Source organism: Leptopilina heterotoma, unplaced genomic scaffold, assembly GCF_015476425.1.
Source record: "Leptopilina heterotoma isolate Lh14 unplaced genomic scaffold, ASM1547642v1 Lhet_0, whole genome shotgun sequence".
Lineage (NCBI taxonomy): Eukaryota > Metazoa > Arthropoda > Insecta > Hymenoptera > Figitidae > Leptopilina > Leptopilina heterotoma.
In genome coordinates this window covers 28,759-1,154,276 of record NW_025110811.1, presented here as the reverse complement: position 1 = coordinate 1,154,276, position 1,125,518 = coordinate 28,759, and the positions used below count along the sequence as shown (strand labels likewise).

Here is a 1,125,518-nt window from a genome sequence, read left to right as displayed (position 1 = left end):
TCCTTTTGCTAATTTTTTCTTTCCATTTTTGTCACGTATTTGAAAATACGTTATTTGTAGAAACAAGTTTTTACAAATGTGACGATTAAAGGAAGGAAAATTCTCGACAAGGAATTTTATCAGTTTCTCCACATTTCAGTATACTTTGTAATGACATTTACTCAATTTTCTTTTTGTATATATTTTTTCCAAACAACTTATTATTTCAAAATATGAAAATAATATAGAAATATAATTATAATATTATATAGAAATATTTTTAAAGTTAATTAACTTTCCAAGCGTTAAATTGAATCAAATTGAAATTAATTTTCAAATTATTCCTAAAAATATTAATATAGCTAGGAATTGATTAGTTTCCGGTAATTACGACTTAAATTACAGTAATTTATTGTTACTGTAATAACTTACATCCCGAGACTTTAAACTTTCGGTGGAATTTCCTTTAACTGTTTTTAATATTTATTTAAAAATTAAATTTTTTTCGGAAAATGTTTTTATTTTACACAAGGAAAAGATTTATTTTGAAAAAAAATTTATTTACGAGCAAATAAATAAATTGAAATCAATTGTAAAATATTTTTGTTTATAAATTTTTAATTTATTTTAAAATGAAAAAATTTATTTATTATCAAATAAATAATTTCTTTATTTGATAATAAATAAATCTCAATAAATTGTCAAAGAAATTATCAATTAATTATGAACAAATAAAATATTTTTGTTTATAAATTTCTTCCCTTTTTAGAAAAATTATCGAAATTATCACCGAAAGTATAATTCTTGGGTACACCTTTGAGTCATGATAAATTGTGATGTCAGTAATCGAAATATTTTACGTAAAAGAAAAGAATTTTAGTCTAGTTTGTAAACTAACAGAAATGAGTAGGATTTCTTTAACAAAAACAGAAATTACGATACAAATTCTTTATAATAGCAAACAAGAACTTTGATTTCCAATTTTTGAAAAAAAAATTATATTTTTGAAAAGTAAAACAAAAATTTTTACAAAAATCTAAACACTAAATATGCTGATGATTATATGCACTTAGAATGCGCTATGTATAAAATTATTCGTATACTATTTAAGATATACATAATCGAGAAAAAAAATTATCATAAAAAAGACGTTTGTTACGTATTTGGACATGTAAATAAAAAAATAGTAAATTATTCGGACGATTAAATGAGGAAGAAGCATTTGATTTTTGAAATAATTGTTTATAAACAAATATATAATATCAGCTTTATAGAGAATCAATTTTCATTCTTGGAAAATTAAGAAAATTATTTTTTTAAGTGTATTATTCTTACGGAAAGAGGAAAAAAATATTTTGAGTTCAGCGTCTAATTATCTACATGAATTAAACATGTAAAACTATAAAAAAAATATCAAATTGTATTCTATGAACAGGCCTCGGATAATTGACTTTTTATTACTTTTGGTCGACTATTTTTGAAAAGTGTGACTTTTTTCGATTTATTTTCAAAAAATGTCACTTTTTTCGATTTATTTTCGAAAAATGTCACTTTTTCGATTTATTTTTGAAAAATGTGACTGTTCTCGACTTATTTTTGAAAATAGCCACAATTTCGACTTTTTCTCGCAATATTTCAACAAAATACAACTTTTTTTTTTAATTTTTCATTTTTACAAAATTAAAATACACTAATTTTGATTTTCAAAGAGTGAAAAATATCTACAGTAAAATTTCAAAGTGACAAATTTCATTTCAAAGTGTCTTTCATTTTTCTTCAAAAAAGAATTTGAAGAAATTGTTTGAAAATAATTTCATTTTACAAAAATTTAGAATTGAAGTTATCAGAATAAGGGAAAAAGTTCGAAAATTTTCTAAAACTCAGGAAAAAGTCAGGGAAATACAAAATGAAATTTTTGTACGATTCGTCGACTTTTTCCTAATTTGAATCAAAATGAAAAATAAAATTAATTAAATTAAAATATTGAAATCAATTAATTTCTTATAAAATAATTTTTGTTTGTTTTAATGTCTATCCGAAGCCTGTACGAATTATTTTGCATTTTTTTTTATACTACACTCGTATTTCAAATGATGAAAATCGATTTTTTTCCATAAAAATTAAAACCTATGTAAAATGAAAATAAATTTAAAATTGCCGGTGTAAATGGCATATTATAGGAAATTAAAAAAAAACTTACAATATCAACTTTTAAAAAAATGATAAATCGCTGTTATCAAGCATTGTTAAATATTTAATATTATTGTGATTATCTTCTAAAGTATATGAGCAGTAAAGAGCGTCTTATTTAAAAGTTTCTATATATTATAAGATCCTTCTCGATAACCTTAGTGAAAAATATTTTTAAATAAAATAAAAAGGTCATTGATTTTTTGTGATATCTATCACTAAGTATTTGCGAAAAAAAATGTGTTGGCTCTTTTTAAAAATTAAAAAATACGATACATATAGTTGTAAATAAATATAATTGTCAGTTAACACTGAAATTTATTAATTAAAGAAAAAAAAACTTTTCTTTTAGTGAAGAAAATCTTTAAATAATAGGAATATTATTATCGTAATATAAAATAAGAATAAATTATTATTACTATTATAATATTTATTATAAATTATTCTAATTATTATAAATTTATAATTATAATGATAAACAATGATCTAGTATTATAAGATAAATGAAAATAAAAAATTACAAATCACAAATAATAGAAAATTGAATACAGAACAAAGAAAAATATAATACGTTACAAAACGAAAAATTCTCTTGAAATTAATATTGTTAATTATAAATAATTAATAATCAATTAGGTACAAATCAATTATAAATAATAATGCTTAATTATACAATAGAAAATTTGAAAAATTTGTGATTTAGAACACTAGAACACTATTATCGCACTTTAGCAAAAAGTAACAACAACAAAAAAATTGATTTTGAAAACAGTTGAATATTTTCCAAAACTGGAAAATTGTTTATAAAAAATATATATAATAATGAGTATTTAAAGAGAAAATTTTAGATCCATTTGGAAATTCTCACACAGAATTTAGTCGCTTAAGGTTATTAAGAAGGACTAAAACTAAAATGTATCTTACAACAATCGAAACGACTTATTAAATAAAAAATTTCAAAATGTCCAATTTGTGTTTCATTTAGAAATATCTATATTTGAAACTAAAAGAGACGAAAGTTAAGTTAAACAAAAAATGTAAAATCGAATTTAAAATTAATTAGTCTGACTAGATTAATCGACTGGATAAAGAGAATCAAGTATTAAAAACAAAAAAATATATAAAAACAATGGAATCTAAAATTTCAATTTTGAAATAGAAATGTATTTCAGTATATATGTATTATTATATACTTATATGTTACTTAATATATTTTTAAATTAACATAAGATTTCGCTTTAGATGTGATTTTAAGTACTTAAATATTAATTGTCAAATGTAAATGAAAACAAAATGAAATTTGTTTTAATCATTATACAATTATTACAACCTTTTTTTCCATATCATACACATGATGAAACATATTTGTACACTAGTATATTTTATAAATAATTAATTTATTGTAGTTTATAAAAATTAATTCAAATTATTTTTATTGTTATTGATTCATTGACTAAAAATCTTACACGGCAATGAGAATCTTAGAATTATTCTTATGGATATATTATGCATTCGTTTTAAATTCGATAACTATTTTTAAGTCATACTTAAAAATCCATTCGTACATTTTTTTTTAAATTCCTTGAAGAGAAAAAAAAATTTATCTTTCTTTATATCAATTTATCTCTAAGATTTTTCTATTTTAGAACATTCAAAAATTAAGTGACAATATATTTGTTTTTTTAATAATTTTTTCTATATTGAAACTCAATTAATAAAGTAACTAATATACAAATCACGCATTAAACATACAAAACTCAAAAAATCATTCAGTCCGTTATTTTTAATATAAAATTAGAGATAAATATTAAGAAGACTTTTTTTTTATTATTATGAGAAGAATTTTTAAAATGTATCGTGTTCTTTCTTCCCTTTATTTTTTCTACAAAGAAATATTCCCTGGTAAGCTATACTGTCCAAGTCTGGAATGTGAATCAACGGCTCGAACAGCAAAGTAATAATTGTTGCCCGCAGAAAACTAGAATGATAATAATTCATTAAATAGTGGAAATAGAAGTTAAAAAAACCTTTTTAATTTCCTCCATTTTTTTAAATACGAAAAATAAAAACGAAGACAATCGGACGAACTTTAAAAATTTAATTTTTATTTAACTAAATTTTTATTTTATCTATACGTTTCATTTTTGTTATTTTAGAATTTTTTATGTCAATTATTATTACAAGGTTGCCAACAAAAATTTGATTACGATTTTCCCTGATTTCCCAAGAGAATTTTTACTGTTTTCCTGTCTTAAAGAATATTCTAATTCACTTTAAAAATAACTATATTTTCGAAAATTTCAAATTTCAAACCTTTTGAAACTCAATAATTTATAAAAATTGTTAATTCTGCAAAATTATTTTCAAGATTTCAATTCAATTATTTTCTACAATTTTTAACTAAAATTCTTCTCTCAATCAATTATTTTTAATATTTTTTGAAAAACTTTTTTGAGAAATGAATTATTAAAAAAGGAAAATTCACTTAAAATACAATTGTTTTTAATTAAATTTTGAAAAATTGACTCTGACAATTTTTTGATTTTATATTCAAAGTTCAACTAATTTCAAAAAGATTTCGTTTCAAACTTTTTAAAACACTAAATTGATTAGAATTTTAATTCCAACAATTTTTACTGTAACTTCTCCGAAATTCAATTATTTTCTAGAATTTTTTACCAAAATTGTTTACTAAATCAATTATTTTTAATAATTTTGAGAAAATTCTTTGAGACTTCAATTATAAAAAAAAAAGATCACTAAAGTAACACAAGTCGAAATTCAATTATTTTCAATTCAATTTAACAAAAATTTCGATTATTTAAATATTTTTTTAATTACAAAATGCATTCTATTCAAAAATTTAACTAATTTCAAAAAGATTTTTTTTAACTTCTTTAAAAACTAAATTTAGAATTTTTAACATAAATTCGTGCAGAATGTCAAAATTTAATTGTTTTCAAAATTTCTACAATACCTTCTGTAAAATTCAATTATTTTATATTATTTTTAACACAAATTCTTTACTAAATCAATTATTTTTAATAATTTTTAAAATGTTTAATCTTTGTGGGACTACAAACCAGAATTTTTGTAATAATTCTGGAAAATTGATATTTTTACTGTACTTTTGTTAAAAATTCCTGACATTTCCCAAATTTACATGAACAATTTTATTTTCCCTGACTTTTCTCTTACCTGTGTCAACCCTGTATTTTTTTTTCGAAAAATAGTGTTTATTTTATTTTGTTTCATTTTATTTATGTTTAATTTTTAATATATTCATCGATATTAGAAAAGAAGTAGATTTCGAAACGTTGCAGTATTATTAAAAAATCCTTGTCCGAATGTCTTCATTTTCAATTTCCATATTATTAAATTTCACGGACGTTAAAGCTTTTGTTATTATTTTTAAGTACCTACGATTTTCTTTTGTAATTCTTTTATCGACTTTTATCGATTTATAATATTTATAAATTAGATTTTCATCTAATTTTCATTCTAATTTTTAGATTTTATAAAGTATAAAGTATAAGTATAAAGTATAAGTATTATAAAGTATAAAGGCCACTTTCAATTTTTCAGTAATCCGGATTTGATAAAATTATTCTAATAGTTTTTAATATAGAATAATAAAAATATAGAACTTACTTGAGTTAATGTACATGCCATTGGCAATGGGAGCGCCATAACATCGCCAACTTTCTTCCAAAGTAATGTACTAGGCGGCGTGCCATTTACTTCCTGATAGGCAAATAATTGATAACTAACTATCTCCGCATGCTTTTCAGACAGTGTCATATTCCAAGACAAGACTATTCCTATAAAGAGAAACAAATACCGAAAACATTAATAATTTTCCAAAAGAAAAGTAGAACAAATATTCTTTTTAAAATATATATAATTGTGAATATTATAAATATTGCTTACCGGAAGCTACTTTCGAGATCTTGAGCGAAGGGGCAGGAGGAGGTAATTTCCAATTTGGATTATTATCACATGGTGCAGAATCTGGTAATGGTGCAGGATGCTGTGACACAGAATAATTCAAAATAAATTTCATCTATTATTATTATTATCATGAAAATTAAACAAATATTTTAATTTCAAATATTAATTTCAATTTTAATAAAATTCTTTATACTAAGAATTTAAAGATTTTTAATATTAAAACTTTAATTAAAATTATTTTACAAACCTTGGTTATTTGAGCATTTACAGTTGCTTGTGTCGTTACAAGTCTTAAAGTACCATTTGCAGTAGCTGGAATTCCATTCGCTAGTGAGAAAAAAAATTAATTAGAATTTAATTGAAAATTTGAAATGAATTTAAGTTGAAAAAAATTCATATTTTAATAAGAATTTGATTTGATAGATATTTTTTTTTAAATATTTAATAAGAATTAATATAATCAAACAGTATAAAATACTTAATAATATTAATATTTATAATTGGCTAAAGTTATGTTAGCAAAAAAAAAATTAAAACCTACCTGTTTTATACGTAATTGTCGAAAATTGGTTCCTATTACCACTAGAAGTATTTTGTCTTATCTGAAATAAAGAAAGAACAATTTTTCACTCTATTGTACTCAATAATTTTCATTTAAAACTAGTCGTATTATAATTAATAATTATTTTTATTTGAAAAAATAAAACTTTTATTTAATTTATATTAAGATTTTTAAAATTGCAATTACTAAGTCTCAAAAATAACGAATATCTATATTAATAAAATCAGACTTCTGTCTGTACATTGCTCCAAACTTAACAATTTTTATATATTTTTTAGTTTTAAGACATTAGAATTCGAAAAATGTAAAAAAAAAATTTCTGTCCGTCTGTCTGTATGCAAAACTTTGTTCGAGCATCAATTGAAAACGGTTTAACCAATTACAGTGAAACTTAACAGTCTATTAGGTATTAACGTAACTTAAAATCATAGCCTTATCCGATTAAAAAGATATTAACTTGAACGAAAGTTATGACATTTTTCCAAAAAATTCGAAAAATAAAAAAAAATGCAAATTTTTTATTTTTTGTAAAATGAATGCAAAACTATCCTTAGCTAACTTTTTCAGATAAATACAACCCATTTCTAAAATAAAATTTTTAAAAAAGACGTATTTTGAAATTTTTTTCGTTTTTAGATCAACTTTTTTCTAAGAAAATAGTGATTTTTAATCTTTAAGAAAGCTTTACAGGAAAAGTTATTAAAGTTTTTTATTCAAAGATTAGTATTTAAAGTAAGAAATTTCCTACATTAGACAAAAATAATGAAGCTAAATGCCATAAAAGAGGAGAGAAAATAGTGAATTTTAAGAAATTCGGATTTTTGAATTTTTGATCATTTTTGATAATTTTAGATTTTTTACCAAAGCGTCAAGACTATTTAATAAGTAAAGTATTTTCCAAAAGCACAAAAATAATAAAGCTAAATGCCATAAAAGAGGAGAGAAAATAGTGAATTTTAAGAAATTCGGATTTTTGAATTATTGATCATTTTTGATAATTTTAGATTTTTTACCAAAGAGTCAAGACTACTAAATAAGTAAAGTATTTTCCAAGAGCACAAAAATAATGTAGCTAAATCCCATAAAAGAGAGGAAAAAATATTAAATTTTAAGAAATTCGGATTTTTGAATTTTTGATAATTCTGGATAATTATAGATTTTTTACCAAAACGTCGAGACTATTAAATAAGTAAAGTAATTTCCAAGAGCACAAAAATAATGAAGCTAAATGCCATAAAAGAGGAGAGAAAATAGTGAATTTTAAGAAATTCGGATTTTTGAATTTTTGATCATTTTTGATAATTTTAGATTTTTTACCAAAGAGTCAAGACTACTAAATAAGTAAAGTATTTTCCAAGAGCACAAAAATAATGTAGCTAAATCCCATAAAAGAGAGGAAAAAATATTAAATTTTAAGAAATTCGGATTTTTGAATTTTTGATAATTTTGGATAATTATAGATTTTTTACCAAAGCGTCGAGACTATTAAATAAGTAAAGTAATTTCCAAGAGCACAAAAATAATGAAGCTAAATGCCATAAAAGAGGAGAGAAAATAGTGAATTTTAAGAAATTCGGATTTTTGAATTTTTGATCATTTTCGATAATTTTAGATTTTTTACCAAAGCGTCGAGACTATTAAATAAGTAAAGTATTTTCCAAGAGCACAAAAATAATGAAGCTAAATGCCATAAAAGAGGAGAGAAATAGTGAATTTTATGAAATTCGGATTTTTGAATTTTTGATCATTTTCGATAATTTTAGATTTTTTACCAAAGCGTCGAGACTATTAAATAAGTAAAGTATTTTCCAAGAGCACAAAAATAATGAAGCTAAATGCCATAAAAGAGGAGAGAAAATAGTGAATTTTAAGAAATTCGAATTTTTGAATTTTTGATAATTTTGGATAATTTTAGATTTTTTACCAAAGCGTCGAGACTATTAAATAAGTAAAGTATTTTCCAAAAGCACAAAAATAATGAAGCTAAATGCCATAAAAGAGGAGAGAAATAGTGAATTTTATGAAATTCGGATTTTTGAATTTTTGATCATTTTCGATAATTTTAGATTTTTTACCAAAGCGTCGAGACTATTAAATAAGTAAAGTATTTTCCAAGAGCACAAAAATAATGAAGCTAAATGCCATAAAAGAGGAGAGAAAATAGTGAATTTTAAGAAATTCGGATTTTTGAATTTTTGATAATTTTGGATAATTTTAGATTTTTTACCAAAGCGTCAAGACTATTAAATAAGTAAAGTATTTTCCAAGAGCACAAAAATAATGTAGCTAAATCCCATAAAAGAGAGGAAAAAATATTAAATTTTAAGAAATTCGGATTTTTGAATTTTTCATAATTTAGGATAATTATAGATTTTTTACCAAAGCGTCGAGACTATTAAATAAGTAAAGTATTTTCCAAGAGCGCAAAAATAATGAAGCTAAATGCCATAAAAGAGGAGAGAAAATAGTGAATTTTAAGAAATTCGGATTTTTGAATTTTTGATAATTTTGGATAATTTTAGATTTTTTACCAAAGCGTCAAGACTATAAAATAAGTAAAGTATTTTCCAAGAGCACAAAAATAATGAAGCTAAATGCCATAAAAGAGGAGAGAAAATAGTGAATTTTAAGAAATTCGGATTTTTGAATTTTTGATAATTTTGGATAATTTTATATTTTTTACCAAAGCGTCGAGACTATTAAATAAGTAAAGTATTTTCCAAGAGCACAAAAATAATGAAGCTAAATGCCATAAAAGAGGAGAGAAAATAGTGAATTTTAAGAAATTCGGATTTTTGAATTATTGATCATTTTTGATAATTTTAGATTTTTTACCAAAGATTCAAGACTACTAAATAAGTAAAGTATTTTCCAAGAGCACAAAAATAATGAAGCTAAATGCCATAAAAGAGGAGAGAAAATAGTGAATTTTAAGAAATTCGGATTTTTGAATTATTGATCATTTTTGATAATTTTAGATTTTTTACCAAAGAGTCAAGACTACTAAATAAGTAAAGTATTTTCCAAGAGCACAAAAATAATGTAGCTAAATCCCATAAAAGAGAGGAAAAAATATTAAATTTTAAGAAATTCGGATTTTTGAATTTTTGATAATTTTGGATAATTATAGATTTTTTACCAAAGCGTCGAGACTATTAAATAAGTAAAGTAATTTCCAAGAGCACAAAAATAATGAAGCTAAATGCCATAAAAGAGGAGAGAAAATAGTGAATTTTAAGAAATTCGAATTTTTGAATTTTTGATAATTTTGGATAATTTTAGATTTTTTACCAAAGCGTCAAGACTATTAAATAAGTAAAGTATTTTCCAAGAGCACAAAAATAATGAAGCTAAATGCCATAAAAGAGGAGAGAAAATAATGAATTTAAAGAAATTCGGATTTTTGAATTTTTGATAATTTTGGATAATTTTAGATTTTTTACCAAAGCGTCGAGACTATTAAATAAGTAAAGTATTTTCCAAGAGCACAAAAGTAATGAAGCTAAATGCCATAAAAGAGGAGAGAAAATAGTGAATTTTAAGAAATTCGGATTTTTGAATTTTTGATCATTTTCGATAATTTTAGATTTTTTACCAAAGCGTCGAGACTATTAAATAAGTAAAGTATTTTCCAAGAGCACAAAAATAATGATGCTAAATGCCATAAAAGAGGAGAGAAAATAGTGAATTTTAAGAAATTCGGATTTTTGAATTTTTGATAATTTTGGATAATTTTAGATTTTTTACCAAAGCGTCAAGACTATTAAATAAGTAAAGTATTTTCCAAGAGCACAAAAATAATGTAGCTAAATCCCATAAAAGAGAGGAAAAAATATTAAATTTTAAGAAATTCGGATTTTTGAATTTTTCATAATTTAGGATAATTATAGATTTTTTACCAAAGCGTCGAGACTATTAAATAAGTAAAGTATTTTCCAAGAGCACAAAAATAATGAAGCTAAATGCCATAAAAGAGGAGAGAAAATAGTGAATTTTAAGAAATTCGGATTTTTGAATTTTTGATAATTTTGGATAATTTTAGATTTTTTACCAAAGCGTCGAGACTATTAAATAAGTAAAGTATTTTCCAAAAGCACAAAAATAATGAAGCTAAATGCCATAAAAGAGGAGAGAAATAGTGAATTTTAAGAAATTCGGATTTTTGAATTTTTGATCATTTTCGATAATTTCAGATTTTTTACCAAAGCGTCGAAACTATTAAATAAGTAAAGTATTTTCCAAGAGCACAAAAATAATGAAGCTAAATGCCATAAAAGAGGAGAGAAAATAGTGAATTTTAAGAAATTCGAATTTTTGAATTTTTGATAATTTTGGATAATTTTAGATTTTTTACCAAAGCGTCAAGACTATTAAATAAGTAAAGTATTTTCCAAGAGCACAAAAATAATGAAGCTAAATGCCATAAAAGAGGAGAGAAAATAGTGAATTTTAAGAAATTCGGATTTTTGAATTTTTGATAATTTTGGATAATTTTATATTTTTTACCAAAGCGTCGAGACTATTAAATAAGTAAAGTATTTTCCAAGAGCACAAAAATAATGAAGCTAAATGCCATAAAAGAGGAGAGAAAATAGTGAATTTTAAGAAATTCGGATTTTTGAATTTTTGATCATTTTCGATAATTTTTGATTTTTTACCAAAGAGTCAAGACTACTAAATAAGTAAAGTATTTTCCAAGAGCACAAAAATAATGTAGCTAAATCCCATAAAAGAGAGGAAAAAATATTAAATTTTAAGAAATTCGGATTTTTGAATTTTCGATAATTTACGATAACTTTGGATTTTTTACCAAAGAGTCAAGACTATTAAATAAGTTAAGTATTTTCCAGAAGCACAAAAATAATAAAGCTAAATACCATAAAAGAGGAGAGAAAATTTTGAATTTTAAGAAATTCGGATTTTTTAATTTTTGATCATTTTCGATAATTTTAGATTTTTTACCAAAGATTCGAGACTATTAAATAAGTAAAGTAATTTCCAAGAGCACAAAAATAATGAAGCTAAATGCCATAAAAGAGGAGAGAAAATAGTGAATTTTAAGAAATTCGAATTTTTGAATTTTTGATAATTTTGGATAATTTTAGATTTTTTACCAAAGCGTCAAGACTATTAAATAAGTAAAGTATTTTCCAAGAGCACAAAAATAATGAAGCTAAATGCCATAAAAGAGGAGAGAAAATAATGAATTTAAAGAAATTCGGATTTTTGAATTTTTGATAATTTTGGATAATTTTAGATTTTTTACCAAAGCGTCGAGACTATTAAATAAGTAAAGTATTTTCCAAGAGCACAAAAGTAATGAAGCTAAATGCCATAAAAGAGGATAGAAAATAGTGAATTTTAAGAAATTCGGATTTTTGAATTTTTGATCATTTTCGATAATTTTAGATTTTTTACCAAAGCGTCGAGACTATTAAATAAGTAAAGTATTTTCCAAGAGCACAAAAATAATGATGCTAAATGCCATAAAAGAGGAGAGAAAATAATGAATTTAAAGAAATTCGGATTTTTGAATTTTTGATAATTTTGGATAATTTTAGATTTTTTACCAAAGCGTCGAGACTATTAAATAAGTAAAGTATTTTCCAAGAGCACAAAAGTAATGAAGCTAAATGCCATAAAAGAGGAGAGAAAATAGTGAATTTTAAGAAATTCGGATTTTTGAATTTTTGATCATTTTCGATAATTTTAGATTTTTTACCAAAGCGTCGAGACTATTAAATAAGTAAAGTATTTTCCAAGAGCACAAAAATAATGATGCTAAATGCCATAAAAGAGGAGAGAAAATAGTGAATTTTAAGAAATTCGGATTTTTGAATTTTTGATAATTTTGGATAATTTTAGATTTTTTACCAAAGCGTCAAGACTATTAAATAAGTAAAGTATTTTCCAAGAGCACAAAAATAATGTAGCTAAATCCCATAAAAGAGAGGAAAAAATATTAAATTTTAAGAAATTCGGATTTTTGAATTTTTCATAATTTAGGATAATTATAGATTTTTTACCAAAGCGTCGAGACTATTAAATAAGTAAAGTATTTTCCAAGAGCACAAAAATAATGAAGCTAAATGCCATAAAAGAGGAGAGAAAATAGTGAATTTTAAGAAATTCGGATTTTTGAATTTTTGATAATTTTGGATAATTTTAGATTTTTTACCAAAGCGTCGAGACTATTAAATAAGTAAAGTATTTTCCAAAAGCACAAAAATAATGAAGCTAAATGCCATAAAAGAGGAGAGAAATAGTGAATTTTAAGAAATTCGGATTTTTGAATTTTTGATCATTTTCGATAATTTCAGATTTTTTACCAAAGCGTCGAAACTATTAAATAAGTAAAGTATTTTCCAAGAGCACAAAAATAATGAAGCTAAATGCCATAAAAGAGGAGAGAAAATAGTGAATTTTAAGAAATTCGAATTTTTGAATTTTTGATAATTTTGGATAATTTTAGATTTTTTACCAAAGCGTCAAGACTATTAAATAAGTAAAGTATTTTCCAAGAGCACAAAAATAATGAAGCTAAATGCCATAAAAGAGGAGAGAAAATAGTGAATTTTAAGAAATTCGGATTTTTGAATTTTTGATAATTTTGGATAATTTTATATTTTTTACCAAAGCGTCGAGACTATTAAATAAGTAAAGTATTTTCCAAGAGCACAAAAATAATGAAGCTAAATGCCATAAAAGAGGAGAGAAAATAGTGAATTTTAAGAAATTCGGATTTTTGAATTTTTGATCATTTTCGATAATTTTTGATTTTTTACCAAAGAGTCAAGACTACTAAATAAGTAAAGTATTTTCCAAGAGCACAAAAATAATGTAGCTAAATCCCATAAAAGAGAGGAAAAAATATTAAATTTTAAGAAATTCGGATTTTTGAATTTTCGATAATTTACGATAACTTTGGATTTTTTACCAAAGAGTCAAGACTATTAAATAAGTTAAGTATTTTCCAGAAGCACAAAAATAATAAAGCTAAATACCATAAAAGAGGAGAGAAAATTTTGAATTTTAAGAAATTCGGATTTTTTAATTTTTGATCATTTTCGATAATTTTAGATTTTTTACCAAAGATTCGAGACTACTAAATAAGTAAAGTATTTTTAAAGAGCACAAAAATAATGAAGCTGAATGCCATAAAAGAGGAGAGAAAATGGTGAATTTTAAAAAATTCGGATTTTTGAATTTTTTATAATTTTTGATAATTTTGGATTTTTTTCCAAAGGGTGGAGACTATTTAATAAGTAAAGTATTTTTGAAGAGCACAAAAATAATGAAGCTAAATGCAATAAAAAAGAGGGAAAAATGTTGAATTTTATGAAATTCGGTTTTTTTAATTTTGCTAAATTTCCATAATTTTAGATTTTTTACCAAAGGTTGGAGATAACAAATTAGGTAAAGTATTTTTGAAGAGCCCAAAAATCATGAAGCTTAATGATATAAAAGAGAAGAGAAAAATCTTAAATTTTAAGAAATTTGGTTTTGTTATACTACCGAAATAGCTAATGGTAACTAATTATTAATTTTCCGGTCAAATTAAATTCCCGGCTATTTTCTGATTTTCCAGATTGGTAGAAGCATTGTTAAATGTATTTGTAGAAACTAAAACCCGTCGAAGACGGGTACGACAGCTAGTTTTTTTATATTTTTATTAAATAACTCACCGAATTAGGGTTGGTAATTAATATTTGTCTTGGTTGTCCGCCACTTTGCATCACAAACATTCTGGACGCATTTATATTATTCTGAAAACAAGAAAAGTACTTTTTTAGAAAATGCTTTATTATTTTATCTATTTATCTTCCTTTTTCAATAAATTGGAAATACATAAATTTTGATAAAAGAATTTAATAATTTTCAAAAATTTTAATAAAATTCTTCGAAAAAATTCAATTATTTTCAAAAGTTTTAATAAAATTCTTTAAAAAAATTAATATATTTCCAAAAATAATAAATTACTTCACAGGAACTTAATTATTTTCAAAGAATTTGTAAATTTGTAAAAATTTGGACTAAAGAGAACAACAGATGTATGAAATTTCTCAAAATTCATTTTTTAATTCTACCTAGAACAACTTATTAAATAAAATGAATAAAATTTCGTTAATTTTTGTATTTAAAACATTTAAAAATGTTGTCAACAAAAAATTAGGAGACAAAAAAGCAAGGAAAAAACAAATAATTTTTAAGTGCGAAACGACGATTATTAGTACAGACAGTTAACAAAAAATAATAATTTAAATTTATTAATTATTTAATAATAATAATTATTTAAAATTAATTTAAATAAAAAAAAATAATAATACTAACCACTAAGGCAGTAGGCGTTGTTTGACTATTAGGTTGAACCACCCTGATGTTGGTAGTTTGTCCTGAGAGAGCAACACTGGTAGGAATGGCTTGGATAACTCTTTGATAGTGTGACGTTGCATTACTTTGAATAATGTTTCCCCGCGCTTGTGGATGATTCGATATAATCGTCGCAGTTGTCACAATCGGAGTACTCACAGTGGCTGCAATTCAACATTTTCATCAATAAATAATAATGAACAAAATTTATCTTTTATAATTTAATAATTTAAAGAGATAACCGAAATATCCGCTTCAAGATCCGTACGTTCAATTTTTGTCGAACTTCAAAGCCAAAAAACTTCATGAACACTTCAAAGTTATAAATATTACTGGTGATCGCAAAGTGTGGCTTTTCTTTAAATTACAATATTTCATATAGAATAAAAATTTAAATCTGAATACTTTGTATTAAGAGTTAATCATATTTGTATATTTTCAATGAAAATAATAAAAAAGCACAATTTAATATTATTTGGAGCTAAGGTATCTGATGAGAGTAATAAATATTAGAGAAATATAAAAAAAATTAATAAAACTTACTCTTCGTTTTCTCCTCCTCATCAGTAAGATCAATGAGATCATTATTGGCCTTTGCTTTTTGAACGGTAATTGGAGTTGTGTTTGGAACTCGGTTTGCGTTAAGATTTCCATTAAGAATAACAGCTTGTTGAACTTGCTGAAGTCCTTGTATCATATTTAATTTCTAAAATAATTTTTGTTAATTTTATTATTGTCATCGTTAATAGAAATCATATATAATCATTTCAGAGATCACAGTCATTTTTCCCCTGTGATTTTAGGTAAAAAATGGGATTTTAATTTTCAAAAAAGGGATTCAGCTTATTAAAAGAAGTTTCAAATTAAGTAAAAATCCATACTTCAAAATAATTAAAGTTCTTGGGAAAGATTTAATCAAAATCCTCAATAATAAGTTACTTTTTACGAGAAATTGAATTAAAACAATATTTTAAATATTTAAATTTTTATAAAGAGTTTTATTCAAAATTTTTGAAAATAATTTAATTTCTGTGAAGAATTTTATTATATAGGAAAAGAATTAATTTTTTTCAAAGTATCTATTTAATTAAATTAATTATTCTTTATAAAGAAGTTTATTGAAATTATTCAAAATAATAAAATTTTTGTGAGAAATTTATTAAAATTCTTTTAAAATAATTAAATTCCTGCGAAAAATTTTATAAATAATGAAAATAATTGAATTTTTTCAGGAATTTCATTAAAATATTGTACTAAAAATATTTTAATTCTCATAAAGAATTATTAAATCAAAATTTTTCACAATTAATTGCATTTTTTGTGAATTGAAAATAAAATATTTCAATTCTCATAAAGAGTATGACTTTTACTATTTTCAAAGTGAATTTTTTTTATGATCTTTTGGAGCAAAAAGAAGCAATAAAAATGTTCTTGTTAAACAAATTCTGAAAATTCGCTTGTGAAAAAATTGAAAAATTAAAATTGTGACTTTTTCATGTGCTAACATATTTTTAAAATATCATGAATTAATATTTTTTTCATCGATTTAAAAATAGAGTTAAAAATTACAGGTTGACTCACTTTACGGCTTGCAGGTTGCGCCACCTGCAATTAATAATAATGTAATTGATAATTTGGAGTAAATTTACATGATTTTCGAAATTTCATTTTTTTCTCATATCTCGTTTATGCTTAATATTAAATTATTATCTAAAATTTTAACTCAATTTTTATTAGAAAATGCTACGAGAATTCAATTATTTAAATACAAAAATAAATAATTTATTCAATAATTGAATATTCATTAAAATTTAATTATTGACGAGAATTTATTTATAAAAATAATTAAATTTTGGTAAAGAATTTTATGAAAATTCCTTAAAATAATTGATTTTATTGGGAGAATTTTGTTGTTTAACAAGATAATTGAATTCTTTTGGAGGATTTATTTAAAAATTTTTGAGTATAATTGGTTTTCTGAGACGAATTAAAAGTTATTCATGAAAATGATTAAATCATTGCAACGAATTTTATTATTTTTTGAATAATTGAATGTTTCTTAAATTTGAATTCTTTCGTCAAGTTTTAATAAAATTTTTAAGAGTAATTGCATTTTTCGTGGAATTTATTTAAAATTGATCAAAAATTCAATTCTTGTTATAAATAATAAAATTCTTTGAAGAAATTTAATTATTTTAAATATGATTTTAATTACATTTTCAAAAGAACTCAATTATTTTCATAAAAAATATAATTTTTTGCAGAAATTGATTCATTTTAAAATTTATTAAAAATTTATGAAAATAATTGAATTCTTTCAAGAAATTTTATTCAATTCTTTAAAAATAATTGAAGTCTTAAGAATAATTTTATTATTTAAGAAAATAATTGCATTCTTATAAAGAATTGTATTCACATTTTTGAAAAAAATCTAATACTTTTGACTAATTTTATAAAAAATTTTTTAAAATTATAGAATTTATTTGGAGAATATAATATAAATTGTAATTTGAAAATAATTAAATTTTTCCAAACAATTGTATTTTTTTGGGAAAAAATTGAATTCTTTCGAAAATTTTATCAAAATTGTTTTGAAAATAATTAAATTCCTGCTAAGAATTTTATTATTTATGACAAGAATTGAATTTTTGAGAAAAATGTTATTAACATTTTTGAAAATAATTTAATTCCTTAGAAGAGTTTTATTATTTATAAAAATATTTGAATCATTGGAACGAATGTTATTATTGAATAATTGAATGTTTCTTAAATTTGAATTCTTCAGTCATGTTTTAATAAAATTTTTAAGAATAATTGCATTTTTCGAGGAATTTATTAAAAATTGTATTAAAAATATTTGAAATTCTGCGATGAAAATAATTGAATTCCTAAATGAAATTTTATTCTTGTGATGAATATTGTTATTTATAAAAATAATTAAATATTGCAAAGAATTTTTTTTGAAATTACTAAAAATAACTGAATCTTTGTGAAGAATTTTGTTATTTATTAAGATAATTGTATTAAAACTTTTGAAATTAGTAAATAATATTAAAAAATTCATTTTATTAAGAAATAGAAAAAAAAAATTGTAAAGGTTTTGTATTAGAATTTGTGGTAGTTTCTTAGTTCATGAGGCAAACAAAAAGACAAAAGTTCATAATTTTCTCATGAATTTCAAAAATTTAATTTTTTCCAGTACTTTTAATAAAAATTCCTGACTTTTTCCTAATTTCTCTGACCAATTTTATTTTTCATCACTTTTTCCTGAATTCCCTGACCTGTGACAACTCTGATAATAAAACAGAAAAAAATAATAATAAAGAAATTAATTAATTAATTAAATAATTGTATGAATTTTTCAAACTTATAAAAATTGCCATTTTTTGTAAGATAGAAAAATTCTATTTAAGTTCTTCTTTAAAATAAGGGGGGGGGGTGAAAGGGAGAAAATGTTTTAGGGGATAAAGAAAGGGAACTAACTGTGATCCCTGTCATTTTACATAAAACTATAGATTGTAAAAATGATTTTTCAACTCACATTCGGTGAACGGATATTCACATTCGATATCACTGGCTGTTGTGCGTTAATCGATTGCAGAGGCATTGTGCGAGATACAGATTCAACAGAAACAGTTTTCGTTGAGACTAAAGCAGCCGGTGTTACTGGATTTGCGATAATTGGAGGTTGAATCTGTGCTTGTGATGGGATGGTGCTTAGTGGTGGTGGACCAACAGATGGGATATTCTCGCTTCGTCTAGGCGATCGCACTTTTATTCCCTTCCTCGGATGTGGCGTACCAACTTCACTGGACGATGAGGTTGATGATGAGGAACTTGACATTGATGCAGTTTTCGCATTCTGTTGAATCTGCCTCATATTCTGCATTCCCTGATCCTGAAAATAGTTTCAAATTGTAATATCGATTCTTTTCTCCATTACTTTCCAATAAAAGGTCTTTTATTCCATTTATTTATTTTTATTTATTTTATTTTTATTTTTATTTTTATTTTTTTTTATTTTTTTATTTTATTTTGTACTAAAAGGCCTTTTATTGAATTTATTTATCATTTTGTAATAAAAGGCCTTTTATTATATTTATTTTTTATTTTGCAATAAAAGATCTTTAGTTACAAAATAATTAGAAAAAATATTCTTTTCTCTATTGTTTCCCTTTTTCAAAAAACGTAATTACTAATTACTAACCGATATAAAATTAACTTGCAATCCAACAGATCGATTAATTTTTATTGGAGCAACAAATTTATCGTTAGACGAACTTCTATCGGCTGCATTGCGCTTGAGAACCATTTCAAAGTCCTGAATTTGTTTAGCGAGCTGTTGACATCTGGCACGCGTTGCCTCCTGATTTTTCTCCGATAAACGCGCTTGTTCTCGTAATTTTCCAATTTCACTAGCCATTGTAATTGTTTCAACAATCTTCTGAATAAGTAATTCTTCCAATTCCTATAAAAAAAACATTTTTTTCAATTAATATCTATCACTCGTGAAAACGAAAGTCTGAGACACTTGACGTGGTCGCTTCTTTAGAAATTTATTTTAAATCCATATATTTATTTAATTTATATTTATATAAATATATTTATATTTAAACACCGATAAATATTTTTAAAACTGACCACAATCTTAAAAAAGAATAAAATAGAATTAAAGAAAATAAAAACTAGTCTTACAATAAAATTTTTGAACTCACCTCTTGTTTTAATTTCTTCAATTTTCCTTTAATGTCGCGTTGGAAAAATTTACGAACATGAACAAGATTACGAATGGACTCTTGATCCTTTGCCTTTTTTATGTCCTTTGTGTCCTTTGCATCCTTTACATCGCCAATATTTTTGATATCCTTGGTTATGTCCCTTTTAACATCTTTTTTGAACGAGAAGAGAGATTCGTTTGATGATTTTTTCGGTGAGTCAACGGACATTTTTAATTTTTTGACAGTCACTTGTCTGTCTAGGGAATCAATTTCATTGTCAACGTCGTCCTCATCGTCGCCGAGATTTCGCTTCAATGTCGAAGGCGACAAGGATGAAGATGCATTAACCGAGAGTTTTGGTTTCTTGTAATTAACACTAACGTATTTTCCTGAATCATCACTGTCCACTTCGCTGTCACTTTTCAAGAATTTCGTTTTAATAAGTTCCTCGGCATTTTTTGCCGTTCTTCTCTTTTGTCGAACACTCGTTTCACCTGGAAATGAAAAAAATTGTTTACAAAACAACAAAAACTAAATAAATAAATAAATTGATTTTAAAAATGTGATTTGTTGAACTATTTTTACAACCCGGGTGACCAAAAAAATTTTTATTTGCTTTTCCGTTACTTTTTTCTGACTTCCAGACAGAATTATGACTTTTTCTTTGATAATTATAAAAAAAAATTCAAATTGAGTTCAAGTGTAAAAAAAGATAATTCTATTAAGAAGGAAACATTTAATTTAAAACTTTACGAGTTCCTAATTATTTTAAAAATAAAATTCTTAAAATATTCAATTATTTTTAAGACAATTTTAAACAATTTCAATTATTTTAAAATGTTCAATAAAATTCTTTTAAAATAAAAATATTTTTCATTAAAACTTTTAGAAGATTTCAATTATTTTAAAAAGTTTAATAAAATTCTTTGAAAATTCAATTATTTATAATAGAATTTTAAAAAATTTCAAGAATTCTAAAAAGTTCAGAAAAATTATTAAAAAATTTAATTATTTTTAATTGAAAATTTTAGAAAATTTAAATTATTTTAAATTTCAATAAAATTTAATTACTTTTCATACAATTTTAGTAAATTCTTAAAACATTCAATTATTTTTAATACAGTTTTAGGAAATTTCGATTATTTCAAAAAGTTCAATTTCTTAAAAAATTCAAATATTTTTAATAACATTTTAGAAAACTTGAATTATTTCAAAATTGCAATAAAATTGACTAAAAATTCAATTACTTTTTGTAGAATTTTAAGAAATTTCCATAAAATTCTTAAAAAATCCAATTATTTGTAATATAATTTTAGAAAATTACGATCATTTAAAAAATTTCAATAAAAGTCTTAAAAAAATTCAAATCATTAAATAAAATTTTCGAAAATTTCTATCATTTTAAAAATTTTAATAAAAGTCTTTAAAAAATTCAATTATTTCAAAATTACAATAAAATTCATTAAAAATTTAATTTTAGGAAATTTAGATTGTTATAAAAAGTTCAATAAAATTCTGAAAAAATTCAATTTTTTTAAATAAAATTTTAAAAAATTTCGATTATTTCAAACTTGCAATAAAATTCTTAAAAAATTCAATTATTGTTAATACAATTTTAGGAACTTTCGATTATTTCAAAATTGCAATAAAAATCTTTAAAAATTCAATTACTTTTAATAAAATTTTAGAAGATTTCAATAAAATTCTAAAAAAAATTTAAATTTTTTTTAAACAATTATTAAAAATTTCTATTATTTCAAAAATTTTAATAAAATTTTTTAAAAAATTCAATTATGTCAAAAATTTTAATTGCTTGTTCTTTAAAATTCAATTATGAAACAATTAGTTTGATAATTTATTAATAATATTTTTCAATTACAAGTATCTTCAAAAAATTGAACTAAAATTTGTCAAAACTCAATTTTTTCAGAATTTTAAATTAAAGTAAATATTTAAAACTGAAATAATTTTTTAAATAAATTTTTAATTATTATTACTTTTTTTACTTATTTGTTATTAAATTATTTCTTGACAATAATCAAAACTTTCAAGAATTTCAATTTTACATTTTGATAATTTATTGTTACAATTTTTTTTTAAATCCAAGTATCTAAAAAATTCAATTTCATAAAATTCTATTCTTTGATTTTAATAAACGGAAAATAAATTCTATTTTTTGATTTTCATAAAATTCTATTCTTTAATTTTAATAAACGGAAAATAAATTTTACTTTTCGATTTTAATAAAAATAAAAAAATACTCTAGATTTTAATTCTAAATAAATTTTAACGAAAAAATAGATTCTAAAAATGTATGTTTTGTATAAAAATAGTTTTATAACCACAATTATTCTATTCGTTCGCATTTTATTGAAAGAAAAAATTCTATTTTTCCATTTTAATAAAAGAATAAAAAAAAACACTTTATATTTTATTTCTAAAATAAGCGAAAAATTAAATTGATTCTAAAAATCTACGTTTAGTATAAAAATATTTTTATAACAAAAATTATTCTATTTGATTTTAATAAAACTAAAAAAGCTAACCTAATAATGGAATAAATTCCTTATTCGTCAATTTAGTAATTAAATATTTAAAAATAGAGATTTGAATTTATTTTCAAGAATTATTTATAATTAATTTCTCTTTACCACCTTCAGAATAATCCTCTTCAGATTCGTATTCAAACTTGATTAAATTCATTCTTTTTTCGTCAAATTTGACATTTAAAAACAAACTGAAGTTAGTCATTAAAGAAATAATAGCTGATAACTTCAACTCACCTTCTTTATTTTCAACCGGAGATGTTTTTGGCGCAAATAATGTATCATCAGTTTGCGATTTCAGTCGTAGATAATTTTCCTGCTTCTTTTCCTTCTGTTCTTTTTCTGCATCTTTCATTGTGACATCCGTGGATTTTTCAACTTTTTCACTCGAACTTTCAACATCACAATTTTTCTCCGTCTCTTCTTCTTTCTTTTCCGACTTGGAAGCCTCACTCTCCTCATCGATACTATCGTCAACAATCATTTTCTCCTCTTGAACACCGATAATTTCCTTAATCTTCTCAATATTTGTTGTGCTTGCTTCTAATTTATCACTCGTAGGTTCAATTTCGTCGATTGTAGATTCTTCATCTTGTGGGGATTTCACATCGATTTGTTGATTTTTCTCTTTTTCAACTGCGACAGAATTTTGTGAATTACTTTCTTCATCATCATCTTCTTCTTCTTCTTCTTCTTCTTCGCTCAATTTTATCTGGACGTCGACATTTGTGTCGTTACTTACATCGTTACTAATATCGTTACTAATATCGTAATTAATATCGTTGCTAATGTCATTACTAACGTCATTGCTGGCATCTAATTTATCACTACTAATATCTTCCATAATTATATCACTTTTCTTGACAAGTAAAGAATCGTAAAGACTGTTTGTATATTTTTCTTTCGTCACTTCGGTTGGGTTGACATTTGTCTCTTTGGAATCTTCATTCGGATGACAGGCGTTGTCGTCGAAATTCATTTTTTCAATCGATTCTTTATCGTCGGCATTATTTTTCGAGGAGGAATTCACTGATTCAGTGGATTCAATTGTTAGATTCGACATTTCTTCCTCGTCGATATTATCATCTTTATCAATTTGTTCTTTTACTCCTTCAGTGTCTATCGAATTTTCATCAATTTCTGCCGATTTTTTCTCAATCAGTTTATCGTTCGATTTATCATTTTCCTCGGGGGGAATTTTCGATTCGGACTGATTTTCACCATCGGTGTCATCACAACCTTGAGATAATTTTAATTTTATACTCTCAGTGTCGATTTCACTGTCTTGAGATTTTTTCTCAACTTTCTTCATTTCTTCGGCAATTCTCGAAGCTTCCATACTTGCGATTTCCTCTAGACACTGATAGACTTTTGGCAAGTTGTCCATTGTCGATCCGGAGTCTTCGTTCAAGACATTAATTTCTTCCCTCTTCGACGTTGGACTATTTTCTTCCTCCTCCACATCCATTTCATCGTTACTTTTTTTCGGTAAGTCTTCATCTATTTTCTCACTAATTTCCTTCTCATCATTCAATTTTAATTCAGTCTGTACGTTTTCAGAAATTTCTTTATCTAATTCTTTAATATTATCGAGTTTATCGTTATTATCACTAGCAACGGCACTGCAATCGGATTTTTCAGTGGCATTATCAACTATTTTAGTTGATTCTTCCTGAGAATCATCGTCGTTCGTTGGTGCAGATATCGTCGGATTTGCTTCATTAATTTGTGATTTCTCCGGACTTTGAACGGGCGTTTCGTCATCTAATTTCAATGAATCGGGAAGATCGTCCTCGGTGGATTCGGTTGTAACACTTTTGACATTTTCGCATTCCTGCGAATCGGCAATATTCTCCTTTTCGTTATCATTTTTCTCGAGTTCGGTAGAATTGATTTCGTCAACCTTAGGATCAGTATTCTCCCCTTTATCATTTTCGATAGATTCTTTCTCACCAGATTCCTTTTCTTCCGTTTTCTCTTCTACACTTTTCAGAAGATCATCATCGGCAGTATAATCGAGTTTATCATCGTTTCCCTTGTCATTCGTCGAAACATCATTCTTCTTATCTCCCGATTTTTGTTTATAGTGATAATGTTTACCACCCGTTCCTCTAACCCTATTGTAATGTTTGTATTTATTGTAATATCTCAAGTCCGTCATGTCGGAATTATTGTAATTACTATTTGGATAATATCTTTGATGAGGAGGCAGTGGTGGACGACTATTAAAACCCATTCGCATACGATGATTTGATGGACTCCATCGATTCTCGAATATTGGCCTAATTGAATTTGGATAAAATCGTGGATCGTTTCCGTTCATTATTATTTCTTGATTCTCTGGATCATGTGCAATTTCTGTAGAATTTAAATTAACGGATTCGCTCAATTCATCGATTAATTCGCCTTGATTGATATTAAAATTATCTTCTGATTTTCCCTCACTTGACTGCTTTTTCTTGAGATCAGTATTTTCTAGCAATAAAAATTCTTCCTGCTGTGAATCTTTTTCTTCTTCACTTGTGGCAAATTTTTCTTTGTACTTCTTATCTGTAAACATACATATATATATATATAATTTTTTTTATGGTTTTTTAGAAATGAAAAATTATCTTTTGTTCTCTACTTTAATACTGCAATTTCGTATATGGAAATTTAATTGCTCTTCTCGTAATCGATAATGTTTTTTTTATGTTAGATGTAATATTTGACATTATTTAATATTTAATATTATGGTATTTAAATATTTAAATACTGTATTTTATATTATACTATTTAAATATTCAAATACTGTATTTCATACTATAGTACTTAAATATTTAAAGACAGTTTTTAATTTTATATTCAAACTTATAAAGACAGAATTTAATTTTATATTTAAACACTTAAAGACAGAATTTAATTTTATATTTAAACATTTAAAGACAGTATTTAATTTTATATTTAAATATTTAAAGATAGTATTTAATTAACTATAGAAAAATAATCAAATACGAGAATTTAAAAATTTATAATTTCTCTAATAGGAAAAATCTGTTTCAAAAATATGTTAATTTTAGAGTAAATTTCCTTTGCTGTGTATTAAAAAAACCTAAGGAAAAAACATACCTTTTTATTTATTACAAATTTTACGAAAAAAAATCGTGCGTTGTGTAATTTGTCAACATATTCTAGATTAGTAGAAAAATTTGCAAAACTAGGAAAAAGAATAATAGTAAAAAAAAAATATTTTTGAAAGTATTTCGATGATTGAATTTGACATATTGAAAGATGACGACTGTATGATAAATATAACTAGTTAACAAAGTTGTGTTTACCATACTGAAACGTAATCTTTAATATTTGTCTTTTAAATTAATTTTTTTTGGTCTCATAACGTAATCTTTAATATTTGTCTCTTAAATTAAATTTTGTTTGGTAACGTAATATTTAAAATCATTTTTTAATTTAATTTTTTTATATAAAATAAAATGAAAAAAATGAAATAAAAATGAAAAAAAAGATAAAAATTCAAGTTGTGTAGAAAAAGTATAATAGAATATTCAAAAATGTGGGCTTTTTATGATATTGCAACTATTTTGATAGACAACAATAATTTATCTAGTTTTCAACAACTAGATAAAATTTTTGATCCAACTATCAAAATAGTTACTTTTTAGTGGCTAAAATAATATTTCTTTAAAGTAGCATTTTTTTATACTAATTCAATATTTTCCATGGGGATAATTTTCAGGTACGATCTAATAAATTTGTAAATGTCAAGCAAAATAAGAAAAACTACATAAATACTATTTACATGTAAAATTAGATAAATCCAGTTTTTATAAATGTTTTTTCACAAAAACAATTATGAAAAACAGGTTTTTAAATAGTTTTAAATATTTGGAAATATTTGGAAATATTTTTAACAATTTAGAAATATTTTGAAATATTTTCAACAATTTAGAAATATTTTGAAATATTTCTATTGTTCTTTTAAATTCCATGATTTAAATTTCAGTAGAAAATTGGTAAATTTTTTCTTTGAACTTCGTGAAATTTCCTTCAAAAAATGAAGAATAAATAGTAAAATTTACTATAGAAAATTATTATCAGAATAATTTTTACCGTTTTCGTAGATAATTTTCTTTTATAAAAATTAATCCTAAAATTTACAATTAAAAATTGTTTTATCCAAAATAACTTTTACAATTTCCATAAAAAATTTTTGTTTTCAAAAATAAATACTAAAATTTGTAATTTTACAGAATAAATTTTACTATTTCTGAAATTTATTTTCTTTTATAAAAATAAGAAAAATTTACTTCAGAAATAGTAAAATTTACTCTGGAAATAACAAATTTTAATAGCTAATTATAATATTTCTGAGGAAAAATAGTAAAATTCACTATTAAAATTTGTATTTTTTCAGAATAAGTTTTACTATTTTTGAAACTTATTTTCTTTTATAAAAATAAGAAAAATTTACTTAAGAAATAGTAAAATTTACTCTGGAAATAAAAAATTTTAATAGCTAATTATAATAATTTCGAGGAAAAATAGTAAAATTTTGCTATTAAAATTTGTAATTTTTCAGAATAATTTTTACTATTTACGAATGTTTTTTTTTATAAAAATAGGAAAAATATATTTCAGTAATAGTATAAAATTTACTCTGGAAATAACAAATTTTAATAGCTAATTGTAATATTTCCGAGGAAAAATAGTAAAATTTACTATGAAAATTTGTAATTTTTCAGAATAATTTTTAATATTTGTCAAAAAATTTTTATTTTTATAAAAAAAGAAAAATTTACTTCATAAATAATAAAATTTACTGTGGAAATAACAAATTTTAATAGTTAATTGTAATATTTTCGAGGAAAAATGTTATTACTGTATAAAAATGTTAATTTATATATACAAAAATTAACATTGAAAATAGTAAAATTGTCTAAATAAAAAATTGTAATTTTCAGAGTAATTTATAATATTCAAGGTAAATTTTAATAATAATAATAAGTAAAATATACTTTGAATTCAGTAAAATTTTCTTCTGAATAGTAAAAGTTGACAGAAATTCCAAACGATTTGGGATTTTTATTTATTTTAGTAAAAGTTACTAAATAATTGTTACCTAGTAAAAAAAATTTCCAATTTTAAAAACTTCGAGAAAATAATTTAATGAAAAAGTTTCAAAAAACTAAAATTTTTCCAAAGTTTGCAAAAAGTAAAATTTTTTTTAAGAATAACTTTTTAGTTATTTTTTCCTAACAGAAAAATTACAATTAATGTAATTTCTTGTCAACAAAAAAAGGGTCGAAATAATGATGATTTTAGGTATTTTTAGCAATTTTATAAATTTAAGGGGAAAATAGGGAAAAAAGGCAATTATTTTAGTCAATTTTCTGAATTTTAGAAGATAAAAAAGGGACAAAAAGAAAAAAGGGGTCTCATTGTGATCCCTCAAAATATATTCCAAGAAAAAATATACTGTTCCTAAAAGAACTATTCTTTTCATCTTTCAGTGACTGAAAAAAATGCCAAGATTTAAGTAATTTTTCAGCAAAAAAACAAGAATTTTGAAAAAAGAGAATAATTTTTCCCGTCTGCAATATTATACTCCATACGCAGTATTAAAGCACAGATCAAAATCATTTTTGAAGAACTGAAATATTTTCAAGACCTTCAGGTCTCTATGGAACTTAATTAAATATAATGCCACGACACACCAATTAGTCCCGTTATAAAAAAATACTATTAAAAAATAACTCAATTTTCGAAAATAATGATTTTTGAATATAAATTAATATTTTCACACACAAAATAACGTAGAAAATATAAATATATGCATTAAAATATATTGTCAAGTTTGTATTAAAAAAAAATTCACGAAACATGTAGACAAATGATAATAATTAAAAATATTAACGATGATTATAATGACAATAATATTCTTTGTTCCTTTTAATCATGAAACATGATAAACAATCTTACCCTCATTAGATTCTTCTTCCTTTAGTTGTTTATAAGAACATTCAGTTGAATCAACATCGTCCTGTTCAACTTCATCGTCATCGGACAATTTCAAACGTAAACTGTCATCGGATAGTGCTCCGTCTTCATCAATATCCTCATCATCATTTAATAATTCTTCCTCTCTTTCCTTTGTTATAATATCTAAATCCGTGGTCAACACTGTGGAAATTTTTTTTGATTCGTTTGAAGGAAGTATGTCAATTTTTGTCTCCATTTCACCAAAGACGATTAAAATTTAATGTCACAGGATTCCTCTAATTCCGTCCATAATATTCTGTGAAATTATATCAAATTTTTCTTTTTCTTCTTTCCTTTTTCCTTCATTGTTTTTTCTTTTTTTTTTAAATATATATACTTAAAATTAAAATATTTAAATAAATTGTAATCAGGGATGAAAACTTGAAATACTTCTAGTCGAAATAAAAGGAAAATTCCATTTTTGTAGAAAGAAAAACAAAATTGTCAAAAGTAATAAAATTCTTCGCAGAAATTTAATTATTTAAAGAAATTTTAATAAAGTTCTTTTCAAGATTTCAATTATCTTTATAAATATCATAAATTCTTCCGAGAAATACAATTATTTTCAAAAAGTCTTTGCAAAAATTCAATTATTTTCAAAAGTTTGAACAAAATTCTTTTGAATATTTCAATTATTGTCATAAGTAACAAAGTTCGTAGCCGAAATTCAATTATTTTCCAAAATTTAAATAAAATTCTTTACAATATTTCAAAATATTTAAATATTTTCAAAAATAGTAAAATTCTTTGCAGGAATTCAATTATCTTGATAAATGTAAAAATTCTTCACAGAAATTTAATTACTTTCAGAAATTTTAATAAAATTCTTTGCAAAATTCAATTATTGTCATAAGTAACAAAATTCTTCGCAGAAATTTAATTATTTTAAGAAATTTTAATAAAGTTCTTTTCAAGATTTCAATTATCTTTATAAATATTAAAATTCTTCCCAGATATTCAATTATTTTCAAAATTAATAAAATTTTTCGCAGAAATTCAATTATATTGAGAAATTTAAATAAAATTTTTTTTAATATTTCAATTATCCTTATAAATACCAAAATTCTTAGCCGAAATTCAATTACTTTAAGAAATTTTAATAAAAATTCTTGCTGAAATTTCAATTATTTTCAAAAGTAGTAAAATTCTTTCTCAGAAATTCAATTATTTTTAAAAGTAATAAAATTCTTTGCAAAATTCAATTATTTCGAAAAATTACGCTATAATGCTTTTAATATTCAATTATAATTTAAAATTTTAAGTGAAATAATTTTTTAATCAATTTTTAGTAGAAAATTTTTCGAGAATTCAATTATTTCAATACAATAATAAATAATTGATTAAATAATTGAATATTATTCTTAAAATCGAATTTTTATGAAGAATTCTATCACAATTTTAAAAAATAATTGAATTCTTTCGGCGAATTTAAAACAAAAATTAGGAATAAATGCAATCTTCTATTATTTTATTTAAAATTGTTTAAAGAAATAATTGAAATTCTGCGATAAGTTTTGTTATTTATGAAAATAATTGAATTCTTGCAACGAATTTTATTACGAATTTTTTTAAAGAATTGAATTCGTGAAAAGAATTTTATTATTTATAAACATAATTGAATTCTTGCGAAGAATTTTCTAAAAATCTATTTAAATAATTGATTTTTTTCGAAACTAGAAAAATTTAATCTCATTTTTATACTCGAAATTTCTTTCTTAAATTTCATCTCATTTCTACGTTTAAAAAAAATTCCAGTTTTCTTTCCTGATTACAAAATGTGAATATTTTTTAGAAAAAAGAAATTTCATAAAAGTAATGAACTGTCAAAAACCAAGAGATAATTTTTTTTATCTCCTTTAAAGGTCTTTTCACACCCAGGAAAAAAATGTATTCAAAATAATCGAATTTTGATTAAATTAACCAAATAAAGGCATTGCCTTAATTGGACCTTTATTTGGTTCAACTAAATAATTTCTTTAGTCGAGTATTAAATGTAACACGCTCTGAAGAAAGAGCGACAAAATATTTTAGGTTATGTTCGATTCTTAGCCCTCTTTCTTCACCACGTGTCACAAATGTTTATTTAAATCAAATAAATATTTTACTGAGAATAAATTAAAATAGAAACTTATTTAGAATAACCTAAAAATAAGCTTTCTACAACAAAATAAGAGTAATTCGAATATAATTTTTTTTTGAGTGGGTTTTTCATATAACAGAGAAATTTCTTCTTAACTAAGTATTACTTTACGTATACGTTAAATATTTTTTATAAAGTAATTTATAGTATTAAAATCGTGCAAAATAATGTCAAAAATAAAAATTCAAAAAATGATTCCATAATTCTTACTCAAATTCTACTGATCACTGTTTCAGCGGTTTCAGCAAATAAACCACTGTCTTATTTTGAGGTAAGAATTTACAGAAATTATGATTTACTAAATTTGAATGCATCTATTCATCAGTTTACTAATGAAGATAATTTGTAAAAACGATAAATGTACTTTTTTACTAAATTATGAATGGAACTCTAAATTGAATTACGATTTAAATAAATGAATCAAATATTTAAAAAAACGTAACGTGTTAGTAATAACGGTTAAAACATTTAAAATCAATTGATGAAGAAAACCTGAAGAACTAACCTTTCACATTATTGTAAGTTATCAATTTAATATTGCACTGAAAAATTCCTTGACAGACAGGGTTTCATAAACCACACGTTCTTCAAAGATTTAAAGCTTCTTTTTCCTCTTTCTTCTTCTTCTTCTTCTTCTCTTCCTCTTCTTCTATTTAATGACTTTTTGGAATAACCAACTGTCAGAATTGCTTTTTTTTCAAAGTAGGATTTGAAAATTATCAAATATTTCTACTGTTATTGATTATTGAACGTGTCTCTCACGCGAAATCAAGTGGACCTATAATACCTTCATTTCATAATCCCTTCCTTTCAAAATTTGGAGCGTTAGTTTTGGGTTGAGCAGATGTATTCAAAGAAGTCCCTTCGAAGTATTTCGAGTTATGGCCCTGGAATTGCAAATAAGCTAGTAAGTACTTGCAATCATTGATATTTTTTACTATTCGCGAAACTTTTTTTTTTTTTAATTTTTCTTATAAAGTAACTTTACTCTATTTTTAATCACGTAAGTATTATATTATATAATTATAACCGATTTTTTGCACTTTAATGTAAATTAAATTTTTCTCAATGGTAAATGCACTTTAAAAGAAAATCTATTTTTTCAAGTGCATCATTTTCTGTGTGCACCTAACTAAGGGACTTAATTTCAAACATTATTTGTGACGCCTTCGAAGAAAGGTACTAAAGAAGCGGATAATTTTAGGTTATGTTTTTAATTTTTGAAATAAAAATACACGAAGAGGATTTACATCAACTGATCTTGTCTTTTTGATCTAAAATAGTTCATAAAAACTGATTTTAGTTTTAAATTAAACTTTAAATGAAGGTAAAAACGAAGAAGAAACATGATTTCCTTCTTAGGTATACCTTTCTTCGAAGCGTTACATTTGTTTGCTCAACGCTTTAAATTTGAATCAGTGAATGATCAACTAGTTGATTTAGTATAAAAAAAATGCTTCTTGGCATTAAAAAGCATTGCGAACTTTAGCCTCATTACAAATTTTTAATGATTAGTACTAACTTTTAAAACTTATTGCCAATCAGTGAAATTTTACTGAAAAATTCCACTGAAACAAACAGTGGATTTTTACTGACAATTAGTCACAATTCACTAATAAAAACAAATAAAAACCCTTCCCTCGAGAATGACTAAGAATTAAGCGCATTTCACTATTTCTTTATCGTATTTACACTGATTCAAATTTAGAGTGAATGTTTAAAAAAAAATAGCTTCACGATGAGAGGTACCTTACGCGACAAAAAATTTTAGGTTATGTTTAATCGTTCTTATTAAGAAACATTATTTTGTCAAACCAAAAGTAACTCTTCTGGAATATTTTCGATGTAGTAAATATTTAAATATCATTAGTTTTTAAACACCGAAAGTTTGTCCTTTTTTTGGTGTATTAATACTTTAAAATGAAGAATCATAACATAAAATTTTTTCCGAGTAAGGTACCTTTCACCGCGGAGCATCACATTTATTTTATTAGTGAAACTTTCCCTAGGTTCACACAGAGGTTAGTTAAACAAGAACTTTAATAGTTTCGTTAAATAATTATCATTTTTAAATTTAACCCTAAAAACATCAAATGGATCATAAACCATTAAAAATCTTGCCTGATACCAGAGCCATATCTCCAATAGGTGTCTTTTCAAAAAAATGTTATAAACATCATGTTCAGATCAATTTGAAAACAACAACAATAAAATAGGTTGTGGAAGTAAACACTAGAACGTTTTGAAAATTTCCCAATTTTCACGCCATATTTGTGACACTCCGAAACAAAAGGTACAACAGTTTTAAAGTTTTTGAATCATTAATATCAGAGTTTTCTTGAAAGTATCAAATTGAGTCACATTTAGGCGAAGCTATAATAAAATTCAACATTGAAACTAAAAACACTATAATTGCTCCTTTCAAATTAGGTGAAATATTCCGCTAAATTTAGAAAAGTTCAAATCGCTATTTCCTTCTTCTGGATTCATGTTTATCTTTTTTATACACAGGAATGTCACTTTTAATTTTTACCCAGTAAACCGAAAATAGACATTCTTAAGATACTTTTATGAACCAGGGCCTAACACTCGTTACACTTTTGTTTTTGAATATTTTACACAAAAATATCAAGCTCTTATTCTTATATTAACGACTTACTGTCGCTCTAAATTTACGCAGTGTTGTGATAGATAAAAAAAATTGCATTATTTTTTACAGTGAAAACAATGAAAGAAATGTCGTGGTGCTAATAAAGTTAGTACTACACACATGCATCTTTTTAATACCAATTTATCGTTTATACTATACTATTTTCGTACTATTTTCGGTCAAATTTTCCATCTGATTCATGTTCCACTCTCCTAAGATTATTTTTCAAAAGAAAAGAAGAAAAGTATAGCGGTTATAATCCGTATTTTCAAAGTTTCACGATGTCGCTTTTATAGCCCAAAATTTCAAAACTGATGATATTTGTTTTTATGTAGTGTCCACATTGTATACATTAATTAAAAGCAATAAAAATAAAAATTCGGTCGATAAATTCCTTGCAATGATAAAAATCATAATTAATTCACTCAAGTGCTAAAATCTTTCCCACTCTTATGTCACATACGAATAATTTTACATGGAGACAAAAATCTAGCTTTTTCTGGCATCATTTTCTGCCTTCTACAGCTGTCTTTGGTGTTAAGAACAAAAATTTGACTTTTTAGCGTGCTATTTACTCACTGTTAATGCATAAATTCTGACATTCTTTTAGTACATCATTCATGCTAGAAAAAAACCGAGACCGAACTTCGCAATGTTTTTGAAAATAAAAATTAAAAATTAAAGCTATTTTATTTTGCTTTCAAGCATGTTATCCTTGAGCAATTCCACGCCAAGTGATCATAAGAATTTTCGATGATTTTAGCAATATTAAAAATACTTTCAGAATTTGTTCCTTTTTATACATAGAATAAAAGTGTATAAAAGTTTTTTTTAAATTTTCAAAATTTTTTAAGTTACCTCTTACTCAAAATTTTGGTCGGTTTTTCAAAAAATGCACATAACTTTTTTTCTTGTTAACCGATTAAGATAATTTTTTTTGGAAAATACTCATAATAAGAAGTACTTTAAAGAAAAAAAATAAAATTTAATAAAAAATTTTTTTTTGCCCGAAAAAAATTTCAAAAAATTTTTTGAATTCAAATTTTGAAAAAAATATATCTTCGATTTGAAAAATTTTTTTTGGTAAATATTGTCAATTAAGTAAAGAATACTTCCTGTAAATTTAATTATGGGACAAAAATAACTTTACGAGAAAAAAAATAAAGTGTGCAGCGCGGCGTGCCGGGACTTGTGCATGTATTCACTTATGGCCGCGCAAGTTTCGTTTCAAATCACACTATAGGTCACAATTCTTTACCAAAACGCTTTTTCTTTTTTATAAATCTTCGTAATTAAATTCTCTATCAATCTCTCGAGCCTTATTTTTGAATTTTTGTTTTAAACATTTTTTAAATAACAATGAGTATTAAAAAAATCATAAAATCGTAAAATATATTTTTTTTAGTTTTATTGATTAAGAAAATTATTTAAAAAACCTATTAAAATAATGTTTGATTGATAAAAAATAAATTAATTAAACACTTTTTAATTAATTAATTGTTGTTATTTTTTATAAACTGTATACTTAGGCCTAGAAATTACTAGTTTCTTCTCAATTGTACAATTTTTCATGAGTAATATATCTACTGATGATAAAAAAACAATTATTTATTAAAACATTGTTTAAACAATTAATTGTTGTTATTTTTTCATAAACTATTTATACTTAGGGTAAGAAATTTATATTTGTTTCTTATGTACTTTTTTCATTTTTTCATAAGCTTCATTTGGGTTAGAAATTTCTAATTTTTTCTAAACAATTAATTGAAAAATTGAAAATTATAAACTGTTTAAACAAGGGTTAAATAATAAATTTTTAGTTTTTCTTTTATACTTGAATACTTTACTTATGAAAAATTGCACAATTCAGAAAAAATATAAATTTTTAACCCTAAGTACAGTTTATGACAAAATAATAACTTTTTATTGTATAACAATTTTTAACTAAATAATTTTTTATTTTTTATCAATTAAAAATTATTTTAATAGGTTTTTTGATTAATTTTCTTAATTAATAAAACTAAAAAAATATATTTTACGATTTTATGATTTTTTTAATACTTATTGTTATTTAAAAAATGTTTAAAAACAAAAATTCAAAAATAAGGCTCAAGAGATTGATAGAGAATTTAATTACGAAGATTTATAAAAAAGAAAAAGCGTTTTGGTAAAGAATTGTGACCTATTAGAGTGATTTGAAACGAAACTTGCGCAGCCATAAGTGAATACATGCACAAGTCCCGGCACGCCGCGCTGCACACTTTATTTTTTTTCTCGTAAAGTTATTTTTGTCCCATAATTAAATTTACAGGAAGTATTCTTTACTTAATTGACAATATTTACCAAAAAAAACTTTTCAAATCGAAGATATATTTTTTTCAAAATTTGAATTCAAAAAATTTTTTGAAATTTTTTTCGGGCAAAAAAAAATTTTTTATTAAATTTTATTTTTTTTCTTTAAAGTACTTCTTATTATGAGTATTTTCCAAAAAAATTATCTTAATCGGTTAACAAGAAAAAAAGTTATGTGCATTTTTTGAAAAACCGACCAAAATTTTGAGTAAGAGGTAACTCAAAAAATTTTGAAAATTTAAAAAAAACTTTTATACACTTTTATTCCATGTATAAAAAGGAACAAATTCTGAAAGTATTTTTAATATTGCTAAAATCATCGAAAATTCTTATGATCACTTGGCGTGGAATTGCTCCCTTGTGCAACACTTCATTTCTTAAAAATTGACTCATATTTAACTTGAAAAATATTCTTTTCTGAATTTTCGTTTTCAAAAACGCTGCGGACCTCAGTCCCATTAAGCTTCTTTCATAAAAACACAATATGCAGATTAACATATACTATCTGTTAAAATTAAAATTGCCTCAAATTGATATCAATATATCATGCTCGTATGCCTGTAAAAGCTAGATTTTTTTCTTCATGTAGCATTTAGAAAAAAATGTCAATATCGCTGACAGCATTAGTGCGTTAAAATCTCTAAACCATCTGTAAAAATTGGTCCAATCTTAAAATTTTATTACAAGCAAGATTTTATTTTATTACAAATTTGATAATTTATGATAAACGATCAAATAAGATCAACTATCAAAAATGATCAAAGATTAAAGGCTTTCAAAAAGCCTTAAAAAAAAATCTTTATTTGTTCCAAAATATTATTCATCTCAAGAACAACATCTACAGATTAATCTGAAATTTTATCCTACGCGTTGATCCTTAATTTTACACATACAAAAAAACGAAGAAAAATAAACCTATAAAAAATATAATTTTAGTAAATTCAATTTAGAATTTTACAATAAAAAAAATAATAATTAAAGAACGTATTAAATTTCAGTTCCAATATTTCAGTTCTCAAAAATACTGTTTATTCCCTAGTTAAAGAGAATGTTATCTCCTCTTTATTTGTCTATATAGTAAAGAAAAAAATACAGATAGAGAAATTTAAATTTCAATCGCTTGAAAGTAAAAATTCCTTTTATATTCAACTTGTATAAACTTGAATTTTTAATACTTAATGGGTGATTCTTTCAAAAAGGCCACAAATCACTCATTTTACGTGTTTTTTATTCAAAAATAATTTTAATTCAAATTAAACGCTTTGATGCAAGATCCAGTAGCAGTTCTGACCCTAATTTTACACCAAAACGCAGTCTTCTTGAAAATATCAAAATTATATTAAAAGTGGATTAAATTGATAATTGATGCCTGATCAATTTTTGAGATTTGATCCACATTTTTAGTTTCAGTTCGTTGTAATTTGATACTTTTTAAATAACTATGAAAGATTGAATCTCGCAAAGTATGAATACTTCAATTTCATTGGTTTAAATTTTTCAATGAATCCAATCAAATCAAAGTTTTTCACACTTTTCGAGATTAAAACTAATTTTCAATCTTTATAAAGTTGGAGTCTGATTTTTAAAAGTGTAAAAATTTAATTTAATTTTAATATTTTGGAAGAATCCAAGGTTGATTTGTCCTTTTTGAGAGAATCACCCTAATATATACGTATAGAGTGGATTGTATGACAAGAAAATGTTAAAATTTGCTGACAAAAATAAATTCACGCCTAAATTTTACAAATAAAAAAAAAAGGTAACTGATATTGGCAAATTATGCATGATTTGTAATTAGACTAAGAGAATTTCTACGGTGGTATGACAATAAGAAAAATAGGATTGGAAAGTTATTGTCTGAGTTTGTAATATATTTTAAGGTTATGTTAGCTTTTCACGTACTTTTCCCAAGCAAGCATTATTGAGGTGCGCCATTTTGTGTGACAGAAGGCTCTTGATGATAAAAATGACTGATTATAACTACAAGGAAAGAAATTTTACTTCAAAGTTTAATAAACAGATTATTAAACTTGTGCTATACTGTGTCTGTTACAAAATGTTAATAGTGTCACTAGTAAAATGTCACAGCAAAAATGTTAACTTACTATCAACTTTTTTTCTTTTCGCTGTGACATTTTACTAGTGACACTATTAATATTTTGCAGCTGACATCGAATAGCTCGAAATTTTAATAATCTGTTTCTTAAATTTTGAAAATAAAATTTCTTTCCTATATGATGATCATCATAATGCAGAATATTTTTAGTACTATTAATATTTGCCGAGAGATTTTTCTTTTGCCTTTTCAGGAATGCTTATATGCATAAAAACTGATTGATAAATATAACGCACAGAGCAAAATTACAAACGTAAATATTTCAACTATTAATTTATAATAAATTAGATATATTAAATCTAAAATGTTAAGTACGGTAACGGCACCTCTCGATTGGAAATTGGAACCAATAGTTAAACAGTAGATAAAAAATAATTCAAAGTTCAATAGAATTTTTATAAAGAGTTTTATTATTATGAGAAAGAGTTTTATCATTATCATCATAAAGAGATCATAATCATAAATACTTATATTACTTTTGAATATTATAACTTCTTTTTATACTCATTCATTTGAACTATTAATTATTAATTGTGCCTATCAATCGATCGACTATTGGTTCCGATCGAGTATGAATGACGTTACCTGAATATAAAGTATCCGTTCAACGAGAGTATTATAAAGTAATATTAAGATAATATTGATTTTCCTACATTTTCTCCGTCACCACTAGGGCGGATGCGACTTATTGCGCAATCACGAATGTCAAAGAAAACTACTGCGCACATTTTTTTCGATTCTTCATTCTGATGTCACATTATCTTGATATTACTTAGCAACGTTTTCATTGGCCGGGGCCTTATAACAGTAAGTTGCGAATATTTCAGTAACTACTGTCAGGGTGGTCACAAAATTCGGTTTACCAATTTCCCTAACATTTCCCTCACAGTTTTCTTGAAAGTATAAAATTTATAAATTTGATACTTTCAAGAAAACTGCTAGAAAGTGGATTAAACTGATGCCAAAAATTTAGATTAATTTTTTATTCAATCAACATTTTTGGTGTCAATTCGTTGCAATTTGTTACTATTCAGTTAACAGTGCTGACATTCAGTTTTCTTGAAAGTATCAAATTGATACCGAAAATAGATTGAATTAATAGCAAAAATTTTAATTTGTTTATGATTTGATCCATATTTTAGGTATCGTTGCAATTTGATACTTTCAAGTTAACTGACTTTGCTGACATGTGACCACCCTGAATATAGACCGTTTTTGGCACTTACTGACCGTAATTCCCATTAGGAATTTATCAGTGGCACGAAATTCTTAATTTGAAACCTCTAATCGATTTAATTTTAATACGATTAAAAGTAAGTTTAATTCCATCATAATGAGCACCACTGGTGGCTCTTGAAAGTTACTTTCAGTTTAATGCCAAAAACAGCAATAGCAATCGCTGTACAAAGAAAGTGCCAAATTAGAGATAATTTCAGGGATTAAAATGGAACCAAATGACGATTTAATGTTCAAAATCGGTTCTAAATTGATAATCATCTTTTTGCTGTGAAGTAATGGATATTGCAGTAAATAATGAATGTTATAGTAAATAACCGACATTGTATACAGTAAAAAGATAAGTTTCAATTTGGAACCGATTTTTGGTATTTTGTCATTTAGTTCCATTTTAATAGCTGAAATCGGCACTTTCTCCTTACAGTGCAGTAAGTAATGGTTGTTATAGTAAGTTACGAATACTACAGTAACCGAAACTTGCAGCAATATTGCCATAGTACTGTATAGTGAATATTGCACTGACCTTACCGAAATATTACCACATAATATTCCAAAAATCTATTACAACATTTAGCTGAAAATTTTACGTCTGAAACTTTGTACTCCGTGAATATTAGAATTTATAAAAAAAAGTAAAGATGAATTATACAACAATTCAGAATTTAAAGGCTTTGGTACAAAAAAACCAAATCTGACTTCAATGCTAAACTGTAACCTAACCTCTTAACCTATAGTTACTAACGTCAAAAACTCACCATTCAGAAAATAATCGAAAATAATTTCTCCAAAAGCACGTGTGACTAACTTCTATTTTCACAGCTTATTCAGTCTTGAACACTATTAAAACTATAATATTTAGAAAAAAAAGAATAAACTAAGTAATAATTTTGAGATCGTCATTAAACTAATTTCACCAACATGTCGGCATAAAATATGACAGTAAGAGAGAAGCAAGGTATAGAATAATAGAGAGGAGCTTGAGTACAAAATGCTGGTACGAGATGGCGTCTCTGAAAACGCTGAGGGGGTGCGCGCAGCTATTTATAGCACGAACATCTTTCAAGGTATATTCAGACACGAGTCAACATTTCTTTATGCCTGAAGCACTCACTAAATTTGGTAACTACACATTCAAAATAAAAACAAATTTCTTTATATTAATCAGAGAATTTGCACAAGAAAGATATTTCTCAACTATTAGAAAAAAAATTCTTATTAAAAATTTTCCTTTCCTTTTGTTTGCAAAACATTTTTACCGATATTCGTCCACATTCCAGATATCCTTAAAAATTTCTTCAGTCTTATTTAAAAATCTCATGGTTGCCACAAAATGATAAATATAAAATTCCAGTCTTTTTCCATGGTTTCCAGATCAATACTTATGAAATTCCAGTCAAAATATAAAAAAAATTTCTACCCTAATAACACAGCTTTAACTCTAAAATTTTTTTAAATTTCCAAATACCAAAAACTAATATAAGAATTAAAAACCAAAAATTTTTCTTCCGTAGAGATTTTTATATGGCAATGAGATTCAAAAAAAAAAAAAAAAAAATTAATTACTAGTCCCAAACTATTGCTAGAACAATTTCAATAATTATCTAAGTCATAAAAATTAATTTAATTCACAATTCATAAAAAGTAACCACCCAGTAAAAAAAAACTAATTCAAATGAATTGAAACGAATTAACATTTTTGGTAGGCTCCAATTCGTATTTGTCACAAAGCGGGATTCACTCAAGCTCTTTGTATATTCAATTGAATTTAATTCAATATGTACCAATTTGTCCAAACGAATTCGCATTCGAAAGAAATGGCCAAGGAATGCATTGAATTCGTGCTAACGAATTGAAAAAAATTAAAGGCTCAAAACTTGTCCAGTGAATTGGTACGGATAGAAGGTTCGGAAGTTCAATACAGTTTCACGAATTCAGGAAAATTGCATCATGGCTCCAATTCGTATTTGTCACAAAGCGGGATTCACGAAAGCTCTTTGTGAATTCTTTTTAATTCATTTCAATTAGTTTTCGTTTACTGGGCACAGCCGATAATCAGCAGAAGATGAAAAATTATTTTTCGGCGAACTTTATCTTCTGTTTAGTAACAATAGTCAGTCAATAAATATTTTCCTGGTCCTAAACTATTACTAGAACAATTCAGATTAATAACTGGGACTTTAAAATTAATTTAATTCACAATATAATTAAAAGTAACGCACAGCCGATAATCAGCAGAAGATGAAAAATTATTTTCTGATAAACTTTATCTTCTATTTACAAACAATTGTTGGTCATAAAATTTTTTACTGGTCCTAAACTATTACTAGAATAAAATTTTCTCAAAAATCTTTAAAAAAAAGGCAAAATTTCAGTATTTTTTTTAAATTCCATACTATTTTCAGGTTTTCTAGGATTTCCATATAGGCTCTGTGGCATAACCATGAATCTTAAAATCGGGTAGAAATTGACTTTGCTTTTCTAGACTTTTACTTTTCTATAGTTATAGTAAAAGGACTTTGCTAGAAAGTAGGGGAATTTTAGGCCCTTGGTAAAATACTGTTTCTAATAGGTGAATAGAGGAAAATATCAGATACGGAAAGAAGTTAAAATTTTCAATTTGCTATACGTTAAAAACGAACTTATATTTTGAGTCAATATAGAGTCAGGGATGTAACAACCAAGCGAAAATACCTAGGCCAAAGTTTACAAGACTAATTTTAAATAATTATTGACAAAATAATGAGAAAACAATTTTTTTTCACATTTGCTTTTTGTTCAAACAGTTTTTATTTTGTAATAAAGGCCTAAATACCTACTTTGCTTTCTTATATTAAACTAATCTTGAATAAAATAAAATACGTTGAAACATAACCTTCAAGGATAAAAAAATTAAGACACCTAAATTTTTCATTAAATATTATTCACATCTTTAAAGATTATTCCTTTCGGGAAAAAATGAATTTTTATTCTTTCATTTACTAGTTTTAATTAGCTACTGACTTTTTGCTTTTGAATTAATTTTTACTAATAAATAGTAGTTTCTACTAATTTATTAGTAAAATTTACTAATTCGAAAGCAAAAAGTCAGTCACTAGTTTAAATTAGGAAACATTTTTACTAATTCAAATTTAGAGAGAATTTGAAAAATATGGTTGTAAACTGATTAAAAAACGATTATGATGCATTAAATTAAATGTTTTTAGTTAAATAAATACAATTATTGATTTATTTTTAAGTTTTTAAGTCTTAAACTTGACTTAATCTACATTTAAGCTTAAGGCTACTTTTCGATAATTTTCGTTTTAAGATGAGAAAGCTTTCAGACTTCGTTTTTTCTTTGGAAAAATATAAAAACAAATCCAAAACTTCAGAATAACAAGAAATGCGCTTAATCTGTAAGATCAATCTTAAATTCAACACTATTTGCTTACATGTAAAATCCTCAAAAATCCATTGCGTAAATTCAGCATTGGCTGTCTTAAAAATGTTGCCATTTCTTAATTTATAACGAAGACTAAGAACTTCAAAATTTAAATTCTATTCCAAGAAAGAAAGATTGTTTGCTCCCTAAATTGAAAATTATTTTCACCTTTCAAAATTAACTTTGGAAAAAAAGCTACAGTACGTCGACAGCTGCTTGTTTTCGTATTGCCAACACTAATAACCCAAACAGCTACCTATATCCAAAACCTGTTATGCAATTTAAGAAAGGCCCCATGTTATTTAGTAGCAGACATAAACATTTTTTGAATCTATATTGCACGTTTTTGAGAAATACGTTATAGTCTCTAAATCCGAATTAGTGAAATACTACTTAATATTGCTATCAAATTATAACAAATATTTGTTAGTTTTAATAAATGTTAGTCAATTTCGTGCGAACTGAAGTCCGCAACGTTTTCAAAATCGAAAAATCAAAACCAAAATACAATAAATCGTGAAATTAGTTTTGCATTTTCGTTTTCAAAAATACTTGTGGACTTCAGCTTCATAAAATCATAATTATAATTGTAATTGTAAGACAATTGGTAAGATTTCATCGAATGCTGGTAAAATTATTACTAAATCATTTCTTAGATGATTTGTTATCATTATGCTGGTAACATATTCACTGATTCAAATTTAGAGATTAGTTTTACTATTCGCAAGCTAATTCTACCGTTTTGCAAGAAATAACAAAAGCGCATTTGAAAGTAAATTATAAGAGGGCATAAGATGTAGAAATGGCGAAAATTTCTTGCACAAACCTTGCCTTAGTATTACAGTTCAATAATTGTATATTCACATTCTACGCAATTCTTCCTATATGCTACTTGCGGCTGCGCAATAATCTCGCTGGAATATGGCCGAATTTTAATCATTAGCTTTTTTGTAAGATCGGAAATGAATTTTCAAAAAGCAAAATTAAGACTTTTACTCCTTTAACTCTATATAACTTCTTCTTTACTTTGTATTTGTTTCTATTTTTAAGTATTTGTAATAATTTTTTGAATAAAGTAGGTAATTTTACTATTTTTATAATTTTGCAAATAGTTCTGCAAGACTTCATTTATTTATTCTATTTCTAGAAACAAGTTTCAAGTTAATATTCAAATAGCAATTTTAAGTAATTTCAAATATCAATTTCAGTAATTTGATTTATTATTTTAATAAATTTCTACTCTTAAAATATGATTTTAGCATTGTACTATTAGAAATTTTAATCATAAAAATACTTTCTACATCTGTGACCTCTGAAGTGTTTATAATAACAAATAATACCTTCTCATGTGATAAGAAAGTAAAAATTGTCATTTTATAGAGGCATTTTAATATTTTGGAGTAAAAATATGATTTTTTGTAATCACATAAGATTTAAAGTAAAATTTATCAAAATAAAAGAAAATGCAAAATTTTTGCTCATCGTCAGAGAGATACATATGTCCGCATAAATATATCAAGTTTAGAGAGCAGCTGTACGCATGCGCTGTAGTATACCTGGCCAAAGCGAGTTCTCCTCTCTAGGGAACTTCAATTATACAAACGAAACGAATAATATTTTCAAAATTTACCTTTCTGTTTTAAAATGAAAAAGTACTTATTACAAATGCATACTTCCAAAAGTAACAAAAATGCAATATTTTTCAATAAGTTAATACTTGTTTTCTTAAGAGAAAAGTTAGACATTGGGACATGATACATGAAAAAATGGTGAATGCTACGTCACAAACTCATTACAAAGCGAATGTCCTAAAATTCAACGAAGCGTTTGAATACAAACACACAGTTTTTTTTCAAGGATATCAAATTGAGACAAACAACGAATCAAAACGTTGGTTCGCAACACTTTTGATTCGTTTTTTTGTCTCAATTTGATATCCTTAGAAAAACTGTGCAAAGAATGTTGAATCCTCCAAAAAATGTATGGTAGATTTTTTGGAAAAACGTGGAGATTTTTTCTATTTAAAGGTAAAAAAATCACAGATGAAAAGAGAGTCTTATGTTAACTTGGTAAAAATTAAGAATTACGTAAGAATCTTAAATTCACACGTAAAAAAAAGAGATCTGAAACCATTTGCATCTTAAAACAACAAAAATGATAGAAAAGTAGCCTATTTTAAAGCTATTTCATTTCGAAAGTATATACAATTTTAGGACTTAAAATCATAATCTCAAGGCTAAAATTCATTCAAAACTATATCTACTCTAAAAGGTTTTAGAGAAAAGCGATGTCAAAAGTGATCTGAAAGTAAGATTTTTATATTTTAGAGTAAAAATGCAACAGTTTTAAGATTTAAGATAGTCAATGCTGAATTTACGCAATGGATTCTGGAGGATCTTACATGTGAGCAGACAGTGTTGAATTTAAGATTAACTTTAAATTAAGCATTTCTTTTTACTCCGACGGTTAAAAAAAGAGGAAAAAGCGGATCTATTTGAAATTTTTAAGAATACAAAAAATAAACTAATAAGCAGTTAAATGACTGATAAAAATGATAAAATTCTTATCTGTGATCTACCTGCTTATGAGTTGATTTAAATTTTATTTCTTGGCCCGTAAGAAAAAAAATATTTGGGTCTAAATTATTGAATACGTTTCATGGTTCTCACATCCATTTTTTCATGAACCTATTTAATTGGCTAACATTATACGAAAAACCGTTTAAGAATCTTAAGACCAAATCTTAAGAACCTATAATTGCAAACCTAACCTTCAAACCTAATTGCACTAGAACCTAAGCACATGATACATATTTTTATAATTATTTTTAAGATGATCTATAAAAACAGGAACTATACGCTTGAATATTATAGAAAAAATTACATTTAGGTTTTTAAAAAATTGGATGTCACGGAAGTTAGCATCGACGCTCAATACTGGAAACTATTTTATTCAAAGCTTTTAGAGATAAAAATATAACTAATTTCCAACCAATTTTATAACTGAATGATTTGATTTTGGAAAACAAATTCTTTTTAATTTTTCGTCTTTTTAAACGTAACAGATTTCAGCCTCATAAAAATTTTAACAGAACTATTAAAAATGGATTTAAACCTAAACGAACTTTTCAGAAATTGACGCATAGAGGAACATTGACGGTATACGAAATTCTTGTATTACATAACCTACAATACAAAAGAGCTAGTACCTTAAAACAAGCATCATCTTAAAAAAAGCTATCCTTACTTTTACTGGTTCAAATATGAATTTATGAGTAAAATAACCAATCTGGACTATACCAACCTTCATATGATTCTAACCTCAATTGCAGAATTCAACAAAATTTCGATTAAAACATTCCCAAATAAAAATTTATTAAAACCAAATATATGTTTTACAGTGAAATAGAACCAAATAGAAAGCTATAAAATACAGCCTTTCTATTGGTTTACTTTAAAAAGACAAATTCAGCTGTGCGCCGATAAAAAGCAGAACAAAATGGAGAGGGGGAGAAACATGGCGTAAAAGTCGATGATGTGTTATAAACTCTACAATTACACAACAAAGTAGCAAAAAATGAAAAAAAAAAATATAAAAAATACTTAAAAATTAATTTAAAAAATTATAAATACTACCGAAAGGACAATTCAAAAAACATTTCCAATTTTGCCAATATACTACCTACAGAAAAAAAAATAAAACATACATTTCCAAATATCTACATTGTTAAATTTTTGACTTGAAGAAGTAAAAAATTTCCAAAACACTCCATACGTATATAAAATTTAAAAAAATAAAACATTTTCCAAATTCTTAACAAAAATGTTGCAATACAACAAAAAAAAAGTATTTCAAATTTGAAAAAAAAGAAAACAAAACAAAAAGATCCGATTCGTTCGTTATAGGATCGATGTGACCGCGTGAGGCCAGCACTGACGCCTCGTGTGTTGTGAGAATTTTATTTTTAGAGAGAAAACATTTTTTTGAAAACCTACAAAATTATATAATAATAATCTTATAAAAATGCCTACCCGTTGTTGATTCATTCTCCTTGTATCATTTCGTAATATCCAAATGTGTGTTGATTAAATAAAAACCGAACCGAAACCCTTAAAAACACTAATATTTTACGTCCCTATATAATGTGGTATAAGGCAAACAGATGAAAGCAAGGGAGCATCGACTATAGCAAAGCTGATCAACGTGTGTTGGTAACTTCATGTATATGGATCGCTGCGTTTCGTGTCTCTACATTGTGAATATATAACTGTAACTATGGAAACGGCGCGGGGTCAGAAATTTATTCTTCTTCACTTTTAAATTCAAAATTTAAGAGTTTGTCACATTTTTTTATAATTAATTTTATCTAATTTATTTAACGTCCACTAAAATAGAATTTAAAAAAATAAAAATGGCGCGTATACATCAACACGGGAACGGTTTATCGACAGGTTTGCTTGCTGAATGTACTGCACTGAACCCACCCCACAATGAATCCAGGCCCCGGGACGCAATATTGACGAAATAAACCGAATATGCACGAACATAGTTCAAGATGTCGGTTTTTCTTCGCAGATTTACTTTGCAATCAATATTTCACTTTTGGCAATTGATGATCTATTTCGATCGTTGTTGCAAATAATTCTTTTCTATTTTCAATTATTCAACTCGATCAATATAAATACTACATCTTTAGTTTGTTACTCGCACTAAATAACATCCATTGCGAAAAAGTTAAATATTTCCAAAATTTTTACTTTCATATTTATTCTATTTTCGATAAAATATCATTTCTAGCAATTAGATAAAAATTCATAAAAGATGTATTAAAAATTAATTACAAAACAGTTCGGTAAAAGCAGATGTTATCAAATAAATAGACTATACCATGCTACCGACCTACCGACATACCAATGTTGTCATTTTGCTTTCAAACTAACTCCAAGGTGAAACTTTGACTCTTGAATGGCAACATTGCTCCTTTAAAATTTCCAGGTTCTAATAATTTTCGTAAATAAATTTTTATATTCGAATTTATAATTTTCATCAACGACAAAATAGTCACTTGGTGATGGGATTTTATAGGTTAAATCAAGCCGCTAAGAAGAGTTTGAAAGAAGGTAAAATATCGCTCAATTCTGAATCATTTCAATGCAAAACTAATGTCATTTTTGAAGTTTGATGTTTTAATTCCTTTATAGATAATCCATCTGCACTCATTTATTTATTCTGTTTAATTTTCTACATATTTTAATTCTGATAGGGTAATTAGAATCCAAAACGATTTAATTCTGTTCATAGCATAAAATTTCTAATCATTTGAATCCTATATTTACGACATAAATATATTGCTGACACTTTAATTCATTTTAATAAAGAGGAAATGAAAAGCATTAAAATGACTGCACATGTAGCAAAAATTCACAATGCTTTTAATTCCAAACCAATGTCATTTTAGAAATTTTAACATTTTAATCTATTTTAATCAACCACTTCTTACTGGGAAAAGTTTATCAATAAAAAAATAGCTGAAAATTTAAACTTAAGGGGAATTGTTTAATTCCATGACTTCACTAGTAATAAAATATCTCCAAATAGGTCAATCAATGCATTAGAAAATCACTACTTAAATATAAATATTCTTATCAAAAACATTCTTTAGATAAGTTTAAATTTTGGCATAAACGCATTTTCAAGTGAAACCAAAAAATTTAAAAGTGGAACTTGTCCTTACTAATACAACTTTACTAGTGACATATGTACGATATTTATCTCAAGGAAAAATCCGACAAACAATCGGAGCAAAATTTAAGCCCAATGTCACAATTTCGTATTTAAAAAAAGATATCTTTTATATTTGTTTTGATAGAAGCATAAAGAATTTAATTTACAACAGTTTGAACATTTGAATTTTAATATAAAAACTAGTTTTCTGTCAATAAGAAACGATTTTGGTAACATAACCTAAAAATTAACGAATATTTCTCATTTGACATAAAATTGTCATCATTCTTATTCAAATGCAACTGTTTAAAATTGAAACTGTCTTTTTAAATATAAGAAATTATTAGTGTCAGAAAAAAATCAAAAATGTCCGCAAGGGCTCATGATTATTTCCCAAATTTCAGTTTTATAATTTCCATTCCATCGAAATTCTTATTGCCAAATTATTATTTTGTATAAGTTCTGGCCTGATTGAAAAGCTTTGGCATGATCTAAAATTCTGTTTTCCGAATTGACATTAAACATCACTTTTAAACCATCGAAATGTTATGTTCCACGAATATCATTTTACAAATTTCTTGTTGTAATAACTAAATTGAACTCCACAACGTTGATCAACGAAAGAAAATTGTTCATTAAGTTTATTTAATTAAAGATAATACATCAATATTGACACAAAAATATTTAAACAAAAAGATTGACGATGTTTTGATAATAATTGTCATACAATTAAATATTAAATAAAAAATATAATAATTGATTGCATTAAACAAATTTTTTTCGTTGATCAACGTTGTGGACCATATGCCGCATTTTCCATAATTTCTAACCTTATTTAAACGTTTCGAAGATTAATAATTATGGCAAATTGAGTAAAACAATAAAAATAAAAATATTCTTCTAGGTAATATGGTTTTTACTTAATATTTAGGGTAATAAATAATGTTCAGAGTCAGAGATTTCATAAAACAAAGTCATAAGTTTCAGGTTTCAGTTTCACATAACATCACAAACAACATAGGTCAAACAACCTTTGACTCTAAACACTATTTATTACTCTAAATATAAAGCACTTAAAATCTACCCATAAAAAATGTTTTCAGTTTTACTCGCTGCCATTTGCCATAATTTCTAACCTTCAAGATAAATTTTACTTTTCTAAAATTTATTTGTCCTGAAATGTTACATGCGTGACATTAAACAAATATTTGAAAACTAATGTATTTTTTTTAGGAGAATTGAAATTTTTACGGCTTGGGTCATAGGTCAAATGATAATTTGAAGAAATAGTGCTTATACATTATCCAAAGAAAAGCGTAACTCATGACATACTCCTAATATAAAGTTCTGAACGTGCAAATGAACGAAATTTATTTATTTGTTATTTAAATTAATATTTTTATTGCAACAATATTGCGTCATCTGTTAAAAAAACAAATTACAACAATTTGAAATGTTTACTTTCATTTCTACTTTCTATAAAGGCAGTAATTTTTGAAAATATTTACATTGGAAAAAAGTCGTTTATTTTGAACGTTCAGAAATTGTGAATCATCTCATGACAAATAGTAATAAATATTAAATAATAATAATAATGAAATAAAAATTAGAACATTTGAATTAACTAAATCTTAACCTTAAATTCTTTTATCAAAAGAAGTGTCCGCCTTTTTAAAAACGAAAGATTAGAAAATAATTTCTTTTCACGTTAATTCATTTCCAATTTTAATGTGCCCAAAATAATGTTCTATTAATTTTCTCATAAACAATTCTTCTTCTTAAGTAACTTTAGGCGATGCCAACTGTCAGAACAAACAACAATTATGTCAAATAAAATTTAAAACATCACTTCGAGAAGAATGAAATTTATATTTAATTATTTTTCCTAATCTGCAACTTACGTCAAAACAACAATTTGCCAACAAGAATTTCGATGAAATGGAAATTATAAAACTAACATTTTGGGAATAGATTCCGCAACAATTTCTCTTATGAAAAAGTAGTTTATGAACTTGAATTGAGCGATATTAATTTCATTCAATCAACCTCTTCTTACCGGAACTTTAGTTTACAATTTTCAAAATGAGATATTTTGAAAAGTTTCTCTATAAACTGCACATCATAAAATAGATATTTTTATCAAAAAGGTTTGATAATTGTACGAAAATGCTGTTACTACGCACGCAACAAGAGCCGATCTAGAAATAAATGACTTCGAGTAGTGCGGTCATACATATTAACTTTCCCCTCCCACAAGATCTCTTTTACACCTATATACATGCTGTATTAGAAGAAGAAACATGTTAGACAGATAGTACAATTACTACTCTATTCGTTACGTAAGCAATGCTATTCTCTCTTTTTCTAAAATACATGTCAAGAAACTAGTGACGTCACTCCTAACTTTGATGCCATGTATGATGTATCTGTCAGCATAACCTTAAAATATATTTCCTACTCAGTCTCTGAAACTCCAAACTTTATACCTCAAAACTAATTTTCTATTAGTATTCAATTCAATTTATTTAATTTATAATTAATATTAGCATTAGTTAGTCTGCTAATTAATATTAGCAACTTATGTTAACTAGCAACTTATGCAAATATTAGTACTACTAAAAATATAAAAATGATAACTATTCAAAATATTCCAAGTTTGTTTTTTTACAAAAATAATATATGACATGATTTTATGCAAAAAGCATTAAATCTACTTCGATGACTAAATGACTATTAATCATTTTGTGCGAAATACAATAATACTAATTACGCTTAATCAGTATTATTGTATTTCGCATTCAAATGCGGATTAATATCAATTCTTGCTCGCGCGGGAAAGTTTCGTGTTACCCAAGTTGTACGACAGTAAAAAATTTCTATGAAACTTTTATCCCTGTCGAACATAACCTTAAAGTTACGAGCTAAACTTTGTTTTCTGCCGCATGCTCTAATTTGACTCTAATTATTTATTATTCCAACTATTAAAAAATACTATTAAAAAATACTAGTAAAAATACCCATAAAATATTCTTTAAACATTCCCATATTAAATATTTACATTTTAAATGTAACCTATTTTAGTAAAATTCGAAAAACAAACGTTTTTTTGTGTTACCTAACACGGTAGGAATAGTGCGGAGGACGCTAAATTCCCCCCTCCCCCGTTTTGTAAATTTAAAACCATACTTATTGTTTAATTATAAAAAAAAACCTTCTCAGATGATGAGAATATAAAAATGAATGTTAATATAAAAAAAAATAAAAAAATAAAAATGAATATGTTAAAATAATTTTGTTTTTAATTATAAAAATAAATAGTTAATAATTTTAACTCACCAAGTACATTCGCGTAGTACGTTGTGCTACTCAGTTCACTAAAATGGCCGCCAGTTTTTTATTGCTCACTAAATTTCCTTTAGGCTCCGTAGATATCACCTAACCTAAAAAGTAAAAGAAAAATTAATTTTAAATTCACAACATTAATGTAAATTTTAAATTCGGCTTGAATGTAGGTATTTGATTAACAAAATTAATTAATTAATTAAATGAATGAATTAATAAAATGAATCATAAATAAAATTAAATAATTTAAACAATTGTAAGTTTTCTAGTCGGGGTACGTGGACTACAAATATATATTATATATACTCACACTTAATTTTATTTTCGCAGTATAAAAGTAAATCAATTAACTATTAACTAATATAAATAAAAACTAAAAAAAAATTATTATTTATTTAAATAATTCGTTAATTGTTAAATATTAACACTACTGTCTTCTGCCTGAGATGACGATGTAACCTAACCCAAGCTTGCCTAACCTAACTGCGCGCCCGAAGTGACCCGAGTTAACACGTAGATTATCTGCTGTTTCTTTGAGCGTTTGGTAACAACGCAACGTTGCCACATTTAGTTCTCAGCAAATAGTGTCTCCCTACATTTCACTTATTTCCGCAGGTGTTATATTAAATTTATGCCAAAAAAAAGTATTCAAATTCATTTTTCATTTTTTGGATTTTATTTTCTTTATTTAAAAAAAATTGTTTCCAGTTTAAATCGAGTCAGTCCCTGGTTTATCGATTTCATTTGTATTAATACGCAGTAAGGCAAGTAAGGTCGATAACAATATTCTCGCACGGCGAGAAAATGTTGTATTTTTCGTGGTATAAAATATTCCTGGAAAGACATTTGTATTTGAGATTTAGATTATTATTGAAAATTGAAATAAATTTTAATTTTTGTTTTCCTAAGGGATTAAAAAAGAGGGAGGGAAAAGGCAGTAGTAACAGAAGGGCGCACTAAATAACCTTGCACTCTAAAAGCATCAATTTAGAGAACCGATTTTTGGTATTCGTTAGCATTTGGTTTCATTTTATTACCTGAAGTCACCTCTCTAATTTAGCACTTTCTTTTTTTTTGCAGTGATGGTTCTCTTGCATAGGAATAGAATAGAAGTTTTATTCCTAAATGAAGAAATATTTTTTCTCTAATACGAATATTCTTTATTTGCTTTATTCTTCTCTTTATTGTTATTTATTTTCTTTATTCCGTTATTTATTCTTTTTATGCTGTTTATTCTTTTCTTTATTCTTTTTTATTCTTTTTATTCTTTTTATTCTTTTCATTCTGTTGCTTTTTCTTTTCTTTATTCTTCTTCTCTGTTACTCTTTCATTTTCCCTTAAAGAAACTGAAACTGGCAACCACTCAATTTTGAAAATTAAATTTTTGTTCAAAACCAACAAAGAATTTTGCAAAATTAAGGAAGCTATAGTTGCAGCTTCATAAAAAATACTTAGATTCAAATTTTAATTTCCAAAATTGAGATAAGTTGGTGCTAGTTTTAGCTTCATTATCCCTTTTTAGAATACTACAGGTAAAAATAAAAAAATAATTGTATTCTTAAAAGAGGAGTAATGATTGTACTCTAAGGTATAGTATACTTTAAAGTACTGCAAATGCTACTTTAAAAAATACATGTGGTTTTAAGTAACCTTTCGGTTTCATTGGACAATTTAATGTTGCAATTGGTGACGGAGCGGATAAACAAACATTTAATAAACAATAATTGTTTCTGTTCAGTACAAGTGGGGACTGACTCTACCAGTTGGCCAACTTTGCTTTTTATATGTAGCAGTGGTACACGCAGGGCCGCATTAAAAGAAGGTGGTCTAGAAGGAAGTAGAATCTACGCTATACGCCATTTGGTGATGACGTCTCACTAATTACGAAACATTTACGCTGAATTATTTCCACATCAACTGAAAATTGAGGAAATTTACTACAATAATTAATAGGAACATACGAAGTTGAAAGAAATACTTTTACTATCTTTTCATATATTTATCCTATTCTCTTAAAGGGACTTTTAATTTTGAAAATCGAATAAATACAAAATAATTTCGATTATAATTAAAGACTTGTAAATAGTCAATTGTTAAAGGATAAAGAACTTGACTAAACATTTCTGATATCGTTCCGTAATTCCGAACGTCTCAATAAATCTTTATGGGCTAAATGAAAACAAACTGCGCAGATACTTTTGCGACGATGACTATTTCTCGAACTGTGTAACAATTTCTGAAATAATCAACGCAATTGTTAATTAAAAACGATTTGTTATGATTTTATAATATTTCTCCTAAACGGAGTAAATATCAGCAAAAATAGTTCATCGATTAGTTGTACCTACATAGAAAGTTATATAACCAAAGTTAATCAACTATATTTTTGTTTTCTGAACTTTAAAATCGAAAGTGCTTTGTTTTTATGGCTTGAAGTTTTAAATCCTTCGTTTTAATGATGTTCGAGTAATAAAATTTAACCTCACTGATGTGATTCTTGATGAAACTGAAATCCGCACCGTTTTTAAAAACTAGAAAACAAAGCAATGATTGATTTTTTTTGGCTTCAAATTCGTGTTATCTTTAAGAGTTTACTAAGTACACGAAAAAAATTAAGCTGTACATGATGTACTTATTGAAAAATTAGTTAAATTAATTAATTTCACTCGTATAAAAGCATTATAAACATTTCAGTCAGCAATGTAGAATATTAAATAATTCAAAACTTTGTTAGTTAGGGAAAATAAAAAATTAGTCAGGAAAAAGTCAGGGAATTTTGAAAATAAAATTTCGCAGCCACCCTGAGTTTGAAGTTTAACTGAATAGTCAAATTTTTTGATAAGGATAGCCAAGTGCATCATAAGATGCTCGCCCAGAAATTTCTTAAAAATTTACGCACACATGAAAAATTAGAAATAAATTTTTTAAAAAATTCTGTTTTGATTTTTCGTTTTTAAAAACGTTATGCGGACTTCAGCCTCATGACTCTTGTGCATGAAAGAAAGAGGAGAAAAATTATTTACAAAATGGATTTTACAATCTACGAAACTGAGTATACAGAGAATTGTGTATAATTTACCATTCATTGGGGGTGTATTATTCAAAATTAAGAATAATCCATTCTCTAACTTTGACTTTTTGCCAAATCCTGCGGATGCTTCGTAAATCCGATGAGAAAAGAATAATAAATCAGAGAAAGAATCTTATAATGAAAAAAGTAGAAATGGTATGTCTTCATGAATATGGTTATAGCAGAGCAGGTAAGGCAATAAAAATTATTTTTAAACCACATAAATAAGGGATTATTTCTCTCGAAAGTAAAATGAAAAGTTGAAACATGTTTAGGACCACGTGGACATAGTTAGATTTGTAAAAGTTTTAAACGTAACCATTAAGATACCTGGGTTCTTTTTTAACTTTATTGATCTAGCGTAGGTTTTCCTGAACACTCGAAAAAAAAACCTTGCCAACCCATTTGCAAGGATCCTACACTATTTTATCTTTCTTGGGTACCTACCCATTTATTACCTACTATACTGTTAAAAATTCCAATATTTTGCCCAAAACACTGAAAAAACTCGATCTCAAATTGAGTAACAATCTGACTCAATTTGAAAAGCATCAAAAATGAGTAAGGCAGATGACACAACGTTCTATGTTATTTAACGTATAGACTCATTTTGAGATGCAACAAAAATAAGTCCAAGTTTTTTCTGTAAAAGATTAAGAATTATAGTTTCAATCTCGAAAAGTGTGAATACTTTCATTTAATTGGATTTATTAAAGACTTTCAACCAATGAAACTTCAATCTTTTTGGAGTAAAGTTGGAGTCAAATTTTGAACAGTGTACCAAAATAGGCACAGTTAGTTAAAATGACAACACTGCAAAAATGTGGTGAATAATACAGGATAAACTTCAGAAATTTAAAAATAAATACTTAAAATTTATGAAGTTTATCCTGTATTATTCACCATATTTTACAGAACTCATCCGTTTCCTAAATGTCTGTATCTGTTAATCCTGAACGTTCTGTAAAATTCGCCGAATTATTTTCTTCCGTAAAAAGTTGTCCTTTTTCATACGAACGTACACAAATAGCGGGTCCTCCCGATTAGTGATCGAAGAACCGGTTATAACTTTTTTTAAGCTAAAAATAATCGTCAAATAAATCAAAAATTAAACAATTTTATATCATAATTTTCGTAGGAACTTTTTTGTAATCTTTATAAAAATACGAAATGCTTACAAGAAATTAAAATTTAGAATCCTTTTTTAATTTCGAAATGGAAAAATTTAGAGTCTCAAAATATTATAACCGGTTCTATGAACTCCGACCCTCAATAGTTTTATTTAAATTTTCTAGGAAAACAAAATAACCTCACTATATAACGCTCGTTCATTTTTGTCCAACATAAATGTTTAGTTATTAACCTTTAAACTGATAGGTGTCAAAAAATAACGCTAACCGATTACTCGGTCAGTCAGACCCCTATTCCTTGTTTATATTTTTCTAGTGGTTTTAAATTATGTTAATAATACCGCCATAGTAACAATTTAATAAATATTTACTATTTTTTCATTATATTTGTAAATTGTACTTTATGAAAAAGTTATAAGGTAAAAAAAGTTTATAGACAGTCTCAGTTTTTAAGGAAATAGAAAAAAATTCTCAGATTCAATTGCTTTTTTTTACCGAAACAAAAATTTTTAAAGGATGATGGAGGGGGGGGGGGGTTAAGCTATTTTTGTTAGTTCAGCAACGGCCACTAGCTCAAATTAATCTTGATTAAATAATGTAGAAATAACGAATAATGTAAAGAATAATAAATAGTTCGGTAAAATTTGACCTATACAATAAAATTAATATTGCGTCTAATCACAAATAACTTCAAAGTGTATATCTTCAAATATTCGGTCATTACTTTTATACAAATTTTACTCAGTTTATTTATAATATTATTTATTTATTTTCGAAATTTGAATTACAGTGTCACTAATTCTCTCTAAATCTAAACTAAGTAAAAATAACTAATTGTTAGTAAAATCGTGACCGACTTCTACTTCAGTAATTAGTTAAAAAATTACATAATTATCATAGTAAATAAATAAGAAAATAGTCAAAGTTTACAAATTTATTTTGTAACCAAAAATTCTACTAGAAACAATTTAAAACTGAATTAAACTAATAGTACATCCAAAAATTCTAGTTATTTTTACATAACCTAAAAGTGAATTTAACTAATGGGAAAAAATAGTTAAATTGTGGGAAAAAATTGTTAGTTATTTTAAAATAATCTAAAAGTATGAATTTTGGTAATAATTAGTCACTAATTAATTAGTTGAAAATAATAATTAATTCAGAGACTGACTTTTTATTATCATTCCGAATCAGTGACAGACATTTTATTATCAAATTAGTTATTTTTAACTAATTCAAATTTAGAAAACTCGCCGTGTTTAGGCCGATTTAAATCAATTGGTATTCTTACAATTAATTAAATAAATTTAATATTTTTTGTTAAATTAATTAATTAACTGATTAATTAATTAGTTAATAATGAATTAATAACGAAATGATATTTAAAAGGAAATAATAAATTGTCCATTTGGTTACAAATGTAAAAAAAAATTTTACGTTCTGTTTCGGTGAATTTATCGTACGCACAAGGCAACTTCAATTGTACATTCCTAGCGTGCGCAGAACTCACTCTTGAGTTCAACGCGCAAGTGATGATGCAATTGAAGTCCCATATTAGCAGACGATTTTCAATATATATAACCAAAAAAAGAAAAAATTAATTTTTATTGAAAATTAATTTCCCCCTCCCCCTAAAAATTTGTTTTATTATTTACTCTCAAAATGCAGTATTGATAAATTCTCTTTTTGTAACGAATTCATAATACCAATTTTTTTTTAACAAGGGCACCGAATTTTAATGAGTTTGTTTAAAGTTTTTTTCTTAAAGGATTAAAAGTTTAAGTTATTTGGAGATATAACTTTTGAAGTTATTTCCTTTCTGAACGTTTGCTGAAAATATTAAAATTAATAAATTAGTAGGAAAAAATAATTTGAAAATATTCGTTTTTGGTAATTAGTACAAAAAGTACTATTTAAACGATTTCAACCTCTCATAACCTTAAAATTAATTCGTGATTTAATCTAAAGATATTGTCTTATAATAATTAAATACAATTAAAACAATTTTTTTGTTCCATGCCGATAGATACGTATAAAACGTATAAAACACAATAGGTTTCAATGTTATTTTCAATCAATTTGTAATATAATATGCGAAGAACTCACCGCACGGATATGTTGAATATCACAGTTGCACAAAAAATGAAATATACTAAAGAATTATATATTATGACTATAATTAAATAAAACTTATATTTCTCTAGAATATTCGGAGGTCACAGATCTTTGTGGCTTATAATTTAAAAGAAGCGTAACGCTGCATAGCACCACAGAGTGCACCATATATATTAACTAGTATGACTCTGACAATACAGCGTTGCCGGATCTAGAAAATGTTTAGCGTCCCTCCAACACTTTTTTCTTAAAATGCTTAAAATCATTATAAAGGGGATAAAAATAGAAAATTACTACCAAAAAAAAATAGTAGTAAATTGATGGTAAAAATTATTCACTAAATTATTCATATATTTTCCAACGAAATTGCGAAAATAGTTAATAGTTCGAAAAATTGTTCTGGAAAATTTGTAACTTTCCTTGAAAATCTAGTGGCAACAGTGTAAAAGTTTATCGTAAAGAGGGGCGCTACATACGCGTTCAACATGGAGTTCAGCAGCAGGGAGACAAAGAAAATGATCGTATCGATTTATTGAATTATTGTTATATGCGAATAAATTGTTTTTTGCGCAATAAAAATGCGAGTCATTTTTGGCTATTTGTGCGGGTACATATTTTTCATACGAAACGAGAATTTAGGGTAACTTTTATATTATTTAAAATAAGTTAAACGTAAAAAGTGTACTGCGCATTTCGGCTTTTACTTTATCTTTGAACCAAATATTCAAATACTAAAACAACCAAAACCAAATAATATTGTATAAAAACCTAATCTTTAGGTTATTTTAAACTTTGTTTAAGTCAAATAAATATTTCTCTGTGATATAAATAAACATTTGGTTAAGTTTAATAAATTTTGTATTTCGTATTATTGGCATATTCGAACAAAGAGTTTGGTTATCTGAAGAATATTTTCAGTTGAACCAAATGTTTGGTTATGTTTATTTGGTTGATTCAACCATAAAATTTGGTTGTTTCAAACAAATTTTTTTCTGAGTCTTCTATACAGGAACTTTTACTATTTCCGAAGTAAATTTTAATTAAGTTTTACGAACAAAGAAAGAAATTACTAAAATATTTAGCAGACATAAATCTACTGATTTTTTAGTCTGATACTAATTTTTTAATTAACATAACCTAACAATTAATTAGTATTGTTGCTAATTCATTTAATAAACGAGAATCGGAACTATTGAATTAAAGACCAATACAAATTTAGAGCAGTGTTGCCAGATGGGAAGATTTTCCTTCAAATCTGAAGAAAATTAAAGCGACATTTAAAGAATTTGAAGAAATATTATAAATACTTGAAGATTTTTTGATATCTGAATTTTAGAGACTATTATGGTAAAATTTAACAGTGGAATTGTTAAAAATTTGGGTTTTGAAAATTTTGAACGAAATATTTTTTATTAATATTTGAAATCGTTTTCATAAATTACTGCTTGCAATAAAAATTGAAGTTTTAAATATCACATTATTGATAGTAATTTTTTATTAATTTTCTTGATAATGAGGCAAAATAGTTGTAAATAAAAATTTAATTTCAAGATAAGAAATAAATAAATTTCGTTCATTTGAATGTTCAGAACTTTAGGATCATTTGAATATTAGGGAATGTAAAATATGTAAATTAAAAAGCAAAATATAAATAATATTCATAATTAATCTTTATTAAATGTTTGTACCAATTTGTTTAACAATCCTTTCTGCTCTATATCCATAAAACTCCACAATTCACCTTCTAATTCCACTAAAGCCTGATAATCACGAGATTGACAGGCTAACACTAAAGATTGCAGCAATAGCATTTCATTTTCGCCCATTCTGAAGCCTGTAACAAAAGTTATTCTAAATTGAAAATTTTTGAAACTACCTGTGTAATTTATAGATATTTGTTATATTTACAATTGTGGAATTTATATTAATTAAAATTACTAATTAATTACTTTTCTGAACATTACATGATTGGGTGATTTTTCTAAAAGTGCGCTTTTGAATCTGTCGAAATCAACCGAACCGATTTTAAAAACCAATAACCATTTAATTCTTCATCTAAAAAACTAGACAACAAACCTCGTAAATTTTTACAATAACTATAATACATTTTTTACAATAAGAGTTTAAAAAAGTGTGTTTTTTTTAAATCAATTCTTCAACTTGAAAACTGACTATTTCGTACCAAATTAAGAAGATTAAAAAACTAATTTGCTTCAAAATTCAAAGAAGAAATATAGTGAAAAATCAAAGTTCAAATGGTGCACTTTCAGAAGATTCACAGTAATTTAGTAATTAAAATTAGTTTACCGATATTAGAATTTTCTTCTATCCAGGCATATTTTTCCAAAACTTGAGCTTGCGAAGGTGACAATCTTTGTGGAGTTGGTTGCAAAATCAGCAAAAGCAATACTCTCGTAATTTCACACCTGTAGAGAAAAGTAAATTTTTCATTAAAGCATTTATTCTTTTTGGTCAAAAAAAAAATAAATAAACTTACAAAATGAATTATAAAAAAAATGGTAAAATTGTAAAAAATTGTAAACAAAATTGTAAACAAAATTGAAAAACCTTTGCAAAATTGACATGTAACTTCCGGATGTTCTTGCACTGACATTATTTGCCGTTAAAAACTCGACCAATTCCGTTAAAACTTGAAGAGCACTGGCATAATCACCTAATGGTAAATTAATTCTGATTTAAATACAGTAAACAAATATTGTACAATGCCTCAAAATTAATCCTAACAGAAAATACATTTCACACAATTATTCAGTTTTGATGACATTCTGGTCTTAAATTTTTCTTATAAAGTCCCTACAACAAAAGTACCAAGATTTTCGTCAAGAAAATTCTTTTTTTGCCATACTCCCTTTTTTTGGCCACTTTGATATTAAAATATTAAAATAGAAAATAAACTCTTACCTTGCTTAATATAATAGGACGAAAGTGTATTAATTGCCCTTAATGTTGGATGAATTTCGATGGATTTACGCAAATTTGGAATGCCATTAATATCCAAAGCAGATGCCAATTCCATTGCTAGACTTGCGGACATCATACTGAAACCTTCTTGACTTTGACAGCGTGTCAATGCATGTCCAAAACAATTTATTGCGGCCTGATGAGAATTTAAAAAAATTTTTTATTGAGAAAACGTTTTGAACGTTTTGACAAAAAGCAAATCAAAAATATTGCGAAGCAAAGTTTTTATAAGAAATCGAGACAAAAAGCGAATTAAAAATATTACGAAACAACGTTTTGATATCAAATTGAAACAAAAAGCGAATCAAAAATATTGTGAAGCAAAGTTTTGATAACAAATGGAGACAAAACACGAATTATAAATGTTGCGAAGCAAAGTTTTGATATCCTTAGATTATAAATTGTGTTTAGATTTACTTCCAAATAATCGTCTCTAAATTTAAAATAACAAAAGAAATAAAGAGGGAAATTTTTAATGAGAAAAAAAATGAGATTCATTTTTAATCGAATTGGAAATAATAATAATAATAATATTTGGAAAAGAAATAATTCTCACCTGCAAGTTCTCTTGTCCTGAATAGGAACATCCGCTTTGATTATTTTTATTTTTAGCAGTGATAAATGATCGTCCTGATTTTATTAAGAAATTTATTTCCGTCAAAACATTTCCTAATGTGCCTTGACAACGTGCTGCCGCTAACCAACATAAGCCAGCATATTGATACAATTCCTTTTGCTCACATTCAACTGCCAAATTGTCTGGAAAATTTTTTTCAAATTTTAGATATTATTTTAAAATTATTTAATTTAATGGCAAAAATATTTCTGTCTCTAAAATAAAAATGTTAATCTCTCTCTGAATATACATTTCATATTTAATTTGTAATTAGTTATTAAACGTATAATTATTAAAATTACTAAAATATAATTGTTGAAATTATAAAAATATAATTGTTAAAATTATAAAATTATAATCATTAAGATTATAAAAAATAACAATAAAATGAATAAAATATAGTTATTGACATTATAAAATTGTAATTATTAAAATTGTAAAAATATAATTATTAAAATTACAAAAATCTTACTATCAAAAATAATCAATTACAATTTGTTCCATTTTTATTTTCCTAAAATTCTGTAAGTTCAAATGAACGAAATTTATTTATTTCTTGTTCAAATTTAATATTTATTCCGATAATTTTGCGTCCCTATAAAAAAAAATTATAAAGTTTCTAAATGTAAAATTTAAGTTTTTAATTTTCTTTGCAATTAGTAATTTAGAAGAATATTTTTGACAAGAAATATTTCGTTTACTTGAACGTTAAAAACTTGTGGATCATTAATTTTTTAAATTCTCGATCTTTCAATCCTAATAAGAATTTATAGCATTAAATAAAAAATTATAATTTTAATTAATTTAATAATTTACTTTTAATTTTCAGTATAAATATGTAAAATTAAAAAGAAATGTCGAAATGTAATTCAAAATAGGATTTTACATTTTTGGGAAAACAATCATTTCGAAAGAAAAGAAAACTTACCATATTGTTCACTAGCTTCTGTGACATTCGGTTTTCTCAAAAATCGTCTGCAATTAATAGAAACCAAATTTTTAAATTTTTTAAATAACGATAAAAAAGGATATACTGTATCTTATCACATTTATCATGGGATCAATAGATCTTATCATAAAAATGATTAACTAATTTATAATTAAAAAATGTAGAAATATTCTTACTTTTTTAATTTTGCTGATATTGAGTGATATTTCGTTAAAAGATCACTGTGGTAATCATTGTTGCCAGTATTGAGAATTTGATGAGACATTTTCTCAATTAAAAACTCTTCTTTTCATTCGAATGTAATAATCACTGTGTAATAATTGTTCTCTCAAAAATAGCCGACACTTTTCATACAGTAAACGAATAAGATTAAATCGATTAAATCAAGTTACTGACGGATACAATATTTATAAAAAAAAAAATGTTGATAATTTACGATAATTATTAGTGGCAGGTGTTTATAAAAAATACTTGGGAAATCATGTTTGTTGCAGGTAGTCTCTAAACTTTTACGTTTAGAAGGTATTGCCCAGCAAACAGCAAATAAATTTCCGTGCAATCTTGTTCCCGTGTTATTCTCCAAAAAGAACAATAACATTTATGGTTACATATACGTTTCTAGACTTGGTAATTTATTTTAGTTCAATCGTTCAATTTTAGTGACATTCTAATGATTCTAATACGAATGCGCCGAATAAAAAAGTTAGGTTATGATCGACTATATAATAAATTGTAAAATTTCAATTCGATTTCTATTAAAACAGTAAATTATTTAGAAAAATTATCCACACTTGGATAATATTCACGATATTCACAAAACTTTTCTTACTTTTTGACCATCTTTTGCGGAAAATGTGAACATAACCTAGTTTAATTTTAAGATTTCTTTTACACTCACCATTTCACAATTTTCTTCTGTTCCAATTGCACGTTTGTCACTGAATTTAAAACAAATGCACATAAATAAATTAAACATGTCCACTGCACTTGGAAAAACTAATAAATTTGAGGAATTAAACATAAAAAACTGAGACGACAGTTCTTAATTGCGCCAAAAATTAAACTAACGGTTGCGTAATGCGCAGCGTGGTGCGCGCCGACACTGCACAGGGCTGGGAAGGTGAATTTCAAGAATATAAAGTAAGGGTGAATTCACACTGGTGACTAGTCACGTACAAAGTTAAGGTGTCTTAAGCTTTGTTCATAAATTTACATACTTTTTTGTCAGTAATTTACATAAAAAAAAAGTTAATTAAATAAAAATGATCTAAATATGCAATTACGATAATTAGCAATTGCGTAGACACAAGAAGACTGGACAATTGCAATTACAGATTTTTCATCTGGGAATATTATTAATTAAAAGTTGGTACTCTTACCTTGTGGACAATTGCATCTCCTTTGGCGGGAATTATGATTTTCATTTAAATATATGAAGAAGCTGAAACAAAATAAATTTATCATAAATACAAATTAACGTATAAAATAAACATAAAATTAATATTAGATTTTATAAAGTTAAATAAAAGGAACAACAAATTCGAAAAAATTATCTCTATTTGTATACATATTTTCTTTCTGTTCTTTTACTCACCTTCTTATTATAATACAAAATAATTTTCATTCATTTTTCGTATTTTTCTTGAATTTTATCATAAACTGTTCACTTTTTTTTGGCTAATTTTTCTTTTCTTTTTTTGACGTGCTTTTTGACTTTGCTTTTTCTTTTTTCTGATTGTTCTTCTTTGATTGCCTTCTTTCTTGCCTGAAAGAATACATTCGAAATTAATGAGTTATAAAATAAATATAATAGTAACAACAAAATTTATTAAATTAAAAAATAATAAAACTAATAATAATTAATTAATTATTACTATTTTTATTTTCAATAAAATTTTAATAACATTTCTGGAAATAATTCAATTGTTTTTAAAAGTTTTAATAAAATTCTTCGATAGAATTAAAATTTCTTCAGAATTTTAAATAAAATTATTTGTCACTTAAATAATTTAATAATTTAAAAAATAATTTACAATAATAATTTTTGAAAATTTCTGACAATTTCAACTGTTTTTAACAATTCAATTCAATATTTTTCTTGTACTTTCAATAAAATTGTCTGACATTTTCCTCATTTTCCTGAACAATTTTATTTTTTTTAAACTTTTCCTTGATTTCCCTGGCTTAGTTCAAATTCAGAGGAATCATACCTTTTTACTCTCTAAACTTTCGTTTCGTGGCCTGGCTGCATTTACAAATTTGGATGTCTTTTCATCTTCATTATTTGCAGAATCATCGGAATTTTCCGAATCAGAATCTTCCTCACTATTACTCGAAGCATCATCATCTTCATCATCTAAATTTTTAGCGGCAATAATTTCGGGAATTTCTACTGGTTTCGATAGATCCGATTTCATACCAATCAGAGTTTTATAAATTAATTCTTCTTTTCCGGACTTGGCTAACTTTATGTCCCTTTCAACATCGATAACCTACGAATATATATTTTTTTAAAGATTCATTTTTAATTGCAATTTTCTTCATTATTTTCATAAAAAGAAAAAAAAATTGATTAAGTGTTAAAATTGAAGTAATAATAAAATTTTAAATGTTTTTTTGGTTTACCTCATCAAGTCGTTGAGGAATGTAAGCTTGTTTGAACACTTGCTCCTCCACTTCTTCCTCAGGATCCAATGATTGTGAATTTTGTGTCACTTTCTCCGATGCTAAATCCAAATATTCCTCCATATTGTCTTCGGATACAGTTGGATCAGTAATGAAGTTAAAAAGTGACTTCAATGACATTACGGCCACATCTTTTTTCTTGAAGAATTCTGTAAAAATAATAAATAAAAATATGTAGAAAATTTTTTGGCAATTTCCAGAAAAGCTTTTAAATTTTTTTTCTTATTCCAGAAATAATATAAATTCAAAGTTTTCCTAAACTATAATTTATTTCATTTGCTAATAGATTATTAAATTATAATAATTGAATTTTTTAAACAATTCTTGGAAAATTATTAAAAAAAACAAGTTTTGGGAACTTTTAATTACAAACATGAAAATATATGATTTCGTTAAAATTTTAGTGATATAATTTAAGTCTTTCAATTTTTTTCAAAGTTTAGAAAAAATTATAATAAATTATAATTTTTTATAGTATTTCTAGAAATTTAATATTTCTTCTCTCACGTTGTTAAAAAAAATTTATCTGATTTCTCTGACAACTTACCGGTAATATTTGTGCAATCCTTTCTCAAAAATTCAAGAGCCATGGGATGATCGTGTTCGACAGATTGTGAAACATCAATGACAACAATACTCGAATCACAATAGAGTAAATTATATTCACTTAAATCGGCATGAACTAATTTACATTTATTGTAGAGTTTCCACATAATTTCAATGCATTCACGATATAAGGATCGTAATTTTGATGTGCAAAGATCGACGTCCTTTAATTTTGGTGCAGGCCATCCTTCTTGACCGATGAAATCCATCAATAAAACATGTTTACGTAACATTATCGGTTTGGGAGCATTAACACCGGCTTGCTGCAATCTTAAGAGATTCCTCATTTCCTTTTCCGCCCAAGTTTGAACCATTTTACGTGGATTACTCTTACAGTAACCGTGACGAAAGCGAAATTCACCAGTGACATATTTATCACGATCTTTGAAGTGTAAAATTGATGTTTTGTAAATTTTGATAGCAAAATCAACGCCTGTTTTCGATGTCGCATGATAGACGTTCGCCTCCTTTCCAGTTGAAATACAACCGTTCATTACGCTAATAATTCCCTGGGTGAGCATTTTAAATAATATTTTACGAGTTCTGGGATCCATCACCTGTTCAACTGTGGCACGATCATGTTTATCCTTTATTCGAATACGATCCTTATCGACACGTTTATTCTTTTGTATTAAACTATTCGTCGCATGATTCGGTAATGATGGACCCTCATATTTTTCCAAATTAATTTTATTCGCATAGCGTTGAAATAATTTTTCCGTTGGCTGATAATTGGAAATTTTTGTCGATACATTTTGTGTGTTGGCACTTTGTTGACGACTGTTTCTCAATCGAATTGAATGACCGGAAAAATCTTGAATATAATCCCAATCACAGTCACTGTCATCGTAGCTCTCTTCATTTTCATCTGATTCAGTTAGATTCAGATTCTCCAATTCCTTCTGTGGTGGTTGCTTAAACAACGGATTTCCTTTCGGTAAATTTTGATTGCTAAAAACGAAAAATATTTATTTAAGATATAAACAAAAATAAAATTATTCAAGCAAAATAAAGTAAATATATAAATTATAAAATTTGATTTTGGTTATCCGATTTACAGAAAGAATTGTGACCTTTTCCCTGAACCTAATGAATATTCTATAAGTTCGAATAAAAAAATGACTAAATGAAAAACATACTTAACATCATCCTCATCGGCATCACTAAATTGACCCTCCATTATTATTATTATAAATTAACTTTTAACTTTATCAAATATAATAAATCTTCCAAGTTGAAACAATCGTTTTTTGTAATAAATTAGTAAAACGTGGTTAGTACGTTCTTGAAATACAATAACATTGACAACTGATAAGAGCAGAAATAAGTTAGGTTAGGTTAACATCAGGGTTAGGAAGTCGAAATGTAAACTTTATCCCTAGTACTTAAGCTTGTCTCACATGACAATCGCAATGTAAGGGTGCTTTCACACCCGAGTCTAAGGAAAAAATTAACATTTTCCCCTGGTGGACAATTTGGAAAGTATAATTAACTTCCGCGACTCTAATCGAACATCCCCACCTCTAGTACACAAGTTTCAACATGGCCGCTTTAGTTGCTTTTAGTATCGTAGATTCCTTTTGCCTATTATGTATTTTTTAAACAGGCCAAACTTATTTTCTAAAATAGTGATTGAAGCATAGTGTACTACGTGGAAATTGCAATAAAAAATAATCACTCTTAACAGTATATTCTTGTCGGTGTAAAAAAAAAGTTAGTGAACTCGGGGTGGTAGGCATTTTCTCACATAAAACAGCTCAATACATACTTGTATACAGTTCTCGTTCCTTTTATTGGAACATGGTTTTCTATTGCACACGACGAGCAAGCGTAAACTGTTCTCAAAGAAAAAAAACCCAGTTCGATTAATTAAAGCTTTTCAAGTAAACACAAATAATTGAACACTCTCTCAATCTCACTCTTGTTGATGATTGATTTCATTATTAAAAAAAGGCCAATATTTAAATCATTCAAATATTGTCAAGTATTACTAGAAGCATCCTTGAAAATTCTCAACACTCAAGAATATTGACAATCAAGAATTGATTCGCAAAAATTATTCTTCTGGCAAGAATTTCGTTTTCTATTTAATATTTTTATTTAACTCCAACTGTCACATATTTATAATTGCATTTTCATGAGTAATGTTTTGATTGTTTCTTTTTTATTTTTAAACTGAAGGGAAATGTGAAAAAAAATGTTTTTACATATTATTGAAAGCATGAATTTAAGAAGCTGACAAATTATTTTCTGAGAAAATGTGTGATTTTTTAAATTTCAAAATGCTTTTTCTCGTTGAGTTTATTTTAAACACGTGACACTTATTGTGAGGTCAATAAACTCTGATTCTTATTGTTGTTATTACGCTCTTGTTTTTTGTGCAGTGGAAGCATTTTTTTGAGGGTGATTAAAATAATTGGATTAATAATGGCGGAAACACAGAGACAAACAATTTATGGTCGACATCCACCTTGTGCGAAGAGTGCAAGATTGGAGGATCGTCGAGCTCGAAGGTAAATTTTAATTTCTTTTTTTGTACCTTTTTTAAATAGGGTTGCCACAGGTCAGGGAATTCAGGGAAATTATGTTCAAAAATTAAAAAAAAATTCTTGTAAAAATTCAATTATCTTTAAAAATAATAAAATTCTTCTCCGAATTTCAATTATTCTCAAAAATTTTAATAAAATTCAAGGCAAAATTTCAATTATTTCCAAAGAAATTTCCTCAATTCAATGATTTTTAATATCTACTACTTTAATAAAATTTTTCAAAAGAATTCAATTATTTAAAAAAAAAAATGTTGATAAAATTGTTGTTGTTTGCTTTTTTGTTTCTTAATTTTTTTATAATTTTTTTTTTCAAATATTTTTAATTTTAAAATTAATGTATTGAAAATCATCGAATTGTTGCAAAGAATTTTATCAAAAAATTGGATAGTAATAGAATTCTTTCAAAGAATTTTATTATTTAGAAAAATAACTGAATTCTCACAAAGAATTTTATTAAAATTTGGAGTTTATATAATAATTTTAATTGAAAATTTTAAAAGCAATTGAATTTTATGGAGAAGAATTTTATTAAAATTGTATTAAAAATAATTGAATTCTTGCGGAAAATTTTACTATTTATAAAAATAAATTAATTGTTCCCAAGAATTTATTAAAATTTTAGAAAATAAATGCATTTAATGTTAATAATTGAAAATTTAAATTCTTTCGAGGAATTCTATGAAAATTATTTTGAGATGAATTGAATTTCTGCAAAGGATTTTACTATTTATAAAAATAATTGAAATGTTTCGAAGAATTTATTAAAATTTCAAAAAATAATTAAATTGTTATGAAGAATTTTATAGAAATATTTGAAAATAATGAAATTTTTTCGAGAAATTCAATTAAAATTTTTTTGAAAATAATTGAATGTAAATGTATTTAAAATAATTGAATTCATCACAAGAATTTTATTATTTTTTGAAAATAATTGAATTCTTTCAATTTTTTTGACGAATTATTTAAAAATTGCATTGAAAGTAATTTAATTTTTATATAGAATTTTGTACAAAAATTTTGAGAATAATTGGAAATTTTAGAAAACAATTAAATTCTTTCGTGTAATTTTATTTAAATTGGATAAAAAATAATTTTATTTTCTGCAAAGAATTTTAGTATTTATAAAAATAGTTGAACTGTTTCGAAGAATTTATTGAAATTTTAGGAAATAATTGAAATTTATGGAAATATTTAAAAATATTTGAATTCATCCGAGGAATTCAATTCAAATTGTTTTGAAAATAATTGAATATTACATTTTTTAAAATTAATTAAATTCTTTTGAGAACTTTTATTAAAATATTAGATTTTAAAAATATTTGAAGTTCTACGAAGAAATTTATTATATTCGTGAAATGTAATTAAATTTTTGCAAAAAAGAATTCTCGGAGTGATTCATATTTTCATGTACTATTTAAATTGAAAGATAAATTTAAATGGATTGAAAATTTAAATGTTGATTTTTTATTTTCTAGACAAGCTTTAAGAATGGAGAGGAATCGAAAGCCTGATAAGCCGGAGGATTTTGTCTGTTATGAGACAAGTGATGACGAAGAGGAAACAGTGACGGAGGGAAAACAATTTTTACGAACTTCCTTTAACTTCGTCGATTATGTACGTTCACGTGAAACAAATACACGAGAAGTTCGAAGGGTTAATCATGAATACGGTTCGCGTCATATGCTTACTCATGATTTGTTTAAAGAATCTTCGGTTAATTTAAATAATATGAATAAAGTATTTTCCTCGCAATGGCTGAGCGATAGGCAAGTTGTCTTTGGAACTAAGTGCAACAAATTAATGGTGTACGATGTGGCGACACAAAAATTGGACCAAATACCATCTCTACACGGAAGACAAAGTATGACTGGAACAAATGCAATTTCAGAGCAACAATGTGGTATTCATTCGGTGCAAATTAATCCCTCTAGGTATTTAAAAATATTTTATAAATAAATAATTATAAATTGCAAGTCTTGGATATTTTATGACTTTAAAAAAAATTTTATTAAAATTCTTCGAAAGATTTTTCAATTATTTAAAAATTTGTTGATAAAATTCTTTATGAGAATTTAAGTTTAAAGAAACATTCAATTATTAAATAAATTATATTTTTTTTACTTGTATAAAATTAAAAATAATTTCTAAAGTAATTGTTGCATTTTTAGAACTTTGCTGGCAACTGGTGCAAGAAATAGCAATGAAATTGCAATTTATCGATTGCCTACACTAGATCCCGTGTGCGTTGGAGAAGGTGGTCATAGGGATTGGTTGTTTGATTTGTGTTGGATGGATGATGAATTTTTGATTTCCGGTTCGAAAGACTCAAAAATGGCTCTATGGCGGGTCCTTAGCGAATGGGTCGATGCTCCGGAGAAGGCTGATATTCCATCTCACAGGTAACAACATTTAAATGTTTTTTCATCATTTTTCTTTAGGTTTTAATCTAGAGGTGACGACAAGAACTTTTGGGGATATGATTTGCTATATTATTTAATATTTTAAAGAATCTAAATGTTAATTAGTCAAAATTTTATTTTTACACATTCCTATTTATTCCTATCAATAAATTTAAAAGTTTTAAATATTTATGAAGAAAAGGAAATTAAGATATAAATCTCGAAAACAATTTTCTTTAATAATTTTTTCTTTTTTGTAATTTTTTTGTCACCTTCTTGTCACCTAGTTTTCGAAAATACATAATTCACCTGTTCACCTATTTTGAAGGAAAAAAGATACTGTGATACATTTTAAGAACAATTTTTGTTATTTCGAAATTTGACCGAATATTTAAAAAATTGCAGATTAATTCAACCAGTTTGCGTGAAGGAGTGTCGAGGAGCACAAAAAGTGCGTGCGCTAGCGTTCAATAAAGCTTACGGTGAAATTGCAGCGCTTTCTCTAAATAGTTTCATTCACATTTGGGAGGCCGAGACATTTAAACAAAAAATTTCTCGTAAATTGCCGGCGTGTCAAGAAAATGTTTGTATGGCCGTTCAAGAGAAGGGTGTCTATGCCATTGGCTGCCGATCTCATACACTACTTTTGGACGCTAGAACTTTACAATCGATTAAAAAAATACCATCCCGGTTAGTATGAAGAGCAGATTTTTTTAAACAAAAATCCGTTTTCCCAAACTACATCATCGAGTATAATTTTCTAAAAAGTTGGTTATTTTTTTGTTAATTGAAACTATTTTTCATTTGCAGGTATAATGGTTGTAGTATAAGGTCCGTAAGTTTTCAAGGAACAGTGCTTACAATAGGCACTGGATTAGGAATGTTAATGTTTTTTGATATTAGAGCTCAAAAGTACCTAGAATCTTCAATTAATTCAAATCGTACGGCCGTTTTGAAAGCATCGAAAGGATATGTGGTGAGTAATTTTTTGCTTTTTTTCATTTTTGATAAAATCGACGCTTTCCGTTGATAAAATCTTATTTTAATTGACAATTTAATAGAAAGTTTTGCAATTTTCCGTGTTATATAATTTTAGCTCGAAATAAATTTAAATTCACGTAAAAAAGGATAAAGAATTGAATTCCTGAGGAGAAATTTATTGTTTATGAAAATAATTGAATTCTTGTGAAGAATTTGATTATTTATGAAAAATAATTGAATTCTTGCGAAGAGTTTGATTATTTATGAAATTAATTGAATACTTTTGAAGAATTTTATTAAAATTTTTGAAAATAAATGATTTTCTGACAAGAAAATAACTGAATTTTCGCGTAGAATTTAGTTAAAAAAATTTTAAATAATTGAATTCCTGCGAAGAATTTTCTTAACTATGAAATTTTTGCAACATTCATTATTTATGAAAACTATTCAATTCTTGAGAGGAATTTTATCAAAATATTTGAAAATAATTGAAATCTTACGAAAAATGTTATTATTTATGAAAATAATTGAAAACTTCAGAAAAATATATTAAAACATTAGAAAATAATTGAATTCATTCCAGAAAGTTTATTAAAATTGAAATGAAAATAATTGAAATCCTACGAAGAATTTTATTATTTAACCGAATAATTGAATTTTGCCAAGAATTTTATAAAAATTAATTGAGATTTTTAAAAATAATTGAATTTCTTATATTATATTTTTTTAACGAGGTCTTCTTTTTTTCTTCTTTTTTTTCTTTTTTTCTTTCTTTTTTTCTTTTTTTTCTTCTTTTAAAAAAATATAATATATTAATATGAATGAATGTAAAAATACTACCTCATAATTGAATTTCTGCAAAGTATTTTATTAAAATATTAGAAATTAATTGAATTCGTAGCTAAGAAATTTATTATTTATGAAAATAATTGAATACTTTAGAGAAATTTTATGACAATTGTATTGAAGGTTATTAAATTTCTGCTATGAATTTTATAATAATTATTGTAAGAAAATAATTGTTTTAAGGAATTTCTTTGAATTTTTTAAAAATGTTTTTTAGATAATTTTAATTAAATATATGGAAAAAAGATGAATTTCTGCAAAGAATTTTATTGAAATATTAGAAAATAATTGAATTCTTTCGAGAAATTTTATTAAAATTGTAATGAAAATAAATGAAATCCTACGACGAAATTTATTATTTATGTAAATGAAAATAATTGCATTTAGCCAAGAATTTAATAAAAATTGAGATTTTTGAAAATAATTGAATTTCTGCAAAGAATTTTATTAAAATTCTTGTAAATAATTGAATTCATAGCGAAGTAATTTATTATTTAAGAAAATAATTGAATTGTTTCGAAGAATTATATTAAAATTTTTAAAAATAATGGAATTGTTTCGAAGAATTTTATCAACATTTTTGAAAATCCTAATTAAACTCTTTTAAAACATTTCTTTGAATTTTTTTAAAATAATGGAGTTTTTTTTGTAATTTTAATTAAAAATTTTGAAAGAAATTCAATTTTTGAATTGAATTGACAATTGAAATTAAAAATCATATTGAACTGAACTCTAAATATTATTCTTTTGAATTTAAATATTTGGACAAATGAAATAAGATTTTATTAACCTGAGACATCGAAATGAATTTTGAGAAAAAATTCTTTCGAAACTTCAATAATATTTATATTTCCAGTTTCCGGATGAAGAGTACATTGATGGTTTTCAAAATGTGAAATATACGCCAGCGATTTATACTCACTGTTACGATCAATCGGGCACGCGCCTCTTTACAGCAGGCGGTCCTTTACCACCGAATCTTTACGGTAATTATGCAGGACTTTGGCAATAAGAATGCAGGTCTTTATGGGAATTTTAGACTGAATGTGTCGTTTTACTTATATTATAAAAATTCTAATAATACGTAAAAGGACACGAAGGATATGCAAAAAAAAAAACATTAAACATATAGGCTAAATCATTAATTGAGAAAATACTGAAATTTTCCCAAAAGAAAATCGTTTTGGGAATTTTTATAACACAGTTTTTCTTTCAATATTAGTTTGAAATACTTTTTACAAAAGTGATTATTAATATTATGATTGTAAATAGCCAGGAATTACGATTGAAAAATACGATATATTTTTCTGTAGGCTGACAACTCGCTTAAAATTTTTATGGCTTTTTAATTCACACACACACAACATTTTACAATCTTTACTTAAAGTAAAAAAAAGAAAAAAAAAACACAAAAAACAAACAAATATTCACATTTCTTTTGTGAAATAAGTTTTTACAGTGTGTCACATGAGAATTAAGAACTAGACATTTTTAGAGTTCGTTTCGTGTGTAAGTTTTTTGAATGCTTTAAATTTACGAATAGTTAGTTAAAATAATTGAAAAAAATACAATATCATCACAACTGGCAATTTTCGAGAGACGAAAATTTTAGATAAAATGTAGGAATTATTTTTTTTTTGTTAGTAACATGCGTTCATGTTTAACAGAAAAGTCCTTGTCAAATGTGAACAGAAATTTTAGGATTCAAAAAAAAGCTCTAAAAACAAATTTTGCAATAAGAGCTGAGTTGTGTCTTAACAAGTGACTGGCCTCGAAATATTTTACAGTTATTTGTAAACAACATTATATTACATTTATATCAAGATCGCATGTTGGGGAAAATGGGGGGGAATTGATTTAAATAGCACAAGGAAGGCGATAAAAATTCCAGAGATTTTATTTTAACATCAAAAATGCAAATAGCCAAAAAGAAATTTCTCTTTTTAGTAAAAATTTTTAATTTTTAGACAAAAAAACTAACTTATTTTAGTCAATTAAAACTATAATAATATTTATGAGAATTGCATGAATATTATACAATAAAGTAAAAGAGAAATAAGTTAAGCTGGTTATTTGCTTATTTTTTAAATTTTACATAAAATGAAAATTTCTAAAGTTTTCTATCGTCCTGCAGAATATGACTAAGAGGGGTTTTTTTTATCATAATCGTCTTTAATTTATGGCTTCATTAAAGACAAACAATGTCATTTTAATTCAGGAAATTAAAGGACTAAAGAATTTAAGAAACTAAAAAACTAATGAATTAAAAAAATTAAAGAATTAAAGAAAATTAATTTCTAGAAATGAATTTTTAAATCAAAATTTTAAAAATTAATAACTGAACTTAAAGTTTATTTTGGAAATTTTAAGTATTAAAATTGTCACAATGACCTTTAATTAAGGACGAATATGAAACAAAATACCTAAATTCTTAATATAAATTAGGAAAAAAAAATACTAATTTCCAAAAAAAAAAACAAAAAAGTGCGAATGAATGAAACATGAACAACGTTATTCATGAAATTTAAAAAAAAATCTAGTTTTAAGTAAAAAACTATCATATTTTAGATAGTTACTGTGGAACAGTGTGTAAACTGTGATGGTGTAAACGTATTTGATTGTGTGCAATTCAAAGAACTGTTTATGTAAGTAGGTTTCTAAATAACGAATAATTTCGTTGGTGATAATATTTTATGCAAAATCAATTAACAAGCGAATTCAATGGAAAAAAGGGAAATTTGCATGCGCAGTTCATAAATTTTATTTCTGCCAAAAATTGATTATAACGAAAATTTTTATGATATTAAGAAACATTTTTTATTGCTACATTTTTGCTCAATTTATAACTATTTTAATTTTTATTACTATTATTATTTTTTTTTATTATCTTTTTTATTACTAGCAAATTTGGCGCGCTTAACGCCAAATGCGGTATTCGATTTATTATTATTAAATGCAAAATTAAACAATTTTTTATTTTCAAATATAAACTTCAATTTTTAAACAAAATTCTCCTCGGGAATTCAATTATTTTCTATACAATATTTAAAAAATTTCTCAAGAATTCAACAATTTTTTAAAATTTAATCAAATGTTTCGAAACAATTCAATTATTACTTTCAAAAGTTTTAATAAAATGTTATACAATTTATATTTATAAATATGTTTATAAGTTATATTTTAAAAAATTGTAATAAAATTCTGGGTAGAATTTAAAAATTTATTTACAATAATTTTTATTAAAAAAAATTTCATAATCAAAATTTTAGTTACAATTTTTTAACAAGCGCGATTTATTTAAAAATCGTGAAAGAAATTCTTTGTAAAATTGAATTATATTCAATCTTTTAAGAAAATTCTTCGCAGGAATTCAATTATTTTAAAAATTTTTAATAAAATTCTTCGCACAAATTTAGTTATTGTCAGAATTTTAAATAAAAATCGTCGAAAGAATTCAGATTTCTAGAATTGATTAAAAAATTCTATTTCAAAATTCAATTATTTTCAGTTTTAATTTCTATAAAATTTCTCGAAAGAATTTGATTATTTTTAAAAATTGTATGAAAATTCTGGAAAGAATTCAATTATTGCAAAAAAAAAATCAATAATATTCACTTATCAAATTTTCAATTATGATTATTAAAAAAGTATTATTTTGAAAAAATTCATAGAAACTCTTCTAAAGAATTCAATTATTTTTAAAAATTTTAATGAAACTCTTTCAAGGAATTTAATTATTTTCAATAATTTGAATAAAATTTGGTCTCAAGATTTCAATGATTTTCAATACATAAATTTTTAAATTGAAAATATTTGAAAAGAAAAATTATTTAAAAAGTTTAAACGAAAAAGCAAACAACTAACTTCAAACTTCGAACAGACTACCGAAATAGAGCGATTGTTAATAAAATATAGATTATCATTATTAGTAACATTATTTTTTTATTATTATTATCATTATTTTTATTATTATTATTATTATTATTGTTATTATTATTATTATTATAAAAATGTTATAATTTTTATAAACAATAATCAAAAATGTATATTTTATTAGAAGCAAATTTAAAAAGATAATTTAAATGTATGTATCTTAAAATGTTTTTCAATTTTTGGCAGAATCCAAAATGTATATATTTATTTATAAAAAGCGACAATTTTGGAAATAGTCTCCTTTTTCGATGAAAAAAAAATCTATTTCTTAACTCCGTTTATATTACTTTTTTTTACTGTCAAAATTGTTTTTTAAAAGAAAAAGATTTACATCGAATTTCCGTAAAGCGATTATTTAATGGAAAATTACTCTTAAATGAAAAATATTTATATAGTTAAATGCCAGTTTTCTTTTCTTGATTAATAATAATAAGAAAAGTTATAAATAACACGTGGTGATCGGTCTTTTATATGAATAATGTAATCTACTGCTAAGTATTTATACAATCATTGGCAGCAATATTGTGCCTAATCAGGGAAAAGTAATTTTATTTTTTTTTTCAATTTTGGATTCGTAAATTGAAGGTATTTTAAAAAGAGTTCTTTTTTTAAATGAATCTATAGAAAATGCAATAATTGTAATTAGACACGATAATTTAATATGATTTTGTTATTTTGTTATTGTAAATCTTATTTTAAAATCAGTTTTGTCATTCAATTTTAACTTTTAATAATCTTCAAAATTCAAATCCATTCGATATACTTCGAGAATCCAAATTTCACTCTTTCATTATTTAATCTTCGATTTCTTTCTATTTGGAAAATTATTATTATTATTTTTTTTATTATAGTATTATTATTAATATTATTATTGGTATCATTATTAATATTATCATTATTAATATTATTATTATTAGTATCATTATTATTAATATTATTATATTATTATTATTATTAATATTATTATTATTATTATTATTATTTTGCGACTTTTGAAAAAGATTAAGACTGATTTGGAAAATTAAAAATTTATTGTCGACTGTGATTTATGTTTCGATGGAGAATTTCAAAAGTTTGACCAAAGAATGATTTTTAATGATGGAACTGAGTTAAATGTGGAGTATCGAAGTATAGCGAACAATTAATTTTTTTTCATTTTTCTATTATGGAAAAATATTTTTTTTTTTCATTAAGCGATATGGATATTTTATACATTTTTTTCTCATGTTCTGTGATCGTGAATTAGTTTATTTAAGTTGATGTTTATTTGCATACAATTTTAATTGTTTTCTTTCCTTTTTCTTTAATAATTGAAATAATTTGCGTAAAATCTGCGAAATAATTTGGAATTGTATTCAAGAGATAATTAGGAAATTATTATAGTTTTATTATAATTACTAATTATAATATTCTTTAAATAATTGACTTTTCTTTTTATCTAATTGAAAAGTAATCAAATTTACATCGTGTCTGATTTTCAAAATTGAAATTTGTTCATTTTTCAAAGAAAAAGTTATTATTTTTTTTTAAACCGATAACTAAAGTGTTGTACATAATTGGATAATATTGAAGAAATTTACGGAAGTGAGTTTTTTTTCTTGAATTTGATTAATTAGGTATGTGAAATTTCACATAAATTTGCATAATAGAAACTTCGTTTAATAAGACAGAGATAAATATTATAAAAAAAAAATAATGAAACATAAGATTCCGTTGATTCTCAAGATATTTTAGTTGAATTTTATTTTATTATTCTTCGACATAACTCAAGATTGTTTTTATTGTTTGTCAATATCCGCCGTAATTAATAATAATGAGTTATTTTGTATTTAATGTAAGAGATGCAATGTGGGAAGAAGTTAAGTATGTTATGCATAGATTTGTAATTCTGTTGTATATGTCTTTACATATACAAAAAGTACTAATTGTAAATAAACTGGCCGACTTATACAGAAAGAAGGCTAAATTTATTATAATTCAATTAAACGAATTTTTTCATTATTTCTCTTTTCACTCTTTCCTTGTTAACATTTATTTTTTATAATTAATTTTTCAATGTTTTTATTTAAATGTTGATTTTTATTTTTAATTTAACTTGTTCGGATCGACTTTAAACCGAGAAAATAATAATTATATTTTTTTAGAAGCCAATCATTATTTTGTTTTTTTATTAAAGTTTTTTAAAAATCAATTATTTTAAAAATTTACAATTACAATTTTTTCAAAATTTTAATTAAATAATTAAAAAAAATATATTTTCACTAAAATTTAGAACAACAATTCTTCCAATTCTTGAAATATTTTCTAAAATTTTACCAGAAATTATTGTCAAAATTTTAAGGAAATTAATTTCACTAAAACTCTAATTACTCTATTTACAAATTAATTGTCAAACTTTTAACATATATTATAATATATAACTAATTTAGGAAAATTTTCATACCTTTTAAATCCGTATTTTATAAATTTTTCGATAAATTTAAAGAATTCTCAATATCCGTCAGATGTTTATCATTACTATTTGTTTTGCAAAACATCTTGAATTAATTATTCATCATTTGAAATTTCGAAATGTTTATCCTGTAAAAAAGAAAATAATATTTTCATATTAATATAAAATAATAAAAGAATTGCGTAAGGGAAAGAAAAATCATTTTTAAAAAATGATTCAATAAAAAAAACCTGTCGATTATTTATAAATAATTTATTGATGATATATGACGACTTTTTACAAATTGAAGATTACTCTTCATTTAAGTTAATTATAAAATAAAAATTGTATAATGTATACAAAACGGGGTTTCCCAAAAAAATGGTTTTCGAAACCAGTTATGATAGGAAATAAATTACATATATATTAGTAAAAATAAACTGAACTTTGGATAAATTAGGATATGTATTCTCACTTAGTTTCAGGTTTCCTATACTTAAAATATCATTTCTAGGATAAATGTTTCAACGATATGTTTTTGATAGAGTGCATAATATTATGACCTTTAAAAAAAATAGTATTTTTTTCGATTAAATTTTTGGTCATACAAAAATGTTACACATTATTTGTCATATCTGAGATTAATAAGGCATTTGAAAACGAGATTTTTATTTTGTTTTCTTTTAATGCAAAGGGAGGGGCGGGGGTTTCTTCTTTTTTTATAGGACTTTTTTCGCCTTTTTAGGAATTACTCATAATTCTAATTCTAAATATATTTTTACACATAGAATCTGCATCAAAATGCAGAATGAATAATTGGCATTGTCCATTTTTATAGATATTTCTCAGCCTATCAAGAATAAATTGATTGGGATTTTTATTTTATTCAAAATTTGTTTCGTATTTTCCGAAAAAAAATTAATGAGCATGGTTTTGTTTTCTTTTTTCTTTTCTTTTTTGAAAATCTGATCTTATTTTTTAAAACACGATCTTAAAGATTCGAGATAGTTTTCTTAAAAAAAACTTTTTCTTTTCATTCTAGACAAATTTTTAAATTACAATTCTAGAATTTTCTTTTTGAGAAAAACAATGACTATTCCCTCACTTATTCTCCAAATGTTAAAAATACGATTTTTATTTCTATTCTAGAAAAAAATAAATAAAAATTTCACTTTTGAAAAATCGCGAAATTTGTGAAATTTAAACTTTAATCGTGATACAATTTTTTTTCTTTTTGTCAGTCGAAATTGTTCCTAATTCCTGAGGATTTTTTTGTTGTTGAATTTTTGAAATTATTTGGATTTTGTTTTTTGTTTTAAAATCAGAGATGACCGGCATCGAGAGCCTTATTAATATCACTGACTAATAAACCAAGAGTTGCCCTTTGCTCGGAATCTTGTCGAAAAATTGAATCCAAAAAATCTGGATGTGTGAGAAAATCAAAGACAAGGTCACAACGATCCTGTGACTTGTCGGTGAGATGAGGTTTTATTAAATTCTGAATTGCAGATCTACATCTTTCCAAGGCTTTCGTTAAGTACGGCTTATCGAAACTGTAATCCAATTCGTAAAATGAAACTACTGACATTGCTGTTGATCTCAATGACGATCTGATTTCAGCAATTTTCTCCTCATCCCCAGGGACTAATTGTTGATTCCGATGCAAAAGTCCAATCTGCAAAAAAATACAAAATAATTTATATATTCATTCAATGTTAATTAAATTAATTATTAATTTATTAATTTATTGATTTAATTTATTTAAAGTATTTTATTTACAATACAATTCTTTGTAACTATTCAATTATTTATAAATTTTATTATTTATAAATCATTTGCAAGAATTCAATTATTTTCAAATTTTTAACAATAAGAAAATTCTTTGCAGGAATTCAATTTCTTTTAATTTAATAAATTGAAAATTTTACGAAATTAGATAATTGTCTTCTACGGCGGGGAGAGAGAAATTATCACACTGACCTTAATTGATAATTTGACGATATTCTTGAGCACCTTCTCCGGTTGCTTTTTATCCAAATTTGGACTCTGCTTAGCAGTTTTTTCCATCAATTTATAGAGATTATCTAGAAGTGATGTTGTTGCGTCATCAATTAATAATGATCGGCCCGTGCCGGTTGATGCAAATCGTCCGAGAAGTTTCTTTTGAGCTCGAAGACCCAGGTCACGAGCTCGACTTCCGGTTCCAGCAGCAGGGTAAACTCCACCCCCTGTAGCTGCGGACTGCATCACTAAAAAATTTTATCAAATTATTATCATATTTTAATCAAAATATTTTGTTATAAAAAAATTTTTTTTTTTATTCTATTTTGAATTTATATTTCTCTTTTAGGAACAATTTATTTTCTCATCTTTTAATAAAAATTCAATTTCAGTTCTAATTTATAATTTTTTTTTAGTAGCGAAAAACAAGTAAATTTTCGAAAATTCAATAAAAAATACCTTCTCATTTGATTAAAATGAAAAAATATTCAACTGTCTGACAAAAGATATCAATGAACTAAAAACTAAAAAAAGAAGAATATTGACGGTGACAATTCCGATAATGATACATACTTATCTACTCTTAGAGATATGCTCAAGTATATAATTTGATCGTAAATGAAAGCAATAAATGACAAATAAACTTACCATCAAACATGAGTGGAAGTGCCTTTTCCTGTCGATGATAACGGAATCGGAAATCAAATAATGCTTCCAAACTCAAGCAAAGCCAATAAAAGGAACTAAAAATATGTGCGAATTTGCTGTTTTAAATAAATAATAATAATAATACGAATTGTGGATAAAAATTAAAAACAAAAAAAAAACAGAATATAAATTGTGGGTAAAAATTAAAAACAAATGTACAATAATGCAAATTTGCTTTTTTAAATTGTGGATAAAAATTAAAAACAAAAAAAAACACAAAAATGCGAATTTGCTTTTACTAAATATAAATATTAATATACGAATTGTGGTAAAAAATAAAAAACAAAAAAAATACAGAATATAAATTGTAGGTGAAAATTAAAAACAAAAAATGCATAACAATGCGAATTTGCTTTTTTAAATAAAAATATTAATACGAATTGTGGATGAAAATTAAAAAGAAAAAAAAAATACACAATAATACGAATTGTGGCTAAAAATTAAGAAAGAAAAAATAAATAATTTTTGAACAATAAATGAAACTAATTTTTGATGAAGTGCATGAAAATGCACATAATGACAATGAATTCATGGCTAATTGAATTTATTGGAGAATTATAGTGATGAAGTGATGTTCGATTATGTAGTGAAATTTTAATGAGAATTTATACCTTGATTGCAGTCCGGTACAGCCACAAGGTGATAGAGTAACCAACTTTGTAGCTCCATTACCGCAGTTCCCCACGCCACCTGTAAAATGCAAATTTTCTGTTAATTTACCTCTATTCATAATTAGACATATTGTGCAAAATTATAATTAGGTTTGACATAAATTCACTTAATTCCGTGTACTCAACATGAAATTAAGAAATTCAAAATAAATTTGCACCTATAGAAACGATATAAAAATTAGAGATCTCCAATTTCTTTTTTTACTAAATAAAAATAGTGGAGTAAATTTTTTTCTTTAAGTTTTCAGTATCAAGAAAGTAAATATTCCATAAGATTGGAAAACTTTTTCAAGTAAGAACATTATTTTTCACTCTAAAAATAGTGCTACTGAAATATGCACATAGTTTAAAAGTATTTTTTTCAGAATATCTAGTAAATGATAAAGAAAAATTTTAAATTAATTTTAAGAATATTTATGTAAAATTACAAAATTTATTTTTAATGATCTACTATTTTTGGATTATTTTAGATTATTTTTATAAATAATAAAATTCTTTGCGGAAATTCAATTATTTTCACTACAATTTCAATGCATCAATTTCTCGAAAGAATTCAATTATTTTAACAAATTTTAATTAAAATCTTTATACAGAAATTCAATTATTTAACAAAATATTAGTAAAATTCTAAGTATAAATATTTTCATAAAATTGCTTGAATTAATTAAGATATTTTCAAAAATTGTAATAAAATTTTTTCGAATAATTTAATTATTTTGGAAAAATTTTTGATATAATTGGACAATCAAAAAGTTCAATATCATTTTTTGTAAAAATTCAATTATTTTTAAAAGTAATAAAATTCTTCGCAGAAATTCAATTATTTTTGAAATCTGTACAAAAATTCTTTGCAGAAATTCAATTATTTTCCAAAATTTTAATAATACTTTTCGAAAGAAATGATTCAAAAATTTTTCCTTAAAATTCAATTATTTTTAAAAATAATAAAATTCTTCGCAGAAATTCAATTATTTTAACAAATATCTGATAAAATTCTCCGCAAGAATTCAATTATTTAAAAAAAATTTTTATTTAACTCACGAAAAAAATTTCTTGAAATAATCCAATTATTTTCAAAATTTTTAAATAAAATTCTTCAATAAAATCCAGTTTTCGTAAAAAATAAATTGAATTAAATTCTTTGCAAGAATTCAAATATTTTAAACACAATTTTTAGTTAATTCGTCAAAAGAATTTAATTATTTTCAAAAATTTTGATAAAATGCTACGTAATAATTGAATTCTTTTCAATAAAATTTTTATTAAATTCCTTGAAAGAATTAAATTTTTTTAAATTTTATTAAAATTCTATTCTTCGGACAAAATTCAATTATTTTCAATACAATATTCAATAAAATTTTTCGAAAGAATTCCATTATTTTTAATACAATTTTCATTAATTTTACTATTTTTATTAATTCCTCGAAAAAATTGATTTATTTTTAAAGTTCTAGTTCTTAGTTTTAATTAACAATAAAAAACTGTATAAACACTTAATTTATCCTGAACTTTCTTATTAGTCTTATAAACTTTAAAAATGCCAAGCTGAATTTTTTTTCTATTTCTTTACAGTAAACGAACTTTACAGAATAAAAAATTGAACTTTTTTTGAATATAATTAAAATTTTTACAAAACTTTTGATAAAATAATAATTTTTGAATTATTTAGACTAATTTTATGTGAGAATTGAAAAAAATAATTGAATTTTGGATTCACAATTTTTATGAATAATCGAATTTCTTTTAAGAAAATAATTGGTTTCGAATAATTTAACAATTGAAGATATTCACAAATAAGTGTATTATAAATATTTCCAATCTAATAATTTTCAGAGTGAATCACAATATTCTTTAGGTTCAGAATGAAAATTGAAATTTGTTTGGATATCGGAAAAAATCGAATTTTTGTGGCAAACTTTTGACATTGACATTCAGAATACTGTTCGATTATTAATAGGTCTACAGATTTTGATATTTTATAATTAGAAAATCATCGTCAATTTTTCGTTCTCGATTCGCATGTTTAATTTAACTTTGACTAAATATTTTGACAGAAGAAAATATTTATGTGCCTGTGTCAGTGATGTAAAAATAGAAGAGATATTTAATTTATATTTACCGAAGAGTTATTTTGAAATAATAAATAGAAAATTTGCATTTAAATAAACAATATTGAAGTGCCTTGAGAGAGTCGATTGTTTCATTGGTTAAAAGATGAATTGAAATTCAACAAGAAGCTTCTTTTAATTATTCTGACATTTTGCTCTTGAGCTGCATTGGACGCTTGCATTTCATTAAATGAATATATATTGATAAATAGAATACGATAAATGTTCGAGGAGTGCAAAATGCTTTTCACATATTCTCATATATACATATATCAAACATGTATATTATACAGAGAGGGTTGGCCTAGCCTTTAGTACAGTTGAATCGATTTGTAAGGAGCGTCAAGGCAAGCCAGAGATTCTCATTCTCATCAAACTTTTAGGATACGTGACATAAACACCCAGCAACTTGCAATTTCACATTCCAGAAGCCTTCTTTAATGGAATTCCATTTTAAATTAGTGTCAAAGTGGAAAGAAACTAAAAGAGACAAGCGAACGATAAAAACTTTTCAACCTGAAAAATAAACACAGAAAATTTTTTATTCTTTTTGCTATATTAATTTCATAGAATTGTAAGATATTATTTAATTAATTTATTAATTAATTTATCAAAAAGAAGAATAATTCGATAATTGGAATTGTTTTTGATTTGTTAAAAAAATGTTTCCTTGAGCAATTTGGGGGTATGTACTAATTAACAGAGACGATATTCTTTTCCAATTAGATTAATTTGAATCGAGTTAATTAAGTTCTATATAACTTGTTAAGGAGAGTAAATAACTAGAATTCTTTTAGGCACCTGTAAATTGCTTTGACTGACAACCGGTTATGTTTTCTTTGAGAATAGAATTAATTAAACTCAATTTCGCATAACGGTTGGTGCACGTAAAGAGAAACAAACTAAAAGAGAGAAAATAAAAGAATTCAATAAAGGGTAGTTCTTGTCATCTCAGAGAGTAGCGATCACTTTAAACTAATATAGAGTATAGAATTCAATTTTTAAACGACAGAAAATTAAATTTCTTTTTTTGAATATCAATAAATTATTTGAGATTCGAATTTTACAGAAAATTAATTATTTTTAAACATAATCAATTACTATTATTATTTATTTTTTATTATAATTTGAATAAAATTCTTGCAAACAATTCAATTATTTTCAAAAATTTCAATCAAATTCTTCGACAGAATTCAATTATTTTTAAAGTTCAATTTTAATAAAATATCACGAAAGGATTCAATTTCTATTTTGACAAATTTTTAACAGTTTTTTTTTAATTATTTTCTAAAATTATAATAAAATTTTACGAAGCAATTTAATAAAATTTTAGTAAAATTTCACAAAAGGTTTCAATTATTTTTAAAAATTTGTAATACAATTTTTCAAAAAAAGTTAATTATTCTCAAAAGTTTAATAAAGTGTTTTATAAGAATTCAATTATTTTCATAAATAAAAATAAAAATAAATTTCTTCTCATAAATTATGAATTTAATTATTTTTAGTACAATTTTAAAAGAAAAATTCTGGAAAGAATTCATATTATTTTCAAAAATTTTAATTGAATCCCAGAAAGAAAGAAATTTTCGAAAAAATTTAATAAAATTCAATAATCAAGATTTGTAATTAAAATTATTATTAAACAAGATTGTATTTTAAAAACTTGAAGGAATTCTTTATAAAATTCAATTATTTTCGAAATATTCAATTAAAGTTTAGCTAAAAAACATTTCAAAAATCTCAACTTTTATAAAATTCTCGACTAAATTCAATTATTTTCATAAATAATAAAATTCATAGCAGAAACTTAATTACATTCAATACAATTTTATTGTCATAACATTTCTCTAAAGTATTCAATTATTTTCATAAATAAATTAAATTTTGTGACAAATTTCGATTATTTTCAGAAAATTTGATAAAATTCTTCCCCAGAATTCAATAATTTTCCAAATTTTTAATAAAAGTTCTTCACCAGAATTCAATTTACTTTATAAATAAAATAATTCAGAAATTGAATTTTTTCTTTAAATTTAAATAGAATTCTTCGAAAGAATTTAATTATTTTTAAAAAAGTCAAAGAAATTCTTTAAAACAGTTCAATTATTTTTAATATAATTGTTATAAAATTTCTTTAAACTATTCAATTATTTACATAAATTTGAATAAAATTATTCGAAAGAATTTAATTATTTTCAAAATTATAAATAAAATTCTTCGAATGAATTCAATTATTTTCAAAAAATTATAATAAAATTCTTTGAAAGAATTCTGGTTTCTAGAATTAATTTAACAATTCTTCACCAAAATTCAATTATTTTTATTAATATTAAAATTCTTCATAGAAATTCAATTATTTTTGAAATCTTTTTTAAAATCCTTCGTAGAAATTCAATTATTTTCAAAAAATTTAATATAATTTTTGAAAGAATTGATTCAAAAATTCTTAGCCAAAATTCAATTATTTTCATGAATAATAAAATTATTCGACAAAATTCAATTTTTTTCATTAATATTTAAACTCTTTGTAGAAATTCAATTATTTTTAAAAATAATAAAATTCTTCGTAGAAATTAAATTATTTTCATAAACAATAAAAGTCTTCAAAGAAATTCAATTATTTTCAAATTTTTTATTTGATAAAATTCCTTGCAAGACTTCAATTCGAAAAATATTTAAAGAAAAAAAATATTGAAAAAAGTCAGGAAAAAAAAGAAAACTGCAACTAATTTCCAACTGCGAGTAGACTACTAAAATACAACGATTATCAATTGTATAGAAGAAGATAAATATTATGAATTTAAACAAAACGAAAATTTCTGCAAGCAGAAATAAAAGTTTAGATTTTAGAGATTCATTTTCAAAAAATAAATCCAATTTGAATGAAGATAAAAAATTCCCAGAGAATAAAATATAGGAAATAAATTGTGAAGTTGACTCATCCTTTGAAATTCCAACAGTGCAGCTGTCCTTTTCAACTGTTGCACGAAATATTCACGAGAAGCAACAGCTGTTCGGTCAGCACCCCTAATCGTTAATTCGTGCACTTTTTCATCATATTGAGGATATGAAACGGCAATAGCAGTAGCAGCAGCTGCTGACATTTCGAAAGAGTGCAAAGTACGCTCACAGGTAGACGTTTCACCTTTTTCTATATTTAGGATCAATTTTTTCGTTAAATAATTTTCCTCTCATTCTTTTCTTCAACTAAAATTTCAGACTATAGAGAACAGAATTGTTTTTCGTTAAATAGTTTTCCTCTTATTCTTTCCTTCAACTAAAATTTCTAACTAGAGAACAAAATTGTTTTTCGTTAAATAATTTTCCTCCTATTCTATCCTTCAACAAAAATTTCAGACTATACAGAACGAAATTGTTCTTTTTTTCTGAAAAGAATTTTTTGTTTTTACCAACGAATTTTTCATTTTGTGTCTATGTGAATTATTTTAATGGAAAACTTGTTCGGAAGACAGTTCTATACTCCAAAGTTACGCAAGTTAATGCTATTTTGTTAGTTGGGAAACTCTCCATAATTGAAGAGCATACACGCGGTTCTTTTGTGTGAACCTCAATATAAACACAATTATCCAACTAAAAGCCTCTCTCACGAAACTTCTCCCGATTTTATTTAACCTCTCTCTTCTAGTTTTTTTTTATTTTCATGTGAAAATAAACTTTCTTTCAGTCTGACAATAAATTTCCCATTCCTCAGCGGGTAGAAAAAAAAACTTTTTTTTCCCTTTGAAATACTCCAACTAGGACAGAAATAATGATAAAAATACATGTTATGTTTTTTGTAATTTTCTTGCCTTCTGTCGAGAATAATTATTGATACTAAAAATAATTATTATCGTATTCGATTATTTTTTTTCGTATTTTCTCCTCGTTCAGGTCATGATTGTTGTAAAATAATATTTAAAATTTTTGTTTCTGTTTATCACTGCCGCCCACTTTTAATAAGTTCCATTCGTGTCCCACGCACGTTTTTCCTATTGCAATAGTCATCAATTTATGTCAATGCCAAATTATTAAAGAAACATTTAAAGAAAATAAGAAAAATTCTTAAAAATAAATTAGTTAAATTTAATTTAAAAAAAAATCGTGAACAATAAAGATTTTGTTTTTGAAAATTTTAAAACAAAATCTTCATTGTTGACCAGTTTTTTTGTATTTGCGGTCAATACTCAATTAAAATTTTTATTGTACGTAAAATAAAATTAATTATTTTCCTTCTCTCTAATTTTTAAGAAAAGGAAAATTAAATTAATGTAATTAAAAAATTATTTTGTTTTCGAAAATTGGAAAATTAAAAGCAGAAAGAATATTTTTCTCTACTAATTTACATCATTAATTACAATTGCGATCAGTACATAAAAATGAAGACTCTGTTTATGATAAGTCGAGTGGAAATTTTAAAGAGATGTTTAAAAGTTAATTGAGCAATAATAGGTCAATAAATATTGTTCCCATTCGTGATGATCATTCGTCATAGAAGTTGTGTATGCTAATTAAGCGATCGTTTAAATTTCACGTTTTCAGTTCGTTTATTTTTCACCCTCTCGTGTCATGGAGAAAAAAATAAAAGAGTACAAAATACACGTGACGAGAGGAGGAAAAAAAAAGTGACAAAAGTCCACGTGCTCATTATCATGTACAAATAACAATGGAAATGTAACGAACAAAATTATTCTGTTTTCAATTTATTTTTACTAATGAGAGAAAAATAATTGAGAGAAAAAAAATTTTAAACAAAAATAAATGTAAAAAATATTATTTTCTTTTTAAAATTATTCTTCTTTCTTTTCTGTTTATTCAGGAAGAGAAAAAAAATTGTATTTAAAATTTTGCAAAAATTAAAATCTGAAATTATTATTATTTATTATTTTTTGAAAAATTTAATAAAATTCTTTGTAAAAATTCATTTACTTATTTTCAAAAATATCGAAAAATATCAACAAAACTCCAACTATTTTAATAAATAATAGAATTCGTTGCAAGAATTCAATTATTTTCATAAATAAAAAAAATTATTTGATAAAATATAAGCGGACAATTAACTAAAAATAAATTATTCCACTTTAGTCACAATTTTTTCACAAAGTTATTCCTTTCTCTCACGTTTTAACATTAATATTTAATAAATTATTTTAGTACTAATTTTATCGTAAATTTATTCCTTTTTTCGCATTTTAATAAATAAAAAAAAATATTCCTTTAATTTTTACTTCCAGACAATTAAATTGAACTCCTATTGAGGAAATACTCTTCTAAATAGTGAATCACTTGTTGAATCATCCGACAATACATTGTCATTATTCTACAATTTATTTCAGTTTCAAAAATTCTGAAACATTCAGACGTTCTTTTTAATTCTCGATTAATAAATATTACATAAATTTTTTTTACTCTTGCTTGCGCTATTTTTTAAGTTATGAAAAAATTGCAAAATCGATTTTCCGATGTGTGCTAATTTCAAGAAAGGACATTGATTTTCAAAGTAATTGTATTCGGGAAGGTTAACGAGACACGTAATGTTTCAACAAAACTTTGTTATCGCAATTCCATTATTTTCTACGCTATATACAATACATATGTGTATATTGAAAATTACAAGCGCAGTAAAATATAATACGAGAAATACCGTTTCCGGTAGTGATGACTAAATGGATATAATTAAGTCAGTGTATATACATATGGTCAAGTCTACATTCTTTACTTTTTTTCTTTCTTTTTTTTTTGTTTTGGTGAATTAACAGTTCTTGAGTCGAGACGGATGCTCTCGAGAAAATTTATATTCGCATCAATGAAAGAAATTTACGATTTAATTAAAGTGCACGAGATTCAAATAAAAGGGTGAAAAATTATTAAATTAAAATCTATTAAATTTAAATAAAAGTGAAAATTATATAAATAAATTAAAATTAAAAAAATTAATAAAATGCAAAATATAATAGAAAATAAATTACAAAATAAAAAGATGCGTGAAAAACGAGGAATAACTTTATGACAAAAATTTCCAAATTTCAGGTTTTTTAAAACTCTAATTTGAAAAATATCTAATTTTAAAAAAATGTACATTTTTAGAGATTCAAAATTTGTATTTGGAATAATCAATAATTATTGACCTATATATTCAAGTAATTGTTGAATAAACATGAATATTATAATCTAAATTCGATTTTCTACTAAAAAATTTTCACTTTAAAAGAAAATGAATTCAATAATTAAATTTTTTTCCGAAGTTGTGAACGTTCAATCCAACGAAATTACTACACAATAAATTGAAGAAACAAGTAAATTAAATTTTTACTTCTATAGAAATGAACTTTTTTAAATTCAAAAAAATATTTTTGTAAATTATTTTTTAAAATTTCTAATAAAATTCCAAATTCAAAGTATCAAAATGGGTTTTTTTTCAACGTTCTAAACTTTTGTCACTAAAGTTTTGAACGTTCAAATGAACCACAATATTTTTGTTATCGCTTTCAATTTATATTTTATTAATTAAAAATCTAATTTTCTACATAAAAAATTATTTTTTAACTAAGGAAACGTTGAATTTGGATTATTTTGCAATTAATAGTAATTTTTTGAGAATATTTAAATAGAATTGAAATTTTCGTTCATTAGAACGTTCGAAATTTTAGGAAAATCTAAATTTTAGAATTTAAAAAATAAATAAATAAATAAGAAGAAATATTAATTTAGTTTATTAAAAATGAAATTTCAACAAAGAAAGAAGAATTCATAGAGAATTCAAAAGAATTAGAAAACAAGAGAATAAAGAATTGAAAAAATTTCCAAATTCTATTGTCAATTGTTAAGAAAAAATTCTTTAAATCTCCTTAAAGTTTTGAGCGTTAAAATGAGCGCCAATACTTTTGTCACTACTTTGAATTTATATTTTACAAAAAATATTTTTTATAATTATAAAAATTAATTCTCAACAAAGTTGATAGTAAATTTAAATTACTTTTGAATTCAATATAGTAATTTGGACAAAAATATTTAAACAGAAAATAAAATTTAGTTCAAATGAACGTTCAAAATTTCCAAATTTATCAAATTCTTTCAAAGTTGGTGGTTTTAAATTACTTTTTAATTCAATAAAGTAATTTGGACATAAATATTTAAACAGAAAATAAAATTTAGTTCAAATGAACTTTCGAAATTTCATAAAATTTGTTAAATTGTTAACAAAGTTGGTGGTAAATTTAAATTGCTTTTAAATTTAATTTAATTTGAACAAATAATATTTCGACAGAAAATAAATTCAGTTCAATAGAACGATCAAAATTCAAAATAAAATTTCTTTTTAAAAAGTGTAACTAACCTTTTTTAAAGGGAAGGTCGCTTTTGCGACCTACACCTGCTGGTAAATAATTTTCTCCTGACTTGAAATAATATTTTCCTTGAAAAACTGTAACACTTGTTTTTTTTTCCTTCCTTCCTTCCTTTTCAAAACATAATCCAAGGTAATGACGATGACACTCTCATGACAATAATGTTTTGAAGAGTAAAAAGAAGAAAATTCCGTTTGACACACTTTCCAAGTCACTTCGATAGAAATTTAAGTTTCCACTTTCAATAGACAATTGGTATATAGAGTTGTTTATATTGCCAACAGGTAAAAGACAAATGTCAGTTCATTCGTGGAGCGTGTGATTCATTCTTCAATTCGTAGAGTGAATGACGAACGTTCGTCGTCTACTGTATAGTTTTCTGTTATGATCTGCGAACCCACCCCGGTTTCCATGGATTCATTCTCCCCGAGAACAGTGGTGGAAGGAGGGGGGGGGGACATGTGCCAATTGGAGCGACATGGTCTCGTGCGCTCTCATTGTCAAATAGAAAATCATATTTTTTTTTTTGCTGAAACAAACTTTTTTTAAAATTATTATTAAGATTGCAATTTTTAATAATTAAACAACAAATTTTCCCAGCGAGAATCTCTGTCACTCTCTCTATGAAATTGAACGATGATTTAGTTTTTTTTTTTGGGGGAATTTTCTCTGAAAATAGAAATAAAATTTATATATTTTTTATTAAAAATATTTCACGTGAGGCAATAATAATAAATTGTTCATTAATATTTGATCTTTAGAAATTTTCGAAATAAAAGGTGTAAATTTAGAAACAATTTCTATAAATTATGATAATGATTTTTATAATAAATAATAATAGTTTTTGTAAAAATAATAGTAACACTTTTTATAAGAAAAATAATTTCTATAAAAATAATAATAGTTTTTGTAAAAATAACAATTTTTACAAAAATAATAACACTTTTCGCAAGAAAAATAATTTCCATTATAATAATAATAGTTTCTGTAAAAATAATTATCATTTTTATAAAATATAAATTTAAAACTTGAAAGCTCCGAAAAGAAAAATTTGAATTCTTCATAAAATATGAGAAATTGAAGTGATAAATTGCTTTTCATAACTCTGTCAATCTGAAAGATTTATCGACTTTTTTTGAAAAGAAAAATTTATCATTTGATTTAATAATACGATTTAAAGTTCTTTTTTGTTAAATTCCCATTTGGAGAATATTTATTATTGAATATAAAGTGGAAATTAATTTAAAATCATAATTAAAATTTTCGAATCAGGATTTAAATTTCGCACAATTATCTTTAAGAAAAGTTGAGTTTTGTAAATTTTATTTTTAAGAAAAGTTGAGTTTCGTAAATTTATTTTTAAGAAAAGTTAAATTTTCGTAAATTTATTTATAAAAGAGAAATAAAAAGCAATGATGAAGGGTAAATGTTAAGCTAAAAAATATTCTTCACGAGTCAATGGATTTTAAGAGACTTTCACCATATTTTTACAAGGGTCTCACAGTAATTAAATTTAACTTTTTAAGGAAATTTCCCTTTAAATTTTCCCTGTCAATAAATCCCTTTCACACCCTCTATTATTATCAATATTGAAAAAAATAAAAAGGTTTTTTCTGAAGAAAATAAAATATTTTTATAAACGATATAGCAAATCATACTTGGGGAAAAAATTCCAAAATATAAATTAATAAATTAATTAATAATATATAATAGGTCATAATAATTAATAGGAAAAACTAAAAAACGGTTTCAACGAAAAGCAAATTTGAAAATTATAAAATAACTAAATAAATTATTGAGAAAACACGTAAAATAAATACTTGTTCGTGTTTATTTGCAACATTTTTATCTATCACAAAACATTCTTACATTATTATCTGAAGACATTTTTTATAAGTATTTTTTATAACATTTAACATTATTTTCCTATCGTAAATTTTGCAAAAACACGAATAAAATTCTTCTGTAATTGAAACAAAATTGTTTTTCACAAGAAATTCGTGTACTCATTATTTAATTGACGAATGTAGAATATATACACTGAATAAAATTGAAATATTTTTGTGCTTCTTGCATAGAATTAATTAAAATAGCGTGTAAAAAATAAAAATATTAAAAAGAAATTAATCTATATAAGTCTTGGGAAAAAAAGATAATTATTAAAATTATCATAAAGTAATGTTCTAAATTCTAAAAAAATGTTCTCTAATTAATATTATTTCGGAATAGAGAAGAATGTTCTTTTCTCACTTGTTTGTTCAGACGGAAAAATATTCTATAAAAAGATCATTCTTTCTATTGTTTTTTGGTAACATTTTGAAAAATAATTTTTCAAGTTACCTTTCATTTTTATTATGTGCGTGTTTTATTTGTTATTAGATATTTGATCAAGTATTTCGCCATTTTTCATGAATCTCTTGTAAATGTGCGTAAGCCCGACGAGAAACATTGAGAGCGGCATACATTGGACATAAATTCGATTCACCTAACAGGCTCAAACCGCTAAGACCTAAGCAATAAAAATTTTATTTTTAACTTTTTTTTTATCTACTCTATTGGGGTTAAAAAAATATTCTTTGGGGAAATTAGAATTCTTGCATGGGGTGAATTTTTAATTAAATAAAAGTGTGATTCTCCGTGTTACTTTTTTTAATATTAACTTTAATTTCTAAATAATTTCAAATTGTCAAAATTTAAAAAATCCACTTATTTAGTACTTAAAATTGTGACAATTTTATTTAGTGGACAATTTTTTGGGCACTACGTGGAGAATCACTTATATTTACTATTTTAATAGAAGTAATTAAATATATTTTGTAATTTTAGAAATGGATGAAAATTACCTAAATATGTGTGAAGTGGATCGGTAAGAAGATTCGGAGACTTAGCGAATCCTCCCATTAAAATGTCCTGAGTATCTAAAACGAAGACTCGATTCTCATGAGAATCGGATAAATGACTGACGCCCAACAGTTCTAAAGTGGCGCCTATCCAAAAACTGTAACACGTATCCGTTGGTTTTCCGGGCCTGCCTTGAAAACCACCATCCTGTCTCATAATGCACCATCTTCTTAGTCTACTCAATTGTTTATCCGACAACATATCTAATTTGTTCATTAAAAACAGGCTCGCAATGGCACAAAATGTCGAACCGCCGTGAGATTCCAAACCCGGCGCCTGACCAATCGCTCCATCATAGGACTAGAAAAAAAAGGAATTAAATAAGAAATTTTCAACAAAATTTTGCATTTTCCTTTTTTAAATTACTTTCATGATAAAAATAAAAGACGGAGAATAAAATTCCAAACCTTTAAATAACTTCCGAATTTTCTTTTTTTAAGTTACTTTCGAGAGATTAAAATTGGGCTGAAGAACGTAACGTTAAGAAATTATTATAAATAAAAATTAACAGAGAATAAAATTTGAAACCTTGGGAAAAATTGTATATTTTTAAATTTTTCGTAAGAAAAAAATACTTACTATGCTTCTTAGAATAAAATCAACAGCTTTTTGAACGTCAATTCCCGTCCAATCATTCAAAATATATGAAACACAACAGGCACAATAGAGAAATCTCATATCGCTTTCACAGCCAGCAATCATTCCAGAGAATGAACCATCGGGATTTTGGCAAGCTTCAATACCCTCAATAAGAGATTTACGATCAATTCGCGATAAATCATCGCCAAGAATTAATAATGATGCCAATCCCGTGTATGTCATTGCCAAATGACCAATAATATAATCATTCGAATCAATAATTGGTAATGTTGTTGATGCTAAAAATCCCGATTTTCTACCGGCATTGGTTATTTGTAATTTATATATCCAATCAATTGCAGCATTCTTCTCATTAACACTAAATTCATTTAATGAATCGAGAATATCAAGACCCGATATTGCAAAATATGCAATTGTCAATCTTATTGAGTCCATCATTGAAGAGTCGCACGATAACATTTGTAAAATTCGGCGAAAATATTTCGCGTGCACCTCCTTAAAGACTTGTTGATTCATTTTTCTGCTATTCAAAAACCCCTCGAGTGTTTAATACACAATAATAAAGTTGAAATTTCAAGTATTTTTGTAAAATGTTCTGTAATAAAAATATATTCTGAATGGTTGGGAAATAAATTGTTTAATAGTAAAAAAAGGGGAATTTTTAGGGAGAAACAAATTGAATTTTTTAAATTAATAATCGTTTCTAAATTAAAATTATTTTCATAATTATTTAATAGTAAATAAAGGGAATTTTAAGGAAGAAACAAATTGAATTTTTTAAATATTAAAATATTAATTCTATAAATTAAAATCTCTATAAATGAAAATTATTTTATAAATAGAAATTAGATTTCAAATTATAACAGAAATTGTGAAGAACATTTGTCTTCCATTTTCTTGAATTCTAAAGTCTAAAACAATTATTTATAGGTAATTTAAAAACAAAAAACATTTACGAATTTTCGATTTAAATGTTTAAAAACTTATGAAAAAATGTTTGTGCAAACACATAAAATTAAAAACACAAGAAAATATAGTTTTGTCGCAAAAAATATATAAAAACTTAACATAAACTCAATTTTTTTATAATTTCTTAATTACTTTCATAAATAGAATAATTTTTAAAAATAAATATTTAAAAATCTATTTATTTTGTCCAAAGGAATAATTTTATTTTAAATGATTTCAATGTAACGCATTTTTGGAATTCAACTATTTCTAAAAATTACAAAAGTAATTCTTTCAAAATTCAATCATTTTTTGTTGAGATTTAAGTATAAATAAGATTATTTAAAACTTTAATAATTTTATTTTATTCAATTCTAAATCAATTCTTATTAGAAAGTTCTACGAGGATTCAATTATTTAAATAATAAATAATTTATCTGAATAATTGAATATTTCTTAAATTTGAATTCTTATAAAGAACTTTATCAACATTTTTTAAAATAATTGAATTTTTCGCAGCATTTTATTCAAATTTTTAAGAATAATTGCGCGTTTTGAATTTCTTGAAAAATTGTATATTATTTATGAAAATAATTAAATTCTTTCAAAAATTTTTATTAAAATTATATTGAAAACAATTTAATTATTATAAAGAATTTAATTAAAATTTTGTTAAATAATATTGAATTCTTTCAAAGAGTTTTATTAAAATTTTTAAGAATAGTTGCATTTTCCGAGCAATTCATATAAAATTCTATTAAAAATATAATGAAATAGCAGAATTAATTTAAAAATATGTTAAAAATAATTTAAAATCCTGCGATGAGTTTTAATATTTATAAAAATAATTGAATTCTTTGAACTGATTCAATTATTTAAAAAAAATTTAAGAAAACTTTGCATAAGAATTCAATTATTTTTCAAATAATGACAATCTTTATATTTTTTTCAATATCTACCTACTATTTTAATCAAATTTCACGAAAGAATTCAATTATTTAAAAAAAATTTAATAAAATTCACGCAAAAATTTAGTTTTGTTTATAAATAATAAAACTTTTCTTAGGAATTCAATTATTTTTAAAAATTTTAATAAAATTTATTATAAGAATTCAATTATTTTCACAAATAATAAAAAAAATCAAAGCAGGATTTCAATTATTTTTAATAAAATTTTAAATCAATTTCTCGAAAAATGTAATTGTTTTTAAAGAATTTTATGAAAATTCTTCGAAAGAATTCGAAGATATTATAAAAAAATTTTATCAAAATTCTTAGTAAACAGAATTTTAATAACTTAAATAATTAAATATCTTTAAAAAATGTTTATTATTTATGAAAATAATTGAATTCTTTCAAAAATTTTATTAAAATAATATTTAAAATAATTCAATTATTATAAAGTATTTCTTTAAAATTTTTTTAAATAATTGAATTCTTTTAAAAAATTTTATTAAAATTTTCAAGAATAGTTGAATTTTTCGCGCGATTCATTTAAAAATTGTATTAAAAATAATTGAAATCTTGCAATGAGTTTTAATACTTACAAAAATAACACAGGCACACAAAAAAAAAAAGTTGTCTGTTCATTGAACCAGACCTACATGTCTTATAGTATTTTGGCCTCCTGAATACGAATATGAAGTCAGAATTGCTCCATCACCCTCTGTTTTTTTTTAATCGAAAAAACTACCCTTAAATAAAAAATTCAAGAACTAAATTAAAAAAAATGAAATAACCGCGGTTTTCTTCTGAGTAGAAGAATATATTTATGCGTATTCTTCTTTCAACAACATAGAAATAATGTCAAAATTGCTCCATCACCCTCTGTTTTTTTTAAATCGAAAAAACTACCCTTAAGTCTAAAATTCAAGAACTAAATTTAAAAAAATGAAATAACCGCGGTTTTCTTCTGAGTAGAAGAATATATTTATGCGTATTCTTCTTTCAACAACTTAGAAATAACGTCAAAATTGCTCCATCACCCCCTGTTTTTTTAAATCGGAGAAACTACCCTTAAATCAAAAATTCAAGAACTAAATTAAAAAAAATGAAATAACCGCGGTTTTCTTCTGAGTAGAAGAATATATTTATGCGTATTCTTCTTTCAACAACTTAGAAATAATGTCAAAATTGCTCCATCACCCCCTGTTTTTTTAAATCGGAGAAACTACCCTTAAATCTAAAATTCAAGAACTAAATTTTAAAAAAATGAAATAACATTATTTCTGAGTTGTTGAAAGAAGAAAACGCATAAATATATTCTTCTACTCAGAAGTTAACCGCGGTTATTTCATTTTTTTAATTTAGTTCTTGAATTTTTGATTTAAGGGTAGTTTCTTCGATTTAAAAAAAACAGGGGGTGATGGAGCAATTTTGACATTATTTCTGAGTTGTTGAAAGAAGAAAACGCATAAATATATTTTTCTACTCCGAAGGAAACCGCGGTTATTTCATTTTTTTTAATTTAGTTTTTGAATTTTTGATTTAAGGGTAGTTTCTTCGATTTAAAAAAAACAGGGGGTGATGGAGCAATTTTGACATTATTTCTGAGTTGTTAAAAGAAGAAAACGCATAAATATATTTTTCTACTCCAAAGGAAACCGCGGTTATTTCATTTTTTGTAATTTAGTTCTTGAATTTTAGACTTAAGGGTAGTTATCTCGATTTAAAAAAAAACAGAGGGTGATGGAGCAATTCTGACTTCATATTCGTATTCAGGGGGCCAAAATACTATAAGACATGTAGGTCTGGTTCAATGAACAGACACCTTTTTTTTTTTTTGTGTGCCTGTGTAATTGAATTCTTGCAACGATTATTATAAAAATTTTAAAACGTAATTGAACTCCTGAAAAAAATGTTATCATTTCTAAAAATAATTGAATTCTTGCGAGAATTTTATAAAAATCTGTAGTGTAAATTCTCAAACATGGAAAAAGTAGCTTTTTAGTGTAACAATTAAAAAAAGTATCCTAATAGTAGCAAAAGTTGTATTTTGTTTCAATACTTGGAAGAAAAGTCGAAAAAGTCGCATTTTCTTTAAAACAAGTCGAAGAAGTTGCCTTTTTGGAAAATAGTTGGAAAAAGTCCAAAAAGTCAAATTATCTAAGATTTGTCTTCATGAAAAAATGTTTGTGCAAACACATAAAATTAAAAACACAAGAAAATATAGTTTCACCGCAAAAAATATATAAAAACTAAACATAAACTAAAAATATAAAAATACTCTGAAAAAAACCACATTAATATATACAAGAGAAGAAAAATTTTTGTCTAATTTTTAAAAATCATAGGAAAAGAATACAAAATAGTACAAATTGACTTTTGGATTTCGATGATTTCGATCAAAAATAAGTATTTTTAAATTGTACCTGTTTTCCGATTATCGACGAAAACATCAAGTTAATTGCTGGAAAAATATAAGTAATAACATTGGCAATGTACTCTCAAACTGCTTCCTTGCAGAAAAATTAATATTTACTTATTTATAGACATAATCTATAAAAGTAGCTAAAAGTGTTTATAGGTTATGTTCTCTCATCCAACATTTAAAAATTCCAAATAAAATGTAATAATACTATTATTCGTTGTAACGTTTGCAGTATTGTGTAAATATATAACGGTAAACTATTTTTTCATTTATTCACTGTACTTTTCAAACTAAATCACTTGTTTTAAAATATATTTAAACGTCAAAATAATTTTTAAATTCATTGTCTATTTTTGTGCGTTCACTGATTTATCAGGGTTGGTAAACTCTTTTGCTTACTTTATTGTGGCGACTGCCGACCAATCAAATTTTGCAATGGCAAACATGTGAATGCACCTTTAGTCACTTAGTTCACACGTTGTCCGCTAGTTGCGCTGACTTAACGCCCTTCTACAATCGAGTTTCTCTACTTTGTCTGTACATTTCTCATTGATATAAAAATGTGATCATTTATCAATTTTTTAATCGTTTTCGTTTAATAAATATAAAATATTAGACAGTAGTGTAATTAGTATCGCGAACAAACAGTATTTCTTGTCATTAGTGAAGTTTTAAAACGGATGAGAGTAAATTTGTGTTGTGAAGTCCAAAGAAGACTTTTGTAGGTTATGTTATTTTTACAAATGTTTCAAATTTATATTATTGTACAGTGATTGTACAAATTTTACTTTTTTACTATTAATACCTTAATACATCAATAAAAAATGTATAATTTAATTACCGGCTCATTTTTACGTTATTCGGTTCGTGAAATTCAGAGACAAAAATGTTCTTTGTCTGTAAATGTTTATAAAAAGAATGTACCGGCTTTTATCACGGACAATTGTTATTCACCACAACAAATAACAAATAATCATTTATCAATAGATTCAGTTTCAAGTGACAACACTCAAAGTAAAATAATTAATTTCAATAAATCTCATTCGTATCATTGTCAATCAGAATTAAGAAGTGGAATTCTAAAAAGTGGATTATTCAAAAATTCTTTGAGGTTACCTCTAAAATTGAATGTCAGATATGAATCGAGTGGACCTATAGCGTTACCTCTAAAATTGAATGTCAGTTCGAGTGAATTACCTGATACGGATACTTTATCAGAAATTGCAGAAGAAGTCAGTGAAAGTGGATTTTTTGATTATGATGTAGCTGTAAATGCTATATTGAAAGATTTATCGGAAAGTCCATTGGCAAATGTTAGTCAAGAATTTTTACAAAGTATTCACAATGTTTCCGGTTTACCATGGTGGGGAACTATAATATTAGCAACAATCACATTGAAAACTGTGGTTTATTTGCCATTTGCTGTACAGCAGGTATGGATTTTTGTTTTATTATTATTATTTATTTTTTATAATTTTTTTATGATTTGAAAAAAACTTGATTCACTATTATTTTCTTTGAGAATTTTCTATAAAAGTAATTTAACCTAATATTTCAGCGACGAGCAATAATTTCATTAGAGAATGCACAAAAATCTTTCAATGAAAATTTGGAACTTTTAAGACAAGAAATAACAATGTCAATGAAAAAGTTAGGCTGGCCCGTGGAATACTCTAAAACCAAATATAAGGAAATGGTAAATATTTACTGTGTGAAATGAAAAATATATTGTCATAATAAAAAATTCTTTTTGGTAATTTCAGGCTTTGCACTCATCTACTAAAACCTAGTATTTACTACTTTTTTTTCATTTTTATGCTACTATTTGGGTACTTCTTTTAAAATTTCTGCAACTAAAAGCTACTATTTCTGTTTTTTTTTTTTTTGAGAATTTACTTTAAATTCGCTAATACTAGAAATCAAAAAACTATTCTCAAAAATTATAATCAAATTCATTAAAAATAATCAATTATTTTCAATATTTAGTATTTTCATTAAATTTCGCAAAAGAATTCAATCATTTAAAAAAATTAATTAAATTTCGCAAAAGAATTCAATCATTTAAAAAAAAATTAATAAAATTCATCCAAAATTCAATTATTTCCATAAATAATAAAACTCATCGAAGAATTTCAATTATATAAAATAAAATTTTCATAATATTTATTATATTTCGAAAAAATTAATTATTTAAAACAATTTTTATAAAATTCTTACTTATGAAGAATTCAATTATTTTTCAAAAATAACAAAATTTTTCACAGAAATTCAATTTTTTTAAAACATTTTAATAAAATTTTTCGCGAAAATTCAATTATTTTCATAAATCATAAAATTCTTCTCAGTAATTCAAATATTTTTGAAAATTTCAATAAAATTCTTAATAACTATTCAATTATTTTCATATATTTAATAAAATTCATCGCAGGATTTCAATTATTTTTTATACAGTTTTACGGGAATTGCTCAAAAAATGTAAATATTCTTAAAAAATTTGATTTCAATTTCTCGTAAAAATCAAGTATTAAAAAAAATGTTTTTTTTAAATTCTTTGGAAGAATTCAATTATTTACAAAAATATTAGAATTTTTCACAGGAATTCAATTATTTTCAACTATATTAATAAAATTGTTCGAAAGAAATCAATTATTTTAAATATAATTTTAATTAAATTTTTATATGTAATTCAATTATTATTCTTTTAGATTTTAATAAAATTCTTCCCAAGAATTCAATTATTTACATTAATAATTCTTCGAAAGAATTCAATTCTGTCGGTAATTAACAAAATTATTCCCGAAAATTCAATTCTTTTGAGTCATTTTAATAAAATTCTTAGCAACTATACAATTATTTTCATAAATTATAAAATTCGTCGCAGAATTTCAATTATTGTCCAAAATTTTAATAGATTTCTTTGTAAAATGTAATTATTCTTAAAAATTTAATTACAATGCAATTTTAATTAAAAATTGTTTAAAATAATTCAATTATTCTTTTAGATTTTAATAAAATTTGTTCCCAAGAATTCAATTATTTACGTAAATAGTTCTTCAAAAGAATTAAATTATTTTGATAATTAACAAAATTATTATCGAAAATTCAATTATTTTGAGGCATTTTAATAAAATTCTTTGCAAAATTCAATTATTTTTATAAATAACAATATTCATCACATAAATTCAATTATTTTTAAAAGTAATAAATTTCTTCTTGGAAATTCAATTTAAAAAAATTCTAATAAAATCGTTCGCAAGAATTCAATTATTTTCATAAATAATAAAAATTTCTCAGGAATTCAATTATTTAAAAATTTGCATAGGGTAAACGTACCAATTGTCGAGGATGGTTCCTGTTGTCGAGTAAACAAACTTTGAATTTTATTTAAACAGTGTAGCACATTGTAAATGAAAAAAAGTAATAAATATTAATTTTTTTATGCGTTATAAATGTGAAAAAAATATATTAATATTATATAAACAAACAAATGAGACATTTTAGACAATATTTTTTGGTTATTACCATGGTAACATCGACAAATGGAACACCCTCGGCAATTAGTACACTTACCCTATAAAATTCTTCGCAAGAATTAAATTATTTTCTATAAATATTTAAATTTTTCCATGAATTATGAAATTCGTTGCAGGAATTCAATTTATTAGCAGGATAAGAAAGGAGTAAATATTTTTGATGAAAATCAGGAAACAGTCAGAAAAATAAAATATAGAATGGAATTTTTGTCAGTTTTGTGAAGTGTCTGAAACGAGTTATTTTGATCATCAAGTTTAATATTTCGATAGCTACTGTTTTACTACTTTTTTTTAGTTCGATAGTTACTTTTTGCTACTTTTTTAAAATTAATTAACGAGTGTGAAGTCTGTAATTTATAGAATTAAAATTTCACTTTGAAGCTTTTTTTTACTGTAAATTTTTTTACTTGTCTTATTTTTACTTTAAAATGTACGTCTATTAGACTCAAAAGTAATATTTTATAGTTAATAAAGTTTCATTAAATTTTAATTCTAAAAGAATTTAATAAAAATTACTTTTCAAAATTGAAAATTTTATTTAATTTAAATTTCTTTTTTAATTCAGATGAAAGAGGTATGGAAGAGAGCATTGAAGGATGAAAAAACACATCCAATAAAAGCTATCGCATGTGTTTCAGTACAATTTACAACTTGGTTAGCAATGACCGTGGCACTTGGAAATATGTGCTGTGCTTATTCATTTATAGATCTCGGTAATTAGTTTTTTTTTATCATTAGACAGTCCATTTGAGACTATTTTTAAGAAAGACGACTTTTTCGAATTATTTTGCAAAAAAGAGTCTTTTTTCGATTTATTTTCAAAGAAATGAGACTTTTTCGACTCTTTTTCCGAATATCGAAATAAAATACAATTTTCTTGGTATAAAACGCAACTTAGTTCGCTTTTTATAGTGAGAAAAATAACCAGAGTAGAAGGTTTCAATAATTTTTATTTTTTACCAAATTTTTCATAGAAAATTAAATTTTAAAAATTGCTCATCAGTTTTATATACTTTTAATGGTTTTAAAAATTCAATTATTTTCAAAAAATTACATTTTAACATTTTTAGAAAACTAATTCTTAGAATTTTTTACCATATTTTTTTGATATTCAATTATTTTCAAAAAAAGTTTCACTAAATTTCCATTATTTGGAAATTTTTCAATTATTTATAATTTACTTTTCTATAACATAATTTAAAATTGAAAAATGAATTATATTTTGCAATATAATTATAATTTTAAATATTTTTAAAAAACTAATTTTGAGAATTTTTTAAAAAATTAATTATTTTTATTATCTTTGGTTACACATTTTTAATAGGTTGTTTTAAAAAAATGATGATTTTAAGTTTGTAAAAAATTAAATTTTTGCATTAAATAATTAAAAATAAAATAATAAAATAATTAAATTGTCGAAGAACTGATGGAAAAATATATTTAAAAAAAATTGATTTTGAGTAGAAATTTAGTTAAAATTTCTGGAAAATAATTCGAATTTTAAATTAATTATAGTTGCAATTTTTAGAATTAATGAAATTTCAAAATGCTTGGAATTGAAATTAAAATTGAAATAATTGTATTTCCCTTGTAAAAAGAAATGATTATTAAAATCTTTATTTAACAAAATTATTCAACTTTTGAATTATTGAATTTAGAAATCAAACAAAGATGAAAGAAATAAAAATAGAATTTTCCATTCAACACTGAATAAAATAAACAAGTTTTTCAACTCGACTTTAGCGACTTTTTTTGCTCTTTAAAGTTGATCCGAGGGGTTAATGTGAAAGAATTTAATAAATATTAAATTAAAGAAATAATTAAATTAATTAAATATTGATTCTATTAAATCTTTATTGTCTTTTAAATTTTTTCAGCCAATGTGCCTGTCTACTCTGAATTGACAACCGGTGGAATTGAATGGTTAACGAATCTTACAGTACCAGATAGTTCTTTATTATTGCCCATAGCTGTTGGTGCAATAAATCTAAGTATTGTCGCAGTAAGTAATTCCATAAGTACCTAAATAATTTATTTAAAATTATCATTATACAATTATTAAGGCAGAATTAAACGAATATTTTATTTTTCAGTTGTATTACACGAATTATAAAAATCCAACAATTATTCAAAAATCTACAAGTGCTATATTTGGGCTGCTCTCTTTAGGAAGTCTACCACTGGCCATGCAGTTACCATCGGTATATACATTTATTAGTTATTGTTTTTTTTTGCAAATTAAAAAAAGAAAATTATTTTGTTTTGCACATTTAAAAAAATTTAATACATATATAAATTTTGGTTTGCAAATGAAAAAAAATTAATATATAAATTTTGTTTTGCAAATTCAATAAAATGTAGTATGTAAATTTATATTGCAAATTTCAAAAAATTTAATATATGACTTGAATAGTTAATACTTATAGTATACTGTAATAAAAATTAAATTTATTTAATTTCAGGGAGTAGTCTTATACTGGTTGGGAAGTTCTCTTTATGGCTTGATTTTCAATCTAATCTTGTTGACATCTACTGGTCAAAAAGTATTTAGAATTCCAAAATTAAAAACTCAAAGTGAATTGAAGCATGAGGCTAAGGACAAATTTTCAGAACATCAAGAAAAATTACATTCTAATTTGAATCAGAAAAAATTGAAACAAAAATATAAGGAGATTTAGATAAACGAAAACGAAATTATCTACGGAAGTAAAGGTAAATGTAAATACAATTAAACAACAAAAATAAACGAAAAATATAATTAGTTTCATAAGTATGAAAAAAATGTTTTTTCGAAAATATTTTTTCCCATAGAAAATAAAATCAAAGCTCTCTAGTCTCAAAATATATTTCATTTAGTAAATTTATTATTTAAATCTATTTAAATTTGTCTAAATTTATCTAAATTTATTATTTTAAATTTATCTAAATTCATTATCAAATTTATCATTTAAATTTATTTTTTATTATCAACATTTATCATTTACATTTATTTTTTATTATCTATATTTAATTTTTTTTTGCTTTTAATTTATTACATTAAAAATATTTGATTTTTAATTCTTTAGTCGAACTTTAAAATAACTATTATATTTTTTATTATATTTCATACTAAATAATCAATTTTTTCTAAATAAGTAATTAATTAATTTTATTTTAATTCTTTAAATTAAATATTTTAATTACCAACAGAAATTAATATTGAAAATTTATTTTTAATGAAAAAGAAAATTCAATATAATTCTAATAATTGCCATTTTTTTGCAAAATAATAATAAATTTATAATAATAAACCTAAAACAAAAAGGAAAAAATTCTTTGCTTTATGTTCATTATTAATAATTTCATTTCAATTGTATTAAAATTTTATTAATTTTCTTATGAACTTTATATGGAAAATTGACAAAAGTTTTTGATTTTCGCTTGGTATTTTTTACTAGGCTTATTATTGAAATTTTATTATTATTATTATTAATTTAACTGAATTGAAAAAGGAATATTTAATACGAGTTAATTAAAAATGATTGCAAATAATTTTCTACTTGGGAAATAGTGATTGAAAATCAATACTTTTCTGGTTAAAAGAAAACGTAAATTATTTTCTTTATCAGAGCGTCGTTGACATGAAAAAAGGAGAGTTATTTTATCCCTTCTTTTCCTTTATTTCCATAAAGCAGAAAATTTTACTCCTAGGTAATTTTAACTTTTTTCAAAAAGAATTGATATTCTACAACAATTTTACCCTTTTTTTTATGTAAAATGGATTTTGATTAAAATTTAATTATTTGATAAAAAAAACAGTATTTAATTATTAAATAATAGAAATGTTGAGCATAATTTTATTTTGCGAAATAATTTTATTTTATCTAAAATTTAATTATTTGATAAAAAAAGTATTTTTAATAATTAACAAATATGTTGAGCATAATTTTTTTTGAGCGATTTAAACATTTATTTTCGCAATGAATTTTATTTTGTCCAAATCAATTTTTGAATTATTTGAAACTTTGAAATAGCGCCAACGGAAACGGAAACGGAAACTGAATTTTGTAAAGTAAAGAACAAGGACGTTATAAATAGAATAGAAAAATAATGCAAAGGACAAGTTTCCAAACTTCGCCACCAGGTGCGCAACGATCGAATGTTGTATAGTTACATACAAATTATGCAACTTCAGATCGTAGCGCTCGCGGTGACGAGAACAGAAAGCGTTCCCTCCACCCCTAAATTTTCCAAGAGTTGAATCTATGCAGGTAGTTGCCCAGCCCTGCTATGAATATTGGACAAGAGCTTCCCGCCTTTTAGTAGTCCCACCATATTACAGATTGTGGTCTTGCAGTGACAATAATAACAGTGATTTTGATAGTTTGCTAAGCAATATTTGAGTGAAAAAAGAAAAGTGTATAGTATAAAAATGGGAAAATCTTCATTATTAATAGTGGGAGAATAAAACTAAAGAAAATTTGGGAGTGATTGAGTGATTATTAAGACAAAAGAAGTTCCGCCGAAAAAGTTCATCGAACGTTCAGGTTAGATTACGTTTCCATTGTTGCTACTTTTTATTCCAATAATTTTCAATGTTAACATACATTACTCAGCGAAATGTTACTTTTTTCTGAAAGATAAATATTCATTTGATACAAGACAGTGATTTTTTGTGTTTTGGAGGTTATAATGCAACTTTTTTTTCATGATTCAAAATCTGTTGCACACTTCCAATGCACGCTATCGACTTTATTACAAAATTATATTTTTGCATAAAATATGTAATATTATTAACTTTTTTTCAAAAGAAATGTACTATTTTGCAGTGATTTTCTAATATACAATCAAATTTTCAAAAGATAGTGTTTGATTTTGCTTTCACGATATTTAATTTTTGGGCTTTTTTCATTCCTACGAAATTGTAATGCTTGGAATTTTTTTCTACAAAATTTCCGTTTCCTAAAAAATGTCAAGTCAGTACAGTTATTTTTATTAAATTACTACAAGGTTGCCACAGGTCAAGGAAAAGTCAGGGATTTTTTATTAAAGTACTGAAAAAAATTGAATTTTGGAGAAGTTACAGATGATTGCAGAAATTCAATTATTTTCATAAATAATAAAAAATTCATAGGAAGTCAACTATTTACAAATTTTTTATAAATTTCTTCGCAATAATTCAGTTATTTTCATAAATAATAACATTTTTTACAAAAATTTAATTATTTTTATGAATAATAAATAATAATGAATAATAATAAAATTTCAATTATTTTTAATATACAATTTTAATCAAATTCCTCAAAAAATTTAATCATTCTTAAAAATTTTATTAAAATTCCTCCAAAAAATTCAATTATGTTGATAAAATTCTTTATGATAATTCAATTTAGAGAAACATTTATTTATTCAGTAAATTATTTGTTTTCGTATTTAAATAATTAAATTCTCGTGGAATTTGCTATAAACATTGATTTAAAAATTAATTAATAATAATGAATATATTAAAAGCATTTTAGCATAAATTTTTAAAAATAATTGATAATTGAATTTTTTCAAAGAATATTAATTAACATTATAAAAATAATTACATTTTTTAAAGAATTTACTTAAAATTGTATTAAAAATAATTGAAATCCTGTAAAGAATTTTATTAATTTATAAAAGTAATTGAATTTTTGCAACAAATTTTATCAAATTTTTTTTTAATAATTGAAATAATGTAAAGAATCTTATTATTTTTTAAAATAACTAAATTCCTTCAACGAATTCTATTACAAGTTTTTAAATAATTCAATTCTTTTGAGAACTTCTATTAAAATAGTAGATTTTGAAAATATTTTAATTTCTAAGAAGAATTTCATTATATTAATGAAATGTAATTATACTCTTGCAAAAAATTAAAAAAAAATTTAAAAAATTAAAAAAAAACAGTTAAAATCCTCAAAAAAATCATTACAAAAAAAGATTTTTCATCTTTTGCTGATTATCGGCTGTGGTTACTTTTTATGAATTGAAAATTAAATTATTTTTCAAGACTCAGACAATTTTTGGAAGTGTTCTAGTAATAGTTTAGGACTAGTAAAATATTTTTTGACTGCCAATTGTTAGTAAACAGAAGATCAAGTTCGGTCAAAAAATAATTTTCCATCTTCTGCTGATTGGCGGCTGTGGTTACTTTTTATGAATTGTAAATTAAATTATTTTTCATGACTCAGATAATTTTTGGAATTGTTCTAGTAATAGTTTAGGACCAGCAAAATATTTTTTGACTACCAATTGTTAGAAAGAAATAGAGAAAGTTCGGTCAAAAAATAATTATCCAGGCTCGGTGAAACTAGCGACCCGCCGGCCGTCAGCCATCAGATAAATCCATAGGCGCCGACACACATAGTAGCGCGGTGTCCCAATTCGGTTCAATCAACGCAAAAAAAACGTACGCTAGCTAATACAGTTTATAGCAAAAATTGCAATAGTCACATTTTATTAAAGAACAATAATCCCCCTTTAATTTGTGACCAAGAAATAAAAATTTGGTCTAAAATTGTTCGAGTTATGAATTTTTTTTCAATTTTTCTCCAATTTTCGTTTCTCTGATACGGGCGAGTGGGAACGTTGTCTATCATAAATTTATTTAAAAAATTTTCAATTGTCACATTTAGAGGAGCAATAATCACCCTTTACTCAAAAAAACGAAAATTAGAAAAAAAATCGAAAAAAAATTCATAACTCGAACAATTTTAGACCAAATGTTTATTTCTTGGTCGCAAATTAAAGAGGGATTAATGCTTCTTTTCATTGGACCAATAGGAATTTTTTAAAACAATTTTTGATAGCCAGCGTCCCCACCCGCCCGTATCAGAAAAACGAAAATTTGGGAAAAAATCGGAAAAAAATTCATAACTCGAATAATTTTTGACCAATTCTTTGTTTCTTGGTCGCAAATTAAAGATCGATTAATGCTTCTTTTCATTGGACCAATAGGAATTTTCTAAAACAATTTTTGATCGCCAGCGTCCCCACCCGCCCGTATCAGAAAAACCATAATTTGGAAAAAAAGTTCAAAAAAAATTCATAACTCGAACTATTTTAGACCAAATGTTTATTTCTTGGTCGCAAATTAAAAAGGGATTCATGCTTCTTTTCATTGGACCAATAGGAATTTTTTAAAACAATTTTTGATAGCCAGCGTCCCCACCCGCCCGTATCAGAAAAACGAAAATTGGGGAAAAAATCGGAAAAAAATTCATAACTCGAATAATTTTTGACCAATTCTTTGTTTCTTGGTCGCAAATTAAAGATCGATTAATGCTTCTTTTCATTGGACCAATAGGAATTTTCTAAAACAATTTTTGATCGCCAGCGTCCCCACCCGCCCGTATCAGAAAAACGATAATTTGGAAAAAAAGTTCAAAAAAAATTCATAACTCGAACAATTTTAGACCAAATGTTTATTTCTTGGTCGCAAATTAAAGAGGGATTCATGCTTCTTTTCATTGGACCAATAGGAATTTTTTAAAACAATTTTTAATAGCCAGCGTCCCCACCCGCCCGTATCAGAAAAACGATAATTTGGAAAAAAAGTTCAAAAAAAATTCATAACTCGAACAATTTTAGACCAAATGTTTATTTCTTGGTCGGAAATTAAAGGGGGATTATTGCTCTACGAAACGTGACAATTGAAAATATTTTTAATAAATTTTTGATAGCCAGCGTCCCCACCCGCCCGTATCAGAAAAACGATAATTTGGAAAAAAAGTTCAAAAAAAATTCATAACTCGAACAATTTTAGACCAAATGTTTATTTCTTGGTCGCAAATTAAAGAGGGATTAATGCTTCTTTTCATTGGACCAATAGGAATTTTCTAAAACAATTTTTGATAGCCAGCGTCACCACCCGCCCGAATCAGAAAAACGAAAATTGGGGAAAAAATCGGAAAAAAATTCATAACTCGAATAATTTTTGACCAATTCTTTGTTTCTTGGTCGCAAATTAAAGAGGGATTAATGCTTCTTTTCATTGGACCAATAGGAATTTTTTAAAACAATTTTTGATAGCCAGCGTCCCCACCCGCCCGTATCAGAGAAACGATAATTTGGAAAAAAAGTTCAAAAAAAAGTTCATAACTCGAATAATTTTTGACCAATTCTTTGTTTCTTGGTCGCAAATTAAAAAGGGATTAATGCTTTTTCTCATTGGACCAATAGGAATTTTTTAAAACAATTTTTGATAGCCAGTGTCCCCACCCGCCCGTAGCAGAAAAACGATAATTTGGAAAAAAAGTTCAAAAAAAAATTCATAACTCGAACAATTTTAGACCAATTCTTTATTTCTTGGTCGCAAATTAAAGAGGGATTCATGCTTCTTTTCATTGGACCAAAAGGAATTTTTTAAAACAATTTTTGATCGCCAGCGTCCCCACCCGCCCGTATCAGAAAAACGATAATTTGGAAAAAAAGTTCAAAAAAAATTCATAACTCGAACAATTTTAGACCAATTCTTTATTTCTTGGTCGCAAATTAAAGAGGGATTCATGCTTCTTTTCATTGGACCAATAGGAATTTTCTAAAACAATTTTTGATCGCCAGCGTCCCCACCCGCCCGTATCAGAAAATCGAAAATTTGGAAAAAAAGCTCAAAAAAAATTCATAACTCGAACAATTTTAGACCAAATGTTTATTTCTTGGTCGCAAATTAAAGAGGGATTAATGCTTCTTTTCATTGGACCAATAGGAATTTTTTAAAACAATTTTTGATTGCCAGCGTCCCCACCCGCCTGAATCAGAAAAACGAAAATTGGGGAAAAAATCGGAAAAAAATTCATAACTCGAACAATTTTTGACCAATTCTTTGTTTCTTGGTCGGAAATTAAAGGGGGATTATTGCTCTACGAAACGTGAGAATTGAAAATATTTTTAATAAATTTTTGATAGCCAGCGTCCCCACCCGCCCGAATCAGAAAAACGATAATTTGGAAAAAAAGTTCAAAAAAAATTCATAACTCGAACAATTTTAGACTAAATGTTTATTTCTTGGTCGGAAATTAAAGGGGGATTATTGCTCTACGAAACGTGACAATTGAAAATATTTTTAATAAATTTTTGATAGCCAGCGTCCCCACCCGCCCGTATCAGAAAAACGATAATTTGGAAAAAAAGTTCAAAAAAAATTCATAACTCGAACAATTTTAGACCAAATGTTTATTTCTTGGTCGCAAATTAAAGAGGGAATCATGCTTCTTTTCATTGGACCAATAGGAATTTTTTAAAACAATTTTTGATAGCCAGCGTCCCCACCCGCCCGAATCAGAAAAACGAAAATTGGGGAAAAAATCGGAAAAAAATTCATAACTCGAACAATTTTAGACCAAATGTTTATTTCTTGGTCGCAAATTAAAGAGGGATTCATGCTTCTTTTCATTGGACCAATAGGAATTTTTTAAAACAATTTTTGATAGCCAGCGTCCCCACCCGCCCGAATCAGAAAAACGAAAATTGGGGAAAAAATCGGAAAAAAATTCATAACTCGAATAATTTTTGACCAATTCTTTGTTTCTTGGTCGCAAATTAAAGAGGGATTAATGCTTCTTTTCATTGGACCAATAGGAATTTTTTAAAACAATTTTTGATAGCCAGCGTCCCCACCCGCCCGTATCAGAGAAACGATAATTTGGAAAAAAAGTTCAAAAAAAAAATCATAACTCGAACAATTTTAGACCAATTCTTTATTTCTTGGTCGCAAATTAAAGAGGGATTCATGCTTCTTTTCATTGGACCAATAGGAATTTTCTAAAACAATTTTTGATCGCCAGCGTCCCCACCCGCCCGTATCAGAAAATCGAAAATTTGGAAAAAAAGCTCAAAAAAAATTCATAACTCGAACAATTTTAGACCAAATGTTTATTTCTTGGTCGCAAATTAAAGAGGGATTAATGCTTCTTTTCATTGGACCAATAGGAATTTTTTAAAACAATTTTTGATAGCCAGCGTCCCCACCCGCCCGTATCAGAAAAACGAAAATTGGGGAAAAAATCGGAAAAAAATTCATAACTCGAATAATTTTTGACCAATTCTTTGTTTCTTGGTCGCAAATTAAAGATCGATTAATGCTTCTTTTCATTGGACCAATAGGAATTTTCTAAAACAATTTTTGATCGCCAGCGTCCCCACCCGCCCGTATCAGAAAAACGATAATTTGGAAAAAAAGTTCAAAAAAAATTCATAACTCGAACAATTTTAGACCAAATGTTTATTTCTTGGTCGCAAATTAAAGAGGGATTCATGCTTCTTTTCATTGGACCAATAGGAATTTTTTAAAACAATTTTTAATAGCCAGCGTCCCCACCCGCCCGTATCAGAAAAACGATAATTTGGAAAAAAAGTTCAAAAAAAATTCATAACTCGAACAATTTTAGACCAAATGTTTATTTCTTGGTCGGAAATTAAAGGGGGATTATTGCTCTACGAAACGTGACAATTGAAAATATTTTTAATAAATTTTTGATAGCCAGCGTCCCCACCCGCCCGTATCAGAAAAACGATAATTTGGAAAAAAAGTTCAAAAAAAATTCATAACTCGAACAATTTTAGACCAAATGTTTATTTCTTGGTCGCAAATTAAAGAGGGATTCATGCTTCTTTTCATTGGACCAATAGGAATTTTTTAAAACAATTTTTGATAGCCAGCGTCCCCACCCGCCCGTATCAGAGAAACGATAATTTGGAAAAAAAGTTCAAAAAAAAGTTCATAACTCGAATAATTTTTAACCAATTCTTTGTTTCTTGGTCGCAAATTAAAAAGGGATTAATGCTTTTTCTCATTGGACCAATAGGAATTTTTTAAAACAATTTTTGATAGCCAGTGTCCCCACCCGCCCGTAGCAGAAAAACGATAATTTGGAAAAAAAGTTCAAAAAAAAATTCATAACTCGAACAATTTTAGACCAATTCTTTATTTCTTGGTCGCAAATTAAAGAGGGATTCATGCTTCTTTTCATTGGACCAAAAGGAATTTTTTAAAACAATTTTTGATCGCCAGCGTCCCCACCCGCCCGAATCAGAAAAACGAAAATTGGGGAAAAAATCGGAAAAAAATTCATAACTCGAATAATTTTTGACCAATTCTTTGTTTCTTGGTCGCAAATTAAAGAGGGATTAATGCTTCTTTTCATTGGACCAATAGGAATTTTTTAAAACAATTTTTGATAGCCAGCGTCCCCACCCGCCCGTATCAGAAAAACGATAATTTGGAAAAAAAGTTCAAAAAAAATTCATAACTCGAACAATTTTAGACCAAATGTTTATTTCTTGGTCGCAAATTAAAGAGGGATTAATGCTTCTTTTCATTGGACCAATAGGAATTTTTTAAAACAATTTTTGATAGCCAGCGTCCCCACCCGCCCGTATCAGAAAAACGAAAATTGGAAAAATAAATCAAAAAAAAATTCATAAGTCGTGCAATTTTGGGCCAAATGTTTATTTCTTGGTCACAAATTAAAGGGGGATTATTGCTCTTTAAAATTGTGACTATTGCATTTTTTTCTATAAACTGTAATAGCTACACGGAGAGAAAAAACAAGGCTTTTCCCCATGAAAAAATACGCATTTAACGCGTGAAAATTATCACAGTAAAAATGCAGGACGCTCACAGGTTTTCCCGGTGAGATTCTAGGGCTAAGGCGTGGCCTAACCGCTAAACGCATGAAATTCATCGGGAAATCCGGTGAAACTGCTACCTGAAAAGGCATGAATTGAAGTCACGGGGAAAAGCCTTGTTTTTTCTCTCCGTGTAGCGTATGTTTTTTTTGCGTTGATTGAACCATATAGGGCTACCGCGCTACTATGTGTGTCGGCGCCTATGGATTCTTCTGATGGGTGGCGGCGGGCGGGTCGCTAGTTTCACCGAGCCAAATATTTTTTGACTGCCAATTATTAGTAAATAGAAGATCAAGTTCGGTCAAAAAATAATTATCTATCTTCTGCTGATTGGCGGCTGTGGTTACTTTTTATGAATTGGGAATTAAATTATTTTTCATGACTCAGATAATTTTTGGAATTGTTCTAGTAATAGTTTAGGTCCAGTAAAATATTTTTTGACTGTATATTGTTAGTAAACAGAAGATCAAGTTCGGTCAAAAAATAATTTTCCATCTGCTGCTGATTGGCGGCTGTGGTTACTTTTTATGAATTGGGAATTAAATTATTTTTCATGACTCAGATAATTTTTGGAATTGTTCTAGTAATAGTTTAGGACCAGTAAACAATTTTTGTTCCAAGAATTGTTAGTAAACGCTGTAGATATCCGATTTTGCTGATCCTGTGACTTCCCTCTCTTAGGGTTTTTATAAAGTCAGATTCTCATGGACGAGTAAAAAAATATTTTCTTTTTTATTTTTCAAATATATTTTTAGTTTCTTTATTTTCCTTTTAAAAACCCATCTGGTGTGCTTCACAGATGCTGGATTTCGACGGTAATTTTCATTCTTTATGGCGAATTGATATATTACAAGGTAAAGGAAATGTGTGCATTAAAATAAAGGACTTTGGGTTTTTATGATTAAGAATTATTTAAGCAGATTTCGTACGTACACGTTTCAGTTTATTATTAAATTAAATGTTGACACAGGTTATTGTATGTCGTACAGCGAGTTTGTGTATGGATAGAGGTCCCTATCTAATAGTGTAATACAATTAACATTATTTAAATACAAGTTTGTGTAGGTGTAATAGAACAAATGGGTGGTTTTCTTCTCTTTAAATTTTCTTAAACAATAATAATAATAATTAAAAGAAATAATTAGCGATCAATTTAATTAAAATATGATGATCTTGAATGCGATGATGTTTATATTATTGTAATGCATTTGATGTGTTCCGCTTTTTGGATTAAGTACCTCGAATCAACAGTTGGTGTGGCTTATTATATCGATGAAAAAATAATTCGTCTTTTTTTTTTAGTTAAATGTTGTTTTGATTTGCTCCACATTGATTCGTAGACCTCTCCTCCTAACGATTATTCATTCCTGGTGACAGAAATATATAATTATTGATAATAGTTATGGTAAAGTATTACGATTATAACTTATATTCTGTTCTTTTTCTTTCTTTGGACGCGATCTGAAGAAAGTGACTTTAAGAGAAAGTAGTTTTAGTTGGACTGGATTCGCCTTTCTTCAGATTAGCGAATAGTGAATCACATTTTTTGGTATTGTTGGGTTCTTTAGGAACTTTAGGATTGTCATATAGGTAAGGAAAATCAGGAAATTCAGGAGAAAGAAAATTAAATTTTTGTTGCAACCCTGATCAACTTTTTGATAGACTTACGTTTGCGGAGATGAAGTTGTGTTGTAGTAGCAGGGGTACGATTTCATAAGGATGTGCGAATTAAATGTCCTGCCTCGTCTCTTGTACGAGGTAAACCTGTGAGCCAGGAACAGACGAGGTGGTGACAAAGCTACGGTGTTTGGCGCGGATTAATGTCAGGTTGCTCTCCGCTGTGTCTGCACGATCTTCGGCTGCTTCCAATTCACGTTGGAATCGACGGACTCTCGTCACACTCTGTTGGGACATACCTTCTTGTTCCTGGAGTTGTCTCTTGTAAATACTTACTTTTTGTGATGCTTTATCTAAACATTCTTGCAATAATGCAACATTCTTGGAGTCTTCCTCCACTTGGATCATGACCTCCTTAATGTTGCGCTCCTTTTTACGAAGAATTTTCACTGTTTCCGAATGTCTGCGTTTCTCTTCGTCGAGTTCCAATTCTAAGTCACGAATCTGGGGAAAAGTTGAAATTGAAGATGAAAGTTGAAATTGAAGAAAAAGTTTAATTTGAAATAAAGAAAATAAAAGAGAAGGAATAATTTAAGGAAATGTTTCTTACTCTGGCTTCGAGTTTGCTGATGATTCGTTTACCACCGACGATGGCATTGGCTTCGACTTCTTCTAAACGGATCGAAAGGTTCTTTACTTCTATTTCAAGGGACTTCTTAATGGCCTCAATTTTGACTATACGTTCCTGTTCTTCGTGAAGTATTTCGACAGTGTGCTTCAATTCGTTCTGTACTCGTTGATATCTTTCGTCACTCACTCTCAATTCTTTGGTCACTTCTTCATAATCACCGGCCAAAACTGTAATCTCTTGTTCTAATTTCGCTTTGGAAGATGCAATGTTAACGTTTATTGTTGTCAATTCATTGATACGACTGACTGATTCCTCGAATTGTTGTTCCACGTTCCTCTTTGCACGAAGGGCCTGTGAAAAACGAAAAATACTCAAATTCCATTCAATTTTTTGAAAAAAAACCCCAAAAATTTAAACATTTAAAGATATTTTTACAAAGTGAAATTACTCACAGATTCATAATTGCCGCGAACTTCTTCGAGTTCAGCAGTCAGAGATTGTAGACGTCTTTGGCTGATGCCCAATTGGTCTAATGTTACTTGCAATTGACGTTGAACTTCATCGTAGTGTGCTTGCAATTCCTAATTTAAAAAATATAAAACAGTGTATTAAATAACTGATATTAAAATATAATTGGCAATTAAATAAGATCTTAATATAATTGGCAATTGTTATTATTGGCAGATTTATTTAAATTCCTGAGCATCAACTTACCGTTAAAGTGAGAGATTGTTTCTTGATTGTCTTCTGTAAATCAAGGTTGGTCTTGTTTGCCACATCCAATGATAATTCTAATTCAGTGATTTGCATCTGCATCTTCTTCTTGACACGTTGTACTTCAGTCTTCAATTTTGTCTCAGCTTCTACTACACGTGCACTCAATTGCTCAATTTCGATACTTGTTGCCTTACTGAAAAATAAATCAGTTGCATATTTCAAATAAAAGTAAATATTTTTTCTTCTTACTCTATAAATCTGAATGAACGAACACTGACGATTTTTCAGAGATGATTAGGTTTCTAATTAGTAAAATTTACTGATTCTAATTATTTACTAATAAAATTAGTAAATTTTACTAATCAATAGCAATTTCTACTAATTTATTAGTAAAATTTACTAATTCAAAAGCAAAAATCAGTCACTACTTCAAATTAATAAAAATATTTAAGTACTAATTCAAATTTATAGAGAAACTGGATGATATATTGATATTAAATTTCTTAATAATAATTAATAATACTAATAATATTGCTATATTATAAACTTGTTCCTTTGTCTTGTAATATAAAAGACATCACCTTACGTCGTTTGTAATGTTATTCATTTAATAATGAGATGTAATGATGTTATTAGATTTTAAACTCTGTTACTCTGATGATATTCACCGTTAACTCGAAAGTATCAAATTGTACCGAAAATATGGTTCAAATAAAAAATTGATTATTTCAATATCAATTTGATCCAATTTGTTATTAATTTGATACTTTTGAGAAAACTGTGATTAACTGTGTTAATCGAACACAGAAATTTTTCTTTTTTTTACTCCTATACCTTGTGTCTGAGAAGTAATTGCTAGTTTTTTCTTCATAACATTTAAGTTGTCGTTTTAAAGCGGACAGTGGTTCGGTTATTTTTTCCATTTCCGATAAATTTGATTGCATTTCTTCTATTATTTGACGATGTTCAGATTCTTCACGATGTGCATGATGATGATGATGTTGTTGTATCGTTACTTCTTTTTGCAATTTTCTTATGTCAGCCATTTCATGTGCTCGTGATAAATTTTTGAAACATTCCGTTTTCAGTTGCATCTCTATTGATTTTGCCGATTTACCACGTAAACTTTTGTTATAATCAATTGTGTCATTAAGTGCCGACATTTCCTGCAGCTCTCTTAAAGCTTGAATCTCCAAACCCGACATCTCTTGTATTTCGTCCTCTGAAAAAGCTTTCCTTTGCGCTCTAGCTGCTTCCAGTGACAATGTGTCTAATTTGCCCTCAATTATTTCCTTCGTCACGTGAGCTGCTTCTACAGTTTTCGATAGACTAAAATCTGATCGTTTTGCTAGCTTCGGACAATATTAAAGGGATTTTTTCTTGTTATTTTCATAGAAATTGAAAGGGTGATGTTTTTTAAAAATTATAATAAATTATAAATGATAAATAATTCACAGTCTTGTTGTATTTAGGACAAAAATAAATTATGCAGGGCTCGAACAAGGTCCTTAAATCCCGTTAAGGTCCGTAAAAGTCAGTTTTTTTGAAAAAGGTCCACAAAGTCCGTAATTCGATTGAAAAAGGACGAAAAGTTCGTAAATTGTACGATATAATTTTGAGAATTTTAGAGAATTTTAGAGAATTTACAAATGATTCCAAAAATTCAATTATGTTCAAAATTTTTTAAAAATTCTCGTCAAGATTTCAATTATTTTTAGAAATAATTAAATTCTTCTCCATAATTCAATTATTTTCAAAAATTTTAATAAAATTCTTGGCAAAATTTCAATTATCTTTAGAAATAATTAAATTCTTTTCCAAAATTCAATTATTTTCAAAAATTTTAATAAAATTCTTGGCAAAATTTCAATTATCTTTAGAAATAATTAAATTCTTTCCCAAAATTCAATTATTTTCAAAAATTTTAATAAAATTCTTGGTAAAATTTCAATTATTTTCAAAATTGATTCAATTATTTTCCTTAATTAAATGATTTTCCATATCTACGATTTTAATAAAATTTTCCAGAACAATTCAATTATTTAAAAAAAATTTAATAAAAATCTATGCAAACCTTTAATTATTTTCATATAATAATAAAAATTTTACAGGAATTAAATTATTTACAAATTTTTTTATAAATTTCTTCGCAATCATTCAATTATTTTCATTAATAATAAAATTTTTACAGGGATTCAATTATTTTTGTAAATAATAATATTTTTCTTAGGAATTCAATTATTTTCATAAATAATAAAACTCATTGCAGAGTTTCAATAATTTTTAATACAAATTTTTAATCAAATTCCTCGAAAAATGTTCTTAAAAATTTTATTAAAATTCGTCAAAAGAATTCAATTATTTATTAATTCATTAACAAAATTCTTTATGAGACTTCAATTTTAAGAAACATTCAATTATTCAATTAATTTTTTTTTATATTTGAATCATTGAATTCTAGTAGAATTTTCTAATAAAAATTGATTTAAAATTTAATTTTAGTTAAAATTTTTGATAATTTAATTGAATATTAAAAGCATTGCGGATTTTTTTTAATTATTTGAAGTTTATATTTTCTAATATATATTTAATTGAAAAATTTTTGAATAATTGAAAATTTGTAAAATTCAATTGTAAACAAATGAATTTAAAAATTCTCAAAAAATTTGAAAATAGAATTCCTTCGAAGAATTTTGTTAAAATTTTTGAAAATTCTAATTAAATTCTTTTTGAAGAAGTTCTTCGAATTTTTTTTAAATAATGGAGCATTTATAAAATTTTAATTAAAAATTTTTAAAATACTTGAATTTTATGAACAACTTTTTTCAAATTTTAAAAATAATCATGTTTGTTAATAATTGATTTATTAAAATGTTTAAACATTTAATTATTAAATTCTATTAAAATTGTAGAAAAAAATTGAATTATTTTGAAAAATTTTATAACAAATTAAGAGAAAAATTGATTTCTTTTGTGATATTATTTTGAAAATAATTGAATTTTTGTTAAGAATTTTACCATTTATAAATATAATTGAATTATTCGAAAGATTTATTAAAATTTTAGAAAATAATTGAATTTTTTCTAAAAATATTAAAAATTTTCAAAAAAAATTGAATTCTTTCCTGAAATGTTATTAAAATTGTATTAAAAATAATTGAATTTTTGCAAAGTTGTTACTATATAAAAAAAATAATTGAACTATTTCGAAGGATTTATTAAAATTTCAGAAAATAATTGAATATTTTTGAAAAATTTTATAACGAATTAGGAAAAAAATTGAATTCTTTCGTGACATTTTTTTTTTGAAATAATTGAATTTTTGCGAAGAATTTTATTATCCGTGAAAATAATTGAATTGTTTCAAAGGATTTATTAAAATTTTTAAAAAGAATTGAATTTGTTGATAATATATAGAAATGGATTTCAGTTAAAATTTTAGATAATAATTGAATATTAAAAGCAATGTAGCGTGAATTTTTAGAAATAGTTGAATTTTGAAATTAATTTTGTTGAAAAAGTTTAATTACGAATTTTTTAATAAAATTATCTGAAGTTTTTATTTCCTAATATATTTTTAATTGAAGAATTTACGAATAATTGAAATTTCGTAAAATTGAATATTGTAAACAAATGTATTTAAAAATTGTCAATATATATATTTTTGTCAATAATTGGTCTGTAAATGGTCCGTAATTTTTCATTTTTGTCCGTAAAGTCCGTATTTTTAAATACTTTCACTGGTTCGAGCCCTGATTATATGAAATGCGTTTTGATCTTTCATCGACAGTGGCTTTTAATTTTTTTTTTTTACCTTTAAATTGAAAGCAAAGTTTCTGAATTATAAATTATAATCGAAGATTGGAAATCAAGTTCAAGTTCAAGAATATTATTCACTCAAGTGACAAAAAAAAAGTTTCTTTATCCATCTCGAGTTTTCATATAAATGTGACGCGCTTTAAAGAAAGGTACTTAAGAAGAAAATAATTTTAAGGTTATGTTTATTATTTTTAATTTAATTAAAAGTTTCTGTTTAATCGTGTATTACTAAAATCAGTTCTTATTAATTATTTCAGATGTGATGAAGACAAAAACATCAGTTATCAATATTAAGAGTTGATATCCTTTGTGTATTTTCATTTCAGAAATTACAAACATAACCTAAAATTTTTTTCTTTAGATACATTTTCAGGGAGCGAATCACAAATTCATTTATTAAATATGATCACTTGCATTTATAAAAATATATTTTTATTTTCATTGCCGTTTATCAGGTATTTTTTGTAAATGCAGAACCAATTTTTTTTAATGGCATAACTAATTAAAAGCTTTGGAAAAAAATATTATACACTAACCCCATATTATATCCTGGTAAATTGTTAGCCATGAAAGAGAAGTAGGTTTTTTGTTTCAAATTAATTGAACGTTATTAATTTTATGTGGTAACCTGAAAAAAAGTCACACCACTTTTGGACACACCCGTAATTAGAGCGGCGCTTGCAGTGTCGGTTTTGTAGCCTCTTCGATGAAAGATCAAGCAAGCTCTACCGTATGAAACACTTAAACCAGCTTCTTCCGTAGTACTGAATTAGAATTTCAAAAGGTCAGGCAGTCGCAAAGTTGCAGACGCCAAGATTTTCGAATCAGTCAATTTCATATTAAACGAGCATTAAAATAATTCTTCCCTAAATCTATTGTTTATTTAAGAATTATTTATTTCATGATTCATATGTAAAAACAATTAATTAAATTATTGGCTAATAATTTTAATGCTTCATGCGCATAATAATTCGATAGATTCTTTACTATTTTGAAGAGTTTATTATTACGATGGATTTTACATCACCGAAAGTGAGAGTTCAGAAAAAAAATCGGTGAATTTGATCAAAAATACTGGAAGAAGCATTAAAATAAATTTCTACTCTCTAAATTTAAATTAGTTATAAAAGTAACTGCTTTAGAAGCAAAATTAGTAAAAATGTTTACTAATTTGAATTAGTGACTGACTTTTTGCTATTGAATTGGTAAATTTTACTAATTAATTAGTAGAAATTACTATTTATTAATTTAAAAGCAAATTGAATTAGTAATTAATAAATAAATTAATTAATTAACGTAATTTGAATTAGTAAAAATATTTACTATTTTGAAATAGTGACTGACTTTTAGCTTTTGAATTAGTAAATTTTACTAATAAATTAGTAAATTAATCAAATTTATTGATTAGTAAATTTTACTAATAAATAGTAATTTCTAATAATTCTACTAATTTTACTAATTTATTATTACTAATTTATTATTCTACTAATAAATTAGTAAAAATTACTATTTATTAGTCAAATTTACTAATAAGTTAGTAGAAATGACTACTTATTAGAAAATTTACTAATTCAAATGTAGAGAGAAAGTTTTGACCGTTAAAATGAACGAAAATTTTTTCTGTTTCGATATTTTTAAAATATTTTTAGTCAAGTTTAATTAATTTTTCAGTTAATACTTTTTTTTTTTACTGAAAATCAGTTATTTTTTCACTGACAGTTACCAGTTATTTTTAATTGATTCATTAGCAGAGATTCAGACACTGATTGTCAGTTAAAACTATGATTTTTAACTGAATTCAAATTTAGAGAGTAGAATTTGATAAAAAATTATTTTTGTCCAACAATCTTTGCAAAAATTAAGAACCATTTAATTTAATTAAGTCACGAATTTTAATAGAAAACTTTTTTTCTATTTCTGCCATTAATTGAATTTTACACTGAAAACAAAATTATTTAAATCAAATAACCAATTACTTGTCTATTATAAATAAATCAAATAAATATTTACTTGAATCAAATAAATATTTACTTGAATTAAATAAATATTTACTTAAATCAAATAAATATTTACTTGAATCAAATAAATATTTACTTGAATCAAATAAATATTTACTTGAATCAAATAAATATTTACTTGAATTAAATAAATATTTACTTGAATCAAATAAATATTTACCTGAATCAAATAAATGTTTACTTGAATCAAATAATTTTTATTTAAATCAAATAAACTGTATTTGAACCAATAATTTTAATATTTGAAGGAAATACCATATCAAAAAAATTCATATCCCTAAACGAAGCCAATTTTGATTGGCTTAAATTTTACTGGTATTTATTATAAAAAATCAACTTCTTCCACATTTTTTATTATTTTCAAATGCAGAATTTTTTTCATAGGCTTTTGTAATTCTGAACAATTAATCGTATTAATTTTGAAAAATTTTAGTTTTTCCAAATAATAAAATTTCGAAAATAGTTAAAAATAATTTTAAAAAAATTCTTATAATGAAAAATAAATTTAAATTCTATGCAAAAAAAAAAATTGCTGCACCTTTATTACTTAAATATCAAAGGGTGAAGATTAACCGCTCCCCCCCCCTCCCTCCTTAATTAAAATTTTGCATAATTTTATTAAAAAACTCTTTACACTTGAATTAGTAAAAAGTTACTAATAAAATGTCTATGAAAACTTTTAACAATTAGTAAAATTTGACTTTTTTTTGGCAAAAAAATTAGTTAAAATAAAATTCTACTATTTTTAGCAAAAAAATTAGTTTAAGTAAAATTTTACTATTTTTTAGCAAAAAAAATTAGTTAAAGTAAAATTTTACTATTTTTTAGCAAAAAAATTAGTTTAAGTAAAATTGTACTATTTTTTAGCAAAAAAATTAGTTAAAATAAAATTCTACTATTTTTTAGCAAAAAAAAATTAGTTAAAAAAAAATTTTACTATTTTTTAGCAAAAAAATTAGTTTAAGTAAAATTGTACTATTTTTTAGCAAAAAAATTAGTTAAATTTTACTGACAATTAATAATATTCTACTAATTGAAAAGGGGAAAAGTCGTCCATGAAAACTACTAAAAATTAGTAATTCAAATTTAGAGAAACGGATTATTACAGCCAGAGATAAATTTTATTTAAACCAAGTATATTTTATTTGAATTAAATAAACATTAATTTGTCTCATAATCATAACTAGGTTATTTATTTGTTTTAAATAAAAATTTTATTCTTCAAACCCAATATAAAATTTATTTGAAACAAATAAAAAGTCCAATTGGCTCTGAGTCAAAAATATCTTTTCTCTGAGTGTATTTATTAATATACTTTTTGTGTTTAACATTTTGTTTTATTATCTCCCCAACTAAGTAAAATTTTTTAAACTAATTTAGAAAATGATAATTTGTCGAATTGATTCTAAATTTTTTTTTCATTTTAGTAATAACAAGAAAGAAAGATATTTTTAAAAATGAAAATAACAGTTTTTTGTGCGCTAAGAGTAAAACATAAATCTGAAAATATTTATATCATTTTAATAATTTTATTTAAAAAAACTTATATTTTTCTTAAGAGAATGAAGTAATCTTCAAGAATTAAATTAAAAAAAGTAAATCTTTTGATTCCAAATTTTTTGTTTTGTTTACGAAAATCACAATTCTATGAATTCAAATGAATTTTTTTAGTCCACTGCTCTTTTTGAGTATTTCGTTTTTCTATAGGGCATAATTTTACCATTTTTGTCTAAAAAAATCGACGGTGAATCTTTAATCCTTCGATATTTAAGTTGTTAAGGTTCGGTAATTTTTTTTCTGGCATAGAATTCCTTATAATTTTTTTTTAACCATTTTCGAAATTTTATTATTTACAAAAAATTGAATTAAAATTAAACAGTTTTAAAAAAAAACATATTTCCAATTGTAAAACTTCTTTTTATTTTTGACATTTTTGACCTTCGACACAAAAAATAATTCGCCCCGCACGATTAATCTGAAACTCTTCGATAGTTAAAAGTTTTTTTTTGATGATTTTTGATGATTTCTTTTTTGTCTAACATACCTTAAAATTTTCCAAATGCTCTCTGGCCTTTGCTTCGGCGTTAATTGCGTGTTTCACAAGGTCTTGCCTACTGTATGGCCTCACAGTCTTGTGTTCCCAAAATGCACGACCATCTGACCACGGCAAGTGGGGATATGCTGACTTGGCTCTGATATTGTTCTCCTTTTCATCAATATAGTCGATCATCGGTTGGTAATAGTTGATTCCGTATCCATAATTTTTTTCATAAATATAATTTGGTCCACGTCGCCACTTTGATTCCAGTGGCACTTGACACATTGGCACTTTTGTCACCATTTTTCTTTCGTTCTAATGGACTTGTTAAAAAACTTAATTTATCCTTCATACGACGAAGGAGAAACAAAATAATTTACAACTTTAGAGGAAGATGGTAAATTTCGGATTTTTCTCTTCTTTTAATATTTTGGAATTTATTCTCGTAAAATCAGTCTTAACAATGGTTTTAATTCTGTCGAATTTTGTACCTATTGGTCGAATTTCATTCTTTCGAGAAACTAGTTCACTATCAATAGTTGATGAATAATGACTTATACACTTAATGACTGTTCGAAAAAAATGAGGTCTCTGGCCAATCTTGTCAAGACTTTTGTAGAGATTCAAAAGTTGCCACATCATTTCTTTTATGATCCGCCAATCAATTGTCGTTTGCCAATAATTATGACTTTGATGAGCTATCGTTTATTAATAGAGATGGAACGTTCCGATTTTGAAAGAATTTTCAAGTGTTCAAAATTCTACTATTAACAGTGGAACTATTTTAAAAAAGCAAATTAAAATTTCTATCTTAAAAGTTTCTGTTTTGCTTTTTTTCGCTAAAGATACGATTTATGTTTTTGTAAAATAGGGAAAAGCTTGACTGAGAGTTAAATGCGAATGGAAATGTAAAGGAGAGGAAAACGTTTTGGGTAAATTTCCATAAAATTTTATATTGAATTTGAATTATCTATTTAGATTGTGCAGGATTTTCCCTTGAACAGATGACCCCGGGAATTACCATCACAAGGATGATTCTAGCGAACTTCATTGATGACGAATTTAACTTTAGTCTATTATTAGCGAATGAGGCAGTGGACAATTAAAAGTAGTCTCTTGCATCATGACTGAAAATCGGGACCGTAACGTGAGAGCATTAGTTTATTACGCTCAAGTGGCGCTTAGTGTTTCCTAATCTTAGGTATGTTTTCATTTCATTGTGATTGATCACTCAATTTAAATTTAGTGTTCATTCAGGCAGACGCGATTATACTTATAGCTAAGATTTCAGCAGGTAGCTTTTCTTCTTTTGATAGAGAGAAAATTAAGTATTTTCCTACTACCACTACTACCCACTAATTAACCTAAAGTCAATTGTAAAGGACCCTGTAGAGGATTCACATCAGTTTTGGCTCCCAGACAATTTTTTTTTGTTCTAACTTTGGTTTTTTGTAGTCGACATTCAAACCAAGAACATCAAAAACCCAACAGTCTTTTTCGAAATTCGACTGGGAGCCAAAAATATTGTGTAAGTCCTTCGGGGTCTTTTACTTTCAGATTCATTTTTTAGTTAACTTGAAACTAAGAGAATTTTGAAAAATTATAACTGAATGCCAATCCAGTAAACTGGATTGGCATCCAGTTATAATTTTTCAAAATTCTTTTAGTTTTAGCATAATATTTTTTGGAATGGTGGCTTAGAAAAGTGGAACTTACCGAATGGCGTCGATCTCTTCATCCTTTTCGGCAAGACGACGTTCAGTTTCGTGGCGAAGTTGACCTAATTCAGCGGCCAATCTTTGAGAACGTTGCTCCTCGATTTTGCGGCCCTGGAAATATTTTACATTGTTAATTTTTTGATTGGATATTTATTAGATTATTCTCGTATGTGACGTGCTTCGAAGAAAGATGCCTAGGAAGCAACAGATTTTTGGTTATCTTTGTAGTTTTTGGAGCGAAAATACAGAATGAGGATCAAATCTCTGAATTTATAAAGTTTACAAGTCTTCATAAATAATTTATAAAAACTGATGTTAGTTTCAACGGAAGTTTAATAGAAGTCGAAGCAGTTTGAACAGAAAACTTGTTAGTTTTCTGTTCAAACTAAGCCTTAAATTTTTGGTTAACTTTAACAGACAGCCGATAATCTGATTAGTTTATCGGTTGTCTGTTAAAGTTGACCTAAAATAAAATAAAGAATTTAAAATTTTTAATTTTGCCTAAGCTCCTAAGTGGAGCTTAATCCTGATTAAGTGGAGCTTAGGCTCTTTTTGGCATTCGCCCCGGGTTAACTTTAGGTTAATCGAGAATGGCTAAATTCAGCAGAATTAATGGTTGGACCATGGTTAGTTCGAGGTAATTTCTGGGTGAATGCTGAAAAGAGTCTACGGACATCCTAAGGATATACGGAAATTATACGTCTGTAGGATGTCCCAGAGTCTAGAAATGCTGGAAAAATATTCTTATTTCTGAATATGAGTCGGAAATTAAAATTCCAGGACATTCTGGAATATTCGTTGCTGATGTAAGGGAACTTTTAATTGGGGTAAAAATGACACAAATAGGCTTAAAATATTTTGGTTCTTGGGTACCTTTCTTCGGAGTGCTTTAAATATTTTTGCAACTGTTAATCAGTTTTGATATTTTAATTTACTTACGGCCTCGGCTTCCTTATAAGCTGCAGCCAATTCTTCTCGCTCGTTCTCAAGACGACGGAGCTCAAGTTCCAATTCGTGTAGTCTGCGGTTCATGTCAGCCAATTGATTCTTAGCATCATTAAGATCATCTGTAAAATTATAGCTGAATTAGAATACTTTATTGGATCATTATTTTTGAATTATAATTGAATCATGATTGAACCATAATTGAATCAAGCATCATTAAGATCATCTGTAAAATTATAGCTGAATTAAAATACTTTATTGGATCATCATTTTTGAATCATAATTGAATCAAAATTGAACCATAATTGAACTATAATTGAACCATAGTTGAATCACAGTTGAATCATAATTGAAACAATAAATTGAAAAGATTCAATCACATTGTTCAATTTCTCCTTGGGTTGTTTTAGGGAATCATTTGGGTTTAGTTTTTATGAACTTCGAAAGTGTCCAGAATATAAGAGTCCAAGAATTAGTTAATAGGAGTCTTAGCTTGAAATTTATGGTTTGTTATGTACTGTTATGGTATTCAATTGTTGGAATTTACTGTTAAATGCTGAGAATATGAATTTCGAATTTAAGAATCATCTCGAAAGATGTAATTTTATACCTCCGAGTTTCTTATTTTCACGCAAAAGTTGGTCCTTGAGTTCTCGAGTCTTGTCGAGTTCGGCGTTGCAACGTTGAAGTTCTTGTTGCTTATTGCGAAGATCTCGTTGACTTTGTTCGTACATAGCCAAAGTTTCTTCAAGGCGAGACTTCATTTCAATGTTAATCTTCTCCATTTGTTCGACACGTTTCTGAAGTTCCCGAGCAGTTCCATTGGCCTTTAAGGAAATATATTTTATTACTGTTACTGTAGTGTTAATTACTATTACTATTGCTACCACTATAGCATTTAAACTTGCAGGAATATTGACAACATTGTCTCAATAGAGTAAAACTAAACCTGTAACAACATTGACAAAATTGCCTCAATTTTAGTTTAGATGCTGTAAAACTTGCAGCATCTAAATTTGCATAAATGTTGTCAATGTTGCTGGAAGTTAAGATGCTGTAAGGGTATATTATTAATTACTATTGAATTACTATTTCAGTAGTATTGGATTATTATAGAATTAACATTGAGAAGTAATAAGAAATAGTCGAGGAATGTAAGAATAGTATGAATAGTAAGAAAGTAAGAATTGTCAACACACACCTTCTCTAGATCAATGATCAGAACCTCAACTTCAGATTGCAGGCGTGATTTCTGCTTCTCGAGATTATTGATCTTAACCAATAGAGTTTCGATTTGTTCTTCTTGTTCTTGGATACGAGCACAGTATTTACGGCGCAATTCTTCAACCTAAAAATAAACAGAAGATTGATTTTTATTTTTGATTCATTTAATATATAAATTTTAATGTAAAAATTTGCAATGGGCATAATGAAAAAAAAAAATTGAAAGAAACTTACTTCTTCTGCGCGAGCTTGAGCTTCAGTCTCATATTTGGATCTCCAAATGGAAACTTCACCGTTAGCCTTCACTAATTGACGCTCGAGATCCAAACGTGCTTCCGATTCTTCTTCCAACTGGACTCGGACTGATTCAAGTTCAATCTCAACCTGTTTGAAGCGTCAATTTTTTGATTAGTTATATTCAGAACACATTAAACAGAAATAATTTTGAAATAATAAGTAGTTCGATTTTTTAAAAATAGAAATATTAAATTAAATATTTCTATTTTTTGAAAATAGAAATATTAAATGAAATTTTATAACGGCTGAGAATGAGTTAATTATTTATTTGGGATAAAAATAAATGGTACCTGATGTAAAGAAGCTTCGACCAATGAGCGGCGTCGTTCCTCATCTTCCAAACGACGACGTGCATCTTCCAGTTGTCCGGCGATTTGAGTTTTCAAGTAGATGACATTTTCTATGTTCACCTGCAAAGAGCGGTAAAGAAATATTTTTAGATTTTTACATCTTTACTTATTTCAGGCTTCGTACTCGATAATTAATTTTAAAAAAGTAGCAAAAAAAGTAGCTCAAAGACAGAAAAAAAGTAGTAAAAAAGTAGCTATCGAAAAATTGAACTTGACGACTCAAATTTAACTATTTCTAAAAATTACAAAAGCAATTCTTTCAAAATTCAATCATTTTTTCCTTCAAATTTATAAATAAAATTATTCAAAACTTTAATCATTTTATTTTATTCAATTCTAAATCAATTCTTATTAGAAACTTCTACGAGAATTAAATTATTTAAATAATAAATAATTTATCTGAATAATTGATTATTTCTTAAATTTGAATTTTTATAAAGAACTTTATTAAAATTTTTTAAAATAATTGAATTTTTACGAAGAATTGCATTAAAATGTATGATAATAATTAAATTCATTCAAGAAATGTAAATGAAAATGAATTGAAAATAATTATTATAACTCTGAGAAACATATTATATCAAATTTTTTATTGCGTTTTTAGCGGAATTAATTTTAAATTATAAATATTAAAAATAATTTAAATTCTGCGATGAGTTGTATTATTTATGAAAATAATTGAATTTTAGCAACGATTATTATTCAAATTTTTTTAAATAATTTGTTTTTTTAAGAAGAATTTTATTATTTTTAAAAATAATTGAATTCTTGAGAAGTTTATTAATTTTTTTTTTAAATACTTGAATTCTAGCGAAAAATTTTATTATCCGTCAAGACAATTGAATTTTTCCGAAGAATTTCATAAAAATTTTTAAAAATAATTCAATTCCTGAGAAGAATTTTATTAATTATTTATAAAAATAATTGAATTTTTGCGATGAATTTTATTAATTTTTTTGTAAAATAATTGAATTCTTTTCAGAAATTTAATTAAAATAGTAGATATTGAAATTTGAAAATATTTGAATTTAAGAAAAGAATTTCATTATTTATGAAAATAATTGAATTCTTGAGAAAGATTTTACAAAATTTTTTTGAAAATAATTGATTTCCTTCGAAGAATTTCAATAAAACTTTTGAAAATAAAAACAATTTTTCGAGAAATTCATGTAAAATGATATTAAAAATAATTGAAATCCTGCGATGACTTTTATTATTTAGGAAAATAATTGAATTTTTGTCACCGAACTTTAATAAAGTTTTTGAAATAATTGCATTCTTGAGAAGAATTTAAAAAAAAAATGTTAAAGAAATGATTTTTGTCAAAAATTTTATGAAAATTGTGTTTTAAATAATTGAATTTCTTTGAAAATTGTATATTATTTATGAAAATAATTATTGAATTCTTTCAAAAAATTTTATTAAAATTATATTGAAAACAAATTCAATTATTATAAAGAATTTCATTACAATTTTTTAAAAATAATTGAATTGTTTCAAAGAATTTTACTAAAATTTTTAAGAATAGTTGCATTTTTCGCAGAATTCATTTAAAATTGTATTAAAAATAATAGAAATCCTGCGATGAGTTTGAATATTATTTATAGAAATAATTGAATTCTTGCAAGGATTATTATTAAAATTTAAAAAAATAATTGAATTCCTGAGAAGAATTCTTGCTAAGATTTTTTATAAAAATCTATTTCAATAATTGATTTTTGACGAAAAATATTATGAAAATTCTGTTTTAAATAATTGAATTCTTGTCAAAATTTTGTTATTTACGAAAATAATTGAATGTTTGCCAAGAATTTGATAAATTGTAATATTCTAAATAATTTCTTGTCGCCTGAGGTGGTTCAATGCTTCACATTTATACACAAAAACTATAATATAGAGCTGTATTTGTCCCATACCTTTAAATCTTGTACTTCTTTTATTAATTCAATATTTTCTTGCGACAATCGAGTTTTATGACTGGTAATATCAACGATGGTGCGATTAATTTCTTCAATTTTGACATTTAATTCCGAAACATGTATTTCTAATTTCTCCACTGTCTTCATCGACATAATCTTCTCTTTCGTGACATTGTCGATTTGAGCAAGAAGTTCATATACCTCCTGCTGGAATTTGGCCTTTTCTTTCTCGGCTCTGCAATAAGAAAAATATTTTTGATTTGCAATATTTATTTTTTGTGCATTATAACTTATAAAATTTCAAGCAAAATTAGTAGGAAAAGTTTTAATTGGGTATAATTTTTATCATTTTATTTTTAGGAACTGTTTCTCTTTCCTTTTTTGTTTTTAGAATTTTGACTTTCCTTTATATTTTCATTTTTAATTTTAGAGATTCTTATTTTCATATGGGGACGACTTTTTTTTTAATTGGAAGTTGAAATAAAAATGAAAATGAATCTAAATGAAAGTACATAATTAACCTCCAGGGGGTTGATTCTGTAATTTTATTTTTACTTTGACTTTCATGTTCACTTTCGCTTTCAATTAATTTTCAATTAATCTCCAAAGGGTTGATTATCTAATTTTATTTTTACTTTGACTTTCATTTTCACTTTCGCTTTCAATTTGATTAGATTTTTATTTCTATACTCTCATTTTTACTTTCACTTTCACTTTGATAGAATTTTATTTTCATTTTCATATAATTTTGATAGATTTTTATTTTCTTTTTCATTTCCACTTTTAAAGCGGAAAACAATAAAAATAGATGAAAGTGAAAATGAAGGGGAAAATAAAAATCTTTCAAAGTGTAAATGAAAGTGAAAGTAAAAATAACAGTAACAATAAAAATTGATGAAAGTGAAAATAAAGGAGAAAATAAAAATCTTTGCAACTGAAAATGAAAATGAAAGTAAAAAAAATAGTAACAATAAAAATAGATGAAAGGGAAAATAAAAATCCTTCAAAGTGGAAATGAAAGTAAAAATAAAAAAGAAAGCGAAAATAGATGATAAATTTAGTTCTTCTGCAAATTGTTCTCTAAGACAAGGTCATGGCATATATCATCAATTGTTGATGATTCTGATGATCACCTGTTGATCGAAAGCAGCTGATTCCTCTCGTGAATCTATTTGGTGTCAGTGCCACTTGAAGCATGCTGATTAACCGCCCTCAAGATCTAATTTTCTCACTAGAGGCCTATTTTAAGTATTTAAATGTTGGGATGTTGCGCGAGGGGGAGCTGTATGTGTGTTTGTGTGATGAAAGAAAACTTGAGTCGAAAAATAATTCTTCGACAAATGTTTCTTTTCTTTTTCTTTCTTTCTTTTTTTTTTAATAGAATTACGGCAGTAGTCAGAGTAAATAATTGACCGAGAGAATTTTTCCACCCACGCAAAATCGAGGGTGTAAGGTGTCAGTCAGTTGATTCCGTGGATATGAGAGGTGGGGATTCTCGGGACTGGTAGCGTGTACTAATATGGCGTGCCAACGCGGGGTTGTGGATTGCCTCGCAACTTGAACAGTTAAAAATAGTCATAAGCCGAAGTAAACGTTTGTATAACAAGAAAACACTTCACGAGAGAAAGACAGAAAGATGAAGTCAGAAACTGAGAGAGAGAGAGAGCTCAAAGAGTGACATAAGGATTATGAGTTGAGAATGCTATTTTAACAAGGTGCCATATACTCTATCATTATAGCGAAACTCAGTTGCAGACAGGTGTCTTTGTGTATGTGTGAATGTTGACAACTATTATCATTGAAATTTAATTAATTTTTGTTTATTTTATTCGAGGAATTTTTGTTTTTAAAATTTATTTTATTTACAGAAAGGTTTTAAACCTTTCTTTGACACACTGGGTCATTTTGATTCTGATTATGAAGTATTTAAATTTATTCAATTAATAGTGAGGTATTTTTTAAGTTATTTAACCTGGCGAGCGTAAAGCTGGGTGTGGCCATTATTGCCCTAGGGTAATAATGAGTATTTTATTGACCTGTGAGCAGCGGTAAATAATATTTACATTATTGCCCTAGGACAATAATGTTTACAATTAGGGCAATTTAATGTTTACTTAATGATTTGTGAGCAATACAGTGTTCATTATTGCCCTAGGGTAATAATAACTTGCGAGCGGTCAATAAAGTGTCAATTATTGCCCTAGGGTAATAATAATTTTCGAGCAGTCAATAAAGTGACCATTTATGCCCTAGGGTAATATTAAGTACTTTATTGACCTGTGAGCGGTCAATAAAGTGTTCATTATTGCCCAGGGTAATAATGGGTACTTTATTAACTCGCGAGCGGTCAATAAAGTGTTCATTATTGCCCTAGGGTAATAATAGCCACTTTATTGACCTCTGAATTATAAAAGGGAACTTAGCCTGAAATTAGATGACCGTAATACGCCTAAGTTGCAAAAAAGCAATTTATCAACGTTTTGATAAATTTTTAGTAAGGAAAAATAATTTTTTACTGATATATTTTAACGTCATATTCAATTAATGAATAATCGAAAAAGTATAACTTCACTGATGTAAATTCCGCCTAACTTTACGCTTGCCTTAATTTTATATTAAATTTTAAAAAAATATTTAATTAAATGTTAATTAAATTCCACTTAACCTTACGCTCGCCTTAATTTTATATTAAGTTTAAAAAAACACGAAAAAAAATTTATTTGATTCAAAGAATCGATTACTTTTTATCAAATAAATATTTACCTGAATCGAATAATTTTTATTTAAATCAATTAAATTGTATTTGAACCAATAATTTCTGTATTTGAAGCAAAAACCGCATTTAATTGACTCAAAAATAATTTGATTCAAATAACTGATTGCTTGTCTATTATCAAATAAATATTTACTTGAATGAAATAAATATTTACTTGATTGAAAAAAATATGTACTTAAATGAAATAAATATTTACTTGATTGAAGAAAATATTTACTTGAATGAAATAAATATTTACTTAAATCAAATAAATATTTACTTGAATAAGATAAACATTTACTTAAATCAAATAAATATTTACTTGAATAAGATAAACATTTACTTAAATCAAATAATTTTTATTAAACTCAATTAAATGGTATTTAAACCAATAATTAAACAGAAAATTCTAATTAAAATATAAAAATAACATAAACATAAACTTAAAACGATGTATTTTTAAACTTAATATCAAACGATCAAGTTAAAAATAGTTTTAAGTACTCTTCTAAATTTTTTATTAACTATAAATCAGAGTGTCCAGCAAGATTCGAGAAAAAAAAATTCTCTGACTCTTTCTGACTTTTTGCTAACCTTATTTTTGTTTTCTACAAGGAAAAAATGAATAAAGTAACTTTTACTATACTTTCATAATAAAACCTAAACTATCAGGAACTTCTGCGAATTTCTAGTAATTTTTACTATTTTCGGAGTAAATTTTTCTACGTTCGAAGTAAATTTTATTTATTTTTTTTTTAGAAAATTGTACTTCGAACAAAGTAAAATTTATAAATTTAATTTAAATAAAACGAAAATCCAAAACTAGTAAAAAATTCAAAATGGTGGATCCAATATGGCGGCCAAAATGGCATTTCTTTAAAAAATTCGAGCATTAAAGGGTTAAATTAATATCTAATGATAGGAACAGATGGTAATAATAAAAAATTATTACTTTTATTAGATTAAAAAAACTTTTGACTTGTAAAAAGTTTTATTTTTTCTATAATTTTAAAGAAATTTTTCCTGACTTTGAATGAAATTCCCTGACTGCTGGACATAGAGGTAATTCAAAATTTAAACTAGAAAAAATACATTTGACTTGGAGCCAACTAAACTTTTTTTTTGTTACAAATTAATTTTATTTGGTTCAAATTAATTTTTGTTTGGCTCAAATTAATTTTATTGGGTTCAAATTAATTTTAATTGATTCAAATGCAATTTCATTTGGTTTAAATTAATTTTGGTTCAAATTAATTTTATTTGAATCAAATTATCTTTATTTGGATCATATGACATTCTATTTCTACTAATTTTAACTGAAATTTTGTTTGGTTCAAATTAATTTTATTTGTTTCAAATGAAATTTGATTTGGTTCAAATTAATTTTATTTTGTTCAAATGAAATTCTATTTGAATTTAAAAAAATTATATTTCAACTAATTTGAAATAAAATTTTGTTTGGTTCAAATTAATTTTATTTGGTTCAAATGAAATTTTGGTTGGTTCAAATTAATTTTATTTGATTCAAATGAAATTTTATTCGGTTCAAATTAATTTTAATTGATTCAAATGGAATTTCATTCGGTTTAAATTAATTTTATTTGTTTCAAATGGGATTTTACTTGGTTCAAATTAATTTTATTTGGTTCAAATGAAATTCTATTTGAATTAAAAAAATTACATTTCAACTAATTTCAATAGAAATTTTATTTGGTTCAATTTAATTGTATTTGGTTAAAATTAATTTTATTTGGTTCAATAGAAATTTTATTTGGTTCAAATTAACTTTATTTGGTTTAAAAAAAATGTATTTCAACTAATTTCAAATAAAATTTTACTTGTTTCAAATCAAAATTTTATTCGTGACTAAAAAAATTATTATTTAAAACAAATAAATTACTAGACTCTGAGAGAAAAAATACTTTATTATTTAACTAAAATAAATTATATTTGGTGTAAATAAAATTTTTCTCTGAGTTTCGTATTGATACAATAAAACTTTTGAACGAATAGAAAATTAACTTTTCGAATAATTATTCTCTATTATGCTGAAAACTGAATGTTCAGAGAGTACATATTATATAATTATATAATATGAATAATATACGAGAGTGATGATAATTTTTGATGACAATTTGTGGTATAACGAACTTTCGGAATCCTGGAGAAACCTATGTTTAGAAGTCTAAGGGACGTTGGCGTCTAGTTCATATATTTCAGGTGCAAGTAACTCGGTTTGTTGGAAGGAGGCCAGTACCTCGGACACATAATTTGCGATAATTTTTGGATATGCCTTCTTACTGCGCGATGCACCAGCTATAATTATTTTAGATCGCGCGTATGAATCATCATTCTGGGCATGGCATGAAATGGAATTATGCGAATTTTACCGCGGTTCCTTTATTTCTTTTTTGCTTGAGGGAGAGAAAATTACAGACGTTTATTAATAATTTTTAATTAAAATCATACATATGTTGAATCATTCCTAGATTTTCGAACAATGGCTCCCTAAAAAAATTAGCAAAGTTTTGTAACTTTGAGAATTTTTTTTAGAATACAGAATTGAACTGATTTTCGAACAATGATTCCCGAAAAAAATTTTTTTAGGGAGCCATTGTTCGAAAATCAGTTCAATTCTGTATTCGACTTTATTTTAATAGGAAATTATTGAAACTAAATTTTCAATCATTTCTATAATGTAAAATTTTTACAATTTTTGATAATTTTTGAAAATTTGTTCTATTGTTAGAAAATTAGTTTAATTGCTGGAGTTCGAATTTATTCTGATGGGAAATTAGTGAAGCTGTAAAATTTTAAACAAGTTAGAAAGCAGGATAAATGGAACGACTTTATTTGGTAGAGTTAGCTTCAGAGTTATCTCTGAAGTTAGCGTCGACGTTCATATGGGGATTTTAGAGATAAAAATGTCACTAATTTCAGTTTTTTCTCCTTCGCCTATTTATAGGGAGTTGAAAAGTCATTCAGGGTATTTTTTTAAATCTAAAAAACTTTGAAACAATTGTTTGAAAACAATTTTGAAAAAATTGATTCGAAAAAAGACGCTTAGCGTCGACGCTAACTGCAGGAACCTAGAAATTTCGGTTTGAGGAAATTCTTTTTGTGCCTTTTTTGTAAAAAAAAAAAAAACAATATTTTTTCTTCTTTGAATACTAACCTTGCTCGGGCCTTTGACATTTGGTCGATTTGATCTTGGAAATCAACAACCACTTCCTGGTGCTTTTTGCGTAAGAGATGAGCGGTCTCTTCACTTTCGAGGTGGACATCTTCTAAGAGCTTTCGGAGCTTCAATAATTCTGTGTCCCTCTTTTTGTTAATTTCAAACTGTCAACAGGAAGGAATTTTAAGTTACTTGATATTATCCTTTTAATAATATTAATTAATTAATAATAATAATAATTAATAAATAATAATAATTAATAAATAATAATATTAATTAATAATTAATATTATTAATTAATTAGTAATAATTAATAATATTAATTAATTTTTTCTTAATATTGATAAATAAAGAAAAAATATTCTAACTTACTTGAGACTCGGCGCCACCTTCGGCTTCCTCAAGTCGCTCTGAGAGCTGTATGACTTGCACGCTCAAGTCTGCACGCTCTCGTTCAACCTGTTTCGGAAAAAAATTATCAATTACTAAAAATTTGAATGTTATATTATATTAGGAGAATAAAATATGCGCGGTGGTCGTGGTCGTTAAGCGCTTGAATGTTAGATTCGTGTTTAGAGGGTTCGATTCCCCAAGGGTAGGAATTTTTTTTTTTAACTATTATTTAAGATTCAAAAGCGCTGCACAGTTTTGAGGCTTTATATTATAAATATTATTGTTTATAAATTATTATATTTATTGTAAATATATTATGAATAATATAAAGTATTAAACACATTTTTCGTTTTTATGAAGTTAGCGACGATGCTCAACATAAATAATTAAACAATTCATTAATACATTATTGATTATTTTGAAACTTAGCGTGGTCCTTTATGAAGATTTTTTCCTTTGAATTTCAACAAAAATATCTATTTTAAATTTTTGTGTATTGAACGTTCTAATTTTCAAGCAATTTAAAAAACTTGAAAAAAAAATTAATTTAAACAATAATTCATAATTCTTTTTGAATTTTATTAGGAAACGAATGAAACTATAAGAGCAATGTTTTCTTAGGAAGCGGTCGATAAACTTTAAGTGTATTTTTTTTGGCACGCGGTAAATAGTTTTTGATCGTCCGATTAAATGTAATTTTGTACATTATCATCAATTAATGAATTTATTTTTTTTTCACCAAAAATTTGTTTATAAATTTTTCAATTACTATAATTTTATTGTTAAGGGAGAATCTGACATATAGTCAAAACAAAAGTTAGTCCAATGTTTATAATTTCGAATTTAAAAGAAGACTAAATTTTAAATTTATTTTTGATAGATAGAAAATTGTACTTTTTAGTTTTTACTCAAATGCAACTTTAAATTGTTTAAAATATTCCAAATTAAATACTCTACGCTTCTACCAAAACGAATTTAAAATTTAATCTTTCTTTTATAATGGAAAATTATGACATTGGACTAATTTTTTTTTTTGACTGTTTATCAGATAGTTATAATTGAAGGAAATTTTACTCTCTAAATCTGAATTAGCAAACAATTTTAAGCATTATTACTGAAAAATTATTTAAAAATTACAGGCCTCGCATTCATCTACTAAAACCTACTATTTACTACTTTTTTACGATTTGCTACTATTTGGATACTTTTTCTTATTTGTTATACTAAAAACTACTTTTTTCCATGTTTGAGAATTTACACTACTTTAAAATTTTTAATTTGTTAACATTTGAAAAAAAAAAAAATTATTTTTAAAAATTTTAATAAAGTCAATGAAAAAAATTCAAAAAATTTTAATATACATAATTCTTTAAAACGATTCAATTATTTTTACAAATTTTTCGTAATTCAATGATTTTTAATATCTACAATTTTAATAAAAAATTGCACAAAAAAATTGAATAATTTTAAAAAAGTGTTTATAAAATTCTTCGTAAGAATTTAATTATTTTTATAAATAAGATAATTCTTTTCAGGAATTCAATTATTTTTTAAAATTTTAATAATAATCGTTGCAAGAATTCAATTATTTTTGTAAATATTAAAAAAAAACCGCAGGATTTCAATTATTTTTAATACAATTTTAAATTAATTGAGCGAAAACGCAATTAAGTTTTTAAAAGTAATCGTGTTTGTTAATAATTTAAACTAAATATTATATTATTGATTTTTATTATAATTTTAGAAATTAATTGAATTCTATTGAATTTTTTTATAGCGTATTAAGAAAAGAATTGAATTCTTTCGGGAAATTTTTTGAAAATAATTGAATTTTTGCAAAGATTTTACGAATTAAGAAAAAAATTGAATTCTTTCGTTAAATTGTTTTGAATGTAATTAAATTTTTGCAAAGAACTTTACTATTTATAAATATAATTGAATTGTTTCCAAGGAATTACTAAATTTTTAGAAAATAATTGAATTTCTTCGAAAAATATTAAAAATAATTGAATTTTTGCAAAGAATTTTACTATTTACAAATAAAATTTAATTGTTTCAAAGGAATTATTAAAATTTTTTGGAAACAATTAAATTCTTTTGAAATATTTTATAACGAATTAAGAAAAAAATTGAATTCTTTCAAGAAATTTTTTGTAAAATAATTAAATTTTTACAAAGATTTTACTATTTAAAAAAATAATTGAATTGTTTTGAAAGATTATTTTCATAAAAAATAAATCTCATGGCAGGATTTTGATTATTTTTACTATAATTTTAAATTAATTCCTCTAAGAACGTAATTATTTTTAGAAATTTGAATAAAATTCTTCGAAAAAATTTAATTATTTAAAAAAAATTTGATATAATTTGTTTCTTAGAGTGTAATAATTATTTTCAATTCATTTTTAATTACATTTCTTTAATGAATTTAATTATTATCAAAAAAGTTATGCAATTCTTCGTAAAAATTCAATTATTTAAAAAAATGTTGATAATGTTCTTTATAAGAAGTCAAATTTAAGAAATATTCAATTATTCAGATAAATTATTTATTATTTAAATAATTGAGTTCTCGTAGAAATTTCTAATAAGAATTGATTTAGAATTGAATAAAATAAAAAGATTTAAGTTTTGAATAATTTTATTTATAAATTTCAAGAAAAATGAATTGAAAAATGATTGAATTTTGAAAGAATTACTTTTTTAATTTTTATAAATAGTTAAATTTAAAAAATGCGATAGCTATTTGTTTATACTATATTTTTTTGTCTTTAAGCTACTTTTTTCTATTTTTTAAAAATTAATTATCGAGTACGAAGCCTACAATTACGATTATGCCACTATATATCTCAACTTTATTGAAAAATTCGGTAAAATATAAGGGGTAAATTTTCTCTTTGTTGAACAAAAATTTACTCTTTAAATCTGAAGTAATTAAAAGTCGCTTATCTATTTAAATTAGTAATAACTTCAATACTAATTATTAGTAATTTTTCACTGAAATTTCATGGCAAAAAATTTAAAACTAAGAAAGGAAATAGTAACACTTTAAGAATTTTAGTAAGAATTTTTATAAATTTTTACTAATTTTTAAGAAGTTTGTAAGGTTTTTACTAATAATTATAAATTCTTACTAATTTGAATCAGTGGAAGAGTTTTTATTAATTTAAATTCAAAGCAAGGCAGTTCTCTAGGGCGATTTTGGATTTTTTTATTTTTTGTCTTCGTAAATTGATATAAAAATTGTTTTTTTTTTAGAGAGAAAAAATAAAAACATAATCTTCAGTTAGAAGTATAAGCGAAAGGAATGTCGGAACGCGAAAACATCTCGGCAAAGGCCTGAGCAATCACAGAAATAGAAACGGCATGAGCTGGACATTTGAAGTTAGTATATCCCCACTTTACAGCGCCATGTTCGGATTTTGAAGGCACACTCTCAAATTCACGTTATTTTAACAAAATGAGTGCCGAAAATAATTTTTCCTCCTATGTCGCTTTGGTTCATTCCTCTCCAGGTAGTTTTTCAACTCTCGACTTGACAATTCGAGGTCAGCGTTACGTTTGCTAGGCGCGAAGCTTCCGTTAAGCGCTGCTTGCCGCTTGCGTCATTTTCTTTTTTTCTTTTTCTTTTTTTAATTTAAAATAAAAATACAAGCTTTCAAGATGAATGCACTTACCCTCTGACGTAGCTCTCTCTCACCCTCGAGATCGTCTTGTAGGAGTCGAATCTTGTCCTGAAATTAAGGCAAAATTGTTTTTAAAAATTTTTATCTATTCAGTTTTGTTGAATTTTATTCAAATTTTATTCTAGGTTGTGTTTTTAATAGGAATTTTTTAAAAGAATTTTTTAAATGAATTTTTTAAATGAATTTTTTAAATGAATTTTTTAAATGAATTTTTTAAAAGAATTTTTTAAACCGATTTTTCTTAACAGTGAAGAAACGGTTTTTTGTTGAAACTTTAAATTTAACTTATTACGTAAGATGAAGTTGTACTGTCGCTAGAAATATCTTTTCTGGTCTAACCTGTGATGATCACGAAATAACAAAAGCAAGTTTCAATTCACTTATTCCTGTTTTAAATGAAGAATTGAAAATTGTTTAAAATTTAAAAAAAAAATTTAATTCTTTTATAGAGTTCAATAATGTTTAAATTTAAAAATTGAGATTGAAAATTATTGAATAGCTAATTCTTAAAATATTCGATCGGAACTAAATTTTATATTTTCGTTAGACTTGACCTAAAAAGAGCACGCGACAACAAAGCCCATTCAGTTGTGTTAAATTTATCCCGATATATTTATCGTTTTCTATAATACTTGAGGAAAACTTTTTTCGAATTAACGGTTAGTGGGAAATAAATTTTCCTAAAAATAAAACATATTTAAAATTTTAAACTATCATTTATAATTTATCCAATTCAGAATGGGGGAATCAATAAAATTTTTATGATTGTTTAATGCTGAAACTTTAACATTACTTATTAAAAGAAAAATCACTTAGAAAATTCGGGAAAAATTTTGAGAAACGTAATTAAAATACATTACGAAAAAAAAATTTTTTCCTGTATAAGACTTAAAAATTTCATAATATATTTTATTAAATTAGCGAAAGTTTTAGTAGCTAAAACTTTATTCTGTTAAGACTTTCGCTATTCCAGAAAAACTTATCGCTGCTCTAGATAAACCTTTTTCTGTAATTAATAAATTTTAATACTTTTTTTATTCATTTGAATAGATTTTAATAGATTGTAATACATTTTAAAACATTTTAATACATTTTAATAATAAATTTTTATACAACTACATTTTTTTTGCGAATAATAAAAATTTTAAATTAAAAATGCTCAACATATTAAAAATTAATAAATAAAAAAAAGTAAATTCAACAATTTTTTACGATTTATAGGAAAAAGTGATAATTTTGAATAGAAATTTTTGTTTTGGTTTTCAATTACAAAAAGAAATGTGTAAATTCTCTAGAATAGAAAAAATTTATTTGATTCAAGTAACCGATTAGTTGGCTGTTATCAATATTAAATATTTACTCAAACCAAATCATTTTCATTTGAATCAGTAAAATATATACTTAAATCAAATAATTTTCATTTGAATCAATAAAATATTTACTTAAATCAAATAATTTTCATTTGAATTAATGAAATTTTTTCTTAAATGAAATAATTTTCATTTGAATCAATAAAGTATTTACTTAAATCATACAATTTTTTTTTTGAGTCAATTAAATAATATTTCATTCAAATGCTGAAATTATCGGTTCAAATACAATTTATTTAAAACACAATTTGATTTGAATTAAAATTATTTGATTCAAGGAAATATTTTTTTGATGATAGTCAAGTAATCGGTTATTTGAATCAAATAAATTTTTTTTCAGAGTTTGAACATTTTTTTAATTTCTAAAGCATATTAAGCAATTTTTTTAGCAATGGGGAATTAAAATGTATTTTTCTTTCTTAACAATTTAGATTTTTTGCGATAATAATTCTCAATAAAAATGTCTATAACTGCCACTCGCTTTAAGGTTGTTTTTCCCGTAGATTTCGCAAGCTAAAATCAACCTAAAGCAAATGTAGGAAGTTATAGACTTTTTTACTTTTTACGGCAAAATAAGTAAAAATAAAAGTTTTTCGGCAAATAAATAAACAAGTTTTGTGCAGATATCAAAATTAAGACAAAATACGAATCAAAAATGTTACTTCGCAACACTTTTGATTCATTTTTTGTCTCAATTTGATATCTGCAGAAAAATTTGGTATAGTATCGCAACAAAAGAAATTATATAAAAAAATTTATTTATTTTAACAATTTTTTACGTTTTTGTTAATTAAAAATTACCACTAGCTTAAAAATTTAAAATTGCTTCTAAAATTGAAAAATTTCTTTCTCTTTAATTTTATTATGCATTTCAAATATTTTTTGTAGATTAAGTTTTCTTTAAAAAGAACTCTACTTAAAGAAAAATTAATTTTTTAAGTTAAAATTTTTCTTTTTAATTAAACATTTTTTTGGAAAAATTAATCTTTTAAATTAAATAATTTTCTTTTTAATAAAACATTTTTTTAAAGATTAATTTTTCTTTATGAAGAGTTCTTCATAAATAAAAATGAATCTTTAAAAAATGTCAGTATACACAATAAAATTAAAGAGAAAGATATTTTTAAAATTTTAGGAGCAATTTTAAATTTTTAAGCTAGAGATAATTATAATTTAAGAAAACAGAAAAAAATGGTAATTTGTCACTTTTTTTTTTTGGTTTGAAAAGTAATAATAAACCCAAAGTTAGAATGTAATTGTTAGTTTTATTAGTATTCGACAATTTTTGGAATAAGAAAAAATGGATTTTGTAACATGAATAGAATTATGGTGATATTTTTTTGGAATTTGCACTGAGCACAGGAGAAAAATTTTCTTTTATCGATACTGCAATAGAAAAGACACGATGATCAGAACGATGATCTTTAATGCCCTTTATCCAGGACTATTTTCGTATCGAGCTATTTAGTGTCTACAGAACTCTCGTTATACACTTTGGTTCGTACATTTGGCACTAACGTTTCTTAATGGTCACTGAACTTGTGTGCTTCACATATTTCCGGGCACTTTTCTTCATGACAATTTTCACATCTCGCTAAACAGTTTATCCGTTTTTTTCATTTTCTCCTTTCGCACAATTTTTATTTGAAAATGGTTCTGCAAATTTTTATAGGTCTTCTTAATTGTAAAAGTGTTTTCTTCTTATGCTTCTTTGTCTTCTTCTTCTTGTTTTTCTTCTTCTTCTTTTACTTCTTCTTTTTCTATTTCTTCTTTTTCTATCTAAGAGCTGTATTCTATTTGGAATAAGTTTTTTTTTCTTGTATTCAAAATTTTTTCTTTACTGAAATTAGTATTCTTTTTGTTGAAAGTATTCTTTACTGAAATTAGTATTCTTTTTGTTGAAAGTATTCTTTACTGAAATTAGTATTCTTTTTGTTGAAAGTATTCTTTACTAAAATTAGTATTCTTTTTGTTGAAAGTATTCTTTATTGATAAAAGAATTCTTTTCGCTAAAAATATCCTTTTTGATGAACGTATTCTTTTTTGTGAAAGTATTCCTTTTGATAAAATTTTTCTTCCTCTAAAAGTATTCTTGTTGATAGAATTATCCTTCTTCTAAAAGTATTCTTTCGTTGTAAATATTCTTTTTATTTTTTGATGAAAGTATTCTTTTTGATGGAAGTATTGACGAAAGTATTCTCTTTGCTAAAAGTATTCTTCTTGTTGAAAGTATTGAGAAAAGTATTCTTTTTGCTAAAAGTATTGACGAAAGTCTTTTTTTGATGAAAGTATTGATGAAAGTTTTCTTTTTGAAGAATGTATTCTTTCTGCTAAAAGTATTCTTTTTGACGGAAATATTCTTCCTGCAGAAGTTCTTTTCTCCTCCAAAAATGTTCATTTTTAAAAATTCTTTTTGTGGAAACTTTTTTTGATCTCTTCCTTTTTTTGAAGACTTTCCTCAAGATTTTTGAGAATCTCTTTCCTCCCGATTCGCCGTTGGCACAAATTTTTACTCGCACAGTTTGAATTTTGATTTTGAAAATTAGTAGGTTTTTTGGAAATGTTAGAGTCTAGTGAATTTATAATTTGTTAATATTTTTTTATGGATTAAAAGAGAAGTTTGGAAGGTTGAGAAAAAACCTACCTCGAGCCTGGAGAGAGCACTCAGGTCGGCGCTATACTCAATGCTGACATCGGCCGCTCCACCACCACTGCTCGAGCGGTATGAATATTTGGAGGTTTTTGCTACAGCAGAAGCCGACATTTTTTTAATCAACGAATTTTCCTCTTTTCTTCAATAATCGAAGTTGTTTATTTTATCTTCAATTCTCGAAGAATTCCCTCTTCGTTGCTTAATTTTAAACTCGCACTACTTGTCGAGAAATGTTTTTTTTTTTTTATTATTGAGTTCAGAGAAAACAAAAACACTCGCGTTTATCAATGAACAACGGCGAAATGATTCGTTTTTATTTAAAGGGATTTTTAACGTGTTTCTTTTTTTTTTAAATGTCGTTCTTTTTCGTGTGGTGACTTCTTGTGGGGTTCGGAGCCGACCAGCGCCCTACTCGTAGTGCGCGACTCGTCGTCGTTCGTATGGCGCATCAACCATCCGGTGAATCCGTCAAAATGACGATAGAACGCATGCGCACACGATCTATGATAATTATTTTGTCGGGGGAAAATTGATCTCCCCACTATTCGCGCCATCGTTGATGGAAAATGAACATGAGGGAGGGCGTGAGTTTATTTCCAAACGAACTGCTATTGCGAAATGGTTTATATCGGTTTTGACACGTCGTTTTTTTTCTGAATGCGTAGGTGTTTCAATGACTTTCTCCCCTCGTTTAGGTACCAATTTTACTTTTCATCCGTTGCAACGACTTTTCATCCTCACATCATTTACGATTTGTCATTTTATGGTTTTAATGTTTATTTTTCTTGTACTTCTTGTCTTTTCTTGTAATCAGACAAGTCATAGTTTCGGGGAATCAGGGAAACTTCAATTGATTAGGAAAAAGTCGGGATATATAAAAAATACTGGAAAAGTATGAAAATTTCTAGAATTGTCTGCTAATTCTAATAATTTGTTTACTAATTTTAAAAATCGGAGTACTTTCTAGTGTACTTTTGTAAGTTAAACAAGATCTAAGGTCCCTAAATTGGATAAACTTGAGGATTTTGAGAAAAATGAGATTAAAGACTCAAGAAACAGATTTTAGGCGTCTTTACCCCTAATTTTCTCAAAATCCTGACGTGCCAGACAAATTTAGGACCCAAAATCTTGTTTATTGGACAAAAATACATTGAAAACTACTCCAATATTAAAATAAATACAAAAATTTTTCTTTTGGGTTTTTACCCCCCCACTTTTCTCGAAATATTGACGTGTTAGCAAATTTTTAAACCTTTGATCGCGTTTAGTGGATAAAAATACATTGAAAATCACTCCAATATCAAAATTAACAAACAAAAAATTTTTTGGGTCTTTTTACCCCCTCTTTTCTCAAAATCCTGACATGCTGGTTAATTTTGAGACCCAGAATCGTGTTTACCAGACAAAAATACATTGAAAACCACTCCTATATCAAAAATAATAAACAAAACAATTTTTTTGAGTCTCTACCCCCACTTTTTTGAAAATCCTGACGTGCTGGGCAATTTTGAGATCCAGGATCGTGTTTATCAGACAAAAATACATTGAAAACCACTCCCATATCAAATATAACAAACCAAAAAAAAGTTTTTGAGTCTCTACCCCCACTTTTCTCAAAATTCAACAAATTTTTTTTTGGTCTTGCGCACATTGGTCTTTAAAGTACAGTTTTCAAATTCTAATTTAAAATCTCATGAAAGTCTCTAGCACGTCAGATTAAAGAGAAAACATATATTGGAAACCATTAAAAAAATACTTTTTTTTCGGTTTCTACCCACACTTTTCTCAAAATCCAAACGTGTTACGAAATTTTCGGACCCTGGATGGTGTCCAGTGGACAAAAATACATTGAAAATCACTCCCATGTCGAAAATAACAAACGTAAAATTTTTTTGATTTCTCTACCCCCACTTTTCTCAAAATCCTCTATATTTTTTTGGGTCACAAAATGCACATTTTAATTTTTTTCCTTGCAGTTTTTGAGTAAAAAAAAATACTGTTTTTCGATATCCAGCGACCTTTAAAAAATACAAAATCATTTATTTCTTTTTTGAATTTTTTTATTTACTTTAAAAACTTTTAAATCACCGCGACAATTTTTTAAAAAAAGTTTAAACATTTCTTTTCGACTTCTGACAATAACAATTGAATTTTAAAGAATACAATTGAATTTATTTTTAATAATATTTGAATCAGTATTTAAATCAAGAATAGAATCAATCAGCGACCAATATCAAATTAATTATTTTTAACTTAATTCTGAATTACGAAGTGTGTTTGGTTATTTGAATTAAAAAATTTGAATTAAAAAAAAAAATTGAAAATAATTTTCAATTTTTTTTTTTCTATAATTATTATAGAATTTACAGATATTTACTGAAAATTGATAGTGAAGCTAACTAGACAAAACTAATTTGTCTTGTTAGATGCATTGTTAAATTTGCAAATATCAAACGTCAACGAATTGTTACCAAAAATGTCGATCATATAATTTTCAAAATAAATTATGTTTTCAAAAAACTTAGATATTTTTATAAGATCTGCAGGAATATAATTTTTTTCTTTTTCTCATTTCAGGAAAATATCGTCATACCAGTAAACACAAGGCATAAATAAATTTTCCAATGTCTGGGTAAATTGCTAGAGAATGAACAGATATTTACCATTAAAAATAGTAGTTTTCCGTTAAAAATAGAGGAAGAATTATTTCGAACAGATGGTATATCTTGGAAAAATTTACAATGAAGAATCAGCCTTTTTAAGGTAAGATTTTCTTTATATGATATCTGCACAAAATTTATTAAAATTTTTTTTTTACTTTTTCTCTTAACTACAATGTTTTAAAATCAAATTTGTTTTTATTTTCGTTTTCCGTTAATTATTAATATTTTTTGTCTCCTTAGTTTGTAACTTGCTTTAAATTTTCAATCAAAATCTTTATTACAACGCTACTTTTATTTTAAAATTTCATTTATTTCAATGTAAACGAAGTAAAATTTAAAAAATTAGTAAAATTAACTTGTGTCTTAGCAAAATTTCCTTCAAGAATAGTAAAATTTAATATTAAAAATTGTTATTTCCAGAATTACTTTGACTATTTTCAAAGATAATTTTGTTTTTATAAAAATTATAAATTTACTTTAAAAATAGTACGTATAAAATTTACTCAAAAATAATATTTAATAGCTAATTGTAATGTTGGAAGAAAAATTGAATAATTTTTATATAAAAAAATTAACATTAAAAATAGTAAATTTTGCTAAATTAAAATTCGTTATTTTCAGATTAAATAAAAACCAGAGATCCAGATTAAAATACCCAGAGAAAAATATTATTTATACCAAATATATAATCTTATTTGACTTGAATTAACGTATATTTGTCTCAGAACTAACTAGACTTTTTATTTGTTTTAAATAAAATTTTTATTTATTTGAGCCAAATAAAATATTATTTAAATAAAATAAAATTTATTTGAAACAAATAAAAATTTGGTTCTGAGCCAAATATGCCATTTCTCTGGGTGTAGTATAAATTTTATTGAAAATTAGTAAAATATACTTTGAATTTAGTAAAATTTATTCTGGAAGAAAATACAATTTGTCAAAAATTCCAAACTCTGTGGATTTTTCTTAGAAGAAAAAGTTATTTTATATTTGTTAGGTTTTTTGAATTAATTTCTAAGTTTAAAGACTCTGAGAAATAATAGATTTTTAAGTTTCAAAAATTTAAAGTTATTCCAAAGTTTGCGAAAAGTAAAAATTATTTTCTTTGAGCATAAATAAAAATTTTTCTAACTTACAAAAAATGACAAGTTTTTTTTTTAAATTAGGGGAAAGGGGGAAAAGTGTACGATTTTAGGTATTTTAGGGGATTTTAAAAAATTTAAGGGGAAAAAAATGGTCGACTAATATTTTTGACCCAAGAATAGTTGAAATTTGTTTATATACAAATAAGTATGTTAGTGTTTCGTGGAGGCTATTTTATACTACTGATTCATGCCTTAACCGAACCATATGCTTTTGTGTAGCTACGGCATACCGTGGCTGCCTGCAGGTTTACATGTTCTCCTGAATGATGATCTCATTCCCAACTCTTATTTACATTAGGAAAACTTTTGCAAATTTATCCATAAAACATAATTTAAAAAAAAACAAAATTATAATCGAATATAATATCGAATGCAATAATTTCTAAATGACTTTTAATATTTTGTAAATTAACTATTTCTTGATGAACATTCAATATTATCTTTTACCTCTTTATATATTTAATGCGCTTGACCTCCGTTGTAACGCCAGGCATTCTTGTAGTTGCCGTCGATGGTACCGTGAACGATAGAATGTTGAATGAAGTGAACGTCGTGCATCTTGTTTTATGTTGGAAAACAATTTGGTATTTTCAAAAAGAATTTAGCATCATTCTCTAAACTTGTTACGCATTATAGATTTTCCTATCGAAATGTTTTTTTTAAATTTTACTCTATAGATATTTAATTAATTAAATTTTTTTCGAAAAGGGAACATTTTTTCTTCTTATTAATAAAAATATTTTTCTACTTTTTGATTTTCCAACTATGTTCTATTTAGCGTAGTTTGCGAGTAAAAGTCATTTTTATTTATTTGAAAATTTTCAACACATTATAACTTTCGAGAGTTTCAACACTTATTTTATGAAAGCTGAAAATATCTCCAAACATTTATGGAATACTCATAAGTTTAATGTTTACAACTTAAACAACTGTTCGTTATATGTTACAAGGATAAATTTCTTTGTTCTCTGAAATCGTGCTGTTTAAATTTAAAAACTGATTTTAATTTTGGAAACATGGAGAATTTCATAAAGTCTTTCCGTTTGTAATATATTTTCAGCCTCTTCTTTTGTTTAGAATTCGTTATTAAATTAACAATTTATAATTTTTCACATAGATTTCAGTTGTAATTAAATAATTTTTCGGAAATTTAAAATACCGGTAAGGGGAATTAAAAAATATTTCTAACACAAAAATGGTTGTATAAAATTATTTTCATTGGTCTTTTTTTTAGAGAATTGCTAGAAGAAATGTTTAAAGTGTCAAAATCGTGGTTTTCATGAGATTTTCAGCGCCTCCTACCTTGCCCCACTACCTAAGTCTGTCTATAAAAGGTCGCCGGACCGTAGACATGTACGCCGTCCTGGCTAAAGCCCACCAAGTAATTTGAGATTGCTCCCTCTGTTCGAGCTTTCCTCCTTAACTTCGTTTCTTCTCTTTCTCTTTTTTCCCTACTATCTTCCTTTGCACTGTGGCTCACTCTGGTGAAAAATTCCAAACACCACTATTACTAACTTCGACGAGAATAACTTATCGCATTTGCGGTTCCTTACTACCCACATATATCATATCATAAGGATGTCCGAGATTTTTCAGGAACTCGGATCATTTTTATATATGCGTATATATTTGCAAAAACTGAGTCAATGTTTTCTTGAATAAAATAATTTTTCATAGTTTTTCTAAGGATATATCAAATTGAGACAAAAAAAATGTATCAAAATGTTGGTAACATTTTGATACGTTTTTTTGTCTCAATTTGATATATCCTTAGAAAAACAGTGTTTAAGAATTGAAACTGTCGTTTTGTTTCGGATAAATAAATATTATTGCTATAGCGTTCAGACAGGATGATAAGTAATTAATATTTAGATAAACTTAAGAAAGGTAAATTATTTAGAAAAAAAACTGTACATACTATAGAAGGTTTTTTTCTCGCAATGTTGCAGAAAAAGGCCCTTTTTTAACCCCTTCTCAGTCCAATTTACAATTGCTTCTGGGCCCAAAATGGTAAAAAAAAGTTTCCCTAAAAAATATGATTTCATCGTATACAGACTAAATTCGAATTTGAGGTCAGTTTTTCAAAATTCAAAATGGCGGATCCAATATGGCGACCTAATATAACATGATTTTAAAGTTTTGATGCATTTCGACTGAAATTCACTTTTTCAAATTTCAAACTGTCGGATCCAATGTGGTGAACAAATTTTTTAAAAGTTGACGTATTTTAGTTCTTCACAGGAAAAAAGAAGTGATATTTTAACACTGAAAGTAGTGCTAAAACAACACGCAACTTTCTCAACCGATTCAATCAGAAATTTCAAGATATATTATATATTATACGACGTGGAAATTAAATTTAAAATTACACTGGAATTTTTGATAATTTTAAATTTTTTACCAAAGGGTGGAGACTATTGAATAAGTAAAGTGTTTTCGAAGAGCACAAAAATATTGAAGATAAATGCCATAAAAGACAAGAAAAAATGATGAATTCTAAGAAATTCGGATTTTCGAATTTTTGATAATTTTAGATAATTTTAGATTTTTTACTAAAAAGTGGAGACTATTAATTCAGTAAAGTGTTTTTGAAGAGCACAAAAATATTGAAGCTAAATGCCATAAAAGAGAAGAAAAAATGATGAATTCTAAGAAATTCGGATTTTCGAATTTTTGATAATTTTTGATAATTTTAGCTTTTTTACCAAAAAGTGGAGACTATTAATTCAGTAAAGTGTTTTTGAAGAGCACAAAAATATTGAAGCTAAATGCCATAAAAGAGAAGAAAAAATGATGAATTCTAAGAAATTCGGATTTTCGAATTTTTGATAATTTTTGATAATTTTAGCTTTTTTACCAAAAAGTGGAGACTATTAATTCAGTAAAGTGTTTTTGAAGAGCACAAAAATATTGAAGCTAAATGCCATAAAAGAGAAGAAAAAATGATGAATTCTAAGAAATTCGGATTTTCGAATTTTTGATAATTTTAGATAATTTTAGATTTTTTGCCAAAAAGTGGAGACTATTAATTCAGTAAAGTGTTTTTGAAGAGCACAAAAATATTGAAGCTAAATGCCATAAAAGAGAAGAAAAAATGATGAATTCTAAGAAATTCGGATTTTCGAATTTTTGATAATTTTAGATTTTTTACCAAAAAGTGGAGACTATTAATTCAGTAAAGTGTTTTTGAAGAGCACAAAAATATTGAAGCTAAATGCCATAAAAGAGAAGAAAAAATGCTGAATTCTAAGAAATTCGGATTTTCGAATTTTTGATAATTTTAGATAATTTTAGATTTTTTACTAAAAAGTGGAGACTATTAATTCAGTAAAGTGTTTTTGAAGAGCACAAAAATATTGAAGCTAAATGCCATAAAAGAGAAGAAAAAATGATGAATTCTAAGAAATTCGGATTTTCGAATTTTTGATAATTTTAGATAATTTTAGATTTTTTACTAAAAAGTGGAGACTATTAATTCAGTAAAGTGTTTTTGAAGAGCACAAAAATATTGAAGCTAAATGCCATAAAAGAGAAGAAAAAATGATGAATTCTAAGAAATTCGGATTTTCGAATTTTTGATAATTTTTGATAATTTTAGCTTTTTTACCAAAAAGTGGAGACTATTAATTCAGTAAAGTGTTTTTGAAGAGCACAAAAATATTGAAGCTAAATGCCATAAAAGAGAAGAAAAAATGATGAATTCTAAGAAATTCGGATTTTCGAATTTTTGATAATTTTAGATAATTTTAGATTTTTTGCCAAAAAGTGGAGACTATTAATTCAGTAAAGTGTTTTTGAAGAGCACAAAAATATTGAAGCTAAATGCCATAAAAGAGAAGAAAAAATGCTGAATTCTAAGAAATTCGGATTTTCGAATTTTTGATAATTTTAGATAATTTTAGATTTTTTACTAAAAAGTGGAGACTATTAATTCAGTAAAGTGTTTTTGAAGAGCACAAAAATATTGAAGCTAAATGCCATAAAAGAGAAGAAAAAATGATGAATTCTAAGAAATTCGGATTTTCGAATTTTTGATAATTTTAGATTTTTTACCAAAAAGTGGAGACTATTAATTCAGTAAAGTGTTTTTGAAGAGCACAAAAATATTGAAGCTAAATGCCATAAAAGAGAAGAAAAAATGATGAATTCTAAGAAATTCGGATTTTCGAATTTTTGATAATTTTAGATAATTTTAGATTTTTTGCCAAAAAGTGGAGACTATTAATTCAGTAAAGTGTTTTTGAAGAGCACAAAAATATTGAAGCTAAATGCCATAAAAGAGAAGAAAAAATGATGAATTCTAAGAAATTCGGATTTTCGAATTTTTGATAATTTTAGATAATTTTAGATTTTTTGCCAAAAAGTGGAGACTATTAAATAAGTAAAGTGTTTTTGAAGAGCACAAAAATATTGAAGATAAATGCCATAAAAGACAAGAAAAAATGATGAATTTTAAGAAATTCGGATTTTCGAATTTTTGATAATTTTTGATAATTTTAGCTTTTTTACCAAAAAGTGGAGACTATTAATTCAGTAAAGTGTTTTTGAAGAGCACAAAAATATTGAAGCTAAATGCCATAAAAGAGAAGAAGAAATGATGAATTCTAAGAAATTCGGATTTTCGAATTTTTGATAATTTTAGATTTTTTACCAAAAAGTGGAGACTATTAATTCAGTAAAGTGTTTTTGAAGAGCACAAAAATATTGAAGCTAAATGCCATAAAAGAGAAGAAAAAATGATGAATTCTAAGAAATTCGGATTTTCGAATTTTTGATAATTTTAGATAATTTTAGATTTTTTACCAAAAAGTGGAGACTATTAATTTAGTAAAGTGTTTTTGAAGAGCACAAAAATATTGAAGCTAAATGCCATAAAAGAGAAGAAAAAATGATGAATTCTAAGAAATTCGGATTTTCGAATTTTTGATAATTTTAGATAATTTTAGATTTTTTGCCAAAAAGTGGAGACTATTAATTCAGTAAAGTGTTTTTGAAGAGCACAAAAATATTGAAGCTAAATGCCATAAAAGAGAAGAAAAAATGATGAATTCTAAGAAATTCGGATTTTCGAATTTTTGATAATTTTAGATAATTTTAGATTTTTTGCCAAAAAGTGGAGACTATTAAATAAGTAAAGTGTTTTTGAAGAGCACAAAAATATTGAAGATAAATGCCATAAAAGACAAGAAAAAATGATGAATTTTAAGAAATTCGGATTTTCGAATTTTTGATAATTTTTGATAATTTTAGCTTTTTTACCAAAAAGTGGAGACTATTAATTCAGTAAAGTGTTTTTGAAGAGCACAAAAATATTGAAGCTAAATGCCATAAAAGAGAAGAAGAAATGATGAATTCTAAGAAATTCGGATTTTCGAATTTTTGATAATTTTAGATAATTTTAGATTTTTTACCAAAAAGTGGAGACTATTAAATAAGTAAAGTGTTTTTAAAGAGCACAAAAATATTGAAGCTAAATGCCACAAAAGAGAAGAAAAAATGTTGAATTTTAGGAAATTCGGATTTTCGAATTTTTGATAATTTTAGATAATTTTAGATTTTTTGCCAAAAAGTGGAGACTATTAAATAAGTAAAGTGTTTTTGAAGAGCCCAAAATTTATTAAGCTAAATGCTATAAAACAGAAGAAAATATTATGAAGTTTAAAAAAATCAGTTTTTTGAATTTTTGATAATTTTTAGGTAATAATTTTAATTTTTTTTTTTTTTTATTAATTAAGTAATTAGTAAAGTGTTTTTAATGAGCCCTTAAAATTTGACCTGGAAATCATGGAAATGGTATGGAATTTTAAGTTCGGATTTCTATAGGAACCCTGAATGAATAAAAAAGCTCTAATTTTGTTAGTCGGCACCAAACGTCGTATAAAAAATTCCAATCCAGCTTCGTTTTTAAAGATACCAATTTTTTTTAAATCAGAAATGAATTCTAAGCAGCTTTCAAGTATCGTCAAGTTCTGGAAAAAGCTCCTTTTTAATAAAAAAGCCCTACTTTCATAATCGGTTCCAAAAATCATTTTTAAAAAATTTCATGTAAAGCTTTGTAATATTTCAAGATTCAAATTGTTTTTGAATTTGAGATGATAAATTAACAGTTTCTAAGTCCCGCCACGTTTCGGAAAAAAGCTCTTCTTTAATAAGAAAAAGCTTTAATTTTATAACCGGTCACGAAAATTCTATAAAAAAAGTTTAAAACGAGCTTTATTTTTAAAGAAACAAATATTTTCTGAATTTGAGATGAATTCTTAACGGTTTCTGAATACTACCATGTTTCGGAAAAAGACCTTTTTCAAAAAAATGACCTTCTTCAATAAAAAAAAGCTCTAATTTGATAATCGGCCTCAAAAATCATATAAAAGAACTTTAAGTCCAGATTCGTTTTTAAATATTCAAATTGTTTATGTCTAAGTGATTAATTCTTAGCAGTTTTTAAGTAACCGACTCGTTTCAGAAAAAGCCCTTGTTTAATAAAAAAGCTCTTCATCAATAAAAGAAAGCTCTAATTTCATAATCGGACCCAAAAAGCGTACACAAAAATTTTAAGACTATCTTCGTATTTCAAGGGTTAAATTGTTACAGAATCAGAAATGAATTCTTAACAATTTTTTAGTGCTGTTTCATTTCAGAAAAAAAATAAAAAAAGCTCTAATTTGATAAGCAGCCTCAGAAATTGTATAAAAAAAATTTCAAGACCAGTTTTGTTTTAGAGGAAAAATTCGAGTTTTAATTTTGCAGCGATTTTTGTACTTTAAAACTATTTTGATAATTAATATTTATTTATTTATCTAAATTTCTTGAAAAATAATAAATTTGTCTTTTTCTGATTTCAGGTACGCAGTTTCAAAATAGTGATTGCCTTCGGTAGTGTCGTGTCGGTAGTGCAGTGATTAAATATATCCTTCTAGTTCCGGGAGTGTTATTCGACTCTTTTTCTTAAATTTCGCGATCGATTATTTATTAGAATTCTTTTCACACGTTTTTCCGTTTCGAATAAATTTGTTGGCAATCCTATTCGTGTCGCGTCGGTTTCGGAAATTAGCTCCGGGAGTGTTTCGAATTTTTTAAAATCGTGATCGAAGTTTTTAGGGTGTTTCTAAACGTTCTTCTTTTATAATTCTACAAAAAAAAGATTATTTAAAAGAGGGGGGGGGGGATAGTGACAACTTGAAAGTACTATATGGATACAATACGTTGCAAAATGAAGAGGACCAAGTACCAATTATACTTTTCCAATAATTAATCAATTAAAATTCAACAATTATTAATTAATTGATTAATTATTTATAATGTAAATTTTCTTATTTCCTAGGGTTCCGTTCAACAATAAGTGATCGCAAATGGAGACCTCATATGGTTTCACTTGTTAATTGCGGTCTCCTCTCCTCCCAAAGTTCACTTCTCTTTAATTTAATTATAAATTTTTTGATCTAACGTTTTGAAATTTTGTAGAAATTTTTATTTTCGTGAGTAGATTTCGAGGGAAATTTAGCGAACGAAAAATGTAAAAATTCAAATATAGTTCCCTCCATTTCTCCCACCCTTAATTTTTTACAAATTTTGACCTAATGTGTTGAAATTTTGTAGAAATTTTCATTTTCACGTGTAGTTTTCGTGGAAAATGTAACGAACGTGCGATTATAATTGAGTTTATTAAATTTTAAAGAAAAAACGGAAGAATTCAGATAAAAATGTTCCCTCCCCTCCTTAGTTTTGACAAATTTTGACCTAACGTGTTGAAACTTTGTAGAAATTTTTATTTTGGCGTGTAGATTTAGTGGAAAATTTGGCGAACATGATTAGAATTGATTTAATTAAATTTTAAAGAAAAAACGGAATAATTCAGATAAAATCGTTGCCTTCCTCCTTCGCCCCCCTAATTTTTACAAATTTTGACCTAACGTGTTGAATATTTATAGAAATAAACCTTTTAACGTGTAGATTTCGCGAAAAATTTGTCATTCTCGATTAGAATTGATTTAATTAAAGTTTTTAGAGAACAAACCGAAAAAATTTCTTGAAAGTGTTATACTCCCTCCCTTTCCCTTATAATTTTTGACCTAAAGAGTTAAAAATTTATGCAATTGTATTTGAACCTCCGGAAAGTATAACCACACATAAAATTCTGACCGCCATGCTAATTCAATGGGCGTCAGAATTTTATGTGTGGTTATACTTTCCGGAGGCTCATTTATTTACAGACTACTTTCCATTTCAATTAAAATGGACCTGAACGGAACCTTAGGTGAATCCGAGGGATAAATAATTTAAAATTCTCAATATTTTTCGAAATTTTATAATATATTTACCGGAAAAAAAATATTTTGTGTTTTTTATCCCTCGATGAACGTGTATTTACTTTTATTTATTATATATTTACAAAAATATTTTTAAGTTATGACAAAAAATTTTATAATTTCAGCTTCCGTACTTTTTGTACCCTCTTTTCCATTTAGAATTTAATAATTTTTTTTCGCGCAACATAGAAAACTTTTCACCCAAGTAACTGAAATTTGTTTCACATGTGTTTTTTCGCTTGTGGATTATAAAAAGTTTCTTTACTGCTTTTTTTCTTTGGAACGAACATATTTTACATTGACTTTATTTTTTTTATATACCACACAAAATTTACCTTCCTCCCCCCACTATTCACACCAAGAGTCTGAAATTTTTTATTTTATATTGTAATTATATACATTGTGTTTGTTATATTATAAATATAATTTTTATAATAACTATTATAAATTGTAAATATAATTATAATTATACAACTATTATAAATTATAATTATAAATATAATTATACAACTATTATAAATTATAATTATAAATATAATAGTACAACTTTTTTAAATTATAATTATAAATATAAATATTATAAGAAATAATTGAATATAATTTAGACCATGGCAAAAAATTTTTATTCTTTACGATTTTCATTTTAATTATAAATATATTCATCTTCCGGTTTATTGAAATAAATTCCGCACGTAACGCGCTTTCCTCTGCAGACTTAATGCAGAATTGATGGACTGACAGGTGCGCTTATCAATAATATAGACTTCATGTAATCATGAAATATATACACCCAGAGAAAAATTTTATTTAAATCAAATAAAATTTATTTGAGTTAAATAGAAGTATATTTTTCTCAAAGTCACTACTAAATTATTAATTTGTTTTGAATCAAAATTTTATTTGACATAAATAAAGTGTTATTATTTAAATAAATAAAATTTATTTAAAACAAATAGAATTTATTTACAACAAATAGAATTTATTTAAAACAAATAGAATTTATTTGAAACAAATAGAATTTATTTTAACCAAATAGAATTTATTTGAAACAAATAGAATTTATTTGAACCAAATAGAATTTATTTGAAACAAATAGAATTTATTTGAAACAATAAATAGAATTTATTTGATCCAAATGAAATTTATTTGAACCAAATTGAATTTATTTGAAACAAGTAGAAAGTTTAGTAGGTTCTGAGAGTCAAATGTATCTTTTTTCTGGGTGCATGTATTAACTTATTAATATTTTCCATTAATTAAAACGGTTTTAACAAAAAAGCAAATATTTAATACTACATTTAAATTCATTAATTTAATATTATGCAGAAATTTATTAAAATTTTATTAATTTTATTCCAATAAAAATTCGATTTTCATTGAATAAAATTAGTATTTAATTCTAAAACGAATAAATAGTAAGGCTCTCAGAAAAATATAATTTTATTTAACTCAAATAAATTATATTTGATTATTCAAATAATATTTTTCTCTCAGTGTTTATATTTTTCTTTCTGTTAATTTCCAAAATTGAAACTCAACTGTTAGATAGACTTCAAAGGATTAAAAGCTTACAATTAGTAAAGTTTAAAATTTCACGGATTTATAAATTTCGAGTTAAAACATAATGCCATAGAATCTTTTATTAAATCGTGTATAAATATTTTTTTTTTTTTTTTTTTTAAAGAAGCGTAGACAAAATTAGAGATTTTCACAATAAAAAGGGAAAATGTTGAAATATTTTCGTTTGGAGATATTTACAGATTTTTCTAATTCAGGCGAGGAGGAGTGCCTTTGCTTCGACAGGGAGATATTGAAAACAAAAATATGAAAAAATGTATAGTTATTTTATTTTATATTCAAAATTTTTAATTTTCTATCAACCTTTACTTTTTGGGGTCAAATATACCCAAAAAGGCAGAAACGATTTTTTAGGTCTTTTTTAAATGTTTTATAAAGTAACACAGAAAGTTTAAACTGTTCTTATAATTATATTAATCGGAATTTTACTTCACCGCTTTTGAGAAAGATTCAAATTAATAAACTATTGTTTAAAATAGAAAATGATAATTTGTTAATGAATGATTTCTAAATTGATTTCAGATCAATTTATAAACTATAAACTTGTTCAGAGCATCAGGAATAAGTCTATTAATAAAAAATAAATATTTGTTATTAATAGACTATTTATTCGGTTATTTGAATCAAATAGAAATTTTTTTTTGTTCTCATAGAGAGGTTTTGAATTTGTTACTATTTTTACAACTCTTAATAATGCAAACAGTGACTAACAATTGTTTTGTTTACTGTTGGTGTTTTGCAAATTTTTTTGCCGTTAGATTTCGATCTATAATTATACAGAATTATAGATATAACCGAGTCGTGAAGATAAGCATGCACACGCACTTTAAGTTTCCGCACGAACATGCTGTCCTAATTCTCTAAATATATCCCCATCTTACTCTCAGTCTGGATCTTCATGCACCATATTGAAAGATCTTGACTTTTGGCAGTGTGTTTATAAACACACCGGTTCGATCAATCGGAATGTGAAAGAAAATTTTATTTCATTTATCACCTGTAATTAGGAAGTTGGAAATATTTTTTTCTTATCAATTCTGGTACAAAACTTTAGCGAAGTTTCATCTTCTGAAAATTCTGAAAATTATAAATCAAGACAGAAGAATTTTTTCTTCCTTATCTTGATTTATAATTTTAACTAAAACGAATATTTTTTATTTTTATTTTTTATTTTTTAATTGCAGAATATACAATTAAAAAAATTGAAAGTTTGACAAGTTGAAAGAAATTTTTTGAATTAAAAAGAATTTTTTTGAATTATAATTCTCTGAGATAATGAATATAATGAATGTAATGCGAATCGGAAGATTGAATAATTGATTTTTACACTTTTGGTAATTAGTACTTTGGTAGATGTTAATAATTTACAAATTTACAATTCAGAAGTATTTTCATGTCATAAAAAGAGAAGTTCAAGAAAATTTGTATTTGGCACCAAACTCACGTTCTTTAAACATTACACCGCCAAGCCAGAAGCATTCTAAAAATAATGAGCGCGCCACATTTTTCGATATTGTTTAAATCTCACGCTTGTTATTTTTTTCTTTCTTTTTTCTTTTAAGAGCCGCCCGCACGTAAAATGTGAATCATTGGCAAAAATTGAATTTTCAGTCCAAAGGTTTTCTTGAGTTCTAAAAGAAAATATTCATACATGACTAAGAAAATTTATTTTCGGATCATTAAATTTCCGTCTAGAATAAGATAGAGGAGAGCGCGAAAATTTAAAGTGACTCAGAATTTTTACAGGGTAAAAATAAATGGATTTAAAAATTTTTATTAAATTAACAGATTTTTCTCGAATATTCTCAGTATTTGGAAATTATTAACAGATTTGAGCAGATTGGAAAAGTATTTTTGATTAATAGTAAAAGTTAACTTAGCAGGAAAGTTGCAGTGTAATCTTCCTGCAACACTCGGGGAAAAATTTTATTTGAACCAAATAAAATTTATTCTCTAAATTTGAATTAGTAAAAATGTTTATTGTTAATTTGAATTAGTGACTAATTTTTTGCTTTTGAATCAGTAAATTTTACTAATAAATAGTAATTTCTACTAATTCAGTAGTAAAATTTTTTTCTTTTTACTTTCGAATTAGTAAATTTTACCAATTAATTAGTAGAAATTTCTATTTATTAGTAGTAATTATTATTTATTATTTGGTAATTTAGTAATTATTATTTAGTAATTTAATAATTATTATTTAGTAATTTAGTAATTATTATTTTACTAATAAATAGTAATTTCCACTAATTTATTGGTAAAATTTTCTAATTTGAAAGCAAAAAGTCAGTCACCAATTCAAATTAGTAAACATTTTTAAATTTCCACTAATTCAAATTTGGAAATTATTTGAGATTTTTAATATTTAAATATTTAAATAAATAAAGAAATAAATAAATTTATCAAGAACCTACAAACAAGTTATTCTAAAAAAAGCAAAAAGAGGGGACGCATGAATATTCCCCACATTGAACTTGCAACAATTTTTGTGGTATCGAAATAAAAAACTTGAAATATCTACTTATTAGAACTGCAATAATTCGAGTTTTCTTTTAAACAAATTTTTATCACAAGAAATTAGTATTTGAAGAAATATTTATTAACTACTTTTTTCATTTGACTGTATTTTAATTTATAAAAATATCCATGTAGGGAAATATGAAAGAATAGAACATTTAGTTGTTTAGATTTTTTTATTAGTATGTATTTTAAAAAATAAAAATTTTGCTTAAATGAAATTTTAAGTACATAAAAGTTTATATAAAAGGATTATAACCTAAAAGATTTGTCAATTATCAGAATTTTTATATCGTAGTATATCTATATAATCGAATTTTTATGTAACGTAAAATATATGTAATCGAGTTATAATCTCACAGAATTTATATTTAACATAATTTTGATGTACAACTATTTATATTTAGTTGAAATTATATTTAAAATAATTTTTATTTAATCAAATTTTTATTTAACCATATCTGTAGTTAACCGAATTTTCGTATGAGTGAATTTCCAAAGTACCAAATTTATAAAACATAGAATTTTCAAAACGTCGAATTTCTAAAGCATTAAACTTTTAGAATGTCGAATTTTCATTTGTCCTAACTTTTTTTGCCACAAGAGTTTCCTCTCTGTAATTCTTATTGATATGGTTGATTTAAATTGTGCGGGAAATTTGAAATCATATGTTAAATCAAATTTCGCGCGCAATTTTAATCTACCTTACCGACTAACAACATAGATAGTAAACTCTATAGTGACAAAAAGTTAGGACAGATGAAAATTCGACATTCTAAAAGTTTAATGCTTTAGAAATTCGACGTTTTGAAAATTCTATGTTTTATAAATTTGGTACTTTGGAAATTCACTCATACGAAAATTTGGTTAACTACAGATATGGTTAAATAAAAATTTGATTAAATAAAAATTATTTTAAATATAATTTCAACTAAATATAAATAGTTGTACATCAAAATTATGTTAAATATAAATTCTGTGAGATTATAGCTCAATTACATATATTTTACGTTACATAAAAATTCGATAATATAGAAATACTACGATATGAAAATTCTGATAATTGACAAATTTTTTAGGTTATAATCCTTTTAAATAAACTTTTATGCACTTAAAATTTCATTTAAGCAAAATTTTTATTTTTTAAAATACATACTAAAAAAAACGCTGAACAACTAAATGTTCTATTCTTTCATATTTCCCTACATGGATATTTTTATAAATTAATATACAGTCAAATGAAAAAAGTAGTTAATAAATATTTTTTCAAATACTAATTTCTTGTTATAAAAATTTGTTTAAAAGAAAACTCGAATTATTGCAGTTCTAATAAGTAGATATTTTAAGTTTTTTATTTCGATACCACAAAAATTGTTGCAAGTTCAATGTGGGGAATATTCATGCGTCCCAAAAAGAGAATTTCAAATTTATTTTTAAAAGAAACTTTTCTGAACAAAAAATGTATCTTTTTTTTACTATACTGCACTGGCATCTACTGGGAAATTTTGAAAAAATATTTTCTATTTTCACATTTTTCTTTCTGTCGGTAATAATGCCGGTAAATACCTTCTAACAGTAATGTACCATAGAGAATCCTTCTGATACTCAAAAGCTGGCAGCACTGTTTCCTTCTTGAGCCTGAGGTTAAAAGTACTTACAAATATATTATTTCTCGACTTCGAATTTTAAGAAATTTGTTTGTCTTTAAAATTTTAAATAATTCTTTTAATATTAAAAATATTAAAATATTAAAAATGTAGGAAAGGGAATATTAAAAAAGGAATTAGTAATGAAAATAGTAAGGACAATAATTTTATTTGAAAGAAAATAACTTATGAATAAACTTTTTTTTTCGTCTTGGAATTACAGTTAGAATGCAAGTCTGACTGTACTCGAGTTGTATCACTTAATGTGTACTTTTGTCTTTTGAAGTACATAAGTTACTTGAAGAAACGTAATTTTTAGTTTATTTCCTTAATATTTATTTATTATTAATTAAAAGACTGCAATGATTCGGTAATTTTAATGATTCGGTAAAATAGTTCAATGTTGTTCATATTAGTCCAGATTGAGTCCGCACAAGGAAAAAGCTAAATGAACCTGAAAAAATCAAAAATTTGCGTCATCAATTCGTTAACAGTATAGTTTAATAACAATTTGTCAAACAGTTCGCAGTAATCAATTTTCAGACTTAAGAAAATGTCAAATTAAAAAATTACTTTTTTTTATATTAAAGAATTACTTTTTTAAAATAATTTCTTCATATGCATTTTTTACCTAAATGTAATTTTCAATTTGATTTTTCATTACAATTTTTGAGAATTAAATTATATTTATAAAATTTACAAGGATAATTTTTTAAAAAATTTATTTTTGAAACTCTTAATCCACTACTTTAAAAAAAAACCAATTATTTTCAATATAATTTTACAAAATTTCAATTAAAACTTTTTCAATTTGAAATTGTATAGAAAATTTGAATTTGAATTTTAAATGAACTTAATTAGAAATTTTATTAAAAGAATTCAATAATTCTCAAAATTTTTGATGAATTTCTTAGCAGAAATTCAATTATTTATTTATTTTCAATAACATTTTTCAAAAGTATTCAATTATTCTTAAAATTTTTCCTAAATTTCATGTTAAAATTTAAATTATTTGTATAAATTTCTTTGCTAGAAATCAATTATTTTCAAATAAAATTTTAATAAAATATCTGGATTCCATTTTTTTTAAATGTTGATCAATTTCTTTGTCGAATTTCAATTATTTTCAATTTTTCGTATGAATTCAATTATTTTCAATAAAATTCACAAAAAAATTCAATTATCCATAAAATATTTGATAAATTTACTTGCAGATTTGTAATTATTTTAAAATCCCTTACTAGAATTTAATTATTTTCAATCAATTTTAATAAAATATCAGGATTCAATTACTCTTAACATATTTAAATAATTTTTTTATAATTTCTTAATTGCATTCATAAATAAAATAATTTTTTAAAATAAATATTTAAATATTTATTTTGTCTACAAGAATGAAAATATTTTTAATAATTTCAATGTAACGCATTATTTAAATTTAACTATTTCTAAAAATTACAAAAGTAATTCTTTCAAAAAATGATAAATTTTTTTTGTTGAAATTTATAAATGAAATTATTTGAAACTTTAATCATTTAATTTGGTCAATTCTAAATCAATTCTTATTAGAAAGTTCTACGAGAATTCAATTATTTAAATACAAAAATAAATAATTTATTGAATAATTGAATATTTCTTAAAATTAAATTCTTTTAAAGAATTTTATCAACATTTTTTAAAATAATTGAATTTTTACCAAGAATTGCATTAAAATTTTTGATAATAATTAAATTCATCCAAGAATTGTAATTGAAAACGAATTGAAAATAATTATTACACTCTAAGAAACAAATTCATTCAAATTTTTTTTAAATAATTTAATTTTTCGAAGAATTTTATACAAATTTTTAAGAATAATTGTGTTTTTAGAGGAATTAATTTTAAATTATATTAAAAATACACGGAGAGACCGAGATTACTAATTTTTGTATAAAATCACACTAGAATTTACTATATTCACATTGCAACCACCGGAAATAAGGGGATTTTTTGTATTTTTTACTATTTTCTACACTAAGTCACTAATCCGACAAATATTCACCAAATTAGCAAAGTTTCTTACTATTTCGTCCAATAGTTCCAAACAACTGTAGTAAACTCAGAAGTATTGTGTACGTAAAATTACTATAGTCGTTGTAAATGCAGAAAGAAAGAGTGAAAAGAAAAAATACGGATTTTTGTCGCCGGTTTCCCGTCAATTCTTGACTAATGGAGACAAACTGGAAGGATTTTTACATACACAGACACACACACACTTATATATTTGTTGGATAAATATTTGAAGACACACACATGTTTATTTCACTTATATGTATAGACGCGGTTAACTAATACACTAATACACAACTGCACGCACGACGACGAATTTCACTGAAAGTATACATCTTTGTTTCCTTATATATTGAATGATGAAAATTTACAGCACTTACGAGAAAGCAGTTTACTTTTAACAACTTATTATAAGACATAGTTCTTGGGACAGGAATAGATGCAAAATTTATTAATTTATAATGGTCACTTTCTGAGATAACGAACGACCTACGTTTCCCTTTATATTTAATTATTGTAGATAATATCCAAATTTATTTTACATACGCGAAACATAGTCACTGTCAATGATCGGATGGCATCGGCTCATTTACGGAGATTGACGAAGTTAGCAACCAATAGAAATGCAGGCGCCATATGACTGCGCTCGCTAGCCACACTTGCTCACCAAAAATTACTACAGTGGATAGAAAGTTTTAGTGGAAAATGTCTTCATTTGTCAGATTTTGTCTAATTAAATTAGAGAAAACTATAATCAATTTTCGCTACATTTACAACTCTTACACAAAATATTAAAACTTGCTATTTCAATGTAGCAAATTTATCTATTTCTTTTGTAAATTTATCTAATTCTGTAGTATATTATGCTAAAAATCCCCTTATTTCCGGTCATTGCAACCATTTTTAGTAATTTTTGCAAATGTGGGTCTCTCCGTGTAATTGAAATTCTGCGATGAGTTTTATTATTTATGAAAATAATTGAATTTTTTTCACTGAACTTTAATAAATTTTTCTAAAATAATTGCATTCTTGAGAAGAACTTTAACAAAATCTTTTTAAAGAAATGAGTTTTTCAATAAATTTTATAAAAATTGTGTTTTTATAATTGAGTATTTTTATAATAATTTTATAATTGAGTTTCTTTGAAAATTGTATATTATTTATGAAAATAATTGAATTTTTTCAAAAAATTTTGTTAAAATTATATTGAAAACAATTCAATTATTAATTTATCATTGAATTCTTAATTGAATTCTTTAATTGAATTCTTTCGAAAATTGTATTAAAATTATATTGAAAACAATTCAATTATTATAAAGAATTTCATTAAAATTTTTTAAAATAATTCAATTCTTTCAAAGAATTTTATTAAAACTTTTATGAATAGTCTTTGCATTTTTCGCGAAATTCATTTAAAATTGTATTAAAAATAATTGAAATCTTACTATGAGTTTTAAAATTTATGAAAGTAATTGAATTTTGTCACCGAACTTTAATAAAGTTTTTCAAATAATTGTATTCCTGAGAAAAATTAAAAAAAAAATATATTTAAATAATTTAGTTTTTTCGAAAAATATTACTAAAATTCTGTTTTAAATAATTGAATTCTTGTGAAAATTTTTTTATTTATGAAAATAATTGAATGTTTGCGAAGAATTTTATAAAATTTTTTTTTAAATTATTCAATTCTTTTGTAAATTTTTTATTACAATAGTACCTAGACAATAAAAATCATTGAATTACGAAAAATTTGTGAAAATAATTGAATCGTTTTAAAGAATTTTATTAAAATTTTTTGAATTTTTTCCAATAACTTTATTAAAATTTTAAAAATAATTTTTTTGATTTCAACTGTTAACAAATTGAAAGTAGTGAAAATTCTCAAACATGGAAAAAAGTAGCTTTTAGCTTTTAGCTTTTTTACAAATAAAAAAAGTATCCAAAGAGTAGGAAATCGTAAAAAAATTAGTAATTAGTAAGTTTTGTGTAGATGATTGCGAGGCCTGGTATATTTTAAAATATTTTATTGATTTGAATCTTTCTCACAAGCGATAAAAAAAAATTCAGATTAATAGATAAGAACATAGTTTTACCAAACTATTCAGTAAATATAAATATAGCGAACACTTATTTTACGTTTTACCGAACTGTCAGTGAAATTTTAAAGACTCAGTTGAAGTTTTAATTTAGTACTTGAAGCGCTAATACATATATCGTAATTTTAATGCCTTTTCTATTATTATTTAATAAAATTATTTTTTATCGTACAGGGAAAAAGTTGTTAGGAAAAATTTCTGTTTGGACCTTTCATCCCATATCTTTGCCGTACTGAATGCAATAAAATCTCCAATTTTCTCCGTGTGTATTGTTAAAATATTTGCTTTTTGTTAAAACCGTTTTTTCAATTATTTTTCTCTAAAATATAAAGCCCATATTCATTCTGTTTACCATTATCATGATTTGAAAAAGAAAAAGCTACAAATAATAATTTTTGATATTTACCAAAATTTGACCGAACAATTATAATTGACGCCATTTAATTAATATCTCTATTGTTACTTTCCATTATTTTGCGATCGACAAAATTCTATGGCGCTTTGAAAGCTCGCAACGACGGGCGCGTATTTTTGTGCCTGGACTAGGGTTGAGAGAGATGTTGCGCGATCGTGTTTGTGAGAGTAAGATAGCGATTATAGCTATTCTTAAAATAGGGCTTGAGAGTGCGTACAAGCGAATGAACGTATCGCATCAAGAGAAAAGAAGAAGAAAAAAAAAAGAAGACCGGAATGAGATAAACAGAGAAAGAGATGTCAAGTGTACATGTAAATGAAAAGGAAGAGGAACCACGACGTGTTTCTGGGGTCGCCGGCACTTGACGATTTCAGCTTCGTCTTTAAAACAACGTTCATTTGCGCTCACGCGCTTTTCTTCCTCTTCCTATGTAGATCAATTGGAAAAAAGAATTTTTTTTTATTTAACTAGTTTTTCGCGCCACGTCTCAATTGATTATTTTTTTTTTTTTTAAAGCAATTATTTTTAAAATCAGTTTCAAGTGATGTTTATTTGTGTGAGTTAATTGTGCGACAGTGTTTAGTCGACGTAAACATCCCGAAAATATAAAAGAACGGAAATTTTTATTCTGCATTTAGTGAAAAGAAAATTGCAAGATTGTCATGTCTTCGTTTAGAAATTACGTAAGTACTAATTTTGGTAATTATTCTAAGCTTTGTGTATTCAATGTTTTTAAAAAATTGTCTTTCGATTTGCTGCGGAATGAAACGAATGATATTTTTTCTGTTATAAAAAAATTTGAGGATCTAAAAACCAAAGATAAAAACAAGTTTGAAGTACACAACGTTCAAATTTTTTTCAATAAAATAAACAATACTATTATTTAAAAATAACGCAACAATATTGATTTAAAAATACATATATTAAAAAAATAATTTTTTACTTGTTTCAACAAATATTTCTTAAAAGAAGTATTCGGAAACATTAAACAAATTTTTCGTTGATTAAAGTTGTGGACATCAAGTTTGTGATATAAAAAATAATTCCGTTTTTCGTTTCTATTTGCTACAAAGTTTCCTTTCTATTAAAAAAAAATAATTTATGATAAAATTATTTCTGTAAATATTTACACTCCTGAAAGTTAAGTTAAAAAAAGTAGTTTTTCAGATAAAAGTTAATTTTACTACTTTGAAGTTGAATTTAAAATAAAGTCAACATATAAAGTAGAAGAGAAAAGTAAAAACATAGAATGGGCGTTTCGTTTTAAACAGAATTATGCAATTAGAATTGAATGTTTAGTCTGAGAAATTATTTTAAGTATTTTGTGCTTATAAATTGGAAAAAAAATTACATTCATCTAAATAATTAAATAATTAAACAATTAATTAAACAAATAGAATTGTTTACTGATAAATTTAGTTCTATTTTTAAAAATTGTAATCAACACTTTCTTTCATAATTTTCATTCTGAAAAATGCATTTCATTCTGAAAAATGCATTTTATTCATTATAAAGATTTTATTTGTTTTTTTTTCACCAAAAGAATGAAAAATTTGCAAACTTATATTTTTGGAAAAAAACTATTTTCAATTTTAATTATTTCGTTACTAAAATTATCATGTCTGTAGTGAATACTGTAATGTTAAAATATTTGGTTTTTAAAAATTAAAAAAAATCCTTTGTCGTTTTTTTAATGCTATTATTTCGCTGAGCAGATTTAGAATTTAGCGCGCATTTTCTGAGAAAATTTGCCATAAACAACAGAACCACATTTACTTGTTTGTCGGCATCTTTCGGGACAAGTCGTCTAATTTCGGAACTATTAACATCCTTGTCAAAACATGTCAATTTTATAAAAAGAAATTTTTTTTTGCTTTTACTAATTATTTTCTAAATTTTGAAGAACTTTTTTTTAATTACATACTTTTTCTCTAAATCTGAATTTGTTAAAACTAACTAATTATTAATTGAAAATTACTAATTTGGGGAATTTTAGAGAAATTACAAATGATTGCAGAAATTCAATTATTTTCTAATTATCTTTATATAAATAATAAAATTCTTCTCCGTAATTCAATTATTTTCAAAAATTTTAATGAAATTCTTGGCAAAATTTCAATTATTTTCAAAAATTTCCCTCAATTCAATGATTTTTAATATCTACTATTTTAGTAAAATTTTCTAAAAGAATTCAATTATTCAAAAAAAAAATTTAATAAAATCGTAGAGAACAAATTTTTTCGCAGGAATTTAATTATTTTTTATAAAATGCTTCGCGGAAATTCAATTATTTTAAAAAATAACAACATTTTTAGTAGGAATTTCAATTATTTACAAAAATTATTATAAAATTCTTCGCTAAAATTCTAATATTTTCAAAAGTTTTAATAAAGTTCTGAACAAAAATTCAATTATCTTTTCAAAAATAACAAAATTCTTGGTAAGAATTCAATTATTTCCATAAAGAAAAAATCATTAGAAAAAATTAAATTATTTAAACATTGTTTTACAAAATTCTTCGAAGAAATTCAATTATCATTATAAATATCAAAATTCTTGGTAAAAATTCAATAATTTTTAAAAATAACAAAATTTTTAACATGATTCAATTATTTTCAATCACTTTATATAAACTTCTTCGAAGAAATTCATAATTATTTTTTAAACTTTTCATAATTTTCTTCGTAAATATTAAATTATTATTGAAAATGTAATTATTTACAATTCTTGGCAAGAATTCAATTATCATTTTAAATAACAAAATTCATCGCAAAAATTCAATTATTTTCAAAAATTTCATAAAATTCTTCCTTCGCAAAAATTCAATTATTTTCAAAAATAATTAAATTTTTAGCAGGAATTTAAATTATTTTCAAAAATTTCATAAAATTCTTCCTTCGCAGAAATTCAATTATTTTCAAAAATAACAACATTTTTAGCAGGAATTTCAATTATTTTCAAAAATTCCATAAAATTCTTCGCAGAAATTCAATTATTTTTAAAACTTTCAAATAAAGTTCTTGTAAAGAATTCAATTATCTTTTTAAAAATAACAAAATTTTGGGTAAGAATTCAATTATTTCTATAAAGAACAAAATTCATAGTAGGAATTAAATTATTTAAAACATTTTCATAAAATTCTTCACAATATTAAAAGCATTATAGCATGAATTTTTAGCAATAATTGAATTTTAAAAAGGTTGCAAATCAAAATTTTTCATACTTTTAACTTATAATTAGATTTAATTTTTTTTTTTTTGAAAAAGTTTAATTGAATTTTTTTTAAAATTATTTGAATTTTTTATTTTCTACATTATATTTAATTGAAGAATTTCCGAATAATCGACACGTAAAATTGTATTGTAAAGAAATGGATTTGAAAATTCTCGAAAAGTAATTGACTTTTTGTTATAGTTTATTTTAACTAATTCAAATTTAGAGAGTAATTTGGATTATAAATAAATTAATTAATAACTAAATATTTATTAACTAAACAGGCTTCTTTTTTTTAGTATGAGTTACTGACACATAAAATGAATAATATAAAACTTTCAATTTAACTTCTTAACAATTTATTTAAATTTTGATTTTTGAGTGTATTTTTTAATTAATCGGTGGTTTTTGAATTATTACTTAGATATTTTTTTTTGTTTATTTTATGTTTTCAAATTAGAAGCCCAGTTTAGCCTAATTGGCACACGGTACAGGATGATCCAAATTTGGCAGATTTCCACAAGAAATGTGTAATTCACAGTTTTCAGTGCGATCAATGTAATATATCTTCTTTATTATTTATTTGCACAAAATATTTTAATTTCTTATCTAGTTTGATCAGTGTGATTGTAAATTAATTTTCTATTAATTTTCACATCTTTTTTTTCAATTTTTTTAGAGAATAAATTTTAACGTATATAGTTTGTTAATCCTCGAATTCTTTTATAAAAATTGTACATGATTGAAATATAAGTTTATTTGTTTATGAAATAAATAAATGTGACGCGCTCTGGGGAAAGGTACCAAAGAAGCGACAAAATTGAGGTTATGTTTGTAATTTTTGAAATGAAAATACACAAAGGAGATCAAGTCTCAATATAAATTATTATAAATATTTAAGTCTTCGTTACATCCAAATTATGAAAATCTGATTTTAGTTTTAATTTAAACGCCGAAACCGAAATTAAGGTAAAAATACGACAAACATAACCTTCGAATATGTATTTTACTTCTTAGGTACGTTTTTTCGGAACTCGTCATGAATATAAAACATATCTATAGTTTCTACATTTTAATTTTCAGAACGACTCCAGAACGTATAAACCTAGGACGAATGTGGGTTCTAGCAACTATGGAAGAAATTTATCATCAATTAACAGTCTAGGTACTTGAGAAAATATTTGATTTAATAATTTTTACTCTTTTAGTAATTGAAAATTATCTAAACAAATCTGAAGGTTTGATGCAGTTTATAAAATACTGATTTCTCCCCTCATATTTGAATTATAAAATTATCTTCTTGATTAAAATGTCTCTTGGACAACAGATCTTTCATGGGGGGTGCTCTATAAATTCACACGTCGCTAAGAGAGTGAATATATTTTGCAGATGACCGAGATTTGATGTCAAATGGATTAATAAGTGTAGTCTAAGTTTATGCTTCCTTTACTCTATTTGCATGATTCAACTGCAGTAAAATTAACATCTCACATTTATGATAATTTTTCTCTGTAATATGATCCTTAAATGATTTTATAATAAGAAGTAGTTTAGAGAATTTTTTAATTACTGAATTAAATATTTAGTAGATTATTGATTGCATAAATTAAGGCACTAAATTGACTAAATAAAATATTTAGTAGTTAATTGTGATAAAACAAAATATTCACTAAATATAATACTTTTGACAATTGAACAAATTTTTTATTATTTCTTCAGGTTCGAAAAGTTACGATAAAGACAGACTACGACCGTCGAGATCATCGATTGACGATCTCACGTCAAAAAGTCCAGGAGTCAGTGGACGAACGTCGATTATAGAAAAATATTCATCACCAGGTGGAAATTCTGATCTTCAGTTTACAAGATTTGACAAATATAATCGTTCAACACCAAGAGCAACAAGTAGAGAACCTGAAATTACAGCTTCTTGTTATCGTTCAAGTACATATCCCGGGTCAAGTCTCAGCAGGAATTTAGGAAGTGAAAGAAAAATTGAAAAAAAAGAGAGAACCGAACTTCCGCCTGTTTCATATCGGAACATTCGAGCAAGTTCCGGAAGAAGTTCACGTGAACCAAGCCCTGACGTCACTAACCCGAAAATAAACTCCTTAAAAATGTACAGCACCAGAACCCCATCTTATGGCAGACACAGCGTTGCTTCCAGTACGTAGACTTTTTTTTACTGCTTTATACATTTGTTTTACCATTTCTTCTTTCCTCTTTCTTTCTTCATTCTTTTTTTTCTTTCTTCCTATAATATTTTTCTTCCTTTTTTCTTTCTTCTATCTACCTTTCTTTCTTTTTTTCTTTTACTTGACTAATATCGTTATTTTTCCTTTGATTCTTTCTTTCTTTTTTCTTTTATTTGACTAATTTCGTTATTTTTCCTTTGATTCTTTTCAGATGTATCAGAACCCTCTTCGGAATCCTTATCAAGATGCGCCTCGTCAACTGGAAGATATTCATTATCGTCGCGAAACAGTTTGGATCGATTTCCAAGCACAGTGAGTTACTCAGGCTCGGACAGAATTCGAGCAAGCAACAAAAATTCGAGTAGCCCGCTAAGAGACGAAGACGAAGTTAAAAATAAAACGAAGAATAGTGGACAATTACATCAAGACGAGGTGGATAAAAATTTCAGGCACGTGAATCAATCAAGTGTAAATGAAGTCGATGGTAAAAAGAAGTCGGACAAAAGTGGAACAGTTTCTTTGAGAGTTGTTTCAAGAGGTACATCACCAACCCAGCCAACCTCCACATCACTCGGTGGAACACGAAAATTTGATTCATGCAAAATTATCGAAAAAGAAGTGATCCGAACACCAAAGACATTAACCACAAAGGACGAGGAAGTACAAGCCGATGGAAATGATAATAATTCGAGAATATCGCGATTTACCGGACATACCAGAATTACTAGTGCACCTTGGGTTTCCTATCTTGATAGATTTAATTCTACTGGAAGTACGTCGAGAAACTATTCACCACGTTTGGGTAATTACGGATATAGTCCAAGTTCTTCTAGAAGTGATATTTCTGGTCGGGAGCAAAAACAGGGGAATAGTGATAAAGCGAAAAGAAGAAACAGCGATAGTTCGAATTCTTCAAAGTCTAATTCGAAAAGTTTCGCCACGCCTAAGAGTTCGGAATCAAAGAACGGAAAATCGGATGTTTCAGAAGAAAGAAGAAACTCTAGTGAAAATTCGTCTCAACATGAGGGAAATGTTTCGGAAAAACAAGAGACTTCAAACAGTCAGAAGAGTTCAAGTTCCAATTCATCCACCCACGAAGACAATCAAGTTCCAAGAGGCCAAGGCAAAGATTTACGGAAGGACGTACAACAGAGGTCGGACAACAGTGCATCATCCAAGTCAAAGTCGATATCGCGAAATAGTTCGTTGAAAAACTTACCTCGTCAAATGACGCGAACCGACTCGTCAGAGGGTTCTTCCGTTGTCACTGTGCCAACTGGCAGATTAAAGTCCTCATCGTCAACTAATTCCATGACGAATCATAGCGCAAAAATAAAGACAATGTCTCCATCACCTCCTTCGCCTGGGAAATTTTCCTCTTCTAGTGGAAGTTCAGTTAGTTCGCGGCAAGTCAATTCGTCGGACACGCGTGGAAAACCACCTGTTCCCAAAAACGAGGTCACAATGAAGAACACAACACAATTTGGCATTAAGTACGTAAATAAAGATTTTCGTAAATCTGTGCTTAATATGGAAAATGGCGATCCTACACGTTCTCAAAAATCACAGAAAAAATTTCAAAGAAACAATTCTCAAGATTCGGAACCAACTTGCACGAAAAAATCAGATACTTCAAGTAGAGAGAATGGTAAAGTAGATTCAGAAAATAATTCCCATTCGAAAGTGAGTTGCGAAACAAGTTCAACGGATTCGTCTGGCAGTGAAGAAGAGGAAGATGAGATGCATCAGCATAGGTCAAGTTCGAGGAGAGGAAAAAGAGCGAGTGAGTCGCCATTCGCGGAAGGAAAAAGTCACATGAGCACTGGATCGTCAAGAACTAGTGTTTTGGCTTCGTCTGCTGATGAATTGTCCCTAACGATGGATAAACCACCAAGACCACCACCTAGTCCAAGATCGAAGCAAGACAGAAGCGGGAAGACCGAAGAGGCCAAGAGCTTTTTAATGAGGGCCTTAGCACCTGTCACTGGACTCTTTAAAGGCAAACAACCCGATTCTGGGGAAATGAAAACCGATTGGGTTCACTCCAGTTCTTCGGAAAAGACCCCCAATGGAGCTTCTTCACAAACTTCGAAAAGTTACAATTCCTCTAATTCTGATAAAAACTCCCAAAAAGGTTCATCAAGACTAAGACATCAAGGTTCGGGGGAAAAACCTTGGTGGATGGACTCGAATTCCGAGAATGTACCCGAAGGAATAGAGAAGAATATTGGAAATGATGATGTTAGCCAAGAAACGACTGTCAGCACAAATTTACCAGATGATGGTAAGAAAATTATTTGTTTTCCCTAATTATTTAATTATCGAAAATAGAATTCAATTTCTACAGTCAAAATTGAGACAAAAAAAAGAATCAAAAGTGTTGCTCCTCGGACTGGTTATATTTTTGTTAGTAATTGGTTCGTAAATGGTCCGCCATTTTTTTATTTTTGGTCCGTAAAGTCCGTATTTTTAAATACTTTCACTGGTTCGAGCTCTGGTTATCCTTAGAAAACTGTTCTTAAGGTATCATTTCTAAAGTAAACAATTTCTCTCTTCTTCAGGTAAATTTAAGTTCAAAGTCTGGCGGCAAGATTCCGAGGAGAAAGCCTGGTGGATGGATGATGACGAGAGGAGGGAAGAGAAAAAACGATCTTCTTCCTCAAAATCGACAAGAGTTTCAAGTCGAGGGAGTTCAAAGTCGAAGTCAGGGGATAAATTAAATCTGCTCAGGCATCAAAAATCAGGAGAACGAGCCTGGTGGATGAGTGATGATCCACATAATATTCCAGAAGGTGTCGTCGTCATACCTGCCTCCCCACCGAAAACAAATTCGGAAAGCTATAACGATCGGGAATCAACGCCGAAAACAATTAACAGAATCAGACATATCGAATCTGGAGAGAGGGCCTGGTGGATGGATAGTAATTCAAACATTCCCGAAGGAGTTCGTAAAATTTCCACAGAGACTTCGAATAGTAATTCAGATTCGTCGGGCTCGTACGATAGAATAGATATTGGTGTTGAATTAGAGGAGGAGAAAAAGAAGCGAGGACTTCCGAAATTTCCTATAGAATTTCCTCCACCACCGCCGCCGGATGAACCGTTGGGAGATAGAGCCAGTCCAGAAGGGGTAAGTTCTGTAACTTAAAATTAAATAATCAGGGTACAAATTTTAGGATGTCTTTTGCGCTGATGTCAGTATTAACAGTTCGCCGCACACTGTAAAAAGAAAGGTTCTAACTTAGAGCTGATTTCGGTATTAAAATTAAGGGACAGTTTCACCAGCTCCGATTAAAAGTTAATCAATTAAATCCTTAACCGACCAATCATGGGCTGTTAAAATGACTTTAATCGTTGATTAACTTTTAATCGGAGTTGGTGAAACGGGCCCTAAAACAAATTACGATTTAGTATCAAAATTGGTACTATAAATTCGTACCTTTCTTTTTATAGTGCAGTGTTAACAACTTTGTTAGTTTAAGAGAACATTTAAAATTATAAATAAAACTTTGATGTTAACGATTTAAAATGTTTATGTTGTTACATCATGTTCTAGGTTGAAAATCCTCCAGAGCCTCCTGACAATTATGGTGGACGTGACTCTCCCTATGATAATAATCCAGTATCAGCAAACAAGCGATATAGTCCTCGCAAAAGATCATCTAATGCTCCTTCTTTTATTGGTACTCATACGAATATTGATGACTTACTTGGCTGCGAAATAAGTCCGTGTCACAGTCCGACGTTATCACGATTGCGTCGTCAGAAAGATTTCCAAGGTGAGTTTTTATATTCAGTCTTAAATTAAGACGCAATATTTTTAAGACAGTCAATGCTGAATTTAAGCAATGGATTTTGTATGATTTAACATTATAGTAGACAGTGCTGAATTTAAGACTGACCTTAAATTAAGATTTACTTTTTACTGTGTATAGTTGAACTACTTAAGGTAGTTAAACTACTTAAGGCACTTTAAAGAACTTAGGGTATTCAAGGTACTTAGGGTACTTAAGGCACTTAAAGAACTTAGGGTATTTAAGGTACTTAGGGTACTTAAGGTAGTTAAACTACTTAAGGTACTTAAATAACTTAGAGTATTTAAGGTACTTAGAGTATTTAAGGTACTTAGAGTATTTAAGGTACTTAGGGTACTTAAGGTAGTTAAACTACTTAAGATACTTAAAGAACTTAAAGAATTTAAGGTACTTAAAAGAACTTAGTGAAGTTAAAGTACTTAGAGTAGTTAAGCAACTTAGTAGGTTTTAGTAGATGAGTGCGAGGCCTGTTGAAACAAAAAGAGTATAAAATATCAATTAGTCTTCTTAGTTTGTTAGCTAATTAATTTAATTAGAATAATTGGCGGACATAGTTGCTTATATTACTTAAAGTACATAGGGTAAAAGTACTTAATTCAAAAGTTAAATGAAAAGCAAAGAGTAAAGAAAATATAAATAAAAGTTATTCTACTTAGGGTGCTTGGGGTCCTTAGGCTACCTAGGGTTGCATTTTTTGAATCATTCCATCTCTTAGGGTTTGTTTTTAATATCAAAAATCAAATTATTTTTCTTAATTACATATAATTATAATTGTATAATAAAAATCAATATTTAATTTGTTTTGACATTATTGAAGAAAAAATACTTAATATTTATTTAGACAAATTGCTTTTTATTTAATTTACAATCTTTAAATTGGTGGAAGTATTGATGTTTTTAAATATAATTTTTCCATTTCTTGTTTACACTAGAAATGTCAGATGACAGTAGTGAGTGCGAGGAAATAGATGCGAATCAAGTTATCATTCATGACAGCACACCACAGACACCTGTAATTCAACGAAGAAATAGGTATGGAGAATTTATCTGTCAAAAAATGAATTATAGATTTCCTATCGAAATTTACAATATTTTACAATAATTTTTTTTGTTTTTTTTCAGAGACTCGGACAGACCCCAACCAGATGGATACATTCCGGTGAGTTGTAATTATATCTTTTCTTCTTCTAAGATTAAATTAATAATTCGCGAGTCCATTGGAATTCGCTAAAGTTTCAGTTTTTATGGAAATATTCCTTGAAAATTACCAGGATCTTCTCATAAGTTAATTATTTATATTATTCTTTTATGACACGACAACCCCAAGTTTTTTTACGTTAAACGAATTAGGTAAAAAAAAAGCCTTTTAGTTGAAAGACTGACTAGACCTCCGGCTTTAGAATTGATTATCCCGACCCTAACGCGTGTTGTAAAAGTCAAATAAAGAGGGTTGCGAATAAATACCGACACGTGGATGCTGAATTTGAGTTAGTAAGTCAACAGCAGGTTGCCACCCAAAAACGTGTATGCAAAACGGAATCCTTTCTAAGGGTGGTAACAGTAAAAAGAAACAATGTGAGCAGTGCAGGTGTTTTCAACTGACCCAGATAGGCAGGAATTTAAATTCAAATGGGGTAAAATGGGACTTGCAACCCATAAGAGTTTGGTGCATATGATCTGTTAGATTAGCTGTTTCTAAATACAATAACATAATGTTAATGTATTTAGAAACAGCTAATCTAACAGATTTTCTTATTCTTTTTCAATAAAATTTTTAACAAAAAAGTCTTGCACTTTATTAAGTGAATTATTTTTTTATGTATATTGTCTCGTGAAATTCGATTTTAGTTTATAAAAGAGGTAAAAATGAAGTGTTCGACTGGGGGATTGTTGGCTTTCGTTCGCGTGCAAAGTACTCGTATTTTATTCTAAGTGGAGAAACCCTCCCAAGTACCCTTCTACTACTACTACTTCTTTTTTTTTTTCTTAAATTCGTTGAGTCGACAATGCGTGCGAGCGTACACTTGTGACAGAAGTACCCGTGTACGTGCTGTACTAGCTGATTATTTTTTCACCACACAATTACCGTCTACACTCTTCGCATCAAGAACTATCCTCACTCTTCACCCTCGAACACACGTTGAATATACTCCGACAAAGAACAAAGATACATTTTCTCATGTCGTCTGGGAAGAGAAATTTTCATTCTGATGAAATTTTGGCTCGAGCAAGCAAAAAGGCAAACAATTTACTTGCATTGCTAGGATAAAGTTCATTGTAGAGGTTGAAATTCTTGTTCTCGACTGCAACACAATTTCATATGTTTGTTCACCTCTTCTTTTCTTTGCCCCCTCACCCCCCATTCTTTTTTATTTCCTTTAAGTAGAATTAATATACATCTACTGAATTTATTTAGAATTGAATTAATTTTGAATTAATTTTACTTGGTTCAGTAGGATTTCAAAAATCGTCAGAGGTAAACAAAAGTGTTAAATTAACTTGATAGAAATTAAGTACTTGTAATTATTTTTTCGGGGTCGCTGATTACGAATCTCGTGTTAGTTTCTTAAAATTCAACATTTTTTCTTCTCTTTTATGGCATTTAGCTTCATTATTTTTGAGCTCTTAAAAAACACTTTACTTATTTAATAGTCTCCACCCTTTGGTAAAAAATCTAAAATTATCAAAAATTCGAAAAACCGAATTTCTTAGAATTCATCATTTTTTCTTCTCTTTAATGGCATTTAGCTCCAATATTTTTGTGCTCTTTAAAAACACTTTACTGAATTAATAGTTTCCACTTTTTGGTAAAAAATCTAAAATTATCAAAAATGATCAAAAATTCGAAAAACCGAATTTCTTAGAATTCATCATTTTTTCTTCTCTTTTATGGCATTTAGCTTCATTATTTTTGGGCTCTTGAAAAACACTTTACTTATTGAATAGTCTTTACCCTTTGGTAAAAAATCTAAAAATTAATATATGAATAATAATTACTTTTAAATAATTTGTAAATATTGGCGTAATAGGTATACTTAAAACTCAAGGTTATGTACATTCATTTCTGCGATGATATTTAACTACACAATTCTTACGTCATTGTTTAATAAACAGATGGATAAATTGATTGAAAATCAAACTATTTTAGTCTGATGAATGGTCAGAAAAACGATTGAAATAATGGTAGTCAGTGTTTTTTGTGAGAAGGAAAAAAGATTTATTTTTTAAAAGTTAAATTTATAAATTTTTTCCTCAGACTCTGACGTCTGTTCATTATTTATCATTCGTAAAATATTGTATCTATTATCTAGATTGTTTGAATTTTTTTTTATATTTATATTGTCTTGTCCAGATAATTTAAATTCCCATTTGTCTATTTTTATACTTTTCCAACACAGTTATTAAAAATAATTTTCAATAATCACCCAGTAAAAAAAAACTAATTCAAATGAATTGAAACGAATTAACATTTTTGGTAGGCTCCAATTCGTATTTGTCACAAAGCGGGATTCACTCAAGCTCTTTGTATATTCAATTGAATTTAATTCAATATGTACCAATTTGTCCAAACGAATTCGCATTCGAAAGAAATGGCCAAGGAATGCATTGAATTCGTGCTAACGAATTGAAAAAAATTAAAGGCTCAAAACTTGTCCAGTGAATTGGTACGGATAGAAGGTTCGGAAGTTCAATACAGTTTCACGAATTCAGGAAAATTGCATCATGGCTCCAATTCGTATTTGTCACAAAGCGGGATTCACGAAAGCTCTTTGTGAATTCTTTTTAATTCATTTCAATTAGTTTTCGTTTACTGTGCAGCTTTTTTGATTTTGAAAAAGCATTATAAACATTTCAATCAACAATGTAGAATATTAAATAATTCAAAAATTTGTTAGTCAGGGAAAAGTCAGGGAATTTTGAAAAGAAAATTTTGCGGCCACCCCTGACTTTATATTTTTCTCCGTACTGAGATATTAATATTTGAAATTTCTAAAATTGGTGAATTTGTCAATATTCGTTTTTTAAATTTTCTTTGTCAACGAATATATGTTTAAAGACAGAATGTCAAAATTCAAAATGGTGGATTCAATATGGCGGCCTGAATTAAAAAAGCTCCAAGTCTTCGCCTGAAACTTATCACTCGGGGGTTTTAGGGACCGCTGATTACAAATCCGAAGTCATATTTTCAAAATGGCGGATCCAATATGGCGGCATTTTTTTAAATTGCTCAAATTCGCTTGAAACTTGTTACTCAGGGGTTTTTGGGGTCGCTGTTTACGAATCTGAAGTCTGATTTTCAAAATTCTAAAAGACGACTTCAAAAATTCGGGAGTAACAAGTGTCGAGAGAATTTGAGCAATTTTGAAAAAAGTGTCCGCCATATTGGATCCTTCATTTTGAAAATCTCTCTTTAGATTTGTAATCAGACCTCGAAAACACTTCTTTTAAAAGAATTAAACTTTTAAAAGAATTTCAATAATTAAAAAGAAGAATTTGAAAAATTTAATTAAGCTATTAAAATTTTTATTTAAGTATTAGGTTTGGTTACATTTTTAACTATAAAGAAAATAATGTAGGGTAGAAGGCCCTAAGGTAAACAAAATTTTGCAACTATTATTTTAATTTTTCGGTGAATTTTTGAATGGTGGCCACCTTGGGGACACTTTTTTTTTAAGCAAAATTTCAGCTGTTTTTCCAAAGTCGCCTAAGTTTTATTTTCCTTAGTAAAATAAAAAAAAAATTTTTGCTAAAAAGTTAGCTAAGGAGGTACAGTTTCAGGGCATGTATTATTAATTATGTTATATAATACCGTTTAGGAATTACAGTCTTTCAAAAGATGGGTGGGCATCTTGGGGCACCTTACCCTATTTTTTTTTGGTATATGCATTTTTTTCTTGTTATGGTAATTTAACAATTTTATATTGACGAGTCAACGTTTGTTACCGGCATTTATTCGGTGATATTTGATATTGTATAGCAGCGAGGGTCTCTCAAGAATATATACTCAAAGGTTTTCACATGCGAGCGAGCCAAAAGGTAAATTGTAGAGGATAGAAGGAAGGGAGATCACCGCATGGTGGCGTCGTTGTCGATACACTCGACAGGTGTCCGCGAGATTCAGTCTTCAGTGCCGCGGCGGCCGTTCGCGATGTTAGGCTTGTTGTGAATTGTTTGCGTTTATTTTCATGCTTTGTTTCTTTATCAATTATTTATAATATTGTGTTTGTTTTTTTTTCTGACAAACTTTGAGAAAGTTTCGCCGCACAGTGTTTTGTTTACCCCCTTTTGTGTTCACTCTTCTTTTTTTTTACTCCCACTCATCGTCTTTACCTTCAAGGTTACCTTCTGCGCAGACTCCAAGAGAGGGTAAATTTGATGAATTTATTTTTTGTTTACACACAGCAACATCTACAATGGTTTTTAGACTGTATCATTGATTTGTTGTAGAGATTTAATGTTAGATATTGAAATATTGTTGGGGGAATTTTTGAATCTTAATATTGAATCTGGCAGATTCCGGTGTTTCGTTCCGGTCACGTAACGTGTTTCAACGCTTTTGTCGAAGGTTATGTTTACGGATATTATAACGTGCGTTTTGTTGCTATTCTCTTGTCTAACTCTGTTTTTGTTGTATGTGCGCAACTCTTGCTGATGATTTGAGAATTTTTTTTTGGAAAAGTTTCGTAACAAAGGAATAAGTAGTGTTTGTTCAGATGTTTTGTATACTGTACAAGAAGATTGTTTTCGAGAAATAATTTTAAATGTCAATAATTTGAAATGCTATATAAATTCCAATTCTGAGATTAGGGATTCAGTATAATTAGTAATTAGTAATTACTAATTACTAATTAGTAAATAAAGTAATGTAAAAACTAAAAGTAAAGATCATATGATAAGATAACAAGAGTTTGATGAATAAATTAACTGACATATGAAGATGTACCAAAATATTCGGTTGTGTCAACAATTCCGTTGATATTCATACTTTTGTTAAAACTGTTGTCGCTAATCTTCAAAATACTTTCTTAAAAACTCGATTTGAGAATTTAAATTTAATTCAAATTCTAATTTAGAAAAAAAGTTATCTAATTTATTCAGTATAACACCATTGCTTTTAATCAGAATGGTGATAATTTTGATTTTGGAGCAGATTAGCCTAATGATGATGATGATGGTCTATGCGGTTCATTATACTTCTAATGCTAATGAAAACAAAGTTGATATTTTATAACTACAGCATTAATTTGCATATTTTTCAACCCCTTATTAACAACAAGGTGTTTTTTTAAAAATAGATTTTAAAAAAATATTTTTAAAGCTTACAAAACTTTTTAAAAAAAAACATAAAATGAAATTTCAAATTTAAGTAAAAAGCGTGAAAGACTCATGCAGTTGTTTTTAAAATTGAAACATGATTTACATATAAATGTAGATGTAGAAGAAAAACGTTACTTTCTTGTCTAAAGTAGAAATCTTCTGATTTATTGCCCTCCACGCTGTTCCTCTTCTTTAAGAGTTTTAATCACTCCATTTGCATTTAGTAAAAAAAAGTGCGCTATTCTCATTTAAAAATGCAATATTACAGTTGAGAATTTCACTAATAAATAATAATTTATTCATTTAGTTTGCATGAAAGTGAAATGAATGATTATCTTCAGAATGAAAATTATTAATTGGATTATTTTTTTTATAATATTAAATATGAATTATAAGAAAAAGTGAAATGAAATCTAAAGAAGAAGCTGATATAATATATAGGTACTTTTAGTTTGAATTAGTTTGAAGCAGGTGAAAGCATTTTTAGGTCTCGTTATCATAATTTTGTTTGCGTATTTCGAATCTTCAAAGGCACAAAATTGCTTTGGCTTTCAGCCATTTGGCACTTATAGCAATTTATGAGTGTTCTGAAATATTTATGACATAGTGTAGGTATAAGAAGTTGCATATATTTATATCAAAAACTAATGCATAATACCTGGAGAATAGCGCGATGTAATTCAAAATGGGCGTTAGAATCATAATTTTGATTCAGGAACAGAATTTTATATTAAAAATTATTACAGGCCTCGCACTCATCTACTAAAACTTACTATTTACTACTTTTGTTTACGATTTGCTACTATTTGGATATTTTTTTTTATTTGTTATTATTTTAAAAAATTTTAATAAAGTTATTGGAAAAAATTAAAGAAATTTTAATAAAATTCTTTAAAACGATTCAATTATTTTTACAAATGTTTCGTAAGTCAATGATTTTTAATATCTACTATTTTAATAAAAAATTTTCCAAAGGAATTGAATAATTTACAAAAATTTTTAATAAAATTCTTCGCAAACATTCAATTATTTTCATAAATAAAAAAGTTTTCACAGGAATTCAATTATTTAGAACAGAATTTTCCTAATATTTTTCGAAAAAAATCAATTATTTAAATAGATTTTTATAAAATTCTTCGCAAGAATTCAATTTTTTAAAAAATTAAATAATAATCCTTGCAAGGATTCAATTATTATTATAAATAATAAAATTCTTGTCAGGAATTCAATTATTTAAAAAAAATTTTTTAAATAATCTTTGCAACAATTCAATTATTTTTATAAATATTAAAACTTATCGCTGAATTCAATTATTTTAAAAAATTTAATGAAATTCTTTATAATAATTGAATTATTTAAAAGAAATTTGATATAATTTGTTTATTAGAATTTAATAATTAATTTCAATACATTTTTAATATGATTTTAATAAAAGTTTTTGAAAGAATTCAATTATTTTAAGAAATTTTAATTAAGTTGTAACAAATTTGCTTCCTTTCTTGTTACTCAATAAAAAAAAATAATAAAAAAGAATGTATTATATTTAATTTACAAAATTTTATTTCTCTGATAATTTGAATAAGAAAGTTTTCAACAATATTTTTCAAAAGTATAATTTATATTCAAGTCAATTAGCAATCATATTCATTCACTCATACAAAACACTCTATTCAAATAACATAAACAATATTGATGAGCTCATCACGTGAACAAATTGTAAATAATAGAAAAACATTAAAATTAGCGATTCTCAAAAATTATAACTCTTCCAATATTCCATTAAGATATTGTGATTTTATTTTGTTTTTATCTAAAATTAATAAAACAAAATGCAATCGATCAAAAAATAAAAAAATTAAATTGTCTCATATCCTCTCACAATTATATATTTTTCTTTTTGTTAGTTGACGTAATAACCTTCAATTATCCATATCTGTATATATGTATATTGATGTGGATTCTAAGCACCAAATTCATATATATATATCATAAAAAAAAATTATTTCCGCATATCGCCAAAAAATCACTTCAACTTATTATGATACTCACAATAAAATTATGCAAAAATATGCTTTACATACACATATAACCTTGGAGGGGATTAGGCACGAAGAATTTCCATTTATCGGTTTTGTTCTCGCTGCCCTGGGGACTGGTTATAATGATGTTTTTCCTTACACAGAAGTTGTGACATCAATAATTGAAGCGATATTTCCTGGAGACGAATATGTTCCAAAACAGCAGATACAATGATTTAGAGTAAAATTAACGACCCGCTGTATGAACAGATATTTCGAAAAAAATTTACAATACAATTCAATTAATACATATATAAACACAAATTAATATAATGCATTTTGTTACCTTATAATTCACGGGTCGACACTTATCATACGATACACAAAACTTTGTTTTATAAAAACTTTCTTTCAAAAATTAATTTAGTCACCGAATTACATTCATTACGGGACACGTCTTGATATTTATACAGTCATTAAGAGAATGCTAGTCGTACAACGTCGAATTTATTAATCATCGAAATATTCCCCACTCACCATCCATACTTCTAATACAGAATATTTTGTATTGGTCATGACTCATAGCCTTACATACCCCCCTTGACGAATTATTGGAAATGCAATTCCATGAATTAAGTCACATAAATTTATATATATCACAATACATACATCAAATTTTAATTTGATACAATTGTTTCGTCATAATGCACATCATTATGTTGTCGCCTGAGTTTCAATATTTTGTTTTTCGTGCAAGCATGGTCTCAAATTTGAGTGGTGATGCACTCCCTTGCTTTTATTATTATTATCAATTTCTCGCAACTCATATGCTCCATTTCCCAAAACCTTTTTTATCACAAATGGACCCTCATATACATCAAAAAATTTATGTGTTACTGAATCACTTGCCTTCGAAATACGCGGAACCTTTAAATAAACCCAGTTGTCTTCTGCAAAAGATATTTTGGTCGTACCACCTTGAATCTTTTTTCTCGCGAGAAAAGCCCTTTCCATTCGTTCAGAGGCAAGCAAGCAAATTTCATCCCTTGAGAGAGTTTGCCCTTCTGGGAATTTTATAATCTTTTGGATGTCATCCTTTACCGGTATACCAAAATGCAATTCCTGCGGCGCAAACCCCGTGGTCGAATGCGTACACAAATTCAAAATATTTTCGATTGTCGAGACATGCGTGGCCCACGATGTGTGTTTCTCGGAACACAATGCTCGAAACATCCGACCAAGCTCACGCATTACGCGCTCGACCGGATTTCCTTGGGGGTGGCGTATCGAAGAAAAAATAGCACGTATTCCCAAATCCTCTAATGATTTTTTCCAGCGCTTCGATGTGAATTGGGTACCGTGGTCACTTAATATTCGTCGCGGTTTTCCCACCTTAGAAACGTATTGTTCGCATATTTTTTTAGTTACTATATAAGATGTAGCCTTTTTTATAGGATATAGACGAACCAATTTAGAAAATACATCTAACACAACAAACAAATACTGAACTCCCCCCCGAGACATTGGCAAAGGACCATATAAATCCACCGAGACTAAATCTCCTGGTTCTTCCGATTTCACCATGCGATATTCCGTATTCATTGAGTGAGCATAAGTTTTTGTCCTTTGACAAACATCACATGCTAACACCCAACTCTTTATATCTTGTCGAATGTGATCCCAATGATAAAATTGACTAACATATGCAAATGTTCTAAAAACGCCTGGATGACATAAATGATTATGCGCTTTATCAAAAATAGACCGACCCCATTCTCTAGGAATTACTACCTGAAAGTTATTCTGATTCTCATTTTTTCGAAATAAAATATTTCTATAAATTGTATATTGCGGCAATTTTTTCCCTGAATTTAGCTTTTGTATAATTTTATTTATAACTTCGTCATTTTTTTGCACTGTATCTAATTCATGAATGGATGCTTTTATATCGAATTCTACTTCTAATTTATTTACCGAAATTTTTGTTTCTTTAGTATTGTTTTGTGGTTGTTTCGACACAATTTTATTTAAGGAAGGAATCAAAATATCTGCGTCACGAGTTTCCAATTCTTCAAACTCACCATTGGGATTGCGGCTAAAAAAATCGGCAGGTATATTCATTTTCCCCGGCACGTATGTTATATCAAATTGATACTGTTGTATTATTAAACCCCATCGAATTAACCGAGCATTCTTAAATTCAGCCGAGTTAATAAAGGTCAATGCTTTATGGTCAGTAATGACTTCAAAACGCGATCCTATCAAAAATGAACGAAGCTTTATCATGCATTCAACAACAGCCAGCATCTCTAGTTCAGAAACAGAGTAATTATATTCGGCCTTCTGTAATCCGCGACTAACTATTGCCACTACATGATGGAACCCTTTTTCGTCCGTTTGAAAAAGTATCCCCGAGATACCTCTATGAGACGCGTCCGTTTGAAGTCGAAACTTTCTATTGGGATGAAAATGTTCTAACCGAATACAACTAGTAAAATTTATTTTCAATTCACTAAAAGCCTCCTTATGCTCTTTTGTCCATATCCAAGGAGCCTTTTCTTTTAATAAATTTCGAAACGGTTCTACAAAAGTCGCGTATTTAATTATAAACTGCCTGTAGTATGTACATACCCCTAAAAAACTCTGTAATTGTTTTCGATTTTTTGGTTCTTTAAAATTCAAAATCACATTCAATTTATCTTCTGCCGGCACAATTCCTTCACCCGAAACATTAAATCCAAGAAATTTTACACTCCTTTCAAAAAATTGCGATTTATCTAACCTTAAAGTAAAATTATCATCTTGTAATTTTGTAAAATTTTCGTCTAATAATTTTAAATGAGAATCAAAATCCCTTGATCCGTATAAACAATCATCAATATATCGCGCTATACCATCTGCACTACAGGTTCCTAATGTCATTGATAGCGATCGTAAAAAACCACTTCCCGCCGTTTTCAAACCAAAGGGAATCCTAGTAAATTGGTACATTTGACCATTATAGAGAAAAGCAGTATATTGCCTGCTCTCTTTTGACAGTGGTATTTGCCAATACCCATTGGCCAGATCGGTGATAGTAAAAAATTTAGAACCATAGAACTGTTGTATGATCTCAGAAATTAAGGGAGGGGATTCATGATCATCCTCGATGACTTGATTGATAAAACGTGCGTCCAGACACACACGCACCTCACCATCCTTTTTTACGACAATTCTAAGTGGACTACAAAATTTCGCTGTTGATCTCTCTATAATTTTCTTTTCTAACATTTCGAACATTTTTTTATCCACCCCAGGACGCAACGCAAAAGGAACCGGATAAGATTTCTTAACTATTGCGTTTTCATCTTTCAATTTAATTACGTGTTCATATTTCCCCCCCGGCTCTTCTTTCTCCGAAAATAGTTTCCGAAATTTACATAGCGTTGCAAACAATTTTTCTTTTTGTAATTGATCTATAGTCGAAATATTATTTACAATATCCTTGACATCATTTATAAATCGTTCTTCTTCATTTTCGGCATATACGTGCGCTATTTCAAAAATTTGATCATTTTCCTCGAATGTACACAATTCCCTATCAGAGTCCTCATCATTGTCTTCAAACTCTAAAGAAATATTATGATTACTATTATTATCCCCAATAAAATCATTCTCCGTTAGGATGCTAATTTTATCTAAATTTATTTTGTCAACAAGCATTGGCGAACAATTTTTTGAATTATTATTTTCTTTATCATTAGTTGTTTTATTAACATTATAATTTTGTTCGATATTTTCATTTTTATTGCAATCTATAAAATCATTCTTTTCATTTTGTTTACATTTATTTTGATCACGATTTATGATATCCTTGTCTCGAATTGATTCATTACTAAAATTGACTACTTGGATAAATAAAATATCATCTTTATAAGATGAATTAATCCGATCTGACATATTTCCTCCGTATCGTATTAAATTATTAGGCACTAAATAACCGTTAATTTTCATTAAATTGTTCTCAAAATCTAGTATGACGTGATTTTTTATTAACCAATCATTTCCTAAAATAATATTCGAACTGAGCCTTGGTATAATCAAAAATGGAAAAACAAAACGATTTTCTCCAATCTCAAGATCGAGAAATGCCTGATGCTTTACAGGAGTTTGCTTTCGCCCTATGGCCGGAACAATCATAATATTATTCACCGGCAATAACGGTATTTTCCCATTTTCACATAAATGATTATAAAAAACTTCAGAAATGCACGTCACTTGGCTCCCACTGTCAACTAACATCGGAATCGGAATATTAAATATTTTTGCAATAACATGAGGACTTTTATGAAAAAACATCTGCTTTTCCCTATCATTATTTCCTTCATTATTCTCAAATTCCTTTTGTAGGTCCTCGATCAAATCACAATTTGATGAGTGCTTCGTCGGACCGCACGAAACACTATTTACTTGTTTAAATGATATTGTACATTTTGTGGTAACGGAGGAGGAGGACGTGATAAATCAGGTAAAAAATTATATTTAAAATTTGATACCGGAGAGGCACTATTCGCTCGGGCATTCGCAGATCCTTTACTTATTTTATTCACCGATTGATTTTCCACCGATACCTGCCTAACGTGTGCATTTTGTTGACCGTGAGGAGGAGGATTTCTATATTGATGGTTTGGTCTATCCGCATAAATCAGATCCAATTGGGACAAAGCGTGATGCATAGATTGAAAAGAATGATAGTCAACAGAAATTAACGCCGTGCGCACACGATCTGGGAATTGTTGGGCAATTGTGTAATGAATTTCATATTCTGATAACCGCGGTATTATAAATCGAGCATCTTTTGTTTGTTTTTCAAGATATTCGACTAATAACCCTTCTTGAGATGTATATTTTCGCGATGACCACTGAGTTTTCAAACGCACTTGAATTGGTATGGAAAAAAATTCCTGCAAAAACATTTCTTTAAAATCGTCAAACGATTCCACTGAGATAGCTTCAAACCATCCACGCGCACGTCCCTCAAGGGATTCCCCAAGAACAATTAAACGCGTGAATCCAAAAACACCTTTTACCCGAAAATAATTTTCAATCTTTTGCAAAAATTCAACTGGATTTTGTTTCTTTTCATTCTCAAAGCGCGGCATTCTAATATCTATTCGAGTAAAATGCGATTCGTATGAATGAACACGACTCATTTGAAAATTACTATTTATCGAATTATCTATTACTTTTTTATTTCCATTATTATGATTTATTGGTTGATCAATTATTAAATTTTTGTCAATAATTCCAGAAGTTGAAGAAGATTCTTCTTTGTCAGACATAATGGATTTATCATTTTGAGAATTTACGTTATTAGACCGCAAAGTTTCATTTTCAATACGCATTTGTTTATTTTCAACCAATAAACCTTCACGTTCTTTTTTCATTTCATACATTAATTTTCTCATTTCTGATAATTCTAATTCTAATCTTCTAAACTTTTCATTACCTACTTCCGTGTCTGTCATCTTATCTGTATTATTTAATTTTTCTACTAAATTTTTTTGAACTGATTTAGATCGCGTGGTAATACCCTCACCACTCAAATTTATTAACTCTTTTTCTTTATTTTTTGGTGAACGTTCTAAACCCATATCACTCAATATTTCATTATTCCATCATCAGAGATTTTTTTTTTTTTTTTTTTTTTTTAAACTATTGATGATTATATGTAAAAATTTATGACAACAAAGAAAAAGAAATGATAATACTAAAATTAATTTGAGATTGGCAAATCCCGGTTGAGCCCCCAAAATGTAACAAATTTGCTTCCTTTCTTGTTACTCAATAAAAAAAAATAATAAAAAAGAATGTATTATATTTAATTTACAAAATTTTATTTCTCTGATAATTTGAATAAGAAAGTTTTCAACAATATTTTTCAAAAGTATAATTTATATTCAAGTCAATTAGCAATCATATTCATTCACTCATACAAAACACTCTATTCAAATAACATAAACAATATTGATGAGCTCATCACGTGAACAAATTGTAAATAATAGAAAAACATTAAAATTAGCGATTCTCAAAAATTATAACTCTTCCAATATTCCATTAAGATATTGTGATTTTATTTTGTTTTTATCTAAAATTAATAAAACAAAATGCAATCGATCAAAAAATAAAAAAATTAAATTGTCTCATATCCTCTCACAATTATATATTTTTCTTTTTGTTAGTTGACGTAATAACCTTCAATTATCCATATCTGTATATATGTATATTGATGTGGATTCTAAGCACCAAATTCATATATATATATCATAAAAAAAAATTATTTCCGCATATCGCCAAAAAATCACTTCAACTTATTATGATACTCACAATAAAATTATGCAAAAATATGCTTTACATACACATATAACCTTGGAGGGGATTAGGCACGAAGAATTTCCATTTATCGGTTTTGTTCTCGCTGCCCTGGGGACTGGTTATAATGATGTTTTTCCTTACACAGAAGTTGTGACATCAATAATTGAAGCGATATTTCCTGGAGACGAATATGTTCCAAAACAGCAGATACAATGATTTAGAGTAAAATTAACGACCCGCTGTATGAACAGATATTTCGAAAAAAATTTACAATACAATTCAATTAATACATATATAAACACAAATTAATATAATGCATTTTGTTACCTTATAATTCACGGGTCGACACTTATCATACGATACACAAAACTTTGTTTTATAAAAACTTTCTTTCAAAAATTAATTTAGTCACCGAATTACATTCATTACGGGACACGTCTTGATATTTATACAGTCATTAAGAGAATGCTAGTCGTACAACGTCGAATTTATTAATCATCGAAATATTCCCCACTCACCATCCATACTTCTAATACAGAATATTTTGTATTGGTCATGACTCATAGCCTTACAAAGTTCTTTATAATTGAATTATTATCAAGAATTTTATCAAAATTTCTTAAAATAATTGAATTCTTTTGAAGAATTTTAAGAATAATTGCATTTTTCGGTGAAATAATATAATAATAATAATTAAATTATTGCAAGAATTTTATTAAACTCTTTAAAAATAATTGAATTCTTGCGAAAGATTTTATTAAATTTTTTTTTAAATAATTGAATTCCTGTGAAATTTTATTATTTTTGAAAATAACTGAATATTTGTAAAGAATTTTTTAAAAAATATGAATTGAATTCTTTAGGGAAATTTTTTATTAAAGTAGTAAGGTTTGAAAATAATTGAATTAACATTTAATTATTTTTTTAAATAAACAACTTTTCAGAGGAATTTAATTATTTAGAAATTAGAACACAGTTTTCCTAATATTTTTCGAGAAAAATCAATTATTTAAATAGATTTTAATAAAATTTTTTGAAATAATTCAATTATTTTCATGAACAATGTACAATTTTCAAAGAAATTCAATTATTTAAAATAATCTAATTATTCTTAGAAATTCAATTACTTTTATAAATAATAAATTCTTTTTAGCTCTCTAAATTTTAATTATTAAAAATGTTTACTAATTTGAATTAGTGACTGACTTTTTGCTTTTGAATTAGTAAATTTTACTAATAAATAGTAATTTCTACTAATTTTTTAGTAAAATTTACTAATTCAAAAGCAAAAAGTCAGCCACTAATTCAAATTAGTAAACATTTTTACTAATTCAAATTTAGAGAGAGGAATTCAATTATTTAAAAAAATTTTAATAATATTTTTTGAAAGACTTTAATTATTTTTAAAAATTTTAATGACATTCTGTATAATAATTGAATTGTTTTAAATATAATTTTAATAAAATTTTTGGAAAGAATTCAATTATTAATTTTCATAAATAATATACAATTTTCAAAAAAATTCAAGTATTTAAAAGACAATTTTCATAACATTTTTTTAAAAAGATTTTTTTTAAATTCTTCTCAAGAATGCAGTTATTTTAAAAACTTTATTAAAGTTCGGTGACAAAAATTCAATTATTTTCATAAATAATAAAACTCATCGCAGGATTTCAATTATTCTTTGAAAAAATTCAATTATTTAAAAAAAATTGATATAATTTGTTTCTTAAAGTGTAATAATTACTTTCAATATTACATTTCTAGAATAAATTTATTTATTATCAAAAATTTAAATGCACATCTTCGTAAAATTATTTCTGTCTTTAAGATACTTTTGCTACTTTTTTAAAATTAATCATCAAGTACGAAGCCTGTGATTATTTTATTTATGATAAAAATGATCCCAAATTAAAATTGTTGTAAGTTTAACGTTAGTTAATTAGATCTTCAAATAGAGTTGGGGTAAAGTGGAACACCACGGGGCAAATGTGAGTTTTTTATTTTTTCAACCTTTTTAAGAAATTTTTTTTTAATTTTTCGATTTTTTGAGTTGTAAATTTATTGAATGTCAATGTTTTTCTCGTGGTGGCAACCAACGAAATGCAAGTAGACAATGTTGCGAGTTGCTGAAAACCGGTATTGTTACGCCGCGCCGGTAGGTTATATGTATATCCCTCGTGAGGAATTCCTTCGCATATTCTTTCTCTCTTATAGTGCTACCAAAGCAGCACCATTAAGTATTCTATATGACGGAAAATAGGATCTTTAAATCGCTTTTTTTTTCTCTCCAGGAGAATTAAACATTCTTTCCTCGAGCACACAATTAGCAGGATGATCCAATTTCACACGCTCTTTAATTCTCGACCAAAAGAAAAAAAAAACTATCATCTCAAGTCTCAACCTTTTTCATTTTTCTGAGAATATATTTTCCTTCAGTTAACTTTTAACATGCATTGACAAAAAAAAAAAATTAATTAATATTAAACATGTAGAAAGTTGTTCCTACGTTGTACGACAAATCTATATGTTCACCTTAAGATATTTACATTGATTATTATTCGAGTTATTCTAATTTAGTGCTCAGGTATTTAGGCTGAATTTATTTAGAGTTTAGACTGATTAAATAGTTACGTTTTGATAATTATTAGTATAGTGATTTGATGTATATAAATCAATTAAATTATTTTTCATGTTCTTGATTTTTATACTTGAACGAATATAATCACTGTAAAAACAAAGTCTTAAAGTATTTACAGCCTTTTTTTCTTAAATTCAACTAACTTTTAGGCTTAAAATAAAAATCAGGCAATTTTAAATCTTAAAATAAGTTTCTTAATAGGAAAAATTAATTCATTATTTGTTGTAAATTTACAACAATAATAGTGAATGAATTTTTACTATTAAACACAGTTTTCTTGAAGCATTATATTGATACTGAAGTGGATCAAATTGATGCAGAAAATTTGGATCCATTTTTTATTTGATCCACATTTTTTATATCAATTCGTTGCAATTTGATACTTTTCAGTTACCAATTAGTTGTTTTAGTCGAAATCAGGCTTAAAACAAGACTTATTTTACACAGTGAAAGAATAAAATATATCTTATTATCTTCAGTCCACTTTTGACTAAAATCATTTACAAAAAAACACAGTGAACTGAAAAGTATCAAATTGCAACGAATTGATACCAAAAATATAGATCAAATAAAAAATTGATCCAAATTTCTGGCATCAATTTGATACTTTCAAGAAAACTGTGAACGTTTAGAACTATTAAGATGTAGACGCTTTTAGATTTTTTTCTCTAAATAATAAACACGTAAATGCAAATAAAATTATAGATGATGATTCTTAAATTGAACAATAAGTTTATAGAAATGCTTTTTACAAAAGAGAGAAGAGAAATTGAATTAGAAAATTTGCAATTGGAACAGTAATTTGTATACAATCTGATATTTATCTAAAATGTTTGCATTGCTTTTTTCCTTAATGTGCGATAAGGCTAAACTTCCATTTCCTTATGGTTTATTTTCTATACATTTATCTATTGCAAAACAATAGGAGCACAATATATTTCTCATATATGTTAGACACTAGTGGGATTTATCAGCATTAATACATCGATTATAATACAGGAGAAAAGAGAGGGAGGGAGAGAGAGAGATTTCATCTTTATGCGAGAGACAGCAAGAATGCGGAATCAAAACGTTTAGACTTGTGTCACTGATACTGAAAAGAATTACGCTTTAATCAACTTCTATACGCGCGCTCATAATGATATATTATCATACATACAATAGCTGGAAAAAAAAATTATATTCTCACACAAATAATCAAATTACAAATTCAGTTATAAATTATAATGCAGATCTGCCAAATTCGATATTTAGATTTTAATCAAGTTGATGCCATCAATGTTTATCGACGAAAACAATTTTTTAATGAGTATATTAATTTAGTTTATTTATTTTTTAAATAAACTAATAATAATAATAAAACCAATTCTAAAAAAATTATATACTTATTTATTAATTATGTACGAATGTTTGAATTTATTAATTTATAGTTATATATTTTAATAAATAATTATATATTATTCAAAGATAACGCAATAATATTGCTATAAAAATATATCTGACGTGCTCCGAAGAAACGTACCTAATAAGCTAATAAGTTGCAACAAATTTTAGGTTATGATTTTTTATTGCTTTGAAGGAAAAAAATCAATTATTTGAAAAGATTTTTATCAAATTCTTCGCAAGAATTCAATTATTTTTATAAATAATAAAATTCTTCTCAGAAATTCAATTATTTTTATAAATAATAAAATTCTTCTTAGAAATTCAATTATTTTTAAAAATTTTAATACAATTTTAAATAAGTTTTTTGAAAAATACAATTATTTTTAAAAATTTTATTAAAAATTTGGACCAAAGGCCACAATTAACAAACAGTATTTGACAAAAATTAAGGTTCTTGAAAAAAATACCAAAATTAAAACTCTTCGCAAGAATTCAATTATTGTTATGAGTTATAAAATACTTTGTAAAAATACAATTATTTCAATACCTGTATACAACTTGAATAAAATTTAATTATTTTTATCAAGTTTAACAACATTTTTTAATAGAATTCAATTATTTTTTAAAATTTTGATAAATTCATTAGAAAAATTCAATTATTTTCAGTACATTTTTTATTAAATTCATTGCACGGACATAAAATTTTCTTTGAAACAATTGAATTTTTATTTCTACAAATTTTTTTTATTTACTATTTTTATTTATATTTTCATAAATAATAGAATTTTGAATGAAATTAAATTATTTTATCAATTTAATTCAATTTCAATTATATGTAATACTATTGTAAATAAACTATTCGTAGAAAACAAATATTTATGAAAATTTTATAAAAAATCTTCAAAAGAAGAAAAATTTGGAATAAAGTTCTTTATAAGAATATTCAAATAAATAAATTTTAAGAAATATTCAATTGTTAAATACATTATTTATTTTTGTATTTAAACAATTAAATTCTCATACACTGAACAAAAATTTATTTGATTCAAATAACCAAATTCTTGACTATTATCAATTAAATATTTACTTGAATCAAATAATTTTTATTTGAGTCAATTAAATATTATATTCTTCAAATACTGGAATTATTGGTTCAAATAGCATTTCATTGATTGAAATAAAAATTTTTTGATTCAAGTAAATATTTATTTGATAATAGACAAGTAATTGGTTATTTGAATCAAATAAATTTTTTTTCCGTGTAGAATTTTCTAATAAGAATTGATTTAAAATTGACATTCAGTTGAAATTTTAGATAATGATTAAATTCATTCAAGAAATGTAATTGAAAATATATTGACAATAATTATTGCACTCTAAGAAACAAATTATATCGAATTTTTTTAAATAATTGCATTCTTGAGAAGAATTTTCTAAAAAATTTTATGAAAATTATGTTTTAAATAATTAAATTTCTTTAAAAATTTATTAAAATTGAATTCTTTAAAAAAATTTAATTAAAATTAAATTGAAACTAATTCAATTATTATAAAGAATTTCATTAACATTTTTTAGAATAATTGAATTCTTTCAAAGAATTTTATTAAAATTTTTAAGAATAGTTGCATTTTTCGCGCTATTCACTCAAAATTGTATTAAAAATAAATGAAATCCTGCGATAAGTTTTAATATTTATAAAAATAATTGAATTCTTGCAACGATTATTATTAAAATTTTGAAAAATAATTGAATTCCTGAGATGTATTTGATTATTAATAAAAATAATATAATTCTTGCGAAGAATTTTATTATTTATAAAAATAATTAATTTCTTGCGAAGAATTTTATAAAAAAGTATTTAAATAATTTATTTTTTTCGATATCCATTAGGAAAATTCTGTTTTAAATAATTGAATTCCGATAAAAATTTTTTTATTTATGAAAATAATTGAATGTTTGCGAAGAATTTTATAAAACATTTTTTTATAATTATTCAATTCTTTTAAAGAATTTTTCTTTCCCAATTGGGAAATTTTTTATTTAAATAGTAGATATTAAAAATCACTGAATTTGGAAAAATTTGTGAAAATTATTGAATCGTTTTAAAGAATTTTTATTAAAAGTTTTTGAATTTTTTCCAATAACATTATTAAAATTAAATAATAGAGTTGAAGTTATCGATCACCACGAATATTGTTATATTTTTTTAACCTGACTTGGGATGATCGATAACTTCAACTCTATTATTAAAATTTGCCGAGTGATAGCTTCAATCATTAAATATTATTAAAATTTTTTTAAATAATTTTTTTATTTCAACTGTTAAAAAATTGAAAGTAGTGTAAATTCTCAAACATGAAAAAAGAAGATTTTAGTAGATGAGTGCCAGGCCTGATAACTTCAATATAATTTGCTTCTTAGGAATCTCTTTCTTCGAAGTTCGTCACATATAAAAATTGGAAGATTTTTTTTCATATTTTTACAATAATTGTTGTGTATTCCCTTAAACGTAATATTCTAACACATTAAACAAATTGTTTTCGTTGTAGACTTGAACTTCGTTAGTTAGTATTAATAAATCTTAAAAACGATCATTAAAATGTTCAATTCATTGATAGGGGACCATTGATAAACTACGTTACCAATTTAGGGGAATAAGGGGGTCAAAAAAGTAGGAAAAGTTGGTAACGTAGTTTATGGAGATCCCTAATAACAATGAGATCTCTTAAATTGAATCAGTGAAATTTTCACTGCAGACGAATCAGTGACTTACTTCTGGTTACCTAATCAGTCAAATTTCACTGATTTGCTGTGAAAATTACTTCAAATCAGTGAAATTTGATTGATTAGGTGCCCAGAAGTATAAGTCACTGATTCGTATGCAGTGATAATTTCACTGACTCAATTTAAGAGAGTGGATAAGAAAATTCTCTGATTTAGACATTAATATTTTTGATTTCTAAAATTGTGGGATCCTAGGTGGAAAAGTTAAAGTTACTTAACGTTAGCTAATGATATTAAGTGTTAGACTAACGTTAATCTAACGACATTTTTTGGTCACTAATGTTAGCCTAACGTTAGTTAACAAATGATATTAACGTTAGACTAACGTTAGGCCAACGTTAATTTAACGACATTTTCTGGTCACTAACGTTAGTCTAACGTTACTATCATTAGCTAACCACAGTTTTTCTAAGGCTATCAAATTGAGACAAAAAATGTATCAAAATAGTTGCGAAGCAACGTTTTGATACATTTTTTGTCTCAATTTGGTATCCTTAGAAAAAACTGTGACGTTAACTAACGTTAACTTTTCCACCTGAGATAGTTTCTAAGGTTGTGTCAATGAATTGAACATATTCTTAAATACAGCTTCGAGAAAGAAACTTTAGTACCTATTCGGATTCAGTATATAAGAGTGAAAGAGACAGGGAGCAAAGAAGACAGGAAGGAAGAAAGAATAAGAAAGAAGAAGGGTGAGGACGACTGTTCGCATCAACCTCTTGAGTAGCAAGGAAGAAGGGAAGAAAGAGAGAGAGGAATATAACCCCCCAGTGTATATAGTGGGACATAAAGAGAGCGCTTGAAGTTTGTGCCACGCGAATGAAAATAAACCAGTGACTATATACAAGTTACAGTGAACCGGTTCATACTGTCGTGGTGTGCGGAGTCCTTGGCGAAGCTGGTAATCGGGCCGGGACGTCTACGACGACGACGTCTACGATCGAGTCGTCGTCGTCGTCGTGGTCGTCGGTTTTCTTCTTGTTACGATCGGATACCACCATCACCACCTCTGGCCATTCTGATACCCTCCTGATATTAAAAAAAAACAAAAAAATAGAAGGACACACGTGAGAATTGAACGCGTCATTCTCCACAAGATCAGGATGTCGCTCACGTGCAGAGTCCAGTATTTGAACGATGTGGATCCCTTTGCTTACGCGAGTTCCTATCCTGAACCAGCCAGACCGCCAGTGCACACCTTCAGCGCGACCTTGCCTCTCATCAACCAGCTCGCTGCAGTTCATCGACTCTTGCGAGCACCTCACAGGGTAAGATGTCCTTCATTTCGTTTAAATTAAGCGCCACGTTGTTAGTTGTAACGAATAAAAAAAAAAAAAAAAGAATCGCCACTCTTCACCCATGAAAGTGAATCTTTTTACATTCGCCGAGACTTTATAGCTTCACAATAGTGAAGTGTCTTTCCTCCTAATCTTTCTAAATCTGATTCCTCACCTTTTATTTTTAAACTTATTCTATGTTAATGTATATTTGTTTTCTTCTTTTTCCCTCTTTTGATAATTAGAAAAATTTACCATTTCCTTTGGTAAACATGTTCCATTCGACCGCATTCAGACTAAGATTTATTATTTATCCCAAAAGTCTGTTTTTTGGGTCTGAATTTAAAATACCAGTTTTACGACATTTTTTTTAAACTTTGCTCTTCATCTTTCGTACTGATTTTTGTGCTCCCTCTTTCAGAATCTGCAAGAAAATTCTAGTTTAGGTCCCAAACAAAGAACTGGTTATAAGTTTTTGAGACTCAAAATTATCGACCTCTAAATAAAAAAAGGATTTAAAACAAATGAACACAATTATCAAGTGTGTGTTTGTGTTGTGTTCAGAACACAACACAATTTGAATATTGAAATTATGTTGTGTTCAAAAAATTGAAATGTGTTGTGTTCTGAATACAAACAGATTTCAATAGTAAATTGAATGTGAAAACAAATGTGTTTTTTCGAACACAAACACATTTCGATTTTTTTAATTGTGCTGTGTTCTGAACACAACACAATTTCAATATTCGAATTTTGTTCTGAACACAACACAAACGTTTGGTAACTGTTCCTGGTTTAAAATTTTAATTTCTTGAAAACATTTCGTATTTATATAACTATAAAGTTAACCAAAATTTTTCTAAAAAAAAATTGTGTTTAAAAACAGTTTAATTTTTTACTTAAAAAAAAGATGGACTCGTAAAACTGGAAGCTTAAATTAAAGCCAAAAAATTTGGCCTTTGGGACTAAGCGGCTTAATATCTAATTTCCATAGACAGTCGATTTTGATACACATATAAAATATATATTGAGTTTATAACCAGAATATGTTGATTTAAAAAAACCCTACCGCCTCATCAGCATTAATCTTGAAGCATTATTTTGAAATACGAAAAACCATATTATTTAATGTAATTTATCAAAGTTAAATTGTAACGGTATATTTATTCACAACGATTCGGTTGAGTTAGTCTGATAATGAGGATCGTGTTACATGAACAATACCTATAGGCATTCCCATAAAGATGCAAACACTCAGAAACTATCGGACTCTATTATGGCAGCTATTTTCTCAAGGTTCGAAAGGATTCCTTTTATCGAAGGTTACCAAGGAGACCGATCTAACCTAACTTGACCCTGCGTAGCGTGAAGTTCCCGCTTCTTCCCGGATGCAAAGAGATCAAAATGAGACTTTCGTCGCCGTGTAGCACCTTCGTTTCTTATTTAGCATCGCATTTATATACAATGTTAGGCGAGATAACTTGCTGGTGAGGAGGACCAGTACACGAACTTGAAATTACTGTGTGTATGTAGAGGAAAAAAATTAGTTACATATATATATATATATATATATATATATATATATATATATATACTCATTCTCGTGCGACCGGTAGTTGTTGGTTCCTTTGTTCGCCCCTTTGTAAAACAGCTTCATAGTCTCTTCTAATGTCACACACATTATCGTGTACACATCATTTACCAACACTTGAGGCAAATTTTTTTATTTCTTCATTAGCAAAATGAATAGTAACCTCTACGCTGAGGGTCGAAAACAATTTTTGTCCCTAAACCGAAAAGATTCAAACAATTTTCTCCAAAGATTTTAGTTTAAAACAACGGTCTGAAAAAATTTTTAACTCCTTACTCTCCAAATTTTAATTGGTAATATAAAAATGTTTACTAATTTGAATTAGTGACTGACTTTTTGCTTTTGAGTTAGTAAATTTGACTAAAAAATTGGTAACACTTACTATTTATTAGTAAAATTCACTAATTCAATTAAGCAAAAAGTCAGTCACTAATTCAAATTAGTAAACACTGTAAAAAATTTTTACTCGATAAATAAAATTTTTTAAATTGACAAATATTTTTTTATTTGTCTTTTTTGTATTTTGAATTTTCTATATATGTGTTGAATTGCATTTCACATTTCAAGTCATGTTTTTATCAAAAACAATTTATCTGAGAATGCATCCTCGTCTCAGATAACTCCTTATCAGTGCATTGGTGCGAAATTCATATCAAGCTTAGCTTGAATTTCAGTACTGCAACTTCATTAATCAGTACTGATGTTTTCAAATAGTCAGCTTTTATAATCATGCGAATTTTACACTGTGTGAAAAAAGAAAATATGGTGTTAAATATATTTTTTTATTCTCTATTCCTTTTATTTTTAAATTGCTTTTAGAGTCTAGTTCTTAAAAACTTACTGGTTTTGGCCTTTCCTCACACTTTTACCGAACTAGGTTCAGTAAAATCTCATAGCAATAAATGTTCACCGAGTAAATTTATTTATTTTAGCATAAAATGTTATATTTTCTATCTTCAAAATGTATCCTACTATCTGGAATTTCGAAATTTACAGAAATTGGTAAACTTATCCTATTTTGTATAAAAACAAAATTCATTTTTGTAAAGAAGGATAATTAAAGATCCTAAATTCAGGCATAAAATTCTTCGCAAAAATTCAATTGTTTTCTTAAATAAAAAAATTTTTACATGCAGGAATTCAATTATTATTTAAAACAGAATTTTCCTACTATTTTTCGAAAAAAATTGATTATTTAAATAGATTTTTATAAAATTCTTTGCATGAATTCAATTATTTTTATAAATAATAAAGTTTTTCTCAGGAATTCAATTGTTTTTAAAAATTTTAATAATAATCAAGAATTCAATTATTTTTATACAATTTTAAATGAATTCCGTAAAAAATGCAAAGACTATTCTTACAAATTTTTAATAAAATTCTTTGAAAGACTTCAATAATTTCAAATCATTTTAATGAAATTATTTATAATAATTGAATTGTTTTCAATATAATTTTAATAACATTTTTTGAAAGAATTCAATTATTCTCATAAATATTAAACAATTTTCAAAGAAATTCAATTATTTAAAACACAATTTTCATAACATTTTTGCAAAAAGTCATTTCTTTAAAAAGATTTTTTTAAAATTTTTCTCAAGAATGCAATTATTTTAAGAACTTTATTAAAATTCGGAAAACATAAATTCAATTCAATTATTTTTTAAAATTTTAATAATAATCGTAGCAAGAATTCAATTGTTTTTATAAATTTTAAAACTCATCGCAGGATTTCAATTACTCTTAATGCAATTTTAAATTAATTGCTCGAAAAAAGCAAAGATTATTCTTAAAAATTTAAATGAAATTCTTTGAAAGAATTTAATTATTTAAACAAATTTTATTAAAATTCTTTGAAAGAATTCAATTATTTAAAAAAATTTAAATAAAATTCTTTGAAAGAATTCAATTATTTAAACAAATTTTAATAAAATTCTTTATAATAATTTATTGAATTGTTTTAATCTAATTTTAATAAAAGTTTCTGAAAGAATTCAATTATTTTGATAAATAATATTAAATTTTCAAAGAAATTCAATTACATATTTAAAACACAATTTTCATAAGATTTTCTGAAAAAACTGAAAAAAGTAATTTCTATAAAGAGATTTTTTTTAAATTCTTCTCAAGAATGCAATTAGTTAAAAAATTTTATTAAAGTTCGGTGAATAAAATTCAATTCTTTTCATAAATAATAAAACTCATTGTAGGATTTCTATTATTTTTAATATAATTTTAAATTAATTCCGCTAAAAAATATACAATTATTTTTAAAAATTTAAATAAAATTCAATTATTATATTATTATTACATTCAATTATTTTCATAAATAAAAAAATTTTCACAGGAATTCAATTATTTAAAACAGAATTTTCTTAATATTTTTCGGAAAAAATTTAAATAGATTTTTATAAACTTCTTTACAATAATTCAATTATTTTTTATAAATAATAAAATTATTCTCAGCAATTCAATTATTTTTTGAAATTTTAATAATAATCGTTGCAAAAATTCAATTATTTTTATAAATATTAAAACTCATCGCAGGATTTCAATTTAAGGATTTCAATTTAAGAAATATTTAATTTTTCAGATAAATTATTTATTATTTAAATAATTGAATTCTCATAGAACTTTCTAATAAGAATTGATTTAGAATTGAATAAAATAAAATGATTAAAGTTTTGAATAATTTTATTTATAAATTTCAAGAAAAAACTTATTTATTATTTATTATTATAAAAAATTGAGTTTCTGTATTTAAATATAGTTGAATTCTAGAAGAACTTTCGGAAAATTAGTTAAAATAATTGATTTAAAGATGAAGATTATTTGAAAATTGTGGAAAATAATTGAATTCAGGAAGAGTTATTTATAATTGTAATGTTTAGAAATTATTTTAAATTCATTAATTTTACTCAATTTTCCGTAAAATTTCATTTTTTTCTGTAGAAAGAATTTTGTCAGGGGGAATAATTTTAATGTCAGTAAAATTGTTATAGGGAAATGTCAGGGAGATTTATTTATAAACTGAAACTTGTGACCACCCTGTAAATATTCTCCTTGTCAATTTCTCTCAGCATAAATGTTAAATTTTCTATATTAAAAAAGTATTCTATTGTCTGGAATTTCGAAATTTACAGAAATTGCTTCACTTATCTTACTGGTATATAAAAGCAAAAATTATGTTTGTGGAGAAGGAAAATTAAAGAACCTAATTATAAAAAACTTGATATAAATTCAAAGTTAATATACAAACAAATATTATAAAAATTTCACCAAGTATTTTATTATAAAAGTATATAAAAGTCATGAAACAGATAATATTGGCGTTCCTGAGTTAAATAAAATTTGATACCGAATCCAATTGCAACCGAGTCGACACAAACGAAATGAGAGCGAACCACCGGTTGGCAGCGAAAGGAAAAAAAAAGGTTTCAAGAACAGGGGTCCAAAATTTAAGGGGAAACTGACTCGTTCCCAAGATAACCGGTACGTGCATTGGTTTGCCGTATGTATGTGTATATGTACATACATACATTTATATTTATATATATATATATATATATATATATATCGATGGGCATATAATCTGAGATCCATAAATGTATACTTTTTATCCCTATGGTAGAACGCTTGCACTCGTCGCTTATAATACCGTTAGTTGAATCAGAAAAGCATTGCCGGTGCCGAATTGAAACGATTCCTTGTGCGAAATTTCAGACAAATCCCTTTTAAACAGTGCTCAATTTATCATTCAATAGTATGTTGTGTGTCCAATGGGGTCGTCCTGAAAAAGTGAAAGTTACCATATATATATATTGTTTACGACATACATTTGTATAACGTTTCCCCGAAATAAATTTTATGGATAATCGTCTTTGGTATCGAATTTACTTTTTAAAGTTATCTCCAAGCGGTGTTTGAATTCGTTATTATCAAATATCGCATATTATCAGGCGCCTATTTTCGGCCCTTAATTTTAATCACCAAAATGAACAATCGTGGTAACTATAGGACTTGATTTTTTTTATTTTAAGTTAGGGGATGTTTTCGTCAAAGACTTCTGATTTGTGAGGTGAAAAAGAGAAAGAATTTCCTTACTTTAAAGAAGAATTTCTATTTTAACGCATTTAACGCATTAAACTTGAAACTTGTTTCTAGAATCACTGAATTTGGAATTTAGATTAGATATAAAAAGTTCAGTAGGGTGGATGAATTTAATAAAAATTCATTGTTATTTACTTTGAAAGTTGTTACTCTAACATTATACATTTGTCTGAGCAGCACTGGCAGAGTAACTAACAGGCATGAACTTCTTTGTGTTGCTTATGCTTTTGAATGTGACGGCTAGCTGCGCCTACTCTCAAGACACCTCGAAAGTGTCCAGTTTCATTCACAAAAGGCCACGGTTTGCCTAGCATTGCTCTTACCGCACAGCGCCGCGTCTCGTTATAAGAAAGTCACGGTTAACCAGATATGTGAATGTCCAATATATACGATACATATAAATACTCCGACTGAACCCTAATAATTTACTGCCAACTAGCAATTTATTTTTTATCGCGCTTATTGCCATTAATAGTTTCTTTAATGAAGTAATTAACTCCTTGAATATCCACAAGCAACTCGTTAATTGTTAACAACTACTTGTTGTTCGAAAACTATAATTTTACCAGTTCAAATCGAAGTCTATAGTCTGCAACTGCAAAAAAAATTATGTTCTTACAACTTCTTATGAAACAATAGTGTTACACTTCTGTTAACAACTAATAATAAATTTAGCTATCTTTACTGCAAACAGAATAGTATCTTCAAAGTGACAACAAAGTTAGTTAAAACATCTTATATTAGGATGTTCCTGCTCTCTAAATTTGAATTGGTAAAAATGTCTACTAATTTGAATTAGTGACAGACTTTTTGCTTTTGAATTAGTCAATTTTACTAAAAAATTAGTAGAACTTACTATTTATTAGTAAAATAAATTGAATTATTTACTAATTCATAAGCAAAAAGTCAGTTATTAATTCGAATTAGTAAACATTTTTACTAATTCAAATTTAGAGAGTGGTCTAAACAACTTAATATAAGATGTTTTAAGTTGAAGACATTTTTAAGATCTTTGGCGCGAAAAACTGATGGAAAATAAATTTTTACTTACAATATTGGGAATTAAGTTTGATCATCAGTCGAAGCTAAGCTTCTTCAAGGTTGTCACAGGTCAGGGAATTCAGGGAAAAGTCAGGAAAAGTAGAATTGGTCAGGGAAATCAGAGAAAAGTTAGGAATTTTTATTAAAAGTACTGGAAAAAATTAAGTATTTAGAATTTATACGAAAATAGTAAAATTCAATTCATTACAAGAATTCAATTATTTTCCAAATTCAATAAAATTCAAGGCAAAAATTCAATTATTTTCAAAAACTTTAATAAAATTCAAGGAAAAATTTCAATTATTTTCAAATTTTTTTTAAAAATTCTCGTCAACATTTGAATTATCTTTATAAATAGCAAAATTCTTTATTGTCGAAATTCAATTATATTCGGGAATTTTTATTAAATTCATTGCAAAATTAAATTACTTTTATAAATAACGATATTCGTCACAAGAATTCAATTATTTTCAAAAATAATATAATTCAAATATTTTTAAAAATTTTAATAAAATTCAAAGCAAAATTTGAATTATTTTCATAAATAATAGTATTCATCACAAGAATTCAATTATTTTCAAAATTAATAAAATTCAATTTTTTTTAAAAATTTTAATAAAATTCAATGATTTTCAATATTCTACTATTTTAATTAAATTTTTCTAAAGGAATTCGATTATTAAATAAAAATTCTGATAAAATTCTACACGAATATTCAATTATTTTTCAAAAAAATAAATATTTCACAGGGTATTTAAAATAGAATTTTTATAAGTTTTATTGAAAAAATTAAATATTTTAAAATTTGGCATTAAATTCTTCGCAGTAATTTAATTATTTTAATAAATTTTAAAATTATTTTAAGGCATTTAATTATTTTCATAAATAACAATAGTCATCACACGAATTAAATTATTTTTAAAAGTAATAAAATTAAATTATTTTCAAAAATTTTAACAAAATTCAAGGCAAAATTTCAATTATTTTCATAAATTATAGTATTCATCATAAGAATTAAATTATTAAATAAAAATTTTGATAAAATTCTACACGATCATTCAATTATTTTTGAAAAAGAAATAAAAATTTCACAGGAATTAAATTATTTAAAACAGAATTTTCATAAATTTTTTTTGAAAAAATCGAATATTTTAAAATTTGGCATTAAATTTTTCGCAGTAATTCAATTATTTCTATAAATTTTAAAATTCTTGTCAGGGATTTAATTATTTTCATAAATAATAAAATGATTCGAAGGAAGTCAATTATTTTCATAAATAACAAAATATTCTTCACAAGAATATTCAATTATTTTTAAAATAAATAAAATTGAATTATTATCAAAAATTTTAATAAAATTCATTTGCAAAATTTCAATAATTTTCAAAAAATTTTTCTTAATTCAATAATTTGTCTATCTATTATTTTAATAAAATTTTCCAAAGAATTCAATTATTTAAAAACAATTTTGACAAAATTCTACATGAAAATTCAATTATTTTCAAAATAATGAAAATTTCACAGGAATTCAATTATTAATTGAATTTTCATAAATTTTTTCAAAAAATCAATTGTTTGCAACTTTTTTTATAAAATTTTCCGCAATAATTCAATTAATTTCATAAATAATAAAACTTATTGCAAAATTTCAATTATTTTTAATACAATTTTAATCGAATTTCTCGAAAAATGTAATTATTCTTAAAAATTTTATTGAAATTTGTCGAAAGAATTCAATTATTTAAAAATTGATTGTTAAAATTCTTTATGAGAATTCAATTTTGAGAAACATTCAATTATTTAATAAATTATTCATTTTTGTACGTTAATAATTGAATTCTCGTAGAATTTTCTTCTACAAAAATTGATTTTAAAAATTAATTTCATTAAACTTTTAGATAATACTTGAATTTTTGAGAATTTACTAATAATTGCATTTTTAGAAATATTAATTGAATTTGTAATTGTATTGTAAATGTTTCAAATTTAAATTTTTGAAAATCAGAATTTTTTATACTTTTAATTAAAAATTCTATGGAACTAATTTTCTTCAAAAAGCTTAAGCTAAATTTTTTAAAATTATTTCAAGTTTTTATTTTTTAATGTATATTTAATTCAAGAATTTCCGAATAATTGAAATTTTACGTAAAATTGAATTGTAAGCAAATGGATTTAAAAATTCTCAAAGAAAAACTTTTTCGAAAATTATTAAAAATAATTGATTTAAAGAAGAATTTTATTTTAAAATTGTAGAAAATAATAATTTAATTAAAATGATGAGAAATATTTTAAAGAAGTTACAGCAACAATATTCTTATAATATAAAATAATGATTTTATCACTCGGTCATCTTTAATTAATTATAAAACATGAAGAAATCGAGCACTTCGGGTCGAAGACTCGAAGTGATCAATTTCTTCATGTTTTACAATAATATTTTTATCGGTTATTGAATTTCGAAATGTTTGAATTTGAAATTTTTGAAAATCATAATTTCTATGGGAAAATAATAATTAAATATTTATTTCACTGATAACTTAAAAGTATATCAAATTGCAACGAATTGATACCAAAAATGTGGATTAAATGAAAAATTGATCCAAATTTTTGGCACCAATTTGATCTACTTTAGTATCAATTTGATATTTTCCAGAAAACTGGGTTAAAAATGAAGTTATTTGTGTTTTTGAATAATTTTACAATTAAGGAAATTAATAAATAAAATGTAATTACACATTTTTTTTGATTATCTAATAATTTTTAAAATGAATCAGAATATTCTTTAGAGTCTGGGAAAAAGTGAAAATTTTGTCTGGAGATCAGGGAAATGTTAGGGAAAAACAAAATTAAATTTTGATTGATCCCCCACTCTGCCTATTATTGCCTTTTATTCAAGTTGCTTTATTTACCTGGAGAGTATATACACAGAAAGTGGAACTCATCGTTTCCGTTCATGCAAAGGAGTTCACAAAGAATCTGCGAAAAACGATGTAAAGAGTCAACTGAAGCATAAAGACAGAAGTTCATAGAGCCATAACCCACGGGCTCTCTTGAGATCAGTAGAGCATATCGCGGTAGTGAATTGTTTGAAATCATTGTCCTTGATTCGTGTGTTCGAATAAACGATCATTTAATTGAAAATTAATTCATCAAAATTTCCACGTGTATTATTTTTATTTCTCATGATGCGCTCCGTTAATGATGAACTTTTCTATAGATGACATTTAAAAGAGAATGTCTTTCAATATGATTTACTATGTAAATACTTAACTTAAATGGCAATCTTAATTATTTAAACTATATAGCCTGGGACTATTGTTGCAACAAATTTAACACTCATTTTTTCGAGAATTACTATTCACGTACCCTAACAAGAGTAATCTCATACTTAGAGAAAGAATCCTCTTCTAACATCCTCTCACAATTTTTCTTATAAAACAAAAGTATATGCAATTATTTCTAAAAATTCACGCTATAATGTTTTTGATATTCAATTATTGTCTAAAATTTTGACTGAAATTAAATTTTATATAAATTTTTATTAGAAAATTCTAAGAGAATTCAATTATTTAAATACAAAAATAAATAATTTATTGAATAATTTAATGTTTCTTAAAATTCAATTTTTATACATAATTCTATCAATAAATTTTTAAATAATTCAATTCTTTCGAAGAATTTTAATAAAATTTTATAAGAATAATTACATTTTTCGAGAAATTCAATTAATTTTTTTTTTAATAATTGAATTCTGTTGGACAATTTTATTAAAATAGCAGGGCTCGGATTGTGAGACTTTTTCGACTTTTTTCGACTTTTCTAAGAAAATGCGACTTTTTTCGACTTTTTTGTGAAAAAATGCGACTAATCGACTTTTTTTGACTTTTTTTTAGTAAAATGCGAATTAAATTAAATTTTTTTTTTAAATTTAAAGGAAAAAGTTTGAGTCAAAAAATGTTCTGTTACATTTATTTACAAATTTTTTGAAAACATCAATAACTTTTTTTTTAAAAAAATATTTAATTATTATTTTTCCATAGGAATTAAAATTCTTCAAAAGATTCAAACTCAAACATTTTTCAAATTAATCAACTTTAAAAAAATTGTTATTAAACAAGAAGAAATCGATCACTCCGAGTCTTCGACTCGGAGCAATCGATGTCTTCATGTTTTATAATAATTAAAGATGACCGAGTAATAAAATCATTAATTTATATTAAACTTCATAAAAAAAAAATTTTTTTAATTATTTTTTATGCAAATAATTGAATTATTGGGAAGAAATTTATAAAACATTAGTAAGTAATTGAATATTGCAGAAGAGTGTTGATAGTTACAAAGATAATTGAAATTTTGAAGAGAATTAAAAAAATTTTTTGACAATTATTGAATTTCTGTAAAGAATTTTTTTACTATTGAAGATAATTGAATTTTGCAAAAAATTTTATCAGAACTTTTGAAAATAATTAAATTTCCAGGATGAATTGTATTATTTATGAAGATAATAAAAATTTTAAGGAGAAATTTAAAAAAAAAATTTGAAAATAATTTAATTTCTGCGAAGAATTTCATTACTTTTGAAAATAATTGAATTTATAGGATAAATTATATTATTTAAAAAGATAATTAAAAATTTGACAAGAATTTTATTAAAATTCTTTGCAAATAATTGAATTTTAGAAAAGAATTTTATTACTTTTGAAAATAATTGGATTCATTTGATTAATTCTATTAATTTTGACAAATAATTGAATTTCTGTGGAGAATTTTATTAAAAGTTATGAAAATAAATGAATTCTTGCAAAGATTTTTATTAATATTTAAAAAAAATTAATTTCCCGTAAAAAATTCAATTGAATATTGAAAATAATTGAATTTTTGCAAAGAATTTTATTTAAATTCCTTAAAATAATTAAACTTTCGCGAAAAAAATTTTCTATTAAAAACAATTCAATTCTTATCATTAATTTAATTAAAATTTTTCAAAATAATTGAATTTCTTGAGAAGAATTTTAGTAATAATTAAAAATAATTGAATTCTTACGATAAATTTGATGAATTTTCGAAAATAATTGATGTCATGCGAAGAGTTCAATTATTTTTGGAAAATAATTCAATTCCTGTGAAGAATTTTATTAATTTATTAAAAAAAATACTGTCAAGAATTTAAAAGTTTTTAAAAATAATTGAATTCTGGTCAAGAATTTTATTAATTTAAAAAAATAATTGAATTCCTGTGAATAATTTTATTAATTTTGGCAGATAATTGAATTTCTGCGTAAAATTTTTTTAAACGTTTTGAAAATAATTGAATTATTACAAATATTTTTATTAATATTTGAAAATAGTTGAATTCATAAGAAGAATTTTATTTGAAATTTGTGAAAATAATTGAATTTTTGCGAAGAATTTTATTACTTTTGAAGATAATTGAATTTCTGCAAAGAATTTTATTACTTTTGAAAATAATTGAATTTTAGAGAAGAATTTTATTATTTATAAAGATAATTGAAACTTTGACAAGAAATTCATTAAAATTTTTGTTAAATAATTGAATTTCGGAGATGAATTTTATTATTTATAAAAATAATTTACATTTTAAAGAGAATTTTTAAAAAAATGTTAAAAATACCTAATTAAAATTTTGCTATGAATTTTATTTAATTTTTAATGTATCTGTCGTCGAGAAATGTGGTTTTTTTTACAATTTTGACAATTTCGTGTTTTCTTTTTGTCGTTTTTTCTAAAATTTCATGCGACTTTTTTCAGACTTTTTTGGAAATTTTATGCGACTTTTTGTGACTTTTGTTGTAAATTTATGCGACTAAAGCGACTTTTTTGAGTCTTAAAGACGATCCGAGCCCTGAAATAGTAAATATTGAAAATCATTAAATTATGAAGCATTTTCGAAAAACTCAATTGACTTACTTTCGTTAATTTCTTTTCAAACGAAAGTCCACAATATTGCTACGTCGAATTTTTAACAGTTCTGGGAATTCAATTATTAATCGAAATCTACTTAGTGCAATCGTAGGCTCATCACTTTGACACGACCTAATTTTTAAATCAATCTTCCTATTGTACTTAACACCATTTGTCTTATTTATTGCTTCTTCGATGTATTTTTATGTTTCGAAGAATAGAGTAATAAATAATTTTCAACCTCTCAACTATTGATAAAAAGTGTCAAGAAAAAAAATTTTCCCCAAATTCTAAGATTCTTTTTTCTTGAAGAAGCATTTGGATGGAATCGCATTCAATAAAATGAACTTCGTACCGTGTTGAATCTTTGCCTTGAAAATATATTTTGTATATGTATACGTATACGGACAAAGAAATTGTAACAATGTTTGAAACGGAGATGAAATGAAAGCGAGCATAAAGAAAACGATTATGGATCGGCTTTTATATATATGATGAGGATAACCCAACTGACACTGGCATTTAAACTCGGGACGACAATTTTATTATCCCTGACGTCAATGCTAACTGTATCATTCGACGTTTCATTGGTTGCAGTTATTGTTTTTATTTATCGGCACTCTGTGATCAACTCTGCATCGTAAATAAATAATCATTCAACTAGAATGGAATTATCGTCTATTTTTTGTTTCCATACGATCTAATTTGTTATTTCTTACTGTGTCGATCGGAAAAAAAAACAATGTCACTATTCTTCTCTTTGATAAAATTCTTCTTTTTCTTTTTCTTCTTTATAAAATATGTGATTGATGTACTAAACCCAGAGAATATTTCCTTAATCACTAGACAACCTGATCACAGCACAAAAGTTTATACCTAAATCAAAAAAATACTAATTTATTAATTTATTTTGAACAAACTCTATTTAGAATAACCCAAAAATGATTTATAAATTTATATAAATAATTATATAAATAAAAAAAATAATTTATACAATAAAGAAAAATTGGATTCAAACATAATTTTTTTTTCTGAGTGTGTACATATTTTCTCTGTGGATGCTGACCATAATCCAAGTGAAATTGATGATATAAGATAAATGCAATTAATTAAGATCGATTGTTCTCTTTCTCTCGATTATTGTCACTTTTGTAGCAAAATTGTACATCACAGAGGATTATTCTGTCTGTTACAATGAAAATGATTAGTTCTAGCGTGTTTCCTCGTTAATGTGTTTGTGTATCTGATTGAATCTTCTTCCGGGATATTCTCTGAATATTATCAACAACTGCCTTCTGACAGTACAGAGAGAAAGGAAGAAAAGAAAGGATGAATTAACTTGACACGTAAATTTGCATACTCCTACTACAAATCCAGTGCACGATGCTCGTTGATTTAAAATTTAGATCAGATCAAAAATTCCGTCACTTCTTTTCGAAGAGTTGTGATAAAAGTATCTAATCTTTACTAAAGTGCCTTTAAAATATACTGTCTTAATTTTCAAATGATTTTTTTTTACGAAAAACAAATTTAACTTTCAAAAGAAAGTGGTTATTATTAAGATATTAACCACCAAAGAATAAAAATATTTTGTATTCAAATGGCATATACTTTTCAATTATGTCCAACATTTAAAAAATATTCTTGTCGACATTTCAATGAACTTTATAAATTCAGGGTGGCCGCTGGACCGGAAAACCGGGAAATGACAGTGAATTTTGATCTTGACCGGGATTTTGGAATTTTTTTTTTAAACGCACACATTACTTTGTGAGAAAAAAAAAGAAATATTTATTTTAAGACTTAGGTATTAACTATATTTCATTAAAAAAAGATTGAATGATCTTCTATAAAATCTATTTATATTTTGTCAGAGAATTTTATAAAAAGTACTATAAAAATATTCAATTTCTAGAATTTAGAAGAAAATTATGAATTTTGTTGTCCAACGTAACAGACTTAGAAAAAGAAAATATTAAATTTAATTTTAAATTCTTTCTATTTCTAACAATAATTAAACATAATATAATTTTAATTAAATTTTTGTCCAAAAAATTTCAAAGAGAAAAAATTTCACATCCTATAAAATAGTGAAAAGTAAATCAATTTAAAAATTTTTTTGCAATAATATTATAACAAAACAAATAAGAATTATTAAAAATTTGAACTAATTGGATCAAAAGTGATACGAAATTTATAAAAATTAATTTTTGAATAATAAATAAAGTAAATAAAAATAAATAAAATTTCTTTTCTTAAAAAATAAATTTTAAAAAACCGTATTTTTCATTAATATCAATTAGTTTTTTTACAATTATTAATAAGCAAATTTTTCTATATTTTAGAATGTTAAATTAATATTACTAATATTATTATAGATTGAATTTTAAAAAATTTCAAATTGAAGTTTTAGAAAAATGGAATTTTAAAAGATTTTCTTTGATAAATTTTACATCCGTTTTCATTTATTTTGTTGTAATAAATTTTACGAGGCCTTATACGGCCTTATACTTTAAAAGATTTTAATTAAAAATTCTGAATAAGTTAGTTTTTAAAAATATTTTTATTCACATTTTTTCAAATTAGTTATGTTTTTAAATATGTAATATTTAATTGAAAAATTTTCAAATTATTCAAAATTTCATGAAATTGTCTTGTAAACAAGTGGATTTTAGAAATATTTTAGTTATTTCTAGAATATAATTGAATTGAAATTTTGAAAATAATTTTTAATAAGTTACAGTAGCAATTCTTAAAAATTATTCAAATTTAAAGGATTTGAAATTTGAATTTTTTTTAAAATTTGAATACCCACTATATGGAAAAATAATGGATAATAATTAAATATTTATTTCAAAAAATCTATTTAAGTTCAAAATTATTTTTAGAGTAAACTAAAATATTTTTAGGGTTTGGGAAAAAGTCAAAGTTTTGTCTAAAAATCAGGAAATTCTTTCAATCTTTCATGGAATAATTTATTTTCAGAGTTATTATTTATGACCGGGAATGTACCGGGAAATGACCGTGAATTTTTTTTTACAAAAAAAGTGTCCACCCTGTAAATAAAAAAATTCTTATCCAAAATTCAAATATTTTCAAAAATTCCAATAAAATTCTTGTCAAAATTTCAATTATTTTCAAAAATTTTCCACAATTCAATGATTTTCAATTTCTACTATTTTAATAAAATTTCCCATAAGAATTTTTCTGAAATTCAATTATCTTTATAAAGAATAAAATTTTTCTGAAAAATTCAATTATTTTCCATTATTTTAATAAAAATTTTAATTATTTTCAAAAATAGGATTTATAAAATTCTTGGCAAGATTTCAATTATTTACAAAATTTTTCCATAAAAATTTTCAAAAACTTTAATTATCTTATAAATAATAAAATTATTCTCTGAAATTCAAATATTTTCAAAAATTTTAATAAAATTCCTGGCAAAAATTCAATTACATTTTTCTTAGGGATTCAATTAATTTAATTAATAAAATTTATAGCAGAATTTCTCGAAAAAAGTAATTATTCCTAAAAATTTAATAAAATTCTTCGTAAAAGTTCAATTATCTAAAAAAATGATAATGTTCCTGAATGAGAATTGAATTTTAAGAAACATTAAATTATTCAATAAATTATTCATTTTTGTATTTAAATAATTGAATTCTAGTAGAATTTTTTAATAAAAATTTATTTAGAAATGAATTTTAGTTAAAATCTTAGATAATAATTGAATATTAAAAATAATATAGCGTGAATTTTTAGAAATAATTGAATTTTGAAATTACATTTCTACTAGTTTAATAAAATTTTCCAAAAGAATTCAATTATTTAAAAAAACTTTTAATAAAATTCTACTGAAACATTTAATTATTTTCATAAAATAATAATTTCACAGGAATTCAATTATTTGAAATTTTTTTCTATAAATTTCCTCGCAATAATTCAATTATTTTCATAAATAATAAAATTTTTACAAGATTCAATTATTCTGGTAAAATTATTTTTGTATTTAAAATTTAAATAATTGAATTCTAGCAGAATTTTCTAATAAAAATTGATTTAGAAATGAATTTCAGTTAAAATTTTAGATAATAATTGAATATTAAAAGCAATATAGCGTGAATTTTAAACAATAATTGAATTTTGAAATTAATTTTTTTTAAAAAGTTTAATTGCTGTTTTTTTTTAAATTATTTGAAGCTTTAATTTTCTAACATTTATTTTAATTGAAGAATTTACGAATAATTGAAATTTCGTTAACTTGTATATTATTAAACAAATGCGGATTTGGAAATTGTCAAAGTACTTTTTCGAAAATTATTCAAAATAATTTAATTTGAAAAAGAATCTTAGTTGAAAATTTGTGAAAATAATAATTGAATTGAAATTATGAAAATAATTTTGAAGACGTACAATATTCTTATAATGTAAAATAATGATTTTATCGCTGTGCCATCGTTAATTATTATAAAATATGAAGAAATCGATCGCTCCGAGTCGAAGACTCGGATTTATCTATATCTTCATGTTTTATAGTTATGAAAAATTTTAATTTTTAGTTTTATGTAAAATTTTCTTTTAATTGACTCGGACTGTTTTTTTGTCACTAATTGGTCCGTAAATGGTTCGTAATTTTTCATTTTTAGTCCGCAAAAGTTCGCTTTTTTAAATACTTTCTCACTCGAACTGTTTTTTTGTCACTAATTGATCCGTAAATGGTTCGTAATTTTTCATTTTTGGTCCGTAAAGTCCGCATTTTTAAATACTTTCTCACTGGTTCGAGTCCTGTAATCTATAAAAGACTGATCAACGTTTCTAAAATTTTAGTTTATTTTTTATCTTCTTTTTGTGAATTTTATATGAAATATGATAAATAGTCTATGATAAATATATCATGGACTATTTATCATATATATTTCATAAAATTTCCACATTTAATAAATCAATTGATGAATAAAACTCGGTGTGATAATTTGAAATTCTTTATAATTGACGATCGTGGGGGGAAATATGAGTTTTAATTAAGAAATAAGATAAATAGTATACAGGTCGTTGAAGTGAATTTCTTGGCAGAGTTTCGCTTACATCAGAAAGTGATTTATTTCTACAGTCCTTTTGAGATCCTTCCTTGCACTTATGTGCTTGTTTATGGTGATCGATGCATTACGTTGGCGTTTGGTTCACACATACACACTAACTCACAAACACTGAACCTTCTAGAAGTTTTGTATTCAGGTCACCTGGTTAGCCGCCTTCCGGCGTTGCAAATGCACAATATAAGGATCAATCCTAAAATCAGTGACTATATTCATACACAAAGGATTTAGTTACTTTACCGTTGGAATTATTTATTCAAACGAATATTTAGGTAAATAGGTAAAACCTAATTTATTTAGGTAATTATTATAACCTCAACCCGAGCTAAAATTTTCCTGGAACACGAAATTAATTTAAGTGACCGACCTAAAAGATATTTGAAATTTTCCTAGAATTTTCTGAAAATTGACCTGGAGAAATTAAAAATTTTAAATCAGATATTTTGTACCATAGGAAATCCTGCAACATTTTTTTTTTATGAATCATTATAGATATTAGAAAATTTATTTATTTATTCAAAAATAAATGAATTTTTGCTTGAAAAGGTTCTTTCTTCTCATTAAGTCTGATGTATGCGTAATATAAAGACAGGATTGGTCAAACTCGAGGAGTTTAATATTATTCAAAAGAATTTCGTCACTCGTCGAATTTATATATATATACGTACGTGCCGTTGATTTTCTAGTATCGGATTATATATTCTCCACTTTCGCATTCATCCTTTCGACTTCCGACAGTGGATCAACACTCTTGTGTGTCATCTTTGATCAAATCTCTTTGAATCAGAATTGTCCATTTGCCTTTCGATGGAGAAGAATCCCTTATGAATAGATTTTAGATTTGAAAAGACAAAATTTGTAAGATCGGTTTGTCTTTTTTTTTTTTTTTTAAATAATGTTTCGAAAAAGGGTTCTTCTCTTTTTATCGTATATAAAGAGTCCTTGAGTTTTACGAACTTTGTTGGTTTGGAAATATTTGGTAATGACCTTAACTTTAAAAATAGTTTTTGGCAATTAATTAAATTCTTATGTAAGAACCAGATGTGGAATACTGAATTTCAATGGTGTTCGTCTTTTTCTTTCACTTTTATAGATTTTCGTTTTTAAATTTTATTTACTCTTCGATAGATTTTCATTTTCACTGTCATTTTCATTTTATATTCACTCTCATTTTCATTTTTATTTTCTCTTTTATTTTGATAAATTTTTATTCTCATTTTTATTTTAATAAAAAAATTTCCCAAAAGAAATCGATAATTTAAAAAAAATGTTTCTAAAATTCTTCGTATCATTCAATTATTTTCATAAATAAAAAAATTTCCACAGGAATTCAATTATTTAAAACAGAATTTTCTTAATATTTTTCGAAAAAAATCAATTATTTAAATAGATTTTATAAAATTCTTCGCAAGAATTCAATTATTTTTATAAATAATAAAATTCTTCTCAGGAATTCAATTTTTTTTTGTAAATAATAAAATTCTTCTCAGGAATTCAATTTTTTTTTTGTAAATAATAAAATTCTTCTCAGGAATTCAATTATTTTTATAAATAATAAAATTCTTCTCAGGAATTCAATTATTTTGAAAAAAAATTTAATAATAATCGTTGCAAGAATTCAATTATTTTTATAAATATTAAAACTTATCGCAATATTTCAATTATTTTTTATACAAATTTAAACGAATTGCGCGAAAAATGCAACTATTCTTAATAATTTGAATAAAATTCTTTGGAAGAATTCAATTATTTAATGAAAATTTTAATGAAATTCTTTATAATAATTGAATTGTTTTCAATATAATTTCCATACAATTTAAAAAGAAATCATTTCTTTAAAAAGATTTTTTTAAATGCTTCTCTAGAATGCAATTATTTAAAAAACTTTATTAAAGTTCGGTGACAAAAATTCAATTATTTATAATTGAATTTCGACAAATTTAATAAATTAATTAAATGTTTACCAAGTATTTTATTTATTTATTTTAATAAAATTTTTGGAAAATAATTGAATTCCTAAGAAGAATTTTATTCAAAATTTTAAGAATAATTGTATTTTTTGAGAAATTTATTTAAAATTATATTACAAATATTTGAAATCCTGTGTTGAGTTTTATTATTTATGAAAAGAATTGAATTCTTTTAACAAATTTAAAAAAAAATTTTTAAATAATTGAATTCCTGAGAAGAGTTTTATTATTCATAAACATAATTGAATTCTAGCGAAGAATTTTCTTTTTCATGGAAATAATTGAATTCTTACCAAGAATTTTGTTATGTTTGAAAAGATAATTGAATTATTTCCAAGAACTTTATTTGAAAGTTTTGAAAATAATTTAATTCCTGCTAAAAATTTTGTTAGTTTTGAAAATAATTGAATTTTGGCAAAGAATTTTGAAAAACAATTTTTAAATAATTGAATTCTTACTGAGGATTTTCTTCTTCATAAAAATAATTGAATTCTTAAGAAGAATTTTGTTATTTTTGAAAAGATAATTGAATTATTTCCAAGAACTTTATTTTAAAGTTTTGATAATAATTTAATTTCTGAAAAAGAATTTTATGAAATTTTTAAAAATAATTAAATACCTGCTAAAAATTTTCTTATTTTTGAAAATAATTGAATTTCTGCGAAAAATTATGTTATTTATAATGGTAATTGAATTTCTTTGAAGAATTTAGTAAACAAATTTTTAAATAATTTAATTCCTACTATGAATTTTGTTCTTTATGAAAATAATTGAATTTCTTCGAAGAATTTTGTTATTTTTTAAAAGATAATTGAATTCTTTCCAAGAACTTTATTTGAAAGTTTTGAAAATAATTTCATTTCTGAGAAAGAATTTTAAGAATTTTTTTAAAATAATTGAATTTCTGATAAAAATTATGTTATTATTAAAAATAATTGAATTCCTGCTAAAAATTTTATTATTCTTGAAAATAATTGAATTCCTGCTAAAAATTTTGTTATTTTTGAAAATAATTGAAATCATGCCTTGAGTTTTTTTATTTATGAAAATAATTGAATTTCTTTTACCAAATTTTGTTAAAATTTTTAAAAATAATTAAATTCCTGACAAGAGTTTTATTATTCAATAAACATAATTGAATTCTTGCAAATAATTTTATAAAATTTTTTTTTAAATAATTGAATTCTTTCGTGAAATTTCACTAAAATAGTAGATATTGAAAATAATTGAATTTAACCGAATATTTTCATTATACTTTAGAAAATAAATGAATTCTTAAGAAAACTATTCTTAAAATTTTTGAAAATAAATGAATCGTTTCAAAGAATTCAATTATTTTTATAATTATTAAAATTCATCACAGGAATTCAATTATTTTTAACACAATTTTAAATGAATTCCGCTAAAAACGAAATTATTTTTAAAAATTTGATTAAAATTCTCCGAAAAATTCAATTATTTACAAAAATTTGTTATAATTTGTTTCTTAGAGTGTAATAATTATTATTACATAATAATATGTGTAATAATTAATTACATTTCTTGAATCAATTTAATTATTATCAAAAATTTTAATGCAAAATGTTGATAAAGTTCTTTATAAGAATTCAAATTTAAGAAATATTCAATTATTTATTTTTGTATTTAAATAATAGAATTCTCGTAGACATTTCTAATAAGAATTGTTTTAGAATTGAATAAAATAAAATAAGTTTTCAATAATATTATTTATAAATTTTAGGAAAAAAATGATTGAATTCTGTCCAAATTCTGAAATGAGAGAAAAGTTGAGGGAAAAAGAATTTTTGAAAGAACCCCCTCCCCCACTGAATTATTAATTATTATCGGTAAAATTTGTAGCTGTATAGAATGATGTATAAATAAGTTAAGTGTTGATGAAATTGTAACATTTTGAGTTCGTATGCAAAGGGTTAAAATTAATGAACTAACTAGAGAGATACAATGCTTGAGGAATGCAGAATATTTGTTCGCTTATGATGGTAATATACCCCTCTTTACTTTGCATGATAATTACTTCCGCTAAGGATAATGCTGGTTTCTACTCTTTTGAAGTTACCTCCTTTATTTTCTAGTTTTGCCCTTCTCTTGTCTCTGTTTCTACTTTTGTCCCTCTCATCCCTTATTCTCTACAAAATTTCCCTCTTACTAAGCACATCAAATTTTACCTAACGAGATTTGTTCTCGCCTTTTGATACTCTACCTGCATTTTAATTTCGTTTGCAAAAAATTAGGTATACATCTTTTTTACGCAATAGTTTTTTAAAATTTATTATTTGCATATATGTATAAATTATACGAAAATGTAACTTTTTGTTTAAAAATGTCCTTTAGTTTTGGTATAAGAATTTAATTTGATTTTAAATAGAAAAACAAAAAGAGGTAGTATGAGGAGTTGGGGGAAAAAAGTAGGGAGTAATGTCGTTCTTCAAATTCTTTTATTCTTTCATGGCCAGTTGAGCACAACGAAATCGATAATCCAGACTGATATTATCCAAAGTGAAGCAGACCAGTAATTGAGGTTGTTGCACTCTCTTGATTAAAACCGCATTTTTAGCCATTGTGGAAGATGCTTCTTTTTTCTCCTATTGAAATTTTTGAAATTGTGAAGACGTGATATGTTTTTAAAAATTTGAAACCTTTGCTTCAAGTATATGAAAGCTTTGAAGTATGAAGCTTTGATTTTAAAAATCACTTGAGAGAAATATTTCTTTTCTGACGATTAAATTTTGTGATGTAATTTCTGTATTGTTTTTATTGACAGACGTTTAGCGTGACATCTGGTGTTATTGATCATTGAAACCTTTTAAATATTGGCTACCAATAGTAGTAGTCATGATGTTAAATTTTTGTGCGACACGTATATTCACAAACACACATTTAAAGGTTGGTTGAATCAAGGATCCAATGTCTTGTAACTTTAAACCTTTTAAAGCTAATCTGCACTACGTTAAGTTCTTCTTCTAGTGCAATTTGAAACGTCCTCTGGGCTTAGTTCAACTCCTAACAAAGGGTTCGCTTGTGAGTAAAAAATCTTTACAGAACACCTTTTGTCTTTCTCTTCTGACTCGAACTGTAGCTAAGATTACTTTAATTGATATGCAAGTCATGATATAGTTTCAATTTTGATTAATGATTTCTGTATTACCGTTGCAGGCTTTGTACTCGTAGTAAAAATCTGCTATTTACTTTTTTTATATTTGTGACACTAAAAGACAGTTTTTTCTATGTTTGACGATTTGCACTGTACTCAGGACTCGAATTTAAAACAATAAATAAATTTTTTCGATAACTATAAAATATGAAGAAATCGCTCACTCCGAGTCTTCGACTCGGAGTAATCAATTTCTTCATATTTTATAATAATTAAAGATAAACGAGTGATAAAATCATTATTTATATTCATTACAAGAATATTCTTATTGCAACCTCTTCAAAATTATTTTCAACATTTCAATTCAATTATTATTTTCAAAAATTTTTAATTAAGATTCTTTTTTAAATAAATTATTTTTAATAATTTTCGAAAAAGTTCTTTTTGAGAATTTTCAAATCCATTTCTTTACAATACAATGTTACGTGTCGATTATTCGGAAATGCTTCAATTAAATATATTGTAGAAAATAAAAAATTCAAATAATTTTTAAAAAATTCAATTAAACTTTTTCAAAAAAAAAAAAATTAAATCTAATTGTTAGTTACAAGTATGAAAAATTTTAATTTTTCAAAAATTTTGATTTGCAACTTTTTCAAAATTCAATTATATTGTTAAATTCATGTTATGCTTTTAATATTGTGAAGAATTTTATGAAATTTTTTAAAAATAATTTAATAACTACTATGCATTTTGTTCTTTATGAAAATAACTGAATTCTTACTAAAAATTTTGTTATTTTTGAAAAGATAATTGAATTATTTCCAAGAAATTTATTTAGAAGTTTCGAAAATAATTTAATTTTGTAAAGAATTTTATGAAATATTTGAAAATAATTGAATTTCGGTGAAGAATTTTGTTATTTTTGAAAAAAATTGAATTTCTGCGAAGAATTTTGTTATTTTTGAAATAATAATTGAATTCATTCCAAGAACATTATTTGCAAGTTTTGAAAATAATTTAATTACTATGATGAATTTTATAACATTTTTGAAAATAATTTAATTCGTACTAAAAATTTTTTTATTCTTGGAAATAATTGAATTCCTGCTAAAAATTTTGTTATTTTTAAAAATAATTAAATTCCTGCTAAAAATTTTGTTATTTTTAAAAATAATTGAATTTTTTCGAAGAATTTTATTATTTTTAAAGAGATAATTGAATTATTTCCAAGAAATTTATTTAGAAGTTTCAAAAATAATTTAATTTTGTGAAGAATTTTATGAAATATTTGAAAATAATTGAATTCCTGCTAAAAATTTTGTTATGTTTGAAAATAATTGAATTTCGGTGAAGAATTTTGTTATTTTTAAAAAGATAATTGAATTATTTCCAAGAACTTTATTTGAAAGTTTTTAAAATAATTTAATTTTGCGCAGAATTTTATAAAGTATTTGAAAATAATTGAATTCCTGCTAAAAATTTGGTTCTTCTTGTAAATAATTGAATTTCAGCGAAGAATTTTGAAAAACAAATTTTAATCAATTGAATTCTTACAAAGAATTTTCTTTTCAATGAAAATAATTGAATTATTACCAAGAATTTTGTTATTTTTGAAAAGATAATTGAATTATTTTCCAGAACTTTATTTGAAAGTTTTGAAAATAATTTAATTTCTATGATGAATTTTATGAGATTTTTGAAAATAATTGAATTCCTGTTAAAAATTATGTTATTCTTAAAAATAATTTAATTCTTGCTAAAAATTTTGTTATTCTTGAAAATAATTGAATTCCTGCTAAAAATTTTGTTATTTTTAAAAATTATTGAATTTCTGCGAAGAATTTTGTTATTTTTGAAATTATAATTGAATTCTTTCAAAGGATTTTATTTGAAAGTTTTTAAAATAATTTAATTTTGCGCAGAATTTTATGAAGTATTTGAAAATAATTGAATTCATGCTAAAAATTTGGTTCTTCTTGAAAATAATTGAATTTCAGCGAAGAATTTTGTTATTTATAATTATAATTGAATTCTTGACAAGAATTTTACTACATTTTTCAATAATAATGGAATATTTGCGAAAAAAATTATGAAAAGTTTAGAAAATAATTATGAATTTCTCCGAAGAAGTTTATGAAGTGTTTGAAAATAATTGAATCATGTTAAAAGTTGTGTTATTTTTGAAAATTATTTAATTTCTGCAAAGAATGTTGATATTTATAATAATAATTAAATTTCTTTGAAGAATTTGGTAAACAAATTTTTAAATAATTTAATTCCTACTAAGAATTTGCTTCTTTATGAAAATAATTGAATTTTTACGAAGAATTTTGTTATTTATAAAGATAATTCAATTTTTGTCAAGAACCTTATTAAAAGTTTTGAGAATAATAGAATTTTTGCGAAAAATTTTATGATAATTTTTTTAAATAATTGAAGACCTACTGAAAATTTTGTAATTTTTAGAAATAGTTAAATTTCAAAAATGCGTTACATTGAAATGATTTGAAATATTTGAATTCCTGGAGACAAAATAAATAGGTATTTAAATATTTATTTTAATAAATTATTCTATTTTTGAATGTAATTAAGAAATTATAAAAGAATTGAGTCAAGTTTAATTTTTCGATAGCTTTATTTTTACTCCTTTTTTCTGCCTTTAAGCTACTTTTTGATACTTTTTGAAAATTAATTATCGAGTACGAAGTAAATTTCGTTATATTTTATTGAAATAAATTTGATATTTTGGAGAATTTTGATGAAAATGATAGTTCGGCCAAATGCAATTTGGTAAAATGTCCATTCGGTCATTATTTGGTTAATATTCATTCACCTCAATTTTGTCCAGTTTTAGTTTAGCATTATGTGAATATATCTTATTGTCATTATTATACGACTACATTCTCTTATGTAAATATATAAATAGAATTGCCATTTCAAGCGCGGATTCATTCATAATAAAATCATTATTAACTGCTGCGAATCTATTTCCCGGGTTCGTTTGTGCTTACCAAATATACAATGAATTCGAAGTGAATTCGTAATACTTGATTATCAATTTTCACTCTGTCATCACGAACAATTTCATTATTATTGAATTATATTTTTTAGAAAAAGAATTTTGATTTACATTTTAGTATAGAAATTATCCAATTTTTTTTTTTTTTGTTGGTTCCACTGAAAAAATGCTTTACGAGATACTGTTTTCATTTGTTTTCGTATAATTCAGTCATCAAGCAGTAGAAAAAAAGTCTTTTTTTTCTGAATTTAATTGAAAAAATGGAAATTTTACAAGTACCGTAGTGGGAATTAATGAATTATTGTGCCCTCCAATTTTATCTTGTGAAAAGTAATTTTTTTTTGTGAAGCTTTTGTTTTATTGGATTATAGTTTTATTTTTTTTTTGTATGAGAAAAAAAGTTTTTTAAATAGGAATTGTCTAAAATAGAGACTATAATAAAATAACTAATAACGTTTTGTGGAAATTAAATTTCTTCCGCTCTGATGTAAATTGTTGACAATTTTCCTATTATGTTTATAGCATATAATAAATAGAAAATGGTATAATTTTGCAAATAGCGTAATAAAAATCAATTTTCTTTATTGCAGACAACTTGACGAGTTTATGCATTTAATTTACCCATTAGCTTTCTCTTTGGAATTCCATTATCCTTGGGACAATATCTATAATCACTGATTATAATGATATCGCTGTTTTCATTTATTTTCAAGGATCTTCCTAAAATTCCTTCATTCACTTTTTAATTTTTTATAAGAGGAGATATGTGTGTTTTATAGTTTTGTGTTGGTGAATAATAACTTTCCAAGTATTTCCCCTGCAATTATTGATACTTTCTCTGTGATCGATTTTAACTATTAGTTTCATGGGATAAATCTTTAAAGATAGTAATTCCAGGTATTGGTAATCTGCCTTCAGGTGAGATTTTTTTTTTCTTCCTGCTCCTCTCTTTCTGTTTGCTTGACATTCCACAGAAATGAAAATAAATCAATTTCCTTTGTGGAGGAAAGAGAGGCGCGCGGACAAGTAATGTGTCTCCGGCGGAAGAAAGATTCTTTTGTTCGCGGCTAAAGTCGGTACATCGATTTTCAGACAAAAACATTTGAGTGTTCTGCTCTGTAATCATGGCAAATCATAGAGTAAAGGCGACCGGTTCGTCGATTGTCAGCTTCCTAGAAGGTAATGCGTTTGAATACTCCTTAAAGTCCATGGTTTTCTGTTACACGCACTCTATTAGGTGCTTGAATTCTACGCGTGTAACTGATGTATGTATGTATACAAGGATTTAACTGTGCAGTCTAGTCGGCGTCTTTGAGCCCGTGCAGAAATTTTGACCGGGGCCAGGTCGGGGCCAGATCGGGACAAACCGGGCCCCGATCTGACAACCCGACCTGGCCCCGGCCTGGTTGAAACACTAAAACCGACCGGGGCCATGGCACTTTGCCCGATCTGGCCGCCCTGTCGGGGCCATGGAATTTCCCCCGATCTTTTCGCTACCTAGGTAGAAATCTAATACTGACTGCATTTTATTATATTAAAGCTCGTTATTTGATTATTAAAGCATGGGGAGTATTTACTTCAATATTAATAATTATTATTAATATTTTTGTAGTAAATAAAATTTTATGAGTGTCATTAAAAATGTAAATAATTATTACAATTGCTTTTATTGAACTAAGTTTTAAAAAAAATATTTTTCTTATTTTCTTTCATTAATTTAGACAGACTATCCTTATTTAAATTAATGCCTAATTTATTATTATTATTATTGTTAATAATTATTTAAACCTATACTTTATGTAACATTATTAAGAATTATACACAAAACACTTAAAACTAAGACGGAAAAATATCGCACGCACGGGGGATCGAACCCTAGACCTCGAGGACGCAAGTCGAATAGACATACCGCATAGCCACGCAAGCTTGGAAGCGACCTCGCTTAAACTTCCTTTTGAATCATGGGACCGTTATATACAGTGTTATCATAATAAATTGACTGTATCATATTTATTTATAGAAAAATTATTAAAAATGTATGTTATATATATATATATATATATATAAATTAATATGTTTATCATAATAATATGGTAAAAATTATTAATTTAATTATTTATTCTATATTATTTATAATTTAACTATTTTTTAAAATAATAAAAATTTTTTCATTATTAATAATTCACAATAATACTAAAAATTATTAATTAATAATAATTTATTTTTTTGCCTTAAACATGGAATTTCAATTTAAGTGTGAAAAACAATTAAGAGTTTTTAAGAGTTATAAATGTCAAAAATAATATGTTAATATTATAACCACAAATAAATTAAACATTTTAGGCAATATTTTTGGTTATCTTCATGATAACATCGACAAATGGTTCACCCTCGACAATTGGTGCGTTTGTCCTATTGTTTTAAATTAAAGGAGAATAAATTCTTAAGACATCCCTCGATGCCAATTTTTGAGTTTTTAATTGTTTAAAATTTTTATTTTCAAATTTCAATCAAAGTTAACAAATTAACACAATTTTTTAAAAACGGACGTTTATTTTCTTATTCCGTTACTGCACATGCTCTAAATCAGTTCAAATTAATCCAATATTACCAGCAGACAATTAAAAATCCATAAAGTAATATATTTCAATTATTATAAACAACATTAATTAACAAATAGTTAACTTTGATTCCTCTCCAATAAAAAAATTTTTTTTCACATTTTCTTTTTAATTTTAGTTTATTTGTATAATATTTTTCCTTTATGATTAAAAAATAACTTATTTAAATTGTTATAAACAATATTAATTAACAAATAGTTAACTTATGATCCTGTCCAACAAAAAATTTTTGTTACAAATTTTCTTTTTTACTTAGGTTCATTTAAATTTTTGCTTATAATATAACTTATATTTAAATATTTAATATTATATATCCGTGGTCTTTTAACATTATCTAAATAAAAAAGTAAACGTGAAAAAAAAATTTTTTGTGGAAAGGAACAAAAATGAACTATTTGTTAATTAATATTATTTGTAACAATTTAAATAAGTTATTTTTTAAACAAAAAGGACACATATTTTTAAAATTAACTTAAATTAAAAAGTAGACGTGAAAAAAAATTTTTTTTGTGGACAGGAACATAAGTTACATAATTATTTGTTATTTAATATTGTTTATAACAATTTAAATAACTTATTTAATAATCAAAAAGGACAAATATTCTTTAAATGAACTTAAATTAAAAAGAAAAGGTGAAAAAAAAAACATTTTTTAGTGGAGAGAAATCAAAGTTAACTATTTGTTAATTAATATTGTTTATAACAATTGATATAAATTGATTTCTATTTTATTGATTGTGATGTGGTGGTCAGAGATCTCGGTGGTCATATTGTATTAATTTGAACTGATTCAGATCATATGCAGCAACGGAATAAGAAAATAAGCCTCCTTTTTTGAAAAATTGTATTAATTTGTTAACTTTGATTGAAAATAAAAATTATAAACAATTAAGAACTAAAAAATTGGCCTTGAGGGATGTCTTAAGAATTTATTCGCCTTTAATTTAAAATAAAGAATACTGAAACTGGTTAAAAATTGTAGGCTGTAGACAGTTTTGAAAAGTAAATTTTAAAAAAAATCCCATTGTGCGCTGTTTGTAGATCCTTGGGCAAGCCCGGCCTGGTCCTGGTCGGGGCCACGAAGTCGGGGCCAGATCATGAAAACCCGACCGGGGCCAGGGCGGTAATCGGGAACAAAAGTGGCGATTTCTGCACGGGAGGATATGTACTTGCATTCAAACGGTTGATAGATATACTCACAAAGCGGTGACGCATGTCGAATACTTTCTTTATCTAAAAAAAACTAAAAAGTCAACGTATCTACCCACCTATAATGTTAGATCATTTCATTCAACTAGGTTCTATTTATTTTAATTATCGAACATTATTACAATTACCTGTCCAACTATTAGCGAATTTAAATTTAAAGTACAGTCAGGGCTCGAATTAGGTCCGTAAATTTGATTCAAGTCCTTAAAAGTCAGTTTTTTTTTTTGAGAAATGGTCCGTTAGGTCCGTAATTTCATTGAAAAAGGACGAAAAGTTCGTAAATTGGACGATATAATTTAGTGAATTTTAGAGAAATTACAAATGATTGCGGAAATTCAATTATTTTCAAAAGTAATAAAATTCTTCGCAGAAATTCAATTATATTCAAAAAGTTTTTTAAATTCTCCTTAAAATTTCAATTATCTTTGGAAATAATTAAATTATTCTCCGAAATTCAATTATTTTCAAAAGTAATAAAATTCTTCGCAGAAATTTCATTACATTCAAAATTTTCTAAAAATTCTCCTTAAAATTTCAATTATCTTTAGAAATAATTAAATTATTCTCCGAAATTCAATTATTTTCAAAAGTAAGAAAATTCTTCGCAGAAATTCAATTATATTCAAAATTTTTTTTAAATTCTTCTTAAAATTTCAATTATCTTTAGAAATAATTAAATTCTCCTTAAAATTGCAATTATCTTTAGAAATAATTAAATTCTCTTTAAAATTTCAATTATCTTTAGAAATAATTAAATTCTCCTTAAAATTGCAATTATCTTTAGAAATAATTAAATTCTCTTTAAAATTTCAATTATCTTTAGAAATAATTAAATTCTTCTCCGAAATTCAATTATTAACTAAAATTTTAATAAAATTCTTGTCAAAATTTCAATTATTTTCAAAAATTCCCCTTAATTCAATATCTATACTATTTTAGTAAAATTTTTCAAAAGAATTCAATTATTCAAAAAACAATTTTAATAAAATTCTACGTACAAACATTTAATTATTTTCATAAACAATAGAAATCTCACAGGAATTTAATTATTTATAAATTTTTTTTAATTTCTTCGTAATTACTCCATTACTTTAATAAATAATAAATACCAAACAAAAATATTGGTAAATAACAAAATTTAATTATTATTATCATCATCATAAAGAACAAAGTTCTTCGCAGGAATAAATTTATTATATTTCTTAAATTTGAATTCTTATACAGAACTTTATCAACATTTTTTAAAATAATTGAATTTTTACGAAGAATTGCATTCAAATTTCTGATAATAATTAAATTCATTCAAGAAATGTATGTAATTAAAAAATAAAAATGAATTTGTCACCGAAAAATTAATAAAGTTTTAAAAATAATTGCATTCTTGTGAAGAATTAAAAAAAATATCTTTTTAAAGAAATAATTGTTTTCAAAAAATTTTATGACAATTGTGTTTTAAATAATTGATTTTCTTTGAAAATTGTATATTATTTATGAAAATAATTGAATTCTTTCAACAAATTTTATTAAAATTATATTTAAAACAATTCAATCATTATAAAGAATTTCATTAAAATTTTTTTAAATAATTAAATTCCTACATTAGCAATTTTATCGATTAAGAATAACGATTATTGTTAAAATTTTAAAAATTAATTGAATTCTGGAAAAGAATTTTATTGTTTATAAAAATAATTGAATTCTTGATAAGGAGTTTTTAAAAATTTATTCAAATAATTGATTTTTTTCGAAAAATATTAGGAAAATTTTGTTTTAAATAATTGAATTCCTATGAATTTTTTATTAAAATAATAAATAGGATTAAAAAATTATTGAATTACGAAGAATCTTAAAACAGTTATGAAAATAATTTAATTTCTGCAAAGAATATTATGAAATTTTTGAAAATAATTGAAGTCCTGATTAAAATTATGTTATTTTTGAAATTAATTGAACTTCTGCGAAAAATTTTGTTATTTATAATGATAATTGAATTCTTGCCAAGAATTGTATTATGTTTTTCAATAATAATTGAATATCTGCGAATTAAATTGTGAAAAGTTTAGAAAATAATTGAATTTCTCTGAAGAAGTTTATGAAGTGTTTGAAAATAATTGAATCATGTTAAAAATTTTGTTATTTTTGAAAATGATTAAATTTTTGCAAAGAATTTTGATATTTATAAATTATAATAATAATAATTAAATTTCTTCGAAGATTTTTGTAACAAAATTTTTAAATAATTGAATTCCTAAGAAGAATTTTATTATTTATAAAAATAATTGAATTCTTGCGAAGGATTTTTTAAAAATCTATTTAAATAATTGATTTTTTTTTTGAAAAATATTAGGAAACTTTTGTTTCAAATAATTGAATTTCTGTGAAAATTTTTTTATTTATGAAAATAATAATTGAATGTTTGCGAAGAATTTTATAAACATTTTTTTAAAATTATTCTATTCTTTTGGGAAATTTTTTATTAAAATAATAAATATTAAAAAATTATTGAATTACGAAAAATCTTAGAACAGTACCTTGATTTATTCTTATTTCTCTAAATAATTAAATTAAAAGTATTTAAAATCATTTAAACTCTAGAATAACTTTTTTAAAGTTGTTAGATTTAGAAGAGATTTTAGTTAAAAACTATTGTATTTTCAATAAATAATTAAATTTTAGATAGTTTTAAACTAAAAATATTTGTGGAAAATTATAATTGCTTTGAAATAATTAATACTATTTAAATATTTATTTTTAAAATGATTCTGAAAAATTAGGTTTTTAAAATATTTCTTCTTTTTAAAGTTAATTAAATTGTTGTAAAAGTAAGTAATTGAAATTTTCTGAAATTATTGAAATTTCCAATAATTATACTAAAAATAATTGAATTTTTTATGTCCCACTGAAGTAAGTGTCGTCGCTCAGGGTCAGAATTTTTAAAATATTCGAGGGAAGTTTGTCACATTAACTAATTTTATTTTTAAAATAGGTATTGATACTGTTAGTTTCAAATTAAAATATTAAATTTTTGCTTTTAAAAGTTATCTTCTTTAGTTTCTTTAATTTTCAAGTTTTAAGAATTTTGTTTTTATTAAATCTTAAAAAAAAAAAATTTTCACTTGAATTTTATTTTATAGGGATCAGGGAATAACTTAGGAAGTCTGTTCATAAATTAGGGAAAAGTCAGGGAGGAACAATATCAAATTTTTATAGTAACCGAGCAAGAGTTTTTTAAAATTCAAAATGTCCGATGATCTTTCTAAAAATTGTTGGATTTTTATATTGGATCCGACATTTTGAATCAGACATCAGTTTTTCAAAATTCAAAATGCCGGATCCAATATGGCGGATGATTTTTCTAAAAATTGTTGGATTTTTATAAAGTTTGATAGCCTAAGAGTTTTTTTTAGGTTGCTTATTGCGAATCGGGGACAAATTTAAAAAAATTCAAAGTTGCGTTTGTTGGATGAGTTTCTAGGGTTAAAGTTAAAGTTACAAGAACAATATCCTCTTTTCTTATACTAATTTCTTCTTTTCCTTTCTTTTTTATAATTTTGTATAAAAAAACTATAAAATTTGTTCATATGCTCACTTTTTGTAAAAAAAAAAAAATTCTCTTCTTTTGGGACCATTATTACATTCATTATCGGCTAATGCAGCAGGCCGTTTATCATCTTCAGTTTATATGCTATTCTCAGCGTGTTGATTCGCGTTTGTGTCTAGCCACTTTATAGATGCGGTAAGCAAAAGCGTGCGTGTAGTTTGTCACCTATATATTCATCGAAGCGTGCCGCTCGGCAGAGTAACTTTGCGCTTCTCTCGTTTCAAATAGAGTTATGTAAATTACATAATAAATGATATACTTGACTGGCTTTTACTTTTATACCGAGAGTAAACAGCTTTTACTCTCGTAGATTGGGTTTAACGAACGTTTTATCATAAACTCCACATTACTCCACTGATTATAATATTTATAATATTTATAATTACATAAATTATCAACGTTACCAACATTAACAAATAATTTTTAATAAATTCACCTGAAATAATTTCATTTCTATTTTTTACATTCTCATCACGTGTGGGAATTTAAATATACTTTTCAACAAGTTTAGAAAGCTAGTCATCTTTTTTTTTCGCTAATAATAAACTTTAGGAAAATATTTTCCTACCGTTTTTTATTAATTAAGTTCGCGAAAAATAAATTTCTGTTAAAAGTTAATTAATTGAAATAGAAGGAAACTTGAATTTGTGGGATTTGTTCTGAATGAAGATTACATTTATAACATTAAATTAAATGCATGAAATAAAACAGTGAAAGCAAAATATTAAACTACTTATTGCGTGAAAATATATACATCAGAAGTTGTATTATTGGACGACCTCCTTTCTTCCACAGCAGTAAAACTTAAATTTAAACCAACGCCTAGCTCAAACTGTTCATAACTATTATTGTTTTCAAGAAAGCGTTGATTAATATTTGTACCGCTCTGTAATATCAACTTCAATATCACAGGTACTCAATGGAAAAAGCGTTCGAAATTTTACTGCACATCATTTCAAAGAATATTCATTTTATTATTTTATATTTTTACAAAAAAGAAACATTTTCTTTATAACTTATTATTATTGACATTTTGCCTTCCCATGTGTTGAAAATTAAATTAGATTTACGTGTAAGAATTATCTCTTTAAAAGTTCTTATAAAGTAGTTAAAAAGTTTCTACCCCTGTTTTATAATTTAGTTCAGTAGGTTAATTACTGTAAAATAGTTTGGAGATTACCGCCGTATTACATAACTGTATTTAAATAGTTAAGGAGAGCTTGGGTCGACATAGAAACCACGGAAATGCAAGCTTTATAAGTGTGACTTGTATTGGTGTGTTGCAAAGGAATAAAGTGGCTTCTGTGGAAGCTTCGAAGGCACGTGTGTGTTCAAACTATTTTCAAACTGAAATTTTTAGAAATATGGGTCACTAGCGTTTGACTTCATGAGTTTCGTCGCGAGATGTGCATTTTTCGTTACTTTTTTCTTTTTAGAAACGGAAAAAGAACTTTGTTCTATTAAAGGAACTAAATGGTCAATTAACCCTCTGAGGCTTCGTACTCGATAATTAATTTTAATAAAGTAGCAAAAAGTAGCTTAAACACAGAAAAAAAGTAGTAAAAATGTAGCTATCGAAAACTTAAACTTGACGACTCGATTTTTTTATAATTTCTTAATTAGATTCAAAAATAGAATAATTTTTTTAAATAAATATTTAAATACCTGTTTATTTTGTCTACAGAAATTAAAATATTTCAAATGATTTTAATGTAACGCATCTTCGAAATTTAACTATTTCTAAAAATTACAAAAGTTCTTTCAAAATTCAATCCTATTTTTCTTGAAATAATAAAATTATTCAAAACTTTAATCATTTTATTTTATTCAATTCTAAATCAATTCTTATTAGAAAGTTCTACGAGAATTCAATTATTTAAATACAAAAAGAAATAATTTATTGAATAATTGAATATTTTTTAACTTTCAATTCTTATAAAAAGAACTTTATCAACATTTTTTTAAATAATTGAATTTTTTACGAAGAATTGCATTAAAATTTTTTAGAATTAAATTCATAAGAAACAAATTGTATCAAATTTTTTTAAATAATTGCATTTTTTCGAAGAATTTTATTCAAGTTTTTAAGAATAATTGCGTTTTTGGCGAAATGAATTTAAAATTACATATATTTAAAATAATTGAAATCGTGCGATAAATTTTAATAATTATAAAAATAATTGAATTGTTCGAAACGACTTAATTATTTTAAAAATTTTAAGAAAAGTTTTCGTAAGAATTTAATTATTTTCTCAAATAATGAAAACCATTGGTTAAATTCAATTATTTTCAATATCTACTATTTTAATCAAATTTCACGAACGAATTCAATTATTTAAAAAAAAATTTAAGAAAATTCTTCGTAAGAATTGAATTATGTTTATAAATAATAAAATTCTTCGTAAGAATTGAATTATGTTTATAAATAATAAAATTCTTCTCAGAAATTCAATTATTTTTTAAAATTTTAATAATATTCGTTGCAAGAATTCAATTATTTTTATTAATATTAAAGCTCATCGCAGAAATTCAATTATTTTTAATTATTTTAAATAAATTTCTCGAAAACTGCAATTATTGTTAAAAATTTAAGAAAATTCTTCGAAAGAATTCAATTATTATAAAAAAGTTTTGATAAAATTTATTATTAGAATTGAATAATTATTCTCAATATATTTTTAATTAAATTTCTTGAATGAATTTAATTATTTGTAAAATAAAAATAATTGAATTCTTTGATGAGTTTTAATATTTATAAAAATAATTGAATTCTTGCAACGATTATTATTAAAATTTTAATAAAAAATTGAATTTCTGAGAAGAAATTTATTATTTTTAAAAATAATTGAATTCTTGCTAACAATGTAATAAAAATCTATTCAAATAATTGATTTTATTCGAAAAAATATTAGGAAAATTCTGTTTTAATTTTAAATAATTGAATTCCTGTGAAAATTTTTTTATTTATGAAAATAATTGAATGTTTGTAAAGATTTTTATTCAAATTTTTTATTAAAATAGTAAAAAGTAGGTTTTAATATAGATGAGTGCGAGGCCTGCCCTGTTGTTATATGTAAATTAATTTTTATTCTTTTTGAATAATTGTTTTTTAAATGAGTTGTGTTTCGATCAATAGTGGGGTTAAAAATTATTCTAGCATACAGAGAAATATTAATAATAATGCGAATACATATTATAATAATAGAAGTATCTAATGATGACCTACTTGCATTTTCAGAAACAGTTGTTATTCATCTGTTTTTCGCAAGATAACGAGAAACAGTTGAAAAACAAAGTGATTTCTAAAAATACAGATAGGATATAGAAACTTGTTCTTTAATTTCAATCACAGTTTACAATAAATTTTTTTTGTTTTTGTATCACTTATAATTATTAAATAATTATAATTATTAACTACTAATAATTACTAACTACTAATAATTATTAACTACTAATAATTACTAACTACTAATAATTATTAACTACTAATAATTATTATTAGCCAATAATAATTGGAAAGTTGGAACCCATTGTTCCAACTTTCCTTTCATATGAAAAACTTCTGCTTCCTCCTCAAAAAGCTCTGTAGTTTTTCAACGATCCCATTTTATATCTATAAACAAAGTAAGGCAAACTTGAAGTAAATATTTACAATTACACAATTTCGCGAATTGCTATAAGTTTCTTTTAATCCTGCTTTATTGTTCTTGTAAAAATACATTTGTCGTTTGAGATGAACAGTTGTCATCGGAGATGGAATAAAAATAAAGTGTACAACTGTAAGTTCTTTAAGAGCAGCAATGATCCTGTTACATCTCCTCACAACGGGCGGAAATGGTCCGCTTAAAGAGATGCACATTTCAACGTTTAAATAAGCGAGTTTGTAGTTAGACTTTTTTTTTTTTTTTTTTATTTCGTTGCAGTACTTTTTTTTATGTTTTGTAGTTTTGTTGGCGAGACCTACCGCTACTTTAACGGCACGAAACATTGAACTTGTAAAAAGTTTTTTGCAATTAAAGATGCAAATAGAAACAATTATTAGTTTTGTTCTTCTTTTTTGAAATTAATTATTGATTTTGTTTCTGTAACAGCTCGATGATACTGCCCTTCAATTGTACAAGGATGGTGATTATGGAGCGTATTTGGACCTCGAGGCTTCGATCAGCGAGCAGCAGGAGGAATTCGAGGGATTCCAAACAAAGTGAGTTTTATTCAATTTTTATTGGTTTTTCTTTTCGTTATATTTTGATATTTACTATTTAATTAATTAATTTCTACACTGGTAAGATTTTTATAATGCCCACTCCCCTCTTTAAATATTTAAACCAACTTGTTCTATTTTTTACTTAATGTGAGTAGAAATTTGGTGCGCATGTCTAAAGTGCCATTGTGCGCATGTTCAATGTGCGCAGAAAGTAATTGCGCATCTTAAGTGTGCGCAGACAGTTACTGCGCGTCTCAATTAATTTAGTAACATTGCAAGCCTTGAATTATATTTTCAAAATATTTATTTCCTAATAGCAATTCATTTTTAAGTATTTTAAATATTCTGAAATAATTTTCTAGACTATAAGATTCCATAAAGTTATTAGCAATTATGAAAAAGTTCCAAATGGAAAGTGAAAGTAAAAAAAAAAATTGCATTATTAATATATTTTACGTGAAATTGTCTAGTGAATATATATAGTGTGTTAATGTAAAGAAATTACAATGCAAATTGTTTCACCGCTCATATTATGTAAGGATTAGGAAAGTGTAGTTGCGTTTAGGGAAGGGAATTTTTCTAAAACCGTGTCGCAGTTCGTACCCTATGATTTGCATTTTTTTCCCCTCTCAATTTTACTCATTCAAATGAAATCAGAGAGAAATCCGATTGTACAATTGAGATAATAAGTCCTTATGGATAAGTCTTAAATTGCCACTCGAAGTTAATGGAGATCGTGTCACTCCAACCACTTTGATCTTGTATAAGATCGATTCTAGATGCGCGATCCTATCGAGCGATTCGATTCGCCCGTTGAATCTCCTTACCAATCACTTCAATCTACTTTTTTGCAAAAGTCAGGTAAGATTTCCTTGTCTCGTGCACTTAAATATTTACTATATTTTTTTTATAATCAAACTTAAGCAAAAATTAATTTACAAATGACAAAAATAAAATGTTTGATCAAAAATGATCAACTAGTAAAAAAAAAACGAAATTTTTCTCCACTGTAAATATTTATAAAAGAAAACAAGCGTTGTGCGTATTGCGCAATTAATTTCTACGCACCTTGAATATGCGCAATGGTGTTGTGCGCATTTTAGACATGCGCAATTAATTTCTACGCACCTTGAACATGCGCACTGGTATTGTGCGCATTTTAGACATGCGCACAAGCTTTGTGCGTATTTTAAACATGCGCAATGAATTTTTAAGCGCCTTAACGACTACAAACTACGTGGAAAGCAATTTAAATACTTGTTTAGAACAAAAACTGTTATAAATTAGATTTTTATTAAAAAAATTTAAATTTTATAAAATTAACAATATTATTTCATAAAATAATTTTTATTAATTATAAATTGTTCGCAGAATTAATTAAAATAATTGCAGATTAGTTACAATTACGTGTAACAATTACTGCTTCTTGACAATGAAAATAATGCTAAGAAAATGTTATTTTCACACACTCAGCAATGGTTTTTTTTTTAAGTATTTAAATATGTCTGAAAATAATTGTCGACTATGTGAAAATAACGACTTTTTTTTTGAACAATCAGGGTCGGCTTGAAATACGATGAATCAGATATTTATGGAGAAACAAACGCATGCTCGTTGGATGCGACTAAAAGAACATGTACTACAATTGATGTTAATTTATTGTTGATGCTTCAAAAAATTTTTAAATTTCCTCTTTAACAATGTAGTATGTTTACATGCCTCGGTATCTAATTGGTGAATTCATTGTTTACAGCTCGTAAATTCTTTTTTTTTTTTTTAATATAATATTCAGTGCGCTACTATGTAGGAATTTCAATGTTTTTTGAACTTATTTTTCGTTTGATAATAAACAATGGATAAATAATTAACAATATTAGTATATTGTTAATTATTTTTTCATTTTTTACGGTGGAACGAAAAATAAAAAAAAAAAAAACTTTTTTCATTGTTTAAAGGTTCGTTTATATATTTATTTTGAATCGAGTATTCACAAAACACGAGCATTGAATTCATTGTTACTAAAATATAAAATATGAGACGAGAATATATTTTTTTTTAATTCTTGCTGCAAATTTTGTAATTTAACATTGACTTTCGATTCGATTTTGACACTGATTTTAAAGACTTTGAACTTGTCTTTCAAAGTCAAATTCAAAGTCAAAGAAAAAAATCGAAAGTGAAAAGCGAAGTTTGTAAAGTCAATGCCAAAATCGAAACGAAAGTCAAATTTTAAATTCGACAGAAATTTAGTACTTATAAATCATTTAATAAAGTATTTTTTTTTAAATTTAAATTCTGTTGATATTAGTTTTAATTTTTAAAATTTTAACGCAATTCTTTAAAAGAATTCTACTATCTTAATAAATATCAAAATTCTTTCCTGAAATTCAATTATTTTCAAAAATTATTAAAAAATTCTCGTGAACATTTGAATTATCTTTATAAATGGCAAAATTCCTCGCCAAAAAGAATTTTTTCCATAACTTTATTAAAAATTTTTTAAAATAATTTTATTATTTCAACTGTTAACAAATTGAAAGTTATGTAAATTCTGAAACATGGAAAAAAAGTAGCTTTTAGTGTAACAAATAAAAAAAAAGTATTTAAATAGTAGCAAATCGTAAAAAAAAAGTTGTAAATAGTAGGTTTTAGCAGATGAGTTCGAGACCTGGTTTACACAAATCATTCGAAGCAGAACAAAATTTGCATTTTTAAGTGAATTGGATAATTTTATCCTTGGTAATGATAAGAATTGAAGAAACTAAATCATTCGAGTATACTTGAAGTTAAAGAAGCTATTAAGGGTTTTTTTTCTGTTACGAGTGTAACATTAAGGTTTATTCATAAGTGCAAATATATGCTTCGTCAAACAAAAGCAAGGGACAAGTAGTATACGACCCATTTTAATTGAGAAAAAAAATTCTTTCTCTCCTCGATACTATATTGTCGTGACTAGTTAACTTTCTCCTGAATTCTGTGACGATTCCATTACAAGGACCCCAAACATGTCAAAGTGGAAAGTACTATAAGATAAATGCGTGAGAATAAGAAACTCTATTGTATAGATTGTTTTTCCTAAGAGACAATATTATATAGTTAACACAATCACGATCCGAATTATATCAATAATTATATATTTATAATTGATACCATAACTTTATTATCTAATTCCTTATATCCAACAGAGTAGAAAATATTCATATTCATTGAGAAAATAAATTTTTCCCGCGAGTTGATAATTTTGCTTTCAAATGTATATATATATGAAAAAAAGTGGAATTTACGAATAACAGAAATTTTTTCGCTTCATTATTGCGGGAGTTTTTAGAAAGTATATTTAAAGGTCTCTTGAATTAAAGTTGAAAGTTAAGTGAGACGTAAACAATTAACGATTTGTTTGTCATCAGATAAATGTACTTGAAGTATCTTCTTGCACGCTGTGGCTATTCTAATCTTCAAACTTTCAAGTAACTTGCACGACATCGTGAACTTCCGAAAGACTTCTCGACTCTTACAATTAGTTCAACGTGCCTCTTAGTTGGAAAGTTGGGACCACGAATTGTCTAGTGCTTTGATTTCAAATGCAACGCCATCATTCAGAAATAAAACTAAATTATTACCCGGATTTCGAGAAGGAAAATAAATTTTGATTTTTCCTGACATTTCTCTGATTTCCAGAAAAAAGAATTTCACTTATTCCCCATGACTCTAAAGAATATTCTGATTCATTCTAAAGATGATTAAAATTTTAAAAAAATGTTCTATTACATTTACTTATTACGAATTTCCTTAGTTGTAAAATGTCGAATAGGACGCAATTTTTAAAAATAAATCGAAAAAAATTGCATTTTTGGAAAATAGTCGAAAAATCATAATATCTGAGCTCTGCAGTTTAGTTGATATTCCCAGCAATCAGAAGTTTTTGTAATTGTTTTTATTTATTAAATAACCTTGAGAGCTTTAACTTTAGTAGAGGCATTAATGCATGTGCAATTTATGAATCTGCTAATAAAATTTCACTTTGGCTTAACGATGTTAGTTACTGCACTTTTCATGCGAGTATTAGAAAATGTCCTATACGATGGCCTGAAGATAGATAATAGATCGTAATTATGAGTCGTTTTCTACAAGAAAAATGTCATAAATTGACTATGTCGACTCGTAACAATTAAAATTTACGAGCATGGCAATTGACTAGAACTGCAATTGCAGCGGATAAGAAGACGTAAAACGTCGCCATTATTATTGTTATTCAACTATATTTTTTTTCTCTAAAAGATTATTATATTGTTTTTATAATGAAAATTAATAATTAACACATTGACATTACCGGAAACATTTAATTATTATTTTTTTTTTCTATTAACTTTGTTCCTTTTAGCCGCGCACACAGCTTTTATTAATTCAGTCACAAAGTAATTGAATTAAAAATACTTTTCCGTTAATTCTATTTGGTATAATTAAACGATGTGTTTTTTATTCAGTGGACTAATTTAATTATATTCGTAATATGAGGGTTGATCTCTGGAGATTTTAAGTTTCCCTCCTACCCAAATTGAATCAAAGTATCCGAGTTATAAACTCGATGATTGTATTTATAGCACCGAAAGGAGTATTAAGAGGCTTAGAGGAAATATCTGTTTATATTCTGAATGAATTCTATGAATTATTGGAAATAATAATGATTTTTATTTTTGTCTGTCTGAATTTAAATTAGTTGGATTTGTACTAGTTGAGTACATTATTAATTATAGATTAATAATAATTAAATTAATTACGCAGAAATTAGTTAAATTAATTATTTAAAGTAATGCCACAGGTCAGGGAAATCAGGGAATTCAGGGAAATGTCAGGGAATTTTTTAAATAATTGAATTCATGTGAAAAATTTTATTACTTGTAAAAATAATTGAATTCCTGCAACGAAATTTATTAAATTTTGTATTTAAGTTATTTAAAAAGAAATTATTGTTAGAAATGGAAAAAATTGAAGGTTTTGTATTAGAATTTTTGTTTTTTTTTTTAAAAAACTGTGATGCCTGCAGACTTAGTTTTGCGCATATATGTGTCATCGACAGTCAATGAGTTAAAACAAATTAGTAAAGCTAACAATTCGGTAAAATGTCAAATTCGTTCAAATGACAGTTTGAGAGGAATATTATCATGCGCCTCAAAATTATGCCGAGCTTCGAGAAATTCATGCAGAAGGATAATCCAACTATTTTCCCAGTATGATATTTCTTTTTTGGAGCACGTGATTCGATCTTTACAAACTTTTGTGCAAATTTGGTCGAGGGGCATGACGACGACAACGACAACGACAACGACTACTTCTTCTCGTATGTCCATGACAATATTCTTGGCGGCGCGCATTATCATTACAAAGCCACTGTACTCTGACCTCCTGCAGTGTGTTCCCACGCTGAACGGAATATCTTCGGAGTCTGTGTCGCCCGTTGATTACGATACGCCCTCGCGCTCCCTCGTCGGGATTGCACGAATGTACAATCACCCACCTAGGTTAGGTCAGTACCGTAAACGACTTACTTCCACGCATAAGCCAACACATGTGCATAATTCCAAACGCATTTAAAGGACAATTACGAATCAAGAACGCACGTGTTGCACATATATAAACGTTTCAAAAATCCTAATCTGTATCTTGCTACATTCGCAAACCAACACTGTTAAAAGAAAGGTTTTTTTTCCATTGACTTTACAGGGTTGCCACAGGTCAGGGAAATCAGGGAAGTCAGGGAAAAGACAGGGATTTTTATTAAAATTACTGGAAAAAATTAAATTTTTAGAATTAATAAGAAAATTCTAAAAATTTGTGTCTTTTTTTAAAAAACTTTAATTTCAATTTTGTTGAAATTAGTTTCAATTTTACAAATTTTAACGCAATTATTTGAAAGAATTCAATTATCTTAATAAATATTTAACTTCTTTCCAGAAATTCAATTATTTTCAAAAATGTTTAAAAAATTCTCGTCAACATTTTAATTATCTTTATAAATAGCAAAATTCATTGTTAAATTCAATTATTTTCATAGATAACAATATATTCATCACAAGAATTCAATTATTTTCAAAATTAATAAAATTCTTCTCAGAAATTTAATTATTTTAAAAGCGTCAAAAAAAAATTGTCAACATTTAAATTACTTATCTTTATAAATAAATAGCAAAATTCTTCGACAAAATTCAATTATTTTCAGGAATTTTGATAAAATTCATTGCAAAATTCAATTATTTTCATACATAATAGTATTCGTCACAAGAATTCAATTATTTTTAAAAGTAATAAAATTCAATTATTCTCAAAAATTTTAATAAAATTCATGGCAAAATATCAATTATTTAGAAAAAATTTTATTATTTTAATGATTTTTCAATATTCTACTATTTTAATAAAGTTTCCCAAAAGAATTCAATTATTAAACAAAAATTTTGACAATATTTAACATGAACATTCATTTATTTTTCAAGCAAATAAAAATTTCACAGGAATTGAATTATTAAAAATAGAATTTGCATACATTCTTTTTTTTGAAAACTAATTGCTTGAAACTTTTATTATAAAATTCTTTGCAATAATTTAATTATTTTCGTAAATAATAAAATTCATTGCAAAATTTTAATTATTTTTAATAAAATTTCAATCGAATTCCTTAAAAACTGTAATTATTTTTAAAATGTTATTAAAATTCGTCGAAAGAATTCAATTATTTAAAAATTTGTTGATAGAATTATGTATAAGAATTCAATTTTAAGAAACATTTAATTTTTCAATAAATTAATTATTTTTGTATTTAAATAATTGAATTCTGGTAGAATTTTTTAATAAAAAATAAAAATTGATTAAAAAATGACTGTTAGTTAAGATTTTACATAATAATTGAAAATTAAGAGACATTTAAACCTGAATTTTTAGAAATAATTGAATTTTGAAAAGGTTTTATTTTCGAAATTGGCAAAATTTTAATTTTTTTCAAAAATGCTCTCCAATTCAATGATTTGCAATATCTACTATTTTAATAAAATTTTCTCAAAAAATTCAATTATTTACAATAAATTTTAATAAAATAAATTCAATTATTTTCATAAACAATAAAAATTTCATAGGAGTTCAATTATTATTTAAATTTTTTTTTAAATTTCTTGGCAATAATTTAATTATTTTCATAAATAATACAATTTTTACAAGGATTCAATTATTGTCTTAAATAAGAAAATTCTTTTTAGGAATTCAATTATTTTCATAAATAATAAAGCTCATTGCAGAATTTTAATTATTTTTAATAAAATTCCAATCAAATTCCTTGAAATCAGTAATTACTCTTAAAAATGTATAAAATTCAATTTTCATTATTCAATTATTAATATTCAATTTTAAAAAACATTTAATTATTCACTAAATTATCTATGTTTGTTTTTAAATAATTGAATTCTCATAGAATTTTCTAATAATAATTGATTTATAAATGAATTTCAGTTAAAGTTTTAGATAATAATTGAATTTTGGAGAAGTTACTAATAATTGCAATTTTTGAGAAATAATTGAATTTTGTGAAGGTTTTAAATTAAAATCTTTGAAAATTTGAATTTTTTATACTTTTAATTAAAAATATGGAACTAATTTTATTTTTAAAAAGTTTAATTGCTATTTTTTAAAATTATTTTATGTTTTTATTTTCTAATGTATATTCAATTGAAGAATTTCCGAATAATTAAAATTTTACGTATAATAGAAATTTAAACAAATGGATTTAAAAATTGTCAAAGAAGAAGTTTTTCAAAAATAATTAAAACTTGATTTAAAGTAGAATATTATTTAAATTTTTTAGAAAATAATAATTGAATTGAAACGATGAAAATAATTTTAAAAAAGTTGCAGTAACAACATTCTTATATTATAATATAAAATAATGATTTTATTACTGGGCCATCCTTTAATTATTATAAAACATGAAGAAATGGATCACTCCGAGTCTTCGACTCGGAGTGATCCATTTCTTCATGTTTTATAATAATTTTTAATTTAAATATTAAATTTAAATTAAATTTAAAATCTAATACTACAAATATTCTCAATATTTCAGACAGTTTACGATGATCATAAATTGAAAAGTAGAATTTAAGAAATCGAACAATAGAGATATGTTTGATTAATTATATACGGGGATAATTGTCGAAACTTTCTTTCCCATTGATAGTTAAATGAAATAAAAAGACTTATTATTGTTACATTAAAACTTATAAGGACAAGATTATTATGAATGCATTTATGAGATCTGAAGATTTATCACTTCCGTTGTGGCAGTAATTTTATTATTTCAAGTTGCCATCTCTCTCTCTCTTTCACTGGGATTGTTTCTTAAATAACAGCAATCAACGCAATTCAATTGAATTTCATCGTAATCAGAAAATTTTTACACTTTTATTATACTTTAATATTAGCATTATAATCTTATCGTTTTTCCTTCATTTGTTGTTATACAAAAACAATTCTCACGTACGGCTATATTAAACTGATGGTATTCATGAAATTAATTGCAACACATGGCGAATCTTGATTAAAATTAAATATCTGGTGTATATTACAGGTTTTGTACTCGATAAATAATTTTAAGTATCAAAATGTAGCTTTAAGACCTGCTATTCAAGATTTTTAAAAATATGTCTGGAAAAATTTACAAAAAAGAGATTTTTAAACTATCCAAATTTTGTATCATAAAACGAAAAAACTTTTAGCACACACTAAAGAAAGAAAATTTACATTCTGAAATATTTATGAGTGATAAAATTTTCAAAGAATTTAACAGTTAGAAACACTCTTGTCCATAGTGATAGTCCCAATGTTATTTTATTGATAGTTTAAAAAAAGCGGACAATAACAAAAATTGGAATGAAATCTGAACCATAACAATTTTTAACAAAACTATCGAATCTGTGATTAACTGCATAGTGAACTAGATTCTAAATTGAATAGCCTAGAAAAATAGAAAATTATTTTTTCACCATCTAGAGAATTGAATGAAGATATGTGAGAACGGTAGGAAGAATAATGCACTGCTGCTCACAAACATCTTAATGCAGTTTGTTGATGCTTTACTGCAAATCACAGGAGTCATATTATATACACATGTGTAGGCGTTTCGTAGACGTACAAAATCCGCGATTCCCGTCGAAAGCCCTCGACCCAGGCTAATAATAATTGTCGGTATAATTACATAACCTAACCTTCACACATTCGCATATATGCAGCAATAACAAACTGAATTGCTTGGTATATATCTATATGTGTGAAAACAGTAGGTAGAGTCGAGAGTGTACTTTTCGCTTTGAGCGTCAATCTAATGTTCACCTCAGACAGTTTAACAATCAGAAGAGTTTTCACGCTACATAGCAAGAAATTGATATACTGTTAATTGAATGCGTTTTATACACTTTTTATTTAGTATGTGTAACCGTATAAAACGATCCTAACGTCAGCTATATCAGGGTTGCCACAAAAAATTAATTTTCCCTGATTTCCAAACTTTTTCCTGAATGATTTTGACTTTTTCAATGACCCTAAAGAATATTCTGATTCACTCCCAAAATTATTAGATACTCAAAAAAAAAAAATGTTCTATTAAAATTATTTACAAATTTCTTCAAAAGTAAAATTATTCCAAAACACCAATAACTTCTTTTTTAAATAAGTATTTAATTATTATTTTTCCATAGGAATTAAAATTCTTCAAAACATTCAAATTCAAACATTTTTAAAATTCAACAACTTATAAGAATATTATTATAAAACACGAAGATATGAATCACTCCGAGTCTTCGACTCGGAGTCATTTATATCTTCATGTTTTATAAAAATTTAGATTTCCATCAAATTTTCAAAAAATTAAATTATTTACAAACATTATAATTAAATTCTTCGCTGAAATTCATAAATTTCAAAGATTTACAATTTTAATGAAAGTCTTAAAAAAAATTTAGTTATTATTTCAAGAATTCAAATATTTAAAAAAAATTGTATTAATATTCTACGCAAAAATTCAATTATTTTCAAAAATAATAAAATTCCTCTTAAAAATTCAATTATATTCAAAAATTTAAAGAAATGCTCGTCAAAATTTCAATTCTCCTTATAAATAATAAAATTCTTCTTCGAAATTCAATTATTTTGAATACATTTTATTTTGCATTCAATTTCTTAAAAGAATTTGATTTTCAGAATTTTTAATGAAATTCTTCGTAACAATTCAATTATTTAAAAAAAACTTTTGATAAAGTTCTTTATAATAATTCAAATTTAAAAAATGTTCAGTTATTTGTTTTTGTATTTAAATAATTGAATTCTCGTAGAATTTTCTAATAGAAATTGTGAATTTCAGTTAAAATTTTACAGAATAATTGAATATTAAAAACATTATAGCGTGAATTTTTAAAAATAATTGAATTCTGAAAAACTTATTCTGGGATTTCAATTATTTTTAATACAATTTTAAATAAATTCCTCGCAAAATGCAATTATTCTTAAAAATTTTATTAAAATTCTTCGAAAGAATTGATTTATTTGAAAAAAATTTAATAGTTTTTTTGCAAAATTTCAATTATTTTTATTAACAATAAAATTCTTCTTTGGAATTCAATTATTTTTAAAAATTGTAATAAAATTCGTCGGAAAAAATCAATTATTTTCATAAATAATAAAACTCCTCGTAGGATTTCAATTATTTTTAATATAATTTTAAATGAATTCCCCGCAAAATGCAATTATTCTTAAAAACGTTATGAAATTCTTCGTAACAATTCAATTATTTTACAAAATTTTAATAAAGCTATATTTATAAGAATTGAATTTTAAGGAATATTCAATTATTCAATAAATTATTTGTTTTTGTATTTAAATAATTGAATTCTCGTTGAATTTTCTAATAGAAATTAATTTAAGTAAATTTCAGTTAAAATTTTACAGAATAATTGAATATTAAAGGCATTATAGGGTGATATTTTAGAAATAATTGAATTTTGAAAAAGTTTCAAATTGGAATCTTTGAAAATTTGAATTTTTCATATTTTTAACTAACAATTCTGTAGAATTAATTTCCTTCAAAAAGTTTAATTGAAATTATTCGAAGTTTTTATTTTCAAATATATATTTAATTGAAGAATTTTCGAATAATCAATAAAATTTTGTAAAATTGAAGTGTAGACAAATACAGTTGAAAATTCTCAGAATTTTTTTTTTAAACTATTGTAAATAATTAATTTAAGGAAGAATTTTAGTTAAAAATTCTAGAAAATAATAATTGAATTGAAATTATGAAAATAATTTTGTAGAAGTTACAGTAAAAATGTTTTTTATAGTAGAAAATAATGATCTTTATCACTCGGTCATCTTTAATTATTATAAATTGTTGAATTTCAAAAAGATTTAAATTCGAATGTTTTGAAAATCTTAATTCCTATGGAAAAATAATAATGATTAAATATTTATTTAAAAAAGAAATTACTGGTGTTGTGGAATAATTTTACTTTTGAAGAAATTTGTGAATAAATCTAATAGAAAATTTTTTTGAGTATCTAATCATTTTTACAGTGAATCGCAGAATATTCTTTAGGAAAAAGGGAAAATTTTGTCTGGAAATCAGGGAAAAGTCAGGGAAAAACAAAATTAATTTTTTGTGTCAACTCTTAAAATCGAATAATTTTTAAAAAATTTAATGGAAGCTGTATGATAAAAAATTTGAATTATATATATGCAAGTTGTATAAACAAATAAATTATTAGTTTTCTTGAATGTATCAAATTCACGGAGAGAGAATATATATTAAATTTTGTAAAAATATTTTCAAATTGGGGAAAAAGTGCGATAAAGCGAAATTTTGATATCAAAAAATACTAAACTTTAAAAAAACTTATATGAAATTTAGTAAAGTTATATTAGAATTTAATTAATATTCTTGATATTTGATATAATTATACTAAATTTCACATAAGTTTTTTTAAAGTTTAGTATTTTTTGATATCAAAATTTCGCTTTGTCGCACTTTTTCCCCAATTTGAAAATATTTTTACAAAATTTAATATATATTCTCTCTCCGTGTTGATACCAAAATTTATCAAATTGATGCAAAAAATTTGGATCAATTCATGATTTGATGCATATTTTTGGTATCAAATTCGTTGTAATTTAATACTTTCAAGTTAACAGTGTTTTTATCCCCTTTTTGTTCCCTTCTTGAGAAAAAAAATTCTTCTTTTCACCTTCTTTGAGGAAGAAAGGTACTGTGATGCCTGAATCTGACGTTAAATGAACATTGAGAATGTTATTCTTATTGTGCCTTATCAGAAGAGGTAATAATTTCTGTGAATTAGCTAAATCAATTTGTCTCCGTAGTGAAAGTATTCTGGTACACACTCTGAATTTATGTTTAAAAGCGATTTTCGGAAGAATAGATATATATGGTTCAGTCAACTCAGGGTCAAATGTTTGTGAAGCGGAAAGAGAAATGGATGGAGAAAGGACAAAGTCGAACGAGAAATTTACTTCAAGAGATGAGAACAAATGCCCCAAGATGCTTCAGGTCGTAGGAGGTCTCGGTCACTAGGATCGACCGTTATAGTTCCCCTTGTTCATTGATAACCGGATGTCCTCTCCCGTTCCAATTCTGAATCTTCTTCCATTGCCTAATTCTCTTTGTTGTCCTGAAGAGCAGGTATTAGATATGATGATTTATCAAAATTCCGTTTATTAGCATTTTAGCAAACAGTACTGGTCCCTAATATTAGAAGTCTAATTGAAACCATATCTAATTGCAAATACAATTATCTAGCATATGCTAGATGATTGCATTTGCAATTAGATATAGTTTCGATAAATAATAAAATGACTGATTATGAGGTAAGAGCTGAAATTCGAAAAGCAGCTTTTGTTCTTTGTTTACTGTGCATGTGGTATATTCTGTCTGCCTTCTTCTTGCAGTGCACTTCCTTATCCTCTTCTGCTTTAAGACACAGTGCCGCTTTCGGTTATTCTGAGATTACCTTTTTAAACAACAGGTACCGCTGGTCGTTGATCGTGTAAGCAGCATGCGAAAGGACCGTTATATGCAGAAATCTTCTCGCTGTGGATATCTCTGCTTTATAATGTAGTTATATTCGTGGAGGAGAGCACAAATGCAGCAGCATCTTTAACATCTGATGTGTGGCTGGCTTGTGCACGAGAGAACAACCCAGAAGTAATTTTCATATTGTTCTCTGTTAGACAAGACTCTTGACTGATTTATATACAATATGCTTCCAAAGAGATATAATATCATCATTTACCACATTTGCATATCTAATATAGCTTTTATTTCCCTCCACTATATGAATAGATTGAATTAAACATTGAACGTTGAAAATATTGAACATAGATTTTGAATTTTATTTCAATGAATCTTGTGTATCCAATTTCGCGCATTGGTCGTTATCGCCGTTGACCTAGATTTCTGTTCATTGTTACAAAAATTAAACATATCCAAGAAGTTCATTGTTTCGATCAAAATCTTGTAAATTTGTTTCGATTTTATGTTGGAAACTACCTTTGGTTCTCGAAATGTTGTTTACTAACGGTATATGTATACTTTGGAAGAAATATGCGACATTGAGATAAAAGGGGTATTTCTCTAAAACTTATTTATTTTCTATGTGTAGAAGAAAAACCAAAAAATATTCTAAAAATGATGATGTTTCTATTCTGAAATTTCTATTTTTGAGTATAAACTATTTTCAGAGTTGCCACACAAGCTGGAAAAGTGGAAAACCTGGAAATGTCAGGGAATTTTATAAACCTTGAAAAAACCTGGAAAAGTCAGGAAAATTTTGATCGAAATCTTGGAAAATTGTTGTTTTTATAAACTTATTGTATTTATTCTTTAAAATCTCATACCAAACCTTCAAATTTTTCTATTTCTGTCAATAATTTCTTTACAAATAAATAACTAAAAAAGTTGAATTTTGGAGAAGTTATAAGTGATTTCAAAAATTCAATTATTATCAAATGTAATAAAATTCTTCTCCGAAATTAAATTATTTTCAAAAGTAATAAAATTCTTTTCCGGAATTCAATTATTTTCGAAAATTTAAATAAAATTCTTGGCAACATTTCAATTATTTAAATAATATTTTGCGGAAACATTTAATAATTTTCTTAAATAATAAAAATTTGACGAAAATTCAATAGTTTACAAATTTTTTATAATTCTTTGCAATGATTACATTATTTTTGAAAATAACAAAATTTTATCTGGAATTCAATTATTTTCATAAATAATAAGACTCATTGTAAAAGATCAATTATTTTTAATTCAATTGAAATCGAATTCTACGAAAAATGTAATTATTCTTAACAATTTTATCAAAAATTCGTCGAAAGAATTTAATTATTTAAGAATTTGTTGATAAAATTCTTCATGAGAATTCAATTTTAGAAAATATTCAATTATTTTTAATACAATTTCAATCGAATTCCATAAAAAAATGTAATTATTTTTAAAAATTTTATTCAAATTTGTCGAAAGAATTCAATTATTTAAAACTTTGTTAATAAAATTTTTTATGAGAATTCAATTATTTACAGAAATATTCAATTATTCAATAATTATTTATTTTTTTATCTATTTAAATAATTGAAATCTCGTAGAATTTTCTAATAAAAATTTATTTAAAAATTAATTCGAGTTAAAATTTTAGATTATGTTCAAAATTTAAAAAAAAATTCTCTTCAAAATTCAATTATTTTCAAAAATTTTAATGAAATTCTTGACAAAATTTCATATAAATTCTATTATTTACCTACAAATTTTTTATAAATTTCTTCGCAATAATTTAATTATTTTTAATAAATAATAAAATTTTTACAGGGATTGAATTATTTTCATAAAAAATAAAATTCTTTTTAGGAATTCAATTATTTTCATAAATAAAACTCATCGCAGAATTTTAAATATTTTTAATACAATTTTAATCGAATTCCTTGAAAAATGTAATTGTTCTTAACAATTTTAATAAAAATCGTCAAAAGAAATCAATTATTTAAAAATGTTTCGATAAAATTCTTTATGAGAATTCAATTTTAAGAAATATTAAATTATTCAATAATTATTTATTTTTGTATCGATTTAAATAATTGAATTCTCGTAGAATTTTTGAAAAAAAATTAATTTAAAAATGAATTTCAGTGAAAATTTTAGATAATAATTGAATATTAAAAGTATTATAGCCTAAATTTTTAAAAATAATTGAATTTTGAAAAGGTTTCCAATCAAAATCTTTGAAAATTTGAATCTTTTAAACTTTTTACCAACAATTCTTTAGAAAAAATGTTTTTTAAAAATTTTTTGAATTTTTTGAATTGAATGATGAAAATAATTTTGCAGAAGTTACGGCAATTAGAAAATAATGATTTTATTACACGGTCAGCTTTAAACTTTAATTGTTTATAAAACATGAAGAAATGGATCACTCCCAGTCGGAGTGATTACTCGGAGTAATCTATTTCTTCATGTTTTAGAATATTCTTCTAAGTTGTTGAATTTCACACTGAAAAAAAAATTTATTTGATTTAAATATCCGAATAATTAATTATTATTAATTAAATATTTAATTGAATCAAATAATATTTATTGGAGTCAATTAAATGGTTCAATTCATATTTGCTTCAAATACTGAAATTATTGGTTCAAATACCATTTAGTTGACTCCAAAATGTATTGTTATTGATTCAAGTAAATATTTAACTAATAATAGTCAATTAATCGGTTATTTGAATCAAATAATTTTTTTTTCAGTTCAAAAGGTTTTAATTTTAAATTTTTGAAAATCTTAATTTCTACGTAAAAATAATAATTTTTAATTATTTATTTAAAAATAAAGTTATTGATGTTTTCGAATAATTTTACAACTAAAAATATTTGTTAATAAACTTAAGATAACATTGCAGTGTATCATATGAAAGTTCTATGTATTTATAAAAATGTATTAGATTCATTAAATTTTTACCAAAATTAAATGAATCTAATACATTTTTATAAATAATTTTTAAATATAGTTTTAAAAACCTGGAAAAATTTCATTTTTTAACCTGGAAAACCTGGAAGAGTCAGGGAATTTCAAATGTGAAAAAGAGTGTCAACCTTATCAAACATAATTTTTTTTTGAAAATAATAATGAATCGTGTGCTGATAAAGATGCTAAAGATGTTAAAGTTTGCAAAAAAGAAAATATCTCAAAGGATATTAGAATCCTTTATCAAGAATTTCTTATCCATTAATATCAATTACTAACTAGTTATGTAACAAGATATGCTTCTCACCTTCAAGCATTGCTGCGCACTATATTCAGAGCTTCGCGACTCCTCGCAAATTCCCGCAACGCTTCGCTTCTTCTCTCACATCAGTGCTTCGCTCTTACCGCAACCAATTTACTACCGCGTGCACAAAGCTTCATCCCTTCCTTTACACCGGCAAATTCTGTCTAATCTATAGTCCTGTCCAGTTTTAGCGTCTAAATCTTAATTTTAATTGCCACTAATCTAGATATATCCTCTTATAATGGGGCGACATTCTAATCTTTAGTATTTAAGAATCATAATTACGAATGATTTCGATTTAAGAATAATTTTGTTAAAAATATAAATATATAATGAATATCGGTGAAAATAGTGAAAATTCGCATACAGTTGACTTTTATCCTTTTTGTCACTAATTTATTAACAGAGAAAAGGATGAAATTCAGAATATATTCTTGACTTTTATTCTTTTTGACAGTAATTTATTATTAACCAAAGAGGATAAAAGTCAGAATATGAGAAATTTTAAAAAATTCAATAACTTCTCTGACCTAATATTACCTAATATTACGGATTGGTAAGATTCCGAGTTCTGCTTGGCGAATTAGCTTATCGTAATAGTGTTTATCGCGAATCGTATAAATTGCACCGGTGTACGCGTAACGCAGACGCTTCACTGAACTGCCATAATCCAATGGAAGTATATTATCTGGAATCCGATTTAATCTTCATGAAATTCCACACAGTCTGCATGTATATATTCTTCAAAATGTTCTTTAATAGCAGAGTGCTGAAAGTGATTTTAGGTCAAGAGTTCCAAATAAAAAGTTCCAAACACCAAATGTTCCAATCGAAAAGTTCCAAAATATCAAATTCAAATAATATTTTGAAAATTAATTATTTCTAAAAATACATACCTACACTATATCGCTTCTAATATTCAATTATTATTATACCTAAAATGTTAACTGAAATTCAATTTTAAATCAATTATTTTAAATTAAATTATTAATTATTTAAATTAAATTTTCAATTATTTAAATGCAAAAATTAATAATTTTTTGAATAATTGAATATTTCTTAAAATTGGATTCTTATACAAAGCTTTATCGTAATTTTTAAAAATAATTGACTTCTTTTGAAGAATTCTAAGAAAATTTTAATAACAATTGCATTTTTCAAAGAATTTATTTCAAATTGCGTATTGAAGATAATACTCGAAATTAAATCAAATTAATGAAGTAATTGAATTCATGTGGAAAATTTCTATATTATCTATGAAAATAATAATTAAAAATAATAAAAAAAATACAATTTGTAAAAATATAAATTCAATTGTCTTTGATGAAAATTTAAGTTTGTATGAGGAATTTAATTAAAATTGAACTGAAAATAATTGAATTTTTCTAAAAAGTTTACAAATTTTTAAAAATAAATAAATTCGGTTAAAAAATGTTGTTAAAATTTTTCAAAATAATTAAATTCCATCAAGAAATTTTACTCATATTGTAGGTATTAAGAGTAATTGAATTTTTACAAACAATTTTATAACTCATGAAAATAATTTAATTCTTGCTACGGATTTTGTCAGAAATTTTTTTAAATAATTGAAATCTTTTGGGAAATTTTATTTTATTTTTATAAAAATAATTAAATTTTTATAAAAAATTTTTAGATAATTGATTTTGTTCGAAAAATTTTATTTAAATTCTATTTTAAATAATTGAATTCCCGTGTAACTTTTATTATTTATCAAAATAATTTAATGTTTGAGTTCAATTTTTTCTAAATTTTTTTAAATTTCGAAAATAATTGAAATCTTGACAAGAATTTTATAAAAATTATTGAAAATAATTGAATTTTTGCGAAACATTTTATTAAAATATTTTTTGAATAATTAAATTCCTATGGGAAATTTTATTATAAAATAGTAGATATTGAAAATCATTGAAATGAGATCAATTTTTGAAAATAATTACAATATTGACAAGAATTTAAAATAAAAATTTTAAATAATTGAATTTCTGTGAAGAATTTTAATATTTTTGAAAATAATTGAATTCTTGTGATGAATATTGTTGTTTTTGAAAATAATTGAATTCTTGTGATGAATATTGTTATTTTTGATAATAATTGAATTTTTGCAAAGAATTTGATTACTTTTGAAAATAATTTCATTTAAAATTGTATTAAAAATAATTGAAATCCTGAAAAAAGTTTTCTTATTTATGAAAATAATTGAATTTTTTCGAATAATTTTATTCAAATTTTAAAGAATAATTGCGTTTTTCGCGGAATTCATTTCAAATTATATTTAAAATAATTGAAATCCTGCGATGAGTTTTATTATTTATAAACATAATTGAATTCCTAAAAATAATTTTAAATAAAAATTTATTATTTGTAAAAATAATTGAATTTTTACGAGAACTTTTTTAAAAACTTGTTTGATAATTGAATTTTTCGAAAAATTTTATGCAAATTCTATTTTAAATAACTGAATTCCTGTAAAAATTTTATTATTTATAAAAATAATTTAGTTTTTATTAAAAAATTTTAGATAATTGATTTTGTTCGAAAAATTTTATTCAAATTTTATTTTGAATAATTGAATTCCTGTGTAACTTTTATTATTTATAAAAATAATTTAATGTTTAGGTGCAACTTTTTCAAAATTTTTTTCAATTTTGAAAATAATTTAAATTTTGACAAGAATTTTATAAAAATTATTGAAAATACCTAATTGAATTTCTGCGAAAAATTTTATTGGGTATTATTTATTTATTTATTTCCTTATTGGGAAATTTTATTAAAATAGTAGATATTGAAAATCATTGAAATGAGAACAATTTTTGAAAATAATTGCAATATTGACAAGAACTTTATAAAAAAAATTTTAAATAATTGAATTTCTGCGAAGAATTTGAATATTTTTTAAAAATAATTGAATTCTTGTGATGGATATTGTTCATTTTGAAAATAATTGAATTTTTGCAAAGAATTTGATTACTTTTGAAAATAATTCTATTTAAAATTGTATTAAAAATAATTGAAATCCTGCGATGAGTTTTACTATTTATAAAAATAATTGAATTCTTGCAACGATTGTTATTAAAATTTTAAAAAATAATTGAATTCTTGCAAGGATTATTATTTAAATTTTTAAAAAATTGAATTCTTGCGAAGAATTTTATAAAAATCTATTTAAATAATTGATTTTTTTCGAAAAATATTAAGAAAATTCTGTTTTAAATAATTGAATTCACGTGCAAATTTTTTTATTCATGAAAATAATCAAATATTTGCGAAGAATTTTATAAAAATTTTTTTTAAATTATTCAATTCTTTTGTGAAATTATTTTTTAAAATAGTAGATATTAAAAATCATTAGTAGTTTTTGTTTGTTTGACCGTATTATATATTTTGTAGGATAATGAAAAGGCCTAGATACTATCTAGGCCTTTTCATTATCCTACAAAAAAATTAAAAATCATTGTATTACGAAAAATATGTGAAAATAATTGAATTGGTTTAAAGAATTTTATTAAAATTTTTTGAATGTCTTCCAATAACTTTATTACAATTTTTTTGAATAATTTTTTTTATTTCAACTTTTAACAAATTTAAAGTAAATTATCAAACATGGAAGAAAGTAGCTTTTAGTGTAACAACTAAAAAAAAGTATCCAAATAGTAGCAAATCGTAAAAAAGTATAGTAAATAGTAGGTTTTAGAGATGAGTACGAAGCCTGCTTATATTTTGTCGACCTATATGATTGTATATAATAAATAATCGATAAAGAATATTTCGCAAGTCTAGAAAAGTCCTTCACGCTTATAAATGAAAGATGTTAACTTAAAGCATAAATCCTGAAAATCAGAAACAATCTATTAAAAACACATGCCTGTGGAGCGTTATTCCATGTACGAAAATTAACTGTGTGCGAGATAGAAGAAGGAAAGATGATGAATAGATATACTGCAATGTTCTCCTACACAAAGCTTATGAAAATAAAATGAGTAGATTAGATGAAAAATAGCGAAATTTTTAACCGGAGAATTATATTCTCGAGCATAAAAACTTCATCATGATAGGTTGCTTACAATTTATAGGAAGCATTTTTTTTCCCATTTTCATTATCATATTTTTTCCATTTTCCCGCGCAAAGAAAGAAAAACAATAAAATTGTATAACCGGATTATTAATTTGGATCATTTATTATTTCTAAATCAGAGGACCTTTATTAAATCCAATATAATTCTTTCGCACTTTTCATTTTTTCTCGCAATTATTTTATATATAAATTTTAAAAATCTCCATACATTTTACATGCGGCAAATTTTTGGTCTCTTCATGTAAATTTTAACGTTGAGACACAATCTGTTTTGAAAATTCAAAATTATTGTAATGCGCTTGGGAGATAGTTCTTCTTTGTTCTGTGAATTTACATTTCCCTAAAATGTGCTGTACTTGACATTGATCCTGTAAGAAACTTAAGACTTGCTGCCTCTACAGAAAGGGCTGTCTGGAGGGCGGCCAAATGTCTCTGGAGAGATTTGTGGCGGTTTCTTGAGATCTTCCTTTCTAACTCTCACAAGAGGGATCAGCGCTTTTATTATTTTAGAGACAAAAAGTATCGTATATAAATACACCTGTCTGAATGATGAAAAAATAGACTATTTTGATTATTAATAATTTGAAAATACTGCAAGATTTTATAAATTGTTTTTCCTTTTTATTTTATAAATAATAAATCTTTTCCAAACTCAATATAATATACTGTAGGAGAAAAGACAGTTCTCTGGATAATAAAGAGGATAAACATTTTTCTATAAACGACCAACATTTCGTTGGAAAATGTCCCCTTGGATCTCAAAAGTAAAATGCTATCTAAACTTTCATCCGTCAGAGGAGATCTTCTGGCCGAAATGTTGACAAGATATTTTTCTGCTCTTTTTCATATAAGACAACAGTAGACTATAAAGATATTCTCTTTTTGACAGAATGATGCATTTTTTCCTGCATATACAGAGAAACAACTCTTTTTCAAGACAGTCATAAATACTCTACAAGAGAATGTATTTTAATCTACAGTATAGGGTCGTTGTCCTACCACTAACGTTTGCTCCAATTTAATTGTTCTTGTTGAATTAAATATTAATTCCAGGCATCACAGTTGGTTCCCTTTTCCCCTTTTTTCCCCCTTATTTCAATTTTATCACCTTTTGCACCTTTTTTTTTTTGACGATTTGTCACCTTTTACCCCTTTTTTGCTGATACCTCTCTTTCACCTTTTTCTAATCAAAAATAAAGTTTTTCTTTTTTTTAAATCTTTTTCAAACTGTAATCACAAAATTTAGACTCAATGTTATAGAATTCAGTGCGCTTTATTTTTGATTTAGATTATTAACACCACAACAAAATATAAATGTGTTCTTTTACGTTAATGATTTAAATAATATAACGTAAAGAATTTCATAAATAATAAGGTGGTTCATTCAACAGAATGCAGACCTCTAGAAAAATAATTCATTAACATTCAAATAATTTAAATATTATTATTAATAGTTTCTTCTAGGAAAACAAAAATTTTAATACAAAAGCTTCAATTTTTTCCATTTCTGACAACAATTTCTTTTTAAATAACTTAATTCTTGAAGAACTATCATAAAATTATAACTTAGAAATTATTTAATGAATAATTTTACTTAAATATTTCAAAATTAATTGAATTTTAAAACAGTTTCGTTTACAATTTTCATAAATAGATGAACTTGAAAAGATTTTAATTTCAAGTTTTGTAAAATTTCAATTTTGAATTAATTTTATTAGAAATTCTAAAGAACTTAAATTTTTGTAAAAATTTTCAAAATTTAAAGTATTCTGAAGTTGGTTAAATTTTTAAAAATATATATTTAATTAATTATTAAAAATAAAGAAATTAACAAGGAATTTAAGTTAAAAATACTAAAAAAAAATTGAATTTTGTAGAAGTTTCAAATAATTGCAAAAATTCAATTACTTTCAAAAGTAATAAAATTCTTTGCAAAATTTCAATTATTTGCAAAAATTATCCTAAAATCAATGATATTCAATATCTACTGCAAATTTTGATAAAATTTTTCAAAAGAATTCAATTATTTAAAAAAAATTTTTTTAAATTCTACGCAAAAATTCAATTGTTTTCAAAAATAATAAAATTCAATTATATTCAAAAATTTAAAGAAATTCTCGTCAGAATTTCAATTCTCTTCATAAATAATAAAATTCTTCTTCGAAATTAAATTATTTTCAAAAATTCTTGGAGAAATTTCAATTTTACGAAGAATTGCAACAAAATTTTTGATAATTAAATTATTAATTCAGTACATTTTTTTATTTTCAATTTTTTTCCATAAATAATAAAACTCATTGCAGAATTTTAATTATTTTTAATGTTATCTAATACAATGTTAATCAAATTCCTCGGAAAATATAATCATTCTTAAAAATTTTATTAACATTCGTCAAAAGAATTCAATTATTTAAAAAAAAGAAAAGTTCTTCGCAATAATTCAATTATTTTTATAAATAAAAAAATTTTCAGAGAGATTCAATTATTTTCTTAAAAAAGTAAAAATTCTTTTGAGAAATTCAATTATTTTTAATTTTAATACAATTTTAAATGAATTCCTCGCAAAATGCAATTATTCTTAAAATTTTGATTAAAATTCTTCGCTAGAATTGAATTATTTAAAAAAATCTAATAAAATTCTTCGCAAGAATTTAATTATTTAAAAAAAAAAAATTATTAAAACTCTACGCAAACGTTTAATTATTTTTATAAATAATAAAATAATTTCACAGGAATTCTATTATTTACAAATTTTTTCGCAATAATTCCATTATTTTCATAAATAATCAAATTCATCGCAAAACTTCAATTATTTTTAATACATTTTGAATTTAATTTCTTGAAAGAATTTGATTTTCAAAATTTTGAATTCAATTCTTCGTAACAATTCAATTTATTTTACAAAATTTTGATAATGCTATATTTATAAGAATTCAATTTTTAGAAGTATTCAATTATTCAATAAATTATTTGTTTTTGTATTTAAATAATTGAATTCTCGTAGAATTTTCTAATAGAAATAGATTTAAGTGAATTTCAGTTAAAATTTTACCGAATAATTGAATTTTAAAAGCATATAAAGCGTGTATTTTTAGAAATAATTGAATTTTGAAAAAGTTTCAAATTGAAATCTTTGAAAATCCGAATTTTTCATATTTTTAACTAACAATTCTGTAGAATTAATTTCTTTCAAAAAGTTTAATTGAAATTAATAATGATGGCTTTATCGATCACTCCGAGTCATTCAGAATAATGAAAAAATAAAATAAAATTTTTTTCATTACGTTTCAACGTTTTCAAATTTTCTTATTTTTTTCATAATTCTGAATGACTCTGAGTGATCGATAAAGCCATCATTATTATTAAATAACACCGAGTGATAAATTCAAATCAATATTTAATTGAAATTATTCCAAGTTTTTATTTTCAAATATATATTAATGGAAGAATTTCCGAATAATTGATGAAATTTCGTAAAATTGAATTGTAAACTTTACATTTCAAAATTCTCAGAATTTTTAAAAAAAAATTATTGTAAATAATTGATTTAAAGAAGAATTTTAGTTAAAAATTCTAGAAAATAATAATTGAATTGAAATGATGAAAATAATTTTGAAGAAGTTACAGTACAAATATTTTTTATTGTAGAAAATAATGATCTTTATCACTCGGTCATCTTTAATTATTATGAATTGTTGAATTTCAAAAAGATTTAAATTTGAATGTTTTGAAAATCTTACTTCCTATGGAAAAATAATGATTAAATATTTTTTTAAAAAAGAAGTTATTGCTGTTTTCGTGTAATTTTACAGTAAAAGAAATTCGTAAATAAATGTAATAGAACATTTTCTTGAGTATCTAATCATTTTTGGAGTGAATCGCAGAATATTCTTTAGGGAAAAAGTGAAAATTTTGTCTGGAAATCAGGGAAAAGTGAGGGGAAAACAAAATTAAATTTTTGTGGAAACTGATTGAAATCGAATTCTTTTTGTCCCCTTCTTGAGGAAAAAAATTTCCCTGTTCAACTTTTTTGTGGAAAAAAAGGACTGTGATGCCTGTAATTCACTTTGATTATTTGTGATCAAGTGCACCGAGTGTTAAATTGTCAAGAGAAATATTGAATAAAAAATTGTCCATCAATAATAATAATCATTGTTGAGTTGGTGTATATGGCAAAAGCGACACTTGACGTGAAAAAGCCTTAGAAAATTACAAAATAGAAAAAGGAAAGGGAAACCTTCCTCGACAGCATGTCGATCACCATAACTCGTTCTGTATTCAAATCTCGCATTTGTGTGGTGTCTACTCTCTGCATTTTCAAACCCATCTACTTTCTTTCAACTTTTTAAAGGTCTTTTAAAGGTTTCACGAACCTTTGTACATCAATTGTCATCGCAAGAAAAAAAAAAAAAAAAAAAGAATAAAGAACCACTGACATGATCTCTGCAAACGGCTATTTACATTTGTCTGGGCGAATTATCGTTATAATGCTGACATCGAGCAAGAACTAGAAAGTTATCTTGAAACAATGGCTGCTTGGTTATGTGATCATAGTGGACTATTATCTAAACATCGAAAGGTGTTCTGCTTTCAATTCAAACATTGAATAGTCATTTAGCTTTATGTTATTGTGTTATACCTCAATTCGCACACGCGGAAAAAATTTTCATGTCCCTAAAGTTTCGATTCAAGTTTCGTACAAATGAACGATGATGATATTATCGTCAATATTGCGTATATATGCGTATAAATCGCGGAAGAAGGATTTACATGCATGGTTTATTCATAAAGAGGAGGCGTTACTTGGAAAATAAATGTCACTGCAGTGAACCAATGTTGGTCAGAACAATTGCGAATATGTTACGGATACATCTCGGCAGCAACCCGCGTGGCAAATTCTAGAGCCATGCAGAACATAGACTATGTTCTTTTAACATAGTCCTAAGATGAATTTTCCAAAAAACTGCACTGAAAAAAAATTTATTTGATTCAAATAACCGATCTTTCACTTTTTTGATAAAATAGACAACGTATTATTTATAACTTTTTCTAATTGTCCATGACACCGAATTGTTTTTTTCAAAGAAAGAATTTTCGTGTAAACAACCATGAATCATGATTTTTCCGAAGAAAAAGATGGGTAACACTAATTGTGTAAGTTGGAGGTATTTTTTTCTTCTTTTTGCAATCTTATCATGTTGAGAGTACAATTAATAGCTGGCGATTCGACATCGACGATGCCGCTTTTAGTATACAGATAGATTGCCTGTAGAAACCTGTCTATGGCGAATGTTCGGTGAATACTGATACACAAGCGAGTGTACATAAAGCCGTGGTGCACGTTAAACGGCTAAACCACTGTCTATAAGCGCCCTGGCTCCGGCCAATATACAGTCCAACTGGCAAGCTTGGCAGCAGGACTCGCTGGAAATGCTACTGTTCGGCCATAAATCATGGATCACCCGTGACGCATAAATAGCAGATGGTTCAACATAAACCGCATCAAGTTATACCCCAAGCAAACGGAGTTTACACAAACGTGTGATTTAACTGGTATTGCTTTGACAGTCGATCGACTAACAATCAGTGCTTACCTAGTGGGCTATTAACGTTTTTATCTTGCCTTTAAGGGATATTCAATTCAAGAGATTGTGCGATAACGCAACGCTTCACTTAATCAGGATGGTCGTTAAAGTTGTAACTCGAAATTTTCAGGGTTGCCATACAGATCAGGAAAGTCAGGAAAAGTAGAAGTGGTCAGGAAAATCAGGGAAAGTTGAATTGGTCGGGATGAAATTTTAAAATTCATTGAATTTTAAAAAAGTTGGGTTTATAATTTCCATAAATAGATGAACTCCGAAAGGTTTCAATTCGAAATTTTAGAAAACTTCAATTTTAATGAAATGAATTCGTTGGAAAAATTTTATAGAAAATAATAATATATAATAATATATAATTTCATAGAAAATAATTAAATTCATGCTATAAAGCATATGAATTTAATTATTATCTATAAAATTTCTCCAAATAAAAATCCCTGACTTTTCCCTGATCTATGGAAAAAAGAAGGATAAAACTTTTTTCAAGCTGCTTATCATTGATTATTGAAATATTTTTTAAATTTGACCAAAATTTTCAACTCCTCGCCCCTTGAATATTTTTAAATAAAATTCCATAATACTTGGGATATTATGAACATATATAAAGTCTCATAACGAAAAATCCATTCTTCACGGATTCATCACGTTTGTGTATAAAGAAACACGTGAACTGAATTTTTAGATACCGTGGGAATAGGAAGGAAAAATAAACTGCCAAGTAAATTATATCTTTTTGAGCAAAGAGAACATCAAAATTACACTTTACCTGAAAAGTAAAAAATGGGATTTTAATTTTTAAAAAGTGGATTCAGTCTGAAAAAGCAGAATTTTCAAAGTCATTTTTCTCCTTCGCTGTATAGAGAAATTATTGTTTGTAGCGTATACAGATTTTTAAAAAAAATTTATTAATAGACTGATTTATAAACCCATTTATTAATTGCAGCTTTTTTAAATGAGACTTATCGTAAAATAGGCATAAATTTTTACTATATGTAAATAAATTCCATGTGTAAAATAATTCAAATTTCCAAATAATTTTTGGTACTTTAAGTCAGGATGAACTGTTAGATTTGAGAAATTTAAAAATAGAAATCTTTTTCCTGTGCCAAAAATGTCAGGAAGTGATATAAAATTTGCGTGGAACGATGAAAATTATACTATGGCCTGATATCAAAATGTTCCTCATTTATGTATAATTTGTAGAAGAGAATGCTACTTTGCATGAAAGAAAAGAAGGAAAAAGAGGAGGGACGTGTTTCAAACAGTTACGTCAATCCAACTTACAGGAATTAGCGATTTACGAGCACGCAAATGCAACTATGTCAATTCTATTATTAGATTATCTTGGCAATGTCTATAACGGACAAATAAATTTAATTCCCGATGATCATACGACCTCCTTTACTAGAGAGTTCAATTGAGTTCTGTGACTTGCTCTCCATATAGAAAGGGATGCGCGTCAAGGGTTCTTAATGCGATTTGTTATTGCAATTAATTTACTGCATTTCAATTATAGTTTGGCGTGTAAATCAAGGGGAAAAGTGTTACAAACCGACATCCTGTTCCACACAAACACAATGGGAAAAATAAGATAGAAATATTTAATTGAATTACTTATATTGTCTGGGAAGGAAATTTTTTCAAAAATTTATTTTGTCGTAACAAGTTTAATAATAGATATTTGTTGTTTGGAACGAAAGTGTCAGGAAACAAGAATGCAGAGTTATCATGCCAACTGCATCGATCCTTTGAAAAATCAATTTTATGCCCTATGGGTCAAGTTACACTGACCTATTTAACATTTTCGAGAACTGGTCAACTCCAGTCTCATTCCAAACAAAAGTATTTTCGTTTTAATAAATTATTTTACTTTTCCTAAAAAAAATGAAATTTTTAGAATTTATAAGAAAATTCAGAATTTTTCGTGTCTTTTTTGTTTGACTCATAAACTATGAAACTACCACGAATTCTAATAAAAAAATTTGAACAATTTTTTTTCTACTTCTGACAAGAATGAATTTTTTTAATATTATTTAATTATTTCAAAAGTTTTAACGCAATTATCTTGATAAATATAAGTAATAAATTTCTTCGCAAGAATTCAATTATTTTTAGAATTTTTAATAAAATTCTTTGCAAAATTCAATGATTTTCATAAATAACAATATTCATCAGAAGAATTCAATTGTTTTCAAAAGTAATCAAATTCTTCTCCAAAATTCAATTATTTTCAAAAATTTACATAATACTCTTTGCAAAATTTCAATTATTTTCATCGCAGAATTTCAAAAATATTTTTAATAGATACAATTTTAAACAAATGTCTCGAAAAAAGCAATTATTCTTAAAAATTTTATTAAAACTTGACTAAAGTATTCAATTTTAAGAAACATTCAATTATTTGATAGAATAATAAAATTTGTTGCAATAATTCAATTATTTTCATAAATAATACTTTTAATTCGTCGCTGAAAATCAATTATTTTCCAAAATTTTTAAGTAATTCTGCAAAGGAATTCAATTATCTTGATAAACAACAAAATTCTTCCTATATATTTTAAAGAATTTCAATAAAATTCTTTTCTAAAATTCAATTATTTTGATAAATAAGTATCGAAATTCTTCTCAAGAATTCAATTATTATCAAAAATTTTAATAAAATTCTTGACAAAAATTCAATTATTTAAACAAAATTTAATAAAATTCTTCTCTGGAATTAAATTTTAATTGAATTTCTTGAAAGAAATGAAATGTTTTCAAATATTTTAATAAAATTCTTTGTAAAAATTAAATTTTAAGAAACATTCAATTATTCAATAAATTAATTCATTTTTCTACTTAAATAATTGAATTGTCGTAGAATTTTTTAATAACATTTTTTTGAAAATGAATTATAGTTAAAATTTTAGATAATAAATTGAAATTTAATTGTTATTCAATAAATTTTTTTTTTTGTATTTAAATTATTGAATTCTCGTAGAATTTTCGAATAAAAACTGATTTAAAAATGAATTTTGGTTAAAATTTTAGATAATAATTTAATATTAAAAGCATTATAGCCTAAATTTTTAGAAATAATTGAATTTTGATAAAGTTTCAAATTAAAATCTTTGAAAATCTGAATTTGCAAACAAATGATTGCAGAAATTCAATTATTTTCAAAAGTAATAAAATTCTTTGTAGAAATTCAATTATGTCCAAAATTAAAAAAATATTCTCGTCAACATTTCAATTATCTTTATAAATAATAAAATTCTTCTCCGAAATTCAATTTATTATTTTCAAAAATTACAATAAAATTCTTGTCAAAATTTTAATTATTTTGAAAAATTTTCCACAATTCAATGATTTTAAATTTTTACTGTTTTAATAAAATTCCCCATAAGAATTTTCCACAATTTCAATTATCTTTATAAATAATAAAATTCTTCTCCAAAATTCAATTATTTTCCATTATTTTAATAAAATTCTTGGCAAAATTACAATTATTTGAAAAAATTTTCCTTATTTCAATGATTTTCAATATCTACTATTTTAATAAAATTACCAAAAAGAATTCAATTATTTACAAAAATTTTTAATAAAATTGTATGCATACATTTAATTATTTTCAATAATTAATAAAAATTTCACTGGAATTCAATTTTTTATAAATATATTATAAATTTCTTCTAAATAATTCAATTATTTTCATAAATAATAAAATTCTTTTGAGTAATTCAATTATTTTGATAAATAATAAAATTCATAGCAGAATTTCAATTTTTTTAAATACAATTTTAATCAAATTCCTTGAATAATGTAAGTATTCTTAAAAATTTTATTAAAATTCCTCAAAAGAATTCAATTATTTAAAAATTTGGTAATAATATTCTTTATAAGAATTAAATTTTAAGAAACATTCAATTATTCAAAAAATAATTTACTTTTGTATTTAAATAATTGAATTCTCATATAATATTCTCATGAAAATTGATTTCAAAATGAATTTTAGTTTAAATTTTAGATAATAATTGAATATGAAAATAATTTTGAAGAAGTTAGAGTAAAAATATTTTTTATAGTAGAAAATAATGATCTTTATCACTCGGGCATCTTTAATTATTATAAAACATGAAGAAAGATATCACTCCGAGTCTTTGACTCGGAGTGATATTTTTCTTCATGTTTTATAATAATATTCTTATAAATTGTTGAATTTCAAAAAAATTTAAATTTGAATCTTTTGAAAATCTTAATTTTTATGGAAAAAAAAATATTGTTTTTCTTATTACTATAATGATTAAATATTTTTTTAAAAAAGAAGTTATTGCTGTTTTCTTATAATTTTACAGTTCAAGAAATTCGTAAATAAATGTAATAAATAATTTTTTTGAGCATCTAATTATTTTTAGAGTGAATCGCAGAATATTTTTTGGGGAAGGAGTGGAAATCTTGTCTGGAAATCAGGAAAAAGTGAGGGAAAAACAAAATTAATTTTTTGTAGCAACTCTTAAAATCGAATCATTTTAAAAAAATTTAATAGAAGCTATATGATAAAAAATTTGAATTATATATGCAAGTTGTATAAACAAATAAATTTTTATCCTCTTTTTGAGGAACAAAAAATTCCCCTTGATATAGTATAGTTGATTTTTTTTTTATTTCTGAATTTCAATGAATCGTTGAGTTAAAAAATAGGTATTTGGATGGTAGCTACTTTTTTACTGCTTTTTTTTAATCTTAAAGCCAATTTTTGTTATTTTTTTGAAAATTATTCTGTTAAAAGCTGTTTTAGATGGCTAGAAATCAAATTTTGGTTTGGATACAGTACACTTTGTGTAACTTTACCCCATATACATATGTATGGGGTAAATACTGTTTTGGGTATGCAGTGAGTTAACACTGGTGCGCGACAACGAGCAAGTATACAACCCTTGGGTTTATTGCTCATTATATATAATATCATGTAATCCATTCCTCACCGCACACAGTCGAGAACCTGTTTCTCACATTCCCGACTGGGATTTATTAACAACGTTTTGCTAAGGGTGCGCGGCACTACGCTTATAAGGGGTTAAAGAGCCTACCATTCGCTTGTCTCACGGAGAAAAAAGCGGAAAGGTAACGACTGAATGGCTACGAGGAGATATCTTGTACAATATATATATAGTAGCTATAGGGTCATCGTAAAATTGCGGAATTTGTCAAGAAGTGCGTCAAGCAAGTCTCTCTTGCTCTTACATTAAATATTGTCCCTACGGGAAGTATATCGTGCAAAAATGATTGATATTACTTTGACGTAAGTTTCTCGATGGTATGTTGAATTATTCATCTCTATTTTCTCTAGTTTTTCCTATAGTCTTTCTTCTTCTAAAATTTAATTTCTAAATATTCTTGCTATGATTTACAAAATTTTGTGGTTATAGATTTTTGTAGGAGTAACAACTTCCGCAATGTTTTCCTTTGTTTAAATGACTTTTTTCTGTTAAACTGTCACAAGTAGGGTAAATTTTATGTATTTTTACTTTTAGAGAAAAAAACTTCTCATTTTTAAAATAGTATGCTTATTTAAATGTAACTGTTATTCTAAAGAAGCGCGAAATTAAAAGTTTTTGGTAGGGACTATGGACTATAGGAAAAGGAATCTGTCATTGAGTATAAAAATACTATTTTTATGAATGACGGAAATTGACCGGGAAAAGTAAACTTTAGTATGGTCATTTCAATATCCGTTAATGGTATAATTTACTACACCAGATTATGCAAAAAATAGAAATGTTTCTTCTAATTCGTTAACTTCAAACGCTCTAATGATGCTGCAAATTATTTCCAGTAGTGTACTAATTGACTTTTTTCCTTGAAATCTCAAAAAAAAGGATGACAATAAATTTTAATATTCCGAATGGTCGTTAACTTCTGTTTCTTCAGGGACCTCAAATATTCACCTTATATTCTTTTAAGAATGGACCATTTTGAGGATTAGATTCGAATTCTACGTTAAAAAACGTACGAGAATCACCTCTTTCTATTTTTCTGTAACAGAAAACATTGAAATTTTGCAGATCTGTGATTATTTGCTGCAACATACATGTTACAATTTGTAGGATATGTGTTATAAATTATAATTGACAGAATTTAAAAAGATTTTCTATCACAGTTATTATTTTTCGCGCAATTTTCTTATTGGCGTGTTTAATTTTAGACGACATTTAAAAAGAATAAAGTTGAAAATATTTATCGAGTTATAAGACTATAACCAATGATGATGTTATTTGCTTTCTCACGCTTAAACACTTAGTTCCACTAAGACTGCAGTGCTTGGAAAAGTACTTCGTTCAAGACAACAATTGCACTTAAAGAATAATTTTTAACATTCACTGAACAGCATTATTGAAGTTTAAATATTTGTTTAAAATAGAAATATGATTTTTTTTATTTCAAGTGGTTTCTTCATGATTAGTATAGGTATCTCAAAAATAGTCTTTCAACAAGTATCGGTTAATTTTTTATAAAAGAAAGAAAAGAAGTTAATTAAAAGTTTTTTTAAAAGAAGTTAATTTTGAAAGGTTTTTAATTAAAAGAATGAGAGTAATTTTTCTAAATGAATTCCGCAAAAGTTAACAATGCGTATGAAAGATTTTGCAACGGAAGGAAGGATGTATGTCACGCACGCGCCATGCATCTCTGCAAAAGACAGAAATAACTCACTGTACCCCATCCTTGACGGAAGGAATGTTCGGAATCTCTCGTGATAGGAGTCAATGAATGGTGAAAGAAACTTGTGAGACCTTAATGTATTTATCACTTAGGTTCGAGAGAGAATTTTTATTTTAATCACATAAGGGTTCAAATTTAAGACAATTGACTGTGAAAATTTAAATGACTTTTTTACCCTTTTTTGCTGATTTGTCCGGTTTTTTACCTTTTTCTAATAAAAAATAAACAAGTTTTTCTTTTTTTCAAATCTTTTTCAAAGTGAAATCATAAAATTTAGACTCAATGTTATAGAATTCAGTGCGCTTTATTTTTGATTTAGATTATTAACACCACAACATAATATAATGTGTTTTTTTACGTTAATTATTTAAATAATATAACGTAAAGAATTTCATAAATATAATAAGGTGGTTCATTCAACAGAATGCAGACCTCTAGAAAAATAATTAATTAACATTCAAATAATTTAAATATTATTATTAATAGTTTTTTCTAGAAAAACAAAAATTCTAATACAAAACCTTTAATTTTTTCCATTTCTGACAATAATTTCTTTTTAAATAACTTAATTCTTGAAGAACTATCATAAAATTATAACTTAGAAATTATTTAATGAATCATTTTATTTAAATACATTTTAAAATTAAATGAATTTTAAAATAATTTCGTTTACAATTTTTATAAATAGATGAACTTGAAAAGATTTTAATTTTAAATTTTATAAAATTTCAGTTTTGAATGAATTTCATTAGAAATTCTAAAGAACTTGAATTTTTGCAAAAATGTTCAAAATTTAAATTATTCTGAAATTAGTTAAATTTTTTAATATACCTATATATTTAATTAATTATTAAAAATAAAGAAAGTAACGAGGAATTTTAGTTAAAAACACTAAAAAAAAATTTGAATTTTGGAGAAGTTTTTTCTTTTGTAACACTCTTAGTACTTTGTACGACTGGGCTCTGCTAAAAACTTTGCCCGTTTATGAATAAATAAATAAATAAATAAATAAATAAAAGTTTCAAATGATTGCAAAAATTCAATTATTTTCAAAAGAAATAAAATTCTTTGCAGAAATTCAATTATATTTAAAAATTTTAAGAAATTCTCGACAACATTTAAATTCTCCTTATAAATAATAAAATTCTTCTTCGAAATTAAATTATTTTCAAAAATTTTAATAAAATACTTGGCAAAATTTCAATTATTTGCAAAAATTATTCTTAATTCAATGACATTCAATATCTACTATTTTAATAAAATTATCCAGAAGAATTCAATTATTTAAAAAAAATTTTTATTAAAATTCTACGCAAAAGTTTAATTATTTTCATAAATAATAAAATAATTTTACATTATTTACAAACTTTTTATAAATTTCTTCGCAATAATTACCTTGTTTTCATAAATAATCAAATTCATCGCAGAATTTCAATTATTTTCAATAAATTTTGAATTAAATTTCTTGAAAGAATTTGATTTTTTAAATTTTGAATGAAATTCTTTGTAACAATTCAATTATATTTAAGAATTTTTAGAAATAACTCAATTTTGATAAAGAGTCAAATTAAATCTTTGAAAATCTGAATCTGCAAATAAATGATTGCAGAAATTCAATTTTATTCAGAAATAATAAAATTATTCGCAAAAATTCAATTATGTTAAAAAAATTTTTTAAAATTCTCGTCAAAATTTCAATTATCTTTAAAAATAATAAAATTCTTCACCGAAATTCAATTATTTTCAGAAAATATCCAAAAGAATTTAATTATTTATAAAATTTTAAATAAAATTCTTTATGAGAATTCTATTTTAAGAAACAATCAATTATTTTACAATTTTTTTTGTTTTTAAATAATTGAATTCTCGTAGAACTTTCTAATAAAAATTGATTTGAAAATTGATTTTAGTTTAAATTTTAGATAATAATTGAACACTAAGAGCATTATAGCGTGAATTTTTAGAAATAATTGAATTTTAAGAAGGTTTCAAATTAAAATCTTTGAAAATCTGAATCTGCAAACAAATGATTACAGAAATTCAATTATTTTCAGAGATAATAAATTTCTTCGCAATAATTCAATTATTTTCATAAATAATAGAAATCATTGCAGAATTTTAATTATTTTTAATACAATAAATTTTAATCAAATTTCTCGAAAAATGTAATTATTCTTATAAAATTTTATTAAAATTCGTCAAAAAATGTCAATTATTTAAAAATTTATTGATAAAATTCTTTATAAAAATTCAATTTTCAGAAACATTCAATTATTCAATAAATTAAAGAATTTTGTATTTAAATAATTGAATTTTCGCAGAATTTTCTATTAAAAATTGATTTAAAAATGAATTTCAGTAAAATTTTAGATTGTAATTGTTTATTAAACGTAATTGTTTAGAAATAATTGAATTTTGAAAAAGTTTCAAATTGAAATCTTTGAAAATCTGAATTTTTCATATTTTTAACTAACAATTCTGTAGAATTAATTTCTATCGAAAATTTTAATTGAAATTATTCGAAGTTTTTATTTTCAAATATATATTTAATTGAAGAATTTCCGAATAATTGATGAAATTTCGTAAAATTGAATTGTAAATACAATTTTTAGAATTTTTTGAAAAATTATTGTAAATAATTGATTTAAAGAAGAATGTTAGTTAAAAATTCTAAAAAATAATCATTGAATTGAAATGATGAAAATAATTTTGAAGAAGTTACAGTAAAAATATTTTTTATAGTAGAAAATAATGATCTTTATCACTCGGTCATCTTAAATTATTATAAAACAGGAAGAAAGTGATTACTCCGAGTCGATGACTCGGAGTGATCACTTTCTTCATGTTTTATAATAATATTCTTATAAATTGTTGAATTTCAAAAAGATTTAAATTTGAATGTTTTGAAAATCTTAATTCCTTTGGAAAAATAATAATGATTAAATATTTTTTTAAAAAAGTGGAAATTTTGTCTGGAAATGAAGGAAAATTCAGGGAAAAACAAAATTAATTAATGAAAATTTAGATTGAAGATTTATTTTAAGTTCATCTAGAAATTGCAGAATTGTTTTTAATTACTACGATCACGATAAAGTAATTGCGTTAACTTAAAATCTACAACTTTTGGCTAATGTTCAAAGATTCGGATTTTTGATAAGACTTGTGTTATTTTTCATTTCTGTCAACGCACCTTATTTTATATGTGAAGCAAACTCAAGGAGAGTCAGTAGGTCCTTTAAGCAACAGTCGTCGAATCATTCGTCAGCAATAGAAACTAAGAGAGATAGGCATCTACGGGCACGGTTAACAACCCGAGATTAACGAGACGCATTTACCCGCATCCACCCTTGTACAGGAAATACGTCCAGTTGTTTTGCGGTGCATCGTCTTTCTCTTAGGCTTATGTAGCCAGTTGAACAGCTTCTGGTGAGAAATTCGTGATCCTAAAACAAACCTTACGATTTCCCTTCGTGTTGTTTCTTGCCGCATCAGACGATGCAAGCTAACACGCTTCCTTATAGGGAACATAACACAAAACTGCGTTAAAAAGATTGAAGCAAACATTCAACAGAAATCCCATTGAATCAAACACACATGTGATATTGATTTTCACACCATTCAACAAATATATCTTTATATATTTTTATATATCTTTATAATACTGTTTATTATTTTTTAATTTAATCCCTTTTCTGTTGCAGGTAAGAGAAAAATTCGTTTATATGGTTTATGTGGAAAAATTCGTATACATTCGTCAGTTTTCGTGAGTATTCGATATTTTATTGTAAATTGACTGATTATTTCAAGTTTTCGTAAGTTTCTTTTTCTTGATCATCAAATGAAACACTGTTAGCTTAAAAGTATCAAATTGCAATGAATTGATACCAAAAATGTGTATCAAATCAAAAATTGATCTAAATTTTTACTGTCAATTTGATTCACTTTAGTATCAACTTGATACTTTGAAGAAAACTGTGAATTTTATAATTGTTACTTTGTCTGTCTCTAATTCTAATTAAGATTTTTGTACGATCTTGAAAACGTTGTACGCTATCTTCTTCATACCACGAACTTTTTGATCCAACTTTATAATAAACGATAAATCTCATATTCTTCTTGTTGGAAAAGTTTTGCATTAATTTCCAAGAATTAAAAATTCAAGAATCATTAAAGAATCATCAACTTGATAGTATAATTTAGATTTACAGCTCTGTACATGAAAATGATTTGAAAAACATTTTTTTATATATTAATCAAGTAAGGAAAGGTAAACATTGTTTATCTCTCGATAAGTATTTACCTCGTTGCATGCGTGCAGACGTTCACAATCACTGTATTCCAGTGTATACTATAGTCTCTTCTTGTGTTTTGATCTCCCACCCGTGTTTCTATTGTGACGACCACGACCGGCGATCGCGGGACCCTCCGACAAGAAACCATCCTATATAGCCAGTCACTGTTTAGACCTCGAGTCTAACCGCCGAGTCGAGTTTTTAAACACTAACGAGATCTTCCTTCTGTTTCTTTCTTTCAACAAATAATTCCATCAATTATTCCATCATTATTCCATGAATTAATAATAATAATAATCGGTTATGTTGACAGTTAATATTTTTTACTTGTGGGTAACATTTTTTGTGCAGTGATTATAGTTGAGTGCGTGATTATTATTTGTTTGCATAAAGTTTCCTTAAGTTGCAAAGAATAATTCTCTCTGCAGTGGAAATGAGAGTGAGGAAACGAAATGCCACCCTACTGGTAAATTCTTTTTATAACAAAATTATTATTTCAAAAAGTTGTTGATTATTAGGTTTAAATATCCGTAAAGAATCGGTTTTTTAAAAGTTGAAATTAACTTGAGTAAAACCTACGGAATCTTTAGTTGCGAAATAAGGTGATTTTTATTCTTCTGTTTTGTATTTCCGTTGAAGTTGCGAAGAAAAATCGAAATCTGAAACCGTCTACATCTTGAAATTGCAAAATAATTAAAAATTTGAAACTAACTCTCTTGAATCTGTTAAAAATGATTGATTCTAAAATTCTTAAAACTCATTTTATTTTTAGGGAGTAAAATCAATCCAATGATTAAAATCCAATTAAAAATGGTTCTAGTTCTTCTTGTATGATGATCTTAGTCAAAAAGTAAAGTAAGATTTATTTTCTAGTGAAAAATATAAAGTAACTTTTACTACATTTATAGTAAAACATTTCTCATAACTTTTACTACGTTTGGAGTAAACTTTGCTACGTTCGAAGTAAATTTTACCAATTTTTATAAATATGTTTTATGAACGTAGTAAACTTTACTTCGAACGTAGCAAAATTTACTCCAAAAGTAGTAAAAGTAACCAGAAATGTTTTACTATAAAAGTAGTAAAAGTTACTTTATATTTTTCACTATAAAAAATAAATCTTACTTTACTTTTTGACTAAGATCATCAAAAATTTTATTAAAAGTTATCAGAAATGTTTTACTATAGAAGTAACTTTTACTGCATAAAAATTTGTTTTTTGATGGAAAAATTAATTGTACAGTTAATTTACAATCACATATTGTGTGTGATGGTGAATTTTCATAGAAATGTGAGATTAAATTGACACTGTTAGCGAGGGATTCTGTGGTGTGCGTTGCGCGTCATGAGGAATGCAACAGGTGAACACACTGGAGTACGTGGACCACGAATGTGCGTTTGAATAATTGGAATGAACGTTCAGCAGAAACTATTTCAGCTGCTTGTCGCGTTTCCCGAGTTAAAATCGATTTCCCTCTCAAGTGAGCGTCTTTTGTGGAAAATTGATATTAGATGACAGGTTTTCAATTATCCTTTAAAGTTTAAACCTATTGTGTGCGCCTGCCGATAATTTTTAACTATGACTAGCGTTTTATGAAAAATTTTCCCAGAACTTTTTTCTTTTTGATATTTAACGCTAAAATAATAGTAACTATAATAATAACGCTTTTATCATGTCAAAATTTTGGTAAAAATTATGATCTTTTTGAATTTACTCAAGACAAGCAGCTCTACGGTAATTGTTAGCAATATTTATGAGGCTTCTTATCTTCGGCACAATTTCTTTTACGTTCTAGATTGGGTTATTAAAAAATATCTTAAAATATAAAGATTTGTATTTATTTATAACAATTCCGCAGTTTTCTTCTGGTTTTAATTAGTTTCGATTTAATTTGTTTAAATTAGTTTCAATTCTAGTTTCAATTATTTACAATTAGTCTCAATTTTTAGTTTCAATTACTTTAATTTGGCTTCAATTTTAATTCCAATTAGTTTCAGTTTAATAGTTGCAATTAGTTTGAATTAAAATTCCAATTAGTTTTAGTTTTATAGTTTCAATTCGTTTTCATTTCAGTTTCAATTGGTTTCAATTTTAGTTTCAATTAGTTTTAATTTTAGTTTCGATTAGTTTTAATTTTAGTTAAAAATAATTTCAATTTAAGAGTTATAGTTTCAATTTTAGTTTCAATTTGTTTTAATTTTAGTCAACATTAATTTCAATTTTATAGTTTCAATTACTTTCAATTTCTGTTACTTTTCAATTTAAGTTTCAATTAGTTTTAATTTTAGTTTAAATTGGTTCAAATCTTAGATTGAATTAATTTAAATTCTAGTTTCAATTAGTTTTCATTAGTCTCAATTTTATACTTTTAATTAGTTTCAATTTTATTAATTAATTCAATTTTATTAATAGTTTTATTCAATAAATTTTAATTTAGTTTCAATTATTTTCAATGTTAGTTTTAATAAGCTTCAGTTTTACAGTTGCAATTAGTTTCAATTATAGCTTTAAATTTAATTCTAATTAGTTTCAGTATTATAGTTTTAATTATTTTTAATTTTGGTTAATTGGTTTCAATTTTAGTTTCGATTAGTTTTAATTTCAGTTAAAAATAAATTCAATTTTTTGTTTCAATTAATTTTAATTTCAGTTTGAATTTTAGTTTCAATTAGTTTTGATGTTAGTTTCAATTAGTTTTAATATTAGTTAAAAATAATTTTAATTTTAGTCAAAAATAATTTCAATTTCACAGTTTTAGTTTCAATTTTAGTTTCAATTTGAGTTAAAAATAATTTCAATTTTATAGTTTCAATTTCAGTTTCAATTTTTGTTTCAATTTGTTTTAATTTTAGTTAAAACTCATTTCAATTTTTTGTTTCAATTAATTTTAATTTCAGTTTCAATTTTAGTTTCAATTAATTTTAATATTAGTTAAAAATAATTTCAATTTTAGTTAAAAATAATTAAAATTTTACAGTTTCAGTTTCAACTTTAGTTTCAATTAGTTTTAATTTTAGTTTCAATTAGCTTCAATTTTAATTCTATTTAGTTTCAGTTATATAGTTTCAATTATTTTCAATTTCAGTTTTAATTAGTTTGAATTATAGTTTCAATTAGTTTTAATTTTAGTTTTGATTAGTTTTAATTTTAGTTAAAAATAATTTCAATTTAACAGTTTCAGTTTCAATTTTAGTCTTAAATTTTAATTAGCTTCAGTTTTACAGTTGCAATTAGTTTCAATTAGCTTCAATTTTAATTCCAATTACTTTCAGTTTTATAGTTTCAATTAGTTTTAATTTTAGTTTCAGTTAGTTTCAATTTTAGTTTTAATTTTAGTTTGAATTAGTTTGAATTTAAGTTTCAGTTAGTTTCAATTTTAATTTCAATTAATTTTAATTTTATTTTCAATTAGTTTCAATTAGTTTAATTTTGAATTTCAATTAGTTTCAGTTTAAAATTTTAATTAGATAAAAATTAGAAAAAAGTTGATCCAAAATAACGGCGTCAAAATTAGTAACAAAGTGATGTCGCTTATTATCCGAGACATGACCTTAATACTTCTTACGTTTTTTAATCAAATCCTTTTGAAACAACGTGTTTTTTTAAATCTAATTATATATTATAATCCTAAAAAGAAAACTTTAAGCGCATATAATGGAAATTTCAGTTGTATGATGTATATTTCATGTTTTTAAACTTTAAAGAAGCGATTAAACTGCATGATAAACTTCAGATATGGCTCATTAAAAGAAAAAAAGAAAAAAAAGAACACTTTAGAATCAAGTTAATTACTCTACATATCAGATAAGTTTTCTTCTTTTAATACTGAATTATTACGCATCACTATAAAAACAGTTAATAAAGTGTGATTCGAATTGAAATATCCATAAAATGAAGAGATGTGAAATAAAAATAGGCAACTATTTTTTTATTACTATTATTATTATTTTCATAATAGAATAATAAATCATTGATAAGAATAATGACATGCATAAAGATTTAAAATCATTTTTGATAAAAGAATTTTTGGAAATTATACATAGTTATTTATAGTCGACATTTATGTCGGTGCAAAAAATTTATGAACAGTTCAACGTGTCTGATTGATTCGTAATATTTCCTAAAATGTGAATTTATTTCTTGTGTAGCTAGTAGCTACTAGTTACTAAATTATTTTGTATTTTCTGATAAATTTCGAATATGAAACAACGTTTTTAAAATCCAAAAAGAATTTTTTTAATTATTCTTAACTCTAATTTTGATGTATTCTTAAATTTAATAATTATAACATTTTCTCTAAGACACTAGATGTGTTAAAATTTTTTTAAAATTAAGCCTTGAACAAAAAAAGTTAATAATAATTTTCAAGAAACACGAGGAAAAAATTTTGAGCACGCCTTGATGTTTCATTATAAAATTAACATTATTTAAAAAATATTTTTCATCCTTTAATGATATTTGATTTATTTTAATGGTAATTTTACGTGTAATTTAAGTATCTAATAGTTAGTGGGGGTAAAAACTAATTTTTTGGAGGTTTTTAATTTTTTTTCCTCTTTAATCTGAAGTGCTAGAGACTTCCCTAAGGTCTTACATTAAAGTTTAAAACGCGCAGTTTAAAACCCTTATGCGTAAGACAAAAAAAATTGAGAATTTTGAAAAAAGTGGGGGTAGAGATCCAAAAAATTTTTTTTTCAAATTTTCGACATGGGAGTGGTTTTCAGAGTATTTTGGGCCTCTAAACACGATCCCGAGGTCAAAAATTGCCTGACACGTCAGAATTATGAGAAAAGTGGGAGGTAAAGACCCTAAAAAATTCGTAAGACGAAAAAAAATTTACACTTTTATTTATTTTGAATAGATGAATTGAAAAATAATACTAAAATAATTATGAAAGAATTCTTAACAAACTTTTTGAGATTCTCGTTATTATAGAGCCTTATAAATAGTCTTGGAAATGATTTGCTATTGTTCTGAAATTAATAGTGCAAAGAAAAACATAAAGAAGATGTTTGGGAAGTAAAGTACATTCGTCGGATGTTGCGGAGAATCGAATGAAATTAAATCTATTCACAAGCACATCAGCTTAAAAACATTCCTTGTGGATGCATAGAGATCGTTTCCTTGACTTTCACTCGCGGAGGATATGTAGATACTTATGGCAGCGTGCAGCATGATCATGGACCGTGACTTGTCTATTTCTCGATGCGACGTGGGGGGTTTATAAAGTGTCGTTGTCGGGTTCATTGAATCGCCCAAGGGTTTCTTTTTTTTCATATTTCCGACTCCTGCGATAAAAAAAAAATCAAAAACTAATCAATCTTTTCTTTTCTATGTGTCGGCGCAGTAAATGAGAAATTTTCGGTTTAATTTTCATTGAACTGGTTCCGCATTTATAGGATCATTAGTGGGATCTATTTTGATAAATTTGAAACGATGTTGATCAAGTTTTGTTATTTTTCGATTTAGTTTAAGGAACTTCTGGTTTTATCTAAATAATTGAGCTCAATATTATGCTTCAAGGCTAAATAATTGGCTAATGAATGCTAATTATGAATTCGAAGTCAGATTTTTAAAATTCAAAATGGCGGATTCAATATGGCGGACGATAAAATTATTTATTAATCGCAGGATTCGCACTACTAGAAATACTAGAAATCAAAAAACTATTCTCAAAAATTGTAATCAAATTCTTTAGAACTATTCAATTATTTTAAAAAAATGTTTGAAATTAAATTATTTTCAATAGTCACTATTTTAATAAAATTTCGCAAAAGAATTCAATTATTTAAAAAAAAAATTATAAAATTCATCCAAAATTCAATTATTTTCGTAAGAAATAAAATTTTGACAGGAATTCAATTATTTTCACAAATAATAAAATTTCTACAATAATTCAATTACTTTCACTAATATATTAATAACATTTTTCATGGAAATTCAATTTTTTAAAAAATTTTTTTATAAAATTCTAAGCAAAAATCCAATTATTATCATAAATAATAAAATTCATCGAAGAATTTCAACTATTTTTAATACTATTTTAAAATAATAATTGAAAAATTCAATTACTTTCACAAATAAAGTATTCCACAAGAATTCAATTATTTAAATACAAATTTTCATAATATTTATTATATTTCGAAAAAATTAATTATTTAAAACAATTTTTATTAAATTCTTATAAAGAATTCAATTATTTTGAAAATTTTAATAAAATTCTTTGCAACTATTCAATTACTTCCTCGTAAATTATTATTAAATTATTTTAAATATTTTTATTAAATTATTTTAATTATTCTAAAAAATTTTATGAAAATTCTTCGAAAGAATTAATTTATTTACAAAAAAAAATTGTAATAAAGTTTTTGCAAGAATTCAATTATTTTTATTAATAATAAAATTCTTCTTTGGATTTAATTATTTTTAATTTTTATAAATAATAAAATTCTTCTCAAGAATTCAATTATTTTTAAAAATTTTAATATACTTTTCGTTGCAAGAATTCAATTATTTTTTTTTATAAATAATAAAATTTATCGCAGGATTTCAATTATTAAAAAAAAATGTTAATAATAATTGTTGCAAGAATTCAATTATTTTTATAAATGTTAAAACTCATCGCAGGATTTCAAGTATTTTTAATATAATTTTAAATAAAATACACAAAAAATGCCACTATTCTGAAAAATTTTAATAAAATTGTTTAGAAGAATTTAATTATTTTCATTAAGAATAAAATTCTTCTTAGGATTCAATTATTTTTTGAAATAATAAAATTCTTCTCAGAAATTCAATAATTTTTAGAAATAAAATTCTTCTCAGGAATTAAATTATTTTTAAAAATTTAAATAAACTTCGTTGCAAGAATTTAATTATTTTTATAAATATTAAAATTCATCGCAGGATTTCAATTATTTTTATTACAATTTTATAGGAATTGCTCAAGAAATGTAATTATTCTTAATAATTTAATTTCAATTCCTCGATAAAATCAATTATTTGAAAAAATGTGTTGTTTAAATTCTTTGGAAGAATTCAATTATTTACAAAAATATTAGAATTTTTAACAGGAATTCAATTATTTTGAAATGTTTTAATAAAATTGTTCGAAAGAAATCAATTATTTTAAATACAATAATTTTAATTAAATTTTCTTTAAAATAATTCAATTATTTTTTCAGATTTTAATAAAATTCTTCCCGAGAATTCAATTATTTACATAAATAATTCTTCGAAAGAATTTAATTATGTCGATAAATAAAAAAATTATTTCCGAAAATTTCAATTATTTTAAAGCATTTTAATAAAATTCTTTGCAAAATTCAATTATTTTCATAAATAACAATATTCATCACAAGAATTCAATTATTTTGAAAAGTAATAACTTTCTTCTTGGAAATTCTATTATTTTTAAAAATTCCAATAAAATCGTTAGCAAGAATTCAATTATATTCATAAATAATTAAATGATTTTTAGGAGTTCAATTATTTTCAAAAAAAATGTAATAATAAAATGCCACATAGACATTCAATTATTCTCGAAAATTTTAATAGAACTCTTTGTAAAATTTAATTATTTTTAAAAACTTTTCGCAATTCAATGATTTTCAATATTTACTATTTTCATAAAATTTCCAAACAGAATTCAATTATTTAAAAAATTTCTTGTAAAAATCTTGGCAAAAATTCAATTATTTTTATGAATAATAAAAATTTCTCAGGAATTCAATAATTTAAGTTAGAATTTGCATAAAATTAGTCGAAAGAAATCAGTTCGAAATTTTTTATAAAATTCGTCGCAAGAATTAAATTATTCTCCTTATAAGTGACAACTTTCATGCAAATCCCACGAATTTTTATTGTCATTTCCGCCATATTAGATCCGCCATTTTGAATTTTAAAGATCTGACAACATATTCGTAATCAGCGACCCCTACAGTTTTTTTAAGGATATCAAAATTGAGTCAAAAAACGAATTAAAATGTTGCGAAGCAATGTTTTGTTTCTTTTTTTGTTTCAATTTTGATATCGGCAGAAAAACTGTACCCCAAAAAAAAAATTCAAGCAAATTTTATTGATTTTTAATTTCATCGTCCTCCATATTGGATCCGCCATTTTGAATTTTAAAAATCCAATGCCAGATTCGTAATCATTGACCCCGAAAACCTCCGCGAAATAAAATTCAAGCGAATCCGATTTATTTTTTAATTTCTATTTTATTTGCTGAATAAGGTTGATAGTCATTGTGGTTATTTAAAGAATATTACGAAATAATAAATATTTTATACAGTTAATAGATTATTTCCACTGTTCAATTCTTTTCAGGAAATAATAACATCTAAATTATATGTTTGTTTTGTTGAAAAATAATTTTTTTCTCTCTTTTTATTTCGCTAGCGGTAATTTATCGTAAAATTGCAAACTACAGAGTTGAATATTGTATATAAAAGACAGTGCAATAAAATTTGTAAAGTGTCGACAAGTCGTAAACATATTATTATAACACGTTTTATGTAAAGAAAAAAATCTATTTGTTACATAAAAATGTATTCTAAAAACTAATATAAACTACAAAAAAAAAAAAAAAAAAAAAAAAAAAAAAAAATGTTACTCTCTAAAGATTATAAATGAGGAAAAATTTAACTGCTTCCACTTAAAATGTTGGTTTTCTTTTACATAGAAATAATAGTTTCGAGAGTTGTTATTATTTGTGTGACAAATTTCTCATTTGCACTCTGGTGACTTTGGATTGTAGGGAATTTCAATTTGCTTTATATGTTGAGGACACGTTAATAAAGCCGCATTCTCTTTGTCAAGTTTGATTTAGGTAGTCAAAGACCAATTAGAGGGGTTAATTTCAGAGTGATTTATGACTTTCTCGCTCTTCGAAGTTGGATGAGTAGGTGGAGGAGGAGGAGGGTCCTCTACACAATTTAACTTGAGTGTTAAATTTCAGTCACTGCCGAATTTGCAATTATTATTTTTAATTTATTTTTGTCTTTCTTTTTTCGACTCTGACAAAAAAAATTATTTTTAACGCTAATAATTTAGATAATTTTATTTATTATATGGATGATTCTTCACTTAGTGGTCACTTTTTGAAAAATAATAAAATATTAATAATAATCTACGTAGAAAATTTTCAAAAAAAAAATGAATTCTTTTAAAAAAAGTTACCGCAGTCAAAAGTTAACACTTCGTGGGGAATCACCAATGTTTTTCTATAAGGAACGAAATAATGCAATAGTTTCTTTAAATATATGTTTCGAGTCAAAAATAAGCATGTTAGTGAAATATGAAAGTTTCAACCTTGACACAAGTCGTTTACGTTCTCAAAAATAAATATGTAAATCGAGTCAATAAAATCTGAGGGAAAATGACATTCGTTGTTAGTTGAAAAACAATTTTATTTTGCTTTGTTTTCTTCAGCTGGTTTTTTTCAGAATTTTTTTTTTTATTTTCTATTTAGATTTTTATTTTACTATTTCCAGCATATAATTATTATTTATATATTATTTATATTATTGATAATGATAATATATTATCTTGATAGAATTTGATTGCAAAATAAACCAGTTTCATTCTTCTTTTTTTTTTGAAAGCTTGTTCGATAATAATATATGTCTCAGCAATATGAATGTTTGATAACAAAATGTATTTGCAGTAAATAATTTTTGTTGGGAAGGGAATATTGTTTCTACCTGATGGCTTTAACGCAATATGTGGGATAAACTGAAGATAAAGTCATATAGTTTGAGGCGGAAGAGTGAACGCGAACACTTGTGCCGAGGCACCTAACACGGTAACTAGATGAGACAACAACCTTGTTTTTACATAGTACATAAAATTATAAGATGCACTTGAAACAGTTTTTAATTTAAACACAAGAGATAATTAAAAAAAAAACAAAAAAAATATTAAAGAAAAAAGATTGAATATTTTAATATTATTTAGTTAATTAATATTTTGTTTTTATTGAGTAATTAAAGTTTTAATTTATTAATTATATTAATAATACAAGACTATTATTTTAATAAAAAAATTTCATTCAATTATTTTCATAAATAAAAAAGATTTTAACAGGAATTCAATTATTTAAAACAGAATTTTCCTAATATTTTTCGAAGAAAATCAATTATTTAAATAGATTTTTAGAAAATTCTTCCCAAGAATTCAATTATTTTCAAAAATATTAACAAATTTTTGTGACCAGAATTCTATTATTTTCATAAATAATAAAATTCCTCGAAAGAATTTAATTATTTTCACAAATTTTAATAAACTGTTTTAAACAAATTAAATTAGTTTCTAGTCAAACATTTAATTTACAAGGGATTCAATTATTTTCATAAAATTCTTTTGAAGAATTCAATTATTTTCATAAACAATATCTTTATTTTTAGGAATTCAATTAATTTAATAAATAATAATATGCTTCGCAGAAATTTATTTATATTCAAAAATTTTTTTAAATTCTCGTAAAAATTTCAATTTTAATTAATTATTTTTAATACAATTTTAAATGAATTCCGTGAAAAAAGCAAAGACTATTTCTTATAAATTTTAATAAAATTCTTCGCAAGAATTCAATTATTTTCAATAAAATTTTATTAAAATATCAGAATTCACAATTATTCTTAAAAATTTTGATAAATTTCTTTGCAGAATTTCTATTTTTTTTAATCTCAGAAAATTTAAATTTTTAATGAATTTAATTTAAAGTTTTAAAGAACTCATAGTTTGTTAATAAATTTTAATATTATTTGAAATTGAAAATGATTATAACATTGAAAATGATTATAACAAACTTAAAAAGTATACTTTTTAAGAAAAAAAAAATAAGAACATTATAGAAAATTGTTTAAATAACAATTAAAATTTCAGTATTAGTAGTAAAAGTCGATTTTAGTCAGACAAAATTGTGAATACTGTGAAAAACATAATAATAAGCTTAGAAAGTATTTTTTTAAAATCAATAATAGAAAAATGATACAAAACTGTTTAAAAACCACTTATAACAATAATATTAGTAGTAAAAGGTTGTACTAGTCAGACAAAATTGTAAATATAATGAAACAAATAGTAAGAAGCTTAGAAAGTTCGTTTTTTAAAAACAAAATATGAAAATTACTCAAAATTGTTTAAATACCGGTTAAAATATAAATATACGTAGCAAAAGTCGATTTTAGTCAGACAAGATTGCAAATATATTAAATATGATAATAACAAGCTTAAAAGTACATTTTTTAAAGACAAAATATAGGAAATTACTCAAAATTGTTCAAAAAACACTTAAAACATTAATATTAGTAGTAAAAGTCGATTTTAGTCAGACAACATTGTAAATATAATGAAACAAATAATAACAAGCTTAGAAATTATTTTTTATAAAAGCAAATTAAAAAAATCATACAAAACAGAGTTTAAATAAAATATTAAAATCAGTAGTAAAAGTCGACTTAAGCCAGACAAAATTTAAAAATTGTAAGGACAATCTTAGAAAGTATTTTTTTGTTTTTTTAAAATTAAAATTTTTTAAAAACACTAAAAGAAATAGAATTTTGGATAAGTTGCAAATGATTGGAGAAATTCAATTATTTTCCAAAGTAATGAAATTCTTTGCAAAATTTAATTATGTTTAAAAATTTTTTTTAATTCTCTCTAAAATTTAGAAATTTTAAAAAATTTTAATAAAATTTTTCAAAAGAATTCAGTTATACCTATCTAAAAAAAATAATTAAATTCTACGCAAACTTTTAATTATTGTCATAAATACTTCTTCTAAAGAATTGAATTATTTTCATAAATAATAAAATTTTGCCCAAAGAATTCAATTCTTTTTCTTAATTTTAATAAAATTCTTTAAAACGATTCAATTATTTAAAACAAAATTTTTTCCTAATATTTTTAGAAAAAATCAATTGTTTTAATACATTTTTCTTTAATTTTTCCCAAGAATTCAATTATTTTTATAAATAATAAAATTCTTCTCAGGAATTGAATTATTTTTATAAATAATAAAATTCTTCTCAGGAATTCAATTATTTTTATAAATAATAAAATTCTTTTCAGGAATTCAATTATTTTTTAAAATTTTAATAATAATCGTTGCAGGAATACAATTATTTTCAAAAGTATTAAAATTAGTCAGAGAAATTTAATTATGTTCAAAAATTTTAAAAGATTCTCTTCATAATTTCAATTATCTTTGTAAATAATAAATTTTTTTTCTAAAATTTAATTATTTTCAAAAATATTAACATATTTTTACTGCCGGAATTCAATAATTTTTAATACAATTTTTATTAAATTCTTGGAAAGAATTTAATTTTTCTCACAAATTTTAATAAGAAACAAATTTTTTGAATCAGAAATTCAGAAATGAATTATTTTAATAAATAATAAAATTCTTCGAAAGAATTTAATTGTGTTCACAAATTTTAATACACTTCTTCTAAAAAATTCAATAATTTTCATAAATAATAAAATTTTTCGCAAGGAATTCAATTTTATTTTAATTTTATTAAAATTCTTCAAAAAAATTTTAAAAATTTTAACAAAATTCTTTAAAACGATTCAATTATTTTCACAAATTTTTCCTAATTCAATGATTTTTAATATCATAGCAGGATATCAATTATTTTTAATATCATTTGAAATATTTAATTCCTGCAGATCAAATAAATAGGTATTTAAATATTTGTTTTAAAAAATTATTCTATTTTTGAATGCAATTAAAAAAATTACGAAAAATTGAGTCGTGAAGTTTAATTTGTTTACTTTTTTAATCCCTTTTTCTGTCTTTAAGCTACTTTTTGCTACTTTTTTAAAATTAATTATCGAGTACAAAATTTGTAATTAATTAAAGTGTTAGATTAATTATATTAATAATTGAAGAAATTAGATTATTAATTTTTGATGTTGAATATTAAAAATGTTCAATTAATTGCCTTTTTTCTATTTAATTCTATTTTTGTTATAATAAAATGTATAAAAATATAAAGTTTGCAATAAACTTTAGCAGACAATTAAAAATAATGACTCATTTTGCAATTTCCTAATATATTGGTTAAGAAAGAAAGGACAATTATAAACCTTTCATTATTTTATAGTTGGATTCACTTATTGTTGGAAAAGGAATTAATTTTCTGCTTCAGTGCCATTACATGCCTTGTTAAAGTCATTTTTTCTTTTCTTCCTCTCTTTGTTTAATGTGGCAATTTCATTTTAATTTCATTATGTTAAAATTCTATCGAGTTTGCGAAAATAAAGAAAAATTATATTATTGTTTCGCACTGAAGAGTCGAAAATTTCTTGCATTTCCAGAGAAAATAGTTCGTGTTAATGTGGAAGAAAAGAAAAGGTCATAATTTGAAGATGATTCAAGTGGAAAATAGATTCTTTTCCGAGATGTGTCGTTTTTAAAGCCATTTGAAGCGTATTTTCATTCGTTTCAAATGTTCTCCTTTGTAAATGCTTTTTTTGCTTTTTTGCTCTTTTTCAAGTTCCTTTTGGGAGAAAAGGGATAACTAGGTTTTTGCGTATTCTTTTTCTATTGTAGTTCGCATGACAAGTTTTCTTATTTTTTGAGACGAAGAACGATTTCATTAAATAATAATAATTTTTTTAGGTCGAACGGAAGAATCAAAATATCTTTTATTTAAATAATTTTTTCTGTTTGTTTTAAAAGTGAAATCAATTATCGGAGGAGTAAATATAGGGGAAAAAATTTAAAATATCTCTTCGTGTGTAATATTTAAATCAGATTGTTTGAGGAAACTGATTGCCATTTGGCGATTCTTTGAGGTTCAATCGTTCTTTTTTTTTTTTTTTGTTTCTGAACCAAGTGTGCGAATTCCCGTTCGAATTGCACATTGAACTCTTCGTGTTCGCATAGGACGATTCATCGTGTTTCCGTCCGTATCCAATTTACTGCTTCCACTCATTGCTTTTCCGGAGATTTATCGGGATATCGCCAATAGCTATACGACATCGGATAGTAGCTATTGCTATGGTGGTGGTGGTGGTGGTAGTAACAGGGTCGATTGGCAATTTTGTGCAACGCTAGGGAAAGTGTTAAGATCAGGAAGCAATGTTCTCTATGTAGAATGAAACTTGCTCAACTTGAAATATATATACGAAATAGAGTATATGGAGGGTGGGAGAATTTACCAGATGGTACCACACCACAAAAACTGGAATATAGCTCTGTATCTTAATTTAAAGTATTTGTTACCTTGAACTAAGATAAGAGAGTTAAACCAACATTTACGACATAACTTTCCAAATACAAGTTCAACTAATTTTCAAACACAACTACAAAATTTAGCCATTCATATTTATTTAGTCAACAATTCTCTCCAATTGGTTTCTTTAAAAGATTGTTATTTTCTTTTTTTTTACTCTTTATTCTCTTTAATATTCATCATCCCTTCTCTATTTATATAACTTTTAATTCATACACTGAAAAAAAATTATTTGATCCAAGTAACCGAGTACTTGACTATTATCAATTAAATATTTACTTTAATCAAATAATATTTATTGAAGTCAATTAAATGGTTTAATTCATATTTGATTCAAATACTGAAATTATTGATTCAAATTATTAAAATACCATTTAATTGACTCCAATAAATATTATTTGATTCAAGTAAATATTTAATTAATAAGAGTCAATTAATCGGTTATTTGAATCAAATACATTTTTTTTCATTGTAACTTTATGAAAGAGAAATAAATTCTTATCAGTGATTATTTTGATTATTTATTTTCATAACTAATAAAAATTTCACAGAAATTCAACTATTTACAAATTGTTTATAAATTTTTTCGCAATACTGTTGTTCAGTAAATTTTATTAAAATTCGTCAAAAGAATTCAATTATGTTCAATAATTTCAAAAAATTCTCGCCAAAATTTTAATTATCCTTATAAATAATAAAATTCTTCACTGACATTCAATTATTTTCTAAAATTTTAATACAATTCTTGTCAAAATTTCAATTATTTTCCAAAATTTTCCTCAATTCGATGATTTTTAATATCTATTTTAATAAAATTTTTCAAAAGAATTCAAAAATTTTTATAAAATTTTACGCAAACATTTAATTATTTTCATAAAATAATAAAAATTTCACAGGAATTCAATTATTGCGAAGAAATTTATAATAAATTTGTAAATAATTGAATTCCTGTGAAAATTTTATTATTTTATGAAAATAATTAAATGTTTGCGTAAAATTTTATAAAAATTTTTGAATTCTTTTGAAAAATTTTATTAAAATAGATATTAAAAATCATCGAATTGAGGAAAATTTTGGAAAATAATTGAAATTTTGACAAGAATTGTATTAAAATTTTAGAAAATAATTGAATGTCGGTGAAGAATTTTATTATTTATAAGGATTTCTTCGCAATCATTCAATAATTTTCATAAATAATGTAATTTTTACAGGGATTCTATTATTTTCGTAACACAGTAAATCATGAGGTATTAAAAAGTGTTGCAGATTAAATTAACACCAAAAAAAGATTAAAATAATCAATTTTAGTGTTATTTTTTACAATGAATGAAATGAATGAAATTTTAGTTTATTAAATTTTTTTATAACTATAAAACATGAAGATATCGATAACTCCGAGTCTTCGACTCGGAGTGATCGATTTCTTCATATTTTATAATAATTAAAGATGTCCAAGTAATTAAATCATTATTTTATATTATAAGATTATTGTACATCTTCAACATTATTTTCATAATTTCAATTCAATTATTATTTTCAAAAATTTTTAACTACAATTTTACTTTATATAAATTATTTTTAATAATTTTCGAAAAAGTTCTTTGGCAATTTTCCAATCCATTTGTTTACAATATTCAATTTCACGAAATTTCAATTATTCCGAAATTCTTTATTATTATTAGAAAATAAAAACTTCAAGTAATACACGGAGAGAGAATATATATTAAATTTTGTAAAAATATTTTCAAATTGGGGAAAAAGTGCGACAAAGCGAAATTTTGATATCAAAAAATACTAAACTTTAAAAAAACTTATGTGAAATTTAGTATAATTATATCAAATATCAAGAATATTAATTAAATTCTAATATAACTTTACTAAATTTCATATAAGTTTTTTTAAAGTTTAGTATTTTTTGATATCAAAATTTCGCTTTGTCGCACTTTTTCCCCAATTTGAAAATATTTTTACAAAATTTAATATATATTCTCTCTCCGTGTATAAAAAAATTCAATGAAACTTTTTCAAAAAAATTAATTTCAAAATTCAATTATTTCCAAAAATTCACGCTATATTGCTTTTAATATTCAATTATAATCTAAAATTTTAACTGAAATTCATTTTTATGAAATGAAAATCAATTTTTATTGGAAAATTCTACAAGAATTCAATTATTTAAATGCAAAAGAAAATAATTTATTGAATAATTGAATGCTTCTCATAATTCAATTCTCATAAAGAATTTTATTGACAAATTTTTAAATAATTGAATTCTTTTGTCGAATTTTATTAAAACTTGCATGAACATAATTAATTTTTTCAAGGAATTCAATATTATAATTGTATGAAAAATAATTGAAACTCTACGATGAGCTTTATTATTAGTAAAAATATAATTGAATCCTGAAGAAGAATTTTATTACTCTTGAAAATAATTAAATTTCTGCACAATAATTTGTAACTTCTCTAAAATTAAATTTTTTCTTGTGTTTTTAACTAAAATTCTTCAATAAATCCATTATTTTTAATAATTTTCAAAAAAAAGTTCTTTGAGAATTTTCAAATTCTTTCGTTTACAATTCAATTTTACAAAATTTCAATTATTCGGAAATTCTGCAATTAAATATATATATTGAAAAATAAAAACTTGAAATAATTTTTATAAAAATTCTATTAAACTTTTAAAAAGAATTAAATCTACAGAATTGTTTGTGAAAAATATGAAAAATTACGAATTTCAATGATTTTAGTTTGAAACTTTTTCAAAATTTAATTATTTCTAAAAATCCACGTTATAATGCTAGTAATATTTAATTATAATCTAAAATTTTAACTGAAATTCATTTTTATGAAATGAAAATCAATTTTTATTAGTAAATTCTACGAGAGATTTCAATTATTTAAATACAAAAATAAATAATTTATTAATTTCATGTTTCTTGAAATCAAATTCTCATAAAAAATGTTATCAACAAATTTTATAAATCATTTAATTCTTTAGACGAATTTTAATAAAATTTTTAAGAATAATTACATTTTTCGAGGAATTCGATTAAAATTACATTAAAAATAATAATTAAAATTCTGCAGTGAGTTTTATTATTTATGAAAATAATTGAATTCCTAAAGGAATTTTATTATTTATAAAAATAATTGAATCCTTGTAAAAATGTTATTATTTATGAAAATAATTGAATTATTGCGAAGAAATTTATAAAAAAAATTTGAAAATAATTGAATTTCTTTAAAAATTTTTATTATTTATTAAAATAATTGAATGTTTGCGTAGAATTTTATTCATATTTTTTTAAATATAATGGAATTCTTTTGGAAAATTTTATTGAAATAGTAGATTAATAATAGATTATTAATTATTTTAATCCTTTTTTGTGTAAATTTAATCCTAGAGGGATTAAACTGTTGCAGATTGTTTTAATCCATTTAGGTGTTATTTTAACACCTCACGTTTTACTGTGTAAATAATAAAATTCTTTTTAGAAATTTTATTTTTTTTATAAATAATTAAATAATAAAATTCATTTGAGAATTTTAATTATTTTTAATACAATTTTAATCGAATTTCTCGAAAAATGTAATTATTCCTAAAAAATTTTATTAAAATTCTAGAAATAATCCAATAATATTTCAACTTCTTACTAATTTGTAATAAATTTGAGTCTTAAATAATTTTAATTTAAAATTCTAAAGATTTTAATCTTAATTGGTATCTTGATTGGTATCTTAATTGGTATTTAAACTATTTTGTATAGTTTTCCTATTTTGTTTAAAAAAAATAATAATTTCTAAGATTGTTCTTACAATTTTTACACTTTTATCTGACTTTAATCCCAATTTAAATCCTAATTTGAATGAAATACATTTTTTTCGTATAATAATCATGAAAAATGAATTTTCTTCTCAGCAACATGTCATCAGATTGATTTATCAAGAATCATGAGACATATTAGCTTATAAAGACATCATAGGCTCTTAATCGGTTTACAAAGTAGAGGAAATCTTGGTTATAATCTTTTCTATTCAAGGATTGAAATCCCAATATTATATTTCAAGTGAAATTAGTCAACATCAGAAGTTTCTCAAGTTGCACCCTCTTCGAACCGGATTTTCCATTTACTATATACCGAGGACTTTATTTTTCTTTCTCTCTTTCTCGTGTATTTTTATAACTTTTAGTCTTTTGATGCCGCCCGTTCTCGTATTTTATACTTTATAGTTTGAGCTCTTTAGAACCTAAATGACTTTCTTTTTCACCGTCTTCCTCATTTTACCAACTATTTTCGCTTATTGAGATTTATTTTTGACAAGTGCTTTGATTACAATGCAGCAGCAGCCTATACAACGATGTATAATTATGTCATTAATATCAATAAAATTAATTCCCGTTTCGTAGGTGTGGGCGTATTTGTGAATTTTATTTTCAGTCTGAAAATTACTTTTCAAGTGGAAAATAATTTTTTCTCGAAAAATACGGTTAAAATCACATCTTTTTTTTATTTTTGAAAAAAAATTTATTTTATTTTATTGTGAAAAAAAAATATTTTTCCTCTTTTCGTAATGTATTATCGATATTTGGAATGACAGATTTTAAATCATCAATTTTCCCTTCCATTATACTTGCTTCTTTCAAAATCAAAATCCCTCAAATATTACGTTGAGAATGACGCATCAAAAATCGTTTTCTCCCTAATATAGAATTATTACATAATTGTATATATTTAAATGTAGCATTTTTATTATATTGTTCGGATTATGTAATCCTGATTTGATTTCCATTCACCTCTGCGTACAGAGTGAGAGAGAATGTATTATAATCTAAAAATATATCATTAGCACTTCTTCTATATGAAAGTCATTAAAGTATATATACCTACAATTCATTACGCTTCAAAAATTCTCAATGATCAAATAATCGAAATTTTTCTTTTTTAATTCCCATCCAAATGAAGTGTAATTTAAAAGATGTTTCATCATATATTCGAATAAGAAAAGGGTAATTTATCAAACGACAAACAATTAACTTTCAATTCCATAATGGAGAATAAAATAAAAACTAAACATTAAGAACCTAATAATAACAGTAATTTTGAATATTTAGACATTTATAAATCTTAATAATATCTAATAGCGCCAAAAATAAATACTAAATAGAATATAAAAATCTTTTTTTAATCCAAGACGAGCCAAGGACACGACTTTAGAAGTTTAGAATTAAAATAAATCTTACCTAATTTATAGATGTTTCCCTAAAGTTAAAAAAAAACGAAAGCAAATCTTACTTAATTTATAAGAAATATTTTTTTGAATTGGAAAAGGAATAAATTAAAAATATTATGTCACAGCTTGTTTATAATGAGACTGAAGGAAACACAAATTTTTCTTATTCTAGAGTGAAGCAAACAATAGTGAAAAATTTGGTAAACAAATTTTCTACATGTCGTTTATTATGATCAACTTTCTCTCGACGAGAATACTGATTTTTTAAAACATTTTTTTAAGAATTAATAATTCATGACGTGTATAATCATGGCAAAAATATTCAGAACCACTTTTCCGTGAATTTTATTAATGAAATAATTTCCTCATTTTTATTTTGCCTTAGTTTCAAAAATGGAAAAAAAATACTGTTACTTTTTATTCTATTTCTATTTCTTACTTAATCTAAAAAAAAACATTAAATTAAAAAAGAATTTAAGAATCATTAAAAAAATTAGTAAATGAGATAAAAATATTATTTTTATAATTTAACTCGTTTCAAAAAAATTTGAATGGATTTTTTTTTTATAACTAACTTCATAAGAATCTTTAATTGAAATTATTTAAAATTCAAATTTTTTAAACTTTAAATTTTAAAACTACAAATCATTAAAAATTGCACATCAGTAAATTCCTCGAAAATAATTTTCAAGATTTCAAATTTTCAATACAATTATTTTCTGGAATTTTCAACTAAATTTCTTCTCTGAATCAATTATTTTGAATAATTTTTGAAAAAGTTCCTTGAGAGTTTAATTATTTATCATTCATTTCCATTATTGAATCTTAAATAATTTACCTGAAATATTTCTCCAAAAATCACTTGTTTTCAATTTAATTTTACAAAATGTGAATTATTCGATAATTTTTCATTTCAATACATTTATATATTCAATCTATATATTCAACATTCAAAAAATGTCAAAAGAATTCGATATCAAATTTTTCAATATCGGTTTTAATTAAGAATTTAATTATTTTCACAAATTTTAATAAACTCCTTTAAAAGAATTCAATTATTTTCTACGCAAACATTTAATTTACAGTGGTTTCAAATATTTTCATAAAATTCTTTTGAAGAATTCAATTATTTTCATAAATAATATCATTATTTTTAGGAATTCAATTAATTTAATTAATAATTAATAATATTCTTCGCAGAAATTTATTTATATTCAATATTTTTTTTAAACTCTCGCAAAAATGTCTATTTTAATAATAATCGTTGCAAGAATTCAAATAATTTTTATAAATATTATAATTTATCATAGCAGGATTTTAATGATTTTTAATAGAATTTTAAATGAATTCCGCGAAAAATGCAAAGACTGTTCTTGTAAATTTTAATAAAATTCTTTGCAAGAATTCAATTATTTTTAATAAAATTTTATTAATATATCAGAATTCACAATTATTCTTAAAAATTTCGATAAATTTCTTGGCATAATTTCTATTATTTTTACTCTTAGAAAATTTGAATTTTTAATGAATTTAATTGAAAATTTTAAAGAACTCATAGTTTGTTGTTGAATTTTGATATTATTTAATATTGAAAATGATTATAACAAACTTAAAAAGTATACTTTTTAAAAACAAAATAAGAACATTATAGAAAATTGTTTAAATAGCAATTAAAATATTAGTATCAGTAGTAAAAGTCGATTTTAGTCAGACAAAATTGTGGATACAGTGAAAAACATAAAAATATTCTTAGGAAGTATTTTTTTAAATAAATAATAGAAAAATTGTACAAAACTGTTAAAAAACCACTTAAAACAATAATATTAGTAGTAAAAGGCTGTAATAGTCAGACAAAATTGTAAATATAATGTAACAAATAATAACAAGCTTAGAAAGTACGTTTTTTAAAAACAAAATATGAAAATTACTTAAAATTGTTTAAATACCGCTTAAAATATTATTATAAGTAACAAAAGTCGATTTTAGTCAGACAAGGTTGCAAATTTATTAAATATGATAATAATTAGCTTAAAAGTACATTTTTAAAGAAAAAATATAGGAAAGTTACTCAAAATTGTTAAAAAATACTTAAAACATTAATATTAGTAGTAAAAGTCGATTTTCGTCAGACAACATAATTGTAAATATAATGAAACGAATAATAATAAGCTTAGAAATTACTTTTTATAAAAACAAATTAAGGAAATCATACAAAACAGTTTAAATAAAATATTAAAATAAGTAGTAAAAGTCGACTTAAGTCAGACAAAAGTGTCAAAAATTTTAAGGACAATCTTAGAAAAGAATTTTTTTCTTAAAAACTTGAATAAAATTCTTTGAAAAAATTCAATTATTTAAAAAACTTTGATATAATTTGTTTCTTAAAGTGTAAGAATTATTTTCAATTTATATTTTTAATTACATTTCTTGAATGAATTTAATTATTATCGAAAAATTTTAACGCAATCATCGTAAAAATGCAATTATTTAAAAAAATGTTGATAAACTTCTTTATAAGAATTGAAATTTAAAAAATATTCAATTATTCAATAAATTATTTATTTTTGTACTTAAATAATTAAATTCTCGTAAAAGTTTCTAATAAGAATTAAATAAAATAAAATGATTAAAGTTTTGAAAACTTTTATTTATAAATTTCAAGATAAAAATGATTGAATTTTGAAAGAATTATTTTTTTTATTTTTTTTTATTTTTTTTATTTTTATTTATTTTTTTTTTATTTTTTTTTTTTTAGAAATTGTAAAATTATTTTATTTTTGAATGTAATTAATAAATTAAAAAAAAATTGAGTCGTCAACTTTAATTTTTCGATAGTTACTTTCTTTTCTGTCTTTAAGCTACTTTTTTAAAATTAACAAAATTTAAAAAAAAAACAGTAACAATAATTGTTTATCATTGTCTATTTGAAAAATTTTAATAGAAATGAAAAAGTCTTTTTTCAAATATGTGTGCGAAAGTTATAAAAAAAACGAGTGAAACTGCTTCTGAGAAAATGAAAAGACTCTAAACAATTAAACGTTTCATTTTCAGTTCCTTTAGGAGACGTTTATTTTCGTTTACTTTCTTTGCAGAAAATTCCACTGTTTTATATATATAAAAAGAGAGAAATTATGAACAATTAAATAAAGAATATAATATAATTATAATATAGTGTAAAAAAAAGAATAATATACAAAAATATGATAATATAACAAAGATATAAATTTTTTTTGAAAATTATACAAAAAACCAAAGGAAAAAGTAATAAAAAACTTTTATTTTTATAATTTGGTTTAGAATCCATTTATCCATCCTACTTGTGAGAAATTATAAGTGGATTAAAAATGATCAATTTAGAAAGTTAAGATTACATGTTGAACATTATTTTATTCATGAAAAATTTGTCTTCAATGTTTTGAACTATATAATTTGTAAATATTTTACTATGTCGCTAATAATGATTACATCATAGCAGAGCTCTCTTGTTAGAGAACTTAAACTTTTCAGATAACGTTTTATTGTAACGAGGTATATATCTTTTAACGATAAAGTAACATCAATGAAGAAAGATTAAGATCTTTGGTATCCTTCGACGTCTTAAAGACAGCGGCATTAGACTTGCTTGCATATATGTAAAAGTTGTGTTAATTTATTCAAAGGGAAAAAAGAAAAATTACTTTATCGATTTTCGATACACTGAGAGACATGGAACTTTCGGTTTATTATCCACTTTGGTTAAATTTCCCTTTTGATGAAAATTGGGAGTTGAGAAGTTTTAGTGTTTAGGCTAGTATTTTAGTACTTTTAGTATTTAGATTGTATTGTTATTTAGTATTTTTACTTTTTTAGTATTTAGATTGTATTGTTATGATTCTAGAGATTAGGAATTTTTTGAAAATTTTAAAAATTTATTTCTGTTTAGTCACAGAAAAGGGACTTGTCCCATGTTTCATCTAAAATTTATAAATTTTTTTAATTAAGTCTTCTTTCTTAAAAGTTAAATCTTTTTTTTTTGTTTAAAAAAACCCTTTTTAATGTTCAGGGCTCGGATTGTGCAACTTTTTCGACTTTTTTCGACTTTTCTAAGGAAATGTGACTTTTTTCGACTTTTTTGTGAAAAAATGCGACTAATCGACTTTTTTGACATTTTTTTTTAGTAAAATGCGAATGATATTTAAAATTTTCATTTAAACTTAAAGGAAAAAGTTTGAGTCAAAAAATTGTTCTACTGTTACATTTATTTACAAATTTCTTTCAAATTTTTCGAAAACATCAATAACTTTTTTTAAATAAATATTTAATTATAATTTTTCCAAAGGAATTAAAATTCTTCAAAAGATTCAAATTCACAACTTTTTGAAATTAAACAACTTATAAAAAATTGTTATAAAACATGAAGACATCGATCACTCCGAGTCTTCGACTCGGAGCAATCGATGTCTTCATGTTTTATAATAATTAAAGATAACCGATTGATAAAATCATTAATTATTATTATAAGACTTTATAAAAAAAAAATTTGAATTATTTTTTATGCAAATAATTGAATATTGGGAAGAAATTTATAAAACATTAGTAAGTAATTTTATTTTGTAGAAGAATGTTGATATTTAGAAAGATAATTGAAATTTAAAGGAGAATTTAAAAACAAAATTTGAAAATAATTGAATTTCTAGGATGAATTTTTATTAATTTTGACAAATAATTGAATTTCTGCGAAAAAATTTTATTAAAATTCCTTAAAATAATTAAACTTCCGCGAAGAAAATTTCGTTAATTATAAAAATAATTGAAATCTTGTAGAGAATTGATTTAAAATTTTTGAAACTAATTAAATTTTTTCAATTAAATTTAATTAAAATTTTGTATTGATAATAATTCAATTCTTATCATTAATTTAATCAAAATTTTTCAAAATAATTGAATTTCTTGAGAAGAATTTTAGTAATGATTGAAAATAATTGAATTCTTACGATAAATTTGATGAATTTTTTGAAAATAATTGATGTCATGCGAAGAGTTCAATTATTTTTTGAAAATAATTAAATTCCTTTGAAGAATTTTATTATTATATATAAAAAAAAAAATTACTGCCAAGAATTTTAAAGTTTTTTTAAAAAATAATTGAATTCTATTGTAAAGAATTTTATTAATTTTATAAAATAATTGAATTCTTGTGAATAATTTTATTAATTTTGTCAGATAATTGAATTTCTGCGTAAAATTTTATTAAACGTTTTGAAAATAATTGAATTCATAAGAAGAATTTTATTTCAAATTCGTGAAAATAATTGAATTTTTGCGAAGAATTTTAATACTTTTGAAAATAATTGAATTTCTAGGATGAATTTTATTATTTTTAAAGATAATTGAAATTTTGACAAGAATTTTATTAAAATTCTTTGTAAATAATTGAATTTCAGAGAAGAATTTTATTATTCACAAAGATAATTGAAATTTTGAACAGATTTTTTTTTTAAATGTTTAAAAGTAATTGAATTTTGCAGAAGAATTTTTGATATTTATAAACATAATTGAAATTTTGAGGAGAATTTAAAAAAAAAATTTTGAAAATAATTGAATTTCTGTAAAGAATTTTCTTATTTTTGAAGATAATTGAATTTTGCGAAGAATTTTATCAGAACTTTTGAAAACAAATTAAATTTTTATGATGAACTTTATTATTTATAAAATTTTGAGGGAAAATTTTAAAAAGTTTTTGAATATTATAATTGAATTTTTGCGAAGAATTTTAATAATTTGGAAAATAATTGAAATTCAAAGAAGAATTTTATTATTTATAAAGATAATTGAAATTTTGACAAGAGTTTTATTAAATTTTTTTTTTAAATATAATTGAATTTCGGAGAAGAATTTCATTATCTATAAAAATAATTGATATTTTAAAGAGAATTTTAAAAAAATGTTAAAATTAACTAATTAAAATTTTGCTATGAATTTTATTTAATTTTTTTAAATTTTATATCAGATTGTTTGATATTAATGTATCTGTTGTTGAGAAATGTGATTTTTTTTTACAATTTTGACAATTTTGTATTTCCTTTTTGTCGTTTTTTCTAAAATTTCATGCGACTTTTTTCCGACTTTTTTTGGAAATTTTATGCGACTTTTTGTGATTTTTGTTGTAAATTTATGCGACTAAAGCGACTTTTTTTGAGTCTTAAAGACGATCCGAGCCCTGAATGTTTAAAATTTTCTTTTTGCTATAATATTAAAGGAAAAAAATAACTGTGATCCCTGCCAACAATGAACTTGCCCTGATTCGCATTGACTTTCAAACCTTGCGTTTGACTTTTTCTTTTAAATGTAAAAGTCATAAAATCGTTTACGATACTGTAAAAGAATTTGCTAGGAGGTTCAATGATATTCGAAGAAATGAGAGAAGAAACATTGTGGTACGAGAAAATATAGCGAGTAAATTACTGTTCCCTGTGTACACATACGGCTCAGCTCTCATTTACGAGCGGAAACATTATTAACACGCAGGCTTCATCTCTTTTTTTATATATATATATATATATATATATACACCTCCCTCCATCTCTATCTTTTTAAAACTTCCAAGTTGTTCGCTTGAGGTCTACAAGACTTCTATCCTTATCGGACGTATCTCCCTCTTGCTCCTTCTTCCTTTGCGTACTCCTTTTTTCAGAAATCCATTGTCTTGGTCGCCATAGTTTCTCAGGGACTCGTGAGCTCGTGGGAAGGTTCACAGGAGTTTGAAATGTAAACTCGGTCTTCGCCTTCAGCCTAGCCAACAGCGACAACCAAGTCTGCCGTTTAGCTAACCCACCACCAATGTTTAGTTGCATCTAATACTCTGATTAGTTTACGCATCAAGTCTCTTTTATTAACGCTATCACAATTGCCTCGTAACTTTTGACTTTTATTTCTTCATTACAAATACAAGTTAATCCAAAAACTCTTGTTGCTCTTTTTAATTTCCATTTTCAAGGAAGTACCTTTTTTGAACTTACAACACAATTTTTAAATCTCTTCAAAAATCAGAAGAAAAAAATAAAATTGTTCCGTTTTGTTGAAAGGATTGACAGCTAGAGATCGTGTCTAAAATGGGTTAAAGATACGGGTTGGAGGACATTTATGAACAGTAAATTCTCGATTTATACCGCAGAGCAACGGGAGTTTCTTGGATAACGTCGAGAGGCAGTATCTTGTAAATATTTAAAAGCAGGATCTTAACTTATGTACTTCTTATAAGGCTTGCACGAGTCAATATAGCAAACGAGCTTGTGTGAACTTGGCCGTTCTTCTTTCTGTTTCAGCCGAAAGAACTCAATCGTTCTCAGGACCCAGCTATCCGTACGAGTTCACACCATCATAGGTGAGTATTCTATATTTATGCTTTTTTACCCCAGTGACCCTTTTTCCTTCAAATGTAGTCTGAGAAGATACACACGTTATTTATAATACAAGTATTTATTCGCCTATTGATATGATACACCGCAAAAACTCGCCTCATTAAAAAAAGTGATAATGAAACGAAACATTTTTTCCTAGCTCATATGCTTCAAAGAAATTTACAAGAACCTAAAGATACTTGTAAATTTTTTTGAATCCACTGAAAGACTTTGTGTTTTAAAATATGTTCCTATTTCGCGTCAACCCAGGAGATTGAACATCAGACGCGCTTTTGTATGGTTAAAGAGCAACTGAAAAGCACTGAAAAGCGATGACCTAAAACCAAAGCATACTTTAATTAGAACACATAATATAATAAAAATAATAAAAAAAAATAAATAAAATTTACCTTGGAGAAAAAATTGGAATTTGCGGATGTTGATCTGAAAGTAACTTGGAATTTTCATTAAAAGCAGGCTTCGGATTAACTTTCAAGGAGCAAAAAATGTGTTCGTTAAATTTAATTCATTTTAATTTCTTTTCATAGATAAAAGAAGTTACAATATTTTTCGCAAAAAAAATTTTTATTTAAAAACGTTCCTTCTGCAAATTTAGGTATAAAAAACGCGAAATTTGAAAGTAATATGACATTTAACTAAATTAACGGTTGCATAAAATTTCCCAAAGTTTTAAACGATCGAATAACGATTAGACAGAATCTACAAATATTGAATAATTATACGATGAACTTCTAAAACATCGAATTAATATTTGTTCGAATTTTCAAAACATTTAATTAATTTCCTGGAAATTTAGTCATTTTTCGAACACTTAAGGGCAAAAATAAAATTTTTTAATTATTATTTTGCTATATTTTGCGGGTGATAAAAAAGACAAAAGAGATGACGTAGAAGGGGTGATGACGTAATATTTTTTTGAAATTTACTCCGTAAATTTCTCTCTCACACTTTTGGAGAAAATAAAAATTTTCAAAAATATTACGAAAATTATTTCTAGTTTTTGCAGGAAATAAACGGGAACTCTTTTTTTCTTTTTTTATAGCAAAATATTATTTTATTTACTCTCTAAAATATTAGAAGTCTATTTTTTTATCATAATCATAATTATCCCACGTAAAAAAATTAGACCGAGAAATTCCCGGGAGCGAAAAAAAATAATTTTTTTTCTATTTATTTGTTTTTTTTTTACTTCCGGAAAATTACCGGAAGATTCCCGAAAAATTTCTGGAAATTTCCATATAATTAAATTTATTTTACATAAATATAGATATTTTTTAATGAAAATCATATTTTTTCTTTCTTTTAATTGCAATTTATGTATTATTAATTAATACAATGATAAAAGTTGGAGTAACAATCATTTTAAAATATCTTTTGTTATAGTAAAATATGCTGCAAATTTTTTTTACATCTTTATTACTTAAATTTGTTATTTTATTAGTTGATTTAACTAGTTTTGAATATAAATTAAATTAAATTAATTAATTTTTAAATTAAATTTTCTTGAAAAAATAGAATGCCAAAAAAGAAAGTATATTTTAATTTCAACATTTTTAATTATATACAAAATCATAAAGTAATATATGTTTCATGAACATTTTTAATTCTCTAGACAGTAGTAAAAGTGAGTATTAGCCAGACAAATTTAGTAGTCAAATAATGTGTTAATTAGAACTGTGCAAAATTCGATAATTCGAAAAAATAGAGTTTGGTTCGAATTATTTTGCACAGCACTATTGAAAATCATTGAATTGAGGAAATTTTTTGGAAATAATTGAAATTTGCACAAGAACGTTTGAAAATAATTGAATTTTGAAGAAGAATTTTATTATTTATAAAGATAATTGAAGTTCTGGAAAATTCTTATGGGAAATTTTAATAAAATAGTAGACATTGAAAATCATTGAATTGTTGAAAATTTTTGAGAATAATTAAAATTTTGACAAGAATTTTATTCGAATTATTAAAAATAATTGAATTTTAGAAAAGAATATTTTTATTCATAAAGGTAATTGAAATATTGACAAGAATTTTTTTAAATTTAAAATATAATTGAATTTCTGAACAGAATTTTATTATTTATGAAAATAATTGAATTATTGCGAAGAAATTTATAAAAAATTATAAATTTCTATGAAATTTTTATTATTTTATAGAAATAAGTAAATGTTTTCTTAGAATTTTATTAAATTTTTTGAAAATAGTTGAATTCAGAGAAAAAATATTTATAAAGATGATTGGAATTTTGACGAGAATTTTTTTTTAATTCTATACATAGATTGAATTTTTGCAATCAATTTTATTACATTAGAAAATAATTGAATTTCTCTAATTTTAATTGAAATTCATTTTAAAATCAATTTTTAATAGAAAATTCTATGAGAATTCAATTATTTAAATACAAAATTGAATAATTTTTTTTTTAATTCTATACATAATTGAATTTTTTTGCAATTAATTTTATTACATTAAAAAATAATTTAATATCTCTAATTTTAACTGAAATTCATTTTTAAATCAATTTTTAATAGAAAATTCTACGAGAATTCAATTATTTGAATACAAAATTGAATAATTTATTGAATTATTAAATGTTTCTTAAAATTGAATACTCATAAAGAATTTTATGAATAAATTTTTAAATAATTGAATCCTTAAAAAGAATTAAAAATTTTTTGAACATATTTGAATTTCTGCGAAAAATTCTATTACGTTTGAAAATAATTGAAATTTTGCCAAGATTTTTATTAAAATTATGGAGAATAATTGAATTTCGGTGAAGAATTTTATTATTTATAAAGATAATTGAAGTTCTAAAAAATTCTTATAGAAAATTTTATTAAAATAGAAGATATTGAAAATCATTGAATTGAGGAAAATTTTTGAAAATAATTGAATTTCTGAAATAAATTTGTAATTTCTCCAAAATTCAATTTTTTTAAATGTTTTTTACTAAAATTCTTTTATAAATCTATTATTTTTAATAATTTTGGAAATAGTTTTTTGAGACTTTTCAAATTCATTTGTTTATAAATTATAATTCAATTATTCGGAAATTCTTCAAGTACACTAAGAAAAATGGATATTAAGCTTTATTATCTAGATATTAATGGTCGATATCTGTGACAGTGAAATATGTAACATCTTAGATTTTCAAATTTAATATCTAAGATATTGGAAAAAGACTTGTTCAAACATAACCTCACATTTACAGATTATACTTTTTAACATCTGAGATATTAAACCATAACATCTGGATGATATGCATTAGCATCTTTTCTTTAATATCTAGTATATTAAGATTTTTAATATCCAGTTCTCTCAGTGTAAATATATATTAGAAAATAAAAACTTCAAATAATTTTAAAAGGAAATCCGCAATTTTTTTAAAATAGTAGATATTGAAAATTATGAATTGAGAAAAATTTTTGAAAATAATTGAAAATTGGGCAAGAATTTTATTAAAATTTTTGAAAATAGTTGAATTTTTGCCGGGAATTACTACATACTACAAATATTTTACATATTTTGTATTTGCAGCAATGAAAAAATTAAATTTCTTGTAAGACGACTAAGAACTATCCTTAAACTTCTGCTTAAGGAAAATTGTCCCAAGACTGACGCGTCAACCTTTATGAAGCATCAGTCCCGGGTTGTCCTTAAAGTTCCTCAAAGTGGAATTAAGACCTGTCCCCCATTCCACTAGTTAAGTACACCTAACTGAAACCGGAAGTTGTTACTTCTGAGATGAAGCATTAAAGTAGCGCCAAATGGAGAAGATATATTATACAATGTTTCTGAGTTTATACTTCCGGTTATGTGCAACTAATCAAAATGAATATCCCAGTTGTCTTAATTGTTCCCTAAAATTCTAAAGTTTCTGCGTCACTAAAGCAACAAGTTTAATTTTGTAAATAATAATAATAATAATATTTATTCCGCTAATTGCCGAAGACAATATTATTATTGAAAATGCGTTGTCATTTCTTGTTGTTTGTTTGTCTGTTTTTGTTGCTACTACAGAGTTTACAACTCTATCCTCGTTTGCCTCTTGTTTACATGATTCGTGTTCGCCTCTGATGTAAACTCAATCGCTCGATTAACCTGCGGCAGGAGTTGCTCGAGTGTAACAGTGCGTGTAAAGCACCTCTCACAAGGGGAATGATACACAATGAAAATGAAATGAGAAACCAATTGTGTATTTCATTATATATATAAAACTTAGTGAATTTCAATTGTTTAAAGGAAATTTTGTGTCTTATAAAATTTGTAGATTTGAAGATTTTTTTCTGTTGTTGTTCAGTAGGATAGCAATGAGTAGCTGAGTCGTGTGTAACGGAATTATTAATTCTAAAATTTTATTAAAATTCGTCAAAAGAATTCAATTACAACAAAATTTATTGATGAAATTCTTTATGACAATTCAATTTAAAAAACATTCAATTATGCAATAAATTATTTAATCTTGTATTTAAATAATTGAATTCTCGTAGAATTTTCTATTAGAAATTGATTTAAAAATGAATTTTCTTTAAAATCTTAGATTATAATTGAATATTAAAAGCATTATTTTGATAAGGTATCAAATTAAAATCTTTGAAAATCTGAATCTGCAAACAAATGATTGCAGAAATTCAATTATTTTCCAAAATTCTAATAAAATTCTTGTGCAATTTTCAATTATTTTCAAAATTTTTTAAAAATTGTCGTCAAAACTTCAATTATTTTTTATAAATAATAATATTCTACTCCGAAATTCAATTATTTTTGAAAAATTTAATACAATTCTTGTCAAAACTTCAATTATTTTCCAAAATTCTAATAAAATTCTTGTGCAATTTTCAATTATTTTCAAAAAATTTCCTCAATTCAATGATTTTCAATAGTGCTGTGCAAAATAATTCGAACCGAACTGTATTTTTTCGAATTATCGAATTTTGCACAGTTCTAATTAACACATTATTTAGCTACTAAATTTTTCTGACTAATACTCACTTTTACTACTGTCTAGAGAATTAAAATTGTTCATGAAACATATATTACTTTATGATTTTGTATATAATTAAAAATGTTGAAATTAAAATATACTTTCTTTTTTGGCATTCTATTTTTTCAAGAAAATTTAATTTAAAAATTAATTAATTTAATTTAATTCATATTCAAAATTAGTTAAATCTACTAATAAAATAACAAATTTTAGTAATAAAAATTTAAATAAAATTTTTAAGAAATTCTTGTCAAAATTTCAATTATCTTTATAAATAATAATTTTCTTCTCCGAAATTCAATTATTTTCAAAAATTTTCCTTAATTCAATGATTTTCAATATCTTCTATTTTAATAAAATTTCTCGTAAGAATTTTTCAGAACTTCAATTATCTTTATAAATAATAAAATTCTTCTCCGAAATTTAATTATTTTAAAAAATTTTAGTAAAATTTTTATAAATAATTAAATTATTCTCTGAAATTCAAGTATTTTCAAAAATAATTTTAATAAAATCTTGGCAAAAATTCAATTATATTCAAAAATTTTAATAAAATTCTTGTCAAAATTTCAATTATCTTCAAAAAGTTTCCTCAATTCAATGATTTTCAATATCTATTATTTTGAAAAAATTGCTGATTTCTTTTTAAAATTATTTGAAATTTTTATTTTTTAATATAATATTTAATTGAAGAATTTCCGAATAATTGAAATTTTGTAAAATTGAATTTTAAAAAAATAAATTTGAAAATTCTCAAAGATCTATTTCAAAAATTATTAAAAATAATGGATTTTATAAAAGAATATTTGTCAAAAATACTTTAAAAAAATTGAATTTTGGAGAAGTTACAAATTATTGCAGAAATTCAATTATTTTCAAAGGTAATAAAATTCTTCCCAGAAATTCAATTATGTTGAAAAATATTTAAATTTTTCTTAGGGATTCAATTATTTTCAAAAGTAATAAAATTCTTCGCAGAAATTCAATTATGTTCAAAACTTTTTAAATTCTTTTTAGGGATTCAATTATTTTCACATAATAATTAAACTCATTGCAGAATTTCAATTATTTTTAACACAATGTTAGTTGAAATCCACGAAAAATGTAATTATTCTTAAGAATTTACGAATAATTGTAATTTCGTAAAATTGTATATTGTAAACAAATGGGGATTTGAAAATTGTCAAAGAAATTTTTCGAAAAATTATTAAAAATAATTGATTTAAAGAAGAATCTTAGTAAAAATTCTTGAAAATAATAATTGAATTGAAATGATAAAAATAATTTTGAAGACGTATAACATTCTTATAATGTAAAATAATAATTTTATCACTGGCTCATCTTTAATTATTATAAAACATGAAGTTTTAAGTATAGTTTAAAGTTTTAAGTTTTAAGTAAAATTTTCTCTTATTCGAATCGGACTGGTTATATTTTTTGTTGATAATTGGTCCGTAAATGGTCCATAATTTTTCAGTTTTGGTCCGTAAAGTCTGTATTTTTAAATAATACTTTCACTGGTTCGAGCCCTGCTTAAGTATAGCCTAAGTAACTTAAGTAGACTGTATGGGCACTTAGTCTACTTAGGTTACTCTGGGTACTTAGGCTACTAAGGGTTCCTAGTCTACTTAGTGTACTTAAGCTACTTAAAGAATATTGAAAATACTTTTTAAGTTAACTTTTATTAACTTTTTTTTAAGTAAATATGGGTACTTAGTCTACTTAGTCTACTTTGGGTACTTAGGCTACTAAAGGTTCCTAGTCTACTTAGTGTACTTAGGCTACTTAAAGAATATTTAAAATACTTTTTAAGTAAACTTTTATTAACTCTTTTTTAAGTAAATATGGGTACTTAGTCTACTTAGTCTACTTTGGGTACTTAGGCTACTAAAGGTTCCTAGTCTACTTAGTGTACTTAGGCTACTTAAAGAATATTGAAAATACTTTTTAAGTTAACTTTTATTAACTTTTTTTTAAGTAAATATGGGTACTTAGTCGACTTAGGTTACTTTTACTTTTAATTTACTTTTTCTTAAGTAAATATGGGTCTTAGTCTACTTTGGGTACTTAGGCTACTAAAGGTAAATATGGGTACTTAGTCTACTTAAAGAATATTTAAAATACTTTTTAATTTTAAGTATACTTTTTAGGAATATTTAGGGTATTTTGGCTACTTAGTAAGTAGACTAAGTACCCTAAGTTCCTTCAGCACCCAAATTAACTAAAGTAGCTTAGGTAGGCTAAGTACCCTAAGTAGACAGAGTTGCCCAAGTTCCTTTAGTACTTTAAGAAGCCTATGAAGCCTAATAATTACAATAAAAAACCTAGTATGAGTGTCAACTAAAGTATAAATAATTATCAGTTAACAAACTTTACGAATAGTGATAAAGCGAACAGTATAAATTTAAGCAAAACCCAAATAAGTATTTGTTTGAGTAAAGAGTAAATAATTGACATGTTGTTAAAGAATGAATGCGTTATCGGAGCAGAATAATCCAGTCCGTAAATCCATTGAACTTTTTTTTCCCAACCAATTCATCTGCGGATTGCTGTTGTAGCGTTCATTGAACCGCGAAGAGGTAGAGAGAAATATAATCGAACGAAGGTTCGGGCGTATTAAAAAAGGAAAGTCAGGAAGAGGTGATAAAGGGAAGAGAGATTGAGGGAGGCTGCGTGCGCACACGTATATATGCGAAAAAGAGAAAGGGAGGTATAGAGAGAGAGAGAGAGAAAAGACTGTAGGAGTCTTATGTCATTTTACATATTTTAACGGTTCCCGCCACCTCGTTCTCTCCATAACCTAGCTGCTATATCATCCTATATTCCATTCTTCACTTCCTACACGGTGCAGTTAACCAGAAAAAGAATGTATGAATTGTCTGCACGTCCCGTGACTCGTAGCTGCCAAGAAGAAACTCATACATCCTTCTATATATCATGTAATTGATCAATCTTACGTGTTCTTAACTATTTGGATTTGGAGTACTTTAGATTTAGATTATAGTTATTTAGATTATTTGGAGTATTTTCAGAAAAAGGTTATTGTTAATCTAGTAAATTTTCTTATGTAACGAAAGAGAAATTTTTATTGTTAACAAATTGACGATTGTTGTTATTTTCTAAATAGAGAATTTATTAACATCAGAAAATATAATTTTATATTTTAATTCGATATTTAGTTGTTTCACAATCGAATAATCGAGTTTATTAGTTGTGGATTCAGCCAATGCAAGTCAGCAATCATGTTCTAACAATAGGAAGCTTGATCTAGGTATGTCGAATACTATTATTGGCCGTGAACTACTTACCTTGCTGCCTTCTCCTTAGTTATCGTCAATTCATCTCTCTATTGAGATGCGAAAGTAAGAACTCTCTCAGGTGACTGAAATTCAGTTACATTGTTTAGAACTGGCATTGTATGGCAGTCATCTATTATTTCAACTGTCTGTTACGTTGAACGTGTTCCGCTGTATCTCTTTGAGAAACATACCTACTGTTACTGTACCTACTAAAATTTAGTATTTAAAGTCTAGTCCTAGAATTTTGCCTGGATAGGAATTTCTTTTTTTTCTGACAGTAACCCTAATGGACTATAAGCATCCCTGGGTCCTAGGAATATTCTAATATCAACGAATTGATGGGACCCTGGACGTCACTAGGTTCTCCTGAGACAACCTAGGATTTCTAATTTCTATGAACAATGAAATTCAATTATTTTCGTAAAATATGAAATTCCATTCATAAATTCAATTATTTTCATAAATAATAAAACTCATTGCACAGTTTCAATTATTTTTAATACAATTTTAATCGAATTTCTCGAAAAATGTAATTATTCTTAAAAAATTTTTATTATTAAAATTCGTTAAAAGAATTCAATTATTTAAAAATTTATTGATAAAATTCTTTATGAGCATTCAATTTTAAGAAACATTTAATTACTCAATAAATTATTTAATTTTGTATTTAAATAATTGAATTTTCTATAAAAAATTGATTTAAATAATAATTTCAGTTAATATTTTAAATTATAATTGAATATTAAAAGCATAATAGCGTGATTTTTTTGAAATAATTGAATTTTGATAATGCTTCAAATTCAAATCTTTGAAAACCTAAATCTGATTATCTGAATCTAAATTCTGATTGCAGAAATTAAATTATTTTCAAAAGTAATAAAATTCTTTGCAAAAATTCAATTATGTTCAAAATTTAAAAAAAAATTCTCGTTAAAATTTCAATTATCTTTATAAATAATAAAATTTTTCTTCAAAATTCAATTATTTTCCATAATTTGAATAAAAATTTTGGAAAAAATTCAATTCTTTTAAAAAATTTTAATAAAATTTTTGTCAAAATGTCAATTATCTTCAAAAATTTTCCCCAATTCAATGATTTTAAAGTATCTACTATTTTTAAAAAATTGCGATTTCTTTTTAAAATTTTATAAACAAATGAATTGTGAAATTCTCAAAAAACAATTTCAAAAATTATTAAAAATAATGGATTTTGTAAAAGAATTTTAGTCCAAAACACTAAAAAAAATTGAATTTCCGAGATATGTTACAAATTATTGCAGAAATTCAATTATTTTCAAAAATTTTAATAAAATTCTCGTTAAAATTTCAACTATCTTTATAAATAATAAAATTCTTCTTCGAAATTAAATTATTTTCAAAAATGTTAATAAATGTCTTGTAAAAGTTTCAATTATTTTCAAAAATTTTCCACAATTCAATGATTTTTAATATTTACTATTTTAATAAAATTTTCCAAAAGAATTCAATTATTAAAAAGAAATTTAATAAAATTCTACTCAAATATTTAATTATTTTCATAAAATAATAAAAATTTCACAGAAATTCAATTATTTTCGTAAATAATAAAATTCTTCTTAGGAATTCAATTATTTTTAAAATAATAAAGCTCATTGCAGAATTTCAATTATTTTGAAAAAAAATTTTAATAAAATTTCTCGAAAAATGTAATTATTTTTAAAAATTTATTAAAATTTGTCCTAAGGATTTAATTATTTAAAAATTTATTGATAAAATTTATTATCAGAATTCAATTTTAATAAACATTGAATTATTTAACAAATTATTTATTTTCGTATTTAAATAATTGAATTCTCTTAGAATTTACTAATAAAAATTTATTTAAAAATTAATTTTAGTTAAAATTTTAGATTATAATTGAATATTTAAAAACAATAGAGCGTGAATTTTTAGAAATAGTTAAATTTTGTAAAGATTTCATATAAAAATATTTGAAAATCTGAATTTTTCATACTTTTAATTCAAAAATTCTAAGTAAATAATTTTTATCAAACAGTTTAATCGAAATTTTTTAAAATTATTTCAAGTTTTTATTTTCTAATAGATACTTAATTGAATAATTGCTGAATAATTGAAATTTTACGTAAAATTGAATTGTAAATAAATGATTTGAATAATTTGTCAAAGAACTTTTTTAAAAATTATAAAAAATAATGGATTTATAAAAGAATTTTAGTTAATAACACTTAAAGAAAAATGTTATTTTGTAGAAGTTAGTTAGAAATTATTGTAGAAATTTAATTATTTTCAGAAGTAATAAAATTCTTCGCAGAAATTTAATTATGTTTTAAAATAATACAATTCTTTTTAGGAATTCAATTATTTTCACAAATAATAAAACTGATCGCAGAATTTTAATTTTTTTTTAATACAATTTTAATCAAATTTCTCGAAAAATATTAGTATTCTTAAAAATTTTTTGATAAAATTCTTCATGAAAATTTGAATTTTAAGAAACATTCAATTATTCAATAAATTATTTATTTTTGTATTTAGATTGAATTCTAGTAGAATTTTCAGAAAAAAATTTATTTTAAAAATGTATTTCTGTTAAAATTTTAGATAATATTTATATATTGAATTTTCATGGGTGCTGATGGCAAAGAAGGCAGATTTTCAAAATTCAAAATGGCGGATCCAATATGGCGGACATTCTTTTTAAATTGATAGTTTTTTTTTATGAAACTTGTTACTCAGGGATTTATGAAGTCGCTGATTGCGAGTATAAAGTTAGATTTAAAATAACAATGCTGCAAATCGAATATAGCGGATAATTTTTTAAAAATTAAGAGATAATTTAGAAAATATTTTATAAATGGCAAGGAGCAGTCATTTATATATTGTTTCGACATTGCACACTTTGCGAACTTTGAGTATATATTACAATCAATAGCATATATATGTGGAAGAATAAATAATGCCAAAATTTTTAACTACTGTGACTGATTACAAAATAGCGTTTCGCTAATACCAATATCGAATGTTATATATGGGCAATTCCACGTGAGATTTCAGTCGACCTCTTAAAATCGGCCAAAAATATTTTTTTTCTATTCTGTATTGAAAAAAAACAGATACGTATTTTTTTATTATTTTTTTGAAGGCCAAATTTTTGAGTTATGAATTTTCAAAATTTTCGCTTTTTAAATGTAGGTATATTTTTAATGTCAGATAACTCAAAAAATATTGCTTCTTTTCATTTTTTGACAAGAGAAAAAAAGTTTTGTTTTTCTCTCTACTTTTGAATAATCATAACAACAAATTTTTTTTTTCATTTTTTATTAAAAAAATAAAAAAATTTTATAAACTAATTAATTTTTTTTAACTTTGGGTATGATAAATTTTTAATTTTCTTTTTTTAAAACATACCTGGAAATGATAAGAAGGTTTTGCAAAAAGTTTCAGAGTGGGCCTGACAAGTTTGATGGGTCCAAAAAAATAATTAAGCTGTCCATGCAGGTCGCACGCACGTGGCACAATGGGATTTTTTTACAATTTATTATTAAAAATTGTCTAGAGCCTACAAATTTTATCGGATTTTGATTATTTTTGAATTTTTAGGCTCTAAACAATTTTTAATAATAAATTGTAAAAAAATCAAATTGTGCCACGTGCGTGCGACCTGCACGGAGAGCTTAATTATTTTTTTGGACCCATCAAACTTGTCAGGCCCACTCTGAAACTTTTTGCAAAACCTTCTTATCATTTCCAGGTATGTTTTAAAAAAAGAAAATTAAAAATTTATCATACCCAAAGTTAAAAAAAATTAATTAGTTTATAAAATTTTTTTATTTTTTTAATAAAAAATGAAAAAAAAAATTTGTTGTTATGATTATTCAAAAGAAGAGAGAAAAACAAAACTTTTTTTCTCTTGTCAAAAAATGAAAAGAAGCAATATTTTTTGAGTTATCTGACATTAAAAATATACCTACATTTAAAAAGCGAAAATTTTGAAAATTCATAACTCAAAAATTTGGCCTACAAAAAAATAATAAAAAAATACGTATCTGTTTTTTTCCAATACAGAATAGAAAAAAAATATTTTTGGCCGATTTTAAGAGGTCGACTGAAATCTCACGTGGAATTGCCCATATATTGTGACTTTTAAAAAGCAAGTCTTTATACAATTTATGGAAAACTTGAAACAATGAATGAACTTGCAACTTCTTAATCCAGTGTTGGAAGGATACTGACATTCTTTTCCAACAACGTCATAAGTCACCCAACGTGAACTTATGTAACCCGCGTATAATGGTAAATCGACTGTCAGAGTTCTGTCTGGCTATAATAAATACTGGCACTGTAAAGGCGGATAGAAATCGAGTTGTATATATGTAGGTTTTAAGAGCCAATACTTTGAAAATTTTTCCTCAACAATGGAACTGTATGCAGTTGATTTGATGTTCAAGGTGATGTGTATATTCGACTCTGTTCCAAGTGCAAATACTTTTTCTTTTAATTTTTACAGACGCTAAAGTCATTTCGAATATTTTTTGTTCTTTCTTTACAGGAAAAGTAATTTTTGAAAACTTTTATAATAAATAATTAAAATAATTAAATTATTTATTAAATAAATAAAATTTTAATAATACACTGTAAAAATAAAGGTAATAATTTAGTACCAATTTTGGTACTAAATCATTATTTGGTTCTATTTTAATACTGAAATCAGCTCTAATTTAGAACCTTTTTTTATAGTGTAAATAAAAATAATAAATAATGCAGGTAAAAAAACAAAGTACCTATACTTCAAAATTACTGAATGAAAAAAATGCTTTTCAAAAAATAGGAAAATCCATTTAAAATAAATGACGTTGTGAAACATTGTATTTTAAGAAAGTTAAATAACAGTACTTTGTGATCAGTTCTATTACTGTAATAAATGGTTTCCTTCGCTTGTTTGTTGCAGAAAAATTACTGAACAGCGAGGGCCGCGAACTCAGACGAGCTCTTTTCTCCCTTAAGCAAATCTTTCAGGTAAGTTTATTGTTAATAAAAAAAATTCTATATTAGACATAAGAACTAAAACAGCTTTGAGATTCAATGCCTATTTTTACGATAAACTGAAAGTTATAATTATAATTAATTAGATTAAAATAAATCTTTCTTGCGCAACTTCTTTAGTTAACTTCATATTGCACTTCTTTTCCACGGTGAATTACGAGAAAATTACGAGAAAATTACAAGAATTAAAATTAAATTAAATTAAATTAAATTAAATTAAAATTACGAGAAAAAATAATATTAATGGGAATCTTAATTTGCATACAACTTTATTTTATCGATTTTTTGTTGCTGTTGTCTTCTTTGTCACCTGTTTTTTTTTTTTGGAAAATAATTCACCTTTTCACCAATTTCTAATGAAAAAAATAATCCCTGGAATAATTACAGTTGACCAAATAAAATTAGTTGTATTATGTGATTGCATTTAAAAGGTGCAAGATAATAGGAATTCTGTAATGTTTGATTAAAACTCCGTTTTCCAAATCTCGCGATTCAACGATTTCACACTGTAAATTCATCCCGATATGAAATGCTTGCTGTGTGCACTCGAATATGTGCACAAACTCCATTAGCTTCTGGATTAAGAAGCGAAATTGAATATTAATAATCAAATATTCCAGCATATTGGTTCATCTCAATTTCACTGTATGTGAGTCTCCAATGAATAAGAGTGTGCTGTGGAGAAATAAATTCTTATCAATGAAATTCAATTACTTAACGTTGATTATTTTTTTTTTTGTTTTTTTTCATTAAACAGGGAATAATTTTCTAATATTATAATTGTTTGAATATCAGAATTTACTACTTTTTAACGATTTGCTACTATTTGGATACTTTTTTTTATTTGCTACACTAAAAGATACTTTTTTTCTATTTCTTTTTAGAATTTACACTACTTTAAATTTGTTAACAGTTAAAATAAAAATATTATTTTAAAAAATATTATTTCAAAAAATATTATTTCAAAAAATATTATTTCAAAAACTATTATTTCAAAAAATATTAATACAGTCAATGGTAAAAATTCAAATAATTTTAAAAAAATTCTTTAAAACGATTCAATTATTTTCAATAATTTTTCCTACTTCAATAATTTTTAATATCAACTATTTTAATGAAAAATTCAACAAAAGAATTGAATAAATTAAAAAAATTTTAATAAGATTGAATTATTAAAAAAAAATTAATTAACTTCTTTGCAAGAATTTAATTATTTAAAAATTTGTTCATAAAATTCTTTACGAGAGTTTAATTTTAAGAAACATTGAATTATTTAACAAATAATTTATTTTCGTATTTAAATAATTGAATTCTCGTAGAATTTACTAATAAAAATAGATTTAAAAATCAATTTCAGTTAAAATTTAAGATAATTGAATATAAAAATCTTTGTAGTGTGAATTTTTAGAAATAATTGAATTCGGAAAGGTTCCAAATTAAAATCTTTGAAAATATTTGAAAATCTAAATCTGCAAAAAAATGATGGCAAAAATTCAATTATTTTCAGAAATAATAAAATTCTTCGCAAAAATTCAATTCATTTTTATAAATAATAAAATTCTCTTCAGGAAGACAATTATTTTTTAATATTATAATAATAATCGTTGTAAGAATTCTATTATTTTTATAAATATTAAAACTCATCGCAGGATTTCAATTATTTTTAATACAGTTTTAAATAAATTCCGCGAAAAATGCAAATATTCTTAAAAATTTGAAGAAAATTCTTTAAAAGAATTTAATTACTTTAAAAAATTTTATTATTCTTTATAATTGAATTGTTTTCAATACAATTTTAATAAAATTTTTTGAAAAAATTCAATTATTTTCATAAATAATATACAATTTTCAAAGACATACAATTATTTAATACAAAATTTTCATAAAATATTTTGAAAAAAATCATTTCTTTAAAAAGTTTTTTATTAAATTCTTCTCAAGAATTATTTATTTATTAAAGTTCGGTGACAAAAATTCAATTATTTATAATTGAATTTCGACAAATTTAATAAATTAATTAAATGTTTACTAAGAATTTTAATAAAATTTTTGGAAATTATATCAAAATTATATCAATTATATCAAAATTTTTTTATAATAATTAAATTCTTTCGTATAATTTTCATAAAATTTTTTAAAATAATTGTATTTTTCGAGAAATTTATTTAAAATTGTATTAAAAATAATTGAAATTCTGCGTTGAGTTTTAATATTTATGAAAATAATTAAATTCTTATAACAAATTTTATTTAATTTTTTAAAAATAATTGAATTCCTGAGAAGAGTTTTAATATTTTATAAACAGAATTGAATTCTGGCAGAGAATTTTATTACATTTTTTAAAAAATAATTGAATTCTTTTGTGAAATTGATTAAAATAGTAGATATTAAAAATAATTGAATTTCACAGAAGATTTTCATTATTTGAGAAAATAATTGAATTCTCACGAAAACTTTTCTTAAAATTTTTCAAAATAATTGAATCGTTTCAAAGAAATTCAATTATTTAAAACTAAATTTTGATAAAATTTTTTGAAAAGAATTATTTCTTTAAAAAGATTTTTTTTAATTCTTCTCAAGATTTCAATTATTTTAAAAACTTTATTAAAGTTCGGTGACAAAAATTCAATTATTTTCATAAATAATAAAACTCATCGCAGGATTTCAATTAGGTACTTTTAATATAATTTAAAATTAATTATCCGCTAAAACGCAATTATTCTTAAAAATTTGAATGAAATTCTTTGAAATATTCATATTTTTTTTTTATTTTTATTTCATATTTTTTTTTTATTTTTTTTTTTCTTCATATTTTTAACAAACTTAAAAAATATTAATATTTTAAGATATACTACATTCAAAAAATGCAAATAAACAATTTTTTCAAAGACCTCTTTGTCTATAACTCCTTAAAAATGATAATAGATTAAAAAAATATTTATTGAATTACGAAAAAAATTATTTTTAAGTGTGAATCCTCTGTTAACTTTTAATCAAAATTGAAATAAATTTCCATTTCTTTTGCAGGAAGATAAAGATCTAGTGCATGAATTTGTACAAAATGATGGACTGGCGTGTCTTATCAAAGTTGGCAACGAGGCTGATCAGAATTACCAAAATTATATACTACGTGGTGAGTAAACATAAAGATATAATTATTTATTTTAAGATTGTCAAAAGTATAATTATTTTTACACATTAATTTATTTGATTTGTTTGCTCGCTTTGTTTCCCTGACAATGTTATCTTTAAATATGAGTTTCTTCTCTTGAATTAAAAAGTCATAAATTATTTTTAAATTTAAAAACTTTTTTTTAAGTTTCTCTTCCTACTTTGCTATTTTATTTAACATGCGGAAATGAAATTAATCTAAATTACTGAGTGATTCAATTACAATTTAAGATTTAAATGTACTTAATTACAATTAAGATTTAAATTTAAAATTCTAAATATTTAAAAGTAACTAATAAGGTTAAAGGGTCAATGGATTCGTTCCTTTAATCACTATTAATATATCTTCTATTTTTATAAATTTATTTTTATCGTCATTAGAGTCAAAAAATTATTATTTAATAAAACCATAAATGTCGATGTTATTTTATTGCATAAAAAAAGTTTCAGCAAGTGATGATATTAATGCTAATTAAGTTTATGAATCTTCGTGGTAGATTAATTATCATGTAGATTCATTGACGAGTTTACCATTAAAACGTTTTACGATCGACTTAATAATATGTTACAATAAATGCACTTTATTATGTTTTATTACTAATTATACACACATAGAATGAGAAGTTAATTAATAAGGGTAATTTCTTAATTAGTTAATATCTTTTAAATTATTTCCAGATGTGTACAATAATAATTACTTTATTGCTTTGACCTATTAAATTCGAATTTTTACTAAATTTTTTTTTGTTTTTTCTTCAAGAAAACAAGTTTATCATAACAATTTGTAGGCTGCTAATCTGTTCTGGGTCATCAAAAGATTGACCTTAACTAAAAGTCTGTGCGAGGCTTTGATACATAAAATATGAGTCAATGTTGTAGAGAGCTTTCACTTTTGATAATAATTTATAGTTAATAAATAATGTTGAGAATAAAATTCTTCTTGAGGTGATTTTTTTTTTGGGAAAAAATAATTTTCAAACAAAAATCACCTCCAAGTTGAAGAATTTTTTTTAACATTATTTATTAACTATGAATTGACAGATGAAAGAGGAAAGAATTTTTGTTAAAGGACGCATGGTTGCCACAGGTCAGGGAAAAGTCAGGGATTTTTATTAAAATTACTGGAAAAAATTAAATTTTTAGAATTAATAAGAAAATTCTAAAAATTTGTGTCTTTTTAAAAAAAAACTGTAATTTCAATTTTGTTGAAATTAGTTTCAATTTTAAAAATTTTAACGCAATTATATGAAAGAATTCAATTATCTTAATAAATATTAAACTTCTTTCGAGAAATTCAATTATTTTCAAAAATGTTTAAAAAATTCTCGTCAACATTTTAATTATCTTTATAAATAGCAAAATTCATTGTAAAATTCAATTATTTTCATAGATAACAATACTTATCACAAGAATTCAATTATTTTCAAAATTAATAAAATTCTTCTCAGAAATTCAATTATTTTAAAAGCATCCAAAAAAATTGTCAACATTTAAATTACTTATCTTTATAAATAAATAGCAAAATTCTTCGACAAAATTCAATTATTTTCAGGAATTTTGATAAAATTCATTGGAAAATTCAATTACTTTCATAAATAATAGTATTCGTCACAAGAATTCAATTATTTTTAAAAGTAACAAAATTTAATTATTCTCAAAGATTTCAATAAAATTCATGGCAAAATATCAATTATTTCAAAAAAATTTTTATTATTTCAATGATTTTTCAATATTTTACTATTTTAATAATGTTTCCCAAAAGAATTCAATTATTAAACAAAAATTTTGACAATATTTAACATGAACATTCAATTATTTTTTAAGCAAATAAAAATTTCACAGGAATTGAATTATTAAAAATAGAATTTACAGACATTTAAAAAAAAACTAATTGTTTGAAAGTTTTATTATAAAATTCTTCGTAATAGTTTAATTATTTTTGTAAATAATAAAATTCATTGAAAAATTTTAATTATTTTAAATAAAATTTCAATCGAATTCCTTAAAAACTGTAATTATTTTTAAAATGTTATTAAAATTCGTCGAAAGAATTCAATTATTTAAAAATTTGTTGATAGAATTATGTATAAGAATTCAATTTCAAGAAAAATTTAATTATTCAATAAATTATTTATTTTTGTATTTAAATAATTGAATTCTAGTAGAATTTTTTAATAAAAAATAAAAATTGATTCAAAAATGACTGTTAGTTCAGATTTTACATAATAATTCAATATTAAGAGACATTTAAACCTGAATTTTTAGAAATAATTGAATTTTGAAAAGGTTTTATTTTCAAAATTGGCAAAATTTTAATTTTTTTCAAAAATCTTCTCCAATTCAATTATTTTTAATATCTAGTATTTTAATAAAATTTTCTAAAAAAAATGCAATTATTTACAATAAATTTTAATAAAATAAATTCAATTATTTTCTTAAATAATAAAAATTTCATAGGAATTCAATTATTATTTACAATTTTTTTGAAAAATTTCTTCGCAATAATTTAATTATTTTCATAAATAATACAATTTTTACAAGGATTCAATTATTGTCTTAAATAAGAAAATTCTTTTTAGGAATTGAATTATTTTCACAAATAATAAAGCTCATTGCAGAATTTTAATTATTTTTAATAAAATTTCAATCATATTCCTTGAAAAAAAGAATTATTCTTAAAAATGTATAAGATTCAATTTTAATTATTCAATTATTAATATTCAATTTTAAGAAACATTTAATTATTCACTAAATTATCTATGTTTGTTTTTAAATAATTGAATTCTCATAGAATTTTCTAATAATAATTGATTTATAAATGAATTTCAGTTAAAGTTTTAGATAATAATTGAATTTTGGAGAAGTTACTAATAATTGCAATTGTTTAGAAATAATTGAATTTTGTGAAAGTTTTAAATTAAAATCTTTGAAAATTTGAATTTTTTATACTTTTAATTAAAAATATGGAAGTAATTTTATTTTCAAAAAGCTTAATTGCAATTTTTTAAAATTATTTAATGTTTTTATTTTCTAATGTATATTTAATTGAAGAATTTCCGAATAATTAAAATTTTACGTATAATAGAATTGTAAACAAATGGATTTAAAAATTGTCAAAGAAGAAGTTTTTCAAAAATAATTAAAACTTGATTTAAAGTAGAATATTATTTTAAATTTTTAGAAAATAATAATTGAATTGAAACGATGGAAATAATTTTAAAGAAGTTACAGTAACAACATTCTTATATTATAATATAAAATAATGATTTTATTACTCGGTTATCTTTAATTACTAAAAAACAGGAAGAAATGGATCACTCCGAGTCGAAGATTCGGAGTGATCCATTTCTTCATGTTTTATAATAATATTCTTTCAAGTTATTGAATTTCAAAAGGTTTGAATTTGAAGTTATTGATATTTTCGAATAATTTTACAATTAAAGAAATTCTTAAATTAATTAATTAAAAAAATACATCTAGTTGGGAATTTTAAAGACTACTTTTACTTTTAATCTTATGGGGCCGGTAAATTTGCATAAATTTTAGTAGTTTAAAAAAAAATTATAAATAAGAAGTCAATTCGATAAAAAGATTCGTCCTGGCCCTCTAAAGGTTAAAGACCTTTTAGTTTAATTCTTAAGTTCCTCCTTATAAAATTAATTGAAACTTTCATGTGTGTAAATATATTACAGTAATGCTATTACATTCAGATCATTCAGATATTTATGATGAGTTTATTTTATACAAGTTAGGAAAATAAAAGTTGTTTTAATCGACGTTATACTCTTAAAGAGAATCCCCAAGAGAATCGTGATCGAGTTGAAGGTATATGGCCGATTAACTGGAAGTTTCCGTCCGATTGAACTGGAAAGTTAGTTCCTTTCCCTTCCATCCTTTTATATTTTTCCACTCGTTCCCAGAAAACCATTGCAGTCAACGTAGTCGTAATCGCAGAGTGCGATTAGATGAAATGACTTAATCGATCCCTGTGTAGTAATGAACTGTTTCAAATCAAATGGTTAGCGAACATTCTGAATTACTTTACAGATCATTTCTTCGTTTTTTTTACTTTTTTTTTCTTCTTTCTTCTTTACATCGTTAATTGATAACTTAATTAAAATTTACTTTTCCTTTCAAAATACCTACGTTCTCTAATTAAATATATATATATTATTCTATTCTTTAAGTTGGTTTCATTGGAATGATATTGAAATAGTAGTGGTGGGATTCGAATACAGGAATCGTGTACTTTTTTTTTTTACTCTTTTTCCCTTTTTTTACTCTCTTAAATTAATAAAAATCCCTAAAACACAGTAGCATGGATATTTTTCCCTTTTTCCTTTTCTTTTAAAGAAAAACTTCAATTTTTTTGTATTTTGTCATTTTTTTTTGTAGGGTACAAATTTTTTTAATTGCAGAAAAGAAACTTCTACTTTTTACAAACTTGGGAAAAATTTTAGTTTCTTAAAAGTTGAAAATCTTTTTATATTATTTTCTCCAGAGTTTTTAAATTTAGAAATTATTTTTAAACAAGGTAACAAATAGGATAAAATAACTTTTACAACTTACTAAGTAGAACGCAAACTGTTTCGAATTTCTGTTAAATTGTACCATTTCCAGAATAAATTTTATAATTATTAACTTTATGATTATTAATTTCTGGCTTTGTACATGATAATTTAAAAAAGTAGCAAAAAGTAGCTTAAAGACAGAAAAAAGTGTAGTAAAAAAATAGCTATCGAAGAATTAAACTTGACGACTCAATTTTTTATAATTTCTTAATTGCATTCAAAAATAGAATAATTTTTTTAAATAAATATTTTAATACCTATTTATTTTGAATACAGGAATTAAAATATTTCAAATGATTTCAATGCAACGCATTTTTGAAATTTCACTATTTCTAAAAATTACAAAAGTCATTTTTTCAAAGTTCAATAATTTTTTTCTTGAAATTTATAAATAAAATTATTCAAAACTTTAATCATTTTATTTTATTCAATTCTAAATCAATTCTTCTTAGAAAGTTCTACGAGAATTCAATTATTTAAATACAAAAATAAATCATTTATTGAATAGTTGAATATTTCTTAAATTTGAATTCTTATAAAGAATTTTATCAACATTTTTTAAAATAATTGAACTTTTACGAAGAATTGCATTAAAATTTTTGATAATAATTAAATTCATTCAAGAAATGTCATTAAAAATGAATTGAAAATAATTATTACACTTTAAGAAGAAAATTATATCAAATTTTTTTAAATAATTGAATTTTTTCAAAGAATTTTATTCAAATTTTTAACAGTAATTGCGTTTTTAACGGAATTAATTAAAACAATTTTGGATAATTTAATAATTTTCCTATTTTGTTTAAAAAAAATACTTTCTAAGATTGTCCTTACAATTTTTATACTTTTGTCTGACTTAACTCGACTTTTACTACTGATTTTAATATTTTATTTTTTATTTAAACAATTTTGAGTAATTTTCATAATTTAATTTTTAAAAACGTACTTTCTAAGCTTGTTATTATTTGTTTCATTATATTTACAATTTTGTCCGACTATTACAGCCTTTTACTACTAATATTAATGTTTTAAGTGGTTTTCAAACAGTTTTGTATCATTTTTCTATTATTTAATTTAAAAAATACTTTCTAAGCTTATTATTATGTTTTTCATTGTATTCACAATTTTGTCTGACTAAAATCGACTTTTACTACTGATACTAATATTTCAATTGTTATTTAAACAATTTTTTATAATGTTCTTATTTTGTTTTTAAAAATTATACTTTTTAAGTTTGTTATAATCATTTTCAATATTAAATAAAATATCAAAATTTAACGACAAACTATGAGTTCTTCAAAATTTCCAATTAAATTCATTAAAAATTCAAATTTTCTAAGAGTAAAAATAGTAGAAATTCTGCAAAGAAATTTATCAAAATTTTCAAAAATAATTGAATTCTGATATTTTAATAAAATTGTATTGAAAATAATTGAATTCTTGCAAAGACTTTTATTAAAATCTATAAGAATAGTCTTTGCATTTTTCGCGAAATTCATTTAAAATTGTATTAAAAATAATTAAAATCCTGCGATGAGTTTTAATATTTATAAAAATAATTGAACGATTATTATTAAAATTGAAATTTTTGCGATAATTTAAAAAAAATTTTGAATATAAATAAATTACTGCAAAGAATATTATTATTTATTAAATTAATTGAATTCCTCAAAAGTAATGATATTATTCATCAAAATAATTGAATTCTTCAAAAGAATTTTATGAAAATTAATTGAATTCCCTGTAAATTAAATGTTTGCGTAAAAAATAATTGAATTCTTTTTAAAGAAGTTTATTAAAATTTGTGAAAATAATTAAATTCTTTTGAGAAATTTAAAAAAATTGTATTGAAAATAATTGTATTGTGTCAAATAATTTTATTAGTTTTTGAAAAAAAAATTAAATTGTTTCAAAGAATTTCATTAAAATTTGTTGAAAATAATTAAATTTTGTTCAAGGAATTTAATTACATTTGCACAGAAATTAATTGAATTATTTTGAAAAATCTAATCAATTATTTCTGAAAATAATTGATTTGTTTCGAAAAATTTTATTAAAATTAAGAAAAAGAATTGAATTCCTAGAGAAAAATTTTATTATTTTTGAAAATAATTGAATATTCTTTAGAAGAAGGTTATTAAAATTTGTGAGCACAATTAAATTCTTTCGAGGAATTTGATTATTTAATAAAATAATTGATTTCTGGACAAAAAAATTTTGTTAATATTTTTTAAATTAATTAAATTGTATTCAATAATTTTACTAAAATTTGTGAGAATAATTAAAATCTTTTCAGGAATTAAATAAAAATTCTATTGAAAATTATTGAATTCTAGCGTAAACATTTGTTAATAATTTTTGTAAATAATTGAATTTCGAAAAAGAATTTTATTATGTCACCAAGATAAATAATTGACTTTTTTACGAGAATTTATTTAAATTTTTGAATATCATTGAATTTCTGCGAAGAATTTTATTACTTTTGAAAATTATTGAATTCTTGCAACGATTATTATTGAAATTTAAAAAAAAAGATTTACTAATTTTTTCTTATATATAGTTTGCTATTTCACAAAATTTTCAAGTAGAAGTTTTAATTCAACGAAAAGCCATCTCTTTTAAGAAGAATTCTCTTCGTAAGTCGCGTATTATAAAAAAATTTTTTTTTTTTGTCTTCTTGTCATCAAAACTTGTCTTTCTGCTATTATTCTTGTTTCTTTTCACTATATACATGCTTTTTGATTCTTATTCAGCTTTATAACGTACATTCATGTAGGTATGTAAGAGTCTCAAAACAACGACAAAACGAGAGTTTTAACATCTTTTCAAGTTTTTTAAAGCTCATTTTCAAATGGAGTGTCTAGCGCTAGAATTAACACGGCTTCAGAGAATACAGTCGGCTGAAAACAAAACTTTTAATACCGCTTTAAGCGTGAAATTGTAAAATAAGCGATTCTAAAGAAATATTTCTTTACTTTATTCTATGCTCAACTTTAATTTTGTTTTTTAATTTTTAATATCTTATTAGAAATGTTGCCATTTGGCAAACATTTCTAATAAGATATTAAAAATTAAAAAACAAAATTTAGAAATGTTGCCATTTTTAATAAGATATTAAAAATTAAAACACAAAATTAATTAAATAATTATAATTTAAATGTAAATTTAAATATAAATTTTATCAAATAATTAATCAAGATATCAAAAAATGTCACTTTGAGAAGAAGCTCCCCAATAAAAAAATAAAATTGCAAACACTTTTAAAACCTGACTGTGAATTCGAATTCAGCGTTAAATTAATTTAGAAACAGGTTTCTGTTGCTCGGATCCAAAACCTTGTACTCCTATGTAATTTACTTATAAAAAAGTTTTCTGCTTGAATATTTCATATTTCTAGGATTGCGTATAAAATTTGATAATTCAATAGTAAAATTCTATCATATCAATTGAGATTTAGAAGGGCGTTGAATAATTTTTGAATTTAAGTCAAGTTTGTAAAGAGGAAGAATATTTCCGCTGTCTATATAGTACATTTATGAACTCCATCAAAACTTTTCTTACACTCCTTGAACTGAGAAACTTCTTTGCATTTCCTTTCGAGCTGCTTTACTCATAAGGAATATGGGTGGATTATACGCAGACCGAATCAACGATCATATGAAAGGAGAAAATAAGATCCATTTCATATACATACATACAATATGAGTTGAAAAAAGTTACATTCAAATTGTCATGAATCTAAAAATAATAAAAATAATACTACCACGCTCTTTCAATTCAATATTTACACTTTATAAAAATAGAATCATTCCCCGTGGATGTAAAATTTTTTACGATTCTGAGAGATTATTAAACATTTTAAGTATTGTTACTTTTTTCATTTCGAATTGAAAATATTCCGTTATGAAAATGTCAGACTTCGCACTCGATAATTAATTTTTAAAAAAGTAGCTTTCAAACTAAAAAAAGTAGTAAAAAGTAGCTATTAAATTAAGAAAAGTAGTGAAAATGTAGCTATTCAAAAAATTTACCTTGACGACCAAGAAACCTCGTTTTAGATACTTCACAAAACTAACAAAAATTATGATCCTAAAGTTCTGAACGTTCAAATGAACGAAATTTATTTATTTTCTTCTTTAATTTAAATATTTATTACAATAATTTTTTGTCGATATAAAATAAATGAATTATAAAGTTTCTAAGTGTAAAATTTAAGTTTTTAATTTTTATTGCAAACAATAAATTATAAAACCATTTCTAATAAAAAGTGTTTCGTTCATTTGAATGTTCAAAACTTGTGGATCATCAAAAATTTCAAATCCATATTTTTTATTTTACAGACTTTTTCCTACTTTTCATCAAAAATATTATTTTACTTCTTTCTTATCCAGCTAATAAATTGAATTCCTGCAACGAATTTTATAGTTCATGAAAAAATTTAAATATTTAGCAAAATAATTTAATTCTTGCCAAGAATTTTATAAAATTTTTTAAATAATTCTTTTCATTCGACTAATTTTATGCAAACTCTACTTTAAATAATATAATTTCTGAGAATTATAAAAATATAATTATGAAACAATTATGAAATAATTATGAAAATCATAAAAAGAATTGAATTCTTACGAAGATTTTTACAACAAATTTTTTAAACAATTGAATTCTGTTTATAAATTTTATAAAAATAGTTGATATTGAAATTCATTAAAATGCGAAAAGTTCTGAAAAATAATCAAATTTTACAAAGAATTCTATTAAAATTTTTGACGATAATTCAATGTCTGTGTAGTATTTTATTAAATTTATTTGAAACTAATTTAATTCTTAAAAAGCATTTTATTATTTATATGAAAATAATTGAATTCTTGCGAACGATTTTATTAGAATTTTTTAAAATAATTAAATTTCCAAGAAGAAATTTATTACTTTTAAAAATAATTAAATTCTTTTAATGAATATTGTTATTTATGCAAATAATTGCATTTTGTCAAAAATTTTATTATAATTTCTCGAAATCATTGAATTTTTGGTAATAATTTTGTTATTTATCTTTAATAATTGAATTCTTTCGAAGAATTATTTATGTAATAATTGAATTCTTCGGAGGAATTTTATTAAAATCTAAAAGAATAATTGAATTATTAAAAAAAAAGTAATTAAAATTGTATTTAAAATAATTTTTTCTTTCGAACAATTTTATTAAAATATTTAAAAATAGTTTAATTCCTGAGAAAAATTCTAATATTTTTGTAAATAATTGAATTATTCCAAAGAATTTTAAAAAAATGTTTTAATAATTGATTTTTTCGAGGAAATTGACATGAAATTTTTAGGAATAATTACATTTTTTGATCAATTCCTATAAAATTGTATTAAAAATATTTGAAATCTTAGGATGAATTTAATTATTTATGCCAATAATTAAATTTTGTTAAAGAGGTTTATTAAAATTTGTGAAAATAATTAAATTCTTCCAAAGAATTTTATTATCTGTTAAAATAATTTAATTCTGGAGTAAAAATTTGTTAATATTTTTGAAAATAATAGAATTTTGAAAAAGAATTTTATTATTTACAAAGATAATTGAATTTTGGACAAGAATTTCATAAAATTTTTCCACATAATTGAATTTTTCTGAAGAATTTTATTATTTATGAAAATAATTGCATTCCTCAGAAGAATTTTATTATTTATAAAAATAATTGAATAGTTGCTATGAATTTTATTAAAATTTTCAAAAATAATTGAATTCCTGTGAAGAATTTTATTATTTATAAAAATAATTTAATTATTGTGAAAAATTTTATTAAAATGTTTAAAAAGAATTGAATTTCTGTGAAAAAAAATGTTGTTATTTTTGAAAAAAATTGAATTTTTGTCGAGGACTTTATTTGTGAAAATAATTTAGTTTTTCGATTAATTAATTTAAAATATTTAAAAATAATTGAAATTCTTCGATGAGTTTTGAGTATTAATTATGAAAATAATTAAATTCTTGCTTAGAATTTTATCATAACTTTTTTTAAATAATTGAATTTTCATGAAAACACTTATTATTAGTGAAAATAATTGAATTATAGTTAAGAATTGTATAAAAATTTTGTTAAATAAAAAAAAAACATTTTTTTTAATAATTGATTTTTTCGAGGATAATTGAATAGTTGCTATAAGAATGTTATAAAAATTTTCAAAAATAATTGAATTCCTGTCAAGAATTTTATTATTTATGAAAATAATTGAATTATTGCGAAAAATTATATTAAAATGTTGAAAAAGAATTGAATTTTTTATGAAAATTTTGTTATTTTTTAAAATAATTTAATTCTTTATAAGAATTTTATAAACATTGTTTTAAATGTCTTATTAAATTTTTCGAAATATAATAATTATTGTGAAAATTTTATTATAACTAAATTCTTGTGGAAAATTTTATTTGTGAAAATAATTGAATTTTTCGATTAATTAATTTAAAATAGTATTAAAAAAAAATTGAAATTATTCGATGAGTTTTATTATTTATGAAAATAATTAAATTCTTGCTTAGAGTTTTATCAAAATTTTTTCTAAATAATTAAATTTCGATGAAAAATATTATTATTTGTAAAAGTAATTGAATTATTGTGAAGAATTGTATAAAAATTTTGTTAAATAATTGATTTTTTCGAAATTTTCTTGAAAATACTATTCTTAATTAATTGAATTCCTGTGGAAATTTTATTATTTATGGAAAATAATCGATTTTTGGATGAATATTATCAATTTGTTTTTATGAATTCCTTTGCGAAATTTTCTGAAAATCATATATATATTATTGAAAATAATTGAATTTCGAATATTTATTGAAAATAGTTTAATCGTTTTAAAGAATTTTATTATAATTTTCAAGAATAGTTTTTTGATTTCTAGTATTAGTGAATTTAAAGTAAATTCTCGAAAAAACAAAAATAGTATCTTTTAGTGTCTTAAATCTAAAAAAAAGTACCCAAATAGTAGTATAGCGTAAAAAAAGTAGTAAATAGTAGGTTTTAGTAGATGAGTGCGAAGTCTGAAATATTGATTTTAATTTCATTTACTGTGTTTTGTTAGTATTTATAATTTAGTAAGGAAAATGAAATTGAGTAGGTAATGGAAAAAACAGACAAAAACAAAAACGTTTTTATCCCTTTTAACGCACAAAAGTTTTTTTAACCATTTTTTCAAAGCCTCCATATATCCGTTAATCGAATTGAATTTCCTGCGTGTCTGACAAAAATAAAAAAATTTCCTAAATGGGAAAATTTACGAGAGTATTTTTATGATTCTTCACCTCGTTGACGTATACGATTTGAAAATTTTATTTTTGTTATTTACAGCCGAATTTTTGCAATTCTTTTTTTTCGAAAAGTAACTATGGAAAAAATTGACTAATTGTATTTATGGCGGGAGTAATATTTTTCTAGCAGATTTATAACAACAGTTTTGTGTGAATTTTTGTTTTTTCAGCGCTGGGTCAGGTGATGCTGTATGTGGATGGAATGAATGGAGTGATGGAACACGGTCAAACCGTGCAATGGCTGTATACACTGATCGCTAGTCGTTTTCGGTTGGTGGTAAAAACTGCTCTTAAATTATTGCTTGTTTTCGTTGAATACGTGGAGACAAATAGCTTGCTATTAGTGAGAGCAATAAGGTCCATTGATACGTCCCGGGGGATGATACCATGGACCAATGTGATGAAGTTGCTGAAAGATTACGATGCCGCCGACACTGAATTATTGATATATGCAACAACTCTCGTGAATAAGTGTCTTAATGGAATACCAGATCAGGACACGTATTATGATCAAGTCGATTGTCTTGAGGAGCAAGGCATTGAGGGTATCATCCAAAGATATATGTCTAAGCAAGGAACCGATTTGGATCTCCTGAGACAATTTCAAATCTATGAAGCTGTCCTGCATCATGAGGATGGCAATGACAGGGACTTTCCAATTAGACAACTTGATGACAATATTAGGTAATTGTTATTTTATTATTCTCCTGGTTTTATTATTTTATTACTCTCCTAGTTTTATTATTTTACTATTTTCAGGCCTCACACTCATCTACTAAAACCTACTATTTACTATTTTTTTACGATCGTAAAAAAATAGTAAATAGTAGGTTTTAGTCCAAATAGTATACTATTTGGATACAATTCAATTAATTTCAAAAATATTAACAAACTTTTTTGGCCAGAAATCAATTATTTTAATAAACAATAAAATTCCTCGAAAGAATTTAACTCATCGAAGAATTTCAATTATTTTTATATATTTTAAATTAATTTATCGAAAAACTAAATTATTTTCACAAATAAACTCCTCGACAAAAATTCAATTATTTTCAAAAGTAATAAAATTCTTCAGAGAAATTCCATTGTGTTGAAAAATTTAAATAAATTCTTGTCAAAAATTCAATTATCTTTGTAAATAATGAAATTCTTTTTCGAAATTCAATTATTTACAAAAATATTAACAAATTTTTACGCTAGAATTCAATAATTTTGAATACAATTTTTATTTAATTCCTGGAAAGAATTCAATTATTCTCACAAATTGTAGTAAAATTATTTAATACAATGCAATTAATTTCAAGAATATTTTAACAAATTTTTTTGACTAGAAATTAATTATTTTAATAAATAATCAAATTCGTCGATTAATTGTGCTCACAAATTTTAATAACCTTCTTCTAAAAAATTCAATTATTTTCAAAAATAATAAAATTTTTCGCTAGAAATTCAATTTTTTTCTGAATTTTAATAAAAAATTTCAAAACAAAACAATTATTTTCAGAAATAATTGATTAGATTTTTCATAATAATTCAATTAATTTCTTTACAAATGTAATTAAATTCCTTGAACAAAATTTAATTATTTTCAACAAATTTTAATAAAATTCTTTGAAACAATTTAATTTTTTTTTCAAAAACTAATAAAATTATTTGACAAGAATTCAATTATTTTCAATACACTTATTTTAAATTTCTCAAGAGAATGGAATTATTTTCACAAACTTTAAAGAACTTCTTTAAAAGAATTCAATTATTTTTTACGCAAACATTTAATTTACAGGGGATTCAATTATTTTCATAAAATTCTTTTCAAGAATTCAATTATTTTCATAAATAATATCATTTTTATTTAGTAATTCAATTAATTTAATAAATAATAATATTCTTCGTAGAAATTTATTTATATATTCAAAAATTTTTTTTAAATTCTCGCAAAAAATTCAATTTTAATAATAATTGTTGCAAGAATTCAATTATTTTCAATAAATAATAAAACTCGTCGCAGGATTTCAATTATTTTTAATACAATTTTAAATGAACTCCGCGAAAAATGCAAAGACTATTCTTATAAATTTTAATAAAATTCTTTTCAAGAATTCAATTATTTTCAATACAATTTTATTAAAATATCAGAATTTAATTATTATTCTTAAAATTTTGATAAATTTCTTTGCAGAATTTCTATTATTTTTACTCGTTGAATTTTTAAATTTGAATTTTTAATGAATTTAATTGAAAATTTTAAAGAACTCATAATTTGTTGTTAAATTTTGTTATTATTTGATGTTGAAAATGATTATAACAAACTTAAAAAGTATAATTTTTAAAAACAAAATAAGAATATTATAGAAAATTATTTAAATATTAGTATCAGTAGTAAAAGTCGAATTTAGTCAGACAAAATTGTGAATATAATGAAAAACATAATAATAAGCTTAGAAAGTATTTTTTGAAAATAAATAATAGAAAAATGATACAAAACTGTTTGAAAACCACTTAAAACATTAATATTAGTAGTAAAAGACTGTAATAGTCAGACAAAATTGTAAATATATTAAAACAAATAATAACAAGCTTAGAAAGTACGTTTTTTAAAAACAAAATATGAAAATTAATCAAAATTGTTTAAATACTGCTTAAAATATTAATATAAGTAACAAAAGTCGATTTTAGTCAGACAAGATTGCAAATATATTCAATATGATAATAATTAGCTTAAAAGTACATTTTTTAAAGACAAAATATAGGAAAATTATTCAAAATTGTTTAAAAACAGTTAAAACATTATATTAGTAGTAAAAGGCTGTACTAGTCACACAACATTGTAAATATAATGAAGCAAATAATAACAAGCTCAGAAATTACTTTCTATAAAAACAAATTATGAAAATCATACAAAACTCTTTAAATAAAAAATAAAATATTAAAATCAGTAGTAAAAGTCGAGTTAAGTCAGACAAAGTATAAAAATTGTAAGGACAATCTTAGAAAGTATTTTTTTTTTAAAATAGGAAAATTATTAAATTATACAAAATTGTTTAAATTAATTCAGTTAAAAACGTAATTACTCTTAAAAATTTGAATAAAATTCTTCGAAAGAATTCAATTTCTAGTTTAAAAAATTTGATGTAATTTGTTTCTTATAATTATTTTCAATTCATTTTTAATTAAATTTCTTGAATGAATTTAATTATTTTAAAAAATTGTAATGCAATTCTTCGTAAAAATTCAATTATTTAAAAAAATGTTGATAAAGTTGTTTATAAGAATTGAAATTTAAGAAATATTCAATTATTCAGATAAATTATTTATTATTTAAATAATTTAATTCTCGTAGAAGTTTCTATTAAGAATTGATTTAGAATTGAATAAAATAAAATGATTAAAGTTTTGAATAATTTTATTTATAAATTTGAAGAAAAAAATGATTGAATTTTGAAAGAACTTTTGTAATTTTTAGAAATAGTTAAATTTCAAAAATTCGTTACATTGAAATCATTTGAAATATTTTGATTCCTGTAGACAAAATAAATCTTAGGTATTTAAATATTTATTTTTAAAAATTATTCTATTTTTGAATGTAATTATGAAATTATAAAAAAATTAAGTCGTCAAGATTAATTTTTCAATAGCTACGTTTTTACTACTTTTTTCTGTCTTTAAGCTACTTTTTGCTACTTTATTAATATTAATTATCGAGTAGGAAGTCTGAAAAGGACATTTGATCTAAAAACCAAAGAACTTACTAGATAAAATTTTGAAATATTAACTGGGTGCCTGTTTCAGAATCATATTTCTCTTTTTCTCATTTTTATTATTTCTTCTTTTTTTGTGAGCATTGTACATTTGTTTTTTTTTTTTTTTGCCATTGTGTTTCAGAAAAACGCTTCGAAATCGAAAATCTCTGATGGATTCACATGAGCGGCGGAAATCTCGCAGGCACTCCACTGGAACATCACCATTATCGATGACTCTAAATGCACGTTTGAGTCCTCGATTGAACAATTCACTTGGACTGAGTTCATTGAATAATACTCTGAACAGTAGCTTAAACAATACTCTCCATTCGAGTATACCCGATGATGATGATGAATCGAGTAGTTCACAAAGTTCTCAAGGTCTTGGGGATGTACAAATGAATGGCAGTTACAAGGAAAACAAACTTGCTTACTCAGGTAAATAACATAAATTTACATTATTAATTAATTCGCAAATATCTCATCGATTTTTTTAAAAAAAAACCTATTGACAGTAAAATGAACTGTTATTTTTCATTAATTATTTAAATAAAAAATTAATAACAAATAAAATCGAGTAAAGAGGAAAAAAATCAAAATTATGTCTGGAAAATAAAATAATTTGTGGCAACTCTGCTTAGACACATTTTTTCATAGAAAAAATTAATCCAAAAATTGATTAATTTAATTTTTTTTTTTTTGGTGCTAATTTTAATTTTAATTTAAATAAGCAACGCTTTTTAATATCTTTTAGTTTCCTGTGTATAGGTATAAGTTTTTTGTTACTTGTTTTTCCATAAAGAAGCAAAGAATTTGTTAGACCTTTGCGAGTATCCGAGTCTAGTCGCGTAATTTCATCTCACGGAATGTTGCACTGTCTCCTCTTATGTACTCTTGATTCTGGATTTGTTTGCTTTCGTTTTTATACACTCATGTATGCGATGCTTGTTGATGAATTCAATACTTGAAATATATTGGAATCTCAAATGAATATGCTTGTTCGAATAGCAATGTCATTGATATCAAAAAGCTCTTTGACGATATTCATACGTACATCCTATAATTATCAAAAGGTTGAATGCAATTACTGTGAATACTCTGATAATTCCACAAAAATTATCATATATTGTGTACCATCATTTTTTAGAGTATGGATCAGAATTTAAAAAGAAAATTTAGATACATTTAAAAGCAATCTTAAAATGTGGGGTGTAAATAAAATGCAAAAAAAAGAAATGTTTCAAGCTCTTTGGGTGGTTTTTACATTTAGACATTTCCTTCCGCATGCAAAAGTAACTCCTCAGCCATAACGACAGGAATTTTAGGTAAGTGTTTACGCCTTGAACGTAAAGTAGGATTTTTAAGATTTGTCTTCCGGAACTTGGAATTCTCTAAATTCTCGAGTTTCCTTCTCTACATTTCAATTTTTCAACAATATCCATTTTTAATGAGAATTTAGTTTTTTCAACTTGGAAAGAGTAAGTCAAAATTTTGTATTTACAGTCTTCGCATTCATCTACTAAAATCTACTATTTACTACTTTTTCTACATTATGCTAATATTTGGGTACCTCTTTTATTAGATTTCAGTCACTAAAAGCTACTATTTTTATTTTTTCGAGAATTTACTTTAAATTCGCTAATACTAGAAATCAAAAAAGTATTCTCAAAAATTATAATCAAATTCTTTAAAACGATTAAACTATTTTCAATAAATATTTGAAATTCAATTATTTTCAATATATATGATTTTCAGAAAATTTCGCAAACGAATTCATAAAAACAAATTGATAATATTCATCCAAAAATCAATTATTTTAATAATAATAAAATTTCCACCGGAATTCAATTAATTAAGATTAGCTTTTTCAAAAAAACTTCGAAAAAATCAATTATTTAACAAAATTTTTATACAATTCTTCACAATAATTCAATTACTTTCACAAATAATAACATTTTTAATCGAAATTCAATTATTTAAAAAAAATATTGATAAAATTCTAAGCAAGAATTCAATTATTTTTATTAATAATAAAACTCATCGAAGAATTTCAATTATTTTTAATACTATTTTCAATTAATTAATCGAAAAATTCAATTATTTTCACAAATAAAATTTTCCACAAGAATTCGATTATAATAAAATTTTCATAGGAATTATTATATTTCGAAAAAATCAATTATTTAAAACAATATTTATAAAAATCTTCTAAAGAATTCAATTATTTTTAAAAATAACAAAATTTTTCACAAAAATTTTAATTCTTTTTAAACACTTTAATAAAATTTTTTGCAATAATTCAATTATTTTCATAAATAATAAAATTCTTGACAGGAATTCAATTCTTTTTAAACACTTTAATAAAATTTTTTGCAATAATTCAATTATTTTCATAAATAATAAAATTCTTGACAGGAATTCAATTATTTTTGAAAATTTTAATAAAATTCTTATAGCAACTATTCAATTATTTTCATAAATAATAAAATTCATGGCAGGGTTTCAATTATTTTTAAATTTTCAATACAATTTTATAGGAATTACTCAAAAAATATAATTATTCCTTAAAATTTAATTTCAATTTCCTCGAAAAAATCAATTATTTAAAAAAATGGTTTCTTTATTAAACAAAATTTTCATACAATTCTTCACTATAATTCAATTACTTTCACTAAGAATAAGTATTTTCATGAAAATTCATTTATTTAAAAAAGTTTTGATAAAATTCTAAGCAAGAATTCAATTATTTTCATAATTAATACTTAAAACTCATGGAAGAATTTCAATTATTTTTAAATATTTAAAATTAATTAATCTAAAAATTAAATCATTTTCACAAATAAAGTCCTCGATAAGAATTCAATTATTTTCAAAAATAACAAAACTTTTTACAGATTTTCAAGTTTTTTTTAATACAATTTTACAGGAATTGCTGAAAAAATGTAATTATTCTTAAAAATTTAATTTCAATTCCTCGAAAAAATCAATTATTTAAAAAAAATGTTTTTTTTAAATTCTTTGAAAGAATTCAATTATTTACAAAAGTATTAAAATTTTTCACAGGAATTCAATTATTTTTAAATATTTTAATAAAATTGTTCGAAAGGAAAAATTATTTTAAATAAAAAATTACAATTCTAATTAAATTTTTTTGAAATAATTCAATTATTCTTTTAGATTTTAATAAAATTCTTCCGAAAAATTCAATTATTACATAAATAATTCTTCGAAAGAATTCAATTATTAAAGATAAATAACAAAATTATTACCAAAAATTCAATGATTTTGAGAAATTTTAATAAAATTTTTGGCAAAATGCAATTATTTGCATAAATAACAATATTCATTACAAGAATTCAATTATTTCTAAAAGTAATAAATTTCTACTTAAAAATTCAATTATTTAAAAAAATTCTAATAAAATCGTTCGCAAGAATTCAATTATTTTCATATAAATAATAAAATGCTTTTTAAGAATTAAATTAGTTTCAAATAAATTTAATAAAATACTACACAGACATTGAATTATTGTCAAAAATTTTAATAGAATTCTTTGTAAAATATGATTATTTTTCAGAACTTTTCGCATTTTAATGAATTTCAATATCTACTATTTTTATAAAATTTATAAACAGAACTCAATTGTTTAAAAAATTTGTTGTAAAAATCTTCGTAAGAATTCAATTTTTTTCATGAATAATATAAATTTCTCAGGAATTAAATTATTTAAATTAGAGTTTGCTTAAAATTAGTCGAAAGAAAGGAATTATTTAAAAAATTTTATAAAATTCTTGTCAAGAATTAAATTATTATTCTAAACATTTAAATTCTTTCATGAATTATAAAATTCGTTGCAGGAATTCAATTTATTAGCAGGATAAGAAAGAAGTAAAATAATATTTTTAATGAAAAGTACACTCAGAAAAAGAGTTGGCTGCCATAGCCAATTAAATAGTTGCTATAGCGCGATCCAATTAATTGGATGGGGCAACTATTTCTTGGTTGATACATCCAACTTTTTAGCTGCATTACCTTAGCTGCATTACATACATAGCTGGGGTACCTTTTCGCATGGAAACAGTATCCAATAGTTGGATGTGCTAACCAATTAATTGGATCGCGCTATAGCAACTATTTAATTGGTTATGGCAGCCAACTCTTTTTCTGAGTGTAGGAAAAAGTCTGTAAAATAAAAAATATGGATTTGAAATTTTTGTTAGTTTTGTGAAGTGTCTAAAACGAGGTTTTTTGGTCGTCAAGGTCAATTTTTCGATAGCTACTTTTTTACTACTTTTCTTAATTTAAAAGCTACTTCTTGCTACTTTTTTAGTTTGAAAGCTACTTTTTCAAAATTAATTATCGAGTGCAAAGTCTGTATTTTGCTACAAATCGAAATGTACTTTAACTAGAAAAAGTAACTTTAGGTTTAGATTTTGCACCCAGGCATCAGCACCCAGTTGATTTTTCCAAATTTTATATTGGTTTTCAAGTTGCAACAAAGGAAACATTTAACTTCAAATTTTATTTTTACAAATTAAGTGGGTGCAGTTTTGGATGACACCCAGCTATTACCTTCCACCTAGGTATCATCACCCAGATAATTTTTCAAAATTTCTCTTTTGTTTTCAAAAAAGAAATGTTTAACTTTAAAATTCATTTTGAAAAACTAAATGGATGATATTAACTGGATGCCACTTTCAGTTGGCACCCAAAGAATTTTATGAGGATATAAAATTATTTCTAAAAAACGAAATGACAAGAATTTTCCTGGACTCTTTTCTGTAAACATAACCCAGATAATTCTAGAAAGTGATTTATGCTGTCATTATTGATTTGTTTTTTAACATGACTCATTATTAGCAAACTTGTCTCTAAAAATCAGTGGAATGTAAATATCATGTTCACTTGGAAAATAATGTGACTTAAATCACTTAATTTACCATTCGAGCAATATAAAATGTATTACAAATATAAAATACAATCTAACCTTTTGGAGTTTACCTACTATGAATTCCACTATCATGTTTCGAGGCAAAGGTTCTGAGCGAATGTGCTTTGAATAAGAAAGTAAGATGGAAGGAGAGTACATAGAGAAGTGGCGTCGAAATTCTTAGAAAAGTAAATTTGAATCTCGCATCATATATATATATATACGAACATTCCGTGAGAAATTGAAAAAGAGGAATTATTTGTCCTGAATATTTTTCAGTATTAGAAATCAAAATTTTAGGTGTTTTATTATAGCGAAAAAATTACATTTTTAATTACAATTATTTGACACTGAATTTAACCCTTAAAGCTCATATTTTAGGAAATGTGCGCTTAAAGCGAACATTTTCTAAAATATGTGCTTTAAGGGTTAAGAAATATTCACTTTGGGTGTAATAAAAGATTAAATGAGAAAAATCTTATTGTTTGGCTGTAAATAGATGTCGGTGTAACTCCTGCCCTAAGGAGACGAAGAGAGAGAGCTGAGAGACAAAAAAGCTTTATCAGAGAGCAGCAGGAGGCGACAGCAAACATGAGAGCCTCTATAGGACACCCGGGTGATCAAGAAAGTAAGTCTTATTTCAGCATCGCACCATCGACTCATATCGCTCACGATGTATCCTGAATATAAAAAGCATTCGATTTATCCGAAAGCTTTTTCCCCCTCCTCTTCGTAAATCAATTCCATTTTGGTAGGAAAAAAAAATTCTTACACAATATCACTGTTTCTCATTTAAAACAATTTTTCTCTTTTCAAAGATCACAGACTATCATCTTATCATCTTTTTTCAACTACTTTAAAGTTTAAATTTTTGCACTCTTCATTTTCACCTATTTCAAAATATTTTTAATTTTAATACAATTAATTAAAACGATTCAATTATATTTTCACAAATTTTTCTTAATTCAATGACTTTTAATATTTAATACTTTAATAAAAAATTTCCCAAAAGAATTAAATAATTTTAAAAAAATGTTTATAAAATTCTTCGGAAACATTCAATTATTTTCTTAAATAAAATATTTTTACAGGAATTCAATTATTTATTCATTTAAAATAGAAGTTTCCTAATATTTATCGAAAAAAAATCAATTATTTGAATATATTTTTAGAAAATTTTTCGCAAGAAATCAATTATTTTTATAAACAATAAAATTCTTCTCAGGATTTCAATTATTTTTTAAAATTTTAATAATAATCGTCGCAGGAATTAAATTATTTTCAAAGGTAATGAAATTCTTCAGAGAAATTCAATTGTGTTGAAAAATTTAAATAAATTCTTGTCAAAAATTCAATTATCTTTGTAAATAATAAAATTCTTTTTCGAAATTCAATTATTTTCAAAAATATTAACAAATTTTTACACCAGAATTTCAATAATATTCAATTTTAATTTTTATTAAATTCCGGAAAAGAATTCGATTATTCTCACAAATTTTAGTAAAATTATTTCATACAATTCAATTAATTTCAACAATACTAACAAAATTTTTTTTTGACGGAAATCAATTATTTTAATAAATAATAAAATTCCTCGAAAGAATTTAATTGTGTTTACAAATTTTAATAAACTTCTTTTAAAGAATTCAATTATTTTCAATAATAATAAAATTCTTCGCAAGGAATTTAATTCTTTTTCTTAATTTTAATAAAATTCTTCGAAACAATATTCAATTATTTTCAGAAATGTTGATAACATTTTTCAAAATAATTCAATTAATTTCTATACAAATGTAATTAAATTCCTTGAAAAAACTCAAATACTTTTAACGAATTTTAATAAAATTCTTCAAACAATTCAATTTTTTAATTTTTTAAAAAATTTTAATAAAATTATTTGATAATTGATACAATTCAATTATTTTCATTACAATTTTTTTTTTAAATTCCTTGAAAGAATTTAATTATTCTCAATTCCTGCGAAGAATTTCTTTAAAAGTTTTTACATTAAAAAATAATTGTTTAACATTAAATAAAATTATTTGACACAATTCAATTATTTTCAATACAATTTTTTTTTAAATTCCTTGAAAGAATTTAATTGTTCTCAATTCCTACGAAGAATATCTTTAAAATTTTGCCAAATAATTAAATTCATTCAAGAAATTTAATTAAAAATGTATTGAGAATAATTATTAAATTCTAATAATGAATTTGATCGAAACTTTTTTATAATAATTGAATTCTTTTGAAGAATTTTCATAAGATTTTTAAGAATAATAATGGCATTTTTCGAGAAATTCATTTAAAATTGTATAAAAAATAATTGAAATCCTTTGTTGAGTTTTATTATTTACAAAGACAATTGAATTCCTGAGAAGAGTTTTATTATTTACAAACATAGGTAATTGAATTCTTGCGACGAATTTTATTAAATTTTCTTCAAATAATTAAATTTTTTAGTGGAATTTAATTAAAATAGTAGATATTGAAAATAATTTAATTTCACCGAAGATTTTCATTATTTGAAAAAATAATTGATTTCTTAGAAAAACTTTTCTTAACATTTTTAAAAATAATGGAATCGTTTCAAATAATTTAATTATTTTTATAAATATTTAAACTCATAGCAGGATTTTAATTATTTTTAATACAATTTTTAAATTAATTGCGTGAAAAATGCAACTATTCTTAAAACTTTTAATAAAATTCTTCAAAAGAATTAAATTATTTAAAAAATTTTTAATAAAATTCTTTAATAATAATTGAGTTGTTTTAAATATAATTTTAATAAAAAATATTTTGAAAGAATTCAATTATTTTCATAAATAATATGCAATTTTCAAAGAAATTCAATTATTTAAAATACAATTTTCATAAAATTTTTGGAAAAATATAATTTCATTAAAAAGTTTTTTTTTAAATTCTTCTTAAGAATACAATTTTTTAAAAACTTTATTAAAGTTCGGCGACAAAAATTTAATTATTTTCGTAAATAATAAAACTCATCGCAGGATTTCAATTATTATATATAATAATCGTCGTGATTCCAGATTTCCGGATCTCTGTCCACACTTGAAGTTAGTTATAGTTATTCTTTTGTTTTTTATACGTTTTGATAGAAAATAGAAATATACATATACATATACATACATTATAATAATCGTAAGTTTCCTTTCCGTTAGCACATTATCTGCATTCATTTGTTTGTTTTGAAAATTTAATTTTGCGGGTTAAGTATTGGCATTTTTTATATATTTTTTAATGTCAAACTTTTTAATGTGGCAAATACTTTACTTATTAAATTGTCTCGACTCTTTGGTAAAAAATCTGAAATTATCAAAATTCGAAAAATTTCAAAAATCAGTTTTTCTTAAAATTCAACATTTTTTCTTCTTTTTTATGGGATTTAGCTTCATTATTTTTGTGCTTTTGGAAAATACTTTACTTATTAAATTGTCTCGAGTCTTTGGTAAAAAATCTGAAATTATCAAAAATTCGAAAAAATTCAAAAATCCGATTTTTTTAAAATTCAACATTTTTTCTTCTTTTTTATGGGATTTAGCTTCATTATTTTTGTGCTTTTGGAAAATACTTTACTTATTTAATAGTCTCGACTCTTTGGTAAAAAATCTAAAATTATCAAAAATTCGAAAAAATTCAAAAATCCGAATTTCTTAAAATTCAACATTTTTTCCTCTCTTTTATGGGAATTAGCGTCATTATTTTTGTGCTTTTGGAAAATACTTTACTTATTAAATTGTCTCGAGTCTTTGGTAAAAAATCTAAAATTATCAAAAATTCGAAAAAATTCAAAAATCCGATTTTCTTAAAATTCAACATTTTTTCCTCTCTTTTATGGGATTTAGCTTCATTATTTTTGTGCTTTTGGAAAATACTTTACTTGTTAAATTGTCTCGACTCTTTGGAAAAAAAATAAAAAATTATTAAAAATTATCAAAAATCTGAAAAATTGAATTTCTTAAAATTCAACATTTTTTTTCTCTTTTATACCATTTAGCTTTATTATTATTTGAATTTTTATTCAAGAGAAAAAATGGAAAACTGAAAAAATTTAGAATTTTTTAAAAATTACAGGCCTTTTCCATGATTTCCCTGATTTCCAGAAGCCTTTTAAAAATTCCATACCATTTCCATGATTTCCATGATTTCCAGATTCTGTAGTAACCCTGCTTTTGTCTGACTTTCTTCTAAATTATCGAATTCAGTGATTTCTGGGGTAAATTTGGTTAAGTTGTAAAATGATTAATTTCTATTTGAATTCGTTTTTTTTGAATGTAGAAAATCTGATGTTAATTTAATTCTTTTTTCGTTATGCACGGCAAAAAATATTTAGCTGGATGAACTACAGATTTCACTTTAGTAGCGAAATTTTTCAGTGCTTCAATTAATACTTTCGTTATTCTAGAGAAACTTTTCGCTATTTCAAGTAAAACTTTTTTCAGTGTGTAATAATTATTATTTCTTTAAAAAGTATTTAATTTAAAATGGCTTTATAAAATAAGCAATGCAAAAGATGACCTAGATACTAATTGTAATTGTTCTAGCCATAGTTTAAGTCTAGTAATGTAAATTCTATTTAAATTGAGACCATTGAGTGAAATTATTTGAATTTTAGTTAGTTAAATCTCTTTGTTAGGTTATAATAATTATTTCTTTAAAATTTTTTAAATTGTTTAAAATAAGCAGCCCCATACAACATTCCCGCGCGCTTGCGCGCGGATAGTTTGGCTAGTTTTTATTATAATTTTAAATTAATTCCGCTAAAAACGCAATTATTCTTCAAAATTTGAATAAAATTCTTCGAAAAAATTCAATTATTTGAAAAAATTTAATATAATTTGTTTCTTAGAGTGTAATAATTATTTTCAATTCATTTTTAATTACAATTTTTGGAAGCATTTTAATTATTATCAAAAAATTTTAATGCATTTCCTCGTGAAAATTTAATTATTTTCGAAAATGTTGATAAAGTTCTTTATAAGAATTTAAATTTAAGAGAAATTCAATTATTCAATAAATTATCTCTTTTTGTATTTAAACAAATTGAATTTTCGTAGAAGTTTTTAATAAGAAATTTAGAATTTAATAAAATAAAATGATTAAAGTTTTGAATAATTTTATTTACAAATTTCAAGAAAAAAAATGAATGAATTTTGAAAGAATTAGTTTTTTAATTTTTAGAAATTTTTGTTAAACTTCAAAAATGCGTTAGATTTAAATCATTTGAAATATTTTGATTCCTGTAGACAAAAAAAATAGGTATTTAAATATTTATTTTAAAAAATTATTCTATTTTTCCTAGTAATTTAGAAATTATAAAAAAAAAATTGGGTCGTCAAGTTTATTTTTTCGATAGCTACTTTTTTACTACTTTTTTGTTTTTAAGCTACTTTTTGATACTCTTTTAAAATTAATTATCGGGTACGAAACCTGCCTTTTTTTAACTACTTAAAATTTTTGCATCTTTCATTTTCACCTAAATCACCAATTTTTAGAAAATATTCTACTATTGGAAATAGAAATAGAAGTAAATTGAAGAATCAGTATTTTTTTCTCTTCAAATACTTACGTATTTGAAGTAAAAAAAATACTGATTCTTCAATTTACTTCTATTTCTCAATTCGATTGAAATAGAAGATAAATTGTAAGCAATTATAACAATTTTTTTTTTGTCTAAACGAATAAATTTTCCAATTAATCAGGTCCTTTCACAACAAATGGTCTGCGATATACAAACGGTTCATCTTACGATAGAAATGTCGATTCACCCTCAAATAAATTATCGAGGGTAAATAGCAGAAAGGATATGACGCCTCTAATGAATGCGGCTAATAAATTAAATTCCGAAGAAAAGAAACCCTGGTATGGAAGGAGTCCGGATGAAGGTGTTGAATGTGACGATGACAATCAATCTGAAGACGATCAAGATCGTCGTGTAGTTTTGCAATTGAAAAGAGAAGGCACTGTGAAAGACTTAACGCAGAAACTTGCCGCTCAGAATTTAATTCCCAGTAGTCCTGTGGAGGAAAAAGTTGCCAGGTAATTATCATTAGCATCAGAAAATTAATAATTCTCGAGTAAAAAAAACTTTTTTCATTCATTCTTTAAAAAAAAAAAAAAAACATTATTTTTTTATTTCAGGATAGGAGATATGAGTGGTTTAATTTCAAAAGCGAAGGAAGGTCTAGCAAAATCGAAATCAAAGGCCGATATTGTAAAATCCCCGACGAATGATAATTTACCAAAATTAGCGGAAGTGAAAAAGTCTGAGAACGAACTTCATTGGGAGGAATTGATAAATAAATTGAAGAGGCCTCTCTGTCTTTGTGATTTAGACTTTACGGATCTCAATACGGACGATGAAATCGATGTTCTTGGTCCTGTTAATGTGACAAACGGAGTGCCACCGCCACCACCTCCAATGGTTCCACCTCCTGCGGGTTATCGTGCACCACCACCCCCGCCTCCTGGTGCACGAATTCCCCCACCTTTACCCAGTGGTGGTCCACCACCGATATTTGACGTTAATCTCCGTTCAACTCGAAATCACTCCACAGAATCTAACAATTTACCAAAAAGTCCGCCTCCAAATTTAACCAAAAAGAATAAGAAAACCGTGAAACTCTTTTGGAAGGAGGTCAGAGATGATCCCATTATTTTATCGAGACTCGATCAAAATAAAATGATATGGGACGAACTTTCGCCAATTCCAGTTGACACACAAAAATTGGAGCATCTCTTTGAAAGTAGAGCAAAGGATCTAATAACAAAGGTAAGAGATTTTTCTTTCTAAAATATTTGGTATTGGATTTGGGATCGGGACACGCGTCCACAACAAAATTAATAAACGTTATTAACTTGCTTTATTGGAACATGACACTAAACACTACTTTCACGCATTATATACTTTAGACACCTCTCTATTGGTATGGCAATAATGAAACAATTTAACACACTAATTATAATGGTAGTTCAAATAAATTCGTAGGAAAGAAAAATAAAAATTTATGACAATCTTGATAGTACTAAAATTTTCGGTAAGATTGCGGCAAGCTTACCATGCAATCTTTGCTAATTTCTAGATAGAAAAATAATAATTAAATATTTCTTCAAAAAAGAAGTTATCTTCTTCGCATTCATCTACTAAAACCTACTATTTACGACTTTTTTTACGTTATGCTATTATTTGGGTACTTTTTTTAGATTTCAGCCACTAAAAGCTACTATTTTTTTTTTTTTTTTTGAGAATTTACACTATTTTAAATTCGTTAATACTAGAAATCAAAAAACTATTCTTAAAAATTATAATCAAATTCTTTAAAAAGATTAAATTATTTTCGAAAAAGTATTCGAAATTCAATTATTTTCAAAAAATAGTCGAAATTCAATTATTTTCGAAAAATATTCGAAATTCAATTATTTTCAATAAATATTCGAAATTCAATTATTTTCAATATCTAGTATCTTCAAAAAATTTTGCAAAAGAATTCATAAAAATAAACTGATAAAATTCATCCAAAAATTAATTATTTTCCATAAACAATAAAATTTCCACAGGAATTCAATTAATTAAGAATGGCATTTTCAAAAAAATTTCGAAAAAAACAATTATTTAACAAAATTTGTATACAATTCTTCACAATAATTCAATTACTTTCACTAATAATAATATTTTTCATCGAAATTCAATTATTTAGAAAATTTTTTGATAAAACACTAAGCAAGAATTTAATTATTTTCATAAATAATAAAACTCATCGAAGAATTTCAATTTTATTTTTAATACTATTTTAAATTAATTAATCGAAAAATTCAATTATTTTCACAAATAAAATTTTCCACAAGAATTCAATTATTTAAAAGAACATTTTCATAATATTTATTATATTTCGAAAAAATTAATTATTCAAAACAATGTTTATAAAATTATTATAAAGAATTCAATTATTTTTAAAAATAACAAAATTTTTCACAGAAATTCAATTATTTTAAAACTCTTTAATAAAATTTTTCACAATAATTCAATTATTTTCATGAAGAATTGAAGAATAAAATTCTTTTTAGAAATTCAATTATATTTGAAAATTTTAATAAAATTCTTATTGCAACTATTCAATTATTTTCAAAAATAATAAAATTAATCGCAGTATTTCAATTATTTTTAATACTATTTCAAATTAATTTATGGAAAAATTGAATTATTTTCACAAATAAAGTTTTCCACAAGAATTCAATTATTTAAAATAATAAAATTTTCATAATATTTATTATTAATTCGAAAAAAATTAATTATTCAAAACAATATTTATAAAATTCTTATGAAGAATTAAATTATTTTTAAAAATAACAAAATTTTTCACAGAAATTCAATTCTTTTTAAACATTTTAATGTAATTAATAAATTTATTATTATAATAAATTTCTCTCAGGAATTCAATTATTTTTGAAGATTACAATATTATCAACTATTCAATTATTTTCATAAAAAATAAAATTCATCACAGGATTTCAATTGTTTTTAATACAATTTTATAAAAATTCCTCAAAAAATGCAATTATTCTTTAAAATTTAATTTCAATTCCTCGAAGAAATTAAATTATTTTAAAAAAAATGTTTTTTTAAATTCTTCGAAAGAATTCTATTATTTACAAAAATATTAGAATTTTTTATGAGAATTCAATTATTTTTAAATATTTTAATGAATTTGTTCGAAAGAAAAAATTATTTTAAATACAATTTTAATTAAATTTTTTGAAAATAATTCAATTCATCTTTTAGATTTTAATGAAATTCTTCCCAAGAAATCAATTATTTACATATAAATAATTCTTCGAAAGAATTCAATTATTAAAGATAAATAACAAAATTATTACCGAAAACTCAATTATTTTTAGGGATTTTAATAAAATTCTTTGCAAAATTCAATTATTTTTATATAAATAATAAAATGCTTTTTTAGGAATTCAATTAGTTTCAATAAAATTTAATAAAATACTACACAGATATTAAATTATTTTAAAAAATGTTGATAAAGTTCTTTATAAGAATTGAAATTTAAGAAATATTTAATTTTTCAGATAAATTATTTATTATTTAAATAATTGAATTCTCGTAGACGTTTCTAATAAGAATTGATTTAAAATTGAATAAAATAAAATGATTAAAGTTTTGAATAATTTTATTTATAAATTTCACGAAAAAAATGATTGAATATTGAAAGAATGACTTTTGTAATTTTGAGAAATAGTTAAATTTCAAAAATTCGTTACATTGAAATAATTTGAAATATTTAAATTCCCGTGAAAAAAATAAATTGGTATTTAAATATTTATTTTAAAAAATTATTCTGTTTTTGAATGTAATTAAGAAATTATAAAAAATTGAGTCAAGTTTAATTTTTCGATAGCTTTATTTTTACAACTTTTTTTCTGTCTTTATGCCACTTTTTGCTACTTTATTAAAATTAATTATCGAGTACGAAGCCTGGAAAGGACATTTGATCTAAAAACTATAGAACACTCGACTCGATTATCAAAATTTACGTTTTAGTGCGAGTGCAATACTAATAGTGTCAGTGATGCCAAATAACTGTCACATAAATCTTCCACGTGGTAAAACAAATGAACGCGTCTATGGAAGCACATGAAAACGAAACGCAAAATATTACGTAAATGAATATATATATACAAAATAGAAAAATATTTCGTCCACGTATTTTTTGTTTTTAAAAGATTATAACTTCCTAGTTCCAAATTCCATAATATCGAATCTTTAGTCTCTAAAAAGATAAATATTAATAATACAATAATTTATGAGGCGATAAATTTTGTCACGCGCAAGAATCAATTTGCTCTGAGATTATAAATAATCAATACATCAGAACTGTCAGTTGCTACAAAACCTATTTGTTTTCTTTTGAATTAATATCATAATCTTGCCAAACAGATTAACTTTGTGAATTTAGTGTTACTTTGTTACTTATCGTTGGCTAGAAGCGTAATTATCGCTACCAGGCGAAAAAAGGCTTTTTTTTTTAAAACACGTATTCAATTCTTCAAGTAATTTATAAGTTTGCAGGGAACTTGCAGTACAAGCTCAGGACAATTATTATTATTATTCTATTCCTTTAATGTTTCCTTTAATTATAATTGTTATTAATAATAATGATAATAATAATAAAAATAATAATTTTAATATTATTATTATTGTAAACAACCATTTCTGTCAGTAGAAATAATTGAAGTAAACAACAACTTGTTAACTTGTTGCATCGTTAAAAGAAATAAAAATGCTTTAAAAAATAAAGGTGCATCCAATTTATGACAGAATATACGGAAATACCAAAGACGAGTAAAAGAGATCATCCCCTTTTATATCTAGTCATCGCTGATGCGTGGCTCGTCTAACAAGCAATGTACCTTTGTGTGTTCGGGCTTCTGAGAGGCGATGCAGCTCATACTATGATGGAATTTCCGCACAATAAAACATTTCACCGCTTCACACGTTTCCATTGTGAAACGAAATTTGAATAGTTTTATTTTTCCCCGCTGTTGCGTATAGTTTCACGACAAAAGAGAACACTTTTCTTTTAGTGATAGTCAATTTTTTTTCTCAAATTTATGAAAAAAAGAAAAAAATCGTTTCTCCATGTTATCAAAAAACTCGACTTTTTGATCTTTGATTATTTTTTTTAAATGGTTTTTTTCCCAAACTGCAAATAAGAGACGCAAGGTCTTATCAAAACATCAACAGACTTCGCACTCGATAATTAATTTTAAAAAAGTAGCTAAAATTAGCTTTCAAACTAAAAAAAAAAAAAAATAGTAAAAAGAAGCTTTTAAATTAAGAAAAGTAGTAAAAAAGTAGCTATCGAAAAATTGCTCTTGACGACAAAAAACTTTGTTTTAGACACTTCTCAAAACTGACAAAAATTACAAATCCATATTTTTTATTTTCGTGGCTTTTTCCTAATTTTCATCAAAAATATTATTTTACTTCTTTCTTATCCAGCTAATAAATTGAATTCCTGCAACGAATTTTATAATTCATGAAAGAATTTAAATATTTAGAAAAATAATTTAATTCTTACCAAGAATTTTATAAAATTTTTTTAAATAATTCCTTACTTTCGACTAATTTTAAGCAAACTCTAATTTAAATAATTTAATTTCTGAGAAATTTATATTATTCATGAAAAGAATTGAATTCTTACGAAGATTTTTACAACAAATTTTTTGAACAATTGAATTCTGTTAATAAATTTATATTTATTATTTAATATATGTAAATATATAAATAATTGAATTCTTAAGAAGAATTTTATTAAAATCTAAAAGAATCTAAAAGAATAATTGAATTATTTTTAAAAAATTTAATTTAACTTTTGTATTTAAAATATATTAATTTCTTTTGAACAATTATATTAAAATATTTGAAAATAATTGAATTCCCGTGAAAATTTTAATCTTTTTTTATTAAAATTAATTATTTTTTTAAATAATTGATTTTTTCAAGGAATTGAAATTAATTTTTTAAGAATAATTTCATTTTTTGAGCAATTCCTGTAAAATTGTATTAAAAATAAATAATTAAAATCCTGCGATGAATTTTATTATTTTTGAATATAATTGAATAGTTGCAATGAATTTTATTAAAATTTTCGATAATAATTGAAATCCTTCAAAGAATTTTATTTGAATTTTTATGAATAGTTGCATTTTTCGAGAAATTTATTTAAAATTGTATTAAAATTAATTAACATCCTCCGATTAGTTTTAATATTTATAAAAATAATTGAACTCTTGCAACAATTTTAATTAAAGCTAGCAAATGTTACGCAATATTAATTTCACTTTTGTAATAATTTCAAATAGAAAATTAAAAAAATTCAATTATTAACTAATTTCCTAATTAATTGTTATTATTTTATTGTTTTTAAAAAGATTGATAAAATTTTTTAAAAAAATTCAATTATTTTTAAAAATTTGCAAAAATTACTCGAAAAAATTTAATTATTTTGAAAAATTTGGATTAAATTCCTAGCAGGATTTTAATTATTTTCATAATTAATATAATTATTTGCAGAAATCTAATTATTTTAAAGAATTTTAATAAAATTCTTCGCAAAAATTTTATTACTTTGAAAAGTATCAATAAAATTCTTTATGAGGAAAAAAATTTAATTAAATACTTTGACAAAATTTAATTCTTCTCCTAAGAAGCGGAAAATAAAATTCTTGGTAGAAATTCAATTATTTTGATTTATTACTAAAAATTCTTAACAAGTTTTCATTTATTTTCATAATTAATAACATTTCTCGAAAGAATTAAATTATTTAATCAAATGTCAATTACAACATACTACGCAGAAATTGAATTACTTTTAAAAATTTTGATTAAACTCTTTAAAAATTTAAAGATTTTTTACTTTATTTTAATTACATTTCTCGTCAGAATTAACTTATTTTGAAAGATTTTCATTACCTACATTTTTCGTAACAAATTTAATTATTTTGAAAAATATGGATAAATTTCTTTATAAGAATGCATTTATTTACAGATTCAAATCTATAAGAAAAATAATGTTAAGAAATATTTTTAATCGAAAACAATTTGATTTAATTAATTTTTGGAATTTTTGAAACTTCAAAGTCATTAAATTAGAATTTCATTAATTTTAAAATTCGAATTTTGGAAAAGAATTTTATTATTTACAAAGATAATTGAATTTTTGACAATAATTTATTTAAATTTTTCAACATAATTGAATTTCTGCGAAGAATTTTATTACTTTTAAAAATAATTGAATTTTTGCAACGATTATTATTAAAATTTTAAAAAATAATTTATTCTTGCGAAGAATTTTATAAACATCTATTTAAATACTTGATTTTTATCGAAAAATATTAGTAAAATTCTGTTCTAAATAATTGAATTCCTGTGAAATTTTTTTTATTTATGAAAATAATTGAATATTTGCGAAGAATTTTATAAACAAAATTTTTTCAAATTATTCAATTCGTTTGGGAAATTTTCTATTAAAATAGTAGATATTAAAAATCATTGAATTAGAAAAAAGTTGTGAAAATAATTGAATCGTTCAAAAAAATTTTATTTAAATTTAAAAAAAATTTTTTTTTTTTTATTTTCCATTGACTTTATTAAAATTTTTTTAAATAATTTTTTTTTTCAACTGTTAACAAATTGAAAATTGTGTAAATTCTCAAACATGGAAAAAAGTAGCTTTTAGGGAAACAAATAAAAAAAAGTATCCAAATAGTAGCAAATCGTGAAAAAAAAAAGTAGTAAATAGTAGATTTTAGTAAATGAGTGCGTGGCCTGCCTTTCTAATTAATTAATTTCGATATTCGTAAAAATAATTGACTCTCTTTAAATTCTTGATGATAATTAAAAATTCGTAACGTTATTAGAAATGACAATTAAATTAATTTAATGAATAAATTAAATTACTTATTAATAAAATTAAAATAAATAATTATAAATAACAATTATAATTACAGTACAATTGTAGTATAATTATAGTTACCATATTACAAACTGTTTTTCGTATTTGCGGTATTTTTCTAAGCCTAAAAGTATAGGGTATTAAAATACGAGTTTTAATCACTCGATTAAATGCAATTTAAAGAAAACAAGTATTTGGTAAAAAAAAATAATTAATTTTGTTTACCAATTATAAATTTTAGCTTTACATCAACCACTGTCATTAAAGCTAAACCACAATTTCTTTCACTGCGTACATGTCACATTTGAAAGCACTATATATATTTTGGGAATGGGAATAATGGTCATGCGGTTCATAAATAACCACATCGGTAAATTGATTGCTAAATGCAATTTGCGGTTGAGGGAATCATATTAATCGCAATAATAGTTACATTAATGATACTATTACCACCGTTTTGAATTACTGGTCTTTATAGTAATTACGGCAATTAGATGTATAAATAATTATTAATGTATTTAATTACTATAATCGACTAATGAGGTGATTAGATGGTGATGGTTAACTGCAAAAAAAAAAAACTAATTTTAATTTTTTGTATTCTTTGCAATATTTTTGGTGCTCGCACGCAATCAACAAAATGGCATGCTGGAATTTTACAGGAGGTGAGTTTTCATATCTTAACTTCTTGCTGCGACTAACATGTTATTAGCTTTCAAAAAAAAGCCATTTTTTTTTAATTTTTCTTTTAAAATCGTAGAAAAATTTTTGAAACTAAGGAAAGCATGTTGTACGTTCATCGTCGATCCATTTTCGATTCATTGTAATTCGTAAATCTTTAGTTATATTTTTCGACTTCTTAAGTTCTTATTATTAATGGTGGAAGTTAATTTTAATGCTTTCTAACTGCTTTTGGTATTTTTTCGGTATGCTGCTATTGTCTTAATGATAAAATTAACAAATTCAAAAATGACCACTTTTGATGAAATTTTGATGTTTTTTATTTTTATGGTTTTTCAATTTTTTTTTATTTTCGAATGTAGAAACAACAGGAAATGAACAAGAATAAAGAGATTATCGTATTGGATCACAAGAGATCGAATGCGATTAATATTGGAATGACAAAACTGCCACCACCGAGATCAATCAAGACTGCTATTTTGAAAATGGATGCTACAATTATGAATCGAGAGGGCATTGAAAAGCTTCTTACTATGTTACCAACGGAAGAGGAAAGATCGAGGATACAAGAGGCGCAGGCCGCCAATCCAGACCTTCCTCTAGGATCTGCCGAGCAGTTCCTTCTTACTTTAGCTTCTATTTCTGAATTGACCGCAAGACTGAAACTATGGGCCTTTAAGCTCGATTTCGAAAATTCGGAAAAGGTTTGTTTTGGATTTTCTTTTTTTTTCCAAATACTAGACAAGATTTTGTGTGGTGAAAAATTTTACAAGTATCTTTCTTTAAATGGAATTTTTGACTCTTTATTATGAATCTGAGATTTAAATTCTAAATCAAAAAAATTGTAACCATTTTTTTTTTTTTTTGACAAAAAACAAGAAATTTTATTTATTCTTTTCTTAATCAGGGATGAATAATATCAGGGTTTCCACAGGCCAGGAAAAAGTCAGGGATTTTTATTAAAAGTAGTGGAAAGAATTAAATGTTTAGAATTTATAAGAAAAATCTGAATTTTTTGCGAATTTTTTGTTTTTTCTCATAAACTATGAAACTATCATGAATTCTAATAAAAAACATTCAAAAATTTTTTTCTATTTCCAACAAGAATAAATTTTTTAATATTATTTAATTATTTCAAAACTTTTAACGCAGTTATTTTGATAAATAACAAAATTTCTTCACAGAAATTCAATTATTTTTAGGAATTTTAATAAAATTCATTGTAAAATTTAATTATTTTCAAATTTCATTTATATAATAACAATATTCATCATAGGAATTCAATTATTTTCAAAATTAATAAAATTCTTCGACAGATATTCAATTATTTTCAAAAATGTTTTAAAAATTCTCGTCAAAATTTTAATTGTCTTTATAAAAAGCAAAATCTTCGACAAAATTCAATTATATTCAGGAATTTTTATAAAATTCATTGTAAAATTCAATTATTTTCAATTTTCAGAAATATTAATAATATTCAACATAAGAATTCAATTATTTTCAAAATTAATAAAATTCTTCGACAAAATTCAATTATTTTCAAAAATTTTAATAAAATTCATGGCAAAATTTCAATTATTAAACAAAAATTTTGACAATATTTTACACGAACATTTAATTATTTTCCAAACAAATAAAAATTTTTCATTAAATTCTTCGCAGCAATTTTAAAATTATTTTCAGGGATTAAAATAATTTTATCAATAATAAAATCATTCGAAGGAAGTCAATTATTTTCATAAGTAACAATATTTATCACAAGAATTCAATTATTTTCAAAAATATTAAATTTCTTCACAGAAATTCAATTATTTTCAAAGAATGCAAAAAGAAATTGTCGTCAACGTTTCAATTATCTTTATAATTGATAATTGAATAGCAAAATTCTTCGACAAAATTCAATTATTTTCAGGAATTGTAAAATTCATTGCAAAATTCGATTGTTTTGAATAAATAATAAGTATTCAACATAAGAATTCAATTATTTTTAAAAGTAATAAAATTCACTTGATTTTAAAAATTTTAATAAAATTCATGGCATAATTTCAATTATTTTCAAAAAAATCAAATGTTTTAAAATTTGGCATTAAATTCTTCGCAGTAATTCAATTATTTTCATAAGTTTTAAAATTCTTTACCGGGATTTAATTATTTTTATAAATAATAAAATCATTCAAAGGAAGTCAATTATTTTCATAAATAACAACATTGATCACAAGAATTCAATTATTTTCATCGAATTCCTCGAAAAATGTAATTATTCTTAAAATTGGTATTAAAATTCGTCGAAAGAATTCAATTATTTTTAAAAATTTTGATAAATTTCTTTATAAGAATTCAATTTTAAGAAACATTTAATTATTCATTGAATTATTTATTTTTGAATTTAAATAATTGAGTTGTAGAATTTTCTAATACAAATTTTTTTACAAATGAATTTTAGTTAAAGTTTTAGACAATAATTTAATTATTTCTAGTTTTTATTTTCTAATGTATATTTAATTGAAGAATGTTCGAATAAATCAATAAATTGAAATTTTACGTAAAATCGAATTGTAAACAAATGGATTTAAAAATTAGCAAAGAAGAACTTTTTCAAAAATTATTAAAAATAATTGATTTAAAGAAGAATTTTATTTAAAAAATGTAAAAAATAATAATTGAATAACAATTGAAAAAATTGGAATTTTTTTTTGAAATTATTTGATGTTTTTATTTTCTAATGTATAATTAATTGAAGAATTTTCAAATAATCGAAATTGTAAACAAATGAATTTGAAAATTCTCAAAAGAACTTTATCATAAATTATTAAAAATAATTGATTTAATGAAGAATTTTATTTAAAAATTTGAGAAAATACTAATTGAATTGAAACGATGAAAATAATTTTAAAGAAGTTACAGTAGAACATTTTTTTAGCATCTAATTATTTTTAAAGTGAATCAGAATATTCTTCAGGACGAGGGAAAAAGTCAAAATTTTATCTGGAAATCAGGAAAAAGTCAGGAAAAAGTCAAACGAAATTTGTAATTAATTATTTCTACTGCGACGTTTTGAAAATGATTTTTTTTTCTCAGAACCACATCATCCAAAAGTTACGTTTTACATAATACCCAGAAAGAATTTTAATTTTATTTCATCTCTAACAAAAATTGAATCGAAAATTGATATTTTCATTATTCAGAAGGTTATACATTAGATGTTTGAATTTTATTTTTCGATCACTAAAGTGGCAAACCGATGGAATTAGAAACTAGTAAGAGGTAAACGAAATTCGAACGTGACATAATTTTCGCATAATTTCATGATGCTAGAAAACGCGTTATGAATTTTGAATACACAGGGTTATTCTTGGGAATTATAAAAATTTTGTTTTCACGTTGAAACTAGTATATATCTGCGTGTGGGGTTGCATTTTTTCGAGTGAAAAGTAAATACAAAAATATGTGATGAGAATGTAAAATTTTGGTGACTAGAGAAGATATATATATATGGTTTATGGAATGCAAGAAAAACGAAATGAAGTAAATTGCAAAAGGCTGACATTTGTGACTTACAGGAAATTGCCGACCCTTTGATGGATTTGAAGCAGGGAATGGAGACACTGAGAGTGAATAAAACTTTTCGCGGAATTCTGAGCACGCTTCTCTCAATCGGGATATTCCTCAACGGAAATGAGGTGGGTATTGAAAGTCTACAAATTATATCCGTATAATCTGTCTTGTGAGGATATATTCTCAATGGGTTTAATTTTACAAAGATATCAATCGCGAATTGACTATTATTCATTGCTATCATTTATGAAATTTGTAGAAATACTTTTCTTCAAAATCAAAAATATTCTTGATTTTTCAGCAAACTAAATTCATAACTATCGATTCATATTAGATTTACTAAATGATTTATTAATTTATTAATTAACAGTTCTTAATTTACGAAAACGAAATAATGCACTTTAGGTAAAAGGATTTCAATTAGAGTATCTTACGAAAGTACCTGAAGTCAAGGATACGGTTCACAAACACTCTTTGCTTCATCATCTTTGCCATATGGTAATGGAAAAGTTTCCAGATTCCACAGATCTCTATTCAGAGGTACGCATTTAAATGTTAAAAAGTTTGCAATGCGAAAAGTTTGTAAACGAGTCGGAATTTTCTATAAAGTGAAAATTCAGACTATAAAGTCTTGTTATATGGACGGAAAAAAAGGTAAAATTTTTATTGTTACTCTCTAGATTGGGGCTGTCACCAGAGCATCGAAAATCGACTTTGATGAGCTTGCTTCAAATATTTTCAAACTAGAAAGCGAGTGCAAAGCGTCTTGGGATCATTTGAAATTAATTGCCAAACATGACGGATCCACGATGATGAAAGTCAAGTAAGTACATGAATAGAAATAAAAGTAACTAAAATAATTAGTAAAAATAAAAAATTAATAATCGAATAATAAAATTAACGAAAAATTAAAATATAGAACAAAAATTTTTGGTATTAAATTCTAAATATTTCCCTTCTGCTTTCAGAATGTCGGATTTTCTTGCTGATTGCGCGGAGAGAATTATCGTTCTCAGTATTGTCCACAGACGTATTATAAATCGTTTCCACAAGTTTGTCCTCTGGTTGGGGATACCATTGCATCGGGTTCAAGATTCAAAACCGAATGAATTTTGTAGAATTGTTTCAGAATTTGCTCTCGAGTATAGAACGACGCGAGAGCGTGTGATACAACAGCTAGAGAAAAAGGCCAATCATAGGGAGAGAAATAAGACGAGAGGAAAAATGATCACTGAGGTATTTTCAAAAAAATTATAATCAAATTCTTTAATGCGATTCAATTATTTTCCAAAAAAAAGTATTTGAAATTCAATTATTTTCAAAAAAATATTCGAAATTCAATTATTTTCGAAAAATTATTCGAAATTCAATTATTTTCAAAAAAATATTCGAAATTCAATTATTTTCAATATCTATAGTATTTTCATAAAATTTCGCTAAAAAAAATTCAATTATTTAACAAGAAATTGATAAAATTCATCAAAAATTCAATTATTCTCATAAATAATAAAATTTCAACAGGAATTCAATTAATTTAGAATAGCATTTTCAAAAAAATTTCGAAAAAATCAATTATTTAACAAAAATTTGTACACAATTCTTCACAATAATTCAATTACTTTCACTAATAATAATATTTTCAATCGAAATTCAATTTTTTAAAAAAAATTTTTGTCAAAATTCTAAGCAAGGAATCAATTATTTTCATAAATGTAATAAAACTCATTTAAGAATTTTAATTATTTTTAATGCTATTTTAAATTAATTAATCGAAAAATTCAATTATTTTCATAAATAAAGTTTTCCACACAAATTCAATTATTTAAAATAAAATTTTCATATTCATTATATTTTGAAAAATAATAATTATTTAGAATAATGTTTATAAAATTCTTATGAAGAATTCAATTATTATTTCTTTGGAACTATTCAATTATTTTCATAAATAATAAAATTTATTGCAGGATTTCATATATTTTTAATCCAATTGTACAGGAATTGCTCAAAAAAAATAATTATTCTTTAAAATTCAATTTTAATTTCTCGAAAAAATCAATTATTTAAAAAAAATGTTTTTTTTAAATTCTGTGGAAGAATTCAATTATTTACAAAAATATTAGAATTTTTCACCGGAATTCTATTATTTTCAAATATTTTAATAAAATTGTTCGAATGAAATCAATTATTTTAAATACAATGTTTATAAAATTCTTCTAAAGAATTCAATGATTTTAAAAAAAAACAAATTTTTCACAGAAATTAAATTCTTTTTTAACATTTTAATAACATTTTTCTCAATAATTCAGTTATTTTTGAAAATTACAATATTATAAACTATTCAATTATTTTTATAAATAATAAAATTCATTTCAGGATTTCAATTATTTTTAATACAATTTTACAGGAATTGCTCAAAAAATGTAATTATTCTTAAAAATTTAATTTCAATTCCTAGGAAAAATCAATTATTTAAAAAAAGGTTTTTTTAAATTCTTTGGGAGAATTCAATTATTTACAAAAATATAAGAATTTTTCACAGGAATTCAATTATTTTCATAAATAAAATTTTCAACAATAATTCAGTTATTTAAAATAAAATTTTCATAATATTTATTATGTTTTGAACAAAATTAATTATTTAAAACAATGTTTACAAAATTCTTATGAAGAATTCAATTATTATTTTCAAATATTTTAATAAAATTGTTCGAAAGAAATCAATTATTTTAAAATTTCAATACAATTTTAATGAAATATTTTTGAAATAATTCAATTATTCTTTTAGATTTTAATAAAATTCTTTACAAGAATTCAATTATTTTCATAAATAATTCTTTTCAAACATTCAATTATTTACATAAATAATTGTTCGAAAAAATTCAATTATGTTAATAAATAAAAAAATTATTCCCGAAAATCCAATTATATTCAGGAATTTTTATAAAATTTAATTATTTCCATAAATAACAATATTCATCACAAGAATTTAATATTTTTAAAAATTAATCAAATTCTTTGCAAGAATTTAATTATTTTCATAAATAAATAAAATGCTTTTTAGGAATTCAATTATTTTAAAAAAAATTTTATAAAATGCCACACAGACATTCAATTATTCTCAAAAATTTGAATAGGATTCTTTGTAAAATTGAATTATTTTTAAAAACATTTTGCAATTCAATGATTTTCAAAATTTACTATTTTCATAAAATTTCCAAACAGAATTCAATTATTTAAAAAATTGTTTGTAAAAATCTTCGAAAGAATTCAATTCTTTTTATGAATAATAAAACTTTCTCAGGAATTAAATTATTTAAATTAGAGTTTGAATAAAATTAGAATTGTTAGAAACTATTGTCGATAAATCCTTATTAGCTCTCATAATACTATCAAAGTATTTTTTTACACAAATTTTTCTTTAAGCATGTAAGGGAAAAATTATTGTATTTTTTCTAAACATACATTTCTTTAAGCATGTGAGGGGAAAATTGATTCTTGAATTAATTGATTATTGTCCGATTTTTAATGCATAAAAATAATATTTTTGTCGCAGGTCGGAAAGTTTAGAACGAAAGAGGACAGAGCTGATGCGGAACTCAGGCAATTACTTGGTAGCGATATTTCCGATGTTGAGAGTCTACATGGAACACTTCCCTGGAGAAGACAGAGAAAAGAAGGTAAGTCCTTGAAAACCTCACTCTCTTAATTTTTCATTAGAATTAAATACCAAAAAGGTGGTTGGTACTGTTGACATTCAATTGTAATCGAAAATAAATTTTTCAAAGTACTCTACATTTTGGAGAAACAGTAAAATTTTATATCCTCTTAAAATTATGTACAATCCGTGGGAACAAGTGTGTTTCTTTTTTACTCATAAAGTCTTTATCCATATAGTAACACCGTCGCTATATGTTCCGCTCGTAAATTAAACGAGCATATACAGAAGCATAAAAATGACATAAAATATCCCATGTTCTTCCCAACCCTGCATTTCATATCACATTTTTTTTTTTTTTTTTTTTTTTGAGATGCAGGTTATGAATTAGATGAGGAGGATTTCGACGAGACACATAAGAAACAAGTAGCTCAAGTATAATATATTCCCTTTATAATGTTTCTGGAATAAAATTAGAAAATTAAATTACTTTATTAGAATATTTTGCAATTTTCAATAAATTAATTTATTCTAGTTATTATAATATTTATAATAGTTAATAATATGCAAATTGCAAAATGAGTCATCTTTCAAAATGAACTTTGACTTGAAAGCGTATAGATAGAGATTTAGATTGGATATTCATACAGATTGTTGAATATAGTGCACGTAGGTCGACGAATATTTCTCAAAATTAATATTTCAAAGCCTGCGGGCGAATCTTCCTGAGATCATCTTTGAATTAAATCCTTGCTTGTTGCGTTGTATTATATAAGGCTACAAAAAGTCTCCTTTATTCCCGTCATATTGGCATTTGCACGAACTATACAATAGAGAATGAAATGCAAAAGCGGAAAATCAAAAACAGAAGTCGTACCAGTCTTGTTTGCTACGTTTGAGAAAATACATGAAAGACCACAATCGAGAAAGAGAATGAGTTCAAGAACTAGAATTTCGAGTATTTCATTAAGCAAGAGAATTTTAGTTTTCTATCGAGTATTTCCGTCACTTGCTTCGCGAGTAAAGGCAAAAAACAAAAAATCAAAAGTTCATTATTAAGATCATTGATTTCTATTTTGTGGGAAAAATTTTATTTATTTGAATTTATGTGACTGATAAGACAGACGAAAAAAAATATTGATTTATAAGTCAGTATTGTAAGTCAGATTTTTTTTTATAAAGATCCGTAAAGTTCGTAATTTGATTGAAAAAGGACGAAAAGTTCGTAAATTGTACGACATAATTTGGAGAATTTTAGAGAAATTACAAATGATTGTAGAAATTCAATTATTTTCAAAAGTAATAAAATTCTTCGCTAAAATTCAATTATGTTCAAAAATTTTTTTAAATTCTCGTCAAAATTTCAATTATCTTTATAAATAATAAAATTCTTTTCCGAAATTCAATTATTTTCAAACATTTCAATTTTCAATACAATTGTTAAGAAAATTTCAATTATTTAAAAAAATTTTCCTCAATTCAATAGTTTTCAATATCTAAACTATTTTAATAAAGTTTTCCAAAAGAAATCATTTATTTAAAACAATTTAATAACATTCTACGTAAACATTTAAATATTTTCACATAAATAATCAAAATTTCAGAGAAATTCAATTATTTTCATAAATATTAAAATTCTTCTCAGGAATTCAATTATTTTTGAAAGTTTTAATAAAATTCTTTGCAACTATTCAATTATTTTCATAAATAATAAAACTCATTGCAGAATTTCAATTATTTTTAATACAATTTTAATTTCAATTCTGTTAAAATTGGTTGAATTTTTCAATATGTATTTAATATTATTTCTAAAATTTTAACGTAATTCTTAGAAAGAAATCAATTATTCTCTTGATAAATATCAAAATTCTTCACAGAAATTCAATTGTTTTCAAGAATCTTAACAAAATTTTTTGTAAAATTAAATTATTTTCATAAAATAAAAAAAATTTCACATTAATTCAATTATTTACAAAAATTTTCCTTAATTCAATGATTTTCAATATCTACTATTTTAATAAAATTTTCCAAAAGAATTCAATTATTTAAACAAATTTTTAATAAAATTCTACGCAAACATTTAATTATTTTCATAAATAATAAAAATTTACCAGGATTTCGATTATTAACAAATTTTTTATAAATTTCTTCGCAATAATTCAATTATTTTGCCATAAATAATAAAATTTTCACAGGCATTCAATTACTTTTGAAAATAATAAATTTCTTTTTAGAAATTCAATTATTTTTATAAATAATTAAATTCATTGCAGAATTGCAATTATTTTTATGTAATACAATTTTTATCGAATTCCTCGAAAAAATGAAATTATTCTTAAAAATGTTATTACAATTTGTCAAAAAGAATTCAATTATTTAAAAATTTATTGACAAAATTCTTTATGCGAATTCAATTTTAAGAAACAATCAATTATTCAATAAATTATTTAATTTTGTATTTAAATAATTATCGTAAAATAAAAAAAAATTAAATAAATACTTGTAGAATTTTCTGTTAAAAATTGATTTAAAAATGAATATATAAATGAATAAAAAAAAATTTAATTTTGGAGAAGTTACAAATTATTGGAGAAATTTAATTATTTTCGAGAGTAAAAAATTTCAATTATTTTTTATACAATTTAAATTGAATCCTCTAAGAATATAATTATTTTTTTTAAATTTTATTAAAATTCTTCCAAAGAATTAAATTACTTAAAAATTTATTAATAAAATTTAATTATATTTATAAATAATTAAATTCTTCTCTGAAATTCAATTATTTTCAAAAATTTAAATAAAATTCTTCGCAAAATTTCAATTATTTTCAAAAATAATGAAATTTTTGTCAAAATTTTAATTATTTTCAAAACTAATAAAATTCTTTGCAGAAATTCAATTATGTCCAAAAATTTTCATAAAATTCTTGTCAAAATTTCAATTATCTTTAGAAATAATGAAATTCTCCTGTGAAATTCAATTATTTTCAAAAATTTAAATGAAATTCTTGTCAAAATTTCAATTATGTCCAAAAATTTTTATAAAGTTCATGTCAAAATTTCAATTTGATATTCATGTCAAAAATTCAATTATTTTCAAAAATAATAAAATTCTTCGCAGAAATTAAATTATTTTCAAAAATTTAATTGAAATTCTTGTCAAAATTTCAATTATTTTAAAAAATAATTAGATTTTTCTCCGACATTTAATTATTTTCCGGAAATTTAAATAAAATTCTTGGCAAAATTTCAATTATTTTCAAGAATTTTCCTTAATTCAATGATTTTTATATCTACTATTTTAATAAAAATTTCCAAAAGCATTCAATTAATTAAAAAAAAATTAAAATTCTACGCAAGGATTTAATTATTTGCATTAATATTAAAATTTTCACAGGAATTAAATTTTTTACAAATTTTTTGTAAATTTCTTAGCAAAAAGTCAATTACTTTCATAAATAATATTTTTTACAGTGATACAATTATTTTTCTAAATAATAAAATTCTTTTTAGGAATTCAATTATTTAAAAAAGTTTTAATAAAATTTCTCGAAAAATGTAATTATTCTTAATTATCACTGAGCCATTTTTTATTATTATAAAACATGATGAAATCAAGCACTCCGAGTCGAAGACTCGGAGTGATCGATATCTTCATGTTTTATATTTATGAAAAATTTAATTTATAGTTTTAAGTATTTTATAAATATTCTCTTATTTGATTCGGACTGGTTATATTTTTGTCAATAATTGGTTCGTAAATGGACCGTAATTTTTAATTTTTGGTCCGTAAAGTCCGTATTTTTAAATAATAATTAAATAAAATAATTTTAGTATCAAGAGAAAATAAAAATTCTTTTTCCTATTTTCATTGCAGGTCGTACGTCATTGGGTCCATTGTTGAGGGATGAAACAACAAATGGGAACTTGACAGATGGAGACGACGAATTGCTCGAATGTCTGGTAAAAACAGCTACTAAGTCACCTGCAACTCGGACAGCGCCGAGGGAACGCAAAAGAACTCGTCACGCCGATCGTAAGTCTTGTAAGTGAAATCTCCGCACCCTGCACCAAGTTCTCTATCTCCATTTTTTTTTCTCATCGTCACCATTCAATTAGTTTTCAATTTTTTCTTCTTCTCTGAAAAGAAGGACTTTTAGTTTTTCTTTTCCTTTCTTTTTGTATATTCACAACACAAAGGTTCGCGAGATTTTCGCTATATTCCTCTGCCTCTGATCGGAAGTCTGAAATTTCAAGTGAAAAATAAATAATCGATTTTAGATTTTTAGATGAAAATTTACTGCGCGCCTTGCGGTAAAAGGAAATCTCGTATTCAGGGTAGTTAAGAACCTTTGAGTTGTGAAGGGTGAGGATGAGAACGATGGGGATAAGAACGCATCTGTCGCCTAAAATCGAAGTTTACTACTTAGACGTGGAGATCGAGATTCGAAATCCTCTCCCGCATTTTGTCATCTCTTTTTTTTTGCACCTTATTTGCACAAATTTCTTATAATTTTTGTAGTTGTACTTTGGGTCTGTATAGAAGGTGAATTTTATTTCTCAGGGTTGCCACAGGTCAGGAAAAAGTCAGGGAAAAATTGAATTATGTTCAAAATTTTTTTTTAAATTCTCTTCAAAATTTCAAGTATCTTTATAGATAATAAAATTCTTCTCTGAAAATCAATTATTTTCAAAAAATTTCCTCAATTCAATGATTTTCAGTATCTACTATTTCAATAAAATTTTCCAAAAAAAATTCAATTATTTAAAAAAAAATTTATGAAATTCATCCAAAATTCAATTATTTTAATAAATAATAAAATTTTCACAGGAATTCAATTAATTTAGAATAGCAGTTTCAAAAAAAATTTCGAAAAAATCAATTATTTAACAAAATTTTTATAGAATTCTTCACAATAATTCAATTACTTTCACTAATAATAACATTTTCCATGGAAATTCAATTTTTAAAAAAAATTTTTGATAAAATTCTAAGCAAAAATTCAATTATTTTCAAAGATAATAAAACTCATCGAAGAATTCAAATACTATTTTAAATTAATTAATCGAAAAATTCAATTATTTTCACAAATAAATATTTCCACAAGAATTCAATTATTAAAAAATAAAATTTTCATGATATTTATTATATTTCGAAAAAAATTAATTATTTAAAACAAAGTTTGTAAAATTCTTTGGAAGAATTCAATTATGCACAAAAATATTAGAATTTTTCACAGGAAGTCAATTATTTTCGAATATTTTAATAAAATTGTTCGAAAGAAATCACTTATTTCAAATACAATTTTAATTAAATTTTTTTGAAATAATTCAATTAATCTTTTAGATTTTAATAAAATTCTTTACAAGAATTCAATTATTTATATAAATAATTCTTCGAAAGAATTCAATTATTAAAGATAAATAACAAATTGATTTCCGAAAATTCAATTATTTTCAGGCATTTTAATAAAATTATTTGCGAAATTCAATTATTTTTATAAATAATAAAACTCATCGCAGAATTTCAATTATTTTTTAATATCATTTTAATTTCACTTCTGTTGAAATTCTTCCCTGAAATTCAATTCTTTTTAAGAATTTTAATAAAATTCTTTGCAAAATTTAATTATTTTTATAAATAACAATATTAATCACGAGAATAAAATTATTTTCAAAAGTAATAAAATTCTTTTAATAAATTCAATTATTTTCAAAAATTAAAAAAAAAATTCTCGTCTTGATTTCAATTATCTTTGAACAAACAGCCAAATTCTTCGCTGAAATTCAATTATTTTAAAAAATTTTAATGAAATTCAACGCAAACATTTAATTATTTTTATAAATAATAAAAATTTACCAAGATTTCAATTATTTTTATAAATAATAAAACTGTTCTCAGAAATTTAATTATTTTCATAAAAAATAAATTTCATCGTTGGTTTTTAATTATTTTTTATTCAATTTAAATCGAATTTCTCGAAAAATGTTATTATTCTTAAAAATTTTATTAAAATTCGTCAAAAAAATTCAATTATTCAAAAATTTGTTGATAAAATTTTTATAAGAATTCAATTTTAAGAAACATTTAATTATTCAATAAATAATTATTTATTTTTGTATTTAAGTAATTGAATTCTAGTAAAATTTTCTAATAAAAATTGAGTTAAAAATGAATTTCAGTTTGAAATTTTAGATTATAAATGAATATTATAAGTAAAATGGAAATTTTTAGAAATAGTTGAATTTTGAAAATGTTTCAAATTAAAATCTTTGAAAATCTAAATTTATGATACCTACTTTTAACTAACAATTTTGTAGAATTAATTTTCTTTTTAAATTGTTGGAATTTTTCATTTTCTTATAATATATTTAATGAAGAATTTCCGAATAATCGATTTATTATTTATGAAAATAATTGAATTCTTGCAACGAATTTTATTACCTTTTTTTAAAATAATTAAATTCAATTATTTTTAATCAAATTTTAATCAATTTTCTCAAGAAATGTAATTATTCTGAAAAATTATATTAAAATATTTCGAAAAAATTCAATTATTTAAAAATTTGTTGATGAAATTTTTTATGAAAATTCAATTTTGAGAAACATTTAATTAATTATTTATTTTTGTATTTAAATAATTGAATTCGCGTAGAATTTTCTAATTTAACATTGATTTTAAATAATGGATTTCAGTTAAAATTTTTGATAATAATTGAATATTAAAAGCCTTAGGTACAGCGTGAATTTTTAGAAATAATTGAATTTTGAAAATATTTAAAAAAATTTTTTTTAATTTAAAGTCTTCATACTTTTAACTAACAATTCATGGGAATTAATTCTTTTGAAAATGATTATTGGAATTTTTTTTAGAAATTATTTGAGATTATTATTTTCTATTATATATTTAATTAAAAATTTTCAAATAATCAAAGTTTCGTAAAATTGAATTATAAACAAATGGATTTGAAAATTTTCAAAAAACTTTGTCGAAAATAATTTTAAAATAATTGATTTAAAGAAGAATTTTAGTTGAAAATTTTAAAATTATAATTGAATTGAAATTATGAGAATAATTTTGAAGAAGTTACAGTAACAATATTCTTATAAATTGTTAATTTAAAAAAGGTTTGAATTTGAATCTTTTGAAGAATTTTCATTCCTACGGAAAAATAATAATGTAATATTTATTTCAAAAAAAAGCTATGAATGTTTTGAAATAATTTTACTTTTGAAGAAATTTGTAAATAAATGCAATAGAACATTTTTTTTGAGTATCTAATCATTTTTAAAGTGAATCAGAATATTCTTTTGGGTCAGAAAAAAATTAAAATTTTGTCTCGTAATCAGGAGGAAGTCAGGGAAAAAACAAGTAAATATTTGTGGCAACCTTGTATTCTATTATTCTCATTCTTGGTAGAATTATTTTTTGTTTATCTAATTTTCGTATCTATTTTTTTATCCTGGGTGACTATTATTAAATTCTTATTCCACCTTTCGTAGAGTATTTTCAACTCGAGATGCATGAATATTAAATATTAATTTTATCAGACGATATTGTGATTTAGGAATTAGGATAGAAATTTTTGTTCGAGTTTCTAATCTATGTCGCGTCGGTAAAACAGATCTAGGGGTCACTACTGATCAGTTCCTACGAATCATAGCCAAAGTTAAAAAATTATTCATATTTATATTTATTTAAAAAATTATTTTCTATTTTATCGAAGGTCAAGTTTTTCGAAATTGGAAACTTTTTTTTGAAAAGTATAGAGAAGAGGAAAAAAAAATATTTTTTCGTTTTTACTGTGTTAGAAAAAGGGAAGCATCTTGCTAACTTTCTTAAGCATCGACCGTCACGCGAGGTCGAGTTTCTTTTGTTATTACGGGGTTAACTCAAGCAGTCTCAACTTATGCGAAGTGTCTCGTAATGAAACAAAAGACAAAAGAGAGAAGATGCTGTTATTTAAAGATAAAAAATGGCGTCAGAGTGGAAATAAAAAAAAAGATACTTCGCAAGCTGAGATTTTAAGAAATAAGTGCCTTCTTTCATTATGACTCGTTCTTTTTTTTTCTCTCTTTTCAAGATTATCTTCACTGTCTTAATAGTCAGAGACGTCGCAAGCCACAAGTTGTTTAATTACAAACACTATTTTTTCCCTTATCGTATCTTTCATATAATTCTTAATGTTCTTACGTTTTAATGTAAGACAGGTTGTAAAGATACGAAACTGTAGCATTTAATTTTTTTAGAAAATTAAATTCCAAATTCTCTTAATGCTAATTTTGTATCCTAATTTAAAAACAAAAATCGTTATTCGATTAAAATTCTCTTTGAAATTAATTTAATTTACTCTCTCTAGTGCTTGAAATTAATGTTCAAAAGCAAGGGTGTGGCGATAGTTTCCCCTGATGAAAGCTTCGGATAGAAATCTTAATCGACGAATTTTCAATTAAAATTCGAATTTACCAGAATAAATAATCATTTCAGTTTCAGAATCAATAGCGAAATAAATTAATCCCTACTTTGAGTTCGAATTTTTAAAAGTGTGATTTCTATCAGAAACTTACAAGCAGGTTTTTTTAAAAAAATGGTGATGGTTTTTAACTGGTGGCCTATCTTTTTTTTTTCCTTTTTCTGCCCTACAGTGAAACGATCACGAACTAGAGAGAACAACACAACACCGGAAGGGTATAGGCCCTGAAGGAGATCTGATAATTTAACTTCCTGCAAAAGAAGGTTCGGTGGCTGTAAAATCTATTCGCATGATTTTTGTCTTTTCCACAAAGCATGACTATTTTTTTTTTTTATTTAACTTCTTTCTGCATGGTGTGTTATTGTTTTTACAAAGAAACAGTTCGAAACCTTGAAAAGGTGATAAAATTGATATTTATTTTAATGAATTCAACCTCTAAGGATAGAAAATTGGAAAGATAAAATTTCCTAAATAAATTTTCCTAAGTCATCCTAAAGATGATAATAATAATTATGAAGAAATATTTAAATATTTTCTTGGTAATTGAAATTTTGTTTATTATTTATTAGCCGTATCTTTAGATGTTCGCGTTTGTTTCTCAGTGTTGGAAAAGACGATGCTTGCGTTACCCTCTTAATCAGATTGTCCACGTAGCTCATTTCTCGGCGTCTAGTTTAATTTGATTCGTTTTGATTTAAGTGCTTTGTTTCTCCAACGTATTTCATCTCTTGAATTACTATAGTTTATTATTTGACTATGATAACAATATGAATTGCTCGTTTCTTAAATGATAAATATCGCATATTGTCTGCTAAAATACTGGTTTAATTAAAGTTCTTTTTTTTTAATTTCCAAATTTAATAACAGGGAATTTTCATTAGATCTTAGCAAATACGAGTCCTAATTTTTTTTTCCTAACTAGTGATGTACATGAACGAAAAATACGAGAAATGAGCAATGTTGCAAGAGAATTTATATATTCTTTTGTTTCTTTCTCTCCTATCGCATCTTATCTCAGATGTTACTATTCTCGAATTGTATGTCTCAATAATTGAATTATGAGAGAAAATTGCGAAGTATTATTTTAACATCAAAAATCAAAATGGATTAAAATAAACTGCAACGCTTTAATCCATTAAATGAATTCATCGACGAATTAATTTTTCAAAACAGATACGAATTATTTGATTTTGATTGAGAGATGGGTATATATTTTTGTCACTGCAAAAATTAATCAAAAAGTGGATTATTTTAATCTTCTTTGATGTAAAATTAAGCTACGATGCTTTTTAATACTTCATAATTTACTGTGAGCTATTTAAATATTTTAATATTCAGGAAAATATCTAGCAATAACAAATTAACATGATTGTCATAAAAATTTGATTTTTGTTTTTCCTTGCTTTCCAGAGAGAATTTTGACTTTTTCCCCGACCCTAAAGAATTTTTAATTTACTTTTTAAAAAATAATTATTAGAAACACTGAAAACTGTTTTTTCAAATACATTTATTTATGAATATCTTTAAATTTAAAATTATTCGAAACATTAATAATTTTCTTTTAAATAAATATTTAATTTCTATTATATTATTTTTCCATTTTTTATTATATAATTTTCTCATAGGAATAAAGATTTTAAAAAATTTTAAATTCAAAACCTTCTAAAATTCAATTATTTATAAAAATTGTAAACTCAATATCAAATCTTTCAAAATTCAATTACGGCCTCGCACTAAAACCTAATATTTACTAGTTTATTAACCATTTGGATACTTTTCTTTATTTGCTACACAAAAAGCTTCTTTTTTCGATGTTTGAGAATTTACACTATCTTCAAATTTGTTAACAGTTAAAAGAAAAATTATTTTCAAAAATTTTTATAAAGTTATTGGAAAAAATTTTAAAAATTGTAATAAAATCCATTAAAACGATTCAATTATTTTCACAAATTTTTCAAAATTAAATGATTTTTAATATCTACTATTTAAAAAAAAAATTGCCCAAAAGAATTGGATAATTTAAAAAAAAAAATGTTTATAAAATTCTTCGCAAAAATTCAATTATTTTCATAATTTAAAAAAATTTCCACAGGAATTGAATTATTTAAAACAGAATTTTCCTGAAATTTTTTCAAAAGAAATCCATTATTTAAATAGTTTTTAAAAAATTCTTCGCAAGAATTCAATTTATTTTCATAAATAAAAAAATTCCCACAGGAATTCGATTATTTAAAACTGAATTTTCCTAATATTTTTTCAAAAGAAATCCATTATTTAAATAATTTTTATAAAATTCTTCGCAAGAATTCAATTATTTTTATAAATAATAAAATTCTTCTCAGGAATTCAATTATTTTTATAAATATTAAATCTCACCGCAGGATTTAAATTATTTTTAATAAAATTTTTAATAAATTCCGCGAGAAGTGCAACTTATTATTCTTGACAATTTTAATAAAATTCTTTGAAAGAATTTAATTATTTTAAAAATTTTTTAATGAAATTCTTTCTAATAATTGAATTGTTTTCAATATAATTTTAATGAAATTTTTTGAAAGAATTCTATTATTTTCATAAATAATATAAAATTTTCAAAAAAAGTCAATTATATTTAAAACTCATCGCAGGATTTTAATTATTTTTAATATAATTTTTAATTTATTTCGCTAAGAACGCAATATTATTCTTGAAAATTTGAATAAAATTCTTCGAAAAAATTCAATTATCAAAAAAATTTGATATAATTTGTTTCGCAGAGTGTAATAATTATTTTCAATTTATTTTTAATTACATTTCTTGAATGAATTTAATTATTATCAAAAATTTTAATGCAATTCTTCGTAAAAATTCAATTATTTTTAAAAAATGTTGATAAAGTTCTTTATAAGAATTGAAATTTAAGAAATATTCAATTTTTCAGATAAATTATTTATTATTTAAATACTTGAATTCTAGTAGAATTTTCTAACAAGAATTGATTTAGAATTGAATAAAATAAAATGATTAAAGTTTTGAATAATTTTATTTATAAATTTTAAGAAAAAAATTATTGGATTTTGGAAGAATTACTTTTGTAATTTTTATAAATAGTTCAAAAATGCGTTAAATTGAAATCATTTGAAATATTTTAATTACTGTAGACAAAATAAAATAAATAGGTATTTAAATATATATTTGAAAAGATTATTACATTTTTGAATGTAATTATGAAATTATAACAAAATTGAGTCGTCAAGTTTAATTGTTCGATAGCTATTTTTTTACTACTTTTTTATGTAAAAAATACTTTTTGTTAAAAAAAAGAAGGTATTAAAACGAACTTTATTAAAATTTTTTATTCTTGTGAAGAAAATTAATTGTAATTAAATTTTTATTGGAAAAAATTATTGAATTTTTAAAGAACTTTATTTAAAATTGGGAAAAAATTAAGTTTTTAAAGAAATTTAATTAAATTAAATTTTGTAGAAAATATTTTCGTAGGTATTTACAAAAAAATTGCCGAATCGAAAAATTAATTTTACATTATTTTGAAACATTCTTTTTTAAAAACTGTTTTTAAGCTGAAAAATAATTTCTGACCGATTTTATTTTATGGCCATTGAATTTCTCTAAAAAAATTACTATAAAAACAATTTTATCAAATATTTCAATTATTTTCTTGATATAGTTAAAAATATCGGTGTCCCTCCCCTTAATTTCAAAGATTTAAATTCGAAATTAAAAAAAAAATAAATTGCGAACATTTTTATTTGAAATTTTAAAAAATTAGATGATTTAAAATCTTTCAATTCCATTTTTTTAAATAATTGAACCTTTCTGGACAGGTGATTGAAAATTTTTGAATGAATTATAATTTTTTAAAATTCTATTAAAATTTTTAAGAATTTATTTATTCATTTTATTTATTTATTTATTCAAAATTTTATGAATAATTTTGAAAATAATCGAAAAAAAACCAGTAGGTAATTTTTAAAATCAAATTATTTCAAATTTTCAACATTTATAAATTAGTAAAATAATCTAAAAGTAAATAATTAAAGAATAAAAATATTTATGAATTCAGAATATGAAATATTCTCTGAATATAAAATATTCTTGGAGCAGGTTGGTATTGAATCGTATATTATTCTCGATTTCAAGCTCAGTTTCCATTCATCTCTTTTTTAAATTACCTCTTTTAATGTTTGATTCTAAAAGAGAAACAAATGAGTAATGAGATAGTGAGACGATAATTAAAAATAAAAAAACATGCGATTTTCTATTATGCAGAAATTGAGATCGATGTGATATTTGAGAATAAATATAATGTACATCACTATAAAAAAATCCCGAACGTATTTTTTATCGAAAAAATTTTAAAGTATAAATATTTTTTAAGAAATAAATTATTTCTTGTCAATTCGGTAAAATAAATTTAGAAAAATGGTCAGGTACTTTTCTTTGCTTTCATTTCTTTGCTAATTTTGCTTTTTAAATTGTATAGTGCTAATGGTGATTTGTAAAAAAATTGTCTTTAATTTTCCTGTTTTTTTTGCAAATTCTTGATGTTTCAGTGCGTAGAACGTTGAAGAATGGTCTTTCGGAAGAAGAAAAGAAGCACATCGCCGCATATATAAAGGGCTATTGACTGTGATAGATACTTGCCCGAAGACTATAATAACGCCCTCCAACTTCGATATCGTTTTATTTTCATTTAATAATCGAAATCTTATTTCTGACTTCGATAAGTCTGACAGATCCGAAAAAAGAAGAAAGGGCGATGAAAATATGTATGCGTAGTGATACCAAGAAGGTGAGAGAAAATTCTAAAAAAAAAAATTCAATTTCTTTTCATTTCTTTTTTGTTAATCGAATAGTAAATTTTAAAAAGTTGGAAATTTTTTTTTGTCTCATCAATTATTTGCAATTTTTTTTTCTATATTTAAAAAAAAAATCTACGTTTATTTTTCGATTAGTTCACTATTTTTAGAAATCTAATTTTTAGAAATTAGTTTAAAAAAATTTAGATCAGAAGTTGAAATTTATTGAATTCAAGATTTTTTGTTCTGCAATCAGGACAACGATCTTAAATTAAACTGCAAGAAGACTGTTTTTGTTTTAGCTTTCACGTGATTTTTTTTCTAATGAAAGAATCTCTTCAAGTGATTTCCGTTAAAGCTTTTTGTTTATTAAGTTAAGTAATTACGACTGTTTCAGTTTTTTTTTTTTAATTATCAGCTGTACCTGAATGAGAAAAAAAAGTGGATTTTATTCGATTGTTTCTTCTTTTCCGTTAGAGACAAATTTTTTCCAGAGTTTTAAAGAAAATCTGATTTTCATTTCTAGTAATTTCATTTATAGTTTTTAAATTATTTAATGAAAGTTATTTTATAATTTTATTATTAGCATGTTTTTAGTTGAATAATTTAATAATTTATATTCAAGTTTGAAAAAGAATAAAAGACGATAAAATAAAATAAAATAAAATTTGAATTAAGAGCGAATGACACTTGCTTTTTCGGAAAAAAAAAATCGATTTGCATTGCATTTTTGGTGTCTCTACGCTGTGCTTCCATTTTTTTTTTGAATCGTTTGTCATTAATGACAGTCGATCAAGTTTCGACTGAATCTTTAAGGTGATAAGTTAATACCGAAGCTAATCTTAAAGTCAAAAATTAGGCTGATCGAGAGCTAATCATTCGTAAAATCGCGACTCATTCCTTTTTTGAGTCTTTGTGATTAATTGATTAATATTTGAGAATTAAATAATAAGCCGCAAAATATACCTTTCACTTGGAGTGTTAATTATTATTGACGTTTCAATTATCGAATAATCGTTACTTAATTATAAATAATATCAGCTTTATGATGAAAATGACATTATTAAAATGGCTTTTGAATTTGTCAGCTGTTTTTTTTTTTTGCGAAACGTGGTCTTGGAAATAAATAAAAACGAAATTTAATTAATTTTCTCTTAAAGTAAAGAAATTAGGCCACGAAAAAAAGTATTTCTAATAGTTGAATGTTAAATTGTATTTAAAAAAAATAACTAGGGTGCCTTCTCGAGCAGAAAAAAAAATTACTGCCGTTCATAAGAAAATATAATTATTCTCAAATGTAAATATTTAAAGAAATTGTTTTGTACAGAACAAAACGAATTTTATAAATTTTTTGATATATACGGTGATGAATTTTTTTTTCCCATGAGAAATGCGTATTAGCGCAGTGGCCATTACTTAGCTCAAAATAAAACTTCGATTTCTATTAAAAAAAAAAGAGAGAAACGAACACATTTTAAAAAATGTTCTTAGGAAGCGAAATATTTAGAAATCTGCAAAATATGTTGCATTATTTAAGTTGTAGTTAGATTTTATTTCAATACAACGAATGTGATCAATTTCAAATTGATAAAAAAAAAAAAAAATTTGTTAATAGTGAGGAGAAAAAAGAAAATGAAAATACACTTTAAAAATAATTTAAACTACTTTATCTATTTGTCGCAGTGCACGATTGTATTATGTTGTATGCTCCGAGAATGTGATTGTTATAAAAATAAAGAATGGCAAAGATCTCTCAAGTATAATTTGTTTTGCTTCATTTTATTTCAGGATTATTCAACTAATATTGTCAATTGAGGAGCAATCAGGAATATTTAAAGTATATTTAAATTTCGTGAATGAAGTTTTGAGAAAGACGACGATTGAGATTCCATTTAAGAAAATTTCGCGATGTGAAATTGTGCTACGGAAAATTTTGCTTCTTTTAGAAGAAGACGAAATGAGAAAAATTGATTTCAAAATTGGTTTTTCATTATGAAAAAGTAGAAGAAAATTTACAGGTAATTTTTTTTTTAATTCTTAAGTTGTATATATAGTTTAAGTTGCAACAATATTTTTCATTTTAAAAGTATTTAAATTCAATTATTTTCAAAATTAATAAAATTTTTCACAAGAATTCAATTATTTTTATAAATAATAAAATTCTCTGCAGGAATTCTATTATTTTTATAAATTTTAAAACTAGATAGGTATTGTTTAATAATCTTTCGAAGCAGGCAATGAAACGGAAATAAAATTTCAACAAAAATATAATTGCAATGCAGCTAGCTTATCTAGTTTTCATTAGATGCAGCACATGCGTATAGTGAAAAGCGAATTCATATTTAAACTTACATTTTCGATAAGCGGTTTGCGGCCTTGCAGGCGCAATACCTAAAGTAGTTGTTCTATACGAGATAAAAAAATTTCGTACTACCAGGAATTAATTTTGATTATAATATAAATAATAATTATTACTATTATCACCTAGGAGTAATCTTAATAAAAAACTAAAAATAAGTATAATTATTGGATAATAAACAATAAAGTGATTTGTGCTAAATAGTTTTATGTCTGCTTTCGTCTATCTTGTCAAAGTTACTTCTCTTGGTGTAAAACATAAAGAAAAATTAAGCAACGAATTTTCTGAATTTATAAATTAGTTATGATATTTATTTATTTATCTACTTATTTACGGGTATCGAGTGTTATTGAAAGTGAAAAATGATTTATATTAGTTGCAGTTTAATTTTGTACCGGATTTTTAAGGAACTATTTGTCTATTAATTTTTTATTTCTATTTATATTTCAATTAATTTTTTATTTCAGATTACTTTGTAAAAAAAAATTGAATGCGACGTTATGTAAATTTATTCTTAAAAGTGTCTACTCTTCTTTCATCAAAAGGTATGTGCATTTTTTTTATTATTCGAAATTCTCTTCACAATGCAAATATATTTTGTCGTAATTAGAATGACGAACATATTTTTTGTGTTTAAAAAAAAGTTAATTTTAGTTGGATTAAATTTTTTCTTTAGTGTTTTAGAATTAAAATAACATTTTGATTATATTGCTTATGAATAATTCGCTGGAATTAATGTTACTTCATTTTTTTATCATATCTCTCCTAAAACACTTAAAATTCCTTGATTTTAGATATTTCTCTCCCCCTTTTACTATTTTTTTTTTAAAGAAACAGAAAAAATTGAACAAAAAAAGTATGATTTAAAAAAGAGTACAAATATAAATAAACCTTGGGAAATAAAAAGTAAAAGTTATTTTAGAAATAACAATTTTTAATACTAAATTTAAATTTTATCGAAGTAAATTTTACTAATTACTGATACGGTAAAATTTATGGATTTTAAAATAAAAGTGTCGATCTAAAAAAGTTTTAATAACATTCTTTGCAAGTTTTCAATTATTTTTATAAACAACAAAAATTCATTACAAGAATTCAATTATTTTGAACAGTACCTAATAAAATTTTTAGCAGAAATTTAATTATTTTCAAAAATTTTTTTTTAATTGTCATCAAGATTTCAATTATTTTTATAAATAGTAAAATTCTTTTTATTAGGAATTAAACTATTTTTTAAAAATAATTAAAGGAATCGCAGAATTTCAATTATTTTTAATACAATTTTAATTAAATTCCTCAAAAAATGCAATTATTCTTCAAAATTTTATTAAAATTCATCACAAGAATTCAATTATTTTCAAAAGTAATAAAATTCTTCACAGAAATTAAATTATTTTCAAAAATTTTTTTCTAATTTCTCGTAAAGATTTTAAATATCTTTATAATATAGCAAAATTCTTGGACGAAATTCTTGATAAAATTTAAATTATTTTCGAAATTTTTTCTCAATTTAATGATTTTTAATATCTGGTATTTTAATAAAAATTCCCAAAATATCAATTATTATTAATACAATTTAAATTGAATTCCTCTAAAAAAGTAATCATTTTTAAAAAATTTATTAAAATTCGTCCACAGAATTCAATTATTTAAAAATTTATTTATAAAATTCTTTATAAGAATTGAATTTTAAAAAACATTTAATTACTCAATAAATTATTTATTTTAAAATATAAATAATTGAATTCTCGTAGAATTTTCTAATTCTTGTCAAAATTTAAATTCTTCGCTAAAATTCAATTATGCTACAAAATTTTAATAAAATTCGTGTCAAAATTTTAATTATTTTCAAAAATTTTCCTCAATTCAATGATTTTCAATATCTACTGTAAATTTTAATAAAATTTTTGAAAAGAATTCAATTATTTTATAGGAATTTAATAAAACTCTACACAAAGATTTAATTATTTGCATAAATAATAAAAATTTCACAGGAATTAAATTGTTTACAAAGTTTTTGTAAATTTCTTCTCAAAAGTTTAATTTCTTCGCAAAAATTCAATTATTTTCAAAAATAATAACAATTTTTACAGGGATTCAATTATTTTTATGAATAATAAAATTCTTTTTAGGAATTCAATTATTTTTAATTGAATTTTAATCAAAATTCTCGAAAAATGTCATTATTCTCAAAAATTTGTTTATTTATTTATTTGAAAAATTTTTAATTTGTCTAAAGAATTCAAGTATTTAAAATAAATTTAATAAAATTCGACAAAAACGTTTAATTATTTTCATGAATAATAAAATTCTTTTTAGGAATTCAATTAATTTTTAATCAAATTTCTCGAAAAATGTAATTATTTTGAAAAATTTTATTAAAATATTTCGAAAGAATTCAATTATTAAAAATTTTTTTTGCTAACATTTTTTATGAAAATTCAATTTTGAAAAAAATTCATTTAATTATTTATTTTTGTATTTAAATAATTGAATTCCTTTAGAATTTTCTAATACAAAATTTATTTAGAAATGAATTTCAGTTAAAAATTTCAAATAATAATTAAATATTGAAAGCATTATAGCCGGAATTTTTATAAATAATCGAATTTTGAAAAGATTTCGAATTAAAATCTTTAAAAATGAATTTTTCGTAATTTTAATCAACAATTCTGTACAACTAATTTTTTTTGAAAAAGTTTAATTGAATTGAATTGAATTTTCTTGAAGAAGAATTTTAGTTAAAAATTGTAAAAATGAATAATTCAATTGAAATTATGAGAGTAATTTTGAAAAAAGTTTGAGTTTGATATTTTTCAAAAAGTCAATAATTATGTTATTATTAAAAATAATGATCATTAAATATTTATTTAAAAAAGAAGTTATTGGTGTTTTGGAATAATTTTACTTTTTGAAGAAATTTGAAAATAAATGTAATAGAACATTTTTTTGAGTATCTAATAATTTTTAGTGTGAATCAGAATATTCTTTAAGTTCAGGGAAAGAGTCAAAATCAGTCAGGAAAAAGTTTGGAAATCAGGGAAAAATAAGGAGAAAACAAAATTAAATTTTTGTAGCAACTTTGATATGGTATATTAATTGAAAATACAAAACACATTTTATTAACAAAGTGTGCTTGAAATGCACAATTTATTTTTAACTTTTATCCAACTTTAACAACATACAATATAATGTAATAATAAAAACGTATCAATTACAATGATTCATGATAGCAACGAGAAAGAGACAATATTGGTAGTACAACAAATCTTCAAAAAATTTGTTATCCACTGTTATGTTATTTTAAGTACAATTAAAAATGATATAATAAAAGTATAGAGAATTTTGATCAAAAATTGAAAAAGGTGATTTATTATTTCTATAGAATATGATTATGAAGCTGTTTTGAGTACAATAATTGACAGAGCAGAGTAACACATCATTTTTCATAAATTTCATCTATTCCACACTCAAGTAAAAAACACTCCGATTTTTTTTTTCTCCCTTCACATTTGCGCAATAATGAATTTTTCGAAACTTTTTACAATTGGGGGTGGGGGGGGGGGGATCGTGCGGCGATTGAATTTATCTATTTGGAATGTTCTATACAGTATAAATGCAACATTAATTACCAGCGATTGTTATGAATAATAATTCTTTTTTTACATTATAAAATTACAAATATTATTTAGAATTCGAAAAGAATGAAATGAAGTGGTTAAATATTTTATATTATTACAAAAAGAATATATATTTATAAAATTACAAAGTATATAAAAAGACTTGGCTTTAAAATTTAAAGAGGAGAAGAAAGAATAATTCGATTTTTTTTTCGTTTTATAACTGAAATTAAATTGTACTTATAAACTAATAAAAAAAAATTAAACTGTGATCTTAATATTAAGCCCGGGTTATTCCTCTGAAATATCTGAACTTTTATACAATATTTAAAAGATAAAAAATTCAATAATTATTGTTATTTACAATAGGTTTGATGTGTCTCTAAATAAATCTATTATATAATAGAGTAATCAATTATTGCATACGAGTGAAAAGCAGGAATCGTTGGATTCTTTTTTCTCTTTCGCAAATGCTTATTGATACATTCAGTTTATCGTATTTCGTCAAGTCGTATAAGTTTTTTTTGTTTTTATTTTAAAAAATCACTTTTTTACTATAATAATAATAATAATAATAATAATAATAATTCATCGTTGAATGGAGAATTCGATGTTTTTAATTTTTTATTTCTCCATAAGAAAATTTATCTATGAGTCCATTTTCTGTGTTTTCAAAAATATATTTCGTTTATGAGAGAAAATTTCAGAAACGAAAGACAATATAATGATGACACAGATGAATTGAAAATTTATTTATTAGGGAATAAAAGTTGTTGTCCCCTTTTATTGCACGAGCTTTTATCATTGTTTCGATCAAAACTGTACTTCAGATATATTTTTTCTGTAGGACAGTAAAAATTCAATGAAAAAAGATTTTAGGTGTTTGAAGTCTTTTAAAGTTCATCGTGCTTTGGCCCGCTGAATTCCTCATGTGAAATAAAGCCATTTTTGTCCTTGTCTTCGTGTTGGAAAATCTCCTCAACCAGTTTGTCGTTATTTTCCAACATCTTTTTGACTTCCTCGTTATCCTCTCCTGCTTCCTTAGCACCATCCATCTGCTTGGCGAGGTACTTACTCACCTGCCGAGAATAAATTGACAGTTAGATTTTTATATTATTATTTTTTTTTTTGGAAAATTATATTCAGTAATATAGACAGATAAAAGAAATATTGGATATTCATTCAATTTATCGGGGTTAATGAAATTAAATAATGTCAGAAAATCAATTTATCATTCAAGAAAATATAATTTTATCTACTTTAATAATAATTTTTTTTATTAAAGATAAAATTATATTTAAATTGAATTTTTTCTTTTTGTTTTCTCTCATTTAATTTTTATCCGTCTGGAAAGAGTATATATACGAGTATTGGATTGTAGAATTGATTTTAATGTTGACTAGCGTTTCTTTTTTCATCTTTTTTATATTTTACCACTCTTTTTACGTATTCAGTTTACTTCCACCTTTATTATTTAAAAAATTTTTTAAATATTTCAACCTTTCGTTGACTTAGTCGGTCCTTAAAAATAAAATTATCTGCTTCATTTGAAGAAATGGCATATTTAATTCAAAGATAAATTATGGTTCATTTTAAATTATAAATAATTTTATTTTTAAAGATCTGAATCAAAGAATGTCAAATGAAATTTATATTACATGAATTTTATGTCAATTAAAATTTATGTCAAATGAATATTATGTCAAATAACATTTGACATGTTAAATTATTTAAAGTTAAATAAGATTTCGTGGAATATTAATTCTACAGGAATTAAAATATTTCAAATGATTTCAATGTAACGCATTTTTGAAATTTAACTATTTCGAAAAATTACAAAAGTAATTCTTTCAAAATTCAATCATTTTTTTCTTGAAATTTATAAATAAAATTATTCACAACTCTAATCATTTTATTTTATTCAATTTTAAATTAATTCTTATTAGAAAATTTTACGAGAATTCAATTTAAATTCAACAATAAATAATTTATAGAATAATTGAATATTTCTTAAATTAGAATTTTCATAAAGAACTTTATAAACATTTTTTGAACTAATTGAATTTTTGAGAAAAATTGCATTAAAATTTTTTGATAATAATTAAATTTATTCAGGAAATGTAATTAAAATGAATTGAAAATAATTATAATACTCTAATAAACAAATTATATTAAATTTTTTTAAATAATTGAATTTTTTCGAAGAATTTTAATTTTATTCAAATTTTTAAGAATAATTGCCATTTTGAGGAATTAAAAATTAAAATTATATTAAAAATAATTGAAATCCTGCGATGAGTTTTATTATTTATGGAAATAATTGAATTTTTGTCACCGAACTTTAATAAAGTTTTTAAAATAATTGCATTCTTGAGAAGAATTTAAAAAAAATCTTTTTAAAGAAAATAATGATGTTTTTCAAAAAATTTTATGAAAATTGTATTTTAAATAATTGAAATGCTTTGAAAATTATATATTATTTATAAAAATAATTGAATTCTTTCAAAAAATTTTATTAAAATAATATTGTAAACAATTCAATTATTATAAAGAGATCGATTAAAATTTTTTAAAATAATTGAATTTTTTCACAGAATTTTATTCAAATTTTTAAGAATAATTGCCTTTTTGCAGAATTCATTTAAAATTGTATTAAAAATGATTGAAATCCTGCGATGAGTCTTAACATTTATAAAAATAATTAAATTCTTACAACGATTATTATTAAAATTTTTATTATTTATAAAAATAATTGAATTCTTGCGAAGAATTTTTAATTTATTTAAATAATTGATTTTGTTTCGAAAAATATTAGGAAAATTCTGTTTTAAATAATTGAATTTCTGTGAAAATTTGTTGATTTATGAAAATAATTGAATGTTTGCAAAGAATTTTATGAAAAATTTTTTTAAATTATTCAATTCTTTGAAGAAAATGTTTATTAAAATTGTAGATATTAAAAATCACTGAATTATGAAAAATTTGTGAAAATAATTGAATCGTTTTAAAGAATTTTATTAAAATTAAAAAAAAGAATTGAATTCCTTGCGCAAAATTTTATTATTTATGAAAGTATTTTAATTCTTTAGAAGAAGTTTTTTAAAATTTGTGAACACAATTAAATTTTTTTCAAAGAATTTATTATTTATTAAAATAATAATTAAATTCTGGCGTAAAAATTTGTTAATTATTTTTGAAAATAATTGAATAATATTGAATTTAATTAAAACAGAATTTTCAGAATTTTTTCAAATTTATTAAAATTTGTGAGAAAAATTGAATTCTTTCTAGGAATTTAATAAAAATGTTATTGAAAATTATTGAATTCTGGCGTAAAAATTTGTTAATATTTTTGAAAATAATTGGATTTTGGAAGAGAATTTTATTATTTACAAAGATAATTGAAATTTTGACGAGAATCTATTTAAATAATTGATTTTTTCGAAAAATATTAGGAAAATTCTGTTTTAAATAATTGAATTCTTTTGAAAAATTTCTTTTTATGAAAAAGTTGTTTGCGAAGAATTTTATAAACATTTTTTTAAAATTATTCAATTCTTTTGGGGTAAATTATCAAACATGGAAAAAAAGTAGCTTGTAGTGTAACAAATAAAAAAAATTTCTCCGAATAGTAACAAATCGTAAAAAAAGTAATAAATAGTAGGTTTTAGTAGATAAGTGCGAGGCCTGCAATTTAATTATTATTTTCTTTAATTTTTAAATAAAATTCTTCTTTAAATAAATTATTTTTAATAATTTTTGAAAAAGTTCTTCTTTGAGAATTTTTAAGTCCATTTGTTTACATTTCAATTTTACCTGAAATTTCAATTATTGGAAAATTCTACAATTAAATATACATTAGAAAGTAAAAACTTGAAATACTTTTAAAAAATTTCGATTAAGCTTTTTAAAAAAAATTAATTACATAGAATTTTTAATTAAAAGTATGAAAAATTCAGATTTTCAAAGATTTTGATTTCAAACATAATTTAATTTACAAAATTAAATTATTTCTAAAAATTGCAATTATTAGTAACTTCTCAAAAATTTAATTATTATCTAAAACTTTAACTGAAATGTTCGAAATAAATATTAACTATATACTTAAACGAAATTTAAAAAAGAATAATGTGAAAATAAAATTGCATTAGTGTTAATACTTAATAAAAATAATTCCTTTCTGCCTCATAATTTCAGCATCGACAGTTTAGTTTTGACGGAACTTCATTTTCTTTTTTTTTCTGTAAAATTAATGCTCCATGAAATGTTTGTGGCTTTTAGTGAATTCCCAGATTATCTTTGGAGATTAAATCGATCCATTGGTAATTGATATTTGTGAATTACTGCTCTAGGAAAAAGGGAGGTTCGGTATAAATGTTGAGAACGTGTCCCAGGAAGGATTAACTCATTCCATTTTGTCAAAAGTTAAAGTTATTCTTGCAATTTTCATTCAAGTACTTGAAAAATTTACTATAATATAGTAAATTAATTTTAATTAATTAATTAATTAATTTTAAATTAATTTATTATAAATTCTTAATATTATTAAGAATTTATTCATTTTTCTGTAAGGCTTCTTCTTCTTCTTCTTCAATATTAATATAATTTAATATAAATGTTAAAATTAAATTCAATATATTTAATGTTTAATATCAAATAACTTCATGATGTCTCTATTTCCATAAATTATTATAAATTATTCATAATCCATAAATGAACTGAATTTTCACTTTTTCATTAAATATTAATCCAATTATAAATAAATGGTGAATAAGCATTAAAAATTTACACTTTTATTTCTTTTTTACTATGAACTTTATCCCAGAATGTTTTATTTCTTTTTTATTGTGAATTTAATTCCAGAATGTTTTAAATAGTTTAGATAAATGTCTGTTGGTTCAAATACTATTTTTGAGTCAACTTATAAATAATTTAAAAATAAAACTTTTGTTACCTTTCTAAATTACTAATTGCTTTTTTAATACTGTTGAGGATTAATAATAATAATAATAATTATGTGTAAAAATTGTACATGCAAATTTAATAATTATGTACTACTGGAATTTTTCAATTAGAAATCAAAATAGCCCGAATTAGTTGATACCCTTGGTTTGCGAACAAAGAATCGATTTTCCAATTTTAAGACTCAAAATTTTTGACCTAAAAAAAAATTTCAATTTCTTGCAAGCGAAAAAAAAAATGAAAACCAAATGTCCCATAATTTTTAATTTATTTTATAAGCCAATAATTTTGAGCTTAAAATAAATTACAATCGATTCTTTGATCTTTGAATGACCATAAATTTTTACAGTAAATTTTGTGCACTAAAATTTTTTAATTTCATGCAATTTTTTTTACGTTTTATTGAATTAGTTTTTTTTTCTAAAAGGACTCTGGTATTTAAATACGATTGAATTTAATTTATTAAGAAAAATATTGAATGTTTCGTGTGTAATTTTACTTGACAATCGATAAGTGATTGGAATTAGTATTTTGAAGCCAGTACCAAATGCCCCAGAAAAATGAATAAATAAAAGGATCTTGCCATTGCGCTCACCTCCTCGCGCGACAGTTGGTTGTCATTGTCTTCATCGATTTCCTTAAATACATTTGTCACTGGAGCCGAATCGCCGATGTTGATAAGTTCAACGTCGAAATGTAAAGTTGCACCTAAAACAAAATCATTTCAATTAGATTGTTATTTAATAGTTAAAATTTAAAATCCTTACTTGATAAGGATAACTGTAAATGAACTATAAGTTAATTATAATTTACAGAGAAACCTGTCGAAATATTTTTACAGGTTTGAGTGTAACTTTAAGTTGACTATAATTTGACTATAAGTTAACTAAAAGTTGATTTCAATTTTATTTTAAATTTATTATTTTAATTTTAGAAAAAACTGTATTTTTTTTGTTTGTAAATTTAGACGAAATTCTTTTATTTTTTATTATTAAACGAAATAAAACCTTTGTTAATAATACATTGTAGAACAAAGCGTTGGCATGCAAACTTCAAAGCTTTTATCTGCACCGAGGAAAAAAGTCGGAAAATCTGATTGATTGAAACAGAATAACAATTTTTATTCGTTTCCTGTCAGTTAAAAATAATTACCACTGTCTATTTATCCGCATAGAGAAAATTTTTAAAGTGCTCGAAAAATATAAAATATGATAAATAGATTTTTTTTAATTCTTTAATTTTAAGAATATTGAATATAGGTCTCGGATCGACTTTAAGTACCAAAACAAAAAAAAAACAGTTTTAGTCGAAAGTAAAAAAAATTATATATATTTTTAAGTCGCAAAATTTTTTTAATTTTTAGCTAAGTCTGGCCTCGCAATCATCTACTAAAAGTTTTCGTAATTCAATGATTTTTAATATCTACTATTTTAATAAAAAATTTCCCACAAGAATTGAATTAATTTAAAAACAATGCTTGTAAAATTCTTCGCAAACATTCAATTATTTTCATAAATAAAAAAATGTTCACAGGAATTCAATTATTTAAAACAGAATTTTCCTAATATTTTTCGAAATTAATCAATTATTTAAATAGATTTTTAGAAAATTCTTCGCAAGAATTCAATTATTTTTATAAATAATAAAATTCTTCTCAGGACTTGAATTATTTTTTTTTAAATTTCAATAATAATCTTTGCAAGAATTCAATTATTTTCAAATAAAAAGTAATAAAATTCTTCAGAGAAATTCAATTATGTTCAAAAATTTTAAAAGATTCTTTTCCGAAATTCAATTATTTTCAAAAATATTGACAAATTTTTACGCCAGAATTAAATAATTTTCAATACAATTTTTATTAAGGCTCCTGCAAAGAATTCAATTTTTTTCACAAATTTTAATAAAATTCTTCAATATAATTGAATTATTTTCAAAAATATTAACACATTTTTTTAGTTCAAAATAAATTATTTTAATAAATAATAAAATTCTTCGAAAAAATTTAATTGTGTTCACAAATTTTAATTAACTTCTTCTAAAAAAATTCAATTATTTTCATTAATAATACAATTTTTTGCAAAGAATTCAATTCATTTCTTAATTTTAATAAAATTCTTTAAACGATTCAATTATTTTCATAAATTTTACATAATTCAATGATTTTTAATATCTACTATTTTAATTAAAAAATTTTCAAAAATAATTGAATAATTTAAAACAAATGTTTACAAAATTCTTCGCAAACATTCAATTATTTTCATAAATTAAAAAAATTTTTACATGAATTCAATTATTTAAAACAGAATTTTCCTAATGTTTTTCGAAAAAAATCAATTATTTAAATAGATTTTTATAAAATTCTTCTCAAGAATTCAATTATTTCCATAAATAATAAAATTCTTCTCAGGAATTCAATTATTTTTAAAAATTTTACAAATAATAATCGTTGCAAGAATTCAATTATTTTTATAAATATTAAAACTCATTGTAGGATTTCAATTATTTTTAATACAATTTCAAATGAATTCCGCGAAAAATGCAAAGACTATTCTTATAAATTTTAATAAATTTCTTTGCATAATTTCTATTATTTTTAATCTTAGTTTGAATTTTTCGTGAATTTAATTGGAAGTTGTAAAGAACTCATAGTTTTTTGTTAAATTTTGATATTATTTGATATTGAAAATGATTATAACAAACTTAATAAGTTTACTTTTTAAAAACAAAATAAGAATATTATAGAAAATTATTTAAATAACAATTAAAATATTAGTATCAGTAGTAAAAGTCGATTTTAGTCAGACAAAATTGCGAATACAATGAAAAACATAATAATAAAGCTTAGAAAGTATTTTTTTTAAGGGTGTGTGGAATCAGCCAACTTCAATTAATACATGTATTAATATTCCCACCGGTTTTCTAAAAAAATATTTAATAAATCTTGACAAAATATAAGAAAAATAATATTTTATTTATTGAGGCATGGATCTCTAGTCCAATTAATACAAAAATTTGCTTTTAAATATTATTTTTCATTTAATAAAAAGTTTGATATTTTTTGAGAAAAAAAGACAATCAAATACAAATTAATATTGAAAAAGATGAATAAATTTATATTTTTCTATGTTAACATTCATTTTTTTCAATGGCAATTTGTATTCGATTGTCTTTTTTTCTCGAAAATTGTCAAAAAAATGAAAGTTTGAATAGAAAAATATAAATTTATTCATTTTTTTTAATATTAATTTGTATTTGATTGTCTTTTTTTCTCAGAAAATATCAAACTTTTTATTAAATGAAAAATAATATTTAAAAGCAAATTTTTGTATTAATTGGATTAGAGATCCATGCCTCAATAAATAAAATATTATTTTTTTTATATTTTGTCAAGATTTATTAAATATTTTTTTAGAAAACTGGTGGGAATATTAATACATGTATTAATTGAAGTTGGCTGATTCCACATACCCTTAATAAATAATACAAAATGATACAAAACTGTTTAAAAACCACTTAAAACATTAATATTAGTAGTAAAAGTCGATTTTAGTCAGACAACATTGTAAATATAATGAAACAAATAATAAGCTTAGAAATTACTTTTAATAAAAACAAATTAAGAAAATCATACAAAACAATTTAAATAAAATATTAAAATCAGTAGTAAAAGTCGATTGTAGTCAGACAAAATTGTAAATACATTAAATATGATAATAATAAGCTTAAAAGTACATTTTTTAAAGAAAAATAGAAAAATTACTAAAAATTGTTTAAAAAACACTTAAAACATTAATATTAGTAGTAAAAGTCGATTTTAGTCAGACAACATTGTAAATATAATGAAACAAATAATAAGCTTAGAAATTACTTTTAATAAAAACAAATTAAGAAAATCATACAAAATAGTTTAAATAAAATATTAAAATCAATAGTAAAAGTCGACTTAAGTCAGACAAAAGTGTAAAAATTGTAAGGACAATCTTAGAAAGTATTTTTTTTCAAACAAAATAGGACAATTATTAAGTCATACAAAATTGTTTTAATTAATTCCATTAAAAATGTAATCACTCTTAAAAATTTGAATAAAATTCTTCGAAAAAATTCAATTTCTATTTTAAAAAATTTGATATAATTTGTTTCTTATAATTATTTTCAATTCATTTTTAATTCCATTTCTTGAATGAATTTAATTATTATCAAAAATTGTTATGCAATTTTTCGTAAAAATTCAATTATTTTAAAAAATGTTGATAAAGTGTTCTTTAGAAGAATTCAATTTTAAGAAATATTCAATTTTTCAGATAAATTATTTATTATTTAAATAATTGAATTCTCCTAGAACTTTCTAATAAGATTTAATTTAGAATTGTATAAAATAAAATGATTAAAGTTTTGAATAATTTTATTTATAAATTTCAAGAAAAATGAATTGAAAAATGATTGAATTTTGATGGAATTACTTTTTTAATTTTTAGAAATAGTTAAATTTCAAAAATGCGTTATATTGAAATCATTTGAAATATTTTAATTCCTGTAGAGAAAATAAATAGGTATTTAAATATTTATTTTAAAAAATTATTCCATTTTTGAATGTAATTAAGAAAGTATAAAAAAATTGAGTCGTCAAGTTTAATTTTTCGATAGCTACTTTTTTACTACTTTTTTCTGTCTTTAAGCTACTTTTTTTAAAATTAATTATCGAGTACGAAGTCTGCTCAGTTGAAAATCTAATGAATCATTGCCTACGGTGGAAACAGTTTAAATTAAAAGCTACAAATTTTTATAGTCTGGCCATGGCGTTGGCCATGGCTTCTAGATTTTGGCCATGGCCAAAATTAAATTAAAATGTATAAATTTAAAAATTTGGAAGCATTATTCCAGTAAAATTATCTACAGAACATTGATTAGAATTGCAGAATGGTAGATAATTCCAGTAAAATTCTGTAGAACTTTTTGGAACTGGGCGTGTGGGTAATGTTGATTAGAAAACCTTGTTATGATTATTAATTTTGTGCATCACAACATAGAATCACAAAATATAACAATGGTTGTCGAAGGCTAACAAATTGCTCCTGCCGCGAACAACAAGAGAGAAAGAGATATTGTACATTAGTTATGGATGGTCCCGTAGCGACTACACGAGCACTAATGAAATATGATGCTTAATTATTCATCATTTAAATGCAAAATGACTTGTGTTCGCGGCGTTTATATATCCCAAAAATGTTTGTTCAGTGTAAAACAATATTAAATTTCATTCATTGAATCATACATTGGTTGCTGCATACGTGACTAATTTTCATTAACTCAAAAACTTGCACTATTCATATATATATAAGAAAGATACCGTAGGCGATCTTCTGTTGCATAAGAAAATCACATTAAATTACACATCGTATTACTTGTAATCGTGTGTGTAATTAGAGCAGGAAGTCATGTCTCGCAATCTACAAAACTGAAACTTATGAGAGGAGGAAACTATAATATGAGATTCTAAGAAATAAATACTGTTTTATGACGTTTAGAAAATTGTATCAAAACCAGGCATCACTTTTTTTTCTCAAAAAAGGTGAAAAGGGGAATTTTTTCCCTCAAAATGGGGATAAAAATTTATTTCTTTATACAACTTGCATATATAATTCAAATTTTTCATCATATAGCTTCCATTAAATTTTTTAAAAATGGTTCGATTTTAAGAGTTGCCACAAAACATTAATTTTGTTCTTCCCTGACTTTTCCCTGATTACAAGACAAAATTTTCCCTTTTTCCCTCAAGAATATTTTGCGATTCCCTCTAAAAATGATTAGATACGAAAACAAATGTTCTATTCCGTTTATTTACGAATTTCTTTAACTGTAAAATTATTCGAAAACAGCAATAACTTCTTTTTTCAAAAAATATGTAATCATTATTATTTTGCCATATAGGAATTAAGATTTTAAAAACATTCAAATTTAAATCTTTTTGAAATTCAACAAATTACTAAGAATATTATTATAAAACATGAAGAAAGTGATTACTCCGAGTCATCGACTCGGAGTAATCACTTTCTTCCTGTTTTATAATAATTAAAGATGACCGAGTGATAAAGATCATTATTTTCTACTATAAAAAATATTTTTACTGTAACTTCTTTAAAATTATTTTCATCATTTCAATTCAATTATATTATTTTCTAGAATTTGTAACTAAAATTCGTCTTTAAATCAATTATTTACGATAATTTAAAAAAAAATCAGAGAATTTTCAAATATATTTATTTACTACAATTCAATTTTACGAAATTTCATCGATTATTCGAAAATTCTTTAATTAAATATATATTTGAAAATAAAAACTTCGAATAATTTTAATAAAACTTTTTGAGAGAAATTAATTCTAAAGAATTGTTAGTTAAAAATATGAAAAATTCAGATTTTCAACGATTTCAATTTGAAACTTTTTCAAAATTCAATTATTTTTAAAAATTCACGCTATAATGCTTTAAATATTCAATTATTGTGTAAAATTTTAATTTTTAACTGAAATTCACTTAAATCAATTTCTATTAGAAAATTCTACGAGAATTCAATTATTTAAAATACAAAAATAAATAATTTATATTGAATAAATGAAAGTTTCTTAATATTTAATTCTCATAAAGAATTTTATCAACTAAATTTTAAATAATTAAATTCTTTCGACTAATTTTAATAAAAATTTTCAAAAGAAATTAGATTTTTCGAGGTATTTGATTAAAATTGTACTCAAAATAATTGAAATTCTCCGATGAATTTGATTATTTCTGAAAATAATGGAATTATTACGAAGAAATTTATAAAAAATTTGTAAATACCAGAATTCTTGTGAAATTATTTTATTATATATGAAAATAATTAAACGTTTGCGTAGAATTTTAATAAAATTTTTTTTAAATAATTGAATTCTTTTGGAGAATTTTATTAAAATAGTGGACATTGAATATCATTGAATTTAGGAAAATTTTTGAAAATAATTAAATTTCAAAAAGAATTTTATTATTTATAAAGAGAATTGAAAATTTGACGAGAATTTCTTAAAATTTTTGAATATAATTGAATCTCTGAGAAGATAAATTTTATTTTTCATAAAATTAATTTAATTAATTTCATAATTTATGCAAATAGTTGAAATTTTGACAAGAAATATTATTAAAATTTTTAAAAATAATTGAATTTCAGAGAAGAATTTTATTATTTATAAAGAGAATTGAAATTTTGACAAGAATTTTTAAAAATTTTTAAATATAATTGAATTTTTAAGAAGAATTTTATAATTTTTGAAAAAAATTGAAATTTTGCCAAGAGTTTTATTAAAATTTTGAAAATAATTGAATTTCTGAGAAGATAAATTTTATTTTTGATAAAATTTTATAATTTTTGCAAATAATTGAAATTTGGCCAAGAATTTTATAAAAATTTTTGAAAATAATTGAATTTTGAAGAAGAATTTTATTATTTATAAACAAAATTTAAATTTTGAAGAGAATTTCATTAAAGTTTTGAATATAATTGAATTTCTTTGAAGAATTTTATAATTTTTGCAAATAATTGAAATTTGGCCAAGAATTTTATTAAAATTTTTGAAAATAATTGAATTTCGAAAAAGAATTTTATTATTTATAAAGAGAATTGAAATTTTGACAAGAATTTATTTAAATTTTTGAATATAATTGAGGGCTCGGATCGAACCGACGCTTCGCAATGTTCTGTTTGCAATTATTTGAAAGTTCTCAAAAATTCAAATTTTTTTTAGGTGTTTTTAAACTAAAATTCCTCGTTAATTTATAACATTGAGTTTAAATTTTATGATTACACTTTGAAAAAGATTTCAAAAAAAGAAAAATTTATTTTTGATTAGAAAAAGGTGAAAAAGAGGACAAATCAGTAAAAAAGGGGAAAAAGGTTGGCAAATCGTCAAAAAAGGTGAAAAGGGTGATAAAATTAAAATAAGGGGATAAAAGGGGACCAACTGTAATGCCTGAAAAACTTTAGTGAAAGAAATGTCTTCGAGGAATAATTTGTACCTTTTTGGATCAAAGTTTAATACAATAATTTCCGCTTAATTTCTAAAAATGTCATTCTGCTCAGTTTCATTTTAAGCACATTGCGGTGATCAAATAGTGCATCGTTTGTTGCGGTAAACATTTTCGTTTCGAAATTCACGGCTAAATTTCGATTGCTGTTAAACGACAGATCCAATTTCAGAGATAAATTTAGATTAGTTCCCTTGATAATTCGAAAAATATATACAATGTTTTCAAAAATTCCCCCACCGTTCAAATGAATGGAATATTTTCTCAGTAAATACTCATTTTAGTAAATCACTCACTGAAAGATGAAAAATATTAATTAAAAATTTTGAAACTATAAATTATTCGAGTTCTGCATTTCGCAAACCGTAGGATGATTATTTTTTAACTTTATTTATACTTCGTAAAAATTAAAGCAAGTGGGTTGGCGCGCAAAGCCCTTTATTATTTATAAACAAACGAATAAACAAACGAGAGAGAGGAATACGTCCCGAGTTTATGTAAACTTCATGAGAAATTCTGTTCCCAGAAGTAATAAATTTTCCAAAATCCAATGATAATTATAATTGTTTTAATAATGAGAAATTATTTTCAATATCTAAAGTCGGTGTTATAAAACCTGTCTTTTAACCTGAATTTTCGTCCATAATTGAGATAACCATTTATTTACAGAAAGGATTTGAAAAAAAAAAAATCGTAACATTTACCTCCGGGAATAACGTTGCCAGCTCCTTTATCGCCGTAGCCCAATTCTGGTGGTATAATCAACTTCCGCTTTTCACCGACACACATGTCCACAAGTCCTTGATCCCAACCTTTGATAACTTGACCAACCCCTAATTGGAAAGTGAATGGTTGATCTCTATCCAAACTGTAACAATGCAATAATATTTCACTGAAAATCTTGTCACTATTTTAATGAAATATTGGATATAATTAGAAAACAAATATGATGGTATATGTAGTTTAGAATTTTTTTAAAATGTTTTACTTTACTTTGAAATTAATTACAAATTCAACTTCAATTAGTGAACTGTTTTACATAATAGATTGTTTAGTCAGATCATGATTTGAAAGATTATCTTTGATTTAATGGGAATGTACAATTGGGTATGTAATTTTGATTCTAATGTGTCTATTAGTGTAGGTTTATGATCGTGTTGTAAACATATTTTCATTAATTTGGAGCTATTTGGTCCTAAATTTGAATTTCTCCTAAAAAAAATATCAAAATTTGGATTTGAATAAAAGACATTTGAACCTTTTTAAGGAATTTGATTATAATTTTTGAGAACAGTTTTTTGATTTCTAGTATTAGCGAATTTAAATGAAAGTAGTGGAAATTCTAAAAAAAACAGAAATAGTAATTGTACCTACATGTTTAGAACCAATGTTCCTAAATGAAGATGCAGTTCCCTAATTGAAATTCTGAATTCTTTTTTTAATTGTAAATTATTAAAGATTATGAAAGATTAAAACTGAGGAACTTCTTGACCTGTAAGGTCAAGAAGTTCCTCAGTTTTAATCTTTTTCGTTTATTTTAGTTTTAATTTCTTCCTTTCTTTTTTATGGTTCAATTCGTAAGCTAAATTTTCATTTATATGCAATACATTATTTTCCAAATATAACAACGGATTTTGTAAATTTAAATTTTAAAATAACATTGCCAAGTTTATCATTTGACGAGCGCGCGCGCGGCGATAACCTTAATTTCTTATCAGTCTAGTTCGCCTAGTATGCGTATTTAATTACTTCATTAACCGTGTCGTTTTATGATCTTATGGTCCTTTGTGACGGTGGTTTATTGCGCCCAAGATCTCTCGCGGCATATGGTGTGAGTTTAGTATCGGTGAGAATCGTATTTCAACATTTACCGCGTGCAATGGAACGTAAGGGCTTCGAGAATTCCGTACACCTTTCCAACTTTTCGAAATGACTCAAGAGTCGTCGTCGTCGTCGACGCTCGTATATTATCAGAAACCTTAGGACTCACTGGAAAATACTCCCAACGATAAGTGCTTCTATATCAGTGGTGCATTCGGTTTCGCTTTCGATGAAATATATTTCTAGGGCATTTTCACGTGTTTAAATTTCTCATTTCATGTGAGTTCACGCTTCTTCCAAGTACATGCACTATAAAACCCAACCCATGTTGAAACTTTCATTTTAGGTTCAGATTTCAGGCAGTAAATAACGTTCCTCATATGTGAATCTTATGCGGAAAATTCTCACAGATTTGGGGAGAATCGTTTTTTTTATATTATCACATCATTAATCTTTCTAATGTTGGACGCTTCTTTAAATACTTTCAGGAATTTGAAGTGTTTTAGTTGTTTAATCTTTAAATACTTTCAAAAATTTGAAGTGTTTGAGTTCTTTAATCTTTAAATACTTTCAAGAATTTGAAGTGTTTGGAGTTGTTTAATCTTTAAATACTTTTAAGAATTTGAAGTGTTTGAGTTGTTTAAATACTTTCAAGAATTTGAAGTGTTTTTGAGTTGTTTAATCTTTAAATACTTTCAAGAATTCGAAGTGCTTAAGTTGTTTAATCTTTAAATACTTTCAAGAATTTGAAGTGTTTGAGTGACTAAACCAAATAAAAATGAAAAACAAAATAGCGAACACCCCAATTGTTGACAAAATATAAGGTTCGATATTTATTGAAAAGTAAAGTGTGCCATACGTTCACATGTGAGTTGTAAGAAGATGTTAAAACTCGAAAAAAGGAAAAGGAATCACTTTGGTACATACGGGACACAAGGGAGATACAAAATTGGATAAGTCTTTTCTTTGGACGACGACCAGTTTCGCGCGTCGTGCAGGACCTGAGGGACGGAACCGAAAGATAGCTTGTCCAAGAAACGTAAAGTTTATCCCTTGTATATCGCGGAGACGATTTTAAATATTCAAAGAGGCTTTGAGCGTACACGATATCGCGCGCTTACAGGAAGGTTTATATCCCCCAGTGGGGTACTCATAGAGAGGAGTGGATGGAGAACCGCGGATAGAACCTTGAATTGCAAGAAAAAAAGAGGAAAAAGAAAAAGAAAATTGAAGTGATAAAATTTTTCGTAAAAAGTAACTACCTTATAATTTTGTAATAAAGCTTATCAGTCATGTTTTTTCAAATGATATAGAAGCGGTATTAATTTTTGAGAGGAACTTAATGACATTTGCGGACAAGTTGGTTTATTAATTTCTTCTATGAACATTTTATTAAAAAGTTTTTCTAGAGGAAATTATATTTTGCGACAAGTTGATTTATTATTTCGTCTTCAAACATTTCTAAAAAAAAATTCTTGTGGTTTTTAGAAGCAACGGCATTTTTAGATAAGTTGGTTTATTATTAGCGCTTTTGTTATAATTTTTTTTTAAATCTAGTCCTGTAGGATATAAAAATATTTTTCGATCTACTAAAAGTATGCTTAATAATAATAAAAAATTTCTGAAATTAACTCTAAACTACGTTCTTTAAACCTATCCATCTAAGTAGAAATAATGTTCTTTTTTAATCAACGGGATATTAGGCACGGCATTGTAAAGAGGTTTTAATGTCTGTGGAGATTAAATATATTGTTTGCCAACACAAGGATTGTTTCATTCCGACTGTAAAAAGTCAGTCAGTGCCTCATCATTCTTCGTTGAGCAGTCGTGCGAAATAATCGTTCAATTTAAAGCTAATGTTGCGTGTCACGTCGAAAACTGAATTTTATGTGATTCGTTTAAAAATTAATTTTTATTTTAATCCGATAAACGCGAAATAATAATAATAATAATAATAATAATAATATATTCGAGAAATAATAATATTCCCGATGAATTGCAAAATCAAATTCAAATATTAAAAATAATAAACCAACTTGTCCCGAAATGTCATTCTCAATCTGCAATAATTTTATTAAAATTAACTCTTTAAAATGCAGAAATTAAGGTTAATAAATAAATAATTGACTTAAAGTTAATCTTTGAGTAAAGTATTGATTTTCAACCGCAACATTAGCGTAGCTACGCCACTGTAATTAATTATAAAAATATATAATTAATGTCGCGGGATAGAAGTGATCTAGTGCGGTAAGGGAGCCTGCCACAGTAAACATGCTGGATTTTAACCCTAAACTAATCAAGCCGTCAATGCTATACATAATTTGTACTTTATTTCCCTATTTCAAAATAAAATAATAATAATACAAAATTAATTAAAAATTTGTTATTTAAAAAATAACTGAAGAATATTTTATCAATAAATGAGTCAAATCACGCTTATCACTGTCATTGCAGAAGGAAAATTGTTTTATGAACAAACAAACCTTGTAGATGATTTACTATTAGCAGTGTTGTTTTATTATTCAAGAGTAATAAATTTCAGAAAAAGAAAACAATGATTTTTAAAGATAAGTAAAGTTTTCATAAAAGACAAGTTGTTAGTCGTTAAAAACAAATGCTTCAATGAAGGAAATTGGAAGGGGAATTTTGATTTCTTATTGTTAGTAGAAAAAGGGTATTCTCATCAGTTGAGTTACAAACTTTCTTGCGAGTGGAAGATTTTTTTCTTCTTCCGGATAGGTCAAGTGGTTTTTTTTACCCCCTTTTTTCAGTGAAGTGTTTAAAAATGTGTATATGTGTTAATTGTTAGTGTGGGAATATATTGAAGTCACCGGAATAAGAAAGGTTTAGTGTAAAGTGAAGCCGTAAAGCCACGTGGTCGAGGCGTACAAAGTTGGTGTAGGAAGAAAAAAGGGCGACCCCAACTAAAAGGGGTGAGGAAATTTTCAATTTATGCCGAAGGGAGTGGAGATCTTCTTCGTCGAATAAATTTCGTTCATAATAAGGTAAATACTAAAACAAATTATAACTAACTTATGTTTAACCGAAAGCGTAATAATTAATTTTGAATAAGAAAATAAAATTGCATCACCCATAAAATTGTTCAACTGTTCAATTTTAATTAGCACAAGGATACCAAAAGTAAATGGGGGAAAATTAAAATTAACAGCTGGAAAATACCCTATTTAATTTGATTAAATATTTTTTACTCTGTTGCTTTTATCTTAATCCCAGTTTCACGATGTGGGGTATTAAGGACAACAGAAAGCTTTTTATTCTCGTATAGGTGACACTCGTTTTGTTAATTGACTAAACAGTCGGATTTCTTTCACTTCGTTACTTTTTCTATCAAAAGTAAAAAGAGGACGAAAAGTTAGTATCTATTAACTAAATTCTGTTATTTCAAAATTAGAAAATTGATTTAATTAGAAAAATTAATGATGTGTTACGTCTACGAACATTACTTAGAAAACTCTTGTAGGTTGTGGAAGGAATGACATTTTTGGACAAGTATTATGATTTGAAAATCTGTTAAACGATATACTTCTTAATAATGTTTTAATATCTCTAGAAGCTCTATTTTCTGCTTCAATATTGTCAATTCCTCGATAGTCTTCCGACATGATTCTCTTAAATCGTTCCCACAATTCATTAAGTTCTACTGGATTACAATGAATTAAAATTCCAACAAATAATCGACGAAGTAGTTAAGGCATCATCCATACAACAGCTTTTTTCCCAAAAAAAATTCTGTTACTTACTGTTGTTGGTTGCAGAAACCACATCTTTAGATATGTTGAAGCTTAGCAACATTAAAGATTTGTATATTTACAGTCTTATCATTTCCCTGCTTCATTGAAAATTTTAATCACAAAAACATTGAAAACTACCAAGCTTGTTTTTATATTAAAGTTTGTCCTCAAGCTTTGTATTAACTTTGACTATTTAGAAAATTCATGAGGATTTAGAAGTGCGACTCGAGACCCCAAAAGAACAGGGATATTTAAAAATTCCACGAAAAAAGAAGCTCGAGACAGAAAGAGAACAATGAGCAATACCTACTCAGTGTAGACTGTAGCAGGTGCTTGGGTATTTGCATATTTATACATAGGTGGAACGATATCAAGCCTGAATAAAAAAAAGTAAATCGTGCGAATATTGTGCATATATAGAGGGGGAGAGAGAAAACGGGTGCGGGATATGTACAGTAGTATAGAGGATGACAGAAATAAAAGAGAAAATCCTTATCAAAGAATTTCTCGGCCTTTGGTCTTCCTACATGCACGGGGCTTGTTAACATATCAAAGAACTAGATGGAAAATGTTAGGGAAGGAGGATATTTAAATTTAATTCCACCTCCCATGTCAAATATTCCTTTAGCAACTTACTGTCATGTTGTATTCATGCGAATTACAGATACTGAAAAAGCATATATATGGAATAAACCTTTAGTCCTTTAGTGTGAGTTTTATTGCAAATCATTTGCAATTACCTGCCGAAAGAATATAAAGTATTCATTGCTATAGGCCATGGTATAATTTACAGCAGATCCGTGGATTCGTTATAAACCGGGTGATAATGATAATTTGTGCAGTAGTCAAAAACGAAACGGATGAAATTCAATATAGGACAATTACATATTGCTTTCATAAAGCATTTGTAATTATTTTCAGTGCTAATGGTTTTACATAATTGGAATTTAATTGCTAATCTCTTTATTACTGACTTTACGGACGATTTTTACTTATCACGACTTTTGGAAGAACTGACTTGTAGATGACTTCTAGTTATCACTGCTTGTCAAAAACTAAACTAGTTTGCAGTTTCTTTTGCCTTTTTTTATACAAAACGATAAACGACAACTGTTCATTAAATCATGCATTTTTTGAACTATGTATCAAGCCACGTATTTTTTGAAAAACCATTGTTATTGGATCACCTGTTTTAGTCATTTTTCTGAACTCATTAAATTGTCTAGAGATTCTGTTCTATTTTACAATTCACATGATGTGCGGTGACCAACATTCTGCAGAAGCAACATCAGAGTGGAACTAATGTTGCTTCGAAAGGTTAGGTACAAAATCTATAATATGATGGCATTTGTGTTAAACTTTTCTCAGTGTAGCAAAAAGTGGAAAACCGTCACTGAACATGTATCAGTTTATCGGGATTTACACTATCATAATCATAAAATAGGTATTCTAGAAAATCCTGCTATTCGGGTTGAAATTTCATGAGAATTTTCTTCTCCATTTTGGAACGTCTGGATTCCTTGCATACCAGAAGCTAGCCTGTTTAAATTTCAAGTACACTTCGTAACTATGATGTAGATTCAGATACACGAATGTACCTGCGATCCATATTACATTGTTTAGATACTTAGCTTAATTAATTTACAGACTGTTATCTGTTGCTACATGCTTTGTATGCCCTCCAAAACCACTATTAGCTAAAATGACAACTTTGAATAGTTTTTAAGGTTTTTACATTTCCATGATAATTGTTCATTACAGAAAGGTTGATGCTTCCTAGACTGACAAATGTCGAACATTCAAATAAAATTTCTAACTAGTTTCATTAAATTCCATGATGTAATTATTGCGAAAAGGGTAAAATTCTACGCCGTTCGCGTTTTTTGTAAAAAGAAATAAATATGAACCCTTATCAATTTTTCCAATTTTCGGGCAAACAAGTTATTCGTTTTTTTTTAATATTCGTTAGAACATTCAGATGCTGGGTTTGAAACATGTTAATTGCATCGCATCGGCAAACATGCATCAATATACGGTTATCGGTTCACCTGATGGTGATGGCAATGACGACGTTGCATCGTTCCTCGTTACCGCGTTATATCACTCTCACGGTATTCTATTAATTTGCTGACGTTGAAAGAACTCAACTGATTAAAATTGACATGGAGAAATTTTACAAAAATGTCAAGTTTATTTATTTATAAAAAACGGGAGAAATCCTTTCGTACAATAGTTCTTCGAATCTAAGTAGTTATGTAAATAAATCCAATTCATCGGGGATTCAATTTGCCTCTACTGATCCTATTGATTAATGAATATTAAACCCCAAAGTTTTTAACGCTCTAGAGACAGTGTCTGAGATGTGATCATTAAACGAAAACTGACTCCCAAATTAGTAGAGCTACCACTTTTTTCTCCTACTAGAAGTATGAATAGTTATGGGAGTTAAAAGGCCTCTATTTTTCCTCGAAGAAGGTTAACGTAAATATTTTGGGGCAAAGGGGATGTAGGACCGACTTCGACCGGAAGTTGGTAACGTAGCCATATTAGGATTTCCCATGCGGGGCGTACTTTACGTTCCTGCACACCATGAAATATGCAATGCCATCTACACGAACACCGCAATAGTCGTGCTATAGTCCAAGCTGTTTTCACCCCGCGACCACCGCCACTTCGTCTCATCTCACCATATACTTGCTTCTCTAACTCCAACCTAACTGCAACGACGACAACGTACGTAACGAAACAGTCTGTTGCTATTGAATCGATTTTACATTTGCACGTTAACGCTCCAATATTTACGACTCTCGCTTACGATCGACTTGGCAATGAAATTACATGTGTAGGTGACACAAACGCTTTTCAGTTTTCGATCTTTTTGGCATTTACGACGCACTGGGGAAATAATCTTCTAGCTATGAATCAAATACCATCGTCGGAGAATATTTAATACATAATTATGTATTTCGTTTCGTAATCGAAAAAATAATTATTCGCAGCAACCGTTCGTTAAAAAGTGCAGAAATAACTGAACTAAAGGCGTAAAAACTAAATCAAGTATTGAATATTCTTTTGAGCCGTGTTCAGATGGTAATACACCATATGAAACTTTAAAAGATTCATGCCGATCGTGGTCTAGATAATTTTTTGAGTGCGGAAACAAAATTCATTTCGAATTAATTTTTCAGAGACATAAAGGATTCTATGTTCTCCTCACGTAACCGAATGTTTATGGAATTCTTTATAAGTACATAATAATAATTGGATCAAATCTCCTTTCTGGTGATATTTTTAAATCTGTAATCTCTGTAGAATTTCGAAACTTTATGTCGAGAAATTTAAAGCTCGCACAACAGCAAAAAAAAATCCCCGTGAAGATTCGGGAAAAAGTTAAAAAAAAAGCCACATCACTTATGATGTTTTAAGCCGGAAGGTAGAACCGCAGATGAAAATTATGATTCAAAAAAAAGGTGTTAAGGTTCTAGAGGGTTGGGCCAAACAAGAGTTGCTAATCCGACACCACCTAGGAGTCGTTGGTCCTTAAGATCTATTTTTTCCTTCTACATAAAAAAAAATCGCGGAAGGGAAAAGAGAAATGTGAAATAATAAATTCTTAAAAATTACATTTCGGTTTTATTTAAATTTTTAATTTCGATACTTAATAGTAAGTTGTAAATTCGATCAACAGGAATGTCATTTTTTGAGTTGCGACGTTTCGACAGTTTGTTAATAAAAATCTTGGATCAATTGTATTGGAAAAAGACACAACTTATACTGTTAATAAATAAATAAATTAGTCTGATGAAGATGGAGAACAAAACATAAATCGTCGCAACTCAAAACTGACATAAATGTTATTTATGCTTTCACCATTTCGCGCGTCTGACTGACAGGAACATTTTCACGCACTTTTCTCTCTGAAATAAAAAAAAAGAGGAATTTCAAGTGAAAGCCGGAGGAATTGCAGATTCAGCGTGGCAAAGGACGTGTAATAAGTTGGCTGAAAATTGTGGCCCTCTTTAAAAAAAAAGAGAGAAAAAACTAGTGGTCTGCTTATGCACCCGTATCATCTTGTAGGATTGGGGAGTGAAAGGGAAAGGGACGAGGGTTGAGATACAAGAACAGCACAGGATCCCAACTTATATATGAAATTTCCATATCGTCGGAACGAAGAGTGCCATGGCACCCGGTGCCAGTGACGCTGTGTGTAAAACGAATGCATAGCTCTACCAGTTTCGTCCCCTGGAATGTCTTGCGCGAAACATTTGCAATTCCAGAGGAATATCTTTTGCCCCGGTAGAGAGTGCAAGTATATATCCAGAATAAAAATCTCTCAATGATAAAAAAAGGAGAGAATACAGACTCAAGTGCATACTTTATGAAGAGTGTGCTTTTCCATACTTTAAACTTTGATGATGTTTATGAAACAAATACTTCTTCGTATCACTTTATCTCTTGCTTTGTTGATTTATATGAAATAGTTATATTTCGAAATTAAATGCAAAAGAACAGGGTTGCCACAGGTCAGGAAAGTCAGTGAAAAGTCAGGGATTTTTATTAAAATTAATGGAAAAAATTTAATTTTTAGAATTAATAAGAAAATTCTAAAAATTTGTGTCTTTTTTAAAAAAAAAACTTTAATTTCAATTTTGTTGAAATTAGTTTCAATTTTAAAAATTTTAACGCAATTATTTGAAAGAATTCAATTATCTTAATAAATATTAAACTTCTTTCCAGAAATTCGATTATTTTCAAAAATGCTTAAAAAATTCTCGTCAACATTTTAATTATCTTTATAAATAGCAAAATTCATTGTAAAATTCAATTATTTTCATAGATAACAATATTCATCATAAGAATTCAATTATTTTCAAAATTAATAAAATTCTTCTCAGAAATTCAATTATTTTAAAAGCATCCAAAAAAAAATTGTCAACATTTAAATTACTTATCTTTATAAGTAAATAGCAAAATTCTTCGACAAAATTCATTTATTTTCAGGAATTTTGATAAAATTCATTGCAAAATTCAATTACTTTCATAAATAATAGTATTCGTCACAAAAATTCAATTATTTTTAAAAGTAATAAAATTCAATTATTCTCAAAAATTTTAATAAAATTCATGGCAAAATATCAATTTCAAAAAAATTTTTATTATTTCAATGATTTTTCAATATTCTACAATTTTAATAAAGCTTCCCAAAAAAATTCAATTATTAAACAAAAATTTTGACAATATTTAACATGAACATTCAATTATTTTTCAAGCAAATAAAAATTTCACAGGAATTGAATTATTAAAAATTGAATTTGCATACTTTTTTTAAAAAAAACTAATTGTTTGAAAGTTTTATTATAAAATTCTTCGCAATAATTTAATTATTTTCGTAAATAATAAAATTCATTGCAGAATTTTAATTATTTTTAATAAAATTTCAATCGAATTCCTTAAAAGCTGTAATTATTTTTAAAATGTTATTAAAATTTGTCGAAATAATTCAATTATTTAAAAATTTGTTGATAGAATTATGTCTAAGAATTCAATTTTAAAAAACGTTTAATTATTCAATAAATTATTTATTTTTGTATTTAAATAATTGAATTCTGGTAGAATTTTTTAATAAAAAATAAAAATTGATTCAAAAATGACTTTTAATTCAGATTTTACATAATAATTGAATATTAAGAGACATTTAAACCTGAATTTTTAGAAATAATTGAATTTTGAAAAGGTTTTATTTTCAAAATTAGCAAAATTTTAATTTTTTTCAAAAATCTTCTCCAATTCAATGATTTTCAATATCTACTATTTTAATAAAATTTTCTAAAAAAATGCAATTATTTACAATAAATTTTAATAAAATAAATTCAATTATTTTCATAAATAATAAAAATTTCATCGGAATTCAATTATTATTTACGATTTTTTTCAAAATTTCTTCGCAATAATTTAATTATTTTTATAAATAATACAATTTTTACAAGGATTCAATTATTGTCTTAAATAAGAAAATTCTTTTTAGGAATTGAATTATTTTCATAAATAATAAAGCTCATTGCAGAATTTTAATTATTTTTAATAAAATTCCAATGAAATTCCTTGAAAACAGTAATTATTCTTAAAAATGTATAAGATTCAATTTTAATTATTCAATTATTAATATTCAATTTTAAGAAACATTTAATTATTCACTAAATTATCTATGTTTGTTTTTAAATAATTGAATTCTCATAGAATTTTCTAATAATAATTGATTTATAAATGAATTTCAGTTAAAATTTTAGATAATAATTGAATTTTGGAGAAGTTACTAATAATTGCAATTTTTAAGAAATAATTGAATTTTGTGAAGGTTTTAAATTAAAATCTTTGAAAATTTGAATTTTTTATACTTTTAATTAAAAATATGGAACTAATTTTATTTTTAAAAAGTTTAATTGCAATTTTTTAAAATTATTTCATGTTTTTATTTTCTAACGTATATTTAATTGAAGAATTTCCGAATAATTAAAATTTTACGTATAATAGAATTGTAAACAAATGGATTTAAAAATTCTCAAAGAAGAAGTTTTTCAAAAATGATTAAAACTTGATTTAAAGTAGAATATTATTTTAAATTTTTAGAAAATAATAATTGAATTGAAACGATGAAAATAATTTTAAAGAAGTTACAGTAACAACATTCTTATATTATAATATAAAATAATGATTTTATTACTCGGTTATCTTTAATTACTAAAAAACAGGAAGAAATGGATCACTCCGAGTCGAAGACTCGGAGTGGTCCATTTCTTCATGTTTTATAATAATATTCTTTCAAGTTATTGAATTTCAAAAGGTTTGAATTTGAAGTTATTGATATTTCCGAATAATTTTACAATTAAAGAAATTCTTAAATAAATGTACCTAATAGAATATTTTTTTTTTGAGTATTTAATCATTTTTAGAGTGAATGAGAATATTCCTTAGGGTCAGGGAAAAAGACAAATTTTTGTCTGGAAATCAGGGAAAAGTCAGGAAAAGGAAAATTAAATTTTTCGATTAGTTCGTTTATAGTACTATGTACTTACGCCTACATTGTGTAACAATTCTCCTTCCTTAAACTCACCTGAAACAGAAAATAATTTTTTTTTATTATTTATAAGTAATGACTGATAAATAAAAGAATTTAAAGTGAAAGAAAAGTGTTTTAAAAATCTACCGAACAATTAATTTTATATTAATTAAAAAAAAAGTGCAGACAGGGAGGAGAAATTTAAATAAAATGGATAATTATTTTTTTAAAGTATGCACACACTGGTGAATAAAAGAAAAGTCAACAAGAAAATATTCTTGAGTTAATTAACAGAATAATTTGTTCTCTCTTATTTTTCAACTTCTTTCCCCATTTTGTCTGTCTCATATTCTGACAAAAATGTGATACACTAAACTGTCATAATTAGACTTTGTAACACAATAAAGTTACTTCTAGAATCTTATACGCTTCTCACAGTGTAACTAAAAAATGTATTTTAAATTTTTAATTAATCCTAATTAAACGTAAATATACTTTAAATATCTTTCATTTATTTTCTAAATTCTAATTTCTTTCAAAATTATTTTTAAATTTCTAAACTATTCGTAAATTTCTAAATATTATTTTAAAGATTCTAAACGATTTGTAAATTTCTAAATATTATAATTTGAAATTTCCAAATTATTCGGAAAATTTTTAAATTATTTTTTAACTTTCGCGCAAAAATAAAAGGAAAAACATTTGCTCTTCCTGCGTGTATATGATATGGAGAAAATAAAAGCTCACAAGAAAAAGCAATTCTTTTTAAAAAAGTCTATCTCTTCGAAGCAATTTTCATTGGAACCGCAGTAAAAAAGAAGTACTACTTTTTTTTACCTCTTGCCTTTTTGATGGCGGTTTAAACAAAACAAAGAGTCGCGTGATATGAGAAGCGAAAAAAAATTTTTTTTTTAAAACAAAAGCAAACGATAATGGCAAGGGTAAGAGAGAAGGGAATTCTACATGGTCCCCATTATAAAAAAAAAAAAATTGCCCAAACATTTAAATCCCCTCTTGGCTGATAATATATGTCTGTTTTTTCCACTCAGAAATTAATCCAGTAAATTACTTTGTTAATATTGACTTTTATTTATCATCTTTAAAACACAAGGAATGAAATATTGTCCATTATATTAAAAAATTTATTTATTAAATATTTGTAAGATAAATAAAATTTGTCAAAAAAAATTTTTAAATTACATAGTACGACTATAATTATACAGGCTTCGCACTCATCTACTAAAACCTACTGTTTATTACTTTTTTTACGTTTTGATACTATTTAAGTACTTTTTTTAGATTTTAGCCACTAAAAGCTACTATTTCTATTTTTTTTTAGAATTTCCAATACTTTAAATTTGCTAATACTAGAAATCAAAAAATTAAAATCAAATTCTTTAAAAAGATTCAATTATTTTCGGAAAATATTCGAAATTCAATTATTTTCAATATCTAATATCTATCAATAAAATTCATCCAAAATTCATAAATAATAAATAATAATATTTATAAATAATCAAATTTCCACAGAAATTCAATTAATTTAGAATAGCATTTTCAAAAAAATTTCGAAAAAAGCAATTATTTAACAAAATTTTTACACATTTTTGCACAATAATTCAATTACTTTCACTAATAATAACTATTTTTCATGGAACTTCAATTTTTTAGAAAAATCTTTGATACAATTCTAAGCAAGAATTTAATTATTTTCAGAAATAATAAAACTCGTCGAAGAATTTCAATTATTTTTTTAATACTATTTTAAATTAATTAATCGAAAAATTCAATTATTTTCACAAATAAAGTTTTCCACAGGAATTCAATTATTTAAAATAAAATTTTTGTAATAATTATTATATTTCGTAATAATTAATTATTTAAAACAATGTTTATACAATTTTTATAAAGAATTCAATTTTTTTCAAAAATTTTCACAGAAATTAAATTATTTTTAAACTTTTTCATCAAATTTGTCGCAATAATTCAATTATTTTCATAAATAATAAAATTCTTCTCAGGAATTCAACAATTTTTGAAAATTTAAATAAAATTCTTAACAACTTTGCTATTATTTTCATAAATAATAAAATTCATCGCAGGATTTCAATTATTTTTAGTACAATTTTACAGGAATTGCCTAAAAAATGTAATTATTCTTAAAAATTTAATTTCAATTCTTTGAAAAAGTTAATTATTTAAAAAAATGTTTATTAAAATATTTTGGATGAATTCAATTATTTACAAAAATATTAGAATTTTTCACTAAGTCAATTATTTACAAAATTATTAGCATTTTTCACAGGAATTCAATTATTTTCAAATATTTTAATAAAATTGTTCGAAAGAAATCAATTATTTTAAATGCAATTTTAATTACATTTTTTTGAAATAATTCAATTATTCTTTTAGATTTTAATAAAATTCTCCCCACAATTATTTACATAAATAATTCTTCTAAAGAATTCAATTTTGTCAATAAATAACATAATTATTTCCGAAAATTCAATTATTTTGAGGCATTTTAATCAAATTCTTTGCAAAATTCAATTATTTTCGTAAATAACGATATTTATCAAAAGAATTCAATTACTTTTAAGAGTAATAAATTTCTTCTTGGAAATTCAATTATTTTAAAAAATTCTAATAAAATCGCTAGCAAGAATTCAATTATTTTTATAAATAATAAAATGCTTTTTAGGAGTTCAATTATTTTCAAAAACATTTAATAAAATACCACACAGACATTTAATTATTCTCTAAAATTTTAATAGAATTCTTTGTAAAATTTAATTATTTTTAAAAACTTTTCTCAATTCAATGATTTTTTATATCTACTATTTTCATAAAATTTCCAAACAGAATTTAATTATTTAAAAATTTTTTTGTAAAAATCTTCGTGAGAATTCAATTTTTTTCACGAATAATAAAAATTTCTCAGGAATTGAATTATTTATAATTAGAATTTGCATAAAATTAGTCGAAAGAAATTAATTATTCAAAAAATTTTATAAAATTCTTCGCAAGAATTAAATTATTTTTATAAATAATTTAAATTCTTTCATGAATAATAAAATTTGTTGCAGGAATTCAATTGTCGAGAACGAAGTCTGTAATTATTATAAACGTAATAGGTAAAATATTTATAAGAAATTAGCAAAATCTGATTTTTCAAAATTTCTTCAAATTAGCTTAAAATTTCTTACTCAGGGGTTTTCGGGGACACCATTTTGAATTTTTAAAATCTGACTTCAGATTCGTAATCAGCAATTCCGAAAACCCCCGAGTTACAAGTTTTAAGCGAATTTGAGCAATTTTGAAAAAAATTTCCGCCATCTTGGATCCGCCATTTTGAATTTTCAAAATCTGACTTCAGATTCGTAATCGGTGACCCCAAAAACTCCTGAGTAACAAGTTTCAACAAAATTCAATCAGTGGGTTTTCCGGGGTCACAAAAGGTTTACAGTAATTACTATCTAACTATTAAATTTAATTAAAATAAATTAAAATACTTAGTAATTAAAAATAATTATGAACTATTTAGTTAATTTAAAATAATAACTGAATTTTATCTAAATTGCGAATAGTCAGAAAGTAGATCAATGCAAATGTTTGTTGTTCTTTTTAATTGGAAAACAAGTTGTTATATAAGAAAATTAAAAAATTATTAAACTTCACACGAAAGTTTGTTTAAGCGTAGTTTAAGCGGAAGAAAATATCATTGTGTTGTGAAGATAAAAGTGAAAGTTTAGCGAAAGTTTCTCCATACGGGTAGTTTATTGCATATTTCAATATAAGAAAGTGTTCGTGGCAAACTTTCTCATCAACTTAATAATGCAATATATTGATTGTTAACACATAATCGACACACATCTCTAGGATTATTTTAACATCCTGTCTCTTAGGGAATCTAGGAAGTATAAAGTTGAAGGGTAATTTTTCACTTGTGGATTATTAAATAAATGATTCAAGTTATGAATTATGTTTATACTATGTACGAGTATTTTTCTTTTGTTTTATTACTATTCATTATTATTATTACCATTATCACTATTAATAATTATTATTCAATAATTATTAGTAGATAGGTATTTTTTTTTACTATCCTTATATTTTAAATTTCCCGCAGACTCCATTTGGCTATTATCAAAATAGAGTTTTGAATTCCTCCCAATTTGGCAGCAGTGTCAATCTGGGATTTACCGAATTACTAACTTTCGTATAATTTCCTCGAATTTGCATCTACTTTCTCGTCATTTTTTCTTAAAAATATTGTTTTAAAACAAGTGGAAAAAATAAAGAATTGAATATACATGGTAAAATAATATTGGCTTTAAAATTCTATTTTTTTAAATTTGAATATTATTAGATATTTTTTTTACAACGCTATCAAAAATTGTAAAACATTCGAAAAGTATTTGTGAAATTTGGAACAAAAATATAATAATGCCTTTCAATTTGGAGCACAGTTACGGAGAGTAATTTGACCCAAGTTCAGTTTCGAGGAAACGGAACTAGGTCGTTGCACTAAATTGTGAACGGTAACGACAATGAACTTCGACCATGAGTATATATTCGGCTTTCTCTTGGCACTTTCTCACTGAGAGGTGTCTCACAAAATTCTGTTTGATTAACAATACAAAAACACCGAGAAGCATTCTTTTTTAAATTGTTGAAAAAAAATAAATTTTAATTAAATTTTCGAAAATGAACAAAATTTATAGAAATACAGGCATCAGAGTACCTTTTTTTCCTCAAAAAAGGTGAAAAGGCGAATTTTTTTCCTCGAAAAGGTGACAAAAAGGGAATAAAAATTTATTTGTTTTTATACAACTTGCATATTTAATTCAAGTTTTTCATCATATCTTCCATTAAATTTTTTAAAAATGATTCGATTTTAATCAGAGTTGCCACAAAAAATTAATTTTCTTTTTCCCTGATTTCCAGACAAAATTTTCACTTTTCCCCTAAAGAATATTCTGCGATTCACTCTAAAAATGATTAGATACTCAAAAAAATGTTCTATTACATTTATTAACGAATTTCTTTGACTGTAAAATTATTCGAAAACAGCAAAAACTTTTTTAAAAAAATATTTAATAATTATTATTTTTCCATAGGAATTAAGATTTTCAAAACATTCAATTTTAAATCTTTTTGAAATTCAACAAATTACTAAGAATATTATTATATATTATATTTTTTACGATAAAAAATATTTTTACTGTAACTTCTTCACAATTATTTTCATCATTTCAATTCAATTATTATTTTCTAGAACTTTTAACTAAAATTCTTCTTTAAATCAATATTATTTACAATAATTTTTTTAAAAAATTCTGAGAATTTTCAAATGTATTTGTTTACAATTCAATTTTACGAAATTTCATCGATTATTCGAAAATTCTTCAATTAAATATATATTTGAAAATAAAAACTTGAAATAATTTCAATTAAATTTTTTGAAAGAAATTAATTCTACAGAATTTTTAGTTAAAAATATCGAATATTAAGATTTTTCGAGATTTCAATTTGAAACTTTTTTAAAATTCAATTATTTCTAAAAAATCACGTTTAATAATCAATTATAATCTAAAATTTTGAACTGAAATTTATTTTTAAATCAATTTTTAATAGAAAATTCTACAAAAATTCAATTATTTAAATACAAAATTAAATAATTTATTGAATAATTGAATGTTTCTGAAAATTAAATTTTCATAAAGAATTTTATCAATAAATTTTTAAATAATTGACATCTTTTGATGAATTTTAATGAAAATTTTATAAGAATAATTACATTTTTCGAGGAATTCGATTAAAATTTATTGTATTAAATATAATTAAAATTCTGCGATGAGTTTTATTATTTATGAAAATAATTAAACGTTTGCGTAGAATTTTAAAACAAAAATTTTTAAATAATTGAATTCTTTTGGAAAATTTTATTAAAATTGTAGATACTGAATATCATTGAATTTAGGAAAATGTTTGTAAATATTTGAAATTTTGTCAAAACTTTTATTAAAATTCTTAAAAATAATTCAATTTTGAAGAAGAATTTCATTATTTATAAAGAGAATTGAAATTTTGCCGGGAATTTCTTTAAATTTTTTAATATAATTGAATTTCTGAGAAGAATTTTATAATTTTTGCAAATAATTGAAATTTTGCCAAGGATTTCATTAAAATTTTTGAAAATAATTGAATTTTATTATTTAGAAAGAGAAATGAAATTTTGACAAGAATTTCTTTAAATTTTTTAATGTAATTGAATTTCTGGCAAGAAATTTATTATATTTGAAAATAATTGAAATTTTATCAAGAATTTTATTAAATTTTTTGAAAATAATTGAATTCCGAAGAAGAATTTTATTATTTATAAAGAGAATTGAAATTTTGATAAGAATTTCTTTAAAATTTTGAATGAAGAATTTTATAATTTTTGGAAATAATCGAAATTTTGCCAAGGATTTCATTGAAATTTTTGAAAATAATTGAATTTTATTATTTAGAAAGAGAAATGAAATTTTGACGAGAATTTCTTGAAATTTTTTAATGTAATTGAATTTCTGGCAAGAAATTTATTATATTTGAAAATAATTGAAATTTTATCAAGAATTTTATTAAAATTTTTGAAAATAATTGAATTCCGATGAAGAATTTTATTATTTATAAAGAGAATTGAAATTTTGATAAGAATTTCTTGAAAATTTTGAATATAATTGAATTTCGGAGAAGAATTTTATAATTTTTGCTAATAATTGAATTTTTGTCATGAATTTGATTAAAATTTTTGAAAATAATTGAATTTCGAAGAAGAATTTTATTATTTATAAGGAGAATTGAAAGTTTGACGAGAATTTCTTTAAATTTTTTAACATTCGAATTTCTGCGAAGAATTTTATTACTTTTGAAGATAATTGAATTTTTGCAATCATTTGAAACTTCTCCAAAATTCAAAATTTTTTAGTGTTTTTAGCTAAAATTTCTTAGTAATTTCTTTATTTTTAATAATTAATTGAATATATATATATATATATATAATGAAAAATTTAACTAATTTTGGAATAATTTTAATTTTGAAAATTTTAGCAAAAATTTAAGTTTTTTAGAATTTCTAATGCCTGTCAAATATATTGAAATACTGTTTTGGGTCTTTCAAAAAAGTTTCAGGAAAACAATTTTAAGGAAACTGAATAAAAGTTAAATTTTTTATTTTGAAGTTGAACATCAAGGGAAGTAATACTTTTGAAGTGTTACTTATGAAATTTATGATACAGTGGAAAAAGAAATAGGTAATGTTGAAATTTATAGGAAAAAAATCCACTTTGTCTTTATCTTTGCGCCACTGTTTGTATATAGACATACACAATATTTTCTTCCAATTTACTCTCATCAATTTCTCGTTTGTAAAAGCGTCTCGTTATACCGTCTGGCCCTCCGGGTAACAATTCAAGTTCGTCAGTGCGTTCATAAAACGATTTGCGCTCAAGTTTCTGACTGAAAGTCTCGTTGATAGTTTCTTCTTTCATTCTTGAAACCGTTAGTCACTTTACTTTCTCATCATTCACTATACTTTTATTTATATATATTCATCGTTATAAGTTCAAAGCAAAGAAAAAAAAAACGTTTTTCTTTAGCAATTTTTCTTCTTCTTTTGATTTTTGAATTGAATATTAATTTGAATTTTACGTTTCATCTCAATTTCTATTTAATACCTGCGAAAATAACAATATCCTGCTTGTAAGCGTTTTCAAAATATAAACTTGAAACTGTTGCTTAGGATCAGTTCATCCTATCATCCCTATAATATAAACCGCCTCACGTATTAATAAAGGGGTGTTACTTTCTATTTATTTTCGAAAAGCTGTTTCTGATGTAGAAAATAAAGAAGAATTTGAATGAAATATAAGTATGATAGTATTTTTTAAATGAGATGCGAGCACGAAGTGAAAAACTGATTAAAATTTGTTTTTGAATATCATCCGTATTAATAGGTGATATTTTTAATTTTTTTAATATTGTTAAGCAAAAATAATCTTCAGAGTAGATTTTTACATTATTTATGCGTAAACTTTCCATTAATATTTAATTAATTTTAATAAAAAACAAAAAATTACAGACAGAATATAATAATATTGTGGATATAATGTAATTAAATTAGTGAATATTGCATTTTACTTTGCGATAAAAATGAAAATACTAATGGGAAATAAAGCAGCGTTCGCTTTTTCCGCATCAAAGGATATGGTTCTTAAGATTTGTAATATATTTTATAAAAGCATCCAGGTGCTTATATTACGTGTGACTGCTCATATATATTCACCTGGATAAGTTGACTGCGCTCTAAGTCCGTTCAAAACCGTTGGTAGTAAATATTTGAAGTGGGCAGACACGGCGTTTAAATTTTGAGAGTAGTAGCTCAAGTGGGTTCAGTAGGTAAAGTCAGGAGAGAGGGTTTCAGCGAAATGTTACAAGGGTTGTTAATTATTTCAGCCAAGTTCTAGAGTCACCAGACGGTCTAGAACTGCATATGTAGAAAAGTAAAAGTTAGATGTATACGAGGATTATTTACAAAAGAGGAAAAAGACTGTTTGAGGGAAATTTTCAAATTATATACACATGAACGAATAAACTCTCGCGCAAAACCAATAAATTTCATTTTAACTCTTACTTTAATGGCAAATGAAACGATTTAATAATTATTTTTGTTTTCCTAATAGGTGTTTTTTTATCTTATTTTTTGGAATTTTCATTTTATTTTAATTCCATTTCGTTGTTTAATTAATTTTACTTACGTTTTTAAATTTCGGGCTAAAATTCAAATTTCCCACGATATTTAAAACCAGGCGGTAGTTTTATACTATAATTTTGAGAATAAAGTATATTTTCCTAATTTTAACTAGTTTTGAAACTTGAACCAAAAATTACTTTGAAATTAAAGTTGAAGCCAAATTTTTTTTTTATTTTGGAATATAATAATATCTCGCGTCGTAGCTTTAATAAATTAATAATAATAATAATAATTAATTAATTTTTAAAAATTAGCAATTCTTTTTAAAATTCAATTATTTTCTGAAGAATTTTATGAAATTTCAATTATTTTTTAAAAATTTTCAAATCTATTTGTACAAAAAAGAACTGAAATATTTTTAAAAATTAATTTGTGGAATATTCCTTGATTATTTTCAAGAATTTAAATAAAATTCCTTAAAAAATACAATTATATTCATAGAATTTTAGCAAATTTTAATAATGTTAAAGATTTTCGATTCTCATTTAAAAAAATAAAACTAAAAAATTTTTTTAAAATAATGTGGGAAACTTTTTTTATATTTTTTTCATGAATTTTAAAAAAATTTAATTATTATCTGAAGAATTTTATAAAATTTTAATTATTTTAAAAAAATTTTATTTTATTTAAACAAAATACAACAGAAATATTTTTAAAAATTAATTTGTGGAACGTTCCTCGATTATTTTTTTTTTAAATTCCTTAGAAAATTCAATTATTCCTAAGAATTTTGATAAAATTCTTTGAAAAATTCAATTATTTTCTAATTACATTAAGAAAATTTCAATTATTTCAAAATCTTTCAATTATCACTGAAAAAATAGAACTAAAATATTTCTAGAAATGAAACTGTCAAATGTCTCTCGATTATTTTTAAGAATTTAAAAAAAAAATTTATTAAATTCAAATATTTTTTATAGAATTTAAGGAAATTTCAATTATTTAAAAAATTTTAGCAATTAGCAAACAAATAGAACTAAAAAATTTTTTTTTAATATAGTAAACTTTTTTCGATTATTTTCATGAATTTCAATAAAATTCTTTAAAAAATTCAATTATTTTCTGAAGAATTTTATGAAATTTCAATTAATTAAAAAATTTTCAATTTTATTTAAACAAAATAGAGCTGAAATATTTTAAAAAACTAATTTGTGGAACGTCTCTCGGTTATTTTCATGAATTTTAATAAAATTCCTTCGAAAATTCATTTATTTTCAGTAGAATTTTAGCAAATTTCAATTCTTTAAACAATTTTTAATTATTAAAAAAATACAAATACATAATTTTTAAAAAGTAATGTAGCTAAAGTCTTCTCTATTATTCTCAAGAATTTCACTAAAATTCTTTAGAAAATCCTAATATTTTCATAGAATTTTAGCAAAATTTCAATTATTTTATAGTCTTCAATTATCTCTCAAAAAAATAGAACTAAAATTTTTTTTTTCTTTAAATGAATTTGAAAATAATGATTACACTCTAAGAAACAAATTATATCAAACTTTTTTAAATAATTAAATTTTTTCGAAAAATTAGTTTCAGATTATATTAAAAATAATTGAAATCCTGCGATGAGTTTTATTAATTATGAAAATAATTGAATTTTTGTCACCGGAACTTTAATAAATTTTTTTAAATATTTGCATTTTTGAGAAGAATTAAAAAAAAATCTTTTTAAAGAAATGATTTTTTTCAAAAAATTTTATGAAAATTGTGTATTAAATAATTGAATTTCTTTGAAAATTGTATATTATTTATGAAAATAATTGAATTCTTTTAAAGAATTTTATTAAACATTTTAAAAATATTTCAATTTTTCGCGCAATTCGTTTAAAATTGTATTAAAAATAATTGAAATCCTGCGATGAGTTTTAATATATTTATAAAAATAATTGAATTCTTGCAACGATTGTTATAAAAATTTTTTAAAATACTTGAATTCCTGTGAAGAATTTTATTTGCAAAACCAATTGAATTCTTGAGAAGAATTTTATTATTTGTAAAAATAATTGAATTCCTGAGAAGAATATTTTATTGTTTGTAAAAATAATTGAATTCTTCAGAAAAATTTTATTATTTGTAAAAATAATTTAATTCCTGAGAAGAATCTTATTATTTGTAAAAATAATTAATTGGATATTTTCGACAAATATTAGGAAAATTCTGTTTAAAATAATTGACTTCCTGTGAAAATTTTTTTTATTTCAGAAAATAATTGAATGTTTGCGACGAATTTGATAAACATTTTTTTTAAATTATTCAACCTTTTTAGATATTTTTTATTAAAATAGTAAATATTAAAAATCATTGAGTTTTAGGAAAAATTTGTGAAAATAATTGAATCGTTTTAAAGAATTTTATTAAAATTGTTTGAATTTTTTCCAATAACTTTATTAAAATTTGTTAAAATAATTTTTTTATTTCAATTGTTAACAAATTTAAAGTAGTGTAAATTCTCAAACATGGAAAAAAGTAGCTTTTAGTGTAACAAATAGAAAAAAAGTATCTAAATAGTAGCAAATCGTAAAAAAAAGTAGTAAATAGTAGGTTTTAGTAGATGAGTGCGAGGCCTGTAATAATAACAATGATAAATAGTAAAATTAAAAATGTAAGATACCTTCAGGTGAAATTAAAAAACAGATAGCAAAGATGTTTTATTATTCGAGTGATGTTAAATTTTTCTTGCATTTGAAGATTAGTTGAAAGGTGATTGTGGCATGAATTTAAACTGCACAAAGCTTTGATCAAGCAAATAGGAATATTCTATAATGTCAGGTTCCGTTTCACGAGAGTAGAACTTTGGCGCAGTTGCTTATAGGAATTCGATCGGGATTTAGTTCTAGAGGAAACAGCATTACTGGCTCCTCAACTCTTCCACCATCTGTTTTCACCCACGTACCTATTTCTCATTCTCTCTCTCTCTCTCTCTTACTCTTCCTTAATGTTTCCCTCACAATCTATTCTACATTTAAATCTGCTTTACTTTAGAAAATCGTCATTTCATTGCAAGTTTCTAAAATACTAAAATTTAGACAAAAAACAAGTTAATTATAATTTAAAAATGTATTTTTTTTAAATACATTTTTAAAAATTTAGTTTTTGTTTTTAAAATGTTTAAAAATTTTAAAAACAATTTAGTTTTCGTTTTCAAAATATTGAAAAATTTTAAAAAATTTAGTTTTCGTTTTTAAAAAGAGTTTAAAAAAAACTGCGAAAGAAGGATAATTTAAGTATGAAAATTTCGATAAAGTTTAATTTGTTATCAGTGATAAAATAGAAATACATATATATGCATCGTCATAATCGTTTCATTAGTTTTCCAAACAGATAACATTTTTCAGTATTTTTATTTTCCTTGTACTATTTTATAATTTTTATTATCTACATGCTCTTTTTTCTCTCTTCTATTATTAGAATTTATCACTATAGTGTATGTATAAAAACTCGTTTCAGGTGTAATAACAATCTTTTCCTCTTATTACTTCATCGTTAAGAGGAGAGCATAGTTCGAGGTTTCAATTTCCATTCGCGTAATAATTTTTAATCGTTCAGCCAAGTTTTTTTTTCTAAATGAAAATTATTATTTCAGTTTATATATTGATTTTCTTCCGCATTTGCTAGGAGGCAAAAAAAAATTAATTACTTAATCTGAAATTATGACGTTTATTATTATTTTTCAAGAAATTTTTCTTATAATTATTAATTAAACCCTTTTGCTGTCTGCGGGGAAAAAAACGTCTTTAGACGAAAAACAACACAAATTGTAAAATTATTCAAAAACATCAATAACTTCTTTTTTAAAAAAATATTTAATTATTATTTTTTCATAGGAATTAATATTTTCAAAAAATTTAAATTTAAACCTTTTTGAAATTTAAGAACTTAGAAATGTATTGTTATAAAACATGAAGAAATCATGAAAATGTTTTATAATAACTAAAGATGTGCGAATGATAAAATTATTATTTAATATTATTAGAATATTGTTACTGTAACTTCTTTAAAATTATTTTCATCATATCAATTCAATTATTATTTTTTGGAATTTGTAACTAAAATTTTTCTTTTAATCAATTATTTGAAAATAAAAACTTCAAATAATTTCAATCGAACTTTTATTGAAAGAAATTAATTCTAAAGAATTGTTAGTTAAAAGTATGAAAAATTCAGATTTTCAAGGATTTTAATTTAGAATCTTTTCAAAATTCAATTAGGTATTTCTAAAAATCCACTCTATAATATAACGCTTTCAATATTCAATTAAAATCTAAAATTTTAATTGAAGCTCATTTTTAAATCAATTTTTATTAGAAAATTCTACGAGAATTCAATTATTTAAATACAAAAATAAATAATTTATTGAATAATTTAATATTTATTAAAATTAAATTCTCATAAAGAATTTTATCTATAAATTTTTAAATAATTGAATTCAATTCTTTCGTCGAATTTTAATAAAATTTTTAAAATTAATTACATTTTTTGAGGAATTTGATTAAAATATTGTATTAAAAATAAATAATTGAAATTCTGCGATGAGTTTTAGTATTCATAACAATAATTGAATTCTTAAAAATCGTGACTTTTTACTTTTAAAAATAATTTAATTCTGGTGATGAATAATTGATTTTTGCAAAGAATTGCATTAAAATCCCTGATAATAATTGAATTTTGCAAAAAATTTTATTAAAATTTCTAAAAACATATGAATTTTATAAAAAAAAAAATTATTAAAATTCCTGAGAATAATTAAATTTCGCAAAAAAATTTATTAGATAATAATTAAATTTCTGTCAAGAATTTTTATATTTTTATCAAAATAATTGAATTCTTTGGAAGAAATGCCATTAAATTTTGGAAATTCCTAAAAAAAAATTTATTATTTTGAAAAATAATTAAATGTTTGCTTAGAATTTTATCGAATTTTTAAAAAAATAATTTAATTTTTATGGAAAATTTTATTAAAATACTATATTAAAAATTATTGAATTGAGGAAAATAATTGAAATAAACAAAGAATTAAAAAAATTTTTTTATAAATAATCTCGTCTGTTTATAATTATAATTAAACACTATTGAATTTCTGCGAGGAATTTTATTACTTTTGAAAATAATTGAATTGTTTTTTTAGAATCTTATGGAAATTTATGAAATTAATTGAATTCTTGTGAAGAATATTTTTTTAAAAATAATATTCAAAAGAATTTAAGTAAATCTGAACAATTTTGCTATTCATGGAAATAATTGAATTCTTGAGAATTTTTTTTTACAGTTTCTAGAAATAATCGAATTCTTTCGACGAATTTTAATAAAATTTTTAAGAATAATTACATTTTTCGAGGAATTCGATTAAAATTTTATTAAAAATAATTGAAATTCTGCAATGAGTTTTACTATTTATCGTAAATAATTAAATATGTTGCGAAGAAATTTTTAAAAATAAAATTATAATTTCGGTGACTAACTTCCCTTGATTATTTTCGAAAAATTTAAATAAAATTCTTTAAAAGAAGTTAATTATTTTTAATAGAATGTAAAGAAATTTCAATTATTTAAAAAATTTTCAAGTATTTGTTTAGAAAAATTCAATTATCTTGAAACAACAGAATTGAAAAATTTCAAAAATCTTGTTTTTCAGAATTTTCAAAAAAACTTTGCGAAAATTCAATTTTATTAAAAAATTTTAAGTGTGTATCTTTTTTCAAATTAACTAATAAAAATTTTAATTATTAATCTTAGCACATAGAAACATGAATACATTAGAATGTGACTCTTTATAAAATCAATTATTTATCAATTATTAAATTAAAATACTTTGAAAATTCGAATTGTTGAAAAGTTTTTAATGACATTCTTTGATAAATTTTATTATTTTCAGTTGAAATTCATAGGAATTCTATTAATTCGATACTTTTTTTTAAATTTATTTACATACTATATTTGAATCAGTGACTGATTTTTTACTATCAGATTAATTATTTTTAACTAATTCTTTAGAGAACAGTATAAATATTTATAAAAATTGAAATAAAAAGCGATTTTTGAAAAACAAATTAAAATAATAAAACTTTTTTTAATTTAATGAAAAAATTCCCGGTTTGACATAAAATTCCTGGCTTATTTCCAGTTTTTCCGGATTTCCCGATTAGTAGACGCACCCTGTTTAAGATTTCTAATTAAATTCATTCAAAATTGAAATTTTCTAAAATTGTAAATTAAAATCTTTTGTAATCGATCTGAAAATTGTAAACGCAACTCTTTTAAATTTGAATCAATTTTGAAATATTTAAATAAAATTGGAATAAACACAATAATTTTAGAAAACACACTGGAAATAGTTATTTTCGTAACAAGGGCGCAAAATAGGTGATTGCGACGATGGCGAAATGAAGGGACCGAGGGGACACAATTTCGCGCCCGAGGCGAAGCCGAGGGAGCGAAAGTGTCCCCGAGGTCCCGAAATTTCGCCAAAGTCGTAATCACCTTTGCGCCCATGATGCGAACATAATTTTTTGTCCTAACTGCATGGAAAGTATGACATTGAGGGCACGCACGATTAAACGCTCATATTAGTTAAAAATTAAGCTCTATATAAACATTACATCGAATGAAGTTTATAATGATAGAAGTTTTAAAATAGAAATAAAAAACTATGTATTCTGGAAACATAGTATTTATTTAGAACGTAGTAATTAATAATTGAACAAAACTGAAACAAGAACTTTTAAAATTGACAATTTTGATAAACGAAATGGGAACAAAACCAAATGTCTCATTATTTTTTTTAGAGAAAATAAAAAAAAAATTGCAAATTTTTATAGACAAAATAAAACAAGTTGAAAATGTTTGCAGTTCTATAGTCAACATAAAAAGAAAGTCGAAAATGTCGCATTTTAATGAAGAAAATCGAATAATTAACAAGCGGGCGCAAAATACTTTTCCGCCCGCTCGGAGGTAGGGGAAGCGGGCGGAAAATACTTTACCGCCCGCTGACGTCATACAAGCGGGCGCAAAATACTTTTCCGCCCGCTTCCCCCACTCCCGGGCGTAATGTGTTACTTTGCGCCCGCCTTAAGTGCCCGAAATGACATACTTTCCGTGCAGGTAGGACAAAAAAAAATTTACTTGATTCAAATAACCGATTAATTGACTATTATCAATTAAATGTTTACTTGAATCAAATAATATTTATTGGAGTCAATTAAATGGTTCAATTCATATTTGAACCAATAATTTCTCAGTATTTGAAGCAAATATGAATTAAACCATTTAATTGACTCGAATAAATATTATTTGAATCAATTAAAAATTAAATATTTAATTGATAATAGTCAATTAATCGATTATTTGAATCAAATAAATTTTTTTTTCAGTGGCATCAATTTTCTAGGATTTCTATTAATATTCCCGGACTTTTCCAGGTTTTTTCAAGGTTTCTATTTCTTGATATTTCCAGGTTTTTAGATTGCGTGGCACTGTTCAAGAATGAAAAATGCAGAAATAATATTTTTGTTTTATGATTTATCATAACAATTTCAGAATCTCTTTTTGGTATTTACAGTGCACATTGACATGAGTGTAGACAGCATTGAATAAATAAGATATTAGTTTGAGGAGATAGGTCGATCAATACAATCAATTTTGCACAATTAATTCCTAGTCATCTCTGGTGCAGATTTGAGAATTGAATTAGCCACCTAGTCAAGATGTGAAGGAGGATTTCCTCTCTCATGAACAATTTCATAGGGTTTATGGTATACAATATATATGTGGAGAAATTGCGGAGAAATTTAGGATCAATGAACAGTTAAAGTTCCTATAGTTAGAGATGAGATGTGTGTGGGAGTATATTTCAAGAAACGATAGCGCCAACGTTTCAGATATACTCTTGAAACCATATATAGTAGAGGACACAGATGAGCGTTGTGTTTCCTTTCCTCGATAACCTGTTATCGTTCCTTGCCTTTGTCATTATCGCCCTCAGGAGAAATAAACTCGGTGAGTTTCTAGGCGAGAACTTCTCTCTCATGAGTTCATAGAAACCCTAACAACCTTTCAAGGCATAATATTCAGAGAGCGAGAGAGGCACCTGATTTCCACTTTCTAAGATGATATTATCCGGTAATATTCTCGAATTCTTAATCGCGCGACACTATTGCGGAATAGTGAATTTCGACACCAGGTGGTAATTCATTTAAAATTAATTTCCCATTACGTTTGGTGGGTAATACCTTCAGGATAATTATACCAATGGTATTAAAAGCTAATAAATTAATATTTCACTTTGTCGATTTTAATTAATAAATCAGGCTTCACATATACAGTGATGAATTTCATTTGAGTTTCAAATTAGATGCATTAACTTTTGATTCTGTCTTTATTCATCAGACACCGAACAATGGTCCTGTAATTTTGTGACAAATGGAATTTCAAATTCACCAAAAACTGTATATTTTTTACACTATTTTTACCCCGCGCACAAAATACATAAATTTTACTTCCTGTTAAATTTTTTAATACTTTGCAAGTTTTGTAATTTATAACTGCTCCAGAACAAACGTGTTAATGCTGAGTTGATTCTATTTTCATTCATGCAGGGAGAATAGGTCGAGAATTCTAAATCAAGTTTAATCTGCAATTTTTCTTTATATTTAGAACCAAAAAAAAAACAGATTTTATTTAAATCTGTTTAGTTTTTTACAAAAATTTTTTTTTATTTGTATTTTGATTTTAGTATTTTTTCAGCTTTCTTTTTGAAACAGTTATTTCCAGATATTAATAAAATGAGTAAATTTAGTACCATTTTCATTACTAAAAATAAGAAAAGATGTTTAATAAAGCATTAATAAAAAAAAAAAAATAAAAAAAAAAAATAAGAAAAAAAATCGTTTTTGACGCTGAGTGTCGACGCTAAATTCAGAGAGTTAAAAATTCAATTATCTTTCAGTTTAAATTAAAATAAAACCTCATAATTTTTAATAAATAATGTGTCGAACGTCCCTTAATTATTTTCAAGAATTTTAAGAAAATTCTTTAAAAAATTCAATTATTTTCTATAAAATTTTAGGAAATTTCAATTATTTAGAAAAATTTCAATTATCAAAAAAAGGACTAAAAAATTTTTTAAAAATAATTTTTAAAAATTTTTCTCGATTATTTTCATGAATTTCAATAAAATTCTTTGAAAAAATCAATTATTTTCTAAACCATTTTATGAAATAACAATTTTTTTAAAAAAATTTCTATTTTATTTAAACGAAATACAACTGATTTATAAAAACTAATTTGTGGAACGTTTTTCGATTACTTTCATGAATTTCACTAAAATTCTTTTAAAAATTCAATTATTTTCTGCAAAATTTATTAAATTTCAATTATTTAAAAAAAATTTTCAATTTTATTTAAACAAAATAGAACTGAAACATTTTTAAAAATTAATTTGTTGAACATTCCTTGATTACTTTCATGAATTTCACTAAAATTCTTTTAAAAATTCAATTATTTTCTGCAGAATTTATTAAATTTCAATTATATAAAAAATTTTCAATTTTTTTAAAACAAAATAGAACTGAAATATTTTTAAAAATTAATTTGTTGAACATTCCTTCATTATTTTCAAGAATCAAAATTCTTAGAAAATTCCATTATTTTCCAGAATTTCAAAAAAATCCCTAGAAGAATCAATTATTTTCAATAGAATTTTAGCTATTTTCAATTATTTTAAGAATTTTTAATTATCTTTTTAAAAAAATAGAACTAACAAATTTTTTTATATATGGCAAACTTTTTTTGATTTTTTCAATAATTTCAATGAAATTCCTTAGAAAATTCAATTATTTTCAATAGAATTTAAGTAAATTTGAATGATTTTAAGAATTTTCGTTTATCTTTTATAAAAATAGAACTACAAATTTTTTAAAAATAATGTGGCAAACGATTTGCCGATTATTTTTTCATGAATTTCAATAAAATTCTTTTAAAAATTAAATTATTTTCATATAGAATTTTATGAAACTTCAATATTAATTTAACAATATTTTCAATTACCATTTAAAAAATAAAACTAAAAAATATTTTTAAAATAATGTGGCAAACTTTTGCCGATTATTTTTATGAATTTCAATCAAATTCTTTTAAAAAGTCAATTATTGTCTGAGAAATTTATTAAATTTCAATTATTTTAAAAATTTTCAATTTTATTTAAACAAAATAGAATAAAATATTTTTAGAAATTAATTTCTAATTAATTAAAAAGAATTTTATTGAAAGTCGAGTAAAGAATCGAGAAAAGTTTACCACATTATTTTAAAAACATTTTTTAGTTCTATTCTTTTTAAAATTAATTGAAATTTTTTAAAATAATAATTGATTTTAATAAAGAATTTTTGATGAAATTCTTGATAATAATCGAGGAACTTTCCACATGTTAGTTTTTAAAAATATTTCAGTTGTATATTGTTTAAATAGAATTAAAAATTTTTAAAATAATTGAAAGTTAAAATAATTCTTCAGAGAGTAATTGAAATAAGAACTTTTTTCAAAGTTCAAAAAATAATCCAGAAAAGTTTTACCACATTATTTTTAAAAGATTTTTTACTTCTATTTTTTTTAAAAGTAATTGAAAATTGTTAAAATAATTGAAATTTGCTGAAATTCTATTGAAAATAAATGAATAATTGAATTCTCCATTAAGGAATTTCATTAAAATTCATAAAAATAATCGAGGGAAATTTGTCACATTATTTAAAAAAAAATTTTATTTTTTTTTATATTTGAAAATTTGTAAAATAATTGAAACTCCCTAAAATTCTATGGAAAATAATTGAATTTTATAAGGAATTTTGTTTAAATTCTTGAAAAGAATAATAATCAACGGATGTTTTTGACAGATTAATTTCTAATATTTCTTTTCCATTTTTTCAATGATAATTGAAAATTTTTAAAATAATTGAAATTTTCTGAATAAGTATTTAAAAAATAATTGATTTTTTAAATGAATTTTATTGAAATTCTTAGGAATAATTGAATTTTCTAAAGAATTTTTTTTTGTAAGTCTTGAAAATAATCGAGGGATGGGTTATAGTTGTAATTTTTAAAGATTATTAAATTTCGGAAGGTTTTAAATTCGAATTTTTCAATTTTACTCCCCTTGGAAAAACAAATAAGAAAGATTTAAATATTTAGTCAACAAAATTATTCAAGTTTTGAATAATTGAATTTAGGAAAATTATATTTAATTTAATTATTTGATTTAATAGGAATTTAATAGGAAAAATCAGGGAAATACAAAATGAAGTTTTTGTGACTAAACTGAATTAAATAAACGACTTTTTCGACTTTTTGTATTTTTAATCGACTAAAACGACTTTTTTTGTGTCTTAAAATAAAAATTAAAATCAATTCGAGGCTTGCGTTGTAGAAAAATATTTTTCTTGAGAATAAACCAATCAGGGTACGATCTCGATCGATAAATCTCGATATATCGATATATAAACATAACCTATAAAAAAAAAGTGGAGAACCACTTTTTGTGTTTCTTTTAATTTTTCATATTTAAAGTCGAAAGTGAGGTAATGCCTTAATAATATATTTCTGCACTTTTTTTTTCCTGTGGATAGTATAAGGAAGGAAAAGCTTTGCAAAAGAGAAATAGTAGTGCCGTTTGTGAGCGAAAATGTTGACTCCATTTGGCAGAAGTTCTTGCTCGACTCTCTATGCTTCAAGGGGAATTTTGTAGCGTCGAAGTTTTACATCATTGTATATCTCGACATAGCTGGTTGCATCCTTTCTTTCCGGTTTTTTTTTCTCTTCTTTACTGCGAACATTCTGGCAAAACCTAGTAAAATTTTAATGCACTCCTTCCCAGATTCTTACAACTCATGAGAAGCATATAAAACATGTTACACATAAAACATGCGTGCGCATTTTCATCGAGAAGTACATGTGAGAGAACCAAAATAATTTCAGTCTTAAAGAAGAAATTCTGATAAAAAAAAACCTCAAATCGTATTGTTTCAAAAAATCTATTGTCTCAAAAAAAAAGAAACAAAGAAAAACAAATCGAAATAAATTTCTAACTTTCTTTTCTTTCTTAATTTCTATCCAGACTGAAAAGAAATTATTTGATTCAAATAACCGATTACTTGTCTAATATTAAATTTAATATCAAAAAGTCGAAAAAGTCTCAATTTTTGAAAAGAAGTAGAAAAAGTTGCATTTTTTGAAAACAGTCGAAAAAACAGGGCTCGGATCGTCTTTAAGACTCAAAAAAAGTCACGAAAAGTCGCATAAAATTTCCAAAAAAGTTCTTCTCTGAAATTCAATTATTTAAAAAAAATTTTAATAAAATTCCTTGCAAAAATTCAATTATATTCAAAATTTTTTAAACATTTTTCGTCAAAATTTTATAAATAATAAAATTCATCATAAAAATTTAATTATTTACAAAAGTTCTGATAAAATTCTTTGCAAAATTCAATTATCTTCAAAAGTACGAAAATTCTTTACAGAAATTCAATTATTTTTAAAATTTCAATTATGTTTATAAATATCAAAATTCTTCTGCAAAATTCAATTACTTTTAAGAAAAATCTGTTCAAAATTTCAATTATCTTTGTGAATAATAAAATTCTTCTTTGAAATTTAATTATTTGCAAAGAATTTTAATAAAATTTTTGGCAAAATTTCAATTATCTTTATAAATAATTATAAACAATAAAATTCATTCTAGAAATTCAATTATTTTCAAAAGTAATAAAATTCTTCGCAGAAATTCAATTATTTTCAAAATTTTCTTTAAATTTCTCGTCGAAATTATCATTATCTTCATAAATAATAAAATTCATCCTGGAAATTCAATTATTTTCAAAAGTTCTGATAAAATTATTTGCAAAATTCAATTATCTTCAAAAGTAAAAAAATCCTTGATAGAAATTAAATTATTTTCAAAATTTTTTTTTTTTTAATTCTTCTTAACATTTCAATTATCTTTATAAATATCAAAATTCTTTTGCAAAATTCAATTACTTTTAAACATTTTTAAAAAAAATCTGTTCAAAATTTCAATTACACAGCCACACAAAAAAAAAAAAAAGTTCTGATCTGGGGGTCTCACTATGTAGACTTTATGTTTTTTGGGTCGCTGAATCCGAATCCGAGGTCCATTTAACCCCATCAGATCAGGATTTTGACATAACCTCAAAAAACCAATATGGCGGACACATTTTTGAAAAGTTCATTGGATTCGCTTCAAATTCGTTACTCGGGGGTTTTTGGGGTCGCTGATTACGAATTTGAAGTCTGATTTCAAAAATTCAAAATGGCGGATCCAATATGGCGGACACGTTTTTGAAAAATTCATCGGATTCGCTTGAAATTCGTTACTCTGGGGTTTTTGGGGTCGCTGATTACGAATTTGAAGTCAGATTTCAAAAATTCAAAATGGCGGATCCAATATGTATGTGTCAGCCATATTGGATCCACCATTTTGAATTTTTGAAATCTGACTTCAAATTCGTAATCAGCGACCCCAAAAACCCCAGAGTAACGAATTTCAAGCGAATCCGATGAATTTTTCAAAAACGTGTCCGCCATATTGGATCCGCCATTTTGAATTTTTGAAATCAGACTTCAAATTCGTAATCAGCGACCCCAAAAACCCCCGAGTAACGAATTTGAAGCGAATCCAATGAACTTTTCAAAAATGTGTCCGCCATATTGGTTTTTTGAGGTTATGTCAAAATCCTGATCTGATGAGGTTAAATGGACCTCGGATTCAGATTCAGCGACCCAAAAAACATAAAGTCTACATAGTGAGACCCCCAGATCAGAACTTTTTTTTTTTTTGTGTGGCTGTGTTATCTTTGAGAGTAATAAAATTTTTCTCTGAAATTCAATTATTTGCAAAAATTTTAATAAAATTCTTGTTCAAAATTTCAATTATCTTTATAAATAATAAAATTCATGCTAGAAATTCAATTAATTTAAAATTTTTTGTTTAAATTTCCCATCAAAATTTTCATTATCTTCATAAATAATAAAATTCATCCTGGAAATTCAATTATTTTCAAAAGTTCTGATAAAATTATTTGCAAAATTCAATTATCTTTAAAAGTAAGAAAATTCTTCTAAAAATTTCAATTATCTTTATAAATATCAAAATTCTTCTGCAAAATTCAATTACTTTTTATAAATTTGTTTCCAATAATTCAATTATTTTCATAAGAAAATAATTAAATTTTTTTTTTATAAAGTCTTATAATATTAAATAATGATTTTATCACTTGGTCATCAATAATTATTATAAAACATGAAGACATCGATTGCTCCGAGTCGAAGACTCGGAGTGATCGATTTCTTCATGTTTTATAACAATTTTTTACAAGTTGTTTAATTTCAAAAAGATTTGAATTTAAATCTTTTGAAAAATTTTAATTCCTATGGAAAAATAATAATTAAATATTTATTTTAAAAAGAAGTTATTGATGTTTTCGAAAAATTTGAAAGAAATTTGTAAATAAATGTAACAGAACATTTTTTTGACTCAAACTTTTTACTTTAAATTTAAAAAAATTTTTTTAAATTTCAATCGCATTTTACTAAAAAAAAAAATCTCGAAAAAGTCGATTAGTCGCTTCTTTTTCACAAAAAAGTCGAAAAAAGTCACATTTCCTCAGAAAAGTCGAAAAAAGTCGAAAAAGTCGTACAATCCGAGCTCTGAAAAAAGTAAAAAAAAGTCATAACATCGAATACCTGACAAGGGGAAAACCCAATCTATCTTTATATTAATCCAATGAATTTCTTTCTTAATAGAAAAATCTTAAAAGGATTTTTAGGATTTTCTTTCTTTTCTCTTTTTTTTTTTTAAGGTGAAATTTCCCCCCATCCCTTTTTCCGACAGTCCCTTTAATTATATCGATTAAGGAGAAGACAGTTCTCGACAACATTTATTGAAGAGTTTGTTTCTGGAGTGAACTCTCTTTTCTCTCGCAGAGAGACGAGTTTACGGACATTGCAATTAACGGTTCTTATAACGGATGTGAACCAATTATAGGTTGAGTTGTTAACCGTGTGCGGTTGTCCAATTCTTCAGCAATGACCTTCACTTTAAAAGTTTAGGGTCAATAAAAAATTATTGAAGACTAAAGGAAAAAAAAACATAAAATTTTAAAACAAAATATTTTTATTATAGAAATTTTACTCAATTTTATCAAGTCCAAGTGTGTATGGAATCTTCATAAAATATTTCTCATTTTATCATCGAAAAGAAAATATTTCCAACTTATTAGAATAAAACCTGGCAATTTTATTTTGCAGTGTATATAAAAATGGAATGCGGCACGACAAATAAAATATAAAATTCTCGCCGAAAAAAAAAAATTTACGAATTCAGTTGTTTAGCATTTAAATTTTATTTCTTTTTTAAAGTACACATCATATAAATATACGATCCGGTTTTATTGTAAACCGGTTTCGTCAAATTTTTTTTGTTTCTTCCTTGAAAATTCATTCCTTATTCTTGAAGAATTCGAAATATTAATTTTGAATTACTGAAAAATGTTACAAATAAAAAAAAAAAAACTTGAAAGTTAGTGTTAACGTCGAGGTCAACGCTTAGCGTCGTAAACTGTTTATCCGGATTTTTCAGTGATAAAAATAACAGCTAAATATTTTTTTTCGATTTACTTTGTAGTGTTTCGTTTTTGCTTTAAATCTAAATTTTTTCGAAAACTGTTAATAATTTTGTTAAATTTTGTTAAACTTTGTTAATTAACAATTTTGTTAATTTTTTGTTCATTAATTAAAAGAATTTAATTAATCAATAAAAAAATTTCTAATTAGAAAGCTGATATTTTGTTATACAAAGTACAAACTGTTGTTAATTTAAAGAGGCGAACGCGATTAGGAAATCACTTTCGCACTTGCAATTTATATCTTTTCTTGCGGTTATTTGAAAGCTGAGTTGAATTCGAATGAAATTTATTGCATGAATTAATTTCGTACTACTTTACTTATTTCCGAGATTTGCATTTCATAATTAATTCACGTTATTTTTTAAATGCAGATTAATTGTTTACTGCTCCAAGAATTTTCATAATTAAAATTGATTTTACAATTATAAGGATGATGAATTCATTCTGACGAGTACCAACTTTTGGAGAACACTAAGTAATACATTTCGAAAATTATTAAAGTTTGACGATGAGAATGATGATTAATGGTATATTTTATCACTTGTTTTTTTTTTTGCGAAAAATTGCATAAGAAAAAGGCACCAATATACAAGAAAACTTAAAGAAACTGCGTACTTCTCGTATTTATTTTTTAAAAATAATTTAAAACTATTTTCTAACAGACATTAATTCGTAACACGTTTTTTGGGGGTCTCTACCCCCACTTTTCTCGAAATTCGGACGTGGTAGGCAATTATGGACCCTGGCATCGTATTCAGAGAACAAAAAAACATAAAAAACGACTACCATATCAAAAATAATTTAAAAAAATTTTTTTTTTGGTCTTTACCCCCTCTTTTTTCAAAATTCTCTATTTTTCTGGTCTTTTACATATGGGTCTTAAAGTGCACGTTGCAAGATTTAATTTTAGACCGTGTGGAAGTCACGTTAAAGAGAAAATATATCTTGAAATAAAAAAAACTCGTTTTTTGGGGTCTCTACCCCCACTTTTCTCAAAGTCTTGACGTGATAAGCAATTTTGAAACCCGGGATCGTAATCAGGGGACGAAAAAACATAGAAAAGGACTACCATATCGAAAATAGCGAAAAAAAATTTTTTTTGGTTCTTTACCCCCACTTTTTTCAAAATTCTCTATTTTTTGGTTTTGAACAAATGGATCTTAAAGTTCAAGTTCCAAGTTTTAAAAAGAAGAAAGAAGAAAGAAGAAAGTGAAGATAACCAGTAAAAACAATTTTTTTGAGGCTCTACCCCCACTTTTCTCTAATTCCCGACGCTCTAGGCAATTTTAAAACCCACTGTTCAGTGCACAAAAACAAATTGTCAACCACTCGGATATCAAACATAAAAATTGTCGCATTTTGCAGTTCTATGTAATTTGTCCATTCACTGTTATCGCAATTCTTTCACTGTCACGCTTACCCTAAAATTAATAAATAATTAATAGTCACAACAAAAAGTGCCTATTAAGAGTAGTAACACTAAGCACATAAACTGTATAACCATGTAAAATACGTGCACGTAAAGGCTATCAATTTACCAAGTTTACTTCGCAAACCATCGCAATTTGCAGACGTACCAATTCAAACCGCTGCTGCTCTCTCTCTCTCTCTCTCTTTCTCTCCCGTTGAGGCATGTTACTTTGCAAGGCACGTTTCTCTACTTTAATACATGTGTAGATTTGCACCAAAAATTGCGCAAATAATTCAAAAACCAAGATGGTTTCGTGAAGAATATTTCTTTCTCCTATAAGTTTTTTCATTAATAAAAAGAAGAAAAAAGAAAGCCACGTGATTAAATTTTAGGAAAAAAAAGTTAACAACAAACATTCGTTTAATGTCCAATTCAAAAAATTCGATTAGATAATAAGATTCGCTTCATTTGAAATGGAGATTTTTCTTTTAATGAGATAAAGAGACGGACTTTTTGAAAGAGAGTGACGTAATGCTGGAAAAATATATAGTCTCTTATACTTTACGAAAACTTTAAATTGAACAAGTTTTCGGAGAAATTGGCAGTAAAGGAAATGCTTTAAGGGAATTAGAAGGCGAAAGTATTTTTCCTGATTTTTGGCGATGTTTTTTTATTTTTAGAAACATGTTATCTTTGAAGATATGAAGATGATGCGAACATAAGTGTTTTCGAAGAAAACAAATTTTGAAGAGTTTGGTAAATTTAATAAAATTGGATCTGATAAAGTAAATGGACACTATAAGTAGCATACCATTTATTGTTGTTAGCATATCATTTATTGTTGTTAACATATCATTTATGGTAGGATTGTTGTTATCAGAAAATTTCAAGTACCACGTCATTCTAAATACACTGTATGTGAAGCACCTAAAGAAGTGACACGTAGTTGATCTGAAGAAGCAGACGCCACGTAATCTGTGAATACCATCAGAAACCACGTTTACTCTGAGCAAAACACTTGATTCAATATATAAACCGTTCGAATATTTGGATTCAATTAATTTACTTCGAAATAGAATTAGTTTCAAAAACTTCAAAAATCCGAGTTTCAATTTTACACCAAAAGATTAGAAGTACAATTTTGTTTTATCTAATCTTTTCGGTTTTTCTGCAGATATCAAATACAAAAAGCGAATCGCTTTTTGTCCCAATTTGATATCTGCAGAAAAACTGAGTTGTAAAATTAAAGTCGGATTTACTGTACAAATTGTACCTATTCAAAATTGGGATACCCCAAAATTGTATTAAGAATAGTTTTCAGAATATTCAGAAATTAAATAGATCATTAATGATGATAGTAGGATTCGTTTCGACTTATTGGTACAGAACCTAAATATTTTCAAAGTGAATAGTTTCATTGATTAAAAACTTTAATCCCATGAAGTGCTGAATCTTTCTGGTAGAAAGTTGAAGTATTTTCAAGCACATGGTTCGAGCAAAAGAAGCAGTTCAAATTCAATCGTTCCAAAAGCAGAAAATTGAGAAGTATTTTTTTCGTAATAGAAGAGAATTTCGAAGATAAGATCTCCAGGGGAAAATAATTTTTGTTCGAGAATTAATGACTGACCTTGAATCAAACTTGGTACCATCTTGGAGCGTTCCTGTATAGTGCATGGTCAGCTGATTTCCATTTTGTGATTTTCTATCACAAACTTCGGGTTTGTAAATTGTTTCCACTTTAAGGTCTGTGTGAGCTTGAACAAGACTTATGAAAACGCAACACCACGTCACAAGTGCAAAGCTTGTTGCACAAACTGAATGGAATGGAGACATTGTTATTTTTTTTTTTTTAATTTTTTATTGTAGTCTTTTTGAAACACACAACGGTGACGGTATGCCGGCAACGACTGAGGGATCCAGAGAACCCGATACACAAGTGAAGCTATCGTTGTGGGAGAAAGATATCATGAAGAGGGACAAGGACGGTTGATGGTATGCCACATTGCGCCGTCTCATTGGCCCCCACAGAGTGTGTATGTAGGTCTCTGACTTGACTTTACTATTCCCTCTCGGTCACACTTTTCTCTTCTCTTCTCTTCTCTTCTCTATATATATACCTACACCCGATTTGTTTGCGTGAAATTATTTCTCTCATTCTCACTCACACACCATTTTTAACTGAATGATGCGTCTTTCTATTTTCCAAAGTTTATCTTCTTCTCTCTTGTTTTCTGTTTTCGAAAATTCTTGAAGAAAAGACTCCGACTACATTTTTGACTATATCAAGAAAATTGGTTAAATCTTTCAGAAAATTATTTTTATTTAGTGATTTTTTAAAAGAAAATCGAACGGCAGGGATCATAGTTAGTTCCAATTTTTTCCTAAATCTTATTTTTACCCTTCTCCCCTTTTTTATTCCCTTAAATTATTAAAAATTCACTAAAACATCTAAAATCATACATTTTCTCCCCTTTTTCACTTATTTTTATGAAAGACTTATAAAAATAGTAATTTTGTGTAAGTTAGAAAAATTTTTAGTTATGCTTGAAGAAAAAAATCAAAAAAATCTACTCTCTTAATTTGAATCAGTTAAAAATCATGGTTTTGACTGAAAATCAATGACTGACTTTTTGCTTCTGAATCAGTTAAAATTGATTTTCAGTAAAACATAACTGAAAAATTAGTTAAAATTGAAAAAAAAAAATTACTTAAACATCAGTTATTTTTAACATTTTAACTGACAATCAGTTGTTTTTAACTAATATTACTACATATTTGAATAAGTGACTGACTTTTTGCTTCTTAATCAGTTATTTTTAACTTAAATTTAGAGACTACTTTCCGCAACCTTTGGAAAAATTAAAGTTTTCTGGTACTTAAAAATCTATTATTTCTCAGAATCTTTAAATTTAAAAATTTGTTGACAATTATAAAATATTGTAACAAATATAAAATAAGTTTGCTGGTGCTAATTCCAAAATAATTTTTACTAAATTCAAAGTATATTTTACCAAATTTTCAATATAAAATTAACTCTGGAAATAACGAATTTTCATTTAGCAAAATTTACTATTTTTGATGTTAATTTTTTTATATAAAAATTATTCAAATTTTCTTTGAACATTACAATTAGATATTAAAAATTATTTTTGAGTAAATTGAAGTAAATTTTTCTAATATTTCTAAAAAAATTGTCTTTGAAAATAGGAAAAGTAATTCTGGGAATAAGACTTTTTAATATATTCACATTTTTCTTAACTAAATCCATTTTTTTGGAAAAGAAAAAAAAACTTTATCAACATTTTTTAAAATAATTGAATGTTTTTGAAGAATTTTTAATAAAATTTTTAAGAATAATTACGTTTTTAGCGGATTTATTTTTGAATTATATTAAAAATAATTGCATTTTTAAGAAGAATTTAAAAAAAAATCTTTTTAAAGAAATGGTTTTTTCGAAAAATATTAGAAACATTCTTGAATTATTTGAATTAATGCATTTTTTTAAAAATAATTTTAATTTAAAATATTTAAAGTAATTGGATTTTATGAAAAATTTTTTTCAAGTTTATAAAATATATAATATGTGTTTATTTATAATTGTAATTAAACATTTGATTATGATTATTTATGAAAATAAATTAATTAAGTCTAAGAATTTTTTAATCGATTCAAGAAATCTGAATTCTTTGAACAAAGTTTATTAATTTTTTCAAAAATAATTGAATTTCTACGAAAAATATTATTATGCTTGAAAATAATTGAATTTTGTCTAAAGAATTTTATTATTTTTCAAAATAATTGAATGTTAATGAAAAATTTTATTAAACGTTTTGAAAATAATTGAATTTCTGTGAAGAATATGTTAATGAAGATTTCAAAAATAATTGAATTTCTACGCAGAATTTTAATCTTCATGAAAAAATTGAATTTTGACAAAGAATTTTATTATTCATGAAAATAATTGAATTTTTGCGAAGAATTTATTATTAAAAAAAAAAAATTGAATTGTTTTAGAGAATTTTATCGAAATTTTTGAAAACAATTGAATTCTTGCAAAGATTATTATTAAAATTTTAAAAAATAATTGAATTCCCAAGAAGAATTTTATTATTTATAAAAATAATTGAATTCTTGTAAAGAATTTTTTTAAAAATCTATTTAAATAATTGATTTTTTTCGAAAAATGTTAGAAAAATTGTTTTAAATAATTGAATTCCTGTGAAAATTTTTTTATTATGAAAATAATTGAATGTTTGCGAAGATTATTTAAAAAAAACATTGTTTTTAGGTTGAAAATGGTAAAAAAGGGATTTTTTTATGCAATTCAAATTTATTGTATTTACAAGTATTCTTATTGTTGAAAATTTGTGAAAATTGAATGAGAGGAGATTGTAAAGGGGCCACTTAGGAATTTTCTGACGCCCTCTCCATTCAAGAAGTGCGCATCTTCAAATTTCAAGCTGTTCCACGAACTCTGTATATGATGTATATGGAGTTGCAAAGAATTTTCTTTCACTTTTCCACCAATTTTGTTCCCCTTTGATATTTTTGGAAATTTTTCGTTGCATTGAAATGACAAGTGGAATTTTTTATTTATATAAATGCAATTTCCTCTGTTTCGTAACAGATTCTTTGTCCAACAGCATCTAAACTTCTTTCCAGAAAATCCAATAAAATTTCATTTTTTTCATTCGGCATCTTGGATCCGCCATTTTGAATTTTAAAAATTTGACCTCATATTCGTAATCAGCGACCCCGAAAACCCTCGAGTAACAATTTTCAAGGAAATTCAACAGAATTTAATTTTTTCATCCGCCATCTTGGATCCGCCATTTTGAATTTTGAAAATTTAACTTCATATTCATAATCAGCGACCCCGAAAACCCTCAAGTAATAATTTTCAAGGAGATTCGATAGAATTTAATTTTTTTTCATCCGCCATCTTGGATCCGCCATTTTGGATTTTAAAAACCCGATTTTAGATTCTATTAATAGTTATACATTCTACTCTATAATAAACCTGTCACTATTTGCTTCTCATCAATAGAAAATATTATTAAACAAAAAAAGTAGATTACTTTTTCATTTGAATAGCATTATTATTTAAGATTTCCATTCTCTTTTTATATTTATAGCAAAAAAAGTGTGTGTATTTACGCAGACGATGTTACTAAATTATGCAAAGCAATTTTCCACAATTTGTGCTCCCTGTTCACCCATTGTAATGTTCCTTTCAAAAATTTCGTCTTTCTTTTCATCATTAAAGCAGCACTGTGAATTGAAGAAAATTAATCCTCACTTTTTTTTTCTTTAATATCAATTCAAGAATTTCCTTTTTTTAAAAAATTTTTATTATTTTTATATTATTATATTATTATATTATTGTATTATTGTATTATTGTATTATTATATTATTTATTATTATTATTTTTTGTTTATCTACTTTATTGTTTTACATTATTTATCTACTTTTTTATTTTCAGTATATGAAACGAAAATAATTCACTTTTGTTTCGCATAGTCTCTCAATAAATTAAAATAGAGAAAAAAAATTTAATTTATGTGGAAAGATAATTATTACAGTATTAAAGGAATATTGAAGTATAATTTTGCTATAAAAGTTTACTGATAAATAGTTATTTCTGCTAATTTATAAATTAGTAAAATTTACTAATTCAAAAGCAAAAAATCACTAATTGAAATTAGTAAACATTTTTTAATTAATTTAGAGAGTATGGAACTTAATGATAATTACCTTCTTTTTTACGTCAAAAAAAATATATTTTTAGAAACTAAAAGAGATAAGATAAGAATTAGTTATTAAAACAATTAGGAAAATCACAATAGTATATATTTAGAAATATCTTTCAACTTTTTATCTGATTTACATTAAGGTATCTTTTGGGTGTTGGCGTTAAAATTTTTCAATCAGTTCTATAATACACATTGTATGAACAACTTAATAGTGAAAAAGTTTGGAGTTAGCAAAATAAAAGTTATATTTGGAAAGTGCAATATTTAACTTAGTAAATGAAAGATTATTATAAATTATTAAAGTAAAAGAAAGATTATTATTAATTATTAAAGTAAGTGAAAGATTATTATAAATTATTAAAGTAAGTGAAAGTTTATTATAAATTATTAAAGTAAATGAAACATTATTATAAATTATTAAAGTAAATGAAAGATTATAAGATATGGGGTCAAAGTTTGTTGAATAAATTAGCTGATTATTTAGTTAAATTCTGTTTTTTTAATAAATTGGCCTTTAACCTGTGTATAAGTATTATAAAGTATTATCACAGTCTAAACGAACGAAGATATAGTAATTAAATTAGATTCACAAATTGAAGTGATGTTTTTTTTATCATTATTTTAAAAATCGTAAATTTTATTTTTGAGTTGAGATATACGGAAATTAGGTTTGTTCAAATATTCATCGCATATTATGTGTGAAGAAAATCTATTTTAATTGTCAATATTAGTAATTAATTTTCCGAGATTGTGCTATACATATATTTAGTAATGAAGTTTGCGATTGTATTCTGAATCGTGAATCCTTTTTGATTAGGTGTACGTTAAACTGATAAGTATTGACCTCCACTTATCGGTTTATTTTTTAAATCAAATAAAGTTTTCGTATATTTTTTGAGAGAATGCTTTTTTTATTTATAATTTTTAAACTCGATAATTAATTTACAGCAATTAACGGAAATACCTTTACTTTTCTCCTTTTTCTCGTCTGTAAATAATTATTTATTACTTGATATTTCATAATAATTTTTTTTTTCCTTAAAGAAATACTCAAACAATTTTTAAATAGATATAAAAAATAGACTTAAATAGACTTAAAAAATGAAAAAAGACTGAAAAATGGACTTAAAAAATAGAGTGAAAAAAATAGACTGGAAAAATTACTTAAATACAAATTTTGTTCGTTTGGAAGAAAATTTTGAATAAACGTAGATAATAATTATTATTTCTTCTCAAATCGATAGAAACGAATTAAGTGATCAAGGTTAGGAAATTTGTAGAAGGAGAAAGATATCTTTCGAACAATTTATGTGAAATACTTTCACCTGACTCTCACAGGCATTATATGGCAATGAAACATTTGAGGATCCGGATCAAAGAACTTGCTTGCACAACATTTTCTTAAGTCCCCTGATACTCAACGTGTTTATCATTTTCTGAGTAAAGCAAATTTTTTTTTTATCGAGACAATATTCTCAAAATTTCTAAACATTTCATTATACAGACTGAAGAAAAAATACTATAGGAATCAATGATCGTAAAAAATTTTCTATTATTGAGAAAGTAAAAAAATGACACTTAGAAGCTTATATTGATATTTTTGACGTTAATTATACAAAATCGACTGTCGATTTTAAGAGAAATTTTAATTAAACTATTTGAATATTATTTGAAATAATTTTTATTAAACAAAATTTTGCATGAGAATTAAATTTTATATTCAATTTCTCAAATATCACACTGAAGAAAAGAGGTACAAAAGAAGCGAAGAATTTTAAATAAGTTTGTATTATTTTTATCTTAATTAAATTGTTTAATTATGTAAAACGAAAATCAATTTTCATTAATTATTTTAGATGCAATGAAGACTTAAGCTTCAGTTGAAAATATTATTATTTCAAATATTACAAATAGAACCCAGGACTCGAATCAGTGAAAAGTATTTAAAAATAAGGTCCGAGTCAAATAAGAGAACATTTTACCTAAAAATATAAATTAAATTTTTTTCATAACTATAAAACATGAAGATATTGATTATTTTCATCATTTCAATTCAAGTATTATTTTCCAAAATTTCTAACTAAAATTCTTTTTTAAATCAACAATTTTTAATGATTTTCGACAAAGTTCTCCTTTGAATTTTCAAATCCATTTGTTTACAATTCATTTTTTCGTGATTTTTTAAGAAAAAATTTGGTCCTCAAAGGGTTAAAAGTATGAAAAATTTAAATCTTCAAAGATTTTGATTGGAAACTTTTTCAAAATTCAATTATTTCTAAAAATTCACGCTATAATGCTTTTAATATTCAATTATAATTTAAAATTTTAACTGAAATTCATTTTTAAATCAATATTTATTAGTAAATTCTACGAGAATTCAATTATTTAAATACAAAAATAAATAATTTATTGAATACTTGAATTTTTCTTATAAAATTCAATTCAAATGAAAAATGTTGTCAACAAATTTTTAAATAATTGAATTATTTTAGAAGAACTTTAATAAAATTTTTAAGAATAATTACATTTTTCGCGGAATTCGATGAAAATTTTATTAAAAATAATTGAAATTCTGCGAAAAGATTTATTATTCGTGAAAATAATTGAATTCCTATGCCTAAGAAGAAATTTATTATTTTTGAACATAATCAAATTTTAGCGAAGAATTTTATTACTTTTGAAAATTCTACGAGAATTCAATTATTTAAATACAAAATTAAATAATTTATTAAATAATTAAATGCTTTTTAAAATTCGAGTCTCATAAAGAATTTTGTCAATAAATTTTTAAATAATTAAATTCTTTTGACGAATTTTAATAAAAGTTTTAAGAATAATTACATAAATTTCTCGAGAAATTTAATTAAAATTGTATTAAAAATAATTGAAATTCTGCAATGAGTTTTATTATTTATGGAAATAATTGAATAAATAATTATTAATAATAATGAATAATAATTATTAATAATTATTATTCAATAATAATTGAATAAATTTATAAACAATTTGTCAATAATTAAATTCCTGTAAAATTTTTAATATTTTATGGAAGAAATTAAATGTTTACGTAGAATTTTATTAAAATTTATTTAAATAATTCAATTCTTTTGAAAAATTTTATTAAAATAGTAGATATATTAAAAATCATTGAATTAAGGATAATTTTTGAAAATAATTGAAATTTTGCCAAGAATTTTATGAAAATTTTTGAAAATAATTTAATTTCAAAGAAGAATTTTATTATTTATAAAGATAATTGAAATTTTGAACAGAATTTTAAAAAAATTTTGAACATAATTGAATTTCTGCGAATAATTTTATTACATTTGAAAATAATTGAATTTCTGCAAAGAATAAATTTTAGTAAAATACCTCAAAATAATTGTATTTTTTTCGAACAATTTTATTAAAATATTTGAAAATAATTGAATTCCTGCGAAAAATTCTAATATTTTTGTAAATAATTGAATTCTTTAAAAGAATTTTAAAAAAAACCTTTTTTTTTAAAATAATTAATTCTTTTCGAAGAATTGAAATTATCAAGAATAATTATAATTTCGAGCAATTCCTGTAAAATTGTATCAAAAATAATTAAAATCCTTCGATGAATTTTATTGTTTATATTAAATTACTTGAATAGTTGCAAAGAATTTTATTTAAAATTTTCAAAAATAATTGAAATCCTGCGATGAATTTTATTATTTATGAAAATAATTGAATGATTGAGAAAAATTTTATTAAAAAATGTTTAAGAAGAATTGCATTTCTGTGAAGAGTTTCGTTTTTTTCGAAAATAATTGAATTCTTGCTTAGAATTTTATGAAAAATTTTTTTAAAAAATTGAATTTCTATGAAAAATGTTATTATTAGTGAAAGTAATTGAATTCTTAAAAAATTTACGGACCCTTACGGTATTTACGGACCTAGTTCGAGCCCTGCAAAACGTAAAATTTTTTGCTTTGTCATTTTTCTTAATTTTGTACTTTTCTTTACAAATGAAATTTTTTTTTTTTTGAAAAATCAGTTACAATAGGTAAAAATCTACAATAAATTGATATGTGTCAGTGGAAATGTGACTATAATGTTCATATAACAGAGGAGTGAAATTCAATGCAATTCCGCATCGAATTGTCTCGTTTCTCAAAGCAAACGTCCCCCTCTGACATGTAGAGTGTATACGTCAAATTCAAACCACGTATGTGTCTCCTATGAGACATTAAAAATGAATATTTTTTTCTTATTTTTTTTCAGAATTCATTGCCTTTGAAACATTGGACTCCTATACCCCACAATGCTTACTCCGTCGAGGGAAACAAACGCTGACTCCAAAATTCTTCAATCGTAAGTCAAATATTCATTTTTATATATTTTTTTTTCCTCTTCTCGAGAAGAGTTTAACTTTAGTAAATTGGAAAACAAAATTAATAATTATCTTCCTTCTTTTTTAAAATTTATTTTTTAACCACGCGTGATTAAAAAATAAAACAAAAGAGAAATTTGTATATAAAGTTTTTATATCAAAAAATTTTAAAACTTTAAAAGTTTTGAAATCATAAACTGGCGCTTGTGATTGAATCTGAAAAAATCGAAAAAAAATTAAGAAATAGAAATTTAAAAAGTTCATATACAGTTTAATTTAGTGATTATAATAATTACTTAATTAGACATTAAGAATACAGTTACAAACTTTAATTGACGTTTTCTAAAATCCTCATTCGTCTTTATATATTTGAAAATTAAACTTTTTTTTAATTGCTTTTAAGAGAAATCAAAGAGTAATTAATTTTAACAACAATTTCATTCAGTGAAATCGCGTGATTGTCACACAATTAATTATTATCATTTGTTAAAAAAAAAAAAAAAGAAAAAAGAAAAAAATTTCTCTTTAAATTTTTATCTATCAATATTTAGGAAACGACATTCGAGAGCAAATATTATGCGGGAAAACATAAAATTAATTGCGATTTTAATTAATTAAACGGTTTAATTCGAATTTATTATTGTTTAATTTTAATTATTTAGTTCTTTAATTAATTTAGTGTCAATTTTCGTTTATTTGTTCAAATTTTTCGTTTTGCGAATAAACAAGTTTACAAATTCGCAGAAATTCAATTACGTTCAAAATTTTTTAAAAATTATCGTCAAAATTTCAATTATCTTTAGAAATTTAATTATTTTCAAAAATTTTTATAAAAATCCAAGCAAAAATTTAATTATTTTTAAAAATTTTCCAAAAGAATTCAATTATTTATAAGAAAATTAATTAAACTCTACGCAAACGTTTAATTATTTTCATAAAATAATAAAAATTTCACCCAGGTATTCAATTATTTACAAATTTTTTATAATTTTCTTCGTAATAATAAAATTCAATGATTATTTTCATAAATAATAAAATTTTTACTGGGTTTCAATAACTATTTTCGCAAAATAATAAAATTCTTTCTAGGAATTCAATTATTTTCATAAATAATAAAACGCATTGCAGAATTTCAATTATTTTTAATGCAATTTTAATTGAATTATTATTAAAATTCGTCAAAAGGAATTCAGTTATTTAAAAATTTGTTGATAAAATTCTTTATGAGAATTTAATTTTAAGAAACATTCAAATATTTATTTTTGTATTAAAATAATTGAATTCTAGTAAAATTTTCTAAGAAAAATTTGATTTAAAAATGAATTTCTGTTAAAATTTTAGATAATAATTGAATATTAAAAGCAATATAGCGAAAATTTATAGAAATAATTGAATTTTGAAATTAATTTTTTTGAAAAAGTTTAATAAATGAATCATCAATAAAGAAAACATTTAAAGTTAGATTATGATTTTTTTAAAAAATAAATTTCGATTTGTAGTAACAATTATATTTAAAGCAAAAAGAAAATGTCCTGTGTTATTTATAAAAATTGTCTATAACATTGTTAAAAAAATTGTTTTATAATTTTTTTATAAACGTTTGTACCTTAAATATTCATTCGAAATACTATAAAAAAAATTAAATTTACCCTCAAGGTAAAATTATTGATGTTAATTTTTTTTCAAAATGCCCAAAATATTTTTTTGTATCCAATCAAGATGAGCGTAAACTTTTGTATAAACATCGGGATAGCCTTTAGCACATGGTTTTCCATACGAGACGATTCCAATTTGAGTGCCATTCGAGGAAAGTGGTCCTCCAGAATCTCCCTTTAGATGAATTTATAAAATTTAAATATTTTGATTTATAAATACATATTATACACTGAGAAAACAATATATATATATTTGAATCAAACATAATTATTTTTATTATACAGTCTAAAATTATTTCTGAATTAAACATAATAATTTTGATCCAGTACATAATAATTTTGATTCAATACATAATAATTTCGATTCAATACATAAGAAGTTTGATCCAATAAAAAATTACGTTTAATTCAATTAAATAAATTATTAATTATAAAATATATTTAATTCAGACATATTTTTTTGGTTAGCTATACTTATGTTTGAATTAAGAATTTTTTTTCTCAGTCATGTATATAATTATGATGATAGTTAATAATTAGCAAAACTTACATTACAAGCTCCCTTTCCTCCATATGTTAATGTACAAATTTGTGTTTTCTCAATATTTTGACTAAAATATTTCTGACATTTATCAGACGAAATAACGCTCAATTCAATTTCTTGTAAAATATTTGCAACTGGCCGATTACTCTAAAAATAAAATTTAAATTTTGTTCAGTAATATAAAGTATAAATTATTCATTTTTGAATTATTTATTCCTGGTAACGAAATTTCTCATAAAAATATCAAATAAATTGTAATATTCAAGTTTTTCTTTTATCCTAAATCAAATACTTATTAATAATAAATGTATTTAATTTTACCTTGAGACACATTTAAACTATAAGGATATAGATTTTCAAAGCGTTTCTTCTATTTTAAAACAAGTTTCTTCACAATTAATAAAACACAGATTCTAACTAAATTTGTAACAAATGATATTAAATTGAGTTGAAACACGACAGTAATCCTTTATTTGATTATTAATTAAAGTTGAACAAGTTAAAAATAGAGAGTATTTAATAATTGATATAGTAAAATTTTGATAAGCATTAAAAATACCGAAACTATTGTTCATTAAATATTAAACAATAAAGAGTAAAGATTTTTATTTTATTTTATTTTTTTTAATATTAAACAATATAGAATGTTTCAATACTCACAGCTAGTTGACCCCAACCAGTAAGTACGGCATGTCCATTGTAATATTCTACATCAACATTAGGCAAAGCTATCGGTTTTATTGAATCAGTGAATTTAATGTCAACCCTCAATCGAATTAGTGCTATATCATTTATCTTCTTTTTCGTGTCAAAATCTTTATGAACGATGAATTCATCAACAAGATATTTATTACCAATTTCGGTTAAATTACTAACACCAGCCACTATCACGTGACCTTTTATTTTTCGTCTAAAATTATTGAGAAATATTTTTAACTTTTTATAAATTATGTCTTTTTCTTAGATATATTTTATACTTTCAGGAATCACAGTCTCCACTATTTTAAATTTTCACCACCGATTTAATTTATTTTGTCAATGTTCATCCATTTTACTTATTTTGTAAAGTTTTTCAAATATTTTTAATAAGAAAAATAAATTTTATATTCAAAAAAATTATCGAATTAATAGAAATTTTGTGAAATTCAACTGAAAATAATTAAATTTGTTAATGAATTTCATTAAAAACTTTTTTACAAATCGAATTTTCAAAGTATTTTAATTTAATAATTGATAAATAATTGAATTTTATAGAAAGTCACATTATAATGTTTTTATGCTTCTTAGTGCGAGTATTAATAATTAAAATTTTTATTAGTTAATTTAAAAAAGATACACACTTAAATTTTTTTAATAAAATTGAATTTTCGCAAAGTTTTTTTGAAAATTCTGAAAATAAGATTTTTAAAATTTTTCAATTCTATTGTTTCAAGATAATTGAATTTTTATAAACAAATAATTGAAAATTTTTGAAATAATTGAAATTTCTTTACATTCTATTAAAAATAATATAATTTTATTTTTTTTAATTTCTTCGCAATATATTTAATTATTTTCATAAATACTAAATAGTAAAACTCATTGCAGAATTTCAATTACTTTTAATCCAATTTTAATCAAATTCCTCGAAAAATGTAATTATTCTTAAAAATTTTGTTAAAATTCATCGAAAGAATTCATTTATTTCTAGAAACTGTAAAAAAAAATCTTCTCAAGAATTCAATTATTTCCATAAATAGCAAAATTGTTGAGAATTACTAAATTCTTTTGAATATTGTTTTTTTAAAAAATTCTTTAAAAGAATTAAATTATTTTAATAAATTTACAGAAAATTCTAAAAAGACAATTTAATTATTTTCAGAAGTATTAAAATTCTTCGTAGAAATTCAATTATGTTTAAAAATTTTTTTAAATTCTCCTTAAAATTTCAATTATTTTTATAAATGATTAAATTGTTCTCCACAATTCAATTATTTTCGAAAATTTTAATAAAATTCTACGCAAACATTTAATTGATTTTATAAATGATAACATTCTTTGGAAGGATTCAATTACTTTTATAAATAGTAAAATTCTTTTCAGACATTCAATTAGGAATAAATTTTAATAAAATTGAATTAATCAAATTTTTAATTATAATTATAAACAGACAAGATTATTTTAAAAAATTGAAATAATTCTTTGTTTAATTCAATTATTTTCCAAATTTTTAATTAAAATTATTATAAAAAACATTATTTTGAAATAATTTTAAAAAACTCGTCAAAAGAATTTAATTATTCATAGAAACTCTAATAAAGAATTTGAAAGCCATTTGTAGATTTATTTATGTACGAAATCAATTAAAAATTTAATTAAAATTCGTCTAATGAATTTTATTATTTAAAAATTTGTTGAAACAATTTTTTATGAGAATTTAATTTTAACAAATATTAAATTAATAAATAATTTAGTTTTGTAATTAAATAATTGAATTTTTGTAGAATTTACTAATAAAAATTGTTTTAAAAATGAATTTCAATTAAAATTGTTGATTATTATTATTAAATATTAAAAACATAGAAAATAAAATAAAAAAAATAAATAAATAAATATTTTTTTATTATTATTAAATATTAAAAACATTATAACGTGGATTTTTAGAAATAATTGAATTTTGAATAGGTTTTAAATTAAATTTTTTTTTTATCATTGAAATTCTTAATTTTTCATATTTTTAACAAACAATTCTGTAGAATTAATTCTTTTGAAAAAGTTTAATTGAATTTTTTTTTTAAATTATTTCAAACTTTTATTTTCTAATTTATATTCAATTGAAGAATTTCCGAATAATGAATTTATAGAAGAATTTTTGGTAAAAACACTGGAAAAAAATTTAATTTTGAAGAAGTTAAAAATTATTGCAGAAATTCAATAATTCTTTTTAAAAGTAATAAAATTCTTCTTCAGGATTTAATTATTTTTACTATAAATATAATAATAAAACTCAGCACAGAATTTCAATTATTTTTAATACAATTTTAATTGAATTCCTCGAAAAAAGTAATTATTTTCATGCAAGTTGTAATAAAATTCGACAAAAGAATTCAATTATTTAAAAATTTTTTGATAAAATTCTTTATGAGAATTCAATTTTGAGAAACATTCAATTTTTCAATAAATTATTTACTCTTGTATTTGAATAATGGAATTCTCGTAGAATTTTCTAAGAAAAATTGATTTAAAATTTAAAAATGAATTTTCTAATATGCATTTATGCATTTAATTGAAGAATTTAGGAATAATTGAAATTTTGTGAAATTAAATATTGTAAAAAAATGGATTTGAAATTTACCAAAGAACTTTTTTGAAAATTATTAAAAACAATTGATCTAAAGTAGAATTTTAGTTGAAAACTTTTAAAAATAGTAATTGAATTGGACTGGTTATATTTTTGTCAGTTTGGTCCGTGAATGGTCCGTAATTTTTCATTTTTGGTTCGTAAAGTCCGTATTTTTGAATAGTTTCACTGACTTCGAGTCCTGATTAGAGAGTAGATTTTATAAAATTAATCAAGACATAAAAATGTATATTTTCATTTTACTTTTAGTAAAAATTTACTTTCTATAAAATCTACTCATACAAGAGGCAAATATGTATTAAAATTTAAAATAAGACGAATTCGCGGTTAAATGAAGATTCTTTAGTATTTTTAGAAAATAATTTACTAATTTAAATTTTAAAGGAAAAAGAAACTGTGATCCCGAAAGTTTGATTATTAAATTGTGAAATATTGTTCTACTCTTACCCATAAATGCAGTGAGCTGCTGTTAGGATATACCGTTCATTAAGAATACTACCGCCACCAACAAAAGATCCAAAGTAGTCAATATGAACCTGATATGGATATTTCCCTTTCGGTACATCGGATCCACCAACCACTCGGGCAATTGGTGAAGCTGTATTTTAATTTTTAATTTAATAAATCTTTTTTTATTTATTAACATATTAAAATTTTTTATAGCATTTATGAAACATTTTATAGGAAAAATAACATTTTATCAAGTTTGAAAGAATAACTTTTAGTTCTTGTATTCGAGAGGTTCTTATCTCACATAGAAGAGAATGAAAATAAACCGTTAATGAATAACTACGATATTACTAATTTTATAAACATGGTTTTAAATTTCACGTTTTTTTTTTTAAATTAAACTCCGGATTTCCCAGGTAGTAAATAATTACTCACCACAACTGAATGTAAAAACACTGAAAATTATTACAACTATTAACCGCATCATGTTTGTTCATAAACTGTGAAAAGCATTCAGAGTTACATGGTATTCATATTCTTTGCCTATCTTGATCGTAAACCACATGAATGTATTCTTTTCGGAAAATTATATTCTTATCTCTTGAATGTAAGTAGAATAATAAAAATCGTCATTTCCTTTATTATATTAATCATTATATGAATGCAATTTTATTACAGATTTATTGCTCTTTATATAAAGGGAGTCAAGAGAAGAATTTGAATATGTTTTTCCATATGTGTGAGAAAGGTATTTTTTTTTCTATATTTCGGGAAAATTGTTTCCTATTTTTCTAAGTTTGAGATTTTGTTAGTTTTTTAATTTTAATTTTTTTAGTTTCTTGTCAATGAAATTGATTTGGCAATCGAGAAATAATTTCTAAGAAATTGATTTTCCATTAATAGCTCTCTTTCTCTCTTCGAATATGTCGTATTTTTTAATGACAGGAGAACGCTTATCTTGACCTAGAATCATTTCGACACCAGTAACATTTATTGTCAGTAATGTGATTAAAAAGAAAGACCATTACTTTTTTCCTGATTGGACACGACATAAATTTTGATACGTCAAAGTCTGTTCACATCTTCCCTAATATTTAGGTTTTAAATTTAATTTAAATTTAATTTAATGGAAAATTTAGTTTTTTGTAAAATGTCAGAACTAATTTGGACTAACAAGTATCTTCAATTAATAGCAAAGAATAAGAATTCTTATAAAAAGTTCCCAAAAGAATTGAATAATTTAAAAAAAAATGTTTATAAAATTCTTCTCAAACATTCAATTATTTACATAAATAAAAAAAATTTCTATTTAAAACAGAATTAATAATAAAATTCTTCTCAGGAATTCAATTATTTTTAAAAATTTTTATAATAAACGTTGCAAGAATTCAATTATTTTCAAAAGTAATAAAATTCTTCAGAAAAAATCAATTCCGTTCAAAAATTTTTTTTAAATTCTCGTCAAATTTACAATTATTTTTGTAAATAATAAAATTCTTTTCCAAAATTCAATTACTTTCAAAAATATTAATAAATATTAAATTCTTACGCCAGAATTTGATAATTTATTAATTTTCAATACAATTTTTATTAAATTCCTGGAAAGAATTATTATTTATGAATATAATTATTATATTCATAAATAATAACATTTTTCACAAGAATTCAATTCTTTTTTCTTTATTTTTAATAAAATTCTTCGAAACAATTCAATTACTTTACGAAATATTAATAACATTTTTCAGAATAATTAAATTAATTTTTATACAAATGTAATTTTAAAATCCTTAAAAGAATTTAATTATTCTCCCAAATTTTAATAAAATTCTCCGCTACAATTCTAATTATTTTTGAAAAAATTAACAAATTTTTTAGGCTAGAATTCAATGATATTCATAAATAATAATTTGAATATTTGAATAATAATTTGAATAATTGAATTATTTTCAAAATTTTAAAAATAAAATTCAATTGATTATATTTCAATTATTTTCAAAATTATTCCATGAATTTGATTATTTTCTTAAATAGTAAAATTCTTCGCGAGAATACAATTATTTTAAATACAATTTTAAAAAATTTTCACGAAAGAATTCAATTAGTTTAATATAAATTTTTTAAAAATTCTATAGAAGAATTGAATAATTTTCAATAATTTCAAATTTCAAATAATTATAATAACATTTCTCGAAAAAATTCAATTCCTTTTTCAATTTTAATAAATTCTTCGCAAGAATTCAATTATTTTCATAAATAATAAAATTCTTTAGATGAATTCAATTATTTTAAATATAATTTTTATAAAATTCTTCGCAGGAATTTAATTATTTTCATAAAAAATAATAAAATTCTTTAAATGAATTCAATTATCAAAAATTTTTATAAATTTCTTTATAATAATTGAATTGTTTTGAATATAATTTTAATACAATTTTTTGAAAGAATTCAATTATTTTCATAAATAATATATAATTTTCAAAGAAATTCAATTATTTAAAACACAATTTTCATAAAATTTTTTGATAAACATAATTTCTTTAAAAAGATTTTTGAAAAATTCTTCGCAAGAATTCAATTAATTTTATAAATAATAAAATTCTTCTCAGGAATTCTATTATTTTTTTTACGTTTTAATAGTAATCGTTGCAATAATTAAATTATTTTTATAAATAATAAAATTCTTAGCAGGATTTCAATTATTTTTAATATAATTTTAAATTAATTCCGCTAAAAATGGAATTATTTTTAAAACTTTGAATAATATGCTTTCAAAAAATTCAATTATTTTTAAAAAATTTGAAATAATTTGTTTCTTAGAGTGTAATAATTATTTTCAATTAATTTTTAATTACATTTCTTGAATAAGTTTAATTATTATTAAAAATGTTTTTTAAAATTCTTCGTAGGAAATCAATTATTTTAAAAAATTTGGATAAAGTTCTTTATTAGAATTCAAATTTAAGAAATATTCAATTTTTCAGATAAATTATTTATTATTTAAATAATTGAATTCTCGTAGAACTTTCTAATAAGAATTGATTTAGAATTAAATAAAATAAAAAGATTAAAGTTTTGAATAGTTTTATTTATAAATTTCAAGAAAAAAATGATTGAATTTTGAAAGAACTTTTGTAATTTTTAGAAATAGTTAAATTTCAAAAATGCGTTACATTGAAATCATTTGAAATATTTTAATACCTGTAGACAAAATAAATCTTAGGTATTTAAATATTTTATTGAAAAATTATTCCATTTTTGAATGTAATTAAGAAATTATAAAAAAATTGAATCGTCAAGTTTAATTTTTCGATAGCTCCTTTTTGACTATACTTTTTTCTGTCTTTAAGCTACTTTTTGCTACTTTTTTTAAAATTAATTATCGAGTACGAAGGCTAATGTCTGTTTTCAAAATCAGTTCAAGTTGATACATAATCAAACTCATCCTGTTGGTGACAATAGAGGACTTAACTATATATTTCTTCATTTGTTAGAAATTAGTGAAGCATTTCAATGCAGCAGAGTATCAATAGCTCAAACTATGTACCTAATTTTAGTTTTTCTCTAAAACTGCGCGATGAAACATTCAAATTTTCAAACGATTGTATCAGTGTAGAAAAAATCTTCCAAAAAATGTCAATTAACGAAAATTCATCAATAGTTTACCATAGTGAGGAGAATATTTATTCAATACCAATGAATCCTGTGAAAATATTTTCATCTTCCTTGACGAATCATCAAATTGACAGTGCCATCGCAACTTTTATTGGCAGCAAAGTCAAGAAAAAATCAGATGATTCCATTATTCTCGAGCCTCCGAAAATCACTTTCTTGGAAACTAGCAAGTACAACAATTTTTTTTCGAATTACCATAAAATTTCATGTTAAAATTAAATAATTTCTTTTTTAAAAATTTCACTTTGAGCCAAACGTTGACTCAAAGGTTAAATGCAAACGTTAAACTCAAACTTTAACGTTTGACGCTTGACGCTTGACTCGAACGTTAAACCCAAACTTTGACGTTTGACGCTTGACTCAAAAGTTAACTTTAATTTTTAATTATTTGACGACTGAGTGATAGAATCATTATCATATTCTTTTCAAAAAATTTTGAAAAATTTTTTTTAAAAAAAGGTAGAATAACTTTTGTAGAATATATTTGGTTTATTTTTGTATAAAATTTGAAAAGAGGAACTACAGGTGCGAATGCGGTTTCATTTGAAAGTCGCAAATTTCTTTGTTGAAGGTTTACGGGAAAACTGTTTCTTGAAGAACATGTTACACTTGACGACACGTATCACGTTTTTAGTGTCGAAACTCTGTCAGAGTTCCGAATAACGTAACAAGTGCTACGTGAATGACATATACAATGTTAGCAAAGAAAAATAAAATTGAATAATAGAATAAACTATTTCCACAACGTATATATTGTATGTATAAAAGGAAACATATAAAATGGCAACACCGCGCAAGGTGTAAAATAAGGGAAAAAAACAACAATCTGTTGTGTATGTATGTAAATTATCAAAGATATATTTTTTTTCATTAAATTCTTTACTCAAAATAAGTTTATCTGTACAACTTCTGGAATTTTTATTTTTCATATTTTTCTTTAAATATTTTTCTAGATTAAACTATTCTTTAAACGTGTAAAATCTAAAAAAAAAAAATGTTAGACCTGATTGTTGAATTTATTTTTTAAAGAGATTAGCTTCAGATCGGTAGGATTATAGACGCACATCTGGTTGAATTTTGAAAATGTATTTTTTTCTTGTATTATCTTGTATTAAAATTTAAAATTTGCTATTTACATATTTGTGCGAATAGGATTCAAACTTTAGTTAAGAGACTTTAACTAGAGGCTTTACGATAAATCCGCCTTGAGTTTGCTCTCTTTTCCTGTTCAGGTGGAATTATTATGGGTGTTACATTATTAATAAGGAAATATATTTACAAGATTTCTATTTATATTTTAACAATGCCAAGGAAAAAAATTTATTCCATTTTACTTTGAGTAAATCTTAGCTAAAAAAAATTAAAATTTTAGAAAGACTGCTTCACTATTAGGATATTCGGAGATGATCGGAATATCCTTTTCAAGTTGTCTTTCAATTTTCGGCAAATCGACTGGAAAGTTCGGGAAAAAATTTCTGAAATGTTTAATAAGAATTTAGGATAAAATTTATTTTTCGAAAATAATGACTTTATATATCCTCTTGAAGATCTTAATATAGAGAATAAACAAATATTGATTAATTTATAACTGTTTATTCTATTTTCGTGTAATTAGATTTAATACAGGCGATTACTCGTTCGGAACTAACCATTACTGCGTCTGTCTGGCGTTTTCCAATTGTACAGCAGCATAATCTTGCACGAATTTAATGAGTTAAATTTTAATGATTTAAAACAGTATTTATAAAAGGTTTTAAAACAGTATTTGAAACAGTATTTAAAAATGGATTTTAAAAAGTATTTAAGAAAGGATTTAAAAAAGGATTTTAAAAAGTATTTAAAAAAGGATTTTAAAAAGTATTTAAAATAGGATTTAAAAATGGATTTAAAAAAAGATTTAAAAAAGGATTTAATAAATGATTTTAAAAAAGGATTCTTAACAGGATTTAATAAATTATTTTTTGTTTTTGAAAAAAGGTCCGTAAAGTCCGTCATTTGATATAGAAAAAAGACGAAAAGTTCGTAAATTCAACGATATAAGTAATTTGAAGAATTTTAGAGAAATAATTGCAGAAATACAATTATATTTAAAACTTAAAATTAATAAAGTTCTTCGCAAAAATTCAATTATGTTCAAACATTAAAAAAAAAAATTCTCGTTAAAATTTCAATTATTTTTAGAAATGATAAAATTCTTTTCCGAAATTCAATAATTTTTAAAAATTATAATAACAATCTTGGCAAAATTTCAATTATATTCAAAAATTTTTCTCAATTCAATGATTTTTAAAATCTACTACTTTCATCAAATTTTCCAAATGAATTCAATTATTTACAAATTTTTTAATAAAATTCTACGCAAACATTTAATTTTATCCATACAATAATAAAATTTTCACAGGAATTCAATTATTTACAATTTTTTTTTATAAATTTCTTCTAAATAATTCATTTTTTTATAAATAATAACATTTTTACAGAGATACAATTATTTTCGTAAATTAAATTCTTTTTAGGAATTCAATTATTTTCATATAAATAATAAAACTCCATGTGGAAATTCAATTATTTTTCATGCAATTTTAATAGAATTCCTCGAAAAGTGTAATTATTATAAAAACTTTTATTTAAATTCGTCAAATAAATTCAATTATTTGAAAATTTGTTAATAAAATTCTTTATGAGAATTCAATTTTCAGAAATATTCAATTATTCAATAAATTTTTTTGTTGTTTAAATAATTGAATTCTAGTAGAATTTTCTAATAAAAATTAATTTGACACAAAATTTTAGATTATAATTGAATATTAAAAGCATTATAACGTGATTTTTTTTTTAGAAATAATTGAATTTTGATAAGGTTTCAAATTAAAATCTTTGAAAATCTGAATCTGCAAACAAATGATTGCAGAAATTCAATTATTTTCAAAAGTAATAAAATTCTTAGCAGAAATTCAATTATTATGTTCAAAATTTTAAAAAATTTCTCGTCAAAATTTCAATTATCTTCATAAATAATATTCTTTTTCGAAATTTAATTATTTTAAAAAATTCTAAAAAATTCTTGTCAAAATTTCAATTATTTTCAAAAATTTTCCACAATTCAATGATTTTCAATATCTACTATATTTGAATAAAATTTCTTATAAGAATTTTCCAGAACTTTAATTATCTTTATAAATAATAGAATTCTTCTTCCAAATTTAATTATTGGCAAAAATTTTAATAATATTCTTGGCAAAAATTCAATTATTTTCAAAAATTTTAATAAAATTCTTGGCAAAAATTCAAAAATTGAATTTTTGCCATTATTTTCAAAAATTTTTCTCAATTCAATGATTTTCAATATCTACTATTTAAAAAAAAACATTCCAAAAGAATTCAATTATTTAGAAAAAAAATTTAACAAAATTGCGGATTTCTTTTTAAAATTATTTGAAGTTTTTATTTTCTAATATATATTATTTAAATCCAGAATTTCCGAATAATTGAAATTATGTAAAATGGAATTATAAACAAATAAATTTAAAAATTCTCAAAAACTTTTTCAAAAATTATTAAAAATAATGGATTTATAGAAGAATTTTAATTAAGAACACTAAAAAAAAATTTAATTTTGAAGAAGTTATTATTGCAAAAATTCAATTATTTTCAGGAGTAATAAAATTATGCTTAGAAATTTAATTATGTTCATTTCACAAATAATAGATCTCATCGCAGAATTTCAATTATTTTTAATTCAATTTTAATCGAACTTCTCGAAAAATGTAATTATTCTAAAAAAATTTTATTAAAATACGTTAAAAGAATTCAATTATTTAAATAAATTTTGTAAATTTCTCCGCAATTCAATTATTTTTAGGAATAAAATTCTTTTTAGGAATTCAATTATTTTTATAAATAATAAAACTCAATCGCAGTTCTTAAATTATTTTTAATATTAATTTTAACTGAATTTCTCGAAAAATATAATTATTCTTGAAAATTTTATTGAAATTCGTTGATAGAATTCAATTATTTAAAAATTTGTTGATAATATTCTTTATGAAAATTGAATTTGAAGAAACGGTATCCGGACAAGAAGTCCAAAACAAAAAGTCCAAACCAAAAAATCCAAAGTAAATGAAATCCAAAAAATTAAAATAGCAAATAATTTCACTTTGGATTTATTTTTTTTTTTTTGATTTTTTGTTCTGGTCAAAAAGTACCTTTCCCTTTTTTAAAACATTTTATAAAATAATCGAAATTCTTCTAGAAATTTTTTTATTTATGAAAATAATTGAATAATTTTTGTGAAGAATTTTTTTATTTTTGAAAATAATTGAATTTTTGTAAAGAATTTTATCAAAATTGTTGAAAATAATTGTATTTCTTGGAATAATTGTTTTAAAAATTTTATAGAATAATTGAAATTTTTCTAGAAATTTTTTTATTTATGAAAATAATTGAACTTTTGTGAAGAATTTTTTTATTTTTGAAAATAATTGAATTTTTGTAAAGAATTTTATCAAAATTGTTGAAAATAATTGTATTTCTTGGAATAATTGTTTTAAAAATTTTATAGAAAAATTGAAATTTTTCTAGAAATTTTTTTATTTATGAAAATAATTGGATTTTTGTAAAAAATTTTATCAAAAATGTTGAAAATAATTCCGATTTTATAGCACAAAAGTAAAAATGTGGCTTTTTTACAAGTTTCATTATTTATTTTGGACGATTTTATTTATTTTAGATTGTTTGTACTTTGGACTTTTTTTTTTGGACTTTCCGGTCTGGATTTATGAAATTGGATTTTTTGTCCTGTAATCGAAGAAACATTCAATTATTCAATAAATTATTTATTTGCATTTTATTTGTATTTAAAGAATTGAATTCTAGTAGAATTTTTTTAATAAAAATTGATTTAAAAATGAATTTCAATTGAAATTTTAGATAATTATTGAATATTAAAAGCAATATAGCGTGAATTATTAGAAATAATTGAATTTTGAAATTAATTTTTTTTTTAAAAGTTTAATTGAATTTTTTTTTTTTTTATATTATTTGAAGTTTTTATTTTCTAATATATATTTAATTGAAGAAGAATTTACGAATAATTGAAATTTCGCAAAATTGAATATTGTAAACAAATTAATTTGAAAATTGTCAAAGGATTTTTTCGAGAATTATATTAAAAATAATTGATTTAAAGAAGAATTTTAGTTTAAAATTCTGGAAAATAATAATTGAATTGAAATGATGAGAATAATTTTGAAGATGTTAGAGTAACAATATTCTTATAATTATATCACTGGGCCATCTATAATTATTATAAAACGTGAAGAAATCAATTACTCCGAGTCTTCGACTCGGAGTAATCGATTTCTTCATGTTTTATAGTTATGACAAATTTAATGTATAGTTTTAAGTAAAATATTTTCTTATATTTGATTCGGACTGATTATATTTTTGTCAGTTTGGTCCGTAAATGGTCCGATATTTTTTTTTATTTTTGGTCCGTAAAGTTCGTATTTTGAAATACTTTCACTGCTCTTTAAATTTGAATTAGTAAACATTTTTACTAATTCGAATTAGTAAAAATGTTTACTAATTTAAATTAGTAAAAATGTTTACTAATTTAAATTAGTAAAAATGTTTATTAATTTAAATTAGTAAAAATGTTTACTAATTTAAATTAGTAAAAATGTTTCTTAATTTAAATTAGTAAAAATGTTTACTAATTTGAATTAATGACTGACTTTTTGCTTTTGAATTAGTAAACTTTACTAATAAATTAGTAGAAATTACTATTTATTAGTAAAATTAACTAATTCAAAAGCAAAAAGTCAGTCACAAATTCAAATTAGTACACATTTTTACCAATTCAAATTTAGAGAATGGTTTGATCCCTGATGTACAAATAATTTTACGTTGTCATAATATTTTTCGTAAAGTTAGAAAATATCGTTTCCAGAGTGACAAACATTGTTCTAAGAGCGATTTTGGTTTTTATAAACAATATGCCTGATACAATTATCGCATTATGTCTTTGATGTATACTTTCTTAACAAGAAGGAAGTAACTGGTCTCTGCGTTTGTCTCCATTAAAATCCTCTTACCTATATCAGACACGTTCCGCAACCCCCAGAAGAGCCCGATTTTTCACTGCCACGCTGACCCAAGTTACCTGAATAGTTTATAGCAAGACTGCGAGCGTTATCCTTCTTCTGCCAAATAAATCGCAATAGTGAGTTAGATATTCTATAAAACGGAAATAAGTAACTTGAAAAACCATGGAATTGCAAACGAGAAGCCAATCAGGAAATAATCTTATCTCACATGATGATTGTTGTAAATTCAGTCTCGAATTTTTAATATTTTATACGTACTATTAGGTTAAAAGTGGAATTATAGACTGTTCGTACTATAATTACAATTTATGGTATTGATTAGAAATTCCACTAGAAATTTTACTATAGAATTATACTCTCTTCATTATTTTGTAACTATAATGCAGAAAGTATTATTGGTAATTTTTAAGTTCAAACTTTTTAGATATTATCAATGATTTATGATAGCTAATCCACGAAGGAAGGAAGAAAGGAAAATTTATTTTTAAATTAGTGATGAATAATGATGAGTATCTTTAATAAATTAGAAATAATAAGAATTTAAAATTGTCACTTGTGAAAACTTGTAAAGTACTGTGAACTATTTTCAAACGGCATTTAAAATTTTAAATCAATTCATGTTGCTACCTAATGAATCTCAACCTGTTGATGAATGAAAACTTATAACAATTATGAAACTGCACTGAGAAAGAAAACTATTGGCCCAATAGCACAAATGCTATTGAATTCAATTTTTTTGAAGCAATAATTTCTGTGCTGATTTCAGAAAATATTGATTAAATTATAATAATTCATGATTTAGAACTAGAAGCTTAATGTTGTCTAATGAAATATGTAAAATGGTTGAGATGTAGGGTTGATGGAATTTTATTTAAAAAATATGAATTAGTTTGAAATAAGTGTTGCCATTATTTTAAATAAAATTTTGTTAAATTAATAAATAGTATTATCCGTTATTTTTAATTTCGAAAATCCAACCACAAGTACTTATTGAGCGACCCCAAAAAACCCTGAAGAGTAATTGAATTATAAGTATTAAAAAATTCAACTAATTCTTGCATAAAATTTTATTGCAATTTTTGAAAAAAATTTAATTGTTTTCAAGAATATCATGCGATAATAATTTAATTCTTGTATTGATTTTTATAAAAATTTTTGAAAATAATTGAATTCTCACGAAGAACTTTATTAAAATTATATTCAAAGTAATTGAATTCCTGCGAAGGATTTTATTAAAATATTCAAAATAGTTGAATTCATCTAAAGAATTTTATTATTTATGAAAATAATTGACTTCTTGTAAACGTATTCAACGAATTTGATTCAAATTATATTGAAAATTTTTTTATTAAATATATATTTAAAAAATTCAACTAATTTAAATCTTGCATAAAATTTTATTGCTATTTTTTTAAAAAATTCAATTTATTGTTTTCAGGAATTTTATGTAAATTTTTGAAAACAATAAATTAAACTCTGTCGAGGAGTTGAATTGTAATTGTAGGATTGATAATAATTTAATTCTTGTATTGATTTTTATACAAAAAATTGTTGCAAAAATATTTACGAAAATAATTGAATTCCTGCAAAGAATTTTATTGAAATTATATTTAAATAATTGAATACATATAAAGAATTTTATTATTTATGTAAATAATTGAATTTATTTTTTGAGAAATCCTGCAAATTTTTTATTTTATTAGTGATGGAAATAATTGACTGGCAAACGTTTTCAATAAATTTGATTCATATTATATTGAAAATTATTCAATTCTTGTACAGATTTTTTTTAAATTTATTAAAAAGTAATTGAATTCTTTCGTAAAAAATTTTTAAAATTGTATTTAAATTTTTAAAATTTAAAAATTTAATTTTAGAATTTCCGCAAAAAATTTTACTATTTAAGAAAAGAATCAAATTCATGCAAAGATTTTTTTAAATAATTGAAATATATTTTCAATTTTTTGAAAATAATTAAATTCTTTCGAGAAATTGAATTATAATTATAATTGAATTGATAATAAATTAAATAAAATTTTTTGAAAACAATGGAATTTTTCCGAAGAATTTTATTAAAAATATTTTCCAAAATAATTGAATTCTTTTAAAGAATGTTTTTATTTATGAAAATAATTGAATTCTCGCGAAAGATTTTATTGAAATTAGTTTCAAAATAATTGAATTTTATCAAAAGAATTTTATTATTTATGAAAGTAATTGAATTTTTGCAAAGAATTTTTTAAAAATGTAAAGAGAATTGAATTGTTTTCGAGAAATTTTATTATAATTGAAATCCTGCAAATTTTTTATTTTATTATTTATGAAAATAATTGACTTCTTGCAAACGTTTTCAACGAATTTGATTCAATTTATAATTATGTTTTGAAAATTATTCAATTGTTGTATAAATTTTTTTTTTAAATTTCTTAAAAGTAATTGAATTCTTTTATGAAATTTTTTAAAATTGTATTTAAAATAATTGAATTCCCGCGAAGAATTTTTATATTTAAATAAACAATTGAATTCATGAGAATATTTTGAAAATAATTGAAATTTATTTTCAATTTTTTGAAAAGAATTAAATTCTTTCGATGAAATTGAATTATAATTGAATTGATAATAAATTTCATAAAAATTTTTGATAATAATTGAATTCTTGCGAAGAATTTTATTAAAATTATATTCAAAATAATTGAATTCATCTGAAGAATGTTTTTATTTATGAAAATATAATTGAATTCTCGCGAATCGTTTTGAAGAATTTTATTATTAAGTTTTTGAAAATATATCTATAATAATAATTAATTTAATAAATAATTGAATTTTTTTCATATTTTCAATCTAAAATTATTCAAAAATTAAAGTTGATATTTGAAAATAAAATTTTGTAATTTTAAATAAAATTATTCGCCAAAAAAATGTAAAAAAAAAAAAATTGTGATTAGTTACTGCCCAAAATTTTAAAATGCTCCCAGTTCCATTGCTGAATGAATAAATAACGGTTTTGAGTCAAATTCTAGACACCTCCTAATTTTCAGTTTTTTTTTACTCTACCAATTTTAAATAAATTTAAAATTAAATTTAAACATTTCAAAAATTGTTTATAATTGTTAAAAACAATAAAATTCAACATTTTAGAATTGCTTTTGGATTCTACACATTTGTTCCTTTATATTATTTGATTTTTTCGTCTTCGTACTTTCTATTCATCTTAGGAACCTTAGTAATATTCGTCGGAAACACGGAAATCCTCTTGGGAAACGTTTCTTCTTTCTTGGCTTTATCTTTTATTTTCATAGCCAAGTGTACGATCTTGGAAGGTAAAGTAGCCAAAGAAAATATGAAAATACCTAAATACATGCATATATGTCTTTCGTAAATAAAATAAATCTAATAATTTTTTTATTAATTTTTGAAATTTCGAAAATTTGAATCGATAATAAATTTTGTATTTTATTTCTACAATAAAGTATAGAAAATTTTTATTTAGAAATATATTTTATAGAAATTTTGATAAAAGAATTTTTTCTTGAAAAAACGCATTTTTTTGGGTGGCAGGGGTTTGAGACTTGTTTCTCGTTGAAACTTGTCAGAAGATAGTATTTAACCTGTCAGGAACGATGAAAGATTACGCGGAATATGAGAAAAGCTTCTCATACAAGTATAAATTCTTATCACAGTTGTTAAACTCAGCAGTATGTTTAATATAACATGTAATTTTTCTTTTTAAATATAGTTTTTGGAAATTTTTACAATCAAGTGATCAAATAAAACTGAGTATTCCTTAAAAAAAGTGTAAATATTGTAAAATTGAACAAGGGGCTAATTTTAATTTGGCCTCCTGCTCTTTCAGATAGTCTTTCGCTTGCTTGGGAATGAAAAGTTGGTCAAACTTTTGCCCCTGATGTAAATGAGAACATCAGCTAGCGGTGAGAAAAGAAAAACTATAGCAGAATGAACTACTCAAAATGGTAATACAAAAGTTCAAAGACAACAGTTACTTGAATTTGTGTAATAGAAAATTCCAACTTTGCACCAAGCTCGCCAAGAGACAATTCTATAAAACCTATATGTGTGTGTGTGAACTTGCAAAGTTTTTCTCTCTATTTATAAGAAAACTTTCTGACGCACCACTAGCTGAAACTTAGAATCAGCTATTATTTAAAAACCTTTCAAGAACACTGAGATTTGTGGAACAAATTTTCATGCTCATGCTGGTGATAATAAAACAAACTAAAGAACAAGTTTCAACAAAATTCTTTTATTATTGTTCCAGAATACTTGTTCTTATTACTTATTAAAGATTTTCATCATTATTCATTCATTAATGTAAATAACCATCCAACTGTGGTTTAGATGTATTAATTTAATTATAAATTGTTTATAATAATTTTTGTGAGTGATGCTCCATGATTGGACCATGTTACTACTCTTGCAATAACTATAAAAGTAAAATACTACTTTACGAAAATTCAATTATTTTAAATACAATATAAAAAATATTCTATACAAGAATAGAATAATTTTTAATATAATTTGAATCAAATTCGTTGAAAACGTTTGCAAGTCAATTATTTTCATCACTAATAAAATCAAAAATTTGCAGGATTTCAATTATAATGAAATTTCTCGAAAACAATTCAATTTTTTTTTCAATTTTAAAAAATTCTTCGCAAAAATTTCAATTATTTTCATAAATAATAAACTTATTAAGATGAATTCAATTATTTTTAATATAAATTTAATGAAATTCTTCGCAAGAACTCAATTGTTTTTAAAAATTTTTTTTTTAAATTCTTTATAAGAATTTAATTATTACCAGTTCAATTATAATTCAATTCCTCCAAAGAATTGAATTATTTTTAAAAATTTTCATAAAATTCCCCAAAGCAATTCAATTTTTTTCAATTTTAATAAATTCTTCGCAAAAAAAATTTCACGGAAGAATTCAATTACTATTAATAAGTTTAAAAAATATTCTATACCTACAAGAATTGAATAATTTTCAATATAATTTGAATCAAATTCGTTGAAAACGTTTGCAAGAAGTCAATTATTTTTATAAATAATGAAATAAAAGTTTATGCAGGAATTCAATTATATAAAAGTTTCTCGAAAATAATTCAATTCTTTTTCAATTTTAACAAATTCTTTGCAAAATTCAATTATTTTTATAAATAATAAAATTCTTTAGATGAATTTAATTATTTTGAATATAATTGCAATAAAATATTTCGCGAGAATTCAATTGTTTTCATAAATAAAAACATTCTTTAGATGAATTCAATTATTTTGAATATAATTTTAACAAAATTCTTCTCAAGAATTTAATTGTTTTGAAAAATTTCTATAAAATTTATTATCAATTCAATTATAAATTATAATTCAATTCCTCGAAAGAATTTAATTATTTTAAAGAAATTGAAAATAAAATTCAATTATTTTCAAAATCTGTGCATAAATTCAATTATTTTCTTAAATAGTAAAATTCTTCGTGAGAATTCAATTATTTTAAATACAATTTTTAAAAAATTTCACAAAAGAATTCAATTACTTTTAATGAATTTCAAAAAAAATTCTATACAAGAATTGAATAATTTTCAATATAATTTAAATCAAATTCGTTGAAAACGTTTGGAAGAAGACAATTATTTTCATGAATAATAGAATAAAAAATTTGCAGGATTTCAATTATAATAAAATTTCTCAAATCTATTTTAATAAATTCTTCGCAAAAATTTCAATTATTTTCATAAATAATAAACTTATTAAGATGAATTCAATTATTTTTAATATAAATTTAATGAAATTCTTCGCAAAAACTCAATTGTTTTTAAAAATAATAAAATTCATCGCAGGATTTCAATAATTTTTGAAAATTTTAAATAAAATTCTTTGCAACTATTCAAGTAATTTAATAAACAATAAAATTCATCGGAGGATTTCAATTATTTTTAATACAATTTTACAGGAATTGCTCGAAATTATAATTATTCTTAAAAATTTAATTTCAATTCTTCGAAAAAAATCAATTATTTAAAAAAAAAATGTTTTTTTTTTAAATTCTTTTAAAGAATTCAATTATTTACAAAAATATTAGAATTTTTCGCAGGAATTCAATTATTTTCAAATATTTTAATAAAATTGTTCGAAAAAAATACAATTATTTTGAGGTATTTTACTAAAATTCTTTGCAGAAATTCAATTATTTTCAAATGTAATAAAATTCTTCGCAGAAATTCAATTATGTTCAAAATTTTTTTAAAATTCTGTTCAAAATTTCAATTATCTTTATAAATAATAAAATTCTTCGCAGAAATTGAATTATTTTCAAAAATTTTCATAAAATTCTTGGCAAAATTTCAATTATTTTCAATGATTTTTAATATCTACTATTTTAATAAAATTTTTCAAAAGAATTGAATTATTTAAATAAATTTTAATAAAATTCTACGTAAACATTTAATTTCTTCCATAAAATATTAAAAATTTTACAGGAATTCAATTATTGACAAATTTCCATAAAGCTCTCGAAAACAATTAAATTTTTTCAATTTTAATAAAATTCTTCGCAGGATTTCAATTATTTTCAAAAAATTTTATAATAGTCAATACAAGAATTAAATTATTATCGATATTCTTGAAAGCAATTCAATTTTTTGTTAAAATTGCAATAATTTCAATTATTTTCAAAAAATTTTATAATAGTCAATACAAGAATTAAATTATTATCGATATTCTTGAAAGCAATTTAATTTTTTTGCAAAAATTTGCAATAAAATTTGATGTAAGAATTAGTTGAATTTTTGGAAACTTATGATTCATTTACACATCAGGGATTTTTGGGGTCGCTAAATAAGTAGTCGTGGTTGAATTTTCAAAATTAAAAATGGCGGATCCAACATGGCCGCATAACTTTAATAAATTTTATAAATAAACACGTTTATGGTTATTTTTAAAGTCACTCTCTTTTGAATGAGAGTTGAAAATTACTGATTTAAAAGCAAAAAGTCAGTCACTAGTTCAAATAGTAATATTTATACTGACAATTAGTTAAAAATAACTGATTGTCTGTTAAAAACAATAACTGATGTTTCAGTAAATTTTTTTTTGACTGATTCAATTAGTCAAGTTTAACTGATTTTTCAGTTATTTTTTCACTGAAAATCAGTTATTTTTAACTGATTCAGAAGCAATAAAAAGTCTGATTTTTAGTTAAAGCCATGATTTTTAACTGATTCAAATTAAGAGAGCATATGCAACATCAAGAATACTTCAAACCAAACAATATTTTTTTAAGTTACTTTTTAAAGTAACCTGTAAGTTGTCAGCAAGATTGCAGCAAGTTTTCAAAAATGACAGTGCAAGCTTGCTGCAAATAGTAAAGTGGCGTCATAACTCCACATTCTGCAATCTTTCTGCTAGCTTTTCTTGTAAACTTGCAAAGAAAGCTTGCAGCAAGCTTGGCTTGTAAACTAACAAAGAAAGCTTGCCTTGGAAACTTGCTAAGCAAGCTTGTAGCAAGCTTGTAGCAAGCTTCTTCAAGCCTAATTTTGACTAAAACAACTTAAATTAATCCAAATATTGACTAAATGGTAAATTCTGAATTGAAAACTGATTTTAAGACCTAAAATTGTCTTATTTTGATTTTGAGCCCAAAAATGGGTTGAATTTAAGAAAAAAACATTTTAATAATAATAATAATATAAAGAGCCGAACGTAAATTTTCGGTTTTTATCGAAAAAAAACCAATTTGAATTCGTAGCGAATACTTCGATATGGAGGATTCCTGTCGAACCGATGTAAACAAGAAGAAACGCCGTTCAACCTACTTGGAGCACTCACCAGAGGACAACAGTAGGTTGAGTAGGTTTATTACCGGCAATAGGGAACCAACTGCCTCTATACCTTCCACTGAGTCATTCGGCCTTGAAGACCACCTTTTACTCAACTTCATACCAACATGGGGAAAGTCAGTTGTCGACATATTGTCCTCTATTGAACACAATCTGCTTTCAAGTGCGCAAGACATCTCGCGCAGTCTCATTGACCAGACCTAGTGGTCTAATGGTCTTCGATACGAACGAAACCAAGCAGTCTGAGTCTGTAGAGTGCGTTCTACGGCGGAAAATCGTTGTCCTTTGAATAAAAAAAAGAAAGAAAGAAAGAAAATTAAAACTCAAAAAAAGAGAACAGAAGTCAGTCACGACCTTAATTAATTTGAATTATCATACGCGACCTCGCAAGAGCGTCGGGTCACTCTTCGTCTAAAACTGCAACTGTTCTTCGGGTCGAGGACTCAACAACAAGAAATCAACTCGTTTTACCGTCTTCGCAGTAAGTCGACGACAAGGTGAGTCGATGTTAGTAGTTTTGCAGTGGCGACGCGCCTTTACAAACCATATTATCCATCATCGACCATATTTTTTATATACGCAACTCAAATAATCGATTCCTCACTTGTTTTCTCTAGACACTTTACGTCTGACCCTTTTAAAAAATATTCCTCGTTCCACTTTTTTTCTTCCTTTAAATACCATATTCCATCTTTCTTCATTATACCATTAAATTCAAAAACTAGGCGCCAAGAGCCTTCCTGCTCTACTTTTCCGTCTGTCATTACACATCGATCGTTTGTACGCCTTGAAATTATTTTCCTTTTTTTAAAAACGAAAAAAAATTCCTCACAAATCACATTTCTAGATTTAAAATCAATATACTCAAATCATTCTAAACCTGTTTTAAACACGAAAGGACACATGACATTTATAACATGTGCTTTCCTATTAAAAATTAAAATACCAAGAGCCGAATTGTTCAAGATGTTGTTAATTCGTGATAAAGTAAAACCGGATTAAACTGGTAAAGAAAATTTTTTTTTTTTTTTTTTTGATAGAAATGAGAAAGAGAGAAAGATTGAGGAAAGCAGAAGTAACCGGAAGGAACAGGATTTCCCGCGCAGTGTACAATCGATAATGAAAGTTCGAGGTCACTCGCTTTTGTCGTCATTAGAATTTTTTTTTTTTCTGTAAAATGAAAAAAAGGGGGCGAAAAAAGTGTTATATTTATTGATTGTCCAAAAAAAAATTTTTGAATGTCAAAGTTCAATGCGGTAAAATGGTGTATAGGATATTGTGTGACCCCACCTATATTCTCGAAAATCGGATTTTCTTCAGAGGCATTAAATGTCATTGGTATATGACACAATGCGGGCAGATTTTTATCTAGTGTATGATTCAATATTTTACCAATATAACTTTTATGAATCCGCAAGGTCGTTAGGGGATATTCAAGGCCGACAATCAACTCCTGACACAAATTATTGTTGATATAGAGCAGAGTCTGTTTAATAAATCTCAATTCGTTGGTGCATTTTTTTTTTTTTTTTGCAGATATTATCCTATGGCTAGGGAAATTTGCTGTGTTTAATCATTTCCGTACTGTAAAACATTTATCTTTGCAATTGAAAAAATTTGTAAATTTTTACTCAAAAAAAAAAAAAAAAAAATTTTATTTTTTGGTATCTGTATTACAAAACCAAATAGCAGAAATTTTTGCATGGAACTTGACACGATATTGTATAGTAACTTTTGCAATATTACACTGCAACATTCAGACAAGGTTCGCCCTGAGTAAAATTTTTATTTAAACCAAGAATAATAATTTATTTGAGTCAAGTAAATGTATATTTTTCTCCGGGGCCTACAAAACTATTTATTTGCTTTGAATACAAATTTTATTTTACACAAATTTTTATTTAAACCAAATAATATAATAAGTATTATAATTTATTAATAAGTAAATATAATAAGTATTGAAATTTATTAATAAGTATAAATATAATTATATTTACTTATTAATAAATTTCAATAATTAAACATTAATTAATTAATTAATTAATTAATTAATTTTTTTATTATTAATAATTACTATTTTTTATTATTATATTATTATTATTATATTTGATTATTATAATAATCAAATATAATAATAATATAATAATCAAATATAATAATTATAACAATATAAAACGTATAATATAATTATAATAATGTTATATAATATAATTATTAATCTAATAATACACTGTGAAAAAAATTTATTTGATTCAAATAACCGATTAATTAACTATTATAAATTAAATATTTACTTGAATCAAGTAATATTTATTGTAGTCAATTAAATGGTATTTGAACCAATAATTTCAGTATTTGAAGCAAATATGAATTGAACCATTTAATTGACTCCAATAAATATAATTTGATTCAATTAAATATTTAATTGATAACAGTCAATTAATCGGTTATTGGAATCAAATACATTTTTTTCAGTGTAATATAAAAATAATATACTCTCTAAATTTGAATTAGTAAAAATTTTTACTAATTTGAATGAGTGACTAACTTTTTGTTTTTGAATTAGTAAATTTTACTAATAAAGAGTAATTGCTACAAATTTATTAGTAAAATTTACTAATTCGAAAGCAAAAAGTCAGTCACTAATTCAAATTAGTAAACATTTTTACTAATTCAAATTTAGGGAGTATATTTTTTTGGTTATTATTAGTAAATAAATAAATATTTATTAATATTTATCTCAGAGCCTAATAAATTATTTACTTGTTTTAAAACAAAAATTTTATTTTGCACAAATATTATATTTATATATTTATGATATTTTATATATAAATAAATTTATTACACTGTTTTTCTGCGAATATCAAATTGAGACTTTTGATTCGTTTTTTTGTCTCAGTTTGATATCCTTAGAAAAATTGTGTATATATTTGGACCGAATAAAATTTTTTTCTAAGCAAATAAAATGTTTACTATAGGCTCTGAGCGAAATATATACTTTTTCTGGGAGTGATTTCCAGAAAGAATTTTCATCTTTTATTATAATATATTTTTATTATATTATATTGTATGTAATATAATAAAAAAAATAATAATAAAATATAATTGTAATTCGAAATAATTTTAAAATCTTGAGTGGAAATTAAAACGCATTAAAAATAATTTAACAAAATTGTAGAAAGTAGTTGAATTTTAAAAGAATTTCAGTTGTAATTTTTAGAAATAAATTAAAATTTAGCAAATTATATACTCCAGTATTAAATAATTTAATATTTAAAAATTTGTGTCATGTTCCATGGAAAAAAATATACTATCTGGAAAAAATTTTGTTTTTATATATTCTAAAAAAACTAAAATATTCTGATTTGTTTATAAAAAAAAATCTAAAAAAAATTTAATTTAAATAACCGATCACTTGTCTATTATCAAATAAATATTTACTTAAATCAAATAAATTTGAATTTAAAACCAATAATTTCAGTATTTGAAACAAATACCATTTAATTGATTTAAATAAAAATTATTTGATTTGAGTAAATATTTCTATTTGGAAAAAAAAATCAAATAATCGGTTATTTAAATCAAATAAATTTTCTCAATATGTATAAACAAATTATTTTGTGGTAAAAGTAATTGTAAACAATTTTTTTTTCTCTATAAAGACGGTGGTGAATTCGTTTATAAAATAAAATGAATTAAAAATTGATTAAATCATTAAAAATCTGTTATAGAAAAATTATTTATTTATTTAAAGTTGTATTTCTTAAAAAAAGTATAAAAAAATTTCATTTTGAAAAAATCTTTACAAAAAAAAAAACGAAATGTATCTGTTTACTATATAAGCGTATTGACCCACTTTTTCCGTAAAGTTATTTTTCGAAAATAAAAATAATTTTTCCCATCTATTTGTGTTGTGAAATATAATAAAGCAATGTATTACATTTCATATCGGTACAAATAAAAAAAAGAATGATTTTGTTGACCAAAACCCATTCAACTGTACAGGTAGAGTGAGATATTCAGATATATGCTTGAAGAAACCTTCAATAATATTTGCTAGTGTCTTCAATATTCATGCATGTTAGAAAATCCTTGAATTTGTATGAAAAAATATTTTTCTAAAGTTCTGCAACTCGTTGTACTACAATTTTTTCTTCGTTTCAAAAAATTTTTCTTTTACAATATTCTTACTATATAAACTATATATGAAAAAAATACTATTTCATTGTTGATGTTAATTACTATTACTACTATTAACTACTATCAGTACTTTTAATTACTATTACTACTATTAACTACTATCAGTACTTTTAATTACTATTAATAATATTGCTTACTATTAATAATATTACTTACTATTAATATTAATTACTTACTATTAATATTATTAATTACTCTCAGTACTATTAACACATTTAATTACTATTAATTCTTATCAATACTATCAATTACTATCAATATTATCAAGTACTATTATTATACTATAAACAATACTATTAATATTGCTAATTACTGTAAAAACTATTATTTAGTATTAATACTATTAATAATACAATTTAGTATTAATATTATTGGTACTATTAATTACTATCAGTTTTATTAATTAGTAATACTGCTAGTAATTACTGTTAATAACACTAATTGCTGTGAATACTATTAATACTATTAATAATACTAATTGCTATCAATACTGTTAGTAATATTAATAGTACCAATTACTATCAATGATATTAATACTATTAATTGCTATCAATTTTTATTAGTAATATAAGTACTATTAATACTATTAATTACTATTAATAAAGGATAGGACTATTAGTAGTATTAATACTATTAATGTTATTATTTACTGACAATATTATGAATTACTATTAATACTACTAATTAATATAAATACTATTAAGTACTATTAATACTTTCAATATTATTAATACTTTTAATTACAATCAAAACTATTAATAGTATTAATTGCTATTAATACTATTAATTACTATCAATACAATTAGTACTATTAATACTATTAATTACTATCAATACTATTAATTACTATTGATACTTTTAATATTATTAATAGTCTATCAATACTATTATTACTATTAATACTATTAATACTATTAGTAGTGTTAATATTATTAATTATCTTCAGTACTATTTTTATTATGATTTCTGTCAATTTGATTAATTATTATTAATAATATAGATTACAATTAATACTATAAATTATTATTTATACTATTAACTATTGATAATACTATTAATTGTTTATAATACTTTGAATTACTGTAAATACTATTAATTACTATTTTATTGTTTATTTATATATTTGTCGTTAATAGTAGTAATATTTTTTTTTCTCTCTTTGATTTTTCATTCTTTTTTTTTCAATAAAATATTTCAATGTTATAACAATAGTCACTACTATGTAGTTATGTGATGAGGAATTTTTTTTACGACGAGAACTCAAATTATTATTCAGAAATTCTTCCGAGAAAACAATACCTGTGTGTTGTGAAAAATTAAGGCGTGTCCTTCCGGTCAATTTAAATAACACTAATAATTGTTTGTTCATATTTTGTAGAACTCTTCTGTTTAAAACTAAACACAAACTCTCTTATCTCTCTTTCTCTTTCTCTCTCTTTAATTGTTTCAGTTTAATATTTTAAATACTTTTTAACGTGTTATTCGATTTTGTTTTCTGCAGACGAAATAAATATGTATAATGATATTAAATATTGTAAAACTGCTTGAAAAGTAGTAGTGAGAATGTTATTTTTATTTTCAATGTTATTGTTAAGAAAGAAACAAAAAAAAAAGGAAGAAAAGTATTCAATCAAAATTCAAAATTTTGATTGTTTCGGTAGAAAATCTTTGAATACGAAAAAAACAACATCTGATACAATTCAGAACAACAAAACGTACGAGATTCACTCGACTGCATGTGATTTTCATTTTTTGCTGAATTTTTCTTTTTGACAAAGATCATTTTTATTTGAGACTTAATTTAGAATTTTATTGAAATTTTTGATAATTTTTTTTTGTCATAATTACTCTTCATTATTAATTGTCTAGAAAATGGTAATTTTGTTGGAAATTAAAAATTCCAAACTAGTAGGAATCGAATATTGCAAATATTCTGTATTGTTTTTTTCTTAAATTAAAAATATTAAAATAAAAAGAAATTTTTCAATTAATTGGCAAGCTTTCAGGAAAATAGTGCAAGCTTGCTGAAAACTTACAGGTTACTTGAAATTTATTAAAATGTTTATTAAAACAAGAAAGAAATATTTATTGAAATAAAAAATATTTATTGAATTAAAAATTATTTATTGAAATAAAAAATATTTATTGAATTAAAAATTATTTATTGAATTAAAAAATATTAATTGAAATAAAAAAAAGTTATTGAATTAAAAAATATTTATTGAAATAAAAAATTTATTGAAATAAAAAATATTTATTGAAATAAAAAGTATTTAAAGAATTAAAAAATATTTATTGAAACAAAAAATATTTATTGAAATAAAACAGAAATATTTATCAAAAATTAAAAAACAAAAAATTAAAGCAGGAAGTAAACAATTTCGTTTTTGTATCGATACAAAAGAAAAAAAATTGCTCGCATTTTTGTTGCGTGTCAATAATCGCGGTTAAAAAAAACAATTCAATACATTTAATAACTGCGAAAGAAAGAATTTAATTCGAGGTGTAAATTTTTCTCTCTTTTTTTTGCAAATGCTGTTTCATAAAATTGCGTAACTATTTGTGAGTCACTATATAACTGCCGTCGAGAGACGCAATTAAATGATAATAATCTCTGCATCAATGGATCAGAATTTTTTTTCTTAAATATTTTTGCATTATCACCGTATATCTGGATAGACAATTTCTAATGAAGAGTTTTTTTTTAATCACATCTAGAAAATTAGAGACAAGTTATAAATTATTTTTTTCAATTACACTATGCAATTGGGCTGCCGCCATGCATGCGAATCTCTATAATAATGCATTTAAAAAGAATTTCAGCACGTGAGACATATGGCATGTTTTGAATCATTTATTTCGCTACATTTTTTTTTTTATTCCAAAAATCAGTGTTCCAAATTTGCGCAATTTGTAACTAATTTTATAATATAATTCTCATAAAGATACTGGGGATCGATTTTTTCAGATTATTTAAATAAATAATTCCCTTCACTTTCAGAAAAAAAAAAATTCAGAGAAAAAAAATTTAATTTTCATAGTATTGCTCGCATAATTCTCTATACAAAAATAGGGAAATGAAAAATATTTCTGTATTTTTTCCGCCATATTAGAATCACCATTTTTTTCATTTTAGGAGAAAGTGAATTAAAAATTATGAAATTGAAAAATTTTTATTTCTATTTTTGGGAGATATTTTAAATAGAGGAGAATTCTTATTGTGATTTTAAAGAAATTGCTTTTCGTCTGTTCCTCCGAATGTGGTCAATTTTTGGCACTGAACTTCGTATCATGTGACGTATATTGGCCAGTTTACAAATATTCCTCGCTACTCAATGAAAGTGGCTCCTATCATTTGAAATTTTTGGCAAAATGCGTAATGTAACAGGTTGCTCCTGTGATTCTTAATGTTTAAGAATTTTTTTTTTTTTTGCTGACCCACATTTCCAATTTATTGACAATGACAAAAATATTTAAAAACCAGAAAATTTATATATTTTAACTGGTGGTCAAAATCTGGCGAACTGTGGGCATTGACAAAAATATTTTAAACCCACAAAATTTCTATATTTTGATTATGGTCAAAAAACAATGACAAAATTATTTTAAAAACAATAAAAAGTTCTATATATTTGACTATGGCTAAAATCTAGCAAACCATGGCCAATAACAAGCTTCGTATTCGATAATTAATTTTCGAAAAGTATCAAAAAGTAGCTTAAAGACAGAAAAAAGTAGTAAAAAAGTAGCTATCGAAAAATTAAACTTGACGACTTAATTTTTTAATAATTTCTTAATTACATGAAAAAATAGAATAATTTTTAAAAATAAATATTTAAATACCTATTTATTTTGTCTACAGGAATAAAAATATTTCAAATGATTTCAATGTAACGCATTTTTGAAATTTAACTATTTTTAAAAATTACAAAAATAATTCTTTCAAAATTCAATCATTTTTTTCTTGAAATTTATAAATAAAATTATTCAAAACATTAACCATTTTATTTTATTCAATTCTATATCAATTCTTATTAGAATGTTCTACGAGAATTCAATTATTTAAATACAAAAATAAATAATAATTTATTGAATAATTGAATATTTCTTAAATTTGAATTCTTATAAAGAAGTTTATCAACATTTTTTAAAATAATTAAATTTTTACGAACAATTGCATTAAAATTTTTGATAATAATTAAATTCATTCAAGAAATTTAATTAAAAATGAATTAAAAGTAATTATTACACTGTAAAAAACAAATATCAAATTTTTTTAAATAATTGAACTTTTTCGAAGAATTTTATTCAAATTTTTTAAGAATAATTGCGTTTTTAACGGAATTAATTAAAAATTATATTCAAAATAATTAAAATCTTGCGATGAGTTTTATTATTTATGAAAATAATTGAATTTTTGTCACTGAACTTTCATAAAGTTTTTAAAATAATTGAATTCTTGCGAAGAATTTTTAAGAAATCTATTTAAATAAGTGACTTTTTTCGAAAAAAAAAAATTATTTAAAATACAAATTTCTTATAATTTTTTACAAAAAAATCAATTGTTTAAAAAGAGTTTTGAACAATTCTTCGCAAAAAGTCAATTATTTAAAAAAATACATTAAAGTTCTTCACAAGAATTCAGAATTATGTTTACAAACATTAAAATGTTTCAGAAAAATTCAATTATTTAAAAAAAATATCAATTACTTTTTATACAATTTTAAATGAATTCCCTGAAAAATGCAATTTATCTTAAAAATTTTATTAGTACAATTTTTCGAAAAAATTCAATTATTTTAAGAAATTTTGATAAAATACTTGATAAGAATTTAATTATAAAGAATTTCATTAACATTTTTTTAAATAATTGAATTCTTTCAAAGAATTTTATTAATATTTTTAAGAATAGTCATTGAATTTTTCGTTAAATTGATTTAAAATTTTATTAAAAATAATTAAAATATTATTATTAATGAATATAATTGAATTCTAGACAAAAAAATTTGTTAATTTTTTTCTGAAAATAATTGAATTGTAGAGAAGAATTTTATTTAAATTTCTAAGAATAATTAATTTGTTTCGAGAAATTTAAAAAAAAATCGTATTGAAAATACTTGAATTCTGTAGAATAATTTTATTAAAGTTTTTGGGAAAAAATTGAATTGTTTCGAAGAATATTATTAAAATTTGTTGAAAATAATTAAATAATTTTAAGGATTTTAAATTACATTTTCAGAAAAATGTAATTGAATATTTCATTATTTATTAAAATAATTAAATTCTTTCGAGGAATTTTATATTATTTATTGAAATAATTGATTTTTGTCAAAAAAAAATTGTCAATATTTTTGAAAATAATTGAATTATATTGAAGAATTTTATTAAAATTTCTGATAATAATTCAATTCTTTCCAGGAATTTAATAAAAATTTTATTGAAAATTATTGAAATCTGCCGTAAAAATGTATTAATATTTTTAAAAAATAATTGAATTTCAGAAAAGAATTTTATTATTTACAAAAATAATTGAAATTTTGACGATAATTTAAAAAAAATTTTGATCATAATTGAATTTCTCTAAAGAATTTGATTACTTTTTAAAATAATTGAATTCTGGCAACGATTATTATTAAAATTTTTAAAAATAATTGAATTCCTGAGAAGAATTTTATTATTTATAAAAATAATTGAATTCTTACAACGATTATTATTAAAATTTTTAAAAATAATTGAATTCCTGAGAAAAATTTTATTATTTATAAAAATAATTGAATTCTTGCGAAGAATTTTATAGAAATCTATTTAAATGTGGCCACATTCTTAGATCCCAAACTAATTTTGCCATTTGCCATGGATTGATAGATTTTGGAAATGGTCAAAATATACAAATTTTTAGGGTTTTTTTTTTACCCACTGGGATAAAAGTGTCAGTTTTTTGAAAATCCTAACATTTAAGATCCGACGCTTCGAATAAAATTAAGAAGAAATCTCTTTAAAATATTAAAAATTTAAAACAAAAAAAATAGTGTGTAACTTTCTCTTTCAAGTGCATACACGTGTATCTTGAGTGCAGGAGGCACACATCTTTTATTTGCACACCGAACCGCGTAAGAGATAGCAATGAAATAAATCAAATTTTAATATTTGATGATTATTTACTATATCACTCGATTAGATAAAAAAGAAATCGATAACCAGTATCTTTATTACATCATTTAGAGAGTAAAAATTCTTATACACATTCTATGATACAAAATACATATACCATATTGCATCTTATCTCATACTTGTATTGCTTTTGTGAATTTTTTTTCTCTCTCCACTATTCATTTGTGTCTTGTTAATTGTAAATTTTTACGTATGTGCATCATTCGTTTGTCAACCGCAGAATTTGCACCTTCTTTAACACCGCATCATTCACAAAAACACAAAGAGAGAGAGACAAGTATCAGTGGAATTGGAATCTACCTTTTCAATTTTTGGAATTTACTTCAAAAAAAAAATAAATAAAAAATAGAAAACTGTAAGGAATTTGGGAGAAAATATCGTCGAGATTAAGCGATTAAAAAGAAAGAAAGGAATTATCGCCATGCCGGCAGGTATTGGCGCTTCGTACAGGTCACTAGGTGACCTGGGCGAGGATGTCTACAAAAGTACAACAATCGTTGATCAAACGCAAACCACCGGACAAAGTGTTCTCGAGAGTGTGAAGAAGGCCTTCAGTTTTGCCGCGCCCAAAATTGATATCAGAAAGAAAAATCTTTTGATCGAAGATTCTACCAGAGAGAACATCTCCATTGTTTCAAGGTAATTTATTTTTTTGTTCAAAATTTATCGTGAATTATAGGTGTTGGGTAAACTAAGGGTGATGGTTATAATTTACAATTGAACCCTTTTATGCAAGAACCAGACGCAACCCATTTAATTTCAATGGTCTATGTCTGGTTCTTGCATCAAGGGGTTCATTATTATATCTATACGGACGTGAGATACAATATCTATTTAGAAAAAATTTGTTTTACGGTGAAGGTTTGTTGACATAAACTATACTTGACGATGAAATAAAAATTAATTGTAAGGAAAGAATTTCGTTAAGTGGGATAAGAAATATTGTATTTTTTCATGGAACATAAATATATTGAGGGTGTAGAAGAAGTCGAGAGTTAGAAAGTGAGGAAACTAACAACCTTGTTTGTGATTTCGTTTACTAATCAAGATTGCTTCAATCGAACGACATACATTTCCAGTTTGCGAGTTTGAGTAAACAATAATTTATTTTACGTTAAGTGGAGACGGACTTTAGGACCGGAAGCTGACGCCAAGAATATCGATCTCCGGCCTGCTTGCTTGAAAACAGGCCGGTAAGGTAAGCTGCATGCTACACGAAGTTGCGCTACTTTGCACGTTTATATTAAACACCTTTTTGGGCCGTTCGCATTGCTTCTTGCTTTATTTTTCCTTTTTTTCTTCAAACACTACACGAAAATCGAAAATACAATTATACACCCAAAACATTTCGATTTTTTTCCAAAAATAATAACATAAAATACACAGAACATAAAAATTATAATTAAATCTTTTAGAAAAAGTTTCTTATTCCTGTTTAAAACGGTACACACAAAACTAATAATATGATGAGGATTGTAAAGGAAGAACAAATGTTCCCAAACAATCGAATTCTGCTAAATAATACTCAAATTTAAATTAATTGTCATTTATCCTCAAATTCAATTACACGAGATTGCTATTTGGAGTAATAATTACACTTCCCGATGTATATCTATTTTCTACACCGCAGAGTCGAAAATTTATTTTCAGTAGTTGTCATTTGTCATAAATGGGGAAATCCGTTGAATCCCACTTTACTGATTGTTTCCACTAATTCTGAAAATCATTTTCGATTGAACGTTTCATATTGACATACAAAATAGTAGCATTGAAACTATAGTACAATGAGAGTGGAAATTTACTGTCACTATGATCTTCTTGAGAATCCAATAAGAATTAAATTTAGAAATCGATCGATCTTTTAGAAGATTGATTTTAAATCCTGAACAAAATTTAAGACCCTAACAGAAGTTAAGGATTTAATCGGTTTGTTGAAATTGTTGGAATCTGTTAAATTCCTTCTAACAACGTTTTTCTGAAGCTTTTCACCCCTTCGATAAACGAGCTGGTATTCTGGTCTTTAAGAAAATCCGCACTAAAAAAACACACTTTGTCTCTGGAGTTTTTATTGTTTCATCAGAAAACGATCTGGAAACTTTTCATTCTTGCGATGTGGTTGGAATTCTCTGTTAACGTCGAGAACTTCTCTTTGCATAAGAAACAGCCAGTCTTCTTGTATTCTGAGAAACTTTTACTGGATACAAATAAAGGAGTCGCATTCGAAGCAAGGAAAAAATCGATCAGCCTCCTGATTGAGCAGCACATAAAACCAATTTTTATGGGTACGAAATGTTTCGAGCATTTGCTGGACGAAGGTCCAGCAAATGCTCGAAACATTTTGTAACCTTCAGTCACAGACCTCAAGACCTTTTGTTCTACCAACGTCTCCAATTTCTCCAAAATTTTGCGTACTGTTCGGGGGAATTAATGACTCCAATGTAATTTTTCGTGTCACTGAGGATTATCATCATTTCTGGAAATTAGAGTCGATTTCTGCTTTCTTGAGAAACGGTTCAGAATATTTGCTTTCTCCTGGTTAAGGGACTTCATGTTGTGAATTTCAACCACCAGTTTCCGATCCTAAGTTAGGATAAGTTAGGTTACACTTGTAACCTAAACTGTTTGCTCAGGAATGTTTCTAATTGTTTTGATGACATCCGTGTTTACTTAGCCGATTACAACTCTTGTATTGTCTCTTCTCCTTCTCGGATAATTTTCGGTCGCTCTGAATTTATCGTCCCTTGAATTTCTGGAGCAGTAACATGCTCCTACTATTACTGCAAAAAGTAGTCAGCTGACTTTGAAAGCTTATATCTCAAAGAAAAAAAATCGCACAACATTGAAACAACTTGGATCATCAACTACAACACTCCTACCTTACTGTAGATTAGCAAAAAACCCATTTTCATAGTTACTGACTTTTAAAACAGAAGAGTACGTATTTTTGTAAATCTTTAGTATCTGCTTTCGAACTTTAGTTTCGTTCTGTTTGTTTTCAACTTTGAATTTAAACAAGGATTGAGTTCACAATAAAATTATTTAATGCATCAAAAGTCAATTAAGTAATTAGGGAAAAAATTAGAGAAAAAAATTAATTAACAAAAATTTTCATCTCTATTTTCAATCACACTTTTTTGCAGAGAGTAATTTGTTGGGTAAAAATTGGTTATCAAGGGATTTTAAAAATAGTAATTGAACGCTACGAGGCTTGTGATATAATATCGACGTAGTTCATTATCGAAAATTAATCAGGACACTTGTTATATGAGTTTGTCAGGTTGTTTGACCTAATGGAGTTTCGAGACAATTCAATCAAATTGTCTCCGTGTTCTAGACGACGTTTAAGCAACTTTATGAGTTTTTCCGCGCAACTCCCATTAAATCCAATACAATTTTTTCTCTTCCCTCTTCTTTTTTTTCCCTTCTAAACAAGAATGAGAAACTTTTTAATAAATAAAAACTGAGAAAAGATACAAAAATCCAAATGACAAAATGCAAACTCTGGACAGAAAAATATTCACAGAAAATTAAACAGAAAACTATAAACTTGTTTATGTAATGGTGTTGGTATTGTTGTACAATTTTAACAAAAAAAAAATTGTAAACTAAGGCATACTGCGAAAGTAGTTGAGCTGCTAGGGCCGATTGTGTGATTATTCGGCGCCATTTTGTTTTAGGGACAGAAACAAGATGCCAGCCGCTGCCAGTGCCGAGGAATCAGCACTTTTGGGGTAAGTAATTTATTTTTCACTGTCAAGTGTTAATTAAAATTGATTGATAATTAAAATTATCGATAATAGTTTCTTGGGAATATTATGGAACCAAAAAATAAGCGAATGAAAAATTTCAATTTTTTCTGGATAATTCTCCTAGTTGGGAGACTATTATCGATATAAAGTGTGGCTCTTTGTAAAAAGCGATAAAATTAATTGCCAGTGTAAGAAAGTATTTACATTGCCTTACTTTTGCATAATCGTATGTTATTTCGCTAGAAATTGTATAAAAAAAAAGCTCTTAGTAATTCGAATTTCGAATATAGAAAAAAAAAGTTGTATATTTAAGAAATTGGATTGCATATCAACTATAGGGTATGTGGGTCGATAAATATGTCTCGAAGTCTAATTTTGAAAATTTAATCGAATATTTGTTATTCAATATAATATTTTTCGAAAAGTGTGTCAAGAAGATTATTTAATACTGTCGGAAGTTTTATTGGCAAAAGTATTCTCTATACTAATTTTGCTTGATTATTTTGACTCCGATAGTGAAACTATAATATAGTGAGGAGTCTGTGTCCAGACTAATTACTCAGTCTGCAGTTGACAGGTGATGTTTCATTTTACGAAGAAAGGGAAAAATTTGCTAATAACTGGAGAATTCAGTGTCGACCGATTAAAAACAGTTTAATCCACGAATTACACTATCGCGAACGAGAAAAATATTGAAACACCTAAAATATTTCTATATATATTTTAAACATGGTTAAATGTTATCGAACTATGGTTAATGACATTAAAACTGATTTGACATAAAATTCGCTTTTTTCACTCGCAATTAGAACAAAAATATTTTCTTTTTCGAAATACTGCATTTGGGGTTGAAAATTTGCACTTTGTGTGTTTTTCCCATATATATATATGTGGAAAAACACCGGCGCCAGCGTTGAGGACCGGTGCTAAGCCGGAAGCAAAACAATTGCAGAGCATAAAGTCTCTTTATATTCCAGTCGTTATATCTAAAGTAGAAAACGTAAAGCGTTCGACAAAGACCCACAAGGGAATTGAAACTTGAAAAATATGAAATAAAAAAGTAAATATAAAATGAAAAGAATACATAAGTATAAAAGTGTATAATACACAAAGGTAAAAATAAAAAAAAAGGAATTTAAATGAACCTGACAGCGAACAGATTTAATGGAATATTATATGACAGACGTTTTTTTTTTCTAAGCAAAAAATCTTCTTTTCTAAGCAAAACTGTAATTTAAAAATCGCATTACATGCTCGATTTGTTTTCATAAGTCACGTTTGTCCTGATGCATTAATTGATAATTTTGATTTCTATTCGAAAAGTTGGACATTTGTTCCTTCTTCTAAATCCAATTTAAATTTTATTGATTGATAGTTTTCGTTTGTTTTTACTCATCTCACTATTTTTTTTGAACTGTTCGCGTTGCTAAGCAACGACTGATTCGTAGGATGGAAACAATTCCTGGGTCGATGTCCGGACGCCAGGACGCCGCGCCAGGCGCCAGTCTTTTATGCTTCGAAATGCATTACAACCGAAATGATTAAATTATTGATTTTTGACTTTTATTTTTAATTATCCCAAAAATTATACCCTATTTTACGATTTTAGTAAAATTATCAATTTTTTAACTATATTCCCTTACTTATAATCCTTATTGACTTTCTTACGACAGTTTTTCTAAGGACTGCAAATTGGGACAAAAAAACGAATCAGTTTTGATTCGTTTTTTTTTTCTTAATTTTGCTATTTTCTTGGAAAAATTTGACTCTATTTAGAATTTTATTTTTATAAATTTGTATTATGACAGCTTTAGTGGCAAAAGTCACGTGTGTAAAGTATACTCAATCGATAGGTGAAAAAAAAATCTATGTTCCAAAGTATCGGGTGTTGGGATATCAAGTACGGTGGTCATCCGCAAAACCAAGTTTGTTTATTTGCAGACTGCAAGTACATTTCTCTGTTGAAAAAAAAAAATTGCAAGAAGTGTTTATTCCTTTTTATTCTAGAGTTTCATGGCGCGTTCAACTATCTTTTTTTTATTGTTCAAAGTTTTTTTATGTCTGTTGTTAGAACTACTGGTACAGTACCTATACTGTACTTTTTATGAACACTTTTGTTGCATTACTTTCTTGTTATGCATTAATTGATACATAAGCATAAAGAAAATTACTAATAATAATTATCATTAGCATAAATTAATTTCTATTTTATAAATGATCATTTTAATAATAAAAAATACATTTTACAATTTACATAATTTTTTATGAGAAACTTTTGAAAATTTTTTGATAATTTCGAAAATTGAGAAAATTGATTTACTTAATTCCTAACTGATAATTAAAATTCCGTTGTAAATTATTGGTGCATACACTACAAAATTTAGAATTTATAAAAAATCACAGTAAAAGAGGTAGAAATATTAATATAATTTAATATAATTGAAATTTTATTGCGAATCTAAAATTTTTATAATTTAATATTGTCACAATTATTGTTATTTGGAAACTGTTATTATCCGTTAAAGTAGATTAGCCTCAATTTCAACCGAGATGTATTGTTTCGTAAATATCTATGCATTTCTACAGAATACACTTAGACGAGGTTATTGACGATTTTCCGGGAATTATTGTGAAATAGTTCAACTGTAAATGTAAAAATTGCCTATTACTTTCTACTAATTTATTTTTAGGCTCCTTTCTTTTTCTATTAAATATTACAAAAAGATAAAAAAATAAAGATTATAAACTATTTAATTTTCTTTTTTAATACTATAAACTATTTAATTTTATTTTCAAATATTATAAACTTTTTTCTACTTTTTAGAATTTATGACGTGACTTTTAATATATATACAAGCTACCTTTTACGACATTTTACGATTATATCTAATTATCGATTAAGTTAGAATTTATTTTCTAAAAATAAACCTCACAAAGACATTATATAACATTTAAGTTTTAAAAAAATGTTCATAAAGTCTGAGGGGGAAAAATTTAGAGAACTTTCAAAAATTTTTTATCATTTGCAGGCTTTGTATTCGATAATTAATTTTCAAAAGTAGATTAAAGAAAGAAAAAAGTAGTGAAAAAAGTAGCTATCGAAAAATTAAACTTGACGACTCGGCTTTTTTTATAATTTCGTAATTATATTCAAAAATAGAATAATTTTTTTAAATCAATATTTAAATACCTATTTTTTTTTATCTACAGAAATAGAAATATTTGAAATGATTTTAGTGTGACGCATTTTTAAAATTTAACTATTTCTAAAAATTAAAAAAGTATTCTTTCAAAATTCCATCATTTTTTTCTTCAAATTTATAAATAAAATTATACAAAATTTTAATCATTTTACTTTATTTAATTCTAAATCAATTCTCACTAGAAAGTTCTATGAGAAATCAATTATTTAAATAATAAATAATTTATCTGAATAATTGAATATTTCTTAAATTTCAATTATTATAAAGAACTTTATCAACATTTTTTTAAATAATTGAATTTTTACAAAGAATTGCATTACAAATTTTTGATAATAATTAAATTCATTCAAGAAATGTAATAAAATTGAAAATAAATTGGAAACAATTCTAAGAAATACTCTAAGAAACAAATTGCATCAAATTTTATTAAATAATTGAATTTTTTCGAACAATTTTATTAACATTTTTAAGAATAATTATTGCGTTTTTAGTGGAATTAATTAAAAATTGTATTAAAAATAATTGAAATCCTGTGATGAGTTTTATTATATTTATAAAAATAATTGAATTTTTGTCTCCAAACTTTAATAAATATATAAAAATAATTGCATTCTGGAGAATAATTTAAAAATAATTGAATTCCTGAGAAGAATTTTATAAAAGTCTATTTAAATAATTGATTTTTATCGAAAAATATTAGGAAAATTCTGTTTTAAATAATCGAATTCCTGTGACAATTTGCTTATTTATAAAAATAATTCAATCCTTCCAAAAAATTTAAATAAAATTATATTCAAAACAATGCAATTATAAAAAAGAATTTTATTAAAATTTTTAAAAATAATTGAATTCTTTCAAAGAATTTTATTAAATTTTTTTAAGGATAATTGCATATTTCGCGGAATTTATTTCAAATTGTTTTAAAAATAATTGAAATCCTGCAATGAGTTTTGATATTTATAAAAATAATTAAGTTCTTGCAACGATTATTATTAAAATTATAAAAAATAACTGAATTCCTGAGAAGAATTTTACTATTTATAATAATAATTGAATTCTTGCAAAGAATTTTATAAAAATTTATTTAAATATTTGATTTTTATCGAAAAATATTTGGAAAATTCTGTTTTAAATAATTAAATTCCTGTGACAATTTTTTTATTTCTAAAAATAATTGAATTCTTTAAAAAAATTTAATTAAAATTATATTCAAAACAATTCAATTATTATAAGAATTTTATTAAAAATTTTTTTAAATAATTGATTTTTTTAGAAGAATTTTATTCAAATTTTGAAAAATAATTGCGTTTTTAGCTGAATTAATTACAATTTTATTAAAAATAATTTAAATCCTGCCATGAGTTTTATTATTTATGAAAATACATTGAATTTTTTAAATAATTTTTTTCTTCTAAAAAAATGATTTTTTCAAAAAATTTTATAAAAATTGTGTTTTAAATAATTGAATTTCCTTGAAAATTGTATATTATTTATGAAAATAATTGAATTCTTTTTAAAAAATTAATTACAATTATATTTAAAACAATTCAATTATTATAAGAATTTTATTAAAAATTTTTTTAAATAATTGAATTCTTTCAAAGAATTTTATGAAATTTTTTAAGGATAATTGAATTCTTTCAAAGAATTTTATTAAATTTTTTAAAAATAATTGCATTTTTTTTCCAGCGATGAGTTTTAACATTTAATTTATAAAAATAATTGAATTGATTATTACGATTATTATTAAAATTTTTAAAAATAATTAAATTCCTGAGAAGAATTTTACTATTTATAAAAATAATTGAATTCTTGCAACGATTGTTATTAAAATATTAAAAAATAATTGAATTCCTGTGATAATTTCTTTATTTATGAAAATAATTGAATGTTTGCGAAGAATTTTATAAATATTTTTTTTAAAGTATTCAATTCTTTTGCGAAATTCTCTATTAAAATAGTAAATATGAAAAATCATTGAATTACGAAAAGTTTGTGAAAATAATTGAATCGTTTTAAAGAATTTTATTAGGTAGAATTTGTAAAATTTTTTTCCAATAACTTTATTAAAATTTTTTAAAATAATTTCTTCATTTGAACTATTATCAAATTTAAAGTAGTGTTGGGGTAATAATTGCAGTGTTTTGAACTACTTTGCTATATGTTAATTAGATAATATTTTAGTTTAAGTCTCGAATTCAAAATAAAGATGTTTTACACTTATTTACTGGTTTGTAATTCAGAATTTCTTTTCAACACTAATTTCGGAGTAGATTTTTCGACTTTTAGTGTCTATTAGCGTAGCGAGACGAATAGCGTCTTTTAGCGTCTCTATCTCTAAAGATCGCGCGGGAAATCCGGATCACTTTTGAATCATATTGCCAATAAACTAGTTATCTTGTTTATTGAATTTTTTTATTATTTTTTCCTTAGTGTGGAGGGAATGAAATAAAATGTAAAGAAACTTTCTATAAATGGTAGGGATGATTTATTATTATGACCCTTCCACCTAGAGTCAGGTGTCGACGAGTCGAGGGAAACGAAGGAAGCGCCAGTCGTAACGAACCGGAAATAATATGAGTGACGTGACACTGGTAGAAACCACTTACCGGATAGTTGCTTGTGCTTTGAAATTTAATGAACTATATTGTATGTCCGATTACCAATTTCCTCTGAAACAATAGTGAAAACAAATATGAACGTCAAAATATTGTTTACAGGGTGTGTTCGAAATCAAGCACAAAAGAAATTTTTTTTTTTTTTTATTTTAAAACAAATTCAATATATGGAATTTATTTTTTATTAATTATAGTTATTTTTAAGCCTTTCAAGTCATTTTTCTGTAAGGCTTTTTTTACTTAATTATTTTGTAGTTAAAATTAATTCAAACTATTATTTTTTTTTCTCTCTTTCTTTTTTTTTAAAGAAAGTACAGACCAAGTAGGGTACCAAATTTGTTTTCAAGAAGTACAGACCAAATAGGATAGCAAATTTTTTTTTAAAGAAGTAAAAACCAAGTAGGGTACCAAATTTTTCGTTTCAAAGAACTTCAGAGTTTCAGACCAATTGGGGTACCAAAAATTTTCACTTTTGAGAAAAATTCAACTGCAATTCTTAACAGAAAAGTTTTTTTTTTTATTCGAGTTTTCCATCTTCATTGACAAAAAAAAACCGATAGAACTAGAAGATTATCCAGAAACTGGGACATCTAAATCATTGGTAAAAGTTTTCAAAATAAAATTATATGTATATAAAGAAGACGAGGCAGAAAAGTTTTCCACAGGAAGTGAATAAATTGTACACGAGTACATTTGTATCTTATAAATTAAATTATAAATACGAAAGAAAATTTTCAATCACAAAAAAAAATACTATTCAGTTTAATTTTTATTAAAATGCAATAAATTTTATAGATTATCGCGATAAAGTTTAAAGAAGAGGAAAAAATTTTCTTTTTTTAATTTAATTAAAATGAATGTGTTTGGTTTTGAATATTTTTCTTTTTTTGTTGTCATTCTAGTACAAAACTAAAACGTGAGGCCGGGTAATTTAATTATCGTCCAACATCTCATCCAATTAGCCAATTAGTTCGCAAATAACTACTTCGTCGTTTCAAGCTTATTTCTATGCGCAAGTTTCGTAAATAAATAATTAATTATAGTTATTGTGAATATTAGTCATCATTTTCAATGCACGAACATTGGAAAAAAGAAAACTGTGTTTTAATCAAACTTGTGAAAGCAAATTTTAGAAAAAGAAAATTCTTCTTTTTCATAAAAAAATAAAAAATAGAAAAATAAAAGAATGAAAGATAAAAAAAATTATATTCAATAAAAAATATAATTTAGTAAAAAGTTTATATTTTATTAAATTAGGTTCTTCTTGTTCTTTAATTTTTAAACACACTTCTACTTCTACTTAGACATGAATTTAAATTTTCCCATTTCTTCGACGTATTTCTTCTGATTGGAAAATTAAATATTGACTTGGAGGTAAATTTATTCTCTATTATTATATCTTTTGAGTTCAACTAGGTACATTTAGAAATGGATATTTTTGTTCAGAGAAAGATGAAAGGAATAAAAGATTAAAGGGCATTTTCAAGTAATTTAAAGTGAAATAATCTTAAGGATTCATGGTTCGACTAAATATTAATGACACTTGAAATAAATCTACGAAATTCTGGCTTTCAGCCACTTTTTCAAAAATTGAATTTTTCGGTTAAGAATTTTTTCTAGACATAAACATTTATTTTCATTGGTACTTTTTACATCCTTTTTTATTGGATTTTTTAAAACTTCTCTTCTGAGGGTTAGTTGAGTTTCCAATTACGAATCTGATACCAGATTCTCAATTTTCAATGTGACGAACGAATTTTAAAAAAATTACTAACTGACCGATATTTTTCAAAACTATTTTATATTTAAAAACAAGAAACACTAAAAAAATAATTTTTTAAAAATCAAAAAATACTGTCACATGTTTTTCTTTATAAATAGGATTGATTTTTAATTTTTTCGTCAGCCATATTGAATCCATTATTTTGTATTTTAAAAATCTGACTCCATATTCGTAATCAGCGACCCCAAAAACCCCCGAGAAACAAGATTCAAGTCAATCCGAGTGATTTTTAATTTTTTCGTCAACCATTTTGGATCCGCCATTTTGAATTTTGAAAATTTGTCATCATATTCGTAATTAGCGACCCCAAAAACCCCAAAAACAAAGTTTCAAGTAAATTTGAGTAATTTTTATTTTTTCAGCCGCCATCTTGGATCCACCATTTTGAATTTTTAAAACCAAACAACGGATTTGTTATCAGCAACACCGAAAATATTTTATGTAGATTGTGCCACAATCGTAATCATAATCTTCTTGAAAAGTTTTCAGTGTTGCTGATAACCAATCCGATGTTTGTTTTCAAAAATTCAAAATGGCGGATCCAAGATGGCGGCTGAAAAAAATAAAAATTACTCGGATTAAAAATTATGTTAAAAATAATTAAAAACCTGCGATGAGTTTTATTATTTAAAAAAATCTTTTAAAGAATTGATTTTTTTCAAAAATTTTTTTGAAAATTGTGCTTTAAATAATTGAATTTCTTTAAAAATTGTATATATTGTTTATGAAAATAATTAAATTCTTTTAAAAAATTGTATTAAAATTATATTGAAGACAATTCAATTATTGTAGAGAATTTTATTAAAATTTTTTTAAATAATTGAATTCTTTCAAAGAATTTTATTAAAATTTTTGAGAATAATTGAATTTCTGAAAAGAACTTTATTATTGTTTATTAAAAGAATTGAATTCTTGCGAAGAACTTTATTAAATTTTTTTAAATAATTGAATTCTTTCAAAGAATTTTATTAAAATTTTTGAGAATAATTGAATTTCTGAAAAGAACTTTATTATTGTTTATTAAAAAAATTGAATTCTTGCGAAAAACTTTATTAAATTTTCTTTAAATAATTGAATTCTTTTAAAGAATTTTATTAAAATTTGTTGGATTGTTTTTTAAAATTTTATTAAAATTTTTGCGAATAATTGAATTTCTGAGAAGAACTTTATTATTGTTTATAAAAATATTTCAATTCTTGAGAAGAATTTTATTTTTTTAAGAAAATATTTTAATTCTTGGGTTGAATTTTATAAAAATCTTTGTAAATAATTGATATTTTTCAAAAAATTCTATGAAATTTTTTTTTTAATTTTGAATAATTGAATTCAAGTAAAAATTTTATTATTCATGAAAATAATAATTGATTGTTTGCAAAAAATATTATACAAATTTTTTTGAAATAATTGAATGCTTTCGAAGATTTTTAATAAAAATTTAAAAAATAAATGAATTCCTGAGACAAATTTTATTATTTATAAAAATAATTGAATTCCTAAGAAGAATAATTTTATTATTTATAAAAATAATTGAATTCCTAAGAAGAATAATTTTATTATTTATAAAAATAATTTAATTCTTGTAAAGAACTTTATTATTTTTTTTTTAAATAATTGAATTCCAGTGAAAATTTTATTGTTTATGAAAATAATTTATGCTTTCGAAGACTTTTAATAAAATTTTTAAAAATAAATGAATTCCCGAGACGAATTTTATTAAATTTTTTTTTAAATAATTGAACTCTTGCAAAAAATTTTATGGGAACTGTTAAAAATAATTGAATTTCCGCGAAGAAGTTTATTACATTGTTTTTTTTAAATAATTGAATTCTTGCAAAGAATTTTATAAAAACTTGTAAAAATAATTGAATTTCTAAGAAGAATTTTATTATTGTTTATTAAAATAATTGAATTTTTTAAGAAGAATTTTATTATTGTTTATTAAAATAATTGAATTTCTGCGAAGAGCTTTATTAAATTTTATTAATAATTGAATTTTGCGACGAATTTTATAAAAATCTATTGAAATAATTGATTTTTTTCGAGAAACAGTAGGAAAATTTTGTTTTAATTTTTAAGTAATTGAATTCCTGTGGAAAATTTTTTATTTATGAAAATAATTGAATTTGCTTAAAACTTGTTTCTCGAGGTTTTTTTGAGTCGCTGATTACGAATATGAAGTCAGATTTTTAAAATTCAAAATGGCGGATTCAATATGACTGACGAAAAAAATTTTTAATTATTTAGGAATTTTTTTTCTCATAAAATTATATTACCTGAATAAAAAAAAATGTCTTCCTTTTTTTAATCTTCTTTCTCTCTAGTTTACAAAAAAAAAAAACAATGCACATATTTTTTATTCAAAAACCCAATGGGAAATGTGTCATGAATCCAAGTCTTAATTTGATTTAAATATTATAACGGAAAAGGTTTATTTTGGATCATAGCGCTTCGTGAATAATTGTTTGCTCTAATTTATATTTATTGATTTGAACTCCAATGAGATTAAAGCTAATAATATAATGCTCTGGTATTACTATTATTTCGAATAGTTGGAATTTATATTATTATATTTATATATTTGGGAAAAAAGATGTATTGATCATTCGGGAAGATAAAAATAACAATTTTTTTTGTCTGAGTGGTAAAAAGCAGAGAGAACTGACTTACACTTTTGACGTGTCTCACAAAGTTATTGCATTCAGGGAAAAATAAAATTTTTATTTCGGTTTATAATGCAAGTGTGGAACAAAACACAGAAGGTGCATATTGAATGGGAAATATATATTGGACAGGGAAAAAGTAAACTGCAAAATTCACTGACATATTGCATCGCTCGCCGATATGCTTTCTTTTCATAAAATGCGATTTTATAGTCAATAGTTTGTGATTGAAAATGGGAAATTTCGTTTAACATAATCTTTATGCGATCGAAAATTCAATATCGAAAAATAAGATACAATTTTCTTTTTTTATGAAGGAGGAGGAGTATTTTCATATTTTCTAGCTACTGAATATTCATTATTTCTCGACATACGATAATTATTATTTTACAAAAATATTTTACAAATGTTACAAAAATTTTACCTCGATTTTACTAAAATAATAATAATGAGTCAAAATGAAATATTTCTTTTAAAAATTAAGGTTTCTCGCGAAATATTTTTTATTTGATTTTCTTTGCTTAACGATGCAATGCTGTTTGGCGTTTTTATAATCAAGTGTTTTTAAAAGGGAAAAAATTGCATGTAAATATTTTTTTTTTTTTTAATTACCATGAACTTGTCAACAGGAGGTAAGCGTTTCCGCACCTTAAACCCTTCTACATACATACTAAGGTATTTCTACTATAGGCGTGGCTTTTAAGATCAATACCATAAATGCACTATACTAGTTGGAGGAAAAGTTTTACGGAAACTTAGACAACTCTATTTATAAGTGGTTACACTTAAATTCAAACTAAAATTCTATATATACGGAACAATAAGGTTCATTAAACTGAAAATATTCTCCATTATAACTTGTTAAATACGAAAACTTTTAAATTTTATTCATTATAGACTATGTACTTATATATATAGGTACATACAGAGTTCTGAGAGTGACATTTTTTGATGTCTTGATTAATTTTATGAAATCTATTCTCTAACACAATTATTTAAATATTTTAATTGTAAAAATCTAGCACTTATACTTATCATTTTTTAAAACAAACAATTATATTCAACTGAATTTATGCAATAGTTAAAATAATTTTAACTCCGAAGCCTATTTAACATGTCTTCAAAATTTTTATAAGAAAACTAAATTTTTATGCAGTTTTTTTAAACTCTTAATTTTTGTTAAAATTAGTGTCAGAAAGTACAATAATGTTTTATCATGTGCATTTTAAAAATTTTTAAACCTCAGTTTTACAAATGACAAAAATGTTTAAACTTTGTTTTCACTCTCTAAATTTAAATTAGTAAAAATGTTCACTAATTTAAATTATTGAATAACTATTTATTAGTAAAATTTACTAATTCAAAAGCAAAAAGTCAGTCACTAATTCAAATTAGTAAACATTTTTACTAATTAAAATTTAGAGAGCAGTTTTACGTTAAAATTAGTTTACGATGATTAATAATATTTTTATACATTATAAAAATTTCATAAAATTTTTGAAAAAAATAAATTATTTAAGAAGATTTTTATGAAATTCTTTGAAAGAATTCAATTATTTAAAAAAATTCTTCTCATGAATTCAATTATTTTCATAAATAATAAAATTCATTGCATGATATGAATTCAATTATTTTCATAAATAATAAAACTCATCGCAGAATTTCAATTTTGTTTAATACAATTTTAAATTAATTTCTCGAAAAAAGCAAAAATTTTTGTTAAAAATCTTCGAAAGAATTCAATTATTTAAAAAATTTTTTTATAATATTCTTTGCAACCATTAAATTATTTTCATAAATAATAAAAATTTCATAAAATTTTTTGAAAAATTCAAATTCAATTATTTTCATAAATAATAAAATTATCACAGGAATTCAATTATTTAAAATACAAATTTCATGAAACTTTAAATAAAAAATTAACTGAAAATAAAATATATCTCTCCTTTCGAGAATTCAACTTTTTTATAAATATTAAAATTCTTCTCAGGAATTCAATTTTTTTTAAATAATAATAAAATTCATTTCAAGAATTCAACTATTTTTATAAATATTAAAATTCTTCTCAAGAATTCAATTATTTTTAAAAATAATAATAAAATTCATTGCAACAATTTAATTATTTTCATAAATAAAAAAACTCATCGCAGGATTTCAATTATTTTTAATACAATTTTAAATAAATTTTTCGACAATTGCAATTATTCTTAAAATTTTATAGTTAAAAATCTTCGAATGAATTCAATTAATAAAAAAAATTTGATTATAATATTCTTTGCAAACATTCAATTAGTTTCATAAATAATAAAATTTTCACGGGAATTCAAATATTTAAAATACAAATTTCGTAAAATTTTTCGAAAAATGTTAATTAAAAAAAGAGTTTTATAAAATTTTTTAATTTTTTGCAAGAATTCAATTATTTAAAAAAAAAATTAATAAAGTTCATCGCAAGAATTAAAATATTTTAATAAACAATAATAAAATTCTTCTCAGAAATCCAATTATCTTCAGAAGTTTTAAATAAAATTCTTTGCAAACAATCAATTATTTTCTTATATAATAAAATTTTCACAGAAATTCAATTATTTAAAATTCTAATTTTATAAAATTTGTCGAAAATATGAATTATTTAAAATGTTTTTTTGAAATTCTTTGCAAAAATTCAATTCTTTCAAAAAAATTGAAATAAAGTTTGTTCCAAGAATTCAATTATTTTTATAAATAATAAAATTCCTCTTAGGAATTTGAATTTCAATTGAAATCAATTGAATTCAATTTGAAATTATTTTCTACGATAAATTCATTTGAAGAATTTTCGAATAATTGAAATTTCGTAAAATTGAATTGTAAACAAATAGAAATAATAATTTTCAAAAGAACTTTTTCAAATATTATTTAAAATAATTGATCAGAATTTTAGTCAAAAATTGTAGAAAAGAATAATTGAATTGAAATGTTAAAAATAATTTTGAAGAAATTACAGTAACAATATTCTTATAATAAAAGAAATGATTTTATCACTCATCGGACAAAATCTTTAAATTATTATAAAATCTGAAAAAATGGATCGTTATCTATGTTTTATAATAATATTCTCGTAAGTTATTGAATTGCAAAAGGTTTGAATTTAAAATTTTAAAAAACCACTAATGGAATTGAAATTAGTTTTTAATTTCAAGAAAATTGTGAAAAAAATTATTTTCATCTCTTTACATTCCTTTTCGTAATATTGTAAACATTTTTATAATTTTGATTTATTCTGAAAATTATATTCCACGAATTGACGTCATTCCCTTCTAATTAAATATATATAGTGCATCACTAAATTTTCCGATAAACAATGTGAAAACGAACCGAAAATTTGAAGAGATTAGGTGCTAATGCATTTGTTTTGATTGAGAAGCAGCATATATAATTAATATCCACTTCAATGTGGAAATAATATGTTTGTCTAGATTTTAGATTAAAATTAGCCATTTGCATTATTATTATTATTATATAAATACATACATTTATAAATGAAATTAATGCCAATATTTCAACTTAATTACTAACAGCTCAATAATCAATAAATTAATTGCAAGTGAATTTACTAAAATGAATTGTATGTTTGGGAAAATTGGAAAAAACAGGTTTTCCCAGGTCAGGGATTTCAGGGAATTTAGGAAAAAATTCAGGGAAATTAGAGAAATGTCAAGGAATTTAAAAAAAAAAATATGGAATATCTAGAAATGGTAAAAAATTTTTTAAATATTTTTCTAGTGGTTTCGATAAAATTCCCTGAAATTTCTCTGACCAATTTTATTTTTTTGAACTATTTCTTGATTTATCCAACTTGTGGTAACTCAGTAAAAAAAGTTATACAGAATTTTACTTAAGTGATCCTATAGAATAATTCTACAAATAATCTAGTAAGCAATTTATAAAAGTTCTCTAGAATAATTCTATTGAATTTCTACTTGAATTCTAGTAAATATTTTAGATGTAAATTAAGACAATTATTTTTATATTAAAGGAAGAAGTTAACAATCATTTAATAACATTTAATACCGAATGATAAATTCCTCTCCTAAAATTAAAAATTATTTTTAGTTATTATTTCTTAATTAGTTTATTTATTTTAGTTATTATTTTTTACTTAGTTTATTAATTTATTTTAGTTATTTTTTTTTAACAATTTCGTCTCAGTTTTAAAATGAATAAATTTATTTACTGTCCCGTTTAAATAAATAAATAATAGAGAATTTTGTTTTCTGTTTCTTATTAACTGATAAAAAAAAATAATAAAATTTTTATGGTGTCAACCCTGAAAGTTTCTATGTAAAATATTAAAATTTCCTTTTTGAAAAAAGATGATCGAGTTATATCTATGAAAAGCTTAAAAAGATTTAAGATCACTAGAAGTAGGTTGATGAATTTTATTCTTTTGCTACAAAAAAGGTTTTTATTCTTTTTGTTTGCTTCAAAGAGAAGATCTTCACGAGAGGAGAAGATTTTTGAGAATATTGACTCCATTGAAAGTTTTGAAAGGAAATTTCGTGTTGCAGTCATTGTCATTGTTTTAGGTGTGCCTCAATGTGCAAACGTGTTTGCTCCATATGAACGCTCGTTAATCATACCAAAAGAAGTTTCAAAAGTACTTCACCTGCGCGTTAGAAACTTACAAAAGCGTCTTTTTCTCCCCTTAACTTAAAAACTTGACAAAAAAAAAAATAAAAAGAATAGAAAAATGTATTTTTAAAAACTATTATCAAATCTATCACCTTACTATCCACTTCGTTTTATGCGGAGATTAAAAAAAATAAACAAACAAAAATAATAATAAGCATTTTGGTTCCGTTTGTTTTCTCAATTTGATTGAGTGATTTTTCCACCATTTTGGATACACCATTTTAAAATTTGAATTTTAAATACGTTATAAATTTATAAACGTTATTTTAACGTTATAAATTTTAATTTACGTTTTTCACATAAAAAAATACGAGAAAAAGCTTTCTTGCCTTTTCGGGTCAAAAATTTCACCTGAATTTGTAAACCTGTGTAATTGTCAATTTATTCTCGGTTAATTTAATTAACAATTAATTAACTGGGTTTCCATGCAACTTGGAAAGTTTATTTTCATAAATAATAAAAATTTCCCCGGAATTCAATTATTAAAAAATTATTTTTATAAATAATTACATTTTTTATAGGAATCTTATTATTTTCATAAAAATTAATACTATTTACCATAAATTAAAAATAAATAATAAAATTATTTTCAATACAATTTTAATGGAATTCCTCAAAAAAATATAATTCAATTTCTTTTAAAACAATTTTAATAAAATTCTTCGTAGAAATTTAAATAATTTCAAAAATTTGTCAAAATTCAATTATTTTAAATGTCTACTATTTCAATAAAATTTCACAAAAGAATTCAATATTATTTAAAAAGAAATTTTAATCAAATTCGTCTCAAGAATTTCATTATTTTCAAAAGTAATAATTCTTCAAAAAAAATTCAATTATGTTCAAAAATTTACAAAAATTCTCGTCAAAATTTAAATTATCTTTATAAATAATAAAATTCTTCTCAGGAATTCAATTATTTTCAAAAATTTTTAATAAAATTCCGTGCTGAATTTCAACTATTTTTTTTATACAAGTTTCATTAAATTTCTAGAAAAATGAAATTATTCTTAAAAATTTTATTCAAATTTATCAGAGAAATTCAATTATTTTAAAAACCTTTATCTATATTTTCAATACATTTTTAATTAAATTTTTTCAAACAATTAAATTATTTCCAAAATTTTTAATGACATTCTTTGTAACAATTCATTTTCTTTCAAAATAATTTTAATAAATTTTGTCAAAATTCAATTATTTTCAATGTTTACTATTCCAAAAAAATTTTGACAGAAGGATTTAATTATTTAAAAAGACATTTTAATAAAATTCGTCTCAAGAATTCAATTATTTTCAAAAGTAATATAATTTTTCGAAAAAATTCAATTATGTTCAAAATTTACAAAAATTCTTGTCAAAATTTCAATTATCTTTAAAAATAATAAAATTTTTCTTCAAAATTCAATTATATTTTCAAAAATTTTAATAAAATTGAAATTGAAATTCTTGACAGAATTTCAATTATTTTTAATACAATTTTCATCAAATTTCTCGAAAAATAAAATTATTCTTAAAAAATTTTATAAAATTTGTCAAGAGAATTGAATTATTTAAAAATTTGTTGATAAAATTCTTTATATGAAAATTCTATTTGAAGATACATTGAATTATTCAATAAAATATTTATTTTTGTATTCAAATAATTGAATTCTCATAGAATTTTCTAAGAAATATTGATTTAAAAATGAATTTCAGTTAAAATTTAAGATTATAATTGAATATTAAAAACATTATATTAAAGAATCGATTTTTAGAAGTAATTGTATTTGAAAAAGAATTTTAGTTGAAAATTCTAGAAATGAATAATCGAAATGATAAAAATAATTTTTGAAGAAGTTACAGTAATAAAGTAGCAAGTTTTATGTTTTATAATAATATTCTTATATTATTGAAAATAGATTTTCAAAAGTTTAAAACCTTTTTAATTCTTAATTTCTAAGAAAAAATAATAATCATTAAATAGTTATTAAAAAATAAGTTTTTTAAAGTCAGGGAAAAAGTTAAAGTTTTGTCTGTAAATCAGGGAATTATTTAATTTGGTAAAATATAAATTTTGAAAACCTGGAAAAATTTCGTTTTTTAACCTGAAAAACCTGGAAGAGTCAGGGAATTTGAAAAGAGAAAAAGCGTGGCAACCCTGAATTTAATTAATAAATTTAAGAAAAGAAAATAGTAATTAAGTAATAATTTAAGGAAATAAATAGTAATTAAGTCATAATTTATGGAAAGAAATAGTAATTAAGTAAAATAATTTAAGAAAAGTAAAAAAAAGGTGCTAAACTAGAACTGTTGGTATTAGAATGGAACCGAATAATGATTTAATACCAAAAATTGGTTTTAAATTGACACCTTTTTTTTACAGTGATGATGTCAGTGAATTAAAATTAAAAATTAACGAATTTATTTTCTCTTTAGCACAATGCCTTCTGATAGTATGGACGACATTGAACTGAAGAATATTCAGCTACAATTTCCAGCACTTAGGTATTTGACAAGAGATGATGCATCGGTTCAAGAAGAGAGAATCGAAACCGACAGAGGTACAGTGTTGGTGGCAATTCAAGGGAATCGGGCAAAACCTGCCATTCTTACTTATCACGATTTAGGCCTTAATTGTGAGTATTTCTCCATTTTATTTAATATTTTCTATTTTATTTTCATATTTTTATTTTATTTTCATATTTTTTCATAATTTTTTCTCATATTTGCAAGTTGAACGTTGACTAAATTTTTTTTTAATGTTTGTAACTTTTTCAATACTAGAAATTAAAGCAATCAATTTACAATATTCGGCCAAACTTTTGCTTTTTTGTAATTTTTTTTTTGTTAAAACTTTTTCAATATTAAAAATTAGACCAATCAATTTATGATGTTCAACAAAAGTTTCCCTCTTTTTATTTTCAACAATGTAATAATTATATTGTTGGAAATAAAATAGAGGAAAATTGAATTATTCAAATGCCTGCATTTACTCTCTAAATTTTAATTAGTAACAATGTTTACTAATTTAAATTAGTGACTGACTTTTAGCTTTTAAAGTTAAATTAGTAAATTTTACTAATTAATTAGTAGAAATTACTAATTAATTAGTAAAATTTACTAATTTAAATTTAAAAGCTAAAAGTCAGTCACTAATTCAAATTAGTAAACAATTTTACTAATTCAAATTTAGAGACTATTTTTGATAAATTAAATTTATATCCTTCTGTGTTTATAATAATAGTTAAAAAATCATAAAAAGCACAAATGTGGTCCAACCCTGACTATGTTCCCTTAATAAAAAAAAACATGACAATAATTAGGGTAAGTAAATGAAAAAATAAAAGCACATATACAAAAGTATAAAATAAGCATAAAGAGTCGGCGAAAAAATTACTTTTTAATGATGCAGTGCATTGTATGTTTGAGATAAATTTTACGACTTATCTTTTAACGATAAAACTTCTATAGCATTATAATCTTTATACAGTACTTTCCCATAAAGTGTTATGGACATATAAAATAGAATCTTATGACGAAAGTGTAGTTGAAAGTGACTTCTAAGTGCCAGTTACACAATAGCTTTATAAACTTAGGATGATATACGTTCATCGAAATTTACCTGATAATCACGAGATTTGATCACATTACTAACAATCGTTATATTTTTTAAAAAAAAATCTGAATTCCTTTTTATTATTTTGACAAAAGTAAATAATAAATGAAACTGTATCTTTCGAATGACAGAAAAATTCATTCAATAGAATAAAAGAAGAAAAAAAAATTAATGAGCTAAAAAATAAAAAAATTATAACAGAGATGAACTACTTTTCTGTTCATTTAATTTCAGATATCTCGAGCTTCCAGACTTTCTTCAATTACATCGACATGCGCGTTCTCTTAGAAAACTTTTGCGTTTATCATGTGAACGCACCAGGACAAGAAGAAGGCGCTCCCACATTACCTGACGAGTAAGCAATAAAAAATACTCTTTTGTCCAAAAAGTTAATAATATTTTTCACCGATTTTTTACAAGAAATAATAATTTTATTAAGTAAAATAAAACTAATAACTAAACTTACTAATAAAATAAATAACTTACTAATTACTAATTTTTTTACGATTTGCTACGATTTGGATACTTTTTTTTATTTTTTACACTAAAAGATACTTTTTTTCATTTTTGAGAATTTACACTACTTTAAATTTGTTAACAGTTAAAATAAAAAAATTATTTAAAAAAATTTTAATAGAGTTATTGGAAAAAATTCAAAAAATTTTAATAAAATTCTTTCAAATGATTCAATAATTACCTCATAAATTTTTCCCAATACAATGATTTTTAATATCTATACTATTTTAATAAAAAATTTACCAAAAGAATTGAATAATTTGAAAAAAATGTTTATAAAACTTTTCGCAAACATTCAATTATTTTCTAAATAAAAAAATTCTCACAGAAATTCAATTATTTAAAAATTAAAACACAATTTTCCTAATATTTTTCGAAAATAATCATTTTTTAAAAAGATTTTTTTAAATTTCTTCTCAAGAATGCAAATATTTTAAAAACTTTTTTAAAGTTCAGTGACAAATTCAATTATTTTTGTAAATAAACAAATTTCCACAGGAATTTAATTATTTAAAACACAATTTTCCTATAATATATTTCGAAAACAATAAATTACTTAAATAGATTTATATAAAATTCTTGGAAAGAATTCAATTATTTTAATAAATAATAAAACACATAGCAGGATTTCAATTATTTCTAACACATTTTTAAATAAACTTCTGGATAAATGCAATTATTTTTAAAATTATTATTAAAAATCTTCGAAAGAATTCAATCATTTAAAAAAAACCTTTTATAATATTCTTTCCAAACATTAAATTATTTTCATAAATAATAAAATTTTCAAAAGAATGCAATTAATTTAAATAACTTTGATATAATTTGTTAATTAGAAAATAATAATTAGTTTCAATACATTTTTAATTAAATTTCTTGAAAGAATTGAATTATTCACAAAAATTTGAATAAAATTCTTAGAAACAATTCAACAAATTGTAATAAAATTCTTTTAAACAATTCAATTATTTTCATAAACAATAAAATTTTCACAGGAATTTAATTATTTAAAATAGAAGTTTCATAAAATTTTTTGCAAGAGTTCAATTATTTAAAAAAAAATGTAATAAAGTTCTTCACAAGAATTGAATTATTTTTATAAATAATATAATTTTTAGGAATTGAATTATTTTTATAAATAATAAAATTCTCAGAAGTTCAATTATTTTTATAAATAATAAGATTTTCAGGAATTCAATTATTTTTTAAAATAATAAAATCCTTATGAATTCAATTACTTTTATGAATAATAAAATTCTCAGGAATTGAATTATTTTTATAATTGATAAAATTTATCTCAGGAATTCATTTATTTTTAAAAATTATAATAAACTTCAATGCAAGAATTCAATTATTTTCATAAACATTAAAACTCATTGCAGGATTTCAATTATTTTTAATATTATTTCAAATAAATTCCACAAAAAGTTCAATTATTCTTAAAAATTTTATTAAAATTTTTTTAAAGAATTCAATTATTTGCATAAATAATGTACAATTTTTGAAAGAAACTCAATTATTTAAAACAGAATTTTTATAAAATTCTTTGAAAGAAATTATTTCTTTAAAAAGATTTTTTTATTCTTTACAAGAATGCAATTATTATTTTAAAAACTTTATTAAAATTCAATGACAAAAATTCAATTATTTTTGTAAATAGTAAAATTAATTGCAGGATTTCAATTATTTTTAATATAATTTTAAATTAATTCCGCTAAAAACGCAATTATTCTTAAAAATTCGAATAAAATTCTTCGCAAAAATTCAATTACATTAAAAAAATTTGATACCTATAATTTGTTTCTCAGAGTGTAATAATTATTTTCAATTCATTTTCATTTACATTTCTTGAATGAATTTAATTATTATCATACATTTTAATGCAATTCTTCGTAAAAATTCAATTATTTTAAAAAATTTTAATAAAGTTCTTTTATAAAAATTCAAATTTAAAAAATATTCAATTATTCAGATAAATTATTTATTATTTAAATAATTGAATTCTCGTCGAACTTTCGAATAAGAATTGATTTAGAATTGAATAAAATAAAATGATTAGATTTTTAAATAATTTTATTATTTCAAGAAAAATAGGATTGAATTTTGCAAGAATGACTTTTGTAATTTTTAGAAATAGTTAAATTTTAAAAAAAACGTTACATTGAAATCATTTGAAATATTTTAATTCCTGTAGACAAAATAAATAGGTATTTAAATATTTATTTTTAAAAATTTTTCTATTTTTGAATGTAATTAAGAAATTATAAAAAATTGAGTCGTCAAGTTTAATTTTTCGATAGATACTTTTTTACTATTTTTTTTACTATTATTTCTACTTACTTTTTTTATAATATTTATAATATATTCTAATACTTTTTTTAAAATTAAATATCGAGTACGAAGCCTGCTGATTATATACTACACATAATATTTTCTTAAACTACTATAAGTTTATCTTTGAAAATTTGAAGAATTCTTTCATATAGTAGAACTTTACAGTAATGAACCGTTAGCCTCGGGGTAATTTACTCGAACGTTTACACACTAAGTCCAGAGTTCGATTCCTCTTGGAGTTGAAATTTGAATATTATTTTTACAAAGTTGAGCAATATAGAAACTTAGTACAAATTAACTTCTACATCAATAATATTAATTTCTATTAATGGAAAAATTAATTTATTGTTAATTGAAAGAATTGAATGGTTAAATTATAATTTATTATTAATTGAGAAATTAATTATTTGCCTGGGGGGGGAGAGATCGTTATTCAGTAGTATTTGTTCTGTTTGTTAAATACAGTAACATATTTTAATCCTTTAGATGCATTATGTAAAACATGTGTATGCCCAAAGGCTTCGGATTATTCAAATTAGCGCAAATCAGTAAAGCACTAGTAATACGTTATCTGTTAAATTATAAGAGGCAGAAATGTTGCGAAAAAAAATTTCCGCATTAGACCAAAAATTTTTCTTTCGTTTTCTTTAATTTCCGCATCAATTATAGAATACGAAGCCTGTGGATTTATATAATAAAGACTTTTGAACATCAATAATCATCAGAATAATAGATTAAAAATTCCCTTTCATTGAACAAAGTGAAAGAGAATTTTATGATTTGCAGAAGTAATTTTTCTTTAAATCCTTTGATAAAAATATTATTCATCAATTGGCCAACGAAAGAAAAAAAAATTGCGATGGTCAGTGTTGCATTAACAAAAAAATAGTATGGATTTTATAGAGATATACAAATACAATTTAAAAAGCGATTGTGTTTCTGTTTCAGTTATATTTATCCGTCCATGGATGACTTGGGGGAACAATTGTTGTTCGTTTTAGGGCATTTTGGCTTGAAATCAGTTATAGGATTTGGCGTTGGTGCGGGCGCAAATATTCTTGCGCGTTTTGCTCTCGCTCATCCGGAAAAAATAAATGCCCTCTGCTTGATAAATTGTGTCTCGACACAGGCCGGTTGGATTGAATGGGGTTATCAGAAATTAAATGTTCGTTATCTAAGGTCGCAGGGCATGACTCAAGGTGTACTCGATTACCTGATGTGGCATCATTTTGGCAGAGTAAGTGTACAATTCATTTACATTAAAATAAAAAAAAAAAAAAATTATTAAAATAACAATAAAAAAAACAAAAAACAAAATTATTAAAATAACAATAAAAAAAAAAATTAAAGTGTAACTATTTTTAAATTCTTGATTATAACGTTGAGAATGTAATTTTTAGACTCATCAAACCTGTTTTTCTTTTCAGTGCTCATTATCACTGTATTAACACCTACGTATAACTTTTAAGGACATAGTAATCAGAAATTGCAATATACATGAACGGCTTGATATTATTTCCTCTTGAATCCTATTCGGGGTGTCTACTATTTTCGTTCAACAAAATTCCCGGTTTTTCCCTGTTTTTTTTTCTCATCAAATTTAAATTTATTTGATTTCAAGCATAAATAAATCTACAAATGGCTTCCAAATTTTTTATTAGAGTTTTTATGAATAATTAATTTTTTTTGACAAGTTTCTTTAAATTTTTCGAAAAGTTTTTTTTTAATAATTTTAATTAAAAGTTTGTAAAATAATTGAATTAAACAAAGAATTTTTTCAAATTATTAAAATAATCTTGTCTGTTCCATAATTATAATTGAAAATTTGATTAACTAAATTTTATTAAAATTTATTAATACTAATTGAATTTCTACAAAGAATTTTAATATTTATAAAAGTAATTGAATCCTTCCAAAGAATTTTATTACATATTTATAAAAATAATTAAATGTTTGCTAAGAATTTTATTAAAATTTTTATAAATAATTGAATTTCTGTGAAGAATTTTATTATTTATAAAGATAATTTAAATTTAGATGAGAATTTTTTCAAAATTTTGTAACAGAATTGAATTTTATTTTCAAATATATTTTTATTAGTAAAATTCTACGAGAATTTAATTATTTAAATACAAAAATGAATAATTTTGTTAAATAATTGAATGTTTCTTAAAATTAAATTCTCATAAAGAATTTTATAAACAAATTTTTAATTAATTAAATTCATGCAAAGAATTTTATTCAATTTTTTTTTAATAATTTACTTCTTGCAAAGAATTTTAATAAAATTTCTAAGAATTCCCCGCATTTGCGAGGAATTCATTTAAAATTGTGTTAAAAATAATAGAAATCATAAGATCTTTATTATTATTTATCAAAATAAATGAATTCCTAAAAAAAAAATATATTATTTATGAAAATAATTGAATTATTACAAAGAAGTTTATGAAAAAATGTGTAAATAATTAAATTCCTGTGAAATTTGTATTATTTATGAAAATAATTAAATGTTTGCGTAGAATTTTATTAAAATTTTTTTTAAATAATTGAATTTTGGAGAAAAATTTTTTTATTGATAAAAATAATTGAAATTTTGAGGAGAATTTAAAAAAGTTTTGAAACATAATTGCATTTCTGCGAAGAATTTGATTACTTTTGAAAATAATTGAATTGTTTTTTAGAATTTCATGGAAATTTATGAAAATAATTGAATTATTGTGAAGAATATTTTTTAAAAATAATATTCAAAAGAATTTAGTAAATCTGAAGAATTTTCCTCTTTATAAAAGTAATTGAATTCTTGAAAAGAATTTTTTTACTTTCTAGAAAGAATTGAATTCTTTTGACGAATTTTAATAAAATTTTTAAGATAATAATTACATTTTTCGAGAAATTCGATTCAAATTGTATTAAAAATAATTGAAATTCTGCAATGAGTTTTACTATTTATGAAAATATTTAAATATATTGCGAAGAAATTTTTAAAAATAAAATTATAATCACGGTGACTAATTTCCCTTGGTTATTTTCGAAAAATTTTAATAAAATTCTTTAAACGAAGTTAATTATATGTAATAGAATGTAAAGAAATTTCAATTATTTCAAAATTTTTCAATTATTTGTTTATGAAAATTCAATTATCTTGAAACAATAGAATTGAAAAATTTCAAAAATCTTATTTTTCAGAATTTTCAAAAAAACTTTGCAAAAATTCAATTTTATTAAAAAAAATTAAGTGTGTATCTTTTTTTAAATTAACTAATAAAATTTTTAATTATTAATCTTCGCACTAAGAAACATGAATACATTAGATTGTGACTCTTTATAAAATTCAATTATTTATCAAATTATTAAATTAAAATACTTTGAAAATTCGATTTGTTAAAAAGTTTTTAATAAAATTCTTTAACAAATTTTTATTATTTTCAGTTGAATTTCACAAAATTTCTATTAATTCGATAATTTTTAAAAAAATTTATTTACATACTATATTTGAATCAGTGACTGATTTTTTACTATCAAATTAATTATTTTTAAGCTAATTCAAATTTAGAGAACAGTTTAAATATCTATAAAAATTGAAATAAACAGCGATTTTTTAAAAACAAATTAAAATAATAAAACTTTTTTTAATTTGGTGAAAAAATTTCCGGTTTGGTATAAAATTCCTGGTTCCTGCTTGAATTCTATTCAACGAAACTATTATCAAATATTCTTAACAATTTAATCAAATTATTTATTTTTCAGGCATTATCGACTTTGATTAAAATCTGAAAATTGTTTAAAAATTTGTATTGAAATATCAAAAGTTTGTATTCTGAAACAATGTTTAAAAGTATTTCTTTTAACAAAAATTAGTTTTGAAAATTTTTATCAATGGTTAAACGGAATCTATTAAAGGGACTTTTTTCCTGATTTATTCTCGCGTAAAGACACTTAACGGATCCTTTCTCTACTTATAAAGGCATTGTGCTTTTTTTTTTTTTTTTTTTTTTTAAGAGCGAGAGGCATGCTTTCACGATGATATGATTTTGTCGCTATATAGATACGAAAGTTCTTTTTACGTTAAAAGCTAGACAAATAATTGCATAAAAACGTGGCGCCTTTATCCCTACACATTTTTGCTCTATACTCTTTCATTTGAATAGAGTGATTTTAATTTTGAAAACCAATAATTCTTTTGTGCGCGCTCTTTTAAATAACCAATAATTCACAAGTAAAAAAGAATATCAAGTTCTTGTTTCTCTTTTTTTTTTTGTTGCAGTTCATTTACATTATTTTCAAATATAGCTTATTATTTGTGAGTCAGATTTGATTTTAAAGTTTATTGTTTAATAAATGTAACTAATATTAATAATATAAATAAAAGATGTTTTGATTCTTCTGTTTGGCCATCAGGCCAAACAGAAGAATCAAAATATCTTTTATTTATATAATTTTATGGCTTCCAAAAATATTGAATTAATATTAATAATATTAATAATAATATTATTAATATAATCTTAATAATGATAACAATAGGTATTTAAATAATTGTGATAATAGGATTAACAATGAAAAATGATTCGCAGGGTACCGAAGAGAGGAATCACGATCTCGTTCAAGTTTACAAGAATTATTTCGAGCGTCGAGTAAATCCAACGAATTTAGCATTATTTATCGATAGTTATGTACAACGTACGGATTTGAATATTAGCCGGGAATTGGATCCAACTCGTAAGAAGGAGGGATTAACATTAGACGTGCCGGTAATGAACATCACAGGATCACTTAGTCCTCATGTTGATGATACTGTCACATTAAATGGACGACTTGATCCCACTAATAGTTCTTGGATGAAGGTAAGTTTTTTTTATTCAAAAAATTAGGCGGTTTCCCTAAAAAGATGTAACTAAAAACTCTTAAAAAAACCCCCAAGTAACAAGTTTCAATTAAATAAGATTGATTTTTAACTTTTTCGTCAGCCATTTTGAATTTTAAAAATTTGACATCATATTTGTAATCAGCGACCCCAAAAATTCCCGAGAAACAAGTTTCAAGCAAATCCGAGTAATTTTTATTTTTTTTAGTCGCCATCTTGGATCCGCCATTTTGAATTTTAAAAATCTGACTTTATATTCGTAGGCCTTGCACTCATCTACTAAAACCTACTATTTACAACTTTTTTTAAGAATATTATTAAATTTTTTTTTTTAATTTTATAAAATGCGTCTCGAGAATTTAATTATTTCAAAAAGATTTAATAAAATTCTTCTTAAGAATTTAATTATCTTTATTAATAATTTTAAAATTATTCTTTCGGGAATTCAATTATTTTTAAAAAATAATAAGATTCGTCTCAGGAATTCAATTATTTTTACAAATTATTATTAAAAAACTCATTACAGGATTTCAATTATTTTTAATACATTTTTAAATGATCTTCTTGACAAAAGCAATTATTTTTTAAAGTTTTATTAAAAACCTTCGAAAGAATTCAATTATTTAAAATAGAAAATTCGTAAAATTTTTCGAAAAATATCAATTATTTAAAAAGAGTTTTATAAAATTCGTCTCAAGAATTCAAATATTTTTTTAAATAATAAAATTATTCTTCCGGAAATTCAATTATTTTTATAAATAATAAAATTCGTCTCAGGAATTCAATTGTTTAAAAAATTTTTAGAATAAATCTTCGATAGCATTTAATTATTTAAAAAAAAAATTTTATAACATTCTTTGCAAACATTCAATTATTTTCATAAATAATAGAATTTTCACAAAAATTCAATTATTTAAATAGATTTTTATAAAATTCTTCGCAAGAATTCAATTATTTTTATAAATAATAAAATTCTTCTCAGGAATTAAATTATTTGTTAAAATTTAAAGTTCTTCTCAAAAATTCAATTATTTTCAAAATTTTTAATAAAATTCGTTGTAAAAATTCAATTATTTTCATAAATAATGAAACTTATCGCAGGATTTCAAGTATTTTTTATACAATTTTAAACAAATTAATTGATTGAAAAATGCAATTATTTTTCAAAATTTTTATTAAAATTATTTAAAAGAATTTAATTAATTTAAAAAACTTTAATATAATTTGTTTAATAATAATTATTTTTAATACATTTTTAATTAAATTTCTTGAAAAATTGAATTACTCTTATAAATTTTAATAAAATTCTTAAAAACAAATCTACAAATTTTAATAAAATTCTTTGTGAGACTTCAATTATTTTAAAAAATTTGAATGAAATTCTTTATACTAATTTAATTGTTTTCAATATAATTTTAATAAAAATTTTTGAAAGAATTCAATTGTTTTTATAAATATTATACAATTTTCAAAAAAATTTAATTATTTAAAACGCAATTTTCATAAATATATTTTTTTTAAATCAATTCTTTAAAAAGTTTTTTTTAAATAATAAAGTTCATCGCAGGATTTTAATTATTTTTAATATAATTCTAAATTAATTTCGCTAAAAAAGCAATTATTCTTAAAGATTTAAATAAAATTCTTCGAAAACATTCAATTATTTAAAAAAATTTGATATAATTTGTTTCTAAGAGTGTAATAATTATTTTCAATTCATTTTTAATTACATTTCTTAAATGAATTTAATTATTATCAAAAATTTTAATGAAATTCTTTGTAAAAATTAAATTATCTTAAAAAATGTTGATAAAGTTCTTTATAAGAATTCAAATTTAAGAAATATTCAATTTTTCAGATAAATTATCAATTATTTACATAATTGAATTCTCGTAGAAGTTTCTAATAAAAATTTATTTAGAATTGAATAAAATAAAGTGATTAATGTTTTGTATAATTTTGTTTTTAAATTTTAACAATAAAAATGATTGTATTTTGAAAAAACTAACAAGTTTCAAGCAAATCCGAGTGATTTTTATTTTTTTTAGTCGCCATATTAGATCCGCCATTTTGAATTTTAAAAATCTGACTTCATATTCGTAATCAGCGACCCCAAAAACCTCTGAGTAAGAAGTTTAAAGCAAATTTGAATGATTTTGTCTTTTTTAGTCGCCATGTTAAATCTATTATGACATAATTTATAAAAAACCGTCTTAGAAACAATTTATTTTTTTTTTCTACTAAAAAGAATGAATTCAAATGAAATTAAAATGTTTTAGATTTCGGATTGCGGAATGGTACTGGAGGAACAACCAGGAAAAGTTAGCGAGGCCTTTCGATTGTTTCTACAGGGTGAAGGATATGGTAAGTGAGCGTCGTCGCTATAACCTTTAAAGTGCTATGCCGGTCTGACAGACCGCTATTAAAATTTTCTTTGCTTGTAACTTTTTTTCAAAGTATAATAAGAACTTGAACTTTTTAGTAGCTTCATATTTTACGAAAATCTGTTAGGAGACAACTTTTTCAAAAATTTTTATTCGTTAAATTTTGTAATATAAATAAATATTTGAAGTATAGCGGTCTGTGAGACCGGGGTTAGCTTTAAGTGAAAGTATATTCCAGTATATTCCCATGAGTGACGTCTGCGCAACTTGACGCGCAGCTAGTTCTACTGACAGTTCTCATAAACTGCATTTATAAAATAAATAAAATAAATAAATGCATAATACAGAAATGACTTTTTTTGTTAAAGAGTAAAAAATATTTATAATAGTTGTCTTTTAAAAATTATAAATGACTAAAAAACTGTCAAAAGGGAATAGCGGTCTGACAGACCGGGGTTAGCACTGACCGTGATTTTTCAACACTTAGCACTTTAAAGGTTAACACAAAAACAAAAAAAATTTTTTTAGAAACCAATTTACGGATTGACATTATTCATCGATTTTCACTGACAATGATCGACATACGTGCTAATGCGCAAAAGTCACATGACATTTCGAGTCTAGAAGGTCGCATATCCATTGAAAAAAAAAAAACATACAACAATTCTAAAGAAATCCGTTAAATAAATCAAATATTTATTTTTAATCAACGAGCTTTTTATAAATATTCAAAAAATGAACTTGCGACCTTCTAACGCGATATTTCTAACTGGCGAGTACCAAAAAAAGAAAAAGAAAAAGAAAAAAAAATTTAAACAGAAAATTTAACAGAAAGGAAAGAAATAATTAGGTTTTGGTTTCAATCTAAATAATATATCGGTTGGTATCGCATTAACAACGTATTGGCCTACGATCGTAGATACGTAGTTATCACCTGTGTATTGCAAAATTTATCGATGTTACATTTGCCTGCGTTCTTGCAGAATGAATTGTTTATATAAAAGTGTGTTGCTCTTATAACGTAGTCGAAACGCGATTCTCAAAAAGCGCAGTCTAAAAACTTTATCGCATTGACAAGTGAACGATGGAAAATTGCCACTTTTTTAAATTAAAAACAAAATCTCACAATCAGTATGAAGTATAAATTTTAATTACAAAATTTAAATTTAGTATTTTTCCAAAGACCGATACACTTCTTTTTTCATTTATAAATATTCTCCGCCGAAAAAAAGAACCAGCAAAAAGAAAAATATTCAGAAAAATATATTTTGTTCATTTCTACTATATTTGTAAATTTTTACTATTTATAATGCAAAAAAAAAAAATTGAGAGAACATTCGAATAAAGGCTGGAACCCTTTGTTTCGACATTCACTTCAGTATCGGTCTAGAAATAAAAAAAAATTCTACACTGGAAAAAAATTTGATTCAAATAACCGATTGTCTTATCAAATAAATATTTACTTGAATCAAACAATTTTTATTTCAATCAACGAAATTGTGTTTGAATCAATAAATTCAGTATTTGAAGCAGAATTTAATTGGCTCAAATAAAAATTATTTGATTCAAGTAAATTGATAATTGATTCAAGTAATTGATAATAATTTTAAAGAATCAAAATGTCCGATCAAATATGGCGGACTTGTTTTTGATATAACAAGTTTAAATTTCGCTAAGTTAATTTAAAGTAAAAATTAAAAATTGAGTCGCAAATTAAATTCAATAGATTGTTTATTTTTTTCTCAGTATTTAGAGAGGGAAAAAAATTGAATCAGAAAAGGAAGCAATTATAGTAAGTGAAATATTTAAGAAATAACGTCAAAAGAACTGAGATGAGTTTTTAGATTGCGCGTAAATATAGTGTATACGCGATATAGGATTACCCAACGTTTTTCCAAATGCATTTTTCACGAAATTCATTTTTTTTCCGACAACTATATTTTCCTGACAGATACTTTTCACGAAAGCAATTTCCCGACATTTTATTCTTTAAAATCCTATTTTAAATTCTATTTTCATCCTATTTTCAAAAAGGGACTTTTTTTAATTCTAAAATATTTTCAGTGACTGACGACTGTTAATCTTTATAATTTACATAGAAATAGTCCAAATAAAAAGTTAAGACAGAAATATATTTTACGAGTAAAAATTGAAGGCGTCGATACAAATCTTATACGAATTTAGGTCTAATTTTTTTTACATTCTCATTTTTTTAATTGTGTAGCATTATTGAAAGTTCAAAACTGTTCTTCTGTGAAGTCTTATAAAAAGTTTTCACGTGAACGTCATGTTGCAAGTTGTCTGCTTTTCGAATTAGTCACTCTCACGCCATCTGGTGTTATGTCGTCCAAAGGCGGGAAAATTTGAATTCTAAACGTATTTATTTTAAATTAGATTCGTTTAATTTTGTATATTTTTAATAAATTAATAAATAATAAATTAATAAATTAATAGATTAGTAGATTAATAAATTAATAAATAATTAGTTAATAAAATAATAAATTAATAAACAAAATACAATACACCGCGAAAAATATTTATTCATTAGTTATTTTTTAAATTCTCTTCAAATATAGTATTAATTAAAACTATCGCTAGGAAAAATTTTAAAGTTAATAACTTTAGAGTTAATAAAATTTAAATTTTAATAAAGTTGAGACAAATATTTTGAATAATTTTTTTTTTTTTTTTTTTTGAGAATTATATCGAGAAAAAAATAGTTGTCGTGTAAATTGCATTCGTTGAAACATTAGGTAATCGTAGAGTAAAAATAAATAAATTCCGTGAAACTATTAACTATAATAGAAAGCATTAAATTAATGCAGTGCTCTTATTCGATTGAAAAACACAAATATTACCAGAACCAGTCAGTGGCGTTACTATATCACGGTATTAGATGAGGTTAATTATTCTGTTTGGCTTTTTAGTCACAGAAACACACCCGCACTTATCACTGTTACACTAAGCTTTTGTCACGATTGAGTTAATCCAAAAAAAAATAAATAAAAAAAAGTTAATCCAAATTTTTCTTATACGAAAAAGAAAATTAATTTCCAATTTAACAAGAATTTTCTTTCAAGAGAATTAATTTCCGAGCCTTAGCCATTTTATTTCGTTTTGTAAAAAATTATTTTCTTTCGTAAAAAAATTTATTGTCGATTAAAATGTTATGGTCAATTTCTTTCAGATTTTTTGTCGTAGAATTCGAATCTGATCATGAAAATAATATTTGTTCGAGTTTTGCGAGCAGTTGAGGTGCAAATGGGCCAAAAGAGGCGGTTTTTTCTTTTTTTCTAAAATCCAAAATGGCGGATTCAATATGGCGGACGAGAAAATTAAAAATCTCTTTGATTTGCTTGAAATTTGGTACTCTAAGGTTTTTTGGGTCGTTCTTTACGAAATTGTTGTCAGTTGTGCCAAAATTAAAAATGGCGGATCCAATATGGCGGAAAAATACAAAATTTTTGCCCGCCATTTTGAATTTTGTAAAAATGACATCAGATTTGTAATCAGTGATCCAAAAAACTCTCGCGTATTGTGATTTTCGTGACATTTGCTCAACTTTTCTAATTTCTCCGCCATATTGGATCCGCCATTTTGAATTTCGTAAAACTGAGGCTAAAAACAAGTTTCTTGGGATATTTAAACCTCAATTACTCGAAAACTAGATGGAATCTATTTTTATGGTTGAAATTCGGATTCTACGTTGAAAAATCAAATAAAAATCGATTATAACATTCAAGTTCAGATAATTTTTTGAAAATTTTGTAAACCTCTTGACGCTTCTTGTTTTTTTTTACGATTCCTTAAAGAACTGATCGAATTTAATATTTATATTTTAAAAGATCTGATGCTGAATTCAGGCCTCGAATCGAGTTTAACTTTAAGACACAAAAAAAGTCGCTTTAGTCGATTAAAAATACAAAAAAAGTCAAATAATCTTTTAAAAATAATTTAAATTTGATAAAATATTTTTAAAAAAATTCAATTTTTGTTAAAATGTTTAAAAATAATTGAAATTTAACAAAATCTTTTAAAAATAATTGAATCTTTGAAAAGTATAAACTAAATAATCAAATTTTTTAAGAATTTTAATTATAAATAGTTAAATACTTATAAACATGATTTTTTCGAAATTTTAATAAGAATCTAAAGAAGTAAATTTAAAAAAAAATTAATTTACTTTGTTCGAAGAGAAGCAAATCTTAAAAAATTATGATAAAACAATTTTAAGAATTAGTTTTTTAAAAAAATTCTAATGTAATTTTTCGAAATAATTGAATTTCTTAAAAGAATTTGTGTATATTTTTAAAAAAATTTTTATTTGAGGAATTTTAATTTAAAAATTTTCACAATGATTGTTTTCTCAAAAATGTTAAAAATAATTCTGAAAAATTTTAATGTTTGTATTAATTTTTTTACCTATCTATTTGAATATTCGGAATTATATTTTTAAAAATATTGAAAATAAATTTGATTTTTAAAAATTTGTAATAACAAAAATTCTAAGAATTACTTTTTTTAGAAAAAATTTAATATCAGTTTTTGGAAGCTACTTTTCATTCATTTTCATTTTACATTTGAAGATTTTTTATTAAATTTTTTTGAGAATTCAATTATTTTCATAAAAATTTAAAAAGTTTTCAAAAGTTGATTTTCAAAAATTGTAATAAGATTTTTCATTAAATTTTTTTGAGAATTCAATTATTTTCACAAAATTTGCAATTAAATTTCTTCAAAAGTTGATTTTCAAAAATTTTAATAATAGTAGTTGAAGAAAAAACAATTATTTTCAATCAAATTTTACAAAATTTTAATTGTTTCAAATCATTTTAATTGTATATTTCGAAAAAGTAATTAGAAAAATTATTCAAAAATAATTTGTTAATAATTTGTCTATAGTTATTTTTCATACTAGAAAAATTGAAATAATTTGCAATTTATACTAAAAATGTGGTATTTTGTTGCAATATTTAGAAAAAAGTCGCAATTTTTGAAAATAAGTCGAAAAAAGTCACATTTTTGGAAAATAGTCGAAAAAGTCATAAAATCCGTGGCCTGTAAATCGTGTTTTATAACAATTTTTTTCACAAAACAATTGAATTTTATGAAATTATTTTTTTTCGGTAAAATTTCAATAAAGATTAAAGTATTATGGTAAAAAATGGCTAAGACTCTTTTTATAATTGTTTATAATTTAAAAAATTCGAGAAAAAAACCAAATGATGATCTCATGTTAAAAATGCAATTTCGAATGTACCCGTTTCTGCGTCGATTGATTATACGAGGATCATGATCATATTATCATCTCACAATCGTTATTGCTGTTATAATCTTCACCATCGACTATTACTGTCACTGATGTACATCAATCAAGCTACATACTTAAACGAATGGCTTTTAAGTTACAATGAGGTTGGATTTCAGTGTTTTAAGGGTCGAGTTTAAAAGTGTACTTAAAAGTACAAACTTAAAAAAATACATTTCGAAATTATAATTTATGTTCCAATTATGGTATTTAAGATAAATTTATAAAATTATAAAATTATAAATTTTATAAAATTTTTGTATAATATTTTATATCATTTTTTATTCCATTATTTGAATAATTATTTGAATATTTGAATAATATTTGATTTTGAAAATATTAAATTATTTTCATAAATTATATTTGATAAAAATTAGAATTATATAAATTCTATTATAAATTTATAAAATAGTAAACCATCCCTTATCACACGAGTATATTCGACCTCAAAATCAGCTTAAGCGAAAACATGTACCTTTTAGTAAAAAAAAAAACAGCTATACTTGCTCCAAAACTTGATTAAATAAACAAAAGTTTGAGAAAATAATATTATACTCGACTAAATAAACGACCCTGAGTATTATTGAAATAAAAATGGGTTTTTTTCTTCATTTAATTTTTTTCGTTTTAAAGATATTTTCAAAGTATTTTAAGAATTTTTTTTTAATACCATAAAATTAAGGGAATGAAAGATATTAATTTTGACCGACTTTGCGCCTTTATTTCTCACGCGTCTCGGATCAATCGAGTGGTACGTATTTATGAACAATTTTGTTAATTAGTAAATTTTTTTTTAATTAAAAAATAGTAAGCAATTTCTTTTAGCTTCTTGGCTATAGTTTTGGCTTTTGAAAACTAAACTCGCTATTAGCTTGACGCTACAGTCAAAAGTATTACACGCGCATTTTTTAGATGTTGTCGATTCATTCTTATTATTATATTTATATTTGTATATTTAATTACAAAACACTTTTATAAAGTAGCACCATTCAGTGTACAGAGAAATTAGTTTTTGACAAAAATTTTTTTTTTTTTTTTGTTTAATATTCTCAACACATGTGAAGGAATTTTTTTTCGATTTATGTACGTCTATCGACAAGGACCCTTGAACGCTTTTGCACCATAAAACTGTATGCCAGGGTTGTATCAGTTTTTTTTTAGTTCGTAAGGTTGCAAAAGTTTGGAAAATTAGGGAATTTAGGGAAAAAACCGCGAATTTTATCAAAAGTACTGGAAAAATATTCAATTTTTTAGAATTTATATAAAGAAAATTCTGAATTTTATTGTTCAACGCAACATACTTAAAAAAAGAAAATATTCAATTTACTTTTAAATTTTTTATATTTCTAAAAATAATTGAACTTTACAGATTTGAACTTGAATTTATTTTAAATTTTTAAATAATTTCCGGAATAATTTTATTTAAAAATTCAAAAAATAATTTAATTTCATGAAAGTTGCACTTTCAATTTTTATAAATAATATATTAATATAACTATAGGAAAAATAACTATTTAATTTATTATAATTATGTAAATTAAAAAATTTTTTATTTCTAAATATCAATTTCATATTTTTCAATTCTTTTAAATGCAAAATTTCAAAAAATTCAACTTTAATAAAATTCTTCAAGACAATTCAATTATTTTCCCAAAAATTAAAAAAAATTCTTCCCACGACATTCAATTACATTTCAAACTTTCAATAAAATTTGAAATAAATTCATTTGAAAAATTTGCAAGAATTTGTATTATAATTCAATTATAAATTAATAAAATTTCTCAAAAGAATTCAATTATTTTCATTATAATATTTCCTCAAGAGCATTTAATTATTTTTACAAAATTTCTATAAAATTCTTAAAAACAATTAAATTATTTAAATTACAAAAATTACAAAGAGGAATAAGAAAATTAATATAAAATGTTTATATTTTAAAATATAAAACATTCCACATATAAAATAGTGTAAAATAAATTAAATTACAAATTTTTTTTTGCAATAATATAAAAAAAAAACAAAAAACAAAACTTATAAATAAAATTCTGTTTTTCTTATTAAAATTATTTTAAAAATTAAAAATATTATTTTTAAAAAACCGCATTTTTAAAATTGAACTGTTTCTAAAAATTACAAAAGTAATTCTTTCAAAATTCAATTATTTTTTTCCTGAAATTTTTAAATAAAATCATTTAAAACTTTAATAATTTAATTTCAAAACAAAAATTTAAATATTATTACAGTTTTAGAACAATTAAAATTTTCAAGCCATTCAAATTCAAAAAATCTTTTTAAATTTAATTATTTCTTTAAATTAACACTATAATGCTTCTAATATTCAATAATTATCTAAAATTTTTAACTGAAATTCAATTTTTAATCAATTCTCATTAGAAAGTTTTAGAAAAATTCAATTATTTAAAAATAAAAATGAATAATTTATTGAATAATTGAATATTTCTCAAAATTGAATTCAAGAAGAAGAGTTTTATCAAAATTAAAAAAAAATTGAATCATTATGATGAATTTCATTAAAATTATTGAAAATATTTCAATTCTTTCAAGAAATTTAATTAGAAATGTATTAAAATAATTATTAATTTAAAATAAATGAATTATATCAAAATTTCTTTGAATAATTGAATTTTTTTATTATTTCTAAAATTAATTGAATTTCTGCAACGAATTTTATTATTTATAAAAATAATTTAATTTCTGTGAAGAACTTTTTAAAATTTTTATGAAATACTTCAATTCTTGCAAAGAATTTTATAAAAATCTTTTTTAATTATTGATTTTTATCGAAAAATTTGATTCAAAGTTTTAAGAATAATTGCGTTTTAAGCGCAATTCATTTAAAATTGTATTAAAAATAATTGAAATCCTGCGATGAGTTTTAAAATTTATAAAAATAATTGAATTCTGTTTTAAATAATTGAATTCCTGTGAAAAGTTTTTTATTATAATGAAAATAATTGAATTCTTTCAGAAAATTTAATTAAAATTATATTGAAAACAATTCAATTATTATAAAGAATTTCAACTTTTTTAAATAATTGAATTCTTTCATAGAATTTTATTAAAATTCTTAAGAATAGTTGCATTTTGTGCGGAATTAATTTAGAAATTGTATTAAAAATAATTGAAATCCTGGGATGAATTTTAATATTTATAAAAATAATTGAATTCTTGTAACGATTATTATTAAAATTTTAAAAAATAATTTAATTTCTGTGAAATATTTTTTATTTATGAAAATAATTGAATTCTTGCGAAGAAGTTTATAAACATATTTTTAAAATTATTCAATTCTTTTGGGAAATTTTTTTATTAAAATAGAAGATATTAAAAATAATTGAATTAGAAAAAATTTGTGAAAGTAATTGAATCGTTTTATAGAATTTTATTAAAAATTTTTTTGAACTTTTGCCATTGACTTTATTAAAATTTTAAAAATAATTTTTTTGATTTCAACTGTTAACAAATTTAAAGTAGTGTAAATTCTCAAATATGGAAAAAGTAGCTTTTAGTGTAAATAAAAAAAAGTATCTAAACAGTAGCAAATCGTAAAAAAGTAGTAAATAGTAGGTTTTAGTAGATGAGATGCGAGCCCTATGACCAAAATGTTTATGTTTGGCACAAATGTTGACTAAACATTAAATGAAAGTTTAAGAATTTTATAATAAATTTAAGAAATTTTAAACTTTCATTCAATGTTTATTTAAGTTTTGTGTCTAGCATTAAAAAATAGTGGACATTTAAACAATTATTTCAAGTTTCATGAGCTTTGCAACTAAAGATTCCGAAGGTGGCAGTCAAGTTAATTTTAACTTTTAGGAAACTTTAGGTGCTTATGGTAGTTGTTCCCTTGTCCAAAAAAGTAGTTCTAAGGAAGAATCAAAAAAATTAAAAAGTATAAATACCTTTTAGGTAAATGGACCAGCAAGCTTTATTCCTATCAGATTCCTTGCAGTTCCTGGTTAGATGTCCGTAGCTCGAGTATTTAATTCGATTTAACAAATTGCTTTATATTTTTTTATTGCAAAGAATTATGGAAACATACTTTACTTTCCACCAGTAAATATACTGTTTCACAACCCTGGCAACTGTTAAATGTCAATTAAAAACTGTTCACTTTACTGTTAATTGCAACGAATGGAAAAGCACTTTTGATTTCAATTTGGCATAATTTTGTTTCTAAGTAAAAAAATAAATTATTTTGAATCACAAATTAATCGTAGTGCCCAAGCTAACGTTATTCTGGCACGTTTTAGTAATGTCCTCATCGAGAACATTGCGCGCGCAGCAAACTAGTGGCGCGCGCAACATTCTCCAACATGGCTGCCAAGAAAACGTGTCTCAAATACGCCGGCTACTATAGCGTTCATTCTGTCCTAATGTCGCGACGTTTGACTATTATTTTTATTTCTTTTTTTCCAAATTACATATAAACATATAGTGTATTTTGTTTTCTTATACGTTTTAGTGGTGAGAATGCCGAGAAAGACTTCAACACCATCGACACCAGAAGGTAAATGTAATTAGGATTTGAGGCCGCTGGAGTCAAAAGCGCTGTGTCGGTCAATTAGGCCAACATCTATATGTTGAGTAAGTCGGAATTAAAAAAAATTTTAAACGGGAAGTAAGAGAGACTAAATGAACGGTTGGTGATGGCTTGATTAATGAGTCTTTTTTTCTAAATACTTTCTTGTATATATGAATTCTAAATATATACGAAATTTTCTTAAAACCAACCTAACAAATATTATATTATCATTAATAAATAAACTCTAGCGACTTTTCTCTATTATACTAATTTCTATTTCAAACGCGATAAATCACATCTCTCTCAACTAACACATTAAATAAAAAATTGTACTTGTTTCATTAAATACATACTCAAATCTTCATCAAAAATATGTATTCTGGTCTCGTCTTGCTTTTGATGTCTTATCGAAATTAATCGTTTTCGCTAACAGCAAATTATAACTGTATTATTCGTTCACACCATCATACTTATAAAGTTTTGTGTCTGCATTTGTATAATATTAGACTGTATGTAATTTTTCTGTATTTTAAACATGGTAATTACTTTGAATTTCTACTTTTTAGAGTGGCATAAAATTTTTATGCTAGTCCCTAACAGTATGTGAATATTCAGTATATTCGCATGCTATTAGGTTTGGAATTCGTAGAAAAAATGTGCTCTTCGAATTTATTTAAGAACAAAAGAAAAGCTTATAAATATTTTTAAAAAATGTAGATTATAAGAAGTAAGCTTGTACTGCAAGTTTGCCGCAAGCTTCCTGTAAACTTAAAAAAAGTTAAGTAAGTACGATCTTCAAAGTTTCGTTTTGTTATACAAAATTTGCGAAGAACTTACTGAACAGAACATTTTCTCAGGCCTCGGATATTATTTTAAGTATTTTAAATTTTGTAAAATTCAATTAAAAATAATTCAGTTTTGTCAAGTGTTTTATTAAAACTTTTGAAAAACATCTTTTGAAGAATTTTAATGGTAAATTTCGAAAGTAATTGAATGCTCATAAAAATTTTTAATAATAAATCTGCAAGTGAAAATTTAAAAATAAAAAAATTAATGTAAAGTAGCTTCGAAAAATTAGAATTAAAATATTTTTGGAAAAAGTAATTTTTATAATTTTTTCATTACAATTTTTTAACATTCAATTATTTTCAATTTTTTTCATATTTTTCAAAGAATAAATTATTTTTGAAAAGTTTTACCAAATTTCAATTGTTTGGTAATTTTTCAACAATTAAAATTTTTATAGTGCAAAAAATATAGCTATAGACAAATCTTTAAAAAATTATTTTTGAATAATTTTTCTAATTCAATTTTCGAATTGTACAATTGAAAAGAGTTGGAATAATTAAAATTTTGAAAAATTAAATTGAAAATAATTAATTTTCTTCTAAGTATTTTATTAAAATTTTTGAAAATCAACTAATTTGAAAAATTTTAATTGTAAATTTTGAAAATAATTAAATTCTCAAAAATTTTAATCAAAAATCTTCAAGTGGAAATTTAAAAAAAAAAATTAATGTAAAGTAGCTTCGAAAAATTAGAACTAAAATATTTTCGAAAAAAGTAATTCTTATGAGTGTTTCATTATAATTTTATCAATTATTTTCGATGTTTTCAACTTTTTTTCATATTTTCAAAAATTAATTATTTTCTGAAAGATTTTAACAAATTGTTAATTGTCAATTGTTTGGAAATTTTTCAATAATTGAAATTTTTATAGTGTAAAAAATATAACTACAGACATATCTTTCAATAATTATTTTTGATTAATTTTTTTAATTACAAAATTAGTTTTTTTTAAATTACAGAAAAATTCTTTTAAAAAATTTAATTATTTGCAAAAAAATACATTACAATATTTTTAAAAAACTAATTCTAAGAATTGTTTTATGATTATTTTTTAAAATGTAATTGTCTCCGAACAAAGTAAATTAAAATTCTTAAAAATTTACTTTTTTAGACTCATTAAAATTTCGGAAAATTCCTGTTTTTATTTATGTTTAAAATTCTCTAATAATTTAATTATTTTTTAATATTTTTCAAAAATTTAATTATTATTAAAAAATTTTACCAAATTTCAATTATTTTTAAAAAATTTTCCAAACTTAAATTGCTTGAAAATTTTTCAATTGTATATAATTGAAAAACAATTGTTTTTCAATTATCTTTCAAAAATTATTTTATAATACCTATTTAAAATATTTTTTGAAAATAAATCTTAATAACTTTTAGAAAAATCATTGACAGTGACAATTATTATAAAAAATTGAATTTTGTATTTAAATAATTGAATTTTGGATGGTTTTTTGGAAAATTATTAAAGTTTTGAATAATTAAATTTAGAAATCAGTAAAAGGGGAAAATCAAGAAAATGCAAAATAAATTTTAATCGACTAAAACGATTTTTTTTTTATTATTAAAGTCTATCCGAGGCCTGTGTTCTGAATTTAGAATATTTTTTTCAAATCAATTAAAATCACTTATATAAATGATTAGACGCATTTTAACGAATAATTAATTTAATTTTGAGTTACCATGTTTTTAATTTTAAAAAAATGCAAGCACTTATCGCACATACATCATGTATAGTTGAAGATTTGACAGCGAAACATAGGGATTTATTTAATTATTCAATAAATTTAATAATTTTTTAATTTTTCATTACAATAAAATATAATTATAAATATAATTGAATAAAGTTATAAATATAATTGAATAAAGTTATAAATATAATTGAATAAAATTATAAACATTATTGAATAAATTTATAAGTATAAGTAAATAAATTGATAATCATAATTAAATAAATTTAATATTTTAAATTTATTTAATTAAAAATTTATTCCCTATTTTGCCTTGTTAGACCCCTTGGTTAGGCGTAAATTATTTTTTCGTGTCTGTTATATATATATATATATATATATATATATTTACGGAAGAGCCGCGGCAACTCAGAGGTCATTATCGACAGACGGTTGAGGAACAATGCCCAGAATATAACAATTGTATTCGTGGAAATTTACGATAAAAGTACAAAGCAATTAATTAATCCCCTGAGACCTTACCCTTTTTCATTTAACATATTACAATTAATCTGAATGCAAAAAAAAGAATAATATACGTAAAAAGAACTTTTTTCCATACGGATAAAAAATTTTTTACTGAAAATTTATTTATCTAACTAATAATAATCAATTAAAAGAAATTGCACCAAGAAATAAACGTAGAAGTAGATAATAATATTATTTTTGTAATCAACACCCTGTATTGCTCTTACGCACACAACAGACCACCTATACACAATATTCTCTCTTTTTTTTTAATTTGCATGTGCGCTTGCTTTTTGGTTTTTTCTATTTTCTCGATGAAAGAAAAAAAAATGCGACACTTTCTCTATATTTTAGAATTCGGCATTACTGACTGTGGATGTTCATCTTTTATGAAATGTCGTTTATATTATCTGTGTTTTTATCATAATTATATATTCTGTGTATGTTACTATTTTTTGAGTGTAAAATATTTCCTTTAATCGAAAATTCTCCAAAAAACAGTAAAAAAAAAAACGAAAAAAAATTGTTAATATAACCTCAAAAGGAGAGAAATTTTAATTATATTACAATAGGGGATGATAATAATAATAATTAGGTAAAATATTATTAAAAATAATAAGAAAGTCTTATTAATAAATAAGAAATAATAAGAAAATATTAATAAAATGTATTCTTAATTAATAATAATGTTATAGTCATGCTCTTCGAGTGCGAAAATATAACTTTTCGATTCGAATAGCAAATGGCGGAATGTTTATAAAGTTCGGGAATTTCCGCCTCAGCTCGTGTCAGATTCGTCTCGACACGAGTGGAGCCGAATGTTCACGAAGTTCGGACTTTTTCTCACGAACAGCGCATAGAGCTTTTATTTATTTTACTACTTATTAACATTATTTATTATTAATAATTTTTTGCGTTCGATAATTCAAAATTGATGATTGAGAAATTTTTTTTTTATTATATTTTTTTATATTTTATATATTTTCTATTTTTCTATTTTATTATATTTTTTTATTATACGAGGCCTTTAGGTCGAAAAAATTTTTTATACCAGGCCTTGTTCATTAAATAAAAGTTCAAAGCCTCGTATAAAAAATTTTCTCAATCATTATTTATTATTGAAGGTGAAAGAAGTTAACAATTATTTATTATTATTGTTATTTCTATTATTTTTATTAATATTATTATCATTATTATTGTTACTTCTTCTATTATTTAATTTCTAGTTTAGAAATGAAAATCGACTAGAAATAAAATGATAGAATTGAAAAATCAATTTTCCTCGTTAGGTTAAAATTATAACTTTTTTTAATTTTGAGGTTATGTTGGAGGACTTTCAAGATTTTCAAGAAATTGTATTGTTTTTTTTACAAAAATTATTTTCTATTTTTGAAAAATAAAATTATGATTCAAAGGAGAATTAAATTTTCCCAAAAATAAAGTGGAGAACGTATATAATAATATTTCTTATTAAGTAAAGAGATTTTTTGCTTTTACTTACAGTGGCACCACTGTCTCCCTTGAAAATGGCGGATTACAGATTAGCCTCCCTCGAGGGATTAAATCATATCTGCAGTAAGAAAATTGACTGGCCCACTGCAACAATTCACATCACTGAAAATCCCATATCAGAAGCGGTTGTTTGTTAAATACCACGATACGTTTATTACATCATCGTGATTTGTACAAAATAATTTAAACAAAAAAAAACGATTGCTATCAACAAAAAAAAAATATCGAAAAAAAATCGGAACTCGCAGCTTTTCGATTAAAAAAAAAAAAAAATAAACCGCCGAACAAAAATGATAGCTTTGTCAGCTTTAAGCGAAACTCAAATACAATCGTCGTAGGAACAAATTCTCATCAAATTGGCGTAAATTAAACTAAAAATGTAAATTAATGATGATCCTCATTTTTTAGAAAAGAATTTTTTTTTCGCGTATATTTACAGTTTCTACTTTCATATTGCGATTTTTTTTTTAATCACAAGTCTTTTTGCTTTTCAAGTTTTGAGAGAATTTCTTCTATTATTGATTTAAAAAAAAAAATTTTTTTAAATTTAAATAATCCAGTAGACAAAATTGTTAAATTTTACTAAAAGTAATAGTTGCAAACAATTTTTGTCGTGTAAGATTTCTTGTAGTGAAAAAAGTCGCATATTTATTCTTTGTATCTACGAATTAATTCGAAGAATATGAAACACGGCAGCTAGTTGAGAGTGGGGGTACGGGAATCGTCACTGGCTGACACGAAGAGTGGAGGGGATGAGAGAGGCAAGAGTATCATTCTTTCCTTTTCTCTCTTATTTCTGTTTTCTATGCTATCACACCCAAATGCTCGAAAATTATGTAAACTCACATTACTCATTGAAATCTCGTATTTTAAGAAATTTTAGATTAAGATTCAATTTTCTAACGAAGCAATGTTTCAAAAGCGCTATTAGAAAAAAATTTTTATAATAATTTTTTTCACATGTCTTTGAATGTCTTTTTTAGTTTTTTTGTCTCATTTTTCTTCGATTTGTTTTAATTGTTAAATATATTTTCGATACAATTCGATAATTCTAATATTTCAATAATTATTAAATAATTATTAATCGAGTTTTTAGACTTATTTTTAGTTTATTTTTTCCTTTTTAATTACAAAATTAAAATTGGAATTAAAAATCAAACTACAGATTATTATCTATATTGAAAAGTATGAAAGTTAATAAAAAAAATTACATTTAGTTCACAAAGAAACGAATTATAATTCAGAATGCAAGTAAATATTTTTTTAGAATTCTAAAAATTGAATAATTGTTCTCTCGACGATTTACTTGATTAGCATCAGCTGCGCCTAAAATAGTTAGAAAAATAAATGTGACATTACTTTTGAAATTCTTTGCAATTTTCTGTTCAAAATTTCGAGTTATTAATTTATTTTATATTTTAAAATATTAAATATATTTTTGATTTCTATTAAAAAATAAATTAAGTTTGTTTTTAACAAACAAAACTTTTTACTTCTCATAACTTGAATTCAAATTAGCATTAAAAATAATCAAATTGTTATACAAAAATAATTTGAAATACAAAAAAATTTTTGGAAACTGCAAATTTCTTTTGTTAAATAATAATTATAAAACTATTTGAGAAGAATTTACAAAAGCAATGTTTATTTACATATTATAAATTATAAGTGAAACGTGAAAAAACTCGATCTCGTATTAGTTTTTAACGTTAAACGATAAAATTGACGTTCAGATTGCTGCTTAGATTGTAAGAATTATTATTATTATTATTATTATTGAAAGTTCACACAACTTTTCAAGTAAAAATGTAAAAAAAGCCTCCACGTGGAACCACATGAATGTTGCAACGAAACAATATGGGATCCAATAATAATAAAGAAAAAAAAACAAATATCAATAAGAATTCTCTTATACGAATTTTTTTCCCCAATGGAAAAAAATTACATTTAAGAGAAATTATAATTTAAAAGAAAAATCGCGAGTAATAGTACTTAGGCGCATTAATTACGAATAGAATTTCCAAAATCTCTTTCTTTTTCTATCGCAGGAACGTCACGGAATTAAAAGAAAAAATTTTTCGTTATTCTTCTTTTTTTACAAAGAAATTTTTCGAAACAATCAAGAAAACTTAATTTTTATTCGTGATTAATGTGCCAATATTTGTTTGTATTATGATTGATTGGAAAAATCGATTTCGTATCCTTTAATTGTAATTTTACATACAAAAAATTATGTAAAGATTAATTAAAATCTTAGTTTGTATACGTATAGTTGAATCTAAAAAATGTTTTTCCAGTAAACATGAATTTCAAATTTTTTTTATTTTTAAATTATTTAATATTGTTATAATTATTTTTGAATTTTTTGAAACTATCGATTTATTAGTCTACTTATATTATAATAATAATTTAGTCTAATTACTAGATTGATTTCATTTTTAATCTTAAATTCAATAGAGTCTCATTAATTTAAAATTAATTTATTTTATGATTATTCTATGGAATTAAATAAAAGAGTAAAATAATATAATAATAGTATAAATAATAATAATTGCAATTAACGGAAACGAAATTTTCTTTTCCGTCTCACTTAGAAAAATGTGTGCAATGGATTTTAGAAAAATTTATCCCACACTATTATATTATACTGTTTCTGTTAATACTATTATACAGTTTCGTATTTTTTAAGCTTCTTTATAGAAAAAAAATGCAGGCAAATTTTAAATGTAGTTGCGCTTAATTCTTTAGTTTTTATCACACCAAACGAAAGAAATGCGTCTATTTAAAAAAAAATGCGTCTTTTTTAAAAGAAAAATTGAAAATTTTTTTATTGTGCAACGATTTAGAAATAGTAAGGAGTAAATTAATATTTAAATCTAGATTCACGCTGATAAGAAAAGAAAGTCACGCTTGACCTTGAATCGGAGTGGTGGGGAGGTGTGTAGGAGAGAGACGTCAAGCGTTGCTCGCAGTCTCTTCTCACTTACACTCATCTCCCCACTCTTCGACATAACGTCAGGTGACTTACTCTCAAAATCAATGAGTTTGGAGCCTAATAATGTAAAATACTTTTTTCTTTTTTATACATGAAACAATATCGATATTTTCTATTCAGTATTATTTTCCAAGTATGTTATTATTAAATTAAATATCTCTTTATTTGGAAAATTATTTTTACGAGTTATTTTCATTTATTAATAAATATTTCTTTTCAATAATTTCAGGTTTGTGGGGAATTTTATTCTTGGCGAAAATTGTCATTGGAGATGAATTTTTTCTTCAGTACTAAACTGGACCATTGATAAAAATTTATCATACAAGCATAGGGTATAATTTTCTATTTCTTGCTGTTCATTTTTGGAGAAATATTTCTACAAAAAATAAGTAAATAGAAAAAGTTCGCGACATTTGAGGACAATAAAGGCAACACTGTCTCGTCATATTAAATATTTATAATATTATAATAAACACTAAAAAATTTTTTATTTAAGTCAATTAAATTGTATTTGCTTCAAATATCGAAATAATTAGTCCAAATACATTTTTTTGTTTAAATAAAAATTATTTGATTCAAGTAAATATTTATTTGTTAATAGACAGTTAATAGTTTATTTGAATCAAATAATTTTTTTCAGTGCAATGTAATTATAAAAGAATACATTATTTATGTAATATTAATTTTAGTATTCATAATTGATATAATATTGATTTTATGATACATAATTTATATAATATTATTTTTATAATACATAATTTATATAATATTATTTTTATAATACATAATTTATATAATATTATTTTTATAATGCATAATTTATATAATATTATTTCTATAATACATAATTTATATGATATTAATTTTATAATATTGCGAGGCAATGTTGCCTCAATATTTCAGTCAAATATTGTGCTATTTGCCCACTTTCATAAAATAAACATTCCTCACATATCATTTGTAGACTGTAAATAAATTTTTAAATTTTTCTCACAATTCTGATTGTATCCAAACAGTCGCAAAATATTTTTACGTATAGTTATAATAAAATTTTTGATATTTCACACACCAATAATTGTTACATATCGACTTTATAAATATTCTTACTTTTAATACCCAAATATGAAATTTATAGTATATATACAGTTTTTCTAACTAATTCTCTAAATAAACAAACAGTTTCCAACATATCATTGAAATTTTTTTTTAATTTTTTAGTCGTGGCAAGTTTATGCATAAGACTTTGTTGGATAAATTCTATTCAAAGGTCCAAGTAAAATAACTACTGAAGGAAAAAAATTTTTTTCTGATCTATGGTAACAAAAAAAATATTTCTAATTATAATATCAGCACTCGTATATCGTGAAGGGTGCGCGAAAATTTAGAATAAGTTTTTTTTTTCCACATCGCACGAAAATATGAATATTAATTTTTTTGATAAATATAAAACGAGTTATTATGTTTTGACATATGATGGGAAAAAATAAACATTGTATAGTTTTCATAAAACGCGATTGAAACTGATGACGAAGAATGCTTTTCTGTATCCACATGTGTGATAGAGTTTTAATAGCATTCAGAATGGAAAAAAAATTATACATTGCCGTTATTATAGTACTCGAAAAAATTTACGAGTAGGTAGACATGTTTATATTTTACATAATGTAATAACGAATTATTTTTTTACACAGCACTATTTTAAAATTATGAATTTTATCAATAATTACAATTTTTCTTAGATCTGAGCAAGTTCCTAAGTGGTGAATTTTTTTTTGTCTGCATTTAGTTGTATATGTATTTTTCGAGCAATATTTTAATACAGATCTCCAATTTGCAATTATTTCGTATTGTTTTGCAACAAATTATCAAATGAGATTAATTATTAATTTGTTAATTTTAATCATTTATTATAATTATTATTTAGTGAACTATTAATTACAATTATTAATTAGTTAATTATAATTATTAATTTGTTAACTATAAGTAATAATTAGTAATTTGTTAATTATAATTATTAATTAGTAATTTATTTATAAAGTAATTAATTTTTAAATTATAATTATTAATTCTTAAGTATTAATATCAAATAATGAATTATATTATGTGATATTAACTAATAGACTATATCGTTAAGTTTGAAATTTAGAACAAAAAAAAAATCGCTGGAAAAAATACAACACGTGTTGCATTTTTTATTCACGAATTTTATAAACGACAATGTGCGATGAAAGGATTTGAAAGAAAAAAAATACTGTCACTTTCTAAATAAAGAAAATTCTTTTTGATTATATTAATTTCTTTTAAAAAAGGGAAAATTAAAAATAATAGTGGTGCTAATTTAAAAATCTATAGAGTTGGTGTCTTCCAACAATATTTATAATTTTTATTCACTCCTAAAGAATTGATAACATTAGAAAGCATAAATTATTTGATTGCGATTATAAATATCAGAGTGGTCCAAAATTCATTTTTGACAAAAATTTATCAAACATTTATTTTTATTCAAAAGAAATAATAATGAATGAGTTTTTTTTCAGAAACAAATTTTCAATCTGCTCGTGTACATTTTCAAATGGACAGCAATGTTTTATTAGTAAATTAGTGAAGTTAAATTGTTATAAGATATTTATTAAAAATAGATAATTTATCAGTAAATCTAGTTTTTAATTTTTAGTTTTGTGTATTTATATTTGTAAAATATTTTCTTTTTGTAATATAGAAAAAAAGATGAAATTTCGCATAAGCGTTCGGTTGCGCGCGCAACTTTACTTTCATGCTGCGCGCGCAAGTCTCGTTGCGCGCGCAGCAAACGCTATCCCCACTTCGATGCTGCGCGCGCAATAACAGAACGTCGCTAGATCTGTAATTATCATTTATTACCTAGTAAAAATAATTGCTATTCTTATTCTTTTTATCATTAATTATTATAATAATTTTTATTACAGTTGTCCCTTGGATTATTTTCAAAGGGAAAAATTTTTGCGAGAAAATATTTATAGTAGGATATTGTTAAAATATTGATAATTTGGTAGGAGTATATAATGGTTTGACCAGGTTTTGTAAGCCTGTAGTAAGTGATATGATAAAACGTGCCTGCTGCGCAATGTACGTGGCTTTAAAAAAAAAAAGTTGACCGCCTTTGGTTTTCTATATTCTTTGACAAAGAGACTCTTTAATTATACTATAAAAAAAAATATTCGAAGCGTATTTTCTCATGTGTCTAATATTCACATTCGACAAAAAAAAAGAAAAATTATTTCTTACAAGTGTTTTCAATCCACTAACTTAGCATCTTATCACTTAACGAAAAATATTAAAAATTTTCAATTGTGTAAATTTAACAAGAAAATATTATAAACAAATTTCTTTCTTACTAATTTTCGACTACATTTTTAATTTTTAAAAAAACTTTTTGCTGAATGTTAATGGATTGAACATTCTTATAATAATTTAGTATGAAGACAGAGGAAGGACTCTGAAAGTCTTTCGAAAAGTGTAAAGAGGAAAAAGAGAACAAAGAAAAATATATATATCGATATAATTATATATGTAAAAAGAATAATTCATAAAAATGAGAGACGCGAGACAGAACTTGGTCCAAAATTCAAAGAGTATAATTACAATAGTCTCAATATTAAATTTATAGAAAATATCGCAATTTTTAACCCAGTGTTTAATTTGGATCTCAATAAAATTTTCTATTTCTCTCTCTCTCTCTATTATCACTGGCAGTAGATCAAGAAAAGTCTTAACTCGCGTCCCCTCATCAAAAATAATGCATTGATTATTGCCACAGAAAAAAAAAATTTTTTTGAAAGGCTACGAAAAGTAATAGTTTTTAAGAATCAACGAGTGTCACTCTCTAAACAACGTTTATTCGTACAAAACATTTTCGAAAAGTAAAGTAGTGCTCACTAATGAATGCAAAACGAAAATGAATTTACTCCAAGAAAAGTATTTTGTATTTGATTTTAATCTTTGAATTGATTGAGAATAATTAATTTAAAGCGATTTAGTAAAAAAAAAAAAAAAATTTTAAGCGATTTAGTTGGCGAATCAAAAATTAAAAAGTAATTAATCTAGTAATAATTTAAAAAAAAGATAGTTGACTTTCGGTTGAGAAAGCTGCGCGCGTCGCAAGGAAGGAGTGGGGAGGCGCTTCGTGATTGGTCGCTCCCCCTCCTCTTCTGCGGAGCCGAACGCTTTTCTAAACCTAAAAGCCTTAAATCGACAAACGCCACTAATTGACAACAGTACTTTTTTGTTATACATTTACATTATTAAAATCTTTTATTATAATTACTTTAACATACAAGTCAAGTACAAATTCATATACGTAACAAAAAAAAAACAAAATTATAAATTCAGAATTAGAAGAAAACAGAGGGAAAAAAATAAAGAGACGGCAATAAAGAAAAAAAAATTAAATGAAAAGATTTTCGATAAACAAAAAGAAGTAAATAAAAAAAATGTAAAATACAGAAAAATTGTTTCTTAGAGTTGATTCTGTGAAATTTAAATCTGCTCAAAACGGTGAAGCACACTTTATCATTCGTTTAAGGCGAATAAGAAAAAAAACATTGAATAACTGATATATTATATATGAGGGAAAATATATCAATAAATTAATAATAATAATGTGAGTGTTATAAAAATTACGTTTGAGTGCTGAAGTTTTGCCTGAACTGCGCACAGATTTATCGAATGTAGTATATATATGGCTTCGGCCTGCGGAAATGCGATTAGAATTTAAATAAAAAAAAAAAATGAGCATATGTAATTTGACATATTACATATATATATATATACATACATAACACGCAAAATCTGTACTATCAACTAAGCGAAAATCATTAATAAACGAGCAATCTATATAGATGGAGCTTCAATACATTATCTATACAACACATGCACACAAAAACAATACCTGTTATTTATAATAAACAAGCATAGAAAAAAAATTGTCTTTTCTATTATATCTGCTTTTTGTTAAAATATATCTTTTTTATTATTTTATGATAATATTATCCTTATTGATTTATTATTCTTGACATTATATTTTTTTGTATTCTTACCTGCGTGTGGAATTATTAGAATTTAGGGGAAATATTCTCTCTAAATTTAAATTGGTAGAAATTTTTACTAATTTGAATTAGTGACTGACTTTTTGCTTCTAAATCAGTAAATTTTACTAATAAATTGGAAGAAATTACTATTTATTAGCAAAATTTACTAATTAAAAAACTAAAAGTCAGTTACCAATTCAATTCAGTCAGTCCTAATTCAATGATTTTTAATATCTACTATATTAATAAAAAAATTTCCCAAAAGAATTTAATAATTTAAAAAAAATGTTTATAAAATTCATTGCAAACATTCAATTATTTATATAGATAAAAAAATATTCACACGAATTCAATTATTTAAAACAGAATTTTCCTAATATTTTTTCGAAAAAAATCAATTATTTGAATAGATTTTTATTAGATTCTTCGCAAGAATTCAATTATTTTTTAAAATTTTAATAATAATCGTTGTAAGAATTCAATTATTTTTTCAAATTTAAATAAAATTCGGTGACAAAAATTCAATTATTTTCATAAATAATAAAACTCATGGAAGGATTTAAATTATTTTTAATACATTTTTAAATGAATTCCACAAAAATGCAATTAATCAAAAAAAAAAAAATATTATTAAAATTGAGGGCCTGCATACAATAAAATTCTTTTCTAAAATTCAATTATTTTTCAAAAATATTAATAAACTTTTACGCAAGAATTCAATGATTTTCAATACAATTTGTATTAAATTCCTGGAAAGAATTCAATTATAATCACAAATTTTAATAAAATTCTTCAATATAATTCAATTATTTTCAAAAAAATAGCCAAATTTTTTTTTGCCAGAAATCAATTACATATTTCAATAAATAATATAAAATTCCTCGAAAGAATTCAATTATTTTCATAAATAATATACAATTTTCAAAGAAATTCAATTATTTAAAACAAAATTTTCATAGAATTTTTTGAAAAAAATCAATTATTTTAAAAACTTTATTAAACTTCGGGTGACAAAAATTCAATTATTTTCATAAATAATAAAACTCATCGCAGGATTTCAATTATTTTTGTATATAATTTTAAATTTATTAATTCCGCTATAAAAACGCATTGATTCTTAAAAATTTGAATAAAATTCGTCGAAAAAATTCAATTGTTTAAAAAAAATTTGATATAATTTGTTACTTAGAGTGTAATAATTATTTTCAATTCTATTTTAATTACATTTCTTGAATAAATTTAATTATTATTAAATATTTTAATGCAATTCTTCGTAAGAGACGAGCGAAAAGCATATTTTTGTATTTTTTTCTATTTTAATATCTTATCAGCAAAAAAATATTATTTTGTGGTATATAAATATTTTCCTTGGTTTGTAATATCCGGACTTTTAGATGTATATTGTAACCGCCTTTCTTCCTGCACACGTACATATTCAAAAATTCGAAAAAAATTTTATTGTAGGTTCAAAAATGTGACAATTCATCAAACTCCTTCAGGCGTCAAGGGCAAAGGCGACCAGCGAAGAGGAAGTTACGCTTTTTTTTTTCGTGAACTATATAATCAACTGTGTGAATAAACCAATGTGAATGGGTAAGTTAATTAATTTAAAATACCACATTAAGAAAATTTAATTTTTAATTTAAATTTCGTACATTTAAATAAATATTCCCTATAGTCAGAAAACATTATAAACAATAATATTAATGTTAATAATAATTATATATATTATAATCTAAATAATGTGGATTTCATAGAGGAGTCTAATTAAAAAAGAAATTTGTGTTGAAAAAAAAGTTTTAAATTTTTCCACTGACTCAGTTTTTAGCGGAATTAATTTAAAATTATATTAAAAATAATTGAAATCCTGCGATTCGAGTTTTATTATTTGTGAAAATAATTGAATTTTTATCACCGAACTGTAATAAAATTTTTACAATAATTGCATTCTTGAGAAGAATTTTATAAAAATCTTTTTAAAGAAATGATTTTTTTCAAAAAATTTTATGAAAATTGTGATTTAAATAATTGAATTTCTTTAAAAATTTAAAATTATTTATAAAATTAATTGAAATCTTTCAAAAAATTTCATTAAAATTATATTGGAAATAATTCAATTGAGAATTTTTTTGTCCTCATCTTTATACTTTGTAAAGGGTTTATCGCCCGTTTATACATCTAAATAAATAAATAAATTATTATTAAAATTTTAAAAAATAATTGAATTCCTAAGAAGAATTTTATTGTTTATAAAAATAATTGAACTCTTGAGAAGGATTTTATTGCTTAAACCAATAATTGAACCATATAATTTTTAATTATTAATTAATTATTAAAGTGATTATTATTAAAATTTTAAAAAATAATTGAATTCCTGAGAAGAATTTTATTGTTTATAAAAATAATTGAATTCTTGAGGAGGATTTTATTGCTTAAAAAAAAAATTTTGAACCATTGCGAAGAACTTTATTAATTTTTTTTTTTAAATAATTGAATTCTTGTGAAGAATTTTATAAAAATCTTTTTAAGTAATTGATTTTTTCGAAAAATTTTAGAAATTTAATTAAATCGAATTCCTGAGAAGAATTTTATTATTAATAATCAAATTCGTGCGAAGAAACATTCAATGTTTGTTAAATTATTCATTTTTTTTCGAAAATTTATATAAAAGTATTTTAAATAATTAAATTCTTGCAACGAAATTTATTTAAATTTTAAAAAATAACTGAATTCTTGAAAAGAATTTTATTGTTTATATAAAAATAACTGAATTCTTGAGGAGGATTTTATTGTTTAAAAAAGTAATTGAGTGTTTGCGAAGAACTTTATTAAATTGTTTTTAAATAATTAAATTCTTGTGAAGAATTTTATAAAACTTTTTTTAAGGGTAATTGATTTTTTTTGAAAAATTTATAAAATTGAATTGAATTCCTGAGAAGAATTTTATTAATTGTAAAAGTAATTGAATTAGTGTTAAGAAATATTCAATTTTTTTTAAATAATTCAATTTTTGTAAAGAATTTTTATAAAAATTTTTTAAATAATCGATTTTTTTCGAAAATTTATATGAAATTTGTATTTTTAATAATTGAATTCCTATATGTGATAATTTCATTATTTATCAAAATAATTGAATTCTTGCAACGAAATTTATTAAAAAATTAGAAAATAATTGAATTTTTGAAAAGAATTTATTGTTTATAAAAATAACTGAATTCTTGAGGAGAATTTTATTGTTTAAAAAAGTAATTAAGTGTTTGCGAAAAACATTATTAAACTTTTTAAAAATATTTAAATTTTTGTGAAGAATTTCATAAAAATTTTTTTAAATAATTGATTTTTTCAAGAATTTTGCTGAAATTTGCATTTTAATTATAACTAATGGAATGTTTTTCAAAGATTTTTTATTAAAATCTTTTTAAACAATTGATTTTTTTCGAAAATTTTTATAAAATTTGTATTTTAAATAATTGAATTCCTATTTGAAAATTTCATTATTTATGAAAATAATTGAATTCTTTCAAAGAATTTTATTAAAATTTTAATGAATAATTGCATTTTTCGCGCAAATTCATTTAAAATTGAATTAAAAAGAATTGAAATCTTGCGATTAGTTTTAAAATATTTATAAAAAGAATTGAAAATTTTTGTATTTATGAAAATAATTGAATGTATGAGAAAAATTTTATAAATATGTTTATAAAATTTTGTTTGCACTTTCTTTAAATTATTCAATTCTTTTGAAAAATTTTTTTATTAATAGTAGATATTTAAAAATCATTGAATTATGAAAAATTTGTGAAAATAATTAATCGTTTTAAAGAATTTTATTAAAATTTTTTGAATTATTTTCAATAACTTTATTAAAATTTTTTACAATAATTTTTTCATTAGATGACTGTGAGGCTTTAATAATAAATTGTTTATATTAATGTAAGGCTGTCGACACATTACTATCCGATTTTATATTATTTTTATCAGTATTACTAATAAAAATAATCAGATCTTATAATTCTCAGTATCATTATTCGTATATTAATCTTATAATAATAAAATAACTTACCATTCATTTTTGAAATACCAATGAAAACCAACTTTCATACTTTTCAAAAAGAAAACAATCTCGATAGTAAAAAAAAAAAACTAACACCGGTTATTGATTATAGACTTCATTGGAACCATTCTATAAAGATAAGTAAAAACATGAAGAATGCATCTTACCTATAGTGGGATCGTTGAACCCAATATAATCATTGTTGGAAAACGTGGTACTGTATACATATAGATATAGAAACTAAAAATCACAGCCGGAAAGTAAAAAAAAAAAAGGATTCATGTTGTTGGTACTCGCTTCAGGGTAAAAGAAAATAAATATATAAATGTTGAAGGAGCCAGGAGAAGAAGGATCACGAAAGGACCGCTACTTCTTGGGTTTCGTTCGGTTGTTTGGTTTTGAAGAAAAAAAGAACAAGAAGAAGGCCGTTCGCATTTCTTCGGGCGTCTTCGTGATTGCTTGCGCCGCGTTCACTAGCGCTCCGCACGGTGTTAAGTCGAACGAGGACCCACATTGACAGGGGCGCGCGTATTCTTGAGTTGACTGGCGTGGGAGTAAGTCCATGCGACACACAACAGTCAGAGACGCGTTTCTAAAAAAAAAAGGTGTTCAACCTGCACCTTAATTCTTTCCCCCTTTTTTTAACATTCAGAATTTCCCATTATTTCCCTATTTAAAAAAATTAAATTTATTTTTCTTTTTCCCCCAAAGGAAAGTGAAATATTTACCCGCGAAAAGAAAGTGTGAATAAACATGTTAAAAAGTTGTAAACAAAAATACTAACAAGCCTGCTAACAAGTGATATTTACAAGGATTTACAAAAGGATTTATTAAGGAAGAAAAAAAGTGAATTAAAAAAAAGAAATGAAATGAGACGAAAGCGATGACTGTTTTTATGTGTGTAAATACACATAACACCGAAGCGACAGGTGGTTTCGTCGCTTAATATACAAAACGGATGGTTTTTAAAATTTTTTTTCCCAGAAGAAAAAATTTCGTTAAAAGTGGAGGGGGGAGGTGATGTTTGAAGTGCGTGAGTAAATTTTTCGAAAATAAAGTGCAGTGTCAGTGAATAAGATATGCGTTATTTTACAGTGTTGTGAAAAAGAAATTTTGCTGGATTTCCAAAATGGAGATATTCAAGTTCATCTGGGTCTCTCTTCTCATTATTGTGCCCTTCGCCGGGTCGGAACCTATTGAGGAACGAGGTAAGATTACCGGGTCACATTGCTTTGTTTTTTTTTTTTTATTTCCTTCTTTCTTCAAAGGGCCGCATCACTTGTTGTTTTCGGGTTGGGAATTTTTTTTAAGTCGTGAATTTATTATTTTTAACTGTAACTTTATAACTGAAAGAGAAGTTTTCAGGTAAAATTTTTAATTTGACTGCGTAAATTGAACTAAATTTTACTAATTTTTTATTTACTTTGAAATTTTTAATTAAACTAAATTCATAACTAATTTACTTTGAATTAAACTAAATTCATAACTTTGCTTTGAATTAAATTGTTTTTCATTTCTTATGAAATAAAAAGATTCTTAAAAATCTAATAATAAAAGTTTTTTTTTAATAATTTTTAAGTGATGCGTTCCTAGGATACAGTTTATAATTTTTGTTTGGAAAATTCTCCTCTTTCTTCACATCGCTTTATTATGAAACGTTAAATGAAGAAATTACTCAATTTGCATTTTAGTATAAACAATAAGGCTTTGGAAAAAAAGCTGCAAAAATAAGTATAGTTATTGTAAATATTCTTCAATATTATTCTCGTGTTGATAATTTGCATCCTTGGTTATATAAATACTGTTGATTCGTACAACATTTTTAATTCTAAATTTTTTTTCACCTGGCATTTTTAAAATTATTTATCGAGTATACGAAAATAAGGAATAAGGCGCATTGTTATCGTTCCCCGTAGTTTAAAACAAAAACATTCCAATTCATTCAGTTTGCGATTGATAATTTTTTTTTACTTCGAAACTGTGGCAATTTTCCATGTTGTAAAATTTATATCGATGATCAATGCAGTTAGTCATTTTATATGATTATCATTTTATATCAATATTGTTAATAAGAAAAAGACCGACACTTTTGTTTGTATAAACAGCCTATCATCAAGCAAATTTTTCTTAGATCACAGTTCAAAATAATTTTTCTCTTTAAAAAGTCAAGTTTTCTTAGATTTCAATTCTAGCAATAATATTTGCGAAATTTAATCATTAAAAACCTAATAATTAAACAATAATTAAACATAACAATTAAACCTAATAATTGAACATAATAATTAAACATAATAATTAAACCTAATAATATTAAAAATACCTTAATAATTAAAAATTGCTCGGCTTAAATATTAAAAATCGTAAGAAAGAAAATAGTGAGATGTATTATATATACGTTATTGTGACATTCAATATTAAATTACGTCAATATAACATAATTGCGATTACTATTAATGTTTACTACCAGAATATTTTTAACCGCCTGGAATTGATGACTATGACAAAGAAAAAAAAATTGGAGTAAATTACACTAAAGATAATATATAAAGTTCAAATTGAGGTGTCATTTAAGTCGATTCTGTTTCTCGTTCTGCTTACTTCTTATAAAAGCTACTGATAAAAAAATTGCGTATCTTGGTCTGATAAGACTTGGTTACCATTTTTACAAGTCAGACTCACTCTGAATATATCTACATCGATGATATATACATATCCTCATATGTATATACATATATATATATATATATATATATATATATATATACTTATATACGAGTCCTTGAACGTGAAAAACAGGTGTAGAAAAAAAATTTTAAACAGGTGTGTTATTTTGCTTTTATAATATTTGTCTTTAGGGAGTCAAAAAGTTTGTTAGATTTTTGCCCGGAATGTTAATTTTAGCAGTAGTACTTTTTTCTATAACTTTTCAAGGGATTTATTAAAATCAAAATTGCCAGCAGGACTCGCACTTATCTATTAAAACCTATACTACTTACTATACTTTTTTTACGATTTGTTACTATTTGGATACTTTTTTATTTATTACACTAAGAGCTTACAAATTACAAATTACAAATTACTAATTACAAATTTTTCGTAATTCAATGATTTTTAATATCTACTATTTTAATAAAAAATTTTCCAATAGAAATGAATAATTTAAAAAAAATGTTTATAAAATTCTTCTTCAATTATTTTCATAAATAAACAAATTTTCACAGGAATTCAATTATTTAAACCAGAATTTTCATAATATTTTACGAAAAAAATCAATTATTTAAAATAGATTTTTATAAAATTCTTGGCAAGAATTCAATTATTTTAAAAAATTTTAATAAACTTCGTTGCAAGAATTCAATTATTTTTATAAATAATAAAGTTTTCACATAGGAATTCAATTATTTGCAATACAAATTTCATATAAATTTTCAAAAAAATCGATTATTTAAAATTTTTTTTTTTAATTCTTAACAAAAATTCAATTATTTAAAAAATATCAAATATTTCTTCGCACAAATTCAATTACTTTTACAAATAATAAAATTCTTTTCAGGAATTCAATTCAATTTAGTTTCATAAAATTTTTCGGAATCAATTACTTAAAAAGATTTTTGTAAAATGTTTCACAAGAATTCAATATTATTTTTAAAAAATTTAATAAAGTTCTTCGCAAACATTCAATTATTTTTTTAAACAATAAAATCCTCCTCAAGTATTCAATTACTATGACATATTTAAAAAAAAAATTCTTCTCAAGAATTCAATTATTTTTTAAAATTTAAATGAAATTCGTTGCAAGAATTGAATTATTTTCATAAATAATAAAACTCATTGCAGGATTTCAATTATTTTTAATACAATTTTAAATTAATTCTACAAAATATGCAATTATTAAAAAAATATTATTAAAATTCTTCTCAGGAATTCAATTATTTTTTAAATTTTGAATAAACTTCGCTACAAGAATTCAATTATTTTGGAAAATAATGAAATTTTCACATATAGGAATTCAATTATTTAAAATACAAATTTCATATTAATTTTCGAAAAAATTCAATTATTTAAAACAATTTTATAAAATTCCTTACAAAAAATTCAATAATTCGAAAAAAATTGAACATTTCTTCACACGAATTCAATTATATTTACAAATAATAAAATTCTTATCTCAGAAATTCAATTCAATTCAATTTCATAAAACTCATCGAGAAAAATCAGTATTAATTAAAAACATTTTTGTAAAATTCTTCAATTATTTTTTAAAATTTAAATAAAAGTTGTGGCAACAATTGAATTATTTTCATAAATAATAAAATTCATGACAGGATTTAAATTATTGTTAGTACAATTTTCAATGAATTACACAAAAAAGCAATTATTCAAAAAAATATTATTAATATTCTTCTCAGGCATTCAATTATTTTTAAAAATTTTAATAAAATTTGTTTCAAGAATTGAATTATTTTGATAAATAATAAAACTCTTCGCAGGATTTCAATTATTTTTAATATAATTTTAATAAATTCCACGAAAAATGCAACTTATTCTTAAAAATTTTAATAAAATTTTTTGAAAAAATTAATTTACGTACTTTCATAAGTAATAAAACTCATAGCAGAATTTCAATTATTTTTAATATATAATTTTAAATTAATTCTGCTAAAAACGCAATTATTCTTAAAAATTTGAATTTGAATTACATTTCTTAAATGAATTTAATTATTATCAAAAATTTTAAATCAATTCTTCGTAAAAACTCAATTATTTTAAAAAATGTTGATAAAGTTCTTTATAAGAATTGAAATTTAAGAAATATTCAATTTTTCAGATAAATTATTTATTATTTAAAATTTTAAATAATTGAATTCTCGTAGAACTTTCTAATAAGAATTGATTTAGAATTGAATAAAATAGAATGATTAAAGTTTTGAATAATTTTATTTATTAATTTGAAGAAAAAAAATGATTGAATTTTGAAAGAACTTTTTTAATTTTTAGAAATAGTTAAATTTCAAAAATGCGTTACATTAAAATCATTTGAAATATTTTAATTCCCGTATAGACAAAATAAATAGGTATTTAAATATTTATTTTTAAAAATTATTCTATTTTTGAATGTAATTAAGAAATTATAAAAAAAAATTGAGTCAAATTTAATTTTTCAATAGCTACATTTTTACTACTTGTTTTCTGTCTTTAAGCTATGTACTTTTTGCAACTTTTTTAAAATTAATTATCGAGTTCAAAGCCTGGATTTACAATCTATGATTTTAATAATTTCCCTAATATTTAAAATTTATTTTTGTCCAGTATTTTCAAAATATTTCCATAGTTCAAGTATTCTCAAGTATTCTGAAGTATTCTGAAGGATTTCCAAATATCTTCATCATTTTTAGGATTATATTTTTCGTGCTTGGCAAATTATAATTTGATGACCCCTCGAATTATTCCCCGGGTAAATATTTCGTAAATTAATAATTTATTCAGGATTTTTTCAGATTCAGATTTTTGAAATCAGGAGATGGAGTAATTAATTTTTTTCGGATTAAAACTGTTTTCAAAAATTTCCAACGTAAAGAGTGAGTGTTTTTACAATCTTTGTGGCTATTTATACCGAAAAAGCGATGTCTCCTGTTATGTGGCAGTTCTTAAACGTCTTTTGGGTTAAATATATCTTGTTAAACGGTTAATTAGGCCTTAATAAGATCGGTTCGCCCAGAGCACTCGGCTTATGTGGTATTTAGGCCAATAATGCCGCATGTAACGCAGTGGAACTTTCGTTGAACTGTAAATAATTTCTTGAAGGGGAAAAAAAACGGCAAATCTCATATCTATATATTAGCAACAGTTGCATGCCTACTTTTACACTAAAATCCATTGTTATTGATTGTACATGTCCCGAAAATAACTCATGTGTCTCGTATTACTATTTACACCGCACTGAAGAAGCACTATGATGTCAGGGAAGAAACAAAAATTGTCATTAGTTCGATTAGGTTAGTTTTTCGATAATAATCATTAACTTACTAACAATTCCGATCCAAAAAAAAAGATGTAATAACGTATTTCGTTGAATAAATTTTAGTGCGGAAAAAAAAGACCGCTATCGTTCACATGCGATAGCGGAAGAAAAATACATACGAGAAATTAAATTCTTGAAAATATTTGTCGTGTTTTATGCTTTCTTCACTTGAGGCCTTTTGGTATTTTTCATTTGTATATACACCACTCCTGAAACGACATTTCTTACACTCGTCTCACTCTAACGTATTGAAGAAAGTATATACATATATATGAAGGTACCAAGCAGTGATCACTGGTCAGGGTGGTCAGCGAAGCGTAAACTCAGACCGAATCGAAGTCCACAGCTTCTCTCTCTCTCTCTTTCTTTCTTTCTTACTCTTTCACTCCGGTATGCTGAATGACGGAAAGGACAATAAACGTTCCGCATTTCTTGACAGTCTCAAGAAATTCCAGGTAAAATTCAGCAAGGTCAAAAATGATGCCTGATGCTTACAGTGCAATAATTGATGATAAACAGGCCAAGGAGATTTAAAAAAAATAGAGACAAAAAGTAAATTAAAAAATTTTCACCGTCCCGTCGAAATGGAATCTTTAGAAGAGAAGCAATTAACAGAAAAAAGCAGGCCAGGTCAATTATCGTTTTTTTAGGTATGTTAATAAAAAATTTGAATAGTTTAATTTTTGTTGGAAGAATTTTTCTAGTTTTTTATTTGTAGGAAGAAAAAAGAGGTATTTCCTATGAGACAAGAAGTGGCCGCGAATAAACTGTAAAACATATATACAATGAGCACAGTGAATGCATTGCTCGGCACTGATTGTTACCGTAGGATAGATAGCTCAATTGCTGACCAGACCGATATTGCTAAAGTTGACTCGCAATAAGTAACGCTCATGACAACGTGAATAAGTGAATCGCATTTTTCCTCAAGCTCCACTCAAATGACCGAATGACATTATAATTTTATCATTATTTTTTAGCGACGAGAGCATTTTTTTTCTCAGTATTTAATATTTATAGATAATTTTAGAAGAAATTTAAATTCTGAATAATTAGTTTATTAAGCTATTCTTTAATTATTGTTAGTTTAATATATTTTATAAAGGAATTAATAATCCAATTTTTTTTGTGTTTTTTTAAATATATCAGGGTGTCCAGCGTCTTTATAACTGACTTTCGTACTATACTCATCTACTAAAATCTAGTATTTACTATTTTTTTAAATTTCCTACTATCTAAATTACTAAATTTACTAAATTTGAATTAGTAAAAAATAAAAATGTTTACTAATTTGAATAAGTGACTGACTTTTTGCTTCTGAATTAGTAAATTTTACAAATAAATAGTAATTTCTAATTTATTAGTAAACTTTACTAATTCGAAAGCAAAAAGTCAGTCACTAAATCCAATTAGTAAACATTTTTACTAATTCAAATTTTTAGAGTACTATATTGATACTGATTTTTAGATTTGTGACACTAAAAGCAACTTTTTTCTATGTTTGAGAATTTACACTTGTAGTTTAAATTTAAACAAATTTTACTAAAATTCTTTCAAAAGATTCAATTATTTTTAAGAAATTTTCGAAATTCAATTATATTTTCAATACCAAGTATTTTAATAAAAAATTTTCTAACAGAATTTAATTATTTAAAAAGATTTCTATAAAATTCTTCACAAAATTTCAATTACTTTCATAAATAATAAAATTTTCACTAAAATTCAATTATTTAAAAATTAAAATACAAATTACATGACATTTTTCTGAAGAAATCAATTATTTAAAAAGCTTTTCATTTAATTCATCACAAGAGTTCAATTATTTAAAAAAATTTAACAAAATTCTTGGCAATGTAATTGAAATATCTTTATAAAATATAAAATTCTTCTCATAGGAATTCAATTATTTAAAATATAAATCAAATAACGTTTTTCGAAAAAGAAATTGTTTAAAAAGATTTTTATAAATAATAAAGTCCATCTCAGGAATTCAATTATTTTCTAAAATGATATAATAATAATCATTGCAAGAATTCAAATATTTTTATAAATAACAAAATTCTTCTCAGAAATTCAATTATTTTTTAAAATGTTAATAATAATCATTCCAATAATTCAATTATTTTCATAAATAAGAAAATTCTCCTGCGAAATTCAATTATTCTTTAAAATGTTAATAAAATTCGTTGCAAGAATTCAATTATTTTGATAAATAAGAAAAAAAATTATCATTCTAATAATTCAATTATTTTCATAAACAATAAAATTCTCCTCAGAAATTAAATTGTTCTTTAAAATGTTAATAAAATTCGTTGCAAAAATTCAATTATTTTCATAAATAAAAAAAATTATTGCAAGCTTTAAATTATTTTTAATATAATTTTAAATGTGTGCCTCGAAAATTCAATTTTTGAAAAAATTTTATTAAAATTCATTGAAATAATTCAATTATTTGAAACAAATTTTTATAAAATTCTTTGCAAACATTTAATTATTATTTATAATTAATTAATTATAATACAAATTTCATACATTTTTTTGAAAAACTCAATTGTTAAAAAAAAATTTTATGAAATTTTTCGCATGAATTCAATTATTTTTATAAATAATAAAATTCTTCTTATCAATTCAATTATTTAAAATACATATTTCATAAAAGTTTTCGATATGAACCATTTATTTAAAAAGAGTTTTATAAAATTCTTCGAGTGAATTCAGGTTATATTCATAAATAATTAAATTTTTATTGGAATTCAATTATTTAAAATGCAAATTTCATGAAATTTTTCTAAAAAAAATTAATTATGTAATAAAATTTTTGTAAAATTCAATTATTTTTATAAACAAAAATTATACAAATAATAATTAAATTATTTTTAAAAATTTTAATAAAATTTGCGCAAGAATTCAATTATTTTGATAAAAAATAAAATTTTAACAGGAATTCAATTATTTAAAATATTAAAATACTATTTTCATAAAAATTTTCAAAAGAAATTAATTATTTAAAAATATTTTTATAAAATTTTTTCCAGATTTCAATTATTTAAAAAGATTTTTATAATTTTCTTCACAAGAATTCAATTGCTTTCATAAATAATAAAACTCATGGCAGGAATTCAATTATTTAAAATACATATTTTATAAAATTTTTCGAAAAAAATGAATTATTTAATAAGATTTTTGTAAATTTCAATTATTTTTATAAACAATAATTATAGAAATAATAATTGAATTATTTTTAAAAATTTTAATAAAATTTGTCGCAAGAATGTAATTATTTTTATAAATAGTAAAACTTATCAGGAGGATTTCAATTATTTTTAATTCAATTTTAAGAAATTCCTCGAAAAATGCAATTATTAAAAAAATTTAATTAAAATTCTTCGAAAGAATTCAATTATTTAAAAAAATTTTGATATAATTTATTTATTAGAATTTAATCATTATTTTCAACGCATTTTTAAATAATTTTCTTGAAAGAATTTAATTGTTTTCTAAAATTTTAATGAAATTCTTTGTAACAATTAAATTATTTAAAAAAATCTTCATGAAGCTTTTTATAGGAATTCAACTTTAAGAAATATTCAATTATTAAATAAATTATTTATTTTTGTATTTAAACAATCGAATTTTCTTTTTTCTCAGATATTTCTAATAAGAATTAGTTAAAAATTGAATTTCAGATAAAATTTTAGATAATAATTGAATTTTAAAAGCATTATATTGTAAATTTTCAGAAATAATTAAGTTTTAAAAAAAATTTTGAATTGAAATCTTTGAAAATTTTAATTGTTGTAAAACTTTACTAATGTTAAAATTTTTATTTTAAAATAAAAGAATTAAAGTTTTGAAAAATTTTATTTAAAAATTAAAGCAAAAATGTAAAGAATTGAATTATGGCAGTAATCATATATTTTTGTCTCCAAAATGTTAAGAAGTCAGAAATAGTCAGAAAAAAGTTTTTCAATTTTTGCTTGAACATTCTTAAAATTAAAATACACTCATTTATTCGAAATTGTGCGGGATGGTTAAATCACTTTGGCAGCATCATCGCGCAAGATGATTCGCGAGATGTGTCATCAGTCCATATCTCATCGTCATCGAGATCAGTTCAATTGATGCTGACCCAAACTCGTTCCCATATTGCATTCTATAACTTTCTCGTGGGAACACTGCGATTTTTTATTTTAAAAAAGAAACTATTATAGGATTTTGAGAAAAAAATTTATTTGAATAGTCAATATAAGGTGAGAGCCATCAATAAACGAATATTTTTGTTTTTTTATTGAAATACAACTAACAACGGTTATGTATTTTAAATATAGATAAGATATGACGAACAAAAGTGTGCTATTAGTTTTATTTATTGAGAAATGAATACACAATTTTTCCTGACAAAATGTATTTTTGGTTTTTATGTATTTTATTTGTTATTTCGGAAGAAGGTTTACACAAAACATTTTCATTACAGAGAATAAATTTTCTCTAATGTCAATTTTTCGAAAGACTGAAAAAGGAAAAAAAACATTTTCGATTAATATGCAAACTTTCAGGGGCTACCTGCCCTTGCCTGAAACTCTAGTAACTTTTTTACTAGCTTGCGAAAAATATTTCCTATACATAATTACGAAATTTTTTAAAATTAAATATTTTGACTTTTTTTTATTATCATTATCACATTAATAATTTTATTACTATTGAAATAAATCACTTGCGTGACTTATAAAATCGCTCTAGTAAGTTTTTTATAAGTTTTTTATCAAAACAGTTTTTCTGTGACTTCCTGTCCCTGCTTGTACCTCTAGTAACTTTTTTGTTAGCTTCCGAAACATTTTTTTTCTATAAATACCTAATTTTGAGGGTAATAATTTTTTAAATTATTAATATCATATAAATAGAATGTAAATTAATCTATTATTTAACTTAAAAAAAGGAAATTAATCTATTATTTAACTTAAAAAAAGGAAATTAATCTATTATTTAATTAAAGGAAGTGAATTTTAATCTATTATTTATTTTTTAATTGATTAGTAAAGAGAGAAAAAAATGTAATTCTCACGTATAAAAATTGGTCAAATTTATTTTATTCTTTTGGGTGGTAGATGTGTAAATCAAATTGAACGAGGGTCCCACATGTATAACGCCCAATCATTCAAGATTACAGTTACATTATACAGTGTATAACGGGGAGCAAAAACCGTGAATAATTTCAGAGAGGGAGAGAAAGAGAGAGAGAGATGAGGTATCGTTGTTTCAATTAGAAGGGACAGATATTAAAAGTTGACACGAGTTCGAAAATATAATACAACTTAAAGCAAATTGTTTAAGTGACTAATGAAATGATAGTGCCGAATTTAGCCTCGATGTCGAATTTGAATTTTTTCTTCTCGACATTCAGGCTTTGGATTTTTTTTGTAAACGAGATTTTAAATATTAATTTATTTATAGATTCTTTCATTGTAGGTATTTTTTTCTATTGAATTTATAAAGAATTTAAGAAAAAACGAATCATATAATACATTTTTTCTACCTCTTGAAGGTATTAAAAAAACGTACTATTTCTAAAGTCTTCGGCTTTTTAAGAACTTGAATTTAAAAAAATCATAAGTTCCACAATTTTTGTCCGAGAAGAAAATAAAAAAATACGTGTTTTCTTATTTTTCACACAAAATTAGAAAAAAATTGTTCGAAACAAAAAGAAATTTGAATGAAATTTGAATTTGATTTACAAATTTTTTTTTTTGGTATAAAATTCAACTTATTTTGGATTTTAATAATGTGAAAAAAAAGTCAAATCTTTACGAAAGTTTATTTTTGAATAATTTTGTTAGGACAATTATAATATACAGATTTTCAATAATTCGTTCACTCCTTTAGTTAAATTTAAATAGATCCCCTTTGTTCCTTCTATGCATAAAAAAATAGTCTTATAAAAATTTTTCCAGCGTGAGATAATTTTTGAAATTGAAGAGCGATTCTTAATAGTCATGGGAAGAAGGGAAAGCGGAAGAATATTTTTACGTAAGATTTTGGTCTCTCTTTTTTTATAATGTACTTTTTTTCCATGGATTTGGACATTATTCACATTCTCGTTTATAGTTTTGGGGAATGTAGAGCTTGGGAAATGTCAAGCAAATGTCTTTAAATTGAAGTAAGCTGCTAGAGTATTTGGCAACCCAGCGATTCGAAATTTTGTGAACGGAATTCAGTTTCGTCTGTCTCTCGTGAAAAAAAGAAGCACCCTGCTGTGCAGGTTGACGGGGGTGGCTCCAACGTTATTTCATTCATTCATTCTCTACTCATTCTAAAGAGGAAAAAGAAGTCGCAAACTGACCTAACTGCGAGAGGTTGTAAGTTCCTTCACACTGAAGGTCTTTCTCCTTTGCTGGACTTGACTTTTTCTGTCTGTTTTTTTTCTTCTTCTATTTTTTGTAACTTTTCGTAATTTATTTTTCCCTTTTTTCAAACTTTAAAAATTACTCTAAACCTTTTTTATTTTATCTCCCTTTATCACTGATCATAGTGAAATTAATTTCCTTTTTTTCAAATTACAGTTTGTTTATTTTCGGATTTTTATTTTCCCAAGTGCGGAAATTATTCCTGGTTTTTTTTTACTGTAGAAAATATTTTATGTTTGAAAAAACTATTTGCGGTAAAATTTGATTATTTGTCTGTCAAATCAATGTTAAAATTTTTGTTTTTAATTTACTTTTGGAAATTATTACCGGCATTTCTTGTTAGTCTCAATTTTAAGATCGCTTGTGACAGTCTTCTTTGTTCACAGAAAATATTTTTCTGAGTGTAGTTTACTGTAATTAAGATTAATGACCTTCTTTCGTCGCACTTACTAGTTTCTTTTCATCAAATATTTTTTTTTCTTTTTATTTTTATACACTTTTTACTACAAATGAGAATCTGTAAAAAAAATTGTAAATTAAAAAACATGACAATTTTTGGATTATTAAATTTCTTTCACTTTTTTTCAAATAAAATATTTGACAAAAGACGAGAATATTTACAAGGAAATGAAAATACAGGATTGACACAGGTCTTTTTCCCTGACCCTAAAGAATATTCTGATTCACTCTAAAAATAATTAAATACTCAAAAAAAAAAATGTTCTATTAAATACATTTATTTAAGAATTTCTTTAATTGTAAAATTATTCGAAAATATCAATAATTTCAAATTCAAACCTTTTGAAATTCAATAACTTGAAAGAATATTATTATAAAACATGAAGAAATGGATCACTTCGAGTCTTCGACTCGGAGTAATCCATTTCTTCCTGTTTTTTAGTAATTAAAGATAACCGAGTAATAAAATCATAATTTTATATTATAAATAATTATATTATTATAATTATATTATAATTATATTATAATTATTATTATTATTATTATTATTATTATTATTATTACTATTATTATTATTATTATTATATTATTATAATATAAGAATGTTGTTACTGTAACTTCTTTAAAATTATTTTCATCGTTTCAATTCAATTATTATTTTCTAAAAATTTAAAATAATATTCTACTTTAAATCAAGTTTTAATCATTGTTGAAAAACTTCTTCTTTGACAATTTTTAAATCCATTTGTTTACAATTCTATTATACGTAAAATTTTAATTATTCGGAAATTCTTCAATTAAATATACGTTAGAAAATAAAAACATTAAATAATTTTAACAAATTGCAATTAAGCTTTTTGAAAATAAAATTAGTTCCATATTTTTAATTAAAAGTATAAAAAATTCAAATTTTCAAAGATTTTAATTTAAAACTTTCACAAAATTCAATTATTTCTAAAAAATTGCAATTATTAGTAACTTCTCCAAAATTCAATTATTATCTAAAACTTTAACTGAAATTCATTTATAAATCAATTATTATTAGAAAATTCTATTAGAATTCAATTATTTAAAAACAAACATAGATAATTTAGTGAATAATTAAATGTTTCTTAAAATTGAATATTAATAATTGAATAATTAAAATTGAATCTTATACGCATTTTTAAGAATAATTACTGTTTTCAAGGAATTTGATTGGAATTTGATTAAAAATAATTAAAATTCTGCAATGAGCTTTATTATTTATGAAAATAATTCAATTCCTAAAAAGAATTTTCTTATTTAAGACAATAATTGAATCCTTGTAAAAATTGTATTATTTATGAAAATAATTAAATTCTTGCGTAGAAATTTTGAAAAAAATTGTAAATAATAATTGAATTTCTATGATATTTTTATTATTTATGAAAATAATTGAATTTATTTTATTAAAATTTATTGTAAATAATTGCATTTTTTTAGAAAATTTTATTAAAATACTAGATATTAAAAATAATTGAATTGGAGAAGATTTTTGAAAAAAATTAAAATTTTGCCAATTTTGAAAATAAAACCTTTTCAAAATTCAATTATTTCTAAAAATTCAGGTTTAAATGTCTCTTAATATTCAATTATTATGTAAAATCTGAACTAAAAGTCATTTTTGAATTAATTTTTATTTTTTATTAAAAAATTCTACCAGAATCCAAATATTTAAATACAAAAATAAATAATTTATTGAATAATTAAATGTTTCTTAAAATTGAATTCTTATACATAATTCTATGAACAAATTTTTAAATAATTGAATTCTTTCGACGAATTTGAATAACATTTTAAAAATAATTACAGTTTTTAAGGAATTCGATTGAAATTTTATTAAAAATAATTAAAATTTTTTGCAATGAATTTTATTATTTACGAAAATAATTAAATTGTTTAATAATTGAATTCTTTTGGGAAACTTCATTAAAATAGTAGAATATTGAAAAATCATTGAAATAATAAAATTTTTTTTAAATAATTGATATTTTGCCATGAATTTTATTGAAATTTTTGAAAATAATTAAATTTTGTTACTTTTAAAAATAATTGAATTCTTGTGACGAATACTATTATTTATGAAAGTAATTGAATTTTGCAATGAATTTTATCAAAATTCCTGAAAATAATTGAATTTTGTGGAAGAATTTTGCTATTTATTTATAAAGATAAGTAATTTAAATGTTGACAATTTTTTTGGACGCTTTTAAAATAATTGAATTTCTCAGAAGAATTTTATTAGTTTTGAAAATAATTGAATTCTTATGATGAATATTGTGATCTATGAAAATAATTGAATTTTACAATGAATTTTCTTTTTTATAAAGATAATTAAAATGTTGACGAGAATTTTTTAAACATTTTTGAAAATAATTGAATTTCTGGAAAGAAGTTTAATATTTATTAAGATAATTGAATTCTTTCAAATAACTGCGTTAAAATTTTTAAAATTGAACCTAATTTTAACAAAATTGAAATTAAATTTTTTTAAAAAAAGACGCAAATTAAATCCTTAATGTACATTTATTTATTAATTAATTGAAAAAAAAACTTTCTCATCTAATTTTAAATGTTTAACAACCTGCAACTACAGGTACTTCTCTCGCAGTCTCCGTATAGAAAATATTGTTTCACGACTAGAAGAAAAGAAAAACAAAAAAAATTGATGATTTCTAACTGATTTCCAGGAAATCACCTCTTGCTTTTGTTTTGCGATGATAATGAAACGTATTAATGGAATGCTTTGCTCATTTAATGAACTCGTTTTGCGTATATACATATATAAGGTGAATGCTGCTGGGTGGATATGAGACTGGAGCAGGATCTTATCCATTTGCTTGCATTTCTTTTTTTCGAAGGAAGTTCATCCGCAGTCATGCGAAAGGGACACTTCCTGTATATCTTATATGCATATATACCTATCTTCCATTTGCACACACGTGTGAATAATAATATAAAAAAAAGAGTGTTAAAAACCAATTTTATTTTACCGTATATTTTAAAAAATTAAGTTTCTTCACACAGTTTTATTTATTATTATTCCTGATAGTTTCGAATGCGTGAAACATTATTATTTCTAAATGCTATAGGAGAAACTGGATCGGATATTATTTTATTTGCTCTCGTTTTCAAATGAAACCAGCCACGTCCTGTTGATGTGGAAGAGAAAAAAAAATAATTCTCGTTTCTTGCGAAAAGATTTTCTCGTTATTCATATTGCTTTTATATATATATATAGTAGGGTAGTGATTATTAGCGGGCAGATTTTTTTTTTATGGAAATCAAAATTGCCTGAAGGTTTTCATGTGTCTTATAGGTATGAATAACTTGATTCTTTTATGCAGTGTTTTTTTTTTTGGTTTGCTTTTGCGTTTCACTATCCTTGCAAAGAATGCCGAACTATGTCCATGGTTTTCAAGGAGATTTTGTGGTTTTCGAATCTTACAGCTGTCTGATTGCAGTGCATAAACACACGTATAGACATTCGATACTTGATTTTTATTATATGGATCAAGTGAAATTTAAAACTTCAGTGCACTTTCTCACATAAATTTTCAGTGTCAACTTTGTATGGGAAAACTTAAGAGTTAAAACCGTTAAAAATAGAATGAAAGGGAAAAATATTCTCAACCGTTTGTTACTCCACTTAAATTTTAGTGGCTAGATTTTGAGATTTTAGTTGAATCTTCCTTAATTTTTCATGGAGGAACAAAGTTGGACCCAGACAAGATTGGATCCCTGCTATTTTTTAAATAACACTAACACCAACTATTATTTTAACAAATATCATTATTCTTGCATTCCAAAAAATGTGTCGATCAATATTTTATAAAATCTTCTTTCTAGAAGCAGAACGACACTAAGAAAACAAGATTTAAGGAGTGCTTTCTTGAAAGTAAACATGCGGATGTGTTAAAAATGAGGACATCCCTTGTAACAATATTTATAAAGTGTCTTAAATAGCGAATACTTAATCACAATTTGATGTAACGATTTTATTGATGCAATAGTTCCGCTAGGTATGGGCCTACGCCAATTGCAAAGGCGTGATAAGAATGATTGTAGAAAGTGTATGTATATATATATATATGTATAGTACATGCCATCCATTTGTTTGATCATCTTGATCGAGAGTATGAGTAAAACTCCTCGCGCAATATAGAAACCGGAAGTTGAACACGCGCGAAGACCTCTCTTCTCTCTCTCTCTCTTGTTAAAATCCAAGTTCAAAGCCTCTTCGTTTGCTTTTTGAATTTTCCCTTTTGAATTCAACAACTTTTCAAAGGGCGGCATCGAAGTCCTAAACTTTTTAACACCTACAACTTTTAAATCGACCATTTAGAATCGAAAGTCCAAATGTCCACAATCCACACAGTGTGAGACGTTTGATTCTTAATCTGAAACTGACATTCAACGACATGCACTACACTCACCCTCGGATGGGAAGAAAAAAAAACAACTTTTCAAGGGTCAATACCAAGGAAACATTTATTAGTCATTCATGTTATATAAAAGGGTTTTTCAATTCCTTGTTTGTTGTCTAGTGTCTACTCTCTTTTTATTTCGGATTAGTGTTTTATGTCTTTTTTTTTATTCTCTGGTTAGTCTTAATGAATCGTGAGAATAGATTATCATCATCAGAAATGAAATTTCATTTGGGAAAATTTTTTTATAAAAGAAAACGAGGGGTATATTTTTAAGAAAGAGGATCATTATCCAGGATTATTTAGTATCATAAAGCAAGATTGCCACTATTCTTAAAAATTTTAATAATATTCTTTGAAGGAATTCAATTATTTTAAATCATTTCAATAAAACTCTTTATAACTGAATTGTTTTCAATATAATTTTTATGAAATTTTCTGAAAGAATTCAATTATTTTCATAAATAATAAAACTCGTCAAATAATTTCAAATAAGCGCGCTATTCTCTACCAATGAGAGGACGAGAGTGGCGCAAGCGCAGTTGCTTCTGGTGCGCGCGCAACTTTAATTAATTCCTCCTGCCGTACAAAGTAAAGAACTTTTTTTAGGCCGATTTTAGCTTGTCAAATTATGGGAAAATCAACCTTAAGCAAATGTCAGTTATAGACTTTATATTTTACTTGGCAGTTGTCATTTGTCATTTATTTGGTAAATGAATACAATAGGAATAGAATTTCTTTGTGACAAGAATGTGTATAATGAATAACTGCGGCCCTGAAATGAAAACAAGTGTGAGAGATGAGTTCTTTCCCTGGTCTTGTTGGCCCAATGTGTATAAAGTGTCTTTACAGTCTAAGAACTGAGAATAAGAACACAGAACACACGCAAACGATGAACCCCGGGTGCGAAGTGAGAGCGAGACGGTGGAGTTTAATTGAGGTTGATGAGGGGGGCACTCGTATTGGCCCGGAATTCAATGCCGAGATGTTTCATGTGTCTTGCTGTAAAACGTGTACATATTCTTGGCAAAAGTCGTTCCTATGTGAAAAAAAAAATTATTTCCCCAAATAATTTTACCTATTTTGAAAATTTCTAATTTTGATAGGGTGTATACTAACCGGAGAATTCGGGAATTAGCCGGAAATTTAATTTGACCGGGAAAAACCGGGAATAAGCAGCAGAAATTTCATGATAAACCGGGAATTTTTTCACAAAATTAAAAAAAAGTTTTATTATTTTACTTTGTTTTTAAAAAATCGCTTTTTATTTCAATTTTTATAGATATTTATACTATTCTCTAAATTAGTTAAAAATAATTAATCTGATAATAAAAAATCAGTCACTGATTCAAATATAGTATGTAAATATATTTAAAAAAAATTATCGAATTAATAGAAATTAAGTGAAATTTAACTGAAAATAATTAAAGTTGTTAAAGAATTTCATTGAAATCTTTTTAACAAATCGAATTTTCAAAGTATTTTAATTTAATAATTGATAAATAATTGAATTTTATAAAGAGTCAGATTCTAATGTATTCATGTTTCTTTGTGCGAAGATTAATAATCAAAATTTTTATTAGTTAATTTAAAAAAATATACTGAAAATTTTTTAATAAAATTGAATTTTGGCAAAGTTTTTTTGAAAATTTTGAAAAATAAGACTTTTGAAATTTTTTAATTCTATTCTTTTAAGATAATTGAATTTTTATAAACAAATAATTGAAAATTTTTGAAATAATTTAAATTTCTTTACATTCTATTAAAAATAATTAAATTCTTTTAAAGAATTTTATATAAATTTTTCGAAAATAATCAAGGGACGTTAGTCACCGTAATTATAATTTTATTTTTTAAAATTTCTTCGCAATATTTTCAATTTTATTATTTTAATAAATAGTAAAACTCATTGCAGAATTTCAATTATTTTTATTTTTTAATACAATTTTAATCGAATTCCACGAAAAATGTAATTATTCTTAAAAATTTTATTAAAATTCGTCGAAAGAATTTAATTATTTCTAGAATTCTGAAAAAAAAATTTCTCAAGAATTCAATTATTTCCTTAAATAGGAAATTCTTCAGATTAACTAAATTCTTTTGCTTATTATTTAAAAAAAAAATTCTTCACAAGAATTCAATTATTTTCATAAAATTTTATAAAATTCTAAAAAACAATTCAATTATTTTCAAAAGTAATTAAATTCTTCACAGAAATTCAATTATGTTTATAATTTTTTTAAATACTCCTTAAAATTTCAATTATCTTTATAAATAATTGAATTGTTCTCCACAATTCAATTATTTTCATAAATTTCCATAAAATTCTAAAAAGCAATTCAATTATTTTTAAAAGTAATAAAATTCTTCGCAGAAATTCAATTATATTTAAATTTATTTATATTCTCCTCAAAATTCCAATTATCTTTATAAATAATTCAATTATTTTCATAAATTTACATAAAATTCTAAAAAAACAATTCAATTATTTTCAAAAGTAAAAAAATTCTTCGTAGAAATTCAATTATGTTAAAACAGTTTTTAAATTCTCCTTAAAATTTCAATTAATTTTATAAATAATTAAATTGTTTTTCACAATACAATTTTTTTTATAAATTTCCATAAAATTCAAAAAACAATTCAATTATTTTCATTAATTTCCATAAAATTCTAAAAAACAATTCAATTATTTTTAAAAGTCATAAAATTCATCGCAGAAATTCAATTATATGTAAAATTTTTTTTATATTCTCCTCCAAATTTCAATTATCTTTATAAATAATTCAATTATTTTCATAAATTTCCATAAAATTCTAAAAAACAATTCAATTATTTTCAAAAGTAAAAAAATTCTTTGCAGACATTCAATTAAAACATTTTTTAAATTCTTCTCAGAAATTCAATTATGTTTAAAATTTTTTTAAATTCTCCTTTAAAATTTCAATTATCTTTATAAATAATTAAATTGTTCTCCACAATTCAATTATTTTCATAAATTGTCATAAAATTAAAAAAAAACAATTCAATTATTATCAAAAATAATAAATTTCTTCGCAGAAATTCAATTATTTTCATAATTTTTTATAAATTCTTCTTTAAAATTTCAATTATCTTTATAAATAATTAAATTGTTCTCCATAATTCAATTATTTTCATAAATTTTCATAAAATTAAAAAAAAACAATTCAATTATTTTCAAAAGTAATAAAATTCTTCTCAGAAATTCAATTATGTTTAAAATTTTTTTAAATTCTCCTCAAAATTTCAATTATCTTTATAAATAATTAAATTGTTCTTCACCATTCAATTATTTTGAAAAATTTTAATAAAATTCTATGCAAATATTTAATTATTTTCATAAATATGTAATAAAATTCTTTGGAAGGATTCAATTACTTTTCTAAATAGTAAAATTCTTTGCAAAAATTCAATTAGTATCAATATATTTTAATAAAATTGAATTAATCAAATTTTCAATTACAATTATGAACAAACAAGATTATTTTAAAAAATTGAAAAAATTCTTTGTTTAATTCAATTATTTTCCAAATTTCTAATAAAAATCATTAAAAAAAAAAAATTTTTAAAAAAATTTAAAGAAATCGGTTAAAAGAATTTAATTATTCATCATAAAATCTTTAATAAAGATTTTGGAAGCAATTTGTAGATTTATTTATGTTCGAATCAAATAAATTTAAATTTGATGAGAAAAAAAAATAAAAAACCAGAAAAAATTAGGACAAAGCCGGGAAAAAACCGGGAATTTTGTTGAATGAAAATAATAGACACGCTGTCTGATAAAATTCTAAAATTAGGATTTTAGAAGAATTTTAGAATTCAAAATCTATTTTTGTAGAATTTTCAGAAAATTATGTATATGAATAATCATTCATATATATATATAGTTTTCTGAAAATTCTACAAAAATAGATTTTGAATTTCTATAATTCTGTATTATTGTAACGTTGCACGAAAAAAGGTACCTAAGAATCAAAAAATTTTAGGTTTTAGGTTAATAATTTTATAAAAAAAAAATAATTATTTTATCACTCGGTCATCTTTAATTATTACAAAACAAAACATGACGAAATTGAACACTCCGAGTCGAAGACTCGGAGCGATCCATTTCTTCATGTTTTCCATTTATATTAATATTTTTCTGCATTAATCATAAAATTAACATATCCAATGGCAGATGTACATACTCATCGATCTCAAGAGGTTGTCAATTTTTTTTTTCAAAATCCATACAATGGATCAAGGATCTCTTTCATTTCATATTAACACTTTTCATGCATATTTTTTTGACGCACTTAACCTAAGACCTGCTACAAGAAAACGGTTGACATTTAAAAGTAAATGAAAGGACATCGGCGGACAACAAAAGACCAGATGGTTCTGCCGACATTGACAGTTGTCGGGTTTTTCATTGTAATGCCAAAGGAAAAGTGAAACTCTTTTTTTTTTACCTTAGAAAATGCATGACGATATTTTTTTCTTTACACTTTGTTGAAACTAACCGGAAGTGTACCCCTCCCAAATGAAAGGGGAGGAAAAAGAATTAAAAATTCCTTTCATACATTCTCTTAATTACCATTTTTAATTTGTTTTCAAAAACGAATTGTATGAATTTTCTGTTTTGTTTTTGAATTCGTGTTCCGTTAGTGAAGAGTTGCTATTGGTTGGGAATCGACCAATCAGAGAAGGGTGTGTATCGATATGTATCGATTATCAGCTGTTGGAGAGTAAACATAACCTATTTTCAAATTGTAGCATCTCAACAGTTCATGGATTCAGTTTCTAATTTCTAATTTCCGATTTGTGATTAGCAAAACGAGATTGAAAAAAATGAAGGAGGAGAGAAAGAGGAAATTATTTTTGAATAATTATATTTTTCTTTTTGAGTTCATAACTTTTTTTGCTTTTGAGAATCCAGATTGCGTGCAGCATTTACAGAGCAAGAACCTTATTCCTTTGGAATGGAATATACACTGATATAGGCACGTTTCACGTCCATCCAGTGTAATGTTCAACATTCTTGCTCCGCCTGCACCCCGTCACCCATTCCATTCAGGCATAATAACCGTGCAGTTTCCCAGCGCGTCTTCAATGGACGAAGATTGCATGTTACGAGACCTCGCAGGCCGGTCCACCTCGTCCTCTTCCTCTCTTATACACCACACTCCTTTCTGCTTTTCTCTCTTCTCTTAAATCCTCTTCTTCTTATTTCCAGACATTCTGCCCTTCAATCATCCATTCCTCACCGCGTGGTTCTTCCAAAATGTGTTTTTTTTCTTTCAACTCGGTTCTTCGATCGTTTTGTGTGTATATTGGGAAAATATTACCTATATTAAAAATATTTATTGATTCAACAAATATCAACAATTTGAAAAAAAATGTTTATAAAATTTTTCGTAAACATTCAATTATTTTCAAAAAAAAAAAATTTTCACAGAAATTCAATTATTTCCAAAAGTAATAAAATTCTTCTCAGAAATTCAATTCTGTTTAAAAATATTTTTAAATTCTCCTCAAAATTTCCATTATCTTTATAAATAATTAAATTGTTTTCCACAATTCAATTATTTTCAAAAATTTTAATAAAATTCTATGCAAATATTTAATTATTTTTATAAATTTGTAATAACATTGTTTGGAAGGATTTAATTACTTTTATAAATAATAAAATTCTTCTCTGGAATTCAATTATTTTTTAAATTTTTAATAAAATTCATTGCAAGAATTAAATTCTTTTCATAAAAAATGAAATTCATCGCAGCAATTCAATTAATTTTAAATACAATTTTCATTAAATTTCTGGAAAAATGAAATTATTCTTAAAAATTTTATTAAAATTTCTCAAGAGAATTCAATTATTTAAAAAAAATTTTAATGAAATTCTTTATAATAATTGAATTGTTTTGAATATCGTTAAAATTAAATTTTTTGGAAGAATTCAATTATTAAAAATACAAATTTCATAAAATTTTTTTTAAAATTCTTTATAAGAATTCAAATATTTTATAAATAAAAAAATTCTTCTTTGGAATTCAATTCTTTTTAAAAATTTCAAGAAAATTCTTTGCAAGATAATTCTATTATTTCCATAATAATTTTAAATTTCAATAAATTTTGTCAAAATTCAATTATTTTCAATGTCTATTATTCCAATAAAACTTCACAAAAGAATTCAATTATTTTAAAAGAAATTTGAATAAAATTCGTCTCAAGAATTCAATTATTATGCAAAAGAAATATAATTCTTGGCAGAAATTCAATTATTTTCAAAAATTTACAAAAATTCTTGTCAAAATTTCAATTATCTTTGGAAATAATAAAATTTTTCTCCAAAATTCAATTATTTTTAAATCTTTTTAATAAAATTCTTGGAAAAATTTTAATTATTTCTAATACAATTTTCATTAAATTTCTCGAAAAATTGAAATTATTCTTAACAATTTTATTAAAATTTGTCAAGAGAATTTAATTATTTAAAACTTTGTTAATTAAATTTTTTATCAGAATTCAATTTTAAGAAATATTTAATTATTTTATTAAATATTTATTCTTGTATATTTAAATAATTGAATTCTCGTAGAATTTTCTAATAAATATTGATTTAAAAATGAATTTCAATTAAAATTTTCGATTATAATTGAATATTGAAAGCATTATATCGTAGATTTTTAGAAATAATTGAATTTTCAAAAGATTTCAAATTAAAATCTTTGATAATTTGAACTTTTCATACTTTTAATTAAGAATTTTGCAGAATTAATTTTTTTCCAAAAGTTTTTAAAAAATTCGGAGAAATTCAATTATTTAAAAAAATTTGAATAAAATTCTTAACTAAAAATTAATTATTTTCATAAATAATAATATTTTTTTCCGGAATTCAATTATTTTAACAAATAAAATTCTTCACAGAAATTCAATGCTTTAAAAATTTCTTAGTAATAATCGTTGCAAGAATTCAATTATTTTCATAAATAATAAAACTTATCGCAGAATGTCAATTATTTTTTTATTTTAAACAAAAATGATAGAAAATTGTATTTATTCTTAAAATTTCTATTAAAATTCGCCGAAAGAATTCAATTGTTTTTAAAAATTTTGATAAAATTCTTCATAAAAATTCAATTTTAAAAAATATTCAATTATTTATTTATGTATTTAAATAATTGAATTCTAAAAAAATTTTTTAATGAAAATTAAAAATTGATTAAAAAATGAATTTTACTTAAAATTTTTCATTATAATTATTGAATATTAAAAGCATTATAGCGTAGATTTTTAGAAGTAAATGAATTTTCAAACCCGTAGTGATCACTTTCTTAATGTTTTTTAATATTCTTATATATTATTGAATTTAAAATTTTTGAAAATCTTAATTTCTATCCAAAAAAATAAGAATCATTAAATATTTATTTATTTAAAAATATAGTTCTTTAGAGTCAGGGAAAAAATCAATGTTTTGTCTGGAAATCAGTGAATTATCTAATTTGGTAGAATATAAATTTTGAAAACCTGAAAAAAATTTTGTTTTTTAACCTGGAATACCTGGAAAAGTCAGGAAATTTGAAATCTCAGTAGCAGATTTTTTTTGCTGATGATGATTTATCAATAGCGATATAGAATGATTCGTTTGCGGAAACGATGATGAATTAATGCTTGACTGTTAGTTATAATTGTAGGAGAATTTAACTAATTTTATGGAAACGTGAGAATGGGAGTTATCAATGGAAAACAATGCTTTAATCTATTCACTTTATTACATCTTTTAATACAATTGAATTTGAATTTCCCGCCGATTATCTATTTGATGATTTTCAATGCTGTGTTCATTTACATGGTTGTTTTGTTTATGTAAACTATTATTAGTACATTTAACCTGTACGTGACTAACATTATTGAGTAATTTTTAATTTAATTTATTATAATTCTCTAGTTTGCTAGCTGTTAGGTTGTTTTTAGTATTTTTTTTTAAATTCTAGTAATTTTAATTAAAGGAAGGAAAGTGGTGCTAATAATTTTGTTTCCCTGCTCGTCTCTAGTAACTTTTTTATTAGACTAAGTACTCGTCCCTGCTTGTAACTCTAGTAACTTTTTTATTAGGCTACTTGTCCCTGCTTGTAACTCTAGTAAGTTTTTTATTAGACTAAGTACTCGTCCCTGCTTGTAATTCTAGTAATTTTTTGCTAGACTGCCTGCTCTTGCTTGTAACTCTAGTAACTTTTTTATTAGACTACCTGTCCCTGCTTGTAACTCTAGTAACTTTTTTATTAGACTAAGTACTCGTCCCTGCTTGTAACTCTAGTAAGTTTTTTATTAGACTAAGTACTTGTCCCTGCTTGTAATTCTAGTAATTTTTTATTAAACTACCTGTTCTTGCTTGTAACTTTAGTACCTTTTTGTTAGACTATCTGTCCCTGCTTGTAATTCTAGTAATTTTTTATTAAACTACCTGTTCTTGCTTGTAACTTTAGTACCTTTTTTGTTAGACTATCTGTCCCTGCTTGTAACTCTAGTAACTTTTTTATTAGACTACCTGTCCCTGCTTGTAATTCTAGTAATTTTTTATTAAACTACCTGTTCTTGCTTGTAACTTTAGTACCTTTTTTGTTAGACTATCTGTCCCTGCTTGTAACTCTAGTAAGTTTTTTATTAGACTAAGTACTCGTCCCTGCTTGTAATTCTAGTAATTTTTTATAAGACTACCTGCTCTTGCTTGTAACTCTAGTAACTTTTTTATTAGACTACCTGTCCCTGCTTGTAACTCTAGTAACTTTTTTATTAGACTAAGTACTTGTCCCTGCTTGTAACTCTAGTAAGTTTTTTATTAGGCTAAGTACTTGTCCCTGCTTGTAATTCTAGTAATTTTTTATTAAACTACCTGTTCTTGCTTGTAACTTTAGTACCTTTTTTGTTAGACTATCTGTCCCTGCTTGTAACTCTAGTAACTTTTGTATTAGACTACCTGTCCCTGCTTGTAATTCTAGTAATTTTTTATTAAACTACCTGTTCTTGCTTGTAACTTTAGTACCTTTTTTGTTAGACTATCTGTCCCTGCTTGTAACTCTAGTAACTTTTTTATTAGACTACCTGTCCCTGCTTGTAATTCTAGTAATTTTTTATTAAACTACCTGTTCTTGCTTGTAACTTTAGTACCTTTTTTGTTAGACTATCTGTCCCTGCTTGTAACTCTAGTAAGTTTTTTATTAGGCTACTTGTCCCTGCTTGTAACTCTAGTAACTTTTTTATTAGACTACCTGTCCCTGATGTAACTCTAGTAACTTTTTTACTAGACCATCTCGTGTCAGTCGTTTGGTCATTTATATTCTAGAACAAACCGCAATTTTTAAATTGTAGGGCAGATTTCGTTTTTGCTCAGTTTATGACAAACAATTTTTCCCTTATAAAACCTATAATAAATACGTAATGATAAAGAATTCCACTTTGAAATTTCGAGAGTATATTAGAGCGTGAAGAGATGAAAAAAGGACAGTGGTTGATGATGAGAAAAAGGCCAAATGATGGGACAGATTATCATAACGATCTATGGACTACTTATAAGTTATAGACAAGTAACCAAGGTAGTTGTACCGTAAACGAGTATAAACCTGCTGGACAAACGAGGCATATCCGTCCGCTTTGCGGTTCTCCTGTGAAGATCTGCTTCTTCACCAAGAGTTACTTGTCTTTACCAAATGAGGTAACTGGAATTGATGAAAAGAGTCCAGATATGTCCCCGGAGACGATGAGCCCAACCAAACACAGAACCTGCGAGTTTATCTTTTCCAACGAGAGGTGAACGGCCACTAGACTTGATGTCAACTCCAGCTTTAGTACCTTCCATCTTACGTCACATGTGTACAATCGTACACAATAATATTGTTTTGATATTTTTTCTGAAGGAGTTCTTTCACTCCTTCAGAGAAAATATCAAAACAATTAAATGAAAACAATTTTCTTTTCCGTTGAGGAAAGAAAACTTCAAAATTTCGTTTTTAGAATTAAAGTATAAGGGTAATAATTTTGGGTAAAACTTTTTGAGAAATTGAATATTTGGATTCGTACGATTCGTACCACCTACAAACAGGTACAGGTTATATGGTCTATGGTTCTGTGTGCATCTTTCCCTTTTAAAAAGTAAAACCCTAAAGAGAGGCTTTGAACCTGAAAGTATAGGATGGTGTGCACTACCAGCAGACTGACAATACGTCCCGGTTTCTCTTATAAGGACCAGGTAACTTAACCTCCAGTTCTTTCAACCCTCTTGCACCCTCTGTTCCCTCAGACATCTCTCCCAGATGTGCGAGTACAATACCTTCCGAACTTTTCTTTACGATGCACCATTTTCTGGATGCATATGCCGTATCGTGCATAAACTACGTACACTACAAAACTTGCCACAAATTTTCAATGACCTAAAAAAATCTCCCAAAAAAAAACTCTTCATGTAACATTTTCTCTTTACATTCTCATCAGATGAGAAGGTATTATTGTTAATACATCTAACTTTCGAATTTTGATACAAAGAGGTGGTAGTCTAGTGATAATTTTCCCAACTGTAGTTTTAGGAACAAATTTTAATAAAAAGTTAAAAATTGTTAATTCTGTACTAAATTCGCTGATCATCTACTAAAACCTACTATTTAGTACTTATTTTACGATTTGATACTATTTGGATACCTTTTTTTTTATTTGTTACGCTAAAAGCTACTTCTTTCCATGTCTGAGAATTTACACTACTTTAAATTTGTTAACAATTGAAATAAAAAAATTATTTTAACAAATTTTAATAAAATTATTGAAAAAAATTAATAGAATTCTTTGAAACGATTCAATTACTTTCACAAATTTTTCGTAATTCTATTATTTTTTATATCTACTATTTCAATAAAAAAATTCCTAAAAGAATTGAATAATTTGAAAAAAAATGTTTATAAAATTCTTCGCAAACATTCAATTATTTTCAAAAATAAAAAAATTTTTACAGGAATTCAATTATTTAAAACAGAATTTTCCGAATATTTTTGGAAAAAAGTCAATTATTTAAATAGATTTTTATAAAATTCTTTACAAGAATTCAATTATTTTTATAAATAATAAAATTCGTCTCAGGAATTCAATTATTTTTTAAAATTTTTTATAATAATCGTTTCAAGAATTCAATGATTTTTATAAATAATTAATTTATTCTCAGGAATTCAATTACTTTTTAAATTTTTAATCAAATTAATTGCAAGAATTCAATTATTTTCATTAATAATAAAACTCATCGCACAATTTTAATTATTTTGTTTAAAATTTTAAATGAATTCCTAGAAAAATGCAAGAATTCAATTATTATTATAAATAATAAAATTCGTCTCAGGAATTCAATTATTTTTAAAAAATTTTGATAATAATCGTTTCAAAAATTCAATTATTTTTATAAATAATTAATTTCTTCTTAGGGATTCAATTATTTCTTAAATGTTTAATAAAATTCATTTGCAAGAATTCAATTATTTTCAATAATAATAAAATTCATCACAGAATTTTAATTATTTTGAATAAAATTTTTAATGAATTCTTAAAGAAAATTTAAGAATTCAATTATTTTTATATGTAAAAAAATTTCCACAGAAATTGAATTATTTTAAAAAATTTTAATTTAACTTTGTTGCAAGAATTGAATTATTTCGATAAATAATGAAATTTTCAGATAGGAATTCAATTATTTAAGATACAAATTTCATATAAATTTTTGAAAAAAATCAATTATTTAAAAAAATTTTATTAACTTCTTTTTAAAAATTCAATTATTTTTACAAATAAAACAATTCTTCTCATGTATTCAATACAATTAGATAAAAATTTTCTAATAAAATCAATTATTCAACAAAATTTTATAAACTTCTTTAACAAAAATTCAATTATTTTCACAAATAACACAATTCTTTACAGAAATTCAATTCAATTTCAAAAAATTTTCAAATAAAATCAATTATTCAACAAAATTTTATAAACTTCTTTACAAAAATTCAATTATTAAAATAAAATCTAATAAAGCTCTTTGCAAGAATTCAATTATTTTTATAAACTATATAAAATTTCTTCTCAGGAATTCAATTATTTAAAAAATTTTGAATAAAATTCGTGTCAAGAATTTAATTATTTTCATAAATATTAAAACTCTTGGCAGGATTCCAATTATTTTTAATACTATTTTAAATTAATTGCCTGAAAAATGCAATTATTCTTAAAAAATTTTAATGAAATTCTTCATATTAATTTATTTGTATTCAATATAATTTTAATAAAATATTTTGAACAAATTCAATTATTTTCATAAATAATATACAATTTTCAACAAAATTCTATTATTTAAAATACACTTTTCATTAAATTTGTTGAAAAAAATCATTTCTTTAAAAAGATTTTTTTAAATTCTTCTCAAGAATGCAATTATTTTAAAATCTCTATTACAGTTCGGTGACAAAAATTCAATTATTTTCATAAATAGTAATACTCATCGCAGGATTTCAATTATTTTTAATATAATTTAAAATTGATTTCACTAAAAACGCAAGTTTTCTTAAAAATTTGAATTGAATTCTTGGAAAAAATCCAGTTATTAAAAAAAAATTGTATATATTTTGTTTCTTAGAGTGTAATAAATTATTAATAATAATAATTAATAATAATAAATTATTTGTAATTATTATCAAAAATTTTAATGCGATTCTTCGTAAAAATTCAATTATTTTAAAAAATGTTGATGAAGTTCTTTTTTAAAATTGAAATTTAAGAAATATTTAATTATTCAATAAACTATTTTTGTATTTAAATAATTTATTAAATTCTCGTAGAACTTTCTAATAAGAATTGATTTAGAATTAAATAAAATAAAATGTTTAAAGTTTAGAATAATTTTATTTAAAAAATTCATGAAAAACACGATTGAATTTTGAAAGAGCTTTTTTAATTTTTAGAAATAGTTAAATTTCAAGAATAGAATCACTCAAATATAACTATCATTTGCTTCGCAGGTTATTTTTCTCGTAGCTTTAGAAGCAAAACCTAACTTTTAAACGCAAACGCAATTTTTTTACTTTACACTAGTTGATAAAAACATTTTATAAAATTTGTTTTTTAATTTAATCCCTTTTTTTGTTACAGGTAAGAGAAAAATTCGTTTTTATGGTATATACATTCATCATTGTTTTCGTGAGTATTCGATATTTCCTTGTAAATTGACTGATAATTGATTTTTAATATTACAAAAAGCGAGCAAAATGTCAAACTGCATTTTACTAGTAAATATAATTACTTTATCTATAATTCAGATTTGGAGAGTCGAAATATAATGGAAATTATAGGGAAAAATCAGGAACAGATTATGAAATATTTGTACTGTAAACCTGTTTTTAAAAAAAAATTAATTTGTTCGGTAAAATTTTACAGTTTCTTTATTTTTTGGAAAGACAATAAAGTTTTGCACTCTTTTTGTTATGATGAAAGATACCTGTATCGGACGGGGCTATTATGCGGTGTAGCGTTTCTCGCCGTTTCTCTTCGTCGTCGTGTGGGAACGATTCAGGGTGTGAGCTGCGAGTAAAGAAAAAGAGGTGCGGGTACAGGGTACACCACAATCCTGCACACACCACTTCAGAATCAGGTTAACATACACACAAGAGCGTCATGCAAAATACAAAAAAAAAAAAACCCCCATGGTCATACGTGAAACTCGATATTTTGCTAAGCTATCGCATCAAGCATGAACGTCGTCACATATATAATGCATCCAAGCGATTCTGTTCTTTCGAATTTATAACATATATATATATTCTTTATAATTATTTTGTCTTCACCAGAAGCGAGCAGAAGTTACGATTTACTTTAAAAGCCTCGCGTAATATTCTTCAGGAAGTTGTTAGTTTACTTTTTTACCAAATAAAACGAACTAATCTGGAATTGGAATTAACAACAGTAGCGCCACTTTCGCGCCAAATTCAAAAAATCGTTTTAGCGTCAAAGTAATGCGCATCGATTTGGGCCAACCCTGACTGTACGGTCCAACCTTGACTATATTTCCTTTAAATGTTTATAAACTTTTTAATTTTAGACCAATCGATTTATGATGTTTACCAAAAGTGTTATAATTATAATTATAATAATAATTCAGTTATTCAATTGCCTAAATTTATTTTCAAAAAAAATTTATATAAACAAAGTTTAGAAGGTGATTCCCCGATTATGTTCTCCCACCTTAGTTAATAAAATCTGCTTTAAATTTTCAATAGTTGTAGTGTCAAAAAAAAAAAAAAAAAAAAAAAAACAGTGAAAAACAGATTTTTCGCTGCATTTTACAAACCCCTATTGCTTTGCGAAATTTTAACCGCACACGGAGATTATTTTGCGCACGCGGTAGGGGAGATCTTCACTTTTATACATATACGTATATATGTGCGTATATATTGTGAAAAAAAAAGATTAGGGCGAAAAGCCATATGTTCGATCTCATAACACTTGAAAATAATGCTGACTTTTGAACCTTTTCATGACATTTGTAAAGCCTCAATTCCGCCATTAAAAAGAATCATGAATTCATTTACACTTTATTCATCGCATTTGAAAAAAACAGTCCCGGACTATTCAGGAAGATTATTCTTTGAAATATTCGCAAAATCGGTTGTAAATTTCATTTTTTTTATAACAGGGCTCGAACCAGTGAAAGTATTTGAAAATACGGATTTTACGGACCAAGAATGAAAAATTACGGACCAAACTGACAAAAATATAAATAAATATAAATATAAAAAAATAAAAATATAACCAGTCCGAGTCCAATAAAAGAAAATTTTCAAATTATTATTTTCTACAATTTTTAACTAAAATTCTTCTCTAAATCAAATATTTTTTTAATAATTTTGGAAAAAAGTTCTTTTTGAGAATTTTCAAATCCACTTCTTAAAACGATACAATTTTACGTGTCGATTATTCGGAAATACTTCAATTAAATTTATTGTAGAAAAAAAATTCAAAACAATTTTAAAAAAATTGGATTAAACTTTTTCAAAAAAAAATTAAATCTACAGCATTGTTAGTTAAAATTATGAAAAATTCAAATATTTCAAAAATTTTAATTTACAACCTTTTCAAAATTCATGCTATAATGCTTTTAATATATTGTGAAGAATTTTATGAAAATTTTTAAAATATTTTAATTCCTACTATGAATTTTATTCTTTATGAAAATAATTGAATTCTTACCAAGAATTTTGTTATTTTTGAAAAAAAAATTGAATTCTTTCCGCAAGAGCTTTATTTGAAAGCTTTGAAAATAATTTAATTTCTGCGAAGAATTTTAGGATAATTTTTAAAAATAATATTGAATTCCTGCTAAATATTTTGTTATTTCTGAAAATTATTGAATTTCTGCAAAGAATTTTGATATTTTTGAAAATAATAGAATTCCTTCGAAGAATTTTGTAAAAAAAAATGTTAAATAATTTAATTCTTACTAATAATTTTGTTCTTTATGAAAATAATTGAATTCTTACGAAGAACTTTGTAATTTTTGAAAAGATAATTGAATGTTTGTCAAGAACTTTATGAAAAGTTTTGAAAATAATTGAATTGGTGATAAAAATTTTGTTCTTTGTAAAAATAATCGAATTCTTACGAAGAATTTTGTTATTTATAAAGTTAATTGAATTTTTGTCAAAAACTTTATTAAAAGTTTTGAAAAGAATTGAATTCCTTCTAAAAAATTTGTTATTTTTGAAAATAATTGAATTTCTGCGAAGAATTTTGATATTTATATTAATAATTGAATTTCTTCCGAGAATTTTGTAAAAAAAATTTTTAATAACTTAACCAAGATTTTTATAAAATTTTTAAAAATATTTGAATTCCTGCCATTATTTTGTTATTTTTGAAAATAATTGAATTTTTATCAAGAACTTCATTAAATGTTTTGAAAATAATTGAATTCCTGCCATTATTTTGTTATTTTTGAAAATAATTGAATTTTTTTCAAGAACTTCATTAAATGTTTTGAAAATAATTGAATTCCTGCTAAAAATGTTGTTATTTTTCAAAATAATCGAATTTTTGCGAAGAATGTTATTAAATTTTTGAAAATAATTGAATTCCTTCTAAAAAAATTTGTTATTTTTGAAAATAATTGAATTTCTGCGAAGAATTTTGTAAAAAAAATTTTTAATAATTTAATTCTTATTAAGAATTTTGTCCTTTATGAAAATAATTGAATTCTTACAAAGAATTTTGTTATTTATAAAGATAATTGAATTTTTGTCAAGAATTTTATTAAAAGTTCTGAAAAGAATTGAATTCCTGCTAAAAATTTTGTTATTTTTGAAAATAATTGAATTTCTGCGAAGAATTTAATGAAATTTTTTGAAAATTTCAGAATTCATGCTCAAAATTTTTGATAATAATTGCATTTTTGTCAAGAACTTTATTAAAAGTTTCGAAAATATTTAAATTCCTGCTGAAAATTTACTTATTTTTTGAAAATAATTGAATTTCTGCGAAAAAATTAAAAAAATAATTAAATTCCTGCAAAGAACTTTGTTCTTTCTGCGTTAATAATAATTGAAATTTGTTATTTATCAAGATTTTTGTTAGGTATTTATTATTTATGAAAGTATCGAACTAATTACGAAGAAATTAAAAAAAAAAATTATAAATAATTGAATTCTTGTGAAATTTTTAATTTTGTTTATGAAAATAGTTAAATGTTTACGTAGAGCTTCATTAAAATGTTTTTTGAATAATTGAATTCTTTTGTAAAATTTTATTAAAATAGTATAGATATTGAATTGAGGGAAATTTTTGAAAATAATTGAAATTTTGTCAAGAATATTATTAAAATTTTTGAAAATAATTGAATTACGGAGAAGAATTTTTTTATTTATATGAAGATAATTAGTATTTTGACAAGAATTTTCAAAAAAATTTTGAATATAATTGAATTTCTGCAATCATTTGTAATTTCTCTAAAATTCTCCAAATTATATAGTACAATTTACGAACATTTCGTCCTTTTTCTATCAAATTTATTTATTTATTTGAAAATTAACCTTACGGACTTTAAGAACTTTTTTTTTTTAAAACACTTACTTTTACGGATTTTAATCAAATTTACGGACCTTTACGGAATTTACGGCTCCTAGTTCGAACCCTATAAGAAAAAACAAGATATTTAGAGGCGCGTTTAATAATTATTATATTTACAAATTGATTAGATTCGTAAAGAACACATTTTTTGATGTGTTTGAACAGTTGTAAATTTTTTTTTAACAAAAGAGATTTAGAAGCACGTTTAAAAATCGTTATTCGCGAATTGATCAGTTTCGTAAAGAAAATTTTTTGAAGACTATGATTTGCCTTTGGAAGTTGAAGGAATCTTGATATGCATGAAGATGAAAGTGTAATGTGTTGTTTTATGTGTCTTGTTGTGTATCCTCCGTAATTTTTACGTGAGAACATGGCACATAAAGATGATACTGTTTATGCCATGGGTCAGTTTTAACAGATGCTGAATTCACGGTGAATCTTTATCCATATAATGAAAGCGTAAACGTAAATCAAAGCCAAACCAATCTCCACTTCAAAGCTCTTTTTGAGAGTGCGAGATGAGAAGAAGAAGAAGAAGGAAAAAAAACTCCCTGAAACTTGGCAGTGAAACTTTATTGGTCCTCCTTTGATAAATTAAAAAAATTTTTTAATCAATAAATTTCGATTATCTATGATTTTACAGTAGCAAGTGGTTGCTTCCTTCTTTGAGGTTTGAAACGAAAAAAACAGATACTTGACACTTCCGCTCAATATTGAAATTATGGATTCTTTCAGGAATATTATTTTCGATGTTAGATTAGAAAATTTTTTTTTTGGAAAATTTTTTCCTAACGTTGTGTGTGAGCATTTTTCTTGATTCTCTCTCTTTCTCGTAGTCAATGTGAATTGTATCGAAGGCTATTCTATAAACTAGTGAAGGTAACAATAGAAGAAGGATAGATCTTTACTGGAAGCAAATTCATGGAATGAGCATACACACGGACCACTTCAAGTCATACCTGCTGGTATGAGAGAGTGAGGGGGAAACATTCCCTTGAATACACGGGAGAAACCAAAGCGTCTACTGCTTCTCGTAAGTGACGCAAATGATCTTTTTCAGTTGGGTCCGCTTGGTAAAAAAAACCTCTTCTATTGAAATTCCTTTTTGCTCTGGTATGCGATCTGCTTTCTTTACTTTATTCCCCCCTCTGCTTTAGGAATTTCCAACTCTTGTACTTGTTTGAACTTGTTTTTCAATTTCATCAATTTTTTCTTTTCTTCTTCTTCTTTGAAAAAAGTGATGAACTCCAAATCTACAGGGTTTTCAAAATATTTCACCTGATGTGCTCTTCATATTTTATTTTATCACGTGGTCTTAAAAGTGTCAAATTGCAACCAATTGATACCAAAATTGTGGATCAAATCAAAAACTGATTCAAATCAGACATCAATTTGATTTAGTTTAGTATCAATTTGATACTTTCGAGAAAACTGTGGTATACTTTAATAAAATCCTCTAAGAGTGGATTAAGAAAAGAATGTCGGAGAATATTAGAGGCTGGACTGAATGGTGATTATTTATATGCAATAAAAAGCATTTATAATTAACATTCGAGATTCGATAAATATTTTGAAAAATGTTAAAGATTTTTTTTTTGTGACTTCAGCATAGCAATCAAGTTATCACTTAGTGTTTATTGACAAATAACAAATGACGTTTTACTGATGAAAGTCCACATTGCTCAGTCAGGTGTTCATTAAACTTGTAAAACCAAGAACATAATTTTATGTCATTGAGCGTGTGCTCGTTATCATGTGCAAGAAATTGAGTCCAAATCGACTAGTCTTATCTGCATATTACGCGCCTCTTATTGGCAATAATATCACAATAAATGTATAAACTGAAACTTTTATGCTGACACGATCAATTTTACAAGCAATACAAGCTTTTAATTTCCTCTCTTATTACATATTAAATCTCCAATAACACTTATTCTGTTATTTATTTCTAAAATTATGAATACTTTCCGAGTATTCGTCACATGAGTAATTTCACTGTATTTATACTTTTAGGTTCGTTTTTCTTTGTCTTTTGAGAACTGCACAAAAAAAACTATCCAGAGCAGAATTTTCAGCAACATTCCCAACATTCTTCTACTGTTGTTTGCTTTTTTGTATGTTAACTGCATAACAACTGACATCAAAATATATAACGAGTGTTTATGAGATTAGTTCCTAAAAGATTAGTTTTTTATAACTGAACACAGAAGTTTACGTAAACAGAAGTTTACGTAATTCAAGTTCAATTATGAACTCCCTCTTGGAAGGGAATAGCTATTGACGAAACTGAAGAGTAATTATCCTTTAACCTGTCCCAATATTTATAGAACTATGGCGCCCTTTCAGCTCTTGAGAAAAGCTGAAGGAAACATAAGTCCCAAGAAACCCCACTCCAGACCTTTTTGACTAAGCATCCCTTTGTGCTTATTATGCTCCGTTGCTCTGGACCAATAGACATCCACTTGGCTCCTCAAGAAAAGAGACGCAATTTTCGCGAAAGTGCACCTCAACGATTCTTCTCTAGTATAAAAAAAAACATCTTTGACAAATCTTATATGGCACTTTTCTTGAAGAAAAGAGCAAAATTTTTTTTTCCTCGCTTTCATAAAATCTAATACTAAAATACTTTATTAAAAGATCATTAACATTTGTGGGATTTTTTTGTCCCCCCTCGAAAGATAATTTAATCATTTAATGAAACAAATAATACCAGTAATAAAAAAAATTGTAGAGAATATTAATGCCTTTCGAAATCAGTAACAGGTTTGTTGGATATTTTTTTATTTGTCCGTTTCAGGTAGATTCCCCCTTTTTTTAGGAAGAAACCTGCGTGAGGAAGGTTCCACATTAAAGACAATGTAACGTAATGATCATTATCATCGCCATGCCGATGACTTTCAGGCAGAGAGAGAGAGAGAGAGAGAGAGAGAGAGAGAGAGAGAAAGAGAAAAAGAAATATAAGGGGAACAAAATAATCAGTTACATTTTTCCCTGAATTCGTTGAAAATAGTCTTTCAAACCTAAAATTACATCACATTAACGAAGCGTGAACTCTCTTGATAATATTTTCGTTGTGTTTTTATATATTTTTCTTTACGCGAACAACGGAAATTATTTACTTCTCGATTTTTTTGTTTAATCCTTCCGTTAAAATAGAATAATAGTGATACAAACATTACTGTAAATAAAAGTAATTTTCCAAATTCGATAATTATTGAAATAGCTGGAAAAATTACCCTCGTATTATGTAGGTAAAAGGTCGAGAGCTTTTTTTTAAAAATAGTAAATTAAAAAAGGATTTTTTTCCAACAGTGATTATTATATTACGCTCGTGCTTAATAACCATTTATGTCTTTGATTAAGAATTGCGTGACCATAAGTCGTCGCGCACTTATACTCAGTCACTTTATGCAAGTCTCGGGTACAACAATACGCCTAATAAACACGCACTTATTCATCACTTTCTATCATTCTTTAATTGTCATTTAAGCAAAGCTCTTCATCATGAAAATTGAATCGTACAATAATATAACAATGAATAATTTAAATAATTCATTTCTTTAGAGAATTTATAGCGGTTCTTTTACTTTATTTCAAGACTGACGGGGTTTACAGTCGGTCCTTTTTTTAACCATCTCTTCTTCCTCTTCTCTTTTTTTTTAAACCCTTCCACGTGGAAAGGGAAAAATGGCAAATTCTCGCTAACTATAGCCAAAGACCAGAGTTACCTAGAATTTGTCATTTTTTCATTTCAATTTAAAGGCACTTTAATTTATAAACAAACTTTTTAAAATCGTGATTACAGGAGCGAGAAATACGTTAAAAACAAATCTGATATCAAAAACAAGAAAAAAAAATTATCCCCACTTTTCTCAAAATCTTGACGTTGCAGACAATTTTGGAATCTGGCATCGTGTTCAGAAGATAAAAATATATTGAAAAGCACTACCATGTCAAAAATGAGCAAAAATTATTTTTTGGGATTTTTACCCCCACTTTTTTTCGAAAACCTCTACTTTTTTTGGTCTGGCACACAAGGTTCTTAAACTTAACTGTTTAAGGTTTAATTAAACAGGAAAGTCTCTATCAAATAAATAAGTTGAGAAAAAAATATCTCGAAAACCGGAAAAAAAAACTTTTTTGGGTCTTTACCCCCACTTTTCTCAAAATTCTGGCGTCCTTGGCAAATTCAAGACCCGGCATCGTGTTCAGCGGACAAAAATATACTCAAGCTTTGTATAGATTTAAGAATTTATCACTTGGTAAATGAATAGAGGATATGAGATTTTATCTATTTTTACGAGTCAGTTAGTTAGTTATAGTTTTTATACGTCTTCGAAAAATCGAAAAAATTAATTTATTAAATAATTGTGGAAGAATTTACTAAATATTGAATAGTTTTTCTCGTTTTATAATTATTGTATTGAGTGAGTAGAAAAAGTATCCGAATTCTATAGTCGAGACATTGATTCAAGTGATGACACAATCTGTACCTATTGAACATTGAAAATTGTTCCTTTTGGGAATTTTTCGGGTAAAACTCTTTTCAAAAGGCATACAGTACAAGTGGTCCATATGTAACAGGTAGATGAAGATGGATCGACTGTGGTTGCTAAATTAGTTCCTGTCCTCGTTTAGACCGATGAATTCATAAAGAGGAACCAAGAGAGAAGAAGAATAGAGGGAAGGAACAAAAATACCAGGTGCAGATTTGAAACTTCCAGTTTTCATCTTGTTGTTGTTGTTATGTGTGTGTGTGTGTGTGTGTGTAAACCCGGAAGCAGGATCTTGTGCATACAAGCGCGTCCTGTTCTAAGGATTTCGCCTCTCTTCTATGTCCTCCTTTTCTTTTTCACATGAACTCACATCTCGTCTCAGGTTTTTGCCTAGCAGCTGGCCCAGATGGTATTGCGTCCTTCATCACAGACTTTGCTCTGTTTTAAGCCAATTTTTCAGTTTTCTCTCACCAACATAATTTTTTCGAGCGAAAAAAACGAAATTTGAAACTGCTTCTGAAAAATATTCAAATTCGACACTATACAAGATCTTGAGAGATATTGAAAGGATCTTGTATTCTAATTTCAAAATATTTTTGGATATTCAAAACAGCTCCTGGAATTTCGAAGACTTGAAATGGTCCATCGTACTATCTAGGGGGACATCTTCAAGATATTAGGATATCTTACCTTGAATTAATGATTATGAATTGTAATTCATAAATACAAGTTTGAAACGGGATATTTTTATTGACCATATGGACGTTCTCATATAGTAAATACAATGTACAACGGTTTGTATGTGAAGATCGGCATTTCCTTACAATCAGATAGAATGGAAACTACTATTGTGACGAACGAAATACATATCTATTCACACGATGCATTAATAATGGAGCAAAAAAAAAGAAAAAAAATCTGGGACGTTATTCTCAGGATCTCTTTTACCTTAATTTTTTTTTCTTCATCGACACTAGGTATCATCCCACGCTTAATGTTGAGCAGGTGGCGCCGCTTGTATGTTTAGTAGGTTATGTTTTTCCCTCCTTGTTTTTTTATTTTTTCGCCATAAACAAACGACCACTTTGGCCTGGTCTGCTGCTTTGGCCCAGGTCACGTTGCCTTTAGCGCCAGGTGAATCTTTCTTATCTCCCTCTATCCATTAATTACCGTAACCCTCAATTTCTCCACTTATGAGCCATAGAACCTTAATCTAATTATGATTTTTGATTATTAAACGCCTTTTACCTAATAAGGTGTTGTTAAATTGTGATTTCCAATTAAGATTCTATAAAAAATTGTTGTTCGCCATACGGTTTTGATAATCATTTGAATTTGCTAATGGTGTCGAAAAAATTATGATTCCAGCAATATTGACAACATTGTTAACTTCTTCATTTAATATAATATTGAGAACACTTTTTTAATACTGAAAAGCACCTTGATTTTAATTATCAGAAGCACTTGATGGTTTAAAAAAGGTAGAAAGTAAAAACTAAAAAGAAAAACTAAAAACTTAAAACTTAAAACTAAAACTAAAACTAAAAAGTAAAAAAAAAGAAAAGAAACTAAGAAGAAAAAAAACAGAAACTAAAAAGGATAGTAAAAAAGTAGCTACCGAATATTCCCATGGGAAGAATTTTGAACCTTGTTTCTTCATAAAACTGTGATAACAATTTGACATTTAAACATACTTCTAATTGTTTGACGAAGCGCAAAAAAAAAAAATAAAACAGTTGGTTGAATTAACATTTTCTAAATGTATAAGTGTATACAGAAAATAAGTTTATATTGTGTGCTAATCAGGCATCAGCGGTTTTATCACACGTGTGATTATAAATCTATTATTTACAAGTATGAGACAAGTCACTATACTGTACATTATTTTATTCTGGGCCATGTGCTTCTCACGTGTGTATATGAAAATCGAAAGTCTATATTTATTCACCTTCTTAAGTCACATAATCAAGTACTCGCATTTTTCTTACAAAAAAAAAGAATGGAACAGGGTATGCAAGTATATATCCAAACTGAGTGGGCGGTTGGTAAGCAATTCTCGAATACAGAATTGCCAAAGGTCAGGGAAAATTCAGGGAAAGTAGAATTGGTCAGGGAAATCAGGAAGAAGTCAGGGATTTTTATTAAAAGTACTGGAAAAAATTAAATGTTTAGAATTTATAAGAAAATTTTGAATTTTTGTGTCTTTTTGTTTTATTGCCTTATGAACTATGAAATTACCACGAATTCTAAAAAAAAACCTTCAATTTTTTCTATTTCTAACAATAATTTATTTTAAATAACTTAATTCCATTGAAGAACTGCCAAAAAAATAGCTAAATTTTCCCGCCGAAATTCAATATTATATTCAGGAATTTTTATAAAAATTCATTGCAAAATTGCAAATAACTTTTATAAATAATGATATTCATCACAAGAATTCAATTATTTTCAAAAATTTCAATAAAATTCAAGGAAAGCTTTCAATTATTTTCAAAAAGTTTAATAAAATTCAATTATTTTCAAAAATTTTAATAACATTCAAGGCAAAAATTCAATTCTTTTCAAAAATTTTTCTTAATTTAATGATTTCCAATATTCTAATATTATTTTAATTAAATTTTTCTAAAAAAATTCAATTATTAAACAAAAGTTTTGATAAAATTCTAAACGAACATTCAATTCTATGTTGAAATTACTTTCAGTTTTAAAAACTTTAACGCAATTCTTTGAAAAAAATCAATGATCTTAATAAGTATCAAAATTCTTTCCAGAAATTCAATTACTTTCAAAAATTAAAAAAAAAAAATTCTTGTCAACATTTCAATTATCTTTATAAGTAGCAAAATTCTTCGACAAAATTCAATTATATTCAGGAATTTTAATAAAATTAATTGCAAAATTCAATTATTTTAAAAATTAATAAAATTCTTCGGAAAAATTCAATTATTTTGAAAAAATCTAAAAAAAATTGTTAACATTACAATTATCTTTATAAGTAAATAGCAAAATTCTTCGACGAAATTCAATTATTTTGAGGAATTTTAATAAAATTCTTCGGAAAAATTCAATTAATTTCATAAATAATAGTATTCATCATAAGAATTCAATTATTTTCAAAATTTTTTATAAAAATGGCAAAATTTCAATTATTTTCAACAATTTTTCTTAATTCAATGGTTTTCAATATTTTCCTATTTTAATAAAATTTCCTCAAAGAATTTAATAAATTAAACAAAAATTTTGATGAAATTCAACACAAACATTCAATTATTTTCCAAAAAAAAATTTTCACATCAATTTAATTATTTAAAATAGAATTTGCATTAAATTTTTTGAAAAAAATAAATTGTTCGAAACTTTTGTTATAAAATTCTTCGTAGTTCAATTATTTTCACAAATAATAATATTCATCACAAGAATTCAAATATTTTCAAAATTAATAAAATGCTTAGCAGAAATTCAATTATTTTTAAAGAAAACCTAAAAAAAATTTTGGTCAACATTTCAATTATCATTGTAAATAAAATAAATAGCAAAATTCATCGATAAAATTCAATTATCTTGAGGAATTTTAATAAAATTCATGGCAAAATTTTAATTATTTTCAAAAATTTTTCTTAGTTCAATAGTTTTTAATATTCTTCTATTTTAATAAAATTTCCCGAAAGAATTTAATTATTAAACAAAAATTTTAATAAAATTCTGAACAAAAATATTCATTTATTTAACAAAAAAATAATAATTTCACATGAATTTCATTATTTAAAATAAAATTTGCATACATTTTTTCGAAAAAATCAATTGTTTTAAAATTTGGCATTAAATTCTTCTCCCAAAAGGATTTAATTATTAAACAAAAATTTTGACACAAAAATCTATACAAATATTCAATTATTTTCTAAAATAATGACAATTTCACTGGAATTCAATTATTAAAAATAGAATTTGCATAAATTCTTGAAAAAGAAAAATACATTGTTTGAAATTTTTTAATAAAATTCTTTGCAATAATTCAATTATTTTCATAAATAATAATACTCATTGCAGAATTTCAATTATTTTTAATAGACTTTTAAATTAATTAAAAAAAATAATTGAATTCCTGAGAATTTACGCATTCCGTAAAAAGTTGGTAAATAACAACAATAATTTGTTTAAACAAATGAAAAATTCATTGTAACATCAAAATATATTGTATTTAGACATAAAAAAAATTTTACTGTAAAACTTTGATAATTTTATTTTTTTGCAATATACAAAATAAACACCCTGGCAATTTTCAGTAGTCTCGTACATACTTTTTTCATTGTTATAAATAAACAAGAAGAAATGAAAAAAAAGATTTTAATTTTTTTATTTTGCGAAAGTAGATAAAATTTTGTTCAGTGAATTAAAATCGCGATTCGATTGATGCAAAAGTCGAGTAGATCTACAACTTTTTTTATTGTTTGGTCATCCTGGGTGACCGCTTCGGAGCGCGAAGGTAAGGAAACATTCAATTATTCAATAAATTATTTACTTTTGTATTTAAATGATTGAATTCTCGTAGAATTTTCTAATAAAAATTGATTTTAAAAATAAATTTCAGTTAAAGTTTTAGATAATAATTGAATTTTGGAGAAATTACTAATAATTGCAATTTTTAGAAATAATTGAATTTTGCAAAGGTTTCAAATTAAAATCGTTGAAAATCTAAAATTTTGAAAATTTATTAATTAAAAATTTTATGAAACTAATTTTTTAAAAAGCTTAAGCGAAATTTTTAAAAATTATTTCAAGTTTTTATTTTCTATCTGCGTATATTTAATTGAAAAATTTCCGAATAATCAAAATTTCACGTAAAATTGAATTTTACAAATTGATTTGAAAATTCTCAAGATGATCTTTTTCAAAAATTAAAATTCAAAATAATTGAATTAAAGAAGAATATTTGGCGCAAAAAAATAGGTCAATTTTTTCAGTAAGAAATTAAGAACCATTAATTGAATGTTGTTACAATAAATTTATCATCGATTTGAGTTCTCTTCGATTGGACATTAAAATCTATTTGAAGCAATCGTTATGGATATTGGAACGATCGTCAATATTGCAATTACCACTGATTGAAATAATCCATTGTCGAGTCGTTGACAGAAAATTTCAGCGCGCCTTCTCTCTGCGACAAGTACCGTTTTCCCTATTTCCTAGAGTGACTTTTGTTCAAAGTAAAATTATAAAAACAAAACGGCACAATTATTTTGCTCCCGTTAAAAAGACTCTATACGAAAAAAAAATTAAATCCTGCACTTTAACTATCTCATGATTAATAACATAATTCACTTTCTGAATATGGTATTTTCTGTCGTTAATTAATGATTCACTTGCGTGTAGTGACAAAGTGCGCTCGTTATAAAATTGCAATCACATTACTTAGTATTGAATAAATAAAAAAAAAATTAATACAGTCAATTAACAAAAAGGTTTTTTTTTACAAAAAAAAACTGTTTTTTCTCTTACGTGTAAGATCCTTTTTACTGAACACAAACAATTTTGCTTTTAGTAAAAAGAAAAAATAATAATAAATAAATCGCAGTTGCATAATAAAAGTGATTTATTTATGTTGAATTATGAAACGTAACTGATTTATTTATTATTTATATTATTATAAAAAGAAGAATCTTGCGTTGAATGAAAAGAATCTTAAAATTACAGTAGAATGTTATAAATACAAATTTACGTAAAATCTATTGTAAAGAAAAGGAAGCAAACAAGAAATCCGTTACTATATATATATAGAAAAATTATAAGATTAGTTTTTCTTGATGCATTATTCAGGGTCTATTTTTATTTCGTCAATCCTCATTAATGGAAGGTATATTATCAAGTCCTAGGTCGTGTATATATTGCGAATGAAATATACAGAATAGACAATGGAGAACTCTTAGGTAATGAAACGCTTATTCAACAAGAAATTAACACTGAATTAAATAACCAACTGAATTAACGACCATCATTTCTACTCGAAATGACTGTTATATTCCAATTCTTCTTCTTCTTTTTCTTCAATTTATAGAATTTTAAAAAATACTGCGATTTTTGTTTCTATATATAAACTTAAAAATATATTTTTATAAAATATTTTTTTATATTCCCTGCTGTAAATTTTATTACACTTTGAAAATTTAAAGTAAGATTCTCTAATTTTTAGAAACAAATTTTTTTTGGAAATGGCAAAAGTTATTCTATGCCACGTACTGGGGTTGATTGAAATAGTGCCTAATTATTTAAATAATTCTAAATTTTTTGGAAATAAGAATTTGTTAAATAGTTAGTTTTGTATTTTTTAGAGGAAATAAGTTTTACTCAGTTTTACCCAAATTTAATTAGAATTGTACAGTAACATTCATGGAATTATAAAACAAAAAATAGTGTTCTAATACGAATTTTGATTCAAAATTTAGAAAAATTCTGGAAACATTAATAAAAATTACGTGTCACTTTTTACCCTTGTTATAACCAACCTCTATTTATTTTTTATAATTTCTTAATTACATTCCAAAATATAATAATTTTTTAAAATAAATATTTAAATACCTATTTATTTTCTCTACAGGGATTAAAATATTTCAAATGATTTCAATGTAACGCATTTTTGAAATTTAACTATTTCTCAAAATTAAAAAAGTTCTTTCAAAATTCAATCCTATTTTTCTTGAAATAATAAAATTATTCAAAACTTTAATTATTTTATTTTATTCAATTCTAAAAAAAATTCTTATTAGAAAGTTCTATACGAGAATGAAATTATTTAAATAATAAATAATTTATCTGAATAATTGAATATTTCTTAAATTTCAATTCTTATAAAGAAATTTATCAACATTTTTTAAAATAATTGAATTTTTACGAAGAATTGCATTCAAATTTTTGATAATAATTAAATTTGTTCAAGAAATGTAATTAAAGATGAATTAAAAATAATTATTACACTCTAAGAAAGAAATTATATCAAATTTTTTTAAGTCATTGAATTTTTTCGAAGAATTTTATTCAAATTCTTAAGAATAATTGAAATTCTGTGATGAGTTTTAATATTTATAAAAATAATTCAATTTTTGTAACGATTGTTATTAAAATTTTAAAAAATAATTGAATTTTAAAAAATTCGGTTTTTTGAAATTTTGATAATTTTTTATTTTTTACAAAAGGGTGGAGACTATTAAACAAGTAAAGTATTTTTAAAGAGCACAAAAATAATGAAGCTAAATGCCATAAAAGAGAAGAAAAAATGTTGAATTATAAGAAATTCGGTTTTTCGAAATTTTCATAATTTTTAATAATTTTTTGATTTTGTACCAAAGGGTGGAGACTATTAAATAAGTAAAGTATTTTTGAAGAGCACAAAAATAATGAAGCTAAATGCCATAAAAAAGAAAGAAAAATGTTGAATTATAAGAAATTCGGTTTTTCGAAATTTTCATAATTTTTAATAATTTTTTGATTTTGTACCAAAGGGTGGAGACTATTAAATAAGTAAAGTATTTTCCAAGAGCACAAAAATAATGAAGCTAAATTCCATAAAAGAGAGGAAAAAATATTAAATTTTAAGAAATTCGGTTTTTTGAATTTTCGATAATTTTGGATTTTTTACCAAAGAGTCAAGACTATTAAATAAGTAAAGTATTTTCCAGAAGCACAAAAATAATAAAGCTAAATGCCATAGAAGAGGAGAGAAAATGTTGAATTTTAAGAAATTCGGATTTTTGAATTTTTTATAATTTTTTATAATTTTGGATTTTTTACCAAAGAGTCAAGACTACTAAATAAGTAAAGTATTTTTAAAGAGCACAAAAATAATGAAGCTAAATGCCATAAAAAAGAAGGAAAAATGTTGAATTCTAAGAAAATAATTGAATGTTTGCGAAGAATTTTATAAACCTTTTTTATTCTATTTATTTAATATTTATTATTTTCATTTATTTAATATTTCTTTTTCTAATCGAATATTTCTTTTTTCTTTCAGGTAAGAAACACTGGAAAACTTTATTACTTTTAGAGATGTTTGTTTTTAATCACGTGAGTACAAACATTTTTTTGTTTAACTATTTTCTACAAAAAAGAAATATCGAAGAGGGAAGAAAATAGACCCTTTTATCCCTAGGGAACAAAGTGTCTTTTTGAGCTAGTTACGGATTCCCTTATAATCGATGAAAAAAATCCTTTGTTCTAACAATTATAAAACATTCATTTAGTCTAAAAAAAAAATTTGGAAATAAATACTCTGAAGTTTAGTAAATCTTTAATAAATTTTTAGAAAAGTTTGGATGCTGTGGTGGTTAAATATTCCAAATTTAATTTCGTCTCACAATTCGCAAATATATTTAATTTCCTCGTCGTGAATGTTGATAACTTATTCAGTTTCAAATAGAAACAAAGGATAATAAATTCATGATTATAATAAACCTGAAGGAATTGGATATTTGTAAAAAAAAGCCTCGATCAGGATATGTTTAGGTGCAAATATACGATAGATAGTTATATTGATCAATAACCTTACATGGACGACTTAATTAACGCAAGCTATAGCGTAAAGCGAGGCGAAAAAACTTTTGTCGAAAATCATTTCCGAGAACTTTTGTATGCGTGTTAATCGATTGTAGTTCAGTTTAATTAGCAGCGTTACAAACGAATGGTTTGGAACAAAAGTTCCTTTAATTGGCATATTGGAAGAGAATATTATTACAATCTATTGTTAGAACCTATATACACATTGCTCCGGTCAATTACACTTCTTGGCTGATTTTTCTGAAAGTGCTTTTTTGAACTTCGGTTTTTAAATTTTTTTTTAAATTTATATGATTTTTTCTAGTGAAACTATTTTATTTCATAATCAAGAGCGAGAATTTAAGTTGCGTAAAATTAATTGTTAAAAATATTGAAGTTTTTTCTTCGTTGAAGAAAATTGACTTTAAAATAAAATAAAATAAAATAAAAATAAAAATAAAAATAAAAATAAAAATAAAAATAAAAATAAAAATAAAAATAAAAAATAAAAAATGATTAAAAAGGAAGTTATTGATGTTTAAATAATTTTACTGTGAAAATGGTTAATAATTATTAGACATTAGACTTTATAAAATTAATAAAAACATCAAAATTGTCACTTTCGGAAGAAACATGTTTGTATTTAAAAAAAATATCTTAAAATTGTTCTTCCATTAAAATTCTTTCGTTGATAATTTTAATACTTCAAAAACTTCAAGAAGTACAGAAAAACAAACACTTTTTGTTTTTAGTTTTTACAAATAGAAAATATTTTAAATCCTATTTAGAAAAATAGTCAAAATATCAACGTAGGGGGAAAAAAATGTAATATTCTCACAAACCCGCATGAACTGACGAATATAAATGTCAGTGATATGGGTCCACTTGTGGAATACTAAATTGACCATTGAGGGGTTTTTTTTTGTCTATTTTTTTTTTTTAATTAACAGCAATGATCGATCATAATAATGTTGCGGTCATCTGAAATTATATTTGAATTAGTATCGCTGCCCGCCTCAAAAGAACCATGAAATGCATTTCTCGGTTTCATCAAGAAGCAGAGAAAAATTATATATCTGACGAAAAAAAAAGAAAGAGAGAAAAAGATAGAAAGAGAGAGAGAGAGAGAGAGAGAAGAAATGTTATAAAAAAATTTTCTAATTATTCTTTTAATTCGTGAAGACTAATTTTTGGGGCCCTTGAATACTTCGAGATGACCCTGAGAAACTGGAAGCCAAAGAAATGAAACCGGTACGATAAAAACAGTTCAACTTGTAAAAAAGAGAGAGAGAACAATATAGAGAGGACTAATTATACTTTTTTTTCCCTCAAAGTTCCATGAGCTTTGAGTCTCAATAAATTTCAATCTATTTTGGTAAAAATTTTCTTTTTCGCGGTAATATCAGCACAAAGTAAAAAAAAAATAAGCAGTAAATTGTTTATAAATAATATCGTTTGTTAAAATCTTTTTTTTAGTTATTATTTATTATTATTCTTTGTAAATTGTTTATTAATTATTCATTGTATTAAAAAATTAAATTTATTAAATTATTTATTGATAAACATCAAATTGTTTATTAAAAATAAATCGTTCATTAAAATCTTTTATTAAAATTTTTTTTTATTTATTAAGATCTTATTTTGTTTGGATATTTTATTATTTGTTATTTATTATAATTTTTTTGAATTGTTCGTTATAAAATATTTATAAATTGTTATAAATTGTTATAAATTGTTTGTTTAAAAATAAAATTAATTAAATTATATACTGAATTATTTACTCATAGACAAATATTGTTTGTTTAAGATAGCAAAATGGAAAAATTGAAATTTCAGGAAAACTTTTTTTATTCGATCCTCACGATTACAATTGACATTTTTGTTAGGCTACTAATTAACGGTCAGTCAACCGCCGATAACCAATGGCAATGAGGTTCTATTAAATTCTCATACATCGTCTTGCTTATAGATGATTGTCAGTTTAATATGAACAAATCAGACTTTAGATCACAGTAAAAATCACATTTAAAGATTCTTTGGGAGGAATTTAATTCCATCAATTTTCACACATACATTATTCATTTTTACACATAATTATTAAAAATAGAAGGTATAAAGAAAGAACAGAAAGATAAACTAAAAGAAATCTGGAAAAAATCTTTAGAAACTATTTTTTTTAATTATTTTCATTAAAAAAAAAATTATAGCAAAATTTGGTAAATGAAAATTAATGAAATTAAACTAGTTTACAATTTTTTAGAAACTATTTTTTAAAATTATTTTCATTATTTAAAAAAAAATTGTCTGTATAGCAAAATTTGGAAAGAAAAATTCTTCTTTTTTTTCTAAAAAATAAATAAAAATAGAATTTGTAAAATATTTAATTCGGTAACAATCGGAAAAAAGATGAAATCTTGTAAATTCAAAGGACCAAACTTAAGATTCAATTAATTCTGAAGCTGCGTTATCAACGGGTCCATCAGCTTCATAATTCAGAAACAAAATACTTGCCGATCTTAATTGGTATGCAGAACGAATACATGATTCGTGTTCTAGCTTAAACATGTGCGGCATAAAGAATCAAATTAGAGAAAAAAAAAAAATTTTTCACTCACATAAAAAATCGAGTTAAAAATATTTTTAAGGCAGTATTTGTAAATTCTTCTTCTTCTCAAAAAAAAAAAAAAAAAAAATCATTCGTTACGAAATAGGTTTCATTTTCTCATATTATAAGCTGCCAATTAAAAATATTTTCTCAAAGGAAAAAAAAAATTCCGTCCCCTTATTTTTTTACGGAATATTTTATGTACTTTGATTTATTGGATTTCGATATTTTTCTCGCGCTTATACCATTCAAAGGAAGTATAAACAAACATTTTTTTTTCTTTTCTCTCCTTTTTTTTCCAAAATAAAGTACATAAATAAACCAAGTCCTTATGACCGACTGATTGTTTACATGAGTGTTAAAAAAACAATTACAGTGTTTTATTAGAAGCGATAAACAAAGATTCACACGGCTATTCAACGTCTAATATTCCATATTGCTTTGAATACACACACACACACACACACACACTGGTTACGTAATTGTTCGTTATTCACACGTTATTATAATTCTCTATATTTCACTTCCTTTTGTAAATTTTTATTCGAAGATAATAATATTCAAATAAGATTATATTGTATATTTCGAATGTAAAAATATTTTTGCATATAAATAGTGAATTAATCTTTATTGAATTTTACTATTTTTGTATTTTCTGAATTTATTTATTAATTATTAATATTTATTAAATATTTATTTTAAAACATTATTCTATTTTTAAAAGTAATTAAGAAAATGTTAAAAAAAATATTTTTCTAATTTTAAATTGAACTATTTCGTTATTTTAAAAGCACCTGAAAAATATAATAAGTGGTAAATCACGTTTGAACGGGGAAAAAAAAAAAATTTTTTTTTACATGTGCTAATCACTGTATCCATTACCCTAGAAAATTAAGTGAGCTCCCCCAACGAAAGAAAATTCCGTTACAGGGTAATGCTTCAGAGTCGACACTTCCGTTTCAAATTGGGCGGCTTGTCCAGGTTCGAAACGTGTTCTTCCGGTGCATTCAAACGCCCTTGTCTCTACAATTAATATTTTTATTCTTCCACTTTCCATTTCTCTTTTATTCCCTCAGTTTTCACTGAATAATAATTTTTTTTATTGACTTTAATAGTTCAAAACTAGTTTAAACTTATTTTTAGCATTTTTCTACTACTTGCTAGTGGAAAACTACTAATTACTAGTAGAAAACTACTAATTACTAGTAGAAAGCTACTTATTACTAGTATAAAACTAGTAGTAAACTACTAATTCATGTAGTAAATCGGCTTACTAATGAATTAGTAGTTTTCTATTTACTAATTTAATTTTGACCAGCTTTTAGTGGTTTTCTATTAATTGCAAGTAGTTTTCTACTAATTTTTAGTAAAAAATTACTAATTTCTAGTAGTTTTCTACTAATTGCTAGTAATAAACTACTCTTTAATAGTAGATTTCTACTAATTACTAGTAATAAACTACTAATTACTGGTAGTAAACTGCTAATTACTAGTAATAAACTACTAATTACTAGTAATAAATACTATTTGCTAGTAGAAACTACTACTAATTTAATTTTGACCAGCTTTTAGTTGTTTTCTACTAATTGCAAGTAGTTTTCTACTGATTGTTAGTAGAAAATTCAGGGCTCGAATTGTGCGACTTTTTCGACTTTTTTTCGACTTTTTTTGTGAAAAAATGCGACTAATCGACTTTTTCGAGATTTGTTTTAGTAAAATGCGAATGAAATTTAAAAATTTTTTTTAAATTTAAAGTAAAAAGTTTGAGTCAAAAAAATGTTCTGTTACATTTATTTACAAATTTCTTTCAAATTTTTCGAAAACATCAAAAACTTCTTTTTTAAATAATTATAATTCCTATGGAAAAATTATAATTAAATAATTATAATTTTTCCATAGGAATTAAAATTCTTCAAAAGATTCAAATTCAAAACTTTTTGAAATTAAACAACTTATAAAAAATTGTTATAAAACATGAAGACATCGATCACTCCGAGTCTTCGACTCGGAGCAATCGATGTCTTCATGTTTTATAATAATTAAAGATAACCGAGTGATAAAATCATTAATTATTATTATAAGACTTTATAAAAAAAAAATTTGAATTATTTTTTATGCAAATAATTGAATATTGGGAAGAAATTTATAAAACATTAGTAAGTAATTTTATTTTGTAGAAGAATGTTGATATTTAGAAAGATAATTGAAATTTTAAGGAGAATTTGAAAAGAAAATTTGAAAATAATTGAATTTCTAGGATGAATTTTATTAATTTTTGGCAAATAATTGAATTTCTGCGGAAAATTTTATTAAAAGTTATGAAAATAATTGAATTCTTGCAAAGATTTTTATTAATAATTGAAAAAAATTTATTTCTCGTAAAAAATTCAATTAAATTTTTGCGAAGAATTTTATTAAAATTTCTTAAAATAATTCAATTTCCGCGAAGAAAATTTTGTTAATTATAAAAATAATTGAAATCTTGTAGAGAATTGATTTAAAATTTTTGAAAGTAATTAAATTTTTTCAAGGAAATTTAATAAAAATTTTGTATTGAAAATAATTCATTTCTTATCATTAATTTAATCAAAATTTTTCAAAATAATTGAATTTATTGAGAAGAATTTTAGTAATGATTGAAAATGATTGAATTCTTACGATAAATTTGATGAATTTTCGAAAATAATTGATGTCATGCGAGGAGTCAAATTATTTTTTGAAAATAATTAAATTCCTTTGAAGAATTAAAATAATTTATAAAAAAAAATTACTGCCAAGAATTTTAAAGTTTTTTAAAAATAATTGAATTCTTGTAAAGAATTTTATTAATTTTAAAAAATAATTGAATTCCTGTGAATAATTTTATTAATTTTGGCAGATAATTGAATTTCTGCGTAAAATTTTATTAAACGTTTTGAAAATAATTGAATTATTGCAAATATTTTTATTAATATTTGAAAATAATTGAATGCATAAGAAGAATTTTATGTCAAATTTGTGAAAATAATTGAATTTTTGCGAAGAATTTTAATACTTTTAAAAATAATTGAATTTCTAGGATGAATTTTATTATTTATAAAGATAATTGAAATTTTGACAAAAATTTTATTAAAAATCCTTTGCAAATAATTGAATTTCAGATAAGAATTTTATTATTCACAAAGATAATTGAAATTTTGCGCAGATTTTTTTTAAATGTTTAAAAGTAATTGAATTTTGCAGAAGAATTTTTGATATTTATAAACATAATTGAAATTTCGAGAAGAATTTTAAAAAAAATTTTTTAAATAATTGAATTTCTGTAAAGAATTTTCTTATTTTTGAAGATAATTAAATTTTGCAAAGAATTTTATCAGAACTTTTGAAAACAATTAAATTTTTATGATGAATTTTATTATTTATAAAATTTTGAGAAAAAATTTGAAAAAGTTTTTGAATATAATTGAATTTTTTCGAAGAATTTTATTACTTTTGAAAATAATTGAATTTCAATAGAAGAATTTTATTATTTATAAAGATAATTGAAATTTTGACAAGAGTTTTATTAAATTTCTTTTTAAATAATTGAATTGCGGAGAAGAATTTCATTATCTATAAAAATAATTGACATTTTAAAGGGAATTTTAAAAAAATGTTAAAATTTACTAATTAAAATTTTGCTATGAATTTTATTTAATTTTTTTAAATTTTATATCGGATTGTTTGATATTAATGTCTCTGTTGTTGAGAAATGTGATTTTTTTTTACAATTTTTACAATTTCGTGTTTTCTTTTTGTCGTTTTTTCTAAAATTTCATGCGACTTTTTTCCGACTTTTTTAGGAAATTTAATGCGACTTTTTGTGACTTTTGTTGTAAATTTATGCGACTAAAGCGACTTTTTTTGAGTCTTAAAGACGGTCCGAGCCCTGAAAATTACTAAATTCTAGTAGTTTTCTACTATTGCTAGTAATAAATAAACTACTAATTAATAGTAATAAACTACTAATTAATAGTAATAAACTAATAATTAATAGTAGTTTACTACTAATTACTAATAGTTTTACTAAATACTAGTAGTTTTACTAAATACTATTTTAAATGTGAATTATTTTTAGTAATTTTTTACTGATTGTTAGTAGAAAATTACTAATTTCTAGTAGTTTTGTACTGATTGTTTGTTGAAGATTACTAATTTCTAGTAGTTTTCTACTAATTGCTAGTAATAAACTACTAATTACTTGTAGATTTCTACTTATTACTAGTTGTTTACTACTAATCACTAGTAGGTAGTATTTTTTACTATTTCTAATTAATAGTTTTTTACTAGCAATTAGTAGAAAACAACTAATTCAAATTTAGAGATTATAGCTTCTCCGTTATGTGCATAAATATAGGGAAAAAAAATTTCTGAAGAAAAATTCTCGTTACATCAAAATCGTTCATCCTCGTTTCCTTATTCAGATTACAGGGAAAAATTTAGTGGCACTTGAATGTTTTCGGATGTGCGTATAAAACGCGTGGTACACACATATTTGTTTATATGTATATTAAGGGCAACCATGTGAGTGATCCCATTGACTGGTGTGCGCCACGTTACTTTATATAGTATTATATAGTATATGTTATGTAGTTTGCGTGTGGGAAGCGAGTCAAAGTGTATGAGCAACAGTTTGCTGTTCTTCGCGTTATACTCTATGGGAAATTGCTTAAATAATTATGAGACATTACTGTAGACTGTAGAGGGAAAAATAGTTCCAATCGGACATCCCACGCTTCTTCTTCTTCTTCTTTATATCCAATTGCGGCTCAAAATAAACACATTAAGTGTCTTTAATAATATAAATTATATATACGATAAATACTGTCATTATCATTGTCGCCTTTTCAAAAGTTAATGTCGTGTAATAATTTCGGGGAAAAAAGAAGGTCCCTCTCTTCTGGGAGGGAATGAAAAAAAATTTTTTTTATTTATTTCGATAATACAATTGGTTTAAAATTTTTTTATTTATTTTAAAATTTCAGGTTGGTGAGAATGTTGGTTAGAATAAACGGAGAGTTTGAGATGGGGAGCATAAATTTAAAGGGACCTTGTGACTGCTGATTAGAGTTTAAGGATCTTCTATCTGGCGAAATTTTCCTTTTCTTCTCACATTCATTTGGGACCCTCTCTCTCTCTCTCTCTCTCTCTTTCGTTCTTTCGAGAGAGACTCTCTCTCGTTCTTTCTTTTCGTCAAGATATTCTCTCTCGTTCTTTCTTTTCTTCGAGAGAGAGAGAGACTCTCTTTCTTATTTTTTTTCTAAGAGAGAGAGAGAGGAGAGAAAAAGAGATGGAGAGAGAAAGAAAGAGAGAGGGAGAGAAAAAGAAAGAGGAGAGTTAGAGAAAGAGAGAGAGAGAGGAGAGAAATTCTCCCGTTTATTAAGGAGTCTTGATAAAATATCTTTTTTCGACACATGCTCGGGCGCCACCCATTTCTCAGGGCACACATGTGCGTGCAGACTTGAGCCACTGCACTGCCTTTCGCTTCCCACGTCCCGAAGGCTGAAAGGGCTTCTGGGAACCAAGACGCAACCAAGACACTGACTGCGAAAACTTGCACATCACACTCAAAATGTATACAATGACCTAATAGCTGCACTTTTTTTTCCTTTCTTTTTCAATTTACAACGTTAAACGAGATCATCATAAAAAGCATTTCGTTATAAGGAACAATTTACAAGAGAAAATTGTGTCAATATAATTCTCACTACGAATATAGCTGCGCAGAGTGCGCGTGCGCAAGAAGTGGGGCGCAGCGCGTTATCATCCCCACTCCTTCAGCGATGCGCGCGCATAAGTTGTACCAGAAGGAACGTCATTCTTTTTGAGTCAAAAATAGAAAAAAGGAATAAAATTATTATTATTTATTATTATTTTAATTAAAAAGTTTGCCTGAAAGGTAAAAAAATTTAGGAATATTAAAATTGATCAAGAAAGAATTAGAAAGCTTTATCAAAAGTAATAGAAAAAATAGTGAATTTCTAAAATTGATAAGAAAATCTTGGTGTCCATCACCCTTTAAAAATTTTGAAAAGATTTAATTTATTCATCTTGAGCTATTTTTATTCACCATATAAACTTTGAAATTACCACGAATTTTAATAAATAAATTCAGAAATTCATTTATTTTCCACAATTTTGCGTTAATATGTGAAATTTTTTTTCTACTTGAAAAGATAAAATTTTTTATAAGTTTTTATATTAATTTTTGTAATAATTTTTCTAACATTTTATAATTTTGAATCTGAAATAATTTATTTTTTGAAAATAATTCAATTATTTTAAAGAATTTTTTGGAAACTTTGTGAAAATAATCAAATTCTTTCGAGAAATTTTGATTGAAATTGCATTGAGAATAATTAAATTCTTGTTAAAGAATTTTATAAAAATAATTGAAATATTCTTTCGAGAAATTTTATTAAAATTGTATTGAAAATAATTGAATTTTTGCAATCTTTTCGACGAATTTAATAATTAAAATAATTGTATTGAAAATAATTGAATTTTTTCAATTTTTCAACGAATTTAATTGAAAATAATTCAATTATTAGGTGTACAGAATTTTATTACAATTTTGTTGAAAATAATCCAATTCTTCCACAGAATTTTTAAAAAAATTTTGAAAATAATACAATTAATTTAAAGAATTTGATGGAAATTTTGTAAAAATAATCAAATTCTTTCAAGAAATTTAAATTGCATTAAAAATAATTGAATTCTTGTTAAAGAATTTTATAAAAATTATAAAAAATAATTTAATTATTTTAAAGAATATGATAGAAATTTTGTAAAAATAATCAAATTCTTTCGAGAAATTTTATTAAAATCATATTGAAAATAATTGAATTTTTGCAATTTTTTCGAAGAATTTAATAATTAAAATTGCATCAAAAATAATTGAATTTTTGCAATTTTATTAAAATTTAATTGAAAATAATTCAATTATTTTGAAGAATTTTATGAAAATTTTGTGAAAATAACCAAATTGCTTCGAGACATTTAATTGAAATTGAAAATAATTGAATTATTCTTTCGAGAAATTTAATTAAAATTATCTAGAAAATAATTGAATTTTTGCAATTTTTTCAATGAATTTAATAATTGAAATTGTATTGAAAATAATTCAATTCTTGCAAATTTTTCGACGAATTTATTTGAAAGTAATTCAATTCTTAAACAGAATTTTATTAAAGTTTACTAAAAATAATTGAATTCTTTCCTGAAATTTTATTAAAATTTAATTGAAAATAATTCAATTATTTTGAAGAATTTTATGGAAATTTTGTTAAAATAATTAAATTACTTCGAGAAATTTAATTGAAATTTCATTGAAAATAATTGAATTCCTGTAAAGAATTTTATAAAAATTTTGAGAAAAATACTTGAATTATTCTTTAGAAAAACCTTTTTATAAAATTATCTAGAAAATAATTGAATTTTTGCAATTTTTCGACGAATTGAATTGAAAATAATTCAATTCTTATACAGAATTATATTAAAATTTACTAAAAATTGAATTCTTTCCTGAAATTTTATTGAAATTTAATTGAAAATAAATTTGTTATTAAGTTTGGAAATCGGGGAAATAAAAAATCAATTTTTTGTGGAAATCCTAAATTTAGGAAATTAGGTCCCTGAAGTTGGCGAAAAAATTTTTTTGGTGCGTAATTGAAAAAAATTGAATAATTATTCAATTTTTGCTGGCAGGCAATTTTTTTAACTACTTACTTGAATGAAACAAGTAAAACTTCAGGAACATAGGAAATTAAAATTTTGTTCAGTTTCGAAAATGTCTTTTTGAACTTTCTTTTTTGGGGCGAGCGATTTTGCATATAATTTTTTGATTTGCGGTTTTAGGAAGAAAAATAATTTTTTTGAGACGATAATCTTTGTACGTTAGGACAATGTAAATATCCTTGAGTAATGTTCAATGTCCACATCCAACCTTAACATGGTAGAGTGCTTTCGCGGAACACCTGGCCATTCGTACGCCCACTTTATCTACAATCTCGTACAAAAAAAAAACTTTACCCGTCGCGTTATGTCTCTGTATGCGAGAAAAAGGTAGTGATACTTGGCTCTACAGGTTACCACATTGATTTAGACGAGATTATAACTGGCCTTTTTAGTGGTTTCCTTCACCTAGGGTCATTCAATGAGCAACCTCTATCACATCCTTATTTTGAACGTTAATCTTATTCCCTTTTCCTCTTCTGGGTTGCAAATTTTAACGTTATTTTATTAGATCCAATTAATGTGCCTTTTTTGAATTAATACGAAAAAATATTTTGAAAAAATTGGGGCACAAAAAATATTTTGAAAAACCCAAAAAATACTTTTTTGGGTTTTCAAAATATTTTTTTCTTATCTCGACATAGAGATTTTCATTAGAATTTAAATTAAAGTTCAATACCCGTTCTTTAAGACTAATGTGCGCAAGACAAAAAAAAAGTAAGGTTTTTCAAAAAAGTGGGGGTAAAAATTCAAAAAAAAAAAATTTTTACTTATTTTCGACATGGTAGTGGATTTCAATGTATATTCATCCTCTGAACACGATCCAGGGTTCCGAATTTGTCTATCACGTCAGGATTTTGAAAAAAGTGGGGGGTTAAGATAAAAAACGAGTTTATCCCCACTTTTCTCAAAATCTTGACGTGCTAGGCTCTGTTAAATCTCAGTATCGTGCTCGTCGGGCGAAAATACATTGAAAACGAGTCCAATATCAAACAATCAAAAAAAAAAAATTTGTTTGGGTCTTTACCCCCACTTTTTTCAAAATCCTCTATTTTTTGAACTCGTAGTGTATGACTGAAGCTTTAATTTAAGACCTCGCGGATGTCTCTGGCATAGTCAAGTTAAAAAGCAAAAAATATTAAAATACTCCAAAAATACTTCTATTAATTTAAATTTGAAAAGTAATTAATTTTTGCGTCAATATTGCCTGAACATTGCCAGGCAATATTGGTAATATTGAGCTCAAATACTGTGTTATTTGGGTATAAATTTTTTTATATTCAATTCTGTATTACAAAATAATTAATATAACATTTAGTAAATATTAATTAATAATAATAATAATTTATTAATTATTGATAATTGTTGCTAATTAATTAATAAATTAATAATTAATAATCAATAATTGTTAAATTTTATAATTATTATTAAATATTTCAATTTATTAATTATTATTATTATTATTAAAATATTGAAATTCATTACGAAATTCGTAATTAAAAGTACAGGAAAAAATCTTTAATTATTTCTCCTTCGTTAAATATTAGAAACTTTGGGATCATTTCGCAGAAAGATTGTAAATTCATGAAAAAAATTTTTTTTTGCTGACAAAAAATATATTTTTCAAGACAAAAGAGAATTGAATACTTGAATTACAATATATATTTAATAAAACACCACAAAATATACGTAAGCGATAAATAGTTATTCAAATAACGAAAAGAATATAGAATTTCTTTCTCTCTACTTCTAAATCCATTGTATAAAAATAAATGTCTCAAATGTCGCAAGAAAATTTGTAAATTTGCTTCTTTACTTCTGTTCGTATCACAAATAAAGGTGCGATGTTGAAAATAAAAATGTAAATTTTCTCTTTCTTATTTTAAATAAGTCATTTAGTGCGCTAATAACTTTGGAATAAATTTGAATGACAAGATCCAGTATAAAATTTTTAAAAAAATTTGTTTTTCTTGTTTAATCAAGTATAAACTTTGGTTAATTCTTATATTTTTGAAAAAAGAATAAATATTTAATATTAAATTGAATTTTAACAAACAGAACAAAAAATAAATAATTGAGTGATTATTTTGTAATCCCAAAGATTTAATAATTTACGATAAAGAGGAAAAAAATAAAATATTTCTTTGCGCGGCTTATTGAATTTTTATTCTTAAGCAAAGTATTTCATGAAATCGCGTTGTTGCCAAAGAGGATGTTGTTACGTAAATTTTGAGCCAACAATTCATGCTCCGCTTTTATCTCTTTTTACTTTAACTTCAAAGTGTTAAGTTTGTTGTAAGAATTTTTCAGAGAGGAAAAAGAGACGTTGACACTTATTTAGAGTAAAGAAGCGCTCTGCTATTTCCACGTTCCATAACGTTGAGTTTACTTTAATTTTTATTGTTATAATTATTATTATTACTACTATTATTATTACTATTATTATTATTACTACTATTATTATTACTATTATTATTATTACTATTATTATTTTTATTACTATTATTATAGTTATTATCATTATTATTAATAATAGTAATTAAATTCACTGATTTATTACTCGTCTCGAATGTAGAAAATACTTTTTGACTCTAGGGTCGAAAAGTATCATTTTTGTCCCTAGTGTCAAAAAGTATGTTCTACAATAGAGATTGAAAATAGATTTTTTTTGGAGAATTATTGAGAATTTTGGAACTTCTTTTTTTTGGAAATAAAAAAAGTTGTTTTTGCAAACGCAGTATTTTTAAAATTCGCTACTTATTCTTTGACATGAGAATAAAATATCAGGTAAATGTTATATAACATTTCACTTTTAAATTTTCTTCGTGGTAATTCAAAGTTGACATACATTATCTCTTTTTTCTATAGCTTCACAAGAAACAATCTTCATTTCAGCATAATGTAAACATATATAATTTTAAGAAAGAAACAAAAAATAGCATATCACATCATCATGATACTTATCTTCACTATCATTCTTATCTACAATATAATTACTGTATCATCTTTATCGTCAGCATCGTCACTGATCATTATCATAATCATCATCATCAAATTCTTCATTATCATCAAATCGCGAGAAAAAAAATATTATTATCAATATTAGATTTTCGGTACAAATAATTGATTTCATATAGTTAAAATCTCTATAAATGAATAACGCGGAATTCCAGTTAGAAATATTCGCAAAATTATTAATTTGTTTTTGTTAATTGTCAATTATTTTCGCAAATAATAGAATTTTTCTCTGGAATTCAATTATTTTGGATTTATTTTTAATTTTATTTTTAACATTAAAATTCAATATTGAGAAAATTTTTTTTAATCAACCACAGTTTTCTTGAAAGTGTATCAAATTGATACCAAATTCAATTAAATTGATACCAAAATTCTTTTAAAAATCAATCATTTTATTCTTGAAATTTATAAATAAAATTATTCAAAACTTTAATTTATTCAATTCCAAATCAATTTTTATTAGAAATTTGGACGAGAATTCAATTATTTAAATGCAAAAATAAATAATTTATTGAATAATTGAATATTTCTTAAATTTAAATTCTTATAAAGAACTTTATCAAGAATTTTTAAAATAATTGAATTCTTACGAAGAATTGCATTACAAATTTTTGAAAATAATTATTACACTCTTGGAAACAAATTATATCAAATTTTTTTCAATAATTGAATTTTTCAAAGAATTTTATTCAAATTTTTATAAATAATTACGTTCCTAGCGAAATTAATTTAAAATTATCTTAAAAATAATTGAAATCCTGCGATGACTTTTATTATTTATGAAAATAATTGAATTCCTGCCACAAAATTTATTAAAACTTTTAAAAGTATGTAATACAATTTTAGATAAGAAATTTTATTGTTTACAAAAATAATTGAATTCCTGAGAAGAATATTATTTATAAAAATAATTGAATTCTTGCAACGATTATTATAAAAATTTTAAAAAATAATTGAATTCCTGAGAAGAATTTTATTATTTATGAAAATAATTGAATTCCTGAGAAGAATTTTATTATTTATGAAAATAATTGAATTCTTTCAAAAAAATTTATTACAATCGTATTGAAAGCAATTCAATTATTATAGGTACATAATTTTATTAAATTTTTTTAAATTATTGAATTCTTTCAAAAAATTTTATTAAAATTATATTGAAATCAATTCAATTATTATAAAGAATTTTAAAATAATTGAATTCATTTAAAGAATTTTATTAAAATATTGTTAAAAATAATTGAAATTCTTGCAAAGGTTATTATTAAAATTTTTAAAAATAATTGAATTCCAGAGAAGAATTTTATTCTTTATAAAAATAATTGAATTCTTGCGAAGAATTTGATAAAAATCTATTTAAATAATTGATTATTTTCGGAAAATATTAGGAAAATTCTGTTTTAAATAATTGAATTCCTATGAAAATTTTTTTATTTATGAAAATAATTGAATGTTTGCGAAGAATATTTATAAACATTTTTTTTTTCAATTATTCAATTCTTTTGGGGAAATTTTTTATTAAAATAGTAAAAATTATTCTCAGTAAAGAGGCAAATTTAATTGTTGATTTTTCTCTAATAACCGCAAAATTCTACAGAGAGTAAAATAATTTTTTAAATTCAAAAACACTTTTCTTAAAAGTATCTAATTGATATCAAATTGATTTAAATTGATTTAAATTGATTTAAATTGATAGCAAAAATTTGGCTCAAAATTTTGATTTGATCTACATTTTTTTTGTATCAATTCATTGCAATTGAATACTTTCGGAGTTAATATAGTGAAAATAAATAGCTAATCAGAAAATTATGCTTAAATGAAACATATTTTATAGTTGAATTAAACTTAATTCAAACTTAATCAAACTTATGTATTGAATCAGAAATTTATTATGTTTTATTCAAAAATAATTTTTAGTTGACTGCGAAAAAAGAAAAATAATTATGTTTTGATAATTATACTGTTTTCTCAGTGTATAGATTAGGTACTAAATAAAAGTGAGAATCAATTTCAAATTGATATTTTTTGCGTGAAGATTTTCAGAAATCCAATAACCAAATACAAAAATAGTTTACATATGGTGCGCGTATATCTAAGCATAAAATCGTTTATGACTGAAAACGGGTCAAGTCACAGACCTCCATGAGTGTAAAAATACAATACATGACATTTTTTTTTTTCTTCAACTTCCATGGCGGATGACCCTGGGAATGTTGCGTTTTATTATAACGCCATGTGTATAATAGTGACTCTTGAATTCTTATCATCAATGGAAAATACACGTATATATGTTTATAACTATGTGAAAGAAACGAAGGACAAAATAATGGTCAATATGTGCAAAAAGAGTTTTTTTTTTCTCCTCTATACCGATTGTTACTAAAACTTCATTCATGGAAATTATTTATTGCAAATGTTGCTTCGCACAAGTCTATTATAACGATAAATAGTTGCGAAGAGAAAAAAAATTATTATCTATCTATATATTTATACCAAAGAATGAATATTTAGGTCGTTGAACGTCTTCTTATTGTAACAAGTCAGTGATAAAGTGTGACATTGTTTAATTGATTCCACGTGTTGTGTTAGTATTTCTTTTTTTTCAATAAGTTTATCATGGAAGGAAAAATTCTCTACGGAATTTATTTATTTAACTAAAAAAAATGCTTTTCATCTCAATTGTGACTGAACAAAACAAACAAGACTTCCTTTTTTTAAAAATGAAATTACATTTTTGGAACCAGGGGGTAAAGTAATCTTTTGTACCCCTAAGGTAAAACTTTTTACAATCCTACTTTCTTCAATTATTTTTATTTTGAGAGGTATAATGAAAAACAGAAAAAGTATTCTTTTTTGTTGTTGGTATTGTCGCAGCAGATATGAGTGAGAGAATATATGAAAAAAAGTGATGTGCATTTTGAACGGTATAAAGTTGAAAATTATAGTGTTTGTGGTACACTAGTGTCACTCTTTAGACCGTGAAAGAAGAATACAGTGTTGTACAACGACAATTAAAATCAACAAGCCTTTACTCGTGCTAAACTTAGCGTGCTTCGTTATTGTACAAGTGCATGTTTCATCCTCCACTCATTTTATGGCTTTCACATTATTATTGCAATAAATGTAAAGCACATATCAATAAACTAATTCGTTAACAATAGAAAATTCCCATCGTCTCTTCATTTTTCTACAAATTTTCAAACTTCTCGTTAAAATTTCAATTATTTTTAGAAATAATTAAATTCTCCGAAATTTAATTGTTTTCAAAAATTTTAATTCAATTCTTGGCGAAATTTCAATTATTTTCAAATATTTTCCACAATTCAATGATTTTCAATATTTTTTAATTTTATAAAATCTCCCATAAGACATTATATAAATAAATAAATAAGAATTTTCCAAAACATTTAATATTTTTATAAATAATAAAATTCTTTTCCAAAATTCAACTGCTTTCAATAATTTTAATAAAATTCTTGACAAAAATTCAATTATTTTCAAAAATTTTAATAAATTACTTGTCAAAAATTAAAATTTCAATTATCTTTATAAGTAATAAAATTCTTCTCCGAAATTCAATTATTTTCAACAATTTCAATAAAAATCTTGACAAAATTTCAAGTATTTTAAATAACTTTCCCCAATTCAATTATTTTCAATACCTACTATTTTATTCAAATTTTCCAAAAGAATTCAATTATTTTCATAAAATAATAAAAATTTCACAGGTATTCAATTGTTTACAAATTTTATTTATAAATTTCTTCGTAATAATTCAATTATTTTCATAAATAATAAAAACTTATTTCAGAATTTCAATTATTTTTAATACAATTTTAATCGAATTCCTCGAAAAATGTAATTATTCATATAAAATTTTATTGAAATTCGTCAAAAGAATACAATTATTTAAAAATTTATTGATTAAATTCTATATGAAAATTCAATTTTCAGAAAGATTTAATTATTCAATAAATTATTTAGTTTTGTATTTAAATAATTGAATTATCGTAGAATTTTCTATTAAAAATTGATTTTAAAAATGATCTATTCAGAAATTCAATTATTTTCAAAAGTAATAAAATTCTTTGCAGAAATTCAATTAGGGTTTAAATTTTTTTGAAAATTCTCGTTAAAATTTCAATTATTATTTTCAATAATTTTAATAAAATTCTTACCAACTATTGAACTCTTTTTCAAAAATATTAGAATTTTTCACGTGAATTAAATTATTTTCAAATATTTTAATAAAATTGTTTTAAAGAATTCAATTATTTTAAATACAATTTTAATTACTTTTTTTTTTGAAATAATTGAATTTTTCTTTTAGATTTTAATGAAATTCTTCTCAAGAATTCAATTATTTTTCAAAATAACAAAATTTTTCACAGAAATTTAGTTCTTTTTAAACATTTTAATAAAATTTTTCGCAATAATTCAATTATTTTCATAAATAATAAAATTATTTTCAAGAATTCAATTATTTTTGAAAATTTTAAGAAAATTCGTTGAAGCTATTCAATTACTTTCATAAATAATGAAATTATTTTCAGAAATTCAATTATTATTGAAAATTTTAAGAAAATTCTTTGCAACTATTCAATTATTTTAAAAATATAAAAATTTTTCTTTGGATTCCAATTATTTTTAATACGATTTTACAGGAATTGCTCAAAAAATGTAATTATTCTTAAAAATTTAATTTCAATTCCTCGAAAAAATCTATTTATTCAAAAAAATTTTTTTTTTTAAATTCTTCGAAAGAATTTAATTATTAAAGATAAATAACAAATTTATTCCTGAAAATTCAATTATTTTCAGGCACTTTAATAAAATTCTTTGCAAAATTCAATTTTTTTTATAAATAACAATATTCATCACAAGAATTCAATTATTTTTAAAAGTAATAAATTTCTTCTTGGAAATTCAATTATTTTAAAAAATTCAATTATTTTCATAAAAGATGTTTAAATTTTTCTTAGGGATTTATGTATTTTTACAAATAATAAAACTCATCGCAGAATTTAAATTATTTTTAATACAATTTTAATGGAATTTCTCGAAAAATTTAGGTAATTATTCTTATAAATTTTATTAAAACTCGTCGAAAGAATTGAATTATTTAAAAATTTATTATTAAAATTTCTTATTAGAATCGAATTTTAAGAAACATTAAATTATTAAATAAATTATTTATTTTTGTATTTAAATAATTGAATTCTAGTAGAGTTTTCTAATAAAAATTGATTTAAAAATGAGTTTTAGTCAAAATTTTAGATAATTGAACATTAAAATCAATATAACGTAAATTTTTAGAAATAATTGAATTTTGAAAATTTGAAATTATTTTTTTTGAAAAAGTTTAATTGAATTTTTTTTATATTATTTTAAGTTTCTTTTTTCTAATAGGTATATATTTAATGAAAGAATTTATACGAATAATTGAAATTTCGTTAAATTGTTTTTTGTAATTGACAAAAAATTGTCAAAAAACTTTTTGAAAAATTATTAAAACTAATCGATTTAAAGAAGAATTTTAGTTAAACATTCTTGAAAATAATAATTGAATTGATATAATAATATTTTTTAAAATTTCATTTTCAAATTGGAAATTACTTTATCAATTGCATCAGAAAAAAGGTGACTTATAATATTATTTGCATTAAAAATAATTATTGATCCATAAACAATAATTATTGCCACTGGACAATAATTAGAATATTGATAATTACATAGCTATAATTACGATTTTTTAAAAGTATTCCGTATTATTGGCACATAAAAAATTGTAGGAACATATAAATAAATTCCTGCTTTGATATTCTCGAGACACAAAAGAATCAATTCCCGAGAATTTTTTTTTCCGCAATTAAAAACTAGAAAAAAAATAAACTTTCATTCGAAATAAAATAAATTCTTCGCGAGTATTTGCATTATTCACAGACAAATTTATATTCGTCTATAAGAAGCATATGTCTCCTAAATAAAGTTGCATATACAATAAACGATTGTGTATTATTTTGTGTGTAGTACATTGAATTTTACACGCAGTTACGATGCATTTGGAATATTAAATTCTTCCTTCATGTATATATATCTACAAGGAGTGAAAATATATATAGAAAACAATCGAGAGAGAATTCAATTGAAATTTTTTCGAGTAAAAAAAATGACAAAAAATTTTGTTGGAAAAAGAAGTCCTCGCATTTTTTTTATGTAATATTACCTTAATTATTAATTAAGACCTGGTAAAAGTAGATATTATATGCACTCTTTTTCCCATATATATGCATATATATATACATACCATATTATGATTGATGCGTTTCACTTTCTCACGGAGTCTGTATTACCTTATTATTATTTCTGCAGTCTATATTTTACTTTACTTTAATAGTAATCGAGAAAAAATTATATTTAAATGCCGTTCTTGTTGTCGTCATGAAAGAGAAAAAAAGAGAGAGGTGGGGGAGGGAGGTTTATTCGTTTTGCAATAAATATTCTAATTTACTGAGAAATAAAGTATGTACTTTATAATTTTTTATGAAAAATTATTACATAGTAAATAATTTCTCAAATTATTGTATAAACTTGGTTTTTTATTCTTTAGCGCAGAAATAAGTGTCTTGAGTATGTACTAATTTTTATGACAAAATTGCAGACTTCGCACTGGATAATTAATTTTTAAAAAGTAACAAAAAGTAGCTTTCAAACTAAAAAAAGTAGCTATTAAAAAATTAAGCTTGAAGACCAAAAAAAAAAAAAAATAAATAAAAAGATTGTTTTAGACACTTTACAAAACTGACCAAAAATTCCATTCTATATTTAATTTTCTTGATTTTTTCCTAATTTTCATCAAAAATATTTACTTTCTTCTTATCTTGAAAATAAATTCAATTCCTGCAACGAATTTTATTATTCATACGCGAAAAAATTCAAATATTTATAAAAATAATTTAATTCTGTTTGGAAATTTCATGAAAATAGTAGATATTAAAAATCATTGAATTGCGAAAAGTTTTTAAAAATAATTAAATTTCACAAAGAATTCTATTAAAATTTTCGAGAAGAATTGAATGTCTGTGTGGTATTTTATTAAATTTTTTTGAAAATAATTGAATTCCTAAAAAGCATTTTATATTTTATGAAAATAATTGAATTTTTGCGAATGATTCTATTAGAATTTTTTTAAATAATTGAATTTCCGAGAAGAAATTTCTTACTTTTAAAAATAATTGAATTCTTGTGATGAATATTGTTATTTATGAAAATAATTGAATTTTGAAAAGAATTTTATTAAACTGCCTGAAAATAATTTAAAATAATTAAATTTAAAATAATTTTGTTATTAATCTTTAATAATTAAATTCTTTCGAAGAATTTAAAAAAAACATTTTTTTAAATAATTGATTTTTTCGAGGAATTGAAATTAAATTTTTAAGAATAATGACATTTTTTGAGCAATTCCTCTAAAATTGTATTAAAAATAATTGAAATCCTACGATAAATTTTATTATTTATGAAAATAATTGAATTCCTGAGAAGAATTTTATTATTTATTAAAATAATTGAATTCCTGAGAAGAATTTTATTATTTATGAAAATAATTGAATTCTTGCAACGAATTTTATTAAAATTTTCAAAAAATAATTTAATTCCTCAGAAGAATTTTATTATTTTGAAAAATAATTGAATTCTTGCGAAGAATTTTATAAAAATTTCTAAAAATTATTGAATTCCTGCGAATAATTTTATTATCCGTGAAGATAATTGAATTTTTCCGAAGAATTTCATTAAAATTTTTGAAAATAATTAAATTCTTTGAAGAAATATAATTAAAAATAAAATTAAAAACAATTATTAAATTCCAAATTTTTTAATAAACAAATTATATCAAAATCATTTTAAATATTTGCTTTTTTTGAGGAATTCATTTAAAATTGTATTAAAAATAATTGAAATCCTGCGATGAGTTTTAAAATTAATAAAAATAATTGAATTCTTGAGAAGAATTTTACTAAAATCTAAAAGTATAATTGAATTATTTAAAAAAAATTTGATTAAAATTGTATGTATTTAAAATAATTTATTTCTTTCGAACAATTTTATTAAAATATTTGAAAATAATTGAATTCACGTGAAAAATTCTAATATTTTATGAAAATAATTAAATATTTGGTAAGATATTTTATTAAAATTTTCAAAATTTTCAATTGAATTTGTGAGGTGAATTTAATTATTTATGAAAATAATTGGTTTATAGCGAAAAATTTTATTAAAATGTCTAAAAAAAATTGAATTTCTGTGAAAAATTTTGTTATATTTGAAAATAATTGAAATTTTCATATGAATTTTATAAACATTGTTTTAAAAAATTAAATTTTTTCGAAATATAATAAATAATATGAAAATTTTATTTTAAATAATTAAAATTCTTTTGGAAAATTTTATTTGCGAGCTTAATTGAATTTTTCTATTAATTAATTTAAAATAATGTTACAAATAATTGTAATTCTTCGATAAGTTTTATTATTTATGAAAATAATTGAATGTTTGCAAAGAATTTTAAAATCAAAGTTGTAAATAATTAAATTTTCATGAAAAATATTATTAGTGAAAAGTAATTGAATTATTGTGAAGAATTGTATAAACAGTTTGTTAAATAATTGATTTTTTTGAAATTTCTCTGAAATTGCTATTTCTAAATGAATTGAATTTCGGTGGAAATTTTATTATTTATGAAAGTAATTGAATTTTGTATGAATTTTATCAATTGTTTAAAATAATTAAATTGTTTTACAAAATTTTATGAAAATACTAGATATTGAAAAGAATTGAATTTCGAATATTTTTTTAAAATAATTGAATCGTTTTAAAGAATTTGATTATAATTTTTGAGAATAGTTTTTTGATTTTTTAGTATTAGCGAATTTATTTACTGTTTCATTTATTTCACTGTTTTTCTAAGGATAATAAAGTGAGACAAAAAACGAATTAAAAGTGTTGCCTAGCAACACTTTTGATTCGTTTTTTGTCTCAATTTGATATTCTTAGAAATATTGTATTTGTTGTCTGTTTTGTTCTAATTTTTCTAATTTAATGTCTTTTTTGTTTCAGGTAAGCAACAGTGGAAAACGACTATATTACTTTTTAAGATGTTTGTTTTCAAGCAAGTGAGTAGAAACATTTTTTATCTATTTTCTACAAAAAAGAAAAAGAAATGGATTCTTTTTCTCCTAGGGGAGAAAGTATCTTTTCAGCACATTTTCAGTAAGAATTCTTTTATAGTTAAAAATCATTTTTCTGATTCTAATTTTCAAGTATGAAAATTTTTGCTCTCATTTTAATTGCTATCAAATTTTATTTCTTTGCTTATTTTTCATAATTTCTTGTATATAGTATATAACAAGAATTATGAAAAAGAAGCGAAGAAATAAATATATTGAGTTGAGTCCAGTGTGTACAATAAGACATTTCCAGATGCGAGAGATGCACAGCTGGTTCTCACACTTTGGCAGAGGCACTTAAGAGAATTCAAAGGATTTAAAAAACTCTTTGGTGATTAAACTGAAGTAGATTTTAAACAGGTTTTTCTTTTTCGTGAATTATTGCGTGCGAAAAAAATGTATTTTTGCTTTCGTGTTCTTTAAATATAATATTTAAGGGTGTCTTTAAAAAAAAAAAAAATTTTTCTATTGAACGATTTTATCATTTTTTGCTGCTTTCTTTCTGCAAAAATTTACGAATTTTACATTTTTTAGGATATTTACGAATATATTTGAATTGATTCTTTGTTTGCAAAAAGTTCGGGGAACTTTTATTTTATGTTTCTTTGAGCACGTTTATTTATGCTGAACGATAGATAGACAATAAATCTTCTTTTCTCGTCTGTATGAATGTAACACAATGTAATGACTGCACGTGGAATCAATTAAACAAAGTCATGTTTATCTATTTGTGTTCCTTTCAGTCGTTCTATAAATGAGTCATTATTGCATTTTTGATTATTTTCCTATTCACTGTTTCAAGCGTCGATTTTCTCTTTTTTTTATTTTTCTTGAGTTATGAAAATTTGTCACTTAATTGTTATCTGACAGGGCACGGATCGTTTTTAAGACTCAACAAAAAGTCGCTTTAGTCGCATAAATTGACAACAAAAAGTCGTATAAAATTTTCAAAAAAAGTCGGAAAAAAGTCGCATGAAATTTAAAAAAAAAACGACAAAAAGAAAACACGAAATTGTCAAAATTGTAAGAAAAAATCAAATTTCTCAACAACAGATACATTAATATCAAACAGTCCGATATAAATTTAAATTTTCCCTCAAAATTTTATAAATAATAAAATTTATCATAAAAATTAAATTGTTTTCAAAAGTTCTGATAAAATTCTTCGCAAAATTCAATTATCTTCAAAAATAAGAAAATTCTTTACAGAAATTCAATTATTTTCAAAATTTTTTTTTTAAATTCTCCTCAAAATTTCAATTATGTTTATAAATATCAAAAATTCTTCTGCAAAATTCAATTACTTTTAAACATTTTAAATGAAAATCTGTTCAAAATTTCAATTATCTTTCTGAATAATAAAATTCTTATCTGAAATTCAATTATTTGCAAAGAATTTTAATAAAATTCTTGTCAAAATTTCAATTATATTTATAAATAATAAAATTCATCCTAGAAATTCAATTATTTTCAAAAGTATTAAAATTCTTCGCAAAAACTCAATTATTTTCACGAATTTGAAATAAAATTCTTCTTATGAATTCAATTATTTTCAAATATTGATAAAAATATTTGCAATAATTCAATTATTTTCAAAACGTTTAATAAAATTTTACGCAGAAATTCAATTATCTGCCAAAATTAATAAAATTATTCACAGGAATTCAATTATTTTTTAAAATTAATAAAATTCTTTACAAGAATTCAATTATTTTTAAAAAACTTTAAAATTCTTGGCAGTAATTTTTTTTTTATAAATTATTAAGATATTTCAAAGGAATTGAATTATTTTCAAAAAATAATTGAACCTTTCGCATGACATCAATTATTTTCGAAAATTCATCAAATTTATCGTAAAAATTCAATTATTTTCAATCATTACTAAAATTCTTCTCAATAAATTCAATTATTTTGAAAAATTTTGATTAAATTAATGATAAGAAAAAAATGAATTATTTTCAATACAAAATTTTCATTAAATTTCCTTGAAAAAATTTAATTATTTTCAAAAATTCTAAATCAATTCTCTACAAGATTTCAATTATTTTTATAATTAACAAAATTTTCTTCGCTGAAGTTTAATTATTTTAAGGAATTTTAATAAAATTTTTCGCAAAAGTTTAATTGAATTTTTGACGGGAAATAAATTTTTTTTCAATTATTAATGAAAATCTTTGCGCAAGAATTCAATTATTTTCATAACTTTTAATAAAATTTTCCGCAGAAATTCAATTATTTGCCAAAAATTAATAAAATTTATCCTAGAAATTCAATTATTTTCAAATTTTCTTTTTAAATTCTCCTTAAAATTTCAATTATCTTTCTAAATATCAACATTCTTCCACAAAATACAATTACTTACTAATGTTTTATAAATTTCTTCCCAATAATTCAATTATTTGCATAAAAAATAATTAAAATTTTTTTTTTTATAAGTAAAGTCTCATAATAATAATTAATGATTTTATCACTCGGTTATCTTTAATTATTATAAAACATGAAGACATCGATTGCTCCGAGTCGAAGACTCGGAGTGATCGATTTCTTCATGTTTTATAACAATTTTTTATAAGTTGTTTTTTGTTTCAAAAAGTTGTGAATTTGAATCTTTTGAAGAATTTTAATTCCTATGGAAAAATTATAATTAAATATTTATTTAAAAAAGAAGTTATTGATGTTTTCGAAAAATTTGAAAGAAATTTGTAAATAAATGTAGCAGAACATTTTTTTTACTCAAACTTTTTACTTTAAATTTAAAAAAAATTTTTAAATTTCATTCGCATTTTACTAAAACAAATCTTGAAAAAGTCGATTAGTCGCATTTTTTCACAAAAAAAGTCGAAAAAGGTCACATTTCCTTAGAAAAGTTGAAGAAAGTCGAAAAAAGTCGCACAATCCGAGTCCTGTTATCTATTGAAAACTAGTATTTACTACTTTTTTTTATGATTTTCTACTATTTGGATACTTTTTTTTATTTGATACACTAAAAGCTACTTTTTTTCATGTTTGAGAATTTACACTTCTTTAAATTTGTTAACAGTTGAAATGAACAAAAATTTTTTTTAAATAGAACACTGAAAAAAAAAATTTTCTTAATTTAAGAATATATACTAAAAAAAAGGTGTCCAGGATATTCCCCACTTAATTTAAATGGGGAATATCCTGGGCACCTTTTTTATAGTATATATTCTTAAATTAAGAATATTTTTTTTTCCAGTGCATTGAACAAAATAAAATGATTAAAATTTTGAATAATTTTAATAAATTTAAAAAAAAATGATTGAATTTCGAAAGGATTATGTTTGTAATTTTTAGAAATAGTTAAATTATGTGGAGTAATAGTAAAACACCCCTTCTATGATAAATTGACAAACTTATGAAGAAGCAACACTGATGCATATAATGACTGAAGTGCCAGTGAATACGTAAGTTGCTTGTAACAATCTGACTCTGAATACTGGAGCAGAAAAAAAGTCCACACACCCGTAATTCAAGCCAGATGCCACATATAAAGCAAGACTTGTACTTGGTTGCTTTTACTGCAATCAAATGAAAGAATCAACAAGAAAAACAAGCGATACGTATATATTAAAGGAACGTGAAGCGAAGGTAGAGAGCTATATATGTGTATTTATGCGCAAAAGAATACCATTCGACGCTTTCATAATAAAATAACAAGTCAAACTGAAAGTTCGCCTCTTCAGGAGATTCAAATCAAGCCATTAAACTGTACCAGAAAAAGAAATATTTAGTTTGGAATTTTTCGAAATTTAAATTTTTGTTCTTTTCTATCTTGTTGACAGTAGGGAACAGTAGGGAACAGTAGGGAACAGTAGAGAACAGTCAGGGTTGAACCATGTTTTAAACTTTGTTTATAACTTTTTTTAAAGAATAAATTGAGTTCTTAGTTAAAAAATAGCGGGGGTTCAACCTTGCCTATATCTACATAGATTAAGTCTACATAGATTGGTAAACTCAATGAATAAATTTCCACCAAAAATGTATTCCAATCAAGAGAAGAAATTAATCCCTTTTGTTACAATAAATATTATTGATTTTAAAAAAATCTTTTCTTTCTATTTAGTGACACGTGTTGAATGCTAAAATCAATGGCTTGCGAAATCAAGAAATTCCATCACGTTGTAACTTTGGACTTGGTGAATCTTGAAGTCTGAGACATGTCAACGGGGCAATGTAATCCAATATAATGACAAAAAATTCGCAGCAAATCTTATATTTCTTCAATATGCAAACTTCTTCAAATGCATATTTAATATCACAAATTAATTTTTAGTTCATTTAATGAAGTTTCTACTTTCTACTTTATATTTTAGCTTAATTTCAATTTTAATTTCATTTTTGTGTTTAATTCATAAAAGAGTTTTTGAAGTGATGACAACTGCGATTATTATTTGATCGCAGCTATCACTTGATCCATTGTTTGTGTCACGTAATTCGGTATTTAAGAGATACGAAATAGTTGAGATTTATTTTTAATGTAAATACGAAATTGATTAGAATAATAAATTATCTTCTATTTACTTAATACTTATACTATATTTAATTAATTCTTAAAAATTGTCCGTAATGGCGCCATGTGAGTCACGTTTACGATAAATAATTAAATCTTTTGAGACAAAAATAACTTTTGTAAACGTTATTTCCGCCATTGAATATACATTTTAGTGACCTAGCGATACAAAAGGTCATTGTCGCATAATTTGTTTTTTAAATAAAGCATTTAAGGCGTGTGGTTGAAAAAAAACATTCGTAATGATTTTGAATATAGAAATAGCTAAAAAAAATCTATCTTTTTTCTGAGTTTAGATTTGAATTATTTAGCTATTTTTTTTTCTTTTTTGAAAGACTGTTTACATCGCTAATCGCTATTCGTATAGGTTTCGAGTTTCGTATCTATGAACAGTCGGTAAAGCAGATAATTGCGCGGTAAAATTAAATTTACTGTCAATATTTGCCAAATAAGTTTCTAATTTTTAGAGTAAAAAATTAGAGATATAAAATCTATTTGGAAGGCTTATAAAAAATTACAAGTTTCCGCAGTGTGGGAAAAGTTTTGCTAAGATTCGAGGGCACGGCTAATAATTGGTGAAGAGAGGAGGAAGCAAAATTTGTGAATATATCGTAAAAGCAACATGGATCAAAACGAGAAAGCTGCACCGGATCCGAGCACCATCTGCCCCGTGTTCCTTTTCTTAAGAGAGTACCACGAGGAGAATATATTTGAAGAGGCGCAGGTTAAACTTCTCCTAAAGTGGGCGTGCGTCTCAAATGTACCCTTCTACATTTCCCATGAACACCACCTTGCGCATTCGTCCCTGTGGAGTAGAATTTTCGAGAGGTAGACTTGCAGCCCTCTGGTGCGGAAGGACAAACACTTGCGACCCCTCCGGTATCAGGTGTCACTTTTTTCCCTACAGTTAAACTATATCTCATCCCTTGGGGTTTTTTTTTTTTTTTGGTTCGATCCCACACACTTGAGATCCATACGCATGTCACTACGTAAATACATCACTCTACGTATATGGTAAATTTTTTAGTAGAGTAAAAAATTGGTAGTGGAGTCATCCAGTCATCGAGATTGAAAATTTGATGGCTTACTCAATTTTTATCCTTCTTCTTTTTTTTTATTTCCTTCCTTCCTTTTTTTGTCAAGAGATCGGGAATTTTGAGGAGATTTCCGTTCGGATAGGAAGTAAGACAAAAGATTCAGCTGGGAACATGAGTTTTCATTGGAGTGCACTTCAAGTGTAACAAAAGTGACACCGGATATCATGGATGTAACTAACATCATTTTCCTACAACTATAACATTTTTTTATGACAATACGTGTTTTTATGTAATTCACGTGTTTCTTAAATTACACTGAGAAAACAATATATTTGAATCAAACATAATTATTTTTGTTATAAAAAATTATTTTTGAATTAAACATAATAATTTTGATTAAAAAATAATAACAGGGTTGCCACAGGTCAGGGAAATTATAGGGAAGTCAGGGAAAGTAGAATTGGTCAGGGAAAAGTCAGGGATTTTTATTAAAATTATACTAGAAAAAATTAAATTTTTTTAATTAATAAGAAAATTCTAAAAATTTGTGTCTTTTTTTAAAAAACTTTAATTTCAATTTTAAAAATTTTAACGCTATTATTTGAAAGAATTCAATTATCTTAATAAATATTAAACTTCTTTCCAGAAATTCTATTATTTTCAAAAATGTTTAAAAAATTCTTGTCAACATTTTAATTATCTTTATAAATAGCAAAATTCAATGCAAAATTCAATTACATTCATAAATAATAGTATTCTTCACAAGAATTCAATTATTTTTAAAAGTAATAAAATTCAATTATTCTCAAAAATTTTAATAAAATTCATGGCAAAATATAAATTATTTTTAACAAAAATTTTATTATTTCAATGATTTTTCAATATTCTACTATTTTAATAAAGTTTCCCAAAAGAATTCAATTATTAAACAAAAATTTTGACAATATTTAACACGAACATTCAATTATTTTTCAAGCAAATAAAAATTTCACAGGAATTGAATTATTAAAAATAGAATTTGCATACTTTTTTTTAAAAAAACTAATTGTTTGATTTTATTAAAAATTCTTCGCAATAATTCAATTAGTTTCGTAAATAATAAAATTCATTGCAAAATTTTAATTATTTTTAATAAAATTTTAATCGAATTCCTTTAAACTGTAATTATTTTAAAAATGTTATTAAAATTCATCGAAAGAATTCAATTATTTAAAAATTTGTTGATAGAATTATGTATAAGAATTCAATTATAAGAAACATTTAATTATTCAATAAATTATTTATTTTTGTATTAAAATAATTGAATTCTGATAGAATTTTTTAATAAAAAATAAAAATTGATTCAAAAATGACTTTTAGTTCAGATTTTACATAATAATTGAATATTAAGAGACATTTAAACCTGAATTTTTAGAAATAATTGAATTTTGAAAAGGTTTTATTTTCAAAATTAGCAAAATTTTAATTTTTTTCAAAAATGTTCTCCAATTCAATAATTTTCAATATCTACTATTTTAATAAAATTTTCTAAAAAAATGCAATTATTTACAATAAATTTTAATAAAATAAATTCAATTATTTTCATAAATAATAAAAATTTCATCGGAATTCAATTATTATTTACGATTTTTTTCAAAATTTCTTCGCAATAATTTAATTATTTTCATAAATAATACAATTTTTACAAGGATTCAATTATTGTCTTAAATAAGAAAATTCTTTTTAGGAATTGAATTATTTTCATAAATAATAAAGCTCATTGCAGAATTTTAATTATTTTTAATAAAATTCCAATCAAATTCCTTGAAATCAGTAATTATTCTTAAAAATGTATAAGATTCAATTTTAATTATTCAATTATTAATATTCAATTTTAAGAAACATTTAATTATTCACTAAATTATCTATGTTTGTTTTTAAATAATTGAATTCTCATAGAATTTTCGAATAATAATTGATTTATAAATGAATTTCAGTTAAAGTTTTAGATAATAATTGAATTTTGGAGAAGTTACTAATAATTGCAATTGTTTAGAAATAATCGAATTTTGTGAAAGTTTTAAATTAAAATCTTTGAAAACTTGAATTTTTTATACTTTTAATTAAAAATATGGAACTAATTTTATTTTCAAAAAGTTTAATTGCAATTTTTTAAAATTATTTCATGTTTTTATTTTCTAACGTATATTTAATTGAAGAATTTCAGAATAATTAAAATTTTACGTTTAATAGAATTGCAAACAAATGGATTTAAAAATTGTCAAAGAAGAAGTTTTTCAAAAATAATTAAAACTTGATTTAAAGTAGAATATTATTTTAAATTTTTAGAAAATAATAATTGAATTGAATCGATGGAAATAATTTTAAAGAAGTTACAGTAACAACATTCTTAATTTATAATATGAAATGATGATTTTATTACTCGGTTATATTTAATTACTAAAAAACAGGAAGAAATGGATCACTCCGAGTCGAAGACTCGGAGTGATCTATTTCTTCCTGTTTTATAATAATATTCTTTCAAGTTATTAAATTTCAAAAGGTTTGAATTTAAAGTTATTGATATTTTCGAATAATTTTACAATTAAAGAAATTCTTAAATAAATGTACCTAATAGAACATTTTTTTTGAGTATTTAATAATTTTTAGAGTGAATCAGAATATTCTTGAGGGTCAGGGAAAAAGACAAAATTTTGTATGGAAATTAGGGAAAAATAAAATTAAATTTTTGTAGCAACCCTGAATAAGTTACATTCAATAAAAATTACGTTTCATTCAATTATAAAATAGTGTTAATTTAATTTAATTTTAGTTGGCTACATATTTTTGGATTAAAAAAAAATTCCTCCATGATTTTTAAAAAATGAATTTAGGGTCACCACAAAAATCAATTTCTCTAACAATTTTAAGCTGTAAAATAATTTAAAAGAACCCAAACTCGTAGCCTAAAATTTCGAAAAAATCAGACCCGTACAACTCTTTCATATAAATTTATTTAAAAAAAAAAACTGTTTATTTTTGGTGTTTACGTTTCAAATTGAGCCTAAAATTAAAAATGAATAAACTATATTCTCAAGGATGATGGAACTGATTTTTAAGTGTTTGAAAAAGCTTATTTTTTCTCTCGCCATTTGTTAATTCATGAGAAAAAAGCTGATTCAATATTGTATACCTACTTTTTGAAGAAGTTTCATATGCGGTCCATATAGGCAGATGGTCACAGAATCCAATGCATTTGTTCTAGGTTTGGTCCCAGAATTAAGTTCGAACCTCGAACGGAAAAAAAATGAATTGTGATGTTTGTAGAATGAAAAAACTTTCTCTTTTTAAAAAGAGAATATGTTGACTTACAAAAAAGGTATAGACATAAATAAAAAAAAGTTGGACATAAAAATGTTGCGACCAAAATATAAAGAAAATTACTCGGGAAATAGAAATTATTTCCTGTATATTATAAATTTTAGAGACATAAACTTCCGTTGTGTTGAGTCACTTTTTTGTTGTGAATATTTTTTCCTTTTATTATTTTTTATTTGTCGAATCAGATTACAATTGAGTCATTTCGAAAAACTAAGAGAATGAATTATTTTTATTTTTACTTTTAAGGATCTTGGCTAGGAAGAGTTAATAGTTGTTATTTTACATGAGAATTGAGAAACATTAATTTTATACAGAAATATTAGTTTTATACAGAAAAAAAATTTTTTATATGGAAAAATTGATAAAGAAAAAAAAGGAGACGATTGTAGTAGTAACAAAAAATATTTTTGAAATAAGAATAAGAAAGATGAAAGAGACGTATTTTCATTTTTTAATAAAGGAGCCTTTTAGTCACCAGTGCAAGTTATTCATTTTTGAAACATAAACATTAGAGAACAATGAAAGATGTAAACTTGCGGCGTTTTCCTTGACAATGTGAATGACGTACCGGCGACGAACGACAAACCATAAGCAATTTTATAACTCACTGTGACGAATATAAAGATCACTCTACAATTTGGACAATCTGTGCACGTTATACATACATATATACATATATATACATCACTAATGCTCTTTGCTCTTGAGTTCCTTGACGAGAACCCTACGAGAACAAAATCATTTTCTCGACATTTATGTCTATAAATTTTCAAACTTTTCTTAAACTTTGAAAAATTTTTAATTTTAAATTACAAATATCTGAACTTTTACAATTTCTAGTGAACAAATTTATTTATTCTTCAAATTTTATAACAATGGTGTACGTGTGTTAACGAACATTTTGTTACAATTCCATTTGGAGTAAAAATAGTTTTCAATATTAAAAATTTTTGGGGGTAAACCCTTTTTTTGGGTCTTTAGACACATTTTTTTTCAAAACCTATACGATTTAGGCAATTTTGAGACTCGGGATCGTGTTCAGCGGATGAAAATACATTGAAAAGCACTCCGATATCGAAAATTAACAGAAACAAATTTTTTTTTTGGTCTTTGCCCCCACTTTTTTCAAAATTACTAATTTTTTTGGTCTTGGAAATTTTTTTTTGTCCTTAATATGGGAGTCATTTTCAGTGTATTTTCGTCCGCTGAACACGATCCCGGTTTCCAAAATTGCCTAATACGTCGGGATTTTGAAAAAAGTGGGGGTAAAGGCCCAAAAAAACCGCTTTTTTGTCATATCTTTGATATGGGAGTCATTTTCAGTGTATTTTCGTCCGCTGAACACGATCCCGGTTTCCAAAATTGCGTAATACGTCGGAATTTTGAAAAAAGTGGGGGTGAAGGCCCAAAAAAACAAAATGACCCCAAAAAACCAGTTTTTTTGAGTCTTTTTCGTGTTTTTTCAAAATCCTAACGTGGTAGGCAATTTTGAAACCAGACATCGTGTTTGACGGTCAAAAATACATTTTTGAAACGATTCTGATAACAAGAATGAAAAAAAGGCAAATTTGACAGGTCTGTGTAATAATTGAAAATCAAAATTTAAAAAAAATGTAAATTTCTCATACATATAATTATCATGTAAAACGTTGTGTATAATTATCACATTACTGAGTACCGACTAAAATGTCATGTAAGTTTCAAACTTATCGCATTCACTATATTCACTATAGACCTTGTATCTCTATTATCATATATGATAAATACCTGCAAAAATCCCTCGCAATATAAGAAATTTTTATCACTCAAATGGGAGTTACCATTAAGTGTGAAGTGTATTTGAAAAAAAAAATTAAATGTTTTTTTTCACTTAAAAATTTAAAAAAGAAAAAGAGTAGAAAATAAAATTGAGCGATAATTTTAAATTGAAAAAAAGGAAGATATACATTTGCATATCAGAATGGGTCGTATGTAGAATGAACCTAAGTCTCTGCCGTGTCTTGCTTCCTTCAACTTGAATGCACTCATGCGTATCGCCCTACCTTTACCTGTACATATAACTTAAGCCAAAAAATCAAATAACATCGCATAATACAATAGATTCCAGTACAATGACAATGAAACATAAAATTTACCAAATTGATGCCGCACGTGGTCATTTGAAAGTTTTTTTTTTAAATCTCAAAAAAAAAATGGGACATGATTGCATTTCCTGTTACTTATTGGATACAAAAGAGGGACTTTAAAAAAAACTGTAATTTTTCTGAAATAATTTAAAGAACTTTTTTTTTTAAATGCAAAAAGTACGTCAAGGCTACATTTCGATCCCTATTTAATTTTTCCGGAAAAAAATTCCTCTTTTAAAAAAGAAATGAAATGGAAATTAAATAGAAATCTTATTCTGCATTTTTTCCCCTCTTTCATTTAAAATTGATGAAAGAATTTTTTGAACCGAAGAAAGATTTGAATTGGAAATGTAAAATTCTAAAATTAGAAATGTAATCGGAATGAAATCGATTAATTTGCGAATTTGTTATGGAAATGAAAATAAATCTCTTGAGAATCAAATGAAAAAAATTGTAAATTCAATGAAATGAGAAAAATCTAAAAATTTCATTATTTGAAGACGAAAATATTTTTAATTTTACTGCCTTGGATTCATTTCTTGTATTTATTTATTAATTCTATGCTTGGAAGCGTAAATAAAAGGGAAACTAGAAATTAAAAGTAAAAATGAAGATTATTAATGTATTCTTGTTTCATAATGCGCATATATGTACTTTCACTTTCACTAATTCTTGTCTTGTATTTATCTGGATCTAAGAAGTAAGAAACGCACTTCTTTCCGAAGATAAAATTCAAGTTGATCCTCAACTGTAGGTAAAAAGGAAAATTGAGGATAAAGTAGATATTCGTGGATAATTTGCTCTCACGAAGTTAACATGTATCGGTAAGGAAGTCTTCTCTCGTTTCCAGTGAAGCTAAAAATGAAGACATAGTTTAGAACACCTCCGCCATATGGTGCTAGTGATGCTGTAAATCCTTTCAAATGAATCTTTGGTCTCGCATTTTAAAATAGCAATACCCTTAGATATTAAGTCATATGTATATTATTTTATTATATTATAATATTATATTATTAAATTAAATAATAATATAAAACAAATTTATACAACGAATTTTTATTCTTCGTAAATTTAGAAGAGTTGCGTTTTAAATTTTCATAAATAGATGAACTTCAAAAAGTTTCAATTTATAAAATTTTATATTTAATTAGAAATTTTAAAGAACTTCGATTTTTCAAAAAAAAAATTTAATAAATCAAAGGTGAATTTTATTTAAAAATTGAAGAAAATAATAATTGAATTGAAATTTTGAAAATAATATTGAAATTTTTGAAAAACTTAATTCCTATGGAAAAATAATAAAAAAAATATCATCAAAACGAAATTTCAAGCTCGAACGAATTAAAAAATTGCCATATATACAGCAATTCAGTGCCAAAGTCCGATAAAAAACGGATTATTTTTCAAATCGATATTATAAAAGATCTATATTGGAATTTTTTTTAAAAGTCGAAGAGAAAAAAATTCAATATTTATACAAAGATTGACCAATGGGAACGAGCAACACTCATCATAAAGTTTGTCCTGACAATAAAGTTTGAAAGTTTACCTCGACACTGCAAATATTGGAGTGGCGGGGTTTTACAGAAAAAGTTTCCACTGACTCCAAGAAATGCTAAGCTGTCTCTTGACCAAAAAGTCTTACTGCGACCAAAAAGAAAAACAAAAAATTTCGGTTCAATTCACCGGAAATAGGAAAACTTCCGAACTCATTTGGTTTATAATTATTAGGGCGGTTACTATTTTTTAACGGCTCATTAATCGGTCCTATCGATGACCTCTAATTATTCTCCCTTCGAACTGCAATGAGTAAAGTGCCCTCTTTAAGAATGACTTAATTATTTGGTTCAAATAAAAATTTTATTTTTGTCGAATGTGATTTTTATTTAAAACAAATAAATCCATTATATTTAAATATTTATTGTTAAACTTTCTATAGAAAGTTATATAACATAATGGATTTATTAGAATCTATAGATTCAATGTCTGATTGTAAATAATAGAATTAATATTATTTATGAACATCTTGAGATTTTTCTCCACCTGCGAACGCCAAGGTCACCGCTAGATGGCAGTTCAGTTCCTTCTTGGAATTTCCACTGCCATCTGGTGGTGACCTTGGCGTTCTCAAGTGGAGAAATCGGCCATTTTATTTCTTCTTTTTCACCTTTTTTTGACGATTTGTCACCTTTTTCCCCTTTTTTTTTGCTGATTTGTCCTCTTTTTTACCTTTATCTAATAAAAAATAAACAAGTTTTTCTTTTTTTGAAATCTTTTTCAAAGTGTAATCATAAAATTTAGACTCAATGTTATAGAATTCAGTGCGTTTTATTTTTGACAAAGATTATTAACAACACAACAAAATATAAATTTGTTTTTTTACGTTAATGATTTAAATAATATAACGTAAAGAATTTCATAAATAATGTGGTTCATTCAACAGAATGCAGACCTCTGGAAAAATAATTAATTACCATTCAAATAATTTAAATATTATTATTAATAGTGTTTTCTAAAAAAACAAAAATTCTAATACAAAACCTTCAATTTTTTCCATTTCTGACTATAATTTCTTTTTAATTAACTTAATTCTTGAAGAACTATCATAGAATTATAACTTAGAAATTATTTAATGAATAATTTTATTTATATACATTTCAAAATTAATTAAATTTTAAAATAGTTTCGTTTACAATTTTCATAAATAGATAAACTTGAAGAGATTTTAATTTCAAATTTTATCAAATTTCAATTTTGAATGAATTTTATTAGAAATTCTAAAGAACTTGAATTTTTGCAAAAATTTTCAAAATTTTAATTATTCTGAAATTAGTTAAATTTTTTAATACATATATTTAATTAATTATTAAAAATATAAAAATAAAGAAATTAACGAGGAATTTTAGTTAAAAACACTTGAAAAAATTTGAATTTTGGAGAAGTTTCAAATGATTGCAAAAATTCAATTATCTTCAAAAGTAATAAAATTCTTCGCAGAAATTCTAATGTTAAAAAATTTTAAGAAATTCTCGTCAAAATTTCAATTCTCCTTATAAATAATAAAATGCTTCCCCGAAATTCAATTATATTCAAAAATTTTAATAAAATTATTGACAAAATTTCAATTATATGCAAAAATTATCCTAAAATCAATGATATTCAATATCTACTGCAAATTTTAATAAAAATTTCCAAAAGAATTAAATTGTTTAAAAAAAAGTTTATTAAAATTTTACGCAAAAATTCAATTATTTTGAAAAATAATAAAATTCTTCTTAGAAATTCAATTATATTAAAAAATTTAAAGAAATTCTCGTCAAAATTTCAATTCGTTTTATAAACAATAAAATTCTTCTTCAAAATTCAATTATTTTCAAAAGTTCTTGGCAAAATTTCAATTCTCTTTATAAATAATAAAAAATCTGCTTCGAAATTCAATTATTTTCAAAAATTTTAATAAAATTCAAGCGGCAAAATTTCAATTATTTGCAGAAATTTTCCTAAAATCAATGATATTCAATATATACTATTTTAATAAAATTTTCCAAAAGAATTCAATTGTTTAAAAAAAATCTTATTAAATTTCTTCGCAATAATTCCATTATTTTTATAAATAATAAAATTCATCGCAGAATTTCAATTATTTTCAATACATTTTTAATTACATTTCTTGAAAGAATTTGATTTTTAAAATCTTGAATGAAATTATTCTTCGTAACAATTCAATTATTTAAAAAAATGTTTGATAAAGCTATATTTATAAGAATTCAATTTTAAGAAATATTCAATTATTCTATAAATTATTTATTTTTGTATTCAAATAATTGAATTCTTGTAGAATTTTCTAATAGAAATTTGATTTAAGTGAATTTCAGTTTAAATTTTACAAAATAATTGAATATTAAAAGCATTAGAGGGTGAATTTTTAGAAATAATTGAATTTTGAAATAGTTTCAAATTGAAATCTTTGAAAATCTGAAATTTTCATATTTTTAACTAACAATTCTGTAGAATTAATTTCTTTCAAAAAGTTTCATTGAAATTATTCGAAGTTTTTATTTTCAAATATATATTTAATTGAAGAATTTTCGAATAATCGATGAAATTTCGAAAAAAGTAAATTGTAAACAAATTTGAAAATTATTAGAATTTTTTAAAAAATTATTGTAAACAATATTGATTTAAAGAAGAATTTTAGTTAAAAATTCTAGAAAATAATAATTAAATTGAAATGATAAAAATAATTTTGAAGAAGTTGCAATAAAAATATTTCTTATAGTAGAAAATAATTATCATTATCACTCGGTCAACTTTAATTATTATAAGTTGTTGAATTTCAAAAAGATTTAAATTATTTGAATGTTTTGAAAATCTTAATTCCTGTGGAAAAATAATAATGATTAAATATTTATTTAAAAAAGAAGTTATTGGTGTTGTGGAATAATTTTACTTTTGAAGAAATTTGTAAATAAATCTGATAGAACATTTTTTTGAGTATCTAATCATTTTTAGATTGAATCGCAGAATATTATTCTTTAAGGAAATAGTGAAAATTTTGTCTGGAAATCAGGGAAAAGTCAGGGGAAAAAAATTAATTTTTTGTGTCAACTCTTAAAATCGAATCATTTTTAAAAAAATTCATGGAAGCTATATGATAAAAAATTTGAATTATATATGCAAAAAAAAATTACCCTTTTCACCTTTTTTGAGGATAAAAGGTACTTACCTTTTTTCCTCAAAAAAAGGTGAAAAGGGAAATTTGCCTTTTGATTTAATTATGGTAATTTGAGATAAAAAAAATTGTTTTCCTCGTGAGGTTTTTTTTCTTTTCTAAATCATCAAATCTACGACACTGGGAATAGAAGTTTGCGTGTTTATATAGAAGGAAGCTGAATAGTCAGGTGTCGGGTCCAGTGTACGTATAGAAGATGTACGGAAAAAGGTATCTCTTCTTCTCTTCTCGATGTGTGGCTACCTTGAGGTCGTCGGCCTTCGTAAAGCTTTGAAAACAGCATCACCTATCGGAGAGAGAGTGAAACTTCCTCCAAGCTGTAAACATTCTATACCATCACACACACCGAAAAACCAGTTATACAAGTCTCTACAGTATTTCTATTAGTAAATAGAATTTCTATATATATATAGATATTCAAGAAAATAATAAAGAACTTAATTTACTAATTTCTTCTTCTCTCGAAATTAATCGACGAATTAAGATAATTTCTGATTAGAAAAATTTGGTGAATTACAGAAAAATTCAAAATGGCGATTCATTAACAGCTGATGTTTTGGATTTTTGTTATGAGAAGAGTTATTGAAGTTAAGAAGTAGTTTTTGTTTGCGTAAATCATTGAATTAGGAATTTAAGAAGGCTTTTCAATTTTCAAATTGAAGATAGTAATTGACACGACGCACAATTGCCTTTGGTGTTCTTTTAAATATAAGAGGAATCGTGCGGCATTGATCCTATGAATATTAATAGCCACGCGTGTGATTTATAGCTGTATAGTCATTAAGAATCTTCTATATACTTACACATCTTTGTTAATATTCTTAATACAGCAAAAATGATGAAAAAAGTTGTAGAACCAAAAACATTTACGACTTTTTTCAACTACAGTTGTTTTTGGTTCTTCAACTATTTCATCAATTTTTTTCGAAAACGGCAATTTTTTTACTCATCTTGTCTGGTTGGCACAATATTATTCGAAAATAGTACTCGTAGTCAGGGTTGGACCCCTTTTAATCAATTTATCTTTTGAAAAAAGTTAGATGGTCCAACCTTGACTGTTTCTCTTTATTCAGGGCTCGGGTCGTCTTTAAGACTCAAAAAAAAGTCGCTTTAGTTGCATAAATTTACAACAAAAGTCACAAAAAGTCGCATAAAATTTCCAAAAAAAGTCGGAAAAAAGTCGCATGAAATTTTAGAAAAAACGACAAAAAGAAAATACGAAATTGTCAAAATTGTAAAAAAATCACATTTCTCAACAACAGATACATTAATATCAAACAATCCGATATAAAATTTAAAAAAATTAAATAAAATTCATAGCAAAATTTTAATTAGTTAATTTTAACATTTTTTTTTAAATTCTCTTTAAAATGTCAATTATTTTTATAGATAATGAAATTCTTCTCCGAAATTCAATTATATTTAAAAAAAAATTTAATAAAACTCTTGTCAAAATTTTAATTATCTTTATAAATAATAAAATTCTTCTTTCAAATTCAATTATTTTCCAAAGTTTTAAAATTCTTCGCAGAAATTCAATTATATTCAAAAACTTTTTAAAATTTTCCCTCAAAATTTCATAAATAATAAAATTCATCATAAAAATTTAATTGTTTTCAAAAGTTCTGATAAAATTCTTCGCAAAATTCAATTATCTTCAAAAATAAGAAAATTCATTACAGAAATTAAATTATTTTCAAAAATTTTTTTTTTAAATTCTCCTCAAAATTTCAATTATGTTTATAAATATCAAAATTCTTCTGCAAAATTCAATTACTTTTAAACATTTAAAAAAAAATCTGTTCAAAATTTCAATTATCTTTCTGAATAATAAAATTCTTATCTGAAATTCAATTATTTGCAAAGAATTTTAATAAAATTCTTTTAAAAATTTCAATTATCTTTATAAATTAAAAAATTCATCCTAGAAATTCAATTATTTTCAAAAGTATTAAAATTCTTCGCAAAAATTCAATTATTTTCACGAATTTGAAATAAAATTCTTCTTATGAATTCAATTATTTTCAAATATTAATAAAAATATTTGCAATAATTCAATTATTTTCAAAACGTTTAATAAAATTTTACGCAGAAATTCAATTATCTGACAAAATTAATAAAATTATTCACAGGAATTCAATTATTTTTTTAAATTAATAAAATTCTTTACAAGAAATCAATTATTTTTAAAAAACTTTAAAATTCTTGGCAGTAATTTTTTTTTATAAATTAATAAAATTCTTCAAAGGAATTGAATTATTTTAAAAAAATAATTGAACTCTTTACATGACATCAATTATTTTCGAAAATTCATCAAATTTATCGTAAGAATTCAATTATTTTCAATTATTAGTAAAATTCTTCTCAAGAAATTCAATTATTTTGAAAAATTTTGATTAAATTAATGATAAGAATTGAATTATTATCAATACAAAATTTTAATTAAATTTCATTGAAAAAATTTCATTACTTTCAAAAACTTTAAATCATTTCTCTACAAGATTTGAATTATTTTTATAATTAACAAAATTTTCTTCGCGAAAGTTTAATTATTTTAAGAAATTTTAATAAAATTCTTCGCAAAAATTTAATTGAATTTTTGACGGGAAATAAATTTTTTTTTCTATTATTAATAAAAATCTTTGCAAGAATTCAATTATTTTCATAACTTTTAATAAAATTTTCCGCAGAAATTTAATTATTTGCCAAAATTAATTAAATTCATCCTAGAAATTTAATTATTTTCAAATTTTCTTTTTAAATTCTCCTTAAAATTTCAATTATCTTTCTAAATATGAACATTCTTCTACAAAATACAATTACTTACTAATGTTTTAGAAATTTCTTCCCAATAATTCAATTATTTGCATAAAAAATAATTGAAAAAATTTTTTTTTATCAAGTCTTATAATAATAATTAATGATTTTATCACTCGGTTATCTTTAATTATTATAAAACATGAAGACATCGATTGCTCCGAGTCGAATACTCGGAGTGATCGATTTCTTCATGTTTTATAACAATTTTTTATAATTTGTTTAATTTTAAAAAGTTGTGAATTTGAATCTTTTGAAGAATTTTAATTCCTATGGAAAAATTATAATTAAATATTTATTTAAAAAAGAAGTTATTGATGTTTTCGAAAAATTTGAAAGAAATTTGTAAATAAATGTAACAGAACATTTTTTTTTACTCAAACTTTTTACTTTAAATTTAAAAAAAAAATTTTAATTTAATTCACATTTTACTAAAACAAATCTCGAAAAAGTCGATTAGTCGCATTTTTTCACAAAAAAATCGAAAAAAGTCGAAAAAGTCGCACAATCCGAGCCCTGTATTATTCTGTATTTAGAAAGAAAAACGATTATATTTATATCCTTTAATAAGGTAGAAAAATAGGGTTAACTTATCTTATCTTTACTATTCGAATAAATGCGCAACAAATATTTGTAACCTTCCAACTCGCGCAAAATTTTGTGATAACGATTGCATCGAAACTTGTCTCGATTTTCACATAATCTTTGAAAAAAAAAGAGTTTCGAAAGAGTCGATAAAAATTGAAGAGCAGTGGCGTTAGTTATGACAATATTTACTTATACGTATTTTTTTGTTTGTGCCCCAACGATTTCTTTATAGTCTTGAAAACAATAAATGACAATAAAAGAGATTTATTAATTTTATTAAAATTTATTATTCATTAGTGGCAATTGATGTCATCACTTGATTTTCTTACACATGATAAATATAAACATCCAGAGTTGTCTTATGTAGACACCCAACATACCTATAGTATAACGGAAATTCAATTTATGTTCGAGAAACGAAAAATCCATTTTATCAATTATGAAAATCTGATTTGTAATGGACATAAAATGAAATTCTATAAACGCACTTGTGTTTCCATGTAGGGAAAAGAAATATATTATTTTATGATATAAAATTAAGAACACACACACACGCACAGACAAGAGATTTTTATAATGATTTATGTTATAAGCGTCATCTAGAAATACACTTATAAAAGTCAAATTGGAAAAAGAGAGAATTTAGAATCAAGAATCACTTTCTTTTGACCGATTATTATTCGATGGTTATAGAGAAAGAGAGAGAGAGAGAGAGAAAGAGGAGAAAATGTTGAAAGATTTTCGTGTGGGCCGCGATATTGTACCGTGTGTGTTGTTTGCCATTGGTCGAAGAAACAAGACGGCACGCGCGACACCCACACGCTCGCTCAAAAACCTGAAGAAATACATTATGGCGCACACTTAATTGAAATCTATGATAAGCCTCTTGATCAAACTAACAGGAATCAGCCATGCGCAACTAAATGAGAAAACAAAATGAGAAAACTGAATCGGAAAAAGAAAAAAAGAAAAATAGTAAATGAGAAAACTAAATCGGATAAAGAAAAACAAAATAATAGTAAATGAGAAAATTGTTTAACAATATTATTGCAATTGAGGCTCCGGATCTTAAAAGGGCACTTTTACTATTTAAAATTAATGCTGAAAGTGCTCTTTTAAGATCCAAAGCCTCAATTAATGCTGTATTAGATCCCACATTTTTATTTTTCTGAAATGATGTAAAATTTTAAAAAAAGTTGTTAATAAAAAAAAAACTGATTTCGGTATATCAGAATTACAGAAACTTTTAATTAAGGAAAAAATGACACAAGCATAACACGGGCTTCGTACTCGATAATTAATTTTCAAAAAGTAGCTTAAAGACAGAAAAAAGTGGTAAAAAAGTAGCTATCGAAAAATTAAACTTGACTCAATTTTTTTATAATTTCTTAATTAACTATCAATAATAGAATATTTTTTTTTTAAATAAATATTTAAATGCCTATTTATTACGTCTACGAATTAAAATAATTCAAATTATTTCAATGTAACGAATTTCAATTTTAAAATAAAATTCTTCTTCATAAATTAATTATTCATTTCTTTTTAATAATTTTTGAAAAAGATTTTTGAAAATTTTCAAATCTATTTGTTTACAATTCAATTTTAAGAAACTTGGATTATTCGGAAATGCTTTATTCAATTAAATATTATATTAGAAAATAAAAACTTCAAATAATTTTTTTAAAAAATTAAGTATTAATCTTTTTCCAAAACATTAATTCTACAAAATTGTTAGTTAATACTTTACAAAAAATTCAGATTTTCGAAAATTTCAATTTAAAACCATTTCTAAATTCAATTATTTCTAAAAATTCACGATAAATGAATATTAATGCTTTTAACATTCAATCATTATATAAAATTTTGACTGAAATTCCTTTTCAAATCAATTTTTATTAAAAAATTCTACGAGAATTCAATTATTTAAATACAAACACAAATAATTTATTGAATAATTTAATATTTTTTTAAATTGAATTCTCATAAGGAATTTTTAAAATAATTTTTGAATAATTGAATTCTTTCTATGAGTTTTAATAAAATTTTTAAGAATAATTACATTTCTCGAGAAATTCGATTAAAATTGTATTAAAAATAATTGAAATTATCCAATGAATTTTATTACTTAAGAAAATAATTGAATTCCTCCAACGAATTTTATTAAAATTTTTACAAATAATTGAATTCCTATGGGAAGAATTTTATTATTTATAAAAATAATTGAATTATTGCCAAGAACTTTATAAAATTTTTTTAAAAATAATTGTATTGCTAAGAATAACGCTACTAATATTCAATTATTATCTAAAATTTTAACTGAAATATAATTTCAAATCAATTTTTTTTAAAAAGTTCTAGAAAAATCCAATTATTTAAATAAAAAAAAAAGTTATTGAATAATTGAAAATTTCAAATTTTTTTTAATAATTAAGTTTTCCAAAGAATTTTATTAAAATTTTTAAGAATAGTTACATTTTTCGCGGAATTTATTTAAAATTGTGTTAAAAATAATTGAAATCCTGCGATGAGTTTTAAATTAATATTTATAAAAATAATTGAATATCTATCTTGCAAAAATTATTATAAAATTTTTTTAAATAATTGAATTTCTGAGAAGAATTTTATTATTCATATAAAAATTTTATAAATTGAATTCTTACAAAGATTTTACAAAAAAAATTTTAAACAATTAAATTCTGTTTGGAAATTTTATGAAAATAGAAAATATTAAAAATCATTGAATTGCGAAAAGTTTTTTAAAAATAATTAAATTGTACAAAGAATTCTATTAAAATTATTAAAAATAATTGAATGTCTGTGTCATATTTTATTAAACTTTTTTGAAAATAATTGAATTCATAAAGGCATTTTATTATTTATGAAAGAATTGAATTCTTGGGAAGAATATTATTATTTATAAAAATAATTCAATTCTTGCGAAGATCTATATTATTTTTTTTAAGTAATTGAATTTTTATGAAATTTTTATTACTTTTGAAAATATTTGAATGTTTGCGTAAAAGTTTTTTAAATAATTGAATTATTTTTTAAAATTTTATTAAAATAGTAGATAATAAAAATTATTGAATTGAAGACAATTTTTCATAATAATTCAACTTTTGCTAAGAATTTTATTAAAATTTTCGAAAATAATTGAATTTCGGAGAAGAATTTTATTATTTATGAAAATAATTGAATTTCGGAGAAGAATTTTATTATTTATGAAAATAATTGAATTCTTGGGAACTATTTTATTTGAACTTTTTAAAATAATTGAATTTCCAAGAAAAAAATGTATTACTTTAAAAAATAATAGAATTCTTGCGTGATGAATATTGTTATTTATAAAAAGAATTGAATTTTGCAAAGAATTTTATTAAAATGTCTCAAAATAATTGAATTTTCGGGAATAATTTTGTTATTTATCTTTAATAATTGAATTCTTTCGAATAATTATTTATGTAAAAAAATGAATTCTTGAGAAAAATTTTATTCAAATGTAAAAGAATAATATAGCATTTTTCGATGTGATTTCATTGAAAATTGTTTTAAAAATAATTGAAATTCTTCGATGAGTTTTATTATTTATTAAAATAATTGAATTCCTGCTTAGAATTTCATCAAACATTTTTGTTTAAAAAATTGAATTTCAATGAAAAATGTTATTATTAGTGAATGTAATTGAATTATTGCGAAGAATTTTTATAAAAATTTTGTTAAATAATTGATTTTTTGCGAAATTTCTAAAAATATCAAATTGAGACAAAAAAGGAATCAAAAGTGTTGCTTAGCAACACTTTTGATTCCTTTTTTGTCTCAATTTGATATTCTTAGAAATATTCTGTTTAATGTCTGTTTTGTTCTAATTTTTCTAATTTAATGTCTTTTTTGTTTCGTAGGTAAGCATAACAGTGGAAAACTATAATACTTTTTGAGATGTTTGTTTACAAGCAAGTGAGTAGAGACATTTTTTGTTTATCTACTTTCTATAAAAAAAGAAATAGAAACAGACCCTTTCTTTTATTTATGAAAATAATTGAATATTTGCGAATAATTTTATAAACATTTTTTAAAAATTATTCAATTTTTTTGGGTAATTTTTTATTAAAACAGTAAATATTAAAAATCATCGAATTAGGAAAAATTTATGAAAATAATTGAATCTCGTTTTAAAGAATTTTATTAAAAATTGTTGAACTATTTCCAATAACTTTATTAAAATTTTTTAAAATAATTTTTTTATTCCATAACTGTTAACAAATTGAAAGTAGTTTAAATTCTTAAACCTGGAAAAAAGTAGCTTTTAGTGTAACAAATAAAAAAAAGTATCCAAATAGTATCAAATCGTAGAAAAAGTAGTAAATAATAGGTTTTAGTAGATGAGTGCGAGGACTGCATAACCTTAAAATGATTTTGCTTCTAAGGTTTGCAACTTTTCGGAGCATGTCACAATTAATAAATAACAGGATGTATAAAACAGTCTTTTTTATACATCACTAATTCAGAGAGAAAGACAGACAGAGAGAGAAAGAGAGAAAGTCTCCTTAGAGAAATGAAAATATATGGAAAAAAATCGACGAGATATAAATGAAAGATACTGGGGGTCATAAAGATCGGATTCCGAATCCACTCATTTCAAAGCGCTAAATTTGGTAAGACCGCTTGCTAATCGCAGGCAATTCTTCTTGCGCGGCTGTTTTGAAGATTCAAAAGACGCCTAATTTGCGTCGAACGAAACGAAGATGGAGAACAAAAATAAGAAGAAGAAGAAGCCTCAAGGCGGCCATATTTGGTTGGTCCTCAGAATTTAATTCTCTCTTCTCTATTGATGAAAATCAGATTTGCAATTCAAACCCCCCTCTCTGTATTAGTGTGAGGATAAATTCTCATAATGAAGAATAATTTTCAATTACAAATGCTTGAATTAAGTTTTTTTTTAAATTCTTTTGCAACACGCTCTGAAGAAAGGAACCTTATGGAAGCAAACGTTAGGTTACGTTTGTAATAGATTTCTCTTGATTAAAATTTAATTTTATTTCGAAAATTAAAATCACTCTTGGGATGTATTTAGCTATTTTCACTTTGAAAATTGCGAACATAACCTAAAATTTAATGCCTTTATTCAGAGAGCATCATAATTGTTGAATTTCTTCAAAATACAAAGTAACGAAAATTTGCTTACTGCCATCAGTTAATTTATCACTATATTCAATTTACAAATATATACAAGTTCGTTAAATATCATTTTTAATGAACTTGTTTATTCAATATATTACAAAATCTTACGAGTTTCTGCGAAGAAGAGAGGGGAAAAAAACTACTTTCAACATGAGAATCTCTTATTATAGAAGCTCCTGTTAAGCTAATTAAAAAATCATTCCACGAAATTAGTATAACTATTGCATATTCATGTAAAGGATTCTTTCTTTCCTTTTTTTTCCTGGTCTTTTGCAGAAAATAAAAATATCCGATATTATAGTCGCAAGAGAAAACGGTTCATGAGATGAATATTTTATAAATACAATTCAGTTCAATAGTACCAACAGAAAGAAATATTAAAAATTTTCCACGTGGTATATGGACGACCCTATTTTTTAAAAAATTTTTATTTTAAACAAATAAACAATTGTAGAATTTATTCGAATTATTGTTACTCTTTATTATTCACTAACGGTGGGAAGATTGAATAATAAACAATACACGAGAAGAGAAGATTTAAAGTCATTGAACTATGATGCATTTGAGTTAATTGCAACACGTAGACAATTTGATATTGCAGTGGAATCATCAATGGTTTTCTTTTTTTTTTTAGAAAAAAGAAACAATGTTGTGAAAGAAGAAGAAGAAGACGAGAAAATCTCTATCTCTCTCTTCCTTTCGGAATATTGATGATAAAAAAAAGCACAAGTTTCCTAGAGGACTTAAAAATGCGGTTGAGAGAAAAGAGAACGTGCAGAACGAAATATCATGATGGTGATTGATGCTTCCGACTGATGGAAGTTAAAGTGTTTTTAATCGATAAAATTATTTTATTTATTTTTGCCTTGATTTACAATTTATACGAGCAATACAACGTTTTATTAAATATAATATAACAAAATTTGTGGCTAATATAGAAAGAAGATTGTTTTACACATTTTATATGAAATATTCAGTGTGAGGGTATAATTAAATTAATGAGCGAAAAAGGATGATATGAGCATTATTATTAAGGGGGTTTCGGAAGCCAAAAATTCATTGAGTTCGGCATCATCCGCCCATTAATTTTGAAGCGCTAGGTGCCTAATTGCTTCTAGATATTACAAAAATCCAATCTTAATTCTTGATACCGCGTTACTGTACTGGTTTAAATTTTTTTTTTCTTCATATGCTTTCAAAAAACCATGTATTTAGATGCAATTAGATATGCATGATAGGTTGTAAGACAATTATTCTCTATAGATGGAGTTCTATTGTTTATACAATAGTGGCACACTTCCAAAGAGGCGAAACGATATATAGTCTTTCATTATTTTTTCAGCTTCGAATATAATTTTCTCTTTAAAATATAAATATGATTCAATTTTAGATTCCTGTAATATTTTCTTATTCGACATTTTAAATTTTATTACTTTGCCGATTTTTGTTATCCTGTAACTGAAAAAAAAGGCCTACGTTCTCTTCGATAAATTTTCAAATCTTTGTAATCAATTCGAAAATATCTAAATGGTTGCGGATCGGCTTGTGACGTGCACCAAATATCGGCAAATTCATAAATAATCGTTAAAAAGACCTCTTCCTACATATATTGAGTTCGAAATGGTGTATATATATCATTGGGTCCAAATTTGTAGTCTTTGAACCTTTTAAGGTTTTTGTCAGACCTCTCTTGCTTGTCAAACGCTTATATTGTGTCTTATATCATGTCCTCTACAAACTCTATATCACCATTGAAGACTTTTGTGGTGATTTCGTCTCTTTTTCGTGGATATTAACAATCAGTATACTTCAAGATCGTTTCCAAGATTTCTCGAGACGAACATATTTTACTTTCGCGAGACGCGACGTCCCTACAAAAATTCCATTTCTTCAATATTTATTCCGCGCTCCTCTAAAGAAAGCCGGAAAGAATTCTTTGTTGGTATATTATATACGAAATCATTTCGTATTTATTTTTTCTATATTTCGCTAATTTCATTTCAAATAACTTGAACGTTTAGTATTTTTAATTTTTATAAAAAATATTTACAAAAAGTTAAAATTGATTTGTATACGGTAGATGCTGACCGAGGTATGTTAAAACCAAAAAGATATTCCCATTTATATTATTGCTTCTTGTCTTGGCTCATCTTTGGTTTTAAATCTTGTTCTGAGGCTTTTTGAACATAATGCATATAGTGCCATGATGCCGATATGTCGACAGTGGTAATCCTATATGCTGAGAAACTGGTTTTCGTCAGTACAATAGCGTTCTCATCTCATCGCGAGAGATGCGCTGCCGGAGCAACAAAACAAATTAATATAATAAGAGCATCATAAAAACTCTCGAAACTTTTCAAGGCTGTCAATGAGACTCGTGCGAGACAAAATGTTAATTCGCAGCTATATTGTTTTTGGAAAAATTGATTTCTTACGGTCTCGCTTTTACTATCCATGATTTTTAAGATGATGGGTTTTTATTTTGTTTCTGGTACAACATCTGGTCTTGAATATTGCACAACATAACTAATATTAATTAATACTATCCAGACACTATCATCATTAGCAAGTGTGATAATAATTCGTTCTATAATTCGGTGTTAAAATAACACTTTTTGAAAATCAAAAATGGATGAAACCTGCACTGCATAAAGAAGTAGTAAGGATACCTTATTTTACAGCTTGCTTTACAATGAAGAAGTAATTTTAAAAGAGGCTGTTTCTGCACAGACTACTTCTTAAAAAATATTTGTTCTTAAAAAAAATACTTTTTTGTCATTCCTCTAAATCTGATTGTCATCATTGGATTCATTAATAAAATAGGAGTCAATAATATTTGTCTCGATCGACATGCATGATAGATTGACATTCTTTGTCATGCGTGCGGAATCCGTGACTTGAACAAGAACATAATGTAGGTGGTACCAATCAGCAATCGCCTACAAATAAACCACACTCCCAAGTTTACGTACTCAGTTCACATACGGCATAAACATATCTTAAAGTTGTGGAATCAAAAGTTCTTGAGAAAAGAGAGAGAGAGAAAGAAATTACGCATTGTACGGTGCAGTATAACGCTTCTGGGTGTACTGTTTATCAATACTAGGTCACGTACTCAGTTTATCATGCGTACAGCATTTATGCACTTCTCTCCTATCCCCCGAGGATACAAAATAGAATACTGGCGACACATGACACACCTTGAGGCATGACTGCCTGCAAGCTACATTACGTTTACAATTTTTCCAAATCGTGTTCTGAATATCAAATTTTCCTTTCATTAGAGACGCCATAAAGCACGAGTCAAAAAGGGAACAAAAAACACTTCTTGTTGACAGTCAAGATCTATAATTATATCAATACCAAACAACAAAACTACAAACACCATCATTGGCACTATGCAAATTTGGAAATCAATATTCAAAGTTCATTCTTTACCTAAAGTCCTAGGAAGACTTCTTCTTCTTCTTCTTCTTCTACAACAATATTTTCCTTAATATCCTTTTTTTCAGCTTAAAATCTCCCAACAACAAATCCGAACTGCTTTTTTAGTTTACAATTCAATAATACAGTTTAGATTATAGTTTAAAAATCATAATTCAATAATTAATTATACTCTACCAGAACCAAAAAAAATCTAAAAACCAAATCGTAAATTTAATCAAATATATTAAAGCAATTAATCAAAACAAATTTTTTTTTCCGTTTCGTATATAACAAACTGACACAACGAGTATGACGTTGCAAATAAAAATGATGATTTAAATTTATGGAACTATATAATAATACAATATATACTATATATGAGTCTTTATTATACGGCACACAAATGGTTGGAATTTTAATTAAGCCCTTCATAAGGAACTGCGCTATCGGGGAATATTCATTAAGAAATTTTAGTCAGCAGGCCATAACGTATTTCAAACTTGCTTTCAAACATATCTTTAAATCCAATCACTTTGGTGCTTCTCATTTTAGAATACGAAAAAGACTATGGAAAAGAGCACACAAGAGAGATAGAGAGGTACAAAAAATAATAAAAGCCAAAAAGTCCTACGAGCATCACATCACGCAAAGCCAATCTTCAACGAATCACATTTCACCTTTCAGACATCAGTGATTTTTGACATATTGATGATAGAAGACAGATACATTTTTAAAATCTAATACCTATCACGAAACTATCCATGTTTAAATTGCCCTCATATCTTCGAACATTCCAGTTTTACTAGTTGTATATTATGTAGAAGCAATAAAATATTGTACAGGGCTCGGATTGTGCAACTTTTTCGACTTTTTTCGACTTTTCTAAGGAAATGTGACTTTTTTTTACTTTTTTGTGAAAAAATGCGACTAATCGACTTTTTCAAGATTTGTTTTAGTAAAATGCGAATGAAATTTAAAAATTTCCTTTAAATTTAAAGGAAAAAGTTTGAGTCAAAAAATTGTTCTACTGTTACATTTATTTACAAATTTCTTTCAAATTTTTCGAAAACATCAATAACTTTTTTTTAAATAAATATTTAATTAGTATTTTTCCATAGGAATTAAAATTCTTCAAAAGATTCAAATTCACAACTTTTTGAAATTAAACAACTTATAAAAAATTGTTATAAAACATGAAGAAATCGATCACTCCGAGTCTTCGACTCGGAGCAATCGATGTCTTCATGTTTTATAATAATTAAAGATAACCGAGTGATAAAATCATTAATTATTATTATAAGACTTTATAAAAAAAAAAATTTGAATTATTTTTTATGCAAATAATTGAATTATTGGGAAGAAATTTATGAAACATTAGTAAGTAATTGTATTTTGTAGAAGAATGTTGATATTTAGAAAGATAATTGAAATTTTAAGGAGAATTTAAAAACAAAATTTGAAAATAATTGAATTTCTAGGATGAATTTTTATTAATTTTGGCAAATAATTGAATTTCTGCGAAAAATTTTATTAAAAGTTATGAAAATAATTAAATTCTTGCAAAGATTTTTATTAATAATTGAAAAAAAATTTATTTCCCGTCAAAAATTCAATTAAATTTTTGCGAAGAATTTTATTAAAATTCCTTAAAATAATTAAACTTTCGCGAAGAAAATTTTGTTAATTATAAAAATAATTGAAATCTTGTAGAGAATTGATTTAAAATTTTTGAAAGTAATTAAATTTTTTCAATGAAATTTAATTAAAATTTTGTATTAATAATAATTCAATTCTTATCATTAATTTAATCAAAATTTTTCAAAATAATTGAATTTCTTGAGAAGAATATTTTAGTAATGATTGAAAATAATTGAATTCTTACGATAAATTTGATGAATTTTCGAAAATAATTAATGTCATGCGAAGAGTTCAATTATTTTTTGAAAATAATTAAATTCCTTTGAAGAATTTTATTATTTTATAAAAAAAAAATTACTGCCAAGAATTTTAAAGTTTTTTAAAAATAATTGATTTCTTGTAAAGAATTTTATTAATTTAAAAAAATAATTGAATTTCTGTGAATAATTTTATTAATTTTGTCAGATAATTGAATTTCTGCGTAAAATTTTATTTAAACGTTTTGAAAATAATTGAATTATTGCAAATATTTTTATTAATATTTGAAAATAATTGAATTCATAAGAAGAATTTTATTTCAAATTCTAGAAAATAATTGAATTTTGCGAAGAATTTTAATACTTTTGAAAATAATTGAATTTCTAGGATGAATTTTATTATTTATAAAGATAATTGAAATTTTGACAAGAATTTTATTAAAATTCTTTGTAAATAATTGAATTTCAGAGAAGAATTTTATTATTCACAAAGATAATTGAAATTTTGAACAGATTTTTTTTTTAAATGTTTAAAAGTAATTGAATTTTGCAGAAGAATTTTCATATTTATAAACATAATTGAAATTTTGAGGAGAATTTAAAAAAAAATTTTGAAAATAATTTAATTTCTGTAAAGAATTTTCTTATTTTTGAAGATAATTGAATTTCTGCGGAAAATTTTATTAAAAGTTATGAAAATAATTAAATTTTTATGATGAATTTTATTATTTATAAAATTTTGAGAAAAAATTTAACAAAGTTTTTGAATATAATTGAATTCCTGCGTAAAATTTTATTAAACGTTTTGAAAATAATTGAATTATTGCAGATATTTTTATTAATATTTGAAAATAATTGAATTCATAAGAAGAATTTTTTTTCAAATTCGTGAAAATAATTGAATTTTTGCGAAGAATTTTAATACTTTTGAAAATAATTGAATTTCTAGAATGGATTTTATTATTTATAAAGATAATTGAAATTTTGACAAGAATTTTATTAAAATTCTTTGCAAATAATTGAATTTCAGAGAAGAATTTTATTATTTACAAAGATAATTGAAATGTTGAACAGATTTTTTTTAAATGTTTAAAAGTAATTGAATTTTGCAGAAGAATTTTGATATTTATAAACATAATTGAAATTTTGAGGAGAATTTAAAAAAAAAATTTGAAAATAATTGAATATCTGTAAAGAATTTTCTTATTTTTGAAGATAATTGAATTTTGCAAAGAATTTTATCAGAACATTTGAAAACAATTAAATTTTTATGATGAATTTTATTATTTATAAAATTTTGAGGGAAAATTTAAAAAAGGTTTTTGAATATAATTGAATTTCTGCGAAAAATTTTAATAATTTGGAAAATAATTGAAATTCAAAGAAGAATTTTATTATTTATAAAGGGATGTTACAAGTTTAGGATGATATGGATATGGAACAAATCTCTAACAGTTATGGAACAGTTATTTGGTGTTCACTAGTAGAAAGTATCCAAATAGTATCAGATCTTAAAAAATGTAGTAAATAGTAGGTTTTAGTAGATGAGTACGAAACTTATACTTAGTATTTTTGTCTTTGGCCATAGTTTATGCTAGATTTTGGCAGACATATAAATCTGCAGTATGAGAAACAGTAATAAGTGTATTAGTTGTTGACCGCAAGTTTCCAAAGTTCTGCTCAAAGTTTGATTACTTTGGCTAAAGTGATTGTCAATAGTTTGCTAGAATTCTCCATATGTTTCAGTTCGGGTAATTTCATAGAATTGTGAAGATTATGTTGCTCGTTACTCTTCCTTATTTGCATGGACATGACAGTAGAATGCGGCATTTGCCTTCTATGTGACACAAATCTTTTTCGTTTTCGTTTATTTCTTTTTGCTATTGGTGTCTTTCCGATCAACACACACACACACACAACTCGGACGATTTTCGTTCTCGATGGAGATTATTTTAACTTTCGACTTGTGTGTGATTGTAAAGGAGAAGAAGAAGAAAACCGGTTTTTACCAAATGTCTTCTCTGTATATATAGAGGAATAAAAGGAGCGATAATGACGATGGTCCGCGTGTGCGTGAGGCGGGTTCCGAGATCAACTGCCTTCGTTAATTATTCTAATTAGCCATTGAGGAGAGAAGAAACAAAAGCTAAGAGGCAGAGGCGCACTGCCCAAGCAGCTGGATGTTTTTTTTTCTTCTTGGCGAAAATGCCGTCTCGGTCAAACCATCACCTTTGCCTCTATTAGTGCCCGGCTAATAGCTGTATAGCTGTTTAGATTTGCTGCTACAAATCACTCTTGCACATCCATTAAAGTTCATTTGAATAATTTTGGTTTTTTTAATATTTCTTTTATGATTGAATTCGTCATTTTTTTACTTTGCTAATGTTTTATAAATACTGATCCAAATACAGGGCACTCATCTTCACTAAAACCTACTATTTACTACATTTTTTACATTTCTTGAATGAATTTAGAATTACTTTTCTAATTTTTAGAAATAGTTAAATTTCAAAAATGCATTACATTGAAATCATAGTAGAACAATGGTAGTAGAACAATAGTATACCTAATAGTGGAATAGTAGAAAAATAGAATAGTAGAAAGTCACATCTAAGAAAAAGAATAACCACTGATTTGAATATGAACATTCGACGTGCGTGCATTAACATAAAATTATTTCTCTTTCCGAAAGTTTCACTAAAAAATGTAAGATCTACATGGACCACCATGAATCCTCCTAATTTCGGTATATATCTTAGAAAAATTGTAGGAGGAATAAATTTTCATAAGTGTGACGCAATGAAATGCCGTTTAGCTGCGAGTTTGAATCGCGCGTCTAATCCTTTTTTATGGATCTCGAAAGCTTGAAGGGGGGAATTTAGCGCTCATTTTTTTTTTCATCTTCTTGGCGACTTATCTCTATAATAATATATATATACACAAATATAGCCCGAGGGTTATGTGAACCTAAAAGACCCAAGGATGTAATACAGCGCAATATGCGCAACGATCTCGCGTGATAATAATTTTCAACTTGAATACACAAGAATGTTGAAGAAACTACTCGCGTTGAGGGGACAATTATAAGTGCCTCGCGCGCACGAGATGCAGAGTATAAAAAGAGAAAAGAATTTGTGCGAGATGCAGTGAGATGCTGTTTACGAGTCAGCGGGAGCGATGAAAAAAGAATGATAACTAACGATTAATGGTCCTACTTTACAATTGCCATTCGTTCTCGATATGTTCTGCCGCTTCTGCGGCTAACAAAGTGTCTGATAAAAGGGAACCAGATTTTACTCGTGCCTTGCATAGATGATCAAAAATCTACGGAGATTGTTTTTTTTTTCTTCTATTTTCTACACTTTTTCTCCCCTTTTTTTTACTTAGAAAATTGACAAAAAAAAAATTCACTTGGCTTAGCTAGAGAATTCTGTTTTGTAATCTGTTGTAATCTCAACGACGAAAACATTCGGTAAAGTTGCCTTTGCCATAAAAATAAAAGTTCACCAACAAAGCTAATCGATTTTCGTTCTTATGAAAAAGACGACTTTTACCTTATTAAGGGGGTGTCAAACTCGATACGATTTTTCGTATCGACTGTGTAAAAATTGCATCGACTTTGACATCCCCTTAAGTTTAAGAAACCCTTTAGTCAGAAAAGGAAGAGAATTCATTCAATTTTCGTTCTTATTGGAATTTTAATTTTTTTTAATTGTTTTTTTTAAACATTCAGTAAAGGAAGAAAGACGATTTTGATACAGCGACCTAAATAACTAAACAAGAAAAAAAGATTCCTCGTTGGAGGAAATTGAAAAATTATTCTGAATTTGCAATAAGAAATCTATATTCCTACCATCATCTTTTTTTTTGCAAAGAAAAAGAATTATTCGACATTAATTTGAGATTGTGTATAACGTAAAATAGTTATCTCACCTAAATTACATTTCCCAACACTTCCTTCATTTTTCATTTCCTCTTGTTATGCTTGCACAATTTCCTGCGTCGTCAGTTCCTCATGAGTCTTTCTCCATTTATTGATGAATTCACTCCTTGAGGGTATTTTATCTTCCTGTAAATTTTGTGATTGGGGAAAAAAAATTTCTGAAAGCTATAAAAAAAATTTTAACACTTAAAACGCACTCTGGGTGCTTGACAATCATACTCAACATTTGGTATGGTTAATACACTTCGAAAATAGTACTTGTAGTCAGGGTTGGACCACCTGTACAGTCAAGGTTGTCAAGCCAAATTTTTTAGAATAATTGAATTCTATTCAAGAATTTTAATAAAATTTTGTTGAATAATTGCATTATTTGAGAAATTCATTTAAAATTGTATAAAAAATAATTGACATTCTGCAAAGAGTTTTATTATTTTTGCTTGAAAATTATTGAATTCTTGTGACGAATTTTTGTTAAAATTTTTAAAAATAATTCAATCTCTCAGATGAATTTTACTATTTCTAAAAATAATTCAATTGTTGCGTGAAATTTTATAAAAATTTTTTAAAATAATTAATTTTTTTCGAAAAATTTTATAAAATTTGTATTTTAAATAATTCAATTCCCGTGAAAATTTTGTTATTTATGAAAAATAATTAAATGTTTGCAACGAATTTTGTAAAAAAATTTTTTAAATAATTAATTCCTTTTGATAAATTTTTTATTAAAATAGTAGGTAGTGGAAAAAATTTAAATTATTAAATTCTTATAAAAATATTGAATCAAAATTTTTTTAAATAATTGAATTCCTTCGAATAATTTATTATTTATAAAAATAATTGAATTTTTGCGAAAAATTTTAGGAAAATCTTTTTAAATAATTGATTTTTTTCGAAAATTGTTTTTTAAACTTATAGTTTAAATAATTGAATTGCTGTAAAAAGTTTATTATTTAAGAAAATAATTCAATTATTTTGGGAAATGTTTTATTAAAATAGTTGATATTGAAAATAATTGAATTTTATTAATCTCTAACAACAAAAAATTATTAAAATTTAAAAAAAAATTGTAATCCTGTTATGAGATTTTATTATTAATGAAATAATTGAATTATTGCAAAAAAATTTTAAAATTAATAGAATTTTTCCAAAGAATTTTATTATTTATAAAAATAATTAAATTCTTGCGAAGAATTTTATAAAAATCTTTTTTATTATTGGTTTTTTCCGAAAAATGGTATAAAATTTGTATTTTAAATAATTGACTTCCTGTAAAAATTGTAATATTTGTGAAAATAATTGAATTCTTTTGGGAAATTTTTCACTAAAATAGTAGTTTTTGACAATAATTGAATTATGAAAATAATTGTAATTACAAAAAATTATCAACATTTTTTTAAATCATTGAATTCTTTCCAAGAAATTTAATAAAATTTTTAATAAATAATTGCATTTTTCGAGAAATTTGTTTTAAAATGTGTTGAAAATAATTGAAATCCTGCTATGAGTTTTATTATTTATGAAAATAATTGAATTTCTTGCAATGATTTTTATTATTTTTGAAAATAATTGAAATTTTGCGAAGCATTTTATTGTTTCTAAAAATAATTGAATTCTTGCTAAGATCTTTATTAAATTTTTATTTAATAATTGAATTCTTGGGCAGTATGTTGAAAAATCTTTTTAAACAATTATTTTTTTCAAACTTTTATGAAATTTGTATTTTAAATAATTGAATTCCTGTGTTAATTTTAATGTTTGTGAAAATAATTGAATGTTTGCAAAGAATTAAAAAAATTTTTTTTTAAATAATTAAATTATTTTGAAAACTTTTTATTAAAATAATAGGTATTAAAAAGAATTGAATTAATAAATTCTAATAAACAAATTATATCAAAATTTTTTTTAAATAATTCAATTCCTTCTCAGAATTTTATTACAATTTCTAAAAATAATGGCATTTTTCGAGGAATTCATTTAAAATTGTGTTACAAATAATTGAAATCTTACTGTGAGTTTTATTATTTTTTAAAATAATTGAATTATTGTAACAAATTTTATTAAAATTTTAAAAAATAATTGAATTTTTGGGAAGAATTTTATTGTTTATAAAAATAATTGAATTCTTGTGAAGAACTTTATTAATTCAAAAAATAATTGAAATCCTGCTATGACTTTTGTTATTTCTAAAAATAATTGAATTTTTGCTAAGAACTTTTTAAAATTTTTTCAAAATAATTGAATTTTTGCTAAGAATTTTATAAAAAATCTTTTGAAATAACTGAATTCTTGCGAAGTGTATTATAAAAATCTTTTTAAATAATTGAAGTCCTTTAAAAATTTTATTATTTATGAAAATAATTGAATGTTTGCAAATAATTGTTAAATAAAATTTATTTATTTAAAATAATATTTATTTATTATAATAATATTTATCAATAATATTTATTTATTATAATATTATTTATTATACTATTTATTTATTAATAATATTTATATAATTAATTTATTTATTTTAAATTTATTTTTCATAAACTTATTGGTCTAAAATTAAAAAAGTTATCAACATTTATAGAAAAGTAGTCAAGGTTGGACCTTATAGTAAATTTTTAAACTCAATTGCCTTTTATTTAAAAAAAAAGTTATAAACAAAGTTCGAAGGGTGGTCCAACCTTGACTATGTCCCCTACATTTTATTATATACTTTAAAAAATACTTTATTATTTTAAAATAAACCAATTTTGCGAGAATAAATTTTATCTCCCTTACAATTTATATGAAAAATAACAATTTAAATACTATGGAGGGTCGAACATTTGGTTATATAGGTGTTAAACAAGGACCTTTCGGTCTCTTGAAGAGACCATTTGAGTTTGCCCTACAAGCTTGCTAACAACCAATTAAATTAGAAGGAAGGAATCTTTGATTATACTCCCTCTCACTCTCTTTTTTTCAAAATTTTTTTATTTATTCTTTTCTTTTTTTTTTTGTTTCAGGTAAGTTCACGCGCGTCCATCTCGCGAGAGCAACTTTGGACTGACCTTAAGACACGGGAACGATAATGCACCGGCTAGTTTGGTGTGTGATAACCATCTGGAAGTTCGTTAGCAGGTTTGAAATACAAGCGGTGCGCTCTTCTTCTCTCATGAGCACGAACCTAAAAGACCGGTATTTATTTCGTTTGTGTGCCGGCACACATATACAATCAACATTTATACACTAGTTTTCATATCTCGCAGAACGAGCCACATTTGATTTCTTTTTCACATTATTTTTTTTCTTCTCTTCAAGAAACGAGATTCAGAAGTTAGATTGTGAAAAAAACACATGTTTCACGGATAAAAACATATTTTTTTATAATTAAAGATAGTACTATAACTATTTAAGAAAAAAAAATGAATATTTCTTCCCTACCGCTTTATCGAGATAATATTTATTTAATATTTAGTATCCATACTATAAAGAGATTTAGGAAGATAATTTTTATAAATACTGCGAATAATTTCTTTCGTGTACTTTCATAAATTTTTCCTTTAAACTTTTTCTGATTTTAAATATTTAAAGTATTTTTTTTTATTTTATTTTTTTTTTTATTTTTAGGGCAAAAGCATTAAAAGAAAGATTCTAATTTAAAATTATTTTTCTATTTTTCTATTTATTATTTTTCGATAAGTGAATATAATATAAAATATAAAAAAATATATTTACCAATATTTATATTTTTTGTATTCATTTATTTTTTTGTATATAGAAAATTTGTTTCAATCACCTTGAGATTTACATTTTTAATTTTTGGCCGCGAAGTTGCGACTTTCTTCACGAGCTCGTGCGGTCTGCTCGTTTTACAAGTTGTTTTACAAGTATAGGACCTGTGCCCCATGCTGAGAAAAGGAACATCTACTTTTAATCTAAAGTCCAACTAAATTTCGGCCCACCTGAGCCGGGGCCACCTTCTTTGTTCCCACCTTTCTCGACTCTCAATTTTTTTTATTTTTTTTATCTCTTCAGTGTGTTACCTTATCATCACTCTGTCGTCGCTTTAATTGTAATATTTTTTTAAAAAAATACCCTATTTTGTTGCTTTTATTTCTCTAGTAAAATTTTTTTAAATAAAAATATTGTTACTTTAACTTTTTTCAAAAATTATTTTCATCATTTCAAATTCAATTATATTATTTTCTAAATGCGAAAGTAATAACACTTTTTTGCGCATGTCCTATGCGCAGGTCAATTCCACTTTTGCGCATGCTTAGAAGTTGCGCACGCGCAAAAGTATAGTTAGATAAATTATCTTTGAAATCTGTGTTACTACTTTATTATCTACTACATTTGAACTGAAATGTGGCTCGTTTGAATTTTGAGATCCATTCGCATGATGATGTTGATGAAGAAGAAGAAGACAAATCGCATGCCACACGAAAGGTTTTAACTGTACGTCTCTTAAAGTGAAATGAACTATCCATGCGGCATAACTTAGCTCATCGTCCGGTGAATTTTCCCCTTGCAATTTAATTGCAAGGATAATGGTTGTTGTGGTACTTTCCACGAATAGCCATAAGTCGTGGCTTCGTCTTCGTGCATCAGATATCTCTTTATAATACCGATGTTCCCATAAATTTCATTCATAACTCATGTTCTAATCCGCATTTTATTTTCAGCTTATTTTAATACTATAGCCACGACAAGTTGCGTTCTCGACATTTCGTGATTCGTTCAGATCGCTTTTCTTTTTGAAAGGAAGATTTTTATTTCGTTTTTTTTAAGGATATCAAAATTGAGACAAAAAAAAAGGATCAAAAATGTTGCGAAGCAACGTTTTTGATTCGTTTTTTGTCTCAATTTTGATATCCTCCTTGACCTTAGTTTTCTTCACCTATTTACCTTTTAGTTTTCTTCACCAATTGGTTTTCCTCAGTTTTCTTCACCTAATAGTTTCTTCACCTATTGGTGAAGAAAACTGAGGAACAGGAGAGAATTTTTTTATTTTTCCTCAGTTTTCTTCACCTATTAGTTTTCTTCAATTCATCCCGTGACTCGTTCAGATCGCTTTTCTTCTTGAATAGAAGATTTTGATTTTGTTCGCAGCTGTTCCTAAGGATAATTTTGATATCTTCCTTGTCCTTAATTTTCTTCACCTATTGGCGAAGAAAACAAAAAATGAGAGAATTCATTTCTTTTGCACAGTTTTCTTCACCTATTAATTTTCCTCAGTTTTCTTCACCAATAAGTGAAGAAGTAGATTGCAAACTAATAGGCGAAGAAAACAGAAAAAGAAGAGAATTTTCTTCACCTATTAGTTTTTTTCAGTTTTCTTCACTAATTAGTTTCTCTCAGGTTTCTTCATTGTCAATTGGTGAAGAAAGCTGAGGAAAAGAAGAGAATTTTATTCGCTTTTATATTAGAAAAACTAATAAGTGAAGAAAACAGGAAAAGAAGAGAATTTTCTTCACCTATTAGTTTTTTTCAGTTTTCTTCACCAATTGACAATGAAGAAAACTAAGGAAAACTAATAGGTGAAGAAACTAATAGGTGAAGAAAACGGTGAATTCCTATTTTCTTCACCAATTGGTGTTCTTCCATTTTCTGCACCTAAAAGTTTCTTCACCAATCGGTGAAGAAACTAATTGGTGAAGAAAACTGAGGAGAAGGAGAGAATTTTTTTCTTCTTCTTCAGTTTTCTTCACCTATTGGTGAAGAAATAAATTGCAAACTAATAGGTGAAGAAAACTGAGGTAAAGGAGAGAATTTTTTTCCTTTTCCTATGAGAAGAACTAATAGGTGAAGAAAACAGAAAAAGGAGAGAATTTTCTTCACCTATTAGTTTTTTTCAGTTTTCTTCACCAATTGACAATGAAGAAAACTGAGGGAAACTAATAGGTGAAGAAACCTCAGGAAAAGGAGAAAATTTTTTTTCCTTTTCTTCAGTTTTCTTCACCAATAAGTGAAGAAATGGTTTGCAAACTAACAGGTGAAGAAAACTGAGGAAAAAGGAGAGAATTTTTTTCTTCATCTTCAGTTTTCTTCACCTATTGGTGAAGAAATAGATTGCAAACTAGTAGGTGAAGAAAACTGAGGTTAAGGAGAGAATTTTTTTCCTTTTCCTATGAGGAGAACTAATAGGTGAAGAAAACAGAAAAAGGAGAGAATTTTCTTCACCTATTAGTTTTTTTCAGTTTTCTTCACCAATTGACAATGAAGAAAACTGAGGGAAACTAATAGGTGAAGAAAACTGAGGATAACCAATAAGTGAAGAAACCTCAGGAAAAGGAGAAAATTTTTTTTTCCTTTTCTTCAGTTTTCTTCACCAATAAGTGAAGAAATGGTTTGCAAACTAACAGGTGAAGAAAACTGAGGAAAAAGGAGAGAATTGACATTACTGTCAGTCGTCTCTTTTTCCTCAGTTCTCAGTGAGTAATTTTTTGTTTTTGCTACTTTTTTGCAGGTGCATTGCAATTCATTTTGTTTACGGTGGCAATATCAGTGTCATCAGTTTTTGGGGTAATTGGACGAATTGACGTAAAAGTTATACGGACCCCGGCGGCTGCTGTCTCCTAATTTCACTTTGCAATCGGACGAAACAAATCTCCCATCGAAGAAAGAGAGAGAGAGAGAGAGAGAGTTCGGTTTCACATATACAATAAATTTATGGCATTCGAGGGAATTCATTGAATCTCCTAATTTCAGATTTGAGCGTGGATTCTCTCTCAGGACCTTTTGGTGTAACCCCCAAAGTGAATCTGCGGACATCGTTCATTTTTTTTTCCCGTATCTACCTGAACTCCTTATTTTTATTTTGAGAGAGACGAATACGTCCTCTTGCGGTATAAATACTAAGGTTTATATATATAGTTTCTCTCTTGCTCTCTTCTCCATGGAGAGGACCCTTGTGGACTCTTTTGTTTCCAAAGTCCCCAGCCGAGATCCTATCGGGCATAAATAATTATCCCTGTACTCGGTTGCGCACATGCTCCTCTCTGAAGGAGAACCGCTAGTCTCTCATATATATATATATAAACGAAAAAGAATCGCCGCTGCGGGATTTTCGTTTTATCCGCGTTGGAATTTTATTTTATTTCTATCGAGAGTTTTGAACGGTTAGAAAGACGTGCAGAAATGCCAGAGATTCTTCAGTTTGTTTGTTCAATGAGAGAGGAGGAAAAATGGCGGCTCGTTAAGTCTGCCAGGAGACAAAATTTCCGTCCTCGATTGAAGTGAATTTAATGAACGATTAACATAAAAGTTGATTCAATGAATTTCATCTGATGAATTTAATTAATTCAGTGACAGTGATTTGAAAGTTGAAAAAAGTTGTACTTTTCTTGATTCTTGATGTTCAATTGCTCGAGAAACTTCTCATCTTCTACTCGAGGTCCTCTCGCGAGATTCTCATTCCTTGTCGTGAGGAGGTATATATATATACGACTCTCACAATCCAGAGCTGATCTCTACTCCTTTTTTCCTTTAAAAACATTTTCCTTTGTACTCTTGGCGAGCCTCCGGTCACGATTCGATTTTAATCCCATTGCTGGACGAGCACGCTTGCACTTTACAAGAGTTGCGAATACAAATAAGAGGGCACCGCTCGCCGAACCTCTCTACTCTTGGATTTATGGAAATTAGCTTCGATGTCTGGTATCACCTTCACGGATTTGGAAACCTATACGTGTAAAATCTACTTTGCGAAATAAGGATCGTGTTCGTAGAGCAGGAAAAAAAAATTGTAGCTCCGAGGATAATAAGAAGGATAGAGGTGAAGAGACTATAGTAATAATGTTACTCGAGTGACAAGCACGTTGTCTTGCAATGAAAACTGAGTAAGGTTTCGTTTCCGGATGTTTCATAAATTTACGTCTGTAGATTGGAAAAAGTTTTTTGAATTGTATTATATTCTTGTTACTGGAGCGGAGCATTTTGAATAATTGTAATTCTCTTGTAGCTAGAGATTCCTGTAATCGACATTTACCGACATTTTGCAGCTCAGACTCAAACCATCTGTTTAAAACTTGACAAAGTCGTATGGTTTGAGTCTGGACTAGTCGGTAAATGTTGGTACAGGAATCTGCAGATAGAACTCTCGCTTATCTACTTAATTATAAAATTAGAGAGAACAAAACTTGTTGTGGCTAAGATTGTCAATATAATTGTAGTTTGTAAATATTTTTTACTAAAGCGAAGCGATATTATGTTGAAATTTTTGTACTCTGAGACTATTTACAGTTTGGCGGACGAAGTCGTCTACGCAAATTTTCGGAGTGAAAATAATTCCAATTCTGCAAAATTTGATAATGCATAATACAACTTTTGAATTTTCCGCCGGGATTCCCATATTTTTAGAAAAATTTGTCCTCCCCCCAAAGAAATATAGTAAAAAAGAAAAATAAAGAAATATAGTAAAAATTCCTGCAGTATAGTAAAAATTTGTATACCTCTCACAATCTGTCAAAACAAATTTCCTGAAATACTTTTCTTCAATTAATATAATTGATTCTGAATCTAGAACTTTAAAATTCTTTTTTTAGAAGTTGAAATTCTTTCTTTCTTTCTGAAATTGAAATTCATTTCTTTAGAAAATAAAAATTTTAGATTCGATGATCCAACCCTTTTTTCTGGTAAATTTACTCCACATAAATATTCTTATGCTTATGGTCATGTTTATAGAGCCCGCGGCCATCAACCTACTCTTCCCAGAATTTAAAAGTAATCTTCTCACGCCAAACTCTGTGTGGATCTTTTTCTCTCGACGTGTATAATACCAAACGAAATTAAGAAAATTGCACATCGTGTGTCAGTCTATAATTTTTAACGCAGTCTTTAACTTCCTCGGGACACTTTTTAAATATGCGCTATTTCGAATCATTATTTATTAATCTAACCAATCTTGTAAAATATACCATCATGAAAAAAGAAATATATATATATGAAAATTGGTTACAAATTTTAAAAAAATTATTTCAATTACAGTGAAGAAAGGAAGGGTGGATTATTTTTTGAAATTGATATGCGACGCGCAGTGAAGAAAGGTACATAAGAGGCAAAGTATTTTCAGGTTATGTTTTGGTTAATTATTAATTTACCTTATTTTTAAAAAATTAAAACGAAAATAATAGAAAAGGTAAAGTAGAGATCTATTATATTAACAGTGGCGCTAAATTTTGAATTTTAAATTTAATTCTCTTCTTAAAGTTACAAAATTTTAATTAAAAAAAAAAGAAAACTTAGGTAAATATTCTCTCTACTTGCGCGTAAACTTATAATTTAAAAAGTACACATATAGAGGAAGCAAATGGTACTTAAGATTAGAAGTAATATTTTACGGGAAATCAACACGTATACGTGAAGGAGATTTAATACAGTGATTTATTTCATTAATATATACATATATATATTTATATTGCAAAGATCATAATCAAAAAATCGTTTAAATGCAGCAATTGGCACCGCACAAGGAAACTACTTCACCGCAATTATCTTTCCATATCATTCGCCGCTTATCGGTGTCAGTGATCAGATAAATAAATTATATAGCGTACACTGAACTCGATTCGTCAATCATGTGTGACCATTTCCTTAAACGGCAATATTGAGAAAAGGAAATTTTTCACCTGAAAAAAAAGAAGAAGAAGAAGAAATATTTCAATTTAACTAAATGAAAATAAATATTATGCATTATCAAAATTTTGCCGAGAGTTGAATGTTTTTTTTCTTTCTCCTGAAAATTAATTTCAGTGAATTCCAGTGAGAAGCCATTTTGGAAATGTTTATATGTTTACGAGGAGGGAGAATTTCTCGGATGCAACAAAACGGTGAGTTCTATTTTTTAATTTCTTTTTTAAATTTAATGTATTTTTTTTTAATAATACGATCGCATAAAAGTGCAGCGTAAAAATTAATTTAAAAATTGAGAGGGATCCCCTGTTTCTTGGGAGAATAATAAATTAAATACTTCTAAAGTCTTAAGCAAAATATATTCACTGGCAAAATGCATGAGACAGAAAAGGATAGAAATATACTTGTGTCCTTGTGTCCAACTGCGCTTGCGCTACTTCAAGTCTCTCATTGGTGGAAAGGCCCGCGCTTATTTGAAACACTTTTATTTATCGAAAACTTAAAAGAAAACAATTAAAAAATAAAATCTCAAATGAAAGTAATAATAAACAGTAAATAATAATAAATAATAAAAAATAGTAAATAACGAAAATAATAAAAATAATAATAAGACATAAATATAAATTTTGAGATCAAAAAAAATTTTTTAATTAATTTATTTATAGAAAGAAGGAAACGATTTGATTTGGGTTGATTTTAGTTTGAATTATCGAATACGTATTTTATTTTCAATAATAAGAGATATATTTATTTAATTAATTGATTAAATGATAAGTCTTGGAAAGAATAGAATATAAATAGCATTTCCTGATTTCATAATTGAAAAAAAAATAGGTAACAAGCACTAATTCGTATATTGTAAATTAATGAGTATTAAAGTGTTTTGTGCCTGCGTAGGAAGAATTGGTCTCGGGTAGTAGGAATGAATGCTAATTTTCTTGAGTCCTTGTGTTCATCTTGTTTTTTTTATCGACATACGATTTGCCGTTTTGCGTGTTCAATCGCACTTTACAAGTAATTTGAAGTACGACGTAATTTTTATTCTCTCGCACAAATCTCTTTTTTTCCAAACGAATTCTGTTTATAATATCATTAAAATTTTAATTATATTATAATTTATAATTTTAATAATTTTTTTCATAATTTTTTATAACTATTTTATTAATAATTTTTTATAGTAATTTTATTATAATTTTTTGTAATAATTTTATTATAATTTTTTATATATTATAATATTAAATTATACTCTATTATATCTATATAATTTTTATTAATTAAATTAATTTAAGCTCAAATATCAACAAAATAATTATTTTTAAGTTTTATTTTAAAAAAATGTACATAGGAAATTTTCAAAAAAACTTTATTGAAATAGTTTTAAATTTGTGCGCACAGGATGTAAAGTATTACGAATCATCGTTTCACATTTTTTTTTTAAATTATTGTTATTTTCATCCGGATGAAATAAAATTTCTTTCTCATATCGGAAACAAATTATTAAGAATTATAATTTTTTTTTAAAGAAAAATTACGATTTCTCCGATCAATACGCGAAAAATATTTTTAACGTCACTAAACAAAATATTTTTATATACTTTTAAATTTATTTTCAATAGGTTGTCATAGGTCTCGAAAAATCAGGGAAATGTCGGGAATTTTTATTAAAGTACTAAAAATAATTGAATTTATAAGAAGTTATAAGTGATTGCAGAAATTCAATTATTTTCAAAAGTAATAAAATTCTTCGCAGAAATTCAATTATGGTCAAAAATTATTAAAAGTGCAACGTTAAAAATTCAATTATTTTTGAAAATTCATACTATAATGATTTTAATTATTAAATTTTATTAAAATTAATTATTATTTAATTAATTAATTAAAAGAATGTATTAAAAGTTTTAAAAAATAATTGAATTTTAGCAACGAAATTTACTATTTATGAATATATTTGAATTTTTTCGATGAATTTATTAAAATTTTATAAAATAATTGAATCATTTGAAATTTTTTATAATGAATTAAAAAAAATTGAATTCTTTCGTGAAATTGTTTTGAATATAATTAAATTTTTGCAAAAAATTTTACTATTTATGAATATAATTGAATTTTTTCGAAGAATTTATTAAAATTTTATAAAATAATTGAAACCTTTAAAATTTTTTATAACTAATTAAGAAAAAAAAATAAATTCTGTCCTGGAATTGTTTTGAATATATGTTTTGAAAGATTTATTAAAATTTTAGAAAAAATTGACTTTTATCGAAAAATATTATTAAAAATTAAAAAAAAATTGAATTCCTTTAGTGAAATTTTTTTGAAAATAATTGAATTATTGCAAAGATTTTACTGTTTAAAAAAATAATTGAATTTTTTCGAAGGATTTATTAAAAGTTTAAAAAATAATTGAATTTTTGCAAAATATTTTATTATTTATCAATATAATTGAATTTTTTCGAAGGATTTATTAAAAGTTTAAAAAATAATTGAATTTTTGCAAAATATTTTATTATTTATGAATATAATTGAATTTTTTCGAAGAATTAATTAAAATTTTATAAAATAATTGAATCCTTTGAAATTTTTTATAACGAATTAAGAAAAAAAAATGCATTCTTTCGTGGAATTATTTTGAATATAATTAAATTGTTTTGAAAGATTTATTAAAATTTTAGAAAAAAATTGACTTTTTTCGAAAAATATTATTAAAAATTTTTTAAAAATTGAATTATTTAGTGAAATTTGTTTGGTAATAATTGAATTTTTGCAAAGATTTTACTGTTTAAAAAAATAATTGAATTGTTTCGAAGGATTTATTAAATTTTTTTAAAATTATTAAACAAGTATAATGAATTAGTAAATTAGTTAATAATTGAATTTTTAAAAAATTTGAGTCTGAAATTATTCAAAAATTCATAGAATAATAATTAAAAAATAAGAAAAACAATAATAATAACAATAATCATAACAAAAACAATAATAATAATATAAGATGCTTGAAATAATAAAGCAAAGAATTCAAAAATTGAAAATTTTCTTTTTCGCATTTGCTGTTGAAAATAAAATTTTCTAATAAATGTGTTAATTAAATTCAATAAAACTTGAAGTCTGCATTCTGAGTATTCTTATAATTATCGCTATGAGAGAATTCTTTGCAAATGTTTCTTATTTCCATTCCATTTATATTCGTTTACACATTTGGAAGTTGGTAAATTATAATCGCTGGAAGATTACGATGGCGAAAAAAAGAACTTTTAACTGCGCGGCATATATAGATATAGGATTTCTTTCTACAAGAACGGTTACGTGATCCCGATGAAAACATGGTCCATGGGCATTTTATAGTAAGGGAATTTTTGTCCAGAAGCGAATGCAGCCAAAACAATATACATGAAAAACATCTGCGTGACTTTCAAAAACAAAATTATTTTTCGTTTCCCTTTCGTATAGAGTTTATAAAAAATTTTGCTCTAATTATGCATAATTAGACATTTTTTCGTTTCTTCAATATAAATTAGGGGATTTCCCCGGTTTTTTTGTGGCGCTGTTAAAAGGCGGGAAATTCAAAAAATGAAATTTCTAATTTAGTATTTTTAAATAAATAAATATTAATAAATAAATATTAGTAATAAAGATAAATTGTTAATATTTCATTCTTTATTTTATGCAAACTGTATTCATGTAAAAAGTGTTTTTGATCCCAAATAATAAAAAGTAAATCTTTAAAGAAGCGACAACTACCGTAAACATAACCTATAATTTTTTTGCTGTAGTGGAGCGTCACGTTTTTTGTTTTAAAAAATGTGAAAATAAAAAATATTGCTTTCGAACGATAAAATACATTATTTAAAATTTAAATCAAAAATATGTGAGAAAAATATTTATTGAAATAATATTTTTTTAAAAATGCTTAGTTCGTGTTGTTAGTATATATACCATTTATGCTGCGCGAATCAGTTTCTATTCAAACAAATAATGAAATATGACGATTCTTCGTAAAGAATATAGTATACAATTTCAGTATACAATGTTACAGTGTTCAGTAAATTTATTTCATTTTTAAATTTTATTTTAAATATTAATTATTAATTATTATTGACGCGTACGTGAAGAAAAAAGGAGAATTAGGTATAAACAAGAACTAACAGTAATTCCATAGATTTTATCTTCAAGTGTTAATATTACCCCGATTTTAAGGGGCAATATGTACCACGTGGTACATATTATTGAAATAAAATTATTATTATTTTTATTTTATTTCAATAATTTATTGAAATAAAATTATTATCGTACGATAAAAATTTTATTTCAATAATTCTCCTAATCTATAAAATAATATCCCCTTAAATTATATATTTCTACATCTCTGTAAATATAAATTGAGAAAAAATTTCACGGATGTGAAATAAAGTGAGGATTAGAAAATTGCGAGGGGGCGAATTATATACGGGAATCGAATCGATATGGATCGAATCAGGTGCAAACTGCTTTTAATGTCGACAGATGCGTTTTAAGATCTATACGCGAATCTCTCGACCTTCAAGTCGATAATGGCTCTGATGCTCGTAATAACTGGTCATGGACCCGTTCGTTTCAGAGAGTCTTATAATATATACTTCATCATACTGGGATATACATCGACTCTCTGGCTTTTATAGGCTTGTCCTTGATCAGACCTCGGAACAATAATCGTTAGAAAATATATAGCTCTAGGGACAAAAGATATTTGATCCGCTATATCGCTTATCACTCTCGAGATCGTGAAAGATCAAAAAGAAAAGAAGGGAAAAAAAATGTTTAATCTCAAAATCTAGTTCAAACTATTATCTCTGATCGATTAATTTTCTACCTTTATATAATTAGATTCATGTAACTAGATTAATGATTTTACATTCAAAACAAATAGAATACTATTTCAGGCATTGTACTCATCTACTAAAACCTATTATTTACTATTTTTTTACGATTTTCTATTATTTGGATACATTTTTTTACACTAAAAGATACTTTTTTCCGTGTTTGAGAATTTACACTACTTTTAATTTGTTAACAGTTGAAATAAAATTATTTTAAAAAATTTTAATATTATTTTTTTAATTTTTATTTAATTATTCGCAAACATTTAATTATTTTTATCAATTTTTTTTCAGAAATTCTCCTCCTGTCAATGATTTTCAATATCTACTTTTTAAATAAAATTTTCCAAAAGAAATGAATTATTTTAAACATTTTTTATAAATTTTTTTGCAATAAATCTATTATTTTCAAAAATATCCAATTTATGTTTACAGAGATTCAATTATTTTTATAAATATTACAATTCTTCTGAAGAATTCAATTACTTTTTAAAATTTTAATAATATTATCATAGCAAGAATTCAAATATTTTTTTAAATTTTAATAACAATCGTTGGAAGAATTTAATTATTTTAAAATTTTAATAATAATTGTTTCAAGAATTCAATTATTTTTATAAATATTAAAACTCATCGCAGGTTTTTAATTATTTTTACTACAATAATTTTGAAATAAATTGCGCGAAAAATGCAACTATTCTTAAAAATTTTAATAAAATTCTTTAATAGAATTCAATTATTTTTATAAATAATAAAATTCTTCTCAGGAATTCAATTTTTTGTTAAATTTTAATAATAATCGTTGCAAGAATTCAATTATTTTTATAAGTATTAAAACAAATCGCAAGAATTCAATTATTTTTATAAATAATAAAATTCTTCTCAGGCATTCAATTATTTTTTAAAATTTTAATGACAATCGTTGGAAGAAATCAATTATTTTTAAAAATTTTAATAATAATTGTTTCAAGAATTCCATTACTTTTATAAATATTAAAATAAAACTCATTGCAGTTTTTTAATTATTTTTAATACAATAATTTTGAAATGAATTGAGAGAAAAATGCAACTATTCTCAAAAAATTTAATAAAATTCTTTGAAAGAATTCAATTATATTCATAAATAATAAAATTTTTCCTAAGAATTCAATTCTTTTTTCTTAATTTTCATAAAATTTTTCGAAACAGTTCAAGTATTTTCAGAAATGTCGATAAATTTTTTTCAGAATAATTCAATTAATTTTTATACAAATGTAGTTAAAATCCTTGGAATAATTTAACTATTTTCAACAAATTTTAATAAAATTCTTCGAAACAATTCAATTTTTTCCCAAAAACTTTAATAAAATTATTCAACTGAATTCAATTATTTTCAATACGATTTTTTTAAATTTCTCGAGAAAATTTAACTATTCTTACAAATTTAAAAAAATTCTTCGGTACAATTCAATTATTTTCAAAAAATTAACTAATTTTTTTGGCTAGAATTCAATTATATTCATAAATAATAATATTCTTCCCAGAAATGTATTTATATATTCAAAATTTTTGTTAAATTCTAGCAAAAATTTCAATTTTAATAATAATTGTTGCAACTATTCAATTATTTTCACAAATAAAAAAATTTTCAAAGGAATTCAATTATTTAAAAACATTTTTATAATATTCTTCGCAAGAATTCAATTATTTAAAAGTATTTTTATAAAATTCTTAGCAAAAATTCAATTATTTTTAATAATTTTAAAAATATTTTTAACAAGAATTCAATTATTTTTCGAAATAATAAAGTTTTTCGCAAGAATTCAATTATTTTTAGAAATAAAAAAATTCTTCACAAAAATTCAATTTTCTTTAAAAATTTTAATAAAATTTGTTACAAGAATTCAATTATTTTCATAAAAAATAAAACGCATCGTAAGATTTCAATTATTTTTAAAATAATTTTTAATTAATTCGACTAAAAACGCAATTATTATTTAAAATTTTGAATAAAATTCTTCGAAAAAAATCTTTTATTTAAAAAAATTTGATATAATTTGTTTCTTAGAGTGTAATAATTATTTTCAATTCATTTTTAATTACATTTTTTGAATAAATTTAATTATTATTAAAAATTTTAATGCAATTCTTCGTAAAAATTCAATTATTTTCAAAAATGTTGATAAAGTTCTTTATAAGAATTCAAATTTAAGAAATATTTAATTTTTCAGATAAATTATTTATTATTTAAATAATTGAATTCTCGTCGAACTTTCTAATAAGAATTGATTTAGAATTGAATAAAATAAAATGATTAAAGTTTTAAATAATTTTATCTATAAATTTCATGAAAAATGAATTGAAAAATGATTGAATTTTGAAAGAATTACATTTGTTATTTTGCGAGAAATAGTTAAATTTCAAAAATGCGTTAAAACATTTGAAATATTTTAGTTCATGTAGACAAAATAAATAGGTATTTAAATATTTATTTTTAAAAATTATTCTATTATTGAATGTAATTAAGAAATTATAGAAAAGTTGAGTCGTCAAGTTTAATTTTTCGATAGCAATATTTTTACAATTTTTTTCTGTCTTTAAGCTACTTTTTGCTACTTTTTTATTTTTTTAAATTAATTATCGATTACGAAGCCTGCGTACAGATACAAAAAATGTGGCCTAAATCAAAAATTGATCAAAATTTTTAGCATCAATTTGATATTTTAAAAAAAGACAGTGTTTTTTTCGTATTTTGCGAATTATTTGAAAGGTTAATTTCCATGGGAGATTTTAAGACTCGTATTTATTATTATTGTTTCTTTTTTTTCATTATTCATTATTGTTATTCTCTGAAAAATAAAAGCTGACACATTTTAACTTTGCGGTGACATTTTCTATATGCGTGTTAAAACATTCTACCTTGAATTATTAACGCGCACGCGGTGTGAAAAGAATGTAATACTTGGAAAAAAATAATTATATTCATAAAAATTCTAAATCGTCGCACTGCAGCAGCAGCAGCAGCAGCTAAAGAAATTGAAGAAAATACCTTTGAGTTTTAATTTTAGAACGCAATTTTTTTTATTGCAAAAAAATTTTCCTCTCTCTCTCTCATCTCATGAAATAAATTTCTTTATAGCAGTGGAAAAATTTGTTTATTTCTAGAAGCTGACTGAATGCGCGTAATATTTCTAGAACAAACCATATAAATATTATTCTTGATGAAAGGTGGGACGTGCGTGCTTTTGAGTGTGTAAAATAGAAATTCATTCATTATTTAAAAAAAAAAATAATAGTTGTTTCAAACGGTATATAATAATAATTAGAATATATGCAAGGTGAGAAGAAAAATTTTGCATTTTCACGCGTGGGAATACGGTACAGATTATATTCTCTATTTGAAATACCATATATAATAAACGTTCCAGAAATCATGTAGTATTATAACACGTATCGAATATACGTTTATAATTCAAAATGATTTTGTTCGTCGTCATAAAAGGTGAGAAAGCGATCGCAAATAATGGCGAAACATTTTTATCGCGTATTATTGCTTTATTAACGAGAATGATTACTTCGATAGGAGGGGGGAAAAAAATGTATGCTATCACGCTCTAATGGGAATTATCGGATTTAATCGGAATTAATTAAAAATTGTATTGGCAACAAGTTTGAAAATTATTAAACTTTAAATATTAGGAGTATGTTTTCTGTAAAAGGTAAATTTGTATTAAATCTGAAAAATGTCGTAATAGTTACTGAACCAAAAGTAAAAATTGATCCACTATGCCCGAAATATTAAGAAAGAAAAACAAATTAATTCCGTATATAAAAAAAGCCGAATATAAAATATAAATATGATTTTGTTATTTTCGTCTATGAATATTTAATATTTATAGAATTTATACATCCAATCATAAACAGTCATCATCGAAATTTATAACCCAATGTCTTTTCGGTTAAACGACCAAATCCATACGATATAAATTATCGAAATTCAAATTTTTTTCTATCCTTTAGAATCACTTATAAGAGCAAAAAAAAGAATAAGAATAATATAAATAAAATATTCTCTTTTTTTTCCTAAAATCACAAATTCGATTATTAATCGCAGTCGTCGTGGCGAAAAATCCCAGAAAAACATAGAAAAAATTCCGAGAAAATTTCTTAATATTTAATTCTCTCAAACGCAACTTTATTATACGAAAAGGAAACGAAACGAAAAAAAAAATTAACAAAAACCTGTTGGAATATTATAATAAAATTTTTACTCAACTTTCTAGTTTTGTATATATATGTACAAAACCGGTAAATTAACCCTTTTAACCCCCGTGTGGAATATGCATATAATATTCACATTAATTGTGCTCATTTTCGAGCCCCGAGGTTATTATTTTTTTTTTTTTAATGTGAAGAAGAAAAAAATTTGAAAGGTAGGGAAATTTTCTTGTGCGACTGGATGATAGGCCCATTAGGGCAAATGCAGGTTCAAGGTAGAAGGAAATAGTTGAAGTGTATGTGCGTAAATATAATATGAAAAGTACGCAAAGGTATGTAGCGCATAAAGCATATAGAAGTGTTAATATTCACTGTGCGGTTTTTGAGCAGAAGAAAGAAGGGGGCGAAAAGGGTAAAATAACCGAAGACCTCGGGATCTCTTGGTCCAGTTGGTAAGAACCAGATCAGAAAAAACAGAGCAACTTCCTGTATTTTATGTTTATCGTTCATTATCTCTGGGTTGAGAAAAATTAGTATTTCCGCTCCTTGGCATGTGCGCGCGAGCATTCCGCAGAGAGAAGGTGCGAAAAAAATTAATTACCTTCAGTGTATATATGTACAATTTTTGTATTTAAAGGAGTTCAAAAATGTAGCGAAATTTCTCTTTATTTTTCCAATTTTTGTTAATATTCTTTTTTTTTTTGTTTTTTAAAATTTTTCCCATTAAGTTGAAAAGAAACTATAAAAATGAAATTCGATGTTATTTATCACCGAATTTATTAATTAGAATAATTAAATTAGTAATTATTGTCATAGAAAAAAAATTTATGAACAGAAACTTTTTATTTGACATAAGTTATTGACAATTTAATTATCATCGTTTGGCAATAAGAACTTGCTTTACTTTATACAAATAATAATTAACCGCATAAATTATTAGGACGTTTCTTTTCATCGAAATTTTGTAATTATCATAAATAAAAAATTGTAGAACAAATTTAAGTAAGTGTATAGGTGAATAATAATGATTACAGTCAAATTATTTCTCACTTTCAAGTATTAAAAAAAAAAAAACAGTGTCGAATTTGTGAGAAAAAAATAAAAAATTATATACCGTATTTGTTGAACCAAAAAGTGCAATTTGCATTTATGAATGGTAAATTTTTTGCCCAAACTTTGTCAAGAAATTTAATTATTATTTACTAGAAGAAACATTTAAGTATTTAGGACAATTTATTAAATTATTGTATTTATTGGTTTATTACACAAGTTTTTCTTTTTCTTTTGTTGCAAACAAATAATAATACTTTTTTGCGAAAAAAAATTTACTGTTGCGGAATAATTTGTTAATTGATATTTAGGTATTATAAACTTCTCGAAAATTTTCTACTATAATAAAATTAGATAAAATAATATATAATAATAAAATGCGATAGAATTTTATTTCTTACAACAACAACAACAAATTTCTATGAATGAAAAAAGAATTTTTAGGATAAAAATCAAATGATATTTAAAACAAGTAAAATTGTTTTTTACTACAATGAAATTGTTTTAAAGAGTTTTATTAAAATTTTTTCAATTTTTGCCAATAGCATTATGAAAATTTTTTTAAATAATTTTTTTATTTCAACTGTTAACAAATAAAGTAAGTATAAATTCTCAAACTAAGGAAAAAGGAGCTTTTAGTGTAACAAATAAAAAAAAGTAACCAAATAGTAGAAAATCTTAAAATAAAAATAGTAAATACTAAATAGTAGGTTTTTGTACATGAGTGCGAGGCCTGATTGAACCTTTTAATTTTTGCGAATTAACAGGAATTAAAAATTAATTAAATTCTAAAATAAAGTTAAACAGAGTTTTTCTAAGGATATCAAAAGTGACAGTAATTAAATTTTACAACATAACTGAAGGTAATTCCAATTTTTTTAATATGAAAAAAGGGAAACAATTTCGATATTGAATAATTTGATCTGGGTCATTTGGATAACAGTCGAGGAGTAATTACTAGTTGATGAGATTTATCATTGGCGTCATTAAATAAATATGTTAACGATTCGGTTGATGACGAGAGGAGAAGAAGGTGGAAGGGGAGGGGGAGAAAAAAAGCACAAGTGAAGAGTTGAGGATAAATCATCACCCGTGTGTTTTCCTCTCGAACAACCGGTTTTCTCGAATATCATCTGTTTTCATTACTCTCATGCTCTATACACTTTATATACGATAGAAAGTCACGTACATTTCTCACTCCCCTCTCCTCTATATTTATATATATTTGAATTTATTTTTTTCTATTTTCAAAGGTCATTTCTCTTCCTCTCGGTGGTATGTAAATTGTTCCAGTTGCTATGATGGACATTGCTCTGTTTCTCATTTCTTCAGATATTCAAGCAGTAATTTGCTCTACTTCTCTTTATGATTTTTTGTTTTTGTTTTTTTTGTTTTCAAGACGCACGAACATTCTCGGTAATATATAAGTGCACTTTAATGTACAGAAGCAAACGTACACATTAGTAAACTGCAAATCGATCTGTAATTCATTCCCTTACGGAAAAATACAAAAATAGTCCGTATATTGGAAAAAGAAAAGGTGAAATTACATTTTCTCAAAAAGGAATAAAAATTTCTGATGCAGATGCATCTGCAATAATTTTAATTCCAGAAAAAATCTGGAAGAAATAAAATAAAATGTTGTGTCAAGCCTGATTTTACAATAATTATTTCGTTATAATAAGATGAGATTTTACTTAGTTGTGAAAAAAAGGCGAGAAAAAAAAAACACGTGGGACACAAACATTGTTGCAGTCTGTGTTGTCGAGTGGCGTTTGTAAAAGAAAACGCACAAAGAATATACGTTTGACCCCAATAATGGTGGAACTCGACTTTTCAAAGGGCTGAACAACAGGGGGGCGTTTCAAATATATTTGAAAGCACTTAACTTTTTGAAAAGTGCACTATTCGGTTTTGATTTTCTTTTTTTTTTTTCTTCACTCTCCCTCTCTCTCTCTTATGGGTTTGATTTACTGACTTGACTCTCACACCAGGGTAGCGTGAATTTTTCTATTGTGAAAAACTTTGCTGTGCTTTGCTGTGCTTTACTGTGCTTCGCTATAAGTGAGAAAAAAAATAGAAGCGTGAAAAATGAGAGTGAACTTATTCCGAGTCGAAGGAAAAAAAATGAATATAATATAAATTAGAAAATATTTAACAAAACTTGTTTTAGTTTCTTCGATCGTAATTTTTTCGAACTTTGAATTTTTTTTGTTTCAACTTTATTTCAATGTGCATTAAAATTTTTCCTTGGATATTTTTAATTAATATTATTAATGAACAAATTTTAAAATTCATATAATGATAGAAAAACCATTGCAGAAGAATTAGAAGAAAGTAGAAAAAAAGATTTGATGAACTAATATTTCAGACCAAAACTGAAGACAAAGTTTAAATATTTTTACCATATATATATATACAAAAACTGAGGTCTAAAAATATTTAAAATCTATATTATGATAGAAAAAGCAATTACAAAAGAATTTGAAGAAAGTAGAAAAAAAAGTCTGTTGAATTTTCTAATTTTAAATGTTGAAAGTATTAAGGAGGATAAATGTGCATACATAAGATTTTAAGCGCTCTTAAGAGCATATCATACTTATTAATAGAAGGTCGCGCACAAGAAATGCATGTAGGCATAAAATATCTACATAATACGGGTACAATATTTTGTTACATATATATCCCATCGAGTTGCATTGAAATGCTATTGCAAATCCTCCCATAAGGTTTATAATATATCTGATCGTTAAACTGACGAATGAAAAACTAGTTCTAAAAACTTGATTTATTGAAGTCAATGGATTTATTTTTCGCAAAACTTTATTAGTTTTGCATTTAGTATTACAAACATGAGATATTTCATTCATGTCTTAATCATTAGGAAAATTCCTACGATCGGATTTATTATCGTTTATAACATAATATTATGCGTTTGGTAATCAATTTTTTATAAACTCCTGTATGTCAATACTCCTCATTTACAAAAAAAAAATTTTTTTTAATATTTTAACAAAATTTAAGTAAATTTTCGTAATTTTCGTAATCTTTGTAATTCAATGATTTTTATTATCTACTATTTTAATAAAAAATTTTCTCAAAAGAATTAAATAATTTTTAAAAAATGCTTATTAAATTCTTCGCAAACATTCAGTTATTTTCATAAATAACAAAATTTTCACAGGAATTCAATTATTAAAAAGAGATTCCTTCAGGAATTCAAATATTTTTTTGAAATTTTAATAATAATCGTTGCATGAATTCAATTATTTTTATAAATATTAAAACTCATCTCAGGATTTCAATTAGTTTTAATAAAATTTTCAATGAATTCCGCGAAAAATGCAATTATTTAAAACAATTTTGATATAATTTGTTTATTAGAATTTAATAATTATTTTCAATTTCCTTTTTAATTCAATTTCTTGAAAGAATTTAATTATTTTTAAAAATTTTTATGAAATTCTTCGGAAATATTCAATTATCTTCACGGATAATAAAATTATTCGCAGGAATCAATTATTATATTCAGAAATTTTTATAAAATACTTTGCAAGAATTCAATTATTTAAAAAAAAAATTAATAAACTTTCAAAGAATTAAATTATTTTCAAAAATAATAAAATCCTTCTCAGGAATTTAATTATTATTTAAAAATTTTAATAAAATTTGTTGCAAGAGTTCAATTATTTTCAAAAGAATAATAAAATTCTTCGCAAAAATTCAATTATTTAAAAAAATTGAATTTTATTTTACTTCTTAGAGTGTAATAATTATTTTCAATTCATTTTTAATAAAAACAATAAAATTCTTTTTAGGAATTTAATTATTTTCAAAAATAATAGAATTCATCGTAGAATTTCAATTTTTTTTAATACAATTTTAATTGGATTCCACGAAAATTATTATTTTTAAAAATTTTATTAAAATTCGTCGAAAGAATTCAATTATTATAAAAATTTGAAATTGAATTATTCGTGTGAATTTCATTTTTTTTTTTTTTTGAAAATTTAATAGAATTCTTCTTAAGAATTGATTATTTTCATAAAGAATAAAATTCTTCCAAAAAAAATTCAATTATTTACAAAAATTTTAATAATTGAAACTGAAATTTTAATAAAATTTCTCGAAAATTCAGTGATTTATCAAAATTGAAATAATTTTCTTCGCAAGATATTAATTTTCAAATTAATATTAATTAATTATTTTTTTCGGAGGATTTTAATTTATCTTGAAAAATAATAAAATTCGTTTTTAATTACATGTCTTGAATGAATTTAATTATCAAAAATTTTAATGCAATTCTTCGTAAAAACTCAATTATTTTAAAAAATGTTGATAAAGTTCTTTATTAGAATTCAAATTTAAGAAATTTTTAATTTTTCCGATAAATTATTGATTATTTAAATAATTGAATTTTCGTAGAACTTTCTAATAAGAATTGATTTAGAATTGAATAAAATAAAATGATTAAAGATTTTTTTTTTCTGTTTTTAAGTTACTTTTCGCTACTTTCTTAAAATTATAATTATCGCTAACGAAGCCTTTTGTATTGAGTATACATATAGTTGTCGAAAAAGGGATAAAAAATTAAACTTTATAATTTTTCAACTAATTTAGAGAGAATGGTATTTATTCTCAATATATTCTGTATATTATTAGTTCACCACTTTGGGATTATTTTATTTTCTTCGAAGTCAGTTTCTTCTATTTCAAATATTGACTAACTTGGAGAATTATATATTATTGACATTTAAAGACTTCTTGGGAATATTTATAGTGATCGCTAAGTAATGTTAAATGTTAAAATAAGCAAAATCGAAAGGGGGAAAAAAATATGGGAATCCTTCAAAACTCAACGAACCATTTTTAAGCAATACTTCTTCAATAAAAAAAAAATACTCAATATTCTGTCAATATTGTGCCATTAGGGTCTAGGGGACACATTTTTTCTGCAGATATCAAATTGAGACAAAAAACGAATCAAAAATATTGCCTTGGCAATATTTTTGATTCGTTTTTTGTCTCAATTTGACATCTGCAGAAAAAATATTCCAAAGGCAATATTTTTGATTCGTTTTCTGTCTCAATTTGATATCTGCAAAAAAACAGTGAAGAAATGACGAAAAATTAGTGGAAATTCTTACTAATATCAAATTATTCACTAATTAGCTAAAATTCCACGAATTTTTATTAATTAATCTTTAAAAATTTAGAAAGAGAGGGAAAAAATTAGAATTATGAGCAAATTTAAAAAATTCGTGAATGAAGAGAGTCTTGGAGCTTCGCTTCTGCGTCTTATCTTGTAGTTTGATTTTTGCTCGAGTCTGCAGGGAAATTGCTAGCTCACCATAGCTATAAAGAGGAGCAGTACGTTCATTTCAGAGACATGGTTCTGGATAGAGAGAGAAAGAGAGAAAAAAGAGAGAAAAAGAGTGAAAGAGAGAGATAGGAAGTGAGCAAGAGAGACGTTGTATGGTGTAACATTGCAATATACGCGAGAGTCTTCGAGATTCATTGCTGAATAGACAGAACGCGAGACCAATTCTCAGAGTCCTGAACACAGCATCTCAAATTGATGAAATGCATATAATTTTACCTTCATGTTAGCACATTAATTCAAAAAAAAGAAAAAGAAAAAAAAATAATTCCTATACTCGATATTTTATGAATCGTTCATAACTCCTACTTTTTAATCCTAAACACTAAAATTTACAATATGTTTACGTGAGAAAGTTTGAGAAAGTCTAATTCCATTTTCTATTTTATGCAACAAAAATCCATTTTCAAAATAACTGTAAATACCTCATTATGGAAGAAAACTATATTTCAATATAATTGAATCTAAATAGTACAGCAATCTCGGAAATTTAGAATATCATACCTCTTATTTACCTCCATTTCGATGAAAACTGAATTCACTTTCATACTATGTTTAATATTTAATATTCATTATTGATTTTTATTTATTTATTATTTATTTTTTTTATTTATTTATTTTTTTTTTATTTTTTTATTTATTTATTTTTTTTATTTTTTTATTTATTTATTTTTTTATTTTTATTTACTATATTCAGAATAAAATTATTTACTAAACGTATACCGAATAATGCGATAGATATTTTGTTCTAAGACGAAAAATGATGAATTATTAATATCCCCATGGGGGAAAAGTCCCCGAAAGGATAAAAATGAAGGAAAGATTGAGAAAAATTCTGATCTCGATGGTACTTGAGAGGAGGAGGCCGAGTGGAAAAGCGACCACCCAGCCTGAAACGATGCTGCTTAAAGCATTCTAGTTTAATCATGAGCCATAAAGAGTTGTCTCTTCTCTTAATAATGCCCTCCAACTGTTTAGAATTATCAGGAAGGAACATTAATGATTAATTAACATTCTTCTAATTAGACTAAACAGAAATTGTAACTTTTCATCTGTATGAATAATTCTAATGCTGACTATAATAACAAAAAAAAAACTGCTTCTCTTCTTTATTTTTCGATCTTATTAGAGAATTAATTAATCCTGTACGATTTTCTTAAAAGTAGGCAAATTGATACTTGTTTCTTACCAGAGTGTGTCTACTATTTTCGTTCAACAAAATTCCCGGCTTTGTTTAAATTTATTTGATATCGAACATAAATAAATATACAAATGACTTCTAAATTTTTTATTAGAATTTTTATGATGAATAATTAAATTCTTTTGACAAGTTTCTTTAAATTCTTTGAAAACAAGATTTTTTTAAAAATAATTTTAATTAAAAATTTGGCAAATAATTGAATTAAACAAAGAATTTTTTCAACTTTTTAAAATAATCTTGTCTGTTCATTATTATAATTGAAATTTTGATTAATTCAATTTTATTAAAATGTATTCCTAATTGAATTTCTGGAAAAGTATAAAAAGAAAAGTAAAAGTAATTGAATTCTTCCAAAGAATGTTATTATTTATATGAAAATAATTAAATGTTTGCGTAGAATTTTATTAAAATTTCTGAAAATAATTGAATTTCGAAGAATAATTTAATTATTCATAATAATACTTGAAATTTTGAGAAGAATTTAAAAAACTTTTTCAAACATAATTGAATTTCTGTGAAGAATTTTAGTACTTTTGAAAATAATTGAATTGTTTTTTAGAATTTTATGGAAATTTATTAAAATAATTGAATTGTGGAGAACAATTTAATTATTTATAAAGATAATTGAAATTTTGAGGAGAATTTCAAAACTTTCTAACCAGAATTGAATTTCTGTGAAAAATTTTATTACTTTTGAATATAATTGAATAATTGTTTTTTAGAATTTTATGGAAATTTATGAAAATAATTTAATTTTAAGGAATTTAATTAGGGAATTTTAAGGAGAATTTAAAAAAAAAATTCAAAGAGAATTGAATTTCTGCGAAGAATTTTATTACTTTTGAGAATAATTGAATTGTTTTTTTTAGAATTTTATGGAAATTCATGAAAATAATTGAATTCTTGCGAAGAATTTTTTATTTATGAAAATAATTGAATTCTTGTGAAGAATATTTTTTAAAAACAATATTTAAAAGAATTTAGTAAATCTGAAGAATTTTGCTATTTATGGAAATAGTTGAATTGTTGAGAAGATTTTTTCTTTAGTTTTTAGAAATAATTGAATTCTTTCGACGAATTTTAATAAAATTTTTAAGAATAATTTCATTTTTCGAGGAATTTGATTAAAATTGTATCAAAAATAATTGAAATTCTGCAATGAGTTTTACTATTTATGAAAATAACTGAATTATATTGGGAAGAAATTTTTAAAAATAAAATTATAATTACAGTGACTAACTTCCCTTAATTATTTTCGAAAAATTTAAATAAAATCCTTTAAAAGAATTATTTTTAATAGAATGTAAAGAAATTTCAATTATTTAAAAAATTTTCAATTATTTGTTAATTAAAATTTAATTATCTTGAAACAAGAGAATTAAAAAATTTCAATAATCTTATTTTTCAGAATTTTCAAAAAAACTTTGCGAAAATTCAATTTTATTAAAAAAAATTAAGTGTGTATCTTTTTTTAAATTAACTAATAAAAATTTTAATTATTAATCTTCGCATAAAGAAACATGAATATATACAACAGAATGTGACTCTTTATAAAATTCAATTATTTATCAATTATTAAATTAAAATACTTTGAAAATTCGATTTGTTAAAAAGTTTTTAATGAAATTCTTTAATAAATTTTATTATTTTCAGTTGAAATTCACAAGATTTCTATTAATTAATTTTTTTAAAATTTATTTACCTACTATATTTGCATCAGTGACTGATTTTTTACTATAAAAAATAAAATTAATTATTTTTAACTAATTCTTTAGAGAACAGTATAAATATCTATAAAAATTGAAATAAACTGCAATTTTTTAAAAACGAATTAAAATAATAAAACTTTTTTTAATTTGGTGAAAAAATTCCCGGTTTGGCATAAAATTCCTGGCTTATTCCCGGTTTTTCCCGGTCAAATTAAATTCCCGCGGGTATTTCCCAGTTTTCGCGGATTTTTCGGTTATTATCTTTTTATTTTTAGTATTTTATAGTTAGTATTTTTCCGTAAATTTTACGGAAAAATAAATACAGATACATTTGTAGTTCCTTGCAATAATCCATAACTTAGTGTCAACTATAGGGAACAGTAGGCAGCGGTGGGATTTTTATCATCGAAGATTTTTGGATTCAAGTTTAAACAAATTTTATCTTATAAAATTCTTCTTGATAAATATTCTAAAAAACCTTTATAAGTTATGTATCTGCTTCAAATATAATTTTTAGAAAAAGCAGTTTGTATACCAATTATGTAAAAACATTGTTTGTAGCAACAATAAATTCGTAGAAACAATTTTGTAGCAAAATAGATTCTGTAATAATAGTTGAAGAATAGAGTCGAAATTTTGATGATAATGTTTATTTTGTTGGATAGATCCCTTTGTAGTGACGCCACTGTATTCTCTGGACCGGTATTCTCTTCTGGGTCTCTGGGCAGTATTTTACCCGTAGCGTATACAACAGAGTGCGGTGTTACATCCTTATGGTGGGAGGTACCTATGATGGTGAGAGTCGAAGAGATGCCTCGAGGGCACTTTTGCCACTCTCGTGCTCTCGTGCCACGTTATTCTTCTTCTTCTACTTCTTTCTTCCTCTTTTCTTCCTCATGTTAACTTGTTTCTTATCCTTTTTCTTCTTCTACATCTTTTACCCCCATGCATTAACAATGGACAAATGTACACTCGCGAGAATACCTGCCAAACTCTGCAATCAAGTTCACACCAATATATTTTCATTTTTTTTTTCCTGAGAAATATTTATCGTTCCTCATTATTCATACATTGAAAATTTATTCTTTACTTTCTTCAACTAGTTTACTAGTAAACTTCTTTTTTAGTTATTTTGTCCTTTCTTCAGTGCTTTAGTAGTCTCTTAGTCCTCTAGTAGTTCTTTTGTCTACTGTCTTCTCCATAGTCTGTATTTTTAGGTTCCTATTTTTCCATTCTCTATTCCATTATCCACGCTTTTAGAATCCATTAGGTGGAAAGTTGTAATTCGAAAACAGAGAAGCGAAATCCATTTACACCTTCTCCTTCTAGATAATTCTCTAATGTTGGGTATTCATTTTATGATAGAAGTTATATTATGAGCTACAAAACTTGGTTTGACTGTAAAAGCCGAAGAGTTGGAAAGGTGTTAAAATACCAAAGTGGTGGTACTGAAGAATTTGATGATAATTCTTAAAAAAAAAAAAGATGTACGAATTTTTCGTGCTGCAAAAATTCAAAGTTTTCTTGGAAAATATTTGATGTTGGGTTGAATTTTTTGAACTTCTGAAATTGATAATACTCGTTTCCAGGTGCATTATCCATAACTATATACTGCATTCATAATAATTTTTTTTTTCAGTAAAAATTCTACCCACCATATTTCTTGATGGTTTCCCAGAATTTTTCAATACACCACACAGCTTCCCAGGTGAAACGCATCTCTTAAGATCATAAGATTCTCTCTTGAACTTCTAACCAATTCTCCGAGAGGCGAGCTTCTCTCGTGCACTTTATCTGATCTTTACCCGCAGCAATGCGAAACCCGCGGCAAAAGAATTCTTCGAAGTTGTTTCGAAAACAACTCCGAAACAACTCATGAACATTGTTCCAGATATTTTCTTTTTTTTACATTAACAACAAATTCTAAAAGGAATTAACAATTTGCTGAAATGTTTGCCTTTTTGCACACTTGACAATAAAAAAAAAAAAACTTTTCCTTCCTTAAAAATTAGGCATTCTGTTGTGTAAAAGTAGGTACGACGTACGAAACAATTAGAAATTATTCCCAAAGACAAAAAAATGAGTTTTAGCAAATACACTGCCTTGAAATTTGTTGTGGTATTGTTCTGACGAATGTTAAATTTTGTTAAATGCGTTTTGCGCCTCGCACTCCTGTGGTGTAGGTCTCGTCTAAACCAAACAATACGGCATGGATAGCAAAACCACTTGAAGCCAACAATAGTATATTTCTCCCCCTTAAAAAAAAGCAGTGCGGGACTAACTTTTAGAGGGTGGATCTCGAGAGTCGGTATACATCACAAAAACTATTTCTCAGGTATAAAAGGCACCTGCTGCATTCTAAATTCTAAAATATCACCCACACGCACAAATAGCTCATTTCTCCTATTCCCCAGCGTGCCACTCAAAATTCAAGTGTTCCCTTAACTCATCCAAGTTTCCAATGCTTTTTAAAAGTCAAATCACCATTGCAACATTCTTATGGAAATTGATAATTTTCTTCAAAACTAGAATAGTACTGAAACTATAATGTAATTTTAAAATTCTGATGCTTAGTGATGCACTACGAACGAGTCTTGTATTGAAGAAAAAAGTGAAAAGAATTGAATGTTAAATTTTCATGTCTTTTCTTTACATGAAAGAACTCGTGCATCACTAAATACTAAAAACTGTAGCATAAGAATATAATATACTAAAAGGTTATGCACTAAAAAATAAATTTCACTTTTAACTCATTTTTTAAAAACTCAAACGCTTTTGGCTTTTGAGTGATAAGCGTTAAGCTTTTGGCTTTTCTAAAACCGTTTGAAATATAGAACCTTTGACTGAATTTTAGTCTTGAGAGTATGATCTGAAATCCTGAGGTTAAACTACTTTTTAAGCTTCAAATAAGCTACTATTCTGAACTGAACCTTACAGAATTATAATCGAAGATAACTGAACCGAACCTAATCGAATCCCAATCGTACCAAACTGAATTCTAATCGAATCTAATCGAATTCTAACCCTAGCTAACTGAACCTAACCGAAGCTTATCGAATCCTAACCGAATTTAACTGAACGGTTAAATTCGGTAAGGTTCAGTTATCTTCGGTTAGAATTCTGTTAGGTTCAGTTATTTTCGGTTAGAATTCAATTATGTTCGATTAGGATTTGGTTAGCATTCAATTTGATATTTTTAGGCTCGGTTATGATTCATTTAGGTTCTGTTATGCACCGGTTCGAGTCAAATCCTAACGAAATTATAACCAAACCTAATTGTACCAAATTAAATGCTAATCGAACCTAACAGAATTCTAACCGAAAATAACTTAACCTAACAGAATTCTAATCAAAGATAACTGAACCTTACAGAATTATAACCGAAAATAACTGAACCTAACCGAACATAATCAAATCCCAATCGTACCAAACGCTAATCGAACCCTACCGAACCTAATCGAATCCTAATCATACAAAACTGAATTCTAACTGAATCCTAATCGAACATAACCGAGTTCTAACGGAATTTAACTGAACCTTACCGAATCCTAACCGTATTTAGGTAACACAATCTTCCAGAGTTAAAATTTTTACCTCTTCGTTTAAAAATTAGCGAGCAATGAATAATATTTATTCTAAAAGCACTAAATAATACGAAACATACAAAAAATAATTGGTTCCTGGATAAAACAAAGGTTTTATCATCAAGTTTTTGATAAAGGTGTACATTAAAAGGGTGTTTAAAGGATGGCTTGAAAGAACAGGGACAAAAGGTTCATTTTCGAACAAGTGACCAGCTTGTTACATTGTTGAGTGTGAGATGAAAAGCTTCTTTTTTGCGCTCGGGCACAAAAGTGGAACATCATTGTTCGACCTCACTCCTCCTAATGGACTTTACTTGGAAGATCTTGTTTGTACCTTTATCTCCTGTCCCAGGAGAAGAAAAAAAACCAATTACGATTCTTTTAGTGATACATCTAATTTTTTTTTGAAAATTCATCTCTGCATCAAATTCTGTAAAAATTTCTTCCTCCTTATCTTCCTCTTTCTTGCTCCTTTCTTTTTATTAGAATTTCGTACGAAATTCTGTTATTTCTCGTCCAAAACAAGACCAAAGCGAATATTTGAGTTAAATTTTATTTGATTTAAACAGACTTTTTTTAATAAACTTAAAAATTAGATTCTTTTATTGAATTGAATGCTAACCGAATTTTAATCAAACCTAATTGAATTATAACCGAAAATAACTGAACCTAACAAAATTTTGACCGTTGATAACTGAACCTAACCGAAAATAACTGAAGCTAACGTAATCCTAACCGAAAATAACTGAACCTAACAGAATTCTAAGCGAAGATAACTGAACCTAACCGAATTCTAACCGAAAATAACTGAAACTAACCGAAGCTAACTAAACCTAACCGAATTCTAACCGAATTCTAACCGAAAATTAATGAACCTAACCGAATCCTAACCGCAAATAACTGAACCTAACAAAATTTTGATTGTTCATAACTGAACCTAACCGAAAATAACTGAAGCTAACGTAATCCTAACCGAAAATAACTGAACCTAACAGAATTCCAACCGAATTCTAAGCTCTAACCGAAAATAACTGAACCTAACCGAATTCTAACCAAAAATAACTGAACCTAACCGAATCCTAACCGAAAATAACTGAACCTAACAGAATTCCAACCGAATTCTAAGCTCTAACCGAAAATAACTGAACCTAACCGAATTCTAACCAAAAATAACTGAACCTAACCGAATCCTAACCGAAAATAACTGAACCTAACAGAATTCTAACCGAAGATAACTGAACCTAACCGAATTCTAACCGAATGCACTTAACCCAATCCGCCAGAGGTAAAATTGTCACCTCTTCGTTTGAAAATAAACAAGCAATGAGTAATAATTATTTTCTTGAAAAAATTAAAACATAATTTTTTTCCCAAGTGAACCAAATATTTAAAATTGTATGGTCCTGAGACAAAACCAGGACAAGAAACACGTGGGGACAAAAATGAAAAATGTAGGTGTTGGAAACCTAACTGTTCATTACTATTGGTATCGTAAAAACATGTTTGTAAGTTCTAAATATAAATAAATTTACATCTACATCATTGACATTATAATACACAACAACTAGGAGGCAAATAAGTGCGTGTGTATGAAAAGGAAACATACCTGTAGCAATTTTACCTGAAAAAGCAAAGCAAAGCAAAGCAAAGGTTTTCTAACTTTAGAGGGGAAGTATAGTAGAGAAGCTGTCTTCTGGTCCGTCTGGTAGAAGAAGAAATGAAGGAGAATGGGTAGAAGGCGAAAAGAAGTGAAGGTGGTGGTGGTACCTCTACTGCCTTAGCGACGCTTCAACTTTGAGGAGGTGGAAGCTAAAGAAGGGGCCTCACCAGGAGGTTAGGGGAGGGTGTGAGGGGGATTATGCCCAGCGTGGACCTGCGTTGTTGCATGGTCGACCTGAGAGACTTGCTCGGCAAGGTGAGACGCGCGGTTCTATATATCCACAGTATTTTTTTCCCCCGCAAATTCAAAAACACTTCTCTTCACTTTAATAAACATTATAAAATAAACGACGATTAAAATTAAATAAACTGCAATTAAATATAACACTACAATTAAAATAAAACACTATATTAAAATAAACAACTACAATAAAAATAAGAAACTAAAATAAAAAATCACACTAAAAATACAGACCTACAATAAAAATAAGAAACTGAAATAAAAAACTACACTAAAAGACTACACTAAAAATAAAGACTACACTAAAATAAACAAACTTCAGTAAAAATAAAGACTACGTGAAAATAAACAAACTACAGTAACATTAAAATAAACAAACTACAGTAAAAATAACAACAATAACAACAACAACACTAAAGAATAAAGCTACAATAAAAAAGAAAAGTACACAAATATTTATGTATTAAAAAACACTTAAGCAGTTTATATTTATTTCAACTATTTTAATCATTGATAGTGCCTATCAGTTGTGCCTTATCTTCACTACGTGCCGTCTTCTTAGAATTTTTTTTTCCATCATTGTTATTCGTACGTGAAGTTTGAAGTCATCACGTGTTGGAATTTTCAAACGTCAAGAAAAGTAAATGGAGCTCTAACTCCTTCATGTGAAAGTTGACGGATTATACACACAAACTTGTTGGTGAACGCTGTTTTTTTTAAGTGTCTTGTTAATATTTTTATTTTGTGCTATTAAAGAATCCTCATTTGTGGAAACAGTGATAAAAGTGAATGTTTCCCGTGTGCAAATTAGTCTTGAATGTCAAGCGGGATTTATTGACAATCTTTAAGGATTATGTGCAATCGGTGAGTCCCAGAATCCTTGCTTTTTGATAATTTGTGTATTCTGTTAATTTTCTTAGATAAATAAATTAAAATAAAGGAAATTTTGTCTCTGCTGGGTTGTGTTCAACGAATTCGGTAGGGATTCGGTTAGGTCCTGAAAGGTTCAGTTAATTTTGGTTAGAATTCGGTTAGGTTCAGTTATTTTCGGTTAGAACTTAGAATTCGGTTAGAATTCTGTTCGGTTTAGTTATTTTCGGTTAGAATTCGATTGGGGTCAGTTATCTTCGGTTAAAATTCTGTTAGGTTCAGTTATTTTCAGTTAGAATTCGGTTAGGTTTGATTAGGATTCGGTTAACATTCAATTTGTTACGATTGGATTCGGTTATGATTCATTTAGGTTTCGACTCTAACCGGAGCCTGACAGAACCTAAACGAATCACAACCGAGCCTAATCGTATCGAATTGAATGCTAACCGAGTCTTAATCGAACTTAACCGAATTTTAACCGAAAATAACTGAACCTAACAGAATTCTAACCGAAGCTAACTGAATCCTAACTGAAGCTAATTGAACCTAACTGAACCTAACTGAACCTAACCGAATCCTAACCGAATGCATTTAACCCAATCCGCCAGGGATAAAATCTTCCTCCTTTAAAAATTAGCAATTAATGAATAATAATTATCTTCTTGAAAAAATTCGTTGGCCAAAAATTTTATTTCAAATCTTTTTTGGATTTGAAATAAAATTTGTGGCCAACGAATTTTTTCAAGTCTCCTGTCAAGTAAAATTGTTTATTGGAATTCATTTTCAAAGAACTTAATTATCTTCCAATGAAGTGGAATTGTCTTTCTTCATTTTCGTTTATTTTGTCGGGTCCCCGCCTTTTTTTCGTTTATTAGTTTTTGGAGCAAGCAAACAATGTCTTTGGCACGAAGAAGAGTTGAAAACACGCAATATTAATTGTGATGAGAGATGAAATTTTCAAATTCCATTTGTGTTCGTGTGCACTTCTTTGGCGATCTTTCTCGTCCTCAAGGTCCTTCTTCGTCCGATCACGTTCGCTTCGTGATACGACTCTTATTCCGTTGTGTTTGACATACCAATTACAAAAATTAGAAACATCGTGTGCCTGCCGGTGTGATAGCATGATTTCAATCATGTCATTTTGATGGAAGAAAACGATGGAATGAAATTTATTTTTCCAATTGAAATTCTGTTTTCAATATATATATATTGAAATTACGCAAGTCAGGAATTTCAATCGAGAGAGAACTCTTGAGGCGCGGGGACGAACGTTTATTGGACGAGTAGTAATTCTGGAGACTTGAACGCCAGGATAAGAAAAGTTCGTAGCACGCGCTCACTTTTGAGAGTCCATTTGAAAAACGTCGCTCTTTCTCTCTCTCTTTCTCCCTCTCTTTAACCACGTGATGATTTTTTCAAAACATCCCGAAAAAATAGTGGTAAATATTTATAAATTTAATATTCAACGATTTTTTCTTTATTCTTCCTAATAATTTTTTTTCAACTTCGATATTTGACAGGTTTGCAAATTTTTAACAAGAACTCAAATTTTTAACGAAGCATTTTTCTTTTTTTTATTTTTCTTTTAATAAGAACGGGACATTCAATAAAATGTTAAATAATAACATTTTTTTTTAAAAAATAACAAAGTGACTAAATTTTAGTAAAGTTAGAGAAATGTCAGAAAAACAAAACTTTTGTCTGTAGAGTGAGGGAAATATCAGGAGCAGAAATGTTTATAATAAAAAGTCAGGAAAAGTCAGGAGCAGGAATGTTTAGAGTAACAAGTCAGGAAAAGTCAGAAGCAGAAATGTTTGCACAAGTCAGGAAAAGTTAGAAGCAGAAATGTTTACAGTAACAAGTCAGAAAAACTTATGTTCTTTAAAAAAAAAAGAAAAGAAATATGACTCAAAATTGACCGTTCAAGAAATATTTAAAAGTGACAATAACAACATCATTAAGAGTACATGTCAATTATGCATTTTTTATTTGTCCGAACGTTTATAATTAAGAACGATTGAATTTTAAAAACGTTTTTCCATAATTAGCAATAGCAATACTGCGAGAGTCTTAATATTTATAATCTCACAGTATTACTATGAAACAAACACTATTGTTTTTTTTTCCTTTTTTTGTTCGATTCAAGAAAAAAATGCACCGCATTCCAAAGATAATGACGAAAAATGTCGAATCCGTTAATTTAGCAGAGGGATTTCCAACAATTATCATAAATCGATACCGTAAGGAAAAACTAATGAGATGTTAAAAGAGTATGATTATAAAAATAAATTTTTCTACTTTTCTCATTGGATATATTTATACAATCATTTCAGTTTAAAAAAAAAACTTCTGTTTGGATTCTTCTCATTGTATCTTAGAATCTTAATCTTAAGATCTTATTCCATATAGAAAAATCCGTTGAATCTAAAACGTGTAGTAAATTCTTCTTCTTCCTCCTTTTTGCTACTATTCGAATCTGTTGCATAATGCAGACGGAAAAAAATTAGATATTCCAGCATTAAAAATTGTACAGCACGAGCCAATTTAAAATTTAAAGAGCACCTTTTTTTTGCTTCTTTAAAACTTTTCTCGATCTTTGAACACTGTTTCAGTTTGCTGCTTTGAAAAATTGTGAAATTCGTCGTACAATAAACGTTTTTAAAATAGAAAAAAATATTGTATAATCAATTGATGAGGTAAATTGAATTTTTTAATATAGATTGGCAATTTATCTTTCTTAGGCACGTGTCTTGTGTATTACTGTCTGATGGTAAATATTGCCCCCCGGCAAACACGTACCTTTAATAAATTATTCTATATGTACCTTAATTATAAAAGAGAGATCCAATTAAAAATTAAAAATCAAATGCACATGTGCATTTGATTTTTGAGTGGATCTTTTAAGATCCACAATAATTTTTAATATCATAATAATTTTAATTATAATGCTATTAAAAATTATGGTATTAAAAATTATGGTTTTTAAAAATCATTATGGTACACTTTCAAGTATATTTATAAATGTGGAGAAGAAAAAAAATGGAAGGACAGACTGACTACGGTATTCACGCACCATCATTCTTATATACGACAGCAACGGCCTTGCCTGATGGCTAACGATTTATCGGTCGGTCGAACAAATTCTACCTGACGTAGGAGAATTGGAGAGGTCCCCAAAAAGTGTTTATAACCCAAGGGATTCTATCTTTTTTTTCCCTCCCAGAACCAAAAAGGGAAAACGCTGTGAAAATACATCCCTCGCGCCCCCTGCGTCACTTTATTTTCCAGAAGTGAGAATTTCATCTTCAAAAGTTAGAGAGAAAAGGCTGTATCATTCCTCTATGCTGTAAATTTTAGCTCTTCCTGGAAAAATTTACCCATCAATGTTTCACCATCTTATATGACACGCACTATTGTAGCCGAATGGCGACAACATATGGCGACAATATTGCGTCAATATTTTATGGTAATGGTGCCAATATTACTGCGCAAAAAGAAAGTACCTTCAGATGTTTTATTATAGTCATTTTTAAGATTCTTTGGTGGTCACTTTTTAGTTATTTAAAATCTCTAAGTTTAGGGTGTGAAAATTATTTTCATAACCATATGTTTGTGTTTCGGGTATATGCGCACGTGTTTTGTGTACATGCAAAAGTGTTTTATGCACATGCGCTTATGTTTATGTACATGCGCACGTGTTTTGTGTACATGCGCTTGTGTTTATGTACATGCGCAAGTGTTTTGTGTACATGCGCTTGTGTTTATGTACATGCGCAAGTGTTTTATGCAAATGCGCTTAGGTTTATGTACATGCGCAAGTGTTTTATGCACATGCGCTTATGTTTATGTACATGCGCACGTGTTTTGTGTACATGCGCTTATGTTTATGTACATGCGCACGTGTTTTGTGTACATGCGCTTGTGTTTTGTGTAAATGCGCAAGTATCGTGTACATGCGATCATATTTTATGCACATGTGCACGTATTTTCTGCACATGTGCCTGTATTTTATGCACATGTGCACTTTTTTTGGTATATGTGAACGTACATTCTACCTATTATCTCATGCGCATCATCTTTTTCTCTCCCCCCCCCCCCCAATCAACATCTCTTTTATTGCAATTGGAAATATTTCCAATATAATCGCTGGTTTGTCGCAAATTATATGCACTACGTCTTCTTCGTTTCTTGTATTTCTATTGACATATCAAAACGAATAATAGAGGCAACAGTTTTGCATGCTCGATAGCAAGGAGTGCATACCACATTTTTCACGCGCTCTCCATTTACGAGCCTTGAATTATTACCACAGTGATTAGCCAATATATTCAATATTACCTAGTTGCACATCTCAAGAGATCCTGGAAGGTTCAAAGCCAAGCGAAAGGCAAAATTCTGACGTCATCTTTGAATAAGAATGAGGTTAATCCTTTAGCTATTATATTTACTCGTAATCAGCTTTTGAGTACTTTTTTTTAAAAACATCTTCCATCATCTTAATATCTCTTTCAATCTGCTTCAGAGCCAAAAATTTAAACTCAGAATTTTCCTATATTATGAAAAAATTAAATAACCCTAAATTCTTAGGGTTGAAGAATTGAATTTTGATGAAATGAATGAATTTCAAAAAAAAGACAGTGGATTATAATTTGGCACCTAGAGAGAAAATGCGAGCAATGATGAAAATTTTTTTTAGTGGGGAAAATTTATATGGTTTAAAAGTGCATTCACTTTGAACAGCGAATTCTTTTTTCAAGTCTCCATGTTGTCGACTTGTATAAATTGTCGTTTATAACATTTTTTATCGGATAGCTTTCTCTATTCGAAGAACTCGCTGCGACAGGCAAGATAAATGTATGTTTATACTGATAGTCTAGATTGACTTAAGGTTTAGAAGCTCATACTATTACGCAAAGTATGCTTTTATCATTGTTCAAGTAAAACTGCGTTTTCGAGTTGCACTCAATATTTTTTTTTTTATCTGTTCACAATCCTTTGAGATCTGACGAGAAAATTTGTAGTGATAATCTAAAGATTTATTTCACTTCTGCAATTGTTATTCTTTTTTTATGTTTTCCTTTTTTTTACCCATTTTTACAAAAAAAAAGTTTTATTTTAATTTATTTTAAAAAAAAAAAAAAAATCAAATTTTCAATTATCATTATGGAACAGACAAGATTATTTTTAAAAATTGAAAATATCTTTGTTTAATTCAATTATTTTCCAAATTTTTAATTAAAATTATTAAAAAAAAGCATTATTTTCAAAAAATTTAAAGAAACTTGCCAACAAAAATTCAATTATTGCATAGAAACCAAAATAAAAAATTTTGAAGCCATTTGTAGATTTATTTATGCTCGAAATCAAATAAATTTAAATTTGATGAGGGAAAAATTAGGACAAAGTCGGGAAAAAGACCGGAAATTTTGTTATTTTCTTTTCTTCTTCCTTTATTTTTTTTTCTCTTTTTTTTTATTAATCGCAAATAATTCTTGATTACAGTTTGTTAAAGTATCAATTTCCAAAGAAATCATGTTCAAATGGAGAATATAAAAAAAAGTCAACAATGCATATTCGAGTTTCTTTTTTTTTCGAGACCGCTAATGTGGAGAAAGTACCGTTCGTTCGGGTAAATACAAAACTTTTACATCTTATAAAACCTCGCGGCATATCTTTATTACTTTTTTTTTTCTTTTTTCTTTTTTTAAAGACAATTATATTGAAAAGAGAAAACTATTTTTTTCATGCCGGAGAATATTTTTAAGAAACTCAAAAAGGGCTGGAATTTTATGGAATATATATAGTGAAACTTGAAAAAAAAATTATGCTTCATAATGGAGGGAAATTAATATTTGAAGAAGAAGTAGGAGATTATCGATAGTTAATAGTTATTATGAGAATATCTTCTGCAGTTCTTTTTCTTCTTCTTCAGCATGCACACAAGTTCCCATAAGCCGGGACTATATCTTCAAAGATCTTTCGAGTAGTAGACATACACACCGGCTCGGCTCGTGCTGACCCCGAGGAGTAGAGATTAAGAATCCTTTTCCTAAGGTTAGAGATCGCTGTAGGTTGAAGTTACAGAGTGTTGGATCCCACCAGTGGAAATTTTCTTAAAGATTCAAATTTTTCACTATGCATAGTTTTTTTTTCAAAATTGAGACAAAAAGAATCAAAAATGTCTCAATTTTGCCATTCTTAGAAAAACTGTACCGTTTTTATAGTTGAAAACAGTTTTCAAAAATAATACCTAAAAGTATCAAAAAGATACGAAAGTAAATCAAATTGATACCAAAAATGCGCAGTACTTTACGATTTGAACCAATTTCTTGTTTGCTTCGTTGAAAGATACTTTCAAGCGAGCTTTCTAGTTAATAGTGAAGGTAACTTTATTTTAATTTTGGTTAAAATAGAGTCAACATGATTTTAATTTTAAGGCGATAGAAGATCTTTTCTGCAAAACTAAGCAAATAATTGGGTATTGCATTGTTTTCTACTCGCTAGAGTTAATTAAAACCAAATTGTGAAAGTAGTTTCGCTTCTTTGAATCCAATTTGGAGAAGATCGATTGAAACGTCAATCAATTATGCAAGACTGCTCCGAAGAACTTTGTCCTTAGCCACAATGGTGTTACGACTTGTCTTTGCAACTTGATTTGGAATTAATTAGTTTAATTAATTTAATTTGGAATTAGAAACCAGTTTTAAGGTGCTCGTGTAGGTAATTAGGGATTAATTACCTACTGGCATCGTTGTCGTTAAATTTTCAGGTTTTTAAATATTTTTGTCGTTCGCTAGAGTTCGACCATAGTCAGAATATAAAAATTTTAAGATTTTAAAAATTATTTTTCCCGTTGCTCATGAATAGAGATTTTATTTTTTAACAGTATTATCTAATAGAAGAGATATGTCAATAGACAGTGAAGATTGAACCCTTTTCGTGTATTTAAAGATGAAAACGAAGTGGAAGAGAATCTTCTGTTTTTGTTGTTAGGTTCGAGGGTGCAGTATGTCGACTGTAGGTGTAGACACTGTTGTGCGCTTCAAGGGTGGGCGTCAAGGACCATTGGAGTCGCTGCGATGCTGGACCGGTATGGTGACCAGATATGGTCACCCGTACACACCACTTTGCAGCACACCTATATTTACTGTCACAACACACACCTAAAGTTTCTGTTTTCAACCCGAACCAAGCCTACACTTCAGCCCGACAGTATATATATGTATAGCTATATCTTATGCCTCTTCTCTTCCACTCGCAGCCAAGAGCATTAAAGTCTCCAAGTGAAATCTTTCTCCTATGATAAAGAACAAGACTCTCTTTATTCTTCTATTTTACTTTACCCCGACTGATGCTTGTATAACTTTTGTTTTATGCATCGATTTCTAAAATAAAAACACTTTTTTCCCTTCATTATGGTTGGCCTAAAGTTTGTTTTGTCTCTATTCGCTGATGTTTGGAAATTATGGAAGAAATCTGATCTAAAAAGTTTCGTTTCTTATTTCTGTTCGGTACGCAAAGGTTTATGATGTTAATTTTATTTTTGGGATTTTTTACTTAGCTCCAAATAAAGAGGCTAAAAATTTTAGGGATTGTAGGTGTGTTATGTTCGTATTGTATGAAAATACACCAAATCATTTAGTTTTTGACCATAGCAGACCATAGCAGAAACTTTTAATGAAAGGTAAATAAATGAAAAGTGACGTAAAACATAAAACTGAAGAAACTTGTGATTTGTCTCTTTCTTCAGTGCGCGTCACATTTCTTATATATTCATATAAATCACTCGAGGGTGATCAATCTAAACCTGAGATTTTGAAAATGATAACTCTCATTGATTTTTAATCTCCATAAAACCCCCGCAATCATTGGTATATGTCAACTATGTAATATACGGCAATCGAGCCGGGCATAATTGACGTAATTGTGGACTTGCACTAATTTGTATGCATATAGACCTACCAATATGTGTACACTAGTCATATAATGTTAGCCTTTCATTTCGTTCGTCCTACACAGAAAAAAAAATTCGCTCCACTAACATTGCGCCTGGGGTTTTTGCGAATAACCACCGTTCTGTACGGTTTTTTTCGATCTGTATGGTAAAATTTACTATCCTCACTCTTTCTTCCGGGCATTATGGTAAAATTTACTATCCATACTGTTTTTTCGAGCAGTATGGTAAAATTTACTATCCATACTGTTTCTTTCGAGTGGTATAGTAAAATTTACTATCCATACTGTTTCTGAAGAGCAGTATGGTAAAAATTACTATCCATACTGTTTCTGAAGAGCAGTATGGTAACTATCAAGTTTCGAAAAATTCGAATCTATATAACCAAAAAAAAAAGAAAGAAAGAGAAACTAGAAGAAGAAGATGACTACAGGAATCTAGAGGAAGAAGAATAACTAAAAAGTAGAAGAAGAAAAAAGAAAGTAAAAGTAGAAGATGAAGAAGAAGAAAGAGGAGAAGAACAGAAGAAAACACCAATTTCAAGTGAAAATTCGAAAAAACAACTTCTCAATAAGGTGTGAGAATCTTTTTTAGTAATTTGTATAAAAAAGAAAAAAAAACAAAGAAAAAATTGAGTGTCAAGTGAAGAAATGAAAGGGACTAATGAAGAGTCCGAGGCAATAACGTTATTTACACGGTTAATTAACAGTTCGATCGTTTTTGGAAGGCGCGAACTTTGGATTGATTCAATGGAAAAGCAGAGAATTCGTGGGTTTCACGAAATTCGAATTGATTTCTTGCTTTGATCTTTTACGTGGCATTGTAGAAGAATCAGTAATTTCTTTTAGCTTCTTCTTTCTTCACCTTCTTTCTCGCTCTTTTTCTCCTTTCAGTGTCTCTTCCTATGTTAATGTTATTCTCCCGAATCCTGTCTCTTCTTCGCTTCGCAGTAATAGCCCGGTCGAGTTTTTTTCTTGTCGCGCGAATGTCGCTTCTAATTGACAAGAGGCGGTGCGGTAGCATTGGCGACGACTCTCTCTCTCTCTTTTCTCTCGGATTACTTCCCTCCACTTGACATATGTCCAAGGTGTTCGAATCCAACTTCTTCGTAATTTAATATGTCTCACAATTCTTATGGTGTTTTTAATTTTTTCACATCTTACGTTTTCCTAACTTTTTTAGAAGAAAACTAAATTTTTTTCTTGATATTGTTTCTTTTTTTTATTAAATTTCTTCTTTTTTTGATTTATTCAATATTATTTGTTGGATTTATTCGATTAATAGTCAGGGAATTAGTAGTTAGTAGGGAACATAGTCAGGGTTGGACCTTAGGCAAGGTAGGACCCTTGTTATTTTTTAAATAACAACACTAGCGCCATCTATGCGCGGGAAAATACGAAACGAATTTAGTAGAAATAATTTTATTAGAAATTTTATTAGAAAATCTAATAATAATAAATTCTAAACAACATTATTTCAGTATAAATTCGTTTCGAGAAACTTTTACTAAATTAAATTTTTTAAGATTTAAGAAATATTAAACGAATTTAGTAGAAATAATTAATAATATCGATTGGAAAATCTAATAATAATAAATTCTAATCGACATTAACATTATTTATTAATTATTTCTACTAAATTCGTTTAATATTTCTTAAATCTTAAAAATTTTTATTTAGTACAAGTTTCTCGATTCTACTTGTTAAGAATTTCAACTATAGAAGCGAAGGAGAAAAGAAATTGGAAATTTTTATTTTGGCTAAAATTTCTCAACATTTATTGCACATTTCTCCGCGTAGTTCGTGAAAGAAATTTTGGTGTCTTTTCACGAATGAGTATTTGGTGGGACTAAGAAAACTTGATCGACTCCTTTCTGCACATATTCGGAGGAATTCGATATTATTATTCAGACTATATACGCGCCTATACGCGTTTCGCATCAAAAAATTTTTCTTTGATTTCCAAAGGGAACTTTGGACTTTTTCCCTGATCTGATTCTAAAAAATATTTTAATCAACACTAAAAATAATTTGATACACAATAAAATTTTTCAAATACATTTATTTTTGAATATTTTTAATTGTAAAATTTATTCGGAACATCAAAAATTTTTTTTAAATAAATATTCATCACAATTTTTCTAAGGATATCAAATTAATACGATTTTTGACTCCATTTTTCCACAAAAATTAAGAAATAATTCAACTTTTGTATAAAATTATTAAAATTTGTGAAAATAATTCAATTCTTTAGAGAAAATTTATTGTAATTAAATTCAAATAAAAAATTTTATAAAATTATTTAGAAATAAATAATTAAATATCAGAATTTTATTAAAAGTTTTTAAAATAATTGAATTCGTTCGAAAAATTCTATTAAAATTTTATTGAAAATAATAATTCAATTGTATTGAAGAATTTTATCAATGTTGATTTTTTTAAAACATTTTAAACCTCTAAAGTTTAGAATTTAGAATTTTCTTATCAATTCTAGAAATTGAATATTTTTCCACTTTTGATAAAATTGTTTGAACATTCATTGAAAATTGTTTCTTAAATACAATTTTTTTTCTTTTTATAGTTTTTCTAAGAATATCAAAAATTGAGACAAAAAGCGATTCAAAAGTGTTGTGAAGCAACAAATTTTATTCGATTTTTGTCTCAATTTGATATTATTAGAAAAATTTTCTTTTATAAGAAAATTTTATTTATTTAAAAAAAAATTTCTCCAAGAATATCAAATTGAGAAGAGATTTTTTTTCTCATTTTTCCCCTTATTGTAAAACGTATATATTATAGTTTTATAGTTGTGTGCATTCCAATTATATTTGCCTCGTAAAAATTATATTCCGTTGAACCGGGAAAATTAAGTTATTAAATTCTCTCCATATATGAAGAAGGAGAAATTACTTTTAAATTGAATAGGTAAAATATTGTTTATAAGGATTATATTTCAAAAAAAAGAAGAAAGGGTGGTGGATATAATTCTTCTCGAGCGTGAAATTCACTTCTTCAGTTGGTTTAATAAACAATCTGCATTTTTTTTTCTTATTTCTAAAGAATGATAATACCCATGGTTCGATATTGTTCAGAGCAGGAAGAAAACCAGTTTTACATGAATACACCAATAAAGTTTATAAGTTTCTTGGAGATTTAATAGCCGCATATGGACCTGGAAATATCCTTCCTATAAAGGATAAGGAGCATTCGTATATAAAAGATACATTCCTGTACTTGAGACTTACAGAATTTAAAAAAATTTTATTTTGAATCCTCAAATTTTAAATATTTAAATTTCAAATACTCAAGTTTTTTTTATTTTTTTAAATAATTTTTTATTAATTCTTTATTAAACATTTACAGATGCTTATTAGCTAAAATACTCAAGTATTATTTAATATTTATAGTGACTGTACAGCAAAATTATAATATTTAAATAAAAGCAAAAATTTTTTTTTTAATTTAACAAAAAAATTTTTTAAATATAAAAAAAAAGCTGTAAGTGCTTTAAGACTGTTTTAATAGCATTAGAGAAGTAGATCGTGAACATTACATAAGCGAAGAAAACAACAACAAAAATATTGTAAACAAACTTTTTACTTTACATAGAAATCCATAATATTGTATGATTTTCGACTACGTGGGTGTTTAGGAGACTTGGAAGAAAAATCACAAGACTAATAACAAAATGGTTATATGGGATATGGAGAAAGAAAAGAAAAATGAATATTTGAAAAAAAATGTGAAAGGAAGCACCAATCGTGACGTACACATGTAGGCGTTGGTCCAGTGGGAGTCACTGCTTAGAGAACGCACGTCGAACGTGTGTTTAAACGTCGATCAGTGTATGGTGACATCATATCTTCTATGTGCTCCAAGTCAGCTGACTCCAATTTTTTTTTTTAATGGAGCGAAAAATAAATAATAAAAGTGCAAAAGTGCGCGAAAAATATTAAGTGTGACCTCTCGTGATCCGCACCTAAAGAATTGCATTGTATCCTAAATTCCCAAATCTTATTGCATCTTATTGAAACATAAAAATCGAATTATGATCTTTAGGGACAAGTACTTATCTGGTTCCACTATTTTTAGAAGTAAGTTTTTGCAAAAACTTTCTATTTTTTTTATTTTTGCTCTCATTTAATTATAATTATAATTAATTTTTTATTTATTTATAATTTTCTTGTACAGTTACTATAAATATTTAAGAATACTGTATTTCTTCCTTGGTGGGCTAGTTAGCCCTAGAAGCTTTGTAATTAAAAAAAATCATCAGTTTTACTGAATTCAACTAATTTTTGGCTTATATTCAAAATATAAAAAATTTGAAGTGTAAAAATCAGTTTTATAGGGAGAAATTTAGTAAATAGTTGCCTTATTATCCAAATTTGTTTTTTTAGTTTAGTTTTAGTTGTTAGAGTGGTTTTAGTTGTTTTAGCGAAAAATAGGCTTAAAAGAAGCCATTCTTTTAGAGTTTAAAATTTTAAATATAAAAGATCGTTCTTAGCTTCATTAAATTTTTTGTGTTATGAAATATATCCCAGGAGAATTTTTCTTTTTGAAATCGTAAAACAAATTTACAATTCAATAATCAGAATTACAATCATTGTTTTGTACCTACTTGAAAGATATGCTTCAAATGCACATGGCATTCACTTTCTGTTCTGCGAGAGAGTAATGTGTACGTGTATGCAAAAATTTATTTAGAATGCAACTGGTCAGCAAAACTGGTTACATTGTCACAAAATATATAATCCTTTTGCCATATTGTCGCATTTTTGAAATAATAATAACTCGACCCTCAACAAATTCAACCTCAAGGGTCATAAAAAAAATTCGAAGCATGATTCCTGGGGTTTAGTATCAAAATTTTTTCTTTAGACTAAAAAAAACTAATTGTGGGGTATAAATCCTATAAAGAAAATGCAAAAACTAAATTTCTTGTATTTTTTCACTCGAATGTACAGAATTTGATTTTATCAACCAAAGAGCCACCTGGCGGTGACCTTGGCGTTCGCAGATGGAGAATACCGTCTCCATATTGAATCTCAAGTTGTTCGTTAATATTCTTAATTCTTAATTCCTAATTCTATAATTCCTAATTTATAATCAGACATTAAATCGAAGAGTTCATAATTAAATCATTTAATTAAATCAGAGAGTTTGAAAACTAATATAATTTTACATCAATATGACAAATTAAAGTGAAATTTAAAAGTAAATCCTAAAGTAAATTAAAACTTGAAATCCTAAACGGATTTCAAGTTTTAATTTACTTTAGGATTTAGTTTAAAATCGAAAATTTTGAAGAAGTGAAAAAATCTTGGGGCAAAAAAATAATGTGTGCGAAAAATTTAGAATATTCCTAACCCATATGTTTGTAGATTAGCGCCATTTTAATCCAGTTTCTCTTTTCACCGCGTGTTCTTCAAACTATAAGGAAAGGTTCTTACGGCATGACACTTTTATGGCGATCTTGTTTTTTCCATCCCCTCTCCCGTTTATTTGCAAGACTATACATAGAAAACTCGTTTCCCAGCATGGACTGAAAATACACACATTTATATTGAGTTCGGGATAATTTATTGTATTTTTAAATGCATCATTTTAAATAACAGTTTCGTCATTTCATAGTGCAATGTCCGACCTTTCGGTTGCATTAAAATTAATTAAAGTTGACGGAATTTATGATGATAGAAAGTATTATTATATATTGTGCATACGCGAAGAGCTATGAAAATTGAACATATTTTTCGAATTTATAAATAGGTATTTTTAATTTAAATTAAAACACTTAATTTTTATTATCAGCTTCGAAGCGCGTTACAAAACTGCGAAAATATTAATTTAGGGAAATGATAAAAATTTATTTTTACTGGCTTCGTACTCGATACTAATAATTTTAAAAAAAAGTTGCAAAAAGTTGCTTTAAGACTGAATAAAAGTAGCAAAAAAGCTATAATTTCAAAATAAAAATTTTAATATTGTCAAAGTTTAACAACAATTAAAATTTTAAACGAAAAAATTCCGTATTTTAAATTTTAAATCAATGGTCAACATTCGTAGTTGATAAGAATTTTTTTTTTGCAAACAAGGAGAGTTGGAGCACAGGTGCGTTGATATAATAGCACTGCGGAAAACATTTTGCGATAAGAGAATAATAGAACTCGATAGCAGGGGAATAATTGCAAATTTTTAATAGTATTGCTTTGGCAGATGTATAAAAAACAACGAATTTATTATCGACAGTATTACGATTTAGTCATTTACATAATTTATAGGTATACTTTTTAATCAATTGTTAATACTGACCCATTTATTTATTCTCACTGGAAAGTCGAAACTGAACTAGATCGCAACTATTTCTTCTTCTTACATTTCTTTCTTCACCTTTTTTTCTAGTTGAAGAAAATTCTTGCGCCCCAATGTCAAAATTTCGTAAGGTACCACTTCCGGATTGCTCAAGTGACCAGTGACGATAGTTGGCCACCCGGAGCGCTGCGATCGAAAAACGCATTTAAATACCCATGACATTTAATGCCATGATATTCGCAATCAAAAATAGCTTTTAAGTTATTTTTTAGTAACTCAAGTTATTTTTAAGAACTTCTAAGTTATTTTTAGTTACTCATAAGTTACTTTTAAACAATTTATAAGTTACTCTGAATAATTTATAAGTTTTTTTAGTAACTTATAAGTAACAGCAACTTATAAGTTTTTTAACAACTTAAGTTATTTTTTAGGAACTTATAAGTTTTTTTAATGACTTAAAGCAGACATTAGTCTTTTATAGCATATTTTTATTAAAATTCTTTCAAGTTATTATAATTATTGGAATTATTGTAACGTTGCCTAATAAGCATTCCCGTAATAAGAATAGAATTGTTTTTAAATATATATCGGCAAAGTTTTTCGCGAACAAAACAAGAAAATTCCGTTACGTAGATAGAGCGAAAACGAAACCAATAATTGTCGATTATCCTTAGTTACAGAAAAGGCATCAAGATACATATACGTTTACGCAGACAATTGCAAAATACAAAAAAGGAAAAGGGTGTCTTTGAGAAGGCGGCTCCGTAGAGATTCACAAAGCAATTACCCCATTATCCAGGAATTACTCTAATACATATCTCTCCTTCTCTCTCTCTCTCTTTTTCTTTCTTTCTCTATTTTCCTCTCTCTCTATTTGTCTCTCTTTCTCTCTCTTTCCCTTCCTCTCTCTCTCTTTTTCTCTCTTCATTTTCCTCTCTCTATTTTTCTCTCCTTCTCTCTTTCCCTTTTTTCTCTATTTATAAGAGAGAGATAGGAAAAAAGAGAGAGAGGAAAAAAGAGAGAGAGTGAGTGAAGAAAGAGAGGAAGAGAGAGGGAGAGAGAAGACATCTTGCTCACTGAGATCGGCTCCTTGCCTCACAATTGTTTCTTTCCACTTGAAGTTGCTATGTGTCTCTGACGGTGCACTTGTAATGTACAATACGTCGAATAACTCTAAGAAGCATAAAGAGTGGTGAGAAAAGGTAAATGACCGGCAATATGTGTTTACAAGCGAGGGAGGCCGCATTCTTCACATTCACCTTAAAGTAATCGATTTAAAGGGGAGCGACGTATCAATGCCCACTCAATTAGCCCGGCTGGACAAAGTCGTTAAACATGGCGAGAGCCATCGACCAGGAACACTCCGATCCTTCAGCGTCTTTGATCTTCTTAGTTCTTACAAATTTCAACTCCTTGTTTTGTATTGACAATTTTTTTCCCCAGCTGATGAGAAATTACAATCGAACTTGAAAAACGAAAAAAAAGAATCAAAATTCACTTTATCCTAAGATTATAATAACCTAGATAATGGTAAGGGTCCTGATTGTCAAGTGGACAGACTAAGAAGGAAAGGTTTTTCCCCTTTCTTAGCCAATGGGATTTTTTAGTTAGTTACCACTACAGGTAACTGGTGTTTATAATTAAAATTATCAAAATAAAAATGAAAGAACGTAGAGTTTGAAGGGTTTCATAAAATTCGTATATTATGGGACATTCATGTGCCACGTGAAGATTACCAACGCTCAAACTCCACTCGCCCTAAGAGGATTAGTGTATATCAATTTTATACCCTTATTCCTTTTTATCAGTTCTTCTTTGTCTTATTTTTCTTCTTCTCTCATAATCAGAAAGATTTATACTTTCCCCTAAGTTCTGATGCGTCTAGATTTTTATTATTTTTCTTTTTTGAAAGATTAAAATATATTCGAGGCAGTAGAAATAGTATACGCCTAATGGTGCGGTCCGCTAAATGGAATAACTGTGCGAATACTGTTATTCCCGCCTTTTTCGGAGAAAATGTTTAGGTTATGTTTCGGCGAGTTTTTACTTTATTAAGGAATCGATTTTGATTCATTGAAATAAGAAACGTTCTATTGAATATTTTTGGACGACAATCATATATGATTTCCACGTTCTTTGAAACTTTATTTCACATTTTCACCAACAGAGGCGCAAATATCAGTATTTCCAGAGCTATTCCGTTTAGCGGACTGCACGATCCTCGTCCAGAATACTGACGACAAAAAAATAAGAACAAGAAACGCCATCTTATCTATTCGATTTTTCCGGAATAGTTGCAGTCTTGACATTAGAGTTTCGAGAGTTTCGAAAGAGAGACAGAGAGAGGGGGGGTACCCTAACGGGACAATTCAGAAGTTCCGAAAGAAGAGACGCATAAAAAATTGCGTTAAAGTTATTAACGTCCAAGTGGCGTGCGACGTGCACATAATTAAAACAAACAAAGGATGATCGGATGCACGTCGAATGAAAAGAGAAGGGGGCGCCCCCGGTCGTCCTTGCGAAGTGGGACCAGAAACTCGGCTATAAATATACAGTACTATATATTATATACACATGGACCGATCGTATTGCCGTGTACCCCACACACACACACTCACACACAGTTACCGGCAAACATACATTTACAGATATGGAATATACGTGTCGCGAATACGCTAGATCCGGGTCGACGAAAAGCCGTACTAGGTCGTTTATTTTCCTCTATGGCTTCGCTTGGTTCCACCATTTTGCCTTTAACTGTTACTCCTTGACTCTTACTCCTAGGTAACCTGGCTGGTGAGATGACCTTTCACATCCGCGCATACGTTTATTGTATACGTATTCCTCGAGACTTGATTTTTTACTTTTTTAGATTTATTACTCGTTTTTAGACATTTAGGTTTTTAAACTTATACTTCAGGTTTTCAAACTTTTAAGCTGTTCTGCTTTAAATTTGTACTCAAGGTTTTTAATACACCCAAACGCATAAATGTCCTTCCTGTCCTTCCGATTTGACGGAATTTTGAAAAGTCGTGTAATTTCTGTCCAAATGTTTCTTAGTTTTTATTCATGAAATAAAATTTTTAACTGCTTCCATCCTAAATATGAATAAACTTTCGTACGTCAAGAACCAAGAATATTTTATAGAAATGACACTTTTCAAAACTGTGGGAAACCGGAAGGACAGCATAAATGCATTTCGCTGTACTTGATGCGTATACTTTCCTACAAGCGCGCCTCCTGGCGGCGGAGCCTTTTTGCACTATCCGCCACCCATCTATGTATCGTTTCTTCCAGGGTGAAACAAAAATTTCCCATTAAATCGTAAAATAAAAATTTACCATCAGGTGTGAAATACATTTTTCATATAATACCTTCGAGCATTTCAGAATAGAACGAAAGGTCATAATAGAAATATAAAATTAGCTCCCAAGACCCTTTTTAGCCTATATATATAAATATGTTATGTCAATTTTTTACGATCGACTCGTAAACTTATAAATATATCGCTTGACAGTGATGAATAGTTCTGGGAAAGATTCCTTCGTCTTGTATTCTCTCAACTCCCCTATGTTGTAGAAATTAAAAGAAACTGGAATTAAAATCATTGTTTTGAAGCGTTGTGGTCCCTTTTTTCGTGAAAGTCCCCGCCCTGGAATATTTTCCCAAGCGGTACGTTCTTCTTCTTCAGGATTCCATAGAGAGAAAGAAAGAGTGAGTGAGACAAGGAAAAAAAGAGAGAGAATGAGAAAAAGAAAGAAGGAGAGAGAGAAAAATGATGGAGATGGACAGAAATTAACAGATAGAGAATTCGTCTACCTGCACACGGCCAACTTCTTGGGGATTTACTAAATTAACCGCAGCGGGACTCCCGCAACATTTTCCCTCCACTCTATCTCTCCCATTGCGCGAGATTTTGGAGGTCTTCTCTTGACCGATGACCGAGAGAATGAGAATGCTCTTTTATTTTTAATTTAAATTCCCAAGACCAAAAGAAAGAAGCATATGCGCAAAAATTCTTCGATCACTTCCCAGAGAAAAAGGAAAATTTATCGTTTTGATAAAAATTCCTTTTTTAATATTTTAATCTCAACATTTATTTCGTACCTTTTTTTATTCTATCTATGGAATTGTGAATTACTATTATTATTATTATTATTATTATTATTATTATTATAATTATTATTATGAAAGAAGAGCTACTTTTTTAAAATTAATTATCGAGCACGAAGCCTGTTATCATCAGTTAGCAAAAATTTTCTAATAAATTAAAGAATTAAATTAAAATTAAAATCCGTTAAGATTTGAATTGTTAGAAGAATTTTCGACGTTCACTGATTGGAAAATGGGGTATTTCCCGTATAAAGGTCCGTTTACAGTGCAAACTGTTCAGTTTGCATAAAGGTCCTTTTACAATGCAAACTAAAGGTCCGTTTACAGTGAAATCTGTTTAGTTTTCATTAAGGTCCGTTTACAATGCAAACTAAAGGTCCGTTTACAGTGAAATCTGTTTAGTTTTCATTAAGGTCCGTTTACAATGCAAACTAAAGGTCCGTTTACAATGAAATCTGTTTAGTTTTCATTAAGGTTCGTTTACAATGCAAACTGTTCAAACTGTTTGCATTGTAAACAGACCTTTATGCAGAAAATCCTCCATTCTGATTGGTTGAATTTCAATATTCGGTGTAATGTTACAAGTCGAAGGATATAATTCCTAAAATTTCGAAACGTATTTCTTTCCATCACCAGCATCATCATCGTCATGATGATGAAGCGTTTATTGTGGAAAAATTATGATCAGATAAATGTTAATATTGCATTCTTCTCGTTTAAGAGCTTTCCTTTTATCGCTTTTGGAGAGTCTTTTTTTTTTTTTTTTTTGATTGAAAGCAAGAGATATGGCGAGATCTTTTCTGGTTCTTTATGGCCAGTTGCGCGGCTATAATATCGAATCTCTTGTGCTCTTCTGCTACTCGGCAAAGATCTTTTCCTCCCCTCTCTTTATTTTTCTGGTGGGCTCACGACCTCGTTCATGCCAGCATTGTCTGCAATTCGTTTCAAGATGCCGCTGGCAGGGCTTTAATGAGAATTTTAATTACCCAATCTTCATGAGTTTCATGATCAATAAAACTCACTGCAGGCAGTTAGGACAGTAGTAGTGTGTCTAATAAACCGGACCATTTATTCGCTGTATGCTGGAAATACTTTCACACTTGGTAATTCATCGGCATATCCCAAAAGGAAGAAGAGAATTTTATTTATTTTTTTAGACGTTTTCTCTTTTATATTTAGTATTTTTATTGGTATTTTATTGTTATGCTGAGATTTTTACCAGCAATTTGCAAATTGTAATTTATCGGAATAGCAACTAAGGTTCTTTTGGATTTATAATAAGATCGTAATTTTTTCTTTAAATTCAACTTTTGGATTTTTTATTTTAATCATTGATATCTATTTACAGAAAATTGAATTTTTCTTACTTTATTGTTTGACGAAAAAGGTCTACATTTTTCAGGATCAATTTCAATAGCTTCATATTCAGGGGACGTTAGACCTTTAAGGTTTGTCTACAATAACGTAGAATTTCGTTAATGCCTATTAGTATTAACGAAATTCTACGTTATTGTAGACAAACCTTAAAGGTCTAACGTCCCCTGAAAGAGGGGGTTTGAGGGGACGTTAGATTAGTTTTTTTAAAGGACAGTCTGCAATAACACCACTAGTTGAAATTCTTCATCGATTTAATTCACTAACTTTTACATTACTACCGTAATTTTGAAGCCAACTTGAATATAAAATTTCCTTATCCGAACTTTTAAATTTATCCTTTAATAATGAAGCACTGCTGATTGTCATCGATTTTTCTGAAAATGTTTTTTTTAAGGACGTCTTCGCTAATCTCTCGATATAATCGGCACTTCGTGCTGCGCCACCATTATTGCATTGGCTCGTCTTGGAAAATAATTTCATGGAATTTTTTCTCATTGAATTTATTTTGCCTGTCGACTGATGATTCCGCGAGTAATCATCAATTTGTACGGCCACCATACCCCTATCAATGATCATCGATGAATTCTGCGTCTTTGCGTGGGACCCTTTATTATCAGGTTTCACGGTTGTATTCTTTCTTTCTGATCGTGCCGACATTGATGATTTTAAAACACCTGCTTTCTGGGAGAAATTACGAAATTTTAAAAAATATAGTATTCTTTTGGATAATGTAATTAAATTTTAATGATTTGTCAGTAAACATGGGGATTTATAATTAATTTTTTAAGTATACAATGCGAATTTTAAGGAGGTTCTATAACGGTCTAATTAAAGATATTTTCAAATCTATCCATATTTTTCGTTTCGTAACTTATTCAAAAACTTGTATACGTAAATAAAAAATTTTTTAATTTGCATAATAATAGATAGAACCTCTAAATTATAAAGATTTAAATTATAAATTTATAAAAATTTGAATTTTAAACCTTTGAATCATTTCCTCGCGAACTTTTCGTTCCTGAAAATATATGATTTTCCTCAAAATCATGCAATTTTAGAACCATTTTATATTCCACAAATTTTGCCTTTTCGGAAGATTCTTCAATTGACGATGTCACATCAGTGGTTGCGATCGATAAAATAGTCTTAGAAATCTTTTTCAATTTTGGATCACCAATGACTTGATTAATTTCCTTTTTCGTCTGAACTTGATTAGCCTTCACTGGATCATTTTGTAAATTACCAAATTTCTTCTCTTTAGGTGTGAAAACTTCCTTAATTGTCGCCTTAATTGGCTGTTCTTTACTTTTTCTAGTAGCAACTTTAAGACCATAATCAATTAATGTACCATCTTTTTTCTTCTCCATCGGTTTTAATTCCAATGGGATGTCTTTTTTATTATCGCGCCTTATCTTCATGTCCTTTCGCGTTGAAAAATCGTTTTTATTGTCAATTCGCAATTTTAAAGGATCCTTTGAATCAATGTTGATCGTTCTTTGCTTGCCGTGATCCATTGTGTGATAAATTTTCGACGCTTCACTTGACTCCTTAGTTGCGCTGCTGTACTTTTCTTCAGTGATCGATGAGGCGATTGTTTTTTTCGAGGACACTTCTTCGGTTGGGTTTTTCAATTTTGTTTTTAACAATGAACCAGTGGGATTTAGTGTTTTTTTGCTGATCTCCTTACAGCCAACAACGACAGGAGTAACATTGTCGTTTAACTTCTTTGCCACTTTCTGATCAATCACAGTCTTTGTCGTAGTCATCTTGTCAATTGTTCGTGACTCTTGGTTTGGTTTCATTGTTTCTATGTTGGATGAATTTTTCTTCTCAATTGTCACTGGTGGTGCTGTAATTTTCTCTTCTTTCTGTTCTTTTTGCTTTTGCAATTCGTTCTCAACTGGCAAATTCATAGTTTTCTTTTGTTTTTTTATTGTTTCATTGTCGGGATTCTTTGCTATGATGTCCTCAGTTGTAGTGTCATCAATTTTTTTCTTCCTAGCAATTGGGGATTTCTTAGATTCCTGCGATGCAACTTCCAAGTTTTTCGATACCGTCTTTTTTTCAATTGATTTCAAATCTAATTCTGATGATTTTTCTGCTACAGAAACTTCTTTTGGTGCTTTTTCATTTGATTTCAAATCCAATTCTGACGATTTTTCTGCTTTTTGTGCTAGAGAAACTACTTTTGGTACTTCTTTTGGTACTTTTTCATTTGATTTCAATTCTGATGATTTTTCCCCCTTTTGTGCTAAAGAAACTTCTTTCGTTACTTTCTGTTCCTCGAATGTTTCAATTTTGGCCGAGATCTGAAGACTTAGGGTAGAGTCGGATTTTTTTAACTTCTGAATTTTATCATCGTCATCATCGTTTTTTTTCTTATCCGAAAATAAAAAGCTAATTGGTATACGTATCTCGATTTTTTCCAAAGAATTCACGACTTTAATTGATTTATTCTCAGTGATATATTCGGAAGATGGTTTGCCATTTATTTGAAAATTGATGCAATTTAGTGAAGAAGTTGATAAACCCTCATCAACAGATTTTGAATCTTTTTTCCCCTTTTCATAATCTTTTGTTTTTGTGTTTGTATTTTCAGTTTCGAAAATTGATTTCTTTTCGCCAGTGATTTTTGAACTATGTTCAATATAATTTTTCGAAGATTCTACATTGATGATTTCAGACTTTGATGATGTCTTAAATTCTGTTCGATCCTCTTGGTCCACATTTGATGTTATCTCAGTCGGCGATGCATACGAGTCGATAACTGGTTTAAAGGATGACTCTATAGGACATTCGGCGTCAACAGCAAGTAATGGAACTGGTTTTGAATCATTGACATTCGACTGTAAAAAATGAAAAAAACTTTTAATTTACAATTCTAAATGTTCCGAAAAATAGTAAAATTGCTCTAAATTTTTAATCAAAACAAAGTAAAACAGAACTCACTTTCTTAAATGTTTTTTCTAAATTTGACTCTGAAGTAACGTAATTGTTTTGAATCATATTTTTCGTCTTGAGTTCTTTATGCGCCTTGATGACCTTATCTAACCAATCAGCTCGTGCAGTGACATTCTCGAGAACATCCTTAACGTCCAATTTAAACTCCTGCTTCTGATTAGTGTTGCTCATATTCTGTGGATTCGTCACCATGTGATCACCAGTTTTCACAATTTCCTTGTAAGTATCCGAGTCGGTGCTGTAAAAGGAATTTTGATTTCCACTTTTATTCCAAATATCAAGAACACGATTATGATCCTTTGGCGATGTTGACGATGAGTTTCTCGTATTTAAAATCGTACCACTTTTTATTTCCTTCTTTTTCATTTTTGAAAATGGTGGAATCAATGAATTGAATGGCGAATCTGTTATTGAACTACTCGATCTACCGTATGTTTGATTAAAGTCCCGCGTATAAATTGTATCAGTTTCCATTGCTCGACTATAATTCGCAATAAGTTTCGCGTAGGACCGTGCTTCCTGATTTAATAAATTTTGTTTTGAATTTTTAGTTTCCTTGGTGGATTTTTGCAGCTGTTTCTCATTGCTATCAACTCGATTGGGAATGCAATTTTTAAAACCGACAATTTGATGATGAGACACGGAAATACTATCAAGAGAATTACTTCTTTCTAATTTGGACGATTTTCTCGAACCACCATAAATTGTTTTTGTTTTATTCGACACTTTCACAATGTTACTTTCAAATTTGTCATCATTGGGTTTTGTTGATTTTAAAAATGGGTCTGACTTGACATTTTTGAGAGATTTTGATCTCAAGTATTTGTTCTTTAAAATATTTTCCCCCTGATGTATGCCTTGAGATGATTCTATATCCAAAAAAAAGGTTATTTTTCTTTTTTTATAAGTTTAAAATAATAACTGAATTAATAATTAAATTGTAAATATTTAGTTGACAAATAACTATTTAAATTAAATTAAATACTCAACTATTTATAACTTTAAATAAGAATTGTTATTCTCAAGAGAAAGAATTTAGCAAAATTAAAAAATTCCTTACTTGAATTAACGTTGCGTGAAATATGAAGACCAAAAATATTTTTTAAATTATTCATTCCGACGAATTAGAAATTAACAAAATTTTGGAAAAGAAACCAAAGTGGAATTATTTTAATCCGGACACATTGATGATTTTGAAAAGAATTCAAAGTTTAATTACACTGTTGACAAAACATTTCTTAACCAAACTGACATTTTGGTTATGAAGTGTTATGAAGTGTACGTTATAAAGTTAGCCTACATTCCGATCGTCATTGTTATTTATTTTTCTTGAGAAAAAAATAAATTATTTCCCAATATGACGTTTCACTACTGTTACGTATTCACGTCGACAATAATAAATAGAAATTTAAAAAAAGGAGAAAATACAGCACCTAACTCAAATATGGAATAAATTAAAAATAGCAAACAGATTAGGGGTAATAGTTTTGAAAGCAAGATTATAGCGTCCATACAATTGCGGTTTTAATAGAAAGTAACCTAATTATCATTTAAATTGAAAATTAATCGAGTTAAATTGAATTTGAAAAAGAATTGAATTGAAAATTTAAAAATAAAAGAAATGATATTTGTACAGCGGAAATAAAATAAATACGGATTGGATTTTTCAAAACTATATATTCCTAGGTCCCCAATCAAGATCCTACATATGTTAAGAAGCTTTTCAACGTAGATATATTTTGAATCATGTTTTTATTCAGCACGATCCAGTTCACGTGCCACGATCGATAACATCGCTGCTGTTTAAATTTCTAGAACGTGTTAAAGTAATTCTAGAGTTTCTGCCGAGTCGGTAGCCGTGTTAGTCAGGCCCTATCAAACATAAAAGTATCATCAACATGAAATCAAACTCAAGGAGGAGCATTTTTTTTTAAATTGCTCATACTATTAAATTCTTTCAATGCCTGTCACTCTCTTCTTTATTCATCTCAGCTTCAACCTTTACGTTCACTATAATAGACATTATGCAACCTCATGCAAGAAGATGTTCTTCACGAGCCACAAAAGTGCCTTCATTTACTCTCTTGAAAACTGAAAGTAACGGCTTTATATAGCACCTTCTAGGAAGAAAAAAAATTCTTAAATGAAAAGTCACTTAAACTGCAACTGGAACATTAAAAAATTCTTCTCTTTTTTAAAAATACTTTCTGGAATTAATTTCAACTTTTAATTTCTATAATAGAATTCTCGAAAGTTAATTTTTCCTTTAGTCTCCCTCTGAGGGAACTATAAACGACCTTTTGTTTTATGGGTCTGCGCGGGGGAAAAAGAAAAGAATACATAAAAATGTAGTCGAACAGAATTCTTGGATCGAGTTTTATGTTTGAAGAATTCCGGAGCGGAGCGTTTAGGAAACTTGGACGTTTGATCGACGAGGTATTCCGAAAGGTTACACCGTGAGGCCAGATTATATACCCGCACAAATAGTAAACGCTAGAGAGAGAGAGAGAGAGAGAGAGAGAGAGAAAGTCTATGCGAAATACAAGTCCTAGTGGTCACGATTTCAAGACGTACGAGAGTAGTCTGACCTCGAGGATAAATTGTTTCGAGTTCTTAAATTCCGAAGCAAGCAGTGTACCAAGGTTTGTGTACATGTGGTACTAAAACAAGAAAGATGATCGTGAAACAATACAACTAACCGCGAAGTTTTTTCACTCTCCTAAAGTGGATTTTATTGTCAAACATTTAAAAATTTTTTTAACACTTTTGCCGCTTAGGATGGAATTCTAACAAAGACTAGGAATGCAATTTGTAAAGTACTATTCACATACGGGATGTTTTTTAATAACTAAAGATGTAAAGTGGCTTTGCAGAGTCAAGTGACTAAATTTGTTACGTTCAGTTTAAACAAGAATTTTTTCGTGGAGGAAATTTTTGTTACGTTCAGTTTAAGCAATAACTTTTTTATGAAGACAGACATTTTTTGAACCCTTGCCAGTCCTAGGAGATCCCTTCTCTTCTGCGAAGACCCAGGACCAAGCAAAGGCCAAATTTTTCTTTCGTTTGTTACGTTCAGTTTAAGCAACTATTTTTCTATGCAGACAAAAATTATTTGAACTCAAGCTTGTCCTAGAAGATCCTTTCTCTTCTGCGAAGACCTAGGATAAGCAAAGACCAAATTTTTCTTCTATTTGTTACGTTCAGTTTAAACAACAATTTCCATAAAGATGAAGATTCATTGAACCTAAGCCAGTCCTGGGAGATCCCTTCTCTTCTGCGAAGACCCAGGACTTAGCAAAGGTCAAATGTCTTCTACTCTTACCCTCTTAGCATCTGCAAATCCTACGATCAACCTGTGAACAAAAATCCATTAATTATTAATACAGAGATAATAAAAATTTCAATATTAATATGACTGTGATATGAAGTAAAAGGTGTTTTAACTTTCAGTTTCGATTGCAAGTTTTGCGATCAAAAACAAAATATCATTACGGTTAAGATGTCCAGTCATGCGATGCCGAACAGTAACACGTGACGTGGGTCCGTGTGACACATAAAATTAAGTGTCATATATGAGCAACTGGAAAGTGAGTCGCATTTAACTCGACTGGGTGGTTCGGTTAGTTAAGCAAAACTTCTTTTTTTTGTCCAATGTGATCGCGACGATTTTGTCGTGTTCTAGATCCAGCCTTTTCCTTTCAAAGGGTCAAGACATCAGAACTACTCTCCAGATTGGGAATGAGCTGATGTTCAAATGCACTCCGATTCATCAAAATCTCTGTCACGTACTGCTTTACCGTTAACCGTCTGCCTTGTCTCTTGATTATTCTTCATCTGCTTTCTTGTTTGATTCTTCATTATAAATTCGATCATCATATTGTTACTTTGATGATTGGTTTATGGAATATTTGTTTTTGGTGTCTAATATTGTTTTTTTGATTTGTTTTAATTGTCCTTTTTTTGGCGATTCTAAATTTGCGGTAGGAAAAAGAAAAATAAATAAAGAGAAGGTTGATAACCGAAAAAGTCGAGCGACACGGATTCGATGTTGTAGCATTTTAAGGAAACAATCAGCAGGTTGTTGCTCGAACAAGGATATGAATGTATAAGGAGTGCAGTTAACACGGAGGACCGCCGTGTCTCCAACTTTTTGCTTTGGGGTCCGCACTCAAAAGACGCCGCTTATACTACAAACTACTTGCAGCAGTCGTGAGAAGGCGAAGGAGGACCAGAAAAAGAGTAAGAGGACAAAAATGGTTGGGGAAAGAGGATGCGCGGCCTCTGCCTCAGGATCGTGTCGATAAATACGACCGATGTCGTCGTACAGGAGAGAGAGACTCTTTTTTTTATTATTATTTTGCAAAGTTTCTCTTGGTATTCATGGCACTTCGTAGTCTCATCCACAATCCTCTGTGGTTCTTTCTTCGCAAAAGTCCATAGGAAATTCCTCGTTTCTTGCCCAAGACAAAGTTCTTCTTCTTCTTCTTTTCTGTCCTCCATTCTTGTCCCTGTCTTTAAATTATTGTTTCCACAGTGACTGATAAATTTTATCCCTCTCTACATTTCAAGTAAAATTATTGACGAAAAACGGTTGTTAAGGTACTTAAAGTTTCTTCTTAATCGTTTGCGTATAAAAGTACCGTTTTTTTATTAGTCCCGAAATCTGTACTGTTGACAACTTTCAATCTAATTATAGAAATAAGTAGACTAATTTATTTTTTTTAATTTTCAATTAACATAAAAGGTGGCGCCACTCGCTTTCAGTTTGCGTTAATCGCGTCATCCGGAACGGAATGTCAAGAAACCGGTTCTTAACTGAGTACTTGGTTCCACTTGACAAATTTTTGACGAATCGATCGTGTACAATTGATCACCTAACTCACGTATGCATACGTGCAAAACGACTCCACTCCATAAGGAAGATCAAAACAAATTTGAAACGATCAAAGAAATAAATTCCCTCATCTGTTATTCTTGAGAACAAATACACTTATTAAAATGCAATAAAAAGGGAATAAACGAAAAAAGTCGTCAATTCTCAAGAATGAGAAAATTTGCGACAATTATCAATATTTCGGGTTGATTAATAATTGATGGATTCACTTTAATAAAACAGAACTAAAAAAACGCTTTGAAAAAGATTTTTCCTGTTAAGAAAGATTTTAATAAATCTCATTAATTGAAAATTCAGAGTCGTCACGTAAATAAGTGTTATAATTAATAGCGGTACACGGAATTAACTAAAAAGAAATATAACCAGACGACTGTGGCAGTACGGTAGCTGCAATTCCCTCTCACGCGACAAGGATACTTATTTATATCTATCCAGCCAATAAATTATACAAGACTTTTTAATTCTTAATTACATGCAAAATGGTTCATAAAATTTCTGTTACGTTCAGTTTAAACAAGAATTTTTTATGGGGGCAAAGATTATTTGAACCGAAGCTTGTCCTAGGAGATCCCTTCTCTTCTGCGAAGACCCAGGACATAGCAAAGGTCAAATATCTTCTCCTTTCCGTATCCTCTCAGCATCTGCACTTTGGACGATCCACCTGTGAACAAAAACTCATCAATTATTAATATCCCATAAAGAAAAATTTTAAAAATTTAAAATTACCTTCAGCTGTACATCCTTCTGCGGAGAATTTCATTTTTAATGAAATCGGTCCAATGTTGATCTAAAAAAGAAATTCGAAAGTTTATTAATAAAATAAAATTCAATGACATACTATTGGTATCATGTTACAAGTTGATCTGACCAAAAATAAAAAGTAAAGGAAGAAGATTTCTGGACAGCGAGGTAGTGCGAAAGAACAGAGAAGAATTTGCGAACCTCGAGAGTGCCTGCGGAGACCACGAACACAAAACAAGAGAGACAGAGGGGTCTTTTTGAGGAGAAGAGCCGACGTAACTCGACACCTGCTGTTCACAGCATTGTTTTCATCCCTCTCACACACGTCTTTTATTTCATTGCCTTTTTTTTCCTCCTCTCGCAGACATAAAGAAACAGCAAAAGTACCTGCCAATAATCTTGACACGCGTTGCTACATGAGTAACTATAGCATCTACAAACGAAAATTTTGCTTTAATATTAAATTATTTTAATAAATTTAACATCCCCTCTCAATTTTGAAATAATTTAAATATTTTTAAATTTTAATTTAAATAATAATTTTTTGTTATTGTGTACTTATTTAAAATTTTTAATCATGTACTAAATATTTGTTTTCGTTTATGTTACAGGATTAGGAGAATTGACTGAAAATGTGTTGCGATCGGTGAATCGAGCGAAATGGCAGCAACAAAAGGAAATTCATTCGGCTTTGACAAACGCGAAAAGTCGAATTTTAAACGATCTTCTGAGCAACAAATTTTTAGGTTTCATTCGACAAAACCAATGGGTTCTTGGAGGGCATGAGCGCTCATCATGTTCAGCAATCGACACGGTCTACAAGTGCCGTCGACCATTTACTTTTTTGGCTTGACGTTCCTTCTGCTAGTGATTGTCGACAGCCACAATGTGTCAGCTGACGGAAATTCCGAATTCGTCAAAGGCAAAAGTGAGAATACATTTTTTTATTCTTGTAATCTAATTCAAAAATTGATAATTTTAAAAAATCGACTAGATTTTTACACGATTTTTCATTTAGATTAAAAGAATAGTCTACATTATTTTATCTACATATTCATCACATTGGGAACATCGGTATTTTAATTTGAATATTTGAAAAATTAATTTTTTTCCCTTTCAGAAATTTTTGTGTTTGAAATTCAACATTTAAACAGTATTAGCGTCTAAAATTTGAAAGGACAAACTGTGTTAAAAAAAAACTTAAAAAATCTCTCCTTACGGTTAAAACCTGTTCGAGTGGGCGTTAGATGTCTTAACATAGATGAATCCTTCTTCGCTTTACTAGAAAGCGTCTTCTCATTCTTTTTCTATGTGGAACACTTTTTTTCAATCCATATAAAAACTCGAGAATTGAGAATTTAATAATTCTCATTAATAATAAAATAAATAATTATAATCATTATCGAGAGAATTAATAAATACGCGTTACTTTCTAACAAATAGAGCGAAGAATTTTTTTCCTCGGCTTTATAATCTATTTTATTTTAAGTTCTTACTCTCTAATGTCTTTTTTTTGTTCTCTAATGTTTAATGTAATGAAAAAAGAGTTAATGTCGCAAGTCGGATTTAAAACAGGTAAAACCGGTACGAGAGTGCACTGTCAAAAATTATAATGCGTGAAGGAATTGAGGTGCGTTAAAAACATAAATTAAAGAACTAGAACCTCTTTACTTTGGAGAGGAGATTTCGTTTTTTTGATAACCACCCAGGAATTCTTCCTGAACGTTGAGTGCATCTCAGATATACTGGATTGCATTATTGAATATTATGTATAAAAGGCAAAGTGGGCTTCGTATAAAAGTTGCCATTAAATTGATAAGGTTTTCTTGGCTACTTAATAGCCATTAAGAAAGGTTCAAGTTGTATCTTTACAACGCCACCTTATCCAAAGTAAAATATATTTTTTTAATCCAATAAGAGAATATGCAATCGTTCTTGAATTATCTGCCGACAGATTTCTCATAAACAAATGAAGAGGATTTTTTTAATTTTTAGCAAACATTTTTAAAGGGAATCTAATAAGAGGGTTACACTTTTGGGAAATTATTTAATAGGGATTTTGTTACGTTCAGTTTAAGCAATAATTTTTCTATGCAGACAAAAATTATTGAAATCTAAGTCAGTCCTAGAAGATCCCTTCTCTTCTGCGAAGACCCAGGACCAAGCAAAGGTCAAATTTTACTTTTGTTTGTTACGTTCAGTTTAAACAACTCTTCTAATCAAGGAAAAGGTTATTTGAACCTAAGCTTGTCCTAGGAGATCCCTTCTCTTCTGCGAAGACCCAGGACCAAGCAAAGGCCAAATTTTTCTTTCGTTTATTACGTTCAGTTTAAACAAGAATTTTTTATGGGGGCAAAGATTATTTGAACCGAAGCTTGTCCTAGGAGATCCCTTCTCTTCTGCGAAGACCCAGGACATAGCAAAGGTCAAATTTTTCTTTAGTTTGTTACGTTCAGTTTAAGCAACTATTTTTCTATGCAGACAAAAATTATTTGAACCTAAGCTTGTCCTAGGAGATCCCTTCTCTTCTGCGAAGACCCAGGACCAAGCAAAGGTCAAATTTTACTTTTGTTTGTTACGTTCAGTTTAAACAACTCTTCTAATCAAGGAAAAGATTATTTAAACCTAAGCCAGTCCTAGGAGATCCCTTCTCTTCTGCGAAGACCCCCTCACAGCACCGGGATATTCAAGATATCCCAGAGACGTCCTGGGGATATCGATTTGTTTTCGGAAGTTTGGATATCTCTGGGATATCCTATGGACGTCCATGGATATCCAGAGGATATTCCAGGGATATCCAAACTTCCGAAAACAAATCGATATCCCCAGGACGTCTCTGGAATATCCTGAATATCCCGATGCTGTGAGGGCAGGACCAACAAAGGTCAAATATTTCTTTTGCTTCCTTCTCCCTTTCTACTCCTGCAGTCAACCTGTGAACAAAAATTGTTATTAATTAATAGTAGATTAATATATTCTTACTAGAGAAATTATATTTCAAAACCGGAGTACAGCATTAGTACATTGAATAAAATAGTTTTCTTCTCCCTTTGTTTCAACAAATTTTGAACTTGTTTTAAAATTCCAAAAATTTTTCCAACAATCAATTACCGTGAAATTTTCGAGAATCAAAAACATCAGGCATGTACTAATCGTCGTGAATGTTAGCATTCCGGGTGGTATTTTGCGATGGTAGACACGCACATACGCACACATACCTCAAGTTGACAATCTGGTATCGCTTATTTTAATGCTGATCCCATGGAGAGTAAATAAAGTGGGTAAATACTAAAGCACATAATAATGTCGCTGTGTCTTCTCCAGGGCGATGGTAGGGAAGGAGACCTTTTAACAGGTAGTTGAAGATCTTCTGGTCGTTTCTGTCAAATGATCGATGTCACGAAGATTCTTCGAGTTCTCTTGATATACCAATGTCTTATACATAAATACAGAAACAAAAGTTGAACGTCAGCTGATGCCTTAATTGAGCGCTCGGAATATCGACGAGATTCAGAGACGAATTGAGTCGTTGAATTATCCGACGGGGGTGCTTTTTTGCGTCGATGAAATATGACCGCTCAATATTCTTTGACGATATTTATGTACTGTTGCCAGACTTTCCAGTTGTATATACAATATATACTTACAGGCAGAGTCATTGACGACAGGACCCGCAGGACGAGAGAAAGAATCGGAACCGTCCACAAAGCGAACATAGATTATCCCAACAACATTGAAACCCGTTCTCTTCCAAAATAAAAATTCATCTTTCGAATTGCACTCTCAATGTACATATGGATCTTTTATTGATATCTGTTTAGCTCTCGAAAAAATTTCGGCCTCTTTCAGTCGCCATGCCAATGAAAAAGAAATTATTTTTAATTTCGCCCATCATGATAAATGTAAAATATATTTTATTTAAATCGAACCAAAATAGATTTTGGATTTTTTATGTTGATGCTAATAACGGAGTACAGAATGTTAACAAAAACATCCCTCTGGAGGAAATTCGCGAAAACTAATAATGACGGGAATTTGAAAATTGCGAAAATACAAATAGGAATAAAAATAAAACGAAGAATATTATTTTCAATGAGAAAATTTATATTGTTATATTTTCTCATTCGAAACGAACTAAAGGGCAGATGGTTTTACACCGAAGGCGTGGGATCTTCAATTCTTAACCTTTTGCGATAAAAATCACTTCCACTTTTCGTTCGATAAAATTTCCATATTTTTTCGTTTTCTATAACGTTGAATAGAGATCAATCTTCGGAAAAATTTTCCAAGTCCGGAAGTGCCTCTATTGATGAATAAGAGTTAAATTTTGTCTCTATTGAATAGTTTCCATAAAACATTTTATATTTATAAATTTTCCTATTTTTATTAAAAAATACGAAATTATTATTTTGCAACTTAAAAATTAAAATGTAATTTTAAAAATTGCAAATGTAAAAAATCCAATTTCTTTAGGGTAAAATTTTATGTTCTTTTTTTGGAAGAAAATAAATAATATACTGCTTTTGATACAGGAAAATGATGAAGAACATTCGATGAATCTTTTCCAACACAATAGAATTCCTCTCGGCAGCTGACTTTTCTACCTGATGTGTATGAAATGCGAACAGATTAGATTCTTCTTCATGAGTTTCTTTGTTATTCACCGGCACCCCCTCTTCTTTCTAACCAACAAGTTCTTCACTTGCGTGGAAAAAACTTCAAAAAAGAATAAAAAAAATACAGTTAAAAAATTATTTTCCAGACATTGAGATGGTTTATAGCTCGTTTTTATGGCTATTTATCACGAGTGGTGCGCTATTTATTGCCCTCCTTGAGGAAAAAAAATGTTCAAGGTTAAAACTAATAAGTAATAATAAAACTGGAAGGAATTTATTTTCTTGATATTTCTTCCTATTTCTCCTCTGAATGTTCGTTTCTAATGGAAAATTAATGAAATGAATAAAATTAATGTCGATTTTTTTAACACGAAGGGTGAGGTTAACAAGATTATTTGACAACGCCTTTTCCATCTTTGAAACCTGATGCGAGGATCCCCTTTGTTTCTTCAGTTTGGATGTTCAACGTTCGACGATGCATCGCGTTCAAGGCCACTTTCACAAGAGGTCGAATGCAGGTCATGATTTTTTTATTAATCCTTTAGGATCTCTTATACTCCAACACCCACAATGCGAGATCAATCGATTATCGATGACCTCGAATCAATTTGTAAATGGATTTATTTAATATTTTATAGAAAACCTAACAGAAATGGAAACAGTAATTCTAAAATAATTAGGATATTCTAAGAACTTCTTAATATCCTACGGATACCAGGAGAGTCGACTATCATCAATTTTCAAATATCCAATAATATTCTGAATATCCTGACGCTCTTCGGGAATATAAAATATTGAAGAAATTCTTCTCATAACTGAAAGTACTAAATTTGAATATATTTTTTCTCTGCTCGAAAGTTCTGAAATTACGAACCCGCGGAGAAGTTCATGTGCCCTCATCAGACGTGTGGTTCAGCCTCTGCTGGCTGCTGAGGTTGCAGAGGTGAGATCCGAGAGTGTTGGAGCAAAAGAGAAAGGATAAATGGTGGTTAGAGTCGAATATATAGAGGGTGAAGAATGAAGGAAAATGAGAAGGAGAAAGAAAAGAGGAGGGAGAGAGAAAGAGAGAGAGTGAGTGAGGGAGAGAAGAAGATAAGAAACACGAGAAGAGAGGAGAATTCTTTCAGGATCAACTGAGCGAGAGAAGCGAATGCCCTTAGCTTCTGGTCTGAGCAAGAAGAAAGAACAAAGCACATTCCAAGTACATACCTTCGTTTGTTCCTTGTCCGCACTAGTCCTCAGTTAGTTTAATTCATCATTACTCATTATTTCTTCACCTCGGCGATGATGAATGTCGACTGAAAGACCGCGCACTCAAAAAAACAAGTTACTTCACGAAAAAAAATTTTCCAAGCAGAATTTGAAGTACTTTTAAAGGAATTGTTATTATAAATACCTTAATAGTATACATTGCATAAATTGCAACAATCCTAAAATTCTCTGTACTTTTTAGAAATACATCTGTGTCCAGATAGCACGTAATCTTGCTGTAAGCTTGCCGTGGAAGCTTACACGGCAAGCCTCCTATGAGTGAGAATTGACAAGGCGAAGGCCAATTTTTTCTTGCGTTTGTTACGTTCAGTTTAAACAACTATTTTTCTATGCAGACAAAAATTATTTAAACCTAAGCCAGTCCTAGGAGATCCCTTCTCTTCTGCGAAGACCCAGGACCAGGCAAAGGTCAATTTTTTGTTTGTTTGTTTGTTAGGTTCAGTTTAAGCAACTACTTTTTTAGGGAGAAAAGACTATTTGAACCTGAGCTTGTCCTAGGAGATCCCTTCTCTTCTGCGAAGACCCAGGACAAGGCAAAGGACAAATTGTTTGTTACGTGCAGTTTAAACAACTATTTTTTTAAGGAGACAAAAATTATTTGAACCTAAGTGAGTCCTAGGAGATCCCTTCTCTTCTGCGAAGACCCAGGACCAAGCAAAGGTCAAATTTTACTTTTGTTTGTTACGTTCAGTTTGAACAACAATTTTAATCAAGGAAAAGATTATTTAAACCTAAGCCAGTCCTAGGAGATCCCTTCTCTTCTCCGAACATTCAGGACCATGCAAAGGCTAAATATTCTTTTTTTTGTTACGTTCAGTTTAAGCAACTACTTTTTTATGAAGAAAAGACTATCTGAACCCTAGTTTGTCCTAGGAGATCCCTTCTCTTCTGCGAAGACCCAGGACAACGCAAAGGTCAAATTTTTCTTTTTTTTCTTACTTTCAGTGTAAACAACAATTTTAATCAAGGAAAAGATTATTTAAACCTAAGCCAGTCCTAGGAGATCCCTTCTCTTCTGCGAAGACCCAGGACCACGCGAAGGCTAAATATTCTTTTTTTTGTTACGTTCAGTTTAAGCAACTATTTTTTTATGAAGAAAAGACTATCTGAACCCAAGTTTGTCCTAGGAGATCCCTTCTCTTCTGCGAAGACCCAGGACAACGCAAAGGTCAAATTTTTCTTTTTTTTCTTACTTTCAGTGTAAACAATTTTTTAAAGTCTTTGAAGCTAGCAAAACTTGCATGGCAAGCTTGCTTCAAGATTACGTGCCATCTAAGGCTACTATTACGTTCCTCATATTGAAAATAATGACAAAATATCAGAAAACATTAAAGCAGACATTATTAATGTTACTGATTAGAATAATTCTATCTCTTGCATGCTGTGAGATCAAAATGAAACATTATGATAATTACAGACAGAGGAAAATTCAATTTATCAAACATTCTTTAACTTATTACAAGGTCGCATAGCTTCTTACTTGAGAAGAATGCAACTTTCTCTGATGAAGAGGTGGAAAATTTATTTTACTAACAACATTCTTCTGATGTCATATTCTAACAATCTTCGCCTCAATCTTATAAAAATATCTTCACTTTATAAAATTGCAATACGCTAAATTTGCATCCACTTTTCGCCTATTAAAAAATTGCTATAAGCAATTTGTTTTTATGTTATAAAAATTCGTATGTTATTCAATAGATACCCTCGTGGTTGAAAAACTAAATTATTGTTTTCTGAACTCCCATCTTCTCTCAAACTGATCTCCAAATTGCCGAAACTGATGGTTATTTCGCGCGTTTACGATAGTCGGGCCCTTTTATTTTGTCGGATATTTAGCCGCAAGGCACGAGAACCCAAAAAAGTTGAGAAAAAAATGTACTTTAGAGGGAGAGAGAAAAAAGGGGAGAGAGAGAAACGAGAAAGAAAAAGAGAGGCGAACTGAGAAGGTGGTAGGCATCGATGTTTACGAGCTCAAATAAATGGAGGCGCCACCATCAGAGTGCGGTTATTTCGTATTACTTTGGGACTTTTAATGACACACTAAAGTGCCGCATAAAAATTGACACGCCCTCTATTCTGCGGTGCTTTAAAATATATTTCATAGGGTAAAAAAAGGTCAAAAGAGACTATTTAAAAAATACAATTTCTTATATATGGACTCGACAAATTTCGAGGCTGGATCCAACTCACACCTTAAAAATCCCGACAAACTATCGAAATTTCACACCTAAATCATAGTTGTAAATTATTCTTCTTGCAAATTAGTGAATTTTGGAGTTTGAACGAGCAATAAATTAGAAACTAATAATTAGAAACTACGAAAACATAACATTTTTCTAGCTCCACTAGCTAGTAACTAAAACGATTCTGTAGTTTAAAAAAGAACACAATGTCTTCTTCATCAATTATATTTTCAGCACTGAAATAATTTCGCCAATCGGAAATTTTAGTTCGAAATTTAGAATTCAAATTGAATGTAGTTTTTAGGTCGGGAATAAATATCGTAAGTACTGAAGGAAAGAAAAAATCTAAATTTTTCAGAAATGTTTAAAAAAATATTGTTGAGGAATTTTTTTTATCTCCCAGGTGTTGGATCGAATACGTAAATTTGGCAGAGGCGCTAATTTTTCTGCTGTAATTTTCGAAAACTTTTAGCGAAGTGATTTGGAAGATAATCATATGTTATCACAAGAGTCTACAGCAGTCTTGGCAATATAATAAACCTAGAGTGTTGTAAAGCCGTGCCAAGAGGAGTTTGCGTGCCAATCTTGGAGAGACTACAACTCGCACTGCTTGACTGCTACCAGACCCACCATATACTTTATCCTGTCTAAACGTCCATCCAGCCTTGATTTTTTTTTAAACCTTTTTACCATACGTCCTTTGCCTGTCGATCTTGAACAAAACGAAAACACCTTCAGTACTTAAGTACAATTTTTATTCTCGAAGCAAAAACAACACTAGAATTTATCTCTTTAATTTCAAAAATCTAGATCCTATTCTCTTCGCCTTCAATCAGAAAGAAAGGGTCCAAATTCTGTTACCATATGTGTTCTTCCAATTATATATCGGATCAATTACTATATAAAGTACCGAAGGCGCCTTTTGGCTCATTATAATTTTTTTCCTCCAAACCTTTAATTAAATTAATTAAAAGAAACGAAATTTCACAGTGGATACCATGATTTCTTGTTGATAAATTAGCGAAGACATGATTTGTGACTCTTAAAGTTTTGACAATGTTGAAGTCACCGGCTCCAATCAGGTGCAAATGGAGAACGTAGAGGTATGTACCCACGAGTATTACCTTTGGTATCCATTTTGGAATGAAGCTTCTGTCCGGAACAAATACCAAAGCGTTAGCAAAAGTTTCTCCTTTGTTTCCTTCTCTTTTTTTTCCAACCCATAGTCCTTTTCGCGGCATCACGTCGTCAGTATAATACTCGCGCAGAATTTATTCTTCTTGCTGACTTTCGCGTACCATAAGGTCTCTCCAATCACAATAAGAACCAAGGCATATACATCGGAGGATCTTAAAAGCTTCTGCCGTGCAATTATTTTCGTATAATTTTGATCAGCAGACAAGATTATATTATCACATGCGCGAGAGGATAGAGAGAAAGAGAAAGGCGAAGAAACATCCTACGATCATTGAACTTCAATATGGTACAGAGATAAAAGAATATTACTTTTATTACTGGAGTTTGAGAGGTCACATCTAATGATTGTTTTATAAAATATTATTTAAATTCTAAATTAACTATATAAAGATTGATGGAAGGCTCTATTCTTCTTTAGATTATTCTCAATAGACTGCACTTTAAAAATCCAAACTAATTCAAAATTAATTGGAATTGAAATTCTCTTCATCATCATCAATCTGCTGTTTATCAATAAGTAGAATTGTTTCTAGATCTAATTCAAAAGATAGCGTAGTGCAATTGGCAGAAAAAATATTTTATTGCATTAATGAATATTGTATACAAATGGCAAAGATTAGATTGCCTTCGTATAAAAGTTACCATTAAATTGATTCTACCAAAAGATTTCTCATAAACAAAGTCAAGTGAAGTATAATATTCGTAGCCCACTTCAAAAGCTTACCGCTAGTATTCGCAAAAATTTCGTAGAGTAATTTCACTGAAAATTCACAAAATCTTCTGTTTAAACTTAACAAAAAATTTTAGGAAATAATAATTACCGGTAACCTTTCTACTTGGGAATTATATTTCAACAAACAACAATGTTAGAAAAAACTTAAAATACGTCTAATTAAATATGCTTATGCTACATTTTCGCGAAATTATTGATCAGACTTATGTTACTAAATTTTAATTATTTAATTTAAAAAACCATTTTTTATGGAGACAAGTTTATTTGAACCTAAGCTTGTCCTAGGAGATCCCTTCTCTTCTGCGAAGACCCAGGACAAGATGAAGGCCAAATTTTTTGTTTGTTTGTTACGTTCAGTTTAAGCAATAGCTATGAAGACAGAAGATTTTTTGAACACTTACCAGTCTTAGGAGATTCCTTCTCTTCTGCGAAGACCCAGGACCAAGCAAAGGCCAAATTTTTCTTTCGTTTGTTACGTTCAGGTTAAGCAATAACTTTCTCATGAAGACAGAGATTATTTGAACCCTTGCTAGTCCTAGGAGATCCCTTCTCTTCTGCGAAGACCCAGGACTTAGCAAAGGTCAAATATCTTCTACTCTGCGTACTCTTTCTGTTTCTGAAGTCAATCTGTGAACAAAAATTTTTATTAATTAGAATTAGAAATCTGTTCATGATCATCAATTACCTGTCCATCGATAAATGGAATTATGTTTCCGGATCTAATTCAAAGAATAGCATTGTGCAATTGGCACATAAGAAACAGTAATCAATGCTGTACATATTATTAATACCCAATTGGCACGATTCCGATTGTTGGCTCTAAGTCCGTCTCCATAATCGTGACTGATAAATTGCATTAGTAACACAATACTAATGACAATTGTTGTAATGATAAACATATGTATTTTGTAATAATAAACATATCTGTCTTGCAGTCATACCAATCTGTTTTGTAATGATAAACATGTCTGCTTTGTAATAATAAACATATCTGTTTTTACAGTAATAAACTAATAATCTATTTTGTAATAATAATTTCCGATATCTCACTTCTAAGCTTAATTATCATTGTAATCCGAACTCAATCCATCTTTGTAGAATCAATTCAGTGTTGCAAGAAATATAATCTCATGTATAAAGATTTATAAAATTATTGTATCATTATCTTCCCCCGGCGAAACCTACAATTTTGACTCCACAACTATCCGCTGTTGCTCCTCTACCTGATGAAACTATATAGTTTCACAACTTGGCGCGTGTTCCATGCTTTGATGGAAGCAGTTCGCCCACCTCAAGTGGGCGAAAACCTACGTTTTCAGACCTAGAAAGCTATCTATAGATCGAAGGCGCGCTTTCAACAACGTGGGTGGTGGGTTTCACCAGCTTTTCCTTTTTTCCGTTATTATACATTGTTCCCCTCTTTACTTATTATTTTCAAGAGGTTCGTAAAACGATAAATTTGATGAAGATGCTGCTATACATGTTTTTTCAATTTATGTTAGCTGCAGTATCAATTACGACTCAAATTAAGTCGAAAGGCTTGAGACCAATTCAAAAGAATTTATGGATTCGCAATGTTTGAAAAAAACTATAGACAAATTAATTTTACTGTACCGAATTAGAAGATAATTTGAATTCTGATATCAGAGTATCGAATTAGAAGAATGATTGAATTCTGATTGTGGGAATAATCAAAAAAGCTAACAACTAATGATGGTTATCAGGTATTAACTATTAAGTATCGAAATTTGCAATACCGAATTACGGATAATGACTATGATGATAGTTTTATGATGAATAGTTGGTTCTAAATTTACTAAAACATCTGTTTGTTTATTACAGTTTGCATTGGAACAAATGGCCGTCTTTCTGTGACATCCAACAAGCAGTATCACTACCGAAATCTTAGGGACCGGTACACGAACTGTACTTACGTTGATGGTAATTTGGAGATCACTTGGCTTGAAAATGAAGACTTCGACCTCAGTTTCCTTCAGTACATTAGGGAAGTCACGGGATATGTCTTCATCAGTCATGTCAATGTGCGAAGAATCGTTTTGCCAAGTCTGCAAATCATCCGAGGTAGAAACCTCTTCAAACTCAATATCCACGACAGGGAGTTTGCTCTCTTCGTCTCAATGTGTCAAATGTACAATCTCGAAATGCCGGCTCTTAGAGGTAAGTCAAGAAACTGAATTCTCTTCTAATCTTCTGAATTTCTGAACAAAAGACCTAATTTTGCTTTATGTTTTTTAAAGATATTCTCAATGGCAGCGTTGGAATGTTTAACAACTACAATCTTTGTCACATCAAGACGATCAATTGGGACGAAATAATTACCGGTACGGGTGGCAAGTATCACTATGTGTACAATTTCACGTCACCCGAAAGAGTTTGTCCCGAATGTGATAAAAGCTGTGAACAAGGATGTTGGGGTGAGGGTCCTGAAAATTGTCAGAAATTCTCGAAAATGAATTGTTCACCACAATGCTGGCAGGGAAGATGCTATGGACCCAATCCTAGAGAATGTTGCCATTTATTTTGCGCCGGCGGTTGTACGGGACCGAAACAAAACAACTGTCTAGCTTGTAAAAATTTCTACGACGACGGCGTTTGTACCCAAGAATGTCCACCAATGCAAAAGTAAGTTATCCTAATTTTGAATTTACAATCAAAAATCTAATACAATAGCAAAGAATGGAAATAATTCTCTTACTTCTTACAGATACAATCCTACGACGTACTCTTGGGAAGTGAATCCTGATGGAAAGTATGCGTACGGTGCCACGTGTGTTCAAAAATGTCCGAAACATCTTTTGAAAGATAACGGCGCTTGTGTTCGATCTTGTCCACCAAAGAAGAAGGCCTTGCATGGCGAGTGCGTGCCCTGTGATGGACCATGTCCAAAGACTTGTAAAGGCGTCGATAAAGTACATTCCGGGAACATTGACAGTTTTAAAGATTGCACGATAATTGAGGGTTCAATCACAATTTTGGATCAAAGTTTCTGGGGCTATCAGCATGTAAATAATGATTTCACATTTGGACAACGATATCTGCCCATGCATCCCGATAAATTGGAAGTGTTTAGTACCTTGAAGGAAATTACCGGTTTCTTGAATATACAAGCAGATAATGAAAATTTCACCTCGTTGTCGTATTTTCGAAATTTAGAAGTAATCGGCGGTCGTACATTCACGGAATATTTTGCCTCACTTTATATTGTTAAGACAACATTGATGTCACTTGATCTCAAATCATTGAAAAAAGTCTCATCGGGCGCAATTGCAATTGTAGAAAATAGAAATTTGTGCTATGCTAGTAGCATTAATTGGACGAAAATAAAAAAATCCTCGGAACATGGAATTCTTTTGCAAAATAATAAAAATAAAACCGAATGCAGTAAGTATTTTCAGAATTCGACCTCAGTTTTTTGGACCGTCTCATAAATGAATGTTTATAAAGGAGATTTTTTAAATTACAGAAAAAGATGGACAGGTATGCGATAGCCAATGTTCAGAGGATGGTTGTTGGGGTCCCGGTCCAGAAATGTGTCTCTCGTGCAAGAATTACATGCTCGAGAATGTTTGTCTAGAAAATTGCAACATCATTCCTGGGTAAGTTTGATTATTTCCTATCTTTTGAGATGTAGTAACTTATTTATTTTAATTTGTCGATGCTTACTAAGAGCATGGATGAAAGGTAACCACAATATTTAGTAATTTTGTATCTATTAATATTGAAACTTTGTCTAAATACTAATCGAAACTTACATAATTTTTAGTATCTATCAAACGGATTCGAAAATCTGTAAACCATGCCATGAGGAGTGTGAGGGCACGTGTAATGGACCTAACGCTGAACACTGCAATCAATGCAAACACGTTCGAGACGGTCCATTTTGTGTTAAACAATGTCCACTATCAAAGTACAATGATAATGGACAATGTAAACTTTGCCATGAGAATTGCGTCGGAGGTTGCACCGGTCCAGAGAATAATTTAGGTACATCTGGATGTCGTAGTTGTGAGAAGGCCATGCATGAGGAACATAATATTCTTGGAGATTGCTTACAGAAGAAGGATTCATGTCCTGAAGGTAAATTTAAAATCTCCTTTGAAATACTAATTAATTAAAACAAAAAGTATATTCATATTCTTTTGTCAAATAGGTTACTATTACGAATGGGTAAGTCCTCAAGAGCAGGGATATTTGAAAAAACTTGCTGGAAAAGCGGTTTGTAAAAAATGTCATCCCAGATGTAAAAAGTGTACAAATTATGGAATTCATGAACAAGTTTGTCAGGAGTGTACACACTATAAAAGAGGAGAGCAATGTGAGGAGGATTGTCCGAGAAGTGATTATTTTAACAAACCGGATACGCAATTATGTCTACCATGTGATAGCGAGTGTCGAGAATGTTATGGTCCAGGACCTAATGAATGCCTGAGATGTCGTAATTTCAAAATCTTTTCGGTAAGTCGTTATTCTTTAAGAAAAAAAGATGATGTAAATAGTTCAGAAAGAATGAATATGTAATTTTTCTGTAATTTACAGGAGGGTGATCCTGCAGACAATACGACGGATTTCAATTGCACAGAGTCGTGCCCACCGGAATATTTCAAAACTTTTCCAGAAGAACATTCCCTGGTTGGTGATCCGTTTTGTTCCCTAACACCTGCGGCTATTAAGAAAGAAGAGGACTTTAATATATTTATAGTGTCCGGTTCGGTTGTGACGACAACTTTGATATTCTTCTTCGTTGGATTTACAATTTATGTTAAATGTCGACGAATGAAGAATAAGGAGAATACAGTGAAGATGACATTGGCTTTAACGGGTTTGGATGACAATGAACCACTGAGGCCAACGGGTTTGAAGCCAAATCTTGCGAAACTTCGTATTATCAAGGAGGAGGAGATGAGGAAGGGCGGTATTCTTGGATATGGCGCGTTCGGTAATGTTTATAAAGGTGTTTGGGTCCCTGAAGGAGAGAATATTAAAATTCCCGTTGCCATTAAAGTACTTCATGAGGGCACTAATGTTAACACATCGAAAGAGTTTCTTGATGAGGCTTATATTATGGCCACTGTTGATCATCCAAATCTTCTTCAATTACTCGCGGTCTGCATGACATCGCAGATGATGTTGGTTACGCAGCTGATGCCTCTTGGTTGTCTTCTTGATTTCGTGCGTAATAACAAGGAGAGAATTGGATCCAAGCCCCTGCTCAATTGGTGTACTCAGATAGCCCGCGGTATGGCATATCTTGAGGAACGAAGACTCGTACATCGTGATCTCGCGGCGAGAAATGTTCTTGTGCAAACTAGTACCTGTGTTAAAATAACGGACTTTGGTCTAGCGAAATTGTTAGACATTAATGAGGAGCAATATAAAGCGGCAGGTGGCAAAATGCCTATTAAGTGGTTGGCACTCGAGTGCATACAACACAGGGTATTTACTCACAAGTCTGATGTTTGGGCATTTGGAATCACCATTTGGGAGGTTCTCACCTATGGCGGCAGGCCGTACGAAAATGTGCCTGCGAGAAATGTTCCCGAATTACTCGAGAAGGGCGAAAGACTTCCACAACCTCCGATCTGTACAATCGATGTCTACATGATTATGGTTAAATGTTGGATGTTAGACGCGGAATCAAGGCCTTGCTTCAAAGAGCTGGCTGAAGAATTTGCGAAGATGTCCAGGGATCCCGGACGGTATCTCGCAATAATAGGTGATAAATTCATGATACTGCCATCGTTTACCTCACAGGTGAGTTTCATTCAGTAATAAAATCTTAAAGTATAACACAGATATTTAATTGCAACCTATAGGTGTCTTAACTGTGATATTTAATTAATTTTCCTTATAGGATGAGAAGGACATGATAAGAAATCTCGCGAGTGGAATGGACGGACTTGAGTCGCTGATGGATACGGACGAGTATCTGCAACCCAAATCTAGAGCTCCATTACCTCCGGGTATTCTAACGACAAGTACTTCCGGCTCGCCACCAAGTACGCCAATGAAAACATGTTGGCCGAATGGAATGTCTCTAGCCACTGATTCTCCTACCCCTCAAAATCAACAGAATTGGGATAGAGAATTTTTGAGGTACAATGGCACGCACGGAAACGGAAGTACGTCGCACGATCAGGGTTCTACAATTTCTGGACCACATGGACATTATGTCCACGCCAATGGACATTGCGGACCAATGAATTCCGATGGCTCCAGCTCCAGATACTGTTCTGATCCACTAAAAATGGTCGGCGTACGAGGTAGGCATTCTATATTAATCAGAGTTTGCAATCGTCAAATTAGCAAGTAATTCATAAAACATTTTAAAAAACAATCTTTAAAATTAATTTTGCAGATTGTGACGTAACGGACGATTGTTTTGATACAGATGTCAGTTCTGTGCATCAGCAAGCTCAAGTTGGCAATCTGAAATTGGATCTTCCGGTGGATGAGGATGATTACCTAATGCCATCGCCTCAAATTCCCACCAACACAACGCAATATATGGATCTCATCGGGGATACCAAATCGACGGGTGAGTAGAAAAATTTAATATTCATCCCGAAAATTACAATTTTGTGGGTGACATTTATTTCTGTGGGTCTCAATTTTGATAAGAACGCGATTAGGGTCTAAAAACTCAAATCTTTAAATTTAACCTTCAGAAGCAAAAAAAACCATGAAATTAAAGACGAGAACATCTTTTTACCGAGTGCGCACCCAGCAGAGGTTGGCGAAAACGCCTAAAAGGCACAAAATCTATTTAAATTCGCTTGAAACTTGATACTCGGGGGTCTTTTGGGTCGCTGATAACGAATCCGTTGTTAGTTTTTCAAAATTCAAAATGGCGGATCCAATATGGCGGACAGTTTTTTAAAATTTACTCCGTTTCGCTTGAAAACTGTTACTCGGGGATTTTTAGAGTCGCTGAGTAGGAATTCGATGTTTGTTTTTCAAAATTCAAAATGGCGGATCCAATATGGCGGACAGTTTTTTAAAATTTACTCCGTTTCGCTTGAAAATTGTTACTCGGGGGTTTTTAGGGTCGCTGAGTACAAATTCAATGTTTGTTTTTCAAAATTCAAAATGACGGATCCAATATGGCGGACATTTTTTTTTTAAATTTACTCCGATTCGCTTGAAAATTGTTACTCGGGGGTTTTTAGGGTTCCTGAGTACGAATTCGATGTTAGTTTTTGATAATTCGAAATGGTGGACGAAATGATTGATTATCGTTTATTTTTTCTTTCAGAACCCGAACATAAGAGGAAGATCAATGGATATAGAAAGTATCCAGACTTTATCACGATTGCTGGCAAAACGTCATTAGATAATCCGGAGTACATTATGTCGCAAGACGACGGACCACTTACTCCACAAACTTTAGGCATTCCAACGCCCGATCTTGAGAAGGTCCTCGCGAATGGAGCATTTGGCTCGCAAACAAGGCAACGAAGCTCCGAGGAAGAATCGGATCACGAATATTACAACGATTTCGATCGATTGCAACGTGAATTGCAACCACTGAAGCCACTTCGAAAAAACGAAACGACTGTTTGATGTAAGAAACTTTCTTTAGATTAATTCCGCGAATTATTTGAAAAAATAAGCATTTCAATGGTATGAATAAATGAAGAAAAAACGTGTTTTTTTCATGAAATATTGACTGAACGAAGGAGAAAAGCAAAAAAAAAGAAATATGCGATTCGAAACTCGATAAATTTTGCTAATGGTAAAATAATCTGTATAAAATAAATAAAAAATGGTATTCGTGGTAAGGATGAAAGTCAGTTAGCAAAGCTAGACGATTCTCGTCCTTACTGGAAATACAATTTTTTTTTATTTGTTTTAAAGGCAGAAAAGAGTTTTTTTTCATTCCAAGATTACTGGAGAAATATTAGTACTTACAAGACATAATTCACAATATAAAAATCGCGTTATTTGTGATAATGAAAAAAAAGTGCAACTCTTAATAAGTTGACAATACGAAACATGACCGGGAACAAAAGATATACTCAAGAATTCTTGTTCCATTTTTTCTCCTCTATTGATATAAAACGATAGTTCAAATAAATATATAATGTGCCATTATCAACGTGGCTTGTACATAGGATTGTAACGAGATATTTTGTAACAATTTTTAGTCATTAATAGCAATTTTATTTTATTACCTAATATTACGAATTCGCATTCTTTTTTTTAACACAGAAAAAAACGAATATTATTAAGATTTATAAATTTTGTAAAAAGTTTCTAACTAACAATTTTACGAAAATAACGAAATTCTAAGTATATGAAAATAAGAATAAAAAAAAACATTTTGCGACGGATGCTTACAAAGTGTATCGATACGGAATGATGGGAAATTTTCTTAAAAATTCGTTTTTCCTGTCTTTTTCGAAGTCAAAAGAGAAAAAAGAATTTCGATATATTTTCTAAGCCTCCAAGTGTATATTGTGCGGATTACCGCTGACTGTGATAGAAAAAAAATATATATATACTTTCGTCTGCGAACAGACATGACGATAATACATTGCATTTTTATATATCTCTTCTCACTCACTGTTTTTGAAAAAAAAAATTCAGTGAGACTATTTTTTAAAGAAGAAAAGAAAATTTTCATGTAAATTTTAGTAATTAAACAAAAAGAATTAGAAATAATTGAAAAAAGACTTTTAATCTAAAGAAAAGTACTTTTAAATCGATATAAAAAAAGCGAGAAAGAGAAATCAAATTTTAAAGTTGAGAACTTTTTTTTATAACAAAAAAAATCAACTTTACGTTTCGACTGTAAAATTCAAATTGAAGATTACTTGTGACAATTTCATGAAGGTTAATTAAAAAAAAAAAGCTTTTAAAAATCTTAGAATTAGTTTTTGTTATTTATTATTTTATCAAATTGATAAAAAAATTTTGTGAGAAATTAAAAAAAAATTCATTAACTTTCTTGAAGTTGTCATGAGATAAACTTAAATTCAACAGAAATGTTCAAAAATAAATTTATTCGATTGACTTGAACGGACCAATGATTGAATTGAAATTTACGAACAAATATTAAATATGTACCTATTATACAAATTGTATATAGAAAAATAGTTTAGAAGCCTTAAGAAGATTTCTACTATTACGTAGAACGAAAGTACTTGAAATTACAGTGCAAAAAATACTTTACTTAATTCAAATATTTCTTTATAATATTTTTCAACCACCTACGAAATCTTTTTTTTTAAATAATTATTTTTTATTTATTTCAAGTTTATAAATTTGCAGTAAAAAAAATACTTGTCACAACATAAATTTTTAGTAACTCAATTTAAAAATAAACATATATTTGGAAAAATTTTCGAATTTTGCAAATTTGGAAAAATAAATTTCAGAAATTCATCTATAAATTTGAATTAGTAAAAATGTTTAATAATTTGAATTAATTAACTAATTAAATAATTAATTAATTAATCTGAGTTTTTGCCTTTGAATTAGTAAATTTTACTAATAAATAGTAATTTTTACTGATTTTACAATTTTTCACAAGTTTTACTCACCAAATTTAAAATAGAAAAAATTTTTTATTAATTTAAATTAATGACTATTTGCTCCTAAATTAACAAATTTTATTAATAATTCAATTGAAATTACTATTTATTAGTAAAATTTACTATTAAATTAGTACAAATTACTTTTTATTTATGAAATTTACTAAATTAGTAAAAATTACTATTTATTAGTAAATTTTCGAATTAGTAAATTTTACTATTAATTTATTAGAAATTAATATTTATTAATAATTTTGTTAAATTAGTAAATTTTACTATTAAATTAGTAAGAATGATTCAAAAACAAAAAGTCAGTCACTAATTCAAATTAGTAAAAATTTTTACTAATTCAATTTAAGAGAGTAAAACTTGTAAAAAATTGTAAAATATATTTTAGAAATAAAAACTTGTTCGAAAAAATTCCTTTAAAAATCATTTTAAAAAAATAAAATAATATAAAAATCATAAACTATTTTTAGAAAACTGATTTCATTAGAAATCGATTTTTATAGAAAAAAAGAATCAAAAAATATTTGTAAAAAAAAGTGACATACTAAGAAAAAAATTGTAAACTTTTTAGAGATTGAATTTCTGTTATTTCACTTAAATTTAGAGTCAAGAAATTAAAAAAAAAGTTTTTTTAATAATTAATAATAATAATAATAATAATAATAATAATAATAGTAAATCAAAATAAATTCAAAATTGCGCAATTTTTATGAGAAATTATTTGAATTAAAGCGAATAGTGTTTCTTACAGTGTTCTAGTTATTAAGTGGCATAAATTTATATTCACATATTTACTGTGTCTATGAAAGTAGAATAGTACGTGCCATTTTTGTACAGACAGAAAAAGAATACTTTATAGAAAAAAAGGAATTTTGAGTCAAAGAATTTGAATTCTCTACGAAAAAAATAAATTTTTAGATCACATTGACGAATTTTTTAAATTATTACAAACTTGAAAATTTTAAATTCAAAATTTTCGTTTTCTATTTTTAAAAATGTTACTTTTAATTAAAAATATGAGCAGAAAATCATCATCATCAGCTATGAAATGTTATTTTTACACGGAAATCGAAAGAAAAAAATTTGTTTGATAATCTTCTGTTCATAAAATGCCTTATCTTTCCTTTAGTAAGATATAAAAAAACTGAATTGTAAATTGTATTAAGTGTTACTAATTGTATTTTCTATTTTGTAATATATTATACATAAACGTATATATTAATCAATATATATGCTGAATCAGCACAAAATCAGAAGAAGAAAATATGAATGACTAAGATAAAAAAAAATTCCTTTAAATAATATTTTTACGCGAGTAATTTTACAACCCCCTTCATATATATATTTTCTACTGACCGAAATAAAAAAAAAAAGATTTGTAAATTATTTTGTTGATATATGAAATCGATCGTAGAAAAAGAGAAGCGCACATTCGAACGTTGGTTGTGGAATAGAAGTTATAGATTTTTATTATATAAATACCGTTAAAAAATATTATATAATAAAACATACATTCTTCATAAATTCGTCTTTTTTGTGTTATTTTATTTCCCGTTTTTAGAATTTAAATTTAAAAAAAACCACAGGAACTGGTAAGTATATTTGTTATTATTAAACAAAAACTTTCTACTTAAATTCTAGTAAATATTAAATAAATTAAATTTTTCTTGTTTTGAATTTCGCGCCAAATAGTTCTTTAAATTCCCGCCTAGATGGCATGAAAATTCTCTCATAAACAAAGTAAATTAACGATTTAAAACGAAGAAAAAAATAGTTTATCAGTTGTAAAATGAATATTAAGTTACAATAATAAATAAATTGTAAATAATTATTAACAAAATATATATAATTCGAGAGAAGGAGAGAATTATTAGAAAAAAATATTTTAGTAAAATATTATATAAATTTTACGACTGGGAATGTAGGGTCGACAAATTATTTCTAATACTTTGTACTATTTTTAAGGAAATCATTAAACATTAGTATGTCTGCTGATAAGAGAAAACAAGTATTTTAATATTAATGAAAAATGACATCGCGGAAAAACGAAATTTTCTAAAAAAACTCGTTTTAAAGTATTTATTATCACCACATTTTTTTTAATTGTAGGAATTTTTTTTTACTTTAAGTCCTAATTAGCTAGAGTCAAGTCTTCAAGTTTGTAAGTACAAATTACAATATCATATTTTTTGATCCTAAAAAGCCCTGAGCAGCAAAATTCCAAAATCGACTAAATTCAATAAATTAAAAAAAAAATTGCTACTATATTTGTATGTAAACTTCACTTGACCTAATTGAAGCAGAAATTCTATTTTAATACTCTCGTTGGAACTATTTTTATATTTGTAAAATTGAAATCCCAATGGAAATTTATAGATAAGAAACAAGACTGTTTTAAATTTGATAGCAATTTGAGTTAAAGGAATGATCCTGATTTTATTTAGCCTAAGCAAATTAGAAATTACCTTCAGATAGTAAAATGAAAAATTTTTCTCCATAAATCAATGATGATGCAGGTGTGCAATAATCTCTTCTGTTCTAAGAAAAAATATCTTTTTCGTCACTTAGCGTCGACGCTAACTTATCAGATTTTTTCAAAAATTTTGTCAAAAATTAAAATTTTTAACTAATAATAATATATTTATATCCAGCACCGAAACTTGCAGGAATATTGATATTTCTTCAATATTGAAAACGGTGAAGAAATATTGTCAATTGCTGCAACTTCGGTACTGTGTGAATAGACATAAAAAAGCAAACGACTAAATAAAATTAATTTTAGACTTATTATATTGAAAAAGTTGTACCGAGAGAAAGAATCAGCGAATTAAAATGAATGATCCTTACCTTCGATATCAATACGACGGGGAACCACTGCTGGATGTTTATAATTCGAAAAATATCAATTTGTCAGTTGGCATTCCTGGTCCTGATTTATTGCGTCATTGTGGGGATATGATGCTAACAGCAATGAAACACCGATTGGTAGAATATATTTAAAATCTGAAATAAAAGAAATTTTTTACCATTACAAAAGTATTTACTAAAATAGTATTCAATTTACATTCAATTGTATTCAATTCAATTTTCAGAAAGAAGAAAGTCGGGAAAATAAATATTATCTATTTCAATATGGTATCAATCCAGGTTTATGGGAATATCGGAATGAATTATCGCAATTCCTATCGAGAAGATATGGAGATACGGTTAAAAGGGAGAATTTAATTTTAACCTGCGGTGCAGCATCTGGATTACTATTAATTATTAACAGTATTATATCTCCAGACGGTGTTATTTTCGTTGAGGAATTGACGTACATGCATGCATTAGATATGTTTAAACATTTTCCACTTATGAAAATAATTCCAGGTAAGTGTATTCTAAAATCGGTTATTATTATTAAAATTTATTAACTAATTTTTCGGGTAGAATTAATTACCGAATTATTTTATTGGAATTCGCAATGGCCAAAATCGGAGATAAGAAAAATAAGAAATGAGCATTGACTAATAACGCATAAATATTGCAGATAACGTTATCTAATAATAACCAATTTCGTACCTAACTTTACCGATTAATAATAACTACTATCTTTAAATGCAATTCGTAATTACCAAATTCAGAAGCAACGACATTAGTTGCTGACCATCGTCTAATTCGACTAATTACTAAAATTGTTCCCCAATTGCAATCATCAAATTAGGTATCGATATATGGTTAATTGGAATTCGTAATTTCCAAATTCGGAGGAAGATAGATTAATTACTGACCATTACCTAATTTGAGGAATTACCGAAATTGTTATCAAATTAAGAATTTGGAATTAGTTAACGGTATACTTTAATGCAATCCATAATTAGCAAATTCGAAAGCAAATAAATTAATTACTGGATACTGTTCAGTGCCTGGAATCATCCACCACTATGATATGTCTAATTGAGACCACGAAATTAATTGACATTCGTAAATACTAAATTTGGAAACTCATAAAGAATTACTGTCCACTGTCGAATTCTCCGATTTGTTTGCAAATTGCGACAATGGTATTAAATACCGGTATACTTAATTGCAATTCATAATTACCAAGCTCGTAAGCAAACGGATTAATTACGAACTGATTAAGTACTTGCAAATTCAATTTACCAAATTTCTAACCAGTTGAGTGGCCAACTGGTCTAACCAGCAATTAGGTAGATTTTAGGTCGACATTAAGAGGTCATTAGATGAATATTAGGTAGACATTAGGTAACTGATGTTAGCAGAATTTTTCACCAAGTTACAGTGTTTTTATAAAAATGTATTTCTTTTAATAGTTCCATTCAAACGTGATTGCATTGATCTCGATGCTTTCGAACAATTACTTCTAAAGGAAAAGAAGCGACGCTTCACCATTAATAAGGAAAAGATATTTTGGGCAATGTTTTACGCTATACCAACATTTCATAACCCAACAGGAAATACTTTAAAACCTGGTATGGTTAATTTTTAATTAAATTTTTTAATTCTGATTAAAGTTCTGTGAACATTTAGAAACCTGGCAAATTGGATATTATATCTTTTCAGAGTTTTGTCAACGTTTAGTGCAAATTGCTCGGAAGCATTCGTTTCTAATTGTCTGCGACGATGTTTATAATCTTCTTCACTATGAGGAAGAATTTCCACCTCACAGATTATTTTTCTATGACGATCCAGAGGATGAGGGTTACAAGGGTGGAAATGTCATATCGAATGGATCGTTTTCGAAAATTTTGTTTCCCTCTGTTCGTGTAGGCTGGATGGAATGTAGTCCGAAAATTACCGAAAATTTGAAGAATTCGTAAATATTTGAAAATTTTTCTTATTCTGTTGCATTCGTACATAGGTAAGAAAAAATTATTTAAAATAATTTCTAACTTATTAATTTAAACAGGGGAATCCTAAACGGAAGTGGTGCGGTCAACCATTTTATTTCTGGAACAATAGCAAGTTTATTGCATTTAAAGCTTGAAGATGAGTTTCTAGATGTACTAATCGAAACTTACAAGGTAATATTCGTTTCTTTATTGTTCACTGTATTTAAAGGGTTCGAACCAGTAAAAGTATTTAAAAGTAAGGAATTTACGGACCAAAAATAAAAAATTACGGACCATTCACAGACCAATTACTGATAAAATTTCAATTATTCGTAAATTCTTCAATTAAATATATATTAGAAAATAAAAACTTAAAATAATATAAAAAAAATTTCTTTAAACTTTTTTAAAAAAATTAATTTCAAAATTTAATTATTATTTAAAATCTTAACTGAAATTCATTATTAAAACAATTTTTATTAAAAAGTTCTACTAGAATTCAATTATTTAAATACAAAAATAAATAGTCAATTGAATGTTTCTTAAAATTCAATTCCCATAAAGAATTTTATCAACAAATTTTTAAATAATTGAATTACTTCGATGAGTTTTATTATTTATGAAAATAATTGAATTTCTAAAAAGAATATTATTTGCTAAAATAATTGAAACCCTGTAAAAATTGTAGTATTTATATCAATACTTGAATTATTGCGAAGAATTTATAAAAAAACTATGTAAATAATTGAATTCCTGTGAAATTTTTATTATTTTATGAAAATAGTTAAAAAGTTTGCGTAGAATTTTATCAAATTTTATTAAATAATTGAATTCTTTTAGAAAATTTTAATAAAATAATGTTATCAACAAATTTATAAATCATTCAATTCTTTCGACGAATTTTAATAAAATCTTTAAAAATAATTACATTTTTCGAGAACTTTGATTAAAATTGTATTAAAAATAATTGAAATTTAGTGATAAGTTTTATTTTTTGTGAAAATAATTGAATCCCTAAGAATTAAAAAATTTTTGAACATAATTGAATTTCTGAGAAGAATTTTATTACATTTGAAAATAATTGAATTTCTGCAATAATTTAAAATTGAATTACTGCCAAGAATTTTATTATTTATCGAAAAAATTGAATTCCTGTGAATAATTTTTAAAAATAATTGAATTTTTGCAAAGAATTAAATTTTTGCAAAGAATTAAATTTCTGCGATGAATTAAATTTCTGCGATGAATTTTATTTTTACAAAGTTAATTTCATATTTAGCAATTATTAGCATTCAAGTTTTTGAAAATAATTGAATTTCAAATAAGAATTTTATTATTTTCTAAAATAATTAAATTCCTTCCAAGAATTTGTTTTTTATAAAAATAATTTAATTCTTGGGGAAAATTTTGTTAAAAATTATTGAATTTCTGCAAAGAATTTTATTTTTGAAAATAATTGAATTTCTGAGAAAAATTTTATTATTAATGAAAATAATTGAATTCTTGCGCAGAATTTTATAAAAAATTTGTAAGTAATTTAATTTAAGTGAAATTTTTATTATTTTATGACAATAATTAAATGTTCGTGCAGAATTTTATTAAATTTTTTTTAAATACTTCATTGAATTATTTTGGAAAAATTTTTTTCAATAATTGAATTTTGCCAAGAACTTTATTAAAATTTTGCGAAAATAATTTAATTTTGGAGAATAATTTAATTATTTCTAAAGATAATTGAAATTTTAACGAGAATTTTTTTGAATTTTTGAACATAACATGACCTTAAAGCCATTTTTAATTTTCTTTTAGTTTTCTTTTAGTTAGTTTCAATTCTTTACAAGTTTTTTTTCTTGTAGGAAAGGTTATTGAAAGTCTGCACAATATTGGATGAATTTCTTCCTCAAAGTTGCTCCTATACAAAGCCTAAAGGTGGCTACTTTATTTGGATTGAACTTCCTCAAGGTACAAATAAAACAAATATTTCTTCTAAAACTTTTCAAGTTATGAAAACTAACAGGTTTTTCAATTAAATAAATCGTATGTTTTTATTTTTTACAGATATAGATGCGTCAATTTTCAATGACTGGTGCAAAAAAGTTCATAATGTAAGCGGGATTCCCGGAATTCGTTTCTCTTGCACCAGAAAACATAAAAACTTTTTTAGAATATGCTTTGCATTTCATTCGACTGAAATTTTAAAAGATGCCGTAAAATCCATATGTCTGGGCTTAACATACTATATTGTAAATATTAATGAAATTTTTTGAGAAAATATTATTTATAACACTATTAGACGATGATAAATTAGGAATTTGGATCTTAATATGGTAATCCTGTATATAAAAGCATAAAGTAATAAAAATACTTCTAATAGTAATGATACTTTGGTTTATTTTTGAACTCTTTGTAGAATTAATTTTTGAAAAACATAAAATTTAAATTTCAAACAATAGTTTCTTGATTCAAGAACCTAATCTTGTTTTGAATTTCGCGCCAAATAGTTCTTTAAATTGCCGCCTAGATGGCATGAAAATTCGCTCATAAACGAAGTAAATCAACGCCTAAAATTTAAAACGAAGAAAAAAAGTAGTTTATCAGTTGTAAAATGAATAATAAGTTACAATAATAAGTAAATTGTAAATAATTATTAACAAAATATATATAATTAGAGAGAAGGAGAGAATTAATTAGAAAAAAATATTTTAGTAAAATATTATATAAATTTTCCGCCTTGGAATGTAGGGTCGACAAATTGTTTCTAATACTATTTGTATTATTGTTAAGGAAATCATTAAACTTTACTACGTCTGCTGATAAAGAGAAAACAAGTATTTCAATATTAAGGAAAAGTGACATCGCGGAAAAATAAAATTTTTTAAAAAAACTCGTTTTAAAGTATTTATTATCGCCACATTTTTTTATTGTAGGAAATTTTTTTTACTTTAAGTCCTAATTACCTAGAGTCAAGTCTTCAACTTTGTAAATAAAAATTACAATATATTTTGTGAACCGAAAAACCCTGAGCAGCAAAATTCCAGAGTAAATCTTCCACTCAATTCAATAAATTAGAAAAAAAGCTACTATATTTGTATGTAAACTTCACTTGACCTAATTGAAGCAGAAAATGTATTTTTAATACTCTCGTGGAAACTACTTTTATATTTGTAAAATTGAAATCCCAATGGAAATTTATAGATAAGAAACAAGATTGTTTTAAATTTGATAGCAATTTGAGTAAAAGGAATGACACTGATTTTATTTAGCCTAAGCAAATTACCTTCAGATAGTAAAATAAAAAATTATTCTCTATAAATCAATGATGATGCAGGTGTGCAATAATCTCTACAGAAACAATTTGGTGTTTCTTCTATTAAGATTCATTAGATCATCAATTAATAAATTTTGCAAAACGCTAGTTAGACGAACGTCTCTCCATATTATTCACCTTTTTGATGTAAGTATTATATAAAATATAATTAATATAACAAAATAAATTTTAATTAATTTTGTCTTAAATTGAAAAAATTTTCTTTTTCTCGGTTCTAAGAAAAAATATCTTTTTCGACACTTAGCGTCGATTTTTTCAAAAATTTTGTCAAAAATAAAAATTTTTTAACTAATAATAATATATTTATATCCAGCACCGAAACTTGCAGGAATATTGACATTTCTTCAGTATTGAAAACGGTGAAGAAATATTGTCAATTGCTGCAAATTCAGTACTGTGTGAATAGACATAAAAAAGCAAACGACTAAATAAAATTAATTTTAGACACATTATACTGAAAAAGTTGTATCGAGAGAAAGAATCAGTAAATTAAAATGAATGATCCTTACCTTCGATACCAATACGATGGGGAACCACTGATGGATGTTTATAATTCGAAAAATATCAATTTGTCAGTTGGCATTCCTGGTCCTGATTTATTGCGTCATTGTGGGGATATGATGCTAACAGCAATGAAACACCGATTGGTAGAATATATTTACAATCTGAAATAAAAAAAAAATTATTTACCGTTACGAGAGTAAAGTAGTATTCAATTTACATTCAATTCCATTCAATTTTCAGAAAGAAGAAATTCGGGAAAATAAATATTATCTCTTTCAATATGGTATCAATCCAGGTTTATGGGAATATCGGAATGAATTATCGCAATTCCTATCGAGAAGATATGGAGATACGGTTAAAAGGGAGAATTTAATTTTAACCTGCGGTGCAACATCTGGATTACAATTAATTATTAACAGTATTATATCTCCAGACGGTGTTATTTTCGTTGAGGAATTGACGTACATGCTTGCATTAGATATATTTAAACATTTTCCACTTATGAAAATAATTCCAGGTAAGTGTATTCTAAAATCAGTTATTATTATTAAAATTTATTAACTAATTTTTCGGGTAGAATTAATTACCGAATTATTTTATTGGAATTCGCAATTGCCAAAAGCGGAAACAAGAAAAATAAGTGATGAGCACTGACTAATAACGCAAATATTGCAGATAACGTTATCTAATTGCGATAGGAGAATAATTACCGGTAATTACTGAGTACTGCCAAAATTATATTATGTTATCTAATTCCGACGGTTGAGTTAATTACCTCTAGAGTTAATTGGAATTCGTAATTATCAAATTCGGGAGCAACTGCAATCATTAAAAAAGTCCTTCTTGATGATTGCAGTTGCTCCCGAATTTTTATAATAATCCTATTATCGAAATTTTTATCTAATAATGACGTAGCAGCATTCACGTTAGTTAAAGTTCATTGTTAACAAATTCGGAAGCAAATAAATTAATTACTGACCACTACCTAATCCACCAAATTATAGTAAATGTTGTCTATTTGTCTTGATGGGTTTAATTAGCAGAATACATAATTGCAATTTGTAATTAGCACATTGGAGAAGCGACGAAATTAATTGTAATTACTAATACCCAAAGATTTGAAAGTGTTACCAAATCGCGACATTTGAATTAACAACTAGTACACATCATTGTAATTCATAATTTTATATTTACTAATTTCGGATCCAATTAGATTAATGACTGAACACTGTCTACTTTACGAAATTATATTATGTTATCTAATTCCGACGGTTGAATTAATTACTACTAAAGTTAACTCGAATTCGGAATTACCTAATTCGGGAGCAACTACAATTAGTAAGAAGCACTATCCTATTTAGCCAATTACCGAAATAGTTATCTAATTACGTCGGTGCAATTCGTTATCGACATGCTGAATTGCAGTTTGTAATTAACAAATTCGGAAGCGAAGAAATTAATTACTTACCACCACCCAATTCTCCGAAATACATTAACTGTTATCTAATTGTGACGGTAGAATTAAATACCGACATACTTACAATTCGTAATTAGCGAATTCGGACGCAATGATATTAATTGCTTAGCACAGTCTAATTCATAAAATTACGAAATTGAAATCGAAATGTGACATCCGAATTAACTATCGGTATAAATAATTGCATCAAAATTACCAATTCCGGATACCGTTATTTAATTATGATGCGGTGGAATTAATTACCGTTATACTTCATTTCAATTCGGAATTACAATTACGACGTTGCAATTAATTATCTGCGTACATTATTACAATTCGTAATTATCAAGTTCGGAGGCAAATAAGTAAATTACTGACAACTACGCAATCTACTGAATTACATTAACTGATATCTAATTACGATGGTGCAATCAATGACGGAAGAAGTAATTACCAGTATAGTTAATTGGAATTCATAGTAACTGTTATCTAATTCCAATTGTTGAATGAATTAGCTGTATAGTTAATTACAATTCGTAATTACAACATTCGGAAATTAGGACATCAATTACTGAGCACTATCTAATTCACCAAAATATGAAACTGTTATACCTGATTGCGAGATTTGAAGTTACAAACGTTGTACATAATTGCAATTTGTAATTGGGAATTTGGTATCCAACTACAGTGACTGAATACTGACAATAACTTTAGGAAAATTTAATATCTGCTATCTAATTCCAAAGATAGAAATAATTACCAATGAAGTTAATTGAAATTCGTAATTATCTAATTCAGATTCAACAACAAAAATTACTATACACTTTACTTTAAACCAATTATCGGAATCGTTATATCTAATAACGTGGATGCATTGAATTACCGGTATGCTTCATTACATTTCGTAATTAACCAAATCGAAGGCAAATAAATTAATTACTGACAACTACTTAATCCATTGAATTACAATAACAGAGAACTATTTGCGATGGTGGAATTAATCTGGTATACCAAATTGCAATTCGTAATTACCAATTTCGTATCCAACTATACCGATTAACAGTATAACTACTATCTATTAACGTTGATGGAATTAATCACCATCAGTGTACTTAAATGCAATTCGTTTGCAATTCCATTTGCAACCTTCAAAATAAGGTATCGATATAGTCAATTGGAATTCGTAATTTCCAAATTCGGGAGAAATTGCAATAATTAAGAAACACTATCATATTCATCTAATTACCGAAATTGTTATCTAATTACGCCAGTATAATTCATTACCGACATGCTTAATATTACAGTTCGTAATTAATTAATTACCAGTATACCTAATTGTAATTCGTAATTAATACGGAAGCAATTAAATAAATTATTGCGTGCAGTCTAATACACCGAATAACCTAAATAGACATCTAATCTCGATGGTACAATTAATTACTAAGATACTTAATTGCAATTCGTAATTACCAAATTCAGAAGCGACGACATTAGTTGCTGACCATCGTCTAATTCGCCTGATTACTAAAATTGTTCCCCAATTGCAACCGTCAAATTAGGTATCAATATAGGTATAATTTCGAAAGCAAATCAATTAATTTCTAGATACTGTTCAATGCCTGGAATCATCTACCACTATGGTATATCTAATTGAGACCACGAAATTAATTTGAAATTCGTAAATACTAACTTTCGAAACTCAAAAAATTACTGTCCACTGTCGAATTCACCGATTTACCGAAAATGTTAGCAAATTGCGACAGTGGTATTAATTACCGGTATACTTAATTGATAACACTCTAAATTACTAAATCACCCTTGTTACTGTTATTAGCAGAATTTTCCACCAAGTTACAGTGTTTTTATAAAAATGTATTCCTTTTAATAGTTCCATTCAAAAGTGATTGCATTGATATCGATGCTTTCGAACAATTACTTCTAAAGGAAAAGAAGCGACGCTTCACCATTAATAAGGAAAAGATATTTTGGGCAATGTTTTACGCTATACCAACATTTCATAACCCAACAGGAAATACTTTAAAACCTGGTATGGTTAATTTTTAATTAAATTTTTTAATTCTGATTAAAGTTCTGTGAACATTTAGAAACCTGGCAAATTGGATATTATATCTTTTCAGAGTTTTGTCAACGTTTAGTGCAAATTGCTAGGAAGCATTCGTTTCTAATTGTCTGCGACGATGTTTATAATCTTCTTCATTATGAGGAAGAATTTCCACCTCACAGATTATTTTTCTATGACGATCCAGAGGATGAGGGTTACAAGGGTGGAAATGTCATATCGAATGGATCGTTTTCGAAAATTTTGTTTCCCTCTGTTCGTGTAGGCTGGATGGAATGTAGTCCGAAAATTACCGAAAATTTGAAGAATTCGTAAATATTTGAAAATTTTTCTTATTCTGTTGCATTCGTACATAGCTAAGAAAAAATTATTTGAAATCATTCCTAACTTATTAATTTATGCAGGGGAATTTTAAATGGAAGTGGTGCAGTCAACCATTTTATTTCTGGTACAATAGCAAGTTTATTGCATTTAAAGCTTGAAGATGAATTTCTAGATGTACTAATCGAAACTTACAAGGTAATATTCGTTTATTTATTGTTCACTTTATTTACAGGACTCGAACCAGTGAAAGTATTTAAAAATACGGAATTTTCGGATCAAAAATGAAAAACAACGAACCCATTACTGACAAAAAAAAATTTAACCAGTCCGAGTGAAATTATTCGTAAATTCTTGAATTAAATATGTATTAGAAAATAAGAACTTAAAAAATGCAATTAAACTTTTTCAAAACAAATTAATCTCAAAATTCAATTCTTTCTAAAAATTCACGCTATTTTTCTTTTAATTATTATCTAAATTTTTAATTAAAATTCACTATTTAAACAATTTTTATTTGAAAAATCTACTAGAATTCAATTACATATTTAAATACAAAAATAAATAGTTAATTGAATAATTGAATTTTTCTTAAAATTCAATTTCTATACAGAATGTTATCAACAAATTTATAAATAATTCAATTCTTTCAACGAATTTTAATAAAATTTTTAAGATTAAAACATTAACATTTACATTTAACATTAAGATTAACATTTTTCGAGAAATTCAATTAAAATTGTATTAAAAATAATTGAAATTCTGTGATGAGTATTATTATTTGTTCAAATAATTGAATCCCTAAGAAAAATTAAAAATTTTTTGAACATAATTGAATTTCTGCGAAGAATTTTATTACATTTGAAAAATAATTGAATTTCGGAAATAATTTGTAACTCTTTCAAAATTGAATTTTTTTTCGTGTTTTTAACTAAAATTCTTCTATAAATGCATTATTTTTAATAATTTTTTAAAAAGATCATTGACAATTTTCAAATCCATTTGTTTACAATTCAATTTTACGAAATTTCGATTATTTATAAATTCTCCAATTTTATATATGTTAGAAAATAAAAACTTTAATAAAAAAAATTCAATTAGACTTTTTCAAAAAAATTAATTTCAAAATTCAATTCTTTCTAAAAATTCAAGCTATTTTGCTTTCAATATTCAATTCTTATCTAAAATTTTAACTGAAATTCATTTTTAAATAAATTTTTAATAGAAAATTCTAATAGAATTCAATTATTTAAATACAAAAAAAAAATTATTTGAATACTTTTTCTTAAAATTAAATTCTCATAAAGAATTTTATTAATAAATTTTTAAATAATTGAATTCTTTCGACGAATTTTTCATAAAATATTTAAGAATAATTAAACTATTCGAGGAATTCGATTAAAATTGTATTAAAAATAATTGAAATTCTGCTATGAATTTTATTATTCACGAAAATAATTGAATTCCAAAAAAGAATTTTATTAACATTTTTGAAAATAATTCAATTTTTACGATGAATTTTATTTTTACAAAGATAATTTCATTTTCTTCAATAATTTGTTTAAATATTTTGAAAATAATAATTGAATTTCGGACAAAAATTTTATTATTTATGAAAATGATTGAATTCCTGCGAAGAATTTTATTAAAAATTTTTAAAAATAATTAAATTTCTGCAAAGAATTTTGTTTTTTATAAAGAGAATTGAATTTTTGCGAAAAATTTTGATAAAATTTCTAGAAATAATTAAATTTTTACGAAGAATTTCTGCGATGAATTTTATTTTTACAATGATAATTTAATTTTCGTTAATAATTTAAAGTTTTTGAATATAATTGAATTACTGCCAAGAATTTTATTATTTTTGAAAATAATTGAATTCCTGCGAAGAATTTGGTTTTTTATAAAAATAATTAAATTCTTGGAGAAACATTTTATTATTTATGAAAATAATTGAATCATTGCGAAGAAATTTATTAAAAAAATTTGCAAATAATTGAATTTTTGTGAAATTTTTATTATTTTATGACAATAATTAAAGGTTTGTGTAAAATTTTATTAAAATAGTAGATATTGAAAATCATTGAATTAAGGAAAATTTTTAAAAATAATTCAATTTTGCCAAGAATTTTATTAAAATTTTGCGAAAATAATTGAATTTCGTAGAAGAATTTAATTATTTCTAAAGATAATTAAAATTTTGTCGAGAATTTTTTTTAATTTTTGAACATAATTGAATTTCTGCGAAGAATTTTATTACTTTTGAAAATAATTGAATTTTTGCAATCATTTGTAATTTCTCTAAAATTCTCCAAATTATATCGTGAAATTTACGAACGTTTCGTCCTTTTTTGATCAAATTACGGACTTTACGGACCTTTTTTTTTTTTAAAAAAACTGACTTTTACGGGATTTACGGACCTAATTTGAGCCCTGTATTTATTTTAAAGCTATTTTTAATTTTCTTTTAGTTTTTTTCAGTTAGTTTATATTCTTTACAAGTTTTTTTCTTGTAGAAAAGATTATTGAAAGTCTGCAAAACATTGGATGAATTTCTTCCTCAAAGTTGCTCCTATACAAAGCCTAAAGGTGGCTACTTTATTTGGATTGAACTTCCTCAAGGTACAAGTAAAAAAAATATTTCTTCAAACACTTTTAAAACAAAGAAAACTAACCAATTTCTTTAATTAGCGAATGTTATGTTTATTTTTTACAGATATGGATGCGTCAATTTTCATTGACTGGTGCAAAGAAGTTCATAATGTAAGCGCGATTCCCGGAATTCGTTTCTCTTGCACCCAAAAATATAAAAACTTTTTTAGAATAAGCTTTGCATTTCATTCGAGTGAAATTTTAAAAGATGCCGTAAAATCCTTATGTCTGGGCTTAAAATACTATATTGTAAATATTAATGAAATTTTTTGAGAAAATATTATATTTATAACACTATTAGACGATGATAAATTAGGAATTCGGATCTTAATATGGTAATCCTGTATTAAAGTAATAAAAATACTTCTAATAGTAATAATACTTTGGTTTATTATTGAACTCTTTGTAGAATTAATTTTTGATAAACGTAAAACTTAAATTTCAAACAATAGTTTCTTGATTCAAGAACCTAATAATTCGGTATTCTTAACATTGAGTATGTTTTCTGCTTCCTGCACATGTTTTTCAGCCAGCATTTCCAAATTGTGTTTTATTCTCGCAAACATTTCTTTGCTGACATGCTTATCATCTGCTATCGATTGAAGATGTTTGTTACCAACTGCTTTAACATTATTTCGACATTTGACAAACATTGCCTTTGCACCTTTCGATAATTCCTCTCTATGCTCCTTGGTGACTCTAGGAACGAAAGTTTTTTTTTATTAGTCTTTCTCTCTCTCTGTGTCAAAAAAAAAATTTCAAAATTCAATTACAGGGTTGCCCAAAAAAAAAATTAATTTTGTTCTTCTCTGACTTTTCCCTAATTCCCAGATAAAATTTTGACTTTTTCCCTGAAACTAAAGAATATTTTGATTTACTCTAAAAATGATTAGATACTCAAAAAAATTTTCTATTACATTTATTTATGAATTTCTTTCACTGTACAATTATTCCAAAACATCAATAACTTCTTTTTGAGATGATTTCTTCATGTTTTATAATAATTAAAGATGACTGAGTGATAAAATCATTATTTTATATCATTAAAAAATAAAAACTTCAAATAATTTAAAGAAAAATTCAATTAAAATTTTTCAAAAAAATTAATTCTACACAATTGTTTGTTAAAAGTGAGAAAAATTCTGATTTTCAAAGATTTTAATTTGAAACCTTTTCAAAATTCAATTATTTCTGAAAATTCAAGCTATAATGCTTTGAATATTAAATTATCTAAAATTGTTAATGAAATTAATTTTTGAATAAATTTTTATTACAAAATTCTACGAGAATTCAATTATTTAAATACAAAAAATAAATATTTCAATGTTTCTAACAATAGAATTCTCATAGGGAATTTTATCAACAAATTTTTAAATAATTGAATTCTTTGACTAATTTAAAAAAAAATTTTTAAATAATTAGATTTTTCGAAAAATTTGATTAAAATTTAATTAAAAATAATTTAAATTTTTCCATGAGTTATAAAAATAATTGAAAATAATTGAAAATAATTTAATACCTAAAAACAATTTTATTATTTACGAAAATAATTGAAACCCTGTAAAATATTAATTATTAACGAAAATAATTGAATTATTGCGACGAAAATAATAAAAAAATTTAGAAATAATTGAATTGCTGAGAAATTTTAGTCGTTTATGAAAAAAATTATATGTTTGCGTAGAATTTTATTCAATTTTTTTTAAATAATTGGATTCTTTCCACCAATCTTAATTAAAATTTTGAGTTTAATTATATTTTTCGAGAATTCGATTAAAATTGTATTAAAAATAATTTAAATTCTGCGATGAGTTTTATTGTTTATGAAAATAATAATAAAGTAATTTCAATAAAAATCCCTGACTTTTTCCTGATTTCCCTGACCAATTCTACTTTCCCTGACTTTTCCCTAAATTCCCTGACCTGTGGCAACCCTGAATTATTTTCGAATCTCCAATCAAAGACTTACTTTGGAATTGGTATTGAAATTTTAGTACCATCTTGCTGAGGATTTAAATTCATTCCACTAGCTCTGATACATGTAAGAATCTGCGGCATTGCTTGAGGGAATTCGGTTACATTAAGAATGACAAAATTTGCTTTTCTGGCAATTTGCACCAATTCTTGAAGTTGATATTTTTTACCCTCAAATTCGACAATTAATAATTCAATAGATCCAATATTTGTGCGTATGGTTAAATTTTTCACAAAATTTTCTTTCATATGCTCTATCGCATTTTTCATTTCCTTTATTATTAATTCCGTATCCAAATATTGATCGACTTCCCGTAAATCGAGTTTCATTTTAGAAATTTGTTCTTTCGTTATTTTTTTACCCTTTTTTAAATAATAGACATTACTGACTGATAAATTTTTACTGTGACATTGAAAAATATTGCTAGATTTTGCTAAGATATTATTATTATTATTTTCTAGGAGACAATTTTTATCAATTTTAATTAAATTCGTACCATTAGGATATCCGTTTGCTTTTGGTAAATAGTGAATAGATCTATTTATCATGTAAAATAGATGTCTGTACTTCATCACATCCCTCATTTTGATACTTATCAATATAATTTATATAAATAAATTCATTAAACGAGAATTACTTTTAATCCTTTTAATTACTGTCACAAGGACTTTTTCACTTATAGATTAAAACTAATTGTAATTTTAACTTTTTGTAGAGGTAAACGAAGTAAACAAAACATGTTTTTTATTATAATTAAAGGTTATGTACGATTTTTAGCGCTATCAATATATTTTCCGTTGGAATACAAATGTTGAATTCTGATTGGCCGATTCATTTCTGTCAACCAATTAGAATTGAGGATGAATTGTGGACTATTTAGCGCTGAGCAAAACAGATTGTGAAATAGCATTTAGGGTTTTTTTAATAGTAAAAAGAAGTGAATCAGAGAAATATACAAAATTTCTATTAATTTGTCCTCTCTGCCCTATTTATTGTACTTGAATTACAAGTATATCAATTATAATTTCTCTTGTATTGAAATTTATGAAATTGATTAAATGTGCTGTAAATTTGATTCTTCAATAAGATCACGGGAAGATATGAAGATTGACGCGATAATGAAACGGCAGTCAATTGTGACAATAGCATACAGTTCGGATGATAGTGTCAGCAATTGGAAAATGTGATTTTAAACAAAAAATGAACAATGTTTGTAAGAGATCCATGTGGTATTATTTGCATTATTGTGACGTATATTGCAGTATTTTATGCAGATTACGTCGTGATACGATGGATTATTTTGCATACGATGCAAGACAGGTAAAATGACAATTATTTTGACATCATGACAATTGAATTTTTGTTTTTTTTCTCTCAGTCACCTGTTTTTATTTATTACCGTAACAATTCAATTGCTGTTGTTTTCTCTTTATTGCGTAAAACGAATGACTGGAACGATATGTTTGTATCTTTTTCATAAATGCAGGCCTTGCACTCCTCTACTAAAACCTACTATTTACTACTTTTTTTTACGATTTGTTACTATTTGGATACTTTTTTTCATTTGTTACACTAAAAGCTACTTTTTTCCGAGTTTGAAAATTTACACTACTTTTTTGTTAACAGTTGAAATAACAAAATTATTTTCCAAAATTTTAATAAAGTTATTGGGAAAAATTCAACAAATTTTTATAAAATTCTTTAAAACGATTCAATTATTTTCGCAAATTTTTCGCAATTCAATGATTTTTAATATTTACTATTTTAATAACAAATTTCTCAAAAGAATTGAATAATTTTAAAAAATGTTAATAAATCTGAAATATTTATCCCGATTAAGTAAATTTGAAAAGGATGAGAAAAATAATTAATTTTTTTTTACAGTCTATGGGGTCCGTTCCACGTAGTGATTTTCAATACACTCGTTTTACTGCTAATGATGTCGCATCTAAAGGCAGTTTGCAGTGATCCGGGTGTTGTTCCCTTGCCCCAAACGAGAATGGATTTTTCTGATATTCATACCGCAGGATCTGGCCTAGAGGAAGGAGACGAGAGAGATGATTGGACTGTGTGCACTAGGTGCGAAACTTATAGGCCTCCACGTGCTCATCATTGTAGAATTTGTAAAAGATGCATTAGACGAATGGATCATCATTGTCCATGGTAAGAAAATACATAAAATTAGAAATATTAATGTATTAATATTATTTAATTTATTTATTATTATTATAGAAAAAAAATTTTTTTTCCTGAATATCACGATTTACATTTCTTTTTTTCGTTTTTTCCAGGATAAACAATTGTGTCGGAGAAAGAAATCAAAAGTATTTCATTCAATTTTTGGTGTATGTCGGAATGTTGGCTGTTTACGCCATAACTCTTGTGATTGCTTCTTGGGTAAATGATTGCACTCATTGTAGTAACGACGTAACAATAAAACAAAGTCGAATGTAAGTATCACTCGAATGCATAAATTACTCAAACACTTAAATCGATAAGAGAATCGTCTTTAAGGCGCAAAAATTATCGTTTAAAGATACAAAAATGATCGAATAAGTCCTTTATTTTTATTCACTGCCATCACAAAAAAATTTGTTTTGTATTTTCCAAAACTTTTATTTTTCGAATAATTTTACAATTAAAGAATTTCGTAAATAAATGTATGAGAAAATTTTTTTGAGTATCTAATATTTTTAGAGTGAATCAAAATATTCTTTATATTCAGAAAAAAAGTCAAAATTTAATCTGGAAATCAGGGGAAAAAAAATTAAATTTTTATGGCAACCCTGAAAATATTTACTTTATGAGAGAGGAAAATTTATTAATAGAAAATTTTCTTTCCAGATTACATTGTGTGATATTAGTATTGGAAGCGGCGCTCTTTGGAATGTTTGTTGTAGCTATTTTAATTGATCAATTTCAAGGCATTCTGTGCGATGAGACAGCGATAGAACGAATTCAAGGACATCATCATCATAAAACATCACCGCGAACATTTACTTTACTCTCACAAGTTTGCGGTAAAAGTCATCCAGTTCTTTGGCTTTTGCCTTGTCAAAATCCACCACGCTATTCTTATCGACGCGAAGCGCATTTGATAAATCATGACGTTTAAATTTTTAAACCAGAAATACATCAAATTTCTATTCTCTAGTTAATTTTTAGTACACTTTTCAAAACTTTGTTTTATCAACGAAAAAATAAATTACCATTCTTTTTTGTGATATTAAGAAAAATATTTTTTAACTCTACCGGTAAAAATAAAATCAAATCTCTTATTCAAGTTCTTTTTTCTAAACTTTTAAAATCAAAAAAGCTAATAAAATTTTTGATTATTTTTACTGGTAGTGAAATAATGTATTTTTTAAGGGAAAAATATCGCGTATAAATATTAAAAAAAGGAAAAAGAAAAAGAAAACAATAGTACGAAGCTAGACTGCAAATTAATGCTTTTTGTATTTCATCTATTTTTTCATTAATCTTCCCTAAAAGTATAACGATAAAACAATATTATTAGAATAAGACTGTAAATATAAGCCCAAGTTCTTCTCTTGTAATATATAAAGAAAAAAAAATCATTAATGGAAATTAATCAAAATTTTGCTACTAAATAGTAATTAATTTTACGTTCATATTTAGCACAAAGTTAAAAAAAAGAAGAAGGCAATTGTGACGCAAATCTTAAGTGATTGTGATGAAAAGTGCATTTATTTGTTGCAATAACTTTTTTTTATAAATAATCGAATATTAATCAATTTATAAATCAATATGCTTCGAGAGGCAGTGATACTTTTACTCCTTTTTTTCCGCATTTTCTTTCTTTACACATTCGTACACTTTGTAATTTTATTTTTAATTACAATTTCTGTTAAAACTTTTAATATTTTATTTACGTTTGAATAATTTTAATGTACATACTTCTATATTTTGTTTTTTAAATATTTATTTCGATTTTTATAATACGTTTTTATTTACCAATGGGTTCAGTGGTTCAATTCTTTTGTATAATTTTTAAGTATCTACATTTTATTTTAATTTTAGTTTTAAAAAAATACTTCTGTCTCGTGTACATTGAAAAATGTAATTCGAAAGAAAAAAAAAACTAACTTTTTGAAACTCTTTCTCTTAGAGAAATTAAAACTATATTCGAAATTTAAGGGAAAAAAAATAAGAAAATCTTACTTGTAAACTGTATCAGTATATTTATTCCAATTAGTGACTTGTGAGCCAATGATCATATCGCATTAATGTAAACGTTTTTCGTACGAATATATTAAAGTATTCTGTGATTCTTTAGGAAAATCTTATTTATTTTAAGTTTTTGAATAATGTGAAATAAATTTGAAACAAACATATAATTTGATGACTATTCATTTTTGGGAGTAAAAAAAAATGGTTACAAAATTGGATTGTTTAGAAAAGTGAAATTTGTTTTTTGTGTAAATTATAAGCATGCGGCCATTAAACCGGCAACATTTTCAAAATCAATTTTTTCCGTGATATTTTTCGTTTTAATATTCTCGTCTTGATTGGCAATGAAAATTATGTTTCTTCCTTGTCTGCTTTGCTCTCTCCATCCGTATTTTTGCACCCAGTGATTGAGTGTCGTGTCTGAAATTTAATAATAAGAATTAATTAATAAGAAAAGAAAAAAGATTATAGAACTAAATTAAAATCCTTTTGATTTTTACCTTCAACATCGCCTAATAATTGTGAAAGTAGAGGTTTGTCTATCGTTTGAAATGTAATTCCCACAACGTGGCAAACAAATTTTCGAATTGAATCCTGAAAACCAACGATACTGTCGTACAAATTCGATATTGTGCGAGCGCGTTCCCAGAAAAGCTGAAAGTCACACTGCTCCAAAATATCTCCCAAGTACATTATTTGATTAATTGGATCCTGCGCCATCTAAAAAGTAAATTTTTTAAAATAAAATAGAAAATCGTCAGGGAAATTGATGAACTGATAAACTTATGACGTACCCTGAAAAAGCAACAACCAATAACAAAAAAAGAAGAAAAACAGTAAAAATCAAACAAACTTACGATACTTTCACTCAAGAGGCATTTGCACAAAACAAAGTCTGTGTGCGGCAAATTCGTAAGAGCTTTCAAAAGAATTTGACAAGTTATGTTGACTTTAAATCGTTGAGGATTAAGTTGATACAATTTTAAAACAGCTAAATTTGCCTCCAGATCGTAGGCATTTTCTCTCGCCTGAATCTCCACATAATTCTCCAAGGTTGTCAAATTTTCTGGATTATATCTATAAAAAAAGGATATTAGTAAATAAAATGACATTTCAACTTTTACACAAATATAATTTTTCGAATTACGTACTAAAACTGAAAATATGAGTAATAATTGTTCGAATTATATACTAAAAATGAAAATATGCGTGAGACCAGTAATCCTAACCTCACTTTTCAAAAAATTGAAAAAATACGGATCAACAATTTATTTTAAGAAACAAAATAAATTTCTCGTTTATAAGCAATTATTATACAACAATAGGAAATTATAATAAGAATAAAGGAAATAAACCAGAAAAAGGAAGCAGAGAACGTGTCATTGATATATTTTGTAAATCATAAACATACCTTTCAATTCCCTTCAACATTTCCACAACCGCTTGTCTCATTGCTTCAGCCATTGTTTCAATTTTTTAAAACTTATCAGTTAACTAGGTTTTGCTATTTAAATATTAAAAAACGTAAAATAAGTGTGAAATTGGAGTAGAAAATCTGCAAACTATTATTTTAGGTTATGTTAAAAACACAGACAGCGCGAGCCGAAGAAAAGCGGACAAACTGGGAACTATTTAACAAAAGTGAACAAAAGCAACAAAAGTCTGCCAACAAAAGTGGTTTTATGTGGTTATCTTACTTGAAACAAGAAGCATGTTAAAAATGTTAATTACTTATTATTAAGATAGTTCTAAAAACTGTTGACATGGTTAAAATTAACGTATGTATTTGATAAAATATAAACAACTCCTTTTTATATTAAAATATAAAATTGTTTATAAAAACAGATACTTTCTTGCCAACTATGAAAAAAAGATCTAGAGGTCTTTTTGTTCCTTTTTTGGTACTTAGAAATGTTTTTTAATATTTCAATTAATCGATAATTAAAAGTAATAAAAGTAGAGGAAAAGTTACAGGAAAAATAGTGAAACGAGGAAAATTTTAAGGTTATGTCTCCTTATTTTTCTTTTGTTTTGTCGCGGTTTTGTCATGTGTTTTCGCGTGTCCATGGATTAAACTCAGTTGTGCTCAATTCTCCACAAAGTACTGAGAAATTTAGTGTTACAAAATTAAATTTCCAAATAATTGAGCATCACTGAGTGATCCGGATAATTTCTCTGCGGGTACGCCGAAAACACCCATTATTATAATATTAAATATACATACAAAGTGCTTTTCTTCATATTTTCAGTAAATAGAAATAAAATTATTCTTTAACAATGGATATAACCAACGCTAGTTTGGAAATAGTTAGTGAAAGGTGAGTTTCAATTATCAAATTTATTTTCTATATTCATTATTCTAAAGCTGTGAAGGTACTAAAGATTTTTCTCTCTAAAGGTTTTTTTCCGGGTTATTCAGGTTTTTCTCTATAATTTATTATTAAATTTTCAAAACAATTTTGCTTCGCTATCAAAGAAATTATAAGTTTCTAATTTTTATTACCATCGCTAATTTATGAAAATATTTTTTAAAACTTTCCTTCAATTGAACGTTTAAAAACCAATTTTCTCTATATGTATTTGTTTTCGTAAAAATTTGAAGGTCTCTCAAAAATTGCTACAAGATAATTTTACACTTTGTAAAAAATAAATTAATTTTTAAGAATAGAGAGATAAAAGTAATTTATTTTTGTGTAAGGAATAAATGATTAATAAATAAATGAATAATTAAGGAATAAATTAATTGATGTAATTAAAATTTTACAGCTTCGAGGAGAATAGCGAAGAGAATGTAAGTGTAATTTTGGATGAGTCCCAATTTATAAAATGTAATGATGATGATGAAACAAACGAGGATTTACAGGAATATGGAACCGGCATTTATACAAGTGGCGAAATCGTTGATATGGAGGAGGAAAAGGAATTACTGCAAATCGATGGAAGTGATCCCAACAGACCAATTGAAGTAATGGTGCCGAATTCAATTTTACATCCCTATCAAGTGATGCACAGTCCTTATGATGGAAAAATTTACGTTATTACCGACAATGACGATACGTATACAACGCAAACAATTCGAATTAATTCCTCCGAGGAGCCAATTTCGAAAAAGGTAAACAAAAATACAATAATATTTTTATATTTTACTCAAATTGAAATATAATACAATAATTGGCGATTTATTTACAGAGAGATGACAAAAGAAGAACTACTCACAATGAAGTTGAGAGAAGACGAAGAGATAAAATAAATACATGGATAACAATGTTGGGAAAACTTTTGCCGAAATACAAAAATAATGACGTTGGCGACAGTAAAAATAATTTCGAATCACAAGTAGGAGATGAATTTTTAAATATTTATTCTAAATTATTGGTATTTATAGCTTCGTTTATTAAAGTAGACGAAACTGTGAATACGAATTAAAAATAAATGAATAAATTATTATTAAACGTTGGTGAAGTTCACAAAGTTTATAATCAACTTTTGAAGAAAAGATTTTTGATACGAAAAATAAGCGAATTTTTCTCTTGAGATTTTTCTTTTTTGTTTAAAAAAATTAGACAAAATGGTTATAAATTTCCCAAGCGAAAATATCTAAAAAACTTTCCAGAGGAGATTTTTTTCTACCGAATCGTTGATTCGAAACTTTGTAAACTTCACTGAAGTCTTATAAATTTTTATTATAAATTTTTATTTTATGAAAATTATTCAATTATATACCTATAATTGAAAAATTTATTATCTTTCAAAAATTTATAATTTTTCAATATTCTCGGCTAAATATAAAAATATTGATTATTAATTCACTATTTTCCTAAAAAATGAATGTCTTTAATAATTTTGTTTAAAAATTGTAGAATATTTTGAATATTGGAAAAATTATAGTTTTAATTTTAAGATTTATTTATTATTATTGTTTTGCTTTTAAAATTTAATTATTAAAATCATATTTTTACTGAAAATTGTTACTGAATTTAAATTTAAATTTAACATTTACTGAAAATCTTACTGAAAATTAGGAAAATAATTGGAATTTTAAAAATTTTGAATTGCAATTATTACCAGAATAATAAAGGAAGTTAATATTCTTTTTGGAAGTCAGGGAAATACATAATAAAATTTTTGTGACAATATCAATTATGTGTAAATGAAAAGTTATTTAACAAAAAGCTATTTGAATTTTCTAATTTTCAATTTCTAATTTTAATAAAATTGTTTATAGAGTAAAGGAGGAATTTTGTCGCGTGCTTGCGATTATATAAGAGAACTTAAGGAAACAAATAAAACTCTCGACAGGCGAGTTGTGGAGAATAAGCATCTTTTGCAAGAAGTGCAAAATCTTCGTCAACTTATTGCACAATTGAAGAAGGAAAATTCTTATCTCAAGAGTAAAATTTCCGAAATTGATGACAAAACGGGTACTTAATGTTTAAAACAAAAATTGTTTTTGTTATTACTTTCACGAATATGAAATTCATAAGTTTTCAAACTTTCGTGTATGTCCATTTTTTTGAACGTTCAACTGAACAAATTTCCCTTTCCGGTGAAATTTATAATCAAGAATTCAAAAAAAAAATAAAACTATTTTTCACGCAGAAAACGAAATTTTTGATTTATGAGAATTATTTTTCAAACACTGTCTAAAAAAGTAATTAAAAGTAATTGCAAAAAGTTTTTTGTTTTCAAGACAAGTATAAAGAATTTACATCAAAAAATATTTTTTCTTGTCAATTAAAATTATTAAGAAAACTAATAATTCTAAACTTTATCAAAGTGCGAATATTCTTAAATTTTACCTTTTTGCTTTTTAATTATGTGAAAAATTACCTTTTTGCATTTTATACGCAAATTATCTTTTTGCACTTTAATTATATACGAAAATTACAATTTTTTGTACAATACTTAATTTTTTTCTCCGGTAATTTTAATTAATTTTATTAATTTTATTAATTTAATTAATCGAATTAATCGAATTTTTCACAACATTGGAAGAAAATAATTTCGTTCACTTAAGCGTTCAAAATTTCGAGTATATACTCTGTTTGTATGAATTAAAAAAAGTATTGTGTTAATTAGAAATAAATGTATTTTATAATACAGAAACTTTATCATCGATTCACTAAAAACAGTTTATAACAAACAAACAAACAAAAATAGTGATATCTAAAAATAAATTAAAATCGTTCAATTAAGAAGTTAATAGAATTAATAACAGGTTATAAAATGTTACAGTTTTTATTATATATAAATATTTAGAAAAAAGGAACTAAAATAGAATTTGTATTTTTAAATTTAAACAAGTCAATTTTTGAAAGAATTATAATTAGATAATTTCGAGGCCTTATTGTAAATTTAATCTTCTATTTAGATTCCAGTTTTTTTGCGCTATTCTTTAAAATTTTTTTTTGTTTACTTGAATTAGAAAATTAGAACATTAGAAAATTATAGGATTAAATGATTAAAGATTTAGAATTTGAGGATTCAAAACGAAAGGATAAGAAACAATTTTCTTATACATTATAAAATGTTTATTTACACAGATTCAACTTAATATATAGATATATATTTCTTCATTAATGAAAACAATTTCAATAATTCTAGAACTCGAACTGTACATATTGTAAACAAAATAATTGTCTATTAAATCGAACGAATTAAATCGTTACATTAGGCTCGAATACGAGACACGTAAAATGAATTTTAATTATAAATATACAAATATATAACATAGGAAGGTTTTTTTTTTCTCTTTTTAGAATGTTCCATTCGCCTTCTGATATTTACAAACTGTAAATTACAACTTTTATTTACAATGTTTAATAAAACTTATAGAAATTCTGGAGATAAATCACTAATTTTTTTTTAAATAACTTAAAATTGATAATATTCAATTCGTAACAGTTTGTCTCTCTCGGGCCTTTTTTTTGTTTGAAAAATCTCGCAAGAACTTTAAAAATACACAACAATTCTACTATTACAATTTTATCATAGTTTTTTTTTTTGCTTTTTTTTCGCTATAGGAATAATATATTTTTCCAAAAGCTGTTTTCTATAATGCAATTTTCCTAATGAATTTTTCTAGGTTTATATTTTACATAGTGCAGGATGATGATAGAAAAAACAGTATGACGATGAGAAGCTAATTCTTTAAAATGGATGATATTTTAAGTCGACAAATTTTTTCGTATTTAATTTTTAAGTACAACTGATTACACAACTTTATTTTTTTTAATGGCTACCTAGGCAACCTATGGAAGTTTAGGATTACATTTTTTTTTTATTCTCTAAGTATGAAATTGTGCTTTACGTTTAACTATGTTGCATTTTTTTTCTGCTGCTTAACATTTTTGTTTATATGTCCATCGTATCACGTATTTTACATTGGCCTCAAGTCATCGTTGCAATTTTATTGAACTCACAAATATTTCGAAAACGTTAACGCTGAATCGAGATCGAGATTTAAAGGAAATATTTTTAAATGTATTTTTAAATACATTTTTAAATGTATTTTTAAATTTAATTTTAAATATATTTTTAAATTTAATTTTAAATGTATTTTTAAATTTAATTTTGTGAATCGCAATCACAATTGATCAATCTATCAATTTAACATTTTGAAAAATGGAAATTTAATTAATTAATTAATTAATTAATTAAATAAATTAAAAAAATTTTGAAAATTAGAAAAAGAATATTTAACTTATTGAGAAAATTGTCAAATGTTTCCTTTGTCTCTCGATCCGATTTATCTCTTAACAATCAATCTTCAACTTCTCGATTCGATATAAAAAATCTCCATTGAGATGCAACAAATTGAAATGTATAAATAGCGCAATTTTCGAACGAGAAAATTTTTCACGCTCTCATTTTGGGAAGAAAATTTGAATTTTCGAAAAATAATGTAATTGTGGTTTATAAAAAATTACTTTAAGCCAAGAGGTATTCAACGACAAATACATTTTTTTTTCTTAAGCTAATCCATCAAAACTGGTTACATTGTGTACACTATATTTAGGAATATGTGTATTCCGTCTCAATATATTGTCTTTGTCATTAACTTTGATATAGAAAATTAAAAACAAGCGATTATGATCATTCATCAGAAAGTCAGTCTCTTCAAAATGCTTCAAAAGAAAAATTTTGAAAAAATTGAAAAAAGACGAAAAAAATTGCTTCAAAAAATGAATAAACCAAAAGGTTTTTTCATTTTATTTGGAATTTCCAAACGACTTTCAATTTTTTCCGAACAATTTTTTTTTTTTTTTTTGAAGAGACTAACTTTGCGTTTAATCGAATTTTTTATTACAAAATAATTTTAAATCCTTTTTTTTTAAAACAAAAATGAAATTCTAAAACTATAAATTTTACATAATTCCCGTTTGTGATCATAGATATTGAGTTTTATTAAGAAACAAAATAAGTTTTATTGTTCAAGAAAAAAATTATTCTTTCTGAAAAAGAAATCGACTTTTTTCAACTGTTTTTTAACATTTATTTATCAAATCACTCGTATTATCAATTTTATTTCTGTATATCGATAAAAAATCGCATTATTTACACTTCCATTATATTTTTTTTAAATATTATACTTTGACACAATTTGTCAGAAAAAAACGGATTTTATTTATTTTTATATCAAAAATACAAACTTAAAAACCAGCAAATTTTCAACAAAAAGAAGGAATAAAATTCTATTTAAAAAAAAAGAACTAATCGACGCCTTTCGTTAAATAAAATCTTATTTCAATTTGTCAGAATAATAAAATTCTATAAACTTTTCCGTTTCGGAAAAAAGTAAATTTTAAATTGTTTCATTCCCCTTTTTTCCAAAAATTGAAAAAAGGAGTAATTTTATTAAAATATATAGAAAGAAAAAAATATTTATAATTTTTTATAATTTTAAAGTTTATAATTTTATTTACTGCAATTTTTTGCTATTATTTTAATATCTATTTGTTTACGGTTTTATTTTTTATTATTTTACTATCATAATATTTATAATTAATTAAAAGATAGAAATAATATTATGAACGAATTAATATTTTTTTTGTGAAGTGAATTTAAATTTAATTCGAGAAACATTAGAAATTTTCATCGGATTGTATTGAACAGACAATTGAAATGAGTTTAAAATAGAATTTTATTATTTTGCTAATTGAAATAAATCGAAATAAATTTTATCAGCGGAAGGCGTCGTGAATAGAAATTAGGAAAAATTGTACCCTAAGAAAAGAAATAAAGAAATTTGAATCAAAAATGCAGATTAGAAAATCCGTTCGTATCAAATTTTCCTCAACACTCTCGTTTGACTTTCTACAAAAAACATTTTCGAATCATTTTCTTCGAATCCATTGTCTTAACATTGAATTTTCTGTTTCTAAAGTCTGTTGTGCAATTTTTCTATTCCCGAAAAAGGTGCTTAAATATAGAAGTTTGCCTTTCGAAAATAGATTATTATTAATTTCCGAATATTATAATTATGTCACTTTGTATTATAGACAATTTATTTATTATACTTTTATAATTATTAAAGTATAATTTTACTTTTCATCAACATGAAAAAAATAATAATTTATTAATCTAATACTTTGGAAATATTTTCATGATGATGAGGAAATATTGAGAAACTGAGAAATTGAGTGAAAGTGACGTAATTAGATTCGAAATTAATTTCTCATAACTTTATTGATTAGGATGGACTTTTTCTTCTGGTTTTAATAAAATGATATTATAATGAATGATTTATGGTAAAATTTTCCAGATAACACTATACGCACTATTTCTTGCATTTTTTTTTTTTTTTTTTTGCAAATCACTTAAGAAGCAAATATTTTGCCTTCAGTCTTTTTAAACCCTAACAATCAATGGCACTTAGTACCACATGAAAAGTAAGTACATCATTAATGCTTCATTTTCATCGCTTTCTCGAAATCTCCATTGTTTTTCTGATTTCAATCATCACAAGAGCAAAATTCTCTTTAAAACAAAGCGTCTTCTTCTTCTTTTTCTTTTTATTCTCAATAATGAAAAGAAATATTGAAAATTTTCCTCAAATTTCTCATTTGAATTCTTATTTGTTTATTAATTACGGTTAATTAATAGTTCAATAATAATTCCTAATTGATAATAATAAATAAAATAAATAAATGTTGGCAATGTTTAGAATCAACGATCTAGAGAAAAAAATAGTTTTCTATTTAAATTTTTATATATTTTTCAAGAAATAATTTAATAAAGAAAAATTTGTAAACGAAACATTTTGCTTTTGGTGTTAAAAATATTTTTTCTTTCAGCTCTTGATCATAAAGTTGGTGGAACTTCGACTTTAATATCAATAATTTAATAATTAACCGAAATTAGGAAAAAAGCTAAAAAAAGAAGCGAAAAAAACTAAAAGATAACTTGAAATTAATTTGGAACCTTTTTTGAATATTTTTGAATTTTTTAAAATTTAACAAACAGTAAAATTGGACAATCATTAGAATTTGAAGAATATTTTCAATATTTCCATTGCATTTTGTTTTCTTTACATATTTTTTTTGCCTCCTGTTAAAATATCGCATGAAGAAATGTTTCTAAATGCTGAAAATTTTTTTCTTAATATAGAGGAACTGGTGAAACGAGAAATTTTTCCAACTTTACATATTTGTCTGATAGGGAAATCACAACTACGACTACAAAAAGTTTTTCTTCTCTATTTTAAATATATTTTTTAATTATATATCCGTTCAAGTGCATTTTGAAGACAAAATGTTTTATTTACTGGAGACACTTTTTATTTTTTATTATTTTTATTAATTTCGTTATTTTTATTACTTTTATGCATTTCATTATTTATGAATTTCATTATTTACGAATTTCATTATTTATTAATTTCATTAATTATTAATTTTATTTATTATTTTTACTATTTATTTTTAACAACTGTCAAATTTTTTATTTTATTGACACAAAAAATCTGGAACTTGGTGGTAAAATTTTTTTTGCAGAATTTTTTTTTCTTTTTTTTTTTGAAGAGGCAGTGAGACACAATTCGTTGAAATAGACGTCCTGAGAACTTCCATTTTATCTTCTGTTCCCACATTTTAAAAATTTTTTTTTCTACGTTTCTCAAAGGTCCCTTTTTTTGATAACTACAACAAACTTTGAGCTCCTGATTCTCTTTTTGAGTATTTTTTCTTTTCTTTCTTGTTTAAATGCTATACATTTTTTAAGAAAATAGAGTCTTGTGCGTGATTCGAAAATTGAGACGAAAAAAATGAATGAAAAAGCTCCTCTCTCTCTCTCTCTCTCTCAAAAACTTTCATTATGAATTTGTAACAGAACATTTACATATAACAATGTATATCAAACAAGCTGTGCGTTTAATGTAAAAGAATAGAAACATTTTCTTTTACAAGAAAGCATCAGTTTAAATAGGCAATTTTTGGAAATATTCGATTTTTTGCTAAATTTGTTTTTTGCTAAATTTAGCCCAGAATTTAATTTTCAAAATGAAAATTTTGAATCGAATTTCCAAATATAAATTGAGATTCTCGAGAATTGTAAAAGTTTCTTGATTAACGAAACTTATACGTATGAATAGGAATTTTTTATGTACAAAATGCAAAGAAGTTTTTGCAAATATATTTTTGAAATTATTTTACCTTCGTACCCAATGCGTGAAGTGCTGTTTAAATGACGAGTTTTCTCTTCAATTCTAGAAGGAAAAGACGACTAATTTAAAGATCGATGTATGGCACGAAGGTTGACCTGGCTCAGGAAGGTTGGGGACGTGTTGTTTTCTTGCTACTACCAAAAGTAAACCATGTTCCGACTTTTCGACCAAGAGAATTCGTGGTACCTGGTTGAAGCATCGGCATATCGTACGATGATTCCCGCTTGTACGCTTTATCTAAAAGAGAAGAATTTTTTTTAGAAAACAAAAATTTTTGACAATCGAAATTTAGTAAAATCAAATTGAGAACAATTTAAGTTTAAATGCATTGTAAGTTAATTTTTTTTAGATAATCAAACTCTTATTATTAAACATTTTTTTTCAGTACTTTAATTTGACTAAATAGACTTTTTTTTGCTCCATAAAGTTGATGCGAGACGTGTTAAAAGAAAAATCTAAATTTTTCTGACAAAAATTCAATCTTACTTCTAGGCTTCGTTGGAGGTCTGCAGCGTTGTCTGCTGGCCGCAAGTTTGGCAACTTGTCTCGCGGCAGATGGAAATTCTAATCCGTCATTTCTATCTTGAGCCACGAGTCGTCTTTCAGCAGACATTGCAGTCAACCACTGTCGTTTCTCCTCTGAAGTACGACAACAAAATAGAAGCCATTTATCCCTTACGCAACTGTAAATTTTCAAACAATGCCTCACTGTAACTCCCAATTGGTGATCTGCAATTAAAAACGAAACTTAGCAAACATTTTTCATTCAGAGATTATATAGTACTTAACAATATTTCTCTATGAAATAAATATTTCTACCTATTTCGACTTTATTTCTCATAAAAATTCTCACTTCTTTTAGAATTAGAATTTTAGAATTACATATATTATATAAAATTTGATTGAATGTTAAAACTAAAATTATTTTATTTGAAAATTATTTGATTATATTATAGAAATTTTCACTAAATTATACACTTAAATTACTTTAAGTATGTAAATAAAAAAAATTCTTTACGTTTAATTTTACTTTTTTGAAAATGTTTTTGTAAATTTTACCTTTTCCGTCCGGTACATCAATCACTTCACTAGTGTCGAGATAAAAGCGGCCTTTATAAACGTATGTATTCCTTTTGAGAAGGTCCTTCTTACAATAGACGAGTTGATGATCGAAGAGAAATAAAACGATATTACTCGTCCACATTCCTGTCGTTACTCTCATTGCTTCTCCCTGATAAATCAATTGCGACGAGACTTCTATCAAGTCTTCACCCTAATAAAAAAAAAAAAATTCTCGTTAAATTCATAACAAACGTAATAAATATTCATTCATATTTTTTTATTTCAATTTTGCTCCAATTTTTCATTTTCTCAGGCTTCGTACTCGATAATAAATTTTAAAAATTAGCAAAAAGTAGCTATCGAAAAATTAAACTTGACTGAATTTTTTTTTAATTTATTAATTACATTCAAAAATAGAATAATTTTTTTAAATAAATATTAAAAAATCCCTATTTATTTTTAATTACAAAAGTAATTCTTTCAAAATTAAATCATTTTTTTCTTGAAATTTATAAATAAAATTATTCAGAACTTTAATCATTTTATTTTATTCAATTCTAAATCAATTCTTATTAGAAAGTTCTACGAGAATTCAATTATTTAAAAATAAAAATTAAATTAAATAATAATTAAATTAAATAATTAAATAATTAAATAATTAAATTAATTAAAAATAAAAACTTTATCAACATTTTTTAAAATAATTGAATTTTTACGAAGAAATTGCATTAAAATTTTTGATAATAATTAAATGCATTCAATAAATGTAATTAAAAATGAATTGAAAATAATTATTACACTCTAAGAAACAAATTATATCAAATTTTTTAAAAATAATTGCGTTCTTGAGACAAATTTTATAAAAATCTTTATAAAGAAATGATTTTTTTCAAAAAATTTTATGAAAATTGTATTTTAAATAATTGAATTTCTTTGAAAATTATATATTATTTATGAAAATAATTGAATTCTTGCAACGATTGTTATTAAATTTTTTAAAAATAATTGAATTCTTAAAAAGAATTTTATAAAAATTTTTAAAATACTTGAATTTTTGCGAAGAATTTTACAAAAATCTTATTAAAAATTGAATTTCTGAAAAGAATTTAATAAAATTTTTAAGAATAATAAAATTTTTTCCAAAAATATATTAAAAAATGTATTGAAAATAATTTTTAAATTCTAAGAAACAAATTATATCTAAATTTTTAAAAATAATTTTAAATAATTTTAGAAAAATTTTATTCAAATCTTTAAGAATAATTGCGTTTTTAGTGGAATTAATTTAAAATTATATTGAAAATCACTGAAATCCTGAGATAAGTTTTATTATTTATGAAAATAATAATTGAATTTTTTTCACTGAACTTTACTAAAGTTTTTAAAATAATTGCATTCTTGAGAAGAATTTAAAAAAATCTTTTTCTTCTTCTTCTTCTTAAATGACTTGTGGCATTGCCGACTGTCAGAACTCTAAAAAATCTTTTTAAAGAAATGATTTTTTTCAACAAATTTTATGAAAATTGTGTTTTAATTGAATAAATTTCTTTGATAATTGTATATATTATTTATGAAAATAATTTAAGTCTTTCAAAAAATTTTATTAAAATTATATTGAAAACAATTCAATTATTATTATAAAGAATTTCATTTAAATTTTTTTAAATAATTGAATTCTTGCAAAGAATTTTATAAAAATCTATTTAAATAATTTATTTTTTTCTAAAAATATTAGGAAAATTCTATTTTAAATAATTGAATTGCTGTGAGAATTTTTTTATTTATGAAAATAATTGAATGTTTGCGAAGAATTTTATAAACATTTTTTTTTATGTTATTCAATTCTTTTGTGGAATTTTTATTAAAATACCTAGTAGATATTAAAAATCATTGAATTAGGAAAAATTTGTGAAAATAATTGAATCATTTTAAAGAATTTTATTAAAATTTTTTGAATTTTCTCCAATAACTTTATTAACATTTGTTAAAATAATTTTTTTATTTCAACTGTTAAAAAATTTAAAGTAGTGTAAATTCTCAAACATGGAAAAAAGTAGCTTTTAGTGTAAGAAATAAAAAAAAGTATCCAAATGGTAGCAAATCGTAAAAAAAGTAGTAAATAGTAGGTTCTAGTAAATGAGTGCGAGGCCTGTTTTATTGATAAAAATTGATGATAAAATTGACAAAATTGATGATAAAATTCATAAAATTCATAAATTTTTAAAATAGAATTGTGGAAATAAATATTTTTGAATGAAAATAATTTTACCTCCCATCCTTCAACTCGAAGTTGCCAGGCCGCAAGTTTCTCTAGACTTTCCATTCTTCGTTTCCTCTCATTGATAAGAACAGCGACGCCTCGCATGGCTTCTAAAGCTTCTTGGATTTTTTGATAATCGGGATGATCGGCTTTTGTGTACTTGAGCAACTCGGCTAGCTGCAATGGATATTTACATATCCTTTGAACCGGAGTGAGTAAATAGCCGTCTAACGGTATTTCTATCAGTCCACGCATCAAACGGCAGGCTTCAAAAAATTGTGCATACTGATCGTATTGATAAAGTTCCTGTAGTGTCGCCGTTGCCATCGGATGACTATTACAATATTCAGAATACATTCGAAAACCGTTTCTCTGCAATCAAAAAATTCGAAACATTTTTATTTTCCTATAAAAAAAAATTTTAAATGATATTCTCCTCTATTTATCTATTCAACTATTTCTCTTTCTATTTCTATTTCTATTTCTATTTCTATTTCTATTTCTATTTCTATTTCTATTTCATTTTCAATTTCAACTTTTTCAACTTTTAAATTCAATTTAATAAACTTTTGGAAAAATAAAATTTTATTCTATTTGATTTATTTTAAGTTATTGAACGTCCAGAACTTTAGAAACATGAGATTTGAAATTTTTAATTTTTTTCCTAATTTCCAAAAAAACTGCCAGAAAATAAATAGTTTTTCGATATACAAAACTCACATGACTAAGGAAACATTCGCCAACGCAACTTTTGTGCGGGGAATTCCAATCGATACAGGCCTCGAGATCCTTCAAGAATTCCGACTGGAAATCGAGTAATTCCTCGAGATTGATGAAAATTGTTTCAATTTGCGCCTCGGTGAACATGTCAGTGCGTCTGCGACATTCGGCGATATAACCCTCGGCAACGTCTTTAAGAACTTTGACAAAATCGCGTTCAGTTTGAACAAGTTCACGAACAACGCTCGTTCTCACTTGCTCGTTCGACAGCAATGAAATACTCGTGCGTCGCCTCAATTGAGAATTTGAAGACGCTCCCGATGCAATCGCTGCCAAACAATCCTCCACCGTGTCTTCTTGACTCACTCGAAGCTGCAAATTCAACAATAAATAATTAAATATTTAATAAATTTAAAGTCCAAAAATTACAATTTATATTTTCGAATTCCAAAATTAATTTTTAATTATTTATTTGTTACACAAATAAATAATTGAAAATTAATTTAGAATTCGAAATAGAAAAGAAAAATTAATATTATTCCAGACGTACCCGCACAAAAGCAGCGGGGAACCATCCGAATTTTCCACGACAACTTCCCCACCACCAGTCCTTGTCCATCGTGTCCATAACGTCAATAACATCACCAGCACGAAAAGCAAGTTCCTCAGTTTCAATGGCAATATGGTCCCAAACCGCCTCCGCCAATATCACCATCTCATCGTCCATCGTCTGTTCAAAGGACTTTTTTCTATCCGTCAAAGAGGCGATAGACGATTCCGAATCAGACATCATCTCATCATCAGAAGTCCCTCCTTTTCCGTCTTGCTCGTCCTCGGACAAAACATTACCACCGGGTAACCTCGCACCTAATTTCACCAAAAAAAAGAAAACACATTTATTAGCAAAAAAGAGAATAAACAAAATTAATATTAGAAAAAGAAATTTTCTTTTCACAAAAAACTTTCAATTCCACAATATTTATTGGCTGCTTGCTATAGAGAAATAAGAACAGAGAAAAATAATTAACGAGATTATTTTTTTTTTCGATTCAAATATACAATATTATTGGTATAAGGTGACAAAGCAAAATTACTTGGAATTTACAGTATTTTTTTTATTTTACATATTTGGATATTTGCAAAATATTTGTATATTACTCAAAAAATTGAGGGGGAATACTGTGCATAGAAAGATTCTAAACATGCACTTAACAGAGAACCCATTTAATTTAATTATTTAATTTTATTGTATATATATAAAAAAAAGATCAAAATTGTTGGTAAAAAAAAGTTTCAAAAAATGTTTTTTTCACATTTATTAATCAACGATTTGGAAAATATTTTTTAGAAATTATTCTTCTATCTAAATTTTGTTCTGGAAAAGTTTTTTCAAAACAAATTTTTTTTATTTAGAAAATATTTTGTTCAAAATATTTAAGTCTTTTCTAGATTTAAATTTAGAAAATATTTCTATCGAAATTTCATTCTGAAAAAGTTACTTTGATTTAGAAAATATTTCGTACAAAATACTTTTCTAAGTAATTTACATTTAGAAAATATTTCCATCTAAATTTTATTCTTAAAAAGGTTTTCTCTAAATTTTAAATAATTTTTCATAAATTTAAATTTTAGAAAATATTTCTTAATATTTTTCTAAGAATCTAAATTTTGTTCTGAAAAAACTTTTCAACTTTCAGTCAATAACCATTTTTGACGGAAAAAATTGTAAATGGAAAATTCGATTGTCTTGTGCGTGAAAAATAATTTGTTTTCTAATCGTTGTTTATAAATGTTCTTAAATTTTACTCAAGTAAAAAAAATTCCACCAGCAATAATTTTCTTTTAGTTTAAAATTTTTTTTGATAATAAAATTAATTTTTCATCTGTGGTTAATTCAATTATATAAATAATTTCAATTAAAATAAAAATTAAAAATGACTTTCAATTTTGAAATTCATAACTCTTTGAAATTTTTATCAATAAAATGATGAAAAAAAAATTCAGAATTTTACTTCAAATACAAATTACAAATAAAAAATAACTTTTAATTTTGAAATTCATAACTCTTTGAAATTTTTATCAATAAAATGATGAAAAAAAAATTCAGCATTTCATTTAAAATAAAAATTAAAAATGACTTTGTGTTTTAAAATTCATAACAATTTAGTAATTTTTTATTTAATTTTTTTATTTAAATAAAAATTAAAAATCACTTTGAATTATTAAAATTCTCAAAACTTTTCGTATTTTCATCAATTGATGGATGAAATTGATGAAAAAATGAAATTCATCATTTTATTGAAAATAAAAATTAAAAATTACTTTGAATTATTGAAATTCTCAAAACTTTTCGAATTTTTATCAATAAACAGATAGAAAAATAAAATTCATTACTTTATTTCATATAAAAATTAAAAAATTACTTTGAATCATTGAATTTCAAAACTTTTCGAATTTTCATCAATAAACAGATGAAAAATAAAATTTCCAAATATTTTTATTTAAAAAAAATCAAAAACAAAATTTACAAAATTGTGGGAACTCTGGTTTAATCAATTTTTAGAGTCTAATTAGAATCAATACTTGAGAGTTTTTTTTATGCAAGAATTTACAAGATTTCAACGTTTCTGAACTATATAGGGAGTCGAGTATTTATAAAGGCAATCAATCGGAAATTTTCAAGACTACAATAAATTTTTCTCCTTAATAATAATAATAATTTTTTATATACTAAATTCAATTTGAAAAAAAAAATTATTCATTTTCTCATTACCTGCAGTTTTAGTGCGCATCAATGGAGAAAGTTGATTGATACCCAATGGCTGACTGAGAGAACGTCTCAAATTTGTCCGAGAACACCTCCCTTTCGCGTTACTGTTATGGAGAAAAAATATTCCGATTAGAAAAATAATATAGCAATTTTCATTTCTATTTTTTCTTTTCTTTTCGAATATATATATTCTTTATTCAAATTAATAAATTAAATTATTTTAAAGGTTTATCACAAGCGTGTACAGAAGCTCTAATTAAACATTCAGCAACGTGTTACAAAGGTTTATAAATATAGTATATATATATAAGTATATGTATATACACGACAAGAATTACGTGTGACAATCAAACTTTTACGAGAAAATAAAATGTTATACCCGTCTACCTACCACTATTTTCCCTCGATTTACTGGAAAGGTTCGAATAAAAGAATTTAAATTTTGACCAAAAACGAAATTCTGATGGGATGATAATGTTTCATTTTAATTAAGCAGCGATTGTTTTTTTTTGTCTTTGCTTATTTACAGAGAATATATTTGCAAAAAAATATTTGTCTCTTTTGATCAAAATAGTTTCTTTTTTTTGTTAATAAAAGAAAATTTTCTTTTTTAAACCAACAGACCATTTTTTCTTTTTGTAATTTAGCAAAATCGTTTTTCTTGGAAAAAAATTTATTTTGTGGAAATATTTAGGTTTTCAAAAATATTGAAATCTTTTTTTTAAAAATAACTTTTCAGTTATTTTCCTTTTGCTTCTTTTTTTGCTTTTTCTATTTTTTTGCTTCTTCTATTTTTTGTTTTTTCTTTTTTGTTTGCTTTTTAATTATTTCTTTTCTTTTTTGTTTATTTATCAACAAATTTTTGCTTGCAAGCAATTTTGGTTATTGAAATATTTTTCGTTAATACATGCATTATTTATGGGGAAAAAATTTTCATTTTTAAAGGAATAATTTTCTTTTCAAGAAAAGCGATTTTCTGGTATAATATTGTGCACTAATGTATAGCGTCAAAGCATTTTGGCAATCAGCAGCGTTTTGCTTTTTTCAGCTTTCTGTGCGAAGCAGAATCGAGGCGATAAGAATATTTCTAGCTTTACGAATGTTTGCAGCTGTAAAAATTCCTTCTAAATTTAAGCAAATCTAATTTTAGATTAATTGAAATTATGTAATTTATCAAATTATTAAATTAAATTCTTTAATAGTTAATTTAAAATGATAATTTTCTTGTACTTTTTATTATTTGTTTTCGTAATTTAAAATTATTTTTTGTATTTTTTTTATAATTTCAAAAATAGTTTTCCTCTCATTTTTTTAAAAATTTATTAATTTTTTCCTTGAAAGAAAATATTCTAGACATTACTGTAAAATTATTTTGTAAAAAAAAGATCTAAATAGGCCAGAAAGAAAAATAAAAATGTTTCAAAAATAATTAAATTCATATAAAGAAATGAAATTAAGATTTTCTTAAGTAATTGAATTTCAGCTAAGAATTTATTGGAATTTTTTCAAATAATAAAATTCTTTTAAGAAATTTTATTAAAAATAAATTAAATCCTGCGGAAAATTTTATTATTTATGAAAATAATTGAATTCCTGCGAAGAATTTAATTATTTATATAAATAATTAAATTATTGAGAAGAATTTGATTAAAATTTAGAAAAAATGTATTTTTTAAGGATATAAAATATTCTAAAATTTAATTGAAAATAATTAAATTTTTGGAAAGAAAATTATTTAAATTGTAAAAAATAATTTAATTTTCGATAAATTTTATTAGAATTTCAGTGAAAATTATTGAATTCCTACGAAGAATTTAATTATTATTGCAAAAAATTGAATTTCTGTGAAGAATTTTATTATTTATGAAAATAATTGAATTTCAATTTCTGCGAAGAAATTTATTTGAATTTTCAAAAATAATTGAATTTTTAAGAAAAATTATTAAAATTGTATAGAAAATCATTTAATTTCTTCGAAGAATTTTTATTATTTTTGAAGATAATTGAATTCCGGCGGAGAATTTTATAAAAATTTTCGACAATAATTGAATTACTTTGCAAATTTTTATTAAAATTTTCTATATTTAAATAACTGAATTCTTTTTCAAGAAATTTAACAAAATTTTTGAAAATTATCGAATTCTTTCGAAAAATTTTATTAAAATTTGTTTCTAATATTTGAATTCCTTCGAGGAATTCATTTAAAATTATATTAAAGCTAATTTAATTCTCTTAAAGAATTTTTAATCATAATTTTGGAAAATAATTGAATTCATTCGAAAAATTTTATTATAATTTTCAAAAAAACTTGAATTCTTACGAAAAATATTTGTTTTTCTTGCGAGGAAATATTTTCGACACTATTATAATAATATTTCGTAATAAAAAGGTCTAATTATATAATAGACCAATAATTAGGCATTTTTTACAAAATAATTACTAAAAACAATTTTAAATTAACAAAATCGAATATTATTAAAAAAATACGTCAAAGAAAAATTCTTTACCAATTTTTTTCAAATGAACTTAATTGTAAAACTAGATTTTAAATTTACTAAATTGTAAAATTAAATTTTAAATTTACTAAATTGTAAAATATAAACTTCTCTCTATATGTGGAAGCACGAAATTAATTAAAACGATATTAGCATTTATAATTGAAGCTGAATTCCATTTTTTTGTCAAGAATTAAAATTTTATTAACGCCTCGATTCGTATATATGATAATGCATTATTATTTTGCTTTTTCGTTTATTATTTGTTATTAATTAATATTTTTTTTCTTTGCGAGAGACAAATGGCGAATACGCGATAGAAGAAATTAAATTGTTTTAGAAATAAAAAATTCACCTTCTCAGGGTAATGATATCGGAGTGCCTTGGACTCAGTCGCGGTGGTCTTGTCTTTATTGGCGATGGTGTTGACAGCATTCTTCTGTAATTATGAACATGACTATATCCAGAACGTGTATCCCATTGAAGGAGTCTTTGTCCTCCTAAATCACTATTTGTCCTTCTTACAATATGATGCCTCGTTGTCCTGCTCTGTAGGTCCGCCTAAAAATAAAATCAACGTCAAATATTAGTCACGGAATTATTTACTTTTCTCAATTTTTTTCTTAAATATTACTTTCGTTAATTTTTTCCTTAAATTATTGCTTTCGATAATTTTTTCTTAAATTATTGCTTTCGTACAAAAAAATTATTAATTTCGTTAATATTTAATTTTTTAATTAATTAAATCGATATAAGTTCAAAAAATTTATTATTTTCGTTAATTTTTTATTTCACAATTTCGAAGTTCAAAAAATAATTATTTTCGTTAATTTTTTTTTCAATTACTTCTTTCATCAATTTTTTATTTCTTCTAATTAAATTTCTCGAGGTTAAATAAAAAAACACTGGAAAAAAAGTACAATAAAATAATTACTTTCGTTAATTTTTTATTTTTTTAAAACTAATTAAATTACTCGAAATTGAACAAATTAAAAAATAAATTATAAAATTAACTAAAGAAAAAATCCAACAAAATTAAAATTAAAAATGATTTTTAGACGAACGCTTGAACACAAAAAACCCAATGAAAGATTGATTTTATTTATTTTTCTTCTGTATTTTTTTCCGAATTTTTACGAAAAGAATTTCTTTGTTAGAAGCACACGTGATATTGAAAATAAAAAAAAATTCTCACTTTCTTTATCTAAGACTGATAGTAGAAAGTTCCTGGTAAATTTTGTTTCAACGATATAACTGGTTTTCATAGAAAAAAAAAGAATTCGTTTTTCGTCACTTCTTTGCAAAGTAACTTTTTTTTTATTGAAACAAAAGAAGTATTTTAAAAATACACAAAGTTGTGTGAAATGTAAACGTGCAATGATGAATAAGAGTTCAATGGCCAACGAGTTCTGATTGCTCTTTATATTATTTTGATATCAAAGTAAGGAAGTTTCTCACTTCCTCTTTTCGTATAATATCCAAACAGATATTCTATTTTTCTCTGTTTATAAATAAAATACATTATATTACGATACTTATAATAGAAATTAAATAAATTAAAATTGAAGTTAAATAATTTATTTCCTCAGAAGGATTTTTATTAAAGTTTCCAAAAATAATTGAATTATTGCAGAGAATTTTATTGAAATTTTAGAAAATAATTAAATTCTTCCGAAAAAATACTAATTTAAAAAAATTAAATTCTTTTTGAAGAATTTCTTTAATTTCTTAAACATAATCGATTCTGTCAATAATTGTAATAAAAATTTTATTATTAAATTCTATTAAAATTATTGATAGAAAAAATTCCTTGAAACAATTTTCTTACAGTTTTCGTTTAAAAAATAATTCTTTCGAAGAATTTCTTTAATTTTTTTAAAAATAATGTAGATTTTTTATGAATTTAAATTTAAATTGAAAATGTGAAAAATATTTGAATTTTACAAAGAATTAGTTTCAAGTTTTTTAAATTAACGTGTTTGTTAATAATTGTAATAAAAAATATAATTATTGAATTCGTAAATAAATTTTTTTTTTTGGAAATAAATTGAATTCTTGCCACAATTTTATTAATTAAATTCATGCGAAGAAATTTAATATTTATGACAATAATTAAATCCTCAAAAAACACATTTTTAGTGAAGCACAAATTAAATTAATTGAAAGGGGTTGAATAATTACTGTAAATTAAACACTATAATAGCGATAGGAATTGAGGATTATAAATTTATATTGATCACTATAGATTATACTAAATACGTGCAATTAATCGAATAGTCATGAAATAACATCTAAACCGAGATCGGTTTAGAAATTAATAGCGTGAAGTAGAAGGGAATTTCTGCTTTTATTATAAAAAATTATAAAATATCAACTTTTGCACGTGCAAGGCAAGAAGATTATTATTTATCAAAACTATCAGATCCGTGAGCCATCGTGTCTCTGTATATAAACTTAAATAACAGTCGCTGATAAAGAACAGTTGGATACTTTCAGTTATGAGAGAAAATTTTTCCACAAAGTCAAATAATAATATTTAATATTTAAATATCAAATATAAATGTTCTTTTAATCCCCTAATTATATTTTCTAAATAAAAAAATATTTTAGAAAAATTTTTTACGTCCGTAAAAAAATTACACACCGAAAAAAAAATTTATTTGATTCAAATAACCAATTACTTGACTTTTAGCAATTAAATATTTATACTTGAATCAAATAATTTTGTTTGAGTCAATTAAATAATTCAGTTCATATTTGCTTCAAATACTGAAATTATTGTTTCAAATATCATTTAATTGACTCAAATAAAAATTATTTGATTCAAGTAAATATTTAATTGATAATAGTCAAGTAACCGGTTATTTGAATCAAATAATTTTTTTTTCAGTGCAGAAAAATAGTAATTCTTCTGTTCGATATTCGTAAATATTCACAAAAAAAAAAATAAATGTTTTCTAAACAGGAAAAAAGTGCAATATTTTCAAACCAGCAAAATAGTACCTACTTAATTTTTCGGTTTCGGTTAAATATTCAAAAAAGTGCAATATTTCAAAAACAGGAAAATAATAATTTTTCTATTCTATTTTGGTAAATATTCAAAAAAAGTGATTTTCAAAACAGAAAAATAAAAAGTAAAAAAATTGTCAAAAATTAATTTACAGAAAAAGGGAAAATTTTCAAAATAGTAAAAAAAAATTGTCATGCATTCTATGAGAGTAATTTCTACAATATGATCAACAAGCGAGTGCATAATGTGAAAAAATGTCAAAATGAAAATGGTTTGTTAATTTTTTCCTCATTATCGCGAATTTAAATACAAAGTGGTGGCAAAATAAAATTTTTAAAATTTTCTTAAGAAATTTTCCTAACATTTTTCTGATTTTCAAAAATTTTGTCCCCTTTGACTTTTGCGACCACCCTGAAATATTATGAATGACAGGTAATTTTTTTGTTTTGGTTGTAAATTTCCTTTTTTGATAAATGAATTTTTTGGTCGAATTTTGGACACAAAAGTGATGGGACATTTTTACCTTTAATTTGTCTAGTAGTATCTGGTTAATGAGCTCGGACTGGGGTCGTAATTTATCGGCGACTCGCCTTCGCGCGGCTGGAGGGCTGTCCGTTTCATCAGGGACATCGGTGTCATGAGATTCAGAGCTGTCACCGCCTCCCATTATTCCAACACTGCCCCCAGTCAACGCACCACCAGATACCATCTACGAGACACAACGTGCATCGTTTCATATTCTGCTCTAATTTAATTTTTTTTTTTTTTTTGAAAAAAATTCTTTTTTCTTCCCCCCTGCACCCATTGAATTAAACAATATTTTTATCCAATTATCTCCCTGGGGAATGTAACATCTTCTCGGTGAAAAGAAGAAAAAATTACAAATACAGGCTTTGTACTCGAGAAATAATTTTAAAACAGTAGCAAAAAGGAGATTTAAGACGGAAAAAAAGTAGTAAAAATGTAGCTTTCGAAAAATTAAACTTGACGACTCAATTTCTTAATGACTAAATTAAATTATATTAAAAAATAGAATATTTTTTCTTAAATAAATAATTAAAAAATAGAATATTTCTTTTTAAATAAATATTTAAAAATAGAATATTTCTTCTTAAATAAATATTAAAAACTAGAATATTTCTTTTTCAATTAATATTTAAATAGCTATTTATTTTCCAACAGGAATTACAATTTTTTAAACAATTTCAATGTAAAGCATTTTTAAAATTGAACTATTTCGAAAAATTAAAACTAATTCTTCCAATGTTCAATCATTTTTTTTTTACTGAAATTTTTAAATAAAATTATTCAAAACTAATCATTTTATTACAAAATAAAATAAAAATATTATTAAAGTTTTACAATTAAAATTTTCAAAGATTTCAATTCAACAAAAAATCTATTTCGAAATATAATTATTTCTAAAAATTCACACTATAACGCTTTTTAATATTCAATTATTATCTAAAATTTTAACTGAAATTGAATTACAATCAATTCTTATAAGGTACAAAATTCTACGAGAATTCAATTATTTAACTACAAAAATAAATAATTTATTGAATAATTGAATAATTCTTAAAATTGAATTCCCATAAAGAGCTTTATCAACATTTTTTTGAAAATAATTGAATTCCTACGAAGAATTTCATTAAAATGTTTGATAATAGTTTAATTTTTATCGAGAAATTTATTTTAAAATGTATTGGAAATAATTGTTAAATTCTAAGAAACAAAATATATCAACATTTTTCTAAATAATTTAAGTCTTGCAAAGAATTTTATAAAAATTTTAAAAATACTTGAATTTTTGAGAAGAATTTTATAAAAATCTTATTAAAAATTAAATAATTGAATTCCTAAAAGAATTTACCAAAATTTTTAAGAATAATTAATTTTTTTCCAGAAACTTATTTAAAAATGTATTGGAAATAATTGTTAAATTTTAAGAAACAAATTATATCAAAATTTTTTTAAATAATTGAATTCTTGCACAGAGTTTTATAAAAATTTTAAAAATAATTGAATTAATTAAAATTAATTAATTTATTTATAATTTTATTAAAATCTTATTAAATAATTAAATTCCTGTAAAGAATTTAATAAAGTTTTTAAGAATAATTGAATTTTTATCGAAGAATATTATAAAAATCTTAATAAATAATTGAATTCTTGAGAAGAATTTAATTATTAATGAAAATAACTGAATTTCTGCGTAGAATTTTAATATTCATGAATATAATTGAATTTCTGGAAAAAAATGTTATAAAAAATTTTGTAATTATCTAATTGTTAAATTCTAAGAAACAAATTCTATTAAAATTTTTTGATACAATAGAATTCTTGCAAAGAATTTTATAAAAATCTTGTTAAATAATTGAATTCCTGAAAAGAATTTAATAAAATTTTTAAGAATATGTAATTGAATTTTTGTCGAAGAATTTTATAAAAATCTTATTAAATAATTGAATTTCTGAGAAGAATTTAATTATTAATTAAAGTAACTGAATTTCTGCATAAAATTTTAATATTTATGAAAATAATTGGATTTCTGGAAAAGAAATTGATAAAAAATTTTGAAAATAATAAATCCTTCGAGTCATTTTCAAAAATAATTGAAATATTTGAGAAATTTAATTAAAATAATTTAATTAAAAGTAATTGAATTCATTTGATGAATTCAATTAAAATTTTATTAAAAATAATAAATTTTTTGCGAAGAAAATTATTTAAATTTTCATAAGTAATTGAATTTTTAAGAAATTTTATTAAAATTTCAGAGTAAATTATTGGATTCTTGGGAAGAATATTATTATTTTTGACGATAATTCAATTCCTGAGAAGAATTTAATTATTAATGGAAATAATTGAATGTGTAGGAAGATTTTTATTTTTTCTGAAAATAATTGAATTTTTGGATGAATTTTAAAAAATCTTTTTAAATAATTGATTTTTTAAAAAATTTTATGAAATTATTATTATGTAAATAATTGAATTCCTGAGAAGAATTTGATTATTTATAAAAAAAATTGAAGTATATGAGTACGAAGCCTGTAATTAAACCTCATTAGTGATGAGACAGTGAAAAAAAATAATTTTCCTCATTTCTGATATGAGAATGTAAAGAATTTTTTATTTTTTTTATGAGAATGTAAAATTCTATAATTTCTCATTTTTTTTTTATGAGAATGTAAAATTCCATAATATTTCAATATAATATATAGTTTGACAATAATCCAATTTTTCGGAAATAGGTCGAAAAAAAATTTCTAAATAAAAGCAAATTACTAATATAATTAGATTAGAGAAACATTCTCGAGAGTAAAAAGAGAGGCAAGGGGAATATAATATATTTAAGCTGCAAATAAATTCAAAGCATTCCCTACGAAATAAGAGCTTGATGGCGAAGCTAATTTTGTTACCTCGATTTGAATGCCACTGTCGCCGCTATTGCATTTTGCGCTTCTCGCTGCTTTGCTCCCCTTTTTCCTCTCCTTACTGCTTCTCCAAACAAGCGGTCCAAATCTACAAATGAACAAAAACATTTTTATTAACTCCACTCCAAAAATTACATTAACAAAAAATATTTTTCATTCGTTTTTTATAAAAAAAAAAATTATGTTTCATTAATTATAATAATTCAATATAATAAAAAAATTAATTAATTAGAAATTTAATATCACTTTTCTTCTAATTAGTTCAAATTCTAGTTCTAATTTAGTTTTAGAGAATAAATTTTGTGATACTATTTGTGCAAGAAATTTTTAGAAATGGTCTTGAAGAATTTTATTCAAATTTTTGAAAATTGTATTTAAAAAAATTTAATTAAATTTAAAAGGAAATAAAAATTTATTGTTAAACTATTTATTAAATTCAAGTAATTAAAAATCCTGTGAAGAATTTTATTATTCATGAAAATAATTGAATTGTTACAAAGAAATTTTTTTAAATTTTCAAAAATATTTGAATTATTTCTAAAAATTTTATTAAAACTCCATTGAAATTAATTGAATTCTTTCGAGGAATTTAATAAAATTTTTTAAAAATAATTGTATTTGCTGTGAAAAATTTTATTATTTACAAATATTAATTGAATTCTTGCAGAAAAATGTTTTTATTTGTGAAAATAATTTAATTTTATTTCTGCAATGAATTTCGTTAAAATATTTTTGAAAATTCTAAATATTAATAATAAATTAGATAATTAGCTTATAAGTCATTTCTTTAATAAAATTATAGTCTAAAATGATTCAAAAATTGAAGTTTTTGTTTAAAAATAACAAATTTAGTAATTTGCCTAATAAAAAAAATAATAAATTGAATACTAAGTAATTTTTTTTTTTTTTTGATAAATTTTCTTCAAACTACTGACCTAAATCTTTGATCATTTCCCGAATCCTCTTTATGTTGTGATTGATCGGAGGCTGGTGCCAAATGACGATCATCATCATCGTCGAGATTCATTGAACCCTCATTACAATCCGGTGGACATTCACTCTCGGTGCTTTCTTTACTGCCTTTTTTATGAAATCTTAGGGAGAAACTTTTTCGAAATTTTTGTAAGACACTTTCTTGTTGATTTGGAGCATGGGCCCGATGTATTTGACTTCCGGTGTTATTAATAACAACAGCCGGCGTAACAGTTGCCGTTTCCTGTAGATGAGAATGAGAAACAAGAGGAATTGATGCTTCGGCAAGGGGATGTTCAGTGGTCACGTGACTTCCTCTAACATCCTCGTCGTCATCATCGTCATCATCGCCTGACCATCGTCGACTGAAATACAGAAAAAAGAAAAAAAAAATTTTTTAAACATTCTAAAGAAAATCCATTAAATAAAAAATATTAACATAATATTGCAGGTTTCGTACTCGATAGTTAATTTTTAAAAAGTAGCAAAAAGTAGCTTGAAGACAGGAAAAAAGTAGTAAAAAAGTAGCTATCGAAAAATTAAACTTGACTCAATTTTTTTATAATTTCTTAATTACATTCAAAAATAGAATAAGTTTTTTAAATAAATAATTAAATGCCTCTTTACTTTGCCTCTTTACTTTTCTTTGTCAAGAATTAAAATATTTCGAATGATTTCGATGTAACGCATTTTTGAAATTTAATTATTTCTAAAAATTACAAGTTCTTTCAAAATTTAATCCTATTTTTCTTGAAATAAATAAAATTATTCAAAACTTTTATCATTTTATTTTATTCAATTCTAAATCAATTCTTTTCTTCTTAGAAAGTTCTACGAGAATTCAATTATTTAAAATTTTAAATAATAAATAATTTATCTGAAAAATTGAATATTTCTTAAATTATTTGAATTCTTTTAAAGAACTTTATCAACATTTTTTAAAATAATTGAATTTTTACGAAGAATTCCATTACAATTTTTGATAATTAAATTCATTTAAGAAATGTAATTAAAAATTAATTGAAAATAATTATTACACTCTAAGAAACAAATTAAATCAAATTTTTTTAAATAATTGAATTTTTTCGAAGAATTTTATTCAAATTTTTAAGAATAATTATTGAGTTTTTAGCTGAATTAATTTAAAATTATATTAAAAATAATTGAAATCCTGCGATGAGTTTTATTATATATGCAAATAATTGAATTTTTTGTCACCGAACTTTAATAAAGTTTTTTAATTAATTGCATTCTTGAGAAGAATTAAAAAAAAATCTTTTTAAAGAAATGATTTTTTTCCAAAAATTTTATGAAAATTGAATTTTAAATAATTGACTTTCATTGAAAATTAAATATTATTAATGAAAATACTAATTGAATTCTTGCAACGATTGTTATTAAAAATTTTTTAAATAATTGAATTCCTGAGAAGAATTTTATTATTTATAAAAATAATTGAATTTCTGGAAAAGAATTTTATTATTTATAAAAATAATTGAATTTCTGGAAAAGAATTTTATAAAAAATTTTGAAAATAGATGTAATCTTTTGAGTAATTTTCAAAAATAATTGAATTTTTGAGAAATTTAATTAAAAGAATTTGATTAAAATTAATAATAATTGAATTCATTCGATAAATTCAATTAAAATTTAATTAAAAATAATAAATTTTTTTGAAGAGAATTATTTAAATTTTCATATAAGTAATTGAATTTTTGAGAAATTTTATTAAAATTTCAGTGCAAATTATTGGATTCTTGGGAAGAATATTATTATTTTTGATGATAATTCAATTCTTGAGAAGAATTTAATTATTAATGAAAGTAATTTAATTTTTGCGATGAATTTGATTATTTCTAAAAATAATTTAATTTTTTTCGATGAATTTTGAAAAATCTTTTTAAATAATTGATTTATATAATAAATAAAAAATTTATTTTATTCAAGTAAATATTTCTTTGATTCAACTAAATATTTCTTTGATTCAGCTGAATATTTCTTTGATTCTAGTAAATATTTTCTTTACATGATTCAAGCAAATTCATTTATTTGATATTAAACAAGTATATATTCCTTTATATTCGAATCAAATACATTTTTTTCAGTCTAATTTTTATTTTCATTCATCATTAAAATATTATTTTTCCATAATTACTTTTATTTCGTTTATTATTGAAAAGTGGAAAATTTATTATGACGTTTATACATTTTTAAATGCTTATTCCGGTAAAAGCAAATTTGTATAAATTTAATTTGACATTTAAGGTGATAAAATTGAATAATTAAATAGAATTTTATTCATTATTATATTAAATATTTAGAATCTTGAATGAAGGCGGCCTTTTTACAAAAATGAGGTTAATTAATGTATAAATTATCGAGATATTTTCTTCTATATTAAAGAAAATATTATTATAGATATAAACTTTAAAGAAAGTTCTTCATCGTAGTAATAAAATATTTATTAATTAAAAAAAATTTTATGAAAATAATTAAAAATAAATATAATTAATATACAAAAATTGTGTTAATAATAATAATATTTATAATAATAAATTAATAATAACAATAATAATCTATATGAAAGGGCTCGTTTAAACTCACGCAAAATGGAAGTAAATAAACAAAATAATAAATAAAAAATAATAGCAATAATAACAACAAATCAAAAAATAGTAACGCAGTATTAATAAAAATAGTAATAATAATTTTCATTATTTTTAAAAATAAATTTCACGCTACAAATGTTTCTTGAGGCGAAATAATTATTATAATAATATAAAATACATATTAAAAATTAACATATATGCAATCAGATATCTGTGTTTTCTGGTCCTGTTTTTTTTCTAAAAAACAAATATTAACATATTTTAGACTCTATACGATAAAAGTTTTTGGAATTAAAAAAATAAAAACATCTTAATATTATTTTAATATACATATTGATCTTGTTTCTCAAAAATTCGAGGCCAAAATTGTAAAATGCTAATTAATTTATTTAGTTGAAAATCATTCTATTTTTAATGTACCTATTTCGGCCAAAAATTTCCCATTTCTTCCAAATGTTTTGATTTCAAAAGAAATTTATTTTCACATAAAAAAAACTCAATTATAATGTTAATAAATATTCATTATATTTTTATATTGATGATATTTAGTTATTTTTTTTTTAAATAAAATGTATATTGTTGTTATTATTTATTATTGTTATTATTTACATTATTATTGTTATTTTAATTACTATTTGTTACAACGAATTATTTATTATTTATTATTGTTTCTTTTTTATTTAGTTCCTTTATTTTTTATTCGTTATAACAAATAATAATTAAAATAAAGCAAAAAATTTAAATAAAATTATTTAAAAAGAAACTGACGATGATAAAAACTATTATACTTTTACATATAATTGTAAAAATTACAAAATACTAGAATCAAAATTAAGAAAATTAATTTTCATGTCCTTCCTCTATTCAATACAATAATTATTATAATTACAATTGCAGTAATAATTTTATCAATTATTTTTTTTTTTCAAAAAAGTGAAAGTTTTTGGGAAATTTTAAGTTGAATGAAAATAAATTATTACCATTAAATTTATTGGTATAAATTTCATAAATTTCTGTAGTACCTTTATATACAATAATATTTGAAATCGAGTGTTAAAGTATCAATAAATTATCATATATATAAATTATCGTAACTACCAACTTTGTAACAAATAGAATCAATACTGTAAAGAGGCAACCGTTTGAGAAAACTATATAATCTTTTGAAACAATTCTATAGTCATAAATCATTTTTAATTACCGACAAAACTGACCAACTGTATATACTTTAAGGGCATTTGAACCTTGATGACGTCACACATGCTTTGCACAATCTGTAACGTCATCAAGGTTCAAATGCCCTTAATTATACGAAACTAAAGGAAACTTAAGTAACTAAATTGTGGTATTAAATTACAACAATAAATTTTAATTCATAAAAGGAAAATCTATTCACTGTCAATATACAATGTTGTACATTAGGAACTGCATTTTTATTTTGTTTTACTAGAAAATTTACTTTATTTTTTCTCTCTATTATTTCATTTTTATTTTAATTAGGTAATTAATTTTAATTACTTAATTTTTATTTAATTCCCTATTTTTATACTCAATTTAATTTTTTATTCATTTATTTTATTTTTTATTTTTATCATTTATTTGTATTTCTTTATTTTCTTTATTATTCTTTATTTTATTTATTTTTCTTTATTTCTATTTATTTTATTTATTTTTACATTATTTTTTACTTTAATTCTAATTTTTACTTTAGAAATTCAATTTCATATTTTTAGTATTATTTATTATTTATTTATTTAATAAAAAATAAATCCAAGGTAAATTTTACTATACGATGGAAGTAAAATTGACTGACTATTTAGTCTAAAAATATAGTAATTTAATTAAAATAGTAAAAGTAAAATAGCAAAATTGTAAAACAAAAATAAAATAAAATAAGTAAGTACTATTTAATTAATAGTATAAAATTTATTAATTTAGAAAGTAAATTTAAATGTAGAAAGTTGTAAAATTGGCTGATTATTTAGTCCAAAAATAGTAATTTAAAAAAATAGTAAAATTAGTAAAATAAAATCGAAATAGGTACTATTTAATTAATAGTAAAAATTATTAATTTCGAAAGCAAATTTTATTGCAGAAATTAATAAAATTGACTGATTATTTAGTCTAAAAATATAGTAATTTAATTAAAATAGTAAAAGTAAAATAGCAAAATTGTAAAACAAAAATAAAATAAAATAAGTAGATACTATTTAATTAATAGTAAAAATTATTAACTTATAAAGTAAATTTTAATGTAGAAATTAGTATAAAAATGACTGATTATTTAGACCAAAAATATTAATTTAAAAAAATAGTACAAGTAAAATTGAAAAATAGTAAAACAGTAAAATTGAAAAATAGTAAAACAGTAAAAATAGTATTTTCTGATTTGACTATTTTTCTAGGCAAAATAGGAAAATTTAAATAGTAAAAATAGTAAAATATAGTAAAATGGAAGTGAAATAAAGTACTATTTAATTAGTAGTAAAAATGTAAAATTTATTAAATTCGAAAGTAAATTTTAATGCAGAAATTAGTAGAATTGACTGATTATTTATTTTAAAATAGTAATTTAAAAAAATAGTAAAAGTAAAATACCAAAATAGTAAAAATTGTAAAATAAAAACTAAATAAAATAAGTAGGTACTATTTAATTAATAGTAAAATTTATTAATTTAGAAAGTAGATTTTAATGTAGAAATTAGTAAAAATGACTGATTATTTAGTCAAAAAATAGTCATTCCAAAAAATAGTACAAGTAAAATAGCAAAATAGTAAAACAGTAAAAATAATAAAGTAAAAACGAAATAAAATAAGTACTATATAATTAATAGTAAAATTTATTAATCTAGAAAGTAAATTTAAAAGTAGAAATTAGTAAAATTAGCTGATTATTTAGTCCAAAAATAGTAATTTAAATAAAATAGTAAAATGGGAATGAAATAATATACTATTTAATTAATAGTAAAATTTATTAATTTCGAAAGTAAATTTTAATGCGGAAATTAGTAAAATTGACTGAATGTTTAGTCCAAAAGTAGTACTTATTCAAAAAAATAGTAAAATTAAAATAGCAAAATAGTAAAATTAGTAAAATAAACTAAGTAATTTTTAATTAATAGTAAAATTTATTAATTCCGAAAGTAAATTGTAATGCAGAAATTAGTCTAATTGACTGATTTTTTAGTACAAAAATACAAATTTACATAAAATTTACTATTTTCGAAGTAAATTTTAATACAAAATAGTAAAGTTGATTAATTGCGAGAGTAAATTTCAATTCAGAATAGTAAAGTTGACTAATTTTGAAAATAAATTTTAATACAGAATTAAATAAAATGATGTACTAATTATTTAGTTAAAAAATAATAATTTAAATTTCCTTCTAAAGTATAGTAAAAGTTACTTGTGTATTATGAGCGTAAATCTCAATTTTTAAATAATAATTCAGTATTAATAACAGAGAGCAAAAAAAATATAAAATTAAAAAATTCTTCAGTGAAATATTTTTTTTTTATTTTATATACGAAAAGAAGAAAAAAAGTGGGAAAATTTACCTCTCCCCATTCATGAAGATAGCCATATATATAATCAATGAAATAATCCCAAAGAGACAATCATTCACTGCTTATTTATAAAAACACCTGTTGTAGCCTTCGAAATACCACTTTTTTTTTAATAACACACACACAGACACAAATTGAAGAAAAAAAAGATTTAACACTCAATTTTCCTCAGAGGTTTCAACTATATTCCACATATGTAACCCCTGAGGCTTCTCTTTTTTCACAATCCACACATTTCTTTTCTCGACACCAGAAAAAGAACTATTTTAAACTCCAAAAAATCTTCAAATCTGACAGAGCGCCACATGTGCGAAGAAGAAAAAAAATTTCCCTCCTACTCGATCTTCACTTAATTATTTAAATATTAACACAAACGAAACACATTGTGTCAAAAAAATGAAAAAAATTTAATTTGAAGAAAAACAAAAGAGAGGCGAAAACAACTTCAAGTTGGGATTTTAATTTTAAAAAACAGAGTAGTAAACACGCCGCACATTTGAAAGCATATAAAATGAAAGAAGTGCATGGAACAGAAGACCGCGTGCAACTGACTGGAACCCTCAACATCAACGACAGTAGAAACCTAGAGAGGAGGACACAACGTCTTCGGTTGGGTCTGTGATTGTGTTTGTATGTGTGTGTTCTTCCAAGAAGAGATTTCAAGCTTCAAGGGTCGCTTCAGGTATAAATCGCTGAGGGTTGTTACACAGGTCCATGTGCACTACATACAGGACCGTAATTAAAAACGAGAACCACCCTCGACATCTGCCCTAAATTTCAACTGACTAAAAAAAAAAACTTGGAGTCTTTGGGTCGAGACTAATCCCAATGGTGATTTAAATGAGTCACTTTTGAAAAATTTAAAGACACTTCAAAAATTTGTTCAGTCTCTTAAATTATTATTATTATCGTCAAAGATTTAATTACAAGATATTTTTTTTAACGCGCTTGGGAAGAAAAATGAATTTTTGAAAATTCATTTTTTTGGAGCATGTATGAATTTTTAAAAATATTAATATTTGACGTAAATTAAATAATAATTAATTCAAAATTTTATTACATCAAAATTTGTTCAGTCTCCTAAATTATTATTATCGTCAAAGATTAAATTACAAGTTTATTTTCACCCACTTGGGAAGAAAAATTAATTTCTTTGGAACCTACAACAACAAGAAGAATTTTTCAAAATATTAATATTTAACGTAAATTAAATAATAATTATTTAATTAATTCAAAATTTAATTACTTCAAAATATGTATTCAGTCTTCTAAATTATTATTATCGTCAAAGATTTAATTACAAGTTTATTTTCACCCACTTGGGAAGAAAAATTAATTTTTAAAAATTCATTTCTTTGGAGCCTATATAATATACAAAGAAATGATTTTTTAAAAATATTAATATTTGACGTAAATTAAATAATAATTAATTATGCCTTGCTTGTTTTATTTTGGACCTGGAAATTTGATCATTTCTTATCTTTACGAAAAAGAAAAATATTTTGGAAACAAATTTAAGGGGCTGGGAATTGAAATTGCAAGAAGAATATTTATTCTTTTTAATTTAACTATTTTATACCGAATTTTTCAATAAAATTTAAAACTAATCGTTCCCAAATTCAATCATTTTTTACTGAAATTTTTAAATAAAGTTATTCTAAACTTTAATTATTTTTATTTCAAAATAAAAAATATTATTAAAGTTTTACAACAATGAAATTTTCAATGATTTCAATTCAAAAAAACCTTTTGAAATTTAATTATTTCTAGAAATTTCCAATAACACTTGTAATATTCAATTATTATTGTTACAAATTTTTAATGAAATTCAATTTTAAATCAATTTTTATTAGTAAATTCTACGAGAATTCAATTATTTAAATACAAAAACAAATAATTTATTGAATAAATTATGAATGTTTCTTAAAATTGAATTCTCACAATGATTTTTTAAGAATAATTACATTTTTAGAGTAATTTGCAAAAATTTTAAAATTATATTAAAAATAATTAAAATTGAAATTATGCGATAAGTTTTATTATTTTATCGAAATAATTGAATCCCTGTCAAAATTTTATTATTTATCAAAATAATTTAATTATTGGGAAGAAAATTATAAAAAAAAACTTGTAAGTAATTGAATTCCTGGGAAATTTTTATTATTGTTGAAAGTAATTAAATGTTTGCAGAGAATTTTCTAAAAAAATTTGTTTAAATAATTTAATTCTTTTGGAGAAACTTTTTAATAAAATACAGTAGGCTTTGAAAATAATCGAATTTTCATTTATTATTTTTTATTCACTTTAAGTTTAATAATTAATTTTTAAGAATAATTGAATTCCTGAGAAGAATTTTATTATTTATAAAAATAATTGAAATCGCTGCGATCACAGTAAAAAATTTTATTACTTATGAAAAAAAAGTTAAAAGTTAAAAGTTTGCGTAGAATTTAATTAAAATTTCTTTTAATTGATTAATTTCGTTTGGAAAATTTTATAAAAATAGTAGATATTTTCAATGTTTAAATGAATTTTTATTAGAAAATTCTACGAGAATTCAATTATTTAAATAAAAAATAAATAATTTATTAAATAATTGAATGTTTCTTAAATTTTAATTCTTATAAAGGATTTTACCAACAAATTTTTAAATAATTGAATTCTTTCGACGAATTTTAATGAAATTTTTAAGAATAATTATATTTTTCGAGGAATTCATTTAAAATTAGCATAAAAGTAATAAATTAAAATTCTTTAATGAACTTTATTTATTTATGAGAATAATTGAATCGCTGTAAAAAAGTTTATTATTTATAAAAATAATTGAATCTTTGCGTAGAATTTTATAAAAAATTTTTTTGAAATAACTGGTCTTTTAAAAAATTTTATTAAAATATTGAATATCATTGAATTTAGTAAAATTTTTGAAAAGAATTGGAATTTTGCCAAGAATTTTATTAAAATTTTTGAAAACAATTGAATTACTGTTAAGAAATTTATAAAAAAATTTGTAAAATTATTGAATTCCTGTAAAATTTTTAATATTTATAAAAATAATTAAATCTTTGCGGAGCATTTTATCAAAATTTTTTGTAAATAATTAAATTGGTTTAAAAATTTTTATTTATATTAAAAATAATTGAATTTAGGAAAATTTTTGAAAACAATTGAAATGCCAAGAATTTTATTATAATTTTTAAAAATAATTGAATTTCATAGAAGAATTTTATTATTTATAAAGATATGTAATTGAAATTTTTACCAAAGATTTTTAAAAAATTTTTGAAGATAATTGAATTTTTGCGTGAAGAATTTTTATTACTTTTTGAAAATAATTGAATTTCTGGAATGATTTCTAACATTTTAAAAATTCAATTTTTTCAGTGTTCTTAACTAAAATTTTTCTATAAATCCATTATTTTCGAGAATAAATTATATTAAAAAATTTAACTAATTTCAAAAGAATTTGAATTAATAGAATTGTTAAAAAATCTCAGTTCTTTAAACTATAAATAGGTTTATATATTTTACATAATTATTTAATGAAATTGCTTTTACTGTCTCAAAATTTTTCTAACAATCTAAAGATATAAAATTGAGACAAAAAACATATCAAAAATTGTTGCGAAGCAACGTTTTAATACTTTTTTTTTGACTTAATTTGATTGTTGTTTGCTTAGCTTGTTGGTTAGGGTCTTTGTATTGCGTCCGTTGAACCCGGGTTCAATTCCCGGTGGCTTCGAATTTGTTTCAAAAATATTTTTTCATGAATATTAAATTTCAAAAACAAAAAAAAAACTCAATTCCACACCGTGGGGAAATAAAATAACAAAAGCAGGGAAATATTTGACGCCTTAGAAAATTTTAAAAAATTTGTCCCTAGAAGGAAAATTTACTATACAAATCTGATGGGTATAATATATGTTTTTAATGGCGCCCTCAAATTTTCAACGGTGCCAATTTGAAAAAAATAATAAATACGTTACTGGAAATGACCCTCTCTTTGGTCGTTCATCAGACCCATCAGACCCACTGTGCTCTCCTTCCACTTTTATTTGAAACGAAGTGGGAGGAAACAGCCGGCCGACCGCCGAAGAAACGTTGGTAACGAATATAGAAGGCGGCTGTCTCAAAGGTGTTCCCGTTTCCCCTGCATTCCCCCCTCAATGTCCTCACCCCTATTATAGGGGCAGACCACAATTCACTTCTTGTTCACCCTATTTTTCAATCCTAGTTTATAATAGACTAATCTCGGCTCTTTTTTTACTTTGATTATTATTTTTTTGATTGTCTGACCACAGGTAAACAAAAATTAATTTAGGATAATCAAAATGTCGAGATGGGGCATAAAAATATTTAAAAGTTGTACAACTTTTAAATATTTTTATGCCCCATCTCGACATTTTGATTATCCTAAAAATTTTGGATAAAATTTTTAATTATTTTAATATTTTATTTTTTTTATTTTTGTGCTAAGTTCTTCTAGCTTTGAAATTTTAACGTTTTTTAAATTTATTTTATTTATTTGTATTAATTTTTATTTATATTTGGCTTTATATTTTTTTTTGTTATTATTTATAATAATTTTTTATTTATAACTATGTATACATAGTTCGTGCTCTTCCGGCTATGAACAAGATTTTGTTTAATTTTTAATTATAATATACTTAATATATTTATTTATAATAATTATTTTATTATATAAAAAAAATAAAAAAATATATTTTTAATATTATAATATTTTAATCTTTTAATTTTAAGAAACTTTTATTTATTGTTTAAAACTAGAATGAGCTAAATTCGTGCTCTAAAAAAGAATTAAAAGAATTAAAAAGTAATTAAGAAAAGAAATAGAAGTTTAATTTTTAATACAATAAAAAAAGTTCTTTTTAATTAAGAGAAAACGTTTGTAAACAATAATAAAAGTTAAATTAAATATTTTTTTTTATTCATTTCTATTATTACCGAAATTTTTAAGTTTATAACTAAACAAAAAAAAAATATTACAACTTTCATCGCATTTTACTTTCATTTTCGAATTTCATTCATAAATATTTATTATACATGTTGTTTCACTTTTACTTATATTATGCATTTTTTTTACCATAATAAAGAAAAGAAAATTTATTTCTTTACTATTTATCAAATTTTTATTTATTTTATATATATTTATTATTATTTATGAATGTCGACGCTTTATATACACAATTTAAAATTATAAAAATTTTGAATGCAATAAAATAATAATCATCTTTTTGAAAACTTTACAAGTGACTATAAAATGATTGTAAAATAATTAACATTTTATGAATTCCTGTTTATTAGAATCGAATTGAATTTATCAAAATTGAAGGTAAACTTTTATGAGTAATAATGTCAATGACAGTTTTCAATGGCAATAAAAGTGTCCTAGACTCTTGGTGTTTAGTCAATGTGTAACGAATAAAAAAAAATAAAAAAAAAAAAAAAAAAAAAAAAAAAAATTAGAACGTGTTTAGAATGCCATTCAGAAGTCGGTTCTGGAGATTAATTTTAAATCCCTGGCTCTAACAATGTCTATATAATTTGGATCTCAATATTTGGACTCGTAAAAAAACTGCATCCTTCCTTTTTTATTTCCCTGCTATTAATACAGGGAAAAGAATGAGTAAAGTAACTTTTACCATACTTTTATAGTAAAATCTGAAATATCTATAGTTTCTGCATTTTTCTTCTCTATAACTCTAATTTTCAAATTAACTAACAATTATAATTTTCTTTAGTTGAACTAAAAAATTAACATAAACTTAGTTCTTTTGCTTCCTTATATTAATTTTTTAGTTCTTTATATTTACATTTATTTTATAATGATTATCAAACTCTTAAGATTTTTTATTTACGAAAATCTTGAGATTTAATATGGAGCTGCAACTCTCCACCTGCGAACGCCAAGGTCACCGCTAGATGTCAGTTCAGTAACTTCTTGGAATTTTTACTGCCATCTGTTGATGACCTTGGCGTTCTCAAGTGGAGAAATCGTCCATTTTATTTCTGAAAAACTTTTTTATAATCAAGAAAATGTTATTATGAGAATAATTTAGATTTTTTTCAAGTAAAAACATTCATCAAATTTACAATTTTCTATTAAAATAAAAAGAAATACTATTTTAGTGAAATTTCTGTCATTTATTTAAGAAGAAGTGTCAAGAGGACAGATTCGGCAATTTTTCGCCCAGAGTAGCAAAAATTGCAGAAACTTTAGACAAATCTATTTATTTTTTTGTTTTCTTTTTTAAAAATATAACTATTAATTATTAAACTATTCAATTATAATAAAAAAGGATTTAGTTATTAAAAAAATAAAATAAAAATAAAATAATAAAAGTACAAAGTTACTTTTTTTTGCATAAATTATTCTGGTGCAAAATAACAAAAAAAAAAAAGTAACAAACAAATGCAAAGTAACGAGAAAAAATGATTAATGAATAAAAAAAATGCAGAAAAAAAAATTTCACGCTTCTGATAGGTGCAAAATTCCATGCGCATTCAAATTAAATATATATGTTGAGTAACATTTCACACGGTTGACAGTTTAAAAACGGGGGAGGGAAAAGATGAGCGAGAAATTTCGTCGAAGTTGTAAAAATATACATATATACATACAACAAAACGCTTTCGGCTCGTTTGAACCAGAACGAGTCGACAGGTACGACAACAAATTTTACCCAGAAAAAGAAGGAAATTTTTTTTTGGACCACCCGTTTGAGTCGGTATATTGCCATTTCAAAGTGACTCAAAAAAAAAAAAAAATGAAAAAAAGAAAATAACTACATGAAAATAAGATCTATTTAGATTGTTGTCGAAAATAGATGGATCTTTGACCACCGGTGAGTTTGCCCCCCTGCGAGAAACACTACTTGGTGTCCAAAGATCAATTGAGCCGTCGCCACCAAAGGTGCCCATAAAAAAAAAATAGAAACATTTTTCAAATTGTTAAAAAAAGATCCCCCCCCCTCTTTTTTTCAAGATCTTAATATTCTTCTCTCAATCAAATTTTATTGATGCTGCGGCTCCAGAAACTATTGAACTTTAGAAAAATAAATTTAAATATTTATGTTTGGAATTTCACCCTCTTTGGTTTTTTTTAATAAAGTAATTTATCACTATTATTGACTAAGTGGTTTTTTTTTGGGAAAAAATTTAATAATCAAAAAAGATATTGATCAAAAATTGAAACTGTAAATTATTTATAAAAAATAATTTCAAAAAAATATTTAAAAATTTTCTAAAATATTTAAAATTATTAATATTTGAATTATTATTAATATATGAATTAATATTAAATTAATATTAATATAAATAAATATTTAAAAAATATTCTTTAGTTTGGAAAAAATATAAAATAAAAGGAAAAATGGAATTTAATTATATTTTTATCAATTTTCTGTGAGAATGAGATATTCAATTAAGAATTTAAATTGAAATGTGGTATTGGAAAAAAAAATCTTCCTTTTGTTTAATTTAATTTCTGAATTCATCTGAATAACTGAAATCTTATTTCCCGAAAAGGAGAGACTAGACATCAAAAGAGAAGACAGGTGCATGACCTCTGTATATCAGTGAACACAGAAGCTAAAGACTGAAAGGTAAAAAAAAAAGAGGTCAACTATGCTTGACTTATTCTTTTCTAACTTTATTCTGGATTATTTTTTGTATACGATATCATACAATAATAATTATTACGAGCAGATAACAAAAACTGAATAAAAATCAAAGAGAAAAAATCTTTTTGCTCTAATTATCAAAAAAAAAAAATTATTTAAAAAATTATTTTTAATTTTCTTTTCTTTTCTTTTTGATAAAGAAAAAGAATTTTTTTAAAAAGAATTATCAAGAAAAAAATTTTAATTTAAATTTAAATAGAATATTATGAAGAAAAAAATTTTAATTTAAATTTAAAAATTGTATATATGCTTTTAAAAAATTATTTTTTAAGTATGAAATAAAATTATAAACAAAACGAAAAATGATAAGAAAAAACAAGAAGTGATTTCACTTTTTGTTCTTTTTTTTAAATTGCAAATAGTAAGTAGAAAACAAAAATTTAACAAGCAGTAAATAAATAATTATGTATAAATAATAAATAGAAAAAAATATTTTTTTTCAAACATCTGGACTATTGAGGCGATAAAACAGAAAATTTGTTGGAACCTCTGTAGCTCAGTGGAAGAGCAATCAACCGACAATTGATAGGTCCCGGGTTTCGATCCCCAGTAGAGTTGACCCCCCATTTTTTCATAGTTTTAATTTATTTTTCAACCAAAAAAAAAAAAAATAAAATCCTTCCTCTATGAGAAATGCAATAATAAAAATATGAAATATAAATAAATAACAATATAATAAGTAAAGTATAATAAACAATAAATAAAAAAAAATTATAACTATAAAAAACATGAAATAAACAGTAATAAATAAAAATGAAATAAACAGTAATAAATAAAAATGAAACAAACATCAAATAAATAACGAAAATGATAAATAACTATAAATAAATAAAAATTACAAACAATTAAAAATAAATTAAATTTCAGACAAAAACAAAAAGAAAATTAATAAATAAAAAAACTAAAAGAAAATAAAAGGAAAAGTAGTACTAATAAAAATAAATAAATAAATAAACGAAAATGACAAATAAATAAAAATAAATAATGAAATGAAAATTACAAACAATTAAAAATAAATTAAAGTTGAGACCAAAACAAAAAGGTAATGAATAAATAAAAAAACTAAAAGAAAATAAAATAAAAGGAAAAGTAGTACTAATAAAAATAAATAAATAAATAAACAAAAATGACAAATAAATATAAATAAATAATTAAATGAAAATTACAAACAATTAAAAATAAATTAAAATTGAGGCCAAAACAAAAAGATAATGAATAAATAAAAAAACAAAAAGAAAATAAAATAAAAGAAAAATTATTACTAATAAAAATAAATAAATAAATTAAATACATAAAATACAATAAAAAAAAAAATAATAAAAAAATAATAAGAAGAAAATAAAAATTGATAAATAGAACAAAAAATCTATATCCATATTGATAAATAGCGTACAATTAATAACTATCTAAAGAAACACTAATCATACTAATCATCTCTAAACGAGGGTGAAATTCCAATACATATAAGTTATCCCTACGCGTCTAAAATTCTAAATAGCTTCACGCTTAAAAAATACATTTTGGAGAAGATGAGCCTTTCGCATCGACCTTGAGGCATCATCCAGAGATGATTTATTTTTTTCCCATATCACGCAGGAGTGGCTCAAGAAAGCACAGGATCAATGTGTCATTGTTATGTTAAGATTTCAATTCTAAGCCCTTCGAAGATTTCCAATCAATAGATTTAGATTAAAAAAAAAAAAAAAAAATAGAAAAAGGATTTTTAATTTAAAGAATTTCTATTTCACAGTTAGTACTCTCTATCAAGTAAATGGATGTAATTTTTAATGGAAAACAAATTTACATTTGAAATATAACATTGATAGTATATCACAGAATATTTCTGTTGAAAATTCATATCTTATTTATTTAATTATTTATTTTCAAAGTAAATTTAATTTCTTTTAATTTTTTTTTTAAATTAAATTTTTATTGTTATATTGAATTTCTGAGTTACATTTGAAAAAAAGGTATTCGAAAAACTGTTCATCATCAGGAACAAAAAAAAATTATAAATTAAATAAATTTAATAATTAAATTTAATTTAATAAAATAATAATAAATAAATAATAATAAATTTATATTGATTGAAAATCTTCGAAGGGCCTCGAATTCAAATCTAAACATAACAATAAAATTCAAGATAATGAATTCAAATGTATCAGAAAAGTTAAAAATAGTTAAGAAAATGTGTTTCAATTTTTAGAAATTAGAAAAAATTAAATAGCTCAGTGGGTAGAGTACTTCACTGGGAACATGAGGATATTGCGTTCGATTCCCGCCGCCAACAAATTTTTACTGTTATTTAATTATCATTGTTAATTATTAATCTACAATCTTCTAATGAACAATATTAATTATTATTATAATTATTGTTGTAATTAATAGATATTAAAATGAATAATTAAATTGCAAATAATATTGTAATTAATTTTTCAATTTTAATCCTGTTAATTACTATTGTAATTCCTATTACTAATAAATAATATAATTAATATTATTGCTATTAATTTATTTATACGTAATATTATAGTTAATATTTTAACTTTTATTTTTTAATATTTTTATTTTTTAATATTTTATTTTACTTAATATTGTTCTTAATATTGTTCTTAATATTACAATTAATATTGTAATTCACATTGTTATTAATTTTCTAATAATTATTAGAATTAATATTATTGTTAATTAATATTGTCATTAAGGGCATTTGAACCATTATGACGTCACAATGTCAAAACTCATGCTTTGCACCCATTGTGACGTCATAATGGTTCAAATGCCCTTAATAGTGTCAAATAGTATTGTAAATTGTAATTAATATTGCAATTAATATTACAACAAAAATTGAAATTACCATCAAAATTAATATTTTAATAAATATTGTAATAATTAATAAACAAGTATTCGATAAAAAAAAATATTATTTAAAAATTAAAATAATAAATAAATAATGATAATTTAAATAATTTAATAATAAATTTTAAAGTAAATAAGAAATTTAAAAAATAATAAATTATGTGAACATATAATATTCTAGAGAACAAAAAAAATATTTTTGAATTTGTTCCTTTGAAAATAAAAGATTTTATTTTTTCCTTGCAAAATATGATCTCCAATGGGATTTTGCGCTTTGCTTGTGAAAGATTGTGATCTAAGTGAGATATTGACTAAAAGTGTAGAGTCATAAATGTTTTATGAATGAAATCCTCTTACCCGTCATCGTCCCGGTCAAGAAGAGCTGGGGTACTAGAGGCTTTAACACGTCGTTGGTTTTTACCAAAGGCTCGTCTGCGGTCCTTGCCATAGGCAGTCACGTGCGGTTCATGTTGAGGCTACAAAAACAAAAAAAAAAGACAAATAATTACACTATCATTAAAAGATGGGACAGCAAATTTTTCCTCCTCCAAAACAAAAAAAGTAGTTTTTCTTTTTAATGATAATGAAACAGCAATTTTTTCATTTATCAATAAAATGAATAATTTTTTTATTGATAATAATAATAATTGTTATTAATAATAAATAATTTATATTTTTTATTATTAATTATTTTTTATTATCAACAATTAGTAATAAATATGTTTTATTATTAATTATTTATTGTCATGATTATTAACTATTTCTTATTATTAGCGATTAACAATTAATATTAATTAATATTAATTACTATTTAATTAATTAATATTAATTACTATTTAATTAATTAATATTAATTACTATTTAATAAATTATTATTTACTGTTCATTATTAGTGATTATATTTATTGTTAATTACTATTAATTATTATTTTACAATTCGTTTCCAAACTATCACTTCCTAGTTCCTACTCTTTACTTTCTCTCTTAATTTATCTCCTAAATTATTAGTTATTATTTAATATTAGCTATTATTTATTATTATTAATTATTAATTATTAATTTTTATTATTTTTTATTATTAATAATTATTATTCACTTTCCTTACAATTACTTATCGTGAATTCATTATTATCTACAATTAAATAAATATTTCCCTCGGCCAGCAGGTGAGAAAACAAATTTATTTTTTTTAAACAGAAATAATGTTAACTTTATGATTGTGTAATAAAATTTTTATAATTCAGAAAATATTTTATTTATACGTCGGAAATATTTTTTAAATGAAATTTTTTTTCTTAAACTTCGAGATTACAACTCTGGGGTCAAGAGTTTTTTTAACATCGAAAGTACCTTCATTGTCTTGACTTGAAGTAAAAGCTAAAACTTGCTTCAGATTCAGACGCCCTTTTAATTGCCACTGTTTCAACAAGAACACTTGAAACTTTTTTATTCTTTTTTTTTTTTTTGAAGTCTTGAGCTTAGGGCTTTTTTTCAAGTAATTCTAATTTTATGAAAAAGAAATATTCTTCAGGGGTATTAAAATGTTTCATGAATCACAAAAATTTATTTTTTATTTAATTTGTTTTAACTTATTTTAATATTAAATCTTATCAAAATTTTTATTAATGAAACATAATTTTTGTTCGAGGAAAGAGAAATTGAATTATTTTTACAATAACAATTGTTTTTGATTATAAAAAAGTTCTTCGGAAATAAAATGGCCGATTTCTCCACTTGAGAACGTCAAGGTCGCCACCAGATGGCAGTGAAAATTCCAAGAAGGAACTGAACTGCCATCTAGCGGTGACCTTGGCGTTCGCAGGTGGAGAGTAGCCGCTCCATATTGAATCTCGAGATATTCGTAAATAATCTTAATTTTATTATTTACAATCGTATATTGAATCTAAATAATTATAAAGAATATCAAATTAATGTAAATTCAAAATTTAAAACCAATTTTGGATTTAAATTTTGAATTCAAATTAATTTGATTCTCTTATTGTCTAATTTTTTACGTTTATCTTCGGTCTTAGAATTAATTTGTTTACTAAATAAATGATCGTTTAAAATCTCACTTAGGAAAATAGTTTAAACTAACAAAAATGTAAAAGTAAAAACAAATTTTAAATTAAAAAGAATTTAAGAATTCTTAAATTAGAAAAAATATTAAGTCTTAAATCCTTTAAATGATTTAAGAAAAAGTATTATTAAATTCGAAAAAGTATTAAATTAGAAAGAATTTAAGAATTTTTAAATTAAAAATAAATTAAATTGGAAAGAATTAAAAAATTTTGAAGTACGAAAAAAAAATTAAATTAAAAAAAAGCAGAAAAATAATAAAAATTTGTATAGTTTTTATTAAGCACTTTGTGAAATTTGAACAGTTTAGTTAGTAGTCAATTTGCTTTTGTTGACGAAAGTTCGTCATTTGCTTTCCCTCTCAGGTTAAACATGCAGAGGACATTTAGTGTAAATCATCCGTTGTTCGAAGCGTTTCAAACGCATCATCTTCATCATGAAATGAACGTACATTATTGTTGTGATTCTAAACCGTTAATTTAAATTGCGCTTGTAGTCGCTTTTACCGGTACATTTAGAAACATGAATATTGCCTTAACCCATATTCAAAAAAAAGTCCTTCAACATTTTTTTTCCAAACTATTTCAATAAACAAAGTTAAAATTAAATTATAAATTATCGAATAAGAGAAAACTTTACGAAAATTAAATTATTATTTTAACAACTTTTGAAAACTTTTAATTTTTGCTGCTCTTCTGCAAGTGACATTTTTGATGTCTATTAATTTTATAAACTCTACTCTGGAATAATTATTAACAATTTTCATAGGAAAATTTTTTTTTAATTTTTGGAAAAAATATATTTTCGTTAGAAAAAGAATTAAGGAATTTTATCCAGAATTTTTAAAGCAATGAAAATTGAAAAATTCTAACAATAAATTTTCTTATTTTCTTTAAAAAAAATCGCGTAAAACAAAAGATTTCAGTGATTTATTTTGTTGAAATTAGTTCGCGGCTACAAATTACATAAATATTCGAGATTATTTTCTATCAAATCTGACATAAACCGACTGAATTTCATAATATTTTCCCAACGCGGTGAGAATTTCTAATCAGATAAAATTTAAATTAGAGATAAAAACTATAATTCTTCGGCATTGGTAATGGAGTTGAATTTTAAATTATTAAGAGAATAATTTAAATTTAAACTCTCTTTCCATTTTCACGCTGAATTTTCTTATTTCTTAATTTATAAAGTTAAGCTTGCGGTGGAGACATAGAAACTAGCGAAAATAAATTAAATCTTTGGAATCAATATTTATTTACACAATATTTGAATTTTTTTTCGAAAAAAATACAGAAAATATTAAAAATGTTTTATTAATATTTTATTGATTTTAAAAAATCATTCAGAAGCTTTTTAAAACATATTGATAATCGCGCGGAAAATTTATGAAACATTTGATGACCATAATAATTAATAATTTCTCGCTCGATATTGCAAACTTTATTATACATGAATGTCGTAATAATGCGAAATTTTGTAATATTCAAAAATGATGACAGTTATATGAGGATTTATTAAAATATATTATGAAAGAGGAATTTCGATTTACAATCTGACCGTGACTGTAAATCATGGTTATAACTTCTTGACACTGTAATTTTATACGAGAGATTGCATATCAGGTGACGCGTAATTAAGCGAGTACTTAAATTGAGTTTACGTTCTTTGATGTCTAATGAAAGCAAAAGTTGCTTTTCAATATAATAATCTGGTGAGAATAACACGAAAATGAAATTTTCTCTAATGAACGTCAAAATTTCATCTTATTTTATCAACGTTTATATTCTACAATTTTGTTTTTAATTAAATAAATATATAAAAGTTAAAATTGCATATTAACTTATTTTGAAGACAAATTTTCTGTTTATCGAAAGCAAACAATTTTTTTTTTCTTTTTACTATTTCTTTTCATTATTTTTTTTTTTCAAAAAATTGATATAATTTTTTTTGCACTTGGAAATTAATAAAGAATAATGTTAATTTCAGGCTTTGTATTCGATAATTATTTTTAAAAAAGTAGCAAAAAAAAGCTTACAAAAGAAATTCTTTCAAAATTCATTCATTTTTTTCTTTAAATTTATAAATAAAATTATTCAAAACTTTAATCATTTTATATTATTAAATTCTAAATCAATTCTTATTAGAAAATTCTACGATAAATTTTATGATTTATGAAAAATTCTTTAAAAAAATTCAATTATTTTCACAAATTTTTCGTAATTCAATGATTTTTAATGTCTACTTTTTCGCAATAAAAAATTTTCCAAAAGAATTGAATAATTAGAAAAAAAATGTTTATAAAATTCTTCGCAAACATTCAATTATTTTGAGGCGTAAATAAAAAAATTTTCACAGAAATTCAATTATTTAAAACTGAAGTTTGAAAAATCAATTATTTAAATAGATTTTTATAAAATTTTTCGCGGAATTCATTTAAAATTGTACTAAAAATAATTGAAATCCTTCGATGAGTTTTAATATTTATAAAAATAGTTGAATTCCTGAGAGGAATTTTATTATTTATAAAAATAATTGAATTCTTGCGAAGAATTTTATAAAAATCTATTTAAATAATTGATTTTTCAAACTTCTTTTTTAAATAATTGAATTTCTGTGCAAATTTTTTTTATTCATGAAAATAATTGAATGTTTGCGGAGAATTTAATAAACATTTTTTTTTTTTAATTATTCAATTCTTTTGGGAAATTTTTTATTAAAATAGTAGATATTAAAAATCATTGAATTATGCGAAAAATTTGTGAAAATAATAATTGTATCGTTTTAAAGAATTTTATTAAAATTTTTTGAATTTTTTCCAATAACTTTATGAAAATTTTGTAAAATAATTTTTTTATTTCCACTGTTAACATCAAAACAATTCGAATTTTCAAGTCGAAAAACCTTTAAGTAAATTTAATACTGTTTTTATTTGTTTTTCTACTACCTGATGGAATTTTATAAACACTAATATTTTTCTATTAGTATTTTTATATAAGCACTAATATTTTTCTTCTAGTGTTTTCATAAGTACTAATATTTTTCACTAGTGTTTTTATAATTAAGTAGTAATATTTTTCTACTATGATTTTTCTTATTTAATTTATTTTATTAAAAATAATTTTAATAGTCATGCAATATAAAACTAATAATTGTATTTTTATCAACTAATTTAAAATGTAGTGAAGAAAAATCTCAGTTTATTTTGAAATCGTGAAAAAAATAAAATACAGAAAATAATAAAAAGGGATAAAAAAGAATTGTATAATGTGGTATAAAACTTACAGAAACAGGTGCAGTGTGAGGTACAGGGACATCCAAATCTCGATAACGTCGTGGACTTGGGGTGGAACGCTGTGACTCTTGTCCTCGACGCCAAGACGTTGTTCCAACATTACTGAAAAGAAAATGATAAATTTTTTTTGAAAATATACAAACAAGAATATTTATTTCATAATAAATAAGTACAAAACTATTAATTATTATTACTAACTATTATTATTAGTTAACAATAATAATTTATTTATTTATTTATTCACGAAATAATAGTTAATTATTATAATTATTTTTATAAATTATATTTTATATAATTTATTAAAAATTTTTTTTTTCACCGTGTAAATTATATTTTTTTTTTATTAAGAGTAAATTTTAAATTTTCTTCTATACTCCCATTGAGAGAGAATAAAATTAATGTTGAATTGATTTAAAGTGAATTCAATTTTTGTTTCTTTTTTTCGAAACTATAAGGTCCCGCATTTGAGGTCAAATTTTATTGTCAAACCTTCATTAAACATATAACCCCTATATGCCAATTAAATTATTGACTCATTCCTATGGGTCAATATAAGAATATAACAGACACAGCCTAAATATGTCATTCTTCAAAACTATTAAATGCAGAAGCTGTTAAATCGATTCGTTCAACTTTTGAAATTTTTCACATAAATGTAAAAAAAAATAAAAATTGAATATTCTTTTCGTGAAATTTTGATCCCCCTCTCGTTTTTTTTAAAAATAATTAAAAAATAAATCTAATCTCAAAAAAATAATTAAAAAATATATCTAACTTTAAAAAATAATTAAACAATAAAATAATAAATAAGTTTACAGTATAAAAATATAAAATTTTCGCTTGGAGGAAAGGTATCAAGAATTAATTTAGCACAAATTTTACTAAAATTATTCATAAAAAAAAAATGTCAGTGTTAAGTTAAATAGAAGTATTTTAATAGAAAATTGAATACTTCAACTATTATTTAATATGAAAAGCGATTGACGATCATGGATAAACATTTTATAATAATAAATTACATTGGCTCGAGTTTCTATAAGCACGGCAATAGACTTAGTTGAAGTATAACGATGTTAATCCATTGACAACGAGCTTTTGTTGGTGTACACGGGTAATTTGAGGGTTGCTTATATTATAGATTATCGATAATGATAGGGGGAGTCATTCATAAATTTCTACATAGAGAAAAAAATGTGATAAAGATCCGAATTCATCTATTATATAACGATAGAATCATTAAAATCAAATTTATAGCAGCACTATATAAACAATTTATATTTTCAATTTAACGGACAAAAAAATTATTATTATTATTATAAAATGATCTTCACTTCCTCTGTAAATAGGAATTAGTATAAAAACTTTAATACAAGATTTTATATACGCTGATTATTAAATTTAATTAAATTTGTTAAGAATTTAATTAAATTTGTAAATAATTAAATTATAAATTACAAATAATTGAATTGAATTTGTAAATAATTGAAATAATTAACAAATAATTGAATTGAATTTGTAAATAATTGAAATAATTAACAAATAATTGAACTGAATTTGTAAATAATTGAAATAATTAACAAATAATTGAATTATATTGTAATTTTATTGAAACTTGTTGCTCGGGGGTTTTTTGGGGTCACTGATTACAAATCTAAAGTCAGATTTTCGAAATTCAAAATGGCAACTCTGAAAAATCTCGAGTAACAATAAGTTTTAAGCGAATATAAACAATTTTGAAAAAAGTCCAAGTCCATTAACTTGAATTTTGAAAATTAATATTATTAATTAATTTATAATAATTATTATTAATATTAATATTTATTATTTATTTCCTTTTTTAAATTCCGTGCCAATGAAGGGAAATTCATTAAATTTCCATATCTATAGTTCATGAAAATTCGCTCACAAACGAAATGAAGCGAATAGAGTTATTTATTATATCTATTTACAATTTATTTATTTATTTATTTATTTATCACAAACAGGGTAATTTAAAAGAACAAATTAAAATTTACATTTCATAATGAATATATTTTCTTCCAATTCGAACTGCAATTACAAATGAAATCGATAGCTTTGAAATGCATACTCTCTATTTTTAGAACGCAGTTTATTAAAAAAGTAATTTTTCACAGAAAGTGAACGAAGAGCATCTCGTTTGAAAATTGATAGTCATAATGATATAGTCATAATGATATAGTAATAATAATAATAATAATAATAATGCCTACATAATATAATCAGTTTGTTACAATCTGCAATGGTATGCGGTATACATAATATGTCTGTACGTGACTAAAGCAACTTCGTGATCGGTTTCTCTATTTTTAAGTCAATATACTTGTCTTCTTAGATGAGATGGAATTAAATATTTGACACTTTGCTTTTAAGAATAGAACACGAGGAATCGTGCGAAAGGATCTTTTAGAAATATTAACTTTGCCCTCATCCATTTCTAATTTCTTGACGAAACCTGACAAGTTCTGACACGTCTCACTGTAATTTTATAGGTCACAAGGTGAAAACTGAAAACCAAAAAGGGCTCGATAAACTTTCTACAATATATATATGCATTGCAATTGTAGTCAGTCAAAAGAAATTAAAAATGCAATTTTAAAAAAATGTATAGCTAGATTACAATTATAACAATTACTTCAATTCTCTACAACTCAATTCAATTATTTGTTATTTTATACACGTTTTTAAATTTTAATTCCATTATTTATAAATTCAATTCAATTATTAGACAATTTAAATCAATTATTTGCAAATTCAATTCGTTTATTAATAAATTTAATTCATGTATTTTCAAATTCCATTCAATTATTTGGTACATAATTAAATTATTTCCAAATTCAATTCAATTATTTGTTACTTAAATCAATTATTTACTAATTCAATTAAATTATTTATAATTTAATGCAATTATTTATATTTTAATTCAATTATTTCCAAGTTCAATTCAATTATTTACAATTCAATTTAATTATTTGTTAATTATTTCAATTATTTACAAATTCAATTCAATTATTTGTAATTTAATTTAATTATTTACAAATTCAATTCAATTTTTTGTTACTTATTTCAATTATTTACAAATTCAATTCAATTATTTGTAATTTTTGTAATTTAATTCAATTATTTACAAACTCAATAAAATTCTTTATTATTTAATAAAATTATTAAAATTTTAATTCAATTATTTCCAAATTCAATTCAATTATTATACAATTTAAGATTCAAATAAATTCAAATTTAAGAAACATTCCATTATTCAATAAACTTAATAAAATTCGTTGCAATAATTCAATTATTTTCATTAATAACTTTTCATTCGTCACAGGAAATTAATTATTTAAAAAAATTTTTAAGTAATTCTGCAGAAGAATTCAATTATCTTGATAAACAACAAAGTTTTCCGCACATAAAATCAATTATTTTAAGGAATTTTAATAAAATCCTTCGCAAAATTCAATAATTTTTAAAAATTTTAAGAAAATTTCTTGCAAAATTAAATTATTTTCATATAAGTAGCTAAAATTCTATTATTTGAAAAAATGTTAATAAAGTTCTTTATAAGAATTCAAAGTTGAGAAATATTTTATTATTCAATAAATTATTTATTTTTGTATTCAAATAATTTAATTCTAGTAGAAATTTCTAATAAGAATTGATTTAGAATTGAATAAAATAAAATGATTAAAGTTTTAAATAATTTTACTTATAAATTTCAAGAAAAAAATGATTTTTCACATAAAATCAATTATTTAAAAGAATTTAAATAAAATTCTTCGCAAAATTCAATTATTTTCATAAAAAACCAAAATTCATCACAAAAATCCAATTATTTGTAAAAGTATTGGAATTCTTCACAAAAATTCAATTATTTTTTAAAATTTTCATAAAATTCTTTGCAAAATTCAATTATTTTCATAAATAACCAAAATTCATCACAGGAATTCAATTATTTAAAAAAGAATTTTCCTAAAATTTTTCGAAAAATAGATATCAATTATTTAAATTTTAAATAGATTTTTAGAAAATTCTTCGAAAAAATTAAATTTTATAAATAATAAAATTCTTCTCATGAATTTAATTATTTTTTAAAATTTTAATAATAATCGTTGCAAGAATTCAATTATTTTTATAATTTATAATTTTTATCTCTGAAATTCAATTTCAAAAATTTTAATAATACTTATTCTACGCAAACTTTAAATTATTTTTATAAATAATAAAAATTTCACTGGAATGAAATTATTTAAAACAGAATTTTGATAAAATTTTTTGAAAAAAACCTATTATTTAAGGGTATTTGAACCATTATGACGTCACAATTTTAGAACACGTGCTTTGCACAAATTGTGACGTCATAATGGTTCAAATGCCCTTAAATTGATTTTCATAAAATTCTGCGCAAGAATTCTTAAAAATTTTAATAAAATTCTTTGAAAATATTCAATTATTTAAAAAATTTTTTATTAAATTCTTTATTAATAATTGAATTGTTTTCAATGTAATTTTAATATAATTTTTTGAAAGAATTCATTTATTTTCATAAATAATATACAATTTATAATGAAATTCAATTATTTAAAACACAATTTTCATAAAATTTTTTAAATACTCATTTCATTAAAAAGATTTTTTTTTAATTCTTCTTAAGAATGCAATTATTTTAAAAACTTTTTTAAAGTTCAGTGACAAAAATGCAATTATTTTCATAAATAATAAAACTCATCGCAGAATTTCAATTATTTTTTATATAATTTTTAATTTATTCCGCTAAAAACGCAATTATTCTTAAAAATTTTAATAAAATTCTTCGAAACATTTCAATTATTAAAAAAAAATTTGTTTTAATTTGTTTCTTAGAGTTGAATAATTATTTTCAATTCATTTTTAATTACGTTTCTTGATTGAATTTGATTGTTGTCAATAATTTTAATGCAATTCTTTGTAAAAATTCAATTATTTGAAAAAATGTTGATAAAGTTCTTTATAAGAATTCAAAGTTAAGAAATATTTAATTATTCAATAAATTATTTATTTTTGTATTCAAATAAGTTAATTCTAGTAGAACTTTCTAATACGAATTGATTTAGAATTAAATAAAATAAAATGATTAAAGTTTTGAATAATTTCACTTATAAATTTCAAGAAAAGTGAATTGAAAAATGATTGAATTTTGAATTCATTACTTTTATAATTTTTAAAAACAGTTAAATATCAAAAATGCGTTACATTGAAATCATTTTAAATATTTTCATTCCTGTAGACAAAATAAATAGGTATTTAAATATTTATTTTGAAAAATTGTTCTATTTAAAAAAAAAAAAAAAATTGTTCTATATTTTTTTTTCTATTTTTTTCTATTCTATTTTTTTTCTATTTTTCTATTCTATTTTTTTTTATTTTTTTTTCTATTTTTTTAGTAATTAGGAAATTATAAAAAAATTGAGTCTTCAAGTTTATTTTTTCGATATAGCTATACATTTTTACTACTTTTTTCTGTCTTTTATGGGTATAAAATATTTTTGCCATCGATTATATGTATAAAATCATTTCAATTAAACTTTTTTGTATAAGTTTTTTGTCTCATGAGTCAATTAAAATAATTCCTGTTTTCAAAAAAGAAATAAATAAATAAATAAAATAAAAGAAAATAAACTAATTAAAAAGAAGAGATATAGCGTCGAATGAAGTTTGTTGAAAGATATTCTGTATACGATATTCCCATGTGCAAACTTTGAGAGCTAATAAATTTTAGTTTCTATACTTATATATACAAATTATGTATAAAGAGAGTTTGCCGGAAACTGGCACAAGATTTTGGCGCGGATGTGACTCCAATGTATATTGATGTTTACAGACATAAGCTTCGGAAATTGTGCCGCGAATATTAGTTTAGTTATAACCTTTCATGACAAAAAGGAAAAGGATCCTAAAAATCGTTTTACGAAAAAAATTTTTTTTTTCTTAAAACAATACAACAAGAAAATTTTCTTCTCTTTTATGAAATATTATACAAATATTTCAAAACTCACTGACCTTAATATTCCCTACAAAAAAAAATATGATCCAAAAAGGGGATTATGCAAAAAAAAAAAAAAATGTAGAGAATGAAAAAAATATCTCCCTATCAAGTTTCATGTGTACAATAAAAGAAATTTCGCTATATAGAATAAAGAAATAAAATTGTGAAGAAATGTTGCTTTTTCCATGAATGAGATTTATGATATGTGGTAAACCGGTCAGAAGATATCCACTTGGAAATTATGCTTCTTGACCGACAAATATGGACAACAATTTGTTTGTTTTTTGGTTTTATTTTGTATTTTCTTTCTTTATTTTTTAGTTGCTATTCATCGGAGGCGGTGAACATGACATGACTTGTAACGAGTCATACACTCGCTAATTTATCGATAGTATCTGTACTTTGTTTCTCTTTTTTTTATTACAATTTTCTGATCGAAGCAATACGTGACAGTCTTGGGATAAAGATGAGACGTTCAACCACGCACTATTTATGTCGTGAGAACTTTCAATGCAGAACGAGAGAGTTCGTTTAAAATCCCCTCAACTCGTGTCAATAAAGAAAGAAAAAGGAGCTCACTCCAAGTTTTATTATATTAAAGAAGAATATAAGCGGGGTCGATAAAGATTTCGAAAAATTGAGGGAATTAAAATCAAAAAAATTTATGAGAATAGAAAATAGAAAAATTGAAAAAAGAGAAAATACAGGGTTGACACAAAAATTTAATTTCGTTTTTCCCTGACTTTTCCCTGATTATTCCAGACAAAATTTTAACTTTTTCCCTGATCAGAAAAAAATATTTCTAATTCACTCTAAAAATGATTAGATGCTGAGAAAAATTTTCATAATTTATTTGCGAATTTCTTTTATAATTGTAAAATTATTCGAAAACATAAACAACTTTTTTTTTAATTAAATACTTAATCATTATTATTTTTCCAAACGAATTAAAATTCTTTAAAAGATTCAAATTCAAAAAAATTTGAAATTTAATAACTTATAATAATTAAAGATAACCCAGTGAATTAATAATAAAATAAAAATTAATTCTACGCAGAATTATTATAGTTAAAACGTTAAAAGTATGAAAAATTCTGATTTTCAAAGATTTGAATTCGAAACCTTTCCAAATTTAATTATTTCTAAATATTCCCCCCTAATGTATTTTAATATTTTAATATATAATTATTATCTAAAATTTTAACTAAAATTATTCATTTTTAAATCAATTTTTATTAGATAATTCTACGAGAAATCAATTATTTAAGTACAAAAATAAATAATTGAATGTTTCTTAGAATATACAATTACGATAAAAAATTTTTACAACAAATTTTCAAATAATTAAATTCTTTTGACGAATTTTAATAAAATTTTCAAAAATAATTGAATTTCTGAGAAGAATTTTAATACTTTTAAAAATAATTGAATTCTTGTGATAAATTTTGGTTATTTATGAAAATAATTGAATTCGCAAAGAATTTTATTAAAATTTTTAAAAATAATTGAATTTTGCGAAGAATTTTATAAAAATTTTTGAAAATAATTGAATTTTGCGAACAATTTTATTAAAATTTTTAAAAATAATTGAATTTCTGAGAAGAATTCTAATACTTTTAAAAATAATTGAATTCTTGTGATGAATTTTGGTTTATTTACGAAAATAATTGAATTTTATTGAAAATTTTTAAAATAATTGAATTTTACGAAGAATTTTATGAAAATTTATGAAAATAATTTAATTTTGCGAACAATTTTATTAAAATTTTTAAAAATAATTGAATTTCTGAGAACAATTCTAATACTTTAAAAAATAATTGAATTCTTGTGATGAATTTGGTTACTTATAAAAATAATCGAATTTTGCAAAGAATTTTATTAAAATTTCTAAAAATAATTGAATTTTGCGAACAATTTTATTAAAATATTTGAAAATAGTTGAATTTCTGAGAATAATTCAAATACTTTTAAAAATAATTGAATTCTTGTGATGAATTTTGTTTTATTTACGAAAATAATTGAATTTTATTAAAATTTTTTTAAATAATTGAATTTTGCGAACAATTTTATGAAAATTTATGAAAATAATTTAATTTTGCGAACAATTTTATTAAAATTTTTAAAAATAATTAAATTTCTGAGAAGAATTCTAATACTTTTAAAAATAATTGAATTCTTGTGATGAACTTGATAACTTATAAAAATAATCGAATTTTGCAAAGAATTTTATTAAAATTTCTAAAAATAATTGAATTTTGCGAAAAATTTTATTAAAATTTTTGAAAATAGTTGAATTTCTGAGAATAATTCTAATATTTTTAAAAATAATTAAATTCTTGTGATGAATTTTGGTTTATTTACGAAAATAATTGAATTTTATTAAAAATTTTTTAAATAATTGAATTTTCCGAAGAATTTTATGAAAATTTTTGAAAATAATTGAATTTTGCGAACAATTTTATTAAAATTTTTAAAAATAATCGAATTTTTGAGAAGAATTCTAATACTTTTAAAAATAATTGAATTCTTGTGATGAATTTGGTTACTTATAAAAATAATCGAATTTTGCAAAGAATTTTATTTTAAAATTTCTAAATATAATTGAATTTTGCGAACAATTTTATTAAAATTTTTGAAAATAGTTGAATTTCTGAGAATAATTCTAATTATTTTAAAAAATAATTGAATTCTTGTGATGAATTTTGGTTTATTTATGAAAATAATTGAATTTTATTAAAATTTTTTAAAATAATTGAATTTTGCGAAGAATTTTATTAAAATTCTTTAAAGTAATTAATTTTATGTGGAAAACTTTGTTATTTATCAAGATAATTTAATTTTTGGAGATAATTTTTGCTATTTATAAAGATAATTGAATTCTCGACGAGATATTCGTTCAAATTTTGAAAAATAATTGAATTTCTTCGAAGATATTTATCACTTTTAAAAATAATTGAATTCTTGGTGATGAATATTGTTATTTATGAAAGTAATCTAATTTTGTAAAGTATTTTTTTTTAAATTCCTAAAAATAATTGAATATTTTTGTAAAGAATTTTGTTATTTGTCAAGATAATTGCATTAAAACTTTTAAAATAACTAAATAATATTAAAAAATTCATTCTAGTCAGAATTAAAAAACAATTTTAAAGGATTTTTTTATTAGAATTTCTCCACTTGAGAACGCCGAAGGTCACCACCAGATGGCAGCAAAAATTCCAAGAAGGAACTGAACTGCCATCTAGCGGTGACCTTGACGTTCGCAGGTGGAGAATATCATCTCCATATTGAATCTCGAGATATTCGTAAATAACTCGTAATTCTATTATTTTTAATCATTATTGAATCTATAAAGAGAATATTTTAATGATTTTAAATGAAAAACAAGAAAGTTTTAAAAATAATTTTCTAATAATAGTATTTTTAATAAATAAAAATTTTAATTGACAAAAATGATAAAACGAAAAATACCAAAAGAATAAATGAAAACAAAAAAGAATTATTGGCTCCTGAGTTTATTGAGATTTTGGCACAAGAGTACTGATTCTTATCGTTTACTATATTAAAGAAATAAAAAATGCTCCAGTGCGATATAAATATTGTAATGCATGAGAAAAATTCACGAGAGCGAAAAAATAATCTATTGTTATTAATCTCCAGCACCAGAAAAAAAGAAATTTATATTTACAAACAGAAAGAAATTTTAATACAAAAATTGGTGAAACATTAAAAAATGAGTATTTACAAAGAAAGAGATTTAAATTTAAAAAAATTATAAAAAGAAGTACGAAAAGATAATTTTATATCTATATGAAGGGAAAATAATGAAAAAATAAAGAAAAGTCACCAAAAAAGGGGGAATCTCGTTAAAAAGTCGAAAACATTAATTTCGATAAATGACGGTGATAAAAGCTGTAAAGTTGGAATAATGGTGTGGGTCATAAAAAACTGTGGCTTTTACGATTCGAGTGTATATGTTATAGTAAGGGATTTTCTTTTTTTCGAAAGCAGATGTGGATTATCGCGCAGGCCGCGGTTTTTCTCATAAAATAAAAATGAAATTCGATTATTTACTGTGTAAAGGAATGAGGCGAAGGAACAGTTTTTCCACGCGCGTACACCTCTTCTTCTTCTTTTATCGCTGAAAAACTATTTAACTGCTCTTTTTTTCTTATGAAGAGAGGAGAAAAAAAATATATATATATATAAGGAAAACGCCTTCATTTAACGACATTTCTCTGTATATGCGAATATTATCGCATTTATGCATTGTTAATGAGAAAAAAAATTTATTAATTGAAAATAAATATGGAAATATTTATTAATTATAAAAAGTGTATAATTATTTATTAATTATAGAAAAGTATAAAAATTTATACATTATATCGTAGGCGTATTAAAAAATTAATTATTATATTTTTTTTATTTAGATATTTTAAGATTGTAATTTTTTATTCGATTTCTTTACATCTAGATTTTTAATTTTATTTTTTAATTTTATTTTTTAATCTAAATATTTTCTGTGATTTTATTTGAGATTTTCTATCTAAATTTTCTAAGGAATAACTTATTTTTAATTTCGTCCTACTTGAAAGAAAAAATTGAGAAAGACGAAACAATTTTTCTGATCAAAATAAATCTGCTTCCAAAAGGAGAATATTAAAAAAAAAATTCTGGAATAAGAAAATTTATGAATCTAATAAAGAGAATAAAAAGTTAAAAATTGTATCCAAATCAAAATTGTAACGACAGATTGAATTTTCTTTGGGAAAAATATTTTTTATTCTAATTTCAAAATTTTTTTCTCTTTCCTTTTTAATGAAAATACTTTTAAATAATAAAAAAATCGAATACATAATTATATAAAATTTTAGTATCATCATGTTTTTCGAAAAAAGGAACTTCAAACTATAAACGACAGGCTAACTTTTTATAATTAATGGACGTGTATATAATCTGATTTATATATATTAGTTTGAAAATCTTTAGTCGGAGAATATTCTATCAAAGGAACTATATATAATCTGATGTGTTATAGTCATGTTGAGCGCGTCATCTCAAAAGCTTGTCAAAAGTAGTTAAATTTTCAAAAACCTTCTCTCAAGAAAAGTTTTATTCTAAACTTTTAAGATATATATTCTCCTTAAAGCATCTCGTAGAGAAAAGTTTATATATGCACTATGTCTATAGGAATTACGTTAGAACCTTTCTTTCTAGAACTTTACTCTTTATTTTTTATCCCTCAAAACAACAAATTTTGGTATATAAGAAAAAAAAATATTTATATCATTTTTATTCTTTAATAATTATTTTGCACCAACAATTAATTAACCTTATGCAACTATAAGTTTATTTTTCTTTATTAATTAACTTTTTTACTAAAATTTAAAATTATATAAAAAATAATTGGAATTCTGCGATGAGTTTTATTATTTATGAAACTAATTGAATTTTTGTCACTGAACTTTAATAAAGTTTTTAAAATAATAATTGCATTCTTGAGAAGAATTTAAAAAAAATCTTTTTAATGAAATGATTATTTCAAAAAATGTTATGATAATAATTGTGTTTTAAATAATTGAATTTCTTTACAAATTGTATATTATTCATGAAAATAATTGAATTCTTTCAACAAATTTTATTGACATTATATTAAAAACAATTCAATTATTATAAAGATTTTAATTAACATTTCTTAAAATAATTGAATATTTTCGAAGAATTTTATTAAAATTTTTAAGAATTCTTGCGGAGAATTTTATAAAAATCTATTTAAAATTTAAAGAATTGATTTTTTTCGAAAAATTTTAGGAAAATTCTGTTTTAAATAATTGAATTCCTGTGATGAATTTTGGTTATTTATGAAAATAATTAAATTTTGCAAAGAATTTTATGAAAATTTTTTAAAATAATTGGATTATTTCAAAGAATTGTAAGAAAATTTTTAAAAATAATTGAATTTTGCGAACAATTTTATTAAAATTTTTAAAAATAATTGAATTTTGCGAATAATTTTATTAAAATTTTTGAAAATAATTGAATTTATGAGAAGAATTCTAATACTCTTAGAAATAATTGAATTTTTTTGATGAATTTTGGTTTTTTATGAAAATAATTGAATTTCGCAAAGATAATTTTATTAAAATTTTCAAAAATAATTGAATCTTGCGAAGAATTTTATTAAAATTCTTTTAAATAACTGATTTTATGTAGAAAATTTTGGTGTTTATCAAGATAATTGAATTCTTTTGCAGAATTACTTAAAAAATTTTGAAAACCATTGAATCGCAAAGAATTTTATTTAAATTTTTTGGAAATAATTGAATTTTTGGAGAAAAATTTTGCTATTTATAAAGATAATTGAATTCTTGACGAGATATTCGTTCAAATTTTTAAAAATAATTGAATATCTTCGGAGAATTTTATTACTTTTGAAAATAATTGAATTTCTGAGAAGAATTTTCTAATACTTTTAAAAATAATTGAATTTTTTTGATAAATTTTGGTTTTTTATGAAAATAATTGAATTTTGCAAAGATAATTTTATTAAATTTTTTTTAAAATAATTGAATTTTGCGAAGAATTTTATTAAAATTCCTTAAAATAATTGATTTTATGTGGAAAATTTTGGTGTTTATCAAGATAATTGAAATTCTTTTGCAGAATTACTTAAAAATTTTTGAAAATAATTATTTTTCTCCTGCGTCAATTCTTGGTAAATTTTTTATTAAAAAAAATTCTCTTTAAGAATTTTTTTTTAAATTTTTTGAATTTTTTCCATTGATTTAATTAAATTTTTTAAAAATATTTTTGTTATTTCAACTATTAACAATTTTAAATTAGTGTAAATTTTCAAATATGGAAAAAGTATCTTTCAGTTGTGAAAAATAAAAAAAAAATTATTGAAATAATTACAAATCGTAAATAATAAAATAAATAATAATAATAATATTTATATAATAATAACAGTAATAATAATAATAATATAAAAATAGTGTTATTAATAATAATAATAATAAAAATTAGATTCGCATAATATAAGAAACTATCCTAATATTAACTTGACTGGGACGTCAAGCTGTCATAACAGGATTAGAACAGTTCTTGCAAAATGAATTTTCTCTCTTCCTGAATCTTATGCTTGTGTATATATATATACGTCACTTTAGATGCAGAGGCATGGTTCAGATGCTAGATTCAATTTCAACTTTGCTGTCGGTCATACTCTTGTAACTTCCAGCGAGATCTGACAAACGTGAAACTTTTCTTCTTTTTTCAATATATAAAATATTAAAATCTTATTATTATCATCAAAGCTCACAACCTTTTCAATAGATTAAAAGTTAAGAAAAAAGTTATCCATTTTTTCTTTTTTTTATACAGAGAGAGACACAGAGAAACTTTTTTCCATAGATTAGGTTGAGAAAAAAACTTATTTGTTATTCACTTTTTTTTCTTTTTTTATATAGAGAATTTTCTCGATTTTAATTTTTCAATAGATAATTAACTGTAGAGAGTAATTTAAAAAAATAATTTTATTAAAATTTTTAAAAATTGTTAAATTAAAAAATAAATTTCTTTCCCAACATTTTTTTGCCCGCGTGAGAAATTCGAGTGTATGGAAGATAAACAAAATTCATTTACCGCAATCAGTTTGCAAAGCTCGCATGTCTTTCTAGAAATGGAGATAAATGTCTCCGCATATGAATCTCCGACAGCGTGTATTATTACAAAAAAAAGGGGGGGGGGAATGTATATATGAGATGTGAAAAAACGGGCACTGGGCCAAAATCAAAAATAGATTGCGGTCGCGATATACGGGAATGATTTTTCCATTACAAGCCTGGAAAATCTTTTTTCTCCAAAAAGAAAAAATTAATTTTTTTTATAAAATGTAAAAAGTTATAGTAAATAATAAAAATATATGCAAAATGTGTGGGAGATTAAAATTAAAGAAGAAAATGTTGAAAAAAATTTTTTCAATTTCCGGTTTATATGAATATGTCTCTACGTTCTAGTTTTTGTACGGTGAACATGATAATATACTGTGTTATGGATACACTGTGCTCACATGGATTCTCATATACTTCATGAAAGCTGATCCCCCACTCGTAATGCGTGACCCTGTCCCCCTACTGTCTCTCTTTCTCTCTCTTCCTCTCTCTCTACACGGCTATTGAGTTTCAATTTGCGATACCACTATCTAATTAATCCGATCCTCGGATATTGCCTCCAAATTATACCTAAGGCCTAATAAAATAATTGCAAGACAAACAAAAAAGGGAATTATCCCATTAACTACTGTTATTTTATGTCTTTTGTTGGAAAATGTGGTGGAACTTTCAAAAACACACAGTAATTGTAGACTATTTGTGACATTCGTTAATTTTTAATTTTTATTAATACCATTTTTTACATTTTCTATATATGGGTGGTCATCTTCACTCAGTGGTCACTTTTCCTCTCCAACTGTTCCCTATTTAATAGCTCTTTAAAAATTATTTACAAATCTACTTCAAATTTTTGCACCAAAATTAGTTATTTTTAACGAATTAAAATTTAGAGAGAAAGATGTCACCTAATTTTAAAAGCAAAAAGTATAGTTTAACAGGCCTCGTACTCAATACAAAAACCTACTATTTACTATATTTTTTTTACGATCTGATACTATTTGGATACTTTTTTTTATTTGTTACACTAAAAGCTACTTCTTTCCATATTTAAAAATTTATACTACTTTCAATTTGTAAACAGTTGAAATAAAAAAATTATTCAAAAAAATTTTAATAAAGTTATTGGAAAAAATTCAAAAAATTTTAATAAAATTCTTTACGATTCAATTATTTTCACAAATTTTTTGTAATTCAATGATTTTTAATATCTACTATTTTAATAAAAAATTTTCCGAAAGAATTCAATATTTTTAAAAATTGTTTATAACATTCTTCGCAAACATTCAATTATTTTTCATAAATAAAAAAATTTTCACAGGAATTCAATTATTTAAAACAGAATTTTTCTAATATTTTTCAAAAAAAATCAATTATTTAAATAGAATTTTATCAAATTTTCGCAAAAATTCAGTTTTATAAATAATAAAATCCTTATTCTCATGAATTGAATTATTTTTTAAAATTTAAATAAAATTATTTGCAAAATTTCAATTATTTTCAAAAGTTTTACGCAATTCAATGATTTTCAACAATTTTTTAAGTAATTCTGCAAAAGAATTCAATTATCTTGATAAACAACAAAATTTTCCACATAAAATTAATAATTTAACCGAAATTTAATAAAATTCTTCGCAAAATTCAATTATTTTTAAAAATTTTAATAAAATTGTTCGCAAAATTCAATTATTTTCAAAAATTTTCATACAATTCTTCGAAAAAATCCAATTATTTTCAAAAATTTTAAATAAAATTCTTTGCAAAATTCAATTATTTTCATAAATAACCAAAATTCATCATAGGAATTTAATTATTTAAAACAGAATTTTCCTAAAATTTTTCGAAAAAAATCAATTATTTAAATAGAATTTTATCAAACTTTCGCAAAAATTCAATTTTATAAATAATAAAATCCTTATTCTCATGAATTCAATTATTTTTTAAAATTTAAATAAAATTATTTGCAAAATTTCAATTATTTTCAAAAGTTTTTCGCAATTCAATGATTTTCAAAAATTTTCAAGTAATTCTGCAAAAGAATTCAATTATTTTGATAAACAACAAAATTTTCCACATAAAATTAATAATTTAACAGAAATAAAATTCTTCGCAAAATTCAATTATTTTTAAAAATATTAAAACTCATTGCAGGATTTCAATTATTTTTAATACAATTTTAAATGAATTTCACGAAAAATGCAACTATTCATAAAAATTTTAATAATATTCTTTGAAAGAATTCAATAATTTGAAAACATTTTAATGAAAATATCTTTATAATAATTGAACTGTTTTGAATATAATTTTAATAAATTTTTTTGAAAGAATTCAATTATTTTCATAAATAATATATAATTTTCAAAGAAATTCAATTATTTAATACACAATTTTCATGAAATTAAAAAAAAATCATTTCTTTAAAAACATTTTTTTTAAATTCTTCTCAACAATGCAATTATTTTAAAAACTTTATTAAAGTTCGGAGACAAAAATTCAATTATTTTCATAAATAATAAAACTCATTGCAGGATTTAAATTATTTTTAATATAATTTTAAATTTATTCCGCTAAAAACGCAATTATTCTTGAAAATTTAAATAAAATTCTTGAAAAAAATTCAATTATTTCAAAAATTTTTAATAAAATTCTTCGCAAACATTTTAATAAATTTCATAAATAATAAAAATTTCACAGGAATTCAATTATTGACAAATTTTTTGTAAATTTCTTCGCAATGAATTAAATAATTGAATTCTCGTCTAATTTTCCAATAAAAATTAATGTAAAAATGGATTTCAGGTAAAATTTTTGATAATAATTGAATATTAAAAGCATCACAGCAAAAATTAAATTCTTCTCCCAAATTCAATTATATTCAAAAATTTTAATAATATTCTACGTAAACATTTAATTATTTTCGTCAATAATAAAAATTTCACTGGAATTCAATTATTACACATTTTTTATTAATTTCTTCGCAATAATTCCATTATTTCTAAAAACAATAAATTTTTTTTTCAGAGATACAATTATTTCCATAAATAATAAAACTCATTGCAAAAGTTCATTTATTTATATTATAATTTTAATCGAATTTCTCGAAAATGTAATAATTATTTTTAAACATTGAATTAAAATTTAAAATTCGTCAAAAGAATTTATTTATTTAAAAATTCTTTGATAAAATTCTTTATGACATAAAACTAATTGCAGGATTTCAATTATTTTTAATATAATTTTGAATTATTTCCGTAAAAAATGTAATAAATATTTTCAATTTATTTTTGATTACATTTCTTAAATGAATTTAATTATTATCAAAAGTTTTAATGCAATTCTTCGTAAAAATTGAATTATTTTAAAAAATGTTGATAAAGTTCTTTATAAGAATTCAAATTTAAGAAATATTCAATTATTCAGATAAATTATTTATTATTTAAATAATTGAATTCTCTTAGAACTTTCTAATAAGAATTGATTTAGAATTGTATAAAATAAAATGATTATAGTTTTGAATAATTTAATTATTTATAAATTTGAAGAAAAAAATGTTTGGTTTTTGAAAGAATTAGGTACTTTTGTATTTTTTAGAAATAGTTGAATTTCAAAAATGCGTTACATTGAAATCATTTGAAATATTTTAATTTCTGTAGACAAAATAAATAGGTATTTAAATATTTATTTAAAAAAATTATTCTATTTTTGAATGTAATTAAGAAATTGTAAAAAAATTGAGTCAAGTTTAATTTTTCGATAGCTATTTTTTTACTACTTTTTTTGTCTTTAAATTACTTTTTGTTATACTTTTTTAAAAGCAATTATCGAGTACGAAGCGTGGTTGAAAAAAAAATTAATGTTGAAAACAAAGAAGAATCTATTGATAAAGATGGAAAATTGTAAAAAAATAACCTGATTGAAAAGAATAAAATCTGAAATTTGGCGTTTTATTTGTTGCTTTTTCTGGAAAAAGGAGGTTTCCTCAGCTTCTCCGAAAAGCTTTATAGATCTCAAAGGCAATTTGTTTGAGGGAAAAGGGAAATTAAGGGTCGAGTTGAACGCCCTGTAAATCGAACAAGAGTCGATCGGGTAAATCGAGAAAGCACCAGTGTAGCAGAAGGAGAAAAAAATATATATATACACTTCCCCCCTTTTGAGTTGTCCGACAAGTTCTTTTAGAATCAAGATTCTGTGTCTTATAACGTCAATTTTATACACTATAAAGAAAACTGAGCCTTGTGGATCACTTTCGAATATATAAATTTTGCCTCAACAATAAAATCCTCCCCTCTTTACTTTCTATATTATATATAGACAACATAATTTACTGTCGCGATAAATTATAAATCTTCCCTCTCGACATTAATTATCAAATTATTAATAATATATTGTAATTTTAATAAATTGCTCATTAAAATTTAATATAATTTCAATTTCACCTTTCTTGTGTAATAGGATATTTATTTTATTATAACTCTCACATTAATAGTTGATTTTTTCAACTTATTTAATACTTAATTAATAATTATCTATTATCAACTTTTCTTAAAATAATTATTTAACTCTTATTTAGTTTTATTAATTATAATAATTGTTTCACTTTTAATTAAATTAAATTTTATTAATTATTATTTATTTCAAACACTTATTAATTGTCAAATGTGTGATAAATGTTTTTAAATCATAAACAAAATTAAATTAAATTAAATAATAAATTAAATTAAGAAAACAAAATTAAGAGACTTGTCTGACTGATATTTACCTTTACTACTGAAACTATATTTTTATTATTACTACTGATAATTGATAGAATAAATTAACAAAATTTTTAATGATGTCTGACTATAACTTTTTGTTACTACTTAACAGAGAATAGCAAAAAAATTAAATTTCTTGTCTAACTAAAATTTACTTTTACTACTCAAATTATATTTTTACTATTTATAATTCACCGAATTGATAAATTTTTTTTTGAAATGACGTCTGACTAAAAATATTTTTTCCACTTAAAGTAGAATAACATAAAATTTACTCTCTGTCACAATACAATTTAATTGAAAATTGAAATCTTATTTTTATTACTAATAAAAATAAGATAATTCTTCTTACCGAAGAATTGACCCTATTTCTAAGATTACGTCGAACCAAAAATGTTTTTTACTACTTATAACGGAAAAATAAACGAAAATTTTAGTTTCTGTCTGACTGAAATTTACTGTTACTACTGAAATCCTAGTTTTATTACCAATAATCTGTGGAATTTGACTGAATATATTTAATAACGTCTGAATAAAATGTATGTTTATTATCTAAGGGAATATTTCACAAATTTAAAATTCTTGTCTGACTCAAAATTTACTTTTACTACTGAAACTCGTATTTTTATTAGTTATTACTAATAATAGATGAAATAAAATTAGTCAAATTTTTAAGATGACGTCTGACCAAAAATGTTTATACTACTTACGGGAGAATAACATAAATTTTAATTTGTGTCTGACTGATGATTACCATTACTACTAAAAACTATACTTTCTACTGTTATTTAAACTATATTTTTATTTTTATTATTTATTTTTGTATTTATAAACTAAGGGAATTTTTAAATATAATTTTTGATTCAAACTTTTTATATACCTCAAGGGAGAATAAGAAAAAATTGTTTTTTTTTCCTGACTAAAATTTAAATAATTTTTGGAAATAATAAAATAATATTGAAAATATATAAATGACTATGATTCCACCACTCAGTCGTCAAATAACTAAAAGTAATAAAATAATTATAACAACTAATTGTTGTTTGTCTTTTTGTTTCCTAACATTCTTAATAATTTTTCTTAAAAAATATTTTAAATATTTTGAATTTTAAAATTCTAATGTATTTGAAAATAATTGAATTCCTGCGAAGAATTTCATTAAAATTTTCAAAAAAAACCTTACATTCTTTTGAAGAATTTCTTTGAATTTTTTTTAAGAAACTCCTTAGTTTCTTTAACAATTTAAATTGGAAATTTTGAAAGTAATTAAATTTTATGAACAATTTCTTACAATTTTTTTTTTAATAATCGTGTTTGTTAATAATTGAAATTAAATATTTAATTATTGAATTTCATTAAAATTTTTTGAAAATAATTAAATTCTTCTCAGAATTTTATTACAATTTTCTAAAATAATTTATTTCATTCAAGGAATTTCAATAAAATATTGATAATAATATATTGTTTCGAAGGATTTATTGAGAATTTTAAAAATAATAATTAGATTCTTTTAGAGAATTTTATTATAAATTACAAATTAGAAATAAATTGAATTCTTTCATGAAATTTTATTTATTTATTTATTTATTTAAGTATAAGCCCTCAATCACAAGGATCATTAATGGGCAATACAAACAAAATAACAAACATAAAAAATTGATTAAAATTATACTAAAAATAATTGAATTTTTGCCAAGATTTTTGCCTATTTATAAAAATAATTGAATTGTTTAGAAGGATTTATTAAAATTTTAGAAAATAATTGAATTCTTTTGGAAAATTTTATATCGAATTAAAAAAAAATTGTATTTTTTCGTGAAATGTTATTGAAAATAATTGAATTTTTGCCAAGAAAGAAGAAATTATTTAATTGTTTCGAAGAATTTATTCAAATTATAGAAAATAATTTAATTGTTTCGAAGAATTTATTTAAATTTTAGAAAATAATTCAATTCTTTTAAAAAATTTTATATCGAATTTTAAAAAAATTGTTTTTTTTCGTGAAATTTTATTGAAAATAATTGAATTTTTGCAAAGAAAGAAAAAATAATTGAATTATTTCGAGAAATTTATTAAAATTATAGAAAATAATTGAATTCTTTCGTGAAATTTTATTAAAATTATAGAAAATAATTGAATTGTTTTGAAAGATTTATTAAAACTTTAGAAAATAATTGAATTTTCTTGGAAAATTTTATAACAAATAAAAAAGAATTGAATTTTTTCCTGAAATTTTATTGAAAATAATTAAATTTTTGCAAAGAAAGAAAAAATAATTAAATTATTTAGCATTTATTTCGAAGAATTTATTAAAATTATAGAAAATAATAAATAATTGAATTGTTTCGAAGAATTTATTTAAATTTTAGAAAATAATTGAATTCTTTTGAAAAATTTTATATCGAATTTTAAAAAAATTGTTTCTTTTTCGTGAAATTTTATTGAAAATAATTGAATTTTTGCAAAGAACAAAAAAATTATTGAATTCTTTTGAAGAATTTATTCAAATTATAAAAAATAATTTAATTTTTTCGTGAAATTTTATATTAAATTTTTCTTGAAAATAATTGATTTTTGCAAAAAAATGTACTATTTTGCTAAATAATTGAATTCTTTCGAAGAATGTTATTATTTATGAAAATAATAATTGAAATTCTTGCGAAGAATTATATTTAAATTTTTGAAAATATTAACAATAATAATTAATTATGAACTTAATAAGTGAATTTTTAATATTTTCGGTTATGAAATTATTCAAAAATTTATATTTGAAAAAAAATTTGTAATTTGCATAATAATAATAATAAATAAATAATAATTTAATAATAATAATAATAATAATAAATTGAATAAATCTTGTTCAGCCGGTAACATTTGCTAGTGAAAGAAAAAATACTAATTAAAAAAATAATAATAATGAAGTTATAAATACTAATTATAAAAATAGGAATAATGAAGTAATAAATACTCATTAAAAAAATAGGAATAATATAATACTAATTAAATAATTAGTATTAAATAATTACAAATAAACTAATTAAGAAAATAGGAATAAGAAAAATAAGAAAAATTGAGTTTACAGAAATGTGAAACAAAGGACATTGGAATACCTAATTATTGTTATTGTGTTATAAAAGGCACTATCACCTTTAGGTAACAAACTGACTCTGAGATTAAGAGAAGACAAGAGTATTTTCAGGAAAATTCAGGCAGATTTCATTAATCCTCAGAATCCCGAGAGACGCACGCAGAGTACGTGGAGTGCAAACAGATAGCAAAGTACCTTCCTTATAGCTTTAGGGATGAAGGGTATAGTACATGTTTCGTGTGAGAGCACACAAATGCATAAATTCCATTTTATATCTAGGTCTTTTATAAAAAAAAAATATACTCGCATTTCTTCAATCTGAGAATAAAAAATTGCCAACTTGTACCTATTCATAAAAAACTTTAATCACTAATATTATTAGTAACTGTTAATTATTATTTTAAATATTTTCATTTTTTATTTTCATTAATATTAATAATTTAATTTTTTCTTAAAGATTTTTATTTTTGTCGTTCGCAATGGTTTTCTAAATTGTGACCGAATAGTCAAAACTCTACACAGTTTTTTTAAGGACATCAAAAATTGAGACAAAAAAACGAATCAAAAGTGTTGCCAGGCAACACTTTTGATTCGTTTTTTTGTCTCAATTTGATATCCTTAGAAAAACTGTGAAAATTAAAAAAAAAATTTTTTTCTCTAAAAGAATTTAGAGAAATAAAATCAATAAAATCCAAAACGGTTGATTAATTTTTAAAGAATTATTCCAAATTCAACATCAAATGAATATAAAGGAAATTTGCTCCAAAAGTGCTGCTCGAAATTTGTGTACTTTTCCTTTATTCCTCTTTTATTTTTTTTCTCCTTGTCAGAAGGATATTGGATATGTCGGAAACGCTTGAAGGGAGCAGCTGTCGCGTGGCAGGATCAGCATCTGCCGTCTAACAACATATCAAAAAGGATCTCGTTTTTATAAGAGACCCTAACGCAGTCCTCATCTATATATATATATAGTTAGTGATTGGCGCGAGTCGTCTCTCAAGTTTTCTCTCTACTTCCATAAAATTATATACCTGCTTATATCTTTCGAATGTTACAATGATGTATACATAAACACATACCACTGCACTCGCATGTTCATATTTATTATAATTCGTTTCTGAGATTCCTACAAACATCTGCCACCTGTTCGGTCACTATTCATCAGCTTCTCTCTTACTTGTCGCATGCCAAAAAAAATTATACAATTCTTTATCCATATATACTCTGATATAGTACAAAAAAAGTATTCGGATACAATGCAGCAAAATGGACAAATATTTCACATCTTCTCTTTTTTTCTATTTGTAGTATTTTCAGGCTTCGTACTCGCGATAATAAATTTTAAAAATTAGCAAAAAGTAGCTTAAAGACAAAAAAAAAAAAAAATAGTAAAAAGTAGCTAAAGAAAAATTAAACTTGACTCAATTTTTTTTTAATTTCTTGATTATACATTCAAAAATAGAATAATTAAAAAAAAAAATATTTAAATACCTATTTATTTTGTCTACAGGAATTAAAATATTTCAAATAATATCAATGTAACGCATTTTTGAAATTTAACAGATATTTCTAAAAATTACAAAAGTAATTCTTTCAAAATTCAATCATTTTTCAATTCATTTTTCTTGAAATTTATAAATAAAATTATTCAAAACTTTAATCATTTTATTTTATTCAATTTTAAATCAATTCTTATTAGAAACTTCTACGAGAATTCAATTATGTAAATAATTAATAATTATTATCTGAAAAATTGAATATTTCTTAAATTTCAATTCTTATAAAGAACTGTATCAACATTTTTTAAAATAATTGAATTTCTACGAAGAATTGCATTAAAATTTTTGATAATAATTAAATTAACTCTAAAAATGTAATTAAAAATTAATTGAAAATAATTATTACACTCTATAAGAAATAAATTATAACAAATTTTTTTAAATAATTGAACTTTTTCGAAGAATTCTAATCAAATTTTCAAGAATAATTCCATTTTTAGCGGAATTAATTTAAAATTATATTAAAAATAATTGAAATCCTGCGAAAAAGTTTTATCTCATAAAGAACTTTATCAAAGAATTTTTAAATAATTAGATTGAATTCTTTTGACGAATTTTAATACAATTATTAAAAATAATGATTACATTTTTCGAGGATTTCGATTAAAATTATATTAAAAATAAATGGAATTCTGCGATGAGTTTCATTACCTATTTATGAAAATAATCGAATTTCTTAAAAAAAATGTATTCTTTATATAAATAATGGAATTATTACGAAGAAATTTATAAAAAATTTGTAAATAATTGAATTCCAGTGAAAATTTGATTATTTATAAAAATAATTAAATGTTTCAGTAGAATATTATTAAAATTTTTGAATATAATTGAATTTTGGAGAAGAATTTTATTATTTATAACGATAATTGAAATTTTGACGAGAATTTTTAAAAAATGTTTGAACATAATTAAATTTTTGCGAAAAATTTTATCACTCTTAAAAATAATTAAATTTCTGCTATAATAATGCTTTCATTAATTAAATTATATTCATAATTAAATTATTATCTAAAATTTTAAGTAAAATCCATTTTTAATTTAACTTTTATTAGAAAATTTCATAAGAATTCACTTATTTAATTATGATAATAAATAATTTATTGAATAATTGAATATTTATTAAAATTGAATTCTAATAAAAAATTTTATTTAAAATTTTCAATAATTAAATTCTTTTGATGAATATTAAGAAAAAATTTTAGAATGAAATGAAAATTGAATTCAAATTTTCAAAATTCAATTATTTCTAAAAATTCAATTAAAATCTACAGTTCTAACTCAAATCAATTTTCAAATTAATTTTTATTAGAAAATTCCACGAGAATTCAATTATATACACGGAGAGAGAATATGTATAAATTTTTGTAAAAGTATTTTACAAATTGGGGAAAAAGTGCGACAAAACGAAATTTTGATATAAAAAATACTAAATTTTAAAAAAACTTATGTGAAATTTAGTAAAGTATTATTAGAATTTAATTAATATTCCTGATATTTGATATAATTATATTAATTTTTACATAAGTTTTTTTGAATTTTAGTATTTTTTATAACAAAATTTCGCTTTGTCGCACTTTTTCCCCAAATTTTAAAATACTTTTACAAAATTTAATATATATTCTCTCTCCGTGTAATTACGAAAATAAATAATTTATTGAATAATTGAATGTTTAAGAAACATTCAATTATTCAATAAATAATGAAAAATGGAATTTTCATAAAGAATTTTATTTAAAATTTTAACTAATTAAATTCTTTTGACTAATTTTAATACAAGTTTTAAAAATAATTATTGGGTATACATTTTTCGAAGAATTTCATTAAAATTGTATTAAAATTAAAAATAATTGAAATTCTACGATAAGTTTTATGATTTATGAAAATAATGGACTACCTAAAAAAAATTTTATTATTTATGAAAATAATTGAATTACTGTAAATAATTTTATTAATTATGAAAAAAATAATTGAAATAGTGCAAAGAAATTCATAAAAAATTTATGAATAATTAAATTCCTGTGAAATTTTTATTATTCATGAAATTAATTAAAATGTTTGTGTAAAATTTTATTAAAATTGCTTTTAAATAATAATTAAATTCTTGGAATGATTATTATTAAAATTTTTTAAAAATAATTGAATTCCTGAGAAGATTTTTATTTATTTATAAAAGTAATTGAATTCTTGCAAAGAATTTTATAAAAATCTGTTTAAAAATTTATTTTTTCCGAAAAATATTAGGAAAATTATGTTTTAAATCATTGAATTCCTGTGAAAATCGTTTTTAATTAATGAAAATAATTGAATTATTGTCACTGAACTTTAATAAAGTTTTTAAAATAATTGCATTCTTGAGAGGAATTTAAAAACAAATATTTTTAAAGAAATGATTTTGTTCAAAAAATTGTATGAAAATTGTGTTTTAAATAATTGAATTTCTTTGAAAATTGTATATTAATTATGAAAATAATTTAATTCTTTCAAAAAATTTTATTAAAATTATATTAAAAACAATTCAATTATTATAAAGAATTTGATTAAAATTTTTTTTGAAATAATTGAATTCTTTCAAAGAATTTTATTAAAATTTTTAAGAATAGTTGCATTTTTTGGTCAATTTATTTCAAATTGTATTAAAAATTGTATTTTTAATCAAAATCCAGAGATGAGTTTCATTATTTATGAAAATAATTGAATTCTTGCAACGATTATTATTAAAATTTTCAAAAATTATTGAATTCCTGAGAAGAATTTTATTATTTATAAAAATAATTGAATTCTTGTGAAGAATTTTATAAAAATCTTTTTAAATAATTGATTTTTTTTTTTTTGAAAAATATTAGGAAAATTCTGTTTTAAATAATTGAATTCCTGTGAAAAATTTTTTATTTATGAAAATAATTGAATGTTTGCGAAGAATTTTATAAACATTTTTTTTAGATTATTCAATTCTTTTGGAAAATTTTTTATTAAAACAGTAGATATTGAAAATCATTCAAGAGTAGGAAGAATTGATGAAAATAATTGAATCGTTTTAAAGAATTTTATTAAAATTTTTTGAATTTTTTCCAATAATTTTATGAAAATTTTTTTAAATAATTTTTTTATTTCAACTGTTAACAAAAAAGAGGTGTAAATTCTTAAACAAGGAATGAAGTAGCTTTTAGTGTAACAAATAAAAAAAAAAGTATCCAAATAGTAGCAAATCGTAAAAATAATAGTAAATAGTATAGGTTTTTGTATTGAGTGCGAGGCGCACTGGCACATTTTTGTTCGAGGTGTAAAATTGATAACGAATAATTAATAATTACAAAAAAATATTAAAGACGATAAAAATAATTTTTTACTCTACCTAATAAAATAAAATTCCATAAAATATTGTATATATTTTTTCTGTGAGGTTAAATTACGAAACGAACCACAAATTAAGAAAAAAAAAAATCCATTAAGAGAAACTAATAATCATCATGTATTTGTTTTCTCGAAAAAGTATAATGATTATACAGTTGCGCGAATATGAGGATTTGACCCGTCGTGTATATACAGCTTGGGAGATGTGAATTCTTCTTTAAAAGCAATATATAAGTACCTGTGCTGTAATTTTGTCGAAGAAAATGAATCATCCTTCCGTGGGTCGAAAATTCTCGTGTATCGTGGGTTGAGAAGGTGAAATGATGTTGAGAATTGTAAATGATGCTGCGGATACAGGCGCTTTGCTATAATGTTGATGCTGCTTGTGCGTGTATGTTTGTTTGTGTAAAAGTTAAGACCATTACAACTCGGGCATCTCGGCAGTTGCATGTAATTGCCACTAGTTTCTTTTTTCTTGTATTTTTCCTTTTTTTTCTTTTTTTCTCCCCGCCGCGCGATGAACACCTGCCTCATCATTGGCGAGTGCTTGCAAATATTGAACAGCTGCTCATTTTCATTTATGTATATATATATATACACTTGATACGCAGAGACGCAAATTGATCTGTCAGATTCACTTTAATAATGTAGCTTTCAATTTTCGTTTATTAGCTGATTAAGGAACGTCATTTGCATAAAATTAACCGGTTTTGGAAAAAATTTTTTTGCATTAAACTGCAAAAAGAAAGGATAAAGTATAAAATAAGAAATATTTAACTAAAAATTAAATTTTTTATAACTATAAAACATGAAGATATCGATAACTCCGAGTCTTCGACTCGGAGTGATCGATTTCTTCATGCTTTATAATAATTAATGACCGAGTAATAAAATCATTATCAATTCAATTATTATTTTCAAGAATTTAAAACTAAAATTCTTCTTTAAATCAATTATTATTTTTAAATAATAATTTTCTAAGTAGAATGGTTATGCTTAATCCAAAAAAAGTATTTCTCGGGGACTCTTGTCGAAGGCCAATAGAGCAGGAGTATAAACAATAAAAAAAAAAAAAAAAATAATAATAATTTTCTAAAAAGTTCTTTGACAATTTTCAAATCCATATTTATTTAAAATATTCAATTTTACGAAATTTCAATAATTATTCGTAAATTCTTCAATTAAATATAATATTGGAAAATAAAAACTTCAAATAATACAAAAAAAAAAATTATAAAATAAACTTTTCCAAAAAAATTAATTTCAAAATTCAATATTATTTCTAAAAATTCAAGCTATTTTGCTTTTACTATTCAATTATTATTGAAAATTTTAACTGAAGAATTTTCACATCAACTTTTTTATTAATTGAATTCTTTTGATGAATTTTCATATAACATTTTTAAAGAATAATTACATTTTTCGAGGAATTCGATTAAAATTGTAATAAAAATATAGAATTTTAAATCTTGCGATGAATTTATTAGTTAGAAAAATAATTTAATTATTGAGAAGAAATTTATAAAAAATTTGTAAATTAATATGAATTTCTGAGAAGACATTTTTTAGATATTTATAAAAGTAATTGAATTTTCGATAAGAATTTCATTGAATTTTTTCAAACAATTGAATTCTTTTGGTCAATTTTATTAAAATAGTAAATATTAAAAATAATTGAACTGCTGCAAAAAATTTCATTCAAATTTTTAAAAATGAAATTCATTTAACGAATTTAATTAAAAATGTATTGAAAAATAATTATATCAAACAAATAACAAATTAAATCAAAAATTTGTTTAAATAATTGAATTATTTTTTTTTGAAGAATTTTATTAAAATTTTTAAGAATAATTGAATTTTTGCGAAGAATTTTTTAAAAATCTTATTAAATAATTGAATTTCTGAGAAAATTATTATTATTTATGAAAATAATTGAATTCTTTCGAAAATTTTATTCTTTATGAAAATAATTGAATCCCTGTAAAAAATGTTAATATTTATATGAAAATATTTTAATTTCTGCAATAATTTGTAATTTGAACCAACAAAATTAATTTTCTTTTTTGTTTCTTTAACTAAAAATTCTTCTCTTAAATCCATTATTTATAATAATTTTTGAAAAAGTTCATTGAAAATTTTCAAATTTATTTGTTGACAATTCAATTTTACAAAATTTCAATTATTCAGAAATTCTTTAATTTAATATATATTAGAAAATAAAAACTTCAAATAATTCAATTATTTCTAAAAATCTGCAATGATTTTTATTATTTATGAAAATAATTGAATTCCTAAAAAGAATTTTATTATTTACGAAAATAATTGAATCCATGTAAAAATTTTTATTATTTATAAAAATAATTGAATTCTATTGCGAAGAAATTTTCTAAAAAAAAAAATTGTAAATAATTGAATTCCTGTAAAATTTTTATTTTTCTATGAAAATAATTAAAGGTTTGCGTAGAATTTTATTAAATTTTTTTAAAAATAATTGAAATTTTGCCAAGAATTTTATTAAAATTTTAGAAAATAATTAAATTTTTGCAAAGAGTGAAAAAATCATTGAATTGTTATTCGAAGAATTTATTAAAATTATAGAAAATAATTAAATTGTTTTGAAGGATTTATTAAAATTTTAGAAAATAATTGAATTTTTGCAAAGAGTTAAAAAATCATTGAATTCTTATTCGAAGAATTTATTAAAATTATAGAAAATAATTAAATTGTTTTGAAGGATTTATTACAATTTTAGAAAATAATTGAATTCTTTTGGAAAATTTTATAACGAATGAAATAAAAATTGAATTTTTTCGTGAAATTTTATTGAAAATAATTAAATTTTTGCAAAGAAAGAAAAAATAATTAAAATTTTTGAGAATAATAAATTGAATTTCGGAGAAGAATTTAATTTTTCTTACATAAAATTGAAATTTTTACGAGAATTTAAAAAAAATTTTTGAACATATTTAAATGTCTGCGAAGAATTTTGTTACTTTTGAAAATAATTGAAATTCTCTCACAAACGAAATGAAGCGAATAGAGTTTTTTTTTGCTAATTATATACAATTTATTTATATTTATTTATCGCAAACGGTAAAATTTAAAAGAACTCATTAAAATTTACTCTTAATGAATATATTTTTCAGAATAATTTAAAAATATTCGAATTCAGTATATTTGAAATTGAAAATTTCTTCTTTTCTCTAAAAATCGATTTTAATCGGTGTTTTTGTAAGGAGCAGCTTTTTCCTTGCGAGTCGTCGTGTGCCATTGAATTTATTGAAAAGGAAGAAGGCGTCTTTCACTCCGCCCCCGAAAAAAAATGTAAGCCCTCTTGGTCCAGATGCGAGAGAGGCAACCTCTATCTTCACTCGGCAGCTGGTACGATATACATAAACATAAGCACTTTAAACCACAATCTGCTCTCGCAAAATTTACCTGCTGCATTTACTTCTAAAGCCCCTTCGCTCTGAATTATAATCCTCCTTTACAATCCCAATTTTCCAGATTCAAGAATATCTTTCTTTAAAACTTTATTTTTGTTTATTAAACATTTCAAAAAAAAAAAAAAAAACCCCACGTCTTGTTAATTATTCTAGTTAATATTAATTATTCAAATTTGAAAAGAATTTGAATTGAAATTGGAAAGAAAAATTGATAAGAAACAAACGAGGATAAAAAGGAAAAATTGAATTAAAATTACAAATTTAAAACACTTTTTATATTTGAACAAAATTTGAGCCAATATTTATTTTGTTATGGCAACAAATCTTGTCCCATTTATTATGAATAAATAAAATCCGAATTGTCAGGACAAGGAAATAAATTTGTTAATTGTTAGTGTTCTGTATTATAACAATAGTTATATATCAAAAATAACAATAATTCTATATTTCGACGTATATTTAAATGTGCAAAAATTATTTATATCGATATGCCAAGTAATATTTCATTTAACCGGAAGTTTTCGTCAAATGAAATGAGAGAAGAAAAAAGGGTAAAATCCGTTTCAAATATAATTTATAAATGCGCCAATGATTGCTCAAACGATTTCCTGCGACGCACGTGTTGCTCCAGCCACGTGGTCGGAATCTATTTATAAACCCATGTGTGTACTATATAATCCCTCATTGACTATAGATTTCAATAGAAAACTAGATTTACATATATCTATATCTTGAATAAGAAAATAATATAAATCGCATAACATCAATTGGGAAAATTGTTTTTGCAAAAAAGTAAATCTTACTTTCATTCCACTTTTCACTAAAAAGTTAAAAACTTTTCAATAATTAGAACCATTTTTGATTCGTGTTTAATTAATTAATCTCGAGTAAAAAATTAATTAAATGATAAAAAATATTAATGAAATAGTAAATTTTTATTAAATATAATCCTATTTAATTATTTAACTTTATTAATTAAATTATTTAAATAAATTTTATTTAATATTATTATTTACACATAAATCACATTCTTGCCATTGGGAGAAATTCTTCTAAATAAATATCGTAATTTAATTCCGTTTAATTTTGGAATTTAGACGAATTTCAAAATTTCAAGTGGATCAGCTGTTTTATTTGTCCGCCGCCATTTTGTTTCTAGTAATTCTTAGAAGTGACGGGAATGACGGAATACAGCACGAAAAAGTTTCTGGAAGTTTGAATTTGAAAAAAATATTCCACCTTTTTTTATTTGGAAATTAAGAATTGAACCTTTTGGATTTGGAACAAAAAATTATTGGGACTCTTGGCTTTTGGAATAGAGAATTATTGGAACTTTCGTCCTCCAACCAAAATAATAATTCTAACAATAATAAAAAAATAAAAATACATAGTGAAAAAGAATAGTAAATAAAATAGTAAATAGTAAAAAAATAATAAGAAACAAAAAAAAAAAACAAAAAAACAAAAAATAATAATAATAATAATAATAATAATAATAATAATAATAATAATAATAATAATAATAATATTAATAATAATAAAAATAATAGTGAAATTAATTTATTAGTAAATAAAAATAACAATAATAAAAAGAAATTATAATAATAACGACAATAATAAAAACAGTTTAATTAGAAATATGAGTATAATGAAAAAAGGAGAATGATTAGCACGGTTTCGCGAAACTGTTATTTGGAACGTATAAATAATTTTATTGTCTCCCAAGTTGAATATATAAATTACAGAAACGTTTAATTGAACGTGCACCGTCGTGTCATTAACGTGGTAATCTTTGCATGACGTAATTAATTGCAATAAGTGACTATTGATTTGATTTCAAGATAGAATTTTTAGCTCTTGTGTGAGCAATGACCTATGAGTATTGATCAACCTTTCATTATATATATATATTGAGTCACAGTATTTTGCTAAATATATGCATACTCTGAATAATTTCATGCAAATTTAATGTCAAATTCAAAAATAGAAATACGAAATACTGACATGTTATCAATAAATTCTAATAGAGATTTTAATCTTGTTTCTAATTTGGCAAAGCTATCTAGAGAACGTCTATATATGCAAAACTGTCTTTTGTTTATATATATATATATACCACTTGATACTTTGTTACGTGGTATAGAAACAACGACCCAGTTTAAAGAATCAATGTGGCTGATGGCGTGAAAAAAAAGCAAGCGATTCTCTTCCTTATAATTTAATTCTCATCGTCGATAATATAATCACCGTTGATGAGGTATTATTTAATTGAAAAAAATATTCGTCGGAAAAAGTGATATTAATTCATTCTGCAAAAATTGATTAATGAATATTGATTGAGACATTTTAATTATGGAAAAAATGGTTCTTAATTATAAACTCTTTTCTATTAGCAAAATTACATTATAATTATAATAAGCAGCTATGAAATTGCAGGAAAATTTAATTATAAGTTTACTGCAATGTTGCTCCGCAAGTTTAAACGTTAAATTTCTTCTAAAGACCCTTTGAATTTTTATTTACTATTTTATTAAATTTCAACTTAAAATTAATTAATTAATTTCAAGGAAAATTTTCGTAAAATTATTTTTTAATTTCTTCACTTTATAAAGTAAATAAATTAATAAATTAACAGTAAAATGAGAATGAAAAAAAGTGAAGACCCAAGAAAGAAACTAAAAAAATTTAGGATTTTGAAAAAAGTGGGGGTAGAGACCAAAAAGAAGCTTTTTTTTGATATTTTTGACATTGTAGTCGTTTTCAATGTATTTTTATCCTCTGAATACGATACCAGATTTCAAAATTGCCTAACGCGTCACGTTTTTGAGAAAAGTGGGGGTAAAGACCCAAGAAACGTGTTTTTAAAATATTTTTTTTTTTTTTAAACTGAGGTTCTAGAGATTTCTATGAGACCCTAAATTATAACATGAAATGTACACTTTAAGACCCATATGCATAAGAAAAAAGAAAAGATTTTTGGAAAAAGTGGGGGAATTACCCAAAAAGAAATTATTTTTGCAATTTTTGACATTGTAGTCGTTTTCAATGTATTTTTATCCTCTGAACGTGATTCCAGATTTCAAAATTGCCTAACACGTCAGGTTTTTGAGAAAAGTGGGGATCTTTACCCCCAAAAAACGTGTTTTGAAAAAAAAAATTTTCTCTTAAACTAACGTGCTAAAAAAGTTAATGAGATCCTAAATTATAACATGAAACGTATACTTTAAGACTCACATGCACAAGATAAAATAAAAGATTTTTAAAAAAAGTGGGGGTGACGATCAAAAAAATTTTTTTTTTAATTTTTAACATTGTAGTCGTCTTCAATACATTTTTGTCTTTTGAAAACAGTTACAGATCTTATAATTACGTACCACGTCAAGATTTTGAGAAAAGTTTGGCTAAAGAACCAAAAAATTTGTTTTTAGGATTCTTTACCCCTTCTTTTCTCGAAATTCTCTATTTTCTTGGTTTAACGCATATGTTACTTTCGTAGAGTACGATTCGAATTTTAATTCTTATAAAAGTCTCAAGAACGTCAGATTAAAGAGAAAAAATATGTTGAAAATCTTGAATAAAAACAATTTTTTTTGGGGTCTTTTTGTTTGTTTTGGGTCTTTACCCCCACTTTTCTCAAAATCCTGACGTGCTAGTGAATTTTGGAACTGAGGATCGTATTCAACGGACAAAAATACATTGGAAACGACTCCGATATCAAAAATAAAAGTACTAAGCAGATTTATGTTATTTTCGGGTTTTTGTCTTTTGAAAAAAGTGGGGGTAAAAACCCAAAAAAAATTTTTGTTGTTGTTATTTTTGATATTGTAGTCGTTTTCAATGTATTTTTATCCTCTGAACACGATCACGGATCTCAAAATTGACTAACACGTCAGAATTTTGAGAAAATAAAGAAAAAAAATCAATTTTTACGAACCTGTGTTATTAAATATATTAAGAGTTTGATGGAAATAACTTTTCTCGAGACTGTGAGATTATAATCCTACAAAAAACTTTTTAATATCGTCAATGGAGTATTAGTGAAGATCACCAGATATTGTATTATTAATTAATAATATTAATTAATAATATAATTATTATATTATTAATTAAAGTATTATTATTATATTAATATATTAATTAATAATTATATTATTTCCAATAAAAATTTGATGTTTGCTATAAAATAATTTACATAAAGTAATTACTACAAATTGAAAGATAAAACTTTCGTTCTGTATACATTTTCTTTTAATTAGCAAATTGAATTGTTTTTTCCTTTTTTGTATAAATTAAGAGGAGATGGAATTATTTTCAAAGACAATAATTTTGAGATGCAGTGTTTCCCATCTTCTTTAATCGTTTAAACTATAGTTGGAATTCTCCAGTTCGTTAAGCATATTGTGTAGAAATGCTTTTGTACATTCCACGTACGACTTGAACAACAAGTGCGGGAGAGACGACATTATCCTGAAATTGAAACTACTTTTCTCACGTCCATTTTGCTTTTAAACACGATTTTCGAGAATCGATTCAATTGCTTTTCCTATTTTACAAACACACCCGGAAATAAAGGACATTTTAGGAAATCATTTATTTATACACCCCCCAGTGTTTATTTCCCGTTCTTTCGTCACGATAAAATTTTAAAACGACTGGTATTTAAATTTTATGCTTCTCTTTTATATGTAAAAATTTTTTTTTCCAATTTGGAAATAACAAAATAATTCATTGAATGAAAGGTTAATTAACATAATGATGAATAGTTATTAGTTAATAGAATTAATAATAGCTTTGGAAATTAATAACAGTTTCTTATGTATTACTAAGTTTATAAATAAAATTATGAAAAATTTATTTTAAAAAATATTTTAAAAATATTTTCAAAATATTTTAAAAAATATTTTTAAATATATTTTAAAAAATATTTTTAAAAATATTTTAAAAAATATTTTAAAAAAATATTACAAAAATAATATTTAAATTGAAATTGAAAAAGTACATTTCTCCTAGAGATATGAAATATCTGACTAATACTCGAATTAAACATTTTCCGGATAAGTTAAGTCACTTGGGGGAGTTCTAATTTAGATCTGTCGATATTTACCCAATTGAAAGATTAATGAACTCGCCAGAGTTCATCCTTAGGACCCGGAATCCAAACAAGATGACCGACTTGGTTATTAGAGATAAGAAAATTTTACCTCAATTTTATTTTTTATTAACTTTTTAAAAGAACAAAAATTAGCAAATATTTTTTTCCAAAAATGGAGGCAATTTAAAATATAAGCATTAACAGAATTTTTTGTCAAATTTTCTTGTTTGAAAATAATTAGATCAAAGATCGATTTCAAGTAGAAAAAAAATAGAAAAAATAATAAAAAATTTATTATTTAATAAAAAAATTATTATTTAAAGGAAAGCAATCAAAAACTCACGTTTTCTTATTTATGAAGAATATTTTTTCATAATCCAAAAAGCACTTACCTGAAACAAAAAGAAAAATAACAATAAATTATTATGCTAATGAATTGTCGAAAAAGTAAGAAGAGTATACAATTTTTTTTTTATTTATTTAAACTGACCATTATTGCCCCAGGGTAATAATCGGCACTTTATTCCCCTAGGGCAATAAGACGACCTTAGCAAGCGCCTCTACATTTTTTTATTTACAATAATAAGTAAAATAAATCGTAAATAAATTTACAATAAATAAAATAAATGCAAAGAAAAAATAAAATAAAAATATGTAACTAAAATAAATGGAAAATAAATCAATTAAAGTGAATATTACTTTTAGTTTTTTTTTAGTTGGAAGAATAAATAAAAAATTGGAAAGTAAATAAAATATTGAGGAAATAAATAGAGTAAGTGAGGAAAGCAAATAAAATAAATAGAAAATAGGAAGAAGGTCAAAAGAAAAAAAAATAATTCTCGTCATTAAAAGTGCAAAAAAAAAAATTTAAATCAAATTACCATACACATATTTTGTAAATCATAGAGTATTATAAACTTTTACATAAAATTATGGCGGGAAAATGAGTTTTTGCAAAATCGCGGAAACATATTTTGTACACCCAACTTTGTTCCGGATTTCTTGCAAATGGGAGTATAATTTTGTAAGGAAAGTTTGATACGATAAACATGGAAATTACCCGAGACAAATTTGTTGCACCTATCAATATACACTTTCAAAAGTTTAATGTAGGTACAATATATATATGTATGTAAGTAACTCGAGGCTAAAGTTTTGAATGATCTGTCACTAGAATCAACGATCAAGTTTTCATATAAAACTTCTCAGTAGGTGCGAGCATCGTCTTGCATGAAAATATACTTCAAAATGAATAAAAACAAAAAAATATTCATCGCACAATTCGAAAAGTCCTAAAAAAATTTATCCACTTCGATCTATAGCTATAAATGCAACTTTGGTCAAGGCCTCGACAATTTTTCTAGTTTTATAAATAAATTTTGCTTTTCGGAATTTTTTGATTCTTTTATTTTTAGTTTAATTTTTTAATTTTTAGATTTTTTATTCTCTCATTCACTCTTTCTTCTTATTTATAGGTATCAATATTGTAATTCTTTTTTTCGTTAGTTCACTTTTTGTATAAACTAACTTTACCCTAACTAACTGAACTTCACTCTTTTGTTTCTTCTTCAATTTTTTAATTTCGTAATTTTGTATTCTTCTTAAATGTAATTTAAATTATTAATTAATAAATTTAATTAAAACAGTTATGAAATATTTCTTAAAATAGAAAAATAAGCAATTAACTATTTAAAATAGTTGGAAAAAATAATTAAATAGGCAAAAAATTTTAATGCAACGTAGCCGTGTGGTTAGCGTTTTTGGCTCGAGTTTCAGAGGTCAGTGGCTCGATCCCTCACACGGTGCGAAATTTTTCTCTATTATTCTTAGTTTTTATGCTAGTTCATAAAATAAATGTAAATTAAAACATTAAAATAACACGAATAATGGTAATTATAATTAATTAATAATAATTATACGAATAATTGTAATAATAATAGGTAATAATAATTGTAATAATAGGTAATAATAATTACGTTAACGAAACAAAAAAATAAACAAATTAATTGGAAAAGAAATATAGTGTAAATGTAATTTGATGAATTTACAGAAAAGTAATTCTTTGTAAATGGACCTCAGAGATGGAACGATGTACTTCTCAGTTTCTTACTTCGCAATTCCTTTTTTCTTTTTCCCTCTCTATTTCTCTCGATTTTTTTTTATTCTTTCAGTTCGTTCAACCTTTTTAGATCTTTTCTCGCGAATCCCTCCGGGGAGTCTCTGGTAATACTTTGAACCGTTCTCACAAATCTGAGTATTTCAGTTCAATGAATGAATGAATTGGATCTTAAAAATCTAATTCATGGTGGTCAAGAAGAGCTAATTTTTTATTCATTCCATCTTGTCTCGTATACTTCTCTCTTTGAAGTTTAGCGAAAAAGCTATATAAAAATTTATTGCTCAATTCCACAAGAGAGGAAAAAAAAAAATTCCTCAGTTCCTAAAAATAGCTTTTTTATCTTCTCCATTCTAATGAGAATAAATTTTCATCGATAATTGAACTCTTAAAGGTGATCTTCATTAGTTACAAGTTGGTCCAAAAAATTTAATTTATTTAGTAGTTACAATGAATAATTATTCATAATAATTTAATAATTCAATAAAATTCAATAATAATGTAATAAAACAAATAATATAAATAATAAATAAATAAAATATTAAATAGAAAATAAATTAAAAAATTAAATAAAAAATAAACAAAATAAACTAAAAAATTACTCAGAAAATAATTGAATAGAAAATTAATAATTAATTAAAACAAACAATAAAATAAATAATAAATGGTATAAATAAATAATATAAAAAAATAATACACAAAAAATTAAATAAATAATTTGCTTCTGACGGGAATCGAACTCATAACCTCACATACTATTGACCTGTACTCTAACCACTAACCTAAACCACATTCAAATTGATAACAAAAATAATGAATAAAGTAATTAAAAAGAAAATTTATTATTAAATAAAATAAATAATAAATTGTATAAATAAATAATGTAAAATAGAATACATAAAAAATTGAATAAAATTGATAGTACAAATAATAAACAAAATAATTAAATAGAAAATAAATACCTATTATAATAAATAATAAAAAGTACGAGAACATAGTCAAGGTTGGACCACCTTTAGAATAATAAACAAATAATAAACAAATATTTAAATTAAATAAACAAATAATAAACAAATAATTAAATTAAATCAAAATAATTAAACAATTGATGATATTTTTTAATCTCTTACTAAAAATTAAAGTATAGATAAAAAAAAATTGTAATAATTGAATAAAAAAAAAGTTGTTTATCATTTCATTCTCGTTCATAAATGAATCATCCAGAAAGTACTATAATTACTTAAAGTGATATATAATTTTTTACACTGTTTTGTTAATTTTTTTTTTCTGTTGATAAAGATATTTATCATTTTTAGTGAAACAATATTAATCAATCAACAATATGAAATATGATTGACGTTGATTTATAAAGTATACATACAACACACAAACACTAATAAAAGATAATTCATGAAAATTTGAAAAGTATACCCTCAAGTTTTGAAATATCCATCAAATAATTTATATTTAACGCAATTTTGTATCGAGAGATACATTTCTCTATGTGTGAAAATCAACTTTTAACTTACGGTACACTTTATCGGCGTGTGCACGTGCGAGCGGCGCAATAGCCGGAAAGTAATTACTCTAATAACTACCGACACTTATTAAAGGCCATTTCTATCTACATGATTGCAGTTTATAACTTTATACCAACTGTGCTTGTTAACACATTTTCAAATTTTATTGTGAAATTTATTTATTTTCCATTTTTTTTTTTTTTTAATAAACAGACAATATTGTTTTTAATATAAATTGTATTTTCGTTATTTTTTAAAATTAAAAATTTCCGATATTTTTCAATATCATACCGCAATAATAAATTCTATTATTACCGCAATATAATAAAATGAATAAATAAACCAATTAAAATATTCAAAATTCTATATTATGTAATTTAAATTATTTATCTATATTATCATATTTAAATTTTCCATTATTTTTAATAAGCCATATGCGTCATACTAAAAAAATTTTGAATTTTGAAAAAAGTGGGGGTAGAGACCAAAAAGATGTTTTTTTTATATTTTTGACATTGTAGTCGTTTTCAATGTAATTTTATCCTCTGAACACGATACCGGATTTCAAAATAGCCTAATACGTCACGTTTTTGAAAAAAGTGGGGGTAAAAACCTAAAAAACGATTTTTTAGGGGTTTTTACACTATTTTTTTTCTATTTAACTTGACGTGCTAGAGAATTTTATAATTCTTAAGGTCATGTTATTTAGTTTGTAATTTTCACTTTAAGACCCATAGGCGCAATACCAAAAAAATTTTGAATTTTGAAAAAAGTGGGGGTAGAGACCAAAAAGACATTTTTTTGATATTTTTGACATTGTAGTCGTTTTCAATGTATATTTATCTTCTGAACACGATTCCGGTTTTCAAAATTGCCTAACACGTCAGGGTTTCAAAAAAAATCGTTTTTAACCTCTCTTTTCTCAAAATCCAAACGTATTTATTTTTATTTTTTTTTCTATTATTGTGAACATTTTTATTATTACTACCATCACTATTTTTATTTTTCTTGTTATTTTTACTGTGAAACTATTAAATTAGAAATCAAAATAAATTTAAATTCTTCAAATAAAATAAATAAAAATAAATTCAAGTAAATAAAAAAATTCTTTAAATTAAAAAAAAAATAAGAGAATTAAATAGAAAAAAAATACTGAAACTTGCTTGTCGTGATTTGGAGGTAGATTGTTTAATGATTAGACACGCTGTGTAGTTTTGTAAGGATCCTTAAGCAGAGCGTTAATGAGAGAAAGAGTGATTAGAAGTTCTCCAATTAAACATTCCTCTTGGCATATATAGGGTGCAACCACATTAATGCCTCGTGATCAAGTTGCATGCACTGTTTCTCAAAATAAACATTTTTAGAAAAAATATTTTCTCTGCAAACTGCACCTCTTTTTTCAAAGAACAAAAATCACGAGAAAAAAAAGGAATAAAATCGTCAAAAACTCAAAATAACGTCATAATTACTTGCTTATCATCAAATAAATATTTACTTGAATCAAATAATTTTTATTTCAATCAATTAAATGTATTTAAACCATTCAATTTTTTTAAAAATTTTTAATACAATTTTTCAAAAGAATACAATTTTTTTCTAAAACTTTAATAAATCCTTTGAAACAATTCAATTATCTTTATAAGTTGTAAAATTCATGGCAAGAATTAAATAATTTTTTATAAATAATAAAATTTTTCTCAGGAATTCAATTATTTTTAATACAATATTAATAAACTTGAATAATCAAAAAATTAATTATAATTATTGATAGACACGACTATTTTAAAAAGTTGAAACAAATTTTTTGTTCAATTCAATTATTTTCTGAATTTTCAATTAAAATTATAAAAAAAAAATTCATTATTTTCAAGGAAATTTAAAGAAATTCTTCGAAAGAATTTATCTATTAACAAAAATTCTAATAAAATTGTTTAAAAGAATTTATTTTTCTATCAATATAATTTTAATAAAATTTTAATAGTATAAAAATTATGAATTACACTTATTAATAAAATCGTTTATGTTCAATAAAAATTAAAGAAAATTTTTTGAAAGAATTTAATTATTTTAAAAATTTTAAATTAAAATTATTAAAGCAATTCCAATATTTTAAAAAAATTCAAAGAAATTCTTCAAAAGACTTTAGTTAGAATTTTCAAAAATTTTAATGAAATTCTTCGCAAGAATTCAATTATTTTCATAGATAATAAAATTTTTCAGCGGAATTCAATTATTCTTAAATTTCTTTTTATAAACTTCTTTGCAAGAATTCAATGATTTTCAATACATATTAATTTTAAAATAGAAAACATTTTAAAAGAAAAATTATTTAAAAAGTCAGAAATACAACGATTATTAATATAGATTATTTTTATTATTATCGTTATTGTTACCATTATTATTTTCATTTTGCATTAATTCATGTTTGTTCATAAAAAAAAGCATAGAATGAAAATTTCAGAAGTTATTATTTATTAAAAAATATTTAATAAAAAAAAACGCGTATTCTCTACAAATTAAATAAAAAAAAAAACGTTGAAGAAACAGGTTTACGAGTATGGACATATATGGTTTAGCTTTTTCTTTTATTGTGATGCAAGAACATCATCAAGAGAGGTCGTCCAGTTTTCACTGCAAAAATTATATATATGTATATATACACTCAATATAAAGTTTGTCCCGCTGATTAAATGTTTCGCCGTTATAATTGTCAAGTTTAATTATATTAGAATTAATTTTATAATTCTAAAAATTATTATTATTATTATTATTATTATTATTATTATTATAATTCACACTTAAAATAAAATTTACTTTATTTAAATAAACGATTACTTGTTTATTAGATATTTTATTTCTATTTAAATCCAATTTTATATGAAACTTATTTCAAGTTCAATTTAGTATATTTGAACCAGTAATTTAATTATTTGAAGCAAATACGATTTAATTGATTTAAATAAAAATTAAAAATTATTTGATTTAAGTAGATTAGTTTAAAATAAATAATGAAATCGTTTGTTTGAATTAAAAAAATTTTTTCAGTTTATAATTTTTATAATTATTTATAGTTATTTCAATATAAACGCGGGTGTCTTTGCTCTTTCGTAAAAAAGTAAATATGTACTCGCGGTTATATTCTGCTTAAAAGAATATTAAATTGTTTATTGAAACACGATTTTTTTTTATTGTCTGAATTGTATACCTCTCAAAAGAGTTTTGGAAATTTTTTTCCTTGTATAAAAAAAGAATTTTTTTTTTTATGTTGAAATTTCAACAAATTCTGAAATTCCTTGACGATCATTAGCCTTTTTTTTCTTCAGTTCTTTTAATTTCGACTTTTTCGTTATATTAATAGTCCTTTCACGCAAGAAAAAAATTTATACTGAAAACAAAACAACGCGTTAACTACTTCATAAATAAACCTGCACTTGACGCAGTTTACAACGAATAAAGGACTTGTGTTCTTCTTTCTTCTTTTTCAAAAATGAAGTGCATTTTTTAAAATAAAAGTTACTTACAAAAATTATAATTGCGAAAGAAAAAAAAAAAAGAAGAGAAGAAATTTCAACTTCAAAGTTTCTGGTGAAATGAATAACTTATTGAATTTATTTCAAAATTAGTTTGTTAAATTAATAAACTATTTCTAATCGTTGGTAAAAATTATAAATAATTAAAATAAATATTAAAAGGCATCGAACTCGATAATTAATATTAAAAAAGTAGCAAAAAGAAGCTTAATGACAGAAAAAAGTAGTTTTTTGTCACAGAACTTTAATAAAGTTCTAAAATCTTGGGAAGAATATAAAAAAAAAGTTTTTAAAGAAATGATTTTTTTCAAAAAATTTTATGAAAATTGTCTTTTAAATAATTGAATTTCTTTTAGAATTGTATATTATTTATGAAAATAATTGAATTCTTTCAAAGAATTTTATTCAAATTTTTATGAATAATTGCATTTTTCGAGAAATTTATTTAAAATTGAATTAAAAATAATTGAATTTATTCTTGCAACGATTATTATTAAAATTTAAAAAAATAATTAAATTCTGAGAAGAATTTAAAAAAAAAAAAAAATAAAAAAAAATAAAAAAATTTATAAAAATAATTAAAATTCTTGCGAAGACTTCTATAAAAATCTATTGAAATAATTGATTTGTTTCAAAAAATATTAAGAAAATTCTGTTTTAAATAATTGAATTCCTGAAAAAATTTTTTATTCATGAAAATAATTGAATGTTTGCAAAGAATTTTATAAACAATTTTTTGAAATTTTTCAATTCTTATGGGAAATTTTTTATTAAAATAGTAGATATTAAAAATCATTGAATTAGGAAAAATTTGTGAAAATTGAATCGTTTTAAAGCATTTTATTAAAATTTTCAAATATAATATTAAAATTAAATTTAAGGCGATAAATGCGATAATTAGTGTTTCAAATTGATCGAAAAATATCTTCTTTCCAACGTCAAAAACAGGTGAAAATAATTGAAATCGTCAATGAATTAAAATTAAAATCTTCATCACCCCTTCTCCTTTTTTTTTTTGCTAATTAACTTCCCGATTGGCAACGTGATTACAAATTAGATTATTCCTTTTGAAATTTACCTCTTTGTTTCCCTCATTCCCAAAGTGACGAGGATCGATTCAAACTTTTCAGGTCAATTAAAAAAAAATCGAATTAAAAACATGAGTGTTGGATCACGTGATTACATCAACTAAAACCTAAGTTTTCTCTTGTAAAAATTGAGCAAACAGACTGAAATTTTTTTTTTTTCAAATTCCTTCCAAAAATTGATAAAAGGAAGGAAAGAAATTGATATAAAAAAAAGGGTTTTTCTAAAGAATATAATGAATGTTAGTTTTTGGCACTTCCGGACCCACGCGCACGCACCCGTTCCCGCTACCGGAAGTCACTAAATTTCCATAATCACACAATGAATACTGATACAATGAACTCACGAGCCTCGCCTTTCTTCATTCAAAAGGATGTTTTCTTTCATCGAGACAATGGAACTCGAGATGTCGAAAGTGATCGCTCTTCTCTTTTTAAAGAAAAAAAAAAAATAAAGAAAAAAATTAACTTTCCTTGCCAATATATTTTTACGTGATCGATCGCCTCGGGCTTATTTCTAGAGAATTGGAAAAATGGATAATAAATGATCCTATCTAGAGGAACAATTCTCATCTATATAATAACTTCATAGTACATTTACTTTAAATTTTTTTACTTTAGAGCAACATTAATGTCGCGGGGAAATATTTTTAAATAAATTCATAGATAAACAAGAACAACATTATTTTAGAGCATTTATTCACTGTAAAAATGATTAGATACTCAAAAAAATGTTCTATTTCTTCAATAAATTATTCAAAAATATTAATAACTTTTTATATTATATTTATTTAATAAAAAAAATAATAATAATATAAATAATAATAATAATAATATAAATAATAATAATAATAATATAAATAATAATAATAATAATATAAATAATAATATTTTAATAACTTTTTTTTAAAATAAATATTTATCACTCGGTAAAAAATAATATAAAGTATCAAAAAAATTATCAATCATCCAAGTCAAATAATTTTCTTGATACTTTATAAAATTCTTTCATAAATTCATTACTAGCAACAAATCGCACGCTAAGCGCGCGGCTAACTTCTTACTACCTTTTTTTAAATAAAATAAGCAATTTTAAAAATAATAAAATTTGAAAATTTTCTAATTTAAATTTTTGTTGAAAATACGAAAAAAAATAAATTTTATAGAATTTAAAAATAATTGTAAAAATTCTTTAAAAAAAAATAAAATTCTTCTTATAAATTCAAATATGTTCAAATCTTGAAAAAAATTCTCGTAAAAATCCCAATTATCTTTATAAATAAAAAAATTCTTCTCCAAAGTTCAATTATTTTCAGAAATTTTTCTAATTTTAATGATTTTCAATATCTACGATTTTAATAAAATATTTCCCACAACGAATTCAATAATTTAAAAAAAATTTTAATTTGAAATTTTAGAAAATGACAATTTTGAATGAATGAATTAAATAATAAAAATTTCAGAGGAATTCTATTATTTACAAATTTTTTATAAATTTTTTCGCAATAATTCAATTATTTTCATGAAGAATAACATTTTTTAAACCAGGAATTCAATTATTTTCATAAATAATAAAAATCATCGCAGAATTTCAATTATTTTTGGTACAATGTTAATGGAATTTCTCGAAAAATGTAATTATTCTTAAAATTTTTATTAAAATTAATTTTCAAAGATTTTAATGAAATAATTTTTAACAATTCAATTTTCTTTTCAAAATAATTTGAATTAAATTCTTCGTAGAATTAAATTAATTTCAATAATATCAAAATTCAATTATTTTTAATGTCTACTTATTTCAATAAAAATTCACAAAAGAATTCAATTATTTAAAAAAAATAGATATTATTAAAATTCATCGCAAGAATTAAAGTATTATTCATAAATAATAGAATTCTTCTCTGGTATTCAATTATTTTCAATACAATTATTAAAAAATTCGATTGTATTCAATAAATTAAAGAAATTTTTTCAAAAAAATTCAATTATTTTCCAAAAATTTTTAATAAAATTCAAAATGCCTAATTTCAATTATTAAGAAAGAGGATTATTATAAAAACTTGAAAAAAATTATTTATATAGAATTCAATTACTTTGAAAACTTGTTATTAAAATGATTAAAGAAAGTCCATTATTTTAAAGAAACTCAAACTTCCTAAATTCAATTATTTTCATAAAAAATAAAATTCTTCGAAGAAATTCAATTATTATCAAAGTTTTTGATAAAATTCTTTGCAAGAATTCAATCATTTGCAAAAGTTTTATAAATTTTTTTCTCAATAATTCAATTATTTAACAAAAAAATTAATAAAAGTTCTTCATAAGAATTCAATTATTTTTGAAAATTTTAATAAAATTCGTTGCAAAAATTCAATTATTTTAAAAAAGTTTGATAAAATTCTTCGAATCAATTCAATTATTTAAAAAATTTTTTTTTTAATTCTCGGCAAAAATTTCAATTATTTTCAAAAATTTTCCTCAATTCAATGATTTTTAGAATATCTACTAAAAATTTTTAAAAGAATTCAATTATAAAAAATTTTATTGAAATTCTGCGCAAACATTTAACTATATTCATAAAATAATTAAAATTTCACAAGGAATTCAATTATTTTCATAAAAAATAATTTAAAATTCTAGAAAATAATAATTTAATTAAAATGATGAAAATAATTTTGATGAATTTACAGTAACAATATTCTTATAATGTAAAATAATGATTTTATCTCTCGGTCATCTTTAATTTATTAGAAAACATGAAGAAATCGATCACTCCGAGTCTTCGACTCGGAGCAATCGCTATCTTCATGTTTTATAAAAATATTCTTATAAGTTGTTTAATTTAAAAAAGGTTTGAATTTTTGAATGTCTTAATTCCTGTGGAAAATCCGGTTCCAAATATAAGATTAAAATATAAATTGTGCAAATATTTTTCTTCTTTTTCTAAAACAAAATAATAATTTTCTTAAAAAAATTGTGATTCAAAAAGAAAATAATGGGAAATAAATAAATTTTCCATTTCTTAATCACAGTTGTTTAATAATTTTCTAATTTTTTTTTTAGAAGTAAAGAACAAAAATAATTTCAATTTGACAAAACATAATATTTAACAAAATTTTAGTCTTTTAATGAAAAGAAGTAAAAAAAATTCTGATGATTTTTATTTTCTATCAAAAGTTAACGAAAAACAAAAGTATAAACAAAAGACAACTTCAGAGTGTGAGGGACAGAAAAAGAGAATGAAAGAATGAAAGAACATTCAAATTAATATAGTTAATTTTTAATTAATTAAATAATTGAAAAATTCAACTAATTTTAAAAGAAAGAATTTTTTCATCTCAAACGAATTTTATTGTTGAACCAAATATATGTTTCATTAACTTTATAGCAATTCAACAAAAAATTTTTTTGTTTCAAACCAATTTTTTTTCGTTTTCGCAGTGATTTCGTATCTGTATAAAATAATATTTGAAAGCTCTTGGGAATGGATTTTTTGCGAATTTGCAACAGTCATTAAACATGAGGCACAGTTTGGACTTGGGTTTCTCTAATTCTTTTTTTTTTTTTTCTCAAATTCTATAAGTAATTTTGGCTGTGAGCCAATTTTTGTATAGACTTAGGCTGGTTACATCTGCCGACGCTCGACTTTACACACGCGTTGCTTGCGGAAAATTATTTTGCATTCGGGGTTGAGAAATATCCTGACCTAAAAATAATATGTCGCCTGATCCTCGGACAATTTCATTTTCTCTTAAATTACATACATTCATACGCATAAATCCTCTGCGAATATTTGAATAAAGGGAAATATTTCATAAACAAAAATGAAATCAGCTTATTTAAATAAAATATAATAATAATGTCGCTATATTTTTAAAAAAATGTTACTAATATTTTGTTATTAAGCAGCAAATGAAAATTTACAACTGGCGCTATTCAACTAACGCCAGTAGTAAATTTTCATTTTCTGTTTAAAAACTCTGAGAAAATAGTAGAAAAAAAATTTTAAGTTACTAAAAACTAAAATATGTCTAATAAAAAAATTATTTTAACAAATTTTAATAAAGTTATTGAAAAAAATTCAACAAATTTTAATAAAATTCTTTAAAACGATTCAATTATTTTCACAAATTTTTCAAAATTCAATGATTTTTAATATCTATAGTATTTTAATAAAATATTTTCCAAAAGAATTGAATAATTGAAAAAAAAAAATGTTTATAAAATTCTTCGCAAACATTCAATTATTTTCATAAATATAAAAATTTTCGCAGAAATTCAATTATTTAAAACAAAATTTTCCTAATATTTTTCGAAAAAAAATTCAATACCTATTTAAATTTATAGATTTTTATGAAATTCTTCGCAAGAATTCAATTGTTTTTATAAATAATAAAATTTTTCTCAGGTATTCAATTATTTTGTAACTTATCGCAGGATTTCAATTATTTTTAATACAATTTTAAATTAATTCCACGAAAAATGCAACTATTATTAAAAATTTCAATAAAATTCTTTGAAAGAACTCAATTATTTTGAAAACTTTTAATGAAATTCTGGATAAATTCTTTATAATAATTGAATTTTTTTCAATATAATTTTAATACAATTTTTTGAAAGAATTAAATTATTTTTATAAATATTAAAATTCATCGCAGGATTTTAATTATTTTTAATACAATTTTCAATGAATTTCGCGAAAAATGCAACTATTCTTAAAAATTTGAAGAAAATTCTTCGAAGGAATTCAATTATTTCAAAAAAATGTTAATAAAATTCTTTATAATAACTGAATTGTTTTCAATGTAATTTTAATAAAATTTTTTGAAAGAATTCAATTATTTTCATAATAATAATAATAATGCAGGGTGGCCAACTTAGGACCACTCTCCCCTATAAATAATAAAATTCTTCTCCGAAATTCAATTATATTCAAAAATTTCAATAATATTCTACGCAAACATTTAATTATTTTCATAAATAATAAAAATTTCACTGGAATTCAATTATTGTTTACTTTATAAATTTCTTCGCAATAATTCCATTATTTATGTAAACTACAATTTTTTTTAGAGATTCAATTATTTTCATAAATATAATAAATCTCATCGCAGGATTTCAATTATTTTTAATATAATTTTAAATTAATTCCGCTAAAAACGCAATATTATTCTTAAAAATTTGAATAGAATTCTTCTACAAAGTTTAATTATTTAAAAAAATTTGATTTAAATTGTTGCTTAGAGTGTAATAATTATTTTCAATTCATTTTTAATTACAATTTAATTAATAATTTTTAAAAATACAGTTAAATTTCAAAAATTCGTTACATTGAAATAATTTGAAATATTTTAATTCCCGTAGACAAAATAAATAGGTATTTAAATATTTTTTTTTTAAATTATTCTATTTTTGAATGTAATCAAGAAATTATAAAAAAATTGAGTCAAGTTTAATTTTTCGATAGTTACTTTTTTACTACTTTTTTTCTCTCTTTAAGCTTTTTTTCTCCGTCTTTTTGCTACTTTTTTAAAATTAATTATCGAGCACAAAGCCTGTTATAGACAAAATTATGTTATTATAAAGAAGTAACAAGAATGTTAAGATTAACAATTTTTAAATTCGTACTTTTCAACTTCGAGGAACTAATTTTTACAAAAACATTTCATTAAAATTCATCCCTGATTATATAAGATATTACGAGAAAAAGAAAAAAAAATGAAGGTAATAAATTCAAACAGCTTAGCAGATATAATAAAGTGAATGATATTTTTTATTTCTTTTGCTTTTATAGGAAATTCACTGTAAGTGAAATATATTTATACAGAATTGAGGAAAAGGGGGGTGGTGGATACTCGAGAGAACATCCTGGATAACGATTCGGAGTGTCCTTTCGTAATCTGACGATCCGGATGGCATGGGACCCACTACTGAACCACTTCAACTATAGAATAACGGAAGAGGGTTGAAATGCTTTCAACCGCTAACGGGATACTAGTACTTTATTACACAATGTCCTTTTAAAAGCCTCATTTCCGCTTTTACTCTAAAAACTCTCAGAAATACTCCTACATATATATAAATGCGCACGCAAGGAAAATTATATAGAAAAATATCCGCAACGAATAAAAACAATTATTAGGGTACTTCAAAAATTTCAGTGCGTCTAAAGTTTTAAATGTAAATGGGAAATTTATCCATTTAACAAAAATGATGTTTTTTTTTTGCTGAAAATAATTTTTTCCGCATTGAGAACTTTGATTTTGTTTTTATTGGTTATTTATCAACTATTAATTATTATTTATTTTTTGTTTACTATTAAGGTATTATTTTTATTATTATTTTATTAATATTATTATTATTATTATTAATTTTATTTATTATTCATTTTCTATCTTTATTATTATTTTATTTATTATATTTTATTTTCTATTTATTATTTTTATTTATTATTTTTTATTTTCTAATTATTATTTTTTATTCTTCATTTATAATTTTTAATACATATTTGTATGATAAATCAAAAAATTGTTTAAAATGTAGATAAATAAACAATTTCTATAACAATGAGTTACGAAATGCAATGATTTTGCAAATTTTTCCCGAAAAATACCGCGTGAGAAAAATTCACATCTTTTCCTCAGGTGGGAATCAATACTCGCGCTCAAGATATTTATAAAAAAGCCAAAAAGGAAACTCGACTTTTTTCGGTAATGTCGATTTATCAAATAGACAAGTGTATAAAAGCAGATAAAATCTTAATATTACTTTTGACATTTTCTCTTTTACCTTTGTCGTTCAACTTTTGAATTTTGAATTTTTTACATAAATATAAAATATTGTCAAAAATAACAAGAATAATAATAATAATAATAACAATTAAAAATAATAATAATAATAATAATATTATTATTATTAATAATAGTACAAAAAAATTAATAGAGAGAAATTAATATTTCAAAACCTATTATAATATTATTAATAATAATAATAATTAATATTAATAATAAAATCATTAATTAATAATAATAATAATAATATTAGTAATTATTAATAATAATAATTGTGTGACTATTATAATTTAATTTACAAGTCGCTATAAAACTGTAATTTCACTTTTAGGAGCACTTTTGTATTATGTCCACTATAAATAAATAAAGGAGTACCATAATAATAACGATAATAATAATAATAATAATATTAATAATAATAATAATAAAAAGAAGACGAAGCTTTATAAGGAAGTGAAAAGAATAGAACCTGAATTTAAAATTTAAAAAAAATGGTAATTGGTATACTGAACACTATTCCGTAGTCATATTTTTTAATTTAAAGATCCATTTTCTTACCATCATTTCCAAATATAATGCACTTATTACATAAAAGATGCATTAGCCTGATATATTTATTGTATGAGAATTTATTTATCATCTTGGAGAAAAATTAATATTTCAAAAGCCATTATCATATTAATATTAGTATACTATATTATTATTTAAATTTCTTAATATTTATTTTTAGAACATAATAATTATTATTAGGATAAATTTGAATACAAATGTTATAAAAAACATATTTTAGAAATCCTAAACATATATATATATACTCTTTACTAAACATTTAAACTATATAAATTGATATTTAAACCAAATATAGAGTATAGAAAGTGCGATTAAAGCTTTCAAATACACTTTTTAAATCAGCAATAAATGCATAAGTATAGCAATTTCCTTAATTTTACGATCGAATAAAAGTTTTAGTGGCATTAAAATTTTTTCTTCAATTCCAACTAATATGTCTTGAATGTTTATTAATAATTTAATATAATGTATATATATATATATATATATATATATATATATATATATATATATATATATATATATATATATATATATCCAAGAAAGTAAATTTAAAACCGGTCGAGTGTAAATCAAATTATAGTTTTTAATTATTCAGTTTAATTACATTTTTTTGAAGTTATAAATTTATTTTTATTCAGCGAACATTTTTTCTTTTTTATCATATACTGCTGAAAAAAATTTATTTGATTCAAATAACCGATTACTTGGGTCTATTAAATCAATTAAAAATATTTACTTGAATCAACTAATTTTTACTTAAATCAAATAAATTTTTTCTAGTATACAGAATATGATATAAAAGTAAAGAATAAATAAATAAAAATTTTCCATTATATAGGTAGAATATGATAAAAATAAAGAAAATAAAAAAAGAGAATATAATAAAAATAAATTTTTAGAAAAACAATCAGACAAAAATTGCCATAATAAATTTTTTGTCATTTTTGGACAATTTAAAAAAAAAAGAAAAAAATAAATTCATTGAAGTCTCTAAAGAGAATTATTTTTGTACGATTGTTGCAAATTTTATTCGCACTTACGTAATATTTATAACGTAACAATTTTTCTTTTCGCAAAGTTGAATCAAAAGGTTATAATATATAGACTTTCATGAAATTTCTTTTTCCGAGTTAACGATTGTGGTTTCTATCATTTTTGTTGTAGTTCAAGTAGACTCGCCCACGCTATTCAAATCGAGTTCCGTTTCTCTTTATTTTCTATATATTTCTCAACTAAATTCAGTTGCAAAATTGTAACATATATACACAAAAATATAGAATTTTCAAAAACAATCTTTTATCTTTATTCAGAGAGGGTTTAAAAACCATAAATATGTTTTGTGTTGAAATTTTTTTTTTCTTCAGTAAAACATTGAAATTTTGAAGACATTTTCTTTACAAAATATATAATCAGGGTGGTTACAAGTTTTTGTTTCTCAATTTCCCCGACATTTCCCTGACAATTCACTGACATTAAAATTATTTTCCCTGACAAAATTCTTTTTACAGGAAAATATGAATGTTTACGAAAAATGAGTATATGAATTTTAATAATTTCTAAAAATTACAATTATAACCCTTCCTGAATTCAATTCTTTTCTACAATTTTCAACTAAAATTCATCTCTGAATCAATTAATTTAAATAATTTTCCAAAAGTTCATCTGGAATTCAATTATTTAAATACAAAAACTCAATTTTTTATAATAATTATAATTCTGCATAGTTTTTTCTTAAGTTATTTTAAAATAATTTATGAAAGATAATAATTTTTCAATTTTGAAAAATTTCCAAATAAATAAAATTTGGTAAAATATTTTTAAAATAATTGAATTCTTGAGAAATATAAATAAAAATGATCAAATTTTTGAAGAATTCAAATTATAAACAGAACCTTGAATTCTCAAAAATTTTAATAAGTCCAAAAAGTAATTTTTCACAAATATTTACATTGTTTTTAGCAAAAAATCTAAAATTATCAAAAATTCGAAAAACCGAATTTCTTAGAATTCATCATTTTTTCTTCTCTTTTATGGCATTTAGCTTCAATATTTTTGTGCTCTTCAAAAACCCATTACCTAATTTATTATCTCAGTCCTTTGGTAAAAAATTTAAATTTATTAAAAATTATCAAAAATTCGAAAAACGGAATTTTTTAGAATTCATCATTTTTTCTTCTCTTTTATGGCATTTAGCTCCAATATTTTTGTGCTCTTCAAAAACACTTTGCTGAATTAATAGTTTCCACTTTTTGGTAAAAAATAAAAAATTATTAAAAATGATCAAAAATTCGAAAAACCGAATTTCTTAGAATTCATCATTTTTTCTTCTCTTTTATGGCATTTAGCTCCAATATTTTTGTGCTCTTTAAAAACACTTTACTGAATTAATAGTTTTCACTTTTTGGTAAAAAATCTAAAATTATCAAAAATTATCAAAAATTCGAAAAACGGAATTTCTTAGAATTCATCATTTTTTCTTCTCTTTTATAGCATTTAGCTTCAATATTTTTGTGCTCTTCAAAAACACTTTACCTAATTTATTATCTCAGTCCTTTGGTAAAAAATCTAAAATTATCAAAAATGATCAAAAATTCGAAAAACGGAATTTCTTAGAATTCATCATTTTTTCTTCTCTTTTATGGCATTTAGCTTTATTATTTTTGTGCTCTTCAAAAACACTTTACTTATTTCATAGTCTTCACCCTTTGCTTAAAAATTTTAAATTATCAAAAATTTGAAAAACCGAATTTCTAAAAATACAACATAATAGGTTTTTAAAAATATTTTTATATCATTTTTCGAAAATAATTGAATTTCTTAAAAGAATTTTTGTATAATTTAAAAAAACTAAAAACTTGTTTAATTTAAAAATTATTTTTTAAAAATCTTTAAAACCTTTAAAATTATTATTTAGTTGGCCTTAATTTAAAAAAACGAATGCATTTTTTGACGAATTTTAATTAAAAATTTGGAACATACCATTGTTTTCTCCAAAGTTATAATAATAATTCTAAAATGTTATTATTTTTGTATTTGAATTTTTGGAAACATGAAATATGTAATTGAAAATACTGAAAATATTGAATTTTAAAAAATTAGATATATTCGTAAATAATTCGCAATTCTATAATTATTTATAATCAGACATATAATAATACAAAAAATAATAATATAATTAAATATATATTAAGAAAATAAAGAAAATAGAAGAAAAAAGATATTTAGATAAAAGAAATTGAACTATTTTTTGTTGGGAGCGGCAATTGAAAAAGTTTGCATGCCTAGCGCGAAGTTGAATTTCGCGAGAAACTTTTGATAGTAAAATATATTCTCGTGTATTATTATTACTTTGGCCAAGTATGCCCATCATATAATGTATGCTCTCACCGTCAAATAAAAGGAGCCCGAGTAGAGCGAACGACCTCATATAACTCGGGGAATTTGTGCATGCAGAAAAGCCTATTGTTACCGCGCGATGCAAATCGAACTGCATTACCCCGAAGGCTGCATAAGCTGTAAAAGCTGAATCTTAGAAATGGAGAGTGGGAGGAGGATGGAAAATGTCATATAAGTTATGTCTCTTCGATTGAGTTTAAGCTCTTGAAACGAGAAGTTCAATTTTGAGAACCAGGAATCAGGCCACAAACGTATATATTATTTGCCATGACATACTATATATGTATTATAAAGAAAAGAAGATAATGTATAAATATTTTAGTTATTCAATCTTCTATTCTCCGTACATCTACTTCGTCGGATATACTTTTTGTTGTCATTTTTCAATATTCTTATGTCTACCATTTTTACCTGTATTTCAATTTTTGAGGATTATTGTTTCTGTTTTCTTGAAGGAAATATTGAATTTAAGGACGTTGGATGTATTCGCTCTTCACTATATACCTGTGTTGGTGCAAGCTAAGTTCCTCTATATAGGTCAGCTGGTCTATAAAGTGACCATTATTGCCCTAGGAGATTAAAGTATATACATTATTACCCTAGGAAATTAATAGGCACTTTATTGACAGCTGGGCTATAAGGGAAATATGCGGCTATGACCACAACATGCCTGAGTCGTGTAAAATACTTTTAAAAAAGTTGCAAAAAGACAGAAAAAAGTAGATATCGAAAAATTAAACTTGACTTCATTATTTTATAATTTCTTAATTACATTCAAAAATAGAATCATTTTTAAAAATAAATATTTAAATACCTATTTATTTTGTCTAGAGGAATTAAAAAATATTTCAAATGATTTCAATGTAACGCATTTTCGAAATTGAACTATTTTTAAAAATTACAAAAGTAATTCTTTCAAAATTCAATCATTTTTCAATTCATTTTTCTTGAAATTTATAAATAAAATTATTCAAAACTTTAATCATTTTATTTTATTCAATTCTAAATCAATTCTTATTAGAAAGTTCGACGAGAATTCAATTATTTAAATAATAAATAATTTATCTGAAAAATTAAATATTTCTTAAATTTGAATTCTTATAAAGAACTTTATCAACATTTTTTAAAATAATTGAATTTTTACGAAGAATTGCATTAAAATTTTTTATAATAATTAAATTCATTCGAAAAATGTAATTAAAAATGAATTGAAAATAATTATTACACTCCAAGAAACAAATAATATCAATTCTTAATAATAACAATAATATCAAATTTTTTTAAACAATTGAATTTTTTCGAAGAATTTTATTCAATCTTTTTAAGAATAATTGCGTTTCTAGCCGAACTAATTCAAAATTATATTAAAAATATACGACGATAATAATACGACGATGAGTTTTATCTCATAAAGAATTTTATCAAAGAATTTTTAAATAATTAAATTCTTTTGACGAATTTTAATAAAATTTTTAAGAATAATGACATTTTTCGAGGAATTAAATTAAAATTGTATTTAAAAAAATTGAAATTCTCCGGTGATTTTTATTATTTATTAAAATAATTGAATACCTAAAAACCTATTATTTTTGAAAATATTTAAATTATTGCGAAGAAATTTATAAAAAATTGGTAAATAATTGAATTCCAGTGAAATTTTTATTATCGGTGAAAATAAATAGATATTTCCGTAGAATATTATTAAAATTTTTGAATATCGTTGAATTTCGGAGAAGAATATTATTATTTGTAAATATAAATTGAAATTATGACAATTTTTAAAAAAATTTGGAATGTAATTGAATTTCTGCTATAATGCTTTTAATATTCAATTATTGTCCTAAATTTTATCTGAAATTCATTTTTAAATTAATTTTTATTAGAAAATTTCACGAGAATTCAATTATTTAATTACGTAAATAAATAAGTTATTGAATCATTAAATGCTTCTTAAAATTGAATTCTCATCAAGAATTTTATTTAAATAATTAAATTCTTAAAAATAATTATTAGGTACATTTTTTGATTTTTCGAGGAATTCGATTAAAATTGAATTAAAATTAAAGATAATTGAAATTCTATGATGAAATTAATGATTTATGAAAATAATGGACTTCCTAAAAAGAATTTTATTATTTATGAAAATAATTGAATTCCTGTAAAAAATTTTATTATTTATGAAAAGAATTGAATTTCTGCAAAGGATTTTATTATTTATAAAAATAATTGAATTAAATTTATAAAAAATTTGTCAATACCTATAATGGAATTCACTGTGAAATTTTTATTATTCATGAAATTAATAAAAATGTTTGCGTAGAATTTTATTAATTTTTTTTTTTTTAAATAATTGAATTTTTTCGAATAATTTTATTCAAATTTTTAATCCTGCGATGAGTTTTATTATTTATGAAAGTAATTGAATTTTTTTCACCGAACTTTAATGAAGTTTTTTAAATAATTACATCCTTGAGAAGAGTTTTAAAAAAATGCTTTTAAAGAAATGATTTTTTTCAAAAATTTGTATGTTAATTGTGTTTTAAATAATTGAATTTCTTTGAAAATTGTATATTATTTATAAAAATAATTGAATTCTTTCAAAAAAATTTATTAAAATTATATTAAAAACAATTCAATTATTATAAAGAACTTTATCAAAATTTTTTAAAATAATTGAATTTTTTACGAAGAATTTTATTAAAATTTTTAAGAATAGTTATATTTTCGCCCAAATCATTCAAAATTGTATTAAAAATAATTGAAATCCTGCGATGAGTTTTAATATTTATAAAAATAATTGAATTCTTGCAACGATTATTATTATTAAAATTTTTAAAAATAATTGAATTTCTGAGAAGAATTTTATTATTTATAAAAATAATTGAATTCTTGGGAAGAATCTTATTATTTATAAAAATAATTGATTTTTTTCGAAAAATATTAGGAAAATTCTGTTTTAAATAATTGACTGAGATAAAAATTAAAAAAAAATTTGTATTTAAAAAGATGTTTCTTTTTCCCACGATTTCAAAACTAATTTTCATCGCCTCAAGTATAATATAGAACGATCAGTGTTTAAATTAAGAAAAAAAAAACCTACAAAATCATTTAGCGTTATGTTTAGTAATTTACTGCATAAAACGAAAGAAAAAAAAATTCTCAAAAAATTTTTTGTGGCTCTATAACGCATGTTTCTATCATGTTATCAAATAACTCTGCATAAAGTAATGGCTTGGGAAGGATGTGGTAAACCTCAGTTTCGAGTTTCATTTTATGCATATTTTTCACTCGTGTAAGTGCACATATATATTTTTTCTTTTTTTTAATTCAAGAAAAAAAAAGAAATTCATTTAGAAAAAGAAAAATTAACTTAATTATTCAAATTCACATCCTACAACAAGAGAACAAATTAAAATATATTCAACTTCTAACTGAATTCACCCTTATCAATTAAAAATATATAATATGCCTCGGAACTGTGAAAATTTTCCAATATTATTTTAATAAATTATGAAAAATTCTCCAATGGATGCTAGTACGCAGTATTTTAATTACAAAAATAAATTTTAAAAAAGAACATTTTTATAAATTAAAAATTATTTTATATATGAAATATTAAGAAGGGATTTTTGTCTATATAAGTAGAATATTAGTTAAAATAAGTAGACATTTTTAGAGAATTTATAAACAAAGTTCAAAAGGCGGACCAACCTTGACTATGTTTTCCTAATTAAATTAATTTACGAAATTTATTAAAATTAAAATTTTAATTACATTGAAAAATTATTTATAAACATCCTTCATCTACGAGGAAGCAATTAAAAAGATTTAAAATTTAAAAAATAAAAAAATAACTTAAAAATTTTTAATATAAATAATATAGAAGTACATTTTTGAATATAAAAATAATTTTAAGCTCTAAACTCGTTGAAGATAAACGAGAAAAGAGAGCCCAAGGGGAGTCGTACATCAAAAATATTGCATCACGAATTTCAAAAGTAAATCACATTCTAATGTCTTTCATATACTATTCACTCGTATAGTCGCATTTTTTATAAAACTCAACTTCTTTCGAGAATATTTTGTTTTTTATCGTTTCGAGAAATAATCATCAACGTTAAGGAAACTTCAACTCCTCATATCACTTATTATAATTTCTTTTATTCCTTTTTTTGTTTTTTTCTTTTCATTCAGTTCACTTCTAACCCCTTCCTCCCCTCTCCCTTAATTTCATTCCCACTGGCACATACACACGCCCTTAATATTCAACAAACTTATTCAAAGAGCTCATTTCCTGCTTTTGACTATGTATATGCGCCTATCCTTCACGGTACGATGCTATCGCAAGATTATTATTATTATTCTAGGGGACTCGTTTAGAAAAATGCCAATTTTCATTTACTGATTATATTATATTGTCTATTTTTCAAGTTCAATGACAATTCAATAAAAGTTCGCTTTCATTTTAATTGCTTATTATATTACAACCATAAAATTTGTTCCTATTTATTTTTATTATTTAATATTATATTATATAATATTTATTATTTTTATTAAGTATTATTAATTTATTATAATTAAGTAATAAAATAATAACAAATAATAATAATAAAAAATAATAATAAAAATAGTAATAATAAAAAATAATAAAAATAGTAATAATAAAAATAATAAAAAAAGTAATAATAATAAAAATAATAATAGTAATTATGAATAACAATAATAATAATATTAATAATAATTACTAGTACCTATTATTTGTTATTATTTATTGCCTAATTATAAAAATACTAATTATTACTCCTTGACTCGGAGTGATTGCTGAATTTCCACTAATTACTAATTATTATTAATAATGTTAATTTTTATTATTGTTAACATTTAGTATTGTTAATTATTATTGCGAGTTACTTTTATATTTAATTACAAAAAAATTTTCACTTGGAACAGTGATATAAGTTTCTCTGCAATAGCGAAAGTTTTTAATTATGAAACAACTAAAAATTTTGCTAATATATAAAGAAATTTTTAGCTGTTGCAGGTAAAATTTTTCACATTTAATTATAAAAATGTATTCAAAATAATTTTAAAAAATATTTATTAGGTACGATATTATTATAATTTATTGTTCTATGTGGCAAATAAAATAATTATAATATTATAATTTATAATATATTAACACATTAAAATAAATGTAATAAAATATATTATAATTTTATAATGAAATGTGTCACGTTTATTCTATTTATAATATTAAATTAAAATATATTTTTTATAATTATAATTGTAATTATAATAATATTCAAAAACTAATTAGCAAAATTCCCTCCATAAAATAATTAAAATAATATTGTATAGAGAATATTTATTCAAAAAATGGTTCCGAATTTAATTTATAATTAAATAATAATTTTAAAAGTTGTAAAGATTTTTAAAAGATTTTTTAAAAATAATTTTTAAATTAAACGACAAGTTTTTATACAATTTTTAAAATATAATTGGCTCGAATTTCTTCTTTTTAGAATCAAACTTCAGAAACAATTCTAAATTCCTTACCAGCATTTCAAAATCTCTGTGTTTGCATACTTAACCGCGGAACTGAATCAAAAGAATGGAAATAAAATTTAATTAAAGCGCAGAGACCACTTCAAATATGTCGCGATTCTCTTGTTTAGTTATATTCTTCTCTATTTATTTTTTTTTAATTGCAATACACTCAAAACAATTTTTAAAAAAACATTTCCTATACGTTATTATTTTATTTTTTCTTTCGCGGCAAATAATTTTAATTAATTTTCATTATTATCATAATAAATTTTATTTAAAACAAACAAAATCAATTTCGAAAATATCCTGGATATTATTTTTATTGTTTAACGCACTAAATGATTTTTTCTGTTAAAGTTGAGAAAGTTTAGTTTTTTAAAGTTTATAGAAAAAAAAATTATCAATATTTCATTTTCTTTCTTTTCAGCTTAAAAAAAATGATTTATCAAACAAAAATTATTAGCTGCTATAAAGATAATTAATTTTATATAATTATTACCATTAAATATCGTAATTATTATCATTATTATGATTAAATGTCGTAATTATTATAATTATTACGATTAAATATCGTAATTATTATTTTCCAAATTGTTACGAATATAATTTTTTGCAGTAAATAATCAAAAATAGTTCAAATTATTTCTGTCATAAACAAAAATACAATAATATCACACTGAAAAAAAAAATTCGGCAGAATGTGCTTTTTACTCAGGCAATTTTTGCCTAAGAACAAAAGCAATGCACGTAAAGCAATTGTTTCTTTTAAAAAAAGGCAATTTTTGCTTTTAAAAAGGCAAACATTTTAACTTAGGCAATTTTTACCTTTTTTAAAGGCAAAAATTGCCTTTTTTTAAAAGAAACAATTGCTTTACGTGTATTGCTTTTGTTCTTAGGCAAAAATTGCCTGAGTAAAAAGCACATTCTGCCGAATTTTTTTTTCAGTGCATAGAAAATATTTTTTAAAATTGTTTTCAATGTAGTTTAAAGAAAAAAAATATATTGAATTGAATTGAATTTCTCCGTAACATAATCTGCATCAGCTGTTCTAAATTCAAGTCGCCATTTTTCAGTAGAAATGCATTACAACGTTAGTCAATTGAATTCTTGAAAAGAATTTTAGACGGAATTATATTATTTTTGAAAATAATTGAATTTTTATTAAAGAATTTTATTTTTGAAAATTATATAATTGAATTTTTGATAATGAATTTTATTTTTGAAAATGAAATAATTGAATTTTTACCAAGAATTTTAGTAAAAGTTTTTAAAAATAATTGAATTATTGTTTCGAAAAAGGTTATTAAAATTTTTAAAAATTATACCATTCTTTGAAAGAATTTTATTGTTTATGAAAATAATTGAATTTTTACGAAAAATGTTATAAATATAATTTAATTCTTTACAATTAATTAAAAAATTTTTTTTTAAAGTAATTGTGATGAATTTTATTTTTTTATGAAAATAATTGAATTTCATTTCATTTATTGAATTTGTGCTTAGGATTTTACTAAATTTGCTGATGATTATAATAAAATTTTTTTCTAAACTGAAAGGACTTATTTACCCAAAAAAAAAAAAAATAATAATTTACTGCCTAAAACAATAATTAAATTAATATCATAATAAAAATAAAAAATTTAAAACTATAATAATAGCGATCAAAAACTATTTAGTAGAATTCGCTTTATATAATAATTTAAATAATATTGTGTAGGAAATATTTATTCAAAAAATTGTTCAGAATTTAATTTTATAATTAATAATTATATGTAATATAATCACTGTGAACATCTGCTCTAAACTGACTTACGTTGTCATAGATTTCTACAAAAAAGAAATAATAATAATAATAATAAAAATGCCGACTAGACTTTAGAACAGATGTCGATTATAATAAAAATTAATGTTTAATTTTAATTATATTCTTATAGAATTATATAATTTTATAATATCTCTCATTTCTACTATTTGTTTATTATTTATCATTTTTATTTAAATTATTAAACAAATTAAAAGTGTTTTCTACGATATTATTATAATTTTACTATAATAATATTTTATTAATAGTAAAATACTATGTAATCAAAAAAATAATTATAAAATATAGTAACATTTTATTATAGATATTATTTTATGTTTATGCAACATATGATTTTAATTATTTTTCTGGTTTATATATAATTTTAATTAATTTTGATTATTATTACAATAAATAATATTCAAAACAATTATTTATATTTAACTACTTAGATTGTAAGTCGAGTACTTATTATACAAAAAGGTCTATTCCGTTTATTATGAATGAATAAATAAATTAAATAAATTAAATAAATTAAATAAAATAAGTAAATTAATTAAATAAATAAATATTAGAAATACCAAATATATTTTAATTGTTTTAAGCAAAAATTAATTTTTTTCCAGTTAAATAACTTCCTTAAAGTTGAGAAAGAAAATTACATTAATCATTAATCCAGTGGGAACATCTGCACTCAATTGACTAACGTTGTCACGCGCTTCTACTAAAAAATGGCGACTGGGATTTAGAACAGCTGATACCGATTATATTAAAGAGAATTCTTGTATAATTAAACTTGTTCCCAACTGTGAAATTCCACCTTACCATAAAATACCATCTCTCTCTCTCTTTCTCTTCGCACAAAGTTACTGATTTATGTTCAAGAAACAAGAACTAAATGAAAAAAGGAAAAAAATATCCACCAAGATATTAAGATGTTATCTCTCGCACCACAAAAATTCTGCTAAATTAACCTCGAAAATTCCATTTTTAATAAAACTTTGTAGACGTGTGAAGGATGCGGCGATAAATAAATAAAAAAAAAAAAAAAATGAAACAAAAAAATTAAATTACTTTCTTTAAATAAAACAGTAGCTTACTTTCGAGGTCGTTGAATGCTTTCCCAACTTCCCACAGGACCAGACAGGGATGCTGCGTCTGAATCCTTGTTTATATAAGCAGAACTGTGCCAACTGTGTCTCCAGAAACTACTTCCGCTCATTCTCTCTTTTATTCCCAAGAATGAAATAACACCACTTTTTTCACTCATTTCACTTAATTTTTCAAAATTGTAAATTATTCTCGATGACAAATTTCCAGAATATCTTTTCTCTTTATATTCATGTCAATAAATTCCAGAGGTCGCTTTCATCTTTCGATATCGAGCGGCAAAGAAGATTCATTGTATAACCTCACTTTTCGGCAAAATTATTTCATTTCTTCTATTTTTAAGTTTTACTTGCAATTGGAAATATTAAATAAAAATATAGAAAATAAGAAAAATATTAAAATAAATAAAAATAAATTTATAAATAAAATTTATAAAATTTATAAAATATTTTTCTATTTAAAAAATAAATTTCTATTAATACAGTTTTCTTCCTATTGGTTGAATGTTACCAGGAAGAAAGTGAGTATAGTGAAGAAATAAAGAATTTTTTTTTTATCAGATTTCAAAAAAATGTGTGAAAAGAAAAAAAGGCGTTTTTTAAATTTATGAATATTTTAAGAAATCTTGAAGTTTCGAGTATAACTCGCTTCACTGATGCCCCTTGCTCCACTTTATCGACTCTAGTGGTCTACTTGTCATGCCTTAAAAATGAAAGATTCTTCCTCCCGTTGAAGAGGCCATTCGCCCAACCCTTAAATTAAGGGGTCAATGGTCGAGAAAGTCTTCTTTCTTGCTGAGAAAATTAACTCGAAATTTATTAAAGACAAAAATTTATCATTTTTTACGAGTCTGCAAATTTTTTCTTCCTGGTAAAATTCAACATTTCGGTAAAATCTTTTTTTTTTAATTATTTTAATTAAAAAATGTTGCGTCTTGTGTCAAAATTTTAAAAAACTTTGTGTCATTTGTTAAAATAATAAAAAGAAATAAAAAAAATGTTGCGACATGTGTTCAAATATAAAAAAAATTTGTCTTGTGACAAAATATAAATTAAAAAAATAAAAAAAAATTATAAAAATAAAATAAAAATAAAAGTTGCAATTTAAAAATTCTAATTATTATTGTTAATCATTATTTATATTTTATAATTATAAATTATTAATTATAAATATTAATTATAATTATATTAAATATAATATTATTAATTATGAAAATTATAACTGTAACTAAGTAATTATACTCTAAATTTGAATTATTAAAAATGTTTACTAGCTTGAAGTGATAACTGATTTTTTGCTATTGAATTAGTAAATTTTACTATTTAATAGATTGATATAAATAGAAATTATAAATATTTACATTTTTATAAAAAAAATTTTTCGACTATATTCTTATAGAAAAAAAATACGAGAGCTAAATATTAATAATATTTAGTTTCCATATTAAATAAAACTAACTTCTATCGAATCTATTCCATTTTAAATGATAAAATCAGATTGAAAAATAAAAATTACCTCTCTAGGCAAACATCACATAATCCACGTGTATCAAATATATATAAATAATAATAAAATCGAAAGTGAAATGACAAGAAATATAATTTACGGGACACACATCACTTACACACAGTGATAAATGGAGAATAAATAAACACTATTATCGCAAAGTTTACGAATTTACGATCAAGGAATAATATTTTCAATATGAATTTGAGAGATTTTTGAATTTAAAATGCCGAGGTCGAGGAGACGAGAGAGTTCGGTCGCGAATTGGAGCGTATTTGGCACGGCAACGATATAAACAATGCGCGGTGAGGATGCGCGATGGTTAAATGTAAAGACACCTGCAGTTTTTTCCGCGAGCGGGTGGCCGGCACACCGCCGGCTTCGAAGAAGGGGCACAGACAACGAAAGAGGTGCTATCAGTTTGGTGGTGCACGCTGGACTGACGTCGATTGCAGCGCCAACACATATATTCAACGTGCGCGTGTACCGCACTGTTCACCTTCTTTATTCGAGTTGCAATAATATTTGACCCCCTAAATAACATTTATCGCGACAGTTTGCAGAAAAAAATGTACATTCATTCAATCGGTTATTTAGGCCTCGCACTCATCTACTAAAACCTAGTATTTACTACTTTTTTTTTACGATTTGATACTATTTGGATACTTTTCTTTTATTTGATACACTAAAAGCTACTATTTTTCATGTTTAAGAATTTACACGAGGGGATAATTACTGATTAAAATGGTGTACACTGTAATACACTAAATTTTACTGACATTACGCGTATTATCCAGTATTACAGGGTATTATTGATTATTACAGAATATTACCTCTATATTTATATGTGGTATTACACTGACGTAATAATGCTCTATTACGTGAGTATTACGTGAGTATTACGCGTATTACGTAGTTATTACGCGTATTATCCAGTATTACAGAATATTACTGATTATTACAAAATATTACCTCTATATTATGTGGTATTACACTGACGTAATAATGCTCTATTACGTGACTATTACGTAACAATTACGTGAGGAGCGTACACGCTAATACATAAGTAAAAACTCATAGCAGGATTTCAATTATTTTTAATACAATTTTAAATAAATTCCGTGAAAAATGAAACGAATTCTGAAAGATATTTTAATAAAATTATTCTTTAAAAAAATTCAATTATTTTAAAAAAAATTTAATGAAATTCTTTATAATAACTTAATTATTTTCGATATAATTTTAATAAAATTTTTTAAAACAATTCAATTATTTTCATAAATAATAATTCACGATTTTTAAAGAAATTCAATTATTTAAAATACAATTATTTTTCATAAAATTTTTTTAAAAAAATCAATTATTTAAATAGATTGTTAGAAAATTCTTCGCAAGAATTCAATTATTTTTGTAAATAATAAAATTCTTCTCAGGAATTCAATAATATTTTTAAAAATTTTAATAATATTCATTGCAAAAATTCAATTATTTTTATAAATATTAAAACTCATCGCAAGATTTCAATTATTTTTAAAATAATTTTAAATTAAATCCGCTAAAAACGAAATTATTTTTAAAAATTTGAATAAAATTCTTCAAAAAAATTCAATTATTTAAAAAAATTTGATATAATTTGTTTCATAGAGTGTAAAAATTATTTTCAATTCATTTTTAATTACATTTCTTGAACGAGTTTAATTATTTTCAAAAAATTTAATGCAATTCTTCGCAAGAATTCAATTATTTTCATAAATAATAAAATTCTTCTTAGAAATTCAATTATTTTTTTCAATTTCAATAATAATCGTTGTTAGAATTCAATTATTTCAAAATAATTTAATGAAATTTTTTATAATAATTGAATTTTTTTCAATATAATTTTAATAAAATTGTTTGAAAAAAATTCAATTATTTTCATAAATAATATACGATTGTTAATAAAATTCAATTATTTATTAAAACACAATTTTCAAAAAATTTTTTGAAAAAAATCATTTCTTTGAAAACATTTTTTTAAAATTCTTCTCAAGAATGCAATTATTTTAATAATTGAGAAAAATTTAATTATTTTTATAAATAATAAAACTCATCACAGGATTTCAATTTTTTTTTTAATTGAATTTTAAATTAATTTCGCTAAAAAGGCAATTATTCTTAAAAAATTCAATAAAATTCAATTATTTAAAAAAATTTTATAAAATTCTTTGCAAACATTCAATTATTTTCACAAACAAAAAAATTTTCACAGGAATTTAATTATTTAAATAGATTTTTATGAAGTTCTTTTTAAGAATTCAATTATTTTTATAAATAATAAAATTCTTCTCAGGAATTCAATTATATTTTAAACTTTTAATAATAATCGTTGCAAGAATTCAATTATTTTTATAAATTTTAAAACTCCACGCAGGATTTCAATTATTTTTAATACAATTTTAATTGAATTGTGCGAAAAATTCAACTATTCTTAAAAATGTTCATAAAATTCTTTGAAAGAATTCAATTATTTTAAAAAATTTTAATATTAAAATTCTTTATAATAATTGAAATGTTTTCAATATAATTATAATAAAATTGTTTGAAAAAATTCAATTATTTTTATAAATAATTATACAATTTTCAAAGAAATTCAATTATATTCAAAACACAATTTTCATCAAATTTTTTGAATAATATCATTTCATTAAAGAGAGTTTTTTGACATTCTTCCCAAGAATGCAATTATTTTAAAAACTTTATTTAAAGTTCGGTGACAAAAATTCAATTATTTTCATAAATATAATAAAACTCACCGCAGGATGAGTTTTATTTCAACTAGTTTTAATATAATTTTAAATTAATATCGCTAAAAATGAAATTATTCTTAAAAATTTGAATACAATTCTACAAAAAATTTCAGTTATTCAAAAAAAATTCATATAATTTGTTTCTTAAAGTGTAATAAATATATTCAATTCATTTTTAATTACATTTCTTGAATGAATGTAATTATTATCAAAAATTTTAATGCAATTCTTCAAAAAAATTCAATTATTTTAAAAAATGTTGATAAAGTTATTTATAAGAATTCAATTTTTCAGATAAATTATTTATTATTTAAATAATTGAATTCTCGTAGAACTTTCTAATAAGAATTGATTTAGAATTGAATAAAATAAAATGATTAAAGTTTGTAATAATTTTATTTATAAATTTCAAGAATAAAATGATTGAATTTTGAAATAATTACTTTTGTAATTTTTAGAAATAGTTAAATTTCAAAAATCCGTTACATTTAAATCATTTGAAATATTTAAATTCCTGTAGACAAAATAAATAGGTATTTAAATATTTATTTAAAAAAAATTATTCTACTTTTGAATGTAATTTAAAAATTATAAAAAAATTAAGTCGTCAAGTTGAATTTTTTGATATTAATTGTAATTAATATTATTAATTTTCTAACTGAATCTACTTTTTCGTTTTAAATGACTTCATAGACGTTGATTCATTTCGTTTATGAGAGAATTTTCATGCCATCTAGGCGGCAGTTTAAGGAACTATTTTGGCGCGAAATTCAAAAAAAGGAGAATTTAATTAATAATATATTAATTATATAATTAATTAATATCTATATGGAAAAATACAGTATAAAATTATATCTAATATTGTTCTAAATTAAATGTATTAATATTTAATTTATTAATTAATTAATTGTAAATTCTTCTAGTAATTTTCTATAAAATATTCAATAGATTTTCGGGTAGAATCAAGTCAGGGAAATCAGGGGAAAATGGGGGAATTTTATCAAGAGTACTGAAGAAAGTATTAAATTTCTAGAATTGAGGGTGACACCTAATATAAAGTATATATAAAAAAAAATAAATTACCAATGAAAAAATAAATTCGCAGTTTATAGAAGTACAAGAACCTTTAAAAAAATTGATTACTTCGTTAACATAAAATGAATAGGTATTTTATGTATATAAAAGAAAAAAAAATGTAACTGATAAATCAAAAAAGGTATATCTAAACTGAGTTTATCGAAACTCGATGTGACTAATCGATTTGCTTGTTGGTGCGTGCCGCAAGATTTGCAAACAGTTAAGCCTTGATCCTCATTGAGATCGATGTAGGGCTTTTGTAACTGAGCGAGCAATTTATTTGAATAGTAATTGGTCGATCAAAATAAACTATATCATCATTTTTCATTTGAAAAAAAAAATTATTCGATTATCAATCTCTACATATGCGTGATTTACATTGAAAATAATCTGCGAGTGGTACATTTCTATTTTTTTTTGTCATGTAAAATATAGATTCCAGTAAAGATTATATAAAACTCGTTTTACAACACTGAACTTCTCTTTTTTTTTATGGAACTTATATCTGAAATTACTTTTAAAAAAAAGTGGATGATAAGAAAAGTCTGCAATTCTTTTATCTATGAATTTTCAACTGTGCTTTAAATGGATATATAATTTTTTTTATTTCAATTACTTATTTTTATGTTAGAAGTCAAAAAATTTTGGTTGAATATAATAAAAGGGAAAAAAATACGATCAAGTAATGAAATTCCGAGAAAAAAAAAGTTCATTAATTTTTATCTTGTGCACCCGATTAATTATAATATAATAATAATATATAATAGTTGAGTGTGTGTTTTTATTTTCAAAAAAAGTAATATCGATTGTTTGTTTTTTTCATTCATTATTATTGTGTATAAAAAAAAAAAGTTATGAGTTGGATATTATGGACCTGCGGGGAAAGTTGCCAATGGCGATAAAACAGGTTAATCGACAGACCATGGCCGAGATTGTTACGGTTGTGTACGGAACTCAATGGGCAAGATGAAACAAAGGGGCATTAATACATTATCTCTAGTCGTTCGCTAATATTTGAAGGTCGAACATGATGCACTCGCGTGGGCGTGCACCGGGGATTCTCATCTATTGTCGAGATGAAATTTACATAATTTCTCGAAATACGTTCTAAATCTGCAATTATACTCCCAAAGCTCGTATACAATAAACATAAACGTTTCTATAGTTATATGTCGAATTCTATTTTTTTTTATGTGACTCAATAAATATAAATAACATATTATTATATTTGTTATAATAATATAATACCTATATTATATAATATTATTTATTATCAACAACATTTATTCTAAATATTAAACCAGAATTTTAGTGAAAATAATTAGAATTCTGGTTAAAATATATTTATTAAAGTTCTGCGTTAAAATAACTTAAAATTTTTATATCCTAGAAAGGAATTAAAAATTTTTTTTATCTAATTCTAATAATTTTTATTAGCTAATAATGCTAGAATGCTGCTGAACAATATCCTAAAGGATTGAAAATTTTATTGTAACTTTTAAGTATAGTGACAGGTCAATTAAAAATTGTTATTGGAAAAAATTCAAAAAATTTTAATAAAATTCTTTTAAACGATTCAATTATTTTTACAAATTTCTCGTAATTCAATGATTATTAATATCTACTATTTTATTAAAAATTTCCCAAAAGAATTGAATAATTTAAGAAAAAATGTTTATAAAAATCTTCGCAAACATTCAATTATTTTCATAAATAAAACAATTTTCACAGGAATTCAATTTATTAAATTCAATTATCTACATAAAACAGAATTTTTATAATATTTTCCAAAAAAAAAAATCAATTATATTTAAATAGATTTTTAGAAAATTTTTCGCAAGAATTAAATTATTTTTATAAATAATAAAATTCTTCTAAATAATTCAATTATTTTATAAAACTTTAATAATAATCGTTGGAAAAATTCAATTATTTTTTATAAATATTAAAACTAATCGCAGGATTTCAATTATTTTTAATACAATTTTAAATGAACTGCGCGAAAATATAACTATTCTTAAAAATTTTAATAATTCTTTGAAAGAATTCAATAATTTAAAAAATTTTTATGAAATTTTTGATAATAATTTAATTGTTTTCAATATAATTTTAATAAAATTTTTTGGAAGAGTTCAATTATTTTTATAAATAATATATAATTTTCAAAGCATTTCAATTATTTAAAACACAATTTTCATAAAATTATTTGAAAAAAATCAGTTCTTTAAAATGATTTTTATTAAATTCTTCTCAAGAAGGCAATTATTTTTAAAACTTTATCAAAGTACGGTGACAAAAATTCAATTAGTTTCATAAATAATCAAATTTATGGCAGAATATATATTTTTTTAAATATATAATTTTAAGTTAATTCCGATAAGAACACAATTATTATTAAAAATTTTAATAAAATTCTTCGCAAACATTTAATTATGTTTATAAATAAAAAAAATTTTCACAGGAATTCAATTATTTAAAACAGAATTTTCTGAAAAAATCAATTATTTAAATAGATTTTTAGAAAATTCTTTGCAAGAATTCAATTATTTTTATAAACAATAAAATTCTTCTAAGGGATTCAATTATTTTTGTAAATAATAAAATTCTTCTCAGGAATTCAATTATTTTTTAAAATTTTAATGATACTCGTTGCCAGAATTCAATTATTTTAATAAATATTGATACTCATCGCTGGATTTCAATTATTTTTAAATTTTTAATACAATTTTAAATAAATTGCCAGAAAAATGAAACTAGTCTTAAAAATTTTAATAAAATTCTTTGAAAGAATTCAATTGTTCTGAAAGATTTCAATAAAGCCTTTGGAAACAATTCAGTTGTTTTTAATATAATTTTAATAAAATTCTCCTTATGAATTCAATTATTTTCATAAATAATATACAATTTTCAAAGAAATTTAATTATTTAAAACACAATTTTCATAAAATTTTTTGAAAAAAATCATTTCTTTAAACACCTTTTTTTTAAATTCTTCTCAAGAATGCAATTTTTTTAAAAACTTTATTAAATTTCGGTGAAAAAAATTCAATTATTTTCATAAATAATGAAGGATAAAAGATAAAACTCATCGCAGGATTTTAATTATTTTAAATATAATTTTAAATTAATTCCACTGAAAAACGCAATATTCTTAAAAATTTTAATAACATTCTTCGCAAACATTAAATTATTTTTATAAATAAACAAATTTTCACAAATATTTAATTATTTAAACAGAATTTTCCTAATACTTTTAAAACAAAATCAATTATTTAAATAGATTTTTATAAAATTCTTCTCGTGAATTCAATTAATTTTATAAATAATAAAATTCTTTTCAGGAATATTCTATTATTTTTTAAAATTTTAATACTAATCGTTGCAAGATTTCAATTATTTTTATAAATATTAAAACTCATCGCAGAATTTCAATTATATTTAATACAAATGTAAATTAATTCCCCTGAAAATGCAATTATTCTTAATAATTGTAATAAAATTCTTCGAAAAAATTGAATTATTTAAAAAAATTTGATATAATTTATTTCTTAGAGTGTAATAATTATTTTCAATTAATTTTTAATTACATTTTTAGAGTTAATTTAATTATTATCAAAAATTTTAATGCAATTCTTCGTAGAAATTCAATTATTTTAAAAAATGTTGATACAGTTCTTTATAAGAATTGAAATTTAAGAAATATTCAATTTTTCAGATAATAATTAATAATTATTTACATAATTGAATTCTCGTAGTACTTTTTAAGAAGAGAAGAATTGATTTAGAATTGAATAAAATAAAATGATTAAAGTTTTGAATAATTTTATTTATAAATTTCAAGAAAAATGAATTGAAAAATGATTGAATTTTGAAAGAATTACTTTTGTAATTTTTAGAAATAGTTAAATTTCAAAAATGCATTACATTGAAATCATTTGAAATATTTTAATTTCTGTAGACGAAATAAATAGGCATTTAAATATTTATTTTAAAAAATTATTCTTTATTGAATAGTTAATTAAGAAATTACAAAAAAATTGAGTCAAGTTTAATTTTTCGATAACTACTTTTTTACTACTTTTTTCTGTTTTAAAGTTAGTTTTTGCTACTTTTTTAAAGTTAATTATCGAAATGTTATGGATAAAATAAGAAAATTGAGAATAAATTCAAATGCAGGTGTAAAAATGACAAAAATAGAACGAACCCTCTGGTGCTTGAGACAACATGAAACAGACAAGCTCGTTTTCTGCTCTAAACTATACAGTAATACCCCATAATTTATGCTCAGACTGTGTAACGTTTATTCGCAAGCTTGTATTCAGCAAACTGTGTATTCAAACGTTTACTGCATCACAAGGCATTGTTCAGTAATTGACTAGAGGCCTGGCATTGAAAAAGGAAGATTGTCCCTTTTTATCTATTTTTAAATTAACCACCTGATTTCAAACAAATATATATATAAATGCACAAAAAAAAGAAATTTACCCACTTTTATTCCAACACATGAAAAAGACAATAAATAATGGTCGTATCTGCAATTTTTTCTCTTTTTTTATACTTTTATTTACAGTATCAATAAATCTGTCCACAAAACGAGAAAAAAAGAAAAAAAGAACTAAAGAATTATAGAGTTTAATATAGAAAAAAGAAGACAATATATTGTTGAAAAAAAACCGATTATCTTTTTAATGATTGACGATTTTTCTTGATATAAATGTTGAAAATTCTTTACAAATTATACAGAATGTTGATTTAAACGGGCAAAATCGATATTTTTCAATTAACTGATGCAATCAGTGACAACTAGAACGAAAGGCAAAACAGAAATGTCAATAACTGGGGAATTGTGTTTCACGGTCTCATTTCCCTCTCAAAACTGAATGCAAAGAACGATCTCTCAGCGAAGAAGTCTCCATTACGTTTGATTTTAAAGAGAAAAAAAAAATTCTTGAAGAAAAGCAAGATTTTCAAAGAATTCCTTGTTGAGTTACATTTTTACTAAAAATAAGTTATATTTTTTTTTTACTAAAAAACCAGTTATTTTTGGAACTAAAAATAAGTTTATTATAAAATTAAAGTTAAAATAAGTTACTATAAGTATAAATTATTATACAAATAAGTTATTATAACAAAAAACGAAAAAGAACTAAAAATATAACTAAAAATTTTTTAGAACTAAAAATAAGTTTTTGATTTAATTAAAAATAGGAACCTAAGTACTTTTTTTTAAACTACAAATAAGTTATATTTACTGTTTACTGAAGCAAATATGGTCAAACACGATTTTACTGACAGTCAGCTATACTTTTTAGCGGATGCAAACTAATAGAGTAGAAATATAGAAGAAAAATTAAAATAGCAAATTTTTTTTTGCAGAAGTTGATTAATAAACCCAATGTTCTGTATCGCCTTTATTCCCCCAGGCGCATTGAGATTCTTTTTCAAAATCAATTCCTCGTAATTTCCTATATATGTTATCCGGAATACTCTTATGATTCCGTTCTGGATGGCTAACAGGCAAAATTGTTGCCCCAGGTGAAAACAAATAGGCCGACAAACGATTTTGCATTTGCTATTGAGCTAGGGGCTAATTGTACCTGTGGGGTAAGATAAGTAACACGTCATTTTTACCAATATATTTTCACAATTCTGAGAAATTAAAATTCTTTTTGTAAATTTTTAATATTTTCTGTTTAAATTCAAGTAATAATTATATGAAAACTTGTTTATCGGGAAAAAAAAATCCTCAAGTGTGAAATATGTGTTTGACCGACAAAATCACTAAAAATTCTTTTTCCAACTATAAATAAAAAATACAAGAATTAACTGAGAATAATTTAAATAATTGAAATAATTCAATGACTAAAGTATATAAAATTAGTTGATTTTGGTAATAAATAATTTTAATTTACAATCATAAAAAGGATGTTAAACACACCTTCTTCAATTATAGTATAGAATGAAAATTTATAGAGGATCGTGTTTCCCAAGAGGAGTAAATTTTTTTTTTCTCCCAAGTCCATGAGAATTGTATTTTAGAAAATTCTTGTTCATTTAATCGAGGGAGAAAAAAAGTTTTGTTTGTAAAATTCTCGTGAATTTGCAATGTGACTTTTTTTTTAAGAGAAAGAAAGAGAGAAAAAAATATTCTTTTCAGTATGAGTGCCGATAAAGGTTTTTCCTTCGTATGCATTTCTCTTTTGTAAAGGGACATGAAAGTGGAATTAGAATGGAATCCCCAATGGCATTTTGCAGAGAGCGGCATATCTCGCAAAGGGGCGAAATGGGAAGTCCTTATATACAAGGATCTCAAATCAACTTTGATGATCAACGATATGTATAGGTATATATATATATATTTGTTGAACTAAGAAAGTGTTGCGGGTGTGAAAGTAGAAAATACGATTCACCGCCCGATTTCCTTTAACATGCGAACGTTTCACAAAATCTATCGATAATAATAATTCTCCTTTAGTTTTAGTCATTTTTCAAGTGAGAAAAAAATCACCGCAGTTTTCCTTCAATATGCTCCAAGTATTTTTCTCTCTTTTTTACTTTTTCAGAATTTTTTCTTCATTTTGGAATATAGTTCTCATTATTAAACTATAATTTAGCTAATAATGTCAACTAGGCTTCGTACTCGATAATTAATTTTAAAAAAGTAGCAAAACGACAGAAATAAAGCTTAGAGACTGAAAAAATGTATAGTAAAATATAGTAGATATCGAAAAATTAAACTTGACAACTCAATCTTTTTATAATTTCTTAATATTACATTCAAAAATAAAATAATTTTTTAAAATAAATATTTAAATACCTATTTATTTTGTCTACAGGAATTAAAATATTTCAAATGATTTAAATGTGACGCATTTTTAAAATTTAACTATTTTAAAAATAGTTAAAAAAGTAAATAAAAATTTACTTTAAATAGTTAAAAGTATTCTTTCAAAATTCCATTATTTTTTTCTTCAAATTTATAAATAAAATTATACAAAATTTTAATCATTTTATTTTATTCAATTCTAAATCAATTCTCACTAGAAAGTTCTACGAGAAATCAATTATTTAAATAATAAATAATTTATCTGAATAATTGAATATTTCTTAAATTTCAATTATTATAAAGAACTTTATCAACATTTTTTAAAATAATTGAATTTTCACGAAGAATTACAGTAAATTTTTTGATAATAATTAAATTCATTCAAGAAATGTAATTAAAAATTAATTGAAAATAATTATTACACTATACGAAACGAATTGTAACAAATTTTTTTAAATAATTCAATTTTTTCCAAGAATTTTATTCAAATTTTTAAGATTAATTGCGTTTCTAGCGGAAGTAATTTTAAAATAATTGAAATTCTGCGATGAGTTTTATCGTTTATGTAAATAATATTGAATTTTTAGCACCGAACTTTAATAAAGTTTTTAAAATAATTGCATTCTTGAGAAGAATTTTATTAAGATTTTTTAATAAGAATGATTGCAATTGACATTTATGTCAGAATTCTAAAAAAATTTTTTAATATAAATGAATTTCTCCGAAGAATTTTAATTACTTATTAAAATAATGGAATTCCTAAAAAGAATGATATTATTTATGAAAATAATTGAATTTCCTGTAAAAAATGTTATATTATTAAAGAAAATAATTGAATTGTTACGAAGAAAAAAATTAATTAATTAATTATTTATTACTAGCCAAATTATCCGCGCACAAGCACGCGGGAATGTTATATTGCACTGTTTATTGTAAACAATTTCAAGTAATTTTAATTTAAGTAATAATTAAATAATTAATTTTCTCTAATAATAAAATTTTTCATGATAATTTAATTTTTAAAAAAATTTTTGATTAAATTCTAAACATGAATCTAATTATTTTCATAAATAATAAAACTTATCGAATGATTTCAATTATTTTTAATACTATTTTAAATTAATAATCGAAAAATTCAGTTATTTTCACAAATAAAGTTTTCCACTAGAATTCAATTATTTAAACTAATAAAATTTTCACAATATTTATTATATTTCGAAAAAATTAATTATTTAAAACAATGTTCATAATATTCTTATGAAGAATTCAATAACTTTAAAAAATAATAAATTTTTTTTACAGAAATTCAATTCTATTTAAACATTTTAATAAACTTTTCCGCAATAATTCAATTATTTTCAAAAATAATAAAATTCTTCTATGAAATTCAATTATTTTTGAGAATTATAATAAAATTCTTAGCAACTATTCAATTATTTTCATAAATAATAAAATTCATAGCAGGATTTCAATTATTTTTAATACAATTTTACAGTAATTATTTTTAAAAACTTAATTTCAATTCCACGAAAAAATCAATTATTTAAAAAAATGTTTTTTTTAATATTTTTTGGAAGGATTGAATAATTATTTTCAAAAATTTAATAAAATTGTTCGAAAAAAATTAATTGTTTTAAATACAATTTTAATTAAATAATTCAATTATTTTTAAAAATTTTAACAATACTTTTTCTAAGAATTCAATTATGTCGATGAATAAGAACATTACTCCCGAAAATTCAATTATTTTGATGTATTTTAATAAAATTCTTTTCAGAATTCAATTATTTTCATAAATAAGAATATTCATCACAATAATTCAATTATTTTTAAAAATAATAATTTTCTTCTTGGAATTACATTATTTTAAAAAAATTCTAATAAATCGTTCACAAGAATTCAATTTTTTTAAAAAAAAGTTTAATAAAGTTTCCAAACATTCAATTATTGACAAATTTTTTAATAGAATTCTTTGTAAAATTTAATTATCATTAAAAACTTTTCGCAATTCAATGATTTTCAATATCTACTATTATCATAAAATTTCCAAACAGAATTCAATTCAATTTTTATAAATATTAAAATTCTTTGATGAATAATAAAATTCGTTGCAGGAATTCAATTTATTGAAAGGATGAGAAAAAAGGAAATATTTTTGATGAAAATTAGGAAAAAGTCAGGAAAATAAAAAATATGGAATGGAATTTTTTTCAATTTTGTGAAGTGAATAAAACGAGTTTTTTTTGACATTGAAAAAAAATGACAATAACCCACAAAAATTAATTTTCAAAACAAACAAATGAATGCAGATAATTTGCTAACGGAAAGGAAACTTACGATTATTATTTATTTATTATTTGTAAATAATTGAATGCCTATGTGTAATTATTTTTATTATTTATGAAAATAATTAAATGTTTGCGTAGAAAATAATTGAATTCTTTTAAAGAAGTTTATTAAAATTTGTGAACACAATTAAATTCTTTTGAGGAATTTTATTATTTATTAAAATAATTTATTTATTTCTGGCAAAAAAAAATTTGTTAATATTATGAAAATAATTGAATTCTATTAAAATATTTTATTAAAATTGGTGAGAATAACTGAATTATCTCCAAAAATTTAATAAAAATTGTATTGAAGATTATTGAATTCTGGCGTAAAATTTTGTTAATAATTAATAGAATTTCGGAAAAGAATTTTATATTATTTACAAAGATAATTGGATTTTTGACGACAATTTATTAAAAATTTTGAATATAATTGAATTTCTGTGAAGAATTTTTATTATTTATAAAAATAATTGAATTCTTGCAACGATTATTATTAAAATTTTAAAAAATAATTGAATTTCTGAAAAGAACTTTTATTATTTATTAAAATAATTGAATTCTTGCGAAGAATTTTATAAAAATCTATTTAAAAATTTTGATTTTTTTCGAAAAATATTAGAAAAATTCTGTTTTAAATAATTGAATTCCAGTAAAAATTTTTTTATTTATGAAAATAATTGAATGTTTGCGATGAATTTTATAAACATTTTCTTTTAATTATTCATTTTATTTGGGAAATTTTTTATTAAAATACTAGATATTAAAAATCATTGAATTAGGAAAAATTTGTGAAAATAATTGAATTGTTTTAAAGAACTTTATTAAAATTTTTAGAATTTTTTCCAATAACTTTTTAACAATTTTTTAAAAATATTTTTTTTATTTAAACTATTAACAAATTGAAAATAACGAAAATTTCCAAACATGGAGAAAAAGTAGCTTTTAGTGTAACAAATAAAAAACGTATTCAAATAGTAGCAAATCATAAAATAGTAGTAAATAATAGGTTTTAGTAGATGAGTGCGAGGCCTGAGTAACTGATTTTTATATAAAAAAAAAATAATAATAATAATTATAAAAATAATAAATCTCTTAAAATGCAAAATATTATATTTTCCAACAGAAATATAATTTTAATTACTATCTGAAATCGATAATACATTTTATTATTCACATTATATGTGAAAATTCGCAGAGACATAATATTTCACCCACGAAAATAAAATCATGGAAAAATAGAAAAATAAAATCTTCTCAAAAATATTTTATCGAAATCAATTTTTATCTAATCAATAATTCATATTATTTCCATAAGAGATATTCGCTCTCATTTTTCAAATAAAAACCATTAAATATGAAAGGTACGAATAAAATTATTTATAAAGAATAAAAAATTTCATGTCCCAGATATTTTAAACTATAATATAAAATAAATATTTAAATTTATCACTCGGTCGTCTTAGTTAAAATTAAAAAAAAAAAATATACTGATTTGAACGATCACTCCGAGTCAAGTTATAATATAATATAAAATAATAACAAATTTTCTTGCGCATCATATCAATTTAAAAAAAAGAAAATGACAAAAAAGAATTTATTTTTCTACAAAGCAAAGGAATCAGAAGAGAATAATGTAGTAAAAATATGATTCCTTTTGTAGAAAAATAGATTTTATACCTGTGCAAGAATGGAAAATAATTGCTTTGTTAGCTTTCGTATATAATTTTTTTTTTATAAAAAAAAAAAAAAATGTAAATGTAATTTTCATTTTTTTTTTATTGTAGTCATATGTATGTTGGGTATAAAGTATATGTAGATATATAACGCGTGTTTTGATATATGCTATTGAAACATGAGTAACGGAAGCTGTGGCAGATATATTTCATTGAAGAGTATGTACATATAGAATTTTGTTGAAATGTTCTCTTATTCAAAGGAAAACCCGTTACAAGTGCAAGGCTTTTGTTGTATAATGTCTGGAACGCGATATCGCAAGCTTTTTTTTACGAAAAAAAAAAAAAAAATAGAAGATTACTTAATAATCTGCATTTAAGTGAAAAATTTCGTACTTTTTTTTAAACAAAAATAAATTTTTTTTTTTAATTATCTCATTAGAAAAATGTCATTAATTTAAAAGTGTTTTCCTTTTTTAAATGTATACAAAGTTTCATTCACAACGTTTCACTGAAGTGACTTATGAAACATTTTCTCTCTCCTGTGAATAAAATTTAAATAAATTTTTTTTTATTAAAAAAACTTTTAATAATAAGAAGAGAAAAGTTTACATGAAAGAAAAAAAAGTATAGTCGTAAAATTATAGATATCGTCAAGAAGAATTTATTTTCACCTAGCAACAAATTTATTCATATAAAAAATATGAATAAATATTTATGAATATTTTTATAATATTATAAATATTTATGAATATTTTTATAATATTTTAAATATTCATTAATAATTTAATAAATAATTTATAAATATTTTTAAAATATTTAAAATATTCATAAATATATTATAAATATTTTCTTCTGTTCTTAATTTTTTTTTTTATAAATAATTGAATTTAAATTATTTTTTCATAAAAATAAATATTTATAAGTATTTTCATACATTAAGGGAAAAAAAATTCCAAACCAAAAGTTCCAAACTAAATGTTCCAAAAAAATGTTAAGTTCCAAAATCCAAAAGTGCCAACGAATTAAAGATCAAAAATAAAAATTTAATTAATTTAATTAAAAATAGTAAAATAAAAATATTCTCCTAATTCTCAAATTAAAATTTTTTTTTGAAGATAAAAATGTGTTTCAAATGGAATGGATTTATTTTAAATTCTCTTTGCTAAAAAAAAGTTAATTATTAAAAATTTTCCCTAAACAAATAATACGAGGTCATCATTAAATTGAGAATCGTTTAAAAAGAGAAAGCTGAATGAAAGAGATGAAATAACGTCCTTGCAATTAATTAAAATGCGAATTAATTAAGCAAAATGAAAATATATGAATTAATATGAAAATTAACAATGGAACATTTTTATAATTAAATTTGTGTATATAGATATAAAATTAAAAGTAATAGAAAACAGATGGGATTGATAAACATTTATCAAGCTGAGGAAAAAACTTTCTTTACAAATAAATTTTATAAAAAGTAGTGTAAACTTAAAGAAAAATATTTTATTCAAATAAATAATAATAATTTATAATTATTATTAATAATAAATAATAATTATTTATCTGTTTTCTATAAAAGTGTTTGTTTATTTAAAAATTTATTATTTCTACCACATTTCGTTAAAAAAATTGTTTGTGTTTAAATATTTTGTAAAATTACTTAATTGTCATTTAATAAGCTTGCTGAGAATATATATTTTATTTGTTTTTTACTCTATGGACAAAAATTGATTTAATTTTTTAAAATTAAATTATTATTATAATAATAATAAAATACTTCAAAATAACTTTAAAATACTTTCAAAACTATTATTATTAATAATAAAATACTTTAAAATTACTTTAAAATACGTTTTCAAAATTATTATTATTATTATTAATAATAAAATACTTTTAAAATACTTTTTTCTAATAATTTTTAATTAAATGAGTTATTTTGGACAGTAATGGAAAATTTGATTGGAAAAAATATTTTTTAAACTTATTATTTAACCTCTAAACTAAAAATTCTAAAATTGTTTATAAGTTTAAAAAACAATTTAGCTCAAATATAAACAAAATAATTATTTTCTCTTTATTAAAAAATAGATCTACGTAGGAAATTTAAAAAAAATTAATTTAAAAAAAAAGTTACCGTAGTTAAAAATTACCACTTTGTTGAGAATCATCCATAAATAAATAAATTTGCTAAAAATTATAAAAACAAATTTTTTGAAAAAAAAACAAATAAATAAAATTTGATAAACTCACAAATGATGTAGAGTTGAAATTAATTAATAATTTCTAAACTTAATGGCGCGTTGTAGAAGAACATATTTAATATTTGAATAATTATTATTACTATTAACTGGCGTGTAATTCAGACAACGGGTGTAAATTAGTTGAAATTTAGTTAGCAGCTTTCACACAAATTACAATTCTCAAACGATTAACTGGCCGATGCAATATCGATGCGAATGTTGCATGGGAACTGAGATAAGCAAGGTATTAACATTAATGGAATTAACTACATTATTATTATTATATTATATATATTATATACTCCAATTCTCAACTAGTGGAAAAATTCCAACAAAATTAGTAAAAATTTCTCGAATTTTCACTTATTCTTTTAATATTTAAATATTTTATTAATTTTATTAATTATTAATAATTATTATTTTTTTGCCAATATTATTATAGTCAAGTTTCACTAAAACTTTAGCAAATATAATTGTTTTAAATTAAATTTATAATTAAATTTATAATAATATTTGTAATAAAATTAATAATAAAATTTCCAATAAAATTTCCAATATAATTTTATAATAAAAATATGCAAATAAATTTAATAAACTAATTTAATTAAATTAAATAAACATCGAGATAATATTTAAGGAAAAATGTAAATATTAATATTTTACTCAATAATTTTCAATTTTCTATTAATTAGTACAAAATAATAATTATTTATAATAATAATTTATTTATTTCAAGGTATACGGGATTAATTATGTAATTAATATTTGATAATTAATACACCATGGAAACTCTATTTTCGTAATATTTGAATATAAAACGTAAATCATTTTTTTTTTTTTGGTCTAATAATTTCCACTTTTAACTACATTTAATATTTTATTTAATTTTAATAACTGATTGAAACGTAATGAACTTTTGTTAAACAAATTTTAATTAAAAGTGGAATTTAAATTTGTAAAGAAAAATGCCGAAAGCACTTTCAAAGTCGAATGCTATGAACATTTGAAAATAATTAATAAATAAATGGATCGTAACGTTCATAATTAATCATAAAATATATTAAAAATACAAAGGAACAAAAATAAACTGCGAAAAAAATAATAAATAAAATAAAAATAACTGAAAAAAGTGAATAATTAAAAAAGAATATTAACTAAAAAGGAGTTTATTATTTTTATTTATTAATAATTTTATTAATAGTAAAAAATATTAATAATTGAAAAATAAAACAATAAAATGAAAAATCATTTCATTTATTGACAGGACAATCAAATAATAAATATAAATATAACTTTATATAATTAATATAAATAAATAAATTATAACTTACAAGAATTTTTAAAACTATTATAAACGAATTCAACTTCTGTCAAAAATAAGAAATAAATAATAATCATAGGGAAAAAATTAATAAATTCTTTTGTGTCTTGTTTACTTTATGGAATTTTACAGAATCTCGCGGAAAAAAGTATTTGAGAGAAAAGTATTTTTCCAGACATTAAACAATTTCATTTAGATTATATAAACGATATTTTCCTTTTTTCCTTTCAGCTCTTCTTTCTCTTCTTCGATGAAAAAGTGTCTTTTGATGAGATAGAGATAGCGCGTTAAAGATTAAATTTTACTTTCTTCACCCTTCAATTCGTCGATTGCAAAAAGGATATTGGAAAATACTGTAATTTCAAAATGCCACAATTTCTGACTGGAAGGCCACCGTCGCCACCACCACCGCAAACATGGGAATGTCAATTCAATTAAAGCTCAATCGATTGCTTCTTCAGTTGTAGATGAAGAGAGAAAGAGAGAGGGAGAAAAAAAAGGAGGCGATACTTTTTATATATTTCAAATTTTACCTGCCCTTCAGAATATAATAGTTTCTAACTAACACTTCCTCCAAAAAAGATAAAATATGAAAATAATTATAGTATTTCGTTTGATTAAAATAAAAAAATTTTTAAAACCACTCCAATGTCACAAATAATAGATAAATATCTTTTTTTATTTTTACCCCCACTTTTCTCAAAATTCTGACGTGATAGGCAATTTCGGGACCCGGGATCGTTTTCAGTGGACAAAAATACATTGAAAACCACTCCGATATCATAAATAAGGAAAACAAAATTTTTTTTGGGTTTTTACCCCCACTTTTCTCAAAATTATGACGTGCTAGACAATTTCAAGACCTAGGATCGAGTTCAGAGGATCAAAATACATTGAAAACCACTCCGATATTGAAAATAACGAGTACAAAATTATTTTTTGAGTTTACCCCCACTTTTTTCAAAATATTTTCGTATTGCTTCCTCATAGAGGAATGATTGTATTTTTTTCTCTTGCTCGTATGGTTCTTAGAGAGCACGTTTCAAGGTTTAATTTAAGACCTCTTTGAATTTTCTACGACGATAAAAAAAAATAAAGAAACAATATCTTAAAAAACCCAAAAAAACAATTTTTGGGTCGTTAACCCCACTTTTTTCAAAATTCTACCCTGCTGGGTAACTTTAAAATCTAGGATCGTGTTCAGAGAATTTTAATACATTGAAAACCAATACAATATCAAAATTTAAAAAAAAAATTATTTTTTGAGTCTTTACCCCCACTTTTTTAAAAAATCCTGTATTTTTTTTTTGCTTTGGTCATATAGGTTTTCAAGGGCACGTTCCAAGGTTTAAATTCAGACCTCTAGGAAATTTCTAGGACGTCAAAAAAAAAGAGAAACTCTATCTTTAAAACCCCCCAAAAAACCCTTTTTTGGGTCATTACCCCCACTTTTCTCAAAATTTTGTCGTTGTAGGCAATTTTAAGACGTGGGGCCGTGTTCAGAGGATCAAAATACATTGAAAACCAAGCTCCGATGTCATAAATAAGATAAATAAATTTCTTTTTTATTTTTTTCCCCACTTTTCTCAAAATCCTGACGTGATAGATAATTTTAAAACCTGGGATCGAGTTTAAAGGATTAAAGTACGTCGAAAACCATTCCGATATTAAAAATAGCCAAAATAATTATTTTTGGAATCTTTACCCCCACTTTTTTCAAAATCCTGTATTTTCTGTCTTGTTCATATGGGTCCCAAAGTGTTAATAGTGTAGAATAATTAAAGATTAAATTTAATTTAATTCAAAAATTAAAAAGAATTTAAATTATTATTATTATATATTATTTTATTTAAGTATTATTATTTTTAAAATTTTTCAGGAAAACGTTTTATGAAAAAAAAAATTGAAAAGCTTTAAAGTTTAAAAACTCTGAAAAATAATATAAAAAAAATTCTTAAGTTCCGATAAACTAACATTTTTCCAATGTTTGCAAAAAGTAAAAATTTTTCTTCAACTTAACTAAAAAACTTTCTGATTTATAAAAAAAAAAAATGGCAATAACGTAATATTCGAAAAAAGAATCAGTCTAAAATCTACTTTTTGGCATTTTTGAATGTGGGTTATAGCGTTAAATTTTGCAAATTGTACTTTGCGAATAGTGAATTATCAATGAAATTTTAGAGTGGATGAGTGGAAATATCAAGGCCATTGGCAAAAGGAAAAACTCCCCCCTAACAATGTCCTTTTGAATCATTTCGAAACTAGGCCAATGTCAGCTATTTTATCCTTCACATAATAATTCTAGTTAAATTTTCATCTTCCAGATCTTAAAACTATTTCCGCCGCACAAACTTTTTTTAAAAGTATTACCACTTTATTATTTTAATGGTCTTGTAGAATTTTTAATCAGGATAAAATATTACCTACATTTTTAATGTTTTGCCCATTTTTTTTTCTCTTTTTCTTGGTGGAAAAATTCTCATTTTGTAATTACAAACACATCATCTTTTTTTTATTTATTTAAAATTTTTTTTTATTTTCTCTTATTTTATTTTATTCGGTAAAAAGTAATTCTTCCTCTCCCTTTTTCATTTAAAATAAATTTTTCTAAATAACTAATTTTATTAATAAAATAAATAAATAATAAAATAAATTTTTCTAATTTTTGATTCAAAGAAAATTTCTTTGATTTAATCAATTTTTCTTTATTTTTTTTTAAAGAAAACTTGATATTATAAAAAAAAATTTCCCCGCTTTCAAAGTGCGATATATGTAAAAATAGTTTTATGGAAAAAATATACGACTCATGAACTCTATAAAATATGTTTACAATCTCAATATACATGCCTTTAGTGTATCAATTTTATCTGTATATATGGATAACTTGAAACTTATTTCGTTTCTCTTCTTTTCCATACTTTGAGGATTTCTTTTAGCACACCATAAATTTTCAATCGAAAATATTTCGATATTTTTTTTCTCCTGATATTACTGATTAATGAAAAAATTATTGAATACAATTTTTTGCAAAATTCTACAAAGGTTTTTAATTTTTTTTTTAATAATCCATTACGACCTGATCTTCTCTATGTGTATATGTGTGTATAAGTGTTAATATACATGTGCAAGTGTATATGTGCACGTGTTTTATGCACATGTGAAAGTGTATATGTGCATGTATTTTATGCATAAAGTTAGTGTATATGTGCATGTGTTTTATGCACATGTGAAAGTGTATATGTGCACGTGTCTTATGCATATGTGCAAATGTATATGTGCACGTGTTTTGTGCATATGTGCAAGTGTATATGTGCACGTGTTTTATGCACATCTGAAAGTGTATATGTGCATGTATTTTATGCATAAAGTTAGTGTATATGTGCATGTGTTTTATGCACATGTGAAAGTATATATGTGCACGTGTTTTATGCACATGTGTGTTATTTTCTTCGGGGGTTTTTTTTAAATATGAAAAAGGGGGAATAAAAATGTAAAGAAAAAAATTTTTCTTCTCCAAATTGTTAATTTGTGGTACACATGCACATATACACTTTCACATGTGCATAAAACACGTGCACATATACAGTTAAATTGTTTTCAAAATTGAAAAAAAAGTTGTAAATAATGAAGATTTTTAAATTGTGTGTTAAACTACATGTGAAATGATTTCCAGAATTTATTCGTGTAAGAGAGGGTTGCAATTAAACTTGACGTTGATTCAAGCTAAATGATAATGTATATATAGAGAGTGAGTGTCACAAACATGCATCAAGGCTCTCCCAACACATTCCCATGAGATTTGTTTAAACAGACTATATAGAATCATGATGGGCGCATATAACTTTGTACCCTATATATATCAGTAACTTTACTCATCATCTTCATTTTCAACTTTATTACTAAACCACCATCAAAATTGTTTATTTATTTTAATTACATTAATGAACATTATTCTCTCAGGACATTTACTTCCGTTTGTATATATAAAATATGCACGAAATTTTGTTTAATATAAATTTTACCCAAGTAATTCTTTATAATGGTACTTTTTGGTAAAATAATTCCGATTTAAAAAAAAATTCAAATTTAAAAATAATTAATTTGAGGGTACACAGTTGTTTTTAATTATAATCAAGAAAATATTTTAAATACTCCAGAAAAATAATTTTTAAGGTAATTGTTTATAAGGAATTGAAAAGTCAAAAAATAAAATCGCTCAGAAAATATTTTAACCCTTTTTGAATTTTTAATTTACTTAAAAATTTGTAGATTTTAAAATCTATGCGTAATTTTGTAAAATACATATATTATGTTTTTGAATCCACAAAAAAATTCCCAAATAAAAAAATTGATTTTAAAAATTTTTTTTTGAAAAAATATCTTTGCGTTTTTAGACTAAAAAAAGCTAAAAAATACCATTATTTCAATTTTTGTATTTAAAAATTCATTTGTTTATTTTTCAAACTAATTTCAGACCATAATAATAATAATAATAATTATTAATTAATTTTCTATATATAATAATCGTGGTATTCTTTCTTTCTGTCCACATCTTTAGTCTTTTATGTACATATTTTTATTTTTCGTTAAGTTTTTATAGATTATATTATAATTATTTTTTTTATTTTATAATAAATTCAAAATTTTTATTATTAACTACTTAAAATAAATGTTTATTAATTTTTAAAAATTTATTGTTTTTATTTGTAAATTATTATTTTGTTTTATTGAGAAAAAAGAAATTATTGCAAATTTCTTTCTCTTATTAAAAAAAAAATTAAAACTTTATAACTAAAATAATTTTAATCGACAATTAGAAATCATGCAAATTTTTTTCATTTCCTTTGAATAATATAAAAAAAATAAAGTTTTGTTAAAAATTATTGTTTTTCAAATCGAAATTATGCATATTTTTTTCTTTATTTTTACACAAAATTAGATTATTGTTAAAATATAATCACAATTTTGTTCGTAATATTATATGTTTGTTTTACAAAAACAAAGAAAAATATTTGGATAATTTTTTTTTTTTTAATAAAAGGTTTTGTACAAAATTCTATTTTTTTAAAACAAGGAAAGAAATTTATATTTTTCAATCTCAATCACAATTTTTTAACAAAATCCCTTTTGTTAAAAAATTGTTATTGTTTATTTGTTTTAAATTTTTTTTATCAAAAAGTATTTTTTTCAGTAACAAAGCTTGCAAATGTTCTATTTTTTAATAAAAATTTTTATCAAAAATTCCGATTTCTTTAGAAGTAAATAAAAAAAAAGTTCCTATTTTATAATCACATTTTTTGTAGAAAATAGTTTGCTTCCTTTTTTAAAAAAAGGCTGAAAACATCAAATCAATCAAATTTGTTATTATTTTTCTGTACTCACGTGAACACGTTTTTTTTTTTTAAATGCTTCAATTATGGTAAAAATTAATTTTTTCATTCGGCAAATTTTTTATGTATAAAAAAACACATATTCTAGAAAATTATGCGCATGGATTTCAAAGTCTACCAATTTTAAAGTAAAATAAAAATTCAAAAAGTGTCAAAATATTTTCTGATCAATTTTTTTTATGACCATTGAATTCCTTAAAAAAATGACTTTAAAAATAATTTTATTGAATATTCAAATTATTTTTTTGATATAATATAGTTAAAAATATCGATGTACCCTCAAATTAATTTCCAAATAAATACTAATCGAATAACGAAACAGCTAGTACTATTGTTTTATCTAAAAAATAAAAAGTATTATTTACTGAGAAAAGTCGTAAAATTGTTTAAACATGTTTTGGAATTAATTAACAATTTTTATAAAACTGTCGGTTTATTTGATAATAAACTATGTTTGTTTGTTTCTGCTTTTAAAAGGAACAACATTTACTTTATTAAAATAAAACTGAGCAAAAACAAATAACCCTGTGGGTATATAAATGAATGTTTTACTAAATTTTGTGTTTAACTAAATATCGCGAATTATTTAATTGAGATTTTTTATTCGAAAAATAAAAATTTTTTTTTGATTAAAAAAAAAACAAAACATAGTTTTCTACAGGTAAAATTCCTAATATACTAATTATAACAAAGATGTTCGATAAAAAATTGTTTTTGTTCGTTAAAAAACGAACTATAATTTTTTTTACAAAACTATCGTTAAACTTTTTTTTTTAAATTTAAATGAATTTTTTTTTTTTTGTATTAAAAAAGGGAACAAAAGGAGCGACAAAAGAAAGTCACAATGAATAGAAGTAATTCCACAAAAATGAATAGATTCTATAAAAAGGAATTTTAGCAGGAGACTAAAATGAAATTCATTAGTTTCAAAATGAAAATTTATATATTATTTATAGAAAATTCAAATTAATATTGAATCAACAAATTTAAAAATTTTAATCAAATTAATGTGAAATATAATTTTAAATTAAAAGTAGGTAACTTCGAATAAAATAAATAAAAAAAGGAAAAACAGAATTAATCTTTGTATTCAGTGTATAATAACAACGTGTATTTAATTATAAGATGAAATTTAATCTTTTTCAGTATTGGAAAATATGATTCTGAAAGCATGGGATTTTAATTAACTTTAAATAGGAAAATTTTTGCCACTAGAATACACAAAGCATGTTATTTTTAATTGAAGAACAATATATATATAAAAAGAACGAAATTGCTACGTTTTAGAATTTAATTATTAAAGAATTGATTTTGTTTAAATCCTTTGTGGAAGCTTTGACTTGTTCTGGCTATAATTATACTTTTGATTGAATAGTGAGAGAATTTTCATTTAGCGAAAAGAGACTTTTTTTTTCTCTCTATCTCCAATATGTAGAGTATTTTTTTTCTTTTTGACGTTTCATTTAAAAATCTTTTTCTATATTTATTTAATTAATTATTCACGAAAATAAATTTCAAATAAAATCATTCGTGCAGAAATCGACATAAACATCGCAGTGGAAAAATATTAATTCAACATTAAATATTTGATCACTTTTTGATATTAATATTAGGGTATTAAATAATAAATATTTGGTATTAAATAATTATTATTAAATGTTTGGTATTAAATAATTATTATTAAATATTTAGTCTATAAATAATTATTAAATATTTAGAATTAAATAATTATTATCAAATATTTAGTGCTAAATATTTATTATTAACATTTGGTATTAAACATTTATTAAAAAATATCTACTCTCTAAATCTGAATTAGTGAAATTTTTCATTCAAGAATTTAGGGACGCGATTTATATTAATTTTGACTGCGAAATCACAAGAAAAGGATAAGAAAACAAAATATTTATTAAAGAAGCATAAAATATCTAATTTGCGATTTGAATTTTGAATCTGCTTCCATTACAAATACGTATGTTGTATAATCGCGGAAATTACCACCTTTATAGCCACTACCATCGGGACTATGTAACGCTAATGGTACCATAAGTTGAACAGTTAATTTAGCGTAGGTTGCGCAAGTAGGCGTCATAACAGTTTACATCTTGAATTATAATCTATTCATCCCAACCAAAAAAAAAATTTAATTTCATATTACACAATTTTTCGATACATTTAATATTTGGGCGATTGTTCTGCGAGAGACATTTTTCATGACTCCATTAATTTTATAAATTCTACACTTAAAAAAAATTTTGTTTACAAAATAAAAATTTTGTTGTGAGAGTCAAATTATTACCACAACCAAATTTTTCTTGAAATAAAAAAATTTTTTCTAAACGCAGAATTTAAAAACTTAATCGATTCATAATCGTTTAGTCATTACACGATCTCGCAATAATTTCTAAAAACGCTCAAAATAATTTTCTCAGCGTAAAATAATCACATTTCTTTATCAGAGTTAAAAATAAAATTTCCTGCCTTCCATTTTCTAAAACATTTAGCACCTTGATTTTCTTTCTTTGAAACTTAAAGTTTAGTCATTACAGAATCTCCTCAATTTACGATTTTCAAAAGTTCTTTTATTTTCAGTAAGAAAATCCACGATTTTTAATGTAAAAAAAAAAAATTGGAATTTCAAATTAATTTAAGTACCTTTTGGTTAACATAGTTTAAAGTTCGCCTAAATGGAAAAGTTTTAATTCACAAAGGCAAACAGGATAAAAAAGAGAGACTGCGTTTTAAAGAAAAACAGTCTTTTTTTTAAAAAATTGCAAATTGAGATCATTAACAGTATCTAAATGTTAAATCGCAATAATTTTTTACTTTTAATTGTTGCTGTTTTAAATTTGACATGTTTGTTTCAATTATTTTCAAAAATAAAAAAATTTTCATAAAATTCTTTAAAAAAATTCAATTATGTACCTACAAAAATTTTAATAAAATCCTTCGCAAGAATTAAATTTTCTTTACAAATAAAAAAAATTTCACTGGAATTGAATTATTTAAACAAATTTTCTGAAATTCGTTACAAAAATCCAATTATTTTTATAAATAATAAAATTTTTCCAAAAATTCAATTACTTAAAAAAATTTACTGAAATTCGTTGCAAGAATTCAATTATTTTTAGAAAAATAATAAAATTCTTCGCAAAAATTCAATTATTTAACAAATTTTAATAAAATTCGGTGACAAAAATTCAATTATTTTCAAAAATAAAAAAAATTTTACTGGAATTCAATTATTTAAACCAATTTCCTGAAATTTGTTGCAAGAATTCAATTAGTTTCATAAATAATAACATTTTTACAAAAATTCAATTATTTAAAAAAATTTATTAAAATTCGGTGACAAAAATTCAATTATTTCCATATTAAAAAAAAATTTCATAAAATTCTTTAAACAAATTAAATTATTTACAAAAATTTTAATAAAATCCTTCACAAGAATTGAATTATTTTTACAAATAAAAAAATTTTCACTGGAATTCAATAATCTAAAAAAATTTATTGAAATTTGTTGCAAGAATTCAATTATTTTCATAAATAATAAAATTCTTCACAGAAATTAAATTATTTAAAATAATGAAATTTGTTGCAATAATTATTCTATTATTTTTAGAAAAATAATAAAAATCCTTAACAGAAATTCAATTATTTAAAAAATTTTACCCGAATTCGGTGACAAAAATTCAATTATTTTCAAAAATAAAAAATTTTTATAAAATTCTTTAAACAAATTCAATTATTTACAAAAATTTTAATAAAATCCTTCACAAGAATTCAATTATTTTCATAAATAATAAAATTCTTCACAGAAATTCAATTATTTGAAAAAATTTAATGAAATTCGTTGCAATAATTATTCTATTATTTTTAGAAAAATAATAAAATTCTTCACAGAAATTCAATTATTTAAAAGATTTTACTGAAATTCGGTGACAAAAATTCAATTATTTTCAAAAATAAAAAAATTATCATGAAATTCTTTAAACAAATTCAATTATTTACAAAAATTTTAATAAAATCCTTCACAAGAATTATATTATTTTTACAAATAAAAAAATTTTCACTGGAATTCAATTATTTAAACAAATTTACTGAAATTTGTTGCAAGAATTCAGTTAGTTTCATAAATAATAAAATTTTTACAAAAATGCAATTGCTTAAAAATTTTTATTGAAATTCGGTGACAAAAATTCAATTATTTTTATAAATAAAAAAATTTTCATAAAATTCTTTAAACAAATTTAATTATTTACAAAAATCCTAATAAAATCCATCGCAAGAATTATTTTATTTTTATTATTATTGTAAAAAAATTAAGTCGTCAAGTTTTATTTTTCGATAGCTAGTTTTTTACTAATTTTTTTTGTCTTTAAGCTACTTTTTGATAATTTTCGAAAATTAATTATCGAGTACGAAGCCTGTTACAGCTAGAAATTATTAGAAATTTTCAGTAATATTTATTAGTTTCAAAGTTATGGTAACTTTAATGAATTTTTGGTTAAGGGTGGGTTAAAGGGGATTAAAAGGATAACTATAGGTTTCTAATTATTGTTCTACTTATTAATTAATTAATTAATTATTTATTTATTTATTTATTTATTAAATTTATTATTCTATTTATCATTTTATTTATCCTTTTATTTGTTATTTATTTAGACTTTTCTTTCAACGAACATAATTTTTTTTTGAGTTACATATATAATTTAATGTTATTATTTTATTGAGATTAAAAAAAAATGTTTCAATAAATAAAATTAATTAAAATTGACAGAAGAAAATAGAAAAGTGATTATATTTCCTGTAAAAGCATCTTTTTTCGAAAGAATTTTTTTTCTAGCCACAAAAAAAGTAGAACTTTTCTGTTATATAAAAAAGAAGCAAAAAAAAAAAAAAAAAAAAAAAAATGGGAAGACTTTATGCACTGGAGAAAATAGGTAAGAAGGAGGTGACAATGGTCCAAGTATATACACGTGAAAAGTCGAGGCAGCTTCCTAGTTGGTACAACGTGTAATATATGTGAACGTATCCACACACTAACATGAAGATTGTAGAGAGAGGCGAAAAGAAAAGAAGCTTAAATAATGCAAACGGAGACTGGGTGTAATGAAATGAGAAATGAAAGCTGCGCGCCTAGGCGACCTAGAGGCACTGTTATCATTTACCATTTTCTCGCACACTCTGGCGAAAGAGAGGATATTCCTCTCGAAACACACGAACAATTTATTCACAAAAAAAAGAAGGTCCCATAAATCATTTTAATTCCTTCTTTTTTTTCAATAATCGCTATTTGATTTTAACACAAAAATCCGCCTGGAAAATAAGGCCAAAAAGTATCTCTAACATTACCCATAAAAGTTAGTTAGTTAGTTATATAAATAAAACAGGGTTGACACAAAAAATTAATTTTGTTTTTCTCCTGACTTTTCCCTGATTTCCAGAAAAAATTTTCACTTTTTCCCTGACCATAAAGAATATTCTGATTCACTTTCAAAATTATTAGATACTCAAAAAAAAACATTCTACTACATTTACTTACGAATTTCTTAAATTGTAAAATTATTCATTATTCGCAAACATCAATAACTAAATTTTTAAATAAGTATTTAATTATTATTTTTCCATAGGAATTAAAATTCTTCAAAACATTCAAATTCAAACATTTTTCAAATTCAACAACTTATAAAATAATTTTAATTTCCATTAAATTTTTCAAAAAAAAAAAATTAAATTATTTACAAAAATTATAATAAAATTCGTTGCAAGAATTCACTTATTTTCATAAATAATAAAATTCTTCACATGATTTCAATTATTTTTAATACAATTTTAAATAAATTTCTCGAAAAATAAAATTATCTTCAAAAATTTTTTGCAAGAATTAAATTAGGTACATTTCATAAATAATGAAATTCTTCGCTGAAATTCAAAAATTTTCAAAATTTACATTTTTAATACAAGTTTTCAAAAGAATATAATTATTTAAATAAAATGTTATAAAATTCGTTGCATAAATTCAATTATTTTTACAAGTAATAAAATTTTTTACGTGAATTCAATTATTTAAAAAAAAAATTGATAAAATTCATTGCAAGAATTCAATTACTTTCATAAATTAATAAAATTCTTCACAGGATTTCAATTATTTTTAATACAATTTTAAGTAAATTCTTCGAAAAATGTCACTATTTTCAAAAATTTTGTTAAAATTCTTCGAAAGAATTCAATTATATGTATTTTATCAATTATGTATTTTTAAAAATTCATGCTATAATTCTTAGTAATATTCAATTATCTAAAATTTTAACTAATATTCATTTTCAAATCAATTTTTATTGGAAAATTCTATACAAGAATTAAATTATTTAAATACAAAAATAAATAATTTACTGAATAAATCAATGTTTTTTGAAACTAAATTATCATAAAGAATTTTATCAACAAATTTGAATTTTTTCGTGAAATTTTAATAAAATTTTCAAGAATAATTAAATTTTTCGAGGAATTCAATTAAAATTGTGGGGCCGTTCAAAAAATACGTAACGCTATTTTTCGGAAATTTGGACCCCCCCCTCCCCCCATGTAACGAAATGTTGTATACATTAGCGCCATTTTTTCTGCTGACCGTAACAAATAGCTTGACCCCCCCTCCCCCCTAAAGCGTTACGTATTTTTTGAACGGTCCCTGTATTAAAAATAATTGAAATTCTATGATGAATTTTATTATTCATAAAAATAATTTAATTTTTGTAAAAAATGTTATTATTTATGAAAATAATTGAATTATTGCAAAGTTTGCTTAGAATTTTATCAAAAATTTTTTTTTTAAATAATTGAATTCTTTTGAGAAATTTTATTAAAACTGTAGATATTGAAAATCATTGAATTGAAAAAAAATTTTTGAAAATAATTGAAAATTTGCAAAGAATTTTATTAAAATTTTTGAAAATAATTGAAATTTGGAGAAGAATTTTATTATTTTTAAAGATAATTGAATTTTTATGAGAATTTTTTTTTAATTTTTGAACATAATTGAATTTCTGCGAAGAATTTTATTACTTTTGAAAATAATTGATCTTCTTCAATTATTTGTAACTTCTCCAAAATTCAATTTTTTCCAGTTACTTAAATAAAAATCCCTGACTTCCCTGACCAATTTTACTTTCCCTGACTTTTCCCTGACTTTTCCCTGATTTCCCTGACCTGTGGCCTCGTAAAAATTTAATTAAAAAATTTAACAAAATCGAAATGTAAAACTGGTTAAAATCGATATTATTTTAATGTGAGATTAGATTTTAAATATTTGCAATTCAAGAAGGGATCTCCCCTATTTTATATATATAGAGATAGAGATACGTATGTGTATATATATAGGAAGAAAAGTTCTTTTAGAGAAAAAGATGGTTTGCAAAAGCATGAGAGAAAGATAATCTTCCTTGCACGAGAGGACTCACAGTCTGCCTTCTCTGCCGCGCATACAATTTGAAATTCCGAGTACATGTTCGCCAAAACGATTCGGAATTCAGCATCTTGAAAAGCTAAGGGAAATCTAACGGAAACGAGTGCATCTCAATGAAATCGTAACATCTTCAATTTAAACTCGCAGTTTAGTCTTGCAAATAAACAATTATTAAAAATTTTTTTGGAATTTTTTAAAATTAACTTCTCTATTTTTAACGCATTTGCGAAATTTTTTTCTACTCCATATTGTCAATATAAAATTAAAATAATATAATTTATAATAACTATCATAAAATTATTATTTATAAATTATTTAATGAATAATTTGACTTAAAAGTTTCAAAATTAATTGGATTTTTAAATAGTTGTGTTTACAATCTTCATAAATAGATGAACTTCAAAGGTTTCAATTTGAAATTTTAGAAAATCAAAATATCAATTTTTAATGAGATTTAAATAGAAATTTTAAAAACAACTGATTCTAGAAATTCAATTATTATTTTCATAAATAACAAAATTCATTTTAGAAATTCAATTATTTTCATAAATAACAAAATTCATTTTAGAAATTCAATTATTTTCATAAACAATAAAATTCTTCTCCGAAATTCAATTATTTTCTTAAACAAATTTAACAAAATTCTTGACAAAATTTCAATTATTTTTAAAAATGTTCCTCATTTCAATCATTTTCAATATCTACTATTTTATAATAAAATTTTTCAAAAGATTTCAATTATTTAAACAAAATTTTAATAAAAGTTTCATAGGGATTCAATTTACAATTTTTTATAAATTTTTTCGCGACAATTCAATTATTCTTAATTTTTTAATAAAGTTTCTCGACAGAATTCAAATATATAATATAGAGAATTTAAAAAAAATAGTTCTGAGAAATTCAATTATTTCGAAACATTTAAATATAATTCTGTTAAAAATTCTATTTTATTTAAAAAAAAATTTTTGACAAAATTCTTTACAAGATTTAGTTATTAAAATTGCAATTTTAATAAAATTCTCCTATAAAATTCAATTATTTTCAATAAAATTCTTCTTAAGAATTCAATTATTCTCATAAATTAATAAATTTTTTTAAGGGAATTCAATTATTAAAAAAAAAATTTGAATAAAATTCTTCGCTAAAAATACATTATTTTCATAATTATAATAAAATTTTTCTTGAAAATTCAATAAAAAAATTTTGATAATTATTTTCGTAAAAATTAAAATTCTCCCCAAGAATTCAATTTTATTCAAAAATAAATATTTTCACAAAAATACAATTATTTAAAAAAGTCATATTTTAATTATTTTTAATTTTTTAATGAAATTTCTCGATGGAATTTAATTATTTTCAAAAAGTTTTAAAAAATTCTGAGAAATTCAATTATTTAAAAAAATTTTGAATTAAATTCTTCACTGGAATTTAATTAACAATTTTTTATAAATTTTTTCGAACCAATTCAATTGTTTTTAATTTTTTAATGAAGTCTCTCAAAAGAATTCAAATATATTCAGAGAATTGAAAAAAAAATAGTTCTGAGAAATTCAATTATTTCGAAATAAATAAGAATAAAATTCTTTTAAAAATTCTATTATTTAAAAAAAAGGTTGACAAAATTCTTTACAAGATTTACTCAATAAAATTGCATTTTTATTAAAATTTTCGTACACAATTCAATTATTTTTAATAAAATTCTTCTTAATATAAGAATTCAAAAAATTTTTAATTTTACAAAAAATTGGAATAAAGTTCTTCGCAAGAAATCAAATATTTTCATAAATAATAAAATTTTTCTCGTGAATTCAATTATTTTAATAAATTTTGATAAAAATGCTTTATATAAATTTGAAAAATTATATAATAAAATTGATCATAGAATACAATTATTTTCGTAAAATATAACATTCATCCTAGGAATACAATAATTATTGTCAAAAATGTTTGTAAAAATTTTTGAAACAATTCAATTATTTTCGTAAAAAATAAAATTCTTCGAAGCAAATCATTTATTTAAGAAATTTTAATAAAATTCTTCCCAAGAATTCAATTCTTTTCAAAAATAAACATTTTCAAAGGAATTCAATTATTTAAAATTTTTTTTTTTAATTCTTCGTCAGGTTTCAATTTTTTAATGAAATTTCTCGATAGAATTGAATTATTTTCAAAAAATTTTTAAAAATTCTTAGAAATTCAATTATTTAAAAAAATTTGAATAAAATTTTACAATTAAAAAAACTCGTTAATTAATATAATAGAGAATTTTATTGAGTATCTAATAATTTTTGGAGTAAATGAGAATAATTTTCAGGGTCATAGAAAAATTTTAAATTTTATTCTGGAAATCAGGGAAAAACAAATTAAAATTTTTGTGGCAATCCTGAATAAATAAATAAGAATAATCCGCCATATTTATTTTTTTGAAAATCTGTAAAAAAAAATCGTAACCAGCTACCAAAAAAACTTCCAGATACTAACTTTCATGGAAATTTAATAAAACAAATTGTCCGCCATATTGGATCCGCCATTTTTAATTTCGAAGTTCTGTCATCGAATTCATAATCAGCGATGACTTCAAAAATCCCTGTATACTAATTTCTAAGCTAAGACAGCAATTTTTTAAGAAAATCAGCCATATTGTATCCGCCATTTTGAATTTTTCAAATCTCACACTACATTCTTGGTTAGTGACCCAAAAATTCATTGTACCCCATCTTTTTGTTCATTTTTGACTAATTTTTGTTATGTTTAGAATTATTTTAATATTCTCACATTCTGTGATTAAACTGTCTTCAAATGTCAGTTGAACTTTAAAAGTTCAACTCTTCGATAAATAATAATCTACAAACAAAGAAAAAAGAACGAAATCAGCTCAACGAGTGAGACCTACCTTTCGTTGATATTGTGAGCGAGGAACGACTTGGGCAAGGACAGAGATCTCTGCTGCGGATCCAGAATGACACCACTTGGCAATGAATTGTCCCTCTTGGCCGGTGCACTTCCGGGTCTCGATAAAATTCCATCCCGAGGTGGTTCAATCAATGTCTTCAGGGATCCAGCCATTGCGTCCTCCATTGGCGTCGATGCTCCCGAACTCTTGGCATTTTTTGGACTCTTCGTCGATGTTCGATCGGACGTTGTCACCCAAATATCACTGCTGGAAGATGATGATGAGGTTGGAGATATTGCAATACCACTTGGCGATTTATTTAAACACTTCATTTGATTGGGGGAAACTTTTCTCTCCGTCTTTTGGGGCACATCAAAATTGTTACCGATTTCTGATGATTTCCGATAATCCCTCTTATCGGAATTAGCCACGTGACCATTAACCGTTTCATTGGGAGTCCAGCGGGAAGAGGGTTTTAGAACGCCCCTTGGAACGCGTTCCTGATACTTGGGACCACCATTAACATATCTTTGACCAGACTTTCTCAAATTGTCCCGATCCCTCGTTTCCCTGTCGTCCATTCTTTCGAGTGAGGCCGGCGACGAACAGGTACTACCTCTATTAACTTGACTTCCTGTTTCGGAAGTCATTCTCTGATGTGCCGGATAACTTTGTGAAACTTTCATGAAAACCGGGCCTTGACTGGGTGAATAAATACTGTCTCTTTGGGAGCAATGTGGCCAAAAATCACAAGTACTACTGTTACATCGCATTTTTGATTCGGGACTGAGAGTGAAATCGTGATTTGACGTTGAATTAGTGACGGGAGTTGTTACACCGCGTTGTAAAGTTTTTGGTCTACTAATTTGTTGTTGGGTCGAGGTATTGTTGTTTGCTTTAATTGGTTGAGTTTGTTTAGAGGATATAAAGTAAACGTCATATGAGTTTGGAGTTGTTTTTCGCTGATCTGCATTATCGTTGCGCTTTTCGAAACGACTTGAGAGAAGATTACGCGCAGCAACACGACTACGGGTACCGTAAAGAAATTCAGTAACCACTTCTGCCTCTCGCAATAAATCCTCGCTCAAGGCATCCTCCGTGGACTGTGCTTTTCCTGGGGAAATAGGTGCATTAAATGTACGAGTAACAAAGCCACTAAAAAGAAAAACGCAAATAAAAAGACCAACAGGTTCTCTAAGATGAAACAGCTAGTAAAGAAAAAAAAGTTTCCTGTTTAATTGGACCTGGCTAATTGAATGAGATATTCTTTGTGAAGGTTTCGAGAAAACTGTAGTCTTTTTTAAGAAACTTTAAAAAGATCCGTTTCTTCACTATTAAAATATCTCATCTATTAGTGACACACAATTTCCTCACATCTGACGATCATATTGATAAATCTGTAAAGCAGAATGCTAGACAAATTCTGTTTATCCATTTGGCACATTTTTTGTGCTTATTAATTAGGAGAATTCCCTGCAAGTTGAGATTGACTCGCACTGCCAACTACGGTATCTTTAGTTACTGACCCTTGCTAATTCACAAAATTATAGTAATTGTTACGTAACTGCGACGGCGGAATTGATAACCGGTAAACATAATTGCAATTCGTAAGTTTCATATTCGGAAGCAAGGAAATAAATTATTAAACACTGCCTAATTAACCGAATTTCCAAAATGTCATCTATTTGCACCGATCACATACATCGAATTAATTACCGATGTATTTTATTGTAATCCACAATTAACGAATTCGGAATCAATAAATCAATTATGTAGCTCTACCCAATTCATGAAATCACAGTAATTGTTACCTAATTGCGACGGTGGAATTAATTACCGTACAGTTAATTGGAATTCGTAATTACCAATTCTGGTTGCTACTACATTAGCTGCTGCTTACTGACTAATTTGAGAATCTACAGTTACTGTGATCTTTTTGCGATGTTGAAATTAATTACCGATATACTTAATTGAAAATCGTAATTATCAAAATCGGAAGCAACTACAATTATTAAACACTATCCTATTCGTCGAATTACCGAAATTGTTATGTAATTGCGAGGGTGCAATTAATTACGGGTTTGTTCAATTCCAATTCGTTATTACCAGAGTTTGGAAATATAGTTTAATTCAACGAATTCCAATATCTAATTGTCAGGTTTGAATTAATTACCGGAATACTTAATTACAATTAGCAAACTCCGAATCCAAAAGCAACAACATTAATTACTTAGCAGTGCCTACTTCGCCGAATTACGAAATTGTTATCTAATTGCGACATTTAAATTAATTACCGGTATACTTAATTGTAATTCGTAATCACTAAATCTGAAAACGGATAAATTAGTTACGAAGACTTGTGTAATTCACGACAATTCGGAAAGTGTTATCTAATTGCTACGACGAAATCATAAACTAGTGAAGTTATTTGGAATTCGTAATTATCGAATTCGGAAGCAATTACAATAATTAATAAGGACTGTCCTCTTCGACGAATTACTGAAATTACCATCTATTTGCTACAATGTAATTAATTATCGGTATAGTTATTTGCAAATCGTAGTTATCAAATTGCAATTAGCTATAATAATTATTAAGCACCCTTCTCTCACGACGAATTACCGTAATTGTCATCTAATTGCAACGGTGCAATTAATTACCGGTATAGTTAATTGCAATTCGTAAATTCCGAATTCGGAGGAAACGACATCAATTAATCAGTACTGCCTACTTCTCCGATTTGCAACAACGTTATTGTGACGGTGAAATTAATAACAGGTATTTGCAAATCGTAATTATCTGCATACTAAATTGCAATTCGTAATTACCAAATTCGGATGCAAGTAAATTAGTTACTGAGCATTGTCTTATTCGATGAATTATCGAAATAGTCATCTAACTGGGACGCTGCAATTACCAATATGCTAACTTGAAATTCGTAATTAAAACATTTTTGAAGTATCGTTCAATTCACTGAATTCCAAACTTGTTATCTAATTGCAACGTTTGAATTAATTACCGGTATACTTAGATGCAATTCGCAATTACCAAATTCCGATGTAAAATATTAATATTATTGAGCGTTACCTAATTTGCAAATTTAGAGTAACCGTTATTTATTTGCGATGTTGTAATTAATTAACGGCATAGTAGTTAATTGAAAATAGTAATCATTAAATTATCGGTAGGCTAAATTACAGATCGTAATTGCCATATTTTTAAAGTATAGGTCAATTAACTAAAGTCCAGACTTGTTATCTAATTGCGACGCTTGAATTAATTACCGAAATACTGTATTATAAATCGTAATAACCAAAGTCTGAATCCGCATAGTAAATTGCAATTTGTAATTACCGAATTCGGATGCATATTAGTTACAGACCATCTAATTCTCCGAATTACAGTAACAGTTATCTAATTGCGACGGGGGAATTAATTACTAGTATCGGTAGTTGGAATTCGTAATTCCCAACTTCGGTATTAGACAGTGTAATTACTGAATAAATTCAATTCACAGAATTCCGAATATGTTATTTAATAGCGACCGTCGAACACGGGCGCTGCGAGAGAATGACGACAGCGCACGAAAGTCGCGCCGCCCTCTCTCCCCCACCACTCGCTCTCGTCTTGCTGGCTCAGAGCGAAGCTATATAAGCCGCCCGCACAGTTTCTCCGTCAGTTTGTCTTCCAACTTGGTTCGAGGTGCACTTCAAACCTTAATCGGAACTTTCTCATTCCTGAATGTATTCGCTTCTAAATAAAAGCCTAGTTTCCCCTTTCGCTTACTATTATTACCTTCTATTTTCATTATTATTTTTTGTTACAATAGATATTTCTTGCGAAGGTTTAAATTAATGACTACACCTCTCCTCTAAATCACAGTAAACTGAAAGGTTCCAAAATAAACTCTGTCTTGATAATGTAGCGATAAAATAATGTGAGTATTAGTTTTCGTGTATGAGCGACGTTTATATTTGTATGTGCGTAATATAAGAAGACACGACGAATTTTGTCGTATTTTGACGAATTCTTATTCGGTTTCCTAAATGAGAAAGAGTAGGGAGAAGTATAGGGAACTGCTGTAATATTGTATCTGCGAGTCAATGTTTCGTCGTCTTCCATAAGAAAAAGAAATTCTTTTCGCCATATCTTGTGTACTCGTCGAGAAACCATAAGGTAATCGTTTGATTATATTTTAGATCTTTTATGTAATGTTACATTCATATGTATTATGGATAAAAGGTGATCTCGATACATATATATATGTGTGTGTATTTTTTATATAGAGTGGCGAATTGATATATGGTGAAATGATATTCGTATTCCGGCCTTGATATAATTCGTGTGGCATCTTTTTGAGCAATTATGTCTAAAGGGAAGGATATTTCTCGCAAGGAACTTTATTGAAACATCAATCCAAATTAAGGGTCAAGAGATGTACTTTAATTTATAAATCCTTCAACTATCCTTTACATATGGACCTTGTGACTACATTGATGCACCATTTCGATCATTGAGCCTTTTGGAATAAAAAATGTAATAAAGGAAGCGACGAACAAACAGATTAATACGTAAGAAATTCTAAATTAAATTTTATAAGAAAATGAATGATAATTGAATTTATGTCGAACTATTTTTATATTTTTGATATCATTATTGTATGATTGTCTGTAATTGTGTGATTTTGTGTGTAATTTGTTTGGTGTGAATGTAAAATATAACGATCATGACGTCATGCTTTATTGAACTATTAATGTAATTGGATATTTTGGCATTTACTTGACTTCTATTAAATTGATAAATATATTAATTTGTGCCTTTATAAAAATCGATTATTCTTATTTTAAAATAAATTCTTTAATATAATACTCATTTTATCATTTATTTTATTTTAAATTATTAATTTTATTTTTTCACATGTTTGAATATTTTTTAAAGATAAAATTAATGGTTACATTTTTGGCGCTCAACGTGAAGGGCACGATAGAATTTGTCCGTTTATTTAAAGTTTTGTTTTGTGTTCTTCGAGAAATTTCGTTGTATATTTTTGATTATATGAAAACAAGGTCAAAAGAAGGCTTGTTGTTGACGGGTTTAGAAAGATTTAAGAAAATTAAAAACACATTTAATAGAAGTCAGGAAATATTGGAAAATAATTGTGACGAAATGGAAACTGGCGATGGAGAAAATTTAAATGCAATGTCGATAGACGAACTTCGAGAAGAAGTGCATAGATTGCAACAACTAAATGTAGTACAAAATAATCGTTTAGCTATTTTAACACAACAAAATGTGACTAATAATGGGAATGCAAATAATCCGCTTTTGAAGGTCACGTTAAAGTTTGGTTTGAAACACAAAGAAATTTATTTACAGATTATGACGATTTTAAAGAAAAATTTCTAAATGAATTCTTTTCTATTCCCATTAGAGTGAAAATTAAATCGATTTGGCTTTCTAAAAGATTTGAACCTTCTCAAGATACATTGCATTCATTTTTCTTAAAACAGGTTCGGGAGGCTCAATATTTTTTACCGAAAATTGATGATTATGAGGTTCATTATACAATAGTAGCGCAAATGCCGATCCGTGTTCGGGAAGCAATGGCTGCTGTTGATTTTTCAGATTATCAAAAAATATCTCAGGCCCTCACGAGATTAGATCTTACATTTAATGACAAAACGAATATTCAAAAAAAATATCAAAACCAACAATCAAATCTATCTGGAAATAAACCCGAAAATAAAAATAATATTCAGGTTCGTCACATCAATGCTGATAATGGTCGACTCGATCGGGGACAGAACTTTTATCAGGTAGAAAGAAGTAATAATTTAGAGTCAAAAGATTTTCATAAAAGTGGTTATAGTCATCGAGGTGACATGCAATTGCCTGATATGAGTGTTCCTCCCCCTCCCTCGTTCAACTCGTCTCATCGGATTCCAAATAATAAGCAACAATATACAAATAATTTAAACTGGATGTAGGCGCGATGTTATCGATCGGGGCATCGTGCCGATATCTTTATTCTGATTTTCGCGATTTGACAAATGAAGTAACACAAAATGATTTTAATGATAATGATAAAAAGAAACTTTCTCGTATACCATTATGTCCTAGAATGATTGTCACTATTTTTTCTGTACCAATGCCAGCATTAATCGATACGGGAAGCCAAATTACAGCAATTTCTGAGGAATGTTATAACTATTTTTTATCACATGGTACTTTTGCAGAGTTGCCCGTCTCTAATGTTGAAATTTATACCGCGATAGGAAAAAAATCAACGGTGATAAAGAAACAAATCATACAAGAAATATTAATTGGTGATAATAAATATTTATTTAATTTTCTTGTGGTTCCCAAGTTAACAAATGATATTATTATTGGAAATGATTGGTTATCAAAAAATAAAGTCACTGTTGATTATAAGAGTCGTTGTATTTTCATAGGTGGAAATGTAGTCCCTCGTGAACGTGTTTGTTTTGATCAGATAACGAATAAATTAAATGACGCCGATTTGCAAAGTGATATTGAATATATACAAACGTTACAAGTTAAAAAGAAAAGCGATATTAAAATAATTCCTAAGATGGGAAATAAAAAGGGAATTTTTGACGAAAATAATTATGATTTATCTGACTGTTATTTATTTCATGACGAAATAAATTGCGGAAAGAATGAATCTGCATTATCGAGAACTATTGACATAAATAATAAAAAAATAAATATTGAAAATGACTTTTATTCGGGTGAAGTATTTGTTGAAGATATACATATTAATACACTTTGTAATAACGAAAATGAAAAAGTTCATGACTTTGATTGTTTATCGTCGGATGTTTCTAATAATAATTATTTGGACTCTGATTTGTTTACTAAAAAATTGCAATCTTTGATTTCACTGTTGCCCGATTTAACTTGTGATGAACGAGAATATTTTATTACTAAAATGTTGAAATTTCAAAAACTTTTTACTCCAAAAAATGATAGCGCAGATACCTCCCCATATAAATTAAGAATAAAAGATCACGAAACTTATGTTCGAAAACATTACCCGGTTCCGTTTGTCCATCGGGGACCAGTAGGAAAAAAAATTAAAGAGATGGAAGAAGCTAAAATTATTGAGAGAACTGATGCCGAATATTGTAGTCCATTGCGAGTTGTTATAAAGGCTGATGGTTCAGTTAGAGTCTGCTTGGATGCACGTTACATTAACAATATCATCGAATCGGATCATGAGGCGCCGCCTTTAATTAATGAGTTATTACAGAAATTTTATGGGGTGGAATATATGTCTATTGTCGATCTTGAAACTGGATATTGGCAAATTCCTCTGCATAGAGATAGTAGAAAGTATACTGCATTTTTGTATGACTCAAAAATGTACCAATTTTGTAGATTGCCTTTCGGTCTAAAGACTGCAGGGTCAGCTTTTATTCGCGCAATTAATAATGCTCTCGGTGATCAGTTTAATGAAATTTTATCAATTTATGTAGATGACTTTTTGATAACAACAAAGGGATCTTTCTTTGATCACGTTAGTGGCCTTGAGTCTATTTTTGAAGTTTTGCAAGATAAGAATTTTACTTTAAAGCTCGATAAATCGTTATTTTTGCAAAAAAGTGTAAAGTTCTTAGGCCATGAATTGTCTATAAGGGGAATAAAACCGCTTTCAAATAAGTTAGAAGTCATTGCTAAATTCGAAAAACCAAAAAATCGTCGCGAACTACAACAATTTTTGGGGGTGTGTACCTTTTACCGTCAGTTTACAATTCGACATGCAGAGCTTATCGATCCATTTCGTGTCATTTTGGCGGAAAAAAATCCATGGAAGTGGACTGATTTACATTCTCAAGCTTTTGAAAAAATGAAATTGGCTTTTATACAATGTGTTGAACTTAATCATATCATTCCGGGTGCACGATATATTTTGCAAACAGATGCGTCTGATGTTGGTGTAAGTGGAGTTCTTTATCAGTATGATAGTGATGACAATCCTCGGATTATTTCCCTTGTAAGCCGATGTTTAAACAGTGCTGAGATGAATTACACGACGACTGAAAAGGAGCTTTTAGCCATCGTGTATTCAATCACTAAGTTAAGAGTGCATTTACTGGGAAATCAATTCGATGTCATCACTGATCATAAGGGTTTGACCTTTTTACAGTCGACGGCTTATCTAAGTGCGCGTCTGATTCGTTGGAGTTTAATCTTGCAAGAATATGACTTTAATGTATCGTATTGTAGAGGAAAGGATAATATCGTGGCGGATTTTTTTAGTAGAAACCCGCGCGGTAAATTTGAAAATAATCATCAAAATAAATTATCGATCGATGTTTTACATATAGATTCGGAGAATAGTGAGATTGATCTAGCGGTATGTGCAATAGAGTTGGATAGAGATTTAACGAAGTCATTGAAAAATCTGTCTGTTTTACAGAGAGATGATGAGAACTGTAAATTAATTTTAGACCAGATTGAACAAGGTAATAAACTCGATTTCTATGTGATAAAAAATAATGTCCTGTTTAGATATGATAAATTTCTTGAATTTTGGCAAGTTGTTGTTCCTGTTTTGATAACAAAACAATTAATGGATTGTATTCACTCTAAATTGGGTCACCCGGGAGTATACAAAACCATAAGTTATATAAAGCAATTTTATTATTGGAAAAAAATGGGACAGGAAATTAAACAATTTGTATTAAGTTGTGATTTATGCCAACGTGTCAAAGTTTTAAATATTAAAATGGAAGGATCGTTTAATCTGGTTAAATCGATGGAACCTGGTGATCTTGTATGTATTGATTTTTTTGGACCGTTACCGAAATCTATTGGGGGAATACAATACATCTTTGTAGTAATGGACGCATTCTCAAAGTATGTGAAATTGTATCCTATAAAAAAGGAAACTACTGAAATCGTAATAAAAAAATTATGCGATGGGTATTTTCCAGATTTCGGAAAACCGAAGCGTATATTAGCTGACCATGGCTCTCAGTTTACTTCAAGAAAGTGGATTAATAAGTTAGATCAATTGGGTATAAAATTTGTTTTCTCATCTATAAGACATCCACAGGGGAATCCGGTAGAAAGGGTGATGAGGGAGCTCGGTCGTTTATTTAGAACGCTCTGTGCTGAAAAGCATACTCGTTGGGGTAAACATGTGTCTGATATAGAATTTTTTCTTAACGTCACTACTCATCATAGTACTGGTTATTCACCTCATGAATTACAATTTGGAGTTAGGCCTTCCGACCCTGTTCAAAAAATTTTAAATTTTCCAGAAACAAAAGAAATCGCGAAAGATGTTAAAATTTTATTAGCCCGAGAGAAAATACAACAGAGCTTTCAAAAGCGTGCTCGAGTTCAAAAGTCTTGCTCAAAAGTCAGTTTAAAAGTAGGCGATTTAGTACTGTTACATATTCCAAAAATTTCTGACGCATTAAAGAAGGTAACTCGAAAGTTCTTTCATGTTTATTATGGACCATATGTGATAAAAAATGATTTTAAAAATAATTCTTATGAACTAGCTTCCCCGGAAGAACCTGAAAAAATTATTGGGATTTATAATAGATATCATTTAAAAAAATATAGAATGCCTTATGACAATTGAATATTTGGATTTGCATCGCGTTTAATAGTAAAATGTAATGATTTGTATAATATAATATTTATGTTGTTTAATACCTAATTATTTGTTATGAAATTGTTATTTTACAGTCGACATATTAGATTGTGATGTTAAATTGAATAATTATTGTTGTCAATTCGAGTGTGTAAGAATGATATTAATATATACAAAATGAATAAATAATAATTATTGGATAATTTTTATATATCGACGAAAATTAATGACATTATATGTTTAATTAAATATAACATTTTGTAATTTTGACTCTAATGTAAAATGTAGCTCAAAATTAAGGGGAATGATGTAGCGATAAAATAATGTGAGTATTAGTTTTCGTGTATGAGCGACGTTTATATTTGTATGTGCGTAATATAAGAAGACACGACGAATTTTGTCGTATTTTGACGAATTCTTATTCGGTTTCCTAAATGAGAAAGAGTAGGGAGAAGTATAGGGAACTGCTGTAATATTGTATCTGCGAGTCAATGTTTCGTCGTCTTCCATAAGAAAAAGAAATTCTTTTCGCCATATCTTGTGTACTCGTCGAGAAACCATAAGGTAATCGTTTGATTATATTTTAGATCTTTTATGTAATGTTACATTCATATGTATTATGGATAAAAGGTGATCTCGATACATATATATATGTGTGTGTATTTTTTATATAGAGTGGCGAATTGATATATGGTGAAATGATATTCGTATTCCGGCCTTGATATAATTCGTGTGGCATCTTTTTGAGCAATTATGTCTAAAGGGAAGGATATTTCTCGCAAGGAACTTTATTGAAACATCAATCCAAATTAAGGGTCAAGAGATGTACTTTAATTTATAAATCCTTCAACTATCCTTTACATATGGACCTTGTGACTACATTGATGCACCATTTCGATCATTGAGCCTTTTGGAATAAAAAATGTAATAAAGGAAGCGACGAACAAACAGATTAATACGTAAGAAATTCTAAATTAAATTTTATAAGAAAATGAATGATAATTGAATTTATGTCGAACTATTTTTATATTTTTGATATCATTATTGTATGATTGTCTGTAATTGTGTGATTTTGTGTGTAATTTGTTTGGTGTGAATGTAAAATATAACGATCATGACGTCATGCTTTATTGAACTATTAATGTAATTGGATATTTTGGCATTTACTTGACTTCTATTAAATTGATAAATATATTAATTTGTGCCTTTATAAAAATCGATTATTCTTATTTTAAAATAAATTCTTTAATATAATACTCATTTTATCATTTATTTTATTTTAAATTATTAATTTTATTTTTTCACATGTTTGAATATTTTTTAAAGATAAAATTAATGGTTACAATAACTAGATGACGTTTCACGACCTAGGGCCAGTTTCACCAATACCGATTAAAAGTGAATCAATGATTAAATCCTCAATCAGCCAATCATAAACCGTTAAACTGGCTTTAATTATTGATTAACTTTTAATTAAGGTTGGTGGAATTAACCCCTAGTCAATGTATTAATTAGTAATTAGTCTATCCGGATTTTCTCCGTATCAGTGAATTCTTTGACGGAAACTTCGCAACTCTAAAATTCCGTTGGTGGCAGTGGGAGCTAATTTCAACTTTCTGGGAATTTTTCTTATTGATGACGTACACTCATATGCAGTATTCAATACCCTAAGCAAGGCACTAATTTATCAGTTTATCTAATTTTACTTTCGTTTCCGAATCGGCCGATTGATAACCAGAATTTAACTTTGGATTTTGCAATTGGAAACGAAGTGGACAAACTCAAAATTCGTACCTTGACTAATTGTGAGGAAAAGCATAGTGTACTTTTTCGGCTCAACCGATTCAATACGTCAGATGTCTCGAATTAAAAGCGCAACTAATAGTCAAAATACTAGACATGCTGAAATTCTTTTCGTGCACATAAAACCAAAATCTATTCTATCTGAACAAAAGAAAAGAATCATGCCAACTGAAAGAAAAACGACAATAGTTTGACATACTGTTAGATAAGGCGTGACGCTTCTGACCGCCTCTCTCAGCAGTCTTGATGGCTCTGTGATCATTAGACAACTGTTGCGGTCCAGAAGAGCTTGGAGATTTTTTCTCCGGCAGTTGAAGACTCCTGGAGCGTCGTACACGTGATTGAAGAGAATCAGGAGATGAGGTGATGTTTCTAGTGTTCTGTTGCTTCGAACGTCTAAAGTTTGGCGTTGGTGATCGACCCTGACGTTCGACACTACTCGAAGTCGATGACGAGGAAGACGGTGAATTGAAGGACATTTGCTTTCCAGATTCCGAAGAACCGGGTGATCTTCTCAATGGCTGTTGACCTCGATAGTGTCTATTCTGTCGACTACCGGGTGATATCCTCTCACCATTGGCACGAATCGATTCGGACGATGAATGTAAAGGGACTACTGTCGGTGAAATGGTACTCAAGTCGTCCTCATCCTCGTCGTCATATCCCTCTACAGACGAATCGGTGTTTTCGGCCAGTCTTGGCATTGTCGTCCTGTTCATACAACTGTCTAGACTTCGAAAGCCCATTGAAGAGGAAGACGAGGATGATGACTCCTTGTATCTTTGAGCAAACTGACTTCTTCTCGAAGACGACTGGTCTTCGAGGGATTTTGCCTGGGCCATACGGTATTGTTGCTGCTGAGACGTGATATTTGGTGTCTTTCTAAGCTTAGCGGCGGAAAGATTTGAGGATTTTCTAGATACGGACGATGGGAGGGAACTCCAATTTCTGGTGTGAGGTGGCGAGGGTGGTGGGCTTATTATGTCACTATCAACAATGGCGTTCGAACGTGGTAGAAATGGAGCTTTGGGATAGGTTGAATTTGCCATGTGCCTCGAGGAAGATCTTTTGCCAACGTCTTGAAAAGCTGGTGGTGGAGAGATTATGGGCGTTAGAGAGGGTGGTGAGAAGGACTCGGGTATATCGTGGGGTGAGGAACAGTTACTAGGTGGATCGTAATCTCGACTGTGAAGAGCAAGATAATCAGGTCTCTGTGATTCGAGACGTGAGAAATCGGGACACTTTCCGGGTTCGCTTTTACTGCAGTGATAGTCTGCTAATTTAACATTGGTTCTTCGCGCCAGTGGTAGTGTACCAACATTGTTACCAATTTTATTTGCATAGTTGGTTCTTCTGTCATCGAGGGATCTCTGTTGGACTTGTACCCAACCGGACCTACCAAGATAAACACCGTCCACTTCATGTTCACACCAATGCACCGGCGATAATTCTCGATTGCAGCTACCACTCACAAAAAGGTCACCAGAAGAACCACCCGCTCCGGATAGAAAATTGGCTACAGTATCCCGTCGTCGTATTTGACTTTGTCCATCCTGACGTAATTTAAGACTTCCAGTATTTGCTTTCGATGAGATTTGCGACTCGTGACGCTTGAGGGAGGGTATTGAACTTCCGCGATTATAACCCCCACGTGTGTTCGCAACAGATTTTCCTCTAGATGCAGTTAGACTTTTTGTACTCCCCACACTGTATGCAGAACCTTGGGAACTAACTTCCCATGGATCTGACGTTCCACGCAGATGCAGAATCGTATTCCTAAAATCAGAAAGCAGCTTTCACCTTTCTGACATCATTGATATGTTGACAATTAGAATTTCAAAAGCAATTTGACTTTATAAAAATTCTTCATGCTTTATGATTATCACATTTCTGTTTGCACTCGAATTGAAAGGCATCTTCAACTTTGATAAATAAATTGATAAACGAACGAGAGAAATGAATGACAAAGTTACTATCGTGGGAGGTAGAGACATCAAAGAGAAATAATCCAGCTCTAAAGGAAGTCGAGAGAAGAATTTACACAACTTGTGAAGATGCTGCAATTTTTATTTCACTTTGAGAAAACTAGACTTTTCAAACTTTTATTTACTGGGACATCATAATACTTTATATTCATGTAGTGTAAAAGAATCTCAACTAAATTCTCCTAAAAATTAAGATTTACACTTGAAGGATAATAATACAGACTTTTTTTGATGAGAGACAAATTCGATCATAAATTAATACTAATACCTAAGTATTTAAATTAATACATTGTAAATGGTCAATGTTAAAAATTATCTTTAAAATTATTACACAAAATAAGTAAGCGACAATGCGAGCATCAAATCAAAACTGATTAAAATTTGTTTTTGAAGAATACCATCCGTATTAAATCGAAAAGTCATTGAACTCATAGCTAAGCATAAAGAAAGAACCTTCACAATTCTGTTATTTATTCAATCTTCTATTAAGAGGGAATCGCGTTTTATTAAGAAAACAGATATCTTTCTACTTATTAGTAATTGTATAATCGTTACTGAAAATAATAATTTTTGAAATGGAGCGTCTTTTATAATTTGGTTCACGATCAAGAATAATGGTATTCTTTCAATCCAAGTCATGTTTGAAATTTAATTGATGTGCACGTACCACAGATTTATCGTTTTTATTATCATTACGTTCATTGATACGTGTATTCAATGAGCGCTTCGTCTGACCAATATTTGTAATTTGCAGGACAACTTTTACAACTGAATTTGTAAACAATATTCGTTACTATTTTTCGCTTTTTGTTCTTTGTCCCGTTTTACAATTGATTTAGGATTTTTATTAACAATTGGAATTTGTCATCAAATGAGAGGAGGGAATAATTGGCTGTTAAGAATTTTTCCACTTTTGCTAAGTTGTCCTTGAGAAACGAATAGGGAAAAAGAAGAATCGCTCTGTCAACAAGATTGTGTACAATATTGATTTTTTGTTGAACTGGATGATTTGAAAAATAATTGATTAGTCTACCGAAAGAGGTTGAATTTTGATGACAATTATTTATTATTTTATTGTTTATACCGTGACATTTAGAAAATTAATTTCACTATCTATTTCTAGTTCGTAAGTGAATTGTAAATATTATAGGCATTAAGATTCTCAAATTCAATAACTTATGAGAATATTATTATAAAATATGAAGAACTCCAAATCTTCGACTCGGAGTGATCGATTCCCTCATGTTATATAATAAATTTAAGATGATAATGATAAAAGCATTATTTTATATCATAAGAATATTGTAACTATAAATTCAAATTTTCAAAGATTTGAATGTGAACCCTTTTCAAAATTCAATTATTCCTAAATATTCACATAATAATTCTTCTAATATTCAATTATTATCTAAAATTTTACCTGAAATTCATATTTTAATAAATTTTTACTTAAAAAATCTTTTGAGAATTCAATTATTTACATACAAAAATAAATAATTTATTCAATAATTGAATATTTCTTAGAATTGAATTTTTATGAAGAAGTTTATCAAAATTTTGAAAAATAATTGAATTCTTTCGGTGAATTTAAAAAAAAATTAAAAATAAATGCAATTTTCTATCATTATATTTAAAATTGTTTAAAAAATAATTGAAATTTTTGCGATAAGTTTCGATATTTATGAAAATAATTGAATTCCTGTAACGAATTTTATTGAAAAATTTTTTAATGAATTGAATTCCTGTGAAGAATTTTCTTTGTGAAAATAATTGAATTCCGCAGAAAAATATAATTATTCATGAAAATAATTAGTTTCTTGTGAAGAATTTCATTCAAATTAAAAAATTGAAAATAATTGAAATCTAACAAAGAATTTTACAAAAATTCTTTTTTAAATAATTGTATTTTTGTGAAAATATTTATTTTTGAAAAAAATTGAATTTTTGGGAACAATTTTATTTTTTACGAAAATAATTGAATTCTTTCGAAGATTATTACAAATATTTTTGACAATAATTTTATTCCTAGGAAGAATGTTATATTTTACGAAAATAATTTTATTCTACGACCAATTTTATTATAATTTTTCAAATTTATAAAACATTTTATCAAAAATTTTTTAAATAATTGAATTCTCAAGAAAAATTTTATTATTCATAAAAATAATTGACTTCTAGCGAAGAATTTTATTTAATTTTTTATAAATAATTGAATTTCCTTAAAAACATGTATTATTTGCGAAAATAATTGAATTCTCAAGAAGAATTGTATTGGAAATAATTGAATTGTATAGAAAAGTCTTATTAAAATTACAATTTTAATAACTAAATCTTGTAAAGAATTTTGTCAAAATTTTTTATAAATAATAGAATTTTTAACAAAATTTTATTTAAATGTTTCGAAATAATTGAATTTCTCACAACTATTTTTTTTAAGTTGATAATAAAAATAATTGAAATGAGGAACATTTTTAAGAATAATTGGAATTTTGTCTAGAATTTTGTGAAATTTTGTTAAGAAAACAATTGAATTTCGGAGAAGAATTTTATTATTTATGAAAATAATTGAATTTCTAAAATGAATTTTGTTATTTATGAAAATAATTGAATTCCTTAAATGAATTTTAATATTTATGAAAAATTGAAAATAATCGAATTCCTAAAATCAATTTTATTATTTATGAAAACAATTGAATTCCCAAAATGAATTTTATCATTTTTGAAAATAATTAAATCGCTGTAAAAAGTTTTATTATTTATGAAAATAATTGAATTATACCAAATGAATTTATAAAAAATTTATAAATAATTGAATCTGTGTATAAAATTTTATTATTTTCGAAAATATTAGAATTTTATTAAATTTTTTTTTTAAATAATTGAATTCCTTTGGAAAATTTTATTAAAATAGTAGATATTGAAAATCATATTGAATTGAAGAAAATTCCTCTATAAATCCTTTCTTTTAATAATTAGTTAAATATATCTCGAAAAATTTAATTTAATTTCAGAAGAATTTGAATTATGAAAATTTTTCAAAAATCTAAGTTCTTTTCTAATTAAATTCATTCAACATTGAAATTTTATAAAATTTCAAATTGAAATCTTTAAAGTTCATCTATTTATGAAGATTGGTAAACGCAACTCTTTTGAAATCCAATTATTTTTGAAATTTTTAAGTAAAATTATTCATTAAATAATTTAGGTATTTATTTTATAATAGTTGTTCAAGGTTTAAGTTATTTAAAAAGAAATTCTTGTCAGAAAAAGAATAAAATTGAAGGATTTGTATTAGAATTCTTGTTAATTTCATAGTTTATGAGGCAAACAAAATAAAAAACACAAAAATTCTGAATTTTCTTATAAATTCTAAAAATTTAATTTTTTCCAGTACTTTTAAGTTTGTGAGAACCTTTTTGATCGAATTTATCTCTCATAAAAATATACACTCGGAATTTCATTTATCTTTAAAATAATACAAACTTGACGGTAGAAATCAAATCTGTGACAAAAAAAGTGTGGGCGGAATTTACACCAGAATGCTAATTTTCGTTTGTAAAACATTCAATGTCAGGCCAATCACCTTTATACATCGCCCACGTGTCTTAATATTTTCCTTACAATATTCAACCAAAAAATAATTCTTGAAGAATTCAATTCTTTCGCCTAAAATCGCAATATTGTGAAGATCAAAATTACAAACTTGAGAGTTTCCTTCTTCTGCTTTTATTGAATATTTGAAAAATGCAAGATGAGAAGAGGAGGAAAAATACAGAATTCCTGGACTGAAATCAGATTATGTTTATTTTGTTGCATGATCGATAGTGGAAGCTTACGTCTTATATATTGGCACCAGCGTTTCCTTTTTTCTATCCAAGGGACGTAAGCTCTCCTTCAACAGTCGCAATCGATTCTCCTATACTATTTCACCGGATTTTGTAAAGATGTCAATAACGAAAGAAAAAAAAAATATATAAAAAAACGACTCATGTATACAATACACCTTATGGATTCTTAGCTTTTTTCATCTACATACATTTTTGAATAAATAAAATATTCCTCAGATTTTTCCTTCAAACTGACAGTCTCGATGCTATCGAAAAAAATATGAGTAGGAAAAATTTATTACCCCGCGGAGAATAAATTCCCTCGAAGAAATTAAGGTTCATCATTAAAATTGATAAGAGACTTAGAAATTTTTTTCCTTTTAATCCTAAAAGTACTTTGTCTTCTTTTTTTTTTGCGGCTCGCACACTATAATTTAGCAAACTAATGAACTTTCTTGTTCATTTGCGGTTGTGCCGCAGGGGAATTGAGGTAAACAAACCATTTCTGAAGATCATTAATGACATGATAAACTTCCTCACCTGAGTGAACATTCATGAAGTTAGGAATATATATAAGAAACGATTCACTTACTCTGAGAATCGAATTCAATTCAGAGAGAGAGAGAAAGAGAGACTTACGGCACATTCAATGTCTGACAACCATTGTTTGTTGGAGATAAAAAAAATTTTTCAACAATGAAGACATTAAGTCCAGATTCTGAGAACTGGAATTTCTGGATCTATTAAATTTTACGCTCAAAGGGAGAAACTATATTCCTCTGGCATAGTCTAATATAGTATTCCGAAAATAAATTATCCTAAATGATTTGTTATATTATTTATTGGGATAGAAAATTTTATTTTCTAATTTATATCCAAATTATTACATTTTAAATAAAAAAAATATGTTAAAAATAAAAAGATATGTTACAATTACAGGGTTGCCATACGCTTTTGCTCATTTTGAATTTCCTGACATTTCCAGGTTAAAAAAAAGGAATTTTTCCATGTTTTGAAAACTATTCATTTTTATTTTACAAAATAGTAATAATTAGTAATTAGTCTTTATAATTTTTCCATAAGAATTAAAATTCTTAAGAAGATTCAAATTCAAAGTTTTTTGAAATTAAACAACATATAAAAAAATTGTTATAAAACATGAAGAAATCGATCACTCGCACTTGATAATTAATTTTAAAAAAGTAGTAAAAAGAAGCTTTTAAACAAAAAAAAATAGTAAAAAAGTAACTATCGAAAAATTAAACTTGACGACAAAAAAAATTCAAAATCATTGAATTGCGCAAAGTTTTTAAAAATAATTAAATTTTACAAAGAATTCTATTAAAATTTTTGACAATAATTGAATGTCTGTGACATTTTATTAAATTTCTTTTGAAAATAATTGAATACCTAAAAAGTATTTTATTATTTATGAATATAATTGAATTCTTGCGAACATTTTTATTAGAATTTTTTTAAATAATTTAATTTCCAAGAAGAAATTTATTACTTTTAAAAATAATTGAATTCTTGTTATGAATATTGTTAATTATTAAAATAATTGAATCTTGCAAAGAATTTTATTAAAATGTCTCAAAATAATTGAATTTTCGGGAATAATTTTGTTATTTATCTTTAATAATTGAATTCTTTCGAAGAATTATTTATGTAAATAATTTAATTCTTGGGAAGAATTTTATTAAAATCTAAAAAATAATTAAATTATTTCAAAGAAATTTAATTAAAATTTTATTTAAAATAATTGATTTCTTTCCAACAATTTTATCGACTGCTATTTATTAGTAAAATCTGTTAATTAAAATTTCAAAAGCAAAAAGTAAGTCACTAATTCAAATTAGAAACCATTTTTACTAATTGAAATTTAGAGTCTAATATTTAATTATTATCTACAATTTTAACTGAAATTCATATTTAAATAAATTTTTATTAGAAAATTCTACAAGAATTCAATTATTTAAATAGAAACATAAATAATTTATTCACTAATTGAATGTTTATTAAAATTGAATTCGAATAAAGAAGTTTATAAAAAAAAAATTTTTAAATAATTGAATTATTTTAGAAGAATTTTAATAAAATTTTTAAGAATAATTACATTTTTCGTGGAATTCGCGATGAAAATTGTATTTCAAATAATTGAAATTCTGCGATGTGTTTTATTATTTATAAAAATAATTGAATTCCTAAAAATAATTGAATCTATGTGAAAAATTTTTACTATTAATGCAAATAATTGAATTATTGCAAAGAAATTTTTTAAAAATTTCTAAATAATTGAATTTCTCTAAAATTTTTATTATTTATGAAAATAATTAAATATTTGCGTAGAATTTTATCAAAAATTTTTTTTAAATAATTGAATTCTTTTGGAAAATTTTATTAAAATATTAAATATTAAAAATCATTGAATTGAGGAATATTTTTGAAAATAATTGAATTTTGGAGAAAAATTTTATTATTTATAAAGATAATTGAAATTTTGACAAGAATATTTAAAAATTTTTGAACGTAATTGAATTTCTGTGAAGAATTTTTATTACTTTTAAAAATAATTGAAATTCTGCGGTGAAGTTTGATTACTTATGAAAATAATTGAATTTTTGTAATCATTTGTTTGCAGATTAAGATTTTCAAAGATTTTAATTTGCAGCCTTTTTAAAATTCAATTTATTTCTAAAATTTTATATTATACACGGAGAGAGAATATATATTAAATTTTGTAAAAATATTTTCAAATTGGGGAAAAAGTGCGACAAAGCGAAATTTTGATATCAAAAAATACTAAACTTTAAAAAAACTTATATGAAATTTAGTAAAGTTATATTAGAATTTAATTAATATTCTTGATATTTGATATAATTATACTAAATTTCACATAAGTTTTTTTAAAGTTTAGTATTTTTTGATATCAAAATTTCGCTTTGTCGCACTTTTTCCCCAATTTGAAAATATTTTTACAAAATTTAATATATATTCTCTCTCCGTGTAAAGCTTTTAATATTCCATTATTATCTAAAAAATTAAACTAAAAATTCATTTTTATATCAATTTTTATTTGAAAATTTCTACGAGAATTCAATTATCTATGAAAAAAATTGAATTGAATTGAGAAAAGGTTTTGAAAATAATTGAAATTTTGACAAGAATTTTATTAAAATTTATGAAAATTATTGGATTTTTGAGACGAATTTTTAAATACCTAATTGAATTCTTTTGTGAAATTTTATTGAAATAGTAGATATTGAAAATAATTGAATTTTAATAAATTATTGAAATTAATTAAATTTCTACGAAGAATTTTATTAAAATGATTTTGAAAAAAAAAATTGATTTGTTAAAAAGAATTTCATTAAAATTTTTGAAAATAATTAAATTCTTTCAAGAATTTTAATTAAAAATGTATTCAAAATAATACTTAAATTCTAATAAATAAATTATAGGAAGGCTTTTTAAAATAATTGAATTAAATGTAATTAAAATGTAATTGAAATTCTTTAATAAACTTTATTATTTATGAAAATAATTGAAAACCTATAAAGTTTTTTTATTATTAATGAAAATAATAGAATTATTGCGAAGAAATTTATAAATAATTTGTAAATAATAGTATGCCTGTGAAATTTTTACTATTTAATTAATTTGATTCAAAATTGAAATTTTACAAAATTTCAAATTACAACCTTTTGAAGTTTAGCTATTTATGAGAATTGTAAATGGAACTCTTTCAAAATTGAATTAATTTTGAAATATTTAAGAAAAATTAGATTTCAAGAATTAACGCAATAACTTTAGAAAACAATAATTTTCTATGATTCCGATCAAAATTCCCTGACTTTTCCAGGTTTTTTCAAGGTTTATAAAATTTCCGGCCATTTTCAGGTTTTGCAGGTTTCCCAGGTTGCATGGCAACCCTGAATTAAAACTATTAAAAATTTTTTATTAGTAGTCTTTTTTAATAATCAAATTTTTTTTTTTTTTATAGGAATCAGGGAAACAGTTAAAATTCTATATATGGAAATCGTGATGAAAAAACGAAATCGAATTTTTATGTCAACCCTGTTATAGCTATTGAATTGAAATTGTTGGAATATATATAAAAAAAAAAAAAATTGTGAAAATTTATATTAAATCAGCGTCACAATTTAGGTGGGAGTCTGGGAGAGTAAAAGAGAGAAAGAAAGAGAGAGAGAGAGAGAGAGAGAGAGAAAAAAGCATCAATATTCTCGTAGAAGCGCAATGTAGCTATACACAGAGGAGAAACTTATCGACCAGTCGTTTTACCAGCATCCCGCTACCGGCGACGAGGTCAATGAATGCGCATAACTGCAACGTTTCATAATTTATAAGATTCGGAAGATCGTCTTTTTGTCATTTATCATTAGCGTCACTTATTTACAGCTCGAGCAATAAAAGAAGCCAGGAATATTCATAAAGTCGCGACACAATTTTCTAAAAAGAACAATATCAACCCTCTTTTTTTTCAAAACTCGCACATTAATCTTTCTTTACCTTTTTGTACTCATTTTATACTTTTCTTCAAAGGTCCGAAAAAATGGAACCGGAACAATAAATGAGTTGGGAGTAAAAAATAAGTTTTGGTAATTTTTGTAACCGAATTGTAAAAATGGATTGGTATTAAAAAAAAAAATACAGAAAGATGAGAAAAATAACAAAAAGATACAGAAAATACCAAAAAGGTACAGAAAATAACAGAAAATAACAAAAAGGTACAGAAAATACCAAAAAGATAAAGAAAATATTAAAAAGATACAAAATATACCTACAGAAAGGTACAAAAAAATACAGAAAAGTACAAAAAATAGAAAAAAAATATACAGAAATGTACAAAAAATAAAAAAAAATATACAGAAAAGTACAAAAAATAGAAAAAGATACAAAATATACAGAAATGTACGAAAAATAGAAAAAAAATATACAGAAAAGTACAAAAAATAGAAAAAGATACAAAATATACAGAAAGGTACAAAAAATAGAAAAAAATATACAGAAAGTTAGAAAAAATAGAAAAAGATACAAAATATACAGAAAGGTACAAAAAATAGAAAAAAAATATACAGAAAGGTACAAAAAATAGAAAAAAAAATATACAGAAAAGTACAAAAAATAGAAAAAGATATAAAATATACAGAATGGTACAAAAAATAGAAATAGATACAAAACATACAAAAAGGTTCAAAAATTAAAAAAAGATAAAAAAAAATGCTGAAAAGATACAAAAAAAGAAAAAAACGATACAAAAGAAGTTACAAAAAAAAAAAAAAAAAAAAATTGCGAAAGGTTTTCAAATTGTTCAGAAATGGGGAAAAATTTTTCCTTCTCGGAGAAAATAAATTCACAAATATAAGGGTGTCACGGAAAATTGGAGAACGAGCGACATTCGCCTGTCACTTTCGCCGCTCGACGACATCGTTACCGGTTAACTGGCGATTTAAACCGGAGAATTATTTATTCTCCTCTACACTCTCCTTTTTCTGCGTTTTGCTCCCAAATAGTAAATCACGTGACATGTATATAAAAAAAAAATTCTCTTAATTCCTTACCTGTCGGATCGCGAAGTCGGGCCCTGATTGGCGATTTCTGATGAATCTGCTGCAGGACTGACACGACGAGGGGCAATAACGTGATTTGAGGACGAGGTCGAAACAGGTCCTCCTCCAACACCCACTGGGGCCCCACGTGCCCCATCGTCCGTTGAATGTTGCCTCGAAATTTGAGATTGCGATGTTTGCGATAGCCAACGTCTGGGAGTGACTCTTGATATCGAACCTGTTCCTGACAAATACTGATGAGCAAACGCCCCACCACTGTCCAATGATTTACTCTGAAACATCAATTTCCCCCCCAAAAATTATTAGTAATTTTAATCATACTTTTTATAATTGATAATGATTTAATAAATTAGTTTACAAAAAAAGTAACTATTTATTATTAAAATTTTAAACTAGTTAATGTTACGCGCGCGAACGTGCGATATTCAATTTATTGTTGTTATGCAAATTACAATATTTTTTATTTTCAAATATAAATTTTTAAATAATTTCATAATCAAAAATTTTTAAAATTTACTTATTAAGTACAAAATTAATTATTATTATTGTTTATATTTGCAAAAATTGTTAATATAATTTTTCGCAAGAATTCAATTATTTTTATAAAAATAATAATATTCTTGGAAAAAATTCAATTATTTTTTATGAATAGTAAATTTTTTTGCAAAAATTCAATTATTTTTATAAATATTAAAATTTTTTGCAAAAATTCAATTACTTTTAAAACAAAATTTTAATAAATCCTTCTAAACAATTCAATTATTTTTCTAAATAGTAAAAGATTTGCAAAAATTTAATTATTTTCAACAAAATTTCAATAAAATTTCACGAATGAATTCAATTATTTTCTATAATTTTAATAAATCCTTTTAAACAATTCAATTATTTTTTTAAAAAAGTAAAAGCTTTGCAAAAATTTGATTATTTTCAACAAAATTTTAATAAAATTTCACGATAGAATTCAATTATTTTTCTTTATAGTAAAAGGTTTGCAAAAAATTCAATTATATTCAATAAAATTTCACAAAAGAATTAAATTTTTTTCTTATTTCGTTATAAAATTTTTCAAAACAATAATTGAATTATTTTCAACAAAATTTTAATAAAACTTTAAGAAAGAATTCATTTTTTTTTCTAAAATTGTAATAAATCATTCGAAAGAATTCAATTATTTTTTAATAAATAGTAAAATCTTTGCAAAAATTCAATTATTTTCAATAAAATTTTAATAAAATTTCACGAAAGAATAATTCAATTATTTTCTATAATTGTAATAAATCCTTCTAAACAATTCAATTATTTTCTTAAATAGTAAAAGCTTTGCAAAAATTCAATTATTTTATTTTCAATAAAATTTTACAAAAGAATTAAAATTTTTGCTTAATTCGTTATAAAGTTTTTCAAGAGAATTCAATTATTTTCTAAAATTATAATAAATCCTTCGAAATAATTCAATTATTATTTTTATAAATAGTAAAATTCTTTGCGGAAATTCAATTTTTTTCAAAACAATAATTTTAATAGAATTCCTGTAAAAAATTTAATTATTTTTAAATATTTACATAAAATTCCTTTTTTTTCTAAAAGTTTAATAAATTCTTTCTAACAATTCAATTATTTTTAAAACAATTTTAATAGAATTCTTGTAAAGAATTTAATTATTTTTAAATATTTACATAAAATTCGTTTATTTCCTAAATTTTTTTATAATATTCCTCAGAATAATTCAATTATAGATTAAAATCCTTTGCAGGAATTCAATTATTTTGAATACAATTTTAATAAAATTCTTCTTCATAAAATTCAATTGCTTTCAAAATTTCCAATTAAAATTATTGAAGGAACTCCATTATTTTAAAAAAGTTCAAAGAAATTCTTCAAAAGAATTTAATTAGGATTTTTAAAAATTTTAATATAATTATTCGCGAGAAATGAATTATTTTCATAAACAAAAAAAATTAAAAATTTCTATTATCATTAATAAACTAATAGTTAATTATTAATTAACATTAGTAAATAATATTTAATATTAGTTAAAAATATTCATTAATTAAAATTAGCATTTATAATAATTAATAATTAACCATTGTTTTTTGATTTACTGTGTTGATTTGTCTTATTTATTTTAATTATTTTATTTATAGGCATATACGGTACTTAATTGACATTAACTAAATAAATATTTACAAATCATAAAAAATAATTAGTCTTCTCTTATTCAATGACCTAAAACGAATTTATCCCTATTCTTTGAATTTTTCCCCATAAAATAAAATTGAAAGAACATCCAATTAGATAAGCGGAATATTTCTCCAAAAAAAGACCAAAATTTTACTCAATAAAATCTGAATCGAACCAGTGACGAATTTGCAACAAAAGCAAATATAATTTATCGAGAATTTTTTTCCTAATATAGAAAAATAATGGAAAAATACGATTAGGACGTAAATATTGATTAAAGTTATTTTTAACATTCAAAAAATTATGTAATTTGAAAAAATATTGAAAAATTTAAATATTATTTATCTTTTTAGTAAAGAAATTAAGAAGCAAAGAAATGAAAATTAGAGAGCAAAATAAAATTCAAAGGAATAAAAAAAATACAGGAAAAGTCTCAGAAAAAGAAGAAAAAAGAATCAAGGAAAGAAATTAAGAAAAAGTCAGTTAAAAGAGTAAAAAAGAATGTTCGAAAAGAAAAATTTCATTAAATATTGTGAATTTTCGGTTTACAAAAACAAAACTGAAAATGGATTGATTTTTTCGCATGTGAAGTAGAACGAAGACTAAACTGTTTTAATTTAACAAAGCAGACCGCCGCCGCCACCGCCGACTACTTCCGAATATGGTAGAAACATGTATCGACTACGCAACTTATTCGATGAAAGTATTTTCATTTACGCGTCCTCCGCTTATACAAGACTCACTCTATAGTCGCACAATATACTCGTTTCTTCAATACTACTATAAAACAGAAAAAAAAATGAAGACGAAATTTCTGATCAGACAACTATAATGGGGTCGCGTAGGATTACGTATCACAATATTCATAAATCGTCAAGTCATCTCATTAACAATCCTTTCTTCATTTTTTTCTCAAGTGAAAGAGAACTTTAAAGCGCCATCAATTTTTTTTTAAATATTTAAAGGGTTAGAGACAGTCAGGATTTTCAAAAAATTTACTTTTGTTTTTTCCCTGACTTTTTCCTGATTTACAGAAAAAATTTTTGACTTTTTCCCATCAGACCCTGAAGAAAAAGCTGATTCACTCTAAAAATTGTTATAAAATTTTTCAATAGAATTCAATTATTTTCTAAAATTTTAAGTAAATTATTCTTCGAAAAAATTCAATTATTTTTATAAACAATGAAATTCTTTATAGGAATTCAATTATTTTCAAAGAAATTTTAATTGCATTCCTCGGAAGAATTCAAATTTAAAAAAAAAATTGTTAATACGTTTCGAATAAATTCTATTATTTTCAAAAATTATAATTATAAATAATAAAATTATTAGTAAGCATTTAATTATTTTTGTAAATAGTAAAATTCTTTGCAGGAATTCAATTATTTTCAAAACAATTTTAATTAAATTCCTAGAAAGAATATAATATAAATAATAAGAACCCTGAAGAATAATTTGATTTACTCTAAAAATTATTATTTTCATCATTTCAATTCAATTGTTTTTTCTAGAATTTTCAAATAAATCTTGAAATCTTCTTGAAATCAATTATTTTAATAATTATTGAAAAAGTTCTTTAAGAATTTTCAAATCTATATGCTTACAATTTAATTTTACAAAATTTTTATTAATTATTTGTAAATTCTTCAATTAAATATATGAAAATAAAAATTTTGAATAATTTTAAAAAATTTCAATTAAAATTTTTCAAAAAAAAAAAATTAATTCTACAGAATAGTTAGTAAAAAATATGAAAAATTAAGATTTTCAAAGATTTTACTTCGAAATCTTTTCAAAATTCAATTATTACTAAAAAATTGACACTATGTCTAAATGAAGCTTTTAATAATCAATTATTATCTAAAAATTGAAACTAAAATTCATTTTTAAATCAATTATTATAAGAATATTCTTCGAGAATTCAATTATTTATACACAAAAATAAATAATTTTGTTGAATAATTGAATGTTTATCAAAATTGAATTCAAATAAAGAATTTTATCAACAAATTTTTAAATAGCTAAATTGTTTTAGAAGCATTTTAATAAATTTTTTAAAAATAATTACATTTTTTGTGGAATCCGCTGAAAATTGTATTAAAAATAATTGAAATTCTACGATGAGTTTTATTATTTATGAAAAATAATAGAATTCCTAAAAATAATTGAATCTTTGTAAAAAATATTATTATTAATGAAAATAATTGAATTATTGCAAATAAATGTTTAAAAAATTTCTAAATAACTGAATTTCTCTGAAATTTTTATTATTTATATGAAAATTGAATTCTTTTGGAAAATTTTATTAAATCAGCAGATATTAAACATCATTGAATTGAGAAAAATTATTCAAAATATTGAAATTTTGCCAAGAATTTTATTAAAATAATTGAATTTCGGAAAAGAATTTTATTGATTATAAAAAAAATTGAAATTTTGACAAGAATATTTAAAAATTTTTAAACGTAATTGAATTTCAGCGAAGAATTTTATCACTTTTGAAAATAATTGAAATTCTGCAATAAAGTTTAATTACTTATTAAAATAATTGAAATTCTTGTAACAAATTTTATTTATAATTAAAATTTTTATTACTTTTATGAAAATAATTCAATGTTTGAAATTTTGACTAAAATTACTGTAATTATTCGTTTGCAGATTCAGATTATCAAAGATTTTAATTTAAAGCCTTTTTAAAATTCAATTATTTCTAAAATTTTATACTATAAACCTTTTAATATTCAATTATTGTTTAAAAAAATTAACTAAAATTTATTTTATATCAATTTTTATTAGAAAATTGTATGAGAATTCAATTATTTAAATAAAAGAAAAATTTTTTGTGAATAATTGAATGTGTAACAAAATTTAATTCTCATAAAGAATTTTATTAACAAAAATTTTTAAAGAATTCAATTCTTTCGACGAATTTAAATCAAATTTTTAAGAATAATTACATTTTTTGTGGAATTCGATGAACATTTTATTAAAAATGATTGAATTCTGCGATGAATTTTATTATTTATGAAAATAATTGAATTCCTAAAAATAATTGAATCTCTGGAAAAAAATTTTATTATTAATGAAAATACTTGAATTTTTGCGAAGATAATTAAAAAAAAATTTCTAAATTATTGAATTCCTGTGAAATTTTTATTATTTTATGAAAATAATTATAAATGTTTGTGTAGAATTTTATCAAATTTTTTTTTTTTTAATAATTGAATTCTTTTGGAAAATTTTATTAGTTATTGAAAATCGTTGAATTAAGAATAATTATTCAAAATATTGAAATTTTGCCAAGAATTTTATTAAAATTAGGCATAATTAAAATATTTAAAAATAATTGAATTTCGAAGAAGAATTTTATTATTTATATAAATAATTGAAATTTTGCGAAGAAAGTTATCAAGAATTTCTGAATAATTGAATTCCTGTGAAATTTTTATTATTTTATGAAAATAATTAAATGATTACGTAGAATTTTATCAAAATTTTTGTTAAATAATTGAATTCTTTTGGAAAATTTGATTAAAATAGTAGTTGAAAATAATTGAAATTTTCCCAAGAATCTTATTCAGATTTTTGAAAATTATTGAATTTTGGAGAAGAATTTTATTATTTATAAAAATAATTTAAATTTTTTCGAGAATTTATTAAAATTTTTGAACATAATTGAATTTCTGCGAAGAATTTTATTAACTTTTGAAAATAATTGAATCTCTGCAATTATCTATAAATTCTGTAAAATTCAATTTTTTTTTAGTGTTTTTAACTAAAATTCTTCTCTAAATAAATTATTTTCAATAATTAATTAATTAAATATATATTAAAAAATTTAGCTAATTCTAGAAGAAGTGTAATTTTTCAAATTTCAAAGTCAATGAAAAAAGGACAAAAATTTCGAAATATATTAACTTGTAAAGGTAACTGATTTCAAAAATAAAGTTTAAACTCTAAAGTTAACATCAGGCGGTTGCAAACGGTGTTAAATTATGTGAATGAGATTCCGAAAATGTGGTTGATAGACCTAGAAAGTTCGAAGAAGAAAAAAAAAGTGATAAGTCTGAAAGGATATTAGAAGCGAATGGATGGAGATAGAATATGGAGATTGAGAAAAATAAGATGGTTACTAAAAAAGAAGACATGATCTAAAAGAGGAAAATAGAACAGAGCTAACAATGAATAGAAAATATGTGTTCAAAAAAAAAATATGTGTTTTTCTTTTCAAGAAAAAAATTGTAATTAATTAAAAAATTAATTAAAAATTAATAAAAATTTAATTTAAATTAATTTAAAATTAATTAAAAAATTTAATTAAAAAATGAAAATATATATAAAAACTCACATTGAGATGATTTTTCCGATTAGTAGAAGAATCCGGTGAAGAGCCACGTGAATAAGTTCGTGAAAAGACCTCGGCTAATTTTGATCTGCCAAAATTTGAATTTCCCTTCGATTTATTTTGTGGCGAGCCATCCGATTTCAAATTTGTATTGCCGCTTTTGCTTTCACGGAATACGAGGTGCTCGATATTTGGCGTATATCCTGGATCATTTCTTACAATATCTTGAAGAGTGATTCGACTTCCAGTGTTGCTCGAACCTCCATTACTAAAGAAAAAAAAAAGAAAAATAGAAATCCATCATGAAAAGTTGACAAGAGCAAAAAACTTATCAATTGAGTGCAGATATTCGCCGAAAATCGAAAAAGATTCATAGAAACAAACTTTAAAGAGTGTTTTCTCTCCAAATACAAAACTATCCATCAATTTTAAATTGAAAATCAAAAAATTTTTCCTTCTAAAGAAAAATTTTGCTATTAGCAGTATTTTTAAAATAAATTACTTTTTTAGGAAAATTAGAAAACTTCTTATGGAGATTAATTAAAAAACTGTTTTTTTAAACATTTTTTTTTCTATAGAAAAAAAAAACAAATGCTACGAATGGAGCATCAGTAACGCTTAATTAAAAATAATTGCGGTAATTTCTAATAGTGGAAGTACTTTCCTCGTTATTTATAGCCTACACTTTTTTTTTTTAATAAACCGATTTATTGCATCAGCAAGTTGAACTGGGATGCGATAATTTCGAATAGTTGAGAGAAAATATCTAAAAATGAAGTCATGAAAAAGTAAAAAGAAAAAAAAACAAACTTTTACTTGTGCAATCTTGGTTCTTTACTGTACCTTGTCTAGACATAATTCTTAATTAATTCATCACTGGTGGATTAATTTAAAATTAAAAATTGTAAATTAAAAATTAAAAATTAAAAATTAAAAATTAAAAATTAAAAATTAAAAATTTAAAATTTAAAATAAAAAATTAAAAATTAAAAATTAAAAATTAAAAATTAAAGATATTTTAAATTTAATATAATTTAATTTTTGAGTAATTTAATTCATTCAAAATGTTTAATAATTAAAATTTATTTATAAAAATAAAAAATTAATTTTTATTTACTGGAAATAGAAGAATTTTTAAAGCAATAACCAATTTAACAACCCTTAGGAGTTTTTGGAATCTGGGGAGATACTTTTAAATGAAAATTTATCATAGTGTCAAGGATCCAAAAATTTATATCGTCTATTGATATAAAATATATCGGATCTTGTACCTAGAATTTTAATGTCCTCTTGAAATTCTCAACTTGTTATTGATAAAATTTCCAGTTGAGATATAATTGAGAAATAGTAAATAAAAATTCAGCGCACGAACCAAGGAACGAAGGGGAAAAAATTGTAAATTTAATTGTTAAATTTGTAAGCGTTAATTTTTTTTAACAATAACGACTTTGAAAAATGAAATTTTCCACGTAGGAATTTCTTTTCAATTTTATTATTATTTATTATTATTATTATTATTATTTATGATTATTATATTCGAATTGTAATTCTAATTTTTATTATTATATAACAATTATAATTGCAACTTTTACTGTCTTATATTTATTATTATATTTTATTTATTCTATTGCGATTGTAATAATAATTTTTATTGTTATATTGCACCTATAGAATTTCAATCTTTTTTGATAAAAATTTTTTCTAATAATTATGTTTACCAAAAATAATTATTTCAACAATTAAATACAATTCCAGGAAGACATTTTTTTTTTTTTTTTTTGCTAATATCAACGTATCGACATTTATATAAAAAAATATATAAATTTCTGTTGAAATTATTTTTCTGAACGAAGAGAAATTTCGCGATTTACCATCTGCCATTGACAGGGGAAATAAAAAAGAGAAGTAATAAAAAGAAAAAAAATCAATTATTTCTACAAACCTGGGTCCAAAATTTTGTTGGGTTCTCTGACCACGTCTTTTCCCGCTGCCACGACCAGGTTTGATATTAGTAACCTCGGCTAACTGCAACAATCTGCTGCGATGTTGCCGTAGCAGCGGGTCCTCTCTTCTATTCATTTTATCCTATGCTCCTGGAATCCATTGTTTCCTGCACTCTAAAACAGAAATTTAATATTGTTCAAAATTCACTCATTGTAGTTGAAATCCAATGTTACTAGTTTTTGCTTTATATATTCAGATTTTATTATTTTTGTACAAGGTTTTAAACTTTAAAGAAAAAAAAAACGCTCCTCCTGTTCTGGTATGAACAATGCAAATTTTTATTCACTAAATTCTTTGTTTTTTGAAAATCGAAATAAAAATTACTTGAAGAAAAAAGAAGCAGGTGAATCTCGATTTTTTTTCAGTAAAAATTATTACAGGCTTCGTACTCGATAATTAATTTTTAAAAAGTAGCAAAAAGTAGCTCAAAGACAGAAAAAAGTAGTAAAAAAGTAGATATCGAAAAATTAAATTTGACGACTCAATTTTTTTTATACTTTCTTAATTACATTCAAAAATAGAATAATTTTTTAAAATAAATATTTAAATACCTATTTATTTTGTCTACAGGAATTAAAATATTTCAAATGATTTCAATGTAACGCATCTTCGAAATTTAACTATTTCTAAAAATTACAAAAGTTCTTTCAAAATTCAATCCTATTTTTCTTGAAATAATAAAATTATTCAAAACTTTAATCATTTTATTTTATTCAATTCTAAATCAATTCTTATTAGAAAGTTCGACGAGAATTCAATTATTTAAATAATAAATAATTTATCTGAAAAATTAAATATTTCTTAAATTTCAATTCTTATAAAGAACTTTATCAACATTTTTTAAAATAATTCAATTTTTACGAAGAATTGCATTAAAATTGTTGATAATAATTAAATTCATTTAAAAAATGTAATTAAAAATGATTTAAAAATAATTATTACACTCTTGGAAACAAATTATATCAAATTTTTTTAAATAATTGAATTTTTTCAAAGAATTTTATTCAAATTTTTAAGAATAATTACGTTTTTGGCGGAATTAATTTAAAATTATATTAAAAATAATTGATATCCTGCGATGAATTTTATTATTTATAAAAATAATTGAATTTTTGTCACCAAACTTTAATAAAGTTTTTAAAAATAATTGAATTCTTGAGAAGAATTAAAAAAAAAAAAAATTATTAAAGAAATGATTTTTTTCAAAAAATTTTATGAAAATTGTGTTTTAATTTTTAAATCATTAAATTCCTTTGAAAATTGTATATTATTTATGAAAATTAAAAATAATTGAATTTGTGCTAAATATTTGTTATATTAAAAAATAATTAAATTCTTTGGACGAATTATATTAAATTTTTTTGAAACAATTAAATTTTTGAGAAGAATTTTGTAAATTTATGAAAATAATCGGATTTCTGGTAAGAATTTTAAGAATTTTGTTATTTATATAAATATTTGAATTTTTGAAAGGATTTTATTAAAATTTTTAAACATTATTCAAATTCACAGAGGAATTTTATTATTTATGAAGATAATTGAATTTTGTAGAATAATTTTATTAAGCTTTTTAAAAATAATTAAATTTATGCCAAAAATTTATTATTTTTAAAAATAATTGATTTCTTTGAAAGAGTTTTTTTAAAATTTTTTGGAAATAATTGAATTTTTGGGAAGAATTTTATTAAATTTTTTGAAAGAAATAAATTTTCTGTGAAGAATTTCAATTATTTATGAAAATAATTGAATTTATGCAAAAGATATGCTATTTTCAAAAATAATTGAATTCTTTGGAGGGGTTTTATTAAATTTTTTGGAAATAATTGAATTTTTGGGAAGAATTTTATTAAATTTTTTTAAAGAAATAAATTTTCTGTGAAGAATTTTAATTGGATGATGAAAATAATTGAATTTATGCAAAAAAATTTGCTATTTTTAAAAATAATTAAATTCTTTGGAAGGGTTTTATTAAATTTTTTTGAATATAATTGAATTTTTGAAAAGAATTTTATTAAATTTTTTGAAAGAAATAAATTTTCTGTGAAGAATTTGAATTGGATAATGAAAATAATTGAATTTATGCAAAAAAATTTGCTATTTTTAAAAATGATTGAATTCTTTGGAAGGGTTTTATTAAATTTTTTGGAAATAATTGAATTTTTTTGAAAAAAATAAATTTTCTGTGAAGAATTTTAATTATTTATGAAAATAATTAAATTTATGCAAAAAACTATGCTATTTTCAAAAATAATTGAATGCTTTGGAAGAATTTTATTAAATTTTTTTGAAATAATTGTATTTTTGGGAAGAATTTTGTTAATTATGAAAATAATTCAATTATCTCGAAGAATTTTATTAACATTTTTAAATATTATATTCAAATTCACTGAAAAATTTTATTATTTATGAGAATAATTTAATTTTTAAAAGAATTTAAATTTTTTTTTATTATTTATAAACATATTTGAATTTGTACAAAAAATTTGTTCTTTTTAGAAGAAGAATTGAATTCTTGCAACGATTATTATTAAATTTTTTAAAAATAATTGAATTTCTGAGAAGAATTTTTTTATTTATGAAAATAATTGAATATGTTTGCGAAGATTTTTTTTTGATTGAAATGCCTCAAAATAATTGAATTCTCCGGAATAATTTTGTTATTTATCGACATAATTGAATTCTTCCGAAGAATTATTTATGTAAATAAATGAATTCTTGTATAAATTCTTATATTTTTGTAAATAATTGAATTCTTCCCACGAATTTAAAAAAAAAAACATTTATTTTAAGTAATTGAATTGAAATTAAATTTTTAAGAATAATTACATTTTTTTAATCAATTTTTGTAAAATTTTATGAAAAATAATTGAAATCCATGCGACGAATTTTATTATTTATGAAAATAATTGAATTCTTGCGAAGAATTTTACAGAAATCTATTTAAATTTTTAAGTAATTGATTTTTTTCGTAAAATATTAGAAAAATTCTGTTTTAAATAATTTTTTAATTAATTAATTAATTAATTAATTAATCGTTTTAAAGAATTTTATTAAATTTTTTTGAATTTTTTCTAATAACTGTTATTAAATTTTTTTAAAAATAATTAGTAAATATGTGCGAGGCATGTTATTATTTTTATTATTAATAATTAGTTACTTTGTATTATTTGGCAAAAAATGTTTTCGATTGTGTAAATTACAAATAAATTTTTTTCATTTCAATATTCTGTGACGGAAGATTTTTATTCTTAATTTCTTACTGCAAGAAATGTTTTCGTAAATTACAAATAATTTTTTTTTTTCATTTAAAATTGTATCGACTCTTTCCTTCTTTATATTGAATTAAATTTTTTGTTAATTATTTTTTATTCTCAGAATTTCGTGACGGATTATTTTGATTCTTCCTACGACAAATTTCTTCGATTGTATAAATTACAAATACTTTTTTTTTCATTTTTTTTTCAAAATATCTTCGCAATAATTTAATTATTTTCATAAATAATAAATTTTTTTTTAGGAATTATTTATATTTTATATTTAATTACATTCTTGATTAGTTATGCGGCAAATCTCAGAATTCCGTGATGGAATATTTTGATTTTTACTGCAACGAATGTTTAATTACATTATTTACATATAACACAGAGAAAAGCGAGTGTTGTTTTTGATGCGGGTAAATTTTGGTAGGGTAATTTTAGTGAGGATAAATTTTCTATAATAGAAAATTTACCTTATTTTCAGTGTTAAAATAACACTTCCGAGCTAAAGTTTGATGCAGACACTTTTAACACCGAATTCAGTGTTAAAATAACACTCACTTTTTTCTGTGAATTACATTATTTACATATATAATTAAATTTTTTCGTTAATTATATAGTCAATCTCACAATTCCCGAGAGAGATGAGCACAAACTTACTTTTCAAGTTAATTAATTTGACTAATTTGATTAATTATGTAAATTGTTACATAATAGGAAATTGTAAAATTCAAATTAATGTACCGGCAGTATAATTTAATTATTACTTTTGTTTCAAAGCCAGCTTCAAAGTTTACTTGTTCCTGAAATTTGAGTTTACATTTAATAAATAAATTGTTATATACCTAAAGATAATTTCACAGCACTGTAAATTTATTATTTAACTCGAAACCCCTTGAAAGCTTTATGTTTTCCCACGTGCGGCATTTCTTTTGACTTTGAAGATGAGAAAATTTCTCTTCTCATTTCTCCAAGGTTTTTCTTATATTTTTCAAGGAGAAAACTATGACTATGTAAATTCGCCAAGTTTGCTTTTACTAATTAGAGGCAGTTGAAGGGGAAAATAAGGACTAGGAATTGTTTTGAAGACCTAGGTTAATTTTGAAGGAAGGATCTTGGTCTCATTAGATCTCTAAGATGGGTTTGTTTTGAGTGCATCAGGATAGTATATATAAGGAAAACCAGGAATTACGTCAGTGTTACAAGTGTCAACTTGACAGTTTCATCATCTCACATAGTCAAGCTCTGCAAATTTTCTCAACATTGTTAATGCTAATTAACGTCAGACCATTAAATTACTAAAGGAGAACATTAAGTGCTTCCTTCACTGAAGCTTTGCTGCGCATAACTTCATAATGTTCTATTATATCATCTCTTATACATCATCTCAAGAACACTGTTAACATGTTTGTTTGTTTCATTGTTCAACAGTTTAATCAGAAATTTAAAAAAAAAAAGAAAAATTTTTTCCAAAAGAACTAATTGACAGGATGAATTCTTATTTTACAGCAATTCAGCAATGACAGCAATTCTTACCTGATTTTTAATTTTCTTATTGAAAATAATACTAAAATAATTACTGAATGGAATCACTAAGACTTATTTTATTTATTGCGACACAACAATATCTTTGTAGCTTTTGTTTACTTTAAATACAAAATTGTTGACAATTTTTTTGGTAATATTTTTAATATTAAAGATTTTTTCTTTAATTTAGAAATTTTTTTTCTCGTTTTTCCATTTTCATGATCTTAAAGGCTTTTCCATAAAGTTTCTTGCAGGGAATGAGAAAAAAAGCTTTTCAAGAAGTAAAGTTAAAGACTTCTTTTTAATTCTCATTTTAGAAGCAGAAAAAAAGTAACTCATTAAATGTCGGTAAACAAATTTTTTTTTTTCAATATCTACCATTTTAGTAAGATTCTCCAAAAGAATTCAATTATTTAAAAAACTTTCAATAAAATTCAACGCAAAAATTTAATTATTTTCATAAAATAATAAAAAATTCACTGGAATTTAATTTCTTTACAAATTTTCTCAGAAATTTCTTTGCAATAATTCAATTATTTTCAAAAATAATAAAATTTTGAATACAATTTTAATCGAATTCCTCGAAAAATATAATTATTCTTAAAAAATTGTATTAAAATATTTAAAATTCGTCCAAATAATTGAATTAATTTAAAAATATATTGAAAAAAATTCTTTATGAGAATTTAATTTCAAGATACATCCAATAATTCAGTAAATTATTTTATTTTGTGTTTAAATAATTGAAAATTGATTTAAAAATGAATTTAAGTTGAAATTTAAAAAAATAATTGAATTTTGAAAAGGTTTCAAATAAAGATCAGTGAAAATTTTATTATTTCTAATTTTTAATGAACAATTCTGTGAAATTACTTTTTTTAAATAAGTTTAATTGAATTTTTTTGATATTCCATTATGTTGAAAGATTTTAATAAATTTCTCATCAAAATTTCAATTATCTTTATAAATAATTAATAATTAATAATTAATTCATAAATAATTCTTCTCTGAAATTCAATTATTTTCAAAAATGTTAATAAAACTCTTGGCAAAATTTCAATATTTTGAATAATTATTCTCAATTCAACAATTTTCAATATCTAATAAAATTTTTCAGAAGAATTCAATTATTTAAAAAAAATTTAATAAAATTCTAGGCAAACATTTAATTATTTTTATAAATAATAAAAATTTTACAGGACTTCAATTACTCAGAAATTTATAAAATATCTTTGCAAAATTTCAATTATTTTCATTAATAATAAAATCTTTTTACAGAGATTCAATTATTTTTAGGAATTCAATTATTTTCATAAATAATAAATTTCATCGCAGAATTCAATTATTTTTAAAACAATTTTCATCGAATTCCACGAAAAATGTAATTATTCTTAAAAATTTGATTAAAATTCGTCGAAAGAATTGAATTCTTAAAAAATTTTGTTAATAAAATTCTTTATTGGAATTAAATTTCAATACATATGCAATTATTCAACAAAAATTTTTTTTTATTTAAATAATTGAATTCTCATACAATTTTCTAATAAAAATTGTTATAAAATGAATTTGAGTTAATTTTTTTAAACAATAATTGAATATTAAAAGCTTTATAGTATGAAATTTGAGAAATAATTGAATTTCGAGAAGGCTTTAAATTAAAATCTTTGATAATCTGAATCTGCAAACAAATAATTACAGAAATTCTAGTCAAAATTTCAAACATTGGATTATTTTCATAACTAATAGAAATTTCAATTATTTTAAAGAATAAGTTAATAAAATTTGTTGAATTCAATTATTTTCATAAGTAATGAAACTTCATCGCAGAATTTCAATTATTTTCAAAAGTAATCAAATTCTTCGGAAAAATTCAATTACGTTCAAAAATTTTTAAATATTCTTGTCAAAATTTAAATTATTTTTATAAATAATAAAATTCTTTTCCGAAATTTAATTATTTTCAAATATTTTAATAAAATTCCGGTCAAAATTTCAATATTTTGAATAATATTTCTCAATTTAATTATTTTCAATATCTGCTATTTTAATAAAAATTTCCAAAAGAATTCATTTTTAAAAATAAAAATTTAATATCATTGTATGCAAATATTTATGATTATTTTCATATAAATAATAAAAATTTCAGAGAAAGTCAATTATTTAGAAATTCTTTAAAAATTTATTTGCAATAATTCAATTATTTTCATTAATTTAATAAAAATTTTTTACAAAGATTCAATTCTTTTTAGGAATTCAATCATTTTTTATAAATAATAAAACTCATCGTAGAATTTCAATTATTTTTAATACAATTTTTGATCAAATTCCACAATAAATGTAATTATTCTTAAAAATTTTATTAAAATTCTTCTAAAATAATTCGGCTATTTAAAAATTTGTTGATAAAATTCTTTATTCGAATTCAATTTTGATGAAAATTGAATTATTCAATAAAATTATTTATTTTTCTATTTAAATAATTGAATTATCGTAGAATTTTTTTATAAAAATTGATTTAAAAATGACATTTAGTTAAAGTTTTAGATAATAATTGAATATTAAAAGCTTTTTAGCTTGAATTTAATTAAATAATAATAATAGTAATAATTAAATTTTGAAAAGATTTCAAAGTAAAATCTTTGAAAATTTGAATTTTTAATATTTTTAATTTTAACTAACAATCCTGTAGAATTAATTTTTTTTTTTTGAAAAAGTTTAATTGGTTGTAAATAAAATGTTTTATTTGACTCAGACTGGTTATATTTTTGTCACTTTGGTCCGTAAATGGTCAGTAATTTTTCATTTTTGGTTCGTAGAGTCCGTATTTTTAATATATACTTTGACTGCTTCGAGCCCCAGAAATATAGAAAAAAAATAGTTTAATCAAGAAAATTGAATAGATGGGATTAAATTGTTTTTGAAAAAAATAAAGAAATATAGAATATTAAGAAAGAAAGAGAAAGAGAGTTGGGAGTATAAAAAGTTATTTTGCACACACATATATTTTGTGCGAGGACAGAAAACGTGTTTACAGAACTGGGTTATGGTTGGATGATACAAATTTCTTGTGTCATGTGTTTATATAGGTATTTCACGTGTATACGCAGATATGATGGAAACTAGACGTGTTGTTATTATTATGATAGGGCGTAACGTACACAAACTGAACGAACTTCAAAACGAGGGCAGTAACCTTTAGGGGACTGGATTTACAACAGCTTGTCAACTTGTCACACAAAACTTGCTCGTTGAATTGTATATGTTTCATGTGACAACTTACAAATTGTAACTATTAAAATTTATATTCCAAAGTGTAAACTAAACTTTACTGAACTGATCTTAATGATACTGAACAATATAATACTCAAACTTTTCTAATAGCTAGGAATAAAATTTATTATCATCATCATTATTATTATTAACATTCGGCGTTGCCTCAAAAAATTTTTTTTTCTTTTTTGACTTTTGCAAAGTCAAAATAATTTAAATTACAAAAAAAAAAAGAATTTGTGATTTCCACAATCGAAAACATTTTTTTCTCAAAGAATACTAAATAATTAATTATTTAATAATAAAAATAATAACTACTTACTACTTTTTTTTTAACTATTTTAATCAAATGTTCCAAAAAGAATTAAATTATTTTCAAAAATTGTCCCCATTTTAATGATTTTCAATATCTACTATTTTAATCAAATTTTCAAAAAAAAATTCAATTATTTAAAAAAAATTTTAATCAAATCTTTTTGAAAAAAAAATCCGTAATTTGGTTGAAAAAGGACGAAAAGTTTGTAAATTGTACGATATAATTTGGGGAATTTTAGAGATATTATAAATGATTGCAGAAATTCAATTATTTTCAAAAATAATAAAATTCTTTGCAAAAACTCAATTTTGTTCAAAAATTTTTATAAATTCTTGTCAAAATTTCAATTATTTTCAGAAATTACTAAATTCTTCTTTGAAATTCAATTATGTTCAAATATTTACAAAAATTTACGTCAAAATTTCAATTATCTTTAATAAATAATAAAATTCTTCTCTGAAATTCAATTATTTTCAAAAATTTTAATAAAATTCAAGGCAAAATTTCAATTATTTTCAAAAACTTTCCTCAATTCAATGATTTTCAATATCTACCATTTTAATCAAATTATCCAAAAGAATTCAATTATTTAAAAAACTTTTAATAAAATTCAACGAAAACGTTTAATTATTATCGTAAAATATTAAAAATTTCACAGAAATTCAATTATTTGCAAATTTTTTTTAGAAATTTCATCGTAATAATTCAATTATTTTCATAAATAAAATAATTTTCACAGGAATTCATTTATTTAAAAATTAAAACAGAATTTTTCTGATATTTTTCGAAAAAAATCAATCATTTAAATAGATTTACAAAAAGTTCTTCGCAAGAATTTAATTATTTTTATAAATAATAATATTCTTTTCTGTAATTTAATTATTTTTAAAAATTTTAATTATAATTGTTGTAAGAATTCAATTTTTTTTATAAATATTAAAACTTATCGCAGAATTTCAATTATTTTTCATACAATTTTAAATGAATTCCGCAAAAAATGCAAAGAATTCAATTATTTAAAAAAATTTTAATGAAATTCTTTATAATAATCGCATTGTTTTCAAAATAATTGTAATAAAATTTTTTGCAAAAATTGAATTATTTTTAATACAATTTTGGTAAATCCTTCGAAAAAATTCAACTTTTTTATAAGTAGTAAAGTTTATACCAAAAATTAAATTATTTTTTATGAATAATAATTCCTTAGATTTTAATAAATTTCAATAATCAAATATCTAATTATAATTATTAACAGATACGATTATTTTAAAAATTGGAAAAAATTCTTTGTTTAATTTAATTATTTTCAAAATATGTAATTAAAATTATTCAAAAAACTACCTTATTTTGAAAAAAAACACAAAGAAATTCAATTCTTTGTGTTTTTAATTCTCAAATTCAATTTTTTTAAAAATTTTAATAATAATCGTTACAAGAATTCAATTATTTTTATAAATATTAAAACCCATCGGAGAATTTCAATTATTTAAATTAAAATAGTATTTTTCTAATATTTTTTTTTTAGAATGAATTATTTAAATAGATTTTTATAAAATTCTTCGCAAGAATTCAATTATTTTTATAAATATTAAAATTCTTCTCAGGAATTCAATATTTTTTTAAAATTTTAATAATAATCGTTGCAAGAATTTAATTATTTTTTTCAGAGGAGAATCAAAAGAATTTGAATTAATAAAAAAAGAATAAATTTGTAATTTACTCAATCGAAAATTTTTGTCTTAGGAAAAATCAAAATCATCTTTCACGAAATTCTGAGAATAAAAAATAATTAACAAAAAATGTAATTAAATATAAATAAAGGAAAGATCAAGAGAATTTAAAATGAAAAACAAAATATATTTGCAATTTACACAATCGAAAACATTTGTTGTCACGAAATTATAAAATTAACCGTAATTAACAAAAAATGTAATTTATTATAAATAAACGTAGGGAGAAAAAAATTCGAAAAGGGAGGAAGTATTATTCGTAATTTAAAAAAAAAAAACTTTCAAAGTAAATTTCTGTAAATTTGTTCACTAAAATTTATTTAAAAACCTGTAAAATTCACCATAGAAGTATCAAATTTTATAAACAAAGAGGGTAAATAAATTTCAGAGTGGAAAAGTGTTACGAAAAATTAAAATTTATTAAAACTTTCTCCGTCCCTCAAGTGCAAAAACTCAATGAGGTTCTTCAATTGGCTCTTCAATTAAGCGCCAGGAAGAGTTTTCCACAAGAGTTCTGCATTTTATAATACCACTATACTCTACATTGGAAAAAGTTACTTTATTTCAATTTTCAACATTCCTTTTTTCTATACATCAGTGGTAAAAGAAACCTATTTATTTGCCCTGATACAATTTTCTTTATTCGATTCGAAAAAGAGAAAATGAGAATAAATATATTTTGAAAAAGAAAATTTTATACTCTACAAAAGAAATAGACAAGGAAATATTAAAAATATATTTTTTAAAGTTAATATTAACAAAATATCTCAAAAGAAACAATTTCATCTAAATAATAACTTTTAATTATATCTATAATTTGATTTGAATTTAGAAATAAAAAATAGTATCAAAAGTGTCGTAAAATGTTTGCAAAAATAGTAGCACATTAATTATTTATAATTAATTACAAAAGACAAAAATAAATATTGAAATGATAATTTTTAATTTCTAATTTTTAAAATAAATATTGAAAAATTAATTATTAATAATTACACTTTACTAAAAAATAAGATTCTTTTCGTAACTTTTTGAAAGCAAAAACTCGACAAATAATTTACTAAAAAATTAGTTATTTATCTGTATTCTGTAGTAATTTTTTTAAGTGAAATAGTCAGAAAATTGGGTATTTTTATAGTAAAAAAAATTAATAATAATAATTCTTCAAACATTTGGGAGTGAATAAAATAGTTTGATTCAAGGGGGAGGGAAATTGATGGTGAGAAAGTGTATGTGAAAAGTTTTGTAAACAAACAAAATGAAAACAAAAAATATTTAGAATTTCATCTACCAAATAGATGTTAGAAACAATTTTATCCTTTGTCTCCTTTTTTTTTAATATTAGAGAGAAAATTTGTTATCACCACAACATTCAGCTTTTTATCCAAGAATAGAAAAGTGTGAATTTTCTAGAAAACCTTTTTTGTTAGAATGTCGTTTCTCTCGAGGCGACGAGGCCTCAAGTTCTATATATCTCCCTCTTTCTTTACATTACACTATCAAAAAGGTCAAATAATATCTTCTATATATAATCTAGATTGACAAAACTTTTGACATTAAATTTTCTTTCAAGATTTTTCGACTCGAGTCACCTTCTATTAATTTCTATGTACATATATTGTATATGCAATAAAGCATTAAACATTATTTTTAATAATTTAAATAAATAAATAAAAAATTTTTTACACTATTTTCAATTTTAATATAAAATAATATTAATTTAAATTTTAAATAAAACTATTAAATTTATAAATTTATAAATTAATTAAGAAAAAATAAATTAAAAATTAATAACTTTAATTTCTATTATTTCAAAAATAATAATTTCATCTACATTGCATTAAATAACTAAATGTAAATAATTTTCGTCAATATAGAGAAAATAATAATTTTAAACAAGAACAATTTTAATAATAATGTGTAATAAATCAATTATTAATTGTCTTTTCATTGAAATTGTATAAATAGGTTGAAAATTAACAAAGACACCTTTCAAAATGTTTGTTTAATCGAAATATGTCAACCTTGTACTTTAAACAATGTAGAATAATATATGAATGGAAAGTTCGTACCATAATCAATGTTTAAATTTCATCATTTTAATGAAAAAGCATTTTCAATTTTAATGCAAAATTGAATACTAAATAACGTATTGTGTTTGCTAAATACTTTTTTTTTTAAAGTTTGCGTCAAAGAACAAATTTGAAGGATGGAAAATTAATAAATTATGTTAAACAGTTAAACTCGATTATTATTATTCATTTTATTAAAAATTAATTAAATAATATCATTTATGTTAATATTTAATTTATAATTTAAAATTTAATTTTTAAAATTTTTTTTAAAAAAGTAGAAATTTTTATGCTTTGGTACTATTTGGATACTTTTTTTTATTTGTTACACTAAAAGCTTCTTTTTTCCATGTTTGAGAACTTTTGAATATAAATGAATGGTTATATTAATTTGAATCATTAAAACGATAATTTTCGGCTTTTACTTCAAGTTATTAGGGAGAAAAAGAAAAAGGGAGGAGGGGGGGGGGGGTAGTGACTCAAGTCAAAACTATAGTAAAGAAACTGCTGTACAAATATCAGCTAGGTTCACTTATTCTAAAAGCTTCATTTCAAAATACCCGACGTCTGACTGTATCTTCAATGGAAAATATTCCTACAGAGAGTAGAAATCCCTTCCTTTAGAGAGTATATAAAAAAAAAATTGATACCTCAAACCAGTTGAGCACTGAGAAATTTAACCTCTTCACGTATATATATATATATATATATATTTCAACATTCGTACACGTTTCATATAGTAATTTTAAATTTTTAAAGGAGACATAAAATTTTTCCATTTTAAGATCGTTTTACTTTTATAATCAAATTTCTTTTCCCTTTAAATATTTCTTCTCTCGAGAATTTTACAACTTGAAATTTATATTCATTTTCCTTTGCAAATAAAGTGAAAAAAAATTATTCAAATAATCCATTACTTATATCTATTATTAACGAATAAATATTTACTTGAATCAAATATAATTATTTAAATAAAATAAATTGTTATATATAATTGTAATAATTTCGGTGTTTAAATCAAAATTATCGTTTGCAAATAAATATTTTTTTTATCCAAATGGTATTTGAATACCTATTAAGAAGATTTATGATTAAAAGATATTTTTTTATAAAAGATAATTTTTATAAAAATAATAATTTGTCAATTGAATAGTTATTTAAAAAAATTATTCAAGTTTTTAACAATTTTATTTAAAATTCTAAAAATTTTTATTTCGAAGAAATTGTTATTTAAATTGTTCGTTAAAAGTTAAACTGTTAAAATATCATTTAATTACGAGAGAGTTACAATTAAAATTTTCATAAATTAGTAAATTTATTAAAAATATGAAAATTTCAATTTTTTATTTAAATAGAACTTTCGAAAAATTTTGAAAATATTTGCATTTTAAAATAGGTATTTTAATTTTATTTTTAATAATTAAATTGAAAGTGATTAACACTTTATAGACAGGTAATTAAAAATTTGTGAAAATAGTTTAAAATTATTTGAAAATAAAAAATAATTGAAATTTCCTAAAATTGAATTAAAAATAAATTAAATAATTGAATTCTATTGGAATTTCTAAAAAATAATCGACATCACTTTTTTCTATAGACTTTTATTATAAAAGTAGAAAAAAAAATAAAATTCAATTTTGTCGTTTATAATGTTAAACAAGAATTTTAATTCATTTTTGATTTTTCTTTTTGGAGCAATTTTTTTTTTTGCCGCACATACATATATATACGAACTTGCCACTTATATATTAGAAAAAAAAGTGTCTTTCGTTCACATTTATTGAAAGCGGGCGCCTGCAGATAGGCACGTTATCCGACAGATGAGATTGAGAGGAAACTCAGGCTTAAGGCGTTCCTTTATCCCCCGCGCACACTTTTCAATGGAATTCGCCAGAAAATAAAAGAAATTTATTTGATCTTTTCCTTCTCTCCTATCTCTAAATTTTATTTTTTATAAAAAAAAAGAATAAAAAAAAAATCTCTCTATAATTCAAGTAGAAGATATAAAAAAATTTTCCCAAACGATCGTTACACTTTTTTCCTCTCCTATTTTTGAATAATTTTGACAAATTGTTGGAATATTTAAATAGCACAATTTTTCTAAACCAAAACATTAAGTACATAAAAATGCTTTTTTTAGGAAAATAATATTAATAAAAATTCACAGTTTTTTTTTAAAGATATCAAATTGAGACAAAACAGAAATCAAAAGTGTTGCGAAGCAACATTTTTTTATTCAATTTTTTGTCTCAATTTGATATCTTTTCAAAAACTATGATTCGTAAATATTTTTTATGGATTAATCGACTGATAGGGGGGAAAAAATTGTGTTTTTCAGTCAATTATTTCGGTCAATTATTAGTAATAAAAATATTTTAGTAGTAAAATCTAACAAGTCTTTTAGTAGTGGACTGAAGACTATATAAAAATTTTAGTCTCAAAAAAAATTTAATCTTTTCTTATTCTCCCTTCAGCAGTAAAAAAAATTTAGAAGTAATTAAAAATTCTGTTTCTTTATAAATAAAAAAAAATAATTAAAATAAAAATATAGTTTCAATAACAATAAAGCTAAAGTTTTAGAACTAAAGGTAATTATCAGTCAGACACAAATTAAAATTTATGTTATTCTCCTTTAAATAGTAAAAACATTTTTGGTCAATCGTCATTCTAAAAGTTGACCAAATATTTAGTCTATTATTAGTAAAGAAAAATTAATTTTAGTAGTAAAAAAAATTTTAGTAAGACAAGAGTTTTAAATTTGTGTTAATTTTACTACTGAAATCACAATTCTAATAAAACTTATCGATAAAAGAGTTTTTCAGTCTGACAGAAAACTAATTTTACTACTTAAAGGGAATTATTCAATAATCTATTTTTCGTCTGACTAAAATTGTCTCTTACTACTGAAATTAGAATTTTTTTACTGAAAAGGAGACGATGGTATAAAATACTTAGCTTCTTTTTTGAAAAATTGTTATTCTAGTTATTTTATATTTATTTTATGAACGACTCCAAATTTTTAGCCATTTTTAACTGATTTTCAATAGAATTTTATTCTAATCACCGTTCTGAGAATAAAATCAACTGTATAGTAACGATTGCCATACTGTATAGTAACGATCGCTATACTGTATAGTAACGATTGATATACTGTATAGTAATGATTGCCATACTGTATAGTAACGATTGCCTTACTGTATAGTAACGATTTCTATACTGTATAGCAATGATTGCCATACTGTATAGCAATGATTGCCATACTGTATAGCAATGATTGCCATACTGTATAGTAACGATTGCCTTACTGTATAGCAATGATTACCATACTGTATAGTAACGATCGCTATACTGTATAGTAACGATTTCCATGCTGTATAGCAATGATTGCCATACTGTATAGCAATGATTACCATACTGTATAGTAACGATCGCCATACTATATAGTAACGATCGCCATACTGTATAGTAACGATTGCCATACTGTATAGTAACGATTGCCTTACTGTATAGTAACGATTTCTATACTGTATAGCAATGATTGCCATACTGTATAGCAATGATTGCCATACTGTATAGTAACGATTGCCTTACTGTATAGCAATGATTACCATACTGTATAGTAACGATCGCTATACTGTATAGTAACGATTGCCATGCTGTATAGCAATGATTGCCATACTGTATAGCAATGATTGCCATACTGTATAGTAACGATTGCTAAACTGTACAGTAACTATTGCTATACTGTATTGGAACTATTACCATACTGTATTGTCATACAGTCAGACGACGTCATTATAAGAAAAGTTTTATTAATTTATTCTGTCAATTATGAGAAGGAATAATATAGTTTTAGTAGTAAAGACCATTTTCAGTCAGACAGAATTAAAACTTTATTGTGCGTTTTCTTACTTCAATCTAAGGGAAAGATTTAAATATAATGATGGGAGAAAAATATTTATTTAGGAAAAAATTCTTTTTCTTTTGAAAAAAGTAGTTTTTTTCCAATATAAAATTTTTTTGTCTCCGACTAAATTTTCTCTCTCTCTCTCTATGTGTGCATGTGTAAAGAAAAAAAGATAGCCACCACTGTTTGAAAAACTCTTTTTTTCTCAAGTTTCTTCTCATGTTGGGCGTAAGGGTGGGGGGGGGGGTGGACAATGAAATCGAGAGAACTTCCTATATAAGGTAGGACACTAGCACCTTTTCAGGATAATTGAAAGACTACTCCTGTGAATTTTGCAGAAAAGCTTTCCTTCATCACTGTATATTTTTTTTTCTTCCTCTTTTTTTTTCTTTTCTACTTTACAAAGAGTACATTAGCCATGTACCCTCTGGGATGCAGTGTCTACTTGTTATCCATCACACTTAAGAAAAATATATATATCCAGTATATCCGCGTGTTGGTGAACTTCAAGTGCACGCACTTTCCGCTTGTTTTTCCCCGACAAAGATTAAAAAAGAAAAAGGGCTTTGAGGGAGTGAAAAAAAATGCAAAGAAAAAGTATTTAAGGGAACGATTCAAGCTTTCTCACTATATATACACTTTTTCAGGGCAGTGTGGTAATTTTCAAGTTTGTAAATTCTTTAATTGCATTTTAATCTCGAAAAACTTTGTTTAATAGTATAGTAATTTTCTTTAAGGAAAAATTTACATTTTCTGTTAACTTTAAGAAATTCACTTAATTCTTTTGGAAAAGATTTGGAAATCTTTAGATACATTTTTTAATAAATCAGCAAATATTCCCTAATAAATAAATGATTATTTGTTAATAAATAAATAAACAAAAAGAATTGTTCTTTAATTAATTATAATTAATAACTATTAAAGAATAATTTCTTAATTGATACGTTAAATAATTATTTTTTAAGTAATAATTTTTTTATTAAGTATAAAAATAATAATTATCACTTTAAAGGCTCTCACTTTACAACTAGGAGTAAATAGTAAAGGCTGAAAAATATACTTCCATTATTTTGAAAAATTGCATTTTTTCTCTTATAACCGGAAGTCCCGTGCTTTATCATGCATTCCACTGGGGAAATCGGACGAGAAATTGCATAATCAAGCTATGGTTTGTCGTCTTTGATCTAATCGACTTTATTGAACAAATAATTAACGAGCTTACTGACAGTATACATTACGCAAGTTCAAATTTTGAAATTAATTAGCAAATAAGTGGCATTCATGGTAAAAATTGTTAAATAAATAAAAATACATATAGATCTCGGATAATTCTACTTCTATTTGTCTTTTTTTCGACTTTTCTTTCAAATTTTGCAAGAAAATAACACTTTTTAAAAAATAAAAAGTAAATTTTCTTCTACTATTCTAGCGCGAAAAATAACTGTAGTCAAATATTTTAAAGTTTATGTTGCATTATTTTTTTTATTCATAAAATACTCATTTCAGTGGTAAAAAATTATTTTAGTTAGGCAAAAGCTGTAAAATTTATACTTTACTATTGTAGTAGTAACAGTAAATTTTTTCCAGACAAAAAAAATAAAATTTGTGTTATTCTCCCTTAATAATTATTACAAGAACATTTGAAAAAATTATTTCAGTAGTAAAAGTATATGTTAGCCAGACAAAAACTGTAAAATTGATAAAATTTACTTTTCAGTAGTAAAAATTTATTTTCGCCGAACAAAAAAAGTGAAATTATTGTTATTCTCCCTTAATAATTAATACAAGAACATTTTAAAAAATTATTTCAGTAGTTAAAGTATATTTTAGTCAGACAAAAACTTGTAAAATTTGATATTCTTTTTTAAGTAGTAAAAGGAAATTTTCACCAGACAAAAAAAGTAAAATAAATTAGTTCAAGAAAAATTTAAGAAATTATGTTAGTGGTAAAAGTGTTTTTTAGTCAGACAAAAACTGTAAAATTTATAATTTACTTTTTTAGTAGTAAAAGTGGATTTTCGCGAAACAAAAAAGTAAAATTAGTGTTATTCTCCCTTAATAATTAGTACAAGAACAATTTAAGGAATTATTTCAGTAGTAAAAGTATATTTAAGTCAGACAAAGACTGGAAAAATTGTCTGTGACTATTTAATAGTCAAAGTAAATTTCTACCAGACAAAAAAAAGTAAAATTTGTATTGTTCTTCCTTAATAAGTACTACAAGTAAATTTTAACAAAATAATGAAATTTTAAATTCGTATTATTAAAGTAGTAAAATTTATTTTTAGTCATATGAATTTTTATTATACTCCTTTAAGTAGCAAACATACATTTTTGTCAGCCCAAAAGTAAAAAATTTGTTATTCTCTTCTAAGTAGTAAAAATAAATTTTCGTCAGCCCAAAACTAAACAATTTTTTATTTTCCTCTAAGTAGTGAAAGTAAATTTTCGTCAGACAAAAACTGGAAAATTTCTGTTTTTCCTTCTTTAAGTAGTATAAGTAAATTTTGACCGGACCCTAAAACTTTAAATTCCCGTTATCATGTTATTGGTGATAAGAAATTTTCATTTTCAGTAGTAAAAGTCAGTTATCGTCAGACAGAAACTTCACTTATTCACCTTCAAGTAGAAAAAAGGTACGTTTTCTTCAACCACAAAATGTGGAGTTTGTTATATATGGATGAATTTATCACACGGTCGAATTTGTTATTCTCGTAAGTAGTAAATGTGAGTACTTTAACCAGACAAAAACTTGAAAATCTTTTGTTATTTCTCTTGAAGTAGTAAAATCAGCTGTGGTCAGACAAGAAACCTTGAAATCTTGATCATTTATTATGTTCACGGAAAATTTCTACTCTCAGTGGTATAGGAACGAGTTTTAGCCAGACCCAAACTTTTAAATGTGTTTAATCAAATTTAAGTAGTGTTAGTAAATTTCGGTCAGACAGATTTACAGTAAAATAGCGGTTATTATAAATTTAAAAAAAAAATGCAAATTTACGACAGACAGTAAATATTCAAAATGAAATAATTAGGGCTTTCTTGCAAAAAATTTAATTTCAGCAATAAAAATACTAATTAGTAAGTGGAAAATTTATTTATTTTCATTTAAATTTTATTTATTTTCTCAAAGATCATAAATTATGTTTTATTTTTAACTAATTTTCAGTGTAATTTTATTCTGATCGTCGTATTAAAAAAGAATCACTAAAAATTAGTTTAATTTCACTAATTCAGTTTTCGTCTGACTAAAATTTACTTTTACTACTCAAAGAATTTTAATTACTAGTAACTGACGGAATATTTGACTAAGTTTACAATTCAACGTCTGACTAAACTATTTGTACTACTTACAGGGGAATAACACAAATTTTAGTTTGTGTCTGACTTAAATTTACCTTTACTACTGAAATTTAACTAATTTTCAGTGATTTTATTGCTTAGTACGTCGATTAGAATAAAATTTCACTGGCAATCAGTTAAAATGAAGTAAAATTTAAGGCTCTTTTATAAAATAAATAAAATTTAAATAAAAATAAATAAAATAAAAATTTTCTAAAATTAGAGAAATAATTTTAGGTAGACGAAAAATAATTTTTTTTAATAATTCCCCTTTAAGTAGTAAAATCAGCTTTCTGTCAGACTGTAAAAACTAACTATTTTACAAAAAAAAAAATTCCAATCCTTCTTTAGTTGGTAGTAGCGAATGTAAATTGCATTCAGACGTAAACTCATTACTTAGAGTAATTCTCGTTTAGTTAGGTAGAATCAGTCACAGTCGGTCGTTATAATTTCGGACAATTCTCCTGGCAGTAGTAAAAGACCTTTTATGTCAGACATTTGAAATTATTATTGCGTTTAAAAAAAAAAATTAGCTCAACGTTAACGATGACAATTCGTCTAATTTCTTTTTTTCAGTAGTAAAGGTCAATAGTATAATCAGAGGGAAGTAAATAAAAAATATGTTTTTAAATATTATTGAATTGTCTTTGATTTTTAAAATCTGTAGTAAAAACTAGATTTTATTAGATTAAAAAATACAGGTAAAAATTAGTAAGAAAAATTAAAAAATTTAAATTCTAGGTAATAAAAATAGAATTTAGTAGTATAAACAGTTTTTAGTCAGACGTTATTAAATGTATTCAGTCTCATATTTCACGAATTAGTAAGAAAACTGTTATTTCAGTAGTAACAGTAAATTTCATTAATTTTCATTAAATTATGACTTCAGTAGAAAAAGAAAATTTTAGGCAGACAGGAAATTTTAGCCACAAGTGGTAAATACTTTTTTTGCGTCAGACAGGTGCTTAAAATTTAGCCAATTATTAGTTTTAAAAAAGTATTTCAGTAGTGAAGGTAAATTTTAGTGAGACACTAAATAAAATTTGTGTTATTCCCCTCTAAGTAGTACAAATATTTTTAGTCAGACGTCGTATTATTATAAAATTTATAATTGAGTCAAATATTCTCACAATAAGTAATAAATGTAGGATTTCAGTAGTAAAGGCAAATTTCAGTCAGACAAGCTATAGAATTTTTTGCTATTCGATTTTTATATCACTAGCAATAATCGATGTCAGTCAGACGTATATTTTTTCAAAACTGCCAATTCTGGCAATTTTGATGTGAGTAGTAAATATTATTTTCCGTCAGACGTTCACAAATATTATTGCATCGAAAATAAATATAGTAGAGAAAGTCAATTTTCATCAGACAGAGAACAAAATCGAACTATTTCTCTTTTTTTAGTCATAAAAATAAATTTTAATTTTCAACATTTCCAATAAATTTTTAATTCACCCATGAGTACTTTTACAATATATATATATATATATATATATATATATATATATATATATATATATATATATATATATATATATATATATATATATATAAATTATTACAAAAATTTGCAAAAAGTAGAGGAAAATAAAAGCAATTAACAGTTTATGAAAAAGTCCATTAAAGAATTAAAAATTAAGACAAAAGTAAAAATAAAAAAAAATTTGAAGAAGATAACTTTTAAAAAAACGTTATAATAAATATATTAAGTATTTCCTACTTTAAAAAGCTATTAAATAATGTAAAATAATAAAAAATAATAATAATTTAATTATTTATTTATTTAAATTATAAACATAAAATTATATTTAAATAATAAAAATAATAAAATATTAAAATGTTAATATATTAATATATTAAAATGATAATACAAAATAATACTTTTGTTATTTTAATACAGAAGGTAAAAGAAATATTCATATGAAGAGTAATAGACATAAATTAGAATTGATACGAATATATAAAATAAAATAAAAAAAAAATATATTTTCTTGTCAGGAGGAACTGAAAATAAAGTTAGAAAACTGCAAATGTTTGAGTTTTTATACCCTCAGGGCTTCTTAACTTGTGTATAGTGAATCAAATACTGTTCGAACACACCATACACTATATATATAAATACACAACTAGAAGAGAAACGAGGGATTTCGAAAAGTAGTAAAAGACAAGTTTTCACTTCTTTGCCAGGAAAAATAAAAATTTCAGTAGGAAAAAGTCCTTCAAAAACTGGCACTAAAAACCTTTTATTCAAAAAAATTTTAAATTACTTTCTAGTTTTGAATTAGTTAAATTAAAAGTAACTATTTATTAATAAAAGTTTCGACAACTTTTTACTTTTCACTGCAATTAGTAAAAAATAATCAATTATTATTAGTAAAATGTCTGACTTTTTGTTTCAACAATCAGGGAAGAAAAAATAATCAATTATTAGTAAAATGTCTGACTTTTTGTTTCAACAATCAGGGAAGAAAAAATAATTAGTATTTAAAGGTAATAATTAGTAAAATAACTAATAATCAGTTTTAAAAAGGTAATAATTGGTAAAATAACTAAGAATTAGTTTTAAAGAAGCTAATAATTTGTAAAATAAATAATAATTAGTAAAAAAAAGAAGCCAATTAAGAATTATTTTTAATACTTAAACATTGGATAAATTTCAATAAATAAAATCGTCGATAATTTCAATTTTTTCCTTCTCCCTTGACAGTAAAATCTTTATTTTTTTAAATATCAAAAAATTTAACTTTTATTTTAAAGAAAATACATTCATGCATTTAAGAGAAATAAATTATTTTTGCCTCTTTTTCACCACGTGTATTTTTTATAAATTTTATTCAAAGCTGAACAGCAATTCCCAAAGGAGAGAAAACATTTTAAACAAAAGTGACCAAAATAAAGAAGACAGAAAGAAAATGAGATGCACACGTGAAAAAAAAAATCAAAACAAAAACAAGGTCAAGACGTTTCATTTCTTGCCTGCTGGAAGATTGCTCCCTTATCTTGCCACTTTCATCTTCTTCTGTGATGATTTTATCAAAAATTCAATTACAAGTGGAATTTTTTTTTAAATTAATTAAATAAATTAATAAACCTAAATAGTAATTAATTCGAGAATTAATTTAATGAAAATTGGTTTTATTATTTTTTATTCACCAAACTTTATTTTTCAGTAAATTCGAGAAAAGAAGTGTGGAGAGAAAGGAAATTCTCTTCTTTTTGCAATTTTTTCCCCATAGAATAAAAATTGATTTTTAAAAATAAAAAAAAACCATTTTTTTTAATTTCAATTTCAATGTTATTTTTTTATGTAAATTTTCAATTTTTTTTTTTTTAAATAAATAATGAAAAAATTATTTTAAAAATATTATAAAAAATTATAACTTTGGAACAAATAAATAAAAAATTATATTTTCAGTAGAAGAAAAGAAAATTTTTCTTTATATCTTACCTTGAAAATTGGTGGTTTCGTCCACACTTTTTCAATTTGTATATTGAAGTCCATGCCTTCATTAGACTCGAAAATGCAAACATTGATAAGAAAATGAAAGTTCTCACAGCATTTCTTCGTTTATCCACATCAAATTTTCTTCGTATAAAACTTTTACTATGCATTCAAGAATACTCAATTTTTTCATCATCAACACTGAAGTTAGGAAAAAAAAATTTTTTTTTACATAAAATTTTATAATTTATTTACACGAAAAAAAATCTTTATCTGGCACAACTACAAATTTCACTATTCTAGAGAATTTTATCGATATTCTAGGTATAAAAACTTTATTTTCGTGTTTTTTTTTATTATTATTATTGTTCTTTTTAATAATACTATTATTGATAATATTATAATTTATTATATAAATTGTATAAAAATGAACATATTATAATATAAATATTTTAATTATCAATATTATAACCCTTGTTATTATTTATTTCTATTATTAATATTATTGTTTGTTTATTTTGCACATAAAAAGGCACAATAACTATTCCGACCTTTTTGTTACAAAATACTTCAAAGAAGAAAAAAAAAAAAAAAAATTAAAAATTTTTTTTTTTATTTATTTTTTTTTTATACGTCTTCGAAAAATCGAAAAATGATTTATTTCTTAAAAAACGGTTTTTAAAAAAATTAAACGTAATTATTAACTTCATTATTATTTTTGTTATTTATTATTACGAAAGGGCTTGTCCCGTTAATATTAAATAAATAAATAAATTAATATTATTATTACTATTTTTTATTATTATTATTAAAAATCAAGTTTTGTAATCTCTACTTTTTTTTTATAGAAACCTTTTTTAATATATAAAATGACATCAAATAATTTTTAAAAAAATTCTTTTCAAATTATTTTCAATGGCGTAAGCGCAATAATCTATTGGTTATTAGATTATTTAATTCGATTACAACGTTTCTAAAAACACTGCAGAAGCTGTAAGTCTAAAGCTTTTAACGTCGTCACAAGTATCAAAAAGAAAAATAAAGAAAGTAAAAAAAAAGAAAAGTCATAGAGTTTTCTGAGAAAGATGGATGGTCTTATTGAAATACTTCTTCCTCTTGACATGCTTCCCTTTTAAAGCATATGAGATTTTTCAAGTGTAAAAAACTTTTTTAAAAAAGGCAGATTTAATGAAAAAAAAAAATAATTTAACATTCAAAAATATACAAAATTTCCAATAGTTTTAGGTATTTTTCAAAATTTATTAATATTATTATTGCTATTGTTATTAGTAGTTAAATTAGTCTTTAAATTACAAGTTAAATTAGTATATTTTAATTACTAATTAAATTACATTATTAAATTATTATAATTTATTTCTATTTATCTATTTATTTTTTTTATTAATTCTTTATTTTTACAATTATTATTATTATTATTATTATTATTATTGTTGTTGTTGTTGTTGTTGTTGTTGTTGTTGTTGTTGTTGTTGTTGTTGTTGTTGTTGTTATTTAATTAACGAATTTATTTATTTTGATTTTCAGTATAAATTAAGAAATTAATTTTGACAATTTTGAAATTCATATATTGTACAGAATAGCCACGAGGGATCAAATGAGACAATTTTAATAGATTTTCCATTAGAGCATTAATTTAATGATTGATCTGATAAAATGATAACAGTTCGAATATTTAGTATCCAAGTTGAAAATAAATTTAATTTTTGCTACTTGATTAATTAAACAAATCAATAATATAATAAAAATAATGGTATCAACAAAAATAGTAACAACAATAATAGTAGAAATAAGAAAAATAGTAATAAATAATAATTAAAAATAGTAATAAACAATAATAGTAATAATAATAATAATTAAATTTGTGCTAATCACCAGTAAGTAGTAAAAATAGTTTTAGTCAGACGACATATTAAAAATTCTTTTAATTTATTATGTCAATTATTTTCCATTAAATTATGATTTCATTAGCAAAAAAAAATTTAGACATACAGGAAATTTAAATAAATACTTAAATAAATAAATAGTAGTAAATACTTTTTGAGTCAGTCATATGCACAAAAATTTAGCGAATTGTTAGTAAAAATAAAAATAGGATTTCAGTAGTAAAGGTACATTTTCGTCAGACATAAACTAAAATTTGTGTTATTCCCCTGTAAGTAGTACAAATAGTTTTAGTCAGACGTTGCATTATAAACTTAGTCAAAGACTCCTTCAGGTTTTAGTAATAAAAATGCTTTCAGTAGTAAAAGTAGATTCTAGTCAGACAAATTTTAAAATTGAATTATTTTCCCTTAAAAGTAGTAAAAAAAGTTCTAGTCAGACGTCATTATATGAAAAATATTGTTAATTTATTCTGTCAATTATCAGAAGTAAAAATAAAGTTTTAGTAGTAAAGGAAAATATTAGTCAGACGAGAAATTTAAATTTGTGTTTTTCCCTTAAGTAGTAATGGTCGTTTTTAGTAAGACGGTATTAAATACCTTTAGTCTCATATTCCACAAATTATTAGTAATATATGGATAGGTTCAGTAGTAACAGTAAATTTCAGTCAGACACAAACTAAAATTTTTTGTTACTCTTCCTTAAGTAGTAAAAACATTTTTAGTCAGACGGTGTATAAAATCTTATGTTTAAAGAACACAAAGTTCAGTCAAATATTCGGTCAATTATTAGTAATAAAAATACGGATTTCAGTAGTAGACGTAAATTTTAGTCAGACAGGAAATTTAATTTTGTGTTATTCTCCCCTAAGTAGTAAAAATAGTTTTAGTCAGACGACATATTAAAAATTCAGTAAAATTTGGTAAATTATTTTGCATTAGGTTATGATTTCAGTAGTAAAAGTAAACTTTAGTCAGACAGGAAATTTCATCGTTAAGTAGTAATGACTTTATAAAGACTTTATAAAGACTCCTTCAGGTCTTTTTACTTTCTTTTAAAAAAGAATAAAAATTTAGCGAATTTTCAGTAAAAATAAAAATAGAGTTTCATTAGTGAAGATAATTTTTAGTCAGACACAAACTAAAATTTGTGTTAGTCTCATGTAAGTAGTACAAATAGTTTTAGTCAGACGTTGAATTGTAAACTTAGTTAAATATTCCGTCAGGTTTTAGTAATAAAATTATTTCAGTAGTAAAAGTAAATTTCAGTCAGACACAAACGAAAATTTTTGCTTACTCTTCTTTAAGTAGTAAAAATATTTTTAGTCAGACGGTGTATGAAATCTTTTGTATAAAAATCACAAAGTTGAGTCAAATATTCGATCAATTAGTAGTAATAGAAATAAATAAATAAATATAATAGTTATAATAACAATAATAATTAAAATAGTAATAACAGCAATAATAATAGTAATAATAATATAATAGTAATAATAATACTGTTAATAAAAAAATAACGATAGCAATAATAATTGTCTGAAATTGTGGATAATGGAGAGAAACTGTTTTCTTTTTCTAGAAAATTAAGTGCGATACGTTTGCTTTGGCAATTTTGTTAGTTGCTACAATTTTATAAATAATAAAATAGTTGCCGGAAATCGGAATGGCGGATCGAGATCCTTTTCAACCGGCGCTGTTTAACCCTGTAAACGTGACTGGTGCGCCAAGTAAAAAACAGAGGGCAGCGACCCTCTCTACTTAATATAGATATCTCATCCACTCTCACTAATTTTACCTTTAATTTAATTATTTTTCTCCTTAATTCCACAAAAAGAAAAATCACTAAATGAATAAAACTTCTCACCGTTTATTTTATCATGTCAATACAAAATAAAATTTCTTCTCCCGTTTCATCTATTTTTTGAAAAAAAAAATTTTTTTGTTTCGTTGAAAAATTAACAAAAAAAGGGTGTTTAGAATTATCACACACATTTTCCGGCACAAAAATTTATTTAACAAAACGAAATAAAAGTGCAACAATTTTTTAATTCTTCAGAAAGTTTTTATATTTTTCTATTATTTATTTGTTTCTAATTTTTTTTTTTTGTCTAAAAACTATTTAATTGTATAAAATGTGAATTTATTTATTTTTATTTGTATGAATTATTTAAAGTTATAAAAAAAATAACTATACAATTGCAATGACAATTATTACGTAACTTTCGTGTTATTTTATTGTAAAATTATTTAATAATTATTATTCACAAGTTTTTGAGTAAATATTTCTTTTATGGACATTTTTCACTGGAGTAAATTCGAGGAAATTTACTCAATAAGGACGCTACCATATCACAGTGCTACGCGTCTGCGTATAAACGACACCGGCAAAAAAAAGAAACTTTGTTAAATAAACCAAAATAATCACGTATTCAGATTTTTTCATTTACAAAATTTTACAAATAATTCAAATAGTTACAAAATAATTTGGTAAATAGTATAAATACCTATAAACAGAAATTTTTATTTCAAGTTTTTTAATTTAAATTAACAATAAATTAACAATAACAATACATATTTACTGAATAAACAAAATATTATATAAATAATATGAAAAATAGAAATAATATTGCAATTGTTTAAAATTATTTTTGATTATTTTGTAAATATTACTATGAATATTATAATATAAATATTGTATTTTAATATCAATATTGTATTATGGCATAAATTTTGCATTATAGCATAAATTTTATATTATAATATAAATATTGTATCATAATATTCATTCGGCTCCGAGGTAAAAACCAAAAATTCCATAAAAAAGTCGTCAAAATAAAAAAATCATCCCCTTGACACAAAAGAATCGTATTAACAGAAATAAAAGGCTTTCAGCTTCCCCTAAACGGTAAACGCGTGTAAATTTAGGGTAGATTTCGACTTGCGAAAAAAAGGGGAAACCAATCAAATTGATCCCGTGATGTTTTCTTACAATCAAAGATAATCTAAGTACCATTCAGTTTCTTTTCTTCCTTTTTTTTTGATAAATTACTTTTTCTTTACGATTTCTTTATAGGAAAAGAAATATTACAAATATTTATTCACATTATTTACAAAATATTAAAATCTGCAACTGAATGCCTTAAGTTTTATTTTATCATATTTATAAATAAATAACTTTTTTTAATTTTTATCTGGAAATTTATTAACTTTCCTCTTTTAATTTCTATCGATATGTTAAATAATTTTTTTACATTAATTTACGTCTATTTATTAAATAACTTTTTTATATTAATTTATGTCTATTTATTAAATAACTTTTTTTATAGTAATTTACGTCTATTTATTAAATAACTTTTTTATAGTAATTTACGTCTATTTATTAAATAACTTTTTTATTATAATTTACAGATATAAAAAAATACTATTTTCATATATTTTTTTATTATATTTTATCTTCTTATAAGTTATTTTTTAGTCTTGAAAAAAATGAAATAATTTTTTTAAAAAATTCAACAAATTTTCTTTCAACAATTGAATATCAAAAAAAAAAATTTCGTTTTATTCACCAGTTTCAATTTTAAAACACAAAGGCCTCTTTTAGAAATTTGTTTCAATTTAGTGAAAAAATTAATTTTTAATTCACTATTGATTTCTTTTGTTCATCGCAATCGAGTAATTAATATACGATAATTAGAAAATTAATAAATAATAATAACTATAATAGTAATTATGTAAAGCACTATAAACAAAATTTATTTTATTCAAATAATTAATTACTTGTCAATAACCGAATAAATATTTACATGATTCAAATAATTTTCAATTGAAATCAAATAAATTGTATTTAAACCAATAATTTCAGTGATTAAAACAAATTATATTTAATACAAAAAGGAAAATTATTTCATACAAATTTGTTTCGTAATTGACAAGTAATCGTAGGTATACTTCAATAAAGTAATTTTTTTCAGTAAAAAATAATTAAGGGAAGAAAAAAAAATGGTTTTTACTCTCATTATTAATTAAAAGTTTTTTCAATAACAATAACAATAATAATAGCATTATTAATAATAAGAATAATATTAATTGAATTTTTTAAGAACTTTTCACGAAACTATTGAATAATACTATTTGAATTTTCCCAGAATTTTTCCCAAAGTAATTGAATAATATTATTAATATTAATAATAATAAAAATAAAAATAAAAATAATAATAATAATAATAATAATAAAAATAATAATAATAATAATAATAATAATAATAATAATAATAATAATAATAATAATAATAAAAGTAATAATAATAATAATTATCATAATCATCATAATTGTAAAATATTTTTCTTATTTTGTTTCAATTCAGTAAAAAATTAGTTTATTTTAAATTACTCCCTATTTTTTTTAATAGTTGCTCAACTAATTGTACGAAAATGTAATCGTTAATAATTACAATAACTATAACTTTATTATTATAAAATAAAAATGTTAATAATAATATTATGATAATAAAAATAATTGAATAATAATCTGTTAATTGATAAATAAAAATAATAAAATAATAATAATAATAATAATAATAATAATAATAATAATAATAATAATAATAATAATAAATAAATATAAATAATACTACACGAAAAAGAAGCTTCATCCGGAGCAGCCAAAAGTTTCTCTAGATCAATGAAACTTTAAACCGAAAAAAATAAAAATTTCTCTAATATAGTGAAATTTGTATCTGTTTCAGGGAAAAATTTTTTTCCTTATCCAAATAAAAATATTAATAAAAATAATAATAAGAATAATTATTAAAGTAGAAATAATGATTATAATAAAAAGAATAATAATTATTAAAGTAGAAATAATAATAATATAAATAGTAACAGTAATAAAATAGAGATTTAAAAAAACTTGAGCCAAATTGAAAAGCAGAATTAAGTGAAAAGTAAAGAAAAATAGAATTAATTACTTGGAAAATAAGGGGAGGAATGCTAATCAGATGTGGGGAAAGAAAGCAACATGAGGTAGCGTTGAAAAAAAAAGAAGAAAAGAGATTTTTAAAATAATACGAATTGTGTGAAAAATTTCAATGCACCTTTAAAATATTTGAAAATTGTGAATAAAAATTATTTCAAGTATTTTTTCTCCTGAGGAAACAAAAAAGAGATTTTTTTTTCCTAATTTCTAATGAAAAGGGATTTTCTTTGAAACCGGAAGTATCACCACGCTAATGATAATGTGTAACGGTAACGCGACCGCGTGTTATTTGGGGTGCCGGTCCAAGTCTGACTGCGCGGTCTGCCACACTTCGCGTATCTCACCGCCTGCTTTTATCGATTTTTCCGCGCAGCCTCCGCGGACGGTATAACATGTAATTCTCTTTCTCTCTCTCTCACTCTCTCCCTCAACCCTTATACACTCTTTCATCCCGTTGTCTCTTATAGTCTCGTCCTTTCGTCCTGTGTCATTCTTTCAGGCACTTTCCTCAAGACACACGACCGCACACTATTGCTATTTGTTCATTTAGTTTTTCTATTTCTTGTGTGACCTTTTTCTTATTTCGCCCCCTTGTAGCTTTTTGCCAAGAAAATTCTTTATATATATATATATATATAGATACAATTTACAAATGTCTGCAACAATTGCAGATTTACCACTTTTCTTTTGCTGTTTTACTTTTACCTTTTGTTGCCATTGGTGGGAAAAAAAATTTCTAAACTAGACACCCTGTCTCTTAATATGTTTGATGTTATTCAAATTAAAGTCAAAACAAAGGTTGAAGAAGAGACATTAATTTTTGCAAATCGAGAAACAATTTTTCTTTTATGAAATACACCCCTAAAACGAGTTTTAGGAGCGAAAAAAGATTTTTTTTCAGTCAAATTATAAAATAATAGAAATATTTAAGTACTAAAGTTTCAAAAGTCCTCTAGTATTAGTCTAAAGATTAAAAAAAAAATAAAAATTTCAGTCAGAAATAAATTTAATTTTGTATTATTCTCCCTTCAGTAGGAAAAAAAAGGTTTAGTCAGACATCATATAAAATTTGGTTACTTTATTCGATCCAATCAGCAATAAAAATATAGTTTTAGTAGTAAAGGTAACTATCAGTCAGACAGAAATTAAAATTTATGTTATTCTCCATTAAGTAGTAAAAACATTTTTGGTCAAACGTCATCTTAAAAGTTTTACCAATTGTTCGGTCTATTATTCGTAAAATTTAAAAAAAAACATGATTTCAGTAGTAGATGTCAATTTTAGTCAGACAGAAATTAAAATTTATGTTATTCTCCCTTAAGTAGTAAAAACATTTTTGGTCAGACATCATTTTAAAAATTTTACCATTATTCGGTCTATTAATAAAAATACAGATTCCAGTAGTAGAAGTAAATTTTAGTCAGACAAGAATTTTAAATTTGTATGATTCTCCCGTAAGTAGTAAAAATAGTTTTAGTTAGACGTTGCATTAGAAACTTATAGTCAAATATTTCGTCAATTATTAGTAATAAAAATTATTTGAGTAGTAAAAGTAAATTTTAGTCAGACGAAAATTTAAATTGTGTTATTCTCCCTTAAAAGTAATAAAAAAAAGTTCTAGTCTGACGTCATTATATAAAAAATATTGTTAATTTATTCTGTCAATTATTAGAAGAAAAAATTTAGTTTTAGTAGTAAAGGTAAATATTAGTCAGACAAGAAATTTAAATTTGGCTATTATTATTTAGCTAATTATTAGTTAACAAATAAAACTAAGATTTCAGTAGTAAAGGTAAATTTTAGTCAGACACAAAGTAAAATTAATGTTATTCCCCTGTAAGTAGTACAAATAGTTTTAGTCAGAAGTTGCATTATAAACATAGTCAAATATTCCTTTACTTATTAAATATAAAAATGAATTGAGTAGTAAAAGTAAATTCTAGTCAGACAAAATTTAAAATTGTGTTATTCTCCCTTAAGTTGTAAAAAAGTTCTTGTCAGCCGTCATTGTATGAAAAATATTGTTATTTTATTTTGTTAATTATCAGAAGAAAAAATATAGTTTTAGTAGTAAAGGTAAATATTAGTCAGACAAGAAACTTAAATTTGTGTTTTATATGTTAAGTAGTAATGGTAGTTTTTAGTAAGACGGTATTAAATAGATTCAGTCACATTCCACAAATTATTACTAATAAAAGTATGATTTCAGTAGTAACAGTAAATTTCAGTCAGACACAAACGAAAATTTTTGGTTATTCTTTATTAAGTAGTACAAACATTTTTAGTCAGACGGTGTATAAAATCTTTTGTTAAAAAACACAAAGTTCAGTCAAATATTCAATTAATTAGTAGTAATAGAAAAACGGACTTCAGTAGTAGAAGTACATTTTAGTCAGACGGGAAATTTAATTTTGTGTTAATTCCCCCGTAAGTAGTAAAAATAGTTTTAATCAGACGACATATTAGAAATTCTCTTGATTTATAAGGTCAATTATTTTTCATTAAATTATGATTTCAGTAGAAAAAGAAAATTTTAGGCAGACTCCAACTTCTCTCATTGTATTAATTAATCGTATATAAATTGCAATGAAAAGAAAGAAAAAAAATATGATTTTTATTAAAAAGATATGTATATTTATGGAAAATAAATTTAATTGTATAGAAATTCCCAAAAATTTCTCTGAAATCTCCCAGCAATTTACCGGAAGTGAAAAAAAACAAATGAATACAAAAAAATATTTTTCTTTTTCACTTCCTGAAAAGTCCCGAGAATTTATCGGGAGTGACTCCCGGGAATTTCTCGGTCTAATTTTTTCTCGTGGGATAATTATGATAAAAAAAAATAAACTTCTCATATTTCAGAGAGTAAATAAAATAATATTTTGCTAGAAAAAAAGAAAGAAAATTACCCTTTATTTCCTGCAAAAAGAAGAAATAATTTTTGTAATATTTTTAAAAAAATTTTATTTCTCCATAAAAGTGAGAGAAATTTGCCAAAAAAATATTACGTCATCACCCCTTCTACGTCATTTCTTTTGCCCTTTTTACTACCCGCAAAATGTATCAAAAAAATAATAAAAAAATTTTGAAAATTTTATTTTTGCCCTTAAAAGGTTCGAAAAATGACTAAATTTCAAGGAAATTAAAATGTCATTAAAAAGCAATTAACGGTAATGGTTAATGACGTGACGAAACATTTCTTCAGTTGCGAGTTTACCTCGGGCCGGGTAACACCTCGCTGTCGGATATTTTTGGGGACGTTTGAAAACTTTTGGATACTCTGGATATTTTCTGGTGCCTTTGGATACTTTTGGATTTTTTTTGGATAAATTTGGATGGACTGGAATTTTTTTGGTAACTTTCGGATAAATTCGACATGTTTGGATAAATTTGGATATTTTTTTATATTTTACAAGAAAAAGGCGCATTTATCCAAAAACATTGGGAAGTGTAGTGGGGGTGAAACCAATTGTTCAAGTTCGGTTAAATTTCAATTTTTGATTTTTTTTCGGGAGCGTTAGCTCGGGAAGTGCGCGTGTATTATTATTTATAACCGAACGGTATAATTAGTATAACTAAATTTTATTTTATACAAGTGAACCGAAAGTGAGTGTTTTTTTGTTGTTATTTTTAAAAATAACGTTGAACAAGAGCATCTCCAGGATTGGGATCAGCCGTAGGCCGAAACTGACCGCAGTAAGTTAAAAATAGATTTTTTAAATTAAAATTTATAATTTTAAATGATTAGAAGATTTTTTTTTAATTTTTAGTGATTTTATTTTGCATTTCTAATTGTTCTAAAATTTTTCAAATTTTAATTAATATTATTTTCATTTTTTTAAATATTAAATAATTTTATTCTAAATTTTTTGTCCGTTTATAAAATACCAGAGTAAAAATTTGTAAAAATTTCTTAAAAACTTTAAATTTTTTCTTAAGACTTAAGAGTGACAGAGACAGAGAATGAGTAAATTTCTAAGAAGTTTTCTGTCATTATCTCCTCTACGTCATTGTTATTGTCCCGTTTATTTTCTGCAAGAAGTAGAAATAATTTTTTAAATGTTTTTGAAAAAATTTTTTTTCGTGAGAGAGAAAGAGAAAAAAGTAAATTTATATAAAATATGACGTCATTATCATCGTCATTATCTACGTCATTGTTTTTGTTTTGTTTATTTCCTGCGAGAAATAGAAAATAATTTTTGTAATTTTTTTTTAATTGTATTTTCTCCATAAGAATGAGAGAGAATAAGAAATTTTTAAAAAATATGACGTCATCATCTTCTCTACGTCATTATTTTTGTTTTGTTTATTTCCTGCGAGAAATAGAAATAATTATTGAAATGTTTTCTTAAAATTTTATTTTTTCCATAAGAATGAAAGAGAATAAGAAATTTCCAAAAAAGATGACGTCATTATCTCCTCTACGTCATTACTTTTGTCCTGTTTATTTCCTGCGAGAAATACAAATAATTTTTGTAATATTTTTGAAAATTTTTATTTACTCCATAAGAGTGAGAGAAAAAGTTAAGCAGTAAATTTTCAAAAATATTACGTCATCATCCCTTCTACGTCATCTCTTGTGTCCCTGTTATTACCCGCAAAATGTAGCAAAAAATAATTTAAAAATTTTCGAAAATTTTGAGTTTTGCCCATAAGTTGAGAAAAATGACTAAATTTCCAGGAAATTAAAAGGTCATTAAAAAGCAATTAACGGTAATAGTTAATGACGTGACGAAACATTTCTTCAGTTGCGAGTTTACCTCGGGCCGGGTAACACCTCGCTGTCGGATATTTTTGGGGACGTTTGAAAACTTTTTGGATACTCTGGATATTTTTTGGTGCCTTTGGATACTTTTTGATTTTCTTTGGATAAATTTGGATGGACTGGAATTTTTTTGGTAACTTTCGGATAAATTCGACATGTTTGGATAAATTTGGATATTTTGCAAGAAGAAGGTACATTTATCCAAAAAAAAATTTTTTTATACAAGAGGACAGAGAGTGAGTGTTTTTTTTTGTTCTTTTCAAAAATAAAATTGAACAAGAGCCTCTCCGAGATGAAGGTCAGCGATGGGCCGAGACTGATCGCAGTAAGTTAAAAAAAAGATTTTTTAATTTTTTAAATGAAAATTTACAGTTTTAAATGATTAAAAAAATTTTCTTTCAATTTTTAGTGATTTTATTTTGCATTTTTTCAAATTTTAATTAATATTATTTTCATTTTTTTAAATTTTATTCTAATTTTTTTTGTCTGTTCATAATATACCGGAATAGAAATTTGTGAAAATTTCTTGAAAACTTTAATTTTTTTCCTAAAAGTGGCAAAGACAGAGAATAAGTAAATTTCCAAGAAGTTCTCTATAATTATCTCCACTACGTCATTGCTATTGTCCCGATTATTTTCGGCGGGAATTAAAGAAAAATTTGTAATATTTTTGAAATTTTTTTTTCTCTATAACAGTGAGAGGAGTAAATTTCAAAAATAATTTACGTCATCACCCCTTCTATGTCATCTCTTTTGTTCCTTCTATTACCCGCGAAATGTAGCAAAATAATATTTACAAAATTTTGAAAATTTTATTTTTGCCCTTAAGAGTGCGAAAAATGACGAAATTTCCACGAAATTAAAAAGTCATTAAGAATCAATTAACAGTAATAGACAAATAATAATTGACAGACATTTCTTCAGTTGCGACTGAACCTCGGGCAGTGTAACACGCGGTGTTGGGGAAGTGTCGTAGGGGCTTCAAATAAGTGGGATTGAGTGATTTTTTTTGTGCCCAAAGATGATATTTCACAGTAAGTTTAAAAGAGATTTTTTAATTTTTTGAACTTTTCTAAGATTTTTTAAAAATGTGTATTATTAATTATTTCTATTTTTAAATACATTTATTTTTATTTTCTCAAAGTTTAAATATTTTACTTTCATTTTTTCAATAATTTTATGTTTTAAAATTTAAATAATTTTATTTTCATTTTATCAAATTTCAAATTTTAAATAATTCTTTTTTCCTTTGTTCAAATTTTAATACATTTTATTTTCATTTTTTCAAATTTTTAATAATTATATTTTCATTTCTCGAAATTTAAATATTTTTATTTTTTCAAAGTTATACTTAATTTAATTTAATTTTTTAAAATTTTAATTCAATTTAGTTTTTAAAATTTAAATTAAATTTATTTTTCAAAATTTTAATTAAAACTAGTTTTTAAAATTTTATTTAAATTTATTTTTTAAAATTTTAATTAAATTTATTTTAAAAAATTTTAATTATTTTACTTTATTTATTATAATATAAATTTTTTTTTTTTGTAAATTTAAATTATTTTCTCAAATTTAAGTAATTTTATCTTCATTTTATCAAATTTTAAATCATTAAAAAACTATACTTTTATCTTTTCAAATTTTAAATAATTTTTTTCCATTTGTTTAAAATTTTAATTCATTTTATTTTCATTTTTAAAAATTTTAAATCATTTTATTTTCATTCTTCTAGTTTTAATTAATTTTAAATATTCTTTTTATAATATTTTTAAATTTAAAGAAAATTTTATTGTATCAAATTTTGAGTTTTATTTTATTAGTTTATTTCTAAAAAAAATTTGAAAATTATTTAACAAAAATTTCAAGTATTTTTTAAAAAATTTGTATAATTTCTTAGTTTTTTGACACGATATTAAAAGAAAATAACAATTTTAAGAACATTGTAATGTTTTATAATTTATGATTAATTACATTCTATTAACAACTGAAGCACAATGTATAAGAACGCTTTAAAGCGCGTATTCAGTGCTAAATTATAAAAAAAAATATTCCAGTTAGAAGAAGTTCGGTTTTAAAATAAAAAATTATATTCATACTAAGAAAATAATGAGAAATACTGTTGTAGAGCGTTTACGTTGAAAAGAAAAAATACTCGTCTTTGCTAATTGCCAAAAATACATAATAGCATGTAAACCATCAAAGGAGTATACAGGTCATATTGGCATGTAACCCTTGTAGAAGTAGTTTGTGCTATCAGCTTTTAACAGGTCACTACCATGTAAAAGCTAAAAATTGGTTATAAGCAAATGACTTCTGAATTTATTTGTCGTTAAATTTTAAAGTCAAATTTTTTTATATTTTTTTTTAAATTATATTTTTATAATTTAGCACTGGAAAAATGTATTAAATTTTTGTTAAATAATTATAAACACAGCTAATTTCAGACTAAGTATTAATGTAAAATGTAATGTAAATACTAAATACCTAATTAGCAAAATTTTTTAAACTTTTATATTATTTTTTCTTGCTTTATTTGAATGTTGACAAAATGATTTTGTTTTATATCCACAAACTAGTTCATTATATCGCCACTTACTATTTACTTGTTTGTGGACAAAAAATGACATTCTTTAAGTACATAAAAATAACAATTTAAAAAAATTTACGAAAGTTCCATAGAAAATGAAATGTAATAATAGACTTGTCAGACATTGCTGTAAAATATACATTCATTTCAAAATTGTGTTAAACAAAAAAACTGATAAAAAAATGAACGGCATTTTTTCTGGTCAAAAGAATGATTTCCGAAAAAAGGGAAATGTGGACATTTGAATCGACGCCTCTTCAGGGTCGGGTATACCTTAGGCAGTGTTCAATTTACCTTGTCACTGTGCAGGACGTTTACGTTCAGAAGAAACCATACTCGTGTTTGCTAATTACCAATTAAATTGAGTTTAACTTAATGCTTACATTGGTTCTAAGCAAATGTTTTATGAATTTCTTCGTTACCCACAGTGTCAATTGTTGATACTAGCTTTCCCGACAAACATGTATATCTGACAATGGCTTTTGGATGCATTAGCCGCCTGAAGACTAGCCTCTATGATAATGCTTCATGATGGGTTTCAATTCGCATTCGGTGGTGAATAGCATACTCTGACGAGTACTTGAAAAGGTTACATTCTGTTGACAAGAATTAATGTCGTTTATGTAAACTAATTCCTATTGACTTCCTTTTCTTCTTTATCTTGAGAGAGAAATTTTTTAATAAGAAGCAGAGAAAAAAATAATGATCTACTGCTACTTAACTTTATATTCATTCATATTTAATATTTGTATATTTTACATTTTTGTCTTGACAATAGCAATAGAGAATCTTTCCACACGCTTGATTACTTATTCCAGTTACAAGAAGTTCTATTTTGAAATCAAAAATTTTATTCATACTAAAAAAGTAATGAACCTTTCATATTTACACCTAACTAGTTTGAGGATATAAAATAGTATACCTAATCCATTCTAGGGTATAAATATTATACTTCTTTTTTCTTGTCATTGTAAACTCTTTTATAAATATTTTATTAGTTATCAGTAGATGTGTATACAAAGTTGCATTATTACTGAGACTGAAATTAGCTGTTTTTTTTATCATTTAAAAGAGTAAATTTTTCGAAAATATAAAACAACTGCAACAGTTTCGATCAAATTGATAATCGATGTTTTGAAAATTCGATTAAAATAAACATTCGATGTTCTTAATATTCGTTTAAATAAACATTCGATATTTTTAAAATTCAATCAAATAAGGCATTCGATATTTTAGAAGTTTATCATAAAAGTATTCGATTTTTGTAGATTTGATCTAATCGTTATTCGATCGTTTAAAACTTTGGGAAATTTTTTTGAACCGTTTATTTAGTTAAATGTCATATTACTTTCAAATTCCGCGCTTTTTTTATACCAAAATTTCCAAAAGGAACGTTTTTAAATAAAAATTTTGTTTCATTAAACGCGAAAAATAATTTAACTTTTTTTTTCTTTTAAAAGAAATTAAAATGAATTAAAATTAAAAACATACACTTTTTATGCCCCTCAAAAGTTAATCCGAGACCTGTTATTAAAAAAAATTATCAAGCTATTAGTTTCAGATCAACATGCGCAAGTTCCATTTTTTTCTCTAAGGTATATTTTTCATTATTTTTATTATATTATATATTATTATATTATATATTATTATATTATATGTGCTCTAATAAAAGTGTGCTGTTTGTTTTAGGTCAACGCTTTTCAATTGCTGTTTAAAATATTTTCAACGCTTCAATGCTGTTGCAGTATTAACAAAATTTGTTTTTTGTTTCTGATCAATATGCTTTTTTCATTTTATGTCTTTTTTTGGTTTAGATTTTCTGCTGCTTCATGTCCAATATATTTTTTTTTGTACAAGGTGTTTTGCTTTTTCATGTTAATATTTTTTCTTTGTTTCAAATTATTGTTTGTTGTTTCACGATGCAATATTTTTTTAATTTCTGTGTAAAAATTTTATTATATATTTTTAAACATTATATATTTATTATATTTTACTTAAATTTAAACATTCGTACATCCAGTGATGTACGCGTGCCAATCCCCTACCTCTATTTTTTATAGAGCTCTGTCATTTGACCTAATATTGAGGATATGTTTGCCCTTTGACCTAATATTAAGGATATGTTTGCCCTTTGACTTAATTTTGAGGTTATGTTTGCCCTCTGTCCTTTGACTTAATTTTGAGGTTATGTTTGCCCTCTGTCCTTTGACCTAATTTTGAGGTTATGTTTGCCCTCTGCCCTTTGACCTAATTTTGAGGTTATGTTTGCCCTCTGCCCTTTGACCTAATATTAAGGATATGTTTTCCCTTTGACCTAATATTGAGGATGTTTGCTCTCTAACCTATCATACTAACCTAATATTAAGGTTATGTTTGCCCTCTATCCTTTGACCTAATTTTGAGGTTATGTTTGCCCTCTGCCCTTTGACCTAATATTAAGGATATGTTTTCCCTTTGACCTAATATTGAGGATATGTTTGCTCTCTAACCTATCATACTAACCTAATATTAAGGTTATGTTTGCCCTCTATCCTTTGACCTAATTTTGAAAGTTATGTTTGCCCTCTGCCCTTTGACCTAATATTGAAAATATGTTTGCCATCTGCCCTTTGACCTAATTTTGAGGTTATGTACCCTCTGTCCTTTGACCTAATATTGAAGATATGTTTGCCCTCTGCCCTTCGACCTAATATTAAGGATATGTTTGCTCTCTAACCTCTCATTCTTACCTAATTTTGAGGTTATGTTTGCACGTGACCTATGATATGTGACCTAATTTTGAGCTTATGTTCGATTCTTGAAACAATATTAATTAATATATTTTTTCAGCGGTCCTTCGGAACACAATATATTTTTGTCAATGTTAATTAATATTGTCGCAAATAAATTGTGCTCCACATTAAAAACAAAGTCTCAAAAAAGTTTTTATTTTTTGAACTCGAAAAAAATTAGAATTTGTAATTATTTAATTTAATAATACAAAAAACTGCAAATAATCTGTAAGTGTAAATTTGTAATTTTTACATCATAGATTCAAACTCAATTGAATTTTAAAGACTTTGCTTTTATTGTGTTCAATCGGAGAAAAAACATTTAATTTTATCAAAGTGTTCACTTTTTATTTTATAAACATAAATATTGAATTACTATGACAAATATTTATTTTTATTTGATTCAAAGAAATTATTTTTGATTGAAATAAAAACTTTTCTCTCGTTGAAGGGAGGAGTGGAGTAGGCCTATGACACACATTAGCCCAATTACAAATTCAAATGCGTTAAAATTGTAAACGTGTTTTCCTATAAATTTGTAATTGGAAGAACTGTGTGCAATGGGGAAACCATACAAAAGCGCGTCTAATGTTCAACCTCTTGGGTGACGCGGAATAGAACATAAAATTTTTTATTTTTATGAAAAATAATTACAGCTGTGCAAAATAGTTGTGCAATTTTTTTGTTTTTTAAAGTCTAAGTAATACAAGTCAATGACCAGTCAGACTATTTAATTTCTCCTTTTAAAATATGAGGAGAAAATAATTCACTAATTTATTTATTAAGAAAACAATATATTATGTGATTTCTGCAAATTCCAAAATATCAGTAGTACAAGTCAATCTTGGTCAGACCGTTTTTTTAATTTTTTTAATTTAATTTTTTTTAATCAATTAAGTAAAAAATTCTATTTTTGTGTAAAAATACCTTTTTATATTTTCTATTAATTTTTTCCTTCTATTTCTGATTAATATGTTTTTGTTAATTCTGTTATATATTTATTTAATTCTGTTTAATGTTTATTTTTTCGTATTAAGTATTTTCTTCATTTTATGTTTTATTTCAAGTTTTGCAATATATTGCAAATAATTTTAAAATGAAAAAAAAATATTTTATTTGATTCAAAGAAATTATTTTTGATTAAAATAAAAATTTTACTCTCGTTGGAGGGAGAAGTGGATTTAGGCCTATTCTCTCTTAAGTAGCAAAGAAATTGTTTGTCAGACGATGAATTATTTTTTTTTTAAAAAACACAATATTTAGTCAAATATTCGGTCAATAAAAATAAAGTCATAAAAATATGACTTAAGTAGTAAAAGTAAATTTTAGTCAGACAAGAATTTCTAATTCAGTAGTAGAGGTAAATTTTATCCAGACAAAAAAATTCTCCCTTAAGTAGTACAAACATTTTTGGTCAGACAACTTCTTAAAAATTTTTATTATTATTTTGTATAAATATTTTGATAATTATTTTGTATAAATATTAGTAATTAAAATATGTATCAGTAGTATAGGTAAATTTTAGTAAGACACAAAGTAAAATTTGTGTTATTCTCCTGTAAGTAGTACAAATAGTTTCAGTCAGACGTTGGATTATAAACTTAGTTAAATATTCTGTCAGTTATTAGTAATAAAAATGCTTTCAGTAGTAAAAGTAAATTTAAGTCAGACACGAAACTTAATATTCTGTCATTCTCCCTTAATACGAAGGATACTTTCAGTAGTAATGGTAAATTTTTCGTCAGACAAAAATTATTTTTTATTTTTCTACTATTCTCCCTTAAAAGTAGTATAAACATTTTTGGTCGGACGTCATATTGAAAATTCGATCAATTTAGAAAATATTTTAAATAAGTCAAATAATGAAATATGAAAAGTTTAATATAAAAAGTTATTTACTTAAATTCATTTGTTTATTGACTATTATTTGTCAATTACTTTAACAGGTTGTTTTACGTCAGATTTATGGTAACTTGATTGCAAAAGGGATTTTATATCTAACTCACTTTCTCCCATATCATCTCCCCTAAAATCTAAATTCTCCTACTCTCACACCATTATTGAGATCTGCAACCTCACTGAGGCTCAAGTTTTCATCCGCTTGAATGTCAGAAAATATAATCCACCCTCGACCCTTCTAATCCAAACACATCGAATTGCGCCTTCAATAATCTCAAGTCAAATTCCCTCTCTTCTTTGAAATGAAAATAAGCGCGCAAATAACCAATTACCCTGCGCGACTATTGAATCATTATTTTCTTAAATAAAATTCCTTTGCTCTTTTCATTAGTTATTAATAATATAATTTATAAAAAATAGTAATAAAAGTATAATTAATTTTTATAATATCACATTTTTTCCAAGGATATCAAATTGAGAAAAATATTTTTTAATACGACAATTTTTTATTCCTTTTTTGTCTCAACTTGATATCCTTTCAATAAATTGAGCGAAAATCAAAATTAAGACAAAAAAACGTATCAAAATTGTTGCAATATTTTGATAGGTTTTTTTTTGTCTCAATTTGATTTTCGTTTAATTTGCTTTTGTATCAATTTGTTTTTGTATCAATTTGAAAACCTTTGAAAAACTGCGGTAAAAAAATTTGAATTAATAAAAATTTTTGGGTGATTCTTGAAATTTTTGATCTTTTGATTAATTTTATAAAATCTACTTTTTAATATTCATTAAATATTTTCAAAGTAAAAATTTAGGTGAGACTACTGTCAAAATAGTTAAAATTTATTATCTTTCGATTTTAATAATATTTTAAAAAATTTTAGACTTAGACTTCAGTTCTAGGTTAAAATTATTAGTTCACGATGATTAATATTTTTATGTAGGTATTAAAAATTAATAATTAAACAAAATTTCAATGCACATTAAAATAAAGTTGAGAGTCTGATGTTTATTTTTTTATTAATTTTTTAAAAAGGAGGAAAGAAATATACTTTGATTAATATAATCAAATTGTACATATTGACCTGAGTAAAAATTCAATTTCATCTCTTTGTTTTCCATTAAATAATTGAATGTACAAGTAAATTTAATGGAATATTTCGATGAAAATATAAAATTGTGAAATAATATTTGTATATATTTTACTAAAAAATATTGTGTAACTTGAATAAATGTTAAAAAATATTTATTTTTCATCTCCCTAGAATGTTCGAGTTTTTCTTTTATTCTAACTATATTTGCATTATGGTTTGAAAAAATAAATCTAAATAACGATCAAATCAGATACTTCATTTACATTTTATTTGAAGTTTATGAAGAATTTCTTTTAAGTTTTTTAAATAATCGTGTTAATTATTAATTGTTATTAATAATTTTATTATTAAATTTTATTAAAATAATTGTCGATATAAAATTAAGTATTCTTATAAACAATTTTATTAGTTTTCATAAATAATTAATTTTTTAGAAATATTACCTTAAATTTCGTGAAAATAATATAGTTTTATTTTCATAATTTTATTTGAGAATTTTGTAAATAATTGAAATTTTTCAAAGAATTTTATCAAAAAGTTTGGAGAATAATTGAATGTTTTAGAAAAATTTGACTATAATTAATAAAAATAATTGAATTCTTGCGAAGAATTTTAATATTTATGAAAATAATTGAATTCCTCCCATGAATTAAAGTATTTATAAAAATAATTGAATTATTTAAAAAAATGTTATTATTCATTAGAAAATTAGAATAATTGAATTGCTTCAAAGAATTTTATCAGAATTTTTGAAAATAATTGAATATTTTTTAAAAATTTTATTAAAACCTTTGAAAATAATTTAATTTCTCACATGAATTTTAATATTTATAAAAATAATTAAATTCTTTCGAGAAATTTTATTAAAATTGTATTAAAAATAATTAAATTCCTCTGAAGAATTTTATTATTTATGAAAATAATTGAATTCCTCCCATGAATTTTAGTATTTTTAAAAATAATTGAATTCTTTCAAAGAATTCCATTATTTAAGAAATTAATTGAATTTGTGAAAAGAATTTTATCAGAATTTTTGAAAATAATTGAATATTTTGGAAGAATTTTATTAAAAATGTTGAATATAATTGAATTTAATCTAAAAATCTTATTAAAACATTAAAAAATTAATGAATTCTTCCATAAGAATTTGATTATTAATGAAAATAATTCAATTCTTACCTAAGAATTTTATAATTAATTAAAATAATTGAATTCCTACCTAAGAATTTGATTATGAATAAAAATAATTGAATTCCTTTAAAGATTTTAATTATTTATGAAAATAATTGAATTCCTTTGAAGAATTTTATTATTTATGAAAATAATTGAATTTAATTAATATTGTTTAAAAAATTATTGTATTCTTTTAAGAAATTTTATTAAAATTTTATTAAAAATAATTAAATTCCTCTGAAGAATTTTATTATTTATGAAAATAATTGAATTCCTCCCATGAAATTTAGTATTTTTAAAAATAATTGAATTCTTCCAAAGAATTTAATTATTTAAGAAATTAATTGAATTTATCAAAAGAATTTTATCAGAATTTTTGAAAATAATTGAATATTTTGGAAGAATTTTATTAAAAATGTTGAATATAATTGAATTCAATCTAAAAATTTTAATAAAACATTAAAAAATAATTGAATTCTTTCCTAAGATTTTGATTATTAATGAAAATAATTGAATTCCTTCAAAGAATTTTATTATTAATGAAAATAATTGAAATCCTTTAAAGAATCTTATTATTTATAAAAATAATTGAAATCCTTTGAAGAATCTTATTATTTATGAAAATAATTGAATTCCTTACATGAATTTTAATATTTATAAAAATAATTGAATTATTGAAATTGAATTAATCTAAAATTCTTATTAAAACATTAAAAAATAATTGAATTCTTTCCTAAGAATTTGAATATTAATGAAAATAATTGAATTCTTACCTAAGAATTTGCTTATTAATGAAAATTATTGAATTTCTCCGAAGAATTTCATTGTTTGAGAAAATAATTGAATTTCTCAAAAGAATTTTATTAAAATTTTTAAAAATAATCGAATTTAATTAATATTGTTTAAAAAATAATTGTATCTATTTTTTCAATAAATTGTATTAAAATTGTATTGAAAATATAAATAGTTAAATCTACTATGGAAATATCGTTAAAAGTGCCAAAAATGAGCAAAAATTCTAATCAATATTTTATAATACTATAATTATTCTTATTATTATCATTTTTTTTTTAGTTAAAAATGTTAGATTTTTGTGGATTATATAATTATTTAATTTTTGTTTTTTTTCTTATTTTTATTATTCTTCATTTATTTTCAGAAATAAACGGAACAAACTCATTTGTAACTATAAATAATTATTATAATCCCGAGTCGAAATTTAAGCCCTACTTTCACCCTGAATTTTCAGGGGCTATTGAGTGTTAGGAGTAGTAAAGTAGGGTCTAATTCTAATACAATTAGACCCTACTTTGACTCCCAAAACAGGCGGAAATTTGCCAATCTTCCATTTGGAGAAGCAAAGTAGGGTCTACTTCTAAGAAACCTATACCGTACTTTTAAACCTCGTAGACCCTACTTTCATACTCCTAGACCCTACATTCTAAAAGAAAATTTTGAATTATTTTTTAATGCATTACTTGAAACACTGCAAATGCAAAAAGTACTCCAAATTCATAAATACTGATGTGTTTTATAGCGTCTATATACACTTCGTGTATATAGACGCTATAAAACACATAAAATTCCACTTTTACTCATCCCAAGTGCTTCATTTGAATCTGAGCAAATCTTAAAATTTTTCTTTTTCTAATTGTAGGGTCTAGGAGTATGAAAGTAGGGTCTGCGAGGTTTAAAAGTACGGTATAGGTTTCTTAGAAGTAGACCCTCCTTTGCTGCTCCAAATGGAAGATTGGCAAATTTCAGCCTGTTTTGGGAGTCAAAGTAGGGTCTAGTTTTTAAAAATTGTATTGAAATCAGACCCTACTTTACGACTGCTAAACCTGAATAGGCCCTACATTTTCAGAGGCTAAGTAGGGTCTAAATTTCGACTCGGGATATTATTATTAATATCATACTTTTACAAACTAATTTAATTAAAGGAGAATTAAATTAAAATCAAAACAATAGTTACTTAGTTGTAAAATATAGAGTTTGAAACTTTCATTACTGATATAATTTTAATCCATCAACTACTGGTATGTAGATTTACGCTATACACATTCATTGTTTACCACGTTATCTAATAGCAACTATTAGTTTAACTTTTCAGTTCGGACAGTGATGAAAGTAACAATGAAATACTTTTTCAGCAAATAAAACTCATTCATGAATCAACTCGTTTACTCTATGTGGTGAATTTTATTTTCTATTTGGAAATTTTTCCTCTTTATAAACAATATTTATATTTTTCAACAGCAAAAAATAAAATAGCAACAAATAAATGTATGTGCATTTGTGTGTAAATATTAAAAAAAAAATAATTTTATTTCTAAAAAAACATATTGTTTACTTTAGTTTCAAATTGAATTTTTCTAAATTGGATACGTAAAAAAAGGAGAAAAAAAAGAATTGAAATAATAAATAGAAAAAAAAGAATATTTAGAAGTTTTCAGAAAATTTTTTTCTTCTTCCGTACGTATAAAAGATTTTTAATTGAATGCGACAATTATAAAATGAAAAATATATAATAGAAGATCCTGTTGGTTCGCGATATAATTTGCGGCCATGATCTCATTGTCTAGCGACATTGATCGTATTCACGTGGATAAATATGCGAAAAGATACACAATATTGTATATATTGACAGGTTAGATAGAAATTATGTATCCATATATATTGAAGACTATTCAATTTATTCTTCACTTTATATGTATTTTCTAGATAATCTATATTTCTCACAGCTACCCTTGAATTATCAAAGTTTTTTTTTCTTTCCACTGTAAAAATAATTTACTTCATTCATACCAAACAATATTATTATTAATACTATTATTACTTGTATAAAATAATTATTTTTGTAATTAAATTGTATTTGCTTCAAATATGAAAATTATTGGTTCAAATAGAATTTCTTTGATTAAAATAGAAATTATTTGAGTCGAATAAATATTTCTTTGATTCAAATAAATATTTATCTCATTCAAATAAATACTTCTCAATCAAATAAATATTAATTTGATTCAAATAAACCTTTTTCTGATTCAAATAAATATTTATTGGTTCAAATATTGAAATAAAAATTATTTGATTCGAATAAATATTTATCTGATTCAAATAAACATTTTTCTGATTCAAATAAACATAAATCTGATTCAAATAAATATTTATTGATTTAAATAGAATTTATTTGATTGAAATAAAAATTATTTGATTCGAATAAATATTTATCTGATTCAAATAAATATTTATCTGATTTAGTAAATTTTTATTTGTTCAAATATTGAAATAAAAATTATTTCATTCGAATAAATATTTCTCTGTTTTAAATAAATATTAATTTGATTCAAATAAACATTTCTCTGATTCAAATAAATATTTATTGATTTAAATAGAAGTTATTTGATTGAAATAAAAATTATTTGATTCGAATAAATATTTCTCTGATTCAAATAAATATTTTTCCGATTCGAATAAATATTTCTCATTGAAATAAATATTTATCTGATTCAAATAAATACTTATTGATTCAAATAGAATTTAATTGATTGAAATAAAAATTTTTTTAATTGACTAAATATTTCTCTGATTCAAATAAATATTTATCTGAATTAAATAGAATTTATTTGATTGAATTAAAAATTATTTGACTCGAATAAATATTTCTCTGATTCAAAATAATTATATTTTTCCGATTCAAATAAATATTAAGCCTTGCCAGGCTTAATATTTTATATAATATTCACGCCATGGCGTGAAATCTGATTTTATTAACTGAACTGCCACCTATCGGTGACCTTGGCGTTCTCAGGTGGAGAATATCATCTCCATATTGAATCTCAACATTTTCGTAAATAATAATCGCAATTTTATAATTATTTTTAAACAAAATTTAGAGAGTTTGACAATTAAAATAAACGAATTTCAATTTTAAATTCACTTCAATTCGCTATTTTTATTATCTAATTTATTGTAGAATTATCTTTATAGTCTTAGAATTAATTTGTTTACTGCAAATAAATGAATATTTTTTTGTCTCGTTATTAAACTAAATAAAATAAATAAATATTTTTAATTTAAATTAAAAAAATATTACAATTAGTAACTTTCTTAACGAAATAAGTGTAATTAGTAACTTATTCATAAAAATTGTAGCTCTAACAGTTTTATTTAAAAAAGAAAATCTTTTCCAACAATATCGATAATTTTATATCAAAGAATTAAAAAAAAAAATTTATTTCCTTTTTTTCCTCATTTTATTTTCTATTTATTTATAGAAATTCAAATTTCTCCTTTTTATTTGTCATTTCATTTATAATTACCTGTCAATAAAATAGTTTTCTTTCTGATACTTTAAATACATATGTCAAAGAGAATGAGAAAAAATTTTAATTTCTAAATAAATGGAGCGAATATTCTCTTTCTGTTTATAAAAGAGAAAAAGAGAATTATTTGCCTATATATAGAAATTGGAAAACGATTAAGGAAAATCCATGACCTTACGCTTAGGAACATTAAAAATAAGGAAACAATTTTCGTTCAATATTTTCTTATATAAAAAGTAGTACAGAGATGACAATAATTCCATTGTTGACTCAATTTTTTCAAAAAAAATTTTTTTTTATTATAAAAAAAAGTTTTTCAGAAATAAATGGCTAATTTCCCCACTTGAGAACGCCAAAGTTACCACCAGATGTCAGTAAAAACAAGAAGGAACTGAACTGACATCTAGCGGTGACCTTGGCGTTCTCAGGTGGAGAGTACCATCTCCATATTGTAAATAATAATTAATAATTGTTAATATTTGTAAATAAAATAATAAATAAAAAATTAAAAAATAATAAATAATAAATAAAAAATTAAAAAATAATAAAAAATAAATAAATAATAATTTAAAATAATAAAAAGTAAATTAAAAAATGATTTAAAATGATAAATAATTTGGTAATTATAAAAAATAAATATACAGCGCTGTGACGATAGAAATTTTAAATTTCAGTCAGGCATTTAAATTATTGTTTTAAATAAATAATAAAATGTAAAAGATAAAAAATTGTGATAGCAATTTAAAAATGTATCTTAGCCTTAACTTCAGTCATGTGAGAATAACTATTTATATCTTAAACATAAATGCATAGAATGAGTACTCTTATCGGCTCTCTCAGAGGAAAAGTTTTGCGGAAACAGAATCATCTATAGCACAGATGCCAATACAAAGAGTTGCGGTAACTGTTGCCATTTACGTTTATGGAAAATGCAAGTCGATTTTTTAGATATTTATATATCACCTAACTGCATTTTTTCCAAATAAACTTTTATAACTCAGAAAAAGTTGGAAAGTCAGTTTTAAATTTTAATCCGTGAACTTATTAAATTCAATTAATTGCCAGCACTCAAAATTTTTGAAATGTTTAATTAATATCATCATAATAATTATTATAACAATTATTATAATAATTATAATAGTTAATAATAATTAATAATTATAATAAAATAATACTAATTAATAATTATAATAATAATAAGTAAATTGATAAAATTATTAATTATATTATTAATTAAGATATTATAATATATTATTATAAATGTATTAAAAATAATTGAAATTTTACTTGAATTTTTTGAAAAATAATTGAAATGTTTCTAAGAATTTTATTAAAATTTTCGAAAATAATAAATAACAATAATTATTGTCACAGTATATTAAACTATTAATAATTATTAATAATATAATTAATTATATTAATAATATAATATTAATTAATATCTTAATTGATAATTATTTATTATTAATAGTTTAATTTACTGTGACAATAATTATTGTTATTTATTAATTTCGAAAAATTTTAATAAAATTCTTAGAAACGTTTCAATTATTTATCAAAAAATTCAATTAAACGTTCAATTCTTTTTAATGAATTTTATTGAAAATCTGTGCAGAAACACATTTATTGTTAAAAATTTTTAATTCTTTACAAGAATTCAATTATTTTCAATATAATTTTAATTAAATTCCTTGAAAAAATGTTAATAACTTTTAAAAAATTTTAATTCATAAGTCTTGGAGAAAATTCTATTATTTTCGAAAAATAATAAAATTTTTCGAAAAAGTTCAATTTATTTTCAAAAATTTTTGATAAAATTTTATATAATTATATTCTAATAACAAATTTTCTAACGAAATAAAGTTTTACGTCAAAAAAAAAAAAAAAAAAAATTATATGCGCAGGTGTTTATTGAGATGAACTATTTATTGATTATTATGGAAACAAGGAAAATTAAAAAACAATTACTTAATTTATACAAAGTAGTGTGACGCTTTTCGTACAATTTTCTCAAGTTGGTATAAAGAGCTTCCAGAGATAATATTTTACTTCTTGTTTGAGTCAAGATCCAGATCGTTATTTGCAGGTAAATTTTTTTCAAACTTTAAATATTAGTAAAAATTTAATTCCTTTAATTTAAAATTTTAATAAATCTTAATAAATTTAATTCGTTCAATTTTCAATATCAATAAATCTAATTCATTAAATTTCAATTAATTTAAATTCTGAAATCAAATTAATTTTTTGCAGTTCAAAAATGAATTTTATTTGTGTAAGTACAGTAAATATAAATTTTTGTATTAAAAAGAAATAATTTTCTAAAAAACTATCGTCTTGTTACAAAATTCATTACGCGGAATTTTTTTTTTTAAAGTGTTTTAAATTTTAAATTATATTGCAAATTAATTTCTTTCTGTGAAATTTTTCTCGTTTCTGTTAAAAATACACTTTTTTAAAATTTTCTTTTTTGAAATATATTTTTAAAAACAGTGTTTTAAATTTTAAATTATTTTGAATATTATTTTCATTCCGTGAAATTTTTCTCGTTTATGTTAAAAATACACTTTTTAAAATTTTGTTTTGCAAAAGAAGAGTTTTGAAAAAAAGAGAAATGCTTTTTTAATGTATCTCTGTATACGTGAAATAAAATGTACATTCCACTTGCTCTGAAGTATGACAGAAAATCATTTTATGAGCTTCAGCGAAAGGAGTCACTCTTGTATACACAATTCGCATGCAAATTAATTCTCATGTTCTTTTTTTTATTAAAAAAAAACTCAATTTTTCGTTTTTATTATTTAAAAAAAAATACAAGTGATTGATGAACTGAAAGTGGCTAAATTTCAATTTTCCCAATAAAAATTTACAACCTATGTTCAAATTTGATTGTTTATAGACAGACATTTCAAAATTTTTATTTATTTTCTTCTGTCAGAAACTCAGACATAACTTTTTTTCTCTCTTTTCTTACTCCAATATTTCCACTTTAATTTTTAAAAAAAGGTAAATTTTTATTAATTCTATTTATATTTTATTTCATAAATTCAATTTTCTTTTGTATTATTATTTCTCGTTTTTTAATTTAATACAAACTATTGACTAATATATCAGTGATTATCTAGGGTAAAGAAAATTTTTTGAAACCTAATAGAAAAAATGTATTCTTACGTAATATATAAATAGGCACTAATGTAAAATAACAACGTTTGGACAATGATAAGAATTGAAAGAACATCTGGAAACAGACAAATGCACTATTTCAAACTATCACAATGAGATAATAAATAAATATCATTTAACCTAACAAAAAAAAATTAAATTAAAAAATTAATTAATTAAATTAATAAAATTTCAGTAAAGTTCTTTTAAAAAAGTCATTATTTATTTTACAAAATTTAAGTTAAAAAAACATTAATTTTTCTATCAAAAAAGTATTTGATTCTAAAATAATTTTTTATATATTTTTCCTTGTGGAGATTTATTTTTTTCAAAAAAGTATTTTGAACCATTAATTTCCTCTAAATTTTTATAAATTTAAGAAACAAAAATTCCAAAGTTTCTAGTTGTTTTTCATTTTACAATGAAGAATAATTATTAAAAGTGTCATTTAATTGAATCAATTTTAAATAACATTTGTTCAACGTTAATTACTTTATGAACGATACTAGAATTTTTGCATTTATCTGTTTCGAGAGAGAATAGGTAATGTACACATTAAACATTAATGAGTACATTGATACTGATAAATAAATATTAATTTGACTTTTAATAAAAATTATCTAATTTACACAAATTTAATTTAATTTTAATAAAAACTACATTTTCTTTTTTATTAAAAAATTTATTAAATTAAAATTAAGAAATTTAGAATTATTAAAACAATTAACAATTTTTGGAGTCGATTATCAAATTTGGGATTTTTTTCATCAATTTAGAGCTTTTTTTATTAAAGAAGAGATTTTTCCGAAACAGGGAAGTATTCAGAACTTTTTTAGAATTAATTTCTAATTCAGAAAAAATTTGTTTTTGAAAAACGGCGCTGGTCTTGACAATTTTTTTTTAACAATTTTTGGAGTCTATTAACAAATTCAGACTTTTTTCCATCAATTTAGAGCTTTTTTTTATTAAAGAAGAGCTTTTTCCGAAACAGGGAAGTATTTAGAACTTTTTTAGAATTTACATCCGATTCAGAAAAAATTTGTATTTTGAAAAACGACGATGGTCTTGACAATTTTTGTCAACAATTTTTGGAGGCGATCATCAAATTTGGTCTTTTTTTCATCAATTTGGAGCTTTTCTTATTAAAGAAGAGCTTTTTTCGAAAAACGGAGGTTCTCAGAACTATTTTAGAATTTATTTCCGATTCAAAAAAAAAAAAATTCTATCTTAAAAAACGACGCTAGTTTGTACAATTGGTTTTATCAATTTTTGTCTTTTGAAGGCGATTTTTTTTATCAATTTGGAGATTTTTTTTTATCAAAGAAGAGCTTTTTTGATAACACAGAGATATTCAGAACTTTTTTAGAATTTATTTTCGATTCGAAAAAAATTTGTATCTGAAAAAACGACGCTGTTCTTGACAATTTTTTAAACAATTTTTGCATTCGAATATCAAATTTGGGCTTTTTTCATCAATTTGGAGCTTCTTTTTTTTATTAAAAAAGAACTTTTCCCGAAACAAGAAGGTATTCAGAAATTTTTCAATAATTTATTTCCGATTCAGGAAAAATTTGTATCTTGAAAAACGACACTGGTCTTGTAAATTAATTTTCACAATTTTTGTAACTCAATATAAATGTTGGGCTTTTTTTTGATAAAATTAGAGCTTTTTTACTACAGAAGAGCTTTTTCGGAAACATGGAGATTACTCAAAACTTTTTTAGAATTTATTTCCTATTTAGAAATAATGTGTATCTTCGGTCTTAGCAATTTTTTAAACAATTTTTGGAGTCGATTATCGAATTTAGTCTTTTTTTCATCAATTTGGAGCTTTTTTTAATTAAAGAAAAAATGTTTCCGAAACACGAAGGTATTTAGAACTTTTTTAGAATTTATTTCCGATTCAGAAAAAATTGTTGTCTTCAAAAACGACGCTTTTTTTAACAACCATTTTTTCAACAATTTTTGAAGTCGATTAACAAGTTTGGGGTTTTTTTTTATCAATTTGGAGATTTTTTTTAAAGAAGAGCTTTTTTGAAAACGTGGAGAAAGTCAGGACTTTTTTAGAATTTATTTCCCATTCAAAAAAAATGTGTATCTTCGGTCTTAACAATTTTTTAAACAATTTTTGAAGTCGATTATAGAATTTGTTCTTTTTTTTATCAATTTGAAGCTTTTTTTTGTTACAGAAGATATTTTTCCGATACACTATTTAGAACTTTTTTAGAATTTATTTACGATTCATGAAAAACTTTTGTCTTTGAAAACGATGCTGATCTTGACCATTTTTTTTTAAACAATTTTTGGAGTCGATTATCAAATTTGGCTTTTTTAATTAATTTTCGGCTTTTTTTTATTGAAGAAGAGCTTTTTCCGAAATACGGAAAACTTTTTTTATAATTTACTTCCAATTCAGAAAAAATGTGTATTTACTATTTTGAAAAACGACGCTGGTCTTGACAATTTTTTTAAAACAATTTTCGGAGTCGATTATTAAATTTAATCTTTTCTTTATCAATTTCGAGCTTTTTTAATTAAAGAAGAGTTTTTTCACGGTATTCAGAATAACTTGCAATTTATTATTTAAGATAAAAAAAATTAAACTCAAATATCAACAAAGTAATTATTTTCCAAGCTTCTCTTAGGTACAAAGGAAATTTTCAATTTTTCTAAAGATATCAAATTGTGACAAAAAAAAGTATCAAAAAGTGTTGCGAAGCAACGTTTTGATTCATTTTTTGTCTCAATTTGATATCCTTAGAAAAACTGTGTTAAAAAAAAAATAAATATTTTTAACAATATTTTTAAATATTTTTAACTTCGTGGAAATAAATATTTTACTACATTACAAAATATTAAATTACTTGAACCGAATAATTTTTCCCCCAGTACAATTTTTTTCTTCTCATTCACAGATTCCACGGAGATTTAAAAATAGAGAAAAAAATTCCATTATTTTAAGGAGAGTGGATTTATAGAAATTCGACTGGAAATGATTTAACATCAAAGAATAAACAGTGATAGAATAAAAGAATCTATTTATAGGAGACAAAAATCAGTTTATTTAAAAAAAAATAAAGGATATATCGAAATGGATTCAGTGGCAACTCTGGTTGCATTTCTAGCAGGTATTAGGTATATAGAGACATATCGATTTATTCAGACTAGAATTCGCAGAGAACCGATGGGGATATTGGCGTTTCACACTCGGTTGTACTTGTCCGAGTGGAAATACCAGGTATCTAGTGTGTTCCACTTGAAACCATTTACTCCCGCTCATCTAATTTATTATACTTTGATTAAACAAAAGTTGAAACTCATTATGAGAGAGTCTACGTTACTATATTTATATGAATGGACGCTGAAATGGATGTTTAATAGTCGCTCACTTATTGTTGAAAATTTATAAACATCTATACATATACATATGTGAATCAAGTAACTAAATTCTCGCATTTTGTTTCAAAATCAGTCTCGAATATACATATGGTAAATAATAATTAATTGGTCTATTAGTGTCGACATTATTGAAACTCTAAGTATCTATTAAATTCAATACGAGATTATATTGAAAATTATTATTCCCGATATTGCACAAGTTATTATTTTTTTTGCAATATCTAATTATTTGTAAATGACAATATAGAAACTAAATTTACTAATTTGTTTGGGTTTAAAGAAGATGCAAAACAATTTTTTCAAAATTTGCAAATAGAAATTTTTTTTTCCTACTGTATATTTTTCAAACTTTTTCAAACTTACAACGAGAAAGAAAACAAAAGAAAAGAATTTAAAAACAAAGGAAGAATATGTTTAATTTTCAAGTCTTTAAGAGATTTTATTAATTTAAGGAGATAAGAAAGGAAAAAAGGAGCAAACTGCAGGGTTGCCACAAAAATTTAATTTTCTTTTTCCATGACTTTTCCCTGATATCCAGATTTTTTACTTTTTCCCTAACTATAAAGAATATTCTGATTCACTCTAAAAAATAATTAGATACTAAAAAAAATGTTCCATTATTACACTTAAATACGAATTTCTATAATTCTAAAATAAATAGATTTTTCGAAAACATCAAAAACTTATTTTTTAAATAAATATTTAATTGTTATTATTTTCCAATAGGAATTAAGATTTTCGAAAATTTCAAATTCAAACCTTCTAAAATTCAACAGTTTATAAAAATTAAAGATGACCGAAAGATAAAATCATTATTTTATATTATAAAAATATTGTTACTATAACTTCTTCAAAATTATTTTCATTATTTCAATTCAATTATTATTTTCTAGAATTTTTAACTAAAATTCATCTTCAAATCAATTATTATTAATAATTTTTGAAAAAGTTCTTATTGAGAATTTTCAAATTCACTTGTTTACAATTCAATTTTACGAAATTTCAATTATTTGCAATTTCTTCAATTAAATAATGTATATATTAGAAAATAAAAACTTCAAATAATTTCAAAATTTGAATTAAACTTTTTCAAAAAAATTAATTCTACACACTTTTGTTATAGTTAAAAGTATGAAAAATTCAAATTTTCAAAAACTTTAATTTGAAATCTTTTCAAAATTCAATTATTTCTAAAAATTCGTACTATAATGCTTTTAATATTCAATTATTTAAAATATAAAATGAAATTCATTTTTAATTCAATTTTTAATTTTTATTAGAAAATTCTACGAGAATTCCATTTGTTAAATAGAAAAAATAAATAATTTATTGAAAAATGCAATGTTTCTTAAAATTGAATCCTCCTGAAGAATGTTATCAAAAAATTTGTAAATAATTAAATTCTTAGGCTAATTTTAATAAAATTTTTAAGAATAATTATATTTTTCGAAATATTTGATTAAAATTGAATTAAAAATAATTGAAATTCTACGATGAGTTTCATTAAAATAACTGAATAATTTTGTCACGAATTTTATTAAAATTTATAAAAATAATTTAATTTCGTAGAAGAATTTTTCTATTTATAAAGATAATTGAAATTTTGACCAGAATGTTAAAAAAGATTTAAAAAAAAAAATAAATTCTTGTGATGAATTTTAATAAAAAAAAATGAATTTTTAAGAATAGTTAAAATTTTTATGAGAATTTTTCTAAATTCTTATTATTTTATTAATGTAAATATTTGAATTCTTGAGAAGAATATTATTAAATTTTTTGAAAATAATGGAATTTTTTAGAAGAATTTTGTTTTCTATAATAATAATTGAATTTTTTCGAAGAATTTTATTTAATTTCTTGAAAATAATTTAATTTTTGTTAATAATTTTATTATTTATGAAAATAATAAGAATTGTTGCAAAAAAATTGTTATTTTAAAAATTAATTGAATTTCTTGGAAGTATTGTATTCAATTTATTGGAAATAATTGAATTTTTCCAAAGTATTTTGTTCCTTATTAATATAACAAAATTTTTTAGAAAAATTTTATTAAAATTTTTGAAAATAATTGAATTTTGTGAAAAAAACTACTATTTATGAAAATAATTGAATTTTATAATAAATTTTATAAAAATTTGACGAGAATATACCTATTAAAAAAAATATTGAAAAAATTGAATTTTTGTGTTGAATTTTAATAGAATTTCCAAGAATAATTGAAATCTTTTAGGAATTAAACTCAAATTCCTAAATAAAATTTTATTATTAACAAAAATAATTCTATCCCTGTAAAATATTTATTATTAATGAAAATAATTGAATTATTCTGAAGAAATTTATAAAAAATGTCGAAATAATTGAGTTCCTGTGAAATTTTTATTATTTATTAAATAAAAAAATTAAATGTTTGCGTAGAATTTTATTTAAATTTTTATTAAATTATTTAATTCTTTTGGAAAGTTTTATTTAAATACTAGGTATTGAAAATCATTGAATAGAGGAAAATTTTTGTAAATAATTGAATTCTTCAGAAAATAAAAAGTTTATTACTTTTTTAAAGATAATTAAAACTTTTAAGAGAATTTAAAAAAATTTTTGAACATATACTTGAATTTAGACGAAGAATTTTTGTTATTTATGAAAATTAATGAAATTTTTGCAATTTTTTGTAATTTCTCAAAAATTCAATTATTTTTTTTAGTGTTTTTAACTTAAATTCTTCTATAAATTCATTATTTTTAATAATTAATTAAATGTATATTCAAAAATTTAACTAATTTCAGAACAATTTGAATTATTAAAATTTTTCAAAAATCTAAGTTCTTTAAAATTTCTAATTACCTGAAATTCATTCAAAATTGAAATTTTATAAAATTTGAAATTGAAACCTTTTGAAGTTGATCTATTTATGAAAATCGTAAACGCAACTCTTTTAAAATTCAATTAATTTTGAAATATTTAAGTAAAATTATTCATTAAATGATTTCTAAGTAATAATTTTATGATAGTTCTTCAAGAATTAATTTAGTTAAAAAGTAATTATTGTTAGAAATAGAAAAAATTGTAGGTCTTGTATTATAATTCTTGAAAATTTCATAGTTTATGAGACAAACAAAAAAGACACAAAAATTCAGAAAATTCTGAATTTTCTCATGAATTCTAAAAATTAAATTTTTTCCAGTACTTTTAATAAAAATCCCTGACTTTTCTCTGACTTTTTCCTGAATTCCCTGGCCTGTGGTAATCCTGCATTGTGATCGCTATTATTAGATAATATTTTCATTTCATCGAATTTTATAACTGACAGAATTAATTTTTTAGCAGGCACGACCCTCATATTCGGATGTGAAAGATTTTCCAGCAACAGAGGTGACAGTTTATATTGTATTTGTGATTCAAATTATTGTGACAAAGTTCCAAGTATATCGAAACCGTCGGATGATTCAAGATATAGTTTAGTTTCATCTAACAAGGAAGGTCTTCGATTCTACGTTACTAATGGGACATTTATTGGTAGACTACATGGAAGTACGTTCACTAAACAAGTTATATAACAATTTTTTTCTGTTATAAACAGAAAAAATTCTAAAATTTCATCAAAGAAAAGAATTTTTTTTAATTTTGAATTTTAAAAAATAATTATTATGAAAAATATTAAAAATTATTATGAAAGTAATTTAACAACTAAGAGATAATGAAAAATTATCAAATTGTTAAAATTCGAAAAATATTTCAGACGTTCCCTTGCGAATAACAATCAATAAAGGTCAGACATTTCAAAATATTTCGGGTTTCGGAGGAGCCCTGACAGATTCGACTGGATTTAATATTAAATCCTTGACTAATGATGTGCAAGATAAACTTTTGGGGTAAAAAAGAAAATGTTTTTGTAAGAAATAATAATTGTAGATCAGTATATTATATAAACAATAAATTTATATTAATTTCTATAATATTCTAAATACAATCTATAATATTTCAGTATTAAAGAATTTTGAAAACGAATTTCAAAACAAAATTTTCATTCTCATAATTTTCATAATTGTTTACAGATCTTATTTTGGATATGATAGTATCGAATATAATATGGTGAGAGTTCCAATCGGAACAACCGATTTTTCTCCAAGGCCCTACAGTTATGCAATGTCAGAATATGATGTCGGTCTGGAACGTTTTTCTCTAACTAGTGAAGATAATGTTTACAAGGTATTTTTAATAAGTACAGAAAAAAAAAAAATTTTTAGAATTCATAAAAAAAATTCTGAATTTTGGACAGGTGTCTGAATTTTTTAAAATGTATTTAATTAATTATTAAAAATAATGAATTTATAGAATAATTTGAGTTAAAGACACTAAAAAAATTAAAGGTTTGAGAAGTTACAAATAATTGAAGAAATTCAATTATTTTTAAAAATATTAATAAAACTCATTGCGCAGAATTACAATTATTTTAAAAAGTAATAACATTCTTCGTAGAAATTCAATTATGTACAAAAATAAAAAAAAAATTGTTGCAAAAATTTCAATTATTATTATAAATAATAAAATTCTTCTCCAAAATTGAATTAATTTCAAAAATTTTCTTCAAATCAATGATTTTCAATATCTACCATTTTAATAAAATTTTCCAAAAGAATTCATTTATTTAAAAAAAAACTTTTAATAAAATTCTACGCAAACATTAAAAAATTATTTTCATAAAATGACAAGTTCACAGGAATTCAATTATTTCAAAAAAGGTCAAATAAAATTTTTACAAGAATTCAATTCTTTTCAAAAATTATAAAACTCATCGCAGGCTTTTAATTACGTTTAATACAATTTTTAATAAATTACTCGAAAAATGCAATTATTTTTAAAAATTTTATTAAAATTCAATTATTTTTATAAATAATAAAACTCATTGCAGACAATTATTTTCAAAATTAATGAAATTCTTCGTAGAAATTCAATTATGTTCAAAAATTCTTAAATTTTTCCTTCAAAATTTCAATTAATTCTTTATAAATAATAAAATTCTTCTCTGAAATTCAATTATTTTCAAAAATTGTAATAAAATTCTATTGTTTAAAAAAAAGTCAATAAAATATAACGCAAACATTTTTATTCTCATAACTAATAAAAATTACTGGAATTTAATTATTCACGAATTTTTTTAAAAATTTATTCGCAATAATTCCATTATTTTTAGAAATAATAAAGTCTTTAACAGGGATTTAATTTTTTTTCTGAATAATAAAATTCTTTTAATAAATTCAATTATTTTCATAAATAATAAAACTCATCGCAGAATTTCAATTATTTTTAATACTATTTTAATCCAATTCCTCGAAAAATGTAATTATTCCTAATCATTTTATTAAAATTCGTCAAAAAAATTCAATTTTAAGAAACATTCATTTATTGAATAAATTCTTAATTTTTGTATTTTAATAATTAAATTCTCGTAGAATATTCTAATAAAAATTGATTTAAAAATTAATTTCAGTTTAAATTTTAGATAATAATTGAATAGGTATTAAAAACATTATTGCGTGAATTTTTAGAAATAATTGAATTTTGAAATGGTTTCCAATCAAAATCTTTGAAAATCTGAATTTTTCATACAAACTAACAATTTTGTAGAAATAATTTTTTTAATTTTTTGAAAAATATTAATTGAATTTTTTTGAAATTATTTAAACTTTTTATTTTTCTAAAGAATAAAAAGAATTGCAACTAATTAGAATTTCATCAAATTGAATTTTGTAAACAAATTAATATAAAAATTCTAGGAAATAATAAAATAATTGAATTTGAATGATGAAAATAATTTTCAAGTAGTTCTTTAGTTATTATAAAGCATGAAGAATAATATTCTTATTAAGAAGTTGTTGAATTAAAAAAAGGTTTGAATTTGAATTTTTTGAAAATCTTAATTCCTTTGGAAAAATAATAATAATTAAATATTATTTATTTAAAAAGGAAGTTATTGATGTTTTCGAATAATTTTACAATTAAAGAAATTCGTAAATAAATATGTAATAAAACATTTTGGTTAGTGTCTAATAAATTATTAGAGTGAATCAGAATTATTTTTTATGGTCAGGGAAAAAGTCAAAATTTTGTCTAGGAAATCAGGGAAAAACAAAATTAAATTTTTGTGGCAACCCTGCTGTAAATTCTATTATAATTTTTCATTATACTAAAACTGATATTAAACTGATTTTCAGATACCAAATTTAAAAAAGATTAGTTCACTATCTCTGAGGAATTTGAAATTAATAGCATCTCCATGGACGCCAAGTCCCTGGATGAAAACTCAAGCAACTTGGACTGGGAAGAGTATCCTACGACGTGAATATTGGCAAACATGGGCTAATTACTTCGTAAAGTATGAAACACTTTATATTAAGATGCGAATCTAATACACACATTTCTAAAGATTCCCAATAATTTAATATTGCCAAACAGGATTACTGTACATTTAATCAAAATCGAACTTTAATAGACCCAGAAAAAAATTTTATTTCAACCAACAATTTTTCCAAAGCAAATAAAATTTACTCTGTCAATAAATGTAGATTTGTCTCAGAGACAATTATTTATTTGCTTTAAATAAAATTTTTATTTAAACCAATAAAAATTAATTCGAAATTTCGAACCAAATAAAATTTATACAAACAAAACAAAATTTATTTGAACAAAACAAAATTTATTCAAACAAAACAAAATTTATTCAAACCAAATCAAAATTTATTCAAACCAAATCAAAATTTATTCAAACCACATAAAATTTATTTTGAAGCAAATAAAAATTTATTTTAGTTTACCTCTGTGATGGAAAATTATTATTACGATCAGTTAATGTCCTTATGAATTATTAATCAATCAATATTCAATTTTTATTGAATTCCAATTTCTCTATATAGAACTACTATCCAAATAGAATTATCGAAAACCTTATTACTGAACTTTGAGTTTGAAATAAACCGAGCTTTCACTCTAAGTTTGAGGCAGTTGATTTCAAATATGTTCTAGTCTATCAAGTCTCCCGCCGTTAGTAGAATGTTATTTGATTGAAATTTTGGGAAGGCAATCTTGTAATATGGATTTTCATTAATACCTACACTCCATAAGCACAAAGATATTAACCAGCAAATACCAAAATTTACCAAATTTAAAAATTCCAAAAAATTTTTTTAAACTTTACAATAATAAAATTTAAATTACCGTTAACACTGCAAAAATGAAGTATCTTGTGACTACAAAGTTACTTTAAAGATACTTAAATTATTACAGTGTTTACGGTGATTTAAATTTTATTTTTCCAGTGAAATTATAAAATTTCAGGCTAACGAAATTTATTATTACTTTTTGCAATGAAAAAAAGAGATTAAAGACAAGCATTTATTGTTTTAGATTCTTCCAAGCGTATGAAAAGAATAATTTTAAATTTTGGGCACTCACGCCTCAAAATGAGCCAAGAGTGGCATTTTCCACAATTAGAATACCAAACATGGGTTGGGAAGCAGAAGATCAACGAGAATGGATAACAAGATTTTTAGCACCAAATTTAAAGAGTTCAAAATTGGATTACTTGAAAATTATTATCGGCGATGGTTCAAGACAAATTTTACCTGATTTTGTCAGACCAATTTTAAACTCTAGGGAAGCAAAAGATGTGATCTCCGGCATTGCCGTCCACTCTTATTTCAATAACAATACTGCACTTAATTTTCTTGACAGGATTCACACACTTTACCCGGATAAATTTCTACTCTCCACTGAAAATTCAGCAATACTTCAAGGCAGTACGTTACCATTTTATTTTAACAATTAATTTCCAACTATCATTAAAATTTGGGAGTCTTTACCTTTAACTTTTACCATTTTTCTCAAAATCCTGACGTGCTAAGCAATTTTGAGATTTAAAATCGTGTTCAGTGGATAAAAATACATTGAAAATGACTCCCATATTGAAAATAAAAAAAAAATTATTTTTTGAGTTTTTACCCCCCACTTTTTTCAAAAAAGTCTACTTTTTTTGGTCTGGCACATATGGGTCTTAAAGTTTATGATTTAGGTTTTAATTTAAGACCTTATGTGAAAGATTCTTATCGTGTAAATAAGCTAAAAAGAAACAGTTATCTTGAAAATCAATAAAAACACTGTTTTTGGGTCTTTATCCCCACTTTTCTCAAAATTCTGAAGTGCTCAGCAATTTAGAGATCCGGAATCGTATTGAGTGGATAAAAACACATTGAAAACGACTCCCATATCAATAATACAACTCCAAAATAAAAAATATGTACATCTGAGTAATTTTTGTTTTTGAAAAAAGTGGGGGTAAAGAACCAAAAAAAAAATTTTTTTTTGCAATTTTTAACATGGGAGTCGTTTTCAATGTATTTTTATCCTCTGAACATGATTCCGGATCTTAAAAATCCTTAGGACGTCAAGATTTTGAGAAAAGTGTTGGTAAACAATTAAAGAAACCTTTTTTTCGAAGTTTTTGGTAATTTTCATCAGTTTTCAGTGTTTTCCGCTTATTTTTTTCTTTCCACTTAATTCTATATTTAATTTCTAGACCAAGAAGTTAAACTAGGTTCGTGGAGTCGCGCAGAAGATTATGCTAACAGTATAATTAACAACTTATCCCATTGGGTCACCGGTTGGATTGACTCAAACATGGCTTTAGACTTGCAAGGTGGTCCCAACTGGCTAAACAGATTTGTAGATTCCCCAATAATAGTAAATGCATCAGCAAATGCATTTTACAAGCAACCAACATACTACGTAATGGGTCATTTCTCAAAGTTAGTAAAATAATCAACTAATTTTTAATTCCCTTTCTCTGTAAATATTTGCAGAACTTTTAATTTAATTTTATTCGATAGATTTGTACCACCAGACAGTAAGAGAATTAATAGCATTAAAAGAGGTTCAGCTAAAATTAAATCAATTGCATTTTCAACCCCTGACAATGCAACAGTGATAATTCTCTTAAATCCGTGAGTATTAATTTTTTATTAAATTCCTCAATTAATAGCTTATTGTCCATATAAATTCAATTATTTTTTTATGAGCAAATTTATAAATTTATTAACTACACGACGTGGAAAATTTATCAATAATTGTGACATCATTTACAAATTATAAATAATTTGTCCAATAATTAATTAATGGAATTATCATTTTAATCAATTTATAAAATCATAATTTTTTAGTAAAATAAAGAAAAAGAAAGATTTATTGAAAATTTTTTTAGATACAGAAATAGACGTGAAGTTTTAATAGAAGATGTAATAAAAGGAAGTGCAAGAGTAATTCTTCCGGCAAAATCAATAAACAGTATGATATACTGGTAAAAATGGATAAAATAATAACTAATTAGATGCGGCTAATTAGATAATTTTTTTTAATCATAAAATTTTTATGTACATTTCTTTTTTTTCTAAATAAATAAATAAATGATCCGAGTGGTCTCAATAAATCTTTGTTTTGCAAATAGAAAAAATAATTTAAACTCCCACTAACCTGTAATTTTCCTGACAATCGCTCCTGAAATTCATATTAACTCTAATCCAAGGATACAGCATTCATCAAATTTAATAATCCTGCAACATAAAACATATTTTTATTACTATTTAAATATCAAACTAAAATTAGTAATTTGTAAAAGTAGAAAACAATATTTCTATTAGTTTTAAAAAAAATTAATAACTTTAATAAAATTCTACGCAAAGGATTAATTACTTTAATAAATAATAAAAAATTCCAAAGAATTCAATTATTTAAAAATTTTTTATAAATTTCTTCGCAACAATTCAAATATTTTCATAAATAATACAGCTCATCGAAGAATTTCAATTATTTTTGATACAATTATAATCAAGTTCCACTAAAAATATAATTAATCTTCAAAAAAATTATTTCAAAAGTAATTACTCTTCAAAATCTTATTTCAACTTCGTCTAAAGAAATCAATTATTTAAAAATTTGTTGATAAAATAATTTATGAGAATCAGTTTTAAAAAACATTCAATTAATTCAATAAAATTATTTATTTTTGTACTTTAATAATTGAATTGTAGTAGAATTTTCTAATAAAAATTTATTTAAACAAGTTAATCATTTCATGATCATTTAGCTTCCTCAATACAATATATACCTATTGTATAATTTTTTATTTTAGAATAAATATTTAAAAGTGTTAAGATACACATGCTAGTGTTCAGTCGGGTTCAATCCCTACTAGAACGCTGGTAATTTTCAGATGATTAGAATTGATAAATTTGGAAGAAATAAATTTTTATCTTCGTTTTTACCAAATTTTGATAGTCTGATGGCGTTCGGGTGATGTTGCTACTACTAAAAAATTGAAATAAAATTCTCTATTCTTCAGGATTGTGTGGGGTTTAGTCCCTACTAGAACTCTGGTAATTTTCAGTTGATTAGAATTGATAAATTTAGAAGAAATAAATTTTTATCTTCGTTTTTACCAAATTTTGATTGTCTGATGGCGTTCGGGTGATGGTGCTACTACTAAAAAATTGAAATAAAATTCTCTATTCTTCAGGATTGTGTAGGGTTCAGTCCCTAGCTGAACTCTGGTAATTTTCAGACGATTAGAATTGATAAATTTGGGAGAAATAAATTTTTATCTTCGTTTTTACCAAATTTTGATTGTCTGATGGCGTTCGGGTGATGGTGCTACTACTAAAAAATTGAAATAAAATTCTCTATTCTTCAGGATTGTGTGGGGTTTAGTCCCTACTAGAACTCTGGTAATTTTCAGTTGATTAGAATTGATAAATTTGGAAGAAATAAATTTTTATCTTCGTTTTTACCAAATTTTGATTGTCTGATGGCGTACGGGTGGACCTGCTACATCTAAAAAATTGAAATAAAATTCTCTATTCTTCAGGATTGTGTAGGGTTCAGTCCCTAGCTGAACTCTGGTAATTTTCAGACGATTAGAATTAATAAATTTGAAAGAAAGAAATTTTTTTCTTCGTTTTTACCAAATTTTGATTGTCTGATGGCGTTCGGGTGATGGTGCTACTACTAAAAAATTAAAATAAAATTCTCTATTCTTTAGGATTGTGTGGGGTTTAGTCCCTACTAGAACTCTGGTAATTTTCAGATGATTAGAATTGATAAATTTGGGAGAAATAAATTTTTATCTTCGTTTTTACCAAATTTTGATTGTCTGATGGCGTTCGGGTGATGGTGCTACTACTAAAAAATTGAAATAAAATTCTCTATTCTTCAGGATTGTGTGGGGTTTAGTCCCTACTAGAACTCTGGTAATTTTCAGATGATTAGAATTGATAAATTTGGAAGAAATAAATTTTTATCTTCGTTTTTACCAAATTTTGATTGTCTGATGGCGTTCGGGTGATGGTGCTACTACTAAAAAATTAAAATAAAATTCTCTATTCTTCAGGATTGTGTGGGGTTTAGTCCCTACTAGAACTCTGGTAATTTTCAGTTGATTAGAATTGATAAATTTGGAAGAAATAAATTTTTATCTTCGTTTTTACCAAATTTTGATTGTCTGATGGCGTACGGGTGGACCTGCTACATCTAAAAAATTGAAATAAAATTCTCTATTCTTCAGGATTGTGTAGGGTTCAGTCCCTAGCTGAACTCTGGTAATTTTCAGACGATTAGAATTAATAAATTTGAAAGAAAGAAATTTTTTTCTTCGTTTTTACCAAATTTTGATTGTCTGATGGCGTTCGGGTGATGGTGCTACTACTAAAAAATTGAAATAAAATTCTCTATTCTTCAGGATTGTGTGGGGTTTAGTCCCTACTAGAACTCTGGTAATTTTCAGATGATTAGAATTGATAAATTTGGAAGAAATAAATTTTTATCTTCGTTTTTACCAAATTTTGATTGTCTGATGGCGTTCGGGTGATGGTGCTACTACTAAAAAATTAAAATAAAATTCTCTATTCTTCAGGATTGTGTGGGGTTTAGTCCCTACTAGAACTCTGGTAATTTTCAGATGATTAGAATTGATAAATTTGGAAGAAATAAATTTTTATCTTCGTTTTTACCAAATTTTGATTGTCTGATGGCGTTCGGGTGATGGTGCTACTACTAAAAAATTGAAATAAAATTCTCTATTCTTCAGGATTGTGTGGGGTTTAGTCCCTACTAGAACTCTGGTAATTTTCAGATGATTAGAATTGATAAATTTGGGAGAAATAAATTTTTATCTTCGTTTTTACCAAATTTTGATTGTCTGATGGCGTTCGGGTGATGGTGCTACTACTAAAAAATTGAAATAAAATTCACTATTCTTCAGGATTGTGTGGGGTTTAGTCCCTACTAGAACTCTGGTAATTTTCAGATGATTAGAATTGATAAATTTGGAAGAAATAAATTTTTATCTTCGTTTTTACCAAATTTTGATTGTCTGATGGCGTTCGGGTGATGGTGCTACTACTAAAAAATTGAAATAAAATTCTCTATTCTTCAGGCTTGTGTAGGGTTTAGTCCCTACTAGAACTCTGGTAATTTTCAGATGATTAGAATTGATAAATTTGGAAGAAATAAATTTTTATCTTCGTTTTTACCAAATTTTGATTGTCTGATGGCGTACGGGTGGACCTGCTACTTCTAAAAAATTGAAATAAAATTCTCTATTCTTCAGGATTGTGTGGGGTTTAGTCCCTACTAGAACTCTGGTAATTTTCAGATGATTAGAATTGATAAATTTGGAAGAAATAAATTTTTATCTTCGTTTTTACCAAATTTTGATTGTCTGATGGAGTTCGGGTGATGGTGTTACTTCTAAAAAATTGAAATAAAATTCTCTATTCTTTAGGATTGTGTGGGGTTTAGTCCCTACTAGAACTCTGGTAATTTTCAGTTGATTAGAATTGATAAATTTGGAAGAAATAAATTTTTATCTTCGTTTTTACCAAATTTTGATTGTCTGATGGCGTTCGGGTGATGGTGCTACTACTAAAAAATTGAAATAAAATTCTCTATTCTTCAGGATTGTGTGGGGTTTAGTCCCTACTAGAACTCTGGTAATTTTCAGATGATTAGAATTGATAAATTTGGAAGAAATAAATTTTTATCTTTCGTTTTTACCAAATTTTGATTGTCTGATGGCGTTCGGGTGATGGTGCTACTACTAAAAAATTGAAATAAAATTCTCTATTCTTCAGGATTGTGTAGGGGTTTAGTCCCTACTAGAACTCTGGTAATTTTCAGATGATTAGAATTGATAAATTTGGAAGAAATAAATTTTTATCTTCGTTTTTACCAAATTTTGATTGTCTGATGGCGTTCGGGTGATGGTGCTACTACTAAAAAATTGAAATAAAATTCTCTATTCTTCAGGATTGTGTAGGGTTCAGTCCCTACTAGAACTCTGGTAATTTTCAGATGATTAGAATTGATAAATTTGGAAGAAATAAATTTTTATTTTCGTTTTTACCAAATTTTGATTGTCTGATGGCGTTCGGGTGATGGTGCTACTACTAAAAAATTGAAATAAAATTCTCTATTCTTCAGGATTGTGTAGGGGTTCAGTCCCTACTAGAACTCTGGTAATTTTCAGATGATTAGAATTGATAAATTTGGAAGAAATAAATTTTTATCTTCGTTTTTACCAAATTTTGATTGTCTGATGGCGTTCGGGTGATGGTGCTACTACTAAAAAATTGAAATAAAATTCTCTATTCTTCAGGATTGTGTAGGGGTTCAGTCCCTACTAGAACTCTGGTAATTTTCAGATGATTAGAATTGATAAATTTGGAAGAAATAAATTTTTATCTTCGTTTTTACCAAATTTTGATTGTCTGATGGCGTACGGGTGGACCTGCTACTACTAAAAATTGAAATAAAATTCTCTATTCTTCAGGATTGTGTAGGGGTTCAGTCCCTACTAGAACTCTGGTAATTTTCAGATGATTAGAATTGTATAAATTTGGAAGAAATAAATTTTTATTTTCGTTTTTACCAAATTTTGATTGTCTGATGGAGTTCGGGTGATGGTGCTACTACTAAAAAATTGAAATAAAATTCTCTATTCTTCAGGATTGTGTAGGGTTCAGTCCCTACTAGAACTCTGGTAATTTTCAGATTGATTAGAATTGTAAATTTGGAAGAAATAAATTTTTATTTTCGTTTTTACCAAATTTTGATTGTCTGATGGCGTTCGGGTGATGGTGCTACTACTAAAAAATTGAAATAAAATTCTCTATTCTTCAGGATTGTGTAGGGTTCAGTCCCTACTAGAACTCTGGTAATTTTCAGATGATTAGAATTGTTAAATTTGGAGAAATAAATTTTTATCTTCGTTTTTACCAAATTTTGATTGTCTGATGGCGTTCGGGTGATGGTGCTACTACTAAAAATTGAAATAAAATTCATCTATTCTTCAGGATTGTGTGGGGTTTAGTCCCTACTAGAACTCTGGTAATTTTCAGATGATTAGAATTGATAAATTTGGAAGAAATAAATTTTTATCTTCGTTTTTACCAAATTTTGATTGTCTGATGGCGTTCGGGTGACTGGTGCTACTACTAAAAATTGAAATAAAATTCTCTATTCTTCAGGATTGTGTGGGGTTTAGTCCCTACTAGAACTCTGGTAATTTTCAGATGATTAGAATTGATAAATTTGGAAGAAATAAATTTTTATCTTCGTTTTTACCAAATTTTGATTGTCTGATGGCGTTCGGGTGATGGTGCTACTACTAAAAAATTGAAATAAAATTCTCTATTCTTCAGGATTGTGTGGGGTTTAGTCCCTACTAGAACTCTGGTAATTTTCAGATGATTAGAATTGTATAAATTTGGAAGAAATAAATTTTTATTTTCGTTTTTACCAAATTTTGATTGTCTGATGGCGTTCGGGTGATGGTGCTACTACTAAAAAATTGAAATAAAATTCTCTATTCTTCAGGATTGTGTAGGGTTCAGTCCCTACTAGAACTCTGGTAATTTTCAGATGATTAGAATTGATAAATTTGGAAGAAATAAATTTTTATTTCGTTTTTACCAAATTTTGATTGTCTGATGGCGTTCGGGTGATGGTGCTACTACTAAAAAATTGAAATAAAATTCTCTATTCTTCAGGATTGTGTAGGGTTCAGTCCCTACTAGAACTCTGGTAATTTTCAGATGATTAGAATTGATAAATTTGGAAGAAATAAATTTTTATTTTCGTTTTTACCAAATTTTGATTGTCTGATGGCGTTCGGGTGATGCTGCTACTACTAAAAATTGAAATAAAATTCTCTATTCTTCAGGATTGTGTAGGGTTCAGTCCCTACTAGAACTCTGGTAATTTTCAGATGATTAGAATTGATAAATTTGGAAGAAATAAATTTTTATCTTCGTTTTTACCAAATTTTGATTGTCTGATGGCGTTCGGGTGATGGTGCTACTACTAAAAAATTGAAATAAAATTCTCTATTCTTCAGGATTGTGTGGGGTTCAGTCCCTACTAGAACTCTGGTAATTTTCAGATGATTAGAATTGATAAATTTGGAAGAAATAAATTTTTATTTTCGTTTTTACCAAATTTTGATTGTCTGATGGCGTTCGGGTGATGGTGCTACTACTAAAAATTGAAATAAAATTCTCTATTCTTCAGGATTGTGTAGGGTTCAGTCCCTACTAGAACTCTGGTAATTTTCAGATGATTAGAATTGTATAAATTTGGAAGAAATAAATTTTTATTTTCGTTTTTACCAAATTTTGATTGTCTGATGGCGTTCGGGTGACGGTGCTACTACTAAAAAATTGAAATAAAATTCTCTATTCTTCAGGATTGTGTAGGGTTCAGTCCCTACTAGAACTCTGGTAATTTTCAGATGATTAGAATTGATAAATTTGGAAGAAATAAATTTTTATTTTCGTTTTTACCAAATTTTGATTGTCTGATGGCGTACGGGTGATGGCTGCTACTACTAAAAAATTGAAATAAAATTCTCTATTCTTCAGGATTGTGTAGGGCTTCAGTCCCTACTAGAACTCTGGTAATTTTCAGATGATTAGAATTGATTAAATTTGGAAGAAATAAATTTTTATTTTCGTTTTTACCAAATTTTGATTGTCTGATGGCGTTCGGGTGATGGTGCTACTACTAAAAATTGAAATAAAATTCTCTATTCTTCAGGATTGTGTAGGGCTCAGTCCCTACTAGAACTCTGGTAATTTTCAGATGATTAGAATTGATTAAATTTGGAAGAAATAAATTTTTATTTTCGTTTTTACCAAATTTTGATTGTCTGATGGCGTTCGGGTGATGGTGCTACTACTAAAAAATTGAAATAAAATTCTCTATTCTTCAGGATTGTGTGGGGTTTAGTCCCTACTAGAACTCTGGTAATTTTCAGATGATTAGAATTGATAAATTTGGAAGAAATAAATTTTTATCTTCGTTTTTACCAAATTTTGATTGTCTGATGGCGTTCGGGTGATGGTGCTACTACTAAAAAATTGAAATAAAATTCTCTATTCTTCAGGATTGTGTGGGGTTTAGTCCCTACTAGAACTCTGGTAATTTTCAGATGATTAGAATTGATAAAGTTGAAAGAAAGAAATTTTTTTCTTCGTTTTTACCAAATTTTGATTGTCTGATGGCGTTCGGGTGATGGTGCTACTACTAAAAAATTGAAATAAAATTCTCTATTCTTCAGGATTGTGTGGGGTTAGTCCCTACTAGAACTCTGGTAATTTTCAGATGATTAGAATTGATAAATTTGAAGAAATAAATTTTTATCTTCGTTTTTACCAAATTTTGATTGTCTGATGGCGTTCGGGTGATGGTGCTACTACTAAAAAATTGAAATAAATTCTCTATTCTTCAGGATTGTGTAGGGTTCAGTCCCTACTAGAACTCTGGTAATTTTCAGATGATTAGAATTAATAAATTTGGAAGAAATAAATTTTTATTTTCGTTTTTACCAAATTTTGATTGTCTGATGGCGTTCGGGTGATGGTGCTACTACTAAAAAATTGAAATAAAATTCTCTATTCTTCAGGATTGTGTAGGGTTCAGTCCCTACTAGAACTCTGGTAATTTTCAGATGATTAGAATTGATAAATTTGGAAGAAATAAATTTTTATTTTCGTTTTTACCAAATTTTGATTGTCTGATGGCGTTCGGGTGATGGTGCTACTACTAAAAAATTGAAATAAAATTCTCTATTCTTCAGGATTGTGTAGGGTTCAGTCCCTACTAGAACTCTGGTAATTTTCAGATGATTAGAATTGATAAATTTGGAAGAAATAAATTTTTATTTCGTTTTTACCAAATTTTGATTGTCTGATGGCGTACGGGTGACCTGCTACTACTAAAAAATTGAAATAAAATTCTCTATTCTTCAGGATTGTGTAGGGTTCAGTCCCTACTAGAACTCTGGTAATTTTCAGATGATTAGAATTGTATAAATTTGGAAGAAATAAATTTTTATTTTCGTTTTTACCAAATTTTGATTGTCTGATGGCGTTCGGGTGATGGTGCTACTACTAAAAAATTGAAATAAAATTCTCTATTCTTCAGGATTGTGTAGGGTTCAGTCCCTACTAGAACTCTGGTAATTTTCAGATGATTAGAATTGATAAATTTGGAAGAAATAAATTTTTATTTTCGTTTTTACCAAATTTTGATTGTCTGATGGCGTTCGGGTGATGGTGCTACTACTAAAAAATTGAAATAAAATTCTCTATTCTTCAGGATTGTGTAGGGTTCAGTCCCTACTAGAACTCTGGTAATTTTCAGATGATTAGAATTGTATAAATTTGGAAGAAATAAATTTTTATTTTCGTTTTTACCAAATTTTGATTGTCTGATGGCGTTCGGGTGATGGTGCTACTACTAAAAATTGAAATAAAATTCTCTATTCTTCAGGATTGTGTAGGGCTTCAGTCCCTACTAGAACTCTGGTAATTTTCAGATGATTAGAATTGTTAAATTTGGAAGAAATAAATTTTTATTTTCGTTTTTACCAAATTTTGATTGTCTGATGGCGTTCGGGTGATGGTGCTACTACTAAAAATTGAAATAAAATTCTCTATTCTTCAGGATTGTGTAGGGTTCAGTCCCTACTAGAACTCTGGTAATTTTCAGATGATTAGAATTGTTAAATTTGGAAGAAATAAATTTTTATTTCGTTTTTACCAAATTTTGATTGTCTGATGGCGTTCGGGTGATGGTGCTACTACTAAAAATTGAAATAAAATTCTCTATTCTTCAGGATTGTGTAGGGCTTCAGTCCCTACTAGAACTCTGGTAATTTTCAGATGATTAGAATTGTAAATTTGGAAGAAATAAATTTTTATCTTCGTTTTTACCAAATTTTGATTGTCTGATGGCGTTCGGGTGATGGTGCTACTACTAAAAAATTGAAATAAAATTCTCTATTCTTCAGGATTGTGTAGGGTTCAGTCCCTACTAGAACTCTGGTAATTTTCAGATGATTAGAATTGATAAATTTGGAAGAAATAAATTTTTATTTCGTTTTTACCAAATTTTGATTGTCTGATGGCGTACGGGTGGACCTGCTACTACTAAAAAATTGAAATAAAATTCTCTATTCTTCAGGATTGTGTAGGGTTCAGTCCCTACTAGAACTCTGGTAATTTTCAGATGATTAGAATTGATAAATTTGGAAGAAATAAATTTTTATCTTCGTTTTTACCAAATTTTGATTGTCTGATGGCGTTCGGGTGATGGTGCTACTACTAAAAAATTGAAATAAAATTCTCTATTCTTCAGGATTGTGTAGGGGTTCAGTCCCTACTAGAACTCTGGTAATTTTCAGATGATTAGAATTGATAAATTTGGAAGAAATAAATTTTTATCTTCGTTTTTACCAAATTTTGATTGTCTGATGGCGTACGGGTGGACCTGCTACTTCTAAAAAATTGAAATAAAATTCTCTATTCTTCAGGATTGTGTAGGGTTCAGTCCCTACTAGAACTCTGGTAATTTTCAGATTGATTAGAATTGATAAATTTGGAAGAAATAAATTTTTATCTTCGTTTTTACCAAATTTTGATTGTCTGATGGCGTTCGGGTGATGGTGCTACTACTAAAAATTGAAATAAAATTCTCTATTCTTCAGGATTGTGTAGGGTTCAGTCCCTACTAGAACTCTGGTAATTTTCAGATGATTAGAATTGATAAATTTGGAAGAAATAAATTTTTATTTTCGTTTTTACCAAATTTTGATTGTCTGATGGCGTCGGGTGGACTGGTGCTACTACTAAAAAATTGAAATAAAATTCTCTATTCTTCAGGATTGTGTAGGGGTTCAGTCCCTACTAGAACTCTGGTAATTTTCAGATGATTAGAATTGATAAATTTGGAAGAAATAAATTTTTATCTTCGTTTTTACCAAATTTTGATTGTCTGATGGCGTACGGGTGGACCTGCTACTACTAAAAAATTGAAATAAAATTCTCTATTCTTCAGGATTGTGTAGGGTTCAGTCCCTACTAGAACTCTGGTAATTTTCAGATGATTAGAATTAATAAATTTGGAAGAAATAAATTTTTATTCTTCGTTTTTACCAAATTTTGATTGTCTGATGGCGTTCGGGTGATGGTGCTACTACTAAAAAATTGAAATAAAATTCTCTATTCTTCAGGATTGTGTAGGGTTCAGTCCCTACTAGAACTCTGGTAATTTTCAGATGATTAGAATTGATAAATTTGGAAGAAATAAATTTTTATCTTCGTTTTTACCAAATTTTGATTGTCTGATGGCGTTCGGGTGATGGTGCTACTACTAAAAATTGAAATAAAATTCTCTATTCTTCAGGATTGTGTAGGGTTCAGTCCCTACTAGAACTCTGGTAATTTTCAGATGATTAGAATTGATAAATTTGGAAGAAATAAATTTTTATTTTCGTTTTTACCAAATTTTGATTGTCTGATGGCGTTCGGGTGATGGTGCTACTACTAAAAAATTGAAATAAAATTCTCTATTCTTCAGGATTGTGTAGGGTTCAGTCCCTACTAGAACTCTGGTAATTTTCAGATGATTAGAATTATAAATTTGGAAGAAATAAATTTTTATTTTCGTTTTTACCAAATTTTGATTGTCTGATGGCGTTCGGGTGATGGTGCTACTACTAAAAAATTGAAATAAAATTCTCTATTCTTCAGGATTGTGTAGGGTTCAGTCCCTACTAGAACTCTGGTAATTTTCAGATGATTAGAATTGATAAATTTGGAAGAAATAAATTTTTATTTTCGTTTTTACCAAATTTTGATTGTCTGATGGCGTTCGGGTGATGGTGCTACTACTAAAAAATTGAAATAAAATTCTCTATTCTTCAGGATTGTGTAGGGGTTCAGTCCCTACTAGAACTCTGGTAATTTTCAGATGATTAGAATTGATAAATTTGGAAGAAATAAATTTTTATCTTCGTTTTTACCAAATTTTGATTGTCTGATGGCGTTCGGGTGATGGTGCTACTACTTAAAAAATTGAAATAAAATTCTCTATTCTTCAGGATTGTGTAGGGTTCAGTCCCTACTAGAACTCTGGTAATTTTCAGATGATTAGAATTGATAAATTTGGAAGAAATAAATTTTTATTTTCGTTTTTACCAAATTTTGATTGTCTGATGGCGTTCGGGTGATGGTGCTACTACTAAAAAATTGAAATAAAATTCTCTATTCTTCAGGATTGTGTAGGGTTCAGTCCCTACTAGAACTCTGGTAATTTTCAGATGATTAGAATTGATAAATTTGGAGAAATAAATTTTTATCTTCGTTTTTACCAAATTTTGATTGTCTGATGGCGTTCGGGTGATGGTGCTACTACTAAAAAATTGAAATAAAATTCTCTATTCTTCAGGATTGTGTAGGGCTTCAGTCCCTACTAGAACTCTGGTAATTTTCAGATGATTAGAATTGATAATTTGGAAGAAATAAATTTTTATTTTCGTTTTTACCAAATTTTGATTGTCTGATGGCGTTCGGGTGATGGTGCTACTACTAAAAATTGAAATAAAATTCTCTATTCTTCAGGATTGTGTGGGTTCAGTCCCTACTAGAACTCTGGTAATTTTCAGATGATTAGAATTGATAAATTTGGAAGAAATAAATTTTTATTTCGTTTTTACCAAATTTTGATTGTCTGATGGCGTTCGGGTGATGGTGCTACTACTAAAAAATTGAAATAAAATTCTCTATTCTTCAGGATTGTGTAGGGTTCAGTCCCTACTAGAACTCTGGTAATTTTCAGATGATTAGAATTGTATAAATTTGGAAGAAATAAATTTTTATTTTCGTTTTTACCAAATTTTGATTGTCTGATGGCGTTACGGGTGATGGCTGCTACTACTAAAAATTGAAATAAAATTCTCTATTCTTCAGGATTGTGTAGGGTTCAGTCCCTACTAGAACTCTGGTAATTTTCAGATGATTAGAATTGTATAAATTTGGAAGAAATAAATTTTTATTTTCGTTTTTACCAAATTTTGATTGTCTGATGGCGTTCGGGTGATGGTGCTACTACTAAAAATTGAAATAAAATTCTCTATTCTTCAGGATTGTGTAGGGTTCAGTCCCTACTAGAACTCTGGTAATTTTCAGATGATTAGAATTGATAAATTTGGAAGAAATAAATTTTTATTTTCGTTTTTACCAAATTTTGATTGTCTGATGGCGTTCGGGTGATGGTGCTACTACTAAAAAATTGAAATAAAATTCTCTATTCTTCAGGATTGTGTAGGGTTCAGTCCCTACTAGAACTCTGGTAATTTTCAGATGATTAGAATTGATAAATTTGGAAGAAATAAATTTTTATTTTCGTTTTTACCAAATTTTGATTGTCTGATGGCGTTCGGGTGATGGTGCTACTACTTAAAAAATTGAAATAAAATTCTCTATTCTTCAGGATTGTGTAGGGTTCAGTCCCTACTAGAACTCTGGTAATTTTCAGATGATTAGAATTGATAAATTTGGAAGAAATAAATTTTTATCTTCGTTTTTACCAAATTTTGATTGTCTGATGGCGTTCGGGTGATGGTGCTACTACTAAAAAATTGAAATAAAATTCTCTATTCTTCAGGATTGTGTGGGGTTCAGTCCCTAGTAGAACTCTGGTAATTTTCAGATGATTAGAATTGATAAATTTGGAAGAAATAAATTTTTATTTTCGTTTTTACCAAATTTTGATTGTCTGATGGCGTTCGGGTGATGGTGCTACTACTAAAAATTGAAATAAATTCTCTATTCTTCAGGATTGTGTAGGGTTCAGTCCCTACTAGAACTCTGGTAATTTTCAGATGATTAGAATTGATAAATTTGGAAGAAATAAATTTTTATTTTCGTTTTTACCAAATTTGATTGTCTGATGGCGTTCGGGTGATGGTGCTACTACTAAAAATGGAAATAAAATTCTCTATTCTTCAGGATTGTGTAGGGTTCAGTCCCTACTAGAACTCTGGTAATTTTCAGATGATTAGATTAATAAATTTGGATAGAAATAAATTTTTATTCTTCGTTTTTACCAAATTTTGATTGTCTGATGGCGTTCGGGTGATGGTGCTACTACTAAAAATTGAAATAAAATTCTCTATTCTTCAGGATTGTGTAGGGTTCAGTCCCTACTAGAACTTGGTAATTTCAGATGATTAGATTAAATAAATTTGGATAGAAATAAATTTTTATTTTCGTTTTTACCAAATTTTGATTGTCTGATGGCGTTCGGGTGATGGTGCTACTACTAAAAATTGAAATAAAATTCTCTATTCTTCAGGATTGTGTAGGGTTAGTCCCTACTAGAACTCTGGTAATTTTCAGATGATTAGATTGAATAAATTTGGAAGAAATAAATTTTTATTTCGTTTTTACCAAATTTTGATTGTCTGATGGCGTACGGGTGGACCTGCTACTACTAAAAATTGAAATAAAATTCTCTATTCTTCAGGATTGTGTAGGGTTCAGTCCCTACTAGAACTCTGGTAATTTTCAGATGATTAGAATTAATAAATTTGGAAGAAATAAATTTTTATTTTCGTTTTTACCAAATTTTGATTGTCTGATGGCGTTCGGGTGATGGTGCTACTACTAAAAATTGAAATAAAATTCTCTATTCTTCAGGATTGTGTAGGGTTCAGTCCCTACTAGAACTCTGGTAATTTTCAGATGATTAGAATTGATAAATTTGGAAGAAATAAATTTTTATTTTCGTTTTTACCAAATTTTGATTGTCTGATGGCGTACGGGTGAGGCTGCTACTACTAAAAATTGAAATAAAATTCTCTATTCTTCAGGATTGTGTAGGGTTCAGTCCCTACTAGAACTCTGGTAATTTTCAGATGATTAGAATTGATTAAATTTGGAAGAAATAAATTTTTATTTCGTTTTTACCAAATTTTGATTGTCTGATGGCGTTCGGGTGATGGTGCTACTACTAAAAATTGAAATAAAATTCTCTATTCTTCAGGATTGTGTAGGGTTCAGTCCCTACTAGAACTCTGGTAATTTTCAGATGATTAGAATTGTTAAATTTGGAAGAAATAAATTTTTATTTTCGTTTTTACCAAATTTTGATTGTCTGATGGCGTTCGGGTGATGGTGCTACTACTAAAAAATTGAAATAAAATTCTCTATTCTTCAGGATTGGTAGGGTTCAGTCCCTACTAGAACTCTGGTAATTTTCAGATGATTAGAATTGATAAATTTGGAAGAAATAAATTTTTATTTTCGTTTTTACCAAATTTTGATTGTCTGATGGCGTTCGGGTGATGGTGCTACTACTAAAAAATTGAAATAAAATTCTCTATTCTTCAGGATTGTGTAGGGTTCAGTCCCTACTAGAACTCTGGTAATTTTCAGATGATTAGAATTGATTAAATTTGGAAGAAATAAATTTTTATTTTCGTTTTTACCAAATTTTGATTGTCTGATGGCGTTCGGGTGATGGTGCTACTACTAAAAATTGAAATAAAATTCTCTATTCTTCAGGATTGTGTGGGGTTCAGTCCCTACTAGAACTCTGGTAATTTTCAGATGATTAGAATTGTATAAATTTGGAAGAAATAAATTTTTATTTCGTTTTTACCAAATTTTGATTGTCTGATGGCGTACGGGTGGACCTGCTACTACTAAAAATTGAAATAAAATTCTCTATTCTTCAGGATTGTGTAGGGTTCAGTCCCTACTAGAACTCTGGTAATTTTCAGATGATTAGAATTGTTAATATTTGGAAGAAATAAATTTTTATTTTCGTTTTTACCAAATTTTGATTGTCTGATGGCGTTCGGGTGATGGTGCTACTACTAAAAATTGAAATAAAATTCTCTATTCTTCAGGATTGTGTAGGGTTCAGTCCCTACTAGAACTCTGGTAATTTTCAGATGATTAGAATTGATAAATTTGGAAGAAATAAATTTTTATTTTCGTTTTTACCAAATTTTGATTGTCTGATGGCGTTCGGGTGATGGTGCTACTACTAAAAAATGGAAATAAAATTCTCTATTCTTCAGGATTGTGTAGGGTTCAGTCCCTACTAGAACTCTGGTAATTTTTAGATGATAAGAATTGATAAATTTGGAAGAAATAAATTTTTATTTTCGTTTTTACCAAATTTTGATTGTCTGATGGCGTATGGGTGAACCTGCTACTACTTAAAAATTAAAATAAAATTCTCTATTCTTCAGGATTGTGTAGGGTTCAGTCCCTACTAGAACTCTGGTAATTTTCAGATGATTAGAATTAATAAATTTGGAAGAAATAAATTTTTATTTCGTTTTTACCAAATTTTGATTGTCTGATGGCGTACGGGTGGACCTGCTACTACTAAAAAATTGAAATAAAATTCTCTATTCTTCAGGATTGTGTGGGGCTCAGTCCCTACTAGAACTCTGGTAATTTTCAGATGATTAGAATTGTATAAATTTGGAAGAAATAAATTTTTATTTTCGTTTTACCAAATTTTGATTGTCTGATGGCGTTCGGGTGATGGTGCTACTACTAAAAATTGAAATAAAATTCTCTATTCTTCAGGATTGTGTGGGGTTCAGTCCCTACTAGAACTCTGGTAATTTTCAGATGATTAGAATTGTATAAATTTGGAAGAAATAAATTTTTATTTTCGTTTTTACCAAATTTTGATTGTCTGATGGCGTACGGGTGGACCTGCTACTACTAAAAATTGAAATAAAATTCTCTATTCTTCAGGATTGTGTAGGGTTCAGTCCCTACTAGAACTCTGGTAATTTTCAGATGATTAGAATTGTATAATTTGGAAGAAATAAATTTTTATTTCGTTTTTACCAAATTTTGATTGTCTGATGGCGTTCGGGTGATGGTGCTACTACTAAAAATTGAAATAAAATTCTCTATTCTTCAGGATTGTGTGGGGTTTAGTCCCTACTAGAACTCTGGTAATTTTCAGATGATTAGAATTGATAAATTTGGAAGAAATAAATTTTTATCTTCGTTTTTACCAAATTTTGATTGTCTGATGGCGTTCGGGTGATGGTGCTACTACTAAAAAATTGAAATAAAATTCTCTATTCTTCAGGATTGTGTGGGGTTTAGTCCCTACTAGAACTCTGGTAATTTTCAGTTGATTAGAATTGATAAATTTGGAAGAAATAAATTTTTATCTTCGTTTTTACCAAATTTTGATTGTCTGATGGCGTTCGGGTGATGGTGCTACTACTAAAAAATTGAAATAAAATTCTCTGTTCTTCAGGATTGTGTGGGGTTTAGTCCCTACTAGAACTCTGGTAATTTTCAGATGATTAGAATTGATAAAGTTGAAAGAAAGAAATTTTTTTCTTCGTTTTTACCAAATTTTGATTGTCTGATGGCGTTCGGGTGATGGTGCTACTACTAAAAATTGAAATAAAATTCTCTATTCTTCAGGATTGTGTAGGGTTCAGTCCCTACTAGAACTCTGGTAATTTTCAGATGATTAGAATTGATAAATTTGGAAGAAATAAATTTTTATTTTCGTTTTTACCAAATTTTGATTGTCTGATGGCGTTCGGGTGATGGTGCTACTACTAAAAATTGAAATAAAATTCTCTATTCTTCAGGATTGTGTAGGGTTCAGTCCCTACTAGAACTCTGGTAATTTTCAGTTGATTAGAGTTGATAAATTTGGAAGAAATAAATTTTTATCTTCGTTTTTACCAAATTTTGATTGTCTGATGGCGTTCGGGTGATGGTGCTACTACTAAAAAATTGAAATAAAATTCTCTATTCTTCAGGATTGTGTAGGGTTCAGTCCCTACTAGAACTCTGGTAATTTTCAGATGATTAGAATTGATAAATTTGGAAGAAATAAATTTTTATCTTCGTTTTTACCAAATTTTGATTGTCTGATGGCGTTCGGGTGATGTGCTACTACTAAAAAATTAAAATAAAATTCTCTATTCTTCAGGATTGTGTAGGGTTCAGTCCCTACTAGAACTCTGGTAATTTTAGATGATTAGAATTAATAAATTTGGAAGAAATAAATTTTTATTCTTCGTTTTTACCAAATTTTGATTGTCTGATGGCGTTCGGGTGATGGTGCTACTACTAAAAATTGAAATAAAATTCTCTATTCTTCAGGATTGTGTAGGGTTTAGTCCCTACTAGAACTCTGGTAATTTTCAGATGATTAGAATTGATAAATTTGGAAGAAATAAATTTTTATTTTCGTTTTTACCAAATTTTGATTGTCTGATGGAGTTCGGGTGATGGTGTTACTTCTAAAAAATTGAAATAAAATTCTCTATTCTTTAGGATTGTGTGGGGTTTAGTCCCTACTAGAACTCTGGTAATTTTCAGTTGATTAGAATTGATAAATTTGGAAGAAATAAATTTTTATTTTCGTTTTTACCAAATTTTGATTGTCTGATGGCGTTCGGGTGATGGTGCTAATACTAAAAAATTGAAATAAAATTCTCTATTCTTCAGGATTGTGTAGGGTTCAGTCCCTACTAGAACTCTGGTAATTTTCAGATGATTAGAATTGATAAATTTGGAAGAAATAAATTTTTATCTTCGTTTTTACCAAATTTTGATTGTCTGATGGCGTACGGGTGAGGCCTGCTACTACTAAAAATTGAAATAAAATTCTCTATTCTTCAGGATTGTGTAGGGTTCAGTCCCTACTAGAACTCTGGTAATTTTCAGATGATTAGAATTGATAAATTTGGAAGAAATAAATTTTTATCTTCGTTTTTACCAAATTTTGATTGTCTGATGGCGTTCGGGTGATGGTGCTACTACTAAAAAATTGAAATAAAATTCTCTATTCTTCAAGATTGTGTAGGGTTCAGTCCCTACTAGAACTCTGGTAATTTTCAGATGATTAGAATTGATTAAATTTGGAAGAAATAAATTTTTATTTTCGTTTTTACCAAATTTTGATTGTCTGATGGCGTTCGGGTGAGGTGCTACTACTAAAAATTGAAATAAAATTCTCTATTCTTCAGGATTGTGTAGGGTTCAGTCCCTACTAGAACTCTGGTAATTTTCAGATGATTAGAATTGATAAATTTGGAGAAATAAATTTTTATTTTCGTTTTTACCAAATTTTGATTGTCTGATGGCGTTCGGGTGATGGTGCTACTACTAAAAATTGAAATAAAATTCTCTATTCTTCAGGATTGTGTAGGGTTCAGTCCCTACTAGAACTCTGGTAATTTTCAGATGATTAGAATTGTAAATTTGGAAGAAATAAATTTTTATTTTCGTTTTTACCAAATTTTGATTGTCTGATGGCGTTCGGGTGATGGTGCTACTACTAAAAATTGAAATAAAATTCTCTATTCTTCAGGATTGTGTAGGGTTCAGTCCCTACTAGAACTCTGGTAATTTTCAGATGATTAGAATTGTTAAATTTGGAAGAAATAAATTTTTATTTTCGTTTTTACCAAATTTTGATTGTCTGATGGCGTTCGGGTGATGGTGCTACTACTAAAAAATTGAAATAAAATTCTCTATTCTTCAGGATTGTGTAGGGTTCAGTCCCTACTAGAACTCTGGTAATTTTCAGATGATTAGAATTGTTAAATTTGGAAGAAATAAATTTTTATTTTCGTTTTTACCAAATTTTGATTGTCTGATGGCGTTACGGGTGGACCTGCTACTACTAAAAAATTGAAATAAAATTCTCTATTCTTCAGGATTGTGTAGGGTTCAGTCCCTACTAGAACTCTGGTAATTTTCAGATGATTAGAATTGATTAAATTTGGAAGAAATAAATTTTTATTTCGTTTTTACCAAATTTTGATTGTCTGATGGCGTACGGGTGGACCTGCTACTACTAAAAATTGAAATAAAATTCTCTATTCTTCAGGATTGTGTAGGGTTCAGTCCCTACTAGAACTCTGGTAATTTTCAGATGATTAGAATTGATAAATTTGGAAGAAATAAATTTTTATCTTCGTTTTCACCAAATTTTGATTGTCTGATGGCGTACGGGTGGACCTGCTACTTCTAAAAAATTGAAATAAAATTCTCTATTCTTCAGGATTGTGTAGGGGTTTCAGTCCCTACTAGAACTCTGGTAATTTTCAGTTGATTAGAATTGATAAATTTGGAAGAAATAAATTTTTATCTTCGTTTTTACCAAATTTTGATTGTCTGATGGCGTTCGGGTGATGGTGCTACTACTAAAAAATTGAAATAAATTCTCTATTCTTCAGGATTGTGTGGGGTTTAGTCCCTACTAGAACTCTGGTAATTTTCAGATGATTAGAATTGATAAATTTGGAAGAAATAAATTTTTATCTTCGTTTTTACCAAATTTTGATTGTCTGATGGCGTACGGGTGGACCTGCTACATCTAAAAAATTAAAATAAAATTCTCTATTCTTCAGGATTGTGTAGGGTTCAGTCCCTAGTTGAACTCTGGTAATTTTCAGACGATTAGAATTAATAAATTTGAAAGAAAGAAATTTTTTTCTTCGTTTTTACCAAATTTTGATTGTCTGATGGCGTTCGGGTGATGGTGCTACTACTAAAAAATTGAAATAAAATTCTCTATTCTTCAGGATTGTGTGGGGTTTAGTCCCTACTAGAACTCTAATAATTTTCAGTTGATTAGAATTGATAAATTTGGAAGAAATAAATTTTTATCTTCGTTTTTACCAAATTTTGATTGTCTGATGGCGTTCGGGTGATGGTGCTACTACCAAAAAATTGAAATAAAATTCTCTATTCTTCAGGATTGTGTGGGGTTTAGTCCCTACTAGAACTCTGGTAATTTTCAGATGATTAGAATTGATAAATTTGGAAGAAATAAATTTTTATCTTCGTTTTTACCAAATTTTGATTGTCTGATGGCGTTCGGGTGATGGTGCTACTACCAAAAAATTGAAATAAAATTCTCTATTCTTCAGGATTGTGTAGGGTTCAGTCCCTACTAGAACTCTGGTAATTTTCAGATGATTAGAATTGATAAATTTGGAAGAAATAAATTTTTATTCTTCGTTTTTACCAAATTTTGATTGTCTGATGGCGTACGGGTGGACCTGCTACTACTAAAAAATTGAAATAAAATTCTCTATTCTTCAGGATTGTGTAGGGGTTCAGTCCCTACTAGAACTCTGGTAATTTTCAGATGATTAGAATTGATAAATTTGGAAGAAATAAATTTTTATTCTTCGTTTTTACCAAATTTTGATTGTCTGATGGCGTACGGGTGGACCTGCTACTTCTAAAAAATTGAAATAAAATTCTCTATTCTTCAGGATTGTGTGGGGTTTAGTCCCTACTAGAACTCTGGTAATTTTCAGATGATTAGAATTGATAAATTTGGAAGAAATAAATTTTTATCTTCGTTTTTACCAAATTTTGATTGTCTGATGGCGTTCGGGTGATGGTGCTACTACCAAAAAATTGAAATAAAATTCTCTATTCTTCAGGATTGTGTGGGGTTTAGTCCCTACTAGAACTCTGGTAATTTTCAGATGATTAGAATTGATAAATTTGGAAGAAAGAAATTTTTTTCTTCGTTTTTACCAAATTTTGATTGTCTGATGGCGTACGGGTGGACCTGCTACATCTAAAAAATTGAAATAAAATTCTCTATTCTTCAGGATTGTGTGGGGTTTAGTCCCTACTAGAACTCTGGTAATTTTCAGATGTTTAGAATTGATAAATTTGGAAGAAATAAATTTTTATCTTCGTTTTTACCAAATTTTGATTGTCTGATGGCGTTCGGGTGGTGGTGCTACTACTAAAAAAATGAAATAAAATTTACTATTCTTCAGGATTTTGTGGGGTTTAGTCCCTACTATAACTCTGGTAATTTTCAGATGATTAGAATTGATAAATTTGGGAGAAATAAATTTTTATCTTCGTTTTTACCAAATTTTGATTGTCTGATGGCGTACGGGTGGACCTGCTACTACTAAAAAATTGAAATAAAATTCACTATTCTTCAGGATTGTGTGGGGTTTAGTCCCTACTATAACTCTGGTAATTTTCAGATGATTAGAATTGATAAATTTGGGAGAAATAAATTTTTATCTTCGTTTTTACCAAATTTTGATTGTCTGATGGCGTTCGGGTGGTGGTGCTACTACTAAAAAATTGAAATAAAATTCACTATTCTTCAGGATTTTGTGGGGTTTAGTCCCTACTATAACTCTGGTAATTTTCAGATGATTAGAATTGATAAATTTGGAAGAAATAAATTTTTATCTTCGTTTTTACCAAATTTTGATTGTCTGATGGCGTACGGGTGGACCTGCTACATCTAAAAAATTGAAATAAAATTCTCTATTCTTCAGGATTGTGTAGGGTTCAGTCCCTAGTTGAACTCTGGTAATTTATAGACGATTAGAATTAATAAATTTGAAAGAAAGAAATTTTTTTCTTCGTTTTTACCAAATTTTGATTGTCTGATGGCGTTCGGGTGATGGTGCTACTACTAAAAAATTGAAATAAAATTCTCTATTCTTCAGGATTGTGTGGGGTTTAGTCCCTACTAGAACTCTGGTAATTTTCAGATGATTAGAATTGATAAATTTGGAAGAAATAAATTTTTATCTTCGTTTTTACCAAATTTTGATTGTCTGATGGCGTTCGGGTGATGGTGCTACTACTAAAAAATTGAAATAAAATTCTCTATTCTTCAGGATAGTGTGGGGTTTAGTCCCTACTAGAACTCTGGTAATTTTCAGAAGATTAGAATTGATAAATTTGGAAGAAATAAATTTTTATCTTCGTTTTTACCAAATTTTGATTGTCGGATGGCGTTCGGGTGATGGTGCTACTACTAAAAAATTGAAATAAAATTCTCTATTCTTCAGGATTGTGTGGGTTTTAGTCCCTACTAGAACTCTGGTAATTTTCAGATGATTAGAATTGATAAATTTGGAAGAAATAAATTTTTATCTTCGTTTTTACCAAATTTTGATTGTCTGATGGCGTACGGGTGGACCTGCTACATCTAAAAAATTGAAATAAAATTCTCTATTCTTCAGGATTGTGTAGGGTTCAGTCCCTAGTTGAACTCTGGTAATTTTCAGTTGATTAGAATTGATAAATTTGAAAGAAAGAAATTTTTTTCTTCGTTTTTACCAAATTTTGATTGTCTGATGGCGTACGGGTGGACCTGCTACATCTAAAAAATTGAAATAAAATTCTCTATTCTTCAGGATTGTGTAGGGTTCAGTCCCTAGTTGAACTCTGGTAATTTTCAGACGATTAGAATTAATAAATTTGAAAGAAAGAAATTTTTTTCTTCGTTTTTACCAAATTTTGATTGTCTGATGGCGTTCGGGTGATGGTGCTACTACTAAAAAATTGAAATAAAATTCTCTATTCCTCAGGATTGTGTAGGGTTCAGTCCCTACTAGATCTCTCGTAATTTTATTATTATAATATATAATACATATTATTATAATTTAATGTTTAAATGAAAATGAATCCATATAATCTTCTTTTGAAAAATTGAAAATCTTCACGAATGCAAAGCTTTCTCATGAGGAAGCAAAATGAATTTTAGTTAAAAATTTAGTTAGAATTTTAATTATTTTCAATATCTGTACTATTGTAATCAAATTTCCTAAAAGAATTCAATGGTTTAAAAATATTTTGATAAATTTTTGTGCAAACATTTAATTATTTTGATAAATAATACAAATTTTACAAGAATTCAATTATTTACAAAATTTTTATACATTTATTCGCAATAATTTAATTATTTTCATAAATAGTAAAATTTTTGTGCAAGGATTGAATTATTTTAGAAAATAATAAAATTCTTTTTTTTGTATTCAATTTATTTTAGAAATGATTAACTCATCGCAAAATTTCAATTATTTTCAATTATTTCCATTATTTATAAGAAGAATTCTATTATTTTCATCAGTAATAAAATTCTTAGCAGAAATTTGAGAACTTTCAAAAATTTTTCAAAATTCTTGTCATGATTTCAATTATCTTTATATATAGACAAATTTTTCAAAAATTTTTCAAAATTCTCGTCATGATTTTAATTATCTTTATAAATATCCAATTTCTTAAAAATTTAAAAAAAAATTCTTGACAAAATTTTAATTATTTTCAATAATTTGCCCCATTTCAAATTATTTTCAATATCTGTACTATTTTAATAAAATTTCCTAAAATAATTCAATTATTTAAAAAAAATTTTAATAAAATTCTACGCAAACATTGAATTATTTTCATAAATAATTAAAATTTTACAGGATTTCAATAATTAAACAAAATGTGAATAAAATTTGTTACAAGAATTTAATTATTTTCATAAATAATTAAACTCATTGCAGAATTTCAATTATTTTTAACCTACAATTGTACACGAGTTTCTTTAAAAATGTAATTTTATTATTTAAAATTTTATTTAAATTAGTCAAAAGAGATCAATTATTTCAAAATTTGTTAATTAAATTCTTTATGTGAATTTTTGATAAATTTTTAGTAAATATTTATTATTAATTAGTTGCTAAATTTTTAGTAGATATTTATTATTAATTAGTTGCTAAATTTTTAGTAGATATTTATTATTAATTAGTTGCTAAATTTTTAGTAGATATTTATTATTAATTAGTTGCTAAATTTTTAGTAGATATTTATTATTAATTAGTTGCTAAATTATTAGTACACAATATCTATTGATATATTAATAGTTAATTATAATTAGCAGCTAAGTATAGTTGCACAACATTTGAAAAAAGGGTCAAAACATAATAGTTTGCGTGAAACTGAGACTTGAACTTATCTTATCTAAAGATAAGAATTCAATTATGTTTTTGTAGTGGAGTGCAAGTGAAAAAAAAGAAATTTCGAAGACAATGAAGTAACATCTGATAAATGATACCTATAAAAAGAGTTCATTTTGTAAATGAAAATCTTCAGTGAACAGTCGAATGCATTTTGTCACGATGAGATTATTAACAGTGCTAATTGCATTTCTTTCAGGTAATGCTTGAGGAACTTTTATTATAAAAACCTTATAGAAATTTTTGACATTTTCAATTTTACTTATTCAATACTTTTTACTGTATTAAACTCAATATATTATTAATTGCAAAAAAATAATTGACTCAAACTTTTTTAAAGGAAAAAAATATATTGTGTTCATATTTATTTATTTAATCATTTATTTATTTAGTCATTTATTTAGTAATTTGTTTATTTAAATATTTATTTAGTTATTTATTTATTTATTAATTTGTTAATTTAAATATTTATTTAGTTATTTACATATTTATTTATTTATTCATTTATTTATTTATTTATTTATTTATTTATTTCTCTAAATATTTATTTAGTTATTTATTTAGTGATTTATTTATTTATTTACTTATTTAGTTATTTATTTATTTGGTTATTTATTTATTCAGTCATTTCTTAATTTAATTATTTATTTAGTTATTTATTTATTTTAAATTTTTTAATCTTAGACGGGGAAATGTATTAACTAAAAAACAATTTACAGCAAGGATTTTTTCGCATGGCTGTGAAAATTTTCAAACAGTTAAAGGCGACAGTGGATACTGTATTTGTGACTCAAATTACTGTGATAAAGTTCCAAATGCAATGAAAACACAGGATCTGTTGGATTATACAATTATTTCATCGAGTAAAAATGGTCTTCGATTTCAGGTTAACAATGGAAAATTTGGAAATGAAATTCAAGGTTGTAAGTACAATTTTAAATTCAGTGTAATTTTAATTAATTTTTAATTCACTGTACCTATCTGATTTACTTGTTAGAATTTTCAAAAAGTATTTCGGGAATTTTTCTTATGGAAATAAATTTTGTTTCTATTTCCAGCTACCTATATAAAAATTACCATTGACCAAACAAAAACATATCAGAATATTCTTGGTTTCGGTGGTTCATTGACGGACTCTGTTGGTGTAAATCTAAAATCCTTATCGGATGACATGCAAAAAAAACTCTTAGGGTATGAAAATAGTCGAAAAATATTATTCATATTTAGTAAAAAATTGTTATACCATATTAATTCTTTTAGTTTAATTAGCAATACAAAATCAGAACCAAATTTTATTTTTAAATTCAAAATAAAAAAAGAAAACCTAATAATAATTGATATTCAATAATTTTCAAAGTTTTTATACAACTTTTGTCAAAATTTCAATTATTTTCAAAAATTTTTCTCAATTCAATAATTTTTAATTTCTACTATTTGAATAAAATTTTCCAAAAGAATTCAATCATTTAAAAAAAAATTTTGATAAATTTTTACGCAAACATTTAATTACTTTAAAAAATAATAAAATTTTCACAAGAATTCAATTATTTTTATAAATAGTAAAAATTTTTACAGGGATTCAATTATTTTCATAAGTAATGAAATTCTTTTTTTGGAAATCAATTATTTTTATAAATAATATAAAAGTCATCGTAGAATTTCAATTATTTTCAAAAGTAATAAAATTCTTCGCAGAAAATCAATTATGTTACAAAATTTTTTTAAAATTCTCGTCAAATTTTCAATTATTTTTAAATATTTTCAAAGAATTTTAACAAAAAATTTTCTGAAAAATTTCAATATTCTAAACTTTTTATCAGTTCCGATGATTTTTAATATCTACTATTTTTATTAATTTTTCCAAAAGAATTTAATTATTTAAAAAAAATTTTTAATAACATTGAATAATTTTAATTAATAATAAAATTCTTTTTAGGAATTTAATTATTTTCATAAATAATAAAAACTCATCGCAGAATCTCAATTATTTTTAATCACAATTTTAATCGAATTCCTTGAAAAATATCCTAATTATTGTTAAAAATATGATTTAAATTTGTCATAAGAATTCAATTATTTAAAAATTTGTTGTTAAAATTATTTTTAAGAATTGAATTTCAAGAAACATTCAATTATTTATTATTCAATAAATTATTTATTTTTGAATTTAAATAATTGAATTCTCGTAGAATTTTGTAATAAAAATTGATTTAAAATTCAATTTGAATGCTTATGGAAAAATAATAATGATTAAATACTTATTTAAAAAATAAGTTATTGGTATTTTTTTATTATTTCCAAAATAAATTCTAGTATTCAAAAATATGGTAAAATTTTTTATTTTTCGAAATTAACTTTAGTATGAAAGAAAGGTGAATTTTTTTTTTAAATTATTTTAATCAATTTTTTTTTCTTAATTAAAAAACAAGAACTTTTAAATTCTTAATGAATTTTTTTTCTGCAAAATATTATTACAATTAGAATAATTAAAATTTTTTAGTTCCTACTTTGGTCCTGAAAGTATTGAGTACAATTTAGTCCGAGTACCAATGGGGGTTTCTGATTTTTCTGCAAGACCCTACAGCTATGCAATGACAGAAAATGATTTTGACTTGGAAGACTTTAAATTGGTTGAAGAAGATTATGAATATAAGGTAACAATATTGTCTCCAAATTTAAATATTAGTAAAAATTGATTCAAACATTTCAAAGAAATTATATTGTTAACTAAAAGAAATATTTCTTCGGTTTTCAGAAATCTTTTACTTGAATGAAAGAAACATTTTTATTTTAATAAATGCTAATATTTTTTTTTATTCAAAAGCAAAAAAAAAACATTAAACAAATAATTATTGTTTATAAAATATTTTTATAAAAAAATAAAAATGTATTTAGTTTATTTTTTAAAACAAATTTTTCTTTACGTAAAATAAAATTAAGAGAATTAATTAGAGAAAAAATTTCGAAAAAGTTATTTCAAGGACATTTTTTTTACTATTTATTTTACTATTTAGATTAAATATTGTAAGTAATCGATTGATAATACTTGATATATAGATACCGATCCTGAAAAATATTAATTCAATGTCTGAGAGAAAAGTAAACTTAATTGCTTCTCCGTGGAGTCCGAGTCCATGGATGAAAACTGTACCCGAGTGGAATGGAAATGGACTTCTTCGACGCGAATATTGGCAAACATGGGCTAATTATTTCGTAAAGTGAGTATAACGAGTTAATTATAAAATTTAATGTATAAATGGGCGATTTTACTAAAGGTGACACATTTCTCTACTTCGATTTTTATATAATTTTTTTTTTTTTTTTTTTTTTTTGTGGTAAACTAAACTGTTTTATTTATTAAAATTAGGTATAGACCGTTTTCTTTTTTTAAAATTCTATATAATTTTTCAAAATTAATTTTTCTTTAAATTCAAAAGACAGAAATAAAAGTTGAGCAAAAATGTTTAAAAAAGATTACAAACAAAATCACTTTATATAAATTTCTTTTGACATTAAAAAAAACATGACATAAAATTAATTAGACATAAGATGACATAAATTATAATTTACATACAATTCAATTGGCATAAACTTCAATTACAAAAATTTCATTTGACACGAACTTCAATTGACATAAATTTAATTTGACATAAACTTAAATTAACATAAACTTAAATTTACATAAAATTTATTTCACGTAAACTTCAGTTGACACAAATTTAATTTGACCTAAATTTAATTTGACATAAATTTCAATTAACATAAACTTCAATTGACTCAAATTTAATTTGACACAAATTTAATTTGACCTAAATTTAATTTGACATTAACTTCAATTGACATAAAATTCATTTGACATTAACTTCAGTTGACACAAATTTAATTTGACCTAAATTTAATTTGACATTAACTTCAATTGACATAAAATTCATTTGACATTAACTTCAGTTGACACAAATTTAATTTGACCTAAATTTAATTTGACATAAACTTCAATTAACATAAACTTCAATTGACTCAAATTTAATTTGACATAAATTTAATTTGACGTATACTTCAATTGACATAAAATTCATTTGACGTAAACTTCAGTTGACACAAATTTAATTTGACCTAAATTTAATTTGACATTAACTTCAATTGACGTAAAATTCATTTGACATTAACTTCAGTTGACACAAATTTAATTTGACCTAAATTTAATTTGACATAAATTTCAATTAACATAAACTTCAATTGACTCAAATTTAATTTGACATAAATTTAATTTGACGTATACTTCAATTGACATAAACTTCAATTGACATAAAATTCATTTGACATTAACTTCAGTTGACACAAATTTAATTTGACCTAAATTTAATTTGACATTAACTTCAATTGACATAAAATTCATTTGACATTAACTTCAGTTGACACAAATTTAATTTGACCTAAATTTAATTTGAGAGAAACTTCAATTTAATACTCATTTTTGAGATACGTATTTCATTTGGCATAAATTTAAATTAATTCATTTAACATAAACTTTAGTTGACAAAATGTCATTTAACATAAAATTCACTTGTCATAAATTTCATTTGACGTAAGATGATTATACGCGATTTTTGAAATAGGTCAATGACAACATTCTTGATAATATTACTTTGGTTTCATTCAAAATTTAACTAAACATATTTTTATGTTAAATGAACATTATGCCAAAGAAAATATATATCAAATGAATTTTTATGTCACATTAAATTTATGTTAAATGAATTATTGTGTCAAATATAAATGAAAATGATGTGAAATAAATCTTTCTGTCAAATATGATGAAATTTATTCCTATCAAATGTGTTTTTTTTTGTTTAATAAACTTTACGTCAAATTAACTTTTTGTCAAATTAGCTTTTATATCAAATAAATTGTTTCTGTCAAATATAATGAAATTCATATCTAATGAATTTTGATGTTTAATGAACTTTATGACAAAAAGAAATTTTTGTTAAATGAATTTTTATGTCAAATTAAATTGTTTATGTTAAATGAATTTTTCTGGCAAATATAATGAAATTTATGTCAAACAAATTTTTATGTCAAATAAAATTAATGTCAAATGAGTTTTATGTCAAAATGTAATTTTTTATCATATATTTTTGTTTTTTTGTTGTTAATATTTAATCATTATGTCAAATGACATTTATGTTAAACGAATTGTTGGTCAAATGAATTTTATGTCTATTACATTTTATTTCAAGTGATTTTTATGTTAAATGAAATTTATTTCAAGTAGTTTTTATGCTAAAGGAAATTTATTTCAAGTGGTTTTTATGTTAAATGAAATTTATTTCAAGCGATTCTTATGTTAAATGAAATTTATTTCAAGTAATTTTTATGTTAAATAAAATTTATGTTTCACTTTGACTTTTTTTTAATGTCAAATGTGAATTATGGTAAATGCATTTTATAGTAAGTTATTTTTTATATGACAAATAATAATAAAATTAATTCAACACGAAAATATCGTGAAATTAGATTTTTTCAAGAGTACAAAAAGGAGGAATTATATTTTTGGGGTACAACTGTTCAAAATGAACCGGTAATAGCACATCTTATGTCAGTTGGTATGCCAACAATGACATGGTACGCAGACGACCAACGTGAATGGCTAACAAAATTTCTGGGTCCAATAATGAAGAAAGCAGATCTAGATGACATTAAAATTATAGTAGGCGATGGTCAAAGGGCCCTACTAACAGATTATGTTCCAAAAATTCTCAACACCAACGAAGCAAAAAGTGTTGTTTCCGGCATAGGTGCTCATTGGTATTTTGATTGGTTAACGCCATTAAATACACTGGATAAAATGAAGAATACATATCCAGGACAATTTCTCATTTATACCGAAGCATCAGAGGGGGTACTTGAACGTAAGTAGAATTATATAAAATAAATTTTTCTTTCCTCAAATTTTAATATAAATTACAGTTAAAGTTTTATATTTTTTAATTACTATTTTAATAACTATTTCAATAACCATTTTAATAACTATTTTAATAAATATTTTAACAACTATTTTAATAAATATTTTAACAACTATTTTAATAAATATTTCAATATAAATAATTTAAGCTCCAAAAGTAAAACTCGGCTCATGGAAACGAGCGGAAAATTATGCGAGGAATATTATTGACAACTTATCGCATTGGGTAATTGGTTGGATAGATTGGAATATGGCTTTAAATATGCAAGGTGGTCCCAATTGGGTTAGTAATTTTGTCGATTCGGCGATACTTGTAAATGCATCGGCGAATGCATTTTACAAGCAACCAATGTACTATGCCATGGGACACTTTTCCAAGTAAGAGAGTAATTTTTTCTATACTTTCATAGCAAAACCGACAATATCCCCAATTTCTGTCATCAGTTTTGCTATAAAATTATACTGTTAATAAAATCCAAAAATGTTAAATTAATCCAAAAGTTTACTTTAAGTTTAAAAATAAACAAAAAGCCGAAAAAAGTAGTTTTAGTCACAATGCTGAATGTAGTATCAAAAAAAAAAAGTTTTTTTTTGTAGATTCGTACCAGAAGGAAGTCAAAGAATAAGCACCATTAAAAATGGCATTCATGACATTAAGCACATTGCATTTTTGACACCCGAAAAAGCTACCGTTTTGGTACTAATGAATCCGTAAGTAATCAATATAGAAACTAAAAATTAATAAAAGAGAAAAAAGGAAAGAAAATAATATTTAATGTGTGCAAAAAGAACAAGAAATAATTTTCATTTTTTCTTTAGATACAGTATAAGAAAAAATGTTTTTCTGGAAGATGCATCAAAAGGAACCGTGACACTAACTCTACCCGAAAATTCAATACACACTGTTGTGTATTGGAATTGAAATTATTAATTTAATAATTATTAATTTAATAATTACTAAATTAATAATAATTGATTAACATAGATTTTATGGATTATATGTATGAATCCATTTATAAGGAATTTTCAACAAAATTTCATATTAAAATATATTGGAGGATAAACATCAAAGTTTTGATGAAATTATAAATGCTGTATGGAACAAGATAGGTTCTCTAAAGCTCCACAACGAACAAGTTAACACGTCTTCAATTCCTCACGAGGACAAGAAAAAATATCGTATCAGTAAAAAGAAGACTAACTGTATATAGACAAAAGAAAATGAAACTCAAGTTTGCAACATTTTTAAAAGAGGAAAAATGATAAAAAATAACTTTTGTTAAGATAAACATCAAAATTTTAGATGATGATGATGATTTTAGATTTTTTTTTTTTTTTTTAAATTTTAGATTTTGATGTTAAATTTTTAAGAAATTAACTTTTTCAAATTTAAACTATTTCGAAAAAATTTATCCACTTGTATTTAATCAAAATTTTTATTTAACTAATCTAAAAATTACTCATTCACTCGCCCTAGGTAAATTATTATATCATTACCAAAAATTCATAAAAAGGAATAACATCTAATAATAGTTTTAATATAGATTTAAAAATTTATAATCTGATTTGTAAATAAAATACTTTTATTATTAATTAATTTAATTATTCGGTTGTTAATAAATGACAAAATGTTGACCAAAATTCAAGAAGGAAAGACAAAAAGAATTGTCCAAGGTAAATTATTACCATTACAGGCTTCGTACTCGATAATTAATTTTCAAAAAGTAGCTCAAAGACAGGAAAAAAGTAGTAAAAAAAAAAGTAGCTATTGAAAAATTAAACTTGAAGACTAGATTTTTTTTATAATTTCTTAATTACATTCAAAAATAGAATAATTTTTTAAAATAAATATTTAAATACTTATTTATATTGTCTAAAGGAATTTCTAAAAATTACAAAAGTAATTCTTTCAAAATTCAATCATTTTCTTCTTCCAATTTATAAATAAAATTAATCAAAACTTTAATCACTTTATTTTATTCAATTCTAAATCAATTCTTTTTAGAAAGTTCTACGAGAATTCAATTATTTAAATACAAAAATAAATAATTTATTGAATAATTGAACATTTCTTAAAATTCAATTTTTTAAAGCACTTTATCAACAATTTTCAAATAATTGAATTTTTACGAAGAATTGCATTAAAATTTTTCATAATGATTAAATTCATTCAAGAAATATAATTAAAAATGGATTGAAAATAATTATTATAATCTAAGAATCAAATTATATTAAATTTTTTTTAAATAATTGCATTTTTTCGAAAAATTTCATTCAAATTTTTAAGAATAATTGCGTTGTTATAGCGGGATTAGTTTTAAATTATATTAAAAATAATTTAAATCCTTCAATGAGTTTTATTATTTATGAAAATAATTAAATTTTTTTTCATCGAAATTTAATAAAGTTTTTGAAATATTTGCATTCTTGAGAAAAATTTTAAAAAAATCTTTTTAAAGAAATTATTTTTTTCAAAACTTTTTTGAATATTGTGTTTTAAATAATTGAATTTCTTTGAAGATTATATATTATTTATAAATATAAATGAATTCTTTCAAAAAACATTAGTAAAATTATATTGAAACAGTTCAATTATTATAAAGAATTTCATTATTAAAATTTTACAAAATAATTGAATTCTTTTAAAGAATTTTATAAAAACTTTAAAGAATAGTCTTTGCATTTTGCGTGGAATTCATTTAAAATTGTATTAAAAATAATTGAATTCTTGCAACGATTATTATTAAAATTTTAAAAAAGTAATTGAATTTCCAAGAAGAACTTTATTGTTTATAAAAATAATTGAATTCTTGCGAAGAAATTTATAAAAATCTATTTAAATAATTGATTTTTTTCGAAAAATATTAGGAAAATTCTGTTTGAACTTTGAAATAATTGAATTACGAAATAATTTGTGAAAATAATTGAATCGTTTGAAGAATTTTATTAAAAAAATTTTGAAAATAATTGCGTTTTTGGAGATGAATTTTATTATTTATGAAGATATTTGAAAATTAGATGAGAATTTTTAAAAATTTTCGACCATAATTGAATTTTTGGGAATAATTTTATTATTTGTGAAAATAATTGAATTCTTGCAACGAATTTTATTAAAATTTTTAAAATAAATATTTGAATTCCTCAGAAGAATTTTATTATTTTTAAAAATAATTGAATTCATCAGAAGAATTTTATTATTTTTAAAAATAATTGAATTCTTCGAAAGTTTATTAATTTTTGTTAAAAATAATTGAATTCTAGCGAAGAATTTCATAAAAATTTCTGAAAATAATTGAATTCCTGCGAATAATTTTATTATTCGTGAAGATAATTGAATTTTTCTGAAGAATTTCATTAAAATTTTTGAAAATAATTAAATTCTTTCAACAAATATAATTAAAACTGAATTTGAAATTAATGATTAAATTCTAATAAATAAATTATATCAAACTTATTTTGAATAATTGCATTTTTCGCGGAATTCTTTTAAAATTGTATTAAAAATAATTGAAATCCTGCGATGAGTTTTAATATTTATAAAAATAATTGAATTCTTGCAACGATTATTATTAAAATTTTAAAAAATAATTGAATGCATGTGAAAATTTGTTTATTTATGAAAATAATTGAATTTTTGCGAAGAAATTTATTTTAAAAAAAATGTAAATAATTGATTTCCTCAGAAATTTTTATTATTTTCGAAAATAATTCAATATTTGCGAAGAATTTTATATAAACATGTTTTAAATTACCTATTCAATTTCATTTGAGAAATTTTTTATTAATATAGTAGATATTAAAAATAATTAAATTAGTAAATAAAAGACTTTTCTTTTCTGTAGGTACTTTAATAATCTTTCGTTATTTTCGAAAAATATTTTTCCAAAGAAAAATTCATTACTCGGTTATTAATAAATGACAAAATGTTGACCAACATCCAAGAAGAAAAAGACAAAAATAATTGATTCTTTTTGAGGAGTTAGAGTGTGTATAATAAATTGGTGAAATTAATATAGAAATTTTCTGACCCGTGACATTACGACTAGTTTTATTTTCTTTTATGGAGGTGAATTAATTTCGCGCATACGGCAAAAACAGAGATCATTCATAATTCAACTGCGAAGGAAGTGAGGACATTATTTAAAGGATTTATGTTGGCGATTGCGGGCCATTTATTGTTATTATTATTATTATCACTATATAGAGAAAATGTTGAATTGACCAATGTTGGAAGAAAATATAAGTGGGTCAGATTCAGTGCTTGTCTAAAATTTCGAATGATTAGAGGGAGAGAGAGAGAGACTTTATCTGTATCTATAGCTAGTATTATCGGGAGGCGAAGGACGTTTGACGCTTCCTGGATATGTTGCTATAGTGGGTTAGCAGTCCAAGGTCTGATATCGTTCCACACAGAGTGCAAAGAGTGAGAGCCGGCCCAGGGTAACTTCATTTTCTGACCCATTTTATATACGAACACAAACTACTTCAATATTCCAGATAAACTCATGCAAAACTATATAAAGTTCAATGTCAGTGTCAATGCCATTCTCTAACTTTCGATAATAATCAGTTTAGAAAATGAAAATTTTAATTTAATTTTTTTTATTTAATTTTTTTTATTTAATTTTAAAAAAGTAACTTTTCAAACTGAAAAGAATAGTAAATAACTAACTGTCACGTCATCGTGACGTATTTTTAATAATATTAATTAACAAATAATTGTTTAACAACAAATTGTAATAACAAATACACGGTGTCTACTATTTTCGTTCAAGAAAATTCCCAGCTTTGTCCTAATTTTTCCCGGTTTTTTTTTCATCAAATTTAAATTTATTTGCTTTCGAACATAAATAAATCTACAAATAACTTTCAAAAAATTTTATTCGATTTTTTAATTTTTATGAATAATTAAATTCTATTGACAAGTTTCTTTAAATTTTTTGAAAAACCTATTTTTTTAATAATTTTAATCAAAAATTTGGAAAATAATTGAATTAAAGAAAAAAATTTTTTCAATTTTTTAAAATAATCTTGTCTGTTCATAATTATAATTGAAAATTTGATTAACTCAATTTTATTAAAGTGTAACTAATTGAATTGTTGCAAAGAATTTTACTATTTATCAAAATAATTGAATCCTTCCAAAGAATGTTATTACAAATTTATGAAAATAATTAAATGTTTGCGTCGAATTTTATGGAAATTTATGAAAATCATTGAATTGTGAAGAAAAACTTAATTATTTATAAAAATAATTGAAATTTTGAGGAGAATTTAAAAAAAAATTTAAACATAATTGAATTTTTGCGATGAATTTTATTACTCTTGAAAATAATTGAATTATTTTTTAGAATTTTAGGGAAATTTATGAAAATCATTGAATTGTGGAGAACAATTTAATTATTTATAAAGATAATGGAAATTTTAAGTAGAATTCAAAAAAATTTTCAAACATAATTGAATTTCTGCGAAGAATTTTATTACTTTTGAAAATAATTGAATTGTTTTTCAGAATTTCATGCAAATTTATGAAAATCATTGAATTGTGGAGAACAATTTTAATAATTTTGAAAATAATTGAATTCTTGGGACGAATTTTATTATTATTTTTGAAAATAATTGAGTTTTTGGAGAACAATTTAATTATTTAAAAAGATAATTGAAAATTAGGTGAGAATTATTTTAAATTTTTGACCATAATTGAATTTCTGAGAAGAATTTTAATACTTTTGAAAATAATTGAATTCTTGAGACGAATTTTATTATTATTTTTGAAAATAATTGAATTGTGCAGAATAATTTAATTATTTATAAAATCAATTGAAATTTTGAGGAGAATTTAAAAAAAATTTAAACATAATTGAATTTCTGCGAAGAATTTTATTACTTTTGAAAATAATTGAATTTGTTTTTAGAATTTTATGGAAATTTGTGAAAATATTTGAATTCTTGTGAGGAATATTTTTTAAAAATAATATTCAAAAGAATTTAGTAAATCTGAAGAATTTTGCTATTTATGGAAATAATTGAATTCTTGGGAAGAATTTTTTTACGGTTTCTAGAAATAATTGAATTCTATTGACGAATTTTAATAAAATTTTTAAGAATAATTATACATTCTTCGTTGAATTCGATTAAAATTGTATGAAAAATAATTGAAATTTTGCAATGAGAATTTTACTATTTATGAAAATAATTTATATTGCAAAGAAAGTTTTAAAAATAAAATTATAATAACGGTGACTAACTTCTCTTGATTATTTTCGAAAAATTTAAATAAAATTCTTTAAAAGAAGTTAATTATTTTTAATAGAATGTAAAGAAATTTCAATTATATCAAAAAATTTCAATTATTTGTTTATAAAAATTCAATTATCTTGAAACAACAGAATTGAAAAATTTCAAAAATGTTATTTTTCAGAAATTTCAGAAAAAACTTTGCGAGAATTCAATTTTATTAAAAAATGTTAAGTGTGTATCTTTTTTTAAATTAACTAATAAAAATTTTAATTATTAATATTCGCTCAAAGAAACATAAATACATTAGAATGTAACTCTTTATAAAATTCAATTATTTATCAATTATTAAATTAAAATACTTTGAAAATTCGATTTGTTAAAAAGTTTTTAATGAAATTCTTTAACAAATTTAATTATTTTCAGTTGAATTTCACAAAATTTCTATTAAATCGATAATTTTTTAAAATTTATTTACATACTATTATTGAATCAGTGGCTTATTATCTACTGTCAAATGAATTATTTTTAACTAATTCAAATTTAGAGAACAGTATAAATATCTATAAAAATTGAAATAAAAAGCGATTTTTTAAAAACAAATTAAAATAATAAAACTTTTTTTAATTTGGTGAAAAAATTCCTTTAACAAATTGTAATAACAAACAATAATTAACAACTTCAATAAATTATAAATTTATTTATTTTCATAGTAAACTTTACTTCGAAAATAGTAAAATTTACTGTATTTCAAAATTTAAATTAACTTCGGAATTAGTAAAATTTGCTATATTTTGATATTAAAATTGGCTATATCTTGGTATGAGAATTTTCTAAATAATTGACACTAATTTTTTGCAAAAGCAACTAACTTTGCTACGTATATTGTACCATTAAAAATATTGTAAATTTTACTATTTCAGAAATTAAATTTAATATAAAAATATTGTAAATTTTACTCTCTTCAAAATAAACAGTGATTACTTAATAAATGAAAATATAAATTATAATGTAAATTTTAAATTAAAATTAAAAGTAAAAATAATAGTTAATAAATTAAGTGAAATTCATTTCTAGATTAAATTTACTTTAAAATTAGTAAATACTGCTTTATTTTTGCACTAAACTTTATTTAATAAATAGTCAAATTTACAATATATTTTTATATCTATTTAAATTAACTCTTATAATTTAGAAAATTGAAATAATTTCACGAATTAAAATTTTCTATTCAATTTAATATTGTTCTGTAAATATTAAATAAAATACAAAAACGAAAAGTTTACTCTTTTTTTAAAAAAAAAAAAAAAAGTTATATTTTAAACAATTGAATACGAGAGAGAGGACGAAAAAATGTTTTAAGTTGATTGAATAAAAAAGGAAACAATTGTGTTTTTTTTCAACTCTACACTCGCATGTATGCTGAAACTATTCATTCTCTTCGCAAGACTGCCTATTTCTCTCTCGGGTTCAATCACAAAAAATAACTGCAATTTTATTAGAATGAGAATAAAAAAAAACGAATAAAATTCAATACAAAAAAAATGGTAATTTTTATAGATAAAGAAAAGGAAAATTAACCCTTTACTCATGAAGAAATGAATGAAAAATATTTATAAAATTCCTAATAACGTAAATTATCCAATTATTTGAATAATCTTCGTGTATTAATTTTCTGAAATTCATTTCAATTACTTTTTATATATAAATTAATAAATAAATAAGTAAATAAATAAATGAATAAATAAATAAAATATTTTTATATTTATTTATATATTATTTAATATTTAATATATAATATAATAATAAAAATTAATATTAATAATAATAATAATAATAATACCTAATAATAAATATAACATTTATTTATTTATTGTTTATTTAACACGGTTAATATTATTGAAGGTCAGTATTTGATAATATCAGTTGATTCTACTTTATCAAGGAGATACTTTAATTGATTACATTCCAAAAGAGAAAAAATTTTAACCATGAATATCCGCTCTTTCTCTCTCTCTCTGAACCAATAAAACAATAAATTCTAAAAATAACGTTTAATTTTCAAATATTATCGTGATATTGATTAATGAAAATCCATAATTATTATATTAATTATTCCGAGACAATACGTAAAATTAATATCGAATTACCTTTCGATCACAATATTAAAATTAAATTTTAATCAAATTTCAACCACAGTTCCGTTGTTCATATTTTAATAACATTTCAATTGTATATTTCAATTGCATTTCAATTGCATATAATTACATGTATAAATATTTTAAAAAAAAAATTATGTTTCAATCAATTTTGTCAATTTAAAACTTCAATTTTTAATTAAAGCAAAAATTAAAATAAAAAAAAAAATTTTTTTGCTTTGTTAAGCAAAAAAAAAATTAGAGTAAAAAACTTTCAGAAAACTGAAATTATAATATTAGTAAATATTCGTTTTTTGAATGAGAAAAAAATTAAAATTCATTTTTGGAAAAAGAAATTACTTAAATTATAATTGAAAATGTTAAAATTAATTTTTTAATTAAATGTTACATTCATTGTAATTACTAATTATAGAAGTATACAATAACAAATTGTACTTGTAAACCGGATTTGTTTAGATACAAAACACACTTTGTCTATAATGTTTGCTGATAAAAAGCAATGAAATGCTAAACACACACTGTTTTCACACAATGCGAATGAAAAGTGAAAACCATTGTCGATACATTCAATCATTAGCTGTACAAATCAAGGTCTTTAGCGTAGAAGTTCAACTCTTTCTTGTATATATAGAATTATAAATACTGACAACACGCATTTCACACCTTTTTAAAATTAAATTCATCTCAAAATTCAATCAATAACTTTATATTATTTATTTCAATGCCATTTTCTATTCACAAAATGGTATTTAATTTTTTTTCAATATCAATATTATCGACATACATTTTATGAGAAATTAAAATATTAGGAAACAATACCTAATAACAAATTTACTTCCAATAAAAATAATTCTACTTTACACCTATCGGCACTTAACACTTAAAAAAAAATTAACTAATATTACTATTTTTTTTAAATAGTTAAAAAGTAAATATTTATTTTTGCGACAAATAATATTTTTGTTTAGTGAAAAAATTTTAACAACTAAAAACTACTAAATGAAGTACTAAAAATTTACTAAGAACTTATTAAAAGATTAAAACTTATTAAAAGAATTTATTACAAAAAAAAAACTTTTTAAAAATAATAATACGATAAACAGGTATTAAAATTTAAAATATCGAATATTTGAAGAATAATTGTTTTTTGGTAAGTGTCGAATTTAGATCAACTTTAATAATACTGCAAATTGCGAAATAATCTATCCAACATTTTCATTAATCCAATTAATATAATTTGAAACTTTAATGCAAACAACTGGATAATCGAAACCACCGCAATGAAGAGGATCGCCCCATGAAACGAGACCAACAAGTACTCCATTATCTGTCAAAGCACCCCCCGAGTCAAACTAAAAATAAATTAATCCAAATGATAACTCATGGTTGTTACAGGTCAGGGAATTCAGGGAAAAGTTAGTGATTTTCATTAAAAGTACTGGGAAAAATTAAATTTTTAGAATTCATAAAAAAATTCTGAATTTTTGGGTCAAAAAGACCCAAAAAAAAAAAAAAAAAAAAAAAGACTAGGAGAAATTACCACGAATTGTAATAAAAAAATTTCAATTCTTTCTATTTCTGACAATAATTTCTTGTTAAATAACTTAATTCATGAAGAACGATAGTTCTTAAAATGCATAAAAATATTTAATGAATAATTTTATTTAAATATATCAGAATTAATTGAATTTTAAAAGAGTTGCATTTACAATTTGATAAATAAATCAACTTCAAAAGGTTTTAAATTAAAATTTTATAAAATATCAATTTCGAATGAATTCAATTAGAAATTTTAAAGAACTTAAAATTCTAAAAAATTTTAATAATTTAAATTCTTCTGAAATTAGTAAAATTTTTAATACATATTTAATTAATTATTAAAAATAATTAATCTATAGAAGAATTTTAATTAAAAACACTAAATAAAATTGGAAAAGTTACAAATAATTTCAGAAATTCAATTATTTTCAAAAGCAATAAAATTCTTCGTAAAAATTTAATTATGTTCAAAAATTTTATAATTTTATCAAATTCTTGGAAAAATTTAAATTATTTTCAAAAATTTTCTTCAATTCAATATGATTTTCAATATTTACTATTTTAATAAAATTCTCCAAAAGAATTCAATTATTTAAGAAAAATTTTAATAAAATTCTACGCAAACATTTAATTATTTTCATAAATAATAAAAATATTACAGTAATTCAATGATTCACCAATTTTTTATGAATTTCGTCGCTATAATTCCAATATTTTCGAAAATAATAAAATTTTATACATAGATTCAATTGTTTATAAATTTTTTATGAATTTCTTCTCTATAATTCCACTATTTTCATAAACAATAAAAGTTCTTACAGCGATTTAATTATTTGCAAAAGTAATAAACTTCATTTTAGGAATTCAATTATTTTCATAAATAATAAAATTCTTGACAGAAATTCTCGTCAAAATTTCAATTATCTCTATAAATAATAAAATTCTTCTCGGACATTCAATTATTTTTAAAAAATTTTCTCAATTCAACGATTTTTAATTTCCATATCTACTATTTTAGTAAGATTTTCTAAAAGAATTCAATTATATAAAAAATTTTTTGATAAAATTGTTTATGAGAATTTAATTTTAAGAAAAATTTAATTATTCAATAAATTATTTATTTTTCTATTTAAATAATTGAATTCTCGTAGAATTTACCAATAAAAATTGATTTAAAAATGAATTTCTATTAAAACTTTAAATAATTGAATATTACTAAGAATTATAGCGTGAATTTTTAGAAATAATTGAATTTTGAAACAATTTTAAATTAAAATCTTTGAAAATCTGAATTTTTTTATAATTTTAACTAACAAATTCTGTAGAATTATTTATTCAATTATTTTCAGGAAATTTAGTAAAATTCTTTGCAAAATTTTCAAACATTTTTTTAAAAATTCTCGTCATGATTTTAATCATCTTTATTAATAGCCAAATTCTTCATCCAAATTTTTCAAAAATTTTAAATAAAATTCTTGACTAAATTTTAATTATTTTTAAAAATTTTACTCATTTCAATTATTTTCAATATCTGTACTATTTTAATAAAATTTCCTAAAAGAATTCAAGTATTTAAAGAAAAATTCAATAAAATTCTAAGCAAAAATTCAATTATTTAAAAAAAATTAAATAAAATTCCAAGCAAAAATTTAATTATTTTCATAAACAATAAAAATTTCTCAGGTATTCTATTATTTATAAATTTTATTAAAATTCGTCAAAAGAGTTCAATTATTTAAAAATTAAGTAATAAAATTTTTTATGAGAATTCAATTTTAAGAAATATTCAATTATTCAAAAAATTATTTATTTTTGTATTTAAATAATTGAATTCTCATAAAATCTTCAAATAAAAATTGATTTAAAGATGAATTTTAGTTTAAATTTTAGACAATAATTGCATATTAAAAGCATGAATTTTTAGAAATAATTGAATTTTGAAAAGGTTTCAAATTAAAATCTTTGAAAATCTGAAATTTTCATATTTTTAACTAAGAATTCTGTAGAATTAATTTTTTTGAAAAAATTTAATTAACATTGTTTGGAAATTATTTGAAGTTTCCATTTTCTAATATATAATTTAATTGAAGAATTTCCGAATAATCGAAATTTTACGTAAAATTGAATTGTAAAGTAAACTTTAGCATCAAAATATAGTAAATTTTATTGTTTTCGAAATAAAGTTTAGTTCAAACACACTAAAAAAAAAGTTTTACTTTCAGCCTATTTTTGAGGCTGAATTTAAGGTGTAAACGGAGTCAGACTTTTTTTTTCCTGTGAAAGTAAAATAAATTTTACTTCTTGCGAAATGAAGTTTACTATCAAAATGTAATAAATATTACTATTGTTAAAGTACCTAAAGTTTAATTTAATATAAAAATAAAGTTGATTTTACTATTAAAAAATAGTATTTTACTATTTTCGAAGTAAATTTTAGTAACTTTGTTTATTATCAAAATATAATAAATTTTACTATATCTGAAGTAATAGTAAATTTTATTATTTCCGAAGCAAAACCTTTAAAAAATGAAGTAAATTCCTGTATCAAAATATAATAAATTTTACTGTTTCAGAAATAAATTATTTCATTATATATTGCTTATATTATATACCTGACAATTTCCCCGCATAAAATTTGGATCATATGCGCAAAAATGTTGCAATTCTCTAACACGAAACGGTCCATTATTACTTAAGCACACCTCCGATTTTTTATGATAAGTGAAAAATAAAAATTTTGCAGACAATTCTGAATTATATATTTTTCTACAAGATTTATGATTTCCAATGACAAGTTGTACTCGTTGCAAATGATCAGAAATGTAACCATTAAACTGCAATCAAAATTGTCCAATTTATCATTTTGCCAGTAAAAAAAAAATCCCGAATAAAAATAACAATAATTGAATGAAAAAATAAATTGTACCCTTTAAAAATAAAAAAGTAAAAAAAGAGTAAAATAAAAGAGTGCAGAATAGAGACTATTAAAAATCCAACGACTTCACGAAAAAAAAAAAATTCTCCCAAATTACCAACTCGAATAAACGATTTTTTTCACACTTTAAAAAACAATTGTGAAAAATATAATTAGTCTTCTATCAAATAAATTTTATTTTCATACATGAATTTAAAAATACAATTTAAATTCCTTTAGAAGAGAGAAAACATGTTCTTTTTTCTGTACTTAATTTTCGATTTTACCGTCATTGGAATTTTTATTAGCGATAAATTTTATGAATAATTGCGAAATGTGTCTAAACATTTTTTTTTTTAAATAGAAACTTTTAAACAATTTACATATACTCGACTCCATCCGGAAACTATAACAGTTTGATTAACATTTAAAGTGTGATTCAAATTTGGCAGTCGAATAACGTTGACTATACCGCTGAAGATAAAGCGATTTCTCACCTAAAGATAAATTTTTTAATTCTTTTTATAAGTTTTAAAACTTTTTTCGGATAGTTATTAAAATTTTTAATTTTCATAAAATATGAAAAATAATGAAAAAAAAATTAACAACATACTAAAATTATATTAAAAAAAATTAACAACATAAAAATTAAAAAAAAAATTACTAACAAAATAATTTAAAGAAAAGAATTAAACAATTTATTCTATTTAAAAATATTTCTTACTTTAATCAAAGCAATGTCGTTCTCTCCAGTTGTGCGATTAAATTTATTGTGAATAATAATTTTACTTGCATAATAAATTAATATTTGTCGACTTAATTTCAAACTGCCAACGACTAATTTTATTTTTCGAGGAACATTTTTGTGACTGAAAAAATAAGCACCAAGATAAAAAAATTAATTATTTAAACTATAATTTAAATATTTAAACTATCAATTTACTTTTCAAACTATTCTTTAATTATTTAATCAGTTATTCAATTATTTAAAATATTAATCAATTACTATTTAAACAGTCATTTAATTATTTAAAGCATTATTTAATTATTTAAACTATTATTTAATTATTACTCAAACTATTTATTAATTATTTAAACAATTATTTGAACAATTATTTCAAAAACTGTAACTGATAATTTACTTATTTTTATTTATTTGTAATTAATTGTTTGAATTATTATTTAATTATTTAAACAATTATATAAACTGTTATTAAATTATTTCAAAAATTGTTTCAAACACTGTAACTGATAATTTATTTATTCTTATTTATCTATAATTCGTCTTGCCGTTTGCCTCTTTTGGAACCTTTGTATATTATATTTAATATGTCTTTGTCTACATGCACTTTTCCTTCTGAGTGGAAAAAGGGAATTATTGTTCCTGTCTATAAGGATGGATCTAAAGATCAAGTAAAAAATTACAGACCGATTACTATACTCAGTGCAATCTCGAAAGTATTTGAGAGTTTAGTACTTGATGTAATTTATTTTCAGTTGTCTAATTTCATTATAGGCGAACAGCACGGCTTCGTTAGAGGCAGATCTGTGGAAACCAATTTGTGTATATTTTCTAATTTTATACTTAACAATCTTGAGCGAGGCCTCCAGGTTGATGCTGTATACACAGATTTTTCAAAAGCTTTTGATAAGGTAAATCACGATATTCTGGTGGCAAAGCTGAGGGACTTTGGGCTTTCTCAAAATTTTCTTTTATGGGTAAAATGCTATTTATCAAACAGAACGCTCACAGTTCGTGTTAATCACGACTATTCAAATGTTTTTTATGCTACATCGGGAGTGCCTCAGGGTTCGAACCTCGGACCACTTTTATTTATTTTATTTACAAATGATGTCTCATCTTTATTTAAACACTCTTTATTTCTTTTATTTGCGGATGATATGAAATTATATAAAGTTATCAATTCCACAGCTGATGCCGAGGACTTTCAAAAAGACATTGATAAATTATATAAATGGTCTTTAACTAACAAACTCTTGTTAAATGTTAAGAAGTGTTCGGTAATCACTTTTTCAAAATCTTTATCACCGCAATTATTTAATTACAAAATTGGCAATTCTATTCTAAATAGAGTGGGGGAGGTTCGTGACCTTGGAGTAATTTTACAATCTACTTTCGATTTCACTAAACATATAGATCATGTAGCTGAGAATTCTCTCAGGACTCTTGGTTTTGTGACCAGAAATGCATCGATGTTTAACAACATAACAGCTATTAGAACTTTGTATCTTTCTTTAGTTAGATCGCCTGTTTTGTTCGCATCGATTGCCTGGAGGCCTTATTATGATGTCCACATTGATAGATTGGAGAAGATTCAAAACAGATTCTTGCGTTTTTTAGCCTATAAGGCAAATGTAAATCACGATTTTTATAGTCATGAATATGGTATGTTGAGATCGCACTTCAGAATTCAGGATTTATCGACGAGATTCTTATATTCTGATCTTCTATTTTTATACAAAACTGTAAATGGAATATTCATTTGTCCTGAATTGCTTGAACTAATTAATTTTTATATACCATCGCGTAATTTGAGGAGAGTTAGTGGTTTGTTTAAGTTAGGTTATCATAGAACAGAGTATGGTGAGAATTCACCTATTCATAGAATTTGTAAAGCAGCAAACTTACTTGCTAATAATAATTTAGATTTTTTTACAACACCAATGAGCAAATTTGTCAGGAATTTAAAGTTAGCAATCTTCGAAAATAATAATGTTTGAACTTTCTCTACGCTAACTTCTTGTTAATTAGTTTTAATATATTGTTAAGTACTTTGTACAAAAGGGCTTTGTGCCCGTAAACACATATAAATAAATAAATAATTATTTGTTTAAATTATTATTTAATTATTTAAACAATTAAATAAACTGTTATTAAATTATTTCAAAAATTATTGAACTATTATTCAATTATTGAAACTTTTATTCAATAATTTAAATTTTAAACTATTAATTTGTTATATATGTAAATTATTAATTTACCCCTTTCAGAATTAAATTACTAATTAACTGCCATCAGTGTGGGTAAATATTGACCCGATTGATGGTACTCAAATAATTTAGTAATTAAAATTAACAACTTGAATAAATAAATATTTAAAATAATATTAGAAAAATAACTATATTTAAGTATAAAATATAAATTAAAATTACATTTCAACACAGTGAGCAGATGTGAGAACGTATTTGCTTTTTATAATTACTCCCGAACAAACGTGTTGATTAAAAATGCGTAGCGAAACCTATGTTAGAAAAAAAATATACATAAAAAGGATTTCAGTGAAAAAGAATCAGAAAAGACTAAATTTATTCTAATCTTTGATACCTGATAAGGAAATTCTCCGTACTTGGCATTATTCTCTGCAATATTTTTATCTCGTAAATTCGATTTAAGATTAGCGGCTAGAAATTAATTTTATTGATATAATTAAATCCGCTGATTACATATACATATATTTACTTATGCAACTCAGAAGTATTTTGGTCACTTTATTTTTATTTACTTATAAAGTTCTTATTATTTCTTACTTATAACTTATAAGTTCCTCCTTATAGCCATGCGGTCAATAAAGTGCCCATTATTGCCCTAGGACAATAAAATAGTCATTATTACTCTAGGGCAATAAAGTAACTATTTTTACCCTAGGGCAATACAATAATCATTATTGCCAATAAAATAAAATAATAAAATAAAATAGTAGTCAATAAAATAGTAATTTTTACCTTAGGACAATAAAATAATCATTATTACCCAAAGGTAATAAAGTAGTCATTTTTACCCAAGGACAATAAAGTAATCATTATTACCTAAAGGCAATAGAGTAGTCATTATTACCCTAGGGCAATAAAGTAGTCATTTTTACCCGAGGGCAATAAATTAATAATTTTTACCCAAGGGAAATAAAGGAATCATTATTACCCTAGGGCAATAATGGTCACATTGTTGACCCGCTGCGATATTTGGAGGAACTTATCATGTACAAATTGAAACTATTTCATTAGTCAAAAGTGACTAATTCAGATTTAGAGAGTATTTATTTATTATCTAAATCTATTTATAGTTAATCAATTTTTTTTCGCTTATATATATATATACCTTGTAAAAATGCAGTAAATATAAAAAGAAATGCAACTTTTACTGTCATTTTTTAAAACAAATTTTCAATCGATTTTCCAATTTACTATAAATAACTAATAAAAATATATTTCTGTTATTATAAGGAAAAAAAAATAATAATGTTTTGCTTAAATAATACACAAAAATTGTTTTCAACTTCTGCGCATATTTTTCGCAATTTTTATTATTTCTATAGTACTTTTTGTTATACATCTAAAGTAAATTTTTTACCAAAATTTTTAGTAAACTAATAGTTGTAAATTTACCCATATAGTAAATTTAGAAATTTATTTAGTATTAAATTTAGAAATAATGGCAAAAATTTAGTACTGAAAGTAGTAAATTTATTATAGTAAATTTACTGATCAATTTAGTAGTAAATCTTGGAACTAATTTAGTAGTAAACTAATTTTTTAGTAAACTAATAGTTGTAAATTTACCCATATAGTAAATTTAGAAATTTATTTAGTATTAAATTTAGAAATAATGGCAAAAATTTAGTACTGAAAGTAGTAAATTTATTATAGTAAATTTACTGATTAATATTAGTAGTAAATCTTGGAACTAATTTAGTAGTAGATTTAACAATGAGTTTAGTAGTCAATGTAGTAGTAAATTTTGAAGTAAATTTAGTAGTAAATTTAATAGTAAATTCAGCAGTCACTTTAATAGTAAATTTAGAAATAAATTTAATAAAAAATTGAGAAATTAATTTAGTAGTAAATCTAGAAATAAATTTAATAGAAAATTTAAGGACAACTTTAATAATAAAAGAAGTAAAAGTAGTAAATTTATTAATCAATTTAGTACCTACTTAATTTATTAGTAATTTATAAGTAAATTTAGTAGTAAATTAACTAATAATTTTAGTAATAAAGTATTTTTGAAGAGCCCATAAAATATTAAGGCAATTTGCCTTAAAAAAAAAGAAAAATATTGAATTTTAAGAATTTTCGATTTTTGGTGCTAGTGTTAATTTGATGGCAAATTTAGTAATAAAATAAGTAAATTTAGTAGTCAATTTAGTAGTCAATTTACTAATCAATTTACTGTTCAATTTAGTAGTAAATTTAGAAGTAAATTTATTAGGTAATTTAGCAGTAAATTTAGAAGTTAATTTAATAGTAAAATTTAGTAATAAAAGAAGTAAGTTTTGTAGTAAATTTAGTAATAAAAGAAGTAAATTTTGTAGTAAATTTAGTATTAAATTTAAAAGTTAATTTAATAGTAAATCTTGTAGTAAGTTTACAAGTCAATTTTGTATTAAATTTTGAATAAAATGAAAACCGAAAATATAAACTTACTTTAATAAAAAATGTTTGCCATTGGTACTACTAAAAATTGACAAAAATGAACAGAAATATCAGACTGCCTCAATTTTACCAAGAAAGTATAGTAAAAGTTACTTTATTCCTTTTTTCCATATAATTAACTTCCTTTTTCTGTTCCTTTTTCACCAAATAATATAAATTTAAAAAAATATTAAACAATTAATTAATTGATATTAAACAATATTTTTTCAATAATATAAATACTAAAACCAAAAAAATGTCCAAAAGTTGATAATTTTTTTTTATAAATTCACTAAAATATGCACAACTGAAGCGACCAGCATCAACTTACTAAAGGTTCATTCAAATAAAAAGCCTTTTATATGGTCCCCATACAATGTAACAATCTTTAAAAAAGCACTATGGGAAACATATATCAAATTCACTTTAAACTTTTACGACAGAAAGATAGTAGCAATCTTCTTCTTTTTTTATTCTTTTTCTCTTCGTTTCCTTAAAAATCGCATCATTTACCATTCGTTTTCTAACATTTAATTCACATAATAATATAAGAATTATCTCCTACAATAAATGTTTAAAAAAAAAATTATCACACCAGTAGAGATGATTTAAGAGTTACAGATTAGATTCAAATTGAAACTGTAACTAAAATTACTATACTCTTTCTTTTTTTCTCTCTCTCTCTCTCTCTCTCTCTCTCTCTCTCTCTCTCTCTCTCTCTCTCTTTTTTCCTGTGAGAAAATTCAATAGAAATGAAATCTAATCTGAAAGTACATGTCATTGTGAAAAAGAAATTTTCTAAAACAAGTTTACAACTTTGAACAATTGTCTATTTTTTCTACAGCTAATCTCACATCGAAAAAAGGTCAGAATATTTTTAATGACATTTCTTAAATATTGAGTTTGCAACCGCAGAAAAAAAAATTATTTAAGACAAAAGAAATAATTTTAAATCATTTTTTAAATTTTATTTAGAATTCAAATTAAATTTGTAATAAATTTTCTTTTTTAAATTTAATACAAATTGAATTGAAAAAAATTTTAATTGCTTTTACAAAAAAAAAGAAAATGTTCAAATGTTTTCAATTAGAGAGATTTTTTCTTTAATAATTGATTATGTTTAATCTCAAGAAATTCAAAAAAATTTATTTTAAAATAAATAAGAAGCAGATAATGTTAAAAAAAAATGTTTTTCTAAGTTTCTTTAAAATAAAAAAAAAATGTTTAAAATAGAAATAAAACATTAAGGTAGTAATTGAAGATTATATGTTAAGAATGTAGTGAAATGAAATTTTATTGTATTTGATAAAATACTTTTCCTTCTTATAAAAGAGCATAAAGATCATTATTAACCTTGTAAGGGGCTTGAGGAACCATTTTATCTTCCATTGCCATCTTTTTCTCATGATAACTTCATCTTCAATTATTTGTAAACATAAACTGAAGAAAAAATTGTTTGATTCAAATAATCGATTACTTGTCTGTTATCAAATAAATATTTACTTTATTCAAGTGATTTTTTTATTATCAAATAAATATTTACTTTAATCAAATGATTTTTCTATTATTAAATAAATATTTACTTGAATCAAATAATTTTTCTATTATCAAATAAATATTTACTTGAGACAAATAATTTTTCTATTATCAATGAAATATTCTCTTGAATCAAATAAATATTATTTAAACGAAATAAATTGTATTTCAATCAATATTTTCAGGCAAATAAAATTTATTTGATTTAAATAAAAATTATTTGATTCGTGTAAATATTTATTTGATAAATAATAGACAATTAATCGTTTAATTGATGTATACAAATGTTTTTCAGTTTGGTATTTAATAAAAAGATAGAATATTCAATATAGTTAATGTAATATTGAAATAATAATAATGAAATATTATTGTTCTTATAAATAATATATAATATTAAAATAATATTAAACGAATAATAATACAGAATTTTTGTAAAATATTTTTTATTTCTGATAATAAAATAGAACACTTTTTTAAAAATATTTTCGAAAATTTGGGATAAAAATTAAAAAAATGAAAGGTTAAAATTGAAAAAGAATTCAGCTGTGTAACAATACATTATTACATTTATTTATTTATAGAGATTTTTTTTAATTCTCTATGTATACCCTTTCTGTGTTTTTACATGTAAAATCCCTCACTTTATTTATACACTAAAAAAAATTTTATTCGATTCAAATAACTGATTACTATCAATTAAATATTTACTTGGACTAAAATGAAAATTATTTGATTCAAGTAAATATTTAATTGATTCAAGTAAATATTTAATTTTAAATCAAGTAAATATTTAATTAATTCAAGTAAATATTTAATTGATAATAATCAAGTAAACGATTATTTGAATCAAATACATTTTTTTCAGCGTAGAGTTTGAAAATAAAATTTAAAAAAATTTAATTGATATAATAATATTTTCTAAAAATTAATAAACAGAATTGCGTTTTATCCAACCCAAATATTTCGATACTCTAGTAAGAACATCCGGATATCTAGGATCTCCACAATAATTAGTATCTGCCCATGAAATAATGCCCAAAATAACTGGAACTGATGTTTTATTTTTCTTCTGTAAACGTATCACAGGTCCGCCAGAATCTCTCTGAAAATAAAGGAATTAGAATTTTTCGAAAAAATACCTGTAATTCAGAATTTATTTTACTTCTTTGCTCTTAGGCCTCGGAATGAATTTGGAAATAAAAAATAGTATCAAAAATGTCAAAAAATATTCGCAAGTAGTTGCATAAATTTCAATTATTCTCACAATAACATTTTTTTGCATTTTATTAATTATAAAAAATTTTCTAAGGAATAAAAAGGTTCAAATAAATATAAAATAAAATGAAAATAAAATTTCTCCACCTGAGAACGCCAAGGTCATCCACCAGGTGGCGTAGTATCTGGTTTTCATAACTGAACTGCCACCTGGCGGTGACCTTGGCGTTCGCAGGTGGAGCCTAGCTTCTCCATATTGACTGCAAATATTCAATTTCGAGAAAAAAATATTAATTAAAATTTAGTTCCATAAGAATTCGAAATCTTTCTGAAAGAATACTATTTTTCCTAAAAATTCAGAATACCTTTTTGAAAGCAAAAAAAAAATTATTCAAATTTTTCGAAAAAAGTTCAGTATTACATTTTAGATTACAAAGGTTGCAATTAATAATTAATTAATTAATAAATTTAATAAGAGTTATTTTAATAAACATACAACACATGGACCACGTATTCCTGAAGGACTTTGAACGCAAAAATGCCTTTTAGTAATTTCAAATTGATACACTTCTTTATTTCCATAAGCCTTCTTGCATTCCTTATGATCTGCTACAACAAGTAAAACCTGCTTCAATTCATACGAAATTTCTTCGTCCTAAATAAATTACAAAATTTTTAATATTAACATCCTACAATGAGAAAACTAATAAATAAATAAAAATAATAATACCATAGTATTACCCCAACCAGCAACAAGAACTAGTTGATTAACTTTTAAATTATCATCACGCTCTGGTAAATTAATAAAAAGAATTGAATCATCATTTAATGGAAATGGTGTCTCTACCTAAGAATTAAAAAAAAAATTCTTTAAGGGCAGTAAAGAAATATATCAGAATTAAATAATTGTTTGCTAATCTCTAAATTGGAATTAGTAAAAATGTTTACTAATTTTAATTAGTGACTGAATTTTTGCTTTCGAATTAGTAAATTTTACTAACAAAGAGTAATTTCTACTAATTTATTAGTAACATTTACTAATTCTAATTTTTTCTTTTGAATTAGTAAATTTTACTAATAAACAGTAATTTCTTCTAATTTATTAGTAAAATTTACTAATTCAAAAGCAAAAATACAGTCACTAATACAAATTAGTAAATATTTTTACTAATTCAATTTTAGAGAGTATTTTAAATAATTCAATTAATAAAATTATGTAAATAATTCAAAAACTACAATTAGAGTAACAAAAATAATTCAAAAAATTATAAAAGTAATTGAAATTTACTCTGACTAAAGCGATATCATATTCGGCAGTTCCTTCACTATCAAAATTATCATGTCTAATTATTTCTTCAACATTGCGATAATATGAGGAAGCATTTAAATTTGTAGTTCCTGCTTTTATTTTTATTTCACTAATTACATACCTAAAAAAAATTAATATTCAAATTAGTATTTAATTATAAAACAACAATAATAAAGAAATAAACAATAATAATATTACAATAAGCAATTAACGATAATAAGCATAAATAATATAATTGAGCATAAATAATAATTCTAAAGCAATTAATGTAAAATTGATAAAGAAAAAAAGAAAATTTCTTTAATAAATTCTTTAATTAAGTAAAAATGGAAAATAAATAATAATTTAAAACAAAAAAAAAAAATACTTGAACATAAGAAAGAAAAAGTTAATGTACTCAATGAAACAATGAGCAGCTGTTAGAACATAATATTTATTTATAATTGCACCCCCGCATATATGCACTTCGTTCGATTGAATTGACACCTGAAAAAAGGAAAAAGTATTAAAATATTTAAAATAATTACATTTTTTTTATAAATTATAATTAGAAACAACAACTTGCCATAAAACGATATGTTCCAGTTTTAACATTAACTCCATTATAAATTTTAGTCGATATTTGATCTGCTCGAGTACAATCGACTGTAAATTATAAATGAGATATAGTATATAATAAAAATAATAGTAATTAATAAATAAATATTATATACTATTTACAATAATATATTTTTTTAAATATTATTATCATTTACCTTTTCAAAATTCAATTATTTCTAAAACTTCACGCTAAAATGCTTTTAATATTCAATTATTATCAAAAATTTTAACTGAAATTCATTTTTAAATAAATTTTTATTAAAAAATATAGTTAATTCTACAAGAATTCAATTATTTAAATAAAAAAAATTATTTAAATAAATTTACTAATCATTTATTGAATAATTGAGTATTTCTTGGAATTGAATTCTCATAAAGAATTTATTTTATCAACAAATTTTTAAATAATTGAATTCTTTCGATAAATTTCAATAAAATTTTTAAATAATAATTACATTTTTTGAGGATTTCGATTAAAATTGTATTAAAATTTAAAAAACAATTGAAATTCCGCAAATGAATTTTATTTATAAGAATACTTAAATTGTTGTAAAGAATTAATTAAAATTTTTAAAAAATGAATTGTTTCGAAGAATTTTATAACAATTATTAAAAATAATTTATTTGTTTCGAGAAATTTAACTAAAATTGCATAGAAAATAATTAAATTTATTTCATCAACAAATTTTTAAATAATTGAATTCTTTCGATAAATTTCAATAAAGTTTTTAAATAATAATTACATTTTTTGAGGATTTTGATTAAAATTGTATTAAAATTTTAAAAACAATTGAAATTCCGCAAATGAATTTTATTTATAAGAATACTTAAATTGTTGTAAAGAATTAATTAAAATTTTTAAAAAATGAATTTTTTCGAAGAATTTTATAACAATTATTAAAAATAATTTATTTGTTTCGAGAAATTTAACTAAAATTGCATAGAAAATAATTGAATTCTTATAAAGAATTATATTAACATTTTTGAAAATAATTGAATTTTTATGAAGAATTATATTAACATTTTTCAAAATAATTGAATTCTTAGGAAGAAAATAAATTTTCCATAGAAAATAAATGAAAATAATTGACTTTTTGCGAAAATTTTAATTAAAATATACAAAAATAATTAAATTTTATCAAGAAATTTTATTAAATTTGTAGGTAATCAAAATAATTGTATTTCTAAAAAGAATTTTATTATTTATGAAAATAATTGAATTCTTGTGCGAAGAAATTTATAAAATTTTTTTAAATAATTGAATTCCTGTAAAATTTTTATTATTTTTAAAAATAATTAAATGTTTCCGTAGAATTTTATTTAAATTTTAAAAATAATTGAATTTCAGAGAAGAATTTTATTAGTTTTGAAAATGATTTGAAAATAATTGAATCATAATTGTCAAGTAGTAGGTTATTTGAATAAAATAAATTTTTCTCTCAGTATATTTATTTGGCTTTACTTTATTATTTTCTACCTAATTATGATTATAATTGGAAATATTATTTTTGATATTAATTATCTAAATATAAATAACCCAAATTAATTTAATTAATTAACTAATTTATTCAATTAATATACAATTTAAAAATATTATTAATTAATAATACATAAAGTTTATTTATTTTATTTTATTTCTTTATTTTAAGCCAGATATTAATTAATATTGAAATTGTATAATTCAACTTACCTTGGAATAGAGCAAAAAATATGCAGAAAAGCACACCAAACATCATTTGACACTTGCTTTCGGCAAACTCACTTTTTTCTCACTTCGGAAACTCCTTTTTATACACAAAAAAAATAATAAACTCACAAAGCCACAACTTTTTTGTATAATAACTATAACACGAAAATAATATAAATTATTGTTTTGAAATAATTTATGATACAGTGGAGATAGGGGAGATTTTTGCATCGCCTGCTTTCAAAAGACACATTCCACCGCACGTGAACCATAAATTAAATCTCAAGTAATCTCAATTTACGAAAATACGAAAATTCTCACTGCAACTAACGAGAGATGATTTAGGAGATTATTTCAGACTAGTTTGAGATTTAGGAAGAGAAAAAATCACTGCAAAATAGCACAATATTATCTGCATTTATGATATAGAAAAAAACAACAAAATTATTGCTCTGTGTTATAAAAAATTATATGTTGACAAAAAATAACTAGTAGTAATTTTTTTTAGTTGGAAAAATTTGACTATTTTTGGAGGGGTTTTTACTAATTTTTACTGAAATTTCGCTTTTGAAAATTGTTATTTCCAAAGTAAATTTTACTTCCAGTTTTCCACTGAAGTAAATTTTTCTTATTTTTATAAAGAAATTTTCTTCTCTAATAGTAAAAGTTATTTTAGAAATAACAATTTTTAGTTGCTAATTTGACTATTTTTGGAGGAATTTTTACTAATTTTTACTGAAATTTACTTCGAATTCAGTGAAATTCATGCGGAATTTTACAATAAAAGTAGCGTTGTAACAAAAATTTTGATTCAAAGTTTAAAAAATCTACAGACTACGGAAAAAGATAAAAAATATTAGGTAATGATTAACAGAAAAAATTTAACAAATAATCCAATTTGTTAATTTGTGAATTGAAAATATTTATTTTGAAAATAATTCGATTTTTAAACAGTTTTACTTAACATTCGGAAAAAAGTAAAAAAAAATTACTCTCTAAATTTGAATTGCTAAAAATGTTTACTACTTTGAATTGGTGACTGACTTTTTGCTTTTGAATTAGTAAATTTTACAAAGAAATAGTAATTTCTACTAATTTATAAGTAAAATTTACTAAATCAAATTTCAAAAGCAAAAAGTCAGTTACTAATTCAAATTAATTAATATTTTTACTAATTCAAATTTAGAGAGTACTAATTCAAAAGAAAAAGTTAGTCGCTAATTTAAATTAATAAAAATTTTTACTAATTTAAATTTAGAGAATGGTAAATAATTCAAATTATTAAAAAGTTATGAAAAAACTACTTCAACTTTAACTTAATAATTAATAATAATAATAGTAACAATAATCTTAAAAATAAAAATAATAATAATAATAAGAATAAAAAATGTGTAAACTTCGTATTTCGCAGTCGTTATGTAATTCAGAAATGAAAAAAAAATTTCAAACTACGAACAGAACATAAAAGTGTCAAAAACAGTTCTTTTCGTTTAAATATAAATCTCAGTTAAGAAAAACGAATTCGAGAGACTCAGTCTGCAATTTCGTTTAGGCTTTCTACTTTCTCGTATATTTACATACGTAAATGACATTTTTTGAATCAGCCAAAAAATGCCTTTTATATGCAAAATCATGTATAGAAATAAATATTAACCCCGTTTTTGTTACACTTTTAAGAGTAGCACTTAAATCCAGGAAAAGTATTCTTATCAATTTTAAAATTAATCTATTTAAAAAATTCAATCCAAAACCTTCAAATTTTTTAATTTCACTCTTTTTGAATGTAAATATTCTAATTTTATAAATTAGAATTAAATTAAAATTAACATTTTAACAAATGTTTTCGTTTAATTTACCTTGTTTTTATCAAAATTCCCGGACCTAAAAGAGTAACTAACTAATTTTATTGTTTAAAAAATAAAAAAAAAATATCGTCAGGGCATAAAATTGAATTCTTCGTCTAATTTAATTATTAATGTTTGGTAAGATTTTTATTTATTCAATCAATTTTTATTTTATTTATTGTTAAATTATTTTTTATTATTAAAATTTTGTATATATTTTTTTCATAGATTCCCTGAAGCGGAAATTATTTAGATTTCAAAACGTTGGAGTAAATAAATATTTTTATCCATTTTCCGAATGTTTTCGTTTTATTTGCCTTATTTTTATAAAAGAATCTCGGACGTTAAAGATTATTTAACTAGAAAAAAACTATAATAAACAAAACGTGACTATAAATTATATATACAAAATAGTAGCAGAAAAAATATATTCTAAATTCTAAAAATAGACTAAAAAAATTTTGATTCAAATAATCGACTATTTGTGTATTTATTTTTTTGCAAAAAATAATTTTTATTTACAACAAGTGTTATTAAAAAAAAATTGCAAATTTTTAAATTTAAATAAATTAAAATAAAGAATTACTCGTGTTAAATCATTTTTATTTTATCAAATAAATATTTACTTGAATCAATAATTTCAATAATTTTGACTTAAATAAAAATTACTTGATACAAATCATTTTTTTTTCACAAAACATACAAGTGAATTTAAATTTCAAATAAAAATTTTAAATTGAAATTTCAAATTTTCAAATTATGTATTTATGTAATTAATTATTTTAATTTCGAATTAATTTTTTCTTGCATATGTTTCAGACCCTAAAATTAGAATTAAATCACTATTCAAATTTTTTTTTCCACAGAATAGAAGAATTAAAGTAAAATGAAAATTTCAATATCAAGTGCATGAATCAACAATCAACAAGTTTCAAGAAAAAAAAAGTCTAACAATTTATTTTACATTCACTATATGACGTTTACTATTTCCCCATCATATTCTAAATAAAGATCATTTAAAAAAAATTTTCTTGATTCAATTTTCTAAGACTTAGGAAATCCCATTTGTCATAAAAATTGTGAATTATTTTCGTTCAATTTCAGAGAGGTGAGAAAAATTCTCGAGAAAAAGTAATTCATTTTAATGAATAATTAACATGTTAAAGAATCGACACGTAAACCTGTTAGTTTTTCCTTATATTCCCCACCTCTCAAAATGTTATAGTGAGAGTCTAGTCAAGCAGAAACATCAAAGGTATTGTAGAGTTCGGTGGGATATCATAGAGGTTGCGTTTAATATATTGTCTATTATAAGTAGTCGCAACCGTGAAAAATTTATTTCAGAGGAAAAAATTTCCAAATTTTAGATTTTTATTTAAAAAAAAAAAAAAAAAAAAAAAAAAAAAATGAAATCTCTATCAATTTGTGTAATTTTTGCAATTTTTGTTAGCCACGCAAAAAGCGAACTTCAGTTAAAAATGCTGCACGTGGTAAATAGATTTTACATTTACAGCAATATAAACTATTTTCTTTGTTTAGAATTAAAATTATTAATTATTAATTAAAATTTTAAATTACAATTATTTTCCTAACAATGTTTTTAATAATTTAATTTTTTTTTGTATTAATTATTAAACTGACTGTATTTTTTCTATCATTTGATTAAAAAAGAATTAAAAGAAAAATTCGTTTTCCTACCAAGTGTCGAAAGAAACTTAAAATTTAGTTTTCGACCCAAAAAAATTTAACTATAAAATTAACTATTAAGTAATAAGTGACTTTTTGTTTCTGCAAAAATTTCGCAGCTATTTCGTCATGGAGATAAGGTTCCCGACAAATTATTTCAAAATTATCCCAACGACCCTCATGGTAATCATTCGTTCCTGCCAATTGACAGTGGCGGTCTCACGACTGTAAGTTTTTTCTCAAATAAAAAAAATAAACAAAACAATTTTTTTACCAACACTTAATATAAATATAAATGGAAAAAACTGGTTTTCTTAATCGACAAATAAATTATTTTCTTTTATCGAAAAAATTATTTTTATCTTTTCTTATTTTTAAATACACTACCTACTGGTGAAAAAATTTTTTTAATTCAAAAATAAAAAATAAAACAAATAATGTGCTTGAATTAAACATACATATTTTATAATTTATTTACAATAATAAACGGGCAGTGAATTATTATATTTTTTGAATTGAATTAAAAGTAATTTTTATTGAATCAAAATTATGTTTATAATTAAAAAAAATATATTTTTTTTGGTTGCCAATTATGTTTGATACAAATATATTGTTTCCTCTCAGTGTAAAAAAATAAATAAATATTATTTTTTATGATAAAAAAAAATTTACCTTTATGTAAAAAATTTTTATACAGTTGGGAATGATGAGAGAATTTAAAATTGGATTAATGCTTCGCGAAAAATATGACGATTATTTTGGATCACAATATTGGCCGTCATTAGTTTATGGACGATCAACGGATGTGCCGCGAACAAAAATGTCCCTACAATTAGTTCTCTCTGGATTATTTCCACCAACTAGAAAACAAGAATGGAATCGCAATTTACCATGGATTCCAGTGGATTTTGAATTTGTGCCATTTGAAAAGGATTCTCTTTTATTCCCTAGTTATTGTCCGGAGTAAGTAAAAAAAAAATTGCTATAATATTTATCATTTTATTTTCATTTAAATATTTTTTTTTTTAAATCCATAAAAAATTATAGTAATCAGAAAATAAAAACAAGAATTTAATTATTTTTATAAACAATAAAATTCTTTGCTTGAATTCAATATTATATTTAATACAATTTTTATAAGATTTCTTGAAAGAATTGAATTGAATTAAATTAAAAAAAATTAAAATTGAAAATTTACATTAAAATCTTAAAAAACAAAATTCATTTACTTTGAAGAATTACAAAAAAAAATTCTCCACAAGAATTCAATAGGCTATTTTAAAAAATTTTAACAAAATTCTTCACAAGAAATAAATTATTTTGAATACAATTTTTATAGAGTTTCTTGATATAGAATTAAATTATTTTTGAAGATTTTAATTAAATTCTTCACATAAAGTCAATTATTTTCAAAAAAAAAAAGTTTTATAACATTCTTTATGAGAATTCAATTATTTTTAAAATTTAAGTTTAATTAAATTCCTCAAAAGAATTTAATTATTTTCAAAAATTTTAACAAAATTCTTCGAAACAATTCAATTGCTCTAAAAACATTTCTAAATTCTTCACTAGTTAATTTTTTAATAAATAAAATTTTTGGTTGGAATTCAAATTATTATTATTATTTTTTTAATATAAAATTTTGATAAAATTCTATGTAAGAATTATATATTAATTCAGATTTAAAATTGTAAAAAAATTCAATTAACTATTCAATTATTATTAATTCTTATTTTTAAAAAATTAAAGGGCATTTTGAACAATTTAATTATTTTCCAAAATTTCAAGAAAATTCTCCACAAGAATTCAATTATTATTATCATATAATAATAAAATTCTTCAGAGAAATTCAATTATTTTGAATACCTACAATTTTAATAAAATTTCTTCAATAGAATTTATAATTAATTTTGTAAATATTAATTAAAATTTTTCGCAAAAAATCAATTATTTTCAGAAAATTTTGATAAATTTGTGAACGCTCCCTTATAAGAATTCAATTATTTTCAATAATTTCTTAAAAATTCTTTACAACAATTCAATTTTTAAAAAATTTTAATTAAATTTTTTACAACAATTTAAATATTCTTATACATAAATAAAAATCTTTGCAGAAATTAAAATTCTTTTAAATTCAATTTTAATAGAAATTACTCTAAACAATTCAATTTAAAAAAAAAAATTATTAAATTCCTTACAAACAGTAAATTATTTTCAAAAAGTTTTAATAAAATTCTTTATGAGAATTATTTTTCCAAATTTTCTGTGCAATTTTAATTAAATTCCTTGAAAGAATTCTATATTATTTTAATTTTCGTTAAAATTCTTAGAAAAATTCAATTTTTAAAAAAAATTTTAAATAAATTCTTCACAACAACTCAATTATTTTTATAAATAAAATTCTTCAGAGGAATTGAATTCTTTTACAATTTTAGTAAAATTTTTCTACAGAATTGAATTATTTTCAAAAGTTTTAACTTTTAACTAAATTAAGAATTTAATTATTTTCAAAAATGTTAATTAATTCATTCAAAACAATTTAATTATTCTTATAAATAAAATTCTTCACAGGACTTCAATTCTTCTAAGTACAATTTTACTAAAATTTCTCTAAAGAACTGAATTATATATTTAAAAGTTTTAAACAAATTCTTTCTAAGAATTTAATTCTTTGAATTAAGAATTTAATTTTTTTTTCAAAAATTTTGATAAAATTCTTTACGAATTTAATATTAATTGAATTAATATTATATCAATAATATTGTATACAATTTTAAATTAAATACCTTGAAAGAATTTAATTATTTTGAATAATTTTAAAAAATTCAAAAGAATTTTATTTTATTCATTTTTGTTATTATTTAATCCTTAGAAAATTAAATTAGATTAATTTTATTATTAATTAATTAATTATTAATTATGAACATTAATCACTCAATAATAATAATAATAATATTATCAAATGAAAATAATTTGACTGCATTCTATTGAAATAAAGTATTAATAAAAGAAAAAATTCTAAATACTTGACAGTTAATAATGGAATTATTTTTCTCAAAGAATAAATTTTAAAGTGATGTAAGATGTTAGTAACAAATTACTAAAAAACTTCATAAAGAATTTTTTCTCAGAAAAAAATAATAATTTTTCTCTCATTTCTTTATTTGATTCAAAGAAACAATTTTCTATATGTTAAACCAACCGCCCTTCGTCGTGAATATATAAAATATTACATTCTCATTATACTTTTGAAATGTGTGTTGTAAATAAAAATAAAAAAGAAAAAAAGAAATAAATCTTTACAACAAAGAAACATGAAGAAGTTTGCTACGAAATAATAAATTAAATCAATTGAGACTAAAGTATATACGTATATAATTAAGACATAATAAAGGTAAAGTTATAACGTTTTTTTTTCTTTTTTCAATTATATGCAGAGATTAAAAGAAGATGATAAACAAGCAAAATACCATTCAACACGCAAAACGTACGTGCTTTTTCAGTCAGAACATTTTATTTCAATTACAAGTAAATTCCTAGTCAATTTCAAAAAATACTTAACCATGTATTTTTAATTTTTCTTTATATCTAACATTTATGTACAAAGAATAATTTTTATTTCTTTTTTTTAATTATTTATTTTTATTCTTTGCAATTATTTACAATTCTTTACAATTCTTTATTAATTTTTATAAAATTTAGTAAAATATATTTATTAAAATTTAGTAAAATATATTTATTAAAATTTAGTAAAATATATTTATTAAAATTTAGTAAAATTTAATTATTAAATTGTTCAAGTTAACATTAGATGTTAAAATTAATTTTCACAACAATGAAAAAAAAAAAAATTTCTGATTGAAGTAAACGATTACTTGATTCTATTATCAAATAAATATTTACTTCAATGAAATAATTTTTATTTAAATCAAATAAATTTTATTTGCTTCAAATATTGCAATTATTGGTTCAAGTAAATATTTATTTGTTAAAAAAAAATTTGATTTAAATAAATATTTATTTGATTAATAGGCAAGTAATCGGTCATTTGAAGAAAATAATTTTTTTTAAGTGCTTCGGACTGAATTTGAAAATAAAAAAATAGTATCAAAAGTGTCATAAAATATTCGTAATAGTTGCAAATAGTCGCATACATTTCAATTATTCTCACAATAACCTTTTTTGAATTTTATTAATTATAAAAATTTTTTTCAACGATAAAAAGAAGGTTAAATTTCTCCACCTGAGAATGCCAAGGTCGCCACTAGGTGGCAATCTGATTTTCTCAACTTAACTGCCATCTAGCGGTGACCTTGACGTTCGCAGGTGGAGAATATTATCTCCATATTGAAACTCGAGATATTCGTAAATAATCTCAATTTTATAATAATTTATAATCAAATTTAGAGAGTTTGTCAAGGATTTAAATTTTTAATTTTCGATATTTTTATGATTAACAATTTTTTTAGAGTTATAATTAATTTAACTGAATAAATTGATACTTAAAATCTCGGTTCAAGAAATTTATGAAAATAAGTAGCTAAATAGTTGTATGAAATTAAAAAAAGTATCAATAGTCATAAATTAAAAATTTTTAAATTCTCTGTTTTTAGATATAAAGAAACGTACAAAAAATTTCTCAATCAACCAGAAGTGAAAAATTTCCTGAGTACGTACAAGGAAGTTTTTGACTACTTAACAGAAAAAACGGGCAAAACTGTACAAACAACAAGCACCGTTTATTATTTGTATAATTTACTAAAAGAAGAGGTAATAAAAATTGACTTATTATAAATAATAATAAAATAATTATAGCCTATACATAAAAATAAATCTAATAACTATATATAATAAATAATTTTTTATTTTTATTATTATTTTGTTATTTATTTTCTTATTTTCTTATTTATTTTCTTATTTTCTTATTTATTTATTCATTTATTTATTTACTTAATATTGAAAATTTATATTAATTATATTGATGAAAATTCAGTACTTATTGCATCATCATGAAAATTATAAAATTATAAATAATTACTGTTGTATAAGAGTTATAAATTGCTTTTCAAAACAATAAAATTTAAAAACTTCACATATTTTAATATTAATGAGCATTTATGATTAATTTTAATACAGGCAGCACAAAATTTATCCCTACCAATTTGGACGCAAAGTGTCTATCCAATTCCAATGAAGAATATCACGGCTATGGATTTTAATCTCAGATCAAATACAACAAAATTAAAGCGATTAAATGGAGGTTTGTAGTCAGAAAAAATTACACAAAAAAATTAATTTAACCAAATTATATATTGAGCAAGGCAAATTTGAATAATTTAAATATTTTTTCTCCATGTTTTTAATAATAATATTTTTATAATAATAATTTTTAATAATGTTTAAAAAATCGAATTATATTAAATTAATATAGTAATTTTATGTAAGCAGAGTACAATTTTAAACGTGATTTGGTTAAATAAATATTGGAAAAATCGATGAAATTCTAAATTGCTTTTGAAAAAATAAAAAGTGAAATTAATTTGTTGATATATAGTGCAGTGTCTAATTAATGAAAAAAAAAATTGTAGGTATGCTTTTGCGAAAAATAACGGACGACATAAAGGAAGTGCGAGCAGGAACAATGAAGCCTCCTGACCGGAAAGCCTTTTTCTTTTCAGCTCATGAATTAAATGTTGTTTCATTTGCTAGAGTATTAGGATTAAACACGCCAATACTTCCAAGTTATGGATCGACTTTTATAATAGAAACACTTCAAAATGAGAGCAATGACTATTTTATTAGGGTAAGAAAATGATATTTCGTTATTTTATCATCATTTTAATGTTAATTTTACCATTTCAAGTGGCAGGCTTTGTACTCGATAATTAATTTTCAAAAAGTAGCAAAAAGTAGCTTAAAGACAGAAAAAAGTAGTAAAAAAGTAGCTATCGAAAAATTATACTTGAAGACTCAATTTTTTTATAATTTCTTAATTACATTCAAAAATAGAAAAATTTTTGAAAATAAATATTTAAATACCTATTTATTTTGTCTACAGGAATTAAAATATTTCAAATGATTTTAATGTAACGCATTTTTAAAATGAAACTATTTCTAAAAATTACAAAACGAATTCTTTCGAAATTCAATCATTTTTTTCTTGAAATTTATAAATAAAATTATTCAAAACTTTAATCATTTTATTTTATTCAATTCTAAATCAATTCTTATATTAGAAAGTTTTACGAGAATTCAATTATTTAAATACAAAAATAAATTTATTGAATAATTGCGAATATTTGTGAAACTTGAATTCTTATAAAAAACTTTACCAACATTTTTTAAAATAATTGAATTTTTTCGAAGAATTTCATTAAAATTTTTGATAATAATTAAATTCAGGAAATGTAATTAAAATTAATTGAAAATAATTATTACACTCTAAGAAACAAATTATTTCAAATTTTTTTAAATAATTGCATTTTTTGTAAGAATTAATTTAAAAAAAATCTTTTTAAAAACTTTATGAAAATAATTTGAGTTTTAATTAAATAATTGAATTTCTAATCTTTGAATATTGTATACTATTTATGAAAATAATTGAATTTTTTCAGAACATTTTATTAAAATAATATTGAAAATAATTCAAACATTATAAAGAATTTCATTAAAAATTTTTAAAATAATTGAATTCTTGAGAAGAATTTTATAAAAAACTATTTAAAAAAAGTGATATTTTTCGAAAAACATTTCTTTTAAATTATTACAATTCTTTTGGTAAACGTTTTATTAAAATAGTAGGTAGATATTAAAAAGTATTAAATTCCGAAAAATTTATGAAAATAATTCAATTATTATAAAGAATTTCATTAAAATTTTTTAAAATAATTCAATTGTTTCAAAGAAAATAGAAAAGAAAAATAAATTGAAACTTTTAAGAATAGTTGAATAGTTGAAGAATTTTATTATTTATAAAAATAATTGAATTCTTGCAAAGAATTTTATAAAAATCTATTTAAATAATTGATTTTTTTCGAAAAACATTTTAAAAATTCTGTTTTAAATAATTGAATTCCTGTAAAAAATTTTTTATTTATGAAAATAATTGAATATTTGAGAAGAATTTCATAAACATTTCTTTCAATTATTCAATTCTTTTAATAATTTTTTTATTAAAATAGATATTAAAAATCATTAAACGAAAAATTTGTGAAAATAATTGAAACATTTTAAAGAATTTTAATCTTTACTTATTAAAAAAATTGAATTCTTTCAAAGAATTTTATTAAAATTTTTAAAAATAGTTCCATTTTTCACGGAATTTGATTAAAATTATATTAAAAATAATTGAAATCCTGCGATGAGTTTTAATATTTATAAAAATAATTAATTTCTTGCAACGATTATTACTAAATTTTTTAAAAATAATTGAATTGCAGTGAAGAATTTTATTATTTATAAAAATAATTGAATTCTTGCGAAGAATTTTATAAAAATCTATTTAAATAATTGATTTTTTTCGAAGAATATTAGGAAAATTCTGTTTTAAATAATTGAATTTCTGCGAAAATTCTTTTATTTATGATAATAATTGAATGTTTGCGAAGAATTTTATAAATATTTTTTTCAAATTATTCAATTCTTTTGGGAAATTTTTTATTAAAATAGTAGATATTAAAAATCATTGAATTACAAAAAATTTGTGAAAATAATTGAATCGTAAAGAATTTTATTAAAATTTTTTGAATTTTTTCCAATAACTTTATTAAAATTTTTTTGAATAATTTTTTTATTTCAACTGTTAACAAATTTAAAGTAGTGTAAATTCTCAAAAATGGAAAAAAGTAACTTTTAGCGTAACAAATAAAAAAAAAATGTTGAAGTATAGTTAAAACTCGACTTTTTAATTTTTATGATACAATAAACATTTCTTAAAAAATTGTCTTATGATTTAATTTTGTAATATTTTTACAATATTCTGGAACTAAGTAAAAATAATTCTTGTTAGACTTTTTTGAATAAATTTTTTTTAAAAATAGAGTTGCATTTCGACAGGTTCGACTGTAATTCAAGTAGAAAATAAAATAAAAATATATTTTTAAATAAATTAATTATATTTTTAAATATTTTCAATTTATTTTTGAATATATTTTTAAATAAATTTTTAAATAAATTTTTAAATAAATTTTTAAATAAATTTTTAAATAAATTTTTAAATAAATTTTTAAATATATTTTTGAAATAAATTTTCAAATGAATTTTGAAACATCTGTTTAAATCAATTTCTTTCTAAATTGTAGATATTCCTGTGGACGGGAGTAACCGAAATGTATCTTTCACAAACAATTCCCGGTTGTAGGGAAATTTGTCCCTTGGATGAGTTTCTCAAACTACTTAACGACGTTATTCCTAGTGACAAGGAGTACAACTGCTATCAAAATTCAGCTTCAGCTTTAATCGAAAACAAAAATTTGTTTTCTTTGGTTTTAATCGCTTTTACTTATCTATTTTCAAGTTCTTTAAGATGAAATTAATAAAAATTTAATAAAAAATTTTAAATTATTTAATTTTAAAGTTTAAACCAATCTGCAGTATAAATCTGAATTTGTTACTTTTGTCTAATTAAATTAAATTAAATAAATAATTGAATAAATAATTAAATAAATAATTAAATAAATAATTCAATTAATTAATTAAATTAAAAAATTAAATTGCATTTATCTCAAAAATTTGTTTAATGAAAATAAATATTTATTTGATTCAAATAAACGTTTGGTATATAGTTTTAATAAATATTGCGTTTGAATATAGAATTTAGTTATCAGAAACAAATTTTCAGTTGAACTAAACAAATGTTCGATTATTACTGTAAATATGCATTTTTTTTGTCAATTCAACTAAAATGTGTGCTTGTTTTAGACAAAATTTTTTCTAAGTGTAAGATGAAAACAAAAAAAAATGTATCAAAATAAACAGTAAAAATAGAAGAAGAAAAATATTATATCCATTGAATATAGATTTATATGAAAATAAAAAACTATTAAAAACCAGACCATGTGCAGTAAAATCGAAAAAAAAAATTAGAAATAGTTATAAATTACGATTTCAACGCCCATCTGCATAGATATTATGTATATATATATATAGTCGAGAAGTAAATGCATACTTATGTTGCATACTACACGGTTTTATATATATACGGTGAGGGAAATTGCCACAATAAAGTTACAGGTCCGTATGTTGAATGCTTCCAACGGGATTCAAAACACGATGTCAGTAAAACGACTACAGTAAACTTTTCATTAGTATCACAAATTATAGTTATTATAAACACTTCCTTCGCCGAGATATATTTTTTATAACATTGACTGCGAGCTCTATACAAACTTTTTTTTTATATTATAATATTATCTATGCAACAAATTACAAAATCACGGGAAGAAAAATACAAGTGCAAAAAACATGTAAATAATGCAATTTTTTTTTTTTTTTTTTAAATTTAATTCATATTTCTAAAATAAATATTAAAATTTATTTTCTATTTATATTATAATATATCCTATCTCAATGAAGAGACTGCAAAGTGCATTTTTTTACTTTCAAATTAATATAAGAATTCCTACTAATTTTTAGTCAATTTTTACTAAAAGTTTAGGAATAGAAAAGAAAGTAAATCACAAAAAATTTATTTTGATTTTCCCTATGACTTCTAGACAAAATTTTGACTTTCCTCAAAAGTTTAAAACTAAGAATTGAGAGAATTTTTTTATATAAATTCAAAAATTTTAATTTTTAACTAAAAATCTTCACTAAGTCAATTATTTTTAATAATTTTTCAATTAAATATTTTAAAAGCTTCAATTATTCTTCAAAATATAAAAAGTGTAAAAATTCAAAAATTTCAATTTGCAATACTAAAAATTTTTCATAATTTTTACATAAGTTAATTTTGTTTAATAATTTTTCTATTAAATATTTAAAAAAAACTTCAATTATCTTTCAAAAAAATTGAATTAGACTATTTCTTTACTAACTTTCTTCAACGTTTTTAAACTAAAATTTTTAAATTTAAATTTTATTTTTTTATTTTTTTTTTAATTTTAATTTTAAATTTATTATTTTTAAAAATTGCAACTCTTCATTCATTCAAAATTCATTATTTTCTTAAATTCCTAACTTCCTAACATATATTTTTCAAATTATAAATATATTTAAAATTTTAAATTATAATTTAAAAAAATTTTTAATAAAACTAATCGAAACCAATAATTTTTAAAAATTATTATTTAAACATTTATTTTTCTAAAAAAATTAAATTTAAAACGTTTTTAAAATTCATTTATTTTTAAAAATTACGACTATAATTATGAAATTAATAATTTCTGTAAACTTTTTCACTAAATCAATTATTTTTAATAATTTTTAAGTAAGATCTTCGAAAATTTGATCATTCTACAAAATTTGAATAAAATTGTTTACAATATTCAATTATTATCAATATAATTTTACAAAATTTCAATTCCAAACATTTTTTATCTAAACATTTTAAAATTGAATTAATTTTAAAAAGTTTGAACTAAATTTAATCTAAATTAATAATTTTTTTAAAACAAATATTTAAATATTTATTTCTCTATACAAAAATTTGAATTTAAAAAGTTTATGAAATTCAATTATTTATAAAAATTGCAAATAAAATTCTTCAGAAAGTCTAAATTTTTCTAAATTTTTTCACTAAATCTATTGTTTTTTTAATCATTTTGAGTAAATTCTTTGAAAATTTTACAAAATTTGAATAAAAATCTTCAAAATATTCAATTATTAGCAAATAATTTTACAAAATTTTATTTCCAAACATTTTTCATTTAAACATATTAAAATTGAATTAATTTTAAAAAGTTTAAACTAAATTTAATCTAAGTTAATAATTTTTTTTAAAACAAATATTTAAATATTTATTTTTCAATACAAAAATTTGATTTTAAAACGTTTATTACTCTTCACTAAATTTATTATTTTTAACAATTTTGACAAAGTACGTCTAGAATTTAATAAATCAAAAATAAAAATTCAATTATAAAATAGTCTAAAATTCAATTACTGACAGAATAAGAAAAATGTTTTAAAATTTCTTTTTCCAATTCACGTTGATTTCAAAGTTTTTAAGGTTGACAAAAAAGTTCAAGGAGAAATTAAGGTATCCAGGATTTTCCAAGGACATAACACATAATGTACAGAATATTTTCGTACCATTTCTAGAAATTTGATATTTTTCCGCATAAAAGTAGTTCTTTTGATAAAATTTCCTAACTTTTTCCTGACTTTTTTCTTATCAGAGTGAAAAAAAAAATGTTAAATAATTTTCTTCAATTTTCGTCGCTTTTATATATATAGTCTATATATACATATATGGTTCGCCAAAGAAGAAAAGACCTTTTTTCGTGAAGAAGAAAGGCCTCGCATCTTTTCTTCTGTGCCACGTAGAAGGATTGCAATAGAATGTCTCTCATAAAATCGAAAATAAAGGAACGTCTTTCGCAATTTTCCGTCATTATTTATAGAGGGTAAACTTATTGTCAAGGCGAGATTCATTTTTTCCTTCTTCTTTCCTTTTTCTTTTCTTTTTAAGGCGACCTTTGATATTTTTTAGCTTAAATGCATAAAACCGAATTTCACTTACTTTAAATTTTACTCAACTTTTATATTTGATTTCTTAAAATTTGTCTGAAATTTAATTTCCAGAATTGTTTATTTATTTATTTATTAAATAATTAATTTAACATATATACGGTTGAAGCAATAACTTTAAGTTATTTATATTTTAATAAATCGACATTTTAACCAGGGAGGTCGATTATGATATTTCATTTTTACTTTGACTTTCATTTTCACTTTCACTTAGAAAGATTTTTTCTTCATTTTCATTTTCACTTTCATTTTCCCAGATTTCTATTTTCACTTTTCTCAATTTTCTTTTTAGTTTCATTTTCACTGTCGCTTTTACTTTCCCCTTATTTTTCACTTTATTAATTTTCATTTTCGCTTTCATTTTCACTTTGATAGGTTCTTTTTTAAACTTTCACTTAACAGATTTTTATTTTCAGTTTCAATCAAAATGAAAGTGAAAGTAAAAATTTATTAAAGTGAAAATGAAAATGAAAGTGGAAGCAAAAATTTGTCAAAGTAAAAATAAAAAATTAAAGTAAAAGTAATTTTTACTTTTTATCTTTTTTTTTTGGCAAATTTTTTGTCAAAGTGAAAATGAAAATGAAAGTGAAAGTAAAAATTTATTAAAAAGAAAATGAAAGTGAAAATAAAAATCTATCAAAGGGAAAGTAAAAATAAAAATTTACCAAACTGAAAGTGAAACTGAAAGTAAAAGTAAAAATGAAAGTGAAAATAAAATTCTGTCACAGTGAAAGTGAAAGTAAAAATAAAACTACATAATCGATGTATTTAGGAAAAAAAATTTAGAAGAAATTATGAACAAAAATTAGAAAAAATTATAAGAAAAGAACATTTATTGAAAAAAATGTTTTTCCAATTTAAAGGAGAAAGTTATTATTACAGCTAATGAGAATGATTTTAATAAAGTAATTATTGTAGGACGACATTAAAATAGGAGCGGATGCAGCATCTTTTCTAAAACCCACAATCGTTTCATAAGAATCGTGCATCAATACATCGCGAAGACGCCACTCACCTGAACGTTACACTGATATTGCACAATTTAAAATATTCCTGACGTAATTCTTCTATCACACACATTCAATACGTATCACCAATTTGCACACATAATTACTGACCATAATTTATGCATCTTGCGAACTATACACTGAACAGTAATAAAATGTCATTGAAAAACAATTTAAGGGGACTTTCTGGTTTAGAATTTCAAAAAAATCGATTTTTTTTTTTTGCTTAAAAATGTTCCTTAGTATCATAGAATTACTGTCCCAAAACGATTTTTAAAAAATATGTACAAAAACAAAAGTTATAACAATATTTATGACGGTATGTATTTCAACAACAATCTACAGTTATCTTATTTACATATTTGGTGTTCCTCTTTTATTGATATTAGCTTGAAACATGTTACTCGAGGGTTTTTGGGGTCGCTGATTACGAATTTGATGTCAGTTTTTGAAAATACAAAATGGCGGATCCAATATGGCGGACGAAAAAATAAAAATTCAACCGGATTTGCTTAAAACTTGTTACTCGGGGGTTTTTGGGGTCACTGATTACGAATTTGATGTCAGTTTTTGAAAATACAAAATGGCGGATCTAATATGGCGGACAAAGATTAAGAAATTAATTAAATTTAGTTGAAAATGGTTACTTGTGGCCTTTCGAGATTGCTAGTTATGAATATAGGCACAAAACATTAACGTTCTAGTTTTAAGCAAATCCGGTTGAATTTTTATTTTTTCGTCCGCCATATTAGATCCGCCATTTTGTATTTTCAAAAACTGACATCAAATTCGTAATCAGCGACCCCAAAAACCCCCGAGTAGCAAGTTTTAAGCAAATCCGGTTGAATTTTTATTTTTTTCGTCCGCCATATTGGATCCGCCATTTTGGATTTTCCAAAACGGACATCAAATTCGTAATCAGCGACCCCAAAAACAGCGGGATACGAAGTTCTGTTGTAATAAAAAGTTGTTTGATATTCATGACTCAGTGAATTATGTTATGAAAACTTTAAACGCGTTTTTCTCGAAAACTCATTTTTCAAACTGGTACAGAGCTTTTCTCGAAATCTACCGAACCGATTTTGAAATCCCAAAAATTTTTCGATTCTTTATTTAAAAAACTGGTGCCTAAACCTCTAAAAACTCATATTTCTACCGCCTGTGTTTTTATATGGAGGTAAATTGACCCAAAAACACGGCGTTTTTGCGAGTTTTTGAGAAAAATGTACATATAAAATAAAAAAACCTTTAAAAAAATCGTTTTTGAGGTTTAGGCACAAGAATAAATCCTTATGAAGAGATTCCCGTTTGGAACTTGAATTTATGTATTACAGGTTGCCCGGAATCTAACGTACCAAAAAAAAGGTATCTTTTGGAAGACGCCACCTACAGCTATGAAATTGAACTAAATACACTCAAACATATTTTTTAAATTTTCTCTACGCAATGTGCTACAATGTCCAAAAATAGTTTTTACAATTTCTTTAATACTGTTCTTACAATAAAAGTTTTAAAACCTTCCATTTTTGTCAATTCTAAACCAGAAAGTCCCCTTAACAAACAAAAAACGAATTTAATTTTAAACTATAATATAAAAATTTTCCATTACTCTTTGGCATTTATTTCCAACTACCAAAATATTAAATAAAGACTTAAATGGGAAAAAAATTCAATTTTTAAAATTTGGTCCAGTTTTCTGCTAAATTTCAACATAATGTATTAATTAATTGTTTATTTATGAAGAATAGGAAGAAAATAGTTTGAATTTTCGAAAAAGCCCACAATTTTCTTTTTTTCACAAAAAACTGTCCACAAACTGTGCAAAGTGCCATTTTTGTCAAAATTCAAGGCCAAAAAAAAATCCATGAAGACGCCACGCTAAATTTAAAAATATAGCGTTAATGAATTGTTTAAATAGTGTTGCAGAATAAAAAGAAAATAGTAAGAACTTTCGAAAATGCCTACAAATTAAATTTTTTTTCCAAAAAACGGTGAAAAACAGTGCAAAGTGCCATTTTTGTCAAAATGCAAAACCAAAAAATTTTATGAAGACCACGCTAAATTTTAAAATGGTTTTTAATTTTAATGTCACTAAAATCTGTCAGAAATGCCTACAAATTAAATTTTTTTCCAAAAACGGTGAAAAACAGTGCAAAGTGCCATTTTTTGTCAAAATGCAAAACCAGAAAATTTTATGAAGACCACGTTAAATTTTTAAATGGTTTTTAATGCATTATTTATTTAGAGATGCAGAGTAAAAAATAAATAGTCAAGATTTTCGGAACCGCTCAAAATTTTAATCTTTAAAAAAAAAAAAAACGTTCCAGAAGTGTGCAAAGTGCCATTTTTGTCAAATTTCAAGGCTTACACCATGAAGACCACGCGAATTTTCAAAATAATGTATTAATGAATTGTTTAATTCGTATATGCAGAATAAAAAGAAAATAGTAAGAATTTTCGGAAATGTCTACGATGTAAATTATTTTTTTCCCCATAATGTATTAATTAATTGTTTATTTATGAAGAATAGGAAGAAAATAGTTTGAATTTTCGAAAACGCCCACAATTTTCTTTTTTTTCACAAAAAACTGTCCAAAACTGTGCAAAGTGCCATTTTTGTCAAAATTCAAAGCCAAAAAGCTTCATGAAGACAACGCTAAATTTCAAAATAATACATTCATGAATTTTTTAATTAGTGATGCAGAATAGAAAGAATGTAGTCAAGATATTCGCAAACGCAAAAAATTTTTATTTTTTTTCCAAAAACTGTCCAAAACTGAACAAAGTGCCATTTTTGTCAAACTTCAGAGACAAAATAATGTATTAATGAATTGCTTAATTAGTGATGCAGAATAGAAAGAAAATAGTGGGAATTTTCGGAAACGCCTTAATTTTAATATTTTCTCAAAAAAATGTCGAAAGTTATCAAAAGTGACATTTTTGTCAAACTTCAAAGCCGAAAGACTTCATGAAGACTACGCTAAATTTCAAAATAATGCATTAATGAATTGTTTAATTAGTGATTCAGAATAGGAAAAAAATAGTTAATATTGTCGGAAACGCCCACAATTTTAATCTTTTCGAAAACTGTGCAAAGTGCCATTTTTTTCAAACTTCAAGGCTAAAAAACTCCATGAAGACAACGCAAATTTTCAAAATAATGCATTAATAATTTGTTTATTTAATGATACTCTTCAAGTACATACAAATCTTGACTTTTTTTTCAAAATTATTATTTATAACCTCTAAACTAAAAATTTCAAAATCATTTACATAAGATTTAAAAAAAAATTAACATCAAATATCAACGTTAAGAAACAAGGAAATTTTTCAAAAAAAATTAATTTTTTTAAAAAACAGATTTGACGTAGTCAAAAGTTAGCACTTCGTGGAGAATCATTCATAATATAGATACCGCTATAAGTAACATAATAAAAGGAAGATTTAACTGCAATTCAAGTTTCTATAACGTGAAAGTTATTTGTGTATGTGTTTGTGTGACTTTTAAAAAGAACGCACGCAGAATTGTTCAAGAGGATATTTGCTTGCGTGTGGCAAGGACGTGATGCATTCCATAGTCGTCCCTTTACAGTTCTACAGGGTTAAAGGTGTTGGAATAAAACTGACATAGGAGAGGGAGGCTTGAAACATAATGTTATGCAGGTCGCGTTTTACCTCTGTTCACAAGGGAACCACGAGAGTAAACTTAAGTGAGGAGTGAGGATTTCCTCTTTTCTGCAACTTTTTTTCTCTTTTTTTTCTTATTTTTTTATTTTTCAAACGCAAACAAACAAAAAGTGCCCAATGAATTTTAAGCATGAATCAAATTACAAAAAAAATAGGTCAAAAATTTTCCCTCAAAAAAAAAAAAGAAAGTGAATTATCTTAAAATATTTCCCTCACAATTTGAAATTTTTTTTTAACTAATTATTTTCAAGGATTCAAGTTATATAATCTCTTTGTAAAAATTAATTGTTTGCTTTTTTCAATTATTTTCCATATAACACGAGATTTCAATTCTTGACATTTTCAATTAAATGGATTAAATGGATTCTTAAAAAAACTATTTTAATAATAACAATAATGATAATAATAACAATAATTATAATAATAACAATAATTATAATAATAACAATAATGATAATAATAATAATAATAAATAAAATCTTAAATAAATATTCAAAACTAAAAGAATTTTTCTAATAAATGCTCAAGAAAAAATATGGGTTTTAATATTCAGAAAAAAAATGTAAGTCAACAAAGAAATCAATTAAAATTTAATACCTATTTGTTAATGAAAATAGTGCTGATGTCCGTTTTTAAAAATGTCACGCACTTCAATCTCATTAAAAAAAGAGGATTAAAAGAACGATTTTTTTTAATGAAAAATATTTCAATTTTTTTATTTTAAGATATTTTTATAATATATAATTTTTGTCTAATTTGCGTCAAAAGGAAAAAATTTACTCAGTACTGATTTGCAAAACGTACAACACTGCATTCTTTGCCTTCGTTCTTCCATCTGTGTTACTTTTATGCATGTGAATGACACCAAGTTACATCACGCGCGGCCTTGACGCTACACTCTTTTTTCTTCTATACATCACTAATTGTAAGATTTTTGAAAAAAATGAATAAAATTTTTAATTCATTAATAATTGTTCAATTATATTTTTTATTACGTATTTGAACAATAAACGATATTAATACGGAAACGGTATGGTAATATCAGTTAATATTTACTAATACAATAAAAATAATAATAATAATAATAATAATAATAATAATAATAATAATAATAGTAATAATTAAATTAAAAGAAAATTATCAATCTTCCAAGTCAAATAAAAATAACAACAACTTTTTATTTCTATTTGACTTTTGGAAGATTGATAATTTCCTTTTAATTTAATTATTTAATTTTTACCAAGTGATAAATTCATGTAAATAAATAATAGTAATAATAATAGTAATGATAATAATAACAACAGTAATAATTTTTGTAGGTATAAACCACAAAATAAAAAAACTATAAAAATTTTCACTATTTATTCAAATAGAACTTATTTAAATTCTTTCAAAATTTTCATAAGAGATTTGAAACATAATTTTTGTTGGAGGAAACAGAAATTAAATTATTCTCGTAATAACATTTTGATTACAAAAAAGTTTTTCAGAAATAAAATGGCTAATTTCTCCACTTGAGAACGCCAAGGTCACCACCAGATGGTAGTAAAAATTCTAAGAATGAACTGAACTGCCACCTAGCGGTGACCTTGGCGTTCGCAGGTGGAAAATACCATCTCCATATAAATAATTTGTTAATTCTTTTACAGCATTTTTTTCTTAAATTCAAATATGTTTTAAAAATTAAATTTCTTTACTAAAAATTAATTTAAGTATTTGCAGAAATAAAAAAAATCAAAATATATTATTTTCTCTCATTCATTTATTTATTTACTAATTTAACAAAAATCGTGATTGTAATTTAAAAGTTTTAAATTTCAAAAAAAAAAAATTCAAGCAGAATTTTAAGTTTTAAAGCTTCAAAAAAAAAAAAAAAAGCTTTTTCGAAATTTAACTGCTAGTAATTATAGTATTTTTCATAGAAAAATTTGTCTTGATAAAAATAATTTCGAGAAGAAAGTTCTAATTTTGAAGAGAATGGAAATTGTTTTATCAACATTTAAAATAATTTACATACTTAAACGCTTATATTTATAAGATTCATCCGCCTTTCAAAGTTTACGGTATTCAAGATTCCAGGACTGGTTTTGATGACTCCCTAAATAAAAATAACAACTAACCAGATTAACGGGACAAATTTTCGACAAAATTTCCTAAATTTCAAATTATTTGCCCAAGGTCATCGAAAATATATTCATTTCTCATTTTATTAGGCTATTTACTTCAACGCCTTTTTTCTTTCATCAAACAAATATTAAGAGTCGCTTAATAAATATTAAACCGGCGATGCAAAAATTATTTCAATTTTTTACCAAAATTTTCCATGACAACATCGAATCATTTCTTATAAAACTAAATCATATTTATTATTAATATTATGATTATTATTATTATTATTATTATTATTATTATTATTATTATTATTATTATTATTATTATTATTATTATTATTATTATTATTATTATTATTATTATTATTATTATTATTATTATTATTATTATTATTATTATTATTATTATTATTATTATTATTATTATTATTATTATTATTATTATTATTATTATTATTATTATTATTATTATTATTATTATTATTATTATTATTATTATTATTATATTATTATTATTATTATTATTATTATTATTATTATTATTATTATTATTATTATTATTATTATTATTATTATTATTATTATTATTATTATTATTATTATTATTATTATTATTATTATTATTATTATTATTATTATTATTATTATTATTATTATTATTATTATTTATTAATTTAAGTTTCATATGGAAAAATTTCATAGAGAGAGAAGCGAAATGAAAGAAAATAATTATAAAATTGTTTAACTAAAACAGTTGAAAATATTTACAGTTTATATTGTACCGGAAGTTTCGAGTAAAAATTGTTCTCCAAGTGTAACAATTTATCACGTACAATCGCGGTATATATTGCCAGTTGATTTTCACGCGTTTCTTTCGACCCATTTACCCAAACGCACGTGCATTCAATTCTTTTAAATTTTCAAAATTGAGTTTCTTATATATATTTTATATAAATATATATATGTACAATCTCGTTTCTCTTTAAATGACATTCTAGATCATCGAAGCATTTTTATTCGCTTCGATGCATCAGAATTCAACATATATTATAGTCGACGTATTTCTTACAGTAATAAAATAATATGTTACATATAATATAATATAATATAATATAATATAATATAATATAATATAATATAATATAATATAATATAATATAATATAATATAATATAATATAATATAATATAATATAATATAATTATTGTTATTACTGTTATTATATTATTGTTATTATTATTATTATCATTGTCATTATCATTATTATTATATAATAAATAAATAATATACTCTCTAAATTGGAATTAGTAAAAATGTTTACTAATTTCAATTAGTAACTAACTTTTTGCTTTTGAGTTAGTAAAATTTACTAATAAATAAATAAATTTACTAATAAATTTTACTGTAATAAATAGTAATTTCTACTAATTTATTAGTAAAATTAAAATGTTTACTAATTTCAATTAGTGACTAACTTTTTGCTTTTAAATTAGTAAAATTTACTAATAAATAAATAAATAAATATATTTATTAATTTAAATTTAAAAAGTCAGTAATAAATACTAATTTCTACTAATTTATTAGTAAAACTTACTAATTCAAAAACAAAAATTTCAGTCACTAATTAAAATTAGTCAAATTTTTACTAATTCAAATTTAGAGAGTATAATATGAAAAATAAATAAAATAATAATAACAACGAAATGAACAAAAAGAAAATAGTGAAATAAGAAAGTAGAAAATAAATTCAAAAGATAAAATATAGTAATTATAAAACGGAAAATAATGAACTAAAAAATAGTTTTTAAACGCACTGGGTAAAAAACGCTTTTGGAAATTGTCCAATATCGTAAATATTGAATGTAAATAATAATAACAAAAAAACAATTAAATCCCATCGAATACTGAAAATGGAAATATAATGACAAGATAATCGGAACGTGTGATCAGGAGCAACACACATTTATATATACATATATACATGTTTGTTAAATGAAAATGCCTTGCGCATAGAAAAATAAACTGATTTCGTAATTTCATTTGATAGTTGGAAAATAATTAGCAATGAATCATATTTCTTTTAATATCCACAAACAATTTACCTATATAAACTCAAATAGAAAATTTCCTCTCTAAATCCCAGAGAATTCCACATAAATATACAAAAACTATAATAATAATTATATAATTGTCAATCAAGTAACTTTATGAATATTTTTAGAAGAAAAAAAATAACGACATTTTACTATAATTCATAAATGAAACTAATTAAATCACAACTCACTTCTATTTATAATATACAACATAAATATCACACTTGGAATATATTTTCGTTTTCTATATATTCAAAACAAGAAAGAAAGAATTTTTAAAGCGAAAAACGAGGATTTTTTTTAAATTTGCGAAAAAAAATAATTTAGTTATTTTAGAAATGGGAGTTTTTATTGATGAATAAACTGAATAATTTTGAATGAATTTCGAGAAACGTGTTTAAATGATGAGCCGCCAAACTGCCGCACGTCGCTAAGCAGCATCTATACTGTCACTCGGGCCCCGTTGTGGGACTTACGGCAGGTGCCAGGAGAGACACTACGCGGACAGGTGCCCTTGCATTTTTTTACATTGATAATTTGCAAAATTGGTTATTAACTCAAGAACGTTTTTCAATGTTCAGAGAAAGCGATTTTTCAAGGGAAAATGTCGAAAATTGCAAAAATAGTGGGAAAATAATGAAAAAAAAATTTTGCAAATATTTTTGCACGACAAAAAAAATTTTGTTTTTACAATTTGCTGCTATTTGGGTATTTTTTTTTATTTGGTACACTAAAAGCTACTTTTTTCCATGTTTGACAATTTACACTATTTTAAATTCGCTAACAGTTGAAATAAAAAAATTATTTTTAAAAATTTCAATAAAATTATTGGAAAAAATTCAAAAAATTTTAATAAAATTCTAAAACTATTCAATTATTTTGACAAATTTTTCCTAATTCAATGATTTTTAATATCTATTTTAGTAAAAAATTTACCAAAATAATTGAATAGTTTAAAAAAAATGTTTATAAAATTCTTCGCAAAGATTCAATTATTTTCATAAATAAAAAATTTTTCACAGGGCAGGGTTGCCACAAAAAATTAATTTTGTTTTCCCTGATTAACTAACTTTTCCCTGATTTCCAGACAAAATTTTGACTTTTTCCCTGACCCTAAAAAATAATCTGATTCACTCTAAAAATTATTAAATACTCAAAAAAAAATTAGATACATTTACTTACAAATTTCTTTAATTTTAAAATTATTCGCAAACATCAATAACTATATATTTTTGAATAAATATTTAATTTTTAAAATTCAACAACTTATGAGAATATTATTATAAAACATGAAAAAAAACATGAAAATTAAATTATTTACAAAAATTATAATAAAATTCGTTGCAAGAATTGAATTATTTTCATAAATAATAAAATAATTATCATAAACAATTTTATCAACATAATTGAATTATTTCGAGGAATTTAAAAAAAAATTTCCAGAATAATTTAATCTTTCGAGGAATTCGATTCAAATTGTATTAAAAATAATTGAAATTCTATGATGAGTTTTATTATTCATGAAAATAACTGAATTTTTGTAAAAAATGTTATTATTTATAAAAATAACTGAAGTATTGCGAAGAAATTTATAAAAAATTTGTAAATAGTTGAATTCCTGTGAAATTTAGATTATTTATGAAAAATAAAATTATTTTTATAAATAATAAAATTCTTCGCAAGAATGCAATTATTTTAAAAACTTTTTAAAGTTCGGTGACAAAAATTCAATTATTTTAAAAAATAAAAAATGTTCACAGGAATTCAATTATTTAAAACAGAATTTTCCTAATATTTTTCGAAAAAAATCATTTATTTAAATAAGTTTTTATAAAATTATTTCTAGGAATTATATAAATAATAAAATTCTTCTCAGGAATTCAATTATTTTTAAAAATTTTAATCATAATCGTTGTAAGAATTCAATTACTTTTTTAAAATTTTAATAATAATCGTTGCAAGAATTCAATTATTTTTAATACAATTTTAAATGAATTCGGAGAATAATGCAACTATTCTTAAAAATTTTAATAAAATTCTTTGAAAGAATTCAATTATTTTAAAAAATTTTAATGATATTCTTTATTTAATAATTGAATTGTTTTCAATATAATTTTAATTAAACGTTTTGAAAAAATTCAATTATTTTCATAAATAATATACAATTTTCAAAGAAATTCAATTATTTAAAACAAAATTTTCTTTATATTTTTTGATAAAAATCATATCTTTAAAAAGATTTTTTAAAATTCTTCTCAAGAATGCAATTATTTCAAAAACATTATTAAATATCGGTGACAAAAATTCAATTATTTTCATAAATAATAAAATTCATCGCAGGATTTCAATAATTTTTAATATAATTTCAAATTAATTTCGCTAAAAACGCAACTAATCTTAAAAATTTGAATAAAATTCTTCGAAAAAATTCAATTACTTAAACAAATGTTTATAAAATTCATCGAAAACATTCAATTATTTTCATAAATAAAAGAATTTTTACAGTCAATTCAATTATTTAAAACAGAATTTTCCTAATACTTTTTGAAAAAAACCAATTATTTAAATAGATTTTTATAAAATTCTTCGCAAAAATTCAATTCTTTTTATAAATAATAAAATTCTTCTCAGGAATTCAATTATTTTTAAAAATTTTCAAAATAATAATCGTTGCAAGAATTCAATTATTTTTATTAATAATAAAATTCTTCTCAGTAATTCAATTATTTAAAAAAATTTTTAGAACAATAATCTCTGCAAGAATTCATTTATTTTTATAAATATTAAAACTCATCGCAGGATTTTAATTATTTTGAATAGAATTTTAAATTAATTCCCCTATAAACGCAATTATTTTTAAAAATTTGAATAAAATTCTTCGAAAAAATCCAATTATTTAAAGAAATTTGATATTATTTGTTTCTTATAGAGTGTAATAATTATTTTCAATTCATTTTCAATTACATTTCTTGAATGGATTTAATTATTATCAAAAATTTTAATGCAATTCTTCGTAAAAATTCAATTATTTTAAAAATTGTTGATAAAGTTCTTTATGAGAATTAAAATTTAATAAATATTCAATTATTCAATAAATTATTTATTTTTGTATTTAAATAATTGAATTCTCGTAGAGCTTTCCAATGATAATTGATTTAGAATTGAATAAAATAAAATTATTAAAGTTTTGAATAATTTGTTTATAAATTTCAAGCAAAAAATGATTGAATTTTGAAAGAATTACTTCTGTAATTTTTAGAAATAGTTCAATTTCAAAAATGTGTTACATTAAAATCAATTGAAATATTTTATTTCCTGTGGACAAAATAAATAGGTATTTAAATATTTATTTAAAAAAATTAATCTATTTTTGAATGTAATTATGAAATTATAAAAAAATTGATTTAATTTTTCTATAGCTACTTTTTTACTATTCTTTTTCTGTCTTTAAGCTACTTTTTGCTACTTTTTTAATATTAATTATCGAGTACGAAGCCTGAGTATATTTTTCATGTATTTTATTCTTAAAGTTAGAATATAATATTTCTTAAATAAGAAACAGTTATTAAATTCAGAAATATTCCTGTTTTAAGAAACTTTTTTCTATTTTAATAATATTATATTCTGACTCTAAGAATATAATAATATATAGGAGCCAAGATTCTTAAATTTAGAATTTCGTTTTTTTGGTGAACTATAATTTAAGAGGTGAGAAATAGTACCTACATTCAATGGAAAAAGAATTTCAAAAATTTGTTATATAATAAAAATATTAAAAATGAGTCAACAAATATGTCACCTTCTGAGTCACATAAATGCTAAAAAATTCTTTCTTTACCATTTTTTTCTTTTTTTTATCTTCACGTTAATGTGTATTTTTAATGCGAAAAATATCTCTTAACCTTGTTATAATAGGAGAAAAAAAATACGAGAAAACGTCTTTTTCATTATTTTGAGAAAAAAACCATTTATGTAAATTTAATTAAAAAATATATATACGACAAGAAAAATTTGCTTGCATTTTTTTTTCATTTAAGCAAAATTTCATCATTGTTATTCATTTATTATTGTAAAAAATATTATAAATTAACTAAATTTGATACTTTGAAGTAACTTTTTAAATTTTTGTCAAAACTTCTAGGATTGTCACAATTCCCTGACTAAAAAAATTTCCCTGCAGGAAAAAATGTATATTTTTACAGATAACACATTTTAATAAAAATCATAATAATATAAAGTTGAGAAAAGAAATTTCTTAATGCATTTTACTAATGAATGGATGTTTTAATTTATGTTTAAATAATAGTAAATTAGTATTAATATTTTACGAAGCATATATTCATTACCAAATTTTTACTCTTTATTCTAGAGAAGAAAACACTTATCTGTCTAAATGATTTTTTGTTCAATAACCCAAATTTTTTATTAATAGAAATTTTATTAAATAGAATTTCTATCCAATTTTTATTCAACTGTCTTTCTACTTAGTTGAATTTTTTTAACTTTTAGAATTTTTAATTCACGAAATCTCTAGTGATCCGAAAATTTATTCAAGCTATTTTCAGAGAAACTAGAGAAACAGTTTTAAAATCAACTTCAAAAGCTTATAAATATTAGTTAACGTTAATTTTTTGAGGTTATGTTGCGCACCAGTTAAAGTTTTAATCATTTTAATATGATTTCGATTGTTTCAATTTTTTACTAAAAAGTTTTTACTTTTTAAACACAAAAGTAAAACATAAATGTATAAAAACGATGGACTAGACTTTTTTTTACTTACTGTGAAACATATTTTTGAAAGACTTTTGGAAGTTCTCCGAAATTTCTAGGTTATGTGAAACCCTCCGATATCCGATTATCGCCCAACAGAAACGTCGCACTGATTAAGACCTGAAATAGGTAAACAAATATTTGTCAACAAATTTTTCTCTGAACACAATAGACACTTTTTTCAAAATCTGCCAACACTTTTCTCTTGAATAATAATCAATAAAACGTTATCGCACTACGTAGATATCATCACAAACACAATTGACAATAAATATATTTAGCACTGTTTGTACGACATGCATTTATACTCTATAGGAGATGTGATATTTTTCAGAATATTTTTTCCATACAAAAATAATAAAGAATAAAAAACATAACCTCACTTACATTTGTGGAATTCTTTCCTCTCGTCTTGTCATCCTTGTAATTATTCATCAAACATCACATCACAAAAATCATGTTATAGTCAGTTAGTGGAAAATTATGATTCGTTTTGAAATTGTCGTTAGAATTTTAAAAGGTTTTTGCTGCACAGAGTTGTTGGAACGGTTGGAACAGAAAAAGTAGAATATGACAGTTTCACTGATGTTACGAGACTGAATATATTCGAGATCTGACTTATCAATACGAGCTAGGTAGGTGGTAGGTGGCGCTACAATAATAAAAATCTACTTTACCATATATTGCAGAAAAAAATTTAAAAATTAAATTAAATAAAATTTCAATTATTTTTAACATAATTTAAAATTAATTCCGCTAAAAACGCAATTATTCTTAAAAATTTAAATAAAATTCTTCGTAAAAATTTAATTATTTTAAAAAATGTTGATTATTAAATAGTAAATAATTAAATAATTAAAATAATCTTTCTTTTTAAATATTTTCAATTTTCAAATTAATTTATTGAAAATCATCATTTTTTGCAAAAAATGTTATCAAAAAATTAAATAATAATAGATAATTCCTGCGAAGAATTTTATTACTCAGGAAAATAATTGAATTCTCGAATAAAAAATATGTTAAAATTTTTGATAATTCTAATTAAACTCTTTTTGAAGAATTACTTTGAATTTTTTTTTTAAATAATGGAGTTTTTTTTAAAATTTTAATGAAAAATCTTTAAAATAATTGAATTTTATGAACAATTTCTTTCAATTTCTTTCAGTTTTGAAAATAATCGTGTTTGTTAATAATTTAAATTAAACATTTAATTATTAAATTTTATTTAAATTTTTGAAAATTCTTTTGAAAAATTTTTGTATCGAATTTAGAAAAAAATTGAATTTCTTTTGTGAAATTTTTTTTAAAATAACTGAATTTTTGCAAAGATTTTTATTATTTATAAATATAATTGAATTTTTTCGAAAAAAATAATTAAAGATTTTTATTATTTATAAATATAATTGAATTGATTCGAAGGATTTATTAAAAGTTTAAAAAATAATTGAATTTTTCCAAAAAATTTTACTATTATTACAAATATAATTGAATTTTTTCAAAAAATTTTACTATTTACAAATATAATTGAATTTTTTCCAAGAATTTATTGAAATTCTATATAGAAAATAATTGAATTCTTTTGAAATATTTGATATCGAATAATGAAAAAAAAATTGAATTCTCTCGTGAGAAATTTTTTTGAAAATAATTGAATTGTTGCCAAAGATTTTATATCGAAAAAAGAAGAAATTGAATTCTATAGTGAAATTTTTTTGATAATAATTAAATTTTTGCAAAGATTTTACTATTTAAAAAAAAATTGAATTGTTTCGAAGGATTTATTAAAATTTTATAAAATAATTGTATATTTTAATGAAATGTTATTAAAATTTTATTTGAAAATAATTGAATGTTTGCAAAAAATTTTACTATTTATAAAAATAATTGAATTCTTCTTCTTTTAATTCTTCTTATTCTTTTCTTTTATTATTATTTATGTAAATAATTAGTTAATAATTGAATTTTTTTAAAGTTTTATTTTCAAACTACAAAATAATTTTCATGTAGTCGTAAAGAAACAACAAAATAATACAATATTTTTTTTAAAAAGTACATTTTTTTATTTTTGACGAAATTTATTCCAATCGGAATTTTTTTTAAAGATATTAAATCTAATTTCTAAATCGAATATTTTATTTCAGTAAATGAATAATCTCGCTAGACAAATTCTCTAAGCGTTGCAAAAATGAAAACAAACAAAAATTATATTTCTTGCATAGATTACAAGTTTTTTGCCAAAAACAGAATTGAATCAAAAATTTTTTACTCTTTTTTGTGTTTAATTAAATTTTATAATTTGGGAAGTTTTTTTAAGACATTTTTTTTAATTCTTACCCAAAATTTTATTAATGATTACCTACGTGAAATGGTGAAAAATCCCTTGAATTGGATCAAAAATTTTTTACACTTTTTTGTGTTTAATTAAATTTTATATATTGGGAAGTTCTTTTAAAACATTTTTTTTTAATTCCTACCCAAAATTTTAGTAATTACGTGAAGTGGTGAAAAATCCCTTGAATTAGATCAAAAAATTTTTACACTTTTTTGTGTTTAATTAAATTTTATAACTTGTGAAATTTTTTTTGAAACATTTTTGAAACATTTTTTAAAATTCTTACCCAAAATTTTAATAATGATCCTCCTTACGTGAAATGGTGAAAAATCCCTTGAACATTCCGACAAACGGTTGTATATACATTTCCTTGATAGAATTTATCGAACTGTTCGGTACACCCAAAAATAAATGGAAACCCTCTGGTGTTGTTGTCTCCTCCTGAGAATGAATTCTCCATTTTCTCGTGTTCAACGATGAATTTAATTTCTCCAATTTATCTAAAATAACTTCAGGCCTCTCCATTCGTCCCGGTATCCAAATAATCGCACGATAATATCTCTCAAGACACTCTAAATTAATCACCGATAAATTTGCATTTTTCCACGGTTTTAAATTTGGCACAATATCAATTAGCCAGTCGCGTGAAAATTCATCATCACACTCAACAATAATTCCACCGTGTCTTATGTAATAATTCCGAAAACGTGGATATGGTGGACAATTAATATTTTTAATTTCCATTAAAATCTCGTGGGAAATTTTATTTTTTTGAAATCTCGATATTCCGTTCTTACGGAAATTCTGTTGGACAATAACTTTTATTAGTTGACTGTCCTGGGAGAATAGATCTTCGTCGGAGAGTCGTGATTTTTTTAATGATAGAAAACTATTTTTATTTGTTTTCAACATTTGTTCGCGCTCCTGTTGCTGGATGAATGATTGCCAATCGTTGGAAAATGTCACCGGTTGAATGTAACAATCAACATTTTCGGAAGTTGTTGGTTGATAATGATTGTAAAATGAATTTGGTGATGCTGATGATAATGATAATGATAGTGAATAATTACATTCTTGCGAATAGTCCGAAAATTCATTATGTTGAAGTGAATTTGATAGATTTTCACGAAACGAATCATTCGAATAATCGACCATATTTACATTTTCCTGTAAATTTGAATCGAAAAATTCATTTTCTCTTGTTCCCAATCGTCTTCTGTCGAATGGAAATTTTTTCTCCTGATGATTAGCAGTTACGTTGTTTACGGTTGAAAATTCCGGATATTGATTCGTGAAATTCATCCTTGGACAAATTTCAGAATTATTTTTTTCTTGAATTATTTTTCCGAATTCAATTCTTGATTTTTTTGCTGGATTTGACAAATCACTTTGTTCTTTACGTTTAAATTGATTTCCGGAAGATGATGCTGATGAAATTCGATCCTCATTAGTGACTGAAATTTTTGATACCTTTTCAACAAAATTTCTATAATTATTATCAGTTGGTTCGGAGGGGAATTTTTTTTTCTCCTTTCTCGTCAATTTCGTGTTTCCATTCTTTCCTTGATTGGAACAATTTTGTTGATTTTGAGTTTGATTGAGAAATAGTGCTTGATTATTATTCATTTCATTGAATAATAAATTTGCCCAAGTTAATTGATTAAAAGAATTTCCTTGGTTTTGATGATTAATTCCTTGGTTCGGATGATTAATTCCTGGGTTTTGATGATTAATTCCTGGGTTTTGATGATTAGTTCCTTGGTTCGGATGATTAATTCTTTGATTCAATTGTAAAATGGATCCACTTCTTTGATGTTGAGGTTCGTGGGAAATTTGAATATTTTTTAAATTTTCCACAACTCTTTTCTGCCTTCGTCGTTCCTTTCTTTTTTGTTTTGAAATTTCAGAACGAAATTTTGATTTAATTTTTTTATTGCTATTAGCTTGATTTTTAGTTTTCGATGAATCGTTGGAAAATAAAGTTTCATCAGTTATGGTAATGACTTCAATATTCTTGGGAATAATTTCGGGTATTATTATAATACAATCGTCATCATTATCATTTTTGGGAGAATCTTCAATGTTTGGATTTTTTTCGGATGAATCTTGAATTTTGTTATTTTCTATAGAAGAATTTTTAGAAGAATTGTTGTTATTATCTTCTTTAGGAGAATTATCGCAATTATTAGCTTCTTTAGAAGAATTTTCTCCTTCTTGGCAATTTTTAGAAGTATCAACACATTCAGCTTCTTGAGGAGAAATTTCTCCTTCTTCGTAATTTTTAGAAGCATCAACACATTCAGCTTCTTCAGGAGAAATTTCTCCTTCTTCGTAATTTTTAGAAGCATCAACACATTCAGCTTCTTCAGGAGAAATTTCTCCGTCTTCGTAATTTTTAGAAGCATCAACACATTCGGTTTCTTCGGGGGAATTTTCTCCTTCTTGGCAATTTTTAGAAGCATCAACAGATTTATTATTATCATCAGAAATTTTTTCAGATTTTTCCGATTTTTCTGAAGAACATTCTTCATTATTTTGAACTTCAGAAGAGTCAGTGTCGTTTTTAGAAGAATTCTCAATTTTATCGTTTTGAAGAATATTCTCACTTATCTCTTGACAATCTTTAGAAAAATCGACTAATTTTTCACAAACTTGAGGAGAATCCTTCGCCTCATTATCGATATTTTTAATATTGCCATCATTATTAGAATTTATCACTTTATTCTGATTTTTAGCGTTATCATCATTATTTTGATCATTCTGAACAGAAATCTGAACGTTGTTGTCATTTTTAGAATTTTCATCCTTGGATGAATTTTGAATAACTTTATTCTTATCGTTTTTAGAAAAATCATCAATTTCACGAGTATTTTTATTTAAAGAATCATCAAGTTTATTGTCGATTTTTGAATCCTTATTTTGACAATATTTACAAGAATTATTCATTTCATTCATTTTATTGTCACTGTTGAAAGAATTGTTAATTTCTTCGTTATTTTCAGAAGAATCATCAAATTTTTTACATTCCTCAGAGGAATCATCAATTTTACACGAAGAATCTGCAATTTTATTATTTAACGCTAAATTCAAAGATTGATCGTCACATTTTTCTTCGGAAGAGGGAAATTTATTTGCAGATTCCATATTTCATTCTTTTTCAAAAAGAAAAAACGAGAAGGTGGAAATTTTTCCAAATTTCAGATCTGAAAGAAAAAAATTACCAATAATTTCAAAATGAAAAAAAAAGTAGAGTAAAAAGACAATTTTATTTTCAATACGATCCTAATAAACAATATTATAGTTATAAATTAATTATTATAAATTAATAAATATAAATTTATAATTCTAAAATAATATTTATAAATTATAATTTTATTAATAATTATAATTATAAAAATTAAAAAATTATTTTCTACATTTCTGATTAATTTTAGAATAAAGTAATAAATAAACAAAAAAAATTAATTAATATTAATTAATATTACAAGAATATTAATTATAATTGTAATTTTATTAAGTAATAAGATTCAAACAATTTTTGCATTGACACTAAAAATATTATAGGCTATTTTATACGAATATTTTTTAAAAACTAAAAAGTACTTGCCTGTTAAAAGCTAAATAGAAATATAGAATTTTTTTTCTCGCAAATTTTCTTCCTTTATTTGTCAATCAACTGTTTTTCTTTTTAGAATTTGATTTTTAGTAATAAACGCAATAAATGAACAAAGTAATGTTTATTTTGCAGGAGCAGAACTTTATACTTTCATTGTTTAGCGAACACGTGGTTGTGTGTTCGCAAAACTATCACATACTATATTGTAGTTTTGGGAACACACCATCATTTGGGGTATGTCCTCATTAATTGAGGTTATTTTGAAATTAAAATTTCTATCTCCTAAATTCAACAAAATAAAATTTGTTCTACAAGAAAATTTTGTGCAATTTAAGTAAAAATATTTTTAAAATAAAAATATTTACAATAAATTAGAAAAAAAAATCAATAAAAATATAAATATTATTATATTCTCAAAAAATATTAAAGATTCTCAACCCTGTCAGTGTAATTATCAAAGAGGGTTGCATACATTTGTATCAGAATGAAAAGAGCAGAATGACTATTATGTCGAATTCACAAAGGTAGAATCTGTAACTTTACGAATTTGTTTTTACCGAATACAAAATTTAAGAAAATTATTTTCACGAATTAACATTGACATAATTTTTATTTTCACTAAACAATAATTGATAGAATTTTAAAATAGTCGATTTCTTATTTAGTCGAAAGTTTAAAAATCCGAAATTTAATTTAACCTAATTTTATTTTGTCGAATGGTGGTTAAAATATAATGTGAATATTAACGAAATTTATTGTAGCCAAATTTATAACTAACCTAAATGTAACTGAACCGAAAAGTAATATTACATATTCCTTATTCTATAGAAATTAAAAATGTTCGAATTATTATGTAATCGAATATTACTATATAGAAAATTAATTTTAATCGATATTTCGAAATCTCGAAATGCAAATTAATCTAAACTAATATTTAAGGAAAATACAACTAAGCGAATTTATAATTACCCGAAAGCTAATTTGGTAGAGAATTTTTGTGAGTGAATTTAATTTGAGCCAAAAAGCAAGTAGCCGAAACGTCATCTGTTATAATCTTAAAGTGGTGGAAAAGCTATTTGTAAGAATGGTTAAATAGTCGAAGCGCCATCTGTTCGAATTGTCCAGAAGACGATTGGTGATTTAGTAGAATTGAAAAAACGTCGAATTTTAAAAACACCGAATTATCAATTTGTCGAATGCTCAGAACATCGAATTGTCAGTTCGTAGAATGATAAAAACGTCTAATGCTAAAAACATCGAATCCTCAAAAGTTCGAAAAAATTTGTTTGATCTAAATAAACATTTCTTTGTTTTAAGTTAATGTTTACTTAGATCAAACAAATTTTTTCGAACTTTTGAGGATTCGATGTTTTTAGCATTAGACGTTTTTATCATTCTACGAACTGACAATTCGATGTTCTGAGCATTCGACAAATTGATAATTCGGTGTTTTTAAAATTCGACGTTTTTTCAATTCTACTAAATCACCAATCGTCTTCTGGACAATTCGAACAGATGGCGCTTCGACTATTTAACCATTCTTACAAATAGCTTTTCCACCACTTTAAGATTATAACAGATGACGTTTCGGCTACTTGCTTTTTGGCTCAAATTAAATTCACTCACAAAAATTCTCTACCAAATTAGCTTTCGGGTAATTATAAATTCGCTTAGTTGTATTTTCCTTAAATATTAGTTTAGATTAATTTGCATTTCGAGATTTCGAAATATCGATTAAAATTAATTTTCTATATAGTAATATTCGATTACATAATAATTCGAACATTTTTAATTTCTATAGAATAAGGAATATGTAATATTACTTTTCGGTTCAGTTACATTTAGGTTAGTTATAAATTTGGCTACAATAAATTTCGTTAATATTCACATTATATTTTAACCACCATTCGACAAAATAAAATTAGGTTAAATTAAATTTCGGATTTTTAAACTTTCGACTAAATAAGAAATCGACTATTTTAAAATTCTATCAATTATTGTTTAGTGAAAATAAAAATTATGTCAATGTTAATTCGTGAAAATAATTTTCTTAAATTTTGTATTCGGTAAAAACAAATTCGTAAAGTTACAGATTCTACCTTTGTGAATTCGACATAATAGTCATTCTGCTCTTTTCATTCTGATACAAATGTATGCAACCCATCAAAGAATTCTACATCACTGACTTCCGGTTCAAAGAAAAAAATTCAAAATTTTTGTACCCCAAGAATTAGAATATAAAATAAAATATAAATCAAAAATAAATAAATAAAAATACAAATAAAATTAAAAATAGAAATCAAAAATAAAAATAAAATATAAATTAAAATATAAATCAAAATAAAATATGAATTATAAAATGTATTTATACATATAATAAAAAATAAAATATACTAAATTTACTTTTAAAATTAAAAGAATTAAAATGAAAGAATGTAGCATAAATAATTATTTGTAATTAAAGTAATTTTATGAAATTCTTCGAAATTAAAATTTAATTTAAAATTAAATTAAACTAAACGAATCAGTAACAATATAATCTGATTATTTAAAATTCAAAGTTGTATAAAAGTACTTTTAAAAATAAATTAAATTTTCCTTGATTAATTAAAATAATGTAAAGTGTTGTGTATAATTTAATAAAATAAACAAAAAATTTCCAATTACCAGGCCTTAAAATCGATTTTTTAAGTCACAAAAAAAAGTCGAGAAAAAGTCGTTTATTTAATTCAGTGTTGCAACAAAAATTTTATATTGTAAGATTGTAACTGTAGTTATTGTCCATGTTTTTTTAAAGTTATTAAGTTATAATATTTTTAAAAAATTATAATAAAGAAACTCTTAAAATTAATTTTTTGAAAATATTTTAAAATAATTTTTTAAAGATGTCTTTCAATTAAATGTACAATTAAAAAATTTCAAAACAATTGAATTTTGGTCAAATCTTTTAAAAATAATTGAAATTTGATAAAATCTTTTTAAAACAATTGAATTTTGGTAGAATCGTTTTAAAATTAATTGAAATTTGACAAAATCTTTTAAAAATAATTGAATTTTTTGAAAAATATAAAAATAAATAATCAAATTCTTGAAAAGTTAATTTTCAAAAATTGTAATAATAATATATGAAAAAAATCAATTATTTACAATTAAATTTTACAAAATTTCAATTATTCTAAATCTTTTTAATTGTATATTTCGAAAATTTGATTAGAAAAATTATTCAAAAATAATCTTTGTATTTTGTATTTTGCAGAAAATTCGAAAAAGTCACAATTTTTAAAAATAAGTCGAAAAAGTCATATAATATCCGAGGCCTGAATTACGTCAATTAAACATAAAAAATTCTAATACGATAAGAAAAAGACAACAAGAAGAAAGCACTGAAAACTGAATTTGCTCGCAATAAATATTTGAAAATGCATATAAATAAACAATCTTTTATCCAGATTTCATAATTTTTCTTTTCTTTCAATTAATTGTCGACGATTTCTCTCGTACATTGAACTCCCCCCAATAGATATTCTTGACTGATAAATATTCTTATAATAATTTATCAGTGTAAATATGATCACACGACAAAATATAGCTTATAAACATATATATTTAAAAAATCAGGAAGTCAATGCAATAATTCTGTTCGAGGCATTTTCATTATCTATTTAATTGATATATATGTATATATATAAACAAATATATAGATGTAAATAAATTAAAGTCATTGATTCTTATTTTGACACCAATATTCCTTTTTCAGTCTCGAACGTTTAGCATCAAAAATATTCCCAGCGGAATATTTTCAAAATATTCTTGAAAATATATTTTTCAAAGTTGAACAAAATTTCAAATTCAAAATACGATATATTTCGCACATTTCATAAAATTATAAAAATAATTTTCTATATATCGTAAATAAAATTGCCTCGAGCGAATGAAAATTAAAACAAACTTTTTTTTTACGTCCATTGGAAAATATTTATTTAATCACTTAAATATTTTTAATATTTGGCAAATGGCGAATTATATTGCAATATAATGACAATATATTTACGTTTAGAATTTAAGTAAAAAATGTCGTTGAATATAATTATTTTTACGGAAATATAGAAACGAAGCAATTCCTGAATTATTCTATAGAATAGAAATAAAAAAAAAGAAAACTTCTTCTGTGCGCTTTCTTTTTAAACCAAAAAACAAAAAAATGATAAATAAATAAAAATACTGCGTTGAATAAATAAAAGCATTTTTGAGAAAAATTTCTCATTAAAAGTTTCACATATATTAAAGTCGAAAAAAAATTATTTAAAAATTTATCAACAGTATGAAATTATTCGCAGAGAAGAAAGAAATAAAAAAATTTTTAACGTGATGGAATTTTTTTTTTTTAAAAGTTAAAATTGCCAATTAATCCACTTTAAAATGTGGATTTTTTACGGTTTCATTTTCGATAACTTCAATTGCGCACGGTCGAGGAAACCAGCCTCGAACACGATTCAATTTATTGTCCTTTGATTCCTCCTGTTCTCTTTCTCCAAATAGCCAATTTCTGTACAAAGGAAAAAAAATTAATTTTTAAAAATTAACAATTTTTGGTATATTTTTTTCTATTTTATAAACCAAATTTGGATAATATAATAAGTTTGGATCAATAATAATAATCTAAATATAATTTGGATTTTATAATCTAAATTTGGTTTATAAAATTAAAAAAAAAATTTTTTAATTGTAATTCGTAATTTTAATAAAATTCTATTAATAATTATTTATTAATATTTAGTTGATATATAAAATTAAATGAATAATTTTGTTTGTTTTTTAAATCTGTTAAAAAAAAAATTGAATACGAACTTGTTTCGTCGAGTGACGTTCACTATGTCACCGATTTTTAATTTTATTCGCGAATCATTAGTGAAAGGTGGCGAACAAAATACTTTAAAACCATGACTTATTGGTAGCCACGATCCCGATGCTGGTGCAATAATTCTGAATTTTCGGGCATGACGACGTTTTTCCATTTTTTGGGCCAATTGTTCCCGCTGTGAAAATTAGAAAACATTTTTGAAAAAAAAATTTTTTTTAAAATTATTTTCAAAATTTATTATTAATAAAATTTAGAAAGAAAATATAATAATATAATAATAAAAAAATTATTTAGAAGAAAATTTTTACCGTTAATGTGTATTGATCACAGCCATCAATAACAGGCCAATGAATTCCATCGCCTGACGGAATGCAATGCAAAGAAATCACTTGCTTAATATTCCCCATTCTTCCAATATCATAGGGATGAATAAATATTTCGTTCGTCTTGTAACGACGATATTGCGCCTTCGTAAAAATCCAGTCTTCGATCCCCGTTCTATTCCTTAGAATAGCGATTATCTGCAAATAGATTTTGCGAAATTAATTTATTTTGTTCTATTATTTTTTTTCTGAAAATTTAAAGTAAATATCAAATTTGTGAGGGTAGCGCAATTCTTTCCTACGGCCCTGGGCGACTGATCGACGCAGCGTTCTCTGCGCACGCGCAACCCTTCCACTGCCTATAATTCCGAGAAAAAACCCCCACCCCATCTTGAGACTATAAAAGCAAGACGCACAGTTCCTTCCCAACATTACGAGTTGAGTCGCTGAGTAGAAAGGACAAATTTTATCGGAATTTTCTTTTCTGCAAAACAACTAACTAGTTAAATTATAGCCTTCAGCTATTAAATTAGATTTGAATAAGAAATTAAATAGTCTTTGCATCTCAATAAATAAGTTAAAAATATACAACAGTAGGAATAGTTATTTTTGTACCAAGGGCAAAAAAAGGTGATTGTGACGAAGAAGAGTTGAAGGGACCGAGGAGACCTTTCCGCACCCGAGGCAAAGCCGAGGTTGCGGAAAGGTTGACGAGGTCCCCAAAATCTCACCTTCATCGGAATCTCCATACAATTAAAAAAAATTATTTGAATTATTATATTATTTGTAAAAAAAAAATTGTTGTGGGAATTCCAATGAAGGGGAGATTTCGGCGACCAAATGCCCTGATACTTAATTCTATAGAAGAATATTAGAAACTTACTTGAAAATAAAGTAACATGCCGACAGCAATGACGACTCCTATTGATAAACCAATGGTGAAAATTGCGAGAAAAAGAATAAGTAATGATGGCGGTGGAAACATCATGGTCCTCGGTGAAAAAATTTGCATAATCCATGAGATTAAAATAATTGTCGAAAGTAAAGAGCCACCAACAGCACTTGCTAGAAATGCCGTGAAATAGCCATGATTTAAATGTCCAACACAATTATTTATCCATGGACAATGATGATCCATTTTCATGACACAGCGACCACCTTTAAAAATATTGTCAATTTTTGCTTTACGTTTTCCAAGATCCTATAAATTTAACATTTAGATTAAAAATTAGTTAATTAAATGCATATTTGAACTTACAACTTCTACAATGATGAGATCGTGGTGCTTTATAGCCTTGACAAATTGAGCAAAACTGAAGGTATTCGCAATCAGATTCATCTTTCTGTAACAATTGATAAAAACGATAAAGTTTTACATTTTCATTTTAAGAATAAAAGAGGTAATTGAATTTATCGATCTAATGACATGAAACTTTTAAAAGTATAATGACATGGAAATTCTGCAAACATATATTATACACCTTCCAGATCAGGTTCTGTTTAAAATCAAACTTGGAATTTCAATAATTTATTTCATTCCTGCAAATATGATTTTATTGCATCATCCTTTTCTTCGGCGGTAATAGAAATCGTATGCTGATTACAGAAATACATAAATGAGCAGGTAATTGAATAATGGAATGATTTATATTCTGATAGGGTCGTTTAAAGTCGTCACACTTTTAGCGGACTTTACATACCCAACCACTGAGGGATAAAGCTTGCGGTTGTAGATTTTATTTAATTTTAATTTATTGTATTGTAAATTTTGCTTTTAACTATTGACGCATGGTATCCGCAGAGATTGGAAAAGGCAAAAGTCTTACGACAGTTCCGAGGGTGGATAAAAGGTCTCCAAAAGAACAGTTGGTTCCACAACTGTATTAATCAGAATTTAGGTGAAAAGATCTAGTTACATTACTAAACCGAGTTCACCGACTTAAACTCTGGTTCAAAAAAAGTTTTGGAACCGACTTTTAGTGGTTAGGGGCTGGTAGTAATTCACCAGCTATTTAAGTTGAAATAATTTAGTAAGACCTACTCGTTTACTTTTGGTTAAATCACTAATTCTTGCTCTCTTTGATTATTGTTGCCCTGTCTATGAAGATATCATCAGTTCTGATTTAAATCAGAAATCTCAACTCGTCTACTTTTGGTTAAATCACTAATTCTTCCTCTCTTTGATTATTGTTGCCCTGTCTATGATGACATCAGTTCTGATTTAAATCAGAAACTTGAAAGATCCTTAAATGCTTGCATTCGTTTTATTTATGATCTGCTGAAGTTTGTGCATTTATCGAAATATAGAATCAAGTCTGGGTTATTAAATGTTGCAACACGTAGTCAAGAATCTTACTTACTATATTCAATTTTCAAGACGAAGACATCCATTTTACCTACTTAATTTTTTTGAGTTCAAAAATCTTAATCCTAATCTTATTCTAGAATCTTAATTCATTAATATTTTTGAACACATAACAGGCTCCGGGAAAGAAAACAAATCTTAAATATACCTGCACAACGAACTTGCAAAATGCAGCGATCTTTTAGAGTAACAGGAGCTAGACTATGAAATAAATTAAATTCTGTCATAACGGATGCTCCCAATAGTATCAGTTTTAAAAAGTTATTTTTTGAACTTTTATTTAAAACAAGTAATGAAATTTTTAATGTTACTTATTGGTAGCATTTTCTTTAATATTTTCTTTCTTTCTCATCATTTATATAAATTTTATAATTTATATTTTGATTGTTTAATGCAATATAGTGTAATTCTATCTATTTTCATCAAATAATAGGTACTTTTGTTATATTCACTGTAAAAAAAAGGTTCTAAACTAGATCTCTAATTTCGGTATTAAAATTAAAACAAATTACGATTTAGGTAATTACGATTTAGTACCAAAATTGATACTAAAATCGTACCTTTCTTTTTACAGTGTCAGTATTAAGTTTGATATATTTTATGATTGTTGTTTGCTCAACTTCATTATATAAGTTTTTTTTAGTATAAATAATATTGATTAAACAAAATAATATTATAATGTACCTGTTCCTTGAAGGGTTCTTTAGCCCTAGGAACTGTAAATATTTTTAAATAAATAAATCGAAATAAAAAAACTCAATTCTTAAAAATCAAAAATGCAAAATAAAAATAAATTCTTTACTCACCGGCCACCAATTTAAGGGCAAAAATCCCGGTCCCTCGTAAATGGCATATATAAAATGATAGAGTGTCGATCCACTGAGACTAGAGAAAAGTAAAAAATTTATTGCACCCAAAAAACTCTCCTGAGGTGGCATTAATTGTCTGATACAGTGTATCGTCATTAATGTTATTATTTTTATTAGAGCTGAAAAATAAAAAAAATTCTATAAATTATGTACTCTAATTAATCAATTACCCAAATAGTACAACATTTTAGATTAATATTGCCAATGTTGCTGCAATATTGACGCAATATTGGTCTCAAACATTCCTCTATTTGGATTTACAATAATTATTTATTTATTCATTAATATTAATAATAAAATTATATAAATAAAAGATGTTTTAGTTTTTTTGTTCGGCCAAACAAAAAAAAACATCTTTTATTTATATACAATTTTATGCCTTCCAAAAATATTGAATTAATAATAATATTAGAAACAATAATTAATAAAATATCGTTGATTTATAATTCGAAGAATTTTAAATGAGGAAACAATTTAAAATAAACCTTTTTTTTGGAGCGTGGAGATAAAAAAAATCTCAATATAAATAAAATGAATTTAAACATTCATCTGAAAAAGAAATGATTTCTTTTTTAAAATTATGCGTATAAGAAATATATTTAAAGCAACAATCTTATTCACAAAAGATTAGTCCTCTCTTTTCTTTAATTATGATAACCAGATGAAGAATAAAGGAAGTATTTCATCGCGTATCTATAATTATCAATTGTTTTATTTTTAAAATAATTCTATTTGAAAAGAAAAGAATTTGTTAATTAAATCTTCTTTTTCTTTTTGAAAAACGGTTTAATTTTCTTTTCTACAGGAATATGGAAAAAAATTAGAAAATAATTTAAAACAAAAATGAACTTAGATCATAGACTTTATATAAACCAATCAGAATTGTTAAAATGTGAATCTCAAGTGTCCTTTGTGAATTCAGGGGGAAAAAGAGTTTATCAAAAACAATGCGTTACACACAAGAAATGCTCAGTTGCTTCTTAACTATCGTTATATGATTTACTTTTTACACACCCTTATAAATTAACAGAACTTTATTAGTTTTTCCTTATTTCTTCATTTATTTCTTTTTTTTCATTATTACTTTTTAATTGTCATTCTTTACTTAATTTTTCTTTTGGTAAAAAATAATTTTTCGCTTTTTAATAAACAATTTTAATAAATAATTTTTCTTGTGATTATATTATTACTTTTATTATTATTATTAATATTATTTTTGTTACTACTATTGTTTTTATTGATATTTTAATTATTATTATTTCAATTATTTTTGTTATTTTAATTATTATTATTATTATTACTATTATTTTCATTATTATTTTAATTATTATTATTACTATTATTTTTTTTTGTTATAATTAAATAAAAAAAAATGAATTGTCTTCAAGTAACAAACGTCGAAATTGTTGATGATTTTATGAATGATGAGGACATTATTAAAAAAATCACAAAAACACAAACGGATGAAGATTCATTTTTTGTTCTTGATGTCGGTGATTTAATAAGAAAACATAAAATTTGGTTGAAAGAATTCCCAAGAATAACACCACATTTTGGTAAGTAAACCATGAAATAATTATTTATAAATAATAATTTTTTTTTCACTTCTAAGAAAATTCTTAATTTCTTCACAAATTTAATATTAAAAGTCATTTATATTTTCTTAATAAAATTATTATAAATAAATATACAAATTCATAAAGTATAAATAAAAATATATAAACAAAATATTTAAAAATTTTTTAAAAATATAAAATATATGCAAATTTTATAAATAAAATAGAGAAAAATTGAAAATCGATTAAATTAAATAATAATTATAATAATAATAATAAATAATAATAATATAATAATAATAATAATAATAATAATAATAATAATAATAATAATAATAATAATAATAATAATTAATTATAAATTATAGTTAAATTAAATTAAATTAAATTTTTACTACAATAAATATTTTTAATTCAGACATAAATTTCAATTATTTGATTTTACGATTATTTTAAATCATCGTATCATTAATAATTATTGCTATCAATTTTTTAGCCGTAAAGAGCAATTCAAATTCAATGGTCATTAAAACGTTAGCCGCACTCAATGGAAATTTTGATTGCGCTTCACTGGTGAGTTGAGAAAAAAATAGAAAATTGTTAAATAAAAAACAATTATTAATAATTTTAAAATAAAATTCTCATTTCCTTAATCTAACTTCATTAATTATTATAATTTCTTATTTTAAAACAATTAATTAAAATGAACCAAATTTCCAAATCAATTAATCAGAAAAAATAAAATAATTTATTTATAAATAATTAGAAATAATTTACTTACAAATAATTATGAATAATTTATTTACAAATAGTTAGGAATAATTTATTTACAAATAGTTAGGAATAATTTATATACAAATAATTATAAATAATTTATTTTCAAATAATTAAGAATAATTATTTGTAAATAATGTATCAATTTTACTAAAAATAATTTTATCAATTTATTTCTTATAACTTCAGTCAAGGATAATTTAATTCGAAAGACTAATCGTTTAATGCAGTAGGTAATAATTGAAGAGCAAAAAATTTGAAAAATTCAAAATTATAGAGTACAATAAAAATAAATAATAAGGAAAACTAACATTTTTCTTTCCGCTTTAATTAATTCGATTTGTTTCCGAGTAACTAAGGTTTTTATTTTCAATCGTATACAGGCTTATGAATATAACGATTAATTATATACGAACAGTCAAGTTAATTGTCATCAACTTTTTTGAAAACGAGAAATAAATTGCGCTCTATTAAAATTTTTATAGGAAAAAAATTGTAATTTTTCGAATTATTTATTTCTTTTTTCAATAAGAAAAAAAAAGGAATTTAATTCATGAAATAAAATTTCCTTAAATTGAGAATAGAGATTAAAAATTTCTTTTTTAAGAATTAAAAAATTTTTTTTTTTTCATGGAATAATTAATTTGTTTATTATTATTTTTTGTTAGCAAGAGATAATGCAAGTTATGGAATGTGGTGTGACTGGAGACAGAATTATTTTCGCTCATCCAGTAAAATTCCCATCGCACGTGAAATACGCTAAAAAAGTTGGCATTCAACGAATGACAGTTGACAATCCGAATGAAGTACATAAAATTAAAACTCTATTTCCAGAAGCAAAGTGAGTTACTGATTGTATTTTTATTTTTTACTACTAAATCCGTTTCAATTTTTTTTTTCTTAACTTTATAGAATGTTTATATTCTTAAATATAAATATTATAAATAATTTATATTCTTAAATATAAATATTATAAATAATATTTATTTATTTATAGTAAACGGGTTGTAATAAATATTATATTTATATATTAAAATTTCCATTTATAGAATAGTGATTCGAATACGTTGCGATGCAAAAAAGGCGGAAATAAATTTGGGCAACAAATTTGGCTGTGATCCCGATCGTGAGGCAAAGGAATTAATTAATTTAATTAAAAAATTGGGACTACATCTTCATGGTTTTAGTTTTCACGTTGGAAGTCTTTGCAGAGAAGCAGAAGCCTTTAGTCGGGGAATTAAAGTCTGCAATAATTTAATCGATTATGCAAAATTAATTGGATGTAAAGAAGTGTGTCTTATTGACATTGGCGGGGGATTCCCTGGAGAAAATGACGCAAATATCCGAGAAGTGAGTTTTTTTTTTTGTTCTAAAAAATAAATAAAAAATCGTATTTTCAATGTTACAAGCAAAAGAAAAAAATATGATAACTTTTACTATACCCAAGGTAAATTTTTTTATACTAAGAAAAGTTTGATAATTTTTATTCAACTCAACTTGAAAATTTATTATTTTTGAACTGTAAAATAATAAAAGTTTCCTTGCAAGCTTGGATAGTAATTTTTATACGGAAATAATAAAAGTTGTCAAAAATTTTCCTGATAAAAGATTAAGTGAGAAAATTTTTATACGGAAATAGGAAAAGTTGACAAAAAAGTGCAGTTGTTTATTTTCCGTGTAAAGTAAAATAATTGCAAACTTTGGATTTTTTTAATATTTAAAAATTTTAAATAAAGTTTACAGAAGTGATAAATGAAGCACTAAAGGATGTTGATTCGTCAATAAAAATTATCAGTGAACCTGGAAGATATTATGTTACTTCTGCATTTAAATTGGTGGCCCAAGTTCAAGGGAAAAAAAGATTTATTCATGAGAATGAGGAAAGATTTGTTTATTATATCAATGAAGGTGTATTTGGATCGTTTAAAGACGAAATGATGGGATTAGAAGCAAGAGTGCCAACTTCCCTAAGAAAAGTAAGTATTTAAACAAGGAATTTTCATCAGTGAGGAAAAATTTCTAATGAGCTTAATAAAATAAACTTTATGCACTTTTTCCTTCTTCTATTTTTAGTTTTTCTTCCTCTATAAAGTTTTTTTCAGTTCAAAAATTACTCATTTCTTTCAATAAAAATGAAGACCAAAAATTCGATCATTTTTTTCTTGAAATTTATATAAATAAAATAATTAGCTAAACTTTAATCATTTTATTTTATTCAATTCCAAATCAATTCTTATTAGAAAGTTCTACAAGAATTCAATTATTTAAATACAAAAATAAATAATTTATTAAATAATTGAATATTTTTTAAATTTCAATTTTTATAAAGAACTTTATCTTCATAATTATAATTGAATTCTTGCAACGTATTTTATTACAATTCTTAAAAAATAATTGAATTCTTGAGAAAAATTTTATTAATTAAGAAAATAATTAAATTCTAGAGAAAAATTCAATTATTTACGAAAAAAATTGAATTCTTGCGAAGAATTTTATTGATTAAGAAAACAATTGAATTCTTGAGATGAATTGTTTTAACTATATAAGAAGATAATTGAATTCTTGCAACGAATTTTATTACAATTCTTAAAAAATAATTGTATTTCTGAGAAGAATTTTATTAATTAAGAAAATAATTGAATTCTTTTAAAAAATCTTTTAAAAATTATATCGAAAACAATTGAATTATTCTAAAGAATATTTTTCATTAAAATTTTAATAATATTAATTGAATTCTTGCAACTATTATTATTAAAATTTTCAAAAATAATTGAATTAGTAAGAAGAATTTTATTATTTATAAAAATAATTGAATTCTTGCGAAGAATCTAAAAAAAAATCTTTTTAAAGAAATGATTTTTTTCGAAAAATATTAGGGAAATTTTATTTTGCAAAGAATTTTATTAAAATGCCTCAAAATAATTGGATTCTTTCCAAGAATTATTTATGTAAATAATTGAATTCTTGGGAAGAATTTTATTAAAATTTAAAAGAATGATTGAATTATGTATAACAAACAAATTTAATTAAATTTGTATTTAAAATAATTGATTTTTATCGAACAATTTTATTAAAATATTTGAAAATACCTTGAAATCCTGTGATGAGTTTTATTATTTATGAAAATAATTCAAAATTCTTCCAAAGAATTTAAAAAACATATTTTTTTAAATAATTGATTTTTCCGAGAAATTGAAATTAAATTTTTAAGAATAATTACTGTTTTTGAGCAATTTCTATATACTTCTATTGAAAATAATTGAAATCCTGCGATGAATTTTAGTATTTATTAAAATAATTGAACATTTTCTAAAAATTTTATTAAAATTTTCAAAAATAATTGAATTTCTGAGAAGAATTTTATTATTTATGAAAATAATTGAATTATTGCGAAAAACTTTATTAAAATGTTTAAAAAGAATTGAATTTCGGTGAAAAAATTTGTTATTTTTGAAAATATTTGAATTTTTCATACAAATTTTATAAACATTGTTTTAAATAATTAATCTTTTCGAAATATAGTAAATATTATGAAAATTTTATTTTAAATAATTGAATTCTTGTGGAATACTTTATTTGTGAAAATAATTGAATTTTGCAAAGAATATTTTTAAAATGCCTCAAAATAATTTAATTTTCGAGAATAATTTTGTTATTTATCTTTAATAATTGAATTCTTTCGAAGAATTATTTATATATAAATAATTAAATTCTTGGGAAGAATTCTATTAAAATCAAGAATAATTGAATTATTTCAAAAAAATTTAATTAAAATTATGTATTTAAAATAATTGATTTTTTTCGAATCATTTTATTAAAATATTTGAAAATAATTAAATTCCTGTGAAAAATTTTAATATTTTTGTAAAAAATTAAATTCCTGTGAAAAATTCTAATATTTTTGTAAATAATTAAATTCTTCGAAAGAATTAGAAAAATATTTTTTTTAAATAATTGATTTTTTCGAGGAATTGAAATTAAATTTTTAAGAATAATTACATTTTTTTGCACAATTCCTGTAAAATTGTATTAAAAATAATTGAATTCCTGTAAAAATTTTTTTATTTATAAAAATAATTGCATGTCTCCGAAGAATGAGTCATTATTTTGATGAATACAATTTTGATTTAAAATAAAAAATTTCTTTTCCTAACATAATTAATTTATAGGTAGACAACAACGAATTATTTGTCAGTACAATGTGGGGACAAACTGCCGACGAATTGGATTGCATTTTAAAAAATGTCCGACTTCAAAAATTCGAAATTGGCGATTGGTTAATTTGGAAAAATATGGGAGCCTACACGATAAGTTTAGCTGCATCATCGCATGGTTTCACTTTATCGAGGGTCTATCCCATCATACGAAGAACTGAATGGTAAATTATAAAAAAAATTTTAAAAAAAGAAAATTTAAAAAAAAAAATTTTTTCTAAATTAAAATAATGCAAAAAATTCTCATCTCTACAGGGAAATTGTGTGCGCTGAGGAAAGATTAACTAACGGTAATGTAAACGAGAAACAGAAAATTTACCGACTCTTTGAGAAAGATGATAAACGATATTAAAAATTTCCGGAAAATAAGATCAAAAATTTAATAGTCCATGACATTTAATGTTAAAAATTAACGAGTTGAAAGAATAAAAGTGAAAAGGAATAAAAATGTTTCGAGAAAAAAAACTTTTATATATTTAACAGTAAGATAAAAGGAGAGTCCAAAAAAAAAAGAATAAACAATTTTCTCCAATGCAGAGGATACGATATTCTTTTATATCAGCGATAAGAAGTGGAAATTCATTAATCATTTCTCAACAAAAGAAAAATCTTAAATAATAAACATGATATCACAATAAGAATATTTCCATTGATTCAAGTATGATTTGTATTATTGTAAATAAATGAGGTGAAATCTTGTTACAAAATGCACTACTTAATATAATTAAATATACATTGAGAAAACATATACCAGGATTGTCACAAAAATATAATTTTCTTTTTCCCTTACCCTAAAGAATATTCTGATTTCCTCTAAAAATTATTACATATACTCAAAAAAAAATGTTCTGTATTTATTTATAAATTTAACTTTAATTATAAAATTATTCAGAAACACCAATAACTTATTTTTTTTAAATAAATATTAAATCATTATTATTTTTCCTTAGGAATTAAAATTCTTCAAAAAATTCAAATTCAAACTTTTTTGGAATTCAACGAATTCAACAATTTATAATAATTAAAAATGACCGAGTGATAAAATCATTACTTTATATATTAAAAGAATATTGTTACTGTAACTATTTTTCAAAATTATTTTCATCATTTCAATTAAAAACCTATTCTGAAAGTTCATCTATTTATGAAAATTGCAAACGCCAACTCTTTTAAAATTCAATTAATTTTGAAATATTTAAGTAAAAGTATGCATTAAAAAATTTATAAGTAATTATTTTATTATTAAAAAAGAAATTATTGTGAAAGTCGATCACACTCCCTTAATAACTATTACTAAAATCAAATTTAACATTTAAGGGAGTGTAAAAGTCGATACGATTTTCCCAATAGAGCTCTATGTAAAAATCGTATATCTCTGACATCCCCCTTAAGTACTAATTGACTTTTAGTTTTAAACTATTTTTATATACTATTACAATATTGATAATAATTAATTACATACTTAATTTTGCATAATTTTATATTAAATAAATTCCAGTCAATAAATAATTACAAGAAGAAGAATTCAACTTTATCGACCGAAAGACATCTATCAGAAGCCAATCGAACTTCTAATAGAACTATTTTCTTAAGATAATATGGATTTTTCGACAAATTATTAAATACGTATTAAATATTCTTAAAAAACTAAGCTATGTGGTCGAGTGCAAATTTTATTATTAATTTTTTAAATAACTTAAACTCCGATAAGTAATTAAATTTTTCAAATCTTTTATTTTTATAAAGATATTTACTTAAAAAAAAACTTATTTTCACACAAAATAATTAATTTTTCACTTAGAATCAAATAATAATGAAATAATACTTTGAACAAATAACATTTATGATGTATAACAATTCGAAAATTTAACATTTTCGTCAAATAATAATTTGATTGCATATAAATCAAATATCAAATAGTCATTAAGTAAGTTAGGTTATGTATATGTTATGTATAGTTATTCGGAGAACAAAATTATATTTCTGAAGAATCTAGGTTTTATTCTAAAAACTGTTTCGTAAAAATGAAAATATATGACAAAAATTAATCATTTATTTAAAAATAATAAATTATGATTCGAAATTGTATTTGGAAAATTGTATTTGAATTTAAAAATTATATATGAAAATTCGTGCGTAAGATAAAATTTGTATTGAATCTTATAATATAATTACAGAAGTCTACACTTATTTAAATTATAATTATTTTTAAAAATATTACATACCTAGTGCCGTAAGTGGGCCCCAGTGAAAAACTTTTTTCATCGGACCGGTACACATCCTTAATTTTTAAAATAAATTTTTCTTATTCAAACATAATTTTTTAAAACTTCAACTACTCTACGCACAACTTTCATGTCAATTTATTAAAAAAAAGATAAACTCAGTCACGTTATTTTCAATTCTTCATTTTCATTTTTAAAAGCTTGTGTTAGAAAATTCTTCCGAATCATTCTCTGTACACAAACTTGATGTTTTAGTTGTTGGTATAGGGTAGAGGTAGAATTGAGAATGCTTCGTGATTTTTCGTTTATCTTCGTGCTACTGTATAGTAATTTCGGAGTTTGACAGAGGAGACGACAACGCAAGTGTAATATTTGCATCGTGTGTGCCATGAGTGTTTGTGTGTTTAAAATTGTTTTCTTGCTTTTCTTATAAAAAAAATCTTTTTCTCTGTGTCTTTTAATTTATAAATATTGAAATAAAAACAAGTGCATATTCTACAGAAGTTAATATAAAAGTATGCAACAATGACTACCTCATCAGATGTAACAGCGGTAAGTATTTTTTTCTTATAATTTAAATATAGATTCTAACCTAAAATTTCTATTAGCTTTGTTTATAACATCTATAGTTTGTAAGAAAGGGACAATATTCAAAGTGGCAATTTACTAATGCAAACTACTAAAGTCTGCAAGAATTTTCATTATAGTTGAAAACAGCATCTTTCACACTTTCTAAAATTAAATTAAGGAAGAAATTTTAAACTTGAAGTCACTTGAACAAAAATTTACAGTACAAAGTAATTTGATTTGTCATTTAGAATCAGATTTAGTAGAAACTAATCTAGATTTTACCAAGAAAATAACCGGAAATTAAATTCTCCGAAAATTTATAAGAGAATGTAACATAACCTCACTTTTGTCATTATTCACTTATTATGGTATATATGCGATGGTCCGGCGTTGTGTTTTTATTTAATAGTTGTTATTCTGTTTATTATAGTGGCTATAAAATATATTTAAAGATTTAAAAAATGACAAAACCAACTAATTTGATCAACTTTTGAAGAATTTTAATTGCAAATTTATTAAAAATTTTAATGAAAAATCTTTAAATGTAAACTTAAAATAATAAAAATTAATACAAATTAGCTTATTACATTTTTAAATTAAATATTTTCAATATCTTCAATTACATATTTCCGAAAATTCAAATACACAAAAAATAATAACATTTTAGAATTATTTTTAACATTTTGGAGAAAACAATCCATGATAAAAAGTTTTTTTATTAAAATTCATTAAAAAATTAATTAGTTTTTTTAAATTATACTACAATTCTTTTAAGAAATTCAATTATTTAAGAAAAATTATAATTATTTTAAATTTATTTAAATTATTTAAAAATATGTTTAAAAAATTCATTATAAGAATTTCTTTATTATAATTGAAAAATGGGATAAAACTTAATTTTATAGACTGTCTTTCTTGAATATTATATTCTATAGGCAATATTTTACAATTAAAATAAAGTAAAATTTACTACTAGAATAAAATGTAAAATTTACAATGTTCCTGAAATTTTAGGTTCGAGTTCAATCGTGTCTAAATTTACCGCTTATTACACGATGCAGAGAACTCACAGTATTAATTGAAAAATCAAGTACAGCTGATCTACAACACGTCTTCCCTGTTTTAATACATTCACTATTTGGAATAAACGATAATGTCGGTTGGGGTTTACATTCCATTAATGCAAAGAAAAATCCTCAGGAATATGATACACTTTGCTATTTTCTTGGTCCAATGGGACCAATATTTTCTCTATGCTACAAATTACTTCCAGACTGTTACTTGAAATATAATTTTCCAGTCTCCTATTTACCGGTGAGTTTTATAAATCCCTACAACACTCAATATTAACCCTCTGCTGATGCTAACTTATCTCCACTCTATCGCCATAGAATGTAACTCTTACAGTTCCCACCAGGCGTTCAAATTGATGATTTTTGACGATAACGGTCGTTAGCACCAACAGAGGGTTAAATTTTGAATAATTAGCTTCAATCTAAACAAAAACTGATTTTTTTACTTATTTTTTAACTTACTTTTTTTTCTTAGGCGAAAATACGTTTAATGTTGGAGGAAGGGATTATACCTCCATTTTACTTGGACAAAATTAAAGATGATCATAACTCACGATTACTGTCGGAACTGACTATGAGTATCCTTTTTTGAATGGTTAAAAATAAAACTGTAAATGGTTTTAAAGATTTTATAAAGAACTCATGATTTATTATTTAGTTTAGATTTAGTATTTAGTTAAGTATCTCAGATATTGACCTTAATGAGCACATATCCCTTTGAGTATTACATTTTTCATTTTGCCTATCATCTCACCAATCCTTGGCTTCAACAACCGCAACAAGAAAATGTTTGGACAAATTGGGAAACCATTTACGTTCAATTGGCACACAATTATTTGAATCATTTTTTGCCAAGGGACAATTCGGCAGTACTACCTATAATTGGTCCATATGTAAAGAAAACTCCACCTAGGAAACTGATGCAATCACCTGAATCAAAAAGGTTACTATTCTTAATAATAAATTTCACAGTAGTAATTATTTTTACGGTAAGTGCTTCGTCTATTTCATCGAATAAAATTTAATAAAAATGTCATTGATCAAAATTTAGATTACAAACACCACGATTACTGAGAACTTCAATACTATCTCCAACTTCAACAAGTCCAGTTTCTGGTGTACCACAACAACAATGTTTACCACAAGTTTGGAGAAGTGAAACTGTTGTTCAGGTTTGCCTTGATTTCTGGTTGGAATATACTGAGGAAGATCAGTATTCCCCAAATCTTGTTACTGGAACAACGAGTTCCCTTCCACGACGGGTAAGTTTTACTGGTGGATTTTTATTTTTATATTTGCAAGATGACGAAGTTATTGATTGTTTCTATTTTACAGCAAAGTATACATTCTGGAGAGCACATTCGTCTTGTGCGTGCACTTTTAAAAACATTACATGAATTTGCAAATAGTGCAACTGGAGACAAAAGCGCCATCGACGAATTGAAGAGGTAGGTAATAAAGTTTAGATGCTAGAACCTTGGGAAATCTTTTAATTCAATCAGTAAGGTAAGTAAGATTATAAGATGATGCGTATAGTTAAGGTAAGATCAGAAAAAAAGTCTGACGATTTAATGTTATTAGAAATGATTATGGAAGAAGGAATTAAATTTCTTTTGATTCAATGATCTGTCGCGTTTAATCCACATCAAAATATCATCCTAAATATGCTTTTGCATAAAGGTATTAAATATTTATTTAAATATTGTTACAAAGGACATGATTTTATTTAGAAGCAATGCATAGAGTTCACGAATTTAATATACATGAGCAATCACATGCAACACGTAGATTAGCTGTACATTTGCCTAATCAACAATCAATATGTTTTCAAGAACACACCAAATCTAACTTGGAGAACCTTAAATTCAGTTCCTCGAGGAGGATAGACTTTGTATTCTCGCCAAGCTAAAAATTTTAAAAATCATGGTTGCCACAGAGCCTGGAAATCCTGGAATTTTATATTTACATTTTGTGGCAACCATGAAAATTGCTTATGACAATTGTCAATTGCATCAGAGTACTTTTGAAAAAATGGAGACCAAATAACTGGTGCATATAAGAATTTTGATGCAACAAATGCTTGAAAGAAAACCGTTAAAGTTGATATCCTATTGAATTGTTTAAATGATCTTAATAAAAAGCCAAGAGTTTTACTAGCACTATTAACCATATCTGAAACATGATCTTTAAATGACAAACTAGGGGAAAAAGAAATCCCAAGATCCTTCATCCCATTAACCCTCATATCATAGTTCCCATCAATATAATACTAATAAATAAGAGATCATCATTGATAAAGTAGTTCGGACAACATTAAAATTGTCCTTCCCCTAAATTTTCAGAGTGATACTTCCATCGGTTCAAGGAAAAATTTATCTCTTCTTAAAAAAAGCAATCCATCATTGGCCGTTGGATAGTTCGTTTCGATTGATATTAGAAGCTTGGTTGAGTTTCATTCAACCCTGGAGATACGTATCGGGTGTTATGTACAGTGAAGAAGGGTTCGTATTTATTCTAATTAAAATTGCAAATTAAATTAAAATCCGCTAATTTTTTTTCTTTGTTAATAATCAAACTCTTATCACTTTCCTTAATAAAGGAAACTTGAGGAAGAAGATAAAGGCAAAATACACGATCCAAGCAGATGGATGTCATTTGTGGCGAATAATTTATTAGCCTACACGGCGATATTCCAACAACTTCTTCCAAGATTCATGAGAATAGATTTGGTTGCACCTAAAAATTCTCTGATGCTATTCCGCGTGACGAAAGTAAAATATAATCCACATTAAATAGAGAAATTGAACCGCATTTGGGTTGTTTGACAAAAAGAATTTATTTACAGGTATTTTCTCAACCTCATCTAACAGAAATGTTGTCTGACATTGAAACTTGTATGGATGACGTAGCACTGAGTCGTGGTAGATTATCTAATAATAATCAATGGACCGCGGTGGTACGACAGCAAATTCTCGAACTCGAAGGACCATCACATCAGTATACTCCCATGTTTTCAGTATCAACGAAAAATCAAGTAATTAAATTACTTATTAATGAAGTAATCCAATTACTTTAAGTGTTGGAAAATTGAAACTGGCAATTTATCAATTTTTAGGTCCTTGATTTTTTGTATGCTGTACGTCAAGCTCAATTAACAGCAATCGGTTTGCTGGAAGCTTTAGAGAAACAAAAAAGTGGGAGAAAATTGCTTATATCAATGTGGAATTTTTTTAATAGCGACAATCATTCTTCGGATGATGTAAGTTTGGAGGAGAGAAGAAAGGTTCCCGCTTATTTAGCCTTTGCACAAGAAAGACTAATTTATATATTCAGAGTAAGTATTTAAAACCTAAGGATATAGAAATTATTTCTATTTCCTTGTAATTGAATTATAAATCTAATAATGGGTTTTTTTTAGCTAGAAGAAGAAGAATTTCCTCCTGCGAATTTAGTTGCCGATCAAGAGTATCATGACACGATACTTTCCACTTCATTTAGTCATCAATCTCAAGTAAGAAACTGTACTAGTAATCGAGGCTCCAGATCTTAAAATGGTACATATACTATTTAAAATCAATTCTGCATGTACCTTTTTAAGATCCGGAGCCTCAAATTTACTTAAGCTCTAAATCAGATCTAATTAGACTTTTCTACAATCCTTTTGATTCTTTCGAAAATAAGAAATGGGAACTAATATAAATTTACAGTTGGATTCAAGTTTGGACTCTACTAGACCTGGTGTTTACGTTCCAATTCAAGATGGAAAACAAAATTATAGGTACGTCGAGTATCTAGGGGATCCGGAACTTCAACCTGTTCGCAGCAACGAGATTACGATTTTAGTCCGAGCATTGTACAAATTGTGCACGTTTTTAAATAACAAGGTATTGTGGTTTTACTTTTGGATCCTATGTCTACTAATAGTAGGTAGTAACTAAACTTTTTTCTATTTAACAGTATCAGCACGATTTAATAAGAATTTATAGGAGAAACGATTTTATTGGTAGAATCGCACATCAAATTATTAAACCACCAACCTTAGTAGTCAATTTACCGAAACGTACTACAAGTGGTTTTACTTCCGGTTCGGAAGTTCGAATCCCCCCTAGAATCAGTTTTCGCGTTATGGCCAACTACCATGTTTCAGGAAGCATACTTATTGGAATGTTATTCTTCTGGATATTAGGGTTTGAAATTTTCTACTACATATAATTTATTACTATTCTACTACATATAATTTATTACTATTCTACTACATATACTATTACTATAAAATATAAATTTCTACTTTCGTACTTATAAATGACTATAAATCCAATAGAAAATTTCATTTGCAATAATTATCAAGGATATTATTTTTCAGATACAGTATGCCGGTGATATTTGGTCTCTCTGTAATTTCTTGGTTATTTTACATATTGGCACGTGCAGTATGCGAACCATGGGTAACAAACAATAATACGACTACAAGACAATCTTCGTTTACTCATAACTGACGTTTTAAAAAATTTCTAAACACTTATCCAGGCAGACGAAGACCTTAGAAATTGTTACTTTTGTAGAATATCCTTTTTTTGACTGATTGGGGAGCCTGAGATTGATCTACATATACTTAAGATTTGTTATGTAAAAATGTAAAAAATCTAATTTCTTTCATCTCTAAATTTTTTATAACTATTACTTCTATGTTGATATACGAAAAATGTATGTACCTACGTTTTGGCATTCACGCCGTGACATCCTCAGGAATTGATAATAAATAAGTTTAAACGTATCTTATTGTTTTTTTTATCATCAACAAAAACCTATTCTAAAAAGGGAGCCTCTTTTTTGGACCAGTTATTGCTTATGTATATGTAATAGAATTTCAAAAGTGTGGATTACCTCACATACACGATAAAAAAAATTTGCGACTCGTGATGCAGAAACTGTAGATAAAATAATATGTGCAAAAATTCCAGATGAAATATAAAGAATTCCGAACTTTTTCAACATTCTAAAGCAGTTTTAAGTTCATGGACCTTGTGAAAAGCAAAATATGAATTCACCTTTGCATAAATACTGAAACAACAGTTTGCATGAAAAATTAGGCCTACAACTAAACCAAAAGTATTTTTTCTTTAAAACGAATTATGAATATATACTTAATCAATTATTATTTTAAAAAAATTTTAAACCTTAATTTTAAATACAATATGTATACAAAATAAAATTCTTTTAAAAGTGGCCATCTTGAATCCGCCATTTTGTATTTTAAGAACATGTGATTTCAGTCTCAATAATTAACTTCTCCAATGCGTGGGAGTTGAAAACCACGTGTCTTTTGCAATTCTCATTTTCAAGGGAAAGAGAATTATTTCTTTCTATATATTGACAAACAATACGATTTATTGACTTTTAAAAATAGAATTCCTTCTATAATTCAGTTTCTTAAAATATACTTTCTTTCAAGTTCTATTTATATCTCGGATTTTTCAAGTATATTTTCTCTTCTCATATAAGTAAATAATTAATAATAAAAATTGAATTCAGAATGATATTTTAAGTTTGTGATGTGTGTGTCAAAACACACGTACGCACACAATTAATACGCCTTTTTAACAACTTCTGTCTGCTGTCATTTATAGAGAAGAATATACCACACAACTATTTTTTATACAATTAGAGAACTTTTGTGCAATGTCAGACACTCTGTTATATTCCTGTTAAAGATAATATGTGGCATGTTAAATTATCACTAAAAGTGTACCTATATCGTAAATTGTCATATTTTATGCGACTAATTTTTAAATTGAAAAATTGTCGAGTTGAATGTACGCAATAATAATTTTAAGAAAATTTTAGTTAAAGAGTGTTCTTCTTTGTCATTTTTTTTCTCTATTTAAATGAATATTTATTAAAATTTTAACTTTTATTGTTATAAAGCAATAATTTTATTAGAATTTAGAGGGTTAGTTTAAGATAATCTTGAATTTATTGCTACACTCACAATCTTATATTAAGTTTCCCCTAGTTTGACCTCCTACCAGCGAAAACGTGACATCACTTGTTAGATGAACTTCATCTAAAAATGTCGAAATTGAGGAGCGTTCTATTTTTCTCTTTTTTGAAATTTAGTTCTATTTATCAAAAAGTGCATAAAATTTTTTTTATTTATATTATTAGTTTTATTTCACTTTTATTTATAAAACAGAATTTTCATAATTTTTTTTCAAAAAAAATTAATTATTTAAATAGATTTTTAAAAAATTCTTCGCAAGAATTCAATTATTTCTATAAATAATAACATTCTTCTCAGGAATTCAATTATTCTTTTAAATTTTAATAATAATCGTTGCAATAATCCAATTATTTTTATAAATATTAAAACTCATCGCAGGATTTCAATTATTTGTATAAATAACAAATTTTTTGTAAGAATTCAAATATTCTTATAAATAATAAAATTTTTCGTAAAAAATTTATTAATTTAAAAAAAATTTTTTAAATCCTTCTAAAAATTAAATTATTCTCATAAATAATAAAATTCTTCTGAGAATTTGAATAATATTTAAAAATGCCAATAAAATTCTTCAAACTAATTCAATTATTTTTATAATTAACAAAATTCTTCCCAAAAATTCAATTATTTCTAAAAAATTTAATAAAACTCTTCCAAAGAATTCAATTACTTTTGAAAATAACAAATTTTTGGCATAAATTCAATTATTTTCAAAAAATTTAATAAATGTCTTCTTAAAAATGCAAATATCCTCATAAAAAATAAAATTCTTCTAAGAATTTGAATATTATTTAAAAATGCTAATAAAATTCTTCGCAAAAATTCAAATATTTATATAAATAACAAAATTCTCAAAATTCTTAACAGAAATTCAATTATTTTCATAAATAAAAAAATTCTTCTCAAAAATTCAATTTTTTTCAAAAAATTTAATAAAATTCGTCCAAAGAATTCAATTATTTTTGAAAATAACAAATATTTGGAATAGATTAAATTATTTTCATAAATAATATACAAATTTCAAAGAAATTCAATTATTTAAAACACAATTTTCATAAAATTTTTTGAAAAATTTTTTTTTTAAATTTTTCTCAAGAATGCAATTATTTAAAAAACTTTATTATAGTTCGGTGCCAAAAATTTAATTATTTTCATAAATAATAAAATTCTTCGCAGGATTTCAATTATTTTTAATATAATTTTAAATTAATTCCGCTAAAAACGCAATTATTCTTAAAAGTTTGAATAAAATTCTTCGAAAAAATTCAATTATTTAAAAAAATTTGATATAATTTGTTTCTCATAGTGTAATAATTATTTTCAATTCATTTTTAATTGCATTTCTTGAATGAATTTATTTATCAAAAATTTTAATGCAATTCTTCGTGAAAAATCAACTATTTAAAAAAATGTTGAAAATGTTCTTTATAAAAATTCAAATTTAAGAAATATTCAATTATTCAATAAATTATTTCTTTTTGTATTTAAATAATTGAATTCTCGTAGAACTTTCTAATAAGAATTGATTTAGAATTGAATAAAGTAAAATTATTAAATTTTTGAATAATTTTATTCATTTTCAAATAAAAAATGATTGAATTTTGAAAGAATTATTTTTGTCATTTTTAGAAATAGTTAAATTTCAAAAATGTGTTACATTAAAATCATTTGAAATATTTTAATTCCTGTAGACAAAACAAACAGGTATTTAAATATTTATTTTAAAAAATGATTCTATTTTTTGAATGTAATTAAGAAATTATAAAAAAATTGATTCAAGTTTAATTTTTTTATAGCTACTTTTTTACTACTTTTTTCTGTCTTCAAGCTACTTTTTGCTACTTTTTTAAAATTAATTATCGAGTACGAAGCTTTTCTTTTTTATTTCAAAAAAAAAATATTCAATAAGGGGAACATACTGTTCATAATTGATATGCTATTAGCTATTAAGATAGAAAATATCAGAAAGTCTTTAAAATGTTGAAGAATGTATTGTGAAATTATCGATTTTTAAAAACAAACTACGTTACAAAATAAGTACTTAACTGATTAATTAATTCAAGGAACATTTTTTAAAATGAAAAAAAGAACTAATATATTTACGACTGACATGACTGTCCATTTTCCGTTTATATACATGTACTCATTATTTTACTACCCTTTTTATTCCCTTGAGAAAAAAAAATAGCCGCCTCCTCACCACGCGAATACAAATCTCTTGTAAAAACCTACTATCGTCCTATCATATTAGTATACTTCTGAAGGGCAAAGAAGTTGGACGTGTGTGTTATGGAAACACGTGCGGATGAAATGATCGAATAAAAATTTTGACGTAAAAAAGAAATTTATCGTCTAGAAATAAAAGTGTGAAATTATTATAAAAATAAAATATTAAAAAAAAAGTTTCAAAAAGTGTTAGTTTTTAACTATAAAATCGCAATTATATGTTAAAAACGAAGTATTTCTAAAGAAACAAGTGAATTTTAAAAACATAGTATTATGAAAAATTAAAAGAGGGAAAAATTAATCATTAAAAACTTTTTAATAATTTATTGTTAAATAAAAAAAACTGATTCTAAAACTTAATTTTTAAATTCAGTAAATAATAAAAAAAAAAAAAATGCCTATCAATTCGTATTTTTTCTCTCGAACTGTGAATAAAATAAAAAAAAATCCAAAGATTCAGTGAAGAGGAAAAAAATTTGGAATCATTATTATACAATAATGAAATAAGACGTTTGCACTTTGCAAAAAGGAAGAAAAGGAGAGAAGAACAAAAGGAAGAAGGATAAGATATAAAAAGGAAGTGAAAAAATATCAAGATTACTATATATGTATACATTAGTAAAAATTTTCTAGAAATAATTCATAAAAAATTTGTCAATTTTAAATAAAAATTTGTCAATTATTATTCTTCCTCATTGAGGAAAGGATAAAATTTTTTGTTATGGAAACTGAAAGAAATTGGACGGAATTAACGAGTATTATTAATTATACACTCAGTGATACAATAATTAACGATGATGAGAACAAAAATTCACAATTGAATATTCCCTATACAGTGTGTGAAATTTTAGTGGCTATTGGTGCAATATTTGGCAATGGATTAGTGATAATAATATTTATTAGAGAACGAAAATTACGACGACGAACTAATTACTATATAATATCATTAGCTGTCGCTGATTTATTAGTGGGACTCTTTGCAATACCATTTGCAATTTTAGCCAGTATTGGACTACCAATTAATTTACACGCCTGTCTATTTACCGTGTCTGTTTTAATAGTGCTTTGTACAATTAGTATATTCTGCCTTGTTGCAGTTTCCATTGATCGATACTGGGCTATTATTTATCCTATGGCATATTCACGAATTGTTCGAACAAAAACAGCAATTGGTGAGAGAAAGGAAATTTTTTTCCAATATGTGATTTTGATTTTGTTATTCTGATATCAAGTTAATTATATGTTTATTCGTTTAAATAGTGTTTTCTAATGTGGAATGTGCGTAGTAATTGTGATTGGTTCGCTATTGGCGCATGCGTCACGAGAGGAGTGGGGGACAATGAGAGGGAGTGAGAGAGTTAGCTTCTTTCTCTTTCGCTCTCATTGCCCCCACTCCCAGTGACGCTTAAGCCCGACCAATATGGGACTATTTATTAAATCTGAAGAGGAATTAAAAAATAAATTAAAATTTATTTTTAGGTATAATTTGCATTTGCTGGATTGCTGGTGGTTTGGTGGGTTTTCTACCACTTGCAGGTTGGAATGCAGGAAAAAAACTTGATGACAACTGTATATTCACTGAAGTTATGGACTACAATTATTTAGTATTTCTTTATTTGACAACAATTATTATACCTGGAATTTTAATCGGTGCCTCGTACGCTCACATATATCGAGTTGTTATAAAACAAGTAAAAATATTAAATTTTTTATTTTTATAAAATTGGGGTTCACAGACTGTCATTTTTTTTTAAATTTTTGTATTTCAATTCCGTTAATTTTCACCTATTTTGTAAACTTTTTATAATATTTCCAATAAAAAATTAGTTTTTTTTTTTAATTTACTTACATTTCCATAAATTTGAATTCAAAATATTGTTGATTGTATTTCATTTTTGCTTCTTAATTTTTTAAATAATAATTCCTTTTGTATTGAAGAGTTCTTGTGGAAATTAAAAATTTTTAATTTTCTAATTCAATGTATTGAAAATTAAATACCTACAAACAAAAAATAATTCCTTAAAATTGTATTGAATTAAGAATCACAATTTAATTTGTAAATTTACTATTCTAAAATATAAAAGTATATATATATATATAAAATTTAAATTATAAATATTGTTGTAAGGAAACTAATTTTCATTAGTGCAAAATACGATTAATGTTATTTATTTTATAATAGACTCCTGGATGATTTTTCTTATTTTTATGTTTTGCTTAAAAAATGTTATAATTTCTGAAACAGACAATATTTTGAATCTGAAATAATTTGAATGATTGTTTAGAATTTTATTAAAAAATTTTATAATAATATTTTTTGAAGGAATTTAATTAAAAATGCATTTAAAGCAATTTAATTTATATACCTAAAGAATTTTATAAAAATTTTTGAAAATAATTGAATTCTTTAAAAGAAATTTTATGAAAATTGTATTGAAAATATTGAGAAAAATTAAATTAAAATTCTTGAAAATAATTTAATTATATTTATGGAAAGAATTTGGTTATTTATGTAAATATTTAAAGAATTTTATTTGAATTTTTTTTGAATATAATTGATTTTCTGCGAAGAATTTTATTAAAATTTTTTAAAAGAATTGAATTCTATGAAAATTTTTGTTATTTTTGAAAATATTTTAATGTTTGGGAAGAATTTTATTAAATTTTTTGGAAATAATTGAATTTTTGGGAAAAATGTTGTTAATTATAAAAATAATTGAATTATTTCGAAAAATTTTATTAACATTTTTAAATATTATTTACATTCTTAGAAGAATGTTATTATTTATGAGAATAATTAAACTTTTAGAAGGATTTTATTAAATTCTTTGTAAATAATCAATTTTCTGCAAAGAATTTTATTATTTATAAAAATAATTGAATTCTTGGAAAAAATTGATTATTTTTAAAAATAATTGAATTCTTTCGAAGACTTTTATTAAATTTCATGAAAATAATTGAATTTTTTGGAAAAAATTTAATAAAACTCTTCCAAGGAATTTAATTATTTTTGAAAATTATAAATTTTTGGCATAAATTCAATTATATTCAAAAAATTTAATAAAATCCTTTTAAAAATTCAATTATCCTCATAAATACTAAAATTCTTCTAAGAATTTGAATTATTTTTAAAAATGTTAATAAAATTCTTCGAAATAATTTAATTATTTTTATAATTAACAAAATTTTTAGCGAAAATTCAATTATTACCCAAAAATTTAATAAAATTCTTCCATAGAATTCAATTATTTTTAAAAATAACAACATTTTTTCCAAGAATTCAATTATTTTTATAAACAAAAAAATTCTTGGCAGAAAATTATTTCGAAAAATTTCATTATTTTAATTTATTATTTGTTAATATTATTATTATTATTATTATTATTATTTAGAAGGATTTTATTAAATTTTCTGCCAAGAGTTTTATATAAATTTTTTAAAATAATTCAAATTATAATTCTGCAAATAATTTTTTTAATTTTGAGGATAATCGAATTTTTGTAAAAAATTTTATGAAATTTTTTTGAAAATAATTGAATTTCTGCTAAGAATGTTATTATTTACGAAAGTAATTGAATTCTTGTATTTTTGAAACATAATTGTTTAATTATTTAAATTATTTGTTTAATAGTTGTCAATTTTTTTTTAAATAATTGAATGTCTGCGTAGAATTTTATTATTCATTGAAGATAGTTGAATTTTTGTCGAAAATGTTAATAAAATGTTTGATAATAATTTGAATTCGGCTTCGTGCGAGGAATTTTATTAAATTTTTTGAAAAAAATTGAATTGTTGCAAAGAATTTTATTAATATTTTTGTAAATAATAAATAATAATTAATTGTTAATTGTGTTCATAATAATTATAATTATAATTATTTTTTGTCTCTTCCTTGTCACCTATATTTAGAAAATAATTCACATGTTCAATTTTATTCTAAGGGAAAAATACACTGTGATCCCTGATGTAAAATAAAAACAACTAATTTTTTTAACACTATTTTTTAACTATTTTTAATTTTATTTTTTACACTATTTTTTTTTTATTACAGTTACAGCAAAATGTGACGATAAATCCAATTGGCTCGAAAGAATTTCAACCAGGAACGATGCTTCGTCTTTTGGGCGCTGCACAAAAACGAGAAGTTAAAGCAACACAAAATTTAGCGAGAATTGTTATTTTTTTCATTATTTGTTGGTTTCCATTGTATACGATTAATTGTATTGTCGCATTTTGTCCCAAGTGCTCTGTGAATCAAGTGTTTCTCAATTTTTGCATTATTCTCTCACATCTGAATTCCGTGGGTAATCCCATTCTCTATGCTTATCATTTAAAAGATTTTCGAAATGCAGTTAAACATTTTTTTTGCAGATAATCACGCAATTTGTAGGAAAATAAATTTTTTTTTCTTTTTTAATTATAAAATACAAGTATGAAATATATCACAAATCTCAGCTCGTGAGGTTTTCGAGCACGTTGGCAAATAGGAGAGTAATAATTTTTTCTCATCGGGATTATTTCTCGATGCCTCTTCTATTAATGAATAGCATAAGATTGCATCGTAACAATATGTTGATGCTGCAACTCCAGTTGAAATCATCTGTAAAATCATCTTGGTTTTAATTTTTTAAATTTGTAATTTAATATTTTTAATTTTTATAAAAAAAAATCTACAATATTCATATCAAAAATCGATAATATTTCTGATATTTCTCACCAATATCATAACAGCCATTCGTTCTCCATAGTTACTTTCTTCATTAAATTCGAATTTAATAATAGCAAATGCAGTATCACAAGTTGTGTATATAAAAAGGTATACGTATTCCTAAGGAGAAATTAAAAATTAATTTATGGAAAAAAATGTGTAAATAGATTTTAAAATTAAACACTAAATATAGAACTCTGAAAAATTGTACCATCATCTGTATAAAAACGAAAGTATTATAATTTTTATCGTATATTTATATACGTAAAATTACCGAAAGAAGTAAACGAATTGTGTAACTCTTCCAATGATCGATTTGTATCCGATATGTATAGACAATTAATAAAAATATTGAAAAGAACGCTCCAAAAATACAATAAATTTGAATGTATCTGTTGTGAAAACGACAAAGGCCAATTGAAACGTACATTGTAATGCAGCATATCTAGAAACAAAGGAAATTATAGATTTTTACTTGTACAGTAACTAGAACTTTAAGTATCAGATAAAATTTGTTCACCTACCACTTGTGCAAATTTCAAAAGACCCATTGAACTCCAAATGTAATCATTATTTTTTAATGTTTCATATTCTTCAACGGGTATTATTTCCGTTTCATCGTGTGCAATATCAATAGCTTCAAATGATTCAAAGGCTCTATTTTCACAGCCAAAAATTTCTTCACATCTCTCATCGTCATCACTTAAATCCGAGTCTGATAGAAATGCAAAATTATTATCTATCGTTCGCCTATGCATTTCATTTGTCGAATATGCCGATGATGAACTTGCATTTGAATAATCGTTACTTAAAACTATCACCGATGGCACTAAATAAACAAAAGAGGAATTATTTTAACATAAATACGAAAAGGCACGGCCCGTTTACATAATAATAAATAAATAAATAAATAGATTATAGATTATTTATAATATTTATTATATACCAAAACCAGTTGACGTAGAAGGAATTGCCAGATCCTCTACTTGTCTCACTTTTCTTCCATAAATACGCGGACTTCTCTTTAGTTCCTTTATGGAAAATGTTCGTTGTACTGTTGATGAAACTGAATCTCCAAAATTGTCTTTTACTACCAATTTTCTACTATTATTATTATTATTATTATTTGTTAATTCATTGTTTGGACTATTAACGTTGCTATTGCATTCACTAATCGCCAATGGATTAGGAATTCTTTCATCTCGTGAATTACTTACATAAATTTCTGTATTGTTACTGATTTCTTTTGTTGAATTTTGAATAGATGATGTGCTTATTGGAAAATTGGAAGTAGCTTCATTCTTAAAGTCTCTAGCATCCAATGATGAATTACTGTCTGGATACTTAGTTGATTCTAAATCTTCTAAAACAGTGAAAAGAAATTCTAAGATATTTTTATTTTCCATCAAAATTTTCTTTTAATTCTTATATCGAAAAGCTAAAATCATAGTCTCCTACCATTATCCAAGACAAATTCGGTTCCGTTAATTGTAGTTGATTTAATGATTTGGGCAATTTTTGAATTACTATTACTGGTGAGTAGAAATGTTTTTTCTTTAACATTAGCATCAACATTGTTGTCAACATTGTTGTCCACATTGTTGTCAACATTGTTGTCCACATTGTTGTTAACATTGTTGTTAACATTGTTGTTAACATTGTTGTCCACATTGTTGTCAACATCACTATGAACATTATTATCAGCATCATTAACAACATCATTAGTAACATGATTATCAGCATCATTGTCATCATCATCAGCATCATCATTCTTATCGTAATCATCATCAGCATCATTATTCTTATCATAAACATCATCAATATCATCAAGATCGTTATTATCCTCATCATCATCATAATTTTTAATTTCTTCTTCCTTATCTACAGATTGACTAACATGAAAATTGCACTCAGATTTTTGAACTTCGTTTGAATTTAATTTACCATTTTCTAAATTCAAATCACATGACAATAACACTGTTCGAACTGTAAATAATATGAGAATTTTTATATTTTAATTTCGTTACCAAAAAAGGGTATAAATTATAAAAAATAAAAGAGATAATAGTATTATAGATTACCGATGTCATCCAAAATAGTAGCAATTACTGTATCTCGCTCCCTAAAAATAAAAGTACAACAATAAATTTCTTTCTAATTTTTAATTATAATTGAAAGTATTTTTTAGTGAAAATATTTCCAGTGAACAATTTATAGCTGTAAATTTTATCCTCTAAACCAAAAAGAAGCGACGACTTAAATGCCAGTATAGAAAAGATAAAATGTAAAAGAGTTCATTGACTTACATTTTTGATGACTTAAAAAACTACTGTAACAGATTTCTCACATATTTTCCAAAACGGAACACTAGATGGTTTGAAAAAAAAAATTGTTCGGTATTTTAACATTTATTATTTATTTAATAATCCATAAGCAAGCCATAATATTGAGTAGAATAAATAATTCTTCTGTAACCCTTTCACATTTCCTTTATAAACTCAATCCGCTTCTACGAAACTGTAGTCAGATCCTTACAAAACCACATCTACAATATATATTTATATTTTTCTGAAAAGTTATCACTGTCGGTAAAGAAAAAATTTTAAAATTGTTTATAAATAATAAAACTTTATATAAAAATTTAGTTTTTAACTTTGTATTTTTTTTCTAATTTTGAATCAGTAAATTAAAAAAAAATTTTATTAAAATTGATATAAAATCCATCCAATATTCCATTGTAATATTGAAAATCATACAAAAATAAATGATGAGAACAAAATTATAAAACAACAAATAGAAATACAAATACTAAATCATAAAAAATACAACTAAATCATAAAATGAGATTAATAGAAATTTACTAAATGTTATAGTGTAAAATAAATTTCAGTGGTAATAAGGAGCTTTATTTAAAAATTCTCTGATGATAATCTCGTCATCAAAAAAAGACGAGTATCAAAAAATGAAAACGACTTCTTAAAAAAAGAATTCCGAAAGACTATTTTCAAAAAGTAGAAAAACGAGAAGAATTTACTAAATTATAAATAATTATTTATACAACTAAAATTATATAAAAAACGGGAGTATAAACAAATGATTTTGCAAATCTCAATTTTTGAAAGAAGGTCTTAGAAAAACGGTGAAAATGAGCAACTGCTCAAAGAATGTCGTCAATCATCAGAAATTGATGAAAAAAGAAAAAAAAATATTGTAAAGTTAATCAATTTTAAAAATTTATTATCACTTGTCGTTAACTTTATTGGTGTTGATTATCATATGGTGTCTAGTCATCAAATTCCAGTTGCTTCTAGTAGATGTCGTCATAGTCGGTAATATCAGTTGCTATACTCGTCTGATGATACAAGGCAACGACACTGCAAAGTAGTAGGAAACATTAGTGTAACATTAGATGTAATATTGATATTGGTAACATTAGATGCAATACTAGTAATACTGCAGATATATTAGTAATTAATTAGAAATATTATAGTAATTCACTGGTAATATTTTTGTAATACTGGTAATTTTAGTAATATTACGAATATTACAGTAATATTACGAATATTACAGTAATATTAGTAATATAATAGTATTATTACAATAAATACATTGTAATATTGTTAAAATTACATGTAAAATTCCAGTAAGGATACGTGTCACTATGGAAAAATGTTTAATGAAATTACGAAACAAAGAAAAAATTCGCACTCGTGAAGATTCGAACCCTGAACCCTTGGTGTTCAAAATCTTCAAATTTTGCCACTTGGCCAACCCACACATGATAATGATTACGAACGATAATAATTATTCTTTTCTTGCGCAATTTTGACCCTAAAAAAAGAATATTCAAATTTAAATTAAAATACAATTTTAGTTACTGAACAAATATTTAATTTTGTATTCGCTAAGAATTTTAATAGTACATAGCACTCTTTAACCACTTGAGCGTACAATAAAATTTTTTAATCAAACACACACAATGAAGCAATCAGAAGATTTAACCTTCTCTGAGTAACCAAATTCCAATTTTATTTCCTGTTCTCTATTCTTATTTTATTTCCTAAATACTTTTGCATAAATAAAAAAAAAGAAAATTTGAACAGGCTTCGTACTCGATAATTAATTTTAAAAAAGTAACAAAAAGTAGTAAAAAAGTAGCTGTCGGAAAATTAAACTTGAAGACTCAATTTTTTTATAATTTCTTAATTACATTAAAAAATAGAATCATTATTTTTAAAAATAAATATTTAAATTCCTATTTATTTTGTCTACCAGGAATTAAAAATTTTTCAAATGATTTCAATGTAACGCATTTTTTAAATTTAAATATTTCTAAAAATTACAAAAGTAATTCTTTCAAAATTCAATCATTTTTCAATTCATTTTTCTTGAAATTTATAAATAAAATTATTCAAAACTTTAATCACTTTATTTTATTCAATTCTAAATCAATTCTAATTAGAAAGTTCTACGAGAATAAAATTATTTAAATACAAAAATAAATAATTTATTAAATAATTGAACAATTCAATTCTTATAAAGCACTTTATCAACAATTTTCAAATAATTGAATTTTTACGAAGAATTGCATTAAAATTTTTCATAATAATCAAATTCATTCAAGAAATATAATTGAAAATAGATTGAAAATAATTATTATAATCTAGAATCAAATTATATCAAATTTTTTTTAAATAATTGCATTTTTTCGAAAAATTTCATTCAAATTTTTAAGAATAATTGCGTTGTTATAGCGGAATTAATTTAAAATTACATTAAAAATAATTAAAATCCTGCGATCAGTTTTATTATGTTTAGGTATATTTATGAAAATAATTGAATTTCTGTCACCGAACTTTAATAAAGTTTTTAAAATAATTGCATGCTTGAGAAGAATTTAAAAAAAATCTTTTTAAAAGAAATGATTTTTTTCCAAAAATTTTATGAAAATTGTATTTCAAATAATTGAATTTCTTTGAAAATTGTATATTGTTTATGAAAATAATTTAATTCTTTCAAAAAATTATATTAAATAATTGAATTCTCTCAAAGAAATTTATTAAAATTTTTAATTAAGAATAGTTGCATTTTTGGGGCATTAAAAAATTGCATTTAAAAATTAAAAATTGCATTTAAAATTGTATTAAAAATAATTAATAGAAATCCTGCGATAAGTTCTAATATAATTATAAAAAATTAAAAATAATTGAATTCTTGCAACGATTATTATTAAAATTTAAAAAAATAATTGAATTTCTGAGAAGAATTTTATTATTTGTAAAAATAATTGAAATTCTTGCGAAAAATTTTATAAAAATCTATTTAAATAATTGATTTTTTTCGAAAAATTCTGATTTTAAATAATTGAATTTCTATGAAAACTTTTTTATTTATAAAAATAATTGTTTGCAAAGAATTTCATAAAAATTTGTTTTTTGAATTATTCAATATTCCCTTAAGAAATTGTTTATTAAAATAGTAGATCTATATTAAAAATCATTGAATTAGGCAAAAATTTGTGAAAATAAATAAATAATTGAATCGTTTTAAAGAATTTAATTAAGATTTTTTAAATTTTTTCTCATAACTTTATTAAAATTTTTTAAAATAATTTTTTTATTTTAACTGTTAACAAATTGAAAGTAGTGTAAATTCTCAAACATGCCTCTCTAAATCTGAAATAGTAGAATTCTACTAAGAAATAGTAAAATTTTACTAATTTTTAGTAGTTTTCATGGAAGACTTTTCCCCTTTTCAATTAGTAGAATATTACTAATTTTTAGTAATATTTTACTAATGTTTTAGTAAAATTCCACTAATTGAAAGTAACTTTTTTACTAAATGAATTAGTGACACTGTTTTATCGACTATTAATAAAACAGTTCTACTAATTGTTAGTAGAATTCTACTAATCAATTAGTAAAATCTACTAATAATTAGTAAAATTTCACTATTTGTTAGTAAAATTATTACTAAATCATTTGGTGGAAGACTTTTCGTCATTTCATTAGTAACTTTCTACTAATTCAGATTTAGAGAGTGAAAAAAGTAGCTTTTAGTGTAACAAATAAAAAAAGTATTCAAATTGTAGAAAATTGTAAAAAAAAGTAGTAAATACTAGTTTTTAGTAGATGAGTGCGATGCCTGCTTGAATGAAAAAAAAATTACTATACATAATTATACTATACATATTTGTCAATTTCACTGTGAAAAATTATAAAATCTCTATAACAATTCACAGGAAAAAAATGTGTTAAATTTGTTGAGTGTAGTTTTCAGGTATCGTGTTGTTTTAACACAACTCTGGTGTTATTTTAAAACCCCATTAAAAATGTATATTAATATTAATTTAACACTCTCTAGTTTTAATTTAACACACTCAAGTGTTATTTTAACACCAAAAATAGTGTTAATTTAACACATTTGATATTTTAACACCAAAATAGTGTTAATTTAACACATTTGATATTTTAACACCAAAATAGTGTTAATTTAACACATTTGATATTTTAACACCAAAGTAGTGTTAAAATTACACACTGTCCGTTAAAAATGTTGGGTGTTGTTTTAACAACCACTTTCGGAGTTAAAATAACACTTCTTTTTAAACAATATTTTCGTGTTCCTCAAAAAAAAAAAAAATATTCCACTAATGATTCATTTGCAAATACACGATCAAGATAAGACCAAGAGATTGATGCTGCAGACTAGTCTACGCATTTTATCATGAAACATCGCGCGAGAATTAAAGTCCCTTAAGATAAATCTGTATTTTCGGGAAATCACCGGGTTGATAAGAAATGAAAGAACGAAAGACAAGAGAGTTTGGGTAAATCTTCTGGACGGATGCATCAAGTTCATGAGACTCTTTTTTTTTCTCAAAAAGATCATTTTTGCTAGTGTCGAGGGAAAATAAAAGGATGAGGAGTAGGGGAGGGGGGGGTCGTTATTCTGCAGGCATGCGCTTTCTGTTCTGCGTTCTCGTCGGCATTAACCGACGCAGGCTCAGTCGCCCGCGACTTTAGCACGCGTTACGATTGGATTGTTCTTCCTTTACTTTGGAAAAAATTACAAATACAAAACGAATGCGCGCAAAAGAAAAATTTAAACCGCTACCGGCATTAACACGCGCGTTTTTTTCAATTCAAATTTTAAAACAAATTAAATTGATTTTTAAAAAATAGAATTTTTCGGATATTCTAAAAGAGTGAAATAAACTATTTTTTTTTATTTAGTCAATATAATATTTGTGATTGATAATTTGATAACAATCGTTATAAATCAAAAATTAAACGAAACAGTAATTAGAATTAAAGAGTAAAAAATTTTGACGAGTGATAATTTTTTTTAAATTATTGATATCGAACGGAGTGTTTATTTTACCGTCGCACGTGGATTGGAAAAACACGTGTGCGATCGATTGTAAATACATGATTAGGATCTGTTGTTATTTAAATCGGGAATTTTTTTGATGGACGTTTTTTGTTTGTTTGATGAGATTTTTCTTTTTGAGTGAAATATAGAGGGGAAAAAAAAAATTGTTTCAGTGAGTGTTGAGCATTAAATGCTCCAATCATTGATGATAAATGAAGGAAGCGAGTATCACGCCTTGGGAGATAAATCTTGATTCACTCGTTATGTTCTCCTGAAACGGTGCTTAGAAAATAGTGCATTGCACAGGTAATTAGTGATGCAATAATTATGTAGTCAAAATTATTTTCCTTTTTTGTTCTTTTATTTCCTGATATTCATTGAAAATCGAAAAGAATTTCTCATTTTTAATGTTAATTTTAAATACTCACCACTATGAGAAAAAAAATTTTGTTTGTACAAAATATGTAGCGAACAAAAAAAATATTTGAATTAAATATATTTTATAATTGAATTAAACGTAATTTTTATTGAATCAAATTTATTATCAAATTTATCAACTTTTATTCGATAAATTTTATTTGTTTATTCAATCAAAAGTATTATGTTTAATTCAAAAATAATTTTTTGACTGTATAACAAAGATAATTATGTTGGATTCAAATTTATTGTTTTCTCAGTGTATTATTTATTATTGTAATATTTATTACATTTTGGGTCTTATTTTAAATAATGAAATTGGCAGCAACTTAATTTTGAAAATTTTATATTTAAACATTTTTTATGAAGCTAATGCACACAGTTATCAGCAGTCACTCAATTTTTAAAAATTTTATGTTGGTTTTAAACAAAAGAATATTTAAGTTTAAAACTTCAAACAATTTCAAAAAAAATTTAATTAAACTGTAAAAAAAATTAATTCCATACAGAATTGTTAGTTAAAAATAAGAAAAATTCAAATTTTCAAAGATTTTAATTTAAAACCTTTTCAAAATTCATGATATAAGCTTTTTAATATTCAAAATAACTAAAATTTTAACTGAAATACATTTTTCAATCAATTTTTATTGGAAACATTTACGAGAATTCAATTATTTAAATATAAAAATAAATAAATGTATTAAATAATTGAATGTTTCTTAAAATTAAATTTTCATAGAGAATTTTATTAACAAATTTTTAAATAATGGAATTTTTTAGACAATTATTTAAAAAAAAACTTTTAATAAAATTCTATAGCAACATTTAAATATTTTCATAAATTATAAAAATTTTATAGGAATTCTTCACAAAAATTCAATTATGTTCAACAATTTTCAAAATTCCATATCAAAATTTCAATTTTTTATAAATAATAAAATTCTGCAAAATTCAATTATTTCCAACAATTTTTTTTAAATTCCTGTCAAAATTTCAAATATTTTTAAAAATTCTTCTCAAAGTTTCAATTATTTTGAAAAATTTTAGTTTTAAAATTTTTTAAACTTTTCAACATAATTGAATTTTGTAGAATTTTATTATTTATAAAAAATTGAAATTTTGACAAGAAATTTTTAAAATTGTTGAACATAATTGAACTTCTGTGAAGAATTTGATTACTTTTGAAAATAATTGAATTCTTTCGTAGAATTTTATTTATTTATTTATTCAAGAAGTTGACGGGTAAAATTTTATTAAATTTTTTTGAAAATAATTGAATTTTTGGAAAAGAATTATTAAATTTTTCAGAAATTATTTAATTCTATGGAAAATTTAATTCTATTTTTTTAAAATAATTCAATTTTTACAGCTAAGAATTTTGTTATTTTTGAAAATAATTGAATTTTTTTGGAAAAATTTTGTTATTTATGAAAATAATTGAATTTCTGGTAAGAATTTTGTTATTTATAAGAATATTTAAATTTTTGCGAAGAATTATATTAACATTTTTAAATATTATTCAAATTCTCAGAAGAATTTTATTTTTTTTTTTAAGATAATTGAATTTTTTAGAAGAATTTTATTATTTAAGAGAATATTTTAATTATTTAGAAGAATTTAATTTAATTTTATGAAAATAATTGAATTTATGCAAAAAATTTGTTATTTTCGAAAATAATTTCATTCTGTGAAAGAAGTTTATTCAATTTTTTTGGAAATAATTGAATTTTTGTGAAGAATTTTGTTAATTATATGATAACATGCAATTGAATTATTTCAAAGAATTTTATTAACATTTTTAAATATTATTTTAATTCTTCGAAGATTTTTATATTATTTATGAGGATAATTGAATTTTTAGAAGGATTTTATGAAATTTTTTGAAAATAATTGGATTTTTCAGAAGAATTTTGATAATTTATGAAAATAATTGAATTCTTCCGAAGAATTTTATTGAATATTTTAAAAATAATTAAATTTTTGGGAATAATTTTATTATTTATGGAAAATAATAAAATTGTTCCATAAAATTTAGTATTTTCAAAAATAATAATTGAATTTCTTGGAAGAATTTTTTTAAAAAAATTTTCAACATATTGGAATTTTTGCGAAGAATTTTTAATAATTTTTGAACATAATTCAATTTCTGCGAAAAATTTTATTATTTATGAAAATATAATTGTATTCTTCAAAAGAATTTTATTAGTTACAAAAATAATTGAATTATTGCTAAGAAATTTACAACAAATTTAATTTCTGTAAAATTTGTATTATTTATAATTTATTAACATTTTTGAATATTATTTAAATTCTTAGATTTTTATTATTTATGAGAATAATTAAATTTTTAGAAGGATTTTATGAAATTTTTTGAAAATAATTGAATTTTTCCGAAGAATTTTGTTATTTATAAAGATAATTGAATTGTTGCGAATAAATGTACATCAAATTTAATTCCTGTCAAATTTTTATTATTTATGATTTATTAACATTTTTAAATATTATTTAAATTCTCAGAAGATTTTTTATTATTTATGGGAATAATTGAATTTTTTTAGAAGGATTTTATGAAATTTTTTGAAAATAATTAAACAACAAATTCCTGTAAAATTTTTATTATTTATGATTTTTGGAAAAATTGTACTAAATTTTCCCAAGAATTCCACGCGAAGAATCTTTTCTTCGCGTGGAATTCTTGGGAAAATTTTTTGTAAACTGAAAAACAAGTTAATTTTAAAAAAATTTTTTTAATAAAACATTTTCGAAAATATAAAATTTTTATTAATATTCCACTTTAGTTGTGTTTTAACCAAACAACAATTTTTCTAAGGATGTAGAAAATTTTGTCTCAATTTGACATCCTTAGAAAAATTTGAATAAAATGACAAAGTTCTTTTTGGTTGTGGATCTCAATTTGACCTCCTTAGAAAAACTGTGACAAAATAAGAAAGTTCTTTTTTGCTTGTGGAAAAATTTTATTTATCTTTAATTTCGTTTTGGAAATTTTTTTCCTGTTTGGGAAAATCGATTGCATCATTTATAAAATGAGAAATTCTTTTTGGTTGTGGAAAATGTTTATTAATCTGTAATTCCTTTTTGAATTTTTTTTTTCCTTTTTCGGAAAATAATTATTGCATCATTTATTATCGACTATAGAAATCGAATGATAGAAAACAAAGGAAAGAGCAAGGACCGGGAATGATGTAAGTGTTGTGCGGATTAGAGGTCGTCAATAGACGAACTTGAAGATGTCGAGAGATTGGACGGTGTTGAGATGGCAATTTTTTTGCCTAATTTTATTGGGATTTTGGTTTGTGGATGGTAGACATCATCAGGATGATGATGATAATCAAGTGGTGCATCGACACAGACACAGGCACGAATCGCCATCATCTCCACAATCATCATCATTATCATCAACATCATCGCGATGGCATCACAATTATCCCCGTTCATGGAGAGACGATGAAGACTACAATGATGCTGATGACGAATCAGAAAATGATTACCATTCGCAATTATACTCTAGAAGTTATTTAAAAAATTATCGCGATAAATATGATTCAAGACATTTTCCCTATTATCGCGATAAGCAAGCATTCTCCACTAGACGTCGCAAGACACATTTTGGAAGTAGAGCCAGAAATCATAGAATTCGTCCCAGTAGAGACAGGACCCGTAAGAATTCCTGGGAATATGATGATGATGATGAGGATACGGATTACTATGACTACGATAAATTGAATCGATACGATGATGATTCAAACGAGGACGAGGAATTCTATCCAATTAGAAGGATGTCCCGTAAACACATGAGAATGGGAGATTATGAGAATGATGACAGTAAGGGTCGTCTAGAAAGGTGGGACTGGAAGTTTAAGAACTCGATTCGCAAGGACGTTGGGAGAGATCGTAGACGAAAATTCAGAAACTCGCGAAACAGGTTTCATGATCTCGATAATGATAATGATGATGATAGATTTGTTCGAAAAATTTCTAAACTAAACGTTACGAGGCACGATTATGACAAAACATTTGACGACGATCTTTTCCTCGACGATGAAGAAAACGAAACTGAAGATTATGACGATGACACTTGGTACCCGACAGAAGAGAGAAGAAGATATCCAAAAGACAGAAAATACGATGAAGAAAGATATCGAAAATACGATGAAGAAAGATATTCAAAAGATCGAAAGTCCAATGAAGAAAGATACCGAAAACCGAAAAGTGAATTTCCCAAATATTCCCCGGACAACGAATATTCCTCGGCGGAAAGTAAATATTCGAGTAAATCTTTCGATACTTTCGAAAAACTTCCAGACAAACTGAACGATGATGATGAAGATAATGGAATGTTTCCAGTAGAAGATGAATTAAAGAACGATTTCTACGAGAACGATGTAAAACCATCAATGAAGAAATATGACGACATCATTAGACGCCTCACATCCAACGATCCAACAACGCCAAAAAGTGAAGTTCGACGTGATTATCGGAACATTGAAATTGGAAAGTATCTGAAACGGGACGCCTATGGAAATTTAAAGTACGAACCGAAAAATATGACGAAAATTGATCTCGATTTTGTGACAATAGGCAATATTGAGACAACAACCGAAAAAATTGAAGAAAACTTGAATTCGTCCTCAAATCGAATTGATGGTGAAATAACGATAAAAGTTGTTCCTGGTGTTTTGAATTTAACAAAAAGTTCCGAGCAGGACTATGATTATGGAGGTAACGAGCAGGATGACGATCCCAGTACGCAGACAGATGGAAATAATGCGGTAAGAGAAATTTTTTTTATTGCTATTTAATTTGTTTATTTGCATAAATGAATTTTTCGACAGAGGACTGTCGAAAAATACTGTCCTAGAGATTGAAAACGGTATCGAAATATGTAATTTATGTAAAAATATTCAGGAACAATGCAAAGGATGAAAATAAATTAAAAATAAAAAAAAGTGTCATTAATAACAAATTTGGGTATAACTGCAAATTGTAGATAAGCAAAAAAAAAGGAAGGGTAATTTATTCTATTACTGTGGATGTTGGTTAAATTGCAGATTTAATTTATTTTCTCCTTTTTTGTTTGAGTCATTAACTTATTTTTACCAAACTATCACCTATTTAGTAGTTTTTTCGATAAATTTATAAATTTATAAACTGCGTGACAAATATTGAAAGCAGTTAAAAATGCTTTTTATCATAATTTTGATAAATTTATAAACTGCGTGCCGAATATTGAAAGCAGTTAAAAATACTGTTTATCATAATTTTGACATAAATTAAAATTTTGATGCAAAATTACTATTCGCTTAACATTCGGATATGGGAATCTTCTAAGGACTTTTGAAGTTTATGACGTCCCTGCGATGTCAAAATTTGATAAATTTTTATTTCCTCATTTCTATCTTCTACCAGGGTTACCAGAAAAATTTAATTTTGTTTTTCCCTGATTTCCAGACAAAATTTTGACTTCATCCCTAACCGTAAAGAATATTCTGATTCGCTCTATAAAAATTATTAGACACTCAAAAAACTGTTCAATTATATTTATTTATGAATTTAATTAAAAAAAATTATTCGAAAACATAAATAAATTCTTTTTTGAATAAATATTTAATCGAATAATTCTCTTTCCATAGGAATTAGGATTTTCTAAAAGTTTTAACTAAAATTCTTCTTTAAATCAATTATTTTTAATAAGTATAATTTTTGAAAAAGCTCTTTGAGAATTTTCAAATTCTGCAGAATTTTTAGTTAAAAGTATGAAAAATTAAAATTTTCAAAGATTTCAATTTGAAACCTTATCAAAATTCAATTATTTCTAAAAATTCACGTTATTACTTTTAATATTCATTTATAATGTAAAATTTTAACTGAAATTTCATTTATAATCAATTTTTATTAGCAAATTCTATGAGTATTCAATTATTTAAATGTAAAAATAAATAATAATTTATATTGAATAATTGAATGTTTCTTCAAATTTAATTCACATAAAGAATTTTATCAACAAATTTTTAAATAATTGAATTTATTGAAATATTGAAAAATTTTTAAGAATACATAATTACATTTTTCGAGGAATTTGATTAACATTTTATTAAAAATAATTGAAATTCTGCGATGAGTTTTATTTTTTTTTTTTTAAATAATCGAATTCCTAAAAAGAATTTCATGAGTTATAAAAATAATTAAATCCCTTTTAAAAATTTTATTATTTATGAAAACAATTGAATTATTGTAAAAAAACATTAAAAAATTAGTAAGTAACTGAATTACGGTGTAGTTTTTATTATTTATAAAAATAATATTTAAACAAATATTTGAAAATAATTAAATTTTCTATAGAATTTTACTATTTCTAAAAATAATTGAATTTTTGACGATAATTTTTTTAAATTGACAAACATAATTGAATTTCTGCGAAGAATTTTATTACTTTTGAAAATAGTGTCATTTTTGGAAAGAAAATGGTTATTTATAAAAATATTTAAATTCTTGAGAAGAATATTATTCAATTTTTTTAAAATAATTGAATTTTTGAGAAGAATTTTGTTATTTGCAAAAATAATTGAATTCTTTTGATGAATTTTATTAAATTTTTGAAAATAATTGAATTTTTGCGAAAAATTTAATTATATTTATGAAAATAGTGTCATTTTTGGAAAGAAAATGGTTATTTATAAAAAATATTTGAATTCTTGAGAAGAAAATTATCCAATTTTTTGAAAATAATTGAATTTTTGAGAAGAATTTTCTCATTTGCAAAAATAATTTAATTCTTTTGATGAATTTTATTAAATTTTTTGAAAATATAATTAAATATTTGGGAATAATTGTATTATTTATGAAAATAATAAAGTTGTTGCAAAAAATTCGTCATTTTCAAAAATAATTGAATTTCTTGGAAGAATTTTATTAAATTTTTTTGGAAATAATTGAATTTTTGCGAAGAATTTAATTATATTTATGAAAATAATAGAATTTTTGAAAAGAAAATGGTTATTTATAAAAAATATTTGAATTCTTGAGAAGAAAATTATTCAATTTTTTGAAAATAATTGAATTTTTGAGAAGAATTTTGTCATTTGCAAAAATAATTGAATTCTTTTGATGAATTTTATTAAATTTTTTGAAAATATAATTAAATATTTGGGAATAATTGTATTATTTATGAAAATAATACTATTGTTGTAAAAAATTCGTTATTTTCAAAAATAATTGAATTTCTTGGAAGGATTTTATTAAACTTTTTGGAAATAATTGAATTTTTGCGAAAAATTTAATTATATTTATGAAAATAATGGAATTTTTGAAAAGAAAATGGTTATTTATAAAAAATATTTGAATTCTTGAGAAGAAAATTATTCAATTTTTTGAAAATAATTGAATTTTTGAGAAGAATTTTGTCATTTGCAAAAATAATTGAATTCTTTCGATGAATTTTATTAAAATTTTTGAAAATAATTGAATTTCTGTGAAGAGTTTTGAATTTAAACAAATTTTAAATAACATTCACTTAAAACATAATTAAATTTCTACGAAGAATTTTGTTACTTATAAAAGTAATTGAATTTTCGAAGAATTTTATTAACTTTTTTGAAAATAATTAAATATTTGGGAATAATTGTATTATTTATGAAAATAATAGAATTGTGGCAAAAAAATCCTTTTTTTCAAAAATAATTGAATTTTTTGGAAGAATTTTATTAAATTTTTTGGAAATAATTGATTTTTTGCGAAGAATTTAATTATATTTATGAAAATAATAGAATTTTTGAAAAGAAAATGGTTATTTATAAAAAATATTTGAATTCTTGAGAAGAAAATTATTCAATTTTTTGAAAATAATTGAATTTTTGAGAAGAATTTTGTCATTTGCAAAAATAATTGAATTCTTTTGATGAATTTTATTAAAATTTTTGAAAATAATTGAATTTCTGTGAAGAGTTTTTAATAATTTTTGGACATAATTCAATTTCTGCGAAGAATTTTATTATTATGAAAATAATTGAATTCTTCAAAAGAATTTAATTATTTATGAAAATAATTGAATTATTGCGAAGAAATTTACAATAAATTTAATTCCTGTAAAATTTTTATTATTTATGAAAATAATTAAATGATTTCGTAGAATTTTATTATTTCTAAAAATAATTGAATTTTTTACTACAATTTTTTATAATTGTTGAACATAATTGATTTTCTTCGAATAATTTTATTACTTTTGAAAATAATTGAAATTCTGAGATGAGTTTTATAATTTTCTAAAATAATTAAAATTTTGTTAAGAATTTTATTATATTTATAAAGATAATTGAAATTTTGATCTAAATTTTAAAAAAATTTTGAAAATGAATTTCTGCGACATATTTTATTTACTTTTGAAAATAATTGAATTTCTGCAATCATTTGTAACTTCTCCAAAATTCAATTTTTTTTTAAATGTGTTTTTAACTAAAGTTCTTTTATAAATCCATTATTTTTAATAACCAACGAAATATATTTTTAAAAATTGAACTAATTTCAGAAGAGCTTTGAATTATTAAACAAAAATTCTCTGTTCTTTAAAATTTCTAATTGAATTCATTAAAAATTTAAACTTTATAAAGGTAATAAAATAAGAAAATAAAAATAAAAATAAATAAATAAAAAATTAACAATAAAAATAATTTTAATTCTATAAACAAAAAAATCACTTTTTTCGGTTTTTCTAAAAATTATAAACAGATTTTTAAATAGAAATTATTTTTTCCGTAGAAAAAGAAAGAGTGTATAGTAATAAAAAATGTCGATCAACCGCCCTTTAGGATTACAACTTGCACATATAGGTATGTTGGTTTCCGTATATGTATACATATCTGTATTAAGTCGTATTGCCCGAGGATAATTTTGCATAATGCATTCCCGATGCAATTGAAGTTAGAAAATGGTATTTGTAAGTACCTTAGATCTCACACGAAGGTTTGCGTGAGTCGGATCAAAGTGATGCTTGACTTACCAACGAGATCGAGTTGAATCAACCTTGGAAGATGCAGATTGCGATTCACGATATACATATACCCCCTTCTAGGATATAAGCATTTCTTCTTTAGTCCTTCCTTTACGCTTGTGGAACTCTCGATTGTTCACAAAGCTGTGAACCACCCTGAACTCTCTTGTATTGCGCTCACACGCAATACACAGATCACTGACTCGCAATTTTTAATTTCGAGAGTATTGCCTATATTGCCAAGTATCAAAAGTCATGCTTTATATTCATTCTTTTCCATTTTTATTAATATTTCGATGGTAAAAATTAATTTTTATTTATACAATACAATACAGAAATTATTGCTTCAAAAAAGGAAAAAAAAAGCATTGGCACTATTGGGCCAATAGTTTTTTTTTCCATTGTACAATATGCTTCATATCAAAAAAGGAAAAAATTCTCCACATTGTCCATTGAGGCCTTTCAGCTATAAATAATAAAAATTTTAATGATTATAATTACAGCATTGTCTTACATGATATACCTACTTTATCACATAATCATATCTAAATGTCTTATGATTTTTATAAATTCTTCACATGACCCCATTGCAGGATTTGTGTTACTTCCGGTTTAGTTTATACTTTCTCATTAAGTACAAACCATGAATTTTGAATAAATTATGCATTTTTGAAGGGTTTGGCAATTTTTCCTCCTCATTGCATTGTTCTTAGCGAAATGTCTCCTTTGTTAAATATAGTATTTATTCAACGGGAAATTTTAAAATTTATGGTTGTAAAATTCGTTTACTTAGCACTTTGAGGTATAAAAGAAGTGCTTACAATGCGACTCAAGAAGGAAATAAAAAAAGCCCATTTTTTTTGCTGCGTTACAAAAATATAAGATGAAGACATTTGAAAATAAGGAAATTAATAAATTACTTTTTTTTCTATATAAAGTAGAAAAAATCGATGATGATGATGATGATGGTGATCTTGATGCTTTTCTTAAGCAAACGAAACATTATTTTAAGCACTTCCTGTCGCAACACTTTCTTCTGTAGTAACATATTAAAAATTGTTTATCTTCAAACATCTGTACCATTAATTCACTTATGTACTTTTTGCTTTCTTATCGAGATCCAAGTAACGCAGAATATTTGTACATTTTGAAGATATCAAATACTGCAAAAAAAAAAATGAATTAAAAAAAAAAAAAAAAAATTTCTTAGAAATTGATCAGAATTTTAGAATTTTATTAAAATGTTTTTTAAATAATTAAATTCCTTTGGTAAATTTTATTAAAATAGTAGATTAAATTTTTTGAAAATAATTAAATTTTTTACGAATAAGTAAATAAATAAATTTTTTGCAATAATTTTATTATTTATGAAAATAATAGAATTTTTGCAAAAAATTTGTTTTTTCCAGAAGTAACTGAATTTTATGGAAGAATTTTATTAAACTTTTTGGAAATAATTGAATTTTTGCGTAGTATTTTGTTATTCATAAAAATAATTGAATTCTTTCAAAGGATTTTATTAAATTTTATGAAAATAATTGAATTCTTGGGAAGAATTTTGTTATTTATGAAAATAATTGAATTCTTTCGAAGAATTTTTATTGATGTTTAAAAATGATTGAATTCTTGGGAAGAATTTTGTTATTTATGAAAATAATTGAATTCTATCGAAGAATTTTTATTAATTTTTGAAAATAATTGAATTCTTAAAAAGAATTTTATTAAACTTTTTAGAAATAATTGAATTTTTTTCCTGGTATTTTGTTATTCATAAAAATAATTGAATTCTTTCGAATAATTTGATTAACATTTTCAAATATTATTTAAACTTAAAAAAGATTTTTATTATTTATAAGGATAATTAAATTTTTAGAAGGATTTTAGTAAATTTTTTGAAAATAATTGAATTTTTGGAAAGAATTTTGTTAATTATGAAAATAATTGAATTCTATCGAAGAATTTTTATTAATTTTTGAAAATAATTGAATTTTTCCGTAGAATTTTATTAAACTTTTTAGAAATAATTGAATTTTTTTCCTGGTATTTTGTTATTCATAAAAATAATTGAATTCTTATGAACAATTTAATTAACATTTTCAAATATTATTTAAACTTAGAAAAGATTTTTATTATTTATAAGGATAATTAAATTTTTAGAAGGATTTTAGTAAATTTTTTGAAAATAATTGAATTTTTGGAAAGAATTTTGTTAATTATGAAAATAATTGAATTCTTTTGAAGAATTTTATTAATATTTTAAAATATTATTCAAACTCTCAGAAGAATTTTTTTTATTTTTGAGGATAATTGAATTCTTGTAAAGAATTTTATGTAATTTTTTGGAAATAATTGAATTTTTCAGAAGAATTTTCTTATTTATAAAAATAATTGAATTTTTTCGAAGAAATTTATTAACATTTTCAAATATTATTTAAACTCATAAAAGATTTTTATTATTTATGAGGATAATTTAAACTTTTAGAAGAATTTTGTTAAACTTTTTGTAAATAATTGAATTTTTTGCGTAGTGTTTTCTTATTCATGAAAATAATTGAATTCCTTCAAAGGATTTTATTAAATTTTTTGTAAATAATTCAATTTTTGGGTAGAATTTTGTTATTTTTGAAAATAATTGAATTCTTTCGAAGAATTTTTATTAAATTTTGAAAAAAAATCAATTTCTATTCTAAGAATTTTGTTATTAACATAAATATTTGAATTTTTCGAGAAGAATTTTATTAAATTTTGTTGGAAAGAATTGAATTTTTGGGAAGAATTTTCTTAATTATGAAAATAATTGAATTATTTTGAAGAATTTTATTGGCATTTTTAAATATTATTCAAATTCTCAGAAGAAGTTTGTTCTATTTTTGAGGACAATGGAATTCTTGTAAAGAATTTTATGTAATTTTTTGAAAATAATTGAATTTTGAAGAATAATTTTATTATTTATAAAAATAATTTAAATTTTGACAAAAAATTTGTTATTTTAAAAAAATAATTGAATTTCTTGGAAGAATTTTATTAAATTTTTTGGAAATAATTCATTTTTTGCAAAGTATTTTGATTTTTATAAAAATAATTGAATTGTTTTGAAGAATTTCATTAAAATTCCTGAAAGTAATTGATTTTTGTCGAAGAATTTCGCTATTCTTTATAAAGATAATTGAAATGTTGACAATTTTTTTTTAGATTTTTTTGAAAATAATTGAATTTCTGCGAACAATTTTATTAATTTTAAGAATAATTGAATTCTTGTGATGAATATTGTTATTTATGTAAATAATTGAATTTTACAATGAATTTTTGTAAAAATTCCGGAATATAATTGAATTTCAGAAAAGAATTTTGCTATTTATAAAGATAATTGAATTTTTGAGGATAATTTTCTTAAATTGTTGAACATAATTATTGG

General features: G+C 24.1%; 34 protein-coding genes and 1 long non-coding RNA gene across 82 annotated transcripts; 17 read left to right on the top strand and 18 right to left on the bottom strand.

Annotated features, from left to right (window-relative positions):
• Positions 1 to 3,585: 3,585 nt before the first annotated feature.
• LOC122508403 (activating transcription factor 7-interacting protein 1) lies at positions 3,586 to 63,259 on the bottom strand. 9 transcript variants are annotated; one of them, XM_043621834.1, is made up of 17 exons: positions 63,094 to 63,259; positions 51,328 to 51,431; positions 30,998 to 31,379; positions 28,293 to 28,608; positions 22,554 to 24,866; positions 19,768 to 20,264; positions 19,260 to 19,520; positions 18,594 to 18,950; positions 16,634 to 16,657; positions 15,596 to 15,758; positions 15,014 to 15,216; positions 14,368 to 14,448; positions 6,662 to 6,722; positions 6,368 to 6,447; positions 6,100 to 6,199; positions 5,821 to 5,990; positions 3,586 to 4,147 (listed from the first exon to the last, which is right to left on the bottom strand). In XM_043621834.1, exons 4-17 carry the CDS (start codon positions 28,546 to 28,548, stop codon positions 4,052 to 4,054), a joined length of 4,662 nt encoding a protein of 1,553 aa, XP_043477769.1. In that variant the 5' UTR covers positions 28,549 to 28,608; positions 30,998 to 31,379; positions 51,328 to 51,431; positions 63,094 to 63,259; the 3' UTR covers positions 3,586 to 4,051. The 9 variants fall into 9 exon arrangements, with proteins under 9 accessions (XP_043477769.1, XP_043477687.1, XP_043477857.1 ...); XM_043621752.1 differs by lacking the exon at positions 63,094 to 63,259 and adding an exon at positions 57,640 to 57,835; XM_043621922.1 differs by lacking the exon at positions 63,094 to 63,259 and adding an exon at positions 51,644 to 51,803.
• Positions 59,301 to 63,052, bottom strand: LOC122508850 (40-kDa huntingtin-associated protein-like). The gene is made up of 7 exons (XM_043622472.1): positions 62,372 to 63,052; positions 62,175 to 62,221; positions 61,187 to 61,389; positions 60,571 to 60,766; positions 60,217 to 60,322; positions 59,956 to 60,074; positions 59,301 to 59,482 (listed from the first exon to the last, which is right to left on the bottom strand). The coding sequence occupies exons 1-7, from the start codon at positions 62,458 to 62,460 to the stop codon at positions 59,313 to 59,315; spliced, it is 930 nt and encodes a 309-aa protein (XP_043478407.1). The 5' UTR covers positions 62,461 to 63,052; the 3' UTR covers positions 59,301 to 59,312.
• A 475-nt stretch (positions 63,260 to 63,734) lies between the features above and the next one.
• On the bottom strand, positions 63,735 to 66,828 carry LOC122499882 (serine/threonine-protein kinase RIO1-like). The gene is made up of 5 exons (XM_043608479.1): positions 66,626 to 66,828; positions 65,428 to 66,437; positions 64,821 to 65,029; positions 64,406 to 64,687; positions 63,735 to 63,960 (listed from the first exon to the last, which is right to left on the bottom strand). The coding sequence occupies exons 1-5, from the start codon at positions 66,664 to 66,666 to the stop codon at positions 63,859 to 63,861; spliced, it is 1,644 nt and encodes a 547-aa protein (XP_043464414.1). The 5' UTR covers positions 66,667 to 66,828; the 3' UTR covers positions 63,735 to 63,858.
• A 187-nt stretch (positions 66,829 to 67,015) lies between these two features.
• On the top strand, positions 67,016 to 74,771 carry LOC122499662 (DDB1- and CUL4-associated factor 12). Of its 4 annotated transcripts, none has more exons than XM_043608364.1 (7): positions 67,016 to 67,199; positions 67,871 to 67,999; positions 69,511 to 69,966; positions 70,204 to 70,434; positions 70,840 to 71,124; positions 71,245 to 71,410; positions 73,118 to 74,771. In XM_043608364.1, exons 2-7 carry the CDS (start codon positions 67,914 to 67,916, stop codon positions 73,271 to 73,273), a joined length of 1,380 nt encoding a protein of 459 aa, XP_043464299.1. In that variant the 5' UTR covers positions 67,016 to 67,199; positions 67,871 to 67,913; the 3' UTR covers positions 73,274 to 74,771. The 4 variants fall into 4 exon arrangements, with proteins under 4 accessions (XP_043464299.1, XP_043464229.1, XP_043464158.1 ...); XM_043608294.1 differs by having other exon boundaries at positions 67,016 to 67,217; XM_043608223.1 differs by having other exon boundaries at positions 67,016 to 67,217; positions 67,668 to 67,999.
• Positions 74,772 to 78,882: 4,111 nt separating this feature from the next.
• On the bottom strand, positions 78,883 to 92,120 carry LOC122499499 (tumor necrosis factor alpha-induced protein 8-like protein). Of its 3 annotated transcripts, XM_043608007.1 has the most exons (5): positions 91,447 to 92,114; positions 81,946 to 82,024; positions 81,275 to 81,369; positions 80,606 to 80,874; positions 78,883 to 80,300 (listed from the first exon to the last, which is right to left on the bottom strand). In XM_043608007.1, the coding sequence occupies exons 3-5, from the start codon at positions 81,282 to 81,284 to the stop codon at positions 79,947 to 79,949; spliced, it is 633 nt and encodes a 210-aa protein (XP_043463942.1). In that variant the 5' UTR covers positions 81,285 to 81,369; positions 81,946 to 82,024; positions 91,447 to 92,114; the 3' UTR covers positions 78,883 to 79,946. The 3 variants fall into 3 exon arrangements, with proteins under 3 accessions (XP_043463942.1, XP_043463863.1, XP_043463996.1); XM_043607928.1 differs by lacking the exon at positions 81,275 to 81,369 and having other exon boundaries at positions 91,447 to 92,120; XM_043608061.1 differs by lacking the exons at positions 81,275 to 81,369; positions 81,946 to 82,024; positions 91,447 to 92,114 and adding an exon at positions 81,086 to 81,139.
• Positions 92,121 to 93,285: 1,165 nt separating this feature from the next.
• LOC122499429 (geranylgeranyl transferase type-1 subunit beta) lies at positions 93,286 to 99,658 on the bottom strand. The gene is made up of 4 exons (XM_043607820.1): positions 99,277 to 99,658; positions 94,937 to 95,552; positions 94,300 to 94,657; positions 93,286 to 93,965 (listed from the first exon to the last, which is right to left on the bottom strand). Exons 2-4 carry the CDS (start codon positions 95,471 to 95,473, stop codon positions 93,844 to 93,846), a joined length of 1,017 nt encoding a protein of 338 aa, XP_043463755.1. The 5' UTR covers positions 95,474 to 95,552; positions 99,277 to 99,658; the 3' UTR covers positions 93,286 to 93,843.
• Positions 99,659 to 99,797: 139 nt separating this feature from the next.
• On the top strand, positions 99,798 to 105,582 carry LOC122499357 (cytochrome c oxidase assembly protein COX18, mitochondrial-like). The gene is made up of 6 exons (XM_043607703.1): positions 99,798 to 100,708; positions 100,834 to 100,971; positions 103,374 to 103,521; positions 104,686 to 104,810; positions 104,902 to 105,009; positions 105,271 to 105,582. Exons 1-6 carry the CDS (start codon positions 100,100 to 100,102, stop codon positions 105,484 to 105,486), a joined length of 1,344 nt encoding a protein of 447 aa, XP_043463638.1. The 5' UTR covers positions 99,798 to 100,099; the 3' UTR covers positions 105,487 to 105,582.
• Positions 105,583 to 115,363: 9,781 nt separating this feature from the next.
• On the bottom strand, positions 115,364 to 146,222 carry LOC122501139 (paramyosin, long form-like). Its single transcript, XM_043610451.1, has 16 exons — positions 145,762 to 146,222; positions 141,739 to 141,795; positions 138,041 to 138,127; positions 137,666 to 137,832; positions 131,733 to 131,970; positions 129,757 to 129,876; positions 129,404 to 129,553; positions 129,147 to 129,293; positions 128,556 to 128,772; positions 127,940 to 128,067; positions 126,999 to 127,111; positions 117,405 to 117,600; positions 117,143 to 117,271; positions 116,670 to 117,041; positions 116,111 to 116,563; positions 115,364 to 115,809 (listed from the first exon to the last, which is right to left on the bottom strand). Exons 1-15 carry the CDS (start codon positions 145,879 to 145,881, stop codon positions 116,171 to 116,173), a joined length of 2,634 nt encoding a protein of 877 aa, XP_043466386.1. The 5' UTR covers positions 145,882 to 146,222; the 3' UTR covers positions 115,364 to 115,809; positions 116,111 to 116,170.
• On the bottom strand, positions 118,555 to 125,914 carry LOC122501222 (paramyosin, short form-like). Its single transcript, XM_043610571.1, has 2 exons — positions 125,289 to 125,914; positions 118,555 to 118,719 (listed from the first exon to the last, which is right to left on the bottom strand). The coding sequence occupies exons 1-2, from the start codon at positions 125,583 to 125,585 to the stop codon at positions 118,705 to 118,707; spliced, it is 312 nt and encodes a 103-aa protein (XP_043466506.1). The 5' UTR covers positions 125,586 to 125,914; the 3' UTR covers positions 118,555 to 118,704.
• Positions 146,223 to 167,900: 21,678 nt separating the features above from the next.
• LOC122499947 (FH1/FH2 domain-containing protein 3) lies at positions 167,901 to 375,083 on the top strand. 7 transcript variants are annotated; one of them, XM_043608655.1, is made up of 26 exons: positions 167,901 to 168,871; positions 172,485 to 172,566; positions 173,121 to 173,567; positions 173,808 to 175,880; positions 176,158 to 176,726; positions 177,153 to 177,375; positions 178,344 to 178,443; positions 178,534 to 178,570; positions 237,579 to 237,688; positions 301,521 to 301,579; positions 314,851 to 314,918; positions 317,973 to 318,078; positions 330,170 to 330,683; positions 333,882 to 334,177; positions 339,169 to 339,297; positions 344,396 to 344,732; positions 344,835 to 345,465; positions 353,203 to 353,544; positions 356,401 to 356,520; positions 356,801 to 356,935; positions 357,076 to 357,218; positions 357,364 to 357,631; positions 359,949 to 360,072; positions 363,927 to 364,094; positions 368,697 to 368,787; positions 373,078 to 375,083. In XM_043608655.1, the coding sequence occupies exons 1-25, from the start codon at positions 168,851 to 168,853 to the stop codon at positions 368,750 to 368,752; spliced, it is 7,158 nt and encodes a 2,385-aa protein (XP_043464590.1). In that variant the 5' UTR covers positions 167,901 to 168,850; the 3' UTR covers positions 368,753 to 368,787; positions 373,078 to 375,083. The 7 variants fall into 7 exon arrangements, with proteins under 7 accessions (XP_043464590.1, XP_043464521.1, XP_043464994.1 ...); XM_043608586.1 differs by lacking the exon at positions 368,697 to 368,787 and having other exon boundaries at positions 167,908 to 168,871; XM_043609059.1 differs by lacking the exons at positions 167,901 to 168,871; positions 172,485 to 172,566; positions 173,121 to 173,567; ... (3 more) ...; positions 178,344 to 178,443; positions 178,534 to 178,570 and adding exons at positions 182,518 to 182,778; positions 199,501 to 200,180.
• LOC122500712 lies at positions 190,193 to 192,668 on the bottom strand. The gene is made up of 2 exons (XM_043609808.1): positions 192,429 to 192,668; positions 190,193 to 192,340 (listed from the first exon to the last, which is right to left on the bottom strand). The coding sequence occupies exon 2, from the start codon at positions 191,378 to 191,380 to the stop codon at positions 190,193 to 190,195; it is 1,188 nt and encodes a 395-aa protein (XP_043465743.1). The 5' UTR covers positions 191,381 to 192,340; positions 192,429 to 192,668.
• A 3,716-nt stretch (positions 375,084 to 378,799) lies between the features above and the next one.
• On the bottom strand, positions 378,800 to 432,781 carry LOC122501013 (peptidyl-prolyl cis-trans isomerase FKBP2). Of its 2 annotated transcripts, none has more exons than XM_043610263.1 (4): positions 432,473 to 432,781; positions 393,023 to 393,186; positions 384,848 to 384,972; positions 378,800 to 380,381 (listed from the first exon to the last, which is right to left on the bottom strand). In XM_043610263.1, the coding sequence occupies exons 1-4, from the start codon at positions 432,676 to 432,678 to the stop codon at positions 380,196 to 380,198; spliced, it is 681 nt and encodes a 226-aa protein (XP_043466198.1). In that variant the 5' UTR covers positions 432,679 to 432,781; the 3' UTR covers positions 378,800 to 380,195. The 2 variants fall into 2 exon arrangements, with proteins under 2 accessions (XP_043466198.1, XP_043466283.1); XM_043610348.1 differs by having other exon boundaries at positions 384,860 to 384,972; positions 432,473 to 432,780.
• A 5,777-nt stretch (positions 432,782 to 438,558) lies between these two features.
• On the bottom strand, positions 438,559 to 470,490 carry LOC122500784 (chymotrypsin-2-like). Of its 4 annotated transcripts, none has more exons than XM_043610064.1 (6): positions 470,086 to 470,490; positions 446,946 to 447,096; positions 443,819 to 444,068; positions 443,165 to 443,305; positions 442,609 to 442,789; positions 438,559 to 438,581 (listed from the first exon to the last, which is right to left on the bottom strand). In XM_043610064.1, the coding sequence occupies exons 1-5, from the start codon at positions 470,153 to 470,155 to the stop codon at positions 442,631 to 442,633; spliced, it is 771 nt and encodes a 256-aa protein (XP_043465999.1). In that variant the 5' UTR covers positions 470,156 to 470,490; the 3' UTR covers positions 438,559 to 438,581; positions 442,609 to 442,630. The 4 variants fall into 4 exon arrangements, with proteins under 4 accessions (XP_043465999.1, XP_043465921.1, XP_043465848.1 ...); XM_043609986.1 differs by lacking the exon at positions 438,559 to 438,581 and adding an exon at positions 441,155 to 441,175 and having other exon boundaries at positions 470,086 to 470,489; XM_043609913.1 differs by lacking the exon at positions 438,559 to 438,581 and having other exon boundaries at positions 442,495 to 442,789; positions 470,086 to 470,486.
• Positions 440,561 to 522,211, top strand: LOC122500353 (protein NDRG3). Of its 7 annotated transcripts, none has more exons than XM_043609703.1 (10): positions 464,788 to 465,083; positions 475,178 to 475,596; positions 478,635 to 478,688; positions 496,060 to 496,259; positions 497,474 to 497,594; positions 501,038 to 501,326; positions 504,661 to 504,930; positions 507,230 to 507,314; positions 517,129 to 517,173; positions 521,742 to 522,211. In XM_043609703.1, exons 2-10 carry the CDS (start codon positions 475,379 to 475,381, stop codon positions 521,885 to 521,887), a joined length of 1,428 nt encoding a protein of 475 aa, XP_043465638.1. In that variant the 5' UTR covers positions 464,788 to 465,083; positions 475,178 to 475,378; the 3' UTR covers positions 521,888 to 522,211. The 7 variants fall into 7 exon arrangements, 6 of the variants coding, with proteins under 6 accessions (XP_043465474.1, XP_043465361.1, XP_043465638.1 ...); XR_006301487.1 differs by having other exon boundaries at positions 464,790 to 465,083; positions 517,129 to 517,250; positions 521,742 to 521,880; XM_043609291.1 differs by lacking the exons at positions 517,129 to 517,173; positions 521,742 to 522,211 and adding an exon at positions 507,863 to 509,785.
• Positions 522,212 to 534,384: 12,173 nt separating this feature from the next.
• On the top strand, positions 534,385 to 718,942 carry LOC122506901 (epidermal growth factor receptor). 3 transcript variants are annotated; one of them, XM_043619434.1, is made up of 12 exons: positions 671,359 to 671,923; positions 700,892 to 701,208; positions 712,127 to 712,462; positions 712,543 to 712,927; positions 713,010 to 713,686; positions 713,769 to 713,901; positions 714,069 to 714,382; positions 714,456 to 714,760; positions 714,842 to 716,056; positions 716,157 to 716,565; positions 716,694 to 716,840; positions 717,558 to 718,942. In XM_043619434.1, exons 2-12 carry the CDS (start codon positions 701,076 to 701,078, stop codon positions 717,863 to 717,865), a joined length of 4,362 nt encoding a protein of 1,453 aa, XP_043475369.1. In that variant the 5' UTR covers positions 671,359 to 671,923; positions 700,892 to 701,075; the 3' UTR covers positions 717,866 to 718,942. The 3 variants fall into 3 exon arrangements, with proteins under 3 accessions (XP_043475450.1, XP_043475369.1, XP_043475290.1); XM_043619355.1 differs by having other exon boundaries at positions 716,661 to 716,840; XM_043619515.1 differs by lacking the exons at positions 671,359 to 671,923; positions 700,892 to 701,208 and adding an exon at positions 534,385 to 535,073 and having other exon boundaries at positions 716,661 to 716,840.
• LOC122507069 lies at positions 593,913 to 604,359 on the top strand. Of its 2 annotated transcripts, none has more exons than XR_006302088.1 (3): positions 593,913 to 594,082; positions 603,837 to 603,892; positions 604,200 to 604,359. It is a non-coding gene; the product is annotated as an uncharacterized LOC122507069 (long non-coding RNA). The 2 variants fall into 2 exon arrangements; XR_006302085.1 differs by lacking the exon at positions 593,913 to 594,082 and adding an exon at positions 597,418 to 597,492.
• Positions 718,943 to 721,991: 3,049 nt separating the features above from the next.
• Positions 721,992 to 727,133, top strand: LOC122504606 (2-aminoadipate transaminase-like). 2 transcript variants are annotated; one of them, XM_043615815.1, is made up of 8 exons: positions 721,992 to 722,008; positions 722,630 to 722,832; positions 722,940 to 723,216; positions 724,161 to 724,319; positions 724,411 to 724,663; positions 724,757 to 724,871; positions 726,536 to 726,641; positions 726,738 to 727,133. In XM_043615815.1, the coding sequence occupies exons 2-8, from the start codon at positions 722,680 to 722,682 to the stop codon at positions 726,944 to 726,946; spliced, it is 1,272 nt and encodes a 423-aa protein (XP_043471750.1). In that variant the 5' UTR covers positions 721,992 to 722,008; positions 722,630 to 722,679; the 3' UTR covers positions 726,947 to 727,133. The 2 variants fall into 2 exon arrangements, with proteins under 2 accessions (XP_043471750.1, XP_043471826.1); XM_043615891.1 differs by having other exon boundaries at positions 721,993 to 722,008; positions 722,649 to 722,832.
• Positions 727,134 to 727,647: 514 nt separating this feature from the next.
• Positions 727,648 to 735,326, top strand: LOC122504464 (2-aminoadipate transaminase-like). Its single transcript, XM_043615623.1, has 8 exons — positions 727,648 to 728,133; positions 728,452 to 728,654; positions 728,752 to 729,028; positions 731,856 to 732,014; positions 732,106 to 732,358; positions 732,452 to 732,566; positions 734,885 to 734,990; positions 735,085 to 735,326. The coding sequence occupies exons 2-8, from the start codon at positions 728,502 to 728,504 to the stop codon at positions 735,291 to 735,293; spliced, it is 1,272 nt and encodes a 423-aa protein (XP_043471558.1). The 5' UTR covers positions 727,648 to 728,133; positions 728,452 to 728,501; the 3' UTR covers positions 735,294 to 735,326.
• A 61-nt stretch (positions 735,327 to 735,387) lies between these two features.
• On the bottom strand, positions 735,388 to 737,753 carry LOC122504533 (ribosome-recycling factor, mitochondrial). The gene is made up of 2 exons (XM_043615719.1): positions 736,990 to 737,753; positions 735,388 to 735,719 (listed from the first exon to the last, which is right to left on the bottom strand). The coding sequence occupies exons 1-2, from the start codon at positions 737,577 to 737,579 to the stop codon at positions 735,482 to 735,484; spliced, it is 828 nt and encodes a 275-aa protein (XP_043471654.1). The 5' UTR covers positions 737,580 to 737,753; the 3' UTR covers positions 735,388 to 735,481.
• A 157-nt stretch (positions 737,754 to 737,910) lies between these two features.
• LOC122504030 (palmitoyltransferase ZDHHC3) lies at positions 737,911 to 741,353 on the top strand. The gene is made up of 4 exons (XM_043614919.1): positions 737,911 to 738,315; positions 738,880 to 739,158; positions 739,287 to 739,445; positions 739,840 to 741,353. Exons 1-4 carry the CDS (start codon positions 738,203 to 738,205, stop codon positions 740,108 to 740,110), a joined length of 822 nt encoding a protein of 273 aa, XP_043470854.1. The 5' UTR covers positions 737,911 to 738,202; the 3' UTR covers positions 740,111 to 741,353.
• On the bottom strand, positions 741,181 to 742,789 carry LOC122504384 (eukaryotic translation initiation factor 3 subunit K). The gene is made up of 4 exons (XM_043615515.1): positions 742,598 to 742,789; positions 742,044 to 742,263; positions 741,687 to 741,906; positions 741,181 to 741,606 (listed from the first exon to the last, which is right to left on the bottom strand). The coding sequence occupies exons 1-4, from the start codon at positions 742,648 to 742,650 to the stop codon at positions 741,440 to 741,442; spliced, it is 660 nt and encodes a 219-aa protein (XP_043471450.1). The 5' UTR covers positions 742,651 to 742,789; the 3' UTR covers positions 741,181 to 741,439.
• A 34-nt stretch (positions 742,790 to 742,823) lies between these two features.
• LOC122504092 (upstream stimulatory factor 2-like) lies at positions 742,824 to 747,125 on the top strand. Of its 6 annotated transcripts, none has more exons than XM_043615243.1 (6): positions 742,826 to 742,964; positions 743,436 to 743,504; positions 743,953 to 743,977; positions 744,050 to 744,298; positions 744,376 to 744,522; positions 745,412 to 747,125. In XM_043615243.1, exons 2-6 carry the CDS (start codon positions 743,464 to 743,466, stop codon positions 745,613 to 745,615), a joined length of 666 nt encoding a protein of 221 aa, XP_043471178.1. In that variant the 5' UTR covers positions 742,826 to 742,964; positions 743,436 to 743,463; the 3' UTR covers positions 745,616 to 747,125. The 6 variants fall into 6 exon arrangements, with proteins under 6 accessions (XP_043470948.1, XP_043471178.1, XP_043471089.1 ...); XM_043615399.1 differs by lacking the exon at positions 742,826 to 742,964 and adding an exon at positions 743,018 to 743,190; XM_043615013.1 differs by having other exon boundaries at positions 742,824 to 742,964; positions 743,953 to 744,298.
• Positions 747,126 to 749,900: 2,775 nt separating this feature from the next.
• LOC122503188 lies at positions 749,901 to 1,068,172 on the bottom strand. 7 transcript variants are annotated; one of them, XM_043613669.1, is made up of 21 exons: positions 1,067,983 to 1,068,172; positions 1,067,606 to 1,067,715; positions 984,454 to 984,533; positions 919,965 to 920,139; positions 918,026 to 918,290; positions 911,488 to 911,768; positions 900,293 to 901,869; positions 888,660 to 889,773; positions 790,677 to 790,788; positions 785,667 to 785,785; positions 768,536 to 768,937; positions 767,586 to 767,688; positions 764,687 to 764,872; positions 761,509 to 761,714; positions 758,662 to 758,762; positions 756,439 to 756,755; positions 755,889 to 756,260; positions 755,178 to 755,540; positions 752,906 to 753,119; positions 752,333 to 752,575; positions 749,901 to 752,083 (listed from the first exon to the last, which is right to left on the bottom strand). In XM_043613669.1, exons 4-21 carry the CDS (start codon positions 920,099 to 920,101, stop codon positions 751,947 to 751,949), a joined length of 6,249 nt encoding a protein of 2,082 aa, XP_043469604.1. In that variant the 5' UTR covers positions 920,102 to 920,139; positions 984,454 to 984,533; positions 1,067,606 to 1,067,715; positions 1,067,983 to 1,068,172; the 3' UTR covers positions 749,901 to 751,946. The 7 variants fall into 7 exon arrangements, with proteins under 7 accessions (XP_043469604.1, XP_043469670.1, XP_043469922.1 ...); XM_043613735.1 differs by lacking the exons at positions 1,067,606 to 1,067,715; positions 1,067,983 to 1,068,172 and adding exons at positions 1,054,943 to 1,055,074; positions 1,063,017 to 1,063,284; XM_043613987.1 differs by lacking the exon at positions 764,687 to 764,872.
• On the top strand, positions 970,281 to 984,426 carry LOC122503696 (lysosomal acid glucosylceramidase-like). Of its 2 annotated transcripts, none has more exons than XM_043614451.1 (10): positions 970,281 to 970,462; positions 974,451 to 974,663; positions 978,259 to 978,462; positions 978,671 to 978,803; positions 978,987 to 979,140; positions 981,147 to 981,307; positions 982,336 to 982,727; positions 983,504 to 983,732; positions 983,814 to 983,927; positions 984,185 to 984,426. In XM_043614451.1, exons 2-10 carry the CDS (start codon positions 974,627 to 974,629, stop codon positions 984,282 to 984,284), a joined length of 1,524 nt encoding a protein of 507 aa, XP_043470386.1. In that variant the 5' UTR covers positions 970,281 to 970,462; positions 974,451 to 974,626; the 3' UTR covers positions 984,285 to 984,426. The 2 variants fall into 2 exon arrangements, with proteins under 2 accessions (XP_043470386.1, XP_043470311.1); XM_043614376.1 differs by having other exon boundaries at positions 978,256 to 978,462.
• LOC122503629 (lysosomal acid glucosylceramidase-like) lies at positions 1,008,169 to 1,015,809 on the top strand. Its single transcript, XM_043614282.1, has 9 exons — positions 1,008,169 to 1,008,317; positions 1,008,838 to 1,009,041; positions 1,009,177 to 1,009,309; positions 1,010,619 to 1,010,772; positions 1,011,176 to 1,011,336; positions 1,013,636 to 1,014,030; positions 1,014,233 to 1,014,461; positions 1,014,681 to 1,014,794; positions 1,014,903 to 1,015,809. The coding sequence occupies exons 1-9, from the start codon at positions 1,008,266 to 1,008,268 to the stop codon at positions 1,015,003 to 1,015,005; spliced, it is 1,545 nt and encodes a 514-aa protein (XP_043470217.1). The 5' UTR covers positions 1,008,169 to 1,008,265; the 3' UTR covers positions 1,015,006 to 1,015,809.
• LOC122509709 (chymotrypsin-2-like) lies at positions 1,023,682 to 1,027,727 on the bottom strand. The gene is made up of 4 exons (XM_043623961.1): positions 1,027,722 to 1,027,727; positions 1,027,322 to 1,027,429; positions 1,026,631 to 1,026,852; positions 1,023,682 to 1,023,831 (listed from the first exon to the last, which is right to left on the bottom strand). The coding sequence occupies exons 1-4, from the start codon at positions 1,027,725 to 1,027,727 to the stop codon at positions 1,023,682 to 1,023,684; spliced, it is 486 nt and encodes a 161-aa protein (XP_043479896.1).
• On the bottom strand, positions 1,034,752 to 1,038,828 carry LOC122503885 (mite allergen Der p 3-like). Its single transcript, XM_043614668.1, has 7 exons — positions 1,038,713 to 1,038,828; positions 1,036,988 to 1,037,067; positions 1,036,820 to 1,036,908; positions 1,036,402 to 1,036,543; positions 1,035,844 to 1,035,960; positions 1,035,610 to 1,035,768; positions 1,034,752 to 1,035,000 (listed from the first exon to the last, which is right to left on the bottom strand). Exons 1-7 carry the CDS (start codon positions 1,038,756 to 1,038,758, stop codon positions 1,034,824 to 1,034,826), a joined length of 810 nt encoding a protein of 269 aa, XP_043470603.1. The 5' UTR covers positions 1,038,759 to 1,038,828; the 3' UTR covers positions 1,034,752 to 1,034,823.
• On the top strand, positions 1,041,803 to 1,050,859 carry LOC122503817 (venom acid phosphatase Acph-1-like). Its single transcript, XM_043614572.1, has 7 exons — positions 1,041,803 to 1,042,043; positions 1,042,359 to 1,042,466; positions 1,042,937 to 1,043,202; positions 1,046,853 to 1,047,009; positions 1,047,376 to 1,047,499; positions 1,047,828 to 1,048,042; positions 1,050,540 to 1,050,859. Exons 1-7 carry the CDS (start codon positions 1,041,960 to 1,041,962, stop codon positions 1,050,765 to 1,050,767), a joined length of 1,182 nt encoding a protein of 393 aa, XP_043470507.1. The 5' UTR covers positions 1,041,803 to 1,041,959; the 3' UTR covers positions 1,050,768 to 1,050,859.
• A 1,485-nt stretch (positions 1,068,173 to 1,069,657) lies between the features above and the next one.
• Positions 1,069,658 to 1,073,726, bottom strand: LOC122502422 (putative uncharacterized protein DDB_G0282133). Its single transcript, XM_043612502.1, has 2 exons — positions 1,073,535 to 1,073,726; positions 1,069,658 to 1,073,130 (listed from the first exon to the last, which is right to left on the bottom strand). Exon 2 carries the CDS (start codon positions 1,073,069 to 1,073,071, stop codon positions 1,070,222 to 1,070,224), a length of 2,850 nt encoding a protein of 949 aa, XP_043468437.1. The 5' UTR covers positions 1,073,072 to 1,073,130; positions 1,073,535 to 1,073,726; the 3' UTR covers positions 1,069,658 to 1,070,221.
• A 4,183-nt stretch (positions 1,073,727 to 1,077,909) lies between these two features.
• Positions 1,077,910 to 1,090,981, bottom strand: LOC122498615 (palmitoyltransferase ZDHHC6). The gene is made up of 7 exons (XM_043606472.1): positions 1,090,731 to 1,090,981; positions 1,081,899 to 1,082,080; positions 1,079,986 to 1,080,070; positions 1,079,611 to 1,079,885; positions 1,078,713 to 1,078,925; positions 1,078,392 to 1,078,579; positions 1,077,910 to 1,078,089 (listed from the first exon to the last, which is right to left on the bottom strand). The coding sequence occupies exons 1-7, from the start codon at positions 1,090,783 to 1,090,785 to the stop codon at positions 1,077,948 to 1,077,950; spliced, it is 1,140 nt and encodes a 379-aa protein (XP_043462407.1). The 5' UTR covers positions 1,090,786 to 1,090,981; the 3' UTR covers positions 1,077,910 to 1,077,947.
• LOC122498537 (antizyme inhibitor 2-like) lies at positions 1,083,243 to 1,089,253 on the top strand. Its single transcript, XM_043606351.1, has 7 exons — positions 1,083,243 to 1,083,517; positions 1,084,014 to 1,084,090; positions 1,084,960 to 1,085,132; positions 1,085,341 to 1,085,641; positions 1,086,028 to 1,086,267; positions 1,088,461 to 1,088,669; positions 1,088,761 to 1,089,253. The coding sequence occupies exons 1-7, from the start codon at positions 1,083,334 to 1,083,336 to the stop codon at positions 1,088,855 to 1,088,857; spliced, it is 1,281 nt and encodes a 426-aa protein (XP_043462286.1). The 5' UTR covers positions 1,083,243 to 1,083,333; the 3' UTR covers positions 1,088,858 to 1,089,253.
• A 117-nt stretch (positions 1,090,982 to 1,091,098) lies between the features above and the next one.
• Positions 1,091,099 to 1,097,147, top strand: LOC122498462 (sphingomyelin phosphodiesterase 4). Its single transcript, XM_043606237.1, has 14 exons — positions 1,091,099 to 1,091,282; positions 1,092,315 to 1,092,614; positions 1,092,849 to 1,092,951; positions 1,093,085 to 1,093,316; positions 1,093,425 to 1,093,635; positions 1,093,709 to 1,093,821; positions 1,094,716 to 1,094,874; positions 1,094,973 to 1,095,144; positions 1,095,219 to 1,095,407; positions 1,095,489 to 1,095,707; positions 1,095,792 to 1,095,884; positions 1,096,081 to 1,096,257; positions 1,096,331 to 1,096,560; positions 1,096,737 to 1,097,147. Exons 1-14 carry the CDS (start codon positions 1,091,256 to 1,091,258, stop codon positions 1,096,867 to 1,096,869), a joined length of 2,358 nt encoding a protein of 785 aa, XP_043462172.1. The 5' UTR covers positions 1,091,099 to 1,091,255; the 3' UTR covers positions 1,096,870 to 1,097,147.
• A 3,840-nt stretch (positions 1,097,148 to 1,100,987) lies between these two features.
• Positions 1,100,988 to 1,104,975, top strand: LOC122498379 (adenosine receptor A2a-like). Its single transcript, XM_043606112.1, has 3 exons — positions 1,100,988 to 1,101,772; positions 1,102,080 to 1,102,291; positions 1,104,652 to 1,104,975. Exons 1-3 carry the CDS (start codon positions 1,101,322 to 1,101,324, stop codon positions 1,104,973 to 1,104,975), a joined length of 987 nt encoding a protein of 328 aa, XP_043462047.1. The 5' UTR covers positions 1,100,988 to 1,101,321.
• A 42-nt stretch (positions 1,104,976 to 1,105,017) lies between these two features.
• On the bottom strand, positions 1,105,018 to 1,107,839 carry LOC122498250 (uncharacterized protein DDB_G0287625-like). 2 transcript variants are annotated; one of them, XM_043606006.1, is made up of 8 exons: positions 1,107,615 to 1,107,839; positions 1,107,390 to 1,107,430; positions 1,106,767 to 1,107,294; positions 1,106,255 to 1,106,668; positions 1,105,833 to 1,106,137; positions 1,105,583 to 1,105,753; positions 1,105,318 to 1,105,428; positions 1,105,018 to 1,105,200 (listed from the first exon to the last, which is right to left on the bottom strand). In XM_043606006.1, coding segments are annotated over exons 1-8 (1,755 nt in total). In that variant the 5' UTR covers positions 1,107,617 to 1,107,839. The 2 variants fall into 2 exon arrangements, with proteins under 2 accessions (XP_043461941.1, XP_043461879.1); XM_043605944.1 differs by having other exon boundaries at positions 1,106,255 to 1,106,671; positions 1,107,615 to 1,107,838.
• Positions 1,107,840 to 1,112,293: 4,454 nt separating this feature from the next.
• On the top strand, positions 1,112,294 to 1,117,934 carry LOC122504739 (protein PFC0760c-like). 2 transcript variants are annotated; one of them, XM_043616074.1, is made up of 2 exons: positions 1,112,294 to 1,112,988; positions 1,116,270 to 1,117,934. In XM_043616074.1, the coding sequence occupies exon 2, from the start codon at positions 1,116,348 to 1,116,350 to the stop codon at positions 1,117,917 to 1,117,919; it is 1,572 nt and encodes a 523-aa protein (XP_043472009.1). In that variant the 5' UTR covers positions 1,112,294 to 1,112,988; positions 1,116,270 to 1,116,347; the 3' UTR covers positions 1,117,920 to 1,117,934. The 2 variants fall into 2 exon arrangements, with proteins under 2 accessions (XP_043472009.1, XP_043471931.1); XM_043615996.1 differs by having other exon boundaries at positions 1,116,256 to 1,117,934.
• The last annotated feature ends 7,584 nt before the right edge of the window (positions 1,117,935 to 1,125,518 follow it).

Excerpts from the sequence above, each read along its gene's own strand:
- LOC122508403 (XM_043621834.1), bottom strand. The coding sequence starts at position 28,548 with ATGGAGACAAAAATTGACATACTTCCTTCAAACGAATCAAAAAAAATT. Across the intron at positions 19,521-19,767 it reads TGAAGAAATTAAAACAAGAG|GAATTGGAAGAATTACTTAT; the intron begins GTGAGTTCAAAA and ends TTTTTTTTATAG. Across the intron at positions 18,951-19,259 it reads TGCAAGTTAATTTTATATCG|GATCAGGGAATGCAGAATAT; the intron begins GTTAGTAATTAG and ends AACTATTTTCAG.
- LOC122508850 (XM_043622472.1), bottom strand. The coding sequence starts at position 62,460 with ATGTCTCATCAAATTCTCAATACTGGCAACAATGATTACCACAGTGAT. Across the intron at positions 60,323-60,570 it reads GTCCTATTATATTAAGCAAG|GTGATTATGCCAGTGCTCTT; the intron begins GTAAGAGTTTAT and ends ATTTACCATTAG. Across the intron at positions 59,483-59,955 it reads AGAAGAAAATTCTAATATCG|GCTTCAGAATGGGCGAAAAT; the intron begins GTAAACTAATTT and ends CTTTTGTTACAG.
- LOC122499882 (XM_043608479.1), bottom strand. The coding sequence starts at position 66,666 with ATGGAGGGTCAATTTAGTGATGCCGATGAGGATGATGTTAA. Across the intron at positions 64,688-64,820 it reads TTCCTCAACGACTTGATGAG|GTTATCGATGTTGAAAGGGA; the intron begins GTAAACCAAAAA and ends ATATATTCGTAG. Across the intron at positions 63,961-64,405 it reads AAAGTTTAGAGAGTAAAAAG|GCAAGAAAGAAGGCAATCAA; the intron begins GTATGATTCCTC and ends GTATTCTTTCAG.
- LOC122499662 (XM_043608364.1), top strand. The coding sequence starts at position 67,914 with ATGGCGGAAACACAGAGACAAACAATTTATGGTCGACATCCACCTTGT. Across the intron at positions 69,967-70,203 it reads GTGCAAATTAATCCCTCTAG|AACTTTGCTGGCAACTGGTG; the intron begins GTATTTAAAAAT and ends TTGCATTTTTAG. Across the intron at positions 71,411-73,117 it reads AAGCATCGAAAGGATATGTG|TTTCCGGATGAAGAGTACAT; the intron begins GTGAGTAATTTT and ends TTATATTTCCAG.
- LOC122499499 (XM_043607928.1), bottom strand. The coding sequence starts at position 82,003 with ATGGAGCTACAAAGTTGGTTACTCTATCACCTTGTGGCTGTACCGGAC. Across the intron at positions 80,875-81,945 it reads TGTACCGGACTGCAATCAAG|TGATGCAGTCCGCAGCTACA; the intron begins GTATAAATTCTC and ends AAAATTTTTTAG. Across the intron at positions 80,301-80,605 it reads TCGTCAAATTATCAATTAAG|ATTGGACTTTTGCATCGGAA; the intron begins GTCAGTGTGATA and ends ATTTTTTTGCAG.
- LOC122499429 (XM_043607820.1), bottom strand. The coding sequence starts at position 95,473 with ATGAATCAACAAGTCTTTAAGGAGGTGCACGCGAAATATTTTCGCCGA. Across the intron at positions 94,658-94,936 it reads ATTTTATTCTAAGAAGCATA|TCCTATGATGGAGCGATTGG; the intron begins GTAAGTATTTTT and ends TTTTTTTTCTAG. Across the intron at positions 93,966-94,299 it reads TCCACTTCACACATATTTAG|GTCTTAGCGGTTTGAGCCTG; the intron begins GTAATTTTCATC and ends TTTATTGCTTAG.
- LOC122499357 (XM_043607703.1), top strand. The coding sequence starts at position 100,100 with ATGTATAATTTAATTACCGGCTCATTTTTACGTTATTCGGTTCGTGAA. Across the intron at positions 104,811-104,901 it reads TAAATCTAAGTATTGTCGCA|TTGTATTACACGAATTATAA; the intron begins GTAAGTAATTCC and ends TTTATTTTTCAG. Across the intron at positions 105,010-105,270 it reads TGGCCATGCAGTTACCATCG|GGAGTAGTCTTATACTGGTT; the intron begins GTATATACATTT and ends ATTTAATTTCAG.
- LOC122501222 (XM_043610571.1), bottom strand. The coding sequence starts at position 125,585 with ATGGTGACAAAAGTGCCAATGTGTCAAGTGCCACTGGAATCAAAGTGG.
- LOC122501139 (XM_043610451.1), bottom strand. The coding sequence starts at position 145,881 with ATGTCGGCTTCTGCTGTAGCAAAAACCTCCAAATATTCATACCGCTCG. Across the intron at positions 137,833-138,040 it reads AAGGTGGCGCCGAGTCTCAA|TTTGAAATTAACAAAAAGAG; the intron begins GTAAGTTAGAAT and ends TCCTGTTGACAG. Across the intron at positions 117,601-126,998 it reads GAAGAGATCGACGCCATTCG|TAAGGCAACAAGTATCGAAA; the intron begins GTAAGTTCCACT and ends TTTATTTTTCAG.
- LOC122499947 (XM_043608586.1), top strand. The coding sequence starts at position 168,851 with ATGTCTTCGTTTAGAAATTAC. Across the intron at positions 176,727-177,152 it reads ATAGAGCCAGTCCAGAAGGG|GTTGAAAATCCTCCAGAGCC; the intron begins GTAAGTTCTGTA and ends ATCATGTTCTAG. Across the intron at positions 353,545-356,400 it reads ATTTCGAAAATTCGGAAAAG|GAAATTGCCGACCCTTTGAT; the intron begins GTTTGTTTTGGA and ends TGTGACTTACAG.
- LOC122500712 (XM_043609808.1), bottom strand. The coding sequence starts at position 191,380 with ATGGGTTTAGAACGTTCACCAAAAAATAAAGAAAAAGAGTTAATAAAT.
- LOC122501013 (XM_043610263.1), bottom strand. The coding sequence starts at position 432,678 with ATGTCTCCATTCCATTCAGTTTGTGCAACAAGCTTTGCACTTGTGACG. Across the intron at positions 393,187-432,472 it reads GGTACCAAGTTTGATTCAAG|TTTGGATAGAGATCAACCAT; the intron begins GTCAGTCATTAA and ends GCATTGTTACAG. Across the intron at positions 384,973-393,022 it reads TGGCAACGTTATTCCCGGAG|GTGCAACTTTACATTTCGAC; the intron begins GTAAATGTTACG and ends ATTTTGTTTTAG.
- LOC122500784 (XM_043610064.1), bottom strand. The coding sequence starts at position 470,155 with ATGAACAAACAATTATTAGTGTTATTTAAATTGACCGGAAGGACACGC. Across the intron at positions 444,069-446,945 it reads GCAGCTCACTGCATTTATGG|ACGAAAAATAAAAGGTCACG; the intron begins GTAAGAGTAGAA and ends CAATAATTTTAG. Across the intron at positions 442,790-443,164 it reads GAGGAAAGGGAGCTTGTAAT|GGAGATTCTGGAGGACCACT; the intron begins GTAAGTTTTGCT and ends ATTCATCTAAAG.
- LOC122500353 (XM_043609703.1), top strand. The coding sequence starts at position 475,379 with ATGCCGGCAGGTATTGGCGCTTCGTACAGGTCACTAGGTGACCTGGGC. Across the intron at positions 501,327-504,660 it reads TGTGGCATCATTTTGGCAGA|GGTACCGAAGAGAGGAATCA; the intron begins GTAAGTGTACAA and ends AATGATTCGCAG. Across the intron at positions 517,174-521,741 it reads AACACCATCGACACCAGAAG|TGGCACCACTGTCTCCCTTG; the intron begins GTAAATGTAATT and ends TTTTACTTACAG.
- LOC122506901 (XM_043619355.1), top strand. The coding sequence starts at position 701,076 with ATGTTCAGCAATCGACACGGTCTACAAGTGCCGTCGACCATTTACTTT. Across the intron at positions 713,902-714,068 it reads AATTGCAACATCATTCCTGG|TATCTATCAAACGGATTCGA; the intron begins GTAAGTTTGATT and ends CATAATTTTTAG. Across the intron at positions 714,383-714,455 it reads GAAGGATTCATGTCCTGAAG|GTTACTATTACGAATGGGTA; the intron begins GTAAATTTAAAA and ends TTTGTCAAATAG.
- LOC122504606 (XM_043615815.1), top strand. The coding sequence starts at position 722,680 with ATGAATGATCCTTACCTTCGATATCAATACGACGGGGAACCACTGCTG. Across the intron at positions 722,833-722,939 it reads CAGCAATGAAACACCGATTG|AAAGAAGAAAGTCGGGAAAA; the intron begins GTAGAATATATT and ends TTCAATTTTCAG. Across the intron at positions 724,664-724,756 it reads ACCGAAAATTTGAAGAATTC|GGGAATCCTAAACGGAAGTG; the intron begins GTAAATATTTGA and ends TAATTTAAACAG.
- LOC122504464 (XM_043615623.1), top strand. The coding sequence starts at position 728,502 with ATGAATGATCCTTACCTTCGATACCAATACGATGGGGAACCACTGATG. Across the intron at positions 732,015-732,105 it reads AGGAAATACTTTAAAACCTG|AGTTTTGTCAACGTTTAGTG; the intron begins GTATGGTTAATT and ends ATATCTTTTCAG. Across the intron at positions 732,567-734,884 it reads TACTAATCGAAACTTACAAG|AAAAGATTATTGAAAGTCTG; the intron begins GTAATATTCGTT and ends TTTTTCTTGTAG.
- LOC122504533 (XM_043615719.1), bottom strand. The coding sequence starts at position 737,579 with ATGAGGGATGTGATGAAGTACAGACATCTATTTTACATGATAAATAGA. Across the intron at positions 735,720-736,989 it reads ATTTCAATACCAATTCCAAA|AGTCACCAAGGAGCATAGAG; the intron begins GTAAGTCTTTGA and ends TTTCGTTCCTAG.
- LOC122504030 (XM_043614919.1), top strand. The coding sequence starts at position 738,203 with ATGTTTGTAAGAGATCCATGTGGTATTATTTGCATTATTGTGACGTAT. Across the intron at positions 739,159-739,286 it reads ATGGATCATCATTGTCCATG|GATAAACAATTGTGTCGGAG; the intron begins GTAAGAAAATAC and ends CGTTTTTTCCAG. Across the intron at positions 739,446-739,839 it reads ACAATAAAACAAAGTCGAAT|ATTACATTGTGTGATATTAG; the intron begins GTAAGTATCACT and ends TTTTCTTTCCAG.
- LOC122504384 (XM_043615515.1), bottom strand. The coding sequence starts at position 742,650 with ATGGCTGAAGCAATGAGACAAGCGGTTGTGGAAATGTTGAAGGGAATT. Across the intron at positions 742,264-742,597 it reads ATGTTGAAGGGAATTGAAAG|ATATAATCCAGAAAATTTGA; the intron begins GTATGTTTATGA and ends CTTTTTTTATAG. Across the intron at positions 741,607-741,686 it reads ATTATTAGGCGATGTTGAAG|ACACGACACTCAATCACTGG; the intron begins GTAAAAATCAAA and ends ATTAAATTTCAG.
- LOC122504092 (XM_043615013.1), top strand. The coding sequence starts at position 743,464 with ATGGATATAACCAACGCTAGTTTGGAAATAGTTAGTGAAAG. Across the intron at positions 743,505-743,952 it reads TTGGAAATAGTTAGTGAAAG|CTTCGAGGAGAATAGCGAAG; the intron begins GTGAGTTTCAAT and ends AAAATTTTACAG. Across the intron at positions 744,523-745,411 it reads AAAATAATTTCGAATCACAA|AGTAAAGGAGGAATTTTGTC; the intron begins GTAGGAGATGAA and ends AATTGTTTATAG.
- LOC122503188 (XM_043613669.1), bottom strand. The coding sequence starts at position 920,101 with ATGAATAGAAGAGAGGACCCGCTGCTACGGCAACATCGCAGCAGATTG. Across the intron at positions 901,870-911,487 it reads CCGACTTCGCGATCCGACAG|GAATACGATTCTGCATCTGC; the intron begins GTAAGGAATTAA and ends TTCTGATTTTAG. Across the intron at positions 768,938-785,666 it reads CTTGACCGGGACGATGACGG|TCGACGATGGTCAGGCGATG; the intron begins GTAAGAGGATTT and ends TCTGTATTTCAG.
- LOC122503696 (XM_043614376.1), top strand. The coding sequence starts at position 974,627 with ATGGATTCAGTGGCAACTCTGGTTGCATTTCTAGCAG. Across the intron at positions 974,664-978,255 it reads TCTGGTTGCATTTCTAGCAG|CAGGCACGACCCTCATATTC; the intron begins GTATTAGGTATA and ends TTAATTTTTTAG. Across the intron at positions 979,141-981,146 it reads GTGAAGATAATGTTTACAAG|ATACCAAATTTAAAAAAGAT; the intron begins GTATTTTTAATA and ends ACTGATTTTCAG.
- LOC122503629 (XM_043614282.1), top strand. The coding sequence starts at position 1,008,266 with ATGCATTTTGTCACGATGAGATTATTAACAGTGCTAATTGCATTTCTT. Across the intron at positions 1,014,462-1,014,680 it reads GCCATGGGACACTTTTCCAA|ATTCGTACCAGAAGGAAGTC; the intron begins GTAAGAGAGTAA and ends TTTTTTTTGTAG. Across the intron at positions 1,014,795-1,014,902 it reads GTTTTGGTACTAATGAATCC|ATACAGTATAAGAAAAAATG; the intron begins GTAAGTAATCAA and ends TTTTTTCTTTAG.
- LOC122509709 (XM_043623961.1), bottom strand. Across the intron at positions 1,026,853-1,027,321 it reads TAGTTTCCGGATGGAGTCGA|TTTAATGGTTACATTTCTGA; the intron begins GTATATGTAAAT and ends TTTTGATTGCAG. Across the intron at positions 1,023,832-1,026,630 it reads TTATGCGGGGAAATTGTCAG|TTTGACTCGGGGGGTGCTTT; the intron begins GTATATAATATA and ends ATTTATTTTTAG.
- LOC122503885 (XM_043614668.1), bottom strand. The coding sequence starts at position 1,038,758 with ATGATGTTTGGTGTGCTTTTCTGCATATTTTTTGCTCTATTCCAAG. Across the intron at positions 1,035,961-1,036,401 it reads ATGATATCGCTTTAGTCAGA|GTAGAGACACCATTTCCATT; the intron begins GTAAATTTCAAT and ends TTTAATTCTTAG. Across the intron at positions 1,035,769-1,035,843 it reads CTGGTTGGGGTAATACTATG|GACGAAGAAATTTCGTATGA; the intron begins GTATTATTATTT and ends TAATTTATTTAG.
- LOC122503817 (XM_043614572.1), top strand. The coding sequence starts at position 1,041,960 with ATGAAATCTCTATCAATTTGTGTAATTTTTGCAATTTTTGTTAGCCAC. Across the intron at positions 1,047,010-1,047,375 it reads ATAATTTACTAAAAGAAGAG|GCAGCACAAAATTTATCCCT; the intron begins GTAATAAAAATT and ends ATTTTAATACAG. Across the intron at positions 1,047,500-1,047,827 it reads ATTAAAGCGATTAAATGGAG|GTATGCTTTTGCGAAAAATA; the intron begins GTTTGTAGTCAG and ends AAAAAATTGTAG.
- LOC122502422 (XM_043612502.1), bottom strand. The coding sequence starts at position 1,073,071 with ATGGAATCTGCAAATAAATTTCCCTCTTCCGAAGAAAAATGTGACGAT.
- LOC122498537 (XM_043606351.1), top strand. The coding sequence starts at position 1,083,334 with ATGAATTGTCTTCAAGTAACAAACGTCGAAATTGTTGATGATTTTATG. Across the intron at positions 1,085,642-1,086,027 it reads ATGACGCAAATATCCGAGAA|TTTACAGAAGTGATAAATGA; the intron begins GTGAGTTTTTTT and ends TTTTAAATAAAG. Across the intron at positions 1,088,670-1,088,760 it reads ATCATACGAAGAACTGAATG|GGAAATTGTGTGCGCTGAGG; the intron begins GTAAATTATAAA and ends TCATCTCTACAG.
- LOC122498615 (XM_043606472.1), bottom strand. The coding sequence starts at position 1,090,785 with ATGTGTACCGGTCCGATGAAAAAAGTTTTTCACTGGGGCCCACTTACG. Across the intron at positions 1,079,886-1,079,985 it reads ATCTCATCATTGTAGAAGTT|GTGGTCGCTGTGTCATGAAA; the intron begins GTAAGTTCAAAT and ends ATATTTTTAAAG. Across the intron at positions 1,078,090-1,078,391 it reads AACGTCACTCGACGAAACAA|AAATTGGCTATTTGGAGAAA; the intron begins GTTCGTATTCAA and ends TCCTTTGTACAG.
- LOC122498462 (XM_043606237.1), top strand. The coding sequence starts at position 1,091,256 with ATGACTACCTCATCAGATGTAACAGCG. Across the intron at positions 1,091,283-1,092,314 it reads CCTCATCAGATGTAACAGCG|GTTCGAGTTCAATCGTGTCT; the intron begins GTAAGTATTTTT and ends CTGAAATTTTAG. Across the intron at positions 1,093,636-1,093,708 it reads CGAGTTCCCTTCCACGACGG|CAAAGTATACATTCTGGAGA; the intron begins GTAAGTTTTACT and ends TCTATTTTACAG.
- LOC122498379 (XM_043606112.1), top strand. The coding sequence starts at position 1,101,322 with ATGGAAACTGAAAGAAATTGGACGGAATTAACGAGTATTATTAATTAT. Across the intron at positions 1,101,773-1,102,079 it reads TCGAACAAAAACAGCAATTG|GTATAATTTGCATTTGCTGG; the intron begins GTGAGAGAAAGG and ends ATTTATTTTTAG. Across the intron at positions 1,102,292-1,104,651 it reads ATCGAGTTGTTATAAAACAA|TTACAGCAAAATGTGACGAT; the intron begins GTAAAAATATTA and ends TTTTTATTACAG.
- LOC122498250 (XM_043605944.1), bottom strand. Across the intron at positions 1,105,429-1,105,582 it reads CAATTCGTTTACTTCTTTCG|GAATACGTATACCTTTTTAT; the intron begins GTAATTTTACGT and ends ATTTCTCCTTAG. Across the intron at positions 1,105,201-1,105,317 it reads GAATGGCTGTTATGATATTG|ATGATTTCAACTGGAGTTGC; the intron begins GTGAGAAATATC and ends ATGATTTTACAG.
- LOC122504739 (XM_043616074.1), top strand. The coding sequence starts at position 1,116,348 with ATGTCGAGAGATTGGACGGTGTTGAGATGGCAATTTTTTTGCCTAATT.